The sequence below is a fragment of the Ciconia boyciana genome, chromosome 1 (assembly GCF_034638445.1).
Source record: "Ciconia boyciana chromosome 1, ASM3463844v1, whole genome shotgun sequence".
NCBI lineage: Eukaryota > Metazoa > Chordata > Aves > Ciconiiformes > Ciconiidae > Ciconia > Ciconia boyciana.
The window spans coordinates 43,407,793-44,304,482 of record NC_132934.1 but is presented as its reverse complement, the minus strand read 5'-3'; the positions used below and the strand labels follow the sequence as shown (position 1 = coordinate 44,304,482).

The following is an 896,690-nucleotide window of genomic DNA, read 5'->3' as shown; positions in this document are numbered from 1 at the left end:
CCCCAGTGTAAAATTTCTAATCACTGGTAAGCATATGCATCATATGAATGACTGTGTAATAAAAAGAATGGAAAGAAGGACTTCTAATTTGATTTTGTGGAGCTGATCTTCACAAAGCAGGAGGAAGAGCTGTGTTACCTCTGTCAGTGTTACCTCTGAGGAAAGGGTTGAGATTTAAACAAGGTCTTTTCAAATGGATACGCATGATTGTCACAATGTGCATAAGAAGTGTCCTTGTCATTCCATTGTCTCCAATACAAAATAGGGATAACTCTGTTTGGAGAGACTCAAACGAATTGCCTGTGTAAGTGCAAAATATGCTTAAATTTACACCAACCTGAGAGTGGAGTGAGGGTGAAGATATGTATTAGAATATATTACTGAAATGTAGGTAAAACCTTAGAAGACTTCAGGCTTCCTGAATTTCATGTCTCTAATTTGAGATGTCCACAAAACCTTCAGCATGCAGCAGACATACAACAAAGATCGCCCAAAAAGTCAGCCCAGCCATGAAGCGTGGCAAGTGCTACCATGTAGCTATGCAGAGTAGGCCAAGAACATCCGTGTGAAGAAAAAATGGGATAGAGTTACTAGAGTAAAAAAACAGTTAATGCATTTTAAATGTCAGAAAATACTTTTGAATATTAGTAGCCTGATAAATAAATTCTCAAGGGAGTTTGTTTTCATTTAGCTCACGCAGTCATTTCATTCAAAGGCACAGTGAAATTACCCTAGTATTTATATTTAAAATGCCAAACCATAGAGGTGTCAGGATTTTTTTTTTACAGTAGTCACCATTTCATAATATTTTCTGTCCTTTTTTAAAAATGTATTTATTTTTCTTACAGAAATGCAGTCACTGTACAATTCTGATGTTTAGACTACTGTTGGGCCTAAAAGCTTGCAAAACACATGGCTAAATGAACTGGAAATTATATGTCATTAATATAATTAGGAGAGAAGAATTTTTAATTTCGCTTTATTCCTAGCTATGTTTTAGCCAGTATGCAATATGGTAAACTAGTTACCTCTGGCAGTTCTGTCTGTCAGCAGCACCATTTTGTTTGCAACCTAAAGGGCTTGTTTTGTTTCCCGTATTGCTTTTTATATAGCATATGCCATAGCCTTCAAATTACATGAGTATAAGAAGGGAATAGAGCTCTCTGACTGTAACAATGTTGTTAAGATGATAAGGTCAGTGGTAATGTCTCTTCTCCAAACCTTGATAGATATTTATCCAAGTCAAAGCTGAATTTTTAATCATTACGGTATGTTAATGTAAAAAAAAAGACTTTCTTGTTTTTTAAAAACTTTGACAAACTAAAAATAAATCCTACCCAGTGAACCTAATTCTTCTCCCAGTTACACAGGTATAAATCTGTAGTAAGACCTGCTGTCTTAAAAAGCACAGTTTCCACGACTGCTGTCTTCTATAAATCAAGCTATCTGAGAGACCTAAAGAAGTTAATGTAGCAATGCATAATTTTAATTCAAGTCCTGAGTTTAAGTATGAAGTTTTAAGGGAACAGAGACTCCAGTTGCACACTGGGGACATAGTTTCTTCCTTGCTCAATAGTTCTTACTTAGTCTGAGGCAAGACCATCTTCCCCAGCTGCTCATAAATCTGTGAATGAGAATCCCCTATCACCTTCCTAGTTTTTTGCTTTTGACCTCTTTAGTTGCCAGTCCTCTTACATCCCTTCTTTGTCCTTCCTGTTCATCTGAGAATACATTTTGTGATAACATTGCCAATCCTAAGTGAGAAATGATCTTGACAATCGCAATCATCCTCTTCACCCTTGACATTAGACCTGTTTCTGCAAGAAACAGGATTGTTCCTTTTCTCTTAGGGATGGAGGTAAAGGCTGCAGTCAGAATTATATGACTGATGATGAAGTACAATAATAGATTGTTCCCTGCTGAGGAATGGAAAACTCACTAAGCCATTGGTTTGTTTTTAATTCTTGTTTGTATGTGAACAGGAGTAACTAGTCAGGAATGTTATTTAATGGATAGAATTAAACATAAAAATAAAAGAATGAAAACAGTCTAAAAAGCAATTTAGGACAGAGATGATAAAGTATAAAGATTCTCATCACTAGAAGCTCATCCTTGCCCACACTGAAATTGGACTAAGAGCTTGCTAGCTTAAGCTCAGTAATTTGATCCTAGGGAAAAGTTCAGCCCAGAGGAGTGTTTGGTACTAATTAGTTTAAGGATTTTGGCCAATATCTTCTTGTCCTTAAGTGTGGATTTTCAAAGAAATGGTGATTTCATATGGTCTTTGATGTTGGAACTCTAAATTAAAATGTTCTTTCTAAAGATGAGAGCCTAGATTAAGTTATTCGAAGACTTACAGTGGACTCCTCCATGCCTTAACTTTCTTCCTTCTGCTGGAATCTATAACCCACACTTTCCCCACCATAATCACAGAAAGGCATTATAATCATTATTCCTTCATAAATATGAAGGTATCTGCAGAATAACCTCAGGGATTTATTAGAGCAACAGTCATTCCTCCTAAGTTTAAAAAGGCCTGTTCAATACTAACGTTTTTCATTAACTAAGTCTTCACTTTGGCTTTCCCTCTGAAAGTTATTAAGCTTTATCTCTGACCAAATTGATTTTTTTTAAGGAAACTGGTCATGCCATTTTTGTCTTACAGGGGTTCATAAAAATGTCAACATTTGACTTTTTCCAAAAGATTTATATTAGTTTGCCTTCCCTTGTACTCTAATTTAAATAGGACTTGTTTGATTTTTCCTGCAGTCACTTCTCCTAAAAAATACTTGACAGTTTTCTTTGAGGAATAAAGGTTATTTGCTGAAGTTGTTTACAGTTTAATTGCCAGTTTAATTACAATCTAATGTCTCGTTTACTGTGACACACTCTACTCTGCAGGCTGAGCTGCGATAGATTACGGGAGTCACAAAGGCAATAGATTCACCTTTGTCCGGAGTTGGGCAGTCTCATGCTGTTGCCAGCAGAGCAGCCCTGAAAAACGGCACCGACCCTCTAGTGATGATCGGAACATGAAAAATGTTCTGACCAAACATACTGTGGGTATTTCAATATTGTTGCATTTTCGCACTCCCAGATTTTGCCACGGACTCGTAGTCCACTGACTTTCTGTACTGCCTATATGTTCATGAAGGCGTTCGGGGGCTGTCCTAGAAAAGGCATCTCATAGCATGAGTACAGAGACTAGCTGATGCTTTTGGCATGTTTTGGCTGTCTTCACTATGGATGCTATCATACTATGTCTGGGGAGCTTATAGTCCTCCAAAAGGATCCCAGCAACTTACGTACCCTTATGCAAGGACCTCTAACCCTCACTGCCATACTACAAAGAGCTGTATTTGTAGTATACAGACCATCCATTTGGGGTTCTGTTTCTATTTCTGGTGCTGGTTAGAGAACTATGTGAGAACAAAGATTTGTTGTATCCAGGTGCTAAATTTCATAGTCAGGAGGGTTTACTGCTAATAACATGTAGTGATGGATTTATAAAATAACTTAGATTGGGAGGGACCTTTAGGGGTCATCTGCTCCAAGCACATGCTCAAAGCAGATCCAGATAGAACAGGTTCCTCAGGGCTTTGCTCAGACAAGTTCTGAGTGTCTGGAAGGATGAAGGTTCCATAACCATCTAGGTGGCCCTCCACTAGCCTCATCCAAGATGTCAGTGTCTTCCTTGTACTGCAATGCCTGAAACTGACATAGCACTCCAGATGTGGTCTTACAAGTACTGAATAGAAAGAGTCCCTTGACCTACTGGCTTTTCTCTTGCTTGCTGATACAGCCAAGGATGTAGTTGGCCTTCTTTCCTGCAAGGACACACTGCTGATTCATGTTCATGGTTCAGAGTCACAGCTATAAATTGAAGAACTGAAAGGCTGTGCATGTGCCTGCCCATCCTTGATTAGAACCAGTGAAAAATGGGGCAGCTTCCCACACCTGCTTCATGAAATCTGTGTCAGGGAGGCCATGAGCCGACCTCTGAGGGGCCATGACCATCCCTCCTGTTATAGAGCTGTATCTCCTAGGGTGATGATCACCGGGTGATATGAACACCATTTATGGCTCTGAAAAGTTAAGGAAACTCTATAATGCCTGGCTCTGGAGGAGTATAGGGATTCCTCTGAAACCATTCAGTCATGGATGATATAGAGGAGGTCTGTGTGCATCTCTGTGATCTTGACAGAAGATTCTCCTAGCTCAAACTAATGACCAAGAATGACTAAACTTGAAGGGGTAGTGACTTCCTTTTTAGATCAGGAGCTTCAGAGGAGTATGCCAAACACTGGGGAAATGTGATTATTCTTGTCCTGAAATTCACTGTCATCCTGAAAACCTGCTTTCAGCTGTTCCAGGCCTGGAGAGGGATGTTGTTCCACTAGCTGGAATTAATTTCATTTGTTCAAAGTTGCCAGACAGCAATGGGTAGACTGCACTCAGATGTAGCTATGACCCTGTCTACCCTGGTAGGAGGTTAGGACTTGCTTAACAGAATCTGTCCTGGTTCTCCTGGTGGATGAATTGAAATGAATGACCACTCACAGGCAGGATGTCTGCAGAGCAAATTCAGGGTGCCTGTGATGCGCTGTGGGCTTTGGGAAACAGAAAGCATGCCTGTATTTGGGACAATTACAGCGTGTGTTTGAAACAGATATTGAGTGTCAATAAATGCAAAATAATGGTCTACAATGATCTATAACTACTAAGATTTTGTAGTCAGGGGAAACCAATGTGGGACACAATGTGCCTCCTTGATGCATTCCACAGATCGCAGCAATGTGGATGCAGCTGGTGCACGCACCTTGGATGGAAACTTCAGTGTGCGTCAAGGTGCTGCTTCCAAGGACAGTACAGACTTAGTCCATGAACCACCTTTGCAAAAGTATATGTAGCATGTATATGCAACTCTTCTTGTAGTCCGTGAATCACTTTTGCAAAAAAATATATATTATATATATACCACTCTTGTTGTAGATCTAGATCTATGCTTATGTTTTTCATGTTCATTCATGTAATTCAACCTTGGAGTAGGTATCTCAGCACCTTTTCGTTGCTTGCTCTTTCTACCTTCTGATCATACATTGGAAACTTCCTTTCCAAGCTGTCAGGCACAGATTCATACAGACATGGGAGGATGGTACCTATATTTTCTACAATGAAGTGTTATGATCTCTATGCCTTCTAATATTCTTACCTCTACTACAGCAGTAGGAAAGCTAGTATAGCATTAGTAAAGCTAGTATAGAGTAGTAAAGCTAGTATACCAGTAGTAAAAATAAAATAGAAAATTAATATAAATTTAAATAAAATATTATATTTTGTAATGTAAAACAAAAATAGTGTATAAAGTAAAATAAAATAGTAAAGTAACAAAGCTAGTATAGCAGTAATAGAATAGTATAAAGTATATATACCATGGCAGTATAGTATAAAGTAAATAAAATAGTAAAGCTAGTCTAGCAGTAGTAAAGCTAGTAGTAAAGCTAGTATAGCAATGAAGAGACTAGTCTCTTGGCATGGAGAACATACTCAAAGTTGGAAGTTTGTTTTGGAATTGGACGGGGTTTTGTGCTGTCTGGAAAAAGATGAAAAGGGCTCTTCCCAATATTATTTTTAACTTCAAGGGGTTGCTGGAATACCCTGAAGCAACCTTAAAATATGCAAGTCTTTCACTTTCTAGAACTGTGTTTTTAATACAATTTCAGTAACAGTTCCTTCTATAGTACTTTTCCTCCAGAAAACTGTGTATATTTATTCTTCGGTTAATAAATATATCAAATTCATTCTTCCATGATAGAAAGTATAACAGAGTAATGTTTGCCTTCAGTTCATACCACTTGAGCCAGAGCTGGAGAGTTGGCTGAATTAGAACTCTCCTAATAAGCCACAGAGAAGTCACTAATATCATGACCAACATAATCTCTGCAGCTGTTGCTGGAACCATCAGCACTATCTTGGATCAAATATTCTTACTATTTGTCATCAATATCCTCTGCCTCAGGATGTCATTTCTAAGGTGATTTTCTCATCTTTTTTTTTTTTTTTCATTTTTGGTTTCTTATCTTGACTTCTTTATCTTTGCCATAATATTTACAATGTTCCACACAGGAACTGTAATTAAACCTTTTTTTGCTCTGTGCCTTCAGCCTCTAATGCACTGTATAATGTTATAGTCCTAAAGTAGAAGAGTCAGAGTCCACTAATGTAAACTTCTGGGAAGGTTTCCAGAAGTACATTCTGATTTGAATCATGTAATCAATTGCACTGACATAAGACTATGCTGATAATGGTGTACCAAGATCTCTCTGCAGATATCATGGGAAACTGGGACTTTTGTGACTTAGAAATTGTAAAATGGAGCTCTTGGTGAAAGAACCCAGGTAATCTGATGTCTGAGGATGCTTATGACCAGTTCTCTTTCCACTTCTTCATAACTGAACCCATATCTATTTTTAATTGTTATGTAAATATGTGTATTATCATTTAAATGAAGGTAATTCAGATATGTTCTGGCTTTTGTTCTTCATAGTGTAAGAGATATGTTTGGCTGTGGGAGTAGAGGGGTTTTGGTTGTGGTTTTTTTTAATTTAATTTCCATGTCTTGTTTGTATTTAACTGTATCATTTTACTCCCAGTTCTCTAAAGTTCTTCCTCCATTTTTCCTTTCCTAACACCACGTGTAATATTTAAATTGCATTTGAACTAGACATCCTGTATGTGACTCACTCTATACAGATTGCATTATTTAGCGTAAATTTTCCATTACTAAACTCCTCAAAAATCCATTGCTTACAAGATGACTGACAGTTTTGGGACATGTCCTTACTGTTTTCTGTTTGGACATTTTAATGGTCTCAAGGCGGGTTTAATAGAACCTATACTTTTCCAATTAAAACTAATTTAGGAGTGTGAAGCTAGTTTGATCTTTGACTATCCTAACTTCTCAGATTCAAACCTTTTAGTTAAATGCCTTAATTGGCTTCTGGTCCTTTACATATTCACTTGATGGCATTGACCCCAAGAATAGTGGGGGTCACTTGAACATGCTATTCTAGCCTAATTTAATGTCAGCCTGTATGGCTACACAGAAGCTGCTGAACCTCAGCTTCCTTTCTAGAAATTGCCTTTATATTTTTTGGTATCCCCTTGACAGATACTGTTAATGCATCATTCAGCTTTAAACCAATGCTTACACTAAAAATAGAATAAATTTTACATCTGTATAGTTACACTTTGCTTTAAAGCGAATTTACTGCTTTTTCTTAACATCCAAAGAAGACCATTGCTTGTGGCAGCAAAAAGCTCTATGTTTCTAAAAATGGTTTCACTTGTTTTCACACCTTGAGGATTCAGGTTGTGTGTTACCTTGGCAGAACCAGTCTGATGTTAAAACTAAGGAAGAGTTGGAACCTGTGTTCCAGACACAGAGATGTGTGCTTAGAGAAAGGCCATCATGCAGTGGGAAGAAGCCACAGTTTTACACAGGGTCAAATTTACCTAAGAATGGAGATCCACAGTGCTCTTATTGATGCTCAGTCTCTAATGAATTGAAGAAAGATGGCTGATCTGAAAATGGCAGATTCCCAGTGGAACTGCACTGGAAATGCAAGATGGTAGGGAAGTGGAGGAGGGCACACTGTAGATTCCGGTTTCTATACTATGGCTGTGTCTGTGCCAGGATGCCCTGACTAGCACAGTTTTGTCGAGGTTGGGTTTGTGGGGTGTAGGCAGGGCTCCAGGTGATACAACATCCTGCTGCTTCTGGGCTTGGGAGAGTAAGTCTAACCCCACTCCATTGACCAGTGTCTTGGGTAAGAAGCTTAGAGATCGCATTCATATCAGAGCTGTGCCCTCCTCAGACAGTTTCTGCCATAATGGCTATAACATGAATACCAATCAGAAAAGATTCAGTTTTAAAAACTGATTTGCATGAAGCCTCTCCCAGCAGCTGTCAGTAGCTCCTAGGTTGGGCTCGAACCGCATAACATCCTGCTCATATACTAACTCTCCGATGTTTTCTGTTATTAAAATGCCAGTCATATTATATCACTAGAACACGTTTAGCATAACTGTTTTGCATTGGCATCCATATGTTTCTAATGTTTGTTCTGCATATCCCCTTCTCTCTGATTCCACCATGATTTCAGTCTTCTTTTCTACCATTTTTGTTTTTCAATAATTTGTAGCTTGTAGTTTGAAAGTCGGTCTGCTTATCTTTTAAAGCAGATCTCTTTCTCTTTCAAATCAGAAGAAGAAGTGGCAGAATCAATGTAATGTAGCTGGGATTTAAGTAATTGGATATATATTTACAGAATTCAGATGCTCTCTTTTCACAGTCAAAATTTGCAAGCCAGTTTAATAATGACTGTCCCCCAAAACATGCATACTATCATTGCAGAAAACAAGTTGTTTTGAAAACAAGTTATGTGGAATGATGTAACATGACATGAGTCATGCAGTTTAAACTACATTCCAAATTAAAATTAATATACTACATTTAATTTATTTGTTATATTTCAAATGCACGTTTTTTAAAAAATGGTATGCATTGGTATTGTAATTTACTCATAGTAAAACAGAAAATGTAAATAAAAATTTTGCTTCAGTCAACTCAATTTCTCTTTACATTGAGCAGTCTTCCTAGCTCCACTCTGAGCCTCAGGATTTAATGAAGATTTCAGATTTATTTTTTACGTGGTTTACATTTGTGACTAGCTTAAAAACATTATGCAGTAAAGCCTGAAAAAAACAGCACCCAAGTGTCAAATAACACAGGAGCAAGTATGATCCACAAATTCATTTTTTTTTTAAATTTCATTTTCAAGCCAGTCTTTTGGGATTTAGGGTTTGATATCTTTTGTTTGAATAGTTGCAGTTGGCAAAACTAAAGATCCTCAAATCCTCTGCAGTCAAGTCTCAATGCCAATACACAGGAATTTACATTTACTGAACTATTAACAAATCATTATTAGAAAGGAAAGGAAAGATGAACAAAAAATCATTTAACCTTATATGACCGCTCCAAAGACACAAAATACCTTTTTCCTGCTCTCATATTCATTATTTTAAGGTAAACACTGAACAGCCAGTGTTCTAAGATCCTTAGTAAAAGCTACAGCAGCTTCTAAACAAAACAGAGGACTAATAGAAAGTAGTAGCAATAGTAACATCTTCCTTGAACAATCAGAAAACTGCTTCACTCTTCCAAAAATACTATCCTGTACAGAATAATACTATTACTATACCTGTAATAGTACAGAACAGGTACCTCAGATTGAATCCCTGTCTAAAACCAAAAAAAAAGGATTTCATCTGATAATCATCAAGATGACTATATATATTCTGGAAATTTCCCAGGAGGCCTTCCCAGGGGACACCTTATCCTCTACGGTAGCATCATCATCTCACTAACATGCACTGGATTTGCTTAGGTGCAGCAGCTTCTTTGTGTAATTTAGTAGTTTGGCATGAACGTGCCACACATTCTGGCATATGCTAAACTGATGGGATTGCTTGATATGAAAAGATAATTTTTTTAGCTCAAATGCACACCAGAAGGCCCATTTTTATGTTTGTGTCAACTGCTTTCGCGTAAGATTTTCTTCTATACCTTTCCTGTTACATCTCATTAAATATGTCTGCTTTCTGGTGGTTTAGAACTCCAGAGCGTTTCCTGGTTTAAGGTTTTCTTCATTGGTTCAATGACCTGTTCTTATGCTTCTTAACTATTCGGGTTATCATCATGTTTATTGGGTCTAGAATTCATACGCTCCTAAGGAGTCTACACAGAATGTGTAAAAAACAATTGACCAAGACCATAGGTGTTTTCATATTCCTGGGTTTGCACATATCCATAACGGTTCTTAACCTCTTGGCCTTCGTGATTCCTGTGCAATCATTTCACTTTGCCACAAGTTATCTGTCAGTTGAACGGGACCCTGCCCATCTCCTGGTGGTAGAAGAATCCCTCACGCTTGTTCTACAATGGTCGTTCAGATCATGTCACTAGTTGCAGTTGAAGTGGGACGTGGCTCCAGTCCTGCAGACTTTACAAGAAGCCAGTTTTACATCAAACCCATGAGATCTCACAGCTGGAAGACAGGCAAGATTAGACATTTAGACTATTTTGTATCTGAATAGAGTGGGAGAGATGAAAAAAGCTCTAGTATCTTTTGGTATTGTTCTCTTTCGCTCTAACCAAATTATATTACCTCATGGTTAACAAATTAACCTCTTTAGCTCAGAGACTGCTGGGATGCACGTTTCTTCTCTCAAATGAGGTGATTTGCTCAAAAGAGTAAGTCTGTTATTCTGAGGAAAACAAATGCATCAGCACAACTGCTCAAAGCAACAAAGTGGGAGGTTTGTCTCCTTGATGAACGATTTTGAAACTTTTGGACAAAACAATGTCAGTTCAATAAAAAAGAATCCTGCTCTGCCTGAGGGCAGTGTAGAAAACAAAAGGGCGCTTACATAAATAAACTTTACTTCAGAAAGTGTAAAAGGAAAAAGGTGAGGAAAAGGCAGAAGAGAAAGCTTTGCTGGCTACAATAGGCATCAAGGGTCTTGATCCTAAACTGGGCTTTGATGGTTTTCTGGCTATAAATGCAGCTTTCTGGATTCAAAACTGACTTTGATAACTCAGTGAATTAATAAACAGCTCCTTCTCTGATCTGGTGCTCACTGGTGAGCAGAAAGTCTATTGGCCTTGTAATTGTAAGCAGGACAGACATCCAACCGGGAATGCTTTGGAGATATTTTTAAAAGGGAAGACAGGTTTTTGTTTCCCTTCCAAATAGGACTTTATTTTGGCTTATCTACCTTTTTCTCTGATACCCTGCCATTCTCTTCTTTTACCCTTCCCATTTGTCTTCTTTTAAATAGTCTTTCTCTAGTGTAGCTCCCCAAAATATTCTTGATTCACTGATGTTGGCAGAAAATGCCAATCTGTTTTAAATCAAATTCTATAGGAATATATTTGTTTCAATGAAACTACAGCTGAAAGTAATTATGGGCTCCAATTTGGAATCCCTGTAACAAAATTAAAATTTAAAAATCCCGGGAGCTCTTCTAGCTACTAGGTTTTAAGTTAGTGGCGGTCGCTTGGGAATTGAGGCTGCAAGTTCAAGTCCCTGTTCCATCCAATTTGGAGCTGGAATTGGAACTGAAAATTGGATCTGGGTCATCTGCATTTCAGACAAGTGTCCTGCTCAGCAAGCCAAGAAGTCAGCATCCCTTATCCAACAAACATTTTTCATTTAAGCAAATCCTGAATGGGAGGGATTCAGCTTCTTCCATGCTATGCAGAGGAGACACTTGTACCCGGCCCCCCATGCTTCTCTGCCTGTCCTAAGCCATGTGGCAGTTCCAGGAACAGACTCTCAGTTTCAATAGACCCATTCCTTTCCAGTAAGTGAATGACATCAAAAGCCTTGCTAAACAGGATTTTGATACTCCAGCTGGCACGTCTGTGAAGCTCTGGGCCGTCACTCACCCTGGCACTGCAGAGATATTCTATCTGGTCCCAGAGATGGAGCCAGGAAACATGGAGAGGGAACTGGGGAGATGCAGGCTCCCCACTCCCCCTTGATGCCTACCCCAGTCACAGCCCTACCCTCCATTCCCAGGTCCAAGGTTGGGAAATAGAGGAGGGAAAGAAGACAGAGGACTTGTACCCAGATAGCAGGGGCAGCAGAACTTTCCAGAAGCAGTTTTTCTTTTCTTAAGGGTAAAGGCTGGTAAATGGAAATTTAGAAGTTCATCATCTATTTGAAATATTGAACTCTTGTGTTTACTTCATTCTCTCCCTGGATTTACAAGTGTGAGCTGTTTTCATCCAAACTAAAATAAAAAGCACAGGCGAACCGGCACGTGTGGTAACCAGCTTCTTCCTATCTCATATAGGCCTATTACGAAGGCCTATTTTAACTTTCCTTTTTCTCCCAAAAGACATGTTAAACTCAGTTTTTGAGGGCTTTACGGTATAATCAAACCAGCTCAGCACAGCAGGCATTCGCATCTTTTTCTCATATTATTATAAAGTCTGCTTTCAAGTGTGTTTGTACCCCATTGCATTTTGGGAATTCTGGAGATTATAAATAAAAGCATCTTCTTTTCTTGAAAGAACCTCCTGGCAGGTTCTTTCAAAAAAAGCTTCTCTGCACAACATTAGAGAATGCAGTGTAAAGTTCACTGTTATAGGAAAAATGTTCCTCCCACTTATCAAAGAATTATTTTAGGCACATTATTATAAGACATACCTTTAAAAGGTTGACTGTTTAAAAAGCACAGCAAAAACCTTTGTCTTCGCAATATATATGTTTGCTTTGCCACTTACAGGCTATAACTTCATCATTTTGTGGCTTGTTTGCTTATTGCACATATTTTCTAAAAGCACACAGATCAACCTGCAAACACCATTTGTTCACGTATGGGCATGACCTTATCACAAAGTGCCCAGATGGATATAGGCAGGTAGAAAGAGAGCTATGTGGAAAGCAGAGATTTTCATTTGCACTTTCTGACAAGTCTTTCTGGGAGATGGGAAGGGATTTGCTTAGTCCTTCTTCAGTGAAGGTTGGATTCATACTCTCAAGCAAATCCAATGGAAAATTCATATTAGGACTGCCAGCTTTGTCTGTTGTGTGAAACGACAGATTTGTATGCAAATAAGACCATTAGGATTTCAGAGAAAATACTGCTGATTCAAGTCATTTAGTTAAAAGAAAAGTTTTCAGCTAACTCTGAGATGTTATACAATGCTTCGTGGAGGGTTGGTTATATAGCACTCAGAAGCTCAGAGAGTTCCAGAAAAAGGTCCACCCAAATGTAAGAGATAATGACATATTCAAAATGTCAGCTAACTGGTTATACAAGCCACTTTTATCTGAGGTTTTTAAATGTATGACAGGTGTCTTATCTCCCACATTCCCACATCAGAATGAAGAAGATCAGAAGAGAAAATGGGAATTAATCATAATTGCTGCTGCAATGAAAAGATGGTGACCAACGGCCTTCTTCATTGATGAGAACAATAACGTTTTCCATGGATAAAATATGTACTTTCAGGAATGTGGCTGACAAACAGAAAATCAATAGGGAGAACGTTCAAATTCTGCTGCTTGTGTACTAAATGTTTACTGACCAAAATAAGAGCTTAATAGGCAGATCTGTGATCTATTGAGTTTTACAATACTTTGCACTTTGAATCTGGTGTAGAAGTAGCCCAGCTGGAATTGATACTTACTATGCACACCCTGTGTGTAGTTTCACAAACTAACAAGAGAAAATGAGTTTTTTGAAAAACATGGGAAATGGTAGTTTATAAAAAGAATGCTTCTTTCTGTGAAGAAATGGGCTCCCAATTATTTTCAGAGCTGATTTCAGCAGGAAATTCAACACATCACACGCATCAGCGGGGAAGAAAAAGCATGACCATGGCTCTTGGTACACAAATGTTTTTAAAGAACCTCTTCTTAAAGAATTTGACCCCCAGGATCAAACTGTAGGATAGTTTTTAGATCAGCTACATCTTAATTCAGTAAATATTTGTCTTTACTCCTGCTATATAAATGCATGTTCGTGTTTTAGCTCTTGCCAAATGCCATTGAATTAAATTAAAAATATATAGGCTGTTATTTTTCAGAATCAGTGACTTCACAGAACATTACAACAGGAACTCAAAGAACCCATTGTGTTCTGTTTTAATTTTATAATATTCTGGTTAATAATGTCTATTAAAACATCCATTAAAAGACCATCATGCTAATTTAACTGGGAACATATAATAGATGCTGTTGGAATGCTTCCATTAAATTAATGCTAGAGACTTAATGTCTTAAATAGATGTTGTTATTAACAATATCTTAAAGAGATGCAGTTATTAAAAAGAGTAATGCAACATTAATTAAAAGCAAGCTAGGACTTCACTGACAAAAGCAAAAGTCCTTACCTAATAGACACCAAAATATTAACAGTAACAAAACATTTTCTTCTTTGGTTCACTGTCTTCTACATTCCACCATTATTGTCCCTGTAGCGTAATGCCCTCAACTGTGCTATGTAATCACATGAAATGCCAAATGGATATAAAATATATATGCTACCACAGTGATAGAATGCTTCTTGGTTTCTTTCTCTTTCTTATTTTTATTTTTAAATTAGTAAATGCAAAGTTTAAAAGAACCAAAAAAGTCTTTATGTCCAAGTTTTATTTGATGCTAATTTCTGTGTATTTGTTGACATAAATGTATCATTTTCAAGACTTTTTTTTTTCATTCAGTCTAATTCATAAAGCCTATAAGGCCATAAAGCTACTGAAAGGCAAGAAATAGCATATTTGACTGATGATGTTTGACTGCTATGAGACAGAAACATATGAGTAGGTCTCATCACACATGCTGATGATGGAGCCGAAGCAAGTGCAAAACAATATGAAAGCCAAAAGCCATGGCTTATTACAAATACCACACTATCACATATCTTACAGACAATATCCAGGCTAATATGGCTTTTCCTCACTTTGAAATGCAAGCTGCAGTACTCTCTTAACCCGGGTCGGAATACTAGATAACTTTGTTTTTTAGCTTGAAAGCCATTGCTTTTCTCTGTCATCACAGAGTGGAAAAAACCAGAGCAGAAATAAATACATGGGAAAGAAAATATCATGAAGATAATGCTCACAGTCACATCTCCGATAGGGAACAAGATTTACATCACTTTGTAGACTCATATTTCCTGACATTTGTCCTAGCATATTATGATCAAAGAACTAAAGCAGTGGCTGGGAAACACCGCAGGAAGGATTAAATTAAATGATTATGTAAACTTCCAAAGGAAGACAGCTTCCACTTGCATCCTGGCTGCTAGAAACCTCTTAGAGTTTATTTAGAAACTGCCTCTTTTTCAATATAGCAGGCTCTTATTTAGGGATCCCCTGATGATTTTAGCTTGTTTTATTGGGCATGCATTGCCCTACAGTTACCATCTCCTTGAGCAGAACTGGCTGCCAAACCAGCAGCTGCTGCGTGTAACCCATTCACCAGTGCCAGCCAGCAAGAGACCACGACCAAACCGCAAAGGAGGGTAATATCCTACACAATCCACTGAAGTAATATTAGGTTGGTACATGATTAAAAATCTCAGGGACAACGCTGAGGGGAAACTCCGTACCAAATCCTCGTATTTCTAATGAAGAATTATTCCAAGAAAGTAAGAGAGCTTTGCATTTAAAAGTGAAAAAATAAAAATGACTCCCCTGTTCTAACCCAAGTTGCTTAATATATTTCAGGCAAGGAATTACATTCAGTGAAAGCTAAGCGAATTGAACACTGGAAGGATTTTCAAAACAGATTGGACAGGTTTACAGCCTATGTAAAACAAAAATAATCAAATCTTATTCATGTGCTAAACTGATTACTTTCAGCTCCAGTACCGCACAACAGGCATGGTCATAAGGGAATGGGAGGAGGACTGCAAAGGTAGATGGATCATGGTTAGCCTGACGCTGGCTGGGATTTTTTCCTGATGCAAAGAACAGGGAGAAAGCAGGATTGGTGCTCACATTAATAGACCTTTCCTTCAAGCAGCGGATTATCTGATGTTTGTTGAAGATTTTTTTTAACTTTCCATTTTCATTTTCATTTTGCTTTATAGAATTAGTTACAACCCAGTTGCCAAGAATGTATGTGGAATATATATGATACTATTTGGCAGCTATCGACCACCAGTCTCTCTAAAGAACTCTTTGGTTTTTAACTTACGGGCTCTCCTTTAGGTTCACTCTCCTCAGACAAAAAGATACCTTTTAAACTCATCCCTGTCTCCTACAACCCCAATTATCCAAATCCTTGCATCTTGAGGGATCAGCTGTGCAGAGACTGCAAAGGGAATACTAAATGTTATCATGCTGGTTTCATAGTTTACACCTGTTTTGAACAGCTACACCAAGGAAAGCATTGAAGAATCAGACTTCAGTAGCCTTTTACATGCAGTTTATAGAGGCCTTTGTTCAGTAGGGAAAAAAAATTGTTTTAATTTTGGTAAAATTAACTCATACTGTTAATGATTAGTTCATAAGTTACCTATGCATCCTGGAATATAGAGGGAAGAGTAGGTAGATAATGTTTTAATGAGTACCAGCTAGTAAAGTTAAACATCATTGAAGAGTTAAACTTAATTGAAGAGTTAAAAGATATTTTAAACTCGTCTCACTGAGATTCTCTGAGATGACCATTCGAGGAGCTCATTTTATTTTTAATTTAAACTGACCTCTGAGGAGATATTTTTTGTTTCCTTACCCCTTGTTTACCACATGTATTCATGGCTTTAGAAACAAACTCATGGGTGCATGTATATGAACTAAGGTTAACTGAAATTTTGTAGGTTTGTGATATTCTCATAAAAGTTTGCAAACACAAGTGTAGTATGAAGTTTTTGTCAATATTCTAAATCACCACTTTGAACCATTTATCCATTTATAACTAACAGGATGCTTTTATCAAATTCAGAATTTCAACAGTATTTTAGAAAGATTTTATCCAGCCAAGTCACAAATAATAATAAAAAATAAATTAATGAATTTTAATTAAATTTATGGCTCTCACAAAGAGGGGGAAGATTCCATTTTGGGTGTTGAAAAGCTGAAATAGTTATAAAGCTCTCAAAACATTCATTTTCAGCTTGCAAATCAGTGCAAATAGAAAAAACCCACCACCTTATGCATTTTCTTTCTGACAACAAAATGTCTAATCTGTGGTACACTATTAAAAATAAAAAGCTCCAGCAAATGGCCTAGAAAATAGAGAGGTTCCTAAATCTGACAGCTGAGTCATTCTTCTTATTTCATGGTTTCCCTCAACATTCAAGCACGCTGCTGAGCTACCTGCAAGCCAATGATTTGCAATGCCAAACCTTTCAGAACAAAGATGATTGCTTACTAAAGATTACTTAATTTTGGTGGTCAAACTGTCCATGAATCAAGAGGAGGTGTTTTGAGAGCTGGCACTGGTAAGCAGTGAGGCTGTCATAGAAAAACCGGCCGTGGAAAATAATCTTGGGTTGTATGATAAAGAGATGATTAATTTTGTGTTCATAGATGAAAAAAATGCGTGGAAAGATAAAGAAAATTTTATAAAAAATATATTCCTTTTCAAAAGGACAAACTTGGATAAACTTTGATAAACTGAAGAAATCGCTCAGTATTAACAATCAGGCTAAGGACACCAGGACTTGCATGTGAAGGAAGATTTACATTCCTTCCAGTCAATGGATGTAAAACTGTTCAGAATTTATATTCCAAACAACACAGGGGTTAAAAAACCTTCAGGCTACAGATCTCCTGGCTGGCTGACTACCTCACGAAGGGCACTTCAGAATAAGCAGAAAGCATATGCAGAAAGGAAGAAGGACTGATTAGCAAAGAAATACTTGTTTAAGAGGTTGAAAAGTGCAGGGATGAGAAAGGATTTGAGAAATATATTAAAATAATAAAAGTTTCTTCAGCAATCCAAGTAAAAAGAGAACAAAAATACCCAGGGTTCCATACAGTAGGAAGAAAATAAAAGCTTTGGCATGGTGCCTTTGGTAGCACAAAGAATTTTTTACTTTTCAAAACAGGACTGTGATACAAAATAGCAGGGCAAAGCTAGAGGGTAATGCAAAGAAAATGGGTATAGATACTTTCCACCAATTTTGATAGAAATGCCATACGAGCATACAAATTCAATAGTGTGTATTTTTAACAAATCTTTTCAGTAAGAAGTGTTACTATATGGTTGGAGAATAGAAAAAAGTACTACTGATATTTTCAATAAAGGATACATGTGATTCAGGCAAGTGCAAACTTGCTGTTTTGTCTGCATATAAGGTATTAGAACAAATGGTGAAGGAAAGCTCATTAGAGACATTAAGGGTAAGAGAAAATTGGTGAAATATAACAAAAAATGACCAAAAGTAGATTTTGCAAGAGTAGTCTGATAATGCATTTTCTAGACAAAGGCAACACAGTAGATCTTAACTATGTTAATATGGGAAGCACTGGATAACTGAGTCATATGTAAAATTGTCAGTGAAGCTGGAGACACCAGCCATTGAAAAGTAAACTAAAAGTGAATAAAAAGACCTATCCAAGGCAGAGAGATGAGTAGTGATAGAACAGCAGTGGGCTGGAGGAAGTTTATTAGCAGTATTTCCAAGGGTCTGATTTTCTCTTGATAACCTCATTAATGAGTGGCACCAGCAATAGGTTAAAATGTTCTGGTGATAAAAAAGCAAACTAGATGAGGAATAGACTGGCAAGGATCTAGAACAGCCTTCCCAGGAAGACGGAGCTCTATGAACCTTTCAGGACTAGATAAAATGATTGCTATAATGGCAATGATTGGATCTGGTGACAAAGAGGTCCCTTTCAGATATCTTTGCATTCACCAGGATGCTTCAGAACCAGAAGCCCATCTTCAACCTTTTATTTTAATTTGCATTTCACAAACCACATGCTAAACTGGCATGGATCTTACTTCCCGTTTGGATGCATAAGTAGTTTACATGTTCTTTGAACAGTCTGCCCACAGTATACAGATGCTCTGGAGTCAGAAAGATAGTGCTTATGAATCTGACTGGATCCAATTGCCAGCTTTATAGTGCCAATAAAGCCCATAACATATGCACTGGGACCCAAGGCTCATACCAGATCAGGCTGAAAAAGAAAAAGATTGGTTAGATATCTTGGCAAGGCAATAAGGCCATTGATGGAGCATACGCCAACAGTACTTAATCTTTAACATTTACTATGAAATTCTTAGGCTAGGTATAAATGTACTCCCTGTTTCTACTTCCACATTAACAAACTTTACATGTTATAACTATTTTACTAATAGAACCCTCCTCTTTAGGTCTCCTAGATGCTAAACTGTTCAGCTGGAAAAGGCCACTTTAATTAGCACACCTATGAGATCTCTTTTTGATGGCTTCAGACTATCTGCACAGAGAGTTTCGACTGTTCCAGGTGAGATATGAGCTCAGCTGCTCATCAACAAAATAAGAAGGGATCTGGCATATGTCACCAGGATCTTCTAGCTGGTGCCCCCTGTCTTGGGAGCAGCACAAAGAGTTGCCGGAGTCCATATTCAGTTCACAATATACCAGCTAGCACAAACAAATGAAATCTGATGTTCTGCAAACAAAAAGGTTGGTGTAGGTTGGTCCTTGCTTCTTTTTACTTCAGGCTGAGAGTTAGGTTATAGCTGAACTCAGGCCTGAGTAGAATTACATATAAAAACATTTTCTTTAAAAGTGATGGTGTTTTTAACTTGAGTTCGTTGCACTTCAGGAAATCATTGCACAATCATTCTGTTCTGCTGGAGGCGTAGTTAGTGGTATGGCTACTCTCTTATGTTAGCTCTTCAGTGAAAACATAGCCTAAAAGTCTGTCTTTGCTGCAGAATTAATTTCAGTGTTAGGAATTCACTTGTTAAGAACTAAGTGATTTCTGCCCTACTTGTGGGCAGTGCATTTAACAGACATGCTCCCTCTCCTAGGTTGCAAGTTTACAATGACGCACCCTCAGAAACCTAAATGGAAAGGCTGCCTTGCTGCTGCCTGTGGCACAGATTCTCTTACTTACTGTAGCTTTTAAACTGCTTCACTGTTCTTCTTTCTCTCCTTGATTATATATTCATACATAAAAGTAAGCGTGGAGTAAGTGACTGCTTTATAAATGCGGTGTCCCAGAATGTAGAGCTGCTATCTGCAGAGAACATTTATTCATTGAGGGCCTGCAAGGCCACTGTGTGAGCAGTAGTGTAATCTGACTATGACTGCATGTAACTGAGGGCAGCCATGCCACCAAGTCTTACAGCTGCTGACCTTGGGAATGCTGTGTTTACAGCAAGTCACAGAAAGGCACCAGAACCAAGAACAGGTGGCCTTGAGTTGTGCGAACAGCCTACAGGATTTTAAACAGTTCTGATTTATTCAGTGTGACAGTCCCTGTATAATAAGGTTGGACTTGGAGATTGCAAATATGAAGTTTCCACAATTTTTTGTGAATATGATAAGGAAAATGGGTTATAGCTTTTCATGTAAGTGATTGACATTCACTCCATCGTCACTTTTAAGGTTCTGAACAGCACCGCTCGTGCACACATCTTGTTTCCCTTGCTATTACGTGATCTCTCAGCCAACAGTGCTCAGGCAGAGCTTCTCATCTCTTGAACCCCAGGCAGTCCTTCTTTACAGTTTGCTGCCTTCGACCATGGTGGTCACGTTCCTAATAATGTCAGGCTAACAAGATAGGTACTACTGAAATGATTTATTGAATTTTCTAGTTTTCCTGTTATACCTCTTTTCTTTTTTTCTGGATTTTGTCAAATTTAGATCCTGATCCTTCAGTCAGACCAATGAATTCAGTGGAACTGTAAAACAGGCACACAGGTCCACCCACAAAAATAAAAATCTTTACCTGGTTAGCTCTCTTGAGCAAGAATCTTTCAAGCTTACATTTGTCATACTACCACAGAGGTAAATCACACATGTCTCTGGTCTTAAACAAGTTTGTTCTTGTCTTAACAAAGCTGCCTGTTGTTATAGTCAAATATTTAACAACTACAGCTTGCACTTTGGGTTAGTTAATATCTTTATACACTCAGTTGTATTCTCAGTATCATGTAATAAAAGACCTGGCTGAATATAAATAACAGCCTAACTCATTCCATTTATTACAACTAAAATATTAGAAGTTAGGAGGTAAAAATACAAAATGTGTATATACAAAACTTTTGACAACTCTGCAAAAGCATGTTCCTATGAAACTGTTTTCTGCGAGATGTTTCTTTCAAGAAAAGTCACCTGCACTGACTTGTTGATGAGGATGCGACACAACCATACTGATACAGCCACTTCCGTCTTTTGCTCTTTTAGAGCTCTGTCAGAGCCTTTAAGTGCAGTTCTCAATCCAGTCATGAAGATGTCTGATCTTTGCTTTCAGCAGTAAAGAAATTCTTGGTAGAACAAAAATTCTCTCCAGTTCTTCACATTTTGCTCTACATTAATTCCCATTTACTTGTACCTTCATACCAAAGGGTTGAGTCAGAAATTCCTTTGAGGACATCCTTCACATTTTCAGTCCTGGGCCTTTTTAGATGGACCATTCTCATGGCCTCCGTGAATTCTCCTCTCTCCATTTCCCAGCTCATTTGTGGGTGTCTCTGACCCACAACAGGAGATAGCTATAATACTCACCTTCACTTAGGGTAACGCTGCTATTCCCCACAGTTATGGCTGCAGGCTGTATTCTGTACTGGCCTTTTATCAGCTTTCCAATCAATGACCAGCTACAGGGCCTTGGAGACATAAGAAAGAGCCTTTCGTACTTTCTTGATGAGCAGCTGAGTTTATACTTCACCTGAAACAGTCAGCTGAAACTCTCCTGTGCAGATAGCTGAAACCATAAAAAAGAGGTCTCACTGCTATGTAAAGTGGCCCCTTTCCAGACAAATTGTCAGATACCTTTAGGAGTGCTTGTAATTATTAGTAGCTAAGGCACTTACATATACTGATGAGCAGTAAGGCAACCCAGTGATTTTACAAAGTAGAGGAAGATCATACTGGATCATCTCTATCCTCTATTAAACCACAAGTATACAGTGAGCATTTGCTGACTTCCATCATTTGTCAACATGATTTTATCTTAAAGAAGGCAGAAATTGAAGGAAACCCAATGATTTTCCACAGGAAATTTATTTTTCATTTTAAACAAAGTCCCTGTTACATGGCCTCTTTTATCCTGTCTATTTTTTATTCACTAGCAATGCTCTGTCACCGCCTTTTAAAATCACATGAATACTAGCAGCACCGTTAGCATCCTTATTCGGCAAACACATATGTTCCAAAGTTTCACATGCCCCTGCAGCAAGAATAGTTATAGAATGATCTGGAAAAAAAATCTCATTTTTCTTGAAATTCTGTCTAACAATATTGTACTTTTGCTGTTATTGAGGTTACAATAATAATACAGAAAATGTGTTTTGGCTTTTGTAGGTTTTTTTGTCTTGATAAAGTATCACTAGGAGCTCTCTGTGCCTGATAAAGTGATGGAATCACATTTATGTTTGATATAAGAAAGGTAGATGAAAGCAGGCAGAAAAAAAAAATGATGCAACTTAAGAGCAAAGCAATCTGGTGCTCTAAAAAGATGACTTTTTTATTTAAAAAAGCCATACACATCTCCAGTCAAAAGGCAGGGATAGAAAATGAGGAGAATTTGAGCTGCACCATTTGCTCCAGCAGTATTCTCTCCACCTACCCTCTTCATCCGTCTTCCTTTTCCATTTAGCTTGACTGGGTGGGAGAATAGGCAATAAAAGGCAGTGAAGAAAGGTGGGCGCAGCATTTTTGTTCCCTGGGAAATCAGTATCACTCTTCTACAACTCAGGATGCTGTAGCTGTCTGGGCTCATTCTGCACATCGAACTAAACTGCAGTGCAAATTTCCTTCCTCCATTTGCTTATTTTAAGCTCCAGCTAATTACAGCTGTTTAATAGTCTTACTAAGATCACCCTGCGGAAACATTATAATAATAGTCTTTTTCTTAGAATCGTGACAACAAGGTATTTTTAAGGTGAATGTGGAATCTTGAATGCTATGCAAGTGCCCATAATGCACACACGAGCTTATGTTTGTGTGTGTGTGCATATGTATGAATGCATACCTAACTACACAAGCTGACGGACATCTCACAAGGAAAGCAATAAAAGGCACTTTTCCTGGCCTTGGGGTCAGGAACTTAAGGATGACAAAAATAAACGTCTTTGGCATGAATATAAAGGCTCCTGGAGCATGAGGCAGCTTTTTTCCAGGGCATTGATCCCTATCCCTTTGTGGAAGAAAATTTCTGGCTTGTTTACAATACTCCCAAATTTCAATTAACTCCCTTCACAACTGCTTTGTGCAGTTAATTTCTCTAAGCTACTGGTTATCTCTCCTTTTGTTATGGATTTATACAGTGCTTAGCATAATGCATCACTGGTGCTAGCTATTTCTATAAGTGAACACTGAATAAGCTAAGGAACTGAGTAGCTTTTAACTGTTTTAGAGTAAATTAGGTAGCATTCATCATTGACAGAGTGTTTACTAAGTCCTTTGGGGAAGGGGTTTCTTTCTCTTCTTCTTTTTCTTTCCTTCAAATTTTCTCAACTCAGAGATTCATGAACTGCAGGTTGAAATTCAGTAAGCAGTTCATGAATCACTTAGATGCTGGCCTGATTAAATAATAACAAGACCATTTCCATAGAAATGGACTCATTATTATGTTACTTTCCATTTTTTTTTAGATGGCAATTACAGAAAAAAAAACCCTCAAAAATACCTTTATTTTGGGACAGAGATTTGGGGTTTGGAGGGAAGCTGTCCTCCTGCACTGTACTTACATTATTTCACTGTAGAAGATCCCTTGTTCTGAATTGGGATGCTAATTTGTCATTTTTCTTGTCCAGGATAAATGTTGTTTGTTTGAGTGAGTGCAGATCATCAGAGTGAACTTCTGTTACAACCTAAAATCCTGAATTTTACTGTATATAGTTTATGGATGTATCTTAGACCAGACTGAATGCTCAATAATTGCAAAAGGCTAAAAAATATTTACAGCTGAAATAAAATATTTGGGTATTCCTAAATTAAAATGCTTCATTTTCAGTCCTTGTGCTGCCCCGAGGCACTAATTTTGGGCTACTGCAGCTCTGAACTGCATTACCCAGGAGAGCACACTACCACTATTCGTTGGCATTTGGTGGTCCTGTTTTGCCTTTAGACTAGAGATCCTGGCAGGTATGTATATTCCTCATTTACTCAGAGTTAAGAGGTACTGTAATGTATTAAACAGCTTTGGTAAAAGAGTGACCACAGTGATGTCAAACCTGAGAGACTGTTTCGTAGTAGTCACAGATAAGTTGCATGAGAATAATGAAGAAGTATTTTAGTTTAAGGGAGATTTAAGGAAAAATAACATTTCAATTAGCATATTATGCAGCTTTCTCTCAGCCGTGTGTTTTTACTGTAATTCGATTGTCAAAAGCTTCAATTTTTTTTTTTGTTGGAAACTGTAATTATCAATTTCAATGCAATTCAATACATCTTTGTTTTTCTACCTCAAGTCATAAAGCTCTTGTGTACAACTGAAACCAATTGTAGTTTGTTACCTGGCTATAAATGATTCAATATTTAACAACTTTTGCTGTATGTTCAGGTCTGTTTCCCCAAGGAAAGTGTTGTTTTTTCCAGCACATTTGACATAGAAATGAATATGACAAAGTCAACAAGCTTTAGAATTTGAAGATATGGCTTGAAGATTGACCATTATACAGATATGAACCATGTATACCTATGCTGTTGAATCTCTTAGCATGCAATATTCTTCAGACAAAAATATTTGCATCTCATGACTTCTCAAGTTTCAACCCTTGAGTAATTCATGGAGTCATACAATTATAAAACAGTTTAGGGTGGAAAGGACTTCTGGAGGCTGTCTTGTCCAACCTCCCACTCCAAGGAGGCCAACTTTAAAATTAAATTAGGATAATCTGGCCCTTGTCCCAGCTGAGTTTGAACATCTCCAAGGATGCAGATTCTATAGTCTCTCTAGGCAATATCTCACAGTGTTTGAGTGCTCTTACTGTAAAAGGTTTTTTCCTTATATCTAACCACAATTTCACTTGCTGCAATTTGTATCTGTTCCTTCCCTCCCTTTCATCATGTAGCTCCAAAAATGTCTGCCTCAGTCTTATCTACACCCTCCCATTAGGCAGTTGTACACGGTCATAATGGCTTACCATAGCCACCTTCTCCAGGCTGAACAGACCCAGGTCTCAGCCTCTCCTTGTAATTCATGTCCTCCAGCCCCCTGACCATCTTGGTGGCCCTCCACTTACTGGACAGCTTTATCCTAGTGCTTCTTTAGCTCGAAATTCTGATTAGTTCATTACTTTGCCATTAATTTGTTATTTCACTGATTGCATGATATCATAAATATCAATGACCTTAGAAGACCATGTAATAAGAAGCAAGTTGTGAAAAAGTGTAAGTAACGCTGGCTCACTGGAAGTGTTCTTCTCTTTTCTGGTTTATGTCACCCTTGGAGAGCACAGAGTTGCACATGGACACACACCTACCTAGTTCTAAAATTCTAATGGCAGAAAGACCTTTCCAGCTGCCAGGTGGAGAGAGACCTCTCTTTTGGGGACTCGCCTCAAGATTTCAAGGCTGGTATCTGCCTCCTGAGATACTTCAACTTATAAAGAAAAGTGACTGAGAAGCTTTATAATTTTGAATATCATGTAACAAAGATATTATATAACATGTTATCTACAGCATACTCTGCTGTATATTCGGTATATGAGCTGGGCATCAGCTGTATTTATTTATTTTTCATTAATTTGTAAACATAGCTTCCTTTAATGTTAATCAGCATCCACAGCTGTGCTGTCAAAGTTAAATTTTCTCACATTTTTAGTATTATACAACTTTCTCCTGTCTTAAAAATTATCAGGTAGACAATGCTTTCAACTGAATATGTCTTTTCAGTGCCAGTCAAAGTAATTTCTGCTCACAGTTTATAAGAGAAACTAGCTCCTTTAATAGTAAATACCACAATAATGTAAAAGTAACGACATGTAAAGATACTGCTGGTTTTTGCAGTCCCTTTGGGGAGTGAATATTCATAATTGCCTTAGTCACTCTCAGTTCTTTGCCTTTTCTGGCTGTATTCTTCTGTCTTCAAGTTGTTCATGTTCTCAATTCAGAGAAAACACATTTCTCTTTCCAGTTGCATTAAATGGTTCTCCTTAAACACTCTTCTCAACAGCTCAGTCTATACCAGCAGTATAATACAGCAAAGCCTCATAAAGGATGAAGTACTGCTATTTTTATAGGATGCAAACTGGATTAAAATTCGCAGAGAGTCCTGGTATGATCCCTGCTTATAAACTTCCAGGGTCTGCCAGAAGAAAATGGCTTATTACTGTTTTTCAAAGCTCTCACTTGCACATAGTACACAGCCAATAAGAAATACTAATTCCCCTGGGAATCATAAACAAGAAGCAAACTCTTCCAAATGAACCTACAGGAATGCTTTGTGTTCCAGGTTTTAAATTTAGTTCAAACTTAGGACAACACAAAAGAATAATCACTTTTAAGCTTTTGTCGTTAGCTTTTACTAAATGCATAGGTTTCCTCAGGACGAATTTTACACCAGGAAGAAAGTTTAATCAACAATTACATTCCTTAATGTTGCTTTGCAAAGGTTTGTTTGATTGTTTGACAAATTTCAGCTTGCTTTTACTCCAGTGACAAATGAACCAAAACAAGAGGTAGTCATCTCCACGCTGACATTGCATCCAGCCCTCTGGCTACCAGCTGGAGCTTGCTGGTATAATGGATTTTACATCTTGTGAATGTGGTCAGTTTGAGAGAAGTGGCGTGTTTTGGGGGAAGATGGAGTTGTCTGTTGGTTGCTATAGAAGAGACAGGCACAGCTGTAGTTTCATCTCATTTCTAATCTGTCTAGCAAATGCAACCTCATTTATTTATAGCCCCTAATGCAATAAAGTAAGTAATTTGAAAACAACAGATTATTGGTCTCCAAATGTCTGGCTGCTGATCATAAGCTTCCCTCTTGGTGATTTCTAACCAGAGCCCTCACGCATTTTTCAGTGAGAGAACTATTAGCAATCAAAGATATCTCGGGATTTGAGGCAAGCTTGACTTCAACAAAGCAGCTTGCATTCAAACTACTTTATTGTTCCAGCAAGGCTACTGAAGTGGGAACTCTGTAATTGAACTTTGAGGATTACCAACTCTGTTCTCAATTTGATATAGTTCATAGCATTTTCAAACTGGGATATTAGAAGGGAGGGGATTTTATGTGTTTTCTAGGGGACTGATTATGGCTGGGACAGAGGAGTTCTTTATTTGCAGTCATAATTTCTGTTGTGGCTAAATCCACAGGTGGATTCATGTAAAAAGACTGGATGTTTACACCATAATCTAAATTATATAGTGCTTTTCTATCAAAGCACTGCTTTAGTGTGAATCATACTTGTTGGATTCCACCTGTTGTCTAATCGCTATGTTAGCAAATTGTAAATTTAAGTCTCAGCATGAGGGGGGACAAAAATCAATCTTTCTTCACTGACTTGTGTCATTATCTTGCTATTGACTGGTTTTGCATTTAACAATTTCCAGTTTCATTTCTGGTTCTTTTCAGAGTTTGTGTAAGTGAGCACTGTGTAGAACAATTTTTTTGCCTTATCGCTTTGAAGGCTAGGGGTGTTTCCCCCTTTCTGTCCCCAAGTGTGACACCTATGACCTGGTGTGCTTTATTGTTAAAAGCAACAGTGACTATATCTATTTCTCTAACAACCAGTACTCTTTAATTAGATGTGGACTTTTAAGAGAAAAACTTTTGTGGTATGCAGCCTTGAAGATATGCTCTCAATACACTGAAATCCCAGCCATATTTTGAAAAGAACCTTTATGCTCTGGGAAATGCCTGTAGGGCTCTAGATTAACATGTCCCACTGATAATTATGGAGTTGCCAAAGTTAGCTAATGTGCATGTAGCAGCAGCATGAAATTAAATATTTTTGTACCCTTCCACACCAGGGCTAGAATAGAAGTCCAGGGAGAAAACTTATCTGCAGTGCACCTGAATCACGTAGGTTCCAGTAAATAAAGAGGGAAAAAAATTACTTGTTTCAGGTGCCATTGAAATTTCCAGAAGAAAAAAAAAGCTCTCATTTTCAAAAGGCATAATTAGTAACTATCCATATAATTATTTTTAAAATTAGTAAACAACTTGGGGAAACTACTTGACATTTTTCTTGAGTATTTAAAGGATTGTTATATGTTTTTAAACCAAATGAGTTGCTTTTCTGGTTAGAAAAATTTGTTGTGCACCCTTCCAAATTGTAAGGCTGTTTTGTTATTGCAGGCATACTGAAAGCAAGACAGCCTATGACTAAGCAAGAATAAATCAGCCCAATTTCTTTCTATCAAACCATTTTCTTTAGGCTGAAGACTCCTATACTTTCGCTTGAAGGAAGCAATAGTGCTTGCCTGCTTATCTCGACAACAAAGGAATATTATCTCAACAAGGGTCATTTACCCTGGTGTCTTTTTATTGGCCACTGCAGTGTCCCACTTTTACATCATGAAGATATGATGCTGTATAGCAGGCTATTAGGAGTGACAAGTGTGGTTAAATGATACCAAGTGGTTTGATAAAAACAAGGAAAGATGAAGATGCTAAGAAAAAGGAAGACAAGAAGAGAGGGAGCCACCAGAGAGAGAAACATGAAAAGAGAGAAACATGAGAAAACACCATAGCAACAAAAAGACCCTGCCTACTTCAACTTAGTGTGCAAAAGAGCAGGGTTCTCCTCAGTGAACCCTGCTAAAATTTGAACCCGCTGCCTCCTGATTTGGCTAGTGGGACCAGGAGAAGCAATACCATTAAGAGACTTCTGAAAACCAGCAGTAATTGTAGGTTGCTGGCCCAAAGCATCACAGACAGCACAGAGCTAAAGCAGAGGGTGGGGAGGGGTACAAACAAATACGGTAAGGGGGTCAAACCATCCAGAGACTTGAAGGGAGAGAAAGCTTGGGTTTATTTTTAAAGGTAAAATGTGGGTTTGTGAAGTAGGACAGAAAGGACTAAGGTCTCAGGTAGGTCCCAGGCTAAAGTCTGGAGATCCTTTCCTGGCACCACTTGGTCTCCAGGAAAGCTCCCATGGTTAGCCAGAATATCTCCTCCCTGCTCCTTATCTCCACATCTTGTTCCTCTGCGCTGTCTCCGTGGCTGGCCGTCCATGGCCAGTGCCACTGATAGTGCAGCTGCCTGCCTGAAGATGTTCATTCTTCACTTCTTTCAGCTTTGTAACTGAAATAGCCTGTCCTGAAACCATAGTTATCCCTGAGAAGTAGGTCATATTTTACCAGTATAATAGAAACAGTAATATGTGAAACAAAACTGTATATATATTCTTATTAGCACTGTTAATTAGAAAGGAAGGCTTCATTTGCCTAAAGGAATCCAAGTGTGTAGTAATGCTTGAATTAAACACTGAGTACATTTTCAGCGAGGATATTTTTTGATCACTGAAACTTAAGTGCTTCAGTGAATTATTTCCATAACGCGTTCTTGGGAAATATTTACTTTAAGTACAAAACACCTGTGAACTGTACGTCTCCAAACAATTAGGATGTTTAGTCATACAACAGTTACACACAAGTAACAAGGTAGTGACAAGACAAATGGAGAAGGTTTTATCAAAATGACTACTCTATTGCTTGAAAGAAAGGAAATTATAGCAAGGGCTGCAAAGAAGAAAATTATATGTTGTCACCATTTATTTTACACAGAAGGAATTGTGTTTTTCTATGCTCAGTGTAGCAGCAAATTCAAAGAAGAGAGCCACATGTAAACACTGTATCATTCCAAATAAAATAAAGCTACGTTCTAAGCTTCAAGGAAAAATCCAAAATGCTGAACCACCATCATGATCCTTTATTTCCTTGTGACCACCTGAGTGATCCTGCCTAGATCAAACAGAGAACATGCCTGCTCTTATACAGGACCTGGGATACAGAATCACAGTTCTCTATGGCATGAGGAAAGAGTCCATTCAAGCACCCCAAACCTACCCCAAACCACCATGAAGGGTAAAGTGAACTTCAAGAATTATACAAGATCAAATGGTGCTACGGCAGCTCTATCTCTGGAAAGTTACTGTCAAAAAAGCAGAGCGAGTATTTGCACCTTCAGGTTAGATGTTTAAGATGCCTGTCATATGTCTTAAAAAAAAAGCTGTGTGTCAATGCACTTACTGTGCCTGCCTTTACGTGTAGAGCCAAGTAGGCCTTTTCTAAAGTCATGAATTACATGGTTTAATTGAAATCTGTTTTAAAATCAATTCTGTTAACTCAGTGCCTCTGAATTCACTGATGCAAATTTAACAGGAAATAAACAGGTTTAAGCCAATTACAGAGACTGAACATAAAGACTGAATATAACCCTTTTTTCTGTAGCCTAGGCAAAGGCAGATAGTCTGGATTTATTCAAGAGAAACCTAAGGCTAACTCTATAGAAGTTTGTTTTTCAAAGAGGGGGAGGATAACCAGAACTTACTGGGACAGTTTGCTCAGTCTTGCTCCTGTTTGCATCATGCCATTTGCTCTCACGAGCATTAAATTCAGAAACAATTTCTTTTAAATTTCCATTTCAATGCATCATGAATCACTTTCACTTAACAAGTGACACAGCTTAGAATTGCATGAAATTGCTTCCAAAAAGGAGCAAGACACTTTGGCAGGTATTAACTCATTTAGAATCGCTTAAATCCTTCAGAAGAACCACTGAAATCTCAGATGCTCTGCTCAGCGTCATGCTCAGAGATTGGTATGAATGTGAGAACACCAAAGAGGGTTCTTGGCAGTTCTCATACAGCATGAAGGGAAGACTTCTCACTTCCTTTGCTTCAGGTGTACAGCCTCCAGCATTCACTGTGTATCAAAATCACTTACAAACTCCTAAAAATAAGACTTTTTATCCATAATCTTACACTCCACAATATGCAGCCACAGCCTTAGGGAATTTTTGTAGAGGTTTCTGATGCAGTCAACAGGTTTGTATCATGATTATATAGTTGGATTTAAAAAAAAATTTTTTTTTAGCACTATCCTTCTACAAGTGTCCCTAGTGCTTACAACCATATCTCATTTATTATCAGCAAAATCCTATACAGCATTCATTTATGGTTGTGACTGTTCTGCGAGTGTGGTCTACAGGTAGGACAGTGTAGCTGATGATGCTTGTAGGACATTTCAGTACTGAAGGCACCAGGTACCTACAGTCCTTCCGAGACCCCAACTTTTCTCCTCACATCCTTTATTTCCTCTAAGAAAAAAGGATGTAGAAATAAGAAAAATATCTCCCCCTACAATATTTTGTTCTGTTAATGCATACAGGAAAGAAAAGAATTGAAAGGAATGAGTTCATATTTGGCTCCTTACGTATTTTCATTCAAGTCCAATTGCTATAAAGTCTTTACTATAGCACCTTCTTGCTCTTATTGATAATAGCAATTTGCCTATTGACTTCAGCAGGAGACAAGCAGGACTTCGATGAAGTAACTCACCTAGGTACACACTGCATTTTTTGAAGTTTGGCAGCAATGAAGTAAAAAGCATACTTCCCTTCATTGTTACCAGGTCAGTACACTGGGTTGTTTTAAGACCAACCTCAGCAATGACAATCTAATGGATACCAAATTACTACTAACATACATTTCTTCTGGTTCCTCCTGTCATACTTAACAGTGTTTCACTACAGATCTTGGAGTTTCATTAGCATACAGGACAAAAGTTGTTGTCACACTCTATTTTGCTTTTCATTATTAAAATAAATTAATGATGGTTCTTGAAATTTGTGAAAGATTGTCACTTCCAGTGGTCTAAACATATTAAGCTATCTTCTTGGGAGAAAACAATAAGGCCGCATCAGCAAGACTGACATTTATTTCAAACTCCTACTCTAAAATCTGCAGTTAACAAGGTCAAAAAGCTTTGGGTGAATTATGGGACAAGAATTCTTAAGATGATTTGCAGCAGGGATTTATTATGAAGCCAAAATTGTATTGTCAGGAGGAAGCAGATATGTAGTGAATATGAGCAAAAAACAGTCCATCTACTTTACATGCTGTCAAGTGTTAAAGGCAGGAATGATTCACAACTGTACAAATGTGCAATTCTGAAACTGTAGGAATTATTTCCTCTTGTGTCAACCTTTGAGAAGAAATAGCTTTGCATATGACTAAAGTGTGGAAATAACTAGTTTTTTCCCCTCTCTACTGTAAGAAAGTATTACCCTGTGTTCAGTTAAACTTACTTTGCAATGGATAACTGAGATACATAAGAATAAATTTGCTGGAAATCGATCAGACCATGCATTTTAAGCTTGTCCACAACAGGTTCCCTCTCTGAGATTTCCTTTGCTCTCTTCCAAGCAATGGAGGTTCCACAGGCCTTTTTTTTTCTTCTTACACTCTACAGGTGTAGGGGGTCTTCTGTGTAGCTACACATTCCCCTTGAAAAGCTGTTGCGATATGCAGCAGAAGGAGTCAAGAGAACGCTCCAAGAGGCTAAAGGACAGCATGGAAATGCAGGGTTGGATGAAAAGCACATTCTGAACTCCCGAAAAAGAAACACTGAGAAAGCTACAAGGAAGCTCCTCTTATCTGTAGACCTTTTCAGATCTTTGGCCTCATGCAATGTGTGTTGTACAGACAGCTATGATGCTAGCTCTAAGCATCTTCCCTGCTCTTCTGTATTGTTACGCTATTGATAAATAATCTAGTAATTCACCTGAAATACTTCACAGCGTACAGCAAAGCAAATTCTCTGAAAGTCCTGCTTCACAATTTCACCAAAGCCCTGAAAAGAGAATCCAGGCAAGGAGGATCGCAGCATCCCGACCCTGCCAGGGCAAGCGTGGGGAGACTGAGAAGTGGTTGAGTCACCCTATTTGAAAATCAGTCTATATCTAATTAGTGAATCCTTGCCACAGCCCTGGAAGGTATATAAATATTGCAGCTCTGTTTTACAGGAATCTGGGATGGAAGGGGACAAATTCTGCTAGTGCTATAAAAAATGCTTTTAACTAGTTGAGTGAAGGCAAATTAGGCAGTAGTGACTGCCTTACAAAGTTCAACTTGTGCCCCTGCTGTTTACAGTTCCAGTTTACCTGCTACAGAACCCTTATATTTACCGTTTTAGCCAATGCTTTACAATTTTGTTAAATTTCACAGCCACAAACTGTTTTTTTCTCAGAACACATGATGAGATATACTCTGGAAACTGGCTAACAGTTGGGTTGTTATCAATTCTCATACCAAAAGGAGGAGATTTATCCTCTTATAAGAAAGTCTCTGACTTGCTGGTAAATAGGTATACAGTCTCTCCTAACTCCTGAGAAGCATATGATGCAAGATGAAAGGAAATATATAGCATCTGAACACAACACAACAGAGCAAGTGAGTTACAAATATAGGTGTATCAAAACATATGTTGAATTTTCTCCTCCCAAAGCTCCATTCTTTTACACTGGTAATGTTTACTGGGGGTGGGGAAGGAAGGGGGCTTTTTACAGCTCCTGGTAGAGCAGAAAATAAAAACAAAATCAATAAAATGAGTAACATGCAGGAAAATTTTTGTGCTCTGAACAAAACTGGACTCATCAGTCTCTGGACTGATTGCACGTTTAGCTGATAAACTTACTGAGCATTTAAAAATATATTATTAGCAAGCAAAATAATGTTATATACAGGTGTGCTCTTGGGGATATCTGGTGAATCTGGGAATCAGATTCAATAAGAATGAGGATGTGCTCTTAAGATGACAATACCGCTCTATATATCAGCTGAGAATACCATGTGTTTCTTGTCACTGCTTAAAGCAATCAGTCCAGAACACATTATTTCTTTGCACTCTATGCTTTTATTATTTAGCAAAAAGAAACTTTTGGGTTTTTTTCCTCTGAGTGGATGTCACTTGAATATAACCAGAAGAGCCACAACTGATTTTGAACATCTTGAAGGAACCTATTACGCAAATAAAGTGCACTTTGGGGCTCCCATACTGACGAGTTAAAAGAAAGACATTTTCAAATTGATGCATGCTTGGGAAAGCTAATGAGCAGTCTTGGACATATGACTAAACAGCAGTGTTAGAATGCTAGTGAGCAGGCATCTTCCCCAGGCTGTGTCTGCCAAACAATAGCTAGCAATTTTATTTTCATCACAAAAGCTTCTTCCTCTGTACGTGGCTTTCCTTCTTTTTCTTTTTCTTTTTCTTCTTCTTCTTCCCTTTTTCTTTTTCTTTTTCTTTTTCTTTTTCTTTTTCTTTTTCTTTTTCTTTTTCTTTTTCTTTTTCTTTTTTGCTAACTGAAGGTTAAAAAAAACCTATTAGCATAAAAATTCCTGTGTATGGTCAGTCCTTTCATTAAAATATCTCTTAATTGATTTTTTTTTTTTTTTAGAATAAGCAGAAAAAGTTCAGAAACATTCTATAGTATCTTTTGAATGGAACTGGGGCAAGGAATGGGGAAATAACTTCATTTTGATAGGAGGTACTTCCTCTCTGGACAACTGTTTTCTTAATTTCTTCTTCCAAACTGTACAAAATATAAGTCAAGATTGCTTACAGATATAAGTATTACATCTGTATTACAGATAATTCTCAAAATTTCAGTAGGCCAGGCTGGAAGAGCACATAATATTCTGAATATTTACACACATACACATATTTCTGAAACCACTGAAGTTTCCTCCCTTCTGTAAGGTCCAGTCTGGTTTATTATTGTTTTTATCTCACCACCTTTAAGACCTGATGAGAGCTCAGCACTGTTAGTTACTCCCTGAGCCTTACTAGGGTGATGCCTGAGGTTGTCCTTCCAGGACTGTATTCCTCATATATGTTTGCCTCCCTCAAAAAGGTGTTACCAGTCTGTAGGAAAAAGAATACCCTAAGATGCCAACAACTGGAAAAGCCTAAAAGCTTACATATAAAAGAGGTGATATGCTATAACCGATAGAAGCTTTATGATGCATTTATATTCTCAATGGATATGAAAAAATAGGGGCCAAATATGAGACTATATGGCCAAATATGATGTGCTAGTTAGCACTGTCAAATGAAGGTATCAGCATGGAAAAAGTGATAGGGGAAATTTGAAGATATTTTAAAAATTAAAGACAGAAGTAATTAAGAGCATGGAGATTTTCCATTTCCTTTAATAAAGGACCTTATATTGAACGAACACTGGGAAATATATAAATAAACCAAGAAGAAGACAGACACTAAAGACAAAACTGCTGAGAGTACAACCAAGTTACAGTTTCTTGGTCCAGGGACCATCAAAAGGAAAAATCAGTATCCTCCAAGGTTAAAAGTGACATAAAACTCCTAAGTGGCCATAACTGTCCAAACAGGAAGGAATGACAGAGTAGTTCAATTACACTGAACATAAATTAAACACATTTGTCAATGAGTTCTAATAGCAAGATACAGTGACTTTTATGCAGGTGAAGTCTCCCGTAGAAGCAACTTCTCCTACATATTGACTATAAGTTTGAATAACAGCCTTTATGTTAAAGATTCTTTCAAAAGACAATGTCACCTTGCATTTTTCCTACAATGGGCAATATCATGAGACCCATCAGTTCTTCTAAAAATAATATCCATGTTTTGCTATCAAAAAATGCTATCAACAAAGTGGTTCTTTAAATATATTATGTAAAGTTTTTCTGAATTTAGTTCTTTGTATACAAACATATACATATTTTATGTGGCTGAATATGATTTTACAGACCATTAAAGATTTACACCGCCAGCATTGCACTCCTGAAATCCACATTTTACTCGTATTAAAAATGGTCATGTTAAGCAGTCTGTTAAAAATGGTTATGCTGATGTATCTAACTTTATTGAAGTTGTCTTATGATGTCAGAACTGTTTGTGCTAGTCTCTTTACAACCCAAAAGACAAGTCCCTTCTGTCATCATCCCATTACTTTTTAAAAGAGATCTGACAGGCTTAAACATTCTGCTTATCTAACTCCTCATTGAGAACCAAACTTCTTCACTGCCAGATAACCACTTATCTTCAAGCAATAGTATTCTAAAAATTTAACAGGTTGTGGTTATTAATAACTGCATCTGCTGAAGCTGCAGCCCACAGAATACACCATATTTTATTAGAAGACTGCACCTTCTGGAAAGATGCTTTCTCGTTTGGGAACTGCTGTGTCATTGTTGAGCTATGAGAGTGTACAGGTACTGCATACACCTACATCCAAAGCTTTCTACCTAACTACATTGCTTTTGTAGCATGATTCTCCTGGTTACTCAAGAAAAGAGAGGGTGAGCACAAGAAATGGCAAGGTAGGAAAGTGTTGCTCTTGAATTACTAAATAACGTAGGAGTTCACTGGAATTACTATTTTAAAATCCAGTTATCATAAGCTCCGTGGTCCAATAATGTTAATGCTAAAGTATGGCTATTTCCCAGCCATTATTATTTTTAAAATGTCTAATTCTCCATTTCAGAGCATCGGATGGAATGTATTTGCTTTGGCCATTAATGATGACTAATGCTAAAGCAAAGAGACTAAAGGTTTTAAATCGTAAGACCTGAAATGATATTTAGGAACAGTAAAAAGTTCAGGTTTCACCCCTTTCAAAGGTCAAATGGGAATAAATAAAAAAAAGACAAGGCCCTGAACTTTTATTAAAGCAATAAGGTCTTGCCTTTGTATGGTGTCTTTTGCCTGAGCACTGTACAAACATTAATAACATTAAAAGTTCTGCAAGCCTTGGAGTCTCCATTTTACAGATAGGAGAAAGTGAGGAATAGAAAAAATTATGGTCTAAACTCTCAGCAGTGCCACTTAGATCAATCTTAGAAAGCATTGCTTAATTTATGGTATTACAGAATAGACAAAATTCCCAATAAATTTACAGAAGAGATGAATAATCCAGTACTAATGGAGCCAGATTTGGAGCTCCTGAAGATGCACCCTTACAAATTAACTGTCTTGCTCACAGTCACACATAGGCAGCAAGAGTGGCACTAGAAAGCTCTATTTGAATTTTTACCTCAGGATTTACACATAGCAATGATTTAGGAGACGATAGAAACCAGTGGAATCGGTAATGTGCCCTTTGTATATATAAAGACAAGATCAATTTACAGTTTGGGTTTAGTTTCTTTAGGGCAAAAATCAGTCTTACCATGGCTTATTATGAATAGTCAGCCTCTTTGAAGACAGGTCAGTTGAGACTTAACCTAGACAGTGGGGAAGTCCACCAAGCCATATTTTGGCTTGCACTCTGTAAAATGTCAGTGCTTTAATTTTGCTCTTTAACCAGTACACAGAGCTCCCTTACAAACATCTTTTAAATCTAGTTCACAGTTCTATTTTCTGTTACTAGAAAAAACTCCTTATGTCTGTACCATGTGACAGAACATTGTGTAGGTACACTTCAGCTACACCAGAGCATGTATGTCCATCAGCATGAACGTAAGAAACACTCAGTGCATCAGACCAGTGGTCTGTCTAGCCCTCTGTTCTGTTTGGCACTGGGAAAACTTATTTAGGAAGAGCATGCAACCCTGGCCATTTCTCTTGGTTGTCTCCCAGCATCCACAATTATTGGATGGGTGTTGCTAGAGGATACATCCATGACTATCCCCCTTTGGTATCTGTTTATGGATTTTTGACCATGAATTTATCGAATCCCTTCATGAACCTGATGATGCTATATGCTTCGACTGATTTTCTACTAGTTCATTGAATACCATCTAGTTCTTGTACTGCAGGATTTGTTGAATGATAGTCTGTGTTCATCTTACTCAGTAGCACCCTCATGTTTTCATCATAACCCCCTTTAGTTTTTCCCTCTCCAAACTGAGAAGTTGTAGCCTTTTTTGTCTCTTTATGTAGGCACCTGCTCCACCTCTTTAATCATTTTAGTTGCCCTTCTCTAGATCTTCTGTAGCTTCTTACCTGCTCAAAAAGCATGCATTGCCAGGCTAAACTGATCAGCTCAGCCTGTGCTGGGTTGGGCATCCCTGCCCTGTTTTTTTCTGTGGTGTAGTCCTGCCACAGAAGCGTGATTTTACATCCACTGACTGCAACAGTAAGACTGCCCTACATTCCCATCCATTGCGATCAAAATAGGTACAGTAGCTCCCATTGTATGCAAAAAAGTTTTTTCCTTTTAACTGAAAGAATGGGAATAGAACAGGAAGCTATTTCGTTATGCTTTTAAAATGGATTTGGAGATGTTGGCAATCTCCAGAAAAGCTTCTTTTTACCTCCTTTGGTGCCAAGCTTCACAAAATTAATGCTTGGCCATGCATTGACCCTGCACAAAGCAGCTTGTGCATTGTGATTGCCTGGACTAAATCAAGTTTTAAAATATAACTTCCAAATAAAATCCAAATTCTTGATCTGTCTTTCATATATAAAAGTAACAAGGTCCTTTTAATTTTTCAGTGTTCTTTAAAAACTGATGCGTCTAAAAATGTAAGCAATTTCCATGTCCTACAAGTAGGAAAAGACACAGCAGTTTTATTGAACAAAATTATTAACCTAAAGGTTTCAGAAGAAGGAGAGAAATTAGCTGATTATTGATTTGTTTGACTAAATAGGTGCTGCAACTCTGTTCTGGGGCAACTGTATTAGTGACCTGGTTCTGTTACAGCTTTTACAGCCGTGTTAGCCAAATGGTAGGGATATTATTTCGGCATTCAAAAGTCACAAATTCTTCCCCTCTGCCACTGACTCCTGTGTGACTATGAGCATGCTACTCAGGTCACAGATTTTTCTAACAAAATTCCATAGGAACAAAGCCCTTAAATAAATTTTTTAAACTTATCCTTGTTTTCCCTAAGTCTACAATCTATGCCTATAATGGAAGCATAGTATTACTATGTGTATCATCCCAAAGCATGGAAGATCCAGGGTAGCTTCATGTCACTCAATTTCAGAGGTAAAAAATTTAGACATCTGAGTGATCCATATTCTGTTCAAACAGGAAGGTGCCTTCAGCGAGTCGTCTGACCTATTTTGGAATATATTTACGCTGTCATGTAACCTAGGTTCCTGGTTTGTTGCTGGGTCCTGATCATCCACATTGCTAAAGAAGGGGTCCTCTGGCCTCCTGGGGTCTCCTTGGAGTGAATCCAAGAGACAAAGCCTGAGTGTGGCTCTGATTGCTCGTTACTGGCCTTGTTCCTCAAAGGCAATGGGGATGACGTTCTGCTGGATGTGGCATGTTCACTCTCCAGAGATCTGCAAACCACCCCAAACCTTGCCCTGTCAAGTACCATCCTTCCCTTAACCTCATGGCAGGCCTCAGAGCATGCAACATATACTCCCACCATCAGTCTATAAATATACTGCTCTGTGGGCCACTTCTTTCCAGACACTTGGAAGCGAAAGACACAAATATATATAGCTACAGACATATGCCTCGGGATTGCAACCAGGGTACTGGAAGAGGCCTGGGCCAACTTGTCTGCAGTGTGGGAGCAACCAGCCGACTCTAGAGGAGGTTACTCAGAGGCACAGGGACACAAATCACTCCTCGCTTTTGCCAGCCAGTTTACGGCAGATGTTTCCCTCAGTACCTCCAAACCCTCCTTGGGCATACTCGGGTGCTTTAAGTAGGAGATTTAGGAGCGCTTTACAATGACAGGTAGGCCAAAGTGCCAGTGGTATATGCATTACTAAAGCACTGGCTTTAATGTCATGCATCTATTTACCTAAGTCCTTTTCCCCAAAGCTGTTGTTCACTAGAGTGTAATAATTTTCATCTCTTCATACTGTCACTGCTTCTTGGTGAAGCTTGAAAATATCACAAGGCTAAATGAGATCTTAGTTTACCTTAAAATAGACTCAAGCAGTTCTAAGACAAATGTAGTTTAAATATGGAGCAGAAAAAGGTCTCTTGGGAAAAAATACTTGGACCTCTGCTGAAGCCACTGCAAAGTTTGCCATTTCTCCATTAGTTCAATATTCAAGTGCTAGACTGAATATGACTCTTGCTCTTCCTCACAAGGACTACTTAAAAATGGAAATGACTTTAAATTGCCAGGCAATAATTTCTCTCAGGGGGTCTGCTACTTTTTAATCCTACTTACTTCTCTCTTTTCTCCTATTTACACCATCCTTCAAATGTTGTATTTGCTTAAGGCTGTTTATCCTCCATCATGAAATTTCTGTGCTCTCTCTCTGCCAGACAAAAATATTCAAAAGTAGGTGAATGCAGAAACGAAAAGGGATGCCTGTCTTAGCTGGCACACCTGATGGCTACAGCATTTATACCAGGTCAGGTAAATTGACCTTATGTGGGAGTCCTACCACAGAATAAGTACAATGTAGATTTGTCATAATCGGGATAAGTAGTTGATTATTCCTCAGCTCACAGGCAATTTTTTACCCTTAACACCTGTTCTGAATGAAATAGGGTCCTACTGAGGTAGTGAACTTTTAACAACCACTTAAGCCATGGAGAAAAAAGCCTCTCTGTCCAGCACTGAAAGAGGCTGGAGACCCCAACGGAGGTGGAGAGAGCCTGTGGAACTTGATACATTGAGAACTTTCCTCTTGAAACCCTCAAGAACTATCCTCCATACAGGCAAGTGGGTAAACCCCTTCATTAGTCTTGCTTCTGGTTTGGTCTGCTAATGAGTTATCTACCTATCCACATATGCACAACACAAGTGAGCCAAATCCTGTTGAAATTTATATGCCTTCAGGACTTGATACAACAGTGCAAAACTTCAGTAGTTCCTTAAATCTTATGACTGACATGAAAACATCTCTAACAGTTATATACTGGAGCACTAAAATTGTTGAGAGGAGAAAGGGCAGTTTCTTAGTTTTCTAGTTTCTAGAAAACTTCAAGAGGGACGATGACATTTTCTGTGAGGGAAGAAGGATCAGATCAACCTTTCCACCACCCCACAGGGAAAATGGCGAAGTACCACATCGGTGAGCCATTCATTCTGTACTGAACCATGATTTATTTTGTCACACATTCCGTGACACTTGAAACCCATAACCTGGAAAGAGCAGAGCCCAGCAGAAGCATGTCCTTCATAGTACTGCATCCCTCTGCATCCTTTAAGGATTTTCTGTTTCACCTTGATCCACTGAAGTCCAGAGAGTTTCTATGAGTTGATGCTGAAGGGGATAAAGCAAGAAGAGGAAAAGAGCACCAAATTTACGTGGAGCTATAAGAAGACATAAATCAATGCTTCTATGCTTTTTGGAGACGCTAATCTATAAGAGGGATGCTATAGCTAAGAATGCTTTAGTTTTCAGTAGCCTATGAAAAAAGAGAAAGAGGGGAGGGGTTTTTGTTTCTGGTTTTTGTTTATTTGCTTTAGGTCAGTATGATGCATTGTTTCTCAGGGAGAAAAAAATAAGTTGTAAATTCATATGCAGAGCCAGGCTGGGGTGGTCTGTTGTGCATTCTTTGCAGGGACAGCACTATACTTATTTCCTTTCCTTTCTGTTTCATAGATATATGATGATTTGAAAACTGTAACATGAAAACATTAATAAGGATTATGTGTAGGATAAAAAGGAGTGACAAGAAGTAAAGCTCACTGTATAGAAAGTGCTGAGTCTTGGGAATACCTAGTTCTGTATTTCTTTTCTGCTGTCACACGTAACTACTTGGCACTGGTCTGCCCTGAGGGTTTAGTAGGACTGGCCTCATCCTTGACTTGGAAACTATGGTTAGATAAACAGCAGGTAAAGACAGTGTGTCAATTTGCAATTAATGACATTAAAACAAGGCTGAGCCAGACATAAAAGTTATGTTTAGCCTTGACTTTTTATAAAATTGGTTTAGCTAGTCTGACCTAAGAGTTGCTATTAGCACAGCTGAATTCATGGAGCATGTATTCAAAGCAGGCTTTGATACCGTAACTAAATTAAAATTGATTTTGTAATAGGAATATCTTGTATTTCTTCCTTAGTTAAAAATCTCACTTCAATCTAAGTGGCTTAGGTTTGACAAGTCAAGGAAATCAAAGCATTTATATGTGATGGCAGGCAAGATCATAATGAAGAAGTATATGGACACAAGAGTATTTATAACAATTTAAAAAAAATGTATTACACACCACATACTGTTCTTTCCTTTGCAGTTGTGCCATTGCTAGGCAACTGAAAATGGATGAATAATAGATTTCAGATGTATATCTATACACTTACACTAGGCTTTATTTGGAGGATCATTAAAAGGATTTGTGAAAAACAATCATTATGTTTCTGATCAGGGTCCAATATGTCTCTACTGCCAATAAGGACAAGAAAATAGATTATTTCCAACATGAACAACTTTTGTTGATAAACACAACAGTGTACATGGACTTTTTTAAAAATGCAGCCTTCTGTTTAGTAACAGAGCATGTTCTCAAATTTTCATGCTGTAATTTTTTAGTTGCCATATTGTGACAGTGTACCAGCTATGCATCCCATAGTCAATGAAATCGTCATTGGTGAGTAATCAGCATTTACGTTAAAAATGTGCATAAAATTACCTTCAACAGGGATTGTACGTAGCTCTAACAGGTCGCAACTCTTTTTAATTAAGTAACCTAATGATTTCTTTGTCATTTAAAATCCAGTTATTCAACTCCTACTACATTTTGTACATGCTTCAGCAAAAATTTAAATTCTTATTTCTAGCTATGTTACAACAGTAAGGGAAGGGAGACTGCTACAGGAACACTGGAAGTAGTTTATAATTCACACTTTCTTTATAGCCTGATGCTCCTTAAAAAAGGGGAAAAAAAGGAAAAAAAATCCTGTCCCTTGATAATTAGTACCCTTTGTCAAAGCTTCAGTTACAGTTTGATGAAAAAATATTCCTAAATGTCAAGAACCATGCAGTCTGATAAATATGGATGACATTTAAAAAGCAGAGGAGGCAGTTTCTACAAAAGCAGAAGAGGCAAGAAGAAATGTAATATGTATTTATGGAGAGAAATAGTTTTTCCACCATGTATTCTCCTCATATATTGACTATTTTGTACCCCTGCTTCTGTTTTTCATGATGACTGTGACCCCTTTGTCTTATATCAAATGCCTCATCTGCATTTTGTAGTGTTTCTTTAGTGGAAAACAGTACCTTTGAATGGCCTAGGCCTTTCCACTTGTAATCACTCAGTATAATTGATTGAGAAGACAGAGTTAGAGAACCCTCCAAATATTTTAATTCTTCAGAGTCGCTTAAATTTAGCAAAAAATGACACCCTGAGAAAATGAAATGGCACGTACTCATAAATTGCTAACTGTGTGATACAGATCAATCACAGCCCTCACTGATTACTCTTTAAACAAGTCTGTCTCACAAACAGATTCAAAGGAATTGACTTGCTGAATGTTAACAAACAGAAGGGGAAGATCTTTCGGTTCTAACAACTTTGAAAACTCTCTTGCTGGAAAGATTGAAAGACAAGTCTTTTTTAGCAGGTTGAAGCAGAAAGCTAGGTTCTCCATATTGCCCATGCTGGCTGCGACAGTACCTCCTACTACAGTCTTTGTCAGAACAACACTCACTAAGAAAGCTGTAACAGAATGGAAGATTATCACGTAATAAACAGATAATTGAAAAGTAATGTGCAATGAGAAAGAAATAAGTGAATGAGCTTTTCAATGATAGGGTTAGAAACGTGTGTCAGTGTGCCTGCAATGACAGCATGAGAGACAGAAGATGTAATGAATTCACAATCTTCATTTCCTCATTTATCATCCTGCCAGAGCTGAGAGCATCAAGAATGTAAATGCAGTCGAACAATAAGTCCCCATCTTACACAACCAGCATTGACAGGGTCCAGGTACCACCACCACCAAGTTAGTATAACTGCTCTGGCTTGTTTCTGAAGAGATGGCAGTAGAAACAGCCAGGTCCCATCCATACTGTTAATAGTAGTGTAACTGGACCACACTGCCTAGTGAGTGCCTGTCATAGTAGCCCTTACTCCCTGAGGCGCCCTGCTCTCTGTGAGCTGCTCAACCAAGGCTACTTTTGTCAAACTTCAGTAGCTGTGAACAAGAACTAGCCTACCGTATTACAAAAATATAGTGGGGACCAATTTTATAATGTCCAAAGTGATGTTTGACCTATTTATGAGTGTAAAGTATGTGTCTCCTATTTAATTGTAATATGAAAGAATGTAAAAATAAATACCTCTCAAATTAGTGTGTTAACAGATCTTGACCCTTATTATAAAGAGATGTTGAGACAGCTTTCAGATGAAAGCAGTAATGTATAGCAAATTTATCTCAGGTATCAAAACACACTTCTGTTTTCATATATGATGCAGCTGCCATGAGTTTACTTAATAATCTGCAAGCTGTTGGACAGCTCATTAAAATTCCTGTCCTTTAACCATCTCTAAAGCCTCCATCAGTTTGATGCGTTATCTCAGGTATGTCTCCAACCCTGACTACTTTACTTTGCACTGACTGCTTTACTTTGCACCAGGCTCCACATTACTTTGCACTGCTGAACTACTATGGTATCAATTCTACAATAACAAGGACCAAGAGACCCGCACAAAAATTATGTGGGACATCTGTTAAGTGAGCACCTGTATCCCATCTCTAAACCCGTGAACAGCTCAGTCCACTGGTGCCAATATGCAGTTCACAGAGATTCCCCTTTCCTGAGCTTTTTGAGGCAAACAGATGCTTTACAGATAAATGCAAGACTATATTTGTCCCCAGACTTCCCCGCTGATGCATGCTGAAGGGAAAGAAGAGCTGCTGTCATAGCACTATAGTACTTCTCTCTGGACCAAGAGTGATACAGTCTGGCCTCAGACAGAAAGAGGATCCCCTATCAGCAAATATCCTTTAAAAGAGGGATTAACATATCAGCACTGAAAAAGTGCAGAAAACCCTGTGAAATAAAAGATATGCATACGTATGTATATTTCTCTAACTGATAAATGAGGAGAAAGATGCAAGAAGAGAAAAAATATTGGCAGTATTGAGTTTGTGGAAAGACATGAATCTTCAAGCCCTCTCACAAGGCATATATCCAGTCTTGGCCCTGTGTTTCTGAGAAAACACAGCTGTTCTGGCAGCGATCAGCTAGCGTGCAGAGGTGTGACATTTTATTACACTATATGCCGTTTCATCACCTGCACTATGAGAGGGTCCCGAAATAAGGACACAAGCCACCAGTTTCAGCTGTGTTCCTAATTACTATTCCATTGTCTTTCTGGTGAAGTCAGGGAGAGCTTTGCCACTGTTTTTGGGGGGACCAGAATTAGACCTTTTGTGACCAAAACTCCTGCAGTTAAATAATACATCTATATCTTCAGGTCATTTTGTTTTCAGGCTTATTCACAGTATGGCTAAGTTAAATGTCCTGCAGCACAGACAGAATACTTTTAGGTTATCTATTAAAAGAATCAGTGACGTATCTGCAGTCATACACAGCTGCAGCAACTGTCCAGAAGCCATGTGATTTGCTATATATTGTATTTTAAGTCATAACCTTGCTTATAAAAATTTGCTCTGCCCTTGTGTAGTCTGTTGTGTTGGTTGTGGGCTTTTGTTTTTCATTGTTGATTTCTCAAGTGAGCTTCCCTTCTTGCACTGGACTGTTTGATATGCACAGCACAGCAGTACCTTTAACTGGAATGGTAGTTATACGGAGGGAAATGTGGTGTTGTCATCTCCCCTCCTTCTGGGAGTGCTTTGCAAAAATTGCTTTTCATGAAAAAAATCATTGTATCTTCTTAAGGGTGTTGGAATTCAAGTAGCAAAAGACTAGACAGAAGGTTATTTAAAATGTAATCTCTTTGTTTAAATATTCACATCCCTTAAAAAGAAAAATTTATAAAAGTAATGCATGTTTAAAAATTAATAAAATATAACTTTTTCAGATGCAGTAGGTACTTTTTCATAAAACCACGTATTTGAGAATGAAAGCCATCTGATATTTTTTTGTAGCATTGTCATCTTTTTCTAAGGCAAATGTGAGAGTATCTTTGTCTTCGGGAATAGCTCTTCAGCATGAACTTTGAATCCCAACCCCCAGCCATCAGCTTCTTCCTAGATTAGCTGAGTGCATTGGGTCTATTTAACCATTAGCTTTTATTGAAGGATAGATGAATATCAGTCCCTGAAGAATAGTGAATTAGCTACTGCCTTGTAGCAAAGCATTTTCTCTTTTCACTCTACAATAGGCCTGCTATAAGCACAGCTTTTCATAATACAACTAGCAAGTAAAGTGGCAGGTCTGGAGAAGAAAATGGAAATCTTTCGGAAAAAAAGTCTAATGTGCAAGGGCTCTTGCTTTCATTTTAGTAACCTTAGAATAAGGTGATCTTTCCAGAATAGACTTTTATGATAAAAGGATTTGACTGATGCTTAGCTGGTCCAAAAATATTCTAGTGAGTATTAAACAACATATGTTTAATAGCATATAGAAAAGTGATAGCATCTCTTAGGAAAAAAAAAGACTCCAAAATCATTGAAATGAGGGATGTGAAGTATGAAATACAGTCACATGAACCCTGAAACAAAGAACATGAAAAACTTGAATATTTACGGTAAATGAAATTATGAATTTCTCTTGCTACATGTATGTTCATCCCACTTATTTTCACTTATTCTTTCCCTCCATTTGAGGCCAACTGAAATTACATCAGTTTAAGAAAAAAGATGAGTCAGAATTACTGGCTTTTTTCCTTTATTTGAAAATATCTGTGTTTACTTTGAAAGAAAAATATTAAGGCCATATTCTATTCTGTGTTAGCTCTCAGCTAAAGCTCACGCAGGTCTTGGATTTCTTTCTTTTAAATTTGAAAGGATATTCTTGCTAAACCAGCATAAATAAATCTCTGTGTTTTCTTCAACAGAGAACTAACAAAGAGGGAGGAAAGGAGCTACAGATGCTGATGCCTCAGTCCCTGATAACCACAGTACTAAAAACCTTAGAGGCAGACAACAGATGCTGTAGAGGTAGGAAAAAGCTCTCTGGGCACTACAAATTATTTCCCCACCTTTTAAGCATCATGGCCCTTCAAATTTAGTCCCTTCGTATTTTAGTGGCAGTGGGCAGCAGAAAGAGAAAAAAACCACAGGATTGGTAGCTTGCATTTGAAACAGAGAAACATGAAACAGCCTCAGGAATATAGTGGAGTGCATTTTCTCAGACTCCAGCCATGATCAAGACAAGTGACCTCATCCCAGTGGTAGAAAAAAGAGCTTTAGAGGAAAGGTGCAGGAAGGGAAAAAGACTGATGTCCTGTGTTTGTTTCTCCAGCAACTTGTCTTCACAAGTGACGAACTATAATTTTTCACAATAAAAGTTACCAATGTACAAACTTTTTAAAAATCACCATGCAGATCTGAAAGACAGAGGAGAGTGATGGTTAAGGTGACCTGTAAAGTGCCCAGGGATGCTGGATGGGCTCTCATATAATATGAGAACTCCTTGTGGTCCCATATGAAATGCCAATTTCTGTCTCATTTTCTTTGCACATTCACACCACTGGCCAGCACCTTTGCTGGTCACTCCATCCTTTCCTTCTTGATGAAAATATTGAAAGTAGAAAACCTTCAAAGAAACAAAGTTGACAAATTTACAGATCCGTGCTGGGAAGGACGTATTCTCTTTCTGGAGGTGAAGGGAGAGCTCCTGTGGCATCCTAAGGGCTTTGTAATTTTCTGTAATCAACCTAAGCTCAAAAGCCTAGGTTCAATCCACTTGGCCTTCACGACCTGGGAATCTAAGAGCCCAGTCTAAGACCCCAACTGCCTTTTGGAAATGTGTCACTTTCTGTTTCTAGATAGAGACTCAGGAAACCAGATACATGGATACCAGATCAGTTCCTAATAACAAGGCATCTTCCACTGGGTGGGTTATAAGACACTCGCTTCAAATGGGCAGGATCTGTCAATAGATTAGAAATAAAAACTCAGGCTCACAAATATTCTGTTTGCCCCAACTTCTCCATAATCTTACCCTTTCCTTTTGTGCTGTAAATATAAAACCAAAACAAAATGGCCAAACCCACTTCTCGTTGACTGCCCCAAAGTGAAAATAACAATAATGAAAAGGTTGCTTCTGTTCTATTTGGCAGTTTAGGGAAACATGGTTTTAGTGTTTACAGTTTCTTGCTTAGCTTTAGCTAAATCCGTAGTTGAGGAAGTACAAAGTGCATCTTGCACGGTAAACATTGGACTATGATTAGGCAAAGCCTGCATGTGGCAGAGGAGGAAAAATACACCAGAATAATATTTCAAGTGGCAGAACAGAGAAATTTGAGTGTCCACTTTTGAAGACATTTATTTACATATGTCACAGAGTGTTAAACTACATATGAAGCAACAGAACAGCACGTTAGTGAGTGAGATGGAGACAAAAAGGAGTAGCTATGTCCTGAGATGCTCTTTTCATCTAGCACGCAGTCGAGTCCTGCTCAGAAGCTGCGCCAGCTCACCCAGCACACCTGGCTTCTCACCTTACAGAGCGTGGCAGCCCTGAGCCTGATCCTGAACAGGATCTCTGAAGGAAACTGTGTGGGGAGGTAGAAAAATATCTCAGATTCAGAATGGGCTCAGACCTGTGTTTAACTGATAGTGTAGAAATCTCTGTTGCATCGTCCATTGAATTCAACCCTTGCATGCATCAGAAGTACAAAAGCTTTCTAAGGTCTAAAGACAAGCCTGAGATGTTAAGCAGTGTATCAATATATCAGCCTAGGCCTTTCTCTGAACTAATGTTTGGGACTGGCCTGTGTCCTGGTGTCGGCTGGGATAGAGTTAATTTTCCTCCTAGTAGCTGGTATAGTGCTGTGGTTTGGATTTAGTATGAGAATAATATTGATAACACACGGATGTTTTAGTTGTTCCTAAGTAATGTTTACACTGGTCAAGGACTTTTCAGCTTCCCATGCTTTGCTGGGCGCACAAGAAACTGGGAGGGGACACAGCCAAGATAGTTGATCCAAACTGGCCAAAGGGCTATTCCGTACCATGTGGCGTCATGCCCAATATATAAACTGGGGGGAGTTGGCCAGGGGGTAGCGGTCGCTGCTCGGGCACTAGCTGGGCATCAGTCGGCGGGTGGTGAGCAGTTGTATCACTTGTTTTTTCCTGGGTTTTGTTCCTCTCTCGCTCCCTTGTTGTTTTCCTTTTCATTACAATTTATTATTAATATTACTTTTTCCCCAATTATTAAACTTTTATATCTTATCTTATCTCAGCCCATGAGTTTTCTTACTTTTGCTCTTCCGATTCTCTCCCCCATCCCACCAGGCAGGGAGAGTGAACTCTTCCGATTCAGAATTGCAGTAGATTGATGTAAAGGCTGCTAGCCTCAGAAAAGTAAGATTATACATTATCCCGTTCCTTCTCTTGTTTGGTGGCAGCCACGGGACCCAGCAGCTAAGTAGTGACAGAAACATTCCTAGTGACATCTGGCTCCTTGGCAGGTTCCTCTGGCAGCTCTGGAGTCACCTCTAGGCTTGTCGCATGGTTAGTTTGTTGATGGGCTGCCTACAGCTCCAGATTACTTGATAAAAATCATTATAAAATATTGGAGGCATGTGGAATTTTTTTGAGTTGTATTATAATCCCTTTGTCCAATATAGCTAACATTTCTAAGATTGACTACATGTTGGAAAACTTTGTTTGGGCACAGTATGTCCCAGATATGTGATGAAACATGGGCAGATTTTTGTAAGTGCATTTTGGCTGTGTGTACCACTTTCCTCATCCATGAATTGCTCTGAAGCCAGTATTTTTGTCTGAGAGCTCTGCTGCACAAAATACAGTCCACACAACGTAATGGAAAAGCTTAAAGGGACTAGATTGCAGAGCAGCTAGAACAATAGTGGCTGTGAAAGAACTAGCTACTATATTCAGCTTTGAACTTCAAAAGGCACTGGGTTAATCAAAAAGGTAGGCACTATGGTTACTACCATAAGTGACATTTACTGTTATCTGTATTGTGTTCTTTGGTGGACACAATTTGTGACTTTCCCATCTATTTAGATAAAAACACGTATTATATGCTCATGCAGGAGCCATAGGCCAGTTTTATCATCTTTTGCCTGAATTTTTATCCTTCTTTGCAAGCTTTGATGAGTTTCATTCATCCCAGGGACTCAGGGGGTAAGAGAGTGGCCTTCTTGCAGCACTTTCTGGCTGTTTGTATGTCTGAGATTCCCTTCAAGCAATTGCAAACAAACTGCTTCAGCTCCCTTGGTGTCTTCTAGGTCAATGGTTCAGAATCCTTGATCCTAGCCTTAGGACGGCAAAGATTAAACCTCTCTAGCTTAGAAGGAGCCAGGTAGGGATATTGGCCAGTTAACAGTACCTTTCTTGCTAAGGAGCTTAATCTTTTAAGACTTTTTTCTTTTTCTCTTTACTCTTCTCCCTAAAAATCCTCATTTAATTATCCCTATGCCATCAGGCAAGATACCATCACACTGATAAGCTCAATGTTTTGCACAATATAATGAAGCCCCTGAAGCCAATGATTTGGAACAGGAACACCAACATGGTCTGTGCTGTATTCCTTGATGCACCTTGGGCAGGGGCTCTTTTAATATATATTTGTGGAGATAATATTTCTTTTAAATGCACATTATTTTTCCTAGAAACTGATATAGCTTCCATTTTGTGGATGTGCAAACTGCAAAGCCTATATGCTTTTGAAATATGCAAGGGATTTTGTAATCTTCTATTCAGTATAATCAGTTTAATCCTGCAGCCCAACACACAAGAAGTGAAAATGTGAAAGCAAACAGTCAGAGCAAGTCACCTAAATGTAACATTGTGTCTGCTAAGGGAAGAATATTGACCTGCTGACAAAATTACTTCTAAGCAGCAACATCCTGAGTCATGATACTTCTCACAACAGCACTATGCATCCCTAACCCCCTGCCCCTGTCGAGAGGATGGCCTACAGCATTATACTTTACACTTACGTGAACGCTGAGGGCTGAAGCCACTGTGGTGGCACCCAGCAAAATACAGACTAGGAAACCCCAGCTAGGCAAGTTTGTTCCCATTCTGCCCTGTGAATTAAAGGCTGTAGGAAATGCTGCTCACCGCTTAATTCACAGCACATGCATCCAAAAGCAGCATCTAACAGAGAGCTGTATTTGGGATCGTGCTCCAAAAATTAACTGACGCAAGGTAAATCCATGCATATTTATTAGCTTTGATTAAACTCATATATCCACCAACTTTTTTTATAAGTAATAGTTCAAAACTGAGACTTTACAATAGTTTAATTATGTTAAATCAATTTCCTACTCGTCCCCCAAATCTATGCAAAGCAGCATCATTAATTAGTCTGCCCACTGAGATTGCTAACAAGGTCACTGATTGATAACAGAGCCTTCTCAGTGTAAGCCGTGAAGTCTGAAATATCATTTCAAATAAGATCAGACAGACTTTGTCCCTCACTGCTTTCAGGTCACTGTCAGTCACTGTTCTTTGCTGGTGTATTTATTCTTCCCACCACAAAAATTTCAGTACTCTAAGAGATTCAGAAATGTCTCAGTAATGTACGAGACCCAAATCACCTAGAACTGGAAAACAGTTTCATGAGCTCTCTTTCTAAAATGTAGATACTTTTTCACTTTACACAGTTCAGACCGACATGTTCTGGCCTTTAGAATTTAAATCAGATTTTACTTTTTGAAAACATGCATTAAATTTTCATTCAATAAAATACTTAATAGATACTAAAAAAGTAATATAAATTTAAATTTTTAATTCTAGCATGTGAGAATATGCTTCACCCATAGAAAACATTGCATTAACTTCAAAGTCTGTGAAAATTGACAATGTGCTCAAATTAGGGACCTCATCAGCATAAAGGAATAGAAGAAAGAAAATACCACCCATGGAACAAATGTTACTCTATCTCTTTATAAGGAAATGGAAGATGAGGACTAAGATTAGGACTAACCTTAAAATCCTAGCTTGATTTGTACCCCCCTATTTCCCTGATCCATGGAAAAAACCCTCGTTAAACGGGCAGTAACCCTGGAGATTTGCTCCCTTTCCAGCCTCATGCTCCATGTATTTCTGGCTTTGCAATGGCTGGAAGAAGTAACAGCATGAAGGCTACTCTGATTTATATTCAACTAGTAATATGTAGTAAGAAAAGCTGTAATTTTAATTAAAATGTAACTCTCATCAACAATCAGTATCAGGTACGCATGGGCAACATCAATCAATTGCTTGTAATTGGTCTCATTCTCAGCTAATTGCCATATAGCTCTCAGTCTAAAAACCAGGCAGATTCGTAAGAACATGGATGTTGCAGGACGTCATTTAATAAACATCCAGGGAAATGGTGGAAAGATTCAGTGGAGCAGTTCTGCACATGGTTATGGACACAAAAATTTGTGGGAACAATTTCATTAAAATCAGTGGGACAAGAACTGAGCCATTATCTGTATAGAAACCTAAGTGAGTATTCAGTATCCCACTTTCGTCGAGGCTCAGCAGTGATGTCTGACAGCAAAGCACCTCAGAGTGCTACATTTCTGGTAGAACTTTTGACAATTTTTGAAGGTATCTACCTACCCTTCCAAAAGATATCAATTTTACATTAGTTCTGTTTAATACTTTTCTCCATTGATTGCAGTCTCACTGACGCGTGATAAAGAAGTAGAGTGCTTTGCAATCGAAATATAGACCCTTAAAGAGGTCAAAATTAGTTTAGCACATTACAATAATTTCCAAGATTGCATTAAAACTCCAAATCCTGATGCCCTGTTCAGTGAAAAAAAATTATAATACTAAATGTAAAACGCACAACAGGATTCCACTCTCTTGATAAGAGGCCACAAAAGATTGGCAAACGATCCCATAATTAGAGAGTAAAATGTAGTACAGAGTTTTATGTAAGAGACCATTAAATTGGGAAAGTCAGTCATTTAAAACTAAAGAAATAAAGTTAGAGTTATGTTCCAGCATGGCCTTGGGGAAACATGCACTAATTGACCCTTCTCTGAGCAGGGGGGTTGGACTACTTGATCTCCAGAGGTCTCTTCCAACTTCAGCCATTCTGAGATTTTGTGATTCCTTCAAATATACCCCCTATGCACAGGAGTTATATATTCAGACATAATTACAAGGTCTCATGCTGTTATTTTCCACAAGAACCCTGACCTGTTCAGAAAGTGATCTAAAGCTCACTGAAGGCCACAGGAGTTTTTCCAGTGGACTTCAGTATGCTTTAGATAAAATCCATGATTCATATGGTGGATGGTATCTCTTGAATGAGGGAAAAAGACTGACTTTTGCTTTGAAATAATAATTATCACAGCAGCACAGAGCAATACAGCAAGGAGTACAATTGCTGACAATGCAAATTATATTTAATTCATCAATGGATAGAACATTAAACAAATCTAATTAATTGTTAGTTATTACCAATATATTAAATACGTATTTTTATTCACTGCTCAGTGAGTGAAGCCCTGCATTTATGTCTGTATTCAATACATGACATTATCTAATCTGCCCATTTTGAATCAGGGCTTGCTCTGAATTACTTCAGTATCAATTTAAAATAACCTTCTTTACCTTCAACTGAACTAGTACAAATTTATGCTGATCTGAATGTAACAGAACTGGGCCCATGGTCAGGGAGGAATCAGCCAGGCTCTTATCTCTGCCATGACGGTTGAGTGCGTAGTGAACATGGAAGCTACTCCTGCATAGGGGTTTATTCAAGGTTTGCAGTGCTTTAAGCTGCCAAAATAGCATTCAGTACTGAAAAAGCTTTATGATAATTGCCTGGAATGGCCTCTGTGAAAATAATGAACAAGAAAGTATTTCTTCTTTGACAGATACTTAATTTTTATTTTGCCTTTTGATTATTTTGCTTACACGACAGTTCTTTCTCTCCCCTCTCATCTAATGCAACATCTGTTACGTCTTTTGAGATCCAGCTCTCCACCCAGGGAGTGGTGTTTCATGGAATTATGTTTTTCCATCAGTTTGTGTTTCTATAAAACACCTAGTTTAAACAATAATCAGTTAAAAAAAAAGAAAGTGAGGAATTGTTGCTGCTTGACTCCAGGAAACTAGGGAGCCATTACGGAGTCTTGAGAAAACATTCCTCATTGCAGAAAGCATAGTATACTTTCTGGATCTGAGTCCAGTTAATTTGCTTTTATCTTTTGGCTTTGTAGACATTTTATAGAAAGCCTGAGAGAAGTTGTCAAAGAGTTGATAGAAGAAAGCACCTTAGTTTGCCTCATGCTTGTCTCCTTCTGTTTCCTATGATTTCTTACACTGACTAATTCAGCTTATCTCAGCTCTGGTATTGAGTTCTTGGCAGAAAGACTGCTAATCTGCCCTGTAACTTTACAGTCAAAAGCAACCGACCCTCAAACCCTGCTTGTGGTCTCTGGCAGGTATGCAGAATAGATCTCTAGTAATGGGAGCAGCTACTACTGAGTGCCACTTCCACAAAAAGCTTGTATTTTCTAAGTTTATCAACCAAGTTAATTGACCATTACAAAGCTTTCAGAAATATACTGAGTACTACATAGTGGCACCAAAAGCATATTAAAGCCTTGACTGAGGCAATTTTTAAAATTTCAATACTGCGAGGAAGCTGTGCATCTTTTGGTAGAGACTCAAGGCTTTTTTTTTCTTGGAAAAGAGTACAAGTTTTTATCTTCAGGATATCATGAACCTAGAAGTAATGAAAGTTTTCAAGCTAATGGTCTTTTGTCTGTAGGGAGTAAATTTTGCTTTTGTCTTGTATAAACAGCACGTATATGCCAGTATGTTATACAACTGAAAATTTCTGACCAGAAGTATCAATGCTCACTAGTTTATCTTACTTTTGGGCACAGAGAGAAAGATACTGAAATGGAATTCCCTCAGTAACAATAAACTAAAATTGTACCACATTTTATTTTTATGACACATTGTATTATTTCAGTTGCCTTTTCATCTTATCTTCCTCGTGGAACAATTGCCTTTGGAAGACTGAGTCATATAATGAAAAGCAAAAAACACAGGAACTCAGCCAGAAGATAGTTCAGAGTCAGAAAAAAATAAACAAGGAATTGCATTTTTTATAAAGTACACACAGTAAATTATTGCTAGTATTAAACAGTGTAAAGTAAACTTAACATTGATCATGTAAAAAATTAAAAAAAACTTAAAGGGTAACAAAACTGGAAAATGTATTCATGTGCTCTTTTGAATAACAAGGTTCAGAGATCCACTGCAGTGAGTAGTTTAGCCTGCTTTGAAAACTGTGGATGGAACCAGAGCTGTTAGCCCAGGAGCTGCAGGAGCCTGCTAGCTCATCTCTTGATTTTGTCCCTAGATGAAATAACTTCTATCACCAGGATAATTTAAGTAGAATTTCTTAAATTAGGAACTGTGTTAAGTGTACAATAGGAAAAACTCATGAGTTGTTTTCAAAGTAGACTAGTAATGGGTCATATACTGGCACTACTGTGATACATGGGATACTTGCTCTGTGCCTCATTTTGCATCATCTTGTCAGTTATACTTCTGCATAGTCTTTCCATTGCTAAGAAGAAGTATGAGTGGAAATGGCTAGGTACGGATCTTCAGCATCTTCCAACCTTTCCAGCACCTTCCAGAAGGATTGAAAAAGATCAAAGATGACCAGAGAAGACTTGGAAGTTCTCAGCTATGTAGGAGCAAATCATCTTTATGTTGTACTATCTTTATGTGCTTTCAATGGGATTGCAGCACATTCATCTGGTGGAAGATCTTAACTACAGCTATCCAAGACAAATTATAACACATATATCCTTATTTCGGGGGGGGTTTTTGTTGTTGTTTTTTTTTTTTTTCATTAGTTTGGTCCTTTCCAACCACTGCAACAGATCTCACTCATAAGACACAAGTCAGATGAAAAAAAGTGCAAGTCTGAGCTAACAAGCAAATCCTGATTTGTGTTTGCACCATGGGAAAGAGCTGAGAAGTAGCAGCCTTGGGTTAGAAAAGAAAGGAGGAAGGCAAGAAGTTGGAGACAATAAGGCATAGTACAATACTACTCTTCTCCCATCAACCAATTGTCGTGGTGGCCAATGTTAGTTAGTCATTGGCTTAGACAAGCACTGGACAGAATTTGATTTCTGTGATCAGTAGTGTAGAAAATGTTATTCTGCCATGGCATCTCTTTCTCACTAACAGTCAAATTTGGATGCAGGGGTAACTCGCGGATTATTGTCTTACACCCAGGAAAGACATGGTTTTCTGATGATCCAGACTGATTGAAATTATATTTTTCTTCCATGTTATGCTGTATGGATAAGGTCAGAACAAGTGTTTTTCCTATAGCAGGCTCTTGTGTCTCATCCCTCAATGGGAAACTTCTCAGCAAGCATAACTGGGAGACAAGGATCACAGCTTGTCACTGCACAGGGCTAATATGTCCCATCCTTTCCACTCCCCCGGTTTTGCCTGTTGGAAATATGATAGTCCTAGCAAGCTGGATCCCTTCTTCCTGTGCGTGACTTCCATGCACTAGGTCTTTGATTTATCTGTGATAGTGCTGACTCTGATGAGAGAATCATAGCGGTTGCTAGTTATCATGTATATTTGGTCTACTAATCCATGCTCTCTCGGCATACCTGAAACTGGTTAACCTAGTAACAATATGCATGGTGCTGCTGCCCAGAACCTGAAATTCTTTTATTTTCTTCTCTTCTCAGAAGCTTTAACTCTCCATGTCTTCTTTTAAAAAATGTGTAGGAAGGTGGGAAGTCCTTATCTTTAGTACCATTAAACTGTGGGTCAGGAAGCCTCCAGCTACTGTATTATATAGAACTTTTTGCTTAATATAATCCATGATCAGAAAGGAAGACAGAATATAGCAAAACCAACCATTTTCCAATATAGTCAGTCAGAGTTCTTGCTTTTTCTTTATTCTGCCTGTTCTAAAGGGAACTTTGTTAACCAAGTAAAACTGGGACACCAGCTAAATGTCGGTAGGTATGTTTGTCATTCCTCCATCCCATCCCATCCTTACTGATTTCCTTATCCCAGGAAGGTAAAACCAAATTGAATGTTTCCAACATGCTAAGCTCAAGAACTTTAAAACACAGCAGAGAAGAAAAAAAATAAAAAGAAAAAAAAGTATGCTTCAAATTAGAAGTTTATCTATGTTTGCTTGTTCAATTGCTGAGCCATTTTCACTATTGCCTACAGCAGGCATCACCCACTAGTTGCATGATATGGTAAGCACAACTGAACGCCCTCAGACCATTTTCGATTCTTTCACTGCATGTCATGGGAAGGCATGAACAGTTGTTTCTTCACAATTGCTTTGATTTCCAAAGCCCCCCTAATTTTCAAATTAGTTAACAGTAACTAACAGTAATTGAATTTTAATGTACTTCAGGTTGTATATGAAATATACTTCTGATTAAGCATTCAGAAGAAACTTAAGGGAGAATATTTCACTTCTCTGTTCTGTTTGCAGGCACTATCTAATCCTAATATTCCACCAAGACAAAACTCACAAGCTTAGTCAGGATTGTTTCTGCTAGAACAGGAACCTGCTAGATGAAGAACAGTTTTCCAAGGAACAAATGGTTGTAGGTCTGTGACATAGAAGTGGTGGCATGAATATTCAGAATCTTCTTGCTGTAGAATTCAAAGCAATCTATACACCAGCAAAGATAATCATATCTTGAATCTAAAATCTGAGGACTGACAATGATCATAGACAATACTTTGCTGTCATCTTTCATATGGCAGGCTCTGAATTATAGAATAATTCAAGTTGGAAAGGCTTTCACCTAGTTCAACTCCTGCTGCTGCTCCCAAAGCAGGAACAACTTAGGTCAGCTTGCTCAGGGCCATGTCCTGTTGAGTTTTGAATATCTTAAGGGTGGAGATCATGCAACATCTCTGAACAAGCTGTTCCAGTGTTTAATCACCTTCACTGAATTTTTGTTCCTAGCATCTAATCATAATTTCCCATGTTTCAACTAGTGTTTCTTGCCTGTCTTTGTTTCAGCAACAAAGACACCAACTCAAATGAAAGTCACACTTTTTTCATGTCAGTTCCTTCAAATGTTAGACTGCTTCTACTCATTCTTGGGGAAATGTTTAACACTGGAGATATTTGGAATTCCCAAAGCTACCAAGGAAAAGAAAAGTTTATAGGAAAATAGGAAACAAGAATGCTATTAAATCCAGCTCTATAAATTCAGAAATTAAATATATGTTCCCTATGAAGAAACAGGCTTGAACAATTTTTCAATGTCTGGACAGAAAAACAAAGATATTCAAAATGCTGAAGCTTTCATAACAAATCCACATGTATCACAAATGATAGTTCAAAACCAGACTGCATCAGGTACATGGCTTTGGTTTTTACTCAGCGTCATCTGTCACAAACCAACTGTCAGCTAAGAGAAAGGTCACTGAAGATGGCTAACAACCATTTTGGTTTGTCCAAGGAAATGAAGGGTCAGCTTTTTTTTTTCAAAGAAGTAGAATCAATTACAACTATTTTTGTAATTCCAGTACTGAAAGCTGACAGCAAATATACTTTGTTTCTTCTATGTCTTATTAAAACATGGCTTTGATCCAGGTGACTCAACTGGTATTTGCGTTTTCAAGTGCACAAGGGCAAATGGACAACCTAAGCTTACAGATGCTGCAAAAAAGTTATTTATTCATGTCTGGGCAAAAATAATTATAGCCTTTTCAGATTAGCAATTTATTCAAGTTCATTCACATGCTTTAATAATGCAAATGTTTTAGTGTCATGGATATATTTACTCACGCTTTAACAAAAGATAAATAAATGAGTTATCCTTTTACAAACTCAGTGTTTATAGTTGTAAAATTAAAAACTGCAGTACCTGACCTTCAGTGGCATATGTCTGGCAGAAATCAAGATTTAAGTTGGCTTTTCTAATGACTCTGCACAGCCTTAACTTTCCATTAGGTTTCTGTGTTGTAACCCTGAGATGGCTGGGGACAGTAAAACTAAGAATCTATGTAAACAGATCCAATGTGTTATTAATTTATTTCAAGAAATGAATACCTTTGGCAGAGTGCTTTGCAGGTTGAGAAGGACTGCCGCTTACCAAATCTGTCCACCATAGGATCTAAAGGTGAAAGAATGGCCATCTGCACATCATCCACATAACAGGAGGCTACTTGCTGAGAATAAAAGGAGAGTTCCTGACAAACAAGGAAAACTATGAAACTATGATTTTTGAGAGGGGTACAAGATTAATCTCTTACTGATGCATGCTGAGAAGCCTTCTTTTGCAAAATTAGAAGCTGAGCTGGAAATAAATAAATCATAAACCAAAGGGTCCCATACTGCCTGCTGCTTTTTTTAGTGAGTTGCCACCTGCTTTGAGGGTCATGATGGATGTAGGTGGATATAAGTGACATATGCACTGTAACAGAAGCCAGAAATGCTAAACTGGTCAATGGGATGTAATAGTCCACAAAATTATTTGGGATGACCACCGAAAGCTTCTCAATCTTCTAAGGATGTTTGGAAGTGCCTGCCCCAAACAACACCCTCCTACTGTCCATTAACAGGTTGTCTAGTCTAGCTGCAAATATCGTAAACATAACTTCATAATGTTTTCTGGGATATTTCCTATGCATCTGCATGCTACAGATTGGTCTATGTCTCCAACTAAGATATTTGCCTTGGTCTGTAGGGTTCTCCCAGGTTAAAAAAGGAAAGCTAAAGGGAAAGAGTGTCAAAGCACCACTCAGAGGTACAGTCACTGGTGCAAGCTATAACTGAGTTCCTGTTTAGGCTTCATCTTGTATGTTGCCCTTCTGGCAAACTCTGCAAAAGTGGGGTAGGGACTAGAAATTCTCCAAAGCCAGGTTCTCTTTATTTCTTGTCAGCTTTCCCTTCTTGTGTGGGAGAAACTCATCTGGGACAAGGCTTTTAGGCAAAATTCACTTGATTTAAATAGTTGCCTGAACTCCCCACTGCACCTCCCAGGAAAGGGCAAGGAGCAAAAGACACTAATTTTTCTCTGTTTAGCCCATAGTGCAACTACCTAATAAAACAAAGAAAGAAAGATTTCCACAGTGAAAATTTCCCTCCCACAGATTGGAGACCAGTCTTGGGATACAGCTGGGAATTAGTCAGATTTTTGACCTGAGCTGTCAGTCTAAAGTTTGAAGTTCAAAATTCAAAATTCTCAGAAAAGCACTGCAGATCAGGGAATTGGCGAGTCTAGTTCTTCCTGCCTGCTAGGAAGAAAAAAGCTGGTGGCACCCTTACAATGTGCAGAATTTCCCTCCTGTATGCGATGAATATGTCTCATACCACTTTCAGTCTACTAGTAGGCTAAAATACCACTATAATAAACCTGGAGGCCTTAAGATGAGAAAAAAATAAATGGATTCCAGCTGAGAGATTTGGATATAAGAACAACCTGGCATGTGCTAGCCAAGTGCAAATAACTGTAGTCCTGTAATGATTTGAGAAATCTGTTTCAACTCCTATGAGTTCTCTTTAATACTGCAGACTCTCATTGTATGTGTCAGACTCCAAACAGTAGATTGATTGAAGGTTTTGTCAATCTGGGTGTCTTCATCTATGCAGAAGTAGAAAGTGATGCAGGGCTAACAGGAGAAGGCTGCATGTCCCTGGTGATCACTCATGTGGAAGCACCACTGGATGAAGTAACTGGCAGCTCTACAGAAGAGACAGCCTGGCCAAGGGTACGAGTAACTAATCAATCAGTCACCTGGCAAAGCAGAACAGGGGTTTGTTTGTCAAGAGGAGCTGGAATTTATTTTTTCAAGGGCTTCTGGCTGGTTGTTTTAGACAGGAGAAAGGACAGAAAAGGAACAAGATGTGGAAGAAAAAAACCACTAAAGTAAAACTTGGAGGATTTTGACTAGTCCTTTAAAAAAACACCAGAAGAAGCAAATAAAACTCACCCCAAACAGCTGAGAAAGGTAGGAAACTGAAGCAGGGAAAGGCATATCGGCATTTTGGTTTTCTGTCTCATCTACTGTGAGTTATTTTCCAGGTTCACAGTTTAATTCAATAGGATAAGGTCTCTTGTTCCACATGGTCCTCTGGATTAACTTGCAGACTAGTCAATATATGTGACGCCATGGGCAGCAATTGCCAGCTGTTGCCAAGGCTTCAGCTATATGGTGCATGCATCCCCATTGCCCCTGAGAGCATTTGCCCCAGTTGCCTTCTCTACCTTTTTCCAAAGCCCATGCTGGCAGCACTCATACTTTCTCTACCAGCAAAAAGTTTATAGTGGCTTTTCAGGGCACTCAAAGTAGTGGAAAACACTAGAGAAATCAATACTTTAATTCAGAAACATATCCCTCTGTAAAAAGAACGGTGAGGCTTAGCCCCCTCTGTGGGTCACACACCAAGGACCAAGTGTGCCACATACAGCATGCTGAAGTCCTTGCCAAGCTTCTTTCTGTCCCAAACCAGTTACAACAACACAGATGGGATGCTTAAAAAGCTTCTGGGGAATGCACCACATCCCTCTCTACCTTGTCCCTGAAACGGTGAGGCTCTTCATTCACCTGCTACAGCACGGTTCCAGTAGTGCGTGTGGTACCAAAGGCATTGAGCTGCAGCAGCAGATAGGAATGAAATGCCTCTTTGCTCCCCCTCTGGCATATCCGTGCCTATATATTGAAGTGTCAGAACTGGCTGTCTTGCGGGAAAATGAGAACCTGGAGGTTTTGGACTTCTCCCATAATCCATGCAACTGGAACATGCTCATCATTATTGTCTCTGCCTTGTTCCTTCTGTTATTTTAGAATCAACCTATTCTTATTTATGTCCTTTTCAGAAATATGAAACGGGGAAAAAAGTAAGCATATCAGTGACAAACAACTTCTCAGCTGCCAACACCATGAAAAAGGATTTAGCTGAGCAAATCTCAACTTCTTTCTGGATTCACAGCACAGATGCAGAGTTAATGTAAGCTGTTTCAAAACCTGACACTGTTTCAATAAATGTGCACCAGGTATAATATACATGTATTGCATTTATAATATGAGCTACTTTCCTTACCTATTAAGTATAAACCACATCTCAGTGCAGTTAACACAGCCTGAAATTTGGATAATTCACTTAATTTTTAACGGATATATTTTAAAAATAGATCCACTTCCATTAAGATACTTCTTAGAGCCCCACAGAAACTCCAAAGTGTATCTGGACTGCTAATGGAAGAAAATAATTTATTTCCGGAGTATCAGTTCAAATCCAGTCCAGACTGGTAATGACCTGAAATTGTTATCTTCTAGAAGTTATCTGATCGCTTTATTCCCTATAGACAAGTGTACCCATTAGAAATATGCAACAGCTGGCATAAATTGGCTTCTTGCTGGCATTCGCAAGAGTGAGGCAGGGGAAAGCGTGTGGTTGGAATCTAAATGATTCCTCCCTCGAGGTGGTCTGGCCAACACGGGTAGAGGCACTTTAATTGGAAAGGGAAACTTGAACTTTGTACTTAACGGGTGAATAAATGGAAGGCTTCGGTCTGCAGGACTGTCAGACTGGTAGCTTTCACAAACACTCAAATCAAATATCACATCTGAGTGGAAGAAATTAAGATGTAAATATCCAGGAGCCAGTGCCAAGCCCAGTGAAATCAGAAAACAGATTTGCACTATTTTGGTTCTGTGCCTCAAAATATGTCAATATATCAAGATCTTGTTGCCTATAAAGATGGTTTGTCATCTTTTAAAAAAGTTACAGAAGACCTCAAATCTTTATCCTGTGATCTGCTAACAAAATAGGAAAAAAAAAATCCACTTAAAAATGGCTTCTCCTGTAAAAAATCAGGTATCTATGTAGAGAGGGGTTAATTGGACACTACCATTGCTATCAACAGAAATTTCTCGTTGCTAAATGTGAGCTCTTTTCAGAGAATTATAAGCAGCCCACTCCTGTATCTACTGTGTCTACCTACTGATGAATCATGCCAGTGAGGCAATTTATAGTGCTCTCAGAGTGACCACTGGACAAGTCATTGAAAACAAATATGAGACGTTCCATAAGTTTATCCTGCACTATTTTTAAATGCAATAGTTGAGACACGTTTATGCCAACTGAATCTAAACATGTACTGAACCTTCTGAGCTTGTAAGAAAATGAGGCTATTCCTTTCTGGGCTGGCTGTCCACTTCAGAGGCTCTGACTCCAGCAGGGTCGGCCGCTAGCACCAGACTTCACTGTCATCCAGGGCACCTCATGGCTCAGAAGGCAAGCTGCTAGTCATGGACAGCTGGTGTAGACTAATGCATGTAGTCTATACTCCTGACTGTCAATATGTGAAGCACCAGCTGTAAGGAAACATAAATTGTACAGTTGATTTGGTTTTGCATATCAAATATGTGCAGCATATTATTCACAGATTCCGTTAATTAATCCTGATGAAATCATAATGAAAAGAACATTAACACTAATAGATTTGGATGAGATGAAATTTCAGACCTTCCTGACATTCTCATTTGTGCCACATACCATATTAAAAAACAACCAACCAGCTTCCCCCTTGCAATACAAGCATTAGCTTCCCCAAAGGTAAAACAGAAGGTCAGCCTAAAAGTCCCATTTTCTACAATGAACAGCAACGCTTTAAATGACATAGAGCAGCATGCAAGCATTAGAGCTATTGTTTCATAAAGCTATTCTGCTAGTGACTATTCATAGCCAGCCTTTGGCACGTGATTCCTTTCCCGAGCAGCTTTCCAATTTAGGTTTCCATAGACTACACTTTGACTGAGTAGCTAGAAGAATTCATGCATGTACGTTACGAAGTTTCATTATCCATTTTTTTTATTAATAACATTCCTTACCGGATATGTTCTGTGGCTGCACCCAGATGGCATTATTTACACTTCTTGACTAATGAGGGTTCACCACAGAGAGATCACAGGGTTGTGCAAAGTTACCTCTTTTTTCGAAGGCTTAGGAGAAGGCAACTTTTGATGGCAAGCAATTGGACCTTCATGAAAGTCCCTCTGGCAGCATCAATGGCTGTTCAGAGTGTGAACTAATGCCTCTCCTGGGCTGGCCCCAAGCTGGTACAGGAGGCCCCTGGAAACCCACCACAAGCCCCTACTTGCAAGGCTTGTGAATAGCTGCTCATGCCAAACACCAGGATTATATGAACAGAAAGCATAATCCAGGGCAGAGTCTAGCCCATAAGGCTAAGACTTTCAGCCAAGTTGGAAACTATTGCATAATTTCTCACCCAGACTCTAATAGCATTTGTTTAATCAATCCTTTCCTTCAGGGTGGTAGATACTTCTAAAGTTACCCTTTTATTTTCTCTCTCTCTCAAACAAGACCATGTATTTCTATTTAAAATGCAACTGACAAAATAAAAATGTACCTCAAGCTTTTCATATCTGCAGTTCTGATGCTGTAACACCTCCAGCTGACTAGGTAAACTGATGATTACATCAGAACAGATTTTCAGCAGAAAATGTAAAAGATGCAATTTCATTATGCAGAGGTAACACACTGCTTATTCCAGGAAATTCTGCAGTCTTCTGGAAAAAAAGAAAAGCAGCGAAGAAAGCTTGGAATGAAATATCCACCTTTGACTACCTAGAAGACAGTCCCCTGCGGTCATTTTAACTGACTATGAAACGGTCGCCACTTTGCACTTTCCTAAAGTATGCACGAACAGGAGACTTGTATCACAGTTTATCTTTTGTTTTCTTGTACATTTGTACTCATGGCTTGTGAAGGCCTAAAAATGAGTATGAATGATGCCCAAGTTATATCCATCTGTCACCAGCACTAAAGGCTGCTGCATTTTAAATCACTTCAGCATACTGCTTTCACAGTGACTCAGCCCTGACAGGGGCGTCCACCCTGAGGGTGAGAAAATGATTCAGTATTCATTAGTCTACCTTAATGCAGTCTCTCCTCAGCAGGAGAATAGCCAATCATGTGCCTTATCTGTGGCTGTTTCTGTGATTTATCCACCGAGGACTGACCTACAATCAAGAACTTTACTTAAAACCTTTTGACAGGCAGTTAGCTGCCAGTCCAGAGATAAAGCTGAGCTAAATGCACCCATGCTAATTTCAGATTTTGCTTTTCTTTCATTCTGAACATAAAGTATTTGAACAAAATAAGTCAAACATACTGCTTAGACATGTATATTTTTTTCATAAATCAGAGACATTCTGTTTTCTAAAGTGATCTTGTATGGTTTCTTTGGGAAAAAAAAAATTGAAAGAATGACACTGCTCTTAGTACATCACTTCAGAGATGTGTGCCTCAACCCTGTGCAGGATTTCAGGATGGTGTTGTAATGTAAAATTAAAACACTAAACACCTTGAGCCTTCTGGCTCAAAACTGAACTTTTTTGTTTGTGAAGGTGGGAAAACAGACTCTGCTTAACTAAAGAACAGAGAGACAGATGGGTCTGATTCCAGCACACTCTTCTCAAATAAACCTGAAGTCGAAACATTTTGAAGCTCCCTGCATCAAGAGACCATCTAAAATGCTTTCCAAGGGTGGCTGATTTGATAACAAGACACGAAGAGGGGGAATAGAGTGACAGACCTGTCAGTCTACCTATATCAAGAAGTCTGCATTCTGTTCTCTGGGCTGATATTTCCTTGTCAAACTTTTCTTGTGTTTGTAGGGGGAAGGGAAGAAGAGAGAAGGCAATAAGCTGGTCTTTGTTTTGTTTTGCTTTGCTTTAAAGACACTCCCAAATATGATCTTTTCTTCCAGCCTGGGATATGCTGTAGTTTCTGAAATAATATTCACAACAAACATTCTGAATCTCAGTAGATTTTCCCCTGTACCTTTACAGAACCTTTAATTCAGTCAATACAAGACACTCAGTTTCAGTTTAGACAAGGCAGGACCGAATGCCTCAGCCCAGAGCAAGGGGGAAATGAGAAGGATGAACTCAGAAGAAGGATCATTTTTAAAGTGTTCTTTGGCCTTATGTAAATTTAAATTCAGAGAGAGGAAAAAATATCACATTTTTTCTTGCCTAAGGGTGAAATTATTGGACTCCCAAGGAAGCTAGATAGATTTAGAAGATTCAGGTGCTTTCAAATACCTAGTCAATTTATAGATAGCAGTTTTCCATATAATCCCATGATTGAAGAATGAATGAGTCTGACAGCCAGTATCTCGCTAAGGTAAGGACTCAGACTGATTTTTTTTTTCCAATGTCAAATCAGTGTCATTTTTTTGGGGAAAAATATCCCTATTTGAACTCAGTTTTCTGAGTTGCTCCTGACTCCAAGAGAAAAAAAGAGAGGAAGCAGCCCATAATTAAAGCCCATAAAAAAGCCCATAATTAATATAAGCATAAACATCTTTTTGTTTGTTTTAATATCTGTCCCTTCTGTCAACTCCGGATGTCAAATTTTGGATGTCTAAAGACGAAGTAAGCTGTGAGATATTTTTCAATAACCTTTTTTTAAATTCATCAGAGAGTTTCCCCTAGCTCAAGAGTAACATGATTTTTTTTTTTTTGGCTTTGAGGTTTCTTTGGTGCCTAAGAGGAACCCATGAAATAAAACCCACAGCATTGAAGGCTAATGGTGGAATTCAGCCCCTGTATGTGCACTCTACCAATTCTCTGTCATTTGAATAATTTTTTCTAATTGTTACTAGGTGTCAGACATTTTAAGTCATTTAGGCTGTTTCCTTTTAACTGATAAAACTTAAGTTTTAAGTATCTCTTTTAATTCATGTGTGTGTAGAAAGTAATTTTGTGTATTGTGTCAGATGGAGAACTGGGACTTCCCAATGTTCAGCAGCCGTTACACAATCCAGCAGTCATGTCAAAAGGTCTAGTGAAACTTCTTGAAGCCTTGGTTCTGAAAAAAGCTTTAAAAATCTTGTTTAGCAAGAGTTTACTTCTCTGTACAAGCACTAGATGATTTGTATGCACCTGAATGTTACCATTTTTAAGACTGCCAGACAAAGCCAGTAATAATGATTTGTATGTCTGGTATGTATTGGTATTTTTGCTCCTTCTGCTTTTCAGATAAGCAGATGGGAAATGGATGAATGCTATGAAGCTGTATGGAAGCATATGAAGCATATGGAAACATAAATAAAGAGGTGTAAAACAATGTGTTTAGCTAGCCTCCAATTTTAACTCCTGCAAGCACTACAGCAAAAAGATCGGTAACATTTACTGATAAGGCTACAAAGGCAATAGTCAGTCCATAAACTAAGATGAACTATGTAGGACTGGAATTTTTATTTTACATTAAAAGATATCTAATTGTCAACAATTAAAGCCCTAGTAGTACTTGAGTCAAAATCCTAAAGCTGAGAAACACCAAAGTAGTTTTTTGCATTGCTGTATGGCTTGCCCTTGCTTATATTTCAGTGCAAACATTGCCTTTGATTTTTAAGGCTGGTCAAGAACTGAGAGTATTAGAGTGCTTCGTATGTTTATTTCACCTTAGGATGACAGCAAGTTATACATATTTGATTTTGTAACCCATACAGTAGCAGAAATTCAGTTATGCAGTACCTTTCACAAATGCTTTCTACCACTAATTTCATATGAAAGTTGCTCACACAACATTACAGAAATATTTTGAAGCTGCTGGTACTGCAAGGTCGATCTGGAGCCATGTCTATATTCAAGTTAATGTAAAAAGAATATGATGTTGAAAATGTAAAAAGAATATGATGTTAAAAATAAAGCCAGAGATGTAGAAATAATGTTACTGTAGCCACTTCTTTTCCTCATAAGAGAAGGATAAAGGGAAATATTACTTGACCCAAACCCTTCTTTTAAAATAGCAAAAGTAAATGAAAAAGAAAAACAGAGGAAAAAAAAGTATGTATATTCAAAACAGATTGCAAGACATCCTCTGAGTCCTCTGATCTCATTCCATGAGTGCTAGTAGTAGCAATTGCTATCTTGCCACTCACATGAAATACTTTGCCATGTGAAATCGCATCAGCCTTACCTAACTGCTTTCTAAAGGGTATTCCTATCTAAAAGGGGAAGGGAGGAAACCACTGATGCACCATGACCGCAACTTGACATTATGGAGGATATTCTGTTTTCCTTGTGGATGAGTTGCCTCTTGGCGTATGAACTTCTGGAATATGCATTAGGTTGCAGATTGAAAAGGACCAGTTCAGAGTATATTCAGTACTATTACATTTCCCATAGTTCTAGATATACACATAAATAGCTATCAGTGGCTCTCTTAGTTGCTTGTAACTTCTTCATGACTGTTCATAAAAAAGTCTGGTATTCAGAATTTGACAGGTACTTGATAAGCTTTTCCATTTCCTCTTTGCAAGAGTTTAATTTCCCTTACTCATTTAATTGCTTGTATTTCCAAACTTTCAAAGCCTATCCTCTTAAAAATGGATTTGCAAAAGCAGAGGACAATCACTTCAGCAAATTTTGAATTATCCTGACAGAATGTAAATGTACATTTTTCAAGACTAAAACCAAAAAATGTCTTTGTCTATAGGTATTCTGTTTAGTGTCTAAATGTTAAGAGCTCATCTGCAGCTGTAGCATAGAATTACAAGTGCCCATCAGCAGCTATTTGGTCTTTACAAGACAGGGGAAATTCAGAGTCAACTCACCTGACACAACTTGACAAACTTCCATGATGTAATACAAATGGGAGGGATCCTCTCATTTGAAGTAACAGAAGCATTTGAGCACTGTGAAGGCTGAAAAGTTTGGATCCACTTGTCTGTGAAGAAGACTTCTTTTGCAGCAATGTAGTCTCTTTGCAGAGCAAAGAGGTGGTACAAACAGGGTAAAAAAAAGATCTTAACACAGTGGATGAGAGCGTTCTGAATACACATAGGTTTTCTGCATTTTTGGATTCTTAATTCTCCATGATAGTGGCAGAATATCCTAATAAATGCTAAGAAATCGTATGGCTAAATAGCACATCATGGTGATATAAACATCCTGGTTCTCTTCACTTTCATTTGCTATGGTTACTGTTGGTTAAGTAGCTGAAACATAGTCAAACTAATAATTTCCTATTAATAGAGTCAGAGCTGAGGTTACACTCTGTACTTTCATTCCCCATGGTAACCATGAATAGGATGCATAACTTTTTTAAAAAAAATTAAATTAATTGGATTAAAAACCAGAATTAAGAACCAGAAGTGATAGTTTATTGATGTATCAATATCTTCTGTGTCATAAAAATGAGTCATTGCTTCTGTGATTAGGTGAAGGAGAGATAGGATGTGTTCATGGACATTCTATTTTATTAAATCTATTTTTTATATGCAACTCCTATGTACTGAAGAGCCTGAATGACTTCTAAGGGGGTTTTCTGTCTCTATGAATTTAGATCTTGTACAACCCAGATTGTAGCCAGCAGAGATCCAGAACAAAGGCAGTGATACAAACATTTAAAATTAGTTTGAATTTAGGCCATGATCCACTGAACTTTGTGATCCTTCCTGACTCTTTGATGCAGAATACTTTTTTTTTAATTGAAATTTTACTACAGCTTATCTACACCAAGAAGATTCAGATTTTCCATTTCCTTACAACTCAACTGCAGAACAAAAGACCTACCCTCTCACTCGTTGTATCATTTTAATTAATGATATATCTAAAACATGTAAGGATAAATAAACTGAAAATAATTACAGAGTGCTCTCCTTTCTTTTGGTATGTACTTCCTTCCACAGTCATCTTTCCACCTTTGACTCCTTCTTGAAGATTTACATGCTGCTCTTTTGCTATTATGACTGGCTGTAAATAAAATAGATCACTATGTTACTTTTAGAAAATATCACCTGTCTGGCTGACTTATCACTCTCAATTTTTTACTTCCTATGGAGATGTTTGAATTTACTGTTACTGATCTTGTGCATGAAGGAAAACACTTCGGAGGTGGCAGCTAATATTGGAGCCACAGCCACCACGTCAGAGAGTGCAGGGAACATGGAATTAAGCACCTGCTGTTTTGACCGGGCTGGTTTGCATCTATTTTCAGTTTGCTTTGAGTGCCAGTCATCTTCATCTAACCTTGCTATCACAGTTACTCACGGTGTTCCCACGCTCCTCCCAGGCTGATGCTGGCTCTGTTGCTCTCGGCCAGGGCTCAGTCTGCCAGGAGGGGTGGGAGACATTCAGGTCTCCTCAGCTGTGGGAGAGACCTGCCCCACAGCACCTGCAGGACCGAGCTGAGGCAGGCAGCCATGCAATGCCTGTCCCTGTATTAACTGCAAGAGCTTTTAGCACACCGCTGATACAGAAAAGACCTTTGATGCAGACTCCCTCCACTATTAGCAGCCACGCAACCAAGGCAGACCTCCTGCTGTCACACTTACAAACCTCTCACAGAGACCCAGTGTGCTCCTTCTATCTAGCCAAGCTACCTAAGCATGTCCCATGTCTGTTACAGTGGAGGAGCAAGAAGTGGAGAAGCTGGTCTCCAGCCTGGTGGTTTCAGAAAGGAGCTCTGGCTTTTCCACATGCCAGGGAGCCCACGTATCCCAGGGCATGTCGCCCTGCTGAAAGCCCAGAGCTGCATCAACAGGATCTAGAGACAGGTGGGAGTAGGTGGCCACACAGCCAAATGTGCTGGTATAATGCATGAGAGCGTGAGCTTCAGGGCCTGGCTGTGACCTCAAGCAGAAGGGATTTTATGAGAGGACATAAATAGTACCCATTTTTCTTGTACAGTGCAAACATAGCAGCCAGCAGTGGTGCCAGCTATCTATCTCTTCAACATTATTTATGAACAGTTCTCTCCCCTACTCATTTTTCCCTGATAGCAAGTGATCGTGCAAATGTAAAGTTTGAATAGATGGTCTTGCTAAGATTAAAGTTAAGAAATGGAGTTTCCTACCTCCCTATTACAGTCCTGCTGCACAAACAATGATCTAGTGCTCCTTCTAGAAAGGGAATGCACCATGCTGTGCTTAAACTGTCTCTAAAAAGATAATACCTACTGTTTGGCTGAATTAACAATAAAGAAGAGGATTTATCCAACTGTGATCTTTTTTTTTTCCGAGTTCACTTTCACCATTATTCTAGTTCTTTCATTTATTTTCACTAGGGATCTAAAGTTTGTTACATCCAGAGTAGAAAAGGCCCACCAACATCAGTGAGAAAAATAATGATTATGGCAAATATTTAAGAATATGTTGTATCCTCCACATTCAGAACAATGTTTCTCTAAGAGCACATGACCCCTTTATTCTTAAAAACCTATTTTCTTGACTATGATTCTTTTATTGGCTGCATTACACCTTATTTTGCTCAAGGAAAGAAGGGCTGCACTACTATTTGGAATAGTTTTTTGATGACATCTTTGTGTAGCAACAAAATCTTTGTTCTTTTTTTTTTCTTTCAGAAAGAAGAAAAAAAAAAAGCCTCCAGACTTTCTGTGCTCCAATTGGTGCATCCTCTACGGTTGGACTCGATGATCTTAAAGGTCTTTTCCAACCTATACGATTCTGTGATTCTGTGGTATATCATGTAGATGTTTACAAAACTTTCCTCTCATAATCTATGAAAATATTTCTGTGCTTCATTTACCTGTAGAAAGTATTCTTTAATTGGATCCAGTAGGTACAATTTACAGTGCTAGCTGAACATGAAATTATTCAAAGTCTCAATTTTGGATTAGCTAGGAAAGGAAAGATGAAGTCCTGGTTCCAAGGAAATCCTTAGGAGTTTTAAAACTGTCTTTGAGGCATCGGATTTTATTCCAAAGCTTAATATTCATATGTAGGTAAAATCAATATGCCAGGCTGGAGCCTCACATCATATTGCTATCCTCATCATCTACTTGTATTACCTGAGAGCCCAGGAGTCTCCAGTCTAGGTTAATCAGTGCGTAAAAAACAGATGTTCCCTGCTTCAAAGGATGGATGCAGACAGGATACTACAAAGAAACAACAAAATATTGTTCAGCAGGAGACATGACCTTATCAGGACAACAGCACCAGATGGATGTCATATCAGTACAAGAACTTGGAGGAGGACAGTAAATTAGAAATGTCTATGCAGAACATCTCCAAAGTGGAAGGGGGAATACATGGGCGGAGGCAGAGGTTTGAAAGTGTTGCATGTATAGAAGTTGTGCCAGATAAACAGGAAAAGCAGAGTCCAGAGGGCAGTCAGAGCAAAGATACTCTCCAAAGTTCATGAAGGTTAGGAGAAATCCAATATAAATTTAGAATGGAGTTCAGCTCTTCTTGTTTTACTCAAATGTTGCCATTTTGGATCATCTTCAGTACTGGGATACTCAGTTACAGGAGATCACAGTATCACAGAATCACAGAATGCTTGAGGTTTGGAGGGACCTCTGGAGGTCATCTGGTCCACCCCCCTCTGCTCAAGCAGGGCCACCAAGAGCCGGTTGCCCAAGTCCATCTCCAGAGGGCTTTTGAATATCTCCAAGGATGGAGACTCTACAACCTCCCTGGGCAACCTACGTCAGTGCTTGGTCACCTTCACATTAAAAAAAATGTTTTCTGATGTTCAGGAGGAACCTCCTGTGTTTCAGTTTGTGCCCATTGCCTCTTGTTCTGTCACTGGGCACCACTGAAAAGAGGCTGGCTCCATCTTCTGTACATGCTCCCTTCAGGTATTTACATACATTGACAAAATCCCCCTGAGCCTTCTCTTCTCCAGGCTTAACAGTCCATGGTCTCTCAGCCTTTCCTCATATGAGAGGTGCTCCAGTCCCAGTCCATTAATCATCTTAGCAGTGATGCACTGAACTCTTTACAGTATGTCCATGTCTCACACCACTAGCCTTCTTTGCAGCAAGGGCACATCGCTGGCTCATGTTCAATGTTTGGCAGTATGGAAAAAACGATGTAGTGTTGAAGAATTTCACTTTTAAACCTGATTTTATTTTAGAAAAACTTTATTTTGTTAAGGAGTTTGTAAAGGAAACCTATTAAATCTGTACCAGACCAAGAGAAATCCAAGGTCGTTAGCTATGGGATTATAAACCAGTCCTTTAAAGAGCCATTTGATAGCAAACTGCTACTTCATAACAGGTTTTCATCAACAGTTAAAGTATAGGAAGCCAGTTACATCAAGGACAGAAGCAAAATCCCCCATTTGTAACCACCTATGCTGTTTTTATTCTCAGCTATACTAGGCATTTATCATTACATCCATCTCCTGTGAAAGGAACACAGACAGCCTGTTAAAGGGTCAAGTGGATTATTCTTCCTGATACTGGAAAAAGTGTTACCCACTCTACTTTTTTGGAAGGATGTTCATTGAAATCATAACTACCTTTCACACCTCTCTGACCACATATTTTAAAAGTGAAACTAGGAGCTGTTAGGTCATATGAATTAATATGCTGTGGTAGCTTTTATAAGTTTTTATACTTTGCCATATTTCTCTCTCCAAAATATTTCGAAAGTTAACATGTTCAGTTGTAAATGTTGATCCTCTGTTTAGTCAGAATGATTAAGTGACGGTCATTGTAGCATGACTCATTGCTTCTGGATAGGAACATTTACACAATATTATCTTTGTTATGAAGTGCAGTTATGATTCACATCAGTCCAAGCCTTCTTCAAGTGAGGGTAGTTATGATTACATTTAGAATACTTCATTCTACTTTGTGATTTACTGGTAAGTGAGCTCGGTACTTGTGCTGATATTTTCTAAAGGAGAAAAAAAAAAAGGGCTGACTGCATTCCTTAAAGATTGGTGCTGCCAAAACCATATGTTCTCATTAGACAAAAATGAACCTCCTTAGAGGAAAATTCTTGAAAAATCCTGTATTAGAGCCTTCCCACAGAGAACAGGAGGTTGCTGACGCATTTGGTCTTGTACAAGGTACTGACAGAGACATAGGGTAAAGTCATAGGCAGAGCTTCACTCTTCACTGAAGCTTTGATTTTACTTATGCTACTAGCTCTGCAGGAAGATTGCAATAAAAGAGGATGATTTGGAATAGAGTTACTATAAAACATGTCCCCATTAATCTGAATTATTTGAACTGGTGTTTGAAATAAAACAGCTGAGCCCAGCTTGTGTACTAATACCGGTATCTGGGATTGTGTCCTTGCATTTGAGCATGATCTAACCTAGCCTTTTGCTATGTTGACCTCGCACACTACATTCAGTGTTTCAAAGCTGCCTCAGTATCTGATCGAACATGGCAATTTCTATTCCATAAAAATGATGTTCTAGTAGTAAAGAGAAATAAAAAGTTTCTAATGCCTTTTTTTTTTTTTAGTTATAGGGACAACAGCATCAACTAAACTATATGGTTTTGACAAACCTATATAGTTTTCTTTTGATTAGTCTATTAAGGTAAGAGATAAATATAAACATACTTTCTGTTTTAGAGGATACAGATCTACATTTTTATTTTTTCTTGTAAAGTAAGAATGTGAATCTTGAAACAATCAAAACATTCCAGGTATGCTTGAAAAGGAAAGGTTTTGACCTTACCAAAAAGCAGCATTTCATCTTTTTCTTCCCCAAAACAAACAGACACATTGACAGACATCAAGGGAACTGCTGAATTTTAAAGATGCTATATTCTCTGAGAGAAAAACTTTTGTGACTGCAATTTTTGACCATTACTCCTTCACATCTCTTAGTGTGCACTTCTAAAAGTCACAGAGATGCCTCCACTTGCCTTATGCAGGGCATGCCTAATATACAAGTTAGCTATGCATTAGTTCTGCCTTCTTCTACATAATGAGTCAATCAAGAAGGAGTTGCATTTGTCATTTATATAAGTCTCAGAAGGTGTGAGCATGGACTGAATTGTCTTTCTTTCACAGATTCATGTTTACGTTCTCTTTACTGCACCTTCAGGTCACTTATGCTATAACAGTTACTTTTTACAAACTATTTCACACAGGGCACATCTTAGTTAACCTAAGCCATGTAAAAGGGAGGTGCCTAATCAGCTTAGCTGCCTCAGACTTCTGTGGAAGTGAATAGATTAGGTTTCTTCAGCTGTTTCAATTAATTAAAAAAAAATCAAAATTAATATCTCACCCTTGAACACACAGAAAGAGACCTAGTAGTAGTGTTGAAGCAATCAAGAAATGCTTTTGCAATGCAGCTTGGCGGCACAAAGTCCATAGCTTTTTTAATAGCATTCAATCTACAGAGGGTATTTCATCTATGTAGGACAATAAATACAACTACACCTGCAGCAGCTCTGGACATCTCATTACAGGGAGACAGTGACAGATTGGAAGAAATCCAAGGTAGCAAAACACAAGTGATAATTCACTTGCAAGATAGACTTATGGAAATATTAGATGGGCTAAATACATACCAGTTAAGCCAAAAAGTAAGTAAATGGAGACAGAATTCCGCTGCTATTTGAATAATGCAGACAGAAGAGATGGAGATAGGTGTTTTTTGTTTGGCTGGTCTTAACCTTGGTATAATGAGATTTCACTGAGTTCATAGCAACAAAGGAAAGATTTAGGACAACACCAGGAAGAAGTCCTCAGCTGTATCACTCAAAGTACTGGTCTGTACTAAGCTGGGTATACCACATCTAGGTGCAGATACAGCTACAAAAAAATACATTCCAAACTAACCAACCAACCCCCTTCATCCTTCAAAAAACCCCACCACAACCCGAAAGCAAAACAAAGAACTGCCAGAGTACACCTACTTAGCTGCACAATGGGGCAATTTCTCTCACACAAATGAACTTCTAGCACCTAAGGTTTTGTTGTAATGATTGTCTTAATACATTGCTGTAAGTAATGAGCATGGTCAAGATATGGTAGTCTTCCATTGACTGATTAAAGCTTCCCTGTCAGGAGGGACTGACAATAAAATAACAGATAAGTTCTTATTTTCTGGAGAGCCCTCAAACTCTCATGTGTAGAAGGTTGGACTCTGCATATTGGAAGGTTGGACTACAGAGGAAAAATCCCACATCCTTGGGACATATCGTAGTAACGCAGAGCAAATGTCACTGCAGCTCTGAACGTTTGTCCTTACATGTACAAAAGTCTGGTTTTCCAGTCTAAATGTTAACCGCACTGAAAAATTTCCACTTAGTACAGAGATACTGAGAAAAGTTTTCTAATAGGGAGATAGTAGAGCTATACACTATTCCCTATGCACGATTTATCTAGGAGTCTTTCTGGATCCTGAGAGATTCTTCTCCAGAGTCATCTCCAGAATTCTGGAAAGGTATAATTTTCAAAACTTTGTCATATACAAAGTGTTTGCTCAAATATATTCAGTACAAGAGCAACAAGAGGACTGTTTTCTAAAAGAAGTTTTAAAATGTTTTCTAGTAATAGCCATTACTTGAAAAGAATCCTATTGCCATGAGGACATGATTAATTCCTTCTATGCTATCACTCTGGGAAGAATTCATAATTTCATATTTCTATTCAGGGAGTCAGAAAGAAGAAGAGCTAAATCCTTCAGATCTTATGCAGTCAGGGAACAGTCATGGGACCAGATGCACTAGGAGGATAACAATAATCTGATCAGTAATGGTGCTGATTTCTTTTTCTGCAAGTGCTCTCTATTTTGAGGGATCTACCAAAGATAATCAATGAACATTATGGTGATCCTAGATTAGTTTTGTTTATTGAGCTTACTATATGAAACATAATTATGAATAATAATTCAAACAACTTCCAAATCCAAACAGGAGTTTGCAGAGACAGTGGCATTTATTCGAAGTGTACAGGAACGTGACTCAGTTCTCCTTGCTGAGACATCCTGCCATCATTACTAATGCTTACTATGACAGAACAGGAAATTTAGCTTAAAGCAAACATATAAATCAAACCCCAAATATTTAAGGAAGGTAAGAATTTTCTCTCCTTGTTTAAGAATAAAACATGCCAAAATGTAAGACCACAAAATATTTTATCCAAAGCCTTCAAAGAAACTTGTACTGGCTTATATATAAGGAATTACAGGAAAGGGAGTGTTCACTTCAGAGATCTGCATAGCCAAAACCGGGGAAAATAGTAAATTATACCCCTTTGTGAGATACGGAATTAAACATAAAGGAATTAGACAGAAATTAAGGTATTTGCTAGGTAATATCCTTAAAAGTTTTAAAAGGGATGTCATAATGATAAGAGAATTGCACTTAGAGGCAGGCAGATGGGAGAGGCCCAGGAGGGCTGCTCAGCAGGACAGCATACAAGTGAGTCCTGCTCGCGCAGACTGGACGTCTGTGTCTGACGGCTCGATTCTGTCTTTCCAGAAAGGAGGCCCTAAGCTAATGAAAACTGCTGCCAACAACAGCCTACACAAACCCATTTGGCTGCCAAACTGCAGCAACATCAGGCTGTGAAGTTGTTTTTCCCCGTTGTTGCCAGACTTATGAAGGGACTGTCACTTTGATGCCTTTTTTTCATCATTTTTTTAAAATTTTTTATAATGACAAATTAGCAAATATGTATTTTTTTAATTTTCTGTGACAAGACTTACAGGGGCACCAGAGCCAATGGCATGTAGAGAACTACATCTGCATTTTTATTTTACAGAGGAAAAAACTCAAACAAAAATAATAATCAGTGAATACATATTTTCCTGTTAGTAACTAGGTTGGCAGTGGTTTTGTTTTCTATGACAAGCCTTCATGAACAGGCAGGAGAGACAGCTGTGCTCAGAATTGTGCACCTGTAGCTTAAGTCCTCTCTCTCCTCCAGCTGATTGGGGGGTAAAAAGATTTAAACAAGAAAAAAAAAAAATTGGCAAGGGTTTTTAGTTCTGTAGAAAAATAATAGAAACATTAAACATGCTGAGCACCGTCTTGCAGCTTATTAGAAAGAGTTATCAGCTTGAAAGCAATTTAGAGGCAGACACCTTATACACTACACTCATTGACAACAAGCAATCATACTGCCTCAGACTGAGAAATCATAGAGGTGAAGAAAATCAGTGGAGAAGTGAAGCTAGCTAGAGCCAGGGTGGGGAAGGAGGAGACTCCAAGCCGATTTATAACCCTCTTAATCAAAAAATCAACAACTGCCTTCAGCTGTAAGATGCTCTAATGCAAATGCCATAGGTTGCTAGCCTACGTTCTTGTAGCATATCTATACAGATAACTGTCAGTAAGGCCCCTGTTACTGAGGAGCCTGCAGGTTTACAGTATCCAAAGTATACAAATGTGCCTCTGTGGACATAACTTTATAATGGTCAATATGACTGTGAGGTGACTGATGTGAGATGCACATTAATTTTTCTCCATTTTTAACACAGAAATTCTCTTTTTGTGTTATTTTGAAAGAAGTGTGTATTAAAAAATATCTTTCCCCTTTATAGGCCCCCAGTAAAAGTATCTGCAGTCTTAGCTTTCTTGGGGAATAGGTAGCCTATTGAAAACAGAATTTCTCCTGCTTCAATTACTGAGCTGCTGTCCTACGGAGTTTTCTTTATGTCTCCCAAGAGCTCAGATAATACTTTTAGTCTCTGGACTACACCAGCTTGGCTTTTCTTAAGACTGCCTAAAACCTGAGCTTTCTGCATACTGAATATCAGACAAGGCTTTTCCACTTTTTCCATGTGATGCTCACGTACGTCCCCTAAGTCAGCTGTGAGCCAGCCGTGAGCAGTGCCAAGGCCAGGTGACTGTGCTAGTGGGGTGTTGCCACCAGGCTCGCACAGCCCTCCCAGCAGCAGTGCTCTTGGCCTTTTCTTTGGTGCAACCGCTTTCTGTGAACAGCTGGCAACGTGCAATGGCCCCAGATGAAGAGCACGCACTGCTCTGATTGCTAGCCCACGTGCTCACTGTGCAGCTTCTCAGACACGTGCGGTTCCAATGCCCACGACTGTTAAAGAGCCCCCAACACCTGAACCGGCCAAACCTATTGAAAAATTACAGCTGTTCCTCATACCAGCTTGGCAAGTCAGGATGCAACGGCTTAGTTTTGATGTAGTAGCAGAGCTTCATGATACTCAGGTAATGCAAACTGTCACTAGCAGGCACAGTGATGCCCTCCAGCCCTGTGTGCAGTGAGGGGTGAATAAATGCTTTTATGTACATAATAGAATTTTAAACTGTTACTTCCCATCACTGGAGTTTTTCTGAGCAGCAGCGCTGGAAAATCTTTACAGTGGAATCACACTTCCATGAGTTACTTTCAGCTGTGGCCGCTGCATAGCTGCGCACCATCTGTCACGAAGGCGGCAGAGAGGACGTTGGAATAGCAGCCCAGACTCATTCGGGAAACATTGGCAATGGCTATGTGGCAGAGCGACCAGGAGCTTCACGAGGGAGGCGACAGCTTCCTATTGTAGCCTCCTGAGAAATGACAGGCAGAGCCATTGCACAAAACAGATCTGGGCTCTCAAGGAGCTAAAACAGCAGGCAGCACAGCTAGCGAGAAGTTGTTGCAGGCAATTCTCTGCACTTGTATGAGATGCCTAATCTGCTCTTGCTAGTGAAGGCAGAGCCTATGCCTTGCAGTGTTTTTTCTCCCCACACTCTTATATGCTCCCATTAACAAAAATGCCAATATGTGGGTAAATAAGTATTTTGGCACAGAGAGCATGTTTGTGAGCAACAGTAACACGCTCAACTGCTCTTATTGTTAATGGAATATGGGAGAAACCAAGCGTGCATCAAAAAGATAAATGGGTAGGATTTGTGATAGCTTTAAGCTCTATCTACTCTGCAATCAAAGAAAAGAAACTGTGAATTTACAGTGAATGCCTCCCTTCATTTAGTATACTTTAGAAAGCTGAGTTTGAATCTCACGTGCCGTGGGGTACGTGCGCCAGTCTTCATTATATATGCAATGCGAAATTCGCAGCAGTTACTTAGTGCCCAGCAGGGCATTTGACAGCTGTTTGAACCAGAAGCTGATGATGAAGTTTAGAGAGTTGGCTAGAAAAGAGGGAAGACTGGGAAAATCCTATAGGGTCACAGTGCAAGCAGAAGGCTTAGTTCAGAGCCTTGTGAAATCAGAGAGAAACTTTCCATTAATTTCACAGTGAGTTGTGTAGACCTTTAGTAAAGAATCATGAGCTAAGTAGGGACTGACAAGGAGAGAGAAGAGGGTATGAACACTACAAGACTGGACAAAGGTCTTCTTTCAATAAAGAAAGAAATCAACTGGAGAGGCTCTGCGGTTTTGTAGGGATTGGAGAAACAGCTGGAATCCTCTCAAGATTCACCAGAGGCTGGTAACTTTACAAATAGGATTGTTCTTGCAAAACTTCCTTTAGTAAAAGATAAAAAATGTACTGTCCAGTCAGAGCTTGTTGTCTAGGTTTTTATCTATAGTCAGTGGAGACACAGGAGCAGCCACAAAGCAATTCACTCCATCTACTTCTTTCTGCTGACAACAAAGGAAGACTAGATGACTATCCGATACTGCACCAAAGCAACTCTTAAAGGACTAAATTTATGTACAAAGAATGCAACTCTCAGTTGTTATTAAGCAGTGTCACTTGCAAGCGTGCTTTGAAGAACCCAAAAGATAATCTAGGCTCTACTTCTTGGAACCTGTTGAACATTGCCTCTTTACAGATTGAGTTGTGATTTTGTAATTGTATCTCTTTTAGAGAACAGTTTACTTAAAAGAACAAAATTACATTCAACCACACTTTTATTAAATAAAAGAAAAGCCATTTTCTGCAAAAGTGCCTATTTAGAAAACGCTGACACTATAATCGTCATTGTTTATTCTGGCTGTGCAGTGCTTGAACAGGTGGAGGCTTCCTAACGCTAATAGCTGTGATTAGAATTGTTGAACATGTCAGTCTAGGAAGTCCTCATGCCTTGTCCCTTTGTACTGCTCTGAGAAGATGTAGTAGGAAAAAAATCTCATAAGTGTAAAACAAGGCCTTAGGCTGGGCATTTGGGGTGGGGGTGGTGGAAACTATCTATAAGAAGAGGTAAGCAATGAAAGAGATTGCTTATCGAGCTGTCAGCATTGGATTTTTGGAAATTACATGTTATATGCAGCTGATGCTAACTTTGGACAGATGGATGGATCTTTAAGGATCATGTATCTTCCATCAGGAAGGACCACTTTGAACTCGAAATACTGACATGGCTTAGAGAAGTACAGCCTTGATTAATTTTCCAAATATCAGGTAAATGGATATTAGACAATTGAGTATACAGATAAACCATTATGCTGTATTCCATACAGCACTTGTGTTATATCTAGAATTAAACCACAATCAGTCTTGCATAAACTAAGATTTACCTCATCTATGCAGTTTGAGAGATCTCTACCACGCTGAGCAGATGGTTACCTCGCTAGCCTCTGTTCAACCAGCTCAGTCTCTTCTGTATCTCAACACTTCCTTAAGAATCACAGCTGGTTTTTAATGTCACAAGCACACACATATAAATGGGTTTGGTATTCTTCTACTTAGAGACCAATAAAACAATGGAAAAATCATTCATCTGGGCCAAAAATTCTGTCAGCAAAAATGATATATGCATTGAAAAATATTTGACACATATTTCTTTCAGATGATCTTCTAAGTATCTTCTTGAATTTCTGGTCTTGAATATGCAGGACATATTGCAACATCTTGTTATTAAAAAAACCTTTAACAGACATCAGTGCAATAAGCAAAAAATGACTGTGTCATGTTAAAAGAGCTTTACTAGTTTACATGGATGAGCAAGAAGATGGAAAATATTACTTAAATGTGAAAAAGCAAACAGTGGTGTAGATGTTAATAGTTAAAGTATGCTTAAAAAATTGTATGAAGTTGAAATGCCTGATAAGGCTGAATGCAGAGTGGTTAAGCATTCCTACTAACATCAAGCAAAATATGTCTGTAGAAATGAGGGAGGGAAAAGGTTAGGAATTAAAAAAATCTCATAAAATAGAAGCTGTTTCCACATGATATGATGATACAAGGCTCTATGAGATATAAGGCTCTGTGATAATCCTCGAGGAGTGATTCCATTTAATCCTACTTTATGACCCTTTATTTATATATTTTCTTGCTTCACCTGCTTGTAACAAATATTAATACTGATAAAAAACTATTTTCATGATGCAGTGGATCATGATCAGAAAAGAGAACACTGTTAATAAAGTTCCATAACTGAAATGGCTTCTAGCAGAGAGTACACTTTCTTCATTTTCCCACGTGAGCTGTAGCATAGACTATACTTCTAAAATTCAAAGGTGTTGATGCAGTATGTCTTCTTTACACCTCTTGCTAAACATATAGTGACTGGAGTGATAAGGCACACTTAAAGATAACATATTCCAAGAGAGATAAAATGCTACATAAAAAGCAACTTCAGAATTCTGAGGACAAAATTTGACACAAAGAAAGAAAATGAAGAAATCAGCTTTCTTTTTACCACTGGATCTATTTTGGAAAAAAGTCACAGTTTTTCACCAACATAATAAATCTTCATGCAAGTACTTTAGTGTGACCTTCAGAAAACTGAGAGTAAATGTATCTGCTATACTGAAAAATGAAGAGCTAACAGGACTAAGCTATTGGAAAACTGAAGAACTGCCAGTTTATGAACGTCGTGCCTACATGTCCCGTCTCATCCTGACTGCAGTGCTGGATGTTCATTCTGTTTATTCCGGACAGCCGAGGACAAAACTCAAACCTGACTCTTGCAAAGTGTTTCAGGCAGTCAAATGTGGCTTGCAAATATTACAAGGGAATGGAAAAACCATGCTTGTCACAAAGCCGGTGCCACAAAACTTGTGCAACACAGGTTCTAACAGAGATGAGGAGATTCATAAACAACTACCTCTTTTGAAACATGTAATTTATTTTCCTTCTTTATTCTGAAGTTTAATCACTGAGTCAAGAATCAAATCATACTAATGGTAATATCTTTACAAGTTCAAAAGCTGGACTTAAAGACAAGCAGTTTTCCTTAAAAGCATAATACAAAAATATACGCCTCTATTCAAATATATAAAACAATGTAAACCTTTTTCTGAATGTGATTTTATTGTCTAGATCATGCATTAGAATGTAATCATTAAATAGAGCAGTCTAAGGCATTGTTGGAAAACATCGCTATAGAATTTTGTAAATTTGTATCTCTTGCTAAAATACAAATTTGTTGGAAATTGTACCTGGTAGTAAAATTTGGCAGTGATATTTCTAGCCACTGATTTGTGATAAAAATACCTCCTGAATCCTATCAGTCCTACATATAAGCTTTTCATATATCTGCATAGATAAACAAGATACTGACACAAACGGGTTGAGCCTGCATGTTTTTAGGCCAGGATTTATACCTCCAAGGCAGGTGGTGACCTCATCTTGAACCATGCAGAAGCATAAGTGAGATAAGAGTCCACAGGTTATCCTCCAGATAGTATTTTTGGGAAGTTAAGACACGTTATAGTACAGAAACAAGGGTGAAGTATGCTAAAGCCACAGGAATTAAATTGGTCCATTTTCTTCTTCTTAAAAATCTTTACATAAAAAGTCTGGTAAATAACATGGCTACTTTAACAGTGATACAAACTTGTCCCTCCAGGGAAATACTGATCTTTGGGTACAGCCAGATGAACGTGTTACCACAGGATCCATTCAGGAGTTAACTTGCAACATGGTAAAAATATTCATGATCGACAGTAAAACTTACTCCATGGTAATTTGTCATGATTTTTTCTCCTTCACTACCAGTTAAGAGCTCTTAGGTCAGCCAGGAGTTTCAGTGTGTAGACTGGCAATTACTGGCCCGTTGGTCTCATGACGTGTGTTTAAATCAGCTTAGTCTGCAGAGACTCGTTTCTCTGTGTGTGCCAGGCACTTACCGGATGCTGTTTAAGCGCTAAAGAGAGTCGCACACATGATATGTGGGACAGTGATCTGCTTGCTATTTATATTTCAAATTGAGTCAAGCTAAATGGATTTTTGAAAGCCTCTTAAGGAAGATTTAAAGGAAGAAACAAAATCCAAGAATAGAATAAAAAATGCAAAAGATTCCCCCACCCCCAAATAGTTATGTGCCTCAGTTTACCTATTTAGTATTACATTGGGCAGCAGAACAATATTTAAAGATGACAAAAAGGAAGGGAAGGGAAACAATCTTTACTTGGGAGATGCTCACTTTAAGCCAGGCTAACACAGTTATTTTGCCTTAGGCCTATGCCTCGGGGTTTCCAGCAGTATAAACTTGAAAGAAAGACGCTAACTAGCAACAGAAACTGTAAGTGAATTTCTAACAAAGGGCTATCAGCTAAACACTATAGGACTAGTCTTGTGGCCCCACATCAGAAACAAAGAGAATTGTACTAAACTTACCAAAAAACATGCAAGGAAAGAAGGTCCGTAAATTCGCATGGCCAAGGATAGTACACACTTCTCCAGCCACTGAAATTCTTTTGACTGTCATATCTTCCTTCTGACAAAGCTGAACAGTGTGCATTTTCTGGTCACCAGGTAAATTGCTCCTGTTTATGAGAAAGCAAAGTGATGGAGAGCAGGGCTGAAACCTTAGTACAGCATCAGCTCCATTTGTCATGAGAAAGGATACACTGAGAGTCTGCAGGAGAGCAAGATGTGGCAAACTATCTCCTCTTGAAAAGGGCAAACACTAACACCAACAGTTTAAATCTTTAACATGGCCACCTAACTACAAACCATCTGAGGCTTGTTGAAAAGATGCACCAGTTGTCAATTTGAAGCATAAGCTACTGACATGCAAATGTTTTCACAACCTGAGGCTTTATTTTCTAACTGCTTAAATAAATATCAAAGCAGCATCTCTTGAAAAGTGCTTCTTGAAAAGAATGCTGAGAAGGAGAGTAACTTCATTTACAACTACGATTGCTTGATATTGTCAAGAATCCTACATACTGTATCTGAAGATTTTCCTATACTTTATATCAGATAAGGTTCATATGTTAAGTGCATTCTTATTAAAATCTGACTGTGTAATGTTTAGTATATCTTGAACATCATTCCATTTTTACCTATATTATTGTTTTAAATAAATATATTTAAGTATCATTGTGAAGCAATTTCTGTGAGACTTAAAATTACACTCAAGTAATTGACATTAAAGTACCTGAACACTCAGGCAGAAATTCCCTAAAAATAAACATATATCACAAGGCCACAATACCTTATCAATGAGATATAGCATTGCTGTTCCTTTGTTGTCTTTAAGACGGCATATAACATTCAATTGCCAAGTTGGAAGTGATCTTTTTTCGTTACTTATTCCAGAAGAGTGTCTGTAAGCTTTGCTATAATCGTTGATTTCTCTGTGTCAATTCTGTTTCTTAAAGAGATTCAAGTTCCCTCAGAACACTTAGCTTATTTATATGATGCTTAAATCTCATCCACCCACAAGTCACCTTTTTTCCTAAATCCTTAGGCAAGCATGATTTTGAGGGGTTTTTTTCCACTGCTCTTTTTACAGAAGTGGGCAATATGCATTTAACATTATCGTCACTTAGTCTCAGGTTTGCTGAAGCAGAGCTTCTGCCTGCTGAAGCGTACACAACCTTTAAAGTTCATCTACCAGCTTTTGGAGACTGTTAAAGAGCCACCCTACTTAGCAACGATTTTGCTTAACATCTCACATTCTTCCTCATTGCTTTCCCTGCCACTCCTGATGCTGAATTTCATGGAAATAGTACTGTATATCAGTATTTGAGATGGAATTATGACCACATAACCAGCGTTACGGCTTCAGATAGAAAAGAAGTAGGTGGCAACTTGCTTTCTTTTGTTAGGAAGGGACAAAAGTGTTGTGCATATTGTTCAACCAGAGGCACTTACGAATTTAATGTTAATTTAAAATAAAAATAAAATCAGCAATCAGCCACTTTACAAGATATACTGAAAATACAGCATTTCTACTGATAGTTTAGGATTAAATTTTTAAGTAACATCCCTTGTGAAACTAAAAAACTAGTTCAGCAACCACTGAAACCGATGATCTGGCTTCCTACAGGTCAATGTCCTGTGGCTGATCATCTTTGGTGTGTTAGAAGGTACAAGATACACCAAAGCATATGAAGGATATTTATAAGACGTTTCTCTAGTGTGAATTTCCCATTTCTTGGTGAGCTAACACCAGCCTTTTCTTTACTGGGGCTACTGCGAAGGTGTCTCGGCTGCATAAGACTTGATCAAGTTAATTAACCCCGAGACCTTTAGTTTTCTGCCAAATGTGGTTGAAACTGGCCAATAGAAAAAAAAAAAAAGGTTGAGATTTCTTTTTAGTGGGAGAGTAGGCATGAAAGACAAAGCACAGGATCACATACAATTTTCCAAAGAAAATTTGATTTAATTCCCGTTCCCCCCATCCGCCCACCAATGGCTTAAACTCTGTCCTGGCCAAACACTATTACAGTTAATGTCACTGATTTTAGAGCTGTTAATGGACATGAAGATTACAGCTGCCTTCTCCTCATACTGTTTGATTTCCATTAGCACACTTTATCATCAGGCTGTACCTAACAGAAGGTGCTGAAATCTCTGACAGTAATTCCTCATAATTTTGGCTCATGTGGAAATAAGAATGTAAGTCCCAGGTGAAGCGGTATATCCATTTTCCCATGCATCCTGCTAAACACGGCATTAATTTTCAGTTGGCCTAAATACTGTACCCCTTCAACTAAAATGCAATTATTTGCAAGTATGCTTGGCAAGTAAGTGCTGCAGACTTTTCTATTTATTTCACTACATGGAATGTACTTCATCTTCACCTGCTCATATTAAAATATAATCTAACAATATGTTTCCAGCTCTCAAACTGACATTTCATTAATTTTCTTAGACGTCTGAGCATATTTTAAATGCTAACTTTGTGCATAGTGAATAGGATTTTTCAACTTCTCCGTAATTTTTTCTATTTGTAGCTTTCTTCTATTAGAACATGTAATGTCATGGGGAGCTCCATTGCTGAAACATCTTTAATTGTGAAGCCCTACTGTTTATATCTTGTGATCTCTGCTGGTAGTACACAACACACAAAATATGTTACCCCCTTGCCATGGAGAAAAACTTACATTTCTGCCAACAAGTACAGACCGTATTTTTAAATAAGCCAGTAATGAAATGACATGGGCATGGATTAGGGTCTCGACTCAAAAACAGAAGGAGAAAGACTCCTAGAAATGTACCTACCCAGACCTCAAGCAAAAAAACCTCAACACTTGTGCAAGGTCCTTTGCAGGCAGCAGGGTGGGAAAAGGGTGAGGGGACAGAGGGAGACCCAGCAAGCAGCACCAGGCCAGAGGCCAGACAGCCCAAAGGGGACGGTGGGGCTGCAACCCCTGTGCTGGAGCTCTCTTTGCGTTCTGCATTGAGTGCTGCTCTGGCCTGGCACAAGCAGGCCGGTCTCACACCTGGTCCAAAAGACCGATCTGCAGACGCGACCAGTTGTGGCTGCTGAGGTGGCCCCAGCTGTGGGTCGGGCCACGCCTGAGCAGCTCAGCTTAGCAGCTCTACCTTCCCACGGCCATGGGAAAAGCTCCAGAAGTGCCTTGTAAAGTGGCAGCAGTTTCTGTTAGAAAGAATAAATTCCTTGATGGCAGTGGATATTAGAAAGGATTAGGTGTCTCCTTGTACCACATGTCTCACTGTACCAGTAGCCACGTTCCCAGACTGGAGGTGAGGGTTTGTGCAGGTACTGAGTGCATTTTGTGGGGGGCTGTACTGGCCACACTCTGATGGTGTCCTCCTGGCTGGCAGGAACAACTGAAGCCACCCAGTAAACGTTATGTCCAATTCATGGGGCGGGAAAGGTGTGACTTGCTGTTAGGATGCTACAGGGGAGGCAATAAGACAGAAGCCTATTGCAGAAAATGACATATTTGTGGAAAAGCTTGGAAGGAAGTATTTAGAGAGTTGGATCAGCCAGGAGCATCCTATGTGAGCCGCTAAATGAGAGGTCAGAGGGAGCAGCTGGACACAGAGTGGAGCGGGGATTTTTTTCCCGAGTCTTGTTATTGCTCTGCTGGGAGTTGCGTAGACCAGCCAGCACCGTGGATTTTAGTTTAAAAGCTGACTCAGCAAGAAAAGTGGTGTTTGAGAACCTATGATTCTCGGCTATAATAGAACTTATATAAAAAACATCATCAACAAAAATCTCAGCATTTCTCTGATATATTCCTGTCATTCTCTATTTAAAACTCTAAATTAGCATTTCTAAAATTCAATAGCAATGTTTTGGCAAAGATGCAATGTGAGAATGACAGTTTTCCAAAGCTGATCTTATGCCGTATGCCTATTAAATTGAGGTACTGTGCTCTATGATGGATCCCCTTAGTGCTTACTATACCCATAAAGTTAAGGGAAGAAAAAAATTAAGCTCACAATTCAATCTCAATATTTCATGTGAATATAGCACATTTTTGTGTGCGTTTATTATCAGTCTCTAACTCATTCAAAGCTTGTTTCTGTAACAAATCAAGAATGACAATACTTTCAATTATAACATGCATCAGAAATTCATTGACTAAGTAATTATAAGTTTGTTATGAAACAGCTCTTATGGGCCCTCAGCACAGATTTCCTAGAAGTAGACAGCCTCAGAGAGTAAAGGAAAATAGACATTTTAACCCAAGATTTTCAAACTAAGATAGCAAGCAGAACAAATGGTCAAAATATTCTGACACATTCACAGAATACTAGAGGAATATCTACCTTATTTAAAAAAAAAAAAGTTATAACAATTAAAGTAGGTTATCTTCCCACATCACTATTTTTTCGAAGTCAAAGGAAAAAAGAGTTAGGGATTAACTGTAAAATAAATCTCTTTTTTTAAAGATAAAATAAATATTGTTAAGAGCTTCAGCACCTGCATACCTCTCCTGTTTGACTGCTGCCTTTTATGATATATTTTACAAAGAACTTTTGAGCACATATCTTTTCAAGGACAGGAAAAGTGCTTGAGTGACGTAAAGTTCCATAAACAGAAAGCCAGCATTGTCTACCACTAAAACCATATATTTCTACTTAGTACACCTAAAAAGTAATCTTACCTGATTCAGTCAAGGAAATTTGCAGTACATTTTTCTCTATTGAGATCAGAGATGGGAATACAAACTAGCATACGCATGGCTAGAAGTTCTGGGTGAAATGTCTTGAAATGGGCATTTTTTTCTGTCCCTTTCACTTTGATTTCATTATAAAAATGGTAATAAACCTACTGAACCTTAAACAAGCCCGAAGTAAAGTATTAACACTTTCTTCTTGTGTGCTCCTTCACTGGACTGACATACAGCTCTCCAGAGGTAAGTCAACTGATCCGAAAGGCTTCCTTCGCATGCTGACATAAGGAGTGCCACCAGCCTCATGGCCACAGCCTTTCCCAGTCACCCTCAGCGGACTGGCATACACCCCAAAGAGGATGGTACAAGACATCCTTAGACTGCAAATTTCTTGGGGTCAATTTGGTTCTTGGGTCAGCAAAATCCACCTATTTTAAAATGCTTCCATATGTTTAAGGATTTTTGAACACATGCACACAATCCTGCCCATGCCTTCCTAGTCTGCTGCAACATGAAGTGAAATGGGTCAACACAAACTACAACAGGCAACAGCTGGGATGAAAGGGATGCATGTGGACCCACTGGATGGACCTGGTCCTCCTGGAAAGGAGCATGAACCTCCACTAGAGATGGATGTAACTCTTTAGATCTTTCCAGAAGAAGCATTCCTCTCACCCTGTCCTACCTAAATATAGTAAAAAAAAAATAATTCAGTAGGAACATAAATACAAGTTGCTGCTCTCATTTCTGTTGACAGGAAGAGAAAGAGTTACTTAATTTTTTTTTTCTTTGCAAATCATGAATAGCTCACAGACTTGGAGAAGAAGTGAAAACTGGTTTACTATGACAGCAAAATATGGTTGCAGTACTGCTCTGCCCACCTACACAATGACAAGAACAGGACAAAGCTGCAAATCTATTCACAAGGCAAAGTGGATTCTAAGTAAGAGAGGGTGGGAATAAACAACAAAAAAAATCTTAATAGGAAGCTGTAAGATACATATGGCTTAAACTATAGCTCTTGATGAAGACACTGGCAGTACAAAAGCTTTTAATGGCATTGCATTGTCTGAAATCCTTGCAATACTCAGCATTGAATTTAAATCTCAGAAAATACATTAAGGATGATTGTGTACTAGCCAGAAAAAGCAAACTGTTCCTTCCCGGCTCTTGATGAATCATGTGAATGATGCGGTAGAACAGATAGTGCACTAATGGTCAATACTTTATGGAAGGCTGCCTTGAGACGACAACTGTACTCCATAATGTGTGTATTACTGTTCAGATTTTGGGGCAATACAAGGGGTCTTTAAAAGAAACAATCATCTCCAAACTTTACAGTAAACACAAGCAGATATTTCTAACCTCATTCCCAAACAGCTGTGATTCTTAATCAGAGTCTCACAAAAACAGAAATCAGAACAGAAGAAACAAAAGGAGGAAATAATTACATACATGAGGAAAAATGCAGGTTAAAATCTAAGGGTACGAGTGTCCAAATAAACTCACATAATGAAATCACATGGGTGTTTTACAAGTGAACTTCATGAATGACAATGAAGTCAGAGCAGTTATGCCAAAAGATAGCTGATTTATCAAAGTAATATATAAAACATTAAATACAATGCAGTATTAGCAATTCTATATAGTGTAATAGAGACGATAATACATAATGGTATACACTGTATGGCTGTTAACATACTGCTGAGATTTGGCTCTGTATGCTTTGGGCTACTTTTGTGTATCTGAGTAATGATTTTTTTTAAACACATAATCTGAAATTTTACATTATCACTTTCAGGAATATTTTATGGAGATTTCTGCTCACCAACTAGGATTAGCTGCTGCCTAGAAGGGTGAGAATAATTCAAATTGCATTCATTGCTTCTGTAATCATTGTAAGTGACTTCTAATCAGGATTTAAGGACCATGCCTATACTCTCATTTTTAATTACAAACTGAGGTTTGAAGGACTTTAACTTGACTCAAGTGGCCCTGATGTATGCAGCTCACGACTCATTTATGCTAGCCCACCAATTATTCCATTGCGGTGAGGGAAGAGAAACCAACCTTTCTTTTAAAAGAGAAATCAGTCACTAAAATACATCACTCTCGAAATGGCAATATCTTAAAATCTACATTATATAATGTGATGGTTTTGGAACAAGGCAAAACAACAAATAATTTCAGATCTGCAATCAATGCACCTGATAGAGACAAGTTTTCTTTAATGAGAAATGTTCTACTGATTAAGAAACCTCTCTTTAACCCAATTTCCAAGATAGGCTGCCTGGCAGAATTAGTTTTAAATTAAAGCTCTGCAGGAGCTGCATGCTATCGACATTGAATTTGGAAGCCATGAGACTGTGAGCGTTACATATTTTCCAAAGAAAATCTTGGGCAGTGGGTAGGTATAGATGGAAGATGACTGCTTTTTAAATACATGTTTCTCTCTAATCCAGAGCACATCAGGCCTGCGAGAAGGTTTGGGGCAGGGAGGTACGGTGCGAGGGGAGGCGGCAGGAGGGCACAGCCGTGCCTCCAGAGCCCCTCTACAGCTGCCACCGCTCCAGAGCTCCCGGGCCCTTTGCCCAGCCACTGCAGGGCCACTCTCTCCCTATCTATCCCACTTCCCACCTATCTGATAGAGTATTCAAGATGTTTGAAAGCTACCCCAGCTTCTTCCAAAGCAAAATTTTGTATGCAAGTGAGCTAATAAAATGTCCTATGGACCCCTGTTTTTTTCTTCTTCCATTCTCCAAATATGCTTTTAACGTGATGCCTTTTATCAGGCAATGATTAATCCAACAAGAAATTCTTGAGTTGGGGGGTAAAGATGATCAAATCTGTGGAACTGACTCAAAACCATTAAAAAAACGGAGTGATCTTGACTTCCCTCTCACCTCATTAGAAAACAAACTGAATTAGAAAGTCCATATAAAGAAGACAGAGTTGTTCCAGGACTTGTCTCCTTGCCTCTGAGTGATTAATATGTAAAGTCAGCTGAAAAACATTTTTTTCCTGGCAGGTGAAAACAGAGATACCAGGACCAAATTCATCTCCGGTGACAATTCATTAGGCTCAATAGAGTTACACTAGGACAGCTTTTAACATTGTTTCAAAACCAAAACATAACAGAAACCTCTCCGCTTCTCAGTGAATAAATATTGAACAGGTATTTCTGTCTTCATTTACCCAGATTGCTTTAAAGGAAATAATCTGCAAAGCTATGAGACAATTTCTGTTTATTCAAATAAACAAGGCTTTTATCCTCACACATCTGTGTCTTCTAACCTAGAAAATTAATCAACTATGTTCTGCTAAAGATAAAGTAGTATGTTTTTAACTAATTATGCTGAATGCTCTAGCAAAGTGTTTCTGAATAGGAGCATAAAACACTATTCCATTTAATATGGTAATCAACAAAAGCATCATTTAGTGTCACTTGCTGTAGGAATCCACTAGAGTACCTCTCCTTCTCTGCAGAACACGGGACTGGGGATCAGGACACTGGGCTTATTTTTTTAGTTCTTTGAAGAAACTCCTCTCACATCCTTTTCAGATAAAACTATCTGCTTAAGCTGTTATGAAGCTTAACTAGTAAGAACCTTACGTTGACAGCCCAGTCATCTGTGGGCAAACACAAAATGTTTAAAAATATGTTTCGGGTGGTGAGTGGCAAACTTACCACTGCTCTAAAATTAAAAATTTTTGACTATTAATGTGTTTGTGAGTTATGTAGGTTCCCACTGGTTTTGCTTAGCTTTTGTTTGAGACATAGGGAAGACAGAAGTTCTAATAATAGACTCAGTGAAGAACGCAGCCCCGCGTCTCAAATGGAGACACACCATGGTGAACAGCCAAAACTCCATTATTCCCAACAGCACCCACAGCAGAAATTCTTTTCAGCTGTAACAGAAAAACGTCCTCACTAGTTCTATGCTCTTCAGGTGGGGATAACATGGGATTTCTCTCTTCTTCTTTAAAGCAAAAAATTCAATAGCGCAAAGAAAACAATAATGCCTACAAGTCTCACTTTGTATAAGCCACCCTTCACCATCTAGACACTTTAATAATGCACAAAGAATTATGCAGTTTATGTTAATCTGCAGTGGGGTTTTAGTAAAGGAAAATCATAGCATTTTACAATCGTACTCTCACTAGTTCACTTTCACTTTCTGAGGAATCCTCTGTATAGACAGATGAAGCTTTGGGGGGGGTAAATTCACAAAAAACAGTTGAGACTCCCATCAATTCTTATCTGTTGTAAAGCTTAAAATACTGCCTACAAAGTCCTCCTATTCTTACACGTGAATGCAATTCATGGGAAAACTCTCAAGAGATTATTAGAGCCTTTTATTTTAAATGGGCTCTCCTCTGATGGTAAGTATGAGCAGGCAGGGAAGGCCCAGGACTGACGGGTGGCTGAGAAGGGACTTCTGCTGTATTATTCCCTGGTCTCAGATGTCACATCGGTGCTCTTTTTATCCTTTCTCTTGTTTCAAGGTGACCATTCACACAGATGGCTACTCACACAGGTTACAAAACAAGGAAACCCTAATGTGGCAAAGGAGAGAGAGTAAAAAGAGAAGATTTTTTACTCTCTTGTCTGTTTAAAGAATATTATGCCTGTTTTAAATATGCCAGAAAAGTCAAAATGTCAGAATTCCCCTAGTAAAGATGCAGTTACACAAGTGTTCATGCCAATATAATGTCATATTAGCTCTGTGAAGCCCAGCAAGAGTGGTATAAAGGACTTGATACCAGCCCATTTCTGCACTGTGACTTTTCACAACAGGATTATGTACATATATATACCCTACCGAAATGGTTGCTTTGATAAAACTTGCCAAGCCTGAAAACTATAGGATGTCTAAAACCAAAAGCATCAGTATGTCCCATTTTTGTGATGTTGTCAGGCTGCAGTATGTTGAGACAAGAGTCCTAAGGATGAAATAGGGGATGAAATTTTGACAGCTTGGCTGCATTTGTACCAATCTTTTTTGGATAGTCAGTTTTCTTATTGCCACCACACTAGATTTAATTTTTTTAACCTATTTCTTTGCTAAGCTATGGATATTTTCCCCTCATTTTTGACAGTGCTGGTCAAAACTGTGTTCTTATTTATATATGCAGCAGCTCCATTGCCCTGCTGGGAAAGTGGGGAAGGCAGCAAGCAAGCTTATTTTCCTACTTAACTTCTAAAAATATTGAGCATTTTTGATGTTCATGTCATTATAAAGCAATAAAAAGGGGCCTCTTAAAAATAAAAAAGAGAAATGAAATTTGAACCTGCTCCCAGTCGTGTTAGTTGTAGAATATATGATTTTATTAGCAACTGCATCAGGCCCAGAGAGTCAATTTTGATCCTTTCCAGTTCAGTCTGGAGTTAGAAGCAGCAGTTTCTGTTGTTGTTGTTGCTGGTGGTGGTTTGTTTGGTTTTTTTCCTGGCTGCTCTCACTCAGCTGAACAATTCCCCTTAGCAGTGAGATGAACCGCTCTGAGATCTTACCATCCACCACCTTCCTGGAGCTGAGATAGAGCAAGATGAATTTAACTGCATGATGTTACTCTGTTCTGTTTCTTCTATCTTTCAGGGACAGATCCCGCTCAGAAGGGCACTTTAATTCAATATGTATTCTATACTAGGAACCTTGTATTCTATACTAGGAACCCTTCCAGCAGTGTTCCTTTATGAAAGAAGGCTGCACCTCAAAGATCACTGGTTACCATGCAGAAATCAAGTTATTAAGACAACTTCATATTTTTTCAAATTTTTTTTGGTGTGTATATATCTCACTTAGTTACTAATGCTGTGGCCAGGAAGTGGGGGAGAAAGACACAAATGATTCCATTTCTTTGTCTGAATATGTATTCCCCTTTTCAGTCATTTGAAAGAGAAAAAATACCCCACGATTTTTATCATCAGTTAATTTTTTCCCAAGTTCTGCAAACTCTGTAATTTGAATAAGATAGTCTTTCCTACACCACACCAGACTCTAGAATTTGTTTTTGAGCATCACTTTCTTTGATGTAAGGATTTTAACATCTTTGCATACCACTTACTAATCCTCTCTATTTGTATTTCACCACTGTACTTCTTACTGTCCCAGGCAGACCCCCTTCAAACATTGCCGGTATTTTTTCCTGCTCATAAAATATACATCTACACCATTAGTTAAACCTAAACATCTCTTAAGACCTGCCTAATTGCAGTCCTATGACTCCTACCCTCATCAATAACCTCCTCTTCTGAGTTTATAAACAGGCAGTCTGGAGAAATTCGGAAAGTGGGCTTCCTGAGAAACTTCCCCAGTCACAAGGATGGTCTTTTTATACAGAATTATAAGGAACTGCCACCATTTGAATAATTGATCTGGGGAAAATGCAATTTCTATATATATTAACTATCCCATGGTGTTTTGGGGCTGTACATTTTTAATTCCAAATCATAGACTTTGCCTTAATCATGTAATTAAACATAATAAATTAATGGGTGTTCTATATTATGAGTAAATAACATAAACAATACAAAAGCAAAAAGAACAAAAGATATCTGAAGACTACAGCTGAAAACTGTGAGAAAAATACAGAGCAGATATATTACAGAAAAATACAGCTCAGCTTTTCTGTACAAGTCCTAGTGCAGTTTTCCCTTCTGTGCCAAATCTTTCTGGATGATCAGCAGCAGAAACATAGTGAAACTCTTCTCCTTTAAGCATTTTCTATTCTCTACATTGTTTCATCCCCCCCCTCCCAATCTTACAGATCTGCATCAATATTCATCTGTATTTATTGATACAGGCTCTGCTAAGTGTTTCCATTTAATTAATTGGTTTGGTTTGCTTTAACACTGATTGACTCAAGTCCCAGCTTCCATTAATCTTCCCTGCTGACCATGACAAAGCTCTCATAAATTTATCCCACTCACACAAGTGGCAGATCATTTTTCAACTTCATTTCATGTTACGTTGTGCGGGAGAAGCTTCTTGTTCCCTTGGCCAAGGGCAGTGCTTATTAAACAACTACGCAGCATTTAAGAACCAGGTAACAGCTTCTGGTTTTGTTAGACCAGGTAGCCTCCAAAATAAAAAAAAGCCTGAACCAGATTGCCAAATAGAATACAGTTTTGGAACAATTGCAGAACCGTGTTTCTCTCTTGCATAAATTTCTTTGTTATTAGATAGAAAATGTTTCTCTTATTTTTAGCTGAAATACTAAACTAAATATATAGAGGGTTTATAGACATTTTTCTTCTAGACCAAAAACAAGAAGTGAGCTGTTCAAGGCCACACAAAAGACAATTTCAAAAAGAGTTCTCAGAGAGCTGACTGTCGGCCCAATTCCCTGATAAACACAATTTTACAAAACTATCACCAAACGGTGTTTTGAGGCCTGCAGAACTGAGTGGTGTCACCCATTGTAAACACACTTTCTGCTGGTCTGTTCAGGGGAAACTGTTTCCTCTCCTCCCTTCCAGCTTCAGGAAGCTGAAGAAGAAAAGACAGAGCAGATGTAGGTATTCATCCACATGGCAGAGAGAAGTTTGGAGGTAAAGGATAGACAACTGTGTGCCTTGGGGTGAAGAAACAGAGAAATCCCATCAATCAGCTTTTGGGGAAGACTGTGGAGACCTTCTAGAATAGCAAAAGGTATTCTTGCATGTTAGCTTCATCTTCTTAAAACTGCCTTTGTGCAGTCAAGTTTTACACTGTCGTAAGAGGACAGAACACAGCAGTGGAGACATGGTTAGGACAATTAGACTCATGATCTGTCATTAACTAAGTAGTAGATACCTAGTCCTAACTGCATCTAGGATATTTCTCCTTTAATAGAGAGAAGGACAAGAATAAATAGTCTATGCCCATTAAATTAAACATAAGCTACCAAATTTCCAGCTCCAGCTTTTCTGCACAAGTCCTAGAACATTGTTTTCCCCACAGTACCAAATCCTTCTGGATGATCATCAGCAGAAGACATCGTGAAACTCTTTAGCTGTCATTAGCTAAGTAGAGGATACCTAGTCCTAACTGTATGCAGGATATTTCTTTTTTAATAGGGAATAGGACAAGAATAAACAGTCTATGGCCATTACATTAAATATAAGCTATCAAATTTCACATTCTCCCTGGGAACTTCAACTCTCCTCACCCCCTGTAAAACTCTAGACAGCTCTGGAGTAAGCATCCTTTTGGGAAACTGTCAGCTCATAGAGAGGCTGAAACAACAGTACTGTTCAGGCTGACATTGAACAGCATCTCTATTTTATTATGCAAAATAAACCTTTTCCTGGCAGAATTAAAAAGGGAAAAATAAATAATTTTCTGTGGCATAGCAGGAATTTATCACTTAGCCAGAATGTTTAACTGAGGTGACAATGAAAACCCATCCGGTTGTTGGAAGTGATATGCTGTTAAACTTATATAATTTGATTTTCTTCCATTTTTACCTTTGGGGAAAAAAATATTGGGTAGGGCAGCTTTCAGACAAAGTTGAAGAATGAAATTCGAATGCTTCAATAAAGCTACAAGCACCTGAAAACAACATCAGAATGATAAGTGTTTTGCAAACTTAACTGGCATAGGCATTACACACATCACTGCAGTTCGGAAATACATTATTTCTGGAACAGATAATTGAAGAAATCATGTCAAATTTCACAATGCTAGTAGCAATTATATTTGCCAAGATTATCCCTTGCTACTTACCCTGTTCAGACAGCAACACTTTCTTCCTTCAGGCAACTCCAGGCACATCAGGAGGACTGAGAGTGGTTCGTGTGCCAGCAGTACTGCCAGCTGGCCCAAAACCTGAATGTGCTGAGTTTACAGAGGAAAAAAGGGTCCAGAGAGCTGCTAGAGGGAGACTGCAACTGAAGGGCAGTGTTGTACCTGAAGAGGGAGAAAGCCAGAGAGAGAAAGAGAGAACAAGAGTGGGAAGGGAAGGGAAGGGAAGGGAAGGGAAGGGAAGGGAAGGGAAGGGAAGGGAAGGGAAGGGAAGGGAAGGAGAAGGGAGAAAGTCCAATCGTACAACAGGTACTCTCAGTTTCATTGCTTAGCTCCAAAGACAATTAATAGGCAGGGAAAAATTTTGGGAAGCCTGGTTCTCTCTGGCTAACCTGTTTTAGGGCAATATTTCTGGAGTAAGGCAATGCATGTTAGCCAAATGAAGATTTTGCTGTATGGCAACGTTCAGTGCCCTGGGAAGAAAATGCATTTGATTTCAGAAGATAAACATTTTCCTTTTTCCTTTCTCCACATCAGCTAGAGCTTAAAAGTTAATCCTTAAGCTTTTTACTAAGTGTTACCTTGTCTACACTGATCAAATGTTTCTCCATTCCCACTGATACAACCATTTTATTAAAGACTGGATGCTTTTCTTCTCTTTACTGGTCAGATAGTATCTCCATAATCCCTAGTATCATCTGTGTTGTACACAGTTGCTCTGATGGTAGCAGAGCTGACTGACTCTCTGCATCACATGCCTTTTGATCACACAACACAGGAACTTCAAATGTGATGCCAGGAGAAAGGGAGAGAGACACAGTCCAAATGAAAATTAATTTATCCTGCCCAAGTCCAGTCTTTCCCTGAGGCAGAGCAGCAGGATAATACAGAGACAAGCTAACTCCCTTTCCCAGAACCACACAAAGCACAAATAGAAAAAGCCCTATGAAGTCATACAGTCCTCTGACTTATCACTGTAGAATTGTCCTTTACAGTATATTGTACACTACAGTTTTAACTTACACAGCTACTGAAACAACCAACATTTCCCTTAGGAATTTATTCTACAATCTACTAGGTCTCATTCTGAGGATAAAGGGATGATAATTGCAAAAGCTTGCCATCTGTCAGATTTTAAAAGTCATATATAAAAAATTACATACAAAACTACATTAAAAGGTCATGGAGTATAACACTCCAAAGTTTAGAAATGTGGAAATTAATGCTAGAGCACTCAACCTTATGCATATCTACATGATGATATATTCTCCAGTTAAACAATTATATACTCTCTTTTTTTTCCTACCTGACCCTGCCTCATTCAGAATGGACAGAGCTCACTTAATAAGCTGACTGGGACTGTTTTGCTTTTTCCTCATTTTTCAGGTTTTGGATTCAGGCACTACACATAAAACAAACTCTTCTGAAGATTAATCTCTTTAAAGGCTTTTCTTTGGTGCTGTTCACAATACCATTTGGATGTTTCACACACAGTATGCTCAGGGCAACCTTGGGAGCTGCCAGGAGTGGTGTTAATTCCATCTGACAGCCAAAGAGCCCAGGCGTGGATCCCTCTCAACGTTTAGGTGCTCAGTCTGAACCACCAGAGCCTAAATGTTCAAAATACTCAGACTACGCACTACCATATCCACCCCAAGTGTAGCTGCTACTGCATCAATTACAGTGAAGTGCGCGTAGTACTCCTGGAAATCAAAGCACATATTCTAAGTGTGGCTTTAGAAACCAAGGGATGAAAGCAATGAGAATCAGTGCAAAGCGTTGGTTTAATGCTGGATAGACCAACACCCCAGACTCCACAGACTGGCCCCAGTCCATTTACAGGCTTCTACAGCCTCATGCTCCCTGTATAATATCTAAAAGCAAGATTCACAAACTTGCTGATTCACAAACCCTCAGTGGAATCTATTTCATATCGCATGAAATAAATATGTATTTGCTGAACAAGAGAAACAGAAAAAGCTTCAAACTTAACAGATGGGCATTCAGGGACATGCACTTAAGGGTGATAGGTGCGAAACCAAGAGACCTGAGTTCTGATCCTACTTCAGGTGAATGGTTTAACTATTTTAGTCAAAATGGAGAAAATTCAGCAGAAACCCTGAGCTTTTTCAGCCAAAGAATGCTGTTTATTAAAGTCATTATAGTACATCGGCTGGTTAAATAATTTAACCTAAATGTATGTTCTAGAGACTGGTATTCTGAAAAATACTGGTGGCAGTGCCTTTGGCAGTGGCACCTTGTGTTGTGCAAGACTTAATCTAAAAGGTAGGCTCTGAAACACGTACCTAATCAAAAAAGACAGGCAAAAGAATGGCAATTTGTGAATCTTGACAACATTTAGTTGCAAGATAGATAGGTAGTTATTCAGCACCGTCAAGACTTATGAGACTTAGCTAGAGTAGGAAAATTACTGGCACAGGTGTAGGTAGCTGAGGACTAAGGGTGAGGTCCCCCACTGAGGTCCCCCACTAAAGGTGTGGGAAAGAGGCAAAGTTCAACATGATGTTCAAGTTGACATTAGCCTGTCCCACCACATTTAGACCTATTGCACAGCACTCTGTTAATGGTTTATTTTAAGCTATATGTGTGTTTGTGTTGGTGCTCTCTGTTTTCTTGGAGTCAAATTCTCTAACAATCCCAACTGCATATGTGAGAGCTCTCATCCAGATCAGAACTGGACCAAACTTTTAACTTCTGATTTAGATATGACTATTTTTGGCCTGAGAACTGGGACTGTCCATCACAGACAGCAAAAGCAATGTGTATCAGCTAGGTATCAATGTGGAACACCACCATAGTGTATTTATATACTGTAGTATGTTGTAACATATCTGCGTTAATTTAACCCTAATGCATATCTGGTGTCAGAGGTCTGAGCGTGAACTGGGCCCTTCCTGGGTCTCTGATTAGGTGCAATCACACCTAAAGGAGATCATAACATCACATCCTTATTATTATCTAGTCTAAATAGAGTCACCTGGAATGGGTAGCACATGCTACAAACACATGTACACCCAGCCATCTTTGGAAGCAATAATACAGCAAGACGCCCTGGATCTCAGGTACAGCACCAGGCTCTATGGAAGAGTGTGCTTTAATGGGAACAGACTTTGATGCTGTGTTCCCCATCTGCTTCAAGCTTGATTCAGTGTGCCCATCCTCCTCAACCTGCCTCTGCCCTTCATCTGGTTGCTCCTAAGACACATCTCCTCACTTTGCTAGTCCCAGAATGCTCTACTTTCTCATCCTACTCCTGGCTCTTTTGCAGAGCCAACCCTCATCTTCTCTTCTGCACTGCTGCCCACTGCCACAGCTTCTTCTCCCTCATCCAGTAATCCTGTTAACACTCATTTTCCCTTTCTGGTGGCTCAATTATATTTTTCTTTTCTTCTACCCTAGATTTTCAGTTGTCTTCTAAACTATGTATCTGTTCCAGTTTCTCCTTCAGCCTTGCTCCCCACTTTCACTGCCTGAGCAGTTGCTGCTCTCCTGCTGGCACTGAAGTTTCTTTTCAGATCTATTTGTCCTTTTTTTTAATTTCACCAGTTCCTAGATCATTCTCCAAGCTGCCTGGGAGGCCAAGAACACTGACTGCTCTCAGGAGTTTCTGGTCTTGACCGAAGACATTTAAGTACCTCTGACAGGACCTCCATGCCAAACTCCCAACTTTGCTCCCCAGTCTGACTCACAGTCCAAGTTCCTCACTCTGTTTGCCACCCACCTTTCCAGTGTCTCTGTTCCAGCGCTGCCTTGTCCCCTGTGCATTTGAACTGGGTAGTTTAGTCTTTCAAATAGCTGGATCAAGGGGCAGGAAGAGAACTGGAGAAACACACAACCCATCCAGTGTGGGCGTGTAGACAGCAGCCCAGAGCTGCAATGGCAGGAAGAATTCCTGCTCTGTTCCACATTCAGAGAAAATGACACTTTCAGGGCATTTATATGCTGGAATTTCAAGATGTGTGAGCTGTCTACATTGACTTATCAAGTTTGTGTGGGTTTTCATGTATAAAGAAGTTACTCCTCACTAAATGCCAAATCTGACTCCAAGCCAGGAACTGCTGGAGTTTCTAAGCAAAAAGATAGTTCTGATAATGTATATTCACTCCAAACTTCTTCAATGCTGATCTCCCTCTTGAAAAAAGAGAAATTATGTTTATAAGAGTCTTAAATGTTTGTCAGAGCCTTAAACATTCTTCTCAGCCTTCTACCAAACTCATCTGCAGTAGAAAAAATAAGTTAAAGGAAAAAACAGGCAACAGTGTGTTAATATCTCCCACAGAGAGTGATCATTTGAAGACTGAAACTGGAAGACCAAACCAGAGAACTGGGTATGAAAAAAACCCTCCCCTAATGTGCTGCAGGAGTAATCTCTTATCTTTTCAATGGACCAGCCAGTAGCATGGGAGTATGATGAACACTCAAAACAATGGAAACCAATCCAAAGCACAAACACTGGAAAAGTAAAAATCAAGTCATTATTGCCTTTGACTTGCTTTACCCCATCCATGTAGATTTAGCACACAAACAATGGCAGATAAGAAAGTTCTACTTGGATAAATGAACTGCGTGCAGAAGACAGTATGTGTGATATCTTACATCCACAGACATGTTTATCTAGCATTTTTATACCTCTCTAAGAGATACACCAGGCTATTTTAAAACAGTAATTTTGGTTGTTTCCCTTGTAAATGTTTTTTTCACAAGTTTTAATTAACTATAACAAGAAAAATAGCAATTGGGTTAAATAACATGCTGTGAGAGTAAAACTACACAGTAGTCAGAGAGAAATAATAATGTAAGACCTAAAATGCTAATGACATGCTATGAATGTAATGATCAGCTGATTAGCCATTTAATTTCTCATTTGAAATCAAATTTACATACCTAACTTATCAATTCAGACATGACAGTAACATTAAAATTAAATATGTGGTTTGGTGTTTCAGTAAATGACAGCCATTGGTTAAATAGCAATAATACTAGCCTTTGGGACAAACATCTAGAGCACATTGCCTAATTCATTTCATTTTCAAATGAACAAAGCCTGACTCTGAATGCCCTGCTTTTCTACAAATGTGCCTGGAAGGACTTGTTAACTCTGGAGACTGAAAGATGGTGGCTGCAAAATGACCCCCATTTATTATGCCAAAACTCAACCTCTCAAGCAGAAGGGGACCGTTCAGACAGCACAGCAGCTCCCCAGAGAGGACAGATGCTTTGGATGTCGTCTCTACAGAGCTTCTCACCAGGTATGTTAGGCCTCCACACTCCAGTCTTTCTAGCAACTAATAACTTGTAGGATTACACTCTCAAGAAGCAAATATGAGATTGTTAAGCCTTTTAAAATGAGAAACAGCCCCCCTTCCCTGAAAATGAATGACTTATGTAGTATTTAATTCATTATTTTTCAGAAAAATGGCCGCTATAGGTCACACATCCATGAAATCTGAGTTAATGTCTGCATTGCTGCTGATGCTGTTGAGTGACTTCAGGGACATCAAGAGTAAAATTCTGGGAAAAAATAAAGATATCTCTTCTGATGCATTTTTCAGTACTGCTAATTAATGCATTGTTGATTAGGACCATGTGTCTGAGAGAACTATACTTTATAACAACTTTTCCATTATAAATTCCTATTTATAAATCTGGGAACAGAGACACGTTGCAATCCATCATGGATGGATGATCACTCTGCTTTTTAAATATGGTTGAGGCATAATAAGGAAAAGTAAATAACTTCTTTTTTCTTTTTAACCAAGAGAATAGAATTGGACTTCCCCACAGACAGGTTACCTTTTCTTCCATTTTCTCTTTGTGACAAAGACACTTGCCTGGAATGTTAATTCACAGAGGAGAGAGAAAAGAAAAAGAAAAACCTGCCAGACTGGGACTCTGTCTGCTATTGCACATTTGGAATGATGGAAACAGCCTAAGGAGATGTAGAAACAAGTCATAGTGCAAGCTGCGTGGCGAAATTTTCATGCAGAAATCACATGGCTATAAAGATTGTCATATAGGGCTGTGGATTATCACATGATTATCTTTGCTAACAGCATGTGTGTATATACATAGTGCCCAGGTATATGCAAGGGTAGAGAAAATATTCTTTGCCCTGTGATGTTTAAGGCTTTTAGTCACTTCTGTTGCTACTTACTGTGGTTATTTGTCCCATCTGCACAGCAATATGCTGTGCGTCAACTTGTGAAAACTATAGGAGATCACCACCTACATAAATGAGAACATAAATGGGAACATTTATGGACTGAAAAAATAGACTGAAATGCTGCATTAGTTTTGCCTTTATTCCTTACTGATTTTCACAAACCCATTTTCCCAGAATTTACATTCAGCATAGAGCACTTTCTGTGTTGTCAGTCTCACAAACAGCCTGCAGTTTCAGAGACAAGGTTTGTTGTAAGCTTATTTCCTTTCACTTCTTAAGTTCTTAACAAAAACCCAACTTTTCTATCTGTCAAACATTGCCATGCCATAAAAATTGCTCTGGTGGATGTGGGCATTAAAGTGCTTCAATTTTTCTAGCACATATTTATCTCAAAATGGTGTATATACATTCCATTTGCAGTAAAAGAGAAGACCTGGCTTTGCACAGGCATGGAGGATTAAAGGAAACATTGCAGAATAGAAAGTGAGGCTGCAGAGTACCCAGCCTTCTGGGCTCTGCACCACGCTTCTGTTAATAGCCGACCTCTGCTTTTGGCAGCAATTAGGAGGATAATTTAATAAAGAAAAGTGCTGTCAGAAAACTGTAGGACTAATATATTTGGAACTACACATTGTTCTTGGAGAATATTGCACAGGACACAGGTTCATCTCCTTGACTCTCCCTCTGAACAAAATGTTGTGGAAAGAATTCCGACTCTGACCGTCAGCCCCTCACCTAACTACCCGGAGGGGCATCGATTAGCAAATCTGAGGATTACAGTGACAGAGTGAATGTTGGTGGCACATATTTCATCACAAAAGAGAGCTCAATTTGGCAGCTATGCTGTCATTTCATTGAAGGATAAGGGCGGCTTTGTTTTTCAGGAATATTCAAATTGTGAAAGTTTGTGGACACTGGCCCTTTGGTTAAATTAAAACCCAGTGAGCGCATTCAGACACTGACAGCCAGATGATGAGCCTCTGTTTCCAGTTTTTACTGGCTTAATAAGCAACCAAGTTGTCACCACAGCATAAAAGAGCCACGGTTACTCCTATGCCATGCCGCCACTCCAACGCTAAGTTACCAGAAATTGCTGAAGAGTCACTCCATTCATCTCCCCAACAGCCCTAATGGCACTTTTGGAGCAGGCAGACAGCAAGAGCGACAGCAGCCCTGAAGCTACTTTAATGTGTTTCACAGACACAGGCTGGCATTTGTTACCTGAGGTTCAGGGATATGCGTCAGTGTCTTAATGCCTCTTCCTTCTACTTCAAATGTGCTTTAAGCACTGCTCCACTATCCCAGAAAGTCAAGGCCAAACTGCAAGCTATTAGTTACTGCCTGGAGCAGGAGCTAGCCACGAGCAGTGCAGAGGGAAGAACTTAGTCTTGGGATTATTTGCCACAGCTCTGTATTCAAATGACTTTTGCACCAAAGGGTTTTTTTTCTCTATTTGTTAACTAAACTTTTGCTATATAGATCTGGCAATGCGACTTTTGTAACAAATAAAATCCCCATGATGTGTTTGAAAACAAAAATGGATATAATTCTATCCAAGGGAGCTTGTATTTCTTGCAATGACAAAAAAATGACACCTTCATATTTATTAGTAATAACAGGTAGCATCGCCATTCCCCGTCAATGCTATCAGATGATTTGCAGAGAGATAAACATAACTGTTGATGAAACCTCACAACAAACAGAGATAGAAACCAGCATCCAGAACGTGACTGATTTCTTTAAGGTACTGTAATGAATCAATGTCATTGCTTCTGTTAGATTTCTGGATCCCTATCACCCAGGCCTGGAACTGAGCAACCCTTTTATTCCATAGCAAGATCAGAAATGTTGCAGTAAACTCAGGTTGAAGAACAGAAGTTTCTTGGTGCATTAACCACAAAACAGAGGACCAACACAGCTGCATCCTTTCATAACACCCAGGATCTTCACACTTCCTAGGATAGCCATATTTGCATCAGTTAAATTCCTCATCAAAGTCGTAGCACTAGCCAACCTCCCATTTGGTTGGATGGTCACATCCAGAGGGTAGCAATCAGCGGCTCAATGTCCAGATGGAGACCAGTGATGAGTGGTGTCCCTCAGGGGTCCGTACTGGGATCAGTGCTGTTCAATATTTTCATCAATGACATTGACAGCGAGATTAGGTGCACCCTCAGCAAGTTTGCAGATGACACCAAGCTGAGTGGTGCAGCTGACACGCCAGAAAGACGGGATGTCATCCAGAGGGACCTGGACAAGCTGGAGAAGTGGGCTTGTGTGAACCTCATGAGGTTCAACAAGGCCAAGTGCAGGGTCCTACACCTGGGTCGGGGCAATCCTCGGTTTCAATACAGGCTGGGGGATGATGTGATCAAGAGCAGCCCAGCGGAAAAGGACTTGGGGGTACTGATGGATGAAAAGCTGGACATGAGCCAACAATGTACGCTTGCTGCCCAGAATGCATTCCATATCCTGGGCTGCATCAAAAGAAGCATGGCCAGCAGGTCGAGGGAGGTGATTCTGCCCCTCTACTCTGCTCTGGTGAGACCCCACCTGGAGTACTGCGTCCAGCTCTGGAGCCCTCAGCACAAGGAGGACACGGAGCTGTTGGAGCGGGTCCAGAGGAGGGCCACAGAAATGATCCGAGGGCTGGAGCACCTCTCCTCACCACCACGAGGACAGGCTGAGAGAGTTGGGGTTGTTCAGCCTGGAGAAGAGAAGGCTGGGGGGAGCCTTATAGCAGCCTTCCAGTATTTAAAGGGGGCCTATAGGAAAGACGGGGACAGACCTTTTAGCAAGGTCTGTTGTGACGGGACAAGGAGCAATGGTTTTAAACCAAGGGAGGGCAGATTTAGACTGGATTTAAGAAAGAAATTTTTTACAGTGAGGGTGCTGAGGCACTGGAACAGGTTGCCTAGGGAGGTAGTGGAGGCCCCATCCCTGGAACCATTCAAGGTCAGGTTGGATGGGGCTCTGAGCAACCTGATCTAGTTACAGATGTCCCTGCTCTTGCAAGGGGGTTGGACTAGATGACCTTTAAAGGTCCCTTCCAATCCAAAGCATTCTATGATTCTATGATTTGTTTATTTTATTGTATATATTCATTCAACAGCAGGGAGGGTAATAATTACTTTCTTGGCCACTGATTTTTTTCCCCACATGTCTCTATGACCACAAGATTCATGTGCCCCCTGTTTTAACCCTATTGCCTTTCATTTTGATAGTATCCAGCTGGCTGCTCATTTTTTAATTTGTCCTGGGGTTTTGGCAATTTTTGTCTGTCTTGTGTTGACACATGTCATTGCTGATACCTCACTGCCCATGAGTTAGGATGGAGAGGGACGCTGCCTCAGACTCAGTGCAAGTGGTCAGGGTTACATTTCTTAAGTGAGCTGATGGTACTGATAGAAATGACTTGCAAAGTGATTTCTGTGCTTTTTTGCAACGTAACTACATCTGCTGCAGGCTCACAGGAGGAGGAAGCAGCTCAGGAGATAACGCTGATGGATTAGTGGAATGAGAAACTTGTTCCAAAGACAGCTTTGCTGCTGATCCTGTTTGTCACACTTGAATGAAAAGGAGGTGGGAAAACATTATCCTTCATCACAGCTGCTACAGGTGGGCAAATCATACATTAAGGGTTGTTATAAACTGGTCCCTAATCAAATATCACTATAATTCTCTTATCATTATCAGCATGCTCCTCAGTTTCTGTTTCTTCATTTTACCTAATCCATCTTATTTTTGTATTTTCTCCTAGTTCAGTCCCAGCTCCTCTTTCTAATTTGCAGCCATTCTCTTCACCGTTTAAATGACATGTCGAATGCAAGACTGCAGGAAGAGCGAGGAGCCAAACTGTCAGAGAACCGCCACTCTCCCCCATGCCTGCAGCACTCTGCCACTCCCCGCTTTGGTGGCAGTGCCTACAATAGCTGCCTTCTTGCACTTGCCTGTGACTCGTGATTTCTTCTGCATAACCACAATAAGGAACACCCACACAGAGCCATCAGTGAGTTCAGCAATGCCAGCAGCAAGCAATTTGTTATTTCTTATGAAATATTACATTTTTGGAAAAAAAACAAAACAAAAAACACCTCAAAACCCAAAACCACTACCTGACACAGGCTTAATTGTTCAGTGTTATGCTTTCAATGACTATTTAAATTCATTTTGGAGAGAAATTCTCTTGCATAGCCTATTGAGCAGATAAGAAACATTCTGAGAGTCTGCAAAACAATTTGATTTTAAGGAATTACTGAGTCTTTACAGATTTTAGGGAATCAAATTCATTGTAACCTGCTGATGGCAAATTTATACAGAATAAGGAAGACTGAATATCACAACAGCTAGATAACTGACATCTCCTCTAAGCCAAACACTTTACTGCCTTCCCTAGCACACACTACCCTACCTAACTCAAATGAAATCCAAATAAATTCATAAAAATATAACTACTGGAGGAACTCTGAGAAATATAGATATAAATTACCAAGACAACAGCACATGACTTACAGCCAGGCTGCAAAAAAGGGAACCACTACGATTGCTGGTTTGAAAACTCTTGTCTAGGTCTTTTGGTTTTCTAACTATAGGACATATATGAAACTCTACTGCATAAAGACCATGAACTCTCAGTGACCAAACTATTTTCTTTTAGAATTGAAGGCACGTACTTTCTTACTCTCTACTGAAGTCTCATACATGAAAGCTAAAGGGTTAGATCACAGTTTTGTGAACACATTGCTGTATTCCTTTGAAATCAGCACAGTAAGTAAAACAAAACTTTATCTTCAGGAGTAGCTCAGAGACAGTGGGCAAAGTTAACATAATTCCTCCTGCATCCATCACTTCACTTTATTTAAAGACCCAGTTCATGTACAATGAAAGTGACAAGCTTTAAAGAATTTGGAATTTTTTAATATCTTTTTGTTAATTTGCTTTAACTTCTAAGCAACCTCATGTAGAGACATAAAATTGCATGATAAAGCACCTAAAATACAGCACAGACAGCATGCGTCACTCCACTTGACTATTTCTTTGAAAATAAAGTCAATTTTCCTTTCTGTTTTTTAAAAAAATAATAATGAAATGAATTTATTCCCTGGGCTGACTGACATACCAAAGGCTGCAGGTTCCAGTTTAATTTACTTGATAATAAACTTTAGCAGGGGCACAGTATGTAATGCTCAAAGAGGAAATTAGCATGTCACTTACTGAACAAGATAATATTCACTAGATGTGTGGGTATCTTTTGTATTCTTCTCATTCCTTGGCTTTTTCACCTCTATTCTCAGCCCTTTATGCTGAGAGAAGCATGAATGCTTATCCACAAACACACCTTTGTAGTTCTCATTTCCCATATAAATCAACAACTTGTAACAAGTGACAGAACGGGCAATATTTTTCATGATCCATGCCCTCAATTAACACCATTCCAGTGGCATCCATGCTAGGATGGATTTCTTCCTGCGTTTCTCTTAATGGGATCCAGAGTCGCAAACTTGGGATGTACAAAGCCGCACAATGCTTTCCCCACTGCTTTCATTTGGCCTTTCAGTGACACTCTCCAAAAATCTCTATTAGCATTTTGTGTTTGTTATCCCTTGTAGCAATATTGTCCAAGAGACAGAATGAAGTTCTTAAGGTTGCAGTTTAGAAACAACTAACTCTGGGGGGGATTCCTGAGTTTGTTCTGTCAACGTTCGCAAGCTTGAAATGTAGCCTTTTCACAACCCAGCCTGCTGCTGCTGCTTGTGCTTTCTCTGTGGATATTCCCCACGCTGCCACTGAAGCCAAAGGATCAAGGATGAGCAGTTCAGTGCCTGCATTGCAGGAAGCCTCTGGTGGGCCAGAAGTTTTTCACAGTGTACTAGCTGCAAAACTGAAGACCACAACCACTGAGGCGCTTCCCAATACAACTACCTCTAAACAAAACAATCTCCAAATATTTTCCTAAAAAATCTTTTAAAAGGTTCTTGCGGTTTCAAAACTTCATGGCTCTGTGACTGTTTTCAAGTAGAGAGTCAATGGCTTTGGCTGAAATTTGAATTATCTTCTTTACACTAAAGTCCAGCAATAATTAGCAGAAGCATCCTTAGCGTGTGACTTCACCTGTGGAACAGTTTCGCTGGCTTGGTGATTGCTGTTCTAAGTAGACAAAACTTTTTTTCTTAAGACAGCCTTAGCTTCGGAGGCCATGTGCTGCTCCACACAGATGAGGGAACTGAATTGTGTTCTTTCTTATTCCCAAGGATCTCTGAAACATTTTCAGGCTAAACTGGCAATTAATTTGTTGAACTGAAATTCATTAAGTGCTCAAATTGCAAACATGCAGCTGAGAATTAACAGTATATGAATCATATTTTTCTTCTTTATGCAACAAAATAAATTTCCAGTTGAACTCAGTAGGACGAGTCACACTGCCTAAGGGAGTGATTCCTTAACTCAGGGGACTGAGTTAGATTCCTTTATAACCAATATTCCCCCAAGAGGGCAAAACACTGAGAATGAAGTTGAACTAAAATGCTGATTAAACTGCGAGTTCTGGATTATTTACTGGAGGAATTATTAAGTATGTGGTGACCTGTCCTGTTAATTCAGATGTCTAAGTGAGAAGCCTAAAGCTAGTATGACTGCACACAAATGACACAGTCAGCTGGGATAAATACCTGTGCGCATATGGGCATGACCTGGCATGAGATTTACACTATCTCCTCCAGATTTTCAAGGACCAGCAAGACTCACTGGATGCTGCCAGGACAATGGCGCTTTCCCAGGCTCAGACCCTTCTGTCAGGGCTAACCAGTTCCAGGATACCCTGCCCTTCACAAAGAAAATGGACATTTCCCTGACTCCCACCTGCTTTCCCTGGATGGTTTGCATAGCGGCACTCGGTGCCATCTCTAAGAAAGGCAAGGAGAAGGGTCCAGGGACTTATAGGCCAGCCAGCCTCACCTCAGTCCCTGGAAAGATCATACAGCCTGTGTTTTGGAGATGCATTTCCAAACATATGAAGAACAAAAAGTTTAAAGTTGTAATCAGCATGGATTTACCAGGGACAAATGATGTTCAGCAAACCTGAGTGCCTCCTACAACAAAATGACAAGGGGAGGCCTGCGGATGTGATATTCCTCAACTTTAGGAAAGCTTTTGACTCCATACCCCACAGCATTTTCATTTGGCAGCTGAGGAATTCTGGGCTGGAGGAAATGATGGTTAGATGGACTGAAAATTGCCTGATTCTGGGCTGGAGGAAATGATGGACTGAAAATTGCCTGTACCGCTAGGCTCAAAGAGTGGCAATGAGTGGCTCAGCATCTGCTTGGTGGCCAGCAATGAGCAGAGTACCCCAAGGGCTGAATTCTTGCTCATATTGTTCGATGTCTTAATCAATGACCTAGGTGATGACCTAGGATGTACTACCTGCAAATTTATCAATGATGCCAAATTAGAGGGAGGGACTTGCACAATGAATGGCAGAACTTGAATCCACAGAGACTTTGATTAACTTGACAACTGGGCCTACAGAAACCTCATGATGTCCAACAAGGAGAAAAGCAAAGTTCTGCTCTTGGGACAGTCTAAGCTCACACTTGATTAAAGGATGAGTAGCAGTCCTGCTGAAAAGAAGAGTAATGATGGACTCTATGCTGAATACGCTCTCACTGTGAATAAGGTAAACTGCAGATCAGGCTGTGTTGAGAGAAGTTTCTCAAAAGATATGGGGAATTTGTTATTCCCCTCTGCCTAGAGCTCCTGAGGCTGCATGTAGAAAAGTGAATCAAGTTTTGGACCACCTGCTGGAGAGGTTCATAGGCCTGGGCCACAAGGAAATGTTGAGAGGTCCTTAGTCTGCTGAAGACTCTAAGGGTTGCCTGCTATTAAGCAGGCAACAACAACTTGAAGGGTAGTAAAAAAATGGACTTGGGGAGGTTAAGGTGGTCATTAGGAAAAGCTTTTCACTAGGAGGAAAAACTTTGCAGTGCAGCCCTGTCAAGCTGTGCAGGTAAACTCTGAAATCTCCATCTTTGGAGTTTTTCAAGATGCAGTTACACAAAGTCATGGCTGACCTGACCTAGTGTTGGCAACAGTCCTGCTTTTCTGGGGGAGAAGTTGGATTAAATGACCTCCAAAGGTCTTTTTGAAAACCTTCTGCGATGAGCAGTTTTATGTTTACCCTCCATTACTCTACACTGACTAGGGATTTCTGAATCTACACGATGAATTCTGGCTGCTCCACAGGATTTGAAGATTAATAGCTTGGAAAATACCTTTTCCATGGTTGTCTGGGAATCCTTAGCTCTGTCTCCTTTGTATGCAGAATGTATATATTACCAAGACCTGGCTCCTGTGGTGAAAGTGTTATGAACCGTAGCTGTCCATGCAAATTTGTATGTGAATTAAGATTACACAGACAGACTAATTACTGGAACATCCTATATTTTAGAAGTTTGGCCTTTCAACTTAAGTATGGCGTACCTTTCTATTACAAACCCAGCATTTACTATCAGGAGTGTTTGAACTACGTACCTCCAAAATAGATATTCTGCAGCATACTTGCTCATAAGCAGCTGATAAAAGAGAAGACCGTTGCTCCAAGGCATGGTGCAGAAGAATCAAGTCCAACAAATAGTCATTTTGGGCTTCTCCCACACTTAACACCCATACATAGAGAAGAAGCGAGGAATGTGGAAGCCTCCTCATGGTGACTTTCACCATCGTCTCACCACAGGAGTGAGGCTGATCCCAACTGTAATTCCAGAGAGCTCTGTACATTTTTCTCCACCCACCAGAATATGAGGGAGTGCAAGGGATGACCCAAATGAGATGAGATAGTGGCACTGCTGATACGTTTTGAGTCCGGAGAGATGGTAGGACACAGTAGGTTTATTTCTCTCATAATCTCTTCCATAATAGTCACTTCTGCAAGAAGCAGCCAGGCACTGGTGATGCAGCTGGTGCTAGAGACAGTGATCAAGCTAGTGAGCCAGCCTCTGCAGAACATTTCTAGACATTCATTAATTTTAACACACTGCAGAATCTTCCCAATCAACGCATGTTACTGAAGGCAATTAGTTATTTTAAATAACTCTCACTTTGGCCAAAACAGAATGCAATTTCACTGGTCAAGAACAAAATATATCCCTACCCCCAGACAAACAAACAAAAACCAAAAACAACCAAAAAAAAAAAAAGGAAAAGGGAGGAAAATACCTGAAAACCTAAACATAACATTACTAAAAAATCCTTTCCTGATTCAGGTTGTAAACTGATAAAGGAAAACACCACATGTGATTGATAGAAAAATGCCTTACTCTCAGAAGGTTTTATTTTTAAGACAAAAATTTACAGTTTTTTTGAATTAGAAGCAGGTGCTCCCTTTTTGTGTTAATGCCAGAAAAACTGCAGAATTTGGCACAAAAATAACAGCAATACAGTCAAAGAGAAAATATGCTTTAATTATTGTACCACCTTAAAAGCTGTATTTCTAAGCTGCCAGGAAGCTCTACTTATGGATTTGTTTGCTTTTCCTTTATTTGGTGAGCCTTCACCCATTCTGCTTTATTATTCTTGCTCTTTAAACCCACATCTGAGATAACTAGGAAATTAACTGCCTGCATGCCTGTGGGTGTTCACCCAGGGCCTTTGCAACTTGTCTCATACAATTTCTCTTGGTGTTGCAGAAACCATTGTAAAAGTAGCTATTCAGGCTGCAAAGTAAAGCACGAAAAAGTTAGAGGAAAATAGCACTGATAATTTAACTAGAGAGTCTGTCATGCTGTGTGTGCAAGCAGTAAAGGCAAGAGGGAGAGGTGAGGGGTTTGAAAGGCCCCGGGCATTAGCCCAGTCTACCTCTCTCTTTCCCTCTTTCTTCTCCCAGGCCCTGCCTCCCCATCTCCACCTCTAGACTGCTGTTCCCATCTCCAGTTTGATCCCCAAGACCACCTTCTTTGTTGATTTATTTGCCCCTGTCAGGTAGCAGAGAACATTTGTCTAAACTACTGACACCTGTAGAAGAATGTATATGCAACTGGGAGTTTTGGATTATGGCTCTTCTAAAGCCACTTTCCAAGTGTCACTGGTTTGGGGTCACCCCATGGGCTATGGGTGCAGGGCTGTGGATGGTGGTAGCTGCACTCCTCATCAACAGTCAAGGCACAGGCAGAGGAACAGGCACCTGTCCATCTCTTCTTCTGCCTCTTCTACCATATGCCCTTGACACTTCCTCAGATCTCAGTTTACCCCATTTCCCACCTCCCCTGTGTCCTGCTTTACCTGATGAACAGGTAAAGAGGTTTATTCCCTGTACTCAGTTGAATCTCTGCAGTCACCTTTATCTACCCTGATGATCTGGAAGGCCCCAGACCACCCTTACAATCTTGTTGAGCTGGGGAAGGTACACAGGACTTGTCTCGTACCCTCCGTGGTTGGAATTCCCAACCCGAATCGTCAAAGATACTGAAAGATGACAAGCAGAGGCATTGCTGGGATAACAGTCTCATGAGGGTTAATATCATGGTGTAACTGTTGCCAGTTATTTATACATATTGCAATCCATATTGTTAGAGAACTAGTCTGAACTTTAACATTCATATCCCTCAAACCATTTGGCTTAAATGGATACTTCATTTCCCCAAGTAAAAGGCAAGCTGAGGCTTGATTGTTAAGTTCTGCTGTCTTCAGTGAATCCTACAGCAGGAATTATGAATCTTCACTCTCTTTTCTCCTGAACAAAGCTGTTGAAATATCATTTATAGAGTGAGGCTCTGAATAGAACTATGGCTAATGGCTAATATGTTCTCAGCACCCCACACAATTGTGTCAGACGCCTCAGGGATAAAATTTCCACTTTTTGATGCTTTTTGGAAGAGCTGGGTTTTCTTTTGCCATAGAAATTACAAGCCTAAATTTACTGTTAGTCACTCTAACCATGAACTTTCTATAGACAACCATATTGTTCTGGAAATTGCACCAGCATCCTCCCCTAGCTCATCCTCTAAAATGTCATAATACTGGTCAGAATGGTTGAAATCTTAATTCGGTGCTTTCTGTGGAAAACATCTACAGTGACATAATGAATGTATAGTCCTCTCCAAGCATGCATTTTGTCTCCTTGTTTACAGCTCGCTGGCCTGTGTAGAGCCCAGACAGTTCTATTGAGTAATGTTCTAGCTCTCCTCTACTATTTCCATTAACAGCTGGACTCTCTGCCCTTTCCTGCCTCATAGCTGAGCTTAGGAAAATCTGGCAGGTTCCTTGATGTGCAGCTAGGTTTTTTAATTCTTCATTACAGTTTAAAAATCCCTACTGGGGAATGAATTTTCTGATCATTCAAATTCAAGCAAGTCAAGGAGTCTATTATATTAATGGCATCTTTCATTGCTTTAAAATTCAAAAGGGACAATCTATGACACCATTTAAGAATAACGGAGGAGGAATAACCCCAGCAGCCAAGGCAGTGAATGACACACCGCTCTGCACAGAGCCCAGTTTCAACCCTGAGCACTGTAACTTCCTACGGTGAAACTACTGCCACAGTTGAAAATTCAGTGCCTTAGAAGGAGAAGACTTTTTCTTGTCCATAACTGACAGTATCTGCCCAATAAAAGAAAAGACAGATTCTGGGGGTACCTACTTATGATCAGCATTCATTTTGTCACTATTGTGCTACTGCAGAGTTTGGGTAAATCCTCCGGGCACTAGAGAGAAATTATTTGGAGGGTTTCCTAAGGAGAAGAAGTAGGGGGACATTAGGAGACCTCTCCTCCCTCTAAACAAATACTCTCAACAGCACTAACTGTCTTTTAATAAGGTAAGTTACATCAGTCAGAGACTAAACTATGGTCATAATGACTGCAATAAAGCAGTGAATACCATCTGAAATGATTCATAGAAACTGCAATAATTTAAATTTTAGATAAATTGCATAAACATATAGTAGTAGCCAAAAAAATTCTGAACCCTAAATTCAAAAACATACACAGAAAAATCCCTGAACTATCAGTGATTTTCCACTGCACTAGAGACTGTGAGGAATCTGTCTGTGCAATCTTAATTAATTTTGTTTGATTTTATGAACTCTATTTATTACTATGAACTTTGGTTTGCTTTAAAACTTTCTTTTTATGGTAGAAAAAGGCAGCATCTTTGAATCTGAAACGGGAACATCAAAGACTGTCATCAAAGGGACAGGCTGTTCAAGAAGAACAAAAAGAGACGAATCACCAACCACATCAGAGGGCTGAGCTGAGCAAGTGAAGGACTGGAAAGACACACTCTTCCTAAGGATGCTGAAAGGCATCCCAGCAATGGTGATGATACAAGAGGGAGGAGTTTGCTGTCAGATACTGGTTTTTGTACACATCTTTAAATCTCAGTTATTTGCACGCAAAGCTACTGCAAGTTTAAGAAGGGCTTTAGCAAAGCAGACTAGTTTATGCCTTTTATTTGTTCGAAGAATTAAACCAAGGACTTTACTTCAGTAAGTTCTGAGTAGTGCATGCAAGGGGTTTGCAGTTATCCTGCAGTGGTGTCAGGTCCAGCACTAATATCAAGAGCCAGGGAAGTGGTCTGTAGCCTTCCAGAAAGGCGTCACTGGAAATCAACATCATTTTTCCCCTCAAAGGTGTGCCTCACATGCCAAAACTAGATGTGGCTTCCGCTCTAATCATATGGAATTCACAATGTCCCAGTTGTCCTTTGGCAAAACAAGGTCATATTCCATACCCATACAGCTTCATTTCAGAGTGCTGTTTCCTGTCAGTAAGAAAAATATGCTTTGCTTTCTAGCAAAACTTAAAGCTTTTCATAGGCCAGCAGATGACTATCACATTCAATCTTTACTGGCCTGGGCTCAATTATGACCAACAATATAGTTCAGAAAAGGTTCCAAAATCTTGCACCCATTCTGATTGCTCTCCCCCTCCTCTGCTGTTTCTATTTCAGCTTCTGCTTTTTTTTTTTTTTTCAAATAGCTATAGATTGCCTTCTCTCCCCCTAGATAGCTGCCCAGATTTAATATAAGCCATTCACTGCAACACCAAAAAAAACCCCAACCCCAAATCAGGCAAAATTTAACAGAAAGAGTCACTGTGGATTCTGTCATTTCATAAAATCTGAGTTCATAGCTTAGCTGTCTTACCAAGCTCTTAACAAAGCTTTACTTATGCAAGTTTGAGGGGGAGAAAAAAACCTTAAAATCTAAGGGGTGAATTTCTGCTGAGCTGTATCAAGAGTTGCCATTTAAGGCACCTGGGAAAACAGAGTTTCCTGGGAGAGTTCACAGCTTATTTAGTTCTTGTTCAGACTCATGGACATGGGATACAGAAATGCTCTCTCTCTTCTTTTATCTGTTCCATTAGACTTATGTTCATCTCCCCAGTTCTTGAATCTTGCCCACCTCCGTTCCTCCTTTCTCTCCAGTGCCTACCTCCGTCATCACTCCTAAAGATGGCTCCCATTCTCTTTTGCCACTGAACAGAAGCTTGCTCCTTTTTTTCTCCTTAATCCCTCCTCCCTTCAAGTAGCTTCCCACTCCCTTGTTTTCATTCCCTTCCAGATCTTCTGTTTCAAATTAATTGTTCCCAGTTCTAGCTCTCACCATTGTCCTCTGCTTTGTTTTCTCCTCTGCCCATGTCCTATCCCCAGTTCCTCATCCCTCTGTGTTTTGGTCAAACCTCTTCCCATTGATGAGAAAAAAGATGTTTTCTGCATAGCTTAGAGCTTTTCAGGGGCCAGTAGATGAGAGATGTTCCTTGGACAAGGAGATAGGGTGTCAAGTCCAGGCCATTGACAGGAACAGGTAAGGAACATGTGAGAATTTTGCTACCAGATTTTTACTACTAAACTGAATTTTACTACTTATTTTACTACTGAAGTTACTACTGAACATAAACATGTGGAGTTTGGGCCAGCTGTAGTTGATTTTTATAGAAATAGCAAGAGACTCTATCCTTCAAAACAATATAATACCCTGTTAAGTTAAAATTTTCAGCTCCAAGGCTTGGAAGCAATAGAGTTTCTCAGTCAAACAGCTGCTAGTATTTTACCTTTTTAACATGGGAAAAGCACTCCTTTATTAGTAAACTCAGTTCTGGAAACACCTTAAACTTTCATGAACAAATAAATGATGCACCTGAGCAGGAAAAACACTATTCTGAACCATTCAAATTATTAAATGTTATAGGGAGTTAATAACAGGATCTCACAGTATAGCGCGCAGGGCCTTCTTAGTCTTACAGGTGCACCTCTTACAGTGATAAAGATTGCCTGGTATAGTAGGGAGTTGAATACAGTCCTTGTAAATTTAGTAAAATATTTCAAATGCGTTTTCTGAAAGCACAAGTCCTTGGTGGTTGTAGGCTGTACATCTCACCACTTTGTGTTCTCATCATGTCAAATCCTTCAAGTTAAGTGACATTACACTCAGTCTGCACTAAACAGTGCTGGTGATTCACTAGACTGCAGTCTTCCTTTTAAGTCTGTACTGAGCCAATACTCCAGTAGGGGTTTATTAAAGAGCACCCTGATGATGCAGGTCTAATCCTTTGATGGGACCTACCGTTGGGATGTGACTCCTTTTTGATTGTTTAACACTCAGCAATTTTTCTGAAAGCCACACTTTGCCTCTTAACCTGGATGTCTTGGACAAATTCCAGCTCAGGAACAACATGCTGAAAACTCAAATCCCCAGATAGTTTCAGTGATGGAAACCAAGTTACCATTTAAACTGTTTATTATTGATGAAGACTTTAAGCAGTGGTTGGACTCTACACCAGAGGTAATCACCTCTGGTGATTCCATCCTTTACCGAGTACTCATTACGGATCTGTTCTCTGTATCTTAGGGGTGTTATGAAAAATGATTATTTCAGTCATTGTAAAGGCACTGCAGACTTTTATGTAAGAGGTGCCATGTAAGTGTTAAGTATTATTGCATTGCTTGCAATGTATTATTACATTGCTTTTTTTTTTTTTTTTTTTCAGTAGAGCCTCCAGCTAGATCCTCACTAGTTTAAAAATACAGTTCACAGGCACCTAGAAAGGAATTCTTTCCATGGGCTGGGAAAACAGGGTGCTAAAATATTTTCATTTGTGAACCTGGCGTATATATTCATAATCACCTGACTAGCTAGAAAGCAGCATTAAAAGAAGCTTGTTACATTTCCGATTTTGTATGCCATAAACAGTAACTATAAATCATATTCAGAAAATGGAGTTGTAAAATGCCTTTTGGAAAAAAAATAAATAAAGAGAACAGAGCTTGCTAGAATCTTTAAAGGAGACCAGTCTTCCAGAATGAGAATGAGTCATCTATAATCACACATCACATTTTCTAAGCAGTTCTTTGTCAGGTGTATATGTTTAATTTCCTGCTGGGTTTTTAATTCTGCCAGATAACTCGGGGGGAAAAAGGAAAGATGTTTGAGTCATGAGAATTTTTCTGTTGTCCTCCCTTCCCTCCCCCTTCTCTAAAACTGTCATTTGGATGGCTCAGGTTTTAGTCTGTTACAATGCCAAACAGAGAAAGGCAGCTAACATTGCAGCAATAGATTCAGACTCCTTACAGTATTTTTACTTTTCCTCTGCTGGAATTCTAACAGACTTTATTTTTTTTTTAACTGTTGTCCTAAAAAGCAATGAAACAAGTCTCCTGCTCCAGTGCAAGCCATACATCTGCTATGCTCTCTGGCCATTTTAAAGCTCTGAAGCACAGTGCAGGGAACAACTGCAAATAAGTGTGTGACTGCAGAAAGCTGGACACTTCTCCAGCTGTTAGAAAGGCATGGTGGAGATGTAAGGTTGGAGGGGCTCTGGTGAAAGCCTTTCCACAGCAATCAAGTAGGGAAAAGTAAGGAAAGGTGAGTTCTCTCCCTTCCTCACGCTGCAATAAAATGTATTTGTTAGTAAGAGTTACATGCCTCTTAGACCTTTAGCATCTTTTACTTAATAATAACAACCTCTCTAAAAAAAAGGAACAAATTTGGGTATTTACACTGCTAATAAATCTTCCTTTGATCCTGCAAAGATTTTGAGTTTTCTTAACTGTCGGAAAAGATGAACTGTATGAAGAGTTGATCTTTCGACCAGTCAGACCTGGACCATGACTGGAGTTTTCCATATTCCCTGTCTGAACATCAAGGAGTCAGTTTGTAGCTGCTGGGGCAGCCCTGAAGAAAGAGTATTTTCCTTGTAACAACCTTTTCAATAACTTCAATTATGATCTACAAATGGAGGTATTTCTGAATTGCTCTGTGTTCTTTGCCCTTAAGTTTTATAGCTCCAAAAGGGATGTCTGGAATCTGGATCTCTCTCTCACAATGCACAAATGGGAAAACACACAGCAGCCTGCATGGATTTAAATCACTCTTCTAAGTACTCCTAAGGCATCCAGCTCCCCTCTATGTACCTGAACAGGTGCCTCTCAGAACATTAGGGTGTATAATCCTCTGGTAAGTGCTAAGTAGGCTGCTATTTTCCAAGCAGAAAGAGCTATTCATTGTCCCCCCCCGGCCACATTGCCCTCCAAGAAACATGGTTTTCATAAGAACAAAATGGAGACTCTATTTCAAGTCTCTATAAAAGCACACAGAGAGAATGGGAAAAAAAAATCGATATGAGCCCCTTTGGCAGCTGAAATTAGATGCTTCATAATGCTGTGCCAATCTCACTGAGCATCATGTACCTCACCTTCTGTGCCTTTTCACTTCTTTTTGTCCTTTTACCTGTGGGAATAAAATACAGTCTTGGGGTGTGTGTGTGTCTTTGATATTTTTTTTTGGTCAAGTTTTCATATGCCTTAGGATTTTTTTTATTAATAATCAAAAAAAAGGTCACATCACAGATCAGTTGTTGGTATCCCTTTTTAATGAAATGCTCCCACATCAGGTGTTCCTAGTCCAATTAGGTTGTCAGGGAGCATGTTTTGGTTATATCCTAAACAAACTAAATCAGTAGCTTTCATGAAAGCTCACTGCTAAGGAAGATGCACAGAGCAGGCAGAAACAGTATGTGTGATAGGGTGCTGTGAGACTGGCTGAGGGAACATGATTTTGAGATATTCCTGAATATATTAGCATTGTACTGGTGAAATCCCTCCAAAAGGACTACTGAATTTGCAGTGGCTGTGTAAAAGTACTTTTGAATGGTCAGCTGGAAAGAACGATGTCAAGTACAACTTAGGAAACATTTCTTTACTGAGAGGGTGGTCAAACACTGGAACAAGCTTGCTAGAGAGGTGGTCAATGCCCCAAGCCTGTCAGTGTTTAAGAGGCATTTGGACAATGCTAACATGCTTTAACATGCTTTAACATGCTTTAACTTTTGGTCAGCCCTGAAGTGGTCAGGCAGTTGGACTAGATGATCGTTGTAGGTCCCTTCCAACGGAACCACTCCTATTCTATTCTATTCTATTCTATTCTATTCTATTCTATTCTATTCTATTCTATTCTATTCTAGCTTTAGAATATGTGGTTTAAAACATCCTATGTAGCAATTCTTCAGAACTGCATGTAAACTACAACTTTTTCTAGTGATATCCAGCAGAAGACAATACCATTGAACATTCCTATGAGAGAATTGTGTTTTGGTGGTTATCTGTGACCTTTATTGACCTTTGCAATCCTGATTAAATCAAGAGGCTGAGTACTCCATCTTGTTCAACATGCTGCCTGGCTGAAGCAGAACGGAGCAGCAGGAGAAACACACTGAGGATCATCCCAAGGTTTTTCTGTCAGAGAAACAGAGGATAGTGCAAAGTCTGGGGAGAAGGGTGGAGAAAACCAGCTCAGCCCTTCTGTAACAGAGCAGCTTCTGTGGGACAGGGCAGGGGGGGAGCGGTTAAAGCTCGCCAGTCTGCCCACTCCAGGATTAAGATGCAGAAAAAATCTTTTTTTGAGTGGAATAAAATTTAACTATTTTATGTACAGAAACCCTGATCATTGCCTTACTTTCTGTTTTTTCTTTTCTTAAAGAGAGAAAACAACCATTGACAGAGATTCAGAAAAGAAGGATGTGATGCTTCTTGTTACTAGGGCTACCAAAGTAAAACCTATATAGAAGTTGATTCTAGTATGTTAGCATTTTTATTTGTTAATTTCAGCACATTGAACGGTTTAATAACATCTAAGTTTATTAACTGCTGTTACCAGCAGCAATACAAGCTAAAATTCAGTCTCTGTATTTCAGTCAATTATTGGGTGACAGTGCTCTGAACTGCGGGCAAGGCAACAGGTGTACTCCCTGCATAGCCTGTACCCCTGCCAAGGGTTACAAAATGTTGAATTCTGCATCTGTGACCTTTATCTAATGAAGAAGGTCATTTTAATGCTAGGACATCTGCACTAAGCCATATGGTGAGCTAGAAATGGTGTGATAACCACTCAAAATACGTTGCAGAGATATTATTCTGGTGCCACATGCCCTCTGGTATCTTCAGCTAGAATCTTATTTATCACACAGTAAAAGCGTAATCATTTGAAGAAAAATGACCTGCAGTACTTTAAAAAAATAAATTAAATACTTAAACAGAAATAGTTGCTTCCGGATCTGAAGATCATCTCATGGACATTGCTCTCTTACATGCCCTCGCCTTTGGCTTGGGATGCACATTGCATTTGCTGCAATCCATCATAGACCAGTGAAGCCAGGAGCTCTCACAAGTAATGAATTAATGAGGCTAATTAGAGAACTGTGGGTTATTTCTGCTCCTGTTTGCATGGCATCATGATGTAAGCGCACTGTATGGCCCAGGTGCCAGTCAACTGGATGAAAAGACCCCAAATGGTGGGCACCCAAACAAGGAAAGTTCCTTCAAATGGTTGGTGTCCAATGCACTGAACATTGTATGAACATGGAAGGAACTGGCCTAAGTCTTAGATTTGTCCATGTATGTGTCTCTGTTTCTATACAGCAGGAACTGTTCAGCCTAGTGATGCAGGATAAGAAGCCCCCCTGCACAGACGGACTTGGTTTTTGGATAAAATGAGTGCTGGAACAGGAATTCAAATCCCAAATAAATAGTGCTTGTGTAAGAACACAGTCCAAAATAACCAGAAGAGCCAGTTCGCTTGTTCTCAAAAGCTGCCCTACTATTGTTAAGCGTATTAAGAGGATTAGAATCAGGATGTGCTGAACACATGTGAAACACCTGTGATAAATGCTCTGAAAATAACAGCAGTACAGAGCCCTTACTGGGTCACAAATTACTTGATTAAAGCTGGAAAAGCCAAGGTTGGTTTTGTTTTTCTTTATCAAAGCTGTAATCATTTTTTCTTCCAGCAAACAATGCTTTAATGTTGAGTTTTAATGGGATACTTATCATTCAGATGCAGAATATAACATTTTAGTGATTGTCCTGTTTTTTTCTAACATTGTTATTCCACTATTACATTTGAAAAGCTTGATGAATGGATAAAATGAAAGAAAATGTGAAGTATTTCACAGAAACAAAGAAAGCCCATTTCCAAGAGGATTCTTTGACTTCAGGAAAAGTTGCCCTTCCTTATTATAAAAAGACAGCTTTTGATTGATCTGTAAAGTTTCTTCAGGTTAAGAGATTGACAGTTTGTCTCAGTAAGGTAATTTAAACTTGGCTTTGAAATGGGCCAGCAAAACTACCATACTTTTTTTTGAAAGAATGGGAGATAATGAAGGAGATTATAAACAAGGATGTGTAGTTAAGGTGGGTGGCTTTCCTTTTCCCAAAAAGCTGATTTCCTGGAAGATAATTAATAATTAAGAGAAATTTGGACTTGATGAGCAAAAATATGGCTTTCAGCATCATAATGAAAGATCACGAATTGAATGTTTTTAGAGGAATAGTTTAGAAACATGAATAATCAACTAGCAAAACTTCTAATCTACTAATCAGATTCCCAGCGAGCTCTCCAAAGCTTTACCTCTTAACTAGGGACAGGGTTTCGTCCTGTGAGCTTGCATGTCTGAGGGTAATAAATGTACCTGCAGTATTTTTGCTTGTGATATCTGCCCTTACAGCGCAGGCACGTGGAAGTCAGCCTGAGCGCTAGCCAGACAGGCAGGGTTCAACAAATGGGTTTTAACAATTCTGCCGGAGCCTGCAAAAAACAAACTCCCTGTGGCAATTTTTTGAACTGAAAAATCCATCTAGAATATCCTGCAGCTGCAGCATGAGCCCTGCAGCCGTGGAAGGAAACGGGGAAGGTTGCTACTTCCACCAGCTCCTTCCTTTGCAGAGTGCTTTTTCTCAGTGAACGCTAATAATCTCCCGGCAGCACATGTAGACTTTTGGACAATAAGAGCGTACTGTGGGGAATCTGCACTTCGATATTTTCCCTGAACTCTAAGAGAAGTCTCCCCACACACCAGTTTAACTACAGGACTGTATTTTCAGCATCTGTGCAGTTAGTCTCCAGTGAAATACTGTGTTTGAGAGACCCACTAATTTATTTCTGCTCTTGCCAACTGACTTACTCTGCATATTAATATTAACAATCATGTTTGTACAAATGGGTCCATTAATTCAAATTTCATTTCCTTTTCAATTGGTAATATATGTAAAGAACAATAACCAATGCAGCATAATTTTACCCATGGCTATTATAAGGGGGTACACAATATCATATTTATTTCCTTCTAAAAGCATTGCTTTTAAATGAGCAAAGGATATTACAACAGTGTTAGCTTTTCTCCTTTCCTCAATGCATTGCAAAGATGTGGGAGGGCTGGGGAAGGAAAAGCCATTTAAACTCAAACTGGAGTTTGATGTTATTTGAGGGCCTGATCCAAAGTTGTATTCCTCCAAGGGGAACATTTCCTTTTACTTTGTTAGGGTTTGGTATGGGCCCATAACGAGCATTAACAAAGATGCCCCAGCAGACACAGAAAGAGGAAATGTTCTAGAAACTGCGCTTTCACTTTGCCACAATAAACTGAGTTTGTGTTTAACTGAGTCATTATAGGGAAGGGAAGGAACGTATTACAAAGCATGACTGAAAAAATACTGTGAATTTCAACACCAGAAAAACCTTAATTCTCAATCCAAATCTCTTGTGCTAAGAAAAATTAGCAAACATTCTTTTATAAATTAAATTAGGATTATTTTTCAGATTAGGAGCGCAGAAGTGGGTCAACTGATAGCTGCAATCATACTTCAGTGTTAGATTGTACAGCAGGGAAGGCAATCAAGAAAGTTAAAACTACCTTTGGGAAACTCAAGCTGTAACACTTAAGGGAACAGAACGGAGTTGTACTAGCTCTTGAGTTTTTAATAGGCAAGACCCTGAATAATGAGGAAAAAGACAATTAGATCCTTCGTTACAGGCAAAATACTAAGAGGATCAGATGATCTTGCTTCTATAAGAAAAAAGGGAGGTTACTGAGGAATTCCTGGCAGTATGACCAGAGTTTCAAAGCTAGGGTCATACAGATTCCCACACTGAAAATCCCAAGAAAAAGCACTTCAGCCCAACACAATACTGTCATCTTTCATGGTCAATGCCTCTAAGCCAAACTCAGCATTTACATCCCATTGCAGCTGCTCCCACAAATCTGAACTACAAATTGTTTTTTCAATTGGATTTGCTAAACACTATCTATATTTTTAAAACTTTCCCAAGATGGGCAAAAACCATGGCTTTCTAAAACAAAGTTTTACCACTTTCTATGGGAAGCATTTTTACTACCTCCTACCAACTCTATCCTAAGATCCTCCTTACCAGAATGGGATAAAGCATCAGAGAGTGTACATCAAAAGAAATTTCCCAGTGGAGTAAGCGTCTTCAAACAACTGAGCTGGCCTCAGTGAGTGGAAATAACCAGTGCCACAAAGAGATCCCTCTGGCACCTACTCCAGAAAGAAGCATTGCAAAGATAACAGAAATGAGCTGACTGATTACTTTACAGAGCAATCTACATATTTTACTTTTCAATATTGTTTAATGGTGGTTTGTTAGACCATTTCTGAGAAACAGCTAACACGTAGCTCATATCCCAACAGAGAATTTGGTAGTCAATACCAAAATGTGATCATCTTTCAAGTTATCCTGGGTTTCTTTCCCTTTGAACTAGACTGCTCTGAGAAACGATGGTCAAATATTAACTCTTAATGAAGTAAATGCACAGGACGGGAGCTAGTCAAGCCTATTTACTTTCATTTAGAACTTAAAAAATGGAGATCGATACTTGCCATGGTTGTATGGTACGAAGCGCTGGGGGTAGGAGTCCTGCCCGAGGGCACGTCCAGTGCTGCACAGGGAGCAGGCTACAGGCTGGCATGCGATTTCATGGCAAACTTTTCTATGTGTGATGGCATGAGGTGCCATTAAGTGATTCTTTCCTCCAACAGGGTTATCTCCCTCACCGACACAGGCAAACACAATAAAAATTTAGTTCAGAAAGGTCTATGGGACTTTACTTCATAAACATCTATACCAAATACCCCTGAGTACCCTCAGTGTACCTCTCAGGCTTAAAGACTTACTGTTAAACAGTAAAAGCACATTATTACAATGCGTCACAAAAACAGAGCAGAAGAGATCAAGGGTCTCTGCAATAGGAAGAAATTTGTCAAGTGAAATTCGTAGACCATCTGTGGTAATGCCCCATGCAATAGGGCAAGAAAAATAGAAATAAAACAGGTCTCAAATATCTGCCCTGAGGAAATATTCTTTCCTTCCCACAAATGAGTCAGTCTCTTTAAACCTGAGCAAGCTACACTAATCAAGCCCCTGAGAAATTTTAGAAGCAGTAGGAGTACTCCTGTACCACTCACAACAACCTGTCTCCAAGTCTCCAGTGCTTCAAAAGAAAAGACAACTTCTCTGTTCCCCATCCTCTGTTTCCCTCCAATCAAAATATGCAGCAAGGAAAAATTTCCCATGCAGCCTTTTCTTTTTCACTCCCTGCTTCACCTTCCTTTTCAGTATCCCTTCATAAGAATTCTTTTTGGAAATACCCTCTGCATTTTGATTTAACGTCCAGAATCAAACCCCCACTCTGAGTAAAAACTCTCTTTAGCATAAAGTTGGCAGACTTTCTCCCTTGCTGATAACAGGCATTTGGGTATGTTGCCAGCAGTTACTTTGATAATAGTCACACTGTCTTACTGACAATTAATGTAGGCTTCCCTGTTAGACTAGTAATTAGGCCTTCAAAATGTCAGAATCTGGTCCAGGTTGAATATTCTGGATAGTAATTGTGAATAAATAAATCAAAAGTTAAAGTTAATGGGAATTGACAATATCTGGCTGAAATGCAATCTGGATCCAAGTGTGATCCTGCTCCATGGTAGGGATCACGGGGGTGAACCAGGCTGGTTCGTCCTTGCGAGTGATGAGGGATGGCCCCCTCCAGCTCACCCAGTGAAATCAGTGCAGTTGCTCACCAGCTGAATCAGATATTTTTCACATGAGTAAAGAAAACAAAATCTGTCACTGTGCAAGACAGAGCAAGATCTTTCTGAAACACGAAGTGCCACTCCGGTGGTTTGTGTTTATTAGTAGTCTTGATGAACACTGCAATTAAAATGGCTGGATTATCCTTACCCTCCAGCTGCATAGTAGTGGATGGCAGAAAGACAAAACCAGGAGCAGGAGGGCTCCCAGTTATGCCCAGCTATGGAAGAAGACCTGCGACAAATTCCCGCTTACTCAAACCAGGAAAATCTGATAAGGGGCATCTGCTGTTGCCCGTTGTCCTAATAGTATGCATATTTACAATATGCCACTGAATCAAAATAAATGTTCCCTATAAGTTTACCTTCCCTGGGAGGATTTGGAGAGTAAAGCAGCTGCCAGTTGTTGAGGTGCACAGCCTTCCTGCCTCACGTGTCTCTGAGTCACCTCTGTTTTCAAAAATACTGATTTGTCAGGAGACAGACATTTAACTAAGTTCTGCCGGCTAAGCTGTAAAACACAGCTGCCCTTTTTGACCCAAGCAGTTAGACAGAGGATTTTGGTTCAAAGGAAAATCTAAGATTAGGCAGACATGTCTCCTGTGCAACCTGCGTATTTCCGACTAAGGTTCCCTGGCCAAAACAAGAATAAAACTTGGGCATTAGGAAGTTCACAGCCCCTTTTTATTTAGTCCTCGCTCCTAAAAAACTTAACCTTTAGTTTTCTTCTAACTACTTCTTTTCTTAGACTCTCTAATGTTACTCCTGCCTTTTTTCACACACAGGCAGAGAAATACACGTATTTCCCCACAAAAAAAGGAGAAATCCTTAACCATATCCCTTTATCCACATATGTCCTGCAAGTATCCCAGGGATGGCTGTATCCCAGAAGGTGTTGTACCACCTCGGTCTTGAGTAGAAGATACCAGAGGTTATATTTTTTTTTTACATTGTCTATTAATAATGAAGGATGTGTAATATTAATGTCAGGGTGATTTAATCCAACCATAGTAACAAGTTTTGCTACTGTCTTCCAGTTTAACACATTGGAAATAAGAAGGAGATTTTATTTCCAAATTGTCAAACATAATTTTTCAGTACACATATAAAGGAAATCATAAAAAGCAGTTACAAACTTCCTCTTCTATTTAGAGGGAAAAAGACTGTTCTGCGTTTTTAAATTTCAGATAAAATATCTCTGCTTTCAGCAAACTTTACATATTTCACTTTTAAATGAAAAATATGTTCTAGCCATGGAAAAATCATCAGTTTGGCAGCAAACATTCTAAAAGATGGAAGAATCTTTATTCTGAAGCAGCAGAAATATTGTTTTTATTTTGTGTTTCTTTTCTTTTGAATTGAGCAATCTGGTTATTTAAAAAATAAACCAAGATTATATTTCAGCCTGCCATATTCTGCAGGCAAAAAATATCAGAATTGCAAAGTGCTGTAATCACTGGAAATGGGAAACTGGAGTTGATAAGCTTGGTTTCCCATATAATAATTTCAGGTGAGCTGGTGACAGCTGAAATCAAATTCTGGGGATGAGCAGATGAGTCTTTAAATGGCTGAGATGGCTGAGTTCCTCCTCCCTCTTCCCTGTGTATGCAGATTTAAGGGAAAAAAAAAGAAGACTTTTCAGGGGTTTGATAATACAGCTTTTAAACCAAACTGTCTTTTTCATCTTTGCTAATGTGTTTGAGAAGGAGAGGGCTTTTGATTGAGAAAATAGTGTAAAATCTGGACCCCATTTTGAAGGACAGCTTCTTCCCCTCTGTTTCAAACACCATCTCTATTGCTTTTTATTTACAAATATGTTTATTTGTTGGACTGTGTGTGTGTTGGAGTGATAAGGAGGTCCTGGACTTGTCAGTAGGCTAGAGGACTGAGTGCTTCCACTAGGAAAAAAAATAAAAGAATTATTGCTTATGGGTTTGATTTTAAGTTTTTTAGTTTTAAGTTTTTCAGACTTTTCTACAAGCTTCTCGAGAAGAGAAGAGAAGAGAAGAGAAGAGAAGAGAAGAGAAGAGAAGAGAAGAGAAGAGAAGAGAAGAGAAGAGAAGAGAAGAGAAGAGAAGAGAAGAGAAGAGAAATTCCAGCTGTGGCAGAGCTGAGAACGCACAATTTATCTTTGATAACTCTTCATTTTCGGTAGGGTGGGTTAGTAATTTCTGAGGTCAACAGAAGAGGTGGTCACAAAGGTGAGGGGTTGGAAATCATGACTCTGGACATGCCAGGAATTTGGGGTGAGGAGGCGGGGAATTAGAGAAACCTGAAAAGGAAGAATAAACATTTCCCTCCTGAAAAAGGCTTTTTTTTTTTTTTTCAGGGAGAAAAGTAAAGGGAATAAAAGAGGATAAAGGAGGGCTTGAGGATGGAAGCTGTGACCCAAGCACCATTAGCAACACAGTAGCTGCTCTGAACTAAATCTGCATTTCTCTTATCCTATTAACCGGGAAGGACAGGTTCTATTTACTGCTTGCTCCAATTAAAGAGCAGCACAGAGCACCACCACTTCCAGGAGAGACTGGGAATGAAGCCTTTGCCGCAGACCCTCCATGCGGTTACTGCTGTCCTCCCCTCCTTCCTCCCTGCCCACCTACGACCTGGGGAGCCCCCTCCTCATCCTCGCCATGGGCCCTCACATCCCTTGGGCTTGGCAGGGGAAGGGCAACGCACATCCCAGCTCTGCTTGCATTTAACCTATCCTCACCAGCTCTGTGACCATTTGGACAGGAAAGGTGGAAAAAAGCCTCTCCTCACCGAATTGTAAACCACAAAATGGGTGGCCAGGAGAGAGGTCAGAGGACTATCTTTAAGAGTATTCTTTTGCCACCTGTGATTTAGGATATTCAAGAAGTAGCAGAAATTTCCGGAGAGGGCTCAACACACGTGAATATCTCCAGTGAAGGAAAGCAACAAGATGCAAATGCTGCCAGAAAGTCCCTTTTCTGTTTCTTGCCTGCCAACCACAAAAAAAGCTGTAACGAGAGTCAAGATCCTTGAAAAAGATCATACCCTCCCAACCTAAAAGGACCTTTCTCATAATTTCCAAAATACAAGGGAACATGCTAGACCATTCAGTTGGATTTTTCAATCGCTAAAAAGCTTCACTTCCCGTGACAACTGGGATGACTCTCCTGGGCCCTCTCGAGGGGCTGAGAGATCCTTCTTCCCTCTTCAGTGTGCCACTGTTTAAAATACAGCCTTTATTTTAAACCTAGGATTGATTAATTAATTAACATTAAAGATTGCCCACTAAAGGTGCATTATTACACCTCAGTGGGGGCAGCCCAGGGTGGGATAACTGAGCTGGGTTCTTACTCAGTCATCTGAAGGGACCATGCAAATGTGCAGAGCGAGGCACGGGGGGATCAAGCGAGTATCTTGCCCTCCAAGCCAGTGCGAGATTTAACAAGCTAATGAAGTATCTACAACACTGCTCAGTGCCTACGCTGCTGGGGACCACAAGGGTTGTGCTGCTAAGGAAAGCAGGATTAGGCCCGGTGCCAAAGGCTTGTGGACCAAGATTAGGACACGCTGTCTTCTTTTGCAGCTCCTTTAAGAGCCAAATTGGCCATCTCACTTATTTCTTCTCTAGTCCACCTAGAAGATGTTAGAAACCACACGTTTAAAATAAAGTTCAGTAGAAATTCCAACTCGCATTTGCAGACATCATTTCTTACGAATGGGCTGTGATCTGGTGGGTGCCTCTACCAGAAGATGGCTGCTGTGTGAGACTTGGATGAGCAAGCCCGTCCTGATTACCCTAGTCTTGTTTCGTGAGAATTTGTAGCATATTTCCGCTGAAACAAAGAAACATGGCACGTAAGGCAGCCAGAGACCGGCACACATTTCTCTCCTGGAGCTACTGAGTGTTATTATCTTGGAAGGCAGCACTGCCATCTGGGGGATGGAAAAACAATATTTCAGTCACAGTTCAGCTGCCGTGTTGGGAGGGGTGGTGGAAACATGGAAAAATAAATAGAAGCCTGCAGTAGCTCACAATGATTTTCTTACAGCGTACATTAATCAACAATCCCCTCTTGGATTATTGCTTTCAAATTGGGTAACATTAGTTTTCACTTTAATACAAAGGTTCTACCCTTCCAGAAGCATAAGTAGGGTCTTGCCTTTTTAATGTTTATATCATTTAACAACTGGCTACATGGTGCAAACACTCTGTAATGAATTCCCTGTAATTCCTTGAATTACAGTATTATTCCCTTTTTGCTCACTTATACCAGTAAACAAGGGCAGAGGTGATTTGCTGAGCCCAGCTAATAAACTGTTCCAGAGGCCAGTCTGCAGTCTTTGAAATCTGTAACAAATAATAATGCAGACTTTACCGTACCCATATCTTTTGACATCCTGCTCAGCCTACTGTCATATTCTTTACACACAGCATTTATTCTGAAACATGTGTCTTATTCCTGGGAAAACCGCTGTCCTTTCTTCCCTCTCATCTAGGTCTGTCAGGATTTCCTTCTGTTTCACTAAGAGAGAAATTGCTGTGCATACTTACATAGCTAATTATTTCTCTGATTTAGCCTAAAGTCCTTGTAGAATATAGAGCTCGCAGTCTTAAAAAAACCCTACAACCTCAAAAACACACAAAAAACTACACGAACCACAAAAGCCAGCATTGTGATTTATCAACAATTCTGATATGCTGGCATGTAGCCAGCTGCTTCTGATGTCCGAAACTGCCTGCACGTTTTCCGCATAGGCATGTTCATACCAGCTCAGAGTGTGATGGCACAAGGAGCATAAGCTGACCTGAGACCACACGGAGGCCAGATGCATGATTCCCATTCCCGCTCTGCCCTTAGCCTTGTGCTTTCATTGTGTTGGCTCAGCCAAGCAAATTGCCCTTGCTGAAAACTTTGTTTTTTGTTGTTGTTTTTTTAATTTTCCCAAATGCAGGTTAGTCTTTAGCCAGATCTGCTCCCTGCTAACACTGGCACAAGGGAAAGCTGAGATCCTGCAGTTAAAATTGCTGGTTTGAGAGGTGGTACAAGATATGTATCTGCTTACACTGAGCATGAAACGACATCCTCCCATATGCAGTTTACAAATCTAATAATTAAGTCATATTTGAGGTAGCATATTTAAGTCCAGAAGATTATTGCATGAAAATTCTGATAGTCCATGAGTTTACTAAAAGAACAAACCCATTTTTTTGGTCTGTAAAGCATACAGAGGGGACCCTTGTCATAAGTCCAAAACAACGTGAAACTGAACAAGACTCTTAAGAGTGAGTGCAGAGATTTTTATGTAGATTCTTATATAAATAGATTATATAAGCACACCCAAATGGATTACCCCAAACAATATTATTTGAACTGACTCACTACTTATTTTTTATTTGCCATTTAACTGCAAATGACTGTCCTCTGCATGAAGCCACTTTCTTTTTATATCACTTACTATTTTAGTGAACCCATCCATCCTACCTCTGCTGAAAGGACTCTCCTGCAGTAGATAGAAAGCATTTTTAATTCTGTTTTACAAACCTCCATTTTTACACAATTTTCATGGAGCAAAGCTTCATAATAAACACCAAAGATCGTCTTATACAGATATTCATCAAATACATCTGCCACCAGACAGGCATTACTTACCTGCAGGATAGAAATGCTTTGGTGCAACATTTCTGCTCTGGAGCTATTTGGTAGTTTGCTTAAGAACAAAGTGACCAGAGGGTGGCTCATGAGCCATGTGTAATTCAAGTGTGACTCCCCAGCACAGCTGGGTCCAGCTGTTCCAGCTGTGGAAGCCTCCAAGCCCTCAGCTGCTGGGAGAATTGATGCAGGAGGAACAGCTAAGGTCTGCCCTTGCAGCTGAAATCCAGCCGGCAAGATGACTAGGAGCAACTGCCTGCCCTCTTTTCTCATCTCTTCTATAAATGTGGAAGGGTTTTGTTGATTGGGATCATGTGAAGATTTTGGAACCTTACATTAAGGCTGGTCACCCTTGGTCCATAGCATCTTGGAGCAAATTTTTGCATATTTGTCATACCACAGATAACTGCTGCTACTGACGGCTGCCAGAATTTTATCTATTTTTATGAATACCAAATTTGGTCTGATGTAATACATTAAAAATGCTACATTTATACTGAACAACAAAAAATAGCATTCTGGCCTTCTAGTCAACTATTTTAGGAATAAAAATCAAACGTACTTGATAAGGTCCTCAAGAGATTTGTTCATTCTTAACCAAGCCAACAACATTCCCTTTCAGGTACAATAAAGCAAGCTTTGGCCACTTTACACAGAAACTAGTGTGTCGAGCATTAAGGCTACATACCATCCTATCGTCTCAGGTCAGCTTAATGGCTTTTTCTTCTGAAAGTCTCAAAGCACTTATGAACCCAAGAAGATGCAAGTGATGTATTCAAAGCTGCCCAGGGGTTTTGGACACCCAAATCTCATTAATTATAATGGAAAAACGGGCTTTCCACCCCCAGAGGCAAGTCTGAAAACCTCAGCCAGATGGTATTGTTATTAAAGCACAGAACTGGGAGTTAAGAGCTGCTGTGAAGAGCTTGACAAAGAAAACAGTGCTGTGCACAAGAACAATTAGCATTACTGGCTTTAAAAAAAAATAATACAAGTGCACGGGTACATATTTCAATATCACCTGTTCTACATTTAGCAAAAACCTAAGAGCATGGGCATACAAATGCATATATTTTTTAGTTTTCTTGTGTCCTGTTACATCCCTCTGAGCCAATTCCTTTGTGTCTGCTGAAGTTATTTTGCTACTGCAGTAGCACCTGTGGAAGTGGCTGATATATATCTAGGTTTTATATTCATACTTTAAAACAAGTCTAACCATCATTATCTAATGAGGGGAATCCAAATAGAAAGAGATTATGGTACTTTTAAGTTGCTGTTTCAACTCATTGAGTGCAACTTATTATGAAAGCTCCATGCTGGAATCACTTCAGGATGGACTACAAGCCAATGTGTATGAAGGCTTTTAACAGCTGAGGAGAAGAAATTAAAAAAACCCAACACCTTAGATCATTTTAAAGTGGATGCATCAACTACCTATTCAGTAAGATAAAACAGCCTCATGTTCTCTGCTTTGGGGGAATCAGGGAATCAAAAGGAATAGAAATACTTTGTATAGACAAAGAAAAAGCAGGGCAAGGAGGGAACTGTCGTTTGCTTTCATCTAGGTTTTCCTTTAAATTACACAGGCCTTCCACAAAATACGGTGGAGTGACCAACCAGAGACAGATGGAGCCATGTCCTAATCAGCACTGGAAGAACTGCTTGCTGTAAACACAGGCACTAAATTTGCTTGTGACAGCAGTCATTTTCATTTGACGACACTCTGGCTCTTGAACCAGAATACAAGCTTGCAGACAGTCAGTGATAGAACAGCTCTTGAGCCGCTGCAGTTTTGCAGATTGGAATGGCATTTCCTGCTGGAGACCAGGAGCTAACTCTAGGAGCATCAGGGGTTGTGCTATTTATAGTCCATACAACTGTTGCTCCCCTATAACCACTATAAAAGAATAACTCGAGTTATGTCTCAAGGATTGTATCTCAAGGATTTGTTAGGTGTCTACTTCCTTATCGTTTTGTAGCAGAGAACCTGTTCTCTTTTCTCTGTTGCTCCATACTACAGAATATTGCTGGACTCTCAAAAATCACAGCCAGAGGAAGCTATCTGTTTGAAAGAAAATTTAGGTATTGTATTTCAGAAAACTTCTGTTTTGGCTTGGGGTCAAAGCATTCATAATCTACCAGTTCTGTTCATCCTCCACACACTCGGGTCCTTTGCTTTTGCATCCGAGTCCCAGGCTTGGCAGACAGCATCTTGTAGGACACAGTGGCTTCCAGGGTCTTTGAAGTGACATCTTCTTGCTGGGAGTTGCATTTCCTCTGAAAATGAGGGACCAGTGAAGGTGGCAAATTACAGGTGGGGTGCAGTGTTTCACCTGCGTTACATGCAACACTGAACCCTTTATTGGGAAAATATAAAAGGGGTATGTGCAGGGAGATCCTGGGGAGTTAAATGAAGTAGGCAGCTCATGGTGTACCCTTCCTGAGGAAGCTGAATGGTTATGGAATAGGCTCAAAACTCTCAGTGGAAGTAGTGAAACCCAGTCACAGCTATAAACAGCTGCACCTATAAAGAACTCTCACAGGAGCTAGGTTTAAAGCACTGCCAACACAACGGTAGTGAAGGAGCTGTTAAAGGACTTTAGGAAACAGAAGCAGAAAGTATCACAGAGCAGCAAAAGAGCCTCCAGAGGAGCAGCCACCTGAAGGATAAGTGAGAGAGGAAGGAAGCGGAACTTTTGGCCCTGTCCCAAGAGTAGTGAGGAAATGGATGGAGAGTGGAGAGCAGCAGAGTATATAGAGAAGTATTAGCATGTGATAACTGTCAGGGTCAGAATATGAGGTTTGACAGCCCTTTGGCCTGACCCTCTACAGCTGCTCTTTTGTCATTTACTGTTGTGACAAGATCTGCATACTTGTGCTAGTTAGTGAGGGCAAAGAGGATGAATCTATGCATCTATTTACTTCTACCTTGGCGGGTCTTTAAAGAATTCAGAGAGGTCAGTGCTCTGAGTAATACAGGACTTCTTAAAATATGAAATGGAGGGGCAGTTCCTGAGAAACAAGGAAACTCAAGTGCAAGGGTTTTCTTAGAAAAGATTTATTGAGGGTTACCCTCAGGTCCGTCCCAGGAAGTATGACAGTGGGGCCATGAAAGGAGCCAGCCCTGCAGACTGTTCAGACCAAGCAAGACTCAAGAGCTGATGAGGCCAGAACAGTGGTGACCCAGTAATCTGGTCAGTAGGGGACATGCAACTGCTATCAGTGGGACACCATGTGGAAGGAAATGTTACAGCTTCTCTGTTTGGGTTTTTTTGTGTAGTTTTGGTTTTTCCAAACCAAAAGTTTTCTCATCCCCACATTTATAAATTATATGTTATTTTCTCTTAAGATACCATATAAAATAGGTAGGATGTTTCAGACAAACAGGTTTATAATGGACACACTAATGCTGCCTGAACTGTAACAGGGGATGGCTATATAGAGGAAAAAACCCAACTCACAGAGGAAAAACTGTCCTCCACCTTTGCCTTATCCTGAAAGGCAGCAAGAGAAACTTTTCCCCCCCTTCTCATAAGCAGCCTTGCCTGAGGCCATTCTTCTAGTCATACTGCAGGGGAAGAGCCTGGAGGAGCCATCACGTGTCCCAGCCTGCCCTTTCTAATATGTGTCCTTTTTTGTTAAGGAGGCAGCTTTAATTGAAAATATGTCTGCTTGAGAAAGAACAAGGGTCATGAACTTGCTCCACGGTGGGAGCCTGCGGGAAAGAACTGGCCTAGCTTTGTTAAAATGCCTTTCTCCGCGAGCTGGATGCCGTCTCTGCAGAATTCAGTCCTGCTCATATGCACATCACCCCTCCACCTCCTGCTCCCAGCAGCTCAATTGTTTTGTGGCTGGTCCAGCAGAAATCAGTCCAAACAGGATATCTCTCAAAGACAGCTTTCCGATGAAGGTGAGACAAGGCATGAGGCAGGGCACAGATCCTGCATGCAGGGATGCCCGTCATCCTTGGTGCACAAGCCAGGTCAGTTCATCCCAGCCACTGAACAGCACGACATCTTGCAGATGTCCGTGCTACAATTGCTATTTGTAAAACTGTCCTAGCTGTCGTGGTTTAACCCCAGTTGGCAACTAAGCACCACGCAGCCACTCGCTCACCCTCCCCCCTCCCAGGGGGACGGGGGAGAGAATCGGAAAAGCAAAAATAAGAAAACTCGTGGGCTGAGATAAGAAGAGTTTAATAATTGAAATATAATAATAATAATAGTAATAATAATAATAATAGTAATGAAATGGCAAATAATGTGAGAGAGAGGAACAAAACACAGGGAAAAACAAAAAAACCCAAGTGATGCAACTGTTCACCACCCGCCGACTGATGCCCAGCCAGTCTCCGAGCAGCTATCACTGCCCCCCAGCCAACTCCCCCCAGTTTAAATACTGAGCATGACCTCATATGGTATGGAATAGCCCTTTGGCCAGCTTGGATCAACAGTTTGGAGTGCCCCCTCCCAGCTTCTTGTGCACCTGGCAGAGCATGGGAAGCTGAAAAGCCCTAGTCCTGGTGTAAACATTACTTAGCAACAACTAAACCATCAGTGTGTTATCAACATTATTCTCATACTAAATCCAAAACACATCTCTGTCTTAGCTACTAGGAAGAAAATTAACTCTATCCCAGCTGAAACCAGGACACTAGCTTATGCTGTCCCAGTAATTTTCAGTTGCATCATGGCATTTTGCCGAAAAAACAACAAAAAATAATCCAACACGGAAGTCTGCAAATCATAAGCTAAGGATTAAGGCTTCCTCAGACTGTGAAGTTTACAAAAGCAGTGGAAGAAAAGAAGAATAAAATTCATGGTCCCATTACCAAATCTAGTGCTAATTGTACTGGCTACAGCAAAGCTGAAACTTAAAGAAATGTAGTCTCAGAAAAAGCATTTAGTCCTCCACTGGACTTGCCGCCTCCTTTTTGTTGATTAAGTAAGCTGACCTGTCCCATTTAAAATAATTTCAGCCCTAGCCCAACTAAACATGGCATTTAGAGACTTTTATCCTGAAACGGAAAGGATGCTTTCTTTCCAAAACCTAACCTTTCCCAGGTCCGGACGACTCCTCGTTATGCGGGTACCACTGCAGAGCCCCACTGTCACCGCAGACAGACTCACCTGCAACAGACCTGCCTGCAGGAGGCCTTTAAAAAGAGATCTGTGCTCCTCAAATGGCCAGCGAAAGCAGCAGGAGGATTAGTGACACCTCATTTCTCCTGTCCGCTACAATCAGCTAGGGACTCGGAAAGGACAGCTTTATTCTTTTGAAGCCTAAGTTGTGTGGGGTAAATTGATTCTTTTACCCTAAATCTTTCTCCAGTGGTAGGAGCTGAACTGATTTCCTCCAGGTCCCCAGGACTGTCATAACGGGTTGTCCATCGTTCCATTACGCTGCTCCTGACACCTCTCGCTGATGGCAGAGGCAGCCCCATTTACCTGTTTTTTCTTTCCCGACAGAGAAACCACAACAAATATAAGTCAATCACACTCCTTTGGAGGTTAGCAGCAGGAAGATAGGAACATTGCTGCTGAATTACAGCTATTCTAAGGAAATTTATTGTCCCCCTGGGCTAATACTGGAGGGCCAGCTTGTTAAATGGTGTAAATCAGCACAGTCACAATTTCACCTAAGCTTCTAAAGAAAGGGTTTCCCTGCCACTCTGAAGAGATACCTGACCTCTATCATGTGAGTATTTCCACGTATCACTCTTGTAGACCGTTGCCAATTGGGAGCACAGTATAAATTTTGATGATAAAAAGCTTCGTGTAAACAGAATGACTGGCAACATGGCACCCGCTTTGCTCAATCAAAAGCGAACGTGATGTATCCAGCATAACCCGAAGTTACTGTGAAAAGCAAACACATTTGTAATTCATCTGTTAGAATAGCAACAGAAGCAAATTAACTGACTGCTACCATCTGAGAAATAGGATAGAAGCATTTTAGTTGGAAGCAAAGTTCATATGAGATTTACCTCGTATTCTGCTTATTCAGTTTTATTGTCTGAATCTGAGAGGTCCTGGTTCAACAATAAATTCAAGTGCATTTTTAGACTTTACTAAAGCAAACAGAACCCTTGTAAAGCCTTTGGGCTGCCAATCCATAACCCAGTAAGGCAGCCTTCCCATTAAAATTCAGTGGTTATGTCTACCCTGGCCCTTGAGGGCCCCCTCCACCTGCCTCCCAAGATGAGGCGCAGTCTGTCCTGACTCTGAATTTGCCCCCTTTGAAGCATCTGGCACCCCAGGTCCCTGAGAGTGTCTTGGGCTTAGGTGGTATAGGATGCCATGAGCTGACTTCTGCTGTTGCCAGAGACTCCCACAGAGCCTGCAGGGAGACAACTGCACTCACTGAGAGCTGCGGGAGGCAGAGAGGGTAGGCAAAGCTGCCCTTAGCAGCACCCGTCGAGGGCTGTGCGAGCAAAACCAGCCTGAGAACAGACCCCTCTTGCAAAGGGCTGGACTGTAATAATTTAAGCCTAAATTAGGAAAATAGCTATCAAATTAAATAAAGACATGATTCTAGTTAACCAGATCTGTGGTTGGTTAAAAATTCAAGGCAGGCATTTTCCCCCTGTAGTTTTGCAGTCTAATTTGAAAGACATTTATTCCCTCCCTGCTCCACTTCACCCAACCGTGACAATCATCAAACAGAAGTTGTTCAGCCTCATTGCATGAGATGAGCTGTCTGGCTCACAAGCAGGCAAACCCTCTCCTCCCCTCCAAACTCTTTTGTAACTGAGCTATTGATCACCCTTTGTATTACAATAGTTTAAAGGTGTAGAACAGTGAAACAGTAGCACGGAGCTGTAGCAACCTCCTGGTGACTTTGTCATGGGGTGGGGGAAATGACAGGGGATGGGGGGGACACAAATTTTGAAATGCAGATTAATCACAATTGTTATTCTAACAGAAAATTTCCATCTGTGCTTGTATCTAGTTCTCATTTGATGTCACTGTTGTTATCACTCCCTTCAGCTAGGACAGGAGGAGTCCTGGGTTTTGATTCAGGCTCCTAATGAAAGAAGAACAGAAACCTGCTGAAAAGAGCAGAAGGTATCCATATGGGTGAGAGCAGTAGCCAGATAGACAGTGGTGTAAATTAAACTGCTACATCTAATCCTTCAAGGAAACTGGGTCTGGGAGGGCCCGTAGGATACTATTGCAAGGAGCAGCTCTAACCACTGATTTAGAATGTAAAAACTGATGTTGCAGAGATAAATAAAACCTGGTGGAAGAGAAAGAGGTGTGCCAAATGATACACGCTCTTTAGGAAATAAAGAAATTGAGGTGAAGGTGCTCATAGAACCTGCATTAATGACGTAATGAGACATGAGGCAAAAGAAAGAATAACACGGACAAAGCAGATTTTTGTTTGTCGCAACCACTTCAGGGAAGGATAGTAAGAAACTGTACTGAGGCAGATTTTTCCTAGGAGAAACTTATAGACTCCTAGAGGGAGATCTGGAGGGCATGGAAGTGAAAGCATCAGATCTGAGGTAGAAGCAAGGTACCTGAATTAATCATTCTGCAATGAGAAGTTGCAAACAAGGCAAAAAAGACAAACATGACCCAAGATCTCACATCAACAAGACCATGTGCTGGTCCTCAAGGAGTGCTCCAGCATCTCTGGAACTAAAGAACAAGAGTTCTGTCCTTGGTATCACTCACTGCTGGCTCTGTATTTAAGAAGTGAAGAACCAATAATAATACCATTGTGATGAAATGAATAGATAACAATCAGCAGAGAAAAATTCCCTATTACAATAACTCTGTCACAATGAGGTCAGAAAATTATAACCTATAATTTACACAGACTCAGAAACCCATTGCAGAAGATATCCTGGTAAAAAACAGCAGGACAGAGATATGTTATACATTTTAATTTTTCTAGATGCTTCACATACGTTTTCCTAGCAGGACCTCATCTGCAAGACAGACATTTTTATTTCCATATGTTCAAGATACCTGACTCACAATGGAAATGCTGCAGATCGAGCAGATGCAGTATACTTTTCCTAGACTGGCAGAGGAATCGAAAACTTGAGCTATCGGAAGAGACTAGCAGAACTTGGCTTGTTAAGCTAAACTGTATGAAGGATGAGGGTGGATAGGACTCCTATCTATTAATACATAGGGTGGGGGAAGAAAGAATAAATACAGACACACAGGAACTTTTTAAACTCAAAGGCAGTACTGGCACAAGAATAAACGAGTATAAAGCAGTCACGAATACATTTAGGCTGGAAATGAGAAAAGGTTTCTAACCATCACAGGAGTGAAGCAGCTTTATAATAGAAAAAAAGAGGTCAGAAATTTAACTAGTGTTTAAGACAGAGCTTAAGAGCTATTGTTTAATGAGTGGAATTGAACATGGCAGTGATGAGAGGAGAATAAACTCAATATGCAAGATTCCTCCTAGTTCACTTTTTGCTATAAAAATCCATTTGATTTTTTCTGGAGTCCTAGATAAAGATTGAATAAACACATTTTCTTTAATTATCACCTGTAAGTTATTTTCTAAATTAAAATAATAGGAACACGAAAGGACACTAATTCAAATGCAAATGTCATGCTAATAGTCACTTTCCTCTCTTATCTTTTCATTTGCCATAGCTCACAATTGGTATATGTGACACCAAAGACAGAGATCTAATGAGCGTCTATGAAAGATCCAACAATTTTATTTGCTTAGTGTTTGCTGGATAGTAACACAATGTTCCAAGGCGAGATAAATTACATCGTTTGATGAAGAAGGGATAGAACGTACTTTCAAGACATATGGGATCATTGCCTTGTTGTAGGGGTCATTGTCCCTGGATAAATGATAAATAAGAATCAAGGTGCTCCTTTCTTCCCCCCCCTCTTTCTCTTTATGAATCACAGCATGGGATACCACAGGGAACCTTATGGTAACAAAAAAATTCTTACTTGCACTTACTGCTCTGAAGGACTGATGTCCCATATCACTAGGATAAAACCAGGCAGGGGTTTGCCTTAAATACTTTGTACTTAACTTTACTGACACAGCTATCTATTAGCTTATGCACGCACACACACACAAAAAAGACATTAACCCATTTCTAGATGCCCTCCCTTATCCCTTGCCTTGTCACTAGATTTCAAGTTTGAAACACCTGTTGTAGGAAAGCACTTGTAGAAGAAATCTCCTCTTGATATGCCCAGGCTGTTTCATGTAACCTTCTCTTAACATAACAGAGGTCCTAGGGCAATACAGAGACTTTCCTTAGAGAGGCACTGTACACACCTGGGCATAACATGCAAACCTCTGAGAGCCACTGCAAATTGATATATCCTCTACCCTCTAAAATAAATGGGTTTTTAGCTCTTCTCTAAGTGTAGAGTCCACCAAGGACTAATGGAGCATTGTTGATTTCAAACAAAAATTATATGCTTAAGTACCACTGAAATCCAGTCAATGTCTCTAATTGTCTTTAGAAAGCCAATTGTCTTATCTTGTTCTGCACATTCAAGTAATTGTTTGCGTTATATAGCACATTACACAATTATATGGGTATAACTGCAATGCTCTCTTCAACTATTTTAAACTATATTGAGAATCTATTTATGCTGCTTGATGCAAAAAGCTGGTAACTATGTAAGACGAGGTTTTGAACAAGCTCCATCAAATCCTAGGAGGCATATTAGAGAGTTAAGAGTAGAGCCTAACAAAATATCATAGCAACAAAAACAACCACTTTATCTGTAATGTCTATATTACTTTCATAGTGCTTAGTTTAAGTGCTTCAACAACTTTTGTTATTACCTTCTCAATGTATTATAATCTCAATGTTCACTAGACCATTTTTGCCAACATATCAGTGGAACCACTGATGCAACAGTTGTATCTATCATTAATAAATAAAACTGTGAGTCTCAAGCAAATGGAAAATCCTGGAATTAAGAAAATCAGGAAATATTAATGGAGCCTTCTACCCTCTCTTGAAAGAAGTCATCATGATCTTCAGAGAACTAAAGGACTCCTACACAAAACAATATTTAAGAACAGGCAAATTCAAAACCCGGTGGTACTTAGCAAGTGTGAAAGGCACGCAGAAAAGAGAAAGGCTTTAAAACAGAGGCATTGCAAGATCCAGTGCAGAATGGCAGATGAGATGGCTAGGTTTTAAACAAAACACTGGCTAGCCTTCTCCTTTTCAGCCCTTCCTTCATACAGCAGAAAGTGGCTGGAAGAAAGCCTGAAAGCCAGGAAAGAATTCCTGAAAGACTGATAAGCAGACCACAGAGGAAAATGTCAGTGGACCTAGTGTAGTAGACAATATTACATAGCTGATGAATGAAGAAGGGGTTTAAGAAACTGTTGACTCCAGTGGGAGCTGGAGGAGTCTCTCAGCCTCCAAGTCACTGGTAAATTTGCCCTTGAGGCTAGTGGTGCGGAGGGAAGTGCGGGGACCACTTCAGGGGTTAGAAGGGTTAGAACAAAGAGTGGGTACTGCTGCAACCACCCTGAGCAGTGCTTTGGGCTGTGGGTACCACAAACATGATTGCTGTAGCTGAGACAAGGACCTAGAATAAGTTATACTGCGACTCAGAGGTCAACAAGATTGCATCAGGCCACATTAAGCCCCCTTTTCTGGGGAGAAGGAAGTTCAGTGCTGTACCTTTATGGAGATGTTAACCTTTATTCTCTTTGCCAGGGCCTTCACCACTACTACTACATAAAAAGGGGGCTAATGGGATAAACTTGGCTTATATGATCTGTGGGGAGCACCTAACTGATTTTGTCTGTATGTGCTAAGCTTTGCAGCCTGTTTCCTCCTCTTTGGTTAATGTTGTCTCAAATAGTACCATTGACTGTCCTCTCGCAGGACAGTGCTGAAGTGCTCATCCCTCTTCTTCACTCAGACACTTTTGGTTGGGTTTTACCTTCCTGTGCTGCTCTAAATTCTTAAAAATGAAGCCAATGTGTTTGGCCTAATTTTTATTTTGTCTCTTGCATCCACTCTGCAAGAGAAATGTTTTGAATAAGCTGCCCATTAGCTGTCTGATTCCCTTATCATAAGGCCATGCACTCCTCCACTTTGATTTGCATACAACAGATTTGCAGATTTAGTGACGTATTTCTCTGCTAGAGTGGACAAAAATCAAGCAACTGCTTTGAAGTAGATGCTACCATGAATGGTACAGTTTACTGGAGTACAGAAGTCAGAACAGTCATTCAGATGACTAATGATTTGGTATACAGCCAAAACAGTTTTCCAGGACATCCACATCAGCACTTTTGTATGATGTCGTAGAAATTGCTTTCTTTCTCTTGCCGAACTCCTTTTATACTGTTACAAGATCATTCACAGAGGTCCCTTCGGTACTGAAGAGGCAATGTGATTCAAGTTAAACCTGAACCACAACCACGACAGAAATCTATTGCTATCCTGAAGTAACATTTCCCAGAAATATAACTGAAAATTGCATACTGCAAAGGGATAAAGAAACAAAATTAGATAGCAATTTATTGTTTTTTGCTAAGCCATTTTACTGAAGAAAAAAATGAAGAATTCACCCAAATGAAACCTTGGCAGTTCTCCTTGGGCCAATAAATTTCCTTATGAGACAAGATATAAACGAAGAGATGCATCAGAATTTCCTGAAAGAAATAGACATGATGTTTTCATTTGGCCTTCCTTCTAAATGAAATCTATTCATAATATCGCACTGATGCTTTAAACATAAGCCTTGCCTTGAGGGAAGAACCACAACCTACAAATTGCTTCACAACAGTTCAAGCGTTAAAAACACACAGGCTTCCTGATGAGAGGCTTCTTGGGAAATGAATCCCATCCAACATCCTTTCTGTCTTAACTCCAAAGGTTTCTTCTACCTACCACAGCATTATTCTATACTTTCTCTGCTTCTGTGCCTGTACTCCAATTCTCTAAAGCATTGCCCTCAAAGTCTCCAGGCCTGACAATACATTTGTCATCGTACAAGGGTACTAGCTTGAAAACCAGAGAGTGTTTTACAAGGCAAGAACTGTTTCTTAACGAGTCTTAGAACCAGTAGACAACAAATTAAACAAAAAATAAAACTAATAACTCCAAACCAGACCCTAAGTAAATAAGCCTCCCTCAAAGATGAATAAATAGTGTATCATCAAATATATTTTGTAATAAGACAATATTTATTTAGACGCCTTTTTGTTTAATCTATGCACTGTTAGGAGGTATCTCTCCTACAATCTCTTCTGCATATGCAGGCAGGGATCATCTACAGTCCCTTCCCATCTGCAAGGAACGCGGACTGTTTTCTTGTTGCATAATTAGAAAATATCCACTTTCCACATAGGAAAACAAATTTTCAATCTAAATAATAATAATGAACCTGAATAAGGATACAGCCACATTCAACACAATGACCCGTTCAGCAAAATATCAGCTTCTTGAAATTCCATCTCTCAGGCTGATGAGTAGCTAACTTTGTGTGAAATTCTGAACATATCACTATCAGTCAGTCTACCTTGGTTTGCTCAGTTACAGAAAACTCAGACGTAATTGCTACCTCTTCTCAAATGACGCAGAGACTGTGAGCTAGTCAGGGCTTCTGTCTTCTATCTAACAAACATATCCATTTAGTATTAGATAAAGGCCAGAAAGGAAAGAGCAGAATCCTAGCCTGTTCCCAATATGAATATCCTAATTGTTAGGCTGCAGATTAGACTGGCTTTTAATTGCTTGTATCTCAATTCTTAAAATTTCCAGACTTGGCTGAAGAGTAGCACAATCACAATACGGGTTTCAACATGGCAGGAAGAGAATTCTTCTACCCCAGTACCCTGCAGCCTCTGTCCATAGAAGAATGTACACAACAATAAGAGAAAATTCCCCGTGTCTGTGCTGCTTGCTACTTTGGACAAGCAGCTGGGGATGATCAGGATTCAGGCAGGGTACAGGTATTTCAGATTCCTAGGAAAAAGGGTTCTCTTCCAGATCCATGCAGTATAACAGTATACTAAGTGTGTACCTTCAGCTGTGACCTTTCAGGAATTATTCTGATGTAGCTGAAACATCTACTTAGAAAAAAAGCAGGTATTCCTTCTTTATTTGGTATGGTACCTAAATGTTCCTAGAGAAACAGTGTGGACATAATTGGGGCGGGGGGTCCCATACAGTTCTCTCTGAAAGTCTAGGTGTGATGTGTGAGAGATGGAGAAATAAGCAAATGGGCAGGGGAGGGAAGAAGGAGGGAAGAAAGAGAACAGGTGACAATTGGAAAGGCCATCATAAGGGATATTAAAAAAAAATCCCTCCCACACAGGGAACAGAGTCATTTTACTCTAGTGGAAACCAGCACAGAGCAAAGAGAATCATCTCTGCAGACTGTCTCTGCTCAGATGAGAAATCGGATCAGCAGAAAGCCTTGTTAATAAAAGCAAGCAAGAGGAAACGCTCCAGAAAAAGGTTCAGCCCCTTCTCCCAGGTCCCAGCACTGCTTACTAATATTTCCAATGCAGAACAGTGCTCTCAAACAACAAAATATTGTAGATGGAGCTTTAGTTAGCTGAGAACAATTGCAATGTTGCCAACAAGATCTTTATGGGGAAGCCAGGGCACAGCACGAATATTTGAAGTGCTCTCCCACCTTGACACAGTGACAGGATGTCCTTACGTGTGTGGGTTGTTTTTCCACACCTGATAGTTTAGAATTACAGATCTGCAGGAAGACAGTGACTTTTGTCATCCAACAAGGGCTTCATATTAGAGCTTCCCACTAAAAATAATGCAATGAAATGGTGACAAGTGAGAGGATTCAAACTCAGCACCTCCTTATGGTAATTTCAGTTTAATCTTTTTTGTCACAGCAGTGTGATTTCTGTCTTTCAGCTTCCTTCCTGTCATCTTTACCTTCCTTTCATTTGATCCTGTATCTTGCTTTTTATTATATGATTATATGTGTCTTGGAAGATTAAATGGCAGAAAACAGTGCAGTGGCTGTACTGTTCTTCCCCTCACCCCTGTTTCTTTGCATGTTTGCAGATTCCTGGAGCTTTGTCTTTCAAAAGTGCTACACAACGCAGAGCTCTGAAAGCATTTCCTGATTTATGTTATAAATAAGATGTTAATTATAATATTTATTTAAATTAAACCATTTGTATGCACATAGGGTACTTTCAAAACCATTTTGTTCACAAAATTGCTGCTACCATTTATTACTACATGAATATTAATTGTTTTAATTAAATTGCAGTAATATGAACGTTACAAACCATAAGGAATAACACACAATGCATTCGTCAGTAAATTGGGGGAGGGTGGGGAGCATCAAGACTGTGCTATAGCCAGTGGGAAGACAGTTATTCAATGGGTTAAGGTCTATGTGTACCCATCAGATACGTAAACACCTCATGCCTTCAACAGACCATGTAAGTTTAGGTTCAAGTTGACAAATATACACTCAGGAGTGTATACAGTTGTATTAATATTTTCATGATTTAAAAGAAATAAATCAGAATTTCCAAACAAGCAGTGTTAAGGAGCATGCAAATCCAGAACGAGAGGAAAAAATGTCCCTATTCTAAGCAGGCCATAGCTCTTTGAAGACAAAATGCCTGAAGTGGGACAAGCAGGCAGCTCCTGGCTGGGCTCAAAGCTCCCTGAAATTCCTGGGGAACAATATTTTAAGCCTTGACATTTTAAACAGATGAGCATTTCCCTCAGCCCACCCTCTCCTCCGTTTCCCCAGTGCTCACATATCTTCTTTTTAAATACTCATTACTTGGATACTGTGGTCACACAGCATTGATTTCAAAGCTTTGCTTCCACGCACAGAACCGAGCAGCCACAGGAGCAGGGCTTTGAAGAAACAGAAGAGACAGGCAGCTGAGTTCACACAGCCTTGAAACACTGAGCAGCAAGAAAGGACAAGCGAAGGGGAAACTTGAGTCTGACGCCAGAACCAGCATTACCGACACCCATTATAAAGTCCCCTGCTTTTCTTCAGGGAGTGAGATACAGGGCTGGGCTCTAGGTCCAGCCCTGGGATCCTTGGTCCAGTTGTGCTTAGAGCTTGCACAAGGCTTCTCTTCAGGGAGGGGGGAACAGCCAGGCATCTCCTATGACAGGTAGGATGCTTAGCCAGAGACAGGCGTCTTAAGCTTTGCTGAGATGCACTAATGGGGTTTTTTTCCTAAACAGGATTCAGAAGTGAGTTACCAATAGACCACACTTTTCTTAACTAATATGCCAGCACTGTTCTGTCCACTGAAGTTGTTGTGGGCTCCAAAGTGAAATCACGCCAGTCCCTTCATCTCAGCATCAATTTGGCATTCAGGACATATCCGTATTTTTAAATACTAGCCAATATCAAGTTCCTCAGCAATCATGATCACACAAACATTATGTAGTTGTTATAATAACCTCTTGTTCAGAAGTAAAAGCAATTTTTAAGCAATCTTTTCATCTGATCATCAGGGCTACCAAGATGGTTGGGGACTGGAGCACTTGCCCTGTGAGGAGCAGCTGAAGGAAGGGGGCTTGTTCAGCCTGGAGAAAAGATGGCTTCAGGGGGACTTGATAGCACCCCCATGGTACTTAAGAGGTGGTTACCAGGAAGATGGAACCAAACCCTTTATGGAGATGCATGATGACAGACTGACAAAAATGGTCATAAATTAAAATGGGAGTTTCTGACTTGAAATATAGGAAATTAAAAATCTCAATAAGGAAAACTAAGCATTGGAACAAGTTGCCCGGGGGCTGTGGAAAAAGCCCTGGGCAACCTGCTCTGAAGTCAGTGCCGGCCCTGCTTCACCCAGGAAGTTCAACTAGGAGACCTCCAGTCTCCTTTTTAGCCCAAATGAATCTGTGATTCTGGGTGGATCTTACAACTAGAGCTATGCCAAGGGAGCAAAGCCTCAGGATGTGTGCCCTAATGCAAACCTCAGTCTTGCTCTGGGAAGTCCCTGAAGTCTCAAGAGCTAATTTATAACTTTTCACAGCAGTGTGAAATAATATGTGTAATATAAACTCAGGCTGTCTCTATTCTGTATTCTGTGTGTGCTATTCCAGGTAAGAACTTAAAAAGTTAAAGCCCTATCTATCCTCTAGTCAGTAATGATCTTACAGCAATATTTATTACTTCAGAGTTTTGCTGAGAGTGCTTGCTAAGACTTGTAGTTTTGCGAACCTAGCTATAGACTTCTATCTCAGTCTTACCTTTCAAAAATACAAAATCATTATTTCATAATGTACACAGTTCTTTTAGATGCCATGATTTGCGGAGATACAAGCTCTTCAGATCCAGTTCAAACAAAGCCACAAATGAATTTTACTCATATTTTGAATGACCTATAATCCAGAAATATTTAGAAGTTTATTTTCAGCCAGCTGTGTCAGAATAGTTATCCAACAAACCTAACTTTCAGCTTAAGTTCCATACCATGCCATACTGGGATTTCAAGGAGACTGAACATTTCATATTATTGACACCTCATGTGACACAGTGCCTAGAATGTATAAGGATTTGCTCATTACTATCTATTGACTAACATGAGGCTACAATGTCTGTTCACATGTATCAGGAGTTTTATTCTTGGTAATATTGATTTGCTTTTATTTCTACACACAGTGACACTATAATGTAAGAGATAAAATCCTAAGAGGCGATGAAGATGTAACCATATAAGAATGTGATGTATACAACAAAAACATATTTGGGAACAGAGTGGATCTGGAGCTATGGATCTTATGCAAGTTCTGCCTTGTGGACCCCATGTGGCACTGGTTACCCTGTGACCAGCTCTGATCTGCCTTCCCCCTTCTTCAGGACAGCTGAATTCACATCGGAAGAGATGCAGAAAAGAGCCACTGGATCAATCAAGAAAAGGTAGGCACTAGAGACTAAGAGCTCGGGTCTCAACATGGAGGTTGAGAGGAGATATGATTTTTCTCTCTGAATACATTAGAGGGTGACAGCAGGAAGAGAGAAGACCTATTAAAGCTGAAGAACAACACTAACACAAGAACAAATGGGTATGTGGTATGACTCAGTTTAGGCTGGAAGTTAGAGGAATATTTACAGTAATGGCCTTTCAGTATGAGTAATGAAGAGGCAAACAACTTGCACAGTTTTAAGATAAAGCTTTATTAACTTTATGACACAATTTCTGGTGATGGCACGTATCCAGGAGTTCCCTTCAGTCTTACGAAATGTGTTAATAAGACACATCTACTCAGACAATGTTCCTCCTCCATGATTGCTATCTAAGGATAAATTTAGGATGGGGAGACATTCTCTTCCATGTGACTAGCAGAGCAATCTTGCATCTTAGATCAAGAGAGAACATCATTACATAATTTGTTCATGCCTCCTTTGCTCAGAACAGAACATCCTTTTACTTTAAAATCTTGGCTCTCAGAAGGTTATAGGAATTTTGTCACCGATCACAGTAAAAGGCAACTGTATTTTTATATATTACAATCCATGTATTGTACAGCTAATGCTATGGCTACTCAACATTAAATAAAGGCAAACACTGGAAAAGTCAACCTCCTGAAATCACAGGGGTAACTGTTAGAGAAAAAAATGTGAAAACCTCTCTACGCCTTGTTACTTCTTGTTATTCCTTGCTTACTTCTTACCAAGCTTTGGGATATAAAAAAAAAGAAAACCACCCATAGCTATATAGCAATCAGCAGTGCTTGGGGTAAAGGATATTTCACTCAAGGCAACAGTGTCTAGATACCCATAATTCTAAGATAATATGCAGTGATAACATTAAATCAAAAAAATAATCTTGACACAAAACAACATACTTCTTAAAAGAAGAGCTGAATTTGCTATTACAAAATAAATAGGTGGCCAAACCCCCAGACATCTCATAAAAGCACATTATAAACTAGCATGAAATCAGATTAATAAAAACTTCACGGTGAAATGAAAGACAAACAAATCCTTAAAGAAAAGAACATCACACATGCAAATGGGGCTTAAAAAAACCATGAAAAGCAGGACAAACTAAAAAAAAAGATATATACAGGTTGTGAAGTAGCCAGCAACTGTATACTGCGCATACTACGGCTGCAGCTGCAGTATAAAAACCCTTTGCACTCTCAAGATAATCTTTTTAAATTATGGATTTGCAACCCTAAGATTTCCGGTTGCCATGACAGCATGAAACAGTTGTTGCCCATCATTATGGATCATGTGTTTTAGAAATTTGATTATATTGCTGTAGTATTTAGGTTACTTGGAAAACACCCTGCTGCTTTTTAAAGTCTTTCATTTTTAAGGAGATGGGGCTTATTAATTCTTTCAAAAAGCACTCTTATGAAGGGTGAAATATCAGAAATATAATAGGTTCTGCTCTCAACAAAATTGATCTTTCTATGAATACAAATACTGTACTGGATTTTTAATTAAAATATACCATAGAGCTATAAAATTCTGTAAACCTACACAAGAGATCAGGCTCTGTTAATGTGGAATGATGGTTCTGTGACCAGTGGAAATACCATACATTTTCAGCACATATAACCCTTTCTATTCCTGAATGCTATAGTACTAATTACTAAGTGTACTGCATTTGGTATACAACACTTATTTAAGGTAGCAATTATGCTTGGAAAAGAATGGGCTTATGGTTGTATCAGGATATCCCCATGCTGTGAAAGTTCTCGGTTTTGTTTATTTTGGTGGGGATTTTTTTTCTTCCTAACTTTCATGGTATAGCAGAGGGGAAGGAGTTGTGGGTCTTAGTGAATTCCTTGCTGGCTGCAAAGATTTGGTCCTCTAAGCCCCAGGTAGAGTAAATCAGAGGTGACAACACCTCTGGCAAGCAGATGGACAGACAGAATCTCCTCTACTCACAATTTTGGAGCAACTTCACACTTCTGATTGAGCTCTTAAAATATATTTATATATAATAAAAGCATAGGTGCTTTATTCTTGAACAATACAAGCAAATACATCCTCAGTTTTGCAGGGGATTACCATCAGCAGTGCTCATACCCAGGCTGAGGCACAACAAAGGTCCCTGCAAGGTCTCCAAGGGCAGGCGGCCACCAGAGCACTGCTGGGAGCAAAGAAGCCAGCTAGCTCTGGCACGAGCACGTCTGCTCTCCTGTTGTCTCCTATAACAAAATAATAATTCTTCTTTGCTTTCCCTCCACCCCCTGCAGCATGTAAAATCATACCACCATTTTGAGAGGCATCACAACAATGTAGTCTGTATCTCATAAAGCAAATTTTCGTGATTAGCCATTTGCCAAACAGGAAAATGAATATGAGATTCTCTGTTAGGGTACCATCAGTGGGATAATGAACTTGGGCAAATACATCATGATCCGGTGTCACAGCATCAGCTAACAGGATTAACTGTCTGATTTTATTCCCTTTGGTCTTACTTCGAACTCCTTCATGTGATTATTGTAAATAGCTTAGTGTTCTTTTAAGCAGAGTGAAACAGGTATATTTATGTACACATAAGCCTCAGTCTCTCTATCAGATAAGGGATGGACAAGCTCTTTTTCAGGCAACACAGATTTTTCTGTACTGAAGAGGAGTAGTGGGAAAGAAAACATAAGCAACATTTGGTTCTTAATTTTTTCTATCATTAAACATGGCATATAACTGAAAAGGTAATAAACATGATAATGAGTTTGGCAAATTCAAGAAATTATCCCTAAATTCAAGGTGAATTGCTGAATTAACATGAAGAAGTGAGCGGTGTATTCATGTACTATATGGCATCCAACCGACTCTGCTAAAGATTATCAAATATATTTATGATGTGTGAAAAGCAAAGTTAAGCCTCACAGTAAAATGCAGCTGAAGGTATACTAGTAAATCAAAGTATTCAGGAATATGCAGAATTCAGCTGGTTACATTAACAAACTGTTATAATGCTTCCTTGCACTATTTTGGCCCGTAACAATTAGCACTATCCCCAGCAATTCCCAAGCCTGGCTTGGATGCTGTACGCTCCAGGGAACACTCCCACAGACAGCAGGCTCACAGACACTTCATTTCCCAGGTCTGGGCACAGGGCGTGCTGTGCCAGTGCCTCCGGGCCCACGAATGTTCCTGGGCACATTTAATTGACCTGTATATAGAGTCTACAGCATCTGAGACACACAGAGTAAGACAGGCATGATAAATAATGACGTTGTCGTGAGAGCAAACTAGAAGCTTGCCTCAAAAGCATATTCTGGCTTATGTCAAGTGCTAAGCTCTAGTATTATGTGATAGAATTTGGATTATTTAAAGATGACTATATTCCGAAATATCTCTGCCTATGGTTTTACAGTTTATTATATGTACATTTTTTACAGTTTATTACATCTGCTCCATGTAAATGGTCCTTTTTTACCACTGCCTGCTGTATGATTGCATCCTGCATTCTTGTGAACACACCCAGTGACACAATCACAATCCAATGGTATAAAAGAAACCAAACAGCAGTAAAAGCCAATTCTTTCAATAGCTTTAAGCAGTATTAACAACATTAAACTGTTCCACTGCCTCAGTTTCACCTTACAACAGTTGCCAGGAGCTGTATCCACATTGGTGTGTAGGCAAAACACCTTTTCTGCAGGCCTGCTTCGTTCAGCCATCACAATTCAAATGTCAGTGATTGCCCTGTCAGTCAGTAGAAGCCATATATCGAAGCCAGATGCAACGCTAACCCCACCTCTGTGGGTATTCTGGCTTTCCTACCCCACTTTCTTGAGAATTGGTATGTATCTGCAAGTTTACAAGCACACAAATATGTTTAAAAGTGGGCAGGTTGGTTTGTTGTTTTTTTTTTGGGGGGGGGGGGATTGGTAAGGGATTTTATGCCTTGTTAAGCCAGACTCTACTTTATTTCAGCATATTCCTTCCCTTCTCTTAACACAGAGATACTTTGTGAATAATCCAGTGAAGCTTGTAGGAAGCAGAGTTGCAAGAAGTCGTGGAAGGAGGTAGGGAGCCTCTGCAGCTACGTGAAGAGCACAAGGCTTGGTCACAAATGATTAGGACAAACTATAAAAGCTGCTGATCACAGAATGGATCAGCATGGTTGTCTAGATTGGGGGATACTGAGTCAGGCTACTGACGATACCTTGCCAGGCTTCCCTGTGGACTGGCAACAGCAGCCTATCTCCTCTAGAAATCTCATTTAGCTCCTGGTGGTCAGCTGGAAAGGATCCCAGAAAACTCCTTGTTATATAGTGCTTAATATCTAGCAAATCACTATTTTGCCTGATCTGAGTCTGAACTGATCATCTAGGGCTGGACAGCAAGGCACTGACACAGATGAGCACATAACTGCCTGAGAAAAGTAGCCCCCTTCCTAACAAGCTGACTCTGAATGCTACCTGCCCCTCCTAGCTTTCATCAAACTTGCCAATTTACTAACGTTCAAAAAGCTGCATTTTCTCTTCCTCAATCAACTGTTTCATTTCAGGATGTTAACCCAACTGTAATCTTGTGGTCCAGTTTTGCATATTGTAGTAGTATGGGAATTACTTTGCTTTAACAAGTCCCCCTGCGTTATGCTTGAAGCAAATACATTTCTTAGCTTTCCCAGAACCCTTAATAGAGCTTCCTATAAACATGACGGGACTTGCTGACAGAAAAAGCTGCTCAGAGGGCACGCTCAGAGCAAATGCATGCAGCAAAACATCTAACACATCCAAAAGGAATTATATCACAGAGGGCACCTCAGCATGTTTATCCTTTCATGGAGTGCAAGTAATTTGTTTTTTCTTACTTCAGTAGTCTAACAGTTCTTTGCAAGTGTGAAAGGACAAGCCAGATTTCTACTATGTGGCATATATAATTCACATTACATGTAAAAAAATATTAGACATAGCCTTTCCTAAAATCATTTATTTCAACCATTTGTCAGAGCCTGTGTATGGGTCCACCAGAAAAAGGGATTCAACTCACAGACATACAAGGTGGTATTTATACCTTACTTACAGTATAAAATGCAGGCCAGTCATGCTTATTCTACCATAAATGTATTTTTGCTTTCATGACTGGAACAAGCTAATCAAGGAAGTTTTACGTACTTTATTAGCAATTGCCCTGGACAGATGGCATTAGTATGCATCAGCACAAGAGGTCTCCAAGAATACAGTGGAATTCAGCCACACCTGAAATGAAGTATGACAGCACAAGCCTGGCTCTCCCAAGCGATGGAACTGGCGGAAAAGACGTCTATAAGTCACTTTGCGGTTATGAAGATCAAAGAAGGTCTATGCACAGGAATGCTTCACTCCCACCTCCCAAAGAACCAAGCCTTAGGTACCACCCCAGAGTGCTTGTTCAATCAGAACATCTGAAGCAAGGCAGAAGGAGAGGTCAGGATTTGGCCTACAATTTGGTAGAGTTATCCTCATAGCTCAAAGATGCCTCTTAGCTTAACAGCCTTTGTAATGCAAGACCAAATAAAAAAGCGCCATTCATTCAATCAGGAGATTCTGTACATTTTCCAGTGAGATTCAAACTACTGAAGTTTTGTCTCTTCAAATTCTGCAATCTCTGTATAAAATGTCGGAATTACATTTTTCAGTCTTGCAATGTAGTCATGTGATTCTGCTTTTTTTCCTGTCTAGATACTTACAAATTCATCCATGTAATGAGCTCCCCAAACTCATCCTATTTATTACAATACTTACAAATCAGAAAACCACCTTTACAACGCTTTATTTTGATAGGTACCAACCATGTCAGTAGTATCTGTCTGCTAGCAAACAAGCATACAAACCATGCAGTCTGTGGTGAAGCCTGGGTGTTTTCAGCAGAATTTTAAAGGAATGTTTTCCCATCCCATCCCAGAATTGATGCCAGTCCTACACTTAAAGAAATAGGTCAGCAAGAGCTGCATTGCCTGGGGTCCTTATTATCCTTCCGCTGCAGTGAAACAGAAGCTATCTTCAAAAGACGAAAAAGAAGACAGAAAATTCAGTTCAAATAGGTCTAAATTTAAAAGCTAACATTACAGATCTTGGTACAGCACAGACAAGAGGCTGACTCGCAGCCAAGCTCTCTCAGTTCCAGGCTCCCCCTTAGTCCGGGGCTTTTGGTATCGGTGTCAGTACAGACCATCACAGATAAACACAGGCATAGGCAGAGAAATTTGAAGAAGTTGTCAAGAAGTTCAAACAACTGGTCTGTTTCCTAGGGAATAGCAGCAGTCCGGTGCATACAGATACTATTTTGCATTACTGTGCTCTGGGCTTTTCCATCCATCTGTAAGTTTTGACTCCTGATGTGATTTTTTGGGGTTTTTTTGGCATGAATAGCACTGGTATAAATTCAGGGGCAAAAAGTCGAGTTGCCAAGCAGAGAGGATGCTGGTTTCACAAATATATCACAGTAAGACATGAGGTAAAGGGTTCTTAGAAAGGCCTCAGGCAAGAGAGAGGTGGGTAAGGGGTAATACTGCTGCGACAGTGTCCTGGGCACAAGGAGAAGATGAAAGAAGAGCTGTTACCACTGGTGGGAGCAGAGGGAGGCAGCCAGCAGCCACCAGTTTGCTACCTCCTGAACGGTCCGGTGGTACACAGCAATACGCCCGTAGGGTGTTAATCAAAGGACATGGTTATGACATTGAGAGGAGCTCACTCCGAGAGCTCATAAAGCTGATAAAGCTTCTGGAGCACAAACCTAGACATGAGCTGCCCATTCAAATTCTACACTACTGCATAAATTGCAGAGGTATAAAGTTAAGGTTGAGAAAGTAAATGTAAACTCAAAATCGTCTGAGTCTCAGGGTCCAGAATAAATGTAATATATTTTAGTTTATACTTTAGCATACTTTTGCCTGCTTTGGGCATTGAAGTAATGAATTCTTGTCACTGTATGTTGTGTTGAACTAGGTGACAGGCCACTTCTCTCACTTACTTCACTTGCAGGGTCAGTGCTGGACTCAGTTTATGAAGTCAGACATCTGTATGCTCGGCTATTAAATTTACAGGCTTTTACTCCCAACTATACCCCAGAAAAGCATGACAGAATGACCTATAAAACAAACGAACAAGCAAACAAACAAACAAGTTGTAGCCATTCTTGAAAAAGCTAGGGAGAAAAAAAATGAAAACCTGAAAAGGCAAAGAGACTTTCCCTTAGAGGTCAGCTTCAGCTCCCTATACGGGAAAACCCTGTGGTACGGTTCTGCAGTTTCAGATTTCACCTAAATGTAGAAAAGGAGTGAGCTTATTTCTCAGCGCTTATGTGAGCTAAACTCTCAACTGGACTGCAAAACTCACAGTAGAGAGCTAAAAGCAAAAAGAACTGTATGTCTGCTGGAGTGTTTCAGGTAGTTCTCCACTCAGATTCAGTCTCTGGTGTCCTGCATGTGTTTTCCCACGTTTCTCTCGGCCATTGCGGAGTCCATCTGTGAGCAGAGTGCTGAGGCTCTAAGCAATACTCCCCAGAACGCATTTCTAAACGGGATATGGAAATAGTGATTTCTTGGAAAGACAGCATTTCTGTCACTCTTGTGTCACATCTAGTAGAACAATGCTTCCATTGATTTATAACAACAAAGCCCCTGCTTTTTCAGAGCATGACATTTACTATTATCTCTTTGCAAAGCACGACAATCTCAGGGCAACGGAAAGAAGACTTGGATATCGATTAAAACAAACTTGATTCATTAAAAATACTGCTGACATTTCCACTGATCTGTGGTATTCTTTTCCTTCACATTAAACAATGTAGTCATTTAAAGCTCTTAAGGTCACTGCTCTATAAACGCGCTGTGTTTAAGGTACATGCCATTTACCCATTCCTTGGCCTAAAGAAAAAAAAAAAAGAAAAAAGAGAAAAAAAAAAAAAAAGAAAAAAGGGAAAAGGAAGAAAATAGGGGCTGGGTGCCACAACTTGCATGACTTCCCCTGCTCCAGAGCTGAGCTTCCCTCTGAGAAGGAGAAAAAGATTTACCAGCTAGATACATGCAAGTACTTCACATGCAGACTCCCTCATTAAGTAAAGCAATGGCAAGACTTCACACTGTTAGGACTACTTGTTTATTCATCCCTGATGTCGCTTTAAAATTGCCATTGCAGAAGAAGGTCCAGCAAAGCGCAGCCAGCACCCACACACTTCGGAACAAAACCTTAAAGCAAAGCTCCTGCGAGTCCAGCTCCTAGCACCCATCAGCAGCCTCATCTGCCAGCAGTTCAGCCCTCCAGCAGTGGACTACTGCACCCTGTTCCCTGCTGAAAGTAAGATTTAAGATTTTTATGATTTACCAGTACAGTTCCTACAATGTCAGTACACAGTATGGAACTGTTTAATTTCACAGTTTGTTTTACAATCAAAGGGGAAGAACATACTTCTAGAGAATTTCCCATATCCAGTAGGGTTACTGCCTCAGGAAATGTTCGTAGCAGCCCAAATGTGGCAACCTTTGCCATGAGCATTACTCACGCTCTAAAATGCCAAGGCTGTATCAATTGTTTGACTTCACTTCTAATGGAGTGATGGTATTCTCTCCCTGGAGGAAGACAAATACCTCCATTAGGCAGAGGTCCTGGAGAGTGAGAGAAGGCTGTCTCTCACTAGGGAAGCTGCCTTGTAGCTCACAAGCCTTCTTTCACAGAGGGCTGAAAGGCAGGTATATGCTTGTAACTATCTAAAGGAAACATAATCTCTAGAGATTTTTGGCTCTGGAAAAATCAATAGTTAAGGATTCAATTGTCTGTAGAAGAATTTTATCATTTTACCAGCCCAAAACTTTTTCTGAACATTTTTTTTTTTTTATACAGGTTTTTCTTTCATATAGGCTTTAATGTTTGTATCACTAAGACAACAGTGGCTTAGTCTCAACACATATACCTGTGGTTGTGTTGGAATTTGTCCCTGAGCCTTCATCTGACTTCTTTGGGACAACTGAATATTCTAAAGCCTTGCAGAAGAAGCCGTCTGTTTTTGAAGGTCAGGGAAAAGTTATTGAAATCCCCTGCTTTTTCATTTCTCTGTATATTGACTAATGTAAATCTCCTGAATACTGAGACAAAATGCTCTCAAAGAGGCCCTAACGAGGTGAGAATGAAGTAAGTCTTGTCTTGATCATTTTCCAAACAAGAGGCCAGATTCTAATTTCCCCATAAGCCTTTGCTAAATAATAAAGCCTGAAAGACCAGGAGCATTATTTTTATGCTGTGATGGGCTGACAAAAGGCTAGAATCAGGAATAAAAGAGAAAATATAACCAAGATGGAATTTGCTCTGATGACACCAAATGATGTTTGCCTTTTAATAAGTGTACGTGATCTTCATTTGCTTGTTGATCAAACCCTCACGTGCCCAAATGTGTATTTTGGAAGCAGAACCAGTACAGCTCACCAGACTTTAACATGCAACGCAGGATACTTCTGAGTATGTGCACGGCATATCTCACAAATATCTCACAAATGTCTGATGAATTGGCACTGTGTAAACTCCTGTGAGCAATTTCAGAATTTATAGCATCTAAATGGAAGGGGAATTGCTGCACAAGAAGTTTAGCAGACAAATCGGTCTACCTTTCCATAGAGAAAGCACGCTTTGAAACAGTCATCCATCAGTTGATATCTGAGAAGCACATTGACACTGAATAAAGTAGCACAGAACTTTTGAGGGGATGATTTTTTATTATTATCATTATTAAAAGCATCCACTAACTATTCTATTCCTGGTTCTTCCAATAATAAAGTCTGCCCTAACATCACTTATCAGTGATTTTTGTTATAATCCCACTGTTGCAGCCAAATAATATGGCATATTAATGACCATGGTTACCATCCAAGCATGAATTCAAAACATTTATGTCCACACAGATTTGATAATACCGATGTTGCACATTTGAATGGCCTGGAAAATAAATAAATAAATAAATGGAAAATTATCTGTCTTGGTCAATTACTTCTGAAACAGAGATTTGATCCTCCTAGGGGCATTTTAGACTGCCTGCAAGAATACAAGAAATACAAAAGATTTCTTCAACTGCATTGAAGAAATAGTTGAAATATAGTTGAAGTTATAGTTGAAATTGGGCATGGAATTGGAATGACTTTGGAAATCTCAGAGTACTCAGAGTAATTCTTTATCCAGGGGCACTGCAAGACATTTCTTAGCATACTTCACCAAGTCTGTTCCCAGTCAGACTTCCTTCCTCTTTCTGTTTTGCACATGGATTAGGACCTACTGCTGTAAGGTACTAGAGCTAGATCAAATGTGAGGTGAAGATGTACCACAATTCCCAGATGTAAAACAGGAAATTTTTCCTTCCTTTAAGGAGAAAAATTTATCCACTCTAAGGAAACTCAAGGCCTGGACATTTGATTTTAGGGTTGTATGGGGTTTTATTTTATATTTATCTCTTTCCTAGGGCATGCTATTGCAAAATGTATTCATTATGTAAGAATTTGCTGATATTTCTGGAGATATCCTTAGGAATATATTGAAGAAACCTCAGAGAACAGAAGACTTACTGAATGGAAATGTAAATGGAATACTGGCCTATTGCTAGAGAAAAAAGTCACATTTTTAAATGCTTAACCATATAGCTGTATAGTCATACTAAATTTCTAGAAGTGAACACTCCACGTATCTTGAAGTAGGACAATTAATTTCAGTCAAGAAGTATGGATAGCCTTACATTCCTAAAAAATCTAAGAAGGAAACAAACCTTCTTCTGCAGAGCTCAAGAAAGGAATTGGTTTAGTTCCTGATGCTTTTTCAGGCTGGAAATGTGTAACTACTGAATTCTGCAGCATCAGATAAAATAAGTATTGATTTATAGACAAAGGAAAAAAGAAACCAATAAAAATTTGGTTTTGCAGCAACTCCAGTTATGAAGATATCTGTCTGGGTGATTCAGTTACTTATGCACAAACAGCATCCTTCCTTCACTTTCTTGCTGCCATGCATCTCCAGCTGTGTCAAAACTACAAATTAAGATGCTTGCTCTTCAGCCAAGAAAGCTGCCTTTCCTCTGAAGCACTAACATCAGTACATGTTATACCCTGGTAAATACAAATTCCATAAAGAACTGCCTGCTACCAAAGATACTGATGAGAGGCATAGGCATTTATATACAAACACGTTAAAAAGCTGTAATGATAGAAAAGGCACAAAGATTCTGCAGAGCTGTATTTTGCAAATAAAAGAGCTAGTTTGTTGTCCCCTGAAACACAGTTCAGTTTTGACTGTGTTAGTGTAAGAAGGCAATCTATCTGCAAACCAGACTGGGGCAACATTGTGAGGAAGAAGGCCAGTGTGGACTTTTGAAAATGTCACAGAGTACAGCACAAGTTTGGACAGATCATGTTGGTCACGACTGCTAGCTGAGATACAAAAAGATGGAGATTCAGTTAGTTCACTCATGCTTCTTTGTCACCTTAAAACTACTTTCACCTTAGTGTTCTCATATACTAGGTACCACATTTTCTTTGCAACCTTCTGGTTCATCAAATAGATAATAGCAAATAGGGTAATTCTTGTACTTGCTTGTTATCTTATTTCTTTCAAAACATTGCTGGACTAGATAGTAACCTCTTAAGCACAGGACCTCAATAATTTTGCTACTAGAGACACGCAGAGTAGAAGTCTGTGAGGTTAATGATGAGGACAATGGGTAGCAGGAAGGATGACTATGTGAAATATGTCGGTTATTGAAATAAATAAGAGAAATAGCAGGTGGTATGAGTGAAAATGAGAAGAGATTCTGGACAAATCCTCCTGAATGTTAAACAGAGGTTGATTATGTACAGTCTAATTCTTCCCTGTCACCCAGTAAGCTTCAAGAAATTAAACAATCTGGCAAATGTGGTCTTACCCATCTCTTCATTATGATACTGTTTTTAAAGGTGTGCTATTTGCTTTCACTAAAACCAGGGAGCACTGTGTATCTCATGGCAGAAGGAGTAACTATATTTTAGTGACATACCAGTCGTGGAAAGTGCCTTTGACATTATTATGGCTTTAGTCTAGCTGCTGATCGATCCATTGGTGCCTGTCAGAAGGGCAAAGGATCGACTTGCGCACCATAACGGTGGGAGGACCTTGCTCTGCAGGTCGTTATCCAAGCAATTGGCCTTGGCTTCCTTGATGCTGGGAAAGAGGCTGATCTTTTAAGTCCAGTTTGTCCAGGCCAAACAATCCCATTCAGCCAAAAGCTTTAATTGATACAAAGTCTGTGAGAAAGCATTAAAAAAACAGGAAAAAAGGCAAGTGGGTAATATAAACACAATTAGTATACAGTGCTCTGAAATTTAAATTCTGTTCAGCCTAGCCTTACTGGAAGAGCAAATAACAGAGGTGCTATCATTGCTACTGATTGGCTTAATACACCCAGGAATTGTGCAGATAGAAATTAGAGTCTGTTTTTCATGCCTATCTAGACCTTTTCATGTCCTCCCTGTTCTTTTGTTTCCCTCAGTTGCTGTTTCTTATCTTTACAGTTTTAGGTCCTTTGCTTCAGGGACTCTTTTATGGCATACCCCTCCAGTACAGTGGGTCCCTGACCTAGTCAAGGTTGTAAGAGCTAATGCGGTGCAAATAAGCAATAAGAGACTGTTTTGCATTTGTAGCAAATAATAAAGCTATGTTATGCATGAGACACTTCCCCTTATTTCAACATCTTCCAGTACAACTTTTACTAATAAGCAAAATTAATGCCACTGAACAAAGACAGAGACAAGAAAAAAATAAACTAATGGACTTGGGAATAACAGAGAAAGCAAAAGTTGAAAATGATAAACAGGTTGCTCCCACTACAACAAATTACTTATGGCTCCTTAATGTCCGTCTTAAATGCAGCAGGATCCATTTACAGTGAACTCTGAAGATTCAGTGAGACCTCATAGACCTAATCCTCAGGTTGTGTGAGTTTGTCAAGCTCAGTGGTGGTCAATGAAATTATAGTAATTTACACACCAGAAGGATCTGGCTCTCTCATGACTGTATTATCTCTTAGGAGGCAGCATCAATTAAAACTTAATACAACTATCATCCATTTATATTTATCCAAGGACTTATACAGAACACTTCTACAAATGTATTACAGGGAACATAAGACCTTTTCTCTCTCATTCACTCTTTTTCTGCTCTTCTAGGGGGAAAATGCTGCATTCCAGTTTGTTCTAAATATGGGACTCTGGTAGGGGTGACAAATAGGTTAAGTCAAAGAATACCAGTTAGAATACCATTAGTCACTCAGGATATTAGAAGAGATTACTTTAAAAATAAGAGGGATGACCTTGAGGAAGATGTTCCCAAGGTCTGTGCCATGAACGTGCAAAACCCGTGATCCATGTGGAGTGGGTGTTCCAGTAGGTACAGTGGCTCCTAAATGAACTTGCAAGTGAAATTACAAACAGGTTTCGCTCCCTAAAACTCTTCCAAAGGAGCTTTTATAGTAAAAGAGAAATACCTGCCCCTGAGTAGTGGCTTGCTTAAAGAGTCCCTGGTCTGAAAAAAACGTGCCTGCAGCAGTCCCTGTTGCCTCCCTGCTGAACAGGCTTGGCTTCTCCCTGGTTCAGAGGCAGGCGTTGCCTGTTTCCCAGGCAGCCGCTTCCATCTGCAGAAGCAGGAAGCTGGTATAGTTCCCTTTGACAGAAAAATAGGATACAAAAACCAAAGTCAGACAAGGAATGAAAGAAGCCAGCCTCTCATACAGGAGCATTGCCGGCAATGCCAAGGACAGCCCACAGTGCTCAAACCCCCAGATGCTCCTCTGTGCAATGACAACTCTTTAAAGCTCTGCAGCATGGAATGAACTGTGAGCTCATGCAGTTCTGCATTAGACACTTATAGGGTTCCTCTCATTTCTTGTCTGTGAGAGAGGTCAAGAGAAAGAGAGGGTCAGGAGAAACCTAATAAAGGAATAGTGAGGGAGAGGGAAAAACAAGAATTGTTAGACAGGAAAGGAAGAGATAATCCAAGAATGCAGGGAGAGGAAATACGGTCACCATAGAGCCAGAGAGACAGAAACTTAGTATTAAGAAGTTACTAGAGTGTCAAACAATAACATAAAATAAATATTAATTGTATATACGCTGAACATTTACACTGGTGAGGTCTGTCTTCTGGTGAGGTTTATCATACTTCCCTGCCATGGAGCTTTCTCTGGCTCGCTGTTCCAAGTGAGATTCGTCTCCCCGCGGCTTAGACATTTCACTTCCGGGCACCTGAGTTATCATCCCAAGCTCCCTTTATAGTCAAGGAAGAAAAACAGATGCCTCCAAAGAGCAATTCATTTGACCTACCTTAGATGTCTTTCTTTGGATGAGATGAATCACTCTCTAGACGAACCTGTTTCTATAAAAGGAGCTAACAGTAGCTGGCTTAATGTTAAATATCAGAACTTTAATGACCTATCATTGGAAGAAAGTTACTTTGGTTGGTTTTCTACATTAGGATGAAGCAAATACCTTCCAGTTTCAGAAAAATATACTCAAAGAGGAAGTTCAGATCCTTTGCCCTACTAAATCCCTAACTCTTTATTCTACAAACCCTGTTAAGAAGACACTGGCCATGATCTACCACATGTAATTTTATAAAAAGGGTTCTCAGGTGACCTTACATAACCAGACAAGGGAAAATCACGCTGGCATGTGTTATATGAAGACTCAGGATTTGACCCTGAGTCAAGAAGACAAATATCTCAGGTATACCCTGAGGAGCTGAATCCAGACTGTGGTCCCAGTGCTTTGCTGCAGTGAAAGAAATTCTGCCCTAATGCACTTTCAGGGACGGATCAGGAGCCTAATAAAACCTGGCACCCTTAGCATCCTGTCAGGGTACCGAATTACTGTACCAGACTTTGTCATAATTGCAAAAAGTGACAAATTTGCCTCACCCTGTGGTCTTCTAAAGTGTTCTGCTGCACGAACTAAGCACTACTTACATTTAAACAAGCTTGTTGGCAAATTGGTAAAGATTTACTTTGGCATTTGGACGAGCTGATTAAAATAGTCTTACAAGAGATACTGGTCTGTCCCTCTCCACTGTGTCGTGGAGTTATTAGGAGGCTGTTGCAAAGAGCTGCAACTTGCTTTGTTGTTTAACTTCATGTCTCAATTTGGCAAACACACCGTATGGCCTGTCCTCCTTCACACTACATGCTTCCTATAAAACCACTCAGAGTGTCTGGGGAAAGAAGGTAGACTATACTCCTCCATCACAATTATAAGTAGCAGCAGACCAGTGAGAAGAAGAAAAAACACTTTAGTTCCTTACTTGGTTGCATAGTCCCCTAGTCTAGAAGAAAACTACTTCACTGCTTCTTCCCTTCCCTGCATTCTTAATAGAGAAATGCCATCTTAATAACTATAACAAATAGAAATTAATGAACCCTTCTCTTCCAGAAGAAAATAAATACATCTCTAGCACAACCGCTTGTGCTAGATACTAGAAAACAGACATCTCACCAGCAAAACTGATTTCTAAGTCCCAATAGTATGCACAGCAGTAAAGACAGAATGCTAGAAGTTTCCTATTATTTTGTCTGCAACCCTTATAAAATGGACAAACTCCCTGCCCTAATAAGCACCAAACAATCTCCAGAAGCTGTGTAGCAGTATCATTTGGCTGGAACACAGCAATTATCTAACAAAGTGGCTGCCAACACAGGAGAAAAGAAAAACCTCTTGAAAACCTGTTATTTGCTGTGGGAGTCAGGAGCTTCTATCTTAATACACATCTTTCTTTAAAGACTTCCAGCTATTTTTTTTTCCTCTATGCACATTAAGACTTTCTTTACTACCTTCTGCACGTATATTTATATCTACTGGAGATGGATGGTAGCTGCAGCCTTACAGTGCTGACAATGGCAATTACAGTCTTAGCTACAGAGCACAAGATCTCATTTAGCCCATAATGCACCCCAGAGCCTGGGACCAAAACTCCATGCCTCCGGGTCTGTAATGACTGCCAAGCTCCAATATCTACAGATTACACAAGCCATGTGGGACTCAGATATGAACAGCAGTTTTACGTGGGTCTGGAAAGAGCAGGGGCGGCAGAAGGAGCAGCCTCAGCACCACAGAGCCAGAGTCCTGCTCAGGCTGGCACGCACCAGCCTGGCCTCCTGGCACGGGCGTACCGAGGACACCCTGACATCGGTGTCCAAATACCAATCAGAAACAGCAAAGCAGGCTCCGATTCCCCAAATCCACGCTATTTTTTTTGCTGTTCTAGTATTGGGAGCAGCTTTTGGCCAGCTATACTTTCTGTAGTCTCAGACAGAATTGCAGGGATATTTGAGTTTAGAAAATAATAAATATATTTGATTGAACCGTGTATTCCACGAGCTCCTTACACAGAGTTTGAGTAGTCTGTCTTGTTCCATCTCTTTTTGCTTCCCTGACAAGAAATTAATTTTATAAAAATAAAAGTTCTCACATCACCTAAGAAACACTTAATTATTTCAGCTATTTTTGTAAAATACTTTGTGTACAAATTGTGGAAGAACATTCCCTTTTAACTAAGCATCAGAAGACTGTAATATTAGACAAACTGAAGGCTAGAAACTGTCAGAAATATTGCAGTCTGCCTGCAGAAAACAGGTCTTTCGTAACAACCTTTAATATGGAGCTGCATTGTGCACAGACTACAGTTCCCAACATTCAACTTCACATCTTGCAAGCTGTCTTCTGCGCGGCAGCACTGTGGAGCACTGCGGAGCACTGCCGAGTGGGACTTGTAGTCTATAAAAGGCACAAAATGAAGGTAATTGTTGTTGGATCAATCTTTTAAGATGAATATTAGCACCATTTGTACCAGAGGAAGTATTCAACCTTCTTCCACCCCAAATTTTATGGTAGCCAATATTCTCTCAGCTAGAAACTTGTCTAAATCTTTTCCTGCTCACTGCAGCTGTTCAGCTGTTTCTAATATTTATTCTTCTAATTGGAGACAAGCCTAGTGGAAAAGACTAAGTCTTTGTTGCAACACATTGTTTGCTGATAAGCCTTTTCTTTAATGCAGCAAGATGCTCTCTGTGTGGAAAATGTCATCAACAGAGGGAAAGCAGTTTGATTTGAAACTCATATTTAAAAATATCCTAAATTCCGGTGACTTAGTTTTTATTGGAATCTGAATCCACATTCAGTAATTCAAGCTAAAATTCCTTTCTGTGTTGTGTATGACTCCATTTCCTCAGATAAGAGCCTAAGCCATAAGCTTCAAACGGGGACATTTGAAGAGACTCTTTCATAAACCTTGATTTCAGTGAAACTAGCTGGCATTAGTCACAGCATGAAAACCAGCCAGGTGCTTAGCTGTCTTGGCTTTATAAAAAGTCAGGAAAAGAAGAAGTTCTGCACCAGCCCACTCTGGCAAACAGCAGGCACTTTTTTCCTTTTTTTTTAAAAGAAAATGAACAGTTGTGACTAGTAGCAGGTCCCCATCTAAGACTATATCACTCTATAAAGATGCTGTATGAGATGGACGTTGCTTGAACTTGGCTACTTTTATAAGGTGGCAAACACAGCTCTGAACTACATGATTTCTAGAGGCTGTTTCCAGCTGGGTCTGTTTTCACATAAGCACTTCCTCATCTCCACTCATCTTCATCTGTGTGCAAGCCAAGGTGGCCCCAGCAGCAGTGTCCCCTCCTGTCACAGGGAGGGTCTTCAGTCTACCTGTTTTTTTCCCTTTCTGAACAGTTGATTAATAAACTGATTTAATTACCAGAAGAGCAAAAATCAGGGGCCATAAAACATAATGAGCCACTCCCCATGCATAGCCAGACCTAGTTCCTGCTATAGGTTTCTCTTTGGAGTTGTCACATATATTATTCCCCAGCTACTTGCAAAGCCAGCAGTAAGACTTCAAAGTTAGAAGTCTGGATTATTTAAAGGTGATCCTTATGACTGTATCTAAAAGCAAGTAAATTCCCTCCCCACTTAAGGAGTATTGCTGAGTCTTTGCTGGCTCAATACGCCTCTCCAAACCATGGCACTACACCAAGTAGCCTTATCTCATCATTTCAAGGAGCTTCCTAATGGACCTCCTTATCTGGGTGCTGTAGAAAATGCCTTTCCTGCTTTCCAACCTGAAAGCCTTTCTCCTTTCTCAGCTTACAGAATGACCACAGCCTCACTAAGAGGGGATCCTTGCCATCATCTGCTGACTTTTCTGAAGATGCCTTTCTAAGGCACTGGCCTCAGTAATTGCAAGGAGTGGTCCCCTCTTAAGGGAGGCAGCCCCTGATAAGGCAGCAAAACAGACATCACCCCGGGTCACCGAGCCCTGCCGCTCCCCACTGGGCTTGCCTGTATGGGGGCCTGGGAGTCCAGGAACGGTCCCCCATGGCAGCAGCTCTCCTTGCCCCTCATTGCCCCTTTGAGCTCTGCCTCATCCTTGTTTCCCAAGTCAGGAGAAGACCAGCCTGCCACCCTGTCGTGGTTTAACCCCAGCCAGCAACTGAGCCCCACACAGCTGCTCGCTCGCTCTCCCCTCGTGGGATGGGGGAGAGAATCCAAAGAGTAAAAGTGAGAAAACTCATGGGCTGAGATAAAGACAGTTTAATAGGTAAAGCAAAAGCTGCACACACAAGCAAAGCAAAGCAAGAAATTCATTCACTCCTTTCCATGGGCAGGCAGGTGTTCAGCCATCTCCAGGAAAGCAGGGCTCCATCACGCGTAATGGTTACTTGGGAAGACAAACGTCATCACTCCGAACATCCCCCCCTTCCTTCTTCTTCCCCCAGCTTTTATTGCTGAGCATGATGCCATATGGTGTGGGATATCCCTTTGGTCAGTTGGGGTCAACTGTCCCAGCCGTGTCCCCTCCCAACTTCTTGTGCACCCCCAGCCTCCTCGCTGGTGGGGTGGGGTGAGAGGCAGAAAAGGCCTTGACTCTGTGTGAGCACTGCTCAGCAGTAACTGAAACATCCCTGTGTTATCAACACTGTTGTCAGCACAAATCCAAAACATAGCCCCATACTAGCTGCTGTGAAGAAAATTAACTCTATCCCAGCCAAAACCAGCACACATCCTCAAGGTAGCTGTGAGCCAGGGCCTGGTCACAAGCTCCAAAGCTTTATGTGCGGCTAAAGCCAGGTCCGTAGAGGGCCAGAGCTACCCAATGACTGATGGTGCCACCACATGGAGTTTGGCTGTGAAGTGCTCTCCAGGGCTGGTGGCTTCCCAACATTCGTGGCTGCTCTGCGGACTCAGGTTTGAGCTCTGCAGCTCACTCTACAGGCAAAGGCTCCCAGAAGCATTGGCCAGCAGCTTTGCTCCACTAAACACTTCAAGATTAGCCTAGGAGTCCATAAATGGAGGCTGAGTGTCACCAGAGCTCATCGCTGGCTTTTTAATAAATCCTTGACAAAATATGCCGCTTTCACAAAATGCTCAGAAAAGACCGTATCCTTCAACAAATAAAAATCTTCATAATTTCCTGGTTTTATCTCGTTTAATTGTGAAAAGCATGGCAGTAATTTCATGGAGATCTCACAGTACCTATTCCTCTTTTGAGGCATTTTTCACCCCTTTAAAAAGGAGGAATGTTTTCAGTTTTCGTAACAGGGATTGAACAGATGGGTGGGCAGACGGTGGGTATAAAATAGTGCTGCAGGAAACAGCCAGGGAAGCAGCTTGCTCCCATCCATCCCTGCTTGTTTGTTAGAGGAAAGATGCTATTTGAGGTGTGGACTATAACGGGGCAGTGCCTCAAAAGCATAAGGCCTAATCGCATCATGGTACCTTTGCTCAACAGCACCCACTGACTTCAGTGGGAACGGGGCCACACTCAACGAACAGTGCGACTTAAATGCTGCCTGATATAAAAAGGGCATTTTGTGCAACTGTTCTGCCTTCCATGCCACCTGGCACGCTGTAGGAGACTGAACAGGAAAAAAAAAAGGTTTTTATGTAATGCCTTTATATGGAGAGCAGTACCTATAGTTTCAGGATGCTGAAAGCGCAGGACAGAAAGAGAGGGGCAGGCCCTCTTAGAGAGGCAATGAATTGATACCAAACCCAAGAGTTTACGTCTTGGCTGACCTTTTCGAGCACCAACACAGACTTGCTGTCTGCCAACAGACTTCTCGTTCAATTGCAAACCTCTGGCGAGCACTGTCCTCTCAGACACCAGTTTCGTTCCTCCTTTCCCTTCCAGCTTCTCTGCTGGCAGGCATGTTCTTGGTGGGACCAAGTTCTCCCCTGGCATCTGATTGGTCCCACCCGCATCTTTGGTGAAAATCTGTGCTTTATCAGCTGCTTTGCCCTTCCCAATTTCCTCACCAGTGTCCCTGCTTCTTTCTGACTTCCATTCTTCTGGTTCTTCTTCTCTGTCTTCTCTTTCAACATTACCTCCTGTATTACCTCCAGACTGCCAAGTGGCCTCTCTCAAAAAAAAAAAAAATCACCTTTTCCTCATCACTGTCCTCACTGCTACGACTGGTTTTCTAATCTCTTACTTCCTAATTAAAGCTATGCACATGCATGTATCACAAAGGATAGGGCTAAAATAATACCCTAAAGGACTGTGAATATACATATATCATGAAGGACAAGGCTAAGAAATTATCCTAAAGAGCTTCTGTTTTCAAGAGCACAAGTCCTTTAAGTACAATTTCTTTGGAATACTTATGAATAATTGACACAGAGGCTGGTTTAGACTACTAAAATAGGACTATGGCTTTAATAGCAACACCTCTGTACTTCAAAGGGGGACCTGGCAGGAATCAAGTTTTGTGAAGATGAGTGTCATGAACCAAAACCCAACAACCTCCCCTCCCTCAATTAATATATATTGAAAGCCAAGATTTTTTACAGTGTCTCCTGATTAATTCTGGAGTGAGCATGTGTATTTTCTTCCAGCTCATCTTAGTCCAGATCTTATTCTGCATTTTTAACCTTTACTCCACAAAGACTGTTTGTAATTTTACAGCCAGGCTCTTTATCTCTGAAAAGCTGAAAAGTCATAAAGGTTATTAAAATTTTGTGAGTGGTGGATCCTCAGAGCTAGTAAGCCTGGGCAGTCCTGTTCCACATCAGTGCTATCATGCTTTTGCTATGTAACAGGAAGTTTAAATCCTGGCTGCTATTTACTTACCTCACCTTATTCTTCCTGTAGTTCTACTGATTTGAATGCTTAACTATGCTACATTCTTTCATAAATAGCCTTACAATGTTTTTTCTTGTCTTCAAAGATTTATTCTTATCCTATCAAATATATACTTATTAAGAAGTCTTTTCTGCTTCATCTGATTATTAATTCCAAGTTGTAATAGAATAATAAATTTATGTAAACTGGGAATCATGTAAAAACATTTATGACAACATGAAATTAGCTGATGACTTCTATCCAGCTGTCTATAACATTAAAATATTTTCCATAGTTACCATTACTTGTTACTGCTGTAGACACAGAGACTGAAAAAATATCAGTTATAATACATGCTTGCTATTCAACTCATTTGGAAACCCCTTGAAAATATTTTGGGGTATAATGGCTTGTCAAGGTTATGGAATGTCACACAGAGCTTAGAAATTTCCTTACGTTACAATTCAGTGATATTATCTAACCTAGTAATTTTTCCTCTAAACGTGGCCACTGGCTAATTTTAGATATTGCATCTGATGAATTATAAAAACAGAACAACCAGAGGAAGAGATTTTTCATAACACCAGGTAGGTCCTTGGTTTATATACAAAAGCATGCAGATTTATTATATCTTTTCAAATATTTCCTTTTAAAATTTGGTTAGCAGCTAGATTCATTAGGGAGTTCAGAAATCAAAAACCACAGTGGTTATTTCTGATAACGCACGAGCTGTGTTTTTTTTCCTACCACAAGCCAGAAGAAACTTCCTGTATATAAAATGCAAAATGATAGCTGTTCCAGAAGAGTGATAAATTAGAACAAGAAGTAGAGAGGAGATATAGTTTAAGATAAGACAAAGTTTCCAATGAGAAAGAGCTGGCCACTGAGGAATGACAGGGAGAGGTTTGTGACTTATAGCCAATGGAAATGAGAAAACCAGGACCAGGACAGGGAGGTAGAGAAGAACAGTTGTGCTCTGGTCAACAAAGAGGAAAATAGAAGGGTTTCATGTATTTGATCATTAGGTGATTGACAGGATAACTGCAGCTGATGCTGTAGAGTGCTGGTTGGCCAAACAGGAAGGACATCTACTGTAAAGAAATGGGAAAGACACATCTGCACAATTCTGACCTATAGGAAAACTAAGCACACCCATAAAAGAGAGCTCCAACTATCCAAACAAGTCAGTCTGTCTTGTTCAAAACAGCCTGTTTTGAACTTAGCTGTGACTGAAGGTTTACTGGTTTGGGTTTGTTTGTTTGTTTTGGTTTTTTAAGTTCCAGGTCAAGTTCAACAGACTTTCCAGAAACCAATCAAGATTTAAGGAAGAACAGACAATTTGATAGTGTTTGGTTAAAACAAAGATTTCAGATAATAGTTTGGATTCATTTCTGGTTCAAGGCTGTAATGTTTAAAACAAGTTTGCAGATATGAATGTAGTTTGGTGTGATGCCTTCTCCCCTAAGCGGAATTGAGAGAACATCCTGTAAAGGACAAGGAGACAGCAGATGGTGTGCTATCTATCTCCCTGAGGCAGAGACACAAGGTGCCACTCTCTAAGTACAGCTACTTGCAGGTCTGCAGTGAGGTATTGCAGTATCAGAACCAGTTTTCAGAACTGATACAAAAAAAGAAGAAGAAGAAAAAAAAAAAAAGGTCAGGCTTGCTTGAGTCTTGACAGCAGGAAAGCAAGCAGCAAAGAAGTCAAAGCAAGCTCATTGTCTCCTCCTTCTCCAGTAAATTACACTTCTAGGGATATGGCCATTGCAGACTGTGATACCAAGTGGGTTAATTTAAGACTGGCCTGGTACCTCTACATTATAGTGTAGCCTGTACTGTACTTCGAGATTCAATAGGCTTGTGAAATCAGTTAGGAGGATATACTGAAGACAGTGGCTTAATGGTGCTGCACTATAGCATCTTCGTGGTTTATAGACTGTTTTAGAGAAACTAAGAAGTGGGCTGAAGGAAGAGCACAGACAGGTGGTCGTCCCCAAATTAATTTGTCTTTCTCTATCACCTGAAGAGACATACTAGGGGGTTTTGTCTGCTTGGTTTTTGCCTAGGTAATAGCTACAGGACTGATGGTCTCTCTTCTGCTAGCACATTTGGTTAGCCTTCCACAAGGTAAAGGGCTTATATGATTTAGCTGGAATCTATGTCAATGTAATGAAAACTTACCTCTGAGGGGACAGTCCAGCTAAACAAATCTGAAGGTATTTAAAGAAAAAAGGAAAAGATGAAAAGAGGAACTGAGTGCCAAAATAAGGTTTGCGAACAAAATTGATCAACACATCAAAGCACATGAGGAGCAAAAAAAAAATCTCTAATTGCCTATAGAGCAATATCAGGGACCTGAGTAATGAACAAAAAGAATCAGAATTGCTCATTAAAGGGCATACATTTCATCTAGCAGGTATTACTGAGATGTCATGGGAACATTTGCATGACCAGCATTGCTAGAACTATTGGGTAGATCCAATTTCAGATGAATTAAGTGGACTGAAAGGCAGAAGTTTGACAGGGTCAAAAATTACTGGTCTCATATCTGGGAAACACAGTGTCTTGGATTCTTAGGTATCAACTATTCTAAGACTTAGAGCTGTAATTGGTGTTCACTTCTGATCAGAAAAAACCAGACTAGAGAACAGCATACACACCATCTTACACATCTTCTGGTAACTTAGAGTCATAAGGGAATAAAGCATTATCACGAGGGCTTTTATTCTGCATGACACTGTCAATACTAACCTATCTATGTACGTTCATGTCTTAAGTCAGATGTGTTCATCCAACACAAAATAATTTCGTATTAGGCTTCATCTTGACAGATAATTGGGATTTGGATCACAGAGCCAGAAACTCGCAATAACGTGATGTGTTCGCATCACAGAAAGGGCCTCACTGTGATCTATGTGGTCATGTGGACATGATCACACAGTACAGATGTAATCATTACTTTTTACATTGTCTTTGTGCAAACAGAATGAGAAATAAAACTACTATTGATAATGAATAGTGTTCTTGAAACTGAAAACAAAGTAGAGGAAATGAATCATTTGGAAAAAGTAATTTGACAGAACTATGTGAACATGACTGGAAACTTAAAATCAACACCAGAAACTGTAATCCCGCTACTTAGATGAAAACAACAATGGCAGAAAAAAATTGGTTAAGAGACAAAGTGGAAAAATATGCAAATAAAAGAATATATATTAAAACATTATTTATGTGTCTGTTTTGTGTATACATATGTATATATATCTACATATAATTTAGAAATATTTGTCTTCTGGTATGTATATTATAGACATATTCACAAGATAAGACCTTTCTGATATTTTGACTGATATGAATCAGAAGCAAGGAATGGAGGAACACTGAGAAGGAAGGCAAAAGGAGAAGCAGCCTATTGCAGGAAAGTCTGAGTTAATTATAGGTTCATAAAACAGAGCCTAAACAAAGAAAATTCTAAGAATTAACAGAAATGATAGAATTGTCAATAATCATAGATACAAAGCAGAACATAGAAGTACATTTATCTGCAGTAAGAAAAGATGACAAATAGTATAATTATGTCTTGTTAAACAGCAGGTATTCAATAGGAGCAATTTACAAAACACAGAATTCTTGTATGCAAGAATTTTTCAAAAGAGTTGTGTCAATGCTGATCACAGCAATTTTTAACAAGCTTAGACTACTTGGGAAATTCTTGTAACTTTAAAAGGAATAAATGGGGCAAACTGAATAACTCCAGACCCTTCCACAGGACCTCAGCCTCAGATAAACAGTGATATGAATGATACTAGACATGTTTAAAAACATATGAACAAGGGTTGCACACACAAGGTAATACTGACCAGGGTAAATTGTATGGATTTAGAAGGTGGCACTGATGCCACTGCCTGGAATAGATTGTCCAGTTCCAAAGCTTAGACTTCAAGATGGAGGCTTATAAACCAGAAGTAGGTGAGAGAAGAACCATGAGATGGTTTAAAGGAGTAAAAAAAAAAACATTCCTTGAAAAAGATCCTGGGAATTTATTCAATGACCAAAACAAGAGATGGCATAGTCACAGTTTATAAGTACATGCTTGAGAAAGAGACTTTTGAGAAGTGAAAACCCTTCTGCAGAGTGGACAGAATGCCTAAACAGGCCCAGTAACTGACAATTGTTCTTTAAAGTCATGAGCATGTGTCAAGCACAAGTAAATGTCCACCACAGTTTTGTTGTTATCACTTGTGAAACTTTTAACAAGCCAGAGGCAGCACGCAGTGAGTTCTGCTTGCACCGAGCCTTCATGCCCACACTGAACAAATTGGTAGAATAAAATGTCAAATACTTAGCATGGACACAAGAATTTTGGCTGATCTTGCTATCCAGAAGGACAACAGGGAGTCCAAAGTTAGTTTCTGTGTCTAATTAAGGTGAACTGCTGTAATATTACATGCACAAAGTCATAGCGAATCTGATTTTCTGTGATAACAGCTAAATGAAGTTGAAGACTGCGGCTAAAACCACCTGCTGTGTCAAGGAATGTGCATTTCTGCTGCCAAAGTCTACCCAGTCGAGCACTACACAAAGGCACCAGGGGAAAACAGGTGGTGTGAGTCCTGCCTGCCTTTGTGTTATTGATGTTGGACTAAATTTTTATTTTTCCCCTTTTAAATCAACTGTGCCACAAAAGCAAAAGTCTCAAGTCACAGCGACAGGAGATTTGATCATCTTTAGCTATCTATCCTCTGGTGATCTCGGTGAGGGGGGTGGGAATGAAGAGGGGAGGAGACCATCTCCACTGAGACACCAGTTCTCCCATGGAGCACACGGTCCAGGAGCAGCAGGTGGAGACACATGCAGGTTTTGCCTTCCTTAATGTGCTAGGCAGCATCCCAGGGCTGTATAAGAGCTGTGCTTTGCTATGCTTTCCAGAGTAACAGTAAAACGTATAGTTTTCAGATGTAGCTTTGCTCTTTCTTGCCATGGGTAGGTCAGTTAGTTTCAGTCAGAACCAATAAAAGGACATAGAGACCAATACTCTGCTAAATGTCTAGTGCTGGTGTTCCTGTTGTGGGGACTGTGACCATTGTGTTTCAGTAGTTCACTTCATAATAACTGTACGTGGGCCTACTGCAATTGGCAACCTCCTTTTTTTCAGACACGTTGTTGTTTCTTTATCCTAACACTTGGACGCTCGTGGCTGAGTTCCTTTGCCCAGCTGTGTTTGTGTAATGCATCCTGCCTATCAACAATGTCAGGCTGTTAACTAATAATTTGATTCACTGGTTGTCCTCTTCCTTCCCCACTTGTAGTACAGAAACAGGAAATTAAAACGTTAATTTTTTTGTTCTCTATTATTGTTCATGGCTTATGATATGCCTATACCCTTTTACTGATCTTTTCTTCCCCAAGAATTCTCTGGCTATCTCACCTCCACTTACATGCTGTTAATCATCTTCTTCGTCTACTACCTTTTTTGAATTGGGATTATCATCATACCAGCTGAATGCGAAGTATTTATTCATATAATACCCGGAGTGTTATTTTCAATTCCATTCTTCAGATCTCCCAACAGTACATATGCCTTTTGAATCACCACCGTGAAGTAAGCAGAGGTTTTCCACAGATGGCCAAGTGTTTACAATTAATTGAGAACCTAGCAAGTGTATGAATAATTCCATGTGCTTATTAAAAGCTGAATTACTTACATTTTCTAATGCATTTTTCATTTGTCATTATGTACCCTTTCTTTTTTCTTTTTTTTTTAAACCCGCTGAAGACCTTATCACCTCCATGGTCTTGAGGGGACCACCTCCAGACATTACAATCCAAGTAATGCTGTTACCTGTGATTGTTGACAGAGAATCATAGAATCATAGAATCATTTAGGTTGGAAAATACTTTTAAGATCATCGAGTCCAACTTTAAACTTAGCACTGCCAAGTCCCACTAAACCATGTCCCTAAGTGCCACATCTACACGTCTTTTAAATACCTCCAGGGATGGTGACTCAACCACTTCCCTGGGCAGCCTGTTCCAGAGCTTTTTCCTAACCCCCCCTGGCACAACTTGAGGCTGTTTCCTCTTGTCCTATCACTTGTTACGTGGGAGAAGAGACCGACCCCCACCTCTCTGCAACCTCGTTTCAGGTAGCTGTAGAGAGCGATAAGGTCTCCCCTCAACCTCCTTTTCTCCAGGCTAAACAACCCCAGTTCCCTCAGCCGCTCCTCAGAAGACTTCTGCTCTAGACCCTTCCCCAGCTTCGTTGCCCTTCTCTGGACACGCTCCAGCACCTCAATGTCTCTCTTGTAGTGAGGGGCCCAAAGCTGAACACAGTATTCGAGGTGCGGCCTCACCAGTGCCAAGTACAGGGGGACGATCACCTCCCTATTCCTGCTGGCCACACTATTTCTGATAGAAGCCAGGATGCTATTTGCCTTCTTGGCCACCTGGGCACACATCTCAAAGCTCAACCTGTTACCAGGTCATTAATAATCATAATAAACAGTGATAGTCCTAGATACTGCCTCTCCTAGATGCAGAGCACATGAGTCTATAAAGCTGTCAGGCTCTCATCTATTGCAGTCACTAAATTTAACTGTAAACTCTTAATGTTGAACATTTCCGTTAGAGGTTCACTCATCCATCTCACACACCTTTAAATAATCAAGGAGTATCAATAGCTCTGACCTTGGGGAGCAATTAGTATGTCTTGCAATAAAGCTGAAAATTTGGTAAAGAAAAAGAGAGTGCTTGAGCTGCAGATGGTGGATTACAGCAAACGCAGGCGCTTTTGTACAGAAGATGGGAAGACTATCTGATAATTCTTCTTACTGGATCGTAGTGAAGAGATATTGAAAAGCAGCATGCACAGGAGCTGTTGCTGCTCCCACTTGTTCTCTTTACAGTGGAATTTCAGTTGGCTGCAGCTAGCTGCAGTGTTTCATTTTACTAAATTAAAGGCACTTTTTATGGGGCTAGACTTGGTTCCTTGGTTTCCTTTCCAATCCTTTATTCCTAGAATCACAGAATAATTAAGGTTGGAATTGAATCCTGAAGGTTACATTGTCCAAACCCTTGCTCAGAGCAGGTCTAACTTAGCAGCTGAAGCAGGTTGCTCATGGTCATATGATGTTCAAGTTTTGAACATCTCCAAGGATGGAAATCCTCTGGCATCTCTTGGCAAGCTCTTCCAGTGTTTCACCACCTCATTTTGATCCCTACTTGGCTTCCTCATCCTACAATTTACCACTTTAGGTGGGAGGAGGACACATGAAAACATAATTTTGTTCCCTTGCTCAGTTTTTACTTCTAAAGACAGAAAAGAATGTAAAATATCCTGAGAACTGAGAACACCTTTGTAATAGCAGGTACTTCAGCTTTCTCTAAACTATTCTCTCAAAAACCTTCCTCTGCCACTAATAACCTCTGTTTCTCAGTGGCAGTGAGAGAACTAGACCCAGACAGGTTCCAGCTGTGCCACCTGGAAACAACAAAGCAGAGATCACTCACCTCTCCACACCATTAACTATTTGAAATCAGAAGGGTGTGATGGGAAAGGCAGTAAAGAAAAACTCCTTAGTTTTTAGAGAAGGACTGCTGCTCTCACACACTAGTTCTGCTTCTGTACCATCTCCCATTCCTTCGGCCCTACAGACAATTGCTATTACAGTCCTGGCTATAACCTTCTTAAGTGATAGTTCTTCAGCTGTCACAAAAACATCATGGTGTCAAGTCTAGCCCTTGACATGCCTGCTCTACACAGGGGTAAAATATATCATTTTAGAAAACATATTGATGTTATAGCCTCAAAAGTCACCTACACTGACCTTCCAAGGAGCTGTCTCTTTTAGGAATACTGGGAAGAAAGGAAGAAGTCTTTCTCTGAAGGAACACACTTTTTCTTCCTTATTCAGCTGCTTGGCATCCCAAGTGCATGAATAAATAACTTAGACACTCTTCAAGTTTCTCCACATTGAAGCAGATGTGGTTAATCTGCAGCTCCTTTCTCTCCCCCCTCCCTTTTTTTTTTTTTTTTTTTTTTTTAAGGTCACAGGTGTACTGGTTTCCTGCTGTGGCCTACACAAAACTTGTCCCTTTCCACCCTCTGTAAGCATTAAGTGGAAGAGGACTGTGTAGCCACCCTTGGGATGTGCTAGCCTTCTTAGATGGGTAAGAGGAAACAATGACAACAACTTGTGTTAAGTATCTAACCCTGGCTGATGCACTCCAGCAGCCTCAAGGGTCACTCAGTACCTGGGCACTGCTCTTGGCTCAGAGCAACCTACAGCCTACTCAAGGCAGCAGAAATGGATTGAGGGACTGCTATGGATCTAAGACAAGTCATCATCTTTGTGTAGGAAAACTTGTTTCTCTAGGTAGGATTCATACCAGGGCAGATGAACTGAGTAGAAAAAAAGCACAGCATTATTTGCCGTTTAGTTTTTTTGTTTGTTTGTTTGGGATTTGGGGCTTTGGGGTTTTTTTTGAGTAGCCATTACATTAATGATCAGAGACCCTTTGACCCTTTTTTTTTTCTAACCAAGAAGAATAAGCTGATGGTCTGGACTCATGTGCAACCATATGTGAACAACACATATAGCTCATCTTTTGTCACAGGTAATTATATCATTGCCACCAATACCATCTCATACTTGGATGTGATCAAAGCACTGATGAAAAGTGGCAGGCTGAAGTGGAACACAAATTACAATCGGCAAAGAGAGTGGAGGGTAAAAGCAGGGCGATGGTTATTCTTGCTTTTGTCACCTGTCAGCTGGACTAAGGCCTTGTGATATATCCGAGCATGAAGTTCACAGCCGTAGAAAATCCCAGGCAACGTGGAGCACTATAGCTAACTTTGTCAGTAAGCCAGGATGCTGCATATGTAGCAAACCTCTCTCTGAGCTCCATGCAGGCTTTCCATAGCATTTAGAAGAAAGTTAAACACATTGATATAATCAAAATGCTCAAGAAGCTGTGTCCAAGCCACCAAAAAAAGTCACTCTGTACATCTGAGAGGAGGACAGTCCTCAACATCTCTGTGCATTTGATGCACAGGACCTCTGTGAGCAGGGTGGGTCCTGCCCATGCAAGCCCCAGTGGGAGCTTCACACTGCGATGGAGCTCCTCGCCTACTGCTGCCTGAGACCCACCTCTGACCTCTTCAGTCTCACAGCAGCACACGTATTTAAAGAAAGATAAATGAAAATGTCTTCACAACCCAAAACCTTCTTCTGCCCCTGCTCCTCCCCATGGGGGAAGGATTACAGTACAAACAGGACATAACAGATGTTCATGATTATACATAAGTGTTCAATATAGCATCAGAAAAACATACAGATTAAAATATAAAATAGCCTTCTCTATTCCCTGCCTGCTTCTGCCATATTATTGCCCCTCTGCTCTTTTTTCGCTCACCTCTCTGCATCTCCCATGGCAAAGCGAAATCCTGCTCACCACCCAGCACAAAAATGGTCAACCTGCTCTCACATTTCTTCTTCAGACCTCTGCTCCATGTACAGAGGAGACATTTGTAGAGAAGTTGGTAGCAGTGCCATGCAATGGTGCTACCCTGCCACAGCATTGCTTGAAGTGCATTTGTTCAGTTGACTGAAAAGAAAACACTCGTTTTGGGTTACCTATGAAATGTTCAGGTAAGGTCTACCTAACGCTAATATTTCTTTAGTTGTACCACTTCAACCATCACTCACATTGCGTGAAGCACTTACAGGTCTGTATTTCTAAGCATAACACTTCACATGGCTGCAGGGAGGATTTTTCAGGGGGAAGGAAGAGTTGTTTCCCACCCAACTATTACTTTGCACTTCATGTCCCCCAAAGTAAATTCAAATTATTGCAGCCATCTCAGGAATGCTGCTGCTGCCATCTCCTGAGAAAAGCTAGGCTGAGCATGTTTAATGGAGTTACAGAAGCTGCTGCTGCTGCCAGAGCGTCTGCCTAACCGTGTCCTAATAAAATGGAGTCTTTTGGCTGGACTGGACTAGTCCATAAACGAGTTATATCTAAGATTACTATTATCAAACTAAAAATACAGGATCCAAAAAATATATGTCTAGCAGTTGCCTGGAAATCTCATTTGCAGACATAACATTAGATCACAGTATATGAGGTGATTAATCTTCTCTGCTTCCCAAAGGCACACAGGAAATCCCTGCTCTACCGAGCCATGGAGGCCTCCAAGTCCAGCTAACTGGGAGAGCTGAAATTTGGAGTTCAGAGACATAAATGCTGTTGGACTCTAAGCTGAATGCTTACCCTTGTCACATCTAACTGTAAGCACAGAGATTTTGAAGAAAACTGTCACAAACTACCATAAATTTAAGGACTATAAGGAATAATTACAAAGTCTACTCAAGTAGTCTTAAGTCACTATTGAAAATATAGTTCAGGCTCCTTAGTCACTTAGGTAACATCAACAGCTCTGTGAAATCCACTTTTCTAAAATCCCCAAATCCAATTTTTTTTTTTTCTCTCCCTTTCTCCATATGTGAACATACGATTGCACATGTTCTCACAGACAACAAAACGTTTTGTGTTTTCTAGGAGCAATTATGTGGGTCTAAAAGGCTTTCCCAACATCTTATTTTTCAGTTATTGAAAGCATTATCTTACTTGATAAGAGTTCAAAAAATGTTCTGAAGCTACGTATTATATACATCCCCCTCCCGAATAAAGGATGATAGATAATAGGAATGTCAATCATTTCTAGGGCTTTCTTCATTAGCAGCATCTTGAGACACAGGTCTATGCATGAAGCTGTGCTATATTGTCATCTGCACCCCGCTGCTGTTAATGAGATTTCTTTCCCATTCATTCCTTAACAATAATGCTTCATCCTGACCTTTGTAAAGTACTTCAAGATGATGCTTCAAAAGCACGAAGCAAGTACTAAATAATATTATCTGATTATTGTAACTCCAGTGACAGCTATGGAAAAATGTTTTCTGTGTTTGCCCAGACTACTTAACAAATATCACTATAGTAACACGACTATTTCTAATTTTCTTCCAAATTGCCAATGAGACTTTGGTTCACTTTCAAGACGAGATGTTTCTGCTTGTACTTTCTGAAACTGAATTGAAATTCTACCATTTTTTACAGTGAAAATTCACCTTTCTTGGTCACAGAAGTGGCAGTGCAGATATCCTTCTTTTCCTCTGGCAAGCAATAAAGGAAGAAAATAAAACTCCTTTGAAAAGACTCAGTCTGAGAGCTGAAGAAGAGTTTTGGAGCCTCTGCTCCTACTTTCCTATATCCTCCCTGACTGCGTGTCTCCCACCTTACATCCGACAGAGTCTTCCTCTAGGCTACAAAATACGAGCTACTGAGTTTCGGCAGAGTACTAAAAAACAGTGAAAAGTTGTTTTTTAACTTAGTTTTTCTCGGTCAGCAGAGAGGGTGGTATACAGCAATGAACAGGAGCACTGAGGAGCCATGACCTCGCAAGTCATTCAGCTTTTTCGCTGCAAACAGATTGCCAGGGGTAAGGTACGGGGCTTCTTCCCAGAGCCTGCTGTCCTCTCCTGCTGCTGCAGTGGGTCTTACCATGGCGCTGGCAGAACAGCCAGTGCTCAGGCAGCTACTGGGAGAAGATGTTGCTGGCTAGATCGCTATCGCTGCACACCGCTCAGCTGTGACAGCATATGCTCAGCCTTCAGAGCCAGAGAGGGACACAATGCTGTCCTTGCGTGCTCTGAGCAGCAAGCAGCCTTCTGGGGAGTGAGGAGATGGACAAGCGAAACGTGCCAGGGAGAGAAGGGGAGCCAAACCGATTGTCAGTGGGGACAGCAGTGAGAAGAGGAACACATACAGGAAAGGCAAAAGAGGAAGAAGGGGTGTGCTAAACGACAGAAGGGCAGAGAGGGGAACGGGCAAAATGCAGAGGGACACAAAAGACCTGTGATGGTGTCAGGAACTAGTTTCTTATCTAAAAGGGATCCGAGGAAAAAAAAAGGCTAAAGCCTAAGTGCCTGGAGTTCTCTGAGCACGTGCCTTCCCCTGCTTTGGGAATGACAGTTCCCAGAGCAAGCTGCAATGTCTGTCGCAGCAAAGCAAATCCGACCCTGCTCCGCAGCTAACATTGCCACTGCAGCCTAAACGAACTGTTAAGGAACCTGCGTTAACACCAAAAAGCTGGTTTCATATAGAAATGACCTCTACAGGAAATTCCTCTGTGTGCATGCCTCTGTGTGTTTGGAAAAATTTCAGTAAAAGCTTATCTAAAAAATTCCACTAGAAAGAAATGCTCCATGCTTTCATTCCAGAAAGTAGAAGTGGTTTTGCTCATATTGTCTGGAACAGATCAGAGCAACCATCTGCTTTGTCCCCTGCCATCTTCCTCAGTTCCTAACAGTTTTTAGACCATCTTCAGCTTTAGGAGGTGTTCCTCCATGGGAGTTGAGGGTAGCATCGGTATTTCCCCGGCATCAGAGGGATGCCAGGAAACCCTACCCACTCTGGCTGCAGCGGGAGCATTCAGGGCTGCCAGGGGAGCCAGGAGCTGAAGCCCTGCAACAAGCCTTTTTGGCTCTGTAGCAAGAAGCTTCATGCTGTGGGTCCTGAACAAAACTTCACCAGAGCTGCGGCCCTTCGTAATCCCGCTTCTGAAGCAGCTGCCTGGTCAGCTGGCAGGAAACAAGGCCAAAAATATCCTCTGCTTGTGGTACATCCAAAGTTTATTTACTCTGATATTCTTTGGTGCATCATTTTGGTTTCAAAGGACAGCCCTGTTGGTTGGGAACTTCCTGACCAGCTGTGGTTTGATATTCAGCAGGTTTGCTAACAAAACTGAGGGGAGAGAATCAGGAGCAAGGGGATTTTTTGTGAACATGAATAGGCAAAAGGACCAGAAACTCCTTTTTCTTTTTATCCTGCTCCCCCAGAGGAAGGACAAGAACCGCATTCTTGAGCGAGTGTGGAGGTTTCTGTGGATATAGGTGTAATTTCTGCTTACCATAGTATGTCCCTGGTCATTAGCAGAGAGTTTCAATATAACATGGACTTTAAAGCATGGATAATTGTTCTAAAGTTCATATTGAGTTTCAGCCCTATATTTTATGTTTTGATTACTGCATAGTTCAGAAAACCCACAAATAATCTTGACACCTGGTGAGATAATTTTATGATTAACTATAAAAGTTACCTGTCGGATTCTGATATATAGCAAGGGATGGTAACAGCTATATTATACTGATATTTTTCCAGTACGAAAGATTTCTTCCAGCATGCCCTGTAGCATATGCTACAGCTTATCTATCTTCCTCTAGGTGGAGTAACCTCTCTATTGTCCTGCAGCTACAAATAGGCAGTTATGTTTTATTGCTAGCAGCTGCTCCACTCCAGAAAAGGAGGAGTTCTCCCCCTATTCTGATTAGCAACATAATCTGAAGGTTTTATTCAACTTCAGAGAACGTTACAACAGGCAATATGGCATCCGACTAAAGGCTGTGTCTAAGCATGCAATTAAATTATAATTCTTGAGTGTAATATTCTGCACATTTGCTACAAACAATGTTCAGCTGAATCTTGTAGCAGTTAGCTGACCATCTTATCCTCTAAAGACAGTGGTTTATGGAATAATGAATTGCAGGCACTGAAGTCTAAATGAGGAAGGCACTTCACATGTTTAACACTATATCCAGGACAGAAATTAAAGAACATCACTTACTTGGAACACATAGTAAGATTAAACATGTTCTTTAACGTCAGAGACCCTTAAGCTAGAGATTAAATTTACTGTGTGTGGATGTAGTTTGTTATATAGGCTGGTAGTCTGAAACAAGGTGTTAATCAACTCTCAAACAAGCAGTAGGATTTTACACTTGGAAAGATAATTTGTTTTTACAAGAAAACTATTTATAAGGTATTTGAGACACATTGGCACTACACAAGTAGTAATGCAAAGACATTAAATAATAATGAGACTAATCACAGCAATTATTAATAAGACAATAATGTTTTCTTACATAGCTTTTAGATTTTTTATTTCCACTAGATGAAAAATACATTTTCCCTGTAATGTTAGTTCAGTTAAGCTGTAAGATTTTGCCTCCAGCATGACTTTCCCCAGCCACAACCAACAGTCAGTACCTCTAGTCCAACACAGTGCCATTAGCTTGACCTGGATAAGCAGGGAAAGAGTAAACTAAAGATCATGACAGTTATATGAAGAGTGCAGTAATGATGGAGCTAAATTATTCATTCTGCCACCCAATTATTTCTGGTAGCTCAGGGACTGCTGTACAGAAACCGTAGCTCTTTATTGTATGTATGTAGCCTACATGAGTGGAACAGCCTGCATTAACAGTCGCGCTGAAGAGTCTTTTTTCAGTCTATGTATGTCTTTTCATTGCACTTCTAGAGTGCAGAAGAGGGGATTATCTGTACGTATTTTAGGTGCATTGAATTATCAGTGCTACAATAGAGTTCAGTAGTCTAAATGACTTAGTTCACTAAGTCCTTGGGGTTTGGTCATACAGCTAATATATATTTTGTCTGTTGCTTTGTCCTTTTAGAGCCATCAGTTTATGGCGTGATAAAATCATTAGTGCTGGTTATGTGTCACCATGTAAATGCTTTATTTTGTTACACAGCAGTTACCAGGTGTCTTTTCTTTCAGCTTTGGCTTTTAATTGTCAAGATGCATTTTAGTTTCCTCAATTATGTAATCTGATTTAATAAAAACTGCTTACAAAACAAGTAAATACACTGACAAAGGCAAAACATTATTTCATTTATGAAATTTGTTACTAAAAACAGGACTTTATGTCACTCAGTGTGCTCACTCATTGCTATTTATCAACATTTGTTTAAGGTTGCAATTGATCAAAGAACAGTAAATGCAATTTAGTGTAGAAAGGCAAGGTCACATGGCCTGGGTCTTAGTTAATTTATCTCTTATGACAGATTCTATTTTCTGCTACTGGTATTATTACCTGGCAATACATTTCTCCCATGATAGTGCATCTGTAGCTCTTGCATTGCCAAACTTAGCGGTAGCATTTAATTTGTCTGACATTATTCAGTTATCAAGAAAAAGTAGCGCATGCTGAGAAACACAGTGGCTATTTAATGATAGCATAAAAAATGAGTTCGTGTAAGCAAGAGCAATGTCTCAAGTACTCTGCTAAAAACACTTTTCTTTCTGAGGCTGCACTATCCTGTTCCCATTCCTGTTCCTGTCCTGGGAACCTGGGCATTCACCAGGCAGGTCTCCAGATGAAGGCTAACAGGAAGACATGCTGAGACAGTAGACACAGAACACGTTTGACAGTTAAATTCCACATCTTTTTCCTTAAGTAAAGGCAGCTGGATAGTGTGCAAAAACTGAAGCACTGAATTATAGGAAAGCCATACTAAGATCGCTAAAGTCATCTAGTCTATTCCCCTTCCTGTGTAAGATCAGCTCTACATATGTAATTTTCAACAGAAACTAATCTAATCCATCCTTAGAGACCTACAGTGATGGAGGAGCCATGTAACTCATCATATATTTCCTATATTATACACACATGGTTTTGTATGACATTCTGATATTCATACCCATGTTAACTGGAATACAAATATGCCCATGACATAAGTGACCCGACAATGTAGCTGTAAAACAGAAGTCATCGTGGAGGGTCCTAGAAGGAGTCAATAGGGTTTTGTTCTTGACAAAACATTATTTACTACCTTTACCTACAAACTGAAAGATGAAGAAAGATGATGGTTAGCAGTCTTTGGAAGTCAGGGAAGCTGGTGGAGTGGTAAATTAGACAGATGCTGATTGTAGAGAATGATCTGAATTGTTTGGCAGGGTGGGCTGATTTGAATACCCTATTTTAATACAGATAAATTTGCAATCATACATCTAAGGAACAAAGAGCATAGTTTATACAGACAGAACTGGACAAAGTATTTCAAAATGATGCAACATAAAAAGAAGTCAGGTTCTTGGTAGATAATTAACGGAACATGAGCCTGCAGTAGGATGGTGCAATTAGAGAGTGAATGTCATCCCTGAAGCCTAAGCAGGGAAAATATGAAGTGTGAGTAGGAAGGTAATATTAGTTCTGTTTATAGCAAAAGTAAAATCATCACAGGAATACTGTGTGCAGTTCTCATACACACACTTCAGAAAGGACTCTGACAAATCAAAAAGTAGTCAGAAAGTCCTGCAAAAAATGTGTTGAGGTCTGAAAGGCATGCCTTACTATGAAAAGCTAAGAACAAGCAAGCTGCTTGTCTTATCAAAAAGAAAAGCAAGAAAGACCATTACTTAAACATAAAAGAAGTTTTTGATTGTGGTTGGCTTTTTAGTATAGGAGGAAAAGGCATAACAAAAGACAGTTGGGTTTTTTTTTCTCTTGAAAAGAAAGAGATACGTAAGATTTAACTGCAAATAAAGCCCTTAAAAACCAAACCCACCCAGTGAATAATTAGCCACATTGACAATGAGGTGCTGGATCTTCTACTCCGTACTGTTATGTCTAAAGGTTTTTCCAGGGATATCACAATTTCAGGAGAAATTACAGATCTGCTGCTGAGACTTATAGCTGAGGTGCTACAACTTGCAGGATCATAATGATCTCTTCCAGCCTCAAAATTTGTGATTAGCTGAAAGAAAGTAGATAATTCTACTTTCTTTCTTTGAATTGTATTAAATCATATTGATGTATACCTGCTGAGGAAATAGTCCTAAGTCCTTCAAGTTTGAAAATAAGGCATAATACTGCACTAGTTTTGTACAGGTTTACCACCACTGAAATCAATATCCTTGTATTTGAAGACAATCTTGAGAATGGGGAGACTGGAAAGTTTTTTCTGAACTGCACAACCTGTTCCCACCATGGAAAGAGCCATTCAAAAATCATACTGAATCACTGGAACTAGAAACAGCACTTAATTTTGTTTCTACAGAGATTAGTTCTGCTGAATACAGAAAATTACATCCTTCAGTTTGTCATTTTGTTTATATGTTTTTATATTTGAAATAATATCTAACCGTTAAGTGGTCCTGACTGCAAAAACACCAGACTGTGTTTTCAATAAATAATTCCACTTTAATGGCAAAGTAATAATTTAGACAGATACAGTGTGCACACCTGCAAAAAAATATACGCAAGCTGGTTTACAAGCTAGAGGAACAATAAACCAATAGAAAATACATCATCCAGTTAAGTCCGATGACACCAAATACTTATTATTAGGGCTTTACAAAGACTACAAAACTTTTCAGATGATTTATTTCACTGTTTCTGTCTATTTACATGATATGTTACATCAAAAATGTACAAAATATAAAATGTGTACAGACAAATGTTTCACAAACAATTTCTGAGTTGTAAACTAGGTGGACTCACTGAGATGTATTGCAGGAAGTTTTGTATATGTGATATTGTGTGTTTGTGTGTTAAATATGGCAGGAAGATTTGCAGGTTTGCTCAGAGCACAGGTACAGGAAAGAGCAGCTTTCCTTTAGGTCTTTGAGTCAGTCAAGGTGTACGCGCTGACATTTTGCAAAAGAAATGGATCCAGATTTGGGGGGCATGATGTTGGTCTGACTGAATCCTACATGCATAAAATCAGTTAGAGTTCTATTAGGGCAATAGCACCGTGTAGGAACCTCTAGATTCAGCGATGCAGCTCAGTGCCATTTGGAAACTGCATTGATTTATCTTTGTTTTACAGCGAGTGACCACAGGGTGGCCACAAAGAGTTAATAGCACCAAATACACATCCTGAAGGTAACATCCATGGAGGTGTACAGTACATGTCTACACAATGCCAAAGCCCTTAGATACCATCTTCTTTATATGCACCTATTTTAACCGGACGCCTCTTGTGGTAAAAGAGCATTTCCGATTATTCTGAGCAGTTTGAATGCAATCTGGTTGTAGCCTGCCGTGACATATGCACGTAAAACATTTTCAGATTTTTTTTACCCCCAAAAAGTATTGGTTTTGTATAGATATTGAAACATGCTTACGGTAGCATTGACGGCTCCTGCATAGTCATAACAACTGTAAGTACAGGACAAACACACCAGGTAATAACAGCTTTTAAGGTTTGCATTCTGTATTTGTTTGCAACATACAGGAAATCTCAGCAAGTGAAACATCTCTTAACACCAACAGAATAAAATACATTTTGTTTGTTTGTTTGTTTTCGATTTGATTTGTGCAAGGCTTTTTTTTTTCTTTTTTTTTTTTTCCCCCAATATTTACAATACCCACCCAGTAGACTGTGCAAAACCAACCCACTTTTACAGTATAAACTCTTCCTCTTCCACAGTGGACATCACTGCTTCAGTGTTCTTTTATGCTGAATTCTTCATGTACAACAATAGCAATCAAAACAACATGCTAAAACTTAGAAAAAGGAAAAAAAACCATATATTTGTGCTCATGCTGCATCAAGTGCATCCAGCTCTGCTGGATAAGAATTCAAAACATCTATCCTCCAAAAACTCCATTCCATGGGACCAAATGGATTTGAGCCGATTTTCTCAGCATTTAGGTGGCAGTGGAAGTGGGTTTGGGTTCCTTGTGTATTTCTGAGGGTAGGCAGAGCAATCTATTCACAAGATAAAAATATTATATAGCAACTGTTCTTTCTCCTATCCATTTCTTTAAAAAATCATGATATACAGATATGAGGCTACTGTGTTAACTGACGTTTTCTCATTAGTAAATGAAAAAAAACCAAAACAGTGTAAATTACCAATGGTTTAGGAATTAAACCAACTGTAAAACTGTTCTAGAAATCTGTTTTAAGGCAGTGAGACAGCACCATAAGAAATGTTCCTTCTTTCACTGAAAAGGCTCAAACAAATGAAGCCCTAAAAAGCCTTTAATCAGTGTTGGTTAATAATTGGTATAAAACTGTTGTTAAGGAGTGGGCAGGTGGTTAAAAAAGACCTTTGTGGTAAAAACAACTTTATAAAATCTGTGACTCGTGTACTAAAAACTTGATGGAGCGCATCACCGTGACCATGGCAGTTAGAATTAAATTGGCACTTATCCAGCATATCACAGTCATGTTTTCTGGTGATTGCACAATACTGTTTGTGCTTTCTGAGTTACTATCATCATCTTTGACTCATTTTGGAATGGGCAGTAGCGTACAACACAAACACCACTGCAGTCCTGTGACCAGCACCATGTGGCACAACAGAGGTTAGAAGAGAATTAGAAGACCGCATTGTTCATGCAGCGCCTCAGGGTAAACTAAAGGAAAAAAAACAAAAGAAGTTGCACTGTAAACTTGTACAGAGAAACAGAGACAGAGAGAGACAGAGAGAGAGAGAAAGAGGAAAAGGGAAAAAAAATATTCCAGTTTGGCTAACACGTGTGCAATCTGCTTAGATGCCCTTGGTCTAGGGCCCTTTCCAGTTGACAAATGGAGTCTCACTTGGCTCCATAGGTATTGAAATGCCTTGAAATTAAACTAATTCAAGCTTTCCACTTCAATTTTTCTTCCTGACTTTGCAGTTAGGTCTCCTGCCTACCTACAACACACCATTCTCACTCAGGGACCTCGGCTTGCTGCTTTAATACTGGCAGTGGTCTAGTGGAAACAGATTTTACCATAATCCTCCACCAAGGTTTGTCCCTTTCAGAGAGTTGATTCAAGGGATGAATCCAAAATGTCGTCATGGTGGCTGGTGCTATCACTGTCACAGCTTTGTGCGCTCGAATAGTTGGCTGCCTCTTGAAGCCTCATTAGCATATTCATCTGAAAGAAGAAAGCAATGTTTACATAATCTCGTCTCATTTAATGCTGCAGTCACCGTGTTAAAATTTAATTAAGCTCCCTTGCTGTATGAGGTGTGCTGGTATCTGGCTGAGGGGACCATACAAAAGGATTTCAGAAAGGGCAGGGTGTCAGTGGCTCCTCCTGGCACCCTTTTCATTGCCTTCTGGTCTTTAAATAGAAGTTTAAAGGTCCAAAGAGCCAGAGGGATAAAATGGAGCTGCCTGATAACTCTCTTTAATTCAGGGGTGAGACCCGCTGCAGCTGCAACACCGGCAGGGGAAGGAAGCCATATCACAGCTGGACATCTGGGCCCATATTTCGAGACAGTCAAGCTTCCAGATAATTTTTGGATGGCATAGACACACTACATTGGAAAAGCAACTGAAAACATAATCACACTAACATAGCCCCTCTGCAAGAGAGAGACAGGGAGGGAATGAGAGAGGGGTGGACCGAGGCCAGCTGCTTCATAAAAGAGTCCCATCTGCTGTCGAGGGGCTGACCTCAGCAGGGGAGCAGCAACAGATCCTCCTACCCAGGAGAGGAGAGCCCCCACATAATTTGGGGATTATTAGAACCTGAAGCCCATCTGAAAAATCACCAAAAAGCAGCATTAAGCCCCAGAAAATTACTTGGATGCTTGACGCCTAACTCTGTGTAATGATCAGGATTTTATTTGTAAAACATCTGCTTCTGCCAGCAAGCTCAGGGCTGCAAGTGATGTTGACATTGCTTTAGTGTTTTTCAAGGAACAAATACACGGTCATTACAAAAAAACAGGCAATGAAAAACCAAAGAGAAAGAGGTATTCTTCTGTGTTTGTGTGTTAAGCCCCTTTTTCCGATTTGCTCAGGAATCCTTACATCTCTATGGTTTCAACCTGCACAGCTTGTAAAGTTTTCTCGAGGCATTGAACAGTGTTTAATACTCTTTAATGCTATCAACTAGCTTTTGCTGAAGGTTTAATAGGTATCCATGCTTGAGAATACAGGATACCTGCGGAGGCTGTGCAACACAGCCTGCATCTGAAATGTCCTGTTTCCCAAGCACAATGTCTGCCCCCGTGAGCTCCACTGGAGGCAGGGGCAAGCCCTCCATACACAAGTTTCAACTTCTAATAATTAGTCAGATACAGATACTGATCACAGTGTGCAGGGAGCAAGGGTGACAGGACACTGAACTTGAGCTGTCCAAGTGTTTTCACCTTAGTGGAGGTGACGCATATGTGCTGGAAGCCTGGCCAATACACTCACTGGCAGTCCAAATCACAGGGTCAAACAATCACCCCAAAGCTTGTGGACTGGGAGACAGGGGATCAAATTAGGTGATTTTCTACACTTCTTCAGGATGCAAAGTCTGGGTTTGGATACCAACACTTCAGTGAGGCTGAGGAATCATTTTCTTAGCACTGATAAGAGTGAAATGCATTTTCCTCTGAGAAATTCCCTTTTTGAAGGGCTGCCTGTATTCCAGAAGTACAGTTCTCTAAAACGTTTTTTTGAAGTGTGATAAAGGCAGTCTATAGAGAAAGCACTATACAAGAATAGCAGTTCAATATATGCAATTTAATAGTCCATTATCAGAGGAGGCAATGGTAAACCCAAACGTCTGGGATCATATTTAAATGAAACAATACCTGGCATTGAGGGAAATCAACCTCTTATCTTTCAATGCCACCACACTTGCATTCTTTTTACATTGATTGTTATACAGTCATCAGTTATCTTGAAATATTCTGAGGAATGGGAGGATGGCTGTCTAATTTGCATTTCCACTAAATTCTCTATGATAAACAAGTTAGATAATGCAAGTTTCTCGGTCCTTCATTTGTAGAATGTAGATGAAGGACTGCCCAACCTGGAAAGGTTTTTTTAGAATAAACTGATTAATAAGTTGCTGAAGAGTGGTAGCCAAACATTATAATGATGAAGACCAGATACATTTCTGGGCAGATGGGAAATGCAAACAATTTAAGGACATATTCACATGATGGTGATACCTGCCTTCCTGCTAGATTTTCCTTTTATTTTCAAACTTTTTAATAAATTATAGTAGGATTCATTTTAAAAGCCCATTTTGGAACAGGAACACAGTAGTTTTTTACTGTACAGTGTACAATTTAACATGTGACAGTACAGTGCATACTGAAAAGCCTTTTCCCCAAAGTTTAAATCTTACCAAGGGATCCCCCTCTGTATCAGTCTGTGGAACGTGCTTTGAGGTTGTTCCTTCCTTTGCTGATGCATAACCTTCATAACCAACATCTTCTGGTCTTAACTGAAGTAACGATGGCCACTCATGCTGTAGAGATGCAGAGCTCCATGGATAGGTATCAGCTACCCACTTGGAGGGATCCTCCCAGGGTGCCCTCTTACCGTACATCTATATTACGGATATAACACAGGTAAGTATCCTACAGAGTTTTCAGTACCAGTTGTAACAGCAGACAAAAGTCATCAAAAACATCTAAACCATTTTAGTAAGTGGTTTGCTTTCAAATGTGCTCAGCACTCAGATATGATACGACGTACAAAAGACCTCATCTCCATTAATGCTCCTTCAATACGCAGAGTGGCTGCAAGTTGAAAAGCACTCCACAACTAGTGATACTTCTAGGCAACAGTAGGAGCCACGAGTTTTTGATACAATGTGAAATGAGACCTTTAGGTAATTTGCTTAAGGTGTATCAGTGAAATTAACTCAGACCTATCTAAAACATTCAAGTTAATTGGATTTGGTTTAAAGTGAATTAGGAAGTGCCAGTACAGATTGTTCTCTTCTCCTAGCAAAATGGGTTGCAGAAGCAGACATCTGTCTACACCTTAAGTTCGAGATCTTTCAGAAGGTTAAGAGAAGAAATTCACAAAGGATAGGTTTTCCCTTCTATGAAGCACAGAAATGCTTACAAATCCAGAAGGAGGACAGAGGAAGGAAGAATGAGAATATTGTAAGTTTAGGAGGTCTGGTAGCTTCCTCGCTAAAATGCACCCTTCCCCACATTGCTGTTCACAAGCAACATGTTAACCGAGAGCCCCTTGGTTGCTGCTTTGCAGATTCCCTTTAGCTGTGACAATGACACGTTGGGATAGGGAGTCAATCGCCAGGACTTTCTGTTATTTCTCCTAGCTCAAACAGCCTCACACAATCCAAGGAACAGTATAATATTGGCAGGGCATACACTCATGGAGCATTTAGATGGGCTGCACTCCTAAAGGGAGTAAAACAGTGAAGGATTTTAGTGCTAAAGCCAGAGAAATGATTTGTGCTTATCACTGCAACACCTGCTCCCAGGCACTTGCTGAATGCAGAGCTCCAGGTTAGGCAGCCAAGTTCCCTATATTGTGCACAGAGATAGACTCCTTCTGCCCTACACTGAGGCTAGGCTGCTATACCAGGCATCTGCCTGAATAAGCCAAGAGGAAATGTTTCTCAGGGAGGTAGCAGGCTAACTCCAGGCTGTAGGCAGCACTTCCTCTCATGTGAGATTAACAGTGACTAAATCTTTCCTGGAATCTGGAGCAAGACTTGTAAATTCTGTGTCTGACAAATGAGTTTGCAAAGTACCAGGCTAGAAAGGCATTTTTCTACCCATCCTTGGTTCCAGGAACATCTAATTATATCATATAATATTTCTCTTTATTATTAATAATGTTATTCTATGGAAGCCATCCAAAGCAGCTAAAAATTGGAACAGTTCATGAAAAAACACATTTTCTTCTATATGCTGCCATCTTCTGCTCCAGAATTGAAGTTTTCATATAAGTAGGTACCCTGTATACTTGGGAAAATATGAGCATGAAGAATATCACTGCATCTTTATAGCTGGTCTAAACAAGCGCTGCTAATCTCACCGTGGCTGTTCTATCAGATGTTTGGCAGCTTTTTGCACAAGGCATACACAGTCTGTAATGCCCAGAGAGATAAGCAGTTTTAGGAAAGCGTGAGATATTCAACAGGCAAGATTCTAAACCTCCATCGCATCAGTATGTCACTATGTCAATACAAGGTGATAAAGAAACCGCAGCCGCTTGCACAGTTCTTTGACTAGTCCATAACAATCCCCTCTGCACTGTGCAGTAATTTCTTTCAGTGTTATGTGTGGCAAAAAACTGCCTTTCCACAAAGCATCTTTTCAGAGGACATAGAATTGCAGTGCATAAAAGAAAAATGACAAGGGAGAAAGCCAAATAAAGATTGGGAAAAAAAAAAAAAAAAGAAGAAAGGATTAATTTCAAGATCCAGGTTTGCTCCAAAGATGTGGAATGGTCTGAAATCTTAACCTATATGGGACAGCTTACGGTGCTATCTACAGCAAATCTATTTGTAGCCCTCTTTCTATTAAAGTAGAAGAAATGTTAATAGTTCATTACCCATCAATGGAACTGCTGCTAACACCTAGCTCTGGAGAGGACAGGATAGAGGGAACTGTGAAGCACTCTGATCTGATGGCACTGTTACCCAAACTCAGAATTACAGTCAGGAGAAAACCTTAGCCCATACAGAGAAAGAAAAAGGAAGAAACAAAACTATGGGAAATACAAGCAGGGTTGCAAGCTATAAGGGCAAAAAGGGACAGACCTTCATGTTCAGCAGGGCCAAAGAGTAAATTATCTCAATCTGGCTAGATAAGGCCAGTAAATTTTTTTTTTTTTTTCTGAATGGTGAAAATATCCATGTTCACAAGCTTTCCTTCACAATCCTCTGTGTCTACATGTGTATGTAGGTGGGAGAGGATTACAGAGACCAAAGCTATTTTCTTGCACCAGTGTAAGGGCTAATAACTCTTCCATGCAGGGGTAGGCTGAGACTGCCTTGACTCAGGAAGGCAATCTATCTGAGCTGTATTTAGCATTGCTGTGAACTCTTTAAACAGTGGAAAAAGAAGAACCTTCCTCCAGTCACAGAGGAGAAACCCTCTTCATAAAATACAAGATATGCTAGTGCTGGAGCAGACAAAGACAAATTACACATCAGAGTAAGATCAGGTCAAAAATGAGTTCAAGGCTGATTTCTATAATCCCTCCACAGACTTTCTTCTTGCAAACTCAACAGCATTCATACTTGGATGAACTGGTTAAAAGTAGCTTGGAGAAAGCCTAGGAAACTAATTAAAAAAAAAATTGCTGGGAAACAAATGACATACCTGAAGTCCTTCTCTCACAGCTTCCAGAAGATATGGCACCAGGGAATAGTTCCAGAGGTCTGTGAACCACACTCTGGAGCCATCAACATCCATAGGGCAAGGGAGGAAGAGGCGGGGACCTGAGAAGTCAAGTTGTGTATTAAAAAAAGTAGAACTAGGGAACACACTAAAAATATTCTTCACAGAATTAAAAAAGTAGTATTGGAGCAATCTCAAGTGAAGAGAGTGCTAATACAGGACTACAATAAGGGAGCTATCAGTCTCTTGTTATAAAAAATGAACTAGTGTCACTTTATCCAATTCTAGAGCCTGATGAACACTTACAAGTTTTACGGGCAAAGCTATACGAAAGTATGACTTCTTTGCTAGCATAGCTATTCTGCTAAAAGACCTCAGGTACATGTATATCTTCCACCTGCTAGTTTGCTGAACTGACTATCCAAGTGTTTTTATTGCTGGAATTATACTGCAGTGTGAAAGCAGGGGAAAAAATTAAGCTTAGGGAAGGTGCTATTGAGGTAACTTTTTGTAAATTTAACTTTTTAAAATTATGATAATTTACTTGAAAGTCTTTAGTAACCAAGGCAGAAATACCAGGAAATACATACTCTCTCATTAATCTTTCCATTTTCATTTCAGTCTTGCTGGCAACTAGACAAATTCCCCACACTGATGTTGTACTTCCCATTGAGAGATTGCAACTTTTAAAAAGATAATATGCCCTTCACAAATGTCTAAAATGCTCAGCCTGCATCCTTATTTCAAACCACTCCAACAATGGACTCACCAATGGTTACATCTGAAGAGCTGTGCGTTTCTAGGAAGCTGTTGAGATGATGCCATGTTTTGGGGATCCAGTCAATGATTTTGATGAGCTCATTATTGCGTATGTTCCTTTCTATTTCAGTCTCAATCAGTTTCCTTCTCAGATATCTGCCCAAGAAACCTTTAACAGGCTCTGTGTGATTAGCACACAGCACCCACCTGGGTAGAAAGGATAAATGTCAAGCAGCAATGAATAGCAAATACATCATTTCCTCTTGAACATATAGATGAAGGTAATGTCATAAGCATCTGAGTCTCATTAGTCAGCAAGTATAAAACTGCTCCAATAAACCACATTATTGCCCACAGCTACAACACAATCATTACAGGTTTCAGCAGGAATTCAAGACAATGCTGAAGACAAATGGAATGCAAGAATGCAATCGTCTTCAGCATCTTGCTAGAGGTGCTGGAAAATATCTTATTTCTTTCACCTTTCCCCAACACCATTCAGAGATACACCAATACAGGAGAAATGAAGCAGCTAAAACACTTTACTGTGACAAGACACAAGATCAATGTTTGTTGAACAACTCGGCTGCAAAGCAGCGAGCTGTGCAAACACAGCCACAGTAAATACAGAGTGAATGTACCTGAAATTGTGATGCAGCTCCAGATTTGGTGAAGAAGAAACCCCCTGGTTCATGGTTCCAATAATATAGGGACTGAAAAGAGAAAAAGTAGTAGGTTTTTTTGAGGGAGAATCCAGTCAGATATTCAGAGAATATTCATCTTGTCTGCACTAGACCAATTTTAAAAGAGTCTCTGGATGTATCGTAGTCTTAGATTTAAAATATTTCTGAGGCACCCGTTTTTTAGTGTTCATTCTTGTATGATTTCCCTCCCTGCACGTTTGTAGTTTACTAGTACTCATCTGTCATAAAGAAACAAATGAGGCAACCCTGTCCTCATGCACCTCATAATTTTGTAGTAGGCTTAGAGTTTTCATTTCAGAAGCCAGTGGATCTCATGAGTAAGACATAGCATGCAGTGATTTTATGAAGGGAAGTCCCTATGATGGCACTTTTACAGCAGAAATAGCCGATGTTATAGGCCAGTAAAAGTTACAGAAAACATTATGTTTATTCTTGCTTGGCAATAAAGGACAGTCACCAAACTTCATACTTCTGCACTGCTACAGGAAAACTGTAGGAAGTGCAAGTCCACCAGATACACAGCTGCTTCTGCATGGCATGGTTCATGGGTTCACACATATCCCAAATTCCACTATTATGAAGTGCATTTCTTCTTACTCTCTTATAAGCTTTCCTCATAGTACTAATGAGCTTGTGTGATCTGACAGGGTAAAAGGGATAAGACCCTTTTTCAGTCTAGCATTTAAGTACATTCTTAAATTCAGTGGTACGTTTACATCTCACTGAGATGCATGGGAGTCTCATAAATAAAGTGAAGCAGACACCTAAGTACTTGGCCAAAGAAGAATAAAATTATTCAAGCACATAAGGGCTTTGCTGACAGCCTATGGGAGTCTAAGTTTTCACTGGGACATTTTATTTTGCAAAATGACAAACAACTTTTACTGTTTTCATTGCAAAAGGTGTGTGAAAGGGGAGAAAAGAGCTGCTACCTACCATTTATTATATTTACAGTTGAGGAAACCATTGAAGATGTCACTTAGTGAACTGATGTGGTGGAGGTTATCGAGAATTATGACTGCAGGGAGGTCAGCACCATTGTTGTCAGCACTGCATTGCTCAGCTAGGTTTGCTAGGTATTGTCGCAGATCCTTCAGCAGAATTAACAAAAAAACCCAGAAAAGATTAACCGAATTAAACCATAGATGTAATTTCAGTGGAAAAGATTTTCAGAAGGATAAAGAGGCTGCTACAGTTTCCCCACTGTGGATCATTCAAACTCAATCAGCACATGCAGGAAGACCTGCTTCTTAGGTAGAGCAACATTGAAGCCACATGCTAGGAAAAACAAAGGCACTAAACAAAAGCCAAGTGACCAAAGCATACACATTCCTATTTGGTGGATACATTACTTAGAAACTTGTTGATAAAATGTCTTATCTCCAGTGGAAAATAGGTTGCAATAAAATATGTCATTTCCAATGGGCAGCGATACTCATATTAGTTGTTGGACCTCCATTTTTATGAATGCCACATTTATATACCAAAACCCCACACCAAATTATCACATGATTTAGGCATGGACTACTCCCTCAGGTATCTCCTTTCACCACTCTCACTGAAAATCTGTTTGACCTTTTGGGGATACTATATCATGCCTCATAATAAAGTTTGTTATGTAAATCCTTTTTTTCTGTCAGCTGTCTGGCTGCCATTTTGTGCTGGAGTAAAAGAGAGCTTTTTATGATCAAAACATTTCATATTTTCCTCAACACTTTGTTGCCCTTGAGGGCCTGGGCTAGTCAAGTTTTACAGCTGTATACCTAGAGGTATCTAATTTTGTCAGTGTTGGGAATGCTTAGTATTATGGACAAAATTCCTATTGCCATTTTACTTCCCGGATCAGGGATAGCAGAATATTTTTTTCTTTAATGGGAACATGCAATCTTTTTTTATTTCAAGAAAGGTTTTTGTTTGGCTTTTTATGATCAGGTGTCTCTAGGGGAACATAACGGGTTTCTTCCATGGAATAGCACCATCTGTATTATTCAAACACACTTGCTATTTGACAATGTTGTTTTTTCTTTTTTACTACAAACTCAAACGTTCTATATAAATCTTAATCAAAACAAAGGAAAAGGGAAAAAAAAAACAAACAAAAACCTAAAACCCCAAAACAAAAACACATACCACAGGCAATTTACCAGAAATCCCAAAGCTTGCTCTTTTGTGGGACAATTTTCATTATAAATGTATATGGTATAACAATAAAACATAAACATATCCCCTGCCAAACTAAATGGCATCACAAATACTCTGTATAAAGACAGTGAAAAGCAGTGTTTTTACTGGAATGGCCCCCTCGCCCCTTTGGGATCTGTATGTTCTTCCTTCTTATACTATGTTAACATTCATTATGTTCTGTGCAAATCAGAAAGCTCTGGGCAAAACCTTTCATTTTCTTTTCCCTGGGTACCAAGTTAGGAGTATGCCCACTTTAGGACAGCAAGTGAATAGTATTATCTGTGGATAGCACAGTAGTCATGTTATAAGCTTGATAATCTGAGCTATGTAAATCACTGTGAATGTGACATGATGCGTGAGGTGATTTTAGTATGGTCAAGCTTCCTGATGCACACCAGAAACCATGGCGGCAGTTCTTTTTATCCAGTACTGATTAAGGAGTTGAACCCAAGACAGTAATTCAAAATCCCCATTCTGAAATCTTTGCTAACAATAGACTGCTATTATCACTATAAAAAAGCAAGTCAGACTAGTATTACTATATATCCAACCTTTCTGATGAAGGAATTACAGACACTCTAAGAATTGAATTTACATGGGAATTTGACTGCATCTATCCTTAAGGTGGGTTTCCTCAATGGAGGGAAAATTCAGACTTCCTTCACAGTGCTTCAGTGGTTTGTTTAGAGCAGAAAGATCTGGTCTCTGTTCCTCACTGGGATTGGAGACTGAATTCTTGTAGGAAAAAAATGTTAAGTGAGCAACAAAACTATGCCAATTAACAGGATCTGCTCTGCATCATCACTACAAATTGGGCAATAGGTTATCTTTTCAACTGTAACTTACCTTGCTTGACTTGTGATCTACATTAAAAGTTGCAATGGCATCTTCAGTTTTTTTTCTGCCAGATTTAGTTATAATATATTCAGCCAGCCTGTTAGCTAAATAGGTCTTTCCGGTGCCACTGGGTCCCGACAGAATAATTCTGCGATGCTCCATCAGCAAATTAAAGTACCGCTGGGTAATTGGTTTAGGAATTAATGTGTCAAACACAAAACTGTCCAAACTGTTTTCTTCCACTCCTGGGAACAAAAGAAAAGAAAAATGGCCTGTCTTCATCCTTGCTAAGGTAGGTATAGGTTTGGCCCAGCACCTGATGGCATTGGTGCTATGCTCAAAGTAAGGTAAGATACTTTGCCTAAATCAAATTCCTATCAAGGGCTTCATTACTGTGGAAATGCTTATATCCTTCCACAAGGCCAAAAAATTAAACAGTGGTAGTAGGATGGGATGGGTGGGAGAGATGAAATCAAAGTAAATGTGAAGAGAAGGCTCAGTGAGGCAGAGATGTATGTTTCAGACACTACAGGCAACTATGAAAAAAAAGGTCAAAGTGACAGCCACAAGGGTTACTGGTTGTCACATCACTGTATGTATAGTTCTTCTGAAGGCCCCCTCTCCCCTCCAATAGCAAATCCCTACAGCTTTTGAACTGTATCAAATTTTTCCTGCGGAACTGGGTAAGGCATAAATATTCCTTATCATAATCTCTGTTTTGGGGTTGGTTTTTTTGCCACTATTCAGAAATCTGTACTTTGCTGTGATTTGGCAGTCAGGCAGAGAAGGACAGAGATATTCTTAGATTTGTCTCAAAATGCCCCACTGCATTAGGTATTGTACAATGTCATGCAGAGAGTTCATGTGATAAATGAGTCCTTGAACTGGAGACAAAATACAGAAAGGTCAGGTGTAAGAAAAATAAAAGAGGGATAGGGGAATGCAGTGAAGAACTCTACAGTATCTGCAAAAATATTCTCGGGGTTTTACCCTTCAGGTTCACAGTGATGACGTTATTTTCTCCAACCAGATATCCACAAGGCAGCAATTCAGGCACTTCTAGGCTATGGGCTCTAATTACATCCCCTATACAATAGCTAGCAATGCAGTCAGAGCTTAAACCCAGGCTAGTAGTCGGATCCACTCGGAAAATATATTCCTGAAATTATATGAAAACATAAGACATAAAAATAAAAATGGTTATTGAATGAAAGCAGTTTGGAAAATATTTTGGTACAGGTGAAGTCATTTGACAAGGAGATTCTTGCAGTCACATTCAAGAGACAACTGCCTACAGTCATGAAAAAAGGACAGCAACATTAACAATAAAGTTTAATATTGGTGTTAGCTATATCTCAAAAAACAAAACAAAGCAAAAACTTGGCAAGACAACCCAAAGAATACAGAAAATTAGCGAAAAAGAAAATTGAATTAATACATGAGCTAATTTTTCACTGTCTTACCTTAAAGAGACGTCTGATTACACCATCTAAAATGTCCCATTTTGTTTTTCCGCTCACTCCAATTGATCCTATCAGATATGCATGTGGTTTTTGATCCTGCAAAGAGAGATTTTTGGAAACTGGACTAAAAATGGAGGTAATTAGTTTTCTATGAAGATTCATAATTTTCCCAATGAAGAAAAATAATATTATTTAGAATGTGATGTTACAACTTTGTTAATAATCTCTGTGCCAGACATAGGTATAGATGATATTACTTTGTTACATCTTTATAAGGAAGGAAATACAGCATCTTATTCTGCTCGTAGATTGCATCTGTATTTATAAAGAACTGAATATAAACAGAAGTTGCATTGTATTTATAATTTTTTTGTAACACAGAACATGAAAACACGACCATGCAATTCCAAATTGATTACCTCAGCAGCATATTCATAGTTGCAGCCTAAGGGGTCCAAGGCATAGATCTAATTTACAATGACTTTTAAATGGAGATAGCAAGTCCCAGAACATTACTACTAATTAAACTGAGAATTGGTAGTGTCTGAGCCACCACAAAGGCAGAAGGAGGCCATATGACGTTAGTCTACGGAGAGTGCCTAACAGTACTAAGCATGGATGACAGGGAAGAGAGCTGCTATCTTCAGCATATTTCTTTTCAGTTCCTGGCTGAAAATACTGAAACAAGTTGAGCTACTATACTGCAAGATTTGTCAGAGCTATAATTCTGCGTCTAGACCTTTGCATAATGAACTTACCTTGGCTCGACTATAGCCCTTGTTTATAGTGACTAAAATTTTCACGCTATGACCTTCTTTGTGGAGTGCTCCATCAGTGACATCATCCAACAAAATATCTGCAATAAAAGAAGGGAAGGAAAGTGATCAACCTGACAAATCACATCAGTTATGTTCACATCATCAGTTCAGTATTTGTTCAAAGGGTTTTTCGTTTAAAAAGAAAGGCTGCCATCACAAGAGCTTGTAATCATTTTAATCTGTACTTTTTCCTACTTTGCCTTTTCTGTTGGAGATGAAAAAAAAGTAACAAATTGTTAATTTTTGAAGCAATATTAGGAGCTTTAATAATGTAGAAATGAATTGGGAAAACATAAATAAATAAATTCTTACATTATAATCTTGCCTTTGCTTTCCTTCTTGGAGCTTGTTTGAAATTACCATACGTCCACAAAGTAATGTTGTTTAAAACCTAAATTAAGTTTATGTCTTTGGGCACTCATTGTGTCCTTTAGAATGCTGTCAGGTGAAAAGCAACAAATCCTTGCACTGATATGCTTGCTGCTAAGTAAAATAGCATTTTAATTTGTCTTTTCAGCTGATTTCTTTACCTTCTGTGCACATGGCATGGATAGAGTCTTTTTTACCCCCGTGATACAGGCTTACAAACAGTATCCATTGAGAAAACCACTTTGCGTTCCTCCCAAATATATGGACTCTCTATTCAGCCATTCCTCTAAGAAAAGGTTTCATTTTTCTTGGAGGTAAAGAGGGATTCTGATCTGCTCTGTGCCTCTGTTTCTACCTCCTCACTAAGTCCTAAAATGAGAAAGCAGAAGGATGTATTTCTTACTGAAGGCTGAGCCTGCAGCTTTATTGCAAGGGATAAAACTGCTGTCTTCCTCTAGAAGTTCTCTCAGAGATTTTACTGTTAGCCATTTAACCTAACTATCAAATTAGGAGAGATTATGGATTTGCATTTTCTTCAAAGGCCAGCACAGTAATCCACTACTCTAAGTCCTGCTCATTCTTATTGCGGTGATTGAAGAAAAGCGTTGACTTCATGTCATAGTTGCACAAGGTTGGATTTCACCCAAATTAAATGAGGTGCCAGTAAGATTCAGTCACTCACTCAAAGCAAAACCAAAAAAGACTTATGAATATGACTTCAATGAATGTATTAAAAAATAAGTCCTCATGTAAAATGTTAGACAGCTTACACCCAGATCTAGAAAGGAGATTCTTTTTAATTGATCAAATAAAGAAGTATTTTTGTTGTGAGCTTAAACAAATCCATGCTTGTTTTGTGCCAGGCAGCCAGTTTTTCTGTGCCACCAACACCGAATGTTTCACTTCACTTGTATATCAGTGTATTTGACAAACCTTAAAGAGTTTCCATAATGTCACAGTTCATCTGAGGGCAATTTACAATATATCTGATCCCCCTGTGAAATTTTTCAATCTCTAAATTACCCTCATGTAGCCTTTTAAATTCATTTTTCTGTAAATCTTTAGGAATGAGGCACCACTCTGTGGCTAAAATAAAAATTCCACTTTTTACTAAGAGCTCTCCCTCTCACTGACACAAGGGGCTGAGAAGATTCCCAAGAGGGTCTAATTTCATGGTGGTACTAATTGCTTTCATTAGCTCCTGCCAGGCCTCCTCCTTAGGTGCACTATGGTGGCTCCATCTCACTTCTTGTCTGAGCTCTGGCACTCTTTTCATCGGACAGTCCAGACAGAGTCTTGCACTGATCCTTGTTTGCTGCACTTTATTGTAGTGACTGACTGAAATACGGGTGTCTGTGACCACCAAACGCCTTTCAGGCTTGCCACTCCCACCTATCTGGAGGAGATGATCATACCCTTAGGAAGTGGCAAAGGATAGCTTTGGTCATTTCCATATGACCACAGTCATTTGGAGACGTGTCTCCCAGAAAGTGCCACGGCATTTTTTAATATGATAAGCCAAAGCCCTCATTATCTCTCTCAGCTTAGTCCCTAGAATGATTAACCTCTCCATATCTGAGGGACTTTTGTTCAATAGTACTCCAGCTGCCGCAGAAATCCCACAAGACTTGGTAGGAAGCTGTCACCCTTCCAAGTTCTCTGTCACGGAAACAAAATGATACTTACAATGATCAAAAAGGCTGGATTCATAATCAGATGAAATCCTCCACTCCTCATTAGGCACCCTTATTTCTTTAATTTCTTATAACCAAAAGTAATTACTTTGCATGCTAGAAAAACATTTGGAACCAATAACACAGAAAATTATATAAAGCTTATATTATGTTTATTCCTGTATCTAGACAGAGTTAGCGCCAAGCGACAAAGTGCTAATAGCTGCTGCTCATGAAAGAAATTCTACAATTACCATTTTGGAAAAAATTCTGTTCTGATTTTTTTTTTTTTAATGTGTGTGGATGTATGAGCAGGAACCATAGTTAAACATTTTCTCCCTGCTTTTGCAACACTTCATTGTATACTGAGGCCCAGCTCAGGCTCATCCACTCTAAAAGTTAAACCTGGCAAAAAACATAGGCTGGAATGTAAATAAAAAATATACTGATTTTCATATAAAATCTGATATTAACCAGAAGAAATATTCAAATATCCATGTAATCAATGACTGGCAAGATAATATGACTAACTGCCAATCCAAATTATAGTCAGGCCATTTGGCACGTTCCCAGCTGTACTCTTGCCTAGACTCTTTCTAGAACTATTAGCCACATTTTTATTGCTTCCAGAGACTGCATTATACTTTCTGCAGAGTCTATGCTAATGAGTGCTGCTTTGCTTCTGCTCTGCTCCTGGTTCTAATGTTAGAGACAGCACTTCTGTTTCTTGGCTACATTATCAAAACAAGTGTAGAAGGCTTATTATCATAAACTCTATGGCATGGAAAATAATCAGTTGTTAATGTTCAGGATGTGGACCAAAGTTCTGCTTGCTTTCTGTCATTCACAGAAGACAATGAGAGTCCTTAATAAGCCAGGTGGGGTTTGACTCCTGTGATAAATGGTGATTTAGTCCAACAGGCTAACTAGCTATACTACATTAAAAAAATGTAAGGGATAAAGCTAACCGAGACCACCTTCTGCCCCAGCTGCAAATAGGAAATGAAGTTAAGGGAGCTAACTGAATGAAAAAAGATCTGTAAACAAAAAAGTAAGTTTCATATACTATGCTCCTATTTGTCCCATAGGGTCAAGAGAATATATCTATACAGTTGCCATGTATACTACAACAGATATTGGCCTTTTCAAATAAATTGTAAACTAGATGACCAAAGAGTAGTTAGATGACCAACTGACCAACTAGGTAGTTAGTATCATAGCTAGGAACTAAGCAAATATAATGAACAATCTGTTACTATTATTCAGAAACTTGTAAAAGCTACATTTTCAGAAATGACTGCCAGCATTCTTCCTCATCTCCATTAGTGAATGTATATCTGATGTTTACCTGAGTGATATGAGGCCTTTTAATTTTCAGGCATGCCTCATATATGGCCCATTAAGAGGGTGAAAATAATAAATTCTTACTAATTGCTGAGGCATGCATGTGCCCAAAACATGTTTACCTGATGTAACAGATTCTGTGATGTTTAAATTGTTCAGAGAAAGTCCTAGTGACTGCCGTGATGAAGAAGATGATGTGCTGCTTGAAGACTCTGATGACGGCCGGGCAGGCTTTCCAGTATTTCCAGTCTCTGCCTTTAAACGATCATTTTCAGCTTTCAATATCTCAATTTCATTCTGTATTCAAAAGTAATCAACATAAAAGCACAGGAGGTTATTCTTTCAGAAAACCACTGGGGGTGGCTATTCTGGTGCTTGCTGTTTGCCTGCAGGAGCTAACTGGTTTACCACTTTCACAGCAGTATGTAGCACTATATATCAGAAGTATAACCCAGTCAGTGAAAACTGGATTGCCTTCACTTCTGAAATGAAGGGGAAAAACTCCTATAACCTTGTTTCAGCTTTTGCCTCAAGACAGTTCCTAAACAGCATAAGCTTCAAGCTTCTGTGTTTATTGTACAGTTGACCATAACACAAGTACGGTGAGAATTTTCCCAGCTATCCTCAGTTTTATAAGCTACTTTTTATCATCAAATATCTTAGGTAACAGTCAGTTAAGAAAGTTATTGTTAAAATCTTAGACATGTCAATGTTTCTAAAGTCACAGAAAATTATTACTGCCATTGAGTGTAAAATTTAAGCAGTAACTTCACAGAGGAGAAATGAAATTAAAAACGGATAATTAGAAATTGATACTTTAACAGTTTCATAACCCTTCTTGCTATCAGAGAAGACTTTCTGATCATTCAAACATGGGATTGTTCACATAACGGCCAGCAAACCCTCTTTGATGAAAACTTACAGTGACAGATGAATCAGAACAACTAGGAATTTCTTTTAGCTAAATCCTCTGTGGTGCTAAGTGATTATTGAATGTACAATAATAAAATGAAAACTTAGCCTGAGAACTGCCTGGTACCAGCTAAATCTAGCTTTCAGTCGCTTCACGAAGCACAGTACAAAGCAACTGCTTATTCTTGCAGATGGTTTTGCACATCAAATTTAATTCCACATTCACTAACACTCTGCTAAAAGTCCTATTCTTTTATGAAGGCTGTTGAGCTACATTATACAAGTAAAACCATAAGGGATAGCATCACAAAAAAACCTGCAACAGCTACAAAAAGATTAGATCATATAGGCAAAGGTGAGGAGATAGTGAAAGGGAAGGGACAAACCAGCAAAACAGTGACAGAAGGTAATAGATGAATGCACCGGTTTAGCCTGGGGTTCAAATCAGGAACTATGGTGAAATGAGTCACGCGATCTCCATCTACCCTGCAATTTACGCTGAATAATTACACGACTCTTAGCAGTCTTCCATTCAGCTGAGCTTTACATTTTTAAGGTGCTTTGAATATACACAGTATTCATATATCATTCCCACCAATCCTAATTTTTCCCCTTACCAATCCTCAGCAACTCTCCAAAATGTCACAGAGTTTGGCAACTCCAAGGTGGCTGCCTGTCCTTTTGGGAAAACTTCAGAAGAAGTGGTGATTACCAGCAACAGCATCTGAACTAGTTGCCTCGGCCCAGCTTTGGTGGAAGTCAAACTTTGGAGGCCTGTGACTACAGCAGACTCCTCTCTCTGGGGAGTTCACCTGGTTTAGGCACTCATATCCCAGTGTAAGCCTGTAAGCAGCTGATAAGCCCTCATGTCCTGTTCTCCACCATTGCAATTAACTGTATGCTGTCCCTTACAGTTCCTAAAAAACTTTTTAGTGGCTCCAGATCAAATGCTTTACTGATGTTTGGACAATTGAAACCCATATTTACCCAGTTCTTGATTACTCTTCCCCCTAATTGAAATTCAGCCAAATATCCCATAGCAATGTTGGCACCTAGTGGTGTGAGCACCTGGGAGGATGGTGGGTACCATAGACGTTTAAAGGTGTGTTGGAGACTGCTATAGGCATGGTATAAACAAAGAGGTCTAGAAAACACAGCAAGCACACCAAATCTGGTAGTTATGAAATCAGCCGCTGTGGACACCTATACAAAAGTGCCTACAGGTGCACCTGACCTAAGCACCCAGCACAGAGCAATTCAGCTGACAAGCCACTGGGGCTGGATTCAGCTGTGTAAATGTGGGTTTCCAGTGTCACTGTAAACACAGTCTTCCATGGGTAGAATGCTAAACCTATGAGTCCTGTGCAGATGCAAATACCTGAGGCTGGTTCCAACGGTAATAGGTGCCTATGCTCAAACAACTCAATTTCACTCTCTATACCCATCTTAGGATGATTTTAGGATACCTCTTTAGGCCCCACTGCTGCAGGACTAAAACTCAATTGACTACAACAGGAGTTTATCACTTAGCTCATACCTAGACATCTAAATGTAGCTGTCCTAGTCTCAACCTGAATCCCCACCCCATGGCCTTGATTTTGTTTCCCAAATACAGGTTTATGGTGCTTTCAGGGATGCCCTACGTATCTCACCTGTCATTTCAGAAGAGCCCAGATCTACTGAAGGACCTATGTCATACTGTGTGGATATTGTAGATACTTTTGGGCACCCCCCATAAAGCTCCATGCTCCACTGAAGAACACTGGCCATACTTTCTGCATCCTTTCAGCCTCATGAAAGGGAAAGCCTTCTGATGAAAAATGTGTTCAGGAAGGATTTGGAGCAGTGTCACAAAACAATGTAGTGAATTTTAGTGATGCTGGATACAATAATTTAGTTCAATTTCACATTCTTTGCTTCAGCAAGACACGACTGGGTTAGGAATCAGAAATGATGAGAGAGTATGCACATATACCCCCGCCCCCCACCACAGCCCAAGGATTTAAAGCTCTGTAGAAATTACTTCTTGATCTGCTTGTCTGTCATGTTTTTTTCCCCAGTCATAGGGTTTAGATAACAAATATCCTTTGGGCAGGGATTATATCTCCTTTCATATCTCTTAAACACATTTTAGCTATTAATATAAATGCTAAGAATATAATTATTATAAGGTGAACACTTATCATACCCATCCTTTCCAAGTACTGTCGATACAATTTACCTTGTATTGACATTTTTTTGGTACCTGAAACAAAGTACTGGGAAAGCAAATACATCAGGCATACCTTTGGTGTGCATCCCTGTCATCACTTAAGCTACCGCACTGACCTGCATGCGGTTCATGGCTTCCCGAATCTGATCCAGATGGTGTGCAGAGCTGAGGGCTTCAAGACGAATGTCCGTTAATTTTAGCTCTTTCTCCCTCAGCTCACTCTTTAGTTGAAGAATAATTTCAGCCTCTGCCTCTGTGCACTCACAGATCCTAAAGAGGAGCAGGAAACAGGCAAGAGATTAAAGGAAGGTTCTTCCCCCAAAGCAGTGTCATTACTAAATATCAAAGTACAGAAAATGCTTGCTGCTGGTGAAACCTATGAGTGAAGAAAGAATTTTATCAAAGAAACATGAAAAGGCTCAATTTGCAAATTAAAAAAGGAAAAAAGCCCTCTCCGGATGAAATGATCAGCTTGCTTTATACCTTTCCAGTTTAGTTAGATAGTTCACTATGGTGAAAAGAAGTTGTTAAAAACTTTTCAGAAATCTTTTTTTTGACTGTGTATCACGCATTGGTTTTAATGTGATTTTGTACCTGCATCATTTCTTTGGTGCAAAGGTTATGATTTTCCTAAGTAGCAATAGTCAGAACTGAAGTATGCTAATTAAACTGTACTACTGATATTTATTATCTGTTAGGCATCAACAGTTTTCTCTGTTTTGAACAGTACACAAAGAGACAGTCCTTGACTTCATGACCCAGAAGATTTTGATCTGTAATGGTTTTGATTTGTGATGGTTGACTTTTTGCCTATAGTCTGTCATTTGGTAATGTACGGTATCTGAAATCATGCTGGGTTGGTTGGTTTGTTTTTTTTTTTCCTTAAAGACTGGATTAAAAGTAATCACTGTGTGATTATTTTTCATGAGCATAACTTTTAAGGGAAGAAACGATTATATTGTGAGAAAAGATCAACACATGACTGGCCCAGGGACCCACAACTGCCCAGTTCTCATGTCAGACTGTTTTGCCTCTCTGTGTCATCATCAGTTCTAGATCTGTTGCATAACAGAACCAGTAGAAAATAAAACACTGAATTTTGGCTACATTGTTACACTAAGCAATATTTTCAGTCAATTCACTAAATGTTATTTATTCTTTATTACTGTCACTATACATAGTTAATATTTGCAGAACAATTTAAATATTAAAAATATTTTATAATAATAAGTATTATTATTGTGATTATTACTACTAATATACAAACAAGAAACAGAGGTCAACTTTTAATTGCCAGAATGCATGCAAATGCGTTTTGGGAAAGAAGATGCAGCACTCTTCAGGTCAGCAGTTGGGTATACAACTCCATGCCCCACACTCAATTTTACCGGGATCTATGCTTGTAGACCACGTGACCGTTTTGCCTTTTCTTTGGTGCCCAGACTAGAGATGACCTGCATACACATGTATTAGACAGATGCAATTGGAAGAAAGTAAAGGTAATGGTTTAGAACATGAGACTCAGGTCAAGAAAATATATAAAGAAAGCGTAAGCAAAGGGAAGATGAAGTTGTTCATGGCAAATAAAAAGATATATCAAACTGAAGAAGGAAAATAATGAATATCATTCACAACATGCACAAACATTTTAAATGTGAGTAAAAATGAATAAAGGCATACAGTAGGATTTTTTTCCAACTATTATGATACAGTTCTTGGTTTGATGTGCCCACACCTATGCTAACCAAATAAGAAATGACATGCATATATTATCTCATACAACAACTTGGACAACTGGGAAGTCACGTGTCTATTTGTTGGCTATTTTCTTTTTGGCTTTTTTGCAGTAGATCTTGAGAACGGATGGACAAAAAGACCTTCACAAGCCAGCTTTAAAGAAGGTAAAAATGGAGCAGAAAGCAGGGCTATGGTTCTAGAAGAAGCAGAAAAAAGCTGTCTAGACTAGTAAGATAAGCAGAATGGAAGCAGAAATTATGAATTGAATTTTCTTTTGCAGATGCCAGAGCTCTTCAACACTCAGTTATTGCAACTATAAAATTACTTAAGAAGATGAGACTTCATCAAAAGGAAGAAAAACAAAAATGTAAGTTAGCAGTCACAGAAAGAAGCTCAGAACCCTGATCAGACTTCAAACAAAGGTTGAAAGTAGTTAGAAAGAAGAGTTTTACTTTTTCTTTCTTGTTACAATCTCAGGATTTTTAAATCAATAGTTTGCTTTGGGTAGAAGGAGTAAATAACTCATCATATTTAAATAGAGGCTGCTGACAATTATGAAAAGTCTTGAAGGTGACAGAAGTTTAGACTATGCAATGGAAAACTGAGTCTTCCAAAGAAAGTAACATTATCGGTATAACACACAAAGAAATTAATCTAAATAAATATATTTTATGTGATCTCTCTGTGGAAGGGAAGGAATCTGTGTTTTCCTGTGTAGAAAGGTCTCAATAATAAAAAATGCAATAATATGATTAGAAAGGTCAGTGTTTAAAAATGTTATGAGGGAAGAACCAGAAGGCTGTGAACTGTGCAGAATTTAGAAAGCTAAGGCTCAGAGACCAAATAGCCATGGGAAGAGCTTGGGATGAAAGACTAGATATGTAGTTTTGCCCTTGATAAATTCTGGGAACACCAGTACATCTAGACAGCAAGTCAATGAGACACAGAAAAAAGCAGGGTCGGCAGAAAGAAAACAGGAGAAAGTTATGAGAGCAGACCTGTGAATCATGAGTAGATAATTTTGTAGAATAAAAGTGTTTTGTTTAAGTTCAGGCACTTTCTAGTAAGGCTTTTACTAGTGATTTTCAAGTTGATAACAAATCATACTCAAGGGTCTCAAACATGTAGAAATCCTCCTCCCAAAACACACATATACCTGAAACATAAAAATGTGAGCTTCCTATAAAAAACCCAAAAACCTAGAGATCTAGATGAGTTATTCCACACTAGTCTGTACAGAAAGTGAGGAAAGAAAAACATTTCTTGTGGAGGGGTTTATTTTGGGGGAATATTTGCTGTCAAACTCCTAAAACTAGTCTATAAAAATCATTAGAGTCTATAAAAAGTTAATCATAAAAGGCACCTCACCTAATGCAGGGAAATTCTATTCTAAAGCTCAGTAATCAGTCACAAAACTAGAATTTCCCAGGTGTTTCAAGGAAGAGTAGTTGTGACCTGATTATTCTCAGTTAGGACAAGGAAAGTAAGGCTGGCATCAGTACTACGCATTTGTTGGTTCAAAGAGGTTGATTCCCCCAAACTGGAAAAAGTTATGAGTTTAGCAAAATGAAAAAAAATTAGGTAGAAGAATAAGAATGGGAGCCGAGAACTCCATAAGAAGTATATAATAGACATCCAAAAAATAATGAAGAAATGGGACAGCTTTTGACTGATGACTTGTTCTCAGTCCTGAAACCTTAAGGATAGTGATTTCAATATAAAATAAAAGTAAAATTCCGCAAAAAAATCCAAGCTGATAAAAAAGGGGAAAGAGATTAAAAATGATATAAATTAGTAGCTAGAAAGTAGATAAAGTAATAACAGAAGGGATGAGTATCTTGTAAAAATGCATAGCTACCTGGAAAATAAAATGACACTTTTAGTATGTCATGAAGAAAGGAAACTGTAGTATGTGGTCTTTACTAAATAGATATGATAGAGTTGTTAATGGTGCAGGGAGAGCACAACATAAGCTTTTGCATATGTATTTGGAAAGAAGTTTGTATGCCTAGATGATTTTGGGTAAAGGCTGTGAAAGGAGGAGAGAATGACCTAAGAAACAGCTGCTGGAAAAGTAGTGTATAAATGGAGTGAAGCTCACAAACAATCTGGCAAATGGATGGAGCACGAGATTAAAAGATCATGGCTGTTGGCAACTGCAAAGGGCCACACTTGAGGAGGTCTGTTTCACAGTCCATCCCATTTGGGAAGAAAGGTTTGCCAAGAGAGAGACTTACGCAGAAGCTGACTGTGATGGTTTCATTGATGTTGCCCCACACTCTCCCGAGCTGTGGGGCAATTTGGGTGACGAAGGAAGAGAGGAGTCTGTCAGCTCTTCTATGTCCGAATGTGAGGAAGGAGGCTTGGTGGACTTCTTCTTTCCAAAGGCCTGTTTGAAAGAGCTTCTTAGCTGGAAAACAAATATAGAGCAAGATTATTTTCCTTGTCACAGCAATTTGTGTGCAGCTCATGTTTCGAAGAGTTAGTTTGCAGATGCCATCCTAGCCACTGCCTGAGGTCAGTATACAGAAGCAAGGGATTAACATATGCAACACAGTATCTCTAAAAACATGATACAGTGCTTTGTTTTGACTTTATTAATCCAGCGCAGCGCAAACGTAATGCTATGGAAAAAGTGCAGGACCGAGTGGTACGGCTATGGGAGGGGGTGCTCATTTAAAACCATTAAGCCCCAGTGGAATCCCATTCCCATGGCATTCCCTTCAAGGGCTGGCTTTAAATAACCACTTTGCATGTAGGTACAGGCAGAACCTGCTGTTACTAAATGCTGAAATCAAAAGACAAGTCCAATTTACTGGGTTTGCCAATTTACTTTCCCCGTTAAAAAGTTGAATGGCCAAACTATGCAAATGCTATGGTTTGGATCACAAGCGAGAGGATTTAAGCTGGGACACGAGGCTTGCTTTGTTGTACTGCTGAGAAGAATGTTAGCTGAAAGGTATATACTCTTTGCTGCAGTTTCCTTTAGAGTAGTAAGATCTCTGAACGTACAAGCATTGCCTTTTCCCTCTAGAAGCTCTTATCCAGTATTGAAAAGGGACAGAATAGCCAAAGAGCCATTTATTTCAGGAGCCAAGTTGACAGCAGTTTTGTCTGCAGTGAATTTTAACTAGCCCATTCATTGAAACCTTTGTCTAAATACAGAAGTTGTTCATCTTAGGAAAAATGGAGTTGTTTTTTGTTTTTATTTTCAGAAAGTTGTTCTGATTAAAATTGTATAGAACTCAATGACAGACTGGTTCCTCTATAAAAAAATGAGGTATTCAAACATGGTATTTTCATGATCTAATTGGAGAGTGGGGAGTGTGACCACTGATCAGAGAAACATTATTTAAGCCCTTTCCAGCTCATGATATCTAACGAGAAAGAAATGGATTTTGGCTACACTCCCCCTTTCTATAGTCTAAACTTTGAGATTAAAATGAATAGAGACAAACTGAGAAGACATACAGGATAATCTGTTTTTAGAAGGTATAAAAGCCTACTGCCAAAATAAATAGCAATCATGCCAAGATAGGGTTCTTTATAGATGCATGCCAAATTTTCCATGGTTTATATTCACCTCACTTCCTCTAGAGTTCACCTTGCAGAAACATGAAAGAGTGTGGAATTACAAATCAAGGGAATGAAGGCTGATCAGTATTTTAAAACAAATGTTTATGCAGGTAATATTTTTAAAACAACAAAAACATATTTTCCAATTATTTACTGAAAGTATTTGATTAAACCCTTAGCATTTGTGTGTTGCAGTTGAGAAGCATGTTAATTTCTTTAAACACCGTACTACTTTTACATGAGAATTCTCAACAAATTTCAACTCCCTTCGTAGCTGGGTAACATATTTGAGTCAAGCCTTTGAATCAAACTCCGACTGAAGAAAAATCAAACAGGGTTTCACTGTGGCCCAGAGATGGTTTTGGTCACAACAGCTATTTTAAGGTTTTTTTGGTTTTGGTTTTGTTTTTTTTTTAATTATCCTGACTTATGCAAATAATTCCCTGCTGATATTCAACAATTTTGAGTTTGCTGGTAGTGTCACAGTACGGATACACGTGAATTGCTTCATATCTGTCTGGCCCCACAAGAATATTGTAGATGAAATGGACCATTATGCTACTCAGGCACTAGGAAATGACATAATAGCTAAAAGATAGGTTTAAACCTGCTGAGCACTTACCCAGTTTTTCTTTTTCTTTTTCTTGGAGTCAGCGTCATTACCACTGCCAATGCTTGAATGGCTTGTAGCGCTGTTGATGCTGGAAACACTTTCTGAAGAATGTTGCCGCCTTATACGTAAATCTAAAGAAAAGAAATTACTGTGAAATCCATCTGTCTCTGTTTCAATATAATGATTGTTCTTGTATTTATGTAGCATCTTCCTCCTCAAAGGGAGCCCAAATGAACATAAATGGCATTGATGCTTGCAGTGGCTCAGATTCAAGCTATTGCAGCCTATGCGAAACCACACGGGGGTCAATGGGGATGCATACAATTAGGCTAACACTTCGGAGCTTCTCCAAACTAGGCTCTTATTGGCATGAAGGCAATGACCCTGCACAGCAGCCTATGCAGGCATTACCTCCTAGCTAAGCGGTTTCTCTTACAGACGGATTACTCGACTTATTACTATCACATGTACTACAGTTCTTTTTCTGAGGAGTATACATACTCCTTTATATATAAAGTATATATAGTTCTTTTTCTGAGGAGCACTATGCTTGTAGTTGTAGCAGGCCTAATCAGTGTTCAGATGCTACCTTCTAATATACCATGATGGAAATAAGCAGGCAGGAGTTCATTAAAAATGAATGAAACAAAATAACCAAGAAGTGGAGAGTATTAGAAATGGTTGGTGAGGCTTTTGAGTTTAAATTTCTTAAAAGTGTCTGATAACTATATCTTAATCACTGGAAAATATTCTTGCAGAACATACCCACTAATACCAAGGGAAATTACTTTTTAGATTATTTTTTACTTCCTAGAAGTTAGCTTTGCTCTACTCAAGTCATGCAATGAAATGACCTTAAGGCAAACATCTAAATAATGACCTCTCTAAAGAAAGATCAATGACACTCTCAAAAATGAATGCTGCTATTATTTTTTTTCTTTAATTCCTTTGCTGTTGCTTATCAACATGCACTTTTGAAGTATATATTTATCATGCCTAACTGCAGTATATATATATCTGCCTAACTGCAATGACAAATTAATTCAGAATCTGGAATTTAAAATGCCTGCTTTCCTGCACGGATTTAGCACTTTGTGAAGGAGCTGAGCTGTTGTCAGTCCATCTCTTAACAATGAGTACACCAATTTTCAGAGCTACAACTTACACTGGATTGCCAAGCTATAACCATGTTTCACCATAAGACTTCACTGCTGCCTTGGGTGTACACAACTGCAGTGACAGGGTTAATTCTTGACACTCAGCAATCAATTCCTGGCCACCCAGTTCTGAGAAGACAAGGCTCCAGGAACTCTGGCAAACAGGAAGCTCATGCAAGGTTTCCAGCTCTGAAATACCACAAGTATGCCTACCATGCACTGCAGAATGTGCTTGCCCTTGCAACAGCGTCCCCAAAACAACAGAAAAGTAGTGACTTAGCTTTTTTTCTGGGGAGAAACTCTGCATTTATTTTAATAGTGACAAAAACATACCTTTGTGGGTATGATCAGGACCGTTCAAGGCTCCTTGAATAGCAGCTTGTGCAGCAGAATTCTGGGCTTTCAGCATTTCAATGGTTTCCCTTAGCTCTATAAGCTCAGATTCCTGTGGGAAGAGCAAAGAGAGCTCAAACTATATGGCACAAGAAAAATGTCTAAGCTAAAAAAAATGACAAGATAATAGTGATCAAACCGAAGTTCATGAGAACATAAGGGCAATAACTAAGTAGAATGCATATTTTCTCTCCAAAGATATTAAACTCAGCTAACGTATTCTTTTGTGTTTATTCTGTATAAAGCGATCATGCTATTTTTAAGGAGAAAAAAACATTTTTAACAAAGACTAATCTAAAAAGGGTCTCAACTGAGTATTCATTATAAAGTTAAGAGAAACCCAACAATTTTATTGTGAAAGACAATAAAACCATTTGAATTACATCCTTTAGTATGTCAGGCTACTGTTTAATGGATGAATCTCAACCTCAATTTGTGTATTCTTCAAAAGATTTAACTTGCTGAATAATAATTCAATTTAAAAACCCCTGTTTAATAGCAACTGCAATAGCAATAGCAAGTTGAAGTAAAATTACTCCACTTGAGTGCAGGAAATTCTGTATTAGAATGCACAGCCAATTTTAATTAAAAAATAGCTTTTATTACTGCTGCATTAAACCTGTCCTTCCAGCCTGTATTTATATAATAAGGATTAAAGGAATTTAACCTCAACAGTAAAGGAAAGAAGAGAAGGAAAAGAACATGTTCCAAATTTTTGGGAAAGAAGTTTGGAGATGATCTGTTTCAATGTCATTGTTTAACCTCTTCTGGAAAGAAAACCTTCTGAGGGAAATTATGCTTTGTAAAATAGTCAAAAGTTTGGGTTTTAAGAAAATTCCATTGTGGTTTTTTTGCTTAAGATGAAAAAAGCAAGCAATACAAATATTTTCTGTCCAGTTCACAATGAGTCTCACCATATTTCATCTGTTGGTGCTCAACCAGACTATGAAATGTTATTTTTATAGACAGCTACACTAACTCCAGTGGTGACTAATAGCTCACTGATATACAACTTCTTTCACAGTTTGGCTCAGTGAGGCCTTTCTGTTTATAGCATGCTGTTCAAAATTAGTAAGGGCACAAAGTTGCAGAAGTTCAATCCTGGAAGGTGCTAAGCAGCCTCTTAATCCTGAGCTTGGTACCAAGGCTCACATTAAATTTACTGCCTATCAGGTTTAGATTTTTTTCCCCAATAGTCAAAACAGCACAGTGAAAACCAAAACTGTTTACTCATGAATAGGATACCTAACCTGCATTAACTCTCTGAATGGAGTCGTTTTTCTCTACTTAAAGTTCTTCCCTTCCCATAATTCTATTATTCTGAGAACACTAGCAGGCTGGAATCAAGCACTCCAGCAGGTTATGATCAGTCTTTGTTACAGGATCTTTCAGTACGGATTAAACCTAGAGTCGCATATGTTTTAATTAAAATCTGGAAACGAAAGATTTTATCTCCAAACTATTCTATGATATTGTCCGCGTAAACCTGATGCTGCCCAGTTTAATTCTCCTGGACCTTTATGAAGATTTGATCGCAGCGGCCATTAAAGAAAGATCTATCTGTCTTATTGTCACAGCTGTCCATGTTTCCTTTCAGTGTTTCTTAAACAAAACTGTAATGTAATCTGCTGACTGTTTTCCACATTAAAGCATCTGCTTTGATAAACATACCTTTTGTTCAGCTGTCATTGTTAGACTTTGCAATCGGCCGGTCATATTTCCCAAGCTTTTTTCGAAAGCTGCTACTAGATGAGCCTGTGAAAGAAACAGAAGACAACATTCGTTGTGACAATGGGACAATTTTCCCACATCTCTTTGGTTTTTAAAAGTATTTTTTTTCCTCCAGGCTCCTCTTCTCCACCTCTTTTCTATGAGTTTTAAACTCAGACTGAGCTAACTTGGGTAGGTGAAGCAGCCAAGTGAGCCCAGTGTTCCTCGGGCTTCTTTAGCCCCCCGAGGAGATTAGCTCAGGTATCTCTGCCTGGAAATGAATTATGGATTTAATGCCCTGCTTTGAGTTTACTCATATATTGGCCAAAAGAAGTCTGCTCTCAGATAGAAGTCCAGGAACAATTATTTTCAATTACTGAACACTTCAACACAGGAATTCAAGTACTTTATCTTAAAAGGTAAGTTTTAACCTCACAAATAAAATACTCCAGAGGAATCATGAGAATCAAACAAAAATTATCACAGTTAGTTTTATAAAAGGTCATTACTTAGTCTATTCATCTTATATCAATTATATATGTGTCTGTGTTGTGTGTATAAAAGTAATAAAAAACTTATATAAAATATCATATTTATATGTGTGCAAATGTATATATAAAAGATAGTCTTGAAAATTGTAAGTCCTACTTCTCAATAAGAAAAGCAATAAAGTTGAAACTGATTAAAAGATTTTTAAAAATTAAAGCTTCGTTTTATTTTCTAACAACATACACCCTATACTCTATGCAAGCAAAATTTATACAAATAATACATCAACTCTTCATTGGTTCTAACTGACATCGAGCTTTGTAGGCAAAGAAGGGCAAGTGGTCATAAAGAAACCAGCAAGCTAAGCCAGCTTGTACAGCCAAGGGAAAGTAAGAATTTAATTCTTAGGAAATTCCATGAAATTCCATCCATTCCTCTCACAACATCAAATAGTAAAAGCAGAAGGAAATACTTACTTTCCCTTTACCATCTCAAAGTGGTAATAGTCAAAGTTTTCAAACATAGGCACTACAATACACTTGGAAATATAACTCACAAACAACATATTTATATGCACAAATGGATTAACTGAGCTTCCTAACTGAGAAAATTTATTTTTTATTATAGCAGTACAGGCACACACAGTACCTGGCAAATTTTTCAGTTACAGATTTGCATGCTTGTACAAGCATCATTGAAATTGTTCAAATGTATGTGGTTGTACTGAATCCGAGGTATAATCAGAAATAGATATACCCCAAAAAGGATTATGTTATGCACTTTAGGAGAAGGAAAAGAGCTTTTTGCCACATTGCTCTGTGTATTATTCCTCAAATAAAAAAAGATTATCATATATATAATAGTGGCCCACTTATGTGTCTCCAGAGCTGTTATACTGATAAGTGGCTTTTGTGCTTTGTAAATCATTTCGGATTGTTATAAACATTTCAGTATCTTGTAAGCTCCTTATTTTATTACTATACTTATTAAACTTATTAGAAGTTTACTCCTTGTAAATGATTATTATTAGCAAGTAATTTATTTAGTTACTTATGGGTATAGTGGTCAATCCACCTGCTTTCTGCATCTGCAGGGATGCCTTAGGGATAATTCTTTTGGTAAAGGACACATACCCCAGGGACTAACTTTTGAGAAACATGGAACTAGATACATCTGCAATTTCTTAAATATTAATTAGTAATTGTGTATATTCCTATTGTAACATTTATAACTTAGGCTATATTCTTGAAGTCATAAGTTTAAATAAAATGAACATGGAATATGTGTCAAATGCACCTCTGAAACCTGTCAATTGATATAAATTTATTCTAGCTAGTTTGGAAATTAGCCTTCGGTTGTTTTCGCTACTCTGTTCCTCTGAGAAGAGAAAAGTAACTAGTTTTTAAACTTACTGTTCACTTTAATAATTAGCTTCATATTAAAAATATCCAGACTAATTTATGGTGTTTTAATTCCAGAGATGATGACCACTGACCCAGAACACAATCAGAGACAAAGTAGATGCACTACCACAGAATTATTGCCAAATGTCTCTTCATTACATGTGTTTAACAGGAAACTAATGGAGCTCTCTGTTCCCTGCCTCATAAAAAAATCTATGGCTTGGCTGATAGCCTGTGGTTCTGTTTTAACATGAGAATAACAATGGGGATTGAGGGCTTGAAAAGAGGAATCATTTGCTTAATTATGCATTGCTTTTTTCTGTTTCTCACAATTAGACTGCAATAACTACAGTTCTTTGGTACCTAACTATGCATATTTGTGCAAAGTATTTTCCTATTCCATAGCTGCAACTTCAGCTTATATTGTACATGAATAAACCACAAGGAATTTATAGGAAAAATTAAGGAACTCATAGGAAAAATTAAAACTAAAAAGCATCATTAAAAATGTCATCAAAGGTCACTGAAACTATTAGCTTATTGTCTGATAGTTTTTAGAGAAAGACAGCCATGTCACAACTATGGATTCTTACTAAAATTCAGTCTGTGATAGAATACATTACCTTCTTGGAGTAGCACACTAAAATTTTTGCAGCATAACTGTAATTGGATCAAGATGATGGATCCTTCCTAACTCATTTGGGATAAAGACTATCAGGTCTTGATTTGCTAATAATAAAAATAATTCAAAGGCCCATCAACGGAAAACTATTCAAAGAAATCCCTTCAATCACATTGTTCATTACTTTAAATGTTTATTACAACAGAATACTCTTCTATGAAATACAAATTATTAATTTTACATTCAGAGTAAGAAACTGTGCTGCCTTTCCCCATGGTAGGAAATGTGTATTTATTCAGCAGTCTAGGGAACTCCTGCTTGCTGAAATCTTATGCAGATTTGTCCCAAAAGAAATACTAAGCAACAAAATAAGAAAAGTTATTTTGAAAAAGGCTAGATTATCAGTATATTTATGTGTGTGTGGAAGTATGCATAAAACATATGTATGTATATATTCCCATTTAAGATCAGACTTTGCATTTAAATAGTGAAATGCAAAATAATTAAGAAAATAAAACAACTGAAACAAATAGAAAGAAGTAACTGTGACTTTAAAAACGCTCATGAGAAATTAAAAATTCTAATTAGAAACTTCTTTTACACTTATAAATTTGGTAATTGATTTTGATTGGATTGGTAATCCTCGGTTTCTGAGGATTCTATTTACTTTATTCAAAAGGATCCATTCTTTCATTCTTGTAAAAATATTGAGGAATAGAACTTCTTTTTAAAGTTACAGCCAATACCTCACACCTTAGAAATCTCTGCGTTAGATTCAGTAATTTCATTCATGGCATACATCATTTGAATACCGTACAAAATAGCCTGAATACTGCATGTGCTTTAAATTACACTTATTCTGAAGTACAAATATATCTTCACAATTGAATGCAGCATTTGTACTTGGAAATAGATATACTGGAATTAGAGTTAAGTAACTGGGCATTACTGGAAGTATGCCTACAGCAAAATATATCCATCTTTAACATGACATGCATATGAGATATACAGATGATGTACAGCTCAATCTGTAGATCCATCACATATGGATTAATTTTGACTTCTATTAAAATGTGAAATTCCCATTGGAAATAGTCAAAGAGATATATACTCAGGGAATGACTTCAGTGCTAAGATGACAGATTTGATTTTAAACATTTCCTTCTTAGTAAACGATCCCAGCCAGCCAAACCCCAAATACCTCAGCTCTTAGGTTTACAGCCCATCCTGAACATGACATCGGCATATCCAAAGACGAGCTGCTGACACACTTTGCGGTTTGACCTGTGGTGTTCAGGTTTATAAAACAAAGGTAAATAAATAAATTTCCTCCCACCTGACACGGCTGATTGAAAGGAGGTGTGAGAGGCCAGAAGGGATCGGGCTGATTGCAAGAAGCAACTGTACATCTGGTGACCTTTTCTGTTCGCCGCCTGCTATTATCTTGTTGTTTGGCTGTAGGATAGTGGTTCAGAGCTGGCCAAACAAGAGTATCAGCCAGTGACCCCCCTCCGCTTTCTACTGGCATCCTGGGTCTACTAGTTTGCAAGCATGCACCCTTCAGCTTTATACAGTACAAAGCACTGATCAAAGTCCCTCTGAACAGGCTGGGTTCAGGCTGCTCGCTGGAATTTGAGCCCTTGTCAGTCACGTAGGAAGTCTGCTGGTTGGACACTTTCTGCACTGAAAGCAGGCCCTTTCTTAATTAGTATTGAGATTTGCCCTTCAGCAACATCGAAACAGGCGCCAGGGGAAAAGCCAGAATCTCAGAAAAAAACTGTAAATTAAGCATCCAAACAACAGCTGGGCCCTGCTTGAATTTACTCATATGCAGGCAAAACACTTTGGGGTTAATCAAATGAAATAGCTGCTGAAATCAAGCATAGTACTTGAGTCCAGCCAACAAAACCTGAATAATAAATGAAACCAAATAAGAAAAGTCTTAGCAGAGGTTTCCAAAATGCCTGAGAAATGCTATAACTTCCAATTGAGAGATTTTGATATAAAATAATATATCAAGCAAAGGATCGATGAAATAGGTCAAATTTCAGCCTGACAGTCTTTTAATGACACATGTACTACTGTCACCAACAGTCTTTTGTGGTGAAGCAAAGACAGACACAAATATTGTTGAAATGCGATGAATAAGATGCTCTTTTTTTCACTCGTATGCAATACTTTTGCTCAGTTCTACAAAGGGAGATGACAACAACAAATTCAAGCCTGAGGTGAACTGAGGGAACAAGATTTCTGGCTATTAATAGTTTCCTTCTCCAGACTACAGTGAGGAAAAAAGTGCTGCCCATTTTCAGACTCTGAAAGTATGGAAATTTGGGGGAGCTTAGGACTAAGGCTAAGATGATTGCATTTATAGCAAAGGCATCAGAAATGACTGAGCAATTTTCTGGTCAGCAAAGGCACTGCAGAAGATACTATGGTCATACAGTTCTCAGCCTGCCAGAGATGGATGTAGCTACAGAAAAGATAGGCAGAGTGACCAAACTTTTTTCTGCGTTAGACGTATTGCTTATTCAGGTTTTAGCCTAGTGGAGTGCAAACGTGACTCAAAATGAGGGTCGCTAGTATTATCCATTTAGAGAGTAAAACATGGGTTTGATTTCTTCTCTGAGAATAAATTCCAGCTTTTGTAATTAGGACTATTTCTCCTTTAAATGACAGGGGCTGGTGAAGAATGTCTCTTAGATTAAGAGGCAAATGATAAACGAATACGTGCAAGTAAAGCATTGCTAAGACAGTACAAGTTCATGAAAATTAGAAGCCCATCTGGGTCTGCCATAAGTTTGTCAAATAAAATAAACTATTTCCCAGTTACTCTCATAACTTTTATGAAAAGTATATAATCACTGGCATTTAAATATATATTCTGCAATTAGACTAAATTTCAGAGGCCATAACACAATTAAAAGGTTGTATATACACTCTGTTTTCAAGCTGGATTATATTCCTGATGTTTAAGTGATACTTCATAGAATTTATTTACATAAAGTGCTTAAACAGAATTAGTACTAACACATCTTTAAGGGATCTCTTTTGATCCTTTGGATTTATGTGGAAGTGGTTTTTTTTAATGCTTTACATCTTCTGTACCAGAAATAGCAGAGAAAGAATTCAGAACCAGGCTTTTTGTGAAATACTTTTCAATTTTTGGTTTTGTAAAGTATATATCTCATTACAGCATCCCCAAAAATATTTAGTTATAATAACTAGTAATATCTACTTTTCTTTTAAGATTGTTTTCATCGTGAAGGTGTCTAAAGCCCTCGTTCATGCCTGGATAATTTGAAGCCTCTAAGTTTCATGCTCCTGAAAAGTTTAATTTTGAGGGAAATTCCACATGTTGGGGATTTGGAAAAAGGAAAGATTTCTCTGGTACCCCAGAGAAAACCCTATGTGCTAAAAGGATCAGCTTTAGGGTTGCTTATAGGTTTAGAGTTTAAAGACTCTCTCCATGGAGATGGATTAGAAGGTGGGTGACACAGTCAAAAGAACATGACTAAATTAACCTTTATATAACATACGGTGTGTGTGCACATATATATACGCATACAAGCACATACAGGTTTACAAATGTGGTACTTCTGGACAGGCAAAAACCAGATGCGCATGCATGTATTTTTTAACTGTCCTGTTGAAAATGTTACTCCTCCAATTAGATCAGTAGAAAAGCTATAGGTATTCTTACTAGGTGTTCAGAAGTCCAGAGGCAGTAGATGGGACCAGATCCCCAACCAACACATGAGTTAAGCAGATCAAACCCAACTTATTTCTCACTCATGCAGCAGAATTAGTATGAGTGGAAACCAAGCCAAAAAGTAACTATTCATTTCTAGCTTGACTCAGTTTCTTTGAAATATGGACCAAATCTAATTGTAACTTGGAGCTGACTTTGACAACTTGTCTGGAATAGGTAATGTTATTAGACATTAATGTTACCAGTCTGAATGGCGTTTACTCCACACAAAGGAACACTGACCAGAGATGTAGGCGATGACTTCTAACTAACACTGGGGAGAAATTGGACGCAATTGGCCCAAACAAACCAAACAGCGGCCTCATTGCTTCAGCTGCAGGGGAGAATGCCCCGCCATCCTCACCCTATTGCACTTGTTACTGTATTATAGGCTACAGAATTGCTGGGGTGACTGGAAAAGGATGGAGACTAAAGAGGGTCATCTTTCAACACATCAGCAAAAAGGAATAGGCTGGTGCTTTCTGTTCAGAACTAACGGAAGAAGAGAAGGGCAAATTGCTTTTCCGCCCATAGAGAAAGTGAGGTATTGTACCAAGAGCCCAAGTTATCCCCATCAGAGGGGCTCCCACACCAGCTCTAGTGACAGGCACCTGAGCACAGGCCCACCACAGGCAAACAATTTAGTCTTACTGATGCGGCACCACTGCTCAGATGCACAGAATGGGCTTGGAGGGACCTTTAAAGATGATCTAGTCCAACTCCTGGTGGGCAGGGACATCTTTCACTAGATCAGGCACTTGCAAGAATCAAGTTACTCTTCTGGATAACAGCAGCTGGTGCTGTGTGGGCGTTAACAGGGCACTCGGAGTGGATGTGGGGATGTCTGTGACTCTGCTATGTCGCAAGCCCAGCCACAACCCGCCTCCCTGTGCCCCCCACCACAAGGCAGAGCTGCTGCAGTCCTGTGTTTCTGGTGGAAAGAAAAGTGCCCTGCAGAGAACAACGGACTTGTTAGCAAACATGACTACCCAAGGCATGCTGGCTTAGCTCTTCTGACCTCTTGGTGTTGGTTTTAGTTTGTTTCTCTCAGGATGGGTGAGTGAAGAATTGCCCAATCTGGCAAAGATGAAGATCAGTGTCTAAAGTACATGAGAGATGGAACCCCATACTGAGGATAGGCATGCTGGCTATAAATTCATGAATGAATAACCCAACCCAGAATCTAGCTTTTGAATTTATGAACATTGCAGGACTCCAATATTGTCTGCTTCACTAGTTCATTCTCAGAACTCAGGACAGACTGGCAACCCATACCGCTATAGAGGTACAAATACCCACAGGTGTTCTGCAGCCATCTGAACAGAGCAGAAAGTGCTAAGAGTAGCTCTTCCACATTTTCACATGTGGCAGTCCTAAGAGAACAAGTAGTTTTCGCACAGCTAGATTATTTTCCCACAACATGAACACAGTACTACTTCACCAACTGAAATAATTTCTTGAAAATAATGGCAGTATTTATAGATCTAAATACTCAGTACATCTACATTTCGAAGAAAGGCACTATATGTTGCCCAAGACATCAGGAAGCTGTTTCCTTGAAATGCAAAATTAAACTCTGTTGCAAGTGCATCTCAGCTTTCCTTGGGAATGGTAACTACAGTTATCTCCTGAATTGCATTTAAAAATCGCTATACAACAGATTGTTCAGTAACCGTCCAGTAACTTCATCTGAAACCATAGTAACCAGAGAGGCTTGTAGCTCACATTCCCTATCTGGCATTATTTTCTGATAACGTGTTCAATAACTCATATTACCAATGTATGACAATTGGAAGGAACACCAGGGGGCTCTCTGTGAAATATCCCAGTTTCCATTAGTTATATATCAGCACTGTTATTGCAGCATATGAATTCTATACACAATTATATACTGTTCTTCCCTCCACATCTATCTGTATTTTGCAGGGCTTATCTTTGTGAGAGGAAACTACAATGAATTCTATCAGAATCTGCAATTCATGCCCTTTCTTTGGTTGTGTGTCCTTACTTTTGGGCTTTTTAAAAAATTGATTCTGAAGAAAGAGTGAAACTGAACAGGGTAGGACTGTTGTCACATCCAAAGTGTGGAAACTCTCATTTCTATTTCCACTGTGTTTGATTACAAGATTTATTCTGCTTGAAGCTGAGGCAATATAGACACTTAATGAAATAATTAATTTGAAACCCACCAAAATAAATAAGTAGTAAAAGTCTCCCAAACCACGTGTTGGTACTTGAATTGAGTAAGAGCCAGCAGCCAATCTGATAATGTATTTTCTGATACTGGTTATGATCACAAGCAAAAATACTTACATTTGCTGAAAGCTGAGATGTAAGGGTAGCAACTTTTTCTTGTGATGCAACCAGCTCTCTCCGGAGTTTCTGAATTTGCTAGATTAAAAAAACAAAACTGCTGTCAGCATTTCAGCAATTTCCTTCTGTTGTGGTTTTTTTTTTGTTTTCTGAAGGGATCACCAGTAGATTTACAATATCTTAGTTTCACATTTTAATCTCAGAACTATTCAGAAATACAAATTATTACAAGTTGGCACTTAGTGCTGCTCCAACTGTTTTCTTGCACTTAACCTGTGTATGAGCTAGGATCCCAGTTAAGGGAGCACATATGGGCAAAAGCTTACTTACTTCATATGTACAATCCTCTGTTTGCACATGTAAATGTCATGTTTTTTTATCAAATCCTGTAAGTTCCAAACATATCCTTAGTGCAATCAAGGAGAGCAGCCCTGGATGAGATCTGAGTTTATGAAACATGAAAGAATTTGAGTGAGGTTCACTTTGCCTGACTGCAGACGTGATGCAACCGGCATATGTTAAATGTCTACATTAGACTCAGATGAAGTGCCAAAAAGTACTCCCCCGCTGCCTGGCATGGAGAAGGCTTCGATGACTACCTCAGACACAGATTTTTGCTTCATGGATGTCTAAAGTTAGATGAAGTACAGTAATATTTTTTTTTCTCTCTAACACAATACTTCTTACAGTCCCAGAGATTCAAACATACAGCCTCTTTAAACCTTATATACCTTTCAAAAACTTGCTGGCCAACTTAAAAAAATGTAGCTTTAAATGTGACTGCTGACATGAAAATATACTTAATTCAAGGCTTCTGTATCCTTTAATGAAAAACAGAATCCTTAAGAAAAATATCTGTTTACATTTCAGCTAGGATAGATCTCTAGCATCAAGCTCGCGCATGATTTTAAGCTCATTTAACCCTATTTGAGATCTTACAGGGACCTCAGGCATTGCACTGAACTTAACCACAGCATGGAGTTTCACTTTGAAACCCCTTTCATACTCAGACAAAAAAGAAATTATTCCAGACTAGAGAAGTAAAATGTCTAAAACTAGCCTAGGAAAGTGAGCACATAACATTCACTAGTAAAGACTATTGCAGTACTTTAATTTTATGACTCCCATGAAAACCAAAAGGGAATATTGCACAAGCTTTAAGAATGAACAGGTTCCTATACATCTATGATACAAAAATAGCTAGGTCATTTACACTAGCTCAGAGCAAAGGAAACATTATTGAGCTGTTCTCTATCCTGGACTGCCACTTTTCTTTTTCCAAGTTTTCTCTTTGGTTTTCAATAGCAATTATTTGACCTTCCTGCTTAAGCTGCACTTTCATCATATTCCTGCAACTATACAAAGGCAGTTCTCATGAAGTGCTGTTCAACATCTCCTGCAAGAGCATCACAGAGCAGGCCTAGATACTGGGAAAACATCGTGTAGAAAGACACAGGAAAGAAATGTTGTTTCACCTCTATATACAGCCCTATATAAAGGGCAATGAAATGAGGAATTGTCGTTTACTCTACTGAGCTACGGCACGCTTCTTCAGCTCCTTTGCTTTAACTTTCAGAGAAAGGAGCTTAGAAAATTCAGGTAGAAATTATATTGAAATACGCTGCAGCAAGTAAGGAAGAATATGTTTATTTGTTCAACTTCCTCAAAATAACTTTGAGTTGACTTTTTCTCTGATTGGAATAGTAAAAATAGGAGCAGCATAAACACAGGAGTCGGAAGGCATGTGGCTCTGTGAAGTGGAAGTGCCCTCCTTGGTGCTGCATTGTATTGCTGCTACTCCTTGATGCCCTTTTAATACAACCAGGACTTCATTTTGAGAAAGGCTGTAATTGTATCCAGCTGCTGACCTGGGCTTGTCACCCATTCTTATACACTGTGAGGAGAAAGAAGCTGTTTTGCACGTCAGATTTGATTTATATCTGAAATCAATCTGCGTTGCTCTGAAATCCATCGAAGTGGTCAGTTTCAGAAATTTAATATAATGCAAAATGTAAGGGAGAGAAGTTCAAAGCGAACATTTGAAGTATTTTTCTCCTGAAAGGCAGCACATTACCTAGAATTGTACAGTCCCTTAGATCCAGTACAGAGTGGTATTAAGTCTGAAATCAGACGTATCACAACTCCTCCACTCAGAAGCCTGATTCTCATCGATTTTTTTCACCTTTTCAGAACCTCAGCCAGGAGGCATTCTTCAGCACAATGCTAAGGACACACCTTCTAGTGCACTAGAAGCAGCATCAGCTCTTTACCAATTCTTTTTAAAAAGTGGTACAAAGACACAGGGTGTCTTTTCCCCACCAACTCAACAGTTTAGCCATAGCAAATAAACAATAAACTTTAAAAAAATAAAATACAATACACAGCTATAGAAACAAAGAAAAGTTTTTACCTCTGAATGTGCCTTTTCTTCTGCCTGGAAGAAAACAAAGAAGAAATGGCTTAGAAACAGTCTACAACATAATTGCAGTAATAGAAAATAAAAGCCAGCTACACTGAAGTGAAATGAATAGTTTCACGGATCCATTACATTTAAGGAAGGTATGCAGTAAAAACAATAAATGGAATTCTTTTCAACTTACTTGGCAAGGCTCCAGCTGAAACCCCAAAGAGTTTGCCAGCATACTGACAACATGAAACAGTGGGTAAAGGGAGAACAGGAACAGACCTGCAGAAACTGCGGCTACATTTCTAAGATACAAAAGAAAACTTGCTATGCTGTCACTGCATGGACCTTAGTCTGTTACCAGCTATCTTTTACACCTTAATGATTATTATGGCCTCTGGAACTATATTTGCTTTACTGTATACTGAGCAATATTCCTAATAGACTAATCCCTGCTAAGAGAAGTTGGCAGCATACCAGTAAAACATATATGGGGGAAGGTGAGGGGAGAGGGGTACTTGCATTTTAAAATAATTTCTTCCATACAGAGTACTGACCAAAATATTAAGGGCTATCAAGGCACGTTAAAGTTTCAGCTTAAACTTGCTAATAATATTTCATAATTTTAGATATTGTCCATATTGTTATGTATTGCGTCATACAATGATACTATTTACTCAGCAGCCTTTTTCAACAAGCTAAGAAACTAAATCATTGCAAGGGAAACCTTTGAAAGTCATTAAATTTGTAAGCATGGGAGTAGTCTAATTTAGGAGGCATTTGGCGGACAGCAAAATCTTAGTTCAGTGGGATTCTAATGGAAAAGAATGGCATGCCATGAGAGAGGAACCCTTTCATAACATAAAATAAGAATCGGTTAATGTACTGAAAATCAATCCACCCCATGATCTGAGGTGACCCAAGTTCAGAGAAGCAGTCTAACAGTGTCTAGAAGAGAAGTAAGCAGTAAAAGGAAAATGTGGGTAGAAGAATTAGCTCTAAATAACACTAGAAAGGCTAAGAAAACCTGAGGTAAGAGTTCCTCAGAAGATTCCCTGACATCAGGCAGTATCATGTTATTACAAATTAATATAGATGCTTTATTAAGCTTGTATTAAGCACAACTTTTGTGCCATTAGAATTTTAATAATTTATTACAGAAATGTTTTCTTACTTTACCTTGTGTAGGGGGAGAAGACTTTTAGAAAATGCCTCTTTCCACACATGCTTATCTGTTAACAGTCACTAAAAAGACTGCGATGCTATACTTCCCTGTGCAACACTTAGAACTGCTCCTGGCTGAAATTACTGTAATACCTGATACATCACTACATGGGAATGATTTAGATAATGGTTGTTTTATTTGCCAGCACTGATGTGACACACATACTGATACTAACTTTCTGATCTATGTTCGCAAAAAGGAGATCTGCCTACAGAAAAAATTGAAATTCTATTCTTGTTACTGGTACTTCAAACATGTAGTGCACAAAAAGCCACAAAGGGATCAAGAAAGACCATGTCCCCTTATGAAGTCTACTGTGCCAAGAGAAGCAAAAAATTACAAATTTAGTGTTGGTGACCTTTTCCTGAAACAGCGATGTAGAGATGTGGTCCTTCATCCTTAGACCACCGCCCCCCGCTGATGAAGGCAGTGCTACATGTTGTTACCAGATGACTCCCTCACTGTGCAAGGGAGTGTTGCCTCTCTCCCAAGTTCAGAGAGGTGGCTCCCACAAGTCAGCTTTTGTGGGCAGTGGAAGAAGTAAGTGAAAGAGAAAGAAGGGGATTCTGGGCATACCATCAACTTAAAAAATAAAATCTGACAACCAAATACATTTGAGCAGTTTTTGCATAAGAGTTCATGCTGACACCATTGTAACCCAGCACTCAGCCATTGGTTCAAAAGGCTCTAAAAGGAAATATTTTTTTTTCTCCCTCTACTTCTCCATCATACCCATGCATCCCATACTTGTAAGGATTATTTTTTTCTTTTTTTGAAGACTTAAAATATTAACATACAAATGACATGTCCTTACAGATCTCCTTCGAGCTTGGCTTAGCACAGTTAATGAAGTCTAGGGATTCTAAGCGTAGCTAATGCTGAGAGCCAGTGCGAGAAAAATAGCAATTAACTAAATATGTGCAAATTGCAGAGTCTCACCTACTGAGCAGGAGGAGATTAAAATTGGAGACAACCTATCATAATTTACACTACCACACATCTTTTTCAACTTCTCAGAGAGCTAGATGTATTCACTGCCAAAACTGAATCAGTATTTCAATCCTACAGTATACTAAGTCCGCTTACATGGCATACTTTTCTGTGAAACCAAATGTTTTTCTCTCTACATGCATATCTATACAAGCTGGATTTCCAGTCTATTCAAGTAAGTCCTGAAAACCCAAATGCAAATCAAGAAGAAAGCCAATACATACAGAAAAGACTTCTATCTCATTGGACTTACTCATTGCAATGGCAGCAAATCATGAAATGTCTCTTCTGAATCTCATATTGTAATTCTCAAAGAAACAATCTTCAGAGAACAACTTCAAGATTTTCAACTATCTTTTGGTAATAATACATAAAGATCTTGATCTTTATTTAGTACTTTGTCTGAATCTCTCCAGTGATTAGGCTGCAGAAAAACACTAGCACCAAGGCTTAAGGCAATGCTTGAGAAATCTGATAAATATATTTGATTGAGATACTTATGGAAAGGCAGTTGCTTTGGAATTCCAGTGTAGTGATTTTGGCCTGCTTAAGTAAGGTAAAAAAGCTCTTGTACTCCTCCTTGAATCTAGCAATAGCTGAAAGCAAGTTATACGTGCCGTAACCCTGTGAAGCTATCCCTTCCTGGAGGAAATGGGGCACTGCACCATATCATCAAACAATGAAACGTTGTTCTCTGCTTTCAGCTGATGTGATACTGATTGCCAGCCTTTCATGTTTCTATACTCCACTTGTGCATCATCTTCTGATCAGTTGCTGAAATGTTCCAACTTTTTTCACAGGATGAGAGGGATCAAGCAGAAGAAATTCTGATCAAAAATCATCCCTAAAGGTCAACCCCAGTAACTTTGTCATACTAATTCCTTTCTTGCCCTTTACAGATTTTTCTATAACTTCCATTATCTTGTCTACATAATCCATAACTTAAGGAGTGGGGCTTAGGTGCAATGTGAATTCACAGTCAGACATTTCAGAAGATATTCCACTGACTTACAGTAGGAACTTGGGTAAACAGTTTAAAGTTTGTTTTGCAGAAAAAATACTGTTCTCTAATAACATGGGGTTTAGGTAATATTTCCAAGATACTCTGTAATCTTGAATGATAGCAAGTTATATAAATAGAAAGTATTAGTAAACCCTTGCTACAATACGCAACATCAGAGCAGAGATATTTCAGAATTACTGACTGACCGGATACTGAAAGCATCCTATGTCACTTTGTAATTTGATTTTTACCATCTATCAGTTTCATAACATTCTTCTAAAATTTGATATCAAAGCTTGAATTACAATTTTGGACACCTCCCTATGCAAATTGATCATAGTGTCTCATAGACAGGGGAATAGTAGTAAAGATTTTTCTACTACCAAACCATGAGAAGCTTTGCTTTGAATGTTAGTCATACCTTATGTGCAGCCAGTCTGTATGTACATTCTACTTCCCCAAAATAATTTGGAGCTGATCTGGACTGGAATTGATTGCAACTTGCTGCTAAGGCCTGGACAAACCTAATGCGTGTGTATCTGATGTTATAGACATGCCCCTGTATAGACCTTTTTGTGATTAAACAGAACTAGGAGAGGCACCATTGTGGTAGACGTTGTGCATGGATGCAAGGTACTTTCCAAGCTAACATGAGTTTAGCATTGAGATAGGGCTACAAAATGATATAAATGCATCAGACTGCATGGGCTCGGTATTCCCAGGCAAGGACTGGTGTTGGCTCTGGGTAGAGAAGTCCATATCATTCCTGGCGTGTCAGCTGACACTATTCAACACCTGAAAATACGGAGAGGAGACAGACTATTCATGAATGCATGGTAAGAAAGCAAAAAGTGGGTTGCCCCCCATTTATCAGCATGTAATTGCAGTTAGAGAATAGGTTGCAAAGCAGCTGTTGTGTATCAGCAAGAGAACGTCCAAACACGTTTAACTCTTCCCATATGAATGATTTCTTGTTAGTAGAACAACTGAAGCAACAAATTACGCAGAAGATCTCAAGAAAGATACCAAAACAATAAAATACAGGAAAAAAATGAAAGCCAGAACTTCTGCTTGAGCTAGAATACAATTATTACTCAATCTAATTTATCTAATTAACTAAGATTAATCATTTTTTAAAGACATTCCTCTCTTTGGGAATAACATCTGAATACTGCCATTTGTAACAAAGATCAGTAGACATTTAAACTGCAAATTGTATCTCCCTTACCCTGAAGCAATCTTGCGTTTTTCAAGAAGTGTTCCTCGAACAGTGACATGACAAAAACACTTTATAAATTGTGGAATTAGAGAACTAGCTGAAAATAAGCAAAACTGCTGAAAATTATCAACTACGACAACGTAAGGACCCCCCTTAAAGAGAGACTCCCAGACCATTACCTCCTTTTTAGCTTTCAAAATATACAGTAGGTGATTTTAAGCAGTTCTAAGCAAATCGCATAAAAAGATACAAATAATGTATTCTAAAATAGCATGACAGGAATACCAAAGTTGAAAATAAATGTTCCTGCTTTATTGCAGTACAATTTTAATCCTTCGAAACCTCAAAGCATTGAAAGTTTCACAAACAATGAACAAGAACAGAGGCAGGCAGAACTTTTTTCTAAAACGTCAATACTCACCGTAGAGTAGAGAGAGGATGTGCTGGATACAAGTGATAATGAGGACCCATGTACTTTAAAAAAAGGAAAATAACATGAAATATTGATGAAAGCATAAGACTTCCCCCACGTAGCTCAATAACTAAACATCTTCTTAAAATGAGAACCAATCTTCCACGAAGAACAATTATGAGCTATCAGTATAGGAGCGCTATTGATATTTTTTCCTGCACTTAAAAAGATTGTTCTATACAAAAAAAATCCTTTTTTCTTGTATGAGGTAGGAGAGCGAGCCAGTGAGATTCAGTATTATTACCAGTAGATCAAGCATCACTTTTGTTGTTTTGACAACAAATCACTTGATAAATATACTCTTTAGAGAAACCAGAAATTGAGCTGTTTATACACCTGTCCAAAGCTGAGCAAACTGATTTTAATAAGAGACTACACTTTGCAAAACAGTTCACTTTCCCTCGGGTGAGCTCCCAGGCTTTGCTCAGCTGGTTTCTCCCCTCAGCACAATGCAGACCCATGCACACTGGCATTTGTAATCCATGCGAAGGGGTTACTGCAAGACATAGTGCCATATTTCCACTAATCATCAGTAGAGTCAGCCTCAAGAGCACCGAGAATGTTGCAGGACTTCAACTCAAAAAATGGGGTTCCTGGCCTCTCTGAAAATGGCAACTGAAGACTGAACTGAGACAAAATTGCCCCTTCTGCTTCTGATGACTCTCCTGAGGAAGGATACCCCAACAGAGAATTTTAAAGAAGATAATTTATTTCATTACTTCTTTTCATTTTTGTTTCAAAAGAAATTTGTTTAATATTTATAATCTGCCAGGGTTTGGTAAATAAATTATTTTGCTTTAATGGCTACCTGGCATCCGTATGCCAAACTGACATGGATTAGCCAAATAGACTTTAAATCTAATTTTGTAACTGGGCAAATATTTACAAAGATGTGGTACGCTGACCATTGAAATCCTGTTGCTTTCAATTTATCTTTGTTTTTCAGTCTCTGCTTTAAATCTCTCAGCTAAACTCCCATTCTCCTCTCGTATGCAGTGGCTCTACCCATTACCTCACTTCTTTCACTATAACCTTCCTCAGAGCTCCTATCTTAAACAAAATATATTTGGCCTTCCAACAGCATCGTTTCATGTTAATCTCTAATGACCGTAAACTGCTGAAAACTGTTTATTATTGCTGCATTGACTTTCATTTACTCAGGTTGATCATGGTTATCCGCTCCAGCTGGATATGAAACATGACCAATGAAAAAGCTTTCATCAAAGCCACTGGTGACCTGTTACTGAAATTCTAGATTTAACACCTCTTTTTCTATGCATAAATTATTTGCCTTGTTTTCTCTATTATTCTTCCAGTGCTTCCTGTGACAATTCTCCTGTTCCTCAGCAAAGGGTCTGTAGTCACCTCTGTCCTTGAATTATGTGATAAGCTTCTGTGCAGTCAGCCATCCTCTCTGTGCTGACAACTCACAGCTTGATCTGTCCTGCACCCTACTGCTAGTATTACATACCCAGATGTCTGCCTGACATATCTTCTAAAACACAGAAGAAGGAATTGAAAAGTAAAAGTATTAGTTGTCCCTTATTTCATCTAGGATGTTTTTTTCTCCTTTTATCTCATAACTATGAGCTTTGGGGCTAGGGAAAGACTTTTTTATTTGCTTGTTATAAAGACTATTTATATTGTCATCACTTAGTAGTAAGCAAGATTGATGAGATGATGTTATAGAATGAATCTCCATTAAATTTTAGTGGGGTGTTTTTGGTTTTTTTTTGTGTTTTGTTGGGGTTTTTTTTGGTTTTTGTTTGTTGGTTGGTTTTTTTTACTTAAAGGGTGTGAGAACTTTGTGCTTATGGGAATTCTCCAAATAACCAGATTTACCAGAAATGTTAGGCAGAAGAAAATGTTACAGTGCATTTAATTAGGAGTTGTCAGATGCTCTGTGGTTAAAAAAGAACATAAACCAAAACCAAGACAAAAAATATTCCCCAAATTCCAGGTGTTGTACATAGCATTAAAGAAACCAGACCAGCAGCAATGTCTGTATAAAGAAAGTATTGAGGTCAGATTAAATGACAGAGTTTAAGTACAGAAATTCACATGGTGTTTGCTGTAGGAGGCTGTAGGAAATTGGGGAAATGAAATTACTACAAAAGAAAGGGGAAGCTAAGTAGCACTGGCATTTGGGAAAAAAAAAGGAAATACAGAAGTAGGACTAAGAAAGCATGGAATCACAGTAGTCAAGGTATGCTCAGACACTTCAAATTTAGAGGGAAAAAGAACAAAATAATTTTCCAAGAATGGCTTCCTTTTCTCCAAAATTTCTGATAAAGGATTTATACATGTATGACATACACAGCATTGCATATTCCTGTGTGAAAGAAATATCTTCCATGCTTTAGGGTAAGGAAGTCCTGTGAGTCCAGCTCAACAGAATTAAAAAAAAAACCTTCACAAAATTGTTTAAGTTTTTATGTTGCAGAAGAAATATTTCAGAATTTTACTACACTTTGGAGGCCTATTTTGGGGGGCCTATTTTGGGGCCTATTAGCCGATCCAAATAGTAACTCAGTCTTACCTTCTTCCATGCTGTCCCTGAATGAACCTGAATGACTAATCGCTCGTGGTCTCTCTTCTAAGGATGTAGCACTGCCACACAGTTGGGAGTCATCATACAGATCAAAAGAAGTGTCTTGTGCAGGGATGCTGTTTGAACGCATCATACTGGGTCCAGGAAGGTTAAACTGAGATAGGTTGGTTGGACTCACTGGAATACAAAGCTTTATTAATGAAGCACATTTCCATTAAATGAATTTTGGTTCTGCGCAAAATTGTAATGTAGGACTAGCATGGTTAAGTGGACTTTACGTTGTTGAGAAAATGAAAGGCTTTTATTTCTACATACAAAGCCACCGCAAAAAGGTGAAACAGATGATCTCCGAGGAGCTGGAGCTGGATGAGACTAATCCTGTAAAACACATGGTAACACTAACACTGGTGTCTGAATACACACTTGTTCACTTTGACAGCCCAAGACAGAAAATCAATGGGAGAGATTCAAAAGTTAAAAATTAAAAAGGAATAAGAAGTCGTAAGTATTTTTTTATAAGGAGCTCTTCTAATAAGTCAGTATCGGTATTTTATTGTTATATATCTATATTACCGTCTGCTGTTAATACCAAAGTTTATTGGCATATGCAAGACATTTATCCTTTGATTTGCTACAGCACCTACCACTATATTAGGTTAAAATTCCTGCATAGGCCAGTTTAATCTCATCCTAATAAACAGGAGTAGTCCAATCATTCATGGTTGAAATCCAGAACAGCGTTGATGAACCTACTTCAAGCTTTTGCAAAGTTTGTTTGCCAGTAGGAAGGAAAGCCTGGTTATGGTTCACTTGGACCACATGAACTCAATGCCTAGAATAAAAAGCTAATTGTCTATCCAAATTCAGCCTCAGTCTTTGGACTTTTATTTTAGTTCATGCAAGATGTGCCTTAAATCATAAACTGCCAGAGCAGCTGTGTTGTGAGAGCAAATTATTCCATAGGGCTACGATAATGGAAAGAAGCAAAGGACAATGGCAAAATAAATTTTAAAACACCCTGATCTTATTGCTCTCTGTTGTGAGTACAAGAACTATGACCAAAAAGAAAAAGAAAATAATCGTAAGCAGAAAATGATAGAGTGAGAGAAGCACTACTTAAAAAGAGCTGTGTCTAAAACTACTGCAAGTTCATGGAGGAAATCCAAAGCAGTGGCTTGCTTAGCCAGGATTCAATTTCATTTTTAAAAGTGGCTTTGTTCAACTTCTTTTCCCACATGTAATAAAGACCAACATTTGTATGTCTGATCAAATTTCTTTTGAGTGATTGTAACCCACAGATGCCATAAGCTGTGACAGAGTGACAGAAGTGTGAATGCTTCAAAGGTTGCTGTTAATTCCACAGTAAGGCCCTAAAACACAAAAGTTCATTGTGAACCTAGGTATGTGTCCAGCGTGGTGCAAATAAATGGTTTTCTATTAAGTATTAAAGACAAAATAAAATTATTAACAAAACTAAATTTGTCTTGGATTAACTTGAAACAAGATCCAGAAGAACCAAATCTAAATCTTGACCTGTAATCAAATAAATCTGAAATGTGACTCACATCCTAAAATATTATATTGCATTCAAGGACGGGATTTGAATTGAGCCCAGTGCAGTTATAGCCAGGTCCGGCCACGGAAACGCATTGGAAAGGCCTATCTCAAAGCAAACCTGTATACTGGAAAAAAGTACTGTTTAGTGTCTGCGTTGACATTCACTAAAATCACTGGAAAGAATCCTGCTGACTGTGAATCCTAAAAGATGAATAGCTTTGAACTAGAAGCTAATTTCCTGCTCTGCCTCAGATTTTCTTCTCCTTGGGCAAGTCATAGAGAATCTGTGCTTTTTCTTCTGTATGCAGAATAGGAGGTACCCTGGCCTACTCCATGAAAACCACTGTGAGTTTTCCTTCATTAGTGAGGTACCACAATATGGTGATGGAGATGTTAAATTATCTAGTTTGGCAAACTAAGAAATATGAATGGTTGAATTTTATGATTCTGTTCTACAGTGGGAGAAACAGTGAAGGGAAACAGCATTTACCCAGGTTGGAAAAGTGATATTTTCCAGTTGCAGATGAAGACATAGCTGAAGGAGAAACAAGCGGGGACTGACTGCCAGTGTCTTGGAGGCCTCCAGTTGAATGGGAGCGCAGCCATTCCTTGCCTTCTTCCTGACTCGTCTGCCGGGATGATGGAGTATATCTGAAAAACCACAGCTGACATGCTCAAAACAACGACAAGGTGATGGTTTGGAAAGAAACAGGTGTCACATAAATACCCTTCACCAGTTAGATAGAACAAAACCCTTGGAAAGCATCAAGTCTAGTCAAGTGATTATCACCAGGGTAAAATTTACCATCTTATTACAACAGAAAAAGTACAAGACTTGAAACCCCTTTCACCTTCATCCCCCTCCCCAAAACAGCATTCCCTTCCTTTGAAGAGATATGATGATAAACCATAGAAGACAGACAACTGAGTTGACAGGAAAGGACTTCAAAGCTATAGGAAGTGTACAGGCTGATGCAAAAGCTCAGAAGCTGTATGTCTAGGACGGGGAATGGACAGACTAGAAGCCAAGAAATGTGAGTAGCCGCTTACAAAATGACATCTGCCACAGATCATGTGGGCAATTGGTTAGATGACAGGAGTGAAACAGATCAACGACTCTGAAAAAGGAGTTTGCATCGGTAATGACAGCTACTCATGGTCATACGCGCAGTCTATCGCTCTGAATGCTACTTGGCATTGTGTCCTGCCCCAGACTGGGGGGAGGGAAAGGGACAGGAAAAATCTGCAATTAGCAGAAACAAGTTCTCTGGAAGGAAGAAGTCTGGCAATCAAATCATTCATCAACTGCTTCCTGTGGCAAACCAATAAAACAAGTGCAACTTGACACGTGGGCTAAGAGGGAGAACTGGTAACTCACTGGCCCAGCCTCTTTTGGCTGGGCTGGAAGAGGGGCAATCCTGGCAGTGGTTAAACATTAAATGTACAGGCAGTGTGGGTCTTAACCAAGAGATTGTTTTCAGCAATAGCCTGCTTCATTCAGCACAATCTCCTGCTGAGAAATGAGCACCTTCCTCACCACTGTCATGAGCCATCAGTGTTCCCCGAACAGCAGAGCAGACAGGGCTTTTGATACTCTGGCTTCAGGCTTGCAAGGCACAAGTATTTCTGCTTAGAAAGCAGATTAAATGAACATGTAAGTTCTCATGTTGTGCTTGGGGTTTTGTACGATATTTTACAGCATTAAAACATCTTGTCCTGATTAAATATTTACTTCCTTTCTCCTTTCAAAAAGACAGCTATGATCTTTGCTTATAAATGTGGTAGAGCAGAGTTACTCAGTGGTTATCGGATCAGAAAGATGGAAAATGAGAATTCAGGATCTGGGTCTTGGACTGGGATCTCTGCACATTAAATCAAAGTGACGGTCTTTCTGGGATAACTGATCAGGATTATATGCCTATAAGCTGTTTTCCCACTCCATTTCACTTTCAGCTTTCAGCCACCATTATAATCGTACAGCCACAAACCTCAATCATCCCATTGTACCCTTGCAGGGTCCCCTTTATGACTCTTTCATGTCCTCCACCTTTTCCATTCTCTCCCAATCCGAAGTGATTGTTTTGAGATAACGGGAAATTCGATTAAATTCTTTTTAAGGAATGGATAGTGCAGAAGAGTGGAAGGTGCTATCTAGTGACAACACTTTAGCACTATCTTAAAATTTCATAAAATATTCTTTATCAATAACTCAAGAGATTTAACTGTGTGATTTCTGTGTCTGGAAGGCTGCAGAGTGTCTGTGTGCTTGCACATATACCCTTGCTTGCCAAATCTCCTTCCTGGATTAGGGAGATAGGCTGCCATGCCTGATGAGACCAAACAAGTTACCTAATGATCCCCCCTTTTAACCATGGAGGGCAGAAGAGGGTAGATGACTTCTGTTTTCTGTGATGAAGACAGCTCTAATTAGTGGGGAACTAGTAGCAAAGTTGGACTCTGAGTATTGCTGGATAGGGATCAAGAAGACTAGCTGGAGCAGGGCTCATTTTATACTTAGAAACCTCAGCTATTAAAATGAGTATTTTCTAGCCTTACCCTTTACTAGATCTTCAATTCAAATTGCATGAGTGTTTGCATTTAGAGTTCAAGTTCAGATCCACCTCTAAGATGTTGTTTTTCTCAACAATGTTTTCAACAATTAGTCCCACTGAATTGAAAAAGTATCTTGTTCTGTCTTTTTTAGCTCTCCAGGATTCAATGCCTTTTAAGATTCATTGCATAAGAAAACTATCCTGAACAGTTTTCACTTTCTGTGATATATCTTGAAAGGAAATTTATTTACTAGGCAGACTTGGAAAGAAAATGTCCATTGTTAAAATCTACGTTTTTTGGTTTGAATCTAAGTAGCAAGAACTCTGTTCTAAACAGGATCAACGAAAGGAGAAAGAAAAGGAAAGACAGTGTAGAAGAAGTTACAGAAAAAACAGAGAAGTAGCAGTCATGCTCAAAAAAATATATACCTTAATCCCTTTTTGGGTAGTGTATTTCTGTCAAGCTGCATGCTGTTAAAACAAAAAAAATCCCTAAGGACATACAGCAAACAGGACTGCTCAGAATTACAAATTTTAAAGGTCTAGATATGTGTGCATAACAGAAGGTCATTTAATGCTTTTTAATATATCTTTCATGATAAATCCCTGACTCATTGGAGGGGACAATAGGACACAGACTGCTGCACATCCATTTTTCATCTAGACATGCTCTGGGATGGGTCAATAGTAATTTGGAGGCTGTCCAAGTCAGAAAGAAATCCTTCCTTACCATTTCTAACCTTCCTACAGCTTCACCCTGCAATCTGTGTGAGAATCATATGGTCACAGTATGAATCTTTATTTTTCACAGTTGCCTATGATATGCCAATAGATTTCCAAAAGAAATGAACGTTGCGGCACCTGCTAAGAGACAGCATGGCCTCGCCAGAAGCCAAATGACAGCTCTGCTTGTAGAAATATGTGCTAAATATACAGACTCTTGGCTTTCTGTTGTTGTGGGGCTCACATCATAGTAAGGTGATGGTGGGGAAGATGAAAAGTAGCACCAGAGCAACGTTGTTCCATATTCACGCACACGTGGTGGCAGAGTGGCTGATCACCGGAGATCTATGGCTGGAGTTTTCCTAATTTAAACCCCATCCCTAGAAGGGCACCCACTAGCCTTTCTTCAAATAAGTGTCATTTGGGCATTTCCTCATAAAGACTTGGTAGATCGGTCCCTGACTAGTGTGGGTTGAATTTGAACTAGTTACCATCAAGTAAGTGTTGCAACATTTTTCCCTTAAGAACATAATTTAGTGTCACCGTATGGATTAAAGTGTGAAATGGTTTTAGAAAGTTTCTGTATTACCTATTATAATCACACCTCTGAGAGCAACAGTAACTTAGGACCCTTCCTATCCAGGAAAATTCTCATGCCTTTATTAAAAGTAATTTTCTATTGTGTGTGGGGTGCTGGAGGCCCCACTGCCATGTACCCTTGATCCAAATGGGTAAAGACAGTGAAAATACTGTTGGCGTTAACAATCCATTACCACTAGGGCTCAGACTAATGGAAGGAAACCTCTCTTACTACCAGGAATTTTTATAGGCAATTTTACTGGTTTAATTTAGGGCCTTGGGGAGAAAGCAAATGGAAGGAGAAACTTTGCAGGATTTCAGCACAGGCCCAGCTATCATGGTCCGTGTGAGAGTAGTCCTCTATCAGGCAGGGGACTAAATTTTCAGCATTTTGCTCCCAACATAACTAAAAGGACCAAGAACGGTTGGTAAAAGAGAACATACATTTGAATGCATGATTCATGTATTTTTTAGTTCCTTACAGAGAAGAACAGGGCATTGATGTTCCTTTATGCACCTCGAATTTTCCAAACAAATAAACATGATGATAATAACAAAACCAGTTTCTTCTGCAAATACTTCAAACACCCTAATGAACAATACATTTTCAAATATTACTTTAACTTGAAGTTCTATGTATTTCAATATAATCTATAGCACATTATCTAAAACTAAAGGAGTCAATCAGTGCTCCTTTAAAGTAATCCACAAGCCAATAGTTATAAGTCAGTCAGATAAATAGGCTAGTAGTGACCATAGGATTTTGCTCAAAAACTTTTGAATTCAGGTACCCAAATGAAATAGAGGTGAGTATTCCCCAACATGAGCATGGAACTATTGCAACTGCATAAAAGTGAATGTAGCAAACATTCATTTTGCTTTTTTAAAATACTAAATCTTATGAAGATGCTCCTAGATTTCAGATAATTGCATGAAATTATTAACCGTGGTTCTATGTAACTATTAATTCACTATGTAACTATTAATTCAGACCCATAACTGCTCATACCTTTTTAGTATCTGAAAGCACTCCTCCACCAAGAAGCTGGGTATGTTACTTCTACAGGAATTGGAACTTTGGTAAATAGAACTGAACTGTAACGTGCAGTGATCCCATTTGGACACTACCAGCCTGACCTCAGTGCTCAAAAGAACTCTAAAGATGATATGAAAAAAGGTCAGTCCTTTCCTGAAAGAAGCAATGCATTAATGGAATCTGTCTCTTTGGCTCAAAACAAATACCAATATAAAGTAAGGCTGAGAATATTGTACTCTTCCGGAAGTTTTCTTTTGCCGTGTCAATTGCCAAAAGCAGTCTTGCAGGAAGATCTGTGCATATGTAGGCTGAAGTTATCAAGCCCACTGTATCTCCATTCCCTTTTCTTTATTTTGCACTGCTGAAACTGTCTGCAAGTTCTCTAGGGGAAATTACAGGAAGCCTTACAGTTCTCCGGTTCGTACCTGCCCTTGGTATTGAGGTTAACTTGGGAAAGGGCCATAATGCTGTATCTTTGGGCTATCCCTAACTGTTGCAGAGCTGTGAGGGAATAAAACAAATTATTGCAAGCTAAGGAGCACCTAGGGAGGTCTAGGGCAGGCTGGGCCAAGCTGATATGGGACTTATAAATCAGTTTCTACAAATGGCTGAGCACACAAGAAAATCTGATACATGATGCACTGTTTCACACCTTAAAACTACAACCATCAACTATGGTGATAATTTAAAACAACTGAAAGTCTTGAAGAGCTTAAGTGGATTCCAATGCACTTTCATGGCCCTCAAAACTAACCTTCCTTTTAAAGTAAACCAGAGCAAGCCAGTTGTGTAATTAGAAACTACTTCCACTCTGCTAATCTTAAAAAGCAGTCATTATTGCTGGTGAGACCACTGTTAATTCCTGTATTTCTGCATTTTTATGCATCCCTTGCTGTGTCACTCAGACCAAGCAGAAGAAAGACACAAATCTGCAATGCCCAACAGCATTTAAGGGTTCAAAATAACTATTGGTGATGTGACAACCTGGAAAATTTTATCAATTAAAGCCGATATTTCACCAATTAACCTGAGTAGACACTTTTATTCTAGAGTATAAGTACCTGTATGATTTATTTTAATTCCTCTAAATTGTTGTAAGCTAAAATACAAGTGTCCTCCCACACAGGGAGTTACACTGCTGTAACAACAGAATTAGACTTGTCTAAATAAATACTGCTAGTGCAAAACCAGCAAAAGTCCTGAGGGAGATGCAAATTTTGCTGAAAAAGCAAATATTATGCTAGTATTTACTGAACCCATTTTCTGGTTATTACAATGCAAAAGAATCTCATCGAATGACACAAAATTTGGCTGGAGTAAACTTTGACACTGTATCTATACAGCAGTTGCCAGGGAGCTCTGTGTTTATGCCATACCATTGCTTGGTGGGTAGCCTGAAGATCGGGTGAGGGCAACGTCTGATCATCCCTGGAGGTATGTGTGGGCAAATGTAGCCAAGACCTTGCAGGCTTGCTGTCTCCATGGGAGGTGACTGCTTTTTTGGAGGCAGTCAAGGGCTACGCTCCTTAGCAGGAAACATAGATGTACCCTGAGATTTTGGTCTCATTTTCTGGGTCCTTTCCAGTTGTATCAAATCCTTCCTACAACTCGATGTCCCAAAGTGTTCAAGTTAAAGCCTTAACATGAAAAAGTAGAATGGGATAACTACTTTCTGAGACTTACATGTGATACTTTCATTTTCAAAATACTGGGAAAATGCTTTGTTCCAGCAATAGCACTACAACCCCTTAGACACTGTCTCCTTTCTGCAAAATAGCCTCATCATTTTCCATTTTGTACCTGTGCAAATATATCCTGCCCTCTTATATCCCTTCAGGCTAATAAACCATTGATCACTAGTCTTTGATAACTCTTTACCAACCGGTCAAGCACCTTACTTGATTTCCTTCATTTGCTTGTGAGAATGTAGTCCGAAACAGCACCTAAAGCTTTACTAAGTTCAGGATTTCTTATTGTATCTAATTCCTCTCCTCTACTCACAAAGCCTGTTTTCCTGCAAATGAATTAAATTAGCGTTACTTAAAAGGCTGTTAATGACAAATCCGATGTTATCTGTTACTTAACCCATTCTGTTTAATACCCTCCGTATCTTTCCAGGAACCGAGGCAAGGTGGCCTTGCCCACAACCCCCTCGTCCTCCATCCCAGCCCTCCTCTTCGCTCCTTCCTCAGCACAGACCCTTTGAAACCTCTTCAGTCCTAATGACTGCAGGGCTATTTCAGACTGTGTCTGAAGCAGGGAAGTGAAAAGTTCATCAGGAGCAGTAAATTGGGGTAATCTTTAACCTTTTCATTCCCTCTTAGCATGCTTGCCATTAGTGATGCTTAGCTATCAAATTGCAGTTAATGCTGCAACGAAGCAAAGCCCTGTTTATTTGTATCATCTGTTATTAGCTCTGTCTTCTCTTTTAGCTTTCCCTAGGCTTTCTGTGTGTAGAATTTATGTCGCTTGCTAATTGTATCTCCTTTTGTGCTTCTGTCTTTCTGAGTTTGTTTCTACATTATATTAGTGTATCTCACTATACAGACTGCTGATATTCAGTCTTTTGCAAGCTCTAGAGTGACTGAAGAAAAAGAATAAGCCTCTTTGCAGATAATTTCTTATGCCATGCCAGGCTACAACTAGTATTGCCAGAGGCATCTCAAATATAATCTGAGTTTACAAAGGAAAAAGGACATAATCTATTGCCAAACATATCTGTCTCTAACATTGCAAACCAATGCTTTTGTTGTGAAAAAACACTTTGCTACATGTAGGTTTTACTGTATAAAACAGTTTAGAAATAACACAGCACTTGTAACAGACCTTTCAGAAAAATCAAATTGCAAAAACCCTACTGGGGCTATAATTCAAGAAATGACACCATTTTCTCTAGGTACATATATTTGTTTTGAGGCCAGATCAACATGATAAATGGCTCTCTCTGGACTCAATCATAATATCCCCATATGGACAAATCTGAAACTTAAAAATATTGCCAAAGGCAAAGTATTTGGAACCACTGAAATTAAGTCACTGAACAAATACATAAAGTATTAGTAGTGGGGGTTGCTCAGGAGCTTATGCCAAACCATTAACATTTTCAATGTAATGTTTAACATCCTCTGTATAAATATGATCTTTGGCATAAATTCATACTCTTCCACATCATCCTATTGACCTCACCATCCATATATGTAGCACTAAAAATTAGTGAAGGTTTTTATAATCTGACTATTAATAATTAACTTTCTAAGAAATATCATCACATTCAGTTCATGGCACACAATGCAAATTACTATTTAAAAATTAAAGGCACAGTGCAAATTACAAATCACTTATGTATCAGTGTATTTGTAACTATTGTTGTTATCATACCTTATATTGGTGCAAACACATGTTTTATAGTGTTGCATTTATATTAGCAAGAGGTGTGATCTTAGCTGGCATAGTAATACTTATGAATGCAACATAAGAGAATGAAATCTGCGGAGAGTTTCCATCTAGATTTGGCAAAGAGTTGTTTAGGGGTTTGGTTTTGTTTGTTTGGGGTTTTTTTTAATGCTGATTCACTGAAAGTGAAATCTTTCCATAGAAAGGATTGGTATTGAAAAATCTCTGGGTTTAAATAAAGGGAAAAAAGTTCTTAACAGTGTATGTTTTTCACTTGTATACAAAAAAGATCTTTTTTCCTGCAAATAATTATATATTTTCTAAACAACTAAGTTTAACCTTTAAAAGTTTAAAATATTTCTGACTGGCTCAGTATAATCTTCTTTTTTGGATCAAAGGCTAACAAAATATTTAATACTGACTTTTCAGTCCCCATGTGAGATAAGAGTTTCATTGTCAAATCTTGAAAATTTTCACAGGAAGTGAAAATTACTTACTGCCTAGCAACGTTTATTTTTTCCCTCTTGCAAAAGTCAAATAAATATTTCACACACACACACACACACACACAAATTAAAAAATAATCATGGTACAAGTGTGCCAGGGGGGTTGCACCACTTTATAATATAAAATAAATAGTAAAATATCTGCATGTTAAGGAGAGCAAGCAGAGGAAAACCCTTCCTTGCTTTTGTTGGTCTGTTCCAGACACTCAGCAAGACTGTGCATATAGTGAGGGTCTCATCTTGTAAACTGTCTCCCTGCCAGTGAAACTGCATTTTAGTAAGGATCTGTGTAATGATTACCATGTAAGACGCAACTTGTCAGGACTGGGCATTTCAAGGCAAGAGTGGTCAGCTGAAGGCAGGGGCCCACCAGCTCTGCCTGTGCTTTGAGCTGATGGGAAGAAAACTGGTGGGGTCCCACTGCTGGAGAAGATTTGTTAGCAAGAGGGCAGTGATACAGCATTGGAGCTGCCAGTTGCTGGGACAGCAGGTAGATCCAGCATGCAGGAGTCATTCTGTGGCTGTTTAGATTTGCCTTTAATTAGACAATATCTCCCTTTTCTCTGGTTGTTCTCCAGAACAAGGGAACAAAAAAATTTCTCAAGATAGAAAATGTGCTTGTAAAACCTTAAAAGGTTTTACATGGATTCCATGTCCAATGCCTGCGATTACCTTCAGCTTTCTTTTCTTCCTTCCTTCCTTTTTTACATAAAGGACTAAGCTGCTAATTAAACAGTGTCCCTTTAGGAAAACAGGTGGAGGGTTTATTTTTTTGGCTCCTGTCCTTTTGCGTCTCACTGGTTTCGTGGTCACTGTATCTATAGGCAAGCTCACCTTTCCGAAAGAGTAGATCTGACGCTTCCAGTCCTCATGAGCAGGCTCTGAACCTCCTGAGTGCTTGTTGTCAGTCCAGAGAGAGAGCCATGATGGCTAAGAGGAAGGTCAATAGACTCGGAACTGGTGTGAAGGCTAGTCATGGACTGGTAACTTGGTGTGTCCTTACTGCCCGCTGAAGAGCTGCTCAGGTTTGCAGCCCACACAAGACCACCTGATGTGAAAGAGTGCACTGAGGCGGGACTGGAAGCCAAGGAGTGACTTAAGCTTACAACATCTGCATTTAAGTCCGAAGGTTTACTGAAGAGGGGGCTGCTGCTACCACTTTGCCCACCTGCACTGCCCATGCTGCCTGTGCCCGAGGATGGCGATTCCAGGCTGCCTTGCCGTGCCAATGTGGTACTAGGGCTGGGCATTGCCGATGTGGGTTTCACACCTTCAGTACTGGGTGCAGAGGCAGCTTTACCACTTGCCTTGGCACCAAACAACCTAAATGTAAAACAAATAGCTTTAGAGAAACTGATAGCCACATTAAACATTCATGGCGTAACATCCTAAGAGCCAAACTACACATTTTTAATTACCGCTACTAAAATCATGCCTACCTAGTTGATCAATTGCATCGCAAAATTAAATTCACTTAACCATATCACAATAATCAGGCTTTGTTTCATTAGCAACAGCTCTCATTCACTCCTGTTCAGATGTGCTCTTTGCACATACAGACCCTCCCAGAGAGAGTTAAAATAAGCACATTTTTGTCTTATTAGTGCATAAACAGATTACACTTTCACCCAAATTCAGGAATTAAGCGTTCCCACGGCTAAGTCATTAGCTTTTAAACCCTCCACTTCTCAAATCAGCTAAAATGATTGCAACAAACACTCGCAAAATCCTTCATAGTTTAATAAACACCTAAGTATTTGTGTAAAATTTCCCTCTTGTTGTTCTTTTGCACAGACGGTCATGCGGTCATGGGTCATGTAGTAACCATTCAGACAGAATAAACTGCACCAGAGCTAAATGGGCTCAGTTTGTCTCCGAGAACAGTCATGACAGAGGTGTATGTCACATAACTGCTTCCAGCAATTCTATAGAAGAAAATTCTACAGTGATGATGAAAAAAAAACCCAAATCCTATAAACTATTGAAATAAAAGGTCATGTGATGACTTAATGTTTTACTGGAAACATTTTAAGCTGCAGTTAAGGTGCAGCTCATAAATTAATAAGAAATAAATGCAAAACTTATCGTGATGTGATGTAAGCATGGCTAATAACATAAGATTCCATTTCACATATTACCAAGGCCACAAAAATCAGCTGCAGCTCCCCAGCAGCCTGGAGGTGTTGTTTTGGTAGCTAGGCACAAGAGGGCACTATTGGCTTTTTCGCCAACAGTGCAAATGCTCCATCCCAATATATACCTCATCCAGATTTATACTTCCAGAAACGTTACAATAGAGCATTTCCAATTGAAATTTAGCTTTGTTAATGTTTGTGATGAAAGATGTAACAAAGCTGCTAAGATAATGTAACGCTTGTAGCTGAAGCTGCCAACAATGTGAAAGCAAATACTTCATTTTCTATAGAGCTCTTCAGTTCTCCAACCAGGCTATGGCATCGCCTGTTCCAGTAACAGAATGTGCCTGAATGAGGCATCCTTCTTCCCTTTGGGGGTTTATCAGAGTATTGAGAGGGAACTTCTCATGTGCCTGAATATTCAATAAAAAGTTAGAACCATAAAACATCTCAAGTTGGAAAGGACCCATAAGGATCATCGAGTCCAACTTATTCTAGCCTTCACACTGTTGTTATGGGAATGTACCTAAAATGCTCAAAGCTCAAGGAACAGCCATTTCAGGTCTGGGAAGGTCTTTAGGCCTTAGAGGAATAATTGCATTGTGTGAAAAAATATTACCTTTACCCTTTTATCTTTTTGCACATGATTCTCTGTTTGTGGCAAAATATGCCCTGAAAAGGCTTTTTGCCCAGTGCTTCCACACGTTGAAAATCCCTGCTTTATATACTGCAACTTCAGGAATTCATAGAAAACCACTAACCTTCGAAAAGTGGGTGAGGCGATATCTGGGTATTTGGATCCCGGCTGCCTAAGTCCCGGCGTGCCAGAGGCACTCGCCGACGTTGGGCTGGATTTGGGGGAGCTGGACAGCGAGACGCTCTCGGAATCAGACACAGCCACCTTCTCTTTTTCCTTGTCCGTCTGATTGATGGTGACGGGGCTGGACCGCCCAGACCCGATCTTGCTTGGCTCTCGCAGTTTGGTGGCAGCAGCACCAGCAGACTTGCTGCTGACATTGGAGTCGATGCTGCTGGTGCTGGAGCGGTGGCCGCCCCTGCCAGGGATCCCGCTGCCACTGGATTTTGATGGGCGAGGCAAACTCCGATACTGCAGAGTCGTCTTCGAGTTCATGTGCAGGACGCCGTCATCCTGGTTCTGGGAACCATCTAAGCTCGTTTTCCGCCCTGCATTGGACTTCCCGCTGATGGCTGAAGATTTTGGCATTTTTCCTAGAGTCGCTGACCCGCTTGTGATAGTTGCTCCGCTTGTGGTGATTATGGTAGAAGAGCCCATCCCAGACTTCTTGAATCCAAAGGACCCTGTAGCAGTTGATCTCCCAATGCCAGAGGGAGGCTTTTTTCCTTCATCACCGCTGCTTTTTCCTGCGTCTGATGGAGAGCGCTGAATGGAGGCTCCTTTCAGGGGAGTTTTCACTTTTTCTGAAGCTTTTGCATCATCTGTTTTTCCTAAATAAAAGTATATTTGAAAAGGTCACTTGTGTTTAAGCTGTAATGTCTCAATATCAAATTTTAACGCTATATGGTTACAATTTCAAAATGAAAAAATACACAAATAGAAGAATTACCCTAAAAAAACAGACCAATTTGGTCTTTAGTCCCCCATCAGCAGTCAGTAGTAGGTACGATACATTACAGGTAAGCATTAAATATTAAAAGCTTGAAATTCTCCTGAGAACTTCCAGTTTCATATATAGCTGGAGAGCATAGATGTAGAAAATTATCCTGAATGAACCATAAGGAATTTTATTTGGCTTTTTTTTCTATTAATAGTATTTCTATATGTACGAAATAATATTTGAAAATAAAACATGACAGGTAATTAACATTTCCAGAAGTATGACATTAATTATGCATGTAGAAATTAGTGGTACTTATTGAGTTCTTTGGTTTTCACTGATTACATTTTTTTAGCTTATAACTAAATTTGTTCTGTTTTTAGTTACACAAAATTATCAGGGAGAGATTATGTTGTCATGGTATGAAACTTCTTGATCTATAACGATATCAATTACATGAGTTAACAGTCTTTGTCATATCCTTGATATCTTTTCAAGATTTTTGATTTTCTGAGAGGCTGTCTTCAGTACTGCAGAGACACATACCTATATACCAGATGTTTCTACATAATGTTATTGTGACATTCAGAAAGTTTTCAATGAGGTATTTGCTTCTATCTTGAAAGAAATACCCTCCTCTTATTTTTACAAACAACTTTACAGACAAAAAATGCCATTTCTCTTCTATTCTAAAGTGTCTTGAAGCATCTACTGTATGCTCCTAATAAGGAACACATATTCAGCATAACAATGTTTTTAATTCACTCTTCAAGTGATTATGGAAGTTTTGGAGGTGGGTGGCCTAATTTGTCTTAAGGAACTAAACTGTAATAAAGAGCAACACCTACAAGTCAGAACTAAATCCATCCATGTTTTTACGCAGTGCATATTTTATGCTACACAAACACACACACATGCCAAGATACGGATCAGACTCCTACACTGCGAACACACAGACTATTACTATATACTTCAAAAATTAAGGCCTCCATTCTGTGTTGCACAGTGGCTGCCCGCTCGTCTTCAGCAAAATGGAAGATCTGAGAAACCTAACTTGGCATGTGGTAACCCTTGTAGTATCTCCTTTTTTAATCACTATTACAGAGGTGTCATTTCTGCATTCATATGACCACTGACTGCAGCAATGTTCCTCAGGGATCTTATAGACCAGAGGCTGGCCAATGTTTAGCAGTTCCAAACTGCAAAGAAATAAAGGAGGCTCACAAAGGATTTGAGTTTATTCTGAGGAGTTCTTTGCTAGTTACCTTTACAACTGGGGGTTAATGCATGCTTATGCACTATTTTGTCAGGACAGGACAAAGGTCTAGAAAATGTCGTATAAAGGGTTGATATTTTCCTAGTAAAATGATGGATTAGATGGGCTTAAGAATGATGTCTTCTGGATTTTTTGCTTCAAAACTAGATTGCAAAAGTGGCTACTAGTTCTGAGAGGCCTTTCAGAAGAAGGTAAGAATTCATCTAACACTGAAGAAAGTGTGTAAAAAGATTTTTTCGATTTCTTACCAATGGACTATCAAATACCTGCAGTATCTGGAATGTGATAATTCAGCTTCAGTTCAGAAACACTCATTCTAAGTCCCCTGACTTGAATGTTAAACCTTTTTATCTCAGCTTCTAATCTTTTGCCATTTCTATGCATATGTGCAATTATCAAAGGTACAGGTTTTCTAGAGAACAAAGATAAGGCAGACGTGAGTCCAAAAGTACCTTTAAGAATTCCCTAATAGAAGCTGATGTCCTTAAATGATAGTAAAAACAAATGGAATCACAGTTTATGTTATGGATACGTTCATGTAAGATTAATAAATTATTAGCATGCAGTGTAGCAAACTAACAGTTGTAGAGATGAACAAGTTAATATATTATTACAATCTTGGCTTGCAGTCATTTATGAGAAGAACTACCAATATGCTTACAGTTCCTCATGTCCGTCACACACTGATAATATCCATTAATTATTTTTAGGCCACTAAAGATTCCTTACTGCTTATAAATGGAACCTAAGTATAAAGCCTTAATTTTCAGTGCTGTAATCTGAACTACAGAAGTTTCCTACCCGGGGTCTTGAGCGCACTTGTTCCTGCTTTGTGCCTGGACTGAGTTGATCCTACTTGGGCAGTCATGCCTCTCCTCCAGGATCCGGTCTGTGAAACAGAGAGAGATGCTTTCTGTCCCCCCTTCTCTGACTCTTCAGACAGCCCCGAGGGAAGGCCTTTCCACTTGCCACTGCTGTCTACGCTGCTGTCAAAATCTTCCTCTGGTTTCTTCAGTTCTTCAGTGCTGCCCCAAGTTTCGCTGTCCGTAACTGAGCGCTTCTCCAAGTCCGTCTTCAGCTACAAGAGATTTGCATGAGAAATGGTCAGTCTCAGCATCTTCAGTGTTTGCTGATTTCTTAAATCACAGGAGGGGAGGAGAATAAGCATATTGATTTGTTTGTAGCAAGGGCCATGGAACCTTCCCTTCTAAAACCTTAGTATCCTGGTCCCAAAAGTTTAAACACATTCCCATTTTGGGAAGATATTTTTCTTTTTTCTTTTATTTTCAAAAGATTTCAACTCTTTCCTTCACAGATAAACCATAATGAAGTGAAACATAATTTACTCTAATCATCAGTGGTGATACCCTCACCACTCCTCAGCTCCCTCTGAATTTCACTGCGCTGAGAGGTTTTACTAAAACCTTGAATGGGGGAATTCCTAAATATACTACTAAAATCACCTCAGTCTGGTTTCATGCCTTTTCCTATGCAAACCTTCCACTGACCAGATTAGGAATATTGCTCCAGCAGCACTGAGTATGTCATGCCACTACTGAGCAAGGCTAACATCTTCAGCAAAATTATCAGTGCTACAGCTGATGGCTTTTCTACTGGTTTGTCTCCTCCAAAAAGAATTGTTTCCAACAAGAAACTCACTCTATCTAGATCAGCTAGCAGAGCAGCTAGAAGAGAGACTTACGCAAGCACTACCCACCAGCGGGGTGAAGGTAACCAGCTGGGGTCACGCTTGCTCCAAAACTCAGACCCATGTGGAAGATGCCCCAGTGAGGACCTAACACCCCTGCAGCATCTGCTTTCCCCGGTGCGTGCTGATAAGGGTGTGCTGCAAGGAACAGCCCAACAAGACAGACAACGTAGAAGCTGTGAAAGCAGCTTAAATAGAAACGTTGGAGACTGACCCTACCCTCTGTGTTTGACAAGACTCGTGTTCTTTGTGCTGACAGGCTGTTCATTGTAACCCTTCCTCCTGTGTTTTTCTGCAGCCTCCTGACCTCAGCCTCAAGCCTTATTTGCACATCATCATCATCACACCAGTCCTGCTTACCTCTGCCCCTCTTTAACAGCAATAAGTGGTGCTGCTCTCAGGTATCACTCTTCATTACTTTTGTCTGATGTAACCACAGCCCTATCCTCATACAGCCAACCTAAGCGGGACTGCAAACCGGATCACATTCAGGGGAGGGCTATTTATTATTCTGTGTTGCCACAACTCCTTCTCCACAGAGACCCCTCTGGCTGTTTCCTAGGCACTGCTGTCATAAGTAGGATTAATACTGATTAGATGACCGACAGAATAATCAGTTGCTGTTTACATATTTGTCATTTGAGGCATACAAAATGCAAAAGCTCTCTGCACTTCTGTAATTTCATATGTGCTTTGGAGACGCTAGCACAGATTTGGGGTAAGGACTGATGGGAAAAGAGCCCAAGCAAACATCTACGCAAATATTGCAGGGTCCTTCAGAAGAAAGTTTTCATTAGTGTTATTGTTACAACATCTGTAATGCTCCCAGAACTTTTTCTCATAAATGAATGGTTATAAACACATAGCTATACATTTTAAAAGCAAACTGCATCATTTCCAAGAAATGATAAGTATAATACTTTCTAAAAGCCTCTCTTCATGATTATGGGATCTGAAAAGCGATGTTAATCCTCTTTTAATAAGAAAACAACAACAAAATATGCAATTTCTGCCTCAGGCTATAGCCAGCTTGCACTGCTCTGATCACTTAAAAAGACTGCAAAAGGGATTTCTGTGTTGCATGAGTATGTCTTACACCTGGAGAACAGCTGGCAAAATACTTACATATTCTGCTCATCTCAGCTTCTGACTGAGATTGCAGGCTAGCCTGGAGTACAGTGTGTTCTGATTAATCTGCCTGGTAAAGGCAGACCTGATAAAGGTCTGTTCCTCGCCTTCATAACATAAAGCAACTCTGGCAGGAAAGCAACATTTGAACACGTGCTGCATCTCTGTGTATCACTGAACAAATTGCAAATGGTATCTGGTTGAACAGACCCCTTGAATGAAAAACCCGCAAAGAGTTAAATAGCCTGAGATTTCCCAGTCATGACGATGATGATGCAGTGGAACAAGTAAGCCAGGACTAGCTGGCCGTCACTGTTGATGTGAAAGGGAAGAGCTGATCTCCAGTTAGCAACCATGAGAGACCCTGATGGGGTAAGAAAGGCAATGGTGAGGGCTAAAGAATGCTGGCATCTGTGTGAGTATCTTTGCACGAGTATGATATCGGTCTGAAATCTGCCCTGCTGCAGATTAAAGTAATCTTCATTCCCAAAGTAACTGTAGTTCCCCATTGTCTGGAAGAAATGACAAATATGTGGTTTTCTCCTGTTGACAAAGTCTGCCATAATGTACATCTACAAAACAGATCTCTGAATTGCAGGCACTGGCTGCCTGCAGGAGTCTAAATGGAATTGGGAGTGTCAGTCTTCTGTCTTGAATACTTGACATCAAATCACTGGAGGCAACAACTCTTCCCCTATGCTGAGTGTTCATTCTTGAAGCTCCCTGCCTGTAAACAGGAGACGACATGGAAGAGAATACTTTTCTATTGGGACTAACTCTTCTGTTTTTCTTTCTTTTTGGGGGGGAACTGAGTCCTGCAAGCATTCTGTATTATCTTTTTCATCACTTGCAATTTTGAGGGGAGCTGAGAAAAAATACTGGGATACCTGACACAACACAAGGGCTTTATACACACACACATATATATATATATACACACACACACACATATATATGTATTTCGTATATAGCTTGTGGCTGTACACTGTTGAGAACTCTATTTTGACATGATACATTGTCAACTTGTGGGCCCACAGGACACTTTCATTCCTGGCCCTAACTGGGGAGAAGAGAAGCTCTGCCACCTGTGGGCTTCTTCCTTCAGCCTCTTTTCTCCCAGTGGAGAGAACAGGGAAAGGACAGTACAGCCTATGTATTTCTTCCCTGATATGCGTCAGCTCATGAAAGGTGAAAACTATCTTATTTTAAATTGTGCTATCTGTTGAAAGAGATACTCCAAATGGGATGAAGTGAGTAGAAATCCACCCATCACAGACCCAGTCATATTGTGGTTTTTTTGTGTTAGGGTGCAGCAGGGGCTGGGAGCTTCCTGGGGTTGGGACCAGTGGGGGCTCCCCCAGGGCGGGCAGAGCAGGGTCTTGCCAGCCGGCACCTTCAGCAGTGGGATGTGCCCTGGGAGCAGGGCATCTGAGGCATCAGACCACGGGTCAGGGTTGGGTCAGCGGGGTCCACGGGCTACTTGCACATAAGTGTGATAGAGGAGTTTGTAAAATATGAATATTTCATTTGTTTCAGGGTCATCGATACTAAACTTTTTTCTTTGTTATCCTGCACGCTTGTGGGGTGTTACAAGAAACGGCAATGAAAAGCTACTCACCTGGGCATGAGTGTTCTTCCTTGAAGAGGCAGTTATATTGGAATAAGAGCTGACAGATGAGGTGGTATTCAAATCATCCGTGCTGAGGTTGTCAAGAGTGTCACTGAGGCCACTACTAACTGAGCTGCTGTCATCCCAGCTGCAGAGAAAGGAGCACATCTACTTTACATACTGTGTGTCAACAGGCAGAAAGCATCTCAAAATCAATAGATGCGATTACTTATTCTTCAAGAGGTTTACCAGAAAATTTTCAGTAGTATTTCTTAATGTACAATGAATATTAGTTTTCAGACTTTTTAATTAATTATTCACTCACTGTCAAGTGGTTGCTTGTTCAATTAATGAAAGACCCAGGTGCCTTTTAAAAAATTAACATCAGGTCTGAGCAAGCACTAGTGTAAGTCATTAAAACAGGTTGTTTCATGCTTCATTGCAATCACATTCAGTACACTGGCAGGGAAATCCATTAAACCTACCTGGTATTGCTAGCCAAAGCATTATTAATAGCTTGGAGAACACCTGATGGATTTCCAGGCTACAGAAAAACAAAAGGAGTATCTCTTCTGCAGCCTAATCAACTGTCAGCAGGAAGCCAGTATTTCCAGAAGTTTTATTTTCTTGTCTTCAGCCTTTGTCTAGTGGGTGCAATGTCATCAGAATAGCATTCCCTGACAATAGAGTCACCAGAGTTGTCAGAGAACACTTTATGTATCTCTCAGGAAACAGGCTGTCAACTCTTCTGCTTTGGGAGATTGAGCAGAGGATGCAAATGAGAGAAAGGCTACTCTTACAGAAATTTCATTTACCTGCTCTCACAAAAGCCTTGCTTTTGCACGGAAGGAAGGTTGATCTGTGTTTCTCAGACCTTGGTCTACACAATTGCTTCTCCACGGTGTTACAAGATGACTCTTAGCTTATTGCCATATACAGCCATATACTCCCAGTTTTGCTGCATCTCCATCTGTTAATCTTGTTTTAGATTATTCCCAGGCCACAGAGTTTGAAAAATATTCACCTTATCACTTGCAGTGGGATTCACCTCCTACAGTTTTAGCTATATAAAAGTTAGGTATCTCATTTAAGCTATCTATCTAGGTGCCCTCTCCAACCAGTACAAAGGCAGCGGCTCCTCTAGGAGGTAATTCATCCTGGCTTAAAATGTCTCAGGTTTGTGGGATGAACTATCCACTGAAAGTGCCTCTTTATGTCTTTCCCTTTCCTAGAGAGGAGAGGGTTGATAAAGCTTGTTCTAGACACATAACTTCTGGAGAGACAAAGCTAGGTGACATGTTTATGCATGCTGGTAAAGTTCAAAACACAAGAGAGAGTACATAATATCCTTGTTTTGCTGTAGCTTACGTCATGAGCTGCCTTTTACAAAAAATCTAAAATTCAATCCCACAGTTGAGTTAAACCTCAGTACTACTGCTACCAGTCGTTCAGAGCAAACAAGGAAAATATCTGTGAATCCTTATTTTACACGTGGTGTTTTGGGAGATTAAATTCACTTGTCCACTTCTTCATGGAAGGCTTTAGAAAGTCATAACAGTAGTGACAGTGAACTGCATGGTACAAAATGTATGCTGATGCACCAGAAAGTTCAGTGCACTAGTCTTGTATCATAGCAACTGCAGCAAGCATTAACTTCATTTTATGAAAGGTAGAAAATCACATTAGTAAGCCAGCTCAGTGACAAGATAAACATATTTCAGAGGGCAAGAGTTTATTACAGTGCTGCACTTTCCACCATTGAGTACAATGACTACAAATAAATATGTCTTCTGCAACATTTCCAGGTAATATACACACGAGTGATTTAATAATAAAATTTAATATCTAAGCAATTATAATATCATACCTTATAGGATGCCCACATTCATCTAAGAACCATCTCTAAAGCACTAGTCATCTATACTTTCTGCATTTTTCACTGTCTGATGTGATACAGAATTTTATTGATGCTAAAAGCCATTATTCAAATGGAATAACATATTCCATGTACCACATGGGAATATACCTTGTATAACAGTGTTAAGACTGAGAACCTTAAAGATGGATGAAAACATAAATAATATAAAATGTGGTTAGGTTTTAGAAAAGATAATATGCCCCCATTAAAAGATACTATAAAAAAGGAAAAAAAAAACCCAATCATAAGCCAGATCCAAAATGAGATATATTGGGTACTTTCACAAGCCACACGAACTTTTAATGTAGGACATTCATGTCAATTAATACTGGATCATCAGTTTTCTGAGTAATTTTCTAAATTCTGAAATAGTTTGGCTGATTCAAAAAATATAAACATGTTCTCTACAGATGAAGTTTTCAGGCAAAAAATACTATGATCATGTTTCCTTTCTATTATGGTTACTCTGTGGTGCTTCACACTCATCACACCTCACTCACCAGTGGATTATTAGTGGGTTCTGGGAACACTCATGGCCATCTTGTAAGATATATAGAAGATTATTTTGACACCTCCACTACTGACCTTTCAGAGTCATCACTATATTTGTCTGGATTTTTTCTTCTCTTATGATAGGTGCTCAAGATGTTTTCTAAATTTGGGGGCTTTCACACCCCCAAAGTTCTACTAATATTCAGTATGCATGTAAAACCCAGGAATATCCAAAACCTCTTTCTTTCCTGTATGGCATTTTTCTAAGGACCATTAGAGAAACTGATTCCTACTTGAAACAACATTTTGTACCAACCTTTTGCAAATACATAGTAAAAATGGAAAACTCCAAAAAACCAGACCATATCAGCCACCCTTTTGGCAATGAAGATCATTGTTCTGTGCTTATTTTAGTGCATTGTCCAGAGTTGGTTTAAGTTGTTCATGCAGCTAAATCTTTTATCTTTCAGCACTTACTGTTTCCACCTTTTCAGCCCTCTTTCCCGATGTCTAGATAGTATAGTCACCATCTGATGAGTTGATATAATTTTTGGATAATGAAGATGCCTTATTTATAATTTGGAAAAAATTCTTGATGATTCATATTCATTTCTCCTTTAAACTAGCAAATGTATGACAAACAAATCTGGTAAAATTAGATGTGCATCACCTTGAGATTGAAAACCCATTCTTGGGAGTCTGCAGCAAATTCTCACTGTAATTTTTGTTCTTCTTCCTCCTACCCCTCATCAAAACAATATTCATTGTCAAACTGTACCTAAGGGACTTAATATAGGCTTTTAATATACTGGCTAAGATTCAACTTTCATTTTAATTTTATCTTTCATTTACTTTTCTCTTTTTCATGCATCCTACAGAGTTTATGACAGGTCAGGTTAGCACTGCTGCTTATTAATGCCTGACACCACTTCCCTTTTTAAAACCACATTTTATCTACTTACAACATTGGCAAAATCTGCTTTTTTTTTCTTGTTGGGTGTCAGCCTCAGGTCGATTTCTTTAAAAGAAAATGTCAACAAATGCAGTTCAGCTATCTGAGAGACTGAGGCTAAGAGAAAAATGCCCTGTTTTGACAAGTTCTGGCAACTTTTTATTTGAGAAACCCCTGGATCCCAGGAGGAACTGGAAAAGAACCTTGAAATTCAGCAAGCCATAATCTTCACATTAAGGATGTGCATGTTGCTGTTTCTAAGAAGAAATGCTCTCAAATCTGGAGAATTTATAAATCTCTTCAAAATCACTGTTTGCATATGCCTGACAGAGAATTTTTTCAACTAACTGGCCAAAGGTTCCTCCTTACCCAGCAGCTCAGCTCAGCCTGCTGCGTGTTGCCTAGTTCTGGGTTCAAATCAGGAAACGGAGAGCAAGCAAACAGCCCAGCAGTCACTACTCTCATTGTGGATGTATGTGACAACACAGTTTTTGATAACACAACCACATACTATTTTCTCTCTAGAAATGCTTCATTAATTTAGTGCTTATAAGAGGTCTGCTCTAGGGATGAATCTGAATTTTGCATTAAAGCAAGCTGCCTTCTGTCATTTTTCAAAGAAGTTGAAAGACTTCTGTAACAAAAGGGACTATATGAAGCATGGTTGAAGCCCCTGGTGTACCAGACTCCCTGCAACCTGCAAGATATTAGGTGACTGCTTTAACCAACATTTTTAACAAGCTGAACACCAATATAGAATTTCTAATTTTCTTTAGAGCTTAGCATCTGACTTGCAAAGATGTAATGCATGCAAATGTGTGCTTTGAACCTATAGTTTGCTGCAGGGGTATCTTAAAATTTAGGTTACCAGCAACTCAAACTGCATGTCAAAAACCAGCAGCTATTATTGGCCTTACTATTGCTGTACCTCAGCTTTCCATCTGTAAAACGGACACAATACATGCACAAATGAGTTTGAAAACATGGTCTCTGATAACTGCGGATACTCAAACACTACACTAAAAAGCACCTTAGAAGAGCCCCTTTCTCTTTAGAAAAATGTTCAAATGGCATATGAAAAATAAAATAAGGGGCTGCACATGATAAATAACAAGGAATACACAAAATGCCAAATAACTGCTTTACAACTGAACTCCCTCAATCTACAAAATGCCAAATAACTGCTTTAAAACTGAACACCCCAATCTACACATTATATAAAATAAGGACTCTAGGGACTGGAGGATGCTGTTGACCAAACCATGATTGCCTGAAAACGTATGTGCACAAGAAATCTGAATTAAGGTTACACAGGCAACCCTTTTGTTACTTCTGAGTGCTTTAACAACCTCATTAAGTTCTTTTCACACAGCATGAGTAACATTCAGCTTTATTAACTTTATAATTCTGATAATTATTCCATCACTTCAGTCATACACAGGGCTGAATCTGAGCAGGCAAGCTGTACTGCAGTAGGAATGCCCCTTCACCTGGGGAGCTAGAAAAAGTGTGCCCAGCCATGTGATAGGCATCTAGGGGTGGCTTCCCTCTCATCCCCTCGTTAGATTTATGGCCACTGTGTTACAACCTTCATCCGGAAACATAACTCATGCTCTTTGAGTTTGACCAGGCTCTTCACAGTAATGTTACCAATATTCTTTCTGCTTAGAAGATCTCTGTTTTTCTTTGATGCACTATGTGTGCCTATGAGATTATTTGCACTAGCTAAAACTCATCCTCTAATTCTAGTCTGCACCTTTCAAATCTGAACAGTTCTTGCCCATTTTGAAGCAAGAAATAATACTTCTGCTGGAGAAGACTTCCGCATAGTCTCTAATTGCTGAAGGTGGCTATGAATATTGTACACATCCCAACGCTCCACAAATTGCTCCAAATGCTTCAAGCAAAGTTCCAACTCCTTGATCATATCAAATACGCCATGAAGTTGAGGAATCCACAACTTGCTATCTACAAAATTGGTTAGTCTCCACTATCACTCTTTGCCTCACTTTCATTAGTGTGCGTTAGTACTGAAAAGATCTCCCCATAATAATCCTCTCATTGACCTTTCTACTGCATAGTTGTTCTAGAAATAGCAAGGTGTCTGAAGTCAAAATACCCGGTGCTTAACATCAGCGTGTAGAGCTGGACAAAGATTATAAACACATTCCCACAAGTATTTCCTCAAATGGAAAGATAAATTGCACTCAGCTGTGCTCATGACACTTTTGTGTTTGCTTTCCACAAGTATTTGGTTGAAAATGATCCAATTCTGAGTTCAGACGCTGAAGTACATGAACCAAATGAGGAATATCTTATATGGGATAAGACATTATTTCACACAGCAGGTGGGCAAGCAACAGGGCTCTAGGACAAAGATGCAATGAAACAAGCCAGATAATACTTGATCGTACCCTACATAATGAAGACCTGCAGAAATATGCAACAAATTTTTCTAGATGTTTTGCATGATGGTTGAAAATACAAAATGCACTGCATTGGGAGAGCAACGAATCCTGAAGGTACATGACAAGAGAAAATGGTAGTAACAATCTGTGTTAGCTCCACGGATATCTAAAATACCCTCCTTTCACAGTACTTGTTTCAGAAAATCAAAGCAATCTCTAATTGCAGGCAAGACATGGCAGAGCGCCCAACTACAATTATTGTTCCTTCCACCCTTCCTGTTTCTATTTTCAGCATTTTCCTACAAGCCCTTAAACTTGCCAGCTCAGTGAAGTCCACCATACTGATAAGCTGGGTCAATGCCTGGAATTCATTTCAACATTGGCGTACTTCATTAATTTTTGAGAGCACCTCCAGCCAAAGTGGCCTAAGTATGCAAATGAAAAAGCTTTTCACAAGCAGATTATCAGAGATATGAAGGTCCCAATCAATGTGCTATCAAGTCTGCTGGAAAAGTATGATTCCTTCAATGCATTCAGCCTTTGGCATAGTTGACAAGTTGCTGGCATTTTTTTCTTTGGTTCATTACCCATTTTTGCAAGCAGAAGCTGTAACTACAGCTTGCAGAATACAGCTCTAGAAACAAAACCAAAACCTTTCCTCTTAAAGCATTCATTTAATCAGAATAACTGTTCTATCTAGGGAGGTTTGTAACTCTGAATGAAAAATAGCACTTTATTTGTCACATGCTTTGTACTGCACATGAAAGGCTTTAGATCACAGTAGTAGACCTACGATCCTTGCGTCTCTTGCTTAGGAATGAGAAATCCTTAGTCACATTCTTGCTAATGCCAGAGGAACTCACATATCCCCAGGGACTTGTGTATGGATTTGGGATTCAGGGAATCTGAACAAACACATTTAGCAAAACAACCTTTACTTGCTTTTTATAGCAACTCTGAGCTTTCAAAACGTGAAAACACTTTGAAACACTTCTAAATTGTTCATTACCATAGTGGGTACATACAGGGCAGTGCCCATGTGTATTTCTGCTGCTGGGGGGAATGGTCTTAGAGGACAAATAAGAGAACTGAAATCATGACAAGAGAGTAACATTCGGGCCTAAACAGAAACTTAACTCCTGAGTGTGTGTTTGAGGATCTACAAATCCATACTAAGAGCAGATCAAAGATGAGCACTGAGGTGTTATCCTTCCTCTGGCTGCACACAGCTGGCAGTTTTATCTTAATGAATTCTCAGATGATGCAAGTCTCCATGTCCCTCTCTTAGAGCCTCTGGATATCTCTATACCATTGTTCATAGAAACAGTAGAGGTACAAGAAACACAAGCAATTGCTTTGATTAGTACAGCCTACTTCCATGTTTGCCAAATAAGATGTCAGTACACTAGTCTACTGCAGTGGCTAAGACTGGGACACCCTTAGTTATAATGGATAGTTATTTCAATTAGCTAATAGTGCCCTAAAAAGGCAAAATCCCCAAACTGAGCCACCCGTGAAGTGAGCAGCTACCTGGAATGTAAGACAACTCATGTCAGTGATGTGCAAGACATCTACATTGAATGTGAGTTAGGAAATCAAAGGTTGGCATTTAATCCCCTAGGTAGTCAGCAGACAAAGGCAGGTACATCCAAAGTGTAAGCAGGAAAGACTGGAGAGATATGAGCGAGGTAGAGGACTTAAACTAGATGCCCACAGTAGAAAGCTTGAACTTAGTACACCTTTCCTTACTCTACTCATACAAGTTAAGCCCTGCAAGAGGAAGATAGAAATCGTTGACCATCAGTCTGTGCTTAAGCTAGTCCCACACACATAAAATCCATAAAACAGGGAATGCAATGCATAAATCAGCCTCCACAACCCACTCCATGGAGGTGGACGTTGCTTCTCTACAGCACACCAGTAAAGTGAATATTAGCATGCAGTCCAGGCTGCCGCCATGAACCATCCTCTCTGACACCCATATTTCAGGACACATTTCAGGAGAGTAAGGCAGGATTCAGCCTAAAATAAAGACTTTATAGCTACTCCCCTAATTGACTTTTGAGAACAGAAATGATCTCTTAGCTCATTAAGAAGAAAAGGTAAGAAAATAATTGGACTGTTTTACTCAAAGCAACTCCTCACTAGCGTGCCAATATATCAGCTGGCAAACTTTCTCCTTCAAAGTTCAATTCATCATGAATTAATCCGTTTTAAATCTTTTACTGTGAGCTCAGCTGCTCATTATTTATAAAACAGCTACACTGACCCTTCACAGACAGATTCAGGATGGCACAGAGTTCATAAAATCAATACTTTGTTTCAATCCACAGACTGAGAGCCAAAGCCCAGGCTCTGAATCAAACAGAAACTTGCCGGGGCTATAAATTTCATTATAGCTATTCTATCCTCACAGCTAAATGAAAACATAGCCAGTTGGACTCATACTTCACCACCTTTTCCTCAGCAACTGTAATGCATTACCTGTCATACCTGAACAAGGCAACCACTGAAGCGTTAATCCTGAATTACTTTGAGGTCATGGATAGAAAATCATGCCATGTACATTTCAAAATTGATGCATTCAGCATATTCTAAGGAAAATGGTTTACAATTAAAAAGAATAGCAATCCCTTTATGCATCTGCTTTCATGCGGTATCACTTTGGGAGGATTTTTTATTTCACGATTGAATTTTTTTTATAAGAAGATCCAATTAGAAAATTATATCCTACTACAGAAATTACTTCTAGCCCAAGAGCACAATTAGAGCAAAATGCATTTTTGCAAGGTCAATGTATTTCCATATTTCTCCTTCCAAGCATTTAGTAAGTGCTTTAAGAAATAATGTGGTTTTAGAGCCTGCAGGAAAAAAAAAATGAATTGATGGAAGATTTACATTTCTTGTGATAATTATACATACCTTGCAAAACCTGCATACCCACACCTCATGATCTGAATAAGTCTTTGCCAGAACCCCTTCTGGTTTCCACTTAGTTCTGAATACAATGCTTAATCTGACATGGTTAGGGACAGCAGAAAGTCATTAACTAGCTCTAAATTAATAACAGAATGTATCAACAATCAGAAGAAGGAACTTTGCAAAATAGAATTTAGGCAAGTGTTACTTGAATAAAATAATAAATATCCAACTAGAAAAGATATTTTGTTCCTGGAATGCACGGTTCTTTTTTTTTGCATGAGGCAGATGAACAGCATCCATTTTTAATTACATTTCAAACAATCTATGGAAAATAGTAATATATGGGCTGAAGCAAGTTGTAAGGAAGTAATTCCATCAAGAACTGGTGACAATATCATAACAAACCAAGGGAGAAAAGCTTTTGATGGAATTATCTTTCTGCTGCTGTTTGTTATGTTTTTAATACACTGTTTGGATCCAAGAGATGTTTAAATTTTTCAAATGCAGATTCAGACAAGTTAATTAACATCAGTTGAATGGACATAAATAAACAAATTACAGTGCCTATACAGTTCTTCAGAAGATACAAAGGCAATATAAAACCTTATTCCTTGTTACCTCATCACTGTAAGAAGTAAAAATATCATTCTTCACTTTGTATGTGGTCAATTCGCATCCCCAAAAATGAAGAGAGATATGAAATCGCACGAGCATAAAGAAACATCTCATGGGATCCACATTTGTATTTGAAGGAAAACCATATTGAAACCAGCACCTTAAATACCCTGAGATAAGCAGAATTTGCTGTTCACGTTTGCAAACTGCCAGTCACAGCTTCAACTGGGAGGAAGGTACTGAAAAATCAAAGCTCTGTAGTCAACTTTGTCTTTGGAGCATATGAAGAAACCAAACAGATCCTCCTGAAAATTGTTCAGAGGAGAACTCCTCCCAGTAATTATTTGCCTGATGTCAAAGTCTGATTTACTGGTAACCTCCTCTGCTGTGTGTAGTCTCTCATTTTCAATAATATTTGTTGCTAGAACTATCTATCCTATTTTTGCTTATGTGCAGAAGCAGGGATTTATTTTTCCTGCTTGAAACTGATTAAACTCAATCTGAAGAAAAAAACGTACATAACTGTTAGCAGAATTATGAGAAGTAAATCTCTGTTCATTCTGGTCATGATACTCATCCTATAACTCTTCATGAAATAGCAACACTTAAAACCAGCAGTTTTATGCAGCTTTGCTGTTGGGGTAAAGCAAGGTTTGGAGTTGGTTTTGGCTTGTGAGAGACATTTATTAACCCACATTGTCCTTTGCTGCTGATGAAAAGATGTGGCAGACAGAGACTAAACCAAAATTGTTATAACTCATTTGTAATTTCATGCTTTTTTTTTTTCTTTTTTTAAATCATCCTTTACAACTGTAAGCTGAAAGTAAAAACTTATTGTGGGACACCTCCAGTCCTTGTCACCTTGTTGCAGCACTCCCTGATCACCTTCTTACCAGTTGGGATAACGTGGTCCCAGAGCTCATGGCCCTGCACTGCCAGCCGAGGAGTGGGGAGAGCACCCTGGGAGCAGGATGCCTCCCACCATGCGTGAGCACAGTCAGAAACACAGCCCTTCCGAAAGCGTGGGATGAATTTTATCTGGGAAGCAACTGCAAGCAATGGGCTTCCTCCTGCACACCCCCGTTTAGTGTAGCTTTTCCCTGCAGGTCTCAAGACAAGGTTTGTTGAGTTTAGCAACAAGTTGCGACTGTGGGAAAAGCTGCTAGTTTGATGCCTAAAGGGCTTCTTAATAAAAATCTTCACCCTTGAAACTCTTTGAGAGCTTGATACACACAAGTATTTTCAGATAACAGGGTAAGCCTATTATCTGAAGCCAAATAGGCTTACTTGCTTGCAGTCAGCATCACGACAACAACCTGTCTGACAAAGGACACGTTAAGCAGAATACAAAGCTGTTTCTTCTCCTGGTTTTGTTTGCCAAGACTGTCACTCACACTTGTTGCTCATTCCCCAGATTTTGCTGAGTAAAGACCCAGATTACTGCTTTAGCAGAAAGTAGAAAGGGACTTTCTCCTGCTTCTGCATGACCTGATTTTTAGCATCATTTAGTAAGGAAAGAAGGCTTCAATGCTCATACTCTCTCCGCATCTGGCCTTCCGGCCCTTGCTCATCACTGCTGTCTGGGCAAAACTTCTGGCTGATTTTAATCAAACTTTGCAGAAAACATAAAGGGTCAAAAAATTATAGTTTGTAACTCTCATGAAAATACAGAGCCATGTGAAGACAGAGGCAAAGCAGAAGTCTCTCTGAGAGGAAATGTGCAATATGAATTAAATACATCAGACATACATGATTCTCTACACAAAACCAGATTGCTTAAAAAAATAAAAATAAAAAAGGTTCGTCCAGTTTATGCGTATCTTTATTATCTTTTTAATAAATAGGTTCATGGAGCATTTTTATTCAGTTTTGAGATTTGGAGGTTTTTTTCCGGATTTTTAATTCCTTCTAGCCTTTTCCCCCATGAAGGTCAGACTGCTGAATTTAGAAAACACAGATTTCAGAACCAAACTTATTTGCAGAGCTTTAGTCATCCTAGCATTTATTTAATACATTTTTCAATTCTGCAAATGTTAAAAGATTTTCTTGTTCTGCATTAAAGAGCTATTTGGGCATTTAGATTATTGACATTGGTTAGTTTTAGATAAATTCTATTTGAAGAGTTTAATGCTATCTTTAATCCTGACTTGTGCCAGGATTTTGCAGCAATTCTAAATGCTGCAAAAATGCACCTTATGTTACATCGCCACTTTTCACATGGTCATTAACAGCAATCGTCAATCCATAGTATTTTGATTCTGCTCAGAGATCACAAATGGGATCAATTCTATTACTGGAAGTTTCCAGATGTATATATTTTTATTCCATACACCAGTGGTACCCAATCTTTGTTGGTCCCATCATCTCTTGAAGAATCCCTGTGCCATGTGTTTAGCATCTTGCCAATGAGGGCAGAAGCAGCTCATTTATGGAACAATTACTTCAGGCTTCAACCTAATCCTTATCCAATTTTTAGGAGTCTGGAGGAGAAAGGGTTGTAGGAAGTGAGTTGCAGGCCAGGTAAATTGCCCAGATTTCTGGACTGTGACAAGGCAAAATATCATTGATATATGGAAAAGTATACTTAATACTGAACAAAATGACCTTTTTCTAAATTGAAGCATCTTCAATGAAATATTATACCATATGCTAGTCATATGATTAAATGTATAGATAACAAAATAATAAAGGATAACATAAAATGGATGCTTGAAACAAAACTTTAAAAAGATAATTTCTTTTTTCTTAAAGCAAACAGATTTCAATTTCTCTTGTGACAAATTAAAAAAACATTTCACTCATAATTTAATGCAAAAACAGAGCCAAAATATTCCCTTAAAAAGAAACAGCAAATTTTGATCAAATCTCTATAGATATGCAACAAACAGCAATAACTAATTGTGATATTTTAAGCATCCTAAACTTTTCGGTATTCTTCCTAGTACAGAGACAGATGTTTCCCGAAGGCATTGCTGCATTCTGTTTTGTAAACAATTTCCTTCAAAAAAAGAAGAACCCAAAGCCCTTAGAAAGTTGTAGTTCCTCTGGATAAGAGAATATTTTCTTTGGCTGTTTTTAGCTCAAAGTTCAGAGAAACAGCACATTAAAAGCACCCTTTTCAGCTGAAAAGGTGGCAGCACTAATGTATCTCACTATGAGTTCTCTCTTTCCAAGGGATGAAAGTACCAAAATTACTATTATTGCCAGATAGATTGAGTGAAAGAGAAAAATGGTGCTCATGGATTCAAGACACTCTTGACATAGCTTGTCAACATGGTGTGGATTGCAGATTTTAAAAAGGGGACCCATTTTAGCCTCTAAGCATCTTCAGCAGGGGAAAAACAACGCCTGATATCCCTGTAGGCACATAAAGAACTGCCTGAGTGGATTTACTCCCCTAACATGTCAGAATCTATCAAATGTTCAAGGAATTGGGTTCTGGCTGTTTCTCAGGGATTCTGGGTGACTGGGGAGTGCACTGAGGTCGGCACCAAGGGGAAGAAAGAGGATTTTGTCACGGGACCAAACAAGAAATAGTGAATGATGGTGACAAAAGCCCTCTGGCTGGTCCTCCCCAGCCTGCCGCAGCCATTGCTACCACTGAGGAATGGTAGCAGCAGATACAGGCAGTAAGGGGAGGAGACTTTGGCACTTGAGGAGCCTTGTCTATCTCCTCGGGCGTACGTGCCAGGCCCACCGTATCCTGCTGGAGATGCAGTTATCTGCTGGGCACTGGTGGCAGGGTCCCTCCAGGCAGCTCACTTTGCTGCATAGGACACCTCATCTCAGAGCCAGTTCAAACATCTCTCCAAAATGGTGATTACATTGGGGCTGCAAACAAGACACATTTTAAGTGCAACTTATCCTTGCAACTGTGAGAATTTTTAATTAACTGTAGTAATACGAAAAGCAAGTTTGCTGTTTATTGTTACCACCCAAAAAACCCAATGCCAAGGGAGCTATGAAAGTGGGAAAGTGAATCCAAAATGATCAGGAAAAAAAGAATGCATCCACACTGTTTTTTCAATGCAGTTTTTCCATGGGAAAAAGAGAAAAAAATACTGTAATGGATAGGCATGAAGCCTGCAGTTCTGCTGGAAAGAGAACAGAAAGGACTAGAGTCCTTTTTACTATCTGCTAGGAGAACTAAGAATGAAAATACTCATCTGCAGTGTTGCAGAAAGAATTAGGATGCAAGAAAGACATCAAAAGACCAGACAGCAAGAGACTGTAGAAATATGACGGATTGCAGCGGAGAGGGACATCAAGCTCAAATCCTGCATGAAAAAAGGATGGATGTTACCTACAAAGGTCAGAGCTCTAGACACCAGCAGGGAGCAGAGAGTTTGGAGAATTGAATTGCTGCATCGTTTCTACCCTAGACACATACAGCTGAGACAAAAGGCACACGGCCTGCAGCAAAAATTCTCCCATGTAATTCTAGCAGAGAAAGTCTGTTGTCTTTACATTATTCAAGTACTTTGTGTACTTACTTTTCACCTGAAATTGCCCTGTTCTCTCCCATTTAACCTAAAATTCAGATAATCTTTGCTTTCTGACAGACCACATAAAATTATCGGAAGCAGCGGAAATTAAAGGGCAGAGGGTATTGCAATAGCGAGAACAGGCTATGGCAGGCTGGAAACCCTAGTGTAAACTTACCTCTTAAAATCCCCAACATGTACAATATGTACTACTACTGACCACAGATCTTCTACAAATAATCAATGTTTATAATATCTACAGCTTTTTTGCTTATGAAAGGTCTTAATTTCCACATCTAACTGCCTCCCCCCTTTCAATTCCCAGGAAAGGTACAGGATTACTGGCCTAAATATAAATCACAAAATGTCCTAAAGTGATTTTGAAGGACTACAGTCGGGGTAAAGGCATAGCTAACCTTACATTGGGTAACAATCAAGACTATTGTGCTAGAATATAACAGATAGGACCAACTATGAGAGGAGTAACTTTTATTTAAGTATTTAATTGCTAAGAAATAAACCAAGACTACCATTTTCCCTCGCAGCAGTGCAGAAGAAACCCCTGCAAAAAACACTGCTCCCTTTTCTTGACTATATTGCTTCAGTCACTGCAAAGGCAAAGGAGCAGCAGTATCACAGAAGCAATTTGTCAATCATCTTGCTATGTTTTGTGACTTTTTCCAAAGGAGGAGAAAAACAGAGAGAACAGTCAGAGGACCTCTGACCTTCCTGCACTTTTTGCTAACTCACTGGCTTAATAAAGACTCTTGCTGTCTTATCCTTCATTCAAAGCTCTGATTTTCAATTGGCACCTCTAATGTTGCCATTGCATCTAACAGAACTTCATGTGAACTTTATGTAGTACTCAGAATCACAGAATCATATAGGTTGGAAAAGACCTTTAAGATCATCGAGTCCAACCGTAAACCTAACACTACCAAGACCACCACTATACCATGTCCCTAAGCAAGGGGCATGTCCCTTACTCAGGTAACCCCATTCTAATTTTCTGATTGTGAGATACTTAAATACAGATGATTGTTACAAATGTGATAGTTAAATGAGTTAAAGATTCACTTTTAATAACTGTATTAAAACTGGAGATTGGAGAGAACATATACATGCTGTTCCAAAGCAAAGTGGCTATAGGGTACTCTGCATTCAGCAGCGAAGCACTGCGTGTGGCGGTCCCCTCACTTGGTATTGCTTCTCTCTTCCTGCTGAGGGACCTGATCCATGTACTGGATTAAGCACACACTAGCATTTGGCCTCAGATTCATTCTTCAGAAACCCAGGCATTGAGCCAAAATGTCACTGGAATTAATGCTGGTGAAGAGTGAAAACTAGAGAGTTCCAAACCAAAGTCCAAGTCCGAAGCCAGTTGCAGTAGTCTGCAAATAGAGTTGTCCATGGCTTGACCACCTGCAGCTATGGGCAGCTGCTCCAATGTACAGAAAAGAGAGTCCGACTCTTACAGGTCTTTGCAGAAAATATCCCAGGATTCTTGCTTGTTATGACAAACAGGCAGACTCCAATGGCCCATTGGTTTTTTATTCACTTATTCAAGCTTTTTCTTTGAAAAAAATTAAGTTTGATTTCTCCCCCCTCTTATTAAGATACGGCTATGAGTCAGTCGTGGTCTGCCTGTAACACAGCAAAGTCTAGGAGTCTCCCGAGACTGACGAGCTGCTCAGTCTCCACTCTTTTGCTGTAACACTGCTACTAAAAGCATTCGGCATAGTTGAACATGACAGGCTGCTGGTTCAGGCCTCTGGTCATACTCAAATCTGTCAAATGCGATGGCTTACACTTGGGAATGCTGGAGTGTGCAACCCTGGAAAATAAACAAGCCATTAAGGGCTCTCCCCTAGACGGTACAGCGTGTGAGTCCATCTCGTCATATCTTTCTTCCTTTCCACTATCAAAATAGTCTGCTAGAAGAAGTCAGGATATTTCTTTGTTAAAAAAAAAAATTAAAAACCTGACATCTACTCATATGTGATTCTCTGTTTATTATTCTTTCATTGAGTACTTTAGTTCAGGTTTTTCTAACAAATTTTTGGCTGACTTTTTGGTTGGTTGTTTTTTATGATACACAAACCTCTACCACAGTTTGTCTGAAGGAATTATTCACTTTTTTTTTAATAGGTCTATTACTGAAAGTAATTTATTTTAAAATCCCTTACTTGGGACACTTGCAAAAGCAGAAATCTCTTGGGGAAGAAATGAAACAGAGATATAAACCAACTTGATGAAATAGATTTGAAATTGAAAAGCAACAACGGACAAAAATGAAATATATTGCATAAAGCAGTCCACAATTAAATGCCTGAGCCTAGCTAGTATTTTTAAAGGAATTAGGAATTCATAAGGATAATGCAAATATACATTTTTATATTAGAATAAGCATAAAAAATCCCTTTATGTTCTGAGGTATAAGTCATCCCTAAACATCCTTGCCCTAGGATTAGCATTTTCCTATGACTTTTCCTTAGAGAAAAGAGATTTCCTTTATTATTAAACCATAACTTAGAGGGTGTTCAGCATTTATTTCTGAGTGATTCAAAATACCAATTTTGAGGATATTGTGTAGCATCATTTTTCTTTGTGACGTGTGGGATTTGGGTAGGGATCAAAATTTTCAAGCATAGATGTCTAAAAATGTGACATCTAAGCAGTTAAGGACATCATTAAATGCCCTGATTTTCTCAGTTATTGCACAGCCTTCAGTCTGTTGAGAGAAAGTCTGTCTAAAATTATAGTGAATAATACAGCTGAGCAGGGAAAACAGGAAGGCCTCCTATTGCCTTTGCTTCTATCTAGCACTGCCAGATACAAGACAGATTAATTTATCCCTTTACATTAGCTGAATGCATTTTTTTATCCTCTTTCTACTTTAAAAGTTTGAAGGGGGAGGAGTTGGTTTACTCCAGAGTACTGAGTCTCCATCTTTTACACATTGTTGCTTTTTATTTCTCTGAAATCAATGAACTTTACAAATACTGAAGAAAATTTAATAGGAAACTGCTAAAATGCTGTTTAATGCTGCTTGAAAAGATTCTTCCATCTCAAAGTTAATAATTTCTAAGTCAGGTTCTGAATGCGCAGTACGTCAAACTTGACAGCTTTTCCCAAAGGTTGTGCTTGATGATTATTTTAAGGGAGCCAGATCTGATGAATATTCATGTTCCAAACCTAAATTCACTGCCTCTCAACTCTTCAAACTAGTCATTTAGTTTCCTCTGCCTTTTGTAACGTGTACTAAGTGCTCCTTGCAGAGACGATGAGCAACAAACAACAGGTAGAAACACAAAATTACCTTTTCAAGCCACTTCTTCTCTCCTAAACTAAGCTCTACAGTTCTGTAGCAATATATACGTGGATCCACCCAAATAGTGTCTGGCATAAATAGACTAGTTCCTAAATTGATTATATAGTTAAATTGATTCAGGAGCTGTGTACAAACCTTGAGGATGCCTGTTACCATTTGCATAGTATATATGTTTACTATCTATATGCAATGTTATTAAAATCTGTGGAAGTTTGGGATACATGTATTTTAACAGGGCACTCTCCACAGAAGTTTAGTTTCTGGGGCTGAGAAGGAACATCTATAGTGATCTGCAATTGCTCTTCTAACAGTTAAGAAAGGTTCTATTTTAGCTTACAATGTACTGCAGTATAACAGGAGTGTAGAGAGCTAGTAAAAAACCCAAATCCTGGACCCTCTGAATGACTGAAGAGAGAACATAGCATGAAGCTGGTATAAGAAAAAACATAACCCAGCCAGAGGAATCTAGTGCAGTATTAAACTAAGTTAGTTGTTTTGAGAACAGACCATCAGCTCATCAAATTCAGATAGCACCCTTCATGCAGCTGCGGACCAGGCTTGGTAACCCAGGTACTACTAAATGCAAATTGAAAGCTGGCAATCACTTCTTATTTCTTATAATTCAGGTGTTATTTTGCAAACTGTCATGCACTCCTATTTACATATAATATCCTTACAGTGTATGTAGGCTTCAATGTACAGTCTAGTAAGTTTGCAACATGCAGCACTGTGAAAGATAAGTCTTTGAAATGGCATGACATTTCAGGGTGAACTGCTGAGCCATCGTTTTTCTAGCAAGCCGTATTTCATAGCCAATATTACCTTGTGCAACTGAGTGAAATTGTCTCCTAAGGCCACTATATGCTACACTATTCTATGAATCTTTAGAGAACCTACACCCCAATGACTAATCATTCAAAGTCCTAAGTAATGAGATCTTCAGTTATTCCCATTTAAACGGGATGCAGAAGTTATTAGGATTGAACATGAATTCTCAGTGAGATATAGATAAGCGCAGAATACTGCATGCAACTTCAAAAATAGAATAAAAACCTAAAGGAGCCTTCCATAGCTTAAAAACCTCTGTCAGTAGATAAAGGTCTTTCATTTTCCCCTGCTCACCCAGCAGTGCTGTGCTTGCTCAAGATTTTCTATTTGGAAACGTCACAAACAAATAATGTCAGGAGCAGGAAGAAGGAAGGGGAGCAGCTGACAGTCCCATCGACGTGACGGCCGCCTGGCAGCAGTGATTAGAAGCCAGGAGCAGTGTTGGCAGGCAAAGATAAGCAGGAGACAATAAGCAAATCCTACTTATACCTGCCAATGACTAGTTTACCCAAGTCCAAACCTCTCTTTGTAGGCTAGACGCGACTTCACCTCCCCCAGTGACAACCCTCCCTTGTGTACTGCAGAAGTGACCTTTTCCTACAGGACTCCGCAGCACTAATCCACCCTGTCAGCCATTCCAGGAACCACTTCTATCTCTAACCTTCATATGAAAACCTTAGTTTTTGTGGTAAACAGAATTAGTAGCTGCTGCCAGAATCAAATCATTAAGGCCAAATGAGTTCATTGACATTGTTGTCACTACAATGAATAACCTGATCTCAACTGCTGTAAAAAATATTGATTAAAAGGAAAGATTTTAAACAAGTGGCTGCAGTTATTTTCAAGAAAGTGCCTGCAGAAAAATGGAACCTGAAAACAGCATTCTGAAAAATTATCTTATTTTGATTTAAGTTGAATTATTTTACCTGACTTTGTTCTCACTGTTTTCTAATCAGTTTACTGTGAATTGCTCTAATTTAATTCAATACCCAGATATTTGATGGATGAAAACATCCTTAAACATTTTTCTGCTACTACAGTGAATATTTTGTCATTATTCTATGAATATTTCCATTAACTTAATGATATATTAACAGTGCAATGAATATTAAAAACATCATCAGTGACAACAATCACTGTGAAATAGGACAATTCTCCTGTTTCCTCTTGTTTTATGTGCCAAAAAGAATTTTGAAGTTGCTAAATCTCATTTCAGTTTACCATTTTGTCTAGCAAAATGTCTATTACAACATGCTCTGAGGGTTAGCGTTCAATAGGTAGACCACCTACAGCGTGCACAGGGTTGTATAATACCATAAAGGGAGCCAGGAGATTCCTCTCCTTGGTTATATAAGGAACTCTTTCTTATATAGAGTTTTTCACATAGTGGGTCTGGGAGGCCTCTCTGTTATTTTACGGCAGAAATTAACTATCAACGAGAGGGGGTACTGAAAGCTTTATTAAATAGCTCTTTCCAGAAATCTATAGCAAATGCAAGGGAGCAGCACTACTGAAAAGCAGCAATATGCCTGGCATGTTCTGTTTCATCACATCTTGGCTGTTTGTCAAATATAAGATGTTCCTCTCCACACGTGAGGATTATGTAAATAATATACACTTGAATATATTGAATAAAGTGTCAGGATTACTAAGCAATGACTTTTTGATTCCCTGTGCATCATATTCCCATACTGCAGTTCTGCATTTAACTTCTCAAATTGACTGATACTGCCTTCCTGCCTTCAAGAATTCACTGAGCATCATTTTAAAGGGGTTTCCCTGCTTTTCCTTTTAAAATGCTAGGATGCTTTTGTCCAGATACATCAGATTATACAGTTATCAGGGAACATTTCTCCCTGTTGTTGTTACTAAGTGCTAATTTTACCTTGATTATTAACTGCTGCCTTACAGAAAATCAGTGGAATGTTTTATCAAAATGGACACAAACATTACTATCTGAAAAAAGCATCTTTTCTAATTCAATTTTAGTAAGATTATGAAATCTATCGCTTTTCTTATTCTATTGTGATCTTTTTATTATTGTTTTTATTGAACTCAGACTATATTCTTGTTTCCTTTGACTCCCGGCTCTAACATTATTTTGCTTTGCTTTTTTGCCTTGAGTGTTCTGACTGCTTTCCTGATAGCTCTCTCACATGTATTTCTTTAAATTTCCTGCCTTCTACCATTTACTGCTATTTTTTATTTTAGTATTTTATGTTACTGCATTTGAGAAAATCTATATAAAAACCCAACCCAGTGAGAAGAGGCAATTTAACAAGATGCTGTGGGCAGAACATAAAATTGTTACTAAGGGAAACAGAATATTCAAGGCGAGAACAGACAGCCAAATATTGCTATTTAGCAACAGTGCAGAATCAGACTAGATGGAACAACAAAAGGGCTTTCCAATCCAAATCTCTAATTTCACAGCCCCACCTTCTCAGTACAAAATACCCTCAATTAACTTTTTTCATGAACAGCTTCATTCCATCTATTTTAAGCAGGCTATTTCAAGGAGGAGTTCTGCTGAAAAAAAATAACACTTAGCATGCTGAAAGAAGAGCATGACTGAATCATTAAGGAATAACATTAGGTGATGGCTTTGACTGAATTCGAACAATGGCTGTAAAGTTAATTTTGTAGAGGTTGCTTTGGGTGATTATTACTAATGATGTATTATGGTATCACCTAGAAATAATACTCAAATATTTTGGTCAAATATGCTGCCTGCACACCGCAGCAACATGCAAATAAGAGTCTTTGCCCCAGTAATTTTATGATTTCCATAGCATTTAGGACATGACAGGATGAGAAAACAGCCAGGGTGAGCATAGAAGCGTCAGTAAAGACCAGATGCAGAACTGAGCAAAGGAGCAGATGAAAAAGCCAGTCTGAAGTTTTTGCCTAATCAATAACACGAGAAGTAAAGGTGTAAAGGGCAGATTTATCACCGTTAATAGGAAGAATACATTTTCCCAGTGCAGAAATAAAGCATAGGTAATGTATGGGTGCTTCTGAGGCAAAAATGGGTATAAGGCTTTTGAAAACTTAACTCTGAGGGACTAAAAGGGTGAATAGTCAGTCTACAAACCAGCAGACTCAGTACTTCGATGTTTAAGACAAAAATAACCCTTTTTCCTCTATCTCCATAATTACAAAATAAGGAAAATACTCATCACTGGGATGTTTGGAGTATCAATGAATGTTTGTAAATGAAGACAACAATATAAAATATTAAATACTGGATACTTCCTAAGAATAGTGATGAAGGTATAATAACAGAATATTTCCTTCCTTTGTCATTGTAATGAAAGGAAAATATCAGCATATGCTGATTGTCCATTTCTACTTCTGATATATACAGTAAGATATAATGTCAATTAAGTCTAATATACAGCACCAAGCTGTCAAGCAAATATTGGTAAAAAATTAGCAGCTCTGAACGACAGTCAGGGTAAATTTTTAATTATCTTGTTTATCAGACTGTAAGAACCAAAACAGCTTCTTGAGCCTAATGCATCTTTGCAAAATGCTTTGATGAATAATTTTACTCTATCTATAATCACTAGGAGAATGCTTTCGCTGCCTTTTTGTCCCTTTGGCTCATAGTGTCATTATTTATCTGTTAGCTTCCTAAGACAACTCTTATGCTTATCTTTCACGAGCTAAAAACTTAGCATGCAGTGTCATTGCTAACTGTTTAAGGTCACATCCTCTTAGCATTTAACTGCCATCAGTTTGCTAGGTGATATTCAAAGGCAACCAGCTTTAGGCACAGAGCCTACACGGATGGCGACAGCACAAAGAGGTGGTGCAGCTTGTGAACACTACTGCTTCCTCCACTAACAACATGCTCATACACTCTACACATATGGGGAGACACTGACATAGAGGTGTGTACATGAGTACACGCTCACGCCACATGGATAAACACCTGCAGGCAGGATACATGCAGGCATATATCAGTGAGTTTCCCTGTGAGTTGGTTTGGAAAGATACAGTCTACCTACCCTGGCGCCTCTCAACAGTCCCACTGTAATATACTGATTCATATATGTAATGCGCCAATTGGTGACTTATCGTGATAGGCTTTCTGCAGAACAGAAAAGTAACATTTTGAGTTCATTCAATTCTTGTGTGGCTTAGGGGTGGGACATGGTAAACAAAAAAGCCAAGATGTTGCCTACTGCAAACTTGCCTACCACAAAAAGCATACCCATTTCTTTGGTTGGCCTTGGGAAAAAAAACAGTCCATGTAGACTTACTGTACTACGACAATTTAAAAACAGTAAGTGACATGGTATTAAGCCATGAACTTCAGACCTTTGCCCTGCTTGCCCGTTCAATTAGAGGTTAATGTTTGGTTTGGAGTTTTGGTGGGCTTTTTTAAGGTAAAGCAATTAAATCCAGGTAGCTTGAAATAGAGCATACTTACTTAATAATGATTTAATGATTCCATCATTTCTGTATTGTGTTTCCTGTAAGTATGGGCTGAAACACAGCTGTAAGTTTACTATTTTGTATTAGTTAAAAGAGGAAAGATTAGTTTTTTGCAGAGGCAAAGAGAACCCATGTCGTAGCAATTTTCCTGCCTTGTCCTCTTGATTCTCCTCCTTGATTCTTCTCTTAGAAGGTCCCCTAATTATTAAAGCCCCAAAGCACCTGCACATAATACAAAGAGTCTGGCTGAAACCCAAAGAGTGTTGATCGTTTTCCAAAAATACTACAGAACATATGTTATTTTGTCCTGAGAAAGCAAAGCAGACTCTGCATTTAAATTATACAAGGGGCAATATGCATCCAAAATGGCTGATTGCTGCAAGGAAGGTCCACAGTTTAGTTGGAACCTATCAATGTTTGACATTAAAAATGAAATAATTCTTAGGCTTTGAACTTGAATGTCAAAGTCTATGTCACAACAAACTTTTGCTGAGAAGGTAACGAGACCTCTGGCTAGCTGGGTTTATAGCAGTAAATGTACCAGGATCTTAGTCAGGGCGACAAGGAGAGCTGCTTTAATAAATCACAGCCAAACAGCAGCCAATCACCCTGGATCTCTCCCTGGTATCCTGAAGGTCTCTCATCTCCCATAAATGTCACCTTGAATTAAAGCCAGAAAAGACCAAAAAAACAGGGCTACTGCTTGGCTGAAACTGCACACAAGAAAAAGAACAAGCCCAAAACAAAACAAATTAAAAAAAAAAAAATCCTCTATCAGCTAGAATACTTCAGGAAGACATAGCAGCAATATGGCACATCTCATTTAGCCCATAAATTACTCCAGTTAGACTTTCAAGATTCAGAGGCAGGTCACTAACATAAAGATGGAGATGACCCCAAATGGCTTCACTATATAGGGGGAAAAAAAACCAAACCCAAACCCCCTCATTACAAAGAAATTCTTTCCCCACTTTCTACATTAATAGATGATGGCAACACTTGAGTGGGAGAGCATACTAGCAAGTGAGAGATGAAATAAAAATATAGCTGCAGACAGAAAAAATATTTGAAGCCTGTTGCAATTAATTAAGTCCCTGCCAACTTGGGGAACTTTGTCCCCCTCTCACGCTCCAGCCTTCTTGGCTATCACATTTGTTACCACCCACTTTGCAAAGCTGAAGTAATTTCTTTTAATGTTCCACATCAGCAGCATTTATCAGAATGTCAAAGGCTTCTTTCCAAATTGAATACTAACAACAGCCTTTTGCTGTTTTTTCTCATTCCTGACTACTGTTCCTCTCTCTCAAAGTCCAGCCAGTGCTCATTACACAACTGCACCAGAATGAACCCAAGTTTGCCGAGATCAGTAGAAGAGGTTGAAAGATAAGCTGGAAAAAGACAGAGCTAGTGAAATTGGTACGCTGGACAAACATATGAGACCATGAAAGCAAACCTGCAAAGGAATGGCAATCATCTCCGTAAATATAAATGGACAGCAAAAACAGGTTCTCATACTTACCGAAGCGACAGAAAGGGAGGGACAAAATGGTGACATTTCAAAATGGAACCATCATTGAGCTATAATCTCACCATCAAAAACGCAGTGGTGATAAATTTAAAAGAGGGGTTCACTATGGGAAAGTCTTATAGCTAATTACTGAGTAACTAACAGAATCAAATATCAACAAGAAGAGTCAGAGTTCATTTTGAATTATAGTCTATCCTAGAAAGGTGGAACTACAGGAAAGAGCTTGGTATTCTCTTCTTTGGTAAAACAAACAAACAAACCCAACGGATGTTGAATATAAGAATGAAAGTAGCTGGCAAATGTGAAAAAAAACAAACCCAAACAACACAACTACTAGAGTACAGGAAAGCTGGTCAAACCTAAAAGACACCCCAGGAGGTATAATGGAATTCAATACTGCTTCAAAAGAAAAATGCAAGGAGAAAGAAATGACCAATGTGATTTCAAAGTTCGAAGGTTAAAGAAGTCCTTTCTTGTAAAAGGAAAACGGGGAGGAAACCAATTAATAATATGGCTTTAGCCAAGTCTTGCAGGCAAGAGATAACGCCTGAGAAGAAGCATCGTGAAGTAATGCTATCCAAATGGGAATACAGAAGGCTTTTATAAAAATATCAGAGGAAAAAACTAGCACTAGGATGAGAAACCCATTAAGGAAGGGGATCTGACTTTAAATTAGTGGGGACTCAGAAAGAACTGAGGTAGTGGCTTTTTTAAAAAAATCCATCTTCAATAAGAAAAAGTTAAAACTCTGGCAAAAGTTTGGCTTTAAAACCCCCTTGCTTTACCAGTGATAATTTTTTACAAAGATTTCTACGATTTCTCTTAAAATTTACAGAAAAATAGCAGATGGAACAGCTTCATAGAGAAACATCAACATGATACTAGCTTTCAGGAAATGCATGAATGATTCTGTATGTTCTTGTCCAACAAATTATTTTTGTCTCTGCCAAAAATAAGTCATTTAACAATACAAAAATGAAAATATACTGGGAAACCAAAAAAGCCTTGTGCTTGTTTAACTAGTGGAAAATTAAAGGAACCTGAGCATTAAAGTGAAATGGTGTATAAAGACTACAACTTGCTACACACCACACATTCAATTATTTATTTTTTATTAAAAACAGTTGCTGCCATACATTTTTATAGAGCCTCTGATATTAGCTTCATGAGATTTTACTTTGATTAGAATATGAAGCCAGCTGATTCTTAGGGCTTGCACAAAGTCCTGATGGCGCTGACACACAGACTTTATTACAAGCTGGCAGCTAAATACGTATCAGAGAACTTTGAAACTGCAGCACAAAGGAAAACAATCAGTACTTTTCTGCCACTATAGCATATTACTCTAAGGTACTATGCTGATAAATGTCTTTCCATTCCTGACACAATACAGAACTGCTTTATCTAGATTTAATACAGTTTTCTTCTTTTATCTCATTTATCTGGCTAAAGTTTTACACACTAAGCTACTGCAGGTTAAATTCCCTGGTCCATCCCAATTGCACCCAGAACACATCGATCTATCCAGGCCACGTCTGGATTTCCACAGTCTGGGGATGAATGGAAATTAATGAAATGCTTCTCATAATTGAGAGCATCTCAAAGGGTTCTTGAGTGACCATTTGGCTACGCATAGCAGCTGGCAAGAGCTGAAGCATGAAGCTCAGGGAGCCACACCACCTCTACTGAGCTCTTAGGTCACTCTGAGCTGCCAGCAGCATTGCAGGGACACTTGGGGCTCTCTCTGCACCTGCCAACATCCTCTGCAATAAAAGGGCCGATCATATTCCTCTAAAAGAAGTCATAGCAACCATGCCAAAACTAGACACAGCAGTAATATTTGCATTTTTTTCAGTCAACAGCCTATAATATCATTTCAGAGTATCCCAGCTGAGTTGGATGAGGATGTTGCACGGTCTTATTTTGCTGGCATACTAACCAGAGCCAAAGGACAGCCACACAGGGGTGCACACTGTGCTTGTCATGGTACCTATACTCTTGACAACAGTGGTCTCCTCGGTATCCTTTCGATATATTTTATGCACAGTTTCAGCAGCCTCTTTAGAAGAACTTCAGGTGTTAGGAGACGTATGATAATTCTCCTTTGGTACATAATTAGTAACACAGTTTGCATTTTCTTCATGATGAAGTCCCTTCTCTGCTGTGTCTCTGGAAGCTTCCTGCTCCGGGTTCAGCCTGGCCAACAGGTCACTTTCTGACTGCCCTTTTAACGTATACTCCTTTTGAAGAACTGCTTAGGAAAGTACTAAATCATTTTGAGTACTCTCTGGCCAACTGTAAAGAAAATTTAGAGTGTGCTAACACAATCCTTTTCAGGAAGTTTGTAATGGCAAATACAGTATTGCATGTAGGGTATGCACTGGAGACCCACAAGAAAGCAGGCATCATGGGGGGCCCAGTGTAGGAGCTGTTCTATCTTTTTCATTGGGGCCAAGTCTTAAAATGCATATAATAAATGTTAGGCTGATTAAATATATTACAGACCCACAATATTCTCATGAGACTGTTCCAGCAAAAATACATACACTTCTTCTAAAATCATAGGGATTCAACATACTGCTGTTTATTCTCCTATCAGGAATAGAAAAAGACAGGGAAGGAGAGTAAGATTCATGTCTAACTGAGTTTCCTTAAAGAGCGAAGGTTTTCTGTGACATGTACATTAATCCACAAATCCTGAGGGAATTCTCCAGGGTCAAAAGAAAAGAGAAAGTAATTTGCTAAATCTACAACTTAAGCATCCAGCTCTTGAAGCTGATCACGTACCGTTCAGGAAGACCTGACAACATGGTCAGAATAATGTCTACATTATGGCACACTTTTGCAAACAGTATTTTGGAAAAACATTCAAAGATAAAATAGAAGACAATTAACTGTGGAAGATTCAGTTGTTTTAAGATCACTCAGGTGTATTTCTGTTTGCCTAAAAGATGAATAGTAAACGTGAAAATCTAACACTGTCCTCGGAAAATCTAGTTTTGTTTACAGTTTTGTGACCTCCATAGTGCAAGCCATCCTGAAATTATCAGATTGCTTACAGTCCTCATTTTTTAAATCAAAAGGTCCTTATTTATTTTTCCTAAATGTTCCTATTTTTCCTTTTTAGGCCATATTTACTTCCTGATATCTGGGCTCAAGTTTTCAAATACAAATCCTATAAAACCAGGTGTGAGATACTTAAGTTGGATTCACTCTTCCTAGGATTTATGTTGGGTTTTTATCCCAACTTCTCCTTGAAAAATGTAACTGAGATACCAGGAACAAAACAAAACTGCTACTCAAACAAGACAAGGTGGTTTCCCAGAAACTCATAGCATGAACAGCAGAATTTCCTAAGAAATTAACTTGGGGTCTTGATTAGTCTCTTCCCTAATATATGAATTATTTCACATAAAAATGGCAACGCTGTCCTTTGTTCTCTGCTATATTATACAAATGACTCTTAGCATGGCACTGATAATTAATCCTCATTTTTAAGATACTGGTTTAAAACATCACAGCTGCCAGAGAGGGGAAAAAAGATGACTTCATATCCTGTGTGTATTTTGCCTGAGCATGGGACTGATGGGAGGCAGCTTTGGTTGTCCATGTAGTATAGGGCAGCCACTAGATTGTTTTATACCATACTGAGTAAATTTTACAGGGAATCTTTTAAAGGTTTAAGTGAATATCTGGATATATGTCATTATGATTTTTCCTCTAGGGGTAGCCACTATATGGGTGGTGGGGAGCGAACAGGGCAGTAGGTTGGAAAGCAGGAGACACCCTTCAAAGCCAGCTTCATAAGGAGTATTCATTTTCTAGAAGGATCATCCACAAAAAAAACTGATCTCCATTTAGTTAGAGTATATTTATAAGAAGCTGCAGCTGGTGTTCAATTCTTAATGCTACTTAGGATATATTATCAATAGAAATTTCCTTCAAAACCTGTGACCTACTGAAAAATGAAGAATAAACTATTTTTTATCTTTTTCTTTAATTTTAAAAATTTGAAGTGTTGACAGCAATTTGGCTTCCTAATAATTACCTATGGCAAGGCCACAACTGTGAACCCAGAAATGCATTGCTGCCTTCTTGAAAGAGAAGCTCAAAGACCTTATTCCTTTGACAATTCAATATTTAGTGAAATGAACTCGGTATTTGGGTCTCACTGCTACTTTTATGGAGAAAGGACAACAGCTAATGTTTTCAGAGTGGGGTGTGGTGGAGAAGATGCTTGCAGCTTTAAGACAACAAATATTACATCATTCAGCTCCCCCTTGTATCAGAGCCACGGCTAGTGAAAGAAATGGAGCTCCTGCCAAGGAAATAGTTACGGCTCCCTGAGCAAGCGCTAGTCAAACCCATTACACACTGAGGACCACTACTGCACATAGCATTGCTGACCAGCCACCTTCAGTATTTATTGCCTTTGTGCTGAGTTGTACCAAATAGCTGCAGCAGGTCCAAGAATCTGACAAAATATCACCAAAGTAACAATCCAAAATTAATAAACTATCTATCATAAATTTTCTGTGATGTATGCTGTTCTTACTCCCCACACTGGAAATCTGCAGAAATTGAGTCGGAGTTCTTGGGGGTCACTTACCACTACTCAGCAATTCAGTGGCACACTGGAATGACACTCATGCACACACCCTAGTCTTAAAATTTTCCACATTGCCAATCCAATAGAATAATTAAGGAAAAAAAAAAAAAAAGATGGGTAATTTTATGGAAAATAGCTGTTTAGGGAAAGCTATTGAAAATCTAGTTAGCTAATATTAGCTTTCATAATTTATCCAGAAGGCTCTAAATTATTGTTGTCAACATACTTTATTTTTAATACACAAAAAATTATTTTTCCTGCATGCTTTTTCATTGAGTTTACCCACTTTATATTCATCTATTTCTCAAGAGTATTGCTATATCATTAATTTAAATTATTAAAGAGAGAGAAAGAAAGATGTACAAAACAGGGCATCATAAATTTCTTTCGGTCCTGAACAAAGGCAAAATACTTGTAAAATAGAGCCAATTCAGTTATTTTTCTATGCATCAAAAGATTTGGGTCATATGTGGCACACTGAGGCAATTCTTTTCATGGAGGGGAGGGATTTTAACTCAACGAGGAAAAGGAGTAAGTCTTTAACCTTAAAGAAACATGCTGAATTCTCTTTCAATAGCTTTGCTGTACAGAAACTGGTTTTCCTAAAATGGAGCCTTTCTAATATCCCTTGGTAGGTAATTCCTTCCACTAAGGGACTATCCCTGGATGACAGTATGTCGTGCCATGCTGTGGCTGATGTAACTACATAGAGGCTTGTCACTTCACTGCCATGCTCCACTAGAATTTCGTTTGTTTAAAATGAAAAAAAAGCAGCTTTTTTTTTTTTTTTTAATTCTTCAAAACCGGCATGTTTCATCTTAACATAAACCAAAAGCTAGCTGTCCAGCTATGTTCCTGGTACAGTCAACAGAAAGAGATAAGAGCCTTCAGATGGTGGTTCATGAGTCATGACAATTATACACCTTTATTGATCACTTGCCTCTCATAAAGCATTACATGTCCTCCAGTCACCCCAGACACAGACCACTCAATAAATTTTGTCTACTTTGGTATTTGAATCTGGCAATAAATATCTTGTGGATAGGTCTAGGCTTGATTTAAAAAAATGAAGGTATGTACAGCCCACCTTTATTCCTCATGTCTTGTTCCTAAAGTTCACGATCTTGCTAATAAAATTGTGTGTGCATTTCTAGTTTGAATCAACAAATTTTCAGATTTTAGACAAAGGGTATCAATATTAATCTGTTCATTAAAGAACATTCAGAAGACATGTAACACATAACTTAATGTTTTCTGTCTCTGTAGTCTCTTTTCCAGAAAGTGGTTCAAATCGTATCCATTTGAAATGTCTTAATTTCACTTTTAAGTCAGTATACTGAGTCTGATCAAAAATTGTAGGATATTATAATATAAAAGACTCTAGCTTATATCAATAAGATTTATTTCTAGATAAAACACTTTGAGGAATGACAAACACCTGTTCTGTCAATTATTGTACTTCCCAGGGCAATGCAATTATTTCCAACGCTACACACGCTTTTAAGCTGCAGTGAAGCAATTTTTGCTTTCGTGGATTTAACTATACAGCAGTCAATAGGGTTAGCAGCCATTTTGCTTTCTATTCTGCAGTATGAAACTGATCTAGAGCATAATGCATCCAAAAGGAATATAAGAGAAAGTTTAACACATTGGAAATTAAAGCTAATGCACACAGGTAACAGATTAAAAGCCTATTTGTTCAGGTAAATTGTAATTAAGCAAAGCTATTTTTAAAATTTCATTCAAATAATGCATTTTAGATTATTCAATCCACTAAGCACATTTGAATTATAACTATACTGTATCCTTTTGTAAAAAACTTCTTCTGTAAAATGCATTGAGGGTTCTACTCTTTAAATTTACACATCTGATCCTGCTTAAATTGTTATGACAATCTTTTGTTTACAAAGGAATTCTTTGAAGACTTAATATTTTACCAATTAGATACAGATGAGATTAGTGCTGTAACTTCAAAAGAAAACAAACTCCAAGCACATTGCTGCACCAAACATTTCCCTGTGCGGGGCTGAGGTTGTCACAAGGGGCTCCAGAGGGGCAGAAAGCCTCCACAACGGCGCTCAGAGAACAGATTGAAGAGGGAGGATCATCTTTTCCTCTCTCCATCAAAACAAGATTCAGAGGTGACATAGTTAAGATTTATAAGTAAAATGTTGATACAAGCAAACAGAGGGATTTTTTTCAAAGAGAAAGGTTAACACATGTTGTGCTCCACAACGAGCGTCCTGCAGTGAGGGCTATTCTCTGCACTGGCTGGCAGTTTTTCTGCCACGCTGTATCCTTCCCAGCTTTCCCTTCATGCTTTCTCCCTTTGAACACTGCCTTTAGCCAGCCTACAGGGTTGAAAGTCCATTTCTTTTTCCGGAAAATAAAAGGCTCCCATGTTTTTTAACCTGCACAGCTTTAGATACATCCTTCTTTTAATTTTATCTAATCCTAGATAACCCATGACCAGCTGTCGGCTGGATTCCGGCTATCTTTTTTAGCCACTAATGATGAAGTTACCTTGCAATGCAATTGCCAATCCAAAATGTATTGAACATCACTGCTTTCCTGCAGCCCCAGGATAGAGAGCAGTACTGTTTTGCTCTAAGAGCAGCACACGGCAAGGGAAAGGGTCAAAACCTTGCAATTTTCCTCTTTTGCACTGTAAGCAGCCCTACAGCTCAAGCAGCATACGTGCGCTTGCACTATTAAGATGCTAAGCTTAATTTAAATTTATCCTTCCTTTCACCTACCTGTTTTGTCCACCTGCCAACTAGGAGGAAGAGCGGGTGTACAAAACAACAGCAAGTAGCTGTCAGAGCAGATCATTTTACCCCTTTCTCATTACCTCTTGCAGGTAGAAAAAAGTGCACCATGATGTGGGTCTCCATTTTTTTCCTGTTTCTCATCATTTTAGAGGTCTACTGAAGCTGCCAAATCAAAACGTTCTTGAAGGTGAACCTATACCTAATAAATCCAAGGCAAAGGATTTTTATAATGTTACAAATGAATTACTTTCTATGAAAGTGTTAATTGGAACAGTCCTATAATCCATATGTTTTGTTTGCCAAGCATACATGAATATGCGTACCAAGAAATACCTCAATCTGGTAAGTAGCTCTTATAAAAACAGTTCTTTAATAAATTACTTAAGTAAGAAACAAGACTATTTTACTCCACAAGGAAGTAGGTCTCTCTGAGGCAATTTAGAACAAAAACCAACTTAGTGATCACAAGCTGCTGCCTCTCCAATACTAAATTATCAAAAATCACAATTTTTATATTCAGTTTCATGAAGCATCTGTCTAAAATATGCCATGTTTGTTAATGTTAGAACTGTAATCTCAATTTCATCTATTTTATTGCAAATTTCAATATGATTTTTTTTTAATAGCAAGGCAGGAAAATAAAATTACAACATTTTTTCCTCCGGCCACCAAACAAATCAAGACATTTTAAATAACATCATATGTTTCTTGACTTCAGGACTCAAATATGTATCACACAGGAGATTCAAGTTCTTTAATTTTATATTCGAGCCTGGGGTATTTTGGGTAATGATTTAAATCTTGCTACCCATGTTTTGTTGTAACACAAAGGAGGCAGTACATTAGTCTTTGCTGATAACAATGAGGTACAGTAGTGGACCAAAATGATGCTGCTGCTGAAATTGTAAACTGTGTCTTAGGTAGTTGTTATTAAATACATTGGTACTCTTTTCAGAAGTAGATTACAATCAAAATAAACCAGCTGCATTTTTCCTGAAGGGAAGTATTAGCAATCTGTTAACATATGTTGAAGTCCAGCCTCACTTCAAATAATTTTAGAGTATCTAAACCAAACTTTGAGATAAGCAGAAATAAAGAATGAAAATAGACTGCATGACATTAATACTTAGCTCCACACCATCCACTTTGAAAAAGCAGATTTGTGAGAACATTAAATGCATCAGCTGTAAACAGCCAGCCTTCAGTTTAATAACCCTACAGCAAACTATACGCTCAGCTCATTTAGCATCACATAAGAATGTAATTCGCTTCCATTCCCTGCAAAAGTTTAAAAACTTATTTCCATGAATTCCTTTTTCATATAAACTGAAATTAGTTGATATTGTCCCTTTTTCTATCACTTGACAAAAAATGAAAAAGAGAAGACTTCATTTGTCATTCACTTCACATAATCACTTGCAGCTCGGTCTTGTTTTAAAGTAAACATCTGCCATGCACTGCTCTTGCCTTTTCTGAATGTCATTTCCTTATGTAAGCTGGGTGCAAAGAAATGTGTCTGCAGACATGATGCTGCAGGACCATGACAGTTTAACATACTAATGACAGCATGCTAACAATGCACTTTGTTTATGTCATTGATATTAACAAAGTATCTGAACCTAAAAACTCACACAGCTGTTAAATGTTTCCATGTTTTGGTTTGTGGTTCTATGGGCAATTTCTATAGATATTTAAAGCAACTAAAGAAAGAGACAACCTCACAAAATTAGATCAAAGTCCAGTTGCTCTGCTTATTGCCCAAATCCTGACTTTAGAAATCATGACCAGAAAAAAAAGTCATACTCAATTCAAATACCATTCTTTCTAAATTAATAATGCTGTACAAAATCATATTATTGAAAATTTTATTTTTCATTATGCCTTTGAAAATGAAGTATTTATCCTCAAAGGATCCTGAATACTTAACAACATAATGAGCAAAAAAACCCAGGAGTGCTCCTTTTGATACAATTATTCTGCTCTTCATGCATGGATACACACATATTTATGCTTTAGGTACTTAAATATAGCATCCTTAGTTTGCAGAAAATATAAAAACTGAGATACACATTGAAATAGATACTTCTAACTCGTAAATTTCTCGATAGCCTAACAGATGCCAAAATAAGGAAAGATTTACACCAAAGATTATGAAAATGCAGGATCATGTGAGAATAATAAAAGTAAATGGTGGGAAATGTTAACAGCAACAGCTGTGAAAAGAAATTATGGAAGATTAAAAGTGTAGAAGAGAGCAACAATAGCAAAAACAGTTTAAAATTGCTTCACAAGAGAGCTTTTTTAATTATGGTTTCTGGAAATATTTGAGTAATAACTGCAAAAACAGTGAGGTAGAGATATTTATAATTATTTCAGTATCCTAAGAACCTACTAGTACTGTAAAATCACAGACAGGAAAATTATAGCAGATCACATGATTGGATGAACCATGCTGTCTTTAAGGTCTGTAATGACTTTTTTAGGTTGTGCACAGAATAGCAATCATCACAGGCATACTTAGCGGTGAAGGCAGATGCAAAGGTATAGGAAGTCTCCCTACACAGCGCAGTTCATTTGTAGCAAAACTCATTTTTGCCCAAGAAAGTCTTAGACAGCAAGAAGAAGGTATATCTATTTTATGTTTTGTTATTTCATATCTGTGGGATGAATGTTTGTATTATTGCCGTAGACACTGGTACCCAGAGTTGGACACAGCTGAAATGTTGGGAGACAGAGGAAAGGGTAGAGGGCTGAACGCATGCACACAGTGAATATCACTGATACTGTGCTATACACAGTTCCTTTATCCATATAAATCCTGCTCTGCTACCAGAAGCAGCAAAGTGAACAGGTAAAAGTTGCAACATGGCAGAACAGCGATCACATCAACACCAAACTGCAGGGACACATGGCAGAAAGCACAGTATTAGTGCAGTGCTGACATACACATTACGCAGAAGCATCTGGATAGAGAAACAATACATAAAGTATGCCTGTCCACTGAACAATATCCCAAAGGATTAAATTCCAAATGACATCAGCAATTTCAACGTGCTGCCATCACTTCACGGCATGAGAACAGGCATTGTATTCTATTAGGATTTTAAGTTACTGTTCATGATGTCTCTCAGCCTTTTCTGATACTACCAACCCTATGAAACAGGGCTCCCAGTTCAATACTCCTTTGAACTCTGGAAAAGTTCCTTTTCCAGAAGTACAATATTCCAACTCAAGGCTCATCTACTCAGACAAACACCAGAAGAAGACTTACAGTCATTCATGCAGGAAGTTAGTTAATAAACTACAGGCAAAATCTGGAATTATTTTATTATAATTATAATTAATAATGTATTATGGTGATTATGGCTTGGCTGAGAACAAACAGGCCAGCCTGAGCTAGTCTGAGATAACTGCCAAATCTTCTGCACATGTGACAGATGGTGGAAGCATTTTAAAGACTCCCTGTGCACAAGAACTCTGTGTAACGGGGGCTCAGATTCAATGCAACAGCAAAGTAGCTGAAGCTGGTCATGATAAAAGTACACTAAGCAGCATAAGCTACCTTTAAAGCTTTGGGTTTCATCTGAAGAAAAGGTTAAAAAAAAAAAAAGAATAGTGCATCAAGGGATGTGAGCGGTTGCACAACTTATGTTGACTGTTGACTGATGAAAGTGAAGGAAACTGTGGCTTTTGATACAATGCAGTAAATTCAGCAGGTATAGGGGATGGAAGGACAATGGTTGAACTCAGTGGAGCTATATCCCCTTCTAAAAGAGCTTGTTTAAACTTTCCTAACAGTTTTTATGGACAACACAGGGTGATTTGGAAACATTGCAACTTACTTTTCAATAAACCTTATTCTTCCCAAGAACATAATTCATTTTATGTGCTTACGTCTAATCTCTTTTGGCTCATCTTACTTTGAAAAGGGTTTTGAACTCCAAGAATGTTCCTCAAATACTCCCTCTAAGAGTCCCACAAGGCAAATGCTAGAGTGTAGAGGAGGAAGACAGAACAATAAATGGAAAGGAATACCATACAACTGAGAACTCTCCCAGCCACGTCCCAAGTTACACCCGCTGCAGAGAATCCATCTTCCTCTCTAATTAATTTCTTATGGTATCTGAAGCAAGGTAAATTGCAAGGAATAGGCATTTGTAGACCAAAAAAAGAGTCCAAATTAGAAAAAAAATCAAAAGAAGAATGATACAACTGTTGACATCTGATGCTGCCAGTGTCCCCTCAGCCTTTCACTGAATCATCACAATTCTTTCCCTAGAACAAGCAAATATGCTGTGTTCCTTTCTACACCAATGTGCTTTCCAGAGCAGTATGCAATCAACACTTAAGCCTTGGCTTATGTTGCATTCATGAATTTAACTTTTTATGAAGTTGTTCAAAGAACAATTTAGTATTATTTGGATGAGCTCTCTCAGGCTAGGTTTCCACATGGAGATCCTTCAACCCTTTGCTTTTTGGCAAGAAGTGGAGATGCAGGTGCTATCTAAAACCAGTTTAGAGTGGAATCAAATTGGGGACCTGACTGTCTTACACCAGTTCCATGCCCGTAATTTCAATGAATTATTCCTCATTTATTCATGAAATCAGTCTGAAATTATACATTTCCCAGAAATGCCATTATCCTTAGAGATACCATCAGCCCACCTATCTGAAGAATAATGTACTTCCAGCTCACAAAAAGAAAAGGTTTTAAAATATAAGCAGAAGCTGTAATTTAGGTTGTCAGACAAAACCCAAGTTCCGTTTTCATGAAGAACATGGGATTGCTGTCAGCAAAAGTTGCTGGCTGTAGCGATGGACAGAATACTGAAACTTCTCTCCTGGCTGCTAATGTAAATCAGATATTTGCAGCATACCATTTATTTTCTGCCTGCACAGAGATGCCAGCAGAGTCCTTTACAACAGAGAGGCCAGGGCAAATCATGCCAATTATGAATAAGGCTTATACTAATGATACCATAGAGAAAATGCGTATGTCCTTCACATATCTACAGGGATGATAGAGAGGAGAATAATCCTCTTTCATGGAAGTTCATCATACCACTGGCAAGGCATACCTTGAAGCCTTGACACAAACCCTATTATTTTTTGTTCAGAGTAGAAAAAATACGATCTAAAATGCTATGTGAGATAAGATGAAGTCTCAGGTACCCACGTTGTGAAGGACCAAAACCTATCCTGCCAAACAAAGAGAGAGTCTCAGCAATCTCTGTATTGCTTTTTCTACCTGATTTCATATCATAAATGTGACACACATTGTTGAAGATCAGCACAAGCAATTTTTTGTGTGTGAATTTGACCTTATACAGGTTTTTTGTAGCTCATTTTGGCAAGCATGTGTTTTCTTATCATCAGAACTCATAAAAATAGTTATTTTTTTCCACTTCCTAAACATCTTTTTGCTGCTTCAAAGAATAGCATACACTTATACACAAAAAAAAACTATGTCAAGAAAGCATGATTAAGGTTGTAAAATCAAGCATCGAAAGGTCAGAAAATGCCAGCGTTGTCTGAACATCCATAATCTGAATCCCTCATACCTGTGCATTATGATAAAGTTTTTAATTGCATTATAGCATATATTATGTGCCATGACACCCGGTTTAGAGGGTCCAGATGAGCACAGGAGTCCAGCTTTCATTCTTTGTGTAAGGGAAAGCAGTCACCAGAAGGTAAATCCTACTTCATATCTGTAGGGTTTAAGCTCAAAAATTATTTTGGGGCTTGCTCATGCAGCTTGCTAATGTCAAGAGCAGTTTGCAAATGCACAGTGAAGACGGAATATATTGAGATGTTAGTTGTTGAGATCAAATAAATCCTTCCTGGATACACATGAATTTCATTTTTTTAAAAGCTTTGTATCTTGCATAAAATTGTTCAACTTTTCACTCAAGACCCAAAATAATCTCCTGACAAATTTGAAGTCCCTGCTCCACAACCTGGCAAGCGATAGACTCAGAGATGAAAGACTCGGAAACAGCAGAGTAGTTTTTAGCACAACATTTTTAGTCAGTCTGACAAAGTTGTATAAACAAACCAAAACAGATTTATGTACTAGGAAATGCTGGACAATCTCATTAATTGAGAACTGATGATAGCCTCCCTGTGGTTTCACACGCAAAACGTGTATGTACCTGCACACTATATAGAACAAATTAACACATACATTACTAAATAACACTTCAAAGCAAAACAAACACAAAGTGTTTGAGTGGCACCTAGAGTTTGAGGAATACTAAGAAAAATTTTAAAATCCCTTAATTTGGACCTCTTTTTTTTTCAGGGAAAATGTGCGTGGTTTGAAACCCGGGTGTGAATATTGCATGGTGGGAAGAGCTCTAATAGCTTCACTCCCAGGTGGAAAAAAGATATAGAGACATACAAAACTGTGGGCGCTAGCGAGATTCTCTGTCTTTAATTACATGACTCCCAGCCTGTAAATTTTCCACCCTCTCTCCCACTTTGAGCTTAAAGTTCTTGTTCTCACATACAGAGCTCCACAAAAGTCCCTCCTGCCCACATCTCATTTCTCATTTTCTCCTTCTGTTACTGCCTGAGTTCTATCCAAATTATTTTCTTAAACGCCTACTGTACACTTTCACTGGTCTTTGCATCACATCAGCGCTTGCATTCCAAAGAACTGAGCCGTGTTCATTTGAATTGCTATCTAAAATAGGCTTTTTCTGCAAGGTCAACAAATGCTAATATGTCAGATAAAGCAACCTTCTTTTTTAAGTAACTGGTTCTCTAGATGAAAATTATCTTCTTTATCCTGATGCATTGCATGCACTGTTTGACTAATGCAGACTATCCCTGACTTGTGTCACAGGCATATTTTCACCAGAAAACCATGAAAAGTAAAAATTATATCATACCTCGGTTAATATCCTAGAACTTCAACTAATTTGCTGGGTTTGTAAAATCAGAGCCACTCCATGAACCATTTCTCCCTTCCTGATTAAATAATTTTTTTTCCTTAAAGAAAACTTGATTTTAAAAAGATGGGACTGAAATCAACCCCCTAAAACTGAAGACTGCCAAATTTCACAGCTGCTCCTTATCTCTATGATGGTCGGACCAAAACCTCAGAGCTGACAGCTCTAAGTTCTGCAAAAGTTGGGTTATGAATTTTTATTTCTCAGACATGGATACAAGCCACTGATATGAATCTACTTTAAGCTCAAGGAAAAGAAACAGAAAACACTTGCCTAATCTGCAGAAGTACTAGTAGGAGCGTGTTTTTATGCTTACACCCATATATACACGTATAAGGGCAGGATAGTGTTGTGTCTTTTTTCACACTGCATTGACAAGGAGATATAACCCCACTTCTCGCTTCCCACTGCTCACAGGTACTGCCTTCTTCTGACACCTGCAGAGGGCAAAACGGGTGGAGAAGACCAGGGTTCTGGTTCCAGCCAACTCCAAATGCATGTTCTGACCCACATCATCAAGCACACGGAAGCTCTCTGCTGCCTAGAGACCATGTGTATTCTCCCTATGCCCATCAATTGACAAGGCAACCTGTAAAAATCATGTCCCAGTTCAGAGATTCAAGTTTGCAAGTGAGGTCTGGGCTTCTTAATATTTTCTCTTACATCTTCAACAATAAATTCTTCCTAAGTCCCCTTCCTGTGTGAGAAATTTGCTTTTTCCCCACTCATGGTATTTGGCGCATTGTGTGCTCAGAAACCTAACAGTCTCAGAAACTTGCCTCCTCTTGCTACTCTTTATGAACAGAACGGTGATATATTAGCAGGTATGAAGGATGAAAAATGTCTGTAAAGCTCAGAGAGCTTTTTACTTAGCAAAGCACTGTTACCTGTCTGCATCCACAGTCACGTCATGAACCCCTCTTTGAATGACGTCTCGAGAGGCAGCTAGGTCTGGTATTCGGTTCAGACTTCTTGTATATAGGTTGAGTCCTCCATCTGTCATGTACCTGAAAATAAATGTGTGGTCAATCAGTGTGAAATGCAGCCATCTGGCAAAGATGTTTCACTCTAAAGTTAATGGACTGTGGAATTCAAATGTTTAAGGTACAGGCTGTCCTATTAGATAGTAGACTTATACTAAATATTCTCACTTTGTGTGCCCAGTGCAGGGAGACCAGATATATGCCTATTTTCTAGGATCATTTGTCTTTTTCTGTGATGGCTTACAGGCCAACTTGTTTTATTAAAATATATTTAGATTGAAGCCCTGAAGTATCTTCAAAAATCTTAAGTACATTTTAAGTACTGCAGTTTTGTCAAATAATAGCACAAGATGCAAGAAGCATAACTCCAGTTAAAAAAGAAAAAAAAAGGAAAAAAATCTGTAGCATCTATCTAAATGGGAACAGAAATTGAGAACCCAAATCCGTAGTCCCTTCTGGGATGCAATCGTTCCGATATGAAAGAGATATCCCACTGAAGCCCTTGCAATGACATTTAAGAATCTGCTTCTGTGTTCCTTTAGCTTAATTCCTACTACTTCACATTATAATGAATGACTAATGAATCAAACGGTGAGTATAGTGCTGCTTACTCACTAGAGAACCATTAAAAGTTTCTGAATTTCAAGCAGCAGCAATATTTCTGGAATGCCTACCTACAGTGTAATATCTCTACGAGAGGTCTTGGTGCTTGTAACTGAGCACAAGCCTGTGCTGCTCTCAAGATCTGTCCATTATTTTCCCAAAGAACCTTTCATTAAACTGTCTTCTCTCTTAGGCTCTTGGTTTTTACATTTCCCTCTTGTAGTTTTTGGTAACTTTAGCGTAGCAATGTAGTACGGAGTTTGCACAAATTTATTTGTGAAGGACCATGCACATGTATGGCAGTTAACACAGAAGTATACATCCACAGAAAAAACATTTGGTATACCTCAGTGAACCTGCTCAAAGTAAATTTACAGGCTTACTGAAATAAGTGTAGTCCCAATGCTAGGGTGATGGCTAAAATGATCTAGTGGAGTTCACTCCCAATTCAAATAATCTTTAACACAAGTTCTCCTTGAGCCATGAAATGCTGCCACTCAAATCCATCTTTCAGTCGAAGCCTGTGTCCAAGTACAGAAACATTTAACTTTAATAACTCTACACAGACTCCCAGGCACAAGCCAAGGCACATACACACGGCCGGTGCTCCAGATGTTCTGTTGGCCCTCTCCCTCCAGTTCCTTCTGGGAGCTGATTTAATTGAAATCAACTGCCCCAGAGACCGCGGGGCTCATACGGCAGCCTGGGAGCACCAGCCTCCGCCCACACGGTTCGGGGTGGGTGAGCTGGTGCAGATCGTGAGAGCAAAGCTGCGGTAGGGTGGCCCCCTGCCACAGCTGCAGTTTGAGACTGCATCGTGTCCTGGATGGCAATCTGAGTGAAGGCAGCCTCAAGTGCATGAAAACACAAAGGGTTGGTGTGCTTATTTTTAACTAAACTCTGAGGCATTTTACGCACTGGTAAGATTTGGCCTGCAGTTCAGCAAGGGATTTCTGAAACCCTGGTATCTGGAGTCTGCAGAAGGTAACTTCACATTTGTTTTCAAAGGTAAATTAACAGTCACACTTACACTAGATTTATCCTTTTATTAAAGACAAAATTTAGACTTTTTGACAGATTATTTAGCTAGGGTTGAATTATGCAGTAGGTTCCAAGGCTCTGGAATTGCATATTAAATTTAGCTGTGGTTTGAACGCAATCCAGTCTATACGGATTTTTTCCTGTATAAGTAAGGCCTGAATGGAGAGACTTACCAAGTGCAACAGGCCTTCCTCGCACTAATTTCTAATTACTTCTGCATTCCTGTCCCCAAGTGTTTAAAGTAATTAAACTGAAAATGGAAGAGGCATAAAGGAGATAAGACTTTACACGCCTCAGTGAATCCTGAAATTTCAGAGCTTATTAACTTGTTTTTAACATTTACTGCACCTAAAAATGTTAACTGAGCACATTGCAACTTACTGTCTATTGAGTCATCCTTATTACAGATGCAAAGAAAAGTCACACAAGATGACTATATTCATTCTCTAATGTGATAAGCTAATTAATACAACTCATCAGGCACTGCAAAGGGTTCCCCTATCATTTTTTTTTTTAAATAAACCCATGCATCCATCAAAGGCAGCATTTATATTTCCTTTATGATAAAAGGTCTTCAGACATTAAAGTATTACATTTTCCATATGTCTTTGTTCTAGCACACATGAATATGGCATCCTACTTGACAGCCACTAATGCTAAGCTGTGGACAACCTTGTCAGCAGTGCTCCATTCACAGATCACTGAGACAGGGCACCAGGGAGATCCAGGAATATGCTTTCTTTATAGTTATGCGTTTTCTAGAGGTCTATCTTTGGGTGGTGCTTGAGGTGAGACGCTACTCTAGAAAGAGCTTTGATCACAGACTTACATTTGCCCTTGGGAACGTATCATATCCAATTTCATCAGCCACCATTCTCTACTCATAGCTATACTTCAAACTAAAAGATTAGATTGACAGCAAGAGTCCTAAATTTATACAGAGCAAAGTAGTGTGGTGTGACATGGCCATGTACTCTATGGAACTTCTGTTCAAACCAATGTTACCTCAGCCACCAAGCAGCCTTCAGATGCCAACAACAGCACTGAACAGTAATTTGAGTAAAAGAGTAACATGGCCTTTTTTTTTTAAATTATGCTTTAGGAGTTCTAACATACATAGGAGTGAAATGACTTATGTTCCAACATTGATGTAAGAATTGTTAAATAGTAATTTGAAACACAGAGAATGCAGTACCCCAAAGTCAATCTATTGGTTAAGCAAACAAAAATAAAAATAACTGTCATTCTTCTTCCTGGGTATGTAGGAGAGTGACTGATCTATTCTTTTATGATAAGATATTCCTACAGCTCAGTGATATGAACAGTTGAAAAATTGCAATAAAGGCCTATCACACAGACTACACTAGACAACATCTGAAGTGGAAACAGAGAAAGTCAGTGCTGTCAGCAACTGCTTTTCATCAGCTGCATCCAATACCGTATCTTCCACCTCAAATAAAACATAAAAATACCGAAAGAAGACCCATCCCAGAGCAAGCAGTGCAAAATGATGGTTTACCAGATAACTAAGAAATTCCAGTAAGTAATAAAAAGTACCTGTGCTCTTATCAAAGTTCATAGCAAAGTCATGTTGATGTTAAAGGAGAAGAACTGAATTTGAAGGCAGGTGAGAACATCACTGGCAACTTAGGGGCTTTTTTTTGTTTTGTTTTGTTTTTTATATGTATATTTTTATGTAGCAACCATAATGCAACTTCCACTTGTGTGTCAGACTTTGTTAGAAAAATCCTATTAAACCTGCCAATCATGCATTAGATCAAATGGGGAAAAAGTGCTACTTACCCGCTATTGATGTCATCAGTTCTGAGGCTTTTCCCAAGAATGTCCCCATCGCTCATGTAGCCACCAACATCAACTTCAGAGGACATGTCCAAATCACCACTTCCCTTCTCACTCATGTCTATCTGTGAGATATTTCCAAGGCGAGAAACAGCTGCTCGGCGAAGCGGGGTGGTGTACATGAATCGAGAAGGGTCTGTGTGTATGAAGCGACTCGCGCTGCTGCGAGGATAACCAGCGCCCAACGATGGGGCATCTCCTGCCTGCAGCCGAGGACTGGCCTGCCCTAGCCTCCAAGTCACTGGAGTGGACCGGCTTGTCAAGCTTGGTATGCTTCTCCCATTCACCTCAGTTGTCACAGTGCTGTCAAAAGTTGTCTCCAATGTGCTACCAAACAAAATGGAGAAGTCAGTGAACTGTGTTTTCTCTGTTCCTGAGAAACAAGGAAAAGCAAAGGCTGGAAGAATATATATTTTTTAAAAAAGTTCTCTGTGTGTGTGTGCGTGTGTTTCTCCATGTGCACTCATGTGTTTGTGTAAACAATAACCTCTACTTATAAAACAATCTAAAATAAATTTTGTAGGCTTCTAAGTAGATATATATGAAACAATAACCATCTTTGTGAATGATTGTATAAGACACTTTGACAGTAAAGTATAATAAAGTCACATTTAAGTTATTGAGGCAGTCTAGCAAACAGTATGGTTAGTGTCACAGTTAATTTTCCCTTGCAAGTCTCTAATTCATTAAGCAACCAGTAATACTCTCCTATGGTCCAAATTTTTAGCAGTCTACACAAAACCAGCATACCTGTGGCTTATCTGGGTCCCTCTAAGGCTGGACATAGTTTCTTCCAAATTCTGTCTCAGGTCTGCTATATTCTTTACAGTTCTCATTCTTCTTGTTTCAGGGTCTTCCCCTGGAATAAAACAGCAAAACCAGCATAAATTTTAGCACACATGAGTGTATAAGGTTGAATAAAGTGCACACATGTATACACAGCTGAGAATACACACATATGATTGTAAATAGGTCTGTCCCTTTAATCTTTTAAAAAATAAACCCTCATCCTTTCAGTAATAAAACACACATACGCTTATAAATAACATGTGGTATGTAAAAAAACCACTGAAAAGAGTCCTGGTGAAGTATCCCTGTTAGGGCCCAAATCTATTAATGAAACTCAGATTTACAGTGTTGGGATTTTTATCCTCTGTAATCAAGGCACGACGCAGTCCCAGACCACTTGATACATTACACAGCCCCTTTTTCCTCCTTGACATTTTACATGACTTGGTAGGAAATAAAGCCACAGTAAATCTGTGTCTGGAAAGAATTGGGATGAGTGTTACAACTCTTCAGTATGCACTTAACATCCAGGCTATTTCAAAGTACTCTTTAAGTCAGGCACTTAATAAAGCATCTTTCCTGAACTGTAATGGTTTCCTGAAGGGGGAGATTATTCTTCATACGTGATAAAAAGAAAAAATATTCTTCTTGGTATAAAAATCTGAACACTCTAAGCACATGCATCACTTATACAATTACAGATTTTAACAGCCTCCAGGGACCCATTGTGAAAAGCTAATCTGGTATCTTGAATAGTGAAGCCCGCAGAACTTCATCTGGAACATCCTGAATAATGTTTACTTCGCATGACTAAAAAAAAACCCAGAAGGAAAAAGAGTTATATAGCATGTGTTACAAAAGGAAAATATAATAAGCCTCAAAGCAACATCCAAAAGTCATATATGAAGAAATAAAAGTGCATGTTTTCTAGGATATTCATATATCCAGGAATTTTAGTCCGTTTTTCTTTTGGAGAATAAGAGAATTTCAAAAGAAAATCTGTGACAAAAATCACTGATTTGTTCAAGGCTAGCACTCTGCTTCTGGCTGTGTCCTATACCTGTTGCTTGAAAGAAGGTTGGCAAGAAGCATCATTACTATAGTTATGTGTACAATGCTGAATATGAAGTGCAAATAATTTCTTTTTTACTCTATCAATGATAAATTTCATGTCATACCTCACCTTGTTGAGTTCATTTTACTCCTCATTCTGGAAATGTTATCATCAAGAATGATATTGTGCAACCACTAAAATTATGTCTAATATTTAACTCTAGATTTCACCATTCCCATCCAGAACAAGCTTTTAATCTAATTTTGGAATGCTCATGACATCGAGAAACTGTTTCATCTTTGAATATATCTAACAGGAGATAGTCTGGTGAATTTAAAGTCAACATCATACAAAAATCAAGATCAGAAATGCAAGCAGAGGCAAAATACCATATAGCACTATGATATTTCACATTTGTAAAATATAAAATACACATGCAGATACACATCTTCAAGTTGCTGTATTTCTCATTCTGTTGCCACCTTTCCTCCTCCCAGGTTTGTGTGTGAGTTTATACAAGATATAAATTCAGCAATGGTGATGTCTCTGAGGAAAAGCATGGTGTGCCATCTAAGTGAAAAAAATAGGTAGGAGAGACTTGGGAAGGAGGGAAAAGGAAAAAAAAGAGAGTAGATAAAATGGGAAAAAGGAAGGAGGAGATCTTAATGTAGAGCTTGCAAGAAAAGTTGCATAGGACAGAGAACTGGGAAATACTCAACACGGGGCCAGAAGCAATGAAAATTGTATATTTAACAAAGCATTCTGGAAAAGTAAAGCAAAAAAAATAAGTCCTACAGGAAAAAAATTCTGGTAAGGTAAAAAGATCTCAACACAACATCTGTTTGAAGGCATGGGAAAAAGGTTGACTTCCAACAGAACTACAAGCATGGGTTTAACATTGGTTTACAAAAAGCATTGGGTTAACATATACAGTGAGATTTATTTCAAATCCGTTGAATTTCAAATCTGGAGAATTTGCAGAAGCAAACTATATTTGAACAGTGGTTCACTTAAGCTCCTTAATTTTGAGTTTTGACTAAAGGATGAAGCCTTTGACCTTACCGACAAACTGAATTGCTACTGTACCCTCTTCTGCAGTCCAGGTCCTATCGCCCAAACAGTCTGCAGGCAGTTAAGAAAAATCCCAACTCCTGACATTAAAGGGAAATAAATTATTTCATATACATTCCCTATACCCTTTGTTTCTTCCCGACAGGTAAATGATGCATGGTACTAGCCAATGTACCCTGCAGTTGTGGCTCAATGTCAAGCTAACTTTGACAGCAATGCCAGTTTGAGGTTTTCCCATCTACTCTGCCCCAGCTATGTCTTCTGTCCTCTTTGCTGCAGCCAAACACGCCTTCATGAACTGCTGTTTGCTTGTTTGTTTTATCGCTCCAAATAAATTCTTCAGTGGTTTAATGATCCAACAGTGCATAAACCTCTGGGTTGGCACCATGGAACTGACAGTGGGGTCAACACCTGGGCAGGGTGGAGACAAGAAGTGCGGATAGGGGCCCAGCACTGCTGCCAAACTCTCCATCTTCTCAAGCCACACCCCGAGGGCATGTCCATTCACAAAATTTTGCTTCATAAAATAAACTACCTGTGTGCATTTTTGTATGTAATACCTTGCAGGAGGCAACTGTTCACACTCAGGTTGAAATTACCACAACTACTCCTCTGTTTCAAGCTAGACGTGTTCAATCAAGCACCTTGCTGATCAATGTATCCATGGATCCCATGTACTGTTTGCAGAGTTTTCTGCACCATCCTGGAGATTACCATGAAGCAAAAGGGGTCATGCCAAGTCAAAGCTGGAGACCATTAAGTCCTGTTAGATTGAACCTGCTGTTGAAAGCCCGGACAGTTCCCAAGCAGTTGCCTATGGTGCACTCAGTTCCTCACTGTCGCTGCCCTTTGCTTTCCCCCCTCTGCCAAATGCGCTCAAATTTACTTCCAGGATCACATTATATTCCTGCCACAATACCTATATGGGGGAGACCCAGGACCTGTTACCTGCCCTGCCTCAAACCAGGGGTGAAACAGTAGCTTGTTGGTATAAGACGATCTTCCGTTATACACAGAAAGACAAATTCCAGGGTGTAAGCAGGCAGAATTAAAGGCAAAGCAATACTTTACCTTGATACTTATTTGAGGAACTGAATATAATTCATATTTGCAGTGACTTTGCCCTTTCCTTCCTCGTTTATCCTTGTCAGTTGTCCCTTGCTGTATGTTAACACTGCAAATTCTTGCAGCAAATGTCTTTTTTAATATATATTGTACAGTAAACAGCATAACAAAGCCTTAAGGTATAATTGCAATACAAAAAAAAAAAGTACATATATATGGGAAACTGCCAAAATACATTTTTACAGAGAAGAATATTTTACTTTCAGACAAATTATACCATAAAAAGTGGTGTTATTCTATCCTGGAAAGGTGAAAAGTTTGAGGTCTAATCTCTTTTGATACCCCAGTGACACAAGATGTAATTTCAAAGCTTTTCCACCATTTTTTTTCTAAAAAAGATACAACTGGAGTTTTATGATCTTAAAATATTACATAGTACTACATAAAAAATCCTCATAACTGTAACTATTAAATGTTTTAAAAATAATTGCTCTTTTTTCTTTCCATCCTTCTCTTAAGGACGTATCAATGGACTCATGCTGTACCATAGGTGAACAAGCCAGAAGGTAGAAACAGTTGAACACAATGCTTGAGAAATTTTCTGCACTGAGTGCAAGATCCTCAGACCTAACTTGCATCTGACATTACCTACATTTTCAGGACAGCACTGTGCCTCCCCATCTACATGAAGCCTCCTTCTGTACAGAGGACCATAGGGATGGCGAATATGTGTTTTTTTCTGGAAGCTAGCTACACCATGCCTGCTAGAAGAGACTCTATGGTGTTTATTGCAGCAGGATTGGGATGCACTCTACGGGTTCAAAGGGAGCCCAGACTCCGCCAGGCACCCTGTTGCTTATTACTGTGGCCCACTGCCATCATAGAGTCTATCCATATTTGCATGACCTAACATATCAGAAATGCTCCCTGGCTTGTTATCTCGAGTGATTCTGGTTTGTTGGCAGAAGAAAAGCCATTCTATTTCATATATGGAGAGACTGGGATAAGAAAGACTAAAAACAGGGTACCCTGAAACTTTCTGTCAAAATTCTGTTCCTCTTACAAGCAAGTCTAATGTAAATATTTTACTGACCCCATGAAATATAATCTGCTCAAATCACTTGTAGCTTCATTATTTATGTTAAACATGAATATTCCAAAAGATTGTCCCAAAATTCTTGCCTATAAGCAGTGAACCCATTACAGGTTCCCTCAATAGATTTATAAAGAACACATTAATTTCTTCCATTGTGTGAGATATGTACACAGGAGATCAAAATAAACATTGTACAGAAGTCACTAATCACCTAGGTTAAACTTTTACATCCACATTTCTGAAGCTTACCCATAATTGCACATTTAATAATAATGTTCATAATAATTCCAGTACTTCCGCACATGTAATTTACTGCCCAAAGCAGATAAATGAGAGAATAATAATTCCATTAATTGTCTGATTTTCCTAAAAGGATTTACAAATAATAAGCAGCTCCCCAGAGAATTGTCCACTCTTAGATATTAACTCAATTCACAAAGGAAAGTACCAGTATTACTCTGCAGGTAGGGAAACTGAGGCTCACAAGAGAACAGGGATTTGCTCAGTGACACGCAGCTGAAGAGGAGCAGGGGCAGGTGGAGAGCTCAGCCTCCTTTGCTAACAAGTCTCTAATCTGTAGGAGAAGCCCCTTTGTGCATGCTGGCATAGTCTAACAACAAAAAGGTATGCATAAACAGAGAATACTTGTTTCTTTGTTATTTTGAGATGATAGCTTTTTACATTACATACACAGCAAAAATTTTATCCTGAATGTTTAAACACAATCAGAGCTAACATATTCACCAGCAAAGAACCTCCAGGCTAGACACATGCTACATAACCTTGGAAAAGCAAGCAGCTGCTTCAACCATTTGACTGGCTGAAGAACAAAGCTTTGGAAGTGAACACTTTGAGCAGTCTTGTAAAGGGCTGAGAAATGAAAAGTAAAGCCAGTAACACAGAAGCCTTTTGAAGCACCTATGGCTGTAGACTTCAAATGCTCACTGGCATGCACTGATATAACTAAACTGGTTATTTAAACTAAACTGAAACCATGGCACTCACAATTCCATGTATATGGATGGAATTATCAGGGGGAGAAAAGAGGGAAGCAATACTGGAGGGACAGTTTGTAGGTAGGCCGAGACATTTTCTATCTAAACCAAACCCTGGATTCAAGATTTCAATTTTAAATTCATGAAAAAAAAGGTCTTTAAAATTAAATTATTTATGAGTAAACTAATAGCACTTAAATGTTTCACCTTATTTTTTCAAACAGCTAAGCAAACCATGCTCATTCACAGGCTGTTGCTGCTCATGCACCCATCAAAAGTGATTTAGACATTTGCCTTCATTTCATACAGTCTTTAGAGGTAAGGGTAAGCAAACAAGGAAGAAATGCCTAGACCCTATTTTTGCATACTGCTGCAAATAAACCCAGTTCTGTCTCATGAAATCACTGTCAAGATCAAAAATCTGCTCCATGCAGATATGTGCTAACACTTGGATCTCCTCCTGCCCTTCCTGATGTCAAGCCAAAGTTAACTTACCTAAAATATCTGTATAAAGGACCTGTTCTAGGTCCCCCAGCATTGTTATTATGACATCTTCATCCAGATGTGCGGTCCCTTCACGCAAACAGCCTTCCTCCTCCTCCTCTGCCCAGTTCCTGCTGGGGAAACGGGACGTGCAGGACGCATTTTCATCATCTGATTTTCCCCTCTCCTCATTGTCAATCTCGAAGCCTTCACCTGTACGCCGGTCTCCCGACCTCCTGGACGTCCTGCTTCCAGCAGGTGGTATTGCCTGAAATGCTTGGGGTGCAGTGAGGCTGGGGTGGCAGAGAGAGTGCACCGACTGCGAGAGTGCCTTGGAAAGGGAGCCTCTGCTCCCAGCTTCTGCCTCCCGCTGATGGTAACTCTGGCTGGACTTGGAGGCGTTTCCAAACCAGTTCTCCCTGTATGAGTATCGCCTCTTCTCCCCTTCGCTGATGAGCGTGAGATTGGTTAGAGACTTCTGCTTCTGAAGACGAACACACCCTCTTCTAACCTCCTTGCCTTTAAACACTGACAGTTCAGCAGATCGCTGCATCTTTCCAGCTGGGGCTTCACCTCAGTTAGATTTCATATTTCTGAGACGGACAGCAGTTCAATTCTTTGGAAAGGTTTGGGAGGCGATCCCTCCAGCACCGCACGCTGCACATCCCAGGTAGCACATACTTGCACTTGCAATGAAAAGCACAGCTCAAACATGCAGTGTACGTACTGTAAATGACTAGACAGGCACAGTCATTTTCTTTAAAATTATGCTGCTGTCTCTGTTAAGCCACTTCTCTCCCGTCACATTAATCTGCAGTACTTACAGTCATTTTCACTTGGATTTCTCTCAAGCAGAGGAGAGTTGATCAAACACTCTGCTCCAGCACAGAAGTAATCCCAAAAGCCAACTGTGTTTTCCCCTCTCCATCCAATCACCGGTCTCATCGGAGCGGTGGGCCTGCATCTCTGTCTACAGCTGCTGCCTTCTGAAATCCAAAGTAGGCACAAGTGCTGTCTCGGGCTTTTTCCCCCCCTCTCACCAGATCATGACTGATCCCAGTGCACGGCTCTTCACTTTAGATGGGCTGACACAGAACTGCAAGTACAGCCTCCACGTCAGAGCTCAATAAAGAGCCAAAATTAACCACTGAAGCAAAGCTCTGACAAGCCTCCTTACATTTTAGTATTCAACCTGCATTCCCAGATATATGACTCTTCTCTGCTACTGCAGTGAATGCTGCTGGCTGCCATGGCAGCAAACATCCTGGTGAATTAAACCGGAGACACAGAAGCCTCTGCCCGGTTTACAGTGCCACAGGTTTCAAGACACAGCTTCACCTGAATGGGATGCTACCGTAACAGACCTAGCTCACAGTCAAATCCTATTTTTCTCCCCGAAAGGTAAGGATGACAAACTATTTCTTCCATATCACTGCTCCTCCCTGTGCAGAAAGCTAAAAGCAGATTTGCAAATGGACCTTCAGTCTTGCAATTTCGGCTTTAAATAAAAAAAAAAATAAATTTAAGATCATAAAGAAGCTAAAACTGGAAGACAACAGTACCTACCCAGTAAGGTGATTTATAAAAGGAAATATTTAATTTCTTTCTCTTTAAAATATACCTTGTTTGCATCTCTGTGAGATTCAGAGGCTAGCATGGAATTAAAAAGCTGTAATAAAATAATTGTTTCACAATCTTCTGAAGAAAACCTATTAATGGAATATTAATGTTTTTATAAACCAACTCAGTGTCATGTCTGAACTAAGTTCACCAGTTCTACATGTTGTTTTTAAATACATTATCAAGAGAGAAAGAAGAGTTATTTTTAGATGTATACCTTTTCTCACAAAGAAAAAGATATTAGTCCCAGAAATAATAGAGAGATGAACAAAGAACTAGCTGAATTTCATTCTAATTTTTTAGATACAAACTTTTTAGCTAGGGGCAATTAATTTCATAAAACATTATGTAGAAATCTACAAATAAGAAAATTGCTGTCTAACAATATACTGCTTTTGTCAGTGTGAAAATATGCTCGTCTCAAATCCCTACCTGAGAAACCTTGACAGGGAAGTAACCTTTAAAAATGCCAACCTAAGAATTACAGACTGTTTGCAGATTTCCTGTATGAATAAATGGGTGTTAACAGAAGCCTCAGTGTACTTCTTGCTTTTTGCTGGCTCAGTTTGTAGTTTTTAAAGATATATAAGGAAAAAAATACATGGGAGAAACTTCTTAGAAATTTTAAAAGAAGGGTACATTTTTTCCTAGGTAACCCTCATAAACACAGAACTAATCTAGAAAAAAAATCACCAGTCTCAGTCAATGATGGTTTTCCATATTAAATCACTGACACATTCCTAGAAAGACAGGGTCCAAAACGAGAAGAGATACCACTCCCCTCCCCACCTAGCCCACAAAGTCAAAGAGGAGACAAGAAGAATGCTCTGTCAGCCTGACTACAAAGTCGTCCCAAATATTAAATGCCTGCCACTTCTTCTGCATGGAAACAAAAGGTAAGACTGCTGTGTTTACTCCCAGGGTCTGCCAGTTGCAGTGGCATATGGGCCCTTAAAAGGTTTTTATGAACGCGCTGGTGCCTGCTGGCAGCAGAGCCTGGTGTGCTGGTGCGGATGCTGACGTGGCCCCGGCTGAGGAAGCAGAGCTCCGGCACTGCCCGCATACTCCCGCACCGGTACGCGCTGCTGGCACCGCGCGGCTGTAACAGCCTGTTCAGCACGGCTGAGGAAGCCGTTGAGGCTGTTTGTTAGAAAAGCTGCCCAGGGCTGTATTTACAATAGGGAATTTGCAAAATGAAGGGCAATCACACTCTTTTCCCACTCAATGGTTTTAAAACCTCAACTTATACTCAAATTGGTACAGTATTCTCAGTCGCTATGTTTCAAATTAATAGAAAGGGCAGTGATTTGGCCCTGCGCAGCACTGCGGTACAGTGGGATCAAGGGAACAGGATCTTTTCCTACCAGAAACAGCAAAGCTGAATCTCTCCCTGATACTCCACATAAATGAATGGTAACTTCCTCACCTGCCCTTTCATGCCCAAACAGCTGCTGTCAGTGGCTTGTCTCCATGGTCAGCTGCAGGCAGGTATGGACCTGCTCTGCCTCCACGCCGAGCTCATAGCATGTGAGCCTGGTGATATGTAGCAGTCATTCCTGTGGTGCTGTATCTGGTCTCAGTAAGCCCCGTGGACAGGGTGTACTCTCTCGTGCTAAGCATTGCTCTGCTAGGGAAGGAACGCACGGTGCGGCCACTCAGCTCTGAGCCTGAATAGACCAGATACGAGACTGCCAGAACTGGCCAGGTATATTTATTCCTCTTTCCAGCTGGGAACAGAAAAACTTACGGCAGGGGATGAAATGTCTTCACCCAATGAGCCACACCAAACCTCATGTATGGTGTTAGCAATAGGTGCCACACCACTCCAGACTGGACGGGTCTCTGGCAGGGGTACAGCTGGGTCCTGGGAAACCCAATGGGTCTCAGTGTCTCTGCTGACCTGTTTCTTCTCCCACCTGAGCGATTCACGGCAGCCCAGCTCCAGCAGGACACAGGTCACGGACCATCGTCCAGGTACAGGAATAACACCTGAACTGCATGGGAGCCACATGAGAGTAGCTGGCAGCTCCAGCATCCACCTGTCTCATTTCCTTTTCTACATACATTAAAAGCACAATGAGTCAAAAGCTGGGATATGGAGGCACTGGGGCTAATCACACAACCTTCATTCAGCCTTTGTGTGTACAAACTCAATACTACTGCCCTTAATTACAAGGTTATATGAACTTTTCTCCCACTAATCCCACTGTCTTATTTGGTACACAGATCATCATGATCATCCTCAGATACAGCAGACACATACGTACATCTTGGACCAAGTGCTTGGCACAAAGAACATGGAATTTACCCTTCTGCTTTACCACGCCCCTCTGTAGGATGTCATTTGACAAAACATAAAATTGAAATGTGGAATGCTCAGGTTTATTTATTGAAAAATACTTCTATAAAGCTCATCCCTCCATTTTAAATGTATGAAATATAGCAAAAAGCAAATACATCTTTCTAAACTAAGCAGACAGTATAGGAGACCAGAGGAGAGCAAATGTCATGACAGAGCATTATTCCTCACCTACTTTGCAATTCCATGTATTCCTCACCCACCATGCAGGAATATGTTTAAACCAAGAACAGCACAGGGAGCTTTCCCAACCCATCTCAGTCAGTGTAACATATTACCTTATTTTTACTGTCTCTTTCATAAAAGGAATTATAAAAATGATTTTAAGAACTACTCTTTGAAGTCTCAGTGCATAGTCTGGAGCCTTACAAATGAATTATGTAACAGATCTGCAAATGCATAGGATTATAAATCTCTTCAGCCAAGCTTAATTGAAAAAAACTATTGTAAACTATCTCCACACCTATTAATTATTTCTTTCAGAGACCAAAAAAGAAACACAGTAAACATAAAAGCTTGGAAATTGAATGTTTTTATGCTAATCCTGCCATTGATATTGGCCTATAACTCTTAAAGTTACTCTTTCATTTCTGCTTCATCCCTCAGATTTTTTTATAATTAGTCAATATTTGTAAATTCATGAATAATTATTTAATCAAACACTTTGCATTAAGCTCTTTGAACATGTAAACACTTGTTAAAGCCAAACACTATCACTGATTTCATAAAATAATACTTTGTAGTTACTGGCATGTACAGTTTACAACAGATTATTAAATAATTAACTGACTGACATCCTTCTCCAATGAACTTGCAGCAGAGACTGATAAATGGCACAGCTACTAGAAGCAGGAATACTGGGCAAGAAAGTCTACACAACTTGTTCCTAGTCATACCATGAAAAACAAGTGCCAAAGCGGATCACTTTATCAGCCTTTCTTTTCATTCTGGTTTTAAAATCCTGTCTATAAAGTTATACTCCAGTTTTGCAGAAACATAGATACTGAGTAGTCTTGTTGAGGCAACTGGTACATAAAGTAGATGCAAGAAAGAATGTTCATACATGACTGCAGAACTGGTCTTTATTTAGGACTCCCAAATTTCTGTCTGGGATTTCCTGGACAGAAGTCTACACATCTGTGTGCCATATGTGCAACGAGTCTACTGTATGCAAAACGCACTGAAACTACTGCATTGGTGACCCGTGCCTCCAAATGGGACTCATTCAGCATGTGCATGGGTATCACTGGCACCGTGCACCCAGAGGGGATCCAAGGTGTGCAGGAAGCCTTACACCTACTGTGCATGTGCTGCACTGCTGATCTGCATATGCACCATGGAAACATCTGGGACCGCTCTGGCTGAGCTGTGGAATATTCAGAGAAAAAAAAAAAAAAAGAAGTAGGAAAAAAGTCTGAAGCACTTCAGATCACATCTGGAACAAATTCCTAGCAGAGATGGAGGAACAGTGAAGAAACCCATATTTACAGTAGCTCTACCAAGAGGCAGAACTGGCTTTAGGCATAAGCCATGTGGGAAATTACCTAGGGCAGCAGATTTATGGGGACAAGCTATAAATAAAGAGGTTTTTCAGGATATCAGGGCAGCAACTCTGAGTCCACGCCTACACCAGCCTCACCATCTCCCTCGCCTTCCAGCACCAGCCTCCTCTCACAGCTGTGCAAGTAAAACCAAGTGATCACTTGTCCAGTAGTGGGCAGAAAACAAGTGGCTTGTGCTCTGACTTTGCCCCATCCTTTCATCAGCTCTGAGCTGGAAGACAGGAGAGGTTTTGAAGGTAACTGGCTCCCTTAGAAACAGGGAAGAAGATACAGCAGAGGAGAACTGGAAACTACCCCTACAGCTTCTCTGTTTCCCTCTCTACTTCCCCATCACTGGTGTTCAGACAGTGGCGAAGGGAAGTGAACAGCCTTGCTGGGCACAGATAACAGAGCTATGACTGTCCACCACTAGAGCAAGGAAATTAGCTTGGATTTGGTATCCTGAAGCACTCAGGGAGAATGGTGCCTGAACAACCACTCCTAAATCTTTTTAAAATTATTTTTTCCCCATCCAAGTTTTGCCTGTATCGTGGAGAAGCCTTGAACCAGCCTTGCTTACAGCATTAGCTTAAGATTGATTGGCTCACTTTGTCCTGAAGTGGATCAGGAGCTCTGACATGATCTGCTTTGCTACTTATGGGAGCAGTAATCTTCAGCCAAGAGACAATAACAAACATGAGTGTGTAGATATTCTGAAAGTAGAGGAACAGATTATACAATGATACGGGCTAAGATATCTTAGTCCTGAGCATGTTAGCCTTAGCTGCAAATACTTGGCACTGTAAAAATAATAAAGAGTAACGAAGCAGAAACATAATACAGGTGGAACAGCACTTTATGAACCCTCTCCTACAAGCTGTTTAGTGGTTTCCACAGATGCTCAGTCCCCTGCATGATCTTTATTGATCCTCATTGCCTACCAATATATTGTGCTAGTGTGTTTGGCTAGCAAGTTGCAAAAGAAGCTTGAGATAATATAAAGATGATGCCCATCCATAGCAGCAGTGGAAGATTTCAGGAAAATTATAATATCCAAGTGAAAGAAACTCTGGATTCATCTCTTAACACCCTGGATATAAGTGAGCAGATCAAGGAAATAACCCTTGCTTATCTCTTTGCTACTACTGGTATAATCCCCTGATCGTACCAGAATAAAGTTGCTCCTAAGTAACAGAATGTAATTGGCCTTTCTCATGGCTAATCCACCATGGAACACTCCCCTGAACAGCCATCACACGAGATTTTTTCCATGCAGGTTCACCAATGACAGAATCACCAATGACTTGGTGATAGTTCACCAATGCAGACAATTTTTTATTCCACAGATGTAGTACTTGATCCATTCATTCTTTTTGCTGCTAACAGCCAATTATGGGTGACACACATCTGTTTTCCTCTGTATACAACAAACCATTGACCACATTTTCCCAGTGGTTCTGCTTTGCTGCCTGTTATGTCAGTCAGCTGCTAATGCCAGAGTCTGAATAATCAGATTAGAAACATCTCTGATGTCTAGTACCCTTTATGCCATTTTCTTCTTTTTGATGTTGTTCCATTTCTGTTCAGAACAGTAAAAGGCCAGAAGACATGATATCCTGTTTGATCATTTCAGCAGGTACTGAATCAATATTTTTTTTTTTTAGCATCCTTGAAATATCTTTTGATTTGTGTAAGTGTTTCAGTTATACTCCTTATACATGCAAGACCAAGGAGTCTGATTTCTGGATTAATTAAAAATAATTTTTAACTTCAATTTTAACAGGCATGCGTCACCTCTAGGGAACATTTCACCATGTTTCAGGGTGACATATTTATCATAAAAGCTGGCTGTGCAAATAAAGGATGTTAGACTCAGGAAACTTCCAAAGGGACTGAGACAAACCAGGACAAAACCTCAATTTCAGTATGAGTCAGCTAAATGCCAAGGCAGTCCCACAAAGCTTGGGCATCTGATTTCCCTTCTGGTGGAGAGATAATTTTAGACTGATGTGTCAAATGAGTGCTTTAAAGTGAGTTATATCCTGTGTAAGAAGAACCACATGACTCGTTATAAATTCACTTGAATGTTAAAAATTTGGACTAAAAGGGCAAAACTACAAGTGAATCTAGTGGGACAGGATTTCACCTTTTATTCTCATAAAAATGATAATAAGAATAAAGATGCTAACAAAAAAACCCCAAAACAACAACAGCAAAAAAAATAAACCCCCAAACCCCAAGAAAACAGCTCTGGTGAAGAGTCCCTTTGAAAGTACTCCCACACAACCCTGAAGTGCAATTCAGGCCTGATGAGAAAGTCAGCTGTGACACACTTTGCTTTTTGCATCCATAGGCAGAGTTATGGGCTGATGGGAATCAGCATGGCTCTGTTGACTTCAAAGGAGTTATTCCAATATGATTTAAAAAAATCCCCTCACATTTTTAACCTAATAAGGATTTTACTCAAGGTTAACAAGGAATTCCAGAACACAACCTTTAGCAGCTTAGTTGTAGCAGCAGCTTAAAAGTCAGGTACAATAGTAAGAACCTGTTAATTTTCCCATTTTCTGAATATAGATTCATTTATAAAAGCAAAATATATCTTCTGTAATTTACGTCTCAATTCTGATACTATGATTTAATTTGATGATCTTAAATGCATCACAGTGTCAAACATTCTGAAGCAGATTTTCCACCGCTCCTCTTGGAGCACTCAGTGTAACTCTAACAATAATGACTTGAAACCCTAGCTTGTGAAAGCCCAGTTTCTGCAAAATGATGAAGAGGATATTTGAACACAGGGAGCCAGTTCAGATAAGAGAACTGTGCATTTGAAGCACTAACTGTGCATGACCCAAATTTTCTGCATATTTAACAGCACTCATGAATAGAGGTCAGAAGTAGTATTTCAACCCATTGCAAAGCTTCTGGTAAGAAACAGATGTAAATAAAGAAGTTCACAGGCTTCTCCTGACTTACTGTTACTCACCAGATATCTCCTCTAGGCACTGTTTGGCAGTCTTACTGAACGACAAATCCATTTTAGTAGGACTGGTGCAGGAGTCAGCAGGTGGTAAAGAGGTACTGTCATTTTCTGAGAGAGTTCTGAAATCAAGCAAAAAGACTGATTATTATTATCTGTCAGTCATGTATTAATGGAAACAAATGTTACTTGCAGCTCCATCTAGAATCGTATCACTATATGGTGAAAATACCATGAATGTCACATTCTTACTGTGTTAGTTTGCAAGCAACTAGGAACTCTCTGTCTCTCTCTTCAGCAACAACTCAGAGTTAATGCCAGGGAATTTGGAGCCATTTTGTTTCCTTGCTTCTCTGCAAGAGGTGTCACCCGGATATAGGCAGAATCCATTTAAATTGGTTAAGTCACATCCCTGCACGTATATAAGGGAAACGAAAACTTGTAACTGTTGAAATATTAAGCAAGAAAGGGCACGTGGGAAGAAGCCTATGCAAGGCTGGAATGGAAACCTGGCCCAGATATTTAAATCTATGTGCAGCTTCTGTTGATAATGCCCCTTATATAACTCTGGGGAAATGGGATAATAAAAGTTTTTCCACTAATTTGCTAACAGATAGCCCATATTTTCTGTGATGGTATATTTCTGTGGATATCATTGATAACTTATAATAGGTGCCTTTTGTTGAATACAGTTATTTGCTATTGCATAATAGTAAGTAGCAAGAAATACACAAGCACAGGGATTATAATACAAAATAGATCACACAATTATTGTCTCTTCTTAAGGAACAGCTGTAGCATTTAGGTTACACAGGAACGGTTGAATCACGATCCCATTAAAGAGCAAACTGTACCACATTTGTATATAGTAAGAGTATACATCTAAAGATACACTAGCCACTTTTCGAAATAAAATGAAAAAAGTCTTCACTTAGAGCTTAATTTCTTTCAACTTTCCTAATATGAATAGCACATTCAGTCTTTTGATTTCTTAAAAGACTAGTGAAATATTTATATCCTAATTTTAAAATGTTACATTTATAGCTCAATTCTCAAAATTCACCATAAAGTGTTTCCAATGACAAACTAAACTGTAAATACAAACATTTAATGGTGTGGTGAATGTGTATTTTAGAAGTATAACTAATAAAAACAGTGACTTATCTCTTAAAATAATTTTATGGCAACTTATTTTATGAAATAACTTTCCAGTTAACACTTTCTCCAAAGTTACTTACTGAATGGATTTGTTCAGTAATTAATGACTAACTGAGGGAGCAGATATATGCATGTAAAATGGCACAAGTACTGTTGTGGTGAAATCTGTTGGTTAGAATCATTTAACTCTGACTCTACTTACACAGAAATAGAAATGTAAATTATATCTGATCTGATGCACTGTCTTTATCAACTTCTGTACTTTTGGGATGCTGGAAATGGACAACTGCTCTATAAAACCCTATTTTTGTTTTTTTGTCTACTATTTCTTGCTGTCACACCCTACTGGAAACACAAGCGCAGCACATGCTGCAAGGATAACTATGTCCTACTGACCTTTAATGTAATTTTACATTTGGTGCTTGAGGACAGTGTCCTAAGTAACAAAAAGCCCACTCAGTCCCTCCCCAATGAACACACACCGAAATTCCACAGTCCCACCTGCTTTCCTGTATTGCTTCAAATCATCGGAATGAATGAGGGGTATGTCTGCTTTCACTGAAAGCCACTTTGAGAGGCCATGAATGCTCGTGAGTACTCCTGTCTGGGTTTAGTGCTAAGACTTAGTGCTGGATCAGTCCAGGGCAAACTATCAGCCCAAAAACACATCTCAGAAAAAGGCACTTACAATAATAGCAAAGGTAATTGAAGTGATCTGCACTCTTTTTGTTAAACCCAAATCAAGGAGCTGCTGGGGCTGGAGCCAGAGCAGGGCTGGAGTTTATTAAGAGGAACACTGGAGTACAGTAGATTGCTTTTGGTCTTGTAGGAGGAGCACCCAGCTAGGTGGGTGCAGTTCAAGTATTCCTAGCATTCTCCACAAAATGTATATGGAGTTTACATCAGTCCATCTCTGGTCAGAAACAAAAAGAGATCTTTTTTGCCTGTTCTCCTTCTGACCCTATGGCAGCATTTCTGATTGTACAACTGTTCATCCATCAATCACTGCATCAGCCCAGAAGGGTGATGCAAACCCTTCCCTGAGTGACCAAGAGCTATCTTCTAAGCTATCTTCTAAGAGAGGATAGAAAGGATCCATTCCTGTTTATTTGGACATCTATCATCAGAAAAGGATTAAGTGGTCTGGACCCCCACTGGACACCAGTACCCAACATTTGCACTGATTCTTCATCTAGTGAATGGGGATAGGTAAACACAGAACTTCAATGATCTGGGTTGCCCTCTGGCAGTGACTATCACCTGTACAGTCAATAGAGATGAATACATAACATACTATTGACTGTATGGGAACACAGATGCTTAAGTTAAAAGAACTGGATCTCCCTACAAGAGTGTAAACAAGTAATGAGTGATTTACAGTAGCTAAATGAACTTTAGTATGATGAGTAAATCTGTTTACTTAAAATAACAATGAATGTAAGTTTTCAGTTCTTCACAACTTCACTTGCCCAGGTCACATCACACCTTTTAGAGATATACCAAATACCAGTTAAAACCCATTTCTGTTATTCAATTTTTTGTTGGCTTTTTTTTCTATTTTCAAAACCTGATGCAGCTATAACCAGGAAGAGAAGTTGAAAAACACTGTGAGAAGAGGTACTTCCAAAGATTTCCATTCCAAATTTTAGAATCTGATTGGTGGGATTAATTGCAGTACAAAAGCCAGTTTCTGGGACATAAGATGGTATTAGAATCTAAGCCTTAAAGTCAAAACACTGAATAGCAAATATCATATAACGCTAATAATTTAAAAATGTTTGATTTAATTTGTAGAAAGAAAACCATAGAAACACAACCCAAGTGTAAATATGATGTGGTTTTTTTAAATTTATAGGCAGCCTGAAATAACAGATCTAAGAAGCATGAAATGTCCCTTTTATCTTACTTGAAACTTGAAAGTTTAAATATAATGTAAAATAAATGTGATTTGCTATCAAAACGAATAACAAAGAAACTGCTGTACTGACTTCATTCAGCATTTTTATGTTTAATTTGGTAAAAACATCAATGATTCTAATTATCTGAGGCAACAACAGAAATCCCACAGAGGACTATGGATTTTGCAGCAGTTAAAGTTCTGCTTACTTGAGAAAACTGGTTTTTTATTGTGGAAGTGATGGGTCAAAAGGCACCTGCCCAGCCCTTGGGCACCTTGATGGGGCGCTCATCAATAGTTCTTCTCCCAGCAGGTCTCCACTGGGTTGCCAGCTGTCAGCACTTCCACAGCAGCCCTGCCTTTTGGTGCTTGGTGGCCAAGGCCCTGATTTTTTCTGAAGTCGAGCTTAGCCTGGGTGGGCTGAGAATGGTCTAGTGGTGAAAGATTTCTAAGCAAAACCATGCAGGAGCCCCAGATCTTGGGGAGTAAAGAGGTCCAGGTATAGACTGGGTGCCTAAAACTTCAGGTTGCTTTGCTCTAGGCCTGTCACAGAGTGTGATACATTGGAAAAAGCATGTAGACGCCTCTTTGCTTAGCTCAGCCATTCTAGTTCAAAAAAAAAAGAAAAAAAAAAGGAAGGTGAAATGGTGAGATTTGTCTTCCCCTATACTTCTGGCTTTTACTTCTTTCTCTGGGCCATAGTAATCCTATGAATGACTCAAGTGATCTCTGCAGGACTGCAGCACAGATTAAACTCCAGGCAAGCGAACAGCAAATTAAAAGATATTCTCATTAACCTTACACATCGGCCTTAATGAATGGCCCTCTATCCTCTACCTATTCACAGCCCACTGCCTTAACAAAGAATGTAAATCCTTGCATCTCTCTTGACATCAAGGAAAGTGAAAATAATTTCAGCTTAGTCAAAGCAACCCTGTTGACATTTCTTCCAGTGCTGTGCCTCTGCAGGACAGGTTAATTTAGGCAACCATCATGAAAACAGGACAATCTGTTTTCTATTTTAATCATGGCAATCAGAGAATGTATTTATCCCCAACCCACTGAGTTATATGCTACCTATTTGTAAGAGCATCAAACTCGCTTAATGGGACAAATCCTGCTCTCAATCACACCTGCACAAGTTCATTCAGTTTGATTAAAATGAGCCTGTACAGGAGTAATTAAGAACAGAGTTTTGGAACACTACTTAATAAGCTGTCTTTAATGCAGTCAGTCATTTCCCATCTCTAATGAAATAGCCAACCTTTGATAAACACAGATAACATCAAAGATTTGTTGGTTTTTACTCAACATTCCAAAAGATATCAGATGAATATGCTGGGTTTTTTTTCCAACAACTCTCTGAGGTGCAGCTGTCTTGAATGTGTATCACTGTCAGTGCAACAGACTGGCAGGACCACATCTGGAATACGAGCGGTTTGATCACCCATGTTCAAGACATGTGAGTTAAATTGGGAACAGCTGCAGGGAAGGAATACTAGGATGCTCACAGGGAAGAAGAAACCCTTCTGAAAGGAAAGAAAAGAGAAAATTTGGTTTAGCCTTGCAAAAGAGAAGGAAGGGGATGAGATTATTCCCTCACATATTTAACAACAGTGATCAAAAAGAGAGAAAACAACTTTTTAAGTTAAAGGACAACATTAACAAAGTAATAAACAGACGCAATCTCATCATGTGGGTTGTAAACAATTTCTGACAATAAGATGAGCGAGTTTCTGGAGGAACCTTCCCATTAGAGTGTGGGGATTACCTAGTTTAAAATAAAGCTTAGTTGGTTTATGAAAGGGTTAATATGGTTGCCAGTGACAGAAGACTGGACAGAATATCCCTTTTGGTCCTTTATACTACATTTTACTGATTATTTAGTCAAAGGAATAAGGCCACACTTGTCGGTATGGCAATTTAAAAGAATAACTTCAGATCATAAACAGCAAGCAACTGAATTATCAAGCTACTGTTTTAACTCAGCATTAATCAAGTATGTGTTTATAGTGATTTCTTCACTTACTGCCCTCTTTCCCATCTCTTAAGCCAACATCTCTACACTGGAAACTTTTCTTGCACAATTACTTGAAAATCAAGCATGAGAAAATGGGAGGAGTTTTCTAAACACTGTGTTTTTGTTACAAGTGAAACTGGTGGGTGGCGATGTTTAGCACTACCTACCATTGCAAAACTTTGGTGGTGACTGTTGTTTTGTTTTCGCAACAGTAATGTAAATAACGGAAATCAATAAAGCACTGCAGTGTAACTTCGAAGCGTCACATTTTTGAAGAAAGAGTTGCAGTATGTTTGGCAGCACAATCTATTATTAACAAACACAATTAACTGATAGAATGTCTTTTACTGAAAACTTAATTTTAACTCCACAATCAGTGATCAGAAGTAGCTTCTAGACATTAAAATTGGACATAAACATGGCTTCAACACACCCTGCAGATGCTGTGTTTGCAGGATCCTTGAAGAGTAGTTTAATTTTTTCCCTAAGCCAGTATAAAAACAACCTGAACAGGCAGCTGGAATTGAATTTCACTGTGCCTCCAGAGGTGCAACCAGATTATATCTTCCTTCCCATCTGTCACACTCTGCACTTCCCATGCACCCTTGAAGCTATGCTCTAGTAATATAATTATGTCAATCACCATATAGGAAAGGAGATAGGAAGAAGATTTTAGTGCCTGGTAACATGTTTATTTATTATACTGATATTTCCTTTCTCTGCCTCTATGTAGTGAACACTTTAGTCCTCACAGAATCATAAAGTAATTTAAATCAGAAAGATGTTCTAGATGCCATCTGGTCCAATGACCTGCTCAAAGCAGGTCTGGTTACTTTAAGTTGCTCAGGGCCTTGTTTGGTTGAGTCTTGAACAGGTCCAAGGACAGAGCTTCCACAACTGTCTGGGCAGCCTGCTCCAGTGTTTCACCACCCTCAAGGCAAAAATATTTTTTCTAACTTTTAATCATCATCTCCCCTGCTGTAACTTGCATCTGTTACCTCTCACCCTATCACCCTGCATTTCAGAGAATAGTCTGGCTCCATCTTCTCTATACCAATCTATTAGGTAGCTGAAGTTACTAGTTTCTTATTCTTCGGGGACAAAAGGAGTGCCAAACTGGTTTTTGTAGACCAGCATTGACACTGAAAGAGTATCTCTGCAAGGTCTCAATTCAGACAGTGCTGAAACTTCTTCCAGATGTCACTATCATTAAACTCCAAATTTATCTGAAGAACTGAAATTTAAGTGATGCACAACATAGAAGTGCAGCTCAGGATGGTGAGTGGTCAGCTAATTCTCTGCAGCAGATTCTATACTTTCAGCATTTCAGGCAATAAGCAATTCCTGAGCACCACAGCCCCTGGGATTTGGGTGCTTCAGATTCTATATTCCAGCCATGGAAAAGAGACCCACTAAGCTCCTACAGGAATTACTGAAGAAGTCAATAAAATAAAACTAAACTGCAGTACCTGCATCCAATTACAACTCAACGTTCTCCTATTGAAATATTCCTTTAGTGTTTTAGCAAATCCACAGCAAATGTTAATTGCCAACATATTACATACCTCATGTAGGGTTATGATGATTTACATCAACTAAGGATTTGCCCCACGGAGTGAGGTGACATTTGTGTTATTCCTGGGCCTATTAGTTATGTTTCCCATTTTATGGAAATAATGCAAACTTACACAATTTGGTTCACAAAAAATAAAGCAATGATTATATACAACAGGCTCTTCTCTGTGCAAGAAAATGTTTGGAATTACAGGTTATATTACACTTTTGAGCAATGCGTAGGAAAGCTCAGAACTCCAAATACTGAGCAATTAAGCTGTTATTCCGTTGCTAAGAATTTAGGAGAAAGATTCAGACTTTTTTTTTTTTCATTAATGCCTCTTTTTCCTGTTTTCACTGTAACCTAGTAAGCACTAAATTTTGGTGTTACTCTTCTCCATCTGACATTTAACCACCACTATGAAGATAACTAAATTCTATGGCCAATTTCAATACAAGTCTAAGGGACTCTGGCAGATGGCACAATTTCCATCTTCCTCCAATTCTGTCTATGTAGAAGAATGTGTAATTTAAAGTAGTGGCTGGTACACTTTAAACAATTATACAGTCTCTTACAACTTCCTTTTAGTTGTTTTTCCTGCTGTGTCTCTCTTATCAAGCTTTCTGGCAACTAAATTATATCTACTTCAGCCTTTCTTATATCAGTTGGACCCTGCAGTCCACCCCAGAGGGGACACATAAGGGGCTGTAAATAACACATTCACAACCGCATTTTAAAATAAATAATCACTTGTTGAGGAGGATGGAAGAATTTAATTTATACCCATTTAGACTACCTCAAATGCAACTCTGTTGCTGCTAATCTTTGAAGAGAAGTAATGATCCCATATGAATTTCCATGCCATGGTGTTTAAGAGGAATAAAAATAAAATGTGATATCAGATAGGACAAAGCACCAAGAGTGCAAAGCTGAATAGTGCAATATATCATTTCAGAACCTCCTAGTGAAACAGTATTTTCTATCTACTGTCCATTAATAAAAATACACAGCTCCTTGAAAACATGAGTGTTGATGCCTGTTACAGCATTGCATTCTCTGTTTAAGCAAAATACATGCCAGCCTCAAAGCAACTCTTTGGAATACTTCCTTTTACTCACAAATCTACAGTAATACCCTCTTGCATAATAATCAAACATTGCAAAATACATGATATCTGCAGGTATCAGCAACAAACCACAAAAAGCACTAGCTTACTTATCCTCGTGTTAACAGCCTAAACTCATCACAGTAGTATATTGCAGTGTATTGCAGTACTCTGCAGGATTCTGCATAAAATGCACTGTATTGTTACTAAATTATATTACAACTTTTTACAAGGACTGCAGTACAAACGTACAGAGCCTAGATATTCCTTCTAGCTGTAAAAAACTTAGTCTAAACAGTAACTATTGTTTATTAACTCATTGATCTATACAGCTGTCCTAGCAGCTAACAAGCACACCTGAAAATTCTGTGTATAAATTGTGGTGACTGCTCAGAAAACAGTTATGTTTAAGAGCAAGAAAGTGTAAATACAGCACCCCAGCTTCATGCACACTTCTACTTGCCATGTGTCCACAAAAATAAATATGCTGACTTTGTAAATGTGGATGTTTTATCCTTGGTTATATTTATATTCTTCCTTGAAATAATTGTGTACTATTACAAAGCCCTTGAGAATTTTAAGAAATGTAGTTACTGTGTATTTTTGGGTCAGATTCTGCTCTCAGTTACAGAGATACACATTGAAGTAACCTCATCAAAGTCGGTCTATTACTCTGGGTTTATGGCTTTCTGAGATCAGACCTTGGCTCTGAGAATTTTATTTTCATGCGAGATTTAACTTCAACAGTCTCCTTTGCTGTTTGTTTGAAGCAAACAGACGATTATTAATACCAAATTTTACTGGAAGATGCATGCTTCTATCACCCTTTAAAATTCAAAATACATTTTGCTTCATGATGAAGATTAAAAGAATGATAAGGTATCTCCATCAGTCTCCATGCAATGAAATGGCATCAATATGTGGTAAAATTGCCCTTAAACTGCACATGCATCTGAAGGCAAAGCATAGCTTCTTTTTCTCTTTCTTTGTATTTGCACCCTAACCCATATGTAGGCCATCCTATGTACCGTGCTGCAAATCGTCTGCATCACTGAGGTTATTCCAGATACTTATCAAGAAACATGCATATTAAGCACATTCAGTGATACATTTATTTGAAACTCAAGAGACTACCCACTGCGTATTAGAATAAATATAACCTATATTATGCATTTTTCCCCTCCCATATGATTTTCTGAACTGCTTTTGTTCAGAATTAACTTAAACAGTTTATCACTCATCCAGATTGGTTTCGAAGCTATGTTTAGTTGTGTGTAATGATATATAAACTCCCTCAGAGCCTCCTTCAACATGTCTTTAATCTTTAGCCAAGATTATCTACAGGACTACTCACTAACAAAAACTGCCAGTATATTTTGCTTAATAATGTATTTGTCATTTTATCAGATGTTAAATTTACCCACAACTGAAGCTAAAGCCCTCCAACAGCTGACATCTGAAATCATTACTCAAACCAGCCTGCCAGTCTTTCTACACTTATTCTGTCTTCTGAGCTGTACAACAATGAAATCTCTCAGCTTCTCTTCAGTTGCTCTATCACAGAGCAAAATAAATTGAGACAATGGTTGATACCTGTAACTGTTCATTCCTCTATTCCAGAGCCATGGCCATCAGAAGAGTTTGTATCACCTGTAAAAATTAACTGCCTCCATGGAGTTAATCTATACCTAGTTCGTGTACAAAACTAAACAGGAAAAGGACCTGCAAACAGCAACCTTTTCTCTCTGCCCAAAATGTTGTGTATGGTTTTCCCTCTAATATCCTACTAGTACTGCTACATACTCTGAAAACGTCAGCAGTTTATTTTAGGATTTTTTAAGAGAACAGTGTATTTAAGCAAATATTATTGAATATCAGCAAATAAATGTTGAGGTTCTTAAATTGCAAACAAGAATATTCGCACTAGAAACCTGACTCAGCCGTGACCTTTCAAAAGCAGCACAGGGAATGTATCACGTGACTTGTATTTCTGATCAAAACATCCTGAATTTTAAACGGCAAATATTTGCAGTGGATTGCTTTTGTACAAGGTAGAGGCTCACTCAACTTCTTGAAGAAATTATTCATACAGTAACATTAATTAAAAAATAATATTAGGAAAACACGTGCGTGATGTTGTGACAGAAGCTGGGAGATAAGAAACATAAGTGTGATTCACCATTGCTCTAGCTGTTTTAGCTCTCTTTCCTAAATGGTAACACAAACCCAGCTTCCCTCCATGACCTTACCTATAAATGAAAGGAGCTACTGTGGCAGTGTTGGGGTGGCTATATTGCTGTTGCTGAGGAAGCTGGACCACACCGTTTCCCGTGCCTTGGCCGCTGCTTGCAGCCATTGAGGCTGACAGAGCCGCAGAAGACCCCGAGGTAAGAGCTGCACTTGGTTCTTTCCCTTCAGAAGAAGCAAGACCAGAGGAAGGAGAAGCCTTCTCACTAAGTTGAGATTTTGGTGTTGATTGGGACTGGTTTCCTTTTGTAGTCCTCAGTTTTTCAACCTCCTTACTTCCCGTGCATGCGGATGAAGCGCTCTGCTTTGCTGTTGGCACCTTCGATCCAGGTTTTGGGATCCCACTAGAAGACGGTATTAAACTTTCCTTCTTGGCTGCTGTCGTCTTGCTTCCTTTTGGGATTAAGCTTGCAATTTTTGAGCTCTTCTTTGTAGATGTTTCAGTGACCTGGTCCTTTTCTTCCTTGACTGTTTTCTCAGTGCAAACTTTGTTTTTGTCCCTGTTCTTTTCCTCTTTGTCCTTTGGCTGTAGCAAAGACTTTTTATTGCTGAGATTTTTGCTTCCAGCTTTCGGAGGGGTTAACTTCGGTGATACTTTAGGACTGCTACTTGTGGAGCCGCCACTGTTCACCCCACCGCTTAAGACCTCCATTTCACCACACTCTGAAAAGGTATCATCCTCTCTCCCACTGTCACTGGGTCCTGAGCTCAGTGACAAAGGCGGTCTCAGAGCAGTCCTAGCATTAACCAGCTTGAATTTTTCCAGCATAGATTTTTGTCCAGATGAAGGGGGCTTCACACCTTCAGAAGGGGGTGGCTTGAGCCTGTCTGAAGATGGAGTAGGGGAGGTTGCGGGACTAGGCTGCTTCACGGACAGCATGGTAGACGTCGCGCTGTGTTTGACATTCATGGATTTGCTGCGCCAAGGCTTGCTGGCACTTGGAGAGGGTATGGCAGAGACCTGCTGCTGCCCAGTGCTGGTGGGATGCTGCACATTTCCATTCATGCCTGTAGATGGGTGAGGACCTTTTGGTGAATCTGCTTAAAAAACAGAAAGAACCAATCGTACAGTTATTCTCCCATCTCCTGTTTGAAGGTGATACCATACTCCTCTGGCATTTAAAACACAGTTACATGTGATTTATAATAAACATAATTTACATGTGCATGGACCATGAAGGATGCTAATCAAAAATGCCTTTTTTTCCTCCCCACCATCACGCTGTTGCGCAATGCTTCTATGAGCTCAGGAGAGCCTTGGAAACACCTTCCTTGTAACCATTTCATTATGCAAATTAAACCTTCCAATTTAAAGATTTTATCTTCAATAAGTCATAAAGAAATTCTTCCAATCACTTGTTAATAATAAAAGACTGAGACATGGAAGAAAAAAGAATGCTACAATATTGGAAGAAAAACAAAACCAGAGAAGGATGGTTTTGATGTTTAGTGAAAGCAAAATATGTGCTAGAAAGCTGAGGTTTTGGGTGGGAGGAGGAGGACTGGGTAATACTGAAGTTAAATGGATACGATCAATATTCATAAAAGCAAAAAAAATGGCAGGTCACTATACTTTTTTTGGTTTTAAGTACAGTTAACAACCTTTATTAGTTGACTTCAGGAACTTACCCCAGTGCACTTCTATAGGTGGGAAAAAAATATATCAACAATTTCACCAGTGTCAGTACTTGAAAGTTACAGTGATACATCATCTACATGAGTACAGCTACGATAGTTTTTTGGGGCCTAAAGCTCAGGTAGATACAGAAGGCTCGTTCACGTGGCTCTGGTACCTTCACTACATTTACATCGTTCAGGAACTTCAGTGAATCTTCAGAATGAATGAGAACAAGACTCCTTCTGCAATAATCAAACTATGCTAATTGACGACCACGATTTTCAAAAAAGTAATCTAGCCTTATTAAGCAAAACAGATCAATGCACAAAAGGGTTAAGCTCTTCTGTATGAAGCTCATATTTCCAAGACATATCTGAGTATCTAAACACTATTACTCTGGAGCACTAGAGAAATTAAGTGGTCATGGCAATCAAATATAGCTATTTCAGCAGATGACATATTTTCTCTTAGTGTATCTATCTTGTCTTGCCATTCATTCTCGGGACTGCCAGTGAATTAGGTGTAAGCCTGCCTATAGTATATTGAATTCAGTACTACAAGAAAGCCTATGAAATGTGCAATGCAAATATAGTTCATGTAATGGCAAAAAGAATGCTTGATGTGTTGCATACACACGTGAAGCCAAAGTCATGCCTTGGGGCCCCCCTGTCTGAATAATACAGTAGATGAGGACACTGAAGACATCTGTCCCTTCAGCACAGAGTTTGAAGTCATGCGTCCTTTTCATTTTTGCAGTCTCAGCCCTAAGGCCCTAGTATGGATTAGACTACCCACCTGGAAGTCTGAAGGCCACTAATACACATAGGAAAGGGAGGATTTTGAGCATCCTGAAAGGGGAGCTGTTTTTTCTTTAACAAAGAGAATGCAAACATAGCAAAATTTACTTCTCTAAACAGCATTAAGAAGTTCTAGTTTAAAAATAATAATTAAAAAATCTGAACAAGAGTAACACGACAAAAATGTAACAGCTTTTACTTGCTTGATGCTATTAACAACTGGACCCCAGCAGGCCAATGACCTCCACCTATAATTCCATCTGCCCAGAGTTTTTCATGTGCTCCTCAGCATGATATGCAAACTCACAGCGCTAAATGAGCTCAGTCCACCTTCACAGAAGGTTTCAAGCAGCTCTGCTGCGTCTAGTTACTAGGCAAGAAAATGTTAACTGGTAAGGTTTGCCTCAGAGCATTTTTGGGACAGGTGAGGTTATGGCTTATTCCCGAGGCTCCAGATAGCACCATGCATATGGAGCAGCTTTGGTGGGCAGTTGCAGAGCTGATCCCTCCCTTGAGACCAAGGCACGAATTGTGGCTGGGCCCCTGCTATTTTCTGGTGAGCCTCAGATCCTGGAAGAGAGCCTGGGGTGAACAACAGCTGTTGGAAATTACTGCAGCACTCAGGCTTCCTTAATTTATACCAGGGATCAGCCCCGTGGCTGATAGCCCAGGACTGGGTGTGCACAAGGACCTTCATGCACACATCTTGCCTTGCACTAAGCTTGCCTTAATTACACAGGAGGATTGGGGTCTTTAGCTATCTCAGTAGCTTTTCAGAAGAACAATTCACCATAAGAATATGCAAAGCTAATGCAGAATACACGTAACAATCTGTGAACAGCAGGGTGCCACTACACTCTGTTGTATTAATTCTGCTACATTTGTATGGCTTCAGGCTATTAGTTTTACTACCAAAAAAAAAAAAGAAAAGTGTTCTGATTAAAAAGAAAAATGTATGCCTTGCCATATTTCCTGCTATATAATATTAAACTCATTGGGGGGAAAAACCTGTAAAAAGAAGAGTATTTACTGTTTCATCAACAGCTTGTTCTGCTACATATATAGAAAAAAAACCAGGTTCCTGGAACCACTGGTACTTATTTGATCCCTATGGCACAAACCATATACAGCATCAACAAATTACAGAGAACTTTAGCTTGCCTTTAATCTTCAATTTAAAGTGTATCCTTAATGTTTCTGGAAGGAATGTGGACTGCATGCTCTCAAGAAATATTGAGAGCCTGTCTGTATGTTTAAAGATGTGGAATAAAGAGATTTATTTCTCCCCGGCCCAGATGCATTACTTGAAGCTGCACATCATTCATTGCTTTCTGCACGTTCAATTGGACTTAGCTTTAGCTGTTCATTACATGAAATCTGTCTCCACCTTGTGGTCATTTTGATACAGCGTGAACCCAACCTATGACAAGGATTTCATATTTCTATAAACTAAATTTTACAAGAAGACAGTCTTCTGTTTAGGGCCTAATCCCCTTATTGCTGAAATGCATAATCAGCTTGTGGTGAAAGCAATTTTGCATTCTGCTTGAGAGCTCAGTTCTTCAGAGCTCAGCCCAACCTGCGTTGGGAAAGCAGAGCAGCAACACCCCCACGTGTTCAGTGCAAAAAGAGAACTTTCTACCAGAACCAACAAGACCATGACAACCGAATGGACATTTTCAAGTCCATTTTTCATAGGCTGTTGCACAAATAAAGGATGTGTGAGCGATTAAACTTGGGCCCAATGTATAATCAGCCTCCTTTGTCTTCTCATCTGTGACCTTTGCTGTGTTCCGTGTTCTTGGAGAAGACAGGACCTCTGTAACAGCTCCCCTGTTGCAGCATAGTTAGGTACTGATAATGGAAATATTCTGTAGCAGGCAGGTGCCTAGATTAGAGTCACTCGCAATAAAAAAGGTTAGTAGAAAACGGAAGAGCTGCAAGGGATTGCTACAAGGATGTTTGGAGGAATGGGAGGTTTATTTGGTGAGATTAAAAGAATTCCGCTTGTTCAACTGTCCCTTTCCAGCTGTCCATGAGAAAGTAGCTACCCCTCGTCAGCACAGGAGACCACCACCAGGGACAACTGGCAAAATACTGGCACCAGAAGAAACATAAACAAATTAGCTATAGATGTACATACTGGCCACAGATGAACATCGATTTGCGTCATCAGCCAATGGAGTTCCAGGAGGGAGTTTCTCAGAGTTGGTATGGGCAAAATAACCAAATACTGTTGAAACCGAGTTTGGACAATACACAAACAGCATTTTATATTATTAAATTATATTGAAATGCAGGCAATTAAACTCTATGACATAGAGAACCTTATCAGTGTTCAGCTACAGTGTTTCTAAGCTCTAAAGGGTAAATATTTGTTTTTAAAATTTGACTTGAATTAGAACATTATTTCTTTGCTGGACTAAAAATGCCCTGGGTATCCACCTTATTAGCAATGTGTATAATTACTGTATTAAAATAGTTTCATTTTCATAGTTTTATTTTCATCTTTATTTTATTAAGGCAGAGGCAGATAGATGTGATGTGACCTGGAAAACAGATGTATTCCTTGAAACCCATCCATAAGCTGCAAAGTCCAACAAAAAAAAAAAAAAAAAAGATCAGCACACTAAAGCTCCACAGATGAGTTTCAACTAATGGCATATTTCTTGTTTTGGTGCATTCTGTGTTCCTGACTTAACCACAGCTTCACGCAGTTACCTGTGTCACAGCAATGGGTTGGGTCTGTGGGTGAAAGCTGGGCTGTACTCAATAAAGAGCAAACCTAGCTCAGGGGAGCTAGGTTTCTTACTGTGTGAACTACTCCCTAAGCAACATTCACAGGAGTTAACATTAACGACATACTAAATAATGAAATACTAAATAAAAGGCCCATATCACACCTTATTTTGGATCACCTTCAGGTATCCTTTAACTCTGTGACTACATACCCATTCCCCACTGTGACTAAGTTGGAAACCGTGTTATGCAGGAATGGATTTCAAGTATTACATATAACTGGATTAAAAAAAACCTCTTATGCTGTATATCTTTTCTGAAGTCTCCTTTTAGCACATATGGGAAGGTGTACAGCAGAGAAAAATGTACCAAAAGTGGTTTGCCCTTGAAGATGTTTGGAGGTCCCAACCTCTAATGACTATTTACCTAGTGCAAGTTGCCTCTTTTTCCACTTCAGTTTATGCAGCGCTCATGCAGAATTACAAGCTATTTACTATATGATCTGTGTCTCAGAAATTAGAGTGTATGGACTGTATATCCATTCAATGGAAGCTGTTAAAGTTATCTTGCTCCAAGCATCTGCAGCAGAAGCAAAATTTGAAATATAAGGTTTATTATGTGTGCCACACTGTAAGGAAAAAGTTTTTCAACATATAGTGACACTTTTTTCTTAAAGAGGTGTTTGTTATTATTACTATTGCTATTGTGAGGGTTGAAGTTTGTTTCTAAACAGATTCTTCAAAAAAACTCAGGTCACAGAACATCCTCAAATACTTTAAAAAAAATCATCAAAAGGCTACTTGGAAATTTCATCGTAATGTTAAAAAATTAGCCACTACAATAATTAAATTTAAAATATAGCATAGTTCAGTTGTTTTTCTCTTTAGGCAAAGAAGTAGCATGGTGCTTTCAAATACAGGTTCTCGTGTTCTTTTAGAGTATTATAAATAATATCACTTCACTATCCTTGCACTCACAGCAGTCATTTTCTCTAATTAACTTCTGCTTTATACTCTAAAACAAACTTGTATTCGGTTTATATTCTCATATGAAATAAATGTTTTTCCATCCATTCTGCTGTTTTGAAAGAAAGAAAAGAGAGCAGACAGAAACATCCCAAATATAGTACTCTGTAGCTATGCAACATTACATTTTCTGTATCCTGTAAAATGAATTCAATGATTATACACAAACAAAGCCACCCCTTATCCTCTTGCAAGTGATGACTTCACTAAAAAACTCATCCAGGTTCTCATTCTCTGCTGTAAAGAAAAGGTAAAGTAAAGAAATCTATCATGCAAAAAGCCACATTAATGTGCAATGCAATGCAAACCTTAGCAGTCAAAAGACAGTTTCCAAGTAACAAGTTAAGAATATTAATATCTACAAGCATGTCTCACCTTGAATCATTTAACTCTCACATATTTCAGTAGCAAACTTATGTCAACATTATGAAGCAATTCTAAAACCTAAACTGCTGTACATACCTTCACTCAAGCAGCCACATCTCCTACTTCATAACTTCACTATCGTATTTGTGAACTATACAATGTTTGCTCTCTGATCACTCTAATCTCTTTCTAGTTTTAACCTGGATGTCTTGCCATAAACAAGTCCTTGATAAAATAAATCCCACTATAGAACTATCTAAAACATTCAACCCTGATAGTAAAAATAAAGAAATAACTATTGAAAGGATGGTTTTATATCTTCAGATACAGCTAGGGGCAAAGTGTGTTCATCAGAATTTTGTAAAAAAAAATCTGGATAGCTGCCTGTTGCTTGGATGAAGAACATTCACTGCATACTTGTTCCTCCCACAGACCCCAAGGATGCAAACGGGTACTATGTATATTGTATCATTTTCAACTGTATTCTAACCCAGAGATATGAATAAAATGCTGTTCATTACACAAAGGGAGAAAGAAGGGGGGGAAGGGGCTGGATTAGTTACACAACTCAGAAAGCTGAAATTTTACATTATTCTTTCTGAGAAAAAGCCTGAAGAGACACATCTTCCAGGAAAACAGTGTCAGGGTGGGAGAAATGGAAGGACCCAGGGAACTCAGTTTGCTTCCATAATGGAGGTTCGTATTTAAAGGAGGCAATAAAACATGAACACTGAATTCAAATCCCCGCAAAATTTCATTACAGTTGACTTAATTTCTAATCCTCTATTCAGACTTATACATACACTAGGTAAGGTTCTGAAGGAATAGATGCATGTAATATTCTGATGCAAATATAATATTCTGAGTCTTCTCCATTAGAGGCTGAGACTCAAAGTCCCCTGAAAATTATGGCAGTCTTCCTTTGGGTATGAGTAGACTTGAATATGGACCAAGATTATAGGCATCCAATATGGATTCATTTTTACTTCAGAAAAACCATACAGTGATATTTCCATCAAAGAGGGATAAAATAGAATTAGAACATCTTCAAAGTTTTCAATTCTGAACTTTAATCCCAACTCAACCACAAGTCCTATTTCAGAGCCCTATCTCCATAGGTCTTTCTTACCAAGTCTAAATATTACATTCACTTCTTTGACCCTTGTGGATGGGTTCTTCTGGGGATTTTTTTTTTCTTCTTGTATGTTATGTAGAGTAAGCTTAGTAACTTTTAATCACTTACCTTTTTCATTTCCATTTGCATATTGTGGAGGCTTGTTTTTGTCAATGCTGTTAAAGCTCTGGCTTCTCCGATTTAAATTAGAAGCTCCCTGGACTTTGGTACTGCTGCCTGCAGCTGGCACCCTTGAGGGTCCTGGAAGCCTGGAATGGTATAATCAAAAATCAGTTCATTTCATGTAATGCAACATACAGACAGTATGCAAATATCAGACCAGAATTTAAAACCAACAACTGAAAACAATGATTTCAGGTAAGCAATGAACAGGAGGATTCAAATTAGTTAGACTCCACAAACGAAAATAAAAGCTTATCCTTACACACACAAAAGGGAAAAAGATGCTTTCTAGAGCCACAAGACATGTGAGAAGATGCTTTGCATTTGCCATTAACATTGCTAAAACAGATTCACCCTAACAAACCATTAAAGTGCAATGTCAACTTTTATTTAAATCTGTCACTTTTGAAGAGGAAATGTTACAGAAATTGATTAGAAAGCACAACAATACATAGTTGAGAAATATTTTGTATCTCTTACTCTAGTAAATGTCTCACAGCTGTGTTTAGCATAAAAGCTGGCTTTTTAGTTATCTTTGGTTATTTTTCAGAGGGCTATTGGCTAAAGCAGTTCCACCTTATTATTTTAAATGACAAATATTGAAAATACATATTTTAGCTACATGCTACAGCATGTATACCTTTTAGACAGAAGTATATAATGTAGACTATACAGTTCATTTGTTAGTATTTGCTGCCACCGTCTGAACCTTACTGTGTGGCTAGGCTTAAGGAAAAACACGTAGACTCTGTTGTCCCTGGTGTGTGTAAGCCTGCATCTTTTTTCTGTCTGAATCTGTTCTCTGATATACGATTCTTTAATACATGCCTACTTCAAACTTTCTGCAGCATCTTTGTGGGCACCCCCACTCCTTTCCAGTTTTGTTATCTGATAGACAAAATGAAATGATCAAATCAGCAAGAGCCTTTTGCCATAGGAGAAGAGTATCTCTCTTCTGTTTCTCACTTATTGGAACGATCTGATGATTTTAATAGGGGCAATACAAATTATACCAGAGTTATCGAATTCTGTTAGTTTCACTATATTATGAAAGAGCAGCATCAGAAGGGAGAAAAAAATCACATTACAAAGAATTACAAAACGTTAGATTTCTTCCAAACTTTTTTTTGTTTAATACACTGGTATAACAGAAATGTTCAAATCATTTTATTTTCATTAGCGAACATATGTAAACAGGTCCATGTTCTCTTCCTTTACCAATTTAAGCCTCAGAGAGCTAATCCATTAGTTATTTTTATGGCTCATTCTGGCCGCCAGCCTGCCCTGCTAGTCTCTGTGCCGAGCCCAGAGCAGACTGTCTCTGCTCTGCAGCTGTACGCAGGCTAACCTTTACCGTGACCCATGAATTCGAGTGATCTTCTGTTCCCTGAAGAATGCACTAAAACAAACTTAAAAATCCATTTGCTCCTTCTCATTACCCTAATTTGACAGGCAGTAAGAGCCCTGAGATCGTTTGTCAAAGGTAATGAAAAAAGCAATGAGAAGGCATGTGCAACACTGGAAACTCATCTGTTCTGTTAAAATATAAAATAGTTCTGCATATATTCTGCATGCCAGAATTCGAGAACTTGCCACAGTAAGCACATTATACATGAGGTCATTTGCTCTACACACTTTCCAGTTTACCTCATTTTCTGTCTGTTTTAATTGAATTCAGGTTTTAAATTGCTCTTGCAGAATCATGTTAAGCAGCTAAGGAAATGCAAAGAGAAGAGTAACAAATAAGGGACAAGTCACATACCTCTGAACAGGCTTCGGAAACACTGCCACAGATTTAAAGTATTAGACAATAAGACTGTTAACCCCGACATGTTGAATGTGGACAAGACAGGAGCATCAGCAATAAGGAAAACTGAAGACCTATAAATGCAGGTGCAAAGCAACTGGACCGTGGTATAGCTCATTCCAAGCTATCACCAGCAACTCAAATTGTGTTAGTGCGCTATACTGCAAAATGCAATCTTTATTGTAGATTATGCAATTTAGAGTTCATTGTTCTCACCAATGAACTGTACAGCAAAGGTATAATTAATGAACACATTAATTATCCCCCACAAAAAAAAGCTAGAAGAAGATTAAGCTTTAGACCTCACTTTCTTTCTTCTGCAATCTGGCTTGTAGATTTTAGTGCTCATGGAAGTGATAAAGTAAAAGTACTGATGAAATCTGAAACAGGTCAGCTCCTACACACAGCTCTGTCAAATTCACTGCCAAAACAAAGCATCTCATTAGTGGGGAGAGTGTGCAGGCTACTCTTGATGGAGCAGAAGTCTTGGACGTGGTTCTTTTTTTCTGCTCTATTTTGCTTCTGCGTGAACTTGGCTCTGTGAACTCAACTTCTCAGGTGGGTTTGCAATACATGCAAAACAGCTAGTAGGAATTGGGATGGACTCCCAAACTTCTTTTCACTCATGACTGAAGTAAGGATTTGAGCCAGAGAGTAGAGAGCACTAAAATCACCAACTAATCCTTCACATCCAATATTTTACATGCAGGATACAAAGATGCAGGATACATAACAACCAGAAATATTACTAATATACAGTACAAATCAGCTCCTTCCAGTCCGTACAAGGCTTTCCCGTGGCAAAGCTCATTGTTGCAAAGCTTGCACGCACAACATAAATACACATTGTTTAATGTCTGCTTATGTCCAAAAGATAAAATATCAATGGGCATATACTTGCTTGAGTATCACTAACAAGCAATAAATTAGAGATATTTAACTGACCTAGAAGTCTTTTTTTGACTGGTTGCAATTCCACTGTGATTAGACTGAGTTGCATATCTGGCTGTGAGACTGTATGAGAAGAAACAGAGAAATTGAATTAAAGAATTTCTTTGAACATGTATAGAAAGAACACACTTACCAGCAAACTATGAGTTAATGAATGCAAATTGAACATGGATGGAAAACACAAATTAACTGGCAAAAATATGAAATAATGCAAACATGCAGATTTTTATGAGAGATGCAATGCACAGATTATGAAATAATGGATATTGTTATAACTTGTCTCATTTGCTAGAAATTATCTTAGGAATAGACAATGCGGGCAAATTTCCAGTGACTGAATTACTGAAGTCTAGCTCAATTCATACAGAATGCACCTCAAAACTTTGTGCCTTTTCTTTTTTTCATCCACAAAAAGTACTAAGCACAAATATATAGCTAGTAGTTTCTCCAGCAACCTGACTGGGTTCACAGTCTGGCAGTTAGGAACAAATTTGCTATATGAGATCCAACGTGGACTCAGAAAAATTCCTACTAAAGGAAGGTGACCCTCCTGGCAGTAGAGCTATATGGAAGAAGCATCCCATCATAATTTTCATTACTGTTACAGCAGCACAGGTCATGTATGTGATGCATTACGCAGGCAATGAATCTGAAGCTTCATTAAGAAAGCCCTGACTCACTGTTAAATTCCACAGGAAAATGCACCTTTGTCTATCCAGGCATCCGAGTAATGTTTCTGCAACTGGAGACATGCTGTGCTACAGGGCTAAAAACTGTCTGTTCCTTTTGACATGCAACGTGTCATTATTAAACAGCAAATTTATACCTCTATTCTTTTAGACATTTGCATAGGGGATATGTCAAATGTACGGCCAAGGTAAGGCCTCCTGCCAGGTAATTCCAGTTACTATAAACAGGTGCATCCTTTGGGATATACACAGCCTAAGGATATAGACAGGTGCCTAAGCCAGGTGCAATCACAACATCAAATTCCTTGCATTATTAAGGAAGTGACAGAGATCTGAATAAGCAGAACTCTGATAGTCACAGATTGCTTTTGCCTCTTGCAGTTCTGCATCTTCCAGAAGTTCTTCTAAGTAGCAGCAGAAACCACAGTGCTCTAGTCCTGGCTTTATAGACTGGCAGCACTTATAAGAAACAGCTGGTGGTATTGAGTCTACCAGAAAAGTTTTAAGCAATTTCTGCTAGTCCACTGAAGCAGATAGCCTGAGTATAGAGCGGATAGGAGAAGCCTTCAAGGGAGAAAGGTCTTTCCATACTGGCACAGCAGTCCTGAAGAGAGGCAAGGGGAAGGCACAAACCAAGGGACAATGTGAGACTTGAATGGGATGCGTGATTATTGTTACCTTACCAAATTAAACCCCAATAAAGGGTTCAGCATTGCCTCTGTGCCTGCCAATTACACATGGCACATGTGCACACAATGAATATAAAAAAAAAGGAGAGTACTTCAGTCTTGAGGGCAAAAAGGAATTATTCAATATATAAAAGCAGTATTCAATTTTCTGAACATATATCTTCACAGTAAGGCTGACAAAGTGCTTTTTTATATGACCATAACTTCTGTGGTAATTATAATAAATTATAATAGTATCATAATAATAGTATCACAATAATTACAGTTTATATATTTTTATCTATCTAGTCATTAGTATATTATATTTCACTTACACCTATCTTTCTTAATAATGGCTGGACTTATGATACAAATGTGACATAGGTTGTTTTGCTGAAATTGCTAAATTTGTGCCTGACATAATAGCCCATCTTTTGATGAGATCTTCCACTCATGTTTTTTTCAACATATTTAAAATGAAGGAATCTAGAAATGGTTAGCTGGTTATCTGCATTGACTAAACTAAGACGTTTGTGAGAAAAATGATATGTCAAATAAAACCTTAGTGCATTTATGTTGTAAAAGGTAAAATGATACACAGTACAATCAACACAGACAGTGAGCTGGAAAAACAGAGTGAATAGGATGCATTGCCATAGCGTATCGTAGCTTTTCTACCTCAAACAAGACAATTCCAAAGTAACTGGAAAGATCAAACAACTTAATCTCAGTGATGCTGCCGAGTTGTTGATAAGCTAGCCCATAGACAGACAGCACCTTTTTTTTTTCCTTTTTCTTTTTAATAGCAATAAATACATGAAGCACCTATCTGGAAATGTTTGCTAGAATACTTTCCTTATGCCTGTTACTTGGGACTCCATCCACTACCAATTCATGAAATGTCAGCCTATAGACTGCTTTCAAAATTTCCAGACAGGCTTGAAGGGCATTGACGGATGTGTCAACGTCAGTAAAGCATCATTTCCACTGTGACTGAGTAAATTTATTTTCCAAAGTAATGTGACAAATGAAAGGGAAAAAGAGAACTTTAACAGCTCATAAACCAGGTGCATCAAGTTCCTAATGACTTTGGGTTTTCCTTCTCAACTAGCACTGGATGTGCTGGATCCATTAAATCTTTGCACAGATGCCTGTTTCCCAACTGCTGGCCCCACTATTACAGATGTGAACTGCAACACAGTTGCAGACTAGACTTTAGCCACTCTTCTAAATGTAGAAACAAATATTTACCTGCTGCCCTCTGTGCTACCAGATAATTGTCTGTGGGTAACATCCGGCAGTCAGGAAAATAAACCTGTTTTGCTTAAAACAGTTATTTTTTTTATGCTTACAGGTCCACACAAAGGTATAAAAAATATATGCCTGCAATAAAGCAGCAAATGCATATTAACAAACCAGGCAGTACAAGTTTAATGCTGCAGCATTTAGGATGAGGAAGGATTTATTTCTCAGAGGGCCGGAAAGGGGGATTTTGAAGGCCTCTGGTTCTCAGCTGTCTGCTCCCAAGACCCATTCCACTGCCATAATACTCCTACCAGCAGTCTTCCCCAACGTGGTCACAGCTTCAACTCCTCAGAAGAGCCACAGCAGTCACCTGCAAAGCCCAGCCCCAGTGCACTGGCAGGAAGGGGACATACAAACTACAGAGGAGACCAACCCTGGCTGCAGAGCCTGCAGGAAACCCTGCTGCTCCCGGAGCTACAGCCCGGCGTTGCAGTGCTGGGGGCAATTGCAGCACTGGACCTGGGCCAGGACTAGGCATCTTGCGTAGCCCTCCTCTTCCACCTAACGCATAGGGGAAGAGAAGGCAGATGCTCCTGGTTAAGCAAATCCTGTTCAAAACAGGTAAGATGGCATACACTCATCTGATCCCAAATCCTTAGAAATCATCTAGACTCTGCAAACTGGCTTCCCGGTGGAAATCAAACCCCAATATTTTCTCTCGCCAACCAGGGAAACACCAGTCAACACAGCAGATATGAAACGGTGACAGTGGGTAATTTCTGTTGCTGGTCCCTTGGTTAAATGCTGTGAGAAAATGGAATAAACATCCTAAGACTGCCCAGAAAGGCAGTTCAGCACAGAGGTAGCTGGGGTAGTATTGAGAAGGAAGGTACAGAGATGTTAGAAATGGTACTGACCCTGAGGTGCTGACGGGGAGCACCACAGCTGTACTACAGCCATGCTGGCTGCAGGAACCAGGACTCTGCACTATGCCGTGTGGCCCTGCAGCACAGTCAGTCATGCTGGGAGCTACACACCATGTTGCACCAAGACGGGGAACTGATCGAGGGTCTGCAGTTGCAGGCAGGACAAAAGGTTTCAAGAAATGGTCCTAAAAGGGGTAGGGGAACCTAGGAAGTCAAGCTACCATACTAGAGGTTCTTAAATGCCCTCCCACTGAAAGTGAAGTGAAATATTCAACTGAAATGGGCAAATAAGAACAAGGAAGATGAAGAAGGAAGACAAGTGACTGCTTGACACTGGACTAAACTGCCAGAAAGTCCTTCTTGCTGCTACACAAATAGCATGGTATATCAAGAAAGAAGCTCCTTGAAAGTGTGTATACCACATAAAGCTGAAGGATGGAGCTCATATAAACTTGGCATGAATCAAGCTGAAAATATTTTAACCTCCTTCTTCAAAAAGTAACCCATGCAGTGTCACCCTGAATATCATCTACTTTTTATTAAGTCTTTAAAAAGTTCAAAAGGATCATGTTACATCAGACTGTCACTTTCCTATAATGTTAAGAGTCACATGGTGGTTCTAAAATGCCAGCTATGTGATCTGTTAAAATTAGACAAAAGGCAAAGGTGTTTGTAGTATGTAATCAAAGTCTTTCTACCTTACTGACATACTTGAATTTTAATAGCTGTTGATCTTATAAAATGCATTTATATCACTAGGGTGACTGTACTCCAGAACCGTTCAAGACTTTTCTATTAGAATGATTCCCTGATAAAAAAATAGTTTAAAAAGAATGCATTTTCAATGTAAAAATTTCCCCAGAAGGTCTTGATTGTGCTGTACACATTTTTTTTTCTTTTTTTCTTCTTTTTTTTTTTTAAAACAAGCTCCTTGGCTGTATAATTCTTATCAGCCTGCCTGGCAAAAAGAACAAGAGATAATATTCTAAGGTTCATCTGACTCCAAATCCCAAGTGTCCCTGGAGAGATGCCACAGGAAACAAAAGTTTCCAGGCTCCTCACCATACCAAACAGTCTGGGCAGGTAAAAGATCCCTGATTCCTCAAATGGACAGCCAAGGAACACCGAGGAGGAAACCAAAAGACCTGAATTTTCCCATGAACAATATTTTTCAGACATTTCTTTTGCCTTTTTAGCCCAGTCCTGGTGAATTAGTATATGCTTATATCCACGTATATGTATCTATCTATCTGCTTATATATATTTAAAAAATGTTATTTATCTATATATAAATGTTGTATATGTATATGCATTTTATAGATATATCTATGTTTTATATTTTATAGATGTATATTTTTAATATATATCTCTAACACAGAAACACACATTTATTTTTTCATTCACAAGAGTAAATGTCTATGGATCAGGCAGTTCTAGCTCATACCATGTCATCTGTTCTATATTAGGTGGACATTTCTCCTTTCCGCTCTTTGAACTTCTGGCATCTTATACAAGAAGTCTGTCTCCAACTGATTCAGGCTTGGAGGTACAAGTAAAATTGTGTTTTCAATGTTTTCCTGTTGTTCACAGCTTGTAAACCAAAACACAGATAACCCAGTTTTGCATCAACATTTATGTTCTTACAGAACACTGTGACTTGTAATAAGAATGAATCATCTGCCACAGTGACCATACCTTTCCCACCCTGGTCCCAGTATTTGCAGTATAGGTATTTTATGGAATTTAATGAAAGAATATACGAATCACAACAGTAAAGAAACAAAGAGGATATCAACAAAGTAATAAATGTGCTACTTAGCTACTGTGCTTAACCTGACCTGCAGCTCACCTAAAATAATGCAATCTTTTAAGAAACACTAATTTATCTGAACAAATCGGCCAAGTGGATAACAGTGTGCTGCCAGAACTAGGACTGGGCCCTTAGGGGCCAATCATACCCTTTTATGACCTTATCTCCGTACCGTTTACAATCTTGCACTAGAACAAAATGATATCAGATGATCTGCACAGAAATGTATGCCACTATTCTGTTTCACAGTTTAACAGAATAAGACTGTAACAAAGTTTTCTCCTGGAGGGAATGAAAAAGGGGGTGCCAGAAAGCCTGAAGCTGTCACTTCTTCAAATCTACACTCATCGTCTCTTGAACCTTTTCATAGATTTCCAGAAAATCCACTTTCATCAACACATCATAAAGTATGGTTGGGATTGCTATAAACCTGCATCAGTCAAATAATTATCACATAGTTAAGCCTGTTTTTACTGAAGGTATTAAAGTACATTTGTGAGCATTTTGTTTGGTCTCCCCATTGACTCCAAAATAGTAAAGAGCTATGCAATATAAATAAACTACAAAAGATTCTACCAACATTTCAGCTATGTTCCCATAAGCATTTTCAAAAAAGCAGACCAAAACACAAATACATATATAAGTGATTTTCCTAGGCTGATAATTTATGTCTTGTAAATGTGGTGAATTTTAAATACAACAAAAGCTCATTTTTTCACTTCTATTTTAATCCATTTTCCATGGGTACTAATTGTCGTAAACAGCACTGCCTGTGCTTCTTTGGAAGTGTATGGATTTGTAATTTTTTTTTGGTAAATGAAGAGAGAAAGTAATCTTCTCCAGTGTAATGTTACTTCATTAACTGACATCTGCAAAACAACAACATGCAGAATATCACATTTGTTGCACAGTCTGTAAAAGTACTAAGAGATAAAAGTTGATAAAAAGGACTGACAGTAGCAAAGAAAGTAGCAGTACAAGTATAAAACTGTGACTTAAATTAATGCAAGAATGCAAGGAAAAGAATGAGTCACACATTGCTATCAAGGAATCTATTAAGGAATAAAAAGGCATAAGGAAAGAACATTTTGCTTCAGAATAGGTAAGAAAATTAATCATAGGACAAAAGAAAGAATGAAGACCGCAATAATTCAATATGGCTCCCATTGCACTTTACATTTATTTAAATTTTATTTGCCATTTGCACAAAATTGTAGGCAACCTCGAATGTTTGCAAGACATCAGAATTAAATAGGTGGCAGGCCTGGGAAAGGAAAAAATGCATGGACACAAATACATCAGATCTCATCTTCAGAGAATGAGAATAATTAATGAACCTCTATGGCGAGTGAGGGTAGAGCAACAAAGAATGTCTGAAGGGAAAACAACTGCATTATAAAGCTTCTATTCCTTCAAAAGGAAATTATGAAAAGTCGGATTCAAATGCTACAAGGATGAATGGAACACTTCCCATTAAATTCTACACGATCTGGATTAGCAACAGTGAAAATTATGGCCAAAGTGCATCAAAACAGAAATATGAAAAGTAATGAGTGGCAAGGGAGACAAGTGCTGGACAATTAGAATATCTGAAATGGACAGAATGAGAATAACCACTAAACTGAATTAAAACACTCTTCTGAAAACTGTAAGAACAGACAATGAGAAAGGATGACAGTCGCATTTTGAAATGCAAACAGAACAAGAGGCAGAGAAAAAAATATCATTCTTGAGCAGATGGCAGTGGTAATTTATAAACAGGAGAAAACAGTGTAACTACGTGTCACAGGTTCCTAAAGAAAATGTTCAGACAAACATCAGGTACTTTGCAGAGAGGAAGAACTGTAGAACATACTAAATAACACACAAGGGCAGGTACCAACCAGTAAAGGACAAGTTTTTCAGGATCCAGCCCACAGGATTATGTAAGAAGGTAAAAGATATAAGCAGTTTCTGAGAGGTTGGTAGTGAAATGGTTAACCAGGAGATGAACAGTTTAAAAAAAAACTTAAAAGCTATTGAGAGGTTATAAAATGCTTTATAATTTCCATTTTTATATTTTCTGTCTAGTAAGTGCTATATTATAGCTATAGAAAAGACCATTTGTTTTAGAAACGGACAGTCTGTTTTGAACCCCATTTTTTTTTCCTTATTTTAAGCTTCAGAAATATTATTAGATATCTTCTTATCTTAGAGAGGATGGGCTACAGGGAAGAAGTATGTGACAAATACATTCTTGCTATTGCACCGTTCTGCCTTTTCCGTGTGAAGGTTATTAGAAAGGTTAGTCATTTGCCATCATCGAAAAGTAACCCTTTTGTGTATGGTAATTTCTAAGTCTCTCAAACGAAACAGAAGTATGTATTATGAAACTTCAAATAGTGCTGATATATTTTTGCATGCTGTTTCAAAATATAGCCATTAAGGTGAATTTTAGGGGGAAAAAAATTGCTAACGAAACTGTGGCAGTAATATTAATATGTAGGAGACTACGAAACTGTATTTTTTACAATGTTCTGTCAATATATCACAGTTGTAGCCTAGAAAACTTCTGAAACTGCAGTAATTACCAGCATGGACTAACCGTTATTTCAAACGTGTAAATTAATTTCATAGCTATGTGAGGTAAACAAATAGCATGTGCAAGAAGAGCCACTTTTCCTGATGACCTATATAGTGCTTATCACAGGAACAACTCTCTTCTCTAATTTATGCAACTCATCATTATTAAATATCATCTATTTGCTTAGGTACACAGTTAACTGATTTAATTGGTACGCAGAGATACTATATACTTTAGTTACTTGGACTTCAGGACAATGAAGATGAAAGAACTTCCTTCCTGAAGTTCCTTTTGTTGGGAACCGTGAGGACTGTCATGATTACATCTTTGAGTAGTAGAACAAAATGGGCCCAAAGCTGATTTTCCAGATAAAGATAGCTCAGTTAAAGTAAAATTAAATCCCTAAGGTCCCTTTGAAGGTCAGCTGCTGCAGATCCTGGTGCAATCACATTAAGCAATTCATTCTGCATTATCTCCCAGATGCATAAAAATACATCAGATTAGACTAATAGCAGCGTGTTCGCTTAGACCCTTACTAGAAAACAGAGAAAAGAATGAAGAAATAAACCTTTTCCTAATTTTTCTTCTTTGCAGTCATTAGGTAATGATTCTGTAATGGGAAAAGCAGGAACTACCTACCTGTTTGCCTTCACTGAAACCAAGTGCCTAGTAATGTGAAGAGCTAAGGACAGCGAAGAGACTAGGTTCATCGCTTTCCTTTCCATTAACCAACGAAGACACGTGACTATGTACACATTCCGTTTTTTAGCCTATGTCAGTGCAATGCACTTGGTGTAGACTGTTAAAGTTATATTTTAAACCTCGAGAACACTGAAACAAAGGCCTTTTTCTAAATTGAGAGTGGTGTAACTAAGATTGGCATACAGATTGCCAGTATTCTGCCATGGATCTATTTAAATTCATAATCATAACCACTACATTTGCATTACTGTATTTCACACAGCACAAGTTGCGTGTCCAATATACTTCATTTTTTCCCTACTACTTCTGAGCAGGAGGCAACATGAAACCCAGTTCCTTGCAGTAGTTATATATGCAACTGCCTGTAGAAATCAGCTACCTAACTTTGTTTATATGCCTAGGAAAACCAGGGTGCTCTTTTAATATAACAAATTTAACAAAATCCATCTGGACCTCAAGCTGTGCTCATCATTCCTGTACGTGATAAAATAGTTTGTCCGTCTCGGGGAATTTTGCTGACAGCTTACTGAAACCAGTTACTGCCTAATCCATAAATGAGACAGAACTTCTTTCATCCACATGTGTTTTCTCTTAGTATCTGGGTGGTTGAAAGATCATCACTGCAGAAAGTTTAGATGTATTGCTGTGATAATGGAATCCACTAGCAAAGCAAAGCATAAAAATATAATGTAACCATTGTTGTCATCTATCTGTACTGACAGATATAAATAAGGCCACCAGCACTGTATTTTTTTAACTAAATCTCAAAGCTGCAACAAAGTCATAAGTAAAGAGTGAAGTGCCTACCTCAGATTTTGAAGTATGCAATTCCCACAGTTAGTCATACAAGAATATAGGAAATTTTAGGATAAAAAGAAATCAGAAATCACATCTGAAACCATTCTGTGCCTTGGGTTACCATTTATTATTTACCACAGATTTTTCCACTAATCATCTAAATAATTGTAAGAGTTTTTATACTTAGTGGTACGAAATTATAATCTTCCATAAATAAAGCATATTCTTTGCAATGAAATTTCACTTACCATAAATCAACTTCCTTCGTTCTTTTTACATTTAATTTGAAATGTTGCTGTTGGCCCTAGGATTAGAAAGGCCCATGATACTCTTTAATATGCAGAATCTTGCTCCCCTTCTGTGTGCACAATTTTCACAATTCTGAGTTTGGTTATGGACAGATGACATGGGATTAAGAATGTTAAAGTATTGCCACACTGACGAATTTTAAATAACATTGTTAGGAGCCTGCCGTAGAAAATTCATTATCTTCCTAGGCAAACTTTACACTAAGGGGAGAGAGGCTCCTGCAGAAATCAGTTTAATTATATTCTGGATCTGTGTTGTCTCCTGTAGGAGACACCGATTAACCTAGTCATCCAAGGACAACTAGCCTCCTGAATTAGTCTCCTGAATTCTCCATTTCTGCACAAACCTAATCCTGTCAGTCTCATGATATTCTGATTATAACCTTCCCCTGGGGCTTCTGTTTGTTTACCATATCAGAACAACCTGGCTATGAAAGCTGTAGAGTCCTAATATCATTTTTTGTGTCTGTTTCAGCTTTTGTTGACAAAGGGCCCAAACATTCTCTCATTGAGGTTGATACTAAAGTAGGTTGGCTTTGGTGGCATGTGGAAAGGGACTAAAGTAGGTTGGCTTTGGTGGCATGTGGAACGGGCTCAGACCCAGTAATGATTACAGACATTGATTATTACTGAGGACATCATGACCTGGAAATCAGGATGAGATTACCATCATTGTCATCATCATCATCATCAGGACCACTCTCTTAAATTAGGAGAGTGAGACACTAGCCCTGTACATAGAAGGACAAAACTTCTTGGTCTTCAGCAGGGCCTGAATGCTACCACTTCTGTATCCTGACCATCTTCTGTGTGACTTCTCAGAGGTATTTCCCTCTCCCATGTATAATCTGTATTTCTCTCTATAAACAGTGGAGAGCATCACCTTTTCATACTTGTTTAATAAAGCACACGCAGGCTTTTTACCTCCTACGAAATCAAGTTAAAATTAAGCAATATGCTGACTATACCTTAGCTGGAAGCAACAAAGAAGATACTTTTCCGATGGAATAATCTAACCTAAAGTAACTGCAATTATTAAGACATAGTTTCAAATACTTAAATTACAGCATGAAATGTGATTGCTTACTGAGCATTTTAAAAAAGTAAAAGTCTATAAAAAGCATCCACCTTTTTCAGTGTCTATGTTTTAGTTTTGCTTACATGTCTGCACACATACAAACACGTACATATCAAACGCACTTAAATGTATACAGTGCCTCAAAAAGCCAGTTTTATTTTTCAGGTGTCTAACACGGTAGAAATATGTGACTCTTCAAGTAAAATAAAATACCCATAGGTATAAGAAGATAATTTTCACAATACCCTTGAAAATTTACTCAAATAAGGTTTGAAGAGTTTTGCCATTACTGAATAAAGATGAATGTGCCATTCAGGTGTTCGCTACTATACTCATTATCTGGCTTCTGCCATAATAATAAGATAATTTTTCTTGTTCCTCTCAAAAACCTGAAAGAACTATTTCCAGGTAATAAAGGACCACAGACCAAATTAATGGAAAAAATTCTCTGTTATGTGCATTTGCCAAATAATTTTTCTAACATATACACCATGAGTAATTTGCTGCCTTAAGGTTTCTTCATGCCAACCCTTTTCACAGTATAAAATGTTAGAAAACAGAAAGTATTAAGAATTTTTAAAAGCATATTCAGAACTGCAGCAGGCTAATAAAGTGAAGCATAGCTGCACAATAAATGTGTAATAATAAATCGCCTTAAAGATTAACATCCACTATGAAAGGATAAAATAGCTCATTTTAGCACCAATACTTTAGAAAAAAAGTAAAATTACTCTATTATTGATAGTAGTTAGATTAACTATTGAGTGAATAATTTCACATGGAAAAGGTGAAGAATGTGACATTATTACACACCTTAGATTTTATCACCTTTCAATACTCTTCGTTCAATGAAAGAGGAAGGTTTAAGTATCTATATGAAACCACTTTTTGACAAAAATACCTAAAGGTCTCGAGTGTCCCCTGGAGCAGCCATATGAGTTCCTTAGGACCTTCTAAGTCATGAACTCCTGCCCTGTAAATCAGTCAGTCACGTTGGTTCCTTCTGTAATTAATGCTGAGACACAGTTGCCATGAAGCAATCATATCATAGAAATCAGTCTTGGGAGTCATGTAAGCTGGCTGTCCCCATTTCAGATAGCAAAAGGCAGGCAAGAGGCAAGATGAATCCCATCAAAGGCATCTTTTCTTTTTTAATTTCACATTTTGGCTTCTTTCTAAATAGAAGCTTTTATTTACTCATTAACAGCTTAAAACTAAAAAGCTGTTTGGGAGATAATTTTGAATTATTTTCCAAAATATTTGTTTTGATGAGAAAAAAGGAATTAATTAAATGAAATTAAATGATTGCTATGAAAAGAAGGGTTGCTAAGTCCACCACAGAGAGCTCATATCAATGTATACTTGTATATGCCCATCTATTTGTGGAAAACCTGTTTTTCAAATGTCATTTTTCGTAGAAGGGGACATATTATTTTATGCTAATTTCCTAATATTACTTCAAAACAGTGACAAACGAAAAAAACAATATTTTAAAATATCTGTTTGTTTCTAAGTCCTGGAGCTCCTTGTTTTGCTAGCAGCTCAGAATACTAGATGTATTTGTAGCAGAAGATAGAAATCTTTCATAGAGAAGAAAACTTTTAGAAGTAGGGACCTTTCTTCATCCTTAAAGGCTTTACTGAAAAATGTATGGATAGAGAAAACCATATTCTCTCAGGCAGTACACTAGTTTATGGTGACAAACATTGAACTTCTGCATATGTGAAAGCAAACAGAAAAAATCTTGCTTTCAGTTTACAGACAGGAAGTAAGAAAGATGGTATCAGTCTCAGAGTAATGAATTTTTGCATAGAAACATTTTGCAGCTGAAACATAGCTATGAATAGAAATTTAATCAAAGAGTGAAATGATTTTAAACTCCTGGCATTAAAGTAGAACGTCTAAAGCACACCGATGGAAGCAGAAATTTTGTTAAACCAGCCTTAGATGTTACTTTACAAAGGTATGAATGCTGGGGTTCTGGACATGGAATGATTGCCTTTCCTCCTAATGAAGCATATTTAAACATAGCAAAGTAGAAGAGGAGAAAAAGGTGCCGAAGGACCATGAGATCTTGGGGAATTATAATGAAAAGAAAGCTTTATAAAAACTTCATCCCCTCTTTGCCTACCATTCCTGAGCAGACAAAGGGCTAGTGTGCAATCGCTGTCTTCCAAATAGTAAACAACCACTTTGCTCCAAGTTTTTTTGGACAAACAGAATTCCTTGCAATAGTGGTGATGTCTAAAGGAAAACAGTAACTACTTTTTTATTAAAAATTTGCCATGGGTAAATTAGAAAAGCAGGAAATGTTTCAGTTCTTTTACTAAATTATAAACAAAACCCAATAACCAAAGGTATTTACATGAAGCTGGTTAAGCCCTTAATTCCACTGATTAAAGCAGTGAACACTTGTAGACCTGCATTCAAGATCTTTTCCTTATGGTAGGAAAAACAATTAATTTCTGAATAACAAGATATTATTGCCTCTTATGCAGTATTAAATACCCTTCAGAAAGCAGAAATTCAACTTCAGAAAATGTTGAGAGTGGTCAGATTCTTCTAGGATCACACCATAATTCCCTAGATTACATGTTAATAGTAAACTTCACAGAGAAAGCATTAAAAGACATTAATTTTCAGTAGCAGAGAAAAATAATGCATTTCACATTGCAATGCTCAAGGCAAGCGCAAGTGTATCTTAAGTTTTGTATCAAATGAGGTAACTAAAATGCCATCAGCAACATTTTCCTATAAACATATTTTTACAACATTTCTAGTTTCAAGACAAAGATTTCTATTAGGCTGAAGTATGAAAAGTTTTCTCAGCTGAAGAAGAAATGTTTATTATAAACATGAAAGTGTAATTTAGATATGAATGGACTCAAGAACCAAAATTTCATTATCATAGTCCAATATTTTTAATCCATCCTAAATCATTGACTTATCACATTCTATAAATACAATTGTTTGGTAAGTATGCAAAAAAAATTAAACAAGCAAATAATAAATCAAACAAGTATTAAACCCAACACAGCAATTTATAAAGCTCTTCATTGAACTACACTTTATATAGTCCTACATGTGAATGGCTTTTTTTCAACTTCCTCAATAAAGTATACGTTGCTAATACTCTTTCCATTTAAACAGATATTTATGTTTAAAACTGATTCTTTTGTCATGGCCAGTAAGCAACTACCTTCTCAAAATATGGTTTCAGCATCAGTCTGAAAGCAATGTAATTCAGCAATTAAGGATTCTGCTGAGTGGTTTGCTCTCCTAAAACTAAATCATAAACTGACCACTTAAAAGAAACTTAAGGCCATTTCTTCTCCCTTTCAAAAAACATTCAAATAGAATTAGGCACTCAAAACCAGAATGCATGGGAATGAAAAGAGTTTATAACAAATGAAAGTATTAATTGTGCCTTTTCCCCATGTATTTTGCTAATAATTTGAAATTGTTCATTTAGATGTGGAAGTGGGTATGTGAGGAAAACATGAAAATAACCAGTATACTAACCTCAGGGTGTGCTAACAGTCTCTTAATGTGCAAAGGACAGTAGGGTCAATAATAAAGTGAAAGGATGCTTTAAAATTAATTAAAATTTGAATTTAATTTAATTGGGAGTGTTCTCTGTTCTCACTCTAGCCTTACTCCCAAGAAATGCAAGCTTAATACCAAACACTTAAGAAATTGTTTTCCTACATGCATTGCAAAAATAGCTAAAAAAAAGAAAAAGCCAGTCTTTTAAGTCTTAAAGTGTCCTAATTTTTTCACAAAATTTTGTCTTTTTTGAACAGACAAATAAAAAGCTTTTACACCTGAGAAAATTAACTTTTTAACCTACCTCGACTGCATATCTTGGTGTGTTTTGGACTGGCTGATTTCAGCTGGAGGTGAAGGGACTTGCTGTTGTAGCTCCACCAAAGACTGGTAGTACTGTTGCTGATGATGTTGCTGCTGTTTGTACCGAGACAAACTGAAAAAGAGCCCTAAAATGGCTTTCAAATTTCCATTCCTTATTTCTATTTAAAAAAAAAAGAAAAAGAAGTGAAAACACTGTGGTTTTAGACTTCAGTTTTGTAACAGTTTTATACTAAAACATCTCTGTACATACCTATAGCTATACATGTTTATGTCTTATATCTCTTCATTTATCTCTAATATCAGGGACATGTTAGGTATCACTGATACTTTATTGTTTGTTATAGTCTTTGCTTATTTATGTGTCATTGTTGCAATAAATACTTATCTCCATAATGTCCTCATGACGAGTCATATATGCATGGTCAAAAAGAAAAGTACAACAAACCTTAAATAACATGCATAACCTGAAATGAACATTCCTGCCTCAATACAGTACAAATATTCTCAGTAAACAGAGGGGCATTCAGAAAAATCTGAATTCTTTCTGGCCTTAGGTACACATCCGTTCTATCTCATGGCTTTAAATTACTCTTCTTGCTTTTTGGGCAAATTCTGTGCACACTGGGAGTAAACAGTGACTTGTAGAAAAATCAGAAAGGTGAGAAGGTAACAGTCTTGTGGATGAGCACATATCCATTCACAAGAATTTGCAAGGAACGTGAGAGAAGGAGAACAATGGAAAATACCTATTGAAAAAGGTGACCGTAAGGCTCATGATTACATCTTTGAACCTTCCAACTACATGATTTTCTAGCTTTCTATTTTACAGTGCTATTACTGATTAATGAAGACTTCAAAACTACAGCTTTCACACGAGGCTAAAATAGCAACCCTTATAAAATTCTGGTGAGCCACAGTAGCATCCTCATGTCTCTCATTCCTTTCTTAGTCTTTCCCCAGCCTGAGATGAAAATTTTAAAAGGATAATGTTATTCTTTGCTCATAAAGGATCTCTGTGTCAAAAAAGAAGCCTCAGGAGGCTTTAATGAAATTATCTGCAGCACTTAGATCTGTTCATAACCCCATTATTAATTTTCTTTGGCACTGAACTTCTTGTGAAAGGTTTTCATTAGGCCTATAGCCTTGTAACCTAACATGCAACGCTGCAATCTTTCTGCCTTCCCTGCAAATCTAAATACTGAGCCGTATGTGCTACATAGCCTTTCTAAGGTAATTTTTAAAGCAGAATTTATAAACAATGATTATCATATGCATGTTCTTTAAACCATACTAATTTTCTGTCACTAGGATTGGGTGAAATGTTAGTACATATGCTAACAGGCCAACAAACACTGGAGCTGTTATGCTCTCAACCCGTTCTTCAAAAGCAAACACAATCCTGGACACTGGAATATACTTTACAAAATGGAAATTTGTTCTGAGTATCAATACTTTCTCATCTTCCCTATGAAGATGCTGCAGGATCTTTGATTCCCCATGAGACCGCCAGAGATACGCAGAACTTTCTCAGAATTAGAGAGCTTTTTAGGCAACAATGACTTTTGCAGTCACGTTGGTTTCAATTAAAATCATTATCAAGGAACATAGAAAACTTATATTTAAAATTATCTTAAAAAAACCCCAACAAAAACACATAACTATACATCTTTAAGCTGCTCTGATTCCAAAAGATTTTCTATATGTGATACTGGTTTATTTATTCTTATGATTTTACATCACTTAATGCTCAGAAAAAAAGAACCCTTTCTTTCTTTGTTAAATCCCACTCATCATTTTTTATCTTAAAATTTTGCTCTTATTGTGTTAAACTATATTTGTTGCCATTTCTAAAGAAGAATGTTATCAGTTTTGAACTTATTTTTCTTTCCTTACTTTTAAATGAGTTAAAGTTGGAAGATTTCCCTTAAACAGAAAAAATCCAGAAACTTCTAGTATGTACTAAACACTTGCAGGGAAGAGGAGGGGAGTATTTTTCTTTGTAGCAACTGGCTTATTATTTATCATTTGGGTTCTCCAGCAGAGATTCTGCAGTCAAGATTTGAAAATTACTTTTGTTCTAGACCTCCTTGCTCAAGTGTCAAAATGATGTGGGAACCTGGATGTGAAATCTTCAATCCTTGTTAAGCTCATGGTTTACTGTTCCAGAAACTTTCTGGTCCTTAATAAATGATCCAGTGGTAACAAGACATATTTACCAAAGGCTGTTACAAGAAACAGACTTATGGTTTCTTAACTTAATTGATTTTAAACATAAATGTGCTGACAAAACACTATGAAGGTAACTTGACAATTTCATGATTAAAAAGAAGTCTGTTTTTCTCAATTTCTTCTCCTCAAGAGAAATTGTAATATTCAGGATTGTACATGCTAAAAATGGTATATTTAAGGGAATCTCACTTCTGTGATACTTTGAACTAATATCATTACAAAGATATTAGTGGATTTACCCCAGATTCATGAACAACTGCCAAACAGCAAAACTAGTTTTAATCTTACTTCAGAACTCAAGGTCTGCCTTATTAAAATTCTGTTTTAAAGATTAATGAAAGTTTAAAAAATAGTCCTTGCATTTAACACTCTGTAGTATTATTGGTTTTAGTAGTATTTGAACCTAATGCTACACAGTTAAAGCTTATATCCTATCAAAACTGATTTTCCAAAGCAAAATGAAAGTATGAATAAAGGAGTGTAGTACAGAATGCGTTCAGATTTTGATTGAACAAAGTACAGAAAAAAAGTGTCATGTGCCCTGTCATCGTATTAAACAATTAAGAGTATTCTCATTAAATAAATTCATGCTATTAACACATTTGATGATTGTTATTTCATATGCAAGTAAAAATAGGCTGCACTAAAAAATTCAAGTTCTAAACAGCTGTGAGATGAACGGCAACATGTAAATGTTCAGTGTTCTCATGCATCAACATATCTACAGTATATACAGAGGTTCTTTTAAAAGAGTTAAGGAGCTTTCCATAAGTAAACAACCAAAGTGAGTAGATAGTGCATATCGTGGCCGTGTTACACTTCTGCTAAGGTACTAGAAAGGTGGAAATTGTGAAAGACAACAATTCTGAGTTAATTTTAAAATAAAACTGTGGTTAACATTCAAAATTTTTTCTCTGGGTATCTTCTAAAATTCAACTGAAATTACCATCTCTGAAAAAAAATGTATTTTTCCTTCTAGATTTTAGTTGTACTACAAGGAAAATAAAAATATAGGGTTGCATCTTGTTAATACCTATTGCCTTCAGCTGCCATGGAAGTCAAGGGATTTTGAAGGTGCACAGCACCTTGCAGAACTGCTTAATTTGTTGTAGGACAAATGTTTGTGTACATTTTATTAATCTACAAGATAAAGTATCCACCTGACTTACATTAATAAGGCAAATATTACATACTAATTAAGACGATTCATATTTTAGTGATTTTGATTTAATATATTTATTAACTTAGTTGTAACCATATTAGGCAATCAGTTGAGGTGACTAATACAGCAAAAAGGGCTATAATATAAGCAGCAAGACCATTCACTCTTTCACTTAATACATGACATCAAAAGAATACAATAATTTTCAGACTCATCCTGACAGCATTGCTACTAATAATAAATTTGCTTAAACAAATAGTTTTCCCTGGGTTTACTTAACTGAGCAAGATTCTCATATTCATTTTTGTTGTTTTGAATCCCTTATATAACCAAGTTTAAAAGTACTCTTGGGAAACCCTGTACCTATGTAATATTGTGGAGATGACATGAAAAGATTAATACTATTGAAAAAATATTATTTTAAAACATTGTCTCAAGCTTCACAAACATACTGAATTTCTTGGTTCAATTTCAAGGGAAAATTAAAAGGAAACTCTCACTCGCTATCACTAATCTATATTTGCATGCTGTTCAAGACAGTTCGAGATTGGTATTTAGGTGCAAATAATTTGTATTAAGAAAATTAGTTTTCAGAAAAAAATCCTATTATTTTTTCTGATGATTTGTTTCTCTTACCTTCTGCAGAAAGACCTTGGACATTTACGCCTCTGGCTGCCAGAAAGCTAAGGCAGACATCAACATTCTCAATCTGCAATATGAAGAGAAATAACAAGCAGCATAAGACTATTTGACAAAATGTAGAAATGCAAGGGGAAAAAAAAAAAAAAGAAACAGCCCAGGAATGAATACTTTACATTCATCGCATACTACAGCTCTTTACCAAAGTTTAACAAGAATGATTACTGCTAATTGGGGAATTGATATAAAGCTTTCATTGTCCGCTTTGGTGCTTAAAAACAATTCATAAATGCCCAATCCAGAATGGCATGCTGGCAAATCAGCAACCCACCTACTTAACATAAAACTGGATTTTATATGCTACAAACAAGCAGCAGTGAAAGCATCCATAGAGGATTAGACACTGAGTATATGTCTGGAGACGTGGGTGACTGAGATAACTAAAAAATGTAAGCAAAAACCTCCAAGAAATGTGTTAGCAAAGGTATTTCCTTGGGATGATGTAGAATTCTGTGAAAATGATGTCACAGCAGTGGTTTATTCTCTATTTTTTTCCTTCAAATCTTATGCTAAATAATTTTAATTTATTTAATGTTTATGCTTCTCTGAAGAGTGCTTGCTTAGGGAAGGACACGGTGCTGACTTCTGTTGGTGGTTTAGAAGAAATCTACAGTTACCACAGAGAGCTTTGTATAAGAGAAGAACATGTAGCCTAAATGTAGATCAATAAAAGGATAAAACTTCTGCCTCTAAAATGAGTAATCACAGAACTGATTTGCCTCCTTTCATATGTCTATTTCTAATAGATTAGGGAGCCAGAATGTTCCAAAAGGTTCTCTTGAGTCACCATCCCCAGCTAGTTCCCCTAGCCCTCCCAGGATCTATGAAGCAAATACTCAGCTATAAATGTAAAATCTTTTAACTAACAACTTTGTCTATAAATATGCTGCTATGAAAACAGAAAAATTATGTATAGAGAGGTGTCCTACGTCAAATGCTTTCAACAGACTTGATTTTCAAATATATTTTTTATATATTTTTTAGGTTGATGGATTTTTTCAAGGCAATTAGGACCACAAAAATAAAACAAAATCTTTAACAATATATTTTAAATACCTACTTTCATTGTAGAACATTAATAAAAAGAAAGGAATATTCAACACCAAAAACATAAGCCTGCAGTAGATCAAGTCCAGGCAGTTAATTTTATTTGAATGCTTACACATTTTACAACACCTCACATCAACAGTTTTCAACCATCAAAACATGAGGGGTAAATTCATTCCTTGAATAACAGCTACTTGATATTTGGCAGTATCTTTTCTCGCCTAGGAGGAGGGCCTTTTATTATTGTCATCTTTCTATGACTGAGGTTCTGCCATTATTCTCAGAAAATGGTATTGGCTGAAAGGAATATAAATATTCTTTTTACTACTGACCCTAGAAGTATATATTACGAGCTCACACAGACTTTCTTGATCCACAGGTAGTATTTATAAATGTATAAATACCTGCAAATTTTTTAGATATGTGCTTTTTAAGGACAATAAACTCCAAAGCATTAGTAAAGACATCTTTAAAAAGGTCTTTTCAAACACTCGTTTTCAAGGACATGCTACCATTTATAGGGAACGATAAATAATCTCTCTCCTAAATCAATTAAAAAAATAAAAAAAACCAAACCAGAAACAATTCTGCAGCTAACACTAACTAAAGTTACTCCAAAATTGGGTTTTACCATAAAGCTTTCATAAATCAGTTTGGCAGGTGTCACCAGTTGGCACGGCTGTGAATGCAGAATAACCATCCTAAAATCCATGGGGTTACTCCAAATCTGGCCCAGCACAGTAACTGCAGAAACTCAGGCCGTAACTCTGTCATTTTCTTAAATGTTTATGTAGCTTTACACCGTGAAAAAATCCAAATAAACCAGGCCATTTTGTAAGGTGTAGAGATGTGACACAGCTAAATCAGTTGAAAGCTGGCTGCTGCTAAAATAGGAAGATCTGCTTCTTCCTCACCTCCTCTTCCTCCCAGGCGCGGGGCCCTGCCGCTGCCGCCTCTGCTGGGCTTCAGCGCTTCTCTGAGCGCACTGGGAGCTGGCTCCGCACGGAAAACTCGCCCAGCAAAACAGGCAAACGTATTTTAGTCACTCCAGTTTCCCGTGCAGCCAGATGAGCGCAGGAGTCAGCAGAGAGGAGGGCGCGCCCCAGCCTGAGTAAGGCATGGTTTTGGAGAGGAAAGGGGAGGTGGGAAGGAGGGACAGGCAGATGATGCCACTCCTGATGGCAACAGCAAGGCACTGGGCAGGCTCAGCCCTGACCGCCAACTACACCCCTGCATCAGTCGTGAAAATAACGCACATGGTGAGAATATTTCTACTCGACCTTAAACCAATGTCAACTACATAAGAAAACAATTTGAATGGAAATTTTCCTGTCCTGAAGAATTTAAAAGAAATGAAAATTTGTTTGGATATTAGCCATATAACTGAGCGTCTCTTTGAACTTTCAAATCAACCGTAATGCAGAATCGACTACTTCAAAGATGGGAAATTTTGCTCTACAACTAAGTACTGGAAGCCAAAGGAAAAAAAAAGGAAAAAAAAAAAAGAAAAATCAGACTGACGTCAGTAGCGTCCACCTCCAAATAACTGAAACAGTATTTCCCAGCAGACCTCGTAGTGTAACCAAGACATTTTTCATAATGGGCACGTGCCCTCTGCAGTAGTTCAGGAGACCATAGCTATAAACAAAACCTAATTTATTAGGGAACATTTGAACCCTAATGTGCTGTGAAAACATCTCAGTATCTATCTGCAATACTGAAGATTTAGTAAATAGTAAGCCTAATACATAGACCTTAACATACATTTAAGGTGAAAAATATCCTATAGAAATGGCACCTGGTTACTTTACGTGTCTACTTCTACAGCATGTGTCTTTGAAGTCACATCTCTTAAACTCTCAGACAAGACTAGTCATTACCATTAACACCAATGACTCAATATACTGCAGAACTACAAAGCAAATTCTGTTTTGCTTCGCACTTCACCAAGAGAACTGTAATAGAAGCCCTAGGACCAAAGTCATCCCTCTTGGTGTGGTGTATGAAGCAATAGCAGTGGCCAACTTTCAGACAATAGACTGTGGTTGCACTGTTAGCCTTATAATAAAGTCTTGTTTTGACTTGTGAATTGAGCAAGTTTGGTGTGGCAACTCACAGCCACATAATACACTGAAAATGTCAGAAAATAACTCTTACAGTCAGTTTTCTGATAATAACTGCAGTTACTATACAACTCTCAGGAACTGTTAGGGGATTCAATGAGACATGCATTAATACATTCTTGGGTTATTTTCACTTTCTTTCCTCTCCAGTCCAGAAAACATTAGCCTTAAAGTTGTCCCATTTTGAAGCTTTCAGTGTGTCTCTAAACATTGCTTTAATTACCTACTTCTTGCTTTGGCAAACCACAGTTATTCTTTGAACTCAAACCCTAGCAGCCCCAAACACTTTTTATTCAAACTTACTAACAGATGAGAGTAATTTTGCAATTACAAAAGTTCTAAGAGATTTCAAGCAGCTTCCACTCCTCAATACTGTTTCAATCAAGAGTGGTATGAATCCCTGAAGTCCATGTTTATTTAAGTAGTTAGTGGTGGGGTTATTATATGCTGGGGTAAACTCTTCCTAGAGCTGACACTGCATATGTAGAACTCTACCTGCTTATATATCAAGAGCTGAAGATTTTGCAGTGTAACACTTAACATAGACGCCAGACAAATTTTGTATCTTACATATGCCCACAATTTTGTAATGAATTTTGCCAGTTTATAACAGAGCTGATGTTCATCATTATCACAAACAGTAGCATCAGAATTACAAAGCGTTGTAGCAGAAGATATAGTTCATTACAGTAGAGAATTCAGGATATACAGATTGACTCCAAATCTTACATATAGAGAAAAGTGACTCAAATTTGCAAATTTACTTGTACAGGTAGATGTTGCCAAGATCAGACTGTTGCTGAACAGTGCTCCATCACTGTCAATCCCCCAATTTTTTTGTTCCAAGGCATTTATTTTATATTAAATTTTAAAAAGAGTGGAAGAAATGAGGTATGTTGAATAGCAGATCTGCCACATTAAAAAACTTAAAACCTATAAATGGGATAAAGAATTAATGATATAATAAACCTTCATTGCCATGTAGATATTTGTCCACTGAGCTATTCAATTAACCATGTTGAAAGTCAATCAATACTACACAAGATTGCTTTTAAGAGATAACAAAAAACTATCTCTGATAATATAATCACTTCCTTATCAAAACTCAAGAATAATATGTCCAGTTCTGAAATGCAGCTCCAGCATCATGAGTGCAGATAAACTCAATTAATAGGATGAGAATTTAGGAATTAAGATTTGTGGGCATCATCAGGTAGATAACACCATTTGATGCTTTTTAAATTAAGCCTACTGAGTTATGCTTACAATATATTAAGCTTCTTTCATAAATCAAATCCTTTTAATATTGTTCATACACACAGCATTATGAAAAAAGCACCTGAAATACTTACACCATAAATATTAGTGAGCCCCAAGATATTTCTACACTCACATTTTAAGGGGTTATAGCCCAAACGATGTACATCACAACTCTGATACTATTAATACATTATATGGCATACAAAGAAGATACATTGCAAATCTGCTGTAACATATTACATTGTGTAGTTGTGGGTAATCTGCTTTTGACTGGAAGCTATTTGAAATTTTACTGACAGAAATAAATCACTAAACCAGACTGTGGGACTTGCATGTAGATAAACAGTAGTACTTAATACCCAGCAGTTAGCAGACTTGCAGGAAGAGCTCATTTGTGGGATTGTACTCACCAGTGACTCAACATATAGAATATGTCTATTTATTATAATTATTTTTGCTATTACCAAGATTAGCTTTCATCTCTTTTGTCTGGCAGACAACACTTTCTTCACTTCCAAACATAAATTTAATTGTGGGATGCTCAGAAGACAAGTAATGATGACTAATACAACATTATGTTTTTCTGTATTTATAAAAATATCTTGGTTTGACTAACTCTCTCTTGTTAAGTTTATGACACTACAGTTTACAAGAACATATAGACACATACACAAGTTACTTGTTATTTGTCTACTTCAAACTGGATTCCTCCTGCTGAAGAATGGGACACCTTTATAAATACGACACCTTATTATTACAGAGTGTTTCTATACATATATGCTCCTAAAATACTCTTGATTATTTTGGCAGCAAAAGTAAAACAGTAATTTCTGTTAGCACTTCATTCAGCGTTATCTTCCATAGCTCTGTGTGAGTTTTGACATTCTGATTCATGACCCAAAGCCCCAGATAAAATTTGGCAAAGGGTTTGCTCTGTAGAAGTTTTCTAATGTTGCTGATGGCTGATTAGGGACACTCATGGAAACAGTCTGCCACAGAAACCCAGAGAGTCACATATATACTCATCTTCCAGAGCACAGCAACTCTATAAAACTCTTTAGTATTTGTTGCTTTTTTTTTCAGTACCAATATTAACCTGTACTCCTTTGAGATTAGTATTACAGCATGAGATATTCTGTGTCACAGTAACTGTATTTCAAACACACTTTACCAGCAAGATTTCTTCCTAAATTTCCCCAGAGTATTAACCTGAGTTGAGAGACCTGTATTTGACTCTTTCTTTCCCATGGATATTCATCACTAACAAAATTTGTGGAAGTCAATGGATTTAAATGAATGTAAAATTAGAAAATATTTTTTTTATTACGCAGGTCATTCTCATTCAAGTTCTGTAGCACTAGTAGAATCAAAATAAAATAAAAATACAATTCAGGCCTTACAGGTAGCATCCTGGCCTCTAAATATTCACAATACACATGCTGCATAAAATGAATAAAATGAAAAATGGAAGAGCAGATACTCTTTGTCTGTCTGACTGACTTTCACATGAACCGAGCATGGAAGGAGACACACTCGCTTTTGAGTTGTGGCTACTTTCTTAGTAGTAGGTGAAGTGCCAGTGACCTGGTCTTAATTGCAGGTTCTAAAAAGAGCAGAGATTCAGGCAAGCAACCAAGACACCTTCATGTATGGTTAAAAGCATTTTTGGTGCACATGTTGGAGCTGGTGAGAGAATGAAACTGTCCATGGTAGACTTAGTTACATAGAATGCTCTGGAAGAAACTGGAAAATATTTCAAGGTGGGCATGGCCTAAACTCTGACCTTCCCTGGCCTAATAGAGAACAGTATGAGAACTGCTCATGTACACTCTCACAGATACCTGTTTAAACCTCACACACGCACACACACACATACTACCTAAAATGTCAAATGTATAGTCTTGCACAACCTGCTACACCTAAAGCTGTTCTCAGAGATTGAGAAGGACAAGTTTATGTCACTTTCTGTTCTCAATTGACTCATGTATTGCACACATTGTGACTTGTAGACAACTCACTTGTGGTGTGGGAAACACCCAGATTTTTGGTTTGCCTTGTAACTTTGTTCAACTTTGTTATGGGTTTTCTTCCCAGCTGGTTTCACTAGTTTGTATTCCTGTTTTGCCCCTCCCTAAAGCAAAGGGATAGAAAGCTACAAGATAGAGATATAAAGAGAATACACTTGCAGTTCTATACTGACATATGTTTTTATCCTCAGTTTTATCACTAAGATTATTTAACAAAGCCAGAATTCATAAACCAGGCAGCTGGATATTCAGGTTTTTTCACTATGTACAAAATAGGCACAGGTCCAATACTTCCTTCACCAAAAAATAAAAATCAAACAACTCAAGAACTTTCTCCATTTCAAACAAGTGATAACTGAATACACTGCCTGCTATTCTACTTACTATCCTGCTTGCGTTGTACATATCTATAAGTACTATGATCTTGTCAGGCTGAGTATTGGGCCCAAAGGTCCATTTCTGATAGCCAGCTTACACCAAGGAGGTTCAACTGAAGTCAAAAGCATCTTTCCAGATTAAAATTGGTATACCAAAATGGAATACCCAGTCCAAAGTCTTTATTACCCTGCCTACCCATTCTTCAAATGCAACATATTCAACACTGTTTGGGAGTCTAGATGATTCTTAAATGATCACTGAAACAATATTCAATAAAGAGAATCCCCTGTTGTTCTTCACTTGAAAATAGACGTTCGGCACATCCGAAGTTCTTCTCATCCCTTGCAAAAAAATTTGCAAAGGATAATACAATTAAAATATAAAAAATCCCTAATGCCTTTATAATTGTACATATTCTGTGGGACAACATGTATCCAATCCATAAAAAGTAAGAAATTATGATTTATTTGTTATAACATATGGTAAGATTTATTTTCATTATTTGTAAAAGTACCGATCAGTAACCTCAATCATAAGAAACACCTTCTATGTCAGGCACTCCATTCGATTTGGCATTGCTGTTGATTTACCTGTTTTCTGTGAAAAGCTGTCACAAAATTTTACTTACAAAATTGTTGTAGTATTTTCACTACACTGTATTGCTGTATGTTATCCATAATAGTTAATTCCTAGGTATTCCAAAAGGGAGGATCCTGCTGCAGAAAACATTTATTCTCAAAAGTATCTCTACTATAGCCAGAACAAAAGATTAAGGTTAAAGACTTTCAAAGGGAACAATGTGAAATAAATTCCTATGGGTTCGCTCATTTTACAAGTATTATAGTTGAACTATAACAAGCAGACTGGTTTCTTTTTACAGGATTGTAAAAAGTTTATCCCATTTGCACAGGATAAACTAGTTTAACACATCTGAAAGCAAGGCATCTGCTTTCTTGTCTCTTGCCTATTTAAAATTGGGTATGCTTATTAACATATATATGTGCTCATACTAAATTAATACTAAAAGATTTTTATTATTGAGCAAGACTGTCTGAAAGTCTCATATTTCCATCAAGATTCCTTGTGAAGAAACTGTACATAGTATTATTACGTAATAAAAAATATTGTTTACTACTGCTACTACTACTTAATAAGGACACTTTGAAGAGCAGAGAATACACCCAAATTCTTTCAAATCCTGAAGTAAATGCAATGGGAACAATTGTGGCCCAGAGTAATGCAAAACTTATAGTGACCCAACTGAGGAACCTCTTTAGTTTCCAGTTTGCAGTCTCTCTGCAAGATGCTGGTAAGGCAGGCTGCATGTTGCACTGTTCCCTTGACCGAAGACTACTGAGACTGGGTGAAATTTGCCATGAATTCTCAGTTCACCTTGTAGAAATGGGGGAAATTTGAAGAAAGGGGAAATCGAGAGATAAACAAGCTCTCCAGTAAAACTTGCAAAAGTACAAAGAAGAGCAGAGACTTAAAAATCACATTATTTATGTCCTGATAATTTGTTTCCCACGAGCTCCTAACATGACAGCTTATTCCAATAATTTTTTGTAACTATACTGGAAGGCAATGTCAAGTTTCTGTGGGTGGTGTAAATTTGAAAACCCACCCAGATAAAACAGGTGTTAGCAGTCCTGCTGGGAGATATTAAGTGCGTTCTGCTGACTTGCTGTTGCACGTGGCCTGTTACCTCACCCAGATGCAAGGCACATTCCATTTTTCTATGGAAATTATAATGCATTTCAGGGTGTTAAGCAGAATACACTATCACGTACACACATTTGCCTTGGCTTTTTTCTAACAAACTCCTCATTACTTGCAATAGAATAATTTAAGGAGCATTTAATGAAAACAACTATCAGTGAACTATGTAACATCAGTCCAAAAAACTGTTCCAAACTCAGCATTGGCTTTGCAATAAGAGACCATATATGCAAATTAAAAACTGATTTACTGGAGGCATTTGGGGAGAATTTTACCTTAGAGGATAATAACTACTGGTATGTAGAAGGCCTCCCAGGCAAAAATTTTTAGGAAATGATGCTGGAGTTATTTAATTATTAGTTATTTTTTGAGAAAAGGATGATGGTGTTATTTAAAACTGAAATACCTTCCACTTCCTTTTCCAACAGATATTAAGGAACATGCACATCAAATTCTTCCAACATGCACTCCAAACACGAAATATGACCAGTAAACCCAGAAATGTGAAAACAAATTAACTTCTCAAATACTTGGAGAATTCAACAGACATATGTACTGACCTGCTGATAAAAGAATGTATGAGGTCACTGCTGAGGTCAGAGTATGAGCTGGGGTGTGTATTGTTTTTAAGAAAATGCTACAGTGGGAAATGGGTCCCTTTCGGCACGTATTATTGTCAGTCCTGTCAGGAACATGAAAGCAACAATTGGTGTTGCAGGTTTTTCACCTAGCCCCTGACTTGGTGCCTGGAAAGCTTGGGGTGAATGGGAGATAATCTCTGTAATGTCAAATACAATTTGTTTGGTGTTTTTTCTGTTTGTACACATCAAGAAGTTAATGAACAATTCAGTTATTCTAAATAAAAGCATTAATCCGAATCATCATTTTTAGATGGCCAAGCAGGTCATTATGAATATTTGCTGGTCATTTTCATATAAAAACAAAAAAAACCTCTATCCACAAACATCCCCAAAACACATAAGAGAAGAATGCAAAATTTTACTCTGTTCATCTATATAATGGTGTGATCTTGCTTCTCTTGTCATCCTTTCTTACCCAGTCTTCTTTCTATGTCTTGTCTGCATTTGCTCTACCTATTTCTATACAGTAGTCTCTACAGCAGACATTGTAAAGCACAAAATACAACGATGGTAATTTCTGAAGTGCTTTTGTGCTGCTATAATAGAAATTGTGAGAAGAAAGTGCTGGATTTTTAATTGGAATATAGTGCTGGATTTGGTCCTGATAGACTCCTGGATTTGGATTCAGAAAACCCTGACAGTATCTCAATATCTTGCATGAATTTCTTAGAAAGCTAAAATATGACTCCACAGCAGCATGGATCAAAAGAAAAGACTAGGCAAAAGTTCTCTTCCAGAGTCTCGAAGCAACTCCCTACTTCAGTGCTCTCATCTCTGCAGGCCTGTGGCCACCGCCACTGTGAAAGAGCCCTACACATGCACTAAGAACACAAAATTGAAGATAAATGCTACCCTGGGAGGACGTTTTTTAAGGCAATGATAAAAGGAACTCTGTTTAAACACAGTGGTTTTTAAAGCAATACATCACTTTAGTGAGCCTGTCTACAATCTTTTTTTTAGTTATGCAACACTTCTGAGTCAGCAAGGTACCAGCGTCTAAATATTTATGGAACTTGGCAACTTCCGAAAATTGGAAGGAAATGTGAAAATGCATGCTTCTTTAAAACAGAGGAGTTTCTCTCCATTAGGTCAAAAGAGAGTCTACAACAGAGTGTTCATTTACTAGATTTAATTAAACCTTTGAGAACATTCCAGTTCTCTCTTTCACCACTATTTAGTACATAGCAACTTCATTTAGCTCATCAAAAAAAGCAGCTTTTAGAAGTAAGGGCAATTACAACCAGTGATGGGATGAATCCTTTAAAAGATAAGTAAACAGGTAAACCATGGGGCATTTCACTGCATCTCTTGAACTTTGCAGATGGAATTCACCCAGATGCACTTTATGCTTTCTGAACCCTCCTTCTTGACTACACCAGAAGTCATAATGCTACAGCTTGTGTGGGAGAGACACTGACAATTTGCTCTTACCCTTCTGGCTTTTTGATTTTATAAACATTCAGATTTTTTTTAATTAGGTATATTTTGCATATTACCCTGAAAAATATTTATAGAACATTGAGCTCATCAGAAGAAAAGTGGTAAAAATACTTGTTATTAGCAACCTCTAAAAGTACAGCCCAGAGATTTCTGTAGGTCTAAAGTTATGTGGCTGGTCCTCCAGCTGGAACTTAAAAGTCCTTGGGAAACTATATGCAGGAGAGAACATAACTAAGTCGCTGATTTTCCTTTATGTTTAGTCTTCGTTTTACTGACTCGAATTGATCTAAGCCCTAAAGAAGAAGACTCAAAAGAAACAAAATTGATGATGAATTGATGTCACAGCTCATTAAAACTATTCAAATTAAACCAGACATCTTTAAAAGCCATAGGGATAACACGAAAGACTCAGATTCAGCCTTTCACTTTTGCTAGCGTACCTGAGCATCGTATTTTATACCATGTTTAGCATAATATACAAAGAAATATTAGGTCATGCTGCATATGTTTTTATACCTTGCTTATAACCAGCCTTCACAGTTACCTATCTCTTTGCTCTATGGTCATAACCAGGGGAAGCTTTTTCCATATTTTCACCAGGTCTTGTGTCTAGATTCTCAGTCAAGGAAAATAAAAGCACCTGGAACCACAGAGGGCAATGGGATATATGCTCTTAAGTTCAATAGGGCCAGGATTTTTTCTTGAATTCTTAGCCAAATGTTACAATAGAAACATCAGAAGTGTTCGACCCTATAAAATGAGGCCTGAACAAGCACTTATTGCTTGTTGTCACTTCACTTCCAGTTGCAGCCAATGAAGTGTGAAGTGTAGGAGGAAGCAATGTTTTAAATAGTTACCCAGTGTTTTCAAGTTCCAAAACACAGCCAGTATTCCTTGAAAAATAAGCATTTACTGGGTTTTGGAGGGGGCACATATCTTCAAATATGTTAATTTATACGATGTAACAATATAAATCTTTCAAAACTGTTTATGCTAAGAAATCCAAATAGAAGCCTTATATATACAAGAACTGTGAAGACACTCTTGCACATTTGTTTACTGTGGACTGTTGCTGCTGATCTGCCTATGAACTAAGTGAGAGCTTTTACAAAAAAACCTCATTTAAAGTTATTATTGGGAAGAATTACTGGGAAAATCTGTGAGTGACAGGCAAAACAGCCCACTAGACAGGGATGCTCTTTAGCTAGTTATGTGTGCAGTTAGAATACACAAAACTGTAGCTATCTAACTTCATGAACTATTATTTATTTCACACACAAATAGGTCTCAGCTCTCAAGTGTGGAAACCCTGGGACAAAGAAAATTCTTGTGGTATTTTTCTCCTAGAGGGAAATGTCATTGGTACGCTCCCATTGTAATTCCAAAGAAATTCTGAAGAATCAAGAGGTATGAATAATTCAAACAAGGTTCCAATTAGCTGACAATACAAGCCTAAATGAAGCATATTCTAATTATTATAGAATTAAAGACTGCCAAAAGCTACAAGCTAAAATAAAAACATATTTCTATTTCTGAAAGACTGTTCAGATTCTACTTTTTGGACTTTACAGGTTTGGTGCTGGTCAGGATGCCACCTGAAAGAATTGCTAAGAACTGCATATGTAAACAAATGCTTTAAGTTGATATAAATAATTCAAAAAGCCCAAATTATTTGTGATCAGTTTGTGAGATTGAATACAATCAAGTCCTAACAAAAAAAAATGTATCTTGTACTGACTCTGAAACTGAACCCTGCCCAGACTAATTCATATCCAGACACTGGGCCAACTTAAAATAAGGTCAACTTAAAATAAGTATAGCTCTGATTTATGTCATATGATCCTCTGTTGATCATATGGTCAGCAGACTCCTCAGACTAGGAGTGTTTTAAATAATCCCTGCACATCAGAAAGCTGCCAAATAGATTACTGTATTTATACTATTTATTTCTGCTGAAACAAAAATGGTCGTACTGTATTCTAACGATTTGTGTATTAAGTTTCAGGTCACAATGGATTTAAACAGACAAGTTACATTAAAAAAAAAACATAAGAAGATTGTGTTAATATTTTAATTAACCTGATCAAGAGCCTTTATATGAGAAGGGATTAGTTAATGCTGTTGAAATAAGCAGCCTTTGTGATAACTTGCCTGTTCTACTGCTAGCTTAAACCCATTTACCTTTGTGTACCTTAATAGTATTGCCTATAATAGGGTCACCAGCTGTAATAGAATTTATATTTAGAGTTAACATCAGTATCTGAATCCAGTTCAGTATCGCCAAAATCTTCACTAACACAGAGTCTGAGCTGCCCAATGGTACCTCATGCCATTCCAGATTGATCACATCCGTGGGCTCCTGACAGCAGAAGCACGTTGGCAGAGCAGTAATTGCAATCAATGAAAAAATATGACGATTCTACAACTGGTCCCATGGCTGTGTGCATGATGATAGCAGACAGAAGATTTTTTTCTGAGAAATCCAGCGTGCTTCATTTTGACATTTCATGGAATACGTGGTGACCACAACAGTAGTACATAAAGAAATCCTGAAGGAGCAGGCAAAGAAGTACCTTCTAATCCCCCTAATACAATAACTGTAGATATTGGGGAAAGAGGAGGAGAATGGACCAAAAAAAATTGCCAGGGTCACTTGTTCTTCCTACGTCACCTCTCACATTGCCATTCTCAGAGAGGGAATATTGACCCGATGGACCACTGCTCTGATGCAGCAGTGCGTGCTCATTCACGTGTGCCAGCAACAGGGCACTGGGGAGAGGATGTAGGTGGAAGGGATTTGCAGCAGGGTTCAAAGAGGAGTTTATTCTTTGGGTATGATTACTGCCAAATAAAAGAGCAAGGTTAGATGGGTTAGTGTGCATAAAAGTCAAGGAACTCCAAAATGTTGAATCTGTAAAAGACACTGTAAAATCAAGCAGATTTGGCATTCTTTCCATGAAGCAGGCTAGCATTAGCTGCAGCAGATGTAAGCAGCTCCTGTTCCAGCAAAGATCAAGGGCAGAGTGAGAAAATACATCTGGACTGATCATAGTAATTTCAGTATGCACCTACTTTCTGTTCTTTCCCTTCATTTTCTAACTTTTCAATTGTATTATATTCTGGAAGTAATGCAATATTGCTGAAAAAGCTTTATTTGGCATCAAATTTTTAGTATTTTACTTTCCAGCAGCAGGAGAGCAGGGGGAGGTTGTCAGTTCTTTTTTAGTGAGTTTAACAATTACAAATGCAGAAGGACAGGGTGGTTTTTGTTACCATGTTGGTTTGTAATTAACACACTACATCCTTGGGATATTCTGTGCTACTTTATTATCCTCCTGTCTTGCAGCCTCTTTGCTACAGGGCCAAGCTTTGAAATACTGGCTATGTATAGCCGCTAAAAGATGATTCAGTGAAAAGCACTGTCACCTGGGCATAAAGTACCACACAATACCTCCAAAAGCTTGACAATTTGTTGGACAGTTTTTATTTTAATTTTAAGCACATGTGAGTGCTTAAAATTCTAGAGGTGTGTCTCCTTCCCTCCCTTCTGCAGCCGAATTCACAATGCAAACCCTGTTCCGCCATAACATTGCTAGTTACAATCCCCTTCCTTTTCCATTAATTACAGTGGAAGCCACAACTTATTGCTTTCTGGCACCCTCTGCTGCTTTATGCATTACACCACAGACAGCATTTTATGGACAGTTGTGCAGTTCCTGTATCTCTATTAAAACATCTTCCCAGTAGTTGGATTTCCCAGCCCAACCAAATAAAAGATGCTGATATTCATACTTGTTGTGTGCCTTCATTTATTGTTTGCAGGTCTTGATGCTTAAATCCCAAAATTATGTTCAGTACCTCTTGTCTAAACTTCATCTGGACTCACCCAAAGGAGCAGAGACAGTAGCTCTAGCAAGTCTGTAGAAGAGTAGCCATCTCAGACTCTCACAGATGTCCAGAAAATACAATGGTGCATCAAAGCTCCCACAATTTCGAAGCTCCCACAAACCTTCATTCACAAATGAGAGGCAAGGAGAGTAGCTTAAATGACTTTCAAAGTCAATAAAACCACTGGGGGTTCATCAGAACTACACAAGGTACTTCACATGGATGCATGTCCATGTATGTATGCACTACAGACCGAAACACATGCCCACATTGTTTCTTGAGAGTCTTGCATGTTACTGAAGCTGCAGAATTCACCGCTGTCAAGATAAGCAGTGGCAGATTACCTTAGGAAGAAGGATGCAAGAGAGACCTTAGGAATCTGCTTCAATGGTAAGAAATGCTCTTTTGTGAAAAGTCCACCTCTCTCAGGGAATTCAAGGCTTCGCAGACGTGGAGCAATAACCTTTCCTAACTAACATACAGCACACAAAATTATAAAATAATCTAAGCAGAAGTATTGTAAAGGGAGTGGTTAGAAAATCTTTAAATAGACGTAAGTCCTCAACTGTAACCATAACAGAACTGGCATTTTGCCACAGTTCCAAAATAATCAGACATTTGATAAAAATCTAGAAAGCTGACAAAATCTCAAAATTACTAAAAAGCCTTGTTTGGATATACTGTAAAATAAAACCACTTCAGAGACATTGTTTATTTTCTTGTAAAGCTTAAATATGCCTTTTTTGCTGTTCAGCTAAACATCACGCACTTTCTTCTCTATTTTTAAATCCAGTAAACATTCTAGACATTCCTAGTATTTATAACATACTCTCCCTATAGAAGATGATAAAAATACACCATCAAGAAGCACACATATTTACTGTAATCCTGCTGGTGCTATCCTGGGAAAAATGTATTAATAACTATAACCAACAGGTGCTTTCTAAAATGCATGTCATAGTCAATTTGTGTGTATGTATTTTAACTGCATGTTTGTGTTAAAACTTTTCAGTGCATTTCTATTACTGGAGGTTTCAAGGCCATTTATTCATAATCTCTTTGTCTAAGCATCTGTATCACAAATATATATTTGATCAATTCCAAAACTTCAGGGAATGTTCACATGACATTTTTGAGGGGAAAAAAACCCAGAAAATTGAAGAGGGTAGAAAGCTAACTACAGATGGGGGGAAATGAGGAGACTGTCAACTGCATCGCTTCAAACAATAAATACTTCGGAGTGTGTGTCACCCACTAGTCTTCATGCATAAAGTACTCCAGTACTTCATCTCTGCATATCCTCCCAATAGAGTTTAACAGAAAGAGTTTCTGATCGAATGACATTCCTGACAAACACAGCTGAGGGATGGGGAGAAGAGATGGGTGAGATGGGCATGCCTCAGAGGCATGGAAGTACTGGCATATTCCAGATAGAGATTAAAGGGAGGGGGGTTTCAAGGAATTGCAAGGGAGAAAAAAAAAGGTTTGAAGGGAAATAGTCGATTTTAAGGAACAAAAAGATCTTTTTGTGTTCAGCAATCTTGGTCTACAGAAGCAAAATGTGCATAACCCTAATCCTACCCCTAACCAAGCAAACCCATCCCTAACCTAACTTCTCAGTAGATTTCATGGAGACCGATATCATCAGAGTATAAGTACTTCTTATGACATGATTATTTTATAAAGATCTAGATGAGTTATTCTCATGTGATTCCACGCATTAATAGGACAAGGAATTTGTAAGCCTAAACAAAAAGGTTAATGATTGCATGCGATTTATATTTAATGAATAATGTACTCCTTCCAGCCTAGTAAAATAATACCCAGGATGTGTTCCTGTGGCATTTTCTTTTATGACTTCAGACAGTCAAATGCAAGTGACTCAGGGGAATATGCATCTCACTGCCTGATGCAAGTGAGTAACTCTGAGCTGTTCTGTGAAGAGGGGTTGTCATAAATCCTGCGGTTCTTTTAATGTTCTCAGATCTTCTCTGGATGTAAAGAGAACTGCTTGTTTGACTACAGAATAAAGAGGTCTAACAAAAAGCCAAACCAGAATCAAATCCTATCCAAAAAGTTATGATTTGGTTGCCTTCTCCTCCCCTTCCTTTCCATGCCTGTAACATCCTGAGGCAGGATGGATGAAGTTTCACATCCTTTATGCTCTACAAGATCTAACGCAGCAGTTCTCCCGTCCTTTCTTTAGCTTCCTCTTTTCCTCACAACAAAAACATGTTTGGTCTCCCACAAAAAGGCAACTGTTACTCTGCTTGTCTGTCCGGCTCTCACCCCATCTATATTTTCTCTTCCATTTACAGAGTTTTTAGTAATTTTAGAGTTTGTTCACAAAAGCAGTCAGAATTCCTCCTCTGCCAGTTCCACGCTAAACCAATTTGCCTCTCATCTTACAGAAACTGCCTATGTTAATATCATCAATAAACTCTTTTCAGCAAAACTTGGAACTAGAATTCCAACATCTTCATCCTTGAGTGTCAAACATCTTTAACATAAACATCTTTAACCTTACTCTTACAGAAATTCTGTCTTCTTTTCTTTCTTTATTCCCTCCATTCATACTGTCACAATTATTCCCATAACGTATCCTTAGAAGGAACCTCATTAGTCCCTTTATTTTTTTGTTTTTGGGTGCCACACACCTCTATTTTTGATGGTCTCATTTGCATTTTTACTCTAGTCTTTATGTCATGTTAATTTAATCTGCAAACAAAAAAAAAGTTCAATTTCTGCACTGATGAAGGAGATGTTACTTCCTGTAACTATTCTTCAATTCACATTGTCTATTTGCATATTTACATTGTAGATATACCTACATGCATTGCTGTTAGCCAGATAATTTTTAAATTCTGTGACAGGATTACACAGAAAAGCCATGGGCCCTCTATAAGGCATACATAAGTTTATAAAAAGGATTTGTGGATGTCTAAAACAAAGAGGGAGAGTCCACTCCTGAAGGTCAGCTTATAAAATTTTTTCCTGCACCTGTCATTTATGATTCAAGAGTTTGAAAGGGCTTATTTCACTCTCCAAAATGTTCAGTGCCCTGAGCACATTAACAGCAGTTAGGTATAACCTGACGCTCAGTACGCTGATTCAACAGAGTGGTCACTTCCCCGCGTTGGAAGAGGATCTCATATAGATTCCTGCTGCCATCCCCATTATTTCTAGGTGGTGGCATGAATACATGTGTAGAAGGCTTGATAACCATTTTTCACTACTTTGAGCTCCAGGACATGACATATGAATTGTATGCCACAGGATTTCTCAGCCTGCAGGAATAAGCTTCAGGGCCCTATAAACCCGCACAGTAGAGCTGAATGAAAATGCATCCTAGTAGTTACATTTCTATCATCAACCAAGGAAATACAGGAGGCCTCAATGGGATAGTCAGCTTGAACATTCAGTGAATGCCAAATGAATTGTAAATGCTCTGAAGTCATCTTGTACATTGTACACTGCACAGTGTATTGCAAGTGGCTCTACGTGTCAAACACGTCCAAGAAAGTCTTCCCTGGAACAGCTGAGGACAGTCACTGGGGATGGGTGTGGGAATGGGATTGGTTCTCAAAGGGGAGATCACACTCTGAACCTACCTAGGAAATGAGAGGACTTGTCCAAGAAAACATCTTCAGAAGGATAGCTAAGACATGCTCCTGGCTATAACAGTCTTGGGCACTTTCCTGGGAATCCCAGTAAGGGTACAAGTTGAATGTAAATCACCTACCTAGTAAGGAATCTCAGAAAGCGTAGCTAGTTAAGTAAAAATTGTATGGGTCTACTTGAAACTACCAGCAAAAAGTGGGAAATCTGAATATGTATCATGTTGAGGAGTGTCATTTCCTGCATAGATAAGCATCTGCTTAGATCCTTTCATAATAGAGCTGTATCAGCCTTGCCTGCTTCAGTCCAGAGCTGACACTGTTGCAAGGTAGGAGAGAATAAACTGTGAAAAGAAGTATTTGTCATCAATGTGGCTCCGATGGGTATTTTATCCACACTCCTGAAAAAAAGAATTGCATGAGGCTTTGCTCTGCCAAACCACAAGAGCTGGATTCAGAAATGCAGAATTAACTGGTAAGTAAATCCTTGGGGAGGAGGGACGCCAAAGAACATATAAGCTGTGCATTACCATGACAAATTCTTCCCAGGGAATGGGGAGCATGATACTTCTGCCACCACTTACAAAGTCCAAGGAAGAGCTGCAATTGTTGGGAGCTGGGTAACACGCAGGGGCACACTCAGCTACACTGGGGGCAAAATGTCCGCATAAAACTCCCCTCTGGATAACACCCTGCATTGAGTCTGCACAAAGGTATGGACAATATGGGCAGTTATTAAGAGCAACTTGGTGCCCTTTGATCTATTTGGTTGTCCAAACTCGGCCTTCGTCAATGGGAACAGAAATTCAAGTGTGGACTTTTAATTGAGACAGATCAGGGTCTGCTCCAAGAGGTAACAGGTCTCCAAGATGAGAGGGTCTTTTACTTTATGCAAGGAAGACTGTAAGGGAAAGTTCCCACTGTAACACAAACATGACTGCTCAACTCCAGTGTGGCCAGGTCCTTTATAATGAACCTGGCAGAGAGGGAGACTGGCAGAGCAGAGGGGAATTTTAAGATGATACTGGAAATTCCCATGCTGAGTGTACACAAGAAGGCAAAAGATATGGCATTCGATCTGTATTGCCAGGAAGTTGACAGAATGGAGAAGAAATCATGCTTACCAGCCTTCTCATGGCTGTACACATGCTGTGTACAAAAGGTGAAGGCCCCTATGTGCTGATTTTGATGTTGTACATTGACAATTTCTCTGGCAAATAAAAATAAGGATGTATATTCCTGATGTGGGCATGCCAAATAGCCAACGGTCTGGATTACAATAATCTAGAATACAGGTACCGTGTCCCTGGAAGGAAAATCTTGTCTCTTTCTCTGTTCCAGATCTGAATACTCTCATCAAAATTGAAATTATCTTTCTAACTAGTTGCCAATGCGAGCAAAATGTTTAATCTTCCTCTGATCCTTTCCACACAGTCCTTTACCTAACACCTGGGCATATTCTTCAAGTCTCCTTTCCCCCAAACACCCATACACAAGCTATGAATATGTCTTGCAGATTCTTTCTATGTAAAGCAGCTAAAATACAAGCTTTCCTACCTATAAACACAGGAAACCTCTCACAGGTGTTCAAATTTTAATTACTACCATTTTTTTTTTCCTCTGGCATTACTGAGATCACTTCTCTAGATACCATGCTGTGAACCTGTCATCCTTTTCTGTAAGTACTTTCATTTTTTCCCTCTTAAAGACTACTCCATTATCAACCCCCAGATACACTTTGACTACCAGAGGATAGGAAAATGAGCTTTTGGCTCTGTCTTGCCCATATTGCAAGAAGCCATTCCTTTTGACTACATTTTTAAACAGAGATTTGTACCAACTAAGGCTGTTTTCTCATGCCTTGTCCTAGCTCTTATGCAAACTGCATCTTCCCCAAAACAGAGCGATCAGCTCATCATCAAGAAAACTCTATGCAGATCTGTTAACATCTCACTAGTGAGGGGTAATAGGAGTTCAACACACCTTTTTATTCCGAATTGCAAGATCTTCCTGCAGCTTCATCATCAGATTTAGATTTCATTATCCTGAGTAACTATTTGAAAATTTTGTCATTTTACTATTCATGCCTTTTTCCAGATCATTCATGAACACAATGAATGAGTTACAAGCACTGATGCTTGGGGGATGTGAATCATAGACTGTCTTTTTGCAAACACTGACCAGTTATTCCTTGTTTTGTATTCCTAACAAGTTGTTAATGGCATTACGGGGATCTCCAAGAAACAGCTTATGACTGATCCCTTGCCTGTAGTTCCATCCCACGCTGCAGCTATTTCAACCAACTTAAAAAACTTAGTGAAAACCTGATAAGCCCAATGGTACTCTTCCTTTGTGGAGTGAAATACTTTTACTTCTCTTACACCCAATTACATGGAAGTGCATACACTCCAATTCACACACTTCAGGCTATACACTTACATTCTGAAAACTAAGTATGCAAGTATGCACCGTGGAAATACAGAAACTAGATTACTGTCTTGTGTTCCATTCATTTAAGCACACCAAACCTGCACAGCTGACAAAACTAGTCTCTTATTCCCTTGTATTTTCATGAAACTCCCATAGCAGCCAGTCGTGAAATCTGTGAAGATCCCCTGACAGCCATGGGGTGACAGTCAGAATTTAAACAAAAGGGGGTCGCACAGCTGTCACTGCAGGAAGAAACTGGCCTGCACATGAAAGGAGCTGGGATTAGTTTTCAAAACTCAGATTGAATTTCCACTTGTAAGGGACCATATTTCTACACTTAGCCAAATTTCTGTATATATTTCAATGTGTCATGCTTGTGTGGAAGGCTCACCTGGAGCTGCTCCAAATCACAGAAAGTATATCTTTAATCCATATAGCTAATCTCACCAACAACTGCACCAGCAACGCCAGAAGATTCTTATACAGTTCAACACTGTGCAGACAGAAAGAGCACATATGGACCCACTTGACAGTGAACATAGGGATGATATTTTCAGGCTTCCCGGTCCTCAAAAAGCTCCACGTAATCATACCCCACACATTTTCATATAGAACTCTGTGGGCCTTAGTAGTACCTACCATACTTACTTCATACAAAATTATCCTGTTTTTCACAAACAATTTTTAGACACAGAATGCTAATGCTGATTTTCTCATCCTTGGATATTGACATTCCTGGATACTGAGGGATGCTACTCAACAGCGTCTGCCCAGCACGTCCCTGTCAGAGGAAGTCTGAAGGCAGGTGCCTATACTGAAGGGAAGTCTCCATACTGCAGGGCAGGTTTACTCGGTGGCACACTTAGCAGTTCCAGTTTCCACCTATTCATCAAGTCCACAGGCTAATTCCCTGCTAAGAAGATATTTGCATGCACCTCATCCCCTTGCAACCATGGCTTCCTCTGGAGAAAAACCCAAGCATATGAGCAGAGAGGGAGCCACAGGGGGCTTTTGTGGGACTACAGGAACATTACGAAGCACATCTACCCAGTAAATTACAAAACAATGTCTACCAGTGTAGACATGGTCACTGTGTCCTACTTCAACTTCAGACTTCACACACTTTTTTAACTATGTCATAGAAAGTTTTCTCTATCCCAAAAATGTTCCCTGGTTAAGCAGAGACTCATTCACTCACTCCACCTTCTTCTTGCTAAACTCCACAATTTTTATTCAGTCTCATAGAATATAGCAAAATTGCTGGCATTCTTGTGGCTCTTTTCTGAAACATTTTCAATTTATTAACTTCTTTTTAAAGGCATTATTAATGAAATCAAGTATAATGTTGTAGAAATGAACTTATTAGTGCTGCACGTAGTCACACTGATTCCCACTTTTAACAGATACACTGCTACTCCCCCAAAGATGGTGTCAGCTCTGCTAATTGCAGCTTTTTACTAAATGTTCATATCCATTTGGCAATGTACTACACCTCCAACACCTTCTCCAACTCCCTGATTTCCAGGATGTGGTAAGCAAGACCTGTATTTTTATTGAACTCAACTCCCTCTGTTGGACTGCAGCATGTCTGTATCCTAAACTATAAAAATTACCTTTGAAGCATACCTTTGGTTATATAAACTGGTAGAAAACTGTGCCAAAGATAAGATTGACAAAATGAAAAATAGTCTTCACTAAATGCATGTAACTACATTAGGAGCCTTTTAATAACAAGGGTCTCTCCGGCCCTTTAATAACTGTGAGAAAAACCCTCCTACCAACTACAATTAAGGATGCTGTTGTACATAAATGTGTACTGGCATAGATAGTTCTCATGGGAAGTAGCAAGAGCTAATTCTAAGGAAGAAAAGACAGCTAATAAGACCAACCTCTGAAGGAAAAATCAACTTTAAAAACAATATACGAAAAATTTTTGGCAACTTTGCATTTATTTTACTATTTGTGCAGCTGAAAACACCATAGGCTGCATGAGGAAAGAATAGAAACATTAGTTTTGTAAAATTCTCTAGGGACAATACTGCAAATGTCACCAAAAAAAGATTTTCAGCCCAACACATTTTGATTCTCTTGCATTTTCTCTGACAACCCCAGGATGGCTTAAATTTGATACTCTGTATCCTTACTATATGTTTGATATGATCTGTTTAGAGACAAAACACTGGAGATCTTCCAGTAAATTTTTAGTATGTTCAGGAAGAAAAAAAATCCGAATTCTTTCTCTTTGGACCATTAGAGAAAAGCTTGATAACATATTTTCTACCCAGGACACTATCCTACTTTTTCTAATTATGGGGAACTTACAACAGAAATTAAAGAAACAAATGGCTTATAAAGAAGCAGAAAGGAATTAGCTTTTGGTTGTATCAAAAGGTAAACCCTTGAATGACCATTATCTTTCAAAAGAAAGATGATTCTAGGTTTCCTTAATTGGCAGACTTATGGAATAAGTCATACAAGGAAAAGATAGAAATGAATGTGGTATTTTTTTCCATTAAAGGGCTTGAAAGAGATGATGAAAAAAAGGCTGCAGTGCCATATTCCTCCTTAAATGCATAACTGTGAAGAAAAAAATAGGCAAAGCAAGGAGAAGACTCTATATGACACTGTAGACAGACAATGTACATTATAATACACAGTTTTAAGTCCTTATTATCTTTATTAAAACCATTCATAAGAAATGCCAAAATCTTTTTACCACAGTAGAATTGCCCAGCAAACAAGAAATCTTGCCAATTCTCTTGCAAGTTTTATTTATTTAAAGTTTCTGAGATTTGAATATGAAATAATTTATTCCCCAGTACGTCTCAGGTTCTCAAATTCTGTGTGCGACATCAAATGCGTGAGCATAATGACAGCCACGAGGATCCTGGTAAAGCTAACTATGCAGAAACTGGATGCTGCTGGGGTTCACCGGTTTTAATTTTTATGAACTTGGACCTGTGGAGCAAGTTCAGCTTGTCTGCGAGTACTTTATATATCACTGCCAAGATGAGGATATAGTGCAAGACATTGTGATAGACCTGACTAAAAGAAAACTAAAAAAGAAGCATTTTATACATATTTAAAATAAACATTAAAAGATGTTTACAAATTAAGGTAACAGCTGAATTGAGATGCCTTAAAAATCACTTGAAAGATGAAGCCATTGGCAAGAGGAAAACCAAATGGTGAGTGGAAAAGAACTTGGGAATATTGGTAGTGATTAATTATGAATTGATATCAATATCATCTAGAGGGGATATCAAGTGTTTCCAGCACCAGCAGCAGACAATCCATGTCAGTGCTCTCTAGCTTCTTTTAAGCTAATAAAAAATCTTAGACATCACCTCCTGGGAAGGGTATCAAATGGCAGAGGAATACAGAAAACATTTCTCCTTAATTGCAAGTTATGAGAGCAAGGATCATGAAAACATATGTGAAAGAAAAGGGTGGTGGGATTCTTGAGGTTTATTAACTAAAAATGTTAAAATGAAAGCGGTGAATGAATGGCTAACAAACATGCTATAGGAATATCATGACTGTTGCTGGTTTGATGGCTGATGTTCTGACAAATCCTGACAGGACATATTGCTACATACTGGCATATGTCAAACATGTAAACTAGCTTCGACCACTGTTACATTTTTTTTCTGCACATTACAAACACCCAAGAGTGCACTGCTACAAGAAGAAGAGAATTGGCTTATCATTAACTGAGTAGGCTAACAAAAGTGAGCACTGCCAAGGGAAGTTACCTGAAAATGTGAGAAGATGGTGCCTTCAGCTAGGCTAGATCAGTGCACAACCCAAAGAAAACAAATGGAGAGCAGACTCTAAACCTGGGGTCTCTGAGATGCTCTGAGAGGAAAGCTGACAAGTTTGAACTACATTTTAAATTTCCTAGCTTAGTCGAAGAAATCAGCAGTATAAAATTGGTATGTCAAAAGGCAGGAAAATAATCTGATCAGACTGCAGAGATAAAACAATACAGTACAGAGACCAAATCAAAGAAGGGTGAAAAAATATATTCTGTTTCTATGAAGTTAAAGTGGCTAAACGTGACGCCTTAGCACTGTGCAAACACTGATGTATGACTAAGTACAGGAGTGTTCGAAGCACCTGGTTTGAGACCCAGAGCACCTGAGACAGTCTTTGGCCTGGCTGTGCTGAGAGATGTGCTTACGGGAGGAGGAGGACGGACACGAAGAGATTCGCACAGGTACTGCTACGGCACAGGCATGCATTGACCATGCTTCCCCCATAACTGCAGCAGGGCTAGAGATGAAATCCACAATCCCTGTGCCACATAAAGATTTACCTATCAACAGTGAATGTACACAAATGTTGTCGCTTTGGAGATGAAAACATTGTGAGAGTGAATAGTTCTCTCTGCAGCCCGGCTTTCTCTCATGGAAATGAAGCTCGATAGACATCAGAGTGGTGGGTCCCTAAGCAGTCCTAGATGGCCACTAACCAGTTACATAACCTCAGGAAATCATATCACTTTTCTGTGCTTTTGTCTCTTCTTGTTTTTCTTGTCTGTCTGGAATGGCAGGTTTTAATGTGATTAAAGTAGAGACTGATTATCTCTCGATCTGTGTGTGTAATATTAGAGTTCCACGCTGGAGTTCCCAGCGTTCTCAGCCAGGACCACTAGGTGCTGCTGTAATATGAGTAATTAAAATAATAACTATTATTAAGGAAATTGTATATATTCTTACTATGGACTGTTTCAAAAAGCCTGAAAGCCAGAGAGAAAACTTATTCTAAGTCTGCACATTTTTTGAAAAGTAAGAACCAAAAGACCTGATTATTCACTTCACTGGTACTCAAAATTTTTCCTTTTACCTTTCGCAGCTTTGTAGAAAAAAGATGCAAATACCTTCCCCCTTTAAAATATGCATTGAATAGATGCAAATTTTCTTCTACTCCATTTCCATTTTTAAGCCCAGCTTCAGCAGTTTGCTATTATGCAAGCTCATCCAAACCATTACGCTCCAAAATCCTTGCCAGCTACACAATTGTGCACCTTATTCACATACTATTTGGATGTGAACAGAAAGGCAAAGTCCTCAGCATGAGGGAGCATGACTGGAACTGCAAATGATTCAGTAAATGTATGGTGATGTTACTGAGGCTCAGATTTTGTACCTGTCAGTTCCGCAGCCTTCTAAGGAGGCTTTATCTTATTAAATGTAGTTGACTAGCCATAAACATAGTAAAAGATTAATAAGACTCCATATGAATCACAGTCACAAAATGCTTCGTGCCTGAGAGTATTAAAATGTCTTTAAGCAGCTGCCAGCTATAGCTCAGAGCACTATATGACTAAAGTGCTATTTCTGAAAGTCTTGAGTCAGTGCATCTAACTGGACTTTACAGTGGACAATCCAAAAGGCTATTTATATTCAAAAATAATTTGGCAAGTCTTGTTCATCAAACCAGTTTTCCAGACACAAAGACTCCACTTAAAAATTTGTTCTTGGATTTACTGCCCTTAAAAATGAAGTTAAATGAAATTATCTGGGTCATCAGAAGAACAAGTCTGCTAAGGCAGTTCTGGATTAATTAGAAGTGATGCAGTTTTGCTGCTGGGTTACCTCAAGACCCAAAGTTAGTAAGCACAGAAATGAAGTGACAAACATTAAGCACATGTGGAAAAAAAGTACCAGGAACACTATATGAGAATTAGGACTTTATGGTAAACGTGGGACAGAATATTCGCAGTTTAAATAAATCATTATTAAAAAGCGTTTTAGGAAAGTGCAGAGGTGTCAACACAGACTAAAAATATATTTTATTCTTACCATTTGAGACTGGCTCCGGGGACAGCCATTGATATCTTCAACCTTTTCATTTGCTAAACAAAAACAGTGAGGAGAAAAGCAGAAGTAAACAATGAGACAAAACTTTCCTTACCACCCCCTGGCCAAAAAAAAAAAAAAAAAAAAAACCCACCTAAAAAACCAAAACAAAAAAAACCAGAAGAAGAGCAGAAAAGAGACAGCAATTAAGTGCACAGGGTTTTGTTGACACAGAGCTCCTTTCTAAGTAAAGCTCAGTCGTACAGTAACAACACTCTTGTTAGCAGCAGTTGCTTCCACATGCCAAATCATGCAAAGGGGGAAGTGCGAAGGAGGTCACTGCTAATTCTTCAGCCCCTGCAAAATAACTGCTGACATGAAATCTTCCACAATTGTCTTTGCAGGGTGAGGATACAGTTTCAAGGCATCCCAGAAAGTATGAGCCACTCCAACTAACAAAATGCACACATGGGAGACATATGGTTTAATGGAGCATTCATTTCTGACAATTCAAAGTGTGTAAGATACAGTTCTGGCCATTTAAAGTATGGTTAAACAGCCACTTCCAAACATGCTCACATAAACATATTTTTTAATTAAGACAAGGACGAACCACACAAATATCAGAGACATATGGACCCAGTCAAATTGTATTATTCAGGGTTCATCTTATTGTTAAATACATTCAACTTGAATTATATATTCCCCCATGCAAGGAGTCAGCTCGCAGTGCTTCTCTCAGCCCTGGTCTTACCAATGATCTGGATGATTTCTGCTAGCAGAACTCCATCTGCAATGTCCTGTTGCAAATCCTTGATCAACCGCTTGTGGCCAGATTTTGCTAGGTAGTGGTTAGCCCAGTCAGTGTAAATCTGCAGAGCAGAGGGGGAGGGCAAGGGGGAGAGGGGGAAGAGAGAAAAGAAGACAATAAAAATTCTTAAAACAAATGTTGGCTTGCACACCAGAACTATTCTGGATCACATTCCCATTTAAGAAGTCAGCACCAAAGGAAACAATTTTAACGTTGTGTTTTTTGCCCTTTTTTTTTTTTTTAAACAGCCATGCCCCTCCCCCTGCCATTCTGTTTTATTTTAACTTCAAATGATTCAGGCTGTTTCATGAGGGTTCAAACTTGCTGTGACCGAGCAAAATTCCCCTTATGACTGTAAAGGAAACTCCTGTCGTAAATCAGTCACATCTACCGCAATTCCACCTCCCACCGTGTTTCTACCTCTATGTATGCCCCACCACCAACTTTCACACTCTGGGGCTGCCTAAGAGAAAGTGATAGCAGGGACGTGCGCCTGCGTTTTGATAAAAGTTCATCAGGTTGTCACTGGTGATCCCACGCCCAGCGATGCCTCCGCGACACTTTCTGCAGGAATCACCATGTCCTGTCACGCAGGGACAGGTCGTTTGTCCCCTCGCCTACAGTTCAGCGTGCTGTAATGTGCACAGAGGAGACTGAGAGCACCAGATGTACAGTAGTCTCATCGCTGGAATTAGAGTATATATTCTGGAAATATGCTGCGTTCTTTCTCCGCCAAAAGAGGAGGGGGGAAGGGTGAGACTGAACAGCACCAAATACTTAGCAACAGGCAGCACAAAAATGGCACTTATCAACAAAGGCTTGAAAAGGACCAGCTGAACTACATCCTCCAAAATACGGGAGGAGGGGGCGTTGAAGAGAGAGGTTGAAGGCATTTCATAAGGCGTATACGTACACAGAGAGCTCATTTGGTAACACCTACAGCACGCAGACAAAGGGAACCAGGTTGACTTAGGGTGAGATAAGAGGAAGAGACACCTTCACCTATGTATCGAAGGAAGAGTGTACCCCGAGAGGTGCTCACACCATCCCAGGGTGTCCCAGCACGCAGAGGCAGCTCGGACTCGCGGAGCTTGGCGCAGGGGTGTCACACAGCTGGAGGCTATCAGTGGCCCTTGGCAGCCAGCGCTGGCTCCCTTTTGCGGGGTGTCCGTGGCCTCTCTCCTCACCCCAGAAAAAAGGACTTGGACAGAACCTCCCACTGCCGTGGGATGTTACCACTGAGAGAAAGCTTATATGTACGACAGCATCACTATGTAAGTAAATATAATATCTAAGGTTCTTTCTCTGCTGAGAATATTGTTCGAAAATGTTGAAACTGCACCTCTTCCATAAAAACAATATGAGCTCACTTTATAAACATCCTTTTATTTAACCCCACAGAGCCTTGGGAGGAAGGGGTCAGAATCCCATTTTGTGAACAGAAAAACAGAGGCCAAAGCCATCAACTACTTGCTTAGTTCACCAAGGAAATCTGTGGCAGAGCCGGGGGGGAGAATGGATGCAACTCCCAGTCCAGAGTCTTACCCAGAGAACCAACATCCACTTTCCACCCAGCAAAAGTGTCACCGCTGAGTCCATGCTCACATGCTAAGGACTCCTTCACTATCTGAGTACCTTTGTCACAGATTTTCTCCCTCTTCATTAAAAGAGACAGAGAATTGTAACTTGTTTGCTCTACCCTATTTCTTCCCATGCTCCTGCAGGTGGATCACCAGCTGGTTTGCCATAGCCTTCTTGACAGCTTTAGAACTTCAGATAACTCCATAGAATTAAACTGTGGAAGCGGATTCAGCTTTCCCATAGCCAAAGGATGCTGCTGTTAGATGAGGCCCTAAATTTCCCGGCTGCACCCAGAAGTCTGCTTCAGTCACCTGTGTTTTCCCTGACTGATATTCTTTTTTCACTATTACAGGTGAGTGACATGAAAGGCTCCATTAAAACGTTTTTTAACACCAACTGTAGCTAAGAAAGTGTTTCTTCAACTGTATAACCATATATAATGAATGCTAATGTGGAGTCTCTAAAGATTGTCTGAACACATATTTAGAACAATATAAAATCATGATGATAAAAGACGCATACCACACTCATAGCATCATGTATTCCCTACTACTAGTATTTCAACTTCAGTCATTCTTCTAAAGTAATGTCTCAGAAATATTCTCTGAGCTATTACTATAAGCAGAACTATTTTCTGTATTCCGATGAAACTGATCCATTGGAACATACAGAAGTTAATACCCACTAATATTATTTTAGGTTAGTTTCACATTACAAATAAAAATACTTTACCAAGCATTTCCTTTTTCATTTGTCACACCCAAACATAATCTGGTGTACCAATCCTAATTTTGACTACAGTTTGAACTATCCTCTCACTAAGCAGCCAGGGAAATTTCAGTCTAGCAGCTGCTTTGCAAGTATCTAGTATTCAAAGAATGGACTTCACCCACCCATCCACCCCCTTCATAATTTTCTTTTCTCATTAATTCAAAAGTGACAGGCGTAAAGAATGTAAACAGTGTTTTGTAAACAAAGGTTGATAATCCACAAATACAAAAACTTTACTCATGGTCAGCATTTTGATAGTAATGGAATGGTAGAGAAAAAATACTGGGAGGAGGCAGTGGTAAAAGAGGAGGTTTTTCACTTTAGAAGTATTCTAAAAAAAATCAAAAAGGCAAAGAGTTGTTGACAGAGACAATATAGCAAACCAACACCCAGTTGGCAGTGGAATGTCACATTTAATTTCCTCTCTTTCCGTAGGGATCACCACTTGCTTCTGTTCCCCCCCTTCCCCATAGGATGCCCTTCTCATTCATCTCATTCTTCCAGGGACCCAACTGCTCAGGAGTCAGTTGTAAAAAATGAAAAGGATGTAGAAATACACATGAAATTATAAGAATATACACGCCACTATATTCTTTTTACATTAAATTCTCTGATGCACATATCATGGGAAGTAGAGAATCCTCCCCTCCACGATTTTTAAGTATCAATGTAACTATGCACCTCTTAGAAATTTTATCTTAAACTCCTTCGGAAAACATAAAACTCCAGCGTACATCATCATTGACAATACTCAGTTTGCAAAGGACAGAAGTCATGCAGAACAGAAGATAAAAAAATCAGTAACTTCATGCAACAGCCTGCTTTTTATGGGTGCTCCCCTTTCACTGGGTGCTGAGCACCTCTAAGGAGGAGCTGTGCATGCTCCCCGTCTTTTCAGAACTAGCAATAGATCATTTCATCTTGCACTAATGGTGCAGTGATGTTTCCCAAAACTCCTCTTATCTTAGATTTTTCTATGATGAGGCTGTTTCAGAGAAGAACACACACATGAGGGTTAGTCGTTGCAACACTTCCTCCCCGCTCCACTGCTTGCTCCAGTAACCCTGCCTTCCAGCTCCACACTGGGCCGGGCTGCTGACTTACTCATTTCCTCTCCAAGCTTCCTCTCCTACCACCCTGCTTTACAGGCACGTCTGACTGGGGAGTATTCGACTTCAACGCTAGGCTCCGACCGCTGACAACATATGGGAGAGCCGTCGTTATCTGTGACGCGAAGGACCAGTCTCAGCAACACGATAACGCAACAGACCCGATCCTGTGTTTGTGTGGTCCGAGCCCTGTCCCGGCGCCTGGTGATTTAACTGCTTGCAACACGAAACAGGATTCAGCGGGGCAAGCCGAGCTCGGGCACAGCCTGCTCATGTTAACAACGGTTTCCCCTAGCATTCCTCAGCCGCTTGTCATGCTAACCTTCAAGAGAGTAGAGGAAATAAACTCTGATACCCAAATATAGTTATGAACTTCACCTCGACACTTCACACGTAGCTATAAGGAGCACAGTAGAGCTGCTTGGCAGGATCCGAAATGAAACAATACACTTCGTAATGCGGTAGTTTAATGAAGTGAAAAAGAGAAAGGATCTCACAGGTTACTGCCTTTCTTAGAAAATGCTTTGATCATAAACCGTGTGATTATACATCAGGCAGTGCTATAATGCATCCTCTTTAAAATTAATACAGAAATGTTACCACCCACAATCAATGTCAAGTGGGAAATGTCAGATGGATTTCAGAAGTACAGTCAGCCTAATGCAATAATAATGCATGACACTTCGTTAGCATCTTCCACAAAATAATCTCAACATGCTTTCCAGGCACAAATGAGATCACTCCTACTTATTTATTATTTCTGTAGATGTGGGGAAACTGAGGTATAAAGGCTGTCTCGGCGGATTCTTTTTTTTTTTATGTGGCTCACTCAAGGGCAAACAGAGCTGGGAATACAACCCAGATATTCTGAGTTGTAATCATTTCTTCTATATGCTTTTTTATCAGGCATTTTTATAAATAGACTTGGTGGGAAAATGCATATTCCGAGAATCAGGATCCTTCTGCATATTTTTGCTTGTTTGCTGCAGAATATAGAGTTTCAGATCTGAAAATGGTCTCCTGCTGCCATCGAGAAGACAGCTTTCCATACTTAGAGTATGCCTGTGTCACTCCCTTATGTGCCAATGCTGCTGCTTAGGAAGAACAACAGTTGCTGCCAACTGAGTTATGCCGACCTCGTGACAGATTTCCATGCCATTTAGGAGCATAGGTTATATTTGAAAAATATTTAAATATTTGTCCACTATATGAAAAAGTTCCTCCTCCCCAAATATGTGGGAATAAACAGATAGTATCCAATTCTCATCACTTATCCTTTAAAATGCTCGCTAGGAGACAACTGTATCCTCATTTATCAGCATGAAAGAATGGAAATGCTGTCCCCCAGTGCTCACTCTCATACTCTCTTCTGTGCACGATACCACCCTAATACCTTTGGGGGTGGGGAGGCTTTTTAAGAACTCCATTCCTTTTTAAGAACTCCATTTCCCAAAAGGAATCTGTAGGCAACAGCAAGCTTCCCACAGATTTTTCTTTCCTCTTTATCTTGTAGCAAACAAGAGTTGGAGAAATGGAGGGAAAAGTTATCTATTACAAAAAGTGTTTGGCAGTATACCTGGGTTGCAATGGCTCACAGCAATATACAATACTACTTTTTAGCACAGCAGGATTCTGTCTTTTATTCTATGATTGGATTATATCAATACATTTCATAATCCTTTTTTTTTCTTTTAAAAAATTTGGAATAAAGGAAAATGAAACTATTAAAAAGCCCCAACACCAGAATTTTAACAGTCAGTCAAAGTGGAAATATGGCACTGTTAGCTTAATAAAAGGGCTATATGACTTTCTGGTGTAATGTATTTACTCTGCTTAAAATGTTGCCATTGGACACAACTGATAGTTGATAGCACTTAGAGCTTTTCACCCATACATGCTCGTTCAAATCATGCTCATAGAAGAAGAGACTGATGACTTGTTTATGTTGTTCTCCAGTATGCTACAAAATGGGCCGTAAAGGCTGTATATCTATTTCCTGGGCGGTTTTCCAGTGTGTGGCCTACCCTGGATGTTGAACACCCAGCACAGCCTACATAACAGTCCCAGAGTCCCTGATGAAGAGGATTTGCCAGAGGAGGGGGCATGACCACAGCTCTACTTCAACGTAGCTATTCTTGGCTAATAAATTGTGGGTAGCAAAACACATGTTGGAGTGTCCCTGAAGCTGCTTGTATCTATAAAGAGAAGCTGGGCAACGCATTGACTAGCACTAGAATAGAGTGAGGAAATCAGATTACAATGAGACACCTTTCTCCTTCCCACTGACTCTGCACTAAGGAAAACTTAACTGGAAGGCAGGATCTGACCTTTTAAATATTTTCTTATTGGAGGTTATTTCTCTGGGTTGCAAAAGAATAATTTATTAGTTTCAGTCCCCCATTTAGCAAGGAAAAGGGCTATGGAAAACAATGGTTCACATTTAGACTGCCATAAGAGACAGACCAAGCATCCAATTTATGTCCAGATTTAATGGACTATAGAAAACACACTGCGACTCATTTGCTATAAAGTAAAGCTGGGGGTGGCACTTTTTGTAACATTAAGCAAATTACATGAGAAGGAAAAATATTTACACAATTAAAAATATATGGCCAGAAAATGAAACTAGAATGACTTAATTTATAGGCAAGATGGAAGCCAATGCATTTCATTTAACAAAATGAAATGAGTATTAAATGACATTCCACAAACCCTGTTTCTAAATCCCACTGAGCAAATGAGAACAATTACGAGTTAAGGAATAGAAACCATTTAGAGGGCTACATACCAATTAACCAAAATGTCAGAATCCCTATAGCATGATTCTATTTTGTAAATAGCAGCATGTATCCATCAACACTACTCAGTAATTTTCAGATAAAAATACAATTAAATAAAACTCCACTAATCCCAGCTAAGAAAATTAATAGAAACAATACTCTTCAACAATCACTGGCAAGCTTTAGGTGACTTACCCAGCTTTAAGGGGGTTGTTTTATATTTCCAAGTTTCACTTACAGTTTGTGATCTACTCACCCAAGTAACATTTGTACTGACTTAATGTGCTCTCTTTCTTCCCATTTCTTACCAAATCCCAACTCAGAATTAATTTAATACATGTGTTTGAGGCCAATATTCAACAACGGCACAGGGGCAAGACTTTTGATGCATCTGTGCCAGATGAAACGTAACAGTACAAGCCTCTGAGCATGTATTTGTGTGTGTATTTGTGTGTAAGGTTTGCTAAGTGATTTGTATATTGCACAGTTAAAAATCCAACTCTTTCTTTATAGAATGAAATAACTTTTTCATCCTTTGGAAAGAATCATACAGATTGGCTTTACAGTTGAATCATATCATTTTGTTTCTTGGTTTACTGCAGCTGCTCTTCAGTCCTGTGCAATAGCAGTAAAGTACCACAGGAAGGAGCCAGATATTCATCCTGCAGCTGCAGAGGACCCAACCAGACAGCTGCTTCTCTGCAGACTTGTGCTGCTGCTGCGAAGCGATACTTGTTACGGGAGCAACACCACCACAGTTAATATTGGCCTTGAGCTTCCTGAATTAACAGGAGACACTAAGTGCCACACAGAGCAATCCTCCAAAACAGCCAACCTTGAGATTTCCTCTTATAAATACTCCATATATTTGCCTGTACAACTTTGGAATTATTTCTTAGATATATTTTTTAACTTGAAAGCACATTTCAGCATCTGTTTAGTGAAAGTACAATAAAATACAGGACCTATTATTCAATACAGCTTTTAGATAAAACTTTGATTCAAACAAACATCTCAGTTAATTTTATTAGTATGAGGAAGACCAGGATTCCCTGCTGGGAATAAATGTTACACCTAGAGACACCACTCAGAAGGTGAATCTGTCTTAGCATTTTAGTTCAGATAAGAAGCGCGCTTCTAAAGGCAGTCTTGTATCACTTGTGCTCTCTCAGAGATTCCCTTCACATGAAATGAAATGGCGAGACGTGCTTCAAGAGCATGCTGAATGCACTCCATTCACTAACCAGCATTTAGTCCATGCAACAAAACGAGAACTAATCCAAGTAACCCTCCTTCCCCAAAATGTGTACCTTGGATGCTGGTTCCTTAGTACCAAACTGGTTTTCTCTACAGAGCAACCCTTCCCGTTAATGTTGACATATGCGTGCCCCAGAAGTGATGGGGGAAAGGGAGTGTATGTGACAGAAAAAGCTGCTGACTGTCCTGCCTGGTGGGACATACACTGAGATGCTTCTGTAAGCTGGTGTGATGCTATAGTAGTGACAAATACAAGGGGAGGACATGCTTTGGTCTTAATAGTGGTGACGTGTGAAGAAATTAATTCGATCAAAAGGACAGTGCCAGCATTCTTTAATACAAATAAACAAACTGAAATATATGAAACTCCCTCTCTCTCCTGTATGTGCACACACACTTGAACATCATCCAAGTCTGCCCAAAGCTTGAGCTGCGGCTGTCTGTGACAGTTCCTGGCTAAAGAGATCTCCCCTGGAAGAAACAGCTGATTTGGGAAGGAGCACCTGTGCCTGTCCAAAGGAAGAAGGGTAAAAAGAAAGCCATATTTCTACTTTTCTGGGCATCCAGGATAGCAATGATGGCCCTCTACACCGGAGGCCCCATTCCACTCCCCTGAATGAGACTTCCTATACTCTAAACTCGCATGAATCTTATTTCTCATAAATGTCTTGTCACTGCTAGGATAATTTTCATGACTAGTCCTGCATTCACTTTAATAAACAAACCCACAGTAAGCAAAGTTAAGCTTTCTGTAAACGGAAAAATGAACTGAATTCGCATAGGTTTCCTTAGTGGCTCACCAATATCACGACAACACAGAAGAACAGAGAAAAAACTTCTACAATCTCAGACCTGTCTGGAAATCACGAAGTACTTTACAGAACAAAATCATCATTGCTTTGTTGATTCCTTTTTTGTTCACAAGCAAGAAGCCACTCTTAGTATCAGCCAGACCATTCCTGGATGGAGTGGGCACCTGCCTTAGCAAAGCAGCAACAGGGCTTCTCACATGGAGCTGAGGAGATTCCACTGTGAAACTACTCCAGATTTTCCATCAAAGCTCATTTTAAGGATTTATAACTTGGATGGAGACATTCTTTCCGCACTGCGATTTGGCATTAAAGAACTTGGCCCAGGGATCAAAATAACCCTCTTTTCCAGCACTTCTTTTTAAGTGTGGGAAGGCAAATTTCTGATATATAAAGATGCAAAAATATTAAGACATACTTTTGTTCTTTTCTTGTGAGAAAACAGTAGCAAATAAGACTGCAACCAACTTTAAATATAAATTCTCCATCTAGCTTGTACTTTTTGACGCTTAGAAACTGATTTGAATTGTCTGGTTTCCTCTCATGTGGAAGAATAGTTTTGCAAAGCAAAATAAACTGTTTGCTTTCTGAGCTACATATTTTATAATAAGACACTTTAACTCCTGCTTAATTTTTCTCTGGACTTTGATGTTTAAAAGTTGTTTGTCACCAACTCTATGATTTTAATATCATTAAATGTGTTGCACACATTCAGCACACCAGTGAGATGCTAAAGGCAACACAATATTAATATTAAGTAAATATGTTAATGATTTCAAGCATAAGTGATCTGGTCCTCTTCTTACTGTCATTAATTTCTGTTAAAACAGGTCTTGGTGGTGAATGTGTGAGTGGTAATGGTCATGTGTGTGCAACCATTTTGCCTTTTGCTACCTACCTGAAGCTTAGGGAAATGAAATTATGCTTACAGAGATGACAGCCTACACACATACTTCTTCAGTTCAAGAAATGTAAAACCGTGTTTCAGGACTTGAAAGACTAAGGACGCAGCTCAGTACAATAGGAATACCACTTTAGGACTTATTTCCCTTTGATCGCCATTGAAAGCACTGCCCATAATAAAGGCCTGCCCACTCTGATGATGATAATACTTAAATTAACAATCATGCAGCACAATAAATTTTATGTATGAAGTAAATTTTGCCACTCAGTCATCTTAAATAACAAAGAGAAGATAATAATCTTATAGTTTTGACAACAGAAGACTTTTCATCCCAAATGAGATTCAATATTATAATCGTCCTCATTTCTTAACAAAAGACCTGTCTCATATACAGCTTTTGTAACACAACCAGATCTGGAGGGATCATACAATGGAAAGAAAAAGGTTCTATATTCCTGCTAAAAATGTTCTGAACACCCTTCCTTTCTATTATAAAAGGGGAATCTGCCTAAACACCTCTAGTGAAGGCTTTGGCAGCACATCACATGGAAAGAGCCTGTGTCTCAAGAAGGGAGGTCCTTATGACCTGGGAACTGTCCTTCATCTGTGTTCAATCTGCAGTCTCCCATGCAAATCTTCTAACATATATCCCACCTTTTGTGTTCTGCTACACACTTTTATAGGACCATAGCACCCCACAATGTAACATCAAAGATATGTGATTCATGACTCAAAATTTTTCCACCTACGATTTACCTCTGAAGACAACGAAAACCCCCTCAGCTCAGTATTAGAATAGCAACCTCAAGACCCACTCCTCCTGACAAAAAAAGGGAAAATAAATCTAGCAACAGTTAAATGCACCATTTCTAATTAAAGTTTTTTAATACCAAACTAGCACATTCTTATGCTGAATACTGACTTACTGATATGTGAACTTCAGGTCTGAAGACCAAGAAGGTTTAGATAATGGATGATAATTAAGATGGATAACGATCCAAAGTTTATAAGATTGCAAAGCCGTTTATGAAGGATCGGGCTTAGTTATGTGAAGATCTACTCTGACAGAAATGAACATTCAAGTTATTTATTGAGGCTTTGAGACAGGTAAGATTTATAGCTCTGCTCACCCAGACACTTTTGCATAAGTACTGGGCCCTATTGCTCCAAACTAGTATCCAAACTATGATATCTGTATCTCTCCTCCTACAAACAAGATGCAGATTTTTTTCTTCTTAATTTTATATCACAATAACATGACATGAATTTTAGGGCACAGAAAGAAATGACCAGATGATGTGGGACTGAAAGCTGGAAAACACTTCCAAGTCCTGGGCATACATGCAAACTGAAGGGCTTGTCATCACTGACTCCAGGCACAGACAAATACAAATCAAATGAGTTGTTGGAGTCTACTACATATCTGGAATAGCAAGAGCCTGATACCTGAAGAAAAGAAAGGTCTTGAGAGAGCTGTGTGAAAATGGAAGCTCAGCAACTACCTGACATTTTTCTTTTTCTTCTCCCCTATAGCCACCACCTGACATGTAAATACAAATGGCATTATTAGCTCTAGGCATATGGTGGGGGTTTTTCTCCTTCAGGGCCAAGCACATATCTCTTATGATACAAAACAGTTGGCACTTTTGTGTTTGAGGTCTGTTCTCTGGGTCCTCATGACTGGCCGTACACAGGGCACCCACCACCCTCTTCCTCAAGGGACTGCTCTCCACATCTGCAACTCTTCACTCACTGTCCTATGTTTCTTTTTAAAATACACACTCTAGTGATACCCTGTCTCTTGGATAAAATAGTAGAAATGAAGGATAGGGATTGACGGTCACTTTAAAGGGCCACTGCCTTTAAATTTAATTAAATCCATATCTTCTACCTCCCACACAATCACCCCCTGGGACTAAAGGCTTCTGTAAAGGATTAGGAAGGGGATACTCTTATTGCAGCCACACCACTATGCAGAAAATAATTCAAGATTTGAGAAGTTGTGAGCAGGAAGCAGAGGATGAAGAAGAAAGGGACTCACTGAAAACATAAACAAGAAACTTTGCTGGCTAGAGATTACAGCACTCATTTTGGACTGAGGAGATTGTGCTCCAGCCTTTCCTTCAAAGAGCCTTTCTGTACTTTGTCCTACTTATGTAAGAAACAGAAATGATCCTAGTGAAAGGATCGTCCTGTCTCCTCTCAAATGAGCCCCTAAACCAGGAGCCTACCACCTTGTGTCTCATCCCATGTTATGCTCAGTTGTTTTCTCAGACTGTGGTGTACGATGGCACTAATGGCACCACTAGCTCCCCAGGTAGCTCTGTTCAAGAAGGCGGGCACTCCAGGAGAGCCCACGCAGCTGCTTTAATCGTACAGAGGCATGTGGAGTATTACTTTAGGGACTTCTGTTGACAGCTCTCCATTTAGTATACTTTTTTAGAACAAGCAAAACTGCTTTTTCTGACCTTTCCCATTAACCTTCTACTTCTGCTTTTTAATATATTTTTTTTAAACAGGAAACAATTATTGCCAATGAATAATAAATATTTCATTTTGGAACACAGGGGGTTTTTTGCCAGCTCTAACTTTTTGTTACAGTAGTCAGGTGCTTATTTCACCTGCCCTTTGAATAAACCTTGCTGGTAAGGTGCTTGACTTTGTTGAGCCAACGCGGCTTCTGAGCATTCTCAGAAGTACAATTTCACGTCTGTACAGATCCTTAATGTAAAAACCTGGGATGGCTATGGACGGATGATAAGTGCTGCCAAAATAGGCAGCTGCTGAGTGGGAGTTCTGAGGATGAGAATGATGGATATAGGCACCTAAAATGCAAGTGAGGTAGGTCATAGGAACATAAATTCTTTGGGGGAGGAGGGAAGGTCATATTTCAGGAATTACTGTACAAAGGATATCCTTTGTTAAAAGTCCAACCATTTACTACATTATTTAGCGCATAAAATAAGTATGGAACAGAATAGTCCTTAAAACAAGTTTTTCCTTAAATTCTTACAGTTGTTCTTGAAGGACTCTGATAATAGAGGATTGTCTTTTTTAGTAGGACTTGTTGAATGTCTCTCATTTCGAATGGAAATGTAAGGAGAAATGCTTTGGAGGAACATCCCGAAAACTTATAGAACCATAATGTATTTTTATTCTTTTTTTTTGAAGAACTTATACATTTGGGAACTACAAGTTGGAGTGGAAAGTGAAGTTTGAAATTTTATCAAACTGAGGTACCTCTCGAGTTGTGCAGTCCCACAGAAAGGCTTCTCAAACATTGCATCAGATGGCTTCGTTCTCAGCTTCCCTGGGCAGGTTCATGTTACCTCACTATCAATAATAAAATCCCATACTTACATCAATGCTTCATTTTATGTTACTGTCATTATCTTGTTACAGGTTGTAATGGTATTGGCATTATCTGCCTAATAATTATTCCTGAGTCACAGCAGTAAAACTCTTTTAAGTCTCAAGCTCTGATCTAGAATCTGCTGAACCACTTAAGTTTCATCTGTGTCTCTTTGACTGAAAAAGATGTTCCATACATTAAAGAAAAATGAAAATGGGCAAATGGCTTCTCTAGAGTGTGGTTTTATAGTAAAGCAATCCCAACTTAGCTAGACAGATTTAAGTGAGTCTCTCCCAAAATATTATGTACCCCTCTATTGTGTATATAAATGTACCGTATTTCTTCAACTTAAAATCCACAGAAGTATGCTCTTATAAACAGTTATTTATACCACAGTGCAGAACAGGTGAGTCTGGTACATTTTAAACAAACTTGCAGGATTTGGATCCCCAAGGAACACTGTAAAATGTCTGAAAATACTGTAGTAAAATACATACGCTAGCATATGAATGATAAAGGGTCTTGTATTGTAAGCCATTAAAAAATATTACATCCTAAAAATGGTATTTGAAATGTTCACAATGACACTCAGTGACACAACACAGTCCTGTAAATAATTATCTTAAGAACAGGATATTTCATTTAATTGTGTTAGCATGCTCCAAATTCCAATCACACAACAGCCGCAGTGATACAGGGGGCACGTGACAATACTGCATAATCAGCCTTGCAATGATGTTCAACCAAAAAACTGTCCACAGAATAAGGAACCCATCTGAATTTATCTGATGTGAAGCAAAGGTTATTTAAAAACGATAGCATGTAATTGCGTGTTGTCCACTCTGTGCAAAACACATGTTTACAAGTTTACTGGGCACTTAAGTATACATGAGAGGTTCACAGATGTCCTTCAGCAGTTACTAGGTAAAACATTTCTTTAAAAAAGCACAAAAAACCACAACCTACACTTTGCATTGGGATGGATTTTTTAGCTTGTGCTGTGAAAACCTAAAGACCCAAGAAGAAAGCCAAGACTTGAGAAAATTTCTTAAATCCACAGGTAGATAGTATGGTTATCATCTAATTGTTTTAGCTATATATATTCCAATCATTGAATATACACTATATAAGCAGAGTTCATGAAGAATCTAACAACTGAATGAATAGCAAGACCACGTGCAGGGAGGCTACAAAAATTAGGGAAGGTGTGATGCTGGAGCACAACTTGTAGCGTTGTGCAAGTCCTCTGCTGTGTGCCCACCCCTCTTGGTGCCCTTCATGGGAACATGCAATGCAAACACCTCAGACTAGTTATGCCTTGCCCAGTTTCTTACACCATTTATTCAACGGACTGGACCATCTGAATTTGGCACAAGCGAGCCTGTTTTGTGGAAAACTGTCAGAATCTGAGTTTGCAGGGAAACCCAAACACTTCTAAACAAACATCATGTATTTATTCACTCAAAGTCAGGAGGCAGAACAAAGGCTTAAAGCAACAAACAGTTTTCTTTTTCCATTGCCTAAGTTTTCGATGTTCCTTGAAAGCATTTGTAAAGTCACTTCAGGCTGTTCTCTATTCCTGGCTGGAAGGTGCTGGCTCCTGGCCTCCTGCCACTGTGACCGGGCAGTTTTTAGAGAGCCATGCCAGACACAGTGTGGCCTGGCCCACTCCAAACCTGCCCACGTGTCCCTCGTGGGGGAAATGGCCTCTTAAACCCTGAAGCAGTCCATGCGGATCCTGGAGCTGCAGGGCCTCTGTATTCACCTCTCCTGGGTAAGCAGATTGGAAGTGTTCTGTGCCTTTGAACACCACATCTGCTTTTGTAAAAAGCCTCAGCAACCTTTCAAAAATAGCGTTTATCCTATTTGTGTCCTTCTGTACCTACTGGCTCTTATTGATGCTTCTCCTTTCTAGCACCACCATCTTTAAGCTTTAGGATGCCCTTTGATCTTACTCTCTTCACTCAGCTTTGGGAAGAGTAAACTGCCCTCAGCTTGGAGAGAACCAAGATAGAAAATATTTCTTATAATTACTTCTGGTTTTGCATGAAAGATTATTTTTGCCATCACTTTGCCTTTGTCACTTGGTTCCTTTAACACATTCATTATGGTAAGCTGAGGGACAAACACTGTTTAAAAAAACCCTGTAGCCATAATTACCTTGTAGCAGATATAACATCCTATTCACATGAAAAGCAGTAAACTGCACGTATATATAGAAAGCACCTAAGAGATAAGAAAAAAAGAAACCAACCAACACTTCTCATCATACTCTTGTCAGATGAGAAAGTTCAGGAGCTCTGGCACTGCAGTAAGGACAGAACTTGTATGGGGTCTTACCTTTAAGCTGGAATGAGAGTGGCACTCAAACACTTTGCTGACCTCAAAACATCTTCCTGTAGAACTGTTTTGTATTCTGTATAGTAATGTAAGCCTACTTACAGTCAGATTTTTTCCAACTGTTTTTCACAGATGCCTTAAAAAGCAGTCCACTGGTTCATGCAGTTCTGCTATATGATGTGTTGTAAATCTTACACAAGGAGGGAGTATTTCATATGGTACCAAATATTGAGAACTAAGAAAGAAAACAATTAGGAAAGAAGATATCCTTTCATCAAAGATCCTTATATCAAAGGTTTCATCACTGTTTTTTCCCTTAAGAGAGAAGGTTGATATCTCTTAAGATGTCTCTCTGAAGATATCTCTAAATTAAGAGATAAGGTATATCTCTAAATTAAGAGATAAGGTATATCTCTAAGAGACATCTAAGCATGCAGTTTTGCTTGGAGCAAAGGCAAATGCAAGGCCTCTCAGGGATTCAAATAAGTTGGGGAGAATGACTTTGTTAAAATTGTTTTGGTTGAGATGATGGGCAAAGAAAAACAAAAAAGAGCTGACTAGAAGAAGCAGAGAAAAAACTCAGGAACAGAAAAACCACTGCAGAAAAACAAAAATCACAGAATAACCTGAATAGTATCAATGTGCAGAATAAATAAACATTTCATGTTAAGGTTATGGCTGAAACAATCTCGGGATATGGGCAAGGAGATTGCCCCAAATTATTTATTTTTTTCCTGTTAAGATAGAAGGCTGTTCTAAGTTCATGTAAGGCAGAAAATGGCATTTAAAAATTTCTCATTTTTTTCCTTCTGCTGGGAATAACCTACTAAGATCTGAAATTTTTACTAGCTGTTCATGTCAAAGGGTTAGCAATGTACTTCAGTAAGTTCGTGTACCAGCAGAACACCCAATGTCATCACGTCAAGCACAGGCAAGATCCTCTTCACTTCCATCAAGAATGTCCAACTGCAGCATACACTGATGCAAAAAAATAAGTAACATTCCTCTCCCCACAAAGGAGTTAAAACACATTCATCCGTTCTCAGTTGGATCTTTCATTAAAATTTCTGGGGTTTGGCCTCCTCCTACCTGTACCACAAGAACTCAGAGATAGCTCCACTGAAGACAACATATAAACAGAAGGATTTTTGCATTTAGGGTAAGACCTAGGCCTGGAGCTAAACAAACAAACAACCCAACCACATTTCCCTTTGGCACTGCTGCACAAATGGAAGTGTTCATCACAGCTTATTGTAAGCTTATGGTACTAACGAGTGTCTGATGCCATGTCTTGTTTGCAGATACTTAAAAAGCTGACTTGTTTCTACATTGAATCAATTGCTTCACTAATGCCATTCAAAACTTCGTGCTGCCCTAATCCTTTTTCATGTGGAATTAGGCGGTATGAACTGCTTTCCCTAACACTGTCATCTTTGCCAGGTATCAAAAATCAGTTCAAGGCAGGCAGACAAAGCCCAGCACTCCCAGAAGTACAGCAAAAAATGGGAAGGGAGCTCTCGGGACAGGCGGTGGCACTGAGGCCATGGGGTGACTCAGGGGAAGCAGTGAGGTGCAGGACGTGCGGTGACTAACCATGGCGGGGAAGGAGTGTCACCTCCCACCCCCACATCACGTGAGTCACTTATCCCAGACCTTCATGACACAGAGGATGAAGGGGAGCAATAGCAGCGGGCGTTTACACAGGAAGGGACCTCTGGAAAAGCAGGGCTGCATCCGCAACGGCACATATTCCCAGCTCAGTCCTCTCAAACCCTCCGCTGCTCCCATACCTGAGCAGCTCAGATCAATCTATACACCAACTAATTGCAATGGAATATATCAAAGAATACATACCTTGCATAACTATGCTGCAATGTTTCTGAGTTTTGCATATTTATTTGTATGCCTATTCCACTTATATATGCATATTCCATTTATATATGCCTATATGCATATTCCATACCAGTTTGTCTGGTATGGAAATAAATACAGCTGATCACTTAAAGTCAGTAGTATTTAGAGACAAGATAATTTCATCCAAAATGCAGGCATCTAGCCTGAGGTGAGCATCTAGTCTCCATCAACAGTCCATGCCCAGAGAAACAGGAAACTATGAAGTAGTTTAAGCCATGCAGGAGCCTAATACAAGAAGAATGAATTCTCTGAAGATGCCTTTCAATAACCATGAAAGCAACCTAGAGGACTAGTTCAAATTAAATTCCTAATTTTTAGATGATGAAAATTAGTGAGACTAATCCCGCCTGTAGTGTACAACTATCTTTAAACTCAAACTTTAACTCTGTGGTTGAGTCTGGAGGCATCTGGCTAAATATTTATAAATGGAATAGGAGGATCTATAGAAAGAAACAATGCACAGCAGATCCCGTTCCTCACAGTTTTACTTTTAGTGAAAACTGTGCGAATTTATCTGTTGATTTTTACTGGGGCAAGATTGAACAGAGTATGCCTGTGCTGGATTGAATTGCTCCTGCAGAGGGACAGCAGGAATTTGCAAAGCAGGAGCTTGTAGAGGCACAACTGTTCCAGGAGGGGCACACTGATTCCCTAAACATCCATATCTCACTGTCTTTTTTTTGTTTTTCTAGCTGCACAATCAAAAAGCATCCCAGGCCTGGCACATATATTGGTATAAGCAAGCTGGTCACACATTCAAATAAGTGTACACGTATTTAGTAGGAACTGAAGGCTAGGAATAAAAATGCAGGAAGAGTTGTTGAGAATAAGATTCCATAATGTGGCAAGACCTCTGTTTGGGGGCTTATCACACTGAAGGAGGTGATATGGAGATTAACAAAGTGAGAATGTGTACACATCTAACTAGATGCCTAATAATTCAATGCTTAAATAATCCCTTCCCTCCCTGATGGCAGTAGCTCCTTGTTATTCTGGCATCCCAGCACTCTGGCCTCAAGTACGTTGCTGCTCACGTCTTCCTTGCCAGCTACCTAACCCCATTAGGTATTACTGTATCTTATCAGAAAGGCAAGATAACAAAGATGCAACACATGCACTCATCTATGCTAAATATCTGAGAGTTACCAATTTGTCTGTGTGCCAATTCAGCTCTTTTTTTAAACTTTTTTTTTAAGATTAGCAAAGACACTGGAATAGAATTTGAAATACATCAATATGATGCAATATGAAGCCAATACTTAACAATGATTTAAATATTGAGGATAAAAACCTTACTATTCTGAAGACAGACATAATCTTATTCATAACAAGGCACAATATAAGGTGCTTTTTGTGATCTAGGTCTTATTCTGAGGTGTTAAATATGTCTTTACACCATAACTTCATGGAAGCTAAAATATCCTATTCAGGTTTCCAGATTTCACTACAAAGGCCCAGTTTCCCTTTTCTATTTTAGGCTTTTGGGCAACTCTTAACTCTGGACAGTTCTGGACAAACACAACCAGGCTATTCCTATTCTACATATAATTTATTATAGGCATGCATTAAACTTAGACCACGTTTTGGGAAACACTAAGATTAAATCTTACAGCCAAAACACCACCTGCAGCAAAAGTCAAATAGCACACTGTCGACAGTGTTAACCTGATAGGGCATAGAAATGCAGTCAACTGCTTCTACCAAGATCAGTTTATTCCATCTATGGAAATAAAAAACTAAATATGAGAAATAAAGCAACAGCAGTAAATTACTCTAGAGCTATCCATCCTTTCAATATAAAAATATAAACATGTCAAACAGTATTAATACATTTATATGACATACATGGAGCACATACAGATGAACACAATAAATTGCTTTCATTCTCCTCTGATCCTGAGCCAGCTCTATATCAGGCCAGTATTTTGGCATTAATTAATGCATCCTTGAAACTGCTCTACCTTGTGCCAGCTGCCTAAAGCGTCCCGTAGTTCTCACGAATGATGGGGCTGCAAGCAAACCCCAGTTACACTGGCTCTACCTCCCCTACCAGCAGTCATGGTGCTCCATGGTCAAGAGCCCACCAGACTGGCTGTCCTCCCCAGGGCCCTCACCGAGTGATAACCGTCTTCTCTGGTGCTAGTGCTCCTCTGGGTCATGCCAAGTCTGACCTAAACTGTATATATCATTACTCATCTGATTATACAATAAGGCAACCTTCAGAGTCTGGCACTGGGGGAACATATTCAGGGAAAGGGTCATACCTTGATGTAGTGTTTTCAGCTCCATTTAAACAGTGCATACATACATAACTAAAGCTGCTGGTAAGCTTTATTTTAATGTAACTCCTTGGTGAGAGAAAAGGAAGGGAATTATCAGTGCAATTAGCTGTGATCCATTCAAATACCAATGCCAACTTTTTGAACGCATCCATAATTTACTGAAAGAAATGTTCCCAGCCTGGTTTCTGAGGACATTTGTTTCTAGGCACACATTTTATTTACACAAGGAGAAACTCCTGTGAGTCTGTAAAAATTACTACCTTTGTAGACAAACAGGAACTGTGGGGTTCTTGCTGTGCGTTTGTTTGTTACACTGCGTACAAGGAAACTGCATACAATTTGTGGTTGCTTCTTGAAAGAGTCACTCAAATGCCTAAATGAGAGTGAAAACTGGAAGGAGTATGATAAAAGCCACTATTAAGTGGCATCTTAGAGTATTATGGGAGTGGTGTATTTTCTTGGCTTGGATTTTTGGCAGAAAGCACCTGGAAAGGTTTATTTGGTAAAATCTGGACTCCATATATATTTTCAATTGCAGAGTGTTTCACATGGGATAAGAACTACACCAGATCGCTCACAGCCAAGGAGAAGTACGCTATGTCGACATCCACTTACACTGACAACTGAAGTGTTTCACATTGCGAGAAAGAATGGCACTATTATCCCAAGACATACCGAAGAGGTAACTTACTGACATATGCTGACTTTTGTTGACATGCAGCTGTAACCCTTTTCCTACCCTCAATTTCCTTTTCAAAACAGTGGCATCCTCTGAACAGCAGCAATTCCACTTGCTGCCGGGCTCTCGTTCTCCTGACTATCCCCACACCTTGACTCACTATTGCTTCAAGAGCACTTTTGGTCGGGTCATTTTGCACTTCAAAGCCACAGATGGTTACAAAACTTTATTAACTCTGACGGGACTCTTTCAAGAGAAGCTTTATGTAAACAAAATGTGTGGCACCCATAACCAGCTCAGAGCCACAGCATATTCTAAACAGGTGCCTTTCGCCAACAGCGTATATTTGCCATTGCAACTTAAACAATCCAGAGTATAACCCATGACATCCTATAAAAAATCTATTTTATTTTTAATACATAACATCTCTTTTTGCATCAGATCAAAATCAAGCATAAAATGAGATAATCAACTCTGTTCCACAAGGCTAAAAGGATTAATAAAAGTACCTAAATGGTATATGAATAAATCTATTGACAAACCTCCCAGGACATACTGTAAGCCAGAATCTCATTAAAGATGGTGTTAAAATTTAGCAGAGCACCTGCTTCTCTGTTTGGAAAAAGTCAATATGAATGCAGAGCAGCCAGGGAAAGGAAAAATTGACCCAAACCAGGTCAGAACTGCTTTCTGAGCTCCTGCCTTTGGAATGTGAAGCAAGAAATCAACCTTGCACCATAAGAGGACCACTGTAAAATAAACAGATTTATCTCTGATTCTGAAGTACCATATAGATTGTATATAAAAAGAAACATGTTTCACATTTGCATATTGATAACAGGAATTTAACAGTCTTGCCTTGTTACATTTTTAACAGCAAAACAAGTAAAAACACTATCATAATCAGTACAAGTTAAGCTTTTTAAAGTTTTCTGTTTCAAAATCTTTACTGGCTTATAGTAAATGTGCAGTTTCTCTCAACCTACTCAGCTAACAGGGAGTGATGTTTTGCCATTAGGCAGAGGCAGACGCCAGTCGACTTTGTCTTTCCTATACTGCTTGTTACTGTGATGCTATTCCATTTGGTAGTATGAAAATCAGCAAGTCCCTGCAGATGTGTATGACACTCTTCTGCCAGCCAGTGATCTTTTACAAATTAATTTTAAATTAATCTTTCTCTATGCCAGAAATCATTGTTAATGGTAGACTGAAACTTAATGTTTAATACATTGGAATGCATAATCCACTGACAATTACATGGAGGACTGAAATTCAGTTCTGCGTTCCTACATATTGAGTACTCCATACGTGGGCTTCGACACTGATTATGCAAGTGGCACAATATTAGGAAATGATGAAAATTTCCAACTCCTAAAGGGAAGTGCTGCAGACAGGGAGATGAAAACCAAAACAAACAAAAATATTAATGTCAACAATGAAACAAACAAGTAAGACATACTTGTGGAAAGAGTGAAGGAGAGACATAAACATTGTAAATGTTTTCCAAGGAAAAATTCTGGCAAAAAAACTGGGAGAAAAAACAAATGACTGGCTAGCTGGTATATCACCTAAAAATCCCTCCTCAGTCTTTGAACTTGGTCACAGCTCTGCCTGTTTAACTTGTGACCAAAGGAGATGGGGCATGGTGCTTGACAGGCCCAAATATCGTAGCATATACAGAAAAATGATAATTTTATTTTTATTGTGTATGAGGAAATATCTGCTGCAGAAATAACAACAGGTGAACATGTTGCTTTTATTCTCTTGAAATACGGTGAAAAACCAAACAACTGCAGCAAAGGCTGAGCTGAAAAATCCTTCTCTAGAAATACCGGGAATATATTATACTTTTAAGACTTACTTACCTTAGAGTCATGAAACTGTAATATCATCAAAATACCCATCAATTTAGGGGAAAAAAACCCTTTACAAAATGCAATAACTAAAACTGAAAAAATAAAAAATAGCATGTGTACACGGTAAGAAAAGCAACAGCTAGACAGAAGTGAACCAAAGAAAAGTAGAACTGCGAATCTTAATTCTCCTATTGCCTCTTGTCCCACCCACAGCATCAGCTTCATAATTCAGTAAGAAAACAAATCAGAAGAAGGGGAGGAAACTAGGCCACTATGCCAGGAATGTGTTTTTGATGAAAAAATTAGTCCTGTTTTATCCACTGGCAATGTTCAAACACCTCTCAAAGCAAGCCAGATGTTGGTTGGAGCAAACTAACAACGCGCTGTATGTGCTTTTGGTCCATTCTGCCTCTCACCGTATCGGCCATTTTCCCCTAAAGCCTCCACACTGCATCCGTTGGCTCCTGACTGGAAGAGGTTCCTCACACAGCTGAACGACACAGCTCCTTAAGCAGCCGCTGCTGCTACAGAAGCTCCTGAGCCTTCTCATCACTAACAGCATTGTGCCTTGGCAGTACAACAGCTTGAATTTAAGCGCAGGACCCGTGTCTTCTGCTTGGAAACCAGTGGAACCATCTGAACGTACCCAGCTCATCCATGCTTTCCCAAGAACAGCCTGCACCTTTTTATCATCAAGGAGTATCATTCATTTTAATTGCATAGAAGTTGAAGGCAAAGGAAAGCATAAGCTCTAACGTGAGGAGCTTGCAAGCTCATCTTAGACAATGCTCATCAGATGCACTGAGGCAAGGCTGACAGAATAAGGAGTGGTGCTGGGGAGGGAGCCTACGTGGCAAACAACATCTGGAGAAAGCTCAGAGCATTCAGGTAATAGTAGCGTCCCATTTCCAAAGTAAAATCTCAGGAACCTATACTAGAATCACTGTAAAAAGAAATAAAGTGGCAGAAAACCCATTTCATGATAATTGCATTATTTCTACTCTGCCAGCCTATACAATTTTACATGCGCTTCAAATTCCTTTCTCATCATACTGCAGGGCCGATCAAGATTTCTAAAAAGCTGGTGAAAATAAAAACTCAGTATTCTGTCTTCTGCAAGAAGAACAAGGGACAGTCCAAGGCACCTTAACTTAGCAAGTAGAAGGAAAATGGTTCATGAAACTTAATGGTCTTCTGACATCTGGAATTTACACAAAAAATTACCTCTGCCTCTCAGTCGCCTGCCCAATCTCTGCAATTACACCAGCAAGTCCTTTCTTTTTGGCACCTGTTATGTTCCTCAAATGGCTCTTAGAGCCAGTGCAGCACCACTAATGACAAGAAACAACTAGAGGATTTCAACTTCCACACTGCCTCTGAAATGCATTTCAGAAACAACAGCAGCTGTAATGACTTAAACGATAGCACTTCTCCATCCCAGAGATCCCAAAATATTCTAGAAGCAGCTAAACAAAGTACCATGTATGTTACTAATTAAAGTACTAAAACATCAAGGAGCCCTCTTATACTCCAGGATCCCCCATGCAGCTATATAAACAGGGAATAAAAGGTATTTCTTGCTTTAGACAGTATAAGATCTAGCTTAGAGGGAGGACATTGCAGATGGATAGAAAAAGACGTATTTAGGAGAACACCAGACACGTCTACACTGTAAGTGTAAGTGCAGGTACACTCAAGCAAAGTCTATTTCCCTGGAAACGCTCTTGAGGGGTACACGTCCTGTCCCTGAGGGAATGAGCCCTAGTCTCCAGCTGTGGTGTTTTCGTGCTTGTCTGGTGCTTAATTACTAATCCACATGGCGAAGTGCAACATGATGTGGGAGTACTGAGTCAGGTCACTGGAATGGGGTCTCTACCTCGCTGAGGGCAGCACTCTTTGGGCATGCACGGGGCAGTAATTCAGGTCCCTATAGTAGACAACACTCACCACATGTCAACAGCACAGTGAACATCAAGTTTACTTTAGGCATCATACTCAACATGTTTTAGTACTCAACTCATACAGGCTTAATCAAGACCCTATAGCTTATTTGGCCTGCTTAGAAGGCAGTTTTCAGGGCTAACATGATAAATATAAGAAAACTCCAAATGGTTTACATGTTATTACATCTTATTTCCTACACAGTCCAAGAAGTCCTCCTCTTGCTCCATGTTGAGATTGGAAGGAAACTAGTTCATACCTATTTTGTTGGAACTTAAATGCATAATATATTTCTAGCTAAGAGTCTTCTACTTAGTTTTTTTTCTATTTCTCACAGGAATAATTACCACGTACCTTTTAGCACATTAATCTTGCCAGCTGATCTGCCAAATCTCATTCATGTTTTGTCTCACTTCTTTTGGATTATTTTTCAACTATATTTAAATGCTATTTTGCCCTCTTGAGGAAGACTGTCCAGAATTTTTCCAACCATGCTCATCATCTTTTGAAATTTCACTCATTCAAACCCTCACATCATGAGTGGCTTGGCACTGAACATGGTTTAATTATTATTTTAAAATATTGGCAATTGAAGCCAGAAAGGGAATTGATTAACATCAGTATGTCATCTAATTAAAAATATATCTTATTTTTATAATCTGTCACCAAAAATTAACATGCTGGAATTCTGCTGAGCCAATGCCACAAAGGCAAGGAGGAAAAGGCACGAGGAAAACAACTGCACTCCTTCTTAAACAGCAAGCCTCCTGAAAAAGAAATTTCTGAAGGTGCTGCACTCTGAGAAAATTCTCCTCTTCCAGCGCAGCGGCTGCCTATGCTAGATCTAAAACACCAGCTGGTACACCATCTGAGAAATCACCACTGAAGCTGTTTATCAACAACATGAGAAAAAAAAAGCCCATAAACTCTTTCTTTCTCAAAAGAATTATTAGGATGAACTTTTTTGTGAAGGAGAAATCTCAAACTGCCTGGAGAACGGCTGCCTGAAATGAACTGCTGCAGAAAGAGCTAAATTATTCCCAGTTTGTCTTTTAAAGCATGTCCCTTCCCTCCCTCCAACGCAGCTGTTCATCCCTGTAGCTCTGCCATACTTCTGAATTAAGCAGAGACACACTGTGACTGTTATTTTGACTTTCTGCCAATAGCCAGAAAACTGTAAGATAGCAAGAAGCTGGAGCCTCTTTTCCTCCAGCAGGTAGAGGAGCTCTACCGAGCCCAGAAGTGGGGGTGAGGCCTCTGTGCAACCAAATGGAATGTGGGCAAAGTGCAGAGGAGTAAGAAAAATGCAAAACAATGAGAAAAATGAATCCCACTCACTCTTCAGCAAGTGTTAGGCACCAGACAGTAGAAAAGGGCATTCAGGGAACAAAGTAAGACTAGGGCAAAAAACGATGATTTAAATAGCCATAAGGGAGCTTTTATTTTTCTGCAACTCCTCCCCTTTGCTTACAAGATATAATCCCAGTGGTGTTTTATGCAGAGAGAGCTCTTTGAGCTACCCTATTTTTACACTCTTCTGAATCACTAGTCTCTACACGCAGATCCAAATGAATCCCAATAGGGGCCTCAAGATCCTCTTGCAAATACACAGTTTACAAAAGAAAACATTTGCAATACTCACACAGTGAAGGAGGTTAACTGAAAGGCAAATTATTCATGACTCAGTCACAAAATGAAATGCTGTAGTCAAAATACACTGCTGTCTAAAATCAATACATATCTCTTCTGAGAGGAAAATAAAAAACCTTCCATAATAGAGCAAGGTAGTAAAGAAAGTGTGCATGTGCTCTGCTCTCAATATCTGGCAGTAGAGGTTGGTCTCTATAGCCGGATGTGCTGACCATTCACAAGTGAAGGCAATTACTACACAAAGGGGAAAAGTTTTATGATGTTTTGAGCTCTAAGGATGTGTGACCAAACTTAATGAAGCACGGGATTATTTAGTGTGTTAATAGAGAAACAGCTGGGTGAACCAGATTCATATTTAATTAGGAAACAGTGTCAAGACTCTGTGCCTGAAGCCACTGAAAAATTATCTGTACAATGAATTTTATTTAAATTGCACTATGATTTCCAGACTTTTCCCTCACAAATTTTAAAAGTGACATGACTAAGAAGAATCCTACAAAGACTAGCAAGGACTTCAATCCGATGTTCAGAAAAATATACTGGTCCTTTTTGTTTGATTGCAGAAGGTTCTTATCACCTGAGCAGAGAAACTCCACTGCCATAAGGAAGGGTGCCATGCTGGACGGGTGAGGAGCAACCCCCAGGAGCGAGGACAAGGGCACTTCCCAGAGCAGCGGTGCCAGTTCAGCGAACTGGGAGGCTTCCGAGTCCTGTAGGTGCCAAGAGGATTTGGAGCTCAGGTGGCAGTGGCCAGGCACCAAGGGGAGCCACGGGTAATGCCACCCCAATCTTTCACGCCTCAGTCAGCTTTCTTGTTTTCTATAGTTCAGTCCCTAGTTCAATAAGGATTCTTAGCAATGTCTTAACTTACCCAGATATCATGGGCTCAGAGGATGTTTATTGTACCAAATCAGGGTTCCCAAAGCTTAGTTTTGACTGCTTCCCTTTCACCCCTGGTGTAGTCCTACCGTAAAGGGCTAAGATCAACATTATATCCTAATTCTCACCTGTGGCACTTCCTCTGTCTTCTCATCCAAGTTTCCAGACCCTGCCTGTTCCTTTTCTCACTTACCCGTTTCTTTAGCTCCACTTTCTCCCAACCTCAGTTTCCCCCTGGTTTCCCTCCTCAGCACAGCTCTAAACTACAACCCCTTCATTATTTCATTGATGCTGTTTCCCCCATATGCCACCCAGGCCTGAGGAAGATAAATCCTGTTGCTCAGGGCAGAGCTTTCATTTTCGCAGTGCCTGTGTCCAGTATCACAGTGATTTCTGATTGCTGGGAAAAACAAGCCCGAGGACTGGAGCATGTTCAGTACAAGTATCATTACGGGTGGTTTATTTTCTAAACTCCAAGTCTGTGCTAAGCTTGTGTGAACCGAGACTTTCCAACACTCACATCCTGTTCAAATTTCAGAAGATTTTTCACAGGGAAGAAGTGAAAAGCACTTTGCTGACCCTCCAGCGTTCTCTTGCCAAATTCAAAGATTCTGCTCCAAAATAGAGTTGTCGCAACTTCTTAGTGAAATAAGTCATAAGACTCTTCTCATTTTATCCAGCACAGTAGTGCCTGTCTCCATTTCATCTTCATTATTAGAAATAAATAGAACATAATTTTATCAATATTCTTCTAAAACTTCTGCTTAAAGCCAACACCTGCCTTAAAAGCATTAGCCCATCTATTTAAAGTTGACAAACCTATAAACAGCTGAAAACAAGGCCTTGTGATGGACAGAGATGATTCACCATCCTTACGTCTTTCAATATATCTGGGAGTCTGGCACTGAATTTCATTGAGCCCTAGATGCTAGGTCCCTAAATCACTTTGAAAATTTGCTCACAAACTTTACCCGAGCTTTATTTCACTTTGGAGGTCTCATGGCATGTATGGGGGATGTGACTATCTCCTCACTGGAAACAAAGAGACTGATTATGGGGTTCTTGTCTCCTTTCTGCAGTCTACTTTAAAGTGTGGATGTCTCTAAAAAAGTCAGTGAGAGACACCAGTCTCTCAAGAGACCCCTCATCCCACCCTAGGACAGTTGTGTGCAGAGCCTCAGGGAACCTCACCTCAGGGACCTGACTATTAACTGCAGTGTACGCATAATCTGTCTGCAGTTATAAAACCTCTGCCTGAAAAAGAAATAGAATTGGGACTAAAATCCACAACATACTAACGGTCCAGAGTGCTAATTAGCTGGCTGGAAGGAGGAACAATAATAAATAAGCCCTTGAGTCAGAAGCCAGATGTGGCAGAAGCACCCTGCAGCTGCTGGGCAGGCTCAGGGGAGGCCCCAGCCCAGGCCCCCGAGCAGGGGTAACTGCACCCCCCTTTGCTATGGGTTCTCTGGCATGGACACTGTGGCACTCAGAAATGGAGTGATATGGTCCCAAAGCGTAATCCATAGTTCAGCAAGAGTATTTTTTTCATTATGTTCTAAGCATATAGCATGTAGGGTGGGTTGGTTTTTTCCATCCAAAATACAAGTTATAATTTCCTCCCAGTCCTAGCAGACCACAACCCATATTCTAAAAATAGGGCTTCTTCAAGTTTCTCAAACAACTGTAAAATAGGCCTATAAATGAAACGATTGCCTAAGTAAAGCAGCCTTCTCAGCAAGGATCCTTTCCCAATAGTATTTCTTGTATATCTATTCACAAAGAAAACATCCCCCAAAAAGGTGTCCTCCAGTGCTGTACTGGGATATGAAAGGCACCACAAGTTCTGATTTTTCTGTGGATGTAGATTACCTGCAGCATCAAAAACTACCTGGCATCAAAACCTATGTTATGGACAAGTAAACTGTTGTAATGGGCCATGTGGGAACTTCAGATGAACAAATTGGCCTAAGGGAAAAAAAGTCACTCTTAAGGAAAATGAATGAAGATTGGAAATGGAAGCAGAGCTGGGCAAGCATACACTTTGAACTCTTTTGAAAGCACAAGAGGGGAAAAATAACAGTTAGCAAAAGCCCAAGAAATACATTAGAGGAATTTGCTTATTACTGGAGAAGTCACTGAAGCCATTTGTCAGCTGACATGAAGCCTGCTAGGATCCTAACGCACCGTTAGCTACTTTGTGCCATTAACTGATTTACAAGGGATTGGGAGATTCTAACAACAGCGGGTGAGCAATTTTTTTCAGAGAAAAATATGCTGTCATTTCATTGGTATCATTTGTTTTACAGTACTCACAGTAACCTCAGAGTTTAAACAATGCTCAAGCAAAAGTAAGCATGAGACTGCAGGCACAGGAAGGTTTGGGGTTTGTTTTTATTCAAATAGAGGCAGCAGCACTCAGGCTCAGAGTATTCGGATCTGTTTTCCTGTTACGCTTTTCCTTCGTAATAACTGCTTTTCATTTTTTTTTAAATACAGCAATAAAAACGGAAATTCCATAAAAGCCGTCTTCTTTTATACGAAAGTAAGGGGGGAGGGGGAACCACAAAACCATATGGAAGTCAATTAAACGATTTATTTGTTCAGCAAAAAATGGGACTGTGTATTTCCTGAATTAAATTTGTTTTCATTGTCCTTCTGTGGGTAACTGTTTTAGGGAGATCATATACAATGTCAGTCCTCATTCATGACTTTTCAAAATAAGAGACTGCATTCTACAGGTACATGGTTTTACAGCTGAGGCTAACTCCTTAAAATCTTTGCTTCATGTTTACAGAGATGTAACTGGAAGCAGACAATGTCCTGTCACAATCTTAGCAATGCAGCTCCTATATAATTCTCAATAGTTGTATAATAATAGCTGTATAATTTCTGTTAGTAACTGAAAATGAATCTTTAAGGGAAAAAGTTGTTTGTTTGTTTGTTTTTTTTAATATCCACAAATACAACGTGCATAAGTGGACAGTTTGGGATAGCATTAGATGAAGAAAATCCGTCTTCAGTAATGAAAACATTACTTTCAGCCTGATCCATTATTGGAAATTGCAGGTGATACCGTTATGAAAATTGCACAAATCTCAATGCACTAATTCTTTCCTATAATTTTTATTCACTTGATGCTAGACATGCAGTGTTGTATTAAATATTCAGTATTTTTAATTTTAAGGTGATATAAGAGAGAAATGAGTCACCAGAATCATTCTTCTTTATTGCTTTAGCATTGTCCTTTCTTAACCTTTACACTTTCAGCTGCTATTAGTCCTTTGGGGCTCAAACAATAAAATTTTACATGCACCCACCTAGCACATTGTTAATTGCTTCAAAAATAATATGAAAAGTAATTAATACCTACTGATTCTTAGATGTTCATTAGAAAGTTCTCTCACAAATTAATGTATACCTCCGAAAGTGCAGTATATACTGTAATTATATCTTACTGTCTATAATAAGTATCTAGGAGAAAAGGAAGAATGGCAGATGTGTATTCCAAGGAAACCACAAAAGTGGAAGAAGAAGAGGTAGCCTGGAAGTTTTGACATGCGGTTTTAATTTACCTGTACAGGATTAAATTGGTATTTTGCTGACAACAGCTGTAGCTAGTATGTAAGAGCAAGAGAGGGACATCATAACAACATAGGACTATAATTGATGGAAAGTTGGAGGAAGTGATAATGTAAGGAATACTGGTTTGGGTTAGAAAGACTCATACCTTTTATACAGCATTTGAAGAGCTCAAAGGACATTGCTTTTTATTCTGCACAGCAAGTAAAAGAAATCTGTGCTTGATTATTCTTTTTGAACAAATACTCTGGAGTGTTTTTAAAATACAGAAATAACTGCTTATTACTAATTTCCAAAGTTGGATTCCTTAGCCATTAAATTATCACTATATCCCAGTGAGCTCAGAGATAGGACTTGTGCATTGCTCCAGTTTTCATATAGAACGTTGAAAGAAATGTGAAAGTACAAAATCACCAGCATATTCTGTTAAACACAACTTCCCAAGCCAAACAAATTAATTACAAACATTCAAAACAGATTAAAAAACTGAGATAAAATGATACGGAAAAAATTCATCTTGAGACATTGAATTCACTATTATTATTTACAAATTACATAAACTGATAACTTCTTCCTTCACATTGTCTATCTTTGGATGCAATCATGTGAACACATATAATAGGCTCCTTAAGAAGAGGTGCAAGAGTAGCATACAAAGCTGGGAATTTCAGACAAGGAACATGATTTACTTCATAAAATGGAAGAATCTGAAAATTGAAATGTTTTAAACTCTTCTGAAGGGTGGGGCAAGCGGGGAGTTTTAAAATAAACAAAAATCCAAACTGAACCATTTGCCAAGTTAAAGGGTTTATGTTAAGGCATGTATCTAGGTGTGCTGGTCACATAATATGAACTCAAGTACCAGCAATAGGACATACACTCAGCTCTGATCAGCTGAGCAAGCCAGAGGAGATACTGCTGGAAAAGGGAGCACATTTAGAAGAATTTATGGCCATAGTGAAACTGGTCGATTGACACCTGATTTAGGACCACTTCTGGTTTCCTTGCTGACATTAAGCTTTCAGCAATATCTATAGTTCCAGCCACAAGTTCCCTTTGTATCACCTCCCAGAGGTTAGCTAAATCCACCCCAGCAGGAAATGCCCTACTCACAGATATTCTTACCTTAGTTGCTTCTCAGCTGGATCCTAGAAACACCATTTTACTATGCATTAATATTTTAGCAGTCATCAAACTCTACCTGGGAAAGAATACTACAGCACCCTCAGTACTATAAGCTACCTATACGAGCACATGCTGGGTAGCTCCTAGATCCTGACTTTTTGTAGTATCTTGGACAAAAGCCACTGTTTAAGACCTCATTTTCAAGATATTCCTGATCTTAGTTTTGTGAAAAGAATTTCTGTAAGAAGACTTTGACTAGCAGTTAGGTCACAGCTAAAATCCCTTTAGGAAGTAAAAGACGTCATCTGTATAGAAACCCAAGTCTTCCTGGGAGCCAAGGCACCTGTGTGCCACTGCAGTGTGCATACTACAGTTAGGAGTCCCAGCTCTAAAGAGCATGTTTTGACAGGAGTCAAGTGCTGCAGTGAGATCAGTAAGTTTAAAGAAGGTTAAAACACCTCATTAAAGCTCATAGTACATTCTCTGATTTCCCAATAAGTGAAATTTACTCCCAGCACACTGTTCTTTTCACTTTTTTTGATCAAGCTGAGAGTTTACTTTAAGTTACTAAAATACTGGTATTTTTCAGTTTCTCTTTCTTTGTTTTCTCTTAGAAACATAATTAGATTCAATAACACTATGGTAAATTAATATTCAAATGATATATTTATGCACATAAAACCAGAAAATGAAAATAAGAATTATTAAAGAGATGGGTAGCTAAATAATATACCATACATCCATGTGCATGTGAGAATTCTTCATGTTTCTTTAGATTATATAGCAAATAATGAATATTACATGTAGGAAATTAAACTGTGACTTTTAAACCACATGGATGCATGAGGAAACATCAAGACTTAAGTTACATGATATGGCATGTAATTAAGTCTTGTTCTATTCATCTCCTGTCACCTGCTCCTACAACTATGTTTGCCACCACTAGCTTTCCCCAAAATTGGATAGCCCTCGCCCACCTTGCTGGACAAACGAAATTCAATACAGCAGAAAACAGCCTGACGGCTAGAGGGAAATAATTATTGAAAAGGTGGACAAGCTGGATCAATTCAGCAAAGAGTCTGGCAAGCACCAGCACTGGCCCCAGGCAGGAGAAGAGAGCATGTAGCCTGGAGCAGGAATGGAGGGAGCAGGTGAGGAGGGAGCAGGAAAATGTCCTCTCCACCCAGAAGCATTATTTCTGCTTAGCTTTATCATCAAACACTTCTTTGGGATAATATTATGTATTTGCTGTTCTTCTTCCTAGCTTCAGACCACCTCTGAAGCAAGGTTAAAGGTCAAGACAACAGCTTATGAAGTACTGGTAAGTAAAAGCTTATGTCCTCAAAAAAATTTCAGAAAAGCATCAGCGAAGGGTGTATTAGCAAGGAAAATGAGAACACAGTAAACAGCATAAAACATTGTAAATAGCAAAGAATCCTGTGAATACAATTTAAATTGTTGGGCTTATATATATGCTCTCTCTTCTTCACTACCACCTATTTAAATACAGGCTTTCAGAATAAAGAATGACTTTTACTTGTGTATGAGCTTTAAGCCCACACCTTCTTTCCAGTTAAACTGAGTGAAGATACACAACACTCACTTTGCTCAGATCTTCTATAGTATTTTTTCAAAATGAGAGAAAAAATCTAATTAAAACCAGCTAACAGTAGTAGTTGATGTAACTTCTGTAGACAGATTAGCATCTGGAAGTGACAAAAATGTTACCTTTCCCGTTCTGATCCTTGCACTGTAACACGTCGTCAACACAGTTGTTGTGAAGCACAGCACAATGAATGCACGCGAGCAAGAGGGAACAGCATCTATGTGTATCCAAAATGCACACACCAATTAAATGGGGAAGCCTCAGGGCCATCTCTAACTCCTTTGTTTATATCTTTTCCACCCAATTGTTCTCTCTCTGGCTTGTCTGTTAGAAAGGACGGGATGTAACCCAACAGATGACTAACTGTGTACAATCAAACCCATTTTGTTGCTTAACCCCAGCAACTGCCATATGTTATTTCTGAATCTTAAGGACCCTTGTCTTTAGCTATCTTGCTGCAGTGACCCAGAGTATTAAAAAAAAATCTTTCTCCTCTCTTTCCTTAAGCCAAACAACAATTTGCAGGGAAAGAGAAAGACCACCTTCGATATATAACTGTCTGCAACAACCTAAATGTCTCCTAAACATAATAGTAGAGTTGTGTTCAATGTTTAGTTAAAAGTCACTCTTTCAAAGCATGCTGAAGTCAATGAGAATTATTTCAAGGATTTTAAGGAGCTTTGGGTAAGAAACAACTGTTTTAGGTTACTGACTTCTATTGCTCCATGGGCTTCATTTGATACTCAGAAAGAAATGCTAAAAGTTACTTAATAATCATATACCATGTAAACAGTGATGTACCCTAAAACACAGTACTCGGCTGGTTTCCATCTCAAAGCTCAGAAGCTTATAATAATGCAAAAGCCAGGTGTATGGCACTGACCCAGACTGACAGTGTCAGATCTAACTTCAGTAAAACAGCCCAGCATGTATTTTATAACAAGGTTATAAAATTTGATATGAGGAGTGGTAATGGCAATCTTCAACATCTAAAATGTATTTTGCAGGGTTTTGAAATTAATAATTTTTTCCATTAGATGGTTTTACAGATGGACCTACCATAAAAACAGCATTCTTGTACCATTATGTCCATTGCTATCAGTTTTTGGTAAAGCATGCCATTGCCATGTGAAATGAACTTTTATTTTTGCTCTGTTATATATGATACCATATTCTGACTATATGCTTATTATAGCTCTGATTTCACCCATGGATTATAATTTCATGAACCTTCAGTGTCGCAGATCTACCAACCTTTACTTCATCTTCATACGCACACTCATAAAAAGGAGCTTTAGGCTTCTGTGAGACTTCCTGATAGTTTGCAATAGAAATAACAACTGAAAGCACCCACCTGCACTGGATATCTAATCCATTTTAAAATTTAGTTGAACCTTTAAACACAAAAAAGTAATGCTTTTGTGCCTATTAATTCTTAAAATGCTTCTACTGTCACGATTTACATCAAACAACTGCTTGAGGATTCCTGTGGTTATGGTTCCCTGATCTATGTGAAAACTCAAATGAACAAAGAAAACGGTGCTAGGAAAGCAAGGTTTAAAGATAAGATTGTCCATTAATGGCTGTCCCAGTTCCTCCTGCAGAGGACAAATGTTTGGCAATAAAGAGAAAAGTAATTTCAACAGTATTTCAAAGGGACCTGCCCAGTAAATGTGATCTTAACAAAGAAATTAACTGCCTGAGAACTTTCTCTTTTCCCACTTACAGAGCATTTAAAAGTTTATATGCATAACAGTTTCACTATTTTTTGAAGTACTTTGTCACAGAACCCAAGAACACTGCTGACCCTGAGCCAGCGCTGCACAAATCATTCAGGCTTTACACAAGGACCTCGGTGGTGGTTCACTGATGGAAGTGCTGTATTCATACCTCAATATTAGCACTATAAACCTCTTGCATTTCAGTGTTTACATGCCTCTTAGTCACTATCTATGTGAAAGGCCAAAGCATGTTCACACACAGGTAATTAAGGTCCCCCCAAACTGTCCAAATAACAAAAGATAAAGTATACACTAAGAAACACTCTTCCATGGGCAAAAAGAGGGGCTTGAGGACCTAATATGTCTCTTACAGCTATAACTTTATGATGAATCTCATGACTGAAGAAACATTTCAGAGTAGAAGGAAATAAGGTTTTGCAGATTAATAGATGAAATCAAATAATGCCAGAGATAGTAACTTTATAGTTTTTAGCATAATTTACATACAATGACCACTGTTTTCCAAACTAGTTTGAGAATCCCATTCTTAAACCCGAGGTTGTTCAAGGATATTTCAGAAAGTCACTTCAACATACTCCTAACTACTTTTAGAAATCTTCCACATTTACTTTATACATGCATATATCTGCTGTCTCACAGCATTTAGAACTGCATACCTTATTCTGACAGTCAGTGCAGGTGTACTCAGTTGTCCCCCCCTGCCTCTGGAATATTGCAGCTCTGAGACAGGCAATTAGTAATTACCTTTGCTTAACATAGTCAATGCCCTAGGCGCAGAAGCCTGTAACTCCTAATCTAACACAGAAAATCAGCCCCTCTTCTACCATACATCTGCTTTCCACTGGCAGACTGCATCTCACTGCACAAATATAAAATCGAGACAGACAAAGACCTCCTCACCATCCTGAAAATGTTACAAATTTCCTCAGGTTCCAGTGAGCAAGCTGGAATTTAACGTGCTGGCAAGAACAATGAACTGCTATCTGTATGGTATCCTATACATCTATTGCTTTTTGAAGTAGGTCCAAAATTTGGAAGCCACTGTATGGAACTGTACACAAATGATTCAGTCAAGCACCTTAATTTCTTCACACTGAAATCTTTCACAAGACTGTAAGCTTTTCCCTAAAAGAGCAGGTATTCCAGCCATATAACTTCAGCTTTTCATGTCTCTGGGTACAACGGGATCTCTATTAAGATGCTGTAGTTTACACCTCTCTGTACAGATATGGGGTTTGAAAAAGTAACATACATTTAAAGACAGGTAAAGTATCCGTGGGACTTTTATCACCAGCATTACAAATAAGCACGTATAAGTCATTGGGTTGGCAAGATCTGGCAACACTACTCTAAAGATGCACATCATTATCCTCAATGCTGCTGCACGAAAACAAGGCAAGGACACTGGAGTTTACCATTTTTACATATTCTATTTTTAAATGACTCTAACAGTCATCAAAGGCCTCTGAAATCTGAAAACATGGAATTTCTCTGTTTACCCAAAGCACGTGTATGATATGGAGGACAGCAAGTTTCTTAATGATGACTATGTCAGCTGCCACTGGCCAAGCCATCTCTTGGGTCAGAGGACAGTTTAGTCTCCAAGCTTATCTCAGTCATTGGCCTTCTTGCTGTGATCTCCAGCAGGGTATTAATTGGTTCCAGTTGTAGTGTGGACTTCTGAAATATCAGCATCTGTTCACATGCAAGACCACACATTATCCTACATAGGCCATCGCATAGCTAGTTACTACTGATCTGAACTTAAACTGAATCACAGCCTCCTAGAAGTAAAAGGCTCTATACAGTTCTCACTAGTTTGACTTTCCATTAATTACTGTTTTCCATTAATTCAATTTAAATTCATATTATTAATTTCTAATTTTCCTTATTTAAACTTTTTCTGTGTCATTTTTTTCTTGAAATGTGTTTTTGGAGGGATTTTTCTTAACATATTCTCTGTGAATGTCTTTAAACACAGTTAGGAAGATAATTAAAGCACCAGATGAATAAGAAAGCATTAAAGTGAGCTAAGTCAGAAATGTCCCAAAACAATGTAATAGTCACTGATAAATGGTGTATGATTTTAAACCTTATTTGGATACTAATATAACGTTTAAGACAGTTTTTCTTAAAAGCATTTTGACTAGGAACTAAGGGGCTGTAGAAATCCAACTATATGCCCTTTTGCACTGTTTAAATGCTTTGATCTGCAGACAGAAATGAATGGATGTATGTACAGCAGATGTACAAATGAATGCTGTCTTCAGAAATATGAATATAAGGACCCAGTAGCAGAGATGTTCCTGTGAAGGGGTGGTTTGGAAGCTTCTGCGGGGGCACAGACCTCCTGAGTTAGGAATAAGAGGACTCCTCCCACTAAATTCTCTTGCAAATCCTGTTTCACTGAAGGTTTTTAATACACTATGGTCTAATGACAGTATTTAAGGAGAGCTGAATTTCATTCCAAAACCAGAAAATTAAGTTTCACTGGTACAGAAGATATAACTTGAAAGGATGGGTTAAATTATGTGATAAGTTGGAATCTAAGCATGATCTGCTTTTTCTTTGTTTGAGGCTCTCAGAATTATGAAGATTATATTTTTCAAGAGCTTAATATTCTCTTTAAACCATGTAAGAATCATTGAAATTTTTAAAAAGTATGAGGTTGCAAAAAAAAATACATTCTTATTTAATATAAATACTGTGTTCTTCCTCATTCTTCAGCACAATTTACCAAAATGAATAGTCCCCAAATGGAATTCCTACATTATGTGAAAATCTCCACTTTGTCTGCAAAATTATTAGAGCTCTGTTTTAGTTGGCTTTTGCCATATGTAGCAGGGTTTGAGGTCACTATTAGCTTGATTACAAAAGCATGAAGTCATTAATATGCATTAGCTGATATAACCTAGAACTCCATGCATCAAATTATCTTCTTTTTCCCTCAAGTGATCACAGCAATTAAATTCAACCCTGATAAATTGGAGTGAGGAGAAAAGAGAACGTGATAGTAAAGACTCATTAGGAAATAAAATGCCCTATTAGAACAGCCTAGGCTGTTCAGATCACAAGATTTTGACTCATTAGGGCAGTTGGGTGGCCTCTAGCTGAAACTGATGCAGAGTTTCCAGGAACCACCATAACAGTTACAAAGGGGAAATCCACTGCACCTCTTTTTCCACATCACGTCCCACTACAGACATCTGCTGTACCTCTCTTTCCACAGCATATCCAACCGAGATTTTTTTATGTCCCTCAGCTTAATCCAGCTTTTCTGGATAAAGCTGAACCATCAGCATCTCCTGGTCTCCTAAGCAATTATCACACAGTAGGCAACACCTACTGATTTGTACACGGAAGTTTAATTATTTGCCATCTATGGAGCACATCAAGGAAATATGGTATCTACAAACAAAATCTGGACAGGGAATGAAAAAAAAAAATTACTGAGCTAGTTGCTGAATTTTCCACTGTCAGTTTCATTGAACAGTACTTATGATCCTATTTACAGATGTGAACACATCAGTCAATGCAATCCTCCCAGAATGCTTATAAAGAAGCATATTTGAAATGATCAGGCTGAGATATAGAGAGTCCCAACAAAGCACGGGAACAGAGCAGTTCCAATAAATGACAAAGGTATATAAAAATCAGATATTAAATTGACTAACTTTTAAACTTTTTGCTATGAAGCAGAATCCACAAGTCTTTCTTAGGCACCTAGGCTACTTATATAGTGCTTGCAAAAAAGTGGGCATCACCAAAAAGCAGTCTAAGTGATCCACATATTAGACGTACAACTGCCTAGGGCTTGCCTAAAGAAATACTTCAGAGAGGAGCATGTCTAAAAACTGAGACTGGTAAATGGCTTGGAGAAGCCTCCATTTTCTTAAGATCCTCATAGGATTTGTGAACTAAGCAAGGCTTACACTTTTCTGTCACAGCTGAGGTGGCAAAGGAAAGATAGTACCTACCTCTGTACTCAGTAGTTTGAAAGGACTTGCATGTTCCTTTTCCCAGTATTACTTTGACCTTGTACATTAAAAAGACACTAAGTAAACAGGCCTTAAAGCAAGACTGGAAATAAGGGCCCACCTTTCTCAAATGAAGGATGGACTCAGTGAGATGTACTAGCCTACGTTCTTCTCCAAATCTTCCATTATTGGCCGTGAAGTGATTCAAATCCAAAGAAGAAGAGTAACCTCACTCTACATTTGCCCATAGTCTGGTGATTTCAGCTCTCCTGCATGAAGTAGGAAAGGTGGGTTTGACTCCCCAGGTAGGAATCAGAACTTCAGACTCTTCCTCTCAGGTGTCTGTAATCAACAGACTCTTATAAAAGGATGCATGCCAAGTTTCACACATTTTTATTTAAAACAAAACCCCCCAAAAGTGGTCAATGCATTTGCATTAAAAATGAAAAATGCATTTTTAAGAACTTCTGATTAGTGGGAATACCTCTGGTCCACCAGAAAGCACACAGGCTCTTCTGCCCAGGTTTTAATCACTGACCAGTCTCAGACAGAAGAATAGGACAGTTTGGGCATGTTCCAGAGCCAAAAGCCATATTCCTAGGGGGCTCTAAAGTTACACTGAGAGACATCTGATAAATTTAAGGTACTGAAGGCTAAGGTGTCAGAAGGTGCTGGGCTGAAAGACTTCAATCATCCTGCAGTAGACACTTATATTCTGTATTTGGTCTGGCCTGGCATGCCTTTCCATTTCTGTGGAAAAAATTCCTTACCTGACAAAATCCACCCATCATGATGTTTTACTAAGAACAAACTGAAGGCTGTTTCCTTGTGTTCACTAAGAATCTGACTTTACTGCTCATTTCTGTGCACACTTTTAATTCTCTCTCTCGGTTTATTTTTTTAAGCCAAATCAACCTGGGGAGACACTTATGAGTCTTGATTCTATGTTCAATTTCAGCAAGGAATTAATGTTTTGCTTCACTAAGGGAGAGATTAAGAGAATATTTCAATGTTGAACTCTGCTAACCCACATTTTTTCATTTATGACATATGAAAAACAACTCTTAGGAACTTTTTCATTCATCTTGTTCAGAGCAGAACTCATCTGTAATCCACAATGCACTAAGAATGACACAGAATTAATCAACAGAAGTTCTTTACTTCACTCCATTTCCACTTAGCCCTTTAATTAAAACAAAACTTTTACTCAAATGGAAGAAAAAAATTAAAAGATAAAATCTTACCCTATTAGTCATTCTAATTTATTTTGTAGAATGGTGTGAACATTTCTCATCACTTGTAGAGATGAATCTGTAAAGCAGACTTCGGAAAGTTCATCTTTATCTAAGTTACTGACTGTAAAGGTAAATAAGTCTCTTCCCTTTTTGGTTGAATACAGGAACTTTGTTCAGTTTTCCCCAGTGGGGAAAGTGACTGAAAAGCACATCCAAAATTTAACTTCCTTAAGCTAAAACTAATATTTATTTTAATCAAGCACACTAACCAACACAAGAGATGCCTAGACAGACTGTTAGACAAAAAACATGGTATAAAAAAATGAGAGACAGAGAAATAAACTATCCTTGCATTTGAAATCTCTTTTTTTCCCCAAAAATAAGAAGTTTAAAACTTGGTATGAATGTAAGAATGGCCATATTTGGTAAGAGCAAAAGATCGTCTAGTCCACTAACCAGTCCCTAACAGAAGCTAAAAAGAGGATGCTCAAAAAAGTATGTGAAAAAAGGCAAGTATACATAATACCCCTTCCTTATATCTGCAGTTGCCAAACATTCTCAGCTGAAGAATTTTAGCCAGATGTATTTTTTAGGTAGTTAGTGAATTTATCTTTTATGAACTTGTTCAGTCTCCTCTTGACCTCATGTAAACTTTCAGCATCCACAACATCCTGTGGTAAGTGGTTCAACAGCTCAGCTACTGGTTGCATGAAGAATTACCTTGTTTGTTTGTTCTGGGCTTGGCTTCTATAGCTTCACTTGTGGCCTTCTAGTTATTCTGTCGGAAGAGAAAGAGAATGGCTGTTCCCTCTCCCTAAGCCACTGTCATTCCCTCCATGCCATTCTTGATTTCACAGACTTTTTTTGGTCATGTATTTTGCATGTAAGTTCACTTAGTCATTCCTTCTACAGCAACCGTTCCATATCTTTGATCATTCTTGCTCTGTTCTCAGCAACCCTTCCATTTCTACTTCAGCCTTTTTTAGATGGAAAGATCAGACGTGCAAAAAGTGTTCAAGATGTGTATTGAAGACAGTATGAATTGGCACAATGGCATGGATGGTGAAATTACATTTGCCACTTCCTTCTCTATTGCTTTCCCAATAATTCCTAATACTTAGCTTGCCTTTCTTACCATATTGAACACTGAGCTGACATTTCCATAGTATTATTGATCATAACATGAAGGTATTACTCCTGAGCAGTAATGATAGACCCTATAATTTAATGTGTGAAGTTAGGGTGATTCTTTACATGTGCCTTTTTAAAAAAATTTATCTGTGAAGAATTTCATCTGCCATTTGTTTGCTTGTCTGCTCAGTCTCATAGTGTTCTGCAATTTCTTCAGTCAGCCGTTGTCTGAATAACTTCACAGCATACATAACTTTGTCAGGTAACTTCCCATCCTTTCTTTGGGTCTGTTATGCCCATGGTTCTAGCACCAATCCCTGCAGAACTTCACTGATAATGCCTGTTCACCACAGGAGGCGACCACATATTCCTAATCCTTGTTTCAAACAACTGCATGTCATAAAATGTAAACGTTCTTAGCTTTCATGCTATGGCTGCTTAGTTTTTGATTCAAAAGTTTTTGATTAGGAAGCATGTTGGAAACCTTTTGGAAATCAAGGTGGACTACATCAGCTAGATCTACTTTCTTCTCATGCTTTTGGACCTGTTCAAAGAACTCCAGAAGGCTTGGGAGGCTGATCTTCCTGCTGAGTCAGCCCAAATGCATCATGTTTCTGCTAATCTTCCTGGTACTGATGTTGGAGCCTCAGCTCTTCCTGCAAACTTGTTTAGAAACTGGTGTCATACTTGGTGTCATGCAGTCCCCTGGTTCCCAAGCATGTTTAAGCAAGACATTACATAGCATTGCAGACAATTCTTTAGAACTCTGAGGAGAATAATATCTGAATTTGTGAAGTTGTTACTGTTCATTTTGTGCACTTCATTCATAATAATATTTTCTAGAGTCACGCCAGGTTCATACAGAAGTTCTTATGAGTTCCTCATAGAGAAGGGCTCCGGTGAAAGTATCTCCTAGCATTTTCCACAGTACACAGAAGACGAGAAGAAGCAGTGTAGCTTTTCTGCTACATTATCTTCTCTGAATACCTCTTTTATATCTTGATCACCTGTTGGCTTTACAGACCAACGGAACTATTATCAGCAGCATTACTATAACTCTAATTTTACTTGCAATTATTTAAATTTTACTTCAGATAGTGTATGTGTTTGTGACTATGTTTGTGCAAATAACATATTCACCTGCCTTCTCAGGAAGGCATGTGCAAACCCACTTGGTAAATGGAAGGGAACTTCAGCATTACTTCCCGATTATGACAGAGCAGTCATAACTGGTATTTGGACTGCAGATTTATCTTTCTCAGCTGTTGGCACTTATGAATGTTGGTTCATTTGAATCATTATCTAGCAGGATTCTACAAATAATCAAGCAATTTTCAGCGTAAATAAGACCTATACATTTCACCTAGGATCAGCTTCACCTCTGTGCAGTGGCCCAGCCAAAGTTTATGAACTGTCCTTACAATGCCTTGCTAGGGCTTATCTTTATTGTCATATGCATATCCTCTGCATGAGGATGAAGTACAGCTCAAACTGCAAAAAGCCAGCAAATGACAAATAGGTTTCCAAATTCCTTACATGTTAATAATTTAAATTACCACAATAAATGGAATTATTATTTGGGGAAAAAAAAATATAGTGCTTTTATCTACATAAGAATAATACCAGATATTTTGGCTTGGTCTCAACATTTCTATTTCCTTAAAGAAGGAGGTTTTGCAAAGTGTATTAACAATAGAAACATCCTCCAGAATTTCTGCTCTTGATTTTATTGGATCAATTATTTTTAACTATCTTATTTGCAACATTGTGCTGTTGTACTGAATTGAAAAGTATGCTCGACCCTAGGCAAGGCCAAACCGATACATTTTTACTGTGCAAACCAACCAAAGTGTAAAACGATGTCCCCACCTATAATGGGCATTTCAACCAGCCATGGTACATTCACGCAACAATGCAAAGCTTGGCCTTGGTCAATAGCATGTGAAATAGCACATGCAGCTCAGACTTAAAAAAGGGGAGAAATAGCAGTGATGTACATTGCTGTTTCTGTTGGGGTCTGTGTTTCCTGCAGGCAGGCCAACAGAGTTAGCCAAGGTTTATCCCTGGCACTGATAAGGAAAGAGAGTAGGCATGATGAGTAGGAGACTTATTCTTTGAACACTTTACAAATGAGTCTTTAACAGCGACTGGTATTCTTGAAGAATATAAATGTTTTTAGTTTTGACATGAATTTCACATCAGTGTTGCCTATTTCAAGCAAAATAGTAATAACAGACAAGATCCAAGTGGGGGCATTCCATTAGGCATCCAAAGATCAAAACACATTTTAAAAATCTGGGGTTATTAGCAACTAGAGAGCTCTGTGAAATGAAGACTGCAGTTAAGGATGGTGTGGTTATTATTTGCTATCTGTATTCCAGTATGTTTGAAATCAATATTCAAAGTCTTTTCCGTTCCAAGCCTCTGATCTTCCTTTCAAGTACAGCAACCACTCTTGAAATCCTGAAAGAACAGTATGAATCATGCAGGATTATCCACTGGCCCATCCATTTCTTTTTGAGTTCTGAATCATCAGCAGAAACCTGTTCCCTGCTCTTTTCCACAAGTCACAATCAACTTTGACTTAAAATGTGAGGGAGAAGCATGACTCGAGTCTCAGAAAATAAATAAAGGTTAATCTGATGAATGGGATTATAGTACTATAACTATATGAGAATAAATAAAAGAAAGAAATGCTACATTTTGCCAGCTCCATATGCCTGACTTCTAAAATAAAAATATTCAGGATTTCAGTGAACGCAGCTGAGATGCTGAGGTGAGGATTGATCTTGAGATTTATTGGGCACCTAGATGGACAGACAAACAGCCTCTGGAGAAGCTCTGTCTCCAGTACAATTTTTTTTCTCAGTAAGAAAGTAGTCCAATATGTAAGTTATAACTCTCAGAATCAATTACCATACTTTCATTGGAGGGCTATAGAATATTTATAATTCAGATCTTGTCTTTGTTTTATAAAGTGCATAATCTGAGCAGCATAAAACACACGAGTGCTGGAAGATATGTTATATATTTGTGGCCAATGAATCTTGATCACATCTTTTAAATATTAATTTCACTTTCTGGTGTTTTCAGAATGAGATAATTTTAATATTGCTTGACAAGTCTGAAATTCTAAATATGCATATGCAGACAATGTCCACATATATTTACATTAAAAAGGAATCCAGGATTTATTGAAGAGCAGGACTAACTTTTGCCTTACAGTGGGGAAACCAAAAGATTATAAATCTTCACCTTAGCCTTTTGGAACAGTCCAGCTTTGCATTTCTATGGGAAGCTCATTTAAAGAGATGCATCTGTGTTGTTAAAGCAAGACAGCATTGCTTTTCATAAGAAATGTAGAATATAATTCTTTATAATCTATCTGATCTTTTTTGTTATCTAAAAGTTAATAACAGCCACACAGTGTATGTAGTTATCAAACATTACTATAAAGTATCCAGCCTTATTCTAGGAAGATGAACTACCATAATTTCCCCTTAGGGCCACAAAAACAGATTGCAAGATTTTAGTCATCAACAGCCCTTCTGTTCACATGACCCTTTCTATGAACTATTTCAAGTTAACACAGCTCATGACGCCTTCCTATCTTCCTGTCTCCAATACTTTGAACTCTCATGGAGATTTCTGGTATAAGACCAACTTATCAAGCAGGGAAAAGAACAGCTGCTATTTATTTCATTTTAGCTCTCTCTTGTGTTCTGCATTTGCAGGTGGTGGAAGGAAGTAGAACAGTTCTGCCAACAGCTCTTAGACCAGTTCACTATAGCTTGGTAATTATCAACACAAACACTTGGTCATTTAAGGCGTCATAAGCACAACCAGGCACAGACACAGCAGCGTCTTCTCAGTCAGAAATTACACAGGTGCAACATGAATTACAAAGATATGGTATTTAAAGGATTTCACAGTTCTTTTGATTATACTATGACAGTTCTTCATGCACAAATTCATGCTTTTAAGTGATTTTAAAGTTTGAAACTTTAAAGAAGATTTTATTGTAATACTTATGAGTTAAATATATTTATAAGACGTAATTTATAAAAACCCCATCAATACCTCAGCAGCAAATGACACATATCTTGGAAGAATTAAATTCAAAATATATGCCTCATGTAAATTTGCAGGTGACCCTGCACTGTGCCTGTTACTGAACAGCAATAATCTTCAGTTGTATTTTCTGTCACTTGTTCTAATTTATTTATCATTTGTCACCACATTTGCAAACACTTTCTAAAATTCAACCACATGTGTTATTACAATAATGATGATGATGGTTATATGGAGTTTGCATTTCTTTTCCTTATGTCCATGAGCCAAATTCTATCCTTCGGATGTGCATGTGCTAACCCCTTTTGACTCATTGAAAGTCATGTATAATCAATAGCAGATTTTGGTTCTTTTTTCTTGAAATGCTTTAAATTATAGTGGTAAACATTCAAAGATGATTTCTTCTTTATCTCTATGGATATTTCTTATTTTTCCCCTATTAAGACGGAAAAATATTTCCCAGTAAGAAGAGGGTTTGTTTTGTTTTTCCTAAAGTCCTAGATTTTTAGTAGCCTTCATACTAACCAGTTGAAAAATGGTCGTTATTCCCTTCATAATGTGGTTTGCATTAAAAACCCTCTAATAACTGATTATAACTGAATTTTCTCCTCCCCTCACAGACATTCCATTCCTATATTTCCTAACTAAAACAGAACACATAGGCAGGTGATATAGACATTGTCTGCACAAAATCCTGCACTCGCTTAGCTAAAATATGTGTGTTTCAAGCCAATTTATTTAAACTCATGCAGTCTGTGCTCGCACACATATTTTGGTTTACAGATATATCAGAGGGAACTTTGCAAGAGCGGTCAGTTGGATTATAGATTCTTATTTAAAGAGTGTGGCCGAGATTGAAATTGGATCCAGAAAGAACATATTTCTAATATTAAATCCATTTTGCCCTATTGGAAAACAAAAGAGAAAACTGAGGGATTGGTTGTGGAAATTTCTGTTCTCACAAAGAAAGCTGTCCCTTTCTATTCTTTCTTACAAAGTTCAGAGTATTATAAAAACTATCACGTCATCTAACCCTGCAGAAGTAATGTTTGCTATAAATCTTCTCAAGTTGTTCTTTGGTGGTCTGCCCCTTTACTTTTACAGTGCAAAGCCAACTTTCACAAGGAGCGATATTTAAGGGCCTTTATCCTGTTATTCCATATATCTGGCTTTCAGGCACCTTTTCCTCCATAGACACATTTGTTATGCTGGGGACTTTTAAAATATATTCAGTTGATAGGAACATGTTTCACCCTCTGTAGAAGTATCTATTAAAAGCGCATAGGAACTTGGGGATCGTATCACTTACTTACACTTAAATTCAAATAGACTGATTTCCCCTCACCATATTGTAAAGAACATATACAAAGGGAATGGGTTTTCTTTACCTTTTAATTAGCCATCAAACCCTCTCCACCTAAGCTGTGCATTGAGTAGTCCCCCATGGTGAGAAGGAGCTATATGCTGCATGGTCTATGCTCTGCAAGTTGCAGCAGCCATCTCACGCTCCTTGCTCAGGCCAGCAGATGCAGCCTGCCAGGAGACTTGTCTCTTTCCCCTCTTAACTTTTTCTCATCCAGCAGTCTAATAAAATCCAATTTACCTTACACTTTTTCCTATAGGTTAATCCTACCAAAAAATGTTATTCTCATTCACTCACGGAATAGAAACAAAGATTTTTTTTCTGAATGCTGTCAGAAGGATGTTCCCAGTACCCTCGGTTCCTGGTTCTGCTGCTCTTCAACAGAGAGACTGATGGACATTCCCATCCAAAGCAGCACAGCTAGAGCACTCTTCAAGGAAATGGGGGTCTGTACATTCAGACTGAGAAAAGCCTAAAACTCACATCTGCTGTTTCTTGGTGTACGTACAAAATTTAAGTGCAATATTCAACTATTCAGAAAAAAAGTAGACATGTCCTCCTATCATAGCTTGAAAGAAATAGAAAATATAGCTACATGTTGAAGTCACTGTGGTAGTGTGTTGTGACATGCATTTGGAGCTTAGTGAAAAAATTAAAACCTTCTGGGGACTAAGGCAAATCCCTGAAAGACTCAAGAAGAAAACAAGGACATAGCTATTCAGTTCAACCAGGAGGGAACCACTTCGAGGCATCCACAGTTACAGAACTTTTCACTTAAGTGAATCTTTGATGAAAAACTTAAGTATGCCTGTCACTGGCTAAAAAATGAGGTAGGATTGTTTGGATTGTTTTCTTAAATTGCTGGACGGTGATCCAATTTGTGATCTCACTGTTACTATAGTGCCTTTCAGCTTTAACTACTTTGTTCTTTGCTTCTACCTCTAGCCTTTTTTCAAGACTGCTCTTAAGATGAAGTCCTCTGTTTAAAGGATTATTATCTCAAACAGGTAGTAAACACACTCCTTTACCTTATTAGTGTTTCCACTTCTCTCATGTCAAGATGAATTACCTCACATTTGCTTACTGTATCAAAAATCATTGTCCCACCAGCTAGAAATCAGGCCACTGTTAATCAACGCTGTTAATCAAGGAGATTCCTCGAGTCACATCTAACTGCTACACCTGGGGCTCAGAACATGGATCTTTATCTTAAATCCAAAATCTTGCTCAGTTTTCATTTTCACAACCACATGCCTAGCTCTGAAAAAAACTATATACCTTTTTCCACTGTTCATCTAGAATCTGTTAATTCCTTAATATTAAATTCCACTCCAGAAAGTTAAATTTTTCCTAATTTGGCATCATCTTTCCATATTCAGATCAAAATGCATTGCAATCCACAGTCTGTTCCATTCCAAAATATCATTTAAAATGTGCTCCTCTGAGATGTTAAAAGTTTTCCTTCAGTTGTCCCACTTCATCTCTTGCCAATCTATGTTCTACTTAACCAACAGATGTCTTCTTTTTCCAATACCTCTCTTTGTCTTGCCACTGAATGGGATTAATTCCCCTTCCATAGTGTCTCCTCCACCTCCTGGAAAAAAACTTCTGCATTTGACTGACTCTCTAATTTATTCAGTTCCTCTTCAAGCCTTTTCTTCTCTCCCTTCCATGATTTCTAATCATACTTCTAACAAAATAAAGTAACTACATTCTGTGCCCAAACCTCACACAGGGCTTTTGCATTATTTTTACCACAGTCTAAACAAATATATGCCTTCAAAAAATTATGTTGATAGATAATTTAATGATATTTCCTCTTCACAGTACATATTCTTTATATTTGTATGAACATTCCAGACCATAAACATTATTTGGCAGTTCAAAACTCTTTCATGCTCATAAGAGTTGCATTTTTAAGTGAAAACTGTTTTGTTGTGTAAGGTATTTGTCACGCAGTTTCTGTCTGTGATGAAGAGTGGAATAGAATATTTCAATTAGTTGGACAAAAAGGTAGCACATGCCAGCTGACAAGTCCAGGACCCTCCAAACAAACTCAGCAGGGGAAAATCTGAACAAGCCAAAGTCCACCATACTCTCTGTCTCTTTCTCTCTTGTATTTTTAAAATTACTTCCAAGACTGTATAATTCTCCCCTTATGACTGACACATTAGGGAAATATTAAAGCTCTTACAGAATCAGAAATACTCTTTCCCCCTCAAAAGAACATGTCCATAAACACCCCTCCATCTTTCTTCCTCACGCAGGCACACCATGAAGGTGGAAAAGAAGGTGAGAGGTGTGAGAGGAGAAAACAAAAGGGACATTGTAAATGGTGGAGGAGATGTGATAAAGAACATAGCCAGAGAATGTTTCAGAAGCAACAGAGGATCTCAAAAGGGAAGAAAGAGAGGTACTGAGTCAATGAAAAATCAAGTGAATTGAAAAAGGTGAGAGTTTCTTGAGAAAATTTTCATATGGACAATAAAAAGAGAAACCTAGGTTAGAGCATAAGAAAATTAGCTGATCTCTGGTCAGATGACAGTAAAAACTAATATTAATAACAATAATAATGATATTGTCTTTGGAGATATCTCAACTTGATTTAGAAATAAGAGTTCAAAAGAATTATTTGTTTCATAAACCTGCTTAATAGCTCTCATAAAATGAATAATAATAAAAGAGAGATAAATTTGATTAGCCAAGGAAATTTCTGACTGTTCTTAATGATCAGAAATAATTCCCTTCATGTTTCCCAAACAAAAGCACATACCTGCTTTTCATTCTGTTTGAGACTAATTTAAAAGAGAAATTGTCACTCAACTAAAATATTTTCTTTCTTCCAAATATGTGTATGTTTTTCCTTTGAAGCATCATTATGTTTCTTATTTAAAGCAGGATTTAACATTCCTCTTTTCTTTACATAGCTTCCTATGAAACTATGAATGTACAAAACTGTATGAATGTAATATTGCTGGTTTAAATATGTCAGCTCCACGGGAAAATTTATCCTTAATTTCTGAGACCTAGCATAGGATCAACTCTAGTTTGTTGTAAAAGGAAAAAAAAAAAGAAAAGAAAAAAAGAAATTGTTATCAGGCAGCTTTCATTCAGTAATACACCTAAACATACATTATAAGTCATCTGTATTAGCATACTATAAATAGCTTCTTAATCTTTGTGCCTAATATTTGAGACATTATGAATCTCATGTTCATCAGCTCTGCTTATTCTAGCTCTCATGGTTACCTTTTGAAGTCCTTGTCTTAAATAAGTTGCTTCTCATGGATGGACTCTGCAGCCACTTAAACAATTTGCATGCTTCGGGAAGAAAATATTTAGGAAGCTGCATTTCCTCCCTCTTTTTCCGTGGCTGTTTTGTGAAAAATTTATTTTAAAGTTATGCAGTCTTAAAGTCTGTAGTGTCATTGGACCTTAGACAAAAGTGGGTTTGAAACTAGCTAGAGGGACAGAAGACATTTAGAGGAAACTTAGGGGCTGCTGGAAGATGAATTAATTAGTTATTAGAGAGGATGACTCTTTGGTGAAACAAAGAAAAGGAATGACAGTTCTGTGGGTAACTGGCATAAGGTGGGAATTCGGTAAATGAAGGTTATAATACCATCCTACTCTTTCAGAACGTTTTTACATTCATATGTGTCAGATATGCTCATACAGAAATTATAAAGGCCATAAAAAAACTAGAAACACATTCTAAGAAACAAACTACCTGCATTGCTTCGAATGAGGGCATAAATGCTGTTCATCAAATATGACATATATTGATGATCTAAGCCATTTAGTTATTAATCATCCCAAAGTGCTTCCATGACCATGAATGTGTGCTCAAACGAATAGACAATGGTAGTTCTGTTACAGAGGTAATCCTAACTGGTGTAATTCTCATCTTCATGATTTTCTTCTTTCAGTTTTACGTGTATACATCACATCCATTTACAACCTTAGGCATAAGTTTTGGCATTTATTGGTGGTAACAGCTACATCTTTTCAGAGGTGACTACATAGAGTCTGCAGGTGGGAGGAAGTTATAAAATCATCATAGAATCATAGAATGGCTTGGGTTGGAAGAGACCTTTACAGGTCATCTAGTCCAATTCCCCCACAATGAGCAGGGACATCTTCAACCAGATCAGGTTGCTCAGAGCCCCGTCCAACCTGACCTGGAACGTTTCCAGGGATAGGGCATCTACCACCGCTCTGGGCAACTTGTTCCCGTGTTTCACCACCCTCACGGTGGAAAATTTCTTCCTTATATCTAGTCCGAATCTACACTCTTTTAGTTTAAAACCATTACCCCTTGTCCTATTGCTACAGGCCCTACTAAAAAGTCTGTCAGTCTATTTCCTACTTCCTTCATCAGGCCATTCACGGGTGCATGTATATCGGCATATAGAAATACATATGCCATCCCATGAAAAGCCATACTAAGGTGGCTTTGGTCATTTAGTTATGCTGATAGGTAAATCAGCACAGATAGAATTAAATCCTGACCCTCAGAGCTGTAATTTCATCTGGCAGTCATTTTATGAAAAGCTTGCAATGTTCAGTATCCTGCATCATCAATAGAATTCCTTTCTTATTTAATTCTTACATATGACTTCCCTCTTCCATGGCTCTATTTTGTATAAATCTAATGCTTAACTTTCAAATCAAGGATATTCAGATTCAGACTGATTAGCAGATGATCTTCCAATGATTTTAGATAAATTTAGGAAATGACGCTAGCGTGATTTAAAGTCTACCCACACTACCGTCAAAAAGTAGTTTCCTATCCATCAGAGACATAAATACAGTCAAAAAAATCCTCCCCTATTTATCTTTGGTGTTTTTATTTTTAATCTGAGGCTATTGAGTCTTAGCCTAAGGAATCTTTTACATTGATATAAACTGACAACTGATTCAAAAGTCCAATCCATTTCCTACACCCACCGCTTACTCCTCCCTTCATCTCCTGTTACAAGAGTCTGTGAACAGTAGCAGAGAACAGATCCAGATTAAGTCATATTTTTTATTTAGCTTCTGGTATAAGCCTATGAATTCTTATCTATTTATCTACAGGACTACTCAAATACTTGTGCTAGCTCAAGACTGAGGGTAAGAGGAGTCAAAGGCAGAATAACAGCCATGCTGAAGTGTTTGCAAAAGCAGGACTGGAGGCTAATCATTATCTAGAAAACGCAGGTGGAACAACACTAGTGCCTTACGCATTGCACATGACTTCAGCAAATATTTGAAGTAACATGTGGATTCTAGGTAGTCTGAGGGACGTGTAGTTCATAGGCTGATCATGAAACAATTTGGCCAACGTGTAGATTTGAAATAAATGTTACTGAAGACAGCACTGTTTGAATTTTAGAAATAAAAACTTGTTGCTCTTTCTTGATAACTTTGACTACACACACTACATACCCAGTAGGATCTGGCAGTTAAAAGCTATAATGAGCCACACAGTTTCAGTGACTGGCAGGGAATTTCCTAAACTTAAATTTATAAAACCATTTTGCTTGATGTCAGGCAGCTTTCTTGAAGAGGCACTGACACTTTGATCTGTTTAAAAGATATGGATGTGTTGTCAAGGGTAGCTCTTAATCCAAAGTTTCAGTCTTCAGTACCTGCCTTCCCAATTTTCATGTGTGCTGAAGAGAACCTAACATTGACTTCGGTGAGACTTGTAAGGTATAAAACACTTGTGGGGATAAAAAAGGTTTTGGGAAGTTGCTTTGATAAAATTTCTTGGGCATCAGCACAGTCTTGTTAAAATCAAACAGGCCTTTCAGTTTTAAAAATAAGATCATGCCTGAGTGGTTTTCTACATAAAACCCTATAACTAGAACTAGCAGTAATGTTCTCAAATGAACAGATGAGGCCAGTCTATAAGCACCCTCTTCCTATATCTAACAGCAGCATGAGAGAAGCAGTACATATCAGCCAGAAAATGCTAGTTGACCAAAATGGTCACATCCATACATTCTTCAGCTGTTACATCTGAACAAATACTATAATGATAGATACGAATGGAAGATTTAGCATAACCAGTTGGTGTCTATTACATCATCTTTTTCACCTGCCCACTCAGGAGAATGAAGACCATAATCATTCAAGAAGAGTAGGACTGTTCATAATTCAGTATCATTTGTGGTAAAAAAGAAAACTGGAACAAGGGAACTTAGAATTCAGAATTAATAATCATGCTTTTCTTTGTCCCATTTAATATCTGAGCTGTGTTTCATCTCTGCCACACTTTAAATGGATTACAATTTGGCTAAATGACATCTACAAAATCAACACTGTGTGTTTGTAGTGGGTTTCTGCAAGGGTCAGTGTTATATCCTCTCCCATGTAAAGGAAAAAAAAGTAAAATAAAAATGTATGAAACTGAAACACTACTTCATTGATCTAAGAGGAAATGCTTCACACGAAGAGAAACACCTAGACTCAACCCAAAGGATACCAGCTTGCTTGTTTTAGACAGCATTGCCATGCTGTTGATAATACATAATGATGCCTCATGCTGCCTTTCAGGAAGTCTGCTTTAGAAAGTCTAAATTAGGGTTAGTGACCCAAACAACTAGCTTTCACTCCAAGATCAACGCCAGCTTCCCCAGAGGCTCTCGGTAGGGGACAGACAAAAACCAGAAAAGCAGCCAACACCTTTATTGAGGCCTCTTTTATTTCCTGTTGAGTGGGGAGCAAGTATAGGAGGTGCCAAAGCAACTCCTTCTAGCTCGCAAAACACCATGAAGGGAAGCTCTGAGCTGTCTCTGGAGTTGTGCTGATATATGAAATTATATCAAATCTTTAAACAGATGTGAGTGGGTGGTAGAGAAGAGGGAATCATGTCATAAGCACACAGGAACTCTGAAAGGGCTGATGCCTGTTAAGGTCATCCATCTTCCCATCTGCAGCGAGGTGAGGTAGACCATCTTTTAACTTGGCCTGAAGTAATGAGAATCTGAATTACTGCTCCATCCCAAGGCTACTATAGGCATCAAAGACCATCAGCCCTTCTAATTTGCTGCAATGGCAATCTCTGTGAAATTTGCAGTTTTCCTTCTGTTCAAGAGGAAGGTATGCAAAAATTGTTAGGAATAAAGTTTTATTCTTTGGCTGAGGAATGGGAAAAGACTTGGCTCCAAAGTCTTTTAGGCAGAATTACGAGTTATTAAGCTTACAGAATTTGCAGTATCCTAGCCTCAAAGTAGATGCCATATATTGACAGGAAAGGAAATTAAAATATCTTTTTGATAAATGGAAGTCAATCTGAGAGGTAAAATCACAGAAAGAAACTTTAAGAAGACATGACATAACTCGTTTCAATAGCATTTGCTGAAGAATAATAGATGCCATAAAGAACACACATTTGGCTAACAAAAGTTGTGTGCTGATTCAAAGATCATGCCCTTACTGTTGACAAAGAACAGCTGAGGACCAAAAATTTCAGTGTTAGGCCCTGCTGAAGTGCGGAAAAATACAGGTTTCACCAAAAGAGACAGTGTAAGAGGTATAGAGGAACAATATGAAGATTATATCCTAATATTTACCAGAAAAAAAATTCCTTGTCCATAGCAAGGAAGAAAGTTTTCCAAGAAAATTAGGCTGCAAGGAAGTTATATCTTCTGAGTAGATCTATAAAAAGTATCCTCATGCTCAAGTCTATTATGTTAAGATGTTACATGTTTTGAAATGCAAGTAGTAGTATACATTTTTAAGTAGTATACTTTTTTAAAAAAAACATTATAATGATTTGAAACACAGAACTACACACAACAAGCAGTACAGTCAAAGCAGGTTTCAAAAACTTTCCTTATCCAGTTGATATAGATTTTCCCTGCTGTCTGAAAACAAAAGAACGTGGCCAACCAGATGGCAACCATGAGTATAATCTTTCCCTGTGCAGGAATTTCAGGCAAAAAAGCAACAGTTTGATGCTTGAGTGAGGCAAGGATACCTGCCAACCACCATAAGACTGCTGCTGTGCACATGTGCGGCCTTCTAAAGAAAAAAGACAACTCCTAATATATGTTATAAATAAATTCTCTAAGTGCTAGGATAGTTTCATTAGAATGAATAACAACCGTGAGGCCACTGGGACTTTCAAATCCTTACCTTCTGGCAAAGAGTTAAAGGACCAGATACTGTCCTTGGATATGCATGGCTCCCAGATGTACTCAACAGATAAAATACTCAGTCCAAAGTGATGTCAGGTGTGGTGTGAATTTTGCCCCATCTCACATCTGCTTTAATCCAGGCCCCGCTCAAGTCACTGCAAAAATGCCTTTGATATCAGTGACAGTTACATACTTTGATATCAGTCACTTTGATTCCCGTCCACACCGTGTGCACTGGTAAAACCAAAGTAATATTTGTAACTAAGGCTGGGAACAAGAACCAGCTACTGTGAAGTAAGCTGGTGGTTAATATTCCTTGCATTTATGTTAGAATGAAAGATGTGCACATGGAGTGACCACAGGATAGCAAAGAAGTATAAATCCAAACCCTTGGATTAGTGGTAATTAGCATTGTGGTAATTTATTCATGTAGATAAATGTTTAGAGTCTTTCCAGGCTAATGAATACTGGCCTTATTTGTAGGAATGCCTTAAGAATTTGCCATGGATTTCACTGAGCAATCAAATACTTTTCCCAGTAAGCCAAGAAAATGGGGTAAACTATAGGAAAGCTATTTTCAAACCATATTTTCAACCTTAAAGCTAAATGTCTTTATTTTAGGTGGCTTTGTCATACTGTCTTTGTATGTTGTTTTAAGTATAAATGTTTTCTGTTCAATAATTTCTTTTCCTTCTGTACACATTCCAATTTTCTTTGTGCCAAATAGGCTTTTAAAAGTGTCCTCAAATGCTGCCTGTAGTCAGCCAGCCAGAAGCATCTTGTATATTTTATGTCAAGGGAATTTGTATTCTTTCCCTACAAGAAACTCCAAAGGTTCTAATTTCAATGAAAGCAGGCCAAAAGTAAAGAATATCTAATGCAATAAGATTTAGCATACTAGAAGATTTAACAAATAAGATACGCTGATTATCACACTACCCAGGTTACAATGGTTACAATAACGGATGCGTTAGTGAGTAGAGACACATGAGCAGTCCTAGTAAAATTCAGTTGTTAGGAAAAAAGGAAACCTTCTTTCATGACTATTTCAATTTGATGGAAATAGCTCTAACATGAACTGGGTTTTTCTTTTGATGGTCATGAAACAGCAAGATTAAAATAAAATTCACATGCAAATCAAGAATCTGTAATTTTTGCAGGGGGATTACTTAAAAATATCTGAGTATTAATTATAAATCTGTCGTGTTTAGCTCTACACTCTAGCAGCTTGTTTAACATGCAGTGTTTTAAAAGGGACAATTCCCTCGGCATTATCATGGTCTCACCAAGATAATAGGAATCACTTTGTTTTAATAGATGGAAAAAGCATTTAGGCTAAAAATAAAGCAGTTTACTGGAGTGAACACTCTACTAAACCCAAAATTACACACGTGATTAACTATGCATGCATTTGGTAAAAAATAAGGTTGCAGTTAGCAATCAAATCTGAAAAGTAATTCTTTTTCTTCTCTAGGAAAAAAAAAGACATTTCCCCTATCCACTTCTTTAGTACACTCTATTAAATTACTATGTGCCGGTGTAAAAAGCAAAGGAAGTAGGATATAACCTCTGTGTTCTTGAATTTACTTCCTTCCATTGTAACATGTTCTTACTTTATGTGGGATTACCCTGCTCTTAAAATGATTTTTAAAGTTGACTCTTGTTCTCTTTTTTCCTTCTCCCAAACACAAAAACAAGCCAGTCTAAACATGCTGAAATTACTCAGCAGACTCAGCAAAGTCTGGTCATGTTGTTGTTTCGAACCTCTGTCACCAATGGCAGAAAACTCAATTTTGTCAGTGTGGATTTAAAAGCAATTCATCATTGGTGCATCAGATTCACACAACAATGACTGAAGGAAGCAAAGAGCATCGTTTATCTTTACCACAAAAAAACTGTAAGTAATTGCAATAGTACATAAAAGTCGTCTTTGGCCAAAAGCGCTGTTGAGAAATGAGCTAACAGCTGCACATTTTTACTTGCTGAACTTAAGTCCATGAAATGAACCCAACACTAAGTCTAATATGAGGGAATCAATGGACTGTTGCCTTACTCGGTGCTTCTCCAAAGACTTTTGAACTGGAACAGAATTCATTTTAATGAGCATCCAACATCTGGAGAAGCCCCTTAAGAGTTACAGAAAGCCAAGTTTAAAAAAACCTGCAAGAATACCAAATCTCTACTGAGAAAACACCAGAAAGAAGGGAAAAGAAGAAGAAGAAAAAAAAAATAATCTTAAATTCATATAAATATATTTGGGAATTAAGACTGAATTACTTTATTATTTGAAGTATGAGAGATTTACTTTAAAATAATTTCAGACCCAGTTGCTCCTTTGATCAGCTCGTAAAACTGGTCCACCCATAATTTGCAATAGATTTTTGGACCATGTCCAAGTAACAATTTTTCTAATGTCTTGGCAGAACGTAGTTCTACCCTATTCTGTAAGAGCACAATTATACCTTTTGACAGTACCATAAACAACCATCAGGAAAAACACTTCAGATCTCTAGAGGGTTTTTCTTATTGCCTCCTTTCTGTTTCCCGCTCAGTTTTCAAAAATTGGCTGAAATGCTTTTCTGTCTGGAAAGTAAAAACAACGGGATGCTTCTGCATCTGTATTTTACTAGCCCTATAGCTTATGCAGCAGGTGGCTAATGTCAGAAGAGTTCAAGTCAGACAGTCTCTGTGCACTTGCAGACATCCAAAGTCTTTTCTAACTCAGAGATACATATATGCATGTCCATATATATTAGACTTTTGGCCTCAGTTCACCAATAATTTAAATTAGGCCCTAAAAAGCTAGAAAAGCTGGATCTACTAGGTAACCTTCAGAGTATCTCCAGATTTTATGTATGCAGTGAATGCTGTCTGATGTATGCTATTCTGAGGAAGGACAACTGATAGCATTTCACAGACTATTAATTTTAATCTTCCAGAACTTGCCTTCACCACTATGGCCCTGATAAGAATGGTTGTTTGCCCAAATGGACTTTTGCTTTTTTCATGGCTGAAGAGCCTGATAAAGGTGAAACGTTTAAAGATCTCCTATCTTTTTTCCTCTTTGCATTTAAAACAAAAAAATAGATAGTGATAGGTTCATAGATAAATAGGAGGAAGGTTGAAGGGAGGAGAAATAAGATAACATTTTCTAGGGAGTTTTCCTTTTCTGCTTGCTATGATTTTAATAAACTGTGACCCTATTAAAACCACCACTCCATACACTTTTGTAATCAGTTCCTTTTTTGTAATTGCGCCAGTGTTGTATCCACTGTATATGAATTCATGCCAGATAAATATGGCTATGCTTCAAGAAGCACTATTTTTCAAAGCGTTACCCTGAACTCTCTGGCTCAAGTACACAAATTTGAGGGACAAATGTCTCTGAAAAGAACAGTCTACAGCGCTTCCAACCCCTCTCCTACATGACTCTTCTGCAGTTGTACAAAGGCCAACAAACATCAAATGAGACATGTAGACTGAAGCCAAATAATTCAGACTAAACTGATCAAGTTTACCCACTCAGTGCAAGATGTTTTTAGTTCATAAGATCTTTTTTCTTTTGTAGGCTAATTAAAACAGCTTGACTAAGACTTACTGAAATATTAAGTTCCTTGCCATTCAAAAATTGTATGAGCCAATGCCAGCACTCCTCCCTGTTCGCTTTTAAAGCCACATGCACTTCTCTTAAAGTTTTAAACCTGCTCGAGGTATCCACAGCTGCTTCTAATATTTTGACCGTTAAATTCTCTTCTTCCTTCCCAACTGAATTGCTATGAAGTATGCCAAACGGTTAATATTGTTTTGTTTTTTCAGCTTCTTGCATAATGCTGCCGTATTCAAACACAGGAACTGTGTGACTGAAAAACTAAAACTTGTATTTCTAGATTCATAATTGAATGGTTGTCCCTAAAAGCTGTTCTTTGCCTATTTAGCTAAGCATTGTTCATGTTGGCATTATGTACAACTTTTACCATGTATAGTCAAAATAAGGAATACTCAAAAAATATACATCTAGGTTTGAAAACCCCCAAATAAAATGCCTATTTAGTATTTAAGGTTTATCCTGGTAACAGAAAAGGGAAATCAAACAGTTTTGCCTAGTCTTTTTTTAATCTCACTTGCCCTGTCTGGGTTTCAGACTGCTTAAGGAATTTGGTATCGATTTGGACAAATATAACAGAAAGAATGAGGCTTGTAGGTTAGTGATATAAACTTTGCAGGTAAGAGTTTTCTCTTGTTACTGATCTGGAAAATATTTGACTTTCCACAAGCCAGATACTGTCTTAACTTAATGAAGCCTAGCTAAATTTAGAGTGTGACTTTTCCCTCCACAAAGTCTGAGATCTTCAAGATTTACACCAAAAATAAGAATCACTTTATGACAAGCATATGAATAAGAAAATATACAAAGACTTTGAAAGATGTTTTCAGGAAATCTGATAAATAGCTAAGCAGCTGAGAGGAAGATAGAAAAAATCTGAACTGTAAAGGCTGTACGGTCTATATATATGTATAATATATATGCATATGGTTATACAGATACATATACATCTCCATGTACAGTATGGATACTGTATACAGACAAGATGGCCTACAATGGGGGAGAGGGAAAATAAAGTGGGTTTCTTCTCCTTACACATATACTCTAACACTAGATTTTAAATTTTCTTCCTAATGCAAATAGGATTGTGGTATTGTATTCCATTCATGTACATACCTAATAGCTTTTGAACATGCTCGCTAATGTGAACCAAATCTGAAGGAAAGTGAGAGTTCTCAAAGATTTTACATTCTTACTTTTTTTTTTTTTCCCTTACAAATGGAAATAGGCAGGCAGGCAAAAAAAGGACTCTCAATGAAGACTGCAGTGTGAGCTCACCCCTGCTTAGACTTTAGATCTGAGCAAGTGATCACCAAAAGGCACAAAATACTAAGAAACCAGACTCCCCCACTATTTTCATGGGCAACATGTTTTTATAAAAATGTACCACTGTTAGAGGGACTATGAAAATTTGAAATAATAGGAATGAGTAATGGGGAAAAGGTGCTAAGTAGCTTTATAAACATTATACATACTTTGTGAGCTTTGTAGAACCTCAAACTCTTACTGGTTTAACTATCCTCAGATAAGCCTGTAGCTGAAAACTATATTTTAAAAATGTACATGGAAACCATATTCTCTTGCTACTGTTTTGAAAACAGCATGCCACTGATGCTGCTACTGCAGTTACCTAGAAGAGCGCTGATGAGTGCTTCTGTACCAGTCAAGTGTGACTCAAACTGCAAAGATTGGAGTCAGTCACCTTCCCATATGTTAAGGACTGCACAGATACCGATTATACTGGTAGAGAAATTTTCACTAGCCTCAGGAAAACAAACCCGCTCTAACTGACAGCATCCCTAGTCCTCCAAAAGGTCGAGAGCCAGAGCCTCCCATGGAGAAGCCCATGCCAGCAACGCTTCCCACAGCCTTACTTGTCAGGAGCAGCCTGACAAGGACTGGAAGTGCAGTGTAAGGAAAAGGTTCATCCCCTTTAGGGAGAGAAGGACGATGACTTGTCTGGTGTTGTTCCCAAGTCATCCTCACCAACCAAACCAACCTCTCGCTGATGTGCTTCAGAAACCACCTCATCTAGCTTTTCCAGAGTGGAAGAGATGGGACCACAATCTGGGTCTTTTGTGCAAGGATAAATGAGCAGTCAGAAAGATATCCTCCTACAAAGAACAGAGTGGCTGGTTCCACTGCTGGTATGTGGACCATGAGATAAGTTTTCATTACTCTGCATGTAACTTGTCAAGACATTATCAAGTTTTCATATAAGCACCAGGCAATGGAAAAGTAAAAGAAAAAAGTTCTTTTTTCTTTCTTTTGGTGGTAAATTTTGACAGATGGTTCACAGTATGTTTCTGATGCAGCCTTTGATAAGAGTTTTTTAAGAAACAAGAGGAGGAGCACAATCAGCAAAAGATATTATATTTGCCTCATCGTTTAGTTAGATCCTGGCTCTAATTAGGTCAGTTACACAAGTGTAAAACACTCCAATAAACGAGTGGAATTACTCTGCTACACCATCAGATAAGAGTCAAGCTCTAATTTCCTTTTCAAATGTCTACACTGCATTTTTCAGGATTAACATTATAAGGTCTATAAGTAGTAATACAGAAAGGGTGAAATCTTACATGCACATGGAGTCACTAGAAGGGTTGCTGGACTATGTCTATGCACACTCTCATAGCACAGACTGTGCATCTGAACCTTTCTGTTGAGTGCTGGGATGCACAGCCCTATCCCCTGTGGCTGTCATCCCCTCCTGTCTCCTCAGGGTCCCCATCCTCCCTCCCTGCACACCCCTCCTTAGCATCTCTTTTATTAGTTTGAGCCTTACAAGTTGTCAGCTAAATCTTTGGGAGAGATGTGCTAGTTGTAAGCACAGTGACTTGCAGACACAGCTCAGAATAAGATAAGAGAATTTGTGCTAATTTTCTGCTTTCTCTCCTTCTTCCCTCCTGTGGAGTTAGGAAGAAAAGTCCTCTTTCAATGAGAAAGTAAAATTGCTGGCTGCCTGGTCAAGCAAGTGAATGCAGTGACTGTGGTATTTGTGTTGCAGCCATTTTCATACAAACAGTTCCAGATAACTGCAGTATCAGCCTCAATGTGTACTTTGTTTGGAAAAGATTCCCCTAATCATCAAAGCACTGCATAAAAAACAATCATAGCAATTAGGGCATGCCAAATAGAAGAGACAGCTGTGAAGAATTTTTTGTCCGTTTCTCTGAACATCCTTCCTTTGATTCACTTGAGTTGAGTTCAAATTTCTACCCTGTAACTTCAAGCTCTTTCAAACAGACACAGCCCTTACATATCTATCAACTGCTAACACTGCTCCACTGTCCGCAGAGCAATAGCAGGGCCTCGCTCCTCACTCATCCACTCCTCTCCCAAACATACACGCTTTCTTCGCCCCCATCCTTAGGGCACTGACAGTCTATAAGGTTCCCGTTGCCCCTTCTGAAGAATGGTTTCTGCAGCGGTATCTGACGAGAAATAAATTAGCATACTACAGCAAGGCCAAGAGAAGTTCAACATTTAAACATTTATGTGATAACATAAACATAGATAAAAATTGCTATTTATCTGTGAGCTACTTCCCTCTCTCCTCACTTATTTGAGGCTGTTTTTACATCACACAAGTGTTTTAGAACGGAATGTAGATCACTATCCCACTTGTACAGCATCTAGCATCACTGATCCTCATTTGAGTACTTGCACTTAATAGCTGGTAAGTCATAAGACAGCAGAACATATAAGCTTATTTTTAATTGAACTGTATGCTACCTTTTTATCTGCGACTTTGCCAAATTTATTACCATGAAGCTAAAAACTGTAGCTAAAAAATGTAGCCTTCAAAAGTTAGTTTGGAAGAACTATTAAGAAAACCCCTGAAAACAGGTACAATACAAGAACACTTCATGCAAGAAGTGGAGTCCTTTAAGAATAAGCTCTGCTGTACAATAGCTGTACCACAGCTGCCACAGAGGACAGGAAGTGAAAAACAACACTGGTTTCACATAAGTAACCAACAAATTTCAGAGGAATTGAAAAAAGCACTGAGTTCAGCCTGTTACAATTTAAATTAAGTTTGTGGTTTAAAACCAATTCCAAAGAACACGAAAATATTAACAACTTGGTGTTTAGCTTTTCTCTGAGTTAAACTGTTTTATTCTTGCTTCTAATGTAATGGGAGAGACAAGAGAAAATTTACATAGTATTATGCACTTTCTTTAGGATGACCCATAGTGTTTTGTATGATTAAGAAGCTACAAGAGGAACAACGTCAGGTACAAATGGTGGCTATCCTCCACTGACCTACAGGCCAAGTAAGCTATTGAAACTATTGGTATTAAAAAGTCTTATAGATGATTCTCTTGGAACCATCACAAATTGTTTGGGGATACAAACTACTCCTAAACTAACTGATTTTTGTACAAAATTTCAGATTGGACCCTTCAGCAATAGTCTGATTGCACTGAACGGAAGTGTAAATAATCCTTTAAAAAAAAAGAGATGAATAAGGCGAGCTGAGTGCCATGCTAGAAGCAAATCCAATGTTTAAGAACAAAGCCCCATATTCATTGCACCTAACTGTAGGTGCCAGCTTGGGAACTAAATTACCACAGGTTGTCTCAATATGCGATTGAGAGAAAAGCGCTTCCTGAGGGTGATTCAAGTTTAGAGGCATCTTTGGAGGTGTCCCTCTCCCTGCTGCCTGTGGAAGAGCTTGAAGTGACAGATATTGTATGAAGTTCATCAGAAAAAGTCTTATCCGTCACCTTGGTGGGATAAACCAAGTTCTTACATTATGTTCAGGCCTAGAAAGTGGCTGTTTCAGAGCAAATGAAGAAGCTATGAGGATGGGAAGAAAAAAATGGCAGACAAAGCCTCTAAAAGATACTAACACAAATATAAAAAAGACTGGGATTTAGATTTTTAGATGTATCTAGTGAACTTGACAGCCCCAAATTTTAGGTTGTCCAACTTGAAATGAAGTTAATTTCTGTGGAAAAGGTAAAGACCTTAAACATTCAGATGCACAAATCAGTCACCCCTTTAACAGGCCTATTTCCCGTACACCTGTAACACCGATACATCAAAGTGTTCATATTTTTGGATGGCAGGCATGTAGCTACCTTTCGCCCTCTATTTTGCAGGATATTGTCCTAATTTGCTTGAAGCCTTCTCTTTCTTACTTTGGTATAATGTTCTACCTCTGTGTTCTTGGGGCTTCTTGATTTGAAATATGAATGGCGGCAACCAAATTGTCAGCACCACAGACATCCATGGGGCATACTCAGAACAACCTGCCTATCCCTGCTAGCTAAGACAGCAAGCACAACGTCCAAAGTGGAAACAAGCAGACTGGTTAGACAGGTGACACTTCCAGTGCTTTCCAAACATCTCTACTTCAAGATAGTTTGCCAAGAAAAATAGCTTGTAGCTCAAGAGGGGATTTACCAGAGAGATTATAGTGACTACAGCCAACGAGCAGCACCCTTTGCAGAGTACACATCCAACTTGATTAAGGCTGCATGTAGTCCTGTCACTTGCTATAAGCCTGTTGTTGTTAAGCCTATAAGTTGTTAAGCAGCAACCGCAATTCCTTAATGCTGTCCTTCCGTATAAGCAACGGCTGTAGCTGTTACAGCAGTCATTCAGTTCCTAACAAGATGAAATATAACTCACGTGGGAGAGGTTGTAATCCTCAAGAGAAACTTTCCTAAAACAATGTATGCAATACTCTGCAAAAGTATAAGAACACTTTAAAGAAAACCCATTTTTATACTGGCTGAATTACTTGTTTTCAGATCTTGTTTCTTTAAGTATATGAGTAGTTTCTAGATTAATGTCACCCTTCTCTTCAGAAATGCTGTGACAGCAAGTGGAGAAGGAGGGAGTCTAATGCTGGCAGCTGAATGCAAGTGCTGTGTAAATCTTCCGTGAGATGCTGCTGAGATAGTAAAGTAGAGAACTTTCAATATATCTACAAGTACACCGATTGCCCACCAACTCGTTAAATATTTCTCCTTGTGTGTACATATAAGGCCTATGTAACATACAGTTACATTGCCATCTATTCAGTAAACTAATTCATTGTAGTAGTTCTGGGTAACGATCCATTTCACTATCTCTACTATCTTTGTAGCACTGAGCAGAAAGCTGTGAGAATATATCACAGTCAAACATGTCTCCTTCACAGAGATATCTCCATTTCCTATGCAACTGGCTCATTTTAGTATTATCTTTGCTTGCCCATCACTCCCCCTCACCACTTCTCAGGGACTTGCCATAACTTTACATCACAAATCTGGTTTAAGAATCAAAAAAGGATGCTCCTCTGATAAAAGCATGCCCAGATCTGTCACCCTTATCAGGGCTATGTCTGCGCTAGCTTTCAAGGTAGCCTCAATAGATTTAAATAACGTACTTCGGAACACAGATGTACAATCTGTAATAATAATGATCATATTAGTAATAAGTACATGAAAAGTTAATATCTTCCCAAATAAAAGTTCTATACTATGGGTAAGATTAATCTCAAGTAATTTTAGACACTGAAAATAGGTGTTTAGCTTAAACTAGCTGGTTCATCTCCCCTTAATTAAGGAATAGATGTACATACCTCCAGAGGGTGAGTCATTCTACCTTTACATAAACATCTCAGAAAAGTGAAAGGAATGACCCTCAAGAAGTATTTATCATCTCTAGCATCTGGCTATAGTAGAAGCCCAAGCAACTAGCTCAGACTAGATACCAGCCTTTTAACTGGCTATAATGAGGTAAGATGAATTCCACTGTGATCGGATCCTCCATATGGTATCTGAAAATATCTAGACACTAACTTCTCGCCTGTGTGTTGTCTGTTCTCAACCTCCAGCAGAGTCCCCTACCCTTTCCTGGTCTGACATATAATTAATATTCCTTCAGTTTTCAATAAACGCAAAAATTACGAGACAGAATTAACAACCTTTCCTCAAACAGGTTTTGTTCTGTGCTTCCCACTCTATCTTAACGCTGGACTTCACTGATCTATGACGCAGGAAAAAGAGCTAGGACTCTCTTGAACCTTCCTGATATTTTCCATTGGACCCAAGTTATTTGCAGACAGGAAAAAGCAGTCCCAAACAGCCTGTCCCCTGTGCTCCACATCTTCTATTCATGCTGACTAATTATCACATGCACTTAATCCTCACTTAACAACAGCATTCAGCTATCAGAACCTAATATTACTAAACTAAAAAAAAAATATTTCATTAAAGAGATACAATATTTCAGAGCAATGGTCTGTATAGACTGGACTCTTTTGGTATGTAGAATAAGACAGAGAAGGCAGATATGGATTGGCAATAAGGATTGTGAGCGGATTTTTACTGAGCACATTTCTACTGCCAAAAGTCATTTATGGGTGGGACAGAAGGAGCCTCAAATTTAATCTGTGGAGCCATGAATGTGAACAATTCTCTATGCAGAATTTATGAGCTGTTTTACTTATCAGTATTTCCTCAGAGTTTTCACGCAGTCAGATTGATTACCCTTTCCTCATACTGTTTGTGCATACTCAAGTTTGGCTATACAGTGCATAAAATGGACATGAACTGCATACTGTACCATACAAGGAAATTGAAGGCAGTGACGTGCCAATCATGGTTATTAAATTTTTGTTCAAAAACACAATATGATAACACTCATAATACAAATCTGTATTTCCAAATAGTTCAGCAACAAGCATAATGTAAATATTTGAGGGGGGGGTTAATTAGCTAAATTCCATAGGTCATCTAAACAGAGAGAATACAAGAAAAAATAGAGATGGGAAGAGTATTATTGCTTCTGTAACAAGCTTGGCTTTCATAAAACAATTCATTCTGAATGTTTTCAGTGCACAAAGAGGGTTTTTTTCCCCTTTAAATCCATAATTTCCATTAATAAAAGTCTCAGATTACCTGATTGTCAGAAAATACCAGTCACCTGGCATAAACCAACTCAGGATACCAACATAGCCTAACATTCCCAAAAATGAGGCCTTTGTCCTGGACCTACAATGCACTGCATTTTATTTCCCACACAGTGCTAGGGAGCCTGACACAGGCTGTAGCTCTGCACATGACGACCAAGGTGCCCACAAAATAATGGCTGTACAAGCTGTGTGACCCAAGCAAATAGGGCACAGTACATCGGTACATCTATTGACAGATAAACTGATTTCCCCAGGTAGCAGCACTAGCAGCGGCAGCTTCTGTCCAAGTTTACCTGTAAAACCTTGTTATAGAAAGTCTGGCAGAGATGTTAATCAAATTTCTCAAAAACCAACTTCACCCTGTGGCAATGCCTAATGGTTACTAATCAGCTACTGGATGGATTTCTTGAGTTATGAAGAAACCTGAGTACAGAGATTTTAATCATATATATCTTATTGGAGTTTAGGTTTTGATTGAGGCTGGGATACTCCAAGAACAAATATGTGTCTATGAAGCATTTAAAAATGAACAAATGTAAAAATTTAAACCAAGATATTTTGTATTTTTCACGATAACAGAATACGTGTATTTGCTATTTTATTTTACTTGCCTAACTAATCATGACATTAGATACACTTTAATACAGCAGAGTAACGAGTACAAGTTACAGACATGACACCCTCCACGACAAGATGCAGTTTGTTTAAAAAACACCATGCTGGTTCGTGGAAGAAGAAGTGGCCTGTATGGCTTGAAAATCTGTCTTGTGATAATGTAAGCGGTTACGAATTGTCTAGCCACAATGAAATGGGATGATATTCTTACTCCAGTGAGTAAATGGAGAAACTCCCACTGATTTCAACAAGAACACAGCGAGTTCTGATTTTGGAAGGCTGATATTGCCATGTTTCTAAAATGAAGTATTTCAAATGATGGAGTGAACAACAGACTTCTCCCTAAAGGACATCAGGGAGATAATAAAAGCAGTGAGCTGCAGAAAAGTACAAATATAGGGTAACAAATTCTAGTCTGTTTGGAAACTGACTCCTCAATAACTTAAACATTTTATTTACCGTCTCTGCATCAGTCTCCTCGGTGTTGCTGAGGCAGCTCACACCCCGGAGGAACTGGGGGAGGCAATGCAGCCCACGACAGGGACAGTGGTGGGACAGAGCACAGTGCTGCCTGCCAGTCCCCTGCCTGCCACTGGGAATTCGGGCTGCTGAGCTGCTGCTAAGAGTGCTGTGGAGGCACTGCCCGAAACGCACAGTCTAAACGGCACAGGGACCAGTGCTTCTGCTGGTTTTGCCTGTTTCAATATTGAACATATCAATTAATTCTCCAAGTAATGAAAAGCAAAAAGATGTGTTGTACATCTCACTTTTATTACTATGAATAGCAATTCTACCCTAAGTCTTCACCAAAAAGATAACATATACGACATATGTGACATGTACATGTATATGTATGTACACATGTATAATATGTATTAATACAGATTTGTAATGTATGTGGCATGTGACACATGTGTATCAATAAAAAATTATTGAAGTGTGTAGCTCATTTAAATATGTCTCTAAATGGCCTTCCAGAATATTTTAAAAATATTTTATTAAGTATACTTCAAACTTTTGTAAATACATAGGGAAATGCCAATAGGTACCTGTGTATGAGCATACATAGCCATCTCTAATATGCACCATAAAGTAAGTACATATAATGGTTTCAGTCTATGTAGGATGTACTATTGGTGCCAAAATGCTAAACCTACATTTGTTATCTCTGCGCTCTAAAAATGAAATCTCCCAGTGGCTTTAGAGGAGCTGTAGTAATCTATTCAGTCAATGATTTGCTGTCTTAACATTTTCAGTCATCTCCACTCCAATTTGTGTCCTGATGCTCTGAAAGTCTTAGGGCACACCAATGCTTGGCACACTTCACACATCTGAAAGTATCCTAAAAGCAACTGCAGAATGAAGTTAAGTAGATGAGCACAAAAATTATTAGTTAAATAGCTCTTCTGAAGAGTTTAAATAACTGTTCAAGAGAAAAACCCCAAACTGCACTCAAATGAAGACATTGGGTTGATCTGAGAAATGAAAAAGCACTGTGACCTAATGTTGCCTTACACAGTCCTTAAATCATCACCTGGAACTGTATCAAGTATTAGTTAAAATATCATCATTCTTAAAGCCTAATTAAGCCAACCAAAAGTACTTGCAGAAGAGAGCTGTTGCACTTAGATTTTCTTATTTTGTAACAAAGTGTCTGCTTGTATATATCTGTTAAAATGTTTCAACACTAAAAAAATAGTTGTATCATCACACAGCCAGTGATAGAACCACACAAGTCATAGCAAGACAAGGCCATCATCTCAGGAATTACCAGTTTCTTACACTTGTCCTCATAAAGGAACTACATGAAGTAATATCCCAAACTTTTCCAAATGATCCAAAATCTTTTGTTGCTCTGAAAAGGTAGCAATGTGCATACGTTGTAAAAAGCCTCCACTCAGCCTTCAGTTCAGGCTAGCTATTCCATCCATGAGAGTTTTGCAAGAAATGCACTGAATTACAAAGATAGGTTTGTTAACACAGCAGGAACCAACATTCACCTTCCAAAAGTCCAGTTCTTGGATATGCTACTGATTTATGGCTTGATCAAGATACATAATATTTCTACCTAATCAGTTAGGACAAAATAACTTATGTTGTAACTGTGTTGCGAATGTCAGGTTTCCCTGTGCAAAGGCCGCCTAGATCCTTAAAGACATGTACACATCTGAGTGAAAATTACTGTTGAAAATCCTGACTTTATTGTCAGCTTTATTTTCAAGCTGAAATTTTTAATGGGAAGTGAAGGAAACATTTGTCCCTTTAGACTGAAATGTGACCACTATCACTCTGCCTTTGCTGGGATTTATATCGGTATTTCACAATGAGATCTTACAATTTCTCTCAAATTAAATGAGATCACCTCTAATGGTCAGGAGAAAAGAGATCAAATTTTCCATAGATGCAAATATGTCCCTAATCCCCTCGCTTTTAGGGAGTCTGAGTTCTCCAGTATCTCTTTTGCTGATCTGAATCTCCTGTATTATATTCTTTTTCTGTTGCCAAATTCCCTTTAAGTAATTTTTTTGAATGACAGTGTTTAGTCCGACAAACCAGTTCCCAATATGCTCAGTCTTGTGTGCTCCCTTCTCTGAAACTTCATTTGATTTGCTTTTTCAGCTTCCCTCATGACTCTACATCTTCTCTGCATCATGCCCACAAATGAGGCAGAATAACCCAGAAAAATCCTGCATTGAGATGGCGGAGCCCTGGGAAGAAAGCCTTGTTTTCGTTTCCACACATTTTTCTTTTATTCCCCACTCCCTTGTGCTATTAGCTTATCTTATAAACCAAAACTCTTTAAGTTTGGACTAGGACTGACATAGCTGTCCTAGATTGGGAGGGCTTCTTTGCCCTCATTCATTGGTGACACAACCACCAACCCACTCCAGACACCCAGCTGAAGAAACCTAGCTCTTGCTCAAGAGCAGTCAGTACCTGAAAGTTTCGAAAATTAGACTTTATTCAGAAAAATGCATCTGGAGATGGCATTGGCCATGAACAGACTTTTTGACTGTCAATCACTACACAGAGTTTCTCTGTGGAGCAACCTGCTTCTTTGGTTTCAGATAATAATGCAGAACCGTACCAGTCTTCAACGTGATACTGCAGTGATGTACAAAAAACAGTGAAGACGTCATTATTCTCTGCTTATCTTTGTCAGGATCACATATTTCCACAGGAAAAATGTATGTTGTATATAAAATGCCTTCTACTTGTGTCTTCTTATTGCAAGCAAGAACAAAGAATGGATGCATTATTAAATTGACAGATAGGAAGCTGTTAACATCAGTAAGTGATTAGGTAAAAAAGGTCAGTTTTTCTAAGGTCATTCAAAGTAACTTCAGTAACATTTTAAAAAGTAGCTAATTAGATTATTTCTTCAGTATTATAAAAATAAAATTAAACAGTACTTAGCCACCAAACAACTTTACTCTAAAAATAATGGCATCACTACCATCTTACATATGAGCTGAGTCCTACGAGGTACTTGATAGAAACCAGAAGTGAAACTAGACTGTGGCTTCCCATACGAGTTGCTAGGCCCTACTCCCTCTCAGAAGCATTTCAAAAGCAAATCTGAACCTGCAGCTCTCAAGCTTTCAGATTTGTGCCGCTCCTTCATGAGAAACAGATTCCTTCAGCTCTTCCAGCACTCTGTCTCTGGCTGGTGAGCTGGCCAGCAATGACTAAAGCAGGCAGACTGATCAGCTGAGGAAAATTCTAAACTCCTTTTGAACTTTTATTTGTTATTTCACATTCTTATTTAATGTCTATTTATTTCCACTACAGAGACAGCTTACAAAAAAAACCAACCCAAAACCAAAAACTGAACCAAAACAAAAAAATACCCCCAAAAGAAAGCAAAGAGGCTGTTTACTGCATAGATGTGTTGCCAGGAAATCCCATTGTTGTAGTGGTGAGTAGAAGTCCTGCGCCCTGACTTATATCTTACTCACCCTAAATCATGTATGAGGCATGCAGCCTTTCCTGATTAATGAAAGTGGTCAAATGTTTTACACCACTTGCTAGGAAGTCATCTTTCTGTGCATGACCACTCTGATTACTAAGCTGCGACGGTTTTACACATGCCCTGTAAATCAAATCCTGATGCACAACAGGAAGTTTTCACTGCCAAATCTTTTGGAGTTTAACACAGCATCAACGTGATACGAAGCCAGGTGTTAAAACTGTCAAAAAGGGAGCTATTTTGAAATGGAATACACAAGAGAGAGCTCAACATCTATTTTTATTCTAGCTTTTCAAATTTGCTGCAATTCACTAATTGGAGAGTTTCACCTGAATAAAATATTTTGAACTGCTATTGAGAGATATGTAGAAAGATGAAATGTTTTCCACTGTATTAAGATCAGAGGGGCAGAGCAGTAAAGGAGGATTTACAGGAAAATAAACATAACTAAAAAGATAAGTCAGACCAAATGTCATGCTGAAAGTAGGTTAGGACAATACTAATATTGTTAACTTCTCTCATGTTTTATGCAGGGTTAGTACAGACATTTAGTGGCTGGCACCTTCTCAGTTTATATATCCAGAAATACTACGATCCAGCTCTAACCACTTTAAAATTATGCTTCCCTTTGATTTGCTTATTTTCCAAGTTCTCTCAACTTGGTTTACACAGAACATACACAAGAGCCATCAGAAATCTGCACATCTTACACAGGGGAATTATCCCTTTGCATTTAGCAGACAAAACACTCTGCATTCCTTTTCTGAATTTTGAATAAGTTCTGCTATCTTTCAGCCAACGTCCTCTTGCCAGTAAAAACAAAAAAGAAAGGTTTGTGACCTTAAAAACATCACGGGCAAGTGAAGATTCGCACAAAATATTCCACTAGTAGGTTTGAGAATAGATAGATGCTTCCTCCCCTTCCAGCTTAATCCCCAAACACCCTCGCTGTCAAAAGGCTATTGTTAAGGCATGGGCTTCCTCCAAGACCACATCCTGTGAATCGGGTCAAAGTGAAACACAGAGCTGCTTTAAATGAGCTACTCTTTGCGTGCCCTGTATGCAAGTGCAAGAAAAACTACACGACTCAAAAAATTAGTCTACTAGAGAAAAAAAAAGACAGTGGACCTAGACCAGAATGAAGACATAGTTAAAAAAATCAGCAGTTCTCCTTTGTAATTGGTGGCCTTATTATTCACTAAATGCAACAGTTTCTGCTACCAAGAAGCTAGACACTTTATTCAGAGGCAGAAATTAGGACCAAAAAAGTCATCTCTCCTTAAAAAAGGCCTGCTTTTATTCCATAGCTATACTTTCCACATCATATTTAATAAGCGAAAAGCCTATCAACAGCATTGCACACAGGACTTTTGAAGAGTGTTATACCACTCCACAAAGAGCACAACATATTCTGCATCTCTAATAAATTGCGGCAGAGTCTGTGTTGATAGGATACATCAAAATCAAAGAATGGGCCTCCTGGAGTATAAATTCCACCTCCAGCTCAGAGCTGAGCCCACACTGATGCTAGCCACTGACATTGAAAGGAAGAAAAAGCCAAAACTGTCCTTATGAAGCAAGCAGGAAAAATAACTCATTATCTGGATGTTTTATTCTTAACTGATCCCTTAGAAAAGAAAAGATGGGCTTGTGGTTATGATGTGGAGACTGGGACTCAAGATATATATGACTTGAAATTCCTAGTCCTGCCACAAAGTCCCAGCCTGACTGTGGGAAAATCATCCATTTCCCCTTTAATCTCTCCTCTCCCTCTGCACTGAGAGGATAGCATTTTTCCCTTTCTCCCACACTCCGTGTAATAGAGCCATACATTCTGTAGGGCTGCAAATAACTTCTCCTGTGCACATGCACACTACCTGTTGTGATAAGGCATCAATCTAGTAAAAGTTTCTAGGATCAAGGTCCGGTTAAAACTCAGAAAAAATCCCCAGAAAGGACATTCTCGTGTTTTTTACTTGAGGGAAAAGTGTTTCAGCTGAACCAAACTTCCTAATCGTGGTGGTACCCCTCACTCTGCTGGGTGCATTGGGATGCTCCTGTTTTCTAGGTAGCAATCTGTACAGCCCCTACAAGATGTAGCCAGCTGAAATCGTCATTGCAGTGCTCCTGAAAGGATTTTTAAAGCATCTCAGAGCCCTAAACTGAATAGGGTTCACAGGCCTTCTATGTTCCTTGTTATAGAGCAAAGAATTGAGTCCCTGAGAGTCACTCCTCTGCCAGACCTCACAGGATCTTGAGGCATGAGGGCACTCCAACACTGACATCCTATACGCCAGGGAAATGAGTGTTTCCAAGCAATCAACTAGCTGGCTGGTCTCCAATGGTACCCTACCTGTGCTTTAGGGAAACTTAACTGGAACTGCAATACTTCAGTGAAATGCCTCTGGAAACACCCGTACAGTAAAAAGGCATTTTTTTCTAAGGTAGCAAAGCTGTCTCCAAAGTGAATCCTTACATCTCTATGGCACTGTGGGCCACAGGGCTGTCTGCTCAGGTTCCCAGAGTAGCATGGTTTCATTACCACAGACCTGCACTCTCCTGAATCAAGAGACAAGAAAAGAGAATGAGAAGACCACCAGGATGGCTGTCAAGTCCTTTGCACGAGGAAGGATCAGTGCTAGTAATGCTATGAGTGGCAGGTGCACACACATTTGTTTTTTAAAATACTCCGGTGATGGAGATAATATCCATTCTGCATGCAAAGCGTTCCTCTGTTTAACTGCTGTCACTGCTGGGAAGTTTTACTAAAGCCTAACTAAAACCTCCTGAAGTATAATATAAGCCCATTATTTTTATCTAGAGATGGAGACCACTTATCTCCATTTATGGTCATGGAGAACAGATCACCCCCAGGGGCTGCAAGAGTGTTGCACCAAGCAAATGTTGCTGGGTCGCTTCAGGTGCTGGAGCTCTGCTGGTACATCCACAGTGCATCAACACTAAGACACGCTCCCATTTTCAAAGAAAGGATTTTTTAATGAAAAGTTGTTTGGTCAGGAAATCCCCAAGCGGCTTCCCTAGGCACAGATGCAATACAAAAGAGTAAGAGTAATTGTTTTCTGCTGATACCTAATACCAGCTCGCAACACACAAATTAATATGAAATACATTGAGTTCTACATTCTTATTTTGTGAGAGAAATAAAACAAAAGCAGTAGAAAGGTAGGCAGAGGTCTTAAGCTCGGGTTGGTAAATACCCTCCTATCCATGATGCCAACTACAAATTACAAACAAAAAGCATCTTTCAACCTACACTTATTACAATTTGCTCACAAATACAAAAGCTTGGAGAGTTGCATGTTGTGTTACTGTACATTTATCTCAACTGTATGAAAATGCGCTTGGTACAGATGATTAGAAAATAAACATGTAACAGTGAAGTTGACTCCAAGCTCATACAGCATGAGGCTCTTAAATCAGTTATAATATAGCGTAGACAGATGGTGCTGGATACATAAAGCACATTAAAGACGCTGTTATCTGTTTGATAGAGAAATAATTCAGAGCACAAGGCAAGAAGTTGAAATTGCTGACAATCTGAACTCCTGCCAACTGTCCTGGCTTCACTGGGGCTGTGTGAATTTTAAACACACATAGTCCCAGGTGTCAGCAGTGCCGACTGAAATTTCTGGCAGCTAGTTCACTGCTTTTGAAACAATGCTGGCTTCCCGTCACTAGCGGTCACTATGGGGAGAAGATAGGCGGTCTCTGGCTGCTTCTGCTGCCCTTTTTGTTGCCTTGGCCGTAGCGCTGTAAATGAAACACTCGGCACAATGAGCAGCCTCCTTTCCTGCCAACCCACAAGGCAGACATCTCCAATGCACTAGCCCTGAGAAAAGGAAGGGTATGACAAAATGGGGAAATAAACTCATTTATTTATGTTCCCTAGATTCAGCATGTCAAGAAACTCGGTGGAGCTTGGCCCTGAGAGACCGGACAAAAAGGTATCCAAGAAATTGAAAGGTCAAAGAGATGTGGGATTGTAACAGATGCTCTGCTTGGGAGAGATCTGGGGAATGGTGGGAAAGGGTCACACAGAACCTAAGTAAATGCTGTGGAAGGATTAGCTGAGGAAAGACGGAGATATGGAAGTCGTTCATGGCACACATCTGGTTTTCCAATGTGCACAGTACTCCCATTGGCATAAGCAGGAGCTCCACCCATGTACGGAAAGCAAAAATATTTGTCTTGAGATCTGTCTGGGTAGAGGAACCTAGCCGTGCTCCAAGTCTGGTGTCTGGTGACAGGCAGGAGTTACCACATCACCGACAAACTGCTGACAATTGACGAGCAAAAAATGTGAGGTTTCCATGCTCATTCCAATGTCCTACTACAACAGGCTGGCTGAATGACACTGGAAGCCATCAGAGCAAGACTGAGATGCAATAGTATGATACTAAATGAAATGGACCTGAAGAGTGACTTTAATAGCAGCAGTGTTTTTGCCTAATCACATCAAAGTATTTAGCTTTGTTTTCCAACACTGACATTCATTTTAGATTACTTTAATGATGTTCACTTGGTACAACTAAGTGTTTCAGACCCCATTCTTTGCTGGCCGTGCTTCCCAGGTAGAGCACACCTATTCTTCTCTGTTCTGCTGATTTACAAACCGCTTCCCCAGACTTACTGCTCAGATTTCTGTGCTCTGCAGAAGAAGCCAGTCGTGTCTCTTTCCCCAGGTAGACACATCGTATTCTTTGTCATTTCTTCCAAAAGGCCTTGCAGCAGATTCGTTTCCTGAGTTCCCCTGATATCTTCCTGTCTGAAAGTTAGACTGTTTAATGATGAACTTCGTAGGGCTGGACCCTTCTAAAGGAGATCACAACTTACTGTCCATGCATCTTCTGGATACCAGTATCTCCATACTAAAAGTATCTTAACATAAACCCCCAAAACTGAAGTATCTAGAAAAGTTTTAGGTTTACATATGTGTTCTGGACCAGTTGTAGAGCCTGACTAACACTTTCCAATAATGAACAGTGATATGAAAAATGTTGCAGTCATGACAGGAAGACTTGAGTAGTGGATACAGAGAAAAATAAGTCATATGCAGAAGCCTGTAAAGATGTCTGCCAACAGGAAGGAAGAAGCAGATAAAGCAGACAGCAGCAGACAGATAGCATGGACAAAGAGAAACTGAAAACAAGAAAAAAAAAGAAATAAGATAATATGACAGTAGAGGAATGAATTAACTCACGAAAGAAGGCTAAAATCTTATCATCATCCAAGTCATATAACCAAAACACTACAATTAATATATCAGATTCAGCTCAGAGAAAATTCCGTTTGCAAGCATAAATGATGGTGCACTGCTCTGGAAAGAGGAAAGCTTGATGATGGGAGGAAATTCCTGGGAGCATAAAGCAAGGAGCAGCCCTGCGAAGCCAGGCCAGAAGACCGGTGTGCCTAGCAGGGGTGCTGACACCCAGCAGCTGCTTGGCTTTATGCCGGAGAGGATTCGTAGCAGTGCCCTTGCGTCTGCACCATCAAGTGTGTGAGGGCGGCTGAAATCAATCATGGTGACCTGGAGTAAAACGCTATTGCCATTGGCATTTTCCTGCAGGTCAATATAGTGCAGAGTTATCATTTAGTGACCAAAATAAGTTGGTTTTGCAAAGAAACTCTTTCTTCATTCCTTTAGTTTTAAGCTATTGCTTCATTTACCTTTCTACAATATTACTTGATATTTTTTAATTTTGTTACTGTTTAGTAGCCCATTCTACAACTAGAACAGTATCACAAGGCAGCCTAGCATGATCCAATAATTTTGGTCTCATTAATTTAGCAAGCAGCATAACACCGGTGGCACAGAAATATAAATAATACTCTACCCACAGTTAGAAAAATATTACAACAGATATTGGTGTTTTCAGACATGGGTTTGTATAAAAACACTCTATGGTCCAACTGAACAGCAAACTCCATCTGCTTCAAAGAGAGCCAGCATTTCACCTCATGAATCCAGCAGCTGGATTCCTTTCCTGTGTACATATATAGGAATAAACTTTTGTCTATATGATACTCAGGGAAAAAGAATGTGCTCTGAATGCTTGCGTTCAAATATTTTGCATGACTATTCACATCATAAGTGTTCATGCAGTCAGTTTAAACATTAGTGGGTTTAGCAAGAAAGCAGATGGACCTTTATGTGACCTAGGTACCAACGCACAAATTATGAAAGTTTTGAACAAAAGTGTAGTTGAATAAACTACACACAGAATAATTTAAATCTTATTATTTGCTTTCCTAGGCTTAACTATGTTCTATCCAATTAAGCAAAAAGTTGAACATAATCACTTTTTCTACCACAGTTTTTATTAAAATAATAATATTACTTTTATTAAACTTCAAACTGCATCATGTCCACAAAAAAGAAAACAACAAAGACTACATATGCAAGTGCAGAAAAATCATGTGAGATGGGAGAGATGCGTAGGGAAAAGAGAACTGATGCTTGCAGCTGTATTCCTAACCAGCCTTGGCAAGGCAGTTGTGAGAGAAAGCCAACACAAGTGTCAAAAGTCTTGAACAATCAGGTGTGGTGAGACTGAAGGCCATAGAGGAAACAGCTGGGTGGCAATGACCTACTGTATTGACATGTATAATCCAAGTTCATCTTGGAATCCTTAGCACTTATGGATAGCAACAGGATACATCACAGTGACTACATGTGTCAACCTAAGTGCCTTCCAGACAGGAAGAGAAAGCTGGTGATCCACAGTGCAGCATATGTAAAATACCAAAGAAAGCAATGCTAAAGGCTGCAATCCAGCAGCCAAGGGCAAAAGTTAACCAGATGATTAATTCATATGTTCCATTGTCTTTTGCAGATAGATATCCATCATTTTTCCCTCAAAAATCAGTGCTGCCTTATATCCAATGATATAACATAGGCATACAAGCAGTATGCTATATAGACAGATTTTACTCTCAGTTGGAAACTCAGACTAGGTATTCATTACGTTTTGATTGAAAGACCTTTTATCTGATCACTGTTATAATGAAACATTCCCAATGTACAGCGTTGTATACCACAGAGCCACGTAGGTATATCACATATTTGATTAATATGTTTGCTAACCAAAGAAATCAACCAAAGGTCTGTTGGAAACAGCACTCACAAATGGTCAAGCTTTGGGACAACACAATCTGTAATGCAGAACTTGCATCTGCTCAGCAAACCTGAAGAGACATTAACCCTAACAACTCCCTCAAATTTGTGCTTAGAACTACTGTTTAGATAACCTGGACATACTGCTGAGGCTACCAGGCACTGGGAAACAGGGTGGCATGGATCTCCATCACTGATGAAGAAAAATAGCATTCAATACCTTTAGGCTGATACTTTGAAGCTTACTAGCAAGAAAAACCTAAAAATAATTTCTTCATCATAACCGCTCACCTTGTAGCCCAAACTACTTTGGCAAAAAGATTTCATGAAACTTGCTTAAAAGGTGAATAAAAGAGCATCCTTCAAAAAAATGTGCTTGGAAGAAAATTGGGCAAAGGGCTGCCACTAAGCTTTACTGGGAATGTTGGACTTGTAAGGAAGGGGGGAATACAGAAAGGCTGCAGAAATTAGTATCTTCTTGAATGCTCAGCACTTCTGTAAATCCAGGTGGCCACGGGAGGTTTTCAGACCATCACAAGCACAAACTGGCCTCACTCTTTAAGGATCATCTTTTATAAGTGCTCAGCTGCCTCCATTGAGAACAGAAAGAGAGATAGATCTAATGGCTGGTAGGTTGTTTTTTGGAGGTTGGTTTGTTTTGTGTTTTTTTCTTTAAAAAACAGGCCCTAAGATTACAAGTATTGTCAAACCCATGAAACACGAAATGGCAAATTGGGATCACAGTTTGGATCCATCTAGCCTGTTACTTTACTCAGTAGCACTTCAGCAGCGCTCAGGACCAGATGCCTTAGAAGGATATGACCTCCCATTAGGTCTCATGCTTATCAGTAATAGTTCTCAAGTCTTTTAAACACTGAAGGCAAGATGTTTTATATCTTTCTCTACACTTTTGTAAAGAATCAAGAAACTTCTGTCAGTAGGCAATGTAACTGTATTCTTTTTTCTGAAAATAGTATTTGCGAATCTAATTTACTTTTCTTGCAATATCCATTAAAGAACAACATTAAAGAGGAAACAAAGAATATTTTCTATTAAAAATAAGCAAGCAAGCAGGAATTGCATTGTGTTGAAATGTTGTATTATTATCTTAATGTCGCACTCATGTCATAGAAAAGGGCTGTTCATCACTTCTGGTACTCAAGAGATGAACAGTCTGCTCCTTCTTTATATTTCTATATAGCATGTCTGAGACCACCAATGCATCATCTTTGGAAGGCAGGGAGAGGTGATACAAAAAACTCCAAGGGAAAAATTAAGTGACATGACCAAAATCTCATGGGGAAATATGTGTCAGGGATTAAAAAGGAAACCAAATGTTCAGAATCCCAACCCTATGCTTTAACCACAAAACCAACTTTCTTCACTAATACTGAATTAACCCAGTAACTAAAAACAAAGGAAAACCAAGTACATATATTATGTGTATCTTGCCACTTTAACAACTCTGATGACACTCAAGTGTCCTCAAACTAAATAAGAAGCAACTACAAATATATGTTTAATCCCAGTGTGGTAATCAGTTCCACAAACCAAAAGTACTAGAAAAGCAAGGGAAAGTAACCTCACATAACACTGCTTGCTGAAGCTGTTAAACCACACATGCAGCCGTAATGTACTGACTGAAAGATCTACAGGAATATATACTGCTGACAAGAAGGGACTCAATACTCAGGTTGAAAGCATGAAAAATGTTTTAAACTACAGCAGAAAGACTAGTAGAAAATCAAGCAGAAGTTTTAAAATTGTTAATTAAGAACCCCCTTACAAAAGAAAAAACCCTAAGCAGTCTAAAAAACATTGTGGCCCCTAAGCAGTCTAAAAAACATTGTGGCATCCTACTTCAGACAAACCTTTTTTTTTTTTAAATCACAATGAATCAGAGCTAGATAGGGGCTAGGAAGAAGCTATTTTGCAGAAAAGAAAAACACAGGTACTTTTCACTGAGAAGCTGTTTTTCTGGTTCAGCAGTTCTGCAGCAAGAGTAGCCAGATCATTTGAAAAGTGAAAAGAAAATCAATTACTTATTTTTATTTTAAAAGAGCCTCCCTGTGGGAATACGTGTGGGCGTGAGAGCTCTTCTTAAACTTCATAATATAACATGCAGCAGCCAAGATTTTTTTTTTTTTTTAAAGTACTGTCATGTCATTGCTCTGCTTACTGGGTGCCGGAATGATTTTTCTCTACTTATGATTCTACTGCTCCTTATCAAAATGCATCTGTAAAGTATTTAGCACTAACATTTAAAAACAGAATATTTATTCAAACAGCAACACTGAGCAAAACTAATTTCCAAGGCTGGTATGTGAGTTCACTGATGACAGCAAAAGTTCGTTTACCCAGTTAACCCCAAGTTCTGCATGCAGTAGGTTTCTATCAGATTTTTGTCTGAGCAAATCAACATTTGCTGAGAATTGAGATCTGCAGGTAAAGTTTACAACTAACCTTGCTATCTTCGATCTCCTGGGTTTTTCCTTGAAGTGCTCTCCTCTCTCCAAAATCACAGGTTGACTTTAAAGTAAGCTGACAAGAAAGCATCGAGCTCTCCGCCCCAGTAAGCTCCAAAGACTTTGGTGAGTACTGCTGCGAGCCGGCGGGGCCAAGGTTGGGTATCGGGAGGGCAGTGTGAACAGGCTTTGACCCTACGGCTGGCTGTCTTAGCTTGGAGGCAACCCCAAGTACAGGCATGGCTTCTATAAAAGTATCTTCTTTCTGCCAAAGAAAATGCTCCTGACCTCAGTCTGGTAGACTCCAGCTTCAGCAATTCCAGAACAAATACTTTAAACAAAAGTAGCAGTCATCTTTTCAAAAACGTCTTAAAACAATAATATTACGAGTTTCACAAGGAAGCAAAACTTCTCCTTCATCTCTCCCCTTCTCCCGCGCAGCCACTCACACGCGCTGCTCAGTGAGTCAGTGGCTCGGTAAGACTAAACACTCCTTTGGGGCGTGAACTTTTCTTGAAGGTAACTGCCACAGAGCTGCCTGTCTGGGATTAAAGAACTCATAAATTCGCTTTCTCTTCTTCCTAGAGCATTCCAGGTCTGTGCGTTAAGTGAATGAAGGACGGGAGAAAAGGAGGGAGAGAAGAGATGAACCCTCCCCGTACTCCAACTGTCAAAACAGCTCCGAGACCACAACACTGGAAGCAGAGACCTCTTCCTGACTACATAAATAACCAGCCCACATCTTAAAAAAAAACAAACCTCTTTTTTTTTCTGATTTAAAAAAAAAAAAAAAAAGGACCTGAGTAGTGGCCAAAGCAAACAGCTGTTGGAAGAGTTTTTATCCCGGAAATAATCTCAGCAATGAAGCTGTTTGTCTGATTCCTGGCTATTTTTCACTGCTGACAACCATGAGCTACGGTGTTTCATTCCCTGTTCCTCCCGTGAAATCAGGTTAAAATCGTGCAAGAGCATGGCTAGGAACAGACGCTGAATCACAGTGTGGGTAACGTCTGTCTGCGCTATGAAAAATCCATACAAAAACACAGAGCAGGATATAGGAAAATCACAAGCATTGTTAGAAGATTTAGTCAATACAGCTTTTCAGCGTTCTTTTTTTTTCTTTCTTTCTTGGTGGTGGTGCTAACGTCATCTATTCAATGTTAACGCTTGCCTTTCTAAAAACATTTAAAGCTCCATGAAGTCCATGTCCAACGCATCATTTCTGCTTGTTGCTCATAGAAATATTCTTCCTGGCAACCTCAAATCCTTGTACATGGAAATACAGGACAGATAGGCAAGCAGAGCAGGCTATAAAATGAGTCACGATGGACAGTCCAAATTGCTGAGCAGCATAAACGCTTACTTAAAAGGACAACTGTAAATTCCTTTGAGAGTCTATAGCTCTCAAAAGGGGAACCCATTTTAAACTGTGATATAAGGAAAAAAATGTGAAGAAATGCCACACCATCAAACTCCTATGGGATTTTATCACCCAGCATTATGGACAAAAATGCTCCACATGTTTTTCTTGTTATCTCTTCCAAAATAAAACATAGAGAGATAGGATGACCTGAATCCTATTCTGCCACTAATATCCTACGTGGTATTAACTATGCCTTCCCTGAACAGTCTGTACTACTAACACTATAGCTGTAAGCCCAAGAGAAAATAAGAGCCTTCTGGATTTTTAAGTTCTTAAATTAAGGATGGCAAGAGTTAGAAAAAACATTGAAAAGAAAACAGAGTAAATGAGAAGCAGACTAAAAGGATCCTCTTAAATCAGCCTTTGAAATTATTTTGCAGAATAAAACTGTAATACACAGTATTATCCTTTGTCTTTCGTTTACAAAGATCACACTGACACAGTAGTTAAAAATCCAGCTTTCTATATTGACTTATAAACTATCCCATTCTTGTTTGTAGTTTGTAGGAGTGACTCTGGCCTGGCTTAGGAATCTCCTGAATTTTGAAGTGTGTGTACGGAGGAGCGGCAAACCCATTTCAGCATCCTCTGCTTATCTTCTCTTTGGTTTTGCCGCCATTAACAGTAGCTGCAATGGGCTTTATGCAAGACTGCACAAAGGTAACTGCTCTGCGTTTCAGACAAGTTCAGCCTTCAGGATCCACCACTCTGCTCCAATGAGCGGAATATTCGTTTGGTGTGACATTTCAGGTCTTGTGCAGAGCAAAGGGGAAGAAAGCTCCTTGTGCGATCCGCATTTGTTCTCCAGCATCATAAAGCACTGTGGCTGTGTAAGGAATTTAGGTTTCTTAGGCACAACTGTTAATAGTTAACGCTTTAGAAAGTGCACATATGCAGAGGCTGAAGCAGACCACAGGAAAAGAGGATTTATCTCTTGCAAGGTTTGAGGAGATGAAAAATCCTCATGAGGACTGTTAACCAATGATCAAGACAAAGAATAAACTAGAGTCATGAGACAGATACGTTCTTAAAAAGAACTTTGCCAAAAAAATGTAATTGAATCTTATTACTTCTCAGGGTTATAATTTTACGAAGTAATGCATTATGGTAATCTTGCTGTTCTTCTCTTGAATACGAATGATGAGGTCATGATACCCACAGTCTCTTTTGCAACCCATTTCCACAGCACAGAAACCCTAAAAGTAATAAGTAAGCAAGCTTACTAGGAGAGAGTCATCTGTAATACATAACCAACAGGGTTTGGAAACAATGATGTGAAGTTGGTGTTACTCTTTCAAAATAATTATTACTCTTTCAAAATAGTTACTAATTATATTATGACTTTTAAGGTAGTACCAGGTCAGGGCCATCAACTTCAGAACCCCATTTAGCTGGAGTTTTTACAATGATAAAACCCAGAAGTGCTTCTGGTCTACCAAAGATACAGAGATACAAGATTATTTGCAGGAATCGGGAAAGGTAACGGAGGAAAACAGTAATAATGCTCCATAGGTGAGAACGTGGTTACAAGCTTGGTTGAAAGTCTGGTCTTCCTTTTTTTGCTTTCTCTCATTCTAATTCTAAGCAAAAGATAAATAAACAAACATCTGCTATCGTTAGAAATCACTTAGCTACATTTTTTGCTTGAAAGGCTTTTGTGTACCTCGTGATGAATGTGGGTTTTATGAAGATATCAGGGGAAAAGAATATTTAACAGCTAAGTAGTGTTTTCCATGCAAACAGGAAAGCACAGGATAAAGCATCTGTGGACAACACGCACGAACTGGCACCAGATGCAAGTGCTAGTGGTGGAGCTGGACAGGCTGGGGATGGCACCATAGGCAGAAGGTGTCTGGGCCCACAAGGATTCTGTAAAGGGAGGAACAGGGCATAACTGTGCGGAAAGGGTAAAGCTGGAAGCTGCAAGGAAGGGCACCTTGTTAGGCATCATGCTGGCAATGTGAGTTTGGTGGGATTGTCCTCAGTAGCTCTGGGGTGGGAGCTAAGTGACCATTAAGCAGGGCTGCCAGGGAGAATCCAAAGAAGGAATGAGGATGATTTAGATAAGTGTGAATAGTGTCCAAAGAGAAAGAAGGCATATCTGTGAGAAACCAAGGGTGGAGAAATTGCAAGCAGTGGCTATAACCTGGGGTTACACGAAATCAAAGACAACACCAGACTGCCTGGCATGAAGGACAAAAGTATTGTTGGCAGGATAGAGAAAGTAGTGAGTAAAAAGATATGGCTGACAGAAACAAGGGACACATATCTTCACTTAGTTACATGAAGCTGATAGAGACATATCTAGAAAGGGATTGCAAAGAAACAGGTCAGGCTAACCTTTGTACAGAGAAAGGACCTGCAGGTTTCTAATTTTCCCATTTAGACATTTATCAGCTTAGACATCCTCAAGCCAGGCAGGTAGAGGACATCATCTGGATTCAGGATGCAGGAGCATGAACACAGATCATGACTGAAGCTCTGACACAAGGGAAATGATGAAGTTGTGCAGGAAAGGTTAGAGACTTATGAGGAAGCTAGAAGACAACTGAGCTGTGGAAAAAAAACAGAGGGCAACATTTCAAGTGGGATGTTAGGTAAGGAGAGAGAAGTGGAAAGAGAGACCAAAAAATGGGAAAACAGAGCAAAAGTCAAAACACAATTTTTAGTAGTCTTGTCAACAGTAGTGGCAGTTCCAGTGAAATGTTGAAGGCAGGACCATTTCTTAAGCTAATAACAATTAAAAATGATGACAATCTGGCTATAAAGCATGACTCTGAAAGCATGAAGCAATCAATGTTTTTACAGAAATTATGAGTTAGATGAATGATCTGTACCTCAAAGTAAGACAGTATGTATGCATTCAGTATAATAATCCCCACATCCCAGAAAAAGCTGTCATATTTATTTCATATAACAAGAGTAAACACACCTGAAATCCAAGCCACCTCATAAAACAAGGTATCTGTTAGTTGTGAAATTAAGGTGAATTTTTGTTCTCAATACTTAACAGGAATAACCAGTCACAACACAACACCCCAGCATAAACTTCCTTGCCTTCATTGCATCTGATACCAGAACAAGTCCCATGAAGGCTGCTCCCCTTCTGTACCCCCAGCCCTCAGACAAACTGCTCGTATGAACTGAACAGACAGCTGGCAGTGTCTCCCAGACCACAGGAAATATCAAGAGAGGGGACACCTGCCTCAAAAGTGGAGCCAAGAGATTTGTTTGCTCCTTCTGGTCTATGATCTTCGACAAGGAAGCTGTTGCATGTGTCCAGGGTCAAACAGGAAATGTCAGGGGTCCAGAGACTGCGGAGGTCTGTTCTGAGCTGTTTCCCTATTTCATCCCACTGGTGTAACAGCTGTGTCTATAGCTTACGTGAGCTGGGCCAACTTCTGAACGAGCTTGAACGTGCCGATACAATCACACGATTTTGTGCGGACTGATTTCAGGTGGAGCAGAAAGTTTTCCCCAGGTGGGGACAAAGAACTCTTGAAAAAGCAACCAACGATACTAAAATACTGAAGGTACCTGAAATGGCTTTTATGATTTATTTAACAAACCTAGGTAGGCCAGGTTTAAACTTTTATAATGCAAATAAGAAGCATGCTGTGTGTCTGTTTGGTGTAACAAAATATGTTCAGTCTCTCAGACAGTGATGAGACAAATTGTTCAGCTCTGACTCATGTTCACAGCGTAATTCTACCAACGTTATTTTTGTTATTACAGAAGTCAGGTGAATCCATTAGTCTCAAGGTAAGACATGTAACAAGTATTTAATCCTATCTGCAAGTATGTAATGCTACTGAGTAAGCTGCTATTGTTTTTCTTAACAGTTTGGAATTCCCAAAGATATATAATCCAAAGCCCAGTTATAGTCACAGAAAAAGGTGCATCCGGCTTCCTAAAGGAAATCCTTCTGCTTTGGCTGAATGTTTGGGGAAGTTTTTCAAAGAGGACAACTTTTAAATAAGGATATCGTTTTATCCTCTGAATAATTTGGCCTTTCAAAGCTCAGCCAGGAGTTTATGGTTTTGAATGCATTAACTGATAGAAGTGACCAGATCTTTTATAATTTTTATTCATTTTGTACATTTGCAACATCTTCCATCAGATGGTTTCAAACCTTTATGCATAATTTAGTACCATACCTCCTTGTGAAGTATGTAAGATATATTAAAATATAGTCAAGCGGAACCATGAGGCTAAATGACCTTCCCGAGTCTATATGGGGCCTCTCTTTATCAAGTAGGGACTTTTTTGGTTTATACATCTGCGTGGATTAAAAGTTATAATTATTTCTCTTTGTTACACACTGTAGTTAATCATGAAGTATTTGTCTCAAAGGAATCAAGCATAAATACTATAGGATTGTGAAATGTAAACAAAAATTTTCTAAGGATAAGAAAGGACTAATAGCAACTGAACACACTATGTAAGTATTTACATACTGACCTACTGACTAGACCATACAGCCAGCTGGTAAAGCTTAGTGAAAACATCAGCTTTCCTCTTTGGGAGGTGGAAGAGGAAAAGAAAAAAAAATCGGATAATCCATTTGTTCCTTTCTAAGTAAATGAACCAAACAACAAATGCTGAAGACTCTCAAAGCTGCTGTTAACTGAAGCTAACAAGGAAAACCCCCCAGTTATTTCAATCTGCATAAACTGGTCTGAAAGATTATACTCATCCTAAGAATCGAAGTGCCAGCTTTTCTTTCCTTTCTTCCATGTTTCCTCAGTTTCTCATTTACAAACCCTCTCCAGGGTGCAGTGTGCCATAGCAAGCACACTGGCTTCTCCAGCATCCTTCTGGCCACTGGCAGGTACCTTCTCCCTCTTGCATTTCTGCTCTCTTCCCCACCTGGCTTTCTGTCTCTGAAAGGATTTCTGGCTTTGTATCACCTTTGGTGGGCCATGGCGAGTTACTGATTTCAACTCCTGCTTGTCCTGTATCTTTCAGTGTTAGAATACATTGCAGGTACATGACTTCAGTGCTGCATTGCCAAAGGAGCATTTCCCTCACTCCTCAGGATTTAAGAGTGTTCCAGCTCTCTCTAGAGTTACTGGAGAAATGTCTAAGATTGACACCACAAAAACAGACATCTCTAGAATGCATGATTAAGTTCTTAAGTGATAACATTACTTTCAGTGGAAGTGGTAAGGAACAGAATTCCTGGCCTGTTATTATTAATGTTATTAATGGAAGCAGCTTTGCCACCTTTGAAATTTTGACCAAGGTTTAAATTATCTTTTGTTCCCCCCCCAAAAATGGTCTTCATAAATTCTCTCCAATCATTACTGCTCTCAACACAGATCCCCCTAAAAAAAAATTCTCCCAATGCACATACACCCTAAAATCTCGATGGAGTATTTTATGATGCTAAGGAGACATCTATAAGTCCTAATTAGATGAGAAGGAAGTTGGCAATATTTGTGGGTAAATCAAAGCTGTTCTGACTCTTGATACTAAGTGTGAACTGTTCAGAACTTTCATCCAAAATTCCTTCAGAGAATAAACTTACTATGAAATTTTCTAACAAACTATAAAAAATAACTCATTAAGATAAAGAAACTGAGACTAAACAGGAATCTGCTGATTATCTGCCATCAGGTAGCTGGCAGAGTGGCAAACCTATGCTTTCATCTGCTGGAAAGGGAAACTTTCCTCTTACGAGCACTGTGGATCTGATAAAGGGTTTCAAAATCATAGCTATGCTGGCATTCACTTCAGGATTGTAGTGAAAAACTGCTCCATAAGGTTCCCATTGGTCTATTAAAAAAAAAAAAAAAAAGGCAACTTAAAAAAAAAAGCTTAGAAACATCTGCTGCAGTCATGAGCAGACTCTTGGCCAAGTGCGGCAACAACAGTAAGAGACTTTGAAGTCAATCAGCTTTGCTATCACCAGCAGATACCCCTGCAGTCAATGGAAATTACTGCACAGAGAGTTTGGGAGATATGAAGAAAAGTTGCTCTGCCAAAAGTGTATATAGACAGCAGCGAAGAAAAGAACAATTTTTTTAATAATCATGAAAATGGTTAGGAGTGAAAAGGTTAGCAATAAGTGTTTCAAAAAAAAATAGAAGACTACATTAATACTTAAAGAATACTTCATGAAAACAAAGATGGATAGATTTTCAGGGACTAGCTTTGATATTTGACCTTAAACAAGTGTAAGCTGCACTGCAGCTGGAGGAGCACTTCTGACTCACAATCTACTGTCTGCTTCTTTCTTGCTTTGAGACTGTAGTCATTCAATGCTGGCTGGCATCACCGAAAATTTATAATACCTGCTGTGCTAGCTATACCACCTCTACCCATGTGCTTCCCCGTACCTTGATCTAAGTCACAAGTATTGCGTAGTATTGCCTGTTATTCCTCACTGCTTATCAGTATAGGTGAATGATCCAAGCCATGTTTTTGGTTTCCTGTTGGTCTTTGCAGATAGTCATCATAACTAATTTTGTTATCAAGCCTTCCTACAATACCCATGTTATTTTCATTTTCTTTAACCACATAAGTATTTCATATTAATCCTACATTTCCTGTGATTTGCACTAATTCAGGAGATACTGACAGGCATTTTAAAGGCCAGATTTCCTATGGCAAACTTAACATCTCAACGTAAAGTATGGACAAACAGTGTAGTTCTTGGTGAAGACTTACAAGATCACCATTACATCACCTTCCCTGCCACAATTCCCATTGGAAAATCTGGCATTTACCTTACTCTGATGTTGGACGGCTGTTCTGGGGCAAGCATTACATCCCATGGCAGTGTTAGGTTTACAGTTGAACTCAATGATCTTAAGGGTCTTTTCCGACCTAATGATTCTATGATTCTATATGCCCCATTTCCATACACTTTCCTTGCACATCTTCTACTGCCAATGGTCAGAAGCAGGGTACTGAGTGATGGATCCTTGCTCTGACCAGTACTGCCATTTTGGATCTCAAGTTCTTACGTGAAGAACAGATATTGTAAAGTACCTTGAAGTCACACCAGGATTTTTGTTTTGTTTTGATAAGCAGACATGCTCTTTCTGCCCATGTCTTTGTGCTATTTGCCTGCTCTCTTTGAGGAGTTATGATAACACTATATGGAGCCCACATTTTTTAGCAGCATTTCTTCACCCAGGCTTATCACCACACTCACTGTGGCTTCCTGCCCTTGGCTTGTGCCTGGCCAGCTTGGAGCTCTGGCAGAGATGGTCACTCACCTCTACCTGCAAAATATTAAGCAGACAGGCCTTGTGTGTCAATGAATGAAAACCCTTGACCGTGTACAATTTAGCTGTAAGTGGGTGCTCTTCTCTTTCAAATAAAAATTGGCCTAATACACATACTAAAAATCTTAACCGTCTGCCTCTATCTCCTGTTAGCCATATGTGAACATTTCCTACAGTTAGCCTTGAAAGCTTGTGCCTTGCTCCATTCTGCTGTGATCAGAGCGTGCTCCAGGCCAACTGTTGAAATGGATTCTGTATGTCGCTAGACCAAACCTTCCAGTTTTTTGATCAATAGGTGTCAAGGATGAACTGCTGTTTCTCATTACCAAACACCTCCCATCTGTACTACACCATATACCTTGTGCGATCTTAACAGAAATCTAATAGTACATTACAATAGCAGCTTTTCAGGTCAGCAAACTATATTTTCTCACCGCCACTCTGTCTATAGATTCATGATTTTATCTTTTGTGTGTAACTTTATGTACATATGAGTACACATGTTTAACATGTCTGACAGTCATTAATGCCCTTTGAGCAATTCACCTGGGTTGTTTTATCTTTCACAAAAAAAAAAGAAACACTCAATAGCACACAGCTGTCAAAAATAACTTCAAATCCTGCAGATGTTAGATGCTTCCTTCCTGCTTCTCAGCATACTGGGGAGAAATATTACCTTACAGATGTGGCATGTTAAAAAAACCAGGAGGCTATGATTATTTATTATATTGGACTTACCTTCAAGTGCAAGAAAAGTGCTAGATGGGAGACAAATGATAAAACTCCTCTCCCAGCTTTCATCCATCAGTGGGGCTTTTAGAACTGACATATGTAACAAGCATATGGCAGCCATAAAAGCAACATCAGCATTCACAAATTAAAAAATAAAATAGAAAGCCAACATAATTTTGTTCCACCTACAATAACCCTAGGATGAGCTATGAAGAAAGCACAGTTTTATCAAATCCAGAAGGGAGACTAAACTGGTTACTTAGCTGGAGCATCCAGCTAAATAGATACCGTTAGATAAAAATCAGCAAATACTAAGTTAACAGCCACTAGTGAAAATGTGAGCAGTGGCATGCACACCTTCACTGCTGACAAAGTCAGAGACCATTATTTACAGAAATTGTCTTCATTACAAATTCATGTAGCATCACAGCCAACAGTTCAATAACTTTATTGATAGACCCACAAAGATTTTCGGCTGCTACAAAACTGCATAATTGCAGCTACTTCTGTCACCCGAGTCTGAGACATACCAGTACAGTCTCACTCTCTACATTTAGAAAAGGTATAATTAGATTCCACACATCATTCCTTTTTATTCCTTTATTGTTTTCTTTTACTCTCTTTGAAAGTCTTATTTTTCATTCCATTCCCTTCCCTGCACCCAGTGAGAGAATATTGTACAGAATAAGAACAAGATGTGCAGGCAGTATTTTTATTTTCTTTTCAGAAACCATCATAGCACAGCATTACAAGTTCTTCAGTACAAACCACCTGAGCAACACTGGGGTCTGTAACTAGCAGAGTATTCAAAAGTCTACTCTGACAATCTGTCAAAAGATTCTGGTCTTTTCTGAAACCTACTTTAATTTAGGAAAGACCTCTCCCTTTCCCAGATTCCCACAAGATGGGATTTTGATTCTGACTTTCTTTTCCCTCTTACTGTTCTCCTGTGGTTCCCTGAGCCCTCTCACTGCCCTTTGCAAGTCTCTACACTTTATTCCCTCAAACAATAATCAATCAACTTTTGCTCATATCACCCTGCTTCCTTTTGGCCTTCTGTGGGGCTTCTTGACTCTACCATATCTGAGCACTTTCATTCTGCCTTACATGATAAAACTGAAGCAGCCCAATGCCTAACGCCATGGGATGCTACTGCAAGGAAGAGGACTGTATGCCGGCTTAAATACATTAGCTGAAGAAAAAAAAAAAAAGAAGAAAAAAAAGAGATACACAATGTGCAGTCTGCTATCTGACCTGGAAAAGGTTTCTTTCTGTGATTAGAGTTTGAGTTCCAGGCTAGTTACATTCTGGCCAAATTGATTTTCCCACCCTTACAGAAATGAACTCTGTTCCTCATTATATGGGTGTAAATCTGCAGCAAAAACTTTGAACTTCCAATGAGTAATTCTAGATTTATGCCAGAGTAATTGAGAGCAGAATGTAGCCTCTTGGTTGCTCATAAATATTACAATGTTTAAGATTTCTATCCTCCAACACACTTGTGAACATTCCAGTTCTTTACCCTAACCCTCTTTTTTCCTTTAGGCTATTCTACAAGTTGACATCATAAATATTTGGGATTTTCAACACAAATAATATTTAGAAATATTTTACTTTCAAATCAATGGAAAATGTAATTACTGAGAATGTAAATATCAAGAGAAGCTTGTTTTCCAGAGAAAATCTTTAAGAACAATACAGAAGAAGCATTTTTCAGCACTGACAGAGGCCGCAGGCATGACTGTCCAACTCTTTTTCAAGTCTGCAGAACTTTTTATTATTATTATTTTATTAATTTCTAGACTGCTGTGAGTTTGATTAGTAGGCAGCTCAAAAAGTTCTCTAAATCTGTATTTTTAAAACCGTTACACAACTATTTTGTAATCATTCAACGCATTACAAATAAAAATCTTTTCAATAAAGTGTACTTTCTATGCTTTGGGTAAACTTTATCCCTGGTATAAGTTTAATTAATTCCAGTGAGTTTTCCTCCAGCAGGAAAGAATTTAGTGTTTATATTATATGCCAACAATTTGTTAGATTTAACAAAATATGAATCCTTCTTATGTTATAACTTCTGTTTAAAAATTTAGCCCAGTAGGTTTTTATTTGAAACAATTTTGCTGATAAAGCCACCCTTTGTTTGCTGTCCACAGAAGCCAGCAGGGTCACAGAGATATGCCTGTGCCTGCTAGTGGCTTCAACCCACCCTGTTTGTCCACATAACACCAAAGTACCTGGAGCTCAGAAATTTTGACATTGTCCAACTGGGACTAGAGAATTGCTTTGCTTTGATCTGGGATTTCAAGAGTCCCACACTTTCCCCCCCTTTGACGAAAGACAGTTGGTTTCAATTAAAAAAAATAAAAACATTCAACAGGAGACTTTCCCAACAGGAAACAGAGTTAAAGTGAGTCAAACCTTAGCACCATACCTTTTGGATCATACCCTCAGCTGGGTGTGAATATCCCCAGTCATTTCAGACTTCAACTTAGGCTACCTCAAGTTCTCACTAATTATATCTGGATTTACATAGTACAAATGAAAGCAAAAACTTCCAGACAAGCTATTCCTTAACATGGCTTCAAACTAGGCTGTTGAAAGGCTAGAATTTTAAAGGTCTCTGAGTAATCAATTCTCACTGATTTCAATTAAAGGGAGGGGAAAAATCCATCCCTAATTGCAGTGGTCTCAGGGAACCCTAGAACCTAGCCCAATTTCCACAAAAATCTTTCCACAGACAGAAATCTTTCCATAGACTTCGATGGCCATATGTGCTCAATAGTTTTCACTCAAGGACTCTGAGGCTGGGATTATATTATTCATTTATGTAAATCAGTTCAAAGAAAATACAGAAATTAGTGGGGATGGTAGAAACTTTAGGACCATTATGAGATTTGCTTAAATTGGCAGGCCAAACTATTCGGCATCACTTCTATTAACTCTTTGAAAAAAAATAGGCTTAAGCAGAAGCTCTTCTGAACTGATTAAAAAAATTATCAAGGTTGGTTTTAAAAATGTATTTATTCAAATTCTCTTATTCTACTAGCAGCCAAGTTGAAGTCAAAACTCATCTGTGAACGGAAAAATATCATTTGAATGGCAGTGGGTTATGCAAAGGCTGAGACTTGTTGCCCAGAACTAAATCTGTGAATGTTATATTGAAAGTGCCAGTCTGAGAAATCTTGAAAAGATTTAAAATATGAAAGCCTCAGATGCTTTTTAAATTACTTTGAATCAATACAAACATGTTGGTTTTCTCCTTTCCTGAATGGCGGTGAGAGAAGCCATTGGTTTTTTGCCATGACGCTCACAATATGAGCAAAACTTCTACTCCCAAATGTCTTCCAACTTCCAGCTCCCATGCCCCAGAGTTTTGACCCTAAAGGCAGGAGTCCTAGAGTCTTTCTGAAGTCTATTAGAAACCTTCTTATAGCTATTCATTTTCTATAGATAAGACTGTGCTATAATGGCAATGGAAAGCAGTAGCAAACCTGAATAGTCTTTTTCTATGCATTTCTGTAGTAGGCAAGTGTCATAGCCACAGACCAGGACACAAAGAGCTGTACAGAGAACAAAAAAGAGTCTGTCCTCACCTAGGGAATAGCAGGGGTGAGAGACGTCACCTGGATTTTGCTGGTGATTCCTCACCATCACCTAATATGACAGTCTGTTAGAAGAGATCTGAACTATGAAACAGGAGAAGACAGATAAGCCTTCACAGCTATGATGCAAAGAAAATGATTGTGAGTGATTATGGTCTTTCAGCCAGTAGAATGCAGATGGACCAGAATAGATACTCAGAAAAAGTATCTATTTGTAGGAAAAGCAAGATGGTAGATTATCTGTCTATCCATCCATCCACCTAGCTATGTCACAAATGTTATGAAAGCCTGGCCATTCATTATTTTCATGATCATTTTATTCATGTACCTATGTATTGAACAAGCAAACAGTACTACTGTATTCTTATGCTTACGGTAAGGGGCATTTATGAGTCATGACTTGGATTCTATGATAGTTTCATCATTACCCATTCTACTGTCCTTCAGCTGATCGGTGTAGGAAAAAATCCAGATTATGCATAGCCCATGACTACATTTCAGTTAAAAATCCTATGATTTAAGCTGCCTTCTAATCCTTCTAAAGCCCTTAATTATATAGATCTGACAATGTACCCTATAACTATTATGTGCCCAGATTGAAATTAATACTTGGTTTTCTCTCCCCTTTTAAAAAATTCCTTACTTGCCATCACTTTTTTACTTTAAAGATTTTATACTAAATCCAAAGTTTTATTAACAAGCAGCTCTTAAAGAGGAGAACTGAAAGTCACCAGATATTTTTTCTGCTTGTAGCACAATCTATTTTGAAACAATCAGTGTGTCTATAGAGTTTGTTAGATGTATGCATAAATTACTGTACTTAATGAGCTATTTTTAATTTTCTTTCTCACATTAAGTCAAAGATGATGAGGTATAGATTAAAATACACGAGTTCAATTATAGTGAAATAAGCTAAGGCATACAAGTAGCCTTCAGCTGTGCACTAGCGTAATGTACTTCCTAAGAGTCTGATCTTGCAGCTCTACCACATACTCAGTGCTCATTGCCATCAGAAGGACTTCAATCATCAGATGCAGGCTATAAAGAAAGATCCATTTCAAGCCATTAAGCAGAGCTTGCAAGCTGAAGCTGGTGGGAGTTGTGCAGGTATAGGACAGTAGCTGGCTGTGAGGTTTTTGCTAATTCGTTCACCATCCTTTGAAGCACAAAAGCAGGAAAGGAAACTGCATGAAATATTAAATCAGCCCACATTTCCTGGAAGGTTCTGAAACAATTAAAAACTACTACTGTAATGTATATATGTTAGTTGGTTCTCCAAGAAAGCCAGAAAAAGTGTCACAGAAGGAATAAACTTTCCACTTACAAGTATGACAGCAGAGTACGTGTTTAGTTGTTATCCACTGGGCAATACAATACCTATTGAGCATTTAACAAATAACTGTAAAAGCATGGGCTGTTATATTTCAGGCAATGGTGATTTCAATGGGAAATTAATTTAGATGTCCCTCCAACTGTGAAGCCATACAACCATCATAGTTTTAAATTAGGAGTGGGACTTGACAAAGAGAATTTGTAAAAATATGAGGAGAAAGATGGCAACAAAGGAAATGTTTCAAGAAAAACTAGACAAAATATATTTAGAAAATCTACATTTCAGCCTGAAAACTATTAAGAGCAAATTATTCCTTCTTTACTTTTAAAAGTATTTTTTAGTCCTAGTTCTTGTCTGTAAACTACTTTGTTCTTTTTCAAAATTCTTCTTTCAAACTGATCTGTTTAAATTACATTTTAAGTCAGGCAGTGATCAATTTCAGTGACTAATTACAGCCAAAAAAGTACTGAAAAACTTATGTCTTCACTACATTTCTTCCAAACATTTAACTCTTAATTTTGAAAGTGTTTCATATCAAAACATTCCATATGTTTTACTTCAGGATGCAAAAAAAAAAGCATTTAAAACATACTAGAGAAAAAAAAATATTTTTCTCTCTCTAAAACAATTTAAAAATTTTAAAATAGATTTGCACAGCTGTAGGGCAAAAGAAGAATAGTTGATGTTGGCAAGCAGCTGTTGTGCAACAGGCATGTTTCACGAACGCATCATAATTGTCTCTCTTGAAACTTGTGCTCCCCCATCTGTCTGTTGTATCCGTTACAGAGAGGAACACGTCTCTATCAAATTATGAACTACATTTTGTATTATGTTAGAACACATGTCTAAACTTGCCCAAAGCAAACCTATCGAATTACTTCCCAGACAGCTGCCCTTCCTGCAAAAGATGCTTGATGTCTTAGTGGAAGAATAACATTGAAAAACCATTGAGGCTGCAATTTGAAGCCTACTTCTTCAACTGTTTGACCAAGGTTAGCCCATGGAATAGTTATTTAATTTTAGGCGGGGAGACAGTAGGACTGGGGAGACAACTGAAAGTGGCAAGTGAGCATTTGAGAAGACCAGCAGAAGTCCCAGTTAAGACCTGGTCTGTACTGAGAGAAAGGAATCACTCCAGGGAGTAAGAGAATTAAAGGAGTAGAAGGGATTTTGCCTATTCTAGGACACACACAAGCAGGGATTAATCTCATGCACCTTTACAGATCTAAGTCTGAGCAAGCTAGCCCAAGCTGTAATTATGCTCAACAGACAGAAACTAGAGTCTAGTGTGAGGATGAGACTAATCAGCCTCCTGAGATGCCTATTTCCTTCCACTGACCATACTGTGAGTCTCCCTTAGATGTGACCGGATTCCAGACACTCAAGGTTACAGATTCAAGTTACAAAGAATGTCACAGAAACACTGAATTAAACTATTCATACCTTTGTCCTCCTGCCCCCAACATCATTCCCATTTCCATGTCACAGCCCCCTGCCCCTTGGCAGTGCCAATCATGTTTATGAATTGAATGGATCCATTTTTAAACAAAACCAAGCTTTTTTTTTCCAAGGACTTTTTTTTTTTTTAAAGGGTAGAATAAATTGCCTAATCTGACTCCAGTATAGCCCATAACTTTTTCTGAAGAATTAAAGATGTGGCTTCAGATCATGTCTTGTAGAAGACAGAATTAAACTTGGACCAGCTAGAAGCAGGACAAACATCCCAAGCCCTGGGTTCTGTCTAAAACATGTTCTCATGCCACTGGTAGTGTGGTGAGCTTAATAATGTTTTTGTTTGTTTGTTTTAATTATCCATGTTGAAACCAAATGTTTTGTACTCCTGGGACTGTGCACTTCTAAAAGGTAAAACCATCTTTTCTCAGGGTTTTTGTGTTTGGTTTTTTTTCCTTTTTCATTTGCTTGCATTGGCAAAAAAAAATGACTGACAGTGTATTCTGAGTCAATCTAAAGTCAATCTCAAGCTCAATAACATGAGCTTCTTGTTACATTCCAATTATCCAACACAACCCAAATTTTCGTGCCATGGGCAGGAGCATCCTACATCACTAGTCATCAAAGATGTGCTCTGAAACTGGGACCGTGCACTGGTCCCAGATGTACGGATGGTGACTATGTTATATCCAAAGCCAGCTGAGACGGGAGCAATCGGTCCCACTTGCCACAGACAGGGGATCCCTTGCATACACTTGGACTGCAAGTTCTTTAGGTCAATAGCTCATATTATGTATCTCTACATTGATGGCTCCCAAACTTTCTGGACAATTCTTAGCATACAATACTGCTGCAGACTTCCATGTACCCTCATTATGAAACTAAGAATCAGACATGATACAGGTATTAAAGACCTGCCCTGAACACAACCCTGGCTTTCCTGTAACCTCTGTAATAATCTGAGAACTACAGTTCTGCATCAGGTAGCACCATGAGACCTGTTTCACTTAAGCACAATACTAAGCCCAAACAGCAATAAAAAGACGCTGCTATTATTTTATTCTTCACCATACATATGGGACCATTCCAGTGGTGAATACCATTAGACATAACAGTAGTGGGATAACAGAATCGCGCTATTGCAAAATTTCTGTAGAGGAAAAATAGTCTCATAGAGTGTAAAATCAGTATCAAGTCTCAACAACTGTTGTGGTTTAGCCCCAGTTGGCAACTAAGCCCCACACAGCCGATCGCTCACTCCCCCCTGGTGGGATGGGGGAGAGAATCAGAAGAGTAAAAGTGAGAAAACTCATGGGTTGAGATAAAGACAGTTTAATAGGGAAAGCAAAAGCCGCGCACGCAAGCAAAGCAAAGCAAGGAATTCATTCACTCCTTCCCATGAGCAGGCAGGTGTTCAGCCATCTCCAGGAAAGCAGGGCTCCATCACATGTAATGGTTACTTAGGAAGACAAACACCATCACTCCAAACATCCCCCCCTTCCCTCTTCTTCCCCAGCTTTATATACTGAGCATGACGTCATATGGTATGGAATAGCCCTTTGGTCAGTTTGGATCAACTCTCCTGGCTGTGCCCCCTCCCAGCTTCTTCTGCACCTGGCAGAGCATGGGAAGCTGAAAAGTCCTTGACTGGTGCAGCAACAACTAAAACATCTCTGTATTATCAACACTGTTTTCAGCACAAATCCAAAACATAGCCCCATACTAGCCACTATAAAGAAAATTAACGCTATCTCAGTTGAAACCAGGACAACAACTTTTGTACACACCCACAAATTTGAACATAGTTTTTGGCAAGTAAATAATTGGTCCCAATGCAGCTTAAAGTCATAGCCTTGCAACAAACTCGCACCTTTCATTGATGACTAACAATTTTATGTGCAACACAAGACATCTGTACATGAATTGAAGATCAGGCAATCATCTCCAGTTCTCATCTTCATCCGTAGGGAAAATTGTTCCCCAAGTGCTTCCAATTCAACACTCAATGCCTTTGAGCACCTACTGCTCGCCACATGGTAACAATGTATGCACAACCAAAACTCTTTTTCAGAATTTCAAGAAGTAATAAGGTAGCAAAAGGAATATCTGTACTTGGGCAAACTTGACAACAATAGCTATTTGTATTTAAACAATCTGTCGAACCTTTAAGATTTCTTTAGGGTACTTCAGCTCCAGAGTATTACCGCAGAATGACATCAATGTATTTTGTAATTTATGTGGCTGAAGGACACCAAGTTACAGGAAAACTTAATTAAAGCACTTCAAAAGGTATTTATATATGAAAACCAGAAACTTTGTTTTATCTTGGGAATAGCTTGTATGTATTTAGCAGGAAAAACTTAAAAAAAATTAATAGTCAATCAAATAACTGCTTTTCCACTTGTGGTTGTGCTTTAGTCGTTTAATTCTTTCTGCCCACATCCCACTCCTTAAAAACCATTGCCTATGCAGGCATATAGGATGATACTACGAAGTCTCTTACCACACATTTATCCTTCAGGCTGTCGTTGCTTATGGATGGTCCTTACAGTATATTTTGGCTCAAAGGTGCAAACTCACTCTTAATTTCCTCTCTTTGATTTATTCTATGCCCTCAGGATACAAGAGCTCCAAGAATATCAACCCAGAAGTAGCACAAAGCTATCTGGAATATTTGTTACTCTATGACTGCAATTCATATGACCTCAGCTGGCTTGACTTGACTGGTGGCAAAACCTGCTGATAGGATATATGCATTTTTGTCTAGCCAATGGATCAAAATTACTTTCTCTAGCTAGAAGGATGGTTCCACTTCCTGTCACTCCATGTATTTAAGGACCACCGGACTGTGTATAGCCCTAACTGAAATGTTTATTGATTTACAAGTCAAACTGGGTCTATGCTAAGGGCTTTAGGGAAATTTCCCACTTAAACCAAGCACCAGTTCAGCCCCACTGACACTAACAATATAAGGAACATCGATGCTGATTAGATGTTAGTCTGTTTACTATCACAAAAATCTTAGATATGTAGCCTACGAAGGGCTCTCCAGAGGGTATCCGATCAACCCCCAGGCACGGAGGAGGATTAAGTACATGGGCCACACACATCAGATCACTGCCTGAGCATTTCTTCACTGTCTCCCACAAAGGGGATTATACAGCTTTGCTAGGCAACCTGTTCCAGTACTTTACCTTCAAAGCAGTTAGAAAGCTTTTCCCGGCACCCAGTGTTTTGGTACCAGCATGTATTCTGGCTCAGGAGAGGTTTGGATGACAAGGGAGTCAGTGTACAGGGGTGGCCTTTGGCAGCAGGAAGTATTAGGGTTGTTGCTCTTGTAACTTGGGAAGTTGCCCTAAAATCTTTCTTGTGGGCAACACCTCGGTAAGTTTAGTCAAATTTTATTCTGTCACTGATCATATTTTTGAAAAGTCTAAATCCTTGGCTACTGATTTTATCACATCTCACACTGCGTTTTTTCCACAAGATTTCAGGCCAGAATGGGAAAAAAATCCATTACTATTAACCACTTTCCTTTTCATACAATGTTACTATTGTCTTTCCTTCAACAGATAATTTACCAATATACAGGGAAAGCAAACAAAAATGTTTTTAATATAGAAAAGCAAAAGATGGTCCAAATACAAACACTTTTAAATATGCATACACTTTGAAAACAAAGTCCCTGATTCTGTAAACATTTATTTGTATATTTAACTCTTTTATAATTTAAGTGGCAAATTTTAGCAAAATCAATTAATTAGTGGGAATTGTGCGACTAAAACTTTTTGAGGGCTCTTAAAATTCCCTTTGAATTTCTCCTACAGGATCATGTCAAAGAAAAAAGAATAATTTAATGAGGCTAGTATTTTGAGATTCAGTTGCATCAGTTTTATATAGTGATGTAGGGTCTCTTCAATAAAAAAAGTAAACTTCCGTGATTACTAAGTAACAGTGCATGTAAATTGCTGATTATTTTAAAATACTTCAGAGCTCAGAGCCTTGGTTAATACTTTAAAAATTAATTAAAGAAATAGAATTACTTTATCTGTAGCCCTGGCCACTTAATACTGTCAAATGTTTGTGTGCTTTAATAACTCAAATAGATCCATCATTGGTTTCACACAAGGCAGGGCTGGTCCTCATTGTACTCTGCAGCTCTTGGCAGACCTGAGCAGAGGTGGAACTGTTAGTTTATAACAACTTTTTTTTAAGTAAGAAGAGATAAAGACTCTTTCCCATTCCCTACTCTGAAGGAGCAGACATTTCCAAACGTGAATCTGTGGACAGAGGCTACATCTAAACAAGGGGCCCTTGGGAGCAACTCTGAGCTCCCATACCCACTAACATGCGACATACAACTCCATGCTGTCCCAGGCTCTCATCAGCTTTCTGCTTCTCTCTTTACCTTCCCTACCTCAGATGCACTTCAATCAATTCCCATCTCCGGACAACCATGGAAGTAGGATCCTGGGAAACAGCTCATGACATATTCACAGGTAGGTTAGGATGCTACCTAAAAGGTAGATTGTGGCACCAGACTCTTATCTTTACCATCTCTGTACTGCTCAGGTACCACAGAGACTGTCATTCTAGTTACAAATAACCAAGGAGCAATGCCCTGTTGGGTCTATCTTCACATCAAGTAGAGATACAATACAGCTGGCAGACCCGAAGGACAATCTGCTGATCATTCAATAATACGGGATTCTTCAGCCCATTCTAATGTGCACCAAAATCAATCCACACCAGCTTCCTCTGCAGTCAGGTCTACTGTTTTTTTTGTTGTGTCTGAGATCCCATCAATATCAAATTAAGTGAATTTGGCTTACAGGCAAGAAGCTAATTGTGTTTCTTTAATCTATATTTCAACAAAAGATTGGAAATATGTATGCACGTGTATGTAGATTGGTTTCATTTCCACCTTTAAAAAATTTTCTCTAACATTTACTCAGTTTTGGTTTTCCTCTTATTTAATTCTTGGGCAATTTAATCTTGATTTTGCCCATGCAATGATACCCAGGCACTCCAGCATAATGCACACATTTGAACAGTGATTAGAATTGAACCAATGTAAAAACCAGCAGGAGTGAGAAAAGACACTTGATAGAAAAGTGTATTTTTAGGCTCAGTAGTGGAAAGTTCACTCAAAGAAAGAATAAATATGAATATAAGCATAATAGCTTTAATCTACTGTGTCAGTTCATAGCTAGGTGTGAAATCCATGAAGACTGATGCTTTAAATCTAAAAATAAAGTCAGCCTCAGTTTCAACATTCATAAAATGAAATGGTTGATAGTGCTGTGTCTTTGCATTATGTTAAAACACAGAAAAATTAACCACTCAGATAAATGTTCTTCATTTTAAACAGTAAACGAGATAACTATGGATGAGCACCAGTATTTCAAGAGTAAGAAATACATATTTTGCATCTGACACATATCACTAATTTTCAATAGCTTTGTACAGCTTCTTGTTTTTGTTCCAGTCCACATCCAAAAACTCAGATGCATATGCATGATTTTTTTGCATGTGGAAACAGCAGGAAAAGCTGGATAACCATGGTGCAAGAATCTGTTCAACTGATTTGTAAAATGCAAATGTAAACTTGTAAATGAACTGATTTTCACATGTAAATGTGAAACAGCAGGAAAAGCTGGATAACCATGGTGCAAGAATCTGTTCAACTGATTTGTAAATGCAAAGGAAGATTTGTAAATGCAAGATTAGAAAATAAGGCTGTAAAGAAGGGCCAGAGGTGCAGTTTGTAGTCAAGTCCAAGAATGAATGGTTTTTTAATCTCTACATTTTATTATTTTTCCATATACAACATCTTGGACACCAAATACATTAAAAACAGAAGTGCATGCATCTGGTGTCATGAACTGATTAACAGGACATCTTACTGAGTTTCAATCGAAAACTGTATAAAGTCATTTTAAAAGAAGAAAATTAAATCTAAAGACTTGTATGAAGCAATAAAAGACAACTGCAGGTCAAAGATGGTCAGTCCCTTTATAGCAAATACAGTAAACAGACATATAGAAAAAGGCACTGGAGTCCTAGAGACAGCTTTGTAGCAGGAAGGAAGAAAAAACCACTACTAACACCCCTGTTATTATAACAGGATATCCCATTTAACCATATCCCTCATCACAAAATGCTTTTCAAGAGAGTATTACAAATCAAAATTCACCTATATTAAACACAGGCTCAGTTTTAACAAACTGTATGTGTCTCTAATGTTTTGGCAAGTTATTATAAATGAGGATACATCCACCACAACTTTAGGATGTATCCAGGTCCATATGCCACACAAAGTTGCCTTGTAATTTTGCACTTCATTCTACTTTTATTTCAGTAACTTCCTTTTCAGTTCAAATGGGTCAGATTTTGCTGCTCCCTACAATTTTTTTCCCATTCTGAAATTCTGAGCTAGCATCTCCTGGAGACTTTCTGCCAGATGCATTGCCTTCCCTGTGACACTGTTGATCATCTTGCTCCAAGGGCAGTTCTTCCTACCATGTCCTCCCCTGACATTTCAGAGAGAAAATTTAGCTGAAACTTTTCACAGATTTCAGACTAATTATCCATTCCCTCATGAAGACAGCATTTATAGTGCCTAAGGAACTCTTAAATTAGGCAAGCTGATTTTGAGAATTAAAAAAACTTAATGAAAAACCAGACATTCACTAAAATGACCCCATACACATTACTGCGATACATATTTAAGATTTTCAGGCATTTTAAAATCTGGTTTTAATAGATTCTCAATTTAATGTTTTTATAACAGTAAAGGTGACAAGCCAATAAAAATATTTGGCAAGTCAGTTTTTGCTAGAGTGGAACATAAGGAACCCAAGTTAAAGACAGATACAACAATCTAACCAAGTCCATGTCTGTCATCCTTGAAAGCAAAACTGATCTGTAATTCACCATGGAAAAAGCTACAAAACTGTGGTTTTGCTATAAAATGGGACTGAACATTTCAACCCAATTTGGGCAATAGAGTCCAAAAAGAAAGAAAAAAGAAAAGAAAAGAAAAGAAAAGAACTTAGAGCAAAGAAACTTTGTTTGATTTGGATTTAGTTTATTTCATAAGCAAAAGAATGTAACACATTGAGGCTCAGGAGAGCAAAAATTCAGGCATGAGAAAGGAGGGAAAAAGAAATTTTGCCCCTTCTTTAAACTGTAAATTCCTACACAGCCATTGTATGCACCTATAACTGTTTTCAAAATGCTACCTGGGCAAAGGAATAACTTGGTTCCTGAAAGCTTTGTTAAAGTGTGCACACAGAAGCCCCAAGCAAGAGACACACTTTTGGCCTACCCTAGCACATTTTCTCCAGAGGAATGTTTTGTCTCTATAAACATGGCAGCAGCAGGGTTCAAAACTGCTGCATTTCATTTCAAGGGTTTCCAGCAGAATACAAAATGACCTCCTTCGTTATCTCATCCAGGATGTTTGTATTTTTCCAAAAGCATACGCATGTCCAAATCTCTCGCTCTTTTTAAAAAAAAAAAAAAAATGTGTCAAACATTGCTAAAGACTATTTGGCATACTTTCAGAACCATTATTAACACAAAGAGTAATGTGGGGTCACCTGCTTCCGGATTACTGAGATTTTTCTCTTCTATATTTATGTTATTTACACAGGAGGGAAGTAGAAGCTATAAGAATCTCTTTTCTTCTAATTAGGACATGGGACAGAACTTACTACTCTAAAAAATAAGAAGAAGAAGAAATGGGAAATTTATTTCAAGACAACAGAATCACCATATGCCTTTATAAAATATAAAAGGGGCATGTACATTATCTCTGGCAAGATTTAGAGAAGCAAAGCAATGAACTGTCTGAAATAGCATAGCCTGAAATGTATGGTTTAAAACTTGAGGAATTAGTCCAAAACAAATGCCACAGATTTGGTACTTGCATATGTTCCATCTAGGTTTAAAAAGGCCAGAATTTTGTCTAATATCATTCAGTGACTTCTGTCCTCTTGTAAAAACCTTAGTCCACTGGCAGTGCATAGAACTGAAACCGCCATCCTAGTGAAGAAGAACGAAGACAAGGCAGGTCTTATTCCTTTGAAGGAGATATTTAGGATGGATACTTGGAAAATTTTTATTTAAGAATAAAAGCAGTCAAGGAATACCTAACAACAAGTGCAGGAAAGAAAGAGAAACTTCAGGCTATGCAAACACAAGGAAACAGCCTGCTATACGACTTCTACTAAGGTCAAACAGGCAAAGCAGCTCTTATGACACAGAAGCTGTGGAAAATCCCTAGGAAATAAGAGATCAAAGCAAAAAAAATCTCAAAAATAGGCCAATTTTTCCCAATATTAAACTCTAGATCACCATAACTGCCATTTCCAACATATAATGAACCTAAGCAAACTACTTCTTTTTTTCTTAATGTCATGTCATGATTTTTATCACTCCTAAAGTAATAAATACTTTGAGTAGATTGATTTATTTTTTTTACATTTAAAAAAAGCAGGGGGGGGGGTGTCTCCACCTATTATATGAATGCTGTAATCAGATTAATCCACATAGAGGAGAAAAATCCTTTTCCCTAGGCCAGACTTATCACAACATAACTTATCTAATACCACACAAGCTCTTCTGTAGACAGCTGTACTGCAAAATAGAAAGAAGGTGCAGGAGGGCTGAAAGTTGAAGCCCTACAAATTAAGACTATAAATTAGATGCACATTTCTTAATTGTCAGAATAATTAACCAAGAAAACAGTGTAACAAGCAGTGGTTGTGGTGATTTCTCCATCACTGGAAATTGTTTAGGTAACACTAAATCTTTCCCTAAAAGGCAGACCATAGTTCAGCTACAATTACTGTTTGACGCAGAAATCCAGACCAGATATTCGCAAAGTATTCACATCATCTAATGAGTCAGGTAACCTCAGTTTTAAAAAGGAAACAACTATAAAGCCGATCAGCAAATCTAAACACAAAGGAGAGAGATTGAGAGCTAGGTGTGCATGCAGCATATTTCTCAGGCAGAAATAACCCTGACAATGCAGACCTTTCTGAATTCAAATACAGCCTCTGTTTTCTAACAGCAAGAGAAAAAGGCAGTTGATGTAACACAGGTAGACCCGAGCTATTGAAATATTTTCCCAAACTACCACAGAATGGAAATAAAGACAGGAGTTCCTCCCCTCAAAAATATGTATCTTCTGTTCTTAATCCTCTGAACAGGGTGGTCAATACCCTGAGTTGGTTACTCATTGCCCTGGATGATTGGGGGTAGATACGAAAGAAATAATATCCAGCTCCAGCTTTGAACACAGAGGAGAACTGGATTGATTCAGGGAAGGGCTACTTCTGCTTTAAAGAGATTTTTGAGTATTTCTAGCATGGCTAGAGCTGCCACAGGGCTGAATTCCATCCCAGGACTCAGTGGTAGTTTTATTAACCGATGGCGAGACCAATCTGCTCGTGCATAGCAGATAGATACTTGCCTGAGGAGGCTGGTTTTTCTAAATGTCAAAGACGGCCACCATAAACACGGCATTTGCACATCTCTATATACATACTTTTCTCCAATAATCTAAAACAACACACATATCATTAAAACATTTTAATGCTTTTACTTAGAGGTTTACTGGCAATTTTGTAGAAGAAAGTGCAAGAGAGATGACTTGTTTTCCAAGTGAACACAGCAAGATTACCACTTCTCATGTCATCTTTTAAAAGTGGGGAGTTTGGGCTGAAATAACATTTCTGTATTGAACTACTGCAAAACACAGCAGCTGCTCTTGCTCAGAGATTTTTCTAGCTTATACTCATCCACATTTTATTTAATGTGGGTCAAGCAGTAAGTAAAAGTCTTTCTCACAAGCTCATCCTTGACTAGGCCTGTGTACCTGAAAGCTTGCCTTTTCCTTCAGCTGTATCAGCTGTTATAATAAAAGATACCACATCTCCCTACAAACCACAAGCTCTCCTTTCATCAATGGAAGCTGAAATATCTGTGGCTGAAAGCACCATTTTTCCTCTGACAAAGGCAAATGTTGAATTCAGAAGGCTGAAAAGAACCAAGTGTTGGGCATTCAACATCTTGATGAAATATCATGGAAAAAAAAGCTAAAAAGCACCAAGACTGCAGATGTCAGTTATAGTAGAAGGAAAAGAAAAAATGAAAGCTGTAACAAATGAAAATATGTTAAAAAGGAACCTAGGCTGACACTTGACTGTCTGCTTTGATTTGTCTGGCCCCAGTTTCTGCATGCTTTGAGCTGGTTGCAGTCTGGCCCCAGGCAAGTCGAGGGTAGGAGCATGCTGCTGGAGGAATGAAGGCCTCTCGACGATACCTTCTTCCCCTCCAAATGCAACGGCATTTGAAGGGCAAAGTACTCAGTGCAGATTGAGACACCAGGCCACAAAGGCCTGTTAATCCAGCAACGCCAGGAAATATTGCATATTAACAGCACTGTTTCAGATGCTCTAGTTGGACCCAAGCCACACGCATATTAAAATGTGTGAAAAACATGCTGTGTAATCAGTGTGATTCTGTGGCCAATTCATCTTCCTGCAGGCTGTACAGGGAGGGACTCAATTCCCATCTGGTACGAGTCTGCCTTGCTCCCCCTTGTTAATGGTATGATTGTTAATTCCTAGTAGCAGAGCACCACCCCACCACCTCCAAAGGAGTCTGAGTCACACCAGGTTACCCTGTGCAATTGGAGGAAGAGGAGACGGACACTAAGAGTACCGCTTCACACCTGTCTCCATATGCTTTCCTTAGAGAGGGAGTATAATAACATGGAGAAGAAAACATTCCCCTACGTCCTATGGAGTTTACTAGAAAAACTGTATTAGGCTATTGACAGATCTTTTTGGGATTCCTGTGAAATATAGGGGGCTGAGAAGCATCACCATTTTGGCACTAAGTGGGTCACTAGCTGAGTAAATGTTGTCCCCTGTGATGGCTCCAGTTTCCTGCTAATCCCATCAAATCTGGCAGGTTTGACCACATGTTTTCTGAAAGGAGAAAAAGGTTGTGCATTTGCAGAGTCTGATGAGAGGCAATTTATAGGTTTTTTAAGAGACAAGGGAGGTGGGAGTGGTGAGAGGAGGAAGGAGAGAGAATTGACACTCTGAGATTGCTCATGAGTTCATGTAATTGTATCACTTTCTTTGACCTAGTGTGAAACCTAGCATTTCAGCAAAAAAATTTGACTCTACTCTGAGGGGTAACACAGAGTATTACTCCCCTTTACTTTAGCTTGTACTTATCTGAGAAGTTTATTCCCAACACTAACTTTGATATAAGATCACCAAAAGAAAATGGTGCCATGCGTCAACACAAGGAAGAACAGATTAGCAAAGGGTCACTGATGAGTAACTACCATGATTGGTAAAACATGGTGCTGAGCACCACCATGGCACAGCTGCCCCATGACACAAAGGCCATGGGAATTAAGGACTTATCTGTGCTTTTGTTTTAAATTCCTACATCCAGAGGTTTATAACTTGTCCATAAACTTTGGCAGACAGATTACTATGGTTGAGCAAAACAGAACCTTCTGAAACATTAATCTGACTGTGTCATTAAATCGGCCATTACATGAGCCCAAAAAACACACTGACAACAGAGAAAGAGCTACTGTTTCAAAATAATGTGGTTTAAGAGGCCCCCAATTTAAAGTGTAAGGGGTTGCATCACATGCATGACAGACATTGTCTCAGCTGCAAAGTATGTATTGTTTGTAAAGTACAGAAAGAAAGCAAAAGATTTACACTACCTTTTGCATTGAGGCGAGTTAAAAGTAGCCCCAAAGCTAAGCATTTCTTAATGCCACAAAATGTCTTCCTGAATACAGTTCCCCTGACAAACAGCTGTATGCGTTTTTTTAAACGTATGGTACCTTTGTAGGATGAAAATAACTTGCTTTGAAAAAACACTTGAGGCAAAGTTTACCATTGCTTAGATAAATGTTTACAGTAAGATTTCTAACTTCCATAAAGTCAAGATGCGTTTTGGTATTTGGAAAAAAAAAAGCAGGTGCATACCTCCACCTCCCGTATGAGAGTTCCCTTGTAAAATTACAGACCTAATCTTCAGAGTTCAGCAGCAAGATTGCTTGCATATGTACAGAATAAGATTGTTTTAATATTGCTGTAATTTTTTTTCCCCCTGCAATCTGTACGAATTGCATATATTGAAACAACGTCTGAATCTGGCTTTAAGTGTCTACCAAAGAATTAATCTGAGTTAATATTGACTGGATTATTAATAAATGTCTGATGCAAAAATGAAAACAAGACCTACATTACAAAGATTTGTAGTCTTTGCACCTGCTGGTATATTGGAAAGAATTCCAATCCCAGATATCTTTGGACAAAAGAAAATTTTATTTCACATCTATCTTTACAAAAGCGTATCTACCAATAAATTATATTTGAAAAGAAAGACAAATTACAAATGCACACACTCATGCGTATATATACAAACACACACACACATACACAGATAACCAATTAAAAACAGTAATTGTTCAGCTGAACACAAGAAACATTCAAAAAGAAAAATATGTGAAAACAAATATATTATGATCTGACTGTATTACTGAAGGCCATTATATTTCTCTTGATAATAACAATGAATAAATTATTTCAAACACACAAATCCAAACTTGCCTCCTAGGTCCTTAGTGCAAACTACTTTACTTACACTAGACCTAAAAAAAAGTTGATGAAAAGGCAAGTTACCTTCAAACAACACAGATGTTTTTCACAGGCTCTAAATTAGTAAGGAAGCATTAAAAAAAAAATCAATATTAAAATAAAGTTTAGCCATGTTAACGCCATTTATAGCAGTTGTGGTATTAAAAAGAAACCAGATTACTCCCATTCACATTTAGAAATGTGATACTTAAAATGTTTAAATGATTGAATTGACAGTTCAGTATGCTGAAATCACAGTTCACAAATATGGTTAATGGTGAAACAGCGGCAAAATTTGCAGCCAAAAGTTGCACTGCACAGGATATCACACTTGCAAAATGCTCTCATGAAACAAATAATGCCAGTAATTATCAGGTGCTGCACCACAAACTACACAGCTAATGGGGAAAAAATCCAGTTCTGTTCCAATTATTACCAAATATTTCTTTTTTCATGTGGTTTAGTTAATAAATATTAAGCACTTGTGCTAAACTATAGCATTTAAAAATTAACAGTGGATTTCTTAACATTTGAGTAATCCAAAAAAACAAGATGTTGATTTAAATTCAAGCATTATATTAACTTTCCTATAAAAACTGCCCTCAGTATTTGACTTAAAGGTGGTGCATTGCTGTCCAAAAACACCGTCTGAAAAACACACTGTTAGGAATTGGGCAGAGTGACTGCAGAAAATAAACAAAATAAGTGAAAGACCCTTATTCATTCTGAATTAAATTCACCCCTGTGCAGAGTGCTGGCACAAGACTTGTGTACTTCTTATGTTTCACTTAAGTCCCATTTTAGGAATAAGAGTGCATAAATTCATGCTGTCACAAATATTTCTTAGACTCTATAAACTATGTCTTTCCTCTCTCCAAGCATGTGAATTTCTGTCTTTCCCGCAGTACCCAGACCCTGATGGAAAACCAGTAAATAATTAATTCTCTTCAATCTGAACTACCATAGTTATGTCCCTGATTTTCCATGAGTATGTGCACAAGTTTCAGCCAGTCTTTGGATAATTTATCACTACTGTATTGTTCTTTAATTTTCTTTTAATCAGAGACTATTAATGGAATACTGAACAACTTCCAATTCTTTTTTTTTTTTTTTTTTTTCATTTTAGCCTTCTATTCTTCTAGAAAGGCAAATTAGATCAATTGCAGCATGGCAGAATGAAAATAAAATGAAAGTTTCTATTTTAGAATTCATGCAGGAGTTTACTCATGTGTTACAAAAATACTTCATTTTCCACTATTTTCCTATTGAGTTGCAGAATTTAGGGACATGCCAAAAATTTTTCCAGTTGGAAGCACTCTGTCCAAATGCCTCCCGGAAGGTATGTTCCCCAAAATTTCAACTTTCCATGGAACAGTGCAGCTTTGATGATTTAGAAAGGTATGCCGCAATAAAATGAAAAGAAAATGTTGTTGTTGTTTTTCACTGGTTCAGCTCTAATACATTGAAATGAGACCTCAATGTCTTGCTTCAAATCCCTCTGAAATCCCATTAAGCTGCACTTCCCAAGCCCGCTATGCAGCGAGTGAAGTAGGTCGAACTGCTACTTTCAAACGAGGCACGGCTTGCATCTCCTGCGACGTGGCACACAGAGCCACGTGCATCAGTGCCGTACTCAGGGCTGGTGTCACGCATGGGCAGAAGAGGCAGCTGGTGAGATCAAGTGATCTGGAAGCTTGAGGGAAGCAGCAAAACAACCGCTGTAAAGGTTGGCCATGGCAATGCTGCCTTTGAGACGTACCAGCGCAGTGTGTATGTTCCCAGCAAGAAAACACAGTGTTTTATCCTAGGTGCAGAAAATTAAATTTCGCCTACACTTCTGATCATACCATGGAAACTGTATTCCTTCTGGGAGTCTGGCTTGAAGACAAGAGTGTTTTGCTCTCTGACAAGCTCACTTACAACCAAGAGCATTACAGTACAGAGCTGAAAGCAAGTCTTTGGATCAACAAAACAACAGGGAACATTTTGTTGTCTTTGCAGTGATATATGATTACAAAAATCAGAACGCACTTTGACATTTCCAAATCAAAATTTTCAGTCCTCACACCTACACATACAGACAAGCCCCAAAATTCAATTTTTTATCTCACATTAGTATTAAAATATACTTCTGAATGTTTATTATAGACTACCCATTCCTAACTCATTAGCTCTAGTATAGTAACTGTCATTATTAACGGACCAACACTGAGCAAAGCGTCACAGAACCTGTGTAGAAATACCAAGAGAAACTAAAACTTACCTGTAAGACTGTAATGCTAGCTGTTGTAAGAGACAAAAACAACCTCCCCCAACATCTGCAATTCGGCTTGACATGTCATATGCTGCTAGAAGCAGACTTAGCAAAGCTTGATAACCTGCCACACTGGGTGACATCTTCTAACCCCATTTATCCTGCCTACTCCCACTGATGGTTGTTACTGACTTCTCAGTGCCTGTAGGAGAAGATGCTGTACTCAAAAAATGCACAGGCTAATCTGCAATAGTATTGTTTTCATACTGCATCTCATCTAACCAGTTTCTTTGAAGCAGAAATCTGTCTTGCGATTCCTGAACGTTGCCAGTTGCACCTGGAAAGCTATAATTTAAAACAAAAACCAAACCAAAACAAAAAAAGAAACAAACCAACCAAACAAACAAAACCAAAAAAGAGGAAGATTTTGGTGACATTTTCCTGATTAGGAGTATAACGGTCACAAGCCGGTCACAAGCGGTGTTCCCCAGGGGCCAGTTCTGTTTAATATCTTTATCAATGATCTGGATGAAGGGATTGAGTGCACCCTCAGTAAGTTTGCAGATGACACCAAGTTGTGCAGGAGTGTTGATCTGCTGGAGGGTAGGAAGGCTCTGCAGAGGGACCTGGACAGGGCGGATCAATGGGCCAAGGTCAATTGTATGAGGTTTAACAAGGCCAAGTGCAAGGTCCTGCACTTGGGTCACAGCAACCCCATGCAACACTACAGGCTTGAGGAAGAGTGGCTGGAAAGCTGCCTGGCAGAAAAGGACCTGGGGGTGCTGGTTGATAGCCGGCTGAACATGAGCCAGCAGTGCGCGCAGGTGGCCAAGAAAGCCAACAGCATCCTGGCTTGTATCAGAAGTAGGGTGGCCAGCAGGAGTAGGGAAGTGATCGTGCCCCTGTACTCGGCACTGGTGAGGCTGCACCTTGACTACTGTGTTCAGTTTTGGGCCCCTCACTCCAAGAGAGACATTGAGGTGCTGGAGCGTGTCCAGAGAAAGGCAACGAAGCTGGTGAAGGGTCTAGAGCAGAAGTCTGATGAGGAGCGGCTGAGGGAACTGGGGTTGTTTAGCCTGGAGAAAAGGAGGCTGAGGGGAGACCTTATCGCTCTCTACAACTACCTGAAAGGAGGTGGTAGAGAGGTGGGTGTCGGTCTCTTCTCCCAAGTAACAAGTGATAGGACAAGAGGAAATGGCCTCAAGTTGCGCCAGGGGAGGTTTAGACTGGATATTAGGAAATTTTACTTCACTGAAAGGGTTATCAAGCATTGGAACAGGCTGCCCAGGGAAGTGGTTGAGTCACCATCCCTGGAGGTATTTAAAAGATGTTTGGATGAGGTGCTTAGGGACATGGTTTAGTGATGGTCTTGGTAGTGTTAGGTTTACAGTTGGACTAGATGATCTTAAAGGTCTTTTCCAACCTATACAATTCTGTGATTCTGTGATTCTGTGATTCTGTGATAAAGGCCACTGAGAAAAGCGTTCCCATCAAACAGTAAAGAAGACGCTGTATCTGGGTTCTTCCTCAGACTGACAGCTGCTAGACATAGGGAAGTACAAGTTACACACTAATGCCTGAGAGTGTTTCCATTTCATGATATCCCCACTGAAATCTCTGAGATAGTGAACAACTAATACAGAAAAACCAGTATTTATTTTATGATCTGGGAGAAGACGAAAGATGGCAGTTTGGAATGCTTAGCAACAGTTTCAGCAAAGATTTGGGATTCATATAAATAAATTGTTCTCATTGAGATGTTTACCCTTCACCCAGAATGCTGCTCAGTATAGGCAACCTCAAAACATTAAAGAAATTATCTTCATTGTTTGAACTACGTTGCTGTTGATGCACTGCCCAACTGTACAAAACTGTATTTAATTTGGCAAGACTTACAGTGAAATAAAACCATTTCAAAGAGCATTCCCTTTAAATTGTCTCTGTGTTACATAGATGAAATATATTCTTTCATTCCAAAGATAGCCAAGAATACAGTTCTCCCAGGTTTTAGACAGATGACCTACTAAAGGACAATTAAGAGCGTACACTAACGCACTGCTGCGCATAACACGTAGGGGACATAGCTCTAAGGACTTGCCTAAGCTAACCACTGCAAATAACCGCTTGTGACATCTGTCCTCAGCATCTCAGAACATGTATAGGAAGAAAATGTATGTCATCTGGACTAAAATGTACATTGGCAATGAAATAGTATTGCTCCCATATACAAAATTAGAGAGTTATTAAAAAGGTTATCAAGAGCAACAAAGGGGGGAAAGAATGAAAACACAGACCCCAAAATAAGAAAACACAGATGGAGTGAAAAGGTAGTTATAGAAACAAATAAACAATAAAAGAAACCTTAAAACACTTAGTTTCCTGCACTTCCCTTTCTCAGCTAGGGCATTTCTATGCTATCTCTATAGGAGTAATCAAGACATCTTTTGGACAGAAATCCCAGAATCAGTGACACCAATAAAACTCTTATTGACTTCAAGAAGTTCAGGATTTCGGCCCTCATCAGCAATGTCCCATATTGACCTGGAAACACTTTTGATATTGGCCAACAAGAGCAAAACAGCAGACCAAAATGCCACAAGTCCGTACTTCTGCTGCAGAGGAGGTCAGCAATGTGAGCTGTGCTCTGAGACAGGTCCAGATTCCTGCTAAAGCTCTGACATCCCTGCCATGATTTGAAACAAATTACATCCTCCTCTGCCGCAGCTTGCTATTTTACATAAGAACCTATGCTGCTTCAAATGTTAGCCATATTTTCTAGGGTTTGGCTTCTCAACAGTGAAGAGAGCTGTGGTGTGCTCCTGTGAGCTGAGCCCGGGGCTCAGGCAGGCACGTTCCCCAGGCCTGGCAGCACGGCGCGGCGCAGGCAGAAGAGCAGGCCGATGGGCAACCTTCCACGGTACCCTTTTTCTCTCAGACATCCCCAAAGCTCGCACACATCACTGCCCATCTGTTCCCCCTTCTGCAGCTTCCCACTGGACTGTTCGTGGCCACTCATGAGGAAGATGGCTTCCCACTAGCTCCTGCTGCTGAGAAACATTTACGTGAGCAACCAGGCCTACCTACTTTTGGGTAGAAATCCTGGCACTAAGTGAGTCAGTGACAAAATCCCCATTAACTTCAAAAGGACTGAAATCCTGACCACTGACGTACTGCTATGGTCCCCATGTTGTCCAAATGCTCTTTTTATTCTAGCTGAGAAACATGTTCCTCAGTGTTCACTTTCTGGTCACTAAGAGTGTCTCAGTTTCCTCGTGGACACCCACGTTCTCCTTGGCTTGGCACTGATGGAAGGATTCCTCTTGCTTGCATCTCCCAGGTTTTCCACTCCTAGGAGGTGTCTGCAGAGATGACACATAAAGACTCACTGGCATGACAAAGTGTCTCTTGTACTTCCATCTGGAAGTGAAGTTTTTATTATACCTTCACCCACTAGATACACTTCTGCTGACCTGATGGGAAGACTAGCGGACACTTCTCTGTGGAAGTACTGCAGTATTTTCTCAGATATTCAGTCAAGTTTTCAACATCTCCCATGCATTTTGCTCATGACACAGCAATAAAATTTTCTAACTTTATGACTATAAATAGGAACAAAAATACATAATATTGACTGAACATCTGAACATTGATAGTAACAATTCTTGATTAAATACAAAGATGCCTTTACAGTACAAAAAAGAAATTACCTCAGTCCTCAAATTGCAGGTAAGTGATACGAAGATGCAGAGTAAAGAGCAGACTCAGGCTTTAAAGACTTCCAGATGTTTTTTTGCTACTGCTACCACTAGCATTCAGATAAAAATCATGCACACATCATCCCCATGCCACCATATGCCAAGCCCAACTGACAGCAGCACCATACGGTTACAGCCTTTCTGTTTATTATCATGTTTAGCCAGACTACAGAAAAACATTCTCTATTATGATACTGATTAAATTATTAGATATCTTGATACCGCTGAAATGCCCAGAAGGATCGATTTGAGGTTTCTTTTATGAGAGGAGATTCCTAGAGCCAACCTGAAAACACTGAATTGATGATAGTAACAGCTGGTAGGAAAGAGGAGTACTCCAGTTGAATGAAGAGGATCAAGACTGAGCGCTATCATATAACGTTGCTTAATCTCAATGTCACAAAAGACCATTTTAGCCATCAACAGTAATCCTTAAAACCCAGGAAGAACGCAGCTTTGTTTCTGGTTGTTTGAACTGACTCAGGCAATTTAACTTTAACCCAGCTTCTCAAATGACTTTATCCATCTAACTTTAATCTCATAATAGTAGGCAAAAGGGACAGAAAATTAAGATAAAAATATAACATTTGAACATAAAATATAGTTCTGCTTTCAAAACCTTCCTGGCAAGATTTCAACCCAACTTTGCCCATGTCCAGCTTTTATTCATAATAAGCAGCAGCACAGCCCTGTCAGCAGTTTAAAAGCTGTGCTAATTATGGAAAAAGGAACTCTCAACTCTTTTCTAAAAAGAGCTGCTTCTGAATTAACATAGTTATCTCCCCCTTCCACATCCCCTTTCTTCTCCCTAATGTAAAAAGTCCTCATAAAATAAATTGCAGTATGAACCCAACTGGGAGGAAAGCTTTCTTCAGAACCCAAAACAAACAGAACTGAATGGATTTGGATGCTTTTATTGGGTTTCAACAAATCAGAAGCAATTTTGTTTTTACTTAAGGAAATAAAAGCTGTTCATTCCAAAAGAGGCATTTAGAGTGAAATTCACTCTAGCACAGAAGGTCAGTGGAAGATGTAGTCTCTACTTAAGCCCTCAAAACATGAAATAAGAGGCACGGAAACCCTTATGTTAGCCCTCCTGTCCTTAGACCCAAAAAACTAGTGAAGCAGGATGAAGAATCCCTTTTTGACTTTCAAGTGATGGAGTAGATCCATAGTTCTCATGCTCTTGCATTATAGGATCACCTGAGACCACTAACCGCCTGGGACCTAGCCGAGACCACTAACCGCCTGGGACCTAGCCAAGACTCTGTCCTTTCCCCATATTTTTAACCGGGATTTTTTTTTTTCTTACTTGTTTAAATGGAACTCAATGTCTAGCCAAATACAACCTATAACACTGCTTTTCAACTGTGGTCACATTGCAGACCATTTTTTAAGAAAGAGATATCCTACAGCCACCTATCCTGGAGCCACCCAATCCCAACACACATTTTCCTTCAGTAACTTGCATGCTTGATTGCATCAAAAATAGTATGAGAATGGTGTGAAAGGAGATAGATGCAATAAGCTTGTATTAATGTGGTGTAACACTTCTTGGTTATGACCCATCTTTCTTTCTTATATCCATAATGTTTACTTTTCCTTCCCTGGTTATAGGAATTTACTTTAGCACTCACATCATCATTTACAGACCCACCACTTCTATGCTTGTCCTCTCCTGACTTTTCCAAAAAAAGTGTGACTACAGTTAACTCTATTGCAATAGCCCTAATACTGAAGAATTTGAACTGGGAGCAAAGAAATATTCATATTTTAAAATGTAATTTCCCAAAATGGTTTTGGAATTTAAAGCTTTATGAATGGAGCCACAAGAGATTTGAGCATTGTACTTTGCTAGCAGAGAAGGTCTCTGTATGGACCACCTGGAAGTACTTCTTCAACCACTATGTAGTATATTGGAGGCCACCTCAAGAAACCACAGACCACAGAATGAAAATCCTACACAAAACCTATATCACACTTTCTATTTAAAAAGAAGGCTTTTAAAGTATACTAAGTTTGTTGCCACAAATCTACTGTGAGATAAACCTCAGGAGTAAAACCTGGCTCTACTGAAGGACAACTTCTCACCAGTTTTACCCATGGAGTATTATTTGCCATTCCACAGAGTGGGGAAACAAGCATGGAAGCCATAAGCCAGTCAAGAAACGCACTCTGAAATAATTCCGTAATTCAGAGTTTCCCATCTGTTCTATCACCGCTGGACTAAACTAAATCTCTTTCCCAACAGACCATCTATGACAACAAATTATTGTCTACCGATAATGATGAGCCAGAAAAAATATGCAGTTAGCCAACTGAATAATTAAGGTTTTTATTTTGTATACTTAAAATGTTAAGCAAAAAAGAAGAGACAATTACATTTTTCCCCACTTTCAACTACTGCCCCTAAAACCAAAATAAATACACTCAAAAACCTATCAAAAACAAAGCAAGGATTTGTGAAGGGCCAAGAAAAACAAAAAACTTCATATAAAAATTGAGTTTACATAGAGATACTGGCGAGTCACATAATTTACTTTTCCATGTCCTTATCCTGCAAGTCTTTGTACACTCACCCACATACATAGTCCCGGTGATTCTCTAGAGTAGCTCTTGATATTGCTTTCATTAGCTCTTTTCCAAGAACAGGAGTTTCGTCTACCCCATAGTTCAAGCATGTATGCTCTAGCAGCCTAAAACCCACTTGCAAATCCATTAAACCCAAAGGGACTCTTCACTTGCATTAAGTTAAGCTTATGCATAAATATATGCAGAATCAGGACCCTCTAACAGATTTATATTGTCTTAAGCAAGGCAGGATTCCATGTGTTATGTCAATTTTTTTTAACATCCATTTTTTCCTTAGTAAGAAGTTCTAGAGCAATATCATTTCCTTATTTTTTAGTATTACTTTTTATTTTAGGTCCTTCCTGTGGTGTTGGGGGGCTTTTCGGTTCCTGAAATAGAAGGATCTTTGTTCAGAACACCTAATATTTTCCCTTAATGGCATAATAATAGTTTCCTCTTCACATTTCTAGCTTTTCAGGAGGAATCTTGACCATTTTAGCTTGTTAATGTACCCTCAGTGATGCAGTTACAGATGCTGTATGCCCACTTCTTTTCCTTTTAGCCAGAATATTGACTCAGCCTATCCTTTAGCTACACCAGGAGTGACAAATAATTATATTTCCATTTACAAGGGTGTAAAACTGGAGTCATTCTACTACGTCTGATACTTTGATATTTACATCACATTCATCACTGTGGTGCATAAGCAAACACAAGAAACAAAGAAAGCATTTGAAAGCACTGAAATCTTTATTTCAAAAGAGACTGCAGCAGCTTTAAGTGATCCAGGGCAGTATGGCTCTTTCTATGGGTTAACATATTTGGCAAAGCAAAGTAACTCCTGTAGAATCTGGTGTTGCCAGAGCTTGTCCACTCCCGATACGTTAACTACATTGCTCAGTTACCTGCATAGATCATTTATCTCCGAGACATGCTGCAATCCAGCTTGAAACAGAACAACAATTAGATAAAGGTTTCAAATGTATTTTGGCATCTAATTCCCACAAAAAGTACTGGGAGCTTGCAATTTAAATGCAGTTTAAAATTTAACCCATAGGAATCCATTGAATACACATGGGATGAAGCATATATCCACCCTTAGGGATGGATAATCAGATGACTGCATACAGGGACGTTGATCCAGATTCAGAAGTGTAAAGCACTCTTACATCCCAATGACCATATCTGCAGAGGTACTTAAGAACCTAACTCCCACTGACATAAACAGGAGTGAGTCAACCTAGTAAGTTTGGACAACTGGATTTAATCCTAGTTTTGATGTCACTTGTGTCTAGTTTTTAAAGGCATTTCTTGCCTAATATGCTGGTAAGTGCTTAAAGGTATTTTCAAAAGTGCCTGTGTACTGACTTTCAAAGAAAAACTCCATAAATTCCTATTTGCATGATTAGACACCTTGAAAATCTAGCCTTGATTTGTAAATTGGGGCTTTAGATTTATCAATTAAACCCAAATTCTCAAAAACATTAAGGCGTGTAACTGCCACTGAAAGGAAGGAAGCAGAAGGCCCTGACAATTGTGAGGATCTTGCCTGTAGGGATTCCTGAAAGTTTCACACGTTTTGTTAATTTTTACCAAATGGTTAAGTACAATCTGTGATTTCATATTTGCAATTTAGCATATTTTTTTTTTAACTTAGGGTCCTCACTGACCTGCACTGAAGTTGTCAAAAATAGTTGCACTAACGCTCCCACTAATGAGAACTGGATTTGGTCTTTAGAGAGTGAAAAAACTAAGGAAGAGGAGTTTTACATTACTAAATATACATTTGAAGAAATGATTGCAGCAGGCAGAATTCACGCATTCAAACATATCCACCAATATGTTTTTACAGAAAATGTTTAAGACATCATTTAATATTCACAGTTCTGGAAGCCATTCGCTTCTCTATAAATTGATTGTTCTTGGCAATCAAGCATTCTTTACGTGCCAAGGAGATTTAAAAAAACCCCAACAAAATAAAGCCAACATACAGCAGCATTATGTCAAGACTGATTTTAAAAAGAGAGATAATGAGATATCATTGTACTGTATTTTTTTGGTAGGACATGTAATAATTTTTTTATATTGCATTCAGTATAGGACCTGTTTTTAAAACCCAACTGATTTATTATCATTGCCTGTCTCTGCAGTGCTATTCCCACTTTAGAGGTGTGGAACTTGGGCACAGAGAAAACTGCTTCTCTGAAATCAAACATGACACCTTACGGCAGAGCCAGAAATTTCAAAGCCCTGCAGCTTACTTCATGATCTTTACCACAAGATCATCACTGTTTTCTGTACTTCATTTAAGATGAGATATTCAAGCCACCTCAACAGTTTGGGCTTTTAATTGGATTTGTACCTCCAGTCACCTAGGAATTTTTTAATTCCCATGCATAATTTACAATAAGAATGTCCTACTCCTGCTTCTTAAATAATAATAAAGTTTCTAATAATAGAGTAATATTTGAAGTCCTACTTCTAGGGCTAAAGCTTGCTGAATGCATTATTCAATGACTTTTTTAATAAGGACTTTTAATTGTGGACTCATTGGAGCTTTTAGTAGAATGTAAGAGTTCAGAAAATCAGCATCCCTTTATAGTTCTTACAGTACCTCTAAGAAAGTCTAATACCAGCACTGTTCAACACAGAGAGAAGAATCTATTACTTGTGATTATATTTACATTAAACTATTTCATAATAAGGAGTCTGCTACTTAATTTAAGATGCATCCTGCTTAAGAAGCGAAACACTTTAGAAAAATAAAATTGCCAATAGCACCACTGTTCCTAGAGCAACAGAAAAATGTTTTGAACTGCTTTCATGCACACACAATTTCACTCCTTGGAGTTTCAATACCTTTTCATCAACAGACGTTATAAGCATGCAGCCAGTGCAGGCTGCATCAACGTCGTACCACACCAGATCTACACTGGGGTTCAGTGCTGTTTCTACAAAAGAAACTGAACCAATGGTAACAAACTGGGAAATTTCTGCCAACTCTTGCTGGCAAGTGTAGGACTCCTATGTAGATATTAATAGCCAAGAGATGAAAATGCTTTTAAGTGTGCTGTAATTGGGTGCTGCTATGCTAATCCTCTTGAAAAGCAGCAAGTGTCACCCAGCAGTTTGATGTTAAACATTTCAGGGTGATCATTGCTACCCTGTAGTGGGAAAAACAGGATGGAGTTGAAGGATCAGAGCTTTCTTTCTGAGGAGCAGACTGGAAATTAAGAAATGTATGCTAAAAAACAGCTCCCGTCCTGCCCACCCACTCACCCGATTAGCTCTGTTCCCAGAAGTCTGCTTTTGGCAAGAAAGTCCTCTCCTCTGAAACTCCCATTCAAACTATAAAACAAGTGAAAATTGTTTTGTCTGCTTTTTAGCATTTTCTAGGTATTTATTTCAACCTGAGACATCACCTCAGTGAAGGAGTATTTTATATCAAGGTTCTTTCTTTTATGGGTAATAATGGAAATAATATCCATGAAAGGTCAAAAGGACTCTGAATTACTTTTCCAAGTCCAAGTGATGGTCCCACTGCTCTCAAAAGCAGCAGGATAAGTCTTTGTACGTATGTAAGTATAGCATTGTCTAAAATGCATGAGGGCCATCCTAGTTCTTGTTTAATAAAATACAGTCGTTTATGTGTAAAATGCAATATACTGTTTTTTGATAAGACTGCAGCTATCTCATGGGATAAGAACAACGGAGTGGTTTCTGGCATGGCCCAGAGATTTTTTTCTTTTTTTATTTTTCATAATTATGATGCCAAAAACTGATACAGATTTTGGGTAGAACTTCAGCAATTGCTCATTAATGAAAAAACTCCACCTGAACATCTAATTAATGACTGTCAACAAACAGAGTAGGTAAAATGAAAAATAAATATTTTATTCTTCTACATAACCACAAGTCGAAACAACAATTTTGCTAAACCACATGAACTTACCCTGCAATGCTTGGGCCTAACTTCATGAAAAAAAAAATATTTTTAAATGCTAAATGCCTTATATCCTAATTTTACACAGGAGAATCCTTATGGCTTTAGCAGAGTTCAGGAGTCTAGAAGGCTCAGCTGCTCAGTTCACTATAAAAACGATTGTGCGAATCAATTTCTGACACCTGGTTTATTTAGGCGGTTCTTACACTCCACATTTAGGAAAGCAACCCCCAGAGAAATAACTGTGTCCAAAGCAAAGAAAACCTATAATTACTTCTGTGCCTTCAGCTGTATCAGAATGTATCTCCTGCAGGTTTAAAATTCATTAGAAGAAGAAAGATCTGAAGAATGATCTGCAGCCTGAAGTCATTTCTCAGCTGGGAATTTCCTGGAAAATTGTGCTACTCCATGCACATGAAAATAATAAAAACGTGTGTATACGTGTGTGTACGGATGCAGAAGGCTCTGAGCACTGTTTATCTGCAAAAAGGAGTTACATTAACTCCTGAATATTACTGAAGTTTAAATCAAATAACACCTATTATAAACTGGCCTCTACAGGTAGCTATAATCCCATGGCTAAAGCTTAAGTCTAGGAGATAGGAAATTCCTGTTATTTCCTACCCTGAGTCTGAACCTTCCTGGCTCTGTGATTGATGTTTCCCCCTGTGAACACATGCTATCGTTGTCAGTAGGTCCAGTAGGAGTACTCCAGTGGGAAGACAGGAGGGATGGTCCAGCTTTGTGCCTTTCATGCAGTTATCAAGAAAATATCTACATGCAATATTTAATAGAAGCCTGTGTTTAATAAGGTAAGCTCCTTAAAGCCAGGTGCTCACCAACAGAATATTTTATAGCAGCTTGTGTAAGTTGGTGCCTAGGATAAATTTTCAAGGACTCGAGACTGTTTTCCAAAATATCTAATTCAAGCTTTACCCTCTTCCTTGTCTCTCTCTTTAATTTCCATCTTGCAAACCCCCACGAGGACATCAGTTTAGAAGTGCTAAAAGCCTGCTTTAATAGATGACTGTATCATCATGTACGTCTGGAATGGGAAGCAGAAGTCACGCAAACAGGAGAGGTAGAATTGTACCCAGGAGAACATGAGATTTCATTCAGTTTGTTAGTGAAACAAATACAGTGACATAGGGGTCATAGCAAAGGACACAGTAAAGGACGAGGAATAGTACTGCCTACCAGATCAGGGTCTTTGCTAAATGATATACTAGTTTGTCTAATTCTCATTTTAAAAATTAATGTGAACCCTCCATTCAAATTTTGTGGGTGTTGATACACAGACTGAGTTTGGATTATTCACGTTTGTCGAAATCATGCAGTTGGGTTTGCACAGACATGCCCACACAACTGGCTTGAAGTGGCTGGATCATCTAGGCAGAGTACACTGTAGATGATTTCCACAAGGGGCTGTTACAGAATTACAGGTACCTACCTCCTATTTGTGCTTTTTAAAATCTTCCCTCTAGTTGCAAAAACCTTCAGGTGAACTCAGTTTGCTTCATACTTAAAAGCTTGTAGCTCCGTACAAATGTCGCAACTTAAAAAGTATCTATCTCAAGCATTTTTTTAAAAAAGAGATATATGTGTATCGACATATATATTATAAAAACCTCTAGTAAACACACTTGCCATGATATGTCACTGAAATTTCAACATTAGATGCTCTTCTTCCTCTACACCAAAAAAAAAGAAAAAAAAAAAGAAAAAAATTCTCCCATGTTTTGTGGGTATCATTGGCAAGAGACTGGAAGAAATATTTTTCTTTCCTAACTAAAAATAAAAAAGAGATAGTTCATTAAGTTGCATTTGGCTGTGTTTATATGCTGCTGACAAAACACACAGAATATGCAGATAGGATAATGCACTGCTCAGTTTGTGTTACTTGATGGAAGACGTGGTGGATAACTTGTTTATGGATAACCTCCACTGTGAAATTCTTTTCCTGCTATTTAGTGTGGTCAGATCTGCAATATTTTTCATTTAGAGAAAATTGTATGAGCCAAGAGACATGTCAGCTGTGAAAAGGATATTTGCAGCATCTAGAGATGGAGAACTGTATAACAGACAAATAAATCACTCTGATAAACACTGGATACAAATTGTAACAAGGAGCCTCAGGGACATCCTCATATGCCTTTAGCATATCATTGGTTTTCATGGTCTAATGGCAAAATGTGACCCAATACTCTAGGGAGATTTAGATTTTAACGTATTTCAGTAGTTTTTATTTGATTAAAAGGGAATGGAAGAGGGAGAGGGAGAGGGAGAGGGAGAGGGAGAGGGAGAGGGAGAGGGAGAGGGGGGGAGAGGGGAGGAGAGGAGAGGAGAGGAGAGGAGAGGAGAGGAGAGGAGAGGAGAGGAGAGGAGAGGAGAGGAGAGGAGAGGAGAGGAGAGGAGAGGAGAGGAGAGGAGAGGAGAGGAGAGGAGAGGAGAGGAGAGGAGAGGAGAGGAGGGAAGGGAAGGGAAGGGAAGGGAAGGGAAGGGAAGGGAAGGGAAGGGAAGGGAAGGGAAGGGAAGGGAAGGGAAGGGAAGGGAAGGGAAGGGAAGGAAGGAAGGAAGGGAAGGGAAGGGAAGGGAAGGGAAGGGAAGGGAAGGGAAGGGAAGGGAAGGGAAGGGAAGGGAAGGGAAGGGAAGGGAAAGGGAAGGGAAGGGAAAGGGAAGGGAAAGGGAAGGGAAAGGGAAAGGGAAAGGGAAAGGGAAAGGGAAAGGGAAAGGGAAGGAAAGGAAAGGATCAAACTCTTAATTCAATCACCCACACATAATCATTCCCTTAATTAAATGGTAGGGCTGTGCAAATTAGATGCATTTCTTCCAATAACTTTTGGCAGTTTTGTTTTCTCCAGTTTTGCATATAGGAAACCTTTCGTTTTCACAGTATTAAAAAACTGAACTGCAATATTCATTCAAAAGTGAATCCTCCAAGGAAGAGTCAATTTTTAATGAAAATGAGACTAACTTCCTTTTTTGCAGCAACACACATTGGCACAAATTCCATATCTTGACAAACTGATTAGACAGTTTTGCACAATTCTTTCAGAAATTATCTTTCATTGTAAGGATGAAGTGTCTAAGAATGTTTTCAAGGGCACCTGAAGGTGGAATTGCCTGTAGATTTGTATTCGCTAATTTGTTGGGCCAGTAAAAGCCTTTGCATTAGCCACCATATGTTTCTTGCTGAGAGTAAGAAACAAATGGCTTAATCTGAAGAACACTGAACGGAGGGATTGCAACATCAAACGCGAAAGAGTGGAAAATGGCATGGAGCAATCAGAAATAAAAGTGTCAGATGACAGTCCGGCATTTGATGCTTTAGATCTTTTAGAAATTCTGATTGACAGAACTTGAGCATTCTTAGCAAATCAAGCTGATGCTAAAATTACCAAGAGTATTAAGAATTGTGGCTAATGAAGACATTTTGATCTTGTGGTATCCCTGGAACCATTTGTCTATCCTTGTTCTAACAAAAAAAAAGTTAAATGTGCTCAGCACAAAGTAATGTGACACAGTTCTCATGACGAAGTCTGGGGAAAGGGGAATAAAGGAGTCACCATAATGAATGTGACATAGTGTGAGGGCTAAGCATGACAGGATCCTAACGAAGGCTAAAGCAAAGGAGGACACAATATAAACACAATCTAGTTGGTTTTGGATGAGAGCCCAGTGATGCAGGCAAGGAGAAAGGAATGTGTCTCAGTGAAAAAAGACTCTATGGCCAAGGCCATCACAGCTGCACTCCTGTTTCTCAACTGAGCCCTGAGAACAGCATAAAAACAAAAGTTCATTTTATATAGCTAAAGAACAACTTGGATGGGATTAAGAGAAAAAAGTCAATGAACTTGAGAGCAACAAAGCAGATGTCTAATACATTGGGGAGTTCACTTGCCTTCAGCATCATCTGACTTGTGCTTAAGGTCTTATCCTCTTTATTTTTTTAATTGATCCTTGTTAAGCAAAATTCAATTTTCTTCTCCTTGTAAGTGATGATGGAAATGCCTAGTGATATAATGTGGCTATCATAAATCTGCTATCTAGGTCATATATGCAAACCTTACAGAAACAGATATGTCAAAAAAGGAAACGCTTTAATAAGTTATGCTATGCAACTGTGGTTTATATGTGATTTTTGCAATGAACTATACATGGTAATCCTGATGAAATCGAAGTGGCAAAGCATTTGTGGGCCTTTTTCTTGGAAAAAAAATCTAAAATACTCTTTCATACATGTCACACTCTATCTTAACATTAAAATAAAAACATTTTGTATTAATAACCTTTTACTGCTGGGTATCATTACAAAAATTAGCCATTTCAGTATTTTGTGATGCAAGCAATAAACCACCGCTTTTACAGTTGAAAACCCCAAAGCAACAGAAATTACTGATACCAAACGTGAGACTTCCACAGCCAGAGTTATAATTAACAGAGTGCTGCCTTCCGGGTCTCTTTCCTCAGGCTTTTCAGGCATGCTCCTCTCGGTTGCAGTGCACGGAAATGAGGATTTTGAACTGTATGCCTGTATTCTTTATCATCCCGATTCAAACACTGTAAAATCATACCCGGCATGTCAAAAGCACTATTTAGCTGTGCTCTTACTTAAATGGGAGACCTCTTTCCTTTATTTGTAGTTCAGACTATAGCTGACTGAAAATTTTGATAAAAATAGGAAAAAATTGGTACACTACACAATGAAGTTTTGCTTTTCCAACAGATCCAATCCTGCTGTTATATTCAGGTCCAGATATTAAATCTGATACAGCTTGTACTAGGATCTCTTGTGTGTTTTGCTTTGAAAATTTCAGAAAAGCGCTAGTTCAAAGTGTCAGTAGGAATGAAGTGGGAATGACTTTCATCATCAAACATCACAACAGCAAGGATATAGAGACACCTGGAGACCCACATTTACATGTCAAGACCAAATAGCAGAGTACTTGATCTACCTTTTAGGGGGGTTTAGGTTAGTTTTTCAAATTGTTTGATTGAAATACCTTTTTTATTTACAAAATATAGAACCATCTGCCTTAAATTGCAAGCTGACACTATTCACTACCATCTGAACTGAGCTGCTCTAACAAATAGACAGGTATGCTCTCTGTGCTTTTCCCCCCTGTCTGAAGGGAAAAATAGCAACATTTTCCACTTCAGAATCAGGCAAGGAAAGGAAGGGGAAGAGGCTCTGTGACAAAGCAGCACAGACTGCAGAACTCAGGCCTCCTCCATTCTCCATATCCTACTTCTCTCATTCATGCTGAGATACAGATGCCGGTAAGGAGCTCAAACACAGCAACTTACCTCTGTGTGGCTAAGACACCACGAGGTAAAACAACAGCCTTGTGTTGCCTATAGCTTGCTGCTACTTCTCTGGGACAAAAATGATTAAATAAAGGGAAGAAAAAGATAAGGTGATTAAGGACTAGCTTGTGATACTCTACAACGCAATGAACCGTCAGTGAACTCATACTGACTTCAGTAGTGGCGAAGGGCTGTGAAAAGCCAAAGGATGCTGCTTTCTCAGCCTGTAGTCAGAGGAACATTAGCAGATGCTGTCTGAGATTGCAGTGACACCCACTGCAAACAGACTGCACAACCATGACCAGATAGCAGGTCCCCATGACCCGCGGGATGTAAGTAAGCTCACAGTTTCATCCACAGAAATTTTGTGTGTTTTCTTCACAGACTGCTTTCGATATCATTGGCTAAGACTGCATAAAGTTAAACATTATATTGTAATTTCCTTTCTCTCCAGGGTCAATAAATAAATAAATTATATTTACAATACAAGGAGAAACGCAGGGAGCTTTTGTACTTCCAAGTCTATCAGTTCCCTGTGATCAATTCTTCCAAATCTGTTATGCTTCACACTGATTTGGTATCTCAAGTTTGTTCTTAGAAGGAAGGAAGTAAAGAAAAGAAGGAAGTAAAGAAAAGACAGAAGTAAAGGAAGTAAAGGACGGAAGGAAGGAAGGAAGGAAGGAAGGAAGGAAGGAAGGAAGGAAGGAAGGAAGGAAGGAGAAAGAAAAAGGGGAGAAAGGAAAATAAACCTCCTTAACTGTTGTCATCTTAATCTAATGGGTATTTTACATCAGAACTTGTTACTACCATTGCTACTGGGCAGATCCACATGTGACTATATTTTAGCAACTGCAGCTGATTTTTTTCCACTTTCCACATATTTCCACTTTGCTCAAAGACACCAAAGTAATTCAGATTACGAAAAACAGTGACAGTGAGAAAGGATTGGTACGGCTCTCTGATGGAACATCCTCTTCAAAATAAACTGCTGCTTCCCCAACTTTTATATTTTCTATTCTTGATGACAGACTTCCTTGTATACTCCATAAGATGGACTGACCCCAGTAAATATTCAACCATCAGGTAAATATTCTAGCCTCATCCCATATCTCCCCCTACCCAATACAAGGAAGGTAGAAAAGCTCACCCCATACAACAGAACCCACACTCAAGTCTCAAACGAAGGAGAATGGATTTTGTTTCATGTTTTACACCAGAGGGAGACACTGTGCCAAGTTTAAATTAAGAACAAAAGTCCAAGTAATGGTGCATCACTTGTGGTTTTGGCAGTGGTAAAAAAAAAAGATAGCCTCAAAGAAGACATACCTTTTATGGAAACCAAATATAGACCACAACTGGCAAAGAGAAAACTGCATGGACAAACAAAACTGCTGGATAAACAAATCAAAATTACACAGGAAGCTGACACTCATTCTTTACAGTGGAAAACCAAAGATAAAAATGAGTCATATATTTTATATTTTTGGACAAGGCGAACTTCCATCTGTCTGGCAGTATATGATTTATATTCTCAAAGAAGTCTAATATTTCCAATATTACCCCCAAATAACCAACCAAATAATCAAGCAGAAGGATCATTTAAAATAGTTGATGTCATGGAATAGCTGACTGCTTTCTGAATAGTAGGAAAATGGCTGGCCTTGAGCTGCAATATGCATTTTAGGTTGAATGATTAGAATATATATAAAAAGTGAGTGAGTGAGCGAGAAAGAGAGGGAGGGAGGGAGGGGAGGGAAGGGAGGAAGGAAGGGAGAGAAGGAAGATGGAAGAAAGGGAGGGAGGGAGGAAGAGAGGAGGAAAAAGAAGAGGAAAGAGGAAAGAGGAAGAAAGGAAAAAAGGAAGAAAGAAAGAAGAAAGAAAAAAGAGAAAGTGTGAGAGAAAGAAAGAAAAAGGGAAAATTCCTAATAAGTTCTAAGTACACTAGATACTGAGTTTCTTCTTAGGAAGGCAACAACAATTCTAAAGGAAATTACTTTTTCCAGAGAATTTTAAAACTCTATGTCTGCTTTCACTTTTCTTATTTTTCTTCAGGAAGATTTTCTTCCTGGTTTGTTTTGCATATAAGGTACCATTTATAAACACTATTACTCATTTGTCTGGAAGGAGTGCAATAACACCAAATTCAATAGTAAGAGGGTGAACGGAGTTAAATCCAGTCAGCAGCCGGACACAAGCAGTGTTCCCCAGGGCTCAGTACTGGGGCCAGTCTTGTTTAATATCTTTATCAATGATCTGGACGAGGGGATTGAGTGCACCCTCAGTAAGTTTGCAGATGACACCAAATTGGGTGGGAGTGTCAATCTGCTTGAGGGTAGGAAGGCTCTGCAGAGGGATCTGGACAGGCTGCATCGATGGGCCAAGGTCAATTGTATGAGGTTTAACACGGCTAAGTGTCGGGTCCTGCACTTCAGTCACAACAACCCCATGCAACGCTACAGGCTTGGGGAAGAGTGGCTGGAAAGCTGCCTGGCAGAAAAGGACCTGGGGGTGCTGGCTGACAGCTGGCTGAACATGAGCCAGCAGTGTGCCCAGGTGGCCAAGAAAGCCAATGGCATCCTGGCTTGTATCAAAAATAGTGTGGCCGGCAGGACTAGGGAAGTGATCGTGCCCCTGTACTCGGTACTAGTGAGGCTGCACCTTGACTACTGTGTTCAGTTTTGGACCCCTCACTACAAGAGAGACAATGAGGTGCTGGAGCGTGTCCAGAGAAGGGCAACGAAGCTGGTGAAGGGTCTAGAGCAGAAGTCTGATGAGGAGCGGCTGAGGGAACTGGGGTTGTTTAGCCTGGAGAAAAGGAGGCTGAGGGGAGACCTTATTGCTCTCTACAACTACCTGAAAGGAGGTTGTAGCAAGGTGGGGGTCAGTCTCTTCTCCCAAGTAACTAGCTATAGGATGAGAGGAAATGGCCTCAAGTTGCATCAGGAGAGGTTTAGATTGGATATTAGGAAACATTTCTTTACTGAAAGGGTTGTCCAGCATTGGAACAGGCTGCCCGGAGAGGTGGTGGAGTCACCATCCCTGGAGGAGTTAAAAAAACATGTAGATGTGGCACTTCAGGACATGGTTTAGTAGGCCTGGAGGTGTTGGGTTGACAGTTGGACTAGATGATCCTAGAGGTCTTTTCCAACCTTAATGATTCTATGATTCTAAGAAGAAAGTCAGTACCATAAACTGGGTCAGGAGAAGTGAAACAGTCAAGCACCAATATATCCTGCCTCACATCTCTGACAGCCTTTACACCTCTGAAAGCCCTAGCAGATCTTGTAGTAATTTATTTTTATGTATTCCCAAATATATAATCCCCGTTATCTTACTGTTGTCTTCCTCATCCCTTTGCCAGACTTATCACACCTGTGAGAGAACTGGCAGAAACAAATGTGCCCCTGCATGTCAGCTACCCTAGTTCACAGGTAGGTGCAGCAGTTGAACCTTAAGCGAAAGGGGGCAATGAATTGCAATGGCTTGTGGGCAAAAACACAACAGTTTTTCACAGCTCTGCTATAAGCACAGTAATGCCTTTAGGAAGAGAAGGATATTATGTCAATTTGAAATGGAAGAGAGTTATAAATATTACTTCCGCAACTAATTCCTCATGAGTCAGGCCCCTACATGTCCAGTAATGTCACTTTTTCTTTCAGGAGATGACTCCCGAGCCTTCCTTCCCTCCACAGGAAAAAAATAAAACCTAAGCAGATTACTTTGGAATTTTGTCATTGTAAAAGGTTGAACAATACTTTAAAGTGTATGTTGGACATGTTCTGATGGGAGAATAAACACTTTAAAGGCTTAGCCAACATTTCTGTTTCAAAAAATGCAAGAATTAGATGATGTCTGATCATTATTTACAATTTCTACGCTCTCCTCTACCCCAGTAAACTCAAGGCTACCTACAAGAGTCTACTAATTTGGAAGACTCTTCTCACTTCAGCTAAATTTAGAGCTGAAATACAAAGTGCTGTGAAATATATTCCTGGACTCTCTTAAATAAACTCTTACTCATCTAGTGATATGCTGGTGCTATATTTCACCAAAATGCTGAGAAATCATGGTGATTCTTCAAAGGTATAAACAAAACCAGGTAGGATTTATCTGTAAATAGCACATATATAGCTAAAGTAATTTCCAATCACCATGTTCTTTCAGACACAAACAAATCTTGTCTTCCCATTCACCATCACACACAGAAATAATACTTACTAAAAGTATTTTACCGTCAAGTGAAAAAGTCCAATTAAATAATATACACAGCTACCAAACTAAATAGATATACTTTACAAAACCCTTTAAAGCCTGCCTCTGACAGAAGCTCTGTCACCTTTCAGTAAGGCAACTATGATTCATGTTAGCTGAGACTGTGGGTCTCAGCTGAACATGTGAGTAATAACATATTTTGGTATGAAATAGGCTGAGTAAGACCTTTGTACTCTAGGAAGCAGAAATAAATGCAATGATTCATAACATTTTCGTACAGTGCAGTGAGCATTCATACATCAAAGTTCCCTCTCACTGCTGTAGCAACAAAGCAGGACAGAAAAAATAAGTAACAACTCCTAAACAGTTTGGAATAGCTTAGGAGGAAAAAAGGGACAAAAGATTTTTAAAAAAGCCTTGACATGCACATTTGCATTTCCAGAACTTGGGGAGGGGGGAAAGAAAGAGAGAAACAAAAAAATGTGTCATTTCCTTTTCATTCCCTAAATCCAACAGTAGAGTGCCATGTTGGTATCATGGCCCCTGCCTGGTTTGTGGGCTGCCCTGCTGGTCTGGGGCACCTTTGGTCTGCTGAGCAGCTACACACACCACATGAGGAGTTGGCTGAGTCCTGCAATGTCCCTAGAGACATGCCACCTGCTGGGGTGCTGATCCCCAGAGCCCCACTCTGCTGCATCTGTCCACTTTGCTACCTCCCTTCTTATATCACTCGGTACAGCAGAAGCATTCCCCGTGGGGTTGCAGAGCCACCACTAGTTCACACATTGGAAAAGAAGAAACACAAGTATGAATATCTGTCTCCCTGTGAAATCAACATACAACCACCTCCCCAATCAGGAGCTGACAAAAGCTGACAAAATACAGACTACTAAATATATTTTGAAGATGATATTCTATGATGTCCATTTCTATTATAAGCCAGAAATCGTTTTTGGAGATACAAAATTACCATAGTTGTCCGTATTAATTCATTCTCCATTTAAGGTTTGCTCCTGCTGATGTGATTTTAGGGGTTTTCTCTTTTTTTAAGGTTATATTTAAGGATAATGCCAAGCATTTAGATGGCATTGCATTTACGAGCACTAGTACTTTTGTCAAATTTTGTCAAATTTCCTTTAGTAAACATACAAAGAATGGAAGTACCACCTCTTTAAGGGTCAGCATAGTCAAAGGCAAGTTCTTGAAGACAGTCTGAAGATAGCCTGTTCAGGCCTAGCCTGAACTAGGACAGGTGCAGACATCACAGTATGAGCACACTGGAACTCCTACTTTCACAGTCAAATATCAGCCTGATCATGTGCACTGACTTAATTTGGCTTCAAATGGCAGCTTATAGCTATGAAAAAGAGCGGTCAGAGGTCTATTCAAGCCCCGATGGCCCATCAGATGGCTGTGGTTATAGTAACTAATTTTGCAAATTTGTGCCCAAGGGTATCCATTTGCTGCTGAGCAAAATGTCAGTGCAGGGCTGGATCAAAGCTGCAGCACATAGTGGAGACCATGCAGTTACTCTCTGTCAGAGCTCTAAAGTTAATATGTATTGTAAAAATGGCTCAAGATTTTACACCAGGTATATAAAAAACTGAGCTTCTGACAGATAATTAAGCATCCAAGCCCTGTGCCCTTTGAGACAGCTAACTTTGTGTTTTACCCAGGGATATGTAGAAAATTACCTAATCTCCAACATAGTTCCACAAAAAAGTATATGCAGAGAGTTATTAGTCAAACCAATATCCAAGGGACAATCTCTCTTTCTCCACTGTCAGAGGGCTCTATTCCAGGGGCAAATCCAGAGCACATCTAAGACAAAAGGCAGATAACACAGTTTCTGTTAGGTAACTCGCATAGAGATCACAAAATATGCATCTAAATACTTGTGGAAACTCTCCCACTTTCTCTTCTAGGATCTGCTTCAGTTTGAAGAAATAATGTGTATTCATTGTATTCATTTCTGGACTACAGTTGCTCTGTTCATGTCCTGAGTCCCGTGAACATTGAATTATGGCTACAAAGCAGGAAAGCACTAGCAGAAGGAAGAGGCCTACCTGTCTGATAGTGAGATGGTTTAAAATTCCTAGTTAGGCAAAGTAGTACAACCTTAACCTCAGCTGTCTTCCTCAGGGCTGCTGACTATTCTGGGGCATTGGCTTTTACATTCTGAGACAAGAAAATGGATGCCTAATGCCAGAAGAGGCAGAAGGAACCTCCCATTTTGCCCTCTTCTCTACTGAATTTCATTCCCAGATAGCTTAAATACTCTTCTGAGGATTCTCTGCTTACATACGTGCTCATGTACTGCAGAAGTGTAAACTAGGGGTAAGGATTGCTCCTACCAAGGGCAATAGCCTAGGAAGGAGGGTCATCTGTGTTGCCACATACCCTTATATTTTTAACCTTTCTGCCAGCACCAGCAAGACCTGGTGGGGGTCAGCTCCAGCGTACGCATCACGCCATTGCATTTCTCTCTGAATTGGAATTTAAGAATTTTTTTTACGCAATATTTACAATTACAAAATTTTACAATTTCAACAAGTGTAGAGATTATACAGCTAAATCTCGCAAGGCTGCTGTCAATAATATTGACAGAAAGAAATGGGGTTTGCTATCGGTACAAAAATATACTTTTGGTGAAAATTATTCCATTTCATCCATGCTAGCAGTATCTATACAGAGAGAATAGTACATAGATAAACAGAGGAGTTCTTGATTATCTTTTTTTTTTTTACTGCTAGATATCACATTCTCACTTTCTACACTGGTCTATGGACTCACCTTTAACTTGCTGCACTAGAGGCTGGGCCAGTTTATCACCACACAGAGCTATTCCAGGTTTCAGTTAATTGAGCAAAAGTAAACATTCTATATATAAACAATGACTGGGTCTTGGAGTTACAGATCTCTCTCAATCTTGCCGTCGAAAGCACATGTGATAAGACAGCTAGTTTTAGCAATGAGTGTAATATTCAAACAGCGAAGTCCTGTGAGAGTAAAGCATACGAGACATGCAGCATCAGTCACTGAATCCCCTCTTACAAGATATTGTACTGAAATATTTTTCTGAGTTATTGTACAGAAAGGAAAAAGGTGTCTACACAGAGACATGTGCTCCAGCAACTGTAGCAGTGGGCTGTCATCAAAATGGCCATTACCAGTCAGAGGTCTCAAGACCTGTGCACCTTCTTGCAGAAAGCTCATTCAGAATACACAGCTGGGTTCATATTCAATAAAGGAATAAAGGTCTATAGCAAAAATAGGTGGGGAATAAGTCATTCTTTCTTACCGCTCCTATGCAGACTACCAAACGCAGTAGTGATTCTCTCCAGCAATATTTTTCTATCTTTGTATAGATATGGTGGGGTTTCAAGATGTACAGAGAGAAGGCACTTTGGTCTTCAGACAGCCTGTTTCACAGATGACAGAATTCAAAAGTTCACTCTCAAGCCCCCACTGATCATTAAAACAGAGGTGGGAGAAGGGAGGGGGAACAACAGTATAACGGGCAGCCTGCCATGCCCAAGTCATCTCATGTAATATAGTATGCATATATATCCTTCATCACATTTGGCTTGTAAACTCATTGCCAATTTTCTCTCTGTTTTTCATCAGCTCCTCCCACTGGGATCTAGGCAGTGCAGTAAGAGTTAACAGATGCAGCTGATTTTAAAGTGTTTATATCCTTCCAATGACAGGGATGTTGTTTTTTTTTTTAAAAAAAAGAAGCCAACAATATATTTTTATGAAGGTGGATAAGGTGGAAACAACATTCTTGTCATGTCTACCTTAAGGGAGATGCTTAAAAATACAAGGACACGCAGACATGCTATTAGAATTGCAGGGAGAGGGAGCATGGCTGCTTCTTTCACTCTCCTTTGAATTGTCACTACTCCATGACAGCCTTGACGTTTACCAGATGGAGTTAGATTTGTCTCATGCACACGCATAAGCAGAGGCAGGCTTCAGCTAAGCCAATATTTTTCCTTTCAAAATATTGGCATTAACACCTTAGTTTTAAGTAAATATAAGCATGAACTAAAAAGAGAAATTTGAATCTTCTCTGCAGCCACGCAACACTGCTAAAACTTTCTTATGTGCAAGGGAATATGAAGTGATTTGTAATATTTTTAAAAATCTTTTAAAAGTCTGTAATAGACATCAAAAAGCTGTTGCAACAAAGATGAAAGAAGTGATGGTTTTAGCAGGTGAATGACTAGCTTTGTAATCATCTTCAAACTATGACCATAATTAGCTACTACTTCTGCTCAAACCTTAAATCTAAATTCAGTGTTGCAAAGAAAAAAGGGAAAAAAGAGAACACCTGAAGATTTATAATTCTTACACATTTTGCTGGAATGCCTTTCCCTAATATCTACCCAAAGTTAATAGGTACTCAAATATACTAAGTGCTTTACAATCATTTTGCAGAAAAAATAAATTTTGCTTGATGGCTTGTATGAGTTTCACTTGCATGTAAATCAAATGTATGCTGTTTGGTGCCATGATGTTTCTTCCAACTATATTTTAAGTGAGACTATTGAAATTTCATGGTGAATTTATTTTACTTTCCACAGTTACTGTATGAGTCAAGAAAAGCACTGAACTTTGTCTTCAGATCAGTACTTACGCATATGTACACATATGTGCACATATTGGTACTTGTCTCAGTGAAGGTGCTAGTTAGATGCTTCAGCAATGAAATTAGGTTGTTCATTTGTTTAAAGATACAGAATTAAATACCTTACTAAACTGAAGTTTACACGAAAAATATCAGAATAAATCTGACTACTTTGGTTAATGGTCTGATTTTAAGGGTGTTAAAATTTTCTATACTTTCTGTTCATAACTGGGCATCATCAACCATCTGAAAACCAAATATATATTTCTTTATTTTTCATAAGGAAAAGGAAATTGAATACAGCTTTTCTGGAAAAATTCATTCTATGCTTCTATTAATGCTTCTAAAAAAATATTGGTTTTGTCTTCAATTATATTGATTTTCATATGGTAGGAATCCAACCGAATTCCATTTGCTTTTCCATATTTGTATCAGTATCCAAAAAAAATAAAAAGGAAATAACAGATCTTCTAAGAGATCAGAATGTCTTGGTGACCTTTGTCAGCTCTTAAAATTCCCTGACTTTGGAGAAGGATGGCTTCCCTACAAATTTTCTTAGAATAACTATTGTTCGTGGAGTAGAAAGGGAAGTAATACAAGTAATTACAAGTAATCCTACATATTAATGATGCAGAACCACAAATAAAGCTGTTGCTAAAGCTCCCTTTTTCAATCAAATCAGATTCTGACTCTCATTGCTATTACCATAACTTACTAGAACAAAAAGTTTCCTTCACATAAAGTTAGTCCTAAGGCAACCTCTTTGAAGACGTTACCTATTTCCATTGTATTTAAAATTTACTCCTCTGGAATAAAGAGAAAACCAAGAAAAAAACAAGACAGGTATTCACTTGTGTTGCTAAAAGCAGAATGAAAAACAGAAAAAAAATCTGTTATTTTGAATAGTAGGTCTACCAAGTCAACCATCCACTAAGGGGGCTTAATTTGTTATGGCTGGGATTTGTTTCAGAAAGCTGCAGGGGACCTAAAATATGTTTTAATAGAACCATTTAAAAGGGCAGTGGTTGCCTCTGCAAAGTAATGACATTTCAAAGATGCATCAGGAAAGTAAGTATTCCTAAAAATCACAGCAAACATACAAATCTCATCTTGCCGAAATATTGGCAGAGTTTTCTCTAGAGGCAAGAATTAATAGAGACCTGAAAAAGCCGTAAATGGTGCAAGGGACTTAGTATTATTTTCTTTTTTGCTTCATTTTTAATGATTTCTCCCCATATCCGAAATAATATATTTTGAACCTAAAACTGCTGTCTATGAAGCAAACAATGAGACCAAAGGCATGCTGCAATTCTGAAAACAAGACACTATAAATGTACACGTGCAATGCAAAAGAAGGAAAAGGCATCCTTGGTACCTACAATTTACTTTGGGGATGTATGTATGCAATGTATAGGGAACTAGGGAGTAAGAAAGAAACACATTATTTCTGTAAAGGAGTATTTCAAGTATAGCTAACTTCATTGCTTCTATCCATCTCTGCTTCCCTTCCTCTAGGCTTGTCTGATCTCCATGTCTCTCATCAGTGGCTGGCTCACAGCTCCCTCCTTCCTACTCATAACCAGTCCAAACTCTACCAACCTCTTCTGCTGATTTCCAAACCTCCCCCTCATAATTTCCCAGCACAGTTTGTTTTCTTCCTTTTGTCCAGTCTTCCAGTCCCAGTCTCTTCATGTTCCCAACCCAAGTCTGCTCTCTCATCTTAGCCCCCTTCCCAGCCTTCTACCTAAAGCAAACTCCTCCTTTAGCAGAAGGAGGAATGGGACCATTGCTGAGAATTCAGAAATGATGGGTTGCCTGGTCTTGGATAGTACTTTATTCTTCCTGGCCCCCTCAAAACACTGAAATCACAGGAAAATCCTGCTTTACCTGCCTAGACTGAAAAATACACAGTCACTCTGGCAAACAGTTCATGGACACATGCAAGTCAGATAACAACATGTACCAGCAAAGAATAGGCCACAGAAGCCTTTATTGAACGTGCCTGATGGATGACAATCTTCAAAGGCTTACCAATCTCCCAGACCTGGACAGGTTTTCAGAAGCACAAAAATGTCATGTGTTTGACACAGAGGTCACATGGCTACCATATTTTAAATTACTTAAAACGAAACATCACCAAAATTATTTCAACAATACAATAGAATATGGTTTTTCCATTGTTTTTTCTAAACACATGAGCTGTCTTGACTGAAACTTTCAAAACCAGCTCCAGACAGAAGATCAGCAGGCAAAATTTAATTCAAATTAAGCACAATTTGGCTAAATTCTACCTCAATAGTACTTTAGTGTTCCCCGAGTACTTGGATGTCTGGTGGCTTGAAAACATGTACTGCTCCCTTCATGCTATAATGAAGAATATTCTGCCTTTGGTATCTGTGACTTTTTCCTCTTTTTCCCTGTTCTACTTGTTAAAAGTGAAAAAGAGAAGATATGCTGTCATCAGCAGGAAATATGTAGAACCAGCTATTATATTCTAAGTAGGAACGTAAAGATGTTATGCTAGTTTCACACATTCATTTATCGATGTCTGTCTAGTAGCAATAGCTGCAAGGGAAGAACACCAATATCACCTCTTTAAAACCAGAAATCTTGCTATTTACAAAAAAATTATCATTCACATCAACAAAACTTGGAAATTAAGGCCTTGACTGTTGGTTTATCTGAAATACATATGCATCTTTCAGATTATTGGTAACAAAAAAGACAAGTGAGATACTCTATTAAAAAAATCACGGGTGAAGTACATCTGAATTTTCTTGATTCCCAAAGGACTTCATGTTTGACCATACTGGTGTACTGAAAGGCTAATAATTCAGTATCTATAGACTGCATTTAAACACAGTTCCATTCTCCCAAATAGTCATGTGAAGAACCACTTTGGGATGAATATCTAGACGGACAAGTAGAAAACAGGGAACAGAAAGGTGCTATGTTTTAGCACTAGATAATAAATCAAGCAATTCAGAAGTTAAATTGAACTGACTAAACATGCTGAGACAGCCATGAGGAGGAGACTGTGCATGAAATTACTGAGCTAAGAAATGCATGGATTTTATTCTGCTGGTTATCAAACTTTGTAGAGCTTTCATAATGAAGAATCATATTGGTGAATGAAGGGAAATGAAAGAGGCAATGGCCTACAGTTCTAAAATTTTACAGAATCACTGAATGGTTGAGGTAGGGAGGGACCTCTGGAGATCATCTAGTCCAATGCCCTAACCAAAGCAGGGTCACCTAGAGCAGGTTGCTCAGGGCCCATGTAGTCAGGTTTTGAATATCTCCAAGGATGGTGACTCCATTACCTCTCTGCACAACCTGTGCCACTACTTGACCATCCTCACAATATAAAATGTTATTCTATATTTAAATGGAATTAAAAGATGTCTAAATGATGCAAGCTGTAGTGATTATTGACCACGTTTTGGGCAATGTGTGCTTCATCATATCTACCATAAAAGAAGACTCTTAAGACAGCAAAATTGCAGATAATTATTGGACAATGTAAAAAACTGCAGTAGTCATACCTTAAGGTAAATCGGTGCACACAGACAGTGCTACCACAGCAAATAATCTTTTAGACTTGGATAATACCCATGAGAATAAAGAATTTCTGGATAAATTTTACTGTGTTTAATGGACTAGGATGGTTTTTTAGCAGCAAATATCCAATAGTTACACATTGGTGACAGTTCCCTCTCTGCTATGAGTAGATTTGCTGTAACAGCCCAGTGCACTTCCCAGGTTTCATTCCAGTCTTTATAGAAGTGAAGTTAGTACACTTCATAACAGCATCAAAATCTACGAGCCTGTGAATTTTAAAAAAGAATATTTTGTGATTCTAGTGTAAGTAGTGAATTTTAACTGAATGCTGTATATAAATAAAACAAGAGGCTGGCATTTTGTTAATATCCAAGGAATATATTGTGGCTGAAATTCATCCTTCTGTATCCAAAGACAAAGTAATTGGTCTATAATTAACTAAAAGGCCACAGCTTCAGTTCAGTCTCTTGCTGGCTGTGGACTGAAATAGTGGTTGTTGCCCCTTAGCAGGCAATTTAGATCAACATATTCCTGTTAACAACTTGGCACATCTGTAAACTTCCTCAGCGTACTGGGTAAATCAGCGCCAGCCAGCATGGACTCACAGGTTGCCATACCCCATATGGATGCAGATGTTCCTTTCAGAGTAAACCACACTGTTCTTCAGAAATTTCTGTGTGCAGGGAAAGCTGATGAAAACATTTTCTCTACAAAAGCTTTCAAGGCTAAAAATATGGTTTAATTTAAGGCAGAATTCTAAGGAGAATGTGACTTGCTGAAAACATTTGATTTTACTATGTGAAATGTAGCTTTATTTCAGCTTTTCAGTTAAAATGTAATATAACTGTATCAAAGGTATAATCAAAATAACTACTTTTACTGAAAATGTGTTAAGCTGTGTTTTGAAGAAATAAAACAAAATCTAAATTAATTTGAATGGAGAAGATCTTTTCAAGTAATTTCTCTTAGACAGAGAAACTCACCTCCCAATTAAATATCAAGGGTGTATACGAGTTATAAAGAGCACTGTGTAACCGAGGTGAGAATAGAATTTAAATTACCTTCCCAGCCTGATCTATATATTAAAGCAACCTTGACGTTGCTGCCTGGAAGTGTCCTTAAAAGGACTGTTTCTTGGCCCACAACCCACCAGACTTTCTCAGATCTGATGTCTCCAAGACCGAGTTCTAAGGTATCACAGTCTTTTCACCATCAGACTTTGGGTGTGCATCTGTTAGGCAACCCAGCACAAACAACCCTTCTCCCCTGACAGAAGAGCCAGCAACTTGAGATTGCTTTTATGTCCAGTTACAGTACCGAAACAGACACCGCGGTCAAGAGTCAGGGGGGAAATTTAATTGTGGGAAATGAAAAGACAACGTGACTGGAAAAGAAGTTGGGGTACCAGAACTATGACCAGCCTGCTCAGAGCCTGCCCCCTGCCAACGCCTGTGGGGTCTCTCCTAAAACGTATCCCAGTGAGCTGGATCCAATCTGCAACTCAGGAGAGCAGAGCCTCTTGCTGATTTTGTGGTTAGGCTGCCATGGGACTCCAGTCATTAATGTTCGCCGACTGCTTGCCTGCTGGGTTTTGTTGGGGGTTTTTTGTGCATTTTTTTTCTTTTTGATTCTGATTCTAGAGACAAGATTGGGCTACAATTTTCTCCCGATTGGACTACACTATATCTGGCATGAGGGCCACTGATCAGCTGGAGCTTCATGTGTCACTAATAACAAATAACCAGAACGGTAAAACGTGAAGACTAATGCAGAAAACTCAGAAGGCTTTTAGCAAAACCCTTATATGATGGTTTTGAATCCTAAAGCAGGCACTAGAAATATTCATTATAAAAATTAAGCAAAAAGTTCAGGGCAGTTCATTAAACATAGCATGTTAATTAGAATTCACAGAGAAACGTGGCTGAAACCTGCGATATCTGACAAACATTTCTAATTTCAAAGGAATGGGATGATATTCTGCCAGTAATGACAATGTATGTGGCTGAATACAAGAACAGTTCTGATAGTTCTTTTATTTAAACCATATCCCTATAAAAATAAGTGTGGAAACAGCTTGGATGTTCTTCAAAGAACTCAATGGGCTGCATAATAATATAAATTAAGGCCATTTCAACCAAATTGAAGGAGAGTATTTTCATTTTATTCCATTTCTGTAATTTTTGATGTAATTTGAGCACTGTTGCAGACATAAAGTAAATCTCATTAAGCTTAATCAAAACCTAATGTAATGCATCATTAATATGAAGTATATATAAGATATTTATCTATTTAATATAATCAGCAAAAAGTTTGTTACACACTCTGATATCAGATTCCTACATCTCCACATGTAAATTCCATTAATTAGAGGTTTCTAGTTCTTTATAACCCAGTCACATACCAATTGTACTAACATGAGTAATTAACTCAAACACAATAGCATTCATATAGGTGAGGTCAAGAATTAGTTGTAAAATAATTTCCTTATGGACAGTCCATCTGTTTGTATCTAAGAGCAATGGAAAGCATATCTGCAGGAAAATGTATCCTATTTCTGAGCAATCTACCCTCTGACTCTTCCCAAACTGTAGTGGCATCACTGAAACTCTCAGAGCTTCAGAATGTAAAAGTAGTATCTTCTCCATAGATTTTATGACCATTTAAAGAAGAGTTATTATTTTGTTAATCCCACCATTGGTAAGCCCAGCACGAAAGTCATGCAAGTTTCTCACCATGTTTCTCAGTTAACCATTTCTCAGCACAAGACGTGTATGCAGAGGTCATATCACAAAGACTTCATCCCATCTGACTATAGGTTGTTCGTTACCATGCTTTGAAATCCTCGCATAAATAACTTCTCACACTTTTCAAACAATGTGAACAAAGTATGTTTTGTGATGTGATATGATATTCCTTTGTTTTCAACCAGGTTTTCCCATACTTGCTAATTTGTTCATCTGTAATTACCCACATCGTGGTCTTGCAGTCAGTTGTGGAATTGCTGAGATTCAGCAATGCAACAAGCATACACCTTGTGCCTTATCTGTCTCTGAATTTATTGCCTAAGAGAAGACTGATACTTTTTTTTTTTGACATATTGTCTCACTTTTGCAAGCACTAAATTATTCGGGTTTTGAGACTTGATCTGGTCATAATAATGCAGGTCACTTTAAAATGACTTATAAGCTTCAATATTTTGATGTGACCATGTAAACTGGGACTAAAACGTTCTCTTCCTTTTGTAATTATATAAATACTATTACCATTGTTTATAGTCCAGTGAATTACTTTAGTTCCTGGCAGACATCTTTTTCTTTCTAAACGGTTTGGCTTAGTTTTCTAAGCAGTGGCTTTCAACAGCAAGACCATGAAACTCAAGGGAACTCTGCATTACTTCTAAAGGGCCTTGAAGGGGCAACAAAGAAAAGTAAGATAAATATATTATGCAGAGGTTTGTACCACCACTGAAAAGTGTCAAGTGTTTCAAAATGTAAAGAGTTTAAAACCAGCATTCTAAAGCCGCACTATACAACACTATAAATACTTGTTGCCCTTATGTCTTGTAAATACGTATTAACTTTATTCTCCCTTCCTAAACTTTGCACTATTTTCTAACTGATATTCTGCTTTATAGGGGTTGAAACAGGCCCTGTAAAATGAAAGTTGTCTGGCATAACTGTACATTGTCAGGATGTAAACAAGCTGAGGCCTCCAGGAACAACGACTGAACTTTATCATAATTCACTTCTTCATTCTCAGCAGAATTGGCACATGGCTGTTAACAAAAATACTTGAAATGAATATAACCATGTCAGCAAATATGGGATATTCAGACCATATGTTCTGAGCTTAGTTAATGATATACCCTGAGGTATATTAACAAAAGCTAATGGAAAAATGAATGTCATCTCAAAGCTCATCAATAATTTGTACCTTTTAAAAAAACTTTTCCTGGCAATAGCAAGTTCTATTTCACTTATTAAAATATTCCTATTTTTGCTGCACTGTAATAATCCTATTCCTTTTCCTTTTATTAAGGAAAAAATCATGGCTCATTATACTCAGTTATTCAATTCTTGATCAAGGGCTGTGATGCTTCCATGACGACAGGTCATATTCATTAATGTGCTCATGAGTTTTAACTAAGCTAAACAGAGAAGTGGGTTTTTATTCAAGACCTACAATGTGTTGATACATTCATACACACCTTGGCATGAGATGTGTTGGGGGGGCTGGGGTGTTGGGTGGTTTCTTTTTAGCTTATGCCATTTTCCTTCATGCTTGCTGTTGTGACATGCTAATTTTAACATAAATCTCCGCCATGCCTTTTTTTTTTTAATTCATTATGCCATATGTGATTATTTACATCAAGGGAAATACTACAGAATGGCTGCACCTCTGCTTTATATCTTTTTGCTCTTTTCCTGCCTCATTGTAGATGACTGTGGTAAAAATTAATTCAAGTTGCTAATTATCCTTTTGTGCCGCCTAATTGCTTCTATTGCCTTTGATTACGACTAAAATGATAGTTGCTGTCTTGAATTTGAACCCTCTCTTACTAACACTCATACACAGTAAATATGGGGAGTTGCAAGCAGGTGACAAGTCATCAGACATGCGGCCATTCTGTATCCATCCCAGAGCATACTAACCCACAGGACAGCAACAACAGCATCAGTCAACAGGTTACAGGAAAATCACACGAGCTCTGTCCTAGAAGAGAAGAGCATATCTCATTCTATGCCATATTTCCAGCCAAAAGATTATGTTATTTCAGACATCTAAACTAATACTACACTTGGTGAAGCTTTCAGGGCACATTTCATTTTCTGCCAGACTTTTTTTGCCATTCCCACAGAGAAACATAAGCAACATGAAGGAGAAAAATATCTGATGAAAACATAAATGTCAATGAACTCACAACCACCTGCAGCACTGGGCATTAAAAAGAACTATGTTTTTATGAAACCAGCACTTTTTAAAAACCAGCACAGAGGTAAAAGGCAAACATACAAAATAATTCTATCATAATTGTCACATTTTAACTTTTATTGTTATCCTCCACTGGCACTAATCCCAGAGTGCTCTTTAAGAAAGTCATATGATACTGGAAAATGGCTTTGTGTATTAAAATACGGCATTTTTAAGGCAAAATGGCTTTTCTAAAGTTATACAAAATGGTATCATAATAGCTATTCATAGGGTGTCTTTTTTTTTAATAAGGGCAATTTCATTTTGTGTCGAATCCAGATACCCTTAGGAATACAGACCTCAGTTTGTTAGATGTTGGCCAGCCTGGATGCATTCTGCACAGTATTTACTTAACATTAAAGATACTAATAGCTGCTCTGTCTTCAAAGTATGCATATGCTTAAGGCATAAAATGCTGTGCTGCATTAGTTAATAAACTGTGGACAAGGAGAGGAAAAAAATTATATATGCATTTTTAAAATTTCAATTAAATTACAAGTCAGCCTCTGACTTTTGTCAGCAGGAAAATGGTCAAAGTGAGTTTTAGTGGCAGGACATCTCTGTTCATCAGAGCAACAGTTTAGGCCAGTTGTAGGCACAAGAAGTGGAATCTAAGGCCTAGCTCATGGTTTAGGGACCTAAAACCTACCAGGTCCTACAGCAACCTCCTGTTTCCAGCATCTGCTTACTGGAGTGGAAACTCTCCATCCTGTAACCATACTTCCCTGTGTATGCCTGCTCATTCTCCAGAGCACCTGTCCTGAGAAGACAGGTGCCTCCCTCCAGCCTTTGCTTCCTTCCTGTCAAGGTTCACCCAGACAAGCACACAAGTTGCATTCCAGTCGCTCAGAAAGATCCCTCCAAAGCAGATAAGGTCAAGACTGTGGCTAAAGAACTCATCCCTGAAGTAGGAAGGTCTAGGCTTTAGATGTACTCAGTTTGCATAGCAATAAAATTAGATGTCCTGTAACACAGAGGACTATCCTAAACTACTAGGCCACCAGCAGATGTACTAGCTGACAGCACTCTCTGTTCTTCCAGCCCACCTGTGCTTCTGTGCAGACAAAAACTGTCTGATCAGCTGAAGAGCAGATCAAATAAAACCTGACCCGGTGATTAGGACACTCAACTGTGAGAAGACAGACCCAGCTCCCTGGAAACTGCATGTATTTTACATGAGACTTCCATCAGGTGATAACACCAAAAAAGCCTAGAGAGCAAAGGCCAGCGCTCTGAGTATTTCCGGCACTTCTCCTCCAAGTGCCCTGTCTGCACGGCTTCGTTCAGGCTCTTTCTTGTCTACTCTATAGTTTCTCCTGCTGGGATTTGGATGAGTGCTAAGATGGAACTGAACTGCTAGTGCTGGCTGTCCTCAGCTTGGTGCTTAAATGGTTAAGAAGCGGTAATACCCAGATATTAATAACATACTTAGGTGGGAAGAACACTGACTACTTCTAGGATCTTCAGAAACAGTCTCATTGGGGATGCCAGTGAAATCTAGATACCAGAGCTTATGCTCCAAACCAGAATAACCCCAGGAAGCTGAGGTTGCTGCCATACAAGTTTCTTTTTGGTAGCCAATGCTTAGTTAAAAATGTCCAACATTCCAATAATTTTACTTTGCTTTATAATAATTATAGTGAAAAAAACAATTACTCCCAAAACAAAGGAGTCTCCAGAAATGGTAATTATACTCATTCCAAATTTCATTGTGCAGTACAAAGTATTTCAGCATTATAAGAGTACTTTACTTTGGTTATTTCATAAGCCATTTGATTTGGAAATCAACTAACCAGTATAATAGTATAATATTCATGCCAAGACAAAAATTGAAATAAGAATGAGGCCAAGATATTTCAAATAAGACGGAAATAGCTGCCAGAAGAATCCACATCAATACAAAAAAAAAAATCCACTAAGCTTAGGTTCATCCATTCATTCTGAATCAAGCCAGGAAAGGAAATAAAGCAATAGTGGAAGGACGGGAGAGTGTATAGACAGGAACAAAGTACAGTGGCATACAGTAACACTGGAATGCAGTAGTAATGGCTCAGAAAAACAAGTAACAAAGGTTTAGGGGAAAAACAACCAACCGATGACTTTTTATTGGACCCATTTACTCTAAGATTTTAAAGGAAAATATCTGTTGCATTTATAGCTTGGCCTAATGCCTCAAATATGTTCAGCAGCAACAGGGTGGTCGAAACAGTAAGCCTGCTTGTAGCTTAACTGATGACCTTACACTGTGATTCCCCCTTCCTGCCACATTTTGTTATGAGTCAGTTGTGTTTAGTCATCTTAGTGCTTACATTGTTAGGAACACTCACCATGTGGAAATGTACACTGTAATACCATAACAATGCATTGATAAGAGAAGGGAAGAGAATAGTATGGAAAAAAATCAAGATTAGACCGGAAAATCAGGTAGTGCTATTTTTCACTTCCACAGGACTAAATCTTTCTTCTCTGTTTTTTATGGTAGGGATTTTTCCAGTGGAGTTTTACATGGCTCTGTAATGGGGATTTTTCAGCCTCCTGGTGTTCACTTCTCTTGTTTTACTTAGTTTTGGCCTATTATTATCAGCTTTCTCCTAGGGCAACAGGAAATAACTCCATTCTCTTCTTGGTGCTTACGAGCTTCTTCAGTGTCAGAATTTACAATAACCCGGTTCTTGAGTTATAACAACTGAAGTTATAAGCACTCAAACAACAGAAATGGAACTTCCAGAAACAAACAGGATTATGGACATACGGAGGATTACAGAAACAGAAAGCAACTTCGGAGTTCTTCGGAAAAGCTGACAACATTTTAGTATTTCAAGCAGAAGCTCATTTATAGAAGCAGCAGCAAAAAAAGACTGCATGTGTTGGTATAAATAGAGTCCTACTAAAAGAAATGCAAATAAAAATTTTTTGGAAGTGTATCTAACAATGATTTAAGAGAATCAAAATTTTATTTCCTTTTTTGTTAGGAGGATAGTATATTAGACCTAGGTCATGATATTCAGTCTTCTGCTATCACAGTAAATCACTTCACATCATCCCTTTCATAAATTTCTACCATACTCCATTTTGAAAGAAGTCTTTTTTTTCCCCAAGCACTTGAATTTGAAATCTGTTCCATAATTTCACTTCTCTGATTATTCTAATTTCCATTCCTGAGGTTTTCCAGGATCATTTTATGTGGATTTTTTTTTTGTGTGTGACAGTCATTCAGCTTTTCTTCTTCCCTAATGCTCATTCTTCTCCATCATACACAATGCATTCATAAAGAGAAATTATATCCCCTCTCAACTTCTGATTCACTTGGCTAGCCAAGTTCTCCTGTAATACATAAGATAAACCGACCATTCTCCTGACCATCCTAGCAACCCTCTATTTGTATTCCAATATGTTTATATTAATCTTTATGTACTATGAAGGCCAGAACAATATTCCAGATGACACCTTACCAACACCACAGAGAGGGAAGTTTTCATGCCACTCTCTCCATTGAACATACTTTGTCCAACAACGCTAGGATCACATTTGGCTTTTCATTCCACTTAGAGCTCATATTCATCTTATGATCAACAGGTAACATTTTCTCTTCTGTTATTTTCAGATGAAGCACTTAATGTGTTATAAATAGAGTCACTAAGCAAGCTGACATATTTTTTCCCCAATTTATGTTACTTCATGGACCTCAGAGATACTCTTTCATGATGTTTTGATCCTCCTTTGATGATGCATCTCACCTTTGTGACCTGCAAATGCCACTGGCAAAAACCTTGTTGTGCCACAGTCGTTAATGAGAGTGTTAAATAAGACCCACCCCCAAACCTATCCTACAGCAAGTCTACAAGCAACTTGTTTTCAACCATAGTTTGGGATTTCCTCATTCATGTTCCTTACACATCTTTCTAATCATGTACCAATTCCTACTTTCTCTGCCTTAATAAATACTTCCCCAGCTGAATATTATTGACTTTTTGTGATCTATTATATTTCCTTCAGCAAGAGGGACAACTGCCTTGTCAAGACAAGAAGGTATAACCTACCTTTTTGGTAGGTTTTACCTAAAAGGATTTGCTTTTGGTAAATCCATGTCACTTTCTATTTCATCATTCATTTACCTCTACATTCTTTCTTCTGAAGTATTTCATAAAGCATTTTATAAAGTTTTATAGCTCCTTGGATTAATTTTTTCTTTAAATATTTCTAAAACACTTGCTATTCTCTGTTCATCCAGTACCACCCCTAGTTTGACAGACAGTAAAACTCCTGGCCTCTAGTTTCATATATGCCAGACTTCTTTTTTCCCCATCCTGTACTTTATGACCAAAAAATTCCAGTCCATGTACTGAGAATACAGTCCTCCTTGCCTCTTGGATATGGTAATTTCCATTTTATGCATTAATTCTCGTTATTTAGCCACCTAGCCTTTGGCCCCATGTTCAACATCAATATCCTTACTGAAAACTGACTCAAAGTATTCATTTAGTTGTGAGGTCACCCTGGCTTTACCTTTAATCTTGATGTTACAGTCGCGGTGTAATGATCTCCCATCTTTCTCCTCTTTCTTTTCATGTGACTAAAGAACCTGCCGCAATTTCTCATAAGTTCTTGAAAAATGCTTATCGCAGCTTCACTTTAGGAAGCTCACTTTTTCACAGTACTTCCTGACTTTTAAAATGGACTTTCATTACTGCCTACTCAATTCTAAGTTCTTTGCATATCTAGATGCACCTTTTGAACTATCAAATTATCCAGCTAAGACTGGATAAAGATTACTTCTTTTTATTTGGGTAAAAGTTCTAAATCCTTTTGCACTTTTGACTTCAAGAAAAAACCAAGTTCTCCAACTCCTAAGTCTAGCTGACCTTGCTAGGAAGCTTCCTTAATTCCTCAGAATTTGCTATTTTAAAAATGAAAGCCGCTATGAATCTACACTTCATTTAAATGGAATCAATGTGTGACCACATTAGCCAAGGATCTTTTCTGCTAACAGTTCTCCTATAATGTCTTCACAAATTACCAAAATCAAATGTAAAAAATCTCTTCTTGCTGGTTCAGTGGCACTGCGGTGAAAAAACGCTGCTCTCATTTCTGAGAAAATTGGGCTCTACCTTTGTTAATAACATTTGTTCTCAAATTTGTAACTAGGGACTGATCTTCCATAATGACCCACATTTCAGAAGTATTTTTCTCTCTAACAGCTTTAAAGATACCACATTCTACATTAAAATCTCTATCTTCACATTATCCCATTTGAAACTCTTTCATGTAAGTGATACTGATCCAAATAAAATTGTTTATCTCTTTGCTGTCTATAACATAATTACTATATACTGAACCCTTCAGCATCTGTGCCAGTTGTATTAGTTACTCAACCATATTTCTGTTAAACCAACAATATCTGGGTTCAAAGTGTAGAGTAATTCCCATTTTTTCACATTTAGGCACAAACCTTTGAGCTGTGATTTGTGGAGCACAGCCAGTTCCAGGCCACGTTAACTATGTTCCTTTCATTATCTATATAATTTACCTGGAAAGCCCCATAAATGTTTGTTTTCTTTACCTTTGCTGTTGCTTGCTGCTAAACCTGCTGCTGTTTCTTCTGATTGTCACCTTTCTACTTATTAAAAATAGGTAAGGAGACTACACGAGTTCTTTCCTTCACTTCGTTTTAAAGCTCTTCTTATTATTCATGCCAAAGCCAGTATTCTAGTCAATCCACAGTGAAGGGACCTATTTCTGTGAACGCAGTCTAAGCTTGTATAACTGGTAATTGTGCATGTACCATACTCATTACATAAACAAATTTCAATTGACATTACCTTGACATTTTCATCTGAGCTACATCAGATACAATCTATTCCTCTGATGCTACACCTAATTCAGATGAAGCAAAACAAAACAGCAAGTTTTAGCAACTAATGCTTGCACTCTACCAGCAGTACAGTTCTGTGCCTTATCATTAATTTCTCTCCCAGTGCCCATTTCCACAGATAAAATCACAGCAGTCCCTTCCATCAAACCATTAAATAAAAACAACTTATAGTGTAGCAAATCTTTACAAAAAAGTTAATTGTAAATGCTTTATTATATGATACTGGGGCGTGAATCAAACCTCTCTTAGTCACTGTATTTGTTGTTTGCAACATGGCGAAAGAGTTAAAGTGGAGACAAGTACGGACTCCTTTAACTTTGACAGGGTAAGAGGGAAAACATTCCCATTAAAGCAAATACCAGTTAAATATAACATGAAAGTGAACCTAATTCCATATGCTTGCTTTAATGTGGTACATCAAAAGTGTTAATGGCAAGTGAGTTGACTGTATATAAAAATGTATTTACTGTCCGCTCCTCTGAGAACAGGTTTTGCGGTGCGTTTTTGTTTTTTCTGAAGTTGCCTTTTTATTCCAGAGGATTTCAAAATACAACTCTGAGTGATTGTTTCACCCCCCTGAGATGGGAAGACTATTTATGTGGTTTGGGAATTGACATGTTGTTGGTTTCTCCCCCTAACTTCTGTGTTTTAAACTGTTTACATTTCATGGTTGTGCATCTCTTGGCTAACAATGTTTTGGGGCAAATTCTGTTTTGCATTTGAGAGAAGAATGCAACTGAACCTCCTGGAAAACGCACGCTCAAACCGACTCTCGCATTTGAGAAGCTGCCACATCAATGAATCGCATGTTAGAAAGTAGGGATGTGCGCAGACTTTTTTATTCAGTTGAGCAAGGATCTTTTACCTTCTATTTAGCTTAAAGTGTAAGAACTCTACCCAAAGAACGAGCAGGGAAGATCTTCCCTAGGGAGCACATGCTTGAAGTTGTACCACAGAAATGTACAGAAATATTTGGTCTAGGATGTGCTTTGTAACTTGACCTGAACACTGTTTTGCCTTATGATATTTACTTTAATTCCATGTTCACGGAACAGTGCTTAATTTTCTTGTAGACTCAGGTTAGAATCTCTCCAAGTGCAGTAACTCTGACTGCATGGCCTGAAATGAACTGCTGAGTATCGAGTGCAGTTTTTTCATAGAGTTTACTTGTTCTGCTCCAATTACATACCAATCATTTTAAAGCTACTATTCTTTATAATACATTTTTTCATCTTTCTCCTTCCATCTCATGCTTCATTCAGAATGTACATCTAGAAGCTTTAAAAGGTTAAGCTAACAGAGGCACACATAGCTTGGCTTTAAGGCACTCGCTCTTTCATTAGCTTCCTATTTTGCATTTAAAAAAAAATGTAAAATGAGTTCACTTGGGCAAATCTCAAGGGCAGAGGTTTTTTTCCCTTCTTTTGCAGTTAATAGGGCGTAAAAATCCTCCAGCTCATCAGCCAGCATACTGCCACTAGGGAATTGAGGAAAAAAACCTAACATTTTGCCTTTCTGAACTGGAAGCTGAAATTCCCCAGGGAAGACATATTTTGGAAAAGATTTAAAAGAAGTAATTGCTGGCTGCCATAAGGACTTTGTCAGCCTGCACAGAGCATCTCTTGAAGAGAAACAGCAGTTGGAAAAAGAATATCTGAAGGGACAGCTTTGAGCTTTGACATCATTTTCACGCATTTCTGCTTGAAATTTCTGCTGTGTCATGTCAAGCTGCAAGCTTTGCTATAACCTCCAGACTGCCTCCTCACTACCCATCAGACCTGAAGAAGTTCATCTTCCAATTATCTTTAAGCTTGTATATAATTCATGTATAAAATCTAAACCCCTATTTAGAACTCAAATCTTATTAAAGAGAACATCTCAGAATGGAAAACAGACAAAAGGCAAAATTAAGCCTGTTAATAACAACAAATGAAAATAAGCGAAAAACTGAAGTAACAAGAGATCTCATTTACATCAAGTGAAATATTGATTGAGTCCAGTGGACTAGGAAAGCTGGAATTTTAATTTTCTTAACTGCAAGCCGTAATTAGGTAGCAGCTGAATTTCAAAACCAGGTCCAAGTATTCTTGCACATAGAAATCATTCCTATTTGTCATTTTAAGCCAACAAGGCAGCATGCGGTCATTTTGTATGCATGAGACTGAGGGGCAGAACAAGAGTAGCAAGACTCCTGCAATGCCAACAGAGGACTGTGAAGTGAAGGGCGATGTACAAGCCTGGGTGTATTTCTGTTTGGGAAAAGGTTACTGCAAATTAATACGTGTAGAAGAGAAACTGGACTGTGACAGGGACTAAAGGGCACTGAAATTATAGGGCCTTGACAAGGCACTCTAACTCATTTTTAGACTCAGTAAATCAAACTCCACTTCCCTTTTTACCACCAGCTACACGTAAAATCTGAGAATTCTTTCCAGAATATTTAACAGCTTGCAATTACCTAACTGCAAAAAGATTTCACCCCTTATCTCCAATTCTTCTGTAACATGGGCATGTTTCTCCCACCTGCACAGCTCTGTGTATGTTTCTCAACCTTCTTTTCTGTGTATGTTTCTCAACCCGTTTTTATTTCCAATGTTGCTTTTCACTGCCTGGTCAAAATGCATAACTATTTCAGAGCAATAATCAATTTGTTAGAATGATGCAGAACACAGAAACAGGCTTAAGACTTAACCAGACCTCAGACTAAAACCATTGTACACCACTAAAGTGTCTGGCTGAGAATTGTGGGCTACTTCCTCTGATATGTTAACCTGTGCATAGCTATCAGCTGTATGCATTTCTGCAACAGATACATGGAGGAAGAAAACACTTTCCAATTATTTTATTTAAACAACTGGCAATTCTGACAACATCCAGAAGGTGGCATGTGTCACATACAATACAGTGAAATTACACATATGCAGAAAGGCCCTCTGAAAAATACTGATAATATTTAAGAAAATTTAACATGTCCTCATATATAGTTCTTAATTATATAAAGTACTGAAGTAAGAATCTCAAAGTGATTATCATGCAAAGCTGAAACACAAACCTAAAAGTTGTTTCAAACAATGGAAACCATTTTTCTCGTATTTTCTTAAAATAGAACTGCTTTCAGTACAAGTCACAATTCATCATGTGCCTTCTTGGTATCAAAGAAGCATTTAATTAAGTAAAAAAAAAATTGACATTAAAATGATTTTTTATTTAAAACACAATACTCATTTTCAGGACTTTGTAACATTTATAAAAGCATAAGGAAACACAGAGACTGTTAAGAAAAAAACCCTGAATTTTCCTTCAAATTATAAATTCACTTACTTTCAAGGGTATATAAGTATAAAGATTATCCTTAATATTTTATGCATCTGGCTTTGTAAAAATAGGCACACAATCTTATGGAATGTGCCAAAACGGAATGTCTGTCACAATTTTTTTCCATTTAAAATGGAAACATAACTATTCTTTAATAGCTGGAGATGTAGACTCTGCTAACGTGGGCAGAAGTAACTGATGAAATTAAGAGGGGAAGGTCATAGACTGTAACTGAATTGTCCAACCATGACTCATGACATTAATTGAGTTTTTAATGCCCTTGTGTGATCAGGCTTCATAATTCTCAAACCCCACTTGACTCTCTGTACCACCTGTCCATATTCACAACTGGAAAGACAGGATGAAGCCTCTCTTTCTATATTTTAGAACCTTCCAAAAGCACTTTTGACTCCTGAACTTCTGGCTGTGTATCTAAGTATCAGACTCTGTAATAAATGAACTGATTTGCCAGTGTTTCTTAGCCTATATTAACTTAAGCGAAATTATTCTTGGGGAAAAAATATCTAACTAGTCAGTACTAAGGAAACAGGTTTTTTGCCTGTTTTCAGGTAATGTAGTTTATGGCTTCTATTTACACTAATCCAATTATTCCAGCTTGAAGTACCCTGCTGAGCCTGTTGTCCTTCAGCAGAGCAAAACTGCTCTTTAATCTATGAATTTGCATAGATCAGATTACAAGTTAGGTTTCTAACACCATCTTCATCAAGACTCTTCAAAGACCTACTTTTCTGTATTAGAATACAAAACTCATAACTCTTAACAGGGCTTGAAATCAGAAATTATGTGCTACTTGGTAGAAGCTCACCTCTGAATCTATTTATGAAATGGAAAAACTGTTGCAGGTACAGGTGATGAAGGAATAAAATACATTAGACTTGCTTAAGCCTAAGGGTTTTTGAAGGGGAGGCCTAAAAATAATTGTCTGAATCTTTTTTTTTTTTCCTTCTTTCTGCTTCTCAATATTCTTTCAGACCTACATAAAACTATTTTTTAAAGAAACAACTTCTCCAGTTGCAAGAACAGAGCTTTTGATGTTTCTTAGCTGCTACAGGCTAATAAAAGTCAAGTTTGAATAAAGCATGTGTTTTCCTTGGTGAAAAATACAATGATATGATCTCTTTGCTCAGCAAACAGAAGTCAATGATAAATCTCATTTATTTTTAATAAGTAAGACTCCTTATTTTCAACATGACTGTAAATAATTAGCTCAGCAACAAAGTAGCATAGCATCTTCTGGGGAACTGACATTTCATAAACATCTAGTGTTGCAAGCAAAAACCATTTTTTGAATAAATAAGAGTCGTCAAGGAATATAATCAAAATTGTTTAAGAAATTATGAAAACTAAGAAGCTCTTCGCTGATCAAAGAGATCAAAAGAGAACAATGGCTTAGTATTCCTCAACAGCATCTTGTAGCTTCTGTGCTGAATAGAGACGACAAACCCATAATTTTGTGCCTAGGTCAGTTCTTTCCCTACGTTTTCTCCTCTCTGAAAGTCCAAACTATGTTGACAATTTGTACCAACTGGCATCGTGGTATGTGTCATGGGGATACCTGGCCACTGAGAACTGAAGCACGATTGCCAACTTATTTCATACACGATAAACAGTTGGCAAGATAATAATTAATTTTCAGTTCCTAACAGCTTGGTGTTCCTCCCAACAAGAAGGGAAGAGGCGACAATCACAATTAAATTACAGTTCTCCAAGTCTTACACCTCCTCTCTATTTCTGAACTCTTGTGAGCTGGGAAAGGAATGACATGTAACATTTTTTAAGTAAATGTCTACAATGAGAGTTACTCCTCTGAAAATGCAGCACACAGCTCATTACCTCTAAGTAACATAAATCTCAGACACAATATGTGAGAATATACTTTCCAAGGTCAGACTCTTTGTAACATCTTCCTCCAAACTGCAGCTCAGGCTGATAGCTGCATACGCTCCTCTCTGAAAGAAAGAAATTAATTGAAATATTGTGTGCTGCTGCTCTTGCTACAGTAATCCTCAAGCTATCTGACTGAAACAGGGAAGCACAGGCTTAGTCAAAACACAGGCTAGATGATAAAAATGCAAGATAAAAATGTTAGAGACACATTCTGGTTGCCAGCATTACGTGACTCAGGCACCCACCACTGAAGCTGAGTACCGAGGGGCTCTGCACCACGGACCCCACGAGGAGGAGCTACTCCTGCATCACTGCTCCTCAGGGCAACGCGGGCTCTCCCCATGCCACCAGGCGCTCGAAGATGAAAGGATTATGACTCAAGACATCAGGGCACAGAAACACTCTCATTCTGCTCAATTTTAAAAAAAACAAGTACATGCAGAAATGCTCTGGTGACATGTGGTCTGTACAGTTAGGCGTCCCTCGTGCTTCTCTGGCACCCTACAGTCTGACAAATACCCCAAGTGCGGGTGCTGTATTTGGCCCACACAGGGGGACATGACTTCAGCTTGCCTCCGAGCAGTGCAGGAGCCACACTAGCTGTAATGAAGCATTTGGGTAACAGGCCGGGGTAATGAGAAAGAAGCATTACACATACCCCTTCTGTTTGATTCCTACTACTATGACATTTCAATCACCGCAATTTGAATGCTGTAGCACTGTTACCCTCTTCTCATAGCATACTACACGGCAATCTGCACTGAAAATTAGGAGCAGTGTAAGGTACTGGTTACTCCTGATATTATGGACAATGAATTATAACAATGTGCAAATTATGAGCGCATATGCAATTGAGTGTGAGAGACAAAAATTAGCAGGTGCATTCAATTCTACATTGTCTGTAATCATCCCAATTAAATGAATCAGAAGTTATATGCTGATAATGTAACAAACGTAAATTATTACTGTGAAATAAATGCAGGAAGAAAACCCTACACTTAGCACTTTGAAAACAAGAAATGCTGAATTATTTCAAAATATTTCCAAAATATCAACAAGAGCTATAGAAATATCACAGACTAATTACCTGCAAAAATGTCATTTGCAAAATCAGCTCTTTTATTGTAGATGAAACATCTTCAATAAAAACAAACAGAAAGCCCCTGCATTTGTTCTCAAAATTAATGTGGTTTTAAAATGCCCCAAATTCTCCTTTATCTTTCATGCTTTTCATGCCTACTTCAGCATATTTGAAACACTGAAAAGGTTTGTGTATGTATAAGCTCTCACTTGGCACTACTTCTGATTAGTTTTATATACAGTAATCAAACCTAATTGTAATTGTTCATTAAACAACATTATTAAGTTATTTTTGCAGGCTGTGGTGCCCCACATGTTTTAAGTGGCCTAGAAGAATACAGAAAGACACATTTTTCTTGGCCTTAAAGGTCTCCATTCTGCTAACAGTCAGGACACAATGACAGAGCTGGAAACAGTTTATTGGCAGAGAGTAAGTCTGACTAAAAATGCCCTTTTTGGACATGGCCAAATTACCCACAGTTTCAAGCCAGATTTGGCAAAGAATTCCAGCTTGGATGAAAATCCTGGGATAGCTTTTTGGACTTTTTAGAAGCAATTTTCTAAACAAATTGTTTCAACCTTTTGTTTTGAAAGGGGATTTTCATTTCAGGATTGACCTATTTTTTAAAAAAAGCTGTGGGAAATATTATTGAACTGAGATCAGGTTCGTTCAACTAGAACAAATGATACACTCTTTCTCATCATTACATCCTCCATAGAAAAATACTCATAATTTGTACTCTTCTATACAGAAACACTCTTGCAATAGCTAACAAAACAGGAACAGAAGACAAAAGATCTGGTCACACATTATTTTGTACGTATATACTTTCATGTGGCTTCCTCCAAAAGCACCAAATTTTGCACTCCAGTACAGTTCTCCCTTCCAATCCAATCCTTACTGATGTCTTTGATTTATTAGTATGTCAACAATATGGGTGTATATTGTGTTATTTAAAACAGTGATGACTCCTTATGGTCAGAGATAAATCTTGTTGCTGCTTACATTAACCTTTATTATGCTTATATAAATCAATGGTCTCCAACATAAGCCTTCCAAAGAAAGATTTAAATATAATCCTGTTTATATAGCCACATGATAAATTTTACTTGAAAAGCATGGTATTTTTATTAATACTGGAATTATGATAGAAACTAGAAAATTAGGAAATTCCTGAATAAAGATGAAATATAGCACCTGTTCTCAAGCTAAGCACAATGGATCTGGTTTAGAAAAGTACAGACTTGCTTAAATGTCAACTGACACAGGATTCATTTTACTCAAATTGCTACTTACATCTCAAAATTAAGGCCAAATTTGATTCTTGTAATTTACTTTGAGCTCCCATTCATGAAGAAAGTTCATGCCTGACATGCAGAAGTGTCTCCTAACAGCTTCCAAACATATTCAAAGAAGATTTTTTTGTTTGTTTAGGTTATTCATAATATGACATGCCAAAGGCTAAACTAATCAGAAGTATTGTAGTTGCAAAGCCAAACGCTAAAAATTTTATGAAATGTCAGAATTATGCCTTCGTGTCCCACCTTAATTCACCTGGCTTATGTGTACTCTTAGGAGTTAATGCATCATCATGCATTAGAGCAAGATCTTCCAAACCATAAGCCATAGGCACAGTACTTATTACCAGGATGTAGTAGATTACACACTAACAAACCCTAAAACACAGGCATTATCACAAGGACAAAACCAGCACTTTTATATGAGCAAAACTTCAGTGAGAGTCATGTGGAACAGGACAACCGCAAAACTGTGCAGTCTCTACCCCCAGAACAACTTTCCACGGAGAGAAGAAGTGAATCACACTATACAATGTATGTGCATGCTCTCCCTGCTGTTTCTTTGGAAGTTTAGGAAAACTGCTTGCCAGATTTTCTTCCCTCTTCGTATTTGTGCAGATTGTTGTATGCCAGAGGTGTGTATGTGTTGGAATCATTTATGCACCCGTTTCTGCACACCTTGTTCGCATCGCATTCTGGCATGCTATGAAATTAAAATAACTATAAAAATGCAAAATAGGATTGTTCTGAATGATGGATATTTATGCGACTGCAAAAATAGCGATATATATTCATATATATTGTTGCTATGTAGTACTGCAGAGAGAGGTTCAATGTGCTCTGTAGCAATCTTCCGATCCTGCTCACTGCTGACCACACGTAATGCCGAGTGCCCAGCAGCTCCCCTATCGAGGTCTGCACACACCTCCTTCCTCAGCTGAGGGGTTAGGGATTACTGTCTCTCCATCTCACGCTTCAGTGAGAAATGTGCCTCGTTTATGTACTTAATTTCTATTGCAATTATTCTGAGTAAAAAATGTGCAAAAGTTAAGTAACTAGTTACACTGACACTCCTAAGTTTAAATTTATAATTATCCACCCTTTGTTCTTGTAGCTTTATCGCCTAGGTATTCAGTACAGTAACAATAATGTTAAAATAACAATCACACTTGAAACAGTTCACTGAAAATATCAAAATACTAGATGATATTAAAGCCTACAGATTCTTTCTTAGTGGCATATGCCTTTCTTAAATAAACACAACTTTTAAAAGTTTCCCATATTAGGATTTTTATAAATTCAAAATAAAAGGGAAGATAGTAACTACAAGTAATAGACGATAACTGCAACTATCTAGTTTAATGAAGCTTCTGAATGTGAAGATATTTATCCTTATTCTTTTTTTAATGAACTGAATTTAAATAAGTATTACCATCTTTCAAGGAACAATGGCAATCTTCATTCATAATTTAAACATTCAAGGGTACCATAATTAAGAAAAAGCACTCCACTTTCTTACTGCTGAATTAAGAGCTACTTCAAAGTCCTTGGGACAAAGTTTACGAAACATCAACCTCCCTTAATAATTATTACTTCCATGAGCTATTTTGATTCCTCCCATTGCTATTAACACTATTTGTCTTCCTAGAAATTCAGAAGTAGTGTATGTGATAAGTGAGTACAATATAAGGAAGGCTTTATGTGGAAGCCAGAGGTACATTTATATCACTTTTATGGTTGGTCCATGGAGTATAGCACTCTGTGTGAGCTGGCAACCACACTTGATTGTGCCATGGTGGTTTTGCTGGCACACTGTTCATATCAGTTGCAGAGAGTTTAAAAAAAATAAATATCAAGTACCCTTTTCTTCAAAGACAATAAATCTAAGATGCAACATACAATTCTTCATATGACACCTGCACAACAGATTTTGGAATCAACAATACTCGAGAAATACAATTTCATGAAAAATGTGCTTAGTACTTACCACTAATGTTTACTAATGTGATCTCTTTCAATGATTCATAAGAAATTACTAAGGTAGCTATTAAGATCTACTGAATCATTCATGGAACATGCTAAGCACAATTCCCTGGTAATGCAAGCTGATTTGAACAGATTAAATTTTAAATTCAAAGTGCATGTGAGCTGTAAAAGAAATTACTCAATGTCAGTGAAGCTTAACTTTCTATAGAAAACACCAGAAAACACCAGAAGCTCATCCTTTATTTATTTTTACAATTTGGGAGAGGAGAAGTGGGAGGGAGGAAAACAAACGAAGAGGGAGAGAGAAAATTGAGACACTAGTAAGCTGGCGAACTTGTTTTCATAATTAAATATTGCTTACAGAATGAAATCCAGAATGAAAGCCAGCTGTGTATGGAAAAATACATTGCATTTTATTTAAATATGAAGACACCTTCAGGTAGAAACTGAGTTTCTCAAACTTGTGTAAGGGCAAACATACATGTTACATTACAGAGAACATTATACAGTACATGTGTACTTAATTTACTACCAGCTGTTTAGATTTTTTTAAAATCTTAGTATATAATGAAGTATTGCATATTATAGACATATTTAATATACAGGGAAATTATCATTATTTAATGGAGATGTCCTCGAAAGACAGAAAAAAAAATCAGCATAGTTTCTGAGTTGTTCATATCCAACTGATTAAGACATCTTAAATGAGAAGAAGAAAAGGAAATTATATGCTACTAAATTTCTTAGCCTTAGCAGTCTATTCCTTTTTTTAAATCTAAGGTTACTCTTGAGACGCTGAATTCATTTGTGACCTTACGATGTTGGACTTCCAAGACATAAAGTGTTGAATCTATCTAGGCAATACCTCCAACATGCAGAATTCCTGCCCTACAATAACAGGATTCTATTTCATAATTCCAGATAATACTCTAAGCAGTAAACGTAAAGGCTTATACAATGACAAGTTAATTACTCCACAGTCTAAGAATTCATTTGCAAGAGCATATTAAATTGTGACTATCATCAAAGTCTTCCTGTGGGGCATTTTATCTCATTAGTAATATGTCTGACACTTGACTCAGAATTTTATAGTCATCAGGTCAAACTACAGCATTCGCATCTATAAATTAAGCGATAATTCCCCCCAATTCAATCAATACTACTGGTTAGCGACTGGTACACAGTAAATGATATGCTTCTAGCACTGCCACACATTTTAGAGTGGAAACGTGTATCACTTTGTATTTCACCATACAAGAAAAAAAAAAAAATCACATTTCTCAAAAGAACAACAGGAATGAAATATGAAGAACAATAATAGGCTGGAGAAGAGGACCATTAGCCAAGAATAACTTATACAAGAGAAAAGGCAAAAGCCATTTCTGTTTGCTTGTAACCTGTTCTTAACCTTTAACGTAATAGGTTGCTGCAGGTTACAGCAAACAACAGGTTTGCTTGTAACTTGTTCTTAACCTATCTTGAAGATATAACCTCACATATTCCATTTAAAAAAAATTTAAAATTACTTAACACAAAGGGTTAAAACCCATATTCCATATGTAGCCTTTAAATTATCAACCTGTATTTTCATTTCTGATACTCTGCAGAAGGGACAGGTAGTTATTCAATAAGATCATGCAGTGAGAGTCTAGGCACACGAGATGAGAATTGCAGAAGCTATGACAACTGTGGGACAGTGATTTGCTAGCTACATTAGAGGCTGGAAGAAAAGCCTGTTGATTTATGTTCAGTCTCGATCAGACTCAGACTGTATTGATTGTATGAAGGAAACAGCTTGGAAGATTACATTAGTTTTATCTACTTTTTGGTGCTGTGGTTCCCTCTAAATCCTTCTTTCCTTTAGAAGCCCTGTACAGTACCCGTAGTGTGGAATGCCATTGCTGCTCTTGGCTCTGCAAAATGTATCTATTTTGATTCAGGATATGACTATATATTTCATGAGAAATAATTTTAAAAACCCATCAAACATAGGCATTTATTCAGTCTTAGACAAGAAAATCAACAGGTGTCCTGCCTAAGTGATATTTATTTGGCCAATGTCTGTTCATTCAAACTGTATCAGCTAACTTTCCTCTTCTGTTATTTATTTACAGTTTTCAAGACTTTGTGTGGTTCTGCACTTATCCAAGTACTGTTCTGCAGATTAGGCTGAAAATTGCAGATAATAAAACCTCACATCACCTGACTTCATGGCAAAAATGCTTTCTGCCACAGCCCCCAAGTAATCTCCCTCAGTCCCCACTGAACTGTTAGGAGAATGAGATTCATCAGTCTCACTAGGTTTAATAAGAAAAAAATATTGCCAGAGAAAAATAAATATTTCTGGCCTACAAAGTTCTTTCTCGCCTCTACTTTGTGACCACTGGAGTAGATGCCCACCTCCTTGTGTTAAGTGTGTACCTGCACAGGACCTTTGGCATATGTGGAAAGGTCATACAAGCAACTACACCTCTAGCACCTGCAAGGTCTGAAGAGTCACCTGTTATGTTTTTCTCCTCCCTTGTTTCATTCATATTGGTTGACACTGACTGTAGATGAGATATCAAAAATATTTTGTGCAATACAGACACTGAATTATTTGTTAATGGAAATGGAAATGGAAATGGAAAGTGGGCAGCCTGGCTGAGCACTCACTGTAGAACATAAAAATGCAGATGCTGGCAAAACAAAGCAGAGCACCTCTCTGCCCAGAGGTTTGTATTTGAATGTTACATCACCGTAATGTTGTAAACGAGTTTAATCCAATAAAAATGTCTCAACCTCTTAAAGGGTAAATTGTCACTCAAAGAGAAGAGAAGTAAAGCTAGGAAGACATATACAGCTGACATCCTGAAAATTAAGTTATGCATTTATGGATTAATCAATGCACTCTTCATAAAAGGAAAGACATTACAGCAGCATTGCCTCAGTGAGATCTTTTATGTTAGAATAATGGGCTTAGAGGGGGAGAGCATTTTATCCCAATTATCCATGTTTTGGAGGGACAGTTTCTCCACATCTATAATCTAAAGCCACAGTTAAAGAGAACTATCCACTATTTAATTTCTACATTACAGCTGAAGATATATAACCCCCAAAAATGGCTTACTACCCTGATTTTTCAAGTATGCCACATTGTTTTCTGCTGCTACAACATTCAGCACTGTTGGCTTGTAGTCTGAGACCAGGCCTAATCAACAGTATTGATAAAAATATCACACAGATTATCGCCTATCTTTCACATTAAGGCACTAGGCAATAGTGAGAGACTCTCAAACTTTTGCAGTAGAAGGATTCAAGCCCTTTAAGTGCTAAAAGAGAAGTCAATAGGACAGTTGAAATTCTTAGCACAATCTACCCACTGGCCAGCTAGAATTCATTTTTCCAGTCTTACAGCTCAAAGTGAACATGGTGACCACTGACCATTAGTCCATGCCTGAGGAGGAGAAGGAGCCATCATGATGGTAAATCATGGCAGACATTGAGACAGCATATAAGAAGAAGAAAGGGAAAAGAAAAGGATACCAAATCAAGTTTTCTAATATGAATTAATGAATGGAGGAGGGAGCTAAAAAGTAAGCCAGTTCCCAGTTGTTCTGCCACATTTTAAACATTCAAATATGGTGCCTGCAGTTATGTTCTGAGTTGCTGGAATTGTTTTCTTCTTTAAATATAAGGGGAAAGAATGAGCAACAGGGAAAATAAAGGGCAGGAAAATATAAATATGGAGTTACCAATATACAGCAGAAGTGGAAAAAGGGAGCAACTGTGAAAGTAAAATGCAGTGGGTACGTGATAAAAAAGCAAATTCTTCAGAGAGAGCAAGCATTTAAAATTAACCATAAGTTGAACAGATCTAACACATCTAAGCGTTATTTCTACGTCTGTCAAGCACATCCTATCAATGAAGTTCTTTAATGACCAAGGCATACAAGGGCACCATGTCCCACTATGTGGTGAAACAATTCTGAATCAGCTAAGGTAAGACATAGGCTAAGAAGCACCAATATAAAGTATTAGGACACCTCGCATGTCACTACCTATGCCAACTTGAACAAATGAAACCCATTTGTATTGTGGTCCCTATGTTTAGGGACTATACATCTGGTAAATGAATTTGAGCCAACAAGAGAAAGACTGACCCAAGGATGTTATACTTAAAGGTTCGTGAGGGCTGAAAGGGGCCGAGAGGCATACCACCTCTGCACATCTTTCTTTAAAGAACCTGCTGTCAGTTCTGAAAGGGGAGTGAAAAGGCATCTCCCCAGAAGAACAAGGCAGCAGAAACACACTGCAGGGGGAAAGTCAGGAACTTCCCTGTGCCAGTTTTCCCACACATGAGAGATTATTGTCCATAGAGATGGTCAGAGGAAAGGTTATGCAAATCTCCAAGTTTTTAAAAAATATCACATATAAAGCTAAATGATTTTATTCTAGACTCCACATAGTGACTTCTCCAGAGGACAAAACAGGCACTGCACAAAATTTCCACTTGGCATTCCTGCTATTTAGTGTTTTAAGTCTCTGAAGAACAGCCCTTTCATTAGCCTGCACTGCCAACTAAATCTTCAAATGCTGTAGTTATGATCTCCATAATCAGATGTTGGACTTGTAAATTCCCTCGCTGTTGTTGTGACCTTAGCTTCCCAGTATTCTCTTATTTTTTAAGTAAAGCCAGCTAATGTAACGATACTGAGAGCTTACTTACAGCAAAGACTATAGTACTTTTCACATCACTTGTATTTCATTTTTAAATTTGAAGGCCATTAAAACAATATTCATCTTCTGTGGCTCAGGAAAACATTCTAGCTAGGTCAAATGGTCTCTTTTATCATACAAAGCAGACACTGTAGATAGATCAAGTCTTCCCTGTCTATTTAAGATGCAGCTCACATTGACAGCTAAGCACTGATCTGAAGATCTAAAGACTTAGAAACCAGGCTTATTTGTTAGTTTCTCCCTCTCTCACAAAGTGAATTGGATATTAAGGTTTTAATCAGGTGTTTAGTCAGTGCGATTGGATTGTTTGGCTTGGTGGAGGGTGATTCTTTGTCTTTGGAAACTTATAAGAGGGCAAAAGGAAGCAAGTTTTTAAGTGTAATTTTTGATTCGTCTTTCTTGAACAATACTACTTCAAAACACTGGATGCTGGTTTTTTATAACTATATATTGCCAAAATAGTTTCCTGAGCTTAAAACAAACCCTCTTTCTGAAGCACTATACAATTCAAGTAAAAAAATAATGAATTTCCAGAGCTACTGGTGGCATGAGTGACTATCATGACAGCCAGAAAATCCCAAATTCAAAGTATCTCACTGCATTTCTATAGCGAAAAGTGTCAAAAACATCATGACTCAAGCTTTTTATTTAAATGGTCTTTGACATTATTTTAACTGTAATTTGGTGAGCATTTGCTGAGTGGATTATCTTGGTCAGATTAAAAAATTACAGCAAAACGTGTTAAACAGGAGGATTTTTAAAGGTTATTTCTTTTGTTGCTTGAACTATTCAAACATTTAGCCCACTCATCACTGTTAGCATTCTAAAATATTCTTTGCTATTTCATGCATGTCTTTCACCTTATTATAGTTTCAGCTCCCTCTTTCATGCTTTAACTCACTTAACTAGTAAAAACTGGATTGTTCCATGCTCCCTTTATAGCTCTTCACTGGCTTTTGTTTTTCAGTCATGCCTGTTTTCATGGGCATCTACACAGTGCTCAAGAGGGAATGTGTATGCAGGAGTTAGGCTACTCCTAATATGCTTCTGAGAATGCCTGTAAAACAGCTAGGAAACTGATTACCGTGTTCTTTCTTAATTGCATTTTTCCCTTTTAAAATAATTTTTGTTCCATCATTAAGTTCAATGTTTAGATTTTTCACTTCCCCATGCTGTTTGATTATCAGTTTCTTACAGAACTTTCTTCACATTTAACAAATTTTAAAAGAAGAAATAAAGATACGCATTCCTAGTATGACCATTGGAAGTGGATGGCTTGATATAATACAACCTGGAGAGGAAATCTGGAAATCTTTTGTACTGCACACAAAGATGCGCAGTCTTCATTTTCAATGGCAGCTTTTATCAATAGCGTAAGATGCTACCTTTCCAAACCCAAGACATCAAAGATGGCTAATTATCCATTTTCATCACCCATCTTTCATTTGCTACATTCCCTGAGACCATCTTCTTAAAAAGAAAAAAAAACCCAGGTCCCTGATCCTGACTAGGACTTGTGATCAGCACTGTAATATAAATATTAAAAAGAGTTATCCCTTGGGAAATGGATCTGCATATGCATGGAAATGGAATGAGCTTTCGCACAGGCAGAACTGTGCAAGTTTTCCACGGTTCTGAGATATTACAATGCAACCCATCTACTCTGAAAACAAAACAAAAAACTTCTTAGAAATTAAACCAAACTTCAGTTTTGATTAAGTAGGGTAGAAAAAACTACTTATGTGTTGACTGGGGCCACAGGTATATCTTGAAATATGGATGGAGAACCCCTCCTTTGTCCACTTCATTTGCAGGTTGGAAGAGCCCTAGATTGAGAGCACAGGATGTCACTGAGGAGCTTGGTTTGTAAAACCAAAACCTATAGGACCTTCCATCTATTCTCTGTAGGCTCTTTCTGGCAAAACCAAACATCGTTCTGTTATTTACTGAGCTTGTGGTTACACTACCATTTTCAAGATCCTGTGTACTTGGGCTAATCCACCAAAAAAACCAGCACAATACTTCTGAGGGCTCAGGCACCCAACGGACATCAAGCCCTATTACGCACAGGGTAATTCTTTTTTCTTTTTTTTCCTGATCAAGAGTTGCAAGGTTTGAGGGACTCCAGCTTTCACTTTCCAACTGATTGCTTAAAACTCTACTAAATTGAGTGCCTAGTCATGTGATGCTTCTGAAGTATGCAGTGGGTAATCACAGTTCACACTGACTGGCTAGTCTATCATGAACTTCCCTCTCAGAATTTGTGAGAGGAGAGAAGTGTGAAACAGCAATTGGCATGAGAGTACAACTATAAATTCAGTAACATTAAGTTGATTATACAAAGTAATGTAGACAAGGACATTGCCTGCTACAAATCATACTGCCCTCTAGCATACAATTTCTGTAGACTAGCAAAGCAATGGTCTAGTACACAGGGTTTGGGGTTTTTTTTGGGGGGGAATAGAAATTGATCCTCTCTTCTTCATTAGCGATTCTCAGCTTTCTCCTGTGAGAATAATTCTGCACTGGCATATTGTTATTTCATAATTTAGACAAATTCTATATAATTGGTTTTTAATATATCTTCATGAAATCTAAATCTTTAATCATCGTTGATGGATTTCTCTTAATTCCTTCCAACTTTCTGGTGCCAGCTTGTCCAGGATTCAAACCTACTCCTCGCAGCACTGCAAAATGAAAGGACAATTTGCTCTTGAGATCTGTATGTAGTACTACAGTGTGATCCAGCGGGAGAGATGTTAGGCTGGGTATCATTTCTGAATAACTGGCCATCAAAGCATGGACTGTAACTTACATTTGAATTCTGATGCATAAACTCTCTAATTAGAGAATATGAGCCTTTTCCAGGGTTCAATCGAATTAATACTGATAAAGGACATTTACAGGTCAGAAAGGATAACATTACTGTCTAGTAAGAATACACCTGATGCATTCAAATGTTCCACTTAGACCAATGGTAAATAAAAAGAAGAAAATAAGTTAACAGCAATGACTTACAGTATGTAATGCTGTATCACACACAGACTTCTGTCAACTGAATGTTAATTCCCTTTTACAGACATAACTTACATATGATCAGCACAGATCCTTAAAGGAATTAGCTGGAGGCCTGTGTCTATCACAAAAAATGACCATATGCTTCCATTCCAATTTTTAATCTGTCTGCAACCCTTAAAACTCACTTTCTTTTGAAGCCTTTAATGAAATACCTTGTCAGAAATCTATATGGCTATGGTCTCCCACGCTCTGCAGGTAGACAACTAAAGCAGTATCTCAGGTGGATCCCAAGGGAAAATGTAGCAGTTGAGCTGGAGCAGCATTAGACTGTAAGTCAATGCAGGTTGACTGTTGTTAATTTGAATTTTGTGTTAATAAATGAAGCAGTTGGCTCTATCCTACAAATGTCAAGCACAGAAATGGACAGGCACTGGGTTAGCATCTGGGAAGTTGTGACGCTGGGGAGAAGAGCCCAGGTACAGTGTTGGGACCTGACGTGTTCTGAGAGAAGAACAGAAATACGGTAATTCATACAGCAGGACCAATAGGTCACTACAGCCTTCCTTCCACAGCTGTAACCCTTCCCTCCCCACTTGTTTTTGGCAACATCAAGGGGAAAGAGGCATGTGGCAACACAGGAAAGATCATTTCTCAATGCCAACCACTCTGTAGAGGGAAACAAGGCGGGGGGAGAAAAGCAACTCCAAAGTGCTCTCCCTTGTCCTGATGGAACAGCCAGGATATGGAGTGATAAGAGCTGTTTTTAGAAAGAGGCAAGAGCTTGCTTTCTTTCCTCCGCTAACCACTTCATTGCAAAGGAAGCATTGCGGTTTTGATCTGAGTGCTTGTAAGCTGAAAAGAAGATCCCCTTGATGTTGGTATAGACGCAGGCATCCATGGATATCTACCTCACCAGGATAATCTGTCTTTCCTTCCTGTAATCCCAATTGAGCAAACCACTCTTCTCTATGATGGCAAGCAAGTGTTGAAGTTAAGTATGTGTATAAGTCTTGCTGAATTTAATGTTAAGCACACAATTAAATGCCTTGATGAAACTAGCTGTAAGCATTCCTGGCTGACCTGAGGCCACAGCAAGGGGTGCAGAAGCTCCTGGAGAATAATAGCAATTACAGAGCAGATTTCCTTGCTGCAGACAGCATTGGGGAGCGCTCTTTTCCCTTTATCCGCAAAGCAAAGCCATGTTCAAAGCCAGTTTACAGCAGCTTTTCAAAGGAGAGAGGATTAGTTCTTGTATTTGTAACATAGCTAACCATTTTTGAAGCAGTGGGCACAAGATTAAATTTGAGGTAACACACAGGAGCTAGATTATACAGAGATTTTTGGGCAGGAAAGTAATTCTTCCATTTGGTAAACAAAATAAACAGCCATAACCATAGATCAATCTGCCCTAAAATAGTAAAAATAAATAAGAATTCTGCAATGATCTCCCTTAAATATGGTAAGTGAAGCCAATTAAAATGATAGCTGCAACTTGCTATTCCACACATGAACATAACTTGTCTCAAGCTATAGGATGGATGTCTTGTAGTATCTGCCTAATCATGTAAATGTGACTGAACATCTCCATCATCGTAAAAAACTGTTTAAATGTCACCACTCCACCACTCTTTTTCCATATGAGAGTAGCCGTAATGTCTGTTCTTTAAGAGAATGAATAAAACACACGGCTTATTTAAGTGACATAGGGACAGACTGTCTCAGGCACTCAAGCGAAAAGATGACCAGCATAAGAAAAATGAACATCACATTAATGGTTTATTAACTCCCTCGTGAGTGCTGTGCCAGCCATCGGTCAAAACTCCCTATTACTAATTCAGAATTTTTCTCATAGTTGTCCCAAAATTTAGCACAAAACCAAATGCTTATCTTTTTTCTTATTCCATTGTTAGTACTTACTATTTCTTTAAAACAGCTTTAAGGTCTCTCATTTCTGATACATGTTCTTATTATATCACACTAGCTACAATGGTGAAGCTCACTTTCTTTACAAGCATGCAATTAGGCATAATCAACTTATCAAATAGATTTCATAAGATTTGTGCAGGAGGTTTTTTATACTATTTATATTGTATTATTTCGTAGAACATGAATATAGATTATGAGTATGATTTAACCAAATACAGAAGCTATGCATATACCCTTTTAAATAAGATCAGGCAATTTCCAAAGATCATTTATACGCAGTGTATGAAAACCGTACTTATTTTATGAAAGGAATTGATTTATGTTCCTTTTTCCTAGCACAGTTGAAGACAATGCCTCACTATGCAGAGGAAAGGTGTTTTTCCCCCCTTTTTTCGAGGCAATTAGTATCTTTAATTAGATACCTGACCTTTAAAATTTTCTTTCTTTTCCCCAACTGCATCAGGTGCCCTCCCCACCCCGTAATTACTTTCCCCTGCAGACAGCTCATCTTTGTCCTTGACCATTCACAGCTACAAATCACAAGCAGAACAGTGCAAGCAGCAAGTGGTAAGATAATACATATGCAAAATTTAGAGGAATTATGCTAGTGAAGTTGATTTGATGCTTTAACATCTTCAACATGGGGTTGAGGTGGTGCACCCCTTTATACCCTAGCCATACACGTGGGGGGTTTTAGGCAGGGTAAGAGAGAGGTGCTTATCCTTACTTTTCCCCATATCTTCTCAATAATTAGAGATATAATAGATGTACCCTTAGCTATTGGAGTAGTTTCATGAGACATAATTCAGATACTATTAAAAATAATAATAATCCTGCAATCTTGATGTGCTAGCTTGTTTTTTCTTTCTTTATACTCTATGGAATGAACATAGAAATATATCACCCAAAGTATACATTGGACAATTCATTTCAAAAAGAGATATTTTTTTTTTCCTGTGGTGAAACTTTTAGAAAGCAGAACATTAACAAATCTCTGCCTATACACATACCATTTGCTGTAACATCAATTCAGGCAAACTGAAGGTAAATAAGCTACCTATGTGTTACAAGAAGAAAAAAAGAAAAGTATGTTTTTTAATCAGTAAAATAAGAGATTATAGAAGGTACAGGAAAAAAAAAAAAAGACTCATTTAAATTACAGAGATACTGGAAATGAAACAGCTGTTAGAACTTCTTTGTAGGCATCCACTGAGGAGCAATTTCTTAAAGGCACCACAAAGTATCCAGAAGACACCATTAAGGTAAAAGCAAGAAAATCTCATTGTAATGAGTCATTGTTTAACTGTCTGTGAGAAGGGATACATCTCTGTGCTTGAGAAGAAACATCAGGTTTGTGTCTTCCTGCCCTAAGGTAACAAGCAGCTCTCCAGTATTAGAAAACAATTTTCTTGGCAGAACTTCCTAGTTGTGCTTTTACAGTGCTGGAGCCCAAGGTGGCAGTGTTACCTTCAGGGATTGCTCTCTGCATCCCAGAAAGGAGGGAGAAGTACCACCAGACAGTAGCCAGCAAACTCCCACCAACTGCTTGAGACAAGGTGCCTTTTTGGTGAGTTGCCTTGTCCCTCCTACAGAGTAAGAGTTTTCTCAGAAAGAACTTCGGTCTCACTAATGATTTTTCAGAAGACATGCTCATTAGAAAACTTCTCAAACTAATTATTAGGCCACCCTAAAGCTTGCCCCTTTTGGGGTCTGAGTGACCCTAGTAGGGAACATGTTCTCTATTCAGCAAAAGCCATACACTACTGGGTAATGTTTTGAACCAAGAATGGGGGGAAAAGAAAGGTAAAGCCCATTTTCTTAAAAATAGCTTGGTCCTGTATCTTAACACAGTCATCACTTATTTCCTCAAAAATGTGTGATTATCTTGTTAACAAGCTTCGCAATGGGTAAAGCAGTATAAAAACAGCCTTACGATCCACCATGAGATACAACGGCAAAACAGAAAGCTTACTTTTTATAAATAGCACTCTCAAGCAAACCTGCCTGAACCAAGTATTATTTTTCCATCAAAAATTTAGTGAAAAAGTCAAAATCCTTAGGCACTATTTTCTTGCTCTTGCTGAGTCAACAGCGTTGTTTACAATTATTTTAATAACCTGCAGCATCTTTTTTTTTTTTTTTAAATGGTGTTCACATTGATTCTAAATACAGAAAGAGAGGAAAAGTGCAGTCTGTAAACCGCACTGTAAATCGCAGTGTGTATCATCAGCTCCACTACACAAGCCAAAACAGACCAGGCAAAATTCAAAGGAAGGCTCAGCATCACAAGAAGGCTTGAAAACTGAACTCGGGAGCTGCTCTGTTTGACTGCCCTGAAATCATCGTGGGAAGCAGCCTGTTCTGGAAAGATAAAGCAAACTGTGTTACTTCTCCTCAGTGTTTATTTAGGCTGAGTAGGAAAAGCAGAAAATATAAATATGGAGAGCCCAGTGCTAATGACAGCATCATTTTATCAAATTTCAGCCACCTAAAAATTTAGCATCCATACTCAAGCTTTTTGTATAATTAATGGAAAGAGGGATGTGGAGTGAATCACCCCCTGAGGGTTCCCATCTTTCTGTGTTTGCCATGCAGAGACGCTAGACAACAAATACAGACTAGAAACCTAACTTTTACACAGCTAAGCTTAGGTTAGCTATGTCTCCAGCTAAGTACAAAAATAATATAATAAACCTGAAGGAACTCAAGGTTTAAGAGGCCTGTTCTCCACCATGCACTAAAAAGCCCACTGATGTACCTGATGCGTGTATAAAAATAAATTTTATAAAAGAATGAAGTTTAATTAAGGAGAACAGAACTGCTATTGATAATATTTCTTTCATTATCACTGACAACCAATAGCAATATCATCAAATTAACAAGATTTTAAGTTATAATCTATGTTTTCATTGGAAACGTAAAGGATATTTTCCTCAAAAGTGTTTGTTTAAAAATAAATTGTCAGATAAGAGGGAAGCATTAGCAGGTAAAAATAAATTCTGAAATTTCCTGGTTTTAATTTTACTTTTTAGTGTGTAACTGTTTTAAGCTACTAATAAGTTTCTATCATAGGAGAAAAAACAGAGCAAATTTAGCACACTTGCAGTCTTGTATGCTACAAGGGAGGAATCTCTGGGGGGCACCTTATTATCAAAGCTGATCCTCCATTAGCTCAGGGAAATGGACTATTGCTACTGTGAAAACAGTCTTCAGAAGAAGCAGCTGATTTTTGCTCCTTGTAGTGAAATTACATATGACTCTTATAATTACATAAAATTTTTTTATAAAATTGCCTTTGGTTTATGCATTACTTACGACACTAATAACATTTTTTTCCTCTGAAATCCTCAAATTTCTGCATTTCTCTAATCCATTAAGAAGGACTTATTATTTAATTGAATTAGCTCTGTAAATACCAGTTTCTGTCAATTCAGTAAAGAACACACTAAATCAAATAACAGAAACAAAAGAATTTATCATCTCAGTTGCAAAAAAGCTTCTTTATAATGTTCACACCAAGAAGAGCTTAAAATAGCTAATTGTAGGAGAGGAATTTGTATTTTCTCCTTTTTCTCATTTTGTAAGCACATATTCTTGCTGTGTCAACAATGCTGTACAATTTAAAAAAATAGCTCTTAGTACTAAAAGAAAGTTAAAAAGTGTATAAAACCAATGATTTTTCTGATTTTTTTGTTTGGGTTTTTTTTGTTGTTGTGGTGGTGGGTTTTTTTAAGAAATCAGGTGCTTTTAGTGAACGCTACCTGTTATTTCTGAAGTCAAAATTATAAATAAATGTCACAGTTTTCAATAGCAGCCACAGGTGCGCTGTGATTCTAAGACCGTAATTCTACCCCAGGTGTCCAAAAACAAACTGTAGGAGGGAGTTCACAACATTTGAATTCGATCCTCAACACCGAAAAACTTTTACACACACCTATGCTGTATTTCTCAATGTAGGAGCATTTGTATTGCCAGCACAGATGGACTAGATAGTGACAGTCAATTTGCCATCAGCTGCACATGAGCCAAAGGCTTACACACTATATTTCTTTAAAATGTTTTTAACAGTGACAGACATAAAGAAGAGCTAATATTCCAAAGCCCTAGACACCCACAAAATTGATGGAGAAAAGGATAATTGCTAGGAGTATGTTATCAGCAAAAATGCATTACAGCTTGAAAAGGCACAAACATTGCCTGCATTCAGCAGGCCACACGCTAATGAGATTGCCTCTCGCAGTTGCAGTTGATAGGGGAGCAGAATAGCTCTCTAATTAGGTTTACTGACTAGGGGCCTATATTGTCTTCTCAGCGCTAGCAAGTTGGGAATGCAACAACTTTCTGCAGTGAAAGGAAATGAGATGTCTTCCTTACTCCCCACGTAATCAAAACAATTATGAGTCAGGAACATCTCGGTCACTTCATCTGTTCATTCATGGACAAAGTGTAGTTACTTCAGTTCAACTTTTAACAAGCCTTGAAGTTATTGAAGGTAAGCCTTAGGTAAGTCAGATGTACATCACTGACAACAGTAATCTACTTGATAATATTTTATTAAATTTTCCTCTTACCTCTGGTCCAAATCTTCCTTGCTAGGGGGTCATAATGTGTTTATATATAAGCAAAGCTGCCTCCTATTGCAACATACATACAGATAAAATATTTCCAGAGAGACCATAGTGTCTCCTCCTATTTCAGACTCTTCTCTTCAAAAGCATAATAAAATTAAAAGGACAGTTTCTATACAATTTTATCTACAATCACGCTGACAGTATAGAGTGTCAAACCATATCATCCCTACATCCTGTGACCACGTTGATGCATACTAATACTTGAACTCAAGTGGGAATTCTGATATCCGCATGGTTCTGTGCATGGCAATCAGGGCCATAACATCTCCAGTTGGACTTCTAAAATTAGCAAACACTGACCTTAGAGCCCCTCAGGTACTAATCCATAAAACATTAAAAACAAAGAAACAAAAAACCCCATCCCCTCACTAGACTATTATGAAGGTAGGTTGCAAGGGCGAATATTCAGATGTTGTAATGATAAATATCAGAGAATAAGTCACAAGAAAAGTAGTACTTTCCTTCCGTGCTTTGGGTGATACTGGAAACGGGAAAACAATGTGCAACCAGGTTCTCGGGGAGCACAGCCTGGTGCATGGAAGCCTAGGCAATGAATTTCTGAGGAATCAGCAGCTTTAACTGTTATCTTTGCTAACATCTGATTACTTGATAATCCTATTTTGACAATGGTCTTTTAATATGACAACATATGTGTAAACATATGATTTTATATAAAAATTGTATGACAGCTAGAATGCTACTGGTTGATATATAACATGTAGTCCCAAAGGAGTGAATTTTGTTGGTCTCTCACCTGCAAGGTACCAAAGAGCAGTCATCTAACACCACACTGACGACTAAATCCATGCATACAGTACTGGAGTAAGCATACAGTACAGCATTTAAACATTTAAAAGCATGGCAGGAGAAGACAAAAGCACTGCTGCTCATTTTTACAAAATAATTACATGCCTGTGAACTGCTCCAGGATACCAGCTCTCCCTACAGATTTTAGAGGGAGCCTCCTAGGTACACTACTCTCTTCCTATGCTGGAGTTGTTTGAGATGCATCTCTAGATTTAACTCTAAATATTCACTAGTAGAAAAAACATAATTTACACTGAGATTAAAACAGATTGAGAACTATGTCCATCAATTTTAGGAACAGTTTTGCTGGGATAGAAAATAAGCAAGGGCAGTTACAGTCTTTGAAAGGCTTGTGATGCAGTAAGAGCATAAAGAATTATATTCTATTTTTATTTTAAAGGAACAATAATAGTATTATTTTAAAAAGTATCAAGAATGTAATAGCATAATATCTAATGAAAAAATAAGCATCCAAACCTGACATTTAAAAATAAATGTAAAATATATTTTCTTAATGAAATTGGTCATGTATGACTTCATTGAAACCAAGAGATTAATTTCACTCACAGGGATTATCTGAAATGAGTTTTTCAATTAATGGTTACTAGCTGAATAAACCCCTAAGGAGATCTTAGTCTATGTTACACTATACTACACAAATAAAGTTGGCAAAAGCTGAAAAAGCAGTGAGACAAAGGTTCTCCTTGGTTTATCAAAGGAAACCCATTATCTGTGAAAACCTTTTATTTACTAATTGTAATTTAAAATTACTGTACAATCTTTTCAATAAAGATAATTATCTGGAGGACACATGGCTACTTCCTAGTACATTGATTTTTAAAGAAATACAGGCTCCTCTCAAGTTTCAGTTTGAACCTGAACATAAGGGACTTCTGTTGCCACACAAATGTCATAACTGCATCACACTAGCATCAAAGGCTTACAGAAGAGGCGTTGGAAGAGATGAACAAAAGTGAACAGCTGTGGGCCTGCTCTGTACAGCCCTATAGCGAACACTGAATATGAAGATGACCCATACGTACACTCCCTTTCCAGCACATCTTGCCTGGGTGTAACTTCTACTTGGATTCCTTGGAGAGCCAAACTAATGCTGAGCTATGTTGCTAGTCTCTGCAAGCACTGAGATCCATCCAAGTACTTTAGCATAACCTCTGAAGCAATCCTATTACTTCTAATTATTTTTAGTGTCAACTGAGCTCAGAAATAAGTTAGTTTTAAAATCAGGTATTTTTAACTAGGCAGCTCTAAACCCAGACGCACGTGGAAAAGGTGGTCAGGGAAGAACTGTGAGAGCTGGTTGATGGAGGAGGTGTTCATATGATTTCACAGCTTCAGTGCTAATCACTTGGCGCTTTCTTCCTTTGCAGCCTCATGTTCACCAAGTCTTAGGCTTCAGATTTAATGTTCCTCAGAGGAGGTATTTGTTGGGATGTCATTATTGCCACCTCATATAAAAACCTTCAGGATTAGTCCTTGAATATCATTTTGAGTATGTAAGTTACTGGATTAAGTGAAAAGTGATTTTTGAACCCTTCACACTGACCAAACATCCAGTTCCCTGCTGTTTTAGCCCACCTTCCAGTCTCAATCTCTGTATTTTCCTGTCTTGCTTCCAGTTGCCTGCTCTCCTCATTCCCCTGCATACAAGCAAGTAGACCATTTACAGCAGATAGTTTTGAAATACTTAGAATCAATTGTAGGGTATCTTCAGTCATTTTTATGGATAATAGAAAGTACCTTGCTCAAGAGCAGGACAAAAATAATGTACTATTGAAAAAATTACAGAGAAACACTCCATTTAAAATTGCTGAAAGTTGCAAATGTTCTTGATGGACATTAAGGTAATTTGGAATAATTTTCATGAAAAATAACTGTCATTTTGAAAGGCACTGTTACTGTTTCCTGAAGATGACCTAAATCCACTGAACACACCGACCAATGAGAACAGTCCTCAAAAGTGGTCATGGTTTTTTATTGTGCTTGTTTGTGGAAGAATCTTGTTCTGCTCCTACTGAAAAAATGTCTATTTTATGAAGAAGAATGAGTAAGAAAATAATCCTCATAAAAATTCTGTAAGTGTAAGGAATTTGTTAGATTTCAGTAAAATAATTTAATGGGAATATGAGTGACGTGTCATTCTACCATTAAGAGTATTTGGAACAAAATATGTCCACATTTACTTTTTCTTTTTTTTTAAGATACAGAACTAAATATTGATTTTAAATCACAGCGTTAAATAGAAACACTTATAAATTCTCATCTTTAGTCAAAGAGCAAGCATGTGCAGCAGATGAAACATTATTTGTCTGTAAAAGATACGTTAATAGGATATGAATCAAGTGTAAAACCCAGTTCAACCTATGAATTTGTAACTGGCAGCTCCCTTATTAGGTGGTATTCATAGTACTTTTAAAGTACAAGCAGTTGTAAACACAGATGTGTTTTTCCACATGAAAAAAGAACATTCATTTTTTCTTTTAATTGGTGTGCCTCTAATAGAAACTTGATAACACTTAGTGACAAATTATTACAATCTTGATAAGCAGAGTACTCAGGTATGCATATAGTATTTAATATATCTTCAAGTTTTAAAATGTTTCTAGGTTGTATTAAGTAATTGAGACTTAAGCATACTTGAGTTATTACTAATTCTGGGCCCCAAACATTGAGCTTTAAATTCTTTATTATGCAATTCGTGTAGAAAATCTCGTGTCAAGTTTTCCATATGCCATAAATCATTTTCTAAATGTTTGTTAGTCAACTGGAGTACCTTTCATATTGCATATATATACACAGCAGCATTTAGTAGAAAATCTGCCATTTAAAACTTATCAATTCTTTTGCCAATCTTCACTAGCACCAGCACTCTCAAGTAAATTTTTTTTGTGATGTCAATTCCAATAATTAAAAATAAATAAAAGCCACATCAAGCATATATCCTTAGCAGACATTCTTGTTAACTAACTCCACAAAATTTCCAGTAACTGAAATGCAGGAATTTCTCTGGCATTTCTTACAACGTGTCCTACTTCCTTCCCCCTCTCACCTTTTCAACTCCAATATACTTTCAGCAACTCCTTGTGCTGCTGCATTATAAACTATCTGCAGTCAAGATGTTAGCTATGAGGTCAACACATTGCAGAAGGCCACCCAGTTAGCAGTAACAGACTATGTTTTCTTTGTATAATAAATAGTGTGTTTTCCTTTCATGTCTTTGTTAACCTTTGAAATATTTTGAATGTCCATCTGTATTCTGGGATTAAACTTCAACATTTCACACTCCAAAGAAGCCAATAAATTTACATAAATTCATTGCTTCTTCTTTGTTAAAATGAGATGAGCGTAGATCCCCTATATCAGCAATATTGCACATATATGACTGCACACATAAATGTATACGCCTAAACATGCCATACATGTTTGTGTTCCAGTAATATCATTGCTTTTGTGCAACAAGTTACCAAAGATATAAATATCTCTTCCTAATTATCATCTAGAAATCTGAACAGCCACCTAAGACTATGTGACTTTCTAATCCTTTAAGCAGTGACACATTTTCACTGCATATCCTGACAGCAAGAGGTCTCAAAGCACTTGTTGCAATTCCTAGTTCATGAGTTGAAGAAAACGAGACCTTTCCTACATAACTGAAAAAAAGCTTCCCAAGACACCACTATTGAAATGAGCTGAACTTGCTGTAATTGCTTCTCTTCTCAAGCAATCCTCCCACGCCTTGTATCACCAGGGAACAAATCCTTCAGAAATCCTTTCTGTCGATGCTGCCCACTGTATACTCCCCAAAGCTGATCGGGAGGTATAAGGAGACATGACAGATGGAAATTTTATATTTGTACATTTGTAAATTGTATATTTGAGATAATAGTTTATTTGTGATTTGTGAAAATTGTTTACTTGTGATATACCCCAAGGTAGGTATTTCTTGAAGAAGTAGGTGTAAACACAGCAAAATATCACAGCTGAAGTGAGAAGCTTCAAGAGTAAGAGCTGCCATGAACAGCCAGGCGGGCTTCAGAGATGGGGAAGAAAGTTCTTGCACCCTCAGAAAACTGGACTGAGTTTGCTAAATCTCAAAAAGGCACAAAGTAAACTGAAAACAAGTTTGGAAGCTGAACTCTAGAACAACAAAATGACTGAGATTTTGGTGTTTGATTTTTTGTTTTTTTTTTTCATTTCAATTCTATGACATACTCACTTTGAAGTCTATTCTAAAAGCTACGTTTTTTTTAATTTATATTCTATTAAAAGTTGTCTTCTTTTCCCATCCTTTAGGCATTCACTGTAGAAGGTCTACGAACATCTACATCAAAGCTCTGGATGATTCAGGACGTTGACATAAAGGGCAAAGAAAATTACAGATCCTGTTTTTATTCAGTGGTTGAACCAGTAAATAAGAGATTAAAAATGGATCTGTCAAACTGATTTCAGCTGGGGTTTCTTCAAAATGGGTATGTAGCTGTGCTTATGTTGCTGCAAAATGGAAAACCCGAAAACTCGGGGGGTCTACTTCTAGGATGACTTGGAACTAATTAATTCTCTTAATTGTGTTAGCAGAACTGTACTTCCAAAACCAACTTTAAAACCCTTGTTAAAAGTAAACTAGTATGAACTGTTCTGGCATTTCTGAAACGAAATGCTTTATTTTGGCTTTTTCAGAATGAGTGAATTAAAAAGGAATCCTCTTTATTGACTGTAAACTTTTGACCAAAATTCAAACCAGATTCATACGTAGCTCAGCGTCTATGAAATTTCAGTTTTCTCTTAACTTACTACTCACTGAAAAGAAATGTTGCCTGGTTCCATCTATAAGCACTGTAAGGGTGTCAAGTTATCAGACCATCCCAGAACACAGTATTCCACACTTGGAAAGTAATTTGTAAGCCCAAAGCATCTGCCATCAGTCAACCAGCAAAGAACCAACTGGGTGGTTTTCCTAACAGTTTATTGCTACTATTGTTTTCAAGTACTTTTGCTTTCTTCTCTTTCTCTGTCAAATGATTCCTTAAAGAGAAATGTTGGTTTTCAATTTACAGGTTCCCACTTGAGTGAACAAAGGACCCACAGACCGTTATCTTTGAAGACAGAAAAATAATTACCAGATCAGCTGGAGATCTGAGTTAGTATTTTTTTAAAATACACAAAGTGCACATACTCAAGTTTCGGTAGAAGAGGTTAACACTAGAAAGATGGATTTTCATCTCTTCCAGATCCCTTTTTGCATGGAGCTGGACATCAGCCAACAGTTGTCCCCAGCCTACTTTACCCCTGTTTATTTATACGTAAACAGATTAAGTTTTGTAGTTGCAATTACCTCTCTCTTGCATTTGTTAAGAAAGATTTACGGGATGGACATCTGTTCTGATAAAAATTCACTACTGCTGGGATTTTACTAATTTACAAGCATGTTTCATATCAGACTTTTAATTATTATATTGGTCATGTGTTTAATCTCCATGTAAACACTTGAGATTGATTTAAAAGGGTCAGTTTGGTTTTTTGTTTTGTTTTGTTTTTCTTTAATGGGGACACCACGTATTTATGAAACCACATGTCATCATCAGCTCCCAAAGTGTCTTTAATCCTTCATTCCTGATACAGGCACTAACTTCAAAATAAAGTTTGTGTTTAAGGATTTATAAGCAAAATTGGCCTTTCTGACTGGCGGACTAGTAATGTTGGGGGGGATCATCCTCACTAGATGGTGTTACCAGTAGCTGGTGGTGGTTGGAAGAGCTGAGTAGGTACACACAGGAGCAGCGCAACAACAGTGGAAATTTGCCATGAAAAACAGCAAGAGGAAGGGAGCAAGTTGTGTTTGACCAAATGTATTAGTGACATGACAGCAGAGATAATGTGTCTTTCACTTCCATATAGAACAACCCTGAAAGGCAAACTTCTCGAACTACAATAAAGCAGAAATCTTCCTCTGGAACTGAATCATTCAGTGTAATGTAATAATACACAGAAAAGCAAAGCGTGAAAATGAAGTCTGGAGTCTGACTTCACTTCTGTGCTATTCAAAAAAGATTGAGCATGTACTCCTGTAGTATGAATTTCATTCTGAAAGGTAGCCAATGTAAAAGGAACTGTATTTCTTTTATTCCCAGTAAACTTAAACACTTGCTCTTATCTCTTTATACTTGCCAATGAATAGTCTAACATGCTTTTCAGAGAAAGACTTACAGCACATCTTTAACTCCAAAAAACTTGCTAAAAATAGTATATAATCATGTAAAGGACTGTACCATCATGCAGATGCACAGATGCAAAATAAAATTGCATGAGCTACCTTAATTCCATCTCTAAATGATTGGCGTCGTATTCATGATACCATTTTCTTAATGCAATTTTTCTGCATTCGACACTATCCATTTCATAACAGCCCTCACAACTGAACCCAGCTAATGAATGGTACAAGCGCAGGATGTTGGGCACTGAGCAGACTGTAAGCAGAGACGCATTTTCTATTTTAGATAGAAGACTACTCCTACAACTGCCGATACATTTATTAAGACTCATCACAAGTGTGAAAATTGCAAGTAGGCACAGAAATGGAGCCTAAATAGCTATGACACACAGGAGAAAGAATAGGAAGGGGTTTTTTTCTGTTTTTCCCCCTATTTTACAGGAGAAAAGCACGCACAGAAACAGACTTAAACATTTACCCCAAAATCACACAGGAATTCTATGGGACAGCCAAGATTTGAACCTAGAGCTCTTTCCAGTTCCTTACTCACAGGCTTGTTTTCTTGAGGTGTAAACAAGGAGAAATACTAAATAAAGTATGGGAGGAAACCCATTACAGCTGGATCCAGGATTACATCCCATACTGGATCCAGGAGCATATTCAGCATTAGCAACGTGACTTGAAATGGGTTTCACCTTTGAAATGTCTCAAACCTCAATCAAATCACTGTGAAAGAGCCAGTATCTTCCCTAGTATTCATTAAAAAAAAAAAAACACAGATTTTTTTTTAATGTTGTAATGCAGCGCAGAACATTTCAAAAATGAAAACAGCTATTCAACCATCATTTTAAATCTCACTAAATATCTAATGAGTTCATTTTAATTGGCTACCTACATCACAGCATACCACTTTAACACTGAAAACCAAATCAGACAGCCCTGACTTAGCCTGCAACTCAGCTGTCTGTGTTGTACATGATGAATCACCCCCTATTTTGAGCCGCTTTCCACACGTTGAAACTTGCATTCATAAATTCACATTAGGCAGTTAATGGGACAGAATCGGGGTTGCTATGGCAACAGTGTGATGTGTCCTATCACTTAAGTGAGAAAATGAACACTAGTCATTATCACCAAGCAAATGGTGTTTTCGCCTTTTGTATATGGTATCTTTTCAATGTTTAGTTTAGCTAATGAATGGATTTGTGACTTTCTACAAAGGTGGAATAAAAACCAACTAAAATGACTATTACCTGATCTCATACTAAAAGTGAGTCAGAATACGTCGCTGAGCAAAGCCCATAGGACTTACATATTTGCAAACATTGACAAGATTATAATGACGTTAGGAAACTACAGTCCTGAGTTCAACAGTAGGGTGCGTCAGATGCAATTCATAGGGTGAAAAAACCATGTGTCTCAATTTTGCTTTCAATCTGAAATTGAGCTTACCTTCACATCATGAAGCCCAAATAGTCATAAAGAAAGTACAACATCTACCCTTCTCAGTAAGGTTGCAACAGATAATATTCTGTATTGCAGCAAAATACGCTGTCAGTGTTATTGCCAAAACCCTTTGTGCACTTGCTTTTCCTTCTTAGAAGGTCAGACTGCCCTAATAACATCTCTTGCATTTAAAGTGACAGACACAAGCAGAATACAGCTGGACTGATATTCAAAAATATAATATTGAGAAAGTCATGACCTGATGATTTCTGTTATTTTTCACTTTATTTATTACTTGCATAATTTAGAATCTGCAATACTTCAGTTAAAGTGTTAAGAAAGAAAATACTTGTTCACATTTAAACTCTCTAACTTCCACCATTGATTTGACTCCCCTTTAACCTCCTGGAGCCTGGAGACCTGCTCTTGTACCCACTTTCAACATGTCAGCAGATAATTTGAAACTGTCCCTATTTTCATGGATGCTGAGTACAGCAGCTCCCCTTTTTATCTAAAATAGCCTGAAAGAACAGACTGCCATCCACTGAAACTGCCAGTGACCAATATATGGTATGTCTTATAGCTTAAATAAGCATAGTAGTGTAACCTGCCTTCTGTCTCAACAGAAAATTAAAGTGTGATTATTTAAAGAATTTTTGAATGGCCTGTCATCAAAGTACTCAAAACCTGAACATCTTTAAAATTATGAATCCACATGATTATATCCTAAATTTCCTTATCAGGAGCTTAGGGATTATAATACAGGCACAAATCCCAAGACAGACATTTAAAGTTGAGACTTAGTGCAGTCCTAACCTAATTTTACAGCCACTGCTATACCAACAAGCAGATCTGCCTCTCCCTGGTGTGATAGACCATAAAGTGTGCATGGAATTGTTCTTCTCCCATTACGGACTCCCACTCTTAAACAGCCTCAAGAGACTGAATTGAGAATTCCTGTCCCATAGTAACATCAGCATTCTAGGAAATATAGGTAAAGCTCAGGAGAGTCTGAAGAAACAAGGAAAATGCTTGAGTCATAAGCAATATTAAAAGGAATAAGAGAGCAAGGAGCTACCACAAAATGAGTAAGACTCAATGGATGCAACCACCACCTGCTATGTCCAGCACTGTAAAACAATAAATTAGAAAGCTGATGAAGAACAGCCTGATTTTAGTGCACTATTATACTCTTTATATATTGTCATAAAATAATAAGCTTCTAGATACTATAAGGTGTGGATGTTGGTAAGTGTAGGGTGTGGGAGAAGGAGAAATTATTTTTATTGGCTATATCTCGAGAGGCTGAGGAAAAAAAAAAAAACAAACCAGAAACATGATCATGTAGTCAGAGATTAACACATTTCCCAACTTTCACCAATATCCAGGTTACTAAAAATTCCTATCAAGCTGAGTTCTGTATATAGAATCATAGAATCATTAAGGGTGGAAAAGACTTCTAAGATCATCTTGTCCAACTATCAGCCCAACACCTCCATGCCTAGTAAACCATATCCCGAAGTGCCACATCTGCACATTTTTTGAACTCCTCCAGAGATGGTGACTCCATCACCTCTCCGGGCACCCTGCTCCAATGCTCAACCACCCTTTCAGTAAAGAAATGTTTCCTAATATCCAATCTAAACCTCTCCTGATGCAACTTGAGGCCATTTCCTCTCATCCTATAGCTAGTTACTTGGGAGAAGAGACCGACACCCACCTCACTACAACCTCCTTTCAGGTAGTTGTAGAGAGTGATAAGGTCTCCCCTCAGCTTCCGCTTCTCCAGACTAAACGATCCCAGTTCCATCAGCCACTCCTCGTAAGACTTCTGCTCTAAACCCTTCACCAGCTTCGTTGCCCTTCTCTGGACACGCTCCAGCAACTCAATATCCTTCTTGTAGTGAGGGGCCCAAAACTGAACACAGTAGTGGAGGTGCGGCCTCACCAGTGCCAAGTACAGGGGCACGATCACTTCCCTACTCCTGCTGGCCACACTATTTCTGATACAAGCCAGGATGCTGTTGGCTTTCTTGGCCACCTGGGCACACTGCTGGCTCATGTTCAGCCGGCTGTCAACCAGCACCCCTAGGTCCTTTTCCACTGGGCAGCTTTCCAGCCACTCTTCCCCAAGCCTGTTGCGTTGCATGGGCTTGTTGTGACCCAAGTGCAGGACCTTGCACTTGGCCTTGTTAAACCTCATACAATTGGCCTCGGCCCATCGATGCAGCCTGTCCAGATCCCTCTGCAGAGCCTTCCTACCCTCAAGCAGATCAACACTCCTGCCCAACTTGGTGTTGTCTGCAGACTTACTGAGGGTGCACTCAATCCCCTCATCCAGATCATTGATAAAGATATTAAACAAGACTGGCCCCAAAACTGAGCCCTGGGGAACACTGCTTGTGACCGGCTGCTGACTGGATTTAATTCCATTCACCACAAGTCTCTGGGCTCAGCCATCCAGCCAGTTTTTTACACAGCGAAGAGTACACCCACTTAAGCCATGAGCCACCAGGTTCTCTAGGAGAATGCTGTGGGAGACAGTGTCAAAGGCTTTACTAAAGTCCAGGTAGATAACATCTACAGCCTTTCCCTCATGCACTAGGTGGGTCACCTGGTCGTAGAAGGAGATCAGGTTGGTCAAGCAGGACCTGCTTTTCATGAACCCATGCTGGTTGGGCCTGATCCCCTGGTTGGCCTGCATGTGCCTGTTGAGCACACTCAAGATGAACTGCTCCATAATTTTTCCCGGTATCAAGGTCAGGCTGACAGGCCTGTAGTTCCCCAGATCCTCCTTCCGGCCCTTCTTGTAGATGGGCGTCACACTGGCAAGCCTCCAGTCATCTGGGACCTCCCCTGTTAACCAGGACTGCTGATAAATGGTGGAGAGTGACTTGGCAAGCTCTCTTACATATATACATCTGTATATCCAAAGATGATTTTCCATCTAACCAGGACTTGTTGGGTTTATGAAGTAGAGCTTAGCTGCAGCTGCTCTTTTTTCCTCACCCAAAATTTTTATCTGCAGGCTTGCAGGAAATCTTTTCCTTCAGATTTTAAAGCAAAATAATGTAATTTGCAGTTCTAAACCTGGCTGGGGAGTTAAGGAGATTTAAGGACTACATTTCAGATAAGTAATCTCTATTATGTGACCTTGTGATCAGTAGCATTTTCTAGCCTAGACTGCAATTCCCATGATGTCAATGGAGACACAGTTTTTGGCTCTAAACGCTCTTCACTGCAGACTCCTTCCTCAGGCAAATTATAATAGTTGGTTGCTGATCTTCTGCGTATTTAATGATTAAGCCAGAGCCACTCAGAAATGAAGCCAGAGCCACGCAGATGATACGAGTTGTATTCTAATGCAGAACATAAGCAACATTCTGTAAACAAGCAAGAAATAAAGATGTAGAGTCCCCTGCTTCTACCTCAATGTAATCATCACTCAGTGTAGAACTATATTCTACACTTCATTCCCTTCATAAAACTGAAGATACCTTTATCTCAATACTTACATGAAAAATGGCAAAAATTATATTCTGATTGTTTAGAGAGGCAGCATTCAGGTTTACTGCTCTGAAACCAATGGTCTTAAATTAGCTACCAGCTTGTATACTTTTCATGCTTTTTCTCACCCCAACATACGACCAGTGGTAGAGTGTACTGGGTTTTTTCTCTAATTGCACAAATACATGTTTTTCTCATATAAATGATTTTACTAAATCACAGAGCAAGTCCAAATATTTACCAGAGTTTCACTAAAACACAGTTACTCACACATGATTTATAAAATCCCTCTTCATAGTGACCTCCCAAAACTTATTCCCAAAGCAAACATCCCAGTTAGGACAGACCTTCTATTACACTTTTGAGAAATTGTGATACAGCTGCTATCTGTCAAATCCAGACAGCCTGCATAAAATAAATTATCTAAACACTTACTTTAAGAGAAAAATCACTGATAGCAATCTTCTTGCTAAATACAGAGAAGTATATTTATTTACACAAGGAAAGGTTTTTATACTGCATTTTCTCCTGCTTATAAATTGTAAACAAACAATTTAAGAACTGACTTTCTTCATAAATCTTCATTAAAGATTTTATTTTTAAAAAACCTCAATTTAAAGAGCACAGTTGGCTACAAAATGATGGTATAGTTATGAATAAAATTTATTAATCAACTGCCACTTGAGAGTATTCTGACCAAATTTACTGTCAATTTGTCTCAGCTAAATTTTCGTGAATAATTTTGTTTGTTTGAACAGGAATTGCATTGTGAAAGAAAAAAGAATGACACACAGTGGTCAGGACTTCATTTACAGGAGGAGGGAAGAGGAAGAGCATCCCCAAAAAGAGATTTGTACCTGTGTAATCTTGAAATTAGTTTTTTGATATAGCCACTGACACTCATAAAAACTCAGTCTGGACTTTCAGCTTTTTACTAGCAGAGTTTACATCAAATCAGGTACTGTCTGTCCTCCCAGAACTAGCATAGATCAGGTGGACTTTGCATTGTCTTCTTATGCTCATTCGAAACAGAAGCAATGCCTAAAGTGCCATCTTTAGATGACCTCAGAATACTATAGACTCATAAAGGTTGTTTTCTTTCATTTCTCCAAATCTGTACCAAATATTTTAAACTGATTATCTGTTTGGATGTCCTAAAAAAAAAACAAAACAAAACAAACAAACAACCTCAACTCTTTTTTTGCATTTTATCTCAACAGGGCTTGAATCAGGCTGACTTCAAACCATCTGGTTGAAAACAAGTCATTCCTCATTTGAGGCCAAAGAACACTGAAGTACTCACTTTCTCAACAGTTCCTAAAACTGTTGAGGACACATTGACAAGCATCCAGATCCCCCCAAATTTATTCTAGGATAATGGAAGTGTACACTTCCAAAGATGCTGTAAGCGTCTATTCAAAAGCCAAAAGCAGAGAAGGCAGTAGAGGAAGAACCACCATGAAGTGACAACTGGGTTTTGATCTTTGGGGTAGCATAGTGGGAAGCACATTTGTATTAGTAAGTTTTTTTGTCAGATTCAAATGGGCTTAACAGTTAGCAGAAACATACCCTACTTTCTACAGAACTGTCTCTGCCTTGGCAGAAGCTGGCTAGAATTGGTGCAAGGAACAAGCATCTCTCTTTTTTCCTAAGGCAAGCTTTGTTGAATTTAACCCTCTGGGTTTTTTTTCCTGAAGTTTAAAACATTAAACAATATTGAGCGATGTGGGCAGTTTTTAAATTCATAGCTAGTATTTTGACAGGAGCAAAGTTTACACCAATGCAAGCACTTCTGAAAATCCCATGTTCAGATGTTATAATATATTATATCTTGAACATAAATGGAATCACTAAGTGAGCAACACCAAACGCACTTACTGTCATGCTTTACTTAAACATCATGGACAGTTTTGGGAGAAAATACACATATTATCTTGCCACAACACCGGAGGTGTGTAGCCATCATGGCTGAGATCTTTACACACCCATGTGCACTTTTATTTACATAACAAATAAAAATGCAATGAGTTTAAGTAAGGGTACTTATCAACGCTACAGGCAGACAAATGTGCATAGAGCAAGCATATGGCCACAGTATACTTATATTCCAGCAAGTACATGTCCTGAGAATTGAATCTCTAACTACTACGAAAAAGTTAAATACTATCAGTGGAGAGACTGAAGAGTGAAAGATGCGAAAAGCAATTTCTACCTCTGTGTTAGAGTCAATGAGCCTACAGAAAAGAAGGAAAGAACTTGTTATCCTCTCTCCATGATAACATTATCACCACATGCAACACAAGACGCAACAGCAGTTTAAGTTACTGATGCTGACACATGCACACAACTTAAAAAAAAATTCCACTAAATACCATATTTCATGGAGCACAAACAATATGGTGAACATAAACAAAAGAGAAATGATACCTTTTCTAAGGCAGGAGTGAATATCTGCACTAATGCTCTGCATCCCAGAGGTTTCCTAAAAATTTTGAGATTGTCCTACTATATCTATGTTTCACTGTCATAATCAAGGATAAGAAGTATGAAAAAAAAAAAAAAAGCCCCTCTAGGATCAAGAGGTCAGCTGCAAACCTATTTAAGCTCTTACAGTTTCTCAGTGGTACAGTGTACATAGCAGAAGATGAATGCAGTAACAAGAAGAAACAGTTGAATTTTCAGCCTTTCCTTGCTGACACATGCACACAACTTAAAAAAAAATTCCACTAAATACCATATTTCATGAAGCATAAACAATATTCAGTGAGGGAGGGGGTTGGTTGTTTGAGGGACATGGTCCTGCTCTGTAGGAATCCATAAATCCCATATGTGCTATGCATTTGATTCTTGTCAAGGAGATTGTTGTATGAAGACAGGGGGTCATTTCAAAATGAGACTAACTGCATTTAAGCAGGAAAGTAAACAGTAGCTACAGATAGCACAGTAGCTGGCTCTTCAGAAACAGTAAGATGCCGTTTGCCTTAAGATGCTGCCTTTAAAACAACAGTGAGCCCACTGGTATTGTCAGAGCCTCTAAACACAGGAGAATGAAAATGGCTGGCAAAGTGAGACAAAATGCTCCTACAAAAAGAAAAGTTGTAGTCTTGAAGGAAAAGTGACTTTTAGGAGGAACAGATGATTCACCAGCGATGTAAATGCTCACATTACACTAGTATCTGGAGAGCTTTTGTTATTTAAAAAAAATATATCCCCTATATTTTTTTTCCCCCAAATGTTTGGAGAAAGTTGTCCCGGAATATATACAGAGCACAGGACATAGCTCCCCAAAAGGACTGTGTGGTTTAAGGCAGGACCTTTCAGCCTTGTTTCAAGGAAGGATGTTTAGGAGCAAAAGGTCAAGTAGGGGAGGACAGAGAGAAACAGGTCTGAGCACAAAGACCTGGAGCCTTGACTCCAAACCTGTGGTACAAAAGCAACACCTTCCTCCCAAAACAACTGCTGTAACAGGGGAAGCAGAAGGAAAGCGTACCTTAGATTTCCAGCCTTCAAGTAGGATAGAGAGGGTCTGCCCTGGAGCTCTGACCCAGCACCTGAATGGCTGCCTTGCTGCTGGAGCGGACTGGGGGAGCAGCACCACCACCTCTGCCTGCAACAGGATCTTTGCACTGGGAATCTCCCTTACACAGGATTCCCTGACTGATAATGCTGGAAAAGCTGCGTTTCTTCACTTGTCCATGTCTGATTCAGCACAGGGGATGTCCCGGACAGTCTAGGAAGCCTTACCAAAGTGTCTTTGCAATTCACACATACAGGTGCCCTCTACCCTACTTCTGCTTCTGGCATTTTTGGAAGGGCCAGACACTCAGAGAAGCTGCGGGAAAAAACAAGACAGAAATTAGGCAGTAATGGGCTGCACGACACTTTGGGCAAAATCTGGAGTGCCCCAGAACTGACACTGCAAATCCAGAACGAGCCAGTACCCCAAGAATGTTATTACAGAGCACTGTACCAATGTGTGCTGTTTTTACACCATAAAATAAGGCCTTGGTTACTTGTGATCATTAAACAACAGTATTTCTGAAGAGGAAGGACATTTATTGTATTATCTTAGGTACTTTCCTGTTACTTTTCTTTTTATCCACAACTGCATTATGGATAAGGGATGCAACAAAGAGAGTTAGTCCAAAGCTCTTCATTCTTCTACACAGGTAAAACCTTAGTATCAGGGGAGAGGGAGAGAGGATTGAGTCATTTGCTTCTCTCCCACATTAGTCCCACTTTAGGTGCTCTTCTCCCACCACAATTATCTACTAGAGATTGCCAGTCTCACAGAGCAGGTTTCATTGGCTTTGGACACAGCCCCAAGTATCTGTAGCTCTGTACTGGCGTTTGCCTGTCCCTGGTGCCTCATCCAAAAAGGCTGACTGTGTGGCAGATATTGATATCAACTGAGTGATTATCAAAAGAGGCATGTACACTAGAGACAACCTCATATGTGAGAGCTTTCAGTGATCAGTGCTATCCTTCCTGTCCTACAGATAACTATCCTTCTACCTGGGGCAGCAGAGCATAGCCCATGGGTTGGCACTTGGGCTGTCCAGTCCCCACCCCAGCAGTCAGTGGCACAGACTCTACAGAGAGAAGACACGCTGACTGCGAACAGCAGCAGCTGATGCTGGGCAATTGTCACTATGTGTTCTGCTCATGCTGCCCATTTACCAGTGCAGCCGTAACTGCTCCTTTGGTTGTTTGCACAGGATAGCCATCCTGTCTGCATACAACATGGCTTTGTCCTGCTGCTTCCAGTAATCACCATGTTTCCTTATCCTGTACAAGATTCAGAGCCCCTCAACACTAGATAGGGGTGTCAACTGATGATTTGGGTGCATGCGAAGAAACAAGCTCTATAAGCATTTTCTCAATGTAGCAGAACACATTTCAATTACATTACTTACTATAAGGGAATATCTTATTTCAGAGTTAAATCACCTAGAAAAATCTGAGATACCTAAAACCACAGTAGAGTTGTATCTGATAATATTCAGACTATGCAAAAATAAGTGAACAGCTTTAAAACTCTCTGGTGTTCTACACAAAGTCCATGCTTTCTTACCCTGTAGAAATGAGGATTCTGGACAACAATAGTGTAATTTGAAAGAATTAGATCTAGCTGAAAAGGCAAAGGGAAGCACTCATGTGAAAATATCCCATAGTTACTGGAATATAAATTGGTTAAGAAATGCGATCCTTATGCCGGAGCAATGAAAGCTTTCCATACAACTTTAAAATGTACTCATACAATTAAAACCAGTTACATCAGTAGTTATAAAACATCACCCTGCAATTCAGGCACTATACCCTCCATATACCAGCCATACTCCATATGGCTGCAGGACGTGACCAGTTGTCTCAGAAGTCGGTGAAAATTGATACATTTTCAAAAAAAATTTTAAAAACCCACCACATCTCCATATCGCTAAACATATGTTCATAGCCTTTATCCTCAGACTACTTAATGCTTATTACTACTATTATCAACAATTTTTTTCACAAGAGTGTTTGTGGAAGGCTATCATGAAAAAAAAAAATCAGCACATCATCTGAAACACATCTGTTAAAAATTTAATCAAAAAGCAGTTGACAGTTTGGGAATCTTCACACAGTCCTAGTATAACCCTAATAATATTTTTAAAAATATAATAAGAACCTTTTAATATTTTTAAGCACACATAATTAATTCATTTAAAACATAGAAACATCATGAACTACTAGAAGAAATTCCAATATAGCATTCAAGAAAAATCACAATTAAAACCCTTCAAACTGAAGGTAATAGCTTTGCAACAACTAAAATGAAATCCTTTTAAGTTATTTGCATTTAAAAAAAAAAATCAATAGAAGCCTTGGGAAATACAGCACAAAAAGTAGTACAGGAGATAAAATGATCCTTTCATGTTCTGATTAAGGGTTTGTGGATAATGATGTATTTGTAAGGCAAATACCACAGCAATCCAGATAAACACAAAAAATGTTCATAATTTAAAAAAAAAAAAGTGAAAGCAGTAAAACCAAATCTTTTGTTTGTTTGGGTTTTTTTTTTTAATAAAACAGAGATTTTTGAGGTTTACATACAGACAGAATGGCATTATTTATATGTGAATACCTGAAAATTCTTTCCTCAAGTTATGAACTCCAGACATAAATTACAGAGGACCCATTGGTCTCCTTGAGCCTTGGGGACAGCAATCAGTCTGTCAATGGGAAATAGGAATGACTTGATGTATATAAAATGTCTTTCAGTTGAAAGATTTTTTTCACTGTTCGGAAATACTGTGATGTTTCTAGCTCATAGTAATCCATTTCAGAGAATTCTCTCCTGCTGCAGAATACAAAACTAATTTGCTCAACCAAACAAACTAATTACTTGGATATCAATTCTTAATAAAGACTTTGTTACAGGGGTTGGTCATATCAGTGGGCTTTACTACTCAAAGAGGTAAATTCAGATAAAATGCACCACTCACCAGGCTATGGTCTAGAGAACTGTTACAATGGGACTTGAATAGCTTTGCATTTCCCAATTGGAAGATAAAATTAGAGTCCAAATGAGATAGATACCCAAAATGCCAGTAATAAGGAACAGAAAGGGTGTCTACCACAAACAGTGCATATGGGTCAGTATCAGGGGACCTATACGAGATTTTGATGAATTTATGTGAGTAGCTAAGAACCAGTTAGTAGGATCTCATTCAGAAGACGTGACCTTTTCACTTTGATATTGACAGTACTTCTAGAAAGAGGACTCATACCTAACAAAAAGAAAAATATGCATTGACTTTATCTTGGGAAGCGACCTTGGTCTATGGCAGGATCTACTTTGTTGAATTGATGGCATAACATTGGATCTAACCTGGCAAAAATTCCCAGTTGGACAATCTCATCTGACTGCAGTTCGTGCTATCAGAGAGCAGTTGCAATAGATGAATAATGTCACCACATCTGTTTCTGGAATAAGGCAGGGAGAACAATAATAAAGGTTGAAAGGGTGTTCTCTGTAAGACTGGAAAGCTGGAATTGGGGTAGATACTACAGAAATATTTGGCAGATAACACTGTATTTCTTCCTTGATCATTTTAATACTGTACTGTAAAAACATTACTGTTTTGGCTTTCACACCAAGAGCTTTCCTGGGGCAAGTCAGACACTGCTTCAAGTCCAGGAAAAAAAAATCTCGGTCATTAATTTCTTTTTAGGGTTTGTGAAGTGGTAGTCACTTTGTTTTGAATGTGTTTGGCAATAGCAGCTCTCCCCAGTAATGTGAAAAGGCCTGAAAGCATGATTTGTATTCTCGCTATCTTCTGTATGCTGCTGGAGATCAGTGGAAAATGTACATAGGCGGAAAATGTACACGGCAATAGGAAGAACCTGAAAGCAGCATCACAAGAGATGATCCATCAATTTGTATTCTCAGTGCTGATAGCTGGAGGAGGCCACAAAGTACTCTACTGTCATTGCCATATGGGAAGAAACTATAAAAATGACTTATGATGAAATAAGGAAAATTCCAGGTGGAGATTCCATTGCAATCCAACGTGTGGGTACTTGTGTTCATCAAATAGCTGATGAACAAAGCACCGTGATAAGGAATTTAGTTCTATCCAGGCAAGAAGTGCTTGGGGGTTTTTTTTGTTTTTAATTTGGAAAATCTGATCATATCCCTTCCACATTACTAGTGCCTAGGTCTCTTTACTGTCATCACCAGGACAAAGATGCAGCTCTTAAAAATGACTGCTCCCCATTGCAGAAATCATTGCATACATTTGCTCTCTCTTTAACTGGTATTCTGCCCCTGCAACAAAAGTTCGTTATCACCTTTATCACCCCAGCTCCACTATGCACAGCTAGCTGCTGACAGGCAAATTGCTTTTCCTCATTTACTAATAAATGGAGCTCCCAGCCTTGTATTTACCAGTCCAGAAGTACAGATGATGCCTCTGACCTTGCCTACAGAGGCAATGCTTTAAGCTGTGCAAGGAGTAGCAGGAAGACCAGGGAGGGCTGCATGGGAACTCTGGTTCAATAACACATGACTGCGTATGAGATCAGCATTCCCCATAAGCTTCAAAAAGAGCTGGATCTTGGTTTCTGTGGCATTGCTTGTCTTTTCTTATGGTCATCTTCATTTAAAATTCTTTTGCGATGAGATGAGACTGAACATGCATCCTTAGTGCCTGTGACTGATTTCCCTAGCCCTCTGTGTCTGTTTTCCTCACAGATGCAGGACTCTGCAGTAACTACATCCTGTTCCTTGTCCCCCCACTTGCAGAGCCCCAGTCAGGAAATATATACATATATACACATACACACACACATTAATTTCCTTCTTCCTTAGGGCTGACATTAATACATTACCATGGTCCTGGAAAAGGCCCTGGGGGAACTCTTGTCAGATCAAATGGTAGTGATCAAAGTTATTAAAAAAAAAAAAAAACAACAACCAAGATTCCAAACCAAAGGGAAAAAAGCCCTCCATGCAGAGCGAGGGATATGCCCGTGGAACAGTTAGTGGGGTGAGGGAGAAGCGTCTGTTAAGAGTTTCTTCAGATGCTGCAAACAGAGCTCTTCTATGTTTGTTTCTCATTTTGCATGGCTGGCAACAGGATGGAGAACTACCCTTGAGGGGGAATGGGCTCTTCATTCTGTTCTGGGGATGTATAGGTCTATTCATGCCCCTGCCTTTCCATAGGGGATTTTTGTGAGGGTATTTTGGTTGGGTTTTTTGTGGGGTTTTTTTGGTGGTGTTTTTTTTTTGTTTTTTTTTTTTTTTTTTTTAATGGTGAGAACAGGACACAGCTGTTCCATTTGTTCCATGAAGCGTCCCCTCCAGATAATCACAGAATAATTCAGGCTGGAAGAGACCTCAAGAGAGCTCTAGTCCAATCTCCTTCTCCAAGCAGGGTCTGCTCAGATCAGGTCGCTCAGGGCTGTTCCCAGATGGGTCTGGAAAACCTCCGAGGACTGCCTGCACAGACTGTGCAGTCACCATCTCTTCCAGTACTTGTACTGTCCTCATGGTGAAAAAGATTTCCTTGCATTAGCGCAACTTCTCTTTTCTCAATTTACGCCTGTTGAACATTGTGGGAAAATGAGAAACAAAGAACGTGGTTCCATCTCCTTGATGACCTCCTTGTAGGTGCTGAGGGACTGCTGTTAAGTCCTCCCAAAGCCATCCCTTCTCCAGACTGAACAAGCCCTGGCCCCTTGGCCTCTAATCACAGGGCAAGCTGTTCAGCATCGACCATTACGGTAGCACTCCGCTGAACTCACTACAGTTTCTTGATACCTTTCCTGTACAGTGGGGCCCAAAACCGGAAGTAATAATTTAGACGGGATATAAGGAGTGCTGAGTAAAGGGGATAATCACTTCACTTGGTCTAGGTTATGTGCCTGTTCACACAGTTGAGGAGACCATTGGCCGCCTTTGCTGCCAGCAGATACTGCTGGCTCACGCTTGCCTTTTTACCTACCACAGCCCCGGTGTTTTTTCCACAGAGCTGCTCCCCAGACAGGCAGTCCTCAGCTGTGTCTTTGCTGGGAGTTGTTCCTTCCCAGGAGCAAGGCTTTGCATTTGTCCTTGCTGAATTTCATAAAGCTCTTGTTGGCCCATCCCTCCAGTCTGTTTAGGACCCCTGGATTGCAGCTCTGTCCTTCACTGTATTGACTGGTCCCCTCACCAATTTGGTGCACACCTTAAGAGCAAGCACTTTGTTTCCTCCTCCAAGTCATTGATGAAGATATTGAATACAACAAGAATAGACCCCTGTAGTACTCCACTTGCTACTGGCCTCCAGGCAAAGTATGACCCATTAACCTTGCTCTCTGGACTCAATGATCCAAACCACTTTTTCATCCACCAGACCACAAACCAGTCCACAAACACCCTAACACAAGAATGTTGTGTGAGACAACATCAAAAGCCTTGCCAAAAATCTACTCTCACTCTATGATTTTCCCTTGGACCCAAAAACGTCCAGCTATAGCATTCTTACAAATAGCCATTTTCTCCCAAACTAGGAGAGACTGGCAAAAATCACAAGTCTCACTCTGAAACGGGGATGAAATACAGTACTGGGACAACTGAAGACAGCTGTTGACTCTGCATCTTGGTTTTCTTCCAGCTGTCACTTGCAAAATGGCTTTTTCTCTTGTGCTATTTCAGCTGGCATTGTGGTCCAGTTTCCATGCTGGAATTCCTCCTGGCAAGTTCCAGGACTGTGAATAACCTTGGCTTTCCACAAAACCATTCCCTGCATTATTAAGAGAACTAAAAATCAATTTCCCTGAGCATCTAATCTCAGTGAGGAAGGATCCCTGAAGAAAATAAATAAATTGTTCCCTTCTCATCACTCAGAGCAATTTTAGCTAGAAAGAAATCATCTTTGTAGTGCTAGTGTCAGTACTGCATATGGAGTTGGCTGAATCAAAACGTATTTGCACGGATTTTTGCACTGATGTGATGTAGTCCAAGTTTTCAAATGGTCTGAACTTCCCAAACAGTGGAGTAGTCAGCTTCAGCCATATCTCTAGCCATCTAAATTTACTGCTGGATGGAAGAAAGCCCCTTGGGTGAAAACATGTTTTCTTACAAAGACAATTTTTTCCTGCTTATATAGGGTATACAGCTGGATACACACCCACCCATACAAAGTGACTTCTGCTTCTCTCTACTGAGGCAACATCACAAAGGCCCCCAACATAAACTTTATAAAAGCTTCATTTGGAAATAACTACTGACCGTATGAACAGATTTGTTATATAAACAGAAAGGGTTATTTTTAAATAAAAGTGGAAAAGCTGTTTTAAAATTCTAAAGATTAATACTATTGTCAGCTCACTCCCTTCTGGCCTTGTGAGTGAACCTTTCAGAAAAGAGATCTGCATGTGGGGAAGATGGTGGTTCCAATAACATATAACAATAACTGATATATTTAGAGATTGCCCAATAAAAATATTCTTTTTCTTGAAATATACCATCTTTCCAACCTAAAACTAGGCAATTATTTAAGTAGCACTTCCCAAATTCAGAGATGTTAAGCTGTCTAGATTTAATTCTAGAGTCTGAAAAATAGCAGCTCTGCAGTCTTTCCACAAGATCATATGGATTAAGCAATGTGCAGAACAACAATTTCTATGGATTTCAAGCTTATATGAAAAAAGATTTTATGTCTGTAAGTGCAAACATCAAATGCCAGTGTTGTGGTTTGCTGGCAGCCAGTTAAAGAAATTAATAGTTTTCTACACTACGGCTTATTTGGGACAGAATTAAAACATACTGCAAAAATCACTGTTACAAAAAGCAGGGCCACCCTTATATAAGGTATCACCTAAGCTCTACATCCAACATAACAGAGGCACATTAATAATTCCTGTGAAGTCAGATCAAAATCAAAGCCACAGTCTGGTATCAAGAGTAAAAATGAAGAACTAGTTTTGAGAGGCATTTTTATTTCCATTGTTCTTATCCATGAAGACCTTTAACAGTAATATAGTTTTCACGCCTGATGGATGATTGACAATTTCTGTGTTTTGTAGAAACTCAAACTATGGCACAGCTATTTACGTCTGAGAGTTCCTAATATTTTACACATACACAGAGAGATGCTGAAACCTGCTTGCATCTTCATCTGTTCTTCACTGTGTATTTTGAAGCAAGGTCTGGATTGTAGAGGGAAGTGTACACAGACCACTTCAGAGATGCCAGTGGTGATGAGAGACGGCACAGTTAGAACAGGGAGGGGATGGGCCTGGGCCAGGACCTTACCAGAGGAAAGGCAAATGTGCACGAGGCACCCAAGATGAGGGGCACTGATGTATTTCTGGGAGTACAGAACTGTGCATTTCATGGAGTCACGCCACGTTGCGAAGATGGTGGGGAAGAACAAGGTCACTACCTCTCCTCTGTCTTGCCCCACTGCTGATTTCAGCCTCTGATACAGCCAGACTGTTCAGGTGCCATTCGTTGGAAAGGTGCCTGCCCCACCCCAGGCTTAAGCGCTCCTGAGCCCTGCCCAGGATGGTGAGGATCTGGAGATGGAGGTACATATTCTGGGCATGGTGGGTCTGGCTGTGCTCAGTCTGAGAGCACAGGAGAACTGAAGAGCGAAACAAGAGACCATCCGCCTTCTCCTAATTTTTGCTTCTAAACTGACAATCCATTTTTTCTAACTGTAAAAAAGCAGTGAAGTGCAGTAGTCATCTATCCTTTCAAGAGGATTTGGAGTACAGATGCTGATTTTGCACCTTACTTAAAGACATAGCAAAGGCAATTAGTGTCTGAATCTCCCCCCACCTCCTTCCTCCAGACCTTTTCAGAAACATTTTATCTGTCTGAGATAAACATTTGCTGAGAGATGATTAATATAGACAGCTCCTTCACATTTCCCCACAGAGTTAGCTTGAAGTCACAGACATGTATATGCATGCATGGACATGTTCCCTAGCAAGCAGAGATAGGACTGTTTCTAGCAGATGATGTTCAGTAAGCAAAGAAGCTACTGCAACTTGACAGAATACCAGATAACTATATCAAAGTTCAGAAAAGTCATGAATACAGTTAAATATTGAAGTTGATTAATACACATAAAAGAACAACTGTCGCAGCAAGAAATATTTAAGTAGAGCAATTACAGTTCTAATAGGACTCAGCAGTCTGAAACCCATGATATCATCCCCTAAACAGTCAACAATTCCTCCACCTCCTCCACAACACTTCCTCAGGACAGTGCCCGCACTGCAAAACATCACCACACCTCTCCCCTGAGCACAGGCAGCAGAACTGGACTTGTGGATCGCTCTTTTTCTACAAATTCTGAAGCTTCACATAAAGCATAAGGCTCTTCCTAAAACAGAACTGAAATTCACCCTAAAATATCCTCTAAAACTAATCTTTTTTTTTTTAATCTGATGTTTACTCTATATATTCTGAAGAGTATCTACCGAACAGCTTGAATTTTGTATTACAAAGCGAGTACATCTTGGCTGAACAGCAAACAATAAGACAATTTATTGTGACTACGATTGAAGCATCTGAAAAAAACAAATTGAATTAGATCACATCAAGAATATAATGCAAAACATCCTAGTCTAAATCTTTAAGATAATTCACCTTTCAGTCTTCCATTATTTGCAGTATCTAAAGAACAAGTAGACAATGAGTGATTTTAAAAAGACAGGAGTAAATTAATAAAACCAACTTGCATGATCTGCCTGGTAATGCAAACTAAAAATGATCAGATTTCCTTACCAGTGTTCATAACAGTCTGTTTGTAATGTAAAGATAGCCTTAATAGGAAAAACATAATTCCTTTAGTACCTTATAACAGATATTAGAACTATAGAATTTAAAAATAGGAACATGGATCAAAGACAGCAGTTAAAACAATCATTTTGGTTATGCCTTATAGCTAAAGAAAAGGAGAAAGAACACGGGCCTGGACTCCAATCTGCAGAATTTAACAAATATGGCACAGATAAAGCATACCTTTGAACAAGATACAAATAACTTGTGTGCTGAGTGCAAGTAGTAGTCGGCATATTTTAGTTAAGCCAAAACAGATGTGAAATGTACTCAATTTTCAATTAGTCATGGAAAAAATATCCAGGTTTCAGACTAACCATAATACATGCAGAAAAGACCCTAAACTTTTTCCTTTTCATTTTTAACCTCACTCTATATCTTCATTTCATGTTTAAATATAAATTATGTACAGAATGCTCTTGCAGCTATTTTACATATGTTTTAAATTTGTGGGTTTGCTTTATCTTCCTTATCCCACCTCATTTATTATCCAGAATAGCAGACTCGATTGTAAATAAATACATGCCAAGTATACTTCTCATTTTATTTTCTTTTCAGTGGTTTTATTTGCTGTTATGAATCTCAGCAGACCTGATTTCTCTCTCTTTTACTACGAGATTCAAAAGGCTGTAAATGAATTACCAGCTACATTACCTACAGAGCACAGATCTATACGAGACATGATTAAGCAAGAAAGATGATTTATTCTTTATTAACAGAATTTCTGAATGGCCTTTAGATGTTGCTAAACTGAGGCTAGAACATCATAATACAATCTGGCTGTGACAAAGATAGAGAAAAACATTGTAAAGGCTGATCTGGAAGAAAAGGTCACCCTTACAGATAAGGTACAATTAAGGACATATTTAAAGCATCTATTTTAGAAAAAATATGGGGAGTGTTTATCAAGACTGATAAATTGCTCAGCTTATTGACAGTGGTTGGTAAAAATCTTTCAGGAGAACAAACCTAACTCTTCTGTCATTTACAAATACTCTGTTTGCCTTCAAAAATACTTCTATATTATTTAGACTAAAGCTGAAACAATCCTCACCACTGCCTTAATTTCACTTCGATAATAGAAAACCCATATTCAGTGAAGTCTGCTTTTGGCAAAAGGAACTTTGGACTCAAACAGACTCTCAGCTATACCCCAAATCCTTCCAAGAATTCTTTTACAGATGTAATTATAGGGTAGAAACATGCTTGACCTAATGTTGTCATTAGAAGAGGTGAAAATTTAAATCCTGAATGGGCATAGGAGTGCTTGTAAGACAGAAAAGCCATCAACTTTCAACTCCTTCAAAGAGAAGAGGATAGAAAGATTTAATCACCATTCTGGTACCCCTTGTTAAAACCCAAAATTACAATTAAAACCTGAATTTAAAAAATACCTGTGATTACAAAGGCAATTGACAGATTTCATGGAGAAGAGAAATTAGACCTATTGGACTTATTGAAGTATTCATAAACTGCAGCAATAGTGAACACTTGAACACAGCAAGTTGGCATCACTCCCATCTTGCTCCTGAAGAACAGCACACATGTACACATGTACATGTACATGTACACATGTACATGTGTACAGATGTACACATCTGCATGCACAGACGGGCCTTTATTGTTAACGTCCACAACACTAAAACATAATATTTATTCTGAATGTATATAGTCTCAGATTTTTTTTTGTACAGGATCTAAGTATCTTTCTGTGAATATCTATGTCTCAGAGAGAGATCTGAATCCTTTAATAACCTACTTGGAATTCATAGGACACTCTTGACAAACCTGGCTGTATGCAACAGCAAAAGGGCAGACTAAAACTCAATGCCAGAATGAATCAGTAAAAAAAAAAAATAATCCCAAAGCAAATCCCAAAACACTTAAGCACACAAATTCCCTGCATCTTTGTGAGAAAACCTATTTTATAGTTTTCTGCAGGGAGCAGGGTTGTATGTCTAAATGCCAACTTGTAGCTAGTGTTTTGATACCATCAGTGAGCTAAATTATCAAGCAATCAAAAAAAAAAATTGTGCTCTGCCCAATTTGGAATACAATTATGGAAACAGGCAATCTCATCTAAATCACCATCTGAAAATGTTAAAAATTTGCACCAACATTTGTTTAGGAGCATAAAACCGTCCAGATCCTTGATATTATAAGTTAAAGTGCAATCCATCACATTCAATAGGACTCACAATTCTGTCTGGCAAATGCTGGATATTAAGGTGGAAACATGCATTGCATAACTCATATAGAGCAACTCTGACAAACCCTGATGCGTTGGACTCACTGCAATAGAAAATCAGTCAATCCATTTGCAATTACTATTTGTCCAAGGTTTCCAGATGTTTGGCAGCTCAGCAAAGACATACCCAGGAACAGTATTTCCATAAGAGGAAAGAAAAAGACATGTCTGGAAGACCCAGACATATAACATCTCTATTATTGAACGGTTTATAACAGTTCAGCATTTTATCCTAAAGAATGAAACTGAAAATTCCCCCAAAATATTTGCATCTCATTAAAGAGAAAGAAAAGGCATTATATCTCATCAAGCATTACAAGTTATGTGTTTTACGAACCCACAACAGCAAGGCAGTATAAATGAAATCATGACATCTGCAACATAAAAACCAGAATAATGGCAGATCCAAAAGGATATGGCTTATAAAATAAAATATAAGCATCTACCCATGTAAAATGTGTATATCCACTGATTTATGCTTTTCTAGTGCCCACAGATTTTCTCTGTGAGCAGTAACACAGGGATTACACATGATTAGCTGCTGCAGTCATTGTGAGAAGACAGGCAGCAGCCCTCCAGCACAGGCTGTCTGTCTGTGTGCAGAATAGGAAAGTGTTTTCTTTCCCTCTGAAGTAGACAGAGCTCAAACTAAAGCTATATTCAGTTCAAAGACTTCACAAAGTACATGCCATGGCTCAGGTTTTAGATGAATCTTAATGTACCAGCTTCAGTACAGACTGGAGGTTTTAGGTCTTCAGGCAGGCAGTACTTTCAAAAAATAATTAGGAATTAAATGCATAAATCCATGTAACTGCAACATTCAATTGTGAATATCACCACAGTATTGAGAAAATCTTAAGCTAAAGGTTAAATCAGCTTGCTAAGCAGCTCACCATGCCCTTATTTGTAACACATATTCATTTTAGACAATCTATTTGGTGTCTGCATACAAGGCACACAAAACCAGGTGAAGCAAGTTTACTATGAAACATTTTCCTTTTCACTGTCTGGATACTCTGATATAATTTGGCCCCTTAGCACTGCCAGACGGCATTTAGAAGCCTAGTCGTACCTGCAGGATATAATCACTCAGGCACAGTGCCATGCTAATCCAGAGCTGTATCGTGCCAGATCAAAATGTAAACAAAAAAAATGTAGCTATGCCTTCAGAAAGCTGGCTGCAAAAACCACAGGGAAGCTGTGCCACTGACCACAACACAGCTGTGTGAGTGGCTGTAGACATCAATGAGCTGCCAGCATCAATAGGTGACACTGTCCTTAACAGCTGAAGATCTTGAAATTTGAGTGTGAAAAGTTCTTGGTTTTGCTCAGGTGCACAGCACTGACAGCAACCTGTAATGCCTTGCTACAGCAACAACAATAATAAAGGGTCTGGCCCAATGTTATCTGCTCAGGCCCAACTGATGAACTTCTTGCGGCATAAGCATTGAAATACAGTGGCACGCATGCAGGAAGAAAGGCAAAAGGAATGAAGAATGCAAGAACTTCCACCTAAATAAGAGGAACAAGTATGAGACAAGATCAACCAAAAGAACAATGCAATCAAAGGTAACCTTTAAGAAACCTTAGAAAGTTCAAAAGTAACTGAAATTGCTGAATCCTGATGTGTAAATCCCACTTGTTCAAACTGATTGTGCTGAAAGTAACATATATGAAATCATACACTTTTCCAGGTGAAGGATACATTTTACAGCACTTCATAGCTTGCATGCATATTTGTCACTTGATAATGAAAAATTAGTTATTTTTAGTATTTAAACAGCAAACCTAGGATTTAGTTATACTGTCCAAAGCAACCTCTGACTCAAAAAATTCTCTCTGGTCAAATGTCCATTCCAGGACAAAAGTTTGCCAAACCTTAGTTTAGAATAAATTTATATGAAGGTTCATTCACTTCTGAAAATAATTTGCAACAAAAATGTTAAACAATCTTAAAAGGAGCAACTTAAACCAGAGAAATAATTTTTTCCAGTCTAAGAAAAGAATCAGTACATAAGAGTATCGTATCAGCTCTTCTAGAAAGCATGGCACTTCTACGTTGGTTTGATTAGATCTTCCTCAGACACTGAGTGTCCAGTTAAAGAGAGTTCTGATTTTTACCTCTCGCTCCTTGATTGCAACCATTTTTTCAGAGAAAAGTCACCATGATCCAGAACGCACGTTACACTGACACAATCCATTTCTTTTATGATTATTTGAAAACCAAGGCTGGAGCAAAATAACCCAATTTACTTGAGGATTCATATCTGGAGTTTAAAGGCATAAGCATTAGCTACAACGTTTCCCTTGGTCTCAGGCTACTCAGGCCTTTTCTCATTCTCTTCCCAACCTGTACTGCCAAAACTGAACTTCACTGAGGCAAGTCCCTGAATTTGTGTCTGAATGGTGTGTCTGGCTATAAGCACCTGCAGGACATAGGCTCAAAACTAAAACATGTCCGTTGAACAGTTAAGTACAAAATTGTTACAACTTTCTCAGAAACATCTTTGCCAATGCTATCCTTTTTGTTCATTGTCAAAACTGATAAAACCTGCAGGGTCTCGTCCTTCTGGCCTGTTATCACTACTCATACAAGAGCATGGCCATAAGTATCTCAGAGATAGACCTCTGTTGGGTGGAAGAAATTGTCCAGTTACTTCTAGAACAGAGTAAGAAAAATTAAAGGCATTTTAGTACATGGGATCCCCCATCCTTATTCCATCACAGAGACAGTCGGAGGAGCATCACAGACAACGTTGCGATTCATTCCAGTATGGCCTTTCTCCACATGACTTGAGGCAGTAGGAGATGGTCTGACAACCTCATAACAGCCAAGGACGCTCCTGCTATTTACAGCGGCTCATGGATGTTAAACAGTAACGATCCTGAACAACTCTAATCCTATTTGCATGTCTATTAAAATACAGTATACTGTCTGAATGGCATAATTCTGGAGTCTTATCATATTTATGAATTTTATGAGTACATTGTGAATAGGCCTAATGTGATACGCCTGTATGAATTTCCCACTGTATCAGCTACCTGCTTGAAAGTCATTAAAAAAAATAAGAGCAGAATAGCAGTAATACATAAGCAAATTGACTCATTCTCCTTCAGTGCCTTCCAAATGTCTCTTTTCCTGTCAATTCTCGTTCTTTATATGCATGTATTTATTTTTCAGGTCTGATGATGTAATTGTTTCCAAAGAGTACATTTAAATTAAATCAAAAACTTGTACTGTATTAAGCTGTCCTGGTTTCAGCTGAGACAGAGTTAATTTTCTTTATAGTGGCTGGTATGGGGCTATGTTTTGGATTTGTGCTGAAAACAGTGTTGATAATACAGAGATGTTTTAGTTGTTGCTGCACTAGTCAAGGACTTTTCAGCTTCCCATGCTCTGCCAGGTGCAGAAGAAGCTGGGAAGGGACACAGCCAGGAGAGTTGATCCAAACTGACCAAAGGGCTATTCCATACCATATGGTGTCATGCTCAGTATATAAAGCTGGGGAAGAAGAAGGAAGAGGGGGACATTTGGAGTGATGGCATTTGTCTTCCCAAGTAACCGTTATGCGTGATGGAGCCCTGCTTTCCTGGAGATGGCTGAACACCTGCCTGCCCCTGGGAAGTAGTGAAGGAATTCCTTGCTTTGCTTTGCTTGTGTGCGTGGCTTTTGCTTTACCTATTAAACTGTTCTTATCTCAACCCACGAGTTTTCTCACTTTTGCTCTTCTGATTCTCTCCCCCATCCCACCGGGGGGGAGTGAGCGAGCGGCTGCGTGATGCTTAGCTGCCGGCTGGGGCTAAACCACGACACCCACCACCACCAGTGGAAGCACAGTTATGCTGAAAGACTTTGACTGACTTCTATATCTTACTGCAATATTAAAGAAGTAAACATTACACAGATTTACATACACACCAAAATCTAAGTGTATATATACATATATATATATATATATGTACACTGATAACAGAATAAGACAACAAATGGTTGTCACAAACCTCCTAATGTTCAATTTGTATCCTTATTATTTTAATGAATTATTTGGCCAGTATTATAGTAATTACTGCATTTACAAAGCATTTTTAAAGCTATAAATGAATTTTCCAGAAATATTAAATTGATATTTATATGGCTGAAATTTTAATCTCTATTTCCATGTTTATCTCATTTTTAACCTAATAGTAAAGTTTAAAATATTAGATCAAAAAGGCTATCAGCAAAAACCAAAACCAGAAAAAGACAATCTTTCTGTTTTCATTGAGTCTCCAGCCATACATAACTAGATTAGGTGTATGGCAAAGAGATTGTTAACATCTTTGTTAGAAAGAGACATTCCAGATTAATGTTCATTGAAAATACAGATGAGTTTCAAATATAGTGTAAAGCATGGAGAATTGAAAAATTGATAGTTAAATTCATTTAATAAAGGACAATTTGGACTGTAGCTATGAAGCCCCAGGGAAAAAAAAAAAAAACTGATAACATAAACATTTTCTAAATCAAAAGACTGAATTTTGTGAAGAAAGATGAAAATAACATCTTTAGCTTAAAAATACCAAGTAAAATTTTACTTTGAATGCATGAAACCCACTCTCGCTGCTATTTCATAAATTCAGTTGGATCGGAAGCAAATCCTATTAAAATAGTTGAGTGTGCATATATATCAATGCCCTGGTTCTTTTGCTCAAAGGTCAAAAACACTATTCTAAGTGCTAGGGGCCTAAACTAGAAGGGTGTTTAAAGCTCTAATTTCCTTTTTATTCCCTGCTTTCTTGGGATGGGAGTCAGGGGAACTATAAAAAGTACATATATTTTAATTCAGTAACCATTGAGATAAATGATAGTAAGCTATCTTTATACATACATGTGTATATACCTTCTTGACTGGTGAGGAGGGAAGAGGGGGAAGATGACATGAAAAACGTAGAACCACCCAAAAGGTCCTTCAAAAATGCCCTCCCTTTGAACTTTTATATGGTACACAGACAGGCTCTGTAATAAAAAATGTTGATGTGTTCAGTTCTGGTAGCAGCGCAAAGTAGCTGACCATATATGCTGGAAGGGCTAGAAATACTAAATACTGCATGGTGCTGTTGCTGCATTCAATGACAGTGCTTACTGACACTTGAAAGCAAAACGTAAAACATTTTGGACTTCTCCCACGATATAGCCACATCAAATGTACTGGGGGGAGAGTTTTACACTGCACCTTGAAACTGAAAATCAAGCATTTTTTGTTTTCAGCTTGTGTAACACCAACTGCAGAAAATAACTTCTGCAGATCAAATTTTACTCTCAGTGGCATATGCATGACTTAAAGGTCTTTACATTTTTACTTCAGCTGTTCTCAGACAACAGGCTCTTATCTTCCAGTGCCATTGCACAGATTTATCTAAAGGCAAAGTTTTCTCAGAGCAATTTCTCAACAATTCTATAGAGTACATTGATTTAGGAGACACTGTATAATAATGCTTAAGCCAAAACATTAAAGATGGTTTCATTTGTGTTTTTACAACCATAAATAATCACAAAAACTGTATAGTAGCAAATATGCAGACACTTGCAAACAAGAGTAATAATGGCACCTCTGTCTTCTGTTATCAGGGCAGATTCTCTTACAAGCAGTTGGCCATCCAAACTGTACTGTGATCTAACCTACAGAAGCTTTTTTCATTCTCATCAGTGCTGACCTCTTCCAAATTCAACTTCACATGACTTGTTATTCAACATTATGACTTTATCTCCCAGCCGTCAGAACACTGAGAAGAAAACGTGATAAGAATTATGTAAGAAACATTTAGTGACAGAATTTTCTGTATGAGTCCCGAGCCACCAAAATGCTTCCTTAAAGGAAAGAAAATTGAATTAAGGCTTTTGAGACTGCATGCTCCATAAACAACTCACAGGAGGAATAAGAAACCTTCATTAGAAACACCTACAAGATAAAATAACTGATGTCAAGATGATTCTCTTGCTATATAGTGACTCTCAACTAGCTGAGAACACATAACGACATACTACATTTTCCTATTAATTATAAAAATCTCTGCTTCACTTGAATTTCTTGAGAAACTTCTGTATGTGCTTTTAATTCAGGGGTTATCTCCCTACAAACAGAAGAGCTGCCTATTCATGCAGGGAGTTCATCAAACCTGTTGATATTCTAGCAGATGTCACTTTAATTGTGACAAAATGTCATGAGAATACAGGACAGCCATCAAACCGTATCCTGGACTCTAGCGGATAAATGAAAAGGTCCTTTTCAGTAGATTCAAATATGCTATCTCTTCACAATATCTGAAAGTTTTCCTTCCCTCCTCCCCTCCCTGCTAGCTCAAGTATCTCATGGTTACTGGTTTCAAAGTCAGTAATGCCTAAAGCCCCCTGCATTTTCATTTCTCAGACAAACTCCAACTACCACCCCTTTGCATCATGACTGAGACAATCCATTAATTAAAAAAAAAAAATGCAAAGATACTGAGGAATCATAGACATTAATTATAACTTCCCAATCTGCTCCATAGATTTTGGCCTGATACACTGATTTCAATGCAGAAATCATTTCTCCATATAATTTTGTACGGTGACAAGCACAATGAGGTCTGGCTTTAGATTGGGGCTACTAGATAGTACTGTAACACAAACACTGCTGGAGTAATGCAAAACCCCAAAAAGGTAGTTAAGCCTTTCTGTGTATTACCATTTTTTACTTCAAAAAGTCTACTCCTGTCTAAATATCATCACCACCTATCCTCATTTAAATCAGGGAAAAAGGAAGAGAAAAAATATTTTTATGGCATCTTAGCATTAATTAACAGCACTACAGTTAAACATGAAAGGCCTCATGTCTCATTTAAATAAATATCCTCTAAGTACCTTTATTTCTTTGCAAACAACAACAACAAAAATTATTCTGTGGTTGAATGGGTTAATGTTGAACCCTCACATGAAATGCTATCAAACATTCATGCAACATAAAACAAAAAGGAAAAGTAGAGGCTAAGGAGTTTTGGAAGGAGGGAAGGAAGGAAGGAAAACATTAACTGACACTTTCATTAAGCTATGTGTTTTATTTTATAAAACAAACTAGAGGAAACTCTAAAAACATTGAGGCAAGCCTTTGGAATACCTATATCAGTGAAAATTAATCTGGTAAGTGCAAGTCTTGAACACGGCCTCTTATCTTCCCCAGAGAAAGCTGACATTTCTACTACATTACTTTGACCACGTCTCTAAATGAAAGTACAGCTACACACACACTAACGAACATCACCAAATTCTGTCATTCTGTAGCATTCTAAATTACTGACATAATTTTAATTGTCAAATTGTTCTACACTAAAAATATGCTAAAACATATCCAGTTTATGGTTAGATTTATAGCCTTCAAATATTACATTTTATTCAGGACATTTACAAGTATTTGTATCTATGTATAGTGGGGGTATGTGTAATTTCAAGTAAAAAGAAGGTTTCTGGTATTGGAAAGCTGTTAAAGTAGACTAGCTGCTCAAAATACACTGCTTCCCTTTGTTGAGACTGCCAATTTTTCAATTCAACCTATGATTTGTATGTATACAAGGAGTATCTACCACCATGGGACTTCCTGGCCCTGGCTATAACCCCAAAGATCTTCCTGAATATAAATTACTATGAAATAACAATAATGCTAGTAATTACTTATTCTTCCCTGGGGCAACTGCTGTCAAGGCCAAGCCAAAGGCAGGTATTTGCATGTGGCACACAAACATCCAGCGGGTGCCTACCTGCAAAATGACAGCACTAAAATAGATGGATCTCCACGCTGTGTTATAATAATGAGTGAGCCAGATCCAACTGTATTCTCTTAACAGCATTAAAAAAAACCCAAACATATTTTCTAAACTTTAAGATAATTAACCTAAAAGTGAAACATTAGGTTGAAGGCTTAGTTTAACCAAGCACTGCACAGACATATCATAAAAAGGAAGTCACTGTCCCAAAGAGCTTGCACCTTCATTTTGTGATAAAATACTGGGGGGGGGAGTGGCGGCGAGGAACAAGAAGAAGAAAGAAAAAACAGGGAAAGAAAACATAATAACAAACGAGACTAATACTCCCTAGATGAGCAATAGTCAGATGAACATTTGACAAGCTTAGGTCACAACTGTTACCATAATTACAGCAATTTCAAGGAGTTTGTGCTATGGTGGGAGCATACAGGCATTGCTGGTTTTCCTCATTTTGTCAGTGTCCTCAGTCACACAAGGTACTGCACTGCACAAACTCAGAGGTGTTACTTTAATCCCTAGTATTCTAATTTTTCATTCACCCATTCCTCAATTCTATGCGTAGACAGTTTCTCTCTCTCTCCCTATTATATATCTCTTCCCATCATCTATGAAGACCAATCCTTTTATTTGTCAAATCATCGGTCAAAATACTGAACAATGGGGATACTGGATACCACATAAATAATGTAAGACAATATCAACATTGCTGATTAGAATTAGTACAAGACCATTTATAGGCATCTGTTATTCAAAAAAATAGTAAACTGCAAGGAAAGGCAAGTATACATTGCTTCTTAATACAACAAATTTTCTTTTCACAAACCCCTCTTTTAAAATTTACTCAAACCAGATAATCAGACGCTTCTTTATTTGTGCCAAGAATATAAAAAAAGGGAAAAGCTTATTTGAAAATTCCAGGTTGTAGATAAAGACATGAAATGCATGTTAAATGACAGTTTTTCTAGATTTTCATTTAAGGAAGACAATCTGTTCTTTTTCCCTGATAATCTACTGCTTGATTTTCTTTTCAGTGGCCTTTAGAGCCACACTGTCTGAAGAGTCTAATTTAATCCTCACTAGAAGTCAGCCTCATGAAACTGTAGAACAAATATCCTCATCTTCTGCACTTATTTCCATATGAATGGAAACTTGGACACTTACAACTCACAGAAAAAAATACTGAACTCTGAAAGTAGAAAAAATTAACCTAACATTTGCATGTATCTGAAATTGCCAGAAACATTAATATCCCAGTGTATTTTCACGCAGAGAGAAGTCTGTAGTATCAAAGCTCTGAGGTTTACTGCAGCTGGGTTTTCAAAACTAGCATGTAATGCATGTGAAGAATAAGGCAGGAGTTGAGTTGGTACTATATTAGTGGCATGAACTGTTTCAAGGTAATTTCAATACTACTCAGAAGCTAAGTTCCTACACTGATACTAAAGCTGATACTTTTATTAAAAGCTAATAAATGTGATATAAAACAAGCACAATAATTCAAGCATCGCAGAGTGGAAATCAAATAAAAATACTTTACAAATAAAGTTCGATCTGATATAGAGAAAATTAGGAATGATTATAGTTGTCTCTTAGGACACAAATCTCATTATGCTACCCTGAACTTCATATAAGCACTTTTCCAACAGTCTTTCCACAAAAATTCTACAAACAAATAAAAAACCTCATCTTCATAAACTTCTCATCCACCTTCCTCATCCTTCACCTAATAGTTGAGCTACCTTTGACTACGAAAAAAAAGATGGGGTTTATAAGAGGAGGAATGACTGGGAAAGACGTTCCTCCTCTATCTTGCTGTCATCTACACTCTCCTTCTTCTTAAGAAGACTTTAGTCTTTACTCAGCAGGAGGTAGGACCAGATAGATGGGCTGTAGGGTAATCACTGATTGGGGCATCCCAGAGCATACAGAGCACAGGTACCTCGCAAGCAGCCTCACAGCATTTGGAAGAATGGTTCCAACACCTGGACCTACGTCAACCCCTTCAGTTTAACTGATAGGTCGTCTTCTGTATCAAGGCAGGCTGGGTGTACTGTGTGTGAAAGCAGTGCAGTCTACCTTTAAATCATAAGCTGGGAAGCTCTGGAAACATAACAGCCAGTGGATCTGGAGAAATCCATCCAGTTTCCAGAAGCAAAGTGACTGTATGAGAAATAACGTGTAAGTAAAATCCAAATACCATCCAGTGTCTTAGGTACCAGCTCAGCTTGTGTTTTCTGGCCCTTCTGTTAAACAAATCTAAAAGCAAGCTACATTCAATGAAGACTTTTAAGGGACATTTTTAATGCTTTCTCCAAAAGAGTAGGTAAGTGTTTCATCCAAATTGTATTAGAGGTAATTCAACCAATTCAATCCTCATCTGAAGAGTCAGTTTCATTTAGGGGCCTCATTCAAACAAAATGTGATTTGGAAGAGTTTCATTGTTTAAAACCAGTCTGCATTGTTGCCTTAAAAACAAAGCCGTGAAGGAACCCCCTTTGTAGTATTTGGATGTTTGGGCGTTTTTTATTCATTATTAGGACTTTTTTCACTCATGTTAATTGATGTTCTCTGAGAGGTGACACAAAAGAGGGTGGACACCAATGGGCCTGCAGTGCCTTTGGCAAATTGACATGGCTTCGTCTGGCAAACTGATTTGAGGTTGTTCTCAACAAGGTCAACAGCTACAGATATTTTTAATTTTAGCTTCTTTAATGTGATCTCAGGGCCCAAGTTTTCTCACAATCTGTATGCACACAGAAAAAATACACATATATTGGCAGCTAATGGTAATTGTAATTCTCACCTGCTGTGAGTAGCCACATTTGGGTCTGTTTGGTTTTTTGTTGGTGTTTTTTTTTTTTTTTAAAGAGATTAATATTAATTGCTTTTTATTTAAAATTTTAGTAAAGACTTTTTGCAAAAAGATGTTACATCAGAAATTGAAAGGCTCTACAGAAAGCCTGCCAAAAATCACTGGAAAGATTCCCACTGTTATCTAAGAGGTCTGGGTAATTACACCTTTAGAGTATAACTGTGAATCATTTTAGTGTAAGTCTAAACACAACCTTAACCATGAGATTGCCACCAATACTACACCTCTTAAAAAAACCTAATGCACGGCTACTGATTTGATTTTGAGAACTGGTTCATAGCATAATTTACTAGAAAAAGCATGACGTTACAATCACTCATAGCACATGCCTGGAGCACTTACCAGGATGCGTTTGTAGATACAGCACCAAGATAGTCACAGAGTATCTTGCAAATAGAACAAATGCTTCCCTGCCCCTTCAATCACCATGTATGGTATTAAAGGCTAAAAATTTTAAACATCATTAAAAACCCATGAAGAAATAAATATTGGAGTCTAAAAAGGTTTTTTGCCATGGAGAACTCGCAACCCTTTATTCTTTTTATTTATTTGAACCCTCCTGATTCAAGTGGTGTACTTCTAGTAATATTGTGTCCATAGCATTCCTAAACATATGCTGCAGTAAAGAAAGAAGGAAAAAAATGAAGTTCAGCACACTCAAAATACATTGTCTTAACTAGTATCTCATGATAGGGAGAAACAAGTACTTTTTGAAAATATTAAATAGCAGTAATGGATTCATTTTTCCCCTTTAATGAGGTTTCAGTTGTTGTTTTATTAAGAAAAATCCTACTAAGAAAGAGAACAAAAAAAGATACAAAAGAAACAATTATATAGCATAGATATTCTGACTCCCACAGGAGAGTCTCTGGTTTCCCTGGGCAGCTGTCAGAGCAATCAACCTCAGTCACAGAAACCTCCTTTACAGGGGAGGAAAATAAAAATTAAGACCAGCACCCCCCCAAACATATGTTCCACAGTTTCCCTTTTATCTCCTCTGAAATTCTATTGTTACCCAGGCAAGTGACAAAGCCTGAGCTGCAAATTTAGCAGTTTAAAATCTGTGACTGAACTTACCTTGGTAAAAAATTAATTCCTGGAGAACACAACTTCCAGTCTGTTATGCCAGCTGTTCTGGTAACAAATGACAACTCCGCCTTTCTTTCTAGCTGTGCCGTGAACAGACATATCAAGATAACACAACAAGATTTTTGACAGATCAGATTTGCATTGGCCACAATTATTAGACACATGTTGTGGAAGAATGACTTTGTTTGCTTTAACCATTTGATCAACATATACAGATAAGTAAAGGGCAAGAAAAAGGCTAACTACTGTTAAAGGTATTTTGCATCTCTTTTATGCTTAATAGTTTGTTTATAGCAATACAAACCAAAAGTGAACAAAAACACTAAGGGAGTGGAAGGGGGAGCAAAGCAGAAGACATGCACTATTTCTGCTTATGATGGGCTAAAATCAACTCTGAGATCTCCGTAATCACTCTTTGGCACTTTTGAATTACGGATCCACTTAGGAATTTTGCTCTTGGGATCTTCTTTGTTTATAATGTTTACATATCATTTTAGCTCATTACTGTTGAACATAGCATAGCACGGAATATTGAAGTCTTTTTCTGCAAGAGACGTAAATTAAATCTTGATGTAATGTTAACTCCTAACAGACAGCTTTGACTCATGAGTGTTGTTTTTAATGCATCATTTTATTATTTTTTTGTATGTACGGCAATTCTTCAAATCAGCTTGCATTACCAGTACATTTTTTAAGAAGGGAGCTCCTTTGGATTTTGAGCCAGAAAGCTCATTTTATACCAGGACTGATGCTACTCCAGAGCACATGGTAACCAGCTCCATCTGCCTTCAGAAAAGAACAAAATCCCAGTTATCTAAACTGGCATAGGAAAACCTTCAGAAAATTCTGTAATTTTCTTCTATTATCTCTTTCTTCCATCTCCCTGACTGATCCATTTGCTCCTCTTGCAATGATTTCTTTAAATCGCCATTTGGAAATATATAGAAAGAGCAAGTGGCATTGTAAGAAGTAGTCATGTGGCAGTTGACAACAACAAAGTGCCATCTACTTTAGCTACCACCTAAACGGAACGAATTAAGAACATACTCCCCTGTCTAATGCACAGCCAAATGGGCTGCTATAGTCCTGAGAGCATGTTTAGGTTACTATGATGGAGAAAAATTGGGAAATTAGGAGAAAATATAGACACAATGCAGTAACAGCTAAAGCGTTATAAGTTTTTTGTGAGTATGACAAAGAAAAAGCCTGTGTATTCCTTTCTTTGTGTACACAAACTTCTCCCTCCTCTCTCACACAGAGTACAACTTAGTTCCTAAGTGATGGGTGGTTTTATATAGGAGATCACATTCTACCAAGAAAAAGGCATATTCCACTCTTAGGGACTAAATACAAGAGTGGAATCAAGGGAATTGACAAGCAAACTGTAAGGTCTTCAGGCCAGACAGAGTCTTTTTTACTGTGTTCCTACAGTGACAGCACAACTGTATCCTGATTCATGACTGAGACTCCTGTCCTCTGCCACAATGCAAATAAATAGCCATGAGTGCAGCGTATTTATTTTAAATACTAGGCAAATATATTTGAGCTTCAATCTGAGGATCTTAATGCTCTAAGAGAAATCAATGATCAATGATTCAGAAGATCTTTTCATTTTACAGATGGATAAAACTGAGTTTAAGCAACTTCCCTGAGGGTACAAAGAAAATTGACAAAGCTAGAAGAGAAACAGGCCTTTAGCCTTTCTGTTTCAACCTTTACTTACATCATCCTTCCTAAAAGTGATACAGCAGCAACTGTAATACAGCAATAGGCATATTTATATTATTATAAGCTATTGCATAACACTTACAGATACAGATAGTGTTTCACAAAGCAGCAACTGTTCCACTCTGAATACAGAGTAAGTTCAGGCAAACTAAATAACCATGTTCCAGAATTTTCACTTTAATATTGATCTGCTACCTCAACAGCATTGTAATTTTCAAATGATGGGTGTCTAAGGTAATTTCTGTTTAAGAAATCAACATATTTAAAAATAAAATAAAATTTAAAAAGAGAGAGATCACCATCAAGAAGTCAATATGTACCTCAGTCACTACACATCAAGTAAGTACGAAATATCTTCAAGATATCAGAACTTCTTTTGTAGTAACCACAGGTAAAAGCTGGTTTTAAATGATGCCCACCATTGGGGGCCACAATTATTACTGCTTTATGGATACTTGCTAGCGTTCTAGAGGTTATGTTGTTGAATCACTGTGCGTTTGTGTATTGTAGTCTCCTTTTGGTTCTCATTTACGATGCCAACAATAAATCCAAAGTCATCTGACCTCTGCAATTAAGCCAAAAAGAACACCTGCTGGAAATTATCCCTTCCAAATGACAAATTATGGACACAGTGTTTACATCAGGCAATTAAAAAAAAAAAAAAGTTATTGGCAGCTTCCCCCTAGTCCTTTCTTGTTGGTACAATGCCTCCACCGTACTTATGAATAACTACACCCTCTGTCATGGACTTACCATGCAACGTATTACTGGCATCAGTTTAGTGATTCAGATAAAGAGGGATATTTGGTTTCCCTGCTTCATGTCAGTCAAATGACATGGCAACTCATAGATAGTATTTTAAAGCTGCTTCTTCTGTGGAGAACTAAGAGTAACTGTCACGTTTCTGACTGAGCTGGAGAACACTGACAGGCTCTACAAGTAGAAACAAGTGAACACAAAAATTTCCAACCAACAAGATTTAAGAAATGTAGATTTAAAAAAAAAAAAATTCCTAATTTACAGAAAATAAAACTTTTAAATCATATAATTACTACTACTATTGTTTTAAAAGACTCGAGCCCTAGTTACAGACAAGTGACTCCTGTCCTAAGCTCTGCACACATGTGCACACAGGCGCACAGGGTGACCAAGACTCCAAGCTAAGGGTACTATTTTCCAGAAAAATCAAGACACAAATGGAATATGGAGAAAGCAAAACATTTTAACATATGATTACACTAGAGATTGTCCTATGCATCATTGCCCATATTACATGTTTATATGCAAACACCCACTCAAACTACCAGTACGCATAAATATGTGCATACATATGTATATATTCACACATGCAATGATCTGCATATATGTGTGTGCCCATATACAAATCGATAAGCCAGGCTGACTTGAGCAAGGGAGAAGGAAAATGAAAACAAACAGATAGAGGGCAACAAACATGAAACAAGGATAGATGGAACATGACAGGTAAGGAGAGTACACCTGACAGAGAAAGGAGAAAACAACAACAGCAACAACAACAAAAAGAAAGGAGGAGCAGACAAAAAAAAATATCAAGAGCCCAACTAATAAAGACAGCCTGCTGACTTGCATTACAACCATAGGTTTATGTTTCCTTCAGTAATAATAAATGTTAAACTGGAACAGCAGCTGCTTTGCTACATGCCTTCAGATAAGGCCCTGGATGCCAGGGGCTGTCCCTTTCCATGGCAAAACCTACACTCGGTCACTCAGGTAAAAGTGTCATTAAGGGAAATAGCTGTGCCTGATACTGACAATTCTAGAAGACATCAAGGAATTTAATATTAAAGAAATTATGGTTTTCGCATGCAGCAGTGCCTACTGAGATACAATTTTATCACATCTAAAGACACTACAAAAAAAAAACCACCAAACCTCAAAAATCCCACAAAGCCCCCAAAATAAATGATAATATTCTAAGGTTCACTTTACCAACACTGGAGTATCCTCAAGTTTAAAAAGAAAAAAAAACAACACACACACACAAAACCCCCACACAAAACAACGCCAAAACAAACAAAAACCCACAAAACCTAAACCAACAAAAAACACCACAGCTGTGAAGTAGAGGAAATACATTGGTATTAAACTCAGCTCTACCAACTTTTTCTTCTCTTCTAGCAAAGACACTTTGCTCATTTTACTGCAGAAAACATACAGCATAACTATGTTAGTTTGTATATATACACATACTTACATTCAAATCAAAATGTATATGCATGTGCTTGCTGGTAACCAACTGTGAAAGAAAGGAAGTTTGCACTAAAAAGAAAATGAAAACCATTTCCAGAGTTCTTCCCTGCCTTTATATTCTTTTGTACCTCAGCACTGGAGAAAAGCTAATACCAGTACCTAGGCATAAAGGAATAAAAATGAAGCATCTCCCAGCAGTATTCTTTTATTGGAACGCAGCATGAATGCACCCTGACACTTCAGTTTAAGGTGGAACAAAGCATAGTCTTCTGTTCTGGTACAATACTTAGACTCAAGAGACTCACATTTAAGGGCTGCCTGCATTATGAAACTAATGTGACACACTAATGCAACCTCAGCAATAGACCTTGACCCTAATTCTACAGGTCTGGGGTTTTTTTTTCCCACATGCATTTCCTTTAGTAAGCATGCAAAAATCCTAGAACCTCATTTGTAAAAGCAAGGCTTTAAACTTTTCTGTGCATCAGGTCTGCATTTGTACCAAGTTTTGTCAACCCTTTCTCAATCTTGCTATTCTCAATCTATCTATTCAGACTGCATATTTACGTACTGTATCTAGGAAAACAAGATCTGGTTTAATTTGGGACTATTAATTTTTGTTGGTAATCAGTCAATGATTCCACCAGATGTTTCTCTTCAGAAGCTAAAAGCCACAATACCAGACAGGGTTGTCATCTCATATGTTGCTAAGGCTAGACCTATCTAGAATGAGTTCAAAAGGTTATAAGCTCTGCTTTATAAGCAGGTATGTAACACAGTCTCACAAGATACTTCTTGCTTTAGCACATACAAAACGTAGTCTTAAAAAGGTCTTTATATCCCTCCAACAAAGGCACACTGCAGTACAGTCCCTCACTGGTTTATTTCTTCTGATACAGCAGCAGCAGCAGATGCTTCTCCTTACAATTTCAAAATTAAGAGTTCCAGGGGAATTAGAGAAGCAAATAGGTAGGACTTCCATCCACGACACATGGATTCAACAGCACTTGTAATGCCTTACTTGTACTGCAGGAATGCAGAGATAACCAGGAAGATGCAGTGTCCTTGACCTGAGTTTAGGATCCAGTTAAAATCTCAAAGTAACAATACAGAATGATTTAGAGAAACTAGCCCAATACAAATGTGGTAAAAACAACAACAAAAAGTCTTCCCAACTACTTCGTAAGCACAGCAGTGCTTTTCACTTAACATAAAAGTAGAATTATCATCAAAGCAGAAAAAAGTATCTTTAGTTACATCTGTATCAAAACTGCTCTAGTCATGTTTTAGTCTTTCAGACAATCAACTACAGTCCGGAACTGGAGTAAGCAGGAGGTTCAGATTATTTTTACTTACGCTTCCCAACATTTTGAGAGGAATCCTGCCTATACAATTTTTAGTTTTTGTTGTACACAGCCTGTTCAGAGTAGAAAAAAAATACCATGGAAAGTTCAAAATTCAAGGGACGGGAAACAAGAAAATGTATTTACCCTGAATGCAGATTTTGATACAGGATCATCCATATGATTTAAAGAAATACTTAAGAAAAGTCAGCAAGCAGGATAGTTGACTCATAATGTACTCATTATGGGACCATCCCTATTTCAAAGATCAGATTTGAAACTGCAAAAACCTCAAAAGGTCTTTTCTAAGGTATTGATCTTCATGAAGTTGGATGATAAAAATCCAAAACAATGTCACACTGCAAGATCACCTAGAAGCTTCCATTCAGATTCTCCACTGTAACTGGTCTGTGCAACTGCTTCTCAAGCTTGTGCTCCTTCTTAGAAGGGAAAAGACAGGCCATGGTTGCATACTATTTCAAGAGCCCAACCCTTTCCTAATCTGCATTTCATCCTCAAAGTACATGAGATTTTCCCAGATGATGATTTAATGACAAAAGCAGATAAACAAATATTATTCTCTAGCACTTTTAAAAAATAATAACAGAAAGAGCAGGAAAATACTAAATAACAGTTCCACTGATTTCCTTATGTTGCAAAACCACTGCAGAGAAACAACAAAGAAGAAAGGCATGTGATTTTATTTACTAGTTTAGCTATTTATTATCGCTTAAATTGTTCTTTGTCCTGAGGCTAACAAGAGCTTTCTTTGAAAAAGCTAGGAGCAACAGCAATCAAAAACCAGGATTTATGGTAGAAAGCCTCTAGCCTTTTTCTTTTATACTTGACAAATGAAAACCTTACAGACAGTTTGTAACCATCAAGATGTCCTAGAGCAAACTGTATAATCATGAGATATTACCTGCCCAAATTTCAGTTTTCTACTTCTTAGCCATTGTATCTTATTACAAATTAGATAAGACTATTTGAGACAAGATGCTTAAATCTACCTTTGCCTAGGTACTAATAGCAATGTAATTGGTAGAAATGGGAAATTGTGCCTTTAGTAGTAAGCGAAGACCAAGGCCAGCAAGTAATAGCATTACTTTTTTTGCGTGGGGGGTGGGGGGAAGAGTAACCAACCCAAATGAAAAGCCGCCCTCTTTCTCTCACTCTACTCTGTAGTGCATATCCAAAATCATGTTGTATGTGTATGTACAAAATAGTATTCATTTCAGCTATCTGATTACGCAAAAAATCTGCCAGCACAAACAACTGCAAAGCAGCTGAGCTCCTTCCAACCGGGCAGTGATGACATCCTGTACAACTTTTACCTGGTATTCTTAAACAAGTTTTATTCAGTTATCAGGCATGCATTAACAGCAACAGCTTAAAGGTAACATTGAGTGAGAAGAAACGCAACCAGCTAAGAAATCAAGGCATACTACTGAAATATAAGATACAGCCAGCCAGTATCCTTTCAGGAAAATAATTAATTAATCAGTATTCCATTTTTCAGCTGTTTTGGTGCAGCACTGGGTCAAAATACTACTCTGTAATTGAGACTTTGTTGCAGATAGTGGCTTTGGGAAGGCAATGAAAAAGAAAAAGCATGAAAAAGAAATGTGTACTTTCTTATTTACATCATGGTTCTCTAATAAGAGGTGAAAAAACCCCCTGTAAACATACAGCAGAGGACATTAATTTACTTTATGAATTATTAAATATGGGGTTTATATTTCATAAAATTATATTTAACACCATTTATTGAGCCTGTAAAAATATTTTTTTTTAAATTGGAACAACTGCACTAGCAGAGTGCACAGAACAATTTCAGCAAGCAAGAGGAGTCAGGTGGTGGGGCCCCAGGGAGGTTTGACAGAGAGGGAAATAATTCAAGTCTTTCTAGCATAAATTTTGAAACAGAAAACTGATGGAATATAGAGGGAGACAGCTTAAGGGAAAGATAGATGTAATATATGACAGGCTGATATAGCAAAGAATTTGGAAAGCAACTGTAATTTTATTCCCACAGCCCATTTCTTCTTATCAGCTGGGTGGGCTCTTCCTATCTCTGCCTAATTCAAAGGTATCAAAGAAAAAACAACAGCAAAACAAAAAGAGAACGAACCTCTCCCCTCAGCCCTGAAGACCCGTCACTATCCCCTTGCCTCACTGTTTTTGGTTAAAACACTGAATATATGTCCTGGAAAAAAAAACCTGCCAGCTGTTGTGAGATAAGGGATAATAGTGAACACTGAGCTTAAGGAGTCTCTGACTCTTCACCAGAACTTCAGATCTCCAGTTGTTTGCAAAGCATCCCCTGACAGAGACACAGATGGGCAGATGGACAAAACTGCACAGAGCATACATATATATATATGTGTATATATGTGTAGGAGGGACTGGGGTGGGGAGAGGGGGAGGGAGAGAAAGATCAGTTAGAGCTGCTTCAGAGGGAGAAGTAAAAACAGGATGGGAGAAATCAACTTTTTTGTTGAGATAACAAGCAACATCATCCAGATCCTACGTCCCCAAATTAAAATGAGCTATTAAATAAGAATAGCAACAACCCTGGCCTGCCCAATATTTAATGCCATTATTTTTAAAAACAGTCATTGGGTGACTACAGTATTAGACATAAAAATGAGAACTGAGATGTGAAAACAGGGAGCACAGACACAGCAGTATGAGCATGTTCGCGAGGACAAATTGTGCTCCTCATGGTGATGACATCCGATTTTCCTGAAATGTTGTTCCATGTGCTGAATATCGACTAAAATGAAGCAGGCAGGGATGGAGGAAAAAAGTGTGATGTACATGCTGATTACCCCTATTTCATCTGTCCATTCTAAACCTTCTCTCTTGATTTGATTTTTAAAGGACGGCATGTCAAGGCTGCATGATGCTTTTGACAGTAAACTGCTATTTTACCCTATCAGGCAAAAACTGACTGATTGTTGAACATTTAGTTAATCTCCAAATGGCTACCAGGGAGACCAGCAAAACATCCAACAGTAGACAAGGCTTGTTTGGTATTCCTGCTTATTAATTATATTTAATTATTGCCCTGTAATAGAGCCTTGGTGTCTATTAAAAATCCCTCTGAGTTCAGTGGCTCATCTGCCTACAAAAAGAAAGACTAAAGGAAATAATGCAATTTGTTCTGAAAGAAACTGAGATCCTTTCACTTTTTCATATTTAACTTTAAAGCATATATTTGGGGATTGGTGGTGAAGTTCTAAAAACTTTCCTTTGTTTTCATTTGGTTTGGATCAGCCTGTAAACAGAACAAAGGCCTTTCATCCAGAGACTTGAAGATGTGACGTCCAAGAAGATGTGATTAAAAACTATCCCTGTGACCACAGCAAGCATTTTGGGTGTGCAGAACTCCAAGCCACATGTCAATTGTGTCAGTGGAGGTGCAAAGGTTCCTCTTTTGGAAACTAGCAATTTTGCAAGAATATCATTACTACCGTATTCTACATGATGGATTTCAAATCTAGGTGCACATCTTTTGGTGTGAGTCAGGATAGGGACTCAGTGGGCTTGTCTGAAACTCCCTAGACATTGCGGAACAGAAAGCACTAAATTAGTTAGCAGACAAAGCAGATATGCCAAACCTTTAAGGGATGGAGTACTATCGTTACTGGGAAGCATTTTGTACATTACTATAGTTTTGAAACAATTTTATAGGTTTACACAAGGTCAAGTACCTAAATGACATTTGAGGGTATTGCAGCCTGTGTTATTTGCCTGTGTGTTGCCTCACGTGCATCCATATGCCCACGGTGAAGCACATTCTCAGGCTCCCAACCCCAGTCTCTAGACTTTAACAAGACCACAGCTGCAGCATCATTCAAAGGTTTGGCTTTGCCTGCCTGCAGCAAGCAGGTGTTCTTCCAAGATACCAAGTAACCTGGATAGTCTGTCAAAGAAATGGCTGCAATGGGACTTTCTTGTAGGGGAAAACATTAAAATTAAATGACTGGAGTATTTGGGAAATTTTGGATATTCATTTTACAGATTTGGCTAGCATAAACCATGCATGTGGCAGCAGATTACAAATTTTTATGTTGATTTTGAAAACAGAAGAACCCTGCTGAATGATGAAATACAGATAGATAAAGCAGTCTTTTCTGGTTTTTAAAATAGTTATTTGCAGCAAGTTGGCTGTAGAAACCTGTTATTCAAACTGCTAGTTCATAGCTCTCTCTACCATTTACCATATGCTAAAATCATGAACCCACACACCATACTGTAAACAGCGATACTTGCATTTGCTGCTTACAGGCATTTATGTCCTAAAACCTTCAATATTATCATACTTTTTAAATAAGAAATTACAGCACACTGTGGGAATGGCAAATAGATCCAGAAACACAGCATTTAAACTGAAATCTCCACATAGATGGAGCAGTATGTCTGGCACATCCAGCTTGGAGGAAGGAAGGAAGGATGTGTTTTGGACAGAGATGCCATGGACACACGGTTCTCAAGCAGATAAAGCTGATGGGCGTCCCAGAACTGCCCATTCCAGCTCATTACCAATTTCCTGAGGCTTCAACACCCAGCTAGGAGAATTTGTAGAGGGAAATCCTATGCCTGTTTTCTGTAGGAGGTCAAATGAATGGATTACAATGATCTTTCTTAAAAGCCTTTTTCCACTCTGCCCTGCCTTCTGTTAGCCTGCCTCCCTCCTTTCCCCAACACTTCAGCCACAGAAATTGCATTACTGCTTCCACACCACTACCGAAAGCTCTTACTTTGTGCCTGAGCCTCATTTTGTACTCAGGAGGGTCAAATACCCAAGTATCAGCCCAGAGACACCTGCCAGTATGACAAACATAAACAGACTATTGCCAGTAATCAATAAAACTGTCATTGCACCTTGCAGCTACAGAAAGGAGCTTGATAGTTCTGCAGCCATAAAAGGAGTATGCACCTATTTAAAATGCAGGTGATGATAGCATTTGATGGGTTCTGAGATAAGGAGCATATCTGAGTGTCCTACAGACATGATAGATCATATGCTAACAACATGAAAATTATATAAACATAGTTGTCCAGGCCAAAATCCAGATCATAGGAAAGTAACTATATAGCACATATATAGTATAGCTATGAAATTATTAGAAAAGCTAAATGCCAAAGCATAGTCTGCATTTTTAAAACTACCTGAGACATTTTATAGCCTTAACTAACATGGAGCTTTTTTCTCCATTTGATTTTTTTTCCTAAATTCCCCATGCAGAAAACAGTCCAGTGACAATACGTTCTGCAGCAACACAACAGTTGAGTCTTCCCAGAACACAATATTTTTCATTTATTTGTAGAATATGACCTAAGAGATTCAGCTTGACTTCTGCCTGGTCTGATCCAGGTACAGCACACTAAGGCATCCATGTCAGCCAGTAAGTCAGGCAATATTTCCTAAAGTGGTCCATTTTCATTTCACTCATTTCTATCTAACATATTTCAAAATTTGCTTTACAATCAATGCAGCATAAAGACATAGCCAAGTTACTACTACTTCTTGTGTTTCCCCATCACTTTTAAAGCCTTATTTTATCAAAATATTAGCCTTCTATAATGAACTCAATACTAGCATATCGATGATACTAAATTACTAGTAAGGGTCCCTGAATGTAATGAAAGCTAACCAGACTTCTGTTTATTATCATCACATTTACTTCTTCAGCATCAACCACACCACAGGAGCAGAGTCTTTTAGCAGCTGCAGAGCCTTTGGTGATCATTGCATAGTTCTACAGCTGGATAAAATATCCACAGACTGGCTCAAAGAAAACATTTGACCTTGAGGTACAACAGATCCCCTTTGAAACAAACTTTCTCCTCCTAAGCAATCTGAAGAGTCAGTCTCTAGAAGTGAATCTGCAGGTATTAGACATGAAGGGAAAAAATCCTTTTGAAATAAGAGGGGGGGTTGGGGGAAGAGGAGACTCAAGCATACTCGATTCTAGATCAGATAATAACAGTTCAGAAAACAGTTCACCCGGATGGTGAGATTAATGCTAACATTTCTCAGCTTTTCTTTTGTGCCACAGAAGGGTGGGAATTATGAGTCAGAGAAAGCCCCGTGCTCTAAACCAGTTACTTCCTATCACATACCTCTGTGTCTTTTCCATTACAAAAAACCTGCTCAAAGGCTGAATATATTTTTGCAATAATTTCACCACATGTGTTACCATGGTATATTTCCTGCAATTCTCTGCACTTTAAAGGGCTATTGGCTGTGACTGAATGACTTTGATTAACTCATACAAACACAGTCTTAAAACTGTTTCACAGTCCTAAAACTGTTTCATTTATGTTGCCCGTAAATTCCCCCAATTTGTATTTTTCCCAAACAAGGTCAAAATTATTTAAAAGATTAGCCAGCAGATTTCATACCGAAATTAAAAAAAAACCCCAACCCAGCAGCACTTATTATAATAAGCCTGTGTAATAATAAAGTATATAACCTGCACTCCAATACATGATTTGGACATTAACAGCCCCACTGAACGTATGCAGTATAAAGAGGCCAGTAAATCTCATTTTAAGGCCTAGTATGAAGCACCCCACAGCCACAAAATGTTACAGCAGAATGCACTCTCTCTGCTGGCTGCCATTTGGTGCAGACTTTACGTTAGAGCCCAGGCACAAAAAGTATTACAGAGTTTGGAACTTTTAATAAACTGGAGATTAAAAAACAAACAAACAAACAAACAAACAACAAACCTTTTTTTTTGGAAAAATCATGAATGTAATATCAAAAGACCAGTAACACATGGGAAAATAGAAGGACACAAAGATATTGAAAAGCATCAAATTCAGGTTTACAAAATAAGCAGCATAAAAATTTCCAGATCATAGTATAAGTAAAGGAGATGAAGTTGGGGAGTTCATGGGAAGGTGAGCCCTTTAGGACAGTCTGTTGCAGAACTGGGATTTCCTAAAGGATTTTCCATATTGTGGAAGTGTAAGTTTACATGCTTAAACTGCCTTGGGTACTAAAAGGTAAAACTTGAACAACAACAACAACTTGTCAGAAAACCAAATTATACAGAACTACTGGTAGTATACAATGGGAAGGGTCTATCCACACATCCACTGTAAAGGACGAAGTTCTCAAACAGCGTCAGGCCAATGTCAGATACTTACCTCAGATCAGCAGGTCTCTGCCATAAACTCAGCGTTGGTAGTGAGGAAAGGTTTTGCCAATTTGCTAGACAAATTCAGGGAGCTTTTGACATAAAATTACCAGGCAATCAAGCAGTATGAGAAAGAAAAGTACTAGGTGATGAAGAAATTGAGTCCCATAACAGCAGTTCACTGTACTGCAATAGTGAGTGAGCATGGCAGACTATTCTCAAAAGCACATTAATTTCCAGTTTACTAAAAATCATCAAAGAGTTAGCAAGTGGTTCCACTACAATTAAGTACAATTAAAAATAATCTTACCTTCTTTTGATCTTCTAGTTTATGACTTACTGGATTCCTTCCATGTTTGTTCATCTCTGAAGATAAATCCATCACATTCACTCCTTGCCCTTCAAAATGAAATTGGTTCAGCAATACAGCAAACTAATCCAAAAAACAGGGGCTACAAACACACAGACATGGTGTTCCATCACACATCATCTCTGAACATCAATGACTTGGAGAAATGACTAAGAAACCCATCGATCGAGCTGAGAAAAACTTTGCAGTTCACTCTTGGGACTTTCCAAATCACCATAGCGTTTTAAAAAGCTGATGCTTAAGAAGAGAAATATTCATCTGCTACTTTTATCTCCAACTGCTATCTGTATCTTTCTTCACAGGTTTCCATTTTACAGAAGGTTACATCCTGACTGTGAACCTGTTGAGAAAAAAAAAAATATCATCATCAAGATTGATTTGCAATTTGCTGTCACTCTTTGTAATATCTGTCTTCCTCAGGTGTGTGTGGGGGGTGGTTTGTTTATTTGTCTTGGTGGTTTGTTTTTTTTTTTTTTTTTTTTTTTTTTTTTAAGAAATTAATACTGTTTTTTTATTTAATACTTGGCAGGATGAACTTATGCATGATCCCACTTGTCCCCCTCTACATCACAGTGGACACGCAGAGTATTCACTGAGAACAGCTAGTGAATTCCAGCTACAGACATCAAGGAAAAATTAAAGGAAAGAGAAGAGCAAAGACTATTTGACTAAAGGCAGCATAGATGAAATTTTTTCATCATTATCATATACTTCCTACTCAGTGCCTTCAAAAAGTAATAGTCAGTATAACACTGACAGGGTCAGACAGGGAAAACCTGTAGTCAGAATACTAACTCCTAGCCAATATGACAACTTAAAAAAAAGAACACCTCCCCCCAAAAGTTCTCTTGAAGGCTGCAAATGTCAGGGGGGAAAAAAACAAAACAAAACAAAAAACCTACAAACAAGATTTCTTTGCCAGAAAGTTAAAGTTCTGCTAACATCAAGAGAAAGAGCCAGTGTCTCTTCTGTCATTTTTGACACTAAAATCATAGAATCTTCATGCCTTCAGTGCAATTGAAAGCCAATTATGTTTAAATTGAATTAACTGAGTAGATGAAGCCCACGTAAAAATAATTCGAATGCCATTTCAATTAATTTTAAATGCATAATGTTCACAACATGCCTTCACTAATGCATATGGAATAAGAAATATGTCTAGATAGTGTATTGAATGGTACATGCTAGGTCATGCAGTCTATCTCTAATAAAATGACACTGAAAAGGTTATTTTCTCTTAACAAAATAAATAAATCCAAAATTCAGTGGAGTCATTACCAATATTACTATCAGCTTAAACTATCTTTTAATCAGACCCAAGGTGCAAGTGATACTCTACTGTAACTGATTTATACTTGGGCCAAAAATTGTAAACCTGATGGCTGAAGTTTGCTTCCAAAGAAATCCATATTTAGGCATCTATGGGGTTTTTTCCCCCCCTAGGCACTGAAACCTGAGGTTCAGAAACAAAGACTGTGAACTGACAGTCAAGTCTGATAGCTGTTTCTAGGAGGATCTGAACTAACCTTCTGTATTTGCCATGGAAGCGACTTTTGTTTTTAATAGAAGATGGCTCATACCGCTTAGTTTTTGGCTTGGTTGTTAATGGTATCTTGGATTTCTCTGAGTATTCTCATGTTTGCACTTTTCACCCAGGACTTAAAGGCAAAACATACTGTGGTCTATAGAGGGTTCTCCTTTTTTGATAACATTGAATTAAAAACAAGCAAACAAAAAACCCCTGAGGATGCCTAGTTCCACCACTAAAATTGCAAGCTTTATTTCTGTGATCCATTTATAAACAGGAGAAAGATTTAAGCTGTTACCACATGTTGGGTGATTCCAGAAGGGTGGGATAAACCCAACACTGAGAGAAAATCAAGGGCTCAATATTGATACAATGAAACACTGACAGCATGTTACCCTATAAGATACATTTCTCCTTCAGACCAAAGAGTGTTCCAACAAGGAATAAAATTGTAGTTATTCTCAACACTACAACGTGAGGCACCTATTTCGTATCCGTATTTATCTTCACATACATTTGAACATGATATCAACAAAAGGACTAATCATGCAATAAGGACAAGTCTAGTTCCAAAAATAACTAGAAGCAAACAGAAGATGCATCTGCCTGTGAAGTCATAAGAGCATGAACAATTGTACACAAAGCCACTACATGAGAGAACGCATACCCAGATAGAAGATTGTTTCCCAAACACAGCTTTAGCCTGATACATCTCCCCTAAGCATATAACCAATTCTGTTTGCTATTCCAACTTTTGAGAATCACCTACTCCTGCAAATGACAAAGGTAAGCATTGTATTACAAATACACTCACCAAAGTAGACTCAAATGCTTGGAGAGCATCTTTCTATTCATTATTTAGAGCATCCTGGGGAAGTCAGTGAAATAAATAACAAGACTGTAATGCATGTTAACTGCCCAGAGAATAGAAAGTAGTCTATATAAACTGCACTGTTAAAAACTTCTTTAACTTCGAATTTTTATCGGATTAAGAAGCGGATTAGTTTCAGTAGTATGCTATAACCTTCCCAAGCACACCCAGCTTTTCTCACAGAGGCTGTTTCCACAGAGGCTGAGGTGCAGCAGGACAGGGCCAGACGTCGCTCTTGAGCGCAGACCGTTCCCACCCCTACCAAGGGCCTCACAGGCACAACCTGCAATTCCCCCCGTTTGATGGTTTCGGGGATCCACAAAATCCACAAGTCCATAATGCCAAGATGCAGGAAGATGAAACACGAGGTACCGCTGCAGCCATCAACATCTGGTTTTACACTTACAACAATTCTAAAGCTCAGATAAGTCAAAACCAAGCTGTTAAAAACCAGCAGTTTCCCTGGTTCATTTCATGGTCAGACATGTAAATTATATTACTCCCCATGCCTGGCAATTATACTATACTAGGCAATTAAGCTATTCTGTGGAACTGTATGGTGTTTTCAAGCTAAAGTTGGACAGAATGCAAATAATTTTGTTTGGACTGCCCTCATTACTTTTAACATGCAAAGCACAGGGTGGCAATTCTTGCTCATTCCATTCTGCACATTGTTCCATGGTCTTCAGCCTTTTCAACATAAACAGCTGTAATTAAATGCTCTTGGCTGGCAATTTTTTTTTTTTTTTTTTTTTTTTTACAGTGCACACCATTTATTATTCACCATTTTACACTGATATTTGACATACACAGAATCACAGAATAAAATATCCAAAGAGTCCTAGAAATCCTAATGATCACACACTAAATAGCATAGATTTTACTAGGTCATCAACAAATATAAAAGGCAAGATGAATTAGAGCTTTTTTACAATTTTATTCCCTTAACAGACACGTAACAGTCATTCAATAATAATCTCTAATCATTTACAGATACTCATAATAAAATACTCTGGCAGATTAAGCATTTAGCATTGCAAACACAGGCCTAAAGGAAGTGAGCAAGCTATCCAAGCTACGAGTATCCCTAGATTTTCTTGTTAAACAACAAAAGAAGGAAAATATTTTGCAGAAGTATTTCTGACTGGGGGCTGCTGAATTGCTCCTCTAGAGACATGCTACGGAAGGCATTCAGAGTGATTAAGCTTCTGGTTTACTTATCTCTATCACTTGCCTAAATTCAGGTGGACCTAATTCAGGTGAAATGTGCCTGAAAGAACTTCTTGTTTTACTTCACTATGAGCTACAGGTTACTCATAGACTAGTGGGGAACAAACCCAGATTGTATTCTGAGAATTAGCCAGAGCCATCCCTTCTATACTACCTTTATTATCAACACAGGTAGTTCTTGAAAAGTTTACACTGATAGGATTTGCAGGAAGCAATCAGCATCCTCAAGCTCTCTGAAGACCTCTTCCATATTTATTTTTTTAATTATTATTTTCCCTTAAGTGGCACATTCACTAAATATTTGGTGGAAGTTAACACAAATATCTTTCGAGAGTCTGGATGTCGCAAGTCAGCCTGGCTGGGGAGCAGGGGCAGAGAGGGGGAGTTGTAAGTGATTACTGTGTCTCCGGTCAGTTTTTATGGTTCTACAAAGAAAAAAGTTGCTCTACAACCTTAGGAAAAATCTAGATAATGAGGTTTTTTTCCTGGGTTTCCTCCAATTGTCAGTGGCCTTCTGATGTATTAAAACTCCATGACTTCATAAGATCCATTCTGATGGCTACCTAGGAGGTTGCATACCAAGACTGCTCTGTTGTAGTTATTGTTGACAAGGACGAGGGGTACATTAGAGCCCCCACAGATTACTTTCTTTTCCAGAATCTTATTGTGCTGCCCACATGGACATTCTCAACTTTTGCCACACTATTAAAGCGACTTTGCAATGACCTTGAGGCAGGTGCAGATATAAAACTGTGGCTGTAATTTGTGCTTTTCATTTTTTCTTGTTTTTATATAGGATAAGCCGACTGAGCTGCATCCTGGGTATTATCAACTGCACTGATAGGGATTTATGGTTAAGAGCATTTGAGAGTTATGTTTTCATTAAAGCATTTCTGGAAATATTGATAAAGCAACTATTTTCTGGGTATGCTGACAAGAAAAACCATGCAAATTTTAGAGGGAAAGCATATCAATTTTCAGTGTTAATACCTCATTATCAAAACGGAACTTCTACTTTATGTGGAGTTATAACGGTGATGAAGAATTTGGGGACTGGGAGGGAGCAGAAATTGAACATGATACTTCTTTACCTCTTTCAAACACAATAGTGTCTACGCCAGGACCAAAAGCAAGTGTCAGCTGTAAATCTCAGTATACAGCTAAAGCAAATGCAAGATACAAAACAGCCTTAGTTCCTGCCCATCAGCGCTGCCAGGGATGGCAGCATGGCTGAGAGAAGAGGTGGGAGAGTGTCAAGGACCCATGACTCCCTTGAGATGAGCAGTGGGGCACATTCTTGTGCAAGGCACCCTCTGCCCCACTGTCCTTGGGGTTTATTGCTATTGCAATAAACGTGAGGCTCACCACTGACATTTTACAAAGTTTTGCAAAGTTATTCAGCTCCACATTGAAGACAGGCAGTTCAGCGATACCAGAGATCAATCCTCAATATGCTCCTATGAAACCTCTAGGTGATGTGGCACCCCTGTATGGCTCTAATAACTTACCCACAGCAATAGCTTCACAATGGCCTCAAAAAAGCTTACTTCTAATCATGAAAGCTTCTTAGCTTTCTTTGTAGTCTTTTCCCATAGGGAGAAAGCATTTAGGGTCCCTGTATGGGTCTAACTGCAAACATAATGATCAGGCACACAAAGAGTTATCGGGAAAAGAAGATGATGTTGACTCTTGGAGGATTTGAGAGCAATGCCAAAGAACACTGCTTTTAGCCAGCATTCAGAATGAGAAGCCAATATCTGTTCTCTGCAAACACATATGATAGAAGTGCCATAGAAAGCTTGCCTGCAGCAGATAAAAGCAGCCTGGGAAGGCAGCTGGTAAGCCAACAAAATATCTCAAAGCAGTGAGGCTTGCCTACAGAATTATTTCTTCTGATACAAAATTACTTCTCATCCAAACAGCAGAAAAACTGGTCCAAATACAGTCCTGATTCACAGCAAGACAAAAAGCTGCAGTGTATACAGCTCTTTCTAATCAATGTAATGGTGTTTACTCAGATTAAAAGCGACCACATAAGGAGAAGTCCAGAGATGATAATCCCTTTGTTAAGTGCACGTGTGGCTGAAACATTTTGTATTATTTCTGTAAATGATGTCATCCTATCCAGTGCATTTCTCCATAGGGCAAAACCCCTCTTCAGCACAGAATGCTATGTTGGAGTCATCACATTATCAGTGAGGATAGAATTGCATTGTTCCTGGCTCTAGCCAATGCAAATTAAAACATTTATTTTCAGATTTGTACACATTAAAGAAAAAAATAAAGGGGAGTCTAATACTTACATTTTTGCAATGCTGTTCTGCAAAGCAGGATGCTGATTGTCTCTACATCATCAGACTGAATGCACAAGTTAACACTAATTTACATACTGATTTAGCAAGCAAAGTTAAAATAATAATTAAAAAATATGTAAAAAGAAAGGAGACTTCTAGATCCTGATATCCTCAGAAATTGTTGCTATAACTGGTACAGCAACTCAAATCCTTTTGGCTTTCTCAAATCCTTTTTATCTCTCATAGCAACCTCCATCAAACAGGCCGAATGCTATGCAGAGAATTTAGAGCTGCTATTACATATCAATTTTATTTCAAACTTGGAACCAGTACCAGACAGGAATGCCTTCTCTCTTCCATCATCCAATTCTTTGGCCATTGAGCATCAGAGATAAAGAAAGCATGAGAAAGGGAATACAAAGTATATTTTTGAGAGATAGTCCAGTCCAGCCTTTTACTACGGTCTCTCCTAAAGATTTGATGAGAGGGATGACAGTTTTGTTGTGTGCACAGTACTCTGTGCCAGGATACTTAACTGAGCATCAGACCTAAATGAAATTTGGTTATCTTACCCAACAGTGTCCTGCTACATATGCAATCTTTTGAGCGACACATAAAATGTTTACATTTCAATGAGCCTTACAGCACTTCTGCAGAGGTGCTGCACTGGACAAATTCCAGCTTGAATAGTTATTTCAATTCTGTCTCCAATTTCAGTGGGATATTTCTCCATTGTTGTCCAAAGTTGTTTTGAATGTTCCTCTGTACTGTTGAAATAGTAGATGTCTGTTGAAATAGTAGATGAAATGAAGATGTCTCCTCATGAAAACAGTATGATGTAATTTTTACATTTATAATGTTTGGGAATCAATAGGAAGAATTAATATTCCTTATTTGTGTAAATGTTAAATAGGTTACCATATTTGTATTATTATTTATAACATTACATGTACAACAAAAGAGCTACCTTGAAAAAGAATAAAGATACATGATTTGCAGAACCTACCAACACTCCAAATGGGATATAAGAAAAAAAGATAGTGCTGTGCTGGAAATGAAGGGGAAGATAGAAAGCATATTCTCAAATTCTAGGTATACTGTGCAAAGAGTAGGCAAGAAAATACAATTTAATCAAAAAATGCAAGTACACCTATATGGATCTTAAATTGTTCTCTTACGTAAGGAGACTGTTTCAGTTAATGGGACAGAGAAATTTATGAGGCTCATGAGAAAGAGAAAGGCTAATCGAAAATAGTAGAGAGCTTGCATACCTTTGAAATTTAGTTTCCTAGGGAGCTATTAAGCCTTCCTTTCTGTTACTTTTAAGTTTTGATTTGCAGGCTGAAAAAAGATGCATCTGATCTGTGCCTGTGCAGTGGCCATTCTTCCGGGACGACTTCTAGTCATCTACAGCCATTGCTCTAACTACATTGCCAAGACACCGGAAATCCCAGGCAAATTACTAAATACTTCTTTTTGTCCACTTTACAAAATTTCCAGGAAGAAAAAGGCAATGTGCTTTGGGAAATACCTCGATACATGGTAGCTCTATGGAGACTAATATATCTGGTATTTCTCAATACCCCACATATGTGAAAACTTTGCTACGACTCCACAAACGGCAATGCTGTCCAAGGGAAGGTGTGTTCTCTCTGGTTCATCGGCTACAAGTAAGAGAAACAGGAGCACAGCCTGAAGTTTCACATATGTTGCTGTTTTGAGCAATTTATATATTCAGACACAGAAACAGCATACTGAAGGTTCACCAGTTACTCTTAGATGAAACAGTTAAATCCACTTCCCCTACCTTACTGGAAATGAGGACTTACACTCCCCACTTTGATAAATCTAAATCCTTAAATCTTAAAAATACCATTAAATCATACAGCCTCTCTTGTTCTACCATGACTTGCTAAATAACTCCATTGGATCAAAGAACTAGCTGCTTTTTCAGAACGTTTTTAACACTGTGCCTGTTACAAGTGATAGAGCAAAAAATCATACCTATCTTCACAGAACATGTCTCTGACAATTTCACGGGTGTTTCAAAAGTTGCCAATTAATTTTTCAATATTTGTTTAGTGGCAGCCTTTTCAGGTGAACCCCGTACTTATCCCAAGAAATTACATACGGGTACTGATTAAACATTGCAAGCAATGCTCCACTACTCCTGGTCCCTCAGTATTCTATCCATGTCCATTCTAGTCTCTTGCAATTAATTCAATTGATTCAAACAAATATGTGGCTGAAACAACAAACAGCTCCTAGAGACAGCAGAGCAGAGAGATAGCTGAGCAAATGAGACAGCTGTTTGAGGGGGGCAGGGGAGGGGGATGCAAAAGGATTACAATTATTTTTTATAGAAACAGAGTCAAGTGACAAAAAATATATTAAAATATTTGAAGACAAAAAGCAGCAGTAGCTGGTGCATCTTAACCATGAACTAAAAAGGTGACCTTTACTGGTGGAAATGTATTAGTTTTCACAATCACAGGCTCACAAGCTTGTTTAAATTTGAGCTGGGAAAGACCTAGGTAAGTTAGCTTCCTGATCTGCCAGTGCAGAATAAATTATTACAGTGTACTTTCTAATGCTTTATTCTGGCATTACTTTAAATTCCCAAGTGACACAGCTCACTGTTTCTTAGAGAAGAATATTAAACAACCCAATAGATCTGAATGTTCTAGGAAGTTTCTTAAAGGCTAGATATATCGAATTAAATTTTAAGCTGAATTTTACATCCTTCAAGCAGTCTGTACCAATCTTTGCCAACACACACAATTGCTCATTCCATGTATTTTTACATATTGATTGTATCTTCACAATTTTAAACACATTCAAAAGTTTCTTCTGTTAACATGAGTATCTAAGCAAACTCTTATTTAGACTCAAGTTTGGCTTATCTAGTTCTCGATCCATTCAAGTAAAAAACTCAAACAGACCTTGAGATTACCAAATATACAACTGCATTTCAAGAAGTCAAAGCACTTTGTCAATTGTTCCTGAGAACCTCAAAGCTAAAAGTACATTCAAAGGTTACCTTAAAAGAGCTTTAACTAAAAATAACATGGGACTGGAAACACAGGAATATCTAGGCAGTCCTAAGCTTTACTGAAAATATAGAACTACAAAGGATTTGAGGTAACACATAGGAAATAATCCTAAAAATTTTATATAGCTGTCTGGCATATGATTACCACCAGCTACCTATTAGCTCCTTGTTGCTATGGAAAGTATAGGGCTTTGTGTCTACTTAGAACAAAGCACATGTCCGCTCTTGAATGTCCTAAAATAGGTCTCAAGACAGTAAGGTACTCAAAGTCACACTCCACTTGTAAACTAATCTGCATCTCCAGGAAGAACAAAGTACCCAGTGTCTGTGAGACCATCTTGGGTGGAATTCATCTGAACAAACACAGATGCACAAGTCTGAGCTAATGGCTCAGTGGCCTCTGTAGTTTGAGGAAATAAATAGGCATTTTTAGAATGGGATTCTTTTCATCCAAAATAGCTCAGATGAATCATGACCTAAAAATCCCTACCTCTTTCCACTGACTGCAGAAACACAACATGGTGACTATGTAAGGCACAGACCTTTGATAACTGATGTATGAAATCAGGTGAGAGGAATCTCTTCCTTCAGGCCACACTTCTTAAGGGACTGAATACATGAGGTTGATATATTCAAACAAAGCCCAGTGTTAGGAAGCCATAAAAAAAAAGAAACAATAAGAAGCCTAAACACACTAATACATCTGATCAAGTGCTACTGAAATAATTCCATACAAGTAATCTACCAGCCATTAGCATTTCTTCATTCAAAGTGGATAGTGGTGTCTTACTGCAGGAACATCTGATCTTTTCTGGTTTGTCACAGCTGAAAAGTTTGGTTGCTCCAATAAGCGAGCTACTCTAGGGGATCTATGGATCTGCTCCTTTCACAAAAAAAGTTGCCTACATCAATGCCTTTGCTGAGAGCTATTCCTCTTCTTCCTTAAAAGTTGAATTTTGAAATTCACAAATTCAACTCACAAAAATTTACCCGATTCCTTTTCAGTATGAAAGGCACAAATATACCCCTTAAGTACTCCAAAAACTATCATGTTTTTTATTTATTTATGTTAAAGAAAATGTATTGTGTAGCTACTCAAATCAATGATAAAACTTGTGAAGGCAAAAAATAGGCCTTTCACTATTTTCTTTTAAACCTTGGAAACAGTTTTGAAAGTTGTTTTGCCTCTTAATATACAGAACATTTTTTGACACAGTCTTTTCTTCATAGCCTTAGCTTGTCCTATTTCTGTAACATAATGCTGTGAAGATCATCTCTTTTTTGCATCATACAAGTTACCAGCCTTGAAAAGTAGCAATAACAACTGTGACAATCCTATGACTTCTAGCTGTGTAGATACCACTCCTTACATCTCAGTAATATGGATCCTTGATCTAGCTACAAGTTTTCTCCTCACCCCTATCCTGTGTTTGTATTTAGAGGTTCTGGGATTCTTTGTCACACAGTGAGATTAAAGAAACGTAAATCAAAGACTCTGTTTACAACATGTTTTATAATACCATTTGTAATATCTTCTACTATTTACTGCATAAATTATGTTAACATTGTCTATAGCACTTTTTGGTTTGTTCCTCATTTCTAAGCACTTTTTAACATAATGCAAACATATAGTATCACAGCTTTTCCTCTGATCCTGAGAGTGAAGCTGTAACAGTGAACTGCCGCTTGTGGTTAATCCACCTTCATCCAAGTTAATTATAGGATCTATTATTTAGAAAGTATTACTTTCCCTAATTTTTGTCCTTGACAAGGATACGGCCAAACTTGAAACACTGATTTTTTAGACTGCTCTTAAAAGCTAGGACTACTGTAAAAAGGACACTGGTTTTTGCCTCACTAGTACAACTATTTTCATTTGCATCAGGGATTATTTTAGGGTGAAATTCACCCTGTGAAAAGGACTAGCAGAAGATCTCCATATCACTGATACTAACTTTAGCTTGCCCATAAAGCCTAGACAACACAAGTCTGATTAATACCTGGACATCACTTTGGATTTCAAGAAATACACTTATGCAGTCTATAGTCTGGCTATTTCAGACTACTCGTTGGCTTTGCTAATGTTCAGTGTTCTAGGCATAATGTTTTAATCCCCCCTTAAAAGTATCATAAACAGCCTGTCCTTGCATTGCCATTATAGAAGTGTCAAATTAACAAATTACTACAGTTTAGCCCTAAGCCTATAAAAATATTTAGAAATATAAGCACTAATGTGTACAGAGCAACAAATATTACCCTTAACAGCCTTTCCTCAAGGAGTCCAATAACTCAGAGAACAATGCTGCTAAATCTCCCTTCCCTCTTCGCACTACAATGGCTACATGTATAACGCTGATCTACAACTCACCCGGTTTGAAAGCTTACCAGAGGGTATGTTCCTCTTTTTAAACAAATACATGTTTCAGCCCTTTGAAAAGTGCCAAAAAATTAACTAAGCATGTTTGAAACGTGCAGTAATTAAAGAAAAAAGAAATTCTAATTAACAATGCAAACAATTCTTATTTTCTCTGTTGAGACAGCTGTCATGTAATTTGCCCTCCCAATTATTAAAACGTGACTCATGTCACAAACACTCTGCTGAATTAGACCACAAACGTGCACTGCTTGCACTGCTGTATTTACATCTAAATATTGCCAGTCTCCCAGACGTGACTGGTAATCACCACGCAGAACATGTATCATTCAAAAGATAAACAAATGTGAAGGTCAGAGATCATCCGCATTGACAAAATAAGCACAATTACTTAATGTGATCAAACACACACAGACTGAGTCTATTAAGGACTGTGAACAGCGTTTAGCTGGATAATATCTGCATCTCATCTGTATAATAATCTGAATTTACCATTAGCATTGCTATTAATCACAAAGCATGTGTGAAATAACTCTGAAAGAGAGATTTAGCAGCTGGGCTGACTATGTATTTTTAAAAAATCTGGTTTCTGAAATTATAAACTCAAATTTAATTTATTTGTTCACCAGATGCTCAGACTGGCAAAAAGAAGATTGAAATAGTTCTGTAAAATGATGTACTCTATCACAGAAACAATATCTACCTGAAGAACTTTCTGCCATTAATTGCATTATATAATTGTCTACAAATATTAAAAAGTTTCACCCTAAAAAGATGTCCCAGTCCTGTTAATTTTTGACAGCCAATAACATTTCAGAGTGAAAGGGTAATTCTGAACATATTACTGCATCTAAAAATATAGCAAATATACACAGAATATTACTGTTATGCACAAAAATACACTTTTTTTACAAACTCACAAATTCAATGACTGCTATTACATAGCATGCACACAGATCTCAGATAGACATAATATCTCAATGTTTACATTTACTTCAGTTGTTTTTCCCATAACTAAAACCAACTTTTAATTGTTTAGATGAAGCAGCCTAAACAATCTCAACCAAAATAAATATTGTTATGGTTATTACCATGTAATACTGACAACCACCTTGAAATACTGGCACAATATTGATGTGTTTTTAAAATAGAGCACTGCATCCAAAATCCAGCAAATTTATACAAAGCAGCATGATATGAATGATGTCTCATTTTATAAAGGCTTATACATACCAGATAATGCAGTAAGAATGCATAATTTTTCATCCTGTCACTGTGAGATTCTGCATGAAAATACTGCATTATTACTACTTACATATTTCTACATTCTTGCTGTTTGTAGATTTAAAAAAAAATAATAAAAAAAATCACAGAAGTGGAGGATAGGATAGAAGAAAAGGTTCAGAAAACAATGTCTCTACCCAAGGAGTGGATCACATTGCACTGATAGAAATTTAATGGTTCTTCAGGAAGCATAATGAACAACCTTATCTCAGGAGACCTCTGTTCTCTACACACATCAAGAGTGGTGACAGCTTATCCTTCCCAGAAACCAATACCAGGAGGAAAGCGCACTGCCTGAGAGCGTTAAACCTACGGCATGTTAGATGCCTGCTGTCATCAGAGACAAGTATTACCACGCAGCCTACCAAGCTAGCTCTGATACTGCAATTCACACAAAGAGACCTTTCTCATATTTCTCAGCAATACGAATCAAGAACTTCTCTGTTTAATTTGAGCGTGTTTGCCTTTACTAGCCTGGCAGCCTCCTGCCTAATTCCCCATACCACTGTATCACAGAGCCAAGTCTGGTCTTTTCTTGGCAGGTGGTGGGGAGTTGCAAAGGCGGCGAAGGCAGCCCCCTGGAGTGGAAGGGAATACACGGCTTTATCCTGCCAGATTAGGAGTGGCATTGATTGGCTGCAAGACTGGTTTGCGCAGACGTCCTCTGATAGAAAGTGGATCTCTAATATTGAACCCTTGAGTACAGAAATAAAAAGGAAAGCTGTGAAACATTTGGGGTCACAGAAGCATTCAAATAAGCTTTCTCCAAAACAAGAGCAGAAAGCAAAACAGCCTAACTCAGCAACTATGCATTTGCACACACAACATTCCTAGATAATAGGAAGCAGAACAGTCTTTTGCACAAGAATCATCATGAAAATTCATGACCTGGTCAGTCAACGTAACTGAAGCAAGCAAAAGGCTCTGTGCTCTATAAGAGCTTGAGAAAGGGATGGGTAAGAAAGTTTTGTAAGCAATAGAACATAGTCCACTAAACGGTAAACAAATATTCACAAAAAAAACCCCAGCCCCAACAACCTCAGCTAGATATTTCTATTAATAACTTCTCAATATGTTCAAATTGTAGTCTAGTATTTACCGTCTGGAGAATTGATTCTTATTGCTATAAGATAGGCATTAATTTGCTCAAGGTTTAGCTATACTGCATAAGATGCTGTTAGCACTCCAGTGCAGTGCTGGACACCCAAGCTAAACATCAATACCTTCACTGGAACAGTTACCTTCTGCTTTTACTTTATCTGAACTAATACACCAAGCAAACATCACTGAAAGCAATATCAGGCTCTCTCCTCATGAGCCATAAAAGCAACTGTTATTCAGAAGTAAAAAAAGTCATGTTTAAAGCAATTTAAAAAAAAATCTGGTTAGGCTGCTAGGGTCTCTGCATTATGAATGCACTTGTTTACCCCAAACATGCTTATTCATTTGCAAGAGCAAAGAAAAGAGTGTGACGACTCCTCTCCCCATCCCTTTTTCTTCTTACCCTTAATTAAATGAGTTGAAAAAAATAAATACAGCCCATTTTCACGACTGCCTCATAAAAATAGCAGTAGTAACAAAGATAGCTTCTCTGTGCAGTTTACCACAGATGTTAGTAGCATAACAAAATCAAAATGCAGAGACCCATATTATAATTTATGATCTGAAATTGTTTTCATTAAGTACCTACAGTGACATTTCTCTGCATAATATTTTCAAGAACAAAACATAATCAAAACAATGCCAATGTTTTATAAGCAAACCACTTTCCGTTCCAGCTTCTATAACCAGGCTAAGAAGCATCTTAGCAGCCATTTGCACTTACGAGAACACAATTTTCTATCTCCACATGAAATAGTGAAAGAATTAATGCTGGTGACCATGAGATTCACATTTTTTTCACCTTGATTTGTGAGCTCTTTCTTATCTTTACATAAAAATTGTTGTTGAGCTGGATAAACCATTTAACACCATGTTCTTCATCAGTACAGAATGAAAAATGAAATGGAGAAAGATAGTCTCCATCCTGTTCACAGCAGGCAACCATCCACAGTAAAAAAAGCTATCATCACAAAAGCAGGTATTAACTGGCAGTTTTAGCAGAGCCAAGAGGTGAGCTGGAAGCTAGAGCCAAGCCATCTAGGACAGGGCCGAAGCACCAGCGGGATAACTTGCAGTACTGCTGCCCACGGTGCATATGTTCTGTGGGTACCGGATCAGGCAGCACTGTCAATCTGGCACCTCAGAGGAGCCCTAAGTTCTCTTGCACAAGTATTTAAAAACAGCTCGCTGTTTTCATGATAAATAACTTCTCATATATTCTATTTATATCACACCTTTCACCAGGCAATTTTCAAGTTGTTAATATTAATTAGCTCTCAAAAGGCTCCTATGAAGCATTTCAAGGATAGAGACAATCATTTCACCCACACTTCTACACTCTGTGGCACAACGTGACAGCTTCCTAAAGAGCAAAATATAATAATGGAGAACCTAAAGCTGCTGAGGGTAAGTTTTCTTAAGCTTGGATTTTCAAAGCCCCTTTCAAGGCCCCAGCTGGGCTCCCGTGGGCTGCTTTGAAGATTCTAGTTTTCCTAATGAACCCAAGCCTCTTTTTTTCAAAGAGAAAACAAAAATCTCAGTTTTATTAGACCCTATTAAGCACATACCTTGCCTCATCCTTGTGTTGGTTGTTTGGTTTCTTTATTTTTGAAGGTTGTGTACAGTATTTATGTTTTCTTTGTTCCCCATGAATATTTGGCACTCTGCTACTTTCTAGAAGGGTAACCTATTACTACACCTCGGACTGTAGGATTTTTTTTGTTTTCCTTCACGTAAAATTCAAAATATGAAATTAAGATCTTACACAAAACCAGGACGGATTAAAAATAATGAAGGAAAAAATTGTAAGATTGTATTTCAAATGTCTGAAAAATGCATAGCCAAACAATACCTGGCAGGTAGACTGTAAGTAATATTGCACAGCTGGTTTGCATTTAAAAGGCTTAATGTACCAACAGTGATAATTAATTTATAGTTATTTGCTATTAAGACATTTTTTGTTGTTCATCTGTGATATTGTGATCTAGTAAGTCTACTTTTATAAATGGTAAACACTGCAGAAATTAGCATATGCACCAGGAAGTGCATTGGAAGAGCAACAGAAAAGGGTTTCAGACTCTTCAGAATAGCAAAATACTACTTGAAAACATCTAGTAAGGGTATGGAGATTGCATAGATGAATTATCAGTAATGAAGGGAGTAGCTTATGCTAATAACCAAGTTAAATTGGTAAAATAACCAATTAAAATGTCATCTTTAATTAAAATGCCAATTAGAGCAAAGGGTTATTAAGATACATGTCACTTGCTAAAAATGGTGCATCCTGATTCTTTTACAGGATGTCCTTTCTTCCAGCATCCCCCAACAGTAAGAGTTTTTACTCGAAATAAAACCAGGCTCTCATTGCCTTACTTTAAAACACTTGGCATTCAAACTATTCCAAAAGGCAAAAATTAATAGTGCTACAACACAAAAAGAAATTAACCAGATTTTAAGACAGAGAGATATCAAACACATGCAAAAAATGAAAGAGCAAATATGCTAGCCCGAGGGTAGCTTGGTACAGCAGCTGATATGAAATGCGGATCCTCCTTCCCAGCCCCCCGCCTTTGGAAGGAAGTCTTCCTCAGATTTCAAAGCTGGTGTAATGAGGAGCCAATAAAACATTATAATCTGCTAATGCCTATTACCACTGATTCGCAGGACTTCCTCTCCCTTCAATTAACCCACATCACACAGATCACCATGGTTTACTAGATGATGCATGAGGATGGGGATTACACCACAACTGACATAAGATAATAACACACACAGTAGAAACAGAGCAATAACACTTCCAACAACCCCTGTAATTGGAGTTGAGATACTGTAATGACAGATCTATTAGCACTACGTCAGTGGAAAATATCTGGGTTTCAAGCTTAAAAGGGGCAGTTTTCTGGCCTGACCAGAAGCTCATAATACTATGATTTTTTTTTTTCCTCTGGTTGATCTCAGTGGGCTTTGGATGAAGACAGTATTGTTATTTTGGTGTCTCAGTATTGCTATATTCAATCACATCAAGCAACAATAAATCCACACATATAAACTAATCCACCAATCTGATATTATGCTGCCTTCCTCCTCTTTCCTTAAACCCAAAATTTAGCAAAACCAAACAACCGAGAGAAACTCATTCACAAGTCTGAAAACAGGTTTCCAAATCTAGAAAGTAGCAGCTAAATGAACAAATATACCTAATTACTTTGTTTTAACAAGTCAACTTTGTTTTAACAAGTCGACGTTGTTGGTTTCATCTCAATCTAGCCTTCCCCTGCTTTGCCACCAAACTCCCTTACACTGCTTCACTTAATGATCTTATTTGACAAATGCATTTTATTTCCTGAATATGTGAACCAGCTAATCTGTTCATGGCCTAACCAGCCTTAACTCCTACAGTTTTACCTTCCAGGGTAAATGTTATGCTGGTAGGATTAAGACTACTAAAAATGAGGTAAAATTACTAAAATGAAGGATTAGATGACTCAAGCTATCTCTGTAGTTTTCTGATGAACCATGAAAACCAAAATGAACTAATACATTCAGTGCTTATTCACCTTTAGTTACAGCTTCTTTCTCTTCTATAAATTCATTTCATACTATATTTCTAATACATAATATTAGCTAATTCATAAATCTCACATTCCTATAGCGTTTTTCCCCCTAAACAAGTTTTGGAATACCTGTATTTTGTTACACTTCTACTTAAGGAGAACACAACTGTATTCCAGACTGTTGCGAACTACCAAGAGAGACTTTACCACTCTCTGCATCAAAATCTGCAGATCCATCACTGACAATGCTGTAACCCATTTATTATGCCTTCTTCCATGTTATCTATTGGCATTCAACCTGCGCTTTGGTGATGAAAGATACAAACTGAAGAGGAAGACCTACAAGATTTACATTCCACTTAGTTCTGCCTGCTGAAATTCAGTCATGGGGACAAAATCTGTGTGATGCACTCCTGCACTCCAGCCAGGCCATCAAATGTCAGACAGGTTTTATAACATAATATTTGCATGAAAATAAATAAGTAAAGGGAGATTAGAAAGCTGTCTGAAAGTTATTACTAAAGCCTCAGAAAAATTGTTTTCTGAAAGGCTCATAAATTGGCTCATAATGGACAGGTCACTCTGATAGCTCTTTAATAGCTGGGTCAACAACTGAAAAAAGAACTCAGTTGTTTTATCTTTACTGTTGACTTTCTTTAGCAGATGTTTCTGAGCATCATAATAGCTGGCTTAATTTGTCTTTATATTCACGCAGTAGCACCACGGTACTTAACAACCTATGTTTCATGGAGTTACACTAGAAGTTCAGAAACTGGCTCAAAATATCCCAACCATGTTGGCCAGTTTGTAACACTGAAAATGGCCCTTTCAAAACTATGGTCACTTCAAAACAGATGTTCAAAATTCTGGCATCCCTAAATCAGAGACTAAATCTTCCAACCTAGTCCAGCACAAGCAGAGGAAAAGGAGTAAAAGTCACATTTACACTCAGTCCATTGGCCATAACAGATCCTTATTGAAAAATAAAGCAGTTCAGAGGCTGTTTTAGTTTACGCTCAACTCCATGCAATTCAAAGAAGCCTTCTTATCAGCTGAGGAACTGGAAAGTATAGGTATAGTCTAGCCAGAAGTCCCATTCTGTGAAAATTTCTCTCCAAATCATGACCTAGCTGGAGATGAGAGAGAGCTACAAAAAAATCCTCAGGGAAATCCCATCTCTTGGAAGCAGAGCAGAATTGGGCTTGCAACTAACTGTATGTTATGGTACATAATGCTCTACATCCAAAATACACATTACAAGGTAGAAGTCTCTTGGTACTATGTTTCTTTAGGTGATAAATTGTAATGACTAACTTAATGATGACTAAACTGAATATTGGCAACTGAGAATATACGAGTCCTTTTTAATTACTGTAACAGGAAGAATGAAACCTAAAAAACCGCTAACCTGAATGAAACAAAAATGCTAACTACAAAAATAAGGTAGCATTACTGTAAATATACTTGCACTGGACTATTTTTTGAGTACTCTGTAGTGAAAACAGGCAGGACAAGAGCTGTTTAAGATCAGAAAGGTTTCAGTATCTAAGAATGTTGAAGGAAGTGCATCAAAGCAGGCTGTAATGACTAAATAAAACTTCAGTACATCAGAAACTTCCCAAGAGAAGAAAGCAAACAAGCTATAGCAGCAGAAATAAAAGATCAAGAACAGAGCTATCTAGTAATACAGCACACAAAAACAAACAAAGAGGAAAAATTAGTTACAGTTTACTGTCAAACCAAAAGCTCCAGCTCTTTACTCCTGGGCATCCCTTCTTTTACGGCCTTTAGAAGTATTTTTTTTAACACAGCTGCCCTTGGTTTCCACTAAATCAATTGATCCATCATTTGCTGAGGTATTATAAAGTTCTTACTAGCAGAAGACAGCTAAGTCTGAGTTAGAATGGAAGAAAGAATTGTCGGGATTGGGTTTAAAATACTTAATTAGTACATGTATGACCAGCAGGCTTGCATTGTTGCTTTAAGTATAGATTCTATAGGTTATCCTGAAGAAGACTATGTCAATTAATAACATCCCACCTCCCTGGATTATTACATTTTTGGCTCTAAAGAGAGCAAAGGAAGCAGAACTGGCAAAAGAGTTACCATCTAAACAAGGCCAAAAGAAACACAAACCACTGCAGGGAAAATAAGAAAATACAGCTCCTGACAGTGAAGTAGTGACTGTACCAAAACATATGAAATGAAGAGAATTAGAGATAATGGAAGAATGGAGTTTTTGGACTAGTGTCTCCTATTACAAATTTAGGATCCCATGATACATATAAATTGTATGTATGTGCATATTAAACATGCTTTGTTTCATTCTTAGTCTCAGATGTTGCTTCTTCAGAAAAGGTGAGAAAATACACTATTATGATTTGACAATCATGTTTATCACTGCATGGAAAACTAATCAGCCTTCACTTCAAGAGTCGCAGGCTGTCCCTGGGAAACAAGTTTTTGCAGTTGTTTGCTCTGCTCCATACTTCTGCATCGTTTCATCACTGAAGCCCTATTCACCTGTACCAGAACAGATTACTTTTCCAGCTCTTCTTTTTGTTTCTGTAACTCTCTGGTGCCGTCCTACATTCTCTCCTGTAAGCCATTTTATTTTCATCATGCAGGTATGCTTACTGAATATCCACAAACACATATTTTTAATGGCCTAAACATATGTAAAGACTCATCACTTTATTTGCCTGTGTCAATGCACACATCTGAGGATAGGACACCGTTCAAGAAATGTTCAGAAGAAAAATGCTGAAATCTTCACCCATCATATTTTAGTTTGAGTTACTGCTTGGACTGCTATATACCTGTCTCTTACCAGGTCATACCATGTACTATGTTAGCACAGGACTGATCATTTTAAAGCACACAAATTTCTTTTCACATGACCACACTGCTTCTGCCACTACTTAATCACGTGCATTTGATTTTCACACCCAAGCACACAGTGCTACTGTCACAGTACATCTGGAGTTAATCAGTGATGTCTTGTCTGGCAACCAGTCTCTCCATGCTTCAGGAAACAGAAAAACTCCACACATCTGGTAGAGCTTCTCGTGGTCCTCATTCATGTACTGAAAACAGAGGACTAGAGCCAATCTCAGAAGAAACAAGATTCCAAAACCAAATACCCATGGAAAAAGATGAGTGTTTCTTCCAGTACCCCATGTATTTTCCTGTCACAGTCATATTTTTTTTCCTTGATACAGCCAACAGCCTTCTTTAGGAAAACATGTAAAATGACTTTGTTTCTGTTGATGATGAGCTTTATCAGAAAGTCCTCAGCCTGACCTCTGCTACACAAGAGCATACACATCCACCCTATACCTCAAAGGCTGTGTGTGAGGTGACTTGTTCACACTGTCCTGTCTTTCCATACCTTCCCCAGAGCTTCTGCCCTTCAAAAGCCCATGCGGCCAACGTGGACTATGGCATATTTATACTTTTCCTCCTTGGAGACTTCTAATGTTATGAATGACTCTTCTCAAAGTGTTTAATATTAGACATTACAACAAATGGTGTTTTCCCAGATAGTCTGCTGAAGATAAACATCCTAGAGATGCCAACATCTAGATGAATTTGACAAAACCATCCTGGAAAACTTAATGTGATTAAGAATGTCAAGGTCAGAGGAGGAAGGAAAAACAGCCATTTTATCTGGAAGTGACTGAAGTATTTATATAGCTGAAAAATTAAGCAGCACAATGAACAACATAGAGCCTGAAGGACTGGTATTGTTTAGTCTTGACTAAATCACACATGATTTGTATTGTCTCTCTGAGTGCAAGTTATGTGCAAAGCTGAATCAAGTAGTTTTAACATGCTCATTCCTGTAAGGATAAAAAAAACCACCCACAACCAAACAAACAGAAAAACAGAAAATCAAGCCCTGCAACATGACCACAAGCAGCAAAGGTAGCAGCACAACACTCTACCTGACACAACTCCGCATGTCCAAGACTGTCTCCACTTTTCTCTCCCCATGAGGGGATCCAAGGATGCTCTCTGTTGCCTGCACAAGTCCCATGACTACACTGATAGATCATGGGTCCTCTTCTCATGACGTAAAAAATCTCTACTGCTTGGCCACTAGCTGCACTGGCTTTGGAGTGAATCTGCTCTTTTGACAGAGTAGCCAGCCCCAGGCTGGCATGAGGACGGTTTGTCCATTTGGGATCTTGGTTCTAGGAAACTCAAAATTCAGCTACCAAAAAGGAGCTCATCCCTAACAAAAGACTTCAGCATTTTGTTTGCAGGTTGTAAGTTTATCACTACATTCCCCTGAGTCACAACTAGGGCCACTAGCATCATTTCTCTTCCATCCTTTTTGCAACATGATTCTCTTGGGAAATTAATTAAAAGCCTACCCTTTTCCACACTGACACTTGCTGAATTTCAGTCTAGATAGATAGTTCCCTCCCTCCTCCTCCCCTATCTCCACTGGATAAAATGAAAGAAAATTATTTTCAAGAAAAGTCGGATGTGATGCAGCATCCCAGATGTTAATACTTTTGAGAATATCATCAGAGCAGTTTCTATCACTGCAACTAGTGAAGAGTAAAGTATAAGGGACACAATACTACTATCAGAAGCTTCTCAAAAAAAAAAACCAACCCAAGAAAATGAAGATGACAGCTCTATGTTGCCTCAAATGTTCAGAAAATTACTGCTAGCAATGAAGTCATGTGTTACTAGGATAGAGTTGTGTCTTCTCATAATGTATATTCACATAATAGGCAGAGAGTAATTTTTCAGATGCAGCCCGTGACAGCTTACTTGGGAATCAAGAAACATGTACTACATGACAAAGTTGTTAATAATGGCATCATCCTACAGGCTGACAAAGAGGTTATTCATTTACTGTCCATTACACACTGGCTGGCTGATGCTTGATAGCTCCAAAGGAGAAGATTCTTAAAAGTAAGACATTAATAGTTTAAAAATTCATATTAATTGTGCAGTGAACTATCTGAGCATAATGCTGAGTTGTTCTTTTAATTTCAGATAAGCATAAAGCTGCATTTATGTACTCAGAGTGGTTCTCATACTGGGGTAAACCAGCGCATTTTCACATGATCTCTACTAGAGAAGAATCCAAGAACAAAAATGGCAACAAAGTTCACAACAGAAATTGATTTGTTTGCAAGAATGTCTTTACAGATCTTCAGATTTATTAATAACACACTCCTTGTAGCTATTACTGTATTTCCCTACCAACTATACACTTCAACTACAAACAACAACTTGAAAAAACACACTTTTCAACATTTTACTTCTATATAATTAAGCATATAAACTGAGGATTTATTTCTTATGCTTTTACAAATGACCATACGCAGCAATTACTGTCAGAAGTGATTGCTCTGTCATTCAAGAAAAAAAGAAAAAATCACTGCATGTTTGCAAATGTATTTGTAGGAAAGAGAAATGGCAGTTGGTGCTTTGGGAGGACTCCTTTTACAGTTCACGTGGGATATGGGGCATGAAAAGTAACAGGTCCAGCAATCAGCTGAAAATAAGGGTGTAAACAAACTTCCACATTCTTCTGCATTGCCATCTGCATTTCATATATCTATAATGCCCCAGTGCATGACAGTTGCTTTAAAACATTCAAAACTTGGGTATGTTGTAACACTTGTAACCCCCTAAAAAATAAAAATTTAATGAAAAATAGCATAGCTCTGGGGAAAACACTGCTATTTTTTAAATCTATTAATTTTGTTTAAGCACAAAAACATTACCGTTTTTGAAACATTACAGAATTGCTTTTGTTTAAGAGTTTTGGAAGCATTAGAAAGAGACAGTTCCAGGACCAACTCTTGGTTGAGACAGACCCATAACCAAATGCATATGTTCTGAAGTGAGAATAGAACCCGTACAGGTTTAACATGTAAATTAGCGCTTGCAAATATACAGGCATATATAAATATGTAACAATCAAATGGAAAGAGAGTATATTTCTCACTAGTGCGTAGCAGAGAGACAAAGTAGCAGCTTATCCTCAGAACTGAAATTTCTTTGCATTAACTGACAGTTAAATACAATGCCATATGACAGAGAAGTCAATGAATTTTGTATGAAGTTCCAGAAAACAGTTTGTGCATTTTTTGACAAATTATTTATGGAAATCTACCTTGTCTGTGTTCAAAAAAATACAAATAAACAACCCACACACATACTGTGGGTGCCTAATTATGAAGAATTTGCTTCCAAAGTAATCATAAGCAAAGAAATTAAATTCAAGAAACCACATAACATCAGTTTTGCAAACACTCCAAAATATGTGCAACTGACCATTAAAACTAAAAAAATAAAAAACAAACAAACAAAAAACCCACCAAAAAAACAACTAAACAAACAAAAGATTCCTTCAAACTTGTCAGATTGACTACTAGTAAACATAGTGACATTTTCACTGAGTGAAAAAGAAGAAGAGACATTACTGCCTGGCAGGCTGGAGACTTTTATAAAAAGCTGCTAATATATGGAAGTCAGTCACACAAAAAAGTCATAATTAATATCCAACAGCAGTTAAAAATTGAGAACTATAAGTGGTCCATACTAGAAGGCTGCAAATCTGTTATATAAATACCCACAACTTTATGTTAAACAATCAAAGAACTCTTAGAGGCTTAAGTAAAGCATATTTGAGTGCCTAATGACACTGCTGAGGATGAAAAATAGGAAGAAACTGTAGCATCCAAAATAACACTGTTAGAAGGAAAAATAAACACTGCAATTGCAGTGGCGTCATCCACATAATAAAGCTAGGATGTAAATGCAAGCCTAAGTGGTAAAGAAAACATCCAGTCAAGGAGAACAATATTAAGCAACAGAAATAAATAGTAAGCATACATGTTAACACAGAAGATATTTTCTTCCATTTTTAATATTTATAGATTTCTTTAAGAATTCATTTTACATTGAAAAACTGAAATGAAACTCAGTTTTAATCTGACATTGGTATGAAATACTGGAAGACTGCAAACATGAGCACAGATCAGTGGGCTGCTAAGCAGGAAACCAACTGCATTTCTGCGCCATGAAACAAACTTGCGTGAGCCCAGACACTGCTCTGAGTAGTGGAGCTCTGTGTCTCTTGCAAAGCCAAGGCACTGCTTCTTACTTTGGGAAGGGAAAATCCCCACAAAAAGAATAGTGGTAAATCTACAAGTGTCTTGGACAAATAATCTCAAATCTTACAATGCAAGAAGATTCATTTGTAGAAAGGAAGATTACCAGACAGCGCTGTAGAAAGTGTTAACAACTCTTCATAACAGAGTATCTGTATGGGGGAAAGGACATGAGTCTGAGGTAGTTTTCAACATCACATACTCAGAAATACATAAACAAACAGGGAAAGCATGGTGGTGAAGAGGGTGGTAATGAAGTGGCACTGCCAGGATGGCATCACTCAATAGCTACAGTTTCTCCTGACCAAGAAGGCGTTACTGAAACCTCTGCAGCTGGCAATAGGACACTGACCAAGTGACACAGCCAAATGAGTAAGGAAAGTGGACAGAAGAGATTTTTCTCTGCCTGCAAACCAGTTATCTGGAGAAGTGTTTGACAGACCACGTTGCTGAGTTACCTCTGCTTTTCAGACCTGCCAGACGGAACAGCAATTCACTATTGTCAAATGAGTATGAGAAAGGAGCTCTAACAGCCTCATTGCTGAATACTCAAGATGCACCTTCCAAGATCTTCTGTAAAACCTAGAGCAGCAATGCAAACCCTCTCACCCCACCTAACAGATTTACCGTTCACGCACCAGATTTGCCAGCTTTTAACTTGCATGTGCAGAAAAAAATACTGCACTGGATTCACTGAGCACAGCAGTGCAATAGGCTATGAAGACTGAAGCTCATGACAAAGACAGTGCTTGCAAGGGGCTCCTGCTGCCACCAGCTCAATCTGTCCCTCTGTCCCACCCAAAGAACATTCCAAAGAAAAAAAAGAGAGACACCTGCAGATTGCACAGACAGTCTTAAAGAAGGATACAGACCAACAGCCCCTGTGCTAGCCCCTCTTTTCTGGTCTAAAGTTTGCAAGAGTTTGAAGAGACCAACCAGGAGTTAGGCTAAAGCAAGAAATACAGCTCCTCTCCAGATAGATTACACATCCTACTTGGTTTCTGTAACTTCATGCTGCTATAGGGGTAGATCTGGTATTAATCATTTTTCTGAGGCTTTGTGTTATTTTCTCCTTAGATTCTTTTTTTATTTGTATATTTACATTTTTAAAAAAAGTTGCCAAGGAGACAGACAGAAAAAAGAAAGATTATTTCTGCATAGAAATTTTAGTCTGCATGAAATGGAAGAATACTTCTTAGGATCCCTTAAGGCAAAAATCAGGAAAGTGGGCTAAAGAGAAGGCATACATGCTTATCTCAGCATCTATTTCTGCTGATTAAAGAACACTTTTCATACTGGGAAATGAGTTAAAAGTCCCCGAATCTTATGTTAGTATATATCTCTACACTTACACTAACACAGCTTTCCCTGAAGCTATGTTAGTGCTCTCATTTGTGAGCATGCTAAAAGAAAAACATTTAGTCAACATGAGCAATAGTTACTGTTAACATGGGTCAAAAGTTCTTGACTGGGGTTTGAATCTTTGCTCTGCATCTTTACTTCACCGGCAGAAGATTTGAAACAGGACAATTTTAAGAAGTGCGTCACAATGGCAAACTACTTAAATGAACGAGAATTTGGAAAAAAGCCATTAAAGTAAGTTGAATTTTAGAAAACAGTGACAATCTATTAAGACTGAATTCTTACATTAGGAAAATTGGATTTAAGCAATTTGGTGAGTATTCAAGCAAAGATCTGATACTGTTTTGGTATGCTTTTGTTTTAAGTTTTAGAAAGTTGTTTCTTTGTTGACTCAATGCTTTCTTGGCCACCTAGATTTTTGATTATACTTGATCATATAAGTCATTTTTATGATAGAGTTTATTTGGAATCAATTGTATATTTGCTAGAAGCAGCAAGGATTTGTATAGAACCAAACAAAAACAGCTGCACCCTTCACAAGTTATACTGAAGTATTAAGAAAACAGCATATGATCTTGCTTTTATTATGAAAATAAAAGTAAACCAAGCCCCATTTGGCAAATGAAACTGTGAAGATTAAGAAGTTGAAACACTTCACATCTTTTTTCATATAGATATAAAATATACTATGTGCTTTTTTATTCTAATTAAAAGCGATAAAATATTACATTTCACTGCAAAATATGTATTTGCTCTCACAGTTATTGTTATATTACCTACAGCTTCTGTACCACATGCCAAAGAAGTGTTGACATGTCAAAAGAGGATCTAGAAATTCATGAAAGTCTGTAGAAGTAAAAAAATCAGACACACTGGAAGACCAAGAACATAATTTGATCAGATATTTTAACCAACATAATAATTTTCTATTATAATAGAATTCCATTATGTGACTTTGAAAGCATTTAACTACATTAAGAAAATACCAATAATTTGTGAGAAAATAAAAGCCCTCACAAGAAGAAATGAGTAAATTCTACACAGCATAAAACTGGGAAAGCCATAACAGTAATCAATAGCAAAACCCCGCATTATTGTGATTTGTGAAGTCAGCTTCATTGTGTTTGTGTTGCATCTAAACATTTGCTAGACTAAAAAAAAAAAAAAAAAAAAAATTACAAAGCACACTTCTCGATGAACGTGACAGGAAAATAACCAACTTCTAAGTACATGGCAGCTACACAACTAACTTTAGAGATGAGCTCACAACCCAAAACATAATTACATACCTTTTGACTCCGAGTTGAAATGCTCAATACTTACAGACTTTAGGTATATTTATAGGCTTCCTGCTTTTGAGGGACTTCCCCTCTACCCCTTAGGATAATGCTATTATGACTGGATTTCTTCTTCCTCCCCCCTTTAGGGATGGAAGCTGCTTGCAGGAGACCAGACTTTCACCTCAACCGTGACGTGCAAGTTCAGTTTCTGCAAAACCCCTAGCAGAGCACTAAATGAATCTGTGGACATAATATTGTCGACAAAAGTGCTCCCTAGCAATTATTGCTTGTAAAAATGCATGCCATTATTGCAGCAAATATGGCACTCATAAGCAATTCCATATTTTGTTCAGCTACAAGACTTTTCCTCCCAACAAACTCAGGAGCACCAGAACAGATAGCAGTTTCCTTGTGTACCCTGCCACAAGCAGAGAGTTCAGCAAAGCCTGTTTCTCCTCTATTATATAAGATTTCTTTTTCTGAAGGGCACAGTAGCCCACTGTTAAATCTTGCCAAAGAGATTAATTACCACTGAAATTTGAAAAGCTCATTTAAAACACTGCCCCATCCCTGGAAGTGTTGCCCCATCCCTGGAAGTGTTCAAGGCCAGGTTGGATGGGGCTTTGAGCAACCTGGTCTAGTGGAAGGTGCTCCTGACCATGGCAGGGTGGTTGGGACTAGATGACCTTTAAGGTCCCTTCCAACCCAAACCGTCCTAAGATTCTCTGAAAACAAAATGCCCACACTAAAAGACAGACATAGAGCACGTACGGTAACTTCGGAGCTCAGACTGGTATACCACTTGACACCAAACAAAGATACCTAACCCCAAAAAGCATAGGTATATGTAAAAGCAGAATTTCTCTCTGTACTTCTGTAGTCAGAGACTGTATGGGATCACAAAGGTACCAGTACTGATTCAATCGGAGTAGAAACTCCCAGGATAAACACACAGCAGATGGCTGGAACTGCAACATACATGCTGCATTCATTCACCCCTTTATTATTCATCCTGAAGTCCCTCTTGACTAAACTGTAATTTTCAGGAAATTGCAATGATAATTGTAGGTAAATGAACAAAAATTAAACCTCATGCAAATGAACTTCATCCATAAAATATGACTCATGTTAGAGCCTTGTATTTTTTAAAAATCAGAAAATGCAACTGATCTGGTTCTACATGCAGATATGAGCAGATACACAAATATACAGATGCTACAATTGCACAAACATAAAAGCCCATGATGGTGGCTCTGCACACAATAGGGTCCATCACTTGCATCCTACTCTTCTCAAAATCACCCCTTCGGCTGATAGAACTATAATTAGGAGCTGGAGGTTTGTTACTGTGTCACTTGAATGAATTGATCTGCAATGAGGCTTACAAAAAGGAACGTGACTTGTAGAGTGAAAAAGGCCTTAAGCAACCAATCTTCAGTGAACTCTGCAGCCAGCAAAACACTGTTTCACAGGACTGAAGCAGCGTGACATCTGCAAACAGAAACTGGTTTAAAACTAAGCATGTGTTAAAGTGAACTGGAAGAAAACAGTTTCAATTTAGTTTGAAAGTTTCCTTTTATGGAGCAGGGAAGACAGCTTTTGTACAGGGATATTATTAAGTCACTCAACTTTAATTACATGTGAATTACAACAATGAAAATTTAAAAGCAGAATTATTGTTCAAAAGGGAAGAAAATATTTTAAGAAATGGAAATACAGTCTAGTAGGTGGAAAACAAAAAAGTTGCAAAAACAAATAGAAATATTTTATAAAGATATTTGTTGAAATGCAGATAGATATAAAAGGGTTCCTTCTCTGGTAAATCATTTTTCTTGGGCCAGCATACTATAGTGGCTTATTTTGACAGTAAAGCTATGTATATATCGGGCAAATCATAGTCTAATAAAACCAGCAATAGAAAGAGGCTAATAAATCATCAAGTCCATCACTCTGTCTGCGTGCAGAGTGCTTATTGTCTCTGGCATGTTTTTGAAGTGCCCTATTTATTCAAGGATAAGATTATGCAAGAGCCTGACGTATCAAATACTGTGACAGACAGACAGACACACACACATTACTAAGCCTTCTTGCAAAGCCTCGGTTTGTGGCAGAACCCAATGCTTATCTAACCTCTGTCATTTTAGCAGGCACAAATATTGATCATAATTATTATTACAGATAACTTCAGGTTTGCTTATTCACCCTTCCCATAAAAAAGTCCAATCCTTTCTGTGTTATGGAACTGCTTCTTTAAACAGTTGCTTGAATTAACACAGCAAGACTGAGGAAAATACAGCTCTTCTTTCAAATCAGATTCTAAACTGAAACAGGATCATGAAGCACCATAATCAGAAAATAAACTCCACTTAACTTACTACAGAGCTATCTTCGAAATGAAATAATCAATCGAAAAGAAAATAGGAGAAAAGCTCTCCAAAACATTGCTGATTCTCTTTGAACGTGTTTTATAGATTAGCCATAGACGGAATAACACATGGAGCACTAAAACAACCTTACTTTTTGAAGAAATCACAGAATTACCTTATGCTTCTAGCAAGCATTACTCTTATTCTAGTTTTGGTTACCTGTATGGAAGAGAAGCAAACAAAGGTCTAGAACCAGTCTAACTAGAAGCAGGCAGGTGCCAACAAGAGCTTTATCACTACAATACCACCAAAACCAAACCTAGAACCCTCTTTCAAATTATCATTATCTACATAGACTGGATTGTTAATAATGGAAAAGATACGAGAGACAATCATAAGTACAGAAGACTTACCTGGATATGACCAAGGTCTAGTGACACCGTAAAAACATATACCTCTAGTTGTGAACTCATGCTGTCAGATACTCGGACAACATTTTCATGAGCGCTTGAAATATAAACCTACATAGCGTATTTTTTCATGGCACAAGCTTCCAGGGATTCCCTTCACAATAAGTTGTATGGTAATTGAGAACCACAATCATATTTTAGAATTCAGGATCTGAATCATGCACCATATTATTCCCTAAGGACAACACTAGCTGAGAAAACCAAACCCAGTTCTCCAACAGATTAAGCTAGTGCCCAAATTTATGAATGACTTATGATATGAAGGATGTTTCACAACAATGAGTATTAGTTTGTTAATTATTTGGGCCCTTTCAAAACATCTTCCTATAGCTCAGAGGTTCAAGACTGATGAATACTCTGGAAACTTAAGCAGCTATTCATTTTATTGGCCACAAGAACCAAAAAATAATTCGTTGTCCAACAGTTTTACAGGTGCTCGGGTGCAAGCAGTTCCCATTAACGCAAAGTATAAATGTATTTATGCAGCTTGATTCAAAGGAGCTGTAAGTCTGCAATTCTCAATGGCATTGGCAAGAAATGGCTCCTACTGGAATCACCAGAATTTCTCTGCTTCCTTCTGGAATACCACTTTCTCCAGTGGTCCGGAAAGCACCTAGTACAATGCTGCTTTCGTTGAGAGTTATTATTCTATAGTAATTCTGTGGTACTGCCATGAAACTCTAGCCAAGATCATGATTTCCTGTGCTAAGTGCTACATAACAAAGAGAATTTCCTGAGAATTTTAGCAGTATTCAGTAAGTCATGGAGAAATTCACTCGATGCACGGGAATCTTATCCATGCTCCTATTCATCACCACAGGCTACTTAAGATATTAATTTACAGGTAGACCCAGATTGCCAGAGACATACAAATATCTAATCACACTAAACACTTTGTCCAAGTTTCTGTGCAGATCATGCCCTGTTACTGCTCAAGTCTCCAGGGCATTTCAGTTTTCCCCTGTCATAGTTTGCAAGGCCTTCCACATATCGATAATTTCTAGCCCTCTTGGGATTCAAAAAACCTAAAACATCTCTCTAAGATAGCCTCAGTTCTGAAGGAAGTGCTCAGAAGACAACTAAGTCCCCATAGTTCTCAGATTCTGAAGCAGGTTGTATTCATCTGACACCTATGTCCAAAGGTTGCCAGGGGAAATAAGGAAAGCATATGTCTGTGTCCTGCTGAGCCCAACTTTCAGCTTAGATCTAGCAGGCAAAGGTACAATTCCCCGTTCTGCCTGACTGGGAGCATATGTACTGGAAACGCTACAGAATTTATGATTCTGAATAGAAATGAGGGTTCTGCTTGTTGCATCTCCCACAGAGCAGGAAGCAATCTAAAAATAGAACAACCGAGTAAATCGTACAGATTGATTTTGGCAAGTACAGACTTAACCCCACCAAGGCTTTTTAGAAGAACTACAAGACAGGAGAAAACAGCTATCACATTAACCAAAGCAGATAGAGAGACCCAGGAAGAAAGGTCAGGCAAGGGGAGAAAGTTAAACTGCCAACAAAATTTAAATCCAAAAAAGGGCTTGTACATAAGCAAGCAAAGAGTATCTTAAAACAATTCTCTAGAATTCTTACTTTCCTTTTTTTTCCTTAAGTAGCCCAACATTGGAGTACTTAAGTATAGTCCTGTGTCTCAGATGACAGCCATTCACCTACGCTGCAACCTAACAGTCCTCAACACAAGCCAGTACACCCCTCAAAACAGAAACGCAGGATATTTAGAAGATGTCCTGATGTCCTTTCACCAGTCACTGCTCGCATGACTGACACTAGTGCTAGACTACTATGTGACTCTTTCACAATCATAATTCGCTGTTGTCAGACTGGATTCAACAAATAAATGAAATATTAATACTGCTAACAGAGAGAGAGAATAAAGAACATGGGAGAACACACAATTTAACCACTTCTGATAAGATTCCTTTTTATGGAAGGCAAGAACTAAAGCCATACACTTTTTAGGCTCTCAATACCAAAAATCCATGAATCTTAGAAGTGACAGCACCTGATTACTGCCAGCTGACATCTCCTTACCAAACAGTGCTCCAAGACAGTGAAATGGAAGACATACTGATCTTCACAGTTGCTGTGGGTGCTGCTTCTGTGCCAAAATCCAATCCTGACACTGCCTACACGAAAGCTGCTTCATCCTAAGCTTTTTCCATCAATGGCCTATTTCATAAGTCTTATGACCTCATAGCTTCTTTTTTAAAATATGGCCATAGTCCCCAAAATAAACTCGACACGAATAGATAAGTTACTCTGAAATACTGCATTTACCCAAATCTAAGACAATCCCAAATTTAAAACACAAGTCCGTAAGCTCTCACGGCTTGTTTCAAAAAATACTTCCTAAAGCTAGAGGCTAACAATACAGCTCTCGTATTTTGTAATATAGGAGGCATCTAAAAAGGAGGAGGAAAATGTTCAATTTTCAAAGATTTTTCCTGTAGTCATGTAATTTTAACAAAGCAAGCCACTAAATATGTTTTCTTTTAACCACAGTGCATTACTAGGAAGAGCTACTTTTCCTCTTTCCATACCTCTGAAAAGCAACTAATTTCCTTTCCTTATAGTATTGCTGTCCACATGCAACAAGAATAAATATCGAATTTTACTGGATTCCCTCTGTTTCAGATGCAGATCCATTTCGCATTAAGTGAGAAGAAATAGTTTCCCTAATTATAACACCATCTGAACCAGATATAACAGCTCAGAAATGGCACTGTGAAAATCTCAAATAATAAAAATGTTTGATTGGGCAGAATAACTACCTCAAATTTCCCTGCATTTGCTGCCAGGCAAGAGTAGGTATGTGGGCACTCAGCTGCGGCAAACAGCACCTAACATAACAACAACAACTTATTTACATGTCAACATCAAAAATGACCCTCAGTTTTTAAATGCTCAGAAATAAATAAATAAAACAAAACCTGGTTTGGATAAATAAGGTCGCAAGCTAACTAATTAACAGTCCACAATGTGGATTAACGACCCATGTATAAAAAGGTTGCAGCTAACCTTTTTTTTTTTTACTTCAAATTGCAGCAGCAAGTTGCAAGATGAGGCAAAAACTATGGGTTGTAAGAAGAAGAAGAAGAAGAAAGTCATGCCTGCCGCCATTACGTGCAGCAGGGCTGTCTGCACTGACGGCAGTCTGACCGGCACACACTCCTGAGGAAACTATGGAGATGACCAGTGGGACCACTATGGCTCCCCGAAAGCTCTCAGCACAACCTCTCCATAATTTGCTGAGGGGAGGAACTGTACATTTGGTATAGATGTACACAATAGACACTGTCATTAATGAAGATGTTATAAATTTGTAAGCTGTCACGTTCATATCAACACCACAAGACATGGGCCAAAAGCGCTCCAGGACAGCAGGGGCCAAGCCAGGCGTGATCCCCGGGCAGCCGGGGCCCACCGTGCCTGAGCAGGGCTGTGGTGGCAGTGACGGTCCCACCGATCCCCAGGGATCATCAGGGCGAGGAGGGAAGGCAGCAGGGCCAGAGCTTGCCTGGGCAGCCATTGCCCAAGGCGGCCCTGTCCAGGCCCCAGATCCTGGCCCGCCCCCAGCTCCCAGGCCTGCTAATCAGCCCGCTTCACCTTGTGTCCCACGTCCACCATGTCAGCTTGCCAAGCCCTAGTCTTTGGCTACTGCTTTAGGAGACACAATTTTTGAGGAACAACTGGGTGCTGAAGGTGCACGGCGTGGAGGAGAGGCCTGACTGCAGTCTGCCGCTACCCTGCGCGGGAAGGACGAACAACGGGATAACGCACATCGCCGTCAAAATCGCTTCTTCCCCTCCGCGCCACTACCAGCCACCTGAAGACTTCTGCGGCAAAATAAAAAGGGTCAATACTGAAGTACGCCTGACAACAGAAGAAGAGAATGAGAGGTGATGTTTTCCCCTGAAAGCCTTTCTGCAAGGCACGGGGGCACTGCCATTGGGGGGATCATCTCTTCAGCTCTTTGTTTCTATTTCCTTCAGCAGCCTACAGAGAGCCTCCTGGCCACCACGTCTGCTTCCATTTCAACTCTCCTTTCTGTGTGCCGTTTATTTACCTCCTGCTTGTTTGTTGGTTTGTTTGTCTGACACAATGATAAAACCCAGATTTAGGTTTCCAGCTTTGACTGCAATTTTCCTCCTGTTGTGAGCATCCTGCAAAGGGCTCTCCTGCTGAAACTGGATTTTCCTCCTCTCCCCGGCTGTGAGGATGCAGGCACTCACTCCGCTTCCCTGTAGTCCCGAGGAGCAGCAAGAGGAATTAATTTCATTCACTCTGTCGAGTCTTAATTTCTATCCCATTAATGAGATCACAGAAAAGTCACACCTTACTGTGGCAGCTTGGCTATTGTAACAGTAATGAAAATCCCTACTTTTGAAATGGTGCAGAACAACACTAAATTAATACCCGAACTGACCAAAATTCAAAGAGATTTTTTTTTAAAGGAATGTATCCTTGTGATATTCAACACCTGAATCATTTAAATTGGAAACAAAAATAAGGGAATGTGAAATAAGGGAAAAATAGCATTCATTCCTAATAAAAACATCTCCCGAGATGGAAGTGTTTCAGATCATTTACATTCATATGCTGACTAATTACATCCAAACGAGAACAAATCTTACCTTTAGGTGGTTTTTGTTAATGTGTTTTGTTCTTTTGTTTTTTGTTGGTTTTGTATTGTGGGTTGTTGGGGTTTTTTTAATCATAAACAATCCCTGCTTTTAATTTTGTTTACTTATTTTTCTAGTGGTTAGGCATTCAATCCAACACAGGCTACAAAGCTAACCGAGGCATACCCAGTGCCGGTTGAGCTTTATCATTTCCTTACCATGAGGAACTAAAGAACAATATAACCTTTATAGTAATAGATATTCAGGGATATTTGGCGGGCCTGGCAAATGCCACAAAAAAAGTAGCTAAGAATAATTGTTCACTTTGACCATATTGGAACCTGTAACCATACTGCATTGAAAAGCAAAAATGCAGACAAAAGGTTTTAGTCACACGGGTTTAGCTTACAACATGTGGACCAAATGTTTGCTACATAAACATTTATAATTCTATGTAAATCAAGTTAATCACACGCTGACAGGAATATCTGTTAATCTCCCATTTGTGTTTGTTACTTTTTTTTTCCCCAAGTGTTTAAAATTGCTGTCTTAAGATGCCTGACATTTAGTTAAAGCAAATAAATGCAATGTAATTGGAAAAATGAATTATACGTAAAAAAATACTAGACCCTCGACCCCAAAAGGCTGAAAACAGGCAAGCATTTCTAATATGAATTACAGCATTTACAATTACAATTACAAAAGATTTTTATTTCTGCCAATATATTTCATCTTGGTAGCTGCAACAGTTATTAAAACAAAAATGTGCAATAACAGGTGTTCTTATAGACACACATTTCACCTGCAGATACTTGTGTGCCTCACAGTGCTTAAAAGAGATGCATTGGATAGGCAAACACATGCTTTGGGACGTGCCCCAACTCACTTGCTCTTACTTCTGCAAAGGCACTGAAGACCCAGGGCAGATCATCTGCCAATCAAATCCAGACCCTCAATAGACTTTTCTACAATAAGAAGGAACGTGGCTTATGAAAGGCAATTCTGTTACCCAATATGGAAAAGCAAGGTATGTTATAATTTCTCTTCAGCAAGTTATGCAGTTAGTAATGGAGACTCTCAAGCATGAGGTAAATAAAGAAGGGACCATCAGAACTAACCAATAAATACTCACTGAAATTCCCCAGAGGCAAATATTGCTGTAGAATTGTCAGCTGTCAGTATTAAGTGTGAATTTAGGCCCAAAGGACAGCCACAAGTTCTTTAAAATTCAAATATATATATAAAATAAATATAAATAAAAAATAAAAATAAATAAATAAACACTTTTCAGAACGAACTTGCCTTGAACAGAATGACCTTTATCTTATGCTAACAACATATAAACACTTGTAGGTGTTTCTAGAGCACGGTGATATGCTTGGAAATTTAACCTCAATAATCTTTTGAATGGATAAATAATCTTTTACTGTCCCTTAACTCTCTTGTCATAGGTTAAAATAAATCAAGATAATCCATTTAGCACTTTTTAAAGGCAATGATGTATTCTCAACTAAAACACATAGCAATTGCACTAATGTATCATGTACTTTGGGGCGAAACAAGAGGGTCTCAGATTAAGCCTTCAGTATTTTCTACTCCTTCAACAGTCGAAATAGTGACTAGAACTCAGATTTATATATTAAGAGGGTTTTGATGAACCTGCGGTCCTAGGTTGAAATGGTGGTGGCGGTGGGATTTTGTTTGGTGAGGGGTGTTTTGTTTTGTTTTACATAAAACCAGAAGACCAGGGAGAAGACAGAAAGCGAAACAAGTTTTAAATCCCTGAAAGTGTGGACTGCATGTACATGTAATAATTTAAAGAGAGCTCCCATTTAAAGATAAGACATAGTTCAATACACCACTCTATAAAGATATAATAACCAGTGGCTGCTGGTTATTATATCTTTATAATAGATATAATAACCAGTACCAGGTTATTATAATAACCAGTATAATAACCAGGTTATTATAAAGATATAATAACCAGTACCAGAATCCAATTTTTTTTCTTTCATTTAGCTTCAAGCGTTGATATAATAGATTACTATTCATTTAATTAAAATGTTTGGGATATTTCTGTGACAAGTAATCTTTTTTGTAGGATTTCAACGGTGAGCATCTGTGCTGTAAGTGATAGATCTATGTGCATTATCTCTCTTGCAATATTAAACAAAGGGAATATTTAAAAATATAGTAAGTCAGTATTAATGTTTGAATTGAAAACACAAGCAACAAAAACTACATGGGTGAATTGTTTGTTACCACAGTCACCTGGGCCAATAGTTCAGCCCACTACTACTTCCACTGCACAAGATGCAGAAGTACACTGTACTGTAATTCTCTATTAAGATCTCTCACGCAGATTTTGAATATTTTGCAATCAAGTGTGCAGCAGGAATATCTGGTATTTGAAAAACACTGATCATGGAACACATTTTTTTCATTAAAGAAAATTTTCTGCTTAATTGATCTTCTATAGTTTACATGAAACCTAAGAAATGGAATCTTGTGTCCCTGAAACATCTGCATTGCTTTAAAATTTGAAGTTGCAGTCCAGAGAGTCATTAAGTCACAAATTAAGTTGAACCTTATTCACTATATATAACTGCATCCAGATCATATTTGTTCTGCCCATTCACATTTCTTTTCAATGATCTTTAATTCTGAAAACAGGCATTTTATCAAGGGTAGAGGAACTCACCTTTACTCCCCATCAGACATCACAATTCTTCCTGACAGAGGTAAAAAAAATAGGTAATGATGTCATTTGTCACTGATCACAGTCAATAGATTATTGAATGCCTCAGGAATTTTTCTGAAGTTTTTGCAATGCTCTGTAACTATCTGGTAGTGAAAGTAAGAATTATGCCACGGTCAAAAAAACATAACAATGCCAAGAGGAAAAACAAGCCTGAATATAATGTTCGACAACTGAAGTCCATGGCAACTTCTAAAGAGACTGTGCAAGACATCTTGTGCAGTGAAGAGAGGAAATATCCAGTCACATCTCTCGCTGAGCTCTGTATCACACTCCCATTCTGGAGCTGAGATGGGCAAATGCAGCAGCACCCTGAAAGGTCTCATCTTCAGCCCAGGGGAGTGGAGGAACTTCCATAAGAGGAAGACATATAATTAACAACTATTCACAGAAAACTAACTTGTGTGTGGATAATTCCTCTAACATCAATTCCACTCACTACAGAGTTTTGGAAAAGAAAAAGATTAGTCCAAAGTGCATGAGAGTATGGAAATTTTACAGTTCTGCTGACCAAAACAGCATTAGCTGTTCCTAATCAGCTCCTTGGCATATACTTTAAGTTTCACATCTTGTTTTGATAAAGACAAAACTTGTCCGCCTCCTCATTTCAAGTAACCCTTAATACATCTTTCACCTTTCTGACAATAGCATGAAAAGTACTCCAGTGATAACAACATACTTATTTCTGAATAAGCGTGCCCAACAAGACTATTAAAGACCTATTATGTCCCATTCAGGAAACAGAAATCAATCCAAAGTAAGTAAGTGACACTTCAGGAAAAAAAAAGACAAGAAAAAGAACTATTTTTTTTTTTAAAGTCAGATTTACATTACAAAGTAAGGAGATTGGTTACAAATGTGACACGTCAAGAATCCTGAAGAGTTATTTCAAATACTTTTTCAGTCTAGCAGTCAGACTTAAAATGTCAAAGCTGAACATGATTTTCCACACCAAGCAGCTTTTCCTCCCCTGGCTCATTATTTGATGCATTAGTATATGATATGGGTAGGCACTGAAAGGTGACTTACAGGCATTTATTAAATCACCATGGTTTTACAAAATTCCTAGATAAGGCAATGATCTCATAAGCAGTAATCTCTTGGGAAAGAAAAAACACACTAGGCATCCTTTTCTTTAGGCATCTTTAACAATTGGTTGTTTTCGATCAGATGGCAGCAGGGAAAGTCTAAATTGCAGCAGAAGGTTACAAGAAAAACACTAGGAGCATTACATGTCAAAGTATTCAGTTTCTTCTACCTTCATGTGAGAGAGTGTTATGACGTGGATTGGCAGAGTATCCCAAGATCTGATGCTAGGACATCTGCCTTTTACTGCATCATAGCCAAAAATTAAAAATGTGAGCAATTACAGTTAGATCTGTCAATAAATATAAACTAATAGTTATGAGATGAAGGCCACCTTCTTCTACTAAGTAATATATATATAATTTGAAACTAATAGCCTATCTTATGCCCCTGTTTCACATTGGACAGATAGTATTAACCAAGATTCATATAATCCAAGGCTGGGAAAGGCCAGATCAGGTCCTCTAGTCTGGCTTACTCTATAATGGCCCATATAACATGGGCCACCACAGTTGATCTGGGCCTGAAACCGAGAACCTGTGACAGACTAGCACAGACCTTTGAAAAAATGTATCCAACCTTGATCCAAACAATATACACACCCACAGATGTTCATTTCAGTTCCACAGTTTACTTCATTGACAAGGGCAAAATTTAAATAAAGTGCAGAAGTCATAAGAATTCAGTCCTCAGGCAGTGAAAAGAAATCTAAGAAACTGTTTGGGAAACTATTCTGAAACAAATGCATTTTTCATGAAGTAAAATGAGAAGATGGTATTTGCTATGAGAAATGTTCAGCTGTCTTACCCTTATCCTCAGAAGAAGCAGATGCATTCAACCAACAGCATCATCAACTTCAGACACTAGAGTAAAAATGCTATAGGACATTTCTAAAGGGACTCAGTGGTTTCTCTCTCCTGGAAGAGCTCAGCTCTGCAGCATAAGCAGACATTTTCATTTCAGATCACTATATCCGACTTACTCTTTTTCATATCTTAGGTATTGTAGGAGGCAAAAATCATTGTGAACAATGCCTACCCACACTCAAATTATTAATTGCAATCATATATTAATTTTCCAATATTGCTTCAAATAAAGTGTGAATACATTTTGCTTTAATCTATGTCTGAAAAATAGCTCATGAATAATTCATTCAATGATAACTCCTCCAATCAGAGTGATTTAAATACATTTTACTCGTGTTGGACTAACTCTTGTTCATTATTGCTTCACTGAATTCCATGTAAAAAAAATGCCAAAATTGCTCCAAACTCTGCTATTATTAGCAACTAAAATTATTCTTGCACCAGAATTTCCTACTCAAGAGGCAATAAAAAAAAATTCACACTGGCTACATAAAAATTCCCTACTGCTATCCAACTGTGTGTATATATATATAAAAAATAAATACATATCTCTGAGGAAGAATGGGAGGTCTCTTGACAGATTTAAGGATGCAAACTCGCTGGGAGACAGATGCATCCCAAATCCATTTTCGTCCAAACAAACCCCAAGCTTTTATACGCACATCTTCCGATTGTGGTTTTGAAAGTTTACCCCTTGGAGCATACCTGGCAGCAGCTGAAAATGGTAAGTGCTCCAAATCCATTTTATGTAATCACAACCATGACCTCCCTGCCTCTGTCCTCCAGGAAAGATTCTGAGGCACACGCCATGTGAGGAAAACTGAAACCAAATTGATTATTCATTTGTGTTATCAACACCCTCTCCTGGATTAAATGAGAGGCTTCTATTACATGGCAGACTTCGGCTTCACTAAATCCTGTTTTTTTACTTTGCTTTTTCAGATCCATTTTTATCCTTCTTTTGCCCTCTTGTGCAAGCCTTATTGTCTTCCTTTTCAACTGCAATTATCACTTTTCAATACTAATCCTTTCCCCAAGCAGCCTAGATTTTCACCCCTTTGTACTGAACCAGATTCCTCAACGTTTGATCCAGTAACTGGCTTATTTTACCCTCTAATCCCTCATTTGCCACCTCTGCATACAACCTGGATCTTTCCCTACCTAAACAAGCCATTTTCCACACTCTCATTACCTCTTCCTTTGTACTTCTCACCTCATCCTCTCTAGTGCATAGGATTACCAGTTCCTTTTCTGTCCAATAAACCTTGTTCTTTTCTTGTTTTACCTCTAATCTTATTTTCTCAAAATATATTTCAAGTCTTTTTTTTTTTTCCTACTTAATTCATGTTTAATGCTCAGACTTTAGCTGAATATTGTGAGCTGTTGCTTTGTATGGTGTAACAAAGAAAATCAATGATAATCAGAAAGCGTACCAAAATACACAAACCAGAAGCATAAAAGATTTTTTCCAATGGGTTGTATGCACACATATAGTGTAGTTAAGCTATACTATCTCCCTACTGAGTTCTGATGAGCCTCCATCTGTGGCGGTACACAAAATAGAAACCAGCTTCCTTCCTATTGTGCTGTATAAGCATAGAGAGAAAGAGGGGAGTTTTTAATGCCTCACGTTGAGTTAAAAGTACCAACTATTTGAAAGGGTATAACCATTTTTATTTCACAAACAACCACATTCAGATTAGACAGCCAGCATCACCAGACACAGACAGTCTGAGTCCTACCACAGCCAAGTTTATTAAACTCCAAAGACAACTTAATGCGTTCCTTTAGACTTCACTGATATTTCTCCCTAAATATAGCTTCTGCTTGAATGAAAAACAGAAAAAAAGATGCAAAGAGAGAACACAGAGAACAGTTCAGTCAGACAAAGAAGCATTTCTTTCTTTAATTGTAATAAAGATTTTATACATAGATATTTTTTATAGAGACAGAAGGGCTTTGTCCACTTCCCTGGCACCAATGGCTTGAATCAGACAGCAAAAGACTCTCCACCTTTAGGCACAGAGTCACGGGCAGGCAATGCCAGGGCATTCACATGCCAGATCCCATGTCTGAGCAAACAGTTCACAGGGTATCATTTCTGCCTTCACGAGCTGGAGGCCGCTGGGGGCTGTGGCAAGCTGCGACTCCCAACGTGACTCTCGCCAAGACAGAGCTGGCGCGCGGAGCTGGGCTCCCGCACCCTGAGAGCTGGCCTGAGAGCCAGCTTTTCCACTCCAGCTCCTTCACAGATGGTCCTTTTGTGAGTGACAGAGATGACACATCCTCAGTTTCCTCAAGAATACTGTCCGTCTTTCCCAGTGTGTTTATGCCCCAAATATTTCCAGTTTACACAAAATATAAATAAGCATGGCTGTAGGACAGCGGCTCATTTTCAGGTTTGTGACATCTGGCTCAACCAGAAGTTTATATCACCGAACAGATATTTCTTCAAAGATGAGTCTTTAAAAGTGAACAATCCAATATACGCTGTATTTGGATTACATTCTTTCAGAACATCTGCAGTGATACAAACATCCCAAAAGCAGAACAGATTGCAAGGATTTACCTGCATTAGTGTTAGTTTTATGCATTTACAGTTTCATGCAAAAAGCTAGGAATATCCAAAACCATTGCAGTAAGAGAGGTTAATGGGATTGATTTGCCAGACTACATGCATTTCCATAATGTTGCTATGATAGATATTTTCCTCAGAATTTAAGGATTACTATCAGATGTCTAGAGGGCAAGCACCAAAGAACTGAAGCGTGTGAACCCTTATCAGACTATCTTTAATGTGCAGCATTGTTACAAATAATGTAATTAAGGATAGCAATATGGATTTATTAAATAAATTATGCTAATTATATTTTTTTTTAAATTATAATTAAATATTCAATTATAAGAAACACAAAGGAGATTCAACAATTACATGGCACGCCTTTGTCATGGTGAATATGTTTTAAATTAACATAGCAGCTCTTTAAAACCAGCTGATTTTATGGAACTACATATGACAGTTTTACTATGTACTTCCCCTGACATTAAAGTCAAAATCAATGTACTGTACTATGAAGGGGGGTACTTCCATCCTGCTTACCTAAGCTGATGTGCTTTGTTAAACTGATGTAACTGTGTTCAAATTTATGAAAATGGGGAAATCCTCTTCCTTTTGTGCCACTTTTTACCTAGCTTTTTTCCACGGAGCTCAGTGCAGCTCCACAAACACTCCTGCCATGTCAGTAAACAAATGGCAAATTTCTGTGCAGGAGTGGCCCAGGGCAAGTAAACACTTCTTAAAATGGCTTCATCATCAAAACCAGAGTCTCCTGTGGCACCTAACCTGCATACCTCAGTGTTCAGGGAAATTCCCTAAAGTCTGCTCTGAAACATGTTTATCCAAATATTGCTTGATCGTTAAGAACTCCTTGGGACCTAAGCACACATGGTAAGCGGTTTCAGAATAAATAGGTATTATGCATACAATTTGATTTAGACTGGAAAAAAACCCTTGCTTTCCCACCTTTAAATAAAAGGAGTCCAAGCAAACTGCAAGTGGTTGAAAGTTTATCCTATTAATTTCCTTCCCCCCATCCCCAATATATTATAAATAAGCATGTTACTACATGTTTTTGAAAACATATTAAGCAGAATGGAAGGAAAATGAAGCTTATCTTAATTAAAAAAAACTACATTAGGGCATTATCACTTAATAAATTTCTCTTTTATACAGCGTGCTGGTTTTGGCTGGGATAGAGTTAATTTTCTTCACAGCAGCTAGTATGGGGCTGTGTTTTGGATTTGTGCTGATAACACAGGGATGTTTCAGTTACTGCTGAGCAGTGCTTACACAGAGTCAAGGTCTTTTCTGCCTCTCACCCCACCCCACCAGCGAGGAGGCTGGGGGTGCACAAGGAGTTGGGAGGGGACACGGCTGGGACAGCTGACCCCAACTGACCAAAGGGCTATCCCACACCATATGGCGTCATGCTCAGCATATAAAGCTGGGGAAGAAGAAGGAAGGGGGGGACATTAGGAGTTATGATGTTTTGTCTTCCCAAGTAACCGTTACGCGTGATGGAGCCCTGCTTTCCTGGAGATGGCTGAACACCTGCCTGCCCATGGGAAGGAGTGAAGGAATTCCTTGTTTTACTTTGCTTGCATGTGCGGTTTTTGCTTTCCCTATTAAACTGTCTTTACCTCAGCCCATGAGTTTTCTGACTTTGACCCTTCTGATTCTCTCCCCCATCCCACCGAGGGGGAGTGAGCGAGCGGCTGTGTGGTCCTTAGTTGCTGGCTGGGGTTAAACCACAACATATGGTAGGAGAAATTTGGTATAAAAAGTAGAAGGAGTGAACGTAAGCATTTAGTTTTTGGCTAGTTTCTCACCAGTTTAACTAACATTTTGAAAGTCAAAGTAATGTATTTAAGAAATCCCTGAAGCCTCAGTTCAAACAGAATTTGAGACATAAGTCAACTCTGAAAATAAAGAAAAATTGAAATTGGTAATGAAATCTTCACTTACTTTGGGTAAGGTAATCTCCAAACACTGCAGATTTCTACAAATTCTGAATGTTTCTATTCGATGTTTTTAAGCAGAGGTTATATTCCACTTAAACACAGGTGAATTCTATGTACAAGATAAAGCAAAACATGAAAATAACCTACTTTATATAGCCTAGTTTAATGAAACAGCCTCTAAAACCCATCAATTTCGATGCTTCCTGATAGGTAAGACATCAGTCATTTTAAATACATTCCTGTATTGCCACTATATGATTGTTATTTAAGATCAAGTCCTCCTCATACCCATTATCATCACTGTCAAGAAATGTACCACAGTTAGTAACATTATAATCAAATTAACATTATATTGTATGCAAAGATAAGATCACAATCTTATTGGGGAAGGAATAAAGCCACACATTTGTACCCACTATGAGAACAACATAAGCTCTTCGGGACTCTCAACTTACAGCACCTTTAGTTACATCTGGCTATGTTTTCCAACATCATTAGCCTCTTTCAGTACTCCTTTGAAAACAGAAACTTTCAACTTAAGAGACTACAAACGGCACGGACTATAACTTCTGCACAGTTCAAACTGTTGCTCCTCTCACAGTATGTTTTTTAATTGACTGCCAAATACACTATTTTGCCTCATCTTAAGTAACTTTGAAACAAACTGCCACTAAGTTCTCCCCACAGGAGACAAATCTGAATATTATGCAAAGACACGGCAAGCATTTTCACACTGCAGGCGATCCTGGCCTCTGCCTTTCAGCAGCTGGGGTACCATGCCCTCAACTGACATATCCCACAGCTAAGCTACCCCCATATTCTCCCATTTTGCATGGTGCTTTGTGTGCCTGAGGAGGTATCCTATAGTTCTGTTCACAGACATTGGATTTTTTTTTTTTTTTAATCAGCTATAGCAGAACTTGTCAGATATTTTGAGGTTAACAGGAAATTAAGTGTACTGGAGAACAAGTGATTTTACCTGTCTTAATACTACAAAGTGGGTGCTTTTCTGCTTTAAGCTAGGGTAAAATCCAACATCTAATCAACAGCTCCAGAGGTAACTTGCCCAGCCTTGAAGAACTTCCAAACCAGCTGTGAAACTGCTTGGAAAAAGCTACGGAAGACCTTGACAAAGCCCTTCTAAGAGCCAGGCCATTAGTCGTAAAAAGGGAAATCCATTTGGTGGAGCTGCCCGGGAAGTTTAAGACAAGAGGGTTCCCCTTTCCAGATTCACAGGAAATGCGTATTATTTATTTCTCCCACTCTGTCTTTTCCATATAGTTTTTGCTGACCCTCCTTATAGCTCATGTGAGTGACACACTTGAAGAGGAAGTTAGAATTGTCCCCTTCCCAAGTTCACCACTGTGTTTTCTCTATACACCTGGAAATGAAGTGAGATAACAAGCAAAATCTCTACAAGAAAAGCTATTTAACAAATCCGTTGTCAGGCCCTATCAGGTCATTTTGTTCTGTCACTTCATATTTATCATTTGTTCCTAATGCACCCTGGTGCATTAGGTCTCCAGATGATAGGAACATTTGCTAGTCAACACATGAAAGTAAGTTAATCTCAATGAATCATTTGCCAGGACCGACCTTTTCACAGCTGCTCTCCCACCCCCCAACACTCCCAATATGTTTGTAAGTCAAATATGCAGATGTGTTCACGGTAACTCAATGAGCTAACAGCTGATAATATTATGTGTTCTGGATTGTAACTTTTCCTTAAAGCAAGAAGAAATATCCAGGCCTTAAAAAGAAAAATTAAAAAAATAAGGCAAAGGCTCACTAAACACCCCTGAGGAGGAAACAAGAACTTCCAAGCACAGTCTTCTTCACAGAGTTGCCCAGCAATATTCACTAAATCATTTGGTGAAATTTGGTGTTGTCCCCACCCCATTAATTTACAGCATAAAAAAAAAAAATCTATGAAAAATAAGTCTGTTCAGCAGTGACTTTAAAAGCTGGGTACAGAGAAGGTCAGGAAACTTTGTTATCTTCACCTGGTGGAGGTAGTCCCTGCACTCCCAGTACGATATCTGCAAATAGCTCTGTGTCTTGCAGGTGAATGAGATCAATCACAGGGCCTGTGAAACCATCTAGTTCTACCTCTGGCAAGAGAAGTAGTCTGCTACGGTTCAGGTTCATGCCAAGCGCCAACTATGATCTTGCTCAGGGGATGATAAGGCTCAGTGCTCTTGGCCTCAGGCCAGCACAGGCTGGGAATCTAAGGAGCTACAAGGTCTCAAAGAAATATGCCTATTCTCTGCCTAACAAATACAAGCGCTAGCAACGATGCCAGAATTTTCTTATTCTAAGGCTGAGAGCTTTCCATAGCCACCCACCTGGCAATAACCTACTAATGACATCAAGGATAGAGCACCTCTTGTACCCTCCTTTCGTCTTCACTGCTCTCTCCAGGAATGTACTATTCACACCAACAGAATATAAGGGCAAGAAGGACAGCTACGCTCTTCTGCCTTAGGTACTCCCTTCCTGCCGTTTCAGTTAACAATATCTAGGAATAGCTCAACAGCTTGTTGACAAACTAGATCAAAAGTGTCCAGGCTGTGTCTAGCCCAAAACATACAAGCATTCAACCTGCTCCACCTCAGCCCTCATCTCAGAGATGTTAAATCTCTGCATTTTAAAACAACACAGATATGCACTTGAAGTAGATCTCCAGACAGCAGTCCACAACGTTTTCAAGTCTGCCTCGCTCAACTAGGAAGATAACAACAGGGTATCCACTGTACCAAGTGCCATATTCTAGACAATGTATTCTTTTATTTGCTCCTAGCTTTATTACATGCAAGCACAAAATGCATTTTCAGACAGTAAACATTATCTACAGTCCTTCTCTCAGCTACGCTTCTACTATCCCATGGAATGAATGATAATATACTTTTTCAACAAAGTTAGAACTGACAGTTCCCAATCTAGTTTTAAGCCACTGGAATAAGGTATCTAGAGAAAAATACAGTTTATGCTAGCATTTTCTCCTGTGTAACAACTTGAGTAAGGCCATTTCATCTGAACAGAGCACACAATCACCCCTCAAATAAGGCAGGTATATGTTGTATCATCATACTTGCATTAAAAAAAAAAAAAAAACAAAAACAAAAACCCAAAACACACACCAAACAAGACACACTAGAAAAAACAGATTTTCTGTAGGCAGAAGAGGGGAGGATGGTGACAAAAGTAACTGCTCTCTGAAGAAAATTGGAGCACAAAAATGCTTAATCAGTCTCAGTTAAGTTTGAAAAGGAAAATGCAATAGCTTTGCTTCTCATGGACTGCATTTTTCATCCACTTTCTAATTCCCGGAAAGTTGGTTGATCTCTTTTCACAGACTTCACGGAGAGCTGGATCAAAGTTTTTCTACCACAATGATAGCCTTCCCATTCGTCCTAGTTCACTAGGACATTTATGCGTGCCCAGGCCACGAGGGAGGGTGAAAGAATATTTGGCTATGTGCATTTTCCCCCACACAAATGCCATTTCTGAAGACCAAGGCAACCAGGCTTCAGCCATTATTGGTACATCTGCTAGATCCTTCTGTTAAAAACAAAATCCTCCCACTTTACTCCTAAAAAAGTGCTAAAGGTGCTATGAAGTACCTTAATCAAGTTCCTACAATTTTGCATTACTGCTGGCAAATGAAGAAAATAAGCTAGTGCAATATCCAGTGACACAGAAGATGAAGTATTACCTTGCTTTCCTTACTATATTACCACAGCTATTCCTATGCCACTTGCAAGAACATGGGAGAATTACAGCTTCACCTCCCTCCTTATCTCTTACCCTCTCTCACCTGCTCTGAAGGAGATGGTCATTTCCTGGGTTATAAAATGGCAAACTAGGTAACTTTGATATGTTTCGGTGGAGCCTAGTGAAACACAAACCTATATAACACAAGAAGATAGCATGGAGACAGGACAAAGCCATGAACTTTTTTTCTGTCCCTTTTTCATACTCCAGAAATGTATATGGGACAGGAGGTCATCTCACTCCATGTGCCTACAAAAGCCCTGATGGAGCTGTCACTGTTAGCATCTACTAGAGCTGCCTTCAGACACCCCATGCTGTGTGAGAGCTAACCAAAACCCTCTTTGCCCCATGTTTAGGGTGGGATAGCTTCCCAAACCACTTGAATTTAGTCCATTTCACATACACCTGAAAACTTGACCCAAATATTTGTATTTCCATTCTATCTCAATACAACCAAAAAGGAAAAACTACGAATATTTAAGCCCTGCCTGGTCTTTATACAAGCTGAATAAGTTCTTAGGAGAGGCTGATTTCTTCCACGTGACTACTACCATACCATACTTTTAAGCAATAGAATTAAATACAGATGGCATGTTCTTCATCACAGCTGAATTTGATCTCTGTTGTGATATTTTAATAACAAGGTAAAAACAGCATGCACATAATAGCAGACTGAGCAGAGTTTAAAAATAAGTCTTCTCTTCAAAAGTAATAATAGCAGCACATTCTCTTCTCTGCTGCTGCTTTAGGTAATGATTTTATTTGGGTACCAACTGTCAAATTCATGGAAACATTTTGAAGAGTGAGAATGTTGAAATACTTTCTATAACAGTGATCACAACAGCCATGAAGATGACAGCAAATGTCTTTTCAAGAGAAGCACAAGACAGAAAAAGACATTTCATAAATGCTCATCACATATTACCTGCATAACTCACCCCTCCTAGGTAAAGATTTAGATCAATTTGAATTTAACTTTCATTAATTACAAGAAATAAAATATAGTTGATGTGAGGTTTTATATATAAATTTTCTCCTTTTTTTAAGGTATCACCGGAACATTAAAGCGGACTCAGACTCTGAACTACAGATATGGTTCTTTTCACTCATTTATTGGGGAGTATCAAAGACGATAATGGTCAAAGTATCATGTTGTACATGTTTATCATGTATTTCACAACAGTAAGAAACTTCAGTACTTTTTAAAAATTGCTCAAAATTATTACTAAGAAAAAGCACTAATGTAGTTTGAGAAATACACTATTCAAGAATGCCATTGTCATTAAAAAAAGATTATATTTTAACATAAATTCAGCATTACTTTTAAAAGTATAAAAGAGTGTTTCCACTTTTCAGACACATCCTGTCAGAAGACACATTGGAACTAGTTGATAAAACTATTTCTGTAGACACGGTGGGATTTATTTAGAGAATCCAGTAAGAGATTTTCACCAGTCCCTCACAGATATTTACGCACATCCTCCTCCTTTCTTTTCCCCCCGATCACAGGCATCATCGAAAGGCTTCTCATTAGAGCTCCCCACTGTCACAGGAAGCCTTACATGTCTCCTTCAAATTGACAATGTTCACTCTTTTAACCTAATTCCCCACAAATCTCATTATGGTTTCATATATACATGGGGTGGCAATGGACTTTGCACAGTATACATTAAAGCACAGCTAACCTCACACACGATAACGACACTTTAATACATGTTACATATTAAATACAATTATTAGCAACTTGTTTGATGCCTTCCATTTATAAACAGTTTCAGGGCTATTTATTTTCCAATTCATAGATTTCACTTGCACAGCGAGGCCCACACTCAAGTAGTATAGAAGAAAGAAATGCGATCTGAACTCAGCCAGTGTCATGAGGGATGAGCAATATTTACAACATGATGTAATGTTCTGATGATGCACAGTAGTGGCCAATCTCTGCTGACATACATAGTGTACGTCATCACCTCAATGAGGAAAGAAATGCATAAAAGAATCACCTCCACAAAACCTTGAAAAATCCTCTTTTACACATACTCAAATTTTGAAAGTATAAGCAGAAGGAAAAAAATACAATTTTTTGATAAAGAGCAACCTCCTTTTTAACAACTCTTACGTGACACAAAATCATAATGAACTACACAGATAATTTGCTAGGAAAGCCAGCTAGAACTGGATCTTTAGACACAATCACAAAGCAGTTATGTAAATCCCTAAAAGTATGAAAATTATGCTTCAGCAATATGAAAGTGTAGAGGCTCTGACAGTAACAGGAGAACCCAAAAACACACAAATCTTTCCAGAGAGAACAATATGCTCCTATGCTTAAGTTTGGCAACAGCAGCCTTTCTCTTCCGACAAACACTGTAGAAGTGAGATACCAAATGACCATGACCAGCAAGAAAAACCTAAGGGTTGGCAAGGTCCCGTTAAAGTTTCTGAAAAATAAGGGAAGGCAGCAGTCCCGCATTTTAAAAATTCCCTTCCTAGGTTGCCACCAGGTTGTTTGGACTCCAGCCCTGGCCCCACCTGCTGTTACTTTAGAGCACCTGTTAGAGTCCAGCCACCACCTCTGCTTCTGGGACCCAGCCCATCTTTCACAAGATTCTCATAAGACTTTTTCCCCATCCAAGGGGGGAAAAAGTCTTATGAGACTTTTTCCCCATCCATTTCCATATGTGTAAATGGATTCACATTTGAATAATTCAGAGGAAAATGAAAATAATGCTTCCCAAAGATGAAGATCTCCATCCCAATTTGTTGGTGATCCAAGGCATATCCCAAATCATTTCATCTTGTAACTCTATAATGAGGTTTCACTCACAAGTCTTACTCCCTAGGTTTTTTTTATTATGTTAAAAAAGTTAAAATTAATTACTTTTTTTTTTTTTTTTGCTCTGCAGAAAAAGGGGTTTGGTCGGGGGGAGGGGGGGGTAGGATAATCCTTACTAATTTTTTTTTTCTTCCTTTTAACTGTCACCATAAAGAAAGGAATCAGATTTTTATAAAGGCAAAAAAGGCAAAGCTTTTCATTTGCTATCAGATGCATCTAGTTTGAATAAGCACATTCCTTTATAGAACATCAACCAGAATGAATAATTATCCCCCTCTCATTTGACAAAACTAAAATGGTTGTCTGACTTATATATGAGATTTTTTTTAGTGTAGGGACATAAATCTCCCACGTTTCCTTTACATCCAAGTGACAAATCTTTTTGCTTTTTTATTTCACTGTCTGGGAGCTCTGAATTCTATTTATATACAGGAGTAAAACTGTTCTTCATTTCCCACCCAAAGGTCTCCTCTTGACAGATCTCCATTACAGCTTTTCTTCCGAAAAACTGGATGCCTTTTATCTTTTCTTATCCTTTCCCACATTCCCAAGTATCAGTCTTTATATAACATAATGTATGTCACTCAAACGTATTCCATTAGCCATTACAAACATCTCCGTATACGTGCCCACAATGCTGAGGCAGCATTCATAGCAAAACTAATTGAGACAATGAAGAGTTACACTTTTGGTTACAGTCTGTTGGTTCTGATGTGCATACTTTTCTCAGCAAAGGAAATAGGGTAAGAAATAGATAGGAAGACAGAACGGAGGGCAAGGAGAAGTGGGGGAAAGCATCTTTTAGGCCAAGTCATAGGATTATAAAAGGACTTTGACTGAAAAAGACCTCTGGAGGCCATCTTGTCCAACCCCCTGCACAAAACAAAGCTAACTTCTAAGTCAGACTGGGCTGCTCAGGTCCTGCAAAGTTGTTTTTCAAAGGCCTCTGAGGGCACCCCAACCTCCCCGAGCCACCTCCTCCAGGCTCTGACATGCTGGCCCTGTGGCAGCCTCCAGTTCCTGAGGAGTTGAATGACAGTATCTAAAGAGAGCACCTGAAGAGTCTCCTGACACCATTGCACTCTACATATTACATTTATGTGGTTAACGGCTGTGGAAATTGCAAGTAGCAGGTATAATATCTACAGAATTGTTTAACATTTAAGTGAAACAGAAGCATAGGAAGATCCCTAAATACCCAAAAGAAGTCATTTCCCATTACCTTGTCATTAAAATACTAAAATTTAGTAATATTCTGTGCTATTCCTATATCATAGTCATTCCTCAGAGGCTCTGGAAAAGCTAAATGCATCAACCAACCTTCCCCATCTTTTATAGTAGGAAAATATTTTTATTCCTACATCAAGGCAGAGCTGACTGACCACTACTGATGCAGTCTTACACTGGAGACAGCAAAGGAGCTGTAGGAACTTCCACACATCTGTAATATTCACTACTCTAGTCCTTCCCATATACTATTAAAAAAAAAAAAAAAAAGGATGAAATTCACCAAAACGCTCAGCGTTGACTTACCCGTGCTCACAGCAAAGCCTATGGATCCTGCAGTAGCTTTACTGGAGCAGCTAGCCTCACAGGGAGCATTTTCAAAGGCCCCCTTAAAATTTCTGACTACTAGCATCATTGCTAACAAAACTGCACAGAGATTTGCCATCACAGTGACCTGCAAGTATCTAGATTGACAGAATGGACTGTCATCTCATATGATAATAGTTACGTTCTCAATAATTTCCCCAGTGTTTATTCACACAAAGAAAATTTATTCCTGTGACCTTTGCTTCCTAAAATTAAGCAGAATAATTGGAGGAATTATTCTATAATTGAAACCCACAGCATGATTATTGGCAGCTCAACTCCAGAGATTTTTACCTTTAATCCACACCTCATAAAATCTGTAATGAACATTACAATTAAATACACCAGGCAATAATAATAATAATATGGTGCTGCTTAAGAAGGCCAGTAATGTTATTCAGTGCTGTCAGTGCCATAAACAGAATGCACAAGAGAATAATCTGATAATAATGAATTCATGACTAGCATTCATGTTTTTGAACTTCCTTTCAATGAACATTTTGTGTTTAAAAAAAAAATTGAGTTACCAATTCGTATTTGAACATCAGTAGGCAAAAAGGACAAGTGAGACATGTGGAGCATATATAATGCGACTGCCACTACTGTATAGGAAATTAATCAGACACGCTTTGGGGGGGGGGAAGAGATGCTCATGGAACATTTTTCCTGTTTTCTTTCCCTTGCGTATTGTAGACAAGAGAACAGGAGACCGCAGGTAAACACATCAGCCCTCTATAGTCTCCCACCACCACCTCCTCAAGTGTAATTAACTGTTGCATTTTTTTCAAACCTCATCTTATCTCCCCCTACACACACAGCTTTCTAATATGAACCCTCGAACACCTTTTATTTTTTCCCGTTTAGCCAAAACTCAGTTAAGAAAGAAGAAAAGCAGAAAATCCATTCCAGGGCAAGATTAAGGAAAAGAAAACGTTGCTTCCTGATCTGAATTTTAAGTGCATTTCTAGAGAAATAAATGATGCAGCAACAAAATATGATTTGAATCCACTTTTCACTAATAATGTATGGTACCTATAGGTACTTATGTCACTACCATTTGCAATGTTTTGGGACTGATGTGAACTAGATGGAGTATGTCAGTTCTACACACTCATGTCTCAAAAATAAGGAACCTTTGTCCGATGGGTCCCTGACTGAGCGTGACCTTTCAAGGCAACCTGGACTACATCTTTTCTCACACTCAGCACCCCAAAGAAAACCAAAAGGGCTTTGAGTCTCCAGTGCTGGGTTTTATTATAATATAAGCTAGAGCCCTTTAAAACAGAGGCAACTCCTTTCTGGTGGGTAAGACAGGCTAACAGTAAGAGAAACTTGCAAACCAGTCTCCCCTCTGCTCAGTCTGCCTTTTCCAAAAGGATCATTTTGTTTGTGCTTTCACCCTCTCCAATGCTTCTTGCCCCCAGCTCCCCCCAGACTCTCTTGAGACCCAACGGGACCAAGTAGAAAGTCACCCCAGCAGCCTCCCCTGTGTTTTTCTCCTTGTTGTTCCCAGGAATTACCATCCTCCTGCACATTCACTTTCCCCCCTGCTCTGGGAACAAGCCGTCACCCTCCTACCACAGCCTTCATTTAACCCAGCACACAGCAGGCAGGACAAGCAAACAGGCAGCTGCCTTCTTCCCTGCAGCCCCACCACAGGCAAGAGAGCAAACAAAGGAATTAAATAGCTATATAGCCCATGACACTTTAATAGAGACTTATTCCTTTACCGGTGAATGATTTAACTAAGACTGGAGGACTTTAGAGTTAATATATTGTCCTGACATTCATTGTCAGTTTTTAAAGGCCCATCCTCTTCACTATCAATCTGCAATTCCCCCCACATGCATACAGCCTTCAGACAGCTCACAAAGCCCGACTTAAGCAGGCCGCCAAGCCAAGTCATTTGCATTTATTCTTTTGTCAAATTTTACAGGGCAGTTAAATCTATAAAAGATTACCAAGCTTACAGACTGTGTTAGCTGTCCATTGGATATTTCCAAAGCACACACCCACAGGAAAAGATTTTAAAATGGTAGAATCCAAATGACACAAAAATACCACAAACAATTCTCTGGCAGCAGAAAAACAGGCACAAACTATTCTTATATTTTTAAGCCTATAGTTGCGCTAGCGATCTGCAGGAGCATGTATCAGGTGTGAGGGAGGGGTGGATGGCTGAGCAGCAGCCCTCCCCCACCAGCAAGGGACAGTCACCAGTAACTCCTCCCTGTTAGTCCACTATCCAAACAGCAGCACACGTGGATTCGACCCTGGGAATATCCATACCCATCCATACCCAAAATAAGCAATGAAGTCCCACGCTGACTCAGTCCCATATGGGAGGCCTGTCTTTTTTTCCTATCTTTTTCCATGCCCTAGCTAAAAAACAAACAAGTAATTCATGAACCACCATACCTGAAGATATATTTAAGGCACCCATTCCCATATTTGCTTTTGCTGGATTGTCTTCTCTATTTTCTTTTTTTTTTTTCCCTCTTTTTTTCTTCAAAGAGTTTCTTGCTTTATCTCTGTGTAGCGAGGCACATCTGGTTCAGCTACTTGGCAAGTTCACAGGGTAGACCTTCATACAGATTCAAACTACCCCTTGTAAAAAGGAACAGTGGTATATTATAGACTTAAAGTTCTCTACAAAAAGCCACAAGAATCTCAATAGTCTGATCTTGCCCAGTATCTCCAAAGCTCCCTGCCTAAAATTTAAATTTGCAGGAAATAAGGACATGGATAGTAGCCAGCTGATGTACGTTGTTACAGTTATGTGTTAAAATCTGGATTCAATTTCCAGATCTGATACTAGTTTCCTCTGTGATTTTCCACAAGCCTCCATTTCTATCTTCAGGTCTGTACACTTAAGATACCAATATTCCCCTGCATCCTGCAAAGATTCCAGATAAGCTTTCTGAAGGGCTTTGCTACAACAGAGACAGGAACAATATAAAAAAAATTATTTTAAAAAATCCAAAACGACGGTTACTATAAACAAAGAGTAGGTTTCTTAAAGTTGTTGATATGATACTAAAGCTGTAGGAGAGGTCTGCAAGAAAACAAAAAGCAACAACAACAAAAATGTATCCAAATCATAGTCTCTGAAGTGACCAGAAAACACTTGATGATATCCTAATTTTCAGATCACAAGCTTCCACCCTTCATACACAAAATTGAACATGATCCACTCTGGACAGAAGCAAACTCCTAAAGAAATCTAATATGCAGCAGTAAACTTTACATTTGAAGATTCAACATTAATTGATTTAAAAATATTGTCTCCGAGACCAAATTTGAATGGCAGCATATACGCAAGTTAGAAAGTTCAAAGTCACTTTCAAGCGTGAAGTCACCTTAAAGTGCACCTGTAGATCAAAACTTAGAGAGACCCAGATCAGAACATGACTCCAGATCTCTACAAAGCACAATACATTCCTATTTGTTAATAAAACAAAATAATCCTTGCATATCAATGACAGGCAGGCTTTCTGTTTGATTGCTCTGTTTTCTTTGAGAAGAAGAAGGATATTACCATTTCCCCCCTGTTTTTAGAGAACAGTACCATTGTCTGCAACTAGAAGCGGTAAAGCTAACAATACCTAATGGCAGAGTACTGCATTTAAGTGGTGCTAAATACTCACTGTTTTTCTGATACCTTGAAATCTAAATTCATTCTTAATAAAATTACTTCCACCATCTGCATAGGATAAAACTAATCTTACCCCACAACTATTTTTAAATCTTAAAATATGAAACCAAATTCAAAGAGAAATTAAATAGGAAAGTGTGAAACTACTAAATTGAGGTTTAAATTTGTAAAAGCAAAAAAGAGAGCATCTCTGCAAAAGTCCAGTGCATGCACTTCACATTGTTCTTCAAGCTTAATTCTAAGTAACTTCATTGTACTTAACATTTTTTTCCCCTCAACACCAGAGCTATGAATCTTGCCGATGATTTTGGCACTGTTATCACTATCAGTTCATTTGAAGTCAGATTTGCACCTGGCTTCTGGTTGCTAGCACCCATTTACAAGTTTAAATCAATGAAACCTATTAGCATGTTCTCTGTGATGCACTTTAATTTTTATAGTAATGTATTATTAATGTAATCATCTCAACGAGCCTTATACTGTATAAAGAGGAAAACTTGGAAGGATCTAAGCTACAGAAATTTAATAAGCTAAGAAGTTATTGTACTGTATATTACCTTAATATTAGAAGGTAAATAATTTGGTGAATATTCACTATAACTTATACAATTGTCTCACTCTAGGAGAAATGTGAGTAAAGCTGGCAGAAAATTAGTAAAAAAAGCAACAGACAAAATCTGAACCCGATGCAATCTATGTAAATAGATTATTCTATGTGAATAGATCATCAGATTTTATTGTTATGGGATTTCTATGCTGAAACAAAAGTAGTCCTCCTCCAAAGCCAAGCACATTCAGTGCATATATTAGATACTCGAGTTGTCATATGTTACCTGTATTTGACAACGGGTAATTACTTTTTCCAGAAAAAGATAAAGTTGGTTGCTGATGAAATGCCCTTAACAGACCCATTGCCTAAGCAAAAACAATGAAGTAATATTTAATTCAAAAAAAATTTTCCAAAATGCAGGGAACCAAGTACTGAGTGTCACTCAAACCATAGTGATGGAATCTCACAAATCAGTATTTGAAAGTTTGCTCAGTGCTAAGGATTTGATCCAAGGCTTTGTGTCTTGAAAAGTAAGCTCATTGCAATAATTTGTGCCAGAATTTGAGACAATCTCCTATTTCTTCTTAGCCTATTAAACTATGCTTCTGTTAAAACCAGCCACCTGAAAACCAGATTTCATTACTTTTTCTTCTTATTTGCTTTTGGGTGCATCTTCCAACTATTACAGACTCTCAGTTCTTCTCACCATACTGAAGAGATGGTTTTCTAACTAGATCCTTTATATAGCCTGTGTTCAACTAATGATCACCTTTAAGTAATCTCATTTTACACAAAGGTCAAAATTTGATATTCTCTAGGGTAAGCAGGGCTGCAGAAAATGAAACTAAAGTATGTGATATATTAATGCTCCAGAGATCAAATCATTCTTAAATTGGGTTTTCACCATTAGAATTAATTAGCTTTAGAGTTTTATATGCCGTTGCTGGCTAAACTTTGTGTTAATTGGCTTCAGTTCAACAAGCAGAACCTCTTTGGAAATGCCTGTTTATGAAATACAGTTGTTTATCATACCACTGGAGCAATAAGAAGGGCACACCATCTGATACCTGTAGCACAGAAAGCAAATGCTATTTCATGCTTCACGGCATCAACTAATCAGAGCAGAGGCTGTGACAGATCCTCTCAGGGGCTGCATCACATCCCTGGGCCAGTGTATTGCAGAAGATGTTACCCTCACGCCAGGTCAGTGCCAGAACACACAGTCCTGGCAATTTAAACACGTGCTTAGAGGTGACAGCGTGCTCAACTCAGCTGAAGCCTGTGCATAAGAGCTCTGTAACGGGACCCAAATGAGATTGTTGAGGACCCAGGGCAGCAATCCTTACGGATCCCATCCTACAGACCAGCTCACAATCCCTTCACTCCTAAGTGAGGCCGAAGAGCTGCAGTTTGGCACATTGGGGCCGGTAGGGAAAGACCTACTGCTCCAGAGAGTCTGAGGACACTCACCTTTCTTCAGGGGCACTAGGAAACAAGCATGATCAACATCAGGCAATACAATGCTTACAGAGAAGCCAATGTTCAAAAAAAATACATCTTAGTCAATCTCAAACAACTGTAGCTACACCCAAAATTATAGAAAGCTCACCTCACAGAAGCTCTGAATACAAAATTCCCTCTGTGAAGAAGAGAAGGCACGTTGTGATCAATACAAGCACACGCTGTTTTCTGTCAGCTTGAAAGGCAGGCTGAGGCATGTAAGACAGCGTCCTGTACAACCTCTAGCTCGTGCTATCCAGCACTGCCATGGAACACGAAATACTGTGTTTTTAGAAAACCAACCTTATAAATGTTCATATTTCTTGAAAGTCAGACTCACCATACATTACCCAGTGCTGCCCACCCTATGTTTTCTTCCTAAATCCCAGGATCTGTGATGGGTTTTAGCCAATCTCATAGACACTCAGAAAACTACAGGTATGGAAGTGAAAGCTCCTACATCATCTTGTAGCCTATAAATACAGGTTTGTCAATAAGTGTTAATCACCAGACATGCCGCATGCAACGGTTGAAGAAGAGTTCATCAAATTCACAGTCTGCATTGTTTGAGGGGCAAAATCAAATAGCAGATGTTCATGGAATAAAGATCAGTGCAAGTATAAGGCAATTCAATGTGCCCGGCCAACTTCAAGCAGCCTTCAGCTCCATGACACCTCCGAGACTAGGGTTACATTTGAATCAGTATATCAATATCTATTGTAAGTTTCTGTTAGTATGTCTAAACCTCCTTGAAGGCATTTATGTTTCTGATCTGCCCACCATTCTGGGGCAACTAATTACACAAGTATTGGTGCCTAAAAGTTCAGAATAAAAATCACAGATTTTGATTCAACAGCCTAGCTTTGAGTCTCATATGATTTTCAGATCCTTGCAACAGATAATGCTAAATGAACAGACAGAGATTTAGACCATGCAAATAGACAGACTAAAACATAATCATATAAAAAGGAAAAAAAGAAAAGAAAAACACCGTTATCTCTCCTTCCACACTCACTGAATTGCAAGGCCAACAAATCAATAATTGAGAAGACATGTACATAGCTAAGTACAACTCAAAGTCACAATCGTGTAAAATATATTATATGCATGTGGAACATCTGAAAGTCTGGCTCATTCACAGTAGCTCACATGGCTAGGAAAAAAACCTGAAACTAATCATGGATCCAGTATTGTCTAAGTAGAAAACAACAGGATTTTTTTCATTCTTTTGTGTAATACCTATCCAACCTCAATCCCTCTTCTAACCATTTCTCCTTTGTTTTGATTTATTCAAGAACATACTACCAGAGGAGGCCAGAAAGGTTAGACATTATTTCAAAGTAGGAGGTGGAAAAAAGAGCCTAATATTATCCCCCTCAACCCTCCAATCCTCAATACATGTCTGATTTACTGTTTGAGTCAGAATGTGCACAGGAATATTATTAGCCATCCTTGTTGCTCAGTGCAACTTTATGTGCATGCACAAAGCACCTGCTACTAGAAGGATGGAAAGGACTGGTGCCTGAGGGTTCATAATCAGCACAGAGAACTGAATTTTTTTTCTTCTCTTAGATGCATGTGGAAGCCTATCTGAAAGTTGTACCTGCAGGGAAGAAAGGCAAAATAAAAAAGTTCATGGAGAGGGGACAGGGGATATTGGATCTAAAGAGAAGAGATGAACATCTTGACAGAGAGAAGGCAGGAAGAAGGAGGAAGAACATGAACATTTTAAAAGGTATGAGAAAACAAAGAAAGAAGTGATTAAGAGAGGGCTGAAGGGAAAAGAAGGATTAAAAGTCACTGGAGACTGTGAAAGGAGAATGCAATGCAGAATACTTGGGGGTTTTTTTTAATTAAAAAAAAAAGTAGCAATGAAGAAGAAATGGAGGGAAAAAAGAGAATTAATATGAGAACACCAAGCACTGAAAGACAGAAGAAAGGACAAGGTGAGAAAAAGTATAGGGTGAGATAAGTGCAAACTGTCACAAAAATTCACAACTGGCCTGTGTGAACCAAGGAGAGAGGTTAGGATGCAAAGTATAGAATTACAAGAGTAAACATCTATTCATGTGCATGAGGTGTTCCAGCCAAATTGAGGTACCGAATGTGGTTTTACACAGGGTTCTCATATCCTTCAAATGTTCAGGTACAACACGATTTGACTAATCACTAGCACCCACACTACCGATTACTAATCGTAGTAAAACTTTGCAAAGACCATATTTCTGCAGCATCCTTGATACTTGTCTATTGATCCAGATGTCCCTGGAGTCAGTCTTGCTACAGTTACTTATCTATGATGCCAGACAATGCTGGGGAGGTTTCAAAGACGTGTTAGAGGGGCTAGGATGCTGGCGTTATCTTGGTTGTCCAGGGGTATCCTTTATCCTTCACGGACAGCTCTAAGCTTCCGCGCAGTAAAGTCCTTATTTCCAGGGCCAGGCTGTCTCTTAGTTTGTTTTACTTAAGCATGAACACTACCAGAGTCTTCAGTAAAATTCTACTACCTCATTACACTACAGTGTATAATGTGAACTTTTATATATATATATATATATATACACCCCAAAAGTTAATACACTTTAGTATAAAGACTGATTGATGTAATAGGGAAGGGAATTTTCATAACAAAACAAAACCAAACATTCTTTATCTATTGCATTTTTTACAAAACAAACACAAAGCATCCACTTCTGATTCACAATAAATCTTCTAACTGTCCCTAAAGGGCAACTATTTAAAAGTTCAAAGAAGGAAAACTCCTCCTTTTCTGACTCCACTGTTTCCTGACTATTCTCTGATCCTTTCAGCCATTTACCAATCAGTGAATCAGTCAGAAGGTATTTCCCAGGTGAATTGTTATTGTCTGTGTATTCTGGGCACAACACACATTTTCTACTTTTATTATTTCTTTAGATTTATAAGAGATGTCAGCCATTCCAGAGGGGCCTTTTCTGTGCTCTACAATGCTTTGCAACAGCCAATTTCACAATCTTATCAGTATCATTGCAGTAAACAGAGAATTGCTCAGTGCCCACTAAACACTTAATTCTATAATGGTCTACAGATCAAATAAAACACTAGAGGAACATAAACACTCCCATACCCTTTCCAGCCATTTTAGAGAGGCTTTCACAAAAATATGTCAATAAGTGCCTGCTCTTGTTCACCATTACAAAAAGTACTCTCATCTTTGCTAACGCTATCAGAAATGGGCTAGATACTGTCCCTCTTAACCAAATCCCAAACCATTTATAGCTTTCAAATTGTAAAAAACAACAGGGATCTTACTCAAACATGCAGGTTTCCAGCAGAGTTCCCCAAGCTGCTGTTTTTGGCAGACTTTGTTCAAGACCACTGGGAAACTGCTGCCCTTACCTAACACATCAGATCAGTGTGACTGCACGGTGGCAGAGGTGCATGCAGGACCAGATTAAGGTCAACCTGCTGAACAGACAACAACATTTAACTTACCAGTTTAGGCAGATGAAAGATGCACAGGCCTTGTTATAGTAGCTATCCAAAAAAACTGCTAACCCAAATACTAAAATGAAAACAAGGATGGTAATCGCAGTACTGTTGCAGGTTTCCTTAACGTGTATCAAGGTTGTCTAAATTTCATACCCGTTCAGAAGACTGACCTATCCCTCTTTGGAAATCGATAATACGACATTGCACCTTCACATTTGCGTAGCTCCATCAGTTTTATGACTGTGCTGTGCGCAGAGAGTCCTGATTTGTGGATAGCTGAAGTCTTTCCTCGCTGCACTGATATTTAGGGATTTGAATTCATATTTTATCATTGCTTTAAGCCATCTAAGTACCTCCCTTTTTATCTACACATGTTGAGAAAGTGCTGTACAGGGCTTTTTTAGTTTTAAATCTCTTGCATGTTCACTTATAGCAGCTTTGAAGTTCAGCTATTTGGTCTTTTGCATGTTTTACCTCATTAACATAGAATGCAGACCCCCTAGTGAATAATTAGCTGGGGTAGGATCCTTGACTCCCATAGATGCATTCTTAATTTGACATTTAAATTAACATCAGATTATGGTGGCTTCACTCAAAAGTCACACACACACACAAAAAAACCCAACAGTGGCAACCTACACAAGAATACATCCACTGAAAAAAAAAAAAAAATCTGTCTGCTAGATATGCTACACAAGTGCTAAGTTATTTATGGAATTAATTCTACTGAGCTGTTGAAGGAGAAAAACTGAGGCTGTGACCAAAAATAAATCAAGAGGAGGGAAACCTGTCACAAGGCAGCAAACAACTGTTATTAAAATATTTTTCTAAATGTGGATAGCAATGGGTGATCCACTTTGCATGAAGAGCAGCTCTGAAGAAGATATCCCAAGCTGACTCTAGAAGCATTAAGGCGATTATGTCACTTGAATGAAGAATCCTTTAGCAAATTCACTTATGTACTGACAACGAACCACTTCCTACCTTACCAGCATAGCTACAAGGCTTGTTACCTTTCTCAGACTATTGCAATCTACTTACCATGGTCAAATAACCAGTGTTGATCAGATATCTATTTCCAGTAATAACTCAAAGGAGTCATGGATATCTTAGACCTTAGCTGGCATCCACAACTTCAATATTGCTTTTTCTGATTTCTGTTGAGAAGTTCCAGATCCAGATGGAAAGGCAAGGTTGAAGCTAGCTGCATGGCTGGGTGTCTAACTGCTACTTCTTTACAGAATTATATTTCTACAGGTGAAGTCAACAAATTAGAGTATATAATTTCTGGATTATTACCACGAAAGAATAATTTCAACAGTTAATGAAACCTCTTATCTTCATGATGGATACACAGCACACTAGATGAAGACTATCCTATTTCTTAGCCTACTGAAAAATTGAGTTGCAGAAGTGGGAAAAACGCTGGCTCAGTCTGCAAGTTTAAGTTGCCTATTTTCTGTCATGACTGTTCCCAAACTTTGAATTGACAGGATAGAAAATCCAGCTTTAATGTCTGGACCCAAACTGCAAGGACTACATGACACAAATCACTGATCTAATCTATGCTCAAACAATTCTGACTGTTCAACTTGTACAGCTGCTTTACACTAGATAAGGTATCACCTTATCTGTAATACTCTCACTTTATCAGGTACTGTATCTGGCATAAAAACCATGAAGCTAGAATAAACCTCAATCATATTTTCTGACTAATACAACAGGAATGTGACTGCTTGAATACAATTGCCACTGAAAGGTTTGAGATACAGGAGACAGGCATGATACCTTGTCTTGCAAACTTCCTGATTTTCTTCCTATCACCGTAGCATCCCTTTCCCCACAGCTATTTATTAGATCTCCTTCCCAGGGTTTAGTATACAGACGGTGATTGACTGTACTGTGTTGATTGTTGACTGTGAAAGGCTTGAAAACGCAAGGAGCCTGAAAAAGCAGAGGCCCTTTGGTTACAAAACATAAAGAACTTCCCTCTTGACCACAGGAACTATATATTTGTACAAAAACTAACAATAAACTGCTCCACCGAAAGTCACTGCTAGTCTTATATTTACTCAGCTCAAGCACCTGCTTTGGTGACCCAAGCACCCAAAGGCACAGTGTGCCACAGGGCCGTTCTCTATCTCAGCTAAAAGGCCTTTCTCAGCTACACAGAAGTGTTAGCTACAGGCTTCATAGCTCCTCACAGATTTTTAAAATACTCTTAAAATTCTAATGAATATTATTGATACTATCTAGAAGCTCGGGTAAGGCTGAAAACAGGAGGGGGAGCTCTCACTGCACCATGTAGGAGGAGAAACTGGTCTGGAGTGGTGCTTTTGCCTACCAGGAGAGCTCAGGCAACTCCTGCTCTGCCTCCCAGTGCCATACTTTGGCAAGCCTGGTGCTGGTGGGAAGGGTGCGTTACTCTTCCAGCTAGCTCCTTATCTTTAAAACCTTTCCCATTTGCTATAACCACAATTTTTAATTTACGGGTTTTAATCTAATCTTTCAACTTATTTCCTCTCCCTGGAGCAAGAAAATAATCATATTCCGCCATGTGAAAGTCTGCTCCTCTCCTCCTACCCTGTGCTTTTGTCTGACTGCTGAGCTAGAAGACCTGCATACATTTTGCTCTCTGTTAGGGTTATATGGTCTCATTTTCCATTATTTGTCTTTAGTGGCTCTTGTTTCAAGATCATTACAAAGAAGTGAATACTAAAACAAAAGCAAAACCCTCCATCATCTCTGGTACTCTACAAAGGACTTGCATCTAGAATCCCCCACAACTTTGGTTCCCACAGTAACTCAGCTACACTGCATGTATACATTAACACATCAGAGCTTAGTGGTACTGAGAAGCATACAGCACTACTAGAGTACAAGTGGGGAAGAATCATAGTTGCTTTGGTAACCATCACTTTGAATTTTCTGACCTTCTTTTTTTCTCCTTGCATTTAAATTCTCAGCCATAATTCTACATTAACTCAGGTGTCTGCATCAGTATTCATAAGATTTAAATAAAATATAGTTTCCCCAACATTACAGCCTGACAATTGAAATGTTCTCATTTTAAGCATATTCCCATATACATTTAAAATTATTCTCATCCAGGGCTTTTGCTGAGATGAAACAAAACTGAATGTAAAGATGGCTTCTGCTCTGGTGGTTTGACTAGGCCAGCGTACACATAAGTAAAAACCAGCCACAACTCCAGAGTTGCTTTAATACTCTTGCCATTTCCCTCATACACCAGATACAGACGTGGCACAGAGAGCACCCGGGGTGCTGCCTCCTAGGAGCTCTCCATGTCCATCCAAATACCAGTGGTTGTCACACATGCAACAACCAGCTTTGCTCTCCATGTTAGTCCAAATACCAGCGATTGTCACACATGCAACCATCACCTTCACTACTGATCCTACCAATCTGCATTAAAAGGTTTGCCGATACATGCATTGCTAATAAAAGCAATATCTGCCACCTTTAAAGGAATGCAGGCTCTTTTTGTTTTACAGACAATTCACACATTCCATTTTAATTATTACCAATTTGACTAGCTTATGGAGAAAAAAAAAAATCTGTGTTGTATGAAATTAATCAAGGATCCCTTTTTACCAATATTTCCTTTCTCTGTGGAACATCAGTATTCCACTGCTGAAAAAGTTAGTTCAATGTTCAGAGCAATAAAAAAAAGATACCACAAAGAATGAAGATAGCAAACCCAAGGCAAAGGCTTTTATAGACTCAACATGGAAATACTATTTATAGCAGATCTTGACTAAGGAGAATGATGGCAAATTAACTGTTTATAGAAATTTCTGCCTTCAACAGAGAGATTTCATAGGAATGGATAAAATTGGACAGTGATTCTAGAATACAGTATGTCATTTGTATTAAACAGGAAACCTGATCTCTTAAAAGAAATCTTAACAGCCAGGAATTACTCCTGTTTGGGAAAAGAAAAAAAGAAAAGGAAAAAGAAAAAAAGCAGCAAGTCACACTTTTCCTCAGTTGCTCAAGACAATTTATTTCCCTAGTCAAAAATCATGGAGATGGAGTTTGCATGCCACCTAAGCCACATTTAACTCTATGAAGGCTTTTAGAAGACTTAACTAGTGAGGAACAAAAGTACTCACAAACCGCAAGGACCCAGCACTACTGACACGATAAGAGCAGGGGGGAAGCAAGGGGGCAAGGCAGAACTGGGTGAGAGGAGTCCTCCAGTATGCCGCTGGCACTGTAACTGGAAATACAGGGAGATGCCAGATTGCTCCAGATATGCCTCCCTGCTGAACTAGCAGCTCCCAGGCACAAACCAGCCATGAGGAAACCAAGCTCCACATCTTCTACCGTCATTCTAAAGGTAAACCAGGTGCAGCTTCTTTGGATTTGCAGAAGGTACAACTTGAGTTTGTGAATGAGGTGGAGGAAAACTGATACCTTTACTGTGATCTGTATGGTATGTAGACATTAATCCTTTCCCCCACAAGTGTATGCATGAGATACCACGTAGAGCCCATTTGAATGGAGTGTACACCACTTTCTCTGTTGGTTCGTCACCCACAAACCAAAAGAAACCACCTTAAGCCTTGTCCACCTTGGACAGAAACCAAAAGAAATCACCTTAAGCCTTAACTCTCTCTGCTCCTCAAGTGCAGAAGAGCTGACCTCCTGGGATAGGTGGCATTCATTTGCATCCTTGTGATAAGACTAAGTGGAAGCCCATGTCCCGTACTGGGGCCCCTCCCAGGCAGAGCTGCAAGCAGCCTGAGGAGAGGAAACTTGGACTGTCACAGCTCATCAACAGGACCTACCTCGTGGATGAAAAGATGACACCTGAAAGCAGATCCAAATAACCTACAAGCATTCAAGCCAAATGTCTCAAACCTGCTTATAAAACTATAAGGATTATACTATCTCTGAAACAGTGCAACTACTGAGCAAACTCAGAATCCAGGCCCTATCCCTTAAGAAGGAATTTATTTTTAAACCCTCCCTAGTTTACATATAACTTCTTTTAAAATTAAAAAAAAAAAAGAAACCTCCTGACAAGTGGAACCAAATGCTCATAGTTCAAGTCTTGCTTTTACTGCCTTGCTATTACAGTAAGACATATCAAAACAGATTAAGAAGGCTAATGCTGAATTATGCAGAATTCAGTAATACAGAATTACAGTGGGAAAACCAAGCACTTTGTCAAACTGCCTGTAGAGAACTTGGAGGTATCTGGGGCATTTGCCAGATAATAACCACTGAGCATTTCTTTCCACAGAACCATCTATCATCCTAATTTTTTTAGGATCTCAGAAGTCACTTATATAGATAGAACGTTTCCACAGAAATTTTCATTCACTGCAAAATACCATTAAGACGGTCAAAACTATTCACAAATTCAAATTAAATGTGGGGAATAATTTTTCATGAACAAAGAACTGAACATTCAAAGGGATGCCAAAATGATCCATCTGGCACACTTTACTTTTTCAGGTTGGTTTCCCAGCACCCGTCTGCAGAACTGGAAAAGGAGGTGCAGCTCTGCCTTGTAATTTAGAGTCTGCAATAACAGGACACACAGATTCAAATCCAGTATTTGAACAGCTCTACCTGAAGCATCTGGGGACTTCTTCACCTCCTCTTCTCCAAACTAAAAATCAAAATGCAAAAAGATTAGGGGCAAATTACAGAAAATGTGTGCAGCCAAAAGTAACAGGTAGAGCACAACAGGTAGAGGCCAAGCAGCACGATTTCCATTTCTCCAATTTCAAAGATTGTAGCCCTAGCTCCTAGGAGAGCTCTGGACAAGGAAGGTCATGGGAAGCAATGCCCAAGCCCCCCTGGTGCCCCTGGCTGGACCCTCCCTGCCTCCACCCTGTGGCTCCCACTGCAGCCACCACTGTTCCTGTCACCTCCTGGCGCCAGCCAAACCACACTTGCTTTCCTCTAACACAACTCCTTTCCTTACTTACCAATCGACTACCACAGGCTTCCATTTGTATCACATTTTGCATGACACCCTGTTCCCACAGCATTTGCTGTGCCCAGTGGGGTTATGCCTTACAGACTGCATTAGGTTTCTGTAACAAAATAAAACAGTGGTGTTCTTAGGGAGTTTTATTAGAACTATTCCCCAGATGTCTAGATATATCAAGCCTGATGAATAGGAACAATTCCTATAGCTGAATGATACAGGGTAGCTCTATGGGTAGCTCAAGAGCCAGAATGAATCTGGTCCACCACGTCTCCCTTAGCGCAAACAAAGTCAAGTTCCTGCTGAGTTCCTTTGCTGATGTGCTGTAGGAATACAGCTGCTGCTTAAATTATAAAGTTAAGTAAATCAGTTGAAGCTAACCTGAATATATGATCTCAGTATGGCATTCCAGTATGTAGCTGTCTTCACGATTTGGCAAAACTGTCATTTTAATAACTAAGCAATCTAATTTTTTGGTATTAAAATATGAGTGATATTCCTATATCATGAAACTTTCTTCACACTAGTAAAGATGCTTTAGATAACAGCTGTTGTTTTGCTGGAAACTGAGCATGCTGTCACTTAATTCCAGAGAACAAAAGTATCCACTTTCATTTGTCAAAGTAAAATGGAGCTACCAAACCAAGTTTATCAATTACCTGTCAAATTATAGGACCCTTCAGAAACCTACCCTCTGAATCTCCAATGATTTCTTCCTACCCACCTCTCTGCAAGCTGTTGGAAGAAGCTGAATTTAATTAATCATCCAGTACTTTTCCTGGCTCCCACACTAACTCAGAGATGATGCACCCGCTGGCAAACCGTGGAAAGGCTCTCCCCATGGTCAGGGCTGGTCAGACACAGGAGCCTTCCCTGTGCAGCTGTACCTGGGCCACCACAGCCACTAAGCATCAGCATCTCTCACCTGCCAAGAGCAGAAAAGCAGGCCTAGAATTAATGCGGTCTCCAAAAATTTCATGTTGGCAGCTACTGTAGAGCCCCAAAAGGCAAATACAGACCTGAAATAGAGCTCTGCTAGTTAAAGAGAACACAAAAGAGTATTTTGGGCTATAAATCACACCCCTGCAATTCCATAAAACACATTCCAGTTATTTTGAAGTTAATGAAAATAACTGAGAGCAAGGTTTGTCCCTAATTACTCCCCAATGCTTACCCCTGCTACTGAAGCATTTTTTCTAGCATTCAGCCATCAGGCAATGACGTAGCAAAGCTAATCTCTGCACATCAAAGTAGTTACTTCTTGCTTTGGATACTTACATCCAGACATTAGTTTTGCATCTGAATTTGGCTTTGTCATGGGAAAAAATATATTAATTGACCAACCATTCTATTTTGCACAGTTGTATAAGTTACATTATCACATGCATATATTACTTGAGACAAATTAGACTGATCATGCCTGTTAACTATGTACATGCTCACAAATTATCTTACTAAACTCTCCCTTCTGCAGGCCAATAAATGGAGATAACACCAAAGAACAACTTCATTTCTCCATGTTAGAGGTTCCTTATCCAGCATAAGAATACCACAGAAGGAATCAGTAAGATCTTTTTGCAAATTTGTACATAGATGACCTTTAAGAGATACAGAATAGAAATATCAAATTTAAGGTCTGCCCTTTTTCCATAATCCAAATACCAATAAGGAACAGATGAAACATTTCCCAGTACTCAGTACATTTCAGAGGGGCCTTTGAATGTTTCAAGCCAGGCAACAGAAGTAATGTCTCCTGAATGGATCAAAGAAAACGTGGGATTCCCTCCGCACCCCTTCACCCTCACTTCTCAGATCCTCTCACACTGGAAGGAAAACCAGATTGTATTTGGTGAACAGGGGGCAGGGAGTGAAGACACTTACTAACTTTCAAGTGCTGGCCAATGTGAATCTCAGGGCACCACTCAGGACCTTCAAGACCCAGGAGCATCCTCAGGTACACTTTGTGCTCCCACAGCGGTCCTATCCTCTGTGGACATGCTCCTGCTCTTCAGCAGATCTGTCACCACCCAGTTGGATGTTCAGACACTGCCAGAGATCTCCGAGGGGCAGGGGGATGGAGGCACCACATGTCCATCATGAGCTGCAATAGGAACTGATAGACTACAGCTTTGTGGTTCATCCCCGTTCTACATCTGCACCACAGACCTAGGAATACCCTCCTCCAGAAAAGCATGTCAAGTGCCAAGGCAGATCCCTGATATCTCAGGGTAGATTTCACTTCCAGATTGTAACTGTCTTCCACAGTAATGCATCTGTGTTAAGGCAGCAAATGCACAGGCACTTTTAACTTCTACCCACATCCCCTCCGTACAAACTAAGGAGAATAACTGTAGTTATAACAGTGTAGTCCAAATGTAATTCATTCAGTCCACCTGCATGTATAAATTCCTCCATAATACACATTGCTGGACCATGTCTGAATAGTCCTTTGGGGGCACTGTGAGAAAAGAATGGCTTCTTTCCCCAAGACTCTGAATAAACATAAAATAAAAGTAAATTTAGTTGGCCTTCATTTTAATGAACAAACAGGATGGTAAGCGTATTAGCAAAATAGGTCAGCAGAAGCAGGAAATGAGAAAAAAAAAAACAAACAAAACCAAAAGCTTTGAAAGCCTAAATTAAAAATAAATTAAAAACACAAGTATACATTTTAATTTATAGCACTTTCTCATTTGTGGTCAAAATAGCAGTAGACATTAGAAACTATTTATCTGATTTTAACACTAATTAAGAATATGCCAACCCTTCCCATATCCCCACTCCCTAGAAAACCCCAAGAAAGCAACAGCTATGATGCAAATTTATGTATGACATTAATAACTAGTTAAGAATGCATTCATAAGCATGGTCCAAAGCCCACTGAAGTCCCAAGAATTGGTCCCACCTCAAGAAGCCACTCCTTAGGTTCCATTCTTGGAGACGCTTGTGGGAGTACCTCAATTATTTCATCTGGGTTGCCTTAATTTATAAGCAGTTTCTTCGTAGGAGTGCAGACCTAGCAGTTGGAAAACTCAGTCTAGCGGGTTTTGAAAGACAAGCTAATTTCTTCTCTGTCCAGGTAGGACTATTGATAGAGAAACTTTCACCAAAGAAAAAAAATCTACTGTTATATACCAATGGAATTCTTCAACATTTAAAATCATTTATAGTATGGAATTTGACTGACCAAACTTGGAAAAATTTTTCCTTACAGCTGGGGATTAATTATCAACTTCAGTGATTAAGTATAAAGCAAAATAGAATCTATTTTTTGCTACATGACAGTTTACTAACCAACTGGGATAATAACCAGTGAAAGATGACTTTTTAGTCATTAAAATTAATGAATGAAACAGACTAAAAATATAGAGATCAGATCTCCTGGGTAGAAAGGTGCAATTTTTAAAGTCATATTTCAGTTCAGAACCAAAGCACAGTTATGCTCTCAGCTAAAGGTACATTTTCATTTTTTTCTAAGACTCTCCTGACAAATTAAAGAAAAAAGGCCAATAGCTTTACAGAAAGTATGAGGATTAAAAAAGTAATGACATATAAAATACATTTTAGTTGGCTCACAAGACAGTATGTACTACTGAACTTCGCTTCCATAATGTATTTAATAGTGACTGAACAATAAAATAGGATATATTCACATTTTATTACTGTATACTCCCAGTTGTCTTTGGTGGGGTTTTTTATTATTTATTTTTTAACCCAAATATATTGTTCTGAGCATCTGAATGTCTCAGAGGACTGTAGGATCTTTTAATTAAGCCCTTTATTAGATATAAAAATATCCTCCAAATTATTAATCCTCTAAATACACATCTTTCTCCAGCCAATAAGTTGTTTGAATTCCACTTTGCTCAAATGATCTTCACCAAACACTGCCACAAAACACTGTAACTACTTGGCACTTTCATTAATAACAGCGTTACTAATAAAAATATAACTCTGTAGTGAAACATTCAGCCAGATGATGAAAAGACAGCCAACTTCTATATGCCATAAAATTAACTGAATAGTTACCCAGCTCACAAGGGCTTTGAAGAGTCATCCATCCAGGAATACAAAGTGATTTGAGCCTCTAGAATGAAGAGTTATGCAGTTATGGAGTAGTAATATTATTTTTGTTATTTTTGAATAAGTATTCAGAGATATCTGTATATACACATAGGTGAGGCTGCAAGCACTGCTTGCAGTTAATTGTACAATCTGTTATAAGACTGGTTTTGATCAATTATATCTTTGGCAATCTGGACCATTTCAACTGAAATATTCTAGCCAGGGCACCTACTTTAGGATGCATTCATTTTACATGGACCATTTTAGTAAAGTGTTCCAGTGATTTCTCAGATTTAATAATTCCACTACTTAACCCATGCTAAAAGCAAACAAATGAGCTGGCAGTGGTTTGGCTGAGGAGTTCTAACATTTTTAATCCATTAGAGCAGGGAGGAGAGCGCTCCGTGCATCCGAGGAAGACTCCTGGTTTCCCCAGCACCTCTGCTAACCAGAGAGATTCCTCTGTCTGCAGAGCCCATCCACACCCATTCCTCTCCGCAGGGTCTCGGAGCATCATCCCCACCAGCTGGTCAGATGCTGGATGGAAGAAGGGTAGAGGCACCCTGAGGAGGAGGGGAGATGAGAAAAGTCTGAGGAGCAGCCAGGATGGGGGATAACCAGAAACACACTGTGAGATGTGTTACATCCCAGTCACTCTGGTCTGGACACTCCTCAGACGGGATAAGACACAGACTTTTGGCAGGAAACTTGCATGCGTGGGTGCACAGCCTGCATTCCATGAATGGGGTGGAGACCTATGTAGACATATAGCCACCAGAGGCACCAAGCTGGGAACCGCTGTTTGAGAGGCATAGGTTTCAAAATGGCCAGGCGGCTGCTCTGCTGTCTGGACCATGCCTTTCTCATCTCTGAAAATCTGCATCGAGTAAAAGGGCTGGGCTCCTGAAAGTCTCAGTTCATGTATGCTCAAAGACTTCCTAAGAACTGGCAAGTGAATTCCCCAAGGACTGCAGGCATGTGTCCTCGCTCCAACCTGGCCTCAACAGGACTTCTCTGCAATGGTTCTGCAATTGCTCTCAGCAGCTCCACAAGAGCCCACCGCTGCCCTGCTGCCGTGAACACAGTCAGACTGTGACAGTGGGAGGAAAAGAGCCCTCACTGCCCAAACCATGCTCAGACAGTAACAAATAAATTAAACATTTCCCCACATTTCCCAAGACTTACACATACAAAGCCTCAGCTTGCGTAAACTGAAGCAAGTCTTTGGACTTTAATAAGGTTGTGACAACTTGCACCAGTTGAGAATCCACTCCATAATGTGTCTATAATTATATTTTTTAAATAGGGTTCTTTGTTGTTGGTTCACTTTTTTTTTTAAATAAGTGTTAAAAGTCATTAACAGGCTAGATAAAGAGGTCTAAGTTTTTATGCACAACTTTCTGATTTCACAGAGTCCTGCCTCCCTTCTCTCATTAGAATAAGATACTTAAAGTAATAACATCTGAAAAGCTGCTGGATATCTCAAAAGAAGAGCCAGGTTTTCATAAAGGAAAGGTGTCAGGAACCAAAATGTTATCACTGTAAGCAAAAAAGGAAGTGCACTCAGGTAAGTTCCCATCATGGCACAGAGGAATCGTACCTCAATATTTAATGTAATTTGCAACACGAAGAACAATATCCTACTCATACTTTCATGAGTATTAATCCTGTTGTGTTTTCACTCCTTACCTTTCCAAGCATCGTCCAATATTCCCAAAGCATCCAACGACATATGCACACATCCCCTTATATAAGTGTTTCCTCCCCACACTCCGCAATGACATGAAAGCTGTGAACCTCCAAGGTGACTTACTTTTCTAATTTCTACCTACTCATCTAAACCTTTATACAAACTGAATTCTTACTTTCTTCCTCAAAGCTGTCTGGTAAAGCAACAAAACAACTATCAAGAACATGAAGCTTTAAAAAAAAAAAGAGAAAAAATATATATATTTACATAATAGAGCCTTAGTTTTTCTTAGCATTCAGAAGCAAAAGGCCTCATATGCCAAGTCTTTCCCAAATGAGCAGATGAAGTTGGGCATCTACTAATTGGGCCTCCACCTCTAACTCTGAGCAAAAACCCAAACAAAACCACATACCCATAGATTAGGGCAGGAGAGGAGGGCTGCACTCTGCTAGAAGAGAAAGGGAAGAGGGGAAATGAAAAAATTGATAAAAAGCAGAGAGAACTTTAAAATCTACTGGTGAAAGCAAACACGAATACAATTCCAGCAGGAGCTCACACATTTTCTGCCTTACTATACTACACCTGATGCTTGAAGCTATCTGCCCTGTAACATGCGAATCCCAGGCAAGTGGACAGATGGGTCAGTGATGCCAGTGAAGCTCGCACGGTGGTGTGCCTGCTGGGTGCAGAGGTGGCACCTCACAACACGTCTAGATGACCTGTCCAGGAGTACTGGGGAAGGCCCAGTTCTTGTGCTCATGTTCCCATAACAAAAGGAGGGATCAAAGACAAGGGTCTGGAATGAGAAAAAAACAAAACAAAACAAACCCAAAAAACACACACACAAAAACCCAACAGAACTACCAACCCCTGCAAAGTAATCACCTTGTTTGCCTGTTTGATAAGACAACAGAAGTCAGCTACTGGTCACAGAAGTCACATGCAAATAATACGCCTCACAATTCTGTCAATTTAAATGCAAAATAGTAAGATTTATTAGTAAAGAATTTGTAGAACAATTTGCTAAGAACATAGCAGCAATAATAGTTTTTCCTCAAATACAATAAATAAATTAGAAACCTAAAAGAGAGTTTGTATGGCCAACAACAGATAGCAAAAGGTCTACAAGACTTGTTTGCACCAGGAGACTTTTGAATGATCCCACACCAAGTCTTTCTTTCGTGTAGAATGAGAAACTGTCTTAAACTAATGTCTCAGTAGAATAGCTGTAGAACAGATCGATAAAAACCAGTAACAAATTGTCAGGACCACATGGTGTTCACCTAAGAGATTTGAAAGAGTTCTTATGTGAAATTGCCAAAGTATTGTCATAACTATCATGCAATATCCCATTTGTACAATCTATCATTTAAATCAGCTTCAGTGCTGGAAATTACAGTAAAGAATAGCATCATTAGATAAATGAATATCCATAATATACGGAAGGGCCAACATAGCTTTAGTAAGAGAACTGATAACGGACAAAAACGTTAAAAACTCTTTGAAGGAATTAGCTAGCATGCAAATAGAAGGTGATCCAATGCCTTTGACCAGGAAGCAGGTCAGCACTCACAAAACCAGCAAGGTTCCATATCAAAAGCTCTGAAAAAACATCACTATCTTGAAATAGGAGGAAAGTTCAACTCACAGATTAATACATGCTTAATGACAGAAGGATTACGAATGAAAAACATGTTCAGTAAGCCACAGAAATTCTCAAAAAAATAAAACTGTGAAGAGCTACAGAAAAATCTCACAGTACTGAGCAACTGGGCAATAAAATGGCAAGTGAAATTCAAACGCCAAAGTAAGGCACATAACCAAGACTAGCTTTGACTATCAACAGGCAATAATAGACTCTAAATTTGTTATTACCATTTAGGAACTGTAGTGTAGATCCACCATCAAATATTCCAGTTCAGAAAAAAACCCAAACAAACAAACAACAAAAAACCCACACAACCAAGGCCACTACAGACGTCACTCAGTTTGATGGCTGTCCAAAGGACAACACAGCATATTAGGAAGAATCACAACAAAAAGAGAAAACGTCAGCATGCATTATATATACATGTCACATGCTCCCAGCTTGAATACTGCATGGAGTTCTGGCGTCTTTAACTATCATCACAAAAGCCTCAGACTAGAAATAGAGAGGTAGTTAACAAATCAATGGGCAAGATTTTGTATTAGAAGGATTACACAGTAGAACTGTTCAGTCTGAGCGTGGGAGAGAAGACAACAAATGTGACATAAAATTCTGTAAAATCATGAATGATCTAGAAAGGTAAATAGAAAATAATAGTCTCTAATTCTAATGAGGCGTGAAGTGTCAAATAAAACTAGATTAGCAAACAGAAGTTCAAAAAAACCCCCAAAATGTACTTTTTCCAGACCAAATAAATACAGTGACAAATGATACAGCATATGCTAAAAGTCTAAAATAGGTCCAAAAAATTTTTAGGCAAGCTCATTGATTAAAATTCAGCATCCAACATAGTTCAGACATGACCTTGGTTCAGGAAGCCTGTAAATTGAGGAAAGGCTAGACGGGTATACAATAAAAGCATACTTCGGACTGCTGCAGTCACATATCTCTTCCTTACACAGCCTTGAGTGACACCGTCGGCTACAGAGCGAGTATTATAAGAATGCACTGCTCAAGTATTATAGGTATTGCACTGCTCAATTCCTTCTTCAGCATTGGTAGGGACAGGCTATTTATTAAATGCAGAACCTATATAAAGTTGAGAGAAGCTAGCCAGTGCTTTAAAATACAAAAGATATGCAAGATGTGAAGTAATCGTGCTCTCTTCAACGCCCAGCTTTATATATCACTGCATTTGATCAAAGATGTGAACCCTCCAAAGGAAGCTCAATCAATGACCATGAGGATATTCAGAGGTCTAGAAAACATGACTCATGAGGAAACACTGAATAAAACAGGATACTTAAAAAGAGAAAAGTGAACAGACACAGTCCACGAACACATGCAAGCTTCAGTAACTTTTTCTAGGAGTAAGGATAAAACTGTGATAAGTGTCCTAAGCAAACAGCAGAAATGCTGTCATTACTGATCTGTTCCAAAAAAACCTCCACACGTTGCTGGGGAGTGACTTAAGCTGATCATGCATGGGGACACGGTGGTCATATGGCCAGGTCTGCTGTCATCCCTATTTCTCTGGATTTAATTCAGTTATATCTAATATACTACACTTTAAAGAAGCATAGTTCTCAACATTTGGTGTCTGATACCAAAATAGCTGAAGCTTGATAGACAGTACAGCCTCAGACAAAGTATACATGCAAATGATTGGGGGAGAGGGGCAGGATTCTCATCCTTAATATATATCAACTTTTCCCCTCAGTCTACATTTACCATGGCTGTCAAGCTAATGTTATTCTTTAGAAGCAGTAAATGTAGAAGTTAATTCAACATCCTGTAATCTTCCTTTAACTATCTTTTAATAAGAGGCAATACGTCAAATTAAAACTTCAGAATCAACCCGTAAACAGGAATGATTACGTTCTTTATATTTGAGATTTAGATTGTTATTAACAGGTAAACAAAAATGCTTTAAGGGAAAAATAGACTTTTTCAATTATATATGCTGCAAACAGAAAAATTGTACAAAACATCTCTAATTTATTTTAAAATTCAAGTCAAATTCTAGCTCCAGACCACTGAGAAATCAATCCATGACAGTGCTGTGAATAATTAAACAAACAATTAGCTTTAATAATTAATGATACATTGATAGAGATCTCTAGATTGGAATTGTTCACTTAAGGTCTATGACAATTAATGATAGCTGAACTTTGACCATTTTAGAATAATGGAATTTAAATACTATTTCCTATTAAAGCTACCCAACTTAAAACTTTTTGAAAAATAGACTTAAAGAGGCTTGTCATTCTTTTAAGTTATGAAACACTGAGTATTTCAGAAGGAGGGTGCAATATTTCTCATAAAACTAGTCCATTTCTGAGCTCTTCTCCCTTGGAAAGATCTGGAGGGCACAGAAAGAACATCATTCAGTTACATACACGTAGAGGGGGGAAGTGGGGAAGGAAGGAAGGAATTGCTGCAACCATTTCTTTACTAAGTAAGTGCAACCCACCATTCTATACCAAGCTACCACTGGAATCAATGGCAATTTTTTCTTGGTTGCTAAGTTTGGAGAAAAATTGCTGAAATTTTTAAAAAATCTCCCACAAATAACCTGACTTCTTGGTAAATTTTGCTTTGACACAAATAAGAGCTTTTGATTGAGTAAGGTCACACCATCAAATTGGTGACAATTCTGTCTAATATCTTTATCAGTGATATGGACAAGGGGATCGAGTGCACCCTCAGTAAGTTTGCAGATGACACCAAATTGGGCGGGAGTGTTGCTCTGCTTGAAGGTAGGAAGGCTCTACAGAAGGATCTGGACAGGCTGGATCGATGGGCCGAGGTCAACTGTATGAGGTTCAATAGGGCTAAGTGCTGGGTCCTGCACTTGGGTCACAACAACCCCATGCAACGCTACAGGCTTGGGGGAAGAGTGCCTGGAAAGCTGCCCAGCAGAAAAGGACTTGGGGGTGTTGGTTGACTTCTGGCTGAATATGAGCCAGCAGTGTGCCCAGGTGGCCAAGAAGGCCAACAGCATCCTGGCTTGTATCAGAAATAGCGTGGCCAGCAGGACTAGGGAAGTGATCGTGCCCCTGTACTCGGCACTGGTGAGGCCGCACCGCAAATACTGTGTTCAGTTTTGGGCCCCTCACTACAACAGAGACATTGAGGTGCTGGAGCGTGTCCAGAGAAGGGCAATGAAGCTGGTGAAGGGTTTAGAGCACAAGTCTTATGAGGAGCAGCTGAGGGAACTGGGGATGTTTAGCCTGGAGAAAAGGAGGCTGAGGAGACCTTATTGCTCTCTACAACTACCTGAAAGGAGGTTGTAGAGAGGTGGGGGTCCATCTCTTCTCCCAGGTAACAAGTGATAGGATGAGAGGAAATGGCCTCAAGTTGTGCCAGGGGAGATTTAGATTAGATATTAGGAAAAATTCAGCACTGAAAGGGTTGTCCAGCATTGGAACAGGCTGCCCAGGGAAGTGGTTGCGTCACCATCCCTGGAGGTATTTAAAAGGCATGTAGATGTAGTGCCTAGGGACATGGTATAGTGGTGGACTTGGCCGGGCTAGGTTAATGGTTGGACTTGATGATCTTAAAAGCCTTTTCCAACCTAAATGATTCTATCATTCTATCATTCTGGAGAACTTATTGTCAATCGTTCTGGTTCACAGAATGTGGCAGAAGACAAAGAAATTAACTGTAGTCACCAAATGTGTTACCTTGCTATTAAAGGCAGAGGTTCCACACTTCTATTCCAATAAATCTATTACTGTAGTCTCATACCTCCCAAAATGTTTGAAACATGTATTAATACACCAAGAAAACATGATCTGTGGAGACTAATTGTGTAATAATCTTGTTGCATATGTTCTTCATGAACCAGGATGTTCACATCCTGTTACCCTTTCAAGGATATTGCTCATGGTGGAGTGATTAAACACTGAGACACAGCTAGAGCAACAGATACTCATAAAAGCTGTTCTTGCCATAGCACCATAAATACTATTCTATAATATGACAGGGAAAACATGAATCAAACTATAATAGTATTTAAATTGTGCATTTCCATACCACAAGAGAATTAAAGTTAAGAGCTGTAGCAGACGACACATAACTGTCTGAAATAGGTGAGTAATCATGAAGTAACTGTTCAATTACTATCCCATTGGACTGCTTCCACTGGACACAATGAATTAGTTTCTTAGACCTGAGCAAGACCACAAACTTGAAGCATCATCAGTGTCTTTGCCAGAAAAGGCAGAGATATGGTTCTAGTTTCAAAAGATATTTCAACACTGGTCAGAGGCCATAATATATTTTAAAATAATATCCTTAATGGAAGAAGCTAGCTTGGGAATAATCCAACAGGAAAGCATTTAGCTTTCCTGCACTGACAAAGATCAAAGAATCTTCTTGCAGAGGAGTGAGAGGGAGGGGAGAGGGAAGTATTGTCATATCTTTTAACACCCACAGCTGAAACATGCATAGAGGGCTTGATAGTTTCTTTCCTCAACAAAATGCTGAGAAAAATCACTTCTCTATAAAAATGTCCATATCAAACTATGCATCAGAATAGTATATCCTCTCACTCTTTCATAAAGTTTGAATAAACATTTATACTAAGCATTGTCACTGGTTTTGCATACATTTTCAGTTTTATCTCCTTCGTGGAAACAGCACAGCAGCCACTGAGTATTTCACTTCATTTCAGCTACAGGTGTTAAAATAAAATTTCTATTTGATAAGCCATTCAAGAGTCCCAGTAATGCTACATCTATTGCTATCTGAGGAGGAAATTACTGTTTAATATTTTCATTATGGTAATAGACAGAGGTTCCAATCGGATCAAGATTTTGTGGAGTTAACGACGGACTGGGCTTACAGTACTTTAAATGCAAGTTGAGACAAGATTCAATAAACACACTGTAATGTGACAAGTAAAATGGGTGACAGAATAGGGGGGTTAATAGTGGCAGGAATGAACAGTATTATTTACCAAAAAATCCATTACCAGACAGAAAAGCAAAAGTAATGCACAATTATGTAAAGAATTATCCTTCTGTAGTAGAAAAAGGGGTAGAGCTTTGAACTGATCAATGTTATTTCTACATTAGTAGTAGAAATAGTACTTTCAGAGAGCCTAGAAAATCCCATAAGGATCAAGGGCTTGCCATTGGATGCAGTACAGACTAGAGCAGTAACAAGGCAAGAAGAGGAAGAGAAGGCAGCATGAACAAGTTCCTCTTCCCCTGCTCTGCCCGTCCTGGCAGGCTGCACGCACCTCATTCATATGGCATTCACACGGGTGAGAGCACAACTCGACAGCAGCTCCCCGGATTAACAGCCGGGGTGCTCGCAGGCATGGTTGGAGGTATGAGCAATGCATGGGTGCGCCAGGAAGTCTTCAGAAGTTATCTGAGCATTTTCACGCTTCTGCTCTGTTTTATATGAGAGAAGAGGCACTGGGGAATGAAAGACAGGCAGGGGTCATTGCGGGAGTGGGGCTGTGGAGCTGCGGCAGCATGGCTGGTCCAAAGCTGCCATCCCCTCAGCTGCAGACAAGACCCCCTCAGAGCCAGGAGATCCATGGCCCCAGCATTTTAGAAGAAGCGATGAAGATGATAATAATAAATATGTGTTTTAATCACAATAGTTCTTAATAATGGTGGCAAGAGGAAAACACACCGCATTTTGAGCTCAAGAAACATGCCAGTAGAAAGAGGGACTAACAAGTACAAATGGCAGGTTCATTGAAGAGTCCCATTTCCTATAACTGTACAAAGGGATCTGTTACCATCATCGCTTTCCCTTGATAAGTATATATTAATCTAAGTACACAAAAAGAGAGAAAGAGCAAGAGCAGCACACAAACAATTTTGCACGACACACTGGTGAGTCAGACACGCATGGAAAGATGAACTCAGCTGCAATATGCACAAGCATAATGAAAAGAAAATGGTCTCAAAACAGCTGTGCAAGCTTGAAACACAGTTATTATCTACCTGAGCATACAATAAAGCCATGCCAGGTTCTCAAGCCTGCAGGCCCAAATTAGTCAAGTATTTAACACTGAGCTTTTTCTCTGAAACACTGAGACGAGAGAACCAGATGTGCTGCAAGCCACAGGTCTTACAAGTGCTTCTCTTTTATGATTATTAACATTGTTAATGTAATTTTACTACTATATAGGAACATATTTGCATAAAGCAGTTTTGAGGCAGAAAGATTTCTGAATTGCCAAATACAACCCTATATGATGCTGACCTTAGCCAATGGCTTTCACAAGACGCTTTTGATATGGACAGTGTATTAAATGCAGATTTTGTAGGCTCTCTGTGATTATCTCTTCCACCGATCACAAAGCAAGCGCTCTACCTCTATAAGGAGAGGCATGTTTTATTAGTTTAGACCCCAAAGTGGAACTAAGTTGTATCTCCTAGATGAGACATCCCCCTCGCTATGGTGCCCTGAGTCAGAGCACCCATCCTTGTTCCTGCTGGTAGAGCTTTAGGACTGTATCAGGAAGCAGCACAGCCCCGTGGGGAATTTGTAGTGTGAAACAGCTGGTGTTGAGGACAGGACATCCACTGTACACATATAGTGTGTGGGAAGGTGGCTATTTCTAAATAACTCCTGCCTGATATTTCTAAATAACTCCATGGATACACACTGGTGGTTGGAGCACTTCCTCTGGTTTAGTTTCATCCTGGAGGGAACAGTCCAATACTGCTCTATGAGCCAAAACAGAAATACTGAATTCAAAAATGTATCCATAATCCAAGCTCAAAGACTAACATAGACAAATGTTAAATATGGATTTCACCATAATTAGGCTATCAACACAGGCCCCGTGATCAAAAGGCCTATCTCCTGCTCTTTACAACTATCTTACTTTTTGATGTGTGAAGCATTAGGTAATCTAATGAGAGAACAGAAGAACCTATTTACTGTTCAGACTAGTAGATGTTCAGAACATATCTACATTCCAAATCCAGGCAAGGGCCATGAAACAAATGTCCTGGTTCATATGAGTTTATAATCTTTTCCAAATATACCAGAGTTGATGGCTTAATTGCTTCCCAAGTCTAAGGAGAAGGGTGCATGTATGTTTGGGAATAAGGTGACAGCACACAGATCAGAACCACAAGAAGCAATACCATTTCCCAAGTCTGTGGTACAAGTCACCTCCATCTTGAGTCCCCCTGTATTTAAGTTCATTCTAATTTGCATGTGTTGATCTGTATATGGTACAATCTATATGCCACCTGCTCTGTGACTACACATGCACAAGACGACATGGGGACAGATTCCCAAGCATGAATCGTCTTTTCACACCAACTGAGATAGCAAAAAGAGGCTCTTATCCTGCCAAACTTCACCAGCCAAAACCCTCTTCTTGAGATTTCCTGCTAGCACACATCTGCCAATGCCAAGCCTTGGTCTCAACTTTTTTCTGCCCTGCATTGGGAGCAACATGCTTGGAGTGAACAAAGAACATATTGGTTCTCCCTTCTACGACAGAAATTTGTTACTGAAAGATCCTACTCCAGTGACCTAGAGCTATTTGAAGAGTTTGAAGTTGCAACAAATTCCCACTGTGTAAAACCTGGCTCTTGCCAGAGAAAATCTGTACTTGCAGCAGTATCCCCCATTCAATAGTGATAATTTTAGCCATTGCAGACACCAGTTGATGTGCTGTCTGGCTCTGAGGGGCAACACTTCCAACCTGAAACATTTTCTACCATCCAGAGGATTTCAAAGAGAGACAGGGAAATGGAGGTTGGACACAGCTGTGCCAATTAAAATAAAGCAGATAAAGTTTCCAGGGCAAAATGAAATGCTTTGTCCTCTCCCAGGTCCTTGGGCTGCCATCTACCTCCTGCAGTACACAGAGTAGAAAAGGCTTTGGCTTTATTGTTATATATAAAATTCCACCAAACGTCTTGAAAAACTGTGACAAAATGCACAATTAGATACTGTTACTTGAACGCCATCAACAAGATGCTATTTTCGAGAGCATGTGTGACATGATGTAATTCTCCTATGCTATGCTGAATTTTAATACTGTTTTGTAAGTTCTGCACAGATTGAAATTTCTTGGAATCTGAGAAAGTAACGACAGTATTTTTGGTGAACCAGCTCAGAGAATTTTCTTTGTGACTCATCTGGGACATCTGGGCTCCAATGTTCATATATAACTAGGTGGCTTTAGCTTTACCCTGCTGTAACGACTGACTGGGAGAGGGGTGTTGAAAAAGCCTAACTTTGCCCAAGTCCAGCTGTATTGCAAGATACCCAAAAAGTGGCCATGTGGATAGCTCTGATATAACCAAGAACAGTGGAAAGTTATGATTATCATTCTCTTAAGGGAAGTGGTGCAGAAGTGCTCTATTTGATGGAATTAACAGGGCTCAGCTGAAGGAGCACACAGACAAGTGCCTGTGATCTTGTATGTTCATACACTGTGCAGTCCAGTGGACGACAGAGATGGACTACAAAAAAAAAGGCTTAATTCAGAACACTTCTAGAACCAAGCTGTATGAAAGCTTGGATCTTATCTTTGTGGACCATGCCTGTCTTTCAGCAGCAGCAGTTATAAAGAAGGAAATGAGCATCTCATCATGCATGCGTCCAAGTCCATAGCTTGCAAGCAACACTACTCATAGAAGTCTCAGACATTGTTTGCTCTGACAAATTAAAATGTTATAACCAAGATCAGAGTGATATGTATCAGCTTAACAAGAAGATCTGACTATGAAGCTGTCCTCCACATATTCCTTCCTCAGTATTGCAACTCATCAGGCAGAATAGGTATCCCACGTGGTCGGTATCACTGATCCACCACTGGAGAGTGTGACAATGAGTCTGGTGGTATAAAGTCACCACATCAGTAACTACCGTAGCATTTCTGAGCACTTAGGGCCTTTGCAGCACCCTGCCTCTCTAAGACCTACATTAATGGAGGTACAGCATGACTGTACCATACTAACCCTGGAATCCAAATATCAGAGATGATTCATGCAGAAAACACAGAAACATGTGGTTATAATTGCTCAGCATGAAAATAAAGACAACCTGATTTATAAGCAAATTCTGGCTGGCAGTTTGTCATCCTTGTTTTCTGTACCACCTTTGGAAAATTCTGGGTTTTTTTTTTCTTTTACTGTTTACTGGTTGGTTTTTTTTCCCATCAAATCACCATTTACTGAGACATCAAAGGCAAAACAGAACAGAACTTGGGCAGAACTGAGGGAGGGAGAGGTTTTCTATTCATGAATTGGCCAGGCATAAACCAGGCTCTAAAAATAAGCTGGACAACTAATTTATCTGAGACAATAAATCTTGAAGAGGTTAAAAGATTGCAAGTGAAATCTGTATTAAAACAATGAAAATATGCCAATGATGGCCCATCAGGGTCAGACAGACCACAACATGAAACTCTAAATATGCAATAGGATATGGATACTGTATTAATTTGATACAGCTTCATATTGCTGAGTCATTATTCAGTTACTCAGATATTTGTAGTGCAGCTAGACTGTGCTTCTAACGACAGCCTTTGCCAAGAAACGTGTATGAAAGGTATGATCCCCAGAGCATCCTGTTCCTTTCATGTTTAGGGCTCAACATGGTTCAGCATGCCTGCTCCAATAGAACTGCTCTGACCAGCAAGCAAGGGAGGAAAGGCCATGACAAACAACTTTAATTAGCACCTGTATGAACACAAACAATTTTAAACAACGCACTGGTAAAATCTAGGATAACCACCTTTCTTGTGGGAATGAGAAGTTAGCAACAATTTGAAGAAGTAGATATTTCTCCTAAGCAGAACCACACCTGTATATGTACTGAATCTTGGAGAAGAAAGAGGAGGAAAAGATAAGTTAAAAAATTGACAAAAAAATGCACAGCAGGAGAGACTTGGAAAAAGGATGGACGTGGGAAAGATTTGACACAAAACAGCCAAGGTAAGAGGAATCAGCTACAGGAAAGAAGAGAGCAATCTGCAGAAACCAGACTTTCAAGAATAAAGTTCTAGGGAGAAGATCTTAAAAGTTCCTGGCCCAGTTTCTAAAGAGCCCTTCAGAGAGGTGAGGATGAAGAAAAACAACTAGTACTTTCTAAAACAAGAAGTGCTGAACCCTTTGCAAGGAATACATCTGTTTGCTTTCCTCACCGTGTGATCCTAAAGAGATGCCCTGTCAGCACACTCTTTTCTAGACCCTCTTCTTGAACTACTTATGAGTTCGGAGAAACAAGCAATGGTCATAGGGCATCACTGATGAGGCCACAAGTTCTCAGTTCTCCAAAGAGGGTTCAAAACAGGGAAAATGAGGAAGGAAGTTACTGCAGCTTACTAGCTCAGAGCTTATCAGACCAACAACTATCTCTGCACATGCTACCTTGCACTTGGTGTGGGCTAAGGACTTGACTTCACTTAGCCCACTATGAAACGTGGTTATACCAAGTACAGTTGCCCTGTACTGACTACGGGCTAAGCACGCACATTGCACTTCATAGGTTACTGCATATCAGCTGAGCCACAATAACCTCAGCCTCAACCTGAGCCCTGACTCTTGCTTGGAAACCTACAGTCAGAGGCAGCACCTTGTGCATGTGTTCAGTTTCAGACAGTCCAAAAATACATATTCAAGTTCAGTGGGATCTAAATGCAGAAGCTGAATGAACGACTGTGCTGGTTTTGGCTGGGATAGAGTTACTTTTCTTCACAGCAGCTAGTATGGGGCTGTGTTTTGGATTGGTGCTGGGAACAGTGTTGGTAACACAGGGATGTTTCAGTTACTGCTGAGCAGTGCTCACACAGAGTCAAGGCCTTTTCTGCCTCTCACCCCACCCCACCAGGGAGGAGGCTGGGGGTGCACAAGGAGTTGGGAGGGGACACGGCTGGGACAGCTGACCCCAACTGACCAAAGGGCTATCCCACACCATATGGCATCATGCTCAGCAATAAAACTGGGGGGATGTTGGCAGGGGGGCCACTGCTTGAGGACTGGCTGGGCATCAGTTGGTTGGTGGTGAGCAATTGTTTTCATTTGCATCACTTGTCCTTGGGTTTTGTTTCTCTCTCTCTCTGATATTTCCGTTTTCATTACAATCTATTATTATTATATTTCAATTATTAAACTGTTTTTATCTCAACCCACAAGTTTTCTCACTTTTACCCTTCCGATTCTCTCCCCCATCCCACCGGGGGGAGTGAGCGAGCAGCTGGGTAGGGCTTAGTTGCTGGCTGGGGTTAAACTACGACAACGACCCAGGCTGTGGTAACTGTTACCTTCCTACTTGCTGCGTTTCATCGAGTGTGGTAATGGGGAATGTTTTGTAAAGGAAATATCTTAATGTTTTTCCTAACAGCACACTGGATCAGTTTTCCACTACCAATCTTTAATTCTTTACCATGCTTTGCCTTGTATCCTTATACAAAAACATAGTCTTCCCACTAGAAGATCAAAAAAAAATCATCTAAATGTAAACAAAGCACTCACTGCACCAAGTCTAAAAGAAATAAAGCTTATACATAATGATTTTAAACAGTAGAAAACAAACAAAAAAATCCATCTGCAAACCCAAATTAACACCATAATGACTTATGCACCACATCGACTTACGCTTTGGTGAAGGAAAGGTCAGCTTAGTAGCACATAGTTGTACAGTCTAATCCATAAACCTCAATTTAAAGGCCTGAACTCTCCCATATGGATCCCATCGGGATCCATAAATGCCTTCACATTGGGTAGGAGCTTCCAAAGCTAAACAATATGAAAATCTGAAAAGGCAAAATCAGCTTAAAATTCATACCATTATTCTGTTAGTGAATTACCTCCTTCTCAGAAGAAATATTTGAAGCCCATGGAACATATTGAAGTTTTCTGCAAATAAACTTTGGTTCCCTTCAGGTTAGGTGGTAACTGAGCAAACAATCGGAAATTTTACATTTTAAATTTAGGTACAAGAAAGGTACTTACTTTCTTGGTGGATCTAGCCCCAAAATATATTGCATGTTTAAAGTTGAGCATACGTTTAAATATCTTACTCAACTTCACCACTACAGAATTTGTTTATTCTACCAGTTCTCCTAATTATTTTGTGTTCCTTTCAAAATCAAGTTTTAAAAATATCAAAAGGAAACCTTAGTGTTCTACTCAAGTCCAATCCTTCCCTCTTCCTTTGCTGGTCATTAGCAAAAGTATTTCAGCCTGTATTACTGTAATATATAAGGAAAAATTAAAATCCCCTTTGTCAGGGCTGTAGGTCTAATTGTGTCTATATCAAATTTTTCTCCTACTTCTCTTCACAAACCTGATTTCAGTTATTTGATAGCAAGCACATATCCAAACACCCTGAGTTAGCAAGTTTGCAGATTCTATTCTTACAGTTTTAAATCATGATCTTTTGGTCAAATGTCACAACTGCCAAGTTAGCAATAGCCTTTCTGTAAAACAGAGCCAACGTATCGAAGTTCTTTTGTTCGTATTACTGCATTGGAATAATACAACAGGAAATAAAGTGGTTTGCATATTCATGCTGCTATTGGGATTTTTTTGTTGTTGTTGCAGTTGTTTCTTTGATTTTTTTAATGTTACTGTTTGAGACAAAAGAGGAATGTATTGTTTCACAACAATCCAGGCAATATGTAATATCCAGCCTAGGAAACAGTAAAGTGTTATGGGCTGTTGCTCAGAAGTCAGAGTGATTAAGAGGCTATTCCTGGATGGATTTCTACTGTTACATGTACTATTTTACCAAGACCAAATAAAAAGTTATCAATAAATAGTTTTTGATATAACTTATTCTGTGGAAACACTTTAAAATAATGCAAAGTGCTGTTAGGATAATTTGAAATTAAATCAGATGGTATAAAAAACCTGCTCATGGTGTGTATGGGGAGAGTAGATGCATGGGGAGAGTAGATGCATGCCTGTATACAAATTATTCCCAGCAAGCCACTTTCAGCTCAAACAAATACTGAACTAAGTATTCTCAAGCTACGTATTCACATCCATATATAGGTTTTCTAGCCACAACATTATGTAGTAAATAATAAAGAAGGCCAGAACTAAACTGGAAAAGCTTATTAAAGGTTTGTTATTAGAGAAAACTGCTGTTGTACAAAAATTAAGTTCTCATAATGTAAATTAACAACTAAGGCCGCCAAAATCCCAAGCTGTTATCAGAGGTAAGGTAATTGCCCTGACTGGGATCTATCCAAGATTAAAACATCCACATAAAAGCGTTCAAGCTCCCGTTATAGTCACAAGGCAACAGACTTAAGTGTCTACTTCAGGGAAAGCTGAATCACTCTCTAGAAGCCTGTAGCCTGTCCCAACTTGGAGCTCAATGCAGTTGCCTTGACATCGGTGTTTCATGTAATTTGAAGTGCCCAAGGGATGGCAGATACTAGACGGGGCCAATGGAAGACCCATGTGCCTCTGAGCTGGCAGCTAGAGGCCACCAGGGATGCCCAAAGTTATCTCAACTGGCATGAGCTACCTATTTAGGAAATTGAATGATTTCCTAGATCTTCACCAATTATAACAGGAATTAGACACCTAATTCACATGTAAGAGCTAACAATAAATGCTTAAATTCATGTACCATTCTCAAACTGCAATCAACCCCGAGATACATGAATTTGAGCCCTCACCTTCTGAGCTTAGCACATGATAGGGAAAAGGGAAAGGAGGGGTGATCATCTGGTGCTTAAAACCAAACAATACCCGCTCTGTATAAGCTTACATCCCTTCTCCCACCTTTCCTTCTGGCCAGCATCCAGAATGTGCACCAGCTGCTGAGTAGGAGAATAATGACAAGTTGCATTCAAATTCCATGAAAATGCAAGCTACTTCACATGCAAACAATAGAAAAATAGAGCCCTAACCACCATATATTTAAATAACAAAGGGTTAGCTAGTACATGTAGAAAACGCTATTTTTCAACTTGAAGAGTTGGAGGGTTTGAAGAAGGGAGCGGAAAACACTTTTGCAGCATATTTCCCATGCATTGTTCATAAGCATGCCTAGGAGCTTTACACTTTGTAATCCAGTTGAAAAATGCTGATAAATCTTAATTAAAAATAGCCTAGGGTATAATGATTCTACAGCTCAGTGTAGTTCAAGGTTTACTTCCAAGAGATTATTTCAGCACCCCTTGAACAAAGTTTGTATAGCTTCACTGCAGAAAAACACCATTTTTCTCTTAAAAACTCTAGCTGCAAACCTGAATTCAAGTCAGAAAATATGTCTAAAACCTACCACTGACATTGAAATCTTGTATTTAGTTCTTATCTTATTACCATGCTAAATTTTATTATTAGCCTCATTTGCAGTTTCAGTTAGATAACTGATTTGTGGCTATATCTTGTCTCTCAATACTAATGAGATAGAGGATTTTGAATTATATTCCAACAAGCTTTATTTTCCTGTCTTGCACCCAATTTTTACCTCTGCTTCCTCTAAATTATTTTCAGCAGCTTTGGGGGAAGGTGAACCAGAAATTTGCCTGATTTCTGTAGTTCATGGAATACAGACAGTGACTGCCACTGCTCGCATCCATCCAGGAACGGCCACTGAATCCCCTCTGTGGCTTTTACCAAGGGATCTGGTCAACAACAGAATATGTATTTGAAGAGTAAGATAGCTAAGGAGGAAAAGAAAGGCCAGGCTGCAGCTCAGAAAGGCAGTTGCCTCTGTGGATGCCACTACTCTCTTCTTCAAAGCCTCCAGGTATACAGGGAATTCCCTGTCCAAGAGTCCTTCAGACAAGCAGGGCCGTGGGACTGCACTGTCCCATGCTCACAGGTCTCTCATCACATACACTGCAGGAAATTTAAGTCAATCACATGGATGCTGCTGTCTCCCTGGATCTCTCCTGGGTTTTTCTTCTAGAAAAAAAGGGGGAATTTGGCAAAACAAAGCCGTATTTATATAACAGGAAACAATTCCTTTTTTCCTTCAGCATTTGGATAGCAAATGCCTTGAGGAAGGGAAGGTAAAGGCAAATGTCATTTTGCAAAAAGCAAAAGAGTAGTTTTGCTTTTAACAAATACCCCATATTCAAACCCTCCTGTTTAAAGTTTTGAGATAGAAGTTAAACATTATTTAAGTAAGAACTTAACTAAGTAACTAAATAACTAAGTATCCAAGTAAGAACACTCTGGAAAACATAATGCAAGTCACTATCAACATTACTGACAAAACAATGATGAACTTAATAGTAGCAAAATTGAGGAACAAATTAAAAAAAAAAAAATCAGCAATCCAGTCATGACCACTGCTGATTTCAAGTGTGCAAAACAGAGATGCCTTCGTTTTTAAAAAATGATCAAAACCCGAAGTCCTGTGGATCTGAAATCTGTAGTACAAGAGGAATACAGCCCCTGCACCTGGGCTGTTGAACACATTCTTTTCAAAAGGATCCTCGTGACCTTCCCAGAGAGACCCTAACACCCCAGTGGCCCACAACAAAGCTCCAAAATTCAACAGGCAGCTGTCTCCACCCCATTGAACTCCATTCCAGTGCAGCTAAGAAAGAAACATCTCTAAAAATGAAAATAAAAATAAAAATCAGTTTCTGCATTCAAGAGAGTATTAATGGTGCCCAAATAAGAAGCAAAGGTGAACGTGCTAAGGCTCCCACCAAACTGGTTGTAAGCACCCTCCTGTTATCACTTTTGACACTGGGAGGACCACAGAGTTGTTAACATGCAGCTTTAATGGCAGAAGACCATACTTACAGTCCTCATCCATCAGGCATCCTTGGAACGACCCCTTACACTGGCATCTCTTTTCAACTGCTAGGGCAAGGGGACAAGAGCACTAGGCAGGTTTCCTTGACTCTGTGTCAGGCTAAGAAAGAGTCTGGAGCTTAAGAACAAAACCATTGCCCTTAATTTCAATTTGCTCTTGTCACTACATACTATAGATTAAATGGCAAAGGTCCATGCTTGCAATACTGAAATTTAAGCTTTGAAACCATCTGATGAGGAAAATTCAACTGAAATTCTCACATGTTTTTGTAGCTTTTAAAATACATTAAAAAAAATAGAAAATCAGAGAACAACAAACAAAGCTATGTTACAAAGACAAGCATTTGATTTTAATTAACAACTCTCGTGCAAGTATTATCATATTTTGTGAACCCATGTTATTTTTTCTGACCCTATCCATAAGCAGAACCACTGGATGAGACAATTCACTGTATACAGGCAGTTCCAAGTATGACTTTCCATTACTTATGACAACATCAGCTTAATAGTCTTAATTTTTTTTTTTTTTTTAACTTTTCAGGTCCTTAAAAACACACATAAAGAAAAAAAAAATCCATTGCACAAAACTAAAACCAGCCATTTCTGACAAGGCCAAAGATGCATCAACCTCAGCACCCTGACTCCAGCAGTACTCACAGTTTAGGGAGCAAAACAGCAGCAGAACAGCTGCCGAATAATTGTTTCCTTGGGAGCCCTACAGCTTCCAATAACTTGGAGCTTAGGGAGTTTTTTTGAGCCAAAGGCTGTATTGAGATCCTCCATTCCTATTAAATTGCTTTGGTCCCTTGAAAATCCTTCATAGTTTTGGCCTTTAAAATATCCTCTGGCAGCAAATTCAACGCCGTATTACGTAGGGCAGGCTTGCTTTTCATTTGCTTGAAATTTTACTGCTATGTAATTTCCATGCATCTCCCTGTTTCTTGCAAGTAGTGAAATACCTGCTCCGTATTTACCTTCTCCAAGGCAGAACATGAGCAGAGACAGTAGCTAGATCCACTTTACCATACTCTGCCCATTGAGTTGGCCAAAATAGTCCCCTCTTGGGAGCCACAAAAGGGAAGCAACACACACTTTCTCAGGGGGTTTTGTAACTCTTGCTGACGGCAGGATGGTGGCCAAACCCAAGGTGCCCACTGACATTGTGACACAGCTCCTCATCTCTAACTCGTCCAACTATCTCTTCTTTAATTTCCAGTTAGTCTTCCCTGCACTTTAAGCTCAGATACTCCTTTTCCATTTCCAGCTCTCCAAATGCAGAGAAGTCCTCTAGATCCTCGTAACGATACCTATATTCTCTCCTGCTGCCCAGGCACAAGTAACAGGGGACAGAGGTCAATGAGAGCCAAAAGACAGACAACGTTCTTAGTTTTCATCTCCTGGCCATAAGCAGAAGCACTTACAGAGAGGTCCCATTCAGTCAACACTGCTCTGACATGGAAACTGCTGCATGATGCTGAAATTTTAACTTGTTTTCTGAACACTAACAAGGCTCGATTGGGTTCAGAAGGAATGGTGGAAATAGCCATTCTGATGCAACTGAAAGTTTGAGAGTTCGTTTTCAGCATTTCAATTAAAGAATAGAAGCAGAACAGCAACAACAAAAATTGATTATTTTAATGCTACCATTTTTTCATTCTAAAAAAGCCATGCTTCATTCGAAGATGTATCATTTAGAATGTTATTTCTTATTACATGGAACAATTAGAGGAGTCAAAAGCCGAATACAATGTTTTGATTTCCTTAAAATAGTGCTTCAATGAAGCTGAAATAATGTTTTTTGAAAAATCAGTTTTATGAACAAATTAATGTTTGTTTTCATCCTTATTCAAAAGAGGAAAATTCAGTGTTGGCATTTCATTGAAAACAAGCATGCCAAGTTTCAGCCAGCTGTAATATTGTAAGTAACTGTGAAAACAAATTCCAGAGGTTCATAATCAGATTTGAGCTACTGTTAAAAATGACACCCACACCCCAAAAAACCCCACTCGCAAAATGGCAAAAAGATATACGATTTGACAGACATTTCAAAAAGCAGTTCAGTCAGAGAACAGCTATGCTCAAGCTTCTCAGAGACGTTCCTATGGGAGTCTAACGCAGGCAAAACAACTCACTTTCCATAGACTTACTCTGAGAAACAGCAGAGTTGCTTCTGCTATAATTTTCATATAATCCTCTTTCCCTCAAAGATCTTTTGAGACATATATGAGCCATAGAAGATTTCTACCCAAAAGTTTAATATTCAGGAAAGTTTCAAGCAACTTAAGACATGATAATGCAATGTAACTGTCTTCTTATTAGAAGACAGGGTTGGGAAAGAAAGGGTATTAGAAGAAAGGGTTGGGAAATAGGTATTCCCATTTGTGATGGCTAAAATTATTTACAGCTACTGCTATGTGGTACAAATAATTCGTACAAATATGATGTAAACCTTTTCCAGAAAGACGCATGCATACCTTGCTGTACTCCAAACACTGTATTCAAGTATTCTTTCTGAGATTTTGATTTTGCAAGGTCTGAGTCCTTTTTATCACAGCATAAGTGACAATTTCGACACTGCACCCACATCCACCAAAAATCGGTTTATGGTTTTATTTTTCTTTTAATCAGTTCAGCAGTCACTACTGCCTTTCTTCAGTGTTGAAATTGTTTGACTGATTTTTTTTGTTTGGAGAAGATTAAATCTTCTGTTGGATAGAGCTATGAAATCGTCTGTGAAGTACCTGTCTCATCAGCTACTAGTATGTTCAAAGATTATCTGATGAGCTGCGGTGGCTGAATGACCAGAAATCACACATACTGTGGTTTATCATCAGAAAGCAATGGTATAGGAAAGGGGGGAAAAAAAAAAAAAAAGATAAATTTACTCATATACAGTTCTCCATCTAGTGACCAGAGACACTCAAAAATCATACATTAAATTGTGAAACCAAAGTCGTAATAACAAGTCCTGCTTGGAAATTCTCTACCAAGTCAGTCCTGTCTTGTGTATAATGCAAAATATAACAAAATATATTAACCTTAATTAACATAAGAGCAAAGTTTGTGTAAGGAGCTTGTGTTAAGCCCAGAAATTACTTCCCCAGCCCCCTCCCCCCCAAAAAAAAAAAAAAAAAGTGTGCCATGGGGTCCCGAACAAGAATGAGAGATAAGGGAACACAAAGACAGACCATTTCTATCTAGCACTGCTCCCCGCAACCCAGGCAAGGGTGAGGTGGAACCCATAGGGATTGCCACGGAGCCACTTCCAACACAGCCAGGGCATCTCGCACTTTTACTCCCAAACACAATAGCCTGATGCAGCACAGCCAATATTTTTGGGTGGTTCACTTCAGTTATCTCCTCTGAACGAGAGAGGCCCACAGAGAAAACAAGTGTCCAAATTACCGCATGGACAGTGTCCAAATTACCGCATCAGGACTGCATTAGCAGAGAACCGCCTGAGCCAGTTCCACCAACAGCCCCTGTCCCCTGACAAGCACCAACATGTGCGAAAAGCAACCTGAATTCTGCCTAGGGATGACTTTCACTTCTTGGCAACATTGGCGTACTAAACTGAAATAGCAATACAGCAATAGTATCCCCCTGAACCCATCCACCTGAGGGCTTGGGGACCTGTGGAAGCAAACCTGGATTTCCCTCAGACACCTCAGACCTGCAATGCTCCAAAGCCACTTTTATCTCAATTTTCCCTGCACTCTCATGGGCAATAAAGGAGAGGAAAGATGGCACTAAAATATTCAAACAAGGAATACCTGCTAGGAGGAAGAAATTAGACCATCTTTAAACTTTTTGTCTCTTAGCTTGAGAGTAAGACTTCTGACCAGAGTTTTTCCATTTTCTTTCTGCCTCTCTACATATATATTCTCTACACCTAGAGAAAACAAGCAGATATATCCTCAAGAATCCAGCACACATTCGCTATTACTGTTTTTAAAGAATCTGAACTTTTTGCTTTCAAATTCAGTAGCGGCGAGAAAAGGGAAAAACCCAGAATACTGCCAAGTTTGACCTCAAGTACGTTATGTGTTCAGAATAACAAACTTCATATAAATAGAAGTATTTAACAACAGTGCTACAAAGCATAAAAATAAGTACACTTTTCACACTGTTGTGTGTACAGGTATTAAGTGATAATGAAAAGCTATTTAGAGTATGGCAGAATTGCCACTCCACCAGAATAGAAGGAAACTCCCTGCTAACACAGGCAATTTTTCAACGCACAATGTCTACCTGCTGTTCTTTCAGTGCTGCTTTATCTTTAGGAAGAATAAAGCTTACTAGAAAGCTTAATAAAAACACCAATTATCACACGGGCGATACTCTAGGGTGAAATCCCAAGCAGATGGCCTTATGAAATTTCTGATCACGTCTACATCACGTTTGGAAACAAGCACATAGGTTTACATGGGAAACTAGATTAAAAGCACCACCTACAATATGAAGCAGAGCTTTCTATGAATAGCTTGATACACTTTTAAGTTAGTTTGCATCCAGCTGCTTATAGCCCTGCACTTTTCACTTTTGCGCCCACCATCCCACCTGTCCTGCAGCCCCAAAGAGTTTAATGAAAAGCAGAGCGTGACTCTCCTCTTCCAGATGCTCCTGGCTGGCAGAGCAAGACCTCATGCAAGTCAAAGCAGCCTCTGGAGGGGTTGAGCTGGCCTAAGGATTTACAGCTGAAAGTTATCAGACAACATGTCTTGTTAAAAGTACATGACAAGACCATTTGCCTCAGCCACATTTGCTGCCTTCATAAACTTACCCCTGCATCTGGATCTATAGGATCATATTACCAACCAGCTCTCCGCACACACAGTTTACTCACTGCGGAACAAAAGCCATCTCCAGTGTTTCAGGACCAATGCAAAACAGGTGCTAGGAGGCCTAGTCAAATAAATGGAGCTGGGAGGAAGCTAGACAACATAATTTGAGTGATGCTCACTACTGTGTTTTTTCTAATATTGTCTGCTACCTGCAATTATAAAAATACAACTAGCTTAAAAACACGCCTAAACTTCCACTTAAAAGACATTTCCAGATCTCATAGTTTAAGGAAAAAAACCAACCAAACAAAAAACCCCACAAAAGCATAAATTGAATGTATCCTAAAGGCCCAGAAACCTAAAAGCCAACAACAAAATATCCCCACCAAACTCCAAGTTTGCTATTCTTTCAACAGCTTGGAAGTTTTTACTCAGCCACATGATTTCTGCAATGTTTGCTTATTTCTGCTTTTCTTTTCCCACCGATCACACTCCCCAAACATGGTCAGTCCTCATTGGCCCTACAAAGGTCTTCTGGATAGAAAAAAAACCAAGTGAAAAGCAAGTTACCTAACATCTTATTTTTCCATATACCAACAAAATGAGACCTTCAATTCACTGTGTCCTTTGAAAGACAGGAGCCTAGGTAACAGATAATTCATATACCAAAAGCACTCACATCACCACCCCTAATAGGCAGCCTATCATCTTAAGAGACCACTTTGAAGTATCCTTAAGGTTTCCAGGATGGGTATGTTTGACCCATAGTTTAAAAACCACATCTATTAAGCAACTAATTTTCTGCTAGTTCATTTCACACTAATTTAAGACATTTTAGCCCTATTCTCTTCCTCTCAGGCATATACGTTATGCCAACACACATAATTATTATTAACAGGATACTGTTTTCTGGCTTACTACCTTAAAGGGAGATATAAAGGGCCAAGGTTGTCACTATAATTCAGTTCAAAACTTCAACCTGTCAAATTTCAGAATACTACTGCTGCACCTTGAAGGTGCATTGGCACACTGTCTGCAGTTATCTTTGACAATGTAAAGAAGCAAAATGTTACCTTAAAGGGGCAGCACTTTAATTTTCAAGCTTAAATGACACTTTTTCATCTTAACTGTTATGCAGATATTTGTAGACAGACGGTTCCACGTTATATAATGTCAAAATTCTCTCTTTTTCCTCAATAGGCATTTGCATTATGATGAAAATTCTCTTATTCCTGAAGCTTTAGATTATCCTGCAACCAAAAGAACTTGACTGTGCAAATTGGTTGGAAGTGAGTATGATCTTTTGTACAGCTGCACAGCCATTTTTTATTAATCTCTTGCAATGAGTTTTACTGTTCTAACTTACATTGTAATGCTTTTTCAAATGTTAGGTAGAAATGAGGCACAAAATACAGTCAAACACCATAGAAAAATACTCTATTATGAAATCTCTTTGAAAATGTTGTGCGTTTTGAACTGTTTCTCAATACACAGTATTTCTGATTTATGAGCCTATTCCTGCAAATCAAAACATTAGTGTCACATAAAGTTGGATAAATACTATCCGTATTTACAGAAAGAAAAAAAAAAAAAAAGCAGCCCACAGCACTAACAAAGAACATCAGACTTCCAACAAGGAAGCATATAAACCATCTCCGCCAGCACTAACTACAGATTAAAATAAAAAGGAAAAGGTGTTGCAATAGTTCACCAAAGAGCACATAGGTATTTTCAGTGATTCTTAAAAAAAGAAAAAAAAAAAAAAAATGAAACCAGGGTGGGATGTGGAAAGATTGTGGGAGCTAACATCAAGAAAACTACCCAGACAGCTCTAGCCCTATCTAGCACAAAAACTCACTGACTACCCCCACACCAGCCTGAGTACTTGCTACGCACCCTGTTCACTTGCAGATGCACGCATACAGCCGGAGCTCCAGGCTGGAGCAGAGCCTGCCACAGTCCCTGTGGGGTTCAGCATGAGCTCATCTGCACATTCAATGGCATTAAATTACAGCAGCAAAAGCAACTTTTAGATCACAAATGCAGAACATGCCAGTACATTAGTTATTAGATAGTTATAATGAAGCAGAGAAACCTTTCCACCTCTGACCAGAGAGGCTTGCTAACCTCCAGTGGATCCCAGGCTCTTGCAATCCCACCTGCCCATCTTCAAGAGGGAAGCTACAGACAATGTGAATGTAGACATTGTGCTTATGGTCTCCTGTCCCTACCTAGCACACAGGCTTTTCTAAAGAGGTACCTTCCCTCTACTGCAATAGCAGGTAGCTTAGACACACCACCCAGGCTCCAGACAGAGTGACCTGGCTGCCAGGCACCTTCATTCTTGGTGCTGGGTGACCAACATAGGCATCCTAGATCTTGCTCATAATTGAGAGCACTGAATACCACCAACTCCCAGTCTTCCAGCTCCCTCCCACTGACTGAGGGGCTGTAAGGTGGTCCCAGCCTGGCTAGCAACTGCAGCAGCAATTAACAGCTCATTCCTGCACATGACATGTAAAACAAGGCATTCGTTATCTGCACTAATGCCAGGCTGGGGGTTAGGTAAGGAATGGAGAGATGAAATTGCAGTGGTAGCTTGGATTAATGAGCCAGCACACATCCTGCAGGCTTAATGGGAAGGACTGACAGGGTTCAATTAGAGAGAAGTCTGCAGCCTCATTACCACCGCCAGTTGTCACTTAGGGCACTGGTACAGACAACTTACGCAGCAAGAGGAAAAGGAAATAATGGATAAATGGAAACAGGAAACTTTCTTAAAACAGTTTTCATACCAGAGCTCATCATTCTGGCAAGTTTTGTGTTTCAGGAAGAAACAGAAATGCAGACATCAATGTTCTGAAAGGAGTGATATGAGAAAAAAACCCAAGCCAGACGGGTTTTCTTCCCTTCCTCCTGCCACCCAGGAACCACCCACTTTTTAACTGTATACTGACCTACAGGTGTCAATATTAAATAAATCTTCAACAGCTAATAGAGATTGACAACTTCTGCATGCAAATGTTAACAGACCAAATGGGCACCCTCCTGCTGTAGATCAGGCAACCTGCGCTTACCTGCCTCTGCAAACTGACAGGGCCTTCTGCAGCTCTTTGATCAACGTCATGAAAGTTTTCTGATTTAAAATGTTAAGATTAGACAACACACCGTCTTCTCCCAGCCAAAAGGCAATTTAGCCCAGTATCCTGATTCCAATAGTGACCCTCATTCTCATCCCATTTGTCATCGGAAGAGTTTTAATAGTGTTTTTTTCCCTCCAGTTTCATCATCTTCTTTCTGTTCTCTTCCCCTAATTAGGGACAGCTTTAAGGTTTTTTGGGGATGGACCTCTATAGCAGGTGCTTGGAGAAAGAATATAAGAAACAGGGCAAGTACAGAAATTCACCTTTAGCAGCTCCTGGCAATAGTTTAGTGACCTTTTGAGCTTGAGGCTGCATCCAGACCATTTTGTTTAATAGTAACCAGTGGACCTTTCTATCAGCATAAGGTATTTAATCAGTTTCTCTGGCACTAACTAAGCAGTCCTGCCTTTTCTTAATAAGGTAATTTAATTCCTTTTAAAGTATATAGAAAAGAAAGATGACCAGAATGACTGGCTAAGATGCAGGGCTGAGACTCAGAAAATCTGATTTCCTCTCTTTGTTCTCCTCCATGTGACTTTGAGCAAGTCCATGAGGAGGGTGAAGCTTTCAATAAAAATCAGACATTTGACTCACCTTTGCAAAAGGAAGATTTCCTGTTTCATTTCACTGAGATTCAATTCACCTTTAATAAGGAGAATAAAGCTTCCTTTTCAGTCCTTACTTAAATTGTAAGATTCTAAGAGCAGGGATCATCTTTATTGTGCATTCAGTAACTTATGCTAGCTTATGGAGGCTCATGTTGGTGGCTACAATTTATAACAGTACTATTGATATTTCAAGCCTTGCAAGAGCCAAAATAAGCAGCCTACAGCTCTTCAGAAAATATTTTATAGCTCCAAGATGGAAATTTTTTAAGAAGTCCAGGAAATCAGAGAAACAAATGCCAATAAAAATCCTATGGAGCCTCACTCCCGTAGACAAGTGAAATTCCCAGCTTCAACAGCTAGCGTAAAGCAAGGAATGAGGACTGACATTTGCTGTCTGTCTAGTTCAGTACACATGCAGGTTGTCAACAAGAGGCTGTCACTTTTCCTCTCCACATCTCTCACCTTGATGATAGTAAAGTCCCTCCTCCCACCTGCATTTGGGATAGCAAGGAGGAGGCTACAAGATGAGTCTGCTTAGTGAGCAGATCCAGTGGAGAACTTCTGTTTTGGTTGGTTGGCTTTCCACAGACTTGGCCCACGATCACTAGGGATGGAGAAGGAGCAGGACTATCCCTCGCTGGCAGCCTGCAGTTTCACTGGGTTAAGCATAGCATGAAACTACAGTCCTCAGCAAACACCTTCATCATCACAGCTGCCAAAACCAGCAGTCCTCCCCTCTCTTCATTCCCCTTGGCCATTAATTTCAATCCCTACATGCTCTTCCCATTTTTAGCCACTTATACAGGCATGTGATGAATCAGATCAGAGAAATGTGGCTTTTTTCCCCAGCTGGATCAGCCCCTTGAGCTGGTTCATGAAGCTGCCACATAACCACTGGTGCTAGCAAAGGAAGGCAGCTGATAGGGACAGAAATAAAGAGGGAAATCATACAGTGCTTTTTGGGGGGGCGTGGCGGGGGGTGAGGCAACACTGTTATCAAATGTGTTCAGACTACATCTCAAGTTTATGCTATTCTGGGGTCATATAAAAAGAAAAAAGAAGAAATTGCTAATACCAGTTTATAATTTTTCGATCTTCAAAAATTGCCCAAGTGCTACTGACTTCTACAAGAAATAGATAATTTAACCTCTCCATGCATTTAGGTATGTTGTTTCAACAGTTTATCAGCAATAGGAAACATCTATTGACTTTATAGTTAAATATGATACAAAGGATATAAAACCCCACCTGATTAGTTCACAAGGGAACTAATTCATAGCATGTTTTAGAGAGATTAAAATGCCTACTTGTGTTCACATATTGCTACTTGATCATGTCTTGTGCATTTGTGTGGTGGCTCCCAATCGCGATCCTTTCCCAGATAAATTAGCAGTTTCTGGTATTCACACAATTCTGTGTTCTAATGTTTCTTACGCTTTTGGTTTCAAGAGCCAGGTGTTGCCCTTCAAAGGAAAAAAAAACCTGGATAAGATGAAAACCTCTCTGCATACCAGACAAATACAAGACCTCTGTCAGATCCCACCTTTGCACGTGTTATTCAGTACTATTTCAGCAGTGGGAGCAGTTAAGTACATTTTAGTTTTCCCAGTCTGCAATGCCCAGCCAGTCGGAAGTCACTACATTTCAGATGTGCTCATTCAAGATACTTCATCAAATGTGGTGCGCAAAGGACATTCAAAATAAGTTTATATGGCCTTAACTTGCATTACCTCTTCAACCCTTGCATACGTCTAAGCTGAACATTCAAAAATGGAGAAACCAGAACAGACACAAATTTTTGAAAAGCTTCATTTCCAGTCAACAAATTAATGGAGGTTTAGACCAAAATGTGTGGTGGCTCCTAATCGCGATCCTTTCCCAGATAAATTAGCAGTTTCTGCTATTCACACAATTCTGTGTTCCAATTTGCTCCTGAAAGACATTAAAAATTTATAGTAAAAAAAAATTAGAATGGATAGATCCCAGTTAATGATCAAAAAGACTGGTATAATATGCATTTAGTACACATGGATAATATGCGTTTAGCAAAAATATGGAAAAACAGAGATTAGAAGTGTCTATGATTCAAGACTTCATTACACCCTGAGAAATAGTATTCAGGATTGATTGACCATCTAGGTGGATTGAGAAGATGCAAGACATTTTTTTTTTCCATGTTTCATACAATTCATTATACAGGCCCTCAGGTCAATAAACCTGATGGCTCTGAGTCAGCTTATCAGTCATTAGAGACCTCAGTATTTCTTTCAGGGAGCCAGAATTGTCCCTGCGAAAGCTTGCTGGAGCTGGGACTTAGGCTGGGCGTCAGACTGCAACCACAAAGTTCATACGCTATAGACTAGGCATAGGCAAAAAAGAGGTTGCAGCCATCTCCTCACTTGTCAAGTCAGCGTTTTCCAGCAGTGGTACAAACAACAAGGTAGAGATTGAGGGGAGCCTAATTTCATCGGTGCTGCGGTTCAAAACAAAAGCATATGATGTTTCAGACTGTTACTAAACTAACAAGTCACATACATTTCAATTTATTGAGTAAAGGTATTCATCTTTTTGAAATTTTGATCTTTTTTGTAACAGCAGGTATTATTTTCTGTAATTAACGTGAAAGACAATTTCATTTGGCAGGGAAGGTAATTTCTTGCCTACCTAATCATAGCTTACTTGTCCATAGGAATTTAGAGAGTGCCATAAATCCACAATATTTTTGAATTTAAAAAAATTAGAATTTGACTGGCAGATGTAGACAGTAAATATATTAACGTAAAACTTCAGTGATAATAAAGATCTGGATAAAAGAGCACTTCAATTATTCCTGCTAAAATTAGAATTAAATTAAATTGAAACATCCTCCTATGCCTCTATCTCTTTCCAACGGTGCAAGTTTGATTTAAATCATTTTCATGATTGTTTTATTATGTCATTCTTACTATACAAAAATTAGAAACCTCATAAAACCCAAACTGGGTGGAATGAATGGATAACGAGGTCTTTTGATCTGGAGACTGATATCCCCTCCTTTATGTGCAAAAATAAAGCCTTATTTCAACATGAACCTGACATATCACACAGCTCTAACACTTTGTGTTTTAATTCCAGAGGCTTTTTTAAAGTGTTGGAAGAAAAGCATTTTTTTCATATTGAGGAATTCATTGAAAAATACTACCAGAAAAAAAAAAAAACAAAGGCAAGGGAGGATGGTGAAAAGAAAATATGTTTAACTTCCGTATTTTCATCTCCTGGCATTCAAATTAGGACTACAGCCATACAAAAACCTAAGTAGTGCATCCTTTTCTCTCTGATTGACTGTTTCAAACCAGAAATCCTCTGCCATTACCAATAGCCCTAGCATTTCACTATGTGATAAGTAACTATCCAAATACCATTCTCTGCCACAATCTCCCGTCCTTTGCACCTCTGCCCTCTCAGCTTGTTGCAAACCATCCTGTCCCACTATCAGGTCCATTAGTTCATAAAAATCAAGTTTCCACTGTGTCCAGCCCCCTTACAAAGCCAAAGTCCTGGGCGTTGCACTCACCTTCTGGAAAGCCTAGTTGAGTTTCTGCTCTACCAGAGTGGGAGAGGACTATTTCTCTTTACAAAGTGATGCACACCGGCCTAACAGTCTTGTAAAGAGGAGGAAAACTTTCCCACCTAAAAGTGTCTGCACTGAGCAGGCAATTTTCACAGATCAGGTGGAAGGTATAAAAGGACAAGAAGCATGCCTAAGATTTTGATGTACAACTTCCAAGTTGCTCTATGTGAAAGTAAGAAGTGAACAGCAAGAATCATTTTTAATTAGTCCCAGCGAGTCATTTAATTGTTGCTTATTTTGCAGGCTGCAAGATGGATAATAGTTCCTGCATTACAATCGGGTATAAAAATAGGAAAGTAAACTTATTCAAACACACACAAACCCAGACATATTGCTAGTAAAATTTTTATTGGTGTTATGCAATATATTCCAAATGCATCTCAAATATTCGTTAAGAAAAAAAAGATGAATGCAGCAAATAAACATTTTTCCAAATAAATGAAAGGTCTTTAAAAGTTTAGGCTGTATTCATTAAAATTGGATTACATTCTGACGTTAACTAAAAGCGACTTTGTGGGGTTCCACATTTATCTTTTTCAGTATTTTACAAATAAAATGCAGCCATTTGCAAATCAAAGTATGCTTGTTGTGCTGCCAGTACTGCAAATTCAACATGGACTCTCAACACAAATTCAGCTACTCTCAGGGCTGTCTCTTGCGTAGGACGACGCCGTGCCCTCAGCGATGCTTCACAGGACAGAGGGCTGCCCTCCACCTGCAGCGCTGCACCTTCCCAGGTCCCACCTGCACGCTTCGCCCTTGCTCTCCTCAGCATCATGCATGGTTCCCTCCTCAGCTGTAGAGATACGAGCAGCCCAGTGCTCCTCCTCAAATACACATACAAAGAGTTATTACTTGTAGTTGCTGCTGTTGGGAGAAGGAGACGGGAACAGTTTCAGGAAGGGGTCCAACTCATCACTGTGCAAGGCACTGCCAGAGCGATGAACAGTCTCGCTTTGCACCCATCTCGGCACCCTGCTTGGACGCTGTTTCACAGCTCACACATCACATGGACCGAGCTGACTTCAGGCCCATAGCAATGTGAGGTGGGTGAGCAGATACAGTGGCCCACCAGGTAAGGGCTCCCTGGCCCCTCTGGCCACCTCCTCCCCCAGCGCTGCCTTCTCACCGAGAGCAAGCAATGTGTGTGAACATCAAAACAGCATAAAACTACTCCATGCAGGAAACCCTGGAGTCTGCTGTCATTTCCATGGATTAAATATGCTCATAGGAGTGTAAAAAAGCAGCACAGCCATTCCAAGGAAGGGGTAGATGGTGAAGCCGTGGAAAGGGCACAGGACAGAGCAGGAGCAAGGCTCTCACTCCGGACAGCAGCAAAGCACCAGAGTGGCTCAGCTGCTCATGAAAGAGCACTCAGAGACTGCTCTAATGAACTGCAACCTCATTATAGTGGAAGTGAAAGATGGAAGGTAACCACATGGAAAAATCAGAAAAATCACATTGCTTCAGCAAGGCTCTGCAACATGGACTTTTCACACTAAGTTTGTGTGAAAAGAGGTGCTGAAATGCCAGTATATGTAAAAAGACTTCAGTATAACATATGAGGAAGGACACACAGAGCCAGTCTTTGAAGCCTGCTCCCTCACTGCCGTACTGGCACTGTGGGGCAATGGCAAGAGTATCTTTCTTTCTTTCTTCCATGGACATGATCAAGTACAGTTCAGCACTCTGGGGGATTGATACGCAAGGCAAGGTGATACCTTTCCTTCAGAGCTATTTTTCTATCTATAATCGTACTCTAATATATTGATTATAGACTAATAGAACTAATTTAGTTCATCTTCATCAAATATGATTGAGGGGAAGAATGAAAGTGCATTTGTCTCCCCTGTCCCTGCGAAATGGGTATTGCTGGAATTCACATGAGCTGCATCTGCATTACCTGCTACTTGCAACAATTTTAATTCATTTTTTAAAAGCTACTTCTTGCACAAATTGCATGAATGACAGGATAGAAATGAATGGCTGCACACTATCTTGCAAGGGCAGGTGATTTCATCAACTCAGTCCGTTGGTGTGATTAACAAACAATCAATCAAAGTTCACCAATTCATCTCAGTATTTTGCCTGAAGATACTGTGAATGAGGTACTATATCTACCTTGAACTTGCTGTAATTTTAAACTGCTTCTCTTTATCACAGCTCTTCATCTGAATGACTGGTGCCAGGAACTTGCCACTGTAGAATTAATAACATATTGACACTTTCAGCCCCTCAGTCTATCTTTGAAGTTTGAAAGCAATAACAAGGAACAGAGTATTTTACTTGGAAGCGATGACAATTTGTCTAAGACCACAATTCTCCAAACGTAAACAAATCAGAAAGTACACATTTTGGCAGTAATAAATAGATTCAACTTGCTTGGGCAAGTGTTGAAGGCCAGATGATATTTCTGGCCTCTCCACACGGGCTCTAGGGCACAGAGGAAGAATATTAACGAGTCTCTTTCCTTCACGAATAAAATCAGTGGGGATAGACTGCTCTCTCCCAAGGCAGGTGATGGGTAGATGGGGCCATTGGAAAACATTAGCTGTGATCCAGGCTGTAGCATGATGCTGCTACCTCACACCAGGGGTGGTTCCTTTCTCCCTCTGTGTGTCTGCACAAATGGAGCCCCCTGCACCCCGGGAGGGGTCAGCACTACTCGTAGGAAGGAGAGTCCCAGAGCAGGACCACAGGGAAACCCAAGCAAGGTTTAGAGGCAGCAGCTGTGAACTTCACAGGGTGCCTGCTGCTGCTTATTTACTGCAAAATACAGAGTGCATGTGCAATTCATTCCTCGCCACTGCCCTCAGTGGGGTTGCTTCCCCTTGCCAAATGTCCATTCTGACAGTTCTCCTTGCAAAAATGAATGTGGGTTTTTACTTGGGTTTAAGCCAAGATACCCTACTGCCCACACACAGTCTTCTGAGCAAGAGTCTGGTGCTGCATGTCTGAGTTTGCCTGCCCAGCTTGGGGTATGCCTTAAAGGTGGGACTCCAATCAGCTGCTCAAGCTGCCCTGTCTTGAGTGAAGCTGCAGGGCAAAGCGACCTGAAAGCATCCAACCTTCCAGTACCCTTCCCATAGTCTTCTCCAAAGGACAAAATAGTTATTCCTACAACTGACAGAAATGAGTGGTGGGGATGTATGGTGGCCCACAAAGCCATTGGGTATATCCCTAGTCCCTATGCCTAGTCACATGTGGCTGAGCCCAACTGCTCACAGGGATAGCAATAGGAGTAAGCTTTCACTGTCAACATCCTTACACACAGGTTAAGCTTATGCATATGCTAACTTTGGGATGTCAGTACCTCAGGAACACACCTGAGCAGAAATGTTTCACTATTAAAAGAAATTTTCAGTCTATGTCCACTTTCTATTCCATCTTCTTTCACCTTCTTCCCCAAATCCCTCTATCTCTTCCCCAAATTACTTATCCCTATACCAACAATTTTAGTGAGTGCTTCACATGGGGCTAAAACTTTTCCAATAGCTTTGCACTAACAAGAACATAGAACTAACAGTGGAGAACATGAAAAGTCAGAGGGACAGTACTCTTGTCTTATGACAATGCCCTACAAGAGTCAGAAACCACCGCTAATACAGCTTGAGCATCCCCCTGAAAGCAGTATCCAGTAAGTCTGATTATTCTTGGACAGCAATATACTTTTTCCCTCATAATTTATTCATTGCAAAGTCTAATCCTGATGCCGATAAGTCAATATCCAATCAGCAGAAGAACATAATCATGTTTGAGGACAAGAGTAAGAAAGCATGCCCAACCCATTTCCTGCTTTGTCACAAATGATTCCAACACTGTTTTGTTTTATTTCTCCCTGGAAGCTGAATGCCAGTGTCTAACATTTCAACCAGAGAAGTGTATTAAACATAGTCTTTTCTCTATCGGTATTATTAGTCAAGGATGAATTTTATAGCCTAAAAACACGGATAAGCTGCATTAAAAATGAAAGAAATGGTGGGAAGAGCTCTGCTTTGCAGGGGTGATGATAGAAAAAGGATGTATGGTTTTATTACAGTTGTCTTGTCCATGACTGACTATTAATCTAAACCACAATCAGAGCTACATTGAATGATGATGGAAAATGCCACCAGAGTGGTTTTACACCTGGAGGACTGTCCTGAAAACCTTCTTTGCACTTCAATGTACATGCTCTTTGGGGGGCTCAATGGAATAAATCACCCACGTACACACAAGCTTTTGAAATTCTGAACCTGTGACCATCATTTTCAACCCAAAAACTGTAGTGATAATATCTGGGGCAGGAAGGAGAGAAGTGGCCTCAGTTAAAGAATCAATGCCTTGGTTAGAAGGTAAGTGGCTGTTAGACATAGTTCACCCATTGGCATAAAGTTCACAAAGAAAATGTCGTATCTTCCAGCCAGCAGTGTCCCTACCATAAACCATGCTGGAGTGATCTCCCCATCATTGCTCAAGCATTTGGGTGATTTGTGTCAATATCTGGAATTCTTCACAAGTAGTTGTGGAGTATAATGAAAAAATAGCATGAAGCAACTATCCCAATGTTTTGATCCAGGAAGTTTCCAGGAGTCATTTATACACTGCAAATGAATGAACTTTCAGATTACAGACCCATCTTCAGCCTTTGATCTGGTGTGCATCAGTTAATTACCTAACTCAAGCAGCTGCTATTTCCCAGAGGAAGAGAGGGGGTTGATAACAACCAGAAAGGAAGGAAGAAACAAATAGAACAAGGAGATCAGTAAAGAGAAGGAAATAGTACTGGGCAGTGAAACAGATACTATTAAATATAGAGAGTATACAACATCAGGGAATAGTGCGCAAGACGTCAGAAAGGTCTTTGGAGGTCAAGCAGAGGATGTTTCACTTACATTGTACAAAGCAAGCAAGACCGTCTTGAATGAAAGAACAGAATCAATCAGCATTGCATGCATCCAAAGTTTATTTTATCATCCTGATTCAACTGAGACGTGACAGGAGGAGAGCAAAAACCAAAACAAAGGACAACCCAAAGGATTATAAACTGTCCTAAGGGCTTGAAAGGATAAAAAAAAATAAATACATATGCGTATAGAAATCTTTAGCAAATACCATCTTCATAAAACAAGCAACACTGCCCTAGGAAATCACCTAAGGTATCTTACAGATCTTAGGTCATTTTGTAATTATCCACTGTCTTCATCACTTGATCAGCATTTTGGCATCATCTGATATTGTCCAGAATTAGTTCCAAATGCAGTAGTATACTTTGCATAGATGTAGAATTACATTTTTATACTGAGATATCAGGCAGTTAAGCTTTATTACTGAGATTTTCTTATGTAAGGGCTTCAGGTTAAATATGGGCTTTTCCAGGGTTCAGAGCCTGAAGCAGCACTCACTGAATAAAAATTTTCATTTCATAGATGTTTAAGGCAAATATCATGATCTCAGTGAAACATGGCCCTTTCTTAAAAAAAGGGAAAAGATTGTGGTTTATTACTACTTTTTTTTTTTTTTTTTAGAAACAAAATTGTTTCTAATTGAAGAAGTGATTTCTGCTTTCCATTACATACATGTCGATTGGGAATTGCTTCTGATTTTAGTGAAGAACTTTTGAGTTGATCTGGTCCTTAGAGTTTTACAAAGAATAAAACTGTTGATCTCTAGCAGTTATGTTTTAGCCGTAAGCTTTTTTTCACATTTTTAGATAATTGTGTTGAAAACCCACATCCTTTAAGAAAGCAGTTCCTTGAGCTGTTTGACACAGGTTTCACTAAATAGCAATGAACAGTTAAAAGGTACATTTGGGAACTTAGACATATATTAGTATAGAATTGCAGCCAATTAATGCTAAGAGAAGGGGAGGAATATTGCTATCTTGTTACCGAGCAGAAGAAGAAGATCATAGAATTAAGAGAAAGTTTTTTTGAGAGATAAACCTGCCATCCCAAGAATGAGAGAGATCATTTATTCATCTGGGTTAGTCAAGCACAGCCAGTCAGGTTCAAAATCCTAGTTCTGCTTCTAAGGTCTACAGCATGTTTTCCACACCCAGGAATTAAGCATTTGTTTTTATCACAGCAAATGCAATAATACATGTAGTAAACAGCATGGTGCATATGAGAGAGCTTCTAATCACAATGACTATAATTAAGTTACCATTGCCAATTAAAATTACAGGAAACCAAGAACAAACAAGAAACTTGATTTTTTTTTAACAAACCCACACATCACACTTTGGGTGAAATAATTAGACTTTTTAAACTTGTGACTGTTTTCCAAAATTATATAAATGAGAACATGGGTAGTTGTTAGATTAGGGGTAAAAAAAAATACTGGGAGGAAAAAAAAAATCTTAACGCTGAGAAACAGGTACTGGAGAATAAATTTCCATGGACTAGGGACAACAGTTAGAAGTAGGTGCCTAAGCAACTAAGGGGGCCTTGTGAAGGACCAAGCCCCCACTGGGCTTGACTGTCTTCAAAAGAAATAATAAACAATGTGCCTGTCTTAGAGAGCTTACATGTGGGAAGAAGTGAGAGAGAAGGAGAAAGAAAGAGAGTGAAATAACAGAGAAAGGGCATAGCTGTGATCAGGCTGACAGCTAGCCAAGTCAGCACACCAGCAAGCCATTGCTTTTATAGCATTACAATGGAGGAGGAGATTTTAAGGAGGGATCTGAGGGAAAACAAACACCACCACCACCCCCAAAATAGCTTTGCAGATACTTATGGGGCACCATGACCAAGTAAGGGCTGGAAGAAACACAAGAGTACTAACTTGAAAGTTTTGCAAAGCTGGCGTGATAAAAGTGGTAATCCATACACCACTAGAAGGACTCTGGGAGCAAAGTGAAGCATCTTAAAATCAAATTAAAGGAATGAATACGAACACAAATAAGAAAAGTGGATGGCAAGAATTGTTACAATAAGTGATAAAAGCATTAATGGAAGAGAAAAACAAAATTGCTAAGAGAGAAAGGAAGTAATTAATTTCCAGAGGAGGTAAATGCCATAAGACAAAGCAAGTTCCTTCCCTCTCATGAGAGAAGAAAAGATCCCTCTCCACCAAAAACCTAACAAGGGGATGCTAGAATGGGACCAAAGACTGGAGTAATGCACCCCAAGACTTTGGGGCATCACCCATCCTGCAGGGAAAAGCCTGGAGTCTACAGAGTCTACAGACCACCCTAAATAGTGGTCTCAGGACTTCCCAGGGATCAGAAGGAAAGTGCCTGTCTGGGCCGAGGAGCTGCCTTGAGTGAACAGCTGTTTTATCTCCATGTTCTATAAAGTGCCTGTCTGTGATATTCCCCCGTAACTGCTCCTCTGGAAAGGGCTGCACGAGAGCTTATGCAGGTCTGTACTGAGAGAGCACTTCCCTCTTCTCTCATGTAACGCAAAACGCCACCTGCTTATATTAATTCTCCTACACTTGCTTATGTGGAGGAGTATGCTAATAACCAAAACAAAAATAAACAGATGAGATGTCCATGGGCTAAAGAGAAGCTTTTCTCAGGCTAAGCTTCACAAAAATGCACAGAGAATCTAGGACACTACAGACTGGTAAACCTGACATTAGTACCTTGAGGAACACAGGTAGCAAGGAAAAGAGAAGAAAACACTTAAACGGTATTCATTTTAGCTTGTAATCACACATAATATGTAAAGACAAAACCCCCTTTATAAAGACTTATGCAATTTCAGAGCTTGTTGGCAGTTACAGCTCAATGTTTCTGGAGACTGAAAACCAGTCCAGCGTGAATTGCATAACAAATGACTGCATAAAATCCATTCACCAGGCCTCAAAATCCAGGCACTGGTCCTGAAATTCAGTACAAAGTTATATCCAGCCTGGTGAAACCACGGGGTGGAAAGAAGCGCTCTCACCTCCCACCAGACTCCTCCCTAGCATCAGAAGCAGCAACCATGCGACCGCAGCACCAGCTGGCACAATGACCTGCCTGACAGAAGATTAATCTGCCAAAACAAGGTATTCTATCGGATCAGTTGGCTGAACTGACTCACCCTGCGCTCACAGATTGCTCAACCCAGTACTACAGAAGCTGGGGAAACAGATGAGACGGAGGAAGTGTGGGGCTGCCCCTCCTGAACACAGCCTCTACTCAAACCACATTATGTGCAAGGCCAAGCTGCACGCTGATATCCATAGGGGCTAAAGGGTCAATAAGTCAGTCTTTGCAACGATTTAATAACTGAGCTTTATCTCAAAGAAAGTGCCATTTTCTTACTGCGACCATAACTGAGATGTCTGCAGTCTAACAGCTGTTAGAAAGCAAAGACTTCAGATCAATATGGAGCTCCTGAAATTTGAACCTAAATGCAGAGCAAATACATATTTCAACACAGAAAATTTGTCAGACTACGTCTAAGAAATTAATTTCGCTTTAGGAGAATGCCCCAGCACAATACTGCACGTGAATCGACAGGTTATCAAATTTAGCTCCGTGTAACCGAGGAATCTGCCATGTCTCCAAAGATAAGGTGTTTTCACCAGCTGCACGTGTCTGAGTTGAGAGGAGACACCTGCAGCATCCACAGGACACAGCTGTACCACGCCAACAAGTGCCAATGGAAATCCTTCCAAAAGTATGGCTCTGTAGACTGGCCACAAATAACAAACCTCAAGGAAAACTCAAGGAAAAACACTAAACATTTAAAAGTGCTTGACAATTCTACACATTAAAGCTGCAGAATAAGAGGCACACTAAAATAAGAGAGTAAAACCAGAAAAAGACAAACATATATTAGAACAAACAAGGCCCAAACACATACAAATCCCAAACCGGCAAAAATGAACAAGAACACAAACAAACCAAGGCAAGAGAGAAACCTTCACAGTTCATGTTACTTGTGAAATTATCACCTTAATTTTCATTTTTTGAATATCTGAGACATGTATATTTTTAAGGGACTTTCATTAACAGACACCAAAGGTGGTTTGAATCAGTCACAAGGTTAATTACCTCTGATAAAAGGAATGAGGTATATGAGAGAAGATAAATTCCAGTTATCAAGCAGCAGAGATATTTTTGTGAGTGAGCAGAGTTCAGCCTGGATGAATGTAGTTGGGTATAAAAGCAGACAAATCACTGTTCAAGATTTTTTTCTTATACTATGTCTAGTGTCAGATATACTGGCCAGCCAATAGACCATTAAGCTATTTTGGATTTTCCTTATCAGCAGAACCCATCTTTGATTCAGGTACAAATCAAACACTTTGTTATTCATACCACTAAAATACATCAATATGGAAAAATATATAGATGACTATAACAGGTCATTAAAATATCACAGAAAAATCAATTCAGAAACAAATTTAGACTTTGCAATACTGTGTACCTCTGATGACGAGCAATGCATTAACTCAGTGGAAATTTATGTAAATGAGTGATAAAGATCCCCAAAAGAAAAAGGCTTAGAAAAATATTAGAAACAAACAAAAATATATAGTCTAATGTGTTCCCTTTCCCCATCCCTTCTTCTTGGGTGTAAAGGGTCTGTTTCTGCCACTTGCCAAGCATGCTTCCCAAATGGAAAATGGCTGCCAACAGATGAAACGTTACAGCTGACAGCATGCAAGGTTTTTTTTATTTATTCACTTGGGGGAGTTATCACACAAGCATTTGCCTCTGGCAACCTATTCCAATGCACACTGTGATAATGTCTCATTTTGATAGAGGCTGGCAAAAATTATGCATAGTTTACACATGCGCTATCTCATGTTTTTCAAGGTCTGATCTTGGACATGGTTAACTGAAAGCACAGGTCCCTTTATTCCTCTTGCTTTGGTTGTCAGTCACCATCATACATTTCTCTATTGCAAGCCCTGCCTCCACCTTCTCTAAATCTCATTACTCTATGTTCTCCAAAGGGAGAGAGCCATGGAACACTGACCTGCTCGTACTTGATTTATGCTGCTGTCCACCTTTTCTTAAAACAATATATTTCACTCGGGAGCTTAGGTTCACATGACATGGAAAGTCAATGACATGGTTTGCAAATGAAGTAAATTATAAAGAGAACCTCATATTAGCATACACAACATGGTACTCTCCCTCCTGTAGTAGAGGGGGATTAATTTTGTATTCTTGGAAGAAGTAGCTAGTGGCTTCTTTTGAAATTTCTACCGGTGACAGCAGGATCGTGCTGGAGCTTATCCCTTCCCAGATACCCTTGGCATTTCTCCCCACTTCTCCATTATGCAGACAACTCCTATGCTTCAGCCATGGGTTATCCACCACAGAGTCCTTCTAAGCATGTCCCCAAAGCAAGACTCCTCCAGCCTTGTTAGTCCTTCCCAGGGAACCAATGCCAGCATGCATGCTCACATGCCATCTGCCCACTCTGAAAAGTCTGAGCATCATATACGTTGCCTGCTAGAAGCATCCTTTACCACACAGCACTAAGTCCCATCCGCAACCAGAAGAGAACCAGCTCATGTTTGCATGTCCTGTAAAGCACCTGTTCCATTTCTCCTCCCCCTAGACTTCCTTCTCTAAAACTTCAGCCTATCTATTAATATCCCACATGATTTAAGACTCAGATGTCTACCTACCTCCATCTCCCACCCCTTCCTAGGCTCTACACTTTGGAAGCAGAACTGTCATAGATTTGCTTTGCAAATGATGATTTCCCTCAGCTCCATCATTGGGAGATAGTGTTCTTTTGAACTGAAAATAAGTATGTTTAAACAAAAGAAACTTTCTTTCAGCATTTCAGTGCATTTGGATTTTATTAGAGCATTTTAAAGCCATATTTTATTTTAAAACTGAAGCACTGAGATATTATTGACTGCTCAGTGGCACATGTATAAATAGCACTAGTGAATGCATCACAGAGCTCTGTAACTGCAAAAACATGGATAATAATCATGTTCTCTGCCCTTTATCAGTGTTTACCCACTTTAGCATATACACTGATGGATATGCTCTTCACAGACACCAGGACAGTGAAAACTCCTACAGAGTGACTGGCTTCCTATTACTGCAATATTGCTGGAATTTGATGGAGTAGAGCCAATAATACCGCCAAAACAAAAAATCTTCCTGGCAGCAACATGTAGAGATGGAGTGAAAGAACAAAATTCAATAGCTATCCAAATGACAGTGTGTAAAAGATGTCAGAAGTATCAAGAAGACAAGGATGACTCCTGTGATAAAGAGGAAAGGGTCCCTTGCATTTTATATCTTCCTTCTTCCAACTTCCAATTTAGTGCACTGAGATTTCTGGATTATGTAACCTCTTCAGTGGTTGCACTTTTGTAATGAATTAAATATAAAAATGAATGACTGAATCAATACAGCTATTAATGATGATAGTACAGGCTAGCAAAGAAGCTATATCCACTAAAAAGGACAGCACTGAAGTAGTTGAGCAAGCCTTAACATTATCAAAGCACTAAGTTTCAGAGTTAATAACCTCTCAAATGAGGTTCTCGTATTTCACATTGTCAAGATCATGAAGGAAGACACACTTTCTTTCACATTTTTTAAGATTGTCTTTGCAGCACTAAGAGTCAAGAGACAATTTTCTCTTTAAGTGAAAGCTCAGATTCCAGAATTGAATTTTGTGGCAAAGGATGAATTTTGAACATACGCAATTCTAGAAAATAGAAGACTTTTACTAAATGATCTACCACGTTCATGCTAGGAAGTAAGCATTTTTTCAAAGTCTTAACACCTTTCTAGAAAAGATTATTCGAACATAGATCTAATTATAAAATGATACCCAGTTTTATTAGGCACATTTCTAATTTGAGATATGTATAAACTGCCCAAAGAATGATAAGCAGCTTTCCAATGAGAACTGAATCCATCTGTGTTTGTCCAGAAAGATACATACATCTACTTAAATCTCAGTCCAGATAAAGCTTTAGGACTGTGAAGATATGGATGCTTATTTTCTACTTAACAGCATAGCCAAGAACCAATGTTTCAAACAAAGCTCTAGCTATGATCTGCCAGAAAAAGTGAACTTTACTGCCTTCAAGAAACTGTGGTCTGGAAAGCAACACTAACCAACATCTATCACCATCAAACATTTAAACAAAAACACATTCTTCCTTTCTCAGATTTTCCTTCTTGCTATCCATTATAAAGTGCAATGTCCCTTTTCTTCTGGCCATTCCCCCATGGCTCTCCATGACAATGTGCTACTGATCCGCAGAACATGAGACGAAGTCATCACGTGGGATGGAGTGATCACTCTAATTAAGATAAGGAAGACATCATATTTTTGAAGGCCAGCCTTCTTGAAGAAACACATTTCTTCGTAATTTCACCAGACATAAAACTATTATGGTGCCAGCATAAAGTCAGAAGTTAACACCTTCTTTTTCCCACCACTTCATTTATATCTTAGTCATTACCCTGCAGGGAAACGTGTGCTGGAGTCTTCATTTCTGTGCTCGTCAGAGTGGTAATACCTATGCTGGAGCAGCTCTTGAAGAACTGCAGCCCATGGGAAGGACCCACTCTGGAGCAGTTCATGAAGGACTGTATCCCATGGGAGGGACCCCACACTGGAGGCGCAGAAGAGTGTGAGGAGGAAGGAGCGGCAGAGATGAAGTGTTATGGACTGACTGCAACCCCAATTCCCCGTCCCCCTGCACTGCTCGGGGGGTGGAAGAGGTAGAACAGTTAGGATTGAATTTGAGCCTGAGAAGGAGGTGGGGGAAAGTGGTTTTAGTCCTGTCTTTGTTTCTCACTCTCCTACTCTATTTTTAACTGGGAATACATTAAATTAATCTTCCCCAAGTCTGTTTTGCCCATGGTGGTAACTGCTGAGTGATCTCCCTGTCCTTATCTCAACCCCTGAGCTTTTCATCTTATTTTCTTCCCCCATCCTGTTCAGGAGGGGGAGTGAGAGAGCAGCTGGGTGGGCATCTGGCAGCCACCCAAGGTCAACCTCCCCCAGTAATAGCGACTAAACCCAACCAATGGGAAAGGACCCAAAGAAGCACTTCTATAGCACGGTACCCCTTACTCCAGCTCCAGCTCTCAGTGAGCAGAGAACATGAGCACATGAGCCGAACCACTGCCTGTCTGACGGGGGCCCCACTCCTGCCTCTGCCCTTACCATACAGAAGACAATCCACACTCAAACTGTGAGAAGGAGTAAGGGACAGCACATTTCCAATCTGGGGGGTTTCCATGTTATCTTCATGTGGTGTTCACACTAACCAAACTGATTGTTACCTACAAATAAATAGCAGTTATGTCCCAAGGAGCAGCAAACAAATAATTTTCCAGGCAAACAAATACAAACATTTTTTGGCAGGTGGAATACTTCGCAACAGCAGAAGGGTAACATTTTGGGGCAGATATGTTGCAAATCCCCAGTACTATCAGCAATGCTTTGGCTGTTTTTTAATATGAATATAGTATTTTGAGGGGAATCTTAGGGACTATTTTAGGGAAAGGAAGGAATGGACATCTAAAGATCGTTCAAGCTGCAGATCTTTAAATCTTCTTTGCGATGGAAGATGGCATGAGTGACACTATCAGGCATCAGAATGTTTGGGTTGAGAAAGTTATTTCAAACTGAGTCACACCTTTTCTGGTCAAGAAGCTCCACTTCAAAGGATGCTGGACTAACAGCATATTGGTTGCTGCATGCAGGTTTTTTTCCCATTGTTTCTTCCACAGAAAGGTGATTATAGAGTGGCATATATGAGAGGGGACACATTCCCTCCTGTATCTGCTACCTTTAACAACAACCAGTCAGTTTCTATCAAATTTGACAGAAAGTGGAAGTCGAAGAGCTACTAAGTTCCTACAGTGTTTTGAAGCCAGGTATGAGAGCAGAGATGTTAAATTTGATCAGTACCCCCACTGAGAGAAAAACTAAAAGCTGAGCTTGGCTTATGACACACAAAGAAGAATCCACTCAGAACAGAGATATTATAACAGAGACTAAATTGCCTTTACCTACCATTCAGACAATCAGATTTCACACCTAACTAGATGCCAGAGGATCCAATCACACTCCAGGTGACACACACACACATCCACATCCACAAATCCTCTAGTAAACCAGGCTTCAAAAGTTTCACTGTTCCCGCACCTACTTGAATGTTAAAAACTAATGTGAGTTTCTTTCCTTTCTTCAGCAACAAAATTGCTTTAAGCTCACTTACACAGCATTCATATTTGGATTGACCTCAGAAAGCTGGGGGACAGCTTCAAAAATAAAAAAATCAAGATGTCAGTCAGCGATCCCTGGATTATTTGGCCCACCTGACGCAGCTTCAGTCTGCCCTGGGGAGAAAGTAAGTGAGTGTGTAAATGCAAAACATAACATTTCAAGTAATCTGTTTGAGGCGTAACAGCATTTGCCATACTTATTCAAAACCACAGATCATTTCCATGGAGAATACTACAGGACAAAAAAGACAAATCACCCTGCTGCATGCCAAAACCCTCTCTGTCTCCGCAGTAAAGAACTGGAGAAGGATGCAAGCACAGGGATATGCACACCAGGATGATCTGCACGTATCCCCTCCTATAAATGTTTAAGTAAATACAGGATTTTAATCTCAATTCCAAACTCATACTGCATGCTGCCACGTGAAGAGAGTCTCTTCTTCATGCAAAGTTGCAGCAGCTTAAAACAGGATTCGAAATCTGGTAATTTATGCCACTTTATGCGTTTGCTGACAGGAATACAATTCTACAATTTTAAATGATTTCCTGGGGTCGCTATGGTGTATCGCCTTATAAAATGGGGTGTCGGTATTAGTCCCTTGCGATGCAAGAGGGCATTAACACTACTATATCAAATGTGCAGTGTCAACAAGTAAATCATTGGGAAGAGTTGATGAGCTGAAAATTGAACCTACCTTTCAGTACAGCTGGAAGCCCGACAGGCTTGATGGTTACCATAGTAATCCTGTGGCAGTTTTGGATTTATTGCCTTGTACTGCACGGTTATAAAGGTTCTTCAGCTACCTTCTGCACTGTTTCCAGAGTCAAGAGGAATGCTATGATAAATGTCCACTATCCAAAAGATATATTCAAGGGGATGTAATGCAGGAAAGCGGTACTTTAAATGCAAATTACATGCTTTTTGCCCTTTTTAGAATATTAAAGAGCGATTTCAAGGGAATGAAAACAAAGAACTCTGACCTCTGACACCATGATTCTTTGCTGTACAGATCACAATTTTCTGTGGGACTGGCTACTGCATATTTAAGTAGCGTGAAACTGAAAATGAGGCAATAAATTCCACTAAAGATAGTCTGAGTAATGCATTGATTATGAAAATAAGCATACAACTGAGCAATTACTGGAGCAGGCAGTCACGGGGTCTTGTTCAGTATATTTAGATCATTCTGTAACCATTAGAAATTAAATTATTTCATTGTATCTAATTTACATCCCTTTATATTTTCAATAATACGAAAGAATATTGCTACGTGGAATAAATATGATGAACCATTAGTATTCCAATATTCACACACTACACCATAAAGAGTGTGCATTAATGTTACCAGATTGCATTAGATTTTAGTTTACCTCCGTGATGGGCTTTAAAGGAAAACACTGATAATTTGCTTTTTATTACTACCCTAAATATTGCTTGCTACTCTGTTCAGCTGTGTCTTGAAAAGAGCAACTTCTACTCTTGTTAGTAAACATCACAATTCATGAAATATTCCATTATATTTTACTGGATTGTTTGTGTCCATAATTCTCTTTGATTGCACAGCAATAAAAGACTGAGGGAACATAGGCTATCTTTCTTACCAAGTGCAGAAGCACCATGCACTAATTTGTGTATTAGCAATTCCCATGTGGATACTACGTTATTGATTCTGCCATCTAAATTCCACTGTTTGACAGGAAGGATATTGTGTGTAGGATTAATAAAATTATTTCCTCAAGCAATATTTTTTTAAAGCATTGGTTATGTACTTTTACTTCAGAAAAGCTTCTCACAAATGTACATTACAATGTGAAAACAAAATAATTCTGTGGTGCGACATGGTAAATACAAAGGAATACGTGCTGTATGACAACAATTCTGTAATACGCCTGTGGATTAAAACATCAGGCTAAAATTGCTTTTAAAATGCAGAGGGAGATGCATACCTTATAGATGGCTGGTTCATGCAAAAGGACACAACACTCATCTGATTAACTGAACGCATTCTCTATTGACATTGTAAGGTACACTATCCCAAAGACAAACAGCAGAAGGTTCACATTCTGCTGTTCTTAAAAACACCCATGAAGCCCAAATCTTGTGATCTTTGTACTGCAGAAACAGAGCCCCCCTTCAAGTGTTCGCTTTTCTAGACAAATTGAAAAAGCATTATCAGAAGAGTCATCTCTTGCTTGTAAGAAAAATAAAGGGGGGATTTTGGCTGGCTTCTTGTAACACAGAAACACCAAGACACCCTTATGTGGAGTTCTCCTTAAGAGATGGTTACACATACACATGAGCAGATGCCATTTATTCTCATTAAATCTGAGCTGCCCATGCAGGCTGCTGGGCCTTCGTGGACACCTCCCCAGAAACCACCCCACCAGGAGAATCTCTTAGCTTTAAATCAAGCGTATCTTGGAACAAATATAAACAGAAACGGAAGATCCCCCCCCCCAAAAAAAAAAAAAAAAAAAGGCAGGGGAACAAAGCAGGTATAATAAAATCTCTACAAAATATATCCATCCCCTCTCTGCCAGGCCTGGTCCGGCTGCAGCTAAAGCAGCCACTAAAACGAAAGGTTCACTCATCAGGTCAGGCCATGGTTCTTGCCTCCATATCTTCTTTCCCTAACAGCATGCTTTTTAATGACTCTTTGTGTAGACAACAGGACTGACTGAATGGGGTTCTATATCAAGGGGCAGGGGCTCTGTCTCTGGCAGCGGCTCCGGCTGCTGCGTGGCTTTGGACAGGACAGGGGTGTGGGTGTACCAAATCAGCAGCAAACCCCGTCCCCTGATCAACTGGAGACAAGCCACTTGCTGAAGCTTATCCAAGGGTTCCCCTGCTTCCTCTCCACGTCCTCACGTTTTCCTCTAGAAGCAAAGGCGGTGCAGGAGGTGAACAAGGCTGCATCCTGGTCTTTTCCTTACCTGTGGGATCCACACGCTGACCAGAGGCCTGATCCTCGCGGTTTACACGTAGACCCAGAGGCATTACATCTACCAAGCTATAGTACATTATCACAACTGTTGATTCATTGTGTTTCTGTCCATTAATTGCCGTGCAATGGGAAGGGGGTCCTTGCATCCTCCCTACCTGGCACCATGCACACCCATGCAGAATCACACAGTCCCATCTCTGGTCCTAATGACTCTCTCCCTCACATTTCAATGTAGCAAAAGATAAAGCTGCGGAGCTCACAGAATGTCTTTTTTACTGTGTGTTATTATCTTTATAAAAAGTATGTTGTATGGAGGGATCTAAAAGAGTTCCCTCAACACCAAAGCCTGGTTAATGCTCCACAGGAATGACAGGTTCAATCCCACATCATTTCTTCCTTAGGAATGAGACCCAGCAAATTCATTTCTCAGTAGCTGACTGAGAAGCACAGAATCAGGCCTTATTGGAACTGAAGGTTGTCATTAATAAAACACAAGGAGTAGAAACAGATCAAACATGTAAGATTCAACAGTTCCTAGTCAATGAATTCATGTTGCTCATCAGACACCATTACATGCTGTTCTAATCACCCTCACCAGGAAACATTTCAATGCACTATATTTTAAGTCACAAAAATACTTATTTCTGTTGTCTATAAAAATTATTAACAAACAGAAATGCAACTATATATGTTTCTTTTTCTCTCCTTACTTCTCCCGGCCAAAAGCACCTCTATTCTGCCAGGGACAGGAAGGGATCAATTCTCCTTATTGATTGTATACAGCAACCAATGCTGGGTCCTGTTCTCTCAGTGCAATGACAGCAATGTGACATTTCCAGGCAGCAATGCTTGCTGACATCATGAGTCATTTTAATGTCATTTTCTGTACCTCATTTATCAGCAGCCATTTAAATAATGAGGCTGTGAAGGAAAACAGAACTCAACAGACCCTAGCCTTTGCCCATAACTTTGCCCATCCTTCACAGACTCGGGAAAACCCAGTGCTAGGCTGGATGCAGAGCTTGCTACAGATCAGCAGCCTCATTGAAACATTGTTTATCACACTGTAGATAATAAAAATAACAATTTTTTGCACTGCACATGCAGTCACAAGATGCAATGTGAATTGCAATGAACTGACAGTAGGACAGAGCCTTTGCCCTGCACCAGAAGCTATACAGAAACCATTAGCTCTTTCCTCTGCAGGAAAAATGCTGAGATAAGTGAAAAATGCTAGCTTGTGGGTATGGTGCTGCTGACTAGTCAAAATATTTTGGTTAGCTTGGTACATGTCAGCACTGACATCAGACGTGGACAGTGAGAAACTCTCAGTAGTAAGAGAGCTGGGCAGCAAAATGACACCAGTGTCCACTTAGAGAAATGCTTCATAAGCTTTTCTGGAGCTCTGGCTCCCTGGCAGGAGAAGAGGTTGCTACTGAGGAAGGTGGCCTGTGAAGCAAAGAGAAAGGCACAGGGATGTCTTCACACACACATCTACCAAGAAGGATCTTCTGATCTCTCAACGACTGCTCCTGCAGAAAGCTTTGTGATATGGAAAACAGCCATGGGACCCATCTCTTCTCTATCACAAGACCTGAGGAGTTCTCCAAAAGGAGAACAGAACCAAAAACCTCATCCTGCCCAGCAATTTAGGGGTAAGTGGAAGGGGTGGAAAAACAGCAATAAATATATAAACACCAACAAGTCAATAAAAGTTGCTGGGCTAACAGTGACAGGCTGAGGTGTCACTTGCTGGTCTAACTGGCTCATCACCCAGTACTTTGTTTCAACTTAAAAAAAAAAGGCAAGATTTGCTCACTGATTTAAAATTGAATGTACAGAGAGTTTCAGGAGTCAACATAAGTAGAAGAGCACCTATTTGCAAAAACATAGACAGATGTTGTCCAGCTCTGATTCCGAACTCAATGGAAAAATATATCTTACTGATGGATTTAAGATTGTTAACTGAAAACTATTATCGATTTATCCAGGGCTGTTTTACTGGTGTACCTTAAGCTATTACTATCACTCCAGAGACCATAGGAATACTTCTGTTTCTTTCAAAATGTGACTCAACATAGGCAGAGTCCTTCCCTGCCAGTCCTTCCTTCCTAGCAAGTGAACTATGTGGACCTCATGAAAAAATAAGGCTACATGGACCTCACACAAAAATGCGGCTTTTGGTCATACTTAGAAGAAGACCGTTTAATGACCAGGTGCTTTCCAGTTCACTTGTCATTCCAATGGCATGGAAAGGCTAAAAACACCAAAACACATCAGTGGTTCATAAGCAGTTGCTGTAAGACACGAGCCAGGCAAATTTTTCATCCCAGGTGAGTGGTGATGCAGGTGTACTCAGCAATATTTCTTGTAATGCATTTTAGATAAAGGTGACAGTTTAGATTGGGGGACTAAGGTAGTAGCATTTGAGAAGCAATCAACATGAGCAGAGGGAACAAAATCATTTAGCATTAGCCAACCTCTTGGATTAGTCATAATTCAACAACTAAAATACCAGCCAAGCTCCAGAGCAATTTGCATTTTCGGTTCTGGTTTAGATGACGGTGATAGCTGTGATGGAGCAATAACGTTTGCAACTGGGAAGAGCACAGAAAGGCAAGGTGCCTTCGTTTCCACCACTCTGCAGCCGGTGTGGGATCTTTGATCAGACTTCAAAAGCCCTAACCTGTGCTGTTACAAGCTGAATCAGCATGGGGAGGATAAGGGGTGAGGGAATGAATGGGATACCACTAACTGAAAACCTGCTCAGTTCTGTCTGATTCTGAAAAGATTTCCTAGTAACAGGAGAGTTCAAGTCATTCACATTCAAACCCTGAAAGAGTCTATTTTTTCACAGCTTCTTAGCTGCAGTGGGAGAGCAGCCTGGAGGAGTGTTAACACTTTCTTTGTTCCCAGGGCCTGAACTTAGCTAAATTTTCTCATGCAAACAGATTGAGGATTCACTTTTTTTTCTTACTGGCCACCTTTCTTCTTTTTGTCTAGCATGCCTTTCCTTACCAATAGCGGCATGCAGCAACTGCCCTGAAACAACAAACAATTACATAAACATTAAAGAAAATATGCACCATATTTTCGAGTGCATGGCCTTTAGCTGGTGCTTACCAGAAAACAAAGATTTGGTACAAATATTTCACTCAGTGTTCAAAATACTCAAGCACCTCATGATAACATAGTTGCAATTTTAAAAAGCCTATTCTGGTGCAACTGATTATTATGTGATTGAAAAAAAGATGGACTCAGCATTTTGGAACTTGGATAAATGAGCAGCTGATTTTTGGACTGCTTATGGCACCAGAATTATTCTTGAAGTCTTCAAAACCCAGCTAGTTTATTGTCTGTTGATTTTAGCAGACTGTAATTTGGTCATATAGGAGAAAGAGAAGGTTTCCTATTATGGAAAATATATACTTTTTTTTGGTTATGGCCTCAAATTACTATATTGTGCAGTTCCTCCCGCTAATAATAGAAGCAGCATTTGACAAGTGCAACATGATGTAGCAAGCATCCCTTTGCTATTCTGCCAAGACTGTAAACGCTAAAACTATTATCTCAGAAAGTCGGAAAATACTGAATACCTGAAATGTATTACAGGAATAAAATGCATCCAGTTCCTCAAAGTGGGTCATTCATAAAATTCCCTCAAAATACTTACAGGGAACTGTTATTTGTGAGGATCATTTGAGCCAGGGTTAGCTTAATGGCACACAGGAAACCACGCTGAACGAAGAAGCCAACTGGAGGGAGAACTGATTCAGCTGAATAGTAAACTAATATGCTGACCATCTGCACTCAAGGCATTGTGGTTAAATTCCTGATGCTTAAGAATCACAAGTGGGTGATATATGTATATACAGAGAGAGAAAATTTCTGGACTCCAGTATATCTAGACAGGGAGACAGTACTTTTAAGCTGCTGGTCTGTGGGTTTGAAAGAGTAGGCGGCAATTATAATGATTTAGCGTTATGAAGCAGACTTATTCCACTGGATTATGGCTTTCATTAGGATTTGCAAAGACTGCTATTGCTATTCCAGCTTCTCATTGCATATAAACTCGTTCTTGAACAAGAATTGTCTTGCCTCCTTCAGAAACGTCAACAGGAAAATATTTTACCCAGCCAGCTGACAAAAGTGTAACAAAATAATACTACGCATGCCTCATTATTTTAAAAAGAAACCTTTTATTAGCCTTGCTTTGCAATAACCCTCAGAGTATTTTAGGACAAGGTGTTAAAAGATGACTGGAGTCACCTTAAAAGGGTTTGGGTCTTTTGGAGAGTTAGGGTGGAAATCGGGTCCCTTAGAAATTATTTTAAGTACTACCAAATATCAAGGTAGCAAACAAAAATAAAAGCAATAGAATTTTACTTAGTGGTAAAGGATTGTGCCCCCATGAAACATTATGCACACAAAAGTCCTCCTGAATGCTAGGGGATGAGTCATGCAGCAGGAATGACAAGTCTTCTGCACTTTCCTGTGCCATGACTCTTTTGTGTCAGCAGAACAAGAGAGCACAGACTGAGCACAGAGAAAAAAGGCAAATTTTTAACATGTTATTCCTGACCCTGACTCTTTAACATACAATTGTTTTTTTAAAACTTTATAGTGAAGAATGGTCTGCACTAATAGTTTATGTCACATTATTGATAGAGCAGACCAACTTCCAGACACTTCATACTGTGAGAACACCACGTTATTAAAACCCCAGCAATATTTTCTATTGCTAACAATTAATAAACCCCCCAAAAAAACTCATTGTGACATTCAACTCCCAGATATGCTAAATTGTTTTTTGCAAGCATTTTCTGTCTATGCATATATACATGCTATGCACTTATTTTCCAAATCTTCAAAACACAAATGCAAAACAGTGCCATCCGGACATCCCCTTCCCTTGTACCCACGAGTTTTAGGGCAAGCTGGCAAAAACCCATCACAAAACACAATGGCTGTGAGCTACTGTTCCTTCTCTATCCCAAACAATAGATATTGCAAGAATAAAATAAAAGCCAATTTTAGCTTGTTAGAGCAACTGCTGAGCATCGCATGCCAGGAGCGTAGTGCCCGGACTACAAAGGATGCGCCCCATTGTTACGGTAACTAGATGACAACTTTGGTGCACAGAACCGTTCCTGTCACCCCTGGGACTGAAATCCAGCTTGGCTGGGGATCTGCACCCGGCCCTGCCCCATCACACCACTGCTGGATGGGATCCGGCTGTCGCTGCCCCAAAGCGAAGCCCAGACTCCGTGTGGCACAGGCAGGGCATTGCCACCCTCCCCTGCATTTCTCACGCCCTCTCCACGCTCACCCCAGCTTGCAGAAGAACATGCTGCAGCTGCCAGGGGATTAACCGGTATAGTAGAAAGGACATGGGCATGACATCTCCAAGTCATCATCTCTAAAGATTCTCATGACACCTATGGCATTTTGGCTGAACTGGAGAGCTGGATTGAATCCCTCATTTGAAACAGAAATAAAGTTGTGTGGCACTTCTTCTCTTACGCAAAAGACATAGAAGGCATCTTCTTTCTACCAAAAATAGACACCATTCACTCTATCAAGTCTTTTGTCTCTTTGCCTGAAACAATGAATAGTTGATCCAGTCTATCCCCTGCCAGCAGAGGAGTGTTCCCGTTTCCTCCTGTGTCCCAGCTCAACCTCCCTCCCTTTCCCACATCACCTTCTTCATCTATTCATTTGACTGTTGCTATTTTGGTATCTCTGCTAGAGTTTGGACGGTGGGTTCCCTGGGACACAGCAGTGCTGCATCAGGGGCACCCGATGTGACCTCTTTGCTCTGGGTATTATCACAGACAACAACTTCCACTGTTTAGTTCAGCATGCCTTAAGTAAAGAGTATTTTCCTCATACTGCTCCACTGCTTTGCCTCCTACTTTTGCCGCTGCCATGCAGAGAGCTACAACGAAAGGCAAAACTGGGCCTTGTTTGACCTCGGCCAAGAGCACTTGCACGCCCTTCCTGGCAGGTTTCTAGGAAGATTGCCTTCGGAAACAGTTAGATTGACCATAATCAGTGCGACTGCCTGGAACAGGAAAATCAACTTCCCATTATATACCTGGAAGTGAGGTGCAGTACCCAGGGATGCCCTGGGGAGGAGACGGCCAGAGAAGAGAGCGTCAGAGTTAACCTGCGCTACCAGCAGCGGGGAGCACTGCTTACGCACGCCATATGGTACACCTGCGCTCACATCATGGCTGCGAGTTAGACGTACCTGAACTGACTTTCAACCACAGTGCTACTGCTGAAACAGCTCAGCATGTGCATAGGGATGTTTCCTTGGCCCCTGGGTTTCCTATAAGGAATGAAGAGCTGTACCGGGGCAGGAGCCTTGCTGCAGGATGGTACTCGTTCTTCTCTGAAGGACTCAGGTACAGTCCTGCAGCCATTCAGAGCCAGCATGATCTTTCAGTGGTGTTACTGGCTAACAGGTACCATTTTGGCACCACGGCGCTCGAGCTAACAGATGACTACCTGAAGATCAGAAGGTAAAGCTGCAGCACATATCCTCACGATATGAAATGTCCTCAGTAGAGAAAAGACGATGAGTGATGGTCAGATACGATGGAGAAGGACGGGGATGAAAGGCATTTTGTGAACTTCTGCTTTGAAGTATATTTTTAAAGATGATGTATTGGCCTTGACTTATTTGTGTGAGTAGAGAAATTCCTTTAAGCAAACGGGTAAGAGATGGGATCATTATAAAGACGATGAACACCATTTGAGCTTTTTCTCTTAATACTACTTTTAGAAACCCAAAAAAACCTGCAGTTACTATAACCATAAAGACCATTCACATTCCCTGAACCCCCACATTATAGCAGAAGCACACACTGCACAAATGTACAGCAGTAAAAATACCTGCTTCTCACAGCATTACTTCTCTCATAGATTAGCTATAATAAAAATGTGCTGAATTTTAGAGAAAAAAAAAAACTGCTTTGCATTGTAAGCCTGCTTCTTTGAGTGTGAAAATAGGTAATACTTAAGAAGCTCAAAGTGACTTCAAGGCACATGTCCCACTGACCTGGCACTGGGAGTGAGGCAGTTGGGATAGCTGTGTCCACCATCATCTGCTGAGTTCCTTGAGGCTAAAGCAACAAGTGTACAGAAAGCAAAGAGTGATTTACATGGACATTTACCCATTACATGGGTTTACCTAACCCAATCTTTTTTGGACTATATGTAAATATATAGTAGAAGCATAGCACGAAATGTTACGAAACCAAGTTCTGGTTGTGGCACAGTAAGTTAAAACTTCCATATATTAAAAGTTCAGCTGAGCTGACCTGCTTAGGGCAGCAACAGTTTCTGCCCACGGGACACTCTGACCTCTGGGGTGCAGCTGGTCTTCGTCTTTAATCTTCCTTTGCTAACACAGATACCACTCTGCTCTTAGCAGAACTTAAGTGATGACCCTTCAACTACCCAGTAGTTTACATGCATTTTTGTGAGAGCACAGAAACCTGATATTTGAACCTGAGACAGCACGCAAGTCTCATCTTAAAATAAACAAACAAAATGGATAAAAATCAGAGATGGTTTCTTTCCCTTTTTTTTTTAACGGAAAGATAGGAAAGATGTCTATTTTAAGCTTGTTTGGATATGTATTATTTTAGTTAATAGCAGGAAGTTTAATTTTTCTAAATCAGCCTTCTTTCCAGAAAAACACATGCTTATTACATTCCCCTGATTTTTTTGATTTCCATGTTCTTTTCTATCCTACTACTCCACCCTTTTCCTCTTCCCACTTCTTTCCTGCTATGAGAATTAAATTAGTTTGGATCTCTCTGCTGAGGGAAGATTTATAGGGAAAACTTTGGTCTTCGCAGCATGCTGTAAGCAGGTCCAGGCTCATTCTGACCTTTGCTGGTTGCTCAACCCATGCTTAAAGCATTCTCTGCCTCTGACTCCCAGTTTCACACAGGGCTATAATAAGTGCAGCATCTTCGTTAAACCTGTGCATCCTGGCTGAAAATGGAAACGTAGTCTCCGAGACAGGCCCTAGTCCATTAAGAACAGTAGGATCAGGACCTCAAAGTGTATTCAGAATTGAACGGGGAGCCACTGGAGTGTGTAGAGCATTAGTGTGATACGCTCCTGCTACTCCTTCCTCCCCAAAAGACGTGCTGCTGCACACCATCCGTACGCAGGTTATAGCAGTGGCTTTCACCTTCTGTGCAGCTTTATGTCACTGGCATGCTGACCTAAATCTAAAGTTATATGAAACTGGAAGGGATTAGCAGCTTCTGTTTCATCAACTACATTACTTTTAATTGCCTTGAAGGATTCATTTGTCTTCACTCCAGTAACCTTTGGCAGCAATCAGCAGTTCAAACACCAGTACTCCCACACACAGCAGCTCTTTTCGGTCACATACTGTTTACTGAAAGCTCCATAACAGAAAAACCCCACTCATTCAGTTAGCTTTTCAGATGTATTTATTTAAATTCCACCTCTGATAAAATTAAAAGATTAAGTATACTTCTGAGAAGCAAGAAAATGCTTCATCATCACCAGGAACGGGCATTAAATTCTTGTCTATGTTTTACAAACAGCATAATCAAAGTTCAATAGAGGATATGCAAAGATTGCAAATCTATAGCCGACATAGAAATTTACATAAATAACAGATATGAATATCTGATGTTTACAGAAATAAAACTGCACGCTATGCAAACAGAGTAAAGTCTACAACACTAAACATTTCATTATGCTGATTTTTCAACCCAAAGCTCTTTGTAGGTGAATAGGTACGAGGCATTTCACTCATGTAATGCAAGGGAAAACATCTATAGAAAAAACAATATATATATTGTTATGCTACATTGTTTAAAGAAATTTGGACTAAGGATTGGAGGAAAACGGGGATCATTTCCCCCCAAAGACCTTTAGGGTTAGAATTTCACAGCTACAGAAGGGACCTGTACAATTCAATGGGAACTTGGTACATAAAGACCTTAAACAGCCTTAAAAAATCTGATCCATAATATCACACACTGAAAAGTGGGAATTTGAGTTTTTACGGGTCTTACGTAAAATACCAACATCAAGTAAATTGCACCAATCACACTGAATCTGCTTTGGAAATACGAGGGGGTCACATACAAAGGTGACAATTTACTACTCTGTGAGTTAAAACGTGAAATATAGTAACACTGTCAGTGGAGTAGTACTCAACCCAATTCATTCATCCTAGAGCTAGCCTGGCGCAATGCATGACCGGAGCTTTGTAAGCCCAGTTGGGCTCTTGCAAGCACGCATGGTTCCACTGGGAATCAACAAGACCCTACACGTGTGGAAGAGGCAGAATTTTGTCCAACAGCCATTGTTTGTTTTTTTAAGGATAAAAGACTACTTTCACTAGTACCTGGAAGACACTGACATCATGTCACATTAAAAACACTGTCAGCACTCACTCAAAAATACAAATGGGGAAGGGAACCTGGATAAGCCAGCATACAAACTTCAGGGATATTTAAAAAAAAAAAAACAGCCCAAACCTCCCCAAACAGCAAGGAGAACCCATACCTCACGTAGCCAAACACATTGTGCTCAACAAGGTCACCCTCCTAATTCAGAGAATTCAGTTAATCCTCTGGATGAATGCAACATGTGCTGCACTCCCAATGAAACCACACAGGCTCCAAATAAAAGGCCATCAACTACTGCTATAAATGCAATCAAATGGCTGGGAGTCTGAATAACACTGTTCGATTTTCCCCTTTCCAATAAACAACCAAAACAGAGAGAAGTGTTTCACTGAAGGTGTGCATTGTTTAAAAGGCCAAAAGGTGCCTTTCCTTCTAAATTTTAAAACCATTAATCAAGCATGAAATAAACAACATGTGCAAGTCAAAGGTTAATATCCCAGGGTCTTTAATGTGCGATTACCACCCACTTCTTTTCCATTAACACCATCACCTCCTCCCTGTCTTTCAACACCCCCCCAACTATTCTTGCCTTGTGTCCCATTGATTCACACAACTGAAAAGTAGTAATTATTTCGCACTTAATCTTCAGAAAACTGCTGCACAGAAAACAGGCTTTGCCTTCTGTTCCAAAGTCCGAAGGGAATGACCACTAGAGAGAAGCAATTGTTTCATTTCTCCTCTGAAGAGTTTGCCCAGGTTTTGTTTGTTTTTTCAAGGATGAAAAGACTAGTTTCACTAGTACGTTGAAGACACTGACATCACGCCGCCACAAAAATACCATAAGCAAGAGGATAATCAAGCTCTACGGAGCAGATTTTTATTTTAGAGATAATGGCATTAGTCCAAGATAGCTTTAAATGATTTAAATAATGCGACTGTAGACATTCACTAGTGCTTTTGAGCACAGAGCATGGCTCTAATTACATCTGAACAATTAATCTTTACAATTGTGCTGTTTAGAATGTTTCTCTGAGCAGGTATATTCTTAATGATAGGGAAATTAATTAAAATTACTATCTAAGGGTTGTCAGAAGTCTTCAGTAAAAAAAGAATATTGGGCTGGGGTGGAAACAGCACAAAATAGTCCCTCTCCAAATGTGTGTTCTATAATATTCACTTGAAAAAACAAAGCAAAGCAAAGACAATGAAGCAGCCGTCATTCCTGCATATTCTCTACATCTCTAGAAACTATGGAGCAATATTTGAAAAGTTTCAAAAGCATTGTCATACCAATAGGAAAATGAAGGATATAAAAAGGGTAACAAGTTAACTTAGAATTTGTTCCTCTGTTCTTTCCTGCAAGGTGGAATGAACCTGTGGTATAATACATCTTTTTCATTTCTCAGGCTGATTTTTTTTTTAATTCTGCCTAAAATGTATTCACGATGCAATGCAAATCTCTAGCATTATTACTGGTATTTACAGAAGGAAGATTCTTCCCAAGTCATCTTTTCAGCAGTGAAAACAATGGCTGCTGTGTTTACTCAGAAAATATTTCTCACACTCCATTAAGTGATCAAGGTAGAGAAGAGCAAAAAAATGCAATTGAGATCCAACTACCTATGTAGCTCAGCTGGCAGCACCTCTGACCTCTGGAGCATCAAGGTTGGCTGGACAGACTGAGCCTGCAGGTTCCTCATTAGATTTAATTCCACTCTTCTGAAAACACACTTTGCTGAATCAGAAAAACAAATGCATTTATAACTTCTCTTCAAGAGTAGCAACTTACACCAAATGTCTTTGATTTTAGCAGGTAGATATCAATGGATCCGACTTCCGACTGTTTCCAGACAGGCATCCTGGTGAATATTCTCAGATGCCGACTCATATTCATGACCACAGATGAGTCTATGATATGCAAGTCCAGAACATGTTTCCTTAGCACTTCTGGACTTATTTAACCACTGTGCTAGTAACAGCTGCTAACCTTATTGCTAAAATCCTTTCCGTTGTGGAGTTACTCTGCATTGCCTGGATGGGAAGGCACTGCACATGCACTGGTCTTTGTCCAGCAAGATGTACATTTTATGATTACCTTGGCCAACTCTAGAAGTCTTCAGAGGTGTCAGCAGAGGCTGGTTTTATAACGCATGGTGAGAAAGTTGTGTGTTCTGGCACTCTGCAAACAGATTTCTGCTGCCTTAAGCTCCAGTGCCGCCATAGCTGCTATTTGCTCTCCTGCATGCTTCAGGCAATGGGTCGTAGGGCACAGACAGGATTTTCACGTCAGACACAAGGAAAATCTATTTCAGGCTCTCAAAGTGGAGAGTGGTGGTATGGGTCACCGAACACTATCGGTCACTTTATCTCACAGAAGGCGTGAATGAGAGGGCTGGGTAGAAGGAGGATGATGTTTCTTGTCTGCTCCCCAGGACAGCGTGGGCACACCAAGGAGCTATTAAACACATGTGCAGCTAGGGAGGGGCCTTCATATTTTTTAAAACAAACACCAAGTCATTCAGCAATTTGTGGAAGTTGGGTTTAAAAAAAGAATATAAACAAACATCTCGGGCCCTCTTTACCTTTCCATTACTCACTGCTTCCAAAAATGCATGTTTTGTGTTTCTTCCTCTTCTTCTTAAGAAGTGCCACACATTTTCAAAAAAATTAATCTGGGGCTCTATAGTACTAACTTCAGCAGCACTGCATATGCATTTCAAATAACTGCCTTAACATCAGGCTAACCTTGACCTATGCAGTATTTGGTGGCATGTTTTGAAAACCCTGTGTGTTAGTGCAGCAGTGAAGGAGCAGTGAGTAACCTGCATGCCTAACACCAAGCTTCATTTGGCATTACTTCCAAGTGTAACTTTCACACTGGGGCTACACAGAAACTGCCGGATAGTTCAGATCCTGCAAGAGAAAGGAATTGAGCTAAGAGATGACGCTGAGGCCATCGTCTAGGACCACTCCTGTGTCTAAGGACCACTCCTGTGTGTAAGGGACAGTGTGCCGGACCTCTGGAGGCCACCTCCATCTCCCTACTGAGAAGAACCTTACTTGCCGCATTCACTCTGCAAGGAAGGAGACACCAGTTCTGTGGTTCTCACTGTATGAAGATCACAATGTGCAAGCTGGATCATCAGAAAAGTTGTCTGCTTCTGGCATAATGTATTGCTTGCATTCCAAATACCCGAGAATCTTCGTCACCTAATGGCTGGAATAAATCAGGATTTGACTTGCACGCATTGACTGATCATCATAAAATGAAAATGGTTGGAACTCAGTGCCTCAAAACCTCTGCATGAAAAACTAATGTGATATTACTAAAGTACCGCAGTTTGAAAATGGAAGAAACATGTGATGGGACTGGAAGTAATCTGCAGGTAAATCTCAGCTATATTCAGGTCACGAACTCAACTCCCTTGTTACTTCTGAGCCTGGAATGTATTTAATAGAAAGAAATAAAATGTGAGAGGGAAGGGAATGAATTATCCTATTTTAACATCATTGAATTATGTGCCATGAAGTTACCGCACTGAAGTTTTCATCACCATGAGCAGAGGCTGGGTAAGTTAGGGAGGAGCAGATCTACCAACAACAGCCTGTAGCTATATCATAAGTGATATTTTAAAAAATGCTTATAAGTTTGTACACTTGAGAACTTCATGGGCCCACACCTGGTCTAAATCTGGTCTTTAATCATAGTATTGAAGCTAGCAGATTCTTGCAATGAGCCTTAATAACTAGGGAAACTGATTTTACTTTACTCCTCAGAAGTTTCATATTAAAGGGCTCTGTATAGTCCCATTAACACACAAAAATATTTCAGAACATAGCATATGGGGTGAAATATTTATTTGTCTCATCCACATATTTACTCCATTGGCTTTAACATTATGAGATACAACATACTTCAAAGAATGTAGGAAAATATGGGACTAATTATGTTGATGCTACCACAAATACGTGAATGAAGTGTGTTCCTTCACAGAGCAAACAATGCCAGAAGGGCTACGGTCATTCACGAATAAAGTGACCAAGGACTGTGTAAGAGATGCTATACTAGTGCTGCCACTGCATTTGGTTTCCAGTCGCCAAACTGGTTAGACAGCCAATTTCAGGAGAAGAAGAATCAAGTTAAATGATAATGATGACAAAATACACAGTAGGAGTAAAGCAAAGTCATCCTGACTCCAAAAACCAGCCTGTACTGAGACTGTAGTCAGCTTTTTCCATCCTCCACCCTATTGTGGGGATGATGTTTTGAAACAGCAGGCGCCTGTAGCATAGAACAGGAAAAATATCTTAAGAAACATCGGCTTACATCTGCCTTGTAGAGCTGGGTTATAGTCCAGGCAAGGGGAGTCTGGAGATTTTGCTTATTTTAGCCTGTCTAACTATGACCATAAACACAATCTTTTGAAGGAATGCCTGGAGAAGTTCATTCTCTCTAGAGTCTACCAGTGGTCAGTTCACAGGTGACTAATATCAAACCTGGAAACTACTATGAAATGTAACACGTGCAACTGAATCCAAGGATTCAAGATCAGTAACTCTTGTTATTTCCGAATGCTTCTTCAGATTTCTTTCTCTTAAAAAAATAAAAAGACTTCCCATGGTGATAAACTCAACAGAAGCAACCAGACTAGAAGTATGCCTGGCAGAACCACTAGGATTTAATCTTTGTAGTTTTGAAAGTAGCCAGTCAAAGCTGAATCAGCATAGTGCTTTCTTCTTCAATCTGGCAACAGTAATAGTGAAAATAGCTTCAAGAGACTAATTTGGCTCTTTCCCTTATTTCAGTGGGTTACTGACTCTGAAAGAGGTTGATAAAACACAAATTCAAAGCTGTTAACTACTTTGCTACTCAACATTTAAGCCATCAGTTAGCCCATGTCATATCCAGTATGGTTGCCTACCTTTCTAAGGCAGATTACAAACCATAAAGAAAAAATGAAAAAGCAAACCAAAGAAATGCCCAGAATGGCCACAATCTGCTAGTGTTTCCCAGGTAGTCAGCAAGAATTCCCCAAATTAGTTACTTGACATCCACAAGATAACTTAAGGAACTTTGTTTTCTACCCATAATGTGAACTATTTGCAATATACTACGCAAGAAAAAGATATGCAATGGTATGGAGCCACAAAGATCTCTTACAAAAGAGATATTTAGAAATTCCCCCCACAAAGGAAAATATAAATCAAATGTATTCAAGCTTAATCTTCTATCAAAGTGCACAAAATGAATAGCAAGGGAATGGGTTAGTAAGTAGCAAGAGTTCTTAATTGATTCCTCTATGGATGAGATCACAGAAAATTATCTTACAGCCAACCTACTGTAAATGAGAGAAATTTATGTTTGGTTTCTAACATAGTGTACCTTTTAAAAACAAATTACAGAGCTTTAGTCAAAACTGAGTCAGTGTTAAAGTCAGTGTTTAAAAACTGAGTCTTGCTGAAAATGAGCAACTACAGAGACATAATGAAATGACCACAAGAACACAAGCATCATTTAAACTGCACTGCGGAAAATGTGGATTTAAATGTCATCAGTACGCAGCCATCTAAACTAATAGTGCGTCTATGCTCAAACTATCACTTGCATCTTTTTTAGCGCCACTGTCACGTTCGAGACTTCCACAACACTTTCCCATTTACCAGCAAAATCTAGTCCAAGAGTGAGTGATGCAGACTGTCATTTTGCCTTCATCTGTTCATTAATAAAATGTGACAGAAAACCACATGAATCAAAGAGCATGTACATTTCTTGTATTACGCCTAGAGTAAGTGAAGTTGCAGAAGTCCTTTCATGCAACTCCTTTTAGCTACTTATTAAAAACTAACTAAAATGTCTTTTCAGTTCAGCATGTGCCAAAAAGGAGCACTTAGAGATTTGTGTAGCAGAGTTTGGTTCTACCTTGTCTCTGTACTAGAGTAACAGAGAGGTTAGGCTGGAGGTAGGTCATGCAACCCAAAGAAAGATGGTCAAGAGCACTGCTGATACTTCATATTGGCAGGAGTGCTGTGAGGAAGTGAGATTACTCAGGTGGAAGCAATGTCCATAAAAGTATATATGCCAGTGGAATGTGTTATCAGTCCTTAACTCTTGACAATGAAACCAAGATCTTGGCCCTGAATGAAAAAATGAAAATTTTATCCAGAAACAAATCATTTTCCTGCTCTACCTCCCCTTCTTCTAAACAAAAAAATTCCCTAAGTAACATATTTTGGTCTTCCAATGTTCCAGTCACCCTATTAGCTTTTCCTTCTCTCAGCAGTGTTGAAACATAAATAAGTTTTCAAAAATTCAAAGGGACATTTCAATGTTCAGAATCAAGGGAGCTTTATTTAATCAGCCTAGCTTCAACTGCATTCATATCTGCTGACAAGGTCTTAGTTTCAGCCTTCTTTGCTGCTTGTCCTTTCTCTTTTTTGAAGAACTTTTCTCATTTTAGGAAAGATGGTGTTTGCTGGACAAAAGCAAGACGGGGAAAAATCCACTTTGTTATTGTGTTCTGTGAAACCCATTTGCAGAACTTTGTCAGATGAGAAGAAAAAGAAGCAGCACCCACACCGAATACAGACAGTAAATGGGAATTCTGGATATTTCAGAGAATCATCAAAGGATGTTCCATTGAGTCACTGGAGTTGCGACTTGGAATGTTGTGCCATGACTCCCTGCTGCCATCTCATCAACACGCAGGCATGGAAGATGTACTTATGTTCAAAAAGCATCAAACAGGCCACAATGGTGGTGAAAGAGTTTGGACTAGAGTTAAAACTAAAAGTTATTAAATATTTTAGAAACATAGAATCATAGAATAGTTTGGGTTGGACGGGACCTTTAAAGGTCATCTAGTCCAACCCCCCCTGCAATGAGCAGGGGCATCTTCAATTAGAGCAGGTTGCTCAGAGCCCTGTCTAACCTGACCTTGAATGTTTCCAGGGATGGGGCATCTACCACCCCTCCGGGCAACCTGTTCCAGTGTTTCACTACCTCATTGTAAAAAGTTTCTTCCTTATGTCCAATCTAAATCTACCCTCTTTTAGTTTAAAACCATTACCCCTTGTCCTATTGCAACAGGCCCTACTAAAAAGTCTGTCCCCATCTTTCTTATAACGCCCCTTTAAGTACTGTAAGGCTGCTATAAGGTCTCCCTGGAGCCTCCACTTCTCCAGGCTGAACAATCTCAACTCTCTCAGCCTTTCCTCACAGGAGAGGTGTTTCATCCCTCTGATATTTTTGTGGCCCTCCTCTGGATCTGCTCCAACAGGTCCATGTCTTTCCTGTGCTGAGGGCTCCAGAGCTGGGCGCAGTACTCCAGGTGAGGTCTCACCAGAGCAGAGCAGAGGGGCAGAATCACCTCCCTCGACCTGCTGGCCACGCTGCTTTTGATGCAGGCCAGGGTATGGTTGGCCTTCTGGGCTGTGAGCGCACATTGCCACCTCATGTCCAGCTTTTCATTCACCAGTACCCCCAAGTTCTTCTCAGCAGGGCTGCTCTCTATCTCTGTATTCCCCAGCCTGTATTGATACCAGGGGTTGCCCTGAGCCATGTGCAGGACCTTGTACTTGGCCTTGTTGAACCTCATGAGGTTCACACAGGCCCACTCACTTCTCGAGCTTATCCAGGACCCTCTGGATGGCATCCTGTCCCTCCGGTGTGTCAACCACACCACTCAGCTTGGTGTCATCTGCAAACTTGCTGAGGGTGCACTCAATCTCACTGTCTATGTCATTGATTAAGATATTAAACAGTACTGGTCCTAATATGGACCCCTGAGGGACACCACTCACCCCTGATCTCCATCTGGACGTTGAGCCGTTGACCACCACCCTCTGGATGCGACCATCCAACTAATTCCTCATCCACCGAACAGTCTATCCATCAAATCCATATCTATTCAATTTAGAGAGAAGGATGTTGTGGGGGACCGTGCCAAAGGCCTTATGGAAGTCCAGATAGATGACATCCATAGCTCTTCCCTTGTCCACTGATATGGTCACTCCATCATAGAAGGCCACTAGGTTGGTCAGGCAAGACTTGCCCTTGGTGAAGCCATGCTGGCTGTCTCAAATCACCTCCCTGTCCTCCATGTGTCTTAGCATAGCTTCTAGGAGGATTAGTGTTGGGCAGAGGGAGGAAGGAAAAAAGCTAAACAGCCATTGCTTTTATTTAGAAGTCATTCATGATCTGGGCACTGTATTCTGCAAACAATAAAAATGTCAGCAGGGTGGTTTTAAACTGGTATCTGAACACTTGGGACTGTTTATTTCTACCCAGCTGTCCAGCTTGAAACCTGCTTATCAATGCAGAGCTTCTTTGCTTCATTGCTGAAATTATCTCCAATGCACTGCCAAAATAATCACAATGTTGTGACAGTCTGTGAAGGTTTGCCTTCATTACGTCTGCAACACAGTGACACGGAACCACCGGACTGCTTTGATACTCAAGAGAAAGGACAACAGGTTACACAAACAGTGTTTTCTAGCAACAGAATAAAAATAAATTCCTCTTGGACCCTCCAAAGTAACGGCCTAGTTCACTTATTACTGCTCCAGAATTAATTGCTATTAGTTTTTTTTCCTTAAAACTGGTTCCCACCCTCCCTTCATAAACAGCCTGCATCCCAAAATGACACTTTGAAAATGCACTGTGCACTGGTGCTGATGTAGTACACTCCACTTTCTTTCACTTTTACTCAGTCTTACTGTGGCAACTCCTATATATAAAGTTACCCCTTTCTTATATTCTTCAGAATTATATTTTCCAGCTTCCTCAGAGGTATCTTAAAGAAATCATTTCCCAAAACATATGAGCTCTACAGGAGTTTGTATCTGTGACATGCAGATAAAGCTTCAAAATTAAATAATAGTGATTTTACTGGAGTCTTATATTGCCTCATAGTTTGTAGTGTAACTCAGTGCCTTATGCATATTGAAATGCTTTTAAATAACTAAAGCAATTCTCCAGTGTATATTCCAAGATATATTGACTCTTGCTTTAACTATTTTGGCGGTTTGGATGACTAATCAGCTTTTTCTGTTGCAAGTTAAGACTTTCTGTAAGGATATTTGGATTTGCTACTTCCAGGAGAGCGATGCTGCATGAATTTGCAGTGTCCTTAAATAGATCATAGCAACCCTTATCTTCTTAGGTTCTTCTGCAAATTCATCAGCTGTTCCTTCAACAATTTTTAACTGCTGGTTTGTCAAGGTTATTTTAAATATTGCCAATTGAATGTATTTCCCCCTGCTGTACTAATTTTTATGGCTTAATAACAACGCATTAGGACATAGTCCAAAGACCAAAGACGAAAGTTTTATAGTCCAGCTGGAGTTTTACCATAAAACCTGTTCATCTGCAGTAAACAGAATTCTTCATAATGAGCTATTAGACAATTTTGTTTTCAACATGCTCTTCCAAATTGCCATGCTACCTAGGATCAGTTTTCTGACTAACTTGACATTATATAAAACGGAGGCAGACATGGACCTCTATTTAAAAGCCAGGTGGAACTGAGCCTACTGGCCAAAAAAAGCTAGATGTTACACATACACTTGAGAGAAAGTAACATTTCACTGTATGAGGTAATTGACATCATTGTGAAATATAGCCAAATATGAGCAAAACAGGTAATTGCACCATAATTTCAGATTTGTAACTGTAAACTTGATTAATGCTTCATTTACAGATTGTACCATCTTCCTTGCAGAAGATATTTCTTCCCAAACCTAAAACAGTGATTCTCCTAGACTTCAGCAAACCATTTTGTTTCAAACAGCATCCATCATCTTGCCAATGAAAATGTCAATAGCACAGAGAGAAGCAGCGCATTTATCTAATTTTCCCACATAGAAGAAGGTATAGATGTAATAAATCTAATATGAAAAATATCTCGTGTTGTTTTTATGGCATGTAAACACATTTGATATATTTTCCCTCCAAATCAAATTATTTAGAACACGGCAGGATATCCCACTTAAAAGGACTCTAGGATTACATTTTATTTCTCTACAGGCATGGTTCTGAATATTCAAAAAATCTCAAGTTTTCTATTTGTCACTGCCAGAAGATTCATTAAAATCTGGTGAAACAACAACTGCTTCTATTTCTGTCAGCTCTCAGTCAAGCATTCTTTCTTATGATCTTTAATAGATCTTAGGCTTTTTTTAACTTTACGCAAATGTTTGTCTGGTTCAGTATAAATCTTCACTTTCTTTACTATCACTATTACTTCACCAGCTTTCAGTTACTACTCAATTATTTTCAATGTTTCCATCTAAAAGGTATCATGAGTGGGCTACTCTCCAACCACCAACTGGGACCACTACTGTTTCAAATTCCAGCTTAGAGCCCATTGCTGCAGTACAAGTAAATCAACCAGTGATGACTATATTGTGATATAACAGAATACAATTATTATTTTTTAAATTAAGTTCAGAGATGGAAAGTCATCAACATATCAGTAGACATAATGGCATGACCTTCTTTTTCTTACTCACATTCCTCTTCTGTCTCTTGGAATTAGTCTAGAAGGACATTGCTGTCTCATTTGAAACAGGCCTACTGACATAAGTGTCTGGACGTGGAATACATTTGCTCTGTGGAGCCTGACTGAGTTCTCTAGACTCCACTTAAACACAAATAGTGTGAACCAGCCACTGCAGTAAGAGACATTTACTGGCCTATTCCTGAAAGACCTATACACCTTCTCCTTTCACAGAAGTTAACAGAGTTAAAGCTCATCAGGCCTCAGGATCAGCTGGCTCCACTTCACACAAATCCCTGAAAGAAGCCACTTTCGCCTACATTTTCCTGACTTGCACGTACATAGTTACGTAGAAGGGAGCTTTAGTGCTTGCACCATCCAACACTGAGCTCCTCAGAGGACACCCGATTGGTGTGCAGACAACCGCGTGAATCAGTGCTCCAAGTAGCCAGTGAAGACCAAGAAGCTCTGCCAGACGAAGGACTGGCTTTTTAAATGCTTCCACCCTGCACAGGGTTTCTGTGATGCCTTGAGATAGTCCAGCTCCAGAGGACTGGAAGTGCAGGGCACCAGGACAGGTGAGCCTTGGAGGATGCTCAGAGATGGGATTCAAAGCCGAATCCTGGTCCACTAATGTCCAGCTGAGAAGAGAGGCCAGCTCATACTCCCATTACCCTATCTGTCTTTGTTGGGTTAACAGAAGAAGGGCGTCACATTTGTCACTCAATTAAATAGATATTATTCTAAATATAGATGGAAAGTGGGAAAAAACAACTGAGTAAAGAGGTGCTGTTTGTATGCAGCCAATTTCAAGAGTAAAAAAGAAACATTAAAGAAGATTAAAAGCAAAACATACAGCAATTACCATTACATATTACATCTTTCTACAAAATGTTTCTGCAAGGAAGTTTTACCATAGTATTTCTTATAACCATTGTCAGGCAAACACTGAGCATGCGGGTAAGGCTCTGATTTTACACCAACAAAATCCCAAGTATTTTAATGGAAAGCACAGTGTTGGATCCTTGCAATGTATATTATACTGACTAGCATAAGCTGGATGCAGAACATAATCAAAAACACAGTAGTATTTTTGCCCCCAACTTGCTTGTTTCTCTGACATTATACATGAAAGTTTATCTTAAAGAGATAGGAGCCAGTTCTCAGAAGCCAGCATCCATCTGTGGCAACAACTTTCCATGCATACACTTATCTTTGCAGTAATAACTGATCTACATATAAACAAACCAGTTCTGTACATGCAAATTCTAACAGCTCTCAGGCAGATTGCTTCATCAACACGTGCAGGCAATACCACAGGCAGCTAGTACAAAAAAATGCGCACGCATCAGTGCAAGTCAGATTCCCTATTAAAAAGCAGCTACACATCTCCCAGCCCATACACCTCTGATCCATCTCAATGTGGAGCTTAACTGCAAAATTTAGCAGGAATTAGATAAGAAAATGAGAAGTTCTGTATTATTGCATCCCTGCGCTACCAATCAAACATAATGAATTTTTGATCCTCTGTAGTATAAACCACATTAATGCTAGCCATCTAAAGCAAACATTCCCAGACTCCGAAATACAGCTGTAAATATTCTTGCCCAGGGTGCTGGTCTTGGTGGCAATTTCTGGCATTGATTCCTCTCTACTTTTCCTAAGTCCATACCAGTCAAATCTGGGTGAAACAATAGCTTCACGAAGGATTGTGTCAGTTCCTATGAATTATTGCAGCTAGCTGCTTAAGCGACGTAAAACTGACATTATTTTTACAATTCTCTTAAGCTGAAATTGAAACTAATTTCAGCTATTCTCTCATAGTATTTTTAATTGGATCAATATCCTTCAGCCATTTTGAAAACTGTTATGACACACACAAACTAATACGTACATTGCATGAGCATACTCTTTAATATAGGAGAATAAACGTTATGCTGCAACCCTTTTTTATATGCATGTAACATTAAAGTATTTATTAGAGGAGTCCAAGAGGGCTGTAGGTTCCCTCATTGTACTGTAAGTGTTTTGTATGGGATGCGTGCTCCCTGCAAGGTAACAGCTACACATCTCCTGCACTTTAATCCATACTGTGACTGATGGTGACCCCTCCTCACAATGCACTGCAACGTTCACTGGTGAAAATGCCCTACGACTGCTCTGAATTTGCCCCCCTGAAGTCATATTACCGTAGGGGTTTTTGATTTTAACTGTGGGAGTCTAGGCTAGATAGAATGTGAACTCAGGAAAGTGAGTATATTAAAAGGTTCCTCAATTCTCAGATCTGATTTTTGTTCGTATTTAAAGCCCACAGTAGGGGAAAGAGGAAAGATTATTTTTTTTTCCTTGCAGCACTTCAGAGTCAATACATCTACCAAGATACGATCTGAATTCCATTCTGATTTGCAGAATGGTTAGCTAATTGGCAAGCACATACAATTTAAGAACTAGATTTCGTAGATTAAACTCATTACTTCAAGCTTTTTATGTTCGACTCCGAGTCCCCGCATAACCTCTTCCCCTGCTGATTATCTGCCCTGCTCCCTTTTCACGCTGCATTCCCCCGCTTCGGCGCTGGATCCGTCTCCTTCTCCAGGAAAGGTTGCCTCACCTGCCCCCGGTGCCTCCTCCTGTCCAGGCTCCCTCTCTCGCAGCCCCGGCTCCTCATACCGCCGCCACCGAAGGCTCGACCCGAGGGTTACGACGGTCCTCCCTGAGCCACCAGCACCTCTGCACAAATTACTTGTCTCACTGAACTGTTACATTTCCCAGAATGAAGCTAGCTATTAGGCGGCAGCGGAGCTGGCTGTTGATCTGTTACCCTCCAGCTGACTGCCTTTTTAGCATGCACGATCTTCAGGCCACAGACTACGCCTTTCTTTTGTGTCTGGAAAGCCGGTAGCAGTTGCTGGGCACTAGGAACAAACCAACCTTTGTATTGGGAGCTACAAAAACTCTTCTCACCTAAGAGCACTGCAATCCTCGTCCACCTTGAATGAATACAAAGATTTAAAAAGGTCCAGGGATGTTTTAGGATGGGTAATCGTCTCCAAAGCAAGGCTGGGTTCCTATGTTAACTGTATGCTTATTATTTACACTGAAAATAAAGCTCATCAACAGCTTGAAGTTGCCTTCACTTTGAAAGGAATACGTCATCTTCAAATATGCAAAGCAGGTTTAATGTTGATAACCCAAGAGTTATTGACCTTGTATTTCAGCTGTTCTCAGCGTGCACTTTGGCTTTTTCTGTAATAAGATCATCTTACCACCAGATGATTATTGATCACTTATGACAGAAACAAAAAGCCTTGACCAGACTCATCTATTCATTGTGCTCAGTGCAAACCGATATAAAAAACGACACCCCCCCCCCCCCCCCCAAACTGAATCGCAGGCGAAAACACCATCTAGGGATGAAACCCAGAGGGCTAGGGAAGACAGCAAGCAACAGTAAGTTTTAGCAGAGACCTGCTCGGTGGACGACTACCACCTGGCAATAGCAACGGCGCTACCAACTGAGTGCGACAGCAATTGGAAGAGGTCCTCATCACCTAACCCAAACCTGCCGGGGCCTGCCCCGCGCAGCCCACCTGGGCAGGGGAGACCGTGGTGTACGGCAGCGTGAGGAGGCTGTGGAGCAGGGATGGGGCTGGGGGGCAGCGGGAGCCCAGGGGCAGCTCAGGACCCACAGGGCCATCAGCGCCGTTGCCAACCCAACGCCAAGGCAGTGGCAAGAAGACGCGTCCCTCATCCTCAACTTCTCCGGACGGGCCCAGGCGGGCGGGCAAGGAGCGGGTCACGGAGGCAGAAGCTTCTAGACTAACCTGCTCACAGGTTTCCACGATGTGCTTCCCCCCGGGGGGGGCAGACCGCGGCACCCAGCCGGGGGATGCTTTGCGCTACTCTGCCCCTCTCCTCTCCGACGCGACGGCGAGGGCTGTCCCCTGCCCGCCCCAGCGGGGGCTGCGGGGCGCTCCGGGCGGGGGGCACGGCCGGGGGTAGGGGAAGTGCGGAGGCGCGGCGGGTACCGGCCGCGCCGGGAACGGGCGGCCGGGTGGCTGCGTCCTCGCTCGCCGCAGATTTTAAGGTAAAGTGCGTGCGATTTCTCACCCTCACAAAAGGGAGGAGGAAGGAAAGATGATCAAGGAAACAAACCAGGCAGGGGAGGGATGGGGGGGGAGAAAAGGAGGGAGAAACAAAGGGAAGAATAAAACCCTCTCCGGGAACAAGCAAACAAAGAGGGTAAGAAGAGCTCGGCGCTCTCCCCGGGGGGTAACCCCCCGCCGGGCTCCCCGGCACCGCGGCACCCCGCCCCGACGTACCGCCCCCCGGCAGCCGGCGGGGCTGCGGCCGCGGCCCCGGCCCCGGGCTGCCGCCCCCGGCCGCGCACGGCGGAGCCCCGCGGGCAGGACCCCGCGCCGCTGTCGCCCGGGGAAGTTCGGCGGCGCGGAAATACCCCCGCGGGGTCGGGGCACCTTACCTGCCGGCTGGCACTCCTCGGGGAGCGGGGGGAAGAAGCGGAAAAAAAATGGGGGGGATAAAAAAATTAATAATAAAGCCACCCCAGTTTCCGAAATTGCACCGCTCGATCAGGTTACTATGGAAATCATCGCGAGGAGGCAAAAAAAAACGCCAGAAGCCACCCTCATCCTCTCCGCCTCCGCGAGGGACCGCGGCGCCGGGAGCCGCTGCCTCCGCGGGCGCAGGGCTGCGCGTCCCCCCCGCCGGCCGCGGGCTGCTCTCCGCCGCCGCGCACCGGCAGCCGGCCCCGGCCCCAGCCCCGCGCCGCGCCGCGCCGCCAGCGGTGCTGCCCCCCGCCGCACAGCTGGAATTTAAAGGGGCCGTGCTCGCCGGGCGCCGCTGCCCCCGCCGCCGAGGGCCGGCTGGGTGTGCCTTTTTAACCAAAAGTTTCCCGCGGGGGCCAGGCGCGGATGCGCTGAAATACGGGCATCCGCAGGGGCACACGGGGGAAAGGGAGCAAAGTATTTGCTGTGCGTAGCCCTAGGCGTTGTGAATTCTCATATGCGTAACAGCCGGATCCAAAGGCCTCCGCAGGGCTCAGTTGCAACGAGCGCTGTGCGCAGACATGGATAAGAAGGAGCAGCCCCGGCCTCTGAGAGCTTGTAATGTAAGCGGTGAGGACAGACAAAAGGGAAGAAAGGGTATAAAATGCATGAGGGGGGATGAAAACTTCCTACTCCCCCCCTGTCCGGCACCTAGAATTTTTAGCTGCAGCTAAAAGACTCAAAAAAGACAACAAACAGTTCTGAAACAGATCATCCTCCCTGGGTTCCTTTACTCATAATCTGAGGTGCGCGTCCAGCCTCCCCGGCAGCCTGGAGGGTGGAGGCTGGACCCATTCGAAGCCCGACCATAACCACGGAGAGAGCTGTGCCAACAGCTGCCGCTCACAGGCACCAGTGGGCTTTGGCCTGAGTGGGTGGACAGAGCGTGGCAGCCCTTGCCACTGCTTCGCTCTGCCCTACTCAGTCTCCACCCTCACCCCCCACGTGCTGCTCTGCTCTGACCCACTCGTGTGTGAGCCCCCTTTCTGCTCCAGCAGTGTCAGGTCCGCGGCTGATTCAGGATCTACCACCAAAGGGATAGTTTTTGCCCCCACAGAATATATTCCGTAAGTTTCTGCTGATGGGGGACGGGGCTTCTAACTTATTCCAGCTCTGAAAAATGTCTGCCTGCAGAGCACAGGGGAACCCTGTCTTTGCTCTGTTGTTGCAGACTAACACCCTGTATGCTCCAGCTCCCAGGAAGGGGAAATGTGGAGAAAAAAATCTTCAGATGATTGCCTTAAACACCTATGAAGAGAAGGAGCCCTATGCTATTGCAGGAGAAAGGAAGGCAAGAGTGGGAGGGAGGGAGAGAAGAAAAAGACCAGTGAGTAAGATCCAAGACCAAAAGCTTCTGGATACCTCCCCTGGAGTAAAAATGTGAATTTCTTCTCTCTGTTCTTCCTGGAAGAGCTAGAGGAGGAAGAACACTTTGCAAGTGGTAAGTTTAGGGAAGATGTTTTACAGTTAGTGGTCCCCGTGACACCTGTGGGTCTTTGAAAAACCTTCCTCTTCCAGACTATCAGCCAGTTAGGCCTCACAGCTCTTTATTCTGCACAAATATGCAGCACTGCTGGTTGGCGTAGCTGCAGCCAAAACCGTACTTTCCAGCAGATCCTAAATTGTTCGTGGGGTTTGAGGTGAGGGAATTAGCTAGCACAGCCATGTTTGGATGCAGGAGGAAAAAAAAACAAACAAAAGAAACAAAAAACCTCTCCTACTGAGCTGTGTGGTATTTCCCCATTCCAAATAATTCCTGGCATTTCAGCTAGCCATTTCTATTTAAGAAGATGAGAGACATAAAAAATACAGCGGCTAGCAGCCTAGCGAGAGCTTAGTGTTAAGAAATGAGAAAGGCTATTTAAAAGGGCTGACCAAAAGGCAAGAATTGATATCCATGTTGTCCAGGAGTCCAGTTTTCCAAATACCACCATAACTTGCAATATTCCTGCCAGAATAAAACAGGATGGATTTTGACCATAGTTTACAAAGCACAATAAAACATAATGGGACATCTGAGGCTGCCTTTTCTTAAAGGTGAGGGACAAGAGGGAGGCTGAATATCTTAAAATTAGAATAACGAAGCGATAGGTCAGTGAGAGAAGATCCCAGATGACAGATATCTTTTCTAAAAGACAGTCCCTGGAGTGGGTACCTTCAAGGTTATTTCTTTCCGTGTGTGGAAGGCACAGAGCAGTGAGTTATCCGGGCCGTCTCTATGCTGCAAGACTTCTCCCGGAAAGGTTAATTGGGTTAGAGGTGTAATTTTTGTCCGGCAGAGATGTGCCAGCAGAGGCCTCTAATGTAGACGCAGTTCATATTGACAGAACTACGGTTTTGTTTGCATAACATTTTTCACCATGGTGTGGAGTAATTTTGTTACGTCAATACAAAGATCAGACCTGGTGGTCCAGCCGCATCTGCTCAGGCCCTCTGTCAGTGCAGCGCGCTGAGCCCCCATACCAAAACAGCGTGCACAAGGCTCCCACCTCCTTTTTGCTGACAACTAATCTGTGATTGCTGTTTTTCCAAAGAAAGTTTTGCAAATGGATAGCATATTTTACTGTTTCTTAGGCTCAACCACTCTGTCTTACCCTTCAAGCAGTTTTAGGAGCCTGTGTCTGATGGTGAAACGGTAACTAGTCCTCTAGTCCTCTAGGAAGGGATATTCCAGAGCAGAGAAAGTATCTTGAAACAGTTTACACATTAGCAAGGATTTTCTGCAATGAATTTCACAGTTTTGCAGAGAAAATATCTAATTAATTGTCTATTTTTCCTTTTATTGCAAAACACATGACTAACAAAGCATGGTGAAGAATAAAAAGGTGATTCACAGACAGCTTTAGAATAAACTGCATAGTTATACCTTTAATATATAAAACTTCATGGTTCCTTATTTAACAAAGTATATGAGAAGTTTTATTTTAAATATTCTCAAGGTGTCTGTGAATTAATTTGCAAAATTTTGAAAAGAAAAACTCCCACATTAGTTACATTGTAATTATTTTCTACATGAGATATAAACAAGTGTGTTGATGTAATTTACATGAGATTAAACGTAAATTTATTTCAGTTCTATTTAGGATAACTGCAGCAATACAGTAATTTGAAATTGCAGTATCTTGTCTTGTGTATTTAAATGGGATCAGTTATCTTAGCTAAGATATGTGGATGTAAGTGGAATGACCAAATAATGACAAGCTTACAAAGGCAAACTAGTATATTATCCCTATGGACTGTGGACTCTCAGTTCTTTCAAAATTACATCACCATACGACATGGGACCTCGCCACAAAGACTAAAGGAGTCTCCTACCAACCATAAAGATTTATACAATGTTGCTAGTCAAATACATTAGCACCTTTTGTATGCTAAATCCCCATCTCAGACAAAAACCTGTTTATGAGGCTCTGGAGTGGAATGATAGCAAAAGAGTGGGCTGCTTCATCCCCAAAGTATGCTGTATTAAAAGCAAAAGTTTATTGTTACAGCAACATTAAAAAGTTTGAAAACTCCAAACACTAATGTTTGTCTCAAAATGTTAACTCAGCCATGCTGCATATTCTCTGTATTTTCTGGTATAAAATAAAATGCAAAAACCTTTTTTACTCAGCGTGGAAAGTGCTGTAATCTGATGTCACACACATCATACATTTGCATGTCCAAATGGAAAATTACAACTGAACCTTTAATATCTGAAAAAGTATTTAAATGAGAGTAATCTAGTAAAGTTCAGGAATTTCACATCTTACAGGTGAACCTTGAGGGGAGCTCTGTGGCTTCATTCTGCAGACACTCAGGCATGAGGACCGGACGAGTAACTGACATTTACGCACCTCCTTCCAGATCTACAAATACCAGAAGTCTATCGGCGCCTTTGCACTTTAATTTTATATTCCCTCAGATGCCCGCTGTGGCTATTGGTAAGACCCTTTCCTGCCTGCCCACCTTTCCTCAGACACCGTGGCAGCACTCCTTCTCCTGCCACTGTCAGCTGGAAGGTTCCCTTGCGTTTTCCAGTTCATCGCCCTGCTGAGCCCAGTGTGAGGCCATGCTCCCAATGTCCCGGTCCCTCCCTGCCTCACCAGGAGAAGGACAGCACTGGTGGAAGCTGCAGAACAGGTGGACAGCAGGTGCTGGTGGGGCAGAGGGCCACTGAGCTCCAAAGCCACCGGTCTGAGCTCCAGGCTGCAGCCCCATGGGACGGTGTGTACAGCAGGAGGAGAAAGCCTGGGTGAAGCTGCACATGCATTGCAAAACCATGGGCACAACATGCTCAGGAGAGGTAATGTTGTCTCACGAACTCCATTTGTAACACCCTGGTACTCCATTTGTAACACCCAGGTAACACCCTGAACGAACTTCAGAGAAAAGCCCAAACTCTTAAAAAAAGAAAGAAAAAAAAAAGGAGGAATCTTTCTCAAGAATAGGAAATTCCAGTCTCCAGCAGGAGAATGAAAACGAGAGGTTGCTCTGGTTTCTTGATAAGCCATTTCAGATCATCTGTTTGTTGTTTGGATTGTCTTACCCCTCTTTCATTCAAGTGCAGCCACCTGGTAAGCACTGCCCCCTTTCCAGACGTTGACAGACTCCTGCTTTCTGCATCACTGGCTCTTTTAGGAGATTTTTATGCATTTTTTTTTCCATAAGTGAGTAAATGGGGCTTGTTGTAGTTTTCTGAAACACTATTGATATTACAGATATCACTGGTTAGTGGCTGTATTTCCCAAATTAAAGTACAGCCCATTCTTCAGGGTGATACTGGAGACACCATGCACTAGTACGGCCATGGTATCTACAAGGACACGTATGAACTTGTACATTAAGGACACGTATGAACTTGTACTTTAAGGACACGTAACTTGAACACGAAGCACTCCTGCTTTCAGGTGGCAGGGACATCTCCCAGGAGGAGATGTGACCTGATGAATTACTTCCACTCTTTTGTTGTGACACCAGGAATGGACAAATTCACAAGAATGGGTGTTGTGGAAGGGAAGTAGGAGTTGTGTTTCTCATTGGAAAAAAAAAATAGTTGCAATAGTTTCCAGATTTCTGTTAGCGTATTGGTACAGCTTCTGTATTCTGGGGATCTCCTGGCCATATTAGGATGTCTTATCACCTTGTCTTCTCCAAGATGTCTGCAAGACCCATTGCTCTTTCCTTAAGGCTCAAGGAATGATGCCAAAAAGGCTGTAATCCTCACTGGAAGCAAATCATGTATATTGATCGCCTGTTTACCTGTACACACACGCATACACATGCATCTATGTTAAAAGAAGAATACAAAGTCATGCACTCCAGAATTAGGAAATGGTACAATTTAAATTGCCTGCCCATCTTAATCTGGCCGCTTATGCCTAGGCATACTCTTAAATAAGCTCATAAGTTTCGGTGTACTTGTTGTATGATGCTCACTTAATGAGCATCTCCTCAATTATGTGTTTTATCCTAACTACTCATTATATGGTCTTATACTGTGTATATCATGGTCTATAGGCAAAATTTTTCATTTCTATGCCCCTTATTAGTGTAGGCTGTAAAACTTCACCAATAAGTAGCAGGTAGGGAGTTACAGAGAATGCAGGAGAGGAAGGTTCCCTCCTTAATTTCCAACACTGACGCCACCTTGGAGCAGAGCCACAGCGAAAGGCTGACCTTGCACTCGGAGCCCTGTGTAGCCGGGATCATCGTGCCCTCTTCCCTGGTGGGGAAGGCACGACCTGGCTGCCAGCCTGCGGAGGTGCGAGGTGCTCAGGAGCACGCAGTGAAGACCCAGAAAGCAGAGCTGCTAAAATGACAGGTATCCCCACAGCATCTGTGCAAATGTGATTTTTCAAGATCACAAGCTTGAGCAAATTTGGAAATGGGTTTTCTCAGTGAAGACGGAGTCTTCAGTGCCCTCACTCTTAGCTGTTAACAGAGAAGGCACTTTACTGAGCAGCTGGGACTTATAAAATGACCCAAAGTGGAGAGGTTTCTATAAAATGGTGAGGGACGTGTCTCTGATTACTTCACTACTAATTTTCAAATACCTGCTCTAAAGCTGGAGTTATTCAAAGGAAAAAGCACAACAAACTTCAATACTGGTAAAGCTGCATCTTTTTTTCTGAGTCTCATTTTCACATATAGTTGAATTTTTTAACTATTTTGTTTTTATCATACCTTGGCTGCAAAACAATGTAAATGGTCAGAAATGGGCAATATTAGAAGTGTCTAAAAACAGTCTTTTAACAGGACAAAGTGGGTGAAACATCCAATTCCTCTTATATCAGCAATTGCAATCTGACTCTGAAGAAGGGAAAAGCTCTCCAGTCCCCTGGGCCAAATTCACAGCTTCTTCAACAGCATGCTCAACTGTTTTTATAGTTCAAGCATTTCTAGAAAATTCACTTCCTTAATTTTTGCTGTTTCTGTTAGCCCCAGACCCTGTATGTTTTATACCAGCTGCATTCAACTGAAGGGATACCCAACTGGGGATACAAATTGGCTGCTGAATGGCCCTCTCTGACTCCATGCTGTTATTTTCAAGCTCAAATGGCACAGAAAATGCTCTCTAGTTGACTTGCTTCCAAATGCCAAAAAAACCCAGTCCCAAAACTTCTAAACATAAACCAGAAGAAAACAAATTATTTACGTTTAAATAACACTGCAAAACAGTTATATCACAAATATGGCAATAAGAAAGCATTATAAAATATATGCTTCCTGTAACACAGAGGAAAAGTACCCTGAAGGTGATTTTGTAATGTTTATAGAAGAGCTTATATACATTATAAATGAGCTTCTGTAGCTTTCTTACTGAAAACGAAGTTTTCATGGGCAAACAGAATTTTTTCCTATAACTGGATCTGCCTGGCAGACATAAATACGTTTCTGTCAAATTCATCAGTCTGCCATGGATGTCAGAAAACTTCCTGGGGAGACAGGGACATGGGTTTACTTCCTTTATTAATCCCTTAGTTCTTTGGTTCTCAGATTACTTGGATCTCTTCTGATTTTTTGTATTTTTAACTCTAACATTCTGTCAGAAGTTTCTGAGCATCTTACAGGTCTATTGCCCCAACCGTAGGATGCGTAAAATCACCTTTTTAGATATTTTAACATCTCTTGAAATGTGACCACAAATAGAGGAGTATTATGGGGTACCCTATAATTCCAGCAAGCATTCATCTTGTGGTATACAAGACCTGGTATTTGTCTGGCACTCACTCAAGCTATAAGAAGCGCTTTACCCTATTTCAAAAGCCCAGTCCTGGATAGAGGCAAAGCTACCTACTGTCAGTGGTGATAATTCACAGCAAATAAACATGAAACATGTACTCATGAAACAGGAATAAACAAGAAGATATGGGCTTTGGTCCAGACCTTGGGCATTCAGGGTGAGATTTCTGCCACCCAAACAATGAGATGGGAATTGAAGTAGCGGTAGCAGCAAGAGACGCTAAGGATTACTCGTACGGCAGCTAACGAGGTTCTGGGTGCTGGTGAAGAGCAAAATGCTTTCCAAGAGTGACTTCTAGCAGGCTATACCTGGAGGAAATCTCCTTTGGTATAGATGGCCATATTATCAATCATTAAGATAGCTTCTGCATTAAATTCGGAAAGTGGACAATTTGTTAGCAGTGTGACTCTACATTATTTTAAGCCCTTGCTGTTTCAACTTTCCCTGCTTATTGGGGATCAAAGCCTTCTTCTCACTTCACCCGCCTCTTTCAACTGTGTTTATTTGTAGTTACAACAAAAGAGGACAGCAATTTCTGCTTTAATTTGGGGCAGGGCTTATTTATTCCTGTAGCTGAAGACAAATGGCAGGCATCATCTTCCTCATTTCTCCTGCAGTTATGTCTGGATTCTCTCTCTAGAATAGCTAGCAAATTTATTGCCCTTCTAAATGGTCGAGTTCTGCCGCATGTAGAAATTTGTGGTCTTTAGTGTTTAGTATGAGCAAACACTGAGAGAGGTGTACAGATAGGAGTATTTTCTGTAAGATACGTATAATAGTCTTTCTGTTCCATGTGTTCCTGCTGCAGCCTCAGCTGTAATAGTGGGTCCAGATTTGGGCATGGATTTCAAAAACAATGGACATCACTTAGAGTCACTTAAAGATGCAACAATGACCAGAGATTTAGAAATCACAACCTGTAAGGAAGGATTTTTTACCAAAAGCCTATAAGATATATAGGAGAATACAGACCAGAAACCTGGTCTTTCTCTTGTACCAAAATGGCTCCTAGCTAAATTTCTGGGGGTCTGTATACCGACTTAACGAAGAAGACTTGTCAAAATAAAGCCAATAGTCAATGGCAGAATTCCTCACCCCAGTAAAACAAGTGAAATGTAAAGTGCAAACTAAGGATCAGAAAGGAAAGAAAGAAAATAAGATGTAAAAAGATCCTAACAGAGGCTCCTGAAATTGTCACATCTGCAGCTGAGATTAAAATATTAGCAGAGGTTGATCTGACTCTTAATGTTTCCTCATCATTTCATATATGAGAAAGAAGTAAGGAAGGAAGATTTCCATCCCAAACTGTTACCAGGTTAAGTTCTTCTGCTCATGCGGAACAACTAAACCTTAATACAACCTCCAAAGAGGATCACGCAAGAATCTGTGCTTCTGTATTTGTGCCACTGCAATTATTTTCCTAGGAATGAAGCATCTGAATTTTAATATCCCATATATTCAGTGCAACACAGCATATTACAATATCTTGACCTTTTCAGTGTTCCATAAATTGATTGTCTGGTTGTTCCAGTCATCCCTTGTTTATAGCCCTGGAAACCTTAGAAGAAGAGGTAACATGGGCATCTCTGAGTCATATCTTCTATGTTTATCAGCACTTTCTGAATCACACTGCTGGTCTCTTGAAGGCTTGACAGAAGCTACATACTGTGTGCCTGAGGTGCAGTAGCATATAAAATCATGCCAGAAAAGGCAGGGATAAGAGCTACAGGCTGGCTCATAAGGTCCACCACAGGTGGTCCTGTTGAAGGTCACATTGGTTGACCAGTATTGTTATCGAATTGTGATCTCTCCAGTGAGTTATTCTGACAGCCAGATAAACCTCCAGCTAAATAAATAATATGCATAACCTTCAACCAACCAAATGTAACTGTTTAATTAATGTGGTTTTCCTAAGTAAATTAAAAAGTGGGGGGAAAAGGCTTCTGGTCTTAAGGATGAATAAAGCAGAAAATGTAATACCAGATCTAAACATGAAAGGGAGAGAATCCTCTTAAAGCTGAGGATGCAATGGTAATGCAAAGCAGGAAAATGGTTATTCATTTCCAGTCATCGTGTCAAACTGATGGACCAATAAAAAGAAGATACAAATTGTAATAAACTGGAAAGGTTGGAGGAAGATGTTAGCATCAATCCAAAGAAAGAGCAATTGCCACTTTCTCACTGCTTGCCCTACATCTAAGAAGGGAGAGGGAAAATGTCTATTTGGTAGTGTTCATTACAATTATTACTCTCTCCAAAAACCCCTGTAGAACTAAACAGAAATGTTCTGAGATGGCTCAAGTTCTTCCTTTGAGACTAAATGTAGAAAGTTGTTCTAGGGAAGCTCTTCCACCTCCAGATGTGCCTTCAGGTCCCACGTGTTCCTCAAGGTAAACTCATCTGCCCAGTGAGTGTGGAGCTGAAGAGGCCAGAACTGCTGGAGTAGCTTCCCACAGGCATAGCTCCAAACCTCTCATCTGCCCCTTCAAGCAGTGGCAACAGCAGCAGAAAGACCTGTTTTGTCTCAAAGCACTGAACAGAACAGGAGGAGCATGCAGTTACCTGCACTACTGAAAGGTGGCAGAGCAGGCGGGCATGACCTGCAGCTCAGCTCTGTTATACTGACCACCACCCCAAAACAGCTTCTGCCATATTATCCCTTGCCTATATCAGCTATTCCCAAGCCTTTCTACTTTCAGATGCGTAGCACCATTTGAAGTCTCACATCCAGTCTGGGGGGTGCTGCGAGACTATGAGACAAACCACGTGAGAGAGCCTGAAGCACATAGTGGCCTTCAGTTCCCATCTCCTCTGCATCCCATGGAGAACAGTGCTGCCTTTCCAGCCTCCTGCTGAAAGCAATATCAAGATGAAAAATAATCACGTTAGGGTGAATCCAGACAAAACAGAGCAGTCTCTTCTGGGAAGAGGAAAGCATGTTTAAGAATTTTCCCCTTCTTTCAAAAGCATAAAGCTTAAGATTGTTAAAATAAGTCTCAGTCTCAAGTTTTTGGACAACTTGTTGGTTTTGGATGCCCATTTACCTATCATAGCAAGATTCATCCATTTCTGTCTTCAATTAATGAGAACATTTTGGACACGCCAAGTAGAAGTAAGCCTGATCACTGCCATGCTGATGTTATTTCCTACAGGTTTGCTGCCAAAACTTGAGCTTCTTGAATGCTGACCAATTCAATGTGCACCAGTCTTTTACCCAGCTATAAAGACCATCATATGCTGATCACTAACATAGTGATCTGCACTTTGTCCTCCTTTATTCAATATAGAGCCTAAATCATGGCCTCTGTTCTGGTAATCAAAGGCTTCCCTGCTACTGGATTATATTCTTTAAGGCATTACCCATGGATATGTTACCAGTTACAATCTGTGCCTTAATAGAGACTGGACATCATCCCATTATCTTCCCAACATAATGGAAGAAGCATCAAGGTCAGGAGGCAACAAGTATTTATTATCTAAATCATCCATGGAAGAAAAAAACCGGGGATATATGTGGTGGTATAATTTGACTGACAAGAAGCCTGCAGTAGCATCAAGCTGTGACTGATTGTGAAAAAGACACGAGAGCAGGGGCAGGCACCTTCCAGAACAGCAGACATAAGCACGGTAGGCAAGAAAGGATGGAAACCTATACCAAGAAAGTAGCCTTCTATAATGGTGGAGGTAAATTGCTTATATAGGTACATATCTCCGAATTACTTTTTTTATCACCAGTGAAAAATTAATATCTGCAGGCCAAGCTATGGGATTGTTTGGAGTGGGATGAAATAACACATAAGTGTATTATTGCAATGTTTTATTTGTTTACATAATTTATGTCATGTCCATTAACCTCCAGCTAACATGGGGATCTGGAATGGACACATTGTAAGTAGGATACGCTGCCTTGCAAAGCTTGCTGTCCAAATGGGTTGTACAGGAGACGAGGAGAGGCACAAAGTGAAAGGACTTACCCATGCTCACATGACAGATGGGTGCGAGAGCCAGAAAATGGACAATAAATTCACAGTACTTGCATCTTATACTTGGCAGACAGGCTATGCAATTTATGGTTCTTGAAAAGGGACATAATGAAATATTCCCCTTGCTGTCCAAACACTCTAACACATGAAAAACAGGTTACTATGATTGAAAAAAAAAAAAAAAGCCTTGTGTATCTAAAAAATTGTTCAGAGGTCCTTTCATAAATACAAAAGTTATTTTGGTTGTTGCTTTGAGGTGTGAGCTATTGTATATGTCTACCTATAGCCTATCCAAAGTCACATACAGCATGAACACCTCACCGGCTGATTTTAAGCTAGGCCAAAAAGATACAGACGCCCAAAGGAGAATAGTATTTCTTTCTTTAGGACCCACTATGTCTTATTTAACTTGCCTTGTCAAGGTTTTTCATTGATTTCTGAGAGAGATTTGGCCAGAAATAGTTTGAGATGATGGTGCTTATGAATTTGTGCATATTTTATTGCTCAGCATACATTGCCAATACATGACACATTTCAAGATCTTTCAAATAGTCTGTGCTGAACACACAGTGAGAATGGTTTTACTCATAAAACTTAGTTAAAGGGAAGTGTACAGTTTTCTTTCAGGAAAATAAGAATGAGTCATCCATGCATGCATTTGATTTCCAGATCCAAGAGTTTGCAGTCTAGACTTATGGTTTTCATTTTTCTGAACACTTAATCAGTCTCTCTGTAGGCTGTTACATCCTGATGTCAATTAAAGGTTCATGAGGATATGAAAAACAGAGCAGGAGGTACCAAATTTTTCTTCCAGGTGAGAAGATGCAATAGTTTTACAGAGTGACTACCTTAAAAAAAACCACCCTAAGATCTTTAAGCTGAGGGACTCCTTGGTTCTCTCCATGCCTGATCCACAGAGAAGTGACTGCCTAACTGTATTAAAGTCTATATAAATTCGTTTATGCCTCCTCAGGGTAAGCAGGCTTGTAAAACCCTAGTGTACTCTCAAGTAACAACTGCAATTTGGCTCTGAGCTCTGCAAGACCACCAAAGGACTGGGGGATGATTTGCCTAGGAGAGAGGCTGCGCGTGTTGACAGGTGGAATGAGGATCTTAGGAAATGAGAAAGCGGCGATGATCTATGGCATAGCGTCACATGGAGGAGTCTTGGAGGAGAGGTTTCCCTTCCTTGACTCCATGTGCACAAGATGGAAACCTGCAGCAGAGCCAAGTCCATGTTTTCCCTTACTCCGAGGGCAGAGGATTAAAAAAACCATCAGAAAGTATATACATACACACAGAGAGAGCAAAGAGCAATCATTCCTCCAGCTGAGTGTGTCCTGGGTTATCTTTAGATTTCCCAGTCACTTCCCAGCATGTCCATGAGTCAATTATTTTGGGAGCAAACACTGATCAAGGTGCACATTGGGCTCAGCTCTCCCAGATGGGAAGGGGGCAGAGGAGATCCTTCTGCTTCTTTGGTCAGGTCATAGGAGAAACAGCTTCTCCCTGTTTCCCCCCGAAGCAGAAGAGGAAACAAGGCATTTGCCAGAAGACAAACAGGAGAGATGTGTAGGTTGAAGAGCAGCTTCCCCAGCAGTCAGGCAGTGCAGTACTTTTCCAAAGATTTGCCTGTACCTCTCGTGGTTGGTGTGAGCTGCTGCCGGAGACAGCGATGCGTGGAAGGCTACGGAGGGCATCCTGCGCCCATCCCCCATGCTGCCACCCTCGGCGTCCCCAGTGATCTTCTCCCAGCAATGTCACAGTCAGGGATTGGAAATTAGGCTTATAAATGAGAATGCTCTGTAACCCTGAAGCTGCAAGCATGTATTTTCAAAGTCGATGGAGAAGGCCCTAAGTGGCAGGAAAGGGGCTCGGGTTCTTGTGTTCCTCCAGCAAGAACTGATTATAGCAGATCCTTCAACTCAGGTCCTGACAGATGCAGCTAATTAAAAAAAGAAGAAACTTTAGCTTCTAAGTAAAAACTACACATGCACACTGTGATAGTTACAGGATGGTGGCACTGCCCAGATGTGCCCTAATCCTCGAGACAGTTATGGTGTATCAAATTTGAGTAAAGTAGCAGTGTCTCCTAAAAGGCAATCCATTTTCCATCCATATCCAAACTAAAGCTGTCTATGCATCTGCCATTGAAGCAGTCACTCACTTCCATGGGGCTGCAGGTGCAAAATATTGCTTGATCTGCCCAAGTCTCCCACCTTTGTTCCTGTGGTATTAAAGTCCTGAGAAGATATACATAACCTGTCTTCATCAATTCAGTTGATATTTAGCTTCAAGCAGCATATTGATTTATAGCAAGGAGCAAAGAGGGAGCAACAAAAGAGGAAATAGCAAGTAGTGGAAATGAAAATAATATGCAGGAAAAGGAAGGTGGTTCATGAAGCAGGCAGGAGCACTGTCCCGCTGTCTTCCAGAGCCCATGAAGATCTGCTCCAGGAAAAGGCAGCCAGCAGCTGAGCTCTGTGGTCTTGGGCACAACGCCGCTGTGGAAAAACTCCCCTTTTCCCTGCTTCAGGTGCTCAGGACTTCTCACCTCCTCCTGCCCAGGCAGAAAGAGGCTGTAATAATTACTTAAAAGCCAAAACTCTCAGTCCCCAAATATTAATTAGTTACTGCCCAAAGTAAAAGGCTGGGTTTAATCCCCAGCTTGTTAGCTGACATTACCTTCAGTGTGCTGAGTTTAACGGAGCAAGGTGTACTCGGCAGGATTTCACTGGCAACGTGCAGCAATGACATGAGGTTTGAATGTCAGCACGGGCTGTCAATCTTCCCTTTGTATTCTGGCAAACACGGCCAGCGGGCGGCTATTTAATCGCTTGGGTCACCCCTGGTAAAGCACACTTGTTTGCTTTCCCTTTTTGTCTTTCAAGGTCTTCCAAGCAGGGCAGCAGCTCCCTGAAAGCTGGAGGTAAGTAGCAGCAGGGACCCTGCTCCCAGGGACCCTGGCATTGCTATGGCAAACACAGGAGGCAAATCAGTGCTGCAGAATAGGACTTCTCTACGTTTCCCATGCTGAGCAGAATATTCAAAAATAACTGGAAAGCTTGCCATTTCAAAGCAATACACGGTTTAAGCCATTTTTCCCATGCATGTATCTTGACACTACTTACCATTTCATTAGCTGTTTTCCTTGTACAATAAGTTTTGTAGCTCTGAATTTGATTTCTGTTGTTTGTGCTTATTATGTCAGCATGGTTATATCACAAGGTATGTATCCAAGGGAGGCGAGGATTGTAGGGAAATGTTTATTAGAACAACAGAAACACTTACTTAGGAAAAATGGACAAGCACTCAGGCTCCGCCTGTGCAGGTCTGGCAATATTTTTTATGATTACTGTATTAAAGACAGAGAATGGTATGAGCTTAGGGAAAAATACCTAAACTATTTTTGTCACCATCTTTAAAAAGCCATTTAGAGTAATTACCATTCAACTCAAGCTCTTTAAAATGCTGGTTTACGAATTTTAATAGTTACTGGCAAAGAAAGTTAGTGCTCATGATCTTTCAGTAAGGCTGCATCCTGGCCAGAGCTCACAATCAATTTTCAGGCTCCTCATAATGTTTTCCTGAAGTATCCAATGAAAAAAATGCACCTCGTACAGAAATGACATGAAGTACAATCTGACATAGAAATGACCTGAGGTACAGTTGTTCCCTAAAAATAAAATAAAATAAAATAGAATAAAATAAAATAGAATAAAATAAAATAAAATAAAATAAAATAAAATAAAATAAAATACTGGAAGTATAGAAATGTTTCTGCTTCTGGCAGGATAAACTAACACCAGCAGGTTTGTTGGCATTTTCATAATCACTCCTGTTTTGTCCACACTTCAGAAAAAAAAATCCTCTAGATTTTGTAGTTTTTGGCTTTAAATCCTTCCAGAAAAATCAGTTGCCTTTTTTTTTTTTAGTCATTTAAATTGTTATCATTCTGTGGCTACATCATGTTCTTATACTCACTTTCCTAATTGGACTATATACATTTAAAAACAACAGCAGAGGAATTTCATATTAAAAGCATTAAAAACAACCACTTGAACTTACAGCAATTTTCCCCAGCTCTGGTACTAGATTTCTTTCTTTTTCTGGGGCTATACTAAAGGGGTTGGTAGATGAGTATTTTGCTTTTTTTGCACAAACTCTGTACATGAATTACATCTTCCATGGAACGTCATGTCTTCTGGTAAAAAGACCAATGTACTGAGGGAATCCTTGGCCATATAATCGGGAGATATAATCCAGAAGAAGTACTTGGCCCATGCAATAATAACCAAGTTCTCAACTGAAATGTTACAGTTCAGAGTAAACTATTTGTATTTAATTTTTAAATTTTTTCAACATGCAAAAAAAAATCAAAATTCCCACAGACAAGTGATTGCTGTTGGTTAGATCTGTATCCTGGCAAAGCCCCAAATTTTTAGGCAAACACCAACATGAATGAAAAATTTAGCTAGCCCTGAAAATATTTAAGCGTGTTTAGCGCTCACAGGATGCTGTAAAGTGACCGAAAAAACCCAAAGAGAGAGAAAAAGAAAAAAAAAGGGGAGACACCTGCCTCTGTTAGCATCTCCTGCTTGTGAGCTTGCTCCTCGCACTGTCTGGGCCAGGAGAGGAGGGAGATCCCCTGGTAGCGACTGAAGGGCTGGTATGGGACAGCACCCTCCCCTGCTCTGCGCAGGGGGACGATGGCCGGGGCTGAAAAAAGCCCCGTTCTATCTTTTTTAGGAAGAAAGGAAGGAGGCTGCAATATTTTTAGGAGTGGGTGGCAGCTAAAAGTGTGTCTTGTGAAGTTGCTTTTTGACAAATGTATAGCATCCCTGGAGGAAAAATAGGAGTTTGCCAAGTTCAGACATTTTCTGTTCGCATATAACTAAAGCTGCTTTGATCTAAATTTGACAAGTGATGTGTATATTATACTACTGCAACCACTTTAGGTTTTTTAGCTCAAAAAACAAATAGCCCAGGGACCAAAATCTGCTCTCAGACATCCTCCTCCTGGAACTCCCACTGCTTTCAAATTTCTAAGTATGAAAGGTAGGTACGGCAGAGGACCATGCAGCAAATGGTGTTCCCAGGTTTTTACGAGTGTTTGTACGGTTCAGATCCTGGGATGCTGGCGGCTCGGCTTGGAGGCTCTGGGTTCGTGTTCCAGCCTGGATCCGGGTTCCTTTCCAGGGCAATGGTAGCAGTGCTGGTGGTGGCATGAGAAGCTAAACCAGCCATGAAGCATTCCTCTAAGCTGCACCGACACTGACTCTTTTTTTTACATCTTTTTTTTTTAATTTCAGAGGCATCAGTATTTCACCTCATCTGTGGAAATGAATGACACATAATGTCAATCTTTTTTAAAGATAGCCTATGACGTCTAAAAAGGAAGATTTATAAACTCTTAGTCTGCTTAATCGTATCTTTCTCGGTAAAGTCTGATTGAAATATTGGTAACTTTGACTCATTTATTGCCAAAATGACTTCAGCACTGCCTCTACCTGGTATATGCATCATAATGCCAGTTTTTAATTCAATAATGTAAGAAGGATTGTGAGTGAAAGCTGCTGTGTATTGTGACACTGACATTTGTCTTCTGTATGTAACATTATCCTCTTTAAATATTTCCTAAACAAATACTTACTGTACTTACATCAAAGATAACAATTATAGATTCAATAATCCAAATTTTAAAATTCTTAAATACATATTTGTTTGCTACATTATATCAGAGACTATAATATCCTCTGATGGAAGCTCTCATGCTTCCATTTGTAACATTTTTACTTTATAGCTTCCACTAACTTCCATCTAACTTCTAGCTTTGATTTACTTCCTGGAAGACTGTTTTAAAATTAGTAAATTGATTTTTAGATTAAATCTTATCCTGATATTTAAAAAAGGTTAAAAATAGTTTGATTACAAAACTACTTTATTGAAATGTGATTAAAATAAATTTTCAGGCATTAAGTTCTTTAATAAAAATATTATATTTTATTGGTATGTATCAGGTTTGTGCATTTTAAAGTATTATAGAAAAATGTGTTGTAAAGAGTTTGTGGAAATTATTTACAGAACAAAGAAATCTGTCAAAAAGTCTTTTCTACTGGTTCCTCTGAGAAGTGGCTAAAGGAAACGCAGTCGTGTCACCCATGCCGTAAATACGAAAGGAACCAAATGACAAACCCCAGCAGTGATGGCCGGGGGCAGCTTGCCCGCGGGACTGAGAGGCAGAGACAGGCTCACGCTGTCTGTGAAGAAGTGCCCACTGCTCCCCAGTTGCCATTTCCACTTCCCTGAGACGGTCTTACTGGAAGACGGTACCAGGTACACATATAATCCTGCTTAGCAAATCCATTTTTGCTGATGAAGTTGTGTCTGACACTGGGCCATTGTTAAAATGGAATAAATTTAAGCAGTTTCCAATGAAGTATTTGTTTAGACAGGTAACGTTGTACACAGGCCAACAGATTGGTGGAAAATGGTGTCAAAATACTAACACACCTATTAAAAAGGGTGAGGAGTCAAGCTCTCACGCATACCTGGTCTTGCCACCCCATGGAGCAGCGCCAGCGATGCCAGGATCGGCATCTGCTGAGATTTTGGTCACCAGGAAGCCAAGACCAAGGTGCCCGGCAGTGCCAGGACCAGGCCTCCGGTCAACGCAACGTTGCACAACAGCAATGGCGCTGCGGACTGGGGGAAGGACGCTTATTTCATCTCCGTCCTTGAGTCGGGGCACCTGGTGATGACCCTGGTGATGACCCAATGCTTGGTGACTATCATTGCTTGAACTGGTCCTCCTTTCTCCAGAGTGATTTACATATCTCTGGTAAATATATGAAATAGGAACAGTTGCCTATACCCTCCTGCTGGGAAATGAAGAAAGAGTTAATGCTAAAAAGAACTGGGGTCCTTTCACAATACTAACTCATGAGGACTACTACCACATCTAGGGTTAAAATGTTATTTGTTCCACTTCAGTTTTCTTTTAGAAAAGCCAAATCATTGCCTTACTTGCTTCTCTCTCTCTCTTTTTATTGTCAGGATGATTTCCCAGGAAGAGTTTTTTTAAATTTACAACCAAACAAACCCCAGACTCGCAGAGGGGAAGGAGAGAAGCTACAGCCCTATGAATATGAGAAGCCGCACTTTTTGTGGATTTAATTTGTGTTCAGTAAGCAAGAAAGAAAAACAGTGTTTAGTTTAATATTTCAGGAAATCATACAGTAAATGCCCCGAGAAATTTACTGTGCTGAAGCCAGGGCACACTCCAGCACAGCTTCCCACACGGAGAGCTGTTTGCCAAGCTGGCTGATGCACAGTTTTTGTACAATATAATTATTTAATTTGGGGGCATGACTTTTTACCAAATGATTTTTACTATTCTAACACATAGCATGGATGTTTTTACATGAGAATAACTGTTCTTTTGTCCTCTAATTATGAGCGTATTTAGTATAACAAAGAACCAGCAGGAACTGGAAATCGTTTAGGTCATCTACTCCATTCCTCTGCCTGTGATTAATTATTTCTTACATTGTGTTCATTAAAGTTTTTTCCAACATATGAAAAACACTGAAAAGTCATGTTATGTGACCAGGGGGAAATAGTATAGAACCAGTAAATAGGATTACAGGAACATCTGCTGGAAACTTTTTTTTCCTATGAAGTATGACATTTATACCTTGGCAATGAGCAATATTCACATTAACTGCAGATTATTTGTACAATCGAATTCTTATTCCTTTTGACAACACTACCCAGTCTGTTTCCACGGCAGTCCGAGAGACTTCACCCCACTCTGTTGGAGGAAAAATCCTGGAACAGTTGGGCTTACGGCATTTTACTAATTTCAGGGTTTGAGGAGGATACATGGTACCTTAGTATTGGCTGGCTTCCTTTAAGATACATCCGCATATACTGTTTGTGTCTTTGAGACAGGTCTTTTTTCTGTAAGAAAGTGAAGAAAATCATTGAATGGATATAAAAAAGGCCAAAAGAAATGAAGGCAAAGAGGCCACGTCACTGCCCTGATCTTACATATAGTAACATCAGGGAACTTCTCTGCTTTCAAGACAAATCTTAGTTGGAAGGTTTCTTTCTTTATATACACAAATGCCTTTGCCTTATATTTTCATAAACTAAAAACCAGTTGTGAAGACAGTGCTGTAGGAAGGGGCAAGAACAGGTAAATACAGATTACTTTGGGGGATTAACTGGCCTAATGAAAGTGACCCTAAAGGCATACAAAACAGCGTTTTAAACAAATGTTGGGCTTCTCTGGAACAGAGGGAGCCCTAGAAAATACAAACACTGTCTCTGAATTTCAGATGTCTTTCCATTCCTTCATCGTGCATGTGTGTGTGTGCATGCTCCCTGCTATGGGTTCCTGTGGGGTCACCGTGGGGCAAGTCCACAGCCCATCTGGGGTGAATCCAGTTTCTTGGTGACTACGTAAATCAGCGAACTGCCTCATTCCTGATTTTTGTTTCAACCAAGGGTGAGGAAAAGCTGACAAGCACTGACGGGAACCTGAAAAGCTTTCTGGGGCAGTGGGTATGAGCGGGAGTGATGGAGCAGCCTGGGGCCAGGGCATCTGGCCAGAGCCAGCATTGAAGCTGGGGAGCCGACTGCTTCAACTGGCAGAGAGTTAAATACATAGCAGAAGCGGGCCTTTATTCATTCTGGTTTGCCCAATTCCAGACTCTTTATACTACCAAAGCAGAATCCCTCCTTCTCCCTCCAGGTCCAGGACAGGGGAATCAGAGAGAGCTCCCTGTCTAGTATTCAAAGAGTAGCAGAAATCTCGTCCTCAAATTAACATCTCTGGCTTTATTTTCCTGAGTATCTTCAGCTACGGTTACTGTAAGTGAAACTTTTAGCCTACCCTGGGCAGACAGACCTACAGGCTAGGGCTCCTCTGTGCATAGTTTTGTCTTCTCTCTCTTATGCGTAGATCAGTAAGGGTTAATACAGGGCTGTGGCTCTCCCTGTGCAGGCAGCTCAGGTAGTCAGTTGCACCCATTTAATGGAATCTCTGGCACCAGCCTGGTGGGTATATAGAATTACAACAGTCAAAATGTTTTCCTAGACATCCAATGAATAATGAAAAGACTTTAAGAGGTACTTCAACTGATCGCCCTCACATCCTTTGGGGTATGGGGTTATCTTTTTGAAGGGCTAAACCTATGCAAGTTTTAAGTAGTTTCCTTAAAATGTACATCCTTTAGTGAGAAAGAGAGATGGATACAGAGCTAGGCAAAACAGGTGCTTTGGCATTGGTTTTATTCCTGAATGTCTTGTCTGTATTGTGCCTATTTGGCCCAGCTTCATTCCATCATTTGGCTCACATGGGCCCCCTTTGAAGAAAGACCCCTAGGAAGGGGGCTGGGATGGTACGTAGCAGCTATATCCTTATCTTAGACAACGATGTTCCTGATAGAGGACAATGGCTGCCAAATGGCTACAGCCAAGGCTGAAGAGGGTACAATGACTTGGTATATCCTTTTAGTTCATTCCACGCATGGAATTTGTTTAAAGGCTTATTATAAATTATAAATGTTAGCTAACTTCAGAAAACCCTGCAGAAAGCTGGCAGCAGGCACATACCAGGGTATGTGGCTGGGCAGCTTGGATTTTAGGCTGGCAATGTTTCTTTTCTTTCAATCTATGGTCCCTGTTGGGAGTGTATCTTGTCATGTCAGCAGTGAATATCTAATGTAGTCTTCAGACTGTGCCAGTAACCCGTTAGTGAAGCCTCCCGGTTATAATTCTACTGCTGTCTTGCTGGCTTTGCACCTTACCCTTACAGGCATGGCACAGGCAGTGCCAAGACTTGCATTGGTTTTCCCCGTGCAATGCCCAGCAATAGGAGTTACATATTAATGTATTTCTAAGATGAGGCTTACATAGACATGGCAGTGGCTGGAAATAAGGAGAACCAGGTTGCCTGCATAGTTTAGATCATAACTTTTGCCTCTGTTTTTTTGCCATGATGACAACCTGCATGCTAGGTAACATCTCAGCACTTCCATAATCCCAATTAAAAAAAAAAAAATAAAGGAAGGAAAGGTGATGTCTTTTTGGTAAACTGCACAAGGCTCAAAACCAATATACATGCTTAGTGGTAGTAAAGAGACTTGAACTTGTCAAGTAAATTAAGATATGAACTACCCACACAAATTCTTTTGAATTATTTGGAAAAAGGAGAATAATAGGAAACCAAAATGCATCATGACTAACAGTTTAAGGTTTTTGGTTGGGGGAGGAGTGGGGAGAGAATAATCGAGACAAAATTGTAGATCCAAGGTTGTTCTTATTCAGTCTTCTAAATAACTTTAAAATACCAGTCTTTTGTTCAGCATACTTTATTCAACGTTAATGAGCAACAGACATTTCTGTTTCATGATAAAAGTTGCTTAATGGGTCATTTTGTTTAACTGTTGACTCATTCTTCCTGTCAGGTGGTGACAAGAGCAGCCTTTCATGGCAAACCAAAATCTGCATGCACTGTTGTTCAGCAAACACTATTGGAATCAACTGAAAATGCTTAATATGTATTTGCAAATATGACCCTTTCCTTTTGTCCTGTTTCAGGGTCTACTTCACAGTTTCATGTCAAAGATCTAGTTTCACAGATCACTGTTAATGAAGCTTTCAGATATGTGCCATAAGTACAGGTACATTTTGTTCAACAGAAGCCAGTTTTTATTTGTTATTCCCATACCCTCACACAGGAAAATGATCTTGTTCCAGTCACACGAGTTCTTCATCACACTGCACAAAAGAGAAATCAAGCAAACTTGCACCATGGGACACTCAAGCATCAGAAGTTATGCCAGTAACAATCAGAAGAGAAGGGCAGGATCTAAAGATGTTGGTAAATGCTATTTTTACAATTCCTTGTCAGTACATTCAATAAGAATTTATCAATTTTTTATGTATATATATGTACGTATGTGTAGTAATTTAACCCATTTATGTAAGAACAGTGCCAATGCAAGCAAACCATTTACAGTAAGGACAAAGAAACCCCATGTATTTGGTTTTTATATGTTAATCAAAACCTTCAAAATATAATACAAATTTTAGTTATAGTAGTCCATGTTTTCATTTATGCTACACATTTGTTTCTGTTTCACACACCGGGAAACAAACTGAGAGAGTTTGAGTGAGATGATCAAATACTGGACGGAAACACAAGGCTCCGGACTCCACTTGGCCCATTACATATCCCTCTACTTGCAAATTTGTTCATTTTTCTTTCTTTTCTTTAGGCAACTAATCATTGACATCTCATCGACTTGTGTCCCGTCCCCCCCCAAGTAAATGACAGTAATAAAAAGCTTCATTTCTGCTACTGTTACTTTATTACTTCAGATACTGAAGCTACTGCTGTTCTTGGGGATAGAAAGCCAGGAGAGGACAAGGAACACAACAGATACCTGCGGCTAAAGTGTAATGGATTTAAACAAAAGGCCTTTTCACATGGAGATTAATTAGTATAAGAAGTTTAAGGAGAGGAAAAATAAATTCATGAAAGAGTGGTCCATTGGTAGCTACTAAACATGAACATCTGGTTATACAGCCTGTAGTTCAGGGATTCTCCTATTGCTTTGGAGGTATACCGAGGTGGTTCGCCCTCCTGTACTTTTGCACCTCCCCTCTCCACACACACAGGAGCAAATACACACTCTTTTGTTCTTCTATGCCTGTCTCCTAATGGTGTGCATGGGAGAGAGAAAGCAGGACCAGATGAGCCTTCACGCTGACATAATGTGGATGTTCTGTGTTATGTTACGTGGTGATGTTACAGCAGGGCAGGCCACTCCTCTGCTCCTCGGGCTCATTTCAGCCAGCCCTGCAAGCTGGGTATCTGATGCAAAGCCCAGTGGATTCGGTGGAATCTTTTTTCAGATCTTCAGAGCAGACTCCTGAATGCAAGCCTGGTTAATACTCCAGCAGAGAATATCCGATTATTACATGGGGCTGGTCAGGAACAGTAATCAAATTACCTAAAGGAAAACATTTAGGATACATTATTTAAACTGCATTAGATATCTGTGTGGTCATTCCCAGGCAGAATGAATATTTCCTCAATTTGATTCAATTTTATTCAACTTAATTTACACCTTTTGTTACTTTGGATGAATATTGCTCTGTAGCATGTCTTAGGGAAACAGGCTCTGCAGGAAATGGTGTGAGCTTCTGACATCATTTCTATCATCATTTCTAGTATTGGAAAACATCGCAATAGTAGAGAGTTTTCTGTTGAATAAGATATAAACCCGAAGTTCTCCTCTTGTTGCAATTATGTGGTAAATATAACTGTGACCCGAACATGGACGTACAGAAGTCAGCAGTAGGCAGGAACAGCTTCCTTAATGTTCAAATTTGCAATCTTTCCCTTACTACATGGAAACAAAGTTTGCCAGTGCGGTCCCTCCCTCCAGGATGTCTGTCCTGCCCCATCTTCACAGGCTTTTGGATCCAATGCCCACTGGCTAAATTCCACCAAAACCACAGCATAGGTGCATTTGAGTCATCTAAGTCTTGGAGAATGACTTTGCTCTCAACAACTGCTTCATCTCACAGGCCCTAAAATCAAGCAGTGCCTCTGCTTTTGAGCAATTTTCTAAGCAGAGGCTTTGGAGTTTGCTAGTGAGAATAGGAGGATTTTGAGAGGCAAAAGGGAGTCTGATATTCTGCCCACCTCTTCTCCCCCTCCAAATGTTGTTCCAATCATGGAGCTATTGTGTGAAAGGCAGAGTATTCCCTCCCTGCCGCTCACCTTGTCAGGCTCCCCACCACCTGCAAACCAATCACAGCACCTTAAAAATATCCCTCACCCCATCAGTTCAGCAATGATTTTTCAGGAATAAGAAATCATAGTTCTTTCTTACTGCTACTACATGCTGGGTCTGAAGTCACCGAAAGGGTAAGGGGTGAATAGTTTCTGGATTTTAAGTTTCAAGGAATTCTTGCTCATTGTCCTCTGAAATTAGTGGAAGTACCAAGACAATACTGTGATTACTCAGCGTTGGTATTTATGAAAAATGTGCTCCCCATAAATACTGAATTGTGTCATTATCACTGTATATGCTGGGCTTTCATAAATATTGGCATTCAGTAATTAGACAGCTGGCTGTAAACTTGAGGAGACAGTCATTAAAATGGCCATTAAGAGAGCTCAGAGCAGAAAAAAAGGCTGCTTCTTATTCGTTCAGGACACTGGAGCTCAGAAAAAAAGCGAAATTTTCATTTGAATAGGGCAAACATTCTACATTTGATGTAATCTGGGTTGTATCTCTGCTCTCCTCACATCCCTTTAGCCAAACAACTTATTTTGGGTCTTCATTTCCAGATTCATCTCTACAGAAGCGGGCTGTGTTTCTGCATGCCCATTCCAGAGTGCTCCAGCAAGAAGGACACATGCAGAAGTACTTGCAAGGTCTTTGTATGGATTTTAAAACCTGTGCTTGCAAATATCAGGTAGTATTAGAAGGCTGAAATGACTGATCTATAACATGTTTTCACAGGCTAAATATCAGTTCTTAACTGAACACTTTGCATTTTATCTCAGTAAAAATATCCATACTCAACTGGGAATAGACCCTGGACAATGCTCTAGCTTGGGCTTTCTGAAACATAGTGTTGTCAGGAAATCTGTCCTCTTGCATGTCATATGAAAATGCTGTTTCACTGCCTGAAGAATTTTAGCCAGCCTGGTAACTCACTGTTCACTCAATTATTATTTTTTTATTTAAGGAAATTGTATAATGCAAGGTCAGACTTCATCTTTTGGGAGGTCAAAATGAATGCTGTTATTTGCATAGTTACAACTGTTTGGGGTTAGACAAGGACTTTTCGGAGCTGGGGCAGAGCAGACTGAACAATAGAGCTTTCCAGTGTGCAGTCAGGGGCCGCTGCTGCTCCACCAACCATCAAGGGGTGAACAACTGGAAAAATCCTACCCTTCAAACATTAAAATCCATATATTCCAACACATATTAGTGAGCAAACAGAGTAATGGGTGGAAGTGAAAATGATAATATATCAGTCTGCTTTTGTGTTGGTTATAATGAGGGGGGTTGCCATGCTGCAGAAGACAAGTCCACAGGTTTCTCTCTCCAGGAATTCCAGATGGTACTGAAATTTTTCTTCATAAAAAGTTGTCATTAATTGGTATTGACTGAGAGATACTTTCATAATGACTATAAAGACACAAGCAGCTTTGAAATTCATGGATTTCAGTCCTGCAGCAAGCAGGTAGAAAACCCTCCGAGGCGCTGCCACCCAACAAGCGAGCGGGCTCTCTCTGTTATTGCCATTAACCGCAATTCTCTGCCCATCTCTTTGATGAGAGCCAATGCCAGTAAGCATTACAAGCGGATTATTGTTTTACACTCTGCATGAAAGATGTGTCTAATAAGAAGAAATAAGATTAATCTGGCTAAAATCAGTTTAAGGGAAGACTGCAAATTGAAATTATTTGTAACGGTAAGTCTGAAAATTTATGGGATGCAGAAATGCAGCCGGGGAGGTGTTGGAATTTGGGGAGCTGCTGATATGTATCTCTTGAGTTCGTGCTATTTTAGATATAATAATTTCACTTACACATTTTGTTTGTAGTGTACTGCACCATAGCTGGATGTCTACACAGACTCATGCATGTGTATGTGTATACCTACAGGGAGAGGAAAAACTGATGGATTTTTCTAATTCAAGATAGAGTTATATATATTCATAGATGATCCTGTTTGGAAGGAAATATAATCTGCTGGCATTTGGTTTTATGAGTGAGCATGTGTATCCATGCAGCAACAGACTGGCATAACAGAAAGCCGGACAATTTGTTCTTAGCACAGTGTCCAACAATTCACCTCTTGATCCTGCCCTTTTCACAGCCGTTTGTTTCTCAAGGAATGATTGCAGCTAGGAAGCCTGAAAGCTGAGAAACATCTCATCTGCGTGCACAAATTATAATTTTTCTCCCATTCAAGAAGGTTTCAGAGCTACACAGGTGTAGCTGTGTGATGGAGATGCCGCAGCAGGACTCGGCAGAGGGGTCTGGCTTGTATCCCCCGCCACGGGGCTGCAGGAGCTCATGGTCTTGCATAAATCACTCCTGTGGAGATCTCAGCTTCAGGTCTCCAGCTGTAAAACAGAGCTAATATCACCTCCTTAGTGCCCCTTTTCTGTCTCTTTCTTCCAAAGCTCTCCACGGCAGAGGCTTTCACCTTGGCATATTTGGAAGGTAACTCTTTGCCTTTGGTTGCTTTTCATTCTGCGGCCAAATCAGTAACCTCCGAGGGGAAAACAGGAGCTGGACTGGGGTATAAGAGCTGGAGAAGTGGAGGAGAAAGCCCTCAAGCTGACCCCACCACTGGAGGGTTTGTCCTTGCTACTCCAGGCTAGCGGAGGGGAGGGAGTCTCCGTGGGTACCTTGAAATCTGCAGGATTTCCTCAAGCCGCCCCCAAGGGTGAGGTCTTGCCCTTCCTTTCCTGCAGGGAAACCAGTGTGGGGAGTGCCACAGGTTGCAGAGACCTCCCTCACCAGCTCCCGTCAGGCAAGGATTTAGCACTGGATGCATCCCTCAGCGTGTTCTGAGGGATTCACTGTGTTTCTGCTGCGGGAAAAGAGAATGGCAGGAGGGGCTGAGGCCGGAGACAATGAGATACAGCCTTGCTCCAGCTGTAGCAATTACCTGCGCTGTCAGAAAAACAGCAGGTCTTAAATTTTGAACAGAAGGAACTAAATGCATCCCTGGAGTAACTCCAGCAATTTCTGCAGGTTATAGGAGAAAGCTTTTGGCCCTCCATCCATTTTATGCACAGAACTAAATATTTTCTCTAACACTGAGTCAAAGGACTGAAATTATTTCCCAGATTGAGAAGTTTGGTGTTAAAGTCAGAGGAAAAAACATACCTTACTGCCAATGAAATTTGCCTCTCTATATTTCGAGTGCACATTAAGCAAATCAGCATCTTTCAGATAGATGGCTTTTGCTGATGGCCATTTTGAAATTTCAATTTCAAGTGCACTAGAGAGTTTCTCTGTGAGTGAGAATTGCTTCTTACTGTCATTTTTCAAAGGGTTGCTGTGAAACCAAGGAATTGGCTTCCTTTAAAAATCCTGCAGCATCCTGAGCTCATTCGGTGGTGAAACATACCCTCTACCAGTTACTGTCTTCGCTGTCTGGGTGACTGCCGCGTGGGGAGTTGTCTGAAGAAGTTATCTTAGACTTTGACTCTAAATGTTTATAGCTGGTTACATTCAGTAAGACTAAAAATATCCTAACAGCTAAGGCATGAGATAGTGATGTGTTTGCAGTGCGACACGTATTTCAGTGGGTTTCTCAGCATTTCTTGCAGGATGATAATTCTGGCTACTTTTGTTTCCAATGGACATCTCATGAGCTTTCATTCCCACAGCTGGGAGCAGGGTGGGAGGCTTGACATCGTGCTCCCCAGCACAGCACAGGGGCAACGGCAGCAGATCCCATGTCTGATGCTCCAGTCCCACTCCTGTCCCCCAGGATAATGTTCCCGCGGTGACTGCCGCAAATGTTGCGGCTGCAAAGGAGAGGATGGAGAAAGAGGCTAGGATGTTTATCTGAGCAGGAGGCTGCTGAGCTGTATTTCCAGGGAGGCCACTTCTGTTCAGCCTCTTTAAGTCTCGTTTTACCCATCTGCTGTAATGCTCATTTGCCCAGTGTGGTGTCAGGAGACTTCACTGATGTATATGCAGTTCTTTGATGCATGACAGCTCTACATGAAGAATAAAATAGTCAGAGCTTTTTGTTCTGTATCACTGTTCACTTTTACTTGGATATCTGTATCACTTTTACTTGGACATCAGCAGCTAGTCGGTGTTACTGAATGTGTTCAGAAAAAAAATCATTTTATTTATTCAACAGTCCCATGCATGGTACCCCCCCAGTTCAGAACTGGTTTCCTGGTCTTGTTTTTTTGCCAATAGTATCTAAAGATCTGCAGTTATTTGTTTTTCTCACGATACTGGTTATGACATCCTTTTCCCTCTTAAAACAATACACACATCCCCTACTCCTCTCCCATAACTACCTTTCCCTGGAGTACAGTGATCTGTATTGTTTGCAAATTATATTTGGGAAAAAAAACAAACAGAGGAAAAAACACTATTGAAAAGTTTCATTACCAGGGATAGAGTGTTACAAACAGTTTAAAAAAAAGTAGAAAGCTGATTGTTAACTGCAAGGGATAGTAAAGCAGGTTTGCTCAGAGGATGGACGCACACGGAGCGGCGAGTGCTCAGTTACAAGCTTCTCCTCCAAAGCCCCTGGCACGGGAACAGCTCCCATCACTTCTGCATCACACCGCAGACGTGAAAAGGCTGCAGCTAAATAACTGCAAAAGCCAAACCACTCTCCTCATCTGTCAGACTGACTCGGCGGCCAGTCCGAGAGGTACAGATGCTGAATGGAAAGCCGCTAGTTGATAGGCGTTGCCATTAACGTGCTTCAATTAAATAGAGAAAAGGAGATGGGAAGGGACTGAACCAGTGACAGTGAGAGGAAACGGAGCACCAGAGAGCCTGGATTTTTTCACTCTCCTATCTCTTTGCTTCATCAGCAAGCAGAAGGGATCATTGCTGCTTGCCTGGCTAGTGCGTATTACCAGGAAACATGATGGGGTTTTATTTCTAGGTTGAATTTAAACCTTTGACTCAATCTGTCTGTTACTGAACAGACCCATTTCAGCCTTGTATTCCTGGCATAAAGTTGGATGAAGTCTTTCATGTTTGATAGATTTATTTTTTTTAACTTCCAGTTATCCCACATTCCCCACTGGTCCCGAGCCCTCATGGTTCTCTGTCTGCAGAATTATATTAGCAACCACCACAGACTTAGATATTGTTATGGAGATGCTGCGTGGTGGTTTTGGCTTTCTGATGTCCCTGCTGGCCTGATTATGCATGAATTCTCCACGAATGCATATGTGCCACAGATACAGCAGCCGACCTCGGCATCTCCCTATTAAAGCCCCCCCCAGGGAACTGCTGGTAGGCTGCAGCTCCCACGCCATGGCTGGGGGGCAGGTCTGGGGCTGGGGGGTGTCTGTGTGTCTGCGTGCGGCTTCTTTGTTTTCAACAGATACATAATAAATGTCGTATGAGTGTGTAGGCAGAGTATGAAAATGTACCTTACGTGGAAAATTAGACAGACTAGAAATATACAGTGAAAGTTTATTTTCCCCATTTGCAGTGAGCCTAAAAATCTATACCTCTACGCGTCTCAGTCACTGTATATCTGTTTTGCCACAGCCTATATTGATTTGAATTTTCTGGTTTGTCACCTTTCAAAAATAAAGGCTTTTGGAATTTCTCACGTACCTTTGAAAACATTGCTGTTACCTCCGCTGCTAGTGAATACAATCACATGAAAGTGGAATAGAGCTGTGCGACATCTCTGTGGCTTTATCACAGTTAATGCTGGAAAGATGCATGCTAATTCCTGCTCCTTTTCCTCAGTTGTGGACCTCGTTCTCCTCTTCCATTCAGCTCTGTTTTCCGTAACGAGTTCCAACCTCTCTGTAAATCACAGTGTTTAGGTTAGAGTGCACACACTGTAATCTCCTATGGTGTAATTTATAAAGTACTGTGAGATTTTCTGAAAATATAGTAAATCATAAATAAAACTCCATAGGAGTATGTTTAGACAGGGGGCTTTGCGTGTGGAGTATTTCTCTTGTTCCATAAGCATGCATTTGTATTTGGTCCAATGTGGGTCACATCGGACATAACTCACTCACTTGAGTTTTGCATCTGGGCCAGGGAACCTCATAAAAGCCAGTTAAGTTACAGGGGTAATTTAAGGGACGCAGGGATTCAACTCGTACAGGACTCATGACAGGAAAAAGCCACCACACTAGTGAGGTGTGATTCATCTCTCCTAAAGTTAGCTGCCTAAAAATGGCAAATCTCATCTCAGCTTGTTTGCTATGCAATCAATGGAAAAGGAAGGCAACCTGCAAGATGACTGACTCACCAGTAAGGCTGTGACTTAGAAAAGACCCTAGGTGACTGAACTTTGGGCATGAAATTCAAGCTAGACAAGCACAGCTAATCAAAATCAATCCAGCCCCAAATGACTTTGGTCTTTATGGGATTTAAAAAAAGCTGCAGTGCAGACCTCACTTCAGAAGTGGCAGCAATTGCCCCATCAGATTTGTTGTCATAATCCCCACATCAGCTTTCCCATGGGATTTCATCCTTCACAAAGCCTTGGTTTTTCTAGGGAGCAGGAAAGAGAAGATGGGTATGAAGGGAGGGAGCTTTAAAGGCCACTGTTGTTTTAGCACTTCGCTGTGCTGCTCCTTTGGAGGTTTAAAAGCTTCTGGGTTAATTTAGAAGAGATGAGGGAGAATTGCAAAAAGTAAAATGTAAAAAAGTAATTTAAGAATAATATACACATCACAGTAAGGTCCTGTGACTAAATTTGGGCTCACTGAATTCACTGAAGTCCATGTACTTCTACATAGCCACAGCTAAGGACAAAGGATTTCAAAAAGGGACTAAGACAGGGAAGGGATTAAATCTCTTCTAAGAGAAAAATCTGGCAGAAGAAAGAAGGAAAAAAACAAAGAAAGATACCTTTAACAACACAATGGGAGGGCAGAAGGAAGATGGGGACAGACACTTCTTGGAGGTACCTGATGGAAGCACAAAAGGCAATGTGCACAAGCTGCAGCAAAAGAAATGTCTATTTCCAAGGTAGAAAATTTTTTTATCATGGTGTTCAAACATTACAACAGGCTGTGAAATCTTTTATTTCCTGGGCATTCAAAACTCATCTGGACCTGTTACAACTCACCTGGACCCTACTCTGAGTGAGGGGGGTTGACCAAATGACAGTCATATGAATTAATTTTTGAATATTTGTGAATGGGTACCTAGACAGCCAGATCGATAGATATATAGATAAATCATATACAGAGATGTTCTGAAACTCTTTTTCCTAGTCTCCCTGCAAGGTATCATGGTGTTTACATTTTTGTAACAATCTTCAGAGACAAGCAGGAGACACAAGCAACAGTGCTCATATAGCTGTACCTCCTCCCATTTAGGACAAGGAGAAGTTGTACCTAGATGATAATCTCCAAATAAAGGTCTAAATATAAACCAGCTCCCCACTAATGAAAGCATATTTTCTTTTAATCACCAGACCTGGCAAATTTAAATGCAAAGGTCTGACAAAAAGTTCTTTGGCATGTGGCCTCTGTAGTTAGCGTGACATACACTCACTGCATAGACATCCAGGAGTTGATACTTCAGGCAAGTCTCCCATTGCAATCAACAGGTATTTTGCTCTAAAAAGGACTGTGAGGTCTGCGTTACAACTTGAAGAGCAGAAAAGATGAGCATCACCTGTTCAGGCAGCACCTCTTTCAAGACCAATGACATTGCTGGTTTGGAGTTTGGCTTCCATGTACTGGTGAAATAGAAATTGCAGGACCTAGTTTCCTTATATTCCTGAAGGAATTTCCACTGGCTTGGTTATGAACAGGAATATCAGTTAATGCCATATTATTCCCTTCCTAAAAAGAGAGAATCAAACTCAGGTAACATAACAAAATTAAGGATGACTATAGAAAAGCCCTTTAAACTCATTCTTCAGGCTGCTCTCTCATCTGCTCTCCACCACAGATGTGCAAAAGAGGGTTGAAATGATTAAAATGGTGGCACTGGTCGTTGGGATGACTGAGATCTCCAGAAGCATGGATTGAAGGATTTTACAGTCAAGAGCTGACAGGCAGGGAGAGATTAAGTTGTCGGCAAATACACATAAAACAGAGCACCTAGCTAAAAGGCTAATGACTCAAAGGCTCAGTCCAAAACTTAATCTTGTAGCAGGGTTCCTTTCTACTAGATGTTCTCAGGGTGGTATCTTGCCTTGAGCAAGGAACGGTAGGAAGACATGGAGCGTGTGTCTAAGAAAAACTCGTACCAGTGATTACAGAAGACTATCAGTTTGACTGCAGCACTAAGTACGAGCTCTGACTTTACTCAGAGCAGCGAGGATTGAGTGCGTACCATGTGGTGAACTGCTTGGTGCAGATTCAGTGGTCCTACCTGTCCAGAGGAACCACCAGGTGTCATTCTCTCTGCGGCATAATTCTCAGAACTAAGAAGGGAGACAGGCTTCATGTCAAAGAAAATTAAAAAATGATGGGAAGTGCATCTTTATGGAGTGTGATAAGACTGATCTGTAAGAAGAAGGAAAAATTCTGAAGTGTAACTGGCAAAAGCATTTCCAAATTAAAGCACGGTCTTTCTAATGAGTATTTTTGTTGCTGTGGCTGGAAGCTAATGTAAACTTAGTACCTGTGACAAGGCTGGACTTAAATCAATGCCCAAAACACAGGACTTTGGTCCCTGGTACTCTGTGTCTGGCTAGCAGACAGGGGCACAGACAGCTCATAGGCCAAGTAGTGCCCATAACTTCTGTTAGATGATCTAGAGCCATGCTATCTTTCTTCTTGTTATAAATGAATGACATTAAGGTGTGTTTTACAGTCTGGCCTGCCACGGCTTTCAACGCACCTTTTTGGCTCCCAGCTAGAAAAAAGCCCTATTTCATGCTTCCTAACTCCTCTCAGGATAATTACCCGTACCTTAAAACTGCTTGAAAAGACAAGTGCTGGTAATTACATAGAAGAAAGGATGGGATTCAGGTTGGATTTTGTGGTTCTTTCATGTAAATGAAAATACATTAAAAAAATAAAAAGAAGAAAGTACAGCCCACTAACAACTTCCTGCTTTATTAAGACATTATGCTGCAGAGCTCCAAGTACTGATAAAGCCAAACTGAGAGGTGTCCGTGGTCTAGAAGGCAGGTGATTATTCTGTGTTTAACTACCAGAATGAAGCCAGAAGCCCTAGTTGACCTTTTCTCTGGAAATCCCCTCGAGGCATCAATATGGTGTAGCAGAACTTGCTGCCTCGTTTTGCTGGACCCTGCACCTGCATAAGGAACGGCATGAGAAAAAGGCCTGCGGGCAATGTGCTTCTGCAGCCCAGCTAGCCAGCCCCTGCTGGAGACTTTTCTAGCCATCAAGCCATATGTAGCTGGAATTCAATTAAAGTTTTCCAATATTTTTCCTGAACAAAACTAGATACGTGGTGGAAATAATCTGATAAATGTTTCTGGTTAGCCTTTCTGAAGGCAAAAGGTGGCCTGCAAAATGTAGAGTTATTTCTCCCCCAGGTATTTTAAAATACCCAGTTTGCTCTCTCCTACGGTACGACTCTGTAGCACACATCTTGACAGGGAAACTCGCTGGGCTCACAGCCGCGGGGTACCTGACAGCACACCTGCGCTCACACCAAAGGGCCCCACCTCCAGTCTGGGGGCTGAACGCTTCAGCGGCTTTTCCCTCACTAGAAAACACAGAGATCTCAGAACACAGCCATCTGTGAGGATGCCGACTAATAATATGAGAAAAAAGAAAGCCTAGGAACTTAAGTAAGCTGAAAACGTGTTGCCTATAGAAAAACTCCATCTTTCCGTGCACTGCTTCCCTGTGTGGTGCATGCAAGCATCTCCTAACAGCTTCTCCAGTGCTGGAAGCTGTAATTTTGGACCGCTCCAAACCCAGTAGTATATATGTGAGCCACTCACAGCCGTGCCATTTTTAATACACCACTTATTAGCTAAACATGGGCTGATAACAAAGACATCTATACTGAGAAGGATCCCTCCTTTGAACTGGAATTTGCACAGTTCAAAATCCCATTTCTTCAATCGTCGGATTAATGTCTATGTTATCTGTGTGTGAAGGCAGTTCTACTTTGTCCCCATTGTAACAAGGGCCTGTGTGCCCAGGATGTACATGTTTGTATTTGTAGGAGGATTGTATTCCAGGCAAGCACAGCTTGACTTGGGGAGGGAAATGCTGCATAATATTTGTATTACCATTAAAAAGCCCCCATGCTGGGTATTAGGCATTATTTCTCTCATACTTGGCATGTTGTAATAGGTTCTGAATGCTGTAATGCCCCTTTGAAATATCACTGGAAGTAAAGCCATGCAGAGAAATAGAGAGAGAAATCCATCTTGCACGCTAACCTATTCTTGAGCTCAGACCGCTTCTTACGCTTCTCTTGAATTTAGGCATGGTGTTTGTATAAATTTGGAAATACGCCTATGTCTTATCTGGTTTGTAACTTAGCAACCTTTAATCTGGGTTTCTTGCTGCTCCTTATAAAGCAGCTGATAAATCTAGTCTAGCACTTACAATACACTTGGTAGAGAGAGTATAAGGGGTTCGTCAAATACATAAGTAACACCCAAAGCTCCATTCATTTTGCTGACATTTACCTTTACGCATAAAGACAAGCACAAAACCGCCCACTGCTCAAAGTCACATTTAATCAGACTGAGTGGCTTTACATTAGCAGACACCAATTGCTAGAGGGTAGGCGGTGATTTGCAGACTGAAGAAGTTTCATAGAGCACGATTTGTCTGCGACATGGTGATCTTTGATTTAATCACTTAACTTAGTTAATTTGCCATCTCTGTATTTGAAGAGAGAGTTAACCAGAGATAAAAACGAAAAGGAAATGATAAAAATGGAGAACATTATCTTGATGAGGTGTATTTTTTTACAATGATTTGACCCCACTGAATGCCACAGAACACTGCTAGGTTCAATCCTATCCACAAGGCAAACGTATTACAGAAAATAAGATCTGGGAGCTTTGAGTGACAAAGCTCTGAATGACACAGTTGTCACAAGCGGTCGGCGTATTCCTTACAGCATTGCACCTTCCTGAGAGGTGTTTCAGCATGCTGCTAAAGGATTCCCAGTCACACACGGGAGGCTGCCTAACAAGTTTCTCCCTGTTTGTTTTCCTCCCGCATTAATGCAGCTACGTCCTCCTGGAATTGCATGTTGTTGCTGTGCATCCCATGGATGGCAGAGAGACATGTCCAAAGGGCAGAGTTACAGGCTCAGAGTCGGAGGCTGCCTCACAAGTTGGGGTTTTTTAGGCACTTCAGTGCACTGCTGCATTTGACTAATTTCTTTTGTTCTCAACAGTGTGGGTGTTTCTCAATCCATTTTGGTATTCTTTTTCATCTGAAAAGCAAGCCCTGAGGTAGGGTGGGCTCCAGGAGAGCAATGTCACTCCCAGCTTAAAGAACAAGGGCAAATGGATTGCTGGTTTGCAGGCTTCAGTTTTAGGGGTCTGTTTCAGGGGAAGTGAGAGGGGAATTTTATCAATGCCATGAAACAGGTCCTTTGATATAAAGATAATGAAAGTTACAGACAAAGCGCAGCTGTGCAGTACCCCAAAACACATGGCTATTAGCCAGCACAAAGACTAAAAAATATACAGATAATTGTTTTATAGTGATTTAAAAGCTTGTATTTAATATCAGTCTCTTTGGGCCTACAGGCGTGTTATCACAAGTTGCTACCTCTTATCCTTCGGAGTTGTATTGAGTTTTCTTGAGACAGAGTTTATGCCTCCTCCAGGTGCTGCAGAAAGCAGTGAAGAGACTTGGCTTTTGCTGCAAGGTGAGTACCAAGTCCACGTGCCAGCAAAATAAAACAGGCTGCTGGGTCCTGGTCTTTTGAAAGCGGTGCAAAACCAGCTTCTGGACTGCTGCTGCTGGTGCTGAGGAAACCTCACCCTTCTGGCTGAATTCCCATCGACTGAACTAATGTGTATGCTTAAATATTTCATAATGAAGTCTCTAACCCCTCATGCCAATTAATCTTATTTATCACTGAAAATGTCAATGGTTCTGGGGGCTGCAAAATGCCACGTGGATCTATGACCTAGTGGTTCTCCTGCCTCTATGCTTCCTTTTTCTTTTGCTCCTCATTTTGGGTGGCTATGCAGCTCTGCTATAGCTCTTCACTAACATCATCGACGGGGAAGGCACCTGCAGAGTAAGCCACGGGAACAGAGCCTCCTCTGAAAGGTCAAGCCACCACCTCAAAGGACAAGGGAGTCCCTGCAGGACAGGACCATGGGGGAAACTCTCACACTTTGCCTGGGAAGGGAGCAGGTCAGGGTGCCTCTCCGAAGCGCCTGTGCACTAACGTACACAGCACAGGGAGCAAACGGGAGGACTGAGAGGTCTGTGTGCGGGTGCTGGGCTGCAGTCTCACTGGCATCTCAGAGACATGGCAAGAAAAAAGAAGAGTTTTAGAGACTTTTACAGCCAGCTTTTCCATCCGCTACCAGTCAACCTAGAGTCCCAAGGAAAAGGAAGAGACTAGAGGCACAGTACTGCTCTCTGGAGTTTGGACTCAGTTTCCAGAAAGAAGGGCCAAGTCTTTCTGATCATGGGGACATCCACTGAGAGCAGGAGCCCCTTACAAGGAAGGACAAGTAAAGTCTCCTCAAACTCTGTTTCAGCTGCTGCCCTCACTCACTCAAAGGCCACCAACACGTGAACTAACTTGTGACGGTGCTGCAGAAGCTGCCATGGGGAGGATCATGGAGGGAAGACCTCCATGGGCAAAATCCCCAGCTGTCGCAAAGACAGACTTCCCAGCTCCTGCCAGGGTTGGCTGCAAGTAGCAGCGACAACCGTGACCAGATATCACTCTTGGGCAGCAGCACAAGCCACAGGGAGCCAGGGGCTGAGGGAGAGCGATGGAGGATCCCCATGCTGCTGAGTGCTGCACAGGCTCCCACAGCTTGCAGCTCCTCCCCTGCTCCTCCTCCCCGAGAGGTTTGCAGCATCTCTTGCCAGGCACGTCCCTGGAAATGGCAAAGGTCAACGCATGGGAAGGGGATTTTATGAACATGACTAAAAGACGTGAGTCATATTTAGTCAGGATTTTTACAGTCTTTTTAGCGGAGTTTATTTCAGAACAGAAGCCAGGGTGCCTGACACTGGTTAGAGGATGGTACAAAAAAAGGTGCTTCTATTCATCATGTGGGACCAGGGAAAGGGGAGAAGGTAACCCTTCTCCATCATTATCAAAAACTCACAGTCTTGTTTAAAGCAAATGATCCACGTCAATAGCAGACTGCAAGAGCTTGTTTATCCCTGATAATTAATTATACCCTACTTCAGCTTTCTACTGAGAGTCTGTGTAAGCCCAAAGCCAGGAGGGGTTTGCCAATCTGCTTTTTATCATGCTGGTTTCTGTGACTGCTGGAGAAAGATGACATTTTAGTACTGTTCCCCCTGAACCCTGGGAGTATCTATTGCACTTGCTTGTGGACCTCATCACCCTACAGTGAAAGGAAGCGCCTTCCTCCTACTTGATTTTCTTTTCATGGCTGGAAGAAGATTCTTTCACACAGTTCCAGTGTTCCCAGTACAAAATATAAAGCTTTGTATGGATGAAACCTGCATTTTTATTTTGAGCAACAAGATCCATCAAATTAACTTCCTCGTCACAAGGGAAAAAGTGGTCTGCAGCGCACTGACATGATTGCCTCTGACAACACTGCCAGTTCATGTAGGAGTAACACCGAGGAGGCATGCTGGAATTAGAAAATACGGGCAAGCAACAGCCAAGAACCACACGAGAGCATGGCTCGATGATAGCTGCCAGTTGCATGTTTGAGCTAGCAGATGTCTGTGGGGCTTCTGAGTTTTAACATCTCCGTTGGTTTGCTCAGACATATAATGTCTTTCTCTTGTCACGGTTTAAGTATGTGTGGCCTTTCCTCCCTCCTGTGGGCTTTTATGCAGTGGTGCCCTTTCAGAATTTGCCTATTGTAAGTTAGATAAATAGACAGTACTTCCTCATATTTGCAATAGCCTTGTGCTTCCTGCATTTACTAAATGAAATATGAAGTTTGGGACCTTATACCCTGTAATAATAATTACAAACAATAATAGCTACTTTTTATCTTAGAAATAAAAAGTGCTTTATAAAGAAAATTAGTATCATTACTGCCATTTTACGGATGTCCATAAGGTTATTAATCTCATCGTCTCACTTCAGGCCTAGGCTTCATACCTGGTTAATGAAGAGGGAGGTGAAATCCCCAAGAACACAGTTCAGAGCCCAGATTCGCTGATGTCTAAAAGGAGATACTGTGAATACTCTGCTCTCACTGGAAGAATAAGTGGAAGGGCTGAAGTCAGACAACAGAAGAGAGGCTGAGCTGAGCTGAGCTGAGCTGAGCTGTGGTCCCAGCCTGGTGTCCACCCACCAAGCCACACTGCTTCTCTGCCTGTGCACCAGGACTAAGCGGTGCAGAAGGACCACAAAAGGACCAAGGACCAAGGATCACTATAGACATCCATTTGGATATTTTGTAAAGCAATAGGCAAGTTTTCAACATCAACACTAACATTTCACTGCATGCACGCTTCCTAAATAATTTTATTTGGTTTGTTCCTTTTTTATTAAATACATCTTTTGTATAGCATTTATAAATGTATATAAAAATGTATGTCTAGCTAAGACATATCTTAGCTAGATGTGTTTCCAGTCACATATATGTATACATCTTAAGTAGACACGTTCTTTTACTGAGTACTATCTAAACGCTATTTGAGAGAAACTGAGTGCAAGTTTTCTGCCTCAGTGTCTGAAAGCTCTTTCTCACTACACTGCAGGGGATGGTGTTGACTAAACATGCCATCACAAAATGCAAAATACTTTTTTATCTTTTTGAAACATTAAATGCAAATCCCGTGGTTTTACACTGTTGAAGATCTAGAGCATTTTAATGATATATGCTTAAAGCCAATTTCACTTTTCATTTCTGGAGTTTTAGAAAGTGCCTTTTTTCCAATTTTGTAATGAGTGGGTATTGAAAAAAGAACCTCCTGAAAATCCAGAAATGCTTGTAAGAATTGTTTTCTTCTCCTTCTCATTTCCAGCCAGTTGTGAACATGCTGAACAAAACCTGATAAACTGATTATTCTTCCTGCACAAAATAGCAGGAAAATTATTATGATATCTTCAAACAATACTTTTTTTCCTATCAGGCCCTTCTAGAAGCTTGAAGAACAGCAAAACAATTATTTTTGCCTATCTCTGCTTTCACAATTGTCACTATGAAGCATCCCCTTCTCTCAGGTGTGATAGCAGTACCAACAGAAACCAATACTCTTCTGCTTCAGCAACGCACCCTCTTAATGTTGCCCCCAAACCAAAAAAAAGAAGTTATGTATGTTCTCCATCAGCGCCATTGCCTTGGATGCCCTTGGGCAGTTCAGATGTGCTGGTCTAGCTCACTGAAATGTTTGAATGATTATCCACGCTCATTATTTATCTGGAAACAGTTGAAATTAACCTTGCTACTTTTCTTCTGAAAATCCAACTCCTGCAGCAGCTTACCTTGACATGGTATTTGCCAGGAGTGTAATCAGGGCTAGGATTTGTAAGTTATTTGCTAGGCAGCTGCTTTGTACCCAGACACCAAGAGGCTGTGGGAGGGATGCTCAGCTGGCGCCCAGTCTGTTCAAGGTCCTGAAAACATCCTATTCTCACCAAGGCCCCTTTTGGCCACCAAGGCCCAGAGCCCACAGGTATTTGAGATCAGCAGGACTGCTGGGCAAGCCTATGTTAGCAAACTTGGGCTTCAGTCAGCTCCAGTTTGTCAGTGCTGCAGGTCCCTGGCCGCGTTTCTCCAGGCACCGCCATTGCCGTGGCTCATGCCAGGGCCAGGCTGATGGTGCTGCAGCCGGAGCCAAGCCCTGCTTGAACGTGAGCAGGACCACCACCTGCACTCAGCGGCTGGCTCCAGCACCAACCCTTGCCGGCCCCATCTGCTCCTGCAGCAAGCCAGCACTCGTGTTTCTTTCTTCCAGTACTGAGCAAGTAACCGGGCTCTTTCACCTCCAGCTTCGTGTGACACCCCAGTGCTCTCCCTGCCGCAGGGATGGCCTCCTGAGACCTGCTGGGGAATATACCCCAAAACACAAACTCTCTCTTTTCTCTCTTCTCCTTTGCTTTCCACGTCCAACCAAATGCAGTGGCTGGGAGTTAACAAGGTGGGGATGGGGATGAGGGGACAGGCTGAGTAAGGATCCTCTGAGATCCTCAGAGATTCTGATTTAAACTGAGGGACTCGGGAAAGAGCAGGGAAAAAGACACACCGCTGATATAGACATATGTTCTGTGGGAAGCTGGAGCTTTCCCATGCTGCCTAAAGTTACGAATAACTCCTGTAGAGTCAGTTTTGCTCTGTCTTCACAGTTCATTCTGTCTCTGGACCAATAAACTGTAAATCAAAGGACCCACAGAATTTGCCACCCTGGGAAGAGGTGAGCTTCAGCAACTTCTATATCTTGAAGGGTCCTTTGGGCTCAGGGCACTTAGGGCTCAGGTCCTCAAGGTCTTAGGGCTGTGAAGGGGCAGCAGAGCAAAGGAGCCTGGGCCCAGGAGGCACGGGGGGCCAAAGGTCTACAGCTGTGGCCGGACAGAAGTGTCAAAGCATATGGCCCTGGTGCACGGAGACAGAGTGGCCCCGGGAAGGGAAAAGAGCAAAAGCTAAGTGAGAGCTGCACCACCCTCCCTCTGGCAGGAGAGACGGGCTTAGGCTGTTCTTAGACCAATTGCCTGGCTCTTGGTTTGTTCACGTGTGTAATGCTTTGTTTGCCTTTGCTGTACCAGTAGAATTGGCATTTGCTTAGACTTGAGGATCTGGGCTGTCTGGGAACAGAAGTCTTCGTCAGCTGCTCATTAGCGTTTGTGCTGAGTTAGTCAGCCCAGCTTGTGGAGTCTTCTTGAGCTCCAGTGGGGGCAAATGAAGAGCTTTGTTATATTTAGGAGATTTTTCACTGCCTGAATAGCTCGCTTTGTCATCTTGTTAGTGTGTGGCTATCTTGACAGGGAGAGGATGTATTGTACCAATAGGTCTGAGCAAATTCCTGATATTCTGCGTGCTTGGGAACAGCCAGTGTTCAAAATCTGTGGTGCTCCAGCCCTTGTAAGCAATGTCTAGAGACAGATGGAAGGAGAGAGAGAGCGAGAGCAAGAGAGCGAGGAAGATATATAAGGAAAACATGACGGCGTAACACAAAGGTGTTTTATCTACACATTAGCACGGTGATCGTGTGCATCAACAGTCACCCCAAATGAGAGATAATAAAACCTCTACCCTGCTGTCCAGGATTCCTGCATGCTCCTCTGCAAGCCTCAGAGCAGGTGAGCTAGGGAAGCAGTGCCAAGTGCTGGCAGGGCTAGGCTCTTTATTTCCCCTATAAATAAACTACATCTCTCCACCCAGCTCGTCCAGAAAGCTGTTGAGACAAGATGCTCTGAATAGCTTCCTGGAAATGCCTACTGATGGGATTTGGGGGCTATGCCTATTCTAGCAAATGAAGCAGGGTGACAGATAGTGCACTGGCCTGTGATCATCATCCTATTTAGCTGAATAGATGGAGTAACACATTACCCAGCATGGATTTGACCCATGCCAAGTGATACTTCCCTGGACAACGTCCAAGCACAGTTTGGGTGATACACAGGCTAGGAACCGTTTCCAGAAGGCAGAATGGATGAAGTCACCATGCCCAGGAGGAAGGGGGGAAAGAGAGTTTTGTTGTAGGAACACAGCCCAGAGTTTGCCACTTCCTTTCAGGGCCGGAGAACAGACTCTCTCTTCCTTATTTATTAGCATTAATGTACCCAGGGAGACCTCAAGTCAGATTGTAGGCTTTTTTTGGTTACTATAAGTTGAATGGCACAATTCTGTCAAAAAAAAAAGAGCTCAGAATAAAGCCAAGAAATAACTCTTCAAATGTTCTAAAATACTTTTCCTATACTTAAGAGGGCCCCTCTTTTAAATCCCAAGGCTAAAAGCCAAAGGAGATTCTCCCGAGAAGCTGGACACTCCCAGTGTGAGGCCGTCAGAAGACAAATTTCTGAGTCACTACATTTCTAGGAGGATAGGACTGTGCTTGCTTAGCCCTGAGCCAAGGACAGGCAGGGAGAGTTACATGCTCCGGAGAAGGAGAACAGCCAGAAGAGGAAGATTTCTTTCACAGGAAGAAAACAAAAGCAATCAAAAAGGAAATATTTGCAGATGCTTAAGAGGTGTCTCAGGAAGTACATTAGTATGTTGATTGAGATGTCAAGTATCTGATAAAGTGCACAGGAATATGCAGTTTTATGCATGGATTTTATTTCCACATATGGTTTGGATGTCCTATGGGGAAATTTAAATGAAATCTAAAGTTGCTAACAAATCCCTTTCAGTCTGGATTAAGTTTGCTCTGCTTTGTTGTAAATGCAACTGACTGATCTTTGCATAAAAGTGCATGTTAGTCTCTCAGATGATACTCTCATTGGCAGTAAAACTGCCTTCTTTAAGTTATGGTATTTTAAAGCCAATTTCTTTGAATTACCTCAGCGTCTATGCATAATTTTGGTATCTCTTTAGTGGCCTCTGATGCATCTGAGGAGAAAGCAGAACTGAAACATTATAGATTGGCTGAAGGTCTTGTAATTGTGCAAGCTTCTGCCACCCCCAGCTTGTGTGTGCTACCTTGAGCTCACAGCTTATCAGTAAACTCAGAACAGTTTAGTGATATTTCCTAAATAATATTCCAGGCTACAAACATCCATGGTTTATCCTAAGTTGATCCCAATGGTAACTAAGAATCCTCTTAAGAGAAAAACTTCTCTTAGGGTTATATCTTGCATACAAGCTATACTGCCCCATGCCTCATACGAACGGTTTGCCATTTCTTTGTATTTGATCCAGTTTCTGTAATACTAGCAGGAGTGGGAGAGCTGCCCAGCGGCACAGCCTGCCCTTTCCTATATGGCATTTATCATCCACTGCACCCAACTGTGCACATGGTGGGGCTCTGTCTCCCCTGAACTCCAGGGTAAATTTGCCACCAGCACCCAGGGTCCAGCTAAGAAACTGGAAAAATTAGACTGCGCTATGATCTGTGTCACTAAGACTAAACTGCAGCATCTTTTCAGCTTTTTGGAAAACTAATATTTATGAACACTTGTTTATAATATCCAAAGGATGTATTAAAAGATCAACTAGACTCTGGCAGGTAAAGTTAAATGTATTAAATTGCACACTATTTAATACAAACAGTATTTTTGTTCGAGACACCCTCTGCTAGTCTATCAGCCACTATTTATTCTGCAAGTATAATTTCAAACGTCATTTGCTGGCTTTTCCTATACAAACATCATCATACACTATAGTATATTGCAAAGTATCAGTAACATCTAGCGTTTGCACAATACCAAAATCTCCTCCTCTTTACCTATTAGGCAAATATACCCTTTCTAGTCAGCGAATTTGGTAATGATGTCACTGATTTGTCTATCAAAATGTACTACAACACTTGGGAATAAATCCATATTACATATGAACACAAATGTGTCAGTCAATGTAGATGCAAGCGCTCATGATCATTTACTTGCTATGGGCTAACAGGTACAGTCTTCACCAGCAGTACATATGCTTGCTCCTTCAAAGACACCACTTTCCCAAAGCTGAAAAAAATGAAGCAAAAGCAAGTAGGAGAGAGTATTTCGACATCGACTTCAGGATAGTGATAAGCAATGGCTTGGGGCTCTGAATGTACCCATGATAGCCCTAAAGTAAGTTTGGGCTCACTGCCTGGCATTTGCCCTTCTTCTCGGATGAGTTTTCACGCCAGGCAGGGATCCAAGCCGGCGTGGCTATGCTGCCGTAGCCCATGGTAGCCAGCCATCCCAGCGGGAGTGCAGAGCCATACGTGCTGTAGCCCAGGCAGGTCAGAGCAGTGGGCTGCTGTGCCCCGGTGGTGCTACCTCCAAGGGGAAGGGGCTCCAAACACACGAGCACTGGCTGCTTTTGGGGTGGGGCAGTGAGGAGCCCTTCAGAGGAGCAGCTGTTAAGCTGTTACCACCTTGAAGCCTCTGCTCCCCTTTCACATGGGGCTGGAGGAGGGATCCAGGTCCCCAAGGGAATCATCCCGGATCCCATCCCACCTCCACCCCTCCTCCAGCAACAGCAGCTCTGTACCACGTTCAGTCTGTCCGTACTGCTGAGAAACCTTGAGGAAATTCAATGCTGGAGCCACAGGGACAGAGCTGACTGCACAGCCGATGAACCCAAAAGACACCATCTCAGAAAGGCCCAGTTCTGTGCTCTGGTGGATATTTCCTCCATTTCAGGTCGAGAGAAAGCAAATTCTGCAGAAAGCAGAGCAGCAACTCCTAATCACCCATATCTGTGCAAAGATTTCTCAATTCCTTGGAGGAGAAATGCCTCCCTTCATTAAATGATGAAAAGGAGGTAGAAATACTATTAAAAACAAAATGATACTCATAGCAATGGGCAGAAATAAGGAAATATGGAAATATAAGTAATTGCTAAGGGAGAGAAGAGGCACCACTGGCCAGCCAGGGTAAGGCTAACCACGAGGAGTTATTTACATACATCAGGAGCAAATGAAATGAAATCCCATTAACAACACGGGCTCGCTGTTAGACAGGGTTGGCAGGATCATCGATCACAAAGTGCAAAAGGCTGAAGTACTCAAGCAGTGCTTCCCCCAGGTGCTGCGGAGCTGAGACGATGTCAGCTGGAGTCAGCCATCGGGGACTGGCACAGCGGAGAGGACCCTCCCTCCCACGCGTCCTGTTCAGACAGCTTTGACTGCAAGACCAGATAATTTGCACCTATAAGAATTAACAATTGCGGCCAAGGAGCTCTTTGAATTATTAATGCTAATAAATTGTAGAATGATCCAAAAAAATCCAACTTGCAAGGTTACAAACAAGCTTAGATTGACATTGGTCTCTGATAAAATCCAGGAAAGGCTGGCAGGGAAAACAATCAGCAAGGAGTCAAAAGAACAAGTGATTCAATCAATAGTTGGGGTTTTTTTTTATTTTTATAATCTACTTCAAAAGTTTTGTGACATCACAAATTTGATTCAGTTAGTTACTCAACTTCTATAAGGCATTAGAGCAAGTCCTTCATAACATTCTTATAAAAATTAACTGTACAAGAAAATCAATGCAGACTCATTTTAAAAAGATTAAGGATTGCTCAGTTGGTAGATCTCAGAAAGGCATTTGCAATCACTAAGGGTTTTTCAAACAGAAGCCTCCAGGGACCTGCTCTCATCCCATTCAATATCTTTATCAATGATCTTGAAGAAAATATTAAATCATTGCTGATAGAAATTGTAGCAAATAAAAAGAAAACAATGAAGAGAGAAAAGATGATGGGCATAGGTCGGGGTCACTTGGAAAGGAGGGTTCATTTGAATGCATGTTTCAACACAACCAAATGTAAGGTCATTCTACAGGAGAAAATAAATCCCATTTATAAGGGGGGTGGGGGGATCATATCAGAGGAAGCAGTGGCTTTTAGGAGGATTTAGTAGCTGTAACAGATAAGCAAAACAACGTGATAGCTGAAAGAGCAAATCGTGTCCATCACTGTATAAACAGACAAATGCCAAGGAGGAGTAAGGAAATATTGTTTGTTGTACGTGATGTTTATTACTTCAAAACACAAAATTGACTATAAGTGTCGATGGAGCTGCCATTTTTGTTTCTCAGGTGGCCAGTCTATGTTTCCAACTTCTGTTTTTTCCCTCCTGCTGCCATGCCCTGGTGGCAGGGCCAGGCCAGGCTCTGTGCCCCAGGGGCAATGGACAGGATAACTAATGCCAAGGCACTGGTTACTACTGGCCGCAGGGGGTCCAGAGATGCTGCAGGTGGGAAGATGAGGGATGCTATACTGCTATATCTGGGAATTAAAAAAGCTGGGGAAGAATGCTCAATTTTGGGAAGTGTCTTCTGGTGAGAAAATCTAGAATTTTCATCTATATTGATTACCGAAGAAAAGGATAAGAGGTGATTTTATCACAGTGTAACAGAACCTAAATGCAGAAGACATTTCACAGCTGGCAACAATTCAATCTAACAGAAAAAGACACGCGATCCAATGGTTGGAAGCCATAGCCAGACAAACTCAGCCTAGAAACTCTTCCGTTTCAACAGGGAGGGTAAATAATACCTGATCTTTCACTTGCAGCTTTTAAAACATGAGTGAATGTCTCACAAAATGATATGCTATGGTTCAAACAAAAGTTTAGGCTGGAAGGAGAAATCATTGCATAAGGTTATTTGAGAGACACAGTAGATCACATAAGGCCCTTCTACGCTTACTTTATTATTCTGGTATTTTTCCCAGGCCTGGGAACTCATCTGGAAGTCTGCTACTATCCTCCTTGGCTTTTGTTCTCCCTTTCTGAGACCGTGGCATGACACGGAAAAAATGCAAATACAAATTCTATGCACTTTGTGGTCAGGCAGGTTTTCAATCCTGAATTTGCAGACCTACACTGACTACTCAGAGAACTGACACTGATTTTGGGGATTTTTTCCAGACACATGGAAATGGCTACTTGTACTAGCATTTTGTAATCTAGCCATGAAGTAAATGTAACTATAAAGATTCCTGCGTCTTTTAACTACATTATCGTTTTTTAACATTGCAAAACCTTGGTTTAAGGCTACATCATGCAGTGGTTTCAACTTACTCTTGAATTGTACTGCAATTACATTATAATTAGACTTTGACTGTACTTCCCTGAACACACCAATTCTAAAAGTTGGGGGTTGTCTCTATAACTGAGTTACTTTCTGATCACTTAGTGTACTTTTAGACCCCAGATACACCAATTCTGTTGAGTCTATGCTGTAATAACATTGTCATGTACTAACCAGCCTATATCGATTAGTAGTTGCAGGTAACATGGAACTATAGTAATTTTAATGTAATTGCTGTGTAATTATTATGTAATTCATGTCTGATCTGCAAATTAAAACATATGCTAATTTTCCATTAATGTTTTAGGTATATTTACCTATCTCTAATAGATTTTAGCTGTAAAGTAGTGGCTAAAGGAGAACTGATTTTCTCCAGGGAATGATCTTGATTCCAGCTCTATAACACTCCTTTGAAAGGAAGACTCCTTTTGCTCCACGATTCAGGAAGGCAGTTAGCTCATTTTCTGTGGTCCAGGAGAAACGTTACGTGGTCAGGACAGACTACCAAGAACATGTGTACCATTGGCCTCAGTGTGGTCAGGATTCACCCTAGGCAGGAAGGATCCTAAGTCCTAAGTCATGAGTCAGATAAAACTCCCCTTGGTTCAAAAAAGGGCTGCAGGAATACAAGAATCACTTCAGAGGTTTTTCTAAGGGATGGCATAGAAGAAAATTACAGAGTAAATGTGACGTTTTCCATGATAAGTCTCCAATACTTTCTACTTGACTGTTGCGTTGACATCTCCCCAGTGCTGGCTGAGACAACTGCAAGGCTAAGGGCTGCTCTGATACTGCATCCATCCAGAAGCTCTTACACTTAGGGTAAATACATAGAACCAAAACAAAGACGAGAGAGTGTATCTATCTGTTGCAACATACACCAGGGAGGACTGCTGGTGCTTCAGCAATGTGTTGCCTGCCCTTACGTTATGAGAACATCCATGTCCATAATTTGACATCCATTATCAGTGACCATCTACCTAAACTTTAAGTTCTTTTGTAATTAAAGAAGTAAAAATTATCTTAGAAAATGAAAAAGAGAAGCGTCTTCTCTTTCCCATGTCACATTACTATCACAATGCATTCCCTTTCACTTTTCCCGCACTTAACATCTTATCTTGCTTGTCATAAATATCATTTATATATAAATCACTAAATTTCAGGCAGAAGCAGCATGGAGAATAATTTCTGTAGGCCCTAAACTACAGACTCATGCTGACATTAGTCACCTCCCTTGAGACTTACATGTTTTCTTTCCTGGCTAAATTCACATAAGAACAGCTCAGACTCAAAATCCACTTACAGATTAGATTTTGTAAATACTTTTTTTTTTTTTTTTAAATGATTTATTTTTCCATTTACTTCGGTCTGGCTTGTCTCCAGGAGTTATTTCAGAGTAAAATACAAGACCTTCTATTTCCTTTGGATGCAATCTTTAAACAAGGATTTGGAAACCTCTAAAACACTTAGTAACTCAGCACATGACATGGTATGGAAAGGGGCTGCCTTTCAGCCTCTTGGGCCAGTTGGGAGCCCACACAAGGAGCCACCTGAAAGAACTGACCCTGACTGAGCAGCAGCAGCCAGGCAGAGCGCTGCGTGGCAATCAGCACCAGGCAGAGGGACTCAGCCCCACAGATACGGAGGGAACAGCAGGCACTAATTTTGTGACAGTGGAAAGTACTAATTCCATTCCACGGCTTCCAATTGGAAATAGCCCCTGAGTTACCCTTTTATAAGGTCACACGTATGATAGAAAAATTCTGGGAGTGGAATTCTGTTCCAGTGATGACACCTAAACTCACGTTTGTAATTCAGGGAACTGTCATAGTTCCCATGATAGCCCATGGAGGTCTCATCAGCTCTGCCACTGGAGACCAGAGGGTTATCTCAGCTCACCAGCTGGGATGCATCCACTCAGGGTGAGCAAAGCCACTCTCTACATGAATTAGATCTCTACTGACTGTGACAGGAGCCTGAACTCACAGTTAGACACCGAAATCTTGCTTTTCCTGTTAAGGAGCTGAGCCCAATCTTAATGCATGCATCCTCCCAGTTTGTCCACAGGACCTCTACACAAACATCATGGAAGGGCACTCTAGCAAATTCCTAAATCCAGTTCAAAACTGATGCTGAAAGCGCTAACTAAAAAGCTATTCCATAATAGCTGCTGCCTTTTTGCCAGATAATTCAACAGTAAGCAGTATGTATAATAAAGATCCTGATTTATTTGTAATGTTTATTCAAAATGTCAGAACAAATTACTTCTATCCAATACAAACTCTGCTGTACAATCCCATCCATTTTCATTAGGTTTTTAATACTGGTCCTAATTTGCATCTTTATGCTAAAACATGAAAACGGAGCTCCTTTCCTTGAACACCCCCATTTTTCATTAACTTCAATAGAATCATCTCATGTAAAAGGAATGCCAGATCAGAAAGTGGTAGCTGGTAAGAGCAAGCTAAATAATGGCATGCCAGAGAGGACAGTGTCCTCCAGTGCTTTACAAGGAATATCTCTTCTAAATCAGGCAATATTGTGCCTAAAGCTTAGCAAACATTGTGAGCTTCATTTTAGATCCCCCTACTACAGTTTTCTGTGGGTCCCATACTAATTTCAAGAAACATTTCACAATCCCAGACTGGTAAAACAAGGGGTTGAAAAGGATCCCCTTGTTCCCTACAAGCCTTCAGGCAAAATGGATGGCAGAAGTTGGTGTGAAGAAAAGGGCACATCTTTTAGGGCAGGCAGTTACAGCAAGTACCTTTAAGAGCAAATCTCTGGGTATTTTTGTTTTGGTTAACATGCCAAATCAAAGGGAATTTGGTTCATGTGTATAGATGACACTAACAGCGATATCTTAAAGACCGAACATAGCATACATCAACATATCATCTCTTTAGAAGAGATACTTCTAAATATAAGCTTTAAAACATTTATGAGGTATACACAGAGCAAGTTTTCTGCTTCTACAGGTGACATCCACTGTCTTTTTCTTTTGCTTCGTCCTCCATATTTGCCTCCCTCAGCCATACGTACAAATGGCACTGGTTTTTCCCAGAACAGTTAGAAAGATTGCAATGACATTGAATGCAACCTGGTTTCAATAATACTAGATAGATGAAAGTAACAAAACAAAACCCCAAACCAGCAGAAAAGCAGATCACAGTGTAATTAGTGCTGTAAACTAAAGGTATTTCTATCAGTCCCAGCACAACATCACACTAGTTACTTCTGGTTCCTTTTGTTAAAAAACAGTTAAGTTCCTTAGCTACAAATTTGCATTTTATTCCTGATTACATTATGTATTCTTGCTGAGAAAGTGCAGAGGACACGAATATTTAAGTCTGCGAATCAAGCAAGACTGCAATGTTGCCAATTTCTTTCAGTCTGTTTTTTCATCAGTTCACCAGAGCTTCACACATTGCTTCCTCGCCATTAATAGGAGTTATTTGCCACGTGCCTCTCATGAACTCATTGTGGAAAACTGTAAGGCATTTTGTTGACTGTTTGTATTTACAATGTAAGAACATGCTGCTGTGCCAGTGATTTCCATGGATGCGTTGCCACTGATGCGAGCAGGAGCTGCCGTGACAGAGGACGTCTCCTCTTCTCCTTCACTAGACAGGGTGGCAAATCCATTGCAGACATTGCCAGTCTGGAAATGGCACGCTACTTTGCCAAGCAGCTGAAATAATTGTTTTAAATAAATATTTTAATACTCTTCCTATGTGTTGCCATGAAAAAGCTTTAAATGTGGGCTTAAAGTAATAAAACCAAAGAATTCGGAAATACCAAGTGTAGAACAATATAGGTCCATGATTGGGACCTACATCTTGCAGTAGCAAACAGCAGTTATTTCTGTGTCAGTTAATCAGTTAAAAATGCAGAACCACATAGATGGACCCAAAGCAGAGCATGTATGGAGAGCAAATTACTTTTTAGATGACGCAAAGCCTGAAAAATGCCTGATGCAAAGGAAAATAAAGAAACCTTCAGTGTGAAAATACTCGTTACACCAAGCCTGCACAGAAACATCAAGATCCGTCCCAGAAACAGCCCAGCTCTCACTGTCACCTTTAGTGGCTTTGAGATAAATACCTCTAGAAATGCCCCAGTGCCTACAGACCCCAGTTCCAGCTGGGCAGCAGCAAACGGGTGTGTTGACACGGTGGGGTGAGCCCACGGAGATCTGTATTCTCACGTTTGCAGGAGATTATTCTAAACAATGAAGAGGAAAGACTGTCCAGTCTTTGGACATCAAGTGTCCTTGACTGTCTATCCTGAATTGTCATTACTTGCACCATTTACTGTGTTCATACCTATACCCTGGTGTGAAAATCTGAAGGAATGCTGAAGTCTTTAGCATAAATAGCATATTACTGTGTTTTTCAAAAACTGTACATTTTCACCAGGGAAACTGAAATCTTTTCATCCAAGTGTGTAATAAACTTATATTTCTTTACAGCTCACATTCCTCTTAAATAACCATAAAACCTTTTAGAGAGCCCATGCTCTAATAAGGTTGCAGATTTACACTTTGATTTAAAAACAAGCAAACAAGAATCTATACTTTCAATTAAACGAGGAAAATATTATATTACTGTTTTAGCTCTCCTTTTGCTGTACTATCTAAAGCAATGTTAAAGATATAAACGAGGAAAATACTATATTACTGTTTTATCTCTCCTTTTGCTGTCCTATCTAAAGCAATGTTAATGATATATTGAGTAATTTGGGAGGAAAAAATTCTTAAGGATATATCTCCAGAAAGCACGGTGAAATAACATGTCGTGAGAGGAGGATGGGTCGCCAGCTACACCCGTCCTCCAGTCCTCTCGACAGGATATCACAGACCTAACCTGCAAGCGTGTGTGCTGTGAGGAGCAATCCTCTGTCAGGCAGGGCATGACCCCGTTACAACAAAGGTTGCATCTGTGGCTGGGCTGTTTGGAGAAGCCCAATACAGTGGGATTAGGCTGGTTTATGAGTGTGCATGGACGTTAGCATGGATCCTGATGCCTGTGTGCTCTCGTGCACAGAGTCTTGGCCAAGAGCAGCCAGCTCAGTGCCTGGGGAGGTGTTTCTGCAAGACTTTTCCAGGTACCATGGGTTTTGCAATACTGTGTAGTCCTGGGGTGTTCACGCAAGCAGCCTCAGCGTAGCCGGGAGGGAAGGGTCTGGGGATGGCTTTTCAAGGGATGTAATTTCCATTGGCATGTTCATTTGGCTTCTGTTTAAACCAATAAACATAACGAATATGTTGTCATAACGTTTAAATGACTAATGATATTAAACCTAGGGCAGTTAGTAATGGTAAGCTAATCAGAAGCATATGCTTGGAGGTCAAATGGTCCTATTCCCATCTTATCTCTTCTCAGCGCTTAATCCAAACAAGCTCCCAAATAAGGCACAGGTGATGGATAATTTAGGCTTGAGGGAAACATATTAAAAAACCTCCATGGTAATGAACAGCTTCATGAATGAAGAAAAAAGATTTAAAAAACAGAAAAAAAATTATCAAAAATAGTGTCTTGAATCAGCTGGGGCAAGTAAATAATTTAGGGTTGAAGAAATCTAGAGCTGTGTAAGGCTGATGCGCACAACAGGGAACAAGCTTGGGTAGCTGGTGCTTATTTGGTGCAGGACACCTTGCTCGGCTGTTCCACATCTGGCTTGTGCAGAGCAACCGGCCGCACACAGCAGCACAGGACTCTAGCAGAAGCCAGAGGTCCAAACACGAGCCACTGAAATCCTGTGGAAGAATAAAGTCCTTTGGAAACTCTGAAAAGTGGAGTTCAAAGGGGTTTCCAGCGGATCAGAGAAAGGACAGTGATATTTTGCCTCTAGCAAAAAGCTGAGTTGCTGTGCCTGAGATCCCCTCCATGGGTACCCCTCTGAGGCTTCTGGCCAGTATCGCAGGGTGGGGTTTAATCACATAGTTTTAGCCATTTAAAAAAAAAAAAAGGATTTAATCCTCTGTTTCTCTAGCTAGTGATCAGAACTGGTAGCTTTGGGAGAAAAACCTCCATCTGACAGCCCTATTATAAGATGGGACAAAGTGCCTGGTGGGGTTTCCCTCTTGTTCTCTCCTCTCACTTCTCAGATCGTCAAGGGAGCCTAGGTGAACAGCTTGTGCAAGAGACCTTATTTTTAGATGAAAAAGTTATTTGAAATGAATCCCACTTTCTTTCAGCTTTTTCTTTCATTCCTGGAAACTACCACTATGTCAGATTAAGATTGACGGCTTCCCCTCCTGGAAAAGCACAGTGAAGGACTGCCTTTACTGAATCACACTTGATTTGATGTTTCTTGTGTTTCTGTGTTTGAAATAATTTCCTACATGTAATTATACATTTAAGCGTTATTTATGTGCATAAAACAGCTATACAGTTTTCCTGTTTTCCAAAAAGAATTGGCTTGCCCTAGGAACATTTTGCCTTACTACTGTGGTTTTGGACTAGATATTGCTAGTTAGGATACAAGTGAGGGAAAGAGACTATTAATTGTGCTTTTGAATGAATTGTACAAAAAGGTCCCACATGAGGCCACACATTTATGCATGACAAAAAAATGAGTACAGAAGTGTAATTATATTGAACACACACATGTGTAACGCAAAAAAAATTGGGAATTGGTACTGCTTTAATGATGTGCCAAATACTAAATGATGCCTTTTTTTATTCAGATTCACAGTAAATCTTCTGAATTTTGAACAATCCATGTATTACCGAGACGCTAGCATCTCATTCATCTGCTTCCCGACAAAAATCTGCCTCTGTCAGATTTCGAGTGAATGTAACATTTAAAAAAGATTTCAGTGGTAGTCAAATCCTGCAGCGCTCATACAGCTAAACCCCGACTGCAAATTGCAAGTGGTTAAAGACTGCGAGCTAATGGTCTCCAGCCTTTGTTAAACCCTCCATCTCAGGGTTTAACAGCACAATTCTGGAGACTGCAGGGAATAGTCCTGCTTTAGTATGACTCATTTGATTATTTTGTGTGTGTGTGTGCGCATTTCCCACTTAATACTCAGTGTGATAGAGCATACAACCCCATGACCTCCAACAAAACTGCAAGGATGTAAATGAGAACAGGGCTGTAATATTTGTTGTGTAAAAGCCTTTGTGAATTAGCCTACAAACAGCCACAAAGCGATACAAACTGAACAGCTTTTAGAGCCTACTTTACAGTGTTATTTTAGTTAGTTTAGCAGCTGAAGTAGGATTTTACTCATTACAATTCTTCAGCGGTCTCATTGCCCATGCAGCCGATGGAGGCTCACAGCCCTTCCAGGCTAGACTGCCATAATCCCTTGAAGACAGGTGGCAGGTCTTAAAATGATGCTACTTTCTTTAAACAGCAAAATGTCCTGGATCCTTAATTTTTGCACACATGGCCCTCTGAATTGGGGCACCTGGAGGGGTATGTGGCAGGAGGCAGACCCTTACATGCACCCCAAAACAGCCTTTTCCCCCTGGGGTGGGATGGTGATTGACAGCTTACCCCAGGATTTGCTCAGCTGGCAGAAGCCTCATACAAGATACAGTGTCCCCAAACCCAACAGGCCCCAGCACACACACACAGGAGGGAGTGCAACCTCTTTAAGGACCCCAAAATACTACTGGCCCCACCTGCTCTGAAGGAAAATTAAGTGCAGGTGCTGGGACTCAGCCCAGGGACCTTCGTCAGAGCTGGCAGGTTTAAACGTGCTTCCAGCCCCCAAAGCCAAGAAAGATGGTTTCATCCTAGCCCTGTGGGGAAGGGTGTGTGCCTCCTTCTGTACAGCTAATAAACATCGAGAGGTTGCTTGCAGAAGGAGGCTGCTTCTTTAGAGAGATGTGAGGCCAACCCTGTGTAGCTGGGAGGGGGCAACAGCTGCTTTTGCTGTGAATTGAAAGGAAATTTCTCTCTTCTTTGCCAGGCCAGAGATAAAAAGTACTCTGTACCAGAATGGCGGTGCTGAGGGTACTTTATCCTGCTGGGCTTGAGGCACAACCTGCTGGCATGTGGTCCGCCAAGCCAAGGCCCATGCTGTTTGGTTGGGGTCTGGCACTCTGTGCAGGTGCCCAGCATTTGGCCCTTGTGCCTGCAGGAGCTGAGAAGGGTCCCCCCACGCTGACGTGTGGTGGCCTACAAAGAAGCCATACACAAAAAATTACTAGATGGTTGTGGTCAAGGTAAGTGAAACTAGATGTGCTAATTTAATCACTCTGCTGCATTTCTGATCAAAGGAGTCCAGAGTCATGTGAAAATCCCTTTTACAGCACAACTTAATGTGGTTGACAAGTTGTCAGGATTTTCAAATAAGCAAATTATCCATTTTTTATTTAAAACACCTTAATACCAGGCTATGCAAAGAAGATTTACAGGAACTGAGCATTTGCCTGTGAGCCTGCAAGGTTCTTAATCACAGAGCCAACTCAGTGGCCTTTGTGAAAAGGAACTGAGGAGTGATGCCATCCAGTATAACTAGCCCCAGCTATCTGGTGCTTTGGTTTGGGGGTGACCTTGCCAGAGTCAGTTCTAAGCCCTATAGGTTAGGGTTTGGTCCCTAGGACCAACCCCTACCGGTTTGGTCCTTCCCTCCTCCCAGTTTTATCCAATGGTTAATGGAAAAGTGCATTAAAACTACTCCTGGGTGCAGTCCAGAGCACGGAGTCCCCACCTCCCTGGGGTACGAGTCAGACTCTTGCTGGAAATCTTGCTCTCTAGACCATTAATTTTACCTTTTGCAATTGCACACTTTCAACTGGCAGAGCTAAAGGGACCTGCTCCCAGCTTGCCTCTAAACCTGTCTTCCCTTTTTTGGGAAGGTCAGGCTGGTCCTGTCCAGCCTTTTTTCTCCATTCATCTTGCTTGTGCCATAATGAGTAGTTTCTTAAAAACTGGGAACAATAGGTTTAAACCTCACTTACACTGAAATGGGCATCAAACCTATGCCTCCCAGTCCTTGACCAAGAGCTTCAGGCTACCATGTGAAAGATGAGCTGCAGGTGACACTACCAGTTTGGAGGAAGAAAAGCCACAGCTACTACTATGTTTTGTGGTGTCAGTTCTCGCACTGTCAGTCAGCACTGGCATTATAAATTGCTGTGTTTATTGAGACTGAAGGGGATTTTACATAGGTCTAATACAAAGGGAGACGGATCCTATTCAGGCTGAGACACAGATTTTTCCATAGTGGATCAAGCTGCCAATTTTGAAGCAGCAGACACTTCAAAAGGTACATGAAATTCCACAAAAGGGAGTTATAGGACAGCTTTTCCAGACCCCTAGTCACTCAACCTGCAAGTATGAAGTTTCCGGCTTTTCTTCACCCACGCTAATTTTTTAAGTTTACTGTTCTAAATTTATTTATGCTGCTTATTGGTATAAATACCTTCTCTCTGTAACCTGAATGTTTGCGTCCTCCATGACTTCCCACGGCACTGATTTCCACAGATCATTATGTAGAAAGACATTTCCTTTGTGCTCAGACTCTTTCGCCCAATTAAAAATGGCTACAATAAATGTTTTCATCTCCTACAGTATTTGTATATGTTGCCTGGTACACACAAAGCTTCTCACTGGGGGTAGAAAGCATGGAAAATCTACTAACAAATACACTTTGAAAGTCCAGATTGTTTGAAACTGATAGATTTCTTACCACAAATACTATTCTGTCAACAACCATACCTTTTGCCAGCTTTAATTTGTCTCAGTCTATTGATTGTCCCTTGTGGGATGTTCCTGCACCGCTCCTCTACGGTTACAGAAAGAGGAAGGCTCACTTCTACCTGCGGCTGCAACCCACACAACCTTGCTGAAATTAATGACATGACCTGCCATCTGAAGTCATTAATGTAACATTACGGCTATGAAGTCTGGGCCAGCTCTGGCTTGCAGGCAGGTGTACATGCCAAAGAATTTAATTAACATCAGTAACACTGGACTGATAGGAACGGCCTTGGCGGAAACACTCTCCTTTCCCCACAGCTGAGGCATGAGCTGGTCTTGTACATGCACTTGTGCTTGCTTATCAGTTTTCTCACTGTTTTAGTAGGCTAATTAGCTGGACTGGTTTCTCCTTCCCAGCCTAGGCCTCTGCTTCTGGCTGATGGCACGTGGGGCTATCCATTTCCCTGCATATGAGGGATGTCACACAAGCCCACTCAAAACCTGCCAGCTTTGCTTTGGCTTTCCTCTGGGAAGATGATCTATACTGGGAGCCAGAGGAAGCTATGAGTTACAGTCTGGAGCCCGTCCAGGGACAAGTGTTAAGAGCTTGCTGCATTTCAGAGCTTTTCTGAAGAAGGCTTCATGCACTCACCTTGTAAAGCAAGTATCCACTTTTCATTTCTCAGCCTGGATTGCTGAAGTGAGGCCGAGTACCTTCTGGCAGAGTTGGGGGTCAAATTCAGGCATATATTGCAGAAGATACAAGACCTGCATGAGCTTCAGCCATGCCTCTGAAATGAGATAATTCCTTTTGTCACAGGGGAGCTCTAAAGAGAAGTTTTCTGATATTTGTGAAGCACTCTGATTTCCCAGGGACTCGTGCTTCAGACAAGCACATGAGGAAGAAGTGATTATCTCCATTTCATGCAGCACGACGCTTAGTCAGAGAGACATAGGGCCCCTACATGGGAGAGCTGGAAGAAGAGGATAGCTGAACAGCTGCCCATCACAGAGCATCCTATGTACCAACTGAAGCAGGAGTTAGATGGGGAAAACACCGTATGTGATCATGTAATTAGCAAATGTATCATAATGCCTAGGCATAAGGGAGCTAAATTAAGCTATGGATGCATAATCTAGCTTGCATGTAAGATCTCCATAAAGACTGTGTCCCTTCTATTGTTCCTGGTGGATGCTCCAGGCAATAAACAATCCTGCAGTTAGATTTCCTTGCTTGTGCACATGGCTGCTAAATTCAGCATTTATTAATGGTGTCTGAGAGGGAGACCGGTGTTATTGATGAGAGTCGGTAGAAGGAATAGTTGCAGTATCTCAACTACCTCTCTGTAAAAATGGCTGGGATAAATTTAACACTTAAAAATTGCTGTGCATGGGGAAGAATTCATAGTACTCTACACAGCACCTGAATAATTAGAAGATAAGATAGTTTTGAACAGAATAACGCTATAGGGTGACTGAAGGCTGCTTCCCATATTTACCCGCTATGAAGCTGAGTTTAGATAGTTGTAATTGCTTGTTTGGTAATGGTATTATGAAGCTGAATTAATGGTGTGTACGATGTATCTTAATGCTCAATAAAGGTGTGCCAATATTCCAGGCTCAGGGAGAATATTGAGTGCGAAAGATATATGTGAAAAGGGAAAGACTGATGCTCCCATTTTTCATTTTCGTTACGGATGGACCTGATAACAGTCACCCTATTTCACAGTCTGCCTGGGAAGAACTGATTTACATTTCTGCTTTGCAGCATGTGCCTTCCCTGGGTGAATGCCATAAAGGGTATCGTCCGGCTCACTGGTCCTTGAAGACCAGCTTCCTCGCTCTGAGCCGTGGCAGGTCTATGGTCCACCAAGATAAAGCTTATTAATGTGGCAAGTTAGTGTGTTGATAACGGGTGTTGGGAAGAGGAGCAGATCCCCCATGCACTGAGGGATGCTGCAATGCTGCTACACAATCGGAGCTGATTTACATTTTTATTTCTCACAGAAGTTTTAAAATGTATACAGACTTGAGTTACCAAATAAATACAATACCAGCGTCTGTATCTTTGCAGAGTATTCATGCTTACCAGCTGTGGGGTGACAGTCCTAGGCAGAAGGGTGGCCTGGAAGCCTGATCTAGATCATTTTCCTCCCAACCAGGTCCTGGGCTCATCATCCCTGCCACCAAGCCTTCTCTTGTTAACTACAGACACACAATGCCGGCTTAGAGCAGCAACATTTTACAGTACATCCTCAGAGATGAGGCTACCAGGAGCACAGGTGGGTCCAATTTTGCCATCTGTAAGTGGAGAAGGTAATTTGTTGCCTCCCGCTGGTGCTGGGAGGTTCCATTCATTGCCATTTTGTGTTTTGCATGCAGAAGGCACTGCACAAGTGCATGTTTGATACAGATATTTGCCAGAGGCTTACAAAGCTTCCCATATGGCATCTCCACGCAGGCCTCATGAGCTCAGATTTTCTCTGCACGGGGCTGAGGGATAAAATAGTGTCTCTGTCAAACTGGAAGCATCCAGGAACCAGCACTAATTCCTCAGAAACATTTTAAAAGGTTTGCTTTATTTTATTTTTTTTAAAAGCATCTGGAAGTTTTCTGGCCTTCCAAAGTTTTGTTCTAATTCTCATCCTAAATGCTTTTAGCATTTGCCATTAGCTTTGGCCATTAGGCAAAAGAAGCCCATCCCTTTAGCTTCTTTTTCTACCCAGAAAATGGGAAACAGCTTTAGAAGGTTGAAGTGGAACAGTTGTGCTTTAAAATGTGACACTTTCAAAATAACATTCCCATTTAGAGTTGGAATTGTTACTGTATGCTGAAAGAAATGCTTTATTTCACTTCAAAACACTAATGCAAGCTTAAAAACACTAATGCAAGCTTTTTCCCTAAATGTAGACAAGGAATGTTTCTGTCCTCTTCCTAGCTTTAGTAATTCCCTCTGTAAAGAGAAGAACAGTGTGCAGGGGGAACGGACAGTGCCTAAGAAGGAGAGAACTTATCTCCTGCCATCCTGCCCCATCCCCTCCATTGCCCTAACAACAAAAATCACTTGCTGATTTTTAAGAGCCATACTAAATTTGAGCTAAATCATGTTTATTTATGACTGAGAGGGATAATTTTCAGTCAAGCTTAATGACATATTACACAGTGATACATAAGGTCCTTTTGTCACTGAGGGAGATACAAGCACTCCTCATCACACTTTCATAGCTCATTAATTAATTTTAGGACATCTCCGGAAGGCAAAATATATGCATGGTGCTTCAGAAGGATGTAACATATGGGGATGTAACAGAATCGGTCACAGAGAGTTGGGTGACTTGAATAAACCAAAGTCTGATACCCTTGTCTGACCTGAAGGTTGGCTGGTACTTTGATTTAACTCCTGCACTCCTCAAAAAGGCAACTGTAAATATAGTAAAAGAAAAAGCAAACACCATTTAAGAGAGCTGTGCTTAGAGCTGTTTCTTGGTTTGCCTGTTGTACTAAAAATGGGATTTGTTTGGGACAAAACATTTTACCCCAAATGAAAGTTGGAAAACAAAACTAAATATTTCAATAAGGCGGCTAAAAGAAGGTTTAATTCAAAACAAAATTTTACTTAGGAAAAAACATCAAAACAAACATATAATAATATCATTAAAGGTCACCTGGTGGTTTTGACTAAATCCACAAAATATCTCAGTCATCTCCCCACTGCTGGTCAATCTGTGCCTTCACAACTGCCAGATCTCAGTGCCCCAAAGTTTAAAGAATATTTTTCCCCCTGCTTACCAACTTTGTGAAGTGGTAGAAGCATTTATCCCACTGACAGAAGGAATATCAAGACAGCGGGTTGTTTAAGAGCGTGAAGGCAACTTTCATTTGGGAGGACAAGAAGCTGTGTTAAAGAAGGGGAATTGAGCCCAGCTATTCCCCTTCCTCCTCCCACGCACGCTATACAGGGCATCAGCCCCGGTACGCTGCAGAGCCTGCTGGTGGGTGGCAGGAGGCCTCTCAATGTAGGGCAGCTCCAACCTGAGGGCTGAACCCTGCGTCCCCATGCCCGAGGGTGCCACGGCATGGCTATGCCTTCCAGCGCCCCACGGTGATACTGTCAGCCCCGTCACTGCCCCTTTGGGCCCCACCACTCGTGAAATGCCAGCCAGGATTAAACTGTTTACCCAAGGCCACAAGACAGCTCTGCAGCTGATCTGGGGAGTCGTACCTACGTCTTGCAATGCCCAGCAAGGCATCCTCCCCTTCTTTGCACGGCTCCAGCTTGAGAAAGGAGCTCCATATGGCTGAATGGATGCATAAAATGGTAGAGATTTATGGATTCAGAATTTTATCCAGGCTGTTATGGTGATTTAGAGTTGGGTCAGAACCAAAACCTTTGATCACACACGCAGATTTGGGTGGTATTTGAAATCTGGATCCACTTCTGAAGTCTGCATCTGACTCATCTCTAGCTACAGACATGGAGTTTTATGGTTTTATTTCTATTCCAGGGGGACATTTTCATGCATGCCTTGTAGCAGACAGAGGAGGTGGGGATCTCTATATGATTTATATTCAAGGTAATGCATATATAACTACATCTCTATTTCTCTAGCACATAGCAAGATATAAATTTAACTTTATTCATTTGCTGCACTAGGAAACAATGCAGCTCCCTTGGCAACACACCAGCCACAGACAGGAGTTAGGTAGAAGAGAGATTCAAAGCCAGTCTCCTAATTGACTTTTTGAAGTCATAAGCCATTTGTAGCTGTAGCAGTAACGGCAGAAAATAGATCGGTTTAGGGACAGTGCAGAAACCCCCCCCCGGCATGAATCTTTATCTAAGAGAATGCTGGAACACTTCATATGTTTTCTGAAGATGTCCAAGAAGAAGCATTTCTTGTTTTGCTTTGGTAGACTGCTCTGCTAGTGAGACTGTTGAAAGCAAATTCCCAAACTTCTGATATTTTAAAAGGTTAAGACTTCTGTTTTTTTAAACCCAGTAATTTAATCTCTGTGAAACAGAAGATTATATTACCCTGGAAGAAAAGTCATTTATTTAGCTGGGAATAGATGACCTCGTTGAATATGATTCACTTATCTGTGGTTTTAGGTGAACAGCTTTTTTTAAATTGATCAGGAGCACAAGCTGTTCAGCTGGCTCTAGAAAAAAAAAAGTTATTTTCTGAAAAAAGGCAATGGCTGCTTCTTTTTGTGGAAAATGTGAAGTCTAACAGGTGTAAGGCAGAACAAAATTAATGTGAAAGCAAGAACACATTTCCATATACTATTTTGAGAGCTCTGGGAGGGACTGAATCAGTTTCCACATGGAAAGGCAGTGGCACACACAGCCGGTGGGATATTTCTGTTCTCCAACCAGGACGCGCATCTTCCCGAGGGGCTACAGTGATACCGAACCACCCCTTGAATTCCTGGGGCAAAACACCAGGATGCGCATCTTCCCGAGGGGCTACAGTGATACCGAACCACCCCTTGAATTCCTGGGGCAAAACACCGGGATGTATCAGGAGCCTGAAGTCCCATTCATGCAGGCAGCAGTGCCAGCATGCACAGTGACAGAGCTCCCTCTTGGCTGCTCCCTCATCTCCATGACCCCGGGGAGGTCCCTCCGACCAGATTTGTTCCTCCTCTAGCCACTGCTTTACCTGTCTGCTGAAGCATCCAGGAGCAAGGTCAGATTTAGGGTCCTTTTGGGTCGCGTTCACATATTTCTCAGCTGTGCCACAAGTTCCTGTCTACTAGCTACTAACTCTGAGACACCTGACTAAGCGGTGGATGCAAATTTACAGAAGGACCTATGTCACATATCCTGAGATGACTTAGGCAGAAACACGTGGGTGGGCCAAACTTTAAGGAGCCCAGCTCCCACAGTGAAAATCACTACTGCAGTGGAGGCACATGTTTTTTTACACTGCTCGTAGGGAGAGCCAGACACCGAGGAGGACAACGCTGAGAAGTCACCATGCTGAGCAGGGAGCTGTCATATCTAGCCAGGAGGGAATAAGAGGAGAAAAGTGGGACTGCAAAGCTGACTAACTTCTCACACCACTCTGACAGTGATTCTCAGCTGTACACCTCCTCCTGGAGCTAAACCTTTCAGCCAGGTCAGTACAGAGCAGTCACAGCTGTCCAAAAGGAGACATCATCTCATGCATTTGAAATGCCTTGGCATATCCAAGAAGGGGCTGGCAAAAAACCCCCAACCTGGAGGTCCAGGTTACTCTAGAGCATTGCAGATAGCACCAGACGTGTTCATTCAGGAACCGAAGCTGACCTGTGTGCACTCCAGCAGACGAATCAACAGTCCCTCCACCGGTCCTTCAGAAAATCCCTTGAGAACCACAGAGCCATGGTCTCACGAGCCTAGCATGCCTTTCAGGACTGCCTCAAAAGCTGAGGGTGTCCCTGCTTAGCTTTGCCCTTCAACGCTGAGTGAAGTGCTGTTGGCCTATGTTGATAATGGATTTAATCCCTCTGGAGACTGGGACACATGTTTTGAGCTGGCGTTACAATAAAAGTACCTTACTGCAGTTAGGTGTAAGCTAATTCTTCAGTGGCCAACACTGAATCAAAGCAAGCTCGGAACAAACTGCAGCAATTTACACTCTTCTTCTTGCGCCTGCTCAGGCACACCAGGTTAAACAGCACTGTTAGCTGGACTGGTGTGAACCTCTTGTCAAAACGAGCATTACTGGACATTCAAGCTTAGGGTACTCAGTCCCCGTGGATGACCAAATTCTGCTAGCTCCACATGAGAGAAATGTCACCAATGTAAGCCTGGAATCAGAGAGTAAAATCCATTCTCTCTGTATCCAGCAATGCCCTGCACCCCAGCAGTCTCTGCTGCGCAAACTGCTGGATTTACCAGGGTCAGCATGTTCTTCCAGGCCCCGAGGGTGCCGTTAATAATATGGCTAAGCAAAGACAAGAGCTAGTTGTTGCTAAAGGCATGATCCCACTTTCCCCTTCTTCCTTACACTTTCCGCTTGGCAGTAGCTCTCGACTCCCTGGACTGTCTCCGGGCAGACAGGGCAGCGCCAGTGCCAGGAAAGTGGTGTGAGCCCACGCTGAGTGCAGGAAGAGCCACGGGGATGCCACTTTCAGGGACAATTAGCTATTAAATGAAGTTATCATCCGCAGCATCAAATTGCACTCCCAGAAATGGCCTCGAGCCTTTTGCAGCGCAACTTTGCTTTAACCAAAAGCCCTGGTGAAGTATCTCATCTGCCCCTTTCTATCCCACCTGCCAGATGGAGGGTACCACAGGCCTTGCAGAATAAACAGCAGGTTTCAAGTGTGATGTAGCTGAAGAGCACTTGTTTGTGAAGGAGGATTCAGGTGACGTTATTTATCACAGACATTTCTCACTTTCTGCACATCTTTTTAGCTTCCCCGACTTATTTGTGAAGGAATTCCAGAACAATCAGCAGGGGATGTAAAGCTGATAGCTTATCACCCAGGAACCATAAAGACACATGCATCCTGATATATATCAGAATAGAGGAAGGAAGTGATTTAGTCTTCTAGAGTGTGAATGCTGGTGCTCTACAGCTCACAGACGCCAGCACATATAAAAGACTTCCAAAGGCTGGTGAGTAATTCAGTGCTGACTTTTTCAGCTGTGTGGAAAACTACAAACACAGCAGCTCTGCCATATTTGTGAAACGTAAAATGAAAAGATATTGATGGCTGGTATCTGCAGCTGGGTTTGTTCTGCTATTTAGGTCCTGTTTCAAATGGGAAAAAATTAGAATAGTATGTTAATGCTTACATAGACAGCATTCACATGTCAAGGCTTGGACTATCGGCATACGAGCAATTCTGCCTCAATTATTGTGCTTCTGAAAATGTTATACAGGAAAAGAGAGATGGCAAGGCAGCATGTTCATGTTCGATAGCTTATAGATACTGGAATTCATCCTGGTTTTATCAATCTAGAAAATAATAACAAAAAAGTGATATCAAAGCAAGAATATGGCTGTTCAGACTATAATTTTTAAGAGGATATTTGAAAAGTGATAATCTTTCTCGCATTAATGCCTCCCTGGAGCTCGTAAATAAACTAACCGGGTTTCTAGGCCTTTATACTTTCATCTAACACCTTTTGTCTCTGTTCACTATTTTTTTCCTCTCTCTCTCTTTAGGTTGTACAGTTTCTTAGTGGATAAACTCAAACCATGCACAGAGATTCAGAGTGAGACCAAGTCTGAAAATCCTCTAGGCCCACAGCAGCCCTGAAACATTAGCAAGCTGTTGTATTCCTTTCCCCAAATGTTGTAATACAGCTGATGTGTCAAAATAAAAATGCCTTATGCTGTGAAGGCAGAGACGTAAGAGTGGGCCAAGCACCTTCATACCCCCAAAAGGCATACAGTCCTCCATGCAGGGGGCTCCCACAAATTTCAGTTGTATTTCTTCACCCAGTGCTTCCTGACTCACAACCCTATGTGCTCATACTAAGAACATCACCTCAAGGTCTTTTTTGTAAGGTTGAGATCAGTAATCTGGGAGACGGCTCACCCTGACTTTAATTGAATTTTATGTTTACATCATTTCACATGAAAACTTGGCTTTAAATTTCTTTTTTTGAACTCTGGAGATTGCAGAAGTCTGGGAAGCAAAGCATTATATTACACTGCAGACTGAAATTTGCTGTTTTCACAGTAAATGACTATGATGAATTGATGCCTGTGACCGTGGAGCCAGCTCACAGAGACACCATGTCTTCTTGATAAAGGGTTTGCTAATACTATTTGCAAGGCAGAAGCTTGGTCATTAAGCATAAGCTTGATACCTTACATAGCCTTTTAGTCTCACATCAGGATAAAAACACCAGAGGGGGTCAATTCTATCCACTAGATAGAACATTAAAACTTACATTATAGTGATGCTCTCTTCCATCACTCTGGTCATTACAGGTAATTTTCAACACAACCACTCTGAAGTGCAATGCAACTGTTCATTAGGAAGAACTAAACAAAGCTATACCTTCAAACTATGGACATAGTGCCTTACAGCACAACCCCAATAGCTCCCATAGGCAAAAGAGGTTTTTGCCAGCTCTGGCTTGGACCCACAGTAAAATTCCAGCTATTGCATTTCCCAGTCAGTGAGTGCTACCAGCTCTACGCTATGTCATTAGGAGTGTTGGACATACCAAAAGTTCCCCCCGTCCATTTTTTTTTTTAAAGTGAGTAGGGGATTGATTTGGCCAAACAGTTGATCTGGGTTTATATTCTCCCATGTGGAGCTTGAGCTTCATTTTTAACACAACCCGTGGCTATTCCTCATGGCTCAACACAGACTGACACAAGTTTAACAAACAACTTCTGTGTAAAACTCACAATTGAAATGTTCAGAATGAAAGGGAGCATGTAAGCCCCTGAAGCACACTAGTCTTCCTTTAAGGCATGCTTTTTTCCCCTATCTTCTTAAATACACTGAAGCTACCTGTCCTTTTCTCTTCTCAGAAAAATATATCCCCTTGCCAGACTGTTGCAAAATTATCCGACCCAAGAAGGAATGAAAGAAGTGGGATTTGTGAACACTCAAGACGGCCAAGAAACCAGCTGAATGTAGCACAAAATCTGTTAGGTTCCAAATATTTAATCTTCTTACAATATTATTGTGTTAGAGGCCAATACTTATTTACTGCTTCCACGATAATACACTAACAACATACACCCTACCTGAGAACTAACACATTTTGCTTTTAAAGGGGACAGCATCCTAAGAAGTGTCTGCAGGCAGATTTAAACCTCAAACCATTGCGAGCATAAGGGAAGATCATCACCTGCTGCTGCTGCTGCTGCTTTGGAGGCTGCTCCTGGAGGAACTGCCTGCTGCCATCTATTGATGCACTGGAGGAAGGCACTGGTCCCCACTCAGGTGCTTCAGTGAACATTTTCCTTGCTTGGGTTAGAAATCCCGTAGATCTGAGATGTGGTACTCTGAGAGAAATCCTTACTCGGTGACTTAAGAGCAGCAGAATTAATTAACATAGCTTAAGCCAAGAGTTCACTGCAGCCAGACCATAGCTACCCAGCCCAGCCCAGCAGGGTTGAGAGATAAGCATGACTAAAAGCAGAGTTCACCTTCATAGGATGGGCTAAACTCCAGAGCCTTACACACCATGAATATCCTTATTGCATCCCTTTTCCCTTCCAATGGAATGGGAAGCATTAAGATCTTGATTTTTAAGGGACCCACCTTATGGAGAGGTCATGGTATCTGTTCACTGCAGCTGCAAGAAGGAATTGGATGAATTTGTGATCATCACCTTCATCCAGCACCCACAGCACTGAGGTCACTTGGCTTGGGTAAAGGAGGGAGACTCCTAAACAATGCTAGCAGCACACAAAGATGAGAGCAGCATCCCATGGGAGCAGCGGACTCCCATGGCAGCTGCTCTGTGTGACACCGCTGCAGCTGCAATCACTGCGGGGAGAAGCTTTGCTACTAGAAGAAAGCAGAGCAGTAGTGAGGCAACCCTTCCTAAAAGGCAGCTGTCTTTGCCACTCTGGTTCGGGAACAGTTTTCGTCCAGGTAAAGGGAGAATCCAGGGTCTGCTGAGCCTGGTACTGGATGCCTCAGTCCTAAGCAGCTCAGCAGCCTTGAGGTGATCTGCCCAGAGGCAATGCCCAGAGTGTCAGTCAGCTGTGATCCAAGCTAGTCCCCTCCTGTGCACTCATGGTGTAGGAGCACAAAAAGGTCTGGGAGAGCACAAAAAGGTCACGCTCACCAACCACACCAACTACATGCTGCAAAAATCACAGGGGTCAAAAAAAAAAGGCAAAAGCTACCTTAGGGATGGAGTTGTAAGTACGGCTGTCACCTGGAAGGCCAGTAACCCTTGCGGTGAGTGTAAATGGTAGGACTTATTGGAGGTGACTGCATCTTTGCAAGCACAGAGCACACCAAGGAGATTTATCTGAGTTTCTTCAGTGCTAGGCAGCAAAGGGATGGGAAGGTTTCAGTCTGTGAACAGAGGCTAAAAAATTATTGCAGAGCATTGTAATGAAAGAAGCAAGTTTTAAAAGGGAATCTTTACTCATGATCTGATCCTAGTTAACCCTGATAAGAAGAATGATAGGAATGTCTATGAGTTAGTCCCTGTAGATAACAATAGGTTAGAAAGGAAGAAGACAGGCAACCAAAGAGCTGTGATCCCATTGGAATGGATATTTTACTTACTATTGGCATCCTGCTGATTCACTGCTGTCATTATTTTCTTAAAACAAAAGAGCTCTCCTTCTTCCCTTCCCCCTTATTCAGTTTGATACTCACTTTTATGTGCAGATTCGGACCCTGAAAGCAGAGAAGTACTGGCCCCTGAGGTCCCCAGTGAAGACTTGGGTGGGAGTGGAGGGAGAATGTGGACTCACACCTATTTTGTTTTGTAATATTTTAATAACCTGCCTTTTTTTAAAATTGGAAACTAGCGCTTCCTCTGGCTATTGCCAGGGGATAGTTTTCATGAACGGTCTTGTATAGCTCACTCAGGATAGTGGGGCATCAGCAAATGGCTCCCCTCTGCCCCCGGTTTTTGTGCTATTTTATGAAATAATCACAAGGAAATTTTCATCCTTCTGAAACCTGGTCTTTGGCTTTTGAGTACACATCATGTAAAAGGGGCAGATGAAGCAGATGCAGCAATAACAGAACATTCACGACTCTTGACTTTTGAGCCTGGGGATAATGATAACACACCTGTAAGAAAGGGGCAACTGAAACTCTCTGTCAAAAAACAAGTAAAAACCTGCACCCTCTTATTTGACAGGGAGTCCTAGACTTCATGTACACACTCTTTTTTACTTCATGCTTTACCTATTTCTATTAGATTGCCTTTGGTATGTGAACATGGAGAAAGCAGGTTGGCAATCTGTCTGGAGAGACAAATAAACTTGACAGGTTACCTAAAGAGAGTCCTGTACGTTCTAAGTGTCTGCAAGTTTAGGCTCAGTAAAAAGATTTGTTTTACAGACTAATTTCTTGAAGGATTAATTTTGAATTATGGAACCCACCAAGGCTTTTTTCTCATGATTTAGGACTAACCATTCAAAGATCTCATTCCATTACTTAGCTCTGCTAGCTGCTGTCTGGTGCACCAAGTGACCATTTATTTAGCATTTCATTTTGGATTCTTGTGTTGTGTTGATGTATGCTCAGTATGCCCCTCGCCTCCATGCAGAGAGGTATTGCACTGACGGCTCCTTTGATCAGCGTTGCATACGAGTTGAAGAACTGCAAGGAAAAACTGACACAGAGTCAATCTACAGCATGTACTACTTACCAACACCTTCCAAAGCACGACAGTGAGAAATACTGCTTTTACCTCTCCTGTTTTGTTGATTTAGGTGGTTTCAGTTTGTTGTTTGAAAAGCGTACGGAAAAGTCCACCATGAATAATTTGGTAACCATTTCATTTGAAGGAGAAAAGAATGGTCATGTAACTCTGAAGTTGCATGGGTGCATTTAAAAACATTACTTTTCTAAGTATTTAGAAAAGTTAGAAGTTAAATCTGATGTTTCTTTTTTATATGCCTTTGTGAATATTTATGAATTCCAGTTTAATAATACAATATTTTTCTAGAGACTCAGTGTGAAATTTGAATGGCTCATACAGTGCTAAGGCTTGTAAATTGACTTTTAGGACTCACAGCAGAAAAAATTGTGGGTCCTTCAACTCATATTTTGTCTTAACTATCAATCTTTCTCTTGTTGGCAAGTGCTTTCTCTTACAACATTCAGAGACAGCAACATCTCTTTTTTTGCAGACCTGCAACAGACAGAGGTGTGGAATAGTAAATAGCACAGGATAAGGCTATTCCAGGCCCCTGGTAATCTGATCATGTTCTGTACTGCCCTATCTATTCCCTTGTGAGGTTAGGGCACATTGTGTCTGCAGGTGGATCAACAAGGACACTTACCTGTAGAACAACCTTCAGCAGAGGACTGGATCTCTGAAATGCTCTCTACAGGCTCCTGCAAGGACACTGTATGTGCATCTGTATTACAGAATATTAGTCTGACACGCAATGCCAAAGGGGACAAAAAGCTTATGCCAGCAGATTTTATAAATACACCTTGTAAATGAAATTTTAGTGTAAACAGAATAAGAGAGTAACTTAATTCCAAGATCCAGCCCAGAGACCTCACTAATGTGGTTAAGAGACTTGAGCATGGTTATGTCATGCTCAAAACCAGAAAAATTAAACAAGCTATGGGTAAAGTATTGCCTGGGACAGGGAAATCTGGAAAGAAACTCTTAAAATTTCTCTAATCATAATGATTTAGCAACTTCCACTAATAACTCCTTACACCTTGGGTGTATCGAAGATCCTGGGAGCTGCCTGTGCACTCCCACTCCCACCCAGTCACAATACCAGAGCAACAACATGATGAGACAGAAAGTAGCAAAAGCCATCTAAAAGCGATAGCTAAGATTAAATTGATTCTGAATATTTCCACAAGTGTACCAGTTGTTAAGCACTAAATATAACTGTCTCTAACAAATGTTTCAGCAGGTGCCCTGGCCATCTGAGTCCTGTGCATACAACAGACACTGGTGACATTTAGATTTAGTTTACAACCAAATAATGATGAGGGTTTCTGACAACCATCAGACATTTTTTGACTCCATCAGGAAAATATATCCACATCTTCTCCCCGTCTTCTTTACATGCATCTTGGAGACAGTATAAGGTGGTAGACTGAACTACCTGCCAGCTCAAGCATTCTCGCCACAAGACACAGCATCAGACATTGTTTTGATTTCATTTCCCAAAAAAATGGACCTGAAACTTGCACTGGAGGGTCCACCCATTGTGCAAGAGCTAGGTCCTCACCCACTGAAATCCCTGGACTGTAACTATTTGCTGGTAGTCCCCTGCAGAACAGAGAACTTCAACTGACTTCCATATAGGTTTAAAACAGTATGGATGTTAACCACACTTGGTAACTATTAATTGAAAGTGGCTTCTATCAGTAATCTAGAAGCTCACTAGTTCTTTAGCAATTCTCTGAACCACAAATAATTTGCCAATGCAGAAGGCAACACCGAATGAAATCCATTAGCCACAGCTGTGATGAGGGAACTTCGCCATCCTCTGGCCTGGTTGTAGTATGAATAATAATACAGCATAGGTGTACACAGCGACTTTTATGGTTTGGTCAGAGCTGTAAGAAGGATCAAAGGCACTAGGCAAGAACAAAAAAGAAAAGTTTCTGCTATATGAGACCTTCCTCATATTTTTTGCATCACTCACATCAACTATAAGCACAGCACAGTTGTGTATGGATCCTTTTTTAGAGCAAACAACCCTTCTAACCACATACAACAGGCCAGAATCAGGAGTAACACACTGATGTTGCCTTGAAATGGAAATCAGAGCATTGTCATAAATTTAATTGAACCAACCCTTACTATCTGGACTTTCATCTCTAGTCTTGTTGATTGCTAATATGTGTAAGTAGTGGGAGATGACAAGGTTTGCTGGCAAGTGGAAAACATGATGTCAGAAGTCCCAAATCATGGAGTTGAAGGCATCAGGTAAGAACAACTGGATCCAACAAGGTTAAATTTCTTCTTTCCACCCAACTCACAATAAACGGAAGGGGAAATAGAAAAATTACTACCTTAAAGTTTTTTTAAAAAAAATAATTTTTTTTCTCATGGTGTTGGTCTAACCACGAGAGCACTATTTACTTTATAGCTGTTTATTATCACAAAATACCAGGGTGAACCATTCTTCAAAAAACCAGAGAAGACTGTTCAAGAGGCAACATATACCTGTTATAATGACTGTGATGAAGATAAACCTCTGGACTTCCAGCAGCACTGAATTACTTGACACTCTCCTGGTTCCACTATTGAAGTAAGAAATTTTAAGGCTGGTTGTAAAGGCTTGAGTAGGAGAGGCACTTTGTATATACTCCGTACAGTACTGTAGTGGGTTGACCTTGGCTGGACACCAGGTGCCCACCAAGCCGCTCTATCACTCCCCCTCCTCAGCTGGACAGGGGAGAGGAAATAAAATGAAAAGCTCGTGGGTCAAGATAAGGACAGGGAGAGATCACTCACCAATTACTGTCACGGGCAAAATAGACTTGATCAGGGAAATGAATTTAATTTATTGCCAATCAAAAGTCAGAGTAGGGTAACAAGAAATAAAACCAAATCTTAAAACACCTTCCCCCACCCCTCCCTTCTTCCCGGGCTGAACCTCAATCCCGATTTTCTCTACCTCTTTCCCCTGAGCGGCGCAGGGGGATGGGAATGGGGGTTGTGGTCAGTTCATCACACGTTGTTTCTGCTGCTCCTTCCTCCTCAGAGGAAGGACTCCTCACACTCTTCCCCTGCTCCAGCGTGGGGTCCCTCCTGCAGGAGACAGTCCTCCATGAACTTCTTCATCATGAATCCTTCCCATGGGCTACAGTTCTTCATGAACTGCTCCAGCGTGGGTCCCTTCCACAGGGTGCAGTCCTTCGGGAACAGACTGCTCCAGCATGCGTCCCCCACGGGGTCACAAGTCCTGCCAGCAAACCTGCTCCAGCGTGGGCTCCTTTCTCCACGGGTCCACAGGTCCCACCAGGAGCCTGCTCCAGCACGGGCTTCCCACAGGGTCACAGCCTCCTGCAGGCTCATCCACGTGCTCCAATGTGGGGTCCTCCATGGGCTGCAGGTGGAATCTGCATGGACCTCCGTGGACTGCAGGGGGACAGCCTGCCTCACCATGGTCTTCACCACGGGCTGCAGGGGAATCTCTGCTCTGGTGCCTGGAGCACCTCCTCCCCCTCCTCCTTCACTGACCTTGGTGTCTGCAGAGTTGTTTCTCTCACATATTCTCACTCCTCTCTTCCAGCTGCTCTTTCCCAGCAGTTTTTTTCCCCTTCTTAAATATGTTATCACAGAGACACTACCACCGTCACTGATGGGCTCAGCCTTGGCCAGCGGCAGGTCTGTCTTGGATCCAGCTGGCATTGGCTCTATGAGATGGAGGGGAACCTTCTAGTACCTTCTCACAGAAGCCACCCCCGTAGCCCCCCTGCTACCAAAACCTTGCCACGCAAACCCAATACAAGTATATGGAAAAAGGCTTTATGAACAGTGTTTAAAAACATGAGTTAAAACCTGTGAATAACCAGGAAAAGTAGAACAGCAGTATGGTGTTTACCTGTCTCTACCTGGAGTAGAGACAATGTGTAAACTTAATTTAATAAATCCAAACCACAGGTAACCTCCCTTTGTATATGAAAGTTAACAGAAAACTGATTTCTCTCCCCAAAACAAGAAGCACTTTTTGCAAGCATTGGCACACACATTCTGCACAGTTTGAGCAGAATGATTATAGCACTTCTTCCACCTTGCTCATCATCAGTCTGTCCCCCTTCCTTTACAGTGAACTGCCAAAAAAAGCAGAAAAATAACTAACAACAAATTAAGCTATTACAGATATTTGTTAATCTTCTGTATTGTATACACTATGTCTGCTGTAAACAGGGATGTTTGATTCCTTCAAGCAAATGCATTTTTTGTTATATCCACAGCCCCCCCCTTCATTCTTTTTGACAAAATCTTACAGACTTCATGGATAATTTCAGCCTACTTCAAGGATCAGTTTGTCCCACCCGTAATCCCAGATGATGGTGTGAAACCCAAGTTTTCCTACCTCAAATAATGGTAGACAGCTTGACTTTGAAAATTCTTGGGCTCCCTATTCTCTCCTCACAGCTCTAAACTTAAAATTGAAAGAGATAAAATAGATGAAACTGCCTTTTCCATTTCTGTAAGCAAGTGATGTAGTGTAAAGAAGAATAAATTTCAGAAAGTATTCCAGGGGAAAAAAAATATATTAAAAAAAGTATTGTGGGTAAACACTGTCTACTTAGTACCATGGAGCTATAGCTGTGTGATTAGTAACAAAATGCTATCGTTAAAGCAAGGACCTGTTGCCTAAAACCCTGCCATGCATGAACCCCCAGGACCTTCCAGTCAAGTCCTACTGTCTCCACTTCTCTGACCTTGCCTCTGTCATATATTAGGCTCAAGAAGCACACCTCCTCTCTTACACCAGAAGTAGCTGTCTGTTCAGAGATCTTTAGAAACCTTGTCCTTTCCACAGGGCTTGTCAAGCTCCATCAGCCAGTAGTCGGTAAACTCCTCTGCTCACAGTTATCTCTGCTGCTAATCACACAGCATTATTCATGATGTTGACCTTGGTAGAATAATTTATGTTAAAAATAAAGCAGTGGCAAGCATCCCACACCATTCCTCACTAAGTCTACTTCAGATTTCTTTGCAGACATCCATTTAGTCTTTTTTGGTTCATATATATGTATACACAGGCCCAGTTATCTATCTGCTGAGATGATTCTGTCAAGTGCTGCTCATCCTCCTGTCTATTTTCAAGAGCAAACAAACAAAAACTCACTTCCCCTCTCCCTCAAAAAAGACAGAATGAAAAACAATTGAATGAATAAACCGCTATATCCTAACAAAGGATTAGAGGTGTTGCATTTTTATTTTCAGAAGATAAAATGCTGTGACTTACTGGAAATTTCCTATTCTGAAGTAATTACTAAGCTAGTAATTTTTTTCAATACTTCAGACAGGATTAAAAATAGCTCATGTAAAACATGGCAAATAGAGCTTATTGTACAATGAAAGAGGAGACTTTGAAGAGAATCATCTTTAGATTTAATCATTCAAAGCAGGATTAATAATATGCCATTGGCTGCTGAAACTAACTGAATAACAAATGGTAATTAGCAAGCAATCTTTCAGTATTATTCATCAATAACAACTCAATTTTATGAGGCCCCTGTGTACCTTTTGTCTGATACTGAAAAGCTTCAGTGTCCAAAACAGTTTATAAATTAAAGGTTTGATCAAATTCCAATAAAAGGCTATGCCAATGACTTCAGTAGGAACTGGATTGGATCACCTTTGTGCAGGAAGCACTTGAGCCGGTGTAGGACTGCTATATTAATTGTTACAACTATTGACTGGGAAAGTAATTGGTGCTGAGGGCAATTACCACCTTACAGAGATGAGCTATATGTGAAGAAGTATTGAAAAGTGCAATAGAAACATACCGTTAGATACAAGGTTTGATTGAAGGGAAAAATGCAGTGGTGATTAAAAAAAAAGGCATTTCAAGATATACAATTCATTGTTTAATATTCTTTTTATCAGTTTTGGAATAGCCTGTTTTATAAAGTTCTTTAAATACCTCAATTTTCTAAGAGAGGATGTCCATCAGCATCATCTGAAAATATGTTCTAAGATAAAGTATCTTCTTTATATTTCTCCTCTGCTATTCATAGACTATCTCCAGTAAGAAAAAAATCACTCACACCCTATTGCTTCTTTGTGATGGAGGAAGGAGCTGGCAATAAATATTGTCACAATGAGATCATCTGTCCTTTTAAATACAAATTTACAGCTCACTATCTGTCCAAGTGTAGATATAACTAAAGATAGAACAGGTGCAAATGCAGCAACATTCATGTCTGGAAGAAGAGTTTGCTAAGAGGAAAGCTAAAATGTGTGTAGAGTAAATCTTTACTCAGGAGTCTCATAGTTCATCAAGTGCCGATGTAACACCGCTCTTCAGAGCAGACTGGGATCTCCAGTAGTGTCTGAGATGTTCAGTCATCGCAACGGTGCCATCCTTTGCCCCTCCATGGCGACTGCCAGCAAGACAGCAACTCATCTAACGCAGGCCAGGCAGACAGCAATTGCGGTGGCTTTACTAAAAAATACTGGGTTTGATGGAAAGTTGAGTTCTGTATTGTGTGGCCTCTACCTCAAGTCAAGGTACATGCTGAAGAAATGCTGAAGAAAATCGTGCAAACACGCAAGGCCCTACTGATCTGCATTTGTTAAAGCTTTCCTGCCAGCCTGGATCCATAACTGCCTCCGAGACTCCTCCTCCCGCTCCCTGAAGAAACTCATCAGCTCTGATCCAGACTCTTCCCCCTGACCCTTTCCCCCACCAGCTGCTCTTCTTTCTGGACAAACCTGGGCTGGGTATTTCCTGCTCACTCCCAGAGTCGGGGAACTTTCCTCACTGGAAAATGGAGGAGTTCCAGTTGCCACACACCACTGAATACAATGGCTCAGGTGAATGCTACAGCTTCTGACATAACTCATATCCTACAGACCCTACCACTAAAAGAGTCCCAATATCTCTCCACCATCATACTCTTCTTAAGATAACTGAAGCATCCTTGGTTCAATTCACTTCTCTGAATAGAGGCATCTAACATCCTAGGCTGTCCCAACCCACTTCCAGCTGCCTCTGCATTAAAGTGCAAGTCTTCCAGAGGTCCCACATCACATCTGGCAGCCCCATGCGCATCTCTTGGGTACCTTCTGCCTCTCAGAGGTCACTGGACACCTCTGTTCAGGCAACTGATTTGGGCTGCCTGGCTCTATGCCTTATCCTCTCCCCTTCTACTTCTCATTGCCAGAAAAATATCTCCTGTGGGATTTCTCCTGAACAGGAGTGGGTTCACCCTCTTGAGACCGGCTCTCCACCATTCTCTGAGCATCTCTTACCACTCAGCTGTGCAGCACACTGCGTGAGAGGTGGGGCAGGTGGGAAAAGTTCAACTCCAGTATCAGCAATAATCTGGTTTTACAAAAATGCAGCTCAGAAAGCCAGCTGCAGGTCAGTAAATATTTTCTTCCTAACAGGGCCAGTTTGGGTTTTATTAAGTAAGGGATCCTCTTATGAGGATTGTACCCAGCAGGAGCACAAGTTACATGAAGGAAGCAGATTTATCCCAAAGAGCCTAAATCCTGTAACAGATGGGTTGGCCGTGCTTGTGTTCATGGAACTGCCTACCCTCTCCGAGTCTGCAAGCCTTTTGGCATGCGCTGGTGAACGTCATGTAGCTCGGAGAGGGGAGCCAGTTCCATGAACACAAGCAAGTTTAATACTGGATGGATCACTAATCCTCAAATGTGCTCATGACTTTTCAAGCTGACTCAGTGTCAATATAAAAATACACAAATCTGCCAGACTGAAACCCTCCCACCTCACTCAAGATTCAAGAAGAAAAGATGGGAATGGGATGACATGTAGGCTCTGAAGGACATTACTGGGCTGTGTTACACCCAGGTGGTGTGCATGTAGTGCCAGGTGCAATATTATTGCTCAGAGAATGAAAAATCAAGACTGTTGGGTTTTTCATTGTTTAGCAAGGGCACAGTCAGACTATCAAAGGCAATCAAGTTAACTGCAAACGACTGAGTTACTGTGGTCTGAGAAGCTGACTCATCATCTGAAGGATTTTAACTAACCATCTGCATGCTTCCGACTCATTGCAACTGAGGAATAAAACCTATACATTTAGCTGAGCTTAATATGTTTTGCTTTACTGTGGCACCAAGTTAGGAGTAGTAACACAGGCCAGGTTAAGGCTTCAGCTTTCCATGTGCAGATTGATCATCTGTTCAGCCGTTAATACTTTCAGGCATTCAGCACAGCCTACCAGGAAAAGTTTATAAAATATTTTGGTCCCTAAGCATTTTGTTTTCATTTTGTGCTCTGAAAATCCCTCTTTAAATCAAAGATATCCCCTAAGCCTCAGACTCCTAGCTGGAGCTCCAAGGAAAGCTATTCAATTTGCAGAGAGAGGTTTGAGCTTCTACACTATTTCCCATTGAATATTTTGCTGGCAAGATTTTGACTGCTGTTTGTAAATCCTCACAAGCTTAATTAGTTTGAGTCAAGCCTAGATTTCTTTGGTTCAGTGAGTGTTCTTGAATAAGAAGCAGAATCCTAGTGAACTGTGGAATTATATAGCACAGCTCCCTCTAGAAATAGATTAAAATTCCACAGCCAGAGTAGGGTTACTTGATATGTTTTTCACAAATGGCCAGATTCAGGTTTTTTGTTAAAGTTTTCTTGGTAGAAAACACCTCAGATACATAGAATCAGACTACAAATTTAGATTTTCACATTTCACATTACTAAATGTTCAAAGGTTAGACTCTATTTTTGTTTCCAGAACAGTTATTTTAACTGCATTCTTCCTAAAAATATGTTCAGCATTAAAATCAAAGCCAAGACACCGAGAAATATTTTTTTACAGGTAAAAGAATATTTTCCTCCCAAAACGAACATTCACTCAGGCACAAAGAAAAGACATTATTGGCTCCTCAGACAAAATGTGCAGCCTTAAGCTATTGTGCCTTTTTGTTCCATGTCTGCAGCAAAGCTTAAACTGACCAGTACTAAAACCACACTTTTTATTTTGTTTATGATCAAGCCAAAGTATTTGTCTACATAAATGGATAAAAAATACTTGCCTAATGCAGTTGAAGATGTATTTGGCAGTTCTGGATTGCTTCAATATGATTGATTTTCCTGTTTTATCCTTATCTTCCTCAATAAAATAGTAATGTGGACATATATCAGCATCATTCATGTCTGGCCATTCTCAAGGCTCTAAAGAGTTCTATAATGTTTCCCCTGAAGTCAGCGTATACTTTACCAGATCAGCTGTTAGATGTTTTTATGTGTAGCTTAAGGATTCCTTTGCGCAGCAAATCCCTTGATGCTAGCACCTATTTGATAAACTTGTGTCACTTTGGCAGGTGTCTAATTCTATTACAGAGAGCAAAACCAAAGAATGATCCCCAGACTTTACAGTGCAGGAAAAACATGAAATGGGAACATCAGATTAAGATGCATCTAAGTAACAAATAATAAAATGACATATAATAAAATGAACTATCTATCTTTTGGATTTTTTTTAAATGTATAGCTGTTGGTTGGGGATTTTTCCCTTGTATCAAGGAAAAGCCTAGCTTTTGGAGGTACTCAGGAAAAACAATTACATGGACCACAGGAAACGTATGTTCTGTGGGCAGAAGGGGCTCACAGCCAGAGGGGACCATGCATGGCAGAACATGAGATCACCACTACCTACAAACCAGCAGAGGACAGTCACAGTCCTGTGGCTCCCATTTTGCAAGGGATCTGGTGAACAGTTTGAAATTATTGCCTACCCTGAAAATGCAGGGCATCTAACTGGCAGGCTAGGATTCAGTCTGCACTTGAGCCACTGGCTTCCTTCAGGGGTTTACCAGAAAGAGAGCTAAATGGGAGCATCTAAGCACATGGGAGCCCACTGTTACGGAGCTTAGAGCAGAAGCAGCCCATCTCATCCATGGATGGGTGGAGAGAAGGCCTATGTCTTAGCTGCTGTCCAAGGCCCCTTATGTCTTGCACTATTTTGTGTAAAAAGTATGTAAAACACGTTCCTCAAGTGACACGATGAACGAGCACAAATGTTTCATGGTAATTCATTCTGAGCAATACTTCCCTTAATTCAAACACGTTCAGCTTGCGGATCACAGCCACAGCCAGGAGTTGCAAAGGTCCTATTTTCCTCAGTGGCGACAGGGGAGAAGGCAATTTTGAAACTTCTGTGCTGAAGGCAAAGCTCAGGATGAGGAATAGGTTGAGAGCCACAACGCCGACATCAACAATGGCCACCAGGTAGATCACAAAGGTCTACTTTTTCTTTGCATTTTTGCATTGGTAGTTTTAGGATTTATGGGTTTTGTGCTTTCTTCTGAAAGATGGAAGCTATCTTTAGAGGTGATGATGATAAAAGATTTCCTTGAGCACAGGCTGTCACAAAAAGTTACTCAGGACAAAGACCAAATATCATGGGACTTAATGTAAAATCTGAAGGAAATGTCAAAACTGCATCACTTTTTGGAAGGCCCCTCTTGCCTGAGGGAGCCTGATGGACCAGTTGTTTGTGCTTTTGCTCCCTGCCACTTCTTTTGACAACACCTTCCTCCCAAGGACAGTGTCTTTCTGGACTTAATACATGCTTGAATGGCTTCAGCCGTGTACAGTCTATCCCGAGCTGCGGGTGACTGCTCCAGCATGTCAGGCAGGACCTTGAACCAGCCACAGCTTCTCTTCAGTGGCTTAGCCTCCACAGACTGTTTGGGGCACCCAGCTGGAACAGTGCTTTGGAATCCCTGTCTGTACTGCAGTGTCCGGGTAAAGTCCCTGCTTAATGCTAGAAGGAAGACATTAGTATTCTGTCCTTTATTTTTCAGAGCTGTCACTTCTAGTGTGGTGCCTGCAGAGGCTACTTCTCAGCATAAAATACCAGGAGGCTACACAGTACCCTTGAAATTTCCTCTTAGTGGCAGAAGGACCCTGCTGAGGGAAGGCAGAGATAGCAGGCTGCCAGGACCAGCAGGCTGCCAGCTACACAGCTCTTCAAGATCCTCCAGGAGAAAAGCTTCCTACCTGTGGAAGTCCAATATCTCAGCATAATCTCTTTTGCCAGACGTTAACTCATCAGCCCAGCCAAAACGGTACCAAGATATTTTGGCGTTTGACCTCACCCATACCCTCCTCGGGCTCTTTCCAGCTACTGCTGCAGTCTCTCTGTCCCTCTGTCTGAACAACAGCAGCAACGGCCAGGAACTCGCAGGCAATGACTGCCCTTTTCCCACAAGCATTGGATGGTGCCCTCCCCGTGCTGCCTGTGGCTCTGGACCCAGCTCTCTTCAGATTAAGTGGTTCCTGCTACACAGCACCAATTTCCTCCTGCTGGAACAGGACCTGATGTCTAGAAAGGGGAATATATTGGTATGACCTGTTGTGAAGAAGAGGAAAAAGATGGTCTGGTGGACATGTATGCTGGCACTGTCCCTCCAGAAGATGAGACCCATACGTAGGCAAAGATTTTTTTCTGGACTTTAGAATTTGTTCAGTTAAATGATTATTACAACCTCCCCTGTTTTACTGTCCCTCTCCAATACGCTACCTTTGCCTCACGTTCACTACTTCCCTTTACGTGTCCCGTGGGTGGCTGATGGGATCGCCGGCACATCCAGGGACTTAGAGATGTTACGTGACTCCTGGCAAACAAAACCACATCCAGGGGCTTAGAGATGTTACGTGACTCCTGGCAAACAAAACCAAATATACACGTTTGCTTCCCAGTTGGACAATCAGGATCCTTGCCCACTCCCAGACACCACCTTCCTCTACCATTAACACCTTACATGCAGTTAGTAGCTTTTATAATGCTATAATATTGCAAAGATCTGTATGTGCAAGAGCATACGAAACCCACTATCTTTTGTTGTAACAACTTTCTGTGATTTTTAGGAATGACAAGGAACTGTAAAGCTGTTTGGTTTAGGGCGACTTTTGCAACATGCCTCTAAATGGTCCACTGGAACAAAAATATGAATATTCAGTTTACAAAGATAAAGGCACTTTCAGGACTGTGGGTTATGTTTATTGGAATGGCTATAACTAGGTGGAGATGAGGTGCTTTTAAAAAGCTCAGTAGAAAAATTAAGTTTAGCTGTCTGTGCTTTCCTAAAGCAGTAATCTGATAGACTTTACCCTACTTGTAGACAGTATTTAGACTACCAGCAACTCTTACAAGGTTTACGCATGGCAAAGATCAGAAACCAGCTAAATTATGTTGTTGGGAACTGAGCTAAAACACAAATCTATTTAATGAGCTTGAAGAATGGCCTGTACTTTTTCAGAGAAACCTGCTCTTCTGTCTCCTTGAAGGGTTCTCAAGTGCCTTGGCAGACTGATCCCTACCACTGCTCCAGACTAGGCTGGATAATTTGGAACAAGCACATTTCTCCCCCATTTACACCACTGTGCACCAGAGCAGGGGAAGCCTGGTGGTGGGGCTTCCTGGGCAAAGGGAGCTGTGGGCTGCCCTGGCAACTGCAGCAGCACTGCTGCTTCATCAGTTGTGTGACGTGTGCGGTGACTAAGGTAGCAGCAGGTCAACACTTTTGGGGGGATCTTCCTTGGGGATGGAACTCATTGCCCATCTCCAACTGCCACTCTTCCATATGAAAAAAAGCACAAGGCCTTGTGAACAGGCGTGCTTTGCCTTTTAAGTGCGTAACAGGACTCACTGTCCTCCCTCCTTTAATCTTACTCTTTTCTTCACTTGCTTCTTTCTTATGGGACCCCTTGTTCTCTTCTCCTTTCCTGCTTAATTTTTCTCTGCCTTTAACCTCTTGCCTTGTTAATTGATTTTTCCTTCTTTGTCTCTCTTTCCTTCCCTCCTTGCCTTCTCTTTGACAGAAGGTGACATGCTGCTCATGCTGGGAGCATCTACCAGATGACTGTGGAAACAAGCTCTGGCTTGTAGACTGCTGGAGGAAATGACAGATGCCCCTTCCAAAGTGACTGCCACACAAGTGTCAAAAACCAGAGAGATGAAAATCAAGTCATTTTCTGTCAGAAATGTATCTTCTTACCAGGACCTGAACAGCTAACAGGAGCCTGTATGCAGTACAAGTATGAGGCTTTCTGCTCAGGCTGTTCCTCTGACCTGGCAGCTCTTCTGCAGCAGCCTTCCCGGGTACATTTCCCCTTGACAGACTGAAGGTTTTGCTTCAGGATATCCAAATTTGACCTGCACCACGTTGCACAAATAGGGCATTGCATAAATAAGTACTAATGACTTGCTATTTTCATAAACAGATTTCTGAAATGCTTTACCAAGATCAGCATCCTCCTTCCTGCTCTGCAGAGAGACTGACACACGGCACAGTGCAGTGACCAGCTCTGTGTCACACAACGAAGCAATGACAGAGTCCAAACCTCATGTGTCCCCAGCCAGGGCTCCACCTGCACCCCAGTAATTATTATGATGATATTTGTCTTGTAAATTCTCTTCTACAGAGGCATCCTTCAAATACCGCACGATCTAACTAGACATCAATTAATAGTCTAAATGGTCACCCTTTCACAGAGTCGCGTGACAGCTACGTGGCACTTCTTCTTGAAAGGGCCAAAACAAAAAATGTTGCTTCCAACTGTTACTCTTTTCTTGTTTTAATAACATCAACTCTTTATAAATAAGAAGGGCCAAAGTGAAGACCTTTACTGGATCCATTTGAAATCCATTTGCTGGATCCATCCAGTGAAATCCATTTGCTGGATATGAATTTCCATGCATCCTCCCTCAGTAAGGGCTGTTTTGACACACCTGACTGGAATGATGACTGCATTGGTTTGGTTTCGAATGGCTGCTGTGGGGGTCTGAAGAGCTTAAGACTGATTAGAATTTACGCAGAAGTTTTTGAAGCCACTAAAACTGCCAACACCTTAGAGATGCTTTTGGCTTCAAAGTTTACATGTATTTTTGGTCCAGTAAGTGGTATAATGTTATCTACCTTGCCTATAAATTATTCATATTAATACTGGATGGTTTTAAGTGCTGCATTTAATGTACAACTGAAAGTTGTGGAACAACAAACAGTTAACAGGAAAGCAAGACCAGTTCTGAGAGCCCTTCCCCTTTTAATAAAGTTTTCTATGGTAGCTATTTTATGCCTCGTAACTATAAAGGAGAATGTGACTAAGAGTGAATGAATCTTTTATATACTCCAACACCGGAAAGGACCATTTTGCTCATCGAGTTTGACCTCCTTTGTTTGAAAACAAAACAAAAATAGCAACAAAAACCCCAGGCCATAAAATTTCATCACAATGTTGCTGGATCAAACCCATAACTTTGATATACTAGAGCCAAGATAAAAAATAAATTCTGCCAAGTCTGCATTTTACAATAGCTAAGATGTGGGGAAACATTTTTTGCTTGATAGAAACTGTCTTTAAAAGGTTTGTAATACCAATGCTCTGCCACTTCTTCCTACGCACTCAGCCTTGTCTTTGGCCCACCACGCAGGAAAGGGTGCTGTGTTACAGCACAGCCTTACCATCTTCTGCTACCTCAGGACTCCTCTCTAATAGAAATATCTGAAGATCCTTTCAGGCAGCTCTGTGCTTCTCTGAGCAGTACAAGAAGCTGCATGAAAAGGCCAAATCTCCTTCAGGTTTATAAAAGTTTTGCATATACCGATATCAGCTACATCAGACTAGTGAAGACACATTAGAGATATAGTCTTCTATGGAGAAGAGTTGGGCTTGTATATGGTGGCTGTGTCTCTGAAGAGTTTAGGCAAGTTACATCTCCCAGAGCCAACTGGTCCTTCAGCCCCATGCCCCACAGGAGTCTGCAGCTGACTCAGCTGGGCCAGTTGAAGGGAGAAGGCTCTCTAAGCCAGCTCTTGCTGAAACAAAATCCCAACTCTTTTACTCTAGGAGACAGTTTGAGCACTACTGGTTTTTTCTTTTGCTGCAAAGCCAATTTCGAAGACTTTTCCTCTCCCTGTCCCTCTTTTCTGGACTCCAGAAACGATTTCCTTCACTCTTCTCCAATGTTACACTGAGGCAACTGTTTAGCATGTCATGTTCTAAACCATATCAGTAAAATGATCCAGATGATCAAAAATGGATCCAAATTAAAAACATGCCACAAACGGACATTTTTTAAAGCCTGGTATATCTTATGATCTGGCTTACATGGCACCCACAGAAAAAAGCTGTATCAGCACACATTAAAAGGTGCTGGTGAACTGCAGAACAGAGATGGGAAGGAGGGGGAGGGCTATGGAAAGATCAGCAGCCCCTTGGCAGGCAGAAATAACATCCATGGGATGCCAGCCCTGTCCTTGGGCTCCATGTGGTCTTCTGAAAGAGGCAATCCTGTCCCAGGAAGCTCCTGCTTCTCTTTTCTTCCCACTTTCAGATATTTGTTCTCTCTCTACAGTGCCAAGCACTCATGGAGCTGCGCTGGGAGCTTGGCCAGGCAACTGCTCCGGGCCAGAAGTAATCCTTTTGTACCCAGGGGCAGGAACTCCTAAACCAGCATGTCTACTAAAGAAAGTATGAAATGACTATAACCTGGATTTGAGAATGTGTGTTTTGTTAAGCCAAATAATTCCAGAGATTTAGAGAGCAGTCAGGCAAACAGCTCAGCTGGCAGTGACCTCCAGAAAGGCAAGGAGAGACTGGAATGAGCAGTAAGGACAATTACTACACCTCGAGCACAGTCACACCAAACATTTAATAAATAATCTAACTTCCTTTCCACCTCCATTTTCTTTTCCTGTCACTTCTTTGTCAATCTGACAAGAAACAGCAAGCATATTTAAAGACTAAAATCCAGGCAGAATCAAGTTAGTCATATCCTTTTACTTAATTATGCTACTGACATCCAGTTGATCAAAATCAGATGTCTGAGTCTGGGCCCAAGACTAGTTATATCGAACAACATATTGAACAGAGAAGTCCAGTTGCTCATAAAAGGCAGTTTCCTGCAAGATGCAATTACACAACACACTCCTTTCTGAGAAAGTCTCTTTAAATACTCTGCAGAAACTCATATTGTACTTCCATAAGAAAAGGGAATGTCTTTACTTAAAAGAGGTGTGTCAAAATTAATGGTCTCAGTAATAACACATAGGGTGAATAGACATGAATGACATGAAAAGTTCTCAAACACTTGTCCTGTGCAATGTATCAAATCCCTTGAGTCTTTCAGAGTCTCACAGAACAAAAGCCAAGAGTGTCTACTCTGAAATGACAGAGGATCTCATCCACTTACCGAAAGGTAAATATTTCCATTATTAAAAATCTGAAAAGCTGTGTCGTGGGCATGTTACAAGTAAAGTACAGAACATTGGAAGCCCCAAGGAATTCTTGGAGCAGGAAATGTCTGGAAAAATCAGCAGGAGAACAAGACCCCATGCTGCAGTAAGGGACAAAAAACCCAACCTCATCTCTCAACTCAAATCTGGTGACAGTATAAATCCGAGTGCATGAGCAAGATATACCAGCCAGATATAAGTGAGCACTTAAGTCCTCATAGTTCTTGTCCACAGCATGCTGAATTTATCCTCTGCCTACATGACATACGTAGTACAAGTCATGGATCTTTCTGTAGGAATAGAATAGTCACAAGCTGTTTCAGGAGTCTTAAAAGGACTTAAATACAGTAGCTGAAGCGTGTCCTTCTGTCCTTCCCTCTGATTTAATAGGGCCTTTCGCACTTCAGTTTGAGTTACCTTGTTCAGTGAACAGATGGAATATCAATGTACTTTCATTGAAATTACTTGGCAAACAGAAGGCTGCCCATTGCATTTTTTTTACCACATCCTATACATCAACAGCTGTTTTCACCTCTGAACTATTTACATGCTTTTTCATTTCAGATGCCAATGTCACACCTATAAAAATGGCCAGGAAGGACAAATGAGTAGTGACAGGTATACACTTAGACCTTTTATTCTGTTAAATTCGTTCCAGCAACAGTTGATTTCCAGAATTGATACTGACTGACAGCCAGTCATTCTAAATATCAGCATCCTCATGAATCAAATCTTACTCCGTATCACACTACATCTGCACAGACAGCATAAGAAAAACAAAACCCTGAGAGCTTCAATTAGGCACATCTATGATTGATGTGGGTAAGTTCACTGTATGCGCACATGTACTTGCTGAATAATTTGTCCTTAGCATGCTTTCCAATTTCCAGGGGAATGCAGAAGTTTTAACCAATCCATCTACATGTTTGCAAGACTGATAATACAATCCTCTTTACAAGAAAAGAGGTGTTTCCCCATCCTCAGCTAGACAAGTTATCAACAAGTTTCGAGCAAAGCAAGGACATTTCATGCCTGTAAACACTTCATGCTAATCTCTAGTGATGATAACAAGATTCTGACCTTGAATCAGCGTCACCAGTCACCAGCCAGTGGCAGCAGACCCATTCGTTCTGTGATTTGCACAAAAAGCCATGGTTTTGTATGAGTTGAATGCTTGGGAATACCTGCTGTTCTTGGACTAAGTGCAACCTGGATGCCTCACTGGAGGTGGCAGTGGGATGCAACTTCCTCTTCCAAATCACTCAGCATTTCCCTTCAGTGCCCTAGGAACCTAAATTTGCTAGATACCTTTCTGTTTGACTCCTCCAAAGCACGTAGGAGTGCCCAGTACAAAATAATTGGGAATGCTCAGCATCTAAGCCTGAACCTCAGCTGGATCTCAATTTCAGGTTGAATTTGGGCATTGCCAGGCTGCGTGTGGAATTCCTAAAGCCAAGGTCTGGCTGCAGAAAGGGCAGAATTAGGTATTCAGCACACGATGTGCTGAGCCTGGGACAAGCCTAACCCAGCTGACCGCAGGATGATCTGAAATCCTGCCTTTCCTCTGGGCCTGCAACCAGTGCTTCAAGCATCCTCCCGTGGCCCTAACCTGGTTAGAAATGAAGACTGAAAACACCTCCTGGATTTTGGATACCATGCTGTTCTAGTGGCTGTTAATCATCTTTTCCTGAAAGCCAAGGAGGTCAGGTCTCAGGGGCAGGTTTATCTAATTGTTATTCCAAGATAACCCAGTCTCCCAGGCAGGAGTGTGAGCCTCTAACTGTGGGCTCCAGAGTCCATTCAGGTGAGTTTCCCAAGCTTTAGATATCCAGGTCCTTTTCTGGGTCTAGTAATTATTTTTTTTTGTTAATGCAGCAACGAAAGGACCATCAAGCCTAATCTTGAATAAAGCCTACTGTAAGCAAGGCCAGAATATATCTGCTAACACTTTTTCATTACTACTTTCTTACATATTTGTTGAGCGAGAACAGGTGGTTCCTTAACAACCCTCCTGAGCATCTTTAAGTTTCTCATTTGTACCGAACATTTAAAAAAGAAAAAAATAAAGTATTAACTGAAAAAACAGCAAAAGCAGTCACTGACTTTTCTGGAAATTATTCTGATTCCTTAGTGAGCGAGAAGGGTTAAGTAAAAACGCTAGATTATTAACAATTTTCACCAAGCAATGAAAGTAAACCCTGAGCTTATATTTAGCCATCCTTGGTATTCAGCCAAAAAAAGTAGCAGTAGCTTCCATTTAAGGTTTGGTGCCAATTCGCTAGGTTAGATCCTTGCATTCCCTCTTGATAGTGTAGGCAGTACCAGTAAAATCAGTTCTTGTTATTCCATCTAAAAAGACAGTCACTGCACTGAGCCTAATTACTTGCATTCCCAGCTACTCAGGACATGTCAGGAGGACACTGGATATGTTGAATAAGCAGTTCATTCAATGCCTGCACTGAAAATGAGTGGCTTTTTAAAGGCGTGTGATTGACTACCTGGTTTTTGCAGCTCTCCAGCCATTCAAGAGGAAAACAGTGCTGTTATCTATTTTAAGCACTGTGTCATTTCAGACAATTGCAAACTATGTTAGCAAGCTCCAGTGCAGGCATATTCAGAGGTTTCACACGATTACTAGAGGCCACAGAGCTTTGATAATTATTTTCACTTTTCACCTGCTCAACCAGAGTAGCTGAAAGAGATTAATTTCACGCTATAACTGAATTCCCAAAGGAACAGAAGCCTCTGATTGCACACACTGCAGCTCAAACACAGCAGCTCGTTCATACACTCTAGAGGGCTTTGGGGAATAAGAACAGCACTGCCACATAAATATGCGATTTACACCTGCAAATCAACTGGTAGCATTAACACACTTGGAGATAAATCCTATAGTGGGATACCACAGCAGACCTTTAATTTGTTCGTTTTTACTGTTTTAACAGACAGCTTAATGTGAAGAAAAACTTCATACTCACTCAGGCAGCATATTTCAAAGCGAAGTACTTTCCACGCTGTGTAATTACATCGTGGAACTTGTCGCTCCAGAACACTGAGGTGGCCAAAAGTGCAAGTGAGTTCAAAAGGGACTTTGTGCAGGCTAAGTTCAGAGGCGGCTGCTCAACATGAGGGTCTAGATGCAATTGCCTTCTCAAGAAGTTCCCTAAAGTGCTGGACCTGGGACGAATGATCAGGGAAAGGATAATTTTCAGTAGATTCTGATTTTATGCACTTTCCTTAAGTGTTTGCTACTGCCTGTTGTGGGACACAGGACACTACGCAGGGCAGACTTCTGGCTTAATCTAACATGGCCATTCCCCCATACTCACCAGCACTAACTATAATTACTGGGTGACACGGATGTTGCACAGTTGTGCTCAAGGTAACCTCCCTGCATCTGGTATCCTTCCTGCAACCAACTGAATGTCTGCACATGGGAGTCTTTAATAAAACGGATATCAAGTGTGTTTACGCAAGTTAATTGCAGCCAATAGGTTTGACCAAACCCAATCTAAGTGACTTTCTTCTCTGTCCTTCCTCCAATTTCTTGCTATCATCTCCCCCACAGGGCATATGCCAGAGTTATATTTCAAGGTCATCTTATCTCTGCTTCCAAGAGTTGTACTGTTTGTATTTTTCTAAAAGAATATAAGTGAGTTTGAGAATCTTTCTAGCACTGCTCAAAATACACTCCAAAGGCTCTAGCAGAAAGTCTTATTCCCCATTTGTTTCGTATGAACTGTATCAGGCTTAAGCACCTGGTCGTTAAGTTAAAAACATTTAAAAAATAATTCACTTGGAAATTTGACTGGTTGATGAGAAAGGATATTTTCCCCTGACTTTCCCTATAGCGTACTGAAGCAAGAAATGCAAAAAGGGAAACACAAAAAGCAACTGTCTAGAGGGTAGGCAGCTTTTCTGGGCTTGTAAACTAGATTCATATCCAGTCACTTGCACTGCGACTGACGAGCTATTGTAGTAAGTCAGGTCTTAAAATGCACCAAATTCCTAGCAGTTCCCCAGTTGATTTGCGAGGCTTGTAGGGTACATCTTGAGCATCAGACAAATGGTACGCAGTTTTTATTTAAAAGAGACTTGCAGCTCCATTCTGCATTGGCATTTTAAACCCCATTAGGCTAAGGTTCTAGTATTATTTTTAAGGCATTGGTCGACCCCTGCCAAATCATCCACATTCATACATCAGAGAAAGAGGAAAATATTACTCTTGGCTTACAAACTTCAGAGAAATGGAAATGTATTTAGAGAAATCTTTAAGACACGTTTTGTAATATAATATATCCCGCAAAACTTATAGGATAACAATGTTATCCTGTTCTCTAGCCCTGACAGGATCATTACACATAGCTATTTCAGTTTATTCCACTTCCAAGCACCTCCTTTCATATCAGGGAGGAAATTTCATTAAATCACAGCCTTCATGTGCCAACCGTAAGTATCAGCTGGCTTCTATTTTCCTTGAAGTGCATTGTAAGTATAATACTAAATCCTCACAAATACCAAGAGATTCAGGGTCTGCTCCTGGAAGGTGCTAAATGTCTTCATTCCTTTGCAGGTCAAATAAGCCCCTACCGTCTATCAAATGCAATGCTGAAGTGTTGCTTTCTTTTAGTGTCATTATTTTTAAAAATGAAGTCGTATGGGGCTTCAGATATATAGTCAGCTTTGCTCTGTTACTTATTGGCAATTTATCTGGATTACAGACTAACATCGCCACAGGTGGAGACACATCATATGGCTCCATGCAGAACCAGCTTAGTGCTCGTTTATTACCCCAGGGAAAGCACTGCACGAGTGCACCTGTATTGCTCCACGCTACAGTCTGGAAGCAATGCTTTTGGGTGGAAGCAGTCCAGCTAGTAAACACTACTGCTCTGCCAGATTGCAATTAGTCCCCTGGAGAACCATGGAGCTGCCTTTGCTCAGAACTCCAAGAACTAAAATATTGAAAAGCAGCACTGCATAAAAGACGACAGATCTAGGGCAGCTCCAAGCAAACTGGCTAGTGGCCTTGGGGCAAAAAGGAAGAGTTGGGGCAAGGAAGAAAGAAAAGTGACATAAGCAACAGTAGCTCTGACTACTACGCCACCCATGATGGAAGGAAGGAGGCTGCAAACATGACCATAGGGACAAGCTCTTCTGCACTCCAAAAGGGTTTATTAGCTTGGGTGCAGTATCAGATGGCACTAGCTTGGGTTCAACATCCGAGCAACGCGTTCTGAAACAAAAGCCTCCAGATAATGAGACACGTAGTCACCAGAGTGTCTGTGCAATGTACACGTTTGACTTCAAGACTTCACCCCAAAGTTCAGTTGCTCCAAAGACTGCTGCACAAGGCCCTGTCACGCAGGATAGACACTTTCAGAAACCTAGGCTTAGGGGCTCAGCCTTGTCCTTATTATGTCCTGGTGTCTGGGTGAAAAGGGCTTCCCACTAAGCACGTGGGCTTTAGGTTTTGGTGTGGCACCTACCTCTGCAAATGCTGACTTTGACTAGCACTGGGCTTCAGATTCCACTCTGAGGGTCAAGGACCTATAAGTTGGCATTGACATCCCCTGCATGCCTAAATCATTTTTTAGCTCTGGCTCCCACTACCTAAAGCAAACGCACGGTGCTGTACGGGCCATGCAAATATGTTTGTATCAGTTTGGAGCTAGCTATTGACAGTAGCTACAGCTGATGGTGATGGGGTAGGTAGCTCAGTTGCAGCCCTGGCTCTAGTCTAGTATCTTCCCAGGTGGCAGGAACTGCTCAGGTGAAAAACCCAGGTCTCCTTCTTCCCCCGAAAAGCTGATTTCTGGGGTTTGGTGGTCACTATGCAGAGGCTTTTTTGGCAACAACTTTCTACACTTAGGGGCTAAAGTCTGCCTAAGGTGCTCTTTAACTTCAAGTTTGTATCTGATCAATTCCTTATCAATATCTAAGAGCTTCTTAGTCCTGCTGGCAGTAGAGATTTTCCCCATTTTTGCTTATTAAAAAGTGATTTTCTTTATGTGTTTTGGTAGCCCTGCCTTTAGGTAGCCCTGGCACCAGACAGGCCAGTTTTGTTTAAGCATAGCGCATACATAGTATGAGGGACCAGTGGGAACTGCTCTCCTTTCTGTACTAGGTTGATGGGCAGTGAGTCCAGTGACAGTTTCGCTGATGCATGGTAACTTGCCAAAGCAGCGAGCTTTGAAGACATACTGTAAATGGACAGCTGTGCCTGCCTGTCTTCTCAGTGGGTGCAAACCTTAAACAAAGACAAAAATTAAGAGAAGAGTTGTCATATAGGAGATATGGACTGCTTGATGAGAAGAGCCCTTTGCAGATGAAAAACATCTGTACACACGTTATTCACTCAGGAAGAGGGAATGCAGGTCCCTTTGAATAGCTATGGGGCTACATAGCAGTGACTTCAAAAGATCTAGAGCCCATAGCAGACAACCATTTATTACTGAGCTCTCATTGCAGTGCAGGTGTAAGGAGGACTAGTATCTCTATATCAGATGCAAGGAGCAGAGCAGCCTGGAAACTTCTGCAATGCATTTTTTCATCCTGACTGAAATGCTGAATTTATCAAAACCAAGAGCTTCACAGAAGGATGGCCAGTTGAAGAAATCAAAATGTGTACTTTGATTGATACATAAATTTTGACAGATAATTTGCTTTGAGGCAAATCAAGAACCCCAAAATAGAATACAATTATAAATCTCCACATGAAGTTTCAAATTTATTTCTCCTGAAGGAGAATCTTTCTGCATGCAGTTTTCTAAGGGAGTGCAGATCAGCAGTGGGCAATGATTTTGCACCTGCATAAAGCATTAGTGAGACTGGTACAGTAACAAAATATAAAGCTGGGGTATCTGTATTTTACAAACACATGCAAGAAAATTGGAGAAGCTGTTAAAAAAACCAGAAGTCATTTGAGAGCATCAGAAAATGGCTTTTAGTGAGAAATGAAGGTTCTTATTCTGAGTCTGTTAAAATGAGCAAGAGGTGACTTGCTTATGGTTCCAATACTGCCATGGGAAAAAGCAATACTTGAAAGACCCTGCAGTTCAGGGTAGAAAAGCTTAACTGGAACCAATGGCTTGAAACTGAAGCCAGACAAAATCCAATTAGAAATAAGGAAAAAAAATTAATAGGGACAACAGGATAATATTTAAACAAATAGGAGTGGAAATGATGGATTCACAGTCTCCTGTTGTCTTCAGATCAATACCATGTGCTTCTCTGGAACACAAGCTTTAGCCAAGCAGAAGTCCTTAGGATCAAAATGAGGGTAATGAATGCAATTTAATGGCCTGGAACACACGGGAGGTCAGACCGGATGATCTAATGGTCCCTCTGGCTTTATAATCTAGGGACAATCATATAAGATCGAAGTGTACAGGGCAGAGTAATGAAATGAGTCAGGAGTGTGTATGGCAGTCTTTGCCAGGACTACTGCGCTACAAAATTAAGAAGTATGGGTCTTCCTTTTTTCTTTTGTGCCTGTCCATCTGTTGATTTTGTCCTCCATCAGAGGATATTTTGTGGATAGATTGCATCACTGACTGTAAACGTTCTTACAGAATTCTCTGGGTAGCACATCACTAGGGTGATACTGGGACTTCTGTTATAACATTTATGATCATAATTCCCAGGTAAGACCCTGCTTTTCAAATTCACATTTTCCATGTTTGGTCTCAAGAGAAATTTTTAAATGATTGAGGGAGGCTGGTTGTCCTGTTTTTAGACAGAAATCAGGAGGAAAACCATTCACCTGTAAGAAGATACTTGGCATTCTATTTCACTGCCAATTCAAAAAGCCAAACTTTCAGGTGGCAGGTCCATGGAGGAAACTAGTGCTGCTGAACCATTCTGCACAATGAAGTAGCAGCAAATGATCACTAGAGAGCAGTTTTGAATATTTACAGCACGGAGTGCATCCTTCTTTGAGTTAAACTACTGACAGTTTTGTGGAACAACAAATCTTTTTCTGTGAACTTCAGGCAGAAATGGTTGTGTATCAGTATTTTCTTGATATTCCACAGAAGAAACAAAGAACTCTAGAATGTAACTTGAATCAATGGAGACTGCAGCTGCGTGGGAGGTGTGTGGTCTCACGTCTGAATAGCATCCTACGCTGTGAGGTCCTGATTCATCTTAGGATGAGTCTAAACAAGCTAACCAGAGGTACTTACGCACTTTTCACTAAAGGTAACCTGGCAAGACAGAGAGAGCGTTTGCACGCTGTGTCTCTATGATACAGAAACCAGCTGAAAGATATTCATAGCCCCTTCTTTTAGATCGAGGGCTGTCCAGGGTAAAGATACTGCATGGTGTACAGGAAGACAAGGCTTCAACCAACTGTCATGGTGGCCTTCTGGTGTCACTATGTAATATTTTAGCAATTGTTTTAATAATTTAAAAACTGTTTTGCAATAAACACATTGATTCTTTGTTCACTTCTTTTTACTGAGAAGTCATTTACCTGAAGCCCTAGTAGAGAAGGTTTATGGTACGGGACAGTAAGCAAACTATATCCCACTCAGAGAAGAGTAATGAAATTATAACCTTACACAGAGCCAATCATTAATTTCAGTATGCAAAGAGCAATTTAATTGCAGTATGCAACAATCACTGGGGGTGTAATGCTACCTTTGTGAAGGATTCAGCTTTTTGTAAAAGCAGCAGCTGGAAGTGATTTTCAGGTGCAAGGCTGATTAAAGAGACATGTGATTTAGTGAGCTACCTGCTTCCTGATGTGACCTTTGGCAGGTTACTTGAGATCAGACCCGTAAAAGGACTGAGGCACGGCCATGCCAGCTGCTCAGCTCCCAGAAGGGATCTCTCAAAGCAGCTGGAGCGCCGACCTACGCTATCCACCAGGCAAACAGTCGGCTGCCTCCTGTGAATCTCCAGCCCTGAGCAGGGCTGCACCTGCATTAGGCAATGGGAAATACCGAAGATCTGAAGCTCTTCTACCAGCTTGTAGCCTCAGGTTAAACACCATCAGCTCCTTCCTTGATTTGGATCCAGGGAAATCACCTACTCTTTTACAGATAAGACAGAGCCAAGGGACAAAGCAATGATACTGATAGAGCGGTTAAGCAGAGCACTCAGAAAACGGGATTCAATGCCTTCCTCTACCGGAATGATTTCAAACGTGCATATCTTACCTGTCATTTACCCGAGCCATCCAGCTGTGGTCTACTTGTGGCCCCTCTCTGTCCTTCCTGTCAGAGCTGGGGCTCTGTATCACAGTGAATGCAAACTTCAAAAGCACGTAACCCCACAGCATGGTGAGAGAAGGGCCTTGCTGGGTCCGGGTCCCACTCCCAGCCCTGCTTCTGTATTTTAGCCACGGCTACTGATGCCACGTGTCCATAGGATCACTTCTAAAGCAACCTCTTGTGAATGTCAGATGGCTACCGCCCATGCCGATGCAGAACATGTCTAGCCCAAGGCAGCCTGAGATCACTGAAGGGCGGGAACTTCCAAGCTGCCCCAGGGAGGAGATGACACCTAAGCCAGCCACAGCTTGGGAAACAATTGGCAACAGACACCAGGCACACCACTACCTTCACCAGTGAGAGCGCTGGTGTCCACAAATTCCCTGATGGCTCAGCAACTGGGTGACTCAGTCTGGCTTTTAATGGAAATAAAACCTCATAATCTGATCTGTGTGAGGATCTGTCTCTTCCTCACTCATCGCTTTTGAGATGAACTTTCAAATATCAGCCAAAACAGACAGAGAAATGTAATTTTCCAGCAAAACTGAGCTCATAGGAAAAGGCAGCTGGGAAGAGGAGAGAGGAACTACTAGGTCTTTGATCCGTCATATTTTTTGCATTACAGGAAGTCATACAGGCTTAAAGGTACTGATGTCTTCAGCCTATTCTGTGATAGAGACTACTGTTGGATACATCGGTATGATTTGTTTGTATCCATCTCCTCTGCCAAAGGTATTGGCTTTCTATCACAAAGAACTGGCACCTTCACCTCTACCTTGCATGAAATATTGTATTTTCAAGACTGGAAAGACATGGAAATAAATTAATGGGAATTTTTAATTCTTCATAATATTCATGTTAAATAGAAAAATATATATATTAGTCTATGTATCATTCATACAAAATTGTAAATAATCAGACAGGTGGTTTTGGTCCTGTAACAAAGTCATATAACAAAAACATTCACAAACAGGCACTTGTACTTAAATTTAGTAGTCTATTTGTTAACTCTTTCCTGCCAGTTATAGTAGATACCTGTGCATATAGATACAAAATCATCTTGGAGCATATTATGATATATGTGTGTATGGCTGTAATAATTAATCTTATCTGATAATTGGCAAGCTTCTTTCAGCTGCTACAGCCAGGAAAGGAATTGTAGTGTCATAGTTTTGTTCTGATTAACTCACAACACGTTAAGCAGTTAAGGTTTGCATTTCATTATCAGAGGAGATTTGGATCTTTATTTCACCGAACAAAGAATTAGCTTTATTAAATGCATTACAATACTATGTATTGATCTTAAGCGAAAGATTAGTATTGATTAACAAATATAGTGTATTTTATGTTATATATGTTCCTCACATTGTGTAACGGCTTAAGATTAACATGTTAATTCTGAACATTCTAATTTCCTTATTACAGAAGAGTAATTACCGTATCCAAGTCACTGCCAATGCCTCCCATGAAAGGGGCTTCTCCAGTCTAAATATACATCATTTCCCCAGACCAACACAGTACCCAGTGCCCCTTCATACCCACTGCTGCTTCCACAGCTGCCCACCTGGTGCTACATCTCACTTCTCCCACCTTAGCCTACATACGCAACTCATAGCACGTATTGTACCCAGTGCCAAAGTGGGCTCTAGCACCCCCTTTAAACACAGGAGTGCCCCCTCTCTCCCTCTGACTCTCGTCCACATGCTGGGCTCCACAACCCCTTCTGGGGCTGAATTTCACCTAGCAAACAGGCTGGGCTTCCAGCCTGTCAGAGACCTGACTCACTTGTCTCATCTTCAACAGACCATGGGTTTTCCAGAACAGAGCTATTGCATAATTTCAGCTAGCTTCCTTGAAGTAGTCAGCAGTTTAGCTGCCAAGGATACTGTGCATGTAAAACGTCAGCAAAATTAAATGAAGGTGTCAAACTTGATTCAAATTAGTTCTCCCTTGGTGACTAGTAGAGAGCTCTAAAGTGACGCAATTTATATTCAGAGGCATCCTTAACCTAAAGTAAGAAAAGTCACAAGCCCTGAGCATCGATTAAAGGCCCCAGGTCCATTCCAGCAGCAAAATGATGGTATTAGAAGTCAGTAACATCTCAACTAGATGTGGCGCATTGCCTACATATAGCCTGCAGTTGATGTGGACAGGTATCTGGACTTAGGCCTCCCGGGTCTCATGCCAACCTACAGATATGCTGCTCAATTGCCTATAAATGACCAGATTTCTAAGACCAGAAGAAATCGTTATAATGACCAAATAACCTTCTACACACAAATGAATGTATTTCAGCAAGTGACTCAAATATTAAGGTCCTGACCACCATTAAGCTCTTAACCAGAAAGTCTGTACGAGAGCTGCAAAGGCAGTTAGTCCTATTAAACTTTCACAGCATGTAATAGCTTATCATAGATGTTATTAATTGGCAATGGATACACAATTGCCTGTGATTGATAGATCTAAGAAGAAGGTCTAAGAACGTATTTTTACAAGTAATTTTTAAGTAGATGACTAAAGGGGCCAGATGGCAATTTCATATCACTGGGGGTGCAGCACACAAGCAGGTTCTCAGCTGCCAAACTCTCTTCTCAACGTCTTTACCTCTGCCTAAAGTTCATGCCTGAGCATGTCAGTCTGCGACGCGAGATTCTTATTTAGATTTTCCATGACTCTGCATCTCTTATGATTCTCATGAGTCTGTTTTCAGAGTTCCTGTGAGTGAGAGCAGTAGTAACAGTTTACTCATTAGAAATGTCTCTTTCCATATATAACTGCTATGGATCCAAATACATACTGAGAGACATACTTTGCAATTATGGAATTAATCTTCCTCTAGACAATAGAAAGACCAAGGCTTAAAAGCGTAAAGGGCTTTTTTTTTTTTTTTAAATTAAAAAGAGGTTCTCTGGGAGTTTATATTGCATTCTCTTCAACAAACTGTGGTGTACTGGCACTTGCTGAAAATAAAAAACTAGAGTAGGTTAATAGCGAATAAATTAAAGTTAATGCAAGAGACTTAATATCTACCTGTTATCTACACCCCTATTGAAAAAAACTGAGTTTTTCTGTTCCTCAAAAATTAACAAATTAGTATTTTTATAAATTATCAGAACTGTGTTTATTATCAAATTATCAAAACTACTGGAGTTTTCTTCTGTGACAACTCATTACTAACTTATGAGCGATTCGAGAAGGAAATCCTCCTGCAACATAACAAGACAGGAATAACGCAGCAGCATGTCTGTCACTAGCGTAACAAAAAAAATTACCTTAAATACAAACTCAATTTAAAACGCAAAGATTAATTATACTGCACAGAGGAAATTTCTCCAGAACCGGTCTCAAGCTTAGAGCAATCACTTTCAAGTCTGAAGTAGCTCTGCATAGCAGAAAGCTACTATTTTGACAATTTTCCTATCATTTTTTCGCAACATTATGTCTCCCCAGTCAAAATAGGGCCAACTGAAAACTCATCACTGCACAGCTCCAGAGGCTGCCTGGATTTGATGTTAACTTCGGACAAGGTTCTTTCCCCGTCCTTCCCTTATCTCAGTACATGGAAAACCATGGAGCAGGCTGACTCGGGGCTCGTGAAAAGTTTCTTGTGTCCAGACTTGCTCCCCAAAGCGCCTGCTCGCTTCATCATCCCGGCAGCAGATCCGTTTCAGGGGATGGCCGTGAAGACTCACACCCTGCTCAGGATGCCCAAGGCTGCGCTGCAGGCTGCCTGCACGGGCCCCCCGAGGGGAGCTGCCGGCAGCGCAGGCCCCATACGGAGCACCCCCGGAACAGCAGCAGCACCCCAGCGCCCAGCCCGCCGCCTGCCCACCCCCGCTGCGGGGAGCCGCGGCAGCGACCCGCGGCCCGGGCTGCTCTTCTCAACCCGACGGCGTTTCCTGTGAGCCGGTGGCCGAGCGACAGAGGCTGCACCCGCCTCACGCTGCCTCAGCCCTTCCTCCCCCCTCAGAGGTTTAAGGACTGATCCAGAAGGCACCGGGAAAGAGCGTCCCCGTCCCCCCCGCCGCCGCCGCCGCTTTCCCGTCAGGAATCAGCCCCTCAGCGACAGACCCGCCCGCACAGCGGCCCGCGGGGGGGAGCCCGGGGCCGACCCCCCCGGCGGAGACACCCCCCGGCCCCACCTGCGGCCCGCCCGGCCCCGCTGGCCCCGGGCGGGCCTTTCCCGCCTGGCCACGGCCCGCCTCGCGCTGGCGGCCCGGCGGCGGGAGGGGGAGGGGGAGGGCAAGGGCCGCCGGCGACCGCGCGAAGAAAAGGAGCGAAGCGGCCCCGCGCGGGCGGGAGCCCCGTCCCGCGCCCCGCTGCCGCGCGCCGCCTGCCCGCGCGCTGATTGGCCGGCCGCTCGGCCGGGGCTCCCCAGCGGGCCGCGCCTGATTGGCCGGATTGTACAGCGATGTCTGAGGGCGCCTGGCGGGAGCGGCAGAGCCCCGCGCCCCCCAGCCGCCCGCCGGGCCGCCCGCCGCCGAGGTGAGGGCGCGGAGCCTCCCGCCGCCGGGGCCGGGGCGGCCGCCCGCCCGCCCCCCCTCCCCGGGAGCGTAGCCCCGAGCTGCTGCGCTCCCCTCGCGTCCCGCCGGGTACGGGAGCGCTGCCCCGGGGCGGGAGCGGCTCCTCTTAAGGGCCGGGCTAAGAGCGCCTTCTCGCTTTGCAGATGGAGGTGAGGGTCCTGGCGCTGCGGGACCTGGCGAGCGGCCGGACGGGGCGGCGGGGCCGCGCGGAGGCGGCGGCGGCCCAGAAGGTGAGCGGGCGCGGGGGGCGGCGGGCGTCCCGGCTGTCCCCGGCGCCGCGGGGTCCCCTCACACGGTACTCCGCCTCTCCCGGTGCGGAGCATCGCGCCGGCCCGGGCGCAGCGCGAAGCCCCGGGGGAGGGGGGCGTGCGGCCGGGGCTGCAGAGGGTTTGGCCACCCCGCCGGCCGGAGCGAGTTGGGGCCCCGCACCCCAGCCCCGTGCGTGCAGGGGTCCACAGCCCCGGCCCGCGGGGCTTGGACATGGGTCGGCCCAGGCGTGCGGCCCCCGCTCGTGTCCCCCCTCGGACAGTATTTGGGGTGCTGCCCATTGGACCACCGCACCTGGTCTGCCCTACCATGTTGGTCTGTACAGCAGTATCTTACCTGCCGGCACTTGGAGCATAGGGCTGTCCGGTGCTACCGTTAACATTAAAAAGACAAGCCAGTAAAACAACCATGAGTTATGCCAACCGTTGTCAGTAACTGAAGTGATTACACTCTGGCATTATTGCCAGGGAAACAGTTTTTAGCTTTCACTTCATAAGTAAAACTCACTAGGTGATCTCAAGCGTCCCAGTGGCTACTGTTGGGTAAGGTGGAGGGGGCTGTTGTACAGACTCACCATTCAAAAGCTAACCAACACCAGCTCTGACATGGCATGGCAATAATATAGTCCTGTTATTTAGTAGCAGTTTGAGCATGCTGGTGCACATGTCCGCTATGCTTGCCTTCTGGCCTGTATCCATACAGTGGTGTTCCCAGGCCAAGAGGCTAAGCACTCAGCAAGGAACAAGCTCATTGTTCCCCTCCTGCCCCACCAGCCAGGAGACAGGATATCTAACCTCGGGCATACCTTGCTCAGTAATGTCTGCTGAACTAGACCCTATTCATGACCTGCTGTCCATACTCAGTCTGAGTCCTCCAAAGATCACATAGTTCTTGTCAGACTCAGCTCCTATTATCTCAGATTTATTTCAATTCCTGCTTATATACTAAATTCATTAAGCCAGCCTTTCCCGTCCTCTTGTATTTGTAAGCCATGTCTGCTTGGATCAAGGTAAATCTCATACTTCTACCAACTGCCCTTGCAGTTTTGTGGAATACAGCTAGGAGTTCATAGAGCATTGCAGCTACTGAAAAAAAAAAAGGGGGAGAGGGGATAAGAGCATTTCTTACCTTAGTAGGCAATTATGACATTCAGGAAATACAGATTTGAAAGGTTGATAGTAGACGTGTGCTTCTCATATAGTGCCACTACTTTTTTCATTGTGATATTCACACAAACATGAAAATTTGAGGCAGTGGAACAGCAGGTTGCTTCAGCTCTCCTCACTGCAGTTCCATTGGCACCAGCCATAGTGAACAGGAACTTGAGGGGAAGGTAGACTTTCTCCATTACAGATTAAGTGTTGGTTCACTGCCAAATGTGAAATTGCAAGAATATATTGAGTGCCAACATTATATGAACATATATTCCAAGAAGTACTATGGCCTCTAAATTGACCCATATTTATCACAGTGTAGTAAGTTACAACTGGCTAACTGTGAATTGTAAAAGGAGGTATATTTATTACATCCTTTCGCGTAATTCATAGGTGAATGTATGCAGAAGTGTTCATCAGTGCTCAGAGCACAATGCTTTTGATGTGCCAAATTAGTTTCCAGTTTGAATGCTACAGAACTGCTCCTAGTAAAAGACAGCTTCAGTTGTTACTAGAACTTTTTTTGCTTTCTAGCTAGACTGTACCTGATAAGATGGTATTTGGAGTCACCTATTTAAATATCTATATCAGCTAGTGATAGCTGAATTGCTCCAAATAAAAGGCAAAACTTGACTTGGGAAAGTTCTTGCAGCGAACCAATAGCAACTTAACATTTTCTTTCAGGCTATATTCCATTTCAGAATTGGACTTCTTGCAGCACAAATTAAAATAAATAACAACAATATCCAGCCTCAAAGTTGTCATGTTAAATTTTTAAAACTCATTTTGAAAAAAATGAAGTGGTAATCTTAGTCTGGGCAAGAAGACTTGCTCAGTTTGAGACCAACACCAAAAAAGCCACAGCTAGACTGAAGAGCAAACAACTTCAAGCCTGATTTATAGTTTAAAAGTATTTTGCTGTGGTTCCAAAGGCTTCACTCCCAATTCCAGCAAGTTATAAGCTCTGCTAGCTTTCCAGTGATAATCTGTCTGTTTCACTTTCTCTCTCACTTCACTCAAGGTGCATACAATCATTTCAAGGGACTAAATCTAGAAACCACTGAGCAATATTAGCTAGAGTTCCAAAAAACACAGTGTCCTGTTTGTAGGGTATTGAGGAGAATTAAGTTATAGCTGGACTATCTAAGAACAGAACACTGATCTCCCTGGGCAAAAAGAAACAGTACAACTTTCTGCATGGGCATTTCTGGAAGTCCTGCTCTGAGCCAGGGTTAGGATACCTGCACCTCAATTTTTTATATCCTGCAAAGAAAGCCAGTATGGCATCCTGTCTACTTCATTCCTTTAGTCTTCATGAGCTATTTTCTAACAGGCTAGAGTGAAGTAGTGTCTCTTGTTGCTCAAAAACAGATCTCTCAGCTCACGGATACCATTGATGCCTTCTTCAGTCAGTCCGTTGAAATTAGTTGAGCTGTAGTGATAATTCTTGCAGTAAGAGGAAGGGGTAAAATTGGACCCAAAGGTGAAATATGAAAAAAGTTCGATTGCAGCTAGGGACTGGAGGGAGTTGAGCTTCATTGAAAGAATGATAAAAATCAGCTGATGAATTAGACTTTTCTTTCTAGTGTCTCTTAGCTGTAGTCAAGGAATAGTTATGGAGATTTCCTTTGTTGTTTTGAGCAGCAGACAGTGCAGATACAAAGCTTGCTTTGCTTGCACATGAAGTTACGTCCACTTTATTTTGACATTTTAGGACAGTCTGAGCTGCATACCCATCATGGCTTTTCACTGGGGACCTTTCAAGCAGAACAGCATGTTTTCTAGCTAAGTGTAATGTGACCAATGCATTATTTCAGTTCCAATCTGATTTGGTGATTTATGTTCATGGGCAATGCTGTCTTGTAATAACAGTCAGAGTTTAAAAGCCTGATAGGCCACAAGTTTGACTGGTTGACCTCAGGTTCTGTAATTCAGGGCAGTATCTCGTATACACTGCCTCCAGTATAGTAGCATGTAGAATATTTCACTGCTTCCAACAAAGGCAGAAGAACTGTGCTAAATATAGCTATGAGTGCCAAGGCATGAGTCACTACAATTACCTTCGTAAGAACAATGAAATTGATTGTTGGACTGTTTTCTTTCCTGTTGTGTCTAAAGAACTTTGTTTTTAATAGGAAAACATATTTGATCGATCCAGGATGGCCCCAAAGACTCCCATTAAGAATGAACCAGTTGATTTATCAAAGCAAAAAGGCTGCACCCCGGAACGAAATCCAATTACACCTGTTAAGCTTGTTGACAGACCTCAGCCTGATCCCTGGACCCCCACTGCTAACCTGAAGATGCTTGTTAGTGCTGCTAGCCCTGACATGAGGGACAGGGAAAAGAAGAAAGAGCTCTTCAGACCCATAGAAAACAGTGAGCAGAGTGACACACCTGACTCCTTACAGGTGAGACTCAGAACACGATTACCTTATGTTCAGTTAGGACTCAGACCTTCCTTAAGTTGTGCCTCAGTTTTCTTCCAACCGGTCCTTTGCTCCCTATGGAAAAACTGCAGAATTGTAAAACATTCCCAGGGACAGTTGCCTACGCAGCAGTAGCTGAGCAGTAGGACTTAAAAGACTAAAAGTAACTGTCTTACTAGTAACTGACCTGACACCCCTCGAGAGCCTGACTGTTACTTAAAAGGACAGTGAAGGAAGTATAGCTTAAATGTGTCATTTTTCCCATCTTAAGTACTTCTGATGCTATTTTCTGAACCGCATTAGAAAGAAAATTGCCAGATCATTTTAAACAGATGGGCAGCATTTTCAAAAGCAATTTGACAATGGTGAGGGCATATTTTTCAACATCCTTTTGAAATCTTATACCTTGTCCACAACAGCCGCACCGAGTGGTCAGTTAAAAACCTTTCTCCTCCTTTCCACCCCAGCCCCCAAACTAGTCATCAGACAGCCTGGTCAAGTGTTTGGAAGATTTTTACTTGTCAGGACTCAGGCAATGTTGGGGCTGATCCCTGTCTTCACTTTAGGAAGTCCATCCATGGAGAGGATGACGTCAGGTCGTAATAAGCATCATTACAGTTTTCTTCCTTCAGACTTTTTTTGTTCCAACTACTGCTTTCCTTCTCCTGGATTATTTCTTGTAGAATATCTTCCTTGGTGATTTCAGTGAGAGGAAGATAGTTCTGGGGTCCTTCTACTGAGAAACATCATTTCATAGATATAGATCACTCTACGAGTGTAGATTTTACAGCATCCACAGTGACAGTAGTCTAGAAAATTCTCCAGTTTTAGGTAGTCATAAAGGAACAATCAATTCTCTAAAGGTAATTCCTAACATAGTTTCCAGTAAGTAAAAATCAGTCAATGTTAAAGGTTAGTTCATTACCACTCCAAGCCTGCTAAGATCATATAGCATTTTTGGGGTGGCTACTGTAAAGGATTCAAGTATTTTCTAGTTAGTAAAACTTACACTTAATAATTTCCTCCACACAGAAAGCTAACTTACAAAAGATGTAAAAGTGTTACTGTAAGAATACTGCTATTTCCATACCATGTAAAACTCAAATAATTCAATCAGAGCAACACCCTGCCACAAGGTCACTTAGTCATAACCAGCAAAGAACAGTTAAGATCTCAGAAGCAAGGAAATTTGGGTTTCAACAGCTCACACCACTCTCAGCATTCTTTGCTAGAGGGCAAGATTTTTTTTTAATCCTTTTTTTGACACAGAAGCAAAACCCCAAAGTTACCAGTGCAGAAAAATGCTCCATCATTCTCATTGTGTAATAAATAAACATACCGCTTCATACATTCTTGCCATCACAGTTTTGTTGGGGGTTTTTTCCCTGCAGGGACAGAAAGACTATATTCAAGCCATCCTACAGAGTTCACTTACACTAACAGCTTGACTGAGTTTAAGGTTCAGAGACTGTGTGGTGCCTTTTATAGTCTCTTAGCATCATGCCCCCCCAGCCCCTGGTTTCTTAAAGTTATAGAGGCACTGTAAAGGGCAGTAAAATCTCTTGAACTCTTTGACGGCTTGTACATCTTCTGGTTTATTAGATCCAGAGATGTTTGAGGGAATATTCCTCCTCTTCTCAAAAACAAATACTCCTTCCAAGTAGGATCTTACCATCTGCTAGTCTTGGGTGTTTGTTCTTACTGTTTTGTTTCCTTATGCATAACCATTATTTTATGATCTCACAGATAAAGAGTTTTTCTGTAGATAATTTGTGTGATGAATTAAAAAGAGCTTGCAAGCAAAAGTGTGTCACCCAAGTGCTCTGTGCTTGCAAGGAGTCCATGTTTTTTTCCTTATTAGAAAGTCCAAGCTTAAATATTGCTAACATCTGAAATATGCCTTGCTTGGCTATGCCTTGCTTCTAAAGCTCTGCACTAAAGGGTTAACATTTATTTTTTAACAGTATGATATGGTAGACGACAGCACGGTTGATGAATTTGAAAAACAGAGGCCCAGCAGAAAACAGAAAAGCTTAGGACTCTTGTGCCAAAAGTTTCTAGCTCGCTATCCAAGTTATCCATTGTCAACAGAAAAAACTACTATTTCTTTGGATGAAGTGGCTTCAATTCTCGGTATGTATACTTGCAAAAATGGGGTAACTGACCACCTGGGGTAACCCGACAGGAGGGCCTTCAAAAGATCATCCTTCTTACAGAGTACATTCAAGGTCTGCCTTTTGCTGGGTCTGGATGCTCTTCTAATCATACTAATCAAGAGCTGGAAATACCTGATATTCCTAAGTGTCTTTACTGCTTGATAACACTACCATTCTGAAATCTGCTTTCTGACAGACTTTTTACTAGACAGATCTATCCTCCAGCTGTTTACCAACTCTCTTGCTTTCTTAAATCTTCCATTTGCTGAAGACTGAAGGAGTTACGAGTTACAAACCCTCTGAAGGAGGACTTACAAACAACAAATTTTGTCAAAATGGAACGTTTAGGGAAACAACTGCAAACTAGTAGATGCAGGAAATCAGTTGGGTTTACTGCCTGACTTCAGTAACATGCCTGACATTATATCTTCCAAGATCTCATGATTCACCAAGGTTATCTTAGCTTTAAATATTGTCTTGTCAGGGGATGTTGGCAACCTGCAAGAGTAGAATGAGAAAATGTGTTGTATTGAGGTGGCAAAAAGGTATCGAGTAGCCTGTTTGCTGGGTCTGCTGTTAGGTTTGGTCTTAGTTAAAAGATTAATGAAATATCTGAGAGAAGTAATAAAACTTGGGAGAGAGGACTCATCCAGGTCCCACCAATAACAAAAAGATACAGGTCCTTGGAGAGGTTGTCTCTTAGCTAGGAAGGGCTTTACAAAATTGGACTTAAACTAAATATTGTATCTACATTTAGAACTCAGGTATTTAACAGAAAAGAGGTAGCAAAAATGAAATGTGTCTGTTTTGGGAAGAAAGGGAACAGAATCTCTGTGATTCTGCTAAGTAAGTCCTTGAACTACTCATTTATTTGCCTTGGAAATGGGAAATGGAAATAGGAGAGAATTCAGATGAAGTAAATAGTTAAATTACTTTTTAAACAACTTGGTTTTTTAGATTTTGCAGTTACTCCTTTCTGTGTTTGCATGAGATGCTCGTGCTCCAACCTTGTACAGCTGAACATGAGTAGTGCTCTGTTCTGTGTTGGGAGTGGTGTTACATTGCTTTCCTAAATACTAGAAACTTTGTTTGAAAACTTACTGTTGGGGATTTTACCTCCCCGAAGGGTTTGTTCTTCTCCCTTTGGTTTTTACTTCCTTGCTTGCCTGTATCCACTTGCTTCAGGGACCACAAAATTATTCACTGCTGATTTTGCTGCTCTCTGTGTAACAAATGACGGTTGTAATACAGCTTTTGCTACAAATGTGTATTTCTTTGTTCGCTGAAGACCTATGGAAAGACCACAAAGGGGGCTATGCTGCTGGTGCCTGACAGACACCAGGATATGTGTAGCTCTCTTGTTTTTCCAAAGTATATTTCACTCCAAGATCTCCACACGCTTGGAAATACTCATGAGTTGTTTATCCTAATATGCGTTTGAGGCTGGTAAGTATTACCCATGTTCTCCAGATGGGTAAACAGATGCATCAAGGCCTTGCTTTCCACAGGGACGTCTTTCAAAACCTTTCCCCTTGGCTAGCACTTGTTCTGCTCAGCTGATGTTAACCGTTATGGGATTTCTGGTGCAGATGATGCCACCAGCGTATAGTGCACTGTGTTATGTATAACAGCCATGCTTCAAACAGCACTAGACATGAGTACTTGGGACAGTAAGCAGAGCCACTGGCCTGTTCATATTCAGTCCCCAACCTTGCTCACATCAATCAAGCTGAGCCCAAGTTGGACATATTTCATAGATTTCCCATTGGTGCAGACCCAGCCAGCACCGAGGACTGGTTTCTGCTGCATTTGGGAACAGTGGGTCTCATTATTCACTGCTTTGCACCGTGTGAAGCCTCTGATGCTTGGTACTTGCTTAGCAAGTAATTGTGCCATTGGAAATGCAAGTGGAGGACAACACTCCCACTGGTTCCTGTAGGAGTGGGCTTTTATATCTAGCCTGTGTTGGTGTCAGGCTCAGACCATTTCCCGCCCTCTGTTACACACAGACTTGTGTACAGGTCTGTCTCTGAGCTCTGAAGCTCTCTGACAAGAAGCACCAAAGTGCTCTGAAAACCTCAGGGCAGTCTGGATAGGTCTGAGTGAGTGGGGCTGGGCAGACTGCAATCAGTTCTTCTAAACACAGTGTACATGCTTTAAGCTGAAGCCATGGCTGGGCCAGCAGTTAACAAAATAGACTAAGAACATCACACTATGGGGCTTGCCATACATAAGTCATATTTGCATAATATAACTTAATTAAAGTCATGACTTAAATAAAATAATACTTAATTATGCAAATTTGGATGGATCTAATGTAATGTGTCCAAGTGAACAGTGAAAAATGTGTTGTGAACACTCAGTATTAGAGAACAGCCTGTTCTCTGTTCCGCTTCTGCTGAAGAGCACGTTAAAACTAGATGAGCATCTATGTCTTCTTTATCCCATCCCATCCCCCACCCCCAAACAGGAGTTGAGCGGAGACGAATTTACGATATAGTGAATGTCCTGGAGTCATTGCACTTGGTCAGCCGTGTGGCCAAGAACCAGTACTGTTGGCATGGCCGCCACAACCTAAGTCAAACTCTGAAAACGCTTCAGGAAGCAGGAGAGCTGCAGTATGGAGAGCTAATGACCTTCTTCCAGCACAAGGAGCAGGACTTGGAGTACAAATTTGGAGAACGGAAAAAGGAAACTATTCCAGATTCTCAAGACAGATCATTACTGGACTTTTCAGAACCAGATTGCACCTCTGGTAAGATAACTAATGTGTGTGTGTGATACACAGACACAAGCCTCTTTCTCTAGTTTATTATGTGACTTTTTCCCTTGTTTTGCTTTTAAATTAAATAATAAAAAATTATTCTTTGCAAAAAGGTGCTGAATTCACCGCAGAGTTGATAAAATTCTTCCTTCTACCCTGTCCCTAGCACAGGTCTCAGGACATATTTTGTCCTCTGTCCTACAGACTGGCAGGAGCTTCTGCTAGGCACTCCAGTTTTTCTTTCCCCACCCGTACCTGACAGTAAATGCTTTATCCTGACAGAAGGTGCCATCTTCCATTCGTCCACTGTTTGCATGCTGCCCATATAATACATAGAGTTTGAAGTTACAAAGTCCATTGGAGTCACAAAATTATAGTGGTGCAAAACCGCGTAACGTAACATAGAATCAGCTTTGGAATCTGACTTTCTAAAAGCTACTTCTGCAAGATTTAATTTTTACTGCCTTTTGAAGAGAGACCTGTTTGCATTACTCAGTTATTTGCTGCCTTTCAAAAGATTTCTGCTTCCCAACAAGGAAATACTTTACCCCTTTTGTGTGTGAGAAACCTACTTGCTAGTTTTCTGGCTGTGATGGATAATATATGCTAAGAAGCCTGGGTATTATTTGTAACACAGCATCTGCAAACAGCAGAAAGGACAAGTCGTTGCGGATTATGAGCCAAAAGTTTGTCATGCTGTTCCTTGTCTCCAAGACCAAGATAGTCACTCTGGACATCGCAGCAAAGATACTGATAGAAGAAACGCAGGATACAGTGGATCACAGCAAATTTAAAAGTAAGCTGACTGTTGAGAGACTAATCACTCAGTGAGTAAAGAAAATGGGGGCATGTTTGGACTGACACCAGTAGGTAGCGGCAAGAGCAGGTCAGGAATCTTTTGCTGAAGTATGGTTTGGGGTTTTTTTAATTGCAAATGCCAGTTTGTGAAAACAGAGCTTGGGGTGGGCGAGAGTCAATTTGACAATTCTCTCCAAGTTTTAGCTTCAGAATGAAGAAAAATCTTTTTTTGTTTGAATTTTTTTTTCATACTTTAACCCTGCCCCCTGTACCGTTCTGAGTGATGTTTCAGAACTTATTGAAATGAAACATGTTGTATAATTTAATGGAATTCATTTTCTTCTCTGCAGAAATGTGTTACTTCTCCTTTCCACCCCAGAAATCTTTCACAGCTGGGTGGCATAGTTTGCTTTTCAGTTAGTGGGGATTAGTACTTAGATCCCTTGGACAACATGGAAAAATTCAGCATTTGTAAATAAATCTTCTCAAATAAAGACTTTTATTTTAAGTCTTTAAAGTACATTTAAAATAAAGTACTTGCACTTCAGTCTTAAAATTCTACCCCAAATAATGGGAGGGATGTGAGAAGTTTAGCTGGACAACCTGTGGGTATCATATTCAGCTCAAACATGTTATTTATTGGAGTCACAGATATTTTTCTAAGAGTGTTACATTTTTAAGATGATAAATATGTGTCCTCTTGTGATCAGCTGTGCACTCATGTGCCTCTTGCCCCCAAGTGCTTGTCTTTACCCCATATGGAGGTAGCTGCATCTTCTGGGCAAGCTGATGAGGTAATCACTCGCTCACCCATTTCCATCAGAATGAGGTAGGTGAGCTTAAACCTGAGCAGCTAAGATGGATGAGCAGCTAAGATATGAAGAAGCAGTGACAAGCAGGTGGGAGACGGCATGGCAGGCTTCATAGGAGGTGGCTTAAGTCCATTCCAATTTGATTTTACCCACCTCATCTATGAAAGCTGTGGTGATATTCTGGAATTTACCATGTAAGTATGTACTATATGCATTGTAAACGTGACTGTCTTGACTATTTCTGCCCTTTCTTGTTAGCAAAGGTACGAAGGCTGTATGATATCGCCAATGTTCTCACCAGCCTAGGCTTGATCAAGAAAGTTCATGTCACGGAGGAACGAGGACGCAAACCAGCCTTCAAGTGGATTGGGCCTGTGGAATTCCCTGGAAAGACGGGTAACTTGTGTAGCTCGCGTGTCCTTTCTTTTTGTTTTGACAATCCCTTCCCAAGTGGTAATAGGTTGTATTCCGTGTGTAAAGAATGGCTCAGCATTCATTGTCCACCCTGCGATTATTAACTGCTGGCCAGCCCAATATTTGCCCTTGTTAGACTTTACGCTCAAGGGCTGGAGCTGTGGAGGGATGTTGAAGGATACTGTGTCTTGCCAGTATTTTTACACCGACTTACATAGCTGTATGAATAACCATATGAATTGTAGAGCAATGGCAGATAATGCCTACATCTCCAAATCTGGGTCCACAGCTTTTCTGGGTTGCAAAATCTCAGTAATTCTGTCAGAACTATACAGTGAATTATTGTCTTTGTAAGGGGGACTTACCAAGGTAGAGCAGGGCTGTTTCTTGCATGTGTCCCCTCAAAAAAAAGTTTGTCTGCAAAGAAGGAGGTGGTGGGCCAGAGCATCTCTCTAAGCTGGTGATTCTTGGCTAGAAGCCAGAGCAAAGGAAAGCTTTTTGCTAATGTATTTGGGTCAGGCCAGTGCCAGGACCAAGTAAAAGTGAAGGATAGCGTTAATGCCGTGTTAGTACCCTTTCTCCTCCTGGGTGCGTGTACTAGGGTGTAGCTGCTTCTGCAGCTGCAATGGAATGGAAAGGAGCGAAGCCCTTATCTTCTCTATTGGTGCTTACCAAGCTTAGGTCTGCGTCACAGTTGTGGGATTTGGGATGGTATAGAGGTTAACTCTTCTCTTATGGCCAAGTTCACAGAATCATACAATGCTTTGGATTGGAAGGGACCTTTACAGGTCATCTAGTCCAACCCCCCTGCAAGAGCAGGGACATCTTTAACTACAGCAGGTTGCTCAGAGCCCCATCCAACCTGACCTTGAATGGTTCCAGGGATGGGGCCTCCACTACCTCTCTGGGCAACCTGCTCCAGTGCCTCAGCACCCTCACTGTAAAAAATTTCTTTCTTAAATCCAGTCTAAATCTGCCCTCCCTTAGTTTAAAACCATTGCTCCTTGTCCTGTCACAACAGGCCTTGCTAAAAAGTCTGTCCCTGTCTTTCCTATAGGCCCCCTTTAAATACTGGAAGGCTGCTATAAGGTCTCCCCCCAGCCTTCTCTTCTCCAGGCTGAACAACCCCAACTCTCTCAGCCTGTCCTCGTGGTGGTGAGGAGAGGTGCTCCAGCCCTCGGATCATTTTTGTGGCCCTCTTCTGGACCTGCTCCAACAGCTCCATGTCCTTGTGCTGAGGGCTCCAGAGCTGGACGCAGTACTCCAGGTGGGGTCTCACCAGAGCAGAGTAGAGGGGCAGAATCACCTCCCTCGACCTGCTGGCCGTGCTTCTTTTGATGCAGCCCAGGTTGGCCTTCTGGGCTGCGAGCGCACATTCTTGGCTCATGTCCAGCTTTTCATCCACTAGTACCCCCAAGTCCTTTTCCGCTGGGCTGCTCTCGATCACATCATCCCCCAGCCTGTATTGAAACCGAGGATCGCCCCGACCCAGGTGTAGGACCCTGCACTTGGCCTTGTTGAACCTCATGAGGTTCACATAGGCCCACTTCTCCAGCTTGTCCAGGTCCCTCTGGATGACATCCCGTCCTTCTCGCATATCAACTGCACCACTCAGCTTGGTGTCTTCTGCAAATTTGCTGAGGGTGCACTCAATCTCGCTGTCAATGTCATTGATGAAAATATTGAACAGCACTGGTCCCAGTACGGACCCCTGAGGGACACCGCTTGTCACTGATCTCCATCTGGACATTGAGCCGTTGACCGCTACCCTCTGGATGCACCCATCCAACCAATTCCTTATCCACTGAACAGTCCACCCATCAAATCCATCTCTCTCCAATTTAGAGAGAAGGATGTTGTGGGGGACCGAGTCAAAGGCCTTACAGAAGTCCAGATAGATGACATCCATTGCTTTTCTCTTGTCCACTGATGTGGTAACTCCACCGTAGAAAGCCACTAGGTTGGTCAGGCAGGACTTGCCCTTGGTAAAGCAAGTTCAGTAACTTGGCAGAAGCCTAAATGATGAGCTGTGTTCCTGAAGGACTGTTGTACAAAATTATGTTCCTACAGATGAGCTGAGAGGGCATAGCCCAACATCTGATCCTCTGCCAGGGACACAGAGAGGACCCTGTGCCCCATATCAGATCTGTGCTGCTGGAAAGCAAAGGTTTACACGTCACGCTTCATTTAACGGCGCACAGCCTTGTGAAGGGACCAGAAGGAAGGTCAGTTCTGAGCCCAACAGCCCACGTCAAGAGAGGCAAGGTAACTACTAAGGAAGCATGTTCTTCTGTATCCCACTGGATCTGCCCAAATGCGGGCCCACCAATTTAAGGCACTTGATTGGGTGAATCAGCCTAATTAAATATGTGAATTACCCTTGGGAGGTGCCTATATTTGTACTGTCCATGTGATGAGACTTCTGTTTTGGACCCTCCAGTCAAGTGCCTGAAGTTAGATGAGATGAATCTGGGCCATACTGCCTTGAATCTGCAGTTTGTTTCCTGGTAAATGTTTCTGTTCTCCACTAACTGCAAGTATACTACAGTTTCTTCTGTTAAAATTTGGTACAGATAAAGATTCTTTAGCCACAAAAGCTTGCCTTATTTTATGGTTCCTAATATAGTGGAGTTTACTGTAACAATTTAATGGATAGCTGTTAAAACAGATAAAGCAATTACAGGGCTTTTCACAGTTCCCCGTTATAGGAAATTATGATGTCGAGCACCTCTCCAGTGGGACTGAGAGTTCTGAATGTCTTGCAGGTTCTGGCTCTAGGTGATTAGTGAATGTTATAAAAATGTGCCAGGATAGAAAAATTATATCAATTATTTTATATGGCCAGTATCAAAATATGCTTGGTAAATCTGCCTGTTATTAATTGAATGTGCCTTTGTTCTTTCAGCCTGTATTGTGAATTCAGATGAATATTGCTCCAAAATGATAAATCTAGCAGCTGTCTGCAGGCAGAAAATAGAGGAAGATACTAGGTAGGTTGGTCTTAACTCCTGTCCAGTTTCAGCTTTGTGCTTGTCATGTTTAGTTCAAGGCTAGATTCCACTCATGGGACCAAGATAGAAAATTGCCAGAGAGTCTTGTTATTACTATTTTAATGCTGATATGTCTCAGTGTGGCTTTTTTTTTTTCATGGCCAATTTATACCCACCTGAACTTTTACCACTGTTGTCCTTTAGCTTCAGTAATCCTTCATCTTGTGTATGTTTTTATGGGTCATCCCTGCCTCCTTTGACCTGTTGTCTAGGCAGGCTGAGCAAATCATGATTCCATGGAAGATCCTCTCTGTCATACCAGTGGATCTTCTCTACACCTATCCTAATATGAATTCATTTGTGAATGATTGACTTTAGTCAAGTGCAACTGAAAGCATTATTGTTCTGACGAAAAACTGATAAGTCTGCTTCTGTGAAATTAGAAATAATAAAAAGTGAGCCTCCTTGTAAACTGTGTAAAAGTAGTGATTTGGGGGGGGGAATTTTTCCACATTTATGTCCAGCAATGTACCTGTTTGCTTTTAAGGATAAAATAGGGGTTTAATTTTGGACTAAAAGTTTTTCTTCTTTTCATTACAGTTGTTTTTTTTTTTTTTTTTTTTAGGAATAAAGCTTGTGCCACAGAAACGGTATTAAATTCAGCAAGGAACCCAAGCATAACCTCACCTCTCTCCCTTCTTCCAGTTCCTGGGGACTCTGATTTTTGTGTTAACCCTTTGCCTCAGGCAGTTTTCCCTGTGGTTCAGGCAGATGTGCCAAGCCTCTCGCTGCCAAATGGCATCAGCAGCCAAGCTCTACATCCTTCCACACCAGCAGCCTCCAAAACAGAAAATGGAAAACCTACCCTGCTCCCCAACCAACCCTTCCTGTGCTTCCCGTCTTCATCCCTTTTTATGTTGTGTGGCGGTCTTCAGGAAAATAACTTGAGGGAGACCCTGCCCACCACAGGAGATGTGGGAAATAGGAGGGCAGAAGCTCAGGCTGCTGTACCTTCAGCTGCCTGCCAGAAACGCAGCTCCCACAAGTGCGTATCGCTCTCTGCACCTGTAGATGATGAAGAGCCAGCTGCTAAAAAGCAGACCATGGAACAGAGTGCTGTGCCCCTCTCACTTGCAGTACCCAAGGTAAAGAAGTGAATTTCATTATCACTTGGGCTTCCTGTTAGCTAGAAAAGACTTTTGCCCAAGACAGTGTTTTCAGAAGTGAAAATTCACTGTGCCACTCTTGTTACAGATACAAATGCTGCCTCTCACATGTTAATAAAATTGTAAGGGTGCTGTGCCAGGAAGTATAGGCATTAACTGGGAGATGTTTTCACACTAGCAGGGGAAAATGGACTGTGATTGCTTTGCATAGTGAAGTGATGGTCAGCTGCACTTTGTAATCAGTGTCCTGATCATTGTCTTCAACAAAACAGCCTGCCAGAGGGGAAAAAATCAATGTGACTGTTACTCCTCATCTTCCCCTGTTAGCTTGGGCTTTCCCAGACCATAGCAGCATTGCTTACTCCACTGAGCTACAGCAAATGTGATTTGTACTTTCCCCTTACTCTCCAGCCTGAGTCCCTCTCTCTCATGCCCAGTGTTTTGCCCACAGCAGGCTGGTTAAAGAGGAGACGATGGTGAAGGTGAAGTGCATCTATCTCACAGTTTTCTTAACTACTGAAAATGGGGATCAGGCTCAAGGTCGTATCAGTGTTTGAATATAAGCCATTTGAAACAGCTGTTTTTCCTTATCATTAAAGAGAAACGAATCCCCAAGCTCAGGTATTTCTTATCTAGTGTCTCCCAAGTACTGAAAGTGAACTACAGTACAGGACTTAGGCATCACTCATATCGCTCTTCAAACCCCCAAACAAAATTTTTACCTTGGTGACTTGCTAATGAGTTTTGTGCTGCCCCTTTGCACAGGTGCACTTTTTACTCTGTAGCTGAAGGAAGTGCATGAGAGACATTGTACTGTGTTATTTCAGTTTGGACTTGTAATTTCCTCTTTCGTTTTTGCTTAGAAGCCTTTTGAGTCACCCAAGGCAGAATCTACCCCAGGAAGTGGCTGTACATCTGCTGAACATCTAGAAGCTTTTCATCTTGACCTCGCAAGTCCTGCTGCTCCAGAGGCTGCAGACAGTGAGCCTACTAAGCCTTTAGATTCTCAGGAGCAAGAAAAATGGTCTCAGAATAAAGACCCTGGTGAACCCTCTCCAGGAAAAGAGCACATCTCTAAAGAAAATGCCAATCAACCTTTCCTACCACAGTATCTTTATGTTCAGCCTACTGCTGGTAAGGACAACCATGAGATCTAGAGGCACTCAAAATTCTGCATCTGTTCGCTGAGCTGTCCAAATAGGGAGACCTACAGATAGGTGAATAAGTCTATATTTGGCACAAAAACTGTCAGCAGTTGTCTGTAGTAGTTTAATAGCTCTGAATTCTCTTGACTCCAGATGAACTGTTGCTTCTGTGAAAATACAGGCATTTTTCTGAGGTACCCAAACATTAATAGAGATGAATAATGTGGGGTTTGCACGCTTGAATTACGTGCAGCAAAAAAGGCACCTATCCAGCATTCAAAACTCGGAGGAGCTGGAAGTCTAGGTTTGGCAGTAAGGCGCCAGAATAGTGCAACAGCATCCCCCTGAGTGGGTGAATTTAGTCATCTACGAACTTTGTACTGTCTTTTCATGTGCATCATCAGGATAACCCCACAAAAACTGAGGCACTGGGAATGTAGCCAGGCCTGCTCGTAGGACACAGTAGGGATGGGGAGGAAGTAACTGAAAATACTACAAGAGGATTTAGTGTCCACCGTTTTCCATGCCTGTGTTTGTGTGGAGTGGAAGCGTGTTTTGTGGAAATAGGATACGTGTGGCAGATTTCCATGACTACTGCTTTAGTACTTGATTCACTTGTGGCACAGAGTGGGGTCTATGGGATTTCACTTATAGGATGGAGATGCTCAGTTTGAAAATGTTGATCCTGTCGGTTTGCAAGGTCAGACAAACTGGCAACTGGAGCAGCTTCTGTTTCAAAACAGTATTTCAGCCATTCTCAAGAAAATTAGCACCTTTGGGGTATATCTTTGTGGGCATTTTCTTCCTCCCCTCTCCCCCCCCTTCCTTATTAAAAGCAATGTATACGTTTCATATAGCAGAGGATATGATTCCTGTTAGTGAAAAAAGAGTTTGTTTAGCGAAGATGTTGCTTGTAACTGAAGTTAGAAGCAGAAAACAGCAAGGTGTGTGGTTGGTACTTAATATGAACAAAGTAAATGGATGCAGATATAGTGAACAGGCAGTAGGGGGGGAGATGGAGGAAGATAAGGAAAGGAAGCTTGACAGAGGAGTCGCAGGTTTGTGACAGTTTTCTTCCTTCTTTTTTCTTCTTCTTTTTGTCAGAGTTTTCTTCCTGGGCAGTCTGTCTCTTTCTTTGTTGTCATCCCTCTTTCCTGTTCTAGATGAAGTTATAATAGCTTAATTCCAATTTGTCAACTGTATTAATGCCTTGCTTTTTCTCTCTTTGGTTTAGGATTAAGCAGTTTTAATTTCCTGTTCTCTGCAAACCAAGCCCCTGGTGCTATCAGCCTGGCTGCGAGCCAGTTACCTTCTCTGAGCATCCCCTGTGTCATGGTGCCATCAGCAGCCTTGGCTTCCTTCCCTCTCGTCTGTTCTCCCACAATCACCAGTCCTCTTTCTCCAGTTCCTGATGGCTCCTTCTCAGCTGCCACCTCCATGAATTTCAGTATGTCTGGCCTGGCATCAACAACGCCTGTTTTCATAGGCACCACGGCAGTGGTTACCCCCAAGGTCTCACCCACGCCTTCGGTGGATCCCCAGCAACCAGCTCACCCCGCTCTGCACCTGAGTCCCGTGCTTGCAAGGTCTTGCGGTGCTGTTAAACTGGACTCCCCTGTGTGTATGGGGCATCCGGTGACCCTTCTGAAGCTGCAGCAGGTAAGAGTGAAAGGTGGTTGAGTGACGATGAAACAGCAGTGCCAGGTCACTGGGACTGAAGGCAGCTTGTGCTGCAGGCTGGTGCCGGTGTGTCAGAGTGGTAAGTTGGCACGCTGACAGCTGGTGTCTTCCACTGAGTTTGTGTGTCCGACTGTAGCAGTGGCAACGCTTGGGACAGTGTTAAAGACATAGCCTAGCATAGCGCGGCTAGCCCTGAACAGTGAACTGCTGAGTTTTAAAAATCTTACAGGAATTTTAAAATCATAAAAATCTTAATCTTTAAAAATCTTACAGGATTAGAGGAAAAAAAGAAGTTACAGGGTTTTTTTCCCCAGAAATCTGAGTCAGTATTTTTTCCCCATTTGACACTATCATTTTGTGTTAGGCAATGGCTACAGAAACACTTCAGGTGGACACAAGGATATTTTGTCATAATTCAGAGTCAGCTGGCTGCAACACTTCTCAGCTAGTAGTGTCCTGGGTTACCTCCTCACACCCATTCTGACCTCCCTTCACTAAATCATGGAAACATAATAGCAGCATCAGAACTGGGGGAAAACAATGATTCTTGTGGGTTTTGTTGATCTTTTTTATAAAAATATTTTTAAAAATCTACCATAGAAACAGACTTTTTGAGTAAAAAAATGAGAAATTAAAAAGTGAAGAAGGACTCATTTATCTGAAGTACAATGAGTGACGTAAAACAGTCACACCATGTTACCTGGGTCTTTACAGCTATTAGAAGTGACATTCTGGCACTACTTTAGCTTACATTCTTAAATCTGTGATTTCTTTTCCTATTATCTAATGCAGTGACAAATAGATTGAACTTTTGGAAGTTTTATAAATGTTACTTTATGTTTATCTTGTTCGAGCTTTAGAAAAAGGCTGTAATAGAGACTGGTTGGCAGTCAGTCTGATTACAGATACTAGTATTAGAGGTTACAGTAGAGTGGCACTTAAAACAGAAGTGGACAGGGTTTAGGAGACTGATTTTAGATCTGTTTTGATGCTAACAAATAACAAAAGTGAGTAAAAATCAAGGAAGGGAAAGAGCCATTTAAGCTAAAGGACAAGGTTGGCATAAGAATGAATGAGTATGAACTAGTCAGGAATACATTTTAGTTGGAAATGAGATAGAGGCTTTCAGCTTCCAGTGATGATGTACTGGCAGACAGTTCCAGAACAAAAGGCAGGGGCAAAGCCTGTAGCTTTTCATGTGGAGCTTCTGAAAGGTTGTGTGACACGGTTCCCTGTAGTAGCAGGGTACAGGGCTTAATGTCTACAAGCTGTCTTCTGTTTGCATGCTTGCATGTAGGCTTTGAGAAAACCCTACTGAATCATTTTGGTTTTGTTTCACAAATAGCCTTCATCAACTCCCCTCACTCCCAAGAGCATTCGTCCTGCACGTCATGAGGCATTTTTCAAAACTCCCGGAAGTCTTGGAGACCCTGTTGCATGGAAGAAAAATGAAGGCAACCAGACCAGAAATGTCAGCTCTGTGCAGAGGAGACTGGAAATCTCTAGTACCAGCCCTGACTAACTCCAATCATTGCAAAGGGTGGGCAGATTGTCCTAGGACCCTGTATCGATTACAAGAGAACAAGCTCTTATCTGGCAAGAAGAGCGCGTTAAAATGTCATCCCTTTTGGCATGCTTCCCTGCTATCTATTCACCCACCGGTTCTGTTAATCACCTTCTTCACAAATCATTCTTGGTACTGAAAACCTTTTACTGAATTGTTCCTTCAGTACTGATTTGAATTCAGATGTTGTGCTTCACACGGCCTTGTGGGCATCAAATTGTATTTGGGGTTTTAATTTGGAAAACTCTTTATTGCTGTGAGGAGATGCGAACAGATTTCCTTGAAGTCCCCAGGAGTTCTTTATTCATGGTTTTAAGTGAGATGTCTAGCACTTATCTGGGGCAAGTGTTATTTTTGCATGTACTCTAATTACCCTGAGTAAATCTGTGGTGAAATTGATAAACTTCCTTGGTTCCAATCTGTCAAATCCTGCCTCCACAATGCAGCCTCTTGCTATTTATTTTGTACATTGGAGTGGCATTTAGTGCAAAAAAGTTTTCTTGCAGCTTCAGAATAACAGATTTTCTCAGGGTAGGACTACTTGAATGTCAGTTGGTTGTTGTACAATTTGCCCAGCACTTGTGGTTAGAAAAACCTAATAATTAATTAACACAATATGATTGAATGTATACATGTGAAAAATATTAAGACCAAAACAACTGTGAATGTTAACATTTTTATGATTGTGTTAATGAACTGTATTAGTCCTTGGTTTTTTTTTTCTTTTACTCTGAGCAAAATGTACAAGTTAGATGTAAAGAATACAAAACCTGATTCCTTAAATAAGTTTGACAAAGTAATTTGAGAGTGACAAGCCACTGAGAGGGCTGTGCTAAGATTTCATCTCCCGTTTAAATATGTAGTCTAGACTTTATGACCAAGGAACACTGGTAAGTCATTAACCACATGATTAGATTCAGTCTAACCTGAGTCTACTTAAGTGCCTACTTAGAGGTCTCCTTAAGTCTACTTCAGGGGTATGTACTTAAGTGCCTAACTCTTCACTTATGGGAATTTTGTAACTAGTTAATAGTGCATTTGAGTGTACTTGGAAGACAAGGGAGATCTTATCTTTTGGTGCGTATCTATCTAAACCATAAAAAGAAGCTGAAAAGAGCAGGAGCCATAAATTTTGGAAGTGGGAAAAAATTATCGGTATTCCTTAGGAGAAGATAAAGAGGAAGAAAAGTATAACAGTTAACATTCAAAGTCCTCAAATAATGGATGGTGCTATTAATAACATAGGACATAATTTTAAGAGTTAATGCTCTTATGCTTGGGTATGTTTTCACTCGTGTAGCAATCTGCAGTTAAATTTGTGCAGTTTCCTGTTTAAAAGACAGAAAGTGTTGCTGTTGACATCACGTTACTGTGGATTTTTAGCAAACATAAGGCCAGCATTATCAGCTTTTCTCTCATTGGTACTGATACTGGTTTTCCAAGGGTAGATACACTGTCGGATGTGCTACTTTGTTGGTCAAGGGAGGCTAGGACTTTGTTTGGGGGTTGGGGATTTGATGAGGTTTTTTATTCTTATAATGAAATGTATTATGAAAATGGAATTTAAGAAAGAATTTTAGTGAAGCTGGGAGTTTGAGTAATGTGGCCTTATCTTAGAACAGACCAGTGACAGCCTTTTAAGGAGGTCTGGTTAGCCCTCATTGAAAGAAAATCTATAGTAGAATTATCATAGGAAATTTCAGGGGTGGTAAAGAGAAATCTTCAGACTGCTAAATTTTAAGGGTTTGTTGGTTTTTGTTTTTTTCTTTTAAATTACACTACAGTTGTGAAAGTTTACAATTTTGGCTTCTGAATTATTTCTTCTTATATGCCCTCTTAAATTAATTTCACTTTGAAAAGCAATGTGTAATTGGCACGGTGCTGTCCCTGCACTTTTGCTAGCATGCATTTGTTGCTGTTGGGGCTGGAAACAGGCTGCTAGGGTTCAGGATGACATGGTGGATGTCGATTCTCCAAACCTTGTCTTTTCTCTTCCCCTCTAATATGGTGCAGCCTTTTAGTGAAATGGCAGCTGGGAGCAGAGGGGAAGATTAGAGCTAATATTGGCTCTTCGCTCCAGTTGAAGCATCATCAAAAAAAATGCCTTTCTTTGTCAGTAATGTTATTCTGTGCCGTAACTAACCTAACTATACTTGAAAATGCAGGGACTGAAAATGGATCTTCAGTTTTCAATTTCTGCTTCTAGTTTTGAGTTTCCATAAATACAGCAGGTCTGGAAATGAGAAATGACTCCCTCACAATCAAAGCTGTTTGATGGGTCATGGTTGCGAAAAGGGGGTTGATATGCTGTCTTGTTTTTGTCAATACAAAATTCTCACTAAAATAGGAGTGGGACCACTGAAGCAGTTGGGCGGCAAAGGGATCAATGCTACTTGCAGTACCTGAGCTGCTGAACTAGACCGGTGAGGGGAAAGGCTTGGTTGTCAAGGAGGAATGAGTTTACCTTTCCTGTTTTTGCCTTCACTGAAAGCTAAGAAGTAAAATAAACTAGGAACAACTCATCAGCAAAGTATCTTTGGAAGAGCAGAATTTGTATTTGCACTGAGGTGAATTGCATACCCAGGATGTTCTGCAGGGTTTGTGAAACCTTTCTGTCCCAAGACAGTTGCTGAGGAGGGTGAGCGTATAACTTATACTTGAATCTACCTGCCACGTTTACATTTCTGATTGTCTTTTGTAAATTGGTGCTATTTCTGTATTTAAAAAGCTGTATTTTTAATGTAAAGCTGCTTCCAGTTTGTATCTTTGCACTGCTAGTTTAATATAGATATTAATTGTATTGCCGTTTATAACTGTCCTTCAGTGATTAGACGTTCTGCTTTTCCTGCTCTCTAGCCATCTTTTTAGCTGTCTGCATATCGCTTTACTCCAATCACACTGTTGGGTTGAATATTTTTTTATACTATCTTTTAGCAAAATATTAAACTTTTACAGAATAAAAATGGAATTAAAACCGAGGCTGAGGCTGTGATTTCAGTATGGAGAGCGCTCTTGAAAAGAAACATCCATCCACCGCGTGTCCAGGTGAGCAGTCCCTGTTGGATCTGAGCACTGAACGAGTAGCAGAAGACGACAGCTTGCCCCAGTGGCTCTCACATCCAGCTATTTTACGCAGCACAGGCACGATTCCTGCTCCAGCTGGACCAGCGCAATGCCAACTGGCTCTTAAAGTCCTGGAGGTGGCCAGGGGAACACCCCACGGCCCTGCTCCAAAACCATGCGAAGTCATCCCTAGCCCCACCACCATGGGGGCCTGTCCCACCACCGCCGTGGGGCCTGCCCGGGCACCCCGCAGCCCTGCAGCCGTCCATCGGCCCGGCTCTCCACAGGATGGCAGCAATGCCTGCCCAACCGCCGGCCGCAGACACCCCGGAGCAAGGCAGGCCCTGACACAGAGGCCAGTTTCCCACAGGTGGAAGCCGTCATCTGCCTGTGCGTGCTTATTAGCCACCAACCGCTCGTAAAAAAAACAGAGAGAAGCAGCGAATGTGGCCGTAGTTTCCTTTCCATTTCTCTTTCCCTTCCCTAATCACACACACATAAGACAGCTTGACCCAAACCTGAGTTTGCACCCATTAAAATTAATAGCAGGTTCACTATTGATTTCAGCAAGTCCAGTATCGCCCCCTTCCCCCCTGTAATTAAAGAGATGTGGGTTAATGTCCCACGTCACCAACAACGGCTGCAAAATGCCTGAATTGCAACTGGCCGAGTTCCTCAAAACTCCTTTCTAAAATGAAGACTCAGCAGCTCGCTCAATATTGTTTTGGGGTTTTTTTGACCTGTGACTTCACCAATATTAACTTTCCCTTTCCACTGGCAGGAAGGCTGATAAGTTTAATAAGATTAAATATGGTATGAGGAGCACTAACAAGCCCTAACCCAGCTCCAGCTCCCCCGCCAGGACCTTGGCCATTGTTTCCTTACGGAGGAGCAGGACTGTAGCTTCTAGCAGTTCTCGTCCTCACTGGTGTGCTTAAAACTCCCCCTTTTGAAGTAAAAAATAGTTAGAGGGGAACATCAAACTCCCTCTGATTAAGTCCTCTCTATAAAAAGGGAAAATTAAAAGCAGTGGCATTGAGGAGGAACGTCTTAATGTTCATGGGATGGGCAGCCCAGAGCCTGGTGGGAGACAAAAATAACCCCCTGATGCTGGGAGGTGTTGAACACTGCCAGCAACCCCGGTCAGAGGCAGAAGCAAAAGGGGAGCCTCCAACAGGTCACAAAGCAGAGCCCGCTCCCACCACGTCCAGGGAAGCAGGTCTTCACCACCCGTCTTGGTCAACAAGGAGGGTTCCTGAGAGGTGCTTGGGTCACGGCAATGCTTTCTCCTTGCAGCTCAGAGAGGTCCTGAGCAAGGCTTCATGGCCTGCATAATAATTTAAAATTTAATAGCTCAGGATGTAAAGAGTGAAAAGAAAGGCTTCGTACACAAATAAGGCAAATTTAAGCCATGCTGACTGTGATCCTCTGAGAAGATCCATGTGGGCAGTAAGCATTAACATCCAGATTCTTTCCAAATTAATTTATTGCACCAGAAACGCAATGAGAATTTAGGGTATTTTTTTCAAACTCTTTCTCTAGGGCCTCCTGGAGCGATGAAATGAATCCTAATGGTGTCCGTCAGCGCCGGCTTAAGCTCCGAGAGCCTGAAGCCTTCCCCCGCTCCCCTCGGAAGGCACGGAGACTTTGCTGGTGAGTGGGCAAAAGACTGCATTGCTTGTTTGCAAAATGCCGTGACCTCCAGGTCTGATATTGCGGGACCTCCCAGGGGATTAAAAGGTCTGCCTCAGTCAGAGCTCCTCCATTTTCCAAATAAACTTCTAATTTTCACCCTGAATGTGAGACACCAGACTTTCTGCTTTTCCCCATCTCTGCCTGGATATTTCTCACCCTGGATGTGACAGCAGTTTAATTTCATTGATGACATTCCAAAGTTGGGTGGGAGGGGAGCATTAAACTTGTCTTTTTTCCAACAGTTGCTTTCTTGTTTCAAAACTGACAGCTGTGAACCAGCAGTTTACAGACCTACCCCCTAGGTGTGGTGTGGTAGTGAAGGCGCTGTAGGGAAATCAAACAAATCTGCAATAAATTTAAAGTACTGTAACTTGGTAAGTGCGTAAGTGTAACAACTACTGAAATAGGCCAATTTGGAACAGGTTTAATATTTTGGTAAGAAAACTGAAACAATTTAAGCCTAGAAAATAAGATGTAGGTATAAAGATTTCACTCCACAACAATAAATTGTCCAGAAAGAAACATCTCCCTTACTTTGCTAGCCAATTCTTCAATCCTAAGAAAAACGCTTTGCCTCTTCACAGTCTGCATCTCACTGACAGCCAACCGACATGTGATTTAATAACCCTACACCGCTTTAAAATCTTGATTAACTGGTAGCAATTAGTTCCGTGCCTGAAAAGCACTGGGCATTTAATGAACATAAGGTAGAAGATGTTAGGGAGGAGTGGCTGGAGCTCTGCTCTAAGGCTTGCCTGGCGTCGTGACAAAACCAGCCACTGGCACCTCACCTACCTTAGGGTTCCCATCATTACTGCACTGAAACTGGGACATTTGGAAGATGTTGGTGAAAAATATCTCTGCAGACACTTTAGGCCCAAGTGGCAAACGCTTGTGTTCCTGTCTTCCTTTATATTGCCATAATGCCAGTGGCTCCAGTGGATTTACTCTTGATTTACATTGGCTTGAAAGGGAGGAAGATCTGTCCCCTAGTTCTGGGCTTAATTCTGCTCATCACCTACTGCACAACACTGAGCAAAACAGTCTTGACTTCTCTAAAACCAGAGCAATGAGAGGCAACCAGGAATACCATCACCTGGTCTCACAAGAGCTGAGGATTAGCTTGTGGAGGTGCCGTGCAGGGGAAAAGGGAGATGGAGAGAGAGCAGGGGCAGCCCCGTTGAGCAGGCACTAAGAAACAGTTGGGCAAGTACATTCACCGATCTGAAAATAATTTCGGGCTTTTCTGCTCAGCCTTACTTGGGACTTCACGTTATTTGAGGCTGCCTCTGAGTACATGTCAGAGCCTGCTAGCTTGGGATAGCATCAAAACCTGCCCTTGTGCTCCTGCAGGACAAGCCTGATGGTCTCGGAGTGACCTTCTCTTGCTGTCTGACCATTGATTTTTAATGTAAGATTCCTCTTCATAAGTGTGAGGCTGAAATCACATAGATTGGAGCCCATTATGTCCATAAGACATTTACAAAAATACTTCAAAATGCATTAGATAAAAGATTATTTTAAAAGGCTGAGAAAGCAAAAGCTTTTTCAGTCTTCCCAGCATATACAATTAAAGAGGAAAGAACATTTCAGATGCTGTCAGGGAATATATTTTACTATAATCAGATAACTACGCAATGCCCTGCCAGAGTAGCTAGGGCTGAGCTCCAGGAGCCTCTGCAGAGGATAAAAGGATTCACTCAGGCGCCAGGCTCCCTCCTCCCCCAGTTAAAAAGTCTCTCCAGATATTCCTTCAAGCTAGTGCGAGCTGCAAAGTTCTGCACGACCCTAGTGAGTTGTTATCTCTGGGAGAAACCAGAGGACAGAAAGAAAGTACCAGCCTACCAGCTTTCTCCTAGCAAAGTCCCTGCCATTTGTTATGCGAGGTAAACAGGCCTGTAGCCTCCCTTTGGTTTTCTCAAGACATTGAGAGTTTAATTAAGGAGAGAAAAATGAATCTCAGAGGTTCATAAACATTTCAAATCTGTCGAAGCCCGGGAAGTCTGGATTATGCTTTTGCACAGAAAAATGTTATTTTCGTAATTCTGTGCAAAACCAGGTCATACTTATTTCCTCTGTTTCATTTTCAAGGAGGGATTCTGCCTGACCAAAATTAAAAGGAAAACCAGAGATGCAATGGCAAGAAGCAGAAATCCCTCCCTGAGGTATGTCCCCGTGTGGGGCTATGGGGCAGCACCACGGTGCCTTCAAGTGCAGTGCTGGGGTCAGTCACCAGCGGGCAGCCGGTTAGCAAGGGGAGGCCTCTCCAAGCCCTACAGCAAAAAAAACACTTCAGCATAACAGAGAGGAGGTGAAAAATGCCTGAACGGATTAAAGCAAAGAGGAGAGCCTGGCCAGCCCCTGGACGGGGTAGGCTGAGCGCCGCAGGGCTGTGGGGTCCGATGCACGACACAGACCTGGATCCTTCCAGGTGCTGCGGCACCGCTGGGAACGCCGGCACAGCTCTTGGGGCCACACAGCTCCCAAGGTCACCTGGGGTGGGGGGGAAGGCCCTTGGATGTCTATCTCCAGAAGCAGGGTATCATTTTATAAGGTGCAGGCAGCTGGGAACAAACCAGCCCAATTCACGCGTCTCCCACCTGGCGTGGAACAGCCTGTCCTCTGCCTTTGGCTCTGCAAACTCCGACTGGCTGTGCTCAGCACTGTTGCCTTTTCTCTGCACCATCTCTTACCTCTAAACTCCTCCTCAGTGAGAGCAGGGGAAACAGAATATCAGCCTTTCCTAGAGGAGGTCCACATCCCAGTTTCTTCTGCCATTGCTCCTGCTACCTGCAGCTCAGGGTGCCTGCTCCTCTGACGTGCCTGATGGCATGCTATGGTCCCCCCTTGCTCAGAGCTGCTGGGAAGTCTCTCTGGCTCAAAGCACTCCCCTGCAGCCTTGGCTCCTCTCTGATACCAGCCCGGCACAGGGCTCGGAGGCTCAGGGCCGTTGCAGGGTGAGCCTGCAGCAGGGCACCAGAGTATGTCTGACCCTTCTGGTATGCCCTGTCCTACCCAGCGCAGCCACCAACTCACGGTCTGGTCAGGAGCAGCTCCTTCTACTCCACGAGAGGTACAGGATTCACTCCTACTTCAGGCCCCCATCTTGCTGAGCTCAGTCCCCCGCGGGGCATTTGTAGCAGCATATTTGTGAAGTAAGCAAAAGGGGGAAGCCCATAAATGTGGATGCTGGCTGCTCTTGCCCTGGGGTGCATTTTGCACCCAGCTTGTGCTACTCCCTGCTACTCAATGTAACACTCACTCGCCAATGCGGGACTCCCCATGCTGAAAATGTTTCTGGGTTGGGTGAAATGGAGAGGACTTTCTTATTTCCAGTCCAGCTATAAATGATTGGGTACTGGATAGCACACAAATGAGTGTGTTACTGGGTTGTGGAACCTGGGAGAGGGTGAAGGTCTGTGTTTTGACAGGGATTCCTCCATACCACATGGTCCCTGCATTACCACAGCAGTCTGACTGGGATTAAGTGAGGCCTGAAGGAGTCTGATACCAAAACCCAAACCACTGCGAAGCCTGAGCCCATCCCCGCTGCAGAGTACAAACCACAGCAAAATTGCACGAAAGTCTCTGCCTTGCATCGCAATTGTTCTGCCTTGCGAATAATATCAATCACGAAAGCTGCTTCCCTGTGAAGTTTTGGGATGTTATGGGTCCCCCTGACTGCAGTAAACCTAGGCTCTCCTTCCCATGGCTCTGCTGACCTCTGTTCCCTCCGTGGTCAGCTTCCCTTCACGTAACCTAATGCCCACCACAGCTGACCACACACCCCAAGTTTGACAGGAGTGGGCTAATAGGTGCCAAACGTCTGGGCGATCAATTGACAAGCAGGAGGGTAGGTGCTGTGATTCAATAAATCTTGATTTGTTGAAATAAAACACAGGGCTAAAGCCCATAGTTTTGGGCTATGTCAGATTATGGCTTTCAGGGTTGCCCTCAGTTTTTACTCAGGTGAAACTGCTTTCAGACCTGTCTCAGAACTGGACCATGGAAAGGAGACATGGGAAAGTTTATTTGATTATTAGTAGACTTAGGTGAGTCCTAAAAACTTGTGTCAGGGTGCAGCAAGGGCTAGCTGCTGCCCAGGGAAGGAGCGCTGGGAGCCAAGCGTGGTAGCGAGGCTGGCAGACGCAGCGGCCTCAGCAGCAGGGAGCCAGGAAGCCGAGTGGCACGTGAGGGTCCGGATCAGGCCCAGGGGCAGCGACCAGGGCCAGACGCAGCCCAGCAATCACCCAGCTCAGCGGCCAGGCTGGTCTGAGGCCAAGCCAGGAAGCCGAGCCAGCAGATCCGGACCCAGGCCAAGATCACGGACGGGGGTATGAGCCCAGGCACAGCTGCTACCCAGCTGCCACCCAGCCCAGGTGGGCTAGCAGTAAAGCCTCAGCTGAAAAGCAGCTCCCAAGGGAGAGGAGGGGCAGGACCTCGCCTAGAGCTGTCTTCGCCGCAGCCCTTATCAGCAAAGGAGTTGGCCTTGGACTCGGCCAGCTAAGCTCCTCAGCTTAGCCAACGAGACACCCGGAGGCGGGGATGCTCTCCAAGGCAATGACTTTAACACACTATTCAAGTTCAGGTGATTGATGAAAAGGCTAAAATCGGCTTAATATTCGATCTCTGCAGAGCCACGTCCACATAGATACAAAAGCTCAATCACATTTTCCAAAGAAAATTGGCTTTGGTTGCGCCAGAGTAGATTCCAAGATAAGGAGGAAGGTTAAAATGACTCTATTTAATTCAATAGTGTGATAATGAGACAAAGTGATTAATTACACCTCCATAATGAGAAAGAGATTGCGTACAGGCTTGAATCAGCTTTAACATATCACCTTGTAAACTGACTCCATGTTCACATATACCTACTGGCATTTCTGTACTCTAATTACTAGTTTTTCTGTGTTAAACCAAAGGGTAAAGCCTGTAATTAGGAGGGAGAGAGACCATTCTTGTCCTGGGCCCCTCCTTGGCCAAAGGGAGCCTGGCTGAGAAGATTAGTCATAACCAGATGGGAGTAAAAAGAACTTCCCCCTTCAGCAGTACTTCAAACAGAGGACATTTGGATCAACAACTAGCAGCACGATGAGCTGGATTAAACATCTTTCCAACCAGAGGATCTGTGGTCACTCTCTACATCATACCCGGGCAGCACCAGTTAAACACAGCTGTCCCTGGGATGACAGCAGCAGCCACTAGTGCTCACTGAACGGTAACCCGCCCTTGGGGTCCAAGGGGAATTTTGCCCAGCCATGTCTGGCTAAAGCTCTCTTTTAGCAAACAGATTCAGAGTATATCTAGCATTTGCTAGAACTGATGGATTTTTGTTCTTAGTAGCTTATCAGAAAGCTGTATCATAAGAAGTTTGCATATCCCCTCCGACAGCCCAACACTGAAGGGTGCAATTGCCACACCAGAAGTGCAAATACCTGCCTAACCACAGCTGAAGATACTCCAGCTCTATTCTGATGGAAATTCATGTTTTTATGTCCTTCCTATCCTTTCAAGCTGTTTCCTGTCTGCTCACCAGCAATACAGCTTGTTTACAGCAGCTTGGAAATGTATGTGAGAGGAAAAAAAAAAGACATTGAAAACACTTTGGAGCACAAGATGCCAAACTAAAACCGATGCTGTGGAGGAGGAGAATAATAAAAGAAGAAATTCAGAAACATTTGCAGTAACAACAGCCAGCCAGCAAGTCAACTACAGCTGAACCAGAATAGAAGCTAGGTCATTTCGATTTCAACCTAGGAAAATGTGAAGCAACTGTAAGATGATCACAGCTTTGGAAACAATTCTGCAAAGAGTGCAATGTCAGCAAATCCAAGCAGTCACTTCCTGAGTGTTGCACTGTGATGCTTTTTCATGACAGTCCCCTGAAACCGTTCACCTGGTCTTCTATGGGATTGCAATAGCTGGCACAGCTCTGTTGTTCATAAAGCACCGTACAACAGCTGGAGCCAGTGCTGCCTCTGCCTGTTTATATTAACTGAGGGTGAAACTCTTCGTGTCAAACAGCCTGCATTTCCCAAAGAGAGCCCCTTGTATGGACATCTGGCCTCCTCCCATGTTTTCCTGTTATATCACTGCATTATGACATATCCTGATGGGTCCCATCCTTCTCCAAACTGCAAACCAGACGAACATCCTACACGAGTTCTGTAAAATGGGGAAGATGTTACAACTTGAGGCAACCCATAAATGTGCTGCCTGGAAGGTGGTGCAGCTGTTGAGACATGGCCCTCCGGGGCATCGCCACCCTCACCCATCCACCTTGTTTCAGGGAGTAATTTGCTGTAAGACTACTCACCCTGGACTAGCTTGTTGGGGAGTGGAGAAGCTTGTCTCCCATGTCGTGTTCACGCCCTTTGAGACAGGACTAAAAGGGGCACATAACTATATTGCTTCTATAGGGACAGTCCCTGCTTTCTTGTCCCAAGCTGGCATTTAGAAATCAGCAATACTAATAAACAGCAAATACAGAGAAGCTCCTGGAAGGGGGTGAGGGAATTACCGTTATTGCAGCAGTTCTTGAAAAAAGCAATAGAGAATTAATCTGAAAATGAAAGAAGTTTTCAGTCCTGTCCTTCTGGTAACAGAGGACTGTTCCACACAGTACTGTCTCCAGAAGAACATTTGTATGCCAGGTAGGTACTTTTTAAGAAATCAAATGAATCTGTGTCAGTCTGCTCTCAGGAGCATTTCTGCTACATTTTAATTGAGTCCTTGCTGCAGCATGGTTGAGCTAACATAAATAAAGGGTAACAATCCTTTTTATTTCTTTTTTCCTATATTACTGAGTCATCGATTCTACTGGAATTGCAGAATAAACTTTTTCTGGTTTAGATAAGTCATGAGTTCTGTCAGCAGAAATCCATAGATCAATTTGAATCCATAAATCACATTTGTGATTTCTGTTTGAGGAGTCAAATCTTTTTGTGCTTCCTCTCAAGATAGTAAAAGTTATACCATGAGTAAAATATCCATATATATCTATATATAAAACACCAGAGGTCATTTTTAAAGTCTCCATTTAATGGATTCATCATTCAGCCTTACCACAATCACCTCCTGTTTTTATGAGTCTGTAATTCAACAGTGCAATTTTAGTTTGTTGTTCAGGGATGGATTTTTTTCAGTGAATATCCTGGTGCGTAGTGACACAATTCCAGGAGATTTTAGGGATGAGTGAGTCACTTGTATGGGATATCCATCATGCCATAGTGCAGACAAAAAAAAATCCCACTTGGGACCTGGATTAAATATAACTTGAAAGACATCGGAATTCATATTATGACATACTACAAGGAGAGAATTTGTTGCACAGACAGCAAAACTATAAAAAGTTGCTTTGATCTTTGCTTCCTAAGGCTTTCAATTTTGTGAGGTTATCACTTAGACCACTCTGAGGGCATTTAAGCATCTGAGAGTGCCTAAGTCACATGCCATTTTTAGATCATGAAGAGAGTGGACCTCAAGAGAAGGAAGAATCTTTCTTGGGCTGTTTGTTGGTTATGTCAGTTACATCTGAGTAAATTATTTTCTCTTGATTGGTGAGCAGGGCAAGCTAATCCTTGGTGAAACTGTGCTGGAGTTAATGAAGTTGCATCAGGAACTCATTCAACGCAGTTTGGTTAAGGAAGTGAAGTAAACAGGATTTAACTTTGTACTTCTGGAGGAAAGGTAGGGCAAAAGAGGAGAAAAGGACTGACTTCTCTAAGTAAATTCAGGACAACAGGTATATCTGGAGATGCGGAGAAAATTAATGCCTGAGAAAAATATCTTGGTAGCATGCTAATTAGGCTAAGGTGTCTCACTGCAAAACATTTTTGAGTGCCTGCAGTAAGGTCATGTCATGTAATATTTCTTCTCACTGCATTTATGTCAATGAAATTCTGTCCTATCAACATTTTGGCCCTGGATCCAAGTATGACTAGGGGTATCTACATCTTCTTAACTTCTGAATTTAAACCATTGAAATGCACATCTGGAATGGGAGCCATACACACTGAAAATATTTCAGTTGATATGAAACTAAGCAACATTTCTGCTTAGCAACAAATTGCTGTGAGCACATCACTGCCATGCCCAAAACCCTATGTACCATTGCCAGGTACAATGGCATTAATACCTGGAAATCACATTAATCACAGGGAAAATCACATTAATATCCATACCAAGCATGTTGTATTTGAAGAGCTGAGAAAAGTGCTAAATGGGTTTTCTAGCTAACACACACAGATGAAGTCCACTACCCTATAAAACTACTATTTGACTATGTAGGGCTTGGGGGTTTTTTTTCAGGAAGAGAAGCATGGGGAGGTATAAATCATATGGTCTCTACGAGCTCTTAACAGCACAGCTAGCAGCGGTCCTCATCGTCTATTCAACACCCTTCTGTCACGGTTCTTAGTGCACTTACAGTTGGTTCTCCTTCCAAACATCTTCTTCAGATAAAACATAAAAAAGGTTTATTTTGGCCCTGAGAAACCTACAATTTCCAGAAAGTCCTAGACACAGGTGTGTCTCAATAATGGGAATCTCAGAGGACAGACGAATGGGAGCATCCTTCACTAGAGAAGTACTGACATGCTTGAGTTCTGCAAAGCTTTGTCCACATCAATAGCTTGCTGATTTCTAAGCAAATACCAACTGTGAGGCTGAGCAAGAAGCTTTCTTAGCTCCAGTTTAACCATCCACAAGTCCTCAGCAGCAGCAAAACTACAGCCACTCAATTTTGCATCACAAAAGGTCTCACCAGGTGACCAGTTTATAACCTGCGTACTGGGCATTTATTCTGCTGGATGGGCATTTCAAACAACTGTTAAGGTGCATAACTGCTGCCTCTTGATGAAAAGCTAATAGCTACTAACCTGACAGAGTCTTTGGTCTCAGATGATGTCAAAGATACTGGCTGTGCCAAGGATGAGACGATGCTACTGCCTCCAGAGATGGTCTCTGTCATGTAAGACCCCCCACTCTTTTCCCCAGCATTACAGAGCGATCATATGGCACTCATATTCCGAAGAGCACTGAGTAATCCCAGCTTTCCTTGTCAGGTAAGAAACTAAATCTACGCATGATAAAAACACAGAGTGTTTTTTCCAGTTTCTAAACAGTTTAAATAACATAGATGACACTGTCTTGGCATCTCTTTCCGTTTTCCTTATGTTTATTGTGGTTCTACCCAGATAGGAGCTTTTCCAAGTAGCCACAAATTCTCTGAGAGTGGAAATATCTCAGTGTCTGCAGGGGGACACAGGCAATCATTTCTATTTCTGCTCATGGTTTCCATCTTGGAGAGAAAAATGCCATTCCTCACATTTTCTGCAAAATTTAAAACTCTCTCTATAAGTTTTTAAAAAGCTTTCAGCTTTTGAGAATTTTCAGAGAGCATTTTCCTTGATAGCTCTTGACATTTTTTCCATAAAGGTATCAGCCTTCACATGACAGAATAAATAGGTTCAATGTGGGTAACATCAAGCTTCCAAACTGCAGTTCCTGTAGCATCGTTCCATGACTTTGCCTATCTGACATCTGCTGAACCTGTAAGTCACTGCTGGAAGCAAAATTGTCCATTCAGTTATTTGCACACAAAGAACTGTTGGTGTGAGTGAGGGAGAGAAAATCTTACAGATAGGACATTAAAAAAAAATCCACCTTTTCCTCCTCTGTGAAAAACAGCCATTATATTAAAAGGAATGAATAAAACACACTGAACAGTGAATGAACACTAGCAATGTATATTAAAAACATAAAACAACGTTTATAATAGAGATGGTGGTTTAGGAAGCTTTGCTATTTCCTGCTTTTGGGCACTTACCGGTAGCCCATAAATCCATCGCCCAATACTGGATTTTTGTAAATCTGTACTAGCTAACCCTGTGCTGGTTGGACAAACTATCCTTTTCTGGGCAATACCATATACCCTCTACAAAAGGAAAGACACAAATCTCTGCTTCCTCTAATTACCTGCATTTATTGCTTGTGTAAAAATCATCCCGGGACCCTGTACTGGAAGAGAGCCCCATTATCCGATACACACATCTGAAAACATAATTCCTGCCCTGAAAATTTAATTCAAGTTAAAGTATACTCAGAGGATCACCAACAGCATCCTACAGTTAAGGAGACTGTGCTGGCATAGATGTACTCCATTGCAATCACTAGACCAAATGTAAGTAAATTATCACAGAAAGTGCTTACAGGACCTTGAGTGATTTAATAGAGGAAGAAGCAGTAAGTCAGAATAATATAAAGAGCGTGCACATAACTCTACTTTCTTTGAATCTGATTGGCACTTAGGTTTACACACCCTTTGCTTTCAGAGGGCAGGTTTGGATAGCAGGTACAAATCTCTGTTCAAAACAGCCCTAATTCAACCAGTCTTGATCTGGTGAACATAAAAGAGGAATGTTCCCTAGAGTTCCTAGGAGTTCCCAGTCCATAAAGGAAACATGCACTGAGGTGGACTTCAGAAAGACTGACGTGATTGTAAAGGCACGAGTAGGTTGATGCAAAAATCAATTTATTCTAATCTGGTTTTAAATCATAATTGTACTGTCACAATAGTGGTGTTTGGTTAAAGGCACATTTCTGCTTCATGAGACATTCTCATTTTTACAACCTGATTTAACTTTACTGGATTTAAAACAATTGTTTGGGTGACACTGACAATATGCTTTGAAAGCTATTTTGTTTTAAAGCTTAAATTATTCTCGCATTTTCTCTCCTGCTTAAGGTCATTTATTTTACTTAAGCATATATGAATGTTTCCCGTCTTAACTAGGTGCAGAAGCTAAGCACGAAATTCTGCGAGGCTGAGCCCGACAAAGAGCATACGCGGTCCATGTCACAGCACTGCAGACTCCACACTAGAGGGGGTGAGATCTTCAGGGCTGGTTGCTGGTGCACATCTGAGTAGAGACACCGTTCCCTTCTCGTCTACTGGACTTGATGAAAAATAAATAGCTGAAGAAGGCTTGCGCAATAAAATATTTTAAGAATATCCCTACTGCAGAATTAAAAGGAAACTTAGAGGAGGAGCTATGAGTTTCTTCTCATGAACCCAGCACCCGCAGTGTATAGGGTAGGGTCCCACAGCACCCAGACTTTTCCTCCCAGCAGCACCACGCATCTTGATGGGCCATGATGGTTTCTTGGACACCCTCACTCCCCAGCTCCCTTCCTCCTGCCCGTCACCCTGACAGTGTGAAGTGGACCACTTTGTCTCTGGAGGTGCTGAACCTGCAGCCCAGCCCTTTCCCCTTGAGAGCTTCCCCAGGCTCTGCTGAAGGGGATTGTCCAGCCAACAGCTCCAGCGAGGAATGTGAGGCATGCCCCATGCGCCCTCAATGCCATTCCTTGGCCACCTGCACCTGAGCAGGAAGGAAAGTTGGTCAACATCCCCTCCCAGGGATTTCTTAAACTACCTAACACATATTTGCATGCACATGACATCTAATGTAACTTAGAGACCTCGAACATGATTTAGTGCTGAATGCATACGCCCTAGGAAAAAGCAGCAGCCCAGAAACTCAGCTGAGTGTGGGTCTCATTGCTTCTGACATACTCCTCACAGACAAATAACTGTCACCATATTGTGATGTCCAAAAGAAAAAAATGGGAATAAAACTTCTTTATCTTTTAAAAAAGTCAGTCTAATCTGATCTAGCAGGAAAAATGACTTACTTTCAATCATACAATGAACACTGCTACAGGGCAGACTTACCCAGGTGATTTGTCTGTATATTCCTGTATCTTAACTTGCCTCAGTTTCTTTTAAAGCTTAACCTTCAGGCTAAGTGATCTGGTTAATCCCTAGTTTCAGCCTAATCGCAAGATTCTCATAATGTTTGTTAGCCTCACAGGCACATTTCTTTTTTTTTTTTTAAGAATAATTTCAATTACCTCAACTCAGATTTAGCAGGTTTTTTCCTTCCCTGGAAAATACATGTGAGCTTAGTTGTTCCAGAACATGAAACATTTCTCTTTCTGCGATTTTGTAGCCTGTGTTACATTAGCAATTGAACTTTCCCTCAGCAACAAAACCATAATAAATGTTCAGTTTCCATTGAACAAAAGGAAAATCAGAGTAGAGTCTGCTTAGCTTCCTTTGCCTGTGAACTAATGAACACAGACCATAAATGACTGTCTGCAAGATCTAGTTATCTGTCTCTGCGAAAGGAACATACACTGCAGGAGAAAATGAGATTGCAAGAAAGAGGGAAGCTGGAGGATTAATAATTACAGGAAAGGAAACTCATTTAGGAGCCTAACATGGTCATTATGTAACTAAGCCTTGTTCAAGACCATTCAGATGATAAAGCAGTATAAACTGAGAATCAGCTAATGACTTGCTTGAAATGCTTTAGAAGCTGAAGCTTTTTTTTTTTTTTAGCATGAGCCTTGACCAAACCTAGATCAAGGTGACTATTATTATTAACTGATTATTATTAAATGTGTTCTGTTATAAGGAGTGCTTTCCTTTCCTCAGAAATCCAGTCCTTAGCAAGAAAAAGGCTCTTCTCTTGCTGAGGAGGTTTGTCTTTAGAGGGCATATCTGAATTCTTTTAAGTCTCTTTATCTTTGTCCTCACATCTCCTTCAACATAACGGTACTGACAGGGCAGCAGCAGCCTGGTTCACTTCTCCAGTGATGTGAGTGAGTGTCAGCTAGTTCTGCACTTGAAGAAGACAAGTAAAGACAAGCAGGAGGGAATAGCCTTCCAAAACCAAGCCACCTTTTAACATTCAACTAGCCACATGCATAGGCATTAGGCCAGAATGGCCGGCTCAGCCCTCAGCCAAAATCCACGTTATCCCCCACCTACCTCAGGAATCTAATTTACTTCTCTGTCCCCGTGGGTGGGTAGGTGTCAGGCTGTCTATCTTCTGCTAGATGGCAGCAAAGCCAAAAAACCTGTCTCTTCACAGTTGGTCTTCTTTTCCTGGTCTTCCTTCCTGGTAATCTTCCTGGTAAAGGAAAGTAGCCTCATCCAGTTTTTCATGGCCCATGTCATGCCATGCCAAACACACAGCCCTTGTTCCTCATATTCCACGTATCCTTCTTCATGGTAGAAATGAACTCACTGAACAATACAAAAGAGCAGAAGAACACAGGGAAATGGAGGCATGGACTGTGCTAATGATAAATAACTGTACACTTATTTATCATTAGCAGAGGGACCGTACATCAACATATAAATCAGAGCGATGTTGAACTACTCTAAGAGTTGACAGCTCCTGCTTATTTCCATGGCACTGCAGTTCCTTTTTGCCAAAAAAGGCCAAAAAAAATATTACCAACCAACCTGAGACAAAGTCTAATTTCATTTTCATTGGTGGAAATCTGAGGTTCAGCAATATATATGATTTCTAGTTGGGCTTTTATGACCATTCACGCTTTTTAAATAGCTCTCATCAAGACTTCTATTGCTTCACTGTGCTAGAGAGATCTCCTGTAGCATATTAAACTACAGTATAAGAAGCAGAGGTATATCAGTTGGGTATATTCATCTGGAAGCTCAGAAAAGACACTTACAACAATACCTGCCAATGTCTTACAGAGATTCGGCACACAATAAACTTATGAATTTCAATCTTATTTAATTTTAATGGCACCCCCAGGTCCAGATAGGATTCTGCTGTTTGCCTGGGAAATGAGGTGCTCTAGATTATACAAATAAAGGAATGATTGAAAAAAATCATCCTGTAGCTGCTTGGAGCAACAAATCATCCTGGTGCACGCAAAAAATTTTCATCTCTAGTGTACAATTTTTTTTTAAATGCACATAATTTATTCCTTACTTGCTAGAAAAGATTAGGCACTCATAGATGGTGGATAGCCAGTGACCATGTAGAATTATAAAGACAGTTAGTAGCAGATAACAGATATGTGTAAAGATTGACATGAATGATGCATTTATTTATGGGATGGTTACTGTAGCCCCCAACTGGTGAGTAGGATGAAAAGGGTAAAATACCCTCTTAATCTCATAAACTTTGGAGTCGTTAAAGTAATAACTGTATTTATGTCTTCAAAGCACTTTGTAAACATTAACTAATGAATCTTCACTACATATCTGTGAAGAAGACATTTTATAGAGGGAGATACACACAAAGAGATGCAATGATTTATCCAAGGTCACAGGCACAGTCAACATTAAAAGAGATTAGTACACAGTGTTCATTAGACCACATTCACGTTGGGAACAGTGTCTTAAAAATTTCATTAAAAAATACATTGCACACCCTTCTCATCCAAAGCAGAATAATACTGCAGCTGTGACAAATGTCTTGTCCAGACAAAAAATGATCTTGTGGAGGGTCATCTCCTCTACCTCTTGTCAAATATGCCACTCTGTCTGCTTGGTTTATTCCCATAGTATCTAATATAAAGAGAAATTATAGTACAGTGCAATTACCTACACACTCTTCCACAACTTGACTTATTTTTAAGGAGTGCTTTATATACAAAATAAGAGGATTGCTGGAAAAAACTGCTTTCACAGATCTGGCTACTTTCTCAGGTGCCATAGCTAACAGCCCTAATGCAGTTCTAGCTGAAGGAGTTGGTAAAAACATTAAAATTATATGCCTGCTCTTCGAATTCACAGTTGGAACCAGTTCCACATTTACAGGGTGATAAATTCACTGGGCCAAATTCACAGCAGGGCCTGATACCAAGGACAAACGCAACTGCACCAGCTGAAGAGCTGAGTGCTTAGCTTGCTGCTAACTGCTCATCACCACTCTCCCCGGCTCCTCAGGAGAGCATCTCCTTAATCGCTTCTGTTAGTCTAAACAAGTCCACTCGTAGGTATTGGTTAAATCAGCTCATGTGGCCTGAAGCAATGAAGGGAATTTCATGAGTAACCTTACTAGCAGATCTGAGCAAACAGGAGCTTTTGGCAGCCCAGAAGAAAAAATAAAGGAGCAGACAATGCCCTCTTCCGTTGTCGTATCTGTTTGCAGTGCATGTTTTCTTGCACACTGGGACAACACATCAGTGTCACTTACACCTTCAGCCATCAGGTACAAGGGATGCTGCAGTCCCACTCCTACTTCCACTCCATCATAGCATCGGTTCCATTGCGCCTATAATCCTGTAATCCCTCTACAAAAAGGCGAGATGATGAGGAGAAAGCAAGAACCATTACACAGGGTGGCGTGTCAGAGCACTTCAGTCATGGCAGTCGCTCCCAGCGTCAAAATATTTCACCTTAAAGGTAGGTACAGCCCATTGGCACATTTTACTACAGCTTCAGCTCCTTGATGATCAGAGCTTGGGAAGAAGATGAAGGCCATCTAGAATGACATACGGGAGTTTAACCTGCACCTCTTCTGTGATCTGCATACTTACAACACTGCTCAGCTTTTAATTTCCCTTATTCAGGATCTCCATCTCAATTTTGTCTTTGAAATCTATCACTGATATATGTATCTCATTGCATCCTTGCTTTGTTAATTCACTCACCTCTGAAGGAAAAGAAGGAGAATGTCCATCCTATTTTACTTCATAATTTCATTGTCTGAAAACTTTCCTTTCCTGTCTATAGTAGAAACTGGTTTTGTTTTATTGTTTGATTTTCTTATCTTGCTTTTCCTGCACACTGGACTGTAACCTGTTTTCTTCCAACTGTAGCTGATGTAGATAGACCCTCAAAGGGAGAAATTAGTTTGAACATTGGCAAAACAGTACAGGGATAACTCTGAAACAAAAGAGACATCTATATGCCTACCTGGAACATCTGTAAGCCATAAGGTAGTTACAACAAGTTTTCCTTCTTTTCCCCTCCCAAACTATGTTCCAACCTGTTCAGTTTTTGGTGTTTGTTGAACTATAACAGAAATAAAACTGTAGATTTATGCCAAAAAAATGAATTTTTGTTTCATGCGAGAAGAATTTTATACCTTTTCATAGTAAAGCAACATTAGCTCATTTCGTACCAGAGCAGACATCCTTTCTTTCCATTAACTTTTGCATGTTCTGCCTCAGGTGTATGATTAATAAAGGGTCAAAGTTGGATGAGTTTATTTATCCAAATAATCCTATTAAGAACAGCAGGGAGTCCAAAGGCTGTTAAGGAAAATAACCCACTTGTTGAAATGTTTGGATCAAGTAAGAGAAAATAAGTCCCATCTGTTTTTTCTATATTCTTAAGGCAGAATGAATAGCTATGCAGGAAAATACATTTCTGGTGTATTTTAAAATCATCATAGTAAAGTAAGAGGCCATTTTCAGACAGTAGAAAAAAAGATTTCTGGAAATGAATACTATACCAGATGCCTAGTGTTTAACAGTAGGGCATGGAGATTAGTTTGACAGAACCATTATTGAGCGGTAGGTGTGCTACACTTGAAAAAATGGAGTTCTCTTTTTCTATGCAGTTTTTAAGCGCCTCTGTTATTATAGATACCGGCACGGCAGCAGATTGTGTCTCCTAAATATGTTTAATTATATTTAATAGTGTTTCATCTCAGCCATTACAAGCTGGGAATGAAGGGGATGCCTGGGAATGAAGAGAGCTGCCAGGCCTGGAGAAGAGAGAGCGATGAGGAGCGGAGGAACATTTGTAATCCGGGAATTACTTCAGAATTGAATCAGTCACTGCTCAGTCTAATTGCTTTATTTATTTTTTGTCCAGTTTCTGACCAATTCCATAAACCAGAATATTATTTCCTATATATGCATTTCTACTAAGAAAAAAAATTGGGAAAATGCCAGAAGAAGAAGAAAACAATTGCCAAGCCACCCATCCAAACAACAGAAGCGTTACAGATCCTATTACAGTTTATAGCAATTGGGATTAGAAATGCCACAGAATACCCTCCTTCCATCCTTTTACAGACAAGTCTTCTGGGCTCTTCCAAAGCAGTGACTGCCAGATTAGGCCCATAGAACTGATTTCCAAGGAGACATTTGTTAAGACCTGGTCTTGACAGGTGGGATTCAAAGCCGCTATCACTTTGAATAGGCCCTTCGGCACTGTAAGAATTTTGGATCAACATCATCCTCTAATGGATAAGGAGGACAGGAGAACCTATTTATTTTCAAATGTTGGTTTACTGCTGCTTATAAAGCCCCATAAGTTTCCAAACCATTTTCCAGAACCAGCATGAGCGGCCAGTATCCAAACGGTAGCTTTGTGTTACGTCTTTCTGGCTTCTTTCTCTTTTGAAGCTGATAGCCTCTGAGCTATTCATCTGTTCCAACTTTCCGACAGCTATAAACTACCTGTGTACCTTCTCTCATAAAATGCGATCCACTAACACTGTTGGTAGGTAACAGCAAGGGAGAGGGGCTGCAGGGCAGGGGCTGCACTTGCTCCCCGCTGTCCCACAGACTCCCTGCCTGTGCCAACATCTCCTGGGGGATCAAGTGGCTGGGGATGCACAGAGGTCCTGGACCCCATCGTTCGTGCCGCATGATGTGTGGTAGTGCCACACAACATGTGGGCATCACACAGAGTGTGGGTGGCACGCTGATGCCTTCCAGGTCCTGCCAGGTCCCCTGGAAATGGCCTGCACCCGGTCAGGCTGGACACACTTTCCAGTCTGACCAGACACAGACCTGATCTCCAAGCAGGCTGCTGGCCATTACTCAGACTCAGTGACGGTGCAGCTATGGTCCCTCCAATTAGTTTTCTTTGTCATCTCATGCACAACAAGCAAAAAGTAAAACAAATGTAAAACCTCAGCCCTGAAATACTCCTGAGTACCAGAACAGTAGCACACTACTCACTTTATATAAAACCTTCAAGTGGCTTGCAATAAATTCCCACAAGCCAGCACAGAGCAAAAACTCCTCACCACCCCTGCTCACCTGCACAGATGTTTCCTTCCTGCACACAGGCACATGGGTGTCCTTGGGAAGTTAAACCATGCCCTGTTCTTCTTTGAGGAAACAAGATAGCTATCTATTTATGAAAAAGAAAAAATACACTTCAAAGGCATACGGAAGCACTTGACTACACAGTCGCTGTTGCTGCTGTAATCCTACCAAGCAAGGTCCCTTATGCTAGCCCGGGCTGGATCAGCCCCGCTCTGGCTGCTGGGGACTGTACAGCTGCTCTGGGTTTCTTGTGTTGTAAGGCTGAAGGGTTCAGATGCTGCAGCGGGCAGCAGTTACAGCCTTCCCCATCACTCCGCAGCCTGCTGGCTATCTACATGGCTTGAGAGCACATGTCCGGCAGAAGAGCTCTTCTGAGTACTGCAACAGTTAACTATCTCTGTACAACTTATTTCTGTCTAGATGGATTAATAATTTCTATTTTTTTATATAATTTACGTCCTCCAGATGATTTCCAGTGAGACGGAGACCACTCCGTCTGTGGCCAGGCTTACACAGCAATCTGAGTCATCCCTGATAATCAGATGCCTTGAGCTCCTAGAGGGTTTGGATCCCTCAGGAACATGTGGAAAGTTTCAGGAGTGTTACACTTTGCAAAATGAGGTAAATACAATCTACTGAAAGGTGAAAAATGAGTTAATTCAATTAAGCGCTTGGGACTTTCCACTTTTTCAAAATTCGCCTTTTTTGTTTACACAAATGGATGACATGTCCAATAGATGCACAATTAAAGGAAGAAGGATTTCCTACGCTTAGAGATACTTTTATACAGACATGCAGTGTACACTTTGAAACAAGGAAAGAAGGAAACTAACACTCAGCATGTGCTTGCAACTTCAAACAAGTGGGTAGCTGTATGAAACAGAAGCTAAATGTGTATTTTGATATCTGAACAGGAAAGCCAGCGTCTTTTATGGGTACCAACATCTTTATTTCATAGGAACAACTCTTGAGGAGTGGGATGTGTTTTCTAGGCTCACAGCAGGAAAGAGGATTTCCAGGATGCAGACAACCTTCTTTAACACCTCAGGAGTCACAGCATGGTCCAGCCCTGGCCTAGGGAAGGTGGACAACAGAGAAAGATGGGCATTTTCTGATGGTACCTGAGGCAAGCTAAAAAAAAAACAACTGCCACCTGGAATCAGCTCTATCGACTGGTCTCTTTGGCACCTCTTTTAAGCACCTGAAGACAAGAGGTTGGAATCCAGGCCACAGTTTTAAAAAACCTTTCCTGATGTCAGAGCTCAAGCTTGTCTCTGCAGTGCCCCTTTCTGTTTCCATCCATACACTGGCAATAGATACTTTTCTTAAAGTATGGCAGAACTAGCGTGTCCAGAAAAAATCCTGGTAAATGGATTGGTAAATGGAAAAAATCCTGGTAAATGGAGCATGGTAAATGGAAGGGGAGACATCACTGCATGCCTTGGAATGGGAGAAGGCAGAAGAAAAGGCAGTGTCATCTTTCAGAAGTGGTGTTTGGAGATGTCTTACTTGGTGCTGAGAAAGGACATGGTTGAATCAGACCTTCTCAAACACAGCAGCTGAGGCCCAAGAGGATTCCAGATGAACTCCCGGTAAGGAAACATTTAAGAGGAGGCAATCCAAGAGGGCTATGGAAAGGCTAAATGCTATCCTCAACACAGTTAACATGCAGCAGCACCTGCATGCAAAATGATGCACTGAAAGATGTTATCCTGATTATCTCATACCCCTTCTGGAAGAGCTCAGCTGACAGGAGGCACCGGCTCAGGGAACAGCCCATCAGCTCATGCTTGCATGCTTCTCTAGTGGGATTGGATCGTCCAGGGGGACTGGAGGAAGGCATAAGTAAAAGAGAGACATGGGGAGGCAAGAAGACCAATTAAGTGTTATCAGATCTCTATGGCAGGTCTTCTTCCACCCAGATTTATGTTTCAGAGTTTCAAACAGCCAGCAATGGAGTCAGAGTTGTTGTACATGGCTGTGCAAAGAAGCTCATGGAAATCTTGGAAGTCTGTCCCCTCAATATATGCAGACCCGTGCAACAAACCATACTGCTCTCACAGCAGGTCTGATACCTCCAAGAAGGAAGGAAAAGGAAAAAAATGGATGGAGGACAGCTGCAGCACGTTGGCAGTATTTAGCTGTTGCGCTGGCTTACTTGTGGAACTGTTTTTCCAGTTCAGACCTTACCCTTAGCTTATCACTTGTCCGTTTGTCCACAGCAGAGTCACTGATGTTAACGACTCTTTTGTTTCCTCTGTAGTATCCTCTAGACTGTCTGCCCCAGGCTGACTCACAACAGCGAAGCACTCAGCCAACAGAACTAACCACAACTTGTAAGCTTTAAATAGACAAAATATCTAGATCCTGACTTTCAAGCTGATAAACAAAAAGAAAGGTCTGGAGTGCCTACATTAGTCACCTAAGGCTTCCTTAGTGTCCAGAGAGAGAGACAGGCACCCTGAAAGAGTAATCCAGGTCACAGGAGGACTAAATTGCATTCTGGAGTTCCTCGTCTACAGCAGTAAGAGAGCTTAAGACAATGAGAGTCTTAATGTAGGTGCCTCATTAAGTGCCTATGATGCGATGGGATGAATTTGGGCGAAAGTGTTCATGCCACTGCAACAACAGAACCCTGGGAGGGTTGCTGCTGTGTTTTTACTTGGAGAAAGGCTAGCTCATCATTTTCCCACGAGCCTTTGATCTCATCCCAGTGGCTCTGCTCAAGTCACTAATCCCCAAAAGCACAAAGCATTCCCTTTTCAATTTAGAAAAAGAGTGGGTGTATAGATGAGTGTACCAAAAGGGCTTGGGGAAACCAGAGCAAGATGGAGAATATAATTTCAAGCCCCTGTCCTGAGGAAGGGATATGCTTCTTTCTCCTCCTACACAATTCAGAGGAGAATATCAGAGTTTCTGCTATTGCTCCAAAGACCAAGTGTTTAACCAGACATGCTGTCCTCTTGCCTGAGGACAGCTGCAATACACAAAGTGCATTTTAAGAAATCATTGATTTTATTAACTGCAATTATAAAGGCCAGTAATGAAAACAAGAAAGGACTATTATCCAGTCCCTCCCAGATATCAAAATTCATAACGACCAGCATCACTTTACTAAACTATAAAGCAAATAGTTTTAAGCCAGGCAGAAATATCCAGGGTAGGAGTGTAACTGACCAAACTCCCAACTTTCACACACCACATTCATAACCTTCTGCCCACCTTATGATTTCATGGTAAGTGTTCTTGTCTGGGGAGGGAGACGACTCTGTATGGAAAATTAAAGTACTGTCTCAAGTTCACACTGATACACACATAGATCAGTGGAGCCTTTCATTCATATTTTCTGAGGAAAAACCATTAAGTTAACCAGAGGCTAAGCTGCTGTTGAGATTGAAGCTATAGGATCATGGAAGTGTAGGTTGGAATATACCTTGAAAGGTCATCTACTCCAACCTCCTGCTCAAAGCAGGACTGTTGCCATCCCAAGGTTCTTCCTAATGGAGAGCTACATTAGGCTCTTCCTAATGTAGCCCAGTGTATGAGTTGCCTTATTTGCAGTGAGCATGCCCTGTCAGCACCCATCCACTATAAATGCCCAGGGCTTTTTTAGCAGGGCTACCACCAGCCAGTCACTTCCCAGCCTGTGCTGATGCATGGGGTTATTCTACCACAGGTGCAAAACTTTGCATTTCTCCTTCTTAAACCCTTCAAGCTGTTTATGTTGGCCTAGTCCTCATGTTTAGCAAAGGTCCTTTGGATTGAAGCTCTGCCACCCATCTTGTCAGATGCTTTTTCTAACTAAATATCTTCTATAAATTTGCTGATGGTTCATTCTGTGTTATCAGTCAGGTTGTTGATGAAGATGTTAAACAACCCCTGCAGTATTCCTCTCATAAATGACCACTAGCCAAATGTGAGACACCCTTTGAGCCCAGAGGTTCAGTCCACGTAACAGCTTGTTTCTCCAGACCATATTTCTTCAGCTTCCAAATGAGAATGCTGTGGGTGATGGCATCAAAATCATTAATAAAGTCAAGGTGTACTACATGCATGGCCCTCACCTTCTCCACACACAGTCACACTGTTGTAGGAGGCAATCCATGTTGACTATTTCTGATTAGTATTTCTGACTATTTCTTAAGGACTTACTGCTAGTCTTTTTCCTAGGTCCTTCCTTTTGCATTTCTTAAGGACTTAGAGATAGTCTTTTTCCTGTTGTCACAGACCTCTCCCAATCACCATGATTTGTCAGAGATAACAGGCAACGCCCTATGAAATCACATGAGCCAATTCTTTCAGCACTCTTGGGAAAATCTCATCCAGCCCCATAGATCTGAATACATCCAGGATCTCCAAGTAGTCCCTACTGCGTTATTCCCCCACTGTTGCCTGTCCCTCCAGTCTTCAAGTTGTGCTGATATACACAGTGGTCTGGGAGAAAGTTTTGCTTCTGAAAGCCAAAGCAAAAAAAGTTATTTGAATTTCTCAGCCTTTTCCATATCATCAAACACTAACTTGTCTCCTCCAACAGACCCACATGCACTTTTGCAACTAGCATACCTATAGAATTCTTGGTATCCTTAAGACCAGCTCCAGGGCTTTGACCTTCCTGATTTTGTATGTACATACCCAGGCTATGGTGTCATACAACCCCTTTGCTGCCTGCCCTTGTATTAGCAACTGGTATGCTCCTTTTTTGTATTGTAGTTCATCAAGAAACACCCCACTTCACCATGCTGGCCTTTTGCTGCAACACCCAGTCTTCCTGCACAACACAATGGTTTGTTCCTGAGCTCTCTCTATTTTTCCTTTGAAAATCAGCCTTGTTCCCATTCATGAGGCCTTCCAAGGGATGCTACCTAGCAAATCCCTCACTGAGCTGAAGTCCACTCTCCTAAATTCCAGTCCTGACTCTACCACTCACATTCCTCTCTCTCCTCTGGATCCACAACCACCTCGTGGTCACTGCAGCTGAAGCTGCCATCCACGGCCACATTTGACCCCGATTCTTTCCTTCCTGCGAACAACACCTCAAGAGAGCATTGCCCCGGTGGACAGTTTCACAATTTACATTATTAAAGTGTCACTAGTGCTCTAGGATCTGCCTGAATTCCTGCACAATACTAAGTTGCCCTTCTGACAGATGCCTGGATCATTGAAATCCTCTCTGTGAGCTCACCTAGATGCTCTTCAGAAGTTCAGGAACTAGCAAGGTTTCTCAGCTTTCATCCTGGATGCTAATACATGGAACCACTTTTAAAACATACCATTTTTAATAACATAATCTGTTATCTAAACAAGCCCATTGTACCTTCATGGGTAGAATGAATTCAGCTCTATATCTGTCTGCTTCTGTCTTCTGACACTGCCTGAAAAACTGGATTTCTTGCTAAGTCTGCAAAGCTCATTTTTGTGCAATGAGGAAGAATGACAAAGATGAGACATAGCACAGTCAGGGGCTTACATGATGAAGTATTTCTTTGTAGAGCAAGGCTAGAGTATAGAGACCTATAAAGGTGTAACTCTGACATCTTACTGCACTGCAGCTTTTGGGGCCTTGCATGTTCTGTAGTCATTTCCACTTGCGCACAGTTAACAGAATAAATAAGTGAAAAAGCTAGCAAACCCAAAAAGTCATTGCAATTGTTTATTCATTTTTGTTTCCCTCTGATTTCAAGCACTGAGGTGGTGCAGAATCAGGCCTCCTATACTGTATTAAATCACATTCTCAAAAGGATACATATAAGGATGTATGCATTTACCTGCAATGCATACAAGAAAAAAGATCTCTGGTATAAAAAGGAGCAAGAATTTATCCTCTCTTGGGAGGGGAAGGCCATAATCATCTAGGTCTGATGTGCAAAGACTTGATGTGATCATAGACCAGATACAACCTCAGGGAGGTTTTTATGTCAGGGAACTGAGTTTTACCAGTATCTGAAAGTATCAGTGACCTGGCAGTGTCCATGTCCTGCTTTCTAGGTAGTTCAGTCTTTTATTTCCCCATAATCTGTAAGGATACATGTAAGAAGACAAAAATGCTTTTCTTGTGTGTGTGTGAGCTTCTCAAATAAAGGTCAGGACTTTCCCTCTGCCCTATCATCCTCCCCCTTCCCAAAAGCATATGCTTTAGCCAGAAAAACGACCAAGAATAACAGAAATAAGGGCTCTGCCTCTGCTTCTTTCTACTCAAATGGTTACTTTTTAATTAAGAATAAACTCCTTTTGTCCTGCTTGTATCCTGCACCTCAGGTCAGGAAAACTAGAATCCTGTTACCCTTGGAACCAGGGTCTCCCGCAGCCTTAACAGCTTTTCGGATCCTCTTCCTGTCTCTTAAATCACACACAGTGCCTTCAACAGAGCTGTGTTTGTTGGCCTCCTTCCTTATCTTACAC

At 39.6% G+C, this 896,690-nt stretch overlaps 2 protein-coding genes and 3 long non-coding RNA genes across 18 annotated transcripts; 3 read left to right on the top strand and 2 right to left on the bottom strand.

Moving 5' to 3' along the window:
* Positions 1-187,516: 187,516 nt before the first annotated feature.
* Positions 187,517-749,889, bottom strand: NAV3 (neuron navigator 3). 14 transcript variants are annotated; one of them, XM_072864069.1, is made up of 40 exons: positions 749,596-749,889; positions 605,639-606,038; positions 380,327-380,444; positions 379,576-379,628; positions 353,136-353,208; positions 349,089-349,266; positions 334,446-334,514; positions 331,640-331,779; positions 323,854-324,892; positions 313,876-313,991; positions 299,564-299,672; positions 298,757-299,140; positions 295,214-295,333; positions 256,079-256,217; positions 252,426-252,702; positions 249,533-250,238; positions 247,471-247,959; positions 240,829-240,870; positions 238,338-238,498; positions 236,279-236,467; positions 233,689-233,741; positions 228,837-228,860; positions 226,427-226,504; positions 217,810-217,893; positions 216,079-216,190; positions 214,598-214,719; positions 213,983-214,003; positions 212,637-212,809; positions 208,779-208,932; positions 205,661-205,835; positions 202,093-202,190; positions 201,335-201,430; positions 200,862-201,030; positions 199,881-200,116; positions 197,787-197,941; positions 196,788-196,859; positions 196,157-196,353; positions 195,370-195,488; positions 192,405-192,608; positions 187,517-190,205 (listed from the first exon to the last, which is right to left on the bottom strand). In XM_072864069.1, exons 2-40 carry the CDS (start codon positions 605,708-605,710, stop codon positions 190,086-190,088), a joined length of 6,936 nt encoding a protein of 2,311 aa, XP_072720170.1. In that variant the 5' UTR covers positions 605,711-606,038; positions 749,596-749,889; the 3' UTR covers positions 187,517-190,085. The 14 variants fall into 14 exon arrangements, with proteins under 14 accessions (XP_072720170.1, XP_072720119.1, XP_072720126.1 ...); XM_072864018.1 differs by lacking the exons at positions 605,639-606,038; positions 749,596-749,889 and adding an exon at positions 460,148-460,747 and having other exon boundaries at positions 187,517-189,697; positions 190,058-190,205; XM_072864025.1 differs by lacking the exons at positions 605,639-606,038; positions 749,596-749,889 and adding an exon at positions 460,148-460,747 and having other exon boundaries at positions 187,517-189,044; positions 190,058-190,205.
* Positions 380,810-385,818, top strand: LOC140652842 (uncharacterized). The gene is made up of 3 exons (XR_012042958.1): positions 380,810-381,657; positions 381,785-382,316; positions 383,884-385,818. It is a non-coding gene; the product is annotated as an uncharacterized lncRNA (long non-coding RNA).
* A 1,156-nt stretch (positions 749,890-751,045) lies between the features above and the next one.
* On the top strand, positions 751,046-754,039 carry LOC140652846 (uncharacterized). Its single transcript, XR_012042961.1, has 3 exons — positions 751,046-751,121; positions 753,417-753,603; positions 753,701-754,039. It is a non-coding gene; the product is annotated as an uncharacterized lncRNA (long non-coding RNA).
* Positions 754,040-848,212: 94,173 nt separating this feature from the next.
* Positions 848,213-870,661, top strand: E2F7 (E2F transcription factor 7). The gene is made up of 13 exons (XM_072864004.1): positions 848,213-848,315; positions 848,497-848,583; positions 851,910-852,185; positions 854,168-854,336; positions 856,830-857,114; positions 857,761-857,919; positions 858,992-859,129; positions 861,218-861,412; positions 862,053-862,137; positions 862,763-863,282; positions 864,167-864,437; positions 865,683-866,107; positions 867,474-870,661. Exons 2-13 carry the CDS (start codon positions 848,497-848,499, stop codon positions 867,648-867,650), a joined length of 2,787 nt encoding a protein of 928 aa, XP_072720105.1. The 5' UTR covers positions 848,213-848,315; the 3' UTR covers positions 867,651-870,661.
* Positions 870,662-883,000: 12,339 nt separating this feature from the next.
* On the bottom strand, positions 883,001-890,682 carry LOC140660281 (uncharacterized). The gene is made up of 3 exons (XR_012045378.1): positions 890,283-890,682; positions 885,289-885,546; positions 883,001-883,408 (listed from the first exon to the last, which is right to left on the bottom strand). It is a non-coding gene; the product is annotated as an uncharacterized lncRNA (long non-coding RNA).
* Positions 890,683-896,690: the final 6,008 nt, after the last annotated feature.

Coding starts and splice junctions, on each gene's coding strand:
- NAV3 (XM_072864018.1), bottom strand. CDS start 460,390: ATGCCTGTACTTGGGGTTGCCTCCAAGCTAAGACAGCCAGCCGTAGGG. Junction 238,499..240,828: donor CTACCCAAAAAGGGATTAAG/GTATATATTTTT, acceptor GTGGTTTTTCAG/ATATACTCCATCATCCCGGC. Junction 190,206..192,404: donor ATACAGAGGGGGATCCCTTG/GTAAGATTTAAA, acceptor TTCTTCTTTCAG/ATGAATATGCTAATGAGGCT.
- E2F7 (XM_072864004.1), top strand. CDS start 848,497: ATGGAGGTGAGGGTCCTGGCGCTGCGGGACCTGGCGAGCGGCCGGACG. Junction 848,584..851,909: donor AGGCGGCGGCGGCCCAGAAG/GTGAGCGGGCGC, acceptor TGTTTTTAATAG/GAAAACATATTTGATCGATC. Junction 852,186..854,167: donor ACACACCTGACTCCTTACAG/GTGAGACTCAGA, acceptor ATTTTTTAACAG/TATGATATGGTAGACGACAG.